Below are 1,023,836 nucleotides of genomic sequence, written 5' to 3'. Positions count from 1 at the left end.
TGGCTCACTGCCATCTGGTTCACCATGGTAAGACCAAGATGCTGGACTAGATGGGTCTTCGGCTGGATGCAGCAGCTTATGATCTTCACAAGTCATGGCGGCTTCAGGATGGCTACCAATCATAACTTGTTAAGGAGAAGCACAAAGGATCTCCTGGTTATACTATTTATATGGAAGGAGGAATGAAGTACTAGCAACTGGGCGCTGTTTGCTTGCTTTCGATAAAACATGGGAATATTGTTATAGGCAAGCACAGCCTGCACCAGGGCTCTCTTACAAGATAAGAGCAAGGTGTGGTTGGCAAATTTTCCTTGGAAATTCACCTGTTTGGTTGGTCTCCCCCATTCGAAGCATATGCTGCCATTTCAAAATCTTGAAAAAAGTATCAGTAGCATCTTCATGGAGCACCTCATATTTGGACCACAGTTTTAAGATGCAGAACCTTAACTCAAGAGGTGGTGGAGTTTGTCCATAGGCCTACCTCACAGAGCTGATGACATATCCAGTGAGACAAAATCTAGAAAACACTCTGCAAAGTGAAATATTTCCTTAAGCATCTCTCTGCCTTTTGTCTCCTGCCCCCTCCCCGCACTCCAAACTAGTTCCCATGTCAAATCAATCCTCTTTTACCTCGCTCGATGGGACAGTAAATCATTTATTGACTCCAAGTGCTTTTTTTAAGTTACAGAAGAACAGCTAAACAGAGATGACACGTTTGTGCTTCAACAGTTCCAAACACTGAAATTTCAAGAATTAAACAAGTTGCATAACAAGAATTTGCTGCTGTTTTTCTCTTTTGATAAAGTGTGTGTGTGTGAATATATATATATATATATATATATATATATATATATATATATATATATCACACCAAAAACAACAAAAACACATCTAAACAAAAGGGAGAGAAAGAGATACCTTGAAGCGGCTGCAATGCTAAATTTAGAAGGGGAAGGCAGGGGGGGATGGGAGGGTGCAAGAAAAGGTTGGAGAGCTGGCAAAACAGTTACTGATGCAAAATGACCACAACCATTGCCCGAAAAACAAATATATTATGGGCAAGGGAGGGGGGAAATGGACCACAAAAATAGTAGCGAACAGAAAGAGTATTTTCTTCTCTCTGTTGGGATATTCTAGGAAGAGACATTAATGCCCTGGGACAGGTGTAAGAGGGACAGCCCAAAACTGCAGGGAAGAAAATACAGTTTTTAAAAAATATCACAGTAAGCGAACACAGCCATTGTGGGAGTCAAATGAGAAGAGGACACACAAGGAAGACTCGGTAAACCACTTTACTTCAAGCTTGTTAGGACGACCACAATACACAATTATTTAATTCATATACATACAGTCTGCAGGGGGAGCAGAAGGACCGGCAAAGGGATCTATAAATGCAGAACAATTGGGGATTTTTGGCGCTTGCCACAGCCAGCAATGTTTCACTACTGGATGATGAGAGATAGAAAGGGGGAAGGAATCCAAAGGGTGCAGGGCAAAATTTGATGACGAGAAATGCCATTGTTGACAGCAGGAGAAACGAAACGCTCCAGCTGAGGTTAAGCTTGAGCTTTAGTCAACATGACGCCCCACAGACTGTGGGGACTACATTTCCCAACAACACAGGAAGACGGATGTTGTAGACTGTATATTGTGGGCTACAGTTCCAATCAGCTCCCCACAACTACTGTGGGCTGATGGTCATTGTAGTCCACACTATCTTCAGTCACTATGTTAAATAGGATAGTAATGTTGCTCACTCGAATCCCATATTAGCTCAATAGACATAGAAGCACTTAAACTGTGGCTGCCTGGTTGATGATGTCATTTCCCAAATCCGTTTTGCTACTTCCAGTTCAATCCTGAAATATGTCATGTGTTTATTTTTTATTTTTGCTCCTAAACAAGCCAGGAAGAAATTGGGTACAATCCAGCCCAGAGCTGAGGAAGCTTTTAAGCCCATTTAAAGCTCAATGGTATATTCTTTGTTGGAGAACAACCACAAGGGAGTGCTGTGGGGCCAGAAATGATGTCTGTGGGAAGCATCTAAGTCCCACACAGAGGAGATCCATTAAAAGGAATGTACCTAGGTTGGTCATGCCACCAGGTTTAATGGGTCTACTCTGTGTACTCTGTGTAGGACTAACATTGGATACAGCCTCTAGTTTTCACAGCAAAGATCCTGGTCACTGTGTCTTTGCCCGGGGCAGTGATCTTTCATCATTCTCTCAAAAATGTATTTCCCCTTCCTGACAGTTTTCAAGCCACTTGAGCTCCCTCAAGTCACACAAATGGGAGGGATTAAATGATTCACAACAGCTGACACATTCAGCATCATGCAATCTACACCATGCAGTGTACATCTACACCACCCAGCCAATCTGTCATCTGTCACTGAAAAGAGAAAGCTGTATAGTCTTGGAGTCTCCTCCTTCCTTAGTAGGCAAAGCAAGGAAGTGCCAACATTGCTTACTACAGGGGCCGCAGATGTGCTGTTGGATGTAAACTCCCATCAGCCCCAGCCAGCATGGTGATGGGAGTTGTAGTCCAGGAATGTCAATTCAATGCAGTACAATGCAGATTTCTGCTTTGTGGGCAGGACAGTTGGGTTGGAGACAGATAAAAGATGATTAAAAGAGCGGTGCAAAGAAAGTAGGCCTCTCTGCCCCACACAGCAATGTGTGAATCTGCCAAGCTAGAAGCAAATGTGGGGTGCACAGGATGTGTAGCTCACATCCCACAAGCAGCAAACTCTCTTTCAAACTGACGTCAGCTTCTCTAGAGCCTGCGTTAAGGAATGCAGATTCCAGGGACTCTAGACATGTGCTTGCAAGAGTACAGGGGGCAAAGCTAGAAGGACAGAGGAAACAAGCTGACTATACTACACAGCGTATCATTTTACATGAGCTGCGGCTGCCTCCAGAGAATCACGGGAATTGTGGTTTCAAGACAACTTTGCTCTCAGCAAACTACTGAAAGGAAATTGACTCCCAAACCAGAACAAAGACTATTGAATGAATACACCATTGCTAGCTGTTGCCTTATGCTTTCATGGGCCAGAAAAGTCTGGAGATCCCGATGGATCCTGCCCAACCAGGGCCTGCCTTCTGGAAGCCAGTAAGAGGAAGCATCCCAGAACCAGAAAATCCCGCCTGCTATTCATTGAACCGTGAAATCAGAGACATACTGTGGTCTAGATGTTAAAGCGCTAGAGTTCGTATCCCCAGTCAACCACAATCTTACTGAGTGGTGTTGGGTTTCTCACCATGAGTAAGACAGACCTTCCTCACAGGGTTGTTGTGCAGATAAAATTGGTGAGACAGCCCTGGGCCCTCAGGTGGAAGAATGTGATAAATAATATTACAGAATTCACAAGCGAACTCTGCCTCGTTAAAGGTATCAGCAAAGTGCTAAAATAAAGCTCCTTCCTAAAGAAAAAAAAACAAAACATTTGCCAACATGTTTCAAACCAATTAAAAACCAGGGGTTGGTCTCCAAATATGCTTGTGTTGAAATAAATCATCATTCCTGGGTGGGACAAAGAAGATCTAATAAGGAAGATTGATCCAGACATGCTGGAATTGCAAACCACAAACACGCCATTTAAAATATTGCTCCAAAAAAGTTGGAAAAGGTCAGGGGTGAAGCAATTTAAAAAAACAACCCAGAAATGCACCAACCACCTACACACTGATAAACTAAATAAATATGAAAATTGAGAGGACAATCTCAACAACAACAGCAGTAGCAGCAGCAGCAGGGGGGACGAGGGAGGACAAGGAAGGTCAAATGACAGTTATTTCCAAAACGCAAGCAAAAATCCCAATACACAGTGGGGGGAAGAAGAGCATTCCTTTCACAGTTTGCATCTGAAGTTAGGTACAAGATCACATAGCCATAAATAAGTCACAAGCATTCGTCCATCCGGGCAGAAAACTAAAACCAGAACTAAAAGGACATCATCATTAAAAAATAATATTATCAGCATCGTCGTCATATAATCGCCATGGATGAAATGATGGAAGTTTAGTTTTTGGTGGTTTATTTTGGAGGACACATATGGAGATAATATCTATATTATAGAATATATTATTTTTCTTATCTTTCTTTTTTCTTTTCTCTGTCTTAGAGACAATGGAATTTCCCCACCCCAAACCCTTCTCTTATTTACCTTCGTTTCAAATGTAGGATAGAAGGGGAAACCAAGACGAATAAGAAGAAGGTGAAATGGAAGCAGTCAACAAATTTAAGTGGGGCAAGGATCACCCCAGAGCTGGAAGGAAATGGGATGCCCCAAATGTCATGTCACTGCTTTTTTGATGATGGTGTCAAGGAGGGAAGGGCAGGAAATGGGGGAGGAGAGAAAGAGGGAAGGGTCTGTGTGTTGGTGTGTGTGTGTGTGTCTGTTTAACTGCTAATTTCTTCATCCGTTTTATTCAGTTTCTTCAGAGTGTCCAGCAGTTTCTGTGGGGTGAGGACGTGAGTAGAGCCTGCAAATGGGGGTTGGGGGGAGTGGGAGGCAGGGAGAAGAGGAGAGAGATGCATATTAGAACTCCCACCCTGAAAAAGGCATCAGAAAAGGGGGAGGGGTTGTCATCTATAAGGGCAGGGGCCTTGGTGACCTGCTGTGGGTTTGGGTGGGTGGGGGCGAGGATGGGGGAGGCGCTATTGCACCCACGTCTGAGCAAATGCATGTGCTAAGGACTGCCTGCCCCACCCCCCAACAAAAGCAAATCAGGCAAGTTATTATCAAAAGTTTTTAAGAGGTGCAACAGGGTGGAACAGAGGGTCAAAATTGATCACCAACTCCCATAAGTGGCATGCTGGTGATGTGGTAAGTTAGAGCAGCAGCCACTGTGTGGGGGAGGATTTGTGAACCCCCTTATCAGGTGGCCCCAATCCATCCCCTTCTACACCAGTTTCTGTTATATACATAGGAAAAGAAGAGAGAAGAATTGCAGACACCGCCCCCCTCCCTGACACTCAGAACCTCTTACCTGCCACGGGGACAGCGTACCAATTTTTATTTTTATTTTTTAACCACTGGAAGAAATGCTTGCAAAAATGTTAAGCCTATGGAACTACGATTCCATCTAGTGCAGGAAAAGGCAAGGCGAAAACCGGAAACGAAAGAAAGAAAGAAAAAATATAGAATACCAGATGGAGGCTTTGTAACCCCGTGAGTTAAGTGTGGTGAAGGAATGATGCATATGGTATGCTGGAGAGGGCAGCATAAGGCCATTGACGTCGAGGGCGCAGAGATAGATAGCGAAAGCAAGGCAGGAGTGGCTGTGTGGCTCATAAGGCCATGGCATGCAGTGGCAAATGGCAGGCTGTCAGATAAAAGATCGCCTCTTCCTCTCCCGCCTCAGATGGGAGGGAAGAGCCAAATAAGAAAGAAAGAAAGAAAGAAAGAAAGAAAGAAAGAAAGAAAGAAAGAAAGAAAGAAAGAATTGCCTATACTTGAAAATGTGCATGTATATACATATTGAGATATGGAGAAGGGCTTTGAGAGGAGTCAGGGAGAGTGAGATACAAGGAATATTGCAGGAGCCTTCAAGAGAAAGCCCATGTCACTGAAGACAAAGAAGGAGGGGGGATCCATGATGACCAGGGGCCCCTTGGGCGAAGAAAGAGAGCACTCTCCTTCCTGTAACCCCAGTAAGGTAGAGACGCATCAGTGGGTAAGGGATTTGTGCACCCCTTAAAAAGGCAAATTTTCCCAGAACTACCAGTGGACACTGGTAAGGAGCTGCTGCTCTTAAAACTGCGTTGTAAGAGCTGCCACTTCTTCAGAACATGGGATCAAGCTTGCTTTTTCCTCTGCTCTCCCACCGCTTATTTTATCAAGTGCCATGGTGTTTTTCAGATTGTCTTAGATGATGATTCTTGTAAGCTGCTCTGGGAGCCTTTGGAGGTATAAAATGCTGTAAATAAATATGTAATTATGGCTACCCTTGACCAGAGTGTGTGTTAGGAAATAAAAACAACAACAAACAATAAGATTCTAAGGCCTGCTGACAATTGGGACACTCTGTGGGCACAGATGAGGATGAGTGTGTGTGTGTGTGTGTGTGTGTGTGTGTGTGTGTGTGTTTGGTTTGTGTATGTGTTGCTCTAGCCTTGCATCTCTATGCTCAAAGCATGGCAGCTAGGTCCAGTATAGCACTAAACGTCCATCTGGACTGCACTGGGGTCCTGCTCCCTTAACACCAGTGTCCCATGTGCCAAGAACCCCACCTCTTAAGCAATGCAAAACTCACTAGCTGGCACCTCCACTTAACAAAATAAAAAATGATCCAAAGCAGGAGAAGTGTGATGAGGCTGTACCAAAGACCTTGGGAGGCAATAAGCCAGTCAGGACAAACAAGTGAACATACAGCAGCCATACAACCATCATGGCTATTGGGGCAGGAACTTGCAAGCTACAAACGAGCAAGCTTTTCAGAGGCGTTCCTTGCTTCTCTGGAGTCACTGACTTTCCCCATCTCCTGTTCCTCTTTGAGGCAGAGCAGGAAATGCAACTTCCTTCCCACCAGCTCAGGAAGCAGGAGCACCAAAGGACAGGCAAGCTAATTTGGCGCCGTAGGCAGATAAAGCCCCACAGGGCCTCTCCCTGAGAGTAAAACAAAAGCAGGACTCTTTCATTCTATCTAGACCATGCAATATATTCTCCCATAACAGGGTGGGGGGGTGGGTGAGAGGGGCTCCCAAGGGGCAGCTGACCCAGCCCTCACCACACCCCCTGTAACAGTGACAGCTAGGCAGGCGTTTTGGCTGATTAGAGCAGGCAGACAGAGAATGCACTGTAGTAACAGCAAATGCCCAGCAGTATTTTCATGAATGTATCAACTGCTCTGGGAGACTGTCACTGGAACTTTGGCAGGAACAGTGCTGAAAGCCAGGTGATGGGAAACCTGTGGCCCAGTGGCGTCGCGTGGGGGGTGCAGGGGGGGCGGGCCGCACCGGGCGCAACATCTGGGGGTTAGGGTTAGGGGGCGCAAATCCACGGGTTAGGGGGCACAAATCCACGGGTTAGGGGGCGCAAATTACTTGCCTTGCCCCGGGTGCTGACAACCCACGCTACGCCACTGCTGTGGCCCTACCGACATTGACTCCAACTCCTATAGTTCCAGACCAGCACGGCCAAATAGTCAGGGATGATTAGAGTTGACAGGTTTCCCCACCTCTGCTGTAAGCTTATTAACACCTTTTTAAAAGCCAAAGAATTCTTGGCAGGTGCAATGCTACGATTTACCAAAATGGACTCTGAGCAAAAGTTAAACAAGTTTCAAACCTGTTTAAATCTGAAGTGGCAAATGGACACTTCCCAAGTCTAAATGCAGCCCCTTTTCATTTTCATATTTTTTTAAAAATGGGAGTGTTGACATTTCCTTTGGAAATAGATCACCGTTGGTGGGAGGAATGGGCAAGTTCTGAATAAGAGATGGTGTAGGATTTGATGGAAGCAACGCTGGGCACATTTTCAAAACCGTTGTTTTAAAGACAGAAAAAAACCGCAAGCATTTTCTCATTTAAAAAACCAAAAAATGGACAAAGAAAGAAGGAAAGGTGGGGGGGGGAGAGAGAGAGAGAGAGATAGGAAAGAGAGAGAGAGAGTGATGTAATAATCAAAGAAGCCCTTCCGAGCGAGGGAAGAGTTTCTTTTTCTATAGTAAGCTGCTTTTACTTTTTATTGTTTTCTTTGGCTCTCATTCCATTGTTGGAGCCTGTTCCTCAAAAGATACCCTAGTGGAATCTCTGAAGTCGGGATGCCTCAGATCCATGAGAAATTTGGTGGGAGTAAGAATGTGAGTAGAACCTGCGGGAGAACAGAGTGTGGGCTGACTCCTTGCACAGAGAAAAACAAAAAAACAATTCAAAAGGGCACATGCTGAAAAAAGATTTTTCTTTTCCTTTAAAAAGGCCTTTAACATTACTTCATTATCAGCAGAAAGTATCAGTACAAAGAAGCAGAGTGAACATGTGCGAAAGAAGCAAATGTGGAAATGACAGACACACATACGAACAGAGAGACGAAGGCAGATGGACAGTCGAGGAAAGCATCATCAAGGCATGCAGTGGAGTGGAGTTGATGGATCTGGGTTTTGGCAGTCACCACTGGGCCTCCAGGAACTGCTGTATGCAGCAGAAATGCGTTTGGGGTTCAAGTTAGGAATGGGCCAATCCATCAATTTTGGTTTCTCCTAGTTTCTCATTGTTCGAATCTTAAGTTCAGTTATCCACATTCATCTGTAATTATTATTTTTTCCCCATATAAAAATATGTTTATCTCATGTATACAAATTCAGATTTAGGTGTGAATGTTCCTCAACACGCACAAGTCTGTATGCAATTGTGTCCTAAAATGCACATTTTCACTAAGCAATTCGCTATGTAACCCATGCACAATTTACCCTAGTAGTGTATGCATTTTTGCAGACAGCACTTGGGCTCTCCTTCAGTGAAGGTTTTTAAAACAGAGGTTGGATGGGAATCTGTCAGGGATTCTTTAGCTGTGACTCTTGCATTGCAGGGCATTGCACTAGATGACTCAACTCTACAGTTCTATGACTGTATGAAGTTCAATCCTGTAGGGCAGTGTTCCCCAACCTTGGGCCTCCAGCTGTTTTTGGACTACAATTCCCATCATCCTTGGCCACTGGTCTTGCTAGCGAGGGATGATGGGAGTTGTAGTCCAAAAACAGCTGGAGACCCAAGGCTGGGGAACACTGCTGTAGGGAATTCTCTCATGCACTCTTATGCTGCAGAAATAAGGATTGACCTCCCTGCACATTCGCTGATGTCCTGCATGGTCACAATGTTCCTCCATCCCCATGAGCCAACCTTGACAGAAGGGTCAGACTACCCCCTATCAGTTACCTGGCTTCATTGTGAGGTTGGACTGCTAGGTGACTTGGCCCACCGGACCAAAAAGGTTTACAAACCCACCCCCACCCCCGGTTAGATGTCTCAAAATAATTCAGCTGAATGAGGGATGAGAAAATTAAGTTTGCATTTGAAGATTGGGCTACTGAATTCACAGCTGCCAAAGCAATATATGAACCAGCCATCTTTCAAACTTGGACTACTGCAATGCACTCTACATGGGGCTACCTTTGAAGGTGACCCGAAAACTACAACTAATCCAGAATGTGGCAGCTAGACTGGTGACTGGGAGTGGCCGCCGAGACCACATAACACCAGTCTTGAAAGACCTACATTGGCTCCCAGTACGTTTCTAAGCACAATTCAAAGTGTTGGTGCTGACCTTTAAAGCCCTAAACAGCCTCGGCCCAGTATACCTGAAGGAGCATCTCCATCTCCATTGTTCTGCCCTGAAGTTGCCATGGGTTGAACCTTAGACCTTCTGCATACAAAGCAGGTGCTCTGTGCTCCTCTTACTGTGTGTTTGTTGTTTCTAAAAACCAAGGGCTGCATACACAACACGCATATAAAGTGCATGGCTGACCCCAAAGAATCCTGGGAAGTGAAGTTTAAGTGTTCTGGGAATAATAGTTTATGCCATGGATATAAGAGCTGCTGCTTTTATTTATACTGCTTTCAGTTTTGTTCTTTGTTTTCATCACTTGTGAGCCCCTTAATTGCCCTTGAGGCCAAAAGGCAATCATGGAAATGTTGGTCTGAATAAATGAATAGGTCTAGTTAACTAAGAGGCGGCATGGAGATTGATGCCTGACACCCAGGAAGAGCATGAGATGGTGCCTGGTTCCTTGATGAACATTTAAAACACACACACACACACACACACACACACACACCTATCACAATCCTAGATCAGACAAAGTGTGCATCGTTCAACATTAAAAGCTACATTTAACAGTTACCTGACATGTCACATGTACATACATACAAACATACATACATATACAGGCACAGAACAGTGAAGCCACATGGCAAACCAAGATATGAGAGTAGAGAAAGAGGAAAATAGTTATAAAGGAGGCTCACCTCCAAGAAGGGAAAAATCCAGTGAGCAGGTGGGGGCAAGGGATGCAGACCTGTAGTGCTCCAGACATTTCTAGAATCTGGCTCTCATCAGAGGTGCATCCAGCACAGCCAATAGTCACGAATGATGGGAGTTTGAGTCCAGCAACATCTGGGGGGCCACAAGCTCCCCATGCCAGATTTAAACCCACACCTGTCCCCAGTCGTACATAATATGAGACTGCAGGGTCCAATCATTCAATTGAAAGGAGTATTCAGATGATGGGAAATGAACCCTCCAGCCAGCACTCCCAATGGTCAGGGATGCAGCAGTTGCCATCCAGCAACATCTGGAGGGCCACATATTGCACACCCTAGATCTAAGCAGCAGCATTCCCTACTGCATGCAACGGAAGGAAGAGGCATTCCTTCAGACTGGAGAACCTGTAGCAATCCAGATGCTGGGCTGCAACATTCAATATGCCAGAACGATTAAAGTTGCCATCCAGCAACATCTGGAGGGGCACAAGTCACACCATCCCTGGGATAGGCAGCTGTTGGGATGGAAAATGAGAGGCCTGGGGGTTAAGGTTGATCCAGAAAGCCTCTGTATTGGAAGGGCCAGCCCTAGACAAATTGGTTCCTCCTAGACCCGAAAACTCAGGGTGCCTATAATAACAAAGGTTACTTGTTATTTTATTTTTTGGATACATTTTAAAGATACGGTTGGCTTTCTCCTCTTTTGCCTCAGTTGCCATTGGAGAACCTAGCAGGAAAGTGGGCAGGGAAAAGCAGAATGAATTGGCACTACTAGTAATTGGGCTCCAGCTCTTACCGTGGGCCTCTCTACCTTCTGCCCCACCAGTCCCAATGGCGTTTATCATTCACGTCCCCCTTGCAGGGAATAGATGCTCTGCCAGGGAACTGGAGAACCTTCCACCAGCATTGGATCCCCAACTTCCACAGGTAAGCCGCTAGGGGGGAAGTGGGGGAGGTGGAGCCAGATACTTGATAAGCAATTCAAACAGGCCCCATTTGAACAAGAACCATACTTGACTAGCTCCTGCCCACAATCAGTCACACAGTTTGGGATCCCTTGCCACAGCAGAGTTGCCTGTGCAGGGAGTCAATTATGGCTGCATTCACACCATACATTTAATGCACTTGTGTTGCCCTGTCTCAAACAGTAGTGGCTTCCCCCAAAGTGTCCTAGGAGCTGTATTGTGCTAAGGGTGCTAAGAGTTATTGGGAAACACCCCCCCCCCCATTTCCCTCCAAGACCTACAGTTCCCAGAGTTCACCAATTGTTAAACTGCCCTGGGAATTGTAGCTCCATGAGCAGAATAGGGGCCTCCTAACAACTAAACAACAACAACAACAAACAAACAACTCTCAGGGCCCTTAGCAAAATATACTTCTCAGACTTACGGACTCAATGTTAAGACCGCGTTCGTGGAAGACAATCTTACTCGGCTACGAGTGATTGCCAAAGAAGAAGATGACAAAGACACTTCTCAGAATTCTCTGGGGGAAGCCATGACTGTTTAAAGTGGCATTGTTCTGCTTTAAATGTTAAGGTTGCTTACATAAAAAAATAACAATGCTTTAGTTGGAACTGTAGGAGTTAGGGATGTGAAATAGAGATCTGGCTAGATCAACCATCGTTCAGTGGGATCTCTCTAGAACAGGCCACCTGGAGACTGGATTTTGCCACAGGTGGGAGCAGATAGGGAAGGGATAAGGAGGAAGAGACAGACAGGTAAGCAGACACAGGGAGACAGAGAAAGAAGAGGACAGAGAAGCTCATGATGGAGTGAAGAAAAGGGAGGTGGGGCCAAGCATGACTCTGCCAAAAGGACTCACCTATTAGCACCTCCCACTTCCCACTGGCTTGAGTCACCTCATAAGCGCAGCGCATCTCATTCAGGCCCACACCCCCCAGGATGAAAATGATGAGGCGGGGGCCACTCCTGTACTCCCCAGGAGCCTTGTTCTTGTGCCAGTGTCCATAGCGGGCACTGAATGCAGGAGAGAAAAGAAGGACAAACAAGAGGAGGCGAAAATACATCATGCAGAAGTTCAACAATTTTAAAATACATGGAATTGTGTTAACATGAACTAAATGATCCCGCCTAGGATTGCACATCACACAAGCTTGTGAGTAGTCAGAAGTGACAGGTCACACACATTGTCCTGTTGCAATCCTTACAAACAACCCCCACAAGGCCCAGCTGCACTATACATTGACATCACTACAAGGTAAAAAAAAAAAAGGTAAAGGACCCCTGGATGGTTAAGTCCAGTCAAAGGTAACTATGGGGTGCGGTGCTCATCTCCGCTTTCAGGCCGAGGGAGCCGGCATTTGTCCACAGACAGCTTTCTGGGTCATGACTAAACCACTTCTGGTGCAATGGGACCATTTACCTTTGCACCGTAGTGGTACCTATTTATCTACTTGCACTGGTGTGCTTTCGAACTGCTAGGCTGGCAGGAGCTGGGACCGAGCAACAGGAGCTTGCCCCGTTGTGTGGATTCGAACTGCTAACCTTCCAATCGGCAAACCCAAGAGGCTCAGTCATTTAGACCACAGCACCATCACTACTATTCCACTTTAAACAGTCATGGTTCCTGCCGTATCTAGTATTATGAAAAACAGGGAAACACCTCTCCCTATCCACTTTCTCCACACCACACATAGTTTCTATACACCTCTATCATGTCTCTTCTTACTTGTCTTTTTTCTAAACTAAAAAGCCCCAAACGCTGCAACCTTTCCTCATAGGGCAGTTGGTTTGTCCTCCTGTGAGCTTTTTGCAGCTCTGCAAATGTCCTTTTTGAGGTGAGGCAACCAGAACTGTACACAGTATTCCATGGGTGGCCTTACCATCAGTGGGTAAAACAGCACTAAGACACGGGCAGCTTTTATTTGCAAGCCCTATTCCCAACATGGGATTCAAATTCTTCCACGCTTCCATTCCTTTAATAATGTGGTTGCTTTTTATGCTGTGCTTTCATGACAAGGCAGCGCAAACCAGATTGGAGGGGTGTTAGAACAGAAGATAAAAGGAGGAAGGTGCAACCCAAGGCATGCCTTTGTGGCTGTTGCTGGCCTGGGAGCAAGGTGTGAAGCCTTCTTCCTACCTGACCGCTGTAGTGCTGAAGGAAGCAGAGGATCGGGTGGAAATGTAAGGGTAGTGTTTGGTGTCCAGTTTGTCCTCAATGGCATCCTAAAAAGAGAAGAGCAGAAGATCAGCAGTTTTGGAAGAGCTTTCGTATGTGCATCCTAGTGAGCTAGCTCTAAAGTAAAGGGAACCTTGACCATTAGGTCCAGTCGTGACCGACTCTGGGGTTGCGGTGCTCATCTCGCTTTATTGGCTGAGGGAGCCAGTGTACAGCTTCCGGGTCATGTGGCCACCATAACTAAGCTGCTTGTGGTAAACCAGAGCAGTGCATTGAAACGCCGTTTACCTTCCCGCCAGAGTGGTACCTATTCATCTACTTGCACTTTGACGTGCTTTTAAACTGCTAGGTTGGCAGGAGCAGGGACTGAGCAACGGGAGCTCACCCTGTCGCAGGGATTCGAACCGGCGACCTTCTGATCAGCAAGTCCTAGGCTCTGTGGTTTAACCCACAGCGCCACCCGCATCCCTGCTAGCTCTAAGGATGAGCAAATCCGTCAACTCTGGATTCTCATTTCTCATTTTCAGTTCTGCACATTTCCACATCAGTTTGAAATTTTCTTTTAGCCTACATCTGCATTTTAGTGTAAATTTCTCCTAATATGCACATTTTTCTCCTTAGAGACACATTTTTCTATGTCGTTTTTCCTAAGCATAGCAATTTGCCCCCATGGCTTCAATGCACATCTCATGTTCATTAGGAGCTGTGCATTTAGGATTGGGGGTCCAATTTTATGGAACTGTTTAGACAGGCCTTCACAATATGAATTTTCTCTTTCTAACCAACCAATATTTGAAGGTGCTTTACTGGTGTTTTTAACTCTGCAGATGCTTTTTGTAGATGCCTCAGGGCCGGCCCAATACATGTTGGTGCTTGAGGTGAATCATAACACGGTGTCCCACCCAGTGGTGGACCTACATTTTGGGGGCTCTGAAGCTTGAACTGTTATGGGGCCCCCTTTGCAACTAGCAACGAGGTCTGGGTAGCCACTGTTATCTTCTTCAAGACAGTTGTTCCATAACAGATCATCATACCTTTAGAACATCTGTGCTACTGACTCTCAAACCTAGGGATTGTTGAAATATATACAACAACAAAAAGAATCAATTTGAGTTGTGCGACTCAGTTTGGGTCTACTAGACCCAAAAATTCTAAGCAATGTGGACTAAAGTCGTTTCTTGGGGGGCCCTGGGATCAGGAGCTCTGAAACTTAAGCTTCACTAGTTTCATAGTAGATCCATCCCCAGCTCCACCACCCCCAGGAAAGAAGAAGTGAGTGAAGATCTACATGAGGAACAATGGGAGTAATCAAATCAACCGTACCCAGCAGTTAAAGAGGGAATGAAAGGCTGTCATGAGGGGAAATCACACCAGTTGGGTGTAGACCCCAGAAGATCCCAGAAGGCAGCCCCCACCATTTCCTTTTGGGTGGGGCAAGAAGACCAGCAATGCCTCCTATTTGCCAAGAGGCCACTATAGAGGCAGCAGATCCAGCCTCCAAGGAGCACGCCACAGCCATGGCTCCTACCAAGGTGATAGCAGCAGGAGGTGGTGTATATTTGGAGACTGTTGATTTGGCCACCAGAGGCAGTTGTCTCTCATTTCCTTACAGTGGGCCGGCCCTTGGATGCCTCTCATTCTTTTAAGCCTTAATACATTTTTTAAAACAATACAGATTATAAATATGCAAATAGAAAACCAAGGAGGAACACAGACAGGGAGCTGTTGCTAATGGTACTCTTCCCCAAAGATGCCTTCATCAAGTGCTTGACCCTATCAACTGTCAGCGTCAGCCCTATGATCACCGCCAAATCCAGGGAGATCCAGGCTGCTCATGTCCATCACATACCCACCTGCAAACTTCATAGGAACAGCCAGTCTGGTCACAGGCAGAGTAACAAATGTAAATCTTACTTTAGGACAGCTGGCTAGTTTCTGCTCCTCCCCTCCATCCAGGCAAGCAAGAGGCGTTATCACAGCTCAAACACACATTCCAGCCAGACAACAACTCTCAGGGAGGATGCGAAGCAGAGAGTGTGGCTAGACTGGAGATGTGGCCTAAAGAGAATCTCAGGGGCCAGACAGATAGGCCCGTAGGACCACATTTGACCCCTGGGCCTCAAGGTTCCCCCTCCTCTAGTTTAAATCTTTACCTCCATAATATCCTTTACCACTGGGGTCCATCGAGACAGCTGGTAGGTCTGCTCGCTGATTCGCTCCTTCCGCTCAGGCTTGCTTCTGCGGCGTAAGGTAGACTGAGAAGAAGGAAATAGGCAATTGCAAACATGGAGGGAGTGTGAACAAAAAAGGCAGACACACCACACAACTGGCTTTCTTTTTTGTGCTTTAGTTTAGGGCAACGCCTGTGCCTTGCAAATGGGCCACTAACAAGTTAAGCTCCTTCATGGTGCTGATGAAAGCTGCAGGGACCAGATACAGGATTTATCTCAATCACATCAGTGTCTGGTGCACAAAGTGAGGATTTCATAATAGCTGCTGGCACCCTTCCCCACAAAAAGAGAAAATATCATAGGAAGAAGCATAAAGTAAATTCCAGCTATAAATTTAAACCACCAACATACATCACTTTTATACCCCTTTAACTTGCATGGCTTTCTTCCACAGAATTTTGCGAACTACAGTCTAGAAAGACTCCCAAAGATTGTAGTGGCAATCCCTAGCTCTTCCACACGCTGAAATATATTTCCCATGATTCCCTGGGAAGATGGAAAAATTGTTGAATTAGTCCAAGGCTGTTGACAGACACAACAATCTTTGAATAATGGAATGGAAAAGTCAGAAGAATTTACTTTTCCCATAGGTCAATGCCCCTTCATAGAGAATAAAGGCACCACCCCTAATCTACTGTGTGTCAGTGGACGTCCTAGGATTCAGAAAAGGTTTAAGTTAGGTATATTAGCTTTATTAAATTTACTTGAAGCCTTGTACTCGGCGTAGTCCAGAAATTCCAAGAAACCCCAAAACCTGTGCAGTTTGGAGAAGCTCAGTCCACCATTTTGTTTCAAAATGGTGTCCAGCTGTATCCAAACACAGACAAAAATCTGCTTTTTGATCTCAGGAACGATCATGCAAAATCTGCTTATGACAACATAAAGAGGTATACAAATGCATACAGAGCAGCCAGACAAACAACTTCCCAAAAGATCTAGTACAGTAGTACCTTGGGTTAAGTACTTAAATCGTTCCGGAGGTCCGTTCTTAACCTGAAACTGTTCTTAACCAGAAGCACCACTTTAGCTAATGGGGCCTGCGCTGCTGGAGCACGATTTCTGTTCTCATCCTGAAGCAAAGTTCTTAACCCGAGGTACTATTTCTGGGTTAGCGGAGTCTGTAACCTGAAGCGTATGTAACCTGAAGCGTCTGTAACCCGAGGTACCACTGTAGATGTATTGTTATTATTTATATACCACCCTTCATCACAAGATCTCAGGGTGGTTCACATGATAAAAAGGCAAAAGCACAAAGAAATAGTTTAAATAAAAAGAACAGAATAATACCCCCCCACACACACACAAACACATTAAAAAGGCTGTAAATGTTAATCAGACAAACACCTGGTTGAAGAGGGCCATTTTTGCCTGGCACCTGAAGGCACCAGAAGAACCTCCCTGGGGGAGCATTCCATGAACAGGTGGCTACTATACAGAGAAGGCCTGCTCTCTTGCTGCCACTCTCAGGGCCTCAGGATGTTGGTGACTGAGTCGGTGTTCCAGCTTTGCATGCTGAGCTGCAGCCCTTCTCCTTCAGCAACTGCAAAGCCATCTCCAAAAGCCATTGCTCAAAAATCTTCAAGACCAGGTAAAAACTTACATCTGTGATGATGGGTACTCCAAGGTGGGCCATATTGGTGATGATCTCACTGTCCTCAGGTGGAATCTGAGCATGTTGAATCAGCTTGTTGAGATTTTCCTCAGTGATGCCTGGGAGGGTGGAAAAACATAAAAAATGAGGCTATTTCCCTCCCCCAAAAAGATATATAATTTTACATGTCGCTCAAGCAGCCCTTTCGCCAGGTTTTCAAAACTTCTGAGTTTATTGACCCCATGGATGGACTTACAAAGTTGTCATTGACCCCAACCCAAATTTTTAAGAACATGAATGAAATAAAGTCAAGAAATACCAGCATATAATCAACATTTATCAATCATCAATCACCATGACTTGAAATCATAAAACGAAAGAAAAATAAGGAAGTAGAAAAAAGTATAAAGAGGTAAAGGGCGGACAACTCTGGGGTTGCGGTGCTCATCTCGCTTTATTGGCCAAGGGAGCCAGCGTACAGCTTCTGGGTCATGTGGCCAGCATGACTAAGCCGCTTCTAGCGAACCAGAACAGCGCACAGAAACGCCATTTACCTTCCCGCTGGAGCAGTACCTATTTATCTACTTGAACTTTGGCATGCTTTCAAACTGCTAGGTTGGCAGGGGCAGGGACCGAGCAACAGGAGTTCACCCCATCGAAGGGATTCAAACTGCCGACCTTCTGATCGGCAAGCTCTAGGCTCTGTGGTTAAGACCACAACGCCACCTGCGTTCCAGAAAAAAGTATACTTGCATGCAAATCTGTGTAGTATATTGTGGAATCATCTTAATCAATACAGAGGTTCCTCATTAACCAGAGGACACATGGTTCCAAACATGCCTAGGCCTTTTATTTTTCAGGCTCATAGTTCCCAATTAAACTTTTTGCACTACATCTTATGAGATTCTTTTTTACATCCCTGGGAGTTTAACAACCCCTTCCTGACCACAAAGTCTTTATTCAGCCTCTGCACTGCCCCATTGACCTCTGGGGGTGAGGTGGGGATCAATATCAACCACCTTGAAAGCAGCTACATCACCTACCATTCTTCAGGAAGATATAGAGCAGGATGATACGGATCTTGTCATAAGTGCTGACATTTGCATCAAGCAGGATGGGGACAATAGCCCTCATTGGGTCCTTTATTTTCTCCCCCTCTGCATCGGTTCCCATGGCCAGGTCCTGAAGAAGAAATATATAGCATCCATCAGTCTTTGCCCACTTTGGATCTACAAGGTAGATTGTCCTCTGCCGCCTGATGTCCATGTCAAATCCAGGGAGGGAAAACGCTGGAGCAGCACAACTTTACTCTTAATATAATCACACTGAGATCCTGAATTTAGGGGGAAGTAAGACACTGCATTTATTACATGTTTGATGGGAAAGCTCCTATTTCTATCTAAGATGGAGATGCCTCGAGCCATGCTTGATCTTGCTGAATCCTCATGGAGCGGGAGGAAGTAGGAAATGAGGTCAGCAACCCAAAGAGTATCAGTCTAGCACCTAAGGCAGGGGTGCCCAAACTTTTTCCAAAGAGGGCCAGAAGTGAACATGTGTAAGGGTTGACCAAATTTGTTGAGCTTTTTTTGGATTTAACTCCAAAGTTGTTGCGCTCTTTTTTATATATACACACACACACACACACACACACACACACACACACACAATTTTACCCCAAAGTAAAAGTTGAGCTTTTCTTAGGATTGAATTGAAGTTGCTGAGCTTTTTTAAGGATTTTTCTTTTTTAGGATTTTACCCAGGACATATACTGGCACAGGGGCCAGATTAAATTGACCAGCTGGCCAGATTAGACCCCCAAAACGGACTTTGGACATGCCTGACCTAAGGTTAGGTCAGATAGGATGGGCTAAGAAACTTGGAGGTTTTTCTCTCCATCTGCTCTTTCCCCTGCAGACACATCAGCCTCCAGTGCAAGCTGAGTTCCAAAACTTCCAACAGACTAGGATACTCCTCTCCACCCAGTCTTCCATTCCCCCACTGCCTGCTTATTCATTCTCACCTGCAAATGAAAAGCTAATCCAAGTTCTTCCCAATCCTTACAATTTCCCATACTTAATAAACACATTGCCTACAGCCACCCAGATATCATGTCCATGAGCATTTCAAAGCTTTGATGTGCATCTCCCCCTTTTGGAGGGAGACACATGCACTGTAATCCTTCCATTGTATGTCACAGAGCATTTAAAAACAAAAGGTGACCCCTGTAAGACTACACTCCACCAATAAAGGGGAAATGGAGCAACCTAGTCAGCAGCTAAGTCAGCTCTTTCTGAGATTCCTAGCAAATTATGCAAAAATGCATCACACTCACACACACACACAAAACCCACATGGTGTTGCTGACATAAGAATGTGTTTGCAGCAATGTCTCTCCATCAGCACAACCTGCTCAGCAATTTTCTGAATCAGTTGGTTTACCTGTTCAACTCGGCAGAGCTTGTCCACAGTGCCTTGGTAGTGTTTCATGCAATCTTCGGCCAGGTGAAGGTGAGTGGAGTACTGAAAAGAAATGTAAAAAAAAAAAAAATGTAGCTAAGCTACTGTCCGTCGTCAGTGCACAGAACCATAGACTTGTAGAATTGGAAGGGACCTGATGGTTATCCAGTCTAACCCCCTGCAATGCAGCAATCTCAGTTAAAGCATCCATGAAAGATGGCCACTCAACCTCTGTTAAAAAAAAACACGCCACAGAAGGAGAGTCCACCACCTCCCGAGGGAGTCCGTTCTACTGTCAAATAGGTCTTACCTTGCTCAGCTCCTTCTGATACTGGGGCATCTTTTTCAGCATCTGGGAGAGATCCCTCATGGTTGTCTACGAGTTTTAAACAGAGAACAAAAATCATCCACATGCCTTGCTTCCAAAGGGCACCTGGCAGCTTTTGGACCAGATGACCTGAGCTAAACAATGAAGATCTTAAACAGTTAAAGCAAGACAACCAGGTTGTTGGGGGTGGGGGTTGGAGGGGGGAGGATAAAATCTTACTTAGAACCATTGAGCTGTACCTAGACAAACACCATATCTTGCACTACTCATTTAAAGAACCCGTAAAGCATTTTAAATAGCAATGGCTTCCCCCATAGAATCCTGGGAACTGTAATTTGTCAAGGGGGATGAGAGTTTTTAGGAGAACTCCTCCTCAATTCCCAGAGTTCCCTGGCAAAAGGGATTGATTGATAAACTACTTTGGGAATTGTTGCTCTGTGAGGGGAACAGGGACATCCTAACAACTCTCAGTGCCCTTAACAGTCATGACATCACTAAAAGTAACAAACTGTGGTTTGTTAATGGTACTGAGAGTTGGCTGGGGGCTACAGTTCCCAGAGTGGTTTAGCAGTCAATTTGTCTTCCCAGGGAACTCTAGAAATTGTAGCTCTGTGTGGGGAACAGTGTGTCTCCTAACACCTCTTAGGACTTTTAAGAAACTACAGTTCTCTCTTTGTGGGAAGTCACAACTGCCGAAGGGGTATAAGAGGGCTTTAAATGTGTGGTGCACACTTACCTGGAGTTCTTAATGAAATCAATAAAGATTAAGTGAAGTCCTGATTAACTTGGTATCAGTGGGACCACGTTTAACTAACTTCACCTGGATCCAACACAAAGAATTCAAAGGAGCCTCAAAAGGTCCAGTCTAATTCCTCATGAAGGGGAACTCACCACCTCTAACAGTGTCATTATGTTCCTCATAATAGTCTAATCCTTTTCCTGTAATTTGAACCCCTCAATGCCTCACTCATTAATTCGCTGCGTCAGCTGTACAGCAGCCCTTTAAATATTTGACAATGTGATCTTAATCTTTTCTTCTCCAGAGTAAACACCCCCAGATTCTTCAGCCAATCCCTCATGGTACTTGGTCTTTTATATATTTGCTACATTTGGGGGGGGGGGGAGTTTATATCTATCTATAGCAGGGGTCTGCAACCCGCGGCTCGGGAGCCACATGTTGCTCTTTAACACCTTTGCCGCGGCTCCGGGGCGGATACTAGCGAGGGGAGGAGGCGCATTGTGCACCCCGACACTCCCCACTGTGGCTGTACTGGCTGTGACGTCGCATGGGGGCGGTGTGTGCGCTAGTCACGCACTGTCCCGACGTCACCTTCCCGGTTTTGCGGCTCCCAGTTTTTTTTCCTTCGGAAACGGGTCCAAGTGGCTCTTTTTGTCTTAAAGGTTGCAGACCCCTGATCTATAGGAATAAAAAGGCACCTTTCCTGCCCCTGCTTCTAGCTCTCTATTCAATCTTAAACATTCTAACATATGATTGCTTGTTAAAGCTCACCTTATCACCCGTATTCATCCTTTTACTGGAAGAGAAGTCCTTCAGAGAGCGGGTGACCTCCCTGGAATCAAATAAAGACCAAGCAAGTCAGTAACATCCTCCCTACATCCAGCTCAAGCCATGCCCCTTCCCTAGAGCAGTGGTGGGGAACCTCAGGACTGGTGGTCAAATAAGGCCCTTTGGATCTCTCTATCTGGCCCTCAGAACTCTCCCCAGGCCACACCCCTCACTGGCCCAAGCATCTCTAGTAGGGCTAGAATGTGTCCTTCACCCCTAATAATGCCTCTTGCTTGTCTGGATGGAGGACAGAGAGCAGGGTGCAATTGCACGTGGAAAGTTGCCTACTCTATGAAGGTAAAATTTGCATTCATTGCTCCACACACTTTTGCTTCTGGCCCCACCCACCACTGGTACATTGCCCTCAGAAGGCTGCCCAGACAGGAAACACAGTTCACTTCCTAAAAGCGTAGCTTCAGGCCACAGACCAACACAGGAGGTTAAATGTAAGTCTCTAGGGCTGCAACTCAACACAGGGAGGTTACGAATGTGTGTGATCCCATCGGTTCCAATGGACTTCACTAAAGAAGCTGAACTGCCTCAGTGGAGTGACTGAGCTACAGATTAGTGACTGATCTACTGATTCAAGTCTCCTGTAGACTGTGAACTCGCTAGATGGCCTTAAGCAACCCATGTACACACACTCTCAGCCTGAGTCCTCCCTCCTCTGTAAATAATAATAACATCCCCACTTGCAAGATGGAAAATAATAACACTCACTGACTTCATAGGGTCACTGTAAGGACTATGCTAGACAATGCATGTAAAGTACTTTGAATACTTGGAAAAACATAATTAAAGTTAACTTTTTACTGGTATGGAAAACCAGTGAGAAAACCAGACTTTGTACAGTGACCACAAACACTTGAAAAAACAGCTGCGCAAATTATGATTATTAATGTTAGCCTCCTACTAATGAGGGGGTGAGGAGGAAAAAAGGACAGTCTGTTTACTATCCAGTTGGTTGTGTGCTTTGCTGTTTAAAAAATAAAAAGTGGTATCAAACTTCAATTAATAAATTAAACCTTCTTAATTGGATTTAGGATTCGGCAGTGCTGCTCTGCGTTATGATCTCTCCCCCCCAAAAAAACATATATAATCTCTCCTTTTGCACAATATTTCTAGCTGGAAGGCTGCCCCCCCCAAAAAAAATAACCTCAGGCAACAGGAACAAAAGGCAGCACACTGTTTTGCAATATGCAGAGTGAACTCAACACCACCAAGAGAGAGGAGATGCGCTCTTACTGGGAGACTTCAGCAATGTGTTTATGGCGCAAGGTGACCCAGAGGTCATCATCTTCATCCAGCAGAACCTCTTTGACACGGGCCTCCCCAATGCCACTTGTCTCATACCTAGTGAGGGAGAAAGAGAATGTAAGAACATAAGAGCCTCCTATCAACTCTCAGCACCCCTAACAAACTACAGCTCCCAGGTTTATTTGGGGGAAGCTCTCGCGGTGGCCAACCAGAGGCCTGGGGTAAACCCACAAGCAGGATTCAAGCAACTGGTATTCAGAAGCATTGCTGCCTCAAACTGGGAAGGCAGAGCATAGCCATCATAGCTGGTAGTCATCAATAGCACTCTCCTCCATTGATTTCTCTAATCCTTTTTAAAAGCCATCATTGCCTCCTGTGGGAGTGAGTTCTGCAGTTTAACTATGGGGAGAGAAAGTAAGTGCAGTAGTACTTTTTGGAAAAAATCTATTTTAAAATCCATTTACAAGTTATGGGGTTCACCAAAACTTCCAGAGCAGATTTTGGGGAGGCCTAAGGTGTGCATGGGGAAGAGGGGGAAAGTCCTATGGTGTAGGTGGAAGTCATTCCACTCGCTCAAGGGTTTAGCGGAACACTGTCCTTAGGGCTTTTGCAACCACCAGGGTGTCTGCAGGACCCTTACTTGTAGACGTCATTCTCAATGGGAAGCAGATCATAGCTCATGGCTTGGAATGTCAGTTCATGTAGCACTGGAGAGCTGGGGTCAAAGCCGCGGTCCAGGATGACGAGCTGGGAGCGGGCTTTGTCTGGACCCTTAGGAGGGGAGAAACACAACAGAAAGGCTCAAAGTGTGGGTGGGGACAGGGGGAGCATGGACAAGCCCCACCCTCAAAGCCATCATGTGTCACACCCAAACCCTGACCTTCCCAGTTCAAGGACAGCAAGCCCCTCTGAAGCTGCCACCTGGTGTCATGATGACATCAGGGGAATGGCAGGTTGCTGCCCCCACCCAGCAGTCAAAGTGTCCCCTGGAGTTCTGTGAGGCAGGTCCTCCTGCTGCCTGAATCTAGTTTCCCACCCCAGAAATGTCAGGAACCCGGCTAGACATGTGCCCCTTAAGAGAAAAGGTGCCCAGTTTATATGACCTGACCTTGTTGGTTGTTCCACACTGAAGTACTCACCTCACCCATGGTAGGGTCATCAGCCTTGTAAGCATCAAGTTTGTCCTGAATCAGCTGGGCCAACATGGCATTGTCTTTGTAATCCCTGCAAAAAAGCAGAAAAACAATGCAATACACACACACACACAGGAGACGCAGATGGCGCTGTGGTTTAAACCACTATGCTGCTTGGGCTTGCCGATCGGAAGGTCAGCGGTTCGAATCCCCGCAACAGGGTGAGCTCCCAGCTCCTGCCAACCTAGCAGTTCGAAAGCAAGTCAAAGTGCAAGTAGATAAATAGGTACCACTCTGGCGGGAAGGTAAACAGAGTTTCCATGCGCTGCTCTGGCTTCACCAGAAGTGGCTTAGTCATGCTGGCCACATGACCTGGAAAATCTGTCTGCAAAAGCTCCCTCGGCCTGTAAAGCAAGATGAGTGCCACAACCCCAGAGTCGTTCACGCTGCTGGACCCGGAAAAACCCACAAATACATCAGTTCAGCTCCCACTTTAAAGAAGGTGTGAACTGCTTTGCTGGATAGGACCAGGATTCATCTAGTTTTCCTTTTCCCAAAGCAGGCACAAGGAACTTGTGGCTTCCCAGACCTTTTTTTAAATGGTGCTTTATGTTTTCATTGTATACATGTTTTTGTACACCACCCTGACATTTTAAGAGATGGCAGCATACATATACTTTTTATAAAATAAATCAATAAAACTCCCAATTCCCATCCTTTCCAGACAGCATGGACAATTCAAGCAAACCTTTCCAAAAAAAAGGAAAAGAAAAAGTGAGCTGATTTGCAAGTGTGATTCATTAACCTGAGTCAGTTTGGGGAAGCTATTTCTAAGGATTTGTTTTAGCTATAATTTATACGTGAAACCCTGACTTAAAGCTACCAACTATAAATATATTCAGGGCACATCAGGACGGAGGGGAGGAGGAAGAGAGAAAGTAAATAAAGCATCCTATTCATTGTTGCTATTTACTACCAGGTAAGTAAAGGAAAGAAAGGTTGGGGTTGGCAGAGCACAAAGCTCTTCCTTTAGAAGTCCTCTGTCCAGAACCCAGACTCACCCTCTGTATCGGACAGCAGGGTATTCCTTCAGGGTGGCACAAAGGGTGGCAATCTGCTCTGCCAGGCGCTCCAAGATTGGGTTTTTCATCTGGGCCTTGTGAGGGCTGTAGAAGCTCTGGAAAGAGTCAGCAGAGTCCAGGGAGTAAACCTGCAGAGGGCATCAAGAGAACAGCAGAATGACAAAGTGAGCTAAATTGTCAAGGCCAAGTAAAATGGGTGGATATCATACATGGGAGCCAGCAAACCTCTCCAAGGTGGGAAGATAGGGAGCTGATTTATCCCAAGTCAGGCCACTGGTCCCTCTAGCTCAGGTTTGCATGCACTGACTGGCAGAAGCTCTTCAGCATTTCAGAGAGGGACATTCCCTGCCCTACATAGGAGATGCTGGGAACTGAGCCTAGTAGAGTTCCCTGATAAAAAGGGGTGACTGTTAAACCACTTTCAACTCCTGCCTTCATTACACATCTTCAGGCACCAGGCAAAAACATTCCTTTACAACCAAGCCTTTGGCTGATTGCACATTCTATGGCTTTTAAAACGAGTTTGTGGGTGGGGGTTACTTGTTTTTGTTTTATTATGTATTTTGTGTTCTTATTTTGTATTTTTATGTTGTGAACTGCTCTGTAAATTTTGGATTAAGGATAGGTAGGTAGATGATAGATTAGAGAGAGAGAGATGATAGATAGACAGTGATAGACAGATAGATGATAGATAGATAGATAGATAGATAGATAGATAGATAGATAGATTCTAAACTATACTTCCCAGGATTCGGGGGGGGGGGCACTGCCTCTTCAAAGTGGTTTAATTCTGCTGTAAATGTAAGGTGCAGATGGGGTGTTAAGGTGACTTGTTAGTTTCTTCATTATTGCTAAGACCCAAGATTTGATGCAACACTTCTGGACAGTCAGACCCAAAATATTTTGAAGTGCTGTGCTGTAATTATACATGCTCCCACAAGCATAAACCTTATCAAGTCCTCAGAAAGTGCTTCTGTGTAATCACCCGAAAATATGCATAGTCAGCACAGGTTGTGGTCTTTAAACAAGGAGTAGCATACAATGAGGCTTATTTCAGTAATAGCATCATCCCAATTCCATCAGTGCCAGAGGGCATTTTCACCACAGATAAAAAACAGTGGAACTTTGATCAAATTTATGTTTCAATAGCAACAGGGGACTCCAACCCTAAGATTACAGAAAATATAGTTCCTTACTATAACCATTAAAACCGGCCACAATTGTTAAAGAGAAGATGAGCCCCATGTCAAAAGTGCCTTTTTTAAAAAAACCTATTTCTGATTGTACATGGGTTTTATTGTGTTCGTATTTTAAAATGCACAGTTTGTGTCCATGTATATTGTGGGGTTTTCTTCCTCAGCTGTGTGGTTGTCTTGATAACCCTTTATTATATTCGGATTTTTATGGTCTGTAGACCCTATTAGCTGAACTGAACATAAAGTAGTTAAACACAGCAGCAAGTCCTGGGGCTGAAGACAGACCCTGAAAGGGAAGAAATCTTGCTCAAATTAAACCCCCTCTGCAACTAGCTTTTTTCTTGTTGTTTTTGTATCTTGACTGCTGCCACACACAGGAGAATGGTCCATTCAGATTAATATTCTGCCTCCTGGAGGAGATCTGACAGATGTCTTAGGGAGAGTTCAAAAGCAGGGCATGATGGTGCAGCAGATGTTGGGGATTAAGGGGGAGCGAATATCTCCAACAAATACCTTTGCAGAAAAAGGGAAACCAAATATATCACGGCAAAGCACCCTTTGAGATTTATGTCTGCTCCATCACAAACAGCTGTAACAATAGCCACAATCACACATCATGCTCAACTGTGGGCCAGCGCAATAGTCTCCAACCTTCACCACTTAAACACTGCCCTTTCCAACTGTTCTGAAACTAAACACAAAGATGGGGGGACATTTAAAAAGAAAACTTGAAAAAATAAGAGGAAAACAAAAAGGAAGTCATTCTTTGATGGGTTGGAAGAATAGAGCAGCACCAGGGAAATGTTCCAAGGCACACAAAATGGAGCTGAAGGCCACATACTGCTCCCAGGTTGCTACTTGGTTTAGTGGGATGCAACCTCACCACTGGGTGAAAAAAGGGATAGAGTTTGCTGCAGGGAAGGGAAGGGAGTAAATCTTTCCTCCCAACACTGTTTGTTCAGTTGCCTCCCTAAGTTCAGAGGATATGTTGGCTGGTAGGCCAACAGAGAATAGACCAAGAAGGGAGTTCATCACACAGTCATAACGTGATGGCGACCAACATGGCTTGGATGGCTTTAAAAAAGAATGAAACAAATCCATGCAGGAGGTCTATCAATAGCTATGACCCATGGTAGCTAAATGCAGTCTGTAGCTTGAGAGTCAGCCTACTACTCAATTGCTGGTTCCTATGGGGCAACAGTAGAGGGTAAGTCTATTGCATTTTTGCTCTGGGGTGCTCCAAAGGCATCTGGCTGCCGACAGTGGGAAAGAAGATGCAGGACTTAGATGAACTTTGATTTGATCCAGGAGGGCTAAAACAAAACTTATATTTGCATGCCTAGATCTGCTTGTGCTCATCCCTTGCCATGCTTGTTTCCTGCTGTCATTGGTCACTCAGGCAATAGAAAAGTAAGCTGTTAAGGCTGTCAAGGTAGGGATTTGCCTGTTTGCTAATGTCTGCAAAATGCTGTCTACACTGCTGCCACTATAGTACCTGGCAGCATGGATTGTCCAACTTCCAGCTGCCCCATTCCATCCTCTCTCTCCCCCCTCCAAAGTTTTTACTGTGCACTTTTCTGGGATAGCCTCCATCTTAAGTCCCTCCCCCTTAAGATCTCATTTTTATACTTTTGCAAATCTCTAGGCTCTCTGAGCTCTCGCTATATCTCCCGCATATCTGTGCCCGATGCAGTTTTGGCTATATTTATTTATTTATTATTGCGTTTTTATCTCTCCTTTCCTCCCCCACCCCCCACCCCCAAGGAGATTCAGGTGGCATCCATGGTTCTCTTCTGTTCATCATCAGTAGTTCCGCTGGAAGTGAAGTCATCTCTGTGCTTATTCGCCAAGGGCATGTTTGTGCAGAGAAAAGTGACCTGTTTAGTATTTATAGCTCTGTACACCTGCCTGCCATCTGTTCCTAGTCACGTCACCCACCCACCCACCCCTTGGTACGGCACAGGAAGGGCCAATTGCAAAGCAGATGGCCAAGGAAGGCTCCTTGCTTCTCCCATTGGAGAGAACCAGCCAATGGTAGAAGAGGAAGAGTAGAACGCAGGGAACATCTGTGTCTGTCTGTGCCTGCGTGTGGGTGTGTGAGCAGGAAGGCTAAGGCCGCAACAGAGAGAGGCAGGCCTGGAGAAAGAATAAATAAATCAAGGAAGACAAGCAGGAAGGAAGGAGGCCACTCCCTCGCCTAGAAAGCTGTTGCATGAATTGCAATTCCCACTGCAAGCCCTTATGTAAGCCTGTAATCCTCTCTTTCCTCTGTAGGCAACTTAAAAAGCATACAAGAATACGGACGAGGCTGTAGCTTCAGCTTTCAGGGGCTGTTGAATGAAGCACACACAAGAGAATTGTCATCACTGCTGACTGGGGTGGGGTTCTTATCAGTGGGCCCCCTAGGGAGATGTGAGTCTTAATTGGGCCAGCCCTTTAATTGCTGGCCAGACCTGCTCACTGAGAGGGAGTGGGGGAATCTTATGTTAATATTCTTGTTGTTTCTTACATTTTATATCCCACCTTTCCCCACCCCAAGGACTCAAGGTAGGGTACATAGATCCCCTCGCCCCATTTTATCTCACAGCAGCAGATGAGATAGGTAGGTTGAGAGACAGTTGCCAGGCCAGGATCACCCAATGAGCTTCATAGGCCACGTTGGGGATTTGAACCTTGGTTAACGAAGCCCTAGTCCAACACACTAACCACTACACCACACATGATTCTGTTGCATCATCTGCAAATTTTATCCAGTTATGTCAAAAGGAAAATAAAAGTTACAGCTGCTTTTAAAATTATTTCACAATAATGGTGAATGGGGAAGACATGAAGGTAAGACCTGGGAGACCAAGGTTCAAATTCCAGTTCAGCCATGAAGTCCCACTGGGTGACGCTGGAGCAGTCGTTATTCTCAACCTAACCTACCTCACAGGGTTGTTGTGATGATAAAACAGAATGGGGGTGAAAGCGTGTAAGCTGCTTTGAGCTCCTCGGAGGCAAAACTGGTGCATAAATGCAATAAGAAAATAAAAATAATAAATTTCAGTTTTCTTAACTTTCCAATTTCTCCAATCCCAAAGTCAGTTCTCCACAATTTGCAATTTTACACTGATTTCAGCAACTTGGAGGAAAATGTGGTATATTAATGTAAGAAAGGAAATGAAATTGAAATGCAGATCCAAATTGAACCAGGCAGAAGTGCTTTGAAATGAAGTGGGGTGTTTTCGCCCTGACACACCAAATCTGTGCTGAAACTGAAAACTATAAATGCACAGTCGTTTCTCAGTTGTTGTACAGGGTCAAAGCATTTTTGGACATAATGAGCAGAGAATATCAAATAGAAAGGGAGCCCAGGTTCAGTTCCCCAACACCTCAAGTTCAAACAATCAGGTACCAAGTGATGGGGAAGATTCGTGACTGGGAAGCTGGAGAGCCACTGCCAGTCAGAAGGTGACACTGGTGAGCTGGACAAACAGGCTGACCTTTTGCATGCAAAAGCAAGTTTGGCTCCCACACCCCCACTCGCCCCCCACCACTCTGTGGACTCACTTGAGACTCGTAGGGCAGGAAAGCAATGTTGATCTCTGTCAGAGTCTTGATGACTTTCGCAGCACGGGACTTGACCAGCTCATTAAACAAGGAATCAGGGCAAGCTGGAAGAATGGAGTAAAAGTAACCACTATAGTCAAACAGCCAACTCAAAACCATTTGGATGCCTCAGTGGGGGTATGAGGTGAGGAGCCAAATCAGGCCCACCCACACCATACAAATGGCCCACAGTGCCATTTTCTCAAAACCACAGGTGACACACCATCCATTGCTGCCTCCGAATCCCTCCTTTCTATGTCACATTCCCATTAATTCACCACTGAAGCCACTGCTTTGTTTTGCTTTTCAGTCTTCTTTTTTCCACATAAGGAACAAGTCATCTTCTGCAGCATCCCTTGGTAGGATTTTTGCCAAGGTCATTTCAGATGCTGCAACTTGAGGAATTCCTCCCTTTTATGCAGAAGTTACAGATCAGCAGGTCCTTGCAGGAAATAGAGTGCACCCACCAATCAGCACTGCCTGGAGAACCTGCTTGAAGTAGAAATCTTTGGCCTGGGGAGCCAGAGGCAGCTGTCCAGCCCTCTCTTTCTGGCCCTCAGGACTGCCCACAGGCCACACACCCTCCCCTGCCATACTTTGAACCTTCCCTGAGTGATTTTACTTGATTGTAATAGGTCCTTGAACTCAGATCTTTCTTCATGCTTGCCTGAGGGAAAGGTTTGTGTGTGTAGAAACAAGCCTACTCAAGCAAATGTTATATTAGCATTACTTGGTCTACCCACTTTTGCGTCCAGCTCTGCCTACCATGCCTTGTGGCTCCCAGATGGTTGCATAGAATAGGGTTGCCATATCTTGGTGAGCAAAAACAGAGGACAGCTTGAGCCACTGCCAACTTGAGCCACAGAAAGAGGTGCATGGGAGTGTGGGGCCACCACCGCCATGCCCACGTGCCTCTTTCTCCGGCTTGGGCTAGCAGTGGCCGCAGTGTAGAGAGCCACCTGCAGCTGAGCCTGCTGCCAAGCTGCCCACACCCGCACCACCCATGCAAAACTAAAATAAAAACCCTGGACATTTCCTTTAAAATGTTAAAATTGAAACACCCTTTGAGAACCACTGGTGTAGGTAGGTTGTGCAGATTTTTAATCCACGTGTGTACTTATTTTGTTCACAAAAACAGTTTTCTGATGCTCTGATACATATGCATGGAGTTTTGAGCATAACATATTCATATGTCCTATTTCCTCTAGCGTACAGTGTGAGCTTCATCTTGCATCATTTAAAATCTCAACACTGCCTATCAGTTAGCTTCTGTAAACTGCCATATTAATTGGCCTAACAGTGGAAATAATAACAGGGCTAAACAAAAAATGATACTGGAAGCAAATGCTGTTTCCATGCACATGCAAAATGCAGTTCATAATACTGAACCAACTGTTAATTGGAGCTGTGTCTATGAAATTATGTAGACAATATTCTTGCAAACAGATTTGGGTCCATGTGCATTTTTCCTACCTATGATGCATCCTTTCTAGCTTAATTAAATTGGCTTAGAAATTTTACCTGTGGTATTATTCTGTAACATTTAATCAATTCATTATTTGTTTAATGTGGAAACAGAAGACTAGGAGATATGGACCCACCAAGCTGAATAAATGTGTACATATTATTTTTTTTAAAAAATGTAACAATTCCCCCAGATGGTCCTGTTGATCCCCCAAAAGAGGACATGTCTGGGATTTCCCAGATGTATGGCAACCCTACACATTCAGCAGGGGGTGAAAGAAGTTCCCCATGCTTGGTTTGTAGCACCATACAGTGCAGTTCTTGAAACTTCCAGTTATAACCAGGAGGGGCAGAGAGAAATTCCCAGTATGCTTACAGTCAGTAAAGAAGACATGGGCAGCTCGATACTTGGCATTCGGTGGTTCCTTGAAATCACCAATGAGAGACTCAACAGACTAGGAGAAAGAAGAATAAGTAAAAACAATCAGTTTTAGATGCTTGCTAGTTCTGCTCAAAGTTCAAACCTTGGTTTGTATGAAAACAATTTTTCCCAAGTTAGTTTGCTTGGTGAGCCCCCTTTATAAAGTCATTCTCCTGACTCCCTGCTCCTGCTCCACTGACCACTATTATAACAAGGCTTGACTTGCTTAAAATGAGGTTGGGAAGTTCTGTCTTTGGATAGGAGAAAATACACCCCTACTGGTTTCATTTGAAATATTAGTACATCCATATCCCACCTTTTCTTCAAGGAGTTCAAGGTGGCATACTTTATTCTTGCTCCTTTCCATTTTATTCTTGCAACAACCCCATAAGGTAAGCTAGGCTGAGAGAGAGTGCCCAGCTGGGCCCAAGGATACCCAATGGGCTTCATATGCCTGAGTGGCGATTCGAACCCTGGGCCCCCAGATTCTAGTTCAACATTCTCACCCCCTCTGCACCAGCTCTATTTAAGTCATTCCTTGAATGGCCATCACCCGAAGAGTCCAGGGTAGAGTACAAAACTGTGAGGACAATTCACATGACATGCAATATATTTAAACAAACAGCGTAATATAGAGAACAAATCAGGGTAAAAAAACATTTCTGACTAGAACTCTGTCTAAATGAAGGAAGTCTTGACCAGGCACCAAAAAATATTGCAGCATTCGTGCCAGATGTGTCTTCTTAGGGCAGGCATTCCAGAATAGCCAACCCCCTTAGCCATTTCAGAGGCATGCTACCTCATAAGAAAAGCCATACTGGATCAGGTGAATGACCCATCTAGCTCTGCATCTTCTTCTTATAGCAGCAAATCAGATGCCCCAAATGGTGTTAGGATATTGATGTTCCATTCCACCTTTAGAACAGGCATGTGGAGTTGTTTTATGTCACATGTCTGTTTACTTCCAGCACAGCCTGATGGGAACTTCCGTTGTGTATAGCTTTTGCTTATGTTTCCTGCTCTTGGACATGAAAGAGAGCAGATATGTTTTCTTTGTCCTGAACTATGCTGAATAAACTGCTTGTAAATATGCTTTACATATGCCTCTGTCCGCCACTTCTGTTGCGTGTTATTCACTCTGCTGATTAAGGTGTGTTCAAGCTTCTGAAGGCTTCTGAAGCTGTGTGACGCTGTTTTGATGCTGTTCCAAAGACCGGAGTTCACCCAGCTGCCGGCCGGTGGGCTGGAGCCAGCTGGGGGCCTGCGACATGCCCCCGTTCCCTTGGACACATCCCAATAATGGGAAGCTGGCAAGCAGAACCTGAGCACAGCAATGTCCAAGCAAGTAGGATTCAGAGGCATTCTGCTTCTGACAATGGAGGAAGAACATAAGCCATCACAGCCAGTAGCCATTGATAGCCTTGCCCTCCATGAATTTGTCTAATCCTCTTTTAAAGCCATTCAAGTTTATGGCCATCACTACCTCTTGCAGGAGCGAGTTCCACAGTTTAACTATGCACAGTGTAATAATGAAACACTTGATTCCCCCAACATTCAGCTTCACTGGATGTCCTTGAGTTTTAGAGTTATGCAAGAGTGAGAGAGAGAAACTTTCCTCTCTCCACTTTCTCCACACCATGCAGAATTTTATACACTTCTATCATGCTTACTTTCTCTGATGGGGTGATGAGGTACACAGCCTCCAGGCTGGGCAGTGGCTCCCGGCGCTTGTTGATGTCTTCCACAACTGCAAAAGGCAACACAACAGAGATTTTCATCAGGGAGGAAAATATGGCAGATTCAAGGTGGTTACCAAGTCCTGCAACTAGTTATTGCTCCATTCTCAGAGATCAATAGCCTACAATTCAATCAGTCCACGCGAGAAGTTAGCTTTCCCCTTGGAATACCACCACCACCTCCAACAACAAAAACACAGCCAATACTCAAAACAAAATGGACTTGGGTGGCTGTTGTGCCTCTGACTTACTAAATGAAGCCACCACCCAGGTACACAAGTAGTGATGTATTCAGGCCCTAAGATGTGGAAGAGTGAGGCAGCTGCCTCAGGCAGCAGATGCTGAGATGGGGGAAGGGCCAGAGCTATGAGTGCCATGTGCCCTGCCCCCCCCCCACTAACCTGCTGCCCCACTAGTGAAGTGAAATACATTGTTCTTTCACTAGTATTGGTATAAGTTTGAACTACCAGTCCAATTGGCCTCAGTATGAATGAGGAGCTTTTTAACCATTGTATGCTCCAAAACTAAACATTTAGGAATGCTGAAAACACCTCAGTTTCAAGAGAACAGGGCTTCACATACAATGAAGCTTCACGGAAACACAGCTTAAGTCCAAAAGAAGAGGTTTGATAACTGCCTCTGAGAGGAGATTGGCACCCAGGGCACTTGCTCAGAAATCCAAGTTTGCCCATGGGCTGCCTGTGTTTTTGTCACTGATGTTTTGTAATATGGTTCTACACCGCCCTGAGAGCTTTTGATAAGAGGCAGTATATAAACTGAAATCATCATCCTGGCAACCCATATGTCAGGCAAACTAGGTGGTATCCAGGTTTGGTTCTATCCAGACAATGAGGGCGAGGTGGCTGGAGAAAGGGGGTGGGGGAGGTCCTGAACAATGCACTCACTTGTTATGCCCTCAGTCATGATATCAGTCATTTTGCAGCAGGAAGAAAGCATACGCATACTCAGCTGATCCACCACCAGCACCTGGGAGAGAAGGAGAAAGAAATCATGCAAAAGTTGCCACCGACTTGGCTTGGGGTTGAACTAAAACTGTCCTGCGTATGAGCTTCTTCTTCCCCATTATCATCACCATCATCATTATCACTTACCTGCCCTTCACCATAATGTCCTAGAGTGGGGTAGCAGCAATTTAAAGACACAATCAAAATCAGTTGAAAGTGAATTACAGTCAAGAGAATATGGTGGATCCAAAAATATGTATCTCATGTGCCCAAGGTTCAGGTAAAAAGGCTAGTCTTCAGCTTACAACAGTTAACTGTAGCTAACTGTAGTTAAAACAAACAAGGCACATATAACTTCCACATGTCTGGACAGGCTTGCCTAAATGTTCTAAGCAGGCACTGAGATACAGTGAAGGCACCTGCCTCATGTCAACAGACAGGGAGCTCCAAAGTGTAGGTACTGTCACACAAAAGACTGTTTTCTTACAAGTGCGGAATGAGGGTCATGTGGTGTCTGTAAGAGTGACAGTTCCTCAGATCAAGGTGGTTGGTTGAGCAGGAATGTGTGTTGGGTAAGGTGATCCTGCAGATAAACTGGTCCCAAGCAGAGGTGTTATATGCTAGCAGGGTCTCACTCCTGTAAGCAATCACACTGCAGCATTTTGCACTAGTTGTAGATTCTGCACTGCAGTAATCCAACCCTGAAGTCACCAGTGACTGAACTACGATGGTCAAGCTCTCCAGGTTCAGAGGAACAGTTGCAGCTATTGCACCAGTTGCAGCTGGAAAAGGCACCTCTAGTCACTGAGGCTATCTGGGCTTGCAGTGACAAATCTGGATGTAGAAGAACCCCCAAACTGCGTACCTGCTCCTTCAGGAGGAGTACAATTCTATTCAAAGCAGACAGCTGACTCATACTTGGTAAGCATTCATCCACAGTGCCTCCACCTTGCTAGGATTTAACCCAATTTCCTTACCTCATCCATCCCACCAATGCATTCAGGCACCAGTCCAGGGCCCCATAGACTCTCCTTATTCAGAGGTTTAGATAGAAACAGAGGTGAGTGTGATAACAATACTGTTATCTTGCTTCCAAATTACTTAAGGACTGCTTCTAGTGGCTTCAGGTATTAGTCACCCCATAGCAGAACCAGTGAAAAACACTCTCCCAGTGTTACTCTCTGGACTCAGACCCACAGGTAGGACCAAAACTGTTGTAACACAGTGCCTCCAATTCCCATTCCATGGAGCTGGTTCAGAGGATGCCATGGCCAACAGCAATGAGTGATCGAGAAGCAGGAGCAAGGTCACACTCCTTTTGTCTCATTGTCTGTAAAAGTCATCCATTACAGTGACCAAGGACAACTCAACCCAGACTGGAATGGAGCTAAATAACCAGTGTCATCCAAGAATGATTGCAGCTGCCCCACTGCAACTCTCTCCACCACCTTTCCCAAGAAGGGAGAATTTGTGACTCGTGGATTCCAGTCCAACGGTTCCAAAGTTGCTTTTCTTAGGAGAGACCACACCACCACTTCTTTCAAGGCAGCAGTCACCACTCCCTCATGCAAGGAAGTATGTGTACCACACTCTGGACCCAACCAATCAAACCCTCTCTATTAGATTTAGTATTCCAGGAGGGACAGGGTCAAGAGGGCATGTAGTTGGGCGTACAGCTGCAAGCACCTTGTCCACATCAGCAGTCTGCATTGGCTGAAACTGATCCCACAACACATCACCTACTATGGCACAGGATGCTTCATCTGGAACAGCAGTAACTGCTGAGTTAAGGGTTCCAGTGGAACTCACATGAGCCCAGTTTTGAAAGACCATCTCCATCCCTCCTGACCTTCTCAGGTGTTAAGATCTGTGTGCAGCTCTCTAGGTAGGTCTGCCAACCTCAGAGGTGCAGAGAATGGTGGCCCAGGAGGAAGAAGACTTCTGGGCAACAGCCCCTAAATTGTGGGACTCCCTCGCCACAGAGATGCACCTGGCATTTTCCCTGTACAGCTTTCCCTGTATGTTAAAATGCACCTCATTACCACGGTCTTTGCTGTGGTGTTTGTTTTGTGGGACCCACCTCTGCTGCTGAAGTTGTATTCGTCTGTTCCACTTGGAATGGATTCAGTTGTTTTATAGTTAAACCGGTTTTATCTGTATGCTGCATTATTATTCTTTATTTCATTTATGAATTGCTTCTCCTGAGGCATCTCAAAATGTTTTACAATGCAATAAAAACATATATGAAGCAAAGGCACACAAAAAAGTCTGAATAATTGAAGATATAATAAAGATTTAATTTATATTTTTAAAAGTACTTATAACCAACCCACAGACCTTATGGTGAAGGACAGGTAGGAAATCTCAATAAACAAATAAATAAATAAAATTGAAGAGGTTTCTCTGGATGCAAAATCCTGAATCATATCTTGGGCTTCTGTGACAAATGCTACAAAACATGCACACCCTGAGCCTACCAAGACGTCACAGTGAACTAATCCTTCTCTGGAAAAGTGGGACAAGGCAGCAGATGGCTAGCTGGAATTGGTTATAACTGTGTACATACACACATAAGCACACTAATTTCTACTAACTCACAATCTGTCAAGATCAAGCCTCTCACCTTCCATTCCCCCTTCTTCTTCACCTTTTTGATCACATCAGCCATAATTTCTAGAAGGAAGGAAGAAAGAAAGAAAACAAGATCAGAAAATAGAAGTGTTATGCTACGCACTGCCCCAAGGTCCTATGGCTGAGATCGTCTCCTTTTCTACCACCTTAGAATGTCTCACTGAGAAAGGCTTACTCTGTTATTTACCGTATTTTCTATTTTTACTACACAAGCATCAATAGCTATGAGCCATGACAGCCATGTTCTACCTCCACTGCAGGAGGCAGTATGCCTCTGAATACCAGTTGCTAGGAATCATAAGCAGGAATGGTGCTGTTGCATTTAGGTCCTGCCTGTGGGCTTCCTGGAGGCATCTGGCTGGCGTCCATGAGAATAGGATGCTGAAATAGATGAACCACTGGCCTGATGCAGCCGCCAGGCTCTTATGTCCTGCCTTCTTTGATGGAGGGAATACTCATCTGGAAATCTCAGGTGGGAAGAGTACTACTGTGCTTGTTGGCCCTTGTGTTGGACTAGATGGGTCACTGAGCAGATCCATTAGGGCTCTTCCTATGTTCAACTGACACTCTGCCTTCTCCCTGCCCTTAAAATTTTATTTTTGCAATGAGAAGAAAGGTAACAGCAGCAAGGAGGCCAAAGTGAAAATGATAGGGAGGAGTAAGAGTATCCCCTCCTCCAAAGTACCTCCCCTCCCTATATCTGGATTCTAAGACACTCTTCCCAACAAATGCACAATTGAGTGTTGAGCTTACCCTTCCATGATTAGGAACAGAGGAAGCTGCCTTATAATGAGTCAATCAGGCCATTGGTTTATCTAGCTCAGGGGTAGGTAACCTAAGGCCCATGGGCCCTATTGCCTTCTCAATCCAGCCTGTGGACGGTCCGGGAATCAGCATGTTTTTACATGAGTAGAATGTGTCCTTTTATTTAAAATGCATCTCTGGGTTATTTGTGGGGCCTGCCTGGTGTTTTTACATGAGTAGAATGTGTGTTTTTATTTAAAATGCATCTCTGGGTTATTTGTGGGGCATAGGAATTCGTTCATTTCTCCCCCCAAAAAATATAGTCTGGCCCACCACATGGTCTGCGGGACGGTGGACCGGCCCACAGCTGAAAAAGGTTGCTGACCCCTGATCTAGCTCAGTATTGTCTACACAGATTGGATGCAGTTCTCCAGGGTTTCAACCAGGAGACATTCCCAGCCCTACTTGGAGATTCCAGGGGTGGAACCTGGGACCTTTTACTTGTAAGGCAGGTGCAGGTGCTCTACCACTGAGCTATGCCCCATCCCCAATTGCAACTGTGGTGGCTAGGGTCATCTCCAGATTGAATCTCTCCTGCAAAATATCAGAATTTTATGTTTGCCCCCCCATAAAAATCAACAAAAAATACTTAGGTAACTGAGGTTCTGGCTCCCCTAACAAAAATCCCGGCTACACCCCTGGGAGAAAGCAACACGTCAAAGAAAAACATTCCCTCCTACCCTTCTCTACCGACATGCTGGTTAGAATTCTTAGAACTGGGAGAAGCAACTAAGAAATGAAGGAATTGAAACAACCAAACGAAAAACTGGAAAGGGTTCACAGTAGTGCACCTCAACATGCATAAAACCTCCTTGCTCACAGCACACACACACACACAGAGGCATCAGTCCCTCAATTCACTTGCCTTCTCTGCAAGGAGCTGATAATCTGACACACACAGAGAGAGAGACATTAGAACCTTATTTAGAAACAAGAAACAAGCAGCTTGAGGTGATGCCTTGTAATCCCCATGCTAAATCGCATTTGGCAACCCTTTTATGGATGGTTTACACTAAGCGGAAGGGACGTCACACAGGACCCCCATATACACAAGTCACCCACCATTTTCACCCTCTGCGTGTGCTGAGATCTGGACAGTTGCTCCTAGGGACACAGGAAGCTGCCTTATACCAATCCAGACCATTTGTCTATGTAGCTCAGTATTGTCTACACCGACTGGCAGCAGCTCTCCAGGGTTTCTGGCAGCAGACACTCCCAGACCTACTTGGAGATGCCAGGGATTGAAGCTGAGACAATTGTCCATGCAAAGCAGGTACTCTGCCCCTGAGCTACGGCCCTTCTCTAATATAGCCCTACCCCTTCCTCCTGAAATACTGTGTGTGTGTGTGTGTGTGTGTGTATATATATATATATATATATATATATATATATATATATATATATTGTTCTTGTAAGGATGATTTGAGTGGTAAGCAAACAGATGTTAGTCATCCACACAGAGTCTTCTGGAAAGACTCAGGCAGAGAGTGATTGGTCATCCATATGGATTCTTCTGGTACACTGCTTGTTGAATAAACATACGCAAATTTATTGGTTGATAACATGATAGATAAATAAGGATATGTATAACATTATAACATGCAGAGAATAATATGTGCAGAGAAATCAGAGAGAGAGGAGCTGAGGAGCTGAGAAGTCCCTGGTGGGAGGGGGGAGGGAGGGATGGGAGGGGGGATGGGAAATAATGTATGTGAATATACGGTTTGATAATTTGTTATGTTGAAATTGATTAATAAAAATATTTTTAAAAAGAAAACTGCTTGCAAAAATGTGCAAGTTAGAAATTTGCACTGAAACGTTGACTAACTTTCATGAACACATGCCATTAAAAAAATAATAATCACAAACTGTTGCAGAAATGTGGAAATCTGAACTTGAGAAACAGAGGGGGAACAAAATTGACAGGCCAATCCCTACCAAGAAAAGTGCACAGCAAATGTGCAGGAGTAAATACATTTTTTTTCCATCTCACTTTTTAAAAAGCGAAGGTCTTTTTCTTTCAACAAATAGCTTATGAGACAAAAGGAGGAAACACACACACACACACACACACACACACACTGCTGCACACACCCCTTTCTGCAGAAAGCATAGGAGAAGTTTCCAGAGTAACAAGGCATTGCAAACCTTCTGCTTACATAATCTGGCTCAGCAAAAAGAAAAACCAAGCCCTGTAGTTTGCACAGAATTATCTCCCCCCACCGTATGATCTGCACCAAACCGCAGCCTATTGTCAGCTTCCCCTTTTCTAGGCATGGGCTGCACAGGCAACAGCAGCAGGAGGGAAGAGGAGATCACACCACTTCGAGATTATAGTGGGGGGGGGGGACACACACACAATTTTTGAACGACTCCTTCATGTTTGTTTTTAAATCCCCTTATGAATAGAACACACTTCCAGCTTCAGACCCCTACAGCTGGGCATGGTACAGTCCTTTCTACCACTCTTGGACTCTACCACCTTATTTGTTCTGTGTGTATATTTTTAACCTCTAATGAAGCAAGGCAAGGGCAATATTTTTAAAAAACAACAACAACAACAACACCATACACACAGGTTTATTTGTGCTTCAGCAGCTCCTGTTGTGTTTCAAGATGTACAAAAGTGAGAGGACTACAGCTCTCCCGGTAATCTTCCGAGAGAGGGAAGAGGCCATAGCTGAGTGGTACAGAATCAGTTCCCTCTGCACATCAAGTTTCGAGTTCAGTTGCTGGCATCTAAAGTTGAAAGGCAGCAGGTGATGTGAAAGCCACGCCCAGTACCTTGGAGAGCTGCTGCCTTGTGATCTACTTTAAGAAGGGCCCCGCTAGAGCAGGCCAGTGGCCCATTTAGTCCAACATCCTGTTCTCAAAGTGGCCAACCATAATGCCCCAAAAGGAAATCCACAAGTAGGACCCAGCACAAGAGCTCTCCCCACTTGTTATTCTTAGCAACTGGTCTTAAGAAGCATACACCCCCTGCTTTAGTGGGTATTTAGGTAGAGCATATTCATTCCTCCTGATAACAACAACATCCTTTATACCCTGCCCATCTGGCTGGGTTTCTTCAGCCACTCTGGGTGGCTTCCAGCAAAATATAAAAACATAAAAAAATGTCAAACATTTAAAAACTTCCTAATAGAGGGCTGCCCTCAGATGTCTTCTAAAAGTTGTGTAGTCATTTATCTCCTTGACATCTGATGGGAGGGAGTGCACCACTGCTGATGAGGCCCTCTGCCTGGTTCCCTTAGTTCACTTCTTGCAGTGAGGGATCCGCCAATTCCTATCCACCAAACCTCCTGGCAGTGATCAGTACCTCCAAGGAATGACACTTTTAGCTCCCCTTAGGCAGCACAGAGCAGACCATACAAAGTGAGATCAAGCTTTGAGATTCTTCAGCCAGATGACTTGTGCAAGCAAGCTAAGCCACAGGAAGGTGCCTTTCTCCCCCCCCCCCAAGTGTCATCTTAAGGACATAGAAGGAGTCCTGCTGGATCAGGCCAAAGGTTCAGCATCTTGCTCTCACAGTTGCCAGCCAGGCACCCCAGTGGGAAGCCCGAAAGCTGAACCAGTTTGCAATAGCAATTCTCTACTTGTGATTTCCCAGAACTGGTCTTCAGAGGCATATACTGCCTGCAACAGTGCAGGAAGAACATATCCATCATATATAATAGCCTGATCCTCCATTTGTCTAATGCTCTTTTGAAGCCCTCTGAATCAGTGGCCACTGCTATTTCTTGCAGGTGTATATTTCATTGTTTAACCATGTGAAAATAGAGGTCAGAGCTCTATTTCAAGGGCTGCCCGGTACAAGTTTGCTTCAGAGATTGTAAAAAGAACACTGAAAGAACTACGAGCACTTGGCCACCAGGCTGAGCAGGCACAGAGGTCCTGCCTTTCCATTTAAATAATAGCCACCATTTCTGAACTTGCCCATTTACATAGCAGTTAAAGGTTCTCTCTCTCCCTCCCTTAAATTTAAAGTTTTCTGCAGTTATTATTATTTATTTGGGTGATGGATGTGTTATTTTGGAGGTGTGTGAAGTGGCTAACCTCCCCATCCTTCTGCAGCAAAGCACAATTTGGCCCTCTCAGCCGTTTCTTGTGCCATGCTCCTGATCCTCAGAACTGCATTGCAGCATTGCTCAGGACACACATTCACACTCTCTCCCTCTCCTTCTCTCTGCTTTCAGCTCAGGAAATCTAATAAGAAGGAAAAGAGGGAAAGGAGGTTTCAAGGGGACACACAGAGGGGACATTTCTCTGGAAACTGGGTGTGTGGGGCGCTTCCTTTAAAACACTCCACATATACAAGAATGGGACTTTCCAGTTTCCCTATACAGTACTGGAGAGTTCTTTGTTTTGGCTTTTTTTGGGGGGAAATGCAAAAAGGGATGTGGGTTGGAGAATAACATTGTCTCAAAAACATGGAAGAATAACAACATGAGTTTGCTAGGAAGGAGAGAAAGGAAAGAGAGGAGAGAGGTGAGCAACCAGATCAATAAAGGACAACACCCAGAAGGAAGGATAAAAATGGACACCGTCACCATGACATTGCTAAAATAGCATGCTGGAAAAAAATATGTGCTTGACCTGATAGCGGGACTTGTTCCTCAGATAAAGGACACACTTTGCTTTAGGCGATACTGGAATACATTTTAGTAGTATTTTTTAAAGGCACTATAGGCTCATCCGGACTTCCTTTTGCACTGGGCTTTCCAAACATAGGCCCAAGCTTTAAAGCCCAGACCAGTGCCTAGAAACACGGCACAAAATGGAGTCTGGAAGAGACCTATGTCTCTATTACCAATGTGTAAAACAGAAGTAACAAGTGAGAGTTGCAACGAAATGTTACAGTGTAGGGTACTCCTGTTCAGAGTGATAGTCAGAGAGCTATCTTTTCCAAGATACTCCATTCCTGACCTCCGCTCCCACATTTTCTGTTTCCCTACCCCAACAGGCCCTCGGCATGCGGTGGCCACCAAGCACACGGGTTGGCGGAGGGTATTTTCCTAGTGTCTGCAAAGCTTGAGGTTCCACACAGTATGTGAATACAGCCACTTTTTTCTCAGTAGCCCGTTTTTGGCTACAGTCCTATCGGCACCAACTAGCCCATTTTGCTAATAGAGCGATAGTACGTATTCAGGACAGCCAAAGAGACTATATTTTCCTCTGAAGATCATTGCACAAAAGCAATGGATATTTGGAATAGATATTTTTGGAATGGAATAGATATTTTTGATCCATTTATTTACAGATGTATAGCTTGAGCAGTATGATGGTAACATAGATGCAAGCATGCAGTCCAGCCCTCTCTCATGGCTGCTTTCCAGCAGATCTAAACAAACAAACAAACAAACAAACAAACAGAACTGTAGGATTCTTCTAGAGCTGTACCAGGGTCATAGCTTCACGGCTTTGCATGTAGAATGTTCCAGCATCTTCAGTTAAAGCTGGGAGAGACTCCCTACCTGAAACCCAGAGAGGCCACTGTCAGCCCGTGTAGACAATGCTAAGCTAGCAGGACCAATGGCCTAATCAGTATAAGGCAGCTTCCTATGTTCCCCTGCCTTAAGCGAAGAGCCATAGCTCAGTGGCAGAGCATCTGCTATGCATGCAAAAGCTCCCAGTCTCCAGACAGGGCTCAAAATGACCCTTGCCTGAAACACAGGAAAGTCATCATCAATCAGCGCAGGCAGTACTGAGCTAAATGCACCAATGGTCTGATTCAGTATACACCAGCTTCCTCTATTCCTATGTTCCACTTCAGGCCAATTCATTTGCCGCATTGGGGGAAAAGCCAACAACAATAATCCTCTTTGCTGCTGGAAAACAAGCACTTCAGGCTAGAAGTGTTCTCCCTGAGGTGCTAGCTTTCTGAGGGGTGGGGCTGGGGAAATAGCATCCCCTGAGTAGTTGCCATGTAGAAGACAGCAAAGCCAACCCACCAAATGCCATGGGATTGTTAGCAGGCAATGCATTAGACATTTTGAGAGATCCTTGGAGGAAAAGCAAGCTATTAATAAATAAGAATCAGACTATCATGCCCATGCCATCTTAGGAAGCTGGCAGTCTTCTTATTCCTAGAATCAACGAAAAGAAAGAAGAACTGTGCCAGGTTGGTGACCTCCTAAGAGAATCAACCAACCCGTAGCAGCTTCCGCTACTGCTGATTCACCTTGGTGCTGGTCCAAATCCCTCAGCATCAGGGCTGTCGACAACAAACTCTGCATAACACAAATGTCTATGGGCAACATTTTATTTTACTCTTTTAAAAAAAGCCACAATCTAGTTAGGGAGATTTGTAAGCAGATGCCCATAACTACTTTGACAGAGAGACAGTGCTGTATTAATAGTTAGAGTGTCAGACTGAGTAGCTGGGAGACCAGGGGTCAAATCCCCCACTCAGCCACAAATCCCACTGGGTGACCTTGGGCCACAGTCACTACTACCTCTTAGACTAACTTCTCTCGCAGGTTTGCTTTGAGGACAAAATGTAGAGGGAGAAGAAGTGTGCATAGCACACTGAGCTCTTTGGAGAAAAGGCAGGATACAAATGCAATAATAAATACATAAAGCAACACAGATTCAGGGCAAGGCTAAAAATTAACATGTGTGGTGGGACAGGAAGCACAAGCAGCACCCTTTGGGAAGTTTTTATTACAGGTGAAGGGAGTTTCTTCCCTTGCCACAGCCCCATCAAAAATCACCTGCATGAAGAGGCTATACAAATGTTCTCTGCATTTGGAATGGGCTCCCTCACAGGGTGATGAACTCTCCATCACGGGAGGTTTCTGAGCAGAGGTTGGGTGGCCATCTGTCATGGATTCTTTAGCTGTGCTTCCTGCATTACAGGAGGTTGAACGCCTTGAGGTCTCTTCCAACCTTAAAATTCTATGATTTTATAAGTCGTGTGTCTTTGTTTCTCAGTTTTATCCTTTAGCATGGTTTTGTATGTATTGTGGTATTTTATGCATTGTGACTAGTTATTTTTATTGATCAGAGTTTAGTAATTATTTATTGTAATTGTTAAGAGTGAATTTCTGTTTATTATTTGCTGATGTCTGGGAGTTAATTTTATTGTGTAACATTAAATCCTAATAGATTACTGAATATTATTTTATATTATTTATGCACACTGTGCTCCCAAGGAAGAGATCAGCTGCTTTGAAATGTGTTAGGGTCAATACGGAAGAAGAAAAACCTCACCCACGCAGTTATTAACTTCATGGTTGCCAGGAATTGATATCTATACATGCCTTCAAATGAGTGGGTAAACAAGCAATGTTTTAAAATTTCACCTGCAAGTCAAAATTGAGGGATGTAGGTGTACCTCACAAGGAAGGAGACTCCACAAATGGGGAACGACCACCGAGAAGGTCCCACCACCAATCCATGCCAAATGGGCAGCAGCCAGAAAAGGCAACACCAACAGAGCCCTCTCTGCCAATTGTAGGGCTTGAGGTGGTTGATACATAGTGCCCTCTCACTTTTTATTTCCATAAATCACAAATATTCTTGGACTCCAGTCCTCATCAACTGCAGCCAGAGTGGCCGATGACCAGTGATGAGGAACAGTAACTCTTCTAGTTGGTTAATTGATTCAGGAGCTTCATTGCACATGACATGTGATGCTAATTTTTTCAGTGAGTTAAATGAAAACTCACCAGAGCAGTTAGGGTTGCAAATGGGCACAAAATTCTGTGCAAGGAAAAGGAGCAGGTTCGGATAAGTGTGTTGACGGCAGAAAAACTGTTTGTAATGAAGTGAGAGATGTAGTTTACTTGCCAGAATTAACAGACAGTTTGCTGAGTGTGTCAACTCTGACCAAGCATGGTTTTGATGGAAATTTTAATCACAACAGATGTGCAATTACCAAAGATGGAGTTCTGCATGCACAATATTTTGAAAAGAATGGAATCTTTGTGCTAGATATAGGTCAAGAAAGGGTGAATATGGTCAAAAAGAATTCAAGTGCAACCTGTGTTCATCTGTAGCACAAAAGGCTGGGACATAGAGACTTTGGTGAGAGGAATGGAGATTAAACCTTGTAAAGTTGACCTGAATGGTGAAGTATGTGAAAGCTGTTTGCTGAGGAACAAGACCTTCTTTCCCCAAGCAAAGCTAGAGAGGTTCAACAGAGCCTTTGCGACTTATTCATACTGATATATGTGGTCCAATTCAACCAACGTCTCATGGGAAAAATAAGTGAATTTTAACATTTATTGACGATTATTCCAGATACTGCACAACTTATCTTTTAAAGGAAAAATCAGAAACTGCAGAGAAATTGAAGATGTTTGTTGCAAATATTGAAAATCAATTTGGGAGGAAACCACGAGCAATACTTTCAGACAACGGCGGTGAGTACATGTCACGCCACATCAAATCTTATCTAGAGGAAAATGGTATTAAACGTTTGCACACCACCCCATTTACCCCATAACAAAATGGAATAGCGGAGAAAAAGAATTGCTCTCTGGTGGAGATGGTCAGATGTATGTTGATGAAGTCTAATTTATCATTTGAGTCTTGGGGTGAGGCAAGTATGACAGCAACATATTTGAAGAACAGACTGCCAACAAAAGCTGCAAATAAAGCAGCATTTGAACTTTGGTTTGGAAGAGTACCGAACATTAGTCACATTAGAGTCTTTGGAACAAAAGCTTTTGCATATGTGCCAGCACAAAGACATACCAAACTTAGCACCAGGACTGAGTTAGGAATATTTGTCTGCTTTGAGAAGGGGTGCAAAGGTTACATAATTCTTAATCCAAGGACAGGAGAAGTGAAAGTGAGTAGTGTATTTTAGAGAAGGAGAGCAATCTTGTGCATGTGTTCCTAATTAGAACTATTTTAAAGAGAAACAGACTAATGCTGATTTGGTAACTGAAGAGGTTCTAGTAAAACTGATCACAGAAGTTGAAAGAACAGAGAAAACTAGTCCAAGTAAGAGACTGTACTTTACCAGGGGAAACAGAGTCAGGACAAGAAGCTGTGTGTGATTATATGGATGAACAATTAGAACTTTTAATCAGACACTCATCATGAGTTAACAAAGGTGTGCCAGCAGAGCAACTATCAAAAGCAGTGCCTAATGGTGAACCTGACACATGGAAAGTAATCGACAAACTTCCTGCAGAAGAAGCTGACAAGTTGATAGAAGCAGACAAGGAAGAAATTGAGCATTGAATAAAACAACACTTGGACACTTACTAAATTGCCAAGGGTTAAAGAACTATAGGGTGCAAATAGGTGTTTAAGAAAAAGTTAGATCTAAGAATGGAAATGTACAAAGGTATAAAGCATGGGTAGGCAAACTAAGGTCCAGGGGCCGGATCCAGCCCAATTGCCTTCTAATTCCAGCCCACGGACGGTCCAGGAATCAGCATGTTTTTACATGAATAGAATGTGTCCTTTTATTTAAAATGCAGCTCTGAGTTATTTGTGGGGCCTGCCTGGTGTTTTTACATGAGTGGAATGTGTGCTTTTATTTAAAATGCATCTCTGGGTTATTTGTGGGGCATAGAAATTCGTTCATTCCCCCCCCCCAAAAAAAAAATAGTCCGGCCCCCCAACGAGGTCTAATGGACAGTGGATTGGCCCCCTGCTGAAAAAGTTGGCTGACCCCTGGTATAAAGCAAGGTAGATGATACAATTTTGTATAGTGAGAACAAACAAGATTGTACAGAAATTGTTGGATGTTTAAATAAGAAGGTTTTGAGAATTTACATGCTAAATTAAAATTGATTAATTCAAATTAGGCACAGTGAGAAGTGGCTTGTAAGAAAAACAGCTGGGCCTAATTTGAATAGTAGAGTGCCTGGTATCTGGTGGGCGGGGCTTGTGTGCTTTGCTCCAGAATCAGCCCCTCTCTTCAGGGTGTGTTCAGTTGAGAGTGTCAGTTATGAGGGATACAACTGCCTCTTCTTGTTTCCTGCCTCAAACTTGCCTCATGTTTTATTTGGCTTCTCTCATCATGTTATTTTGTTGTAGTTTTCTTTATTACTAAAGCTTAGTTTACATTTTTGTGAAAGACTTATTTTTCTCAAAGAAAAAGAAACTCTGCTGAGGAAAGGTGTGGTATGTCCTAAACTGTGTGACTGAGGGGATATTCCCAGTTTGCCGGGAGGATTGATTTTGTTAATCACCCCTCCCCACCTCCAAAACATTCAGCAGGCACCGTCTGTTTCAAATTTTCAATGCCTGTTGAAAACTTTTCTATTCCATTAGGCTTAAACAGGCAATTAAGAATGTATTTCCATAATTAGTTAGCCGATTTCTCATCATAATATTTTTATATTTATTGGGTGATTTTACGTATAAATGTAAACTTCTATGAATATCAGCATATAAATAATTTAATTTAAAAAAACTGGTTCTGTGTAAAACGAGGAAATATGCCTCTTCCAAAATGGTACCAGCCACCCATGTTTTCACCCACCCCCTGAGGACTTAGATTAAAAATAAGTAACCCAATTAATTGGGGTGGGTGTCTTTTTAAATTAGCCAAAATATTTTTAAACCGTTCATCTCCAATCCTAAATCAACAAAGAGATATAGCCCTAGGTTACAGCTGTCTGGCAAATATGAAAACATCTCAGCCTTCATGGAACATTCACTGTACAGATATTCACACAGGTAACAGTCAATGAACGTGCAATAATAGATTCATTCGTATGCTACACTGACCACAGGAACAAGTACACATGAAACAGCATTTGTGTGAAAGAGTGAACACTTGATGTGTGTACGTTCAACTATGGTGTACACAGAACTCTACTCTCTTGAATGATGCCAGTGAATGATTGTTCAAGTGTGCAGCTGTAATCCTTGCTGAATGTCATTCATTGTATCCTTGCTGAATGGGAACACCGCTAACAGCTGGGCAGTACACCGGTAAAATTATTTATATCCCATTTTCAACAAGGTAACAGCCTGCGTACACAACAGCGGAGGAGTACAAATGAACAGCTGAGTACAAATGTACACATTTTCACACAAACACTTGTACATGTGGAGAGATAGCATGTACCTGTGTTCAGTGCAACAGTCAAACAAAACTTGTTTGTTTGTTTTTTAAGTAGATTTTATTTATCATTTTCAGTTTTGTAAATCAACATACATCAAACCATCCATACATTAAAGATTGACTTCCTTCTCCCCCCCACCCCCCATGGTTCATTAAAGTTCTCCTTCATTGCTGCAAACTCTAATTAGTCCCTATTTTAACTCAACCAATTTTCCCTTTGTTTATGTTTTCACTGCTAGATTTATTCTATTCCTGCTAATGTTTTTAAATGTTTACAATAATCCTCCAAATATTCAACAAACATTTCCCAAACATTCTTAAATATTATCCCTTCCTGTTTTCTTAATTTGCCAGTTAAACTAACCAATTCAGCATATTTTTTGGTTTAGCCTGCCCTTCCTCCTTAGCCGGCATTGTACCTTCCTTCAATTTCTAAACATATACTATTCGGGCTATCGTTGTTGCATACATAAAGAGATCTTCCTTTATGTCAAAACTAATATTCGTAAGAGAAAGGCTTCTGGTTTTTTAATAATAAAAGCCCTTTTCAACATTGTTTTCATTTCATTATAAATCATCTCCCAGTAGCCTTTCACAGCTTTACATGACCACCACATGTGGAAGAAGGTACCTTCTTTTTCCTTACATTTCCAACAGGTATATAATTCTGATTTATACATCTTTGCTAACTTACTTGGTGTCAGATACCACCTATATATCATTTTCATATAATTCGCATTTAACATATAACATGAAGTAAATGTCAGATCAAGCAAAACTTTAATGTCCCCTTTTGCAAGGGAGGTGTCAGGAGATCTAAAAATTCTCAGTTCCCTGGACAAATGACAGTCTGCAGGATTTTGTGGAGGAAGACACAACTGATTAAGGTTGTATGATACTGATTTAAATGTACAGTGTAGATGAGGCCCAGGATGCTAAGGGCCTGGAAACCATGTCCTTTCAGGAACAGAGCATGATATTGTTAGCCTGGTGAAGAGAAAATTATTTATTCATATTTATTCACTGCATTTATAGCCCACCCTTTCCCCAATAAGCTCAATGCGGCCTACACAGTTCTCTCCCTCCTCATTTAATACCCACAACCCTGGGAGGGAAGCTAGGCTGAGAGTGAGTAACTGGCCCAAATTCACCCAGCAAGCTTCATGGATTAGTTAGAATTTGAACCCAGGTCCTAGCAGGACACTTTAACTACTATACCATGCTGGGTCTCCAGATTCAGGGAAGGCATGGTATGATCAGAAGGGCTGTTGAAGAAAAGTTGGAGCTGGGTTGGTCACTGTTGCTTCAGGGGTCAGGGCTAGAACCAGTGGGTAAAAAACAAAGGCAGGCAGGATTTCAGTTCAACATCACAACAGGGGTGGGGAAATTTGGCCTCCCAGTCTCCCTATCTGGCCCCTGGGACTCTTCGCAGGCCACACTCTCACCTCAGTCATGCCCTCTTCCCCCAATCTATAGTTTCCTAGATTGGTAGTTGAGGGACAACCATGAAAGCCAGTGTGGTGTAGATTGGGACCAGGAGGGCCAGAGTTCATATCCCCACTTGGTCTTGAAGTTCAGTGGGTGACCTTGGGCCAGTTACTGCCACTCAGTCTAACCTACCTCACTGGGTTGTTGAGGATGCCACCTTGAACTCCTTGGATCTTTTCCACCAAGGTAAAACCCAATAAATAAAGAAATGTGCTTTAAATGTGCTTTTAATGCATTGTGCAGATGTGACTGACTTTGGTGTAGCAAGCACCTTTTCAAAGAAGGTACACTGGGGCAAGGAACCTTTTTCAGTCTCAGGGCCGTATTCACTTCAAAACAACTTTCCAGGGGCCACATTCCTAGTGCTGGGTCAGAGCCAAAGGCAGACGTGGGCAGAGCAGAAAATGCAAGTAACACCTTTGTACGGTGGGCAAGTTTCTACCAATAGCCACACATCATTCTCTATCCTCCATCCTGGCAAGTGAGAGGCATCACCACAAGGCACATCCCAGCCAGGAAAATAAAACACTCAAGGATGTGCAGCAAGGACAGGCCAGGCAGCCTCTTGAGGGTCAGAAAGTTGGCTGCATTCAGAGGTTCCTACACCATCACAAGCCAATTCAGATGGAAACAAGGAATGAGCACACAGAGGAAACCGAAAGGCAGGAAATAACTTCATCCCTGAGGATGCAAAGCATCAGGAAGTCATGGCTAGAGGGGCTGTGAAGGCATGTTGCACGATCTGGCCAATGTCTCGCCATGGAGGCCCCTCAGATAAACACAGGCAGAGGTCAATGCATCCCTGCACAGAACTCATAAAGCCACAACAGTTCTGCCCACAAAACAGTGTTTCACAACAGGATACAGATAAGAGAGAGCAGTGTTTGAAACTGAGATATGAAAGCTAGGAGCTACATGGCACCTTAAACCTAGGTCATGGGTGCAACAACGGAATGTCTAGGTGCACGTTTTTATAAAAAAGAATACAAAGGTGAAAATGAATGAACTGCAGCCAAAATATTATGTACCCAAAACATTTTAAGAGGGGTTAAAAGTCATTAACATCTTGCATATCTAGAGAGACTTGCCTGAACAAAAGTGTTTTCCGCAGGAGCCAAAAGAGAATACACTAAAGATGCCTGCCTGGTGTCATCAGGCAAGGAGTTCCAACGTGTAGGTGCTGCCATACTAGAATAACTATTTCTTACAAGTGAGGAATGAGTATTGCATGGCACCTGTAAAACCCATGGAAACTGATGGGCAGAACTAACTTAGGTTCATTGATTTCAATGGGCCCACTCTAAGGAAAGTCTAATTAAGAATAAATCACAAGTTCCATTTTAAAAAGGAAAGAAAATCAAAATTAGAACTCTCACTGAAATTAGGATTTGCCAAGACAGGAATACAAATGCAGGAGGAGGAATTGAGAGGGCTAAGCTTTGTGAATCATGCAGGAATTTTTTGAATGGGAATGGTGGAAATGGAAACGCAGTAAGGCAGCTTAGAGTGATGGACAATCATAATAATGTTTGACATTGCAAATACACTAGACAAGGCACTGTAGTCAACCCTGGTATTGCAGATATATCAGAAAACAACAGCACTGGTTTGTATCCAATGCTATCCCTACTCAGAGAAGACCCACTGAAAATAATGGAGCTGACTCCCATAAATCCATTAATTTATCTGGGTCTATTCTGAGTAGAACTTAGTTGGATACAACCCATAACATGTATGGCAGGCCTATAGCTCTGCCTTTAGATTAGTGGTGGGGAACCTGTGAGCACCCACTCCCCACCCAATGTTGTTGGGACTCCAGCTCCTATTAGCCCTAGATAGTATGGTCCATGATAATGGAAACTATGGTCCAGAAACATCTGGAGGTCCATGGGTCCCTCACCCTTGCTTTAGATACAACAGAACCACCCAACAGCTTCTTAAGTATCTCTGCACCTCTGCTTCATTAAAACTCATGCAACTCACAGTCACAAGACGTGGTCAATTGGGTTTAAAGGATATTCATTGACCTTGGCTTTATCAAAGGATAAAAACATGATAACTTTAAAATGGTATCTATGTTCAGACACTGTAGGTATGCTACTGAATATTTGCTGGAGGGTAAACATTATGAGGACTGCTAGTGTGGCATAGCGGTTGGAGGGTTGGCTAGGAGCTGGCAGACAAGAGTTTGAATCCCTGCTCAGTGACACCCCTATAAAAGGTGAATGTTCTGAAGCAAGGCCTCTGGTGATCATCTCAACAGGCAGCCAGGTTCATATCGGTATAAATCAGATAGTCTGCTGTTAAGCATCTCTCACACACGCTTTTGAGAGACCTAAAGCATGGCTTGTAAGGAGAACCACAGAACAGGGTCCTGAATTCTGCCCAATTTTCACAGCATTAAGTATCACCACCAAGAAATTCACATTACCATCTTCATTGGTTGATGATTGTGATGATTAGTTGCTGCTGTAACGGAACTGTGTCAAGGTACGATATACCTAAGGGGGGGGGGATTCGCAGTGCATGGGCTAGAGGTCACCAAAAGCAAACACTGAGATTGGCTAGCATTTCCCTCATTGCCTCAATCATTACGCTTTGATTTTATTTTTGTGTCGTTCCTGCCTATTTTTCAGCAAGTGGGGATACAACACAAACAAAGCTCTTCTCATTTTTTATTTTTTTATGCTGCCCCCTCTGAAAAATAATAATAATATTGAAGCTCAAGAGAGGGAGGGGGATTCTGCCCTGCCTTGCAGGAAAGGGTGGTATTTGGGCTAAATCAGGGGGGAAACATTCCCCCTACGCCACCTTTTAGCAGCACCTGAGCCTCAATGCCTTTTTTAGAATTGAGAACACGCAACAGTCAGGCAGAGATGCTGATCAGTGGTCTCTGGACAGGTGATTTAGTGCAACATAAAGCAGGCCATAAATCTAAGAGGATTATTTCTTTCCCCAGCCCCCACCTCGCCAAGTCATGGCACCACGCACCATCTCCAGCCTCATCTGACTGCAGTGCTGAACCAGTGTCATAACATGGAGGAAGATGCCTAAATACTAAAAAAAAAAAACCACTGCTGCCCCCCCAGCTGCCGCCTTTTTGGTCTGTTTCCCAGCTATGATTCTGCTCCTTTCATTTTCTATGAGAAAGCAAAAATAATAATAATTTAACATTATGTTGCTTTTCTTTTTTAAACGACTGATATAATTTGGACAGCACTGGCTTTGAAAACACGGCTTAACTGTAATTGCTTCAGACAGACGGCGGATTTAAATGAGCCATAGCAACATACCCTCCATTAAAAGTAACCACCACCTTATCGTCCTCACTATTTATCTGCGTACCTACAAAGGACTGAAATTATTTACTTGCATTGTACAAATGGAAGAGGACTTTGGCAATATGTCACTTGACCTATATAATTGATACATTTTAGTATGTGGCTGGCACATTAAGAAAAAAAATAAAATGCAAAATTTTGCAGGATGAACAATAAAGCAAATCTCCCTTCCACACCATTCCCTGGATATACTTTAGAATGCACAACTCAAAAGGACCAAAAATAGCATTTCAGTTCCGTGTGCAAAGGCCCCCCCCCCTTAAATCAGTGCGAGCACATATAAACCAAATTCTCATTTTCAGCCTCCCATGCAGGAAAAAGCTTCTATTATATGCTGTCATTCTAAGGACTTCTCAATTTTGTTGGATTCTTCACAAGTACCCCCTCCATAATTATTGCTTTATTGAAGGGGGGATGGCAGAGAGAAAAATACATGAGATATTGGTGGGAGGGATAACAACCGGGCTGTTTTGCACTGACACTGCAGGATCTGCGCTAGATCTTCCACTGTGCGTGGGGGAGGAGTCGGATAGAGAGAATAAAGGACTGGATTTTGGGGTGGGATAAAGGACTGGATTTGGGGGGGGTCCCACCCCCACCCCCACCCCCACCCCAAATGAACCTGCAAGTACAAGAGGATTTCTCAGTTGACGCTTACACACACAGAGACACATTCTCCATGTTCTGTATTGCAGGCCATAAAACAATTATAATTTCCAGTCACAGATAAATCCGTTAAGGATACAGGAGACACCAGTCTTACATTGATCTGCTAAGGATACATCTACTGGTAAAAGCGCCCCTCGCCTTAAAACGGGGCAAGGATGAGGGGGATAGTCAAGCCGGTACTGTTTCCCTCCCTCCCTCATCTTCCACTCTACATACTGCAGAATAACAGCGTCCCCCTCTGCCTTTTCCCTTCCAGTTACGAACGCTTCTCTTTTTTGGCCAAGAAGCTATTCATAATATGAATAGATACTAACTGTATAAAAAGGGTGGTGTTGGAAAGGATCTCTTGACCCGTAGCGTCCTCGACCATCGAGGGCGCCCCCACCCAACAAAAAAAACGTAAGGTCTGCAGTGACGCTCCAAATCTCCCCCTTCCATCCCTCTTAATACTCTATTTCATTCATCACTACCACCAACTGTCCAGATTTCTGCAGCTGCGTCCCTTATTTATTTTTACAATGGGGACTACGGAGCAGGAGGCGGTGGAATAGACAGCCCCCGTCTCATTGACCATTAAATGAAAGGTGGGCGGGGGGGGGGGGAGAGAGAGAGAGAGGAAGGAAGCAACAACATAAAGAGTTTAATCTTACTTTCTCCCACCACAGCCTTAAGCCCAGCTGGTGCCATGACGTCCCTCTCTTGTTCTTCTTCTTGAGGTATTTGTGTGGTGAGGAATCCCCACGTCTGGTTTCCTCTTTTCTCCTTTTCCTGCTGCTGCTCGGCTCAAAACCCCGCACAAAACTGCACTCCGGTTTGGCTTCTCAGCTGACTGCAAAAGGAAGGAGGGAGGGCAGTCTGGGCAAGGATGCGGAGGGGGGGCGGCGGAGGAGGAGGCAGGTCCAGGCAGGGCGTGGTCGGATTGTGATGCGAGCTGCTGATGCTGATGCAGAAAGAGGCTGGTGGTGCCGTGGATGGCGTCATACCCCCACCGGGCCAATCAGCGCGCCGCCTGCTCAGCATCTCTCTCTCTCCCCCCTCTCTCTACACACACACACAGACATACGCACCCGCACGGCCTGCGGCTCTGCTCAGCGACCAACTCTGGGGAGGGGCGGAGCCAACATCTGCAAATAAAGGGATGGGGGTGGGTAAAAGAAAGAATCGCAGCCTCTCCTGCTGTATGAATGAACCTCCCTTACATGCGTTTACACATGTAATTTGTTTGCAGAATGCAAACATTCGATGGCGCCCCCGCTAACCCCTGCCACCAAGTCCTTGTTTTGAATTTGCTTTCGTGCAGCTGGATTTGCAGTTTTTATGTTGCTTTTTTTAAAAAAAAAACCACAACAACACTTTTTTAATGAAGTTGCACTGCTGCTTAGAGATTTTATTTTTTTTCGAATACACTAAGGAGGTTATAAATAAATAATGAAAAATATAGGCAGCTTCCACTACCACCCCCCAGTCCCAATAAGAACAGACAGCTATTCACCAGACCCACATGTCAAGAGACACAGGGATATAGACACTAAGTTGAGACCTTGCTTCAGACCCAGATGCCAACTTTCATTGCCAACAGAGCAGCTCTTCAAGAACTGGTGCCTGTTTTCCCCCTCTTCTCTTTCCCCTTATTTTCATTTTGTTCGGATGGTAAGCCTGCAGGCAAGGACAGTCTTGTTTAATTGATTGTATATAAGCCATTCTGGAAGCCTTTCTAGGCTGAAGAGCAGAGGACAGACAATCTCAATATTCATGATGATGATAATGTAGGTTTCCTCAACCTCGGCCCCCCAGATGTTTTGAGATGATGGGGTCAGGGATGATGGGAGTTGTAGTCCCAAAACACCTGGAGGGCCGAGTTTGCCTATGCCTGCTCTAAACTGAATGGGAGCAGCTCACAAATATTTTAGATGCCAGCGAACTGTCCTTAAAAAAAAAAATTATTGAGAATTTCAACATAACAAATTATCAAAACATATCATCTTCATTATTTTTCCCTCCCCTCTCCCCCCAAAAAGCCCTCCCTGACTCCCCCCCAAGACTTCCCTCAGCTCCTCTCTCTGATTTTTCAGCACATGTTATTCTCTGCATATTGTAAAATTGTAAAGATCCTTAAATTATCTGTCTATTATGTTAACAATCAATACATTTGTGTATGTTTATTCAAAACCTGCCAAGGAGTTCAATTCATTTTGGGGGGTTTTAAGTAGTTTGTAAAGAGTTCCCATTCTACTTTAAAGTCACAGTTGTCCTTGTCTTGCAGTTTGTATGTCAGTTTTGCCAATTCTGCATAGTCCATCATTTTCTCTTGCCACTGTTCTTTTGTCGGGATTTCCTCATTCTTCCATCCTTGTGCTATTAAGACTCTTGCCACTGTTGTAGCATACATAAATAAATTCTTTATTTTCCTTGATAGGTCTTTTCCTACAATCCCTAACAAAAATGCTTCTGGTTGTTGTTTTTTTACAAATGTCAATTGAAACATTTTCTTCAACTCATTATATATCATTTCCCCCCCCCCCAAAAAAAATTTAATTTCTCTACATTCCCACCACATATGGTAAAAAGTCCCTTCCTTTTCTTTACACTTCCAGCATACGTTTGACCCAGTTTTGTACATTCTTGCAATCTGTACTGGTGTTATATACCATCTATACATCATTTTCATATAATTTGCTTTCAAAAGAGAACAGTCTGAAAATTTTAGAACTATTCTCCACAATTTTCCCCAATCTTCAAATTATATATTATGTCCTTTATCTTGTGACCATTTGATCATGACTGATTTCACCTCCTCATCTTTTGTTTCCCATTCTAGCAGAATACTATATGCACCCTTCAGCAACTTCACTTTCCCTTCTATGACTTCCTTTTGGAATCTAGAAGTAGTATAACTAAATCCTTTCTTATTGTCTTCTTTGTATATCTCATGTAATTGCCTGTAATGTAACCAACTCTGAAAATGATCTTTTATTTCCTCATACTCTTTTAGCTTCCATTTTCCTTCTTGATCCTTTAGTAAGTCACTGTATGTAAGCCACTTTCCTTTTTTACCAAGTGGCTTGAGCAGCAAAGCTTCAAGTGGTGAAAGCCACCAAGGTGTATTCTGTTCTATTAAATCTTTATATCTATCCCAAACCCTCATTAATGATTTCCTAATTATATGATTATAAAATCCTTTATGTACTTTTCCTTTCCCATACCATAGATATGCATCCCATCCAAATCTATTATCATGACCTTCCAAATCCAATGCTTCTTGCTTTTCCAGTTTTACCCAGTCCCTAATCTATACCAAACATGCAGTCTCATAATACAATTTAAGGTCTGGGAGGGCAAAACCGCCTCTTTCTTTTGTATCTGTAAGTATCTTATGCTTTATCCTTGGCTTTTTGCCCCTCCCGATAACTTGGAGATTTCCTTCTGCCCTCTTTTGAGGCAATCATCTTTCACCATTACTGGGACTGACTGGAAAAGAAATAGCATTTTTGGCAAAACATTAATTTTTACTGCTGCTATTTTTCCTAATAGGGAGAGATTCGTTCTGCTCCATATTTCTAGATTTCTTTTTATCTCGAGCCACACTTTTTCATAATTATCTTTGTAAATATTTTTATTTCTTGATGTTAACCATAACCCTAAGTATTTGAACTTTTTATGGACTTCTGTTTCAATACTTTGCTGCAACTCTTTTTTCTCTTCTTCCTTCAAATTTTTAACTAATAATTTAGTTTTATTCCTATTTAATTTAAATCTTGCCACTTCCCCAAATTTCTGAATCTTTTCTATAACTTTAGGGAGAGAATTTTTTGGATCTTCCACTGTGATCACCAAATCATCAGCATATGCTTTCAGTTTAAACTCACTTTTCCCAGTTTTTATCCCAGTGATCTCTTTATCTGCTCTTATATTCCTGGCAAGTACTTCCAGAACCAGAATGAACAACAGCGGTGATAATGGACAATCTTGTCTGGTTCATTTTTGTATCTTACGTTCATCTGTTATCACCTGATTTACAATGTATTTCGCTTTCTGTTCTGAATAAATTGCTTGTATTCCTTTTAAAAATTTAGATCCACATTTAATTTCCTCAAGTAACTTTATCATGAAATTCCAAGAGATGTTGTCAAAGACTTTTTCGGCATCTATAAACATCATTACTGCTTTCTTTTCATTTTTGACCTCCAGGTATTCTATTATATTCAAAATATTTCTTATATTCTCCTTCATTTGCCTACCTGGAAGGAATCCATCCTGATGTATATACTCATTTAATTTTTTTTTTCATTCTATTAGCTAAAATGCTTGCAAATAGTTTATAATCATTGTTTAACAATGAGATAGGCCTATAATTTCTAATTTGCAGCAAGTCTGAATCTTGTTTTGGAATTATTGTAATATACACCTCTTTCCATGTTTCTGGAATTTCACCTGAATTTAAGGTCTCATTCATAACATCTTTCAGTGGGTTTAGCAATTGTTCACTTTATTTTTTATAATACTTTGCCATTAGTCTATCTGGGTCAGGAGACTTGCCATTTTTAGTCCACTTTATTGCCTCTAGCAGTTCTTGAACGGTTATTTGAGTATTTAAGATTGTCATTTGTTCCTCTTTTATTTTTGGTAAATTACTACTTTTAATATATTCTTCTATTTAAAATTTTTTCTCCTTTCCTTTCCTATACAAATCTGAGAAATATTTTACAAATGCTGCTCTTATTTCCTTCATCTTATCTGTGATCTTTCCATTTATATTATTTTCATTTATGGAGTTCCTCTGTTCACTTTTCTTCAGCTGCCACGCTAGCAATTTTCCTGATTTATTGGCATGCTCAAAATATTTTTCTTTCTTTCTTTTTATTTTCCTGCTAATTTCCTCATTAACTATCATAGAATATTGAGTTTGTAATGTTCTAATTGCCTGTTTGACTGGCTCTTTATTTGCTTTCTTTGACAATTGTTTCTCCTTGTTCGCAATTTCCTCAAAAATCTCCTTTTTCCTTTCCATTTCCTTTTAAATGAATTTTGTTATATAAACAATCCTCTCATCACTGCCTTGCTTGTGTTCCAGGCCGTCTGCAATTTTGTCTGCCTTTGAGTGTTTATTTCAAAATAATCACTCAGGGCCTTTTTGGCTTTTTCCATTAATTTTTGATCATCTAATAAATCTTCATTCAATCTCCATCTAAATGAAATTTGGCTTTCTTTTTGTGTTTTTCCATTGTCAAGGAATTATGAGCTGAAAATGTCCTGGGATTAATCTCAATTTTTAAAACTCGAGGTTCCAACTTTTTGGATATCCACAAAGAGTCTATTCTTGAACTGCTATCATAAACATGGCTATAATAAGTAAACTCTTTATGAAACAAATGTCTTGTTCTCATTATACCGTATTTTTCACTCTATAAGATGCACCAGACCACAAGACGCACCTAGTTTTTGGAGGAGGAAAACAAGAAAAAAATATTCTGACTCTCAGAAGCCAGAACAGCAAGAGGGATCGCTGCGCAGTGAAAGCAGCAATCCTTCTTGCTGCTCTGGCTTCTGGGATAGCCTGCATTCACTCCATAAGACGCACACACATTTCCCCTTACTTTTTAGGAGGGGAAAAGTGAGTCTTATAGAGCAAAAAATTCGGTATCTATCAAGTTCAAATTTTGAGCCAGATCAAAGAAAGTCTTTGGCAACCTGCCTTCTTTTGTCTCTTTTTCCCTAGCTGATCTATCTTTTTCTAATGATGGAGCTCCATTTAAGTCCCCCATTAAAATCATCTTTTGATCTGCAAATTCAAGTAGTTCTGTTTCCAATTTTTTTAAAGAAGACTGCTTTTTTTCTCATTAGGTGCGTAAATTATGCCAGGGAACTTTCTTAGCTCTGCATGGAGTTGTCAGGGATTGAACCTGGGACCCTTTTTTGCATAAAACCTTCACACTACCACAGAATTGTTCTTCACTTAAAAGATTCCACTCTTTGTGATTCTGAAAACAGGACCGAATTAATTAGCAACACAGGAAGCTTCCTGTCTGCAGACTTTGCTGCTGTTAAGGCTTCCTGCCTAAAAGAAGTAGAAGAAAATACTTCCAATTTCAAAATGTGGGACTGCACAGAGTTTTGAACTCATACACTTCAAGTATATTTGTTATAGTACTGAGTCTCCCTCCCGCAAATCGTGTGTGATGATTTGTTAGCCAGTTCAGGGTTGTTGTTGTTGTTTACAACTTGACAACTTCTGCATCAGACACTGTTATGTACTAAAGTTCTCACCCTGGGCCAGCAGGGGGATAGTGTAGATAGTTTTCACTCAGGTCCACGTCAGTTATTTTAGGCGGGAAACCCTGGGTTGTTGTTGCTACAATGTTGATAGCCGGCTGCCTATAAAAGCAGGCCGGCTGAGCTGTTTGCTGTTCAGTTCTGTCCAGCTTACAATAAAGAGCTTCTCTGGAGAAATCACTGTGTCATCTGCTATGTTCGCCCACGACTTAACAGACACACCCTACTAAAAAAAAGAGAGAAAAGCCAAATGATAAAAAAGTGTGCTTTGCTCCTTCCTCACACCCAGTATCTTTGGTGGTTTCGCCACAAGAGCCCGTATTTCTTATGGAGCAATGGTTCATTATCAGTCTGCCTTAGTTCAGTAACAGGTGCAAAACCAGGAATACTTCAAATGTATTTATGAGGATGTGTTATGAAGCATGACCTACCCAAAGATGAAAGGGAAGAAGAGGTGTTTCCATCCCAAAATAGTACAGTCTTTTGGTTTGGACCATATCTTTTATGTATGAAAACCAAGCACATCCTACCCTTATATAATTTGTGTACATGCTGTCCCTGACATTGGCTCTCAGTTAAGTGCTTAATAAACAGCTACACCTAACTTGCTCAATTCCACCCCCACCCATTTTTCAAATCGCATATTGTCAAGTTTTCCGACAGCACAATTTCCCTCCAGCTCTACATTTTATGTCCAACTGTGCACACGGGCGCACACACACACGAAACCTTGGATGTGTTCCTAAGTTGTACCCAATATTAGAAATTATCTGATAGCTGCCCCCTTTAAAAAATATACTTCTTCATGACCAGAGGCAGTTTTAGAGCTGCAGGGGGCACCAAAACAATGCTGTAGAATGGAGCATGAGGGGTTGGGGAGTGGAGTATCATTGAATTTTAGCATTGCACAGAGCACTGCTGAAATTTGAGAGCCCAAAGTCTGCCACTGCCATGACAACATAGCATCATACTATGCATAACCTTGCAAAGGAACCTTAATATAAACATAAAAATGCAGTGCACAGCAGTTTACTACATGTTGAAAAGGGAAATTCACAAGCACACTAAATAAACCACCTAGTAATATCCACCAGGAGCTGCTTGTCCAGGGAGGTATCTTGGTTGTAAATCCAACAAAATTCTGCAGACGTGGCAGTTGTATTATTACACCTCTCTGACCAGCAATATAATGCAGAAAGGGGTCTTGTGTATCTGCAGAGCAGTCCCTCCTGCCTCTGCTCCTCAACACCTTTTGTATTTGCATAAGCCATTTAGGCAAGAGACCAGACTTTGGACCACCATCCCACCAATGAGAACTATATGGAGTACTTGGCTATCTCTAGCTGGTCAGCAGCCTTCGAGATTGGGTCTTAACTGCCCAGATCAATTCCCAACAAAAAGGCCAATTAGCTTACACCTGCCCTGCCCTGCTCACCTTATTTCACACTGCTGCTGGCCAGCTCATCCCCTACCACCTAGCAACCCCATCACCTACTGATGTCAGAGGCGCAGTTTGCCACAAGGTCCGTAAAACCTACAGCTGGCTCTGCTTTTTCTTGTACAGTACTTATAATGCTGATGTTTCTTAAGTTTGCTCATAAACAGAGGGATTTGTGTTCTCCATTAAAACAAACAGCCCCTTGTGTTAATCACCACCTGATTGGAAAAAGACTCTGCCCACCATTAATTTCTCAAAATCCCATTTGGAAGCCATCTAGTGTTCATTCCCAGATTCTACAGCAATGAATATGGTAAACAAATGATAACAGGGTGTTTTGTTTTGTTTCACTTTGTCTGATAAATAATTTCTGCCCCTTGTCTGTCCTCAATTGCCTGCCAATCTATTTCATTGGGTGGCCATGGTTTCTAGTTATTATGAGTGGAAGGAGAAGTCTTATAAACTAACTCCCATCTTCCTTTTTGCTCACTCTGAACAGTCTTTGCTCATGGAGAATGTGCTTTCAATATATGATTTTCAAGCTTTTATTTACCTAAGAGAAAGGAGCATGTGGGAAGGAAGTCCAATGGCTATCCCATAACTATAGCCTGGAAGTAAATAGCTATTAACGTACACTACATAAATCTGTTGTTGTTGTTGTATTTATATTTATATTTATATCCCACGCTGCTGACTGGGTTTCCCCAAACACACTGGGCGGCTTACAGCATACATAAAAACATAATAAAACATCAAATATTTTTTAAAAAACAGAATATATTATACAGACTATTAATAAATCAATAAATCAACAGAAACAAATACTAATATGATTGGGAAGTTGGTTTGGATGATAGATTTGGGTACCACCAATCCTGTGACTTGATGTATGTAAGATGGGAGTCTACAAGAAGTGGTCAAACTAGACTCTTTGTTAACAGTCTTAGCCAAACCTGTTAAGCCCCCTTTTACATATCTTTGGGGCTTTTATGGAAACCTAAGGGAAAGCAAGATCTGTTGCAGTGCTAATGCTGTGAATCCCTCCATTCTCTCTCTTTTAAAATTAAATTTTATTAACATATAAAACACATACATTTACACAATTACACAATACACGTACATAACACACTACCTTATTTTCATAACATAAAACATAGCTCCATTACTCTATATAATACTTACCTATACAGTACGTACCAACATACCTACACACCTACACCCACACGAACACCCACCAAGTGACTTGACTTCCAGCTGTTCTTGTTACGCTACTTTATTTCTCCAATTAGCTTAAACACATTTCATTATTTCTTTAATCTTTTCTTCTATCTTAACTTTACTCTCCTTTCACTCGAATCATTTTCTGGATTCACTCAATATCTGTCAGAAATTCTACTTTTCCCACATAAATTTTGATAAAGATAGCCCACTCTTTATTCACTTTTTGTACCATATCTCCTCATCCTCCCTGTTAGTTCAGCAATATGGAAGTATTCTATCATTTTAGATAACCAGTCTGTTTTAGTTGGGACGCTGCTGCTTTTCCAATTTTTGGCAATCAATAACCTTGCCACCATAGTTGCATACATAAATATTGGCCTGACCAATCTTTTTATTTCCTCTGACATGATGCCTAGGAGAAAGGATTCTGGGTTTTTTCCAAATGAAAATCTAAACATCTTTTTCAGTTCGTTATAGATATTTTCCCATTCTCGGTTCACAAACCCTTCAACATTTCTCTGATGGAAATAGTGACGTCCCATTCCATAACGATAATTTTACTATTTATATCCCAAACATCTTACTGGGTTGCCCCAGCCACTCTGGGCAACTTCCAGCAAATATAAAAACACAATAAAACATTAAACATTAAAAACCTTCCCTATACAGGATTGCCTTCTGATGGCTCAGGGGTCGGATAACTCCATACCACCCAAAATTTATCCAATGAAAATAGGGACATCCTAAGGAAAAGTGAAACATTCCGGGGTCAAATCAGAAACTGGGACAGCTTCTCTAATTCAGGGAGGACCCTGGCATATAGGGACACTTGGAGGGACTGTGTTCAGGTTCTATATATGTATTTAAAAACCCATATATCCTAAAGACACCAGTCTCTGTTGTCCTTCATTCTAAGGAAACAGGGCACTTGGTACTCCCAGAGTCTCTCACCATTCAGGGGTGGCATGTAACAATACATATTCAAAATTTAAACCTGTGTAAAATCTGATGAGGAATCAAGCAATTGACATTTTATCAAGGTAGTGGCTTCACACAAGGGATGTGTGTTGTGTGTGCTTTAAATGCATGGTGTGGATCTGCCCAGAGCGGAAGAAAATGTATCATGCTGAAAGCAATCTGTCCTTACAAAAGCCACAGACATCTCTGGACATAAGTACAGACCTTCGTGTATAAAAATGAAACGTAAAAGAGCAGTCCCAGCCCAAGAGGTCTCCCATTCCTAGCACTGATTAGAGTTCTATATTAGCCCCTTACTCTTCCCCTACCAAAGGGTTGCCCATGACTGACAATCTGCAAACACAGCTCAGCTGAGGCCCCAAAGAATAACTTGGTTGGTACATTATGGGACTTTATCTCATGGTTGTTCAAGCCCCAGTTGGGCAAAAAAATCCTGCATTGCAGGGGGTTGGAATAGATTATCCTTTCCTTCCAACTCTTTCATACACAGAAAAAAGTGTGAATCGTTTGTTTGTTTGTTGTGCAGTTGGATACAAAATGTGGACTGGAGTGGGGCCATCACGAAGTTGGAAAGCTGATGTGTGGCTTGAAAAATTGGGGTGGATGAAAATCAAACACATTAGGTGTAAGCATTTATTAAGCACTTTAACTACAAACTACAGGCTATTGCAGAGACAAGAGTGTACACACAAATTATGTGAAGGGAGAATGTGCTCAGTTTTCTTCCATTCTTAAACTCCCCAGACCATATTAAATCACTTTCTTCTTTCTGGCTGGAACCTCCTCTTCTTCCCCTTTCGGTCAGGTAACGCTTCATCACATTGAAGTAAACACTCCTAAAATACTCCTGGTTTTGCACCTGTTATTGAACTATGGCGGATAGATGGATGAATCCCTGGTGTACTACAAGCTTCCTATGGAGAAACCCACCACGGATTCAGGGTGTAAGGAAGGAGCAGGGGACATTTTGTATTTGTTTGGCTTTTCCTTTTTTGGTGTGTGGAGTCTGATGCAGAGTTCGATCTGCTGGAAAATCTGCTTTTAAAATAATTTTAAAATCATTGCTCCCAAACAACCTGCTTCTGGCTGCCAAGGAAAAATGCAGAACCCTCCCGTGTTTTCTTCCATCTCCCTTTTCTAAAGGCATCATCAGGTGGTTTCAGCTGCAGTCTGCTGCAAAGACTGAGCCTCAAAGCTGCAAGGGGCCTGAGGCATCTGTATCCTCTTGCAGAGGAATGAATCTAAGCGGCAGAGAGACAGAGAGGGTCAGGAGATGAGGCGGCTGCTGAATTAACCAATGGCAGGAACTAATGTCTTAGCCTAATATACCCAACTGCCAGTGGTACCTGCTGGAAGTGTAAAGCTGCAAATGCTGAGATATTTGGGGTTCATGCCAGAAAATTCTGGGAAGGTATAGTGATGGAAAACAAAGAATGTACTGTGATAAATGGTTATACTTTACCCAGGGACCCTTTAATTCTCCTCTTTGGATATGTTAAAGAAAATTGTACTAACAGAGGACAGGGAATTAATCAACATCTATTAACTGCTGCCAGAGCCTAGGAGCCAACTCCTAGGGGTCATGAGGGCTTCGGCACACACAATAAAATACTTGTGGGCACCAGGCCCCCACAAAGTTGATGGGCATTCCCATTCAGATGGTGTGTGTGCAATGTGTCATGTGATTGATTATGCAGGGAGGGGCTTACCTGGGCCCCCACAATATTTTATTCAAGTTGGCACCCTTGTGCCAGAATTATTATTGCCTTATTGGGGAGGAGGCAAGAACACCATTCTTGAGAGAATGGGTAACAAAAATCTGGAACAAGCTATGTGTGGTTAAGCTTACATATATGGTGAGAACCAGAGGGCAGACATCAAGATAATGGGTGTGTGTGTGTGTGTGTGTGTGAAACTGAGTCTTTTTCATCTGTTCGGCCACTGAACAGGATGCTGGACTATGGGTCACAGACCAGATCCACCATGCTTGTCTTATGTGCTTAAGACTCATCCTTTTTAAATAAAAAAAAAGTTGGTGAGATCCTGTAGTGTGTTTTTTTTAATTGGCTATAAAGATTTAAAAGATTACTGGTTGTAAATAGAACGATAGATTGATTAGTATGGTGGTTTTGTTTCTGGTATTTGATTTTGATTATGCTTAAGATGGTATAATAGGATGATACTGAAATGTTTGTTATTCGAGGGGTGCATGTATGGAGCCTTGTGACGGTAGCTAGCCTAAAAGGCGGCTTGTAAATGATAAGATAAAATAAATATAGAACTAATATTATGCCTAGCAGAATAAGATAATCGCAGGGAGGCCCTCTTCGATTGCAGGAATAGAAGTGCTTCACTGAGCGTCCCTACCAGCTGTTACAGCTGTTGCATCCGGGCTTGCCGAGCAAAGCATTCTGGGAGGTGTAGTTTGAAAGTGTCCAATCTCTCCTTCCCTCCCTCCTTTAAAAATAGGGAACCGCAACTATGCACCGAGGTAAACGGTATCGTTGCAAAGAGCCTTAGGACTACCCGACCTCCCCCCCCTAGATTTACATTTATTATTCTCAGTATTATTGCAATCTTTTTTCGAATCGCCCTGAAGAGCTACTTAAATATTGGTGTGATCTTAACTCCTACTCTCTATTTACTCTAGAGTAAGCACAAAGCGATGCATGCAGTCAATCAAGGTTTTGCAATGTGCCGCTTGTCTAAATCGTAAAATAGTATTTATTCTGGGCTGGGGAGGAAGACGGGAGAGAAAATAAATAAACCCAGAATAATAGACTACAATTCCCAGGATGCTGTGCGCCCTCGCCCACGTGACTCCTCACTAAATTCATTATCTTTTACCGAGGCATTGAATGTAGGCGGAACCTGATCGAGTGGAACGAACTTAATTGCGCGCAGACGGCAACTCGCCTGCTGCTTCTGCCGGAGGAAAAAACGAAGAGGTGAAGAAAATACTGCAGCAAGATGATGCAGGCAAGTCTGTTTCAAAATTGTAGATGGTGTCTATTTAATTTACTTATTTAATTGGAAGCAAATTAAAAATGCGGAGCTTGTTTTTTTTTAAAAAGCAAAAGTTTGTGGACAAATTCTCCCCGGCTCGTGTTGCTTTCATTCGTGCTGAGATCGATGCTGATCCAATTTTTATAAACAAACGCCGAACAATCAACTACTTTACTATAACGTAACTGTGCCCAGAAAGTAGCCTTTATTTAGCTCTTTAAAAGCGTCGTAATGAAATTTCGATCGCGATCTTAATTTGCACGCTGGGCGAGTCAGCGTCTCCATCTGTTGCCTGTTTACCAGGAACAGACTAGTGTTTTGTTGTGTTCTTTGTAAAACAATGAGCCTTATTTTGTCCCTAATTGGGGGCGGGTGGTGGTGGAGAGAGAGATTTTGGGATGACTTTCATTTTAAAGAGAAGTTGATGTACATCTCTTACTGTCTGGCGAGTTTCATCTGAAGCTGCCTCACGCAGAGTCAAACCATTGCTCATCTAGCTCACTATTGTTTACACACACTGACTGGCAGCTGCTCGTCAGGGTACTGTTCCCATTCCTACCTGGAGATGGCAGGGACTGGATCTGGGACCTAATCTAAGCCATGGGTAGGCAACCTAAGGCCCGGGGGCCGGATGCAGCCCATTCGCCTTCTCAATCCAACCTGTGGACGATCTGGGAATCAGCGTGTTTTTACATGAGTAGAATGAGTCCTTTTATTTAAAATTCATCTCTGGGTTATTTGTGGGGCATAGTAATTTGTTCATCCCCCCCAAAAAAATTAAATATAGTCTGGCTCCCCACAAGGTCTGAGGGACAGTGGACCAGCCCCCTGCTGAAAAAGTTGGCTGACCCCTGTAATCTAAGCAGATGCTGTACCATTGAGCTGCAGCTATTCCCTTGCCTTAAAAAGGTAAAGGTAAAGGGACCCCTGATCATTATGTCCAGTCGTGGCCAACTCTGGGGTTGCGGCGCTCATCTCACTTTATTGGCCAAGGGAGCCGGCGTACAGCTTCTGGGTCATGTGGCCAGCATGACTAAGCCGCTTCTGAGCAGCACACGGAAACGCCGTTTACCTTCACGCCAGAGTGGTACCTATTTATCTACTTGCACTTTCACGTACTTTCAAACTGCTAGGTTGGCAGGAGCTGGAACAGAGCAACGGGAGCTCACCCCGTCGCAGGGATTCGAACCGCCGACCTTCTAATCAGCAAGTCCTAGGCTCTGTGGTTTAACCCACAGCGCTACTCGCGTCCCATTCCGTTGCCTTACAGACACTTAATCCTTGAGTTGGGTTGGGGAGATATATCTTGGGTCCAGAGTGCATGAATACAAACTTTAGATTTACGGTATAAAGAAAATTTTGGCCCAGCTCTCCCAGTGGCTATGCACCATGCAGACAGCTCAGAAGACTCGTAACTTCATAGTATATAGAAGACTATGAAAATGATTGGGGTGGGCTGGATTCGGTTGTTGCACAGGCTTGCCTAATCACCCTGAATTGTGCACCCAGAATTTGCTGCTATGCTATAGAATCCCTCCCTAAAAATTGTCTGGAAGTGGTGTAGTTAGGCAATTTCAGACTCTGGACTTCATGGTTTTACAAGGGTGGCCCTCTTTAGATGGAGATGTGTATTATTTCACTTACTTCAGAATGTAATGAGAGAGCCCTGACACTCTCCTACTTGTGTTGCTGAGTGGGGCTGCATCTGCCCCCAAATCCTCCCTTACAGTGCCACCTTTGTTGCCACCAGCCATGCCTCTGTCCTAGGTCTGACACTTATCTCCTCCTGATCTTTGGGAGAGGACAGGATAGTACAGGAGGAGGTGATCCCCCAAGCATCGGGGCCCCAAGCTAGGGTTTAAAAGGTCCTTGCTAAATTGTGCCTGAGAGCTAATTGGTATGGCTATGGGTGTAAAATGCCCCCGCACAGACTTTCATTCCTCCCCCACCCCCATAATCCCCTGTCCAGATAGATGGGTTTCCTGCTTCAGAGTCAGCACAAGAAAGGCAACTGCTGGTGCTCATTCAGACTAGTGGAGCCAGAACCAATGAGAGGCAGAGCCAACTAATTCTGGTCTGATCCCCTGCCATCCTTCTCCCTTCTGGCTTCTACAAGGGCTACACTTGAGACTAAGCTGGCAGGCAGGGCCACCCCCTGAACTAGTTGCAAGTAAAAGGGCAGACAGGCAGGAGCAGTTGGGGTTGATGGGGCAGTGCCCAACTGGATGAGCCTAAACTGGACTACCACCAGGTAAATGGGCAGCAGGAACAGAAGAGCCTTCGCCAATGTGAAATAACCCTTGGACTGCTGTGTGGATTTGCAACCTGAGTTTCAGTCCAAGCCAATCCTATTGTCTTCCCAAAAGGCAAGTGGAGGACAGGAGAGAGCTGGAGAGTGGGGGCTGGTCCATTGGGACAAGTGGAGCCCTGTTCCACCAACCTCAGCCAGCCTTCCTACTCCCTGCTTTCCTACTTACAGTCAGTCTAGGGCATGCCAGTCAGCTTCCTCCTTGGTTTCAGTGTTGCCCTTGTAGAACTCAACAGGGAGGAGGGCGGGGGGAAACTAGACTGAGTTGTCTCTGTCTCTCGTTGACTATGGCACCATCTGCCTCAACGGGCACCAATCACCACTGCATCCAGGTATTTCCTAGTCATTCTGAAGGCCAGCAATTGAAGAAAAGTTGTCTCCCAGAGGGCACCAGCCACTACTGGGTTTGGAGGTGAATCTGATGTAACTTGACAAGGCTCTAAATTTTCTTGTTGCAATCCCATTCCCCTTACCATTTTCTCTAATGGCTTTTAAATAAGTATTTTGCTAATTAAAATAATGCAACATGTGTGTGCATGAAAAAGGCAGTGGGGTGATATGAGTCATGCTTCCTCAATGGGCTTTCCCAGTATAACCAGAAGCTGTTCTTTGGTTCCTTGAAAGTAGGTTAGACAGTACTGCTTCCGCATCCTGACTACCTGCCTGTTCACTCAGGAAGTCCTACTTGAGTATGTGCCAAACTGTCCCACCTTAGTAGAGCGATCCTGTGCATGCATACTTGGAAGTAGGTCTCAATAGGCCAGTCTCATTATTTTGCATTTGCTGTAACAGGCTGATGCAACTTCCTATGGAAGAGGACTCTGATGTTTATTGTAGTCCTCAGCGTAAACGCTATGAGAACAAGCCAGTCAAAGCAAAGTCCTTTTAAGTCCCCTTGATTTCAATGTGAGAGAGTGCTATTCTTATTTTATGAGAAGTCCCACTGCATTCATTTTAGGGATGGATGGAGAAATCTGATTCAGTTGACAAGCATGGCTAATTATTTTTTTATTATTATTATTATTATTATTATTAAAATTTCTATACCACCTTCATCTGAGAATCACAGGGCAAACAAGACTTTGTGTATCCCTGTAAATATGCCAGGGAAGGGAGAAAACAGCCCCAAGGGCCAAGTGTCTCCCTCCAGTGTTCTTTATTGGACCTTTGGGACTCACCCTAGGCCATACTCCTTCCTCAGCTGTGGCTTCTTTGTTCAGGCCATACCCCTCACTGACCAGAAGAGAACGTAGATCTGATTCTCATGCAGAATGAGACTTAGTTCAATTCCGAGTGTCTCCAGGCAGGTCTGGGAGAGACTTCCAGCCTTGAAAGCCTAGAGAATCACTGCCGGTCAGTGTAGTCTAGTGTTCCTCAACCTTGGGTCCCAAGCTGTTATTGGACTACAACACCTGTCATCCTTAGCTAGCATGACCAGTGGTCAGGTATGATGGGAATTGTAGTCCAAAAACAACTGGAGACCCAAGGTTGGTAAACACTGTGTGGACAATACTGAACTAGGTAGAGCAGTGGTCTGGCAGCTTCCTATGTTCCTCAGGAATTAGTGAAACATAGGAAATTCTCCAGTTCTCTGTTCTCCCTTCATGTGATCTGCTAGAAGTGTTTACCCGATTATCCCACTGATTAGAAACCACAGCTTTCTTCCCAAGCTCTTTTGCAATGAAAGAATCAGTCCTGGTTCTGTTTCCGCCTCCATCTCTTTCATTCACAGCAACCCAATAATTGCGACCTCACACCTAGACATGCCCAGTCTTGTGTGAATTTCCTCAACTCCCATTGGAGTTTCTTTGCAGACGGTGTATGTTCAACTTTATGCTTTAGGTTGAGCATTAAAAATCTCAGTATTTTTGACACTGGCAAGCAGCAACACCCTGGGGTTTCAGACAGGAGTTTTTCCAGTCCTACCTGGAGAAGACAGCGTTTGAGCCTGGGACCTTCTGAATGTAAAGAAGATTAGGTTTACAGTATTTTAATTTAATTAAAAAATTACATCCCACTTACTGAGAAATTGCCTCAAAGTGGCTTTTAAGAGATGTAGTTTTGAATGCTTTAATTATTGTGAATATACTTTTTTAATGATGTGAACTGCCCTGGACTCCTATGGGAGGAAGAATGTGATAGAACACAATCATAGTTATTGATAATAATAAATTATGCAAGGGTGGGGAGCCTGTGGCCCTCTAAATCCAGCCAGATGGGTGGAGTAGAAATAATAAATTATTATTATAATAAATGTTTTTGGACCCCATCTACCCCCAGCCAGCAAGCTCAGTGGTCAAGGGTTATGGGAGCTGGAGTCCAGAGACATCTGGAGACCTAAGGCTGAAAAACACTGATCTAACCCATTTTCTTCTCTGGCTGGCAGTGGCTCTCCAGAACTTGAGCAGGGATGGGACCCAAATATGCCATCCACTCCATAGGCTTTTGCAACTGACCCTGAGAATCTGCCTCTTAGGAAATCAGCTTTTGCATAATACAGTTTTGGTTCTCCTCTCACATTCTCAGTTTTGCATGTTTCAAGAGAGATTCAACTTGAAGTGAACAATTTCTGTTCAAAGATCCGACACAGGTGTGGAATTTGGCACCAAGAAACTGGTGCTGCCCGGAATTCACTGACCCTGTGAATGAGGGATTTGCAAAGACGCTGACCCTGTTTTTGACCATACCGTAATAGAGCTTCCACATTAATAAGCAAAACAGAGACCCAACAATTAGTTGGAATAAGATGACAGATAATCATAGGTTGGGGTGATGAAAATGGCACATGATAAAGAACTTCCTTGTACAGAATCAAACCAGTGGTACAGGTTGTCAAATATAGCCTATGTTACTATGAGACAGACACACACAAGGTCTGTGACTGACTGGTCATCTGGAGGTTCCAGGGATCAAACTAGGAGCTTCAGGGTTCAGAGCCTACATTGGCTCCCAGTACATTTCCGAGCACAATTCAAAGTGTTGGTGCTGACCTTTAAAACCCTAAACGGCCTTGGCCCAGTATACCTGAAGGAGCATCTCCACCCACATCGTTCTACCCGGACACTGTGGTCCAGTGCCGAGGGCCTTCTGGTGGTTCCTTTGCTGCGAGAAGCCAAGCTACAGGGAACCAGGCAGAGGGCCTTCTCGGTAGTGGCGCCCGCCCTGTGGAACGCCGTCCCATCAGATGTCAAAGAGATAAACAGCTACCTGACATTTAGAAGACATCTGAAGGCAGTCCTGTTTAGGGAAGTTTTTAATGTGTGACATTTTAATGTATTTTTAATCTTCGTTGGAAGCCGCCCAGAGTGGCTAGGGAGACCCAGCCAGAGGGGTGGGGTAACAATAAATTATTATTATTATTATTATTATTATTATTATTATTACACCAAGCTCCTAACCCTAAAACGTTTTTAGTTCTAGCTCCTATCAGTACCAGCCACACCTCAGTAGAGTAAAATAGTGAATGACTATAGAGCCATGGGAGAGCTGGGAAGCAGACGTCACTCCATCAGCTCTGCTATGACAGGCCAAGTCCATCAGGCCTCCTCTCACCTCAGCTGCCATTCCACCAGACCAGGAGCGATGGGAAGCAGGGCTAATTTCATCAACTTTGTCAGAGGCCCCGCTCCACCAGGCACCTCCTGCCCCTCTTGGTCAACATAGGAACAACAATTTAGAAACTTGCGCCTGAGTTTTGTTTTTCCTCTTCCTTCCCTTCCCTTTTTCCTTGTGGGTGTAAGCCTTGTGGGTAAGAACTGCCTTGTTTTGATTGTGTATAAGCCGCTCTGGGAGCCTTTCTGGCAGAACAGCAGGGTGCAAATACTCTCAATAAATATAGGATGCAAGCCCTTATCACACGTTCTATGTACAGTGGTACCTCGCTAGACGAATGCCTCGCAAGACAAAAAAACTCAGTAGACGAAATGGTTTTTTGAGCTGCTTCGCAAGACGATTTTCCCTATGGGCTTGCTTCGCAAGACGGAAACGTCTTGCAAGTTTGTTTCCTTTTTCTTAACACCGTTAATACAGTTGCGACTTGACTTCGAGGAGCAACTCATAGCACGTGGTGTGGTAGCCTTTTTTGAGGTTTTTAAAGACTTTGGTGATTTTTGAAGCTTTTTCAAAACTTTCCCGACACCGTGCTTCGCAAGACGAAAAAAATCGCAAGACGACAAAACTCGTGGAACGAATTAATTTTGTCTTGCGAGGCACCACTGTATATACAGGGGGCACTTCTGGGGTGTATGGGGTGTTAGGGGAGGGGCAGTACCTCTGGTGGAAGCTTCCAGCATGCAAGAGTGGGCACACCTTGGGGATGGCTTCCATTGGCCGGGTAAACCAGGTGAGGGTAGCTGCTGGGTCTCAAACCCCCAGTGAGTGAGGGGCTTCCCCTGCATGCAAAGACAGGCTCCAGCAAATGGTGCAGCTGAGACCAAGATTGGGTCCAGCAGTCAAGACAGGGGTTTATGCATGTGCTGTAGAGGGAAGTGACAAAATTTGGGGCAGCAACCTGGCATGCAGTTCTTTCCTGCCATTTTCACAGGGGGAAAGTTGGGGTGTGGCAACACTGTCCAATGATGTTAGATGTTGTGCTGCACTGTGCCCGCTGGTGTGAATTAAATTTAACATGGCATGCTGGTATATCAGTCAACACCACCCCCTGCCCCCCGATAACACAACAGGTACTACTGCAGTTTGAAAAGACGATCAGAAAATGGGACAGGAGAACTTACACACTGTTCCTCATGTCATGTACTTTTGGTCCTGGTGTTGCCCTTGTAGGACTCAGAAAGGAGGAGGATGGGGGAAGCACTAGAATTAGTGGGCACCACCTCTCATTGGCCCTGGCACTACCTGCTCTTGGGCTCCTTGCTTTCTGCCCTACCAATCCCAGTGGATCAATTTGCGTCAACCTGGTGCCTTCCAGATCTGTTCAACTACACCTCCAACTGTCCCAGCAATGAACAGTCGTGCTTGCTAGGGCTGATGGGATGTTGGCAGGGCACCAGATTAGTGGAGGCTGTTCAATATCTTGCATAAGCCTGCCCTGGATTTAGGTAATTAGATTTGGGGCTCTGGCTTATTAAACTGGCCTATCAACCAGGAACCTAGTGGGGCTACTTTACATATACTAGGGTAAATTGTGCATAAATGTGTGTGTGTGTGAAGATAATATGCAAAACAAAGTGTATCAGGAGAAGTTTGCACTAACATGTTGGTGAATTATCATGAGCACTTAAAAAAGAATTGCATGCTGACGTGGAATTGTGGAGAAATGAAATTAAGACCGGATAAGTGAGAAACTGAAATTGACAGATTCATTGACCCCTAATTCTGGAGGTAAAGGAGAAATTAGTGGATTGAATTGGACAGAGGAGAAACTGAGATTGGCAGATTCACCCACCCTTGGTCCATAGCTAGCCCCAGAAACCTTGCCAGTGTTTCCTCTTTGTTAATTCTTCCTCCTTCCCATCCATCCTCTACAGATGTTTTTCTATTTCTCGGACAAAGTGGTCCTTCTTTTTGACTTCTGGAAAACGCACACCCCAGCAGGTAAGAAAACAGCCTTATCTCTTAAGTAAATTTGAGCTGCTAAGGCAAACAAGAAATGTCCTTGAGGATGAGGGAAGATTATATGAAACCTTAGCCTCAGAAACAAAGATGACAAAGCTTGCTCTGTGCCATGCATAAGACTTCCCTAGGCAACTGACTCCCTAGAATGCTTGGCTTCGTAATAGTTTTGAGGGCCAAGAAGGAAGAAGTCAAACAAATGTAACACAGGATTTATCCATACTGTAATTAGTTTTTACCCTACTCTTTCCAGACACAGGCTTGCACTTTAAAATTCTTGTATCTGAGCACTCTTTGCCCTGGAGCTTCCCCTGCAAAAAACTACTCTTTAGTGCTCAATTGGAGCAAAGGGTGATTCTGCTTTTCCAGAGATTGCTGTTTGCTTATAAAGATTGGGGTTTTGTAGGGAAAGCTCTGGAGCAAAAAAAGGGGGGCACTTGGACACAGATTTTTAATACTCTGCTGTGCATGGAAAGAGCAGTGGAAAGGTCAGTGTGGAAAAGCCCATAGAAGACCAATTGTCCATAATGTATCAGCCGTGGCTCAGTGGCAGAGCATCTGCTTTGCATGTAGGAGGTTATGGGTTCGATCCCCAGCATCTCCAGGTAGAGTTGGGAGAGACATTACCTAACTACATGGACCATTGGTGTGACTTGGTATACGATAGCTTACTCTCCAGTCTTGTCTCTGTCATGCATGGTGTGGTAAAAGAATGGGGAGTTTGTGAGAACTGCAGCTCCCTTCAGGGGCAGAGAAGGTAGTTAAGGAGAACTTCCTCCATGCCAAGGGTGCTTTCCAAATGATGCCGAACTACAAATCCCACAATTCCTGACTACGGACCATGCTGGACTTTGTGCAAGGACATCTGGATGCTAATTCAGGGATTGTTGGATATATGTGAAAGGTAGAATATGTTTGGAAGAGACTCAACCTTCACCCCACCTCCCCAAATAAAAGGTTAAGAACACCCCCCCCCCCCGCTTTTACGCACAACAGTTAAAAAAAAGATAAAAAGCATACAGACACAGAGTTAAGGGAGGATGGACACAGGCACATGAGTGAATTATGTAATTTACATGAATACACACACAGCACATGCCTTTTGGACAAGGATATAATTGTTGAGGCTCTGGTAGGTTTCTTGAGATCATATCTAGCTCCCTACAGATGAGCAGAATATAACAAAATATAAAAATATTACAAAATATAAAATAGAACCTTAAAATTGTTGATTAAAAACAGGTATGTAAAAAACGTTTGAAAGATGGATAGCAAAAACAATGCTGCACTTGCTTCTTGAAAATTTGACATTGTAATCCTACACGTGTCTACACCTGGGATTAAGTCCCACTGAGTTCTATAGGTCTTACTGCTAGAAAAGTGAGTGGAAGGTTGCCGCCTGAATCTCCTTCATTTCCTCTCATTCTGGAAGTCTTATTGAGCCTCCTGCAGCTTATTGTTGTTTTGATAAAGAGGGTATTTATAATAATGAATGATCTTTTGATATGAGCAAGTGCTGATGTAACTGTTTTGGATATCATTACCATGCTTGCCTCTTAATAGTTGTATTATCAGCGTATTATCAGTACACCATTATCTTTATTGCATTTTAATATTTCAGCTGTGCCACAGAGTGCTAAAAGTGCATATAAAATGAATACTCCTTGATTTTCCCCTCCCAGAAGTAAGCTTATCTTAACACACACATGGGCTAGAAACTTGCACTCTTAAAAAACCCCAAAAGATAAGGTTTGCAGGAAATGGAATCCTGCAGTTGAATTATGCAGTCTGTAGTCACACAGAGGTTTAGGAATGGTTGTGTACAAATATATTTTTACACCCACCCATCCCAGCTCCAACCATAAATCTGTTTTTTTACCCAACAGGGATGGTGTTCTCAGTACTGGTGATCATGCTGCTTGCGGTGTTGTACGAATTCATAAAAGCTGGCAAGGCGAAAGTGCTTCAGTACACAATGCCGCCATCCATTGCCTCCAGCATCAGCCAGGAGACCTTGAGAGAGCCAGAAAGGGCATCTATTAACACGGGCCTGGAACAGCTAAGCAGCTCCCCAAAGAAGTAAAAAAAATGGGGTGGGGTGGGGTGGGGAAGCAAACAGCAATCTGCAGAAAACCTGTATTGACGTTTGCTCTGATTCCACTTTAAAGGGCGGGTTTTCATGGGAAAAGCTCTGGAGGGGAGGGGCAGGGAAAGTGCGTTCAGACACAGAGCTTTAAAGTGCAGACTGTGCCTGGAAAGCATGGAGGGAAGTTAAGGGTAGATAAGCTCTGACATTTGTTTCTCTTTCCTTTTGGAAAAGTTGGTTTTCATGGCATGTCGTCCAGACCCTGCTCCATGTGGTCCAAGTGGTCCTTGGTTACCTGGTGATGCTGGCGGTGATGTCTTACAACACGTGGATCTTCCTGGGAGTGATTGTGGGCTCTGCCATTGGCTACTACATAGCATACCCACTGATCAGTCCCAGATAGCAGCACTGGCATCAGCGCAGGAAGATGGTTTAACAGTGCCGATTAACTGGAGACTCCTGACTTGGGAACAAATCTGTGGTGCTTGGATACTGAACTGGGTATACAGGAGTCACCCTGTTGTAGTTCCAACGTCCTTTCCCCTGCTCCCCATCCTCTGACTTCCACAGGCAGGACATTTAAACCTTCTACCTTTTTGAGAACGACTTTTTGTCCTTTCACTGGAATTTATTTGTAACTGCTTTTACTAAGTGCCTTGGAACAAATGCTCAGTAGCTAGAACTGAGATGTTTTGCTTTTTAACCTCAGGATGTGTAACAGTGGTACCTCGGGTTACAGACGCTTCAGGCTACAGACGCTTCAGGTTACAGACTCCGCTAACCCAGAAATAGTACCTCGGGTTAAGAACTTTGCTTCAGGATGAGAACAGAAATTGTGCTCTGGCGGCACAGCGGCAGCAGGAGGCCCCATTAGCTGGTACCTCAGGTTAAGAACAGTTTCATGTTAAGAACAGACCTCTGGAATGAATTAAGTTCTTAACCCGAGGTACCACTGTAGTCAGCTGAGCCTTGCACTGTCCACTCTGACTGGTAGGAACTCTTGAAAGTGAGGTGCGGGGGCAACTTTACCAACCCCGCTACGCTCTGTCCTCTTGAGGGGGTGGAATCCATGCCAACTTCATTCAAAGCACATGTTGTGCTATTCGGTTGCATTCTCTTGCGGGCTTCTTAGTGTAGGAGGGCAATGGTGGAGATATATAAAATTATACATAATGGGAAGAAAGGGGATTAGGAGAAGTGTCCCCCTCCACTTCTCATAAACATAGAACTGGGGCCATCCAATAACTCAGAATGGTGGGAGACTCTAGCATTCAGGAGGGACGTGCTTCTTCACACAGCACATAAGTAAATAAGCTATGGGATGCATTACTGCTATAGCCATCAACTTGGGCAGCAATAAATGGCAGCTAGACAAATTTCACAGAGGATAATGTTACAGGTGGCTGCCAGTTGTGATAACTAGGTCCTACCTCTCCAACACGCCTCTGAATCCCAGTTGCTGAGGATCATGAATGGGAAAAGAGCCATTCAGCGCATGTCCTGCTTACAGGATTCCCATAGGCAACTGGTTGCCCACTGCCACAGGCAGTATGCTTCTGAATCCCAGTTGCTGGAACCCACAGGAGGGGACAGGACTCTGGTGTTTGGGTTCTGCTTAAGGGCTTCCAATGGAAGTGTCTGGTTGGCCACTGTCAGAACAGGATGCCAGAGTATTTGGGCCACTGGTCTGACCCAGCTGCTCTTTTGTCCACTGTGAGAACAAGCTGCCAGACTATATGTAAAGCCTTTGGTTTTGACCAATAGAGCTCTGACATTCTTTTATTTTTCTGGGGGTGGGGATATTGGATTCAAGGCACAAAAGGGAAGATTAGCATAAGGGACTCACCACCACATGGTGAGGCTGTAAAGAGGGGGGAATCAAATGTTCGCCTCACTAATGCCTTGCAGGAGTGGGTCTGGTCAATGCTTGGGGGACAGAGAGCTGCCTCTTACATAGTCAGGCCATGGTAACAGTACTTTATTCTGCTTTGGTCAGACCACACCTGGAATACTGTGTTGGGAGGATAATGTACACAGGGTGTTTAGCAAGGATAGCCTATGTGGTGCCTTCTGGATATTGTTGGTCTGCAATTCCCATCTGATCAGTGATCAGAGATTATGGGCGCTGTTGTCCAGCACAACTAGAGGGCGCCATTATGGCTCCAGATGCTGAACCAAGGAAAAACGTTTGTGTGGCTAAATTAAAAATGAATGTACTATGAAATCTGATGCAAAAATCAATGACAAATAAAATATTTTACTTAACACATCAGATTTCAGAAGTTTCTTTATGGTCTTCAAATTAGGTGAAGGGTGTCTCAGGTTGTTCCTGCATGTGAAAACTATACTTTCTTCCCCCAAAACAGCTTAAGCACGTTCAGCATGTTCAGTGGATCATTCCAGACTGTTGCTACTTTTGGCTGGGATTCAATCACAAGCTGGCAAATTCAGGACGAGCCATCGAAGGTGATCTGATGCTCTTGTACAGCATGCCCACTTGTCTTCCCTGCCCCGCCCCAGCCCAACAAAAAATGAACTTTCTGAGCTAAGGAAAGAATGGGAAAGGCAGTGTAAAGCAAGGTAATCACGTTTGCCATATGCTAGCCTCTCCACAAACCAAACAGAATGGATGCCCAACAAACGGGTGGTGATGGCACACCACCTAGCACACAGAGCAGGATGAATGCAAAGCAAAGAGGTTGGCTGTTTCATGGTTGGCTAGAGAGCCAATCCTAAGGGAGGGTTAAAAATGCTTAAATTGTAGATCAGGACAAAAAGAGTTTTGGCTGGGGGAGAATAAAAGAGGCTGGAGTTATCAGTAGTAGAGTTTGGCTGTCTGAGAGTCTTACAGGGGAGGAGGATCCTGTATCCCAGACAGCTACTGTTGGGACTCCAAGGCCCAGGCAACAAAGCCAATGGACATTGATGATTGTTGTAAACCACCTGGATTTTATGAATAGCAGTGGATAGATAGATAAACAGAGATTATGGGAGTTCAACAACATATGGTGGTCCATAGATTCCACCCCCCCTCCATCCTTTGAACCAGACTCAAGTGAGGAAGAATGCAGGAGGGCCACAAGTGCATTTAGATGTGAGGGGTTATTGCATTAGTTTTCTTGATTGTAATGCCAACACATCTATCCATTTTCTAATGATCTTTTCACACTGCAGTACCCGTTGCATTATGGAACAGTGGGGTTTTTTTTTTGCCAAAACACCAGCACCATGTACTAAATTTCATTCCCACCAGTGAGGGTGGTGGTGTTGGCATCCGTCTGTCTTAGGAGACAATGGAGGAGTGGCCTTTGGAGGTGAAGTCAAGCTGTTGGACAGTTGCAGCGCCTGCTGTGGCTGTAGAGACAAATGCAGGACAGACAAGTTTTGTTGCAGCTGAGCAGGTGAAGGTGTCCGGTTGTGCTGCCATGACATTTCTTCTCTCAGTGCTTCTCCCAGCGGTCATTCCTCCTCTGGTCACTGCTGTGGATGCACAACCTGACGTGTCTCCAGAGACTGCTGTCCTCTGCAAGGGATTCCCACACAGCAGGGCTGATGTTGCCAGACTTCCTCTCACATTTGCAGACATCTTTGTAACACAGAGTTGGTCTGCCAACAACAAATGTTGCTACTTCCCCACCCTCTGTTCCCCCATGAATCCCCCCTATGAAAACAGTAGGAAATAACCGTAGGCCAGAATACCACCCCAAATTTTGTTACTTTTCTCCCATGATTTTCTGCAAATGGATCTTTCATGCTACGTCCCATTGCTTTTCTGAAAGTAACTTTGTGTTGTGTGAAAGCTCAAAAACAATGGGGGGGGGGAATGAACAGCTTGAGAAATGTCAGGGAAATGGGAATAAAATACAGTGTGAATGCAGCCACAGTAAAATCAATTGGAGGCCTGTCTGACAAGAGGTTGTGTCCTCTCTTTCAAGCACACAAAATTTCCAAACGTATTTTTGTCAAGAGCCCAAGCGATGGGAAGGAGGAGGCAGGCTGTACTGATCTTAAATAAATCTAGATTTTATTAATAATATATAAGCCACATTTCCCCCCTCTTAAACATTTGGTATAAGTTTTGCAATAAAGTATACTGGAAGAAAAAAGGTAAAAAGATGGCAGGCTTTAGTTCCCAAGATTAAGGCACTTTTTGTTTTACGAAGAGCAGAGAGAGAAAGTGAAAATGAATGGCTAAATAGGTCTCCATCCCCTCCTCCAAAAATAAAAAATAAAAAAATTCTTAAAGAAACATTAAGGGAATAATGAACTAGCACTTTGAAACTGGAATGGTGCCACAACTGCAGGAAGGTGTGTGTGTGTGTGTGTGTGCGTGCGTGCGTGCGTGCGCAATGTGCATTTATATGCAAGGCTTGGATCATGGTCAATCAGTCTTCCCATCGCCCTTTGGAAAAGTTTACAATAGTTCTGCATTGACATTAAGTCACTCCATTTCTAAGTCGCTAGAACCTTTGGTGGGCTTGCTCCCTACCCACTCCCTCTAACTTTAGTGGAAGCCACTGGCCTCCACTGTTTTCATTCTAAAACGTCATTCTGTCACCACCTTAACTAAAACACATACAAATGTACCCATGCCCATTTGCTTCCCTGCCCTCCTGCACCTATAAAAGCATGTTTGATAGGTGAAAGCAACAACTTGGCCACTGGGGAAGAGGAAACGTGACAGGGAACCGGAAGGCCTCCAGGTGTTGTTTGACTGCAGTTCCCATCAACCAGTGTAGCCAGTGACTAGGGATGGTGGGAGGATCACCAACACCTGGAGGGCCGCAGGTTCCGCATTCCTGTACAAGAGGCCCATTCAGTGTTAGTCAACTTTGGATTACCCAGATGGTGTTGGACTACAACTCCCATCATTTCCAGCCAGCTTAGCCAACATTCAGGGATGATGGCAGCTGTAGCCCAGCAACATCCAGTGGTCCAAGACTGAGAAACATTGTGTCCATTTCAGCTTCCAGAGGTCAGCTCCTTCCTATGAAGGCAACTATACACATCAACGTTCCAATCTGTCGTTCCAAACACATAAAAAAATAGCCTTAAAGATAAACAATTATTTGGGGGCACAGAGCAAGAGGGAAACAAGAGTGGACTGATGGGGAAAAAACTTGTAATAAACCACTGTCAAATATACAACTTCTGGATATTATCTAGAACAGTCCTCCTGAGGTGGTGCTGTTCCATGGCTAAGGATTGACCACCCTACACTTTCTGGGATGACAAGCTCCTCAAATTTGATTTGCCTCATAAACTAGAGTCAGAGATACTGAGAAATGAGTGTGCAAACCCTCAGATAACAGGAAAACCCAGTGGTGCATCCAAAGCTACCCTACTCAGAGAAGACTCACTGAAATGTGCCTAAGTTCACCATATTGTTAATATTATACATTTATTTCACAGAATCGTAGAACTATAGAGTTGGAAGCGACCCCAAGGGTCATCTAGTCCAACCCCGTGCAATGAAGGAATCTCAGCTAAAGCATCCAGGACAGATGGCCATCCAGCCTCTGCGTAAAAAACCTCCAAGGAAGGAGAGCCCACCATTTCTGGAAGGAGACACCCCCACTGTCAAACAGCTCCTTCCATCAGAAAGTTCTTCCTGATGTAGGTTTGGGTCCTCTGGAGCTGGAGAAAACAAGCTTCCTCCAGCCTCCATGTGGCAGCCCTTTAGGTATTTGAAGATGGCTATCATATCTCCTCTCTGTTTCACCTGTACCATGCTTTAAATCCCCATCTTTTTCTCTGACAGAGACTCACGTCTATTAATTTCAGTGGGTCTGCCTTCAAGCAAGGACTAAGTTTCGGCACAATCCCTAGAAGCTCTAGGAGGCAATAACCATATTCCTTTTACCTACCAGGGGTAAAAAGAAAAATGGATATTTTTGTAAATCCAATATGTGCACACACACACACACACTTTCAATGGGACAACCCTTGCTATGGCATTCAGTCTGCATCCCCCATCCACCCAGCGTCACCAATGAAGAAAACGTTCTAAAACAAAGCGGGCAAGTTCTCTTATAATTTTCCTTGCCTATAAATTGGGCACAGAGAGAGGCCTACTCTGAGTAAGATGAGTATTGGATACAAGCCACCACCATTAACATATCTACCCAGTTTCTTGCGTTGGTGGTAAACCTACAAGATGTATGTTACTTGACCCCTCCCTGGGCAGGGAAGAAAACTTATTCCGCAGCTTTGTCCTCATCCACATATGTTCACTGCTTTCTGCTACACACTTCCCTCGTTCGGCCTAAACAACCGCCACATCCAGTTTCTCTAACCTTCATTTGCATCGTCATTCTCTAGCGAAAAGGGACTCGCTGGCTCTACCTACTAGGCCCTGCAGCTAATATTCCTACCCAGATCCTCAAATCTCTCCAAGTGATGGGAGTTGCGGAACTACACTAGGACATGGCTGTCAATGCTGGGGAAGAGAGGTGGAGATGCACAGGTGATGAGTTAACAGTTAAAAGAAGATGACTACCCTTAAAAATATATATAATTATCAGTGGGGCAACAAGACTGGATTAAAACACAACCAAGTTCCAAAAAATGAAGGTGGATTGGAAGAAATGCAGAAAAGCATTTTCTATATCTGTAGTGGAGGGCAAGGAGGAGGGAAGCAGCTGTCATTCTGTTCCTGTACCCCAGACATTCCCTGGCATCCAAGGTAAAGTGTCTTTTCAGTAGAACTGGAATGGGGGAAGGAGACCCCTGATGAGCCAATTGTGAACGAAAGGTGCAAAGGAAAGGAATGTGAGGAAGCCAACCTAATTCCAGGCTTACAGAAGCCCAGAACGGTCAGCATAGTCCCAAGAGAGACAGCTAGAAGAACTGATATTATTTCTGGGGCTCCTCCATCCCATCCCCTGTGCTCCCTCCCAATACTTCTCTAGATGGATTGAGCACATGCAAATTAAGGAGGCCAAAGAACCAACTTTAGGCGCTTTGCTCTCCCCTCGCCCTGCCTGCCTTCTCTTCCCCCCCCCACAGCGCCCCCCACAGGGTCCCCCAATTCGAGTCTGCCTTTGGCATTGACACAGCCAATAGAGGAACCCTCTTGCGTAGGAGGTGGGGCAGCTGTCTTAGAACTGAGTCTGCACCCCTTCGCTGCCTTCTGTAGCCCCATGGCTGTTCTCCACAAAGGATTCCATGCTTGTCTCACAAACTGGGGTCACCTCCACTTGCACCCCCGTCTCCTCCCCTGTCTCCTTATCGCTAGGCTCAAGGCAGGACCCCCCGTCGGCAGCCAGGGAAGGCGACTGGGCAGGAGATGTGGGTACGGAGTCCGTAGCCTCCTGCGCCTCCACCTGGCACTCAGCGGGATGTTGTGGCGTTTGCTTGCCTGCCTCCCTGGTGGCTTCCTCCTCCTCCTTCCCCTCCATGTGTTTGGGGTCTACTTCGCTCTTCTGGGCAATGGTGCCATTGCCCAGCTGGGAATCAGCCTTCTCTAGCGGAGCCTTGACGCAGATCTCCTTCACCAGCATCGTACGAAGGTCCTTCACGCTGTCAGGGGACCCCTGCACAGGAGGGGAAGGACTGCGGTCAACCCCCTCGGGCTCCAGCTCAGCTGCACCTGGGGACCCCTCCAGGGAAGTGACCTCGTAGGGAAGGGCCTCTTCATCAACGTGGATGACAGAAACGACTTGCTTGGCCCGGCGCTGCTTCTCATCTGGCGGGTCTGAGTCTGACTGCCTGCCGAACTCCTCCTCCCAGTTGATGGGCGTCTCCTCGCCAAGCAAGTGCAGGTTGGGGTCGCTGTTGTGCATCACGATGCTGTCGCGGTACAGGTTGTGCTTCCGCTGCACAGCTGCCTCCTTCACAGCTGAAATGTGGAAAGGAAAGGAGCATGAACAGGACCACAACTGGGACAATGCATAAGGCCACATCCACACCAGGCATTTAAAGTGTGATGATACCACTTTAAGCAGTCATATCTTCCCCCCAAAGAATTATGAGAGCTGTAGTTTGTTGAAGGTGCTGAGAATTGTTAAGAGGCCCCCTAGCAGTTCGAAAGCACAAAGTGCAAGTAGATAAATACCGTATTTTTCGCCCCATAGGGCGCACCGCCCCATAGGACGCACATAGTTTTTTGGGGGGGAATATATTTTTTTTCTTTATTCCCCCCCCCCAGGCATGGGGCTGGCGCGGGGGAAGCCCGAGCTTCCCCCAATCCCAGCCCCGAGAACAGCCTGCTATCCGCAAGCCTAGGGAGGCCAGCGGTAAGTCGCGCCGGTCTCCCCAGGCTTCGGAATGCAGGCAGCTCTGCGCAGCCATCGGGAGGCGGGCACAAAGTGGCACCGGTCTCCCGAGGGTTGCACAGAGCTTCCTGAAGCCTGCATTCGCCCCATAGGACGCACACATATTTCCCCTTCATTTTTGGAGGGGAAAAAATGTGTCCTATAGGGCGAAAATTACGGTAGGTACCACTCCAGTGGGAAGGTAAATGGCATTTCTGTGTGCTGCTCTGGTTTGCCAGAAGCGGCTTAGTCATGCTGGCCACATGACCCAGAAGCTGTACGCCGGCTCCCTCAGCCAATAAAGCAAGATGAGTGCCACAACCCCAGAGTCATCCGTGACTGGACCTAATGGTCAGGGCCCCCTTTACCTTTTATTTCCCTCATAGATCTACAGTTCCCAAGGTTCCCTGGGAAGAACAATATACTGTTAAACTACTCTAGGAACAGTAGCAAAGTCATGTCTGGGGTAGGCATCTTTCTCCCCATTCATGTGGTGGGTCATGGGGGAGCACCTGCATCATTTGGTGTGAAGCCAGACCTTCCCCATGGTGGCTATTCTGTGACTGGCACCCACAGTGCCCTCTCACAACTCCAAATGTGCCCACTGGCCCAAAAACAGTCAGCGACCACTTCAATAGAATAGTAACATCCCCCATGAGGAGGGCATTCACTCGTCCTTACCCATCATGATGTCTTTCATGACAGATTGCAGTACCACCTCTTCGTAGGTGTTCTCTACCAGGATGAAACGGGCAAAATCCTCAAAAATCAGTTCCTGGAATCTTGAGAGGTCCTGCCATGGGAGAAAGAAAGAAAAGTATTTGGAATGAACAACAGAAAAAGCGAAAAATAAGAAAGGAGAGAGAGGGGGAAGGAAGACCCACACTCAACAAAACGAAGTGAAGCATAGAATTGACTGGGAAAGAGACTCTAATAATAGCAGCCCTTAAACATAATTTTAATTAATTATCATTATTTTATTCTTTCTGTCTTTCTTTCTTGCTTGCTGTAGTGTATTTGCTTAAAAAAATTACAAATATTTTTCTGCTGGACAAAATTGCCCAAGCAAAGTGCCACCAGAAGAGCCTTATAGACAAGAGATGGTTTACTGTTGTCGTTTTTTAAAAATTATGCACAACATTTACACAACAACCAGCAAAAGGAAACCAGTGGCTTCTCCAGATGTTGTTGAACTCCAATCCCACCAGCCCCAGTTAGGGATGGTGAGAGTTGCTGCCTGGTGGAGGCTGTTCCATTAGCACTTACTTGCAGGATCGCATTATCCCATAAGCACCCACTCTGCTTCAGCCTGTGGTCTGTGTGACGTTAATATTCTGCACTTGTAAGAAATTGATCTTTTAGTGCAGCAGCACCTGCACTTTGGAACTCCCTGCCTTTTAACATCTGGCAGGCTCCTTCCCCGTAGTCTTTTCGGAGCCTGCTGAAAATACTTTCCTTTGGGCAATCTTATACATGTGGAAGCTGCCATGTATTTTAATATGGTTGTAGCTTATTGCTGATTTTATTCTTTTCAAATGTTTTGAATACATGCTTATTCGTTACCCTTATTTATTTTTTTACTGGTAAGAGTTGGTTATCAGTAGATTGTCAGGTATTGTGGAGAGCTTTGCAGACGCTCCGATCAGCTATGATGGCAAACTGCCGTTTAAGCTAAGCAAGATCATTGTCTGCCACACCCTGGCATCGTCTAGGATGTCAAGTGCAGAACAGGACAGCATGGCTTGGTCCAAATTATCTCATGGGTCAATTGAGGAGACATATCCAAATAGGATGCGGGTAGTGCTGTGGGTTAAACCACAGAGCCTAGGACTTGCCGATCGAAGGTCGCGGTTCGAATCCCCACGTCGGGATGAGATCCCATTGTTCGGTCCCAGTTCCTGCCAACCTAGCAGTTCGAAAGCACGTCAATGTGCTAGTAGATAATTAAGTACCACTCCGGTGGGAAGGTAAACAGCGTTTCCTTGTGCTGCTCTGGTTCACCATGCTGGCCACATGTACGCCGGCTCCCTCGGCCAATAAAGCAAGATGAGCGCAGCAACCCCAGAGTCAGTCACGACTGGACCTAACAGTCAGGGGTCGCTTTACCTTTACCTATCCAAATGTGATTTTGGTTATAAATGCAGTGTAAGGTAGACTCTATGGGAGTATATTGTATTTAATTATGGGGTATCAAGAGTTTTTAGGGGGCTAACCAGGCTGGGATAGCTGGGATAGCATTCTTGTTGGTTTTTGAATGTCTGATGTAGATTTTTTCAATTTCGTTGTTCTGTATGGGACAATGACAATAAAAACTATCGCAACATATTGTATGGTAGGCCGAATGAGGCCCTCGTGCCAGACGTTCTTCCTCCCGGCCATGATGCTAGCACACTCCTTCTGAAAGGGAGGCTTTGCTTGCCCTTGCATTTGTGCGCACCCCTCTTCCTGTTTGGGGCTTGTGCTTACCCCTTTGCAAGTGGGGGCCAGCTTCTTCAGCAGGAAGGGGATGGTGATCTGGAGCAGGGCCTCCCGGAAGAACTTCTTCCTTACAGTGCTGCTGTCATAGTCATATTTCTGCAGGGAGGAGAGAAAAGAGGGGACAGAGAGTCACACCACTGACCAGGAGATGAGACAGAGGGAAGGGACTTAAACCATGTCAGAGAAGAGTGGTCTGCCTAACCTCAGACCTAGAGGACAAATGCAACCTACCAAGCCTTGCTATCCGGGCCTAGGGGAGCTACAACTCTTGCCCCCCCCTTCCTTGAGGGTTCCTGCCTGTTTTTGATGTGTCATCAAACTCTTACCATGCCTCTTGCTTGTCTGGGTGGCAGGTAGAGAGGGGTGAATGTAGGAATTAGCCTGCTGTGCAAAGTGAAAGTTTGCATCCATTGTCCTGTCCACTTTTCCCCTCTGGCTCTGCCCTCCGCTGGCTATGGCCTCCTACAAAGTTGCCCAGAAGGAATGCCTTCCTTGGGGTGAAAACACTTCCACAACATGTAACCAAATGGGTACGGCAGATGGTTTCAGGCAGGTGTGGGAAGGCAAAAGCCAGATTTCCTTTTAAATCTGTCTTGATAAAATAGGCAGCACTTAAAATAGTGCAAAAACGGCATCTGACGCCTGTACGGTTAGTTCATATTAGCACCTCCTACTCACTAAACTGTTGGAGAGGCCGTGGAATGGCACATGCAGTGGACGTGTGGCAAATTGGCTTGGTTCTGGGAGGAAGTATTTTTCCAAAATAAAAGCCATTACTGAACAAAATGCCTCTAAATTTCCAATCTTCCCAATCTTTTCATGACAAGTGATATTATCTTACAGCTGGAATGTCTATCAAGTTCTTCTCTGCTAGTGGTCAGGCTTGTAATAGCGAGATACTTAAGAAGGTGTTTCTCTGACAAATTGGTACAATGAAGTATGGGAAATAGCACTTGTGGGGAAATTGAATAATAAACTAAAATTGGCACGAGGCACGAAGCACAGAGAATCTTTCGCTGGCACAGATTTGTTCTGCACATGGCTAAAAATGAAAACGGAGGTATTTTATAACTTTAGAAAACTTTTGCTAGTGAGACGAGGTGGTTAGAATGTCAGACTAGGACATGGAGGACCAGGGTTTAAATCCCTACTCAGCCATAAAACTCAGTGGGTGACCTTGGGCCAAGTCACTCACCCTCTGCCTACCTCACAGAGTTGTTGTGGGGATAAAATGGGGAGGAGAACTATGTATGCCACCTTGAACTCTTGGATGAAAGGTGGGATAAATAAGCGATAAATAAAATGTAATGAAATTAAAAATACACTGTTTATCTCCTTATGTACAAATGGTTGACGGGGATAGGAACTTATTATGCTATTTGGATGCTATTCTGCATGCATTCCCTGAACACCGTCTTCTTGGATTAGGGCATGATACTTCATTACTTGTGTGTACGATGTTGTTAAATGTCATAAAAAATTAATGAACAAAATAAGAATGTAAAAACGAAAGAAAACATTTCCCTGTTCCTGACTTAATGCCATGTGGCTTGATAGGCTACCAACAGTTCTCAACCAGGGCAGCTCAGTCAGCAGACAATGAAACTCTTAAATTTCAGGGTTGTGGGTTCAAGTCACACGCTGGGCAAAAGATTCCTGCATTGCAGTGGGGTTGGACTAGATGGCCCCTTGAGGTCCCTTCCAACTACATTTCTATGATTCTATTTGCTTCTTCCAGAAGCCAGCCTGGCAGGTCTAATCCAGTGCAAATGTACCTAAAGCTTGGCAGGCAGGCAGGCTCACCTTAAGCACCCGCTCCAGGATGCGCTGAATGGTTTTGCAGAGCTCATCTTTGTCTGGCGATTTCCCCACCGCCTGATGAAGGAGCGTCTCAAAGGTGTACACGGTATCGTCCATTTGCTGCAACACCCAAAAACAACAAGTAACCGTTTATTTAAAAGATATAAAACACTGAATCAAGTTGCTTAGAAGACCGCTGGCTTTGGAATAAGAGTTTTAAACCCTGATTTGCTTGGGGCTCTGCCTCTACAGACCTCTTAACACTTGATGGAGAAGCACCATGACATTCTACATACAGGTGTTTGGATTTGATAGCTTAGCTGCAAAAAAAAATTACCTTCTGAAATTAAAATAAGTGTCACAATTATGCTCTTAAACCTTTCGATTGTGTAATTTTACAGCATGCCTAAGTTCGTTTGGATGTCATTGTTGTTTTTGATTTGAATTATTACATGGTAGAAAGAGAACCCAAACTGCATATAAACAAAAAAAAAACTTAAAACAAGAATGTATGGCTTGTAAAACATGTACAAATCATCCTGGCCACTAGAGGGCAGTGGTGGCAATTCCCTGCCCAAACAGGGTCACAGAGAAGACCTATTCACCAGAATTTGGGGGTTGTGCTAGGCTGAAAATTTCTTCAACAGCAAAGTAACCCAAATGGTGATTTTACAACAAATAAACACACAAACATCACTGGAGGCCCTGTGATTAAATTAAGTGAAGGTTTAGCTCTCTCTCTTTTTTAAATGACAACGCTCTGGGACACCTAGTGAAGTTGGGTGACAATAGTACTAAGGGCTACTCTCTCAGCTCGGTTGATTCATCTGATGGGGGTGGGAGCTGAGTGAATCCCTCCCTTTTGGGGGGAATTGGGGTAAAAGGTTCAATGGGGGGGGGAGATTCAGAACAATGGGTTCTATCCACTGCTAGTCCTACTCAGAGTTGACATTAATGGGGCCACTTTGCGTGGAATTTAGTTAGGGATAACCTACTGGTAACCTACTGGGACGCGGGTGGCGCTGTGGGTTAAACCACAGAGCCTAGGACTTTTTGATCAGAAGGTCAGCGGTTCAAATCCCCGCGATGGGGTGAGCTCCCGTTGCTCAGTCCTTGTTCCTGCCAACCTAGCAGTTCAAAAGCACCTCAAAGTGCAAGTAGATAAATAGGTACCGCTCCGGCGGGAAGGTAAACGGCATTTCCGTGCGCTGCTCTGGTTCGCCAGAAGTGGCTTAGGCATGCTGGCCACATGACCCGGAAGCTGTACGCCGGCTCCCTTGGCCAATAAAGTGAGATGAGCGCCACAACCCCAGAGTCAGCCATGACTGGACCTAGTGGTCAGGGGTCCCTTTACCTTTACCTAACCTACTGAAAATGATGAATCTAAGTTGAAGGATCTAAGATGGAACAATCTTGTTTTCTGCTCCAGAGGGAAGGACCCAAACCAAAGGATTCAAATCAGAAGAAAGAAGATTTCAACTAAACGTTAGGAAGAACTTTCTGATGTTAAGAGCTGTTCAACAATGGAATGGATTCCCTCGGGATGTCGTTGACTCTCCCCCACTGGAGGTTTTTCCACAGAGGCTGGATGACTATCTGCCACGGATTATTGAGCTTTGATTCCTACATTACAAGGGGTTGGACTACATGACCCTTGGGGGTTCCTTTCAACTCTACAATTTTATGATTCTCAATACATCAAAAATAAAGAGAGAGAAAAAAAGAACAATACAACAAAACAACAAGAAAAGCAAAAACATTCAAAAAACACATGCAATATTTCTATATCTCTATCTTTCATTTACTTGTATCATCGACCTCCTCACACCTCCCTTTTTTGTATTCTTGTTCAATTAGCTATTTCAGCAAATCCTTTCCATCTTTCTCAATTTTTGTTCTATAATTTATCTTAACACAATCTGACCTTAAATTTTACACTTTGGCCCATTAACAATCTATTTTTACTTAGCTCTTTATAACATTTCTGCTAAAACCATGTAACTTCATTCCAGCATCCTTCTAACATTCATTTTTCTTTTTTCTGTAACTATTAAACTTTTAATAAATATCTTTTTTTAAAAAAAATACAATTTTATGATTCTCAGTTAGTCCAGTTCATTAACAAGTATGGGGTGGGTACCAACATTGCTTCAAAGGAATAATCAAGAGCTTCCAGTGAGTTCATAATTGCTCCTTTGCTTGGGGGGGGGGGAGAGCAAACACCCACTATCTACCAGCACCAGGAGCAAGAAGAGGCTGGCACCGACTCTGCCTTCTAAAATGAAGGAGGGGGGGGGGAGGCTCAATTATATCAGTGGTTTCTTCCTGCTTCTTAAGTAAGCTGGTGTGTCTTCTAAGACGCTCAATAAATCACTGTGTTCTCAGGGGATTCACTGCTGGGCAGTCACACCCACCAGCCAAATTTGGCTCACAAAGCATTAGGGCAGGCATAAGCAAACCCAGCCCTCCAGATGTTTTGGGACTACAATTCCCATCATCCCTGACCACTGGCACTGTTAGCTAGGGATCATGGGAGTTGTAGTCCCAAAACATCTGGAGGGCCAAGTTTGCCTGCGTCTGCATTAGGGTATATGCGGATCTGGCCCACTGGGTAGAAAGATTAAAAAAAGTTGTACACCACCCCTGACCATATTCAAATCTAGATAGCAACAGGAATGTGATGCAATGTTTGCATGCCTGCAGAAACGTCTTGAGTTCTTGGATGTTGTCTCACTCTACAAAGAGTCACTTCCATTGCTCCGCCCACTTTCATTGCCGGTCCCGCCCACCACCAACACATGTGAGCCTTGGGCTGAAATAAAGATGTCCTTCCGTTTGAATCCTAGGATCCAAAGAGCTGTTTGCAAGCTTGCCAGATACTGTCAACGAGGCTGGCTTTTGGTCCGATCTGGCAAGGCAGTCCTTACCTGTCTCATCAGGATCTGGGCCCGCTGCTTAAACACAGAGGCGCTGGACACATCAAACCTCTGCTGCAGTCCTTCCAGCTTCAACTGGTCCATCTTCTCATAGCAGGACTGCATCTTGACTGGGTGGAAAGCCAGCTGGGAAAGGTTTTCCATGTACTGGAGGAGCGGGGAGAGGAAAAGATATTACTACTACTACTATTACTACTATTACAGTCATACCTCATGTTACGTTTGCTTCATGTTATTTTTTTTCAGGTTGCGTCCCACGGCGACCCAGAAGTACCGGAAAGGGTTACTTCCGTATTTCACTGCTTGCACATGCTCAGTAGCACTAAATCGCGCTTCACGCATGCACACAAGGACCAAATCACACTGCACATCTGCACAGATACAGTGCTTCAGGTTGCACGCTTTTCATGTTGCAAACAGGCCTCTGGAACAGATCCCGTTCACAACCAGAGGTACTACTAATTACAACTGCTACTAGAGGCTTCTGTCCCTGTTTCTCTGCTCAACAACACAAACCCCCCTTGCCACCCCCCCTTCCCCCACCCACCCCCTCCCTTTACGCCTCATCCATCCCCTGGCCTATCCCCTCACGGCTTGCCCAAACTCCACTTCCCCTCCTCTCCCAACTCACCCAAAACCTCACCCCTTTTAAAGGAGGGTGAGGGGCTTCAGAGAGTGGCTTAGCAAATTGCTCTCTGAAGTGCTCCCCCCCACCTCCATTAAACAGTTCACCAGGGCCACCTGCCTCCCACGCTGCTGCTCACTCACCTGCCTACCATACTGCAACATGATGACAGCCTTACAATTTTTATGTATGTAGAAGGATTTGTATTATTTTTACTACCACGACCACTTATTAGTGCTTTCCTCAAAAAAGTAACCCAAAGAGGCTTACAAATACTATATGAAACCAGTTATAACAAATGCAACCCATGAGAACTTTCAGAAGAATCCCACATCTATTCAAATAGTTATTGCAGATAAAGGTAAAGGTAAAGGGACTCCTGACCGTTAGGTCCAGTCGTGGCCGACACTGGGGTTGCGGCGCTCATCTCGCTTTATTGGCCGAGGGAGCTGGCGTACAAGAGCAGCACAAGGAAACGCCGTTTACCTTCCCACCGGAGTGGTACCTATTTATCTACTTGCACTTTGATGTGCTTTCGAACTGCTAGGTTGGCAGGAGCAGAGACTGAGCAACGGGAGCTCACCCCGTCACGGGGATTCGAACTGCCAACCTTCTGATCGGCAAGCCCTAGGCTCTGTGGTTTAACCCACAGCGCCACTCACGTACTGCCCCACTAAAAGAGGCCACAGGTACTTGAAACCCTTCAAATTAAGGGCTAAAAGCTAGGGTAAAAAGAAAATAACTAATTTCCAGGTCCTTTTGCTGAAGTCTGAGGAGCCTTATGCTGAAGACCCTGCCTTACAATGCTTACCCCAACCCCAAATTTCCTCTTTTGCCACCAAGACCTCTAGCTTACCTCCCCCATCTTCTCCATTCCTCCTTCGTTGAGGATGTTCATATTCATGTCGGTCACCTCCTTGAAGAAGACTTCCCGCACCTCGGCAAAGCCCTGGCTGGTGGGGATCATAAGTGCCTCCAGGATGGAAGGGATGTAAGGCTGGACGTGGTTCCGAACACAGATCTCTGCTTTGGAGAAGACTGTGGCTGGATGAAGAAGCGTCAGGATGGTTAGAACTGCCTCCACAAACCTGCACCCCAGATCTGGACATCTGTGCAGGCAACTAGCAAACGGCATACAATCGATCATACAGATATCAACCAGAGTTGGAAAATGCCTCGAAAGGTCATTTAGCCCATGGGTAGGCAAACTAAGGCCTGGGGGCCGGATCCAGCCCAATCGCCTTCTAAATCCGGCCCGTGGACAGTCCAGGAATCAGCATGTTTTTACATGAGTAGAATGTGCCCTTTTATTTAAAATGCATCTCTGGGTTATTTGTGGGGCATAGGAATTCATTCATTTTTATTTATTTTTCAAAATATAGCCTAGCCCCCCACAAGGTCTGAGGACAGTGGACTGGCCCCCTGCTGAAAAAGTTTGCTAACCCCTGATCTATCCCAAGCCCTGATGTTGCAGAAAACCCACAGATAGGTGCTCTAAAACCATTAACCAAGGAGATGCTGCCCCCTGTGGTTCTCCAGGGGTGTGGCAGGAGAGGGTGGCAAGTGTGGTGGGAAGATTCAAGGCATTTAAATATTCCAGGGTAGTATAGTACAGCAACTATTTTGTGCAACTGCAAAGGGGATTCGGATATTTCATTTGGCACATCTTACCTGAGAATCTTCTGCTATTCTATTCTATTGAATGCAACAAATAATTTGGTTTTATTGTATGTGTGGTGCCCAATGATTTTCGTGGTTATTGTTCTTTGTTTGTTTGTTTTTTGTTCTCCTTCTGAATGATGCCATGGCCTATGGCTAGTGCAATAAAAAGTTTAATTGGTCTAATTGGTCTAACTATTTTGTGCAGGGGATCCATCCCTGGCCACCGCGCATGTTGGCGGAGGATGCATAAGCATCCTCTGCCACCATTTTGCCCACTTCTGGGATCAAAAGGACCCGTATGTTGATAATCATACGCCAGTTGGACATGCCTAAAATAGTTGCTGCCAGTATGGTATGTTATGGTATGGCATGGTATTGTATGGTATAGAACAGTATAGTATAGTATCAAAAATATTATTTTTATTTGCACAATATGGATAAGTATCTTTTTAAAATGAGATCAAGAGCATCAAGTGACAATGAGGACAATCCTAGTTGTGTTTTCCAATGTCTAAAACACACACAAAATCTCTTGTGTGACACAAGAAAAAATATATTCTTAAAGTGCAGCCCAGAGCAAAAGCTTTTGAGAACCGCTAGTCTAACAGTTTGGCGATGTCTCATGCTAAGTCAGACAGCTGGTCCCTCTACCTCAGTATTGTCTACACTGACTGGCAGCAGCACTCCATGATTTCAAAACAAGGTCTCTTCCAACCCCCTTGGAGATGCCAGGGATTGAACCGGGACATTCTGCGTGCAAAGCCAATGTTCTACCACTGAGCTACATCCCTTCCCTTCATAAGATGCTGCTATACACTGAGTCAGGCTGTTGGTCCATTTAATTCAGTGTTGCCTACACTGGCTGGCACCTGCTGGGTTTCAGACTGGAGTCTTACCCAGCCCTTACTGGACATGCCATTGGGGATTGAACTTCGGACCTCATGCATGAGAAGCAGGGGCTCTGCCCTGAGCCACGGCCCTTTCCACAAAGCAAAGGGTCTCTCTCTCCATCCCCTACCTCGGATCTTGCTGGCCAGGTGCTCCTTCGATTGGATTATCTGATCCATATCTGTGCGGATGGTGCTGGTCATCCCAGGCTTCTCAACCTCGCATTTAACCACAGCTTCATCGTACTGGACTTTGGTCTGGTCGTAGACCATCCTATACACAGCGTCAGAGACCTAGGAAAAGATGGGGAAGGGTTTTTTTGGGATAAGATGGGAGAGCATCCTTCTTAGTGAGCCATCAAGAGACAGGCAACCCCTCCTCCTCCTCCCCCTTCTACCTCAACCATCTAGCTGGGCTGCTCCAGCCACTCTGGGAGGCTTCCAACACATAATAAAACATCAAGGTTATTGCAGCAAGGTAAAAAAATTCCTTCCAGTAGCACCTTAAAGACCAACTAAGTTAATAAACACTGCCCACAAGTCTTGCTCAGCTGCTCTGTGGCATTTCTTTAGCTGCACTTTCAAGGGCATCTACACAAACTTTCATAAGGACTAGAAACCTGAATAGAGTGGTACCTCTGGATGCGAACAGGATCCGTTCCAGAGCCCCGCTCGCATCCTGAAGCAAACGCAACCCGCTTGCGCATGACGCCATTTTAAGAGTCTGTACATGCGCGAGCTGTGAAACCTGGAAGTAACGTGCTCCGTTACTTCCGGGTCTCCGTCACTTCTGGGTCGCCGCGGGTGTGTGTATGTATATGTATATGTATATGCATATGCATATGTATATGTATATATACAGATATAGATAGATACATGAAGAATGCTGAGATGTACAGGAGGATTAATTCTGAGCCCAATGATAAATTCCTGTGACTTCTCCCGGCACAGAATCACAGGGCACACCTGCAACCCTACATATAAATAAGGAAGTATTAAGAAATTTGGAGAAGGTGTATGCGAAAGGGGTCCTGTGAGGTTTTTTTTTACTCTTCCACACAGGGCTCCGGTGTGCTGGAGGGAATGTCCTCATTATACTGCAGTGTTTGGAAGGCAGCCACCGGGAGCTGAATATTTGTTTAAAAGGGAGTTTTCTGCCAATCTATTTTTAAAAATGGCTCACAAGGAAATATTTATCCTGGTTTTTCAAACAGTATATATATTTTCTTCCCACCCGAGGTCTTTTGACATTCTGGGCCATAATTATCTTACAGCTAAAAGCGTGGTTTTTGTTTGTTTGGGGTTTTTTTGACTGAATGCAGCCTGGAAATGGACAGGGCCACAAATGCATGGAGAAATTTCTGGTGGAGAAATCCTGTTTTCCATTCATAAGAGAAGTAGGGAGACAGAGCTGAGGAACCTGTGGAGTTCCAGATGTGGCAGGGGTCCAACTCCTGCGTGCTCCAGCCAGGCCAATGGTCAGGGATGATGGGAGTTATAGTTCAATAACATTCAGAGAGCCTAAGGTTCCCACATTCCTGGAGCAACATTGGGACATAGGAATCTGCCTTATACAAATTCAGACCAATACCAATACAGACCTAGCTCTGTATTGTCTACACTGACTGATAGTGGCTATCCAGAGTTTTAAGCGGGCAGTGTCTCTCAACCCTACCTGGTGATGCCAGGGATTGAACTTTGGACCTTGCAGCAGGGAGTTCCATACGTTTACATATTACAGAGTGGGACCTGGTGCAAGCTCAGCGCACACTCACCTGGATCCAAACTCTGTGTCTCTCTTGGATTTTGCCCTTCAGGCGGGGCCCAATCATGTTCTTCAGCTCAGGAAGAAGTTCCTCCATCACTAAGTTGCTCAAGACCTGGATTGGGTATAAAGGTAAGGAAAGGTTGGTTCGATTTATTGTATTGCTTCCCACAACGAAAAGCCCTGAAACAATTCACAAGGTGACTAAGATACAATAAGACCGATCCATAAAACATAGTTGGGTTAAAAACATCCAGTCATTGGTGCTACCCAAACTCCTGTAGGTACAAAAGAAATACCTTTGCCTGGTGCCTTACTGATGGCAAAACCAGTGCCAAGGCAGGTGACAGCACTGATGACACAATGGGAGGTAGAAACAAAGGAAGCTGGCTTAAACTGGGCCAGATTTTTGGTTCATTTAGCCCAGTACTGTCTGCACTGACTGGCAGTGAATCTCCAGGTGGGGCTGGGAGAGACTCCTATCTGAAATCCTGGAGAGCATCTGCCAGTCAAAGTAGACAATATTGAGTAAGAAGGACCACTGTTCTGACTCAGTATAAGGCTGCTTCCGATGTTCTTATGACCTCAGGTTGTCAAGCATACCTAGGAATTAATTTCCTGGGCTGCTCCCTCAAAGACTCACCTGTGCTTCATTGCCACAAAGCATGTCCCATGTTCCATACTGGTCCTTAGACTGGCGGTACATGCGGACAGCATCAGTGAATGCAGGAGCCTCTACCTTGTTGTCCTCAGAAATACCTGGAAGAGAAAAGGGGAAGGTGCTTTTATTTTTTAGAGGGGGGGGGGATGTCAACTCTGTGTCTCTTAGAGCAGTGAGCAGTGTTCTTCAACCATGGGTTCCCAGATGTTGTTGGATTACAACTCCCACCATCCCCTGCCAGATGCCATTTGATTACAAGTCCCATTGTCCTCAGCCTGATCAAGGGAAGTAATAGTACCACACCTAGAATACTGTGTCCAGTTCTGAGCACCACAGTTTAAGGACATTGACAAGCTGGAATGTGTGAAGAGGAGGACAACCAAGATGATCAAGGATCTGGAAACCAAGCCTTATGAGCAACAATTGATGGAATTATCCCATGGAAGATGGAGCAAGCTTGTTTTCTCCTGCTCTGGAGGTTAGTACATGAACCAACAGCTTCAAGTAACAAGAAAAGAGATTCCAACGAAACATCAGGAAGAACTTTCTCACACCAAGAGCTGTTTGACTGTGGAAGAGACTCCCATGAGAGGTGGTAGACTCTCCTTCCTCGGTTTTGTTGAAACAACAACAATTTTATAATTTGTACCCCACCTATCTAACTGGGTTGCCCCAGTCCTTCTAATATATGAGCAGAGGTTGGATGGCCTTCTGTCACAGATGCTTTAGTTGAGATTCCTCCGTTGCAGTGGGTTGGACTAGATGGCTCATGGACCCTTCCAATTCTACAATTCTATGATGGAGTTGGACTACAACTCCCAACATCCCTAGCTCAACGCTCAGGGATTATGGTAGCTGCAGTCTGACACATCTGGGGAAACAAGGTTGAAAAACTGCAACCTACAGCAATCAGGGTCAATCAAAATGATCCTATCCAGTAGGAGAGGCTACCCCAACCTCCTAGACAGGACAGAAAGAGCAAACCGAGCCCTCTGCCCCAATGCCATATAGACAAATCTTCCATAAAACAAAACAATAACACAGCCTAGCAAACTGGACCCCCTGAAATCCAGCTGCTGGGAATCACAAGAGGAGAGAGTGCTGTGGTGCTCAGATCATAGGCATGTAAAGAGAGGGTCACAGGTTCAACCCTTGCTGTCTCCAAGCAGGGTTGGGAGAGAGCCCTGTCTGGAACCCTAAAGAGTCACTGCTGGTCAGTGCAAACAATGATAACCTTGATGGACCAATGGCCGAGTTCTGTAGAAGGCAGCTTCCTACATTTCCTAACAAGCCCAACCAGCTGAGGGAGAGGGAGAAGGGTTAAAAAGAAGGAAGAGTTAAACAGGCAAGGCTGGGCTGTGCCTGTGCCAGTGTCAGAGTTACAATCACAGCGCTCTGGAAATTGACGTAACATCCACAAAAGAGGAATCCTGTCTGGAAAGCCGAAGACGGAGGAAGGTCTTCAAAAGGGAAATTGCCACATTTTGGCACAGGGCAGGGGGGGAGGATAGGGAAGAGAAAGTGACTAAAAATAATGTGACGGGATGAATCACAGTCAGCACATGATTTCTGAAAATCTTTTAACACAAGCAACACCCCCGTAAGCGGGTTGGAGAAAGGGGTGCATCGCAGCTGCCCAAGATTCCTCTGTGTGTGATTCACTGCTGGGGAAGGGGGAGGCTGGAAGGTTGGGAGTACTTCTCCACAGTCTTCCCACCCCCCACCCAAACCTTTCGGAATAGACAGCTTTCAAATATAGGTGGAATGAGAAGAGTTAAGCCAAGAGGTGGCTAGATCTGGCAAGGTCTGGACTAAGGTTTCAGCAACAAGAATTATAGCCTGGGCACACACTCCGCTCTGAAATGGGAGAAGGAAAGAAGAGGTGTAAAAGGAAAAAAAAGGAAAAGCTGGCATTCTTTTAATGACCAAGTCTGGAGTTGGCAGGGACAAACCGTAGAGGGACGGAGGAAAGGGAAGCAGGCAGAGAGCTCTCTCTCTCCTTTGAGAAAGGGTAGTGTTAACTCTGCCTTGTCTTTGGTTTCTTTGCAAGGCTCTGGGAGGGGAGGAAACAACAGGGATGCTGGTTTAAGAACAACAACAAAAGGGGCTGTTTCAACACTGGTGGAAGAAGAATACCAGATGCCTGGTACATCACAAGAGCATATTTTGTCCGTCCTCAGGGAAGGCAAGGAGCTACGCAGAATGTGACCATGACTCTCTTCTGCCCCCATTACAAATACGATTTCCTACCCAGTAGGATTCAGAGACACCAGATGTTGCAGCCAGGTTCTGTGGCTGCACACATGCGTGAGATCCTATGGAAAGGCTTCACTTCCACTACCACCACCCTGCATCTCTAGATCCAGAACCACCATCTCCTTAGGAAAATAGGAACCTGCCATATATTCGCCATATCATTGGTCCATATAGCTCAATACTGTCTATAATGACTGGCCATGACTCTCCAAGGCTTCCAGGAACGGGACATTCCCAGTCCTTCCTGGAGATGTTGGGAGACTGAACCTGGGTGTGCAAACAGATGCCCAGCCATTGAGCTACAGTCTTTCTCCTAACCATAAACTAAGGTTCTAGTCCTCATAATTCAGACAGAAACAGGAACACAGGGATCTGCCTTATGCTGAGTCTGAGTATTGGTCCATCTTGCTCAGTACTGTCTACACCAACTGGCAGCTGCTCTCTAGAGCTTTCAGACAGGGGTCACTCCCAGTGCCACTTGGAGATGCCACTGGAGATTGGACCTGGGGCCTTTTGCATGCAACACAGATGGTCTGCCACTGAGCTGCAGCCGTTCCCCTTCAGATAGGCTTGGGAAATAAATGCAGCCATGGATGGAGGAAGGAGGAGGATGGGTGGAGGAAAGAATGAACCTCAGGACATTTCTCTGGCTTCATTTTGGCGTAAGGGGGTGCAGGCCTGCTGATCGTGGATGGGTTCCGAAAGCCAGCATGACCATTTTCCAGGCATGTGGCAGAACACACACACACACACACACACACACACACACACACACACACAGAGCATGTATACCTCTGGCTGCTCAGCATCTCCCTTGAAAGATTCTGGAAGGTGAGACGATCCAGTGCCACCCGACTGCAGTCCTGCCTGGGGATGACTAGTAATTTTTTCATGCCCTCCAGCAAGACAAGGAGATTTTGAAGTCACCATTGCCTGAACAACTATGGTTAAGGTTGTTGTTACTGCTCAGTAGGGCTGGCAGTGTATGCTCCTGAAGCTCACAACATGAAGCAGGCCTAAGCTCCAGCTCACATCAGCCCCAGACCCAGATTTTGAAGTCCAAAACCTCTGGAGCACAGCAAGTTAGTAGAGGGCTCCAATAAGCACCATCCCACGTGCCTGTTGAGGTGGCACAGTCCAAGTGGGTCTATCCCCATGTGATGCTTGGGTGCAGAACATTTCCTCCTAGGCAACTTTCTGAGTGGCGGGACCAGAGACATTACAAACACAGATTTTACCTTTCAGCTACAGGCTATGCACACCCCTCTGTCCAGGCATGCAAGAGGCATGATCAGAGTTCAAGGACACATTCCAGCCAGGCAAAAACCCATTAGGAAGGTGCAAAACAGACCTGGTGAAGGGAGAGGGGAGTGTGGGGCAATTTCTGATGGCTAGCTGGAGAGGCAGGACAAGGACAGGTGTGTGTGTGTGTGTGGCAGGTTTTCATAAAGAGGAATAAATAAATAAAAGCACAGAAAGCCAACCTTGCAATCTCTCTTGCACACATGACCTTGTCCCATGGGTCAGTTGCACAACATGCAGCCTAACGACGACTCCTTCATTTAAGGAGGTGGCGCTGAGCCATCTGAGCCCAGCAATAAATTAAAACGTGACTGCAAAGGACATAAACTTAAAATAACAAAGCAGCACACGTACTGGGAGTGAACTCTCAAAACGTTGCAGCTTGAAAGAAAGCAGGGAGGAAAGGGAAGGAGGGGAAAGGACAGGGTGGTTTATTGTAAGCACCGTGGAAGGATCTGCCCAGTTCAGGGTGGGAAAAGGAATTTCAGAGGGAAGTCCTCCCCAAGGGGGTGGGGAGGGGTGATGGATGGCTTTCTAGCCTGGCATTCTAATGCTCTCCCACCCGCACAACGCATTCCACGTAGGCCAGGCAGCGGGAAACCTGCCAAGAGAGAAAAGGAGAGGACAGGATGGGTGGGGATCACCGCATCGAAAATGCCACCCTCTGCCAGCAAAGCCTCACCCTGCGCAGGGCAGGGCTGCAAGCCCACAGAGCGGTGCAGGAGGAGGAGGAGGAAAAAGAGGGTGGCGGTGATGCTTGACCCTGCCAGAACCTGCCAAAGCATGCCAAGGGCCCACTATGGACAGAAAGTTTGCACAACTTTGCAGTAGGAAGCAGTAAAAGGGAGGGGGGGGAGCATAGCTAACAGCGGTTTAGGCTCTAGCAGGTGCTGGGAAGAGCTCACCTTAATTGGAGCTTGGGGAAGGCATTAATTTGTCCCCAGGTGAGAAAAAAGGCCCACAGCTCCTGCAGATTCTCAGAATCAATCAATCAATATTTGCGTGCCCATTCAAAGGAAGGTGGGTGTGAGGCTTGCCTCAGAGAAAAGCTATCTGCAGTTCCATATATATATTTTTTAATGATATTCAAGTGCAAGTGCACACAAACACCATATAAATAATACTAATTTCTTGCACAAGTATCCCTCCTCTCCCCCTCCTTCAAGGTTGGCACTAAAGGAAAACTGTGCCCTAGGGTTCATAGGAGCTGTATTCCAAACCATCTGGAGGGCACCAGGCCGGCAAAGGCTGCCCATGTGATTTGATCCAGAGGTCGGTCAGACTACAACTCCTACCAGCCCCAGCCAATTCAGCCATGGTCATGGATGATGGGAGTTGTAGTACAACAACATTGGGAAGATGTAGGAATATTTGTGTTGAGAATCCCTTAAGCAGAAAATCTCCAGACAATGGACATCAGTGGAAATGGCTTTGATGGACGTGGGCAGGTAGGGCTGGCCCACCCATGAAGAATGGTGAGGCAACCACCTCAGGCGACAGGATCCACAGGGGCAGCAGATCCTGATGTCGATCTTTCTTCCCCCCTTGTTCCTGATGCAGATCTTCCATCCCCCCTTTTCCCCTGGAGTGGGACACTATTTAGAGATCTACCTCAGGTGCCAAAATGTATTGGGCCAGCCCTGTGGGTAGGATGTTATTCCATTCAGTAATTTAAAAGCCCAACCAGTGAAATCTCTGCACTGGCTTGTCTTTACACCAGCCTGTCCTAACCTGCACTTCAGAGGTTTTTGACTGCAACTCCCATAAACCCTGGGCACAGGCCATTTTGGCCGGGGCTGATGGGAGCTGGAACCTAACAACATCTGCTCTAGAATCATTCCTGCTTCATTCGGTGTCCATCAGGAGCACACACTGCCAGCCCTACTAACAAATAGCAGCAACAACCTTGGCCATAGTAGTTCCGGCAATGGTAACTTCAAGGTTGGATTGTTGCAATGCGCTCTATGTGGGGCTTCCCTTGAGCTTGACCTGAAGGGTGCAGTTGGTACAGAATGCTGCAACACGAAGGCTGACAGTAGTGAGGCCCTGTCTGCACATAACACATCTGCTCAGAGAGCTGCAGTGGTTGCCTATCTGCTGTTGGACTAAGTTCAAGGTGCTGCTATTACTAATGCCTTTAACACCTTGGGATTGGTTTACTTGCAGGATCGCCTCACCACTTGGCTGCTTCAATCTGCAGAACTAGCACTGTCATAGGTGCTGCATAATTCTTATTCCACACTCCAAATAAATCAATCTTACAGTGTGGCAGCACCTACACTCCCTGCCTATTGATATTAGGCCTTTGCTATATTCCTTTTGGTGCTTGCTAAAAATATCTTTGTTTAGGCAAGGCTATCCAGACATGCAGAAGTTGCTTGTATTTCATCTCTTTTCAGCTACTGTTGATTTTAGTGATCTCTTGCATCTTTTATAATATCTTACTTTTACTAGTCTTTTTTAAAAAAATTGAGGACGTTTTGTTTTTATATTATTTTGTAAACCGCTAAGAGGTTTTCTTACAATCCAGCAACATACAGTCATGGGGAAAATAAAGTGCACCCTCTTCGAATACGGTGGTTTTACATATGAAGACATAATAAGAATCATCTATTCCTTAGCAGGTCTTAAAATCAGGTAAATACAACCTCAGATGAACAACACATGACATATTACACTGTGAAATTATTTATTTAACAGAAATAAAACCGAAATGGAAAAGCCATGTGTGAAAAACTAAGTACACCTTATGATTCAATAGCCTGTAGAACCACCTTTAGCAGCAATAACATGAAGTACCGTAATTGTTTTCTGTAGGACTTTATCCATCTCTCACATTGTTGTGGAGGAATTTTGGGCCATTCTTCTTTACAACGTTGCTTCGGTTCATTGAGATTTTCTGGCATTTATTTATGCACAGCTCTCTTAAGGTCCCAAACAGCATTTCAATTGGGTTAATGTCTGGATTTTGACTGGGCCATTGCAATACTTTGATTCTGTTCTTTTCTCCTTTTTTCTCGCTACAGAACCATCTACTGTAGATTAGAAAAAGAGCTGATTCAATCAAAAGAGAAAGCTCTCTTTAAAATGTATAAACTTCTGTTGTAGATTTGCTGGTGTGCTTGAGATCCTTGTCCTGCTGCATGACCCGATGTCAGCCAAGCTTCAGCTGTTGGGCAGACGGCCACACATTTGACTGTAGGATACTTTGGTATACTGAGGAGTTCATGGTAGACTCAATGACTGCAAGGTTCCCAGGTCCTGTGGCTGCAAAACGAGCCCAAATAATCACCCCTCCACCGTGCTTGACAGTTGGTATGAGGTGCTTGTGCTGATATGCTGTGTTTTTGCTAAACATGGCGCTGTGCAATATAGCCAAACATCTCCACTTTGGTCTCATCTGTCCAAAGGACGTTGTTCCAGAAGTCTTGTGGTTTGCTCAGATGCAACTTTGCAAACCAAAGCCATGCTGCCATATTATTTTTAGAGAGACGAGGCTTCCTCCTGGAAACCCTTCCAAACAAACCATACTTGTTCTGTCTTTTTCTAATTGCACTGTCATGAACTTTAACATTTAACATGCTAACTGAGACCTGTAGAGCCTGAGATGTAACTCTTGGGTTTTTGGCAATTTCTCTGAGCATTGCAGGGTCTGAGGTGAATTTGCTGTGAAGTCCACTCCTGGAAAGATTGGCAACTGTCTTTAACATTTTCCAATTTTGAATAATCTTTCTCATTGTAGAATGATGGACTTAAAACTGGTTGAAGATGCCCTTAGAGCTCTTCCCAATTTCATTGGCAGCAGCAGTTGCTTCTCTAAGAGCATTGTATCGTCTTTGCTTTTATAGAAGTGGGCACACTTGCTGATGATCAATTAAGCAAGGGCATTTTATTAGCAATCCTTGTCTGCTACTTAGCCTCTTAATTCGTATGGAAGCAGTAAGGGTGTACTTAGTATGTTTTCTCCATCTTGGCTTTATTTCTGTTTAATAAATCATGACACGATGTAATATGTCATGTGCTGTTGTTCATCAGAGGTTGCATTTTCCTGATTTTAAGACCTGCTAGGGAACAGATGATTGCTATTATGTCCTGATATGTAAAACCACAGAATTCAAAGAGGGTGCACTTTCTTTTTCCCATGACTGTATACATGTCGTTAAATAAAATAAATAAACAAAACTGCAACACTGCTGCTATTAACAAATTCATCCCCCCAGGTAAACAAATAATTCTGAGGCCGGATTATAAGAGAGGTGTTCCCAGTTGGTAAGTCTGGGCATCGCTCTGCTCTCTTCCAAAGCATCTCTTTGGCTCAAGCTGTGGAGCTCAACAAACTGCAACTTGAGACCCAGCTGTGGAAAAGACACATCATGTTGCTCCACCAGTTGCTCACTCCCTGTGCCTGCTCAGAATCCTATACTCACAACATCCAAAACAGTTCCCATCAAAAAATTTAAGTTCCTTAGACAAACTTTGTCACGGTTGGCAGAGGGTGACTCAAAGCTGATGAGAAGCAGAGACTGAAATTTACATGGCCTCTCTGTAGCCATGCCAGTCCTTCAAGAAGCTTGCAGCAAGGGCCATAGCTCAATGGTAGAGCATCTGCTTTGTATGAAGAAGGTCCTGGGTTCAAACCCCAGAAGCACCAGATCTCACGAAACTCAAGGCGCTCGCCACTCTACAGTGCACCCAAACATTTGGTTTCCTGGGAAACTCTGTTAGAAAACCACTGGTTTAACCTCTGCAGCAGTTACCTGCAGGCATTTGGATATTTTCCCACACTGTTTTTCTTTGAAAATTGATGTTGTATTATTACCGGGACCACGTAACACCGGTCCTGAGAGATCTGTATTGGCTCCCAGTACATTTCCGAGCACAATTCAAAGTGTTGGTGTTGACCTTTAAAGCCCTAAACGGCCTCGGTCCTGTATACCTGAAGGAGCGTCTCCACCCCCATCGTTCTGCCCAGACACTGAGATCCAGCGCGGAGGGCCTTCCGGCGGTTCCCTCACTGCGAGAAGCCAAGTTACAGGGAACCAGACAGAGGGCCTTCTCGGTAGTGGCACCTGCCCTGTGGAACGCCCTCCCTTCAGATGTGAAGGAAATAAGCAGCTATCCTATCTTTAAAAGACATCTGAAATCAGCCCTGTTTAGGGAAGTTTTTAATATTTAATGCTGTATTGTTTTTAGCACTTGATTGGAAGCCGCCCATAGTGGCTGGGGAAACTCAGCCAGATGGGCGGGGTATAAACAATAAATTATCATCATCATCATCATCATCATCATCATCATCATTACCCCTGTTTATATGAATTTTGAACTGTATTTGGGGGAAAGGAAAAAAAACTGGGCAGGGACACTTATATGAGAGAGGGGAGGAAGAAATAAGGCAGGTTTATTTAAAATATAAACATGTTTTGAATATATATATTCACACAGCACATAGTTCCGCTATGGAATTTGCTCCTGCCTGAGGTAGTAATGGCCATCATCTTGAATGCCTTTAAAAGAGAATTAGACAATTTTGTGGAGTATAAGGCTATCCATGACTACTGGCCATGATGGCTATGCTCTGCCTCCTATGTTGGAGAAACCTTTCCTTTGCTGGGGATCCTGAGTGAGGAGAGAATTGTTCCACACAGATCCTGCTTTCAGGCTTCCTACTGGGGCATCTGGTTGGCCCCTGGGAGAACAGGGTGCTGGACTAGATGGGCCATTGGCCTCAGTCCATAAGGCATTCACACACACACACACACACACACACATGCTTTCCCACAATGCGCTTCCATACTTGTTCCTTCTTGCCTCTGCTGGAATAAAACAGTTGATACTGCAAGAAAGAAGATTTTGACTGAATATGTCAAGAGCAACTTCCTAGAGGTAAAAAGGCTGTTCAGCAGTTAAACCTCTGAAGGTGGAGCGCTCTCCTTTCCTAGAGGAGGTTAAGTAGAAGATAGGTAAAGGGACCCCTGACTGTTAGGTCCAGTCATGGATGACTCTGGGGTTGCGGCGCTCATCTCGCTTTATTGGCTGAGGGAGCCGGCGTACAGGTTCCGGGTCGTGTGGCCAGAATGACTCAGCCACTTCTGGCGAACCAGAGCAGCACATGGAAATGCTGTTTACCTTCCCGCCGGAGCGGTACCTATTTATCTACTTGCACTTTGACATGCTTTCAAATGGCAAGGTTGGCAGGAGCAGGGACCGAGCAACGGGAGCTCACCCTGTCACAGGGATTCGAACCGCCGACCTTCTGATCGGCAAGTCCTAGGCTCTGTGGTTTAACCCACAGCGCCACCCGCATCCCTAAGTAGAAGATACATGCCCATTAATTAGTCAGTCATGCTGCAGTTGACGAAGTCCTACTATGTTCAGAGTGATGGAAAAGGATATCTGCACTGGGTGCCAATCTGTTACCAGGCCAAGTTCAAGGTGTTTCTATTGGTATTTAAAGCACTTAATAGCTTGGGACAAGTTTACTTGCCCCATATGAGCCCACTTGACTGCTTCAGTCCATAAAACTATTACAGGTGCCACATTAATACTTGTGGACCCTTACACTTCGGAACTCCCTGCCTATTGACATTAGGCAGACACCTTCACTGTACTCTTTTGGAGACCACTTAAAACATTTCTTCTTCTTCAGGGAAGCCAATCCAGACACAAAAATGTTAATGCGTTTGAATATCTTTTACTGTTAATTTTAAATATTGTCAATGGTGTTTTGTATGGTTTTTATTATTTATTATTAAATCTGTATTTATATTTCTTGTAAACTGCTTAGAGATTTTACTGCAGTCAAATGTCTTACAAACGTTGTTAAACAAATAAATAATCCTCAGGGAACCTGCGTAAAGAGATTCAGCAAGCACCTTCTGTTTTAACCTTTAAACGCTTGCTGGAATCTTTTCTATGCCCATATTTCATTAGTTCTGGAAGCGGCATTTACACCATATGCAGGCTCAAACATACAATGTCAAGTGAAACCATGGGGGAAATGGAATAGGCTGTTGTGTGAATGCAGCCTCTGCTGTCCACCAAGAGGCTAAACAGGCAGTTTCTGACTGACTTACCATTGTTGCAGTGGCGCACACAGTCCTGGAAAACGGCTCGCCACTTCTCATGCTCCTTCCCGGTCATCACACAGAAGTAGTAGTGCCGGGCGTAAGGGTGCCATAGGATGAGAGGGAACTCTGTGGGGCATTTGAAGACAGAGGTGTTGCCCGATTTGGGTGCAGAACCTGGGGGATAAAAAAACATGAAGAGACAGATGTGACAGTGGCAGAGCTAGGAAGAAACCACTTTCAAAGCTTGGCACACATCATGTGATTTATTCCTGACTGGAAAAACACACAGAGTCAGAGAGGCCAGCAGACAAGGGCATTTGCGCTTATGTGATGTGGGATTTACACATCTGGCTAGTCGGTTGAGAGAATAGGATGTTGGATTTGATAGGAAGATCTCTGTCGCTACTCTGCATCATTCCCCATGCTGAATCTTGCCTCCTTCCCAAATGGGTAATTCAGTCACTGCCTAAACACAAGGAATATCTGGCCTCAAAGAAGACTGCCCATTGCACTTTTGAACATTGCAACTCCCCGCCAGGAAGCCAGGGCACAGCAGAAACTCACACAGGGAAGTGGAGTCACCAGCGGCTGGGAAAGCCCATTGTTCTCTCCAGTCCTGCCTGATACACAGACTGTGCAAATTCCCTCCTCATGCAGAGAGGTAGCAACTACCAAGAACTACCTTAACTTTCAGGAGAGCTTACCCATCACATGCCCATGTGTTGCCTCTGTGGGGCAGCACTGCTTAGATTGGAGATTCAGCCAGATCACACAGAGAATTGCCCCCCCCCCCAGTGCTGGCAACACATACTTTGCTCTTCCCCAAACTGGTGCCCTCCAGATGTTGTTGGACCCGGTGACTGCCATTGGTCCCAGCCAGAATGGCCAGTGATGATGGGAGTTGTACTCCAGCAACATCTGGGAGGGCCACAAGTTTCGCCATCCTCCTCCTTACAAGGTCACTGTCAGAACTGCAACACCAATCACTTTTGGACCCTTGAAAGTGCTATACCACTGCTGGGAAATTTCAAACCTGGGGGCCAAATATGGCTCTCCATGCCTTTTTAGCTGACTCTTGGAACTCTCCCCAAGCCACACCCCTCTCCACAGGCCACACCCACACAGGGCCTGTTTCACACTCCAATTATTTTTGCCTAGCTGGAATGTGCTCTTCAATTCTGACGCCTCTTCTTTGTCTGTGTGGAGGGTAGAGAGGGGAGTGTGTAGAAACCACAAAGGAAAAAATTAAGTTTGTTGCTGCACCCACCACTGGCATGTGGCCCTCAGAAGCTTGTCCAAAAGGGAATGCGGCACTCGGATGGAAAAAGCTTCCTTGCCCCTGCACTATGCAAAAGTGCAGTAGTAATTATTGCCACTGAAGCACGGTGCAAAGAAAGAACAAAAGAAAATACATTTAAAAGAATTGGCATATTTTAATCCGCCCTACCCATTCAAGGAGTAGGTCAGAAGCCATGCTTGGATTCAGTAGCTTGAACAAGAGTCTTAGCAAGAGGCAGCAGACTAAATAACTAGATAAATGTTTCTACTGCAAGGCGCAGATTTGTCTTGATTTGTCTGCCACATGCTGCTGAGGCCAGGCAAACGTGCAGCCCACCTGCCACTTCTGAATTTGATTGCAGATGGCAAGCTCCCTGGAGGCCAGGCAAAGGAAATGGGAACATCTGGGAGGCAGAGATTGGAGGAAGGACCACAGCTAATGTGCTGGATCAGTGCATGGTCACAAGGATGGACTGGAGCTGGAGCTTAATAGGGGCGACTTGGGGAGCAGGTTTCTCGTCTTGTGGGTGCTCCTGGACCCACTGCTGCCACTTGAGGCACAGATGGCCACACTGACACAGAGTGCCTTCTGTCAAATCAGACTAGTGGCCCGGCTATAACCCTATTTGGATATAAATAACTTGGCTGCTATGATTTATGTTCTAGAAACCTCAGGACTGGACTACTGCCATGCTCTTTACATAGGGCTGCCTCTGAAAACAGTGCAGAAGCATCAAATTAGTGCAGCAGCCCAGCTGCTGACAGGTTCAAGGCAAACAGAACATATAGCACAATCTAGGTTGACAGCTACACAGTCCAATTCATAGTGCTTGGTTGTCTTTTAAAATAAATAAATAAATGCATAAATAGCATTTTTATTGGCTTTCCAAAATGCAGAAATAGATTTTTTTTAAAGTTAGATTTATTTATTTTAAGTTAGAGGCTTACATATATTGAGAAGGCACAAAGTGCTGGTTTTGACCTATAAAACTTTATAGATCAGGATCCCAGTATATTCTAGAATGCCTCTCAAAAGGGGAACATACCCATACCTTTATGTCGTCACCTGAGGCCCTACCCTGGGCCCCTTCTTTGAGTGAGGCTCAGAGCGTGGTGACAAGGGAGAAGGCAGCCTTTCCCTGTGGCTCTCTTGAGTGAGGTCTGCCTCACCAGGTAAAAGCTCACCTTCCCATCCCCAGGCATCTGGCAGACTTTGATGATGTTTTTGCTGCCAAAGCTTTCCACAGTTTTCTACTGGAGAAAGTTTTGTTTTTAAATGAATAGTATGTGTTTTCATATGACTATGAATGTTATGGTATATTTATGTTTTTTAAGTGGGTTTAAACCACTTTGATAGGGACGTGGGTGGCACTGTGGTCTAAACCACTGAGCCTAGCACTTGCCGATCGGAAGGTCGTTGGTTTGAGTCCCCGCGATGGGGTGAGCTCCCGTTGCTCAGTCCCAGCTCCTGCCAACCTAGCAGTTCGAAAGCACACCAAAAAGTGCAAGTAGATAAATAGGTACTGCTCCGGTGGGAAGGTAAACGGCGTTTTCGTGCACTGCTCTGGTTCGCCAGAAGGGGCTTAGTCATGCTGGCCACATGACCCGGAAAAACTGTCTGCGGACAAATGCCGGCTTCCTTGGCCAGTAAAGCGAGATGAGCGTCGCAACCCCAGAGTCGTTCGCGACTGGACTTAACCGTCAGGGGTCCCTTTACCTTTAAACCACTTTGATACATCTGCGCAAAGAGCGAATAATGAGTTGAAATGAATAAATTTTTAATAATAATATAAGCTCAGTGGCAGAGCACCTGCCTTGTACACAGAAGCTCCTAGGCTGAATCTTTAGTGGCTCCCAGTAGGGCTAGGAGAAAATCCCTGTCTGAATTCTGGAGAGCTGCAGCCAGTCAGTGTACATAGTAACACTGAGCAAGCCCTCCAGGCCTGTCCCCAGGCCACGCCCCTATCCTCAAGCCACACCCCTCACCAGCCCTGCTTCTCACCCTCCTGGAGTGTTTTTTGCCTGGCCGGAATGTGTCCTTGAACCCTGATGATGCCTCTTGCTTGCCTGGATGGAGGGCAGAGAGGAGTGTCCTGAGTGTTTGCAGAAATTAGCCTAACTGTACAAATGCAGCATTTACTGTGCATTGTTGCTCCTCTCACTTCTGATTCTGACCCACGGCACTAGTGGCATGTGCCCCACAGAAGGTTGCCCAGAAGCACATGCAGCTCTCGGGATGAAAACGGGATGCCCAATGTTTTATGCAGGTCTAAATAAAAAATCCACAGATCAACAAAACCCTGCAACCATCATAAATCTCCTGTGATGTTTGCAAGAATCCTTGATTTTCCTCTGCACACTTTCACCTCTTCGGCCGTTGGTCCAACTGAATAGCCTCAGCTGTTCCCTGAAGAGGTGACCTCATCATCCCAAGCGGGAACCTGCCAGGCCCTGGGCAGCCGGCCTTTCTCCAAACAAATGTCTTTTCAGGCTTCTTGAAGGTCCTGCTTGGTAACGGACACTTCTCCTTGCACCCCACCCACCAGCCACACTCCCTGACTGCAGTGGTTTTGCAAGCCAGCCGTACACAGCTTGTGTCAAAGCCTGGCAATTCACACAAGGGCCAGGCAGCAGGTTTGCTTTCCCTTGTGAGCTGAAGCACTAGCACACCTCACCTCCCCACCCACCTCAAAACAAGGAGAGGGCAGACGGCAGGCTGGAGACATTATGGATGGCAATACAATACAGTTATCGTGTCCAATGTAACGTTAATGACATTTCAGTCATGATAAAGATGCTGCATGCTGGGCATCTCTGGGCTACATATTAAAATAAGAATTTAAGAAGAGCCTTGCTGCATCAGGTCAGTGGTCCGTCTAGTCCAGCATCCGGTTCTCACAGTGGCCAACCAGAGGCCCGTGGGAAACCTGAATGGAACAGCAGCTCTTCCCGCTTGTGACTCCCAGGACTGGTATGCAGAGGCACCCTGCCTCCAGCAGCAGAGGGAAACCGTATCCGCTGTGGCTAATAGCCACTAATAGCTTTGTTCTCCATTAACAGATTAGCTGAGGCTCCCCGGATACTTCCTATATCCAAATGAGGTGTATTATGTAGCCACATCATATTCTAGATCAAATAGGCCAGACTGTGCCACTTCACAGTCTCATTTCAAAACAGAGGCAGATGAAAGCATGGATGATTATTGGGAGCAGTAAGCAACTTGCTCCCAATAATCAAAAGGGCCTTAGTAATCGTAATTAAAACAAGAAACTGGCCAGCCATTAGAGCTTTGGAATTTGCCTGCAGCTTGAAGGATCGACATTCTCATCCAGAACTGAGGCCCAGTTTAGGATGGGGAACCCATATACCAGGAGTGGGGAACATTATTCAGCCCGAGGGCCACATTCCCTTCTGGGCAACCTCCTGGGGGCCGGTAGTAGGCAGAACCAGAGGCAAAAGTGGGTGGAGCGAAGAATGTAGATTTTAGCTTTGAGCAGTAGGGCAACGTCAACAAACACTCCCCTCCTGTTAGGATATAGTTCCATTCCACCTTAAAAGGGTATAGGCATGACGTTTGTGTATCACATGCCTGTTTACTCCCAGCACTGTCTGCTGGGAACTTCCGTTGTATGTTGCTTTTGCTATACTGCTGTTTTGCCGGAGTCGAAGGGATGCAGACACGTTTTCCTTTGTTCCTGAACTATGCTGAATAAATGCTGTAAATAATGCTTACATCTGCCTCTGCCCGCCTCATCTGCTGTGTGATGATTTAAACACTCTGCTAACAGAGCACGCACGGGTCTCTAAACATATTTGAGGCTCATATCACTGACTGACTGATGCCGTTCCACGGGAGACCGGTGATCATCCGGAGCCAGCTGGGGGCCTGTCTGATGCCCCCGTCTCCCCGGCATCCTCCATCCAGGGAAGCAAGAGGCATCATCAGAGTTCAAGAACATATTCCAGCCAGGCAAAAACTCTCAAGTGCACAGGGTCAGTGAAAGGTGTGGCTTCGGGGAGGGGGAGTTCCAAGGGTCAGGAATATTGGCCTGGAGGGCCACTGTCACTGCCTAGGCCACACCTCAATGGCATAACATCCACCTTCTGTGCAGCTGACCCCAGGTCTCCGGGCAGCGCTGGGGAAGTTATGTGTCAAAAACCTGGAGAGCCACTGCCAGTCAGTGCACAGTACTGATATAGATGGGCATGCTCACCACCCCTACTATGCTCCTCTGAGCCCTAAGACAATGGAGCCATCTGGCACTGAGAAGGTGAAGGATGGGCAGTAGGACTCACCTGGCAAATTGCTATTGACCAGGTCCAGGTATTGCTCCAAGGAGGTGAGGATCTTGTAGCCGGCACTGTTGATGAGAATCCGGGGCTGGAGACCTCTCTCATAGGCCTGCACAAGGAGGAGAACAGACACATATCATGAATGTCCCAAAGGCAAATCAGATCTGCTGGGCCACTCAAGGTTCAGGACTTTTGCTCCAGCAAAATCTAGGCCCTGCTAATCCTTCAATAAAGTCATGTTTACACCCTGTCTTTCTGCAATTAACAGAACTTAGCAGATCTGTCAAAGATCCGTCCCAGACTGTATAAGACCCCTCACTTACCTGCCAGTACTTTCTCAACACATGGGGAACGCAATATGACTAAAATTCAGTTTTAATGGAAGACTCCAAACAGGAAGAAAAGTCCCCAAAACTGCCATCAAAACTAGATGAGCTCAGTCAGAACTGATCTGTAATGTTGTGGGCTATACTCAAAAGGCAGTCTGCATGCATGGATATTGCTCCACACCCCCTGATGGTGCCTTGATAACCCTATACTGGATTTGATGTTTATGGTTTGCAGACCAAATAAAGTGAAAATGACTGAACTCAATATGGCACAGTATTGCCAACAATAACTGGCAGCAGCCCCCTAAGATTTCAGATAGGGAGTCTCTCCCAGCCCTACCTGGAGATGCCAGGTAGGTTGAACCTGGAACTTCTTGCATGCAAGGCAGATGCTCTACTGCTGAATCACAGCTCTTCTCCAATATAATGTCTGGGGTCTGGTGTTAGCTGGCTTATACTGACACAAGACCAGCTCAGTACTGTATACATTGAATACCAATGGCTCTCTAGGGTTTCAGGCAGGGGTTCTCTCCTAGCCCTCCCTGGTGATTGAACCAGGGACTATCTGTGTGCAAATCAGGTGTTCTACAACTGAGCTATGTGCCGTCAGCCAGGTCAAGTGAGAGTGTGCGCAAATTGTACTCCTGGAGAAGTTTGCTTTGCAGCTCAGAGAGCTGCTACTCCTGTGTAGGAGGGCCTCCTTGAGCAGCCAACCCCAGAGATCACCTCAAAACACAAGAGATCTCAAGAAGGTGCTCAAGACCCTACCTATAAAGCTGCCAGCAGGACAAGCGCCTCTGCCCAAATACCACCCACCAGCAAGCACAATGCATGCTTTGTTAACCCAAGTGAGGGGCCTCACCAGTTTGTTCTCATACAGCACCAGCCCATAATTATGGGGCACGACACAGAAACGGTTCCTCCACTTCTTGTTTTCTTCCATGTACTGGAACAGATTCCCCGAGAAGATGGTACGTGGCTCCAGTGGAACCTAGAGAGGCGGGAGTGGGGGGGGGGAGAGAGAGAGAAAAGCAAAATACAGTGAACCTGGAAAGAAGGTGCAGCAATGAGACTTCAGGACACATTTCTGCAAAACACTCACACACCCCCGACTTGCATGCCAGCTGACAACAGTACTGTAACAAATTCAGTCTTTAACCCTCCTAGTTGCCTAACTCCTCCTCCTCCTCCTCCTCCTCCTCCTCTTCTTCTTCTTCCTTGCCAATAACTCATAGCCGAGTAAGATTGTCTTCCATAAACACAGTTTTAACAATGAGTCCATAAGTGGAGGCTAATTCTGGACTCGCATGTCCTTCCACAGTGCGGACACTGGTTCCCAGGTGGGAGCTGGTCACGGTGTGGATTTGCCAAGCGTGCCTTCCTCTTAGCAAGTTTCTCCCCTGCGTCCTGAGTTCGAGTGTCTTCAAAGTCCATGACACCTTTGGTAGAGGCTGTTCTCCAATTGGAGCGCTGGCAGGCCAGTGTTTCCCAGTTGTTGGTGTTTATTCTACATTGAGACAGTCTTTAAACCTCTTTTGTTGACCACCAGCATTACGCTTTCCATTTTTAAGTTTGGAATAGAGTAGTTGCCTTGGAAGATGATACATTGATATTAGTTTGCCTGTCTTCCCAAGTGATGTGTAAGATTTTTCGGAGACACCCTTGATGGAATCTTTTGAGAAATTGGAGATGGCATTTGTAAGTGGTCCATGTTTCACAAGCATACAGTAAGGCTGGTAGTACAATAGCTTTGTAAACAAGCATTTCAGTTTCCCTGCCTAACTATAGTATCAGGAACTCCTTGTAGGAGAGAGAATACCTTGGTGGAGGAGAAGTGATCTATCCATTCCTCCTTTGCCAGAGCACATTTCCATGCTAGATGCAGCAGAAGAAAGATTTTTCCCTTTAACCCTCCCCCCCACAAAACTTTAAAATACTGAAATCAGGCAGGTAGCATATAGAAGAACACCTACCCATAATGCTAGAAAACACAACTGCCCAACAAAATTGGGACAGAGATGGCAAAGCACTCCTTCATGCTATGTTTAATTCCCTTATAGAAATCACTTTCCCAAGATTTTTGCTGCTGCTTTAGATGACTTTGAGAGAGTGGATGACAGGAGGGCAGGTCTGCCAGGGGCTATTAAGCTAAATGATAAAACAGAACCCCCACGTTCAGAAGAAGTAGACCTCCCAAATGCCAGTTTACTGGAGAGCACCACTGGGGAGAGTTGTTGCATCATATCCTGCAAATGGCATTCTGGAGACATTTGGTTGGAAAGCAGGAAAGGCCTACCTCTGAGGGATGTGGCAAAGATGCACAAAAGGTGCTTCCAATACTTGAAACAGGCCGAGTAATCATTATGCTAGGAAATTATCAAAATATCCAGGTGTGGTAAGTTTCACAGGTTGCCATATGGGAAGAGGTGTCATATGGGTGGAAAGCCATTTCCATTCATTTCCTCAGATGATCCTGTAGTTTTGCTTTCTTTTAACATCAGAAATTAATAGTAATTCTCTTTTTCATTGAGGCAGTTTTTAGCAATCCTGAAGAATCTCACATCCCAACCTCCTCATGAGTCAGGAGCAGTCACTTCCTGTGCTGGCTTTGTTGACGAAGCAGCATAAACAGGAACAAACCCACTCATCTATTTCTTTTACACACACACACACACACACACACACACACAGACACAGCCATCTGTCAGAGAATTTGAGCATAAATACTAAGAGACACTTCAAAAAAAATTTTTTTGCAAGGCCAAGGGTGAACAGATATGGCTGCAATCCTACACATACTTTCCTAGGAATAAACCTTACTGAATACAGTTGGATTTCAACTCTTGATTAAACATGCAAAGGGTCCAGCTGCACTTCATCATTAAATTATTTGAATTTGATCCCCGAGGAAAGGAAGCAAACTTCCCTCTCTGCCGATAAACACAGATAGTCTGCATGTTATAAGGCCACTGTGGCTAGGATCGTTTGCATGCGTTTGCAAGGAGAAGCATACCACAACGTGAGCAACCACAGCACTTCAGTGCAGTGGCAGCTGGCTGGTGACCGTGGTGGAACAGAAGGCAGAGTAATCAACTGTGGGCGGAGCCAGAGTCAACGGCATAGAACGAGCAGCTCCCTGATTGGCTGCAACTGAGAAGGCAGGCAGCTAGGGATTGGATGGGGGCAGAGAGAGGTTGATGAGGCACTGCCCCATGTGCCCTAATGGACCAGGCTCCAATGATACGGTGAGAATGAGTCAAGGTTATGACAGGCACATGGACACACACACAAACTATCCAGTAATAAGCAGGGCACAGCCAACATCCTCCCTCCCTTGCCAAGGTCAGCCTTAACCACAGGCGAGCAACACCCAGGGGTGGTTATTAAAGCCCAAATGTTTATTTATCTCGGGTATCCTGCAATAAACAGGAGGCCACAGCAGACACAGCAAGGACACCAGTTTTTAAAAGGCACACACCCCTGGCTGCTTATGCACTTCAGAATTAAAGAGGGATCTGTTGCGCTCTAGCGACAGGACGGCGGTCATTAGCAGCTGTCCCTTACAGCTCAGGACTAGAAAGCAGGTTTGATGGAGGCAGCTAGCCAGCCACAAACAGTGGAGAGATGCTCCGCTTTGCACAAGGACAGGGGATTCCGACTCCTCATTTGCCATTTTGAAACCTCAGCCAGTCAGATCAAGAAACACTTCCCCGCTTTCACATATGAGAGGAAGCATTTACTCGCACAGCACATATTAAAACAATGGCATCCTCTCCCAGAAGATGCAATGACGGCCATGAATTTGGATGGCCACCCTGTCAAATCTGGCCTCCGAGGGATGGGGGGATTATGATTTGATTTGGCCACAATTAGTTCTCCAACCCCCAACCCTCATTCTGGAGAAAAATGTGCCAGCATTTCTGTCGCGATCTCATACATGACTTGAAAGCAAAACTAAAGGCCACATATGTAGAAAAACATTTCCCCACAAAATGAGCAACAAACACAAGCCAGTGTGGTGTAGTGGGTAGAGTTCTGGACTAGGACCTGGGAGACCAGGCGGGTGCAGGGCACAGAGGGTTCATGGGGCCATGCTGTGTAGCCTGCCTGCCTACCCACATAAGGGGAAGCCTGGCCGGCTGACGCTGGCGAGGGGTCCGGGGGTCTAGCGGCAAGGTAAGGCCAGGCTTCAGTGCCCAGAGACCTCCAGTGCAGGGGCGCCTGTCCTGTGCCCCCTCAAAACCATGTGCCCAGGGCTATGGCCCCTCTGGCCCTCCTCAATCTACTCCCCTGTTTCAAAGCAGTGCACACACCATTGTAAAGAACCAGCCTGTTTATTACAGCCAAATAAGGTCAAAGAGCAGCAGCAAGTTCTTTTAAAAAGCATCAAATAAACCTGCATGTAAATTAAAAGACAGAACATAAAAGAGAAAGTAAAATGCCCTCGCAAACCACCCAAGTTAAAAGAAGCTTGAGCAAATAATAATTTTAAGAAGTCTTAATCTTGTGCCTTAGGCTGTGTACACGCCATACATTTAAAGGACATTTAACATGAGTGCGCACAGACACACACAGAATCCTTGGAACTGCAGTCTGTTAAGGGTGCCAGGAACTGTAACTGTGAGGAGAAACTACATTTCCCAGAATTTTTGATTCTTTTTGGGAGGGGGGGAAACTTAAAATGTATGCTGCATATATAGGGATTCCCCCCACTTATGGGTGGGTTACATTCCAGGCCCCCGCATGCATAAGTGAAATTGCATAAAGCGGGGAGCGCCCTCTAAAACGCCTCTGGGTGTCTATTTCCCCCTGCTCTCCAGCAATCTCTCCTGCTTGTTCTTTGTGCAGTCCAGACGATCTGCTGTTGCAGCTCTGGGGCCAGCAGGAAGCTGTAGGACATGTGGGAAAGTGGCTGCTGCGCTACCCCACACAACAGCTGTTAGGCGGTGAGGCTGAGCAGCATAAACCAAGTCCTACTGTGCCTTTGGTCTCTTTGGAGCTTCCTCCGCCCTTACTGATATCCTCTTAGGGCTCCTGGGAGGGTCTTCTTGAGAGCTACAAGGAAGCTTCAGCTCTCTCACATTTCTGAGTATGATTCTGTTTGTTTATTTATTTCCTGGCACCACGCAAATATTTGGTTGCACGCATGTAGAATGTGCATAAATTGGGGGGGGGGGGGAGAGAGAATGCCTGTAATCAGCAAAGGTGCTAGGAGGAGTTCTGGAGCTAGGACGGGGCTACCACCAAGAAGGCTCTGGTAATGCCCACACCATACATTTAAGCCACACAGTAGCGATTCCCAGCACCCTTCCCAAACTATAATTCCCAGGATTCTTGGCGGGGAGCCATGTGCCTTAAAAGTATGGCGTGGGTCTGAGCTTTGGCATTTCCTAGTCCAATAAGGGTACCGTCAGGTTTCCTTCCACTCACTCCAAATTCTGCAGAAGCCTTTTAGAAAATGGTTTCCGGGTCCAGCACCTTAACCACATGCCTTGGCCAATAGCATTCCACCACCTGGTCTGGTCTGAAAAGCAGCTGGAGGCAGCTTCACTAACATGTGACCCCCTAACCTTAATGAAGATGTTGGAGACCTTCCTCCTGCCAGTTCTCCACCCTCACCCAGCAGCTGGGACAGGTCACAAGACTGGAAGCCCTCCAGGTTCCCTCAGGATCAAAGGCTCCAGGCAGACAGCACAGCAAGTATCCTGTTTTGCATCTGAGCTTGTCTTGCCTCTAGGCAGACAGAGAAAGTTGCAATTAAGCACTTAAGGGTGTTTATATGCCTTGAAAAGGATGGAGGATCAGCTGGAAAGAAACATCACTGCCTTGTTTGGACAGCAGAAGAGACAAGAGGTGGAAATGGGCATAGGGCCTTCTTGGCAGTGGCACCCTCCCTGTGGAATGCCCTCCCATCAGATGTCAGGGAGATAAAGAATTACGCAACTTTTAGAAAAAGTTAGGGAAGTTTTAGTTTTTGTTTTTATTTAATTTTTAATTTTATTTATAGGTTTTCAGTTATACACTCATATCATTTTATATTCTTGTACAATAATTCTTTTGGACTTCCCACCCAGCATTCCATGACAGTTCTTTGTATATCTTAGGTAAAGGTAAAGGGACCCCTGACCGTTAGGTCCAGTCATGGTTGACTCTGGGATTGCGACGCTCATCTCGCTTTATTGGCCGAGGGAGACAGCGTACAGCTTCCGGGTCATGTGGCCAGCATGACTAAGCCGCTTCGGGCAAACCAGAGCAGCACAAGGAAATGCTGTTTACCTTCCCTCCGGAGCGGTACCTATTTCTCTACTTGCACTTGATGTGCTTTCGAACTGCTAGGTTGACAGGAGCAGGGACCAAGCAATGGGAGCTCACTCCGTCGCAGGGATTCAAACCGCAGAAGAAGGCCTTTATATTTCCCCCAAGTCCTATCCATATTTAGTCTTTTTACTGCAACTGCTTCTACTGGTGAAATCCAACCGGGGGTCTTTCTTTCTAAAAAGAAAAGAAACCCAGCCAGATGGGCGGGGTCTAAATAAAATACTAATACTAATAATAGTTACTTGGCCAACAATGCAATCTGAACAACAATTAGTTTTGTAGCCTCTGGCTTTGATTTAGTCCGGTCTCTCTGTCACATACAAACAAAGGAAAGGAAAGGGAGGGAGGTGGGGAGAAGAACTGCTGTCCCTGCATGAGAACTTAAAATGTGTTTTCACATGTAAAGCCTGCCTTGCTCTGCTGGCACATACTTCCACATGTGGTGGGATTGTCCCAAAATTCAACCCTTTTGGACAGCAGTCCTACAAGAATATGCAAAATAACTAAACAGGTATTAGAAGCTACCCCATCGCTGGCCGTATTGAAAATTTTCCAAGACAATAACGCTCACTCACGCTATAAAGAGCTTATAACCCACCTACTCTCAGCAGCCAGAAGCATCATAGCTAGACACTGAAGATACCTGTGAGAAGTGAACATGGACCACTGGTACCAAACTGTATGGGAAACAGCCTTACTAGAAAAGCTAGCCAACAGACTAAAACTGACATGGGGACAAATAAAAGAGGACACCTTATCCCTGGCGTGGCTCCCCTTTATTACACACACAGCCCAACAAGAGAACAAGAACACACCAACAGCATACAAATCAATATGGCAACCCCCTCCCCTGCCTCAAACAAATCTCACTGCAGTCAACTAAAGGCAACCAACCATGACATGCCCCACCAACCTCTCTCACTTCCAATGAAAGCTAATAAATGAATAGAAAGAGAACCTACCCAACTGATGATGACACAAAAACCTCACACATACACTAAGTAAAAGAACATACGTTTACCACCACTCCCTCCCCCCTCTTTTCTCCCCCAACCTTAAACCATGTGCAAAATTACCATCGCACATGGAATGAAACTGATCTGTAGAAAAGACTCTACAACCTGAAAATAGAGGCAATGCATGCACTTTTGTAACCCAATAAAATCTTTAATAAAAACATTTTTTTTAAAAAAAGTTTGCCTTGCTAGTCACTTGTCCATCGTGTTTGGGGTTAACAGGGAAATGTAATGAAAAGTGTGGGATGAATGAATGATTGACAGGAAGATGTATAGACATGCCCCACAAACAAATAAGAAAGAATGCTCAAGAAAGACCGAACATAGCCCTCAATGCACAAAGCCTTCGTGGTCACTCAAGAACGGTTAGATCAGATCTGGGGTCTGGCTGGTTCAGCCCCATCATTTACAGAACTGTTGAGTGAACTGTGTTTCCATCCGCTCCGTCTTTTTGTAAACTTTGAGGGTTGTTGTTGTTGTTATTGTTATTTATAACCAAGCACTGTATAAATTTTATGAAACGGAAACAACAACATATCCCTTCAAGCTACACTCTGAAGTTAAGGGGACGACTGAATATGCCTAATGAATGTCAATACAATGCAAAGGAAGCACATCTTCACGCAGCTCAGATTTAAAATACAAAACTCGCTTCCATACAAGGCAGTGATGTACAGTGGCACCTCTAGATGTGAACGGGATCCATTCTGGAGCCCCGTTTGCATCCTGAAGTGAACGCAACCCACGCCTGCGTGTGCCGCGATTCGCCTCTTCCGCACATGATATCATTTTGAGCGTCTGCGCATGCGTGTGACGTCATTTTGAGTACCTGCGCATGCGCAGTGAAAACCGGAAGTAATGCGTTCCATTACTTCCAGGTCGCGTAACCTGAAAATGCTCAACCTGAAGCATATTTAACCCAAGGTATGACTGTATAGCTTTAAGAGAGGATTGCACAAATTCATGGAGAACAAGGCTATTGGTATGGCTACTAGACACTGCACTGACAATTTTGTGGGTGCCTGGGCATCCACCACCCTACAGAGACGGTGCCAGCCATGATGGAGATACTGTCTCCATGGTCAGAGGCAGCCATGCTTCTGAATACCAGTTGCTCCAACAGGAGAGGAGAGTGCTCTTGTGTTCAGCTTACAGAGAACCCAGCCTGGAACCTTGGACAGCTGCTGCCAGTCAGTGTAGTGTAGACAATGCTGACCTAGAAGGGCCAACAATCTGAGTAAGTACAGCTTCCTATGTTCCTACAGTATGACTAAGATTTGATTGAAGCTTTTAGGGTGCTTGCTCAATGGTAGAGCACCTTTTCATTCATTCAGCCTTTATTGGCACAATTTAGACAACAGAATCATAAAAGAGAGGGAGAGGGGGGAAAACACCTATCCATAAAGCACTGGTAATCCAGTCATATTAAAGACATAAAACATATAAAAGACTCAGTAGCCACCATTAAGTTTTAAATTTTACTTTAAAAATATTGGCTAAATATCCTGAAACAATCTCAGTAGTTTCGGGTATATCATCCCTCAACAGATACTGGATTACAGGTTCTTAAACTTCAAGGGAGCCACAAGTAGATCTCTCCGAAGAATATCGAAGAGAAGGCAGTCCAAAATTTGTATATTGTATCCAGTGTACTCATACCCAGCGGCATATCAACCTCCAACGGTGCCTGCAGCAGACTTTTTTTAGGGCAGTCACCAAATTTCCATAGCTGCCGATTTCTACCACCCCTTGCAGCACCCTACAGACCCCTGTGCAGTGGCGTAGCATGGGGGGTGCAGGGGGGGCTGGCCGCACCGGGCGCAACATCTGGGGGTTAGGGTTAGGGGGCGCAAATCCACGGGTTAGGGGGCGCAAATTACTTGCCTTGCCCCGGGTGCTGACAACCCACGCTACGCCACTGCCCCTGTGCCACTTTGCAAGTAGAAGGTCCCAGCTTCAATACCCAGCACTGCCAGGTAAGTCTGAAAGAGGTACTGTCCTAAAGCCTGGAGAGCTGCTGCCAATCTGTGTGGTCATTATTGAGCTAGACAGAGCAATGGCCTGACTCAGTATAAAGTGGTACCTTGGGTTACAGACGCTTCAGGTTACAGACTCTGCTAACCCAGAAATAGTACCTTGGGTTAAGAACTTTGCTTCAGGATGAGAACAGAAATCTCTCGGCGGTGGCACGGTAGCAGCGGGAGGCCCCATTAGCTAAAGTGGTGCATGCTCTAGTTATCTCCCGCTTGGACTACTGCAATGCGCTCTACGTGGGGCTACCTTTGAAGGTGACTCAGAAGCTGCAATTAATCCAGAATGCGGCAGCTAGACTGGTGACTGGGAGTGGCTGCTGAAACCATATAACACCGGTCCTGAAAGATCTTTATTGGCTCCCAGTATGTTTCCGAGCACAATGCAAAGTGTTGGTGCTGACCTTTAAAGCCCTAAACGGCCTCGGTCCTGTATACCTGAAGGAGTGTCTCCACCCCCATCATCCAGCGCTGAGGTCCAGCGCTGATGTGAGGTTACAGAGAACCAGGCAGAGGGCCTTCTTGGTAGTGGCGCCTGCCCTGTGGAACACCCTCCCTGCAGATGTCAAGGGAATAAACAACTATTTTACTTTTAAAAGACAACTGAAGGCGACCCTGTTTAGGGAAGTTTTTAATGTCTGATGCTGTATTGTTTTTAATATTCAGTTGGAAGCTGCCCAGAGTGGCTAGGGAAACCCAGCTAAATGGGCAGGGTATAAATAATAAATTATTATTATAAAGTGGTACCTCAGGTTAAGAACAGTTTCAGGTTAAGAATGGACCTCCAGAACGAATTAAGTTATTAACCTGAGGTACCACTGTAAAGTACATCTCCCTATGATATTTGAGTCAAGTTACTATCCCTAGCCAGCTTGTCAGTGCTGCATAGTAATTGAGTTAACTATTGTTGTAAGGAACAATTAGATGGGTGTATGCATCATTCTTTCTTTACAAAAGTCTTTTACAGGCCACCACGCAAGCCTCAAAAGGCCCCCCAAGGCAGTTCTCAACATTCAAAATGAAAATTAAAGACACGAACCATAAAATCAGAAAGTAATTAAACCAAGCCAAGGGAAAAAACCCAGAACCATCCACAACTGGCTGGAATAAAAAGGTATTTAAACTGCCCTGCCTAAAACATACACACACATACACACTGAGCATGGGGCCAGTTGAATCTCCTCTGGGAGCAGGCTTCCACGAACGGAGTGCCACAACATAGAAGGCTCTGCTCCATGTCCCAAGCAAAGGTACCTCTCCAGGTGTTAGGATGTGGAGCAGCACTTCTGAGAATATACGCAGTCACCAGGCAGGTTCATACAGAAGGAGACAGTCATTCAAAGTATCCCGGTCTCAAAATGTTCATGGCTTTAGGTAATGAGCAGCACCTTGAACTGGAGTGAACTGGGATCCAGTGCAAACCAAAGGAAACCAGAATGACCTGGCTGTGCTCTAGAAGGCTCCTCCCCTCCTCATCTGTCACCAGAAAGCAGCCATTCCATCAGGCTGCAGCAGAAGGAGAGAAGGGAAGCACGCTCACCCGATCAGCTCAGCTGAAAGACCAGCAACTTTTGGTTCCTCCTCACCTTAAACTGTTTCCCTGATCACTGGAATAACTCTGTTATCTAAAAAAAAGTCCCTGGGTTTCTTCCCCCACCCCTCCCTCTGTATCCCCTTTCTCCCTTCTATGCCATGTCTTTCAGAAAGTAGGCACAAAAGGTGGGGATTTCTTATTATCAATCTATCTGAGCTTCTCTGGGACCCCTTTTTGGCTGAAGAGTAAATGCAACAAGACTCCTTTGAACCTTATTGCGAGACCCTTTCCAGCCACCCCTCCCTGTGCCCGCTTCTGGAAGTCTCTCCTTCCCAGCCCCCAAAGTCTGAAACAGAACCCCTCAGTCTATATGTTCTCTTACAGACCTGCCCAAATTTTGGAAGAAATCTTTCCTGCCCTGCCCTCCCCTTAAGAAAAACCTCAACACTGTCAATGCTTATTTGAAGTGTATGATCTCCTACCTCTTGCAAAAAGAGGGGGGAGGGAAAGAAATCTGGGATCTATTCCCAATCCTTCTCCTGCAAATCATGCTAGCTTCTCCCTGTGCACAGGCATCTATAGGAATAATCTTTGGGGTGGTGGGAGGGAAAGGAAAACACTGAAAGTGCAGACCTGGTTAGTTTCTCACCCCAAAAATAATAATAGTGTCTATCTCAGTTTCTACAATGCTAGAAACTGGCCTCTTTTTACAAAAATAAAAGCTGGGAATCTGGGTATTATGGCTGGCCAGGCAGAGGAGGAGTATTGCTCCCCTTGTGGGCATTAATGTGCTTCCCAAACTTTTTCATAAAGCCACTTCCAACCTCAGGAGGAGGTGGTGTTGCGGGCTTCACACCCCCAACACGCGCACGGGGGCTGGGTCTCAGCCCCTGTGCAATTAGGTGAATCCTCGGCCGCGTCATCCCCTGGCCAGACAATCGGCTGGCCTAGGAGGTGTGGCCTGCCCCATTTAAGGCAGGCGTGGCCAAGACTCTCCCTCTTTGGTCGCTCAGCTGCTCGGTTTCCCACCCACCCTCCCTTCAAGGTTTCCCTTCTGACCTTGCTATGGACCTCGGTTGGTCGCCGTTAAGGGGCCTGGTAGGAATTTTTTCCACTTGACAAATTTGGTTTTTCACCTACCTCGTAGCAAATCGTCACAACTTCCTTGGTACTGGCGGTTAGGCATTGGTAGGGGTATTGTTATGCAGATTAACGGGGGGGGGGAGGAAGTGCCATCACCTCCCCCAGATATTGAAGGGTAGTCCAATAAAGGATTCCGGGGCACGTGGCCCTGTCCAAAACCAATGGAGGTGAGGGCCTAAGGCACGCCCCCGAGTGGTGACCCCGGGGGAGCTCCAAGTTGATGTGCATCAGCAGGACCCCCCCTACTGGTGGTTAACCCTTCCTGGACTTCAAGCAAACAGGCTGAAGCCTGATAGTCGGTTAGGACCAATGCCTAAGCCAATACTGCTCATCACCTGTAACCAATAAAGTTGTGGCCAATTTTAGCCCATTAACCTAAAATAACTGTCTCATGCATCTTTATTCCTACTGGGGGGAGGCAGGAAATCGCCGTGCAAACTCATCCTCCGTGCCCCCTACTCTACACTAGAAAAAGCATTTTTCAGAACAGCCCACTAAAGAAGATAGCAACACGATAATATTCAAAATCGGAACAATGAATTCCACATTTATTCAAAATCCCATTAAAACTGTTTAGTTTAATTAATTCAACAAAATTAACTAGGTCCAGTGATACCAGCTTTCCCGGGCCTGACAGTCATTTACACCTCCAGCACTGCTCTCTGCCACCCTTAGTGCCCCCAAGGGGTGGTATCCCCCACTTTGGGAATCACTACTGTAGAGCCTTGGGAGCAGGGACAATATAGGAACATAAAAAGCTGCCTTATGCAGGGCCACATCAAAGACCCATCTAGCTCAGCATTCCCTACACTGGCTGGCTTTCCAGGGTTCCTGATAGGGTTCTCTCCCAGCCTGGCACCTTCTGCATGCAAAGCAGCTGCCCTACACCACTGAGCTTCAGCCCTTCCCCACAAACATAGAAAGTTGCCATCTACTGTCCCATATAGCTCAGTATTGCCTACACAGACTGAAAGCAGCTCTCTAGGATTTGAGACTTTGGTATCTCTTCTAACCCTATCAGGAAGTGCTGGGAACTGGACCTGGGGACCCTCTAAATGCAAAGCAGATACCCTAACAACTGAGCTGCACACCACTGCCCAGAACGAGCCCCTTTCACCAGCAAAAAAACCCCCTGCATCTACACCAGGCTTCCTCAACCTCGGCTCTCCAGTTGCTTTGAGACTACAATTCCCATAATCTCTGACCACTGGTCCTGCTGGCTAAGGATCATGGGAGTTGTAGGCCAAAAACATCTGATGGGCTGAGGTTGAGGAAGCCTGATCTACACGTATTTCCCAGGAGGCTAACAGAAGTCACGTCAGGTAACACCATCCACACCTCCCCCCCCCCCACTCCCAACACAACACTCCCAGAGGCTTGTCTGTCTATCACCAGCATCTTCCCTTGGTTCTCACAAAGTGCGCCAAGTACATGATGGCTCAGGTTTGTTCCATTTTTCCACCCCCCTCTTCCTCTCCTGAGTGCTATTTGCAGAGGTCTCTGTGTAAAATTAAACTGAGGACACTTTAGCGTACAATGGCTCATTAACCACTTTGGCTGCCTGCCAGGAAGGGGGTTCGGAATGAGAGAGAGAGAGAGAGAGAGAGAGAGAGAGAAGAAGAGAAGAGAAGAGAAGAGAAGAGAAGAGAAGAGAAGAGAAGAGAAGAGGCAGCCATCAAAAGCCAGTTGTAATAACATCAACAAGTCCAAGAAGCAGCTAATTGTGGGGAGAAGGGGAATGGGAAGAGAAATTTCTAGCTGTCGTCAAAAGTGCCTGAATGGGGGGAAACTGACACAGGCGAAAAGTAACATAAAATTGTGGACTAATATAAAAAAAAAGTTATAGGCTACTTCACATTCCATTCAGCCCCGTTTGTGCTGTTTTTCTCTTGGTTTAAAAGGAGTGCTTTTGTGCATGTGGTTTTCCATATGTACACACACCTGCACTACGTCATGGGCTTTACATGCACTGCATCATGGCCATCCATTGAATGGGGGTAAAGGGAGGTAGCTTTTCCCACCGTGAACGATCCATAATCCCCAGACTTCCAGATTTCATTTTTTTTAAAAAAAAAACAACCCTGAGATATGTGACAAAATGTACAGGCACTACTTCGCTCTCTCTCTCTCTCCCTCCCTCGTGCGTGTGTTTTCAGTATTTTACTTTGTGCCCCACCCAGTTAAAAATCCCTGCCAACACCTATAAGCATCACAGCAAAGTGATGGCAGCACCTGCAGTCTCCTAGGCCACCGAAAGAACTTATCCACCGAAAGATCAAACTGGAACGCGTCCAGAGGAGGGCAACCAAAATGGTCAAAGGCCTGGAAACGATGCCTTATGAGGAACGGCTAAGGGAGCTGGGCATGTTTAGCCTGGAGAAGAGGAGGTTAAGGGGTGATATGATAGCCATGTTCAAATATATAAAAGGATGTCATATAGAGGAGGGAGAAAGGTTGTTTTCTGCTGCTCCAGAGAAGCGGACACGGAGCAATGGATCCAAACTACAAGAAAGAAGATTCCACCTAAACATTAGGAAGAACTTCCTGACAGTAAGAGCTGTTCGACAGTGGAATTTGCTGCCAAGGAGTGTGGTGGAGTCTCCTTCTTTGGAGGTCTTTAAGCAGAGGCTTGACAACCATATGTCAGGAGTGCTCTGGTGGTGTTTCCTGCTTGGCAGGGGGTTGGACTCGATGGCCCTTGTGGTCTCTTCCAACTCTATGATTCTATGATCTTCGCTCCTTCCCCAGAGCTAGGCAGAGATATTACTTGTGCTGGATCAGGGCAAAGGCCCAACTGGTTCAGCATCCTGATCTCACAGTGGCCAACTAGATGACCCAAAGGGAAGCTTGCAGGCATTTTATAACTAAGGATTAGATCCCTCAAAATGGTCACCTTGCATGATTTGAAACAAGTATTAGACAAATTCACAGAGGCCATCAGTGACTACTAGCCACAATGGCTATGTTCTCCCCTCCACTGTCAGAGGCGGTCTGCCTCTGAACACTGGTGCTGGGAATCACAAATGGGAAGAGTGGCTATTGCATTCATCTCCTGCTTGTGGGCTTTCCAGAGGTATCTGGTTGGCCTCTGTAGGAACCAGGTGCTGGAGTAGATTGAGGTACTGACCTGATCCAGGAGGGATCCTGCAATGCTCTTTTGTCAAATGCGCAAAGTTTACCCCTTGAGAACAACCAGCTCCACTCTGCGAGGTAAAATAAACTGAGAAAAAGAGAGCAGCCCTTGGTCACCTAGTGAATTTTATAGCCGAATGGGGACTTGAAACTGGCACTCCTCAAGGCCAGCTCTCTAACCAGAATGCCACACTGGGAAGGAACATCCAACACATCTGAATCAAAGAGTCAAAATGGCACTGGGCTGAACCGCTGGTTCACAACCGATACATACATATTAATAAACAGTAGTGAGCGTTTCTGTGGGATTTTGAATGCTCAAAAGACTTCACAACTGCCCTATAAGGTAGGCCAACATTAGTACCACAATATTGCAGTCAGGAGGCTGAAGCAAAGAGCTGGCAGTTTGCCTAGAGCAAGGATGGGGAACATGTGGCCCTCCAGATGTTGCTGGACTACTTTTCCCATCATCCCTCACCACTAATCAAGCTGCCTGGGGCTGATGGGAGTTGGAGACGAAAACCTTATGAAGTGCCACGGGTCCCCCATTCCTTCACCAAAGCCTCCTAGCAATTGCAAATACAAAGGGACTGCTCAATCTATGAGCCTCCATATCTCATTGAGGATGGTAGACAGGAAGAGACAGCATTTTGTTTTGCTAACCCTAGGCTAGAGATGGGGAACTCCAATCATCCTTGCTGGCTGAGGCTGATGGAAGCTGCAGCCCCTCAGTAACTGAAGAGCCACAGGTTCTCCATCTCTGCCATAGTTTATGTTCAAGAAGCTTCCACTTCCAAAGTTAGGACACTTCAGCTAATGTATGGCCAAGGTCTGCTTCTCTGCAACTGCCCCCATTTAATTAAAGTTCTGTCTGCTGGGGCAGCGGAGCACGAGCCTTGCTCCATCTTCTGCTCTTCAGATATTTGGGGACAACTCTCATGTCTCCGCTTAATCTGATCTTCTCTAGACCAAACATATTAAGCTTTCCTTTCAGCACTTGGTTTCTCAGGCTCCTCACCATCCTCCTCATGCTACTCTGGTGACCTCCTTAGAAGGCAGCATCCAGAACTAAATAACAGTATTCCAGATTTCACCCGACAAGTACAGAATAGAACGGAGCTACTATTCTCACAATGCTTTCATCAATGCAGCACACTTCTTTTATTTTATTTATTAAATTTCTATGCCCCCTTCATCCAAGGATTATGAGGGGCTTACAGTATAAAAGCACAAAAACACAACGTGACATTTGCTTTTTAAGTAGCTGCCTCACTGCTGGTTCAAGTTGTCCATTATCATAAGGACTTCAACGCTGATGGCACAAAAACTAGATGCATCTACATGCACCCAACTTATAAAACTACTGTCTTTTTGAGCAGTGACACTGTTGGTGGTCAATCCCTGCCCTCAAATATTTCAGTCCACTTACCTTGCGGCGCAGTAGCTGAGCCTGGGGTCCGCCACTGCCTTCAATTTCATACCGGACACTGTTGAAGAGGGAGACACCATACTGTTCCTCATAGAACTGGCAAAACTCGGTCAGGACCTTGCCAGTCTTTTCTGGAAGTTAAAGAAACACATACAGATATAACAGCAGAAATACAAAAGATCAACCCTTTTGCGGGTTGTGGGGAGATGATCTGGTTCTTGGCAGGAAGTGGGACAAATAGAAGCATTGGCTATGTAGCCCACATAGTGTCCTGAGGATGTTGCTACAACTCCCATCAGTCCCAACGAGAAGACAATGGACAAGGATGGAAATTAGAGTCCAGATACATTAAGAGGGCAAAACGTATCCCCAACCCTGCAGAGGATTCTCTTCTGCTGTTTGTTGTCATATCTATATCTCAAATGCTCCAACCTAGCATAGATTTTGAAAAAGGAAAAGGCATGTTACACCTTTCAACATGTCATAGTGAAAAAAGGAACGTCCTTGGGGCACTGCACTTCTTTTATCAGGGATGTCCTACTTCAGGGGTCCTGGGGTTCAAGGGTGGGAGAATCCAGTGGCAGACCTACAGCCTGAACTGGGGCCCCTTTGCAACCAGCAACGAGGTTTGGGTAACCCCTGTTATCTTCTTCAATGGGGTTGTTTGCAACGTCTGTGCTACTGGCTCTCAAACTTTGGGATTGTTGAAATATGGGATTGTTGAAACCTCAAAAAAATCAAACAATTTGAGTCGTCCAACTCAAATTTGGTCTACTAGACCCAAAACGTTTAAGCAGTGTGGTTCTGGGGCCCCTCCGGGATTAGGGGCCCTGAAGCTGAAGCTTCATTAGTTTCATAGTAGATCTGCCCCGGGAGAACCTCCAAGCCTTTCTCTTTGACCTTCTGGATTCTCTCCAGGCCACCCCTCCTCTCCCTAGGACATCCCTTCATTAGCCCTGCTTTACACCCAGAGTGTCTTTTGCCTGGCTGGAATGTTGAACCCAGACAATGCCTCTTGCTTATCTGGATGGAGAACAGAGAGGGACGTGTATATGTGTGTGTACAGAAGCTAGCCTGCTGCAGAAAGGAATTCACTTACATTAGTTGCTCAACACACTTTTGCTTCTGGCCCTACCCACCGCTGGCATGTGACCATTGGAAGATTTCCCAGAAAGCAATGTGGCCCTTGAGCTGAAAAGGATTCCCCACCCCAGCTGTAGTTGGATCCTGCATAGAGCAGGGAGATGGACTAGATCAGTGATGGCCAAACTCGGCCCTCCAGCTGTTTTGACTACAATTCCCATCATCCCTGACCACTGGTCCTGTTAGCTAGGGATGGTGGGAGTTGTAGTCCAAAAACAGCTGGAGGGCCAAGTTTGACCATCACTGGACTAGGTAGTCTCTGAGAGTGCCTTCTAACTCTTTGATTCTCTCCAACAGGGAAATTCTAATATCAATAGCCAATTGGGAACAGTAAGAGACAACAGGGCTTTGTTTGTAGAAAAAAAAAATTACACACACACACACACACACACACACACACACACACACACAACTTCCCTATGAGATGAGTCAAAACAAGAGACTGCCTCACGCCTCAGTAAACCAAGTTCTTACGTCATGGTTAAAAAATGTCCAGCCCTGTGTTGGCCAACTTTTCCTACGGATCATGCAGTGAGTAGTTGAAGGAGGCCTGAACACCTTGAGACTTTGGGGAAGGGCAGCAGAGATCAAAAGTATTTATGTATTTTAAAAAAAAACACATATTTATTTTAATGGTGGATGAAACTCTTCCTTTTAGTGTTATTGGACCTCGTCCATGAAAGTTAAAAGCACCCCACAACAAAGGCAGGGAGTTAAGAACCTAAGACCCCAACCCTAACCATAGTCAGCTGGGACTTCACCTGCCCATAACCTGTAGACCCAGGATGAGATGCTTTAGTGACTCTTACCAATAAATCTCTCAGAACTTCCAGACAACAAGCACAGTTCCAAAGAGGAGAGCCAGGACAACACCTACCTGTGCTACACCTGACATCATATATGATGCCCGGTGTGAGGCAGGTAAAAAAAGGGGGTGGGGGTAGCTGCTTGGTGCTTACAGGAAGCTGGCGGAGATCCCTTTGCATTGCTGGGTTGAACTGAAACCAGCAATGCAAAAGCATCGTCTGGTATTTAGGGGCAGCTAAATAATCATTATTATTTGCTTTAAGTCACTGTGAGCTTAACTACAGGTGGAAGGCCCTGCCCACCAGCTAAAATTCCCCTGGGGGGACGGGTCAGAATCTATCCTGCTTGGTTGGATCATGTTCTCCAACTGCATGCTTGCAAATGCTCAGTATTAATACAGGTTTTAACCTAATGTGAACCCCAAATATAGAATAATTCAGGAGAAATAACTATTCCTCACTAGGGGCAACAAGCAGAGGAACAGAACAGGCAACCAGAGTTTTGGGCACAGTCTGCTGGGTCCAATGCAAGCTCCACAGAAACAGGAGCAGCACAGCTGGATGGGTGTCATGCTGCAGAACATCCCAGCAGACTGGGCCTCTTGGAGAACAGCTGCCATCTCAGATTAACTCTGCAATGAACAAACACACATACACCCTTGGGGAGGGTGGGAGGCAAAGTCTTTCGGGAACTAGATAAAAAACAGCTCCTTTCATGCTAAAGGGAGTGACCTTTACCAATGCAGATTAATGGTTCGTCAAAATATGGAAATAGGACACTGCCACATACAGAATCAGACCACTGGTCCATAATGCTCAGTGCTGTCTACACTGGCCAGCAGTAGCTTTCCAACTTTTCAAACAGGGGTTGTCTCGCAGCTCAAAGAGGGCATGAACATGGGACCTTCTGCATGTAAAGAATATGCTCCACCCATGAGCTACAATGATTCCCAAGGATAAGGAAGGAATTCCAGAGAGTAAGAAGGGGGGGGGGGGAGTAGGAAAAAGTAACTTTGAAATAGCATCTTTGAAAGAAGGCAGTCACATCCTGGAAGGACCCAGCCCAGCCCAAAACAGAGCTGTTTCTTGAGCCTGAAAGGGAGATTTCATGCTGGCTCTATGCGAGCCACAGGTTGCAAAATAAAGGAACCAAACATTTTATATTCTCCTCCTCCTCCATGATTCATATAGCAAACACTTTGTGCATATTGCTTTGCAAAGTACAAGAGGGCCGATGGCTACTGCAAGAGAGTAGCAATATTCCAGCATTCTACAAGTCAGACATAGGAACATAGGCATAGATCAGGTCAGGTTATTGGTCCATCTAGCTCAGTGTTGTCTATACTGGTTTCAGGCAAGAGGAGTTTCCCAGCTCTACCTGGAGATCCTATCGGGGATTGAACCTGGAATCTTCTGCATGAAAAGCAGGTGCTCTACCACCCTCTCCCCCAATCCCAAATCATGCAGCACAAATTCAGTGTGTGTGTGCCCATTCCTCTCCCACTACAGATGCAGCTGGTGGTAAAGGTAAAGGTAAAGGTAAAGGGACCCCTGACCGCTAGGTCCAGTCGCGGATGACTCTGGGGTTGCAGCACTCATCTGGCTTTACTGGCCAAGGGAGTCGGCATACAGCTTCCGGGTCATGTGGCCAGCATGACTAAGCCACTTCTGGTGAACCAGAGCAGCGCATGTAAACGCCATTTAGCTTCCCGCTGGAGTGGTACCTATTTATCTACTTGCACTCTGATGTGCTTTCAAACTGCTAGGTTGGCAGGAGCAAGGACCGAGCAGCGGAAGCTCACCCTGTTGCAGGGATTTGAACCACCAACCTTCTGATCAGCAAGCCCTAGGCTCTGTGGTTTAGACCACAGCGCCACCCGCATCCCTGCAGCTGGTGGTACTATAATACAAATGAAGCATTCTCCCATTCTAAAAATGGCAGAATTTTAACAATAATGAATCAGAGCTGCCATCAGGAACAAGGGGAGTGTCCAGACAGGCTGTCTATTTGCACATTTGGTTGTTATTCCAGACTTTCTAGTGTGATTATCCCATTGTTTCTCTAACCACAACAAAAATCCTGATAAGCAAATTGCACTGGGAAACATGGGTATAACCAGCTTGTTTGTATAACTTGTATGTGACTACTTCGTAAAAAGCGGGGCCCAAAATATCTATAGGAATGCTGTGGTTCAAAGCTGGAACCTAGTGCTGCATCTGTGGGTACCCAAGAGCACTTTGGGCTTCAGGCTGCAAAACAGGAAGCCAACACCAGAAACACATGCACTGTGACCCCTGTAATTACAGTCATACCTTGGAAGTCGAACGGAATCCATTCTGGAAGTCCGTTCGACTTCCAAAAATATTCAGAAACCAAAGCGCGGCTTCCAATAGGCTTCAGGAAGCTCCTGCAGCCAATCAGAAGCCCCGGAGGATGTTCAAGTTCCTAAAATAGTTCGCAAACCAGAACAGTCATTTCCGGGTTTGCGGCGTTCAGGAGCCAAAAAGCCCGAGAACTAAGCTGTTCGAAAACCAAGGTACGACTGTATCTGTTGTTTTGCATTACAGATGACAAATAACCACGGTCTTCTCAAAAGTTTACAGTGGCCAGACAGGTGGCTCATGGGACACTCACAGAAAGCAGTACTTGAGTGCACCAGTACTTTCCCTTCCTGCAGTTTCCAGCAACTGGTATTGAGAAGAATTACTGGCCCCGTGACAGAGTGAGCTCCCATTGCTCAGTCCCTGCTCCTGCCAACCTAGCAGTTTGAAAGCAAGTCAAAGTGCAAGTAGATAAATAGGTACCGCTCCGGTGGGAAGGTAAATGGCCTTTCCATGCACTGCTCTGGTTCACCAGAAGTGGCTTAGCCATGCTGGCCACATGACCCAGAAGCTGTCTGTGGACAAACGCCAGCTCCCTCGGCCTATAGAGCAAGATGAGCGTTGCAACCCCAGAGTCGTCCGCAATTGGACCTAACGGTCAGGGGTACCTTTTCCTTTACAGTGGAAGTAGACTGTAGGCTTCATAGCTAGCACATGAATTTGTCTAGTGCTCTTTTAAAGCCAGCCAAGTTATATAACAACAACAACAACTTATTATTTATACCCCGCCCATCTGGCTGGGTTTCCCAGCCACTCTGGGAGGCTCCCAACAAAATATTAAAAATACATTAAAACCTCAGTCATTAAAAAATTCCCTAAACAGGGCTGCCTTCAGGTGTCTTCTAAATGTCAGATAGTTGTTAATTTCCTTGACATCTGGTGGGAGGGCGTTCCACAGGGCGGGTGCCACTACCAAGAAGGCCTTCTACCTGGTTCCCTGTAACCTCACTTCTCACAGTGAGGAAACTGCCAGAAGGCCCTCGGAGTGGGACCTCAGTGTCCGGGCAGAATGATGGGGGTGGAGATGCTCCTTCAGGTATACTGGGCCGAGGTTGTTTGATGCCCATCCCCACATTTCATGAGAGCGTGTTCCACAGTTCTACCACATGCCATATGAAATTATTTCTTTTGTCTGTTCAGCTCCACCAGACAGCCCTGAGTTCTGGTTCCCACTCATGAGAGGGGAAAAGACTCTTCCCTCAACTACCTTCTACACCCCATGTATTAGTTTATGCACCTCTTATCATGTCCCCACCCTTTAGTCATCTTTTCTCTAAGCTAAAAGGCCCCAAACGTCATACTTAATACACAGCCACAAGCTCCCTGGGACTGGCCAGACCTGATATTAACACAATGGGCATCCATCTGCCCTGCCCTGATCAACAAAGCAGTCCTCCTTCATGATGCTCTTCAGCTCCTGTTATCAGACTATTTTATTTAAGTAAATAAACCAATTAGTTAATTAAGTAATTAGTTACGTTATAATTATCATTAGCTTGGACATGCTGACAAACCCTGACAAAAGGTACCTTGTTGAAAATTGTGGAGAGAGAAGGCACCGTCTAGCACACATTTATTTATTTACTTAAATTTGTACACCACTAGATTGTTTTTGAAAAAGAAAAAAAACCTCAAAGCATGGAAACTTTGGCCCTCCAGATGATGCTGAACTACAACTCCCACCAGCCCCAGCAAGCACAGCTAATGGCCAGGGCTCATGGGAGTTGTAGTTCAGCAACATCAGGAGGTCCAGAGGCTCCTCATCCCTGGTACAGTAGTACCTTGGCTTACAGACACTTCAGGTTACAGACTCTGCTAACCCAGAAATAGTACCTCGGGTTAAGAACTTTGCTTCAGGATGAGAACAGAAATCGCACGGCAGCGGCAGGAGGCCCTATTAGCTAAAGTGGTACCTCAGGTTAAGAACAGTTTCAGGTTAAGAACAGACCTCCAGAACGAATTAAGTTCTTAACCTGAGGTACCACTGTATAGAAGACATCCATGCCTAAGATTTTCATTTTCATCCCAAGCTGAAAAAAATGAAACATTTCTTGCAATATTCAAACCCTGATATTAAAAACGATAGAAACAGAGGAGAAAAAATAAGTTCAACACCCAGGAATACTGTAGAAAATACTGGATTTGTTTGTTTATTAAAGGACGCACTGGCAAGAGTTTAACCAAGCACACTTGACCTCTCCATCTGCCTGTGGTTATTGTTCATAGAAAAACCACAGTAGTTTCAAGATGAAAATGCAGAAATGGCTCTTTGCTTTCAATAAAAAACAGATGGAAAAAGAAAAAGTGTGTGTGCGCGTTTGTTTGGGTGCACTAAATTCAGTGCCTGAACTACAAAACTTGCCCTTGCAGGAGGCAGTGACAACCACCAACTTTAATGGCTTTAAGGGAGAATAGGAAAAATTCACAGAAGATAAAGTCTCCTCAATGGCTACAAACCATGATGGCTATGTTCTGCCTCCCCAGTCAGAGGCAGCAATGCTTCTGGATACCAGTTGCTGGAAACCACAGGAGGGGAGAGAGCTCTTGTGCAGTGATCTGAGCGGCACCTATGAGAACAGAATGCTGGACTAGATAGGCCATTGCCCTGACCCAGCAGGGCTCCTCTTAAGTTATAAAGCTTCCTCTTAAAGCAGCCCCAGTGGTGCTGTGTGTGCAGCACATTAGCTGGTCAAGAGTTTTAGGCTGTTATGGTGCACAGGTACCGGTGAAACTCGAAAAATTAGAATATCGTGGGAAAGTTCATTGATTTCAGCAATTCAACTTAAAAGGTGAAAGTAATATAGGAGATAGACCCATGACATGCAAAACGAGATATGTCAAGCCTTTCTTTGTTATTATTGTGATGATCATGGCGTACTGCTGATGAAAACCCCAAATTCACCATCCCAGAAAATTAGAATATTCAATGAAATTAGCAAAGCAAGGATTGCAAAATAGAGCAATATTGGGCTTCTGAGAAGTGGAAGCATATCTCGCTTTGCATGTCATGAGTCTATCTCCTATATTAGTTTCACCTTTCAAGTTGAATTACTGAAATCAATGAACTTTTCCACGATATTCTAATTTTTCGTGTTTCACCTGTACACAGGCAAACACAAGAGTCTTAAAGAGACAACAAATGGCTACTAGCCAAGATTATTATGTTTCCCCTCTGCTGTTGGGAGGCTGTGTGCCTCTGAATGCTAGGTAAAGGTAAAGGGACCCCTGAGCATTAGGTCCAGTCGTGGCCGACTCTGGGGTTGTGGCGCTCATCTCACTTTATTGGCCGAGGGAGCCAGTGTACAGCTTCCGGGTCATGTGGCCAGCATGACTAAGCCGCTTCTGGCGAACCAGAGCAGCGCACGGAAACACTGTTTACCTTCCCGCCGGAGTGGTACCTATTTATCTACTTGCACTTTGACGTGCTTTCGAACTGCTAGGTGGGCAGGAGCAGGGACCGAGCAACAGGAGCTCACCCCGTCGCGGGGATTCGAACCACCGACCTTCTGATCGGCAAGTCCTAGGCTCTGTGGTTTAACCCACAGCGCCACCCACGTCCCACTAGTTGCTACAAATTGCGAAAGGGGAGAGGGCTGTTGTGCTCAGGTCCTGCTTGCCAGTTTCATACAAGCATCTGACTGGCCACTGTGAAAACAGGATTCAGTACTGGAATATTGGAGTAGGTACGGGCTGAAGCTTCTTTGTAGACTAGCAAGGCTGCTCTTACACCTCAATAACTGTCGATATATACCATTGCTGTACTGTGCATTTGGGTCTGTTGACCGCAATAAAGTGCTGTGTGTGTGTGTGTGTGTGCGCGCACGCTGGAATAGATTGGCCAGTTGGCCTGATTGAGCAGGCCACTTACGTTCTTAGGTATCAGGACAACTAGAAAGAGAGAAGTCCTGAAGCATCCAAAGGCAAGGAAGAGAGAATGTTGCGCTTTTCCACCATCTTTGGCATGAACAAAAAGCCAGTTTTTCAATGCTTTCATTGAATGTACATATTTAAAAAACGCATTGAAAAGCCAGAAAATTTGACAAAAGAAAATGATTAACAGGCTAGAGCAACTCCTCTGATGAGGAAAGGTTACAGTGAAGGAAGTTACTTAGGACTTGACAGAGATGAATAAATGATGGCTAGCATGGAGGAAGTGGCTGATCATACAAGAATCTAGAATGGTCACTCAATAAAATGGAAAGGTGGGAGATTCAAGGAAAGGGAAAGGAAGTACTTCTTTACACAGTGGTTAATTGAACTATGAAATTCACTCACAGCCAGATTTAGGTTTGATGGGGCTCTAAGCTACTGAAGGTAATGGGGCCCTTTATATGTCCAGCTGTCATTTGTCAATTGCCACTGTTTTTTGTGTTGAATATATGCTATATAGTAATTTATGGACCTAATAGGTATCTAAAGCCATTCGCACATAACAAAATATGTTTTTCCCCTCAAAGTAATTGTTGAACTGAAATACAATTAAGAAGAAGTATATTAACAGTGAAATACAATTAAGAAGTATATTAATAGTGAAATAATTATTAAGCTCTAACTGTATGTATGTTTTATTTTATTTGTTTTTTATCTTATATTCTGGAAAGGTACATCCAGGTTTCCACCCCTTTAAATTTTTTTGGGGGGCCCCAAGAGAGTGGGGCCCTAAGCTATAGCTTGTTTAGCTTATACATAAATCTGGCACTGAATTCACTGCTGCAAGAGGCAGTGATAGCCACCACCTTAAATGGCTTTAAAATGGGTTTAGAAAAATGCAGGGAGGATAAGGCTGTCAGTGGCTATGAGTCCACCAGAAGGACATTCTCAGTTATGGCTCACTGTGAAATTCTCTCCCAAGGGAGGGCTTATCCGCACTTCCTTTTGTCCTGTGCCTGGAAAGCGTGCACCCTCAAAAGTTCTCAGCTTGTCCTATGCTTTCCAGGCATGGGTCCAAGTGATTGTCTGCTTGTCCCAGTGTTTCACCCAGGAAAAAGGTGCTCTTTAGTGCTAAATCAGGGCGAACATCAACCTGCACAAAATCGGTTTGCTCTGATTCAGTGCTGATAAGCGGGTTCTTCCAGGGGATAGTGGCAGGACAAGCCACTATGTTCCACACGGTGCCATCATCAGCCTCCATTCAGCACCAAGTAAAGATCAATCTCTTCTCCAAAGCATCTGACAGATTATGATAAAATGGGTTGTATCCACTAAAATTCACTGCTACAAACGAAGCTGCAAACATGAGTCTGACCAAACTGCGGGAGACAGTGGAAGACAGAAGTGCCTGGCGTGCTCTGGTCCATGGGGTCACGAAGAGTCGGACACGACTAAACGACTAAACAACAACAACAACCACTAAAATAAATCAGCATGACTAATTTAGGCCCATTAATTTCTATGGGTCTAATGTGAGTAGAAATTAGTTAGATACAACCAAGATTTCTGCTGCTGTTTTTTGCCGGGTTTCCTTATGGGTCATTAGAATGGTTTTATTGCAATGCATTCCTTCCATTTGTATGCTATGCCATCTGGCACTTTGTGCTTTGGAAATCACTTACAGACTCTTTTTGTAGTGACCTACTAAGAAATCAGGGACGCGAGTGGCGCTGTCGGTTAAACCACAGAACCTTGGGACTTGCCAATCAGAAGATCAGCGCTTTGAATCTCCACGATGGGGTGAGCTCCCATTGCTCGGTCCCTGCTCCTGCCAACCTAGCAGTTCGAAAGCACATCAAAGTGCAAGTAGATAAATAGGTACCACTCTGGCGGGAAGGTAAACAGCATTTCCTTGCGCTGCTCTGGTTCGCCAGAAGCGGCTTAGTCATGCTGGCCACATGACCCGGAAGCTGTATGCCGGCTCCCTCGGCCAATAAAGCAAGATGAGCGCCACAACCCCAGAGTCGGTCACGACTGGAGCTAATGGTCAGGGGTCCTTTACCTTTACTAAGAAATCAAAGGATAATTATTATTACCATTGATTAATTCATCAGTCTAGGATCAGAGACAGTATCAGTCGCTGGGAATCACAAGTGGGGAGAATGCACTGTTGTGCTCAGGTCCAGCTTTTGGGCTTCCCAGAGACACCTGGTTGGCCACTGTGAGAACAGGGAGCTAGACAAGGCACACCTTGGGCCTGATCCAGCAGCCAGGCTCCTCTGCTTGTTCTCATGTAGTACAACAACATCAACTAGAAGCTCAGACTAAGGGCTGCCTTGAGAAGGATGAGAATGGGCAGTGGGGGATGGGGATCTGTACCGTGGTGGGTGGGTCATCACAACTGCCAAGGGAAAAGATCTGACTCCACATGAAGTCATCTGAAACAAGGAAGCCTGGCAACCTTCAGTTCTGCTTTGTGGGAATCCCAGTCTTGCTGGCTTAGTCACAGAGCTTCTTTCCCAACTGACCTCACAGGGTGGCAAGGCAGCAGTGGGGGGTGGGGAGGCTGTGTTTTCTACTGAAAGCAGTGTGTGATTCATAGCCCAAAACTGCAAGCCACGCAGAGTATCTGAAAAGCCCAGAAGAAAGCCTTGATCCACCTCCAGGGCTGGTTATGCAAAAGAGAGAAGCACAAAACAACTGTATGCGGACACAGAACCCTCTCCCAAGGGGAATGCCGTCTGAGTGCTCCATGCCCAGCACAACAGTTTTCTACAGAAGGTTGAGGAGGCAAGGGTTGCAAATAGCTTCCCCTCGCCTTTCAGGTTGGGAAAGGCAAAAGGTACAATAAAACTCAGGACCAGAACATTGTGTGGATTTACAGTGATACCTTGGGTTAAGAACTTAATTCGTTCTGGAGGTTTGTTCTTAACCTGAAACTGTTCTTAACCTGAAGCACCACTTTAGCTAATGGGCCTCCAGCTGCTGCCACGCCGCCGGAGCACGATTTCTGTTCTTATCCTGAAGCAAAGTTCTTAACCTGAGGTACTTCTTCTGGGTTAGTGGGGTCTGTAACCTGAAGTGGCTGTAACCCGGGGTACCACTGTATTTCCAAGACTGCAACATGCTTTTTCAGATTCTGTTTAGTCCCCTTTGCACATTTTCTCTCGTGGCAGAAAATGAGATGGGGGGGGGGCGTTTCAACATGTGCACAGTCACCAACTGAAATATAGGCTTTAGCATATCCAATTCCCCCCCCCCCATAAATTTTTATTATTTTCTTTACACAATTAATTCTTAAAATACATTAATCAACATATAAACCTTTTTGCTCTGCAGAGCTTGCAACTCCCCTCCTTCCCTTCAGCTGGTATCCCTTATCAAATCCATTCGCGTATTTTAACTTTTAGCATATCCAAACTTTTGTGTGTACCAAGGAAAAAAGATAAGCAACACCCCCACTACGTACTTAATGCAAAGGGCACTGAGTATCCTGCAACTTGGATGATTTGGGGGAAGGGCTGTAGCTTAGTAACAGAGCGTATGCTTTCCATAAAGGAGGTCCCAGGTTCAATCCCCAGCTTCTCTACGTGGAGGTCCAGAAAGGTCCAGTGTCTGAAACTCTGCAGAGTCTCTGCCTGTCAGCATACACATTGCAGTACTTAGATGGATGCAGCTGGTAGCCTATCCAGGAGCTTCCTGGGCAAGGGAGGAGGAAGGGGTGTGTGGTGGGGTGAGTAGCCCTGGGTGTCACCACTGAGGGAGTGACAAAATGCTGGGCAGAAATCACCGCAGGGCTTGCAGTGCACCCACAGGCTCTGTGCTGCCCCAAACAGTCCGCCCACCACCTCCCCCTCAGCTGTAGGGTGGCTGGGTGGGAGAAGGCAGGAAGACTCCTCAGAGGCCCCATGGAGCACCCTGCCCCGGCTGGCCTTGCCCCTGGGCACAGGGCATGTGTGCCGCCCCAGGCGCCCGATCGGCTTGTTCCTCCACTGTTCCTGGGTTCTTCTTTGGACAAGATATGATTACAAACCCCAGAGACCTCTCCTTGGCTGATTTTCCACATTTGGGCCTCCAAACTTTCAACACACACACACACACACAGATGCCAAGTCTAATAACCAGACAAGCAGGTTTGGAGGAGAGGGATTGCAGCCAAGAAAGGGAAAGAAAAAATAGCTCCTATTCCCCCTTCCCTCTCTCTCAAGAAATCATGTGAAAATGAACGTGCTCTTTAAATAGCTGCAAAGCTGGCTACAGTCAGATGATCCAGTAGCAGGGAAACCTTGGGACTTAAAGAGTTAGATGCATGAATGGTGGATGAAGCCTCAGACGACAGATGACCCCAGACTGAAAGTGGAGGAGGTTTCCTTCCTATGGACACTTGGCAGAAAACCAATAGGTCTCTCCAAGCATCCTTTATATTGCGTATTCAGGACGATCTGTGCTCATGAGGGTATTGGGGTAGTTATACATGATCCTGCTTCCAATGCTGTTTACACTTGGAAAGGTTTGGGGGAGGTTTCATTTCCCATCACAGCAAGTCCTGTAGCTTCCTGCCAAAACCCTGAAATCAAGAACGAAGCAGGCGTTGTTGTTTGTTCTGCTTTTGCTGCGCTGCAGCACATGAGTGGCAATAATGAGGAAGCATCGCACAACACCTGACAACGCAGAATGATGTGTGGATGGTCCAGTATCAATCCAGCATTAATGCAGTATTATTTCCTCCATTACTTGCTGCAGAATAGAACACACACAACACACCCTGTTGCACAAGCTCCCCCCCCCCACAAGCCCAGTCTGAAAGGACCTCAATTTATCTAATGTAAAATTGAAAAAGGTGCTTATGTTTGCATTATTTTTAAACAGGTCTTCAGTTGGTTTGGGGGCTTTTTTTAAAAAAACCCCACCAACAACTATGTTTAGTTTTTATGGAAATTTCCTTGAGACATATTTAAAAGGTGACCCAGTCATCACCCCGCCACAGTTTCTAAGATGAGTGCATCCTTCCAGCAGCTTAGGTTTATGGACACTGGGGGTTCCTTGTGGTGGTGAGATTTTTATTATTATTACTTTAAAATGCTAACTTTCCACTGTTTATATCCAAGGCTGTTCACAAAACCAAGTTTTAAAAACAGATGACTGAAGCTCTTTAGAAGAAACAAGTGGACTCTAAAAGTTCTAATGCTACTGTAACAAAGAACTTTAGACTCCCAAGAGAGCTTATTGAAACTGTGCAACCTATAGATAAATGCAAATCAGAGAGTGGTTAGTGTCAGACTAGGACCAAGGAAGGTAATGGGAACCCTGACAGTTAAGTCCAGTCGTGAACGACTCTGGGGTTGTGGCGCTCATCTCGCTTTACAGGACAAGGGAGCCAATGTTTGTCCACAGACAGTTTTTCCAGGTCATGTGGCCAGCATGACGAAGCTGCGTCTGGCGCAGCGGAACACTGACACCAGAGCAGCACACGGAAACGCCGTTTACCTTCCTGCTGGAGTGGTACCTATTAATCTACTTGCACTTCTGGAGTGCTATCAAACTGCTAGGTTGGCAGGAGCAGGGACCGAGGAATGGGAGCTCACCCCGTTGCAGGGATTCGAACTGCCGACCTTCCAATCGACAAGCCCTAAGCTCAGTGGTTTAGACCACAGCGCCACCCGCGTCCCAGGACCAAGGAGACCAGGGTTCAAATCTTCACTGGGCTATGAAGCTCATGGGGTGACCTTGGACCCGTCACTGCCACTCAGCCTAACCTACCTCACAGGGTTGTTGTTAGGATTAAATGAGGAGGGGGAGAATCACGTATGCTACCTTGAGTATTTTGAATAAAAATGTGGGATATAAATGAAATGAAATGAAATGAAGGCCAACAACACAGCACAGGGAACAGGAACAGCAAGATGACTTAGGCTCAAGAAATGGGAGAAGAGTTCAGCATTACAACAGACTGCCATGCTGCAGTCATTTGCTACAGAAGCAAAAATGGGTGGTTTTGCAATCATTGAAAGCCTACAACCCAGAGTTTCTGGAGGGGAGGGGGGGAATTGCTGTGTTTTCTGCTTGTGCAATTTTGATACTGCCTCTTCTATGTTTTGAAGGGCAACTGGGCTTTCAGGCAACTGGTGCTTGGCTGCCTGGGGTGAATATTTGGCCATATAATTGGGTGGGTGACCAAAACCTACACAGGTTGTTAGCAAGAGAAACAGACAGAAAAGCAGGAGTACCACAAATTGTGTGTGCAGGGGGTGTGGGGCATGGAGAATGAAATATCCCAGGGGCTAAGGAGGGTCTGCTTTCCACACAGAAGGTCCCAGGTGTGACCCTCAACATCTCTGGATAGACCTGGAAAAGATACCTTCCAGCCAGTGTTGACAATACTGAGCAAGGTGGATCAAGCATATAAGGCATCTTCTTATAAGGTTTATAATTCAGTGGCAGAGCACCTGCTTTGGATGCAGAAGGTCCCAGGTTCAATCCCTAGCATCTCCAGGAAAGGCTTGGACTGTCCCCCTGCCTGGAACTCCAGAGAACCACTGCCAGTCAGTTTAGACTGTACTGAGCTACATGGTCTGACTCAGTAGAGGGTAGCTTCCTCTGTTCCTACCAAGGAGAAGCCAGGCAGGTGAAGGAAAGAGAATTTGATGAGCAAGTGTCTCCGGTCTTACCAGTTGACACCAGGGCTGTCGATACTAAGACAACCCATCATCACCCACATATAGAGATTAAGGCCTTCAGGCAAAACAAGAAGAGTTCCTTCTTCTTTTCCCTTAAGGCACAGGAACTTCTCTCCTTCCTTTCCTAGAAAAGGGTAGAGAGAAGTGCCCAAAGGCAAAAACAAGCCGCCGCCGCCGCCACCTGGTGATTCTCATAACAGGCAGTTCAGGCAATTACCTGCTCCCATGTACAAGCATCTCGGGTTCTGGACAGATATCAGCATGAGGGATGTGAAGTTGGGCAGATAGGAAGCTGTTTTATACGGAGTCAGACCCATTGACCCATCTAACTCAGTACTGTCGACTCTGACTGGCAATAGCTCTCCGGGTTTTCGGGTATGGATTTTCTGCAGCTCTACCTCCAGATGCCAGGGATTGAACCTCGGACCCTCTGCAAGCAAAACAGATGAGCCATGGCCCTTCCCCTTCCCTCCTTAGTCCATAGGACAGTATTTGGATCTCCATCTGTTGTTGGACTACAATTCCCATCATCCCTAGCCAGTAGAACCAATGGTCAGGGGTGATGGTAGTTGTAGTCCAACAACAGCTAGAGACCCACACCTGAGAAATGTTGCTCTAAGGTATTTCCTTCTTCCTACTGCACCAAGTCAAATCATTGGCCCAGCTAGCTCAGCACCAGGATTTCAGGCAGGGCTCTCTCCCAGCCCTGCCTGCAGATGCCAGCAATTGAACCTGGGATCTTCTGCATGCAGAGCAAATGCTCCACCACTGTTGAGCAACAACCCTTCCTCCATGTCAAAGGATACTTATACACTTAGGAACACATGAAACTGCCTTATATAGAGTCAGACCATTGGTCCATCTAACTCAGTATTGTCTACGCTGACTGGTAGTGGCCTTCCAAGATTTCAGGCAGGTTTCTCACCTAGTTCAACATGGGTACACCACTGCTTCTTGAACCTGACACCTTTTACATGCAAAGGGAGATGCTATTCCACTGAGCTGAAACCCTGCCACTAAGCTTTGCAAGTGGTAGCCATCAACTCCTGGTCAGCCGCAGACACTGGGGATTCATACACAAAGCACATGCTTCCCCACTTAGTTACGTCACCCTCTGCTCCTTAGCATTCCTTCTGCAACTTTTAAATGTCAGCAGAAGCTCACACCTCCAAGTCTGAATCACCCATGTGCTTAATCTCTCACCATGGACAACTACGGATTAGTTGCAGACACACACAGTATTCCAAAGGGACACTTGAAGCTGGGGTGGGTGGGAAGCAAACTGGCCAAGTTTTCATTTTTGATTTTTACACATAGCACAAAACTTCAAACAGAATGTTTTCAATTTATACTTGGGAATGGTGGGAAGACTTCTTTCTGGATCTCCTCCTGGGGAAGAAGAAAAACTCTGTCCCTTTTCCTCCAAGGGAAAACAGAAAAGGAAGGTACCGACTTCTGGATTCTAGGGGAAAGGGGAAGGGGGTGGGGAATCAAATGATAAAAGACTTCCAACCAGCTTCAGACATCAGCTATTTACAGTATTTCCTGCTTTTTCTCCCCCTGCCAGCCATGGAATGTCTCCATTCCAAGAACTGAGGAGGCAGGGGGAGAGAGACAGAGAAAGAGAGAGATGTTGTTAGCAGCCTCTGGGAGGAAATAAACATAATGCAAAGCTAAACATTTGTTTAGGGGCTGAAATTCAATTTGTAGAGGCAGGTAGAAGGTCTTGGTTGCAAGACCAGATGATTTAGGGACAGATTTCCTGTAACAGCTCTGCAGAGTTTCTGGCAGAAGGCGGTACACAGGAAGCAGGCTTACACTTAATTAGTCCATTGGTCTATCTAGCTCAGTAATGTCTCCATTGACAGGCAGCAGCTCTCCAGGGTTGAAAACAAGTGGCCTCTCTCAGTCCTACCTGGAGAACTACAATTCCCAGAGTTCCCTGGGAAGAAGGATTGGTTGATAAATCACTTTGGAAATTGTAGCTCTGTGTCAGCACCCTTAACAAACTATAGTTCCCAGGATTCTTTGGGGAGGGTGAACCATCACTGTGAAAAGTGGCATAATAGGGCTTGAAATGTATAGTGCAGATGTGATCTAAGAGTGGACATACTTCTAGCAAACCAGTGATCTCCACCTCCACCTATGTACAGCAATACCTTGGTTCTCAAATGCCTTGGCATTCAAATGCCTTGGTTCCCAAACGCTGAAAACCCAGAAGTAAGTGTTCCACTTTTTTGACGTTTTTTGGAAGCCGAATGTCTGATGTGGTTATCGGCTAGTATTACCAGGTCGCCTGCACCAATCAGAAGCTGCGCCTTGGTTTTTGAACATTTCAGAAGTCAAACGGACTTCCGGAATGGATTAAGTTTGGCACTTTTGTTTTTGCTATTTATTTAGCGTTTTTGAGGCTTTTCGATTAATTTGTTTTTGTGACTGTGTGGAACCCAGTTCAGCTACTGATTGATTGATTGATTGATTGATTATGTGACTGCAGAAATGGATAGGCTCCGCATCCAAACAATGACTATCATCAGTGCAGGTAAGAAGGAAAAAAAGGAATTTTTATTTTTTATTATCTACAATACTGTCTTATTTATTTTATGGTACAGTACATTGATTATTATGGGACACGGGTGTCGCTGTGGTCTAAACCACAGAGCCTAGGGCTTGCCAATCAGAAGGTCAGCGGTTCGAATCCCCGCGACGGGGGTGAGCTCCCATTGCTCGGTCCCTGCTCCTGCCAACCTAGCAGTTCGAAAGCACGTCAAAGTGCAAGTAGATAAATAGGTACCGCTCCGGCGGGAAGGTAAACGGCATTTCCGTGCGCTGCTCTGGTTCACCAGAAGCGGCTTAGTCATGCTGGTCACATGACCCGGAAGCTGTTTGCGGACAAACACTGGCTCCCTCGGCCAGTAAAGCAAGATGAGCACGTAACCCCAAAGTTGTCCATGACTGGACTTAACTGTGAGGGGTACCTTTACCTTTACCTTGATTATTGCTTTCATTTTATAGATCAAAAATTCATGTTAAATTGCTGTTTTAGGGGTTGTTTTTAAAAATCTGGAACGGATTAGTCCGTTTCGCATTACTTTCTATGGGAAAACATGCCTTGGTTTTGAAACTCTTTGGTTTTGGAATGGACATCTGGAACAGATTAAGTTTGAGAACCAAGGTACCACTGTATTTAAAATGTTGTCCATACATTGCGTTGACAATCATTCAGCAGCATACATTTGTTGTTTAAAATGAAATAAATCCCAAGGCATGAAACTGCCCAACGTCTTAGGGTGGAGGAGAAATTAGGTTCAGCTTATATTTAAAGAAAAACTATTATTTGTAGTTCCTGAAAGAGCACACAAACCAAAATGCAGCCACCCTTTGAAATCCACACTTCTCTGAATTTTGCAATACATCTCTCCAGCCAAGTAATGTGTGCAACAGGGCATCTACTAGGGCAAAGTGTGCAAGCAGATGTGTAGATGAGTAAAACAATATACAAAACAGCATTATATTGAGGGAAATGCCTTTTATAACATGTGTTCTCTTGGGATAAACTGCGTACAAAAATGTGTAGATTAGGGAGAAATTTGCACGAAAATGCATTTTCCCAATGACATTTTAAAATAAAAATTCACAAACTGATGTGGAAATGTGGATAACTGATGTTTGTTTTGGGGGGGAATGAGAAACCAAAATTTTACTTCTGAATAAACAAGGATTTTAGATCTGGCCACAAAGGCCCCTTGGTACAATACTCATTCAGAACCCAAAGCACAGAAATGAAAAGCATCCAGCTCAGGTGACAAGCACAAAACCAAGGATCAGTCTCACAAGGGACAGGGTTAATCTATAATTTAGTCAATGATTAGCTCAAATCTCTGTTGCTCCCCTGCTACAGTGGAAGCCACAGACGGAGAGGCAAGGAACCCAGGAAATATGCAAGACACTTGCCAAGCCCTAGCCACTAACCTGTATTACACACACACACACACACACACACACACACACACACACACACCACTGCTATCCATTGCCTTCTAGTTTATACACACAGACGGCTTTATGAATAGACGGAAGCAGATTTCTATCTCAATGCAAACAAAGCCAAACAAAAGCTAGGGAGCCCTTTTAAAAAACACACCCTGCTCCAGAGGCCATGAAGCCTCCACAGGTAAACACCAAGGCAGCGACTCTACCAGCCCACACCACCCGCCCTAAGAAAGCAGTCAATGGAATTCGGAAGGACTCAAGCACTACCCAAAAGGAAGTGGGCTCCAAAGGGCCAAGACAAGAATCAATGTCATAACCCATACAGACAGAAGACCAGAGGTTATCCAGAAGGTGATCTCTCAAAGGCACAATGGTTCCACTGACTGGATATATCATTCAGGATCAAGGTGCTTCCGAAAAGGGATAATTTGTGCTCGCTTCCACCCACAGAGGTGAGCAACCTGTGACCCTCCAGGTGTTGCTGGACTAAGACCTCCCCCATTCTCTGAAAACTGGCCACACTGGCTGGGCTGAAGAGTAGAGTACAACACCAGAGGTTCCCCATCTCTGCTAGGTAGTGAGTTACCATATTAATCAACTCCCCCTTAAATTGATTAATCTACCTGGGGCAGATTTTCAAACAAGTTGTGAATTATGGGCATGTCTGTTTAAAGACACAAAAAGGAAAGGCCAGTGAGAAGTTGCTTTCTTTCATTAAATTATATCTTCCTACACTTACAGTGGTACCTCAGGTTAAGAACTTAATTTGTTCCGGAGGTCCGTACTTAACCTGAAACTGTTCTTAACCTGAAGCACCACTTTAGCTAATGGGGCCTCCTGCTGCCACCGCGCTGCCAGAGCACGATTTCTGTTCTCTTCCTGAAGCAAAGTTATTAACCTGAAGCACTATTTCTGGGTTAGCGGAGTCTGTAACCTGAAGTGTATGTAACCTGAAGCATATGTAACCTGAGGTACCACTGTACTTGACTGGTTTTTAGATATATATAAAGGAAGCTATTGAACATTTGGTAATACGTACATTGAAGTATTTATAAAGGCAGAGGATTTTTTTTTTAAAGTAACATAGATTTAACACCAAGCAGAGTGGTATACTACATCCTGAAAGTTGGTTACAAACATTAAATACATTTTTGCACATTTGTTTCGCATATATCATCTGCTTAGTCTGTATCTAATAGCCTTGGGCAACTTCTGCACTTGCCTGGTAAAAAAAAATCAAATAATTTTCCTGTTCCACAGGGGTCTGGGGGAGTTGATACAATTTCTTTTGCCCTGTGAAGTTTGCAGCAGAGGTGGAACTTGATTTCAGGTGCCAAGATCTGATCTCTATTCCTTTAATGGCTCTCATTTACCTCAGCACCTGGCTTAGAGAACCAGTGCACCGCCAGACACCGGTTTTGTAGCAAAACTGAATGCCTCACATACAATCTCAGACAGATACTGCAGGGCAACAGATGAGGTTCAAGAGCAGATAAGAGTGCAAAAACCAGTTCGGCAAGGGCAAGCCTTCCACCCCAGTGCCACGCCTGCGGTAAGTAAGTGAGAATACAAATTGCTCAACATCGCATCACACCCACATCACATCATCATTCCCTTCCAGAAAAGTTGGTGGATGTCTGTATCTTCTTACAGAGCAGAGATGGGGAAACTGTGACCCACCAGAGGTTGCTGGATTACAGCTCCCATCACCACTCACAACTGTCCATGCTTGCTGTGGCTCATGAGAGTTGTAGCTCAGCAGCATCCAGAGGGCCAGAGGTTTCCCATCCTTGCTAAAAGCTGGCCATGTATTTGAACTAATCCATGCCTCCTATTGCCACTCCATCATTCATGAAAACCTGTTCTGAGTCCCTCTAGGGCAGGCATCCCCCAGATGTTTGGGCCTACAACTCCCATGATCCCTAGCTAACAGGACCAGTGGTCAGGGATGATGGGAATTGTAGTCCAAAATATATGGAGGGCTGAAGGTCGGGGATGCCTGCTCTAGGGGAAACAGCCCAGGAACAAATTCAGAAGTGTGGGACCATTGCTGGAGTGCCCATTGGAACTGGTGGGGCAGAAAAGATGGAAACGAACATTGGGCAGAGTCAGAGCCAATGACAGACAGTCAACTCATTCTAGCTTTGCCCCTGTCCTTCTCCTTGTTCTACAAGGGGAAACACCAAGACAAAGGAAGAGGAAATTGAAAATCAGGGCCACTCCCTGGACTTGATGTAAGAAAGAAGGCAGGCAGACAGGAGGCTGGCTGAGAGTGGACTGAGGTTGGTGGGGCTGTGCCCCATTTGCACCAATGGATGAGCTTCTGCTGGTTTAGATGACCAGACCTTCAGCAGGTGCACATCAAATATATATAGTCATATATATATATTAAATAATATATAGTATTCTTCTTTTTTTGGCAGATTTGAAGAAGTCAGGGCTGCTCTATTCCCCTCTCTTGGTTTCCCATCCCAGTTGAATCCATGACTAATGAAAGAAAAGGGTGTGACCTAGGATGGGGAACCTTTGCCCCTCCAGATGTTGCTGGACTATAACTTCTATCACACCTGAGCCCACCCTGGCTTGGGCTGATGGGAGCTGGAGTGCAACAAGATCTGGAGGGCCACAAGTTCCCTATCTCTGGTGAAACCCAATGAGAAAATTTATAACTCACATTATAGAGATGGAAAGTCAGCTACCAGTAACATTATGAAGGATCTTTTCCATCCCAGAGGAGCCTATGGATTTACATGCTAAAGTGTTTTAAAAACAACAACACTAACATAGCTTGGAAGATTATCCTTGGCCAAATTACATACGATTCACCAAGCAGAATCTTGATCTTACAAAGATTTAATATGATGCCAGCAGTTGTTTTGGAACGGGGCCCATTTTAGGTCCTCACAGTCCAGGAGAAAGGGAAGATATTGAAAGCTGTGTTTTCAAATGCCCCACCCACATAATTGATCTGTCATGACTATTTTGCCTCCAGCTGCTCTTGAGTAAGGAAAGGCTTTCATATCTTCAAATGGTTTTATCTTCTCGGCGAAGCAAAGTTTAAAAGCACATAGACACACTTCAAATCAGCTTCTACATTAGTTGGGGATCCTTTTTCAGTTTGAGGGCCACACCTTCTGAGGGCTACATGCCAATTGTTGGTGGGGCCAGAGCCAAAAGTGGGTGGAGCAATCAACGTAAATTGTACCTTTGTATATAGTAGGCAAGTTTCTACACACACCTCTCTATCCTCCGTCCAGACGAGCAAGAGGCATTATCAAAGTTCAAAGATACATTTCAGCTAAGGCAAAACAGTAAGGGCACAAAGCAGTGGCAGCAAGGGGTATGGCCTGAGGAGAGGTGCAAAGCAAGAAGAAGAACAAGCGACAGGTCCTCTGTGTGGAGAAGACGGAGAAATGCTATTGGGTGACAGAGAGAAGGCGGAACTACTCAACACCTACTTTGCCTCTGTCTTCACCCAAAAGGAAAGTGATGCCAAGCCTGGTGATAACAAAGTACAGTAACTAATGTAAGGAGGGAGCTGCAGCCCAAGATAGGAAAATAGGGAGTAAGGGAACACCTAGCTGCTTTAAATGAATTCAAATCTCCAGGGCCTGGTGAGCAGAATCCAAGGGTATTAAATGAGCTTGTGGATATAATCTGAGAACCTTTGTCTATGATATTTGAGAATTCTTGGGAGAACTGGTGAGGTCCCTGCAGACTAGGGTGGGCAAATGTTGTCCCCATCTTCAAAGGAGGGAGGGAGAAGATCCAGGTAACAACCAACTGGTGACTTTGACATTGATACCAGGAAAAGTTGGTCTGTGAGCATTTAGAAATGATGCTGTGATTACTAAGACCCAGCATGGGTTTCTCGAAAATAAGTCTTAAGCCGGAAGTGGCTTTGTCAAATGAATCTCATTTCTTTCTTTCTTGATGGAGTTACAAGCTTGGTCGATCAGGAGGATGCTGTGGACACAATGTATCTTGATTTCAATAAGGTTCTTGACAAGGTCCCCCATGATATTCTTGTGAGGAAGGTGGTAAAATGTATGTTGAACAAGATATCTATTAGGTGGCTTTGTAGCTGGTTGACTAAACCCAAAGAGTACTCATTCATGGTTCCTCATCATCCTGGATAAAAGTGAGGTGCCACAGGGTTCTGTTCTGGGTCTATTGTTGTTCAACATCTTCAGAAATGACTTGGATGAAGGAATTGAGGGGATGCTCATTAAATTTGCAGATGAGACCAAACTGGTAGCGGTAGCTAATGCCTCAGAAGACAGAATTAGAATTCAAAATGACCTTAACAGATTGGAAAACTGGGCCCAAGCTAACAAAATGAATTTCAGTAGGGATAAATGTAAGGTTCTGAACTTAGGCAGGAAGAATCAGATGCACAAATATAGGATGGGGGACACCTGGCTTACTAGCAGGGCATGTGAAAGGGATCTAGGGGGTCACTTCCAACTCTACAATTCTATGATCCATCTTATTTTGACAAGTTAACTTAGAAGCCATTTAAAATTACAGCAGTTCTGAGAGTTAAAAGCAGGCACATGGGAGAGACATAGGGCTATAGCCAACTAAATTCTACTCAGTCGACACACTGAAACAAATGGACCTAAATTCACCCATTCTCAATGGGTCTGCTCTGAGTAGAACAAACATTGCCTATGACCCATAGCTAAGAGGGAAGGCTGAAGGCTGAAGTTTTCTTAGACAGCCAAAGCGTCTAAAGAAGCACAAAAGGTCACGAGAGGAACCTCACTGATCATGCCACTGGCCAACCTAACCCAACATCCTGTTCTCCCAGTGGACCACCAGATTCCTGTGGTAAGCCTGCAGCTGGAACTGAATATGACAGCCCTCTCCCCAATTGTGATCCCTAGCACCTGGTACTTAGAGGGGAAAGTGATCTCTTCCAGCTGGGAAGGGCTAGAAACCTACATGCATGGTCAATGAACACCGCTCTTAGCCTTGCACCATGGCAAGATGATAGGATTCCATATGTTTTGCTGGAGCAGCTGGTGGTCATCACCCACTGGGACCCTTCAAGGCCATGATGACTCTCCCATATCGTTCGTGGTGATAAAGGCACTGGAATGTGCAGAATTTCCTGCCAAACAGGATTCACTCAGCGTTTTTCTGTCAGCAAACCCCCGGCATCAATGTAGCATGCCAAGTAATGCACAGTTCCACAACAAACACAGAAAGAAGCTTCCAAGGGAGACATTATCTGATAATTTATGGATTGCTCTAATCCCAAAACAAAGGCCTGCTTTGCATGCCACAGTAAGCCAAACAATGGTTTGATGGGACTCTGGGAATGTGTGCTGCCTCCCAGGTTACTCTCAGCAGCTAAGGAGAGTTTCAGCCTAGCATGGCGTCCAAACTCTCTATCTGGCCCCCAGAACTGTGCTTCCATTTTGCCCCCTCCTCAAATGCTTTGGCCTAGTTCAAATGTTTTCTTGAACCGTGATTATGCTTCTTGCTTAACTGGAGGGTGAGATTGGGGGTATGTGTGCAAAGAAACCTCTGGCTTTCACACAGCTGGAATAGGGCCTCCTGAACAAAAATGAGAATGAGAAACCCTAGTTGCTGCTTCATTCTCATAAACCCAGAATTGTGAGGCCTGAGGAGATTGTGATGATGCCTCCTACAGGACACTGCCTGTAGAGTGTCTGTGACGTCCCCAAGTCACATGACTGTGAGTGGATATAACGGTGGACCAAAGGAAAACTCTGTGGATTAAGGTCCTCTTCCCCAGCAGAACACAGCAGGGAACAGCTGTTGTGACTATTTTGCTCCGTGCACAGGACAAAGCTGAGCTTGATTTCTGCGTAGTAGAAACTGAGTCTGACAGTTAAGATCTTCACCTTAGTCCCTCTGGAACAACTTCCATGTTAAGGGGGAGAGTTTGCAACACTGTAATTGGGACATGGCATATTGGCTGATCATCTTTCACAAGGAGGAAATGAACTGGCGAATGAAAGGAAGCAATCATCTGGCTGAAGGATGCTATGGATTCAATTGAAAGCCAAGTTTGCTTGCTGAGTGGGATTGCTTTGCTGAGGGAGGTTGCGGCTTGAAGGTGACTGATATCCACACTGGAAGCTGGCTGATGTCTCAAATTGGACCTAGAGGAAGCTGGCTGATGGCAGTGGGCAGAAGGTAGGGAGAAGTTTGCATTCAGGAACCAGGAGATGTCATAAGGCTGAAGCAGGCTGCTGTTTGCTGATGTAAGATGGCTGAAATTCACCTTTGGAAGCCAATCAAGAGTGGATATTTGTGGGTTGAAGCCAGGGCACAAATGTGAATGAATGGAGAGAGAACACATGAACAGAATGTGTGCAAGGAAACTGGGGGAAATGCATGAATACATGGAAGTTGGGAGGCTGAAGTCAGCGGATGAAGTTGCTAGGCAGAAGCTGATGGTCAGAGAGTAGCCGCCCCACAACCTGTCCCTGTTTCCCCCCTGCCCCCTGAACCAGGGAAGGCTTCTCAAGACCACCTGCAAAAGCAATGAAGAGGGCCACAGCAAGCCAGTTCATATTTCTAAATAAATGTCTTTCTTAAGGATCTGAACTACCGGCATGACAAAATCTGGCATGCAGACTTGCTGCAGAAAATTTTACGAACAGAAAAGAAATGAATTTACAATTATTTGGTTTCTCTTTTTCAGATATACACAGGATCACAGTGGGATGGTCCAAATAATGTATAAAACTGGTGTGGGTATCCTGAATTCTGTGGGGGAATCTTTTATATTTCATTATTTGCCAGGCAGAAATTCTGTATTTTGTAAAAATGTAATGGGAAGAAAACACCTATAATATTCAAATCTTGCTTTAAAAGAAAAAAGAAAAACATTCAATAAATTCTCCCTCCTACCGCCCATGGAAGAACAGATTCATATAAGATACAGAAAACCTATAGTTTGAAAGTCACCTTACTAAGAGATGATAAATAAAAGAATCTGTCCATAATTTGCTGTGAGTTGCTGGTAGTCGATAGCCATGCTCTTTTATACAAGCACATGCAATAAAATCAAACCACGTGTTTGATAGCCTATTCAGTTTATATTAACGGTATATATATTATTTTATATTGCACCTTGAATTGTAATTTGTGGGGTCTGGATCCTGTTTATCTCTGAAAGAGCTGGGGGTAGTTTATTTATCTGTAGTAAAAGGTAAAGGTAAAGGGACCCCTGAACATTAGGTCCAGTCATGGCCGACTCTGGGGTTGTGGCACTCATCTTGCTTGATTGGTTGAGGGAGCTGGTGTACTGCTTCCAGGTCATGTGGCCCGCATGACTAAGCTGCTTCTGGCGAACCAGAGCAGAACATGGAAACAACGTTTACCTTCCCGCCAGAGCAGTACCTATTTATCTACTTGCACTTTGATGTGCTTTGGAACTGCTAGGTTGGCAGGAGCAGGGACCGAGCAACGGGAGTCGATCTTCTGATCGGCAATCCCTAGGCTCTGTGGTTTAACCCACAGTGCCACCCACGTCCCTATCTGTAGTACAATATTATCTGTAGTACAATATTCCAATTATATAACGACTTCCTCTTTTGTCGTATGCAAAATTCTACAACATATGTATTTAAAATGCCTTTCTAAATACACCTTCCTTAGCTGTCTTTCTTTGCTTCAGTACTTTTTTCTCCAAAGAATGGGATATCAAATACCTGAGTTTTATGGTGTGCCCCTCCTCACCTCAGCATCAGTGTATATGAATAAACAAATAACAGATAATCAAATAAATTACTGCTGAGTAATTTATGGTCAGGTATTAAGAGAAGTTAATATTATGTTGTCCCAGCTTTTGGCTATGGAGTACCTGTCATCTCAGAAAAAGTCAGGGTGGCTTATGGGAAAGCGGCAGTTATTGGGGGGGGGCAGTGTGAAGTAAAACTAACCAAGCCATAAAGCTAGTAAAACACTATTTAGAATGTATCTGAATTTTAGATAATGCTTTGAATATTTTAAGCGCCAGTGAAAATCAATAGAACACAGCACTTGTTTTTAAAAACAAGTGTTTACTGCCTTCCTTTAGGGCTTGTAAATAAAAGTGGGATGCAGCAGTAACATATATGAAGAAGGGGTTTCTGCAAGTTCAGCAGGGAAGATAATTTTGATATTCTTTAAACACACACACACACCACAGCGAGCAAAGAATCCCTTTGCAACTAATTACACAGTAGCAGTATGACAACTGCGCATATGATCACAAAACTGTAGAGTTGGAAGGGACCCTGAGGCCCTCTAGTCCACCCCCTGCAACGCAGGAATATGTAGCCGCCCCATACAGGGATCGAACCTGCAACCTTGTCATTATCAGCACCACGCTCTAACCAAGGGAGCATCCAGTTTTGTGCAACCTTCTACCTTAAATACCTGTGTGGCCAACTGAGAAGCACTTTGGCTTAAATGCACTACAGCGCTGTTGCAACTGCACACAAATCCTTGTACATAATCTTCTAGCCTTAGAGGCTGAGCATAGCAGAGTAAATTGGGTTTGTAGATCGCTTTTCTCGCCCTGGGTGACGTTTTCCAGGGAGGGAACCAGGTCAATGAATTATTCCCACACATTCTGGGCTCCAGGTGCCTGGGAGAACCAAAGTTTAAAGGTGTATAGGAAAGGAAGTTGCACACATGTGGCACATGGCATTTTCAGAGGTATCGAGGTCTGAAATTCACTCACGAGAGAACTCCCCTTGCATGGCCGAACTTTGGTCAAGCTTAATACCAAAATCAAATGGCAGATAGGCACCTATTTATGTATGACCATTTCTATGTCACCTAATAGTAAAAGTCTCTTAGTGGTATACCTCCACAACATCCCTTTGATTGTGGCTGCATCGCCCAAGCTTTCCGGTGAATTCTACAATACAGTAGATGAGTCTTTTTGGATGAGAGGGGACATGCAGGTTTCACCACTGCCTAAACCAATCAATTCACCCTACAGAGCTGCCTACAGCGTTCAAGCAGATTTCTTCCTGCAGATCTGAGTGGCCTTCCCTGTCAGCCTCAGAAAGAGGTTCCAGCTGTTTCAACCAGCATCTCCTCAAGCCCAGAAGCAGGCAGCAGAAGCCAGACTAGAGGCCATTATTTTTAACAACTTGGAAATGCCTGTGCACAAGCCACAGAAATCCTGAAGCACAAGGAGTTGCTCACTCATGGTCCCCATCCAACTGGGAAGAGATTTTATCTTTTCTAACCCTACTCTTCAGCACCCCTTTATGTACATAAATGTCAGTCTAGCATACTTCCTACACAAAGGAATACTTTTCAAAATACTTCACAATATGAATATATATTTTCAGTTAAGTAGGTTTTGGGATTTTCATCTATTTATTGACAGTTGCTCATTTACTCTCTTATCACACACACATATCATTCAGTCATCTCCCGCCCACCCCATATTCTGTTTCATACTCATGGGGTCACAATATATATATTCCCAAATGATAGTGCTCCACCAAGCATGCCAATGTCTCCCGTCTTGTTTCTTAATAGTCCCATTTTGGCTTAAGTCTTGTTAACACTAAGCAACTGAGTTTGCTCTTAGCATGAGTGATGTCTCAGGTTGCTTAATTCTTACTGGTCACAGAACTGAGCTGTGCTTGGCACAGAATTTGTTGGAAGATTCTTAGCACGGGGGGGAAACACATAGGGACCATTGATTTAAACGAAGAAAGCATTTGACATGCAAAAATGGGAACCCTTGGAATAAGCATCATTGCTTAGGGTCAAAAAACAACAACACACACACTCCTCCAAAATGTCAGACTAGCCCCTTGGACTGCCAGTTAATATAGATTGGGGATGAGGAGTCTTTTCAGCCCAAGAAATGCTTTTAATTCTAGGTAACTATATGGGAGCTACATGCAAGTGGTGGGTGGGATCAGAGACAAAAGTGGGTAGGGCTACGAATGCAAATATTACCTCCATACGCTAAGTTAGATTTTACACACACTTGCACACCACTCTCTATCCTCCAACCAGACAAGGAAGAGGCACAAACAGAGTTAACAGACCCATTCCAGCCAAGCAAAAACACTCAAGGTGTGAAAGACGGCTGGTGTAGAGCGTGGCCTGGGAAGAGTTCTGAGGGAGAAATATAAAGACATGGATTTGGGCCTGAGGTTCCCCACCCATGATACAGATTAATCGAACCAACAGCAGTGTTGTTCCCCCCGCTTCAAAGTACCATAACTCATGACAGGGGCACAGAAGTCATAGATACCAAACATCAGGGGTCTGAATACAGACTTGCACAGGTCTCAGACTTTTACAAAGCTACTATGGGATTTAGTTTTCTAGTTTAGTCTTGCATACTAACTTATAAAAAATGTGCCTTAGGAAGGGTTTATGGTCAAAGCCACATGTGAGCAAATTCTTCACTGAGGTGCCAATGCACTCAGATATCCAGGGTTTGCAGCAGTGGCAACCAACCAGGGATTTGGGGACAAAGAGTGAGAAAAGGAGGGGCTGGCACAAAGCAGCTCTTTCACATCACAAGCAGTTTGGAAAGGCAACCACACAGAACAGGATGTTCCAGGCAAAGCCCAGGCTAGAACCAGCATGGCAGCACTTCAGGCAGCATCAAGAGCTTGGAGCCATCCAGCAGACCACAAGTATGCAAAAACCTCCAGGAAGCTATTACAAAGGAAAAGAAGCTGCTTCTCCCTGTCCGATTCAAAGTGACAACTACGAAGGAACACACAGCTTCAAACACACTGGCATTCTGTGGGCCGCTTCAGAACCTTTTCACATGTTCATTTTTTTCCTTGGGAATCCTATCCCAAGCAGGCTACCAGGTTACAGTATTCCCCACTAGGGGCGAGATGCACACACAGCTCCCCCTTTATGAATGTTCAGTATATTAAAACCTTGCTATACACACTGAAAATTCAGATATCTGAATTTTTTACTTCCTGTCTACCTTCTACTGGCAGGCTGAGGAACAGAAGAAGGGAGGGTGAGTGACTGGACAAATCAGAGAGCAGCATTCCATTCCCCCCCCCCCAACTTTGCAGGCTCAAAATTCCATGGTCAGGAAGGCATTAGAAATTTCCCCATAGAAATAAATGGAAATTGTGGGCTCATTATGTGAACACTCACCTAATGAATGATTTCCAGGGAACAACTAAGAGCAGGGCTTTGTGTGTGGTGGCCACTGTCCGGTTGAAACACAGCAGACACCCCACTATCTAAACTCTTTAGAACATTTTTTTTGTTTCCAGAAGCTTTTCCAGCTGGTTGAGAAGGTCTCTCAGCTTTTAGTGTTTATTCCACATTGTTTTTACACTTCTCTTTATTATTTACCTTTTTTTGTACTGATTTAGACACTGGTTTTACGGTATGTTTTAAAATCACATAGAGATGCATGTAAAAGGTGTTTCATTAAAAAAATGATTATTTTTATGATAGGATCCCTTCCAACTCTACAATTCTGTATCTCAAAAGGGAAGAGCAAAAAAGACATGAGACTGCTTAGTTGCTGTCCTGTCCTGCGCCTAGGTCCTGGGTGCAGAATTCAGCATCCTCAGAATTCTTATGGCGATGAAGTATGCATGACAGGTGTTTTTCCCTGGCCAGAACCTAAGAGATATTCCATATCGTTTCTAAACCTGTATTTAGTTGCTGGCTTGTTTTGTTGTTGTTTTGGTACAGTTTTTAAAGCTATTTTTAGTTGTTTTATGTAAATTGCCTTGTTCTAAATTCTAAATTTGTTCTAGATGGAAGGTGGTTCATAAATATGTAACATATATATTACTTCTAAATTTGCATCTATGAATAAAAAAAAATGCATCTGCAAGGCCATGTCCTATTTCGCCCTCTTTTAGGGGTGTTGCATAAAGCAGCCACCAGCACAACCATCGTCAAGCAAAGAGACATTCCAGGGTTATGGCTACTGCCAGTGTTGGGAGGCAGCAGTGCTTCTATAGCAACTGCTAGAAACTGATGGTGGGGGAGCTGCTCCTCGTGGGCTTTCCATAGACCCCTGTGACAATAGGATGCTTGCTGGTCTAGATTGGGCCACTGGACTGATCCAGCAGGGCTCACATAATGTTCATTTGCAAGGCTACCAGATTTCATTTCCTGTCAACAGGAGGCACCTCCTAGACTTGAGGCACCTTTGAAACACTTAATTTAAAAAATACACATGAAGACAGTCAGTAGAAACAAATGGACACTTTCTCAAGGCAGGTTCCCTAGGAAGCAACTTGGGCCACACAAATCCCAAGGTTGCACTTCACACCCCAGCATCCTGTTCTCTCAATGGCCAACCAGGTGCCTCTGGGAATCCTGCAAAGGACCTGAGCACAGGAGCACTCTTCCCTCCTGTGTTCTCCAACAACTCAGCATACTGTCTCCAACAGTGGTCGTGGAACATGGCCATCACAACTAGCAGCCACTGAGAGCTTTTTCCTCAAGTGAATTTGTCTAATCCTCTTTCAAAGCCATCCAGGCAGGTGGCCGTTCCTTCCTCTCATTGGGGCAAGTTTCACCATCTAACTCTGCACTGCGTGAACCTACTCTCCCGCATCACAGCCATCTCCAGTCTCAAAACAGCATCCCCAGATGAAGTAGGGCAAGAAAAACCATCCACTGTCTGCAAAACAGGCCGGCTGTATGACACAGGGGTGGGTGGCGAGGAGAGAGGTGCTGACAGGTCACATACTGGTTTCAAAAACTGGCCAGCATCTGTGTTCACGCTACTCTGATGCAATGGAGCTCAGTATTCTAGATGTTGCCACAGCTTTGCCCAACCTGGGCAGCTCCTACTTTTGGCAATGCAGTCTTCTGAGAAAGGCACTAAGTCAATGGTCCCTGAAGACAAGACAAGGCATGTTATTACAGACTGGAAACCCACCACATTCCCAACCTAGGAATATAGTGATTGAACCTGGGACCTTCTGCACGCAGAACAGGTGCTCTGCCACTGAACTAAGGACCCTCCCAGTAAGGAATAACATTATTTAGGACTGTCTAAATAACCTTACTTTGGTGACTAGCTGAGCAATACTGATGATGGGTAGCCAAGCTTTCTCTGGGTTCCATGCTCACTGTGGTTCAGCAAGAAGTTCAGAAGCATCTGAAAGACTCTGTCTCATTGGGCCAGAAGTTTCTTGGAGCAGAGCCCACTTTGCGAGATGCATGGAGCATTCTCACCTGGCAATATATATCCACACGGGAAAACAAACTGCTTAACTTTAGTTAGGCAGAAAATTGCGGCTCAGTGAAGGTCAGCAAACTCTCTTCCACTACAGTTGAAGTGAACAACTAGCAAAGTTGGGAAGGCTGGCAGTGACACAGCTACTGATGGAAGTATAGCTCAGTGGCAGAGCATCTGCTGGGGCAGATGGAAGAGAGAGACCATGTCTGAAATTGGGAGAGCCACTCCCAGTCAATGTTAATAAAACTGAGCTTGGTGTACCAATAGTATGACATAATATATAGCAGTATAAGGGGCGCGGGTGGCTCTGTGGGTTAAACCACAGAGCCTAGGACTTGCCGATCAGAAGGACGGCAGTTCGAATCCCCGCGACGGGGTGAGCTCCTGTTCCTCGGTCCCTGCTCCTGCCAACCTAGCAGTTCGAAAGCACGTCAAAGTGCAAGTAGATAAATAGGTACTGCTCTGGCGGGAAGGTAAACGGCGTTTCCGTGCATTGTTCTGGTTCGCCAGAAGCGGCATAGTCATGCTGGCCACATGACCCGGAAGCTGTACACCGGCTCCCTCGGCCAATAAAGCGAGATGAGCACCGCAACCCCAGAGTCGGCCATGACTGGACCTAATGGTCAGGGGTCCCTTTACCTTTATATGTGGCAGTATATTATGTCCCCATGCTACCTTGTTCAGAAACATCACAAACTATACCTCTAGCATTGCCTTGCATGCTTTTTTGGCCCATTGTTTACTATCACCTCCTCTCTTTTCCCAATTACACCTGAAGATCACTCATCCACTTCGTGACAAAATTCTATCTATCCAGAGGCACCATCTTCTCAAGATGATTGAGGGACCCCAACACAATGTTCTGATGCCATGAGCATTGTGCAACATCATGAGGGGGCCAGGCCCCCTAAAAAGGAGGGGAGGGGGCAAAAGTCCATTGGCTCCTAGGAGCTGGCGCCTATCTGTCTATTTGCCTATCTAGGTATCTAAAACCAGTCAGTCTTTCAGGTGCCAGAAGGAATTTGGTTGGTTTCCTTGCCACAGGTTAACATCTCTGACCTGCTGGAATTTCTGAAGAGAACTACACCAGGGGATTACATCTACCTGCAAGTCAACTGTTTTGATTTTAACAGAGAAACCTCTCCCACTTAACCTGAGCTATATGCTGTGGCTGCTCTCTGGAAAAGAAACAAACTGTGCATATGTTCAGAGGGAGTAATCATTTCTCATACCCCCAAGAATAACATTGGGATTAAGAGTTTAGCCGAGAGCAGAGTATGTTTGGCCGAGAGTAGGGGTGACTAACCCTTTTTGGCCCTAAGGATAACCCTCAGCTAACCCTCTGGAGGTGGCATGCCAGCAACAGGTGTGGCTATCCCACGCTCTTGCGCACAGGCACGCAGCCTCCTTCCTTCACTGAGCTGTGCCTCCTCCCTCCTCATCAAATAATTGATCTGATAATACTGGTAAAGAGTCAATTTCCACCCCAACAGAATGCCACCCCAGAACTGCAGCTTTCACCCCACCTCCCATGTTTCTTCTCGCCACAGTTGGAGGGATACTTTTCATGGCATACTTTTCATGGTTTAGCCCACACTGAAGAAGTTATAACATGTTGCCATGTACTGCCTTTTATATATTGCTTTGGAGACTTTTAAAGGAAATATGAGGCAAGGTCTGACCAGGTGCCCATAGTTTACTTACAGAGTGGGCAAAATAAATAAACAACTATCAGAACTGCAACTTTTTATATCAGCAGTAACTGACGAGAGAAGAAAATGCTGGAGAGAGAATGCTGTGCTTTGCCAGAGAGACACAAAATTTTAAGTTCCACACACTGGTTTTATACGCTCTTTAGCTAACACTTACATGAAAAGGTGGGACCTCTGGTGAAAACAGGGCGGGGTACTTGTCATGCTATGCTTTTGATAAAGGGAATGTCTCTCATTCTTTATTTGAGAAAGTAGACACTAATCAAATCAGTCAACCCCCCCCCCCGATTCATTTAAAAAAATAAAGACAGAGGGTTATATCCAGCCTATGTGCTAGGCTGACCTAGAGAAGGCACACTTAAATGAATAAACATAACTAGCTTTAAGTCCACTGATTTCAGTGGGTCAACTCTGAGGACTGTCAGGATCCTGCCACATCTTCTCGATGTACAGTCGTACCTCGGAAGTCGAACAGAATCCGTTCCGGATCTTTTGGTTTCTTACACTTTCTGTTTTTACACTATCAATATTTCAATTTCAAAAATGATTATTAGTAAATCAGTAATTACTTTAATGTAATTACTGCTAGAGTGAGTCATGGCAAACCCTGAGCTAGGGCTATTCCACATGCAAATGTATCCAGATAACATGACAAGTTCCCTTGCAGGAAAGTCAAGATTGTGGCCAAGTAATCACACGTTAGCATTGCATAAACATTTGCCATTTTTATTTTATTTTATTTGCAACCAGTTTATGCAGACAATTCAAGTAAGACAGAAAAAATATGCTATGGTTAGCCAGTTATATGCAATTTTAATATTTATGCTTTTATTTTATTTTATACATATTGTTCGCAAACCACTTTGATTTTTTAATAAATAAATGGTGGTGAATACGTTTTTTTAAAATAAATAAATACAAACTAAAGTGCAAAGAGACAGCTTATCATGCTTCTTGGGAGGAGCATGATGAACCACAAATCCTCTCCTGAATTTACAACCTATTTTTCTTTCCCTCCCTTCCTTCCCTGGGGGGGGGGGGGCAGGGGGGCGGGTAGAAACAGGGCCAGTTTGGGCACAAAGGAGGAAGATCAGATAGGAATGAGGCCTAATGAAAAAACAACAAAGAAACCACAGAATGCAGCACTCAGTTCTCCCAAGCCTGGGTGTGTGTGGTCAGGGAGGTTTGCATAGCGCAAGTGCAGCTGCAACATCCACAGGTTGGCATGTCAGCCACCTCCCTTGCTAGCCCAGAGAGAGGTGCCTAGAACCAATATTTAGCATCAGGATGAAAGCAACGGTCAGGAATGGCAAGTGTAGTCCAACAACATCTGGAGGGCCCAATGTGTGCCATTCCTGTCTTATAGGTAAAGGGACCCCTGACCATTAGGTCCAGTCGTGGATGACTCTGGGGTTGCAGCGCTCATCTCGCTTTATTGGCCGAGGGAGCCAGCGTTCCGGGTCATGTGACCAGCATGACTAAGCCACTTCTGGCGAACCAGAGCAGCACATGGAAACGTCGTTTACCTTCCTGCTGCAGCAGTACCTATTGATTTATTTGCACTTTGACGTGCTTTCGAACTGCTAGGTTAGCAGGAGCAGGGACCGAGTAATGGGAGCTCACCCCGTCGCGGGGATTCGAACCGCCGGCCTTCTGATCGGCAAGCCCTAGGCTCTGTGATTTAACCCACAGTGCCACCTGCATCCCATACTCCTGTCTTATAGTTCCTGCAAATGGGGGGGGCGCAATGGTTTGCAGGTGCATTCTGCAATATTTAATTGATGCAACACTAATGCATTAATGATGGATTTTTAATTAACCTCCCCCACACATCCCATTTTATGTGTGGCATAGTGGTTAGAGTGTCGGACCAGTGCCTGGGAGACCAGGGATCAAATTCTCACTCACTTATCATGAGTCAGCAGTGTGATGAAGAAGCAAAAAAAAAAGCTGGTGTAATTCTAGGCTAAATGAACAGAAGTGTTGTGAGAAGTAATAGTCCCACTCTATTCTGCCTTTGTCAGACTACACCTGGCATAGTGTGTCCAATTATGGGCACCACAATTTAAGAAGGATGTTGACAAGCTGGAACGTGTGCAGAGGAAGGCAGTCAATGTGATCAAGGGTTGCACACCAAGTCTTATGAGGAATGGTTGAGGGAGTTGGGTATGTTTAGCCTGGAAAAGATGAGACTAGAGGATATATGACATTCATCTTCAAATATCTCAAGGGCTGTCATATGGAGGAGGGAGCAAGCTTGTTTTCTCCTGCTCTGGAGGGTAGGACTCAAACCAATGGCTTCAAGTTGCAAGAAAGGAGAGTCCGACTAAACATTTGGAAAAGCATTCCGACAGTAAGAGCTGTTCAGCAGTGAAACAGACTCCCTCAGTAGGTTGTGGACTCTCCTTCCTTAGATGTTTTTAAGTGGAGGCCGGATGGTCATCTGATGCTTTAGCTGAGTTTCCTGCATTGCAGGGGGTTGGACTAGATGACCCTCATGGTCCCTTCCAACTCTACAGTTCTATGATTCTATGCCATCTCTTATCTTTTTGGTGCTTACTGAAGTCTTTTAAGTAGTAATCTTTCCCACTTGCATCTATATTGGAATTGTTTTCAAGATGCTTTTATTAAGTTATCACTTTCATGTCTGCCACTTCGAGAAGAAGTAAGTAGTAACCAAACAAACCCCTGTGTTGCAAAGAGTACGTCAGCAATGTCTAGGCAACACGACGACCTTGTACATACGCAATAGACAATCTTTATAGAATTCCTTCAAACCATAACAAGTACAAAATGAAATCTTTAGTCTCAAAGTCTCTGAAAATCTTTAAATGAAGCGAGGAGAAGGAGGGCAGGATCTAAATTTAATTATTAGTTGTCTTGCGATGCTACCCAATGTTATTGTATTATTGCTGTCTTACACTACAATGCAACAAACATGGGGCAAAAGTACAACACCCTGAAACATTTGTGGTGTGAGAAATTACAGGAGTTCAGCTGGAAGCTGTTGAGCAGAAAAGAATAAGTGTGGGTACCTGAAAGTTTTTGCAGGTACAAACAGTATTGAAAGCACAATTACATGTAACTCCCCTGATACCATCACAGGCACAAATAGCTGTGAATGCACAATGCAAAGTTCACCAACACCAGCAAAGTTAGTCCTATGAGGTGTCTAGCTTCCACAGAAGTGAAGCCTAGTGTGATTCACAGTTCTGCAAGGGGGAAGGACTGAATAGCCAGCCGTTTCCCACTAAAAGGCCTACTCATCTATTCCATTCAGTCACAAAGGAGCTCGAGTCATCATTGAGCAACAACTGGGTACTTGGCTCAGCTGCAGCAGATCAGGTGCTCAGCAGATGAAATACTTAATGAAGACGACTGTTCCTGCCACAGGTGGCCTAGACTTCAGTGCCGTGCAGATAACTGCTTTAAACATGCTCAGAGATATGTCAGCCAGGACTTCAGAAACATGACGTTTCCAGCAGATTGGGGTCGGAAATTCCTAGGCACTCCGGAGTCATTTGCGGAAAGCGCACAACTGAGCAGCAGAGCAACTGCTTTCCCTGCAAAAGGTCTTAGGTTCAAACCCTGACACCTCCAGGTAGGGCTAGGAGCGCCCCTTCTCTGAAATCATGGAGAGCCAGTGAGCATAGACAACACTGAGATAGAAGGAGCAAAGGTCTGACTCAGTATAGGGAAGCTTCCCATGTTGGAGAAGGGCTGTAGCTCAGTGGTAGAGCCCCTGCTTTGTATGCAGAAGGTCCCAAGTTCAATCCTAGCATCACCCCTTACAAAAGTATTAGGTGGCACACGATGGAGAAAACCTCTGATACCCTGGAGAGCACCTGCCAGTCAGAACCGTCAGCACTAGGTTAAACCATGGGTCACTGAAACAGTGTTTTCCAGATATTGTTGTTTGTGATTCACATCAGCCCTGACCATTGGCCATGCTGGCTGGGGCTGGCTGGAATTGTAGTCCAACAAACTCTGGAAGATACCACATCAGCAGCACATCTTAGTTTGATGGTCACAGAATTTGACAGGATATAAGGCTAAGTTCCCTATAAGACAGATACAGATACAGACACACACACACACACACACACACACACACACACAAACACACCCACACACACCATCTTCACTTGAATTTTATAAAAAAAAACCATTCACCACAATCCCCGTTTTAAAAGTAGATGATAAAGATGCTTCTCCCGCTTTTGTAACATTGGAAATTGTGCCCTAAAAATGATTAACATAGCATTATCATCATCATCATCATCATCATCATCATCATTATTTCAATTTATGTACTGCTCTTTATCAAAAGATCCCAGGATGGTGTACAACAGTAAAAACACATGACAGAGGATCAAATATAGGTTGGCATCTGCTAGGTTGGCAGATATTTGCTTTGGCACAATCCCCCATCACCACAGAACGAAGCATACTCTAAAATAAAACATAGTAGCAGTTTTGCGCAAGGCACCACTTGAGAATTCTAATAAACAAACAAAAATCTGTGCACTTTTGAAATCAGTGGGTAAAATCTGCTAGTCAGTCCACCATCTTGATTCAAAATGTCATCCAAACACAAGTGAAAACCTGTTTTTTGACCTCAAATTTGGGCTAAATTTTGATGGTGATATCTGAAGAGGTGCCCAAATGCAGAGCGAACAAAGAACTTTCCAAAATATACTACAGTAATATGTAAGGCAGATATGGAAAAAGCTACACAAGCGCCAGCTTGCCATAGGATCAGCCCTTTTGCTTTTCAATAGCCGATTATCTATAGCTTCTATGTCATTCATAAGAAGAGCCTATTGGATCAGGCCAACAACTCATGTAGGGCAGTATTTTGTTCCCAGCAACTGGTATTATTATTTATTGGAAATATCAGTACAATAAATAGCCACAAGCCATGTGTGGAAGATGGCATAGGGAACCAAGGAGCCTTAAAGGGCCTGATCTGTGTTCAAATCACAATGTGCGCCTGCGCCATTGGTTTAAATCACATTTAAAACATATAACCTCCCTCAAAGAATCTTGGGAACTGTAGCGTGGTTGAGGGTTCTGGGAATTGTAGCCTTAGGGGTGAACTCCAGTTTCCAGGATTCTTTTGGCGAAGTAATCTGCTTTAAATGTGCGATGTGTGCACAGCTGGATGGGTGGGGGGCTGGAAACAGGGAGCTTAGCTCCCTTATCTTTCAGCTACAATTTTCACAGTACTATGGGGGGGGAGAGCATGACTGGTTGGACTGTATTTATGAATTGCACTTCTTTTAGAAAGTTAGATTATAACGTTACTCATGAAATTAGCAATGAGATGCATTCAGGGGGATGGGACAGGCAGGCAAACAGCAGCTATGGAGATTCAATCCATCCCCTCTTCGTGTCACAGTTTGCATCAGGGATAGAAATCATTGCCCTGAAATAAATAAATGCAAGAAGATTCTTTTCTCTGAAAAGTATTACTACTATTTAAAGGTAAAGGGACCCCTGACCATTAGGTCCAGTCATGGCCGACTCTGGGGTTGCGGTGCTCATCTCGCTTTATTGGTCGAGAGAGCCGGCGTACAGCTTCTGGGTCATGTGGCCAGCATGACTAAGCCACTTCTGGTGAACCAGAGCAGCGCACAGAAACACCGTTTACCTTCCCGCTGGAGCGGTACCTCTTTATCTATTTGCACTTTGATGTACTTTTGAACTGCTAGGTTGGCAGGAGCAGGGACAGAACAACAGGAGCTCACCCTGTCGCGGGGATTCGAACCGCCAACCCTCTGATCGGCAAGTCCTAGGCTCTGTGGTTTAACACACAGCGCCACCCCGCCTCCCTCAATTACTACTATTTATTGTAGAGCAATTTTAAATATCCCACTTATCTGCTTTGATATGTCCCCAGTAAAAACGTTTTTAATAATAATAATAAGACTGTGACTTAGCTCAGGTATATAGAAAAGATAGCAAGAATGATTTGGCTATAATTGAGGGAAGGAGTCAGTTTGTGTGTGGAGATGTTGTTGTAGATTTCCATTAAGGACACCCTACACCCCCCCACAACCAGTCGTTATACAAGCACCACTGGGCCTGATGATCGCACACACACACACACAAACACCCCTGATGCACGACTCTAAAAGCTGGAAGTGAAGCTTAGAAAAGCAAGAGGTGAAAAGGGAGAATTTGTAGGGTTGGGAGATGAGGGCTGCTGGCTTGTCAGTTACCGGGACAGGCAGGGGGCGGGGGGGGGGAGTCAGGAGAGAGAGTGTGCCTCGACTGATTCCTGACCTCTCTCTCCTCTTCACCCTTTATTAGGGAACCACCAAGCCTCTGTAGGCAGCAATTAGCAGAGCCTCCCACCCAGTTTTCCCAGACTATAATCAGGCCCTTTGCTTCCAAGGGCAAAAGAGCAATTGTCACGAAGTCTGACTGCAACACAGTCTGCTCCCAAAGGCAGTAGCAGGAGGGAAAGCAGGCGGGAAATTGCCTTTCCAACAAGGAGCCATACATCCTGTTACCCTATGCCTTGTGGGAGGAGGGAAGGAGAGGGAGAGGGGGAGAGAGTGCTTTTGCCAGCAGCCCTACAGGCCAGACTACGAAAAGTAAATTTAAACTGGCAACGCTGTGTGCCAATACAGTCTAGACGGAGAAGGCACAATCCAGGACTCCCACAATGTTTAATGGGCCAGTCTCTATCTGACCTACCTTGCAGGGTTGCTGGGAGCATAATTTTTGGGGTGGGGAGGGAGACAACACTCCATGTATGCCTTCCACAGTTTCTTGGGGGGGGGAGATTTGGGATAAACCAGTAAATTCCAGAAAATAAAACATTACTTGTTGATCCCTATGCATCAGATGAAGAGAAACCCCCTGCCAGCATGCCTACAGGCTGAGTCCGCTGAGAACCATAACTATTCCTTACTCCTCAAATGGAAATCCTTTGCCTTCAAAGATATGGCAGATGGGTAAAGACAAGTGGGAAAGGTCTTCTGAAGATGCTCAAGGAAGCATCAGTCATTACTTTATCTGTCTCCAGAGCTCACTCATAATAATTCAGGAGAGGTCCCCCAACTAATCGTGGTCCAAGATTAAGCCTATCTGAATGCAGGCTGAACACATGATCTAGTCCTCAAAGGATTGTTACATATTTATTTCACCGACCCCTGAGCATTTAAGGAAGGTGGGTTGCAAGGGGCAGGCAAGTGAAAGAGACTAAAGTGCCAGCTGCAAAGTTTTGGGTACCCAAGACTTTTCATGGAGAATATATTTGAAGCCACTCTAGGAACTTTCATGGTTTTGGTTGAAGTGTGGGTAAGAAATGATTCAAATAAAATTTGAAAACAGGGGGGTTCGAGCAGTGATCCTAATCACCTTGCAAGCAAACTGTCTCAGGGGTTTGTAGCACTTTATTCACATAGTTTCTTGAGTTTATTGCCACTTTCTGCTCCATGTGCACACAAGCGGCATAGGCGCACCCTTCTGCTGTGCACCGTTCCTCAGTCCTGCCACTCCCTAATTTTACAATCACAGCACCAAAACACACATTTTATTCCCCATTCCCCCACAAGAACACATTAAAAAGAAAAGGCATCCCCTTCTTACTTCAAGATTGTGTCCCTTTGCACCATCAAGAGGCAGAAATCCATCAGGTGGCACCTTGCCCATCACTTGACCTTCAATGCATTGGGGGGAAAGCTCATCCGGTTCAATTTCAGCCTGCTACGCCATTTGTAATAACTTAGACCTGTTTCACGCCTCCAAAAAGCCCTTAAGAAACTTGGGGAGGGGGTGTCAGTGTGTCGCATGCATTAAGCGACACCTTTCTCCCTTCCTGTTCAGGTTCCCTCTTCAAAAACCACCTTTTTTCACAACAATTATCCCCATAATCCTCGTTCCCAAAGTGCAAAGTATGTGTGGTGACATTCCTGCCTGGGGGGAAGGGGAGACATAGTTGGCAGTGGATCTTAAGTTGGAGCTCTTAGGTCACTCAGTCTGAACTAAATTTCAGGGCTGCCATGAGGTTAATAAACGTGTGCAGTCGCATAGCACATATTTTACCAAGAACTCCTTGGAGGAAAGAATAGGATATCATCATCACCACCAGCACCATCCTTTTAAAGGTAAAGGGACCCCTGACCATTAGGTCCAGTCATGACCGACTCTGGGGTTGTGGCGCTCATCTCGCTTTATTGGCCAAGGGAGCCGGCATACAGCTTCCGGGTCATGTGGCCAGCATGACTAAGCCGCTTCAGGTGAAACCAGAGCAGCACACGAAAACGCCGTTTACCTTCCCGCCGGAGTGGTACCTATTTATCTACTTGCACTTGATATGCTTTTGAACTGCTAGGTTGGCAGGAGCTGGGACCGAGCAACGGGAGCTCACCCCGTCGCGGGTATTCGAACTGCCAACCTTCTGATCGGCAAGCCCTAGGCTCTGTGGTTTAACCCATAGCGCCACCTGCGTCCCATCTACTCCCATCCAAATTTAATATTCATACTTTTCCCCACTATCTGTAGGCTCCATGGGACAGAGACCTATTTGGTTTTATCAAAAATCTCTTTATAAATACTTGTAACATCACTGTATAAATATTCTCAATTGAAGAAGTAAGTTGGTCTTTAGGAGCTGAGTGCCAGCTTCTTCCTTGACTGAGGAAAGGAAGGACAATTCACCCTCTATAGCTTCTTCGGCAACCCCCCCAACCATCCTCCTTAAACTCTCCCCTTCATCAGATTAGGTAAACCAAACAAGCCTTTGCACAGACTTGCTTCTTAAAAAGAGGCGGTACCTCCTCTCACCCCGCTCCAAAGGCAGAGCGGGGAAGGGAGACGGAGAGATTGAAGCAAAGGACTTGCAACGTGGAGAAGGGGGAAAAAGAAATGGGGTGTGTGTCTTGGGAGGGGGGGAATCAGACTCCGATAGTACGGAGCCTGAAAAAAATTCAGCCAGGAGTTTCCCCACGTCTTACGTCCCTCAGATTTCTAACACACACACACACACTCCAAAAACATCTCTCGTAATGTCACCTTATATCGAACCAGAATAGCGTGCAATATTCAGTATACTAGTACAATCATTTGCATAGGTAGGTAGCCCCTCCCCCTGCAAAAAGACATTTAAAATAATACCAAGATCAACTGGTTCCCCACAACCCCTCCCCCGCCGAAAACTTTTTTTTTCCAGCTAGACGGTTAACACCTCCCCCTAAAAAAATCTCAAGTAGAATTCACATTATATCATACTTTGCAGTAGCCAGAATGATGTGAAATACTCAGTTAATCTAGCTTACTGTTATTTCCATGGGGAGGCAGTCTCCCCTGCACAAAAAGCAAAATCAGCCCCCACCACGCCTAAAAATGCATGGGGGGAGGGAATGACTCGAAGTTGTATCCAACCAAGTTCTCCTCGGAATAGACCCAGTGAAATAAATGAACCTAAGTTAGCCATGCCCACCAATTTCAAGGGGGTCTACTTCGAGTAAGGGGAGCATCAGTGACAACCCTCAAACTGTGTTGCGTCCAAGGTTAGTCGCGGTCAGAACAGACCCGCTGAAATAAAGAAAACGACTAATTCAGGCACATTCACTTCAACGGGGTCTACTCTGAGCAGGGGTGCCTGCCAACTTGAATAAAATGGGGGGCAGGTAAGCTCAACCCCGCATAATCGATCACATGATACGGTGCACAGACACAAAATTTGAATAGCAATGCCCATCAACTTTAGTGGGGACTCATATATTTTACTGGGGAAGTCAAAGACCCCTCGGCCCCTAGGAGTTGGCTCCTATGAGTCTGAGGAGAACTCGGCTGGAGCTGATCCTTCGTTTTGGGGGTTTTATTCCCCCTCCCCATCGCCAAGCTACACGGCGGATGTATCCAAGTTTAGCCTTACTCTGAGTGAATCCAGTGAAAAACGAGAGGCACGGTTCCCATAGCCGTGCCAATATGTCTACTCGGAGGAGGTCTAGCACTGGATGCGACAAGAAAGTAATAATAATAATAAGCAATTCAGACTTCCTGGGGTTGTTGTTTTGCAGCCGACAACATGCTCGGCCGGCCAGCGCCGAGAACCAAGACGCCTCACCTGCGATGAACTGCCGCCTGCTGTCGTCCAGGTGTGCCGAGATCACGTCCCCCATGGCGGAGAAGGAGAGATCGAGACGCAAGGAGAGGACGAAGAGGATAAGGAAGCAGCAGCGGTTGGAGAAAAGCCAAGCCCCAGCTAAAGGCGACGAGGAGAGGAAAACGAAGACGTGCCCCGCCAGGAAACCCACTCCATGAGCAAGCGAGGAATAGGCGGACGCGGTTTGGTCCCAGCTGGCCTTGCCTCGCGCCCAACTCGCCTACAACTCCCAGGCTCTCCCTTCCCCGGGACACGCCTTTTGCCTTCAACACCGCCCCCTTTCTTCTCCGCCTCTTGCTTATTATTTCTTGCGCTCCCTTGCAGACAGGCCGGCGGCGAGAGAAGAAAGAATTGTACGTGCGTGCGTGTAAGAGGTGTGGTTGTCTTGATTTCTCTTTTTTTGTTTAATAAAAATAAATAAAATTTAAAAGCTGTTTCCGGTGTGCCACTCCTATTATTATTATTTAACTTTTATTTAAAAACTTTCTGCACTGTGCCACAGCCACTATTTAATTCCGCCACTATTCTTAAACCGCAGTGTGGCTATCGGACGAACGGCACTGTGCAAATTTATTAAACCAAAATTGCATACAGTACAGTCAAAGCACATCGGGCGAAATGGCGAGTGGGATTGCGAAAGAGCCCCCCCCCCCGACGTCAGCCCCCATTCTGCCCTCCCGTTTTAATTTTTAACAACTTTTTTTGCCAAGCACATAAAGCTGAATGTGCACAAGTTAAATGTGTGTTGGCTGCAGTCTTACTGTATCAGCAATTAAATTTGATTTTAAAACTACCTGCACTCTGCCACTGTTTAGTATTATTAATACTGTATTTAATTTTTAGTTATATAATTAGTTCAACTCACTGCATGATCCTTTTAGAGGTTGCTTAAAACTGGACAGCTGTTGCCAGTCAGTGTTGGCAGTATTGAGCTGGATAGATCAAAGTTATGGCCAGTAAGACAAACTTACTATGTTCCCTATAAGGAAAGGTTATTGTGTTTGGGGCTTTTTAGTTTAGAGAAAAAGGAGAGCAAGATGGGGCATGATAGGGTTGTATAATAAAATTATGCACAGTGCAGAGAAAGTTGATAGGGAGACCTCTTTCTGCTGTCTAACACTAGAACTTGTGGACATCCAGTGAAACAACATTGGGAGATTGAGGACCGATGAAAGAAAGCATTTTACACAGTGGGAACTCACTTCCACAAGAGGCTGCCATGGCCATCGACTTGAACAGCTTTAAAAGAGCATGTTCACTCAGAAGAAAGTCTCTTTGAGGGCAGTAGCATTTACTTCCAGTGTGGTGCTGTGGGTTAAACCACAGAACCTAGGACTTGCTGATCAGAAGGTTGGCGGTTCGAATCCCTGCGACGGAGTGAGCTCCCGTTGCTCAGTCCCTGCTCCTGCCAACCTAGCAGTTTGAAAGCATGTCAAGTGCAAGTAGATAAATAGGTACTGCTCCAGCGGGAAGGTAAACGGCGTTCCGTGCACTGCTCTGGTTCGCCAGAAGCGGCTTAGTCATGCTGGCCACATGACCCGGGAGTTGTACGTCGGCTCCCTCGGCCAATAAAGTGAGATGAGCGCTGCAACCCCAGAGTCGGGCATGATTGGACCTAATGGTCAGGGGTCCCTTTACCTTTACGCTTCCCCACCTGATCCTAGGCATGTCTACTTGCAAGTATGTTCCCCTGAGATTGATGGGACTCCCAAGTAAGCACGCATAGGATTGTTGCTTAACAGAAGCACATCCTACTTAGCTGAATGTGACTCACTCTGGAAAGCATGCCTAGAGTTGCAGCCTCAAGGCTGTAGCCAATGTTAGCCCTACTCAGAGTAGACCCAATGAAACTGGTGGGTCTGTTGATTTCAGTAGAACTTAGGTGGATACCACACGTGGTTTTTCTACAGCAAACATCCGGATATGTAACCTGGCAAAAGATTGGGTTGGGGTGGGTTGCGATCCTGCATACATTTCCTTGGAAGTGAGTCCCATTGGATACCATGGGACATCTAAACAGCCACTTGCAGGATAGGCCTTTTTGGGTAAAATCCCATTCTCATTTGCTTAGGAGGAAGTGAGCACAAGAGGGCCTTGCTTCCCAGTAAACATACAGAGGGCCGGGCTGCCACAGAATTAAGATTAGTCTTGTTTGACAATGTGCTGGCTTATACCACAATAAATCTGTCAGTCTTTAAGATGCCACAGCCTCTCTGTTGGGTTTACAGCAATCTGGACATGTCAATAAAAAAATTAAAAGGAGCTATGTCAACACGTGGCATGTGATCTGCAATGTGACAGTTTCAGTTTCCTTCCTTCCTTCTCATTAATGCAGGCTTCACTTTAGTTCTCTAGATTTCCACATTAGTTTGTGATTTTTAAAAGGTGTTTTTTTTAAAAAAAAGTCCTGCAAATTCATCAATATTTTAAGATGGATTTTTTCCCCAAATACACACATTTTTGTATGCAATTCTGCCCAATATTTTTTGCAAAGCAATTTCCCCTTATATGATACATTTTTGTATGTCCTTTTCACCAATACAGTACATGCACTTCTATGTAGGCTTCACACAAATTTGGGAGGAGGGGGGAGAGCAGGTTGTACACATTGCTTGACTGGAGAACAGCATTACAAAAATTCAGAAAAGTTCAACTGCTGAAGCATATTCATAATTTGATCTGCATATTGTATTGGAAAGCGTGAACTGTGGAAGGTTGCCTTTCATTGTACAGTGGTGCCTCGCAAGACGAAAAGAATCCGTTCTGTGATTCTCTTCGTCTAGCGGTTTTTTTGTCTTGCAAAGCAAGCCCATTGACGGATTAGCGCTATTAGCCCTATTAGAGGCTTTTAGCAGCTTATCTGCTGATCGGATCAGCTGATAAGCGGATTAGCGGCTTAGAAAAGGGGGGGGGAACCAGCAGGAACTCGCAAGACATTGTCGTCTTGCGAAGCAAGCCCATAGGAAATTCGTTTTGCGAAGCACCTCCAAAACGGAAAACCCTTTCGTCTAGCGAGTTTTCCGTCTTGCGAGGCATTCGTCTTGCGGGGCACCACTGTACACTGAATCAGATGCAGAAGTGGATCTACTATGAAACTAATGAAGTTTACTGGTAAGCCTCAGGGCCCCTAATCCCGGAGGAGCCCCAGAACCACATTGCTTAAATGTTTTAGGTTTAGTAGACCCAATTTGAGTTGCATGACTCAAATTCTTTGATTTTGTTGTTGTATATATTTCAATCAGCCCAAAGTTTGAGAGTCAGTATCACAGATGTTGTAAAAGGTTGTTGCAAACAAACCTGTTGAAGAAGATAACAGTGGCTCCCCAGCCCTTGTTGCTGATTGTAAAGGGGCTCCCATAACAGTTCAAGCTCCAGGGCCCCCAAAATGTAGGTCTTCCACTGATCAGACTTTTCTCCCATCCCAAATGCCAATACGTTTCTTGGTGGTGTGTAGACTGTGCTCCTAGGAAGGAATCGAAGTGCATCTTGTCCATCATCTCAACAACACAACACTAAGTAGGGCAAAGAATGGTTACCCTTTGTAATTTGATGGTATTTCAAGTACCACCAGCCTTGTTGTTTCCCCCGCATTGTAAGTAATTTCACCCAGGAAGCCCTCTGTAATTATCCCTATGTTGGGATTCTAGGAGGGAGGGGATGGCATTGAGAAATGATGGATAACCTCTAGCCTACTGGGTGTTCACAGCCATGGCAAATGTAATCATCTTGATTAAAAGATTGTGCTTATGAGAATTGATCCTATGTGCATTTCATCAGACATGAGTTCCATCAGTCAAAGCATTTTCACAAACAATCAGAAGAAGAAGAGGAGCTCTGCAGAATCTGGCCAATGGATCATTTAGTCAAATATGCTGTTCTCATGGAGAGCAGTTGCCTACAGTTTCTGGGTCTATTAAGGCTTCAATTGGGAATTAAAGAAACTCAGGAAGATGGGAGGTTAGAGCTAAATGAACTTTGGTGAACTGGGCGCAAAAGCAAGGATCTCAGAGTCTTGAACCTTCCCCTTGACCAACAAAGGTAGAATTATGTAAATATGATAACATAATATATACACATTGACTTGATTTGTATAATGCATACAGGTCACAGAAATTGGGATAATATAAACCTTGTTGACAGCAGCAGGATATGACCCTTTCCTTCTCCTTCCTTCAGCAGGGTTTCCAGGGTGATTAGGAACAGAGGAGGCTGCCGTATACTGAGTCAGACCCATTGTTCTAGCTAGCTCAGTATTGCTTGCACAGACTGGCAGCAGCTCTCCAGAGTTTCAGGCAGGATTTCAGCCCCAAATGAAGATGCTGGGGATCAAACCTTGGATCTTCTGCATGTCAGACATTTGCTCTACCACTGAGTGACGGGCAAGGGTGGCCCATTCCATTTCAGTGCCTGAGGTGAAATGGGAAGATGCTGTCCCTCTGCTGTCATAGCCTCACTTACTGGGGTTGTGTGGTGGTTTTTGGCTTCTAGCAAGATCTCACAGGGCTGTTGTAAGAAGCTGCCACCATTGCTGCTTCTTTGTGCTTCTCAGGCAGTGGTGGGGTGCCTACAGCATTGCCAGAGAAGTGAAAAGAAGTAGCTGCAACTTCTGGCAAGATCTTGCTGGAACCTGGAACATGCTTCAAATTGCTTGGTTAAAAGGCTGCTCCTTGCTACAGTACAGTGGTGCCTCGCAAGACAAAAAGAATCCGTTCTGTGATTCTCTTCGTCTAGCGGTTTTTTCGTCTTGCGAAGGAAGCCCATTGACGGATTAGCGGATTAGCGCTATTAGCGGCTTTTAGCGGCTTATCTGCTGATCGGATCAGCTGATAAGCGCTTAGCGGCTTAGAAAAAGGGGGGGGGGAACCAGCAGGAACTCGCAAGACATTGTCGTCTTGCGAAGCAAGCCCATAGGAAATTCATTTTGCGAAGCACCTCCAAAACGGAAAACTCTTTCGTCTAGTGAGTTTTCCGTCTTGCCAGGCATTCGTCTTGCGGGGCGCCACTGTACTTCTGTACCAACAATGTTTTCATAGAATCATATAATAATATAAATATGGAGTTGGAAGGGACCTTAAGGGTCATCTAGTACAACCACCTGCAACACGGGAATCACAGCTAAAGAATCATTGACAGATGGCCATCCAACATTTGTTTAGAAACCTTCAATGACTGAGAGCCCTCCACCTTCCAGCGGTGTCTGTTTTGCCCGATACCTCTGTTTGCTTAAGTGAGCCTTGACAGCTGGTGGCTATTAGCTTTGGACACACTCCAAATGCTTGAGTATTGGTGGCTGGAATGTAGTCAGCAATGGGGACAATCAATCAATTTGTGAGCACTTGGGGGGAAAATGCTGTGATTACTAAGACCCAGCATAGGTTTCTCAAAAACAAGTAATGCCAGACAAATCTCTATTTTTTTCCTTTTCTTTTAGAGTTACAAGCTTAGTGGATCAGGGAAATGCTGTGGATGTAGTATGTCTTGATTTCAATAAGACTTTTGACAAAGCCCCCATGATATTCTTGCAAAAAAGCTGATAAAATTTTGGCTGGTAAAACTCAGGTGGATTTATAGCCGGTTCACTGACCAAAAGGGTGCTCACTAATGATTCTTTGTCATCCTGGAAAAATGTTACAAATAAGCTTAGCTATAGAGTTCTATCTTGGGACCGGAGTTGTTCAACCTTTTTATAAATGACTTGGCTGAAGGTATTGAGGGGATGCTCATCAAATCTGCAGAGGACACCAAACTGGGAGGGGTAGCTAATACTGCAGAAGACAGAATCAGGATCAATACGACTTTAACAGACTGGAGAACTGGGCCAAAAATTACAAAATGAATTTAAATAGGAATAAATGTCAGGTTCTAAGACGGGGGACACCTGGATTGCCAGTAGTACATGTGAAAAGGATCTACGAGTCTTAGTAGATCACATGCTCAGCATGAGTCAGCAATGTGATGCAGCAGCCCAAACAGCTAAGGCTATTTTAGGATGCATCAACAGAAGTATAGTGTTCAGATCAAGGGAAGTAATAAACCACAGAGCCTACGGCTTGCCGATCGGAAGGTCAGCAGTTCGAATCCCCGCAATGGGGTGAGCTCCCGTTGCTTGGTCCCAGCTCCTGCCCACCTAGCAGTTTGAAAGCACGTCAAAGTGCAAGTAGATAAATAGGTACCACTCCGACGGGAAGGTAAACGGCATTTCCATGCGCTGCTCTGGTTCTCCAGAAGCAGCTTAGTCATGCTGGCCACATGACCTGGAAGCTGTCTACGGACAAACGCCAGCTCCCTCGGCCTATAGAGCGAGATGAGCGCCACAATCCCAGAGTCGTCCGCGACTGGACCTAATGGTCAGGGGTCCCTTTACCTTTACCTATTCCACATCTGGAGTACTATGCCCAGTTCTCTGCATCTCAATTTATGAAAGATATTGACAGGCTGGAATGCATGCGGAGGAGGGCAACCAAGATGATCAAGGGTATGTTTAGCCTGGAAAACAGCAGTCTGAGAGAAGAGATGATAGCCATCTTTCAATATCTATAGGGCTGTCACATGGGAGATAGAGTAAACTTGTTTTCTCCTGCTCTGGAGAATGGCTTCAAGTCAAACATCAGGAAGAACTTTCTGGTGGTGATATTCAACATTGGAACCGTCTCCCTCTGGAAGCTGTGGACTCTCCTTCTTTGGAGGTTTTTAAGCTGAGTTTGGGTGGCCATCTACCACGGATGCTTTAGCTGAGATTCCCACATTGCAGGCGGGTGGATTAGGGTCCCTTAAATCTCTACATCTCTATAGTTCTATCATGTATCTTTCCTTGCGACTTAAGTACAGGGTCACTGGCAGGGGAGGTAGGTACTATGTTGCTTTAACGACTAGTGTTGTTGTCCGGCTGGATACTTTCCTGACCCCTCCCTTCCCACTCAACTTGTAAGTTTATAAATAAAAATGTGTTCCCAAAGCACCATAAACGCTTCGTTTCTCACAAGGAAAAGGACTGTGTCACAGTGCCCCAGCAATTCCCTTCCCCATTTGTAGAAGCCAGGAGGCTGGAACAACATGCCATCAAATCCCGTCTTTTGGAGTCAGCATTTATTTACAGATCCTCATTTGTCTGAGGTGGGCGGGAAATGTTCTTGCATTTGAGAAGTAAAGGCCATCTTACAAATGGCAAAACCTCCCCAGTGGAACAATTCTATACCCCCCCCCAAAGCACCTCCCCATTACTTCCTGGCACCCAGGCTGTGTAGAATTCCTACAGCTGCAATTTTCTTGTTGCTGAGTGCGTCAGGAGCAAGCTTTGCTCCAAGTTCATGGGCAAGGGGAAGGGCTCAGTGGTATAGCATCTGCTTAGCATGCAGAAAGTCCCCTTCTCCCCAGGCCATACCCATCACTGGCCTGGCCTCACACTATCCTTGTTTCTGCCAGACTGGCAAGCACCCTTGAACTCTCATTGTGCCTCTTGCTTGCCTGGATGGAAGACAGAGAGGTGTTTGTAGGAACTTGCCTGTTGTAAAAGGATTGACTTTCACATTCATTGCTACACTCACTTTTGCCACTTTCCCCAACTTCCATGGATATGTGGACCTTGGAATGTTGCTCAGAAGGGAGTGTGGCCCTCTGGGTGATAAGGGCCCCTGCCTCTCCTACCACCACCACTGTGTGCAGCAGCTGCTTCTTGGAACCAAATCTCCCCACCCTGCACTTCTGCCTTCGCCGCAGCCACGATTGCAAGAGTTCCCTTGCCCAAGTCGTTCTCATAAACCCAGTTGTGCAGGCTTCCTCCTGCCCTAATCTCCAGGTGTGTCCTGCAGAGACAGGATCCAGAAACAGGGGAAGGTGTGGGAACTTCAACCTAAGCGAAGAAGTGGGGAGGAATGACTTGGGGGGCGGGGGGCGGGAGGTGGAGAGTTATTGGCCCATGGCCTGTGCTCTCCCTCCCTCCCTCTCTTTGTGTAAACACACCTCTTCCAGCACCTACTTTGCAAAAGGAACATGGCTGAGGCGTCTCCTGTCTGAGCCCTCCTCCTGTTGGCCTAGTGGGTAGGTGCCAAATGAATGCAGAAGTGGAAAAACTGAATCGAGGTGTTTGCTTTGCAGGAAAAAGTGAGGGAGGGGGGCAATGCTCTCGTGTGCTGGCTTCTTTCTTTCCTCCCACCCCAAAGCCGTTTCTTAAAGATTCCCATTTAAGTTGGGCACCAGAGCGTAGGCTGAGCAGACCTGTGCAAACAGAGGTACATAGTTTGAGACTTCCTGGCCAGCTTTAAAACTGAAAATGAGCTGAACAGAAATCCTGAGCAAATCTACCAGGACACTCTCCTCCCTTCTCTGGTAGACACACAGCCCGGTCTGTAAACCTGGGCAAGCACCCGCCCTAAAGATTGGAATTTCTCTCTTTTCCCAAACCATAAAGGTTTACAGAGAACAGTCAGGGAGGTGTAGCTGGTGCAAATAATCAGCAGCATTGCTTAGACTCTGGACCCTGCCAGATGTCCTTTTTATTGTGCAATTGTGATTATTTGTGCTTGTAATTTATTGATTTGTTGTTCTATCTTTATTGGTTTATTTTTGTTCTATCTCACTTTTTTCTCCAAGGAGCTCAAAGCAGTATACATGGTTCTCCTCCTCCCCATTTAATCCCAACAACCATGCATGGTAGGAAGTGCTGAGAAGGAGAGGCTGGCCCCTGGTTACCCCATGAACTTCATGGCTGAGTACGGATTAAAACCCTGGTCTCTGAGGTCCTGGTCCAATACTCTGGCCCCAATGCCAATGCTGGCTTCAGGACAGCTATAGGCAATCCCACTTTCAACAGCTTGCACCTGCAAACATTCATGTGTTGGTCATTCTGCATTGTTTCCAGTCTGTGCATGTCCCATCGCTTCATGTGGAAATCCTTCACATTTCATACCACATGTTACATTGGGGTATTTTGTCCCACCTTTAAGAACATAAGAAGAGGCAGCTGGATTAGGCCAATGCCCCATCTAGTCCAGCATCCTGTTCTTGGCCCAGTGGTCAGCCAGATGTCTATAGGAAGCCTGGTCAGGAGCGAAACAGCAGTCTCCTTACTTGCGATTCCCAAAAGCTGGTATTCAGTGGCACAACACCTCTGACAGTGGAGGGAGAACATGATAGTTGATAGTCCTGTCCTCCATGGATTTGTCTCATCCTCTTTTTAAAGCCATCTAAATTGGTGGCCATCACTACCGTCTGTGGGACAGAGTTCCATAGTTCAACTATATTCTGGGTGAAGGACTCTCTTTAATCAGTCCTGAATTTTCCAACATTCAGCTTTGTTGGATTCATTTCTTGGAAGAGTAGAAGAGCGCACCATCCAGCTGGCAATATCGTGGCAAGCATCCTTGTGGAAGCATCTCAGAACAACTAATAAAGCAGAATGCTGTGGGGACAGCCCACTACTAACACACTACCACTGCACCGGAGGCATGTAGAACATACCTGCAGGAAAAAACCACCCATATGGAGGGGCCCTTTTTGGATCTTAGGAGACTGTAATACTCACCTCAAATAAGAAGTGATCCTTAAGACCGCCCTCCCCTTTTCCCCTAGCTGATATTTCAGTCTATGCCAGAGAAGATTACTGCACCTGCACTCATTCTGTTCCAGGCTCCCAGACCTTCTCTTCTGTCCCAGTTCACTGACCAAGCTGAACGTGCCACTGCCAAGTGACAGAGGAGAGAGAAGGGAAGGAGAAATGTATCCTGCACCTCCTCTCCAAGCTGTGGTTATCCAGATGTTCTTGGACTACCAACTCCCATCAGCCTGAACCAGGATGGCCTACGTCCAGTTGGTAGAGCATTAAGTTCAGGGGGTTGGACTAGTTGTGAGTTCAGGGGGTTGGACTAGGTGACCCTAATGGTTACTTCCAACTTCACAATTCTGTGATAACATAGGGAGGCCTACAGGCCCCCCATCCCTGTTCTAGATGGGGGGCATGCAGAGAAAGCAGTCTGCCTCCCTTACCCCACCCACCTTTGAAGTGGACTGAGATTGTAGCCAAGGAGCAAAGGAGGAGAGAAACTGCGAAAACCATTCCTGGGTATGATCTTCAAGACTTTGTAAATGCAGTGTTTTCCCCTGCCTGAGCTGCCTAGGTGAGAGAGAGCAAGATTATGCAGCCTGCAGTGTGCCTGCAGTATGCACAAGGTATCCCATTTCCTCTGTTTTACCACTGCTTTCCTTGGCAAACACAGCAGGGAAACATTCTCAGTGATTCTGCCAGCCCTTGGCTGGGAGGCGTCCTCCTCCTGTTGAAACATGCTTCCCAGCCACTTCCGGATTGAAAAACACGTTGTAATCTGTGTAACTGTTACTGGAGGGGTTGCTGTGCTCTTTGCTTGTGTCCTGGGCTAGGAAAAGTGGTGTTGTGAGGCTACAGTTAAGAAGCACCCCTTGGGGAGTCCAGGCAAGGTTTTGGTGAGAAGGTGTGTAGCCTGATGGCTAGACTGAAATCTTCCAATCCGTTTTGAGAGGAAAGCAACTCTGCCCAAAAAATGAACTAGGACTGGGATGAACTTTGCAAGAGGTGAGCGGCAAGGTTGGGACCATTTGGGTGGTTTGGGACCATTTGGGTGCGAACTGCAGGATCAAACCAGAGCATCTTGCAAGACTTCCTCTGCAAAGCCTTTCTCTTGGATTTGTGTTGCGTCCTCCCTCCCTCCCATATATCCCTATCAGAGTGGCACATATGGTTTCTTTATCCCTTCCCTTTGTTGTCACAACAACCCTATGAGGTAGCCTAGGCCAAGAGACAATAATGGCACATAAATAACTAGCACATCACACCAACTCTTCAAAGGGATAAAGGCCTTCAGCACAGCAGTGAAAAGAATGCACCTAATCTACTCTCCCAACAGCCTAGCAAGCATGGCGAATGGCCAGGGATGATGGGAGTTGAAATTCAGCAACATCTGTTAAGATCAAAGGTTCTCTACTTCTCTTCCTCTCCTCTCTCATTGTCAGCTAGTATCTTCAAGACCAAAGTCATAACCCTCCTCCTCTGACAATAAATGCCTTCCTTCTTATCTCAAAGGGCTCTCCTATCTGAGGTTTAGGACTGCCATGAGTCATTGCTCCTCTTAGAAAGCTCACCAAATTTAGCAATTTAACCCTTTTCCTAGCAAGGCTTTTTTTGAACATAAAAGAAAACAACTGTCCATTTCTACCTATGAAAAATTAAACATTTCCAACTTAGTTTCTATTTGGAAGCATTGTTATGAGGACCGGGGACGAGGGAGAGAGAAAATTCTATTTCCCCCCAGCTAGAAACCCGTTTATTAATAACCCATAAAAACAAGCATATTGATAGGAAGCAGTACAGATCCAATCCGAATGACTCCTCCCTCCCTGCATCTTCTCTTCTCCAAACATAATTTCCCCCTTCTTAGAAAGGAGCTTCAGTGACTCTGTGATGCTCTCTAGTGGCTACAAATTAAGTTACTGACAAAATGAACAAACTTTTTTGGTATCTCGTGGAACATGAGGCATTTTGCATCATTAGTGTTCCGGATTCCTCTGGAATTTGTATTAAACAAGGTTGGGCATAGGACCTGAAACAGAGGTCCTTCCTTGTTTATGGAAGACAGTTCTTTATTTGAAGGCATTCTCTTGTTTCAAAAATCCAGATCTACCTGTTCATATAACAAAATTTGAATGCCCCTCGATTGTAATAAAACTGATCACTATATAATGCATTTCTATTTAAATGACGGTCATTATTCCTAAATTGGCATCTATCCACATATATCAGCAAGTGCAAATTTAGTTCACTCTCTTTGTTTTGTTTTGCGATGCACCCAGGGGCGTAGGAAGGGGGGTGCGTGGGGTGCAGGCCACCCTGGGTGTCATCCTTGAGGGAGGTGACAAAATGGCACACCACGGGGGGGGGGGTGGCACTTACTGCAGGGCCTGGCCTGCAGTGCGCCCGAGCCACGTGTCTCTCCTAGGAGTGACACAGTGGCTTGGGCTCTGCACTGCTCAAAACAGCAGCATGGGGCTTGTGTCTGCTAGGCGGACTACGTGGGCAGCTTGCCACGGCGCCCCCCTGGGCAGCTCGCCCCACCCCTGCTGCTCCAGGTGCTGGAGCAGCTAGCTATGCCCCTGGATACATCCCCTTTGTGATGTGCATCATAACTGCTTGATCTCCGGCATTTGCCTGTTGATGTTCACAACGCACAGTAGCACATAGTCAGATGTTAACATTTCATTCCTCTCCAAAATGAGGGGGGGAGAAACACTTGAATGCTTTAGCTTTACAAGGACAAAATGAGGCAGTGGTGGACCAGTTTTTGCAATTGTGTCTTTTCACACAGAGAGGAAAACATGCCTCAGGTTTTGCAGTCCTTGAAATAAAATAAAACCCCAAACCAAGTTCTGGAATCCTGCACTTTTCAAGTTGTTTTAAACCAAGAAAGGCAAACCTCCAGCTGGTCTGATGTGGCCCACCAGGCCTCTCCCTAGGCCAGGGAACCTGAGGCACAGGGGACAAATGTGGCCCTCTAGACCTCTCTATCTGGCCCTCAGGCATCTCCCTAGGACATGCCCCTCACCAGCCCTGTTTGGTACCCTCCTTGGGTCCTTTTTGCCTGTCTGAAATGCGTCCTTGAACTCTGATAATGTCTCTTGCTTGTCTGGATGGGAGATAGAGATGAGTGTGCGAGTGCATGTAGAAACTAACCTACTGTACTGAATTCAAACACTGAGGGCAAAGGAAAACAGGTCAGCTGACATTACTGTGAATGACCGGTGTGAAGTTCTACCCCATTCCCATCAGAGTTTGCCTTCAGGCTGTGGGAGATATGTGGAACTGGCCCGTGGGTTGGATCAAGTTCCTTCCCTCTAATTTAACATGCTAAGTGTTATGCCTCTCAGAATAGAACACTGCAGATTCATGGGAACAGAGGGATACAGGGTATACAAAACAACAGCAAAGTCACCTTGGACTGACCCTATGAAAGGGACCACAGGTTATTTGTGCAATTCAGGACTTCAAAATAGGACTAATGCTGATTGCATTTAGCTCCACTAAGCTGCATTAATTTACTGGCTGAATTTTACAAATGTAATTAAGGGTTAATATGTTTCTAAAGGCACAACAACTTTAATAGGTACAGACCAGGTTGAAAATCAACAGGTTCAATTTTTCCCCATCACTGCACACTGGAGGAAAGAAATTGCACCAGGATTCTGTGATTGTTAAATATAAAGACTGTAAAAAGAGTACGCAGCCTCCCTCAAGGTCATAGCTGTCAACTTTCCCCTTTTTTAAAGGGAAATTCCCTTATTCCGAATAGGATTCCTCGCGAGAAAAGGGAAAAGTTGACAGCTATGCTCAAGGTAACTCAATAACATCTCCACTGGGACTTAAATTAACACCTTTTTACATATAGAAATGAGTTGTAAAACAATATCCTTCAGAAGGAATGCAACTTTAGACAAAGAACTCATAAATAGGAACAGTAGCTTTTAAGGGCGACCTTGTTCTGTACAAGATTTTCTCTATTTTCTCTGAAGTTTTACTTCCACAAGAGGAAAGATGCATTCATTTGTTCAAAGTCAATCTTAGCTGAAGCAAACAGGCCCAACCGTGAACCCGAACTGATGAGAGACGTCCCCATTGTGAAACACAGCTAGGTCACGCACAGGCAAAAGGGTAAGGTCCTCCGTAGAGAAATGGTAGATGGTGTCAATGATAGAAGATTCATTGTCCAGCTGAAATATGCAAGGCAGAATTATTAGGCAAGAGCCAAATCTTTCATTTTGCAACACAAAACCTTCACACATGCAACTTGCTAGACTATATTGTTTTGAAGATAGGCTGAGAAATGTGTGTGAATAATTTCCCATCGTGCTGGCAGGTCAGATCTGTATCTGCCCTACCTGTTGCAACATAACTTTGACAGGTGGGCGTGGCTACTGTAAGGGGAATCAGCCAATTCCCCTTACTCAGACTGCATTAAGGATATTGTTGGAAGAATCAGCTTAATCAAATCATATTAGGAATTTGTTAAGAATGTTTATGCAGGCCAAACCTAGCCTTGAGTGAGTCTGATAGAGAGCAGGCACCCTGTTCTTCTTGCTGAATCTGGCACCCAGCTCAGATAATGCAGGCATGCTTTTCCTCTGAGAAGGTGGTCTCATTTTTATGCATGCATAAAGCTAAGTTGAGGGGATGCCTCTATCTAATTTATTGGCCTGTGGACTCCACTTCTGTTGCTTCTTCCAAGCAGCCGCTTTTCTGTTTAACCAAGTAAAGGACCTAGTGTCCTCTTTATTGACTTTCCCCTTATGCATGAGGAGAAATTACTCATACTTTAGGGTGGACATATAGATGGTGCTTTTCACCCCTGTTCCACTCCATTAAAATTGTAGGGAAGGGGGTGTAGCTCAGTGGCAGGACAACTATCTTGCATGCAGAAGGTCCCAGGCTCAACCCTTGGCATCTCAAGGCATGCCTGGGAGAGACTGAAACCCTGGAGATTTGCTGTCAGTCAGTGTAGACAATATTGTGCAAGAAGGGAAGAATGGTTTGACTCAGAGGCAGCTTCCTATGTCAGTCATGCATTTCCTTCCACTTACTGTGCATCCTTCAAGGACAGCCACATAACTTTGCTCTTGGGAGTCGGTAAGGAACTTGATTTCTTTTTCCAGCTGCAGCTTGCCCCCATCTGGATGGGGTCTGCAGGAATACGACACCTTCTGGGTGGCCAGGCTGCTGTGAAGCTTCAGGAAACGGAGCTGGACAGTGGTTGTATCCTGGTACTCCAGCTGCAGCAACCAAGAGAGGACAGAGGGTTAAGAGTTGGCCAAAGCTGGTCAAGCTTGTAGGGCTGAACACGATCTTTTGTGTGTGTGTGTGTGTGTGTGTCTGTCTGTGTGTGTGTGTGTGTTGAGGAGTGGGGGAATATCATCACACCTCATGTAGAAAGCTAGCACGTCAGGAGAGAAGGATTCCAACCAAACACATCATTTCTTTCTACTTGCTTTGGTCTCCTGCCATTTAGGACTGCATTTTAAAATGCAGGTAGAGGGATTGTATGTGCAATTGCTCTATTTCACAACTATCTCCATGCACCTGGAACACTAGGATGTCAGGGGAAGGGTAAAACTCATTTCTGCTCAATAAATTCAAATTCACCAGGTCACTTAGGCAAGCCCCATGCCCCACTTTGTTGAAGTACAGCTCCCATAATTACTGGTCATTGCCCATGCTTGCTGAGGCTGATGGGAGTGGTACTTCAGCACTCTCTGCAGGGCCAGAGGTTTCCTACACCTGATGCAGAGGATTGCATGTATTAATAGGCAAGTCAGGCACCAAGTTATGATGACTAAGTAGGGATGGAGAAGGCATTTGGTTCTGTCTGCATTAGAACTACCTAATTCACAGTTCTTGAATGAATAGGTAAAGATAAAGGGACCCAGTGGCATAGCGTGGGTTGTCAGCACCCGGGGCAAGGCAAGTAATTTGCGCCCCCTAACCCGTGGATTTGCGCCCCCTAACCCGTGGATTTGCGCCCCCTAACCCTAACCCCCAGATGTTGCGCCCGGTGCGGCCGGCCCCCCCTGCACCCCCCACACTACGCCACTGAAGGGACCCCTGACTATTAGATCCAGTTATGACCGACTCTAGGGTTGCGGCACTCATCTCGCTTTATTGGCTGAGGGAGCCGGCGTACAGCTTCCAGGTCATGTGGCCAGCATGACTAAGCCGCTTCTGGCGACCAGAGCAGTGCACGGAAACGCTGTTTACCTTCCCGCTGGAGCGGTACCTATTTATCTACTTGCACTTTGATGTGCTTTCGAACTGCTAGGTTGGCAGGAGCTGGGACCGAGCAACAGGAGCTCACTCCATCGCAGGGATTTGAACCGCTGGCCTTCTGATCAGCAAGTCCCAGGCTCTGTGGTTTAACCCACAGCGCCACCCGCGTCCCATCTTGAATGAATACACAAACCAAAATACAGCTATCCTTTGAAATTTTTGCTTCTCTGAATTTTGCAATGCAGTTCTCTGAGCAAACATCATGTAGAAAAAAATGCACATATTAGAGAACGGTGTGCATAAAAATGTATTACAATTAGAGGAAAAATTATTGCATAGGAGTGTGTATTAGCCAAAACTGCAGCCAGAAACGTGCCTGTTACGAGACATTTGTACCAAAAATGCCGATGAGCTTTCCGGAGGGAAAATTTTGTGATGGAATCTTCAGTGTTGCTTACAGAGAAGCTTACCATGAAACCACCAGGCAGGGAACTGAACCACTGGAAGGTGTTTTCCAAAGCATATGCCCTCAACCAGGCTTTGATGGGGACCTGATGGTTTAAAAACACACAGAGAGAGAGTTCATCAAAGATCACAGATTTTTACAGTGATTAGAAACTGCTGTTGGGCACAGAGCAGTAACTCAGAGCAAGGCTTTTAGGGTGGCTGCCCCTGATTTGTGGGAACAGCATCCCTGTTGAGATATGAGCTGAACATGCATCTCTTTATCCTGGCCTTTGACATTGTGTGTGTGTGTGTGTGTGTGTTGTTGTTTAGTCGTTTAATCATGTCCGCCATGGACCAGAGCAGCCAGGCACTCCTGTCTTCCACTGCCTCCCGCAGTTTGGTCAGACTCATGTTTGTAACTTCGAGAACACTGTCCAACCATCTCGCCCTCTGTCGTCCCCTTCTCCTTGTGCCCTCCATCTTTCCCAACATCAGGGTCTTTCCCAGGGAGTCTCCTCTTCTCATGAGGTGGCCAAAGTATGGACACACCCTATTATTGTGATGATAGTTTGTTTTAAACCGCTTTTGATATTGTATTTTTAAATTGCTGCAACCTGCCCTAGGACTTTATGGTGAAGGGTTGGTAAGAAATTGTAATCATAGAATCACAGAAATGTAGAGTTGGAAGGGATCCTGAGGATCATCTAATCTGCAGGGAAGAGTATTTTGATATTATTCTTTAAACACACACACAACACAGCCAGCTAAGAAGCACTTTGCAATTAATTGCACAGCAGCACTGTGGCAATGGCACATATGATCATAGCTTTGAAGAATTGGAAGGGACCCTGATGATCATCTAGTCCAACCTGCAACCTTGGCGTTATCATCACTATCCTCTTACCAACTGAGATGATGATGATAACAACAACAATAACAATTTTAAGCTGTTTTATCGTATGTTTGCAAACCACCTTGAGATGCATGTAAGAGGTGATCATTATGTTTATTAGTAATAACGATGATGTAGTCAGTGACTTTAACCTGTTTTCAACTGCTTGTAATATTGTATTTTTTAATGGCTTGAACCTGCCCTGGGATGTTACAGTGAAGGGTGGGTTAATAATTGAAATAATAATAAGCAAAAGGATAATATGTTAGCTGTTTTTATTGCATGCATGTAAAAGGAGAATCATACATTGAATCATACATTTAATAATAATAGTTACAGTAACAGGGTGCTGGGTGCATGACTGATCTTTCACCCTGCTCAGAAACCTTAGAATTCTTACTTGGTTTTGCACAGGAGAAATACAAGTCTCTCCCCCAGCTGTGAAGTTGCAAAATGCCACCAAAGAGTCTTGCGGGCTGCCTTGGTTGGGGTCTATGTAGTAATGCCCTGAAATGAAACAAATTTCCTTTATAACTAGCCTGCTAAGAGACTAAGCAGCATCATGCTTTCATGCTGGACACAGAGGAAGCCCCCTTCTCCCCAGCCAGCATAGAGAGGCAGGTGGCAAGGATCTTAGCAGGCTGATAAAACAAATGGGCCTCCTACCAAACAGGCCTGTGGAGGAGGATACAGAGCCGAGTCAGCATTGAGAACCAAGCTGATCGGCAGAGGAGCTTGCACACTTGCCTGCATGGAATTTCTGGTAACCCAAGGCTATTAGGAAAGTTGCATTGCAAGATAATGGTAATATTTATTTTTATTTTTATTTGATTTGTTTTCTAAAGAGCAAACAACCAAACAGCAAAGCGAAGCAATTGTAAAAAGAAAAAACCCAAGCTTTAAAGGACTTCCAAATCAGGACTTCTTAGCTCTAGCTCAGGGGTCAGAAATTGTTTTCATCAGGGGGCCGGTCCACTGTCCCTCAGTCCTTGTGGGGCACCGGACTATATTTTGAAAAATATAAATACCCTGCAAGCTGGTCCTGCAGCTGCCTCCAGATCTGGAGGAGTAATGCACTCTGCATGCGCTCAGGAGCATGTCTTGGTGCTGCCTGCTCACCAGCATTGTTGATGAGCAGCAGCCACTTCATTGGCCCGTCTCCGCGGAGCTCCCAGGCGGTGTGCACCACACGCTGCAGCCTGTCATCCGAGGCCAGGTCAGCGGGCAGGTGGCACACGTGGAGTGCTGGGCAGGCAGCACACAGCTCACCCCCCAGCTGCTCCAGTGTGGCTGCCGGGTGTGCCACCACCACCAGCAGCAGCAGCGCCGAGCCGGGCGTGGGGCCAGCAGGTGTGCCAAGCTCTGGCTGAAGCCCCACGGCATGCCCATCACGATGCCCATGATGTGGCCCATACACACCCACCTCTCCATCCATGGCCGTGCCAGGTTTACCTCAGTGTGCGGGTGGTGAGGCTTTGGACTGGCTGCAGGAACTTCCTGCAGCCAATCCGAAGCCTTGCCAGCATCACGAATGTCAGTCCATGCGCAGCAAGGCCTCCGCAGCTTGTTTTCAAGGAAATGCTGCACCGGTTTAGCTTAGCTCGGGGACTGACTGAGCAGGAAGCAGGGTCTGCGGGCCGGATTTACGAGCCTGGTGGGCTGCATCTGGCCCCCAGACCGTAGTTTGCCAACCCCTGCTCTAGCTAGAGTCAGGTGAAAATGTTTGTGGGGATTTTTGGATACAAACTTACCCACTAGTCACATTTTGTTGCTCTCAATGGATACTGTTGCCATTCTACTCCCCCTCCTCCCCTCTCTCCAAATGTCCAGGATGTCAAGCCATTTGCAGGCAATTCTGGTGGAAATAGCAACTTCCTCATGGACACGCTGGGTTTCTTGCCAGTGTAGGTAGGTTAGATTCACAGAACTATAAAATTATCGAGCTGGAAGAGACCACAAGGGTCTTTAAGTCCAACTCCCTGCAATGAAGGAATCTCAACTAGATCATACATGACAGATCCAACCTCTGCTTAAAAACCTCCAAGGAAGGAAAGTCCACCAACTCCAAGCTTGCTCCATCTGATAATCCTTTATATATTTGAAGATGGCTGTCATATCTCCTCTCAGTCTCCTCTAAACACAACCAACACTCTCAGCCGTTCCTCATAAGGCTTGGTTTCCAGACCCTTGATCATCTTGGTTGCACACATTCCAGCTTGTCAATATCCTTCTTAAATTAAGACCCAGTGTGGTGCAATGGTTAGAATGTTAAGACTAGGATTTGGGAGAGCAGGGTTCGAATCTCCACTCAGCTATGAAGCCCTCTGGGTGACCTTGGGCCAGTCACAATCTCCTAGCCTAACCTACCTCACAGAGTCGGTAGGATGAAATAGGGACGATAACCATGTATACCACCTTGAGATCCTTGGAAGATAAAGGTGGTATATTAATGTAATAACTAAATAAACAAGTGGGCTGAGTGATGGATGTAATTTTGTGATGGCCTGGGACCTGGGCTCGGAGCCAGAGGAGTCTCAGTCCGCTCCGGATCCTCTGCCTCAGGTGGCATGAGAACCGAGTCTGGGGCCTGATTATGAAGAGCCCCAGTCTGCACAGGTTCCCCTGCAACAAGCACCAGCTGGGCCAAGTCGGGGGCCTCAGCCTGCCCTGGCTCCAGATGCGGGGATTACCTCGTTGCCCTCTGCTGGGCAATCACATACAGCTGCTCCACTACCAGTTGGGTCAGGAGAGGCTGAGGCGGCCCCTGGGTCTAGTAACCCACCGACATTTCCCAAGCTGCAGAGACTCAGGTCTGAGAGAAGGAGAGACCTGAGTACTCGCAGGAGGAGTGCTCGCCTTTGGGCGAAACAGGGAGGTGAGTTGCTGGGGGATCAGGACTGGCCGTTACCCCGTCAGAGATAAAAGGCTGCCAGATTCCGCCCCAGGTTGCGGGAGCAACACTGCTGTTTGCTAGAACCTGCCTGAGACCCTGTGCCTGACCTAGCCTAGTTTCCTGCCTTGGCCCTGTTGGACTGACTCTTCATGGAATCCTTGGATTAGGGACTGGACCTGGACCGCGTGGCTCTGGTTAACCCCCGGGCCCAGCACAAATTCTTACTGTTGTTGAATGATTTAGGACAGACAGACAGAAAGAAAGTACTTCATACTGTGCATAGTTAGACGATGGAACTTGCTTTCACAGGAGGCAATGATGGCCCTCAGCTTGGATGGCTCTAAAACAGGCCTACACAGAATCATGGAGGATCGGGCTACCAATGGCTACTAGCCATGATGGCTTTGCCCTGCCTCCGTGGTTGAAGGCAGTATGCCTCTGAATACTAGTAGCTGGAAATTGCAGGTGGGAAGAGTGCAGTTGTGCTTGGGTCCTGCTTGTAGGTCAACAGTTGGGGCATCTGGCTGGCCACTGTGAGGATTCTGGACTAGATGGGCCTTTGACTACAATTCAGCAGGGCTCTTCTTCAGTTCTTATGTTCCTACCATCTGGGAGATGGGGTTGTGCCAGCAGAAGCTCTTTGCAAGTGGCAGCCGGGTAGTCTCTGGTCCCATTTGGAGGATCTACCAGGAGCTTCAGTTCTCGTCCCAAGCTGTCCATGAGGCTCCACACATAGTCATAGTTCAACTTGCTTGCTGAATAAATCAGATGCTAGCAAAATAAAAGGAAATGAAGCAGAAGACAAAGTCAAGCCACTTGCAGGTGACTTTTACTGACAGGTATGGTGTCCCATAGGGACACAGGTGGCGCTGTGGGTTAAACCACAGAGCCTAGGGCTTGCTGATCAGAAGGCCGGCAGTTCGAATCCCCGCAACGGGGTGAGCTCCCGTTGCTCGGTCCCTGCTCTTCCCAACCTAGCAGTTCGAAAGCACCTCAAAGTGCAAGTAGATAAATAGGTACCGCTCCGGCGGGAAGGTAACGGCGTTTCCATGCACTGCTCTGGTTCGCCAGAAGCAGCTTAGTCATGCTGGCCACATGACCCGGAAGCTGTATGCCGGCTCCCTCGGCCAATAAAGCAAGATGAGCGCCGCAACCCCAGAGTCAGCCTTGACTGGACCTAATGGTCAGGGGTCCCTTTACCTTTACCTTATGGTGTACCATGTCAATATTAATCAAACTATGTAGAATATAATAAAGAATGGGTGTGTGTGGGTGCCCCACAATAAGCTTTGTGCCACTGCAGATCATGCATAGAGGAGATGCATGCTCTCTATCGGAGTGCAAGTTGAATCCTCCAAAAAATGTGGACCCTGTGAGTTATATCCAACTAAGTTCTACTCAAATTAATGTATGTCATGCCCATAAATTTCAATGGATCTGCTCTGCTTCAATGGCATATAACCCTATCCTTGTGAAATTTGCAGTTCTTTGAATTTTGGTGTGCAGTCCTGTGCTGAACCAAAGGTAAACTGTTCTAGAAGCTCTGCAAACACCATCTTGGTAGTCAAGATAACCCCACAATTAATTGCTAGTTGTTTTCACAATAAGCTCATATATATTTATATTCACTTGCTTCGATATAAGCTAATTGGATTGCTCTGATGCTATCCTTATTTGTGGGCTTGGGATGCTGGGCTCTGAGCCCAGAAGGGGAACTATCTGTATTTGTCATCTATGCCCTCATCTGTTCAGGTGAAATGATGGGAAGGCCTGGCCAAAGTGACGTCTGCTGCTTTGTGCAGAAAGAATGTACGCATGTTTGCTTGGGTGCAGACCAGCCATCTTCTTGCTGCGGTGTCTGTCCTGCATTTGTAAATGCTGAGAGACCTGGCAGGCTGATTTGCTGTAAGTCTAGCCCTTTCTTGAACAAAGCACTAGAACTGATCACTCTTGTGTTTTCGACATGGTATCCTGCACCAAATCACTCCCATGAGCCCTCCTTTGCGGTTCAGAGCAACTCCTCTAACTAAAACATGCACACATATATTAGGGGAAACTATCCATAAACATGCATATATTTGTAAAAATATAAAAAATGCAATAGATTAAAGTGTTTTGCAAAAATGTGTGTATTCACATTAAAATGCTAATGAACTTTCCTGAGAGCTTTTAAAAAACGATGTCAGAAAGTGGTGCAAAAATATGGCAAACAAAACTTAAGACTGGGAAAATGAGAAAGTGGAAGAAACTGACAGGGCATAACTACCTTCAAGTCTTCCCTTGAGATGTTCAGTGAAGTTCCAGGGGGTCCAGCAACACCAGGCATGCCCTATAAGTAAGAAAGAGTATCATCAATCCTGTTTTGGAAAACCGGTGCTCAGTGCTGTGGTCCTCAGGCAGCTCCTTTGGTACTCCTGGAGTTTGGGAAAAAGAGGTTCCGAAACGACATGCATTACACATGCTTCTGCATACAATATGCATGCCCTGAAACTTAACACATCCCGAGAAATGCCTGCTTGCATCTGAATGAGGAACTATCTAACTAGCACAATACACAAATACCAAATCCAGGCATGTCCCAAGTCCATTTCGGGTGCCTAATTTGGCCCGCCGGTCGGTTTAATCTGGCCTCTGTGGCAGTTTATTTCCTGGGGTAAAATCCTAAAAAAACCTTTGGGTTTGAATAATAAAAAAAGCTCAAGAACTTCAATCCTAAAAAAAAGGTCAACAACAACTTTGGTCAGCCCTTTGGTCAGCCTCCATGGCCCTTCACTTCATCAAATCTGGCTCTCTTTGAAAAAAGTTTGGACACCACTGGCATAAACTGAAACACAAACTATCCCGAGAGATTTGCACTTCTCTGAATTTTGCAGTTCAGTTCTTCAACCAAACAGTATGTAGAAAAACACATATATTAGGGGGAAATGTGACGCGTATGGAATTTTAGGGGAGGGGTAGTACCTCTGGTAGGAGACATGTCATGCTCCTTCCGGGGTAGTTTATCCACCTTTAGTCCATCCCCGCCCCCCGCACTCAGCTCTCACCTGTGGCACCTAGAAGCTGTCAGCATGCGACAGTAGCCACACCCCAGGAAATGCCTTCAACTGGCCAGCGACTAAAAATAACAATGACCATTTCTTTTCTTTTCTTTTTTAAAAAAGAATGCTTGCTGTTTTTAGTACTCATGGAGGAAATCTTGCAAGTACTTGGTTTGAAAGAAAAATACAGAAAGGGCAGCCTTAACTTACAGGCAGGCCTGGTAGACCTTTTGGTCCTGCGTCACCTTCCAAGCCTTTGAGGCCCTGGTGAAAACAAGAGAGAAGAGACAACTAAATAACCACTGAGATTTGGACAGTACTTAACACACAAGGTGGGGCAGGCAGGTTGGGAGGCTGGCTCCCTTACCTTTTGCAGTGCCCTCCATTGATTTTGGAAAGAGGGTGTGTGTATGTTTTGAGGTGGGTATTGATCTCAGGGAAGGCAAGGGCAGAAGACCAGGGAAGGCTCAGCCTGCGCTATAGGAGAACAGAGCTTGGATGTTGCTTCAGCAAGCACCAGATCGAAAGTGAGCCCTGCTGCTAGCACTATACTGCCATGTCTAGTCCTGGCCAGACATTGAGTGCTCTGAGGAAGAACCAGATACTCTACTATTTGAGGACTTGGGGGAGCAGGCAAGGGCCACTTGAATCAAATGCAGAGGATCCCCTTGTGGGGAAGAGCCTCTTGGGATTGTCAGAGGAGGAGGTGGACCTGCCCCCCAAGTCCCCAAGAGGGCTGGTGCCAAAAGCTTGGTGTGCAGGTTGAAAAGCAAACAGCACAGCTAGGACCCCTGCAGCAGCTCACTGCCTTTGAAGCTACCACTGCGGTGCAGGGAGTAAGAAACCAGAGATTTGCTGTGAAGAGCCCCTGGCTTGAGATGTCTAAAGGGATAGGCAGGCAGGATTCACATCAATGTCAGTTGTTCTTGGGTAGCTGCCAGGGCTCAAGCATCTTAAACCCAGTCTGGCAACCCTCACCCCCAACTCCTACCTGCATCAGGCAGTTGGGGCTAGGAGCCTTTGGTCATTTGGTGTTTCTACTGTTCAACTATGACCTGGGAGACCAGGGTTCAAATCTTCACTTGGGTCATAAACCTTACTGGGTGACCTTGTACCCGTCACTGCCTTTCAGCTAGATCTACCTCACAGGGTTGCTGTGAGGATAAAGTGGGAGGGGAGGTTAAACCATGTATGCAACCTTCGGTTCCTTAATATAGATGTGGGATATAAATGGGAGGAATAAGTAAACAAATAGATAAATTTTCATGACATCCTGGAGCCCATGATATGCTGGGGTGGGGTGCTACACAGTGCAAGACCATCTCAGGTACCACTGAGGGGGAGCATAAAATGGCAACTGGGGTCTGTTGATGTGGGTGTGTGTGTGTGCTCTCACTGCCTTGGGGCCCTCTCAAATCCAGAAATGAGCAAAAGCTTTGCATAAATTGTTGGAGTGCACCAGCTGATGTGCCTAATTGTGAAATCATGGAAGGTGGTGGCATTAAGGACTGCCGGTGTGCATATAAAGAGAATTGGGTACAGCAATGGCAGTGGGCATGTATGCAGCAGGGACGTGGGGGGGGGGGGTAGGATTACTTACTTTTTGTCCAAATGTGCCCTGGGAAGAGGGAGAACAAAGAAAATACAGTGGGGAACAATACTTTTGTCCAAAAGAGGTCCCCCACCCCAAAAATAACAGTTGTTGGAAAATAATCCTACGAGATAAGCTGAAAAAGCTATTGCATTTTGGTTTTGGTAAAAGAATGAATGTGATGAATGCGAACTAAGTCTCTCCTTTTTGGATGTGTTGAATTAGAGCTAGTTCCTTTTTTAAAATGAGTTTTTCAAGTTCTGTGTGCCAGGGATTGAGTTTGAGACCTCTGACATGCAAAGCACATGTTCTGCCACTGAGCTATAGTGGCTCACTGAAGTGTGTGTGTGTGGGGGAGGCCTTGTGGACCCTTCCCTACAACTAGCAAAACCAGCGAATGATGCAGATTTGTAACTTCTGCATGCTTTATACAGGTGGCAGAATATAATAGTTCCCAATTTGGGGGGGGGGGATATTGCCTATGTGCAGAATTCTGAATTTATTTAATTTTCCTAATGTGTAAGTAATACATGTCCCATTAAGTCCCTGAAACAAAGAAACAAAGCCCAGCAAATTTATTGCTGTGCAGTTCGAAAAAGGAGGAGGGGAGCTTACTGGAATGCCAGGGTGTCCAGCAGATCCCCATGTACCACTTGGGCCAACAACACCCTGAAAATGAAGGAGAGAGTGTTACAAAGGCAACTTGGGGGGCCTGTGTGAAAGCATCTGTTTATCTATAATATCTTATATATTTATAGACCTCTTAATACCAGAGCAGTTGACAAAGAAAGATAACAAGTACTGTACACATCTGCATCGACTTGGGCCCTAGACTGTGGGTGCCCAGAAGCATGCATGACATGACATCATGATATGATGTGACATGCACAGCTTGGTCTCTGCCCTCTGCTGCCACCTTTGAGTGCTGCGGCAGGGCTGCAACCTCTGCCTCTGCTGCAGAGCCTCTGTTGGGTCCACTGTGGCCGCAGGCTCAACCCAGAAGCACATCTGCGGCCACAGTGGGCCCCAACAGAGGCCCAGTTGCCACAGCACCGTAGGAGAGTTGGACTTGAGGCAGCGGGCATCAGTGGCTGGGCACCCACATTGAAAATTTTGTGGGTGCGCAAGCACCCCTGGAATTGGTGCCAGTACACCTTTTTGCACAGGCTTTCCCTGACACAGAAGATGGGGTCCTGTCCCCCCCAATTATTTTTTTTAGTTCTCTGAGTTTCTGTTCTTATAACAGTTTTACTGTTTTTAACGTCGTGTTTTTACCTGCTCCCCTTTTGGTCCTGGCCTCCCAGGAACGCCCACGGGACCTCGCTTACCCTGAAAGAGAGAAAAAGTAATCACTGAGGACTAGGCCCTTTGTATGTTCAAACTGCTTTTCGCCAATCTCGAAACCTTCACAAACATGGTATGAGCAGCAACAGATTCTCACTGTTGATTTGTTGGTGTTTAGTCGTTTAGTCATGTCCGACTCTTCGTGACCCCATGGACCAGAGCACTCCAGGCACTCCTGTCTTCCACTGCCTCCTGCAGTTTGGTCAAACTCATGCTGGTAGCTTCGAGAACGCTGTCCAACCATCTCGTCCTCTGTCGTCCCCTTCTTCTTGTGCCCTCCATCTTTCCCAACATCAGGGTCTTTTCCAGGGAGTCTTCTCTTCTCATGAGGTGGCCAAAGTGTTGGAGCCTCAGCTTCAGGATCTGTCCTTCCAGTGAGCACTCGGGGCTGATTTCCTTCAGAATGGAGAGGTTTGATCTTCTTGCAGTCCATGGGACTCTCAAGAGTCTCCTCCAGCACCATAATTCAAAAGCATCAATTCTTCGGCGATCAGCCTTCTTTATGGTCCAGCTTTCACTTCCATACATCACTACTGGGAAAACCATGGCTTTAACTATATGGACCTTTGTCAGCAAGGTGATGTCTCTGCTTTTTAAGATGCTGTCTAGGTTTGTCATTGCTACAGATTCTCATACGTACCTTAAAGCCATCATCCCCCGGGGGACCAAGGTAGCCCATCATGCCTTTGATGCCCTACAGAAAGATGCCCAAGAAATGGAAAAGGATTAATAATTCTCAACAATGTAAAAAATCAGTCAATTACAGTAACCTGTGTTACAACAGCCACTCAATCAATAGGGTAGCAAATGCAATGCCTTCCAATGCAATGCCTTCTCCAGAATGGTCAATAGTTACAGGAGCTGCAGTTCAGTACAGAAGGAACCATCTTGGCTACTCTTGTCTTATGCTGTCAATTGTGAATGCAAGTTTAGCTGGTACATTAGCAGGCTGGTAGTATCAAGCTGAGACAGTAGCAATCAGACCTACTTTTTCTCCTTTGGGCCCCTTGACTCCCTTGCCCCCCCTGAGCCCAGGAACACCCTGTGAATGGAAAAGACAAATAACACAATTATTTATAGTGCTTCATAGTTAGTTACTTCCAGGGTATCCACACCTGGCAGACAGATTTTTCCCCAAGCCAACCATACAACTGCAAAACACCTCACACATATGTGCCAACTTCCTGGGGCCCCATGAAGTGGCCCAGCTGGCACTCATGTCTCCACAAGAGGTCCAGAGAGTGGCAACATGAGAACAGGGCCTTTTCTGCAGTGGCTCCCTTTTTGTGGAAAGCTGTCCCCAGGAAGGCCTTCTCTCCCAGGCCTTTGGTGAATTAAATGATATATGGCTTTTTAAACTCTATTACTATGCTTCATTATTTATTATTAAGCTGCTATGCATTTTTTGTGTTTTTCTATTGTGAACTGCCCTGTGATCCTCAGATGAAGGGTAGTATCAAAATTTAATAAATAAAAATAAAACATAATTGGCCATGTGTTTGTAAGTTCAAAACTCGATGCCCTTATTGAAAATTGGGAAGCTACAGCATGAATGCAGCAGAAGTGGACAGAGTTCCAATATTAACTCCCCTTCACAGTCACACTGCACCACAAACTCAACAAACTCAATGAAAAACATGGAGGAGGAGCCAAGCAAACATGGTCCTGCCTTGGAATCTGTTTCTTAGGCTGCAACCCAGACACACTGAATGCAACAGAACTTACCTCTGAGTGCATACCTAGGATTGCATTGTTGGTGCAAAAATAACTTTGGCAGAGAAGGAAGGAAAAGTTACAAGAACCTGCAATTATTATTTTTGTTGTCAGAGGAAAAAGCTTCCAAACCAAGAGCAAGGTTTCAAGCCAAGCTGTCTTCTAAGCAGAGCATGCTGGATGACACATCTTTATTATGGAAAAATTACACCAGCCTATCCTTGCACTTGTTATGCCGCTGAACATCTATACCAATAGGGAACTCATGCGTTATGACCGCTTTGCAGCCCAAAGGAGGCTACCGAGAAACAAGAGGGAAGTATCCACACACAGGCAAATGACCGGTTGATGCATGTGGTCATGGCAACCCGGAAGTGTCGGGAAAGGGGATGGAACATGGTGGAACAGGGCTGGGGGCATAATGAGGCAGAGCAGACATGCATTCTTCCCTGTTGTGTGCAATGACCCAGAATGCAACCCCGACACAAATCAGGGGTTGCCTGTATCCAGGGAGAAACCAGAAGTTTGCAGAAACTCTCTCTCTCTATATATATATGGGAAAAACCCTCTAAGGGCAGCAACTGGTTTATTAGGGTTAATGGGACATTGCCCCACCAACCACAGTCTGCCCGCAGTCAGGCTCCACCTGCCTGTGTTTCTGCTTACAATTGGAGCAGGGAGTGTCACTGAACAACTTCTTCTTCATTAATCTCATTGTTGTGCTTTATACAACTCAGCTGAGAGAAGGATGGGCTGTCATTGGGCTCTGGACCTACCTGTCCTCAGTGCTGCCAACACCTGTCACTGATCTCTCTACCAATCCCAACAGGCTCGGCTCTAAGGGGGCAACCCAATGAGGGCTGAGCATGCTCATTGACCACGGAAAGCTGTAGCTGTGTGTGTGTGTGCATGAGTGAATGAATGAAAGAAGCCAAGGAAAAGGAGGAATGGAATGGAGTATCTTGGAAGAAAGCATGGCCGGCTGGCAGACTAGGACCTGCGAGACCAGGGTTCGAATCGCCACTTGGCCATGAAGCTCACTGGGTTATCTTGGGCCAGTCACTGCCTCTTAGCCTAACCTGCCTCACAGGGTTGTTGTAGGGGCTGAATGAGAGTGAGAACCATGTAAACCACCTTGAGTTCCTTGGAGGGAAAGCTGGGCTACAAAGACAAATGTGTCCCAGGAAGGCTCTTAGTGCCTCTGTTACATCTAGACTTCTGAACTTATGCATAACTTAATTGTAATGAGTTACAGATAGGTAGCCGTGTTGGTCTGCCATAGCCAAAATAAAAAAAATTCCTTCTAGTAGCACCTTAAAGACCAACTAAGTAATGAGTTGCAATTCAGCAGCTTCTCTTTCCAGTCTATTTCTGAAATTCTTTTGTAGTAAAACAGCTACTTTGAGATCTTGTATAGAATGTCCTGGGAGATTGAAGTGTTCTCCTACTGGTTTCTCTGTTTTGTGATTCTTGATGTCAGATTTATGTCCGTTTATTCTTTGGCGTAAGAATAAACGCCAAAGAATAAATTTACGCCAAAGAATAAAAGAATTTCAGAAATAGACTGGAAAGAGAAGCTGCTGAATTGCAACTCATTACCAAACTTAAAACCATGGAGAGACCTGGTCTGAACAAAGACATTGGATTCTTATCTCATTATACATGACCAAGCCATTTTTCACCTTCTCACCCCTTGCCATCACCCATTCCCACCACCCTTCTGAGTAATACCCCTCCCCACCTTCTCATTATATAGAAGGATCTGGCAACTTCTGTTTCAGTGTATCTGAAGAAGTGTGCATGCACACGAAAGCTCATACCAAGAACTAACTTAGTTGGTCTTTAAGGTGCTACTAGAAGGAATTTTTTTATTTTAATTGTAATGAGCCACCCTTGTGATCAATACTTACATAAGGGCCTTGGGGTCCCCGGGGACCACGGAGACCACGTTCACCTTGAGACCCCTGGAAGGGAGAAAATAGGGAAAGGAGGGGGAAATGGCTATAACTATTTGCTTAAGCCCAGCAGCAGCTCCCTCTCTGGCTGTTCCACCATCCTTATTCAACTTGGCACCCTCTTGTTATTTTGGGCCAATGGTCAGGTGTGAACAGAATTACATATAGAAAACACCGCATTGGGAAAGACTGCAATTAAGGGACCAGAGGATGTGGAAGAGGACCCACAACTGCGCTGCAGCGAGACCTAAGATGGGTCACATCAGTGTCATGGCCACCACAGATATTAATACATATCACCCATCCAACCACTGAAATAAATACAGGGTATAAAAGTGAATAGTGACTATCTCAGAAGAATAAAGGCGACAAAAAGCAGCAATAATCAATAATTATTAAGAGCACAAAGTGTTTTGCCTACCTTGGGGCCTTTGGAGCCTCTTGGAGGTCTGGGTCCAGCTTTACCACGCTTGCCCTGATGGTGATGGGGTAAACAGGGAAACAGAGAAAAGGTGAGTTGCCAAAGCTCAGGGTCTAACCCTGAGTTTCAGGGTTTCAGTTTTAACAATAAAAACCAAGGATAAAGTATAATTTGTTAACAGATTACAGTGGTGCCCCACAAGACGAATGCCTCGCAAGACGAAAAACTCGCTAGACGGTTTTGCGTTGCTTCGCTAGACGCTAGACGGTTTTGCGTTGCTTCGCTAGACGCTAGACGGTTTTGCGTTGCTTCGCTAGACGAATTTCCCTATGGGCTTGCTTCGCAAGACGAGAACGTCTTGCGCTTTTTTTAAAAGTCGCTTGAAGAGGCGCAGTTGCGACGGACCGTGCTTCGCAAGACAAAAAACATCGCAAGACGAAAAGACTCACAGAACGAATTATTTTTGTCTTGCGAGGCACCACTGTACAGGGTGAGTCTTTTTAAAAAAGGCCCTGTGGAACATGTGTACTCTGTATCCACTGGGCCTCTTTTAAAGGACTCGCTCTGTATATCCATAGTAGAGCATTGCTTTGCATGCAGAATGTTCCAGTTTCAAACCCCAGCATCTCCAGGTAGGGTTGGGTAAAACTCCCTGCCTAATATCCTGGAGAGTTGATGCCAGTCAGTGTAAACAGTAATGTGGCAGATGGACCAGTGGCCTAACTCCATATAAAGGCAGCTTCTGCTGCCCAGTTTATATAGTCCTAGCAACCTCTTATGCAAAAGCAGAAGCTACAATGTGATTTCTTACCTTTCTGCCTGGATTGCCAGGGAACCCGGGATGCCCATCATATCCACGCTGCCCCTAAGGGAAGAGATGGAGAGAAAAGAGAGATGGAGGCAAAAAGTGAAGGCAGACCACTCCAGACACAACTTTAAAACCAGGTTTAATTCAACACGCACACACCCTTTCCCCGTGCCAAGCTTTGGGAAGGAAAAACCTGTTCTGCAGCTCATAAAAAAGAGTGGTTGATCCATCATTTGATTCCATTCTCCCCTCGCTTTTGACATCCAGTGTAGGTATTTTCAGGACCCGCCCCATTTTTTGTGATTGAATTTTTTTTTTAATTGTAAGTTTTAAAAACTGTCTTTAATGTTGCATTTTAAAATTGATGCACCTTGCCCTTAGTACCTTAAGGTGAACTGAAGGTAATACATATTAATAGTAATGATAACAACAACAAAAACAGCTTATCATAAATTACTTCAAACCAATTTCACAGGAAAAGCATCAACAGTAAAAAGTTAAAAGCAATCCCATAGTGTGCCTTGTTTCAATTATTTTACATAATTTCTTATCTTTTGCATTTTTGCATTTTCTGTAATTTTAACGTGTTTTCTTTTGTATTCATTTGTACAATGCTTTGGTGGGGCTTTGGGCAAAAAAAGCATTACACACATAAAGCATGTATGTATAAAGCATGTATTAAAGATGAATTCTGTAGTCAACCTTTTGTTGTTTTATTTTGAAATATTTGAGATAATATTTTAGTTTCCTGTTAATTACATTGTGTTGAATGTACACTTTGATTTTTCAGTAATATTCTATTCCGGATTGCTTTATTTGATGTTTTAATGTGTTATAAACTGCTTTTAGATCCCCCCTTAAATATATAAAGCAGTGAAGAAATGAAATAAAAAACAACACACAACCACCACCACAACAATGATTGAGTGGTGCTGGGGGGGGGGGATGTCCACCCCCAACACCAGTTTTATGACACATTACACTTTTTAAACCTGAGAAGATGGTGGCAGAGAAAGTGGGCTTAAGTCCCCACCAAAGACAGACCCGCTACAACTGCAGGAGTTTATCTACACTTGTCTATAACTGTGGGCTTGTCTACACTTGCCCTGGTGATTTCCCCCAGGGACACCCACTGTTTACCGCTGAATCAGAGCAAACACCAATCGGGCTTTCTCCAGATTAACGTTTGCTCTGATTCAGCACTAAAGAGTGGATTTTCCAGGGGAAAGCAGCAGGGCAAAGGCAAAACTTCTCAGACACATGCCTAGACAAGTAAAAGGCAAAAGATTTATACAATCTGATGTGAAACCAGTTGAAAACCCCTTAGATCAGTGCTTTTGGGCACGGGAGAAGTGGAAGTGTAGACAAGCCCTGAGACAAGCAAAAATAACTTAGGAAGCAGCTCAGCGATGGGTTCACCATCAAAGCCATGAGGAAAAACACTGCGATAGAAAACAAAGCACCTACAATTGATTCATCTGGCATCAGTCAGAAAAAAGGGTGTTCTCTGTCGTTATGGAACAGTCTCCCCTTTGAGATTCAGCGGATACCTTCAGTGATGTGTTCCCATTAGTCAAAGACATTCCTGCCCACTCAAGAAGCTCACCTTTTGTTATTTATTCTTGACCTACTCGATGATCCATATATATTGTATGTAGTTTTATGAAGTTGTATAGTGGTATACAAATCAGTCAGTCTGTCAAGTCAGTTAGTCAACCAAATAGAATCAAAGTTGGTAGAAAAATAATACCTTTTCTCCTTTACGGCCTTTCTGACCAGCCGGACCTGGTAGACCTAGAGGCCCCTGAAATACACATACAGTGGTACCTCGGGTTACAGACGCTTCAGGTTACAGACTCCGCTAACCCAGAAATAGTACCTCGGGTTAAGAACTTTGCTTCAGGATGACAACAGAAATCGGGCTCCGGCAGCGCGGCAGTAGGAGGAGGCCCCATTGACTAAAGTGGTGCTTCAGGTTAAGAACAGTTTCAGGTTAAGAACGGACCTCCGGAACAAATCAAGTACTTAACCCGAGGTACCACTGTACAAAGAAAGAGAATCTGGGGATAGCACAAACCCTTTATCACTTTTTCCTTCATTTCTCTCTCCCCTGCCTCAGTTGGTACTGAGAACTGTGGGAAGGAAGAGTGGATCTTTCTTCTTACCATGAGTTTTTGTTCACCTATAGCATTTGGTTTTCTTGCCACCAAGTTGGCAAGCACTATCAAGCTTTTTTTGGGGGGGTGTCCCACTTCAACTTGGGAGGTGGGGTTTGCAGAGATTCCACCTCACCTTGTATAACGTAAAAAACCACCCAAGGCTGGTCTCACTGGGAACTGATAGGCAGGCCAACAGCGGAACCAGAGCAAATTCACTGCCCCAAACAGCCAAAGGCACCCTGGTTTGACTGGGGGTTCATGCAAAGTGTATGCACACCTGTAATAAGCATGATATATCAAGGCAGGGCGGGGGATACAGAGCCACAGGAAAGCATCCCAACTGATTCTGCATAAAACATATAGTTTCAGCAAATATATTGGGATTCTTTTGCAGCATGTAACCCATTTTCTTAGGGTGAACAGAATTCTGGAGGGGAGAGGTCCATGGAAGAAGTTGACTTAGATTCTAATACATGGTACTCCACCTGTTGGCCTGATGCCCCTTCCTGTCCCAGATCTCCTTTCTTGCCTGGGGGCCCCTGAAAGAAAGAAGGGAAGGAAGAAAGAAAGAGAAAGAAAGAAAAAGAGTAATACAAGAGCTGAAAATTTATTCAATGAATCAGTGAATCAACTAAAAACATTTCGCTTGTCTAAAACAGAGATCCACAGGTTCCCATCTTCAGATGTTGCTTCTAGAGGGTCACAGGTTAGGAAGATAGGAAGCTGCCTTATACTGAGTCAAATCCATTAGTCCATGTAGCTTAGGAGTGTCAACACTGGCTGGCAGCAGCTCTCCAGGATTTCAGATTGTCTTTTCCAGACCCACCTGGAGTTGCTGGGGAAAATGTAGGCGCTCTAAAGCCTTCCCTTTATCCTGAATGCCCATTGGTGGATCAGAATGTATCTCCAATTAATCCAGTCTTCTATTTGAATACACACATGTATTCAGAGATATATGTCCTATATGAAATCCTTCCCCACTGATCCCCTAAATGAATAGAAAAAACAGCAAGGAGAACCGACTCACATCAAGACCAACTAGCCCTGCAGCTCCAGTTTTACCAGGGGGACCACAATCGCCCTAAAAATCCAAGGGAGAGAAAACAAACATGTTCAATTGTAAAATCACAAGCGGAGTATGCAACTATTATATCTTGCCAGTAGCATAGCTAGCCAGGAGCAGGGGGGTGGGAGGTAGGGAGTCTGCACTGGGCAGGGAGGCATAGGGCGCCATGGGGGTATGTAGTGCACACTATGGCTGCTGTGCATTGGGGGGAGGGAATCCGGGTGGCATGGCGGTTGTTGGGCTTTTTGGGCACTGCAGGGGGGTGGAGCCACTTCCCATCCCTGAAATCGGCAGCTATGGAATTTTGGTGGCTGCCCTAAAAACAGCTCAGGTGCCAGCAGAGGTTACTATGTGGCTGTATCATGCCTTCTGCCTGTTAAAATATGTACAGCCCCATCCATATCAGCTACTGTATTTTTCAGACCACGCACCAGACCACAAGACACACCTAGTTTTTGGAGGAGGAAAACAAGAACAAAAATATTCTGAATCTCAGAAGCCAGAACAGCAAGAGGGATCGCTGCGCAGTGAAAGCAGCAATCCCTCTTGCTGTTCTGGCTTCTGGGATAGCTGTGCAGCCTGCATTCACTCCATAAGACGCACACACATTTCCCCTTACTTTTTAGGAGGGAAAAAGTGAGTCTTATAGAGCAAAAAATATGGTATGTTCTACCTCCCCTGTCATAGGCAGTGTGCCTCTTGTGTCCTGCTGCTGGGAAATGCAAGTAGGGAAAGGTGCTGTTGTGCTTAAGTCCTGCAGGTTTCATTTGGACATCTGGTTGGCCATTGTGAGAACAAGATGAGCCTTTAGCCTGATCCAGCTGCGCCCTTTTTATGTGCTTATGTTCTTATGCTCTTCAGATCTATGATATGATAAAGTAGATACAGTTTTCTTTCATGGAAAAGGTTCAGCCCTTAAAAAGCACCTAGCTCCACCAGTACATCAAGCTCCCCATATCTTCTGACACGCATGCAGGTCTGAACCTTGATGTTTCTCTTTTTATGCATGAGCTACTGCCAACATATAGCCCCAAGAATTGCTCAAAGGGGTTTGTGAGCTCAAAGTGAGATCATTGCTACATATTACATATTGCAACTTCCTAAAGCAGAGAAAATTAAGGGCAGTGCTGAAGGATTTGATGCACTGTCTTGTTTTTTAGATGAGAGAGTATAAGAGACCTAGGTTGTAACATCAGTTTTATTTATACAAGCAGAGCAAAGTGGACTCAAAGAGGCTCTTCCTGCAGCAGGTAAATCTGCCATTGGGATTCCCGGAGGGTGGCTGTCTTCCCCTATGCATCCTCTGTTTTAGTTATATCATCCAAAGACAGTGCAGTCTTCTACCCATCTATTTCGGAGTCCAAAATCAAATGGCAAACTTCTCCCTAAAGCGCTTTTCTGGCAACATCCAACCTGCAGTGTCATCTCCCAAAGGCTGGAGAGAAATTCTCTGATATCAAGGAACATTACAATTCTTTTGCTTAAGAAACTAAGCATTTACCAGTTTCCCACTCAAAGTGAATGGTCCATACACTGTAATCAAGATGGCAAGACTCAACAACATCATCAGCTAAGAGCTAGGTCTTACCTTTGGGCCAGGCTCTCCTTTCCCACCTATATCTCCTTTCGATCCTTCCCGGCCATCAAAACCCTGGAGACCTTGAACACCCTTGGTACCCACAGGGCCTGCTGCACCCTAGAGATTGCAAATGAGAGAGATGGCACAATTTTTTACATTTCTTTTTGAAACTGCCAATATGCTGTACATAGAAAGAGCAGCAAGAAGAGATGGTCCCCATCCCAGCAGCATAGTGGGAAATGTAGTTTTTCTAGCATTATTTTCTCTTATTTCCACTCCAACAAAAACAAAACAAGAATACCAAGCAACTGCTTTATTCATCCTCAATTGCTGCCAGTTTTCTTTCATCTTCCTTGTATTTACTGTTTTAGTGGAACATCTAGAGTTTGTGTGAATGTGCGTACACATGTACACACTCACTGGAGCTGAAGTCCAACAACATCTAATGCATGGGGGAAGAGCACAGGTTCCCCAACCCTGCTAGATAAACTCTTAATTTGAGCAGCTTCACTGATGAAGCAGCAGCTCCTGAGCTCTGCCTTCCTGAACCATAATAATAGACAAGTACTTACAGAAGGACCTGGCTTGCCCTGATCTCCCTTCCTCCCATCGTCTCCTGGGAAGCCCTGAAATAAAGAAATAGCAACAACACTTTTATTCACAGTCATATTTTATTTATGCAATGCTTGCATGTTCAAAATGTTTCAGCGACTTCTATTTTGTTAAAATGCTTATGAAGAACCATATAAGGTAGGTTAAGGTAGGTCAGGATTCTTATCCACATTTTGCTAACATTTTGTGTATGTGGCTGAATATAACCAACTTAAAGGTAAAGGTAAAGGGACCCCTGACCATTAGGTCCAGTCGTGACCGACCCCAGGGTTGTAGCGCTCATCTCGCTTTATTGGCCGAGGGAGCCGGCGTACAGCTTCCGGGTCATGTGGCCAGCATGACTAAGCGTTTCTTACGAACCAGAGCAGCACATGGAAATGCCGTTTACCTTCCCGCTGCAGCGGTACTATTTATCTACTTGCACTTGACATGCTTTCGAACTGCTAGGTTGGCAGGAGCTGGGACCGACCAACGGGAGCTCACCCCACTGCGGGGATTCAAACCTCCAACCTTCTGATTGGAAAGTTCTAGGCTCTGTGGTTTAACCCACTGTGCCGCCCGCATCCCTATAACCAACATGCCTAAGTCTAATTAAGGCAAGACAGGGTTAATACTATAGAGTAAGCTGTCATATCAGGTTTAGCTACATTCACTTCCCTTCCTTTGGGAGGAAATGGGTAATCAAACCTATTGTTCTCCCCCACTCTACCTAAGAAGCTCAGTGTGTGAGGAGGACTGTGCTGATTGTGCCAAGCTCAGACCACATGGCTCTCATGAGCCATTTGTTACTATACCAATAATTTAAGAACTTGCACCACTTTGGAACTAAACTAAACTAAGTTTTACTGCCTGTGCAACCTTTCTGACTTATGTATGGAGAGGCACAAGAAGCTGAACTTTGGAGAATTGTAAGTAAACCATTGTAACTTAATAAATGCATGGTCTTTTCCTATGGTGGGGGTAGAGGAGATTATTTTGGAACTCACTTGGAAATATAGATTTTAATTGTCTAATAGCATATACTTCCACACTTTACTTTGCTGAATATTTTGAGTTTTTAAATCTGTTATGTACTGAAGTTCTCACCCTGGGCCAGCAGGGGGATACTGTAGATAGTTTTCACTCAGGTCCACGTCAGTTATTTTAGGCGGGAAACCCTGGGTTGTTGTTGCTACAATGTTGACAGCAGGCTGCCTATAAAAGCAGGCCGGCTGAGCTGTTTGCTGTTCAGTTCTGTTCCAGCTTAGAAAATAAAGAGCTGCTTTGGAGAAATCGCTGTGTCGTCTGCCATGTCTACCCACTATTCAACAAAATCTCTCCTGGTGTTCTCTCACCAAAAAGTACTTGCCTCAAACCTGGATCTTGGCATCCAGTGAGTTCTCCTTTTATACCTACTTTGCTTCCTTGCCACCATCAAATACATGGTGGGCTGGTGAAAGGGCATGGGGAAGGGCTTTAGCTCAATGGCACCGTATCCACTTTGTTTGCACAAGGTCCCTGGTTCATCTCTGGCATCTCCAGGTGGGGCTGAGAGAGACACTTCTTTGCAGCACCAGAGTGCCGCTGCTAGTCAGTGCAGAATATACTGAGCTATACAGGACCAATGGTTTGACTTGGGTCAGGCAGCTCATGTTTTATTCAGCTCTTGTTCAGAGCCAAGAGGGCTTGGAACATTGCTCTTTGATGAAAGACAAAGAGCTGAGTGACAGAACCCATGCTTTCTATGCAAAAGACCTTTAGTTCAGTACTCAGCATCTCCAGGTAGGCTCTTTCCTGAAATCCTGGAGAGCCACGGCCAGTCAGCGCAGACAATACTGAACTAGCTGGAACAGTGGTCTAGTCTGGAAGAGGCAATTTCCCACATTTCTATGAAAAACACTCTTTGCCTGGAGGGTTGTGGTAACACTGGCTGTTAGTGATGGATAAATATGCTAATGTGTTTCTCTTGATTTCTTTTCCCCCTCTGAAGGTCAGCTCTCCACATTTCTCCATTAACTTGTGGTTTTCAAACAAACAAACAAAAATCCTCTCGAACATCTGATAGCATTTTAATGTTCTCCTATTTCTAGTGCAAATTTCTTGCCCATTGTGTTTTTATGTTGCAAACCACCCTGAGATCTATGGATAAACAGGTCGGTATACAAATTTAATAAATAATAATAATAATAATAGACAGCACCTGGTTCTCCAGATCTTTATGAGGTCAATGTGATCCAGCTATACATCTGATTTACACAACTTTTTGCAAGCAATATTGTTTTACAGAATGCACTGTTGTATGCTATTTCCCCAGCACATGCATTTTTATTTTTTCTTTAAATTTTCTTTATACATATCAGATATATACATTTCACTGATTTTACAATCATTTTGATATTTTAAAACTTGACTTCCTTTCCCCTCTTTCTGCGGTTCCTTAAATTTATTTTTAATATCTTCTGCATATCCAAATTAACTAAACTTACTCAGTTATTTCTCTTCTTTAAATATATACTCTTCTTTAAATATATACTGCAGGTTATTACTATAATCCTGCCAGTGTTTCTATGTGTTTACAATATATCTGTAAATATTAAATAAACAATTTCCATTCTTTTATAGAAAGTATTTTATCTTGATTTCTTATTCTTCCAGTATGTGCATTTTTCATGCAGGCTTTCCTGTAATATGTCTAGCTTTGCACAAATTTATTATAGTAGCAAAAAAACTTGAGAAGTGTGAATTTTGAAGGATGGCTGTGTTTTGATTTGCATATCATTCCAGTAAATGCAAATATGATAGCATCCTATTAAATTGTGAATGTTATTATTATTATTATGAAACTTCCATACCGCCCTTCACCTGAAGATCACAGGGCAGTTTACAGTATCAAAACACCTACTGATGGTATTCCAGACCTATCGTTATGAACCTATACATATTTTTATCTCAAGAAGAATGACATTTGGGCACCAAGTGCCTTGCCCTTACCGCTAGTCCAGTAGCACCACTGGGTCCAATCGCACCATGAGGTCCTGGCTTTCCCTGAGAGGAAGAAGAAAAGGAGGGGTGGGAAGAATTGTGAAATAGGAAACACCATTTTGCTACCTGGGAAACAGGTGAGCTGCCTCAGTTAAACTGACGATACTGACTCACTGCACACACATATACTTCTCCCATAATCGTATTTTTGTCCCATAATCCCTTACTCTACCAGCAAAGTCATGGGCAAAAAATGGAGATACCTTCATTCCTTCAGGACCATCCAATCCTGGAAGCCCCCGGACTCCAATTTCACCCTGCAATGCCAAAAAAAGAGCAGAGGTCACTGACAAGACACATCTCTCTGGCTTATGGCTGGATTTGATGTGTGTCATGTTCCCAGTTTGAGGGCCCCAGTGCTGGCCTGAGGAAGGCTCTGATTCATTTGAATGTTGGACTCCTGGAGGTGCAGCAGCAGTAGAACACAACAAGAAGTTTCACCAGCATGCAGCAGCAAGTTGACATCAAACCACTGTTTATTTTGGAGGGCCACAAGTACCGCCACCTTTAATTCTTGCCATGCTGGCTGGGGGTTGATGGGAGTTGTAGTTCAACAACATCTAGAGGGCCATAGGCCCTCCTATTCTTCTTTAGGATCCAGGGGTACCACTGAGCATCTCAGCTCAGTCATGCCTCCTGTATCCTGCAATGATCTGGACACAGAGTTAGAGGCAGTAGGGGCATCAGATGGGGAGCCAGGGCTGGGTTTAGAGCTGCCTGTGGAAGATAGAGAGACCATTGTGACAAAGGTGGTTGGGCTCCCACCAGGTGGGAGACTATGGAAAGGAAAAGGGCCCATCTTCAAGCCAGAGGGTTGACCCTTTAAGGGTCTCAAGGGGGTGAAGCCTGGAAGAAGTAGTCTGGTGACAGAAACATAAAAGGCCTCCTTCTGCCCCCAATTGTTGTCTGTACAAGTTGGATGTGCTCTAGGAACTGTCAACGTGCCTCACTACCAGCTCTATTGCTTTCCCTATGGGTTCTGGCATTGGACTAGAACACAGCCCAAGGACCTTGGCGAATGCTTAAACCTTGCCAAGGTGGTGTCATTTGCAGGTCAAGCATGACCTTTGTGAGGCTTCAGCTATGAAATGTGACCTACCTGTGCTCCTCTTGCTCCTCCAGGTCCTGCAGTTCCAGCTATGCCTGCTTGGCCCTTTATGGAAAAACAGAGGAGAGAAAATGAGGCACAGGATGAATTCAATTGATTCTCCCGATGGAAACTCTGGAGACAGAATCTGCCCTAGCTCCTTCTCCACTAGAAAAAAAATCATTTACAAGAGCAGGCATGCTTTTTAGGCACATAGACAATGCTTTGGAGTGACAGCACTCATCAAAGGGCAGGGAAATCCACCTGCTTTATCAGTTTGATGTTTTTGTCACTTCTCCGTTTTATTGTTACAAAGGATGTTGTTATATTACTGGAATGTTTTATTCCTGTTTCTTTTGGTAAAGAAATATTGTAGGTCCAGGTTCACCAACTAGATAAATCCTGGGAGAACAGTGGTGGGATGACTTGTGGGTCTCAACTCCCTCTCCTGTTGTCCATGACTGTTCAGCCAGGTTTGCAGGGGCTGATGGGGGTTGTAGTCCCCATCCCTGCACCATTAGTTGGAATGCTGTTAGTGTACTTGCCAAGAAACCTTCTTGTCCCTTTTCTCCTCTGCGACCCTTTCCACCAACTGGCCCCATAGTGCCACGTGGCCCAGGCAGCCCTGAAGGTCCTCTGCTGCCAGGACTGCCCTGTTCCAGAAGAAAAATGAGAAGGAGAAAGATTATTATTATTACTCCATTGGTTCTTAGTCTTTAACCCACTGGTGTGCCATGTCTTGAAGGGGGGGAGGGTCACCTGCTAATCACCTCTTAAGGATCACCTGCTGATTCAGTGGCTGTGTTCCACTCTGGGCAACTTTCTGGTGGGAATATACCAGTGGTGGGCAGGGCCAGAGGCAAAAACAGGTGGAGCAATAGATATGAATTTGACATCTGTACAGTAGGCTAGTTTCCACACACACACACACACACACACACACACACACACACACACACCTCTATCCTTCCTCCAGGCAAGCGAGTGGCATTACCAGAGCTTGAGAATAAATTCAAGCCAGGTTAAGGAGGGTGCCAAGGGCATGTGATTGGAGAGAGTCATGAGCATAGCTCTCAACTTTCAGATTTGAAAATAAGGGATCAGCAGCTTTGAAAATAAGGGATCAGCAGCTTCACCTGTCCCAGGGACAGTCTATGGGATATCTAACAATCCAGGATAGCAGCGGGAAGCAGCAGGAAACGGCGCTGGAATAAGGGAATTTCCCACAAAAAAAGGGAAGGTTGACAGCTATGGTCATGAGGGATGCAGAGAGAGAGAATCCTGTGGACCAGGTCTGAGGTTCCTCACCCATGTCATAAAACTCTCCTCTGCTGGTTGTCTGAAGCCACTGCAACATTTTATTTTATTTTGTGTTGGCCACTGTGAGAATAGGGAGCTGGAGCAGATGGGCCATTGGCCTGGTTCACTTAGGGATCTTCTTACGTTTTTCATCCCTGGTAATCGATCGTGCTGACTGGAGCTAATGGGAGTTGCAGCCCAACCTCTGGATGGCCACAGGTTCTCTATCTTTGCCTTACATTAGAATAATAGAATCCTAGGATTGCTGAGTTGGAAGGGACCCCCAAGGGGTATCTAGTCCAACGCTCTGCAATACAGTATATGGTGTTGCTGTCATATTTATTACCTGCCCTTTACCAGTAGATTCCAGGGTGTGTTACAACAGATTTTAGATCAGTATTAAACGTAGCCAAAACAAATTGCAACCACAGAAATACTCTAGGAATGAACATAGTGCAAAGTGTCAGACCAGGACCTGAGAACCAGGGTTTGAATCCCTACTCATTCGTGAAACTTGCTGGGTGACCTTGGACCAGTCCATCCTTACCCTACCTCACAGAGCTGTTGTGGGGGTTAAATGAAGAAGGGGAGAACCATGGAGGCCAGATTGAGCTCTTTGGGAATAAAAGTTGGGATATAAATGCAATAAATATTTAATAATAATAAATAAATTGTTTTCCAAGTTTGGACTTTTTAAAAGACAAACAAACCAGTGTTCATGACACTCCCTGGGTCACCTTAGGCAATTCACACTCTCTCAGTCTAACCTACCTGACAAGGATAACACAGAATGGGAAGAGAACTATGTAGACCACCTTGAATTCCTTGAAGGAAAGATGGAATATAAATGCAATAAACATGCAAATGTGGTCAAAATGGAACACTCCATGCTTTAAATGACTGCTTTCAATATATATATATATATATATATATATATATATATATATATATATATATATATATATATAAAAATCTGCCTCCCACTTCTCAATTTTGACTCAGCTCTTCATCATACCCAGTTCTGCTCAAGGGGTGATAATGATAGCCATGTTCAAATATATAAAAGGATGTCACATAGAGGAGGGAGAAAGGTTGTTTTCTGCTGCTCCAGAGAAGCGGACATGGAGCAATGGATCCAAACTACAAGAAAGAAGATTCCACCTAAGCATTAGGAAGAACTTCCTGACAGTAAGAGCTGTTCGACAGTGGAATTTGCTGCCAAGGAGTGTGGTGGAGTCTCCTTCTTTGGAGGTCTTTAAGCAGAGGCTTGACAACCATATGTCAGGAGTGCTCTGATGGTGTTTCCTGCTTGGCAGGGGGTTGGACTTGATGGCCCTTGTGGTCTCTTCCAACTCTATGATTCTATGGTTCATGATATTGTTTTTACTGTATTTTTCCATACTGTATAAGACTAGTTCCCCCCCCCAAAAAAAATAATGTCAAAAATTAGGGGGCATCTTATACACGGAGCCATCTCCCCCATTTTCTTAAACCTGAGTCCCCCAAAATAGGGGCCGTCTTATACATGGGTGCATCTTATAGATGGAAAAATACGGTACATTCTAAGGAAAGAGAGAATATACCCTCAAGCCACTCAAACATTCTGAGAGATTATTGGTGAGAGGGAGATAGAAGGGGGAAAATCAGGACAGATCTACTACACCTTTTTTCCATTTGGCCCTGGATCTCCTGGATCTCCAGGGTCTCCAACGTCACCCTGTAGAAGAGAAGCACATCTCTTTAGGAAAGGGGCTTTGTGCCATAACATCAAACCCTGTGCTCAGAATTCCCCACAGCAACCCCATGCATGAATCCAGCTTCCTGGATACTGAGTCCAATGACACTGGCCAATGGCGTCTGTTTTTTTGTGTCACACCATGCCCATTGATGTGAATTAAATTTAGTGTGGCATGTCCAAAAGCCACAGTTCCATAGTGCGACAGGCCCTGCAATATGAAAGAAGTACTGAAGAACAGAGCAGAAAGTCTAGCATTAAAATCAGAAAAAAAATCCTTTTAACATCCCCCACATCTGAATGCACCCTTGCGGTTGATAACCTGGCCTGAAAAACCCACTTCAAAGGAATTGTGTGCAGATTACCTCCTTTCCCAGCTCTCCATATCCACCAGGCTGCCCTTCTCGGCCCTTCTCTCCGGTCTCTCCAATGTCACCCTGAACACCTGCGGCCCCTGGGGCTCCTTTGTTACCCTGGAAAGCAATAATAAAAGAAAGAATGACATTGGAACGAGATGCACTTGAGTCTGGATTTACTCACAGTATACTGATGGTGGCCACAGCTGCAAACCACAAAGGGTTCTTCCTCCAGACAGATTAAATAAAGTACTTCTTCATGCATCACATGATTAATCTATGGAGCTTATTCTCACATTGGCCACCTGATGCCCATGAAAAAACTGCTAGCAGGAACCAAGCACAGCAGCACTCTCCCTTCCTGTGGCTTCCAGCAACTGGTATTCAGAAGCATTACTGCCTCTGACTGTGGAGGCAGAGCAGAGCCACTGTGGCTACTACCATAGATAGTATGGTATTTGTCCAGTCCTCTTTTAGAGCCATCCAAGTTGGTGGCCAACACTGCCTCCTGTGGGAGTGAGTTCCATTGTTTAACTATGAGCTGTATGAAAAGGAAGAAGAAGAAGAGTTTGGATTTGATATCCTGCTTTATCACTACCCTAATGAGTCTCAAGAGGGACGCGGGTGGCACTGTGGGTTAAACCACAGAGCCTAGGACTTGCCGATCAGAAGGTCGGCAGTTCGAATCCCCGCGATGGGGTGAGCTCCCATTGCTCAGTCCCTGCTCCTGCCAACCTAGCAGTTCAAAAGCACATCAAAGTGCAAGTAGATAAATAGGTACCGCTCTGGCGGGAAGGTAAACGGTGTTTCCGTGCGCTGCTCTGGTTCGCCAGAAGTGGCTTAGTCATGCTGGTCACATGACCCAGAAGCTGTACGCTGGCTCCCTTGGCCAATAAAGCAAGATGAGCACTGCAACCCCAGAGTCAGTCACGACTGGACCGAACGGTCAGGGGTCCCTTTACCTTTACCTAATGAGTCTCAAAGTGGCTAACAATCTCCTTTCCCTTCCTCACCCACAACAAACACTCTGTGAGGTGAGTGGGGCTGAGAGACTTGAGAGAAGTGTGACTGGCCCAAGGTCACCCAGCAGCTGCATGTGGAGGAGCAGAGATGCGAACCCGGTTCCCCAGATTACTAGTCCACCGCTCTGAACCACTACACCACGCTGGCTCACCACTGAAGAGGTCCTTTGTTTTATCTGTCCTGAATCTTCCAACATTCAGCTTCATTGGATGTCTACAAGTTCTAGTGTTATGGGAGAGGGAAGAATGTGTTTCTCTGTCCACTTTCTCCATGCCATGCATAATTCTATAAACTTCTACCATGTCATTAGTTCTCTAAACTAAAAAGTCCCAAATGCTGCAACCTTTTCTCAACTGTAGCCACAAGAACCTTTGAGCAGATGAATGAATTTGGCAAATGGGAGTCTCACGGGTGGAAGAATGCTAATCAAGCTTCTTCCTATAGAACAAGAGCAACATCCTCTGAATTCTAAGATTCTCAAAATCCAGGTGGTTCAAGAGAAAACTAGTTAGCACTCACCTTTTCCCCTTTTAACCCAGGTTGACCTTCCACTCCAGGTATGCCTGGGACACCCTAGAGGGAAAAGAAACACACAATAATAATCCTGCACTCTGTACATGCACATAGAAAAAGGAGAGCACAAATATCACAGGCTGGTGGATTTCACAAGGTTTCGGTATGGATTAAGGATAGGGGATAAATTTATTCCCCAGATAGTCCCGGATTTGCACCTTGCAAACAAGACACAGTCCTCATTTGAAATTCACACTCCTGCATTTTGCAACACAGAATTTTCCTCTAGAAGATATGTACAAAAATGTGTGTCAAATATGTAAAAGTGAGAAACTTTTGGCTAGTGCAACCATTTTGACAAGCAGTGCAGAGTGCAGTCACATATATGAAATTGCATTCTGAAAGAGGGAAATTGCTTGTCAGAATGCTTATATTAGCCAAAACTATGTACAAAAAAATACTCACATTAGGAGAAAGCTGCATGAAAATGGATACAAATTTTCATGCAGGCTCTTTTGCAATGGGAGAACTGAAGTTAATGTGTTTGCATGTTTGTGCATAGAATAATGAGGCCCTATCTGCACCACTGTAGTTTAAGGGAGCTGAGAGTTGCTAGGACACCACCATCACCACCTCACAGAGTTCCAATTCCCAGAGTTCTCTTTAGGTATTTTTTAATACATCTCCATCTGGTTTCTAGCATTGTAAGCAGGACAGCACCTGATAGAAAACAAAAGAGAGAGGGAAAGAGGATGCATTCTACTATATTTCCATACCATACCTGCTCTCCATTGAGCCCACTGACACCAGCTGCACCAGGGCCTCCGGAGGCACCCTAAGGAAAAAAGGGTATTCAGTAATATGGGCTGCAAAAGATGGGTTTACACAGAGCAGTGCTGCTCAGACTGGGGAAGCCCACAGCTTAGTGGTAGAGTATCTAGTTGGCACGTGGAAAACTCCAGGTTCAATCCCAGGCATTTCCAGGCAAGCAATTCAAATCCAACACTGACACCTACTGGTATAAATATTTCAGAAGGTATATATAGAAAGTGGGATGTATTTAGCAGGTGCCAAAAGGGCAACAGAGAAGGTGCCTGTCTGATATGCAATGGGAGGGAGTTCTAAGTTCTAGCATGACACCAAAAGTCCAACATTGTGTGGGAAGGATCCCCTGAAAGGATAGCATTTGCAGAGGATGCTCTCCTGCAGAACACAGGGGTCAGTTGTGTATACAGGGGATGAGATGATATTTTAAGATCAGTATTCCAGCTTTTACGAGAGCAAAAGAATGCCTTTAGCTCTTTGACATGTAGCAACCTTGGAAGACCAGTGTGTGGGTGAGATCCTCTTACTTCCACCCTTAACTTACCTTTTCTCCTTTCTCTCCAATGGGTCCCCCTAGACCTGCTGGCCCATCTCTTCCCTGTAAAGATAGTACACACTTTACAATTAAGGACAAGGACAAGTTGTACATTAGGATTGTTTCGTATAATGATAATCTGCTGCTCCACCCACCTACCAGGATAAACTCAGGAAAAAGTCTAAAATTAAATCATGGAAATAGCAGATGAATTTCTTGTTGTTATTTTAATTGTGCTTCCTTCTCATGCTCCCCAACCCCCTTTACAGGTTATCGATGGTAATAGTTAAATCAGAAAAACCTGAGGCAATCACTTAAATCAATGCACTAGTGCAGAAGGCTAATTTCTAGTGATACATTCACTCATCACTTCTTCCATCCAGGCATTATCAAGGGTGCCCATTATCAAGAGTGTTAAAACACTCAAGTAGGATGTGAAGTAGGGCTGGTGAGGGGTGCAGTCTGGGGAGAATCTCAAGAGGCTTGGGGGACTGCTTTTGGCCCCCAAGCCAGGGCTTTCCGTCCTTGGCATACGTAACAGTGAAACTGTCCTTCATTCACAGCACAGAGAGACCGGCGATTATTTTCTCTATGGGACAAAGGGGTTGGCTTGTTTACACAAGCCATCTGGGCACTCCTTGATGCTGATATCCCTTCAGTCCTGCCTGGCTAAGAAGACCCTCTTACCCCCACTGAACCTGGAGCTGTCACCAAGCTCCAAAACATGTAGCATCCAGGCACAGATACGTATGTGTACATACCGGGCACCCTGGTGGACCAGTCACTCCCACTGGACCAATGGACCCTGCTTCTCCCACTAGTCCTGGCTTTCCTGGGATGCCATTTTGTCCATGTAGACCAGGAAGTCCCTATGGAGTAGGAAAAAAACATTCCTAGGTGGGGGAAATCAGGGTGCACAAGTGCATTTCATAAAGGAAGAGAAGAACATTTTCATTTGCAAGCTCATAAAGAGATGAGGATGGCAGAAATCCCCTTCTTTCTTGCCAAGACTGTGGGAAGGGGCATGGCAGGATCAGGCCTAAGTGAGCCCCTGCCCATGCTCAGGTAACCATATGCTTACCAAGGTTCCAGGAAATCCCCTGGGGCCCACATCTCCCATTCTGCCCTGAAAGAAATGAGAAGATTATTCCTGCAGAGGACGGACACCATCTTTTCATACTCTAGCCTCCAGTTTTCATGTTCATCTTTGAGTAGGGTAGGATACTGCAGGATGAGCACTTTTAGCAGGATAATGTTGTGGTGTTTATTTTTTCGTAAGGTGGAGTGTAGGTTGTGTGCTTTTATAATATTGCACGATGACCACTTTTACAAAAATAATGTAGTTGTGCTCTTTTGATTCTGGTTTAGATTTTGCATTTGTATGCTGTTGTTTTTTGATAATTGCAGTAAGTGATGAATGACTGTTAATAATAATAATGTGACTGATCAGTAGAAATTGGCATGTTGATATGGACGGCGGCAGGGAGAGTAAAGTGGGAACTTTTCCACTGGTCTATTCTTGCACCCCCAGGTGCCACAGCTCTGACTCTGCCCCACCCCCACCCCACCCACACTGCTGAAAGGAAGGCAGAAACTCCATTGAAAGATCCAGTCACTTACCTGCCATGTTAGGTCTGTTTTGGTCACAAGGAATAAGAAAAAAAGGATTTCATTCTCCTTTATTAAAACTACAACTGTGGGGCTGTTGTATGGCTCTCCATATGTTTTGGGACTCCAATTGCCATCAGCCCCGGCATGGCCAATGGCCAAGGACAATGGGAGTCATAGTTCAGTTGCACCTGGAAGGCCGTAGTTTAGCCGCCCTTAGTGTAGAGACATGCTCTCACCCACAGCTATGACGTCACACCAAGGCACACATTATGCAGGCCCAGGTGATCAGGATTAGTGTAAGGGTAAGCAGGTCAACTTATGTATGATGGAATGGAATAAAATAATAAATAAAATAAAATAAAATAAAATAAAATAAAATAAAATAATAAAATAGGAGATGTTATTTAAAAAAAAAAAAGGAGATGAAAACTTTGTGAGGAGGGGAACATACCTGTGGGCCAGGAAGGCCTTTCATGCCAGATGGCCCTGGTGGACCCTATGCAGGGAGAAAAGCCAAATAAGGTAAAAAAAAAACCCCTCTGCTGCCAAGGGACCACTCAGGACTCTCAGACCCTCCACGTGTCCCTATTTTCCAGGGACGTCCCTGATTTAGAGCAGGGGTCGGCAAGATCGGTCCCACGGAGATCCCTCTGTGGGCCAGATTGCACACAAGTGCGTGTGCCCGCGATTTTCGGCGTCTGCACAGATGTGATTTCCAGCACCGCGGAAGCGAGGCCCCCAGCACGCTGTGCCGGTTTAGTGCAGCACACAAGCGGGTAACTCGGTTTGGGGGTGGTTCGTAGGCTGGTCAAATGACCTCTGCAGGCCACTTCCGGTCCATGGGCCTTAGGTTGCTGACCCCTGATTTAGAGAAACCATCCCAGTTTCTGATTTGATCCTGGAACGTCCCACTTTTCCTTAGGATGTCCCTATTTTCATTGGAGAAATGTTGGAGGGTATGGAGTTATCTGACCCCCGAGCCATCTGAAGGCAATCCTGTATAGGGAAAGTGTTGCTTTTTAAAAAAATGTTTAATGTCTTATTATGTTTTTATATATGTTGGAAGCTGCCCAGAGTGGCTGGGGCAACCCAGTAAGATGTGTGGGGTATAAAGAGTAAAATTATCATTCTGGAATGGGACATCCCTATTTTCATCGGGAAAATGTTGGAGGGAATGGGCTCTCTAACCCTGCAAATGAACTGTGTCTTCCAGCTGATCCCAATGTAGTCCAATAGAACTGGGGACGTTAAGAACATAACCTTGCTGGATCAGGCCAATGGCCCATCAGCACCCTGTCCTCATACTGTCCAACCAGATGCCTGTGGGGAAACCCACAAACAGAACCTGAGCACAAGAGCCCTCTCCCCTTGTCTGGCTTCCCCAAAACTGGTTTTCAGGAGAATGACTGGTCCCCACATCAAATCAGGCGGCGCCTTTTTGCGTGGTCACACGCAGCCCCCCAGATCCCAGTGCGGCTTCCGGTAGTTTGGGCTGGCTTCACCCTCCCCCGGCTGGATACCTGGAGATCTCCACCTTAGCCAATCGCCCAATCCCGCCTGGGGAGGCATTGCCAGGGGATCGACACAACAGAAGGTGCCTCCAACCATTTAGGAGTAAGGGAGCACAGCAGAAAATGACACTCACTTTGGAACCAGATTTTCCTGGAAATCCAGTGGGGCCTCGGATTCCAGGCTTTCCCTGCGAAGATGGCAAAAGGCAGGGGGAGTAGAGAGCAGAGAGGACAGGAAGGCATGGTTTACTATGAGATCACTTCCTTGCATACAGTAGCAGCAGCACCAGTGGTAGTATGGTCTCCCCAAACTATTAGTGCATGCACAAATGAACACAGATCTCACTAATACCTGCTGACAATAGACGTACCATATTTTTCTGTGTATAAGACGCCCCCATGTGTATTTTGGGGGACTCCAAATTAAGAAAACACCCCTCAGCACCAGTGGTGGAGCTTCATGCTCTCGCACTGGGGGGGAGGGGCGGAGAGCAGGTGGGGGAGGGGCTGGGGCATGTCCTGGGGGCGTGGCAAGCCGCCTGCAGGGGCATGGTGCCCAGCACGGGCAGGGGGGCAGCAGTGATGGCACCCCACCGGAGTCTTGCTGCCGGGGGCGGTGCGCTCCCCCCCACTCCTCTTCCTCCGCCAGTGCTCAGCACTACCTATGTATAAGACGAACCCCAATTTAAAACCTAATTTTTGGTTTAAAAAACCCTAGTCTTATACATGGAAAAATACGGTAAGTAGGTTTTTTTTGTGAGTAAATAGCATGTTGGGGAAGAGGGCCAGCTGGTTAGGAAATTTCCATGGTGTCACAACCCTAGGATCTAATTCCCCTTCATTAGGAGATGAGATTGTGGATTCTTGCTTAGAAGAATTACATACAATGCTACAAAAAAAAACACTTCCAGAAGAGGTGCCCCTGGTACCAATGCCCCCGTCAGGCCCAAGGAAATCACACTGTTATTCCCCCTGACTCAGAGGATGCCATCACAGAAGTACCAGTACAACCAGAGCCTCACCCACTCCATTAGAGTGAAAGAGTGTTTGAGAAGGCTGGGCAAAGGCCCAATTTAGTATTGGTAGCTCTTATGACTGAGACAGAACTATTTGCTCCTATATTGGGCTCAGTCTACGGTTAGCTGTTGCTGAAGCAACACTGGAGCACTGCTCCTCTTCATCATTCAGCCTGAGTCCTACACAAGGCTTGCCTCAAATGAGGTCAGTGTTTGCATACGACACATAGGCAACAATCTCCCCGTGTTCCAGTGCAGATTCCACACTCTCCACAGCTGCTTATTGTTAAGAAAGAGAGGTGGTATGTCCTAATCACATTTTTAAATAGTATGCATAATGCTATTTAGTGTTGCAGCTCTAGCCCTCTGGAATAAGCTACCAGCTGAGATTACGACAGGTACTTAGCATCTTAATCACTAAGCAGTAGCCAGCGACATATTTGTTTAAGACCACACAATCATTTACGGAATATTAATTGAATAATTTTTAGAAATGGTTTTATTGCTTGTAGATACCGCACTTTTCCGTGTATAAGACTACTTTATTTTCTGTAAAAGTCCTGCTAAAAAATGGGGGTCGTCTTATACATGGGTAGTGCATAGGGTGGACGTTCCTTTGGTTGTTGCCACAGCTTCCAGTGGCTATTGTGTGTGTTATTGGTCGCTGTGTCAATGGGTGGTTTTGATGCTGTGAGAATTGGGCGGGCGATTGGCAGCTTCTGCCAGTGAGGGGACAGACGAGAAGCGGATTTTGTGACGCGTGCAGGTGAGCGATTTTTGGCATTCCCCCCTAAAAAAAGCCGAACAATTCTGGGCAATTCTGGGCAATCTTCCACAAAAAAGCTCCACAACTTTGTGCCATCTCTCCCCATTTTCTTAATAGGGGGCATCTTATAGGGGCGTCTTTCCTAATAGGGGGCGAGAGCCAGTGTGGTGTAGTGGTTAAGAGTGATAGACTCGTAATCTAGGGAACCGGGTTCGCGTCTCCGCTCCTCCACATGCAGCTGCTGGGTGACCTTGGGCTAGTCACACTTCTCTGAAGTCTCTCAGCCCCACTCACCTCACAGAGTGTTTGTTGTGGGGGAGGAAGAGAAAGGAGAATGTTAGCCGCTTTGAGACTCCTTCGGGTAGTGATAAAGCAGAATATCAAATCCAAACTCTTCCTCTTCTCTTCTTCTTATACATGGGGGCGTCTTATACACGGAAAAGTACGGCACTGTGTATCTTTGTATTTCATATTGTTATTAAGAATCTGTGACTTTTAAATTTTATCTCATTTTTAGGGTCTGCATCTTTTGTATCATATCCCATTTGATTTTATCCTGCTCTGCTTGGATGGCTTCTGGCTATCGAAAAATTCATAAATCTGCAAAATAAATAAATTGTAATGTTGCTTGGCCCTGGAAAACATTTAATCTCCTGATGCCAAATGTTCTGACAGCCCCTACCTTTTTGCCCCTGGGACCAGGCTTCCCTCTGTCACCAAATGATCCTGGATAGCCCTGGAATATAAGGGTTTAACAACACTTGTCAAGTTAATAAGCCCTCCATTACATGTGAAAAGGATCTAGGGATCTTAGTATACCACAAGCTTAACACACAGTCAACAGTGTGATGCATCAGCAGAAAAAGCCAATAAACTCTAGGCTGCATCAACAGAAGTATAGTGTCCAGACCAAGAGAGGTGATACTACTGCTCTATTCTGCCTTGGTCATGCCCCACCTGGAGTCCAGTGTCCAATTCTGGGCACCACAATTTAAGAAGGATGTTGATAAGCTGGAACGCGTGCAGAGGAGGACAATGAAAATGATCAAGGGTCTGGAAACCAAGCCTTGTGAGGAATGGCTGAGGTGATATGACAGGCATCTTCAGATATCTGAAGGACTACATGGAAGAAGTAGCAAGCTTGTTTTCTGCTGTTCCAGATGGTGGGACCCAAACCAATGGATTCAACTTACAAAAAAAGAGAGATTCCGACTAAACATCAGGAAAAACTTTCTAATGGTAAGAGCTGTTCAAAAGCAGAACAGACTCCTTAAGAAGGTGGTGGACTCTCTTTCATTAGATGTTTTTAAACAGGTTGGATGGTCATCTGTCAGGGGTTCTGAAGCTGTGATTCCTGTATTGCAGAGGGTTGGACTATATAGTGTTTAGGGTTGCTCACAATTCAACAATTCTATAATCCTATGATTCCTAATATTATGGGCTCCACAAAAGGTGTCCTAAGAATTGATGGGAAGGGAATGTTCCAGGTGGCCCACCTCACTTTTCACAGGTCAGGTCTTCTCCTTTCTGAGGATGAAGCAGAACTTCTTTTGGTCCACAACCTAAAGGGAACTCCTCATCTGCTGGTCTTGGGCACAGGAGGACTGGAGGATGACTACCAACTGACTTCTCTGAAGTTTGTGGTACAGTTTTTAAAATAGTTTTTTAAACTAATGCTTACACAAATGCATGCCTAGGAGAAATTGCACTCGGGAGCATACAGAGGAATGTATTACAGTGGTACCTCTAGATACGAACAGGATCCGTTCTGGAACCCCGTTTGCATCTAGAGGTAAACATAATTAGCGACGGCACATCTGCGCATGCGCACGTCGCTTTATGCCACTTCTGCGCATGCGCAAGTGGCAAAACCCAGAGGTAACACGCTCCGCTACTTCCAGGTTGCCGTGGAGCGCATCTCAAACACACTCAACTCGAAGCGTCTTCAACCCGTGGTATGACTGTATAGGAAAAGAATGCATAACAAAAAGTGTGCTTTAAGAAGAAGTGCAAATGTCTTAAACATGATTTTGTGTGTACACATACAATTTACAAAAGAAACAGGCATACAGCGGGAAAGGAGGCCATGACTGAGTACATGCAGAACTAAGTCAGAAGGGAAATAGGTTGATCCATCTTCCCCACTCTGGAGTAAGTATGGGCAAATATATCAATTTCAGTTTCTCATTTCTCCAATCGTAAGTTCAGCGTGCCACCATTTTATATCAGCTTGCGATATAAAAAGTCCTCACAAAAATTCATCAGCCTTCCAGTGCAATTTTCTCCTAATAAACACTTTTTAGTGTATGCAGTTTTGCTCTGCAAGACTATGTATATTAAGCAATTTCCCCTAATATTATAGGTTGTATCCAGTGCAATCCAACACAGTGGACCTAACTTAGGTTCATTGATTTTAGCAGGTTTACTCTCAGTAAAATGTAGTTGGGCATAACCTGGTGTGCTTTTTAAAGTTATTTTTGCTTGATTTATGCATGCTTTACCCCCAATACATACATTTTCCTGCCCATTACTTGGCTAGAGAACTGCGCCACAAAATTCAGAGAAGTGTGAATTTCGAAGAATGGCTGTGGTTCAGCTGGTGGAAGTGCAAATTAGGTTAAGCTCCCATTTAAATGTGGAGTGAACTGAATGTCTCTCATCCCTTCTCTGGATAAGAGCCATCACTTACGTTGATGCCAACAATCCCTTGCAGCCCCTCTAGACCAGGTTTGCCAGGAAGGCCCTGGAATGGGAAGGGGGGGGAGAAAATAAAAGATAAACCCAGAAACTCAAATCACTGTGTTGAATCATTGTTAGTTTCTGCATTAATATTGTAATGGGAATTGGGATTGCTTGTGCGTAAACTACAAACTGCTCCAAGCTAGTCGTATAGCTAAAACTTTCCCTGGTTTGACAGCCCTTGAAACGCGACTGTCTTAGTCACTGGCAGAATCCGTCAGTGGGCGGGACCTAAATTTCCTCCAACATAAAAGTTGCTTGACTCCAAGTCTCCTCCTAGATTCTCTGCGTGGAAGCCTTCTGCGCAGCGTGGGCGTGCCAAGCGGAGGTCCTGTGCTCTCTCCGCTGATTTCACTGGAATAGTCTCTGAGCCTCCCCTCCGCCGTACTCTCAGCTTCCCCTTTCTCCCTGGTGTCCCCTGGATTTCCTTCCCCCGGGGAAGCTCTCTCTCTCTCCTTGCTAGTTCCCTCCCCTGCATCACTGGAGCGTTTTACCTCTCCTCTTCCCTCTGATGGCAGTTCCCTGACAAATATCTTTCATAGAAAGAATTTTAAAACATCCCTATGTGTCCAGGCATTTTGAAAAATAAAAGGTACTGCTCATGACAGCTCTGAAATTCTTAGATTTGAGAGAAAGTGATTGCTTTTAGAAGTTACCAACCGGTGTTTAACTGCTTTTAGAAATTTATTGTTAGCTGTTTTTACCTGGTCTAATTGCACTGTTTTTTATTACTGATGCATTGTCCTTTGGGAGGAAGGGTGTGATATGCATTTAATAAACAAAATAACACAGAAAGAATAAAATCTGAATAGATTTAATCTATTTTTATCAGCTCTTACCCTCAGTCCTGGTAAACCTGGTTCTCCGTTGACCCCTGTTTTTCCGGGACAGCCCTGTTCAGAAAGAGAAGTCATCAAAACAAGTGCTAGGCTGGATAATTAATAGATGGAAGTTTTTCTCCAGAGGGCATAATCTGGGGTTTACCCAAGCAATCAGGCCTTCCAAGCAATGAAAAACTACCTGCTTACTTTGGTGATGCATAACACTGGGAGCACCAATGAACTGTCACCGGTGCCAGCTCTAGTTTTGCAGGATTCTTGGGCAAGACATTCACCACTCTGCACAGTAACAACGGTGGAGAGAAGACTACTCAAACAAAGGCCTGGGTAAAGAGGTTCATCTTCTGACCAATCATTGTACAGCATGCAAATGATGGTGCAAAATACACTACAGAGGAGAGATCATACCACCATGTGGGGGCCACTGAAAATAAGGCCCTCTTGTGTGCCACCATCCTTCGAAGCAAAGAGCGTGGCAAAACTACAAATGGGACCTACTCTGCTGATCCTAACACCTGGGCAGTTTGAGATGAGAGGAGGGGTTCCTTCTGCCATTTGAGGCCAAATGTGTTTCTTCAAGTCAGTGTTAACACATTAAATTGGGAGTGGTACTGGAAACAAAGCTAATGGAGCAGCTTCATTACCTTCTGTAGAGATGGAAACCTTCTGGGGTACCATTGAAGAGTGGAGAAGAGGGTCCATCCCCTGAAGAGAGCCAGCAAAGTTGGGGAGGTCCCCTCTACAACCCTCAGATTTTGACTTTGCACAATTCCCCCCTCCAGTACAAAGCTCACCACACTTTTAGGGATCATGGGCACATTGAAAACAGAAAAGCTGTTGGGACACCATACAAAAACTGCAACCAAGCACACACCACAACCTCTTCTATTGGCTACAGTGTGGCATAGTGGTTAGGATGTTGGGCTAGGACACTGGAGACCTGAATTCAAATCTCCATTCAGCCATGAAGCTCAATGGGTGACCTTGGGCCAGTCACCGTCTCTTAACCTAACCTACCTTACAGGTCCTGGTGAAGGTAAAATTGAGGGGGGGGGAGCACCATGTATACCACATTGAGCTCCTTGGAGGAAAGGTGGTATATAATAATAATGCTTCATTTCCCACAGGCAAACTTCGGAGAGCGTTTGCGCATTTCTGTATCCACACACAGTAGGAGACTCCATTTACCATTGATCCAGGAGGTCCATCATGTCCCCTGTCACCTTGAAAGCCCACAAAGCCCTGAAAATAGGAGGAGAACAAATAAAAACACTGCAGGCATTACTAGCAGCAGGAGAGAAGTTTTGTTACAGATGGACAAAGGGCAGAAAGGATAGCTGGCAGCTAGCTGTGGATTCATTGCATGCAATACCAATTTAGGTGATGGGGATGAAGCAGTGATCACTATGTCCTGCCCTTGCGACAACTGAAGTAGAACAGAATAAGCAATGTTAACATATGAAAATGTCAAAGGGCAGTTGATGGTCGATCATACTGGGGCAGGGTGGGGGTGTGAAAAGTCAAGCTGGAGCAGTGCCCGGGGGTGGTCTTTTCCTCCCTCTCTCTCAGGATGGTTGATCCATTCAGCATTCCCACCAGACAGTAGCAAGCCTGCCTGCACCAACAAAAAACAGCCTTTGGCAAGTGATTTCTGATCCGGCAAGGCAATTACTGGCTCCCAGGGAGACTGCAGGGCAAATGACACCTGGAGTTTTGATGGTATGTAGCCAAACAATGTACTACGACTGATACAACTTGGGAGGACCAGGTAACTCTGTTTGGTGTTGGTGGAAAGCTTGGAATCACTACACACACACACACACACACACACACACACACACACACACACTTCTACTCACAGTCAGACCATGTTGATCAGAGCTCCCCACGGCACCGACAACACCCTGCAGGATAAGTTAAAGCAACATTAAGGATAGGCAGGGGCGGATCTATGAAACTATTGAAGGTCCCCTAATCTCAGAGGGCCCCGGGTTTTTTTAAACATGGGTCTAGTGCAGGCTTCCTCAATCTTGGCCCTCCAGATGTTTTTGGCCTACAACTCCCATGATCCCTAGCTAGCAGGACCAGTGGTCAGGGATGATGGGAACTGTAGTCTCAAAACATCTGGAAGGCCGAGGTTGTGGAAGCCCGGGTGTTATTTGAGTTGCATGACTGAAAATTGTTTGTTTTGTGTGTGTGTGCATATATTTCAACAAGTCAGTAGCCCAGATGTTGTAAAGACTGTTGTAAACAAACCCGTTGAAGAAGATAATGATGGTTACCCAGACCTTGTTGCTGGTTGTGAAGGGGCCCCCATAACAGTTCAAGCTTCAGGGCTCCCAAAACGTAAGTCTGCCACTGAACACAGGAAGCTGCCTTACACTGAATCATGCCACGAGTCTACCTAGCTCAATATTGTCTACACTGACTGGCATCTGCTCATTCTCAGTCCTATCTGGATATGATGCCAGGGACTGAACCTGGGACTTTCTGTATGCAGAGAGATGCTCTGCTGCTAAGATGGCATGAAGACTTCCATTCCACATTCCGACCTACCACCCAAGGGCAGAAGCTATGCAGGGATGCTTAAGAACAGCAACAGCGTTTTATATTTCATTTATTAATGGTTTCTCATGTGGCACCCCAAAGCAATTTAAAATGCACTGTAAGTAGATGCAAGTTCCAAAATTACTGGGGAAAATGCACTGCTGCTAGAGGTGTGAGCAGGAGGTACGGAATCTTTTTCAGCCTGAAGGCTGCATTCCCTGATAGACACCTTTCCAAGGGTCATAAGCTAGTGGCATACAAGGCCAGATGCAAAAAGTGGGTGGAGCTACTCTTACCATACAAAAATGTGTATTTTGTGGGGGAAATGCTTTCTTAAAAAATGGGTTACATTCGGTACTAGTCATAGTCAGAGAAGACCCACTGAAGTTAATGGGCACGACTAACTTAGGTGCATTAATTCAAATGGATTTACTACTTTGAGTATACCTTGGCTGGAAAAAAACCTCCAATGTAACTTTCTTTACTTTTTTCCAAAGTGCAGATTGATACAGAATGGACTTACGAATGAATACACATCACATGGAATTGACTTGGGCTGGATACAGACCACCCACCCTTATTCAAGCAAATGAACCCCAGATCCTGCCTAGCACAGCAAGGGCCAGATCAAGTCAAAAGGATAGCAAAGTAGGTAGTATAGAATGGGAACCTGTGTACCAGGCTTTCCTTCTGGACCATCAATCCCAGGAACGCCTCGTAAGCCCTGGAAGAAATGTATGGAAGGGAGCAGAGTATGCATAACAATATTACTTAAGTTTTGCAGAGTGCTTAAAGCAAATCAATCAATCAATCAATCAATCAATCAATCCGTCAATCATTTATTTACAGCCAGCCAACCAACCATTAAAGGGAAGTACAAAACACACAGACACACAGACACACTAATAACAATAACAATAATAATAATAATAATAATAATAATAATAATAATAATAATTTATTTATACCCCACCCATCTGGCTGAGTTTCCCCAGCCACTCTGGGCAGCTTCCAATCAAGTGTTAAAAACAATACAGCATTAAATATTAAAAACTTCCCTAAACAGGGCTGCCTTAAGATGTCTTGTAAAGATAGGATAGCTGCTTATTTCCTTCACATCTGAAGGGAGGGCGTTCCACAGGGCAGGCGCCACTACCGAGAAGGCCCTCTGTCTGGTTTCCTGTAACCTCACTTCTTGCAAAGAGGGAACCGCCAGAAGGCATATCAAATTGAGTAGCTAGAGGAATTGCTAAGAAAGGTAAACTTGATGTAATATGGTAGCCATTTACATCATATTTTAACAAAGATGGATATTTACTACAACCTCCATCAAGCCATATAATGATGGGGAGGAGTTATATACATACTAGTTAAAGATAACTGTTTATAATTTTACTCCACCCTGAAGTGTACCTGTGTTTTGTGATAGCTTGCCTATTGCACATGCTGTCACTATAAGTACTATGTTATGGTACCAAATCAGTTCTGTTCTCCTTCTTCTTCTTCTTTTTTTACTTTACAAAATTTCAATTTTTTAAAAAGTACGTACTAAAAACACACAAATAATCACTGTCTTATCTTAGATTAACAAAGGTGACAAAAGCTAACTGTTAGAAAAACACTGGGGCCTAATTTGAATAGTAGAATGTCTGGCATCTGGTGGGTGGGGCTTGTGTATTATGCTCTGGAATTGGCCCCTCCCTTCGGATGTTCAGTTAGAGAGATCAACTGTCACTCTTGCTTCATTCTTGCCTCATGATGCTGTTTTAGTTTCTCTCAGACAGTATGCTATTGTGTTATAGTTTTCTTTATTATTAAAGCTTTGTTTGGCATATACATTAGCCACTTACTTTGCTGAATGAAAAGAAACTCTGCTGAAGAATGCAGGAATCTCCTAAACTGTGAGTGAAGGGATATTGCCAGTCTGGCTGGAGGATTGATTTTTTAAATCACCCCACCCTTCACAACACTTACAAACACTGCAAGTCTAAGAGATATTATGACATTCAGATATTTTGCCACCTGGTGCCAAAAGAAGGACAAATGACAGCACCAAGCAGTCCTCTATGGGGAGAACATTCCACAAATGGGGAGCCACCACTGAAAAGCTTTCTCCCTTGTCACTCACTGTTTTCTGAACCTCAGTAGCAAAGTTGACATGATTGAGGCTAGTCACAATAGGAATCCTATTACTTACTGGGGGTCCTGGCATTCCAACAAGCCCATGCTGGCCCATCCGGCCCTGGAGAGAAACCAAAAGTGGTCTGAAGAAAGTCTTTTTCCTCATTAATCAGTCAACATACCCAGGGAGCTTCTGATTCCATGTGCTCTTGAGCCACCAATGCATTGCTGTTTGGGTATTAGTCAACACAAAATGTTCCACCAAACACAAGAATGCTGGTGTTGGTGTTTGATTGTTATCTCAGTTTCTTTCTTTGGTGGGAACATCACATATCTGGAGTACTTTGTCGAGACATGGGACCACATTTTTAAGAAGGACAACGGCCACTGGGAGCATGTCAATAGGAGGACGACCAGGATGGTGATCAGAGTCCAAGGGCATATTCTAGTCAGAAATAAAAACACTAAAGGTGGGTTCAAAGTAGGGCCCGTGTGGGGTGTTAACTAGGGAGAATCCTGAAAGCTACAAAGAGGCCTGGGGGACTGCAGTCAACCCACTCCCGCTGCCCACACCAGGTCCTCTGGTCCCCTCACCCCTACCCATAGCTGTCATTGTTTCCCTTTTTTAAAGGGAAATTCCCTTATTCCGAATAGGATTCCTCACAAGAAAAGGGAAAAGTTGACAGCTATGCCCCTGCCATAAATTCTCAAGGCTGATTTGGTGGGATAAAGCTTCTGTGCTGTGTAGGGCACATTACTTGTAAAACCAAAGTGAAAGCAATACCTGAAATCTCTCACATATTTTCAACATTCCCACTAACCCTTTGTGTGAAACCCTCCCTCCCCCTGAGGAAAAATTAGGTACTTCAGGCATGAGACATACCCGCTTTCCTCGTTGTCCGGGCCTTCCTTTTGCACCATCTGGACCCCGACTGCCCTGTGGATTAGAGAGAAAATTCTGTTATTTCATGCAAAGTTGAATTCCTTACAGCCACCCCCCCCCTTAAGTCACGGCTAAATCCCAGGTTAAAGCCAGAAGATCAACACTCAGATCTCTTCATTTAAAAGATATATATTATTAGTATTGAAAGGGGGGGTATTGAAGAAATTGTATTTAACCCTTTCCTCCCCTGCTCCATTTCCTTAATACAAATCCAGCTAATATCATCCCCTTTGAGGATACAGTTACAGAAACTGTTACTGAATCATTTCCCTCATGGGGCTAATTACACCTGTGGGAGGAGTGTTAGATTGAAAATATGGAACCAGGAGAGGGAAGGGTTAAAAGAGGAGTGGGGCGGCCTTTTTCACATGCGCACGGGGCAACATATGTGACTCAAACCATTGTGTCCTAAGCTACATTTCAGCCATGTAAAAGTCAGAGGTTCCTACACACACCTCTTTTCTTTCAAGCAAGCAAGAAGCACTATTGCAGTTCAAGGACAATTCGAGCTAAACAGAAGCACCCAAGGAAGGGATGGAGCAGGACCTGTGAAGGGTGTGTCCTAGCAAGAAGGGGTGTGGCCTGGGAGAGATTGGAGGACTGCATTTTGCTCCTGGTTCCCTATTACTGGGTTAAAACTAGCTCCTGCAGTACTGTGGAATTCAAAACAAAATTAAACCCTTGTAGCTGATCCAAAGCCAAAAGAAACATTAGAAGGTCCAATCTCCCCACTCTCCCCTTCCAAGATGGATATTTGTCAGTATAACTCCCAGTATGTACCATGGATAGAGGGTGTAGCAACCATGGGGAAGCCTTCTTATACCCGCAAATTACTGCAATGTGTTAAATGGGGGAGGCTGCCTCTGAAGATGGTTCAGAAACTTCAGCTGTTGCAGAATTCAGTGGCCAGGTTTGAGCATATAGTGCCAATCCTGGCCCAATTGCACTAGCTGCCAACTAGTTTCTGGGTCCAATTCAAAGTGCTGACCTATATAGTCCTTTGTTGCTCAGGACTGCAATACTTCAAGGACCACCTCTCCCCATATGAACCAGCCTGGACCCTGAAATCACCATCTGAGAACCTTCTTTGTGCAATGTCAGGACAGTGACAACATAAGAAAGGGCCTTTTCTGTTCCAATTAACATTTGTTAAAAAACCTGAAGCATTTTTGCTAGGGATTTTAGGGAAAGACCTGCCAAGGAAATTTAAGAATATCTTTATGTATGTGACAACAGCAGCAAGTGTCTTAATAGCACAAGGATGGAAGAATGAAGAAACACCGACTAAAGAAGTATGGCAAGAGAAACCGATGGACTATGTGGAACTGGTGAAATTGACATACAAACTATGTGATAAGGACAACTGTGACTTTAAAGAAGAATGGGAACCTTTTACAAAGTATTTAAAGAAACAACAAAATGAACTGGAATCCTTGGCAGGTTTTGAATAAACTTTCACAAATTCATTATTAACAACATATAGACAGATAGGTTAAGGATTTTTACAATTTTATAATATGCAGAGAATTAGAAGTATGGAAAAATCAGAGAGAGGAACTGAGGGAAGCCTGGGGAGGGGTGTGTGGAAGGGTGGGGGTTTTATATTTTGGGGAGGGGGAGGGGAAAATGGAGGGGAGAAAATGAGGATGATACGTTTTATTGATAAAATGTTATGTTGTAATTCCTAATAAAATTTTTATTATTAAAAAAGGGCTTTTTCTGCCATGGCTCCCAGCTTCTGGAATGCTTTCCCTGGTGTGGCTCATTGTTATGTAGATGTGTTGGGGGGAGCGCCATCACCTCCCCCAAATATTGAAGGGTAGTCCGGTAAAGGATTCCAGGGGGCATGGCCTTGTCTGAAGCCTATGGAGGTCAGGGCCTAAAGCGTGCCCCCAAGTGGTGACCCCGGGGAGTCCCTAGTTGATGTGCATCAGCAGGGTTCCCCCTGCTGGTGTTAACCCTTCCTGGTCTTCAAGCAAACAGGCTCAAGCTTGATAGTCGGATAGGACCAATGCCTAAGCCAATACCGCTCTTTACCTGTAACCAATAAAGTTGTGGCCAATTTTAGCCCATTAACCTAAAATAATTGTGTCATGCGTCTTTAATCCTACTGGTGGGAGGCGAGAACTCGCCACGCAAAACAGATCAAGGGTCAAACCTGCTCAAGACCACACACTTGAGTCCATGGCAAGGGTCCAATTCTAGCAAGCAGTCTCAGGAACCTGTTAAGGAAGGATTTATTATAACTATTAAGCAAGAGCACAGATAACAACGGAGGTTTAGACTAACCTTTGCACCTTCTGTGCCGTTTTGACCAGGGGGACCAAGTTGCCCTTCCTCTCCCTGGAATGGCAAAAAGATTCAGTCAACACTCATCACCGCAAACCATGTTGGAACAGCTTATTTGGACTGGATGGAAAGTCGCTCAGACTAAGAATGGGCAAACCTACCCATTTTGACTTCTCCCAATTTCTCTCCCCTCGCCCCCGTCTTAAGTTCAGTTCTCTACATATTGATTTGCACTAAAAAAAAAAAGTCCCTAGGAAAATTCACTAGCCTTTGAGTAGAAAATTTCTCTCAAACATATTTTTGTATGATTTTTTCCCCCAATAGATGCATTTACTAACTATAACACATTTAAATGCATGTTTTACACTAGCAAATTCATTTGTCGGTACATGTTACTTTGCTGGAGAACCGAACTGCAAAATTCAGAGAAGTGCAAATTTCATGGGTGTGATTGGTGCATTGTTTTTGGAAGTGAAAATTAGGTAGGCTTGCCTTTAAATGGCTGGCTTGCAGATTGGTCAGTACCCTGAACATTAGCATCCCTATTAGGACGTTAGAATACACTGCAACATTTTGTTGCAGGACTCCCTTGTTCTTCCAGTTATGAATATGTGAATATATTAATTTTGCAAATTGGTGACCAAACATTTTAGTTCAGGTATGTGGAAGCAGTAAGGCTGTGTGTATGTGTCTGTGTCTACCTTGATTTCTTGAATCCCCTGAAAGTCACCAGTAGGGGGACCTCTTATGTCATTGTTATTCTCTGTGAATATATGGGAGATGCATGGGAGAAAGCAGAGGATTGAGCACCAGGTAGCAACTAATCCTGACTTCACTTACCTGGAACTAAGCCCCACTTAAGTCCACTAGGACTCACCCTTGAGTTAAGACTGAGTTAGGATTGTGCTGAAAGTAGGGATGAGGGACTCTGTCAATTTCAGTTTCTATCACTTGCTCATTTTTTCGAGTCTTAACTTTAGTTCTCTGTGTTTCTCCCTCAGCCCTAGATGTAAAGGTAAATGTAAAGGAACCCCTGACCATTAGGTCCAGTCATGGCCGACTCTGGGGTTGTGGCACTCATCTCGCTTTATTGGCCAAGGGAGCTGGCGTACAGCTTCTGGGTCATGTGGCCATCATGACTAAGCCGCTTCTGGTGAACCAGAGCAGCGCACGGAAACACCGTTTACTTTCCCACCAGAGTGGTACCTATTTATCTACTTGCACATTGATGTGCTTTCGAACTGCTAGGTTGGCAGGAGCAGGGACCGAGTAATGGGAGCTCACCCCATCGCGGGGATTCGAAACGCCGACCTTCTGATCAGCAAGCCCTAGGCTCTGTGGTTTAACCCACAGCGCCACCCGTGTCCCTAGCCCTAGATGTAGGTCTGCATGAATAAACACTGATCTAGCCACTCTAGCAAAATGGTCTCTAGACCATGCAAGCTTCTGTGGCAAATGAATCCCTGGGAATCTTAAGCAGGTGTGGAGGAACCTATGGTCCTCCAGATGTTGCTGAACTACAACTCCCATCAGCTCCCACCAGCATGGCCAATGGCAGGGCAAAATACACACATATATAAAATACAATACTCTTGTCTGGTTTTGCTGCAAGTAGATGAGTATGGCTCCCCTTCCAGAATATCTTAAATAGGTTTGGCTGTTACTGAAATATAGTGTTCCTTGCAATCTTGATTAGCTGTGAAGATATATTAGATTGCTTTTAAGCAAGTTCAGTGGTTTTTAAATGCTTTTCTTAAGAAATAAAAATAAAATTATTTTTCTGCTTTGTTGTTTGCTGCCCTGGGAGGGTTAAAAACTTAATAAAACAAAACAAAAAAATCCCTTCCTTACTTCAGGTCCCTGAGGTCCAGCTGCTCCTTTGGGTCCTGGAAACCCTGGAAGCCCTGTAGCACCTCGAACCCCTGGAAGTCCCCTGGTCCCTTGGAGGCCAAACGTACCCTGAAAAAGAGGAAATTGGGAGACCTAAATCATTTGTGGAGGTTTAGGAACAGCAAACATCAGGATTATATCTGACTATACAGTGCCAGATATAGGGCAGTGTAGGCAGTCCCCTCCCCACAGGGTGCTGAGCTGAGGGGATGCAAAATAATAGCAGCTGTACCAAAAGGAATTGTGAAAATAAGAAATAGGGGAGGGGGGCAATTCTGTCCTTGCTCACGGTGCCATATTACCAAAGTCTGCCTCTAAACTATACCATTCCTTTGCTACATCATAAATGCATGGCTCATGGGCAAAACATCCATGCTGTATTGGTAGCAGCAGCAGTAATCATAATGCTGCCTTTGGAGGCATACCTAGGCTTCCTTGCGCCCTTGGCAAGGAACTTCATCAGCACCAGTGAAGCCGGGGAGACCATAGACCAGAAACTCAAAAAGTTAGCTTTTTCACTCCACCAGTGACTTCCTCTGTGACCATCAGGGTTGGGTCTGCTCTGCTCCGTGTTCCTCTTTCATATTCTCCACTTCCTCCTCCTCTGTTGGTCTGTCTGTCTGCCTATCTTCCTCCCTCCCTCCCTCCCTCCCCTCACTGCTTTCCCTTCTGCCTCCCCATTCCCTCCCTTCTTTTTTCTCTTTCTGCAACTCTCAGCCACTCTCTCTGTCATTCTTCCCTCTGAGCCCTGCTGGGGCTTACACTTCTAATAGCACTGCCGGCCAACTGGGGAGGGCCTTCTGCTGTTGCAACAGCCCACGGCAGTGACCAGATTCCTCTGCTGAGGCGCCCAGAGGATTCTGTGTGCCTTGACTGGCTACCCAGAGCAACAGAGGAGTGGCCTGGGGAGCACACAGATGGGTGGGTGGGCTGCTAGCCACTCTGAACAAGGGGGAGAGATGTAATTTTTCTTCCCCCCTGGGCCTGCACCATGGGGGGGGGGCAACTTACACAACCCCTAGGTATGCCCCTGCCTGCCTTACATCAGGTCATATAATTTTTGTCTACCTAGCCCAGGATTGGAGACTCTTCAGTAGAAGCCCTACCATCCCCAGTCTACTCTCACCTGCCTGCCACTTAGTGAAGCGGTGGTTCTGCCAATCATTGGCTCTGGCACCACCTACTGTTGGTCTCCCTGCCCGCCATCCTACCAGTCCCAATGGGCACCAGCCAACACAGTGACTTACAGCTGTTCTCCAGGGACCCAAGCAGAGGCCTTTCTTCAGCTGGCTGAGGACAGGAATCGGATACTTTCAGCATACAATGCATTTGTTTCTTGCTCAGGGGAGAAGGGAGCATGCAACAATATCAAAAAAGGAAACTTGCACTGGAATAACTGCTACACATCCCCGGGCATGAGATGTTACCATACCTGGTCACCTTTGGGTCCCAGATCCCCTTTTATTCCCTTTGGTCCTTTGCTCCCCTGGAAGAGTAGAGGTTAAAATGAGAGGGTCGTTGAGAACAGGCAGTAGCATGACCTGGTCATCCTTTAGTGCAGGAGTGGGGAGCCCTTTTTCAACCCAAGGGCTCCAGCCCCTTGGGGTAAACCTTCCAGGCCCGTGGTGGAAGGGGCAAGAGTAAAAAATGGGTGGAATAGCAAATGCAACTCTGTGACATTCCAGTCACAGAAAAGTCAGTAGCATCCATGTGTGCATACACCTCTCTCCAGGCTTCATCCAGGCAAGCAAGCAAGAGGCATCACCAGGGTTCAAGAATGCATTACATCTGACAGACTGAAGCATCATGAAGGGTGTTGGGCAGATCTCATGAGGAGATGGGTGTGAAATATAGGGAGAGGGCTGAGGGCCAGGCTGAGAGGCCCCATTCATGCCTCGGCAAATCCAACTTTTGAATTGCACTCTCTTCTTTGTTTATTCCAGGCATAGGCAAACTCGACCCTCCAGATGTTTTGGGACTACAACCCCCATCATCCCTGACCACTGGTCCTGTTAGATGGGGATGATGGGAGTTGTAGTCCCAAAACATCTGGAGGGCCGAGTTTGCCTATACCTGGTCTATTCCTCAGTGGGGTTGAATTTTCAACCAAGCCATTTCTTTTGGGTTAAGATGGAACTTTTCAAATACTGGCAAAATTTAGTGGGGGGCGGGGAGGACCACCAAATTGCATACTGATCCTGAAATGTAGGAAGTTGAATTGAAGATTGGAAAGATGGGGATCTGAGAAAAAATGAATTTGACAGATTCCTGTCTCCCTAACCCAGATGAATCAGAATGATATCATTGCTCCTTGGCTTCAATAAAATGCATATTTTAGGATAAAATTATGTGTGTATAAATGCATATTTTAGGGATAACGTATTCAAAAATTAATATCTTGTGATGGGTAGGGAAGTTGATAAAAGTTGATGCCGATTTTCATGTCTTTTGTTTTAAAAAAGAAGACTGAGCTGGAAACAGGACAGGATGGATTTAGCACTGAACCACATGTGACACTGACATTAATCAGAAACAGAGTGCTCTGTCCATTGCTATTACTTTCATTTCACTGAACATTTATTTCAGGTGGGGAAAGCAAAGCCACTTACATGGTCCCCAGGGGGTCCTTGAGGGCCCTGGCTCCCGGTCAACCCCTTAAATAGAGACAAAAGGTATTTTTTTATTTAAAAAAGCCAAAGAAACTTTAAGACACATGGAATCTTGCCCTCACATTCCCTCCACCCCCTCCTTTCCACAATAAAACACATGAAAGCTATAAGACTGAGCTGGAAATTATCCAAGAAGTTTTAAATGATCTGAAATTTGGGGGATACCCCTCATCCTGTTACCATATATTGTGTTGGAAACTGTGTTCTCTGGGGGTGGCAGCCTCCATTACCCCTCCCCAAAGACACCTGAGAATGACCAATATTAGCTGTCAGCTGTGGAGAGAACAATCTTGCCTCCCTATGAATAGTTCAGCAGGACCACAAAAAATGCTGAAATGATTACCCTCAGGAACTTTGCCACCTGCTAATGCACTGATTCTCAAAAGGTGTGCCATATTGTTGTGGCAGGAGAGGATGGCAATGTGGTGGTAAGATTCATTGACAATCAAAGAAACATTTAAACATTTCAGTATAGCATAGCATAGTTTTTCCAAATTTTTTTTTGTAGAATATGGATAGATATCTTTTCAAAACCAAGCACTGCTAGGAGTTGCTTCTTTTTGCTTTCCAGTGTATTTCTTATCAATAAAAAACTGAGTAAATTATTATTCTGAAAGTGTGGCCCAGAGAAAGAAGTTTGAGAGCTACTGCTCTAATGGCACAGGAAAATTAATAGAATCTTAGAGTTAGAAGGGACCCCAAGGGTCTTCTAGTCCAACCCCCTGCAGTACAGGAATCTCAGCTAAAGCAACCCTGACAGATGGCCATCCAACCTTTGCTTCAAAACCTCCAAGGAAGGAGAGTCTACAAACTCTCTTGGGAGCCTGTTCCACTGCTGAACAGTTTTACTGTCAGAATTTCCTCCTGAATGTTTACTTGGAATCTCCTTCCTTGCAACTTGAAGCCATTGGTTCTAGTCCTACCAACCAGTGGCGTAGCGTGGGTTGTCAGTACCCGGGGCAAGGCAAGTAATTTGCGCCCCCTAACCCCTAACCTGCCGCTGCTGCCAGCTTCTTCTTGCTGCTGCCTGGTCTGGTCTGGTGTGGTTCTCTCCCGTGCTCAGCGCTGCGCTGGGCGGCCGCTGCACTGTCCCTCCCCCAGATAGTCCCTTGCTCTCTCTCCGCACCGCACGCCTGGCACCCACCCCCTCCACAGTGAGTGGCGACCCAGTGGCTCGGATCGGATTTGCACAGCCAGCACTGCAGTGAGAGAGAGTGAGTGAGCCAGGTAGGGTCAGAGAGCTGAGAGTGCGAGCGTGCCCCCCCCCAGATGTTGCGCCCGGTGCGGCTGGCCCCCCCTGCACCCCCCATGCTACGCCACTGCTACCAACCAGAGCAGGAGAAAACAAGCATGTTCCCTCTTTCATGTGACAGCCCTTAAGATATTTAACTGGGGAAACATTTCGGCTCACCGCTAGAAATCAGCACATACAAAACAGGTAGATCATCACCATCTCTCCATCTGAGGGAAAACTGGGGGGGGGGGCGTGGCATGGGCATCGCCAGGATTTTTGGGGTGCAGGCTTTTGTTAGAGGGGGCAGAACCTCTGATTAATATTGATTTGTATCAGCACCAAACTTTATTTTGGAATTTCAAGTTTGGTTATATATGGCTTCTGGGAGGTGAAGTGTCTTCTGTGTTCACTGATTAAAAATTTCAGGGGCCTGGCTAAATTTGCTTGGTGTTCTGTATCTTCCACGTGCTGTTTCATGGGGTTTTTTTGGCTTGTTAATACCCCATGTTGAGTAGGATCTGTGGGGTGAGGCCTAGAGTTGTTATTACAGTCATACCTCGGGTTGAATGTGCTTCAGGTTGAGCGCTTTCGGGTTGCGCTCCACCGCAACCCGGAAGTAACGGAGCACGTCACTTCCGGGTTTCGCTGCTCGCACATGCGCAGACGCTCAAAATGACGTCACACACATGCGCGGAAGTGCCAAACCACGACCCGCGCATGTGCAGATGCACCGTCGCATCTTACGTTCCATTAAGGATGCACATTTCCACGTCATCTGGAAACTGTCCTTAATAGTTAAGGGAGCAAGGCCACTTGGGAGGAAGAATAGTCTCAGCCAGTAATTTAGTCTGGAGAACCATACTCTAGCCTCAATTCTTACGAATCCAGTTTTGAATCATATTGTAGCACTGGAGATGTGTTTGGGCACTTGTCCAGCTGATCTTAACAGTTTAGATTGTACCAGTTCTAATGGTGCGCAATTGGCAAAGGGGCCTAACTGGGCACCATATACAAGCTGCGCAATGGATTTGGCCTCAAACTGTTTGAGGGCTGCAAGTATATATTGTCCAGCTTTAGTCCAGCTTAGGTACCTAAGTATTACACTTCTCTGGACATTCCCTGCTACATAATCCCCAGTGCTACTTGAAGATGCTGGGGACTGAACCTGTGGCCTTATGCATGCAGAGCAGATGCTAAACCACTGAGCTGCTGAACCACTGAGCTCCAGGGGCCCCTTCCCTGCAGGAGGAAATGCCTGGAGGGGATGTGAAGATGAATCGCCAGAAGGCCAGGAAAATTGTTACCACATTCAAGCCACCAGTTTGTGCGAGTGAGATGGGGTAGCCTCATTTCTCAATGTCAAGCATCTGTCACCTTGGGGCTTTGATCAGCTGATGGACAAGAGAAGAAGAAGAAACAGAGGAAGAAAGGGTGCAGAAACAGGGAACATTCCTGAGGAACCTGATCTGAGTTAGAACATCATCAGACCCAAGCTGAAAGGAAGGGTGGGTGAGGAATAACACCCAAAATCTACACCTAATCAATCACACTTATGTCTCCTGATGGTGGTGCAAAACTCCTAAGGGAACTCATTTGTAGCCTGGGTAAAGGAGTCTAGCTGGAGGCAGAAAAAAGTTTTTTTTCAAAGTATATGCTCATAGCAGACACACTCACAGGCAGGGCCAGATTTAGGTTTGATGAGGCCCTAAGCTACTAAATGTAATGGGGCCCTTTATATGTCCAGCTTTCCTTTGTCAACAACAAATTGTTGCTGTTTTTTTGTGTTGAATATATGCTATATGGTAATTTATGGGCCTAATAGGTATCTAAACCCATTTGCACATAACAAAATATGTATTTTATCATAAAATACATTTTTTATGTAGGCACCCTCTATATAAAAATGAGCAAACCAGTGATATTTTAGGGATCAGGCTAGCAAGCAGGGCCCTTTACTTACATCAAAGGAGCCTACACAACACAAAACACTGTTGCTGTATGTAGGTTTTATTTTATTTGTTTTTTTAATCTTATATTTTGGAAATGTATATGCAGTGTTTTTTTCTTCAATTTTTTTTTGGGCCCCCCAAGCGAGCGGGGCCCTAAGCTATAGCTTGTTTAGCTTATACAGTCATACCTTGGGTTACAGACGCTTCAGGTTGCACGTTTTCGGGTTGCGCACCACGCCAAACCTGGAAGTACCAGAATGGGTTACTTCCAGGTTTCAGCGCTCTTGCAGAAGCGCTAAATCATGCTTTGTGCATGCGCAGAAGCGCCGATTCGTAACCCGCGTGCACAGACGCGGCAATGCGGGTTGCAAATGCTGCGGGTTGCGAACGTGCCTCCCGCACAGATCACGTTCGCAACCTGAGCGTCCACTGTACATAAATCTGGCACTGCTCAGAGGGACACAGGACACTATCAGACCACCGGCCCATCTGGCTCAGTATTGTCTGCATTGACTGCAGCAGCTCTCCAGGTTCTCAGACGTACCCAGGGATGGAGGGGATTGAACCTAGCATCCTCTGAAGGCAAAGCATGTTGTGAAAGATCCCTGATATCCCTGATGGAACACTGTACACAGCCACTTAACAGAAGTTACAGCCACAGGATACATGGCTTCCATATAATGCACATGGCTTCCACCAAAGAATCCTGGGAACTGTAGTTTGTTAAGGGTACAGGGAATTGTAGCTCTGTGACAGGGAAGCTGCAGCTTTCAGTATCCTTTCGCAGTGGCAGAGCTGCACTTCCTGGGCATCGCAGTCCAGGGGTAGAGGGGTAGGGAAGCTGCCGCCCACTCTCTTACTGCTATCTGCCCCTGGTCAGGCCTGACCCAGAGGTGTAGCTGCTGTGGCCGGGTGCGAGGTGCACCACAACCAAGGAGGGTGGGTGGCATCATTGCTATCCACTCTCCTGCTCTCCTCCCCCGGGTCAGCGCTGACCCAGAGGCAGAGACTGTGATGATGGGGGGTTGTCCGGCACGCTTCCACTGCCACTCAGCTTGCCTGACGATAGCAGAGTACAAACACAGCGTGTGCTCTGTGTGCCAGCATGCAGAAAAGAGAGTCTGTATGCTGCTTCTTGGTCTGATTCTAAGAAGATTTATTTGTATAGCAGAAATAAATCTGAAACTCCGGAGACGGCATGTTGTCTCCCTTCCTTGGTTAAAACCGAAACCAGTCTCAAATAGAACAAAGAACAGATCCCAGGATGGAGACCACCCCCAGTGGGCAGGACGCTCACTCTGAGCTGTTTAACCCTATTAGCTCTGGTTCTCTTCACAGAGACATGGGAAGGCACGAGCAGAAAAGTGCACCCCGGACCCTGAACTCCCCTGGACCCACCCACCTTATGCCTCTGTCCTTTGAGAGACGGCATGTGCTTTTAAATGTTTGGTGCAGATGTGACCAGAAAATAGAGAGAGAAAACAAGAGTGAGAAGAAAGTCATTTTGCAACCACGTGTTAACTGAGAGACTATGCGTTTTCAGAGGAATTAATGGACATTACTAAGGCCATATTCAGGCCATGCATTTAAAGAGCTATGATACCACTTTAAACAGAGTGGTTTAACTATCAATCCCTCTTCACAGGGTGCTCACTCTCTGTATCCATTCTTAAAGGCATCAAAGCTTCTGAATGCCAGTTGCTAGAAATTGCAGGAAGGGAGAGTGCTCTGGTGCTTGTGGGTTTTCTCACTGGCACCAGGTCATTGGCCTGATCCAGCAGGCTTTTCTTATGTTCTTAATAAAGGAGTGGATTAAATAGGAAACATCAGAAAACTGCCTTATAATATACTCATTATTGTCTACACTTAGTGGCAGCACCGGACAACCCCCCATCATCACAGTCTCTGCCCCTGGGTCAGCGCTCCAGGGTTTCAGATAAAAGTCTTTGGAGATGTCAAGGACTGAACCTGGAACTTTTTGCATATGCTCTATCATTGAGCTCCAGTCCCTCATCCGTATCTACTTAGTGTAACTTTTGCTTTTTGCAAATGAATTTTGCATGCCTGTTATATTGTTTAAGAAACTTGTTTAACCCGAGGCAACCAGTTGCAGAGAAGGTGGGCAACAGAAATTATATACTGGGGGAATCAAATACTTTCTCAAATAGTTTTCAGTAAAAACAACAACATAAGAACCCCACATTGTTTGTCTCTCACTTATTTTGATTAGGTAGAATGAAAGGGAGTATTCCATTCTGCTTCAGCGACTGGCACAGAGCCCCAAACCTGCCTTTATGTACTAGAAGAGCTAAAATCTTCGTTTCCAAGCATAGCTTTTTGCTGAAATCCTGTAATATTTTACAGGATTCTTTCTTTCTTTCTTTCTTTTGTTGCTCTATAATGGAAGAGGGCCCTTCCAGACGGGAATAACACAATAACACTGGGGAAGCATTATGAAACAACTAATAAAGCAGAATGTTGTGTTGACAGTCAAGTATAAATGCTATTGCTGCATCAATGATATATTGTAGGATATACTCACAAACCACTCCTACCCAGTCTCACTGCATACCGTATTTTTCGCCCCATAAGAGGCACTTTTTCCTCTCCAAAAATGAAGAGGAAATCGGGGTGCGTCTTATGGGGCGAATGCCTGCAAGCCTCGCGCGCTCGGCAGGAGGTCCCACCGGGTGCGCGAGGCTTGGGGCGGCAGCCTGTCGCCCGAAGCACGGGGAGCCCTCGGGAGGGCTCCCCCTGCTTCGGGCGAGTGTCTGCAAGCCTCGCGCACCCAGCAGGAGGTCCCACCGGGTGCGCCAGGCTTGGGGCGGCAGCGGACTGCTTGCGCGCACCTAGAAGCTTGGGGCGTGCTGAGCTCAGCACGCCCCAAGCTCCTGGTATAGCGCAGCGATCCGCTAGCCCTGGGAGAGCCCCGCGGCTCTCCCAGGGCTAGCGGACTGCTTGCCGGCACGCAGAAGCTTGGGGCGCGCTGACCTCAGCTTGCCCCAAGCTTCTGGATTAGCGCAGGAGTCCGCTAGCCCTGGGAGAGGCGCCTGGCTCTCCCACGCTAGCGGAGACCTTGCCTGCACGCAGAAGCTTGGGGCGCGCTGAGCTCCACACGCCCCAAGCTCCTGGTGTAGCGCAGCGCACCTGGGGGGGAAATAAATTTTTTTTCCTTTATTTCCCCCCCCCAAATCTAGGTGCGTCTTATGGGCCGGTGCGTCTTATGGGGCGAAAAATACAGTAAGCTTTGCAGAATTAAATCAGAATGAATGCTGAGTAAACAGGTTATTCAGAAGACCCTGTGCCTCTGTCTACTTCTATGAACAAGAAACTAGGCCTTTAGTGTCATCAGCCCAATCCTGCAGGATACTCTGCCAACAGAGATTCAGCAAACACCTTCTGTTTCAACGTTTACAACGCCTGCTGAAAACTTTTTATTTTGCTGGGCCAATGCAGGCAACTGAGAATAGACCTTTCCCACAATAGTTAATTGATGTCAATTTTTAACCTTTGATATGGTTTTTATTCTAATGTTTTATGTGCTACTGTTGTAAACAGTTTTTGATATTTCCTTTTTATGAAAAAGCAGTACGTGAATAATTTTATAAGTAAGTAAAAGGAGAACAGCTAGTACGCTTGGAGCACACCATTCCCCTCCATGCAGATTTCAACACATACCATTAGGCCATCTCGTCCATGCACCCCTCTTTGGCCAGAAAGACCACTTTCTCCCTGAAACATGACAAAGGAAGCATAATGTTAGGGATTACAAGCATGGAGAAAACAGGACACACAAACACAAGAAGCTATCTTACGATGTCAAACCACTGACCTAAATAGTTCAGTTTTGTCAACGCTGGAAGTTCCCCTGGTCTTTTCCATGCCTACACAGAGATGCCAGGGATGGAACCCAAGACCTCCTGCATGCAAAGTCCTTTGCATCAGCTGCACATCTGTTTTATTTCTCATTCCTTTGGCACTGGAATTTAATTATTTATACCAGGAGTGGAGAATCTGTGGCCTTCCAGATGTTGCCCACCATCCCTGACTACTCACCATACTTGGCAGGAGCTGGTGGGAATTATAGTCCAACCACATCTGGATGGCTACAGGTTCCCTACTGCTGATACACGCCTCTGGATACCAGTTTCTGGGAATCACGAGTGTGCTCTTGCATTTACACATGCCTTGCAGGCTTCTGGCAGGCATCTGGTAGGCCACTAGGAGATGTGGATACTGGACCAAATCTAGCTGAACTCTTATGCTTTTGGCTTTAAGAACACAACCATCCAAACTTGTTTTACACACTTCTTTGAATCCTTGAGGACTCAAGGATTGTAATTTACTCCCACAAAGTGTAGTGACTGTGACTGATGTGGACCATCTTTAAAAGAGAATTAGACAAATTCATGGATAACATGGCTATCAAAGAGCTACTAGTTATGCTAGCTATTATGCTACCTCCATTGTCAGACATGATATGCCTCTCAAAACCAGTTGCTGGAAATCATGGGGATGACGACCTGCTGTCACTCTGTCTTGCAGGCCCTGTGGAAAGATGTCAAGTCCTGCAGAGCCCTAGTCTCTTGTGACAGAGCGTTCACCAAATCGGGGCCAGTGCTGAAAAGGCCCTGGCCCTAGTTGAAACCAACTTCCTTGAGGCTCAGGACCTCCAAAGTGTTGTTATTTGTGGTCCTCAAGGTCCTCCACAGGGCATACCAGGAGAGGCGGTCCAGTAGGTATCCTATGGGACATCTGGTTCACCACAGTGAGAACAGAATGCTGTAATAGATGGGCTTTTCACCTGATCCAGCAGTGCCCTTTTTATGTGCTTATGTTCTTATAAATTTAGTAAAAATAATAAAGGAACAGGAGGAGAGTCAGGCCAATGGTGAATCCAACCCAGCATCCTATTCTCACAGTAGCTTCAAGAGAAAGAAAAGTAGACAAAAAAGGTTCCCATAAGATCTTGGTTAGGCAGATGATACTGTGCTTCAGGGCAGTGGAGATGGACTATATTAACCATCAGTGGTTCTTCTTCTCTTTCCTCACTGATGATTTTTGTGAAGATGGAAAAAGGTGCCAATCAGTTTTTGGGAGAAAGAGCAACTCTTTGGTTGTTTAAAAGGCAAGAGGCGAAAGAAAAAGATATTGTGCTTACTGGGTGTCCTTTGGCTCCAGGGGGTCCTTCTCTCCCAAAGCGACCCTAAAAGGAAAATGATTATTTTACCATGACATGAGGATGAACAGATGGACAGTAAAAGTGGATCCTGCAAGCTGTTACAAAACAACATACTACCTGGCTAGAAGGATAAACACTGACCATACACTTTTCAGTGAAGGTCTCACTGTGCTTTCTACACTTGAACATGTAGCTCATAATCACTAATCTTGTTTGCACATCTGTTTGGATATAAGGACTGTTTATATTAATATAGATGATTAAATTAGGATGGATGGATTATCCTCATTGTTAATGTGAGCTGATGCTGCTTTTAAATTTATATTATATTTGCAATAAGGGGGGGGGGGGAGTTTGTTTCAAAGGATCACCAGGCAGCTAGACATCTGGAGGATTTTGTCCCACGTCTATAAGGAAGGTATGGACCACTCACCTGTAATCCCCTGAGTCCTTTGGGCCCATGCCTCCCTTCCAAGCCTCGTGGGCCCTAAACAGAGTGAAAGGAAGTCCCAGATGTGGTACAAGACCAGATGAAGGGTATGCAAAAGAAAGAGAGAGAGAGGGAGAAAATGTTGTTTAGTTCCTCCATTCATGCACTTTTTTATTCTTTTCAAAAATGATTTGGAAGCAGTTCATTCATTTTCTTTATCCCTATTAATTTTAATTCCCCACAGATTTCAATGGGAAACCCACCCACTCTTCTGCTGTCTGTAACTTTGTGTTTTCTACCCCAATGATTTAGTTCATGATTAAGTATTTTCTTTCTGAAGAAACAGGGGGGCAGGGTGTATTTTGCTTTTTCTGCCTCAGGAAACCAACATCCCTTGTGCATCTCAGCTCTGTTGCCATAGCAATTCCAGAAATGAGTACATACCTGAGGGCCTGGTGGGCCTGGCAGGCCTGAAGGCCCCGTTTCTCCCTGAAGGAGACAAAAAATAAATAAACAAACAACAACTTTCTGTCACACACAGTCACATTATAATACATAGATACATATACTTTTAGGTTGAGTAACCTTCTCTTGGTGGGAGTGGTGTATTCATCCTTTAAAAAAAAATCTAAACCTTTTAAACTAGGGATGGGGATCATGTGCCCCCTCCCCTATTGTTGGTGAACTACCAAGTCATCCTGGCCATTAGCCATGCTGACTGGGACTACTGGGAGTTGGGAATCCAACCACAACTGAAGGGGCCACACTTTCTGCACCCCACCCCTCTTCTTACATGGAAATATTTCACAGCCCATTCCCTTTTTCAGAGGACAGCACCAGTTGTGTTGATGTTTTTCAACATTTGCAGAGTGCTGGTTGCTACTTTAGAACCCAAGAACTAGTAAGCAGAGCTGAAACTATGTTCTGGTTCCATTGCTTTTAACAAAGAAATCTAGTTGTGGATATTCAACACGTACAGAGAGACAGAGAGAGGGAGGGAGGGAGAGGAGTTATGAATGTTTTTGCAATGTGCCAAAGGGCAGACGAACGTAGGCAACTTAGGTTGCAGATCAGGAGTGGAGAACCTTAATGGTTTATTAACACTTGTCAAAATGTGGAATTTTTAATTGGACGCAGTAATGCTTCTGAATACCAGCTTCTGGAAAGCACAGGAGGGGAGAGAGCTCTTGTGCTCAGGTCCTGTTTACAAGTCTACCACTGAGGAATATGGTTGTGGACGATGAGAACAGAACGCTGGACTAGATGACCCATTGGCCTGGTCCAGCATGTTGTTCTTCTGTTAATCTTACATCAACTTACCCCTCCCCCACCTCCCTCCTGACCTCTGTTCAAATAATTTCTCTGAGGATGGAATTTTGCATTTTGCATTTTCACCCCTCAATTTTCCCAGAACACTTACCTGGGAGCCATTAACTCCTTGAACTCCAGTCAGTCCTGGTTGCCCCAGCTCACCCTATAAACACCAACACAGATAAGGTGACTGAATTTGTTGTTGTGCAATAAAAAAATATTTATTGACAGGTGCTATTTGACTGCAAATATCTCCTGAAGCAAAATCTGAGGCAAATTTGGAGGACTCTGCTAAAGGGAAACTTTGTGGGGAGCACTTTTTTTTAAACATGTATGAAATGAAACGAAACAAAAAGCATTAACATACAGCTATGAGGAGCATTATTGTCCTGTTCTGAAACAATGCTGGACCCCATGATGAAAGTAATGAAAGGCCTAAGGCAAGGCTGGGCAAGACTGGAGATAGCTCTGAGTGAGCAATTTGCTCCAACAAAGTTTGGAGGAAATGGAACCTTTTATGCCTCTGTCTCCATACTTCCTACTTGCTGCCTTGAGAGACATCTTTGGGAGAAGAAAAGCCTAAGGAGTAAATCCTATTCAAATCCAGATTGCAGTCCCTAAGTGTCAGGGACTGGGCAGAGAAGAAATGGTGGAAACTGTTGATATTTCCACCCCCTCCCATTGCGAAAATCTCCTGATAGGATGTTTTCAGAAAGGAGGGGGCGGAAACTGCTCTTCGCTTCTTCCGCTCCTGCCTGACTCTGTGTGGAGTCTGTGTGTTATCTATGTAGTGATTAGATGGCTGAGTGAGAGCTGTAACACTCATGCAAGCCAGTAGTTTTAGTTGCAGCAGCTATTAGAAATAAAAGAAGTTATGCTTCACAGCTTTCTTCTGTGTTGTTTATACTCTGCTGAGTCTGGTGCTCACAATGCACAGCTGTGAGTCCAGTGCACTGAGACCTGTTTTCCAGGAGTGAAAGGTCTTTGGAAGTGCTCCAGTTGCCTAGTCCAGTTGGGGCAGAACCAGTTATTGAGCCCAGTCGCTGGCACCGGCTCAAAGGCGTACTGACAGAAACTGCCTCCCCATCCTGACCCTTCCAGGGAGGAGGAAGAGGAAGACAGTGTAGCTTTACAATAGGGGTTTGAGGGAGGTAGCAGCTCAGAGGCAGATGAGGAGAAAAGATGGGAAATCCTGGGAGAGCCGGAACAACACCCAGCTGACACATTGTCATTAGAAAGCATTCCAGACTCTCCATCTCCCAGAACCAAGTGAGCCTTAAAAGTAGGAGAGCAAAGAGCTCAAAGACAGAAACATTTCCTTGTCTTTATACTTTCCTGGGCAACCAGCTGGGAGTTGCTGACAGCATCCTAACACTAAGATGGTTGGATGGCACCTTGTACGCCTCCTACAGCCAAGATGGTGCCAAATGTATTGCTCTGCTTTCCATTGGACCACATCAATGAGACCAAGATGGGGTCTTGTTGTCTGGGCAGCCCAGGACCTCCATATACTGGGCAGACTTTGGTGCTGCGGAAGGCAGCAGTTATGAGTTATCGGTCTCTGCAGCCACAGCATGCACTGTGATTCTCTAGCAGTTTGACTTCACTCCTGGAGCCACACTCCATTGTTTCTTGTGGCAGAATGATGTCAGCAACTCCATACTCCCTTCTCCAAGCTCCACCCTCTTGAGAGAACTTCAGAGCCTTCAAGGGTCTGGCCTAAACAGAGACACTACTCCTGCATTCCACTGATTCTCAAAAGTGCTAGATCGGTGATGTGAAGTGGGAACTTTCCTCATAAGGGATCTTCTCTTTCCTCTTGATCATATAGGTCATCTTTTTATGGATCTTTTCCAATTCTACAGTATCCTTTTCGAAGTGAGGTGACGAGAACCATACCTAGTGTAGTCCCACCATAGATTTGTATAAAGGCATAATAACAGCAGTTTTATTTTCAATTCCTTTCCTAATGATCTCTAGCATGAAATTTGCTTATTTTACAGCTGCCCAAAGCTCTTAAGTTCTTCCCACACTTGCCCCTTATAAAGTGATGGCCAAGGAAAGTCCTAATGGATGATCTGAACTACAGACTGATTACAGTGGTACCTCTAGATGCGAACGGGATCCGTTCCAGAGCCCCGTTTGCATCTAGAAGCAAATGTAACCCATGTCTGTGTGTCTGCGCATGGGTGGGGCACGTTTTGGCACTTCTGCACATGCGGGTGACGTCATTTTGAGCGTCTCTGCATGCGCAAGCAGCGAAACCCGGAAGTAACGCACTCCATTACTTCTAGGTTGCCGCAGAGCACAACTCGAACACGCTCATCCCAAAGCACATTCAACCCGAGGTATGACTGTACTATCATAACTTCTCCCAAAGAATCCTGGAAACTGCTAGACAATATTTGTATCATTCACAAAATTACAGTTCCAAGAATTCCTCAAGGAGAGTAATTTATTATCCAACCAGTACTTCAATCTGCATTGTAGATATTCTTTGAGTCTGGAAATTGGGCTAGATAATTTTTTCGACCCTCCTCATGACTCAACAGTCCAATCATTTTAATCACAAGAAACTTAAACTCATGGCAAACAAAGCTATTATGAGTACAAACGACATGTGGCAATCCTGAAGTCATGAGATTAACAAAGGAATCTCTAACACTAATTGAACTGGAGAAGAAAGAGGAAGGACGTAGAACCTGAGAGAAAAACAACTACAGTCATACCTCGGGTTGAAGTACCTTTGGGATGAATATTTGCAGGTTGCGCTCCGCGGAGACCCAGATGTAATGGAGCGTGTTACTTCCGGGTTTCGCTGCTCGCGCATGCGCAGACACTCAAAATGACATCACGTGCATGCGCAGAAGCGGCGAAACACGACCCGCGCACGTGCATATGCGCAGTTGCGTCTTACGTTTGCTTCAGGATGTGAACGGGGCTCCGGAACGGATCCTGTTCGTTCCAGAGGTACCACTGTAACAAATAATTAGTCAAGAAGGAATCAGTGAGGGAGGAAAGCTTGCTGTTCTATCTATCTCCCCCACTCGTTTGGGTAACTTCTTAAAAGCATTGTTGCTTTATTTGACATTTTACAGATTAATGAAAAACACTGGGGCTGGGGGCAGGATGAGCACAAGAGGGATTTTACAAAGAAAACATGAAATTATTACCACAGGCCCTGCAGGTCCTGAACAGCCCAAGGAGCCGGCATCTCCCTATAACAGGATAAAATGTTTAAATTAGGCACTACCTTCCTAAACAACAACTTCTTCAGTCTTATGAAGAACGTAGAAAGCTGCCTTATACAGAGTCAGAACATTGGTCCATCTAGCTGAGTATTGTCTACACTGACTGGCAGAGGCTGTCTAGAATTCCAAGCAGGGAAGATTTCCCAGCCCTTCCTGGAGGTGCCAGGGATTGAACCTGGGACCTTCTGCGTGCAATGCAGATGTTCTGCCACTCTGTTACAGCCCTTCCCTCTGTAGCTTGAGCCAGCACAACCAATAGTGGGAGCAACATCTGTAGGGTCACAGCATTCTGTATAGGGTGGACCCTTAGCCTGATATTTTTATAGTTAGCAAAAGCAAAACACATCATGCAGAATAAGAGTGACTATGCCTACACACATGAATCAATTTTTGCTAGTGCATAGTTTTGATTCCTTTAATATAGATCCACTCTGATACATTATAAATAAAGTTGCATTTTGATACAGGTTGATACATTTTTATGTTTTGTATATGTTTTGTTTCTCTCATGAGTTTAAAAAATATGAATGCATATTGTTTAGAGATATTTATTTACTCATTATCTTACTTAAAATGTGGAATGGTGATGATTAGTAGTTATGGTGCCTCGCAAGACGAAATTAATTCGTTCCGCAAGTTTTTTCTTCTTGCGGGTTTTTCGTCTTGCGAAGCACGGTTTCCCATAGGAATGCATTGAAAAGCAATTAATGCGTTCCTAGGGAAACCGCTTGCCAGGCTGGCGGTGCGGAGAAGGGCTTTTCTCCGCACCGCAAGCCTTCAGCACAGGTACGGGAACAGAGGGGAAGGGGCGCAGCGCTTTCCCTCTGTTCCCGGGGCTTGCGTGGGAGGAGGGTTTTTCCTCCCCACCGCCAACATTCAGAACAGCATTCTGAATGTTGGCGGTGGGAAGGAAAACCCTCCTCCCACCCCAAGTCTTCAGGAAAGCCATCCGATGCCGGGCGGCGGGAGAAGGCTTTCCCCCTCCCCCTCCCGGCATCGGAGCTTCGTCCCGATGCCGCGCGGCGGGGGGAGACGTTCCCCCTCCGCCGCCGGGCATCGGGGCTTCGTCCCGATGCCGCGCGGCGGGGGGAGAAGTTCCCCCTCCGCCGCCCGGCATCGGGGCTTCCTCCCGATGCCGCGCGGCGGGGGGAGAAGTTCCCCCTCCGCCGCCCGGCACCGGGGCTTCGTCCCGATGCCGCGCGGCGGGGGGAGACGTTCCCCCTCCGCCGCCCGGCACCGGGGCTTCGTCCCGATGCCGCGCGGCGGGGGGAGAAGTTCCCCCTCCGCCGCCCGGCACCGGGGCTTCCTCCCGATGCCGCGCGGCGGGGGGAGAAGTTCCCCCTCCGCCGCCCGGCACCGGGGCTTCGTCCCGATGCCGCGCGGCGGGGGGAGACGTTCCCCCTCCGCCGCCCGGCACCGGGGCTTCGTCCCGATGCCGCGCGGCGGCGGGAGGCTTTCCCCCTCCGCCGCCCGGCACCGGGGCTTCCTCCCGATGCCGCGCGGCGGCGGGAGGCTTTCCCCCTCCGCCGCCCGGCACCGGGGCTTCGTCCCGATGCCGCGCGGCGGGGGGAGACGTTCCCCCTCCGCCGCCCGGCACCGGGGCTTCGTCCCGATGCCGCGCGGCGGGGGGAGACGTTCCCCCTCCGCCGCCCGGCACCGGGGCTTCGTCCCGATGCCGCGCGGCGGCGGGAGGCTTTCCCCCTCCGCCGCCCGGCACCGGGGCTTCGTCCCGATGCCGCGCGGCGGGGGGAGCCGTTCCCCCTCTGCCGCCCGGCACCGGGGCTTCGTCCCGATGCCGCGCGGCGGGGGGAGACGTTCCCCCTCCGCCGCCCGGCACCGGGGCTTCGTCCCGATGCCGCGCGGCGGCGGGAGGCTTTCCCCCTCCGCCGCCCGGCACCGGGGCTTCGTCCCGATGCCGCGCGGCGGGGGGAGACGTTCCCCCTCCGCCGCCCGGCACCGGGGCTTCGTCCCGATGCCGCGCGGCGGCGGGAGGCTTTCCCCCTCCGCCGCCCGGCACCGGGGCTTGGTCCCGATGCCGCGCGGCGGAGGGTGGCTTTCCCCCTCCGCCGCCCGGCACCGGGGCTTCGTCCCGATGCCGCGCGGCGGCGGGAGGCTTTCCCCCTCCGCCGCCCGGCACCGGGGCTTGGTCCCGATGCCGCGCGGCGGCGGGAGGCTTTCCCCCTCCGCCGCCCGGCACCGGGGCTTGGTCCCGATGCCGCGCGGCGGCGGGAGGCTTTCCCCCTCCGCCGCCCGGCACCGGGGCTTCGTCCCGATGCCGCGCGGCGGCGGGAGGCTTTCCCCCTCCGCCGCCCGGCACCGGGGCTTCGTTCCGATGCCGCGCGGCGGCGGGAGGCTTTCCCCCTCCGCCGCCCGGCATCTGGGCTTCGTCCCGATGCCGCGCGGCGGGGGGAGACGTTCCCCCTCCGCCGCCCGGCATCTGGGCTTCGTCCCGATGCCGCGCGGCGGGGGGAGACGTTGCCCCTCCGCCGCCCGGCATCTGGGCTTCGTCCCGATGCCGCGCGGCGGGAGGAGACGTTCCCCCTCCGCCGCCGGGCATCGGAGCTTCGTTCCGAAGCCGGCGGCGGGAGGAGGTCCGAGGACAGTGGGGAAGACGCGCTGCGCTTCCCCGCTGTCCCTGAGATTTCCCTATGGGCTGTCGTCTTGCGAAGCAAGCCCATAGGGAAATTCGTTTTGCGAAGCGCCTCCAAAACGGAAAACCCTTTCGTCTAGCGGGTTTTCCGTCTTGCGAGGCGTTCGTCTTGCGGGGTACCACTGTACTGGATTGTGAATAGGAAGTTTGTATTGTTTGCTTATGTTGCCTTTTGATGGGATTCAAAAACTAGCTAGAGATTTCTGTTGAATTATGAAGGGATACATAGATAAAATTAATAATATATAATATAATTAATATAATATAATATAATATAATATAATATAATATAATATAATATAATATAATATAATATAATATGTTTAGAGTAAACACAGCTCTTATCCCTATTAAGTATCTTGGCAGAGAGGCAGGTTAGAAAGCTTGAAAACAAATTAAAAACAAAAGAAACCCAAACATCATCAAGGCATTGCAAGAACAAACTCAGTCAGGGCTGCGGACTGCTGCAAAATTAAGCACTGTTCTTGCCAATGGAAAACCACTAACACTAAGGCCTGTACAACAGAAAGCCATGGTTGTGTAGTGGTTAGAGCACTGGTCTAGGACCTGGGAAAGCATGGTTCTAATCCCCACTCAGTCATAAAGCTCAATGGGTGACTTTGGGTCAGCCCCAAACTCTTAGTCTAACCTACCTCACAGGGTTGTTGTGAGAATAAAATAGAGAGGGGGAAAGCATGGATATCACCTTGAGTTCCTTGAAGGCAAAGTGGGATATAAATTAAATCAAATAAAAAAATTAACCAGGCAAATGAGCGACAGTGATATCAGGACGTATTGCTTAGAATTGATAGGGACTGCAAAAAAAAGTATCATGCCTAGAACAGAGGACTAAAGGAGCAGAGCAGGAATCACTCACCTTTGGCCCAGGGAGACCCTGAAAACCATGAAGACCTTTGGGGCCCATCAAACCCTGTAAGACAAACCTTTATAATATCATGTAATAATATTTGGAGGTGATGTTAATTATTGATGATAATGACACTGAAGCGAACCTTTTAGAACCCAAGAGTCACACTATCATCTGCACAAAAGCCCAGATCACTATCAGATTCAGGGATCTTGACAAAACGCATTTGCTTTGCTAAAGATTTAGGGAACCATGAGATGTTGCCCATCCCAGCTGTGAAGATAGATTAAATACCCAAGTGATATAGCCAAATTACTTACCTGGAGCCCAACAGGTCCAGAAGGTCCGCATTCTCCTTTGACCCCCTGAAAAATGACATAAAATGAAAACTGACATACAATGAAGGATACAAACATCCTGGTGTTGACTTCTGGAGTTCCCTTGGAAGAGATGGTTAAACCACTCTAGGAATTGTAGCTCTGTGAGGAGGAAAGGGGGGTACTCTAATAACTTTCAGCACCCTTAACAAACTACAATTCCCAGAATTCCCTTTTGGGGGAGCCATGACTCTTTCATGTGTTATGATGCTGCAATAATACAGACATGGGGCAGGGGCATGTTTCAATGGGCTGTTTTTAATCATTGCCTTTGAAATGGAATGATAACTACCTATCCTTCAAATTTGAACCAGTGAGGGCAGTAAAGGTACTGTGTGAGTGTCGGGAGGTGGTTGGAGGATGGATGGTGGCTAACAGAGTGAGGTTGAATCCTGATAAGATAGAAGCATTGTTTTAGGAGGACAGAGGGTGGGCAGCTTGAGAGTCAGACTGGGAGACATCATCGCAGCTGTCCATGGGGGCACAGGTCAATTCTGTGCCCAGGGCAGCTGGGCTCCACCTAGCTCCACCTGGTATGCCAACTGAGACCCTACCTGCCTGCAGACTGTCTCGCCAGAGTGATGCATGCTCTAGTTATCTCCTGCTTGGACAACTGCAATTCGCTCTACGTGGGGCTACCTTTAAAGGTGACCCGGAAACTACAACTAATCCAGAATGCGGCAGCTAGACTGGTGACTGGGAGTGGCAGCTGGGATCATATAACTGTTAGTTTGCATTTCTTGGTACAGAAAGTATTGATCTGATGTGTAGAGATCTTTCATATTCTAATTAATTCAAGAGGGTTCTGGAAGCTTCTCTGTGTGAAAGAAACAAGCAGAAGGTTCATGATGTTTGGGTTATTCCTTCAGAGAAGCCGAGTACAGCTGGCTTAAACTGGTCCTCCTCTGAGGGTCTGCTGCTGGTTTTCTTACTGTTACAGGGAACCAGGCAGAGGGCCTTCTTGTTAGTGGCACCCTCCTTGTGGAACACCCTCCCACCAGATGTCAAGGAAATAAACAACTATCTCACTTTTAGAAGACATCTGATGGCAGCCCTGTATCAGGAAGTTTTTAATGTTTTGGTGTTCTGATATATGCTGTGAGCCTCCCAGAGTGGCTGGGGAAACCCAGCCAGATGAGCAGGGTATAAATAATAAAATTGTTGTTGTTGTTGTTGTTGTTGTTGTTGTTGTTGTTGTTCCACAGTTCTTCTGAAGGCTGCTAACCTGCTCTTCAATTTTATCTTAATGAGGAGGTGGAGATTGTGGAAATATATATGCACAGTTTATAAAAGAGGGCAGGGAAATTTTTAATGTTTGAGGTCTTATTGTGCTTTTAATATTTTGTTGGGAGTTGCCCAGAGTGGCTGGGGCAACCTGGTCAGATGTGTGGTATACAGATAATTAAATGATGGTGATGGTGATGGTGATGGTGATGGTGATGGTGATGGTGATGGTGATTACAATATATGTCTTACAATATATAAACAAACACATAAATGGGTGGAAAACAAACAAACAAAATCTAACATCCAAATGTATTTTGAAGTGGCAGGATTAAAGATCCCACCCACTCAAGGTCACAGATAAGAGTCGAAGGCCTGCCGAAAAGGAAATGCTTTTGCCTGGTACCTGTGTAAACTGCTCTGAGATTTATTTTTTATTTTATTTTGTGAACACCAGTATAAAAATATTTTTTAAAAATAAATCAATCAAATATGTGTTTATTGTGGGTGGGGTCTCAACTGCTACACTCACCTTTGCCCCCTTTTCTCCTTTTTCGCCAGGAGAGCCGGGATCTCCCAGAAAACCCTGAAAGAGGCACATACAGCTGATTTTATTGTCCTGACCAACTTCAAAGGCTCCATAGTGACACATATACAAAAACGATAAAATTATTGAGGCACCCTCCATTATCTCTCTGGATACTGGATGCCGAAGTTCATTCACACACATGGGATGCACATTGCTTGGATCCTCAACAGTTAGGCCTGATCTACACATGCAGAAGGATGAGACAGTGGGGATTAAAAGTGGCTGTATGACTTCAGCCTTCTTGTAATATTGGGATTGCATCCTGTGGTTCCCAGCAGCTGATATTCAGAAGTATTACTGCCTCTCACCATCAAGGAAGAGCATAGTCTTCATGACTAGTAGTCATTTATAGCCTTATCCTCCAGAAATTTGTCCATCCCTCTTTTAAAGCCATCCAACATTTAAAACCATCCTCCAACATTCAGTTTCATTGGATGTTCATGAATTCTAGCGTTATGAGAGAGGGACGAAAGCTCTTCTCTGTCCACTTTCTCCATGTCATACATAATTTTATAAACTTATCATGTCACATCTTACACACCTTTTCTGTAAACAAAAAAGTCCCAAATGCTGCTGCAACCTTTCCTCATAGGGGAGTTACTTCACCCCCTTGGTCGTTTTCCAGCTCTACATCTCCTTTTGGAGATGAGGTGGACAGAACTGTACACAGAGAGTATTCTTTTTGTCACAGTGCAAAGTTAAAACTATGGCATTTGCACCTAAAAGAGGGGGTGTTGGTCACCAACTTCGATGGCTTCAAAAGAGGATTAGACATACATACACATGGAGAACAAGGCTTTTGGTGGTTCTGTTTTTCCTCTACCGTTTGAGGCAGTCTGCCTTTGAATTCCAATTATTGGGAGAGAGCTGTTGCAGTCTGGTCCTGCTAACAGGCTTCCACTGAAGCATCTAGTCAGCCACTGTGAGAACAGAGTACTTGGCTACATGGGCCTTTGGCCTGACCCAGCAGGGCTCTTAAGTTCTTAGGTGAGTAGGGTTGGGAAACTGTTCTTGAATGCTCCCCTACACAAATCATCAGTCTATGAGCCAGCTGCCCTGACTGCTCTGAGCATCATCTGGACGCCCTGTCTGCTGCTTGGATGACTTGCACTTGGCATGGTTCATAACTGCCTGCCACTGGTGAACCTGGTCTCCACAAGTGTTTGCAGCACTGTGTTGAAAAATATGAATCTTATTTAGATCACAAGATGGCTGTTGCACATGGTTAATAAGCTAATCAGCAAACAGGAGAGGGAAACAAGTAGTCTCCACCCCCCCACCCCCCAGATGCTTGCAGAAACAACAAACTGGAGCTCAGTACATTAGGAATGCTCCAATGATGAAATCTCAGCTTAATGAACTGAAATAGTGACCAGATTCAGTTCTCCACTAGCAGCCTCTCAAGTCCTCCCTTTGCATGAGCCAGGAAGCTGTAGCAAATGTAGCTTCCTGTTACATTTGTGGGACAGGAGCTCCCCTGTCCTCCTGGGTTAGACCCTGTCCAGTGCTCTGCTTTGTGATTTGTTCTGTGATGGAAGAATGCTTCAGGGGAGGGTTGTTCATTATCAACTGCAAGGCAGTCAGAACTACCACTGCTATCAACTGTAATTTTAAGAACCTGTAGTTGAGCTGACTTTTTTCCTCCTCCCTCCCACCCCCTTTTTTATTGTGTGTCCTGCCTTTTTGGATTTGTGAGCCCAAGGTAAGTCCATCACCATCCATGTCTCTTGGTCCTACATACACAGAACCTCTTAGTGTCCCTATTTCCCAGGGACACCCCTGATTTAGAGAAGCCTCCTTCTTAAGAGCCCTCCCTCACAAATACCCCTGGTCACAAGCTCCCAGTGTCTGTAAGCAGCTAAGTAGAACTGCTGTTAGCTGCTAACTCTGTGGACGTGGGGTGGTTCTGGCTTTACCAAACCCTTTCTTGTACCACAGTTTAAATCATGATTAGGTTGCCCAGATGCAGCTGATGGGACTGGCAGCTCCTGAACAAATTAATAGCAAGTGACTTTGGTAGTAAAACAAGAGATATTATTGGGTTCTTCCAACAAGCCTGTAGTTCTAACTCACCTCATCTCCTCTGTCTCCAGCAGGCCCCCAGTCTCCCCTAAATCCTTGTGGACCCTGCAGGGAAAGGGGAAAGGCAGACACATATAACTAAGCACAGAAAGTTGGGGAACTAGGCTTGGTTCCAGGAGGTACCATTGACAGGGCTGGTTCTTGTTTCTTTTTGCTGGGTGCCTGAGCACGATGATCTCAGTACACCCATCTCCTTCTTGCTGCTGCTGCTTGCTCATTTAACCTCTTCTTCTGGGTAAAGTACACACAGCAGGAGAGTCCAAGACAAGAGATAGATGTAATGTCAAATTTCCACACTGATCATTACATGCACACTGGAGAAGGGAGGTGAATAAGCAGTGGTTACAAGCCAGGAATGTAGAGGCTCTGAGAATCATCAGTAGCTCTAGTGCAAGGTGGTAGATCTTGCTCCCAGATAACACAAAACTCCGATAGCAGCCCTGGCTGCTGAAAAATGATCCACTTGCAGATTTTATGTTAGGATGTTAGCGCCAGGGTAAACAAGGTACTAACTTATCTCCAACCTTCCTTTCAGTGGCAGCACTAAGCAAAGCCATTTTTTAGTGCGGGGGTGGGGAAAGTTGCCAGTGCTTTATTAAATCTGGGCTCCTACCTTTTCACCTTGGATGCCAGGTTGTCCGGACTTTTGATCTGTGCCAGGAAGTCCATCTGAACCAGGAAACCCAGCATGACCTGGAAGGCCTGGTGGCCCTGGTTCACCCTTGAGAAAGAGGCAGCTTATCATTAAAACCATAATGAAGGAAGATATGCATGAAGTCCTACTTTGCATCCCCTAGTTCAGGAGTTGCCAAAGCGCCACCTGTGGCACCTTTGGCTGTCTTTCCCCAATGCCCCACAAAGCCTCTGAGCTACTCTATTCACTGCACCCTTGACCATGCAGTGTGGAGGGTAGTTAGTTTTTTCTCTCCATTGAAAAGAGAAAGAAATTGGGAAAATTGCACTCTTCCCCACTTCCTCTTTAAGCTCTATGTGCTTTTTTGAGACTCAGGTTAACACTACTGGATACGATTTTCCTTGAAAAAGCAGCGTTCATGTGTGTGGGTGTGCATGCATCTTCACTGTTCCTCTGTGGGGACCAATCCAGGGAAAGCAGGAGAGTAAGTGACTAGATGGGGTGGTGCTCTGCGCTATACTAGGAGATGGGGAAACAGTGTGGGTCTTACCGGGTATCCAATCCATCCTTTTACTCCTGACTCCCCTGGATGTCCAGGAGGACCCTGCAGATAAAAGCTCAACATAAATACAGTCATCGCAAAGGTAGAACCCTCTCCCCTCACCCACCGCCCCCCAAAACAAGGGTCACAATTCTGCATTGGGGGAAGAATATATCCCAAAGATGTTGGATATTCCAACTGCCATGATCCTGGTGTCAAGATCCCCTTCTTCAGGAGATGAGGTTGGGTAAGGAGGGGAACTGCAGAGATGATCAGCCCCAGACACACTTCTGCAAGAGGAGTCTCCAATGCCAGTGCCTCTCTGACCTGACAATAGGGCTGTCTTACCCATAGGCACTACGGGTGCGGGGCACCTGGGCGCTGGGCTCTCAGGGGCACCAGGCTGAGAGTCCAGGGCTGATATTTGGAGTCCGGGGATTGGGAAGAGCCGATAGCCATTGCCGAGTGGAACAGAGCCCGTCGGAGCGCCGCAGCTCTTCTGCTGCAGGTGAGCAAGGCACTGAGGCAGCTGGCCAGCTCCGCCCTCTTGCGTGCCTGGGATTGACGGGCCGTCAAGAGGCCCGCCCAGTGCACGCTGCTCAGACGAGGTGCCCAGCTTCGCTCAGTCACTGCTGCCACTGCCTCGGGCTCAACTGTTGTTGTGCTGGGCTCTGCTTGCCCACTCTCCTCCCAGGTGCCCAGTCCCAGCCTTGTTCTGCTGCTGCCGCTGCCTCGGGCTCCTTTGTTGGTGATGAGGTGGCCGGCCAGGCTAGCTCTGCCTTGTGCACCTCGCCAGCCCACCCTTAAAAAAGGCTAACAATTCTGGGCAACCTGGGGGGGGGGGCGCCAGGCGCATCTTTGCACCCCAGTGCCACAAATGCTTAAGACGGCCCTGCCTGACAATGTTGCACTGCTGACCTTTAAGTCAGAGGACTACATCAGGGAAGCCCCAGAGAGTCCCTGCTCCGCCAGAGCAAATGACTTATGGAGCAGGACTGGGCTTTTTTATTTGAAGATACATTTTCCAACGAAGGAGGAGCTAGCAGTTAGGATGCATTTGCTGCTCCCATACAGGGCTAAGTCTCGGGCTGATTGCTGCTGAAGCAATATCTGTCCTGGCTCCCACATATAGACTCAGTAGATCCTTGGCTCAATTGTTATTAAGGTTTTATTCTAGAATTCACTGCTTTGGTTCTGAATATATTTGGTACATGCTGTTACATTTAGTTTTAAATAATTCCTTTTCTTTGGGTGATGGGGGGTTACATTGTTTTTGCCAGTGAATTTTTATGCACACTTTTTATGCACACATTGTTTACACGCATTGTTTGGTTGGAGAAATGCAAATTTCTAAGTGTCGTTGCATTTCAGATCACATATAGTCCTGAAATGTGTGAATTTAATATGAACCAAACATAATTTCTCTCCCACTGCTACTTACAGGCAATCCTGGCTTTCCTGTGTGACCGGGTAGTCCAGGAGGTCCAGGCTGGCTCTAGATGATGGTATTCAATAAATAAAAAGGAACACAGTTACCCACCAAACTGCTGAGAATGTACCTGGTGAAACTTGGGGCCCCTTCACACACACTACAATCAGACATTTATTTTCTCTCTCCTCTTCCTCCCCCGCCTGCCACAACTCCACTTCAGGCAAACGTGTGAACAAAAAACACACAAAATCCCAAGTAAGCATGTTGTGGTCTGGGGTCAGATGCTTCAGGGCATTTCCCTGTGGGTCAGGTAGGTAAAGGTAAAGGGACCCCTGACCATTAAGTCCAGTCATGGCCGACTCTGAGGTTGCGGCGCTCATCTCGCTTTATTGGCGAGGGAGCCAGCGTACAGCTTCCGGGTCATGTGGCCAGCATGACTAAGCCACTTCTGGCGAACCAGAACTGCACATGGAAATGCCATTTACCTTCCCACCGGAGTGGTACCTATTGATCTACTTGCACTTTGAGGTGCTTTCAAACTGCTAGGTTGGTAGTGACACCCAATTCCACATGCCACCTGGTGGCAAGAAGAGGGAGTTACAGGCCAGCTTACTAGTATCCTATTGACCAGGGGTCAGCAAACTTTTTCTGCAGGGGGCCGGTCCACAGTCCCTCAGACCCTGTGGGGGGGGGGCAGACTATATTGTTTTTTTGGGGGAATCCCCCCATTGAATCTCCCCTCCCTTCTCCACAGCACCGGACGAGCCCCGGTGGCTGCTTACCTGTGCCTTGCGAGCGGCAGGGGCTGGTGGCAGCGGCAGCAGAGGGACGATGAGCAGTGTGAAAAGGGTGGCTTGGGAGAGGGGCTGCTTACAATGGCCCTCCTCTAGGCAGGGCGGGGAGAAGCCAGGAGGAAGGAGGGAGGAGGTGCTGCCGCAGTGTGTGTGTGTGTGTGGGGGGGGACAGCCTGAACAATCAGAATCCCCACGCTGATCCACATGGCGATTCCTGAACCATCCACAGGCCGGATCCAGAAGGTAATTGGGCTGGAATTGGCCCCTGGGCCTTAGTTTGCCAACCCATGCTATTGACACTGCAAATCAGGTGATGGCAGAGAGCCAATCCAGTGCTATGGCCTGAGAATCATTGCGTTGTAGAGTTGGAACCTGGAAGGGGCCTTGAGGATCACCTAATCCAATGCCCTGCAATGCAGGAATACGCAGCTGTCCCTTATGGGGATCGAACTTGTGACCTTAGTGTTATCAGCACCATGCTTTAAAGCTCCAAGATCTGCTGGGTTCCCTTAGTCTGAGCAGCTCATTGATGAGGGAGGTCATCTTTGTAGCTCCAAACTGGCTTTAAGTAAGAAGGTAGGCAGGTAGGGGGCTAGACTGAGAGCAAATTGAGCTTGGTGGAGCATCACCTCGTCTGACCTAACACTTCTTGAACAGTCTGGGACCACGTTATCTGAAGGACTACCTGTACATGGATGAGTCAGTCCAAACTTTAAGATCTGCACTGGAGGTTGCACTCTTTGGTCCAGTGAGTGGGACCAGTGATATTGTGGTGGTTACCAGGGACAATATCTTGTCTATGTTGGCGTCACACCTTTGAAACTCCCTTCCTAAGGAAATACAATGGTCTGCCATTGGTGATCTCCAAGGGGAGCTTAAAGCCATTTTTGTTCTATTCTGTGAGCTGTATAACCTCAGAGTAGACTCTGAAACAAATGCACCTAAGTAATGTCCATCAAATTCAGTTGGTCTCCTCCGAGAAGAACTAAGATTGGATACAGCCCAGTGTCTGCTGATTTTTAATTTGCTTTGTAGATATCTGCTGCTGCTGCTGCTGCTAAAATATTAGAGGGGTTAGTGGGGTATTGTGTCTTCACGCTGTGTATCTTAAATCTTTGCAAACTGCCTTATGAGGGCAGCATGCCTTGAAAGGTGAGCTAGAACCCTTTATAACAACCACCGGGGGGGGGGGGATACTTACTGGCCAGCCCGCACGAAGAAGCTGATAAAATGAGGTTTGCTTTTAAAAAAAGAAAAGAAGGGAGGGTGAGGGGGAAAAACAACAGAAACACACTGCTAATTTTGTTTTCCAAGAAAAATAAGCTAATAAGATTTTTACAAGGTTAACATCCTCTGGAACTTTTAAACCAGAAAAGACAGATTTCTTTTGAAAGGGAAAGCAGCAAAAATGTTTGCTATTTTACTGAATTTCTGAGATCAGAGAAATCGGAAACTTGATATTGCACATCATTCTAAAAAGGGGAAGAGGGAAGTGGTTGAGGAGAGAAACTGAGGGAAACTGAGCTCAGAAATCTCTTCTAGGAAAGTAACCAAAGATCTTTCAACATATGGAAATATTTCTAATTAAAAAAAAACGCACAGAGCCGCTCTTGGACAGTTGACAGATGGGCAAACTCAGCTCAGGATCAAGAAGCAGCAGACCCCTTTGGCTCCTTTAAAGTTTATCCCAAATTGATTAATGTGAACAGAAACAGCAAAAAATAAAATTAAAAAACCCTGACAATCTGACAGGAGGGCTGAGAGACTGATGAACCATATCCTACCCACTTCCCCTGCCTTCTTCTCCCAGGCCAGTTAAATATATTTTTCTCTCTCTAAACACACTCATGTACATCAGGAGGAACTATAGATCTGGGAAATGTTTCATTCTAAAGCCATGAGGGTAGAACTATGGGGGTGGCAGCAGGGGAAACATTATACTTCACTTTAACATTGAGATTCTATTTTCAACAACAACAACAACGGCAGGAGACAAGGGCTGAGGGATCTTCACTGTAAAGCAGAATTTTTGCATCAAAAGGCAATATGGAAAAACAAGGGGAGTGGCAGAGTGTTTTCTTCATTTTAAGCAGAAAAGAATGCAAGGATGTTAGAACTTAAGAAGAGCCCTACTGGATCAGGCCCATCTCTTCCAACATTCTGTTCTCACAGTGTCCAGTCCACGGAAATCTGCAAACGAGACCGGAATGCAATAGCACTTCTTCCCACCTGCGATTCCTAGCAGCTGGTATCCAGAATCATTGCTGGCTCCATCAGTTGGGGTAGAACATAGACATCAGGTTGAGTAGTCAATGAGAGCCTTCTCCATGTGTTTGCCCACACCCTTTCCAAGCCACCCAAATTAGTTTCCATTGTTGCCTCTTGGGGTGAATTCCATAGTTTACAGGGCTGATCCCATCATGAGCCAGGCAGCCCAGGTAGGTAGATGGAGGGTGTGGATTGCACTTCCCTATCCACTGCCTGAAGTGCCAGCCAGGACTGATTGGCTAGACAGTCACTGTTCCTGTCCATCAGCTCATTGCTGTTCCTGCCACCCCCTTTCTATATTTTTAAAGCTAATTTTAAATGCAATTATAGCAGCAGCACAGGCATTCTCTGGGTGAGTCTTCACTCAGACCCCCCACACTGCACCCACTTCCTCATTCCTACCTCAGAGTTCTAATCCAATGTAGCCATGATAAAAGCTGAAACAGGGCAATCTCTTAATACTGAGTGCTTTGCACTACACGTTTAAAGCAGTATCATACTGCTTTAAAAGTGTCATGGATCCCCTCTCCCCAAATCTTGGGAGCTGTAGTTTGTTGAGGGTGCTGCGATAGAGAATTCTATTCCCCTCATAGAGCTGTGACCCAGAGTGGTTTTAACAATCAGTGCCTCTGTCAGAATGGTTAATGGCTGCTTGCGGAGATAACAGCCTGCGGGACTCCAGCCTGTCTTTTACAGGATTTATTGAGTACCAAAACTAAGTACAGTGCAGAGGTTTCAAAAGCATGTCTGCCTCAATCGCTAACAGAATCCAGAAGTGCTCCATGCCTGTTCCCTCTCCAGCAGAGAAACCCTGGAACCCACCCCCCTTTTCTTCTTCTTATGTGAAAAACTAAACAAAGGAGATTGCTCCTTTCTCTCTGGTAGCAGCCTTTGGGTTCCTCCCTCTCTCATCTTCCATGTCTCCTGACAGCCTCTCCTCCCCTGACTCTGAGGAAGTACAGCTACTCAGCACAGGAGGAGGCTCTCTGTACATTCCTGTCTCTCCCCCCTCCCATGCAAACTGATCCCTGACAGCCTCTTCCTATGGAAAACTGGGAAATGTAGCTCTGTGAGGAAAATAGGGGTCTTCTAACAGCTCTCTGTGTGCTCTGGTCCATGGGGTCACGAAGAGTCAGACACGACTAAACCACTAAACCACTAAACCACCACCACAACAGCTCTCTGCTCCCTCAACTAACTACAATTCCTGGTGTGCTTTGAGGGAAGCCATGACTTGTTTAAAGTGGAATGATACTGCTTTAAATGTATAGTGCAGTGTTTCCCAACCACTGTTCCGCGGCACACTAGTGTGCCGCGAGATGTTGCCTGGTGTGCCGTGGGAAAAATTAAAAAATTCGAAAGATTTTTTTTTAAAGTCAAATTTTCGATTGGGGCGCCGTCACTAGATGACCCCTGGGGTTCCCTCCCTCCCTCCCGCTCTGCGCCTCCCTCCTCCTCCTCCTCCTCCTCCGGGGAGGCCCTTCCTGGCTGTCGGCCAAGGCTTGGCGGCTGCCACTCACTCACTCGCTCGCCCACCCGTCCCTCCATCCCTGCACCCGGCCTCTCCCCCTCCGTCCCTGGCGCGGGGGCTGCCGGGATCCGTAGTCCCCTCGCCCTTGGGCTCCGCGCCCGCGCGGGGTGCGCAAACTACGTTTCCCAGCGTGGCCTGGTGGGCCAGGCGTTTTGTTTGAAGCGCTCTTCTCCCGGCCATGGAATGAGCGCGGCGGCGGCGGCCGGGCGGGCAGGGGCTCTTCCGCGCAGACCCCGTGCAGCCTGCCTGCGCCCCCGCGGAGATCGGGCGGCAGGATGGAGCCCGGGGATCCCCGTGGAGGCGGAGCGGCGGAGGCGGAGGCTGCCCCCCAGGTAGGGCTGCGTCGGGGGTTTTTTATTCTTGCAATGCTGCATCCGCGCCGGAGGGGACCATCGGACCGCGGGGAGACCCCTTGGCGGGCGTGCAAGGCAATGCATGCGTGCAGGCGTTGCATGGAGTGCAGTGCAATGCAATGGCAACGCGGCGCCCTGCATGCATGCATGCAACTTCCACCGGCGCTCCGGACTTGGCAGGTGAGGGGGGTCCCCAGTGGGCGGCAGAGAGAGCCGGGAGGGCGAAGGGGAGCCGGGGGGAGCAGCGCTGCTCCCCGGGGGGAAACTTCGGCGTCATTGCGCCGGGTGTTGGAAGCGGAGGCTGGCGGGGGCCCCTCACCTGCAAAACCTGGTCGCCTCTCATATATTTTGTGCATTGCATTCATCGCCCGCTTTCTCCTCCAAGGAGCTCCCAGGGGCGCGCGTGGTTCTCCCCGTGTTATCTTCGCAACAACAGCCCTGCGAGGTGGGTCAGGCGAGTGGCCCAAGGGAGCACCCAGGGATTGTCCTGGCCAGGTGGGGTGATTTGAACCCTGCTCTCTGCCCGGTCTTCGTCCTCATTTAGCCCCCACATGTGCATGACTGTGCATGACTGAGGTTTCCCCCCCTCGTCTTGGCTATGGTGTGAGTCTGTGCTGTTAATTAATGGGGTTCTGCCTTCGGAGAAGATGAGCCAGCCCTCAAGGAGGTGATTATGTAATTTGCTAGCAATTCATGTCCCTCCCGGCGTGACGCTGCGCGCTGACGTCACGGGGCTGTAATGGTGGTGTGCCTCGAGATTTTTTTCATGAAACAAGTGTGCCTTTGCCCAAAAAAGGTTGGGAAACACTGGTATAGTGCAGCTGGGGCCCAGGACTAGTTACCGTATTTTTTGCACCATAACACTCACTTTTTTCCTCCTAGAAGGTAAGGGGAAATGTCTGTGCGTGTTATGGAGGGAATGCCTATGGGTGGCATGCCTACGGATTTTCCTCCTCTAAAAACTATGTGCGTGTTATGGTCAGGTGCGTGTTATAGAGCGAAAAATACGGTAATCGTGTACACTTATGCTTCTGGCTATGCCCATTGCTGACACTTGGCAGCCCCCCCCCCAAGGGTCACTAATTCTTAACTTACAGTAAATGACAGCCAATCCTCCTTTGAATTCCTCCAGAGAACAACCGCTGGGACCCCAGGGACTCCGGGGTGCCCTGGGTCACCAGTAGGACCTGTTCGTCCAATTCCACCAGGGTATCCCTAAAGAAAATAAAATTGTGCCTTCTTTATTTTGGTTTTGGTAGAACAGCAGAGTTTTTGTTTGTTTCAATCTGCCACATGTGAACATAAGAGCAGCCCTGCTGGATCAGGCCAAAGGCCCATCTAGTACAACATCTTGTTCTCAGGATGCCCACAAAATAGGACCCGAACACAATAGTGGCACTCTCCCTTTCTGGGAACCCCAGCAACTGGTATTCAGAGGCAAACTGCCTCCGACAATGGAGTTAGAACATAGCTATCATGGCTACAAGTCACCCATCAACACAATGTTGTAGCACAGTATAGCACTGTTTGTGTATAGTTTACCATGTATCCTTATGTAGATTCACAGTGGTGTCAAAGGTAAGCAGGTGTTGTGGGTGGATAAGGATCAGGCATGATGTTAGCACCCAGCATCTGTCAGGGCTCTGGTCCCAAAGCCGTAAGAGTCTATGAGTAGTAACAGCTCATCTTGGCCCATCCTGAATCCAGCATCAGATTCCATACCTAGCTTCCCACTCCAAACCCCAATGATATATCTTTGCTATGGAGTCTGAGGAATGGACTTCTGACTCCCTAGAGGGCTGAGAAAATCCTGAAGAGCACCTGCAGACGAAGGGTTGGAACCAACTAAGTCATGTCCATATATTTCAATGGGGCTACTCTGAGTAGAACAAGTATTGTATGCAGCCCCAAACATTATTGCTCAGGGGCCAATGGCTGCCTCAGAGGACCTTGTGGTCCTGAAACCCTTGCTTCTGAACTCTGATCTAGCACCCTTGGTGCTGTCCAGGGTCCTGAGCTTATCCCACCGCAAAGCTGGTTTGGGGAACCCATTTGTGCTGTCACTTCCTTGCGGTAACAGGGATGCCGCTGGATCAGATCAGCAGCATTGGGGGTTAATGGGGGCTTGGCAGAATTCGGTGACATTTGTCATAGGTCTTTGGTTTTGAGTTTATGAGGAGCAGGCAGTAATTTCTTGCAATGTCCCCAATGTAGCATCACTCTGGACTGCTATGAGCAATTAGGTAAAGGGACCCCTGACCATTAGGTTCAGTCGTGGCCGACTTTGGGGTTGCGGTGCTCATCTCGCTTTATTGGTCAAGGGAGCTTCCGGGTCATGTGGCCATTATGACTAAGGCACTTCTGGCGAACCAGAGCAGTGCACGGAAATGCTGTTTACCTTCCCACCGGACTTGCACTTTGACGTGCTTTTGAACTGCTAGGTTGGCAGGACAAGGGACCACCGACCTTCTGATTGGCAAGCCCTAGGCTCTGTGGTTTAACCCACAGCGCCACCCACGTACAAAATTAGATTGTACCAAATCAACAAAGCCTGCCAGAGGAATCTCTTTAAGATGTTTCAAGCCTTGACCACACAGTTTCATAACATGAGGAATTGCAGTTACTGCACAAACTTTTCTTTCTTCTCTCTCTCTCTCTCTCTAAAAAGGGCTGTTTCATGGGGAGGCCTTGTGCCTCCTTCAGATGTGGCTAAGAAACAGCTTAGAGCAGAAGTGCACAACCTAGCTCACTTCCCATGCTGGTGTGCTCTGCCTCTAATGGGTCCCACTGACTCTTCATGACTCACACAAAAATGAGTTGCTGAGCCACAGGATGTGCACCCTTGCCCTAAAACTGTAGTTATATTAAACACCAATAAGGGAGCTTTTCCTTCTCCATGCCTGGTATAAAAATGATGCCTGGCTTAGAAGAAGGAATGGAGAAACATTATAAGAAAAAATAAAGTAAAGCCCTTTGGATTTGAACATCCAAAGGCTCAGCTAATCTTATATCCTGTTCTAACGGTGCCCAACCAGATGCCCCAATGGGAAGCCTTCAAGTACAACTGCACTCTTCTGCCACTTGCGAGTCCCAACCATTAGTATTCAGAGGCATACAGCCATACCTTGGAAGTCGAATGGAATTCGATTTCCAAAATGTTCGAAAACCAAAGCCCCGTCAGACATCCAGGTTCCAAAAGAACGTTCACCAACCGGAACAATCCAAGTTCCAGGGCGTTCAGGATCCAAGGTATGACTGTACTGCCTTTGAAAGTAGAGGGAGAAATTAGCACCATGGCTAGCAGCCATTGATAGTCTTACCCTCCATGAACTTGCTGAAGATGCAGCTTTTTACCCTGGCTTTTGACTTGAGTTCCATTTTTCTTTTTTTAGTATCCAACTTATATCTGGGTTTCTCAGTTGTTTTGGACTGATTTTAATACTGTATTAAAAACTTGCCCAGGGCCCTTAGGGTGAATGACAGACAATTATGGAGGAAAAGGAGGACAAGAGCTTAATTAATTAAGTGGCCCATTGGTAAAAGTTCTTATTGTGCCCAAGTTTCAGATTAGGACATTGGATTGAACAATCTTCTTCAGGGGAGGTTGCCAGCATGGGTGGATTTATGGAAGCATGACCAGTTTGGGCACACTGGGCACAGAGCCTTGAGGGCACTGCAGCTATGATGCAGAAAGTAAGGCAAGAGGCAGTGTGGCTCTCAACAGGATTAAGAAAAAATGCCTAGTGTATGACATAGAAAACTATGCATTTTCCAATTCTCTATAAAATGACTTTGTCTCCAGCCTTAACTTATGAGCTCAGAAGTTTTAATGGAGACAGCACTCATGGTTTTAAATGAGAATTTAAAATAACTCATTTTTTTAATCTATACATTGACTGTGATCAATTTTCAAGCACTTCCCAGTCTACTTACCTTCTCTCCCTTTGGTCCCATTGCTCCGCGTCTCCCTGGACAGCCCTGAAAAGCAACGCAGACACCACCAAGTTATTTAATGTTGGGATTCAACATTAAATGAGGAGAGTTGGCAATCTACAATCTTAAATGTCTTCTAGATTACTTCTTATTCACAAAGCACACCAGGGGAGCTCCATTCACATCAATGACCTTGAATGAGGGTGCATCACAGGTCATCTTAAGCTAATCTGTGGGAAGGGACCACTCAGTGGTAGATGCTTTTCCAAAGCAGAGGAAAAAATGTACAGCAGGGGAAATCTCCAGTAATAGGCCCAAAATGGCTGGTCTTTCTTCAGTGGTGAAGGGAACGCAGCAGTGGAGGCTGATCCATTAGGGAAAATAGCACACTGCCCCACTGATGTCAATTCACCCTTGACCAGTCCCTGCTCCCCAGGCCACCTACTTGCCTTCCTACCTGTTCAAGGAGTGTCCCTGACTTGCTTCCTCTCAGGGTTGCTCTTGCAGAACTCAGCAGGGAGAGGGGGAAAGTAGAATTAGTTGGCTCTGCCGGTCACTGACTCTGGTTCTATCTCCTGTTCTCCTGTTGGGTTCCCTGCCTTCCATTTTATCAGACTCAATGAGCAACAACTCAGGAGTCAGGGAATCAGAAAACACAATGTACATGTTCAGACTTTGATAAAACTCCTCCACGGTCAGACTGACCCATTGACCAAGTATTCCTCCTTCACTTCTCCCAAGGCACTGTAAAGGTAAAGGGACCCATGACCATTAGGTCCAGTCGTGACTGACTCTGGGGTTGCGGCGCTCATATCGCTTTATTGGCCGAGGGAGCCGGCATACAGCTTCCGGGTCATGTGGCCAGCATAACTAAGCCGCTTCTGGCAAACCAGAGCAGCACACGGAAATGCTGTTTACTTTCCCGCCAGAGCGGTACCTATTTATCTACTTGCACTTTGACGTGCTTTTGAACTGCTAGGTTGGCAGGAGCAGGGACCGAGCAATGGGAGCTCACCCCGCCGACCTTCTGATCAGCAAGTCCTAGGCTCTGTGGTTTAACCCACAGCGCCACCCGTGTCCCAAGTCCCAAGGCACTGTACTTGGCACCAAACAAAGAGCCGATAGCTCAACTTGCCTTAGAAAGAAGAGCAACACTAGTTATTTTTTCATAATACACCAGGAGTCCCAGAACTGAACATGACTGCATGTGTCGATATCCACATAGAGCCCAATCTGCAGCTAATACTTACCGGCAAACCTGGCGGCCCAGGTAGGCCACGGGGTCCTGGTTTAAGGAGGATTTTTTGCTGCTCTATCAACTGCAAAGAGTGGGTAGGACCAAAGTTCTGAGTGGAAACCCCTTTCAACAGAGTCAAAGTCCTTTGTCTATGGGCATGTCCCATGACAATGCCAGAGGGAGTCTTCAGTGATTTTGTGGCACCAGCGGGTGCTGCGGAAACTCTGGAAGGGTGAAGTACAACTCCCCTATCCACAAAGATTGCACCCTTCACACTGGAGTTAGGAAGAAAGGCTCTAGGTTTGTTTTCAGGCAATTCATTCCCATCCTCAGGGATTTTCAAGAGGGTGAGAGGGCTGTCAAGGTCTATGATGGTGGTTGGGGACTGCTCCCAAGACCCAATATCCCCCTTTGGCTTTCCTTTAGTGTTCTCATCCAGGGCTCTTGTGATATCCACTTTCTTGATACCCAGTTGACTTTCTTTGGAAGGGCTTTGAAAAAGGATACCATTGTTACTAATCACATGAAGATCCTGGAGCTCAGAAGAGGGCCATGAGTTACTGTTGGCAGTGGAGACATCAGTATTTCCTTTCTTCTCTGAGCCAAGCATTCTAGATCTGGTCATTTTCTTGTAAGTGGTGCTCGGGGGCTCTTCTCTGAAAGTGAGAATCCCCTCCTCTTCTCCATCCTCCTTTGGTCTTTTGGAAGCCATATCTGAAGCTGTAGGGCTTCTACTGGGGAATGTACTGGGGATCTTCTGAAGATCCCTTTGTTCAACCATAGCAGACTTCAAAGCCACATCTGAATCAGCAAGCTCTGAGCCCTATAAATAAGAGAGAAAACGGCATTCTAGTGATTCACGCTTGTGCAAACTAGAAAGGCAAAAAGGTGCCTTTGTTGTCACTTGGCTGTAGATCAGTAATAGAGTATGTACTCTGTATGCAGATTGAGACTCACTCACTGGTCTACCCAGATAGGGCTGGAAAAAACTCTAGTATGAAACCCTGTAGAGCAGGCTTCCTCAAACTCAGCCCTCCAGATGTTTTTGGCCCAGAACTCCCATCATCCCTAGCTAGCAGGACCACAGAGATGATGGGAATTGTAGTCTCAAAACATCTGGAGGGCTGAGCTTGAGGAAGACTGCTGTACAGCAGTTGCAAGTCAGGGTCTGAACTGGAGGTGATGTACCAGGAGTGAGATTTTGAGGTCAAAGTAGGTAGCCTGATGAGTATGTCAATCAAGTGTGCAGTGGCTATGAAAAAGGCAAATTCTATGCGGTGGATTATTAGGAAAAGAATTGAAAATAAAACTGCCAATATCGTAATATCGTTATACAAATCTATGGTGCATATTCATTTGGACTACTGCATACAGTTCTGGTTGCCACATCTCCAAAAATATATTGCAGAGTTGAAAAAAAGTTCAGAAAAGGGCCACCAAAATGATTGAGGGAATAGAGTGACTCCCATATAAAGAAATGTTGCAGCATTTAGGACTTTTTAGTTTGGAGAAAAGGTAAGTAAGAGGCAGCTTGATAGAAGTTTATAAAATTATGCACTGTATGGTGAAATTGGATCCGCAACCTGCCTCACTTTTCAACAGGCACCAAAGCACATTGGTCTAAATAGGAGAGGAGAAAGGCATTGGGAGAGATCAAAACTGATAACTTTATGATGATTTGGTTATTCAATTTGTTAACAGAAGTGACTCAATCTTCTCTTTTGATAACAGGTTCTGCCCTCCCTTACTCTCTCCTCTGATGAACCAGCCACAACCTAAACTTTTTTCTTTCATTTATTCTGCTATTGTAAATCTAAATTGATCTAAATTGATTGTTCTGATATTTATTTTTTTGAAAATGACAATCACCAGCATTTTTGAGCAAGTTTCTCCAAATACACACATTTTTTTGTTCGCAGTTTTGACTAATACACACATTCTTGTAAAGCACTTTCCCCTAATATAAACAACATTACTGTATGATATTTTCAGAGCTACATACATTCTGATGCACACTGTTACCCTAATATATGCATTTTGTACACATCAGTTGGCTGGAAAAGCGCACTGCTAAATGTAGAGAAGTGCAAATCTGAAGGGGATAGCTGAGTTTAGTTTCATGTATTGTTTTAAAAAGCACAGATTAGGTTAATTCACCTTTATATGTGGCCTGAATCAAATTTCTCCCCCACCTGTAGCTATAACAAATCTCCTGCAGCAACTGATCCACACTTTGCATTTCTAGGGTAAAGAATTACAGTCAAAGGCTGAAATCCTGTGCACGCTTACCTAGGAGTCAATTGTTTTTAAGTGGGTTTTACTTCAGAGTAAAACATGCACAGAATGGGGCTGCAAATCTTTTCAACTGCTACTGAGAAAAGATATCATACCAAGCCAAATCCCCCCAAAAAAGCCTTTTTCTAATTTTAGAAACCGTCTCACAAAGCATTTGGAATGGGTGATTGCTCAAGCTGACTTAACCGTATCAAATTTGCAACAGGAAGACGGATGACAGGATGAATATGTGTACAACTAAAAGAGCGCAAATAGACACACACCCCACACACATTTTTTTAAAAGTTCAAGAGGAGTTAATTATCCTCTCAGTAACAAAACTTGTCATTATTTTCTTGTAACAATGAGCATCTGATGATCACTGTTTAACAATAAAGGGCTCATTCTAACTAAGTGTTACTCAGAGTAGACTCACTGGAATATTAGTCACACCCATTCATTTCAGTGGGTTGAATCCAATGCTAGTACTATTCAGAGCAGATCCACTGAAATGAGTGGTGATTTCAATGGGTCTACTGTGAGTGGAGCTTAGTTGGCAACATCACAATGGCTCTACTAACTAACAAAAAGTTATGGGCAATATGAAGAACAACAAAATAGTAGTACTAAAACAGCAACAATAATTCAGGGGATATACTAAGATTCCCACCTACCTTGAAAGTGCTGGAGGCTGATCCAACACCCCACAAGCCCATCCACAGAAAGCCCATGCAGAAGAAGTCCATGGTGCTCTGATCAAGGGCAGGGTGCTCAATGCAATGGACTAGCTCAGCATGGGCATTCAGAGTTTGGGGGTGATGGATGGCCCTGCCCACTTGGCCACAGCTTAGAGTCCATTCCCCTTGTGGGATTTTGCCATACCATCGGGAGAAGAAGCCACAAGGATGGCCTAGGTCCCAAGATGCCACAACTGCTGATTTGTATCAACATTCCAAGGGAAAAGGGAGGATGGCAAGGATATTTCCTTCCCCTCTCCTCCTCCTCCTCCTCCTCGCACCAGGACTCTCTGGCATCACTTTGTTCTTCCTGGCAATTTAACGACTATGTTAGGAGTTTCCAGAAGCCAAGATCTCAGGATGTGTATGCATGCCATTTTTACTGAATTCATGGCACTCACCAAAACTTTGGCCAAACAAGTTGCTGCTGGAGGAGAAGTTCTTAAATAGACTCATAGAATCATAGAACTGGAAGGTACCCAAGGAACGTCTAGTCCAGCCCCCTGCAATGCAGGAATCTCAGCTAAAGAATCCATGACTGATGGCCATCCAACCTCTACTTAAAAACCTCCAAGGAAGGAGAGTCCACCACTTCTCGTGGAAGTCTGTTCCACTCCTGAACAGTTTTTACTGTCAGAATTCCCCCCCAACAATGTTTAGTTGGAATCTCCTTTATTGTAACTTGAAGCCATTGGTTTGAGTCCTACCATCCAGAGCAGGAGAAAACAAGCATGCTCCTTCCTCCATGTGACAGCCCTTAAGATATTTGAAGATGGCTATCATATATAGCCATCAATACTTTGGCCACCTCATGAGAAGAGAAGACTCCCTGGAAAAGACCCTGATGCTGGGAAAGGTTGAGGGCACAAGAAGAAGGGGATGACAGAGGACGAGATGGTTGGACAGTGTTCTCGAAGCTACAAACATGAGTTTGACCAAGCTGCGGGAGGCAGTGGAAGACAGGAGTGCCTGCTGTGCTCTGGTCCAGGGACTAAACAACAACAACATCATATCTCCTCTCAGTCTCCTCTTTCCCAGGCTAAACATACTCAGCTCCTTCAAGCGCTTCTCATAAGGCTGTTTCCAAACCCTTGATCATCTTGGTTGCCCTCCTCTGCACACTTTCCAGCTTGTCAACATCCTTCTTAAATTGTGGTGCCCAGAATTGGACACAGTATTCCACCAAGTTTGTAATTCCATCAAGAAAAGAAATGAGATTGGTCTGGCATGATTTTTTTAGGAAACCCATGTTGGGTCTTAGTAATCACAGCATCCTTTTCTAAATGCTCACAGACCGACTGTTGAATGATCTGTTCTAGGACCTTCCCTGGTATCAATGTCAAGCTCACTGGTCAGACGTTTGCCTGTCTCCAGTCTGTAGGGACCTCACCTGTTCTCTAAGAATTCTCAAAGATCATAGACAAAGGCTCTGAAATTACATCCACAAGCTCCTTTAATACCCTTTGCTGCAGCTCATCATATCCTGGAGATCTGAATTCATTTTAAGTAGCTAGGTGTTCCCTTACTAGCTCTTTTCCTATCTTGGGCTGCAGCTCCCTCCTTACATCATTTATTCTGTATCACCAGGTTGGGCATCGCTTTTCTTTTGGGCGAAGGCAGAAATATAGTGACAATGGGGAAGAAAGGTGTATACATGGCAGAATCAGAGGAGGCTGCTGCATTAGAGCAAAAGCTTGGGGAATAGGAGTTTCCTAACAATTCCCTTTTACAAATTATAGGAATAAGGAGACCATAGAAAAATAGTTTGTGCTGAGTCAGACTGCTGGACCATGTAGTTCAGTACTGTCTACACTGATTGGCAGCAGCTCTCCAGGATTTCAGACAAGGAGCCTTTTTAAGTCCTTCCTGGAGATGCTGGGGATTGAACCTGGGACCTTTTGCATGCAAGGCAGATACTCTGCCACTGAGCCATAACCTTCCCCACTTCCCAGGATTCTTCAGGGTGAGACATGGTATAAGAGTGCTTTAAATGTATGGTGAAGTTGTGGCTTAAATTCTACTCATTGAAATGGATGAAGTTAACCTTTATGTTGTTGTTGTTGTTGACATTTATTTCCCACCTTCGTCAAGGAGCTCTAAGAGCTGTACACAGGTCTCCTCCCCATGTTATCCTCACAACAATCCTGTGAGGTAGTTTAGACTAAGAGTGTGTGATTGGCCCAAGGCCACCCAGTGAGCTTGATGGCTGTGTGGGGACTCGGATCTTGATCTCCCAGGTTCTGGTCCAACACTCTTAACCACTGCACCACACTGACTCGCGTCATATCCATCAATTTAATGGGCCAAGCAGGTCTTACACTGGATTCTACCCCCAGGTTTTGACACCAAACCTGTCACTACTGTGACATCTGTGCTACCAACAAAGGGAGGTGTGTGTGAACATGCACACACGTGTTGAACAAGCACACACTACCCATGGAATGAATTTCCTCAAGATTTGTTGCGGTGACCCACCTCAGAGAGTGCCCTTTATCTCATAGCTCTCAGCACAGATGCTTCCATTCTGAGGCAAGTGTGTTGTTCTCCCCAAGAGCTCCTTGTGAGGTAATTAGAGAGGAGCCTTCTCTACAGAACCACAGACAAAGATCCACTGGCCAAGGCAACACCCAGAGGCATATAAATAGCCGCAAGGAAAGTTGAGGCTGACTTGTTTTCTGGAGGGTTCTATATAAAGAGCTGGCAGGCAAAACCACCCCCAAAATACTCCAGGCCCCAAAAGGGGCAAGCGAGGTTACCAGAAGTATAATAGAAAACAAGGCAACAGACTTGCAGGAGATGAAATTTCAACAAGTGCATCGTAACTGGTGACCACTGATCGCTGCTGCACCACCACCACACACCTGAATTTGTCTAACCTTTGCTGACTTCTGATTTCTGGGCGCAATTCAAAGTGCTGGTTATGACCCATGAAGCCTTATACAGTGGTACCTTGGGTTAAGAACTTAATTCGTTCTGGAGGTCCGTTCTTAACCTGAAACTAAGATTCCACTTTAGCTAATGGGGCCTCCTGCTGCCGCCGCGCCACCACTGCACAATTTCTGTTCTCATCCTGAAGCAAAGTTCTTAACCCAAGGTACTTTTTCTGGGTTAGCGGAGTCTGTAACCTGAAGTGTATGTAACCCAAGGTACCACTGTATGGCTTGGACCAGTCTACCTGCAAGATCATGTCTCCCTTTATGAACCTGCCTAGGTGTTAAGAACCTTGGGTGAGCACCTTCCCTCAGTCCCTTCAATGTTAGAGGCTCAGCTGGTGGCGACACAAGAGCATTTTCTGTGGCTGACCAGATTGTGGGATTCCCTCCCAAGTGAGGTGAGACGGGCTTCCTCTTTGTTATCCTTCCTCCAGCACGCCAAGGTCTTTCTTGGCCTTTGAAAACTAAGTACAGACAATGCTGACCACTGGGCTGCGGTCAGAGTAAACTTTTAATGCTCGTTTTAAATTGGTGCATTTTAACTACTTTGGTGTATTTTTACTACTTTGTATTTATAATGATGTCTTTAAAAGGTTGTAAGCCACCTTGAATCCCAACTTGGAAGGAAGGTGGGATATAAAAACACAGCAGTAGAAGAAGAAAAAGAAGAATATGCTTTTAAAGCCATCTGTGTCGGCAGCCATCACCACATCTTGTGGCAGAGAGTTCCATAGTTTCTCTATGCACTGGGTGAAGAAGCCCTGTCTTCTGCCCGTCCTGAATCTTCCAACATTATGAGAGAGGGAAGAAAAAGCTGCTTGTAACCGCCCAGCATGTTGGTGGCAGCGGTAGAGGAGAACTATGTCACATCCGAGAGATGGGTCCCAAGTGCCATAATTAGCAGCCACTGACTCATTCCTCCCCACTCTTTTCAAAAACCACCCATCAGGAGCAAACAGGACAGCCAAACCACAGCAAGGAAGGCCTGCAAAGCTTCCACAGGCCCCTTTGCCATCTGTGTCCTACTTTCTGCGTCTGTATGCCACAGAGGGAAAATGCATTTATTCATTTATTTTAAAGCTATTTCTCCCACCCCTCCTCCACACACACACCTTGCAATGAAAAAACTTTCTATGAATTGCTGCATGCTCTCCAACATTAATCCAATGAAAATGGGAGAAATGAATGCAACAGCAGCTGCAATGATAGTATATGCTAGGTACTGGAAACAAAGAGAGACCCCAGGGAAAGAACAATGGCTAAATTAATTAATTGCATATGCAGAGCTTGCCAGTATGACATCTAAAATAAGAAATCAAGATGGCAAACAGACAAGGAGTGAGTGGGAATATCTAGGGAAACACATTTTTTAAAAAAAAAAAATGACCACAAATATAAATTCCAGGTAGGGGATACTTTGTGACCAACAACTGACAACATAAAAGATAAGAGAGTGTGGAAAATAAGGTAAAGGAATTAATGTATATGCATCTAAACAAGATGTAAAAAGAACTCCTGTATAAGAGTGGGAAATGGTGTAATTGTAAAACTGAAAATAACAATAAAAATAATAGAAAATAGGGACATACCGTTCCATAATGATAATTTTACTATTTATACCCCACACATCTTACTGGGTTACCCCAGCCACTCTGGGCAGCTTCCAGCATATATAAAAACATAATAAAACATTAAACACTGGGGGGGGGGGGACTTCCCTATACAGGGTTGTATAACTTCATGCCTTCCAACATTTCTCCAATGGAAATAGGGACATCCTAAGGAAAAGTAGGACATTCCAGGATCAAATCAGAAATTGGGATGGCTTCTCTAAATCAGGGATGTCTCTGGAAAATGGGGACACTTGGAGGGTCTGTTGCTGGTGATTCAGAACAACTGAGTCATATCAAGCATCATGCTCCACCAGGAAACCCAAAGCCACTCTGAAAAGGCTACTAAAAGGACTATGAGGTTAAATAACACAGGGGTAGGGGAACCATTTTTTGCTAGAGAGCTACAATCTCACACCAGTGATGGCTGGGGCCAGATGAAAAGAGGGCATTTCAATTAATGTACAAGTTACCTTTGCTAGGGTTGCCATATTTCAAAAAGTAAAAACCAGGAGACCCTTAAAGTTTTTGATTGACTTTCCTAAAATCCGGAACAAAGCTGTCAGATCTGCCTACAAAAAACATGGTAATGTCCGGACGTATGGCAACCCATCCTTTGCACAGTGGACTAGTTGGTATACATAGGCCATATCCCTACTACAGTAGTACCTCGGGTTAAGTACTTAATTCGTTCCAGAGGTCCGTACTTAACCTGAAACTGTTCTTAACCTGAAGCACCACTTTAGCTAATGGGGCCTCCTGCTGCTGCCGCGCCGCTGGAGCACAATTTCTGTTCTCATCCTGAAGCAAAGTTCTTAACCTGAAGCACTATTTCTGGGTTAGTGGAGTCTGTAACCTGAAGCGTATGTAACCTGAGGTACCACTGTATATGTTTAAAGTATGATGATACCACTTTAAACAGTGAGGCTTCCCCTGCCCAAAGAATCAGGGGAACTGTAGTTTTTTAAAAGGGTGCTAAGAGTTGTTAAGAGAATGCTGCTACCCTCACAGAGCTAACATTCCTAGAGTTCCCTAGGAAGAGGGATTGATCATTAACCACTGCAAGAATTGTAGCTTTGTGTCTTGGCTCCCACCGACGGAAAAGCTTGACGTACAGTTTCTGCCGAAATTTTTAATGCTCAAATCAGTTATGGTACAGTTGTCAATGGACAACTCCTGCAACTTCTCCCACCCCCGTCCTGCTCCAACCAGCGCCTCTACAACGTCTCCTCAGGCCTCATGATTTTCTCCTAACTCTCAGCACTCCCCTATCCTCCGTCCGGGAGCCATTCTTATGATTAAAGGACACATTTTAGCATGGCAGAAATACTCATGGAAGGTGTGGCCTGTGGAGAGTCCTGAGGGCCAGTCAGAAAAGGCCTGGAAGTCCATATTCAATTACCCCAGCCTCATGTTTCCCATCCATGCTACAGATGAAGGAGAAGAAGAAGAAGAGTTTGGATTTGATATCCCGCTTTTTCACTACCCGAAGGAGTCTCAAAGCGGCTAACACAAAGCCGCCTTCCTCCCCCATAACAAGCACTCTGTGAGGTGAGTGGGGCTGAGAGACTTCAGAGAAGTGTGACTGGCCCAAGGTCATCCAGCAGCTGCATGTGGAGGAGCAGAGACGCGAACCCGGTCCCCCAGATTACGAGACTACTGCTCTTAACCACTACACCACACTGGCTCTATGTGAGACCTATGCCCACATAAAGCAAAGACTACAGGACCATGTGAATGGTCTATCCCATCATGTCTCACTGGTCCTAAGGTGTGAGGAGGAAATATAGACACTTTCAGAGAGCCTAAAACAAAATAAGCTGTATAAGCAATTTTTTAAAACGAAGAAGGTGCCAGGCCATGTGGAGGATAAAAAAAAAAAAAAACAGCTGCGCCAGAAAGGCAAACATGAATAAAACCTATTTTTGCAACTGGTGTGCAAGAATAGAATTGGGAGCCTTTTCTTTAGAAGCAAAGCTAGGAGACAGAGGAAGAGCAAAAAGAGAAAATTTGGTGTGCAAACACATTAGGAACCCAACTCATTTTGTTATTCATTCTTGCAGGCATTGGCCTGCAATACAAAACCTTTGATTTGGAAAGAGCTATTTTTACTGCCACCGCTAACATAAAAAAAAACACAGTATAATTTTAAAATACCACCAATAAAATAAAAATAAAAAGGAGGAAAGCAAGAATGAATGTGTAGTTTAAGAGCTGCAAGGCGATACTGGGGGAAGGTCCAAATATAATGCTGTGGAGATGGAAAGCAGAAGCAGCTATAGCTCAGAATCTATTTAAACATAAACTTCAAATAGCATAATAAAATACAATTTTTAAAATAGAAAAAAATATGGGGAATCTCCAGACCAGGGGTCAAATGTGGCCCTTGAGACATCTGAATTTGGTCCTTGGAACTTTCCCCCAACCAGAAACTTCACTGGGCCCAGTTATACTTTTGATATGCTTGTGTATTTTCTGCTGTGGCATAGTATTTTAACCTGGTACTTTATTTTGAGACTCTCTGCTGTGGGAAGCAACTCACACATTCCATACACTAACCAAACTAAACAAGAACCTAGGGGTAAAATCTGTGCCAGTTCTCAATGTCTTGATAGGCAACTTGTGAAACATTTTTGTTGCTGTTGCTGTTGATGAAGACAAGTGTAAGAACAGACTCCACAGCCTAATAGTGAGATAGCATCATTGGCAAACATATTTCTCAATACAGTGGTACCTCGGGTTAAGTACTTAATTCATTCCGGAGGCCAGTTCTTAACCTGAAACTGTTCTTAACCCGAAGCAGTACTTTAGCTAATGGGGCCTCCCGCTGCGCCATCAGAGCACGATTTCTGTTCTCATCCTGAAGCAAAGTTCTTAACCCGAGGTACTGTTTCTGGGTTAGCGGAGTCTGTAACCTGAAGAGTATGTAACCTGAAGCGTATGTAACCTGAGGTACCACTGTATTTTCCTGACTCCTAACTCTATGTAAGTTTGCTCATTAGAGCCTGAGTCCTGTTGGTCAGGCAAAGGGTCCATCTAGTCCAGCCTCCTGTTCTTGCAATAGCCAGATGGATGTTCCAATGGGAAGCTTGCAAACAGGACCTGAGGACAACAGCAAATTTCCCACTTGCGACTTCTGGTGATTGGTATTCAGAGGCTTAACAGTAGAGGTAGAGCATAAGAAGAGCCCTGCTGGATCAGGCCGAAGATCTGCCTATTCCAGCATCCTGTTGTTGCAGTGGCCAACCAGATGCTTGATTGGGAAGTCTGCAAGCAGGAGCTGAGCACAACAGTGCTCTTCCCACTTGTGATTCCTAGCAACTAGTGCTCAGTGGAGGGAGAAAACAGTCATTGCAGTTGTTGTTGTTTAGTCATTTAGTCATGTCCGACTCTTCGTGACCCCATGGACCAGAGCACACCAGGCACTTCTGTCTTCCACTGCCTCCCGCAGTTTAGTCAAACTCATGCTGGTAGCTTCGAGAACACTATCCAACCATCTCGTCCTCTGTCGTCCCCTTCTCCTTGTGCCCTCCATCTTTCCCAACATCAGGGTCTTTTCCAGGGAGTCTTCTCTTCTCATGAGGTGGCCAAAGTATTGGAGCCTCAGCTTCAGGATCTGTCCTTCCAGTGAGCACTCAGGGCTGATTTCCTTCAGAATGGATCGGTTTGATCTTTTTGCAGTCCATGGGACTCTCAAGAGTCTCCTCCAGCACCATAATTCAAAAGCATCAATTCTTCGGCGATCAGCCTTCTTTATGGTCCAGCTCTCACTTCCATACATCTCTACTGGGAAAACCATAGCTTAGTATCCATCAACAGGCGTTATCCTCTATGAATCTGTCTAATCCTCTTTTAAAGCGATCCAAATTGGTGGCTATCTTGAGGAAGCTGAGTGGGGAGTTGGCATGTGTGGTGGAAGGCCACATGTTGCCACAGGGTGGACTAGGGACAAATGCCCACTCCGTCCCCAGCCACAGGCATTTCAGCATAGGCTAGGGCTTGCTAGAGGCTCCACAACAATCTGGATGGGATAAATGGTGCAGTGCCAGATTTAGGGTGGTGTGAGTTCCCACACACAGAGTTTAGAGTTTGCAGAGGGGGGGGGTTGCCTCAGGGGAATAGGGGTCTCCTAACAACTCTCAGAACACTTAAACTACAGCTCCCAGAATTCTTTGGGGGAAGCCATGGCATTTTAAAGTGGCATCATAGTGCTTTAAATGTATGGTGTGAATGTGGCAAAATAAATGGCACTGTTCTCTTTGAGGTTTGTCTGAATACCTCAGGTGTGGGGAACCTTCAGGCCCCCCAGATATTGCTGAACTACAACTCCCAACACCCCTGGTCAGCAGTTTTGCTTACTGGGACCATTGCAGTTCAGCAACATCTGAAGGTTCAAAGGTTCCCCACACTTGGAATACTTGAACTATTTAAAATTATTGGTAGTACAGTGGTACCTCGGGTTATGAACTTAATTCATTCTGGAGGTCCGTTCTTAACCCGAAACTGTTCTTAACCTGAGGTGCACTTTCACTAATGGGGCCTCCCGCTGATGCCGTGACACCGCCATGAGATTTCCATTCTCATCCTGGGGCAAAGTTCGCAACCCGAGATACTACTTCCAAGTTAGCGGAGTCTGTAACCCGAAGCGTTTGTAACCTGAGGTACCACTGTATGGACTGACTTTTATTTATAAAATGTTTTCATTGTTTTTACATGTGGATTTTTTTAAAAAAAGAAAATGTTGATGTTCTTACCTAAAATCAGGTTGAGATATTCTAAGGGAAGCAACTCATACATGGAATCAAATAAATGCCCTGATTTGTTTCTTTGAGCAAAATAGAGAGATGTGTGGATCATGGCGTTCTGCAGTTCAGACACCAGGTGGTGCTTAACCTCATGATAATCAGGGGGGAGTCTTCTGCCTCTGTTCTATTCCTTTTCTTAAACTTTTTTATTTAGAGATAACAACATACGTGACCAAACATGCAACTTATAATACAATTCATCACATCTGAAAACCCAACCATAAACGTGTTGTCCAATTTTAAATATATAAATGTTTTAAATAAATAATTATTTAAATCATTTTGCTCTCCCTACGCCACCCCCACACCATCTCTCAATATCACAAATTCTATACCATTCTCCTTTCCAGTAGGAATTTGAGCAGAACACTGTTTAATGGCGAGCAACATTTCTGGCTGCTCTTAAATAAATTTCCAACTACAGGAATATGAGTTGGACCTCCTTTCTCAAATATCCAAGCCATGCTTGTATGGGATTTAATGGCATAACATAACCCACTTGTTCTCATCTTCTATTCCCCCCCCCAAATAAAATAAAATAAAGGGAGACAATAAACTTATTGTCTAACTCTGAGTGATGTGTCATCTAAGCCTCTCATGACAACAAGAAAGAAAAGAAGTGTGGGTGGGGAAATGAGTATTGGTGGGGGAATATTGGGTAGAAAGAGCTTATGACCCTGCTGCTCACATTTCATCCAGTAACCATACTTAAGAATATCCAGTTTTGCCTGCATTGGCCCAGCCTGGTTAGCATAGGCGCCAACTATAGGGGGCCCAGGCACCCACATGTTTTTGATAGGTGCTCAGCACCTACTGTGTGGGCTCTTGTGTGACTTCTAGTTTTTGTACCAAAAGTTGTGTAGGAGGCCTTACACAACTGCAGAGGCAACGTCAGAAGTCTTGCGAGGTCTTGGGTGTGAACTGCCAGGCCCCAGAAGCACCGCTGGGCAGGTTGATGCAACATGACGTCGTGAAATTGTGACATCACGTTACATCGCAGGTGCCATTGGGCACCCATAACTTGGGGCCCAAGTTGGCACCCCTTCTGGTTAGGGATGAACAACTCTGTCAGTTTTGGTTTCTCTTTCACATTTTGTGTGTTTTAGTGTGATTTTCTTCTAACTTCTGTTTGTGGTTTTGCCTAAGATGCACATCTTTATAAAGCAATTCCACCTAATATACAGCATTGTCAGTTTCATTAACAATTGTATTTTTTTGTGCATGCTTTCCTTTAGTCTATGCATTTTTTGTCCCATATTTTTTGTTCCACCTTACTTGGCATTGCAGAATTTGGAGAACTGCAAATTTTGAAGGATGGTTGCCTTTTAGTTAACACAGTGGCGTAGCGTGGGTTGTCAGCACCCGGGGCAAGGCAAGTAATTTGTGCCCCCTAACCCGTGGATTTGTGCACCCTAACCCCCAGATGTTGCGCCTGGTGCACTACACCACTGAGTTAACATACTGTTTCAGAAAGTGGGAACTGAGTAGTTTAGCCTTTAAATATGAACTGAATCTAATCTCTCCACCAGGAACACTTGAGGATTTTTTTTCTTTGATATTCCAACAAAAACAAACCAAATCTACACCTCTTGTAATAATGCACAGCTCAGAACTCAAATGCTATCATAGCCATGGCTACTCAGAAGTAAGTCCTATTGAATTCAATGGGGCTTACTCCCAGGTAGGTGGAGTTAGGACTGCAGGTTCAGGTAGCAGCAAAATGTTCAGGTTCATGGGTCAAAAAAATAATAATTTAACAGTGTTTTGAAAATGTATGCATATTTTAAGAAGAAACAGGTTTAACCATTTCCCCCCCTCAAAAGAAAAGAAGTTTACATACTGAAACATGTGCTGTATTTGAATGCAAATTTAAATGCACAGATTAATACAGAAATAGAACAGAATGGACTTATGAGTGAACACAGCATTAAGAAGTACAAGGTTGTATCAAAGTTAGTAACATCCATCAATTTCAATGAGTCTACTCTGAGTAGGACGGCTGGATACAACCCAGAGACTGGAAATAAGCAGACTGGTTCATTTTGAGTTCACAGTGACCATTCTTCACAGGGGATGTTCAGAAGGAAACCCGTAAAAGAAAAAAATGTACATCTTGTGTATCTCAACCACCCCTTGGTGACTATTCAAACAGCTTGAAACATTACATGATTTATAGCTCAAATGGCATCTGTTCTTCATATCAGTGACCAGAGATGATGCAGGGAGAAAAGAGATACCTCCCCCTCTATCAATCACCACCAGCCAAAAACTCCCATGGTCCTAAGGTGCCCTTTGCTCTGCAATAAACTAGTGAAAAGTTGTCAGTGTCTGGCAATGGAGACCGGTTCATTAAGAAGAAGAAGAAGAGTTTAGATTTGATATCCTGCTTTATCACTACCCTAGGGAGTCTCAAAGCGGCTAACATTCTCCTTTCCCTTCCTCCCCCACAGCAAACACTCTGTGAGGTGAGTGGGGCTGAGAGACACACAGAGAAGTGTGACTAGCCCAAGGTCACTCAGCAGCTGCATGTGGAGGAGCGGAGACGCGAACCCGGTTCCCCAGATTACGAGACTACCGCTCTTAACCACTACACCACACTGGCTCTGCCCCAGCAACTTCTGACTGCCCTTAGTCAGCCCTCTCTCAGAAGAACATAAGAAGGGCCCTGCTGGAACAGGCAAGTGGTCTATCTTGCCCAGCATCCTGTTCTTAAAGTAGGCAACCAGATGCCTGTGGGAAGCTTGCAAGCAGAACCTCCATACAGGACCTTCCTCCTCTTCCGTGGTTTCCAGCAACTGCTTTTCAGAAGCATTGCTGTCTCTGACCGCTAGGGCCAGCCCCTAAATTGAATCAGGACCATATCTGCATTGAGGCTGACATATTTTAAAAAGTGAAAAGTTGTTGAGCTTTTTTCTTTTCCCCCACAGTTGTTGGTCTTTTCCTGCATGTTCTTCCCCCCCCCCCCCAAAAAAAAAACCCCAACCACCCACAAAAATATGAATTTTCTGAGCTATTCTTGAGCTTCCTGCAGCCAATCAGAAGCTGTGTTTTGGTTTCTGAATGTTTTAGAAGTCGAACAGACTTCTGGAACTGATTCCGTTTGACTTTGAAGGTACAACTGTGCAATGTAACCACAAAATACAGCGACCATGGAGCCGTTTCTATCTACCTCTCTAGGTGCAAAAGGAGGAAAGCTGCAGGCAAAAGTTAATGTGGAGGGGAGTACCTCAGCTGCTTCTCATTATTTCTTAACCCATAACACCAAAGCAGTGGGTTCTTCCCCCCTATTTTTACAAGTCCAACTGAACCTCTAAAACATCCCAGGAGTTTTCTGTTTCTGATTAGGAGCTTGGGAGGGAGGGAGGGAGGGTGTGGGGAGTGACTTGTCCCAGTTCCAGAGTCTCATTACATTTCTCTCCAGGCCCATTAAACTCACAAGCACTCTTACTATGGCAGAAATGTAACTGAAACATAAATCAACTCTCAGAGGCAGATGTGGTGGCAGCAGCCAACCTTAGTAGGCAACGGAAACAAACAACAGCTTAAGGAAAAGAAGAGGGGAGTCCAAAATTAGACTGGGATAATTTCAGGGTGCCCCCAAGCTCAGTGGCAGGGCAACTGCTTTGCATGCAGAAGATCCCAGGTTCAGTCCCCAGCATCTCGAGGTAGGGCTGTTGTGGAGGGGTGGGGTGAGTAAATAAAATCTGTGCTGGAGGAGACTCTTGAGAGTCCCATGGACTGCAAGAAGATCAAACCTATCCATTCTGAAGGAAATCAGCCCTGAGTGCTCACTGGAAGGACAGATCCTGAAGCTGAGACTCCAATACTTTGGCCACCTCATGAGAAGAGAAGACTCCCTGGAAAAGACCCTGATGTTGGGAAAGATGGAGGGCACAAGGAGAAGGGGACGACAGAGGACGAGATGGTTGGACAGTGTTCTCGAAGCTACCAGCATGAGTTTGACCAAGCTGCGGGAGGCAGTGGAAGACAGGAGTGCATGGCGTGCTCTGGTCCATGGGGTCACGAAGAGTCGGACACGACTAAACAACTAAACAACAACAACAACAATCAATCAATCAATCAATCAATTCTCCAGCCAGACTGGCAATATCCCCTCACTCACACAGTTTACGATATTCCTGCATTCTTCAGCAGAGGTTCTTTTCATTCAGCAAAGTAAGCGGCTCATATATATGTCAAACAAAGCTTTAATAATAAAGAAAACTGTAACACAATAACATAATCTGTGAGAGAAACTAAAACAGCAACATGAGGAAGAATGAAGCAAGAGTGTGGGAAAATGATTGCTTGTACATGAGAGCATGAGCAAAGTTCTTATTGTTACAGGGTGATTTCATAGCTAGAAGCATTCTTGGAGCATGAACAGCGCGTGAACAGCTCGTGCTGTCCTATATGATTGGCTAACGTAGCATGGCCTGATCGCTCGCATGGTCTAGTACCAAGGTCTTTATCTGCTGGCTAGAACAAATTGCTTGACTTGTATTTTTTGTATCTTTCTATTTCACACATTTCACACAATAAAAGCTGTGCTGCATTAGCCCTAGGAGCAGCCATATTTCCCTAGGAGCAGCCATATTTCGGAACCTATCATGGTGTGAGACTGATTTTTCTCTGGATGCCGAGCTGTAACTCGACAATTGGTGCCCCGTGTGACTACCTTCGGACTTCACGTTGTTTTTCATTATTCAGCACTCACCAACACGTCGTTCATCCACGTAGTGGATCCCTGGTGAGTGCTCCCGTGTGACTGTTTGTTTTTCATTATTCAGCACTCACCTACACGTCGTTCATCCACGTCGTGGATCCCTGGTGAGTGCTCCCGTGTATACAACGTTCAGCTCTCACCTCGCCCCGCAAGGGCTGCAGACGCGTCGTTCATCCACGTAGTGGATCCCCGGTGAGAGCTCCCGTGTGAATGTGATTCTGGACTACGTTACGGACTTATCAGCACTTATCTCCGCCCGGACAGGGCAAAAGGCGCCTCTCTCTCATCCTCCTACGGATCCCTCCGGTAAGTGCTCCCTGCTCTTTTTGCAACTCTTGCAATCATGGGAAAATCTCTCTCTGCACCACAGAAAAAATTTTTTAAAGACCTTAAATTCCTTTTGGCCAGTAACAACCTTGCTGTTCGGAAAGCTGACCTTAAGTCCCTTATAAAAGCCCTGGACACTCACTGCCCGTGGTTCCCCCAGGACGGAAATTGGGGGTTAGACGATTGGAAAAAAATTGGACACTTCTTTCAAAATCATCCGCAGATTGATGTAAAGGTTTTGCATGCCTGGGGTAACGTCTACAAAGCTATGTCGTGCTTAACTCCTTCAAACATTCTTCTGGCTGCTGCAACAGCTTCTTCAAACGCCCCCCCGGTTCCCGCTTTGCCTGCCTCAAACCTACCTCCTAAACCGCCGGCTCCTCCTGTCACTCCCCTGCATTCTTCAAATTCTGCAGCACCCCCCGCTCTTCCACCTCATCCGCCCAAGGCATTTGGCACCGCTCCTACCACTCCTCTCCAAGAAGAGACTCTTTGTACTGCTGCTCCGTTGCTGCCTTTTGATTCTGATACTCCAAATCACTTTCCTGTGATTGCTCCTGCACCCCCAGCCCCCGTCATGCTGACCCAAACCGATGTTCTCGATGGGTTAACAGGAGGAGGCAATTTTCTTCCTATTGCCCAACAGTTGGCCCTTGATCCTATGTATTGGGCAGCCACCACAGCCTCAGCCCAAGAGGCTCTGGCATCTGTCCCTGATGACAAGAATGAGCGAGATGGCCGATGGGGGAGCATCAGACAGGGTCCTGCAAAGCCCTATGGACAATTTGTTGATCGCTTGTACAATACCTTCAAGCGGCAAGTTCAGGACCTGGCAGCACAAGAACTGATTGTACGCCAGCTTGCGTTTGATCATGAGGACTGTAAGCAAGTGCTGCGCCCTTTGATGGCAACATCAAATATAGCCATTGCTGATATGCTTAAAGCCTGCCAGTCAGTGGGCACTGCTAGCCATGGCCTGCTAGCCACGGCCTTGTCCTCCGCCGTGTCCCAAAATCCTGCAAAGGCTACAACCTGTTGGATTGACAGTGGCTAAAGAAAAATCCAGCGGACTTTACCTATTACGTGCCTGGGACACCAGCTGACAGCATCTGCAGCCATTCCAGTCACGCCTCAACTACAGTTTCCTGATTTTAAACTGGTGGATTTACAACAAATTCTTGGACAGCTGAATTGGATAAAGAGTTATTTGGACCTGCCCACTTCCACTTTGTCTCCACTATTTTCTGCCCTTAAAGGACACAAGAATCCAGCGGACAAGATCACAATCACCTCTGCAATGGAAGAGGCTCTTCCACAGCTGTTCCAGTGTTTCCTGGCATGCTGAAAGGCCATCTTCATCCCTACTGCATTGGCCCCCCTTTTCCCTGGGAAGCCACTTCAACCACCAAACATCATTACAGTTTTGCTGCCTCCTAATAGCAACCATCCCATCTGTATCATCACGCTTCATTGGGCTTGGACTTTTGACTCAGCAGTACAAGGAGCAATACATCAGACTTATTTACAGCAAATGGGCTCCTGTATCTGCAAAAATGGTTGTGTGACTTCTTTTGGATTGTGGTTTTTACATGTCAATAATTGAGCCACGAAATATCACACAGGTTGCTCGGAAGTGGCCATTGGACTAATTTACCATTCTCATCCTTATTGGCATCGCTTGGATTTTACCCCCCAGATTTTTTTTTCTCCTCCCTCAGGAGTCCTGCCCTATGATGTGTTCCCCTGAGCATGTACAGAGGGCTGTCTTGGAACTATTGTGGACTCTTGGCAAGGGAGGGGGTGAGGGATTTTAGTGTGTTCCAGTTGTTTCATTTTTGTGCTTTGGCATGGTTCCCGGACAGAAAGCAACTTGCAATATGGTTTTTTTAGCAAGGCCCACAAAGACAATGGGCTCTGTTCTCGACCTTGTTGCAATCTTTTTAGTTACAGCAAGCGGAATATGCTTGAAGCGGACTATGCTTGGCTAGTGCCTTTTTTAGCTGCTGAGAAAAATGATTTTTAAAAGCTTCTTGAAGCTTTGAGGTTTTTTTGGTGGTGGTATTCTAGTATTCCAGTAAATGCTTCATTTAAGATTAGCAATAATATAAAGGACAATCGTATAAGTTTATCACCTGTGTTTTGTTGCTTGCAGAAATCCCCTCTGCCTTTTCTGGTACCTGCACGTTAGGCATAGTGGTACCCTTGGTGTATAAAATAGATAAGCTCCCAGCGGTCCGTTTGCGTAACAGAAGGGAAGTACAATCACCTATTTCTCAATATACAGGGACAGCCATTTCTAGGTCTCTTCTGCCTTCTTTAGGTGCAGCCATGAATTACCGTGATTTGCATAAATTGGCAAACTGGACAGAAAATTTGTTTAATTCCACCATTTTGGCTTTAAAAATGATTAACAAAGAAATATCAGAAATAAGAAATGTAGTTCTTCAACATCATTATGCTTTAGATGTGATCCTTGCTTCTAAAGGTGGAATTTGTGCCTTAATTCATTCTCATTGCTGCATGTATATAACTGATCAATCGACCAATATCTCTGCTACTATTGATCATATGGAACAAATGATAGCCCATAATCCTTTGAATCCACCTGAAGGTTTTGATCCATGGGAGTGGTTATCTTCTTGGTTACCTAATGGATTATGGTTAAGAAAAATATTATTGATTGTAATTGCATGTATTGTTGGCTTCATTATGGTGTGTTGTTGCATTCAATGCATACCCTCTTTGATTTCCCAATGCACTGCATGGTGGTACCGACCACGGCCCACCACAGGGGTTACAAGAGGAATTTATGTTGCAAAGTGTAGACGCTTAGGCAATGAAGTGTACTAATGGTCCCTCTTTTTTCCTCTAACAATATAAACAAGAAAAGAGGACATGTGGGAAAATGATTGCTTGTACATGAGAGCATGAGCAAAGTTCTTATTGTTACAGGGTGATTTCATAGCTAGAAGCATTCTTGGAGCATGAACAGCGCGTGAACAGCTCGTGCTGTCCTATATGATTGGCTAACGTAGCATGGCCTGATCGCTCGCATGGTCTAGTACCAAGGTCTTTATCTGCTGGCTAGAACAAATTGCTTGTTTTGTATTTTTTGTATCTTTCTATTTCACACATTTCACACAATAAAAGCTGTGCTGCATTAGCCCTAGGAGCAGCCATATTTCCCTAGGAGCAGCCATATTTCGGAACCTATCATGGTGTGAGACTGATTTTTCTCTGGATGCCGAGCTGTAACTCGACAATAGAGTGACAGTTGGTCTATCTAACTGAACACTCAAAGGGAGGGGCCGATTCCAGAGCACAGCACACAAGCCCCGCCCACCAGATGCCAGACATTCTACTAATCAAATTAGGCCCCAGTGTTTTTCTTACAAGGGCTGGGGTAGTCCCCTGCCTGAAACCTTGGACAACCAGTGTTGATCATAGGTCAGTGGTTACCAAATAGATAAGAACTGTGGACCCTCTGTTTTTTAAAAACCAAGCCATGGACCTTCTGGGTAAGTTGGGGTCTGTGGACCACCAAATGGGAACCATTGGTATAGACAATATAGTGCTAGATGGACCACTGATGTGACTTGGTGTAAGGCATTACCAGTTACTCAGAATCATAAAATGTAAAAGATTAGGGAGTGAAGCAAATTAAAATAATGATGTCATACCACTCTGTACATGACCCAGGTCCTTCATTACTGAGGATCACTAATTAAACTTTTTTGTACTATACCTCTCTCCTCACCCAGGCCGTTTCCCTCACACTTTTTGCCGCTGGATCTTTGTTCACTGCACATTCCCATCAATTCCAGGGTGGTCAATATAAACCACTTTGGGAAAGACTGAATCCACTTCATTTTGGGAAGCTAACAAGTAGGGGAGAGATAGAAAAAGTCTGTCTTTGTGGAATATTTCCAGAGGCCTCCTGACAGAGGTGATCATACAGTGTGACCAAAAGACACTTTCCCCTTTTGAAAGAAAGAAAGAAAGAAAGAAAGAAAGAAAGAAAGAAAGAAAGAAAGGGCTTCAGTATTTTTTTAAAAAAATCAAGAAAAAGGAAAGGAAGGAGAAAAGTTAAATGGGATTTGTGGGGTGGACAGTTGTAGCCCAAACAGCAAGTGTCCTGCAATTACTTCACACAGCTGAACATCCTTTAAACAGATTCCATGCCGTTAAAGTTTCTAGTCCTCATGGATGAATGCAGAAGTATAATCTCAGGGGCTCAAGGGTCTAAGGATTTTACTATTTTAGCAGAAGGTGGGGAAGGGAGGGGAAAGGGCAAAGAAGCAAATATATGGAAATTTACTCAATCCACAGAGTTAGCCACATAAATTATGCACTTGCAAAATTCAGCTGTTCACAACACATACACTAGCACACTTCACAGCATCCACAACTGTGCTCGCTTCTCTGAAGTTGCTATTTTTATTCTTATTATCCAGAGCATCCAGAATGACCTCATCCATTATCAGATAAGAAATGCTGCAGTGTCTGGGTCTCCTGTTTTAATAAGGCAAACCAAAGAGTAGAGTCTGGGCACTGTGCAGTTTAGAAAAAGTTGTACCTTTGTGTAGGATCGGTGAACCTCATTGGTTACATTTGGCACCTAATGCAAACAGAGCAGAAGCCAGATGAGAAAGAAGTCAGTATTTTCATAGCTGGCAAATGTTTCGCAGTCACCCGCTGATGACTCGAGCATCAGTAAGCAGAAATATATATGGTTTTGGCATGGTTACAGTCAACTGTATGCAAAGCATTGCTTACTGTTGCATTGTGATTCATGGATTATCCCTGCATCAGGAGCATAAGTGGCTGCCTTCTTCTGAACCAGACCATTGCTCTATTTAGCTCAGTACTGTCTACACTGACTGACAGTAACACTCCAGGGTTTCCCAGTCCTCCCTGGAGATGCTAGGAACTGAACCTGAGATGCCAAACGGATGCTCTGACACTGAGCCACAGCACCTTTCTAAACTCATTCCAGCACAACTATCTTTTTTGGTTAAAGGACGTTTTTTGGCTTTAAATTGGTGGTTTTGTGAATGCTAGGGGTTTTTTTGGGGGGGACATTCCCACCTTACTTTTTTGCTGCTGCCACAATCAATTTCACTCTCCTCCTACAGCAGTGATCACTGATTGGCACCATTTCTTTTTCTTCCTCACCTGAAGCTCAAGCATAAGGGTCATTGGTTCCACCATAACAGGCCAGCTCCATCAGGCCTCCTCAGCCTTCAGCTATCATTTGGGGGCAGCTGTTCCATCAGACTGCCTCAGAGGAAGAGATATGGAAGCTGAGCTCATTTCACTAGTTTTGCTGGAGGCCCATCACCATCAGGAACCTCCTGCCTCTGAACTGCTAAGGCTGCAGGTAAGGTAAAGGTAAAGGGACCCCTGACCATTAGGTCCAGTCTGGGGTTGTGGTGCTCATCTCGCTTTATTGGCTGAGGGAGCTGGTGTACAACTTCCGGGTCATATGGCCAGCATGACTAAGCCACTTCTGGTGAACCAGAGCAGTGCACGGAAACGCCTTTTACCTTCCCGCCGGAGCGGTACCTATTTATCTACTTGCACTTTGACGTGCTTTCGAACTGCTAGGTTGGCAGGAGCAGGGACTGAGCAACGGGAGCTCACCCCATCGCGGGGATTCGAACCGCCAACCTTCTGATCGGCAAGTCCTAGGCTCTGTGGTTTAACCCACAGTGCCGCCCACGTCCTGTTAGGCTGCAGGTGGGGCTGTCAAATTTTGATTGTATGTTAGCCACCCCGGTTACCTTTTCAGCTGAAAAGTGGGTACAAATTCTCTAAATAAATAAATAATGTGGTTTTAAAACTACCAGAACTCAAAATCAGAAGCTTTGGGGCTTGTGTGCAGCTGCACCATGTGGTGGCCTAGGTGATTTAACAAGCTCAGGGCATGGACTGACTCCACCCACCCAGAATGGCCTTTGGATCTAATGGGACATGACAGAGCATAACATTGGCACCAACTCTAGGGGGCCCTGGGTGCCTGGGGCCCCCACATTTTGTGTGGGGGAGTGCTCAGCACCCACACTGCAGGGCTCTGATATGAATTCCAGTTTCTACCAGAAGTCACGTCGGAGGCCTGACATCTTGAGACGCCGCAAAGCCTCTGACGTGACTTCCAGCAGAAAACCAGAAGTCGCGTCAGAGGTCTTGTAACCTCTGAGGCCCTGCATGGCCTTAGAAGTGATGTCTGAGGCCCTGTCAGGCCTCTGACATAACTTCCGGTTGGAGAAAACATTTCAACTTGGTGCTAAATTGCAACTACACTTGGTAGGAGTTCTTAAGCAGAAATCAAATCATCATTTGCTTTGCTCTTTCTACCTTCCCACTTCAACCTTTCTTTTCCAACCCTTTACAAAGTTCCACCTGAGTCCAAGCTTGGGGAAACTTCTCCCAGAAGTGGGATCTGTCGTGGTGAGCTCCTTTGTCCAGGAGGCTTCCGCAGGTGCTGTAAGAGGCTAGACAGGATCGATCTGCAACTCCAGCATCTCCCATCCAGAAGCTCAGCTGTCCCAGCGCACCCTGGAAAGCAAGGGAGAGTTTGGGAAGGGTTAAAATATAATGAGTTTTCGGAATGCAAGTTTTATTACTGTATTATGTACTCATGTTTTGGGTTATAAAACAGTGAATAATAAAAAAGTAACAAGATTGTAGGGGAGCAAAGTTCCAAGACACATGAACTTAAGTCACTGCCTATTGTTCACCTTTCTAGGTTTCTGAAAGGTGGGTTTGAGGAAACTTGTCTCAAGAAGGGTACTGAAAAGTGGGAAAAGATTCAAAAACGACAACCAAAACGATCAAGAGGTTGGAGCAACTTTCCTATGAGGAAAGGTCACAACCAGTGCTTTTTATCTAGGGACACTCAAGCACTGGTGGAGGAAGAGGGGGGCAGGGGGCAGCATGATCCCGGTGGGGTTCTATTGCAGCTCCCCCCCCCCCGCACTGGGCGACCCGCCCCCGCAGGCAGCATGCAATGCCCCCAGAATGCACGCCACGTCCCTGTGGGCAGCGCCCCTGCCCCGAGGATGCATGCCCCAACCCTATGGGCAGTACACCCCCTCCCTGGGATGCGCCCCAGCCCCGCCCCCACCTGCTCTCCACCCCCAGTGCTGGTGCATGAAGTTCCACGACTGCACTCAAGGGTACACAGCACCAGCACCCTTTTTTCCTAGAAGAAAAGCACTGATTAAAAGTGTGGCACTGACTGTAACAACTTCGTGGTGAGTTCCGGCACCTTTTTCCTAGAAGAAAAGCACTGGTTGCAACATTTCAGAGTTGTTAAATTAAGAGCAGGGGCGGAGCTTCATGCTCCGGCACCGGGGGGCGGGGCTGGTGCGCATCCCAGGGGCATGGCACATGTCCTGGGGGCGTGGCACGCTACCCACAAGGGCGTGGCACGCTGCCTGCAGGGGCATTGCACCCAGCGCGGGTGGAGGGCAGCCACAATGGCACCCCACCAAGCACTCACTGCCATGGGTGGTGCGCTCCCCCCGCCCCACTCTTCCTCCGCCAGTGATTAAGAGATAAGGGAAGAATGGCTATGATAGAAGTGTATACAAATACAGTTGTACCTTGGTTCCCAAACGCCTTAGGAGTTGAATGTTCTGGCTCATGGACAATCGAAAACCGGAACTTAGTGTTCCGGTTTTTGAAGGTTCCTTCGGAAACTGAACATCCAGTGGGGCTTCCACAGCTTCCGATTGGATGCAGGAGCTTCCTGCAGCCAATCAGAAGTTGCGCTTTGGAAGTGGAACGTTTTGGAAGTCGAACAGACTCAGGTCCTGCTTGCAAGCCTCCCATTAGGGCATCTGGCTGGGCACTTTGAAGACAGGAGGCTGGACTAGACAAGCGCCCATTCCAGCAGGGCTCTTCTTATGCCCTTAAAGCAGATATACATTCCTACCAGTATCTGGATAAAAATGGACAGTATGTGTTAGGAAGAACTCATTATGGGCAGGGCTGTAGCTAGGGGGTGGTGAGGTGGGCCCCCATTAGGGGTGCAGGTGGAGGAGGGGGTGCAAAATCAGCTACAATATGTCCATAAATATGTCTATAAATAAATATATTGATTATTGGCTCATAAGAAAAGTTTTTAAATAGAGGGTGAACTGAATGGGTGGGGCTGGAGGAGAGGCGGAAAGAAGAATTAATTTGTCTGTGCTTAGGGGGTACAATCTGGACAGTTCTGCCAGGGCAAGATCACCTAGCTATGGTTCTGATTATGGGAACTGTGGTTGCTGAACAGTTTCCTTGTGCATTGTAATAGACAGCATTTCTATTTGGGAACAGGGAAAGCTGCCTTATTCCTTGTGATTTTCATGCATGGTAGTAGGCGGTGTCCTGAAAAGAATAACGCAGCTGCAAACTCATGCCGTTCCTCACCTCAAAAGGGACCTCAAAGGGCTCGATGAGACCTCCAATAACCACCAGGCCCTCCGTGGCCACCCCCATGCCAAAGTAACCAGACCAGGCAACGCTCTCCAGCAGGCAGCAGTCCACATATAGAGCCAACCTGTTCAAGGAGATGCTAAGGGCCACTCTGTGCCAGTGTCCATCTGACAGGGAGGAAACTGGGAACCTGCAAGTGACAGGGCCAGAAAGAGCAATACATGAGTTAGGCAACACACAGCAACAGGGAAGTATGCTGGTAGATGTGTGACAGATGGCAATGGATGGAACATGCCTCATTCTGCCTAACACTAGAGCCAGCCCTCAACACTCTTACCTTCAAAACCCAGCTGCCTCTGAATACAGGGATGCCTTATACCAAGTCACACTACTAAGATATACTAGAGATTGGGACCTTCTGCATGCCAGAGAGCTATGGCCCTACCACTGAAGAAAACTCACCCCTGGGAGGCCATTCCCAGCACCCACTCTGATGTAATTTCAGCACTGGGGGATGACCTTTTAATTCTCCCATGCAAGTGTAAGTTGTGAGTTTCTGAGACTGGGCAATGCATTTTTAGCATTGCATATTGTGACTATATCTGGGCATTAACGCTAAACCACTAGTGGCCAACATGGTGCCCCACAGATGTTGCTGTTCAGCTGCCACCATCCCTGACTATTAGCAGTGCTGGCTGGAGCTGATAGGAGTTGTAATCAAGATTACCTGGTGGGCAACATGCCAGCTACCCCAGCTCTAAGCACAGGGTTGAGGAACCAGGGGCCACATTCCGTTCTGGGCAACTTACTAGGAGCCACCTGCCAGTGGTGGGTGGGGCCAGAGGCAAAAGTCGGCAAAGCAGCAATTGTAAATGTTTACCTTCATACAGTAGGGAAGTTTCAGCATGCCCTCACACACACCTTCTCTGTCCTCCATCAAGGCAGCCAAGGGGCACCATCAGAATTCATTGATAAATTCTGGACAGGCAAGAACACTCATAGAGAGTGCAAAGCAAGGCTGGTGAGGGGCATGGACTGGACAGACTTCTGAGGTCAGATAGGAAGCTCTTGCCTCTGGATCTGAGGTTCCTTAACTCTGATTGTGCATTACAAGAACACAATTGTGCAAGCCTCAGGTTCACGCATGACACGTTCCCTTCCAATCTGGACCTCTGATACCCCAACTCTTTTGATGCTGGCAATCCAATATATCTCCACTTTCACTGACATCTCCAGATATCTCTACCAATGGTCCAGGAAGGGGCTGGGGAACCTTGTTCAGTTCACGGGAGGCATTCCCTTGTGAACAATCTTCCAAGGGCCAGGGGGACAGTGGTGAGGAGGGCCAGAGGCAAAAGTGGGTGGAGCAATGGACATGACTCTTACCCCTCCACACTAGGATATATTGCAACCACATAAAGTCAGAGGTTTCCAAATAGACATGAGCAATCCTTCTCATACACATATCTCTCCAACCTCCCTCCATCCAAGCAAGCAAGCAAGCAAGCGGCATTGTTAGAGGTCAAGGGCACATTCCAGCCAGGCAAAAGCATACAAGGAGGGTAAGAAGCAGGGTCTGGTCCAGGGGAAAATCAGAGCTGCTATTATTATGATGATTATGATTATGATTATGATTATGATTATGATTATGATTATGATTATGATTATGATTATGATTATGATTATTGATGTCTTAGTTTGTTTTTTTTAAAGGAATTATCTCTTTTTCAAGTTGTGTTTTCTAAAGATCAGTTTCATTTGTTGTTTGACAGTGTTGCATGCAGTATTAGGTTGGGAAGAAAAGAAGGGGAAGAGGAGGATGGGGGACGGTGAGGTTTCTATTCTTCTACTTAGTGTATGTGTGCGGTTTTGTGTCAGTGTCACTTGTGTGGGTTCTCTTACTATTCACTTGTTGTATTTCCTTGGTGGTGAGAGACGTTGGGGGTGGCCTAAGGTGTGGTTGGTTGTCTTTGGTTGGCAGTAGTGAGATTTGTTTTTTTATGTGAGTCAGGTGTATGCATGTGTGTATTTTTGAATCAGGTTAGCCAGATTAATTCGTATGCTGTTGGAAGATACTTGTAGTTGTCTTGTTGGGCTGTGTATGTGATAAAGGGGAACCATACTGGGGTGAAGGCATCCTCTTCTATTGTCACCATGTCAGTTTCAGTTTATTGGTTAGTTTTTCTAGTAAGGCTGTTTCCTATACTATTTAATACCATTCGCTTAGGCGTTTGCTTCCTTTGGGTGGATTGTGTATTTCTTGTAGGAAGGCAATGTCATGGTGTTTACATATGAGGTGATGCATTTTCTTTTGATAGGGTTTCCCAACCCCTCTCACATTTAGTGTAATTGCTTTTAAGCTAGCCATTCTGCTTATCCAATTTATAGGACGATTCCCTGCCAACGCATCTGGGTTTTCCTGACTCTTTCACCTTATATTGTCTATCAAACCAATTAAATTGTGCTGACATAAAGTGTGATGGGTGGGGAAGAGGGGGGTTAGAATTAGATTTGGGTTAAAGGAGGGGTAGATTACAGAAAATAGCCTATATGTAGTTATATAGGTGTTTATTTGGGATAACTTGGACCATCTGACTTCCAGCCAGTTGGTCCTGGGTCTCATCCGACATGGAAGGCCTTGTTTAAGAACAGGACCTCTTCCCTGTCATTTGTGACAGGGAATGGTCAGTGAGATGATGTTCAGCACCTTTTGTGATGCCTGTGTTGGATATAAGGTTTATAAGCAATGTTGCCAGTGTTATTAACAACATTATTGGCTAGTTGGGGTGGGGATATGGGTATTGGCATGCCCTGGTGCCACAATTGTGCTTGTTGTGTGTCTGACTTTAGCCGCTTGTTGATTGTTTTATTGAGGTTGTGGGTATTGTTTTAGTTGGTATGGGTTTCTTTCTTTGTTTTTATTTTCTTTTACCAGCTTATTTTGTTTGTTTCCTTTTGTGGTGAAGGAAGAGATTGGGTCGAGGGATCTATGTGTGGTTCTTTTTGTGCTATGAGTAGAGTCCTTGGAGCAGTGGTTGAGAGTGTGGGTTGTTGGGGTGGTTGGGAAGTGGGGAGGGTGATTTTGTGTCGTCTGGGTTGGTATTGGGGTGGGGGTAGGAGTGGAGGGATCTCTATGGAAGGATGGGGTGGGGGATAGTGGTGGTGGTGGCAATATTAATTACATGGAGGAGAGGGGAAAGGGAGGGATCAGGGCTTTTTTTCAGCTGGAAAGCACCAGAAATCAGTTCCAGTACTTCTCAGGTGAGTGCCATTGCCATTATAAGAGAACAAGGGAAGTGCTCGTGGTGAGTTCTGGCACATCTTTTTCTAGAAAAATAGCACTAGGCAAAAATTTAATAGCCCAGAGGTTTGTCTGGAGGAGAACTGTCCCACTGATTCTGCTCCCTGATCGATGTTTAGCACAGATGGGTTTGGCTTTCTGTCTGTGCAACAATGTGATGCAATATTGAAGAAAAATATGGCACTGAGCTCACTCATAATGGTGCCCCCTTCTGGCAACAAATACCAAGGTGTGAGGGGTAATCCTGATCTGAAAGAGGATATTGCTGCGAAGACCGATGATAGTCAAGAGACTGGTGTTCTCCTTCAAAGAGTACCTGAGCATCAGCAGCAGACTCAGCTCATCTGCAAAGCTAAAAGAGAAGCAGAGCGTGAATAACAGAATAGCAGTGTTGAATAGTGGCTAGAGCCTTGTATTTTGACTAGGAAGATTGAATCCCTTACTCAGCCATTAAGCTTACTGGGTAACCTTGGGCTAGTAACTTTCTCTCTCTCTCTTAGCCTAGACTTTCTTGCAGAGATGTTGTGAGGACAATGTGGGGTGGCCCATATCCATGTACAGCAGTAGAGTGGTATAGAAATAAGGATGAGTGAATCTGTCAATTTGGTTTCTTATTTTTCCAGTCTTAAGTCCTGCTCACCACATTTCCATATCAGTTTGGGGAGTAGGCCTACAGAAGGCCAACTAGAAAGAGGGTGGTTTGCACAGTCCTAGCCTCTGCCAGGTCTGTTCTGCCAGCCAGCAAGAGTGTGTGAGCCATTTCTGTCTGTGTCAGTCTGCTTGTCCTGTGAGACATCTGCCTGCAGGTAAGAGAGAAAGTGGTGTGATTATAGTATGGGGCTTTGCTTGATTGCTAAATAAAGCTGGGCAGTAGGTGTGGCCCATGGCCTGCCTTACTATTATAACAATAGGCCCTGCCGTAGTCAGTGGGGTCCACTGCAAAGGGGTTGACACCAAAGAGGTTGGGGAGCCACAGGGCATGGGTGTCCACCACTGTCAGTCAAGATACAGAATTCTAGGCCAGATGCTGTGGGAGACAGGCCTGTGAACCTCAGTCATGGTGAGAGCCTGGTTGAATAGAAGTTTAGTTTGGTGGGGTTCCCCCTGAGTGAGAGGCAGGGAGAGGAGAGTAGTTGTGGACTTAACCATCTTCCTCCTGGTGGGGTGGGATGTTCATGCTATTGTGTCTTAGTTTACTATCTGTGGCCCTAATCTCCCAGTTGGATGTGGTGATGGATGATGGTGTTCAAATATGCCTAGGTGGGCATATACCAGGGATTGTGAAAATGCTACCTCAATTCCAGTAATTGTGGGCAATTAGAATGGAGGGGCTGACTACCATATGGGGCAGAGGCCTAGATGTTTGGTCTCAGTTCCTCATCCTAGTCCTCTCATTCCTCTAGAAGATACTGGTGGTCTATCCACTGATCCCTCTGGTTTAGTGGTGCTGTTACTGAATGCCAGATTGGTTCATAAGAAAAACATGCTCATCCATGATTTGATTGTGGATGAGAAGGCTGATCTGGTGTGTATTACTGATACTTGGGTTTGTGAATTGGGTGGGCCTAGCCTTACCCAGCTGTACCCACCAGGGTATGTGGTACATCACCAGGTTAGATTGGGGAGTCAAGGAGGAGGTCTTGCTATTGTCCACAAAAGCATTATCTCCTTGACCAGAAAACCTCTTCATCTTTGGACAGACTTTGAGTGCCTGCACCTGGTGCTGGGCCACAGAGATGGACTGGAGATACTGCTGGTTTACTGACCACCCTGTTACCCAACAGCATTCCTAACTGAGTTGCCTGAGGTGGTCTCTGGAGTATTGTTGGAGGACCACAGGACCATAGACCTGGGTGGCTTCAATATTCATGTGGAGGTAGAGATAAAGGTGAAGATGTTGGGCACCTGACACTCACTTCTCCCCAAAGGCTTCTACAGAAGGGATGCTGAGCGTTGCATACTGTCCAACCTCCAAGATGCTGCAGTTAGCATCCTCATAGCCATGTGAAAAATTGCCAAAGTCTGTGTTGTGGGAGGCCAGTATGTCCAGCAAGTTCACTTCAACTGTATTGAATGAGAGATGGTGGGAGGGAGAGAGAAAAGAGAAGAGATATTCATTAACATATTCTTTGACTGACTAAAAAAAAACCCCACCCCAGAACAAGTCAGAAGGAAGGAATCAACAATCTAGAGCAGGAGAGCAAAGCCTGAGACCCTCTAGATGTTGATGAACTACATCTCCCATCATCTCCCGCAACCCAGGATGATGGGTGTTGTAGTACAGCAGCAGCTGGAGGGTCCCAGCTTCACCACACCTGTTCTAAAGGGAGTGTAGGGGGGGAGGGCAGCTAAGCCATCTCTCAATATGAAAGGTGGTTGTGGGGAGAAAGGTCAGTGCATGACGGCATCAGGTTCAGTTCCTGCCATCTCCAGTTGAACCAGGCCCCAAGACTGCATGTGGCCCTCAGTGCAATCTGATGTGGTTGTCAGCTGCTCTGCAAACCATCAGTTCAGACCTCTGATTTTTTAACTGATTATATTTCTATGCCACTTTTCAAACAGTAAATAACAATAACATAATAGAACAAAATACAGTACAAACCATATAGAACAAGTAAGAAAACAACAAAAACAATCCATTAAACACCACCAACAAAACAACAAAAAATAAGCTAAACAGCGCAATTAGAGCAAAAGTCACATTATAGGAATCACAAAGTACTAGAGCTTCCATCATCTATAAAACAACACCATTAACAAGATAGCAACCAAAAATTAATCTCAGCACTGCCGAATGCGTACACACACTCTCCACACCCCCATGACTCATAATCTTCCACTCCATTCAGTTCATTAAAAGACAAAACCGTGGCAGCAACTCCTTTCTGAAGGTTCTTTGGGCTGAAAGTGAGGCAACACAGGTGAAACCAACCACCCCATGATGACAAACAAATTCTCTGTCACATTCCCTTCTGGGCAACCTTCTGAGGAGCCACAAGCCAGTAGCGGGTGGGACCAGAGGCAAAAGTGGGAGGAGCAAGGACTGAATTTTACCTCTATGGCAGGCTAGTTTCAACAGATATTCTCACACAGCTTTCTCTGCCCCACATCGAGGCAAGCAAGAGGTGTTTTGGAGCTCCAGGACCCAACCAGGAAAGAAAACACACTCAAGGAGGGGAAGAAGCTGGGCTTGTGAGGGGTATGGCCAGGGGAGAGTCCCCAGGGCCAGACAGAGAGGCCTGGAGGATCTCATCCAGTCTTTGGGTCTAACATTCCCTATCCCTGGGCTAGAGCTTCATATGAACTCCCAAGTCAATTGTCTTCAGTCACATAAAGGCGACATCTCACCTGATTTCTGCAGCAGCTATTGGTCCAGAATGGCTGGTGCAAACCTACATTGCCTCCCTGTCACTCTTCATTTTTGGCCAGAAATTGGACATTCAAGAAGGATCCAAAGCATAGCCAATGAGGAGCCCCCAGAGACTTCCAACCCCAGAACAGACTGTATGTGGCCTGGTACTGTACCAGCCTAGTCTAAAGCAGTTTTTAGTGTTTTCTCCTGCCACTTACCTTTGCTTGCCCTTCCCATAAACTCTGCCAAGGACCACATGCTCCCAGAGGACTGGGTTGACAATGAGCGCACACACTGCTCTGCTGCATCCAAGTCAGCATGAAGGTGCTGGATTGTACAGAGCCAAACACACAGTTGGTAGTGTTGGAGGTGGTGCTGGGGACAGACTCTTACACCCTTGCTTGCCTCCAGCACCATCTGCCATCACTTGGGAAGTGTCCAGATCCTGCTTCTCTGAACTCCCACCAAAGATGAGACAAGGAAGTTGTTTCAGGACAGATAAACAACCCCAGAGCACATTGGGAGCTGTCAGTACGCATCAGTGCACAGCAGGCAGGGTTTTGCCGTTCAGTCGGATAATGAGTCAATTGAGCAGAAAGTGGCTCTAATCCAATGCACATAGGGTAGAGTAACTGTTCTGCCTTTGGCCTTCAAGGCAAGCAGTAGTTGCTTGGACAGTTAAGATATCCATGACAGAGACACGGCTTCTACTACTTAGAGCCACAGGGGTCTTTACACAGCACCATGAGTATAGCTACAGTTGTTGACAAGGAAGATCATTTCCCCAGCTGAGAAATATATGGTTTTTACGGCTCATAATGCTCATCTCAAGGATGAGGAGAGTATAGTGTCCCCAGCAATTTTCTCCAGTGTGGTTTTTATTCTGAGTGGAGTGAATTCCACTCTCCTACATACTACCCAGTCCACAAAACCCTAGTCTTAATATCAGTATCTCTTGAAAAACTGTTTTCCAGGGTCACTTTGCACCCAGTGCAACAGAGCAGTAAACTTCCTACTCCCTAATGTTGAAGCGGCATTAGCAACCTCAGGCCTGGGGGGCAAATTTGGCCCCCAAGTCTCTCTACCCAGCCCTCAGGACTCTCCCCAAACCACACCCCCTTCCGCCCCTTCCTTTCCTTGAGTGTTTTTGTCCAGCTGGGATGCAGGCTTGAACTCTGATAGTGCCTCTTGCTTGATTGAATGCTCTGCCCATGTTTGCCTCTGTCCCAACCACCATTGGGATGTGTCCTTTGGAAGCTTGTCCAGAATGGGATGAAGTCTCCAGGCAGAAAAAAAAGGTTCCCACCCACTTTATATGGCCAGGTAGAAATTGGCTGGCATCTTGCATCTCCCTACAGCTAGTGCATCACCAGGCTGCAGCGACTCACTTCATCCAGCTACAATGAGCAGCGGTTTGCTCTACTGAAATTGGATCTGACTTCCAGAAGTTCCCCTCTCTTCAGTTCAAGCTCCCTAGCCTACTGTACAAATGTAAAATTGCCATTCACTGCTCCACCCACTCTGGCTCTATCTGCCACTAGCACCTGCCCCCTGACACGTTGCCCAGAAGCGAATGTGGCCCTCAGACCATAAATTATTTCCACAAAGTAGAAATTCCATCTGAGAAACATGCTCCTTTCAAATTTTTGATCCTTCTGGAACCAGCCCAAATAGACATCCACAGTCCTGATGTTTTGATTATTTTCCTATTGCCAAGTCTCCCTCGCTCCACCTTTCCAAGCTTACAAATGACACAGAAATTTGCCAGTGCAATCAGTCAAGACTGATTTATGTTGTCTCCAGGTAAGCCTTACAATATATGGTGGGAATATGTGATGGAGCACAGGAAAGAGGAATTATTCATTATTATTATTTATTGAATTTATATACCACCCTATACCTGCAGGTCTCAGGGTGGTTCACATAATAAAATCACAACATAAAACCACAAAATACAAAATAAAAACAAAAACAGCAACAACCCAATAACCCCCTCCAACACATATTAAAAGGGCATAGGATGTCAATCAAATCAACCGAAGGCCTAGTTAAAAGGAACATTTTTGCCTGGTGCCTAAAGGTATATAATAAAAGCATCAGGCAAATTTCCCTGGGGGAAAGCATTCTACAGATGGAGAGCCACTGCAGAGAAGGCCTGTTCTTGTGTTCTCACCCTCTGGACCTCTCCAGGAGGGCCTCAGAAGATGATCTCATGGAAAGAGGTGGTCCTTGAGGTATTGCGATGCTGAGCCATTTAAGACTTTATAGGTCAAACCCAGCACTTTGAATTGGATCTGGAAACTAAATGGTAGCCAGTGCAGTCTGACAGGGAATAGTGTAATATGCTCAAACCGTCTTGCTCCAGTGAGCAACCTGGTTGCTGAATTCTGCACTAGCTGAAGTTTCCAAACCATCTTCAGAGGACGCCCTATGTATAACACATTGGAGTAATCCAACCCTGAGGTTACCAGAGCATAGACAACAGTAGTTAGGCTATCCCTGTCCAGATAGGAGCGTAGCTGGGCCACCAGCCGAAGCTGATGGAAGGCACTCTGGGCCACTGAGGCCACCTGAGCCTCAAGTGACAGCAAAGGATCCAGGAGTACCCCCAAGCTATGTACCCTCTCCTTCAGAGGAAGTGTAACCCTATCAAGAGCAGGCAATCTCCCACCCAACTGGTCTAGGGAACCACACACTAACAGTGCCTCAGTCTTATCTGGATTGAGCTTCAGTTTGTGGGCTCTCATCTAGTCCATTACCAAGGCAAGACAACCGTCCAGCACTTCCACTGCCTCACCTGCAGATGTAAAGGAGAAATAGAGCTGAGTGTCATCAGCATACTGCTGACAATGTACTCCAAACCTCCAGATAACTCCACACAGTGGTTTCATGTAGATGTTAAACAACATAGGGGGATAGGATTGAGTCCTGCAGAACCCTGCAGGGCCACCCACCCCTAGCTTGGAGAGTCACTCCAGAAGGATACAATGTACAGTGGCATTAAAAGCCACTGAGAGATCAAGGAAAATTAACAGGGACATGTTTCCCTTGTCTCTCTCTCGACAGAGGTAATCATACAGGGCAACCAAAACAATTTCTGTGCCAAAACCAGGCTGAAACTCTGTCTGCAATGGATCCAGAAAATTAGTTTCTTCCAAAGGTGCCTGGATTTGGTCTGCAACCACTCGCTCCAGAACCTTGCTCAGGAAGGCGAGATTAGCAATTGGCCAGAGAGCAGGGGGGTGGGGGCGAGGAAGGGGATACTCAAAAAAGCAAACGTCACTGCAGTCTTCCAGGATGGTTGGAAGCATTGCTGCTTGGGCTGCACACCAGAGCATCTGGTGAAGGAAATGATCCATTACTGGGCTTGGCAACGTTACAGAATTGGATGACTTAACAGATATTTCTCATCTGCAATTACTCCGGATCATCCTCTGGATGAAACAACGTGGTCCTAGTATGCATAGAGGTGTGAATGTGGAAATTGAGTAACATTAAATAAGAGACACTTGTACACTGCCATGAGGCTTCCCAATGTTGCTGAAACTAAATCAAGCCTGGGAGCAAAGGAGCCAGAAGACTGGCTTTGGTTTTGATGCTGACTGAAAACAGAGTGTAAAAAAGGGCATCTGTGCATTTTCTGTCACCATACAAAATGCAGCTGCCAGGAGCAAATATTATGGTGTAAAAGCAAAATAAATTGGATGGGAAATGGTTGAACAGAACCCCATGCCTTGGGATAGGGAAGAAATTAAATTCAGTTGCCAATTAAAGGGGAACCCACCTAATTCACACTGGCTGAAACAATACGCAGAACAAAGCATGGCCATCCTTCAAAATTTGCACGTCTCCAAATTTTGCAATACACTCCTCCAGCTGGGTGATGCGTACAAAAATGCAGATTCTCAGGTAATGTGCACATAAACTGACATGCATGCCTTTGTGAAAATAACATTCAAAAATGCATTATGTTAGGGAACACTGCTTTGAAAAAATGTGTGCGTGTGGCAAAAAATGTAAACACAAATGTGTCTATTAAGAAAAATATGCTGACAAATTTTCACAAGGACTTAAAAGAAAAAAAGCACATGGATGTGGAAATGTGGATAACTGAACAGGAAATTTGGTGGAGGGGATGAGAAACAGAAAAAAAATGAAATTGACGAATACACCCATCCCTACACATGCCAACTAAGCATACACAGACCTCACAGAGTTCCTTTTTGTACCCCCTCCTCTTTCACCCTCCAGATGCTGCTGAACTACAGTACAACTCCCATCAACTCCAGGAAGGACAATCTGTGGCCAGGAATGGTGGGAACTGTAGTGCAGCAGTGTCTGGAAGGCCAAAGGTTCCCCCCACCTGCATTAGGATTTCCCCTGCTGCTGATATTTTTAGGGGGTATTCTACAAAGGTCAGCTGACACCATCTTCCTGTGCACCAAAGATGCTGCTTTGCTACATCTTCCTTATTTTACTTCTTCATGCAGTCAAACTATGGAAGTCGCCCCCACATGAGTCAGTGGTGGCCACCAATCTGGATGGCTTTAAAAGATTAGACAAATTCATGGAGCGCTATCAACAGCTACAAACCATGATGGCTATGCTCTACCTCTACAGTCAGAGGTGGCCCCTTCAATCCTTCTGCACAACTCTTACAGGAAAGGAAGACCCAACCTTGGGAAACTCTGTATGAAATTGGAATACACCACGTGAAAAAGAGCCCACAGCAGTGCTCAATGCGCCAATCCGGATGGAACACAGCAGAGAATGAATAACCGAATAGAAGGTGCTAAAACAAAGTTAAAAAGATGGTATGTACTGCAGCCAAGATTTTGGTCAAGGTGGTCACTGCAGCCCTTTGTAATAATGGAATCCCAAAAATCCAAATTAGTCCCACTGCAAAGCCATTCCAGCTAAGCACTGCAAGGGGAGGGGAGAGATGGTCCATTGCGTCATCTCTAAAATTCCAACTCTAAGATTAGAGTCTATGAAGCCAAACCCACCGAAGTCTGACATCATATGTGACATCGTGTTTGGGGCATGGAAAGAGTCAGCTGATTGGTGGCGCCTGTAAACCTCTGTTCAAAATGATTGAAATGAGCCCTATCACAGCTCTTTCGTATGTAGAAAGTGCAGGATACAGCCTGTGAATCTGGTTAGAGAGTAGCATTCAGCTGTTGCAATCACTCAGAGAGAGATGTTGGTAGAGGAGTAGTGTGTCACTTGAACAGAAAAGGCTTTTAGTTCTAAGCTTACCTAACTAATCTGGAGAAGGCTGCCATGTCTGCTCCTTTGTTCTCAGAGGATAGATCCAAAGTGATCTCTCATCTTGAGGTTCAAAAAAGAAATGTGAGGAGGAAGCTGTAAAAAGGTTACAACCTAATACTGTACATATCAGTCTAAACTTAAAAAGAGACCAGGAGATCAGCAAAGAGATCAAAGGTACAGGGACAGTCTGGGAATCTGGAGGTCCCTTACTCTATCTGTTTTATCCCCATGTAATCCCTTCTCAGGTACGTAGTTGAGCTGTACCCAAACTTCCAAAAAAACCAATGTGCACCTGAATTCACAAGCTCTGACAATCAGCTGATCATCAGCATTTACAGACTGCAGGGCACTAGTCTTCACAAGCCCTGATCATCAGCAGATTGTCAAAGCTTGCTAAATGCTCCACACAGTTTGATCTCAAACTACACAGACAAAATCAGGCCACCTGGTGTCACTGTGATATCAGGTAATTGACAGGTTGGTGGACTTTCCTACCCATCAAAATTGCCCAGTGGTAGATCAGAAAGCTAACCATTTGGCCTGCCAGTCATGTCCAATTCCCCATCTCCCCACACTAGTCACAACCTCCCTTTCAAAGCCACCCTAGACCAGTTTTGGCAGGGAGCAAACAGTTCCTACTTTCCTGCCTCCAGCTCTGCAAAGTTAAAAATCATTCAGCAGAATTTCCCAGGCTTCAGACCCTCAGTGGCGAGGAAAAGCTGGGGCGGGAGATGGGGGTGAATGATGGCATATAAAGTTTTATAGTGTTTATATTGCCTAATGTTCCAAAGCCTGCAGGAAAATCTGTTAAGCATCATGATCTATTCCAAACTGCGGCAAGGTTGTGTGTGTGTGTGTGTGTGTGTGTGTGTGTGTGTGTGTGTGTGTGTGTTCCCTTTTGCTAAACATTAACCATCCCTAAAGCATGCAAGTCAATACAAGGCAGCTGGTCTTACATGAGACGGAAGGAAATGGGGAGGAGGTTGCTTATAGCCAGTTGCTTCGGAGGCAGGACTTTCCCCCTGCCCCCCCCAGCTCCACACAACTGATCTCTAAAGCATATGGAGTTGGTAAGTTATCAGAGAATGGAACTGCTACAGACAGATCAGGTTTTTACGAAGGGGCCCAAAGAATGTTTTATGGCTTTGGGGTGGTAAGCTAGATCTCTCTCTCTCTCTCTCTCCTGATTTATCTTTCCCAGTACTGTACTTTCTCTACATTTGGGGGACTGAGCTGAATATTTCTACATTTCAGTTTCAATGGCAGACTCTAAACCTAAGATTAAAGAAAACAGCTAATTCCCAGACACCAGCAACAGCCCAGGGAAGAGGAGTTATGAGTGCTTGCCTATAATGTTCTGATTGTTCCTGGATTTTGTTTTACCTTTTTAAACTAGGGGCTGCTGCCTCTACTCATGGTTCCTGCCAGCCCTGTCTACCCACACCTGCCAAGCCCCTCTCCCTTTACATCTTACCCAAACCCTGCTCCTCTCATTGCTCCTTCAAGCCCCCCACTCCCTCACATATCCTTCAGCCCCCTTACAGATCCTCTGTGTCCCTCCCCCCTGCTTTATTCAAATGTTTGTTGTTGTTTGAGACCACCTTTCGAAACCTTCCTTCTCTTTTGCTCCCCTCCTGACATCATGCGAATCCAGGACTGTGATGCAGCACTATAAATCCTCCAATGGGGACTGCATGATGCAAGGTGATTTGTCTGCATGTGCATTTTGTTCCCCCTCTGCTGTGGTTATTCCTGACCTCCTGACCTCCAGTTGCCTTCCAGACTTTGTGGAATTCCAATGCCAATCATCCCCCATCAGCATGGACTAAAGTCAAGGCTGCTGGGTCTTGGAGTTAAAAATCAACACCTGGAGGACCATTCCTATCCTAGAACCGTACAGAAATCACATAGCTGTCCTCTTGTAAACACTGGGGGCAACTATGCTTTCTCTGGCCAAGAAAGCTCACCAAAGCCAACCAGTGGAGGAAGGAGACCACGAAAGGACACATTTTGCTCAGGATGCCCTTAAGCCTGGCATTGGCCATGGCGCCAAGTATTGAATCTAACTGGAAAGACAGTAAAAAAGATCAGATTTCTCCAGTTCTACTCTCCTACTGTTCCTTTGGCTCACCCTGTCCCAAGATCATTGCTCTCCAATTCTAGTTTAAATTAGGAAAATTCTTTTTCTACTCCTGCAGTCCTTTGGGCTCCCCCCAGGCATGCCAGGTGCCTTCATCTTGCGTGTGGTCAGGCCCAGACAGAGGGGGGGGCACTTGGCCCAGGCCTCCGATTCCAAAGGGGGCCTTGGTCAGCATATTCACAATGCTAGGAAAGCATTTTTAAATGTGAATACTTAAAATAATCCTTTTCCCTATGTATTTTTAAAAAGCACTATTGTATATCTATATTTTCCATTTTGTCTTTATATGCAGATACGGTTTAAGCCATGAAATAAAATTACTTGCCAGCATACCATTTGTGAAAATTATTTATATACTTACTTATTTATAAGACTTCAGTTATCTCCAGGGTAAAAAAAAGGGGGGGGAGGGTCACATTATCTACCTGGCCCAGGCCTCTGCCTGGCTCTGCAAGGCCTTGTGTGTGGTTAGGGCTGTTTTAGCTGCACAGTGGTGAAGCTGAGGCTCTAATACTTTGGCCACCTCATGAGAAGAGAAGACTCCCTGGAAAAGACCCTGATGTTGGGAAAGATGGAGGGCACAAGGAGAAGGGGACGACAGAGGACGAGATGGTTGGATAGTGTTCTCAAAGCTACCAGCATGAGCATGACCAAACTGGGGGAGGCAGTGGAAGACCGGAGTGCCTGGCGTGCTCTGGTCCAGGGGGTCACAAAGAGTCAGACACGACTAAACGACTAAACAACAACAGCTGCACAGTGATCCAACTTGGAGGAAGAGTTTGCTTTAAGTATGAAGAGAAGGGACTGAGAACCTGCGGCCCTCCAGAAGATTTGAGATTCTAACTCCCATCAGCCCCAGCCAGCATGGCACAGGATATACAGTGGTACCTCGGGTTACATATGCTTCAGGTTACAGACTCCGCTAACCCAGAAATAGTACCTCAGGTTAAGAACTTTGCTTCAGGATAAGAACAGAAATTGGGCTCCGGCGGCGCGGCGGGAGCAGGAGGCCCCATTAGCTAAAGTGGTGCTTCAGGTTTAAAACAGTTTCAGGTTAAGAACAGACCTCCGGAACGAATTAAGTACTTAACCCGAGGTACCACTGTATTAAAATGATCAATACCCCACATTTAAAAAGCTACATTTAAAAATAAAATAAAATCAACAGTTTAAAAAAGTTTAAAATATGTCAACATCTATGTCTCTGCATAGGCTTGCCTAAACAAAAATGTTTTAAGCAGGTGGTGAAAAGACTATTTTAAAGGTGCCTGCCTGGTGTCAGGCAGGAAGTTTTGAAGTGTGGGGGCTGCCATGCTAAAAGATTGGTTTCTTACAACTGCAGAGTATGTATTATGTGGCACCTATAACAGTGCCAGTTCTGCAGTGAAGTGGCCGCAAACTGCCATTTGTTAAGGGTGCTGAAAGTTCTGCAATACCATTTTAAAGGGCTATGAAACCGCTTTGAACAGTCAGGCTCCCCCACAAATAAACCTGGAAACTGTGGTATCTTAAGGGTGCTGAGAGTGGTTAGGAGACCCTTATTCCCCTCATGGAGCAACAATTTCCGCAGTGGTTTTAACCATCAATTACACTTCCAGGGATCTCCTAGCAACTTTCAGCACCCATAACATGCTATGTTTCCTGGGATTCTTTGAGGGAACCCATGACAGGCTAAAAATATTCCTGCATTGCAGATTACATGATCCTTGTGGTCTCTTCCAACTCTACAACTGAATCATGGGATTCAATGATTCTATTATAGTGCTTTAAATATATGGTGCAGACTTGGCCTTCAACAACTTAAGGAGCTTCATTCTTAGCAAAGGCTTTGAACAATGTGCTGGAAAGATGAACAAGTGATTTACAAGTTTGACAGTGACAAGTGGGAGATGGGAGGTTGATGGAACTGGGGCCCCTGCAAATGATCAGTTCAGGCATAGAACTTAGTTAGACTAAGTCACAGAAGATGAAAGGGATGTCAAGTGATAATGACAGCACTTAAAATTAAGGGGAAGTGGGGAAGGTGGGAGAGATGAAGAGTGAAAGCTGACCTTTGACCCTTGTGGTCTTTTTCATTTCCCTCCTAAAGTCAGCACATAAGACTTTAGGATCCAGCAGATTTATTGCCAATAGTTATTTCAACCACTCACTCTAGGTCATTCCCATACAGCTGTTTCTACTATTTTATTTATTTACCATAAGGCTGATTATTACTTCTCTTATCTAAACATTGATTCAATGCAGGGATGGAGAGGTCAGTCTATTTCCAGTCTGTAAGTTTTGCTTCCATACTATCTCATGTCTGTCTTGCTTTCTGCGGCTGTGTTCTTTTTAACTACATGAAAATTTGCTTTTAAATAGTACACATTTCCTTCTAAAAGATTCAAACACACACACACACACACACACACACACACACGAGAACTGCACAATCTAAAGGATAGCTTTGTTTGGGAAATGGAAATAAGGTTGGCTTGCTTACAAATGCAGATGAAACAAAATTTGCAAGCACATCCCTTATTCAAGGTTGTCTGCTATAGCATTAAAGAAACCAGCATTACAACTTCTATTTCCAGCAGGTTTTTTGTTTTGTTTTGTTAAAACCCATAGTAATCACGAACATGGAACAAAGGGAACAACCTCTTTTAAAAAGTCATAAAATGCTGCTTTAAAGTAAGTGGTCTATTAGGGGTGGCCAACTCCCAAGAGAGTTAAAAACTGGCAGTGATCTACCCACTTTTTCGGGGTTAAGGTCAAAGTTTTTAGAGGTCCAGGTCAAGGAAAGGAAAGGAAAGGAAAGGAAAGGAAAGGAAAGGAAAGGAAAGGAAAGGAAAGGGGAGAGCCATGTTTTTTGGGGTGCAGGGCAGAAATGTTGGGTTTTTTTAGGGGAGCCATACTTGTTGAGCTTCTTTGGGGGGAACCAGTGATCTTCCACAGATGTCCAGTGATCTACCTGTTGGACGTGCCTGGATAGAATACAGCAGTACTGTGGCACAGGCACTTTAAAGCACTATGATACTACTTTAAACAGTCATGGATTCCCCCAAAGATTTTTCGGGAAACTATAGCTTGTTAAAGGTGCTGAGATTTATTAGGAGACTGCTACTGCCCTCACAGGACTATAATTCTCAGAGTGCCCCAGGAAGAGGGATTGATTATCAAGACACTCTGCTCTATGTGCTCACTCTTTCTAGTTCAGCGATGAGGACCAGGAGCTTTTTCAGATGTTTCTGGGCTCCAACTCCCATCAGCCCCAACTAGCATGGCCATTGGGTCAGGGATGATGGAGTCCAACAGCTGGAGAACCACAGTTTCCCCTTACACAGAGACTATATAGGCCCTCACAGGACAACTGTAAATGCTACCTGAGTGATGAATATGTCCAGTGATACTAATGCTCAACAACAATTAATGCAAATTATTGTTTTCTTTTTTAAAAATAATATTTTTATTAAGATTTTGTAATTGCAAATATCACATACCATTTTCCAATTCTCCCTCCCTGCCTGAGTTCCCTCAACTCCCCCTTCTGCTTTTTTACATTATTTGTTGTATTCTGCATGTATATAAATTATTAAATGTTGTTACATTGTCATCCTCTATGTTTAAATTCAATAAAGTTGTGAAAGTTTATTCAAATCCTGCCAGTCAGTCCATCTCTTTTTGTTGTTTCTGCAAGTAAGTTGTAAATGGTTCCCATTCCTTTTTAAAGTCACTGTTATCTTTTTCATGTAGTTTGTCTGTTAACTTTGCTACTTCTGCATAGTCCACCAGTTTTTCTTGGCCTTGTTCTTTTGTTGGTGTTCCTCCAGATTTCCAATTTTGAGCTATTAAAGTTAATGCCGCGGTTGTCACATACATAAATAACTTGCATTTCCCCTTTGGTAATTCTTGACCTAAAATACATATAAAAAAGGCTTCTGGCTTTTTTACAAATGTCATTCTAAACATTTTTTTTTCAGTTCATTGTATATCATTTTCCAATTTTAAAAAATAATTCTACAGCCAATTATTGTTTTCAATGGTCCTTGCATGATCATAATTACATGAAGGTGTGAATCCATCAATTTTGTATTCTCTGCTCTTCTCATTTTTCTAGTGTGAAGTTCAATTCTCTGCTGTTCCACATATTAGCTTGTGAATTCTATTTTTAAAAGTCCTTTTGAACATTCACCGGGGGTTTTTTTAGTGTGGATTCCTTTTAATACAGTGCTACTGTGAGTCATCAGCTGCCAGTTTGTGGTGACTCCACCACAGTGCCAGGTGGGCTGGGATGCTTCAGGGACCAAATATGGTACCGGTCCCTGACATATGGGGGGAGGGAGGATTGCCTGCCCACCATATCTGAGAAGCACTGCTTCAATACACACTTTTATTGCAATTTACTCTAATATAAAAAAATTGTATGTTATTTACACTAACATATTCACACACTTTTCGCAAGTTTATAAATTACTGTACATGTTACATTGCTGAAGAACTGCAATGCAAAATTCAGAAAAGTGTGAATATCAAAAGCTGATTGTGCTGCAGTTTGCTTATTGTTTCAGAAAGTGCGAAGTAGGCAAGCTGACCTTTAAAAGTGAATTGAATTTCTCCTCTAAGCCAAGCAAACAGACACATTGCCACCCATTTGTGCAACTCCCAAGTGTTCTGTTCATGAGATATATATTGCATTGGATACAAGTCAAGGCATTAACGGTTGGTGGAAAAAACCCAAGTTAAACCAATATCTGCCAAGTGCAAGCCAGAACTGTGGGATGAAAGACAGGGCCCATTACATGGCATCATGAGATTGCCTTCGTGTCCGCTCATTTACAGAATTAAGGCTATGAAAATATCAACAGGCTAACAAGGTTGTACAGGCGACCTATCAAGGGTGGGCCTGTAATCTGCTTATTAAAAATAAGACCCACCAAAGATGCCCATTCAGTGTGACTTTAGCAGCTTAAAGGCTTAGTCTGCTAAGGGAGACGAAACACTAAGGACTCCAGACTGGCCTCTTGTTTTGACAAATCCAGCTAATTGGCACAGGATAACTTTCACTTCAGATAAATCTGAGAAGGACTGGGAGACAATGGCAGAGTCCAGCTTGCCCATGGTGTGGGGGACACCTGGGTTCAAATCTTTACTCAGCCATGAAGCTTGCAGGATGATCTTTAACATGCATTATCTCTTTCACTAACTAGTGAAGCCTGCAACAAAATGTTGCAGGATGGAGCTCCTCTTCAGGAGCTTGGCCAACCACCGTGCCCATTTCCTGGCTACTCCATCCTAGGGGTCAGCAAACTTTTTCAGTAGGGGGCTGGTCCACTGTCCCTCAGACCTTGTGGGGGACCGGACTATATTTTGGAGAGAGAAAATGAACAAATTCCTATGCCCCACAAATATCCCAGAGATGTATTTTAAATAAAAGGACACATTCTACTCATGTAAAAACACATTGATTCCTGGACTGTCCGTGGGTCAGATTTAGAAGGCGATTGGGCCAGATCTGGCCCCCGGGCCTTACTTTGCCTACCTATGCTCCATCCCATTCCACTTTCGACTTTCCATGTCTTCCCCCCTCACTGCCCAATCAGTCAGCATTCTGTTTTCACCGAATGATCCATCTAGATCAGTATTGGTTGATTATTTAATTTTCAGAATGACCCACGTCAGAAGTTTGATTCTGCTTGTTTAGGCCTCCCTTGAGATGGTGATTTTCTCTCATTGGGGGTGGGCACCAATTATCACTGCATATGTCTATCAAGAATAAATTTGCTTCTTGCTTAAGAAATAATACTTTGGATCTATTGTTAGTCCTGCTCAGAGCCTATCCATTGAAATTGGTAGAGATAGCTAACTTAGGTACGTTGGTTTCAATGGGCTTACTTTGTTCTTAATTTGTGTGTGTCCACAGATCTGATTAGTAATTTACATCAACTGACTAGCTGCTCACCCAGGAGCCAATATTATACCAATTCTGTTACAGCTGTAGTACCACTTTGCAACTAATATTAAAGGCCCTGAAATCCCTGGATGTAGGGCGGTGTAGAAATTTAATAAATAAAATAAAAATACCTAGTGCAGGGACTTGAGAAAAGTGTTTAATATTTAAAACAGACACACAATTAAAAAGAAAAAAAAGTTTCATTTCTGTAGATAGGACATGACACTTAAAAAAAAAAAAAAGTTTAATCTTCTGCTTTATCCAAAGCATAAAAAGCACCGAAAATGGAATTTGGAGAGGAAGTTTGATGGCGTGGAGATATCTTGATACTCAGAAAAGAAATCTGAATGCTTAACCATTAAAAACAAAAAGTTATGCTTTTAATGGTATCAGCACAGAATTTCTCAGTAGAATTTTTATTAGCAATGAAGACAATTTGGTCCACCGCAAAAGGGAAATCAGCTTCTTGTATTAACTAAGCACAATCTTTGCTATCTAGAGTTCCTTCATCTAAATCAGTCCCAGGCCACCAGAACTGGACATTCTGGGGTAATGCATAAGAATTCCACTCACCTGCTTCATTGGTATTTCCATCCTGAATTGATTAAATGGAAAGGAGGCATTCTAATTGATGTCAGATGCCTCAGCCCCCTTTTGTTCCCCTCTCCTTTCCACCCACACACCATAGGAGGAGGAGGAAGAATCACTCCAAGCAATGTGGTTTCACTGATCTAGAGACCAGTTGAGGCCACTTAGACTCAATTACACAGGTTCCAAGAGAGGTCAAAGTAAGGAGTGGCTTAACAATGTCCCAGAGGTCAAGAACCCAATGCTGCTGCTCTAAAACTCCCCAGCACAGAGCCCATGACCCTGCTTACCGCATCTGTAAAACCAATTACAGCACAAGCTTCATCTGTTTGCAATCAGATCCTCATTTACAGCAGTTCTGAGGACCTCCAGGTTCATCTCCATGACTTTACAGGTTTTTCTGCTTGTGGGTGAGGTGTCTGCTGTTTTCCCACTCTGAGTCCTTTCATAAGGTAAAAGGACAGTACTCAAATTGACCATTAACCTAATACTAATAAATCAGTATGCTGTTTCTGCAGTAATTCAACCAGTTCTGGGTAAAGCTGGGAGAAACTCTCAATTTAGGCTTCTTTCAGTTTTTCAACCTTAAAAAATTAAAGTCCTCACTAAAATTCATCAGACATATACATTTTTCTATGCAATTTCCCCCAGTTGCAGATTTTTTTTGCAAGCAGTTTCCCTAATGTAAATGCATTTTTGTACACCTGTAGGAATGGTTTTAGAATCTATTTTTATGTACAGTGGTACATCAGGTTACATACGCTTCAGGTTACAGACTCCGCTAACCCAGAAATAGTGCTTCAGGTTAAGAACTTTGCTTCAGGATAAGAACAGAAATTGTGCTCTGGCGGCGCGGTGGCAGCAGGAGGCCCCTTTAGCTAAAGTGGTGCTTCAGGTTAAGAACAGTTTCAGGTTAAGAACGGACCTCCGGAATGAATTAAGTACTTAACCCAAGGTACCACTGTATATGTTATCTTATTTTTATCTTGTCGCACGCAACTTTGAATTTTAAAGCCTCAAACTGTAAAGTGTTTTATAAGTTGGATACAAAACACAAATTTGTACAGAACCACTAGTTTGTGTCTGAATCTTAATGAACCTCAGGATTCTAGGGAGAAAGAGAAAAGGATCCCACAAATGCCACTCTTGAGCTACTATACTGCAGCCAGTAATTTGTCACAAGATGAATAGAGGGAGCATATCTAAATTAAAGAGGACAAACCCGACCTCTACTTGACTTCAATTTAATAAATAGGCTAGCTCTTCCCCTGGGCTAAATTGATTTGACCTGTGCCCACAAACATATAAATTTTACTCACTGCACATTTACCGTAAGGGCAAAAAATAATGACACACATCTGTTCAATAAGGCCATTAAACATGTCATGTCATTTCAGGTATGGGGTGATCAGCATTCCTTGCATGGTCCAAGTGAATGCTACCATTTACAAGTTTTAAAAAGTGATGGAAATATGTAACTCCAAAAAGTGAGGTGAGGCGGAACCCTCAAAAGCCTTCACTAATATGTAGTGGTACCTGGGTTTAAGAACAGCCCAGTTTAAGAACGATTTGGTTTACAAACTCCGCAAATAGTTACAAAACTGGAAATAGTGTCTTGGCTTGAGAACTTTACCTTGGTCTAAGAACAGAATCCGAATGGTGGAAGGCCACCGGCGGCGGGAGGCCTCTTTAGGGAAATCACTCCTCAGTTTAAGAATGGTTTCGGTTTAAAAATGGACTTTCAGAACGGATTAAGTTCATAAACCGAGGTACCACTGTATTTGCATTCAGGACTGGTACCAGGTTTGAGGGGAAGCATTCCTGGCTGAGACATCTCCTCAGTTAGTGAACACTGCTTGAGACAGCTGCCAAAAGCACAGCTGTGCTATGGGTAGCTAGATGTACCTGCCATTTTAATTTCCCATATATTATAGCCCTCACGATGCTATTGGACCACATGAGAAATGGAGAAGCCCTAAGGACCTCTCTCTCAGGTCCTTTAAACTATTCCCATGTTATGGGCCCCTCATGCAGCACATAGTTAAACTCTGGAACCCACACAAGCGACTGATGGCCATTAACCTAGATGGCTTTAAAAGAGTATCAGACATATCCATGGACAAGAGAGCTATCCATAGCTCCTAGCCATGATGACCCTATGACCTGCCTCCACAGTTGGAGGCAGCAATGCTTCTGAATACCAGTGGCTGGAAACTGCAGGAGGGGAGAAGACTCTTGTGATCAAATCCTGCTTAAAGGTTTCCCACTGGGGCAGCTGCCCCTATGATGCCAGCTCCGCAGCAATGATCTCCTGCTTAGCCTCTGCCACTGAGGGGTTGAAGTCCTCCCCACCTCCCCAGTGAGGCTCTGTGTTCCAAAGAAGGGGTGATGGAGAGTGCTGATGGGTCTGCTTTCCTCTTTCCAGCCTCTGGAGTCACAAGGGGAGAACCTCTGTCCCTAGGTTGCCAGCACTACACACACATATTTTCTCTCCTTCTCCTCCTCCTCTTTCTGGAGATGCAAAACCATGACAGACCTGAGAGAATATGAGGGGCCTGCTCAATCAGGCCAATGGCCCATCTAGTCCAACATCTTGTTCCTGCAACAGCCAACCAGATGCCCCAGTGGGTCTGCTATCCAGTCTGCATGGGCAGATTCAAGGGTCCCCCTGCTCAGCCTTGAGGCAGGGTGACGCAGCGGTGGAGGAAGCCGCTTGGGCGCCTGGGGCTGCACCAAAATCTCACAAGATCTCATGGCGCATGCAATATTTTGCTGGAAGTTGCTGCTTCTGCTTCTTTGCAGGCTATGTCACACAACCCAGGTAAGGGAGGTGTCAGTGGGTGGACAACACAGCAGCACATCCCCCCCCCCCCATGGGACATGTCAGCCCCTACTTCTTAGACTTGTCTTTAAACAAGATTTAGACTAGAGAGCCCTTCAGAAAGAGGGCACCTTCAAAGAGGGGGCTGTCCTCTGTAAAGTAGGTCAGATGGCTACCCTATCTGTGAAGCTCTGAAGGATCTGCAGAACCTCAGGAGATACCATAGGAACAAGGACCAACAGATACAAAAAGGCAAATTAACAGCTGCAGAGGAGAATTTTGCTTCAGCTTCTGCCCCTGCTCTGACCCAGATATAATCACCTACCCGCTCATTTATTCATCCTGCTTGAAAATGGCCAGCTAAAATATCCTCCAGGGAAGTGGCTCTTAACCCCTGCTGCCTAGGCATAAAAACTTCATGACCTCTAGCTTTGCAGAAATTCAGCTGCCTGCAGGCATTTAAAAAAGATGTAGTCAAAGTTCAATTCAACTAATTAGGCTTCTCCGTCATGAGCCTAAGAGACATAGACAAGGCTGAGGCCTGAGCACCAATTTATCATGAATGCCCAGCTGTTGGCAGCAGGCAAACATAACAGTTGTTGTGTAGTGGTTAGAGTGCTGGATCAGGACCCTGGGAGACCAGGGTTTAAATCCCCACTCTGCCATGAACTCGCTTTCAGAATAACCCCCTCACAGGGTTATTGCAAGGATAAAATGGAGTGGAGGGGAATTAATGTATGCCATCTTGAGCTCCTTGAATAATAGAATTGGAAGGGTCTCAAGGGTCATCTAGTCCACAAACTGCAATGCAAGAACCTCAACTAAAGAAGGTAGTCCAAGGTAGGACAGGCCACCACCTCCCAAGGGAGACCATTCCACTGTCAAACAGCTCTTACTGCCAGAAAGTTTTCCATATGTTTAGTTGGAATCTCCTTTCTTGTACAGTGGACACTCGGGTTGTGAATATGATCCGTGAGGGAGGCACGTTCACAACCCGCAGCGCCACATCTGCACATGACTGCATCGCGATTTGGCGCTTCTGCGCAAAGCACGATTAAGTGTTTCTCTGCACGCGCGAGCACCGAAACCAGGAAGTAACCTGTTCTGGTACTTCCGAGTTCGGTGCAGTGCGCAACCCGGAAATGCACAACCTGAAGCATCTGTAACCCGAGATATGACTGTAACTTGAAGCCATTGGTTCGAGTTCTACTCTCCATAGCAGGAGAAAACACGCTTGTTCTCTCTTCCATGTGACAGCCCTTGAGATATTTGAAGATGGCTATCATATCTCCTCTCAGTCTCCTCTTTTCCAGGCTAAACATACCTAGCTCCTTCAACTGTTCCTCATAAGGCTTGGTTTCCAGACCCTTGATCATCTTGGTTGCCCTCCTCTGCACATGTTCCAGCTTGTCAACATCCTTTTTAAATTGGGGCACCCAGAATTAGACACAATTGGAGGGGCAGTGGTGGTTGGTACCCATTGGGACGTGGAATGCAGGGCAACCAACAATAGGTGGCACCAGAGCCAATGATACAGCCAGAGCCAATGATATGCTAAGCCAACTGTTACAAGGTTTGTCCCCATCCTTCTCCTCCCTGCTGAATTCTTCAAGGGCAACACTGAAACTAAGGAGGAAGAGAAAGCTGATAGGCAAGATCACCTTCTGGATTGTAAGTAAGAAGGCAGAAAGGTGGGGCCTGGCTGAAGGCAGATTGAGGTTGGTGGGCCTGGGCCCCATTCACCCTAATGGACCAGCCTCCACTGGAGGTATCCTCACAACAATTTTGTCATGTAAATTAGGTTGAGGGAGGCTGGCTGGCTGATGATCACCCAGTGAGCTTCATTTTGAGTGTGGCGGGGGGAGGGGGAGTAGTTGAGCTTTGATCTCTAATCTACCACACTGACTCTGTGAGCTATGCATCTATGACCTGAGCTACTCTTTCCTGGGGCAGAGAAACAAGCATTACAATCCTGCAAGTGCCACCACCAAAGCATTTCCCTTTTAAAACAAAAAGAACCCAAAAGATGGCACATGGCCAAGAGTGGACACAGCTGTCTCTGCAGGCTCTGACACTCTTGTACAGAGAGATCTATTGGGAAGGGCACTAGAACAGCTCCCAGAATGCTCCTACATTTATGGTGAACAGGCTGGCTGCCCTGAAATATTTTTTTCCAAGTCATCAATGCCCACTTTCTAACACAGATCTCCCTGCACCCTTGACAATGATAAATTTAAGCCACCAGCAGCCCCCCTCACCCTTTGTGACCTACCCCTGCCATTAATCAAACAAGACCAGACATGAAAGTAAAAGACAAAAGATTTATACGATCTGAAGAGAAACCAGAGAGGATTGCTTCCAGAAATGGCAAAAAATATATTTCTAAATATATCTGGCAAGGGAAAAAACTGAGGAAAAAAATATAAAATATTGATAGATGCTCTAGAGAGAGGAGGTTTTTCTCTGCTGGATATGAGATTATATTATGAAGCTTCCTGCCTGTGCTGGTTGAAGGAATGGTTGTCATTGAAGAATCCACATATCTTAGACCTAGAAGGTCATGATAATATACTTGGCTGGCACGCATATTTGTGCTATGAAAAGTTGAAAGTACATAAAGAATTTACATAAAGGGAATGTACATAAAGTACATAAATAAACTGTATAATTAGGAAAAAATTGTATAGAGTATGGGATAAATATAAAAAAAATTATTGGAAAGAAAAACACCACTTTGGCTTTCACCAGTAGAAACTATAGGGGTGAAAAAGAAGAATATGACGGGAAACTGGTAACACAGGAATTTGTTAAAGGAGGAAGGTGGAGAATTTAAATTAAAAAAGTTAAAGGACTTATCAAGAATGTTCACATGGATGCAATATCATCATTTAAATGAAGTATTTATAAAAGATAAGAAATGGGGGATTGCGGGACAAGTGTCTCAATTAGAGAGAGAGATCTGTTAAACTATAATGTTAAAGTGATGTCGAAAATGTATGCTACTGCTAGAATGGGAGACAAAAGATGAACAAGTGAAATCATCAATGATACATTGGGCAATAGATATTGGTCACAATATAGAAATGGAGGCATGGGAATGATTGTGGAATATAGATATAAAATTTACAGCATGTTATGGTTTAAGAGAAAATTATATGACAATGCTATACAGAGAGTATCTAACACCTACCAGATGGCAAAAATGTATAAATTGAAATTGAATGAGTGTTGGAAATGCAAAGAGAAAGAAGGTACCTTTTTCACATGTGGTGGTCTTGCAATAATGCTAAAGCCTACTGGGAAATGATATATAATGAATTGAAAAATATGTTTTTTAAGATAACATTTGTTAAAAAACCCACCAAAAAACAACAATTTATTTATGTGTGCAACCACGGCTACGAGAATGATGGAAAGAAGAAGTCCCGACAAGACAAGAATGGCTACAGAAACTAATGGACTATGCAGAAATGGTGAAACTTACTGGAAGAATAAGAAACCAAGACAACATACTCTTTAATAGAGAATGGAAATCTGTTATCAAATATATACAAACAAATTTTAAACAAATTAAGACGTTAGCAGAATTATTGTAAGAATGTGCAGTTGCTAAAACTTATATGAAATAGATGAGAAAAAGTATAAATAAATTTAATTAGGAAATTCTGGGGGAAATAGAGTAAATTTAAAGAACCATAGAAAGAAGGGGAGGGGAGTTAAGGTTCAGCATGTAACAAAAAATTTTACTGTATGATTTTTTTTGTTATAATTTAAAATTTTATATATATATATATATATATATATATATATATATATATATATATATATATATGAATGAAAGACCAGACATGAAAGGCAAATCTTGGATTGACCTCAGCCATGGGTAATGGAAATCAAGTGGATGCCAGGGGCATTTTGACCCACCCTACATCCATCATCAAGATCTTTCAAAGAGAGAAAAGGCAACTCTTAACATCGTCCTGGGGAGAGAGGCAGAAATAAATCTTACAGCTTCCAATTGCTGGGTGTTTCCCAAACTCTTGCTGAAGGCACCACAGCAGAGGTGGGCCAGCTGGTGGGAGCTGGAGTCCAAGAACATCTGGGTGGCCAAAAGTCCCCCATTCCTGATTTACAGTGTTAACAGCAGTGTGGAACCTGCTACCCTCCAAATGCTGCTGGACTCCAACTCCCATCATCCTAGGCCATGTGCTGGATCAAATCAAGGGTTCCTCTCTTCCACCTTATGGGGAGGGGGCAACCCTTGAGGTATTACAGTCCTGACCTGAGCCGTTTAAGGCTTTATAGGTTAAAACCAGCACTTTGAATTGGCCCCAGAAACTACAGTGGTACCTCGGGATGCGAACGGGATCTGTTCCGGAGCCCCGTTCGCATCCTGAAGCAAACAAAACCCGTGTCCACGTGTCGTGTTTCGCCACTTCTGCGCATGTGCGTGATGTCATTTTGACCGTCTGCGCATGCGTGCACGGTAAAACCCGGAAGTAATGCGCTCCGTTACTTCCAGGTTGCTGTGGAGCGCAACCCGAAAATACTTAACTTGAAGCACATTTATCCTGAGGTATGACTGTAATTGGCAGCTCTATGTATAACGTGTTTCAGTAAACCATGGAAAATGGGTGGCTGGGCGGGCGGGCATCTTTTTGTATTAAGAACTGATTCAATGAAGTTGTGAAATAATTCTAAATTCTAAACTTGTTTGTAGATTAATTGCATGTTTGAAACAGATACTGTTTGACTGACAAGCCATGCAAAGTGGCCTGGGTTCTGGCTACTGCTTCTCCATATTCCACCTCCCCTCCCACTGTGCAAAACACTATTGTTGCTGTTCTTGTGTAAATTTTCTGTGTATTTCCTATTTTTTACTAACTTATAGTTTTTCATTAAACAAATGATTTCCCCCCTTTTGTGCAACAGGCTGTGGCTGATTAAGCAATCTGTGGCTTTTAAAATGTGTCAGGGGTATGTGTGGTTTTTTATGCTATATATTTTATGTTTTCCTTGTGTGTTTTATGTTGTGGCCTTTGGCTGAAGGGAGGTATGTAAATTTAAATAGTAATAAAATAGTAAGTTAAGGATTCAATGAGTCAGCCTCTGTCACTAGAGGCATGGGTGATTCTGTCAAGTTTCTCATCTTAAATTTGACATCTTAAATTTGATTCCTCGCACCTCTGCAGTAATTTGCAATTTCATTAAAATTCATCAGCACTTTAGTTGGAATTTCTTCCGATACACACAGTTTTGACCGATTCTGCTGCAAACAATGTCCCCTAATAAAATGCATTTGTGCACCTTTCACACTAATATATGCAGTTTTAAGTACATTTCCCCACTAAGTGATGCATTTTTGGTACATTTTGTTTGGTAGATCAGCATTGATAAATTTGAAATACTGCAAATGTTAAAGGACAGCTCTGTTTTCATAGACTCATAGAATTGTAGAGATGGAAGGGACCCCCATGGGTAATCTAGTCTAAGGTTACCAGATTTTTTCAATGAATCTGGGGACACCTTTCAGCTTCCTACTAAATAGATGGATTTTGTCAGGGGACTGGTTTGTAAATCCGGGGACTGTCCCCGGGAATCAGGAACATCTGGTAACCTTAATCTAGTCCAACCCCCTGTAATGCAGGAATCTCAGCTAAAGCACCCACAACAGATAGCCATCCAAACTCCAGTGCAGGAGAGACAGGGCTGTCTTAAGCATATGCGGTGCTGGGTGCAAAGATCTGCCCGGAGGCCCCCCCGGTTGCCCAGTCCCACATGCGCAGAAGGGCGGAGCCAGCTGGCCACCTCAGCATCTCGCTGGCTCGTTAGCCCCCGAATTCATGGCGTAGAGCCGCCCACAGCAGAGGAGTCTGCCACAGCGCTCCAACCGATGGACGGGCTCTTCCCTGGACTCAACTCTCGGGCCCCGGACTCTCGGCCTGGCACCCTGAGAGCCTGGTGCCCAAGTGCCCCACACCCCTAGTGCCTATGGGTAAGACGGCCCTGAGGAGAGACCACCACCTTCCACTGCTGAACAGCTCTTACTGTCAGAAAGTTTTTCCATATGTTTAGTTGGAATCTCCTTTCCTGTAACTTGAAGCCATTGGTTTCAGTCCATGTGTTGGTTCAAGAAGGGAAATTAGATCGCTTCTCATTCAAACACAAAGTCTAATTTCCCCACCATCCATATCTGTCACACGCGGCCTAGTGCAGATGACATAAGTACCATGAGCTTTGTCTCAAGAGAGACTACAGGGCACACCTATATACAGAAATCAGTTTCTATTCCTTAGCATATAATGGAACAACATGACATCATTTGGCTCAGGATTACAGTCATTCAGCTGTACCAGCAAGTGGGAAATGCACCAGCATTAGACCATCAACCAAAGTTGATGCAAGCTGGTTGAGAGAAGAAGGGAAACACCATGACCCAACACCACCCAGCACTATGCCCAATCCATCCAAACTGTCTGACTCACAGTATTAGGAATGGCCTCCACAGAGCCAGCCAAAACCAGCAGAAGAACCCAGCACCTGACCTCAATTGCAGGAAAGCCAAGCCTTTTCCTATCACGCTTTGTGAGTTCTGCAAATAGCAATAAATAAAATAATAGTCTGCTAGTCCTGTATGTGATGACAGGACGGTAGCATTAGAAAACAATCAAAATTGACAGTTTTGTCCATCTCTGGGACTGTATGGATGGTGACAGGTGTGTAATTAAAATTATCTGCAGAATGCAAAACAGGTCCCTAGAAGCTTCAGATGCTGGATCGCACAGCACTTCCTAAGTTTTACATATACTGTATATGTATTATCTCATTATGACATATATATGATGCCACAGCCATCATAGGCTAATATCTCACTCCATATCACTTTTCTTGTAAACAATATGAGAAAGGTTCTACCTTATCCTTTACAACAATTCTCAGTGGACCTAACAAAACATACATCCCTGTTGGCCAGGGCTGCCCATCCATGAAGCAAGGTGAGGAAACTGCCTCAAATGGCAGGATCCATAGTGGCAACAGATTCCAATGCAGATCTTTATTCCCCTTGTTCCCAATGTGGATCTTCACTCTCTGCTTCTTCCCTGCTGGGAGGGGAGTGTTGTTTTGTTCCTCAGGTGCCAAAATGTCTTGGGCCAGCCATGCTCTGGGCCACAGCTGGAGAATCTGCTTTGCACGCAGAAGGTTAAAGGCTCAATCCCCAGGTTGAAATGGTAGTGGACACTGTCAGAAATCCTGGAGAACCTCTGCCAGCCAGTGCAGACATTCTTGATTGTAAGCGGCAAGTTTTTATCTCTGAATTAAACTTCAATATACTCAAACCTGTGGCCCTTTTGCTTTATCTGCAACACATTAGTCCTTTCAGTCACACAAGATCTGTGCAACAAGTGAGCACATATATTTAATTCACAGAGTAAATATAATGCAGGAATGTCTTAAGTAGCCCCAGTCAGAGGATGGCATGAGAGTACAGGTGCCTTGAGAGTATAGAGCAGCTACCCCTGAAATGGATAAAAAGAATCGCCCAACCAAACTTTTATGAATACAAAGCAGAGTTACTCCACTGAACCAGAATGTGGAGTGGGTGTAGATCATACAGGCAATTCCAAGTTTAATACTTGACATCTCCAGGTAGGACTGTGAGAGAATCTTCCCCACACCCCTGGGGAGGTGCTGCCAGTCAGTGTTGGCAATATTGAAATAGATAGACCAATGGTACAACTCAGTATAAGGCAGCTTCCTATGTACCCATTATAGTGAAATGGTGGTATTTCAGTAGTAGAAAATCTGCTTTGTCACGGGTTCAACCCCCATCTTCTCCAGAGAGAGCTGGGAATACTTGCTGCCTCCTGAAAACTTGGAGAGATGCTGCCCTTCAGCATAGACAGTGCTGAGTTGGATGGTCCAGTTGTTTGACTCAATATAAGGAAACTTTCTATGTAGATTCATCTGAGACATTTAACACCCAACCTGAGCTAGCTTGGCTTCTGGATTTTTATCCTCCCAAGTGGCAGTATATGATCTCACAGTGAGTAATGTCTTCAAGATCTGGAGTTTTAAAATGACATAACAGCCCCCATCCAGGGAAAAGAAAAAAAAACTTTGTCCCTCCTTCCAGCTGTGGTGACCTCTTATTTGTATGACCGCAGACATTGAACATAAAACCCATGTTAAATCTTATTAGCCTGCCAAAGCCAGTACCCAATCACTAACATGTGCTGGAATGACAATACTCTTCACAGCTGCCTATGGACAGGGAAAGGAAGGTTCCTTGTCTGGAACCCTTGAAACCTGCTGCCAGATGGTAGGCAGTGCTGTGTTACTGATACAGATAGGTAGCCGTGTTGGTCTGCCATAGTCAAAATAAAAAAAATTCCTTCCAGTAGCACCTTAAAGACCAACTAAGTTAGTTCTTGGTATGAGCTTTCGTGTGCATGCACACTTCTTCAGATACACAATCTGAAGAAGTGTGCATGCACACGAAAGCTCATACCAAGAACTAACTTAGTTGGTCTTTAAGGTGCTACTGGAAGGTATTTTTTTTTATTTTGACTGTGTTACTGAGTAGCTCAATCCCTGGCTGCAACTCTGCACATGCTTTTGAACTGTATGTGTGTGATGGGGAACCTGTTGTAGCCCAAAAGCCATGTACCTTCTGGGCAACATTCCAGGGGTCAGGTTGCAGAGTTTTGACAAATTAAAGTCTAAGGTACGAGACTGGTTGCATTACCGTCAGATAAATGAGGTATTTAAACAGGACAGGAAAATAGGTTTCCAGATGGAGAGGTCGAAATTAGAAACAGAACTGTTAGAACCCAATACTAAGAACTTGTCGAGAATGTACAATTTGCTGCTGAAATGGAATACACAAGATGAAGTAGTAAAATCAGCCATGATTAAATGGGCACAAGACATAGGTCAGGACATAATGTTTGATGACTGGGAACAGTTATGGAATACAGGTATTAAGTTTACAGCTTGTAATGCATTAAGAGAGAATATAATGAAAATGATCTATAGGTGGTACATGACCCCAGTCAAGCTTGCAAAAATCTATCATCTGCCCAGTAACAAATGTTGGAAATGTAATGAGACTGAAGGTACCTTCTATCACCTTTGGTGGACCTGCCCGAAGGTAAAGGCCTACTGGGAAATGATCTATAATGAAATTAAAAAGGTCCTTAAATGGACATTCTTGAAAAAGCCAGAGGCCTTTCTTTTGGGTATGGTAGGCCAATTGGTGCCAAGGAAGGACAAAAAAATTTTTATGTATGCTACCACAGCGGCAAGAATTCTTCTGGCAAAGTATTGGAAGACGCAGCAGCTACCTACTCTGGAAGAATGGCAAGCGAAGGTGACTGAGTACATGGGTATGGCAGAGATGACCGGCAGAATCCGCGACCAGGGGAGAGAGACGGTGGAAGAAGACTGGAAGAAATTTAAAAAATATCTTAAAGACTGTTGCAAAATTGATGATGGCTGAGATGTTATGGTTATAAGAAATAGAGAATTGCAGCTGTAAATCATAACTTTAAAAAATGCATAACGAAAATGAGTGACTTAACTGAAACGAAGGGTTGCTGAGAAAGGGTTAACATAAGGATGCAGAAAAAGGGAGGTATGGGGAAGTCCGGGAAAGAAGGTTTATGAAAATAAGTTTAAGAAATTATACATGTTTATTTGTCTGTATGTCTTGTATGGTTTTGTTTTGTTATTTGTTTTATTATATGTTTGGAAAATTAATAAAAATTATTATTAAAAAAAAAAAAAAACATTCCAGGGGTCAGGGAACATGCAAACATGGGGAGAGCAACACGGCCAATTTTACCTTTGTACAGCATTCTACTTTCTACACACTCCCCTTTGTCCTCCATCCAGGCAGCAAAGAATGGGCACATTCGAGCCAAGCAAAAACTCTGAGGTTGCAAAGGATGGGGTCAGTGAGGGGCATGGCCTTGGGACAATCCCAAGGAAGCTTTCCTCTGCCCTGTTCTAAAAGGTGGAGATCTTGCACACTGCTATGCAGAATAGTCCTGTATCAAAAGCACAAGTTGCCACCTCCACTTTAGACCAGGACAGCAGCTGCACAGCCTATGGTACTGAATAATGTCCAAGAGCACTTTAGACCATAGAGCTCAAGCCTTACAGACCCATGAGATTGGAAAAGTTATGCGGATCTTTCCTTGAACAAAGACATTTTGGGCAGCAAGTCAAGCCCACCCCACAAAAAAAGAAAGAAAAGAAACACAGACCCATCTCCCCGCTCCCCTGCAAAATACCATAACATAGCGTAGCTAGCAATTTGCAACAGAAGGTTAGCTGTCTGATGTCTGTCATTCATTAAGCACCCTAGCTTGACAGATGCTCTTTTAAAAAAGAAATAAGGAAAACAAAGAATTCTCCTGCAGGTTTCCCATTCACAAAAGAAAGACTTGTTTATGGTAATCTCTTTTTGTTGTTCTGGATTCAGAGCTGATCCTCAGTGCCAGGCTGCAGACATCCAACCAATTGCCTATAAAGGCAGGTGTTGCAATGTGTGGCACAACCGGGACCCATGAGGGTTGGGATCCACTGCTAGCAATTTAGGAAGGATGGTCCAGAGACGCAGCGTTAAATTGCAAGCAAAGCAGAGGCAGGAAGTCATTTTTAGCCCAAGGGCCACATTTCATAGAATCATAGAGTTGGAATAGACCACAAGGGCCATCGAGTCCAACCCCCTGCCAAGCAGGAAACACCATCAGAGCACTCCTGACATATGGTTGTCAAGCCTCTGCTTAAAGACCTCCAAAGTAGGAGACTCCACCACACTCCTTGGCAGCAAATTCCACTGTCGAACAGCTCTTACTGTCAGGAAGTTCTTCCTAATGTTTAGGTGGAATCTTCTTTCTTGTAGTTTGGATCCATTGCTCCGTGTCCATGGAGCAGCAGAAAACAACCTTTCTCCCTCCTCTATGTGACATCCTTTTATATATTTGAACATGGCTATCATATCACCCCTTAACCTCCTCTTCTCCAGGCTAAACATGCCCAGCTCCCTTAGCCGTTCCTCATAAGGCATTGTTTCCAGGCCTTTGACCATTTTGGTTGCCCTCCTCTGGACACATTCCAGTTTGTCAGTGTCCTTCTTGAACTGTGGTGCCCAGAACTGGACACAGTACTCCAGGTGAGGTCTGACCAGAGCAGAATACAGTGGCACTATTACTTCCCCAGAGGCAGGAAGTCATTATTAGCCCAAGGGCCACATTTCCTTCTGCACAATCCTCTGGGGGCCACATGCCAGTAGTGGGCAGGGGCAGAAGTAAGTGGAACAATGATGCAAATTTCATCCTCCTTCAGTTTCTACACACACACCTCTTTAGCCTCCATCCAGGCAAGTAAGAAGAAAAAAATGGAGTTCAAAGGTGCATGCCAGACAGGGACAAACACTCAAGGAGGGTGCAAAGTAGAGACAGGAATTTGATTTGGGGAGAGTCCCAAGGACCAGAGAGGTCTGTAGGGCTGCATGTGGCTCCTGGGACTGAAGTTCCCCATCCCTGGGTTAAGATAATCAGGGCAAATGGACCCCTGATATCTAAACAGATCGGCAAGGATGCTTTGATGGGGAACATTTAACCCACCTGTGTGGACTGGCTGCTACTGGGGAGACTTCGCTGCCTCTGATGCAGTCAGCGCTGGATTAACCATTAAGCAAAATAAGCACATGCTTATTTTCCATTGTCAGATTTTAAACTTTAATGGTCACAAATTGCTCAGCTAAGCATTCATTTTCTCTGTTGAAGTATATTAAAAATCTCAACAGAACAATCATGCAACAATCCTCTGGGATAGCTCAGTGTCCTCTGGGATAGCATGGTTGTTCTGATGGGATTTTTAATATACTTCAACAGAGAAAATGAATGCTAACTGAGCATGAGACTCTTAAAATCAGATTTAACAATCTGATCAAAGACTTTGCAATTAGAAAAAGTAGGAGAATTTCCCCAAAAACATAAATAAAGTGGAAGTATACAAAAACAAATATTATTTTCTATCTTACTGTAGGTTTTGTTTCAATTTTAAAAAATAGCATTTTGTTTTACAGTTAATTATTGTTTATATTCTGAATTAGATATATATAGGGGCACCAAAATCTTTTAAGGGCATAGGGCCTCTAAAGGTCTTCATCTGACCCTGCATGAAGTGAGAGGTTACTGAGCCAGATTGATACCTTGATCCCAGTTCAGCAAGGCTGTGCTACTGCTCTTAACCAAGAGTTGCAATCAGCGCTAGTCCTACTCAAGGTAGACCCACTGAAATTAACAGGCATGAGTTAGATTTATTACTTTAATTGGGTCTACTCTGAGTAGAACTTGGTGGGATGCTGAATCCTGCAGCACAGTTCTTGACAGGAGTGACACCCTGTCAGCATGTAGCAGCCCTATAGTACATGCTTTCCTAGGAGTAAGTCCTGCTGAGGTCAACGCAGCTCGCTTCTGAAGAGATGTACAGCAGGTTGCACCGTAGGGACAATGATTTTGAGGGCGCCTACCTGGGTGTAAGGGACGTGGATGGCGTTGTGGGTTAAACCACAGAGCCTAGGACTTGCCAATCAGAAGGTTTGATTTCCTGCGACAGGGTGAGCTCCCGTTGCTCAGTCCCTGCTCCTGCCCACCTAGCAGTTCGAAAGCACAGCAAAGTGCAAGTAGATAAATAGGTACCACTCCGGCAGGAAGGTAAATGGCGTTTCCGTGCGCTGCTCTGGTTCACCAGAAGCGGCTTAGTCATGCTGGCCACATGACTCGGAAGCTGTACGCCGGCTCCCTTGGCCAATAAAGCAAGATGAGCGCCACAACCCCAGAGTCGGTCATGACTGGACCTAATGGTCCGGGGTCCCTTTACCTCTACCTTTAACACTACAATCGTTAACCTCACTTTTCTGCGAGTCAGCCTCAGTTTATTCAATTGGACTTACTTCTGAGTAGGCCACCCCCACCCCCCCACAAATGCCTCCGCGTCAATTCCCCCTCCCCAAATAGCCACCTGCTCGTCTTCCGCTGACCAGGGGCGCCTCCCTCACCTGCAGGCAGCCCCGAGCCGCCGCCGGCTGCGGAGTCTCCTCCATTCCGCTCTAGATGGCTTTGCCCGGCAGTCGCAGATCCCAAACTCCGGGGCCAGAACAGAAGCAGCGGAAGGAGGAACATCACCGACGGCTTCTCTCGAACAAAGGGCGCTGCTGGAGAACCCGAGGAACCCGGGCGGCGGAAAACGCTTGCGAGAGGCTGAGTGTCGGACGAGCCCGTGTACCAGGCTCAGAAAGGCTTGAGGGAAACTTCCCCGCTCCCTTCCCGGGGCATGGCGCCGCCCCGCGCAGCCACAGCCGCTAAGATGCGCGCGCGGTGGGGGTGGGGGGAAGAGAGAGCGTGGCTGTTAAGGTGAAAGTAACTTTCTTGAGAGTAACTTCGGTTACATTGGAATAGGATAGGAATGAACACTGCAAGGGCGTTCGGAATAGAAACAGCAAGGTGAATTTTCCCACTTTTAAATGAATAAATAAAAAGATACAAGATGTGTGTCTTGTATAAAAGAATGGATTTAAAAACTGCAGAAGCCCAAAACAGTGAAAAGATTAGGGTGCCCCCTCCCGGTTGTGCAATTCGAAATAAAAATAGTAATAAAACTTGGAAGAAAATTTTATTTTTGGAAATGTATGCGAAACCTATGAATGTATTAAAAGAGCTTATGCTTCCATATTTTCTGGTTGCAAAATTATTTCAAAAACAATTTTAGCATTGGGTGAGGGGTTATGGGCGTAGCCAGGATTTATGTTCGGGGGGAGGGCGCAGAACCTCAGTTAAGTGTTTTTATGGATTTGCTTGATTTGGGGAGGGGGGCACCTGCCCCTCCCTGCCCCTCTTGGCTATGCCCTTGTGAGGGGTGCCCCTTCTCCACTGGTGAGCTATGCATGCGCTTAGATGGCTACTGGATAATCCAACACTTGAATATTCATAATTTTAATGTATATTTGTACACAATGTTAGATTTACTCAGAGCAGATCCACTGAAATCCATCAGCTTTATGTAAACTGCACAGAGGTTTTCACTATTCAGTAATACACGTGTTCTGTCAATTTTAAAAAATTAAAAATAAACACCTGCTTAGTGCCAGGAACATAGGAAACTCTCTCCTATTCAGTCCATCAAACTTAGCATTGTCTGCACTGACTGGCAGCAGCTCTCTAGGGTTTCAGATTAGGAACATTCCAAACCCTACCTGGAAATGCCAGGGATTGAACCTGGGACCTTCTGCATGCAAAGCAGGTGTGAGGAATGTAAGAAGAGCTTGCTGGATCAGGCCACCTAGACAAGTCCAGCATCCTGTTCTCTAAGTGGTTGACTTGAGCATAAGAGCACTTCCCCCTCCTGTGGTTTCTAGCAACTGGTATTCAGAAGCATTATTGCCTGTGACAGTGGAGGCAGGGCAGAGCCATCATGGGGAGTAGCCACCAATAGCCTTATCCTCTGTTAATGTCTCTTAACCTTCTTTCTTTCTTTTAAAGAGTCCTATTGGGGGTGAGTTCCACTTCTTAACTATGCTCTTCTACAATAGTGTGTGTGCAACTTCAACTTCAGCAACGACTTTATGGTTTTATTATTATTTATTATGCATATTAATTGCCTCATAACAATGACTTTAGGTGAATTTAAAAACAGCAGCAGCAGCAACAACAACAACAGAAATGCAAATGTATAAAATTGCAGCGCCTGAAATCACAACAGAACAATTTTATTCTGGTAAAATATCAGCAAAAGACACTTCCATTCTCTCTCTCTCTCTCTCTCTCTCTCTCTCTCTCTCTCTCACACACACACACACACACACACACACACACACAATCCATTCCATCACCTTTGAGGTGCTTGCTGTAAAAATGTGAAAAGCAGACTCTCCCCATTCCAAGAAGCAGCAGCAATTCATCATTCAAAACCCTGGTGGGTGGGTGGACACACACACACACACACACACACACACACACACACACTTTGCCTTGCACCTGCATGCATTCAGGGTTGGTGCCAGACAGACCTGTCCTGGGGAAAGCATTCCATAGGCAAGGAGCCGCTACTGAAAAGGCCCCTCCTCTTGTCCAATCTTTCTTTGGCGGGGTCACCCAGAGTACAGTCCCTGATAATCTAAAATGAGAGTGGGAAACCTCAGGCATGGCCTTGAGGACCCTCCTCACACCCTCTCTTCAGCTACACCCTCTCATTATGCTATTTTGGGTCCCTCTCCCTTAACCCCCCCCCTGCAATCCCCGTGACTCTTCCAAGCCCGCTGACATTCCCCTCATTTACTACCTGCAATGGTTAGGTTCACTGTTGAAGAAAGCATACCGCTTAATACCAGTTTCTTGTAATTACAGGTGGGAAGAGGTGATGGTGCACTCAGGTCATTTTTGCCAGCTTCCCATTAGGAAATATGGTTGGCCACTGTGAGAACAGGATGCTGGACTCAATGGGTTTTTGGCTTGATCCAGCAGGGCTCTCCTTGCATGCCACTTCAGATTGCAATTGAACAAAGCTATGTTTGTATGCTTTCTTGGTTCCTGTCTCCCTTAAATCTCCCAGCAAGCATCAGGAGAAAAACCTAAAAAACTTGTTTGCTTAGGTCTCCCTTGAGCTAGTGGTTTCCCCTCTCACTGTGGGTGTCAATGAACACAGGAAAGCTAGGGTGAGTACGCTATCAACAAATGCAGTATTATGAATGGTCATAGGCTTCAGCCCTGGACCCATTGTTGTTCAGAATCTTTATAAATGACTTGCAGGAAAGTATTGAGAAGATGCTAATCAAATTTGCAGATGACACCAAACCGGGAGGGGTAGCTAATGCTGCTGAAGACAGAAGCAGGACTCAATATGAACTTAGTAGATTCGAAAACTAGGTAAGGTTCTGCACTTACGCAGGAAGAACCATGTGCACAAATATAAGATGGGGGACACCTGGCTTAGTAGCAGTACATGTGAGGTCTTCATGGGCCACAAGCTTAACATCAGTCAAGAGCATTATGCAGCAGCAGAAAAAAGCTAACACTAGTCTAGGCTGCATCAACAGAAGTACACGGAAGTAATAGTACTGCTCTATTCTGTCTTGAATTCGGGTGGCGCTGTGGGTTAAACCACAGAGCCTAGGACTTGCCGATCAGAAGGTCGGCGGTTTGAATCCCCACAACGGGGTGAGCTCCCATTGCTCAGTCCCTGCTACTGCCAACCTAGCAGTTCGAAAGCACATCAAAGTACAACTAGATGAATAAGAGTTTGGATTTGATATCCCGCCTTTCACTCCCTTTAAGGAGTCTCAAAGCGGCTAACATTCTCCTTTCCCTTTCTCCCCCACAACAAACACTCTGTGAGGTAAGTGGGGCTGAGAGACTTCAAAGAAGTGTGACTGGCCCAAGGTCACCCAGCAGCTGCATGTGGAGGAGCGGAGACGCAAACCTGGTTCCCCAGATTACGAGACTACCGCTCTTAACCACTACACCACATTGGCTCTCATAAATAGGTACCGCTCCGGTGGGAAGGTAAACAGCACTTCCTGGTTCACCAGAAGCGGCTTAGTCATGCTGGCCATGTGACCTGGAAGCTGTACGCCGGCTCCCTCGGCCAATAAAGCGAGATGAGCGCCGCAACCCCTTAGTCGGTCATGACTGGACCTAATGGTCAGGGGGGTATTCTGTCTTAATCAAACCATACCTGGAGTCCTGTGTCCAGTTCTGGGCACCACAGTTTAAAGATAGTGACAAGCTGGAACGTGTTCAGAGGAGGGTGACCAAGATTGATCAAGAGTCTGGAAACCAAGCCTTGTGAGGAGTGGTTGAAGGAGCTGGGTATGTTTAGCCTGGAAAAGAGACTGAGAGGAAATATAATAGCCACCTTCAATTATCTGAAGGGCTGCCTCATGAAAGATGGAGCAAGCTTGTTTTCTCCTGCTCCGGAGGACCTGAGCCAATGGCTTCAAGCTACAAGAAAGGAGATTCCAACTAAAGATAAGGAAGAACTTTCTGACAGTAAGAGCTGTTCAACGATGGAAGGTCTCCCTTGTGAGGTGGTGGCCTGTCCTACCTTGGAGGTTTTTAACTGAGGTTGGATGGCCATCTCCTTCCAAGGAAGGAGGTCCTAAGCAGAGGTTGGGTGCATCTATCAAGAATGCTTTAGTTGAGATTTCTGCATTACAAGGGGTTGGACTAGATGACCCTTGGGGTTCCTTCCAACTCTACAGTTTAATTATTCTGACCTTGTAAATATTTAAGCTTTACAGTGAATCATTAACAAACTGTCTCTTATCTTTCACAGCAATTTTGCCACCCTTACATTTTTATTTAGTCCATCATATCCATAAATGTGTATACACTAGGGGTGAGGGGCCTTTCCTTTCCTTTCCTTTCCTTTGTGGGGAATCTTCCAGGGGCCACATGCCATTTGTGGATGTGGCCAGAAGTAGGTGCAGCAATGGATGTGACTTTTACCTTTGTGTAGTATAAATCAGATGCTGATACACACACACACAAAAATGCACCCCTCTCCAGGCAAGCAAGAGTCATCATCCAAGTTCAAGGACACATTTGAGCCAAAGAGTTCAAAGAATGTATGAGGGACGAATGAGGGAGAATCCCAAGGGCCAGATAAAGAAGCCTGCAGGGCACATTTGGCCCCTAGACCTGATGCTCCCTACCAGGCCTGGGCACAGCATGTTTGGGGCATGGAGGCGGGAGTCATGTTAGAATAAAATTATAAACTCAAACAAAAAAGCAGTGGTCCCTGGCTGGCTTAGTCCTCTGAGGCCTGGGGCAAATGTACCCGGCTGCTTCCCCCTCGCCACCTGCTGCACAGGTCTGCTCCCCACTCCTGATACAGTCTACGCAGAGAGGATGAGGAGGTGCTGGAATCTGTGTGCGTGGGTGACTGCCCCAAGTAGCAAACCACTGAATTGAAGACGATATCTTCTTAGGTAAAAGGTCAGAGGCAGGAAGGAGTATAACGGGGCTTCCTGTACCTACTGAGCTTTGCTTTAGCGACTTGATCTTCCAGATCTTTGGCATGTTTAGTTGTCCTTTGTGCCTACTTCATACTCCTCAATTCTACTTCCTGGTTTATTCTTTGGTTATGACTTTAATCCTTCAGCCTGATGGCTGCATACCCCTCAACCATCCTGATTTGAGTAGGACATCCTAGAATTACAGAAACCATGATGCTTTCTGATTGTCCCAGGTTTTTTGGTCCAGCACTCTTGCACGAGTCAGCGGGCTTGCTCCGAAGCACTGGACCAAAATACATTTGTCTTGTGCTCTCACACAAATCGGCTGGCTTCTGCAACAGCTCGGAGCCAAAACACTGAGCACCCTGATTTTTATTAGCAGGATGCTGGTGGTTATGTGACTGGTTTGCTGCATGGTTCCTGGCCCATCTCTCCCTCTGTCTCTGTCTCTCTCTCATCTGATGAGATACAGTGCACAAAATCTTAGGCTATAGTAAATATGTTGGTGTGTAGCCCTATATCAATTGAATTTGGTGTGACTTACCTCTGAGGAGCCTTCAGATTTCATCCTTCATTCTAACTCTCAAGTCTCTGCTGCCACATAACTCTGCCATCTCATTTTGGTATTTAGTATTATTGGGCTTTAAAAAAACAAGCAACTTCTAGCACCCCCCCACCCCCTGTAAAAAATAGCATTTTCCTTTTCATAAGCCCAAATACATAAATTTGAACCCCAAATCGCTGGTGCAGTTGGAATGGTGCTGAGCAAGCAGGAGGGCCTGTGAAACACACTAAGAGCTCATGCATCCTGGGAAAATTACAGTGACACTCCTCCAGATTCTACAGCACAGTTCTCCAGCCAAGAAACATATTCAAAAGTGCATGTTACTGCAGTAAAGTGTGCACTAAAATGCATATATTAGTGGAAATATCATACAAAATGTATTAAGGGGAAATGATTTGCAGAAATGTGTGAACTGGGCAAAACTGTAAACAAAAATTTGTATTAGGAGAAATTTGCACTAAAATGCTGATGAATTTTCATGAGGAACTTTTTTTCTTTTTAAATTGCACTGATTTGTAAATGTGGGGAACTGAATTAGGATTGGAAAAATGTGATAAACCAAAATGGAAAGATTTGTTGAAATATAACACACTAAGTTGCCAGTTGCTGTCCCTCCCTTAAAAGAAAGTAGCAATTATAGCTTGCCAAGCCTCTTGTAGACTTAAGAAATCTAAGAATTCTTTATTGTGTCAATTATCTGAGATTCTCTTAACTAATTTTAGATTTATATTGTCCAATAATGTGGCCAGCAGCAGTTTCAGATGTTGTTTGGCCCAGAACATTGAGAAGCAGTCTCCTACAGTATAAGGCTTCACCTTAACTACAATATTGCATATTTTTAATACTAGACTATTCATTTGGCTGGGACTACTTACTGCTTTGGTTTAGGTTGAATCACAGCAGGGCATTGGATTACTCCTTCATGTTTCCTGTAGTTCAGTGCTGATAAATAACTGGTCACAATGATGTCCTATGGCTAAACAGTTTTCTTGGTAAAATGCTATCAGGACTTTCTGCTCTCGATTCCATCGGCATTCTTTAAGTGACATTGCTAATGGTTACACCCCTTCTTCTAGATCTGGTGGGTCAAAGCAATGGGATTGTGAACTTGGCATACCCATACTTACCTTGAGTTGACCAAAAAATAAAAATAAAAATCGCCCCAGTTTATTATTTTGTAATGTAGTCATGACAGTGTACAAGTTGCCAGGGAGGTATGTGCTGCAAGTACCTAATCATCAGGGCTTTGTTTTTGTTTTCCCAGCCAGAACCCACCTCTTAGGTGGGTGCCATTGCCACTACAGTGGTACCTCGGGTTACATACGCTTCAGGTTACATACGCTTCAGGTTACAGACTCCGCTAACCCAGAAATAGTACCTCAGGTTAAGAACTTTGCTTCAGGATGAGAACAGCAATTGTGCTCCGGTGGCGTGGCATCAGCGGGAGGCCCCATTAGCTAAAGTGGTGCTTCAGGTTAAGACCTCCGGAACGAATTAAGTTCTTAACCTGAGGTACCACTGTATAAGAGAACATGGGAGTTTTTTCATGGTGGGTTCCAGCACCTCTTTTTCTGGAAAAATATCACTGCTAGTCACCAATCCAAGCCAGGTAACGTTTCAAGGAAGTACTATTTTTATCTGCAGTGGTGCTGGGCATCGTGGGCCAAACAAATTCAAACTCCGTGCCAGTCACACAAGAACTTCGTCAACATCACTAGTTCTAAGTGGCTACCTCCTTTAGACTTTTCTCATCCAAAAATCATTTCAGCTACCATATGTTTCTCACTGCTATGGCTGTTTTTTATTTTACTTGTAACCCCTCCCTCTACTTTATATAAATGTGATTTCTGGATTCCTGGGTGGGGGAGAGGGATAAGCACAAAACAGCACAGAATGATCTCTTTGCCATTTGGCACACACCACATTCAGTTAGCACTCTTTTCCTAAGGTTTTATTATTTTAATTCAAGGACTTTGCTTCATACAAAATGTAATTGTAGAAACAACTGCAGAATCCAAAGTTTGGCTGATAAATATTACTCAGGCAGCAAACTATTCAATCACAGAATTCCCAGCCCTCCCCATCAAATCCCCAAGCAAAGTTCCAGTTGTGTTGCATGTTTGGAACTTCCCTTCAGGTTTTTTTTTTAAACACTGTTTTTTTAAAATATAAATTTTGCAACAAACCCCCCAATTCATATCAAATATAATTAAAAATTAACAACTGATGAATACATCGTATCAAAAAGTACGAAGATAAACATTTTTACCATGCACATACTTTATATATATATAGATTTATATATATGTATGTATATATTTATATAATATGTATATATTTTACATGCAAATGTTACTTATTCAAAGTACAGCCACCACTAGACTTATTCTGGATGCAGAAAATGGGTTGTTGCATTTAAAGTTTTGGCAATGCACAAAGGGGATTCTGGGAAATCCCTGACCTCTGCTCTAGCAAAAGTTAGCTCTGGCTATGTCCCACTGAAACCGACAGAATCAACCTGTTGCGGCTAACTTGGGTCTCGTTGCTGATTTCTTTTCTTTTTTTTTAAGCAATGGGGGAATTGGGTACTTTTAAGTTTCTGGACTTAATGGGACCCTCTCCTCCTAGACAGTGATGTGTCTTCCTTCAAAATGTGGTATTCTCAGCCCTGAGCATTCTGCTGAGGAATCTAGACCTCTGCTCCCAAACTCCAATGGCACCTCTTTTGTTTAGATGAGACTTAGCCATTGCTAACTTCAACTGTATTGGCACCTTCATGTGCATTGAAAGCAAGACAGCATTTAGGGCTGTTTGCAAATTGAAGGTTGGATATGTCAACCACTGAGATAGGTATTTGCAGTGGCAACAATATATTCAAAACCCACCATGCTCCTTTCTCACAATACCCTCCCACCCGCCCACCCACACGTCCTTCCCCCGAGGATTCCCAGCCTTAATCTTCTTCTAATGCAAGAATTTATTTATTCACATTTCACATGTAAGTTGCAACTGTGAAGCGCCTCCATTTTATTTGTGTGGGGCTCTCACATCCAATTGATTCATATGGGGTTGGTGTGGGGGTGCGTGGGTGCATGGGAGAGAAAGAAAGAATAGAGGAGGAAGGATAAACCAAAATAAAAGTTAAAGCCATTTATCTTCAGCTCTCAATATTTTGCATGCATGCTCAGAGAGGGATATTCTCCTCCCATTTTATTTATTGGAGTATTCCCCCCCCTTTAAAATTTCCAAGAAAGTTTTGTGCCTTTTCTATATGTAAAATGTAGAAAAATGTTTGGTCACGGTCATGCTGTAGCTTGAGACAAGGAAAAGTGTGTGGGGTGGGGGTTGTGGAACCCAACATATAAAAGCTGTGGAATGGATTATGTTTTTTTAAAATTATTTTTTAAAAAAGTTTGCTCACCTCTTTTTCCATTTTCCATTTGATTTGTGAAAAGTGTCATCTTGTTGCATAGCCCTACAGTGTTTTTGTTTGTTTGCTTAAAAAAAAAATCACATCTATGATCTATTAACCATTCCTTTCTGTTCTTTTCTTTTGGTTAATGAAGTTTCTGTATGCATAATTACATGTGGATTAATGAGAGAGAGAGAGAGAGAGAGAGAGAGAGAGAGAGAGAGAGAGAAATTGAGAGAGAAGAGTGTGCTGGAATATAGTCCAGGGATGAGATTGGTCAAAAATCAGAAAACAAAACAAAGGTCAGAATACCCTAGAAGTAAAGCCTTGAGGTGGTATTGGGGCGTGTGTGCGTGTGTGTGCGCGCGCCATGTTTACCTGCCTCTGGTCATTTCACTATTCCTCCATTTCCCCCTTTGGGCCTTTTCTGTCATCATCAGTAGGGTGCCATGTTCTGTTTAACAATCCCAACACAATAAGCAAGCTGTCTTACAGAATCAATCCCTTTCTTAAAATAAAACAGCCTGTCAAAATAGCAATCCTACCCAAACCCTGGCTTGCCCAGGCTGCTGCTCATTCTGCACGGAGTGCAACCTTAAGGTGAAATTAAACTATCAAAATCTGCAGTTAGCTCTTTTTGTGGTTGGAATATACTGGGATATGATGCTGACTCTTTTCCCCGGTGGTCTCACCTCCTGTTTTGGCTGGTGTTTTAAAAAATACTGCATCATAATGTTTGCTATACTTTTGATCTGTCACTAGATGTCACTTTGGTGAAATCTGAAGAAATATTGATACATGAGGAAAACCTCTAACAGTGCTACAGAAAGTTATCCCAAGTGTCTTGAGAGAAGAAATTATCATTAGGGGGAAAATAGGACAATTTCAAAGGTACAGTGAAGTATTTATATTTCCTTGGCCAATTGGTTTATCAGCGTTTATTTTTCTTTTTAAAAAAATGTAGTGGTTGAAACATTGTTCCAGTAATGGTTTGGGATAACTGCCTCCTATTTAAATGGTGGCGGCTCCCTCTTTTATGAAATAGTTGAGAATAGCTTTGAACTTGGAAGATGCTCTTTTTAAAGAGAATAATGTTGTAAATAGCATTGTCCTCACTCATGCCTGCATGTTAAGAAACACCTTTGACTCAATTTATAACTAGATAGGCCCCCGAAAGGCTATGATGTTAGTGGTGCTCAATACTTGAGTGTGATATTAAAAATCTGATTATAAGTTGAGTCAAATGGGTTTCTTAACATGCAGGCATGAGTAGATAACAGCAGGGTGCTCAAATAAGGTTGGGGCAATTTAAAAACAAAACAAAACCAGCTTTCTCTAGCAAAATTTGGTATTTTCTTCTGATTTCTCTTGCAGTTCTCCTGCTTCTGAATAACTGCACTTAACTGCACTTGTAGCAGCATCTAGTGACAATATAATGCACCAGTTCATAGAGATTAAAAAGGGAATGCCTTCAAAAACAGATCATATTTTACTTGCTCTTTCTGACAAGAAAAACCTCTCCAGCACAGTGGAATAAGAGGCACTGTGGTTAAGATCCAAAGATTCCCCTTCGTGAGATCCTTCAAATGGAGGGGCTGCTTGTATGAGAGAAAGATTCATTTCCATTAACAGACGGGACCCTTTTGATCCAGTCCATTATTTTTAACACAAACCAGGAAGCAGAGGGGAGAACTGAGCAACCACACAAGGTAGTCTCCTAAGGAACTTCCCAGGGAAGAAGCAAAACTATGGAAAGACTCATTTGCAACCATGTGGATCTGAACACGTTTGCTTCAGAGACAGACATTGGTTACAAATGAAGGAAACAAACCCATCTGAGGGAGGAGGGCAGCCTCTTCCCACATCTCTTTTCAACTTCCTCCCCCAAACCAGCCTCCCCAGCTGCCTCAAGGTACAGAAATCATAGGGAAATGTGTCCCATGTAGAGTTCACAGGGACATTTCAGTCCAAGGGTGGACTTCTGGGTGCCCTCCAGGCATTGTTGAGTGCTGGTCCTACTCACAAGTAGACCCACTGAAATGGATGGGCACACCTTAGGCTCATTAACTTCAATGGGCTCACACCGAGTAGAGCTTAGTTGGAGTTCATCGTCCCAGCCAGAACAAGCAATGGCCTTGGGGGATGAGCGTTTGGAATTCAACATCAGTAAGACATATTGGCCTACTTTTATTTTAGTCCATGATACTGAATGAAGCAAAGATGCACAGATACCTCTGCAGCTTTCATGACCACAGGGCTCACTTTCCTGGAGCTGCCCAAGATCAAGAAAATTGCAGTAATAAGTTTTATCCACAGGTTGTCTATCCCTTTGTCACATGACTGATCATATATCCTAGGACAGTGAGAGGAAACTGACAGTCACCCTACTTGGAAATGTCATTTGTGTAAACCCAGGGCTTAGCCACACTTCCTTTGTCCTGCTGCTTTCCCTTGGGGAAAGCACTTTTTAGCCCAATCTGAGAAAGCTGGATAAGAAAACCCTGGCAACAGTTTTTAAGGAGCGGGGAGGTTTAGAGCAGAGATGTGGCAAGATGGGAGTAACGGGAAGGGGCCCAATTCAAGCTCCCCTTTCCTTAGAGCTGTAGCATTTCAGAGAACACAGAGAAAGAGTTAAATATCCACTTTCTCCTCTCTCCAGCTGCTTCTCTGCTTGAAATATAGCCCATCCACCCTGCAAAAGTGGCTTTGCTCTTTATGCAACAATGTCAATGTGGCAGCCATCGCATCTTAAAGGAGAACAACTCCCATCAGTCCTGACCACTGGCCATGCTGGCTGGGGCTGATGGGAGTTTACAACATATCTAGGCCATCGTGTTGACTACCACCCCCCTGCACTCAATAACATGTAATGTGCAGCTTAGCATATGTATTTAAATGTGCATTTGCATTTAACATTTAACTCCTGCAAGTGATTTTTTTTTTTTTAAAAAAAAATGCAAATAATGTCAAGGTTTGGTTTGAAAATCACCAGGATCACAGCAGAAAGAAATTCCACTCCTGCTGTGGTCCTGCTGATAACCCATTCTCCAAAGGTGCTAAATGGCAGGGCAGGGGTAATCTCCTCCCAATACGGAGGCAAGGGTTAAACAAAGGCACATTTTAATGTCCTATGTAGTTCAGCCCTGAGAGGATTTTGCCCCACTTTCCTCCCTCAGAGTTATTTCAGACATTAAGGGGGACAAACCTGGATTTGCTCCCAAAGTGTTAAACCCTGGCAAGGAGCCACAGACAATGTCGGCCACACAATTGTGCCTGTATGAAGCACATGATAGTTTTAAGGTGCAGAAAGAGGCTGTGCCTAAGTCAGTCCTGGTTCAATCCCTGTCATCTCCAGGTAGGACGGGGAGAGACACTTCCCTCCTGCCTGGAACACCAGAGAGCTGTCACATGACTAATCTAAATGTACTTGTATATGACAGCTTCTTGTCTTGCTTGTGATGGGGTCACTTTTCCCTGCAAATCTCTTTCCTTATCACTGCCTCTCTCCTCTGCTCACTCTCAAAGCATAGAATCTTGCCCTCCTCAGGTTGGGCTGGGTCTTTCAGCTTTGTTATGTGCAGGTGTTTTATTTTTGTTTGTTTGGTTTTTGAATAACAATGTTTTAGCTTTTCATGAAAGTGCTCAAGCACACGCACACACACACACACACACACACACACACGGAAACAAGCACCTGATGCACAGAAACACACACACACAGAGACAAAAAGAGCAGAAATCTCATCCCTGAGAATCAGAATTAGGGTTTTCCCTCGGGGCTTTCTTGTTTTATCCCCCCACCCCTCAAACCACCACAAAAAAGGACAATAATCACAAGTCTCTTCAATTGTCTTCAACACCCAACAATGTGCCATGAAGAGCAACCAGAGCTTCTGTAACCAAGTTAAGACTTAGATTTGTAGAGCAGTAGGGCCCTGCTTTTGGCAGAAGAACATTTGCCCCTGTTGCTAGATGCTTGTTGAAATCTCTCTAATATCCCTGCACCCCCCCACACACAACAAGATCTGAAAAAAGCACACACAGAATTTTGTACTTGGCCGCCTTCCAATCTATGTGGAAATATTGACTCAGCACTGGTCAATACTTGAAGCCTTCCAAACCCTCCTTGTGGGTCACCCCGCTCCACCACACGCATCCTCCTGATGCATCGGGAACAAGAGATTGCGTCTTCACCATGAGAGATTCCTAAGATCAGGCACTTAGTAGTGAAGAATTGGCGCCTTCAGTATGAAACAACAGTGGAGCTGGAATGACAATAGGACTAGTTCTCTACAGTGGAGGACTCTTGGTTTTGTTTGTTTGTTTCTTCTTCTTTTACTGTACAATTTACAAAAAAAAAATGCACACAATGAAAAGTTAGTTTATCTAACAGCTCAATATAAAACCAAATGACACATTTTCTTTTGCCAGACCCCACCCTTCTCTCTCTCTCTCTCTCTCTCTCTCTCTCTCTCTCTCTCTCTCTCTTCCACTCACTCTCGTGCTTTGATTGTAAACAAGACAAAATTATGAAAGGGGGCATATCACATCCGAAACAGAGGAACTGATTTTTAAGTTGTCAGCAGTAGGAGCAGCAGCAGCAGGCTGGGAGCCATCCTTGCCTGCCAAGCAGCTCTCCTCTCCCAAGTGAAGGGGATGCTTTCCAAAAAGTCAATGGGAAGTCAAACCAATCAAAGTAGTCACAGACGGCAGCATGGCGGCTTCTGTCAGCTGAAAGGCCCCATTGCTGGCTCCCTTGAAAAGGTTTCGTCTTGCCAAATGTCGAGTCCAATGCCGTCATGGGTGATTTTTGCCTCTTAAAGTGTGGACAAGAGAAATGATAGGTTCTGTTTGTAACTGTGACTGTCCCTTCCTCCCCCTCTTTCTATCCAAAACTGCATGATGCTCCAGTCCCAGAAAGTTCAACAGTTTTTTTTGTTTGTTTGTTTTTTGTTTTCTCTCCGGGTCTTTTGCTTATCTTACAGTTTTATTGTTGAGAAAGGAGAGGGTGATGTTAACTGCAATGCAGCAAGAGAGGAACAAGATCTCCCTTGCCCTGTCCTTCCAAAGAACAGCAGTTCCTACTGATCCAGGGCCTTCTAGCACTAAAGGACAGACAGGTTTCAGTATGAGAGAGAGGCGTCGTCTCTTGACAGCATTGTGCGCATGCACAGAGACAAGTCTTCTTCATTTGGGGGGGGGGGTTTCCATGAGGAGGCACTTCTTCCCTCCTCTTTATCCCTCCAGCCCTGAAGCTGTGGGGCTGAACGTATGTGTGCACACATAAACACAGAGCTTTATGTATAATATTCATCAGTTTCGTGTGCAAGAACTCCAGCTTTTTTTCCTGCTAGCACCAGTCATCTTCATCTCGTTCATGGTAATAGCTACGTGCTCTGGTGCTGGTCCCAGGGCCGGAACTGAGGCCCAGTGTATAATGGTATCCATTGGGGACTCTACGGATTTGGTGGGACTGGGACGTCAGGGAGGAGACGTAAGAAGTCCGGGATGACCGTCCTGAATTGGTGGCCACAGCCTCCTCAAAAGTGAGTGTGTCCTCAGGCACAGCATGGTACGGACTGTCACTGTCTTCCCGGTGCCCCAGGTAAGGGTCTGAGCCAATCCGGGCCATCAGGGGCTGCGAAGGGCCCTGGGAGTCACCATGCAGCAAAGCGTTGTGCTCAGAGAGACCCCGGCTCAAGCGTCCCGGGGAGAAAGTTGGCAGGCCAGTTTGGAAACTGGAGAAGTGCACAGGCGACGAGTTGGCAGTCTTGTACGTGATGCTGGGGCGCGGGGTCAGTGGGGTCTGCGGCAGTTGCCTCCGGCCACGGGACGGGGTGCTTGCACCCGAAGTTGACAGCAAGGGGCTCTCATTAACTGAACCACTGCCCTACATGAAAATTGGAACAAAGCAAATGAACAAAAAAAGGAAAAAAGAACAACGAAGGGGAGGGGGAACACCAGACAAACGCAGAGGTGTATGGCAGGGAAGGTGATAGTGGGGAACCAAGCAACAGAAGATCAAGTGACATGAAAAGAAGGGTGAGGGGAATATGTTACAAGATGAAAGAAAATGGAAAGAGAGAGTTTAGACGTGCAGTCGGGGAACGACTGTGTTAAGGAGCAATCTGGAACAGAGGTATAGACCCAGGAAATCGAAAGGGCTGGAGAAGGAAAGGATTCCAAATGGGGGGAACATCCAGTGGGTTAGTGTGACAACGTAGGAGAGCAGACAGTTCTGGGGCAAATGGGAATGGCAAGGTGACCAACAAAATCCTCCCACATGCCTCAAAAGCCCAATAGATTTGCTTCATGACCAGAAGCATTACTGAACATTATGGGACTTTTTTGCTCAGCTTTCTCAAATTTAACTTATGAACCACCTTTCAGATAAATGTGATTCACAACCATACACTAGAACAGCTAAAAATGGGTTTAAAACACAATACAAGTAAACACTCAAGAGTAGACAGAGACGCAACCCCATGCCTCTCCACAATCCATTGGGAAAAAAACTTTTCAAAACAAAAACACCTTCCTGCAATCAGCAGGGCTGAACCACTGACGGGCAGAGCCATAGCTTTAAATGGGCAGAGCCACCTTTCTTTCTGCTACCCCTTCTCTCTCACAGTTTCTTTATGCCACCCTTTCTCCCTCTTTCTCCCTGCCCAGTGGGCTGCTGGTGGGGAGCAAATTGCTCTTGCTAGAGGTTTCAATCGCTCACTTGCAAGGGCCTTAACCACACCCTTTTATTGCTCCATCATTTTTGGCTTCCCCCACATATTTTATTTTATTTTACTATGGGGAGGGGGTAAATTACAACCCTCTTTCTTCGACCACAAAGGAGTTGCTTAAACTGAATCACAAATGTACAAGCAAACACAAGGGCAACAGTGATCCAACCATTACCTGCTGCCCAGCCAGCCTTCTTCTCTCCCTTCAGGAAGTCTCCAACCACATGAAGTTAAGACAAATGCCAAGAATTTGTACATGAGCTTCTGAAGCTCTGACAAAGGCCAAGGCATCTGTTGCTCAGTCATCAGTAGAAGGTACCCACCACCCTCTTCCCACCCTCCTTCTGGCTCCTCACCTGTTTCTGTGTTCCATGCTCTTGCCCTCCAGTGGGCGACGTTGGCCGACTGCGCTCTGATAACTTGGGCTGTGAGTGGTCTCTGCTCCCATATCGGTCGCAGGAGTAAAAGCGCTGCTTTTCAGAGGATGAAGAGGAGTGAAGTTTCCGCTCCTGGGACCGGCCCCTCTCCTGCTTTTTGGTTTTGGATGTTGCTTCACCTACTCATCAAACAAAAAGGAATCCCAGTGTTGTCAGAGGCCCATCTGATAGCATCTTGCTTCCCACAGAAACATGGGGACATGCCTTAAATGTAGGCCTAACTGAGTACTGTCTGCCCTGAATGGTTTTACAGTGGGGTCTCTGTAAACCCTGCCTGGAGATGCCATGGTTTGTACCTTCTGCAAAGCAGATGTCCTAACATTGAGCTTTCCCTAAATAAAAAGTGGCTGTCAGGCAGCTTTCTTAAGGGAATTCCATAAATTGGGCACCCCCATCAAGAAAGCCCTGGCCATGACCCGAACTAAATTGAGATGACACAGAAATACCCAGGGGTGCCCAGTGTGTATGGTATATCCCTTACTTATACGGTAATTTTGCAGGAGGTGGAGGAGGTACAGAATCTGGGCTCTTGCAGGTGTGAGAGTGTACTAGCCCTGACAATAATCATAAGAACATCACCTGACAGCAGACATCCTATCAGAGTATAGCAGAGGGAAGGAGAGAAGGGAAGGGAAACAGAGCTACTCCATTGGCTCAGCTGAGAAATCAGGAATTGCAACCAATGTTCTACTCAGATGAGACCCACTGAAAATAATGCAATTGACTAACTTAGGTGTACTAATTTCAGTGGATCTATGCTGAGGAGGACAAACATTGGATACAACACCAGCAACTTTTCAATCCTTCTCCCCTTGAACTCTTTCATACCAACTAGCCATTGGAAGAACTTGCAACCTATCACTGACAGAGGAAGAGGAGTGTGGGGGCGAGTGCACCGCCCCCGGCAGTGCGATCCCGGTGGGATGCCATCGTGGCTGCCCCCCTGCCTGCGCTGGGTGCCATGCCCCCATGCTATGCCCCCAGGACACGCACCACACCCCCAGGACATGCGCCAGCCCTGACCCCGCCTGCTCTCCACCCCTTTCCTGGTGCCGAAGCATGAAGCTCCACCATTGCAACCTATAAACCTGTACCTGAGTTGTCTTATTTCCTCCTCCCTCCCAGTCCATTTTCTTTTTATATCCCTCCTTTATAAAATATGGTTGCTGTTGTTGTACTTGTAGCCGTTGTTGTTGTTATTTTTATAGTGCCTTCCTCTGAAGATCTCGGGGAAGTTCACAACAGAAAAATATGAAATGAGAATACAAGATACATAATAAAACAAAAACAGACCATTAACCATCCTCCCACAAACAAATTTAAAAAGCCATAGAATGTTAATCACACAAACACCTGGTTGAAGAGAAACATTCTTCCCTGGTGCTCGTTTCCGAGCACAATTCAAAGTGTTGGTGCTGAGCTTTAAAGCCCTAAACGGCCTCGGTCCAGTATACCTGAAGGAGCGTCTCCACCCCCATCGTTCTACCCGGACACTGAGGTCCAGCACCGAGGGCCTTCTGGCGGTTCCCTCACTGTGAGAAGCCAAGTTACAGGGAACCAGGCAGAGGGCCTTCTTGGTAGTGGCGCCTTCCCTGTGGAACACCCTCCCACCGGATGTCAAAGAGAACAACTACCAGGCTTTTAGAAGACATCTGAAGGCAGCCCTGTTTCGGGAAGCTTTTAATGTTTGATGTATTATAGTATTTTAATATTCTTTTGGAAGCCGCCCAGAGTGGCTGGGGAAGCCCAGCCAGATGGGCGGGGTATAAATAATAAATTATTATTATTATTATTATTATTATTATTATTATTATTATTATTACCTAAAGATAGGTAATGAAGGCTATGCATTCAGTCTGTCTTGTGTGTAGTGAAATGTAAGCACACCACCCAACCCGTTTTTTAAGGTACCCTCACCTGCAGCATCACCATCAGCCAGGTGGCTGGGTGGTTTGTCGACAGACTTCTGTTTCCTCTCTTTCCGCCTGTGGCAGCGGTGATGGTGGTGGTGGTGGGTGTGCTCCACTGGCCGGGAATGCTCATAGAGGTGTGTGGCATGGGGACGCTGTGGGTTCAGTGTGGAGATGGAACGCTTCATGGGGCTTGTGTCTGGGATGGGCTGTGGACAAAGGCAGGGTGAGGTTGGGGAAAGAAGAGAGCGCAAGGTAGTTGTTGGTTCAGTGTGTAGCCTCCCTCCTCCCTAGTGCAGTGCCCTCTTTCCATCCCTTAAAGGCAAAAACAGGGAGGTGGGCATCGTTAACCTATCAAATTTACTTTTCACAAGATACGGCAACTGCCACCAGCTTAAATGTCTTTGTAAAAGTACTGGATAGATTCACATGAAGGACAAGAAGGCTATGCTCAACCTCCACTGTTGGAGTCAGTATGCCTCTGAATATCAGTTGCTGGAAATCACATGTGGGAAGAAAGCACTGTTGCACTTAGGCCCCACTTGTGGGCTTCCTATAATGGGCATCTGGTAGGCTGCTGAAAGAACAGAATGCTGGACTAAATGGCCATTGAACTGATCAAGAGAGGCTTTCCTTCTAATCTACTTGCTCTTTCTAGGCAAGGATGAAGAGATTTTTTTTTCTGTATCACAGTGAGGAGGAGACCAGTGGCCCCCCATATGTTGCTAGACTACATGAATTACAAATAATTTGGTCTGATTGGAGTTGGAGCCCAACAACATATGGAAGGCTACAGGTGTTCACCATCCTTTTTCAAAGCCAGCACTTCAAAGCCTTACACTTGTGTAAGGATGAACTGCCCAGGCCAAGACAAGAGCACCAAGTTGCAATCTAATGTATTTTTACTTGCAAAGGAAACTCATCACATTCAGTTCTTAATGTCAAAGGGGTGGGGGGAAGGGATGCTGGGAAGGGATGCATGCTCCCTTATTCCTGACGTGTGGGGGTTTTCTCTGCAGTTATTCAGTGGGAGAGAGAACACACTCTACTTCTCAGGGGCAACTCAGTCTGCTCCTATGGCCCTTCCAGATGTACTCTTTATGAAACTAGAACTCTGGTTGTTTTTCTTTCTGTTTTTTTCCGCACTCTTCCACATGCCATCATGATAATTCCTTTGCTATTCCAGAATATTGCAGTAATCAAACCACTTTTTCTTCTATCGCAAAAATAAATAATGAATGAATGCAACATTTTGTCAAAGAACTGAAATGCTTCTGTAATTTTAAACCCCTCCCCCCACTCTTCTTTTTGACAGGAGGGCATTCCTAGCTCAGACCGAAAACAGGGAACTTAGTAAATTTCTGCTTGTCTAATCTCCAAAAGAAGTCTGGAATGCCAGGTGTTAGATTCAAAATACATCTGCCTGCTTGTAACTCTGATGCTTGCTGGTTGGAGGAAGGGAGGCATAGAAGGGGTGTGACTACAGCCACAGACATTTTCTGAATCCAAAAACATCCTGTCATTGTGAGGGCAGGAAAAAGCACCATCAGCTTCCAAAAAAAAAAAAACCAGAGATCTGTGAGCTGTCATGTGGAAGGTCTGCTCCAAAGCTCCCACATTGGAATGAACAGCAGCCATAGCGCTGTAGTCAGGCCGCATCTCCACCATATACTTAAAAATGTACCATACCACTTTAAACGGTTGTGGCTTCCCCCAAAGAGTACTGGGCACTGTAGAGTGTTAAGGGTGCTTTGAATTGTTAGAAGACCCTTGTTTTCTGAAATTCTCAGAGTCGTTAAGCAATCAAACCCTCTTCCCAAGGAACTCTGGGAATTGTAGCTCTGTGAGGGGAATATGGGTGTCTCCTAACAAGTCTTAGCACCCTTAACACATTAGAGTTCCCAGGATCCTTTGAGGGAAGCTATGACTGTTCAAATTGGTATGATACTGCTCTAAAGGTATAGCGCCTATGTCTGGAAGGGCATTTATTTATGTCAGGCTTCCTCAACCTCAGCCCTCCAGATTTTTTTGAGACTACAATTCCCATCATCCCTGACCACTGTTCCTGCTAGCTAGGGATCATGGGAGTTGGAAGGCCAAAAACATCTGGAGGGCCGAGGTTGAGGAAGCCTGATTTATCTGATATATTCCAGGAATGATCTTAGATTTTGAAGTTGTGCCAGGGCTGTAGCCCAGGAGTATCTGAAGTCCCAAGAGTGACTTACTTCCAACCAACCAGACAGCCTCTGGTACATGTCAGACATTCCCCCAGTTTGTGAAATTCTGAATTAAAAGTTATAAACACACAACTCCCAAAAAGGATGTCCACCCCAGCCACTTATCCATGCGTCACTTCAGTGTGGCTGGGACACCATTTAAACCACTTAGAGATTTTGTGTATCCCTCTCCCCCTGTTCCCAATGGTCAACATGTGAGTGTTGTTATTCATGAAGCCAAAATGGCACCACCCATGGACAAGAATGAGGTAGCCAACTAGCTTAGAGAAAATCTCAACCCCTCAAAAAGAGTGTTAAGTGGCACAGAAATATATGAAATAAATAAATAAATCTTGAGAGTCGGCAGAAGTACAAATATAGATATAGAGAGGGGCGTTGGGAAGTTCTGTTGTGAGAGAAGGATGACCAAATAGCAGCCCAATGAGGCTGAGCATGCACAGTGACCACCACACGCTGGCTGGCATGGGGGGGGGGGACAGGACCCAGAAAAGCAGGAAATGGAATGGAGTTGCTAGAATCCTGAACAGCAGCATTCCACACTCTGAACAGTCCTTAGGATGGCTGCACATGGTCACCATTCAACTTTCCTGCAAGGCCTTTACCTACCATCGCTCTGAGGAATTGTGGGAAATTTAAATAGCAGCTAGATGCAACCGGGCTTGGAGCACTGCCAGCACAATCAGGGCCCATTTAAACCTGGAGCTGGCTCTGCATCTGAATGCAGAACACACTTCATTATAATGGAAGATTGCCATCCCAAGTGGGGAAAGGGGAGCTAAAAGGGTTGACAGCCTGGGGTGCAAATGCAGCCCTCTAAGCCTTTCTATCTAGCCCCTGTGATGCCCCCCAGGCCACACCCCTCACTCCTCCTGCTTCATATTCTCCTTGAGTGTGTTTGCCTGGGTGGAATGTGTCTTTTAACTCCAACAACACTGCTTGCTTGCCTGGGGACAGAGGATGGAAAGAGCTGTTTGTAAAAACTCACCTATTGTATAAAGGAAGAATTCCCATTTATGGCTTGCCCCAAATTTTGCCTCTGGTCCCACACACCACTTGCATGTGGCCCCTGGGAGGTTGCCCCAAAGGAAAAAAACCTTCCCCACCCTTCATTGAACAGACTTTAGAGAGGATACGACTTTTAAGTTCAAGCAAGCTACATACTGCCAGGTAACGCCCCGGTGACCGCACTTTGCCTCTCTGCAAGAAATTCGGACAGAAAATATATTGGAAGCAGCCCCCACCAGCACAGCCATTGTCAGACATCACAGCAGGTGCGCGCGGCAGACGAGATGATGGAGAGGTGGGGAAGAAAGGGTGGGGACGAAGGGGCAACCAGAGAGGGGAGACAAACAGGTAAAGGGAAGGGGGGATGAATAAGAGACAAGAGACAGAAATGGGTGTTAGTCAAACGTTATCCATGGAACTTGGTGAGGAGTCAAGACTGGTGATTGGTTATTCAAATGGAACTTCCAATGGAAGAAAGTGAGGTTAGATCTCCTCCGACTTCTCTGAAGCAGGGTTGTGGATACCCATGGCCCTTCTAAGTGTTGCTGGAACTACAATTTACACACTCCAACTCAACAAGCATGGGACATCCAACAGGGTGGCCCTTCTAGATGTTGAAGGGCTATATTTCCCATCACCCTACCTTGTGAAGCATGTTGGCTGGGGCTGATGGGGGTCGGAGTCCAGCAATGTCTGGAGAGCCAGAGATTCCCATCCCTGCTCCAGAGGGAGGCCTTACACCCAATTCATGCAGAATATTAACAGATGGAAAAGTTTCTGAAACTCAGGCCTTGGGGCCAGGGGACAGCACTGTTGATCACTTGCTAAGGTGCACCGCAATGCACTGGGAGGCACTGCTTAGTAAAGTCCCTGGAAAATGCTCAGTTGCAGAAGCTCCCCCTGCTCCTTCCCATCACTAGTTTCCTATTTGGCTCAATCTGGGGGTGGTGTTGAGAAGGAGGTGGAGTACCAGCAGCTGCTCTTTAATCCCTTTTCTGCTCACTCTCTCCCATTATACATACATCCCTCCAAACCTTACAGGGCTACAACTGGTCCTTCTTGCTGGGGTTGATGAGAGCTGGAGTCCACCAACATGGGGCAGACTATTCGTTCCTCACCCATGCTCTAGCATGATGTAGGAAGGGAGAACAAGAATAAGGAAATCATGGCTTTGAGCATGAGATGGAGACCTCTTAAAATTTCTACCCTATGCATGGACACACAACCCAGGGGGTGAGGATTCAGCTAAATTCCTCTAGGTGCAGGAGGAAATCGTGGGGAAAGAGTTCACCATTAGCAATTGCCAGAGCAGAATTTGTTTCCCCCCTAAGGGATGAGGCGGGGGTGGGTGCGAATGGCAGCTGCCACAAGAAAAGAGTTGGAGAATATTTGGCCTTTTTCAAAGTGTGTGTGAGAAAAAATCTCAGAAAGTGTCTCAGGAAAAAACGTATTCTGAGAAATGTCAGCTCTGTTCTGTTGTAGATTTCAACTCACCTATGATGCTCTAGCCACCCTTCCCACCCACTTCCAACCTTTCTGTTGCTCCAGTGGTAGCAAATGAGAGAGCCCACCCTTGCTGTGGGTGTTTGTGGTCCTTGGGAAACTATATTTCCCAAGCCCAATTGCTCATGGTAGGCTGTGATGCAGCCAACCAGTGATGGAGGGCAAAAGATGGCAAAACCTCCTGCTTGTCACCACTGAAAAGCAAGGAGGTAAGCAAGTGGATCTCAGGGGTGTGGTGGACTGTGTTGAAGAAAGGGAAGGAGAGGTTTGAGAGACAGCATGATGTTGTGTTGTTCCTTTGAGGAATACATGCATATGAGGTCAGAATGATGAGCTTTCCTCATTTTTAAGTGAAGAAATGCAAGTTTCAATGACACCTCTAATTCTAGCTGAAGGAACCCAGGGCAGTGACATCCTGTTGTCTGGGTTGGGAATTGAAGTGGTCCAAGAGCAGCTGGAGAATGATCACCAGCCATGTGTCAATGATGGAATGGTGTGTGAAATGAAAGACTAGACAATGCTCAGTCACACAGGTGATGATTGAGGCTGCATTATCTAAGCACAAGAGGAGGATTTAAAAATATATCTCCTGCAGATGAAATGTTTCTGGTTCTCTTATTAAGGCAGAAGATCCTTAGTAAGTAATTCAATTTGGGAAATGCAACTGAAATCAGGAGAGTTTCATGCCTAGAATAAAATCAATGACCACCATCAATAGAAGCAGTTGGTGAATTATTCCTTATTCTAACTGTGAGTTTGCCACAGCATTCCATGATCCTCTCGTCCTGTGAGGTCAGGTGGTACTGAGTTACAGATCTTATATATGGCTCAGTCTGGCAATAACTGCTGATGAAGCAACTTCTGAGCTCTGCTTTTATGCATTATTCAGCCCAAGCGCTGTTCAGAGCTGTCTAGGGTACTCGTGTCATGCCTCACATTACCTTTTAACCAATACTGAGAGCTCATCCATACTTCAGTCTGAGCCATGCTTTCTAGGCACAGGCCTGTGATTTCTAGGTCCGGGTTTGAGCAGGAGGGTTTTGTTTTTTGTCCCATTGCTGAAGTGGAAAATATGACAACTGCGTTTACATGAATTGATGTTTGTTATGATTCAGCAGTAAACTGAGTATTTTCCTGGAGAAAGTGGCGGGACAAAAAAAGCCCTGCTTAGTCACGGACTTAGATAATGTGGCACAGATGAAGGTGTGGATGAGCCCTGAATTACTGTAAGGGGATCCAACATGCAGTAGACTATGTACCCACCACTTTTAGCTAGCTAGAAAACTCTACCTTACTTACTGAACCTAATTATGCCACAGGATTCATGTGAATTCCACATATATAATTTTCTATTGGGTTTGGAAGCATATCTGGGAGCATGTCTGCATTGCAAATTAAAAAACAGTTGGAGGCTGCCTTCAGCCACTGAATCTTCTTCTACAAAAACCATGAGAACTTGTAGTTCCAGGAGGTTACTGAGAATTCATGTTGGAAGAATGTCCCAGCCCCTTCCTGGAACTCATTGGTGGGGTGGCTAAACAGGTTTGGAAACTGGTTTAGGTTTGTAAGTGTAGCTTTATCTTAACTGTGGAAAAAGAGAAACTTAGCAAAAGAGGAGTGCTCTGTAGGCAGGCTCAGGGAAAACGTGGTACAATTCTGTTTCTACTGAAGAAAGCCGAGTCTGTAGAATGCCAGGCTTTTTGGTGATAGATATATGAAAAGTTATGGATCCCTATGATTAGATGCATACTTACATACCACAAAACCAGCAAACAAAGTTGCCTAGCAAGTAGGATCTGGAGCATGTTGCTTTTCTGTTGACTGCGGATGGATCTCAGAGAAGCTGTCTGTAACGGGGAATGCTTGCTCCAGATCACACCACAATTATTTATGTGATCGGTAAATGCATAATCAAATTGCCCACTGCAGCACTCACATTGATAAACCTCCCAAAGGTCTTCCAGGTGACAAGACAAACAGACAGAAAGAAGGTGTTAAATCGCTGACTTACTGTAAGTCTTCCATTGCCAGTTAAGCCTCCTGCGCTCACCTGAGTTTCTGCTGCCAGGCGGGGCATGGAGGCAGCTCGCCCCTGGCTCTCCAGGCCAGGCTGGTGCTCACCATTGGCCATTGTTGGACTGATCTCTCGCATTTCTACTACCTGAGAGAAATAGGGGCAGAAGCACAGAAGTAAGCAGGGAGCTGGCAAAAGAAAAAAAGTTCTCAGTAATCATGGTAAATGACTTGCTGCATCCTCAGAGGTAGAGGTGAGATATCAAGGGCCCCTCTGCTTGCTCAGCTGAGCTCAGTGGTGTTTAGCTCCTTAAAGGTAAAGGTACCCCTGACTGTTAGGTCCAATCGTGGATGACTCTGGGGTTGCAGCGCTCATCTCGCTTTCAGGCCAAGCGAGCTGGCATTTGTCCGCAGACAGCTTCCGGATCATGTGGCCAGCATGACTAAGCCACTTCTGGCAAACCAAGCAGCGCACAGAAACACTGTTTACCTTCCCGCCGGAGCGCTACCTATTTATCTACTTGCACTTGATGTGCTTTCGAACTAGGTGGGCAGGAGCTGGGACCAAACAACAGGAGTTCGCCCTGTTGAAGGGATTCGAACTGCCGACCTTCCGATCGGCAAGCCCCAGGCTCTGGGGCTTAGACCACAGCACCACCCATGTGACTTCTATTTATACCCAAGACAATTCAATTTATATACACGACAATTCAACACAGTGGTGGAGCATATGCTAAAGCCACCCAGGTCATGCAAGTGGGGTACATCCACGAGGGGGATGGGGAGCAGAGGGAGCCCCCTGTGGCTTGCTTTGCAAAACAGCATGGGGGAGCTCACTTGCATGCCACAGCCCAGGCGAGAAGAGGGGTGAGGAAGCTGCTACCAGCTTTCTTCCTACTCTCCGCCCCCAGGTCAGACCTGACCCAAGAGTGGAGCTGCTCCCTTGTGCATTGCAAACCAGAAGAGAGGGCTGCAGCATTGCTGCCTACTCTTTTCTCTCCGTCCCTGGGTCCACCCCTGGGTCAGGCTAGCCCTGGAAGTGGAGCAGCCGTGGCCAGGTGCAAGAAAGCTGCCACAGCCCAGGAAGTGGGTGGCAGTGTTACCACCAAGTGTCCTCTCTCTGCTCCCAGGTTAGGCTTGACCTAGGAATGGAGCTGTGGCTGGTGCCATTGGGCTGTTGTGTGAGGAAGCTGTCTCCACAGCTTCCACGTATGCCCCTTCAAAACATGCACCCAGTGACACCCCCACCCCATGCTACACCACTGATTCAGTAATGTAGTCCCAAGGATAATGATACCAACTCCATTACAGTGGCATGGGAGTGCTCCAGCCCCTCTGCCAGTCAATTTTTAATCTTCTTACGCAATGATATTGTATTATGTAATTTGGCAGTTCAATTTTCCTGTAAATCACTTTGGGGCACCTCTTACTTGTATAAAGCAATATTGCATAATAAATTAAATTGCAATGGGGTGTTCCATGCAGTGTAATCAATGGAAAGTTGTTTTAGCATCCATATGCAATGTTTCTCTAGATTCCAAACTGAGATTGATTCAACGAAAAAATGGAAGTTTCAGGCACACTGGATTCCACAGCTTCTTTATAAGGAGGAACTGGCCAGTTTGCTAGGGGCTGGTGATGCAATCAGGATAAAGCATCAAGGCACATGCTGTGGGCATGTGTTGGAGTATCTTCCCTTCTGTCAGAAATTGTTTGCATTTTTTAAATTGCCTTTTCAAGCACTGGCTTCAGTACACAGAATATGGGAAGGGGGAGAGGTCTTGTCCTTTGTCTTAGGGAGCAACATTTCTTGGACCAGGCCTGCTGTTCTGTTCTGCCAGATGATAGCAGACTGGAAAGTACATTTCATTGGTGTAGCAGGGCTTTTGGGATTAGCCCAGTGAAGGCCTCCTCCTGTACCAAACAGTAAATTTAACCTTCACCTGTTTGCTTGTCTGCTCAGTGGGAATTTCTTCTGAATGACCACGCTCAAATGCTGGTGTCCTCGTTTCGTAAAACACATCCTGAGTCCGTTGAGTCCCCCATGAAACAGACTCCTTGATTCCTCCTCCCTCTGGCGTTGGTCTGTCATGCAAGGGAGGGAGGGCGAGAGAGAGAGAGAGAGAGAGAGAGAGAGAGAGGGGACTTGCAAAGAATGCAATACTATACACCAAAATCTTGGTACATTGCACCATCTCTGGTGGGACTTGTCCAAAAGCACAGAAATGGACCCAGGATTAGCTTTGCTCTCCTAACTCATAAGGTTGCAGCAATGATCTGTCTTGTAAGAACCTTATAAACCACCTCCTTCTGGCAGCATGCATGGAGCTAGGATAACATTAGAAAGATGCAGAGGGCTTTTCTTGGCCAGAACTCCCTGGAACTTAGTTCTGGCACCTCTCAGGTGGGCGCCATTGCCTTTCTAAGAGAATGAGGGACATGCTCATGGTGAGTTCCAGCACCTCTTTTTCTCGAAAAATAGTGCTGGTATGGCTTTGACTGATAAGCTTACACAATGCTGTAGAGTGACGTACAGACAAACATACCAAAATATACTTTGATTATGGCTGCTTTTTATTTATTTCTGTGAGTGATTCTTTAGCTGTGATTCCAGTATTGCAGGGGATTGGAACAGACGACTCTGAGGGTTCCTTCCAACTCTACAATTCTGTGATTTGATGCTATTATTTTCTGCTTTATACTCATCATGCTGTGTTTTGCTTCATACCTGGTGACTGATACTCATTATTTGCTGTTTGTATTGTTTCATGTTATACATAATAAAACACATATATCTAAATAATGCAATACTGTAGATAAAGCAGGCTGGGGAAACCCTTCCTTGCAGACAACCAACAAACCACAAAGTCAGGTAGTTAGCAGCTGCAGGTTAAGAAGGACCTAGTTATCTCTCAGGTGGCAAACCTGTGCTCAAGCCATGTAACTTCAGACTGCAGGTGGGGACAGACATGATGGAACACTGCTCCATCTTAAAAAATGAAATCAATCTCCACACTTAGAAAACCAGCGTATCAGGGAGCAAGTTAGACAGAAAAAGAAATGGGGAAAGCTGTAGCCCTCAGTATGTTGTAGGACTCTTAATTCCCATCATTCTTGATCACTGACCACAACTTATCCACCCTTGAGCTAAAAAAACTTGTGACACTAGTTTTCTAATTGCAAGGAATTTTGGTGTGCAGAAACAAATTCCATCAGGTGAGCTCCTTCACCCCACCTGCACACTGAATAGACACAGCTTCAGAGCCAGCTCGGCCACTTCAGTGAGAATTTAGCCAGAAATAGTGAGAACTTTCTGGGTACTCACAAGGCACCTCCATTGTTGAGAGAAGCAGAGCTCTTTTGGCGCAGGAAAGCATTGGGGAATACTGAAGGCTGGCTTTGTTCAAGTGCTGCTTTCAATGGGTGGAAAAGGGACACGGTTCCAGTCTGCAAGGTGGAAGGAAGCAAGGATTATCTGCTCTGGTAACAATTCATACAGTGCTGCCACAAAGGAAGAGGTTGGCTCATTGTTGATCTCCACAGTGACATAGTGGCAGTGAAGGGTGCAAAAGACTGTTTACCTGGCAAAGACCTCCAGGTGCTGGATGGGCAGGATCTCGAGTGTTCTTGTTCTGTTTGTAGAAGTCAAATATCATCAAGGCTGCATAGACTTTCCCCACTGTCATGGCTTCAGCTGGACAAAGAAACAAAAAAAATGAAAAACAAAATAAGAGGGGGAAAAGATGGGGTGAACAGAATTGATGACTAGCAAAAGGTGAAGGCAGTGGGAGGGGGAGTCAATATGAATGGAAATCTTAGATGCTGATGAGTTGGGTGGGGAGCTATCCTAATTCTTTCTTAGCCCAAACCTATTGTTTAAAATCAAAATGAGGCCACCCAAAAATTATTCCTCCCATATCCAATCTTAAATTTAGTTTTCCACATTTCTGTAGCAATCCGCATTTCAGTGTAAAATTTATCCAAATATACAGCTTTTTGCAAGCAATTTTCCCCAGTATAATGCGATACTAATGTGATACTTTTCAAGCATGCCTTTCCCCAATATATGAATTTTTTTACTTATTGGCTGGGGAACTGCATTGCAAAATTCAGAGGTGTGTAGGAGAGACAATATGGAGTAGTGGTTAGAGTGTCAGACTAGCTTGCCTCATAGGGTTGTTGTAAGGATAGGGAGGGGAGCAGGAGAACCATGGATGTTATCTTGAACTCCTTGGAGGAAAGGTGGGATAGAGATGTAATAATAAATAAAGTCAGGGGGTGGGAGAAGGAGAAGCAGGTCCCCATCTCACTCCTGCCCCCCAAGCACATGATTGTGTAGGGCTCCCAAACAGATTCAGCACCTGGGTTTCCCCGAGTCAATTCAGCAGCACTGAAAAGTAACAGATTGACATCTAGATCAGAGTGGGGGCCCTTGCACAGTGACCTATTTCCTTTTTTTTTTTTAATAAATTTTTATTAATTTTCCAAACACAAAATAAAAACAAACGAAACACAATACACCAACATACAAACATATAAACATGTATAATTTCATAACTGTTTTTTTCATAGCCTTATTTCCCCGACTTCCCCATACCTTTCCCTTTCTGCATCCTTGTTTTATACTTCTTCAGCAATTCCTCAGTCTAATTATTCAACTCAATTTCTTTTTAGTTTCCCTAAATTTGTTAATTACAGCTGCAACTCTGTTTCCCAACCCCTTGACATTTTAACACTCCTGAATTTTACAGCAAGTTCTAAGATACACTTTAAATTTCTTCCAATCTTCTTCCACTGTCTCTTTCCCCTGGTCACGGATTCTGCCAGTCATCTCGGCCAGTCCCATATAGTCAATCACCTTCGTCTGCCATTCTTCCAGTGTAGGTAGCTGTTGTGTCTTCCAATACTTTGCTAGAAGAATCCTTGCTGCTGTGGTCGCATACATGAAAAACGTCCTATCCTTCCTTTTCACCGATTGGCCGACAATGCCCAGGAGAAAAGCCTCAGGTTTTTTAGAGAAGGTCCATTTAAGAACCTTCTTGATTTCATTATAGATCATTTCCCAAAATGCTTTTATCCTCGGGCAAGGTCAGTGACCTATTTCCTACTCTCCTTATCTTCCCATCTAGTACAGTGGTGCCTCGCAAGACGAACGCCTCGCAAAACGAAAAACTCGCAAGACGAAAGAGTTTTCCGTTTTTGAGTTGTTCCGCAAGACGAATTTCCCTATGGGCTTGCTTCGCAAGAAGAAAGCCCATAGGGAAATCTCCGGGGACCTCTTTTAAAATGCTGGTGGTCGGGAGCAAAGACTTTCGCCCACCGCCGGCCTTCAGAAGAGGTCCTGGACCTCTTCTGAAGGCCGGCGGGGGGCAAAAGTCTTTGCTCCCCCCCCCACCTGCCTTCCCAGGACAGCGGAGACTTCTCCGCTGTCCCGGGCGATCTTAAAATGCTGGGGGGCGGCAGCGAAGGCTTTGCTGCCGCCCGCCAGCATTTTAAAATCGCCCCGGGACAGCGGAGGCTTTGCTGCTGCCCGCCAGCATTTTAAAATTGCCCCGGGACAGCGGAGGCTTCGCTGCCGCCCGCCAGCATTTAAAAATCGCCCCGGGACAGCGGGGGCTTTTAAAATGCTGGCGGTCGGCAGCAAAGAGCTCCTGTCCCCAGAGCTTGCGGGGCGGGAGGTGGGGAGAAGGGCTTTTCTTCCCACCGCCAGCCTTCAGAACAGCCTTCTGAAGGCTGGCGGTGGGAAGAAAAGCCCTTGTGTCCCCCCCCCCAGCCTTCAGAAGAGGTCGGGGGACAGACTGTCCCCGGACCTAGTCTGAAGGCGGTTTCCATAGGAACGCATTGATTGATTTTCAATGCATTCCTATGGGAAACCGTGCTTCGCAAGACGAAAAACTCGCAAGAAGAAAAAACTTGCGGAACGAATTAATTTCGTCTTGCGAGGCACCACTGTATATAGCAATAAAGTACTGACAGCCAGGCCTGGGCCTAAGCCCTTAAAGCACTGTACAGCACATCAAGAAGAGGAATTCAGGAAGATGTCCTTTTTCCTTGCTTTGCTGAAGCATCCCCATAGCTTGCCTATCCCTGCTAAAACATTTCTCAGTGTAAATGTTAATGCTTATGCCATCAATGTGGTACAAAGGGAAATATGGGACTTACGTTTATGAGGTGGTACTAGCAGATCCAAGGTCTTTGGTGAAAGATTGGGCCAAACTAGCGAGATTTCCTTCCTTAGCTCGATGTCACACTGGAGCTGCAGGACCCCTGCCATGCCATGGGCCAAGTGATATAAAGGAAGAAAATGTTTCATTCACAGACCAGGCTCCATATGAAGAGCCATGCTGGACCAGAGCAAAGGCTTATAAAGCAAAGTACGCCTTTTCTTGAAGTGATCAACCAGACGTCCCAATGGGAAGCCCACAGGAAGGACCACATGATTCCCAATATCTGACATTCAGATATGCCTCTGATACGGGAGGTAATATAGCCAGCTGTTATGACTAGTAGCCATTGATAAAACATACCCTCCACACATTTGTATAAACTTCTTTTAAAGCCTTCTAAATTGGTGGCCATCATGAGATTGTGTGAGAACAAATCCTATAGCTTAACTATTATATGAAGTACTTTCTTTTGCCTGCCCTGAATCTGCAAGCACTCAGCTTTCTTGGATGGCCCCAAGGAAAGGCATTATTCCTACCCTGTGGGGAGGGTATTATTATGAGGAAGGGTATTATTCCTACTCTGCAGGAAACTTGAAAAGGGAAAAAGAGAGCAGAGTAGAGAATAGCTCCTCTTCCATGGAGGGGAAGAAGACTGGGCAATGTCAACGCTCTTACTACTTCTCTGAAGAGAAAAGCTCTTCCAGAATGCACCAAAGTACTGAAGCAGATCACTGATTGATTTAGCTCAGTCTGCACTGATTGGTAGCAGTTCTACAGGTTTCAGATAGGAGGTCTGTCCTCAGACACATGGAGTATTGAACCAGGGATCTTCTACATACAAAGTAGATGTGCTACCACTGAGCTTGATGAAGCTAATGCAGGGCTATGGAACCTGTGATCCTCCAGATGCTACTTGACTCAGAGTTCCAGTGACCCTAGGCCAGCATGTTCAGGGATTATGGGAAATATAGTCCAACAACATCTGGAAGTCCTGGTCTAGTAAAATGGAAATTTGCTCAGATATCTTGCTTTAAAATCTGAAAATTGCCCATTTTCATACATCAATTTTGAAAATGTATGGGCCAAAGTCTCCATCCCCATGCCCCATTCATTCCTATTCATGCAATTATGTTATTTTAAGCCAGCGGCTGCTGTCTCACCTGATGCAAGTTTGATTTCCAGGGCAGTGCGGATCAAGGCCATCAGTGTAGATGTGAAGTGGACGCTCAAGTCATCATTTGAGATTGGCATATTCATCCTTACCAAGCGCTGAGAGACAGACAGGCTTCTATCAATGCTGATCAACTTATTTCCCCTCCCCAAACCTCATACTCACCCACCCCACTTTCTAGTACTCAGTTTCATTCCTCCCCAGAGTAAGCTTGATTACCAAGAGCTGACATTCCACAATGCTAACTTTTCATATGCTGACGTAGGTAACAAGCCCCAGATGGGGAAAATAAATATCCACAATCTCCATAGGTTCCAATATTCCAACATCAGGGGAGGGGTGTTTCTAGGACTAAGGTGAAACTTTGAAGCTCCCTTGTTATTTTTGCTATGGGATACAGCATGCTGGTTAAGTAATTTTGTTATATTTATAGTATTGAAATATGCAATGCATATTATGTTTTTGTTTTGCTATGTTATTATGAAGTCATTTTTGTAGTGTTTGTTTGAAATGCATCCCTGTTTATTGTAAGCTGCTTGGAGCATGATTTCTTTTTTTGTGCGCAAAAGCAGCATACAAATAAAATGAATGTATGAATGAATTCTGAGCTTCACTTATGTATTGGAAACTCTCAGCTATAACCTAAATCTGTCTTTCTATACCTTAAAACCATCACACCCTGCATTTCCCTCCTTGGACAGAGTGACCAGCTCTTCTTTCTGTGTTTTAGTACTTCAAAAATGTCAGCATGGCAGCATTTTTTTTAAAATAATCTTTGGCCTAATAACATACAAAGAGTCCTGCAGGATCAAGCCAAAGACCCATCTTAGACTAGCTTTCTGCTTTCACAGTCGCCAGCTAGATGCCTCTGGGAAGACCATGAACAGGACTCTTCCCTGCTTGTTGTTTCCATCAACTGGTATCAAGAGACATACCTATTTTCTACATCTACTCTTGGAGATAGTATCATGGCTAGCAGCCATCAATAGTCTTATCATTCTTGCCATACAGGGTGCTTTTATGCAAGGTTTTATAGTCAATACGCCCCAACTTGAATCCTGGGAATTGTACATTGCCCAGGGCTTTCTGGGGATATGGAATAACTATTAAACAGAGGGGACTATTGCATTGGGGTGGGTGGTGCACTGCCCCGCTAGCTTCAGCCTGTCCTCAACCATGCCCCCAAATGCCTGCCTCTTTCCTTCCCTCCCTCCTCTGATGCCCTCTCACATCTCTGCCTCCCAAAGGCTTGCACAGCTGTGTGTTTCAGCAGCCCTGGCTACAAGCTCCCCAGGTGAAGGATGCCTTTGAGTCTAGCCAGGGGGTGGAGCAGTGGGAGGAGGCACCTCTCTTGGGGGCAGGCAGCTCAGAGACCAGGGGTGGCAGCTCCAACTGCCCAGAGGACTCCCAAGGAGAGGGGAGAAGAAAGAAGGCTGAGAGAACAATCCATAAGGGAGAGGGTTCGAAAGGGGGTGAGTGGCTGCCAGCTCTTCAGGCAAGGGGTGACATAACTGGGCTCCTGAGCCCCACAGGTGTGCAACAGAAAGAATGTAGTTGGTCAGGGGAGCCATGGACTCAGAAAGGTTGAAAACCTCTACATGAAACCATTGATAAACTATTGCCTGTACGAAGCATGTCCTCAAAGGTGCTATCTGGAAACTAGCGAACTGTCAGTGAGCTCTTGGGGAATAATTGCTGACAGAGAGGAAATAAGGCATGAAATGAGTGATAGTACTTCAGGAATAGCAGCCACCACCTTAGTCCATGAGAAACACACCTAGGCGCCAAAGCAATTCAAAACATGCTGGCTTGAATGCAAAGTAGTGCTAAATCTCTTGTAGTGCTAAGGATTTACATTTGTGCAACAGAACTTCCCCTGTGTGCCCCCTAAACCTGAACTGGGATTTCCCTTACCCCTCAGAGCACATTTGGAGAGTGCATAGGGTGGGTCTGGGAAAAGAAGAGAAAGTACCATTGCATTAATGGAATGAGGGCATCAGATACCACCTGTTAAATTCCAATTAAGCTCCCCCCAACACAGATCTAATTTGCCACCCACTTTTTGCTGTCGTCAGCACAGAAAATGTTAGCAGCAGAATCCTACCTTCTTTAATGCAGCCCCATGGTCCAAACTTACTCAGACAGTCCCACTGAATCCATTGCAGTGAGTGACAGGGAAAAAGAAAGGGGGGGAAATGCTTGGAAGTGAAAGAAAAGCCAGTGTGTGTGTGTGTGTATTTCTCTCAGGAGAGCTGTATCCTAATCCAGTTGGGGGGGCTTGGAAATGAGCATCAATTAGCCAGAAGGAAGCCTATATCCCCCCCCCAAACCTCAGAAGACCTGGTTTTTGTGTTGTTAGTAATCTGAGGTTGTTATTCAGATCCATGCAACTCCTGCCTGTGAATTTATCTACACTTACTTTTTGCCCTGCTCTGGCACTGTGGGTTAAACCACAGAGCCTAGGACTTGCCTATCAGAAGGTCAGCGGTTCGAATCCCCGCGACGGGGTGAGCTTCTGTTGCTCGGTCCCTGCTCCTGCCAACCTAGCAGTTCGAAAGCACGTCAAAATGCAAGTAGATAAATAGGTACCGCTCTGGCAGGAAGGTAAACGGCATTTCCATGTGCTGCTCTGGTTCGCCAGAAGCCGCTTAGTCATGCTGGCCACATGACCCGGAAGCTGTACGCCGGTTCCCTCAGCCAGTAAAGTGAGATGAGCGCTGCAACCCCAGAGTCGGCCACGACTGGACCTAATGGTCAGGGGTCCCTTTACCTTTACCTTTCCAGGCACAGGTTGTGCTTTAAAGTTCTAGGTCCAAGCACTCATTTTATTTGCCCCACAGCTTTCCTCACAAAACCCCAGTCTTTAAAGCTGAAGTGCAACAAACAGAATTTAGGGTTTTCTGCAGATTGTTGCTTGGACATGGAGCTTAAAAGTGGGGACTATGCCTGGAAAGTACAGAGGAAAGGTAAGTGTGGATAAGCCCTGCAAGAATGAGGAACTGCTGCATGTTTCACCCCATTGCCAGATTTTGTTTCTTATGGTAACTCACAAAAAGGACTGAAAGATGTGATCTAGGGAATCTTCTGCAACAGCTTTCTCTCTGTGTGTGATCAGAGCATTTTCTGAGATGGTTCAGATGGCAGTCAATGGAGCCCTAAAACTATAGCTGCTTTGCTGACATCTTGTGCTTTGGAAGGCAAGCAGGACAGAGGCTAACAAGTAAAATGTGTGTCTGCATAGGGAAAGCCCATTCATATTTCTACAATTCAAAAAAAGAGAAAAGATTGGTTCTCAGAAGGGAAGCTTCTTAAGTGCTCACTGTACATGTTTCCTTCCTGGCGTTTTCTCATCCATCCTTTATGGATGGATGTTGTGAGCAAGGGTCAGACTGAGTTTCTCTGCTAAGGGAACTTACTACTAAATGTGCATAAACTACTTGAAAGGGGTGGGGAAACATCCAGGTCTGTTCTCTCAAACCACACAAGACAAGAAATCTGGTTACACCTGCAAGCATCTTGTGGCTTAAAACCTGTAGCTCCCTAAATGTTTCATTGGGCTCCAACTCCCATCAATTCTAAGCACTGGCCATGCTAGCTGGGGCTGATGAGAACTGAGAGACCATCTCTGCCATAAAATCAGGTAAGCCACAAGGTCTGGTGTGAAATATTCCACCCCTTTCTCTGTCTGTTCGGCTTTTATTAAAATAGAAGTAAGTTACCAGCCCTCTTACTGAAGATATAAGGAGAAGTGTGCAGGCAATAGTCTACCCAATGGATCACTAATAAACTTCTTACTTCAATTCAAGGTTCCAGGTAAATGAAGGACAGTCTAGCTCCCCCATTTTCCATTTTATGTTTCCTGTCACTCCACATTCCCTGACTACTGAGGAATTTCAGTTATCATTGGGCTTGTGCTTAGTGGTGGTGTTTGCAGATGTGCCGTCTTAGGATGTTTTCCTTCATTTTTCCTTTACTTCTGAAAGCCTTAGTGTTCCTCAAGCATGCTGATGCCTCCATCATTGTTCCTCAGTGACCCCATTTTAGCTCTGACGAACATGTAAATTGCAGAAATCTTGCTCCTGTTTCCGATGGGATTCTCCAACATCCCTACCCCAGAACCCCTTTCATGCTTTTTCCTGCACACATGGATGTTGAGCATGTGGCATAAGACCACCCTCTTCTTAATGCAGTCAATACAGATTCTAATTTTAAAAATGGAACTATGCTACAGTGAGAAAGAGCCCTTTGGGAAGCCCCAGCACATCTCTGGGATGCAGCTCTCCTGTTACACCATAGAACAAAGCTGTAAATATATTACCGCATGCACACCAAGGCAAGCAAGATAAAGTGTCATGCATGACGACTCTGCAGGGATTGGCTCTTGCCAGATGTCGCGAGAATATACAAGCACAGAGAGGGATGGGGCAACAGAAGGAGGTATAAAGGGGGAGATTGTAGCTCTTAAAAAGGTCCTAGAAGAGAAAAGACCACCTAGGCATAGGAATGTGGTTGCTACAGAAAAAGATAGGGAGGAACCAGGATGGGGGAGACAAAACTCTGGATTGCAGCGTACTAGGTTTACTCAGCACAGACCCATTGAAATTTATGGCCCTAAATTAGCCATGCTTCTTCATTTCAATTGGTCTACTCTGAGTAAGGCTAACACTGACTATAAACTTCTGTGCTTGCTATCAAGGGATGGCTATTTGCACCTGCCTCACTTCATCCTCCAGCCCCAACAGCCTTTATAAGACAACAGTTTCCCACAGAAATCTGGGCCAAGGCGTATAGGATGGGTGGGGTACTGGTAGGTGCTACTGTTATTAGCTTTGGACCTACTTTTGGATCCAAAGTCTTGGGTATTTCTACTTGATCTTTTGGTGAGATGTATACTTGCTTTATGCTCACTTACATTTTAATGCAGGCTAAATGCATTGATTTTGTGTATTATTTTGCAGTGCTATACTTTTAAGAATTACGTTCATTATGGTACTACTGTATTTTGACAGGGTTGGTGAACCACTTTTGGGCACAGTTGTATCCTTTTTGACTCCACAGGCCAGATCTTAATCTTGTAGGACAAAATTGACAGGAGGGTATGGTTGCCCACCTGTCAGTCATCTGATTTCACTTTGAATGAAAACTGTGTAGTGCTTTAAAGGGCCTGAGGCTTCAAGATTACTACCAATCAGCCAATGAGCAGGACAGCTGAACTCTACTTTCTGCACATGTTCTATTGGGACCTTGCTCATTCAGCTGATTCAGCAGGGTTTCAAATCGGGCCCATGAAACCATTTCCCCCAAACTCCGCCTGCTGACAGTGACATGACTGCCAATGCACAGCCAGAAGCCTTAAAGGGCTCTGAGCTTTCAAGGCCATTTACATTACTCTGCTCCTTAGTGTTGTGGCCCCAGGGTCTAACAATGCTCAGAAGAGTGTGAAGTCTAGGCTGCTCTATGTAGGTGCTGTTTTCTGCCATCACCCTCCTGCAGCATCTCCATCTTCCCAATCTCTCAGAAGTCAATGGATGCAAAATTGTGCAAGGGTTGATTGAAAAAGAAGAGTCAATTTCCCCTAGGGAAGCAGGACAAACTGCAATTGACAGCCTACATAAGCTTTAGCTCCCTGCTGAGACAACGTCCTGCTATAGCTACAATACAGCCAGTGGGTCCCACTGGGAGCTGTCCATGGTCCTGAATTCACTGACTTCTGTTAAAGATTCACTAAGATTTTGCCTGACTTGACCTGAGTGTTTCTTCCAGAAGAAATTCAGCTTTCACTGCACCTGCTTCTCCTGTGAGCCTAAAGCCCTGAACAGGGTACAGGTTTTATGAGCCTCTCAATAGTATGATGTACTTAGATAGTGGCCATGGTAAGAAGGAGTTACTGAATGAATGCAACTGGCATCCTAGGCAACTGAATCTTGCTTATCCTGGGTTCATCAATGTAAATTCATCGGTGTCTTGCTTGCCTTCTCACTGCGTTCTTGCCTGCAAAATTGAGAGGCAAGAAACTATCATACAACTGAGCACAATCCACTTTCTGATTGATTAAATCCTTGTCTGGAGCAAATTAAAATGCATTAGTGAGTTCACTGAGCTCAAGTGAGCCAATGATTCTATAGCATTTATTTCTTAAGAGTGTATTTAAGGAAGCTTTTAAGGTGTCACCTATGTTTAATTTACTCTCTCCTTCAGAACCACCTCTTCTAATTAGCAATGAGTTAATTAAGTTAAAACTCTACACTGATCCTTATCCAGAAATGTAAAATATTGGTCAGTCTCTTAAAATAGAATGCTTGGTCATATAATTTTAAAGCTTCTATGCATTTTGGTCTATTATATAATTGCATTCAGATTTGCATAAATTTATTTTATATTATTTTATATTAATATTTATTAAAAGAGGGGCAATTGTAATTTATTATTATTATTTTAAAATTGTATACTGCCCTATACCCACAGGTATCAGGGTGGTTCACGACATAAAAACACAATATAAAAATACAAAATACATAATAAAAACAAAATAAAAATTACAACCCAGTAATCCCCCCTGCCCAACACATTTTAAAATGGCATTGGATGTCAATCAGCTAGAGGCTTGGTCAAAGATGGACTTTGCATTTTAAGTTTGTTTTTGTTGCATATAGTTGTATTTGGAGCTAAGTTTTATTTGTGTTACCTTGTGTTGCTTCCATAATGTTAACCTTTTGTTTTGTGATGGTCTGATGACTAAATACAAATAAACAAACCTGATCTGATCTGAATAGACTGTTGCAGAAAGGCAATGCAAAAGTTTGCAGCTGTTTTGTTAACATGGGAATCTCTTACTCTGCTTGCACTGGAACAAAGGTGAATCACTGTTTCTGTAGTTACTGGAGGATTGTTTTACATCCATACTCTCTAGGAACAAATTTTCTCTGCAGGAAATAATTTCCCTTCCACAAAGAGGATCATGTTCATTTAAGACAAAGATCCCATTCTGTATGGACTTAGGTCCTGCAGGGGAAGCGGTAGCAATCAGCAGAGTTTATTCCAGTCAATTCAGGACCCCGGGCAGCTCCCAGTAGGTCTTCCTAGTTGAGCTGTAGAATATGTTGTCCCAGCAAAGGGCCAGACACGTGAAGGTTTAAGAAGGTTTGCAGCACTTTTCTTTCTAGTGGCTCAATCGCCTGCAAGAACTATCTACAATCCTTAAAGGATTTGTAGCTGAATCTTCAGTTCCATGCACCTGTGTGTTTGAGAAGCTGGAGAAGCTGCAGGGATGTCACTCCCAGAGTTTGATGGGTGAACCCCATCCTCAGGCAGGTACAATGGGTGTACCAGGGTTGAACACATCTACTGCTTTGACTTGAATGTATTAATACAGAAAGTAGTGCCATGGAAAATCAGTTCTCAATCTACATAGCAGGGGTAGATGATCAAGTAATCTCCGTATGTTTTGGACTACAACTCCAGAGACCATGCTGTCTTGGGCTGATGGAAATGGTAGCCCAACACACCCGGAGGACACAGCTTGTCTATCCCTGCATTCCAGATGCAGTGCCTTTCCCTTGCATTCTGAAGTGGTACAGTCCTAGGAGAACTGTTTCACATGCTTTTTCTGAAGAAACATGTTGGCTTTCAGTGGACACAGAGCTGGAGGCAATGCACCCTAAGGATTTGTTAAGTCTAAGCACATGTTGCCATGAAGACAGCCTTGTTTAGGAATAATTGGTCTCTTACTTGATGCAGACAGAAAAGGAAGGGGAAAGGTAGAATCCAAAAAATGAACCAGGATATAAATATATTTATGGACAGGTAGAAACTCAGCTAGCTAGAAAGGTGTAATGGGCACCACAGCTGTAATGATTTAGTCAGAGATGCAGAATGTTTCAAACTAGAACAGGGGTGTCAAACTCAAATGGATTTAAATGGCTTCATTTCTTAACCCACAGGAGCCCGGAGACTCACCCATAAATTCCCCTTCCCATAAAATATTAAATTTACATTCTCTCTCCCTCCTTGCCATCTTGCATAAGAGGCACCAATAGAGGTGGACTTCCAGGTCTCTTAAAGGGAAGGTGACAGATTGATAGGAGAACACTGAGTCAAACCATGGGAACATAGGAAACTGCCTTGTACTCAGTGAGACCACTGGTTCAGATAACTCATTATAGTCTACACTGAACTGGCAGCTACTCTCTAGAGTTTCAAGCTTGGTGTCTCTCCCAGCTCTACCTGGAGACACAGTGGATTGAACATGGGGCTTTCTGCATGCAAGACAAATGCACTAAAATTGGTCCATCTAGCTCAGAATTTTCTATCCTGATTGGTAATGAGTCTACAGAATTTCAGAGGGGAGTCTGTCTCAGACCTACCTGGAGGTGCCAAGGAGTGAACCTAGGATGTTCTGTATTATCCTACCAATAAGCTATGGCCCCTCCACCAGTAACACTTTGGTGGAGCATGAACCCCTTTTAAATGTTCAGCCTTCGAGCACTTGGATTTGAGTACACAAACTCTCCAAAGCCCCTACCTGAACTCTGCATGCCTATGGGGGCACTTAGAATCTGCCTGCTGCTTGAACCCAAAGGACCAAGTAGGAGATCCAGTTATAGGACCCTATGGGCACAGCTCCACATTTCTGAAAGCCGTGTGATGGCAGTGGAGGTTGCCCAATTAAGGCGAGTGAGGCAGTGCCACCACTAAACTCAATCTGCCCTCAGATGGCCTCCATCTACCTGCCTTCTTAATTACAATCAGCCAAAGCGGTGGCTATTACTGCCAGCTTCCACCTCCTCAGTCTCAGTTTTGTCCTTGTAGAACTCAGCAAAGAGGAGGATGGGGGAAAGGCCACAATTAGTTGGCTTTGCCTATTATTGACTTTGGCTCAACCAACCATCTTCTCTGACTCCACCTGCCACTGATCTCACTGCCTTCCACCCTACCAGTCCCAATTAGCACCAGCCTCTGCTGCCAGTGTGTTTCCTGTCCCAGTAGCCTCTTTGTTGTACAGCTGCTGTGGGCTGGGCCATGTGTTGGACACCCCTGAACTAGGGAGATTATGAAGCATCTGAAATAGCTTAGAAGACACCACAAATACTACAGGAAATGGAGGCAGTTCAGCCTTAGCAACAACAGAACAGATGGCACTGGTTGTCTGGTCTAACCTTATAGGCAACGCGAGCTGGGCATTTCTTTCCCAGTCCAAGTGGTGGGGACATGTGTCTCAGCATCTCATACATGTCCGTGTAACTGATACGCCCACTTGGAACCAGAGAGATAGAAAGAGAGGGAGAGAAAGAAGCAGAAGCCAGAAGATGGGGAGGGAATCACAGGTGGGGGAAGAACCAAGTTAGAGCCAAGTGTCAAACAGAGGGGAGGGGGACCAGGGATGAAGTGGAAAGCAGACAAGAGAGGAAGAGAGAAGGAGAGAGATCTGATTAATTAGATTGTTTTCAGGGAGTAGAAACAAAACAAAGGGAGGTTAATAACAAAGAGGAGGGTTAAATCAGATGGTTTCTTTTCCAATTTCATCTCTTTGAGCTGGGGTAGCCAACCTGGTGCCCTCTAGCCATTGTCAGACTATAGCTGCCATCAGCTGCAGCCAGCATGGGAGTTGGAGTCCAGCATCAGCTGGAGAGCACCACCTTGGCTATCCCTGTCACTGAGCATCTCTCTTTCCATGTGCTCATCGTCTTCTCTTTTTTCTTTTTTCTTAAAAAAAGAGAGGTTCAAATCCCTGCGGTAGCAGTACAGAATGATTGAGTGTGGACAAAAGCAGGTGGGAAGGAAAGAGGTTTGAAACCATGGGTGGGAGGGGGAGCATTCCCATATATTCTGAAACAGGTGGTTGTGCAGGTGTCAAGGGGCTGTACTCATCATGCCGAGGAGAAGCGATACACAGCATTATGGGACAGTCAGGCATGGCTTTAATAAAATGGTTCTCCTTTCCTGGGCAGGCTTTTGTTGCTTAGATTGGAAGCGAGGCTAATAATGGGTAAAATGGAGGCAAAAATAAGGAAGATCTCCACTTTCAATAACACAAGGCTGGCATCAGACTTCAGAGGGACCTTGGCATACTGACAACAATGCCCCCACCTCCCAATGTCCCTGCCAACCAAAGCAGGGACCAGCGCTGCTTGTGATGGTGGATGCCACATAGTTTCTCAGCCTTGGGCAACAACTGCACTCCTCACCTTCCACTGGATCCCCAGACTTTTTTCAGCCCTGTCCATAGAGCCAAGAAACAGATTTCAGAGATTGATAGGCCAGGACATTACATTTGGGGACACCTAAATGGACAAGCAGGGACGCGGGTGGCACTGTGGTCTAAACCACAGAGCCCAGGGCTTGCCGATCAGAAGGTCGGTGGTTCAAATCCCTGCAATGGGGTGAGCTCCCGTTGCTCGGTCCCTGCTCCTGCCAACCTAGCAGTTCGAAAGCACATCAAAGTGCAAGTAGATAAATAGGTACCGCTCCGGCGGGAAGGTAAACGGCATTTCCGTGCGCTGCTCTGGTTTCACCAGAAGTGGCTTAGTCATGCTGGCCACATGGCATGCTGTCTGCGGACAAATGCTGGCTCCCTTGGCCAGAAAGCGAGATGAGCACCTCAACTCCAGAGTCGTCCGCGACTGGACTTAATGGTTTTTTTGCTGCTGCATCACACTGTTGACTCATGTTAAACTTGTGGTCCACTATGACTCCTAGATTCTTTTCACATGTACTGCTAGTAAACCAGGTGTCCCCCATCCTATATTTGTGCATCTGATTATTCCTGCCTAAGGATAGACCCATACTTTGGTCCCTATTGAAATTCATTTTGTTACTTTTGGCCCTCAAATCTGTTAAGGTCATCTTGAATCCACATTCTATTTGCTAGCCCAGCCTGGCACCATCTGTAAATTTGATGAGCACCTCCTCAATCAATTAACTCAAAACTTTTGGAATGCGGTAGCCTGCCCCCAACTCCTCCCACCCCTGTTCTGGAGAAGGGAACCTTTTCAAAGCTGACTGTCTCATAAAGCTGCCCATGTCCAGGCAAGTGTGCATCATTGTGTGTCAGGAGAGATGCTAGATGGTAAAGGGTAAGATCAAAGGGTGGGGGTGGGGCTTGTCAATCATTCTTGTTCAGGCAAAGGGGTTAGTTCAGTCCAGTTTATTCTTCTTTTTCTTTGCCTTTGCAATTCAAGTTTGTTTGTTTGTTTTTATCAAATTAAAGGTTCAAATTCAAGGCAAACAAATAGAGGAGAAATATACTGGAAGGGTTTCCCCCCGCTGAAATGCCAAACCTTGTATGCCACCCTGTGAGGGCATTTCCTTCCTAAGCCCAGAGGTGGAGCAATAGCTCGCAACAAACTGTACATCTCCTTATAATGTATCCGGCAACTGGAAAGGAAAAAAAATCATGAGTTATGACCAAAAGGGGGGGGGGGAGAGAAATATATGGAAGAGAGATGGCTCCATTCCAGAGCCTCCTGACGTCACCCCCCCCCCCAAAAAAAAATAGAAGAAAGAATGGGAGAGTTGTGTTCAATTTCAGAGTCTCCAGATTTCCTTTACAACAAGCTGTGGAGGGAAATATTTCAGCAGCAGTGGAAGATAGACATAGGACTGCACGATGCCATCCACTCAGAAGCAGCCCTATTGAATTCACCCAATCCCTAGAAGAATTTTAAAAACATCCTCAGTTGTAAATTAATTATTAAAACAATAAAGGGAAAATGTGTTGGTTTTTTTAATGAATACAAAAAAGGCACACTGGAACAGAGCAAGCTGCCTTGTACTGAGTCAGGCCACTGGTCCATCTTGCGCAGTGTTGCCTACTCTGGCTGGCAGCTGCTCTCCAGGACTGCAGATAGGGATCTCTCCCAGCCCTACCTGGAGATGTCAGGGATGGAACCCAGCTTCTTCTGCAAGCAAAGCAAATGCACTACTACTGAGCAATGGCCCTTCAAACTGTCTGAGGCACAGGAAAGAGTCAATCATGACAGGTAAATCAGGGACTGTAGCTTTGTTTTCCAGGCCTGCAGGTTTTGCAGTTCACTTCCATGGTGCTTGTGTTCTGCCTCCACTGTCAGGGGCAGTTTGCTTCTGAATGCCTGCTGTTGGGAATCAAAAGGGTGCTGTTGCACTCATGTTCTACTTGGGGCTTATTATTTGGGCATCTGGTGGGTCTCTGTGAGAACACAATGATGGACAAGGTGGGCCATTGGCCTGATCCTTCAGCCAGGCTAATCTGGTGTTCTTATGGCTTAAACCAGTTAACAAAACATGAAAATGGAGTGATGTGAATGTTAGGGAAGTGCAAAAAAAGAAGTCCCTGAGTTGTCAAAAAACTGACTTGCTAGGATAGAGGTGGGGAACCTCTGACCCTCCCCCCCAAAAAATGACTACAATTCGCATCAACCTCAGCCAGCATGGGTAATAATCTGAGATGGTAGGAGTTGAAGTTTGGCAACATCTGTGGGTTCCCCATCTCTACAGCAAGAAATTATAGTGAAGACTAACATTTAGAAGGTAGCATCCACCAGGGCTCATATTACATTCTTGAGTAGCTGTCATAAGCAAGAGCAACTCTTGGAATCACAGCAGCGTGGATTTGGATGGGGTCTTTGGGAGTCATCTAGTTCACGCTCCCTGCTCAATAATGCAGGGTGAAGCTGTATTAACCCTGACAGATGACCATCCAGCCTCTGCTGAACCTCCATCTCATGCATGGGACTATTTTGGTATGTCTGTTGCTATTTGGTTATATAACAGTGGGAGTCCGACCCTGAAGACTGGAAATAAAAGGAATAATGTGGTGTCTCTGGACTGTACCACGGCATTGTACAGGTGGGAGTGGGGCGGTAATGGAAGTGGGTGGGTGGGTGGGTGGGTGCACGCGTGCACGCACACATGCACGCACGCCCATGCAGTAAGGTGAGCCTCTACCTCCAATTTGAAATGGTATAGTCCAAGCACAGAACTCTTATGATTCCAAGGGTTGTTTGGGGGAGGCAGTGTAGTTTGAAATCTGTTTATAATTATGGTCAAAAGTCCTCATATGATACTGTCTGCATGGAAATGAACTGCAAAACACCCAATAATGGGAGCATCGAATGCCAGCCCTACTCAGAGTAAACCCACTGACATTAATAAACTTGACTAGCTTAGGTCTATTAATTTCAATGGATATACTCAAAGTCGTTGGATACAACCTAGTGGATTTTATCCAATGATAGTCCGACTCAGAGTAGACCCATTGAAATAAATGAACCTAAGTGGCCCTTGCCCACTAATTTCAGTGGGTCTATTGAGTACAATTAACATTGGCTACAACTCATAATCATTCCATCTGTGGATTGTGTTATCACCTGTGAGATGGGCAACTTCCCATGCCAGTTCAGTAACCATCACAATTCACCTGGCAGCTGAGAAGATAACCAGCATGCATTTCGTTTCTTTTTTTAAATAAAAGGGGGGAGGATCTATCCTTTAATACTAGACATCTCCAACCTGATGCCCTCCAGAGGTTTTGGACTACAATTCCCATCGGCCACAGTCAGCATGACTGGCAGTTGGGGATGATGAAAGTCATCATTCAGAATACCTGGAAGGGGCCCAGTAATATTCTGAAAAGGGGGAGGGGGAGAAGCAGAGGGGAGGGGGAGAGAGATAAGGAGGGAGGGAGAGAACCCAAGTAATAGCCTTATATTCTTCTCAGAACAGAACAAGTTCAAATACAATTCTTTTAAGTCCAGAAACTGACAACCGGAAGATGGCATTATTAAAAGATCAAAATGTTATTAGATCAACCCACCTCACACAGAAAACATTTAAAGTAGAGGCAAAAAGGCATTTCATCACATTTCTAGAAACATCATTAGCTTGATTTCTCTTTGTTTTAGTTCTTAAGCTTCTTTCCACATCAGCAGAAAGGAAGTTTGTGGATCTATGCATTGCTGTTATTCTCCCTGGTCCCATAAAATTGACTTCCCATGTCTACTTACCTCTCCATTGATTTCCACCTGTGAGTGGAGTCAGACAACCATATTATTCATGTGATCATTGCAAGTAGTGCACCCTTGCAATTAACAGCTCACCTGGGAGATTACCTGGAATTCTATCCAGAGGGAGTGAGCAGGCTGGTGGAGGAAGGAGAGACTGCCTTGACCCCTGCTTGCCAATCTCATTAGCTGCTATGCTGGACCCAGAGGAAGTGGTTAGCACCCTCCCACACTGAGCACAGAAATGTAGCAATCTTCCTTTCCTCCATCAGTCTACTTCGTAGAAGACACATCCTGGCTACCAGGGAGGGGACTTCTGGAGCCTATGAGCCTCTTAGATAGGGATGAACTTACCGGTCAATTTAAGTTTCCCTCTCATTTTTCTAATTTCAATTTGTTTTGCATTTCCGCAGCATCTATCAATTATTTAGTTCTATTTTATTTTAAATCCTCCGAAAATTCATCAGCATTATAGTGCTAATTTTCTTACTAAACTCATTTTTGTCTGCAGTTTTGACTATTATATGCATTTTTGCAAGTAATGCATATTATATGTTTTATTCACCAATATATGCATTTTCATGCACACTTTACTGTAATATGTACATTTTTGTGACACGTTGTTTGGTTGGGAAACTGCATTGCAAAATTCAGAGAACTGCAATTTTTGGAAGAAGAGCTGTTTTGGTCCATGTGTTGCTTCAAGAGCTGCAAATTTGGTAGTTTCTTATGAAGATACAAATTAAATTGAATTCCTCCCCCATCCCTATTATTAGGTTTGGATAAATATGCTGACTTGTAACTTCTGGGGCCTGATTTACAAGACTATATTAGCAGGCAATGAGTTTGTTGCATTTTAAATATTTAATTGCATCAATATTCTCATTGACATAGGTCAAGTTATCATCAGTACTCAAATTATTGGGGTAGGGAGATAGAGATGCCCTTAATGAAATCCACAAACTAATCTGTTGGTTCCTTCATTTTCAGTCCTGCCCACTGCATGCCCTCTAAGATGGTTAGTGAAGGCAGCCTTTAAAAAAAGGAACATAGGAGAAGCCCTAATGGAACAGACCAGCAGTGCATCGAGTCCATCATTCTGTTCTCACAGTCACCAACCAGCTGCCCCAATGGGAAGCTCACCAGCAGCACCGGAGTGCAACAGTGCTCTTCCTATCAGCATATGGCATTCAGAAGCATTAAAAGAGTGTTATGCTCATCCTCCCCCCATAATTTGAGCACTTCTTTTAATCTCTGAAAATGTCAGTGGCAAGAGGACTGAGGGGGTGAGATGATTAATGGGTGAACTCAAAATGCACAGATTACCCTGATGTGTGAGAATAGATAAATTTATTGAAATGCTGCTGTGATTATTAATACTCAGCATGGGTTTCTCAAAAATAAGCCATGCCCAACCAATCTCATTTCTTTTTTTTTTGAGGAAATTACAAGCTTGGTGGATCAAGGGAATGCTGTGGACATAGTGTATCTTGATTTCAGTAAGACATTTGACAAAGTCCCTCATGATATTCTTGAAAGGAAGCTGGTAAGATGAAGGAATTAAGGAGATGCTCATCAATTTTGCAGATGACACCAAAGTGGGAGCAGTAGTTAATGCCACAGAAGGCAAAATCAGAGTTCAAAATGATCTTGATGGCTTAGAGAACTGGGCGCAAGCTAACAAAATGAATTTCAGTATAGACAAAGATGAGGTTCTGCAGTTAGACAGGAAGAACCAGAAGCACAAATATACGATAGGGGACATCTGGCTTACTAGTGAAAAGGATCTAGGGGTCTTGGTGGACCACAAGCTTAACATGAGTCAACAGTTTGATGCAGCAACAAAGAAAGCTAATGCTATTCAAGGCTGCACCAACAGAAGTATGGTGTCCAGATCAAGGGAAGTAATAGTACCACTTTGTTCTACCTTGGTCAGATGACACTGTGTGGAATACTGTGTCCAGCTTTCGGTACCACAATTTAGGAAGGATGTGGACAAGCTGGAATGTGTGCAGAGGAGGGCAACTAAGATGATCAAGGGTCTAGAAGTCTAACCTTATGAAGAACGGTAGAAGGAGCTGGGTATGTTTAGCTTGGAAAATAGGAGACTGGGAGGAGATATGATAGCCATCTTCAAATATCTTAAGGGCTGTCACATGGAAGAGGGAACAAATTTTCTCTTGCTCTGGAGGGTAGGACTTGAACCAATGGCTTCAAGTTACAAGAAAGGAGATTCTGACTAAACATACAGAAAAACTTTCTGACAGTAAGAGCAGTTTGACAGTGGAACAGTCTCCCTTGGGAGGTTGTGGACTCTCCTTCCTTGGAGGTTTATAAGTGGAGGTTGGATGGTCATCGGTCATGGATGCTTTAGCTGAGATTCCTGCTTTGCTGGGGATTGGACTAGATGACCCGTAGGTCACTTCCAACTCTACTATTCTATTATTTTAAGGTGCGCTTGCAAGAGCATACGTACCAGGCTGCAGGGTCGTACTCAGCCCAGACGCGGATAAACTCATCAAGATGGTGGGGTCCTAGGATGGAAGAGTCTCGTGTCAAGTACTCAAAGTTGTCCATAATTACAGCCACAAACAGGTTCAACATCTGCAAAGGGGAAGGTGAGGGAGATGAAATTGGGGGTGGGAAGGAGGAAAGACATTAGCTTCTCTTATTAAGGAATCAATGCAAAAACAAAAGGATAACTCAAAAAGGAAGGAGTATAAATAAACTATTGTTGTTGTTGAAGAGAAAAAGGCAGAGTCTGAAGTGTCAAATGCAGAAATCTGTGGACACATTCGCTCATACATTGAAAATGCTATATCACTTTAAACAGTCATGACTCATCCCAATTTTTTGGGGGGGGGGGCCTGTAGTTTGCTAGCGGTGCTGAGAGTTCTAAGGAGGCCCCAATTCCCCTCACAGAGCTACAATTCGCAGAGTTCCCCGGGGAAAGGGGGGTTGAAATTGTAGGGAATAGGGGCGTCCTAACACCCTTAACAAACTACAATTTCCAGTATTCTTTGGGGGAACCATGACTTTTAAAAGTGGTTCCATAGTGTTTTCAATGTATGGTGTGAATGTGTCCCGAGTCGCCTTTCAATGCCTTTCACACGCTTTTGCCCAACTGGGAAGCATCCTTGAACACATCCTTGAATATTGCTAAGCCCCCTTGCTTGCCTGGATGGAGAGAGAGATACGAGGTGTGCATACATAGAAACCACTGAGTTTGTGCTGCTGGAACGCAACCTACTGGTGGGTGGAAAGGTTGTCCTGTCCATTGCTGCACCCACTTCTTGCCTCTGACCCTCCCCGCTACTAGCGTGCAACCCCTGGAAAGCAGTACTCTGGCTGATAAAGGTTATCCCTCTTCTGAGCTACAGTGAAAAGGGGGTTTATCCATTTCCTTGTCCGTATTGTTCTATGGCTTTGCTGAATTCTGCTCTACATCCTGCCCAGAGCCACGCTGGGAACATTTTACTGACTGACGAAATAACCGCCATCTCCCACTCCATGAACAAAAGCCAGCCAGACTGGTCATTGAATGCTACTTCAATACTGCCAATGGGTCATCCTCCTCCACTCAGCCTAAGGACAGTAGGCTAGTTTAAGTGGCAGGGAGCTGCTTGAATGATACACACAACACTGTTCTCTAGCAATTAGCCACTGGTAACTGCCTCCCAACATGTTGGAACATTATGCAACTGTCACCACAATCTGCCTAACGGTAGGGCTGGCTACAATATAACTCCTCTCAAATTTCAGTTTAACTAGGAGAATTGCATTTTTTTAAAAAAAAATCATTCCAGAATTGGGGCATGTGCAGAGTGCTGCAGCTTTCATGTTGATAGGACACTGCAAAAAAGAAGAAGCTGATTTGATATGATAGCATGTCTGTCTGGCTGCATTGAAACATTCCTTAATCAGTGATACTACCTGCACATTGGTGAAACATCGCACAGAAAGAAACTAGATAGTTTCTTTGTGGTGTGCTGTTTCACCAATATGGCAGAGTGTCACTGATTAAAGGATGCAGTGATGCAGCCAGTGCTTTTCTTCTAGAAAAATAGGTGCCACCACTCACCATGAAGTTGTTAATGTAAGTGCCACACTTTTAAAAAACAAGAAAAAGAGTACTGGGTACCATAGAATATCCCCCAGAAAAAAACCTCCACTACATATAACCATAAATACTTATTTACCCTGGCTTTTGATACTTAAAATGCCTATCTCTGAGGGGCTGAGGACCTTGAACGTGGAGGGTAGCTGCAGCACAGGGATGGGCAAGCAAGACAAGCGGAATGACCAACTCACCAGAAAGGAGCAGAGGAAGATGAAGGAGACAAAGTAAAAGTAGGCAAAGTCACTGCCGCACTCATTTTTGCCAAGGTTGGAGAGCTTATCGCAGGCTTGGTTGCTGAGACATGCAAGCATGATTTCATGCCAAGCTTCCCCAGTGGCGCTCCTGAAAGCAGAAAAAAGAAGTTGTCTTATTGAACTAAAAAGAAGAGTACAAAATTATGCATAGGGTGAAGAAGGGAATAGAGAAAACATTTCCTCTTCTTGGAAAGCACTAGAACTCATGGACGCCCGATGAAGCTGAATATTGGGAGATTCAGGACAGGCAAAGGATGCAGAGTTAAAGTATGGAACTTGCTCCTGCAGGAGGCAGTGGTGGTCACCAACCTGGATGGCTTTAACAGAGCATTAGGCAGATTCATGGAGTGTGTAAACTCAATGGCTATGGTCTACCTTCACTGATGACAGTAGTAATGATTTTGAATACCAATTGATGGCAACTACAAAATGGGAGGATGCTATTGAGCTCTGGTTCTGCTTTCGGACAGCCCATAGCAGTGGTGTAGCGTGGGGGGTGCAGGGGGGGCCGGCCGCACTGGGCGCAACATCTGGGGGTTAGGGTTAGGGGGCGCAAATCCACGGGTTAGGGGGCGCAAATTACTTGCCTTGCCCCAAGTGCTGACAACCCACGCTACGCCACTGGCCCATAGGCATATGGTAGGACACTGTGAGAACAGGATGCTGGGCTAGGTGGGCCAATGGCCTGATCCAGCAGATCTCTTATGGTTGCTTATTGGCCTTGTACATGTATTGCATGAGTAAGCCATCTGCCTGTGGTGTACCTTAACATTCTTTAGTGGGTGGCAAAGAATGTGCAAGAGGGAGTAATCTCAGTAGAACTAGAGAAAGCAACAGTCACATCTACAATAGCTCCCTCACTGTATAGTATATCAAAAAGGTTGGGAACCTTTATCAGCCCAAGGGTGGTATTTCTTTGGCAGAGGGGAACTTCCTGGAAATGCATGTAAGTGGTGGGTGGGACAAGAGGCAAAAGTGGGTGGAGCTATCAATGCGATTCTTAGCTTTTTACAGAAGGCTACATTTTACCTACATAGAAGTTAGAGGTTCCCCAACACATACACACACACACACAGAGAGAGAGAGAGAGAGAGAGAGAGAGAGAGAGAGAGAGAGAGAGACTCCTCTACCCCTCCATCCTCCATCCAGGAAGCAAAAAGCATTATCATAGTTCAAAAGCACATTCCAGCTGTGAAGGAGAGCTGGCAAAGGGTGTGGTATGGCCTAGAAAGAGACTTGAGGTCCTGTCAGCGAGGCATGGAGAGCCACATAAGTCATGACATAAGGACCACACAAGTGAGCTCCCCCAGACCTGATCTGCTATAGGCTTTTTCCCTAACTTTGGCCCATACAGGTGTTTTGCTCATGTGTTAAAACCTACACACAAGCAGAGAGAGCAAAGATGTGTGTGTTAGGTTCTGCTGTGCCCTGGTTGTCCACCAAGTGGGGCAGAAGTAAGGAGTTCTTGAAGTGATAGAGCCCACTCCCACTTCTACAGTTTAGAAGCCTGCATAATTGGGTTCTAAATCACCCAGGGGAGTGTCACGGGTACAGGGTGCTCCCTTTGTTAGACCTTTACCCTCTAATGTTGTTTTTAGTGCTGTGACTTGCCCTGGGACTTCCTGTTGGAGGCTAGGAAATAGATAGATATAGATAGATGATGATATAGATGATAGATATAGATAGATAGATAGATAGATAGAGATATAGATGATAGATAGATAGATAGATAGATAAATATAGATATAGATGATTGATTGATAGATAGATAGATAGATGATAGATAGATGATAGACAGATAGATAGAACACAGAGACAGATTGCTTGAACTGGACTTTTCTGTCAAAGAGACCTGTGTTTTCTGTCATATCGGGGAGTGGGGGAGAGAAATTAGATCTCACAAGCTTAGAAGCAAAGCACCTAATCTCTTTATGGAAAATAAAAGACCCAATTAAATTAAGTTAGGATTTGTGCACATAAAGGATTTGTGTTCATTAACAGTTTGAATACCACAGGATTAATGCCAGGTAATGCTGAAGTATTAATGAACACAAGCCGTCTGATGTAAACAATTAAGTTTGCATTAACTTCTGCTTGGAAGGAATTGAAAGATGCAGAGGGCAGGTAGAGGCAAGGCCCTCTGCAGCTTTTATCAACATAAACTGAGCATGGGAACAGATTATGCTAACACCCATCACCCTCCCAGCTAAACAATTGGATATTTGCATACATAATCATTTAAGGACGCTTTCATGTCATGCATGACATTTTTACAATCAACAAAATATCAAACCAGAGGTGGGGAAATTTAGTCTGTCTGTGGGCCACATTCCCTTATGGGGAACCTTTCAGGGGCCACATGCTAATTGTGGGCAGGGCCTTTTTTACCCACATTTTTGCATGCTTCGAAATCTTTTTTGTTTCCTTGTGCTTACCCCTCCCCTCCAGCTTCTGTGGCTTTAATATCTGGCCGATTTGAATCTTTCAATTGGTTGGTAATCATTTTTAATGGATGTTTGTCAGGAGTGCTGGATTCCCAGCAAGAGGCTGAGAGGTAAGATGTAAGTATTTACATAAACATATGGTCAGGAGCCAGCTCTGCAGCTGCCAGTGAGATTGTTCAGCCAATTGGAAAGAAACATCCACCTTCTAGCAGTGCTGAGGAAAGCATGCAGCTGAAAAATAGAGAAGGAGCTGTCTGCATTTCCCCAGAGAGTCCCTAACTGAGGGCTTATCACTTACCTTTCCTCTGTGCTTCCCAAGCAGGGTCCACATTTTAAAGCTCTGTCTGAACCCATGAAAACCTACTCTTTAAACTGAGTTGCTGCAAACAGTAATCCACAGAAAACCCAAATTGACACGTGCTCCAATTCAGTGGTGAAGAACGAGGTGTTTTTTCAGGGAAAGCTCCAGGGCAAAAAGAGAAAAGAAAAGGTGCCTGGAGATGGAGCTTTAACGTATGCACCTGTGCCTGAAAAATGTGGATAAGCCCTAAGAGCAAATGGAAGCAGGCAGAGGTCCTACCTCTGAGGATGGGGAAGCCAGAAAGGTGGAGGATGGAGATACTATGAGAAAACGAGACTGGGAGGAAGGAAAGCAGTGAACTGAAGATGTGGACAGAGGGGAAGCCAGGGTGTTGAGAAGGTATTCCACAAGGCAGGGAACCTATACTGAAGGAAGGCCAGGGGAGGAAATAAAGCATACAGACCAGAAATAAAGCATAAATACACCAGAAGAACCTGCTGGATCAGGCCAATGGGCCATCTAGCATCCTGTTTTCACAGTGGACAACCAGATACCCCAGTGGGAAACCCACAAGAAGGAACTGAGCACAAGAACATTCTCCCCTCCTGGGGTTTCCAGCAACTGGTATTCAGAAGCATTACTGTCTCTGATTATGGAGGCAACACACAGCCATCATGGATAAATGTAAAGGGACCCCTGACCATTAGGCCCAGTCGTGGCCGACTCGGGGGTTGCGGCGCTCATCTTGCTTTACTGGCCGAGGGAGCCAGCGTACAGCTTCTGGGTCATGTGGCCAGCATGACTAAGCCGCTTCTGGAGAACCAGAGCAGTGCACGGAAATGCCATTTACCTTCCCACCGGAGCGGTACCAATTTATCTACTTGGACTTTGACGTGCTTTCAAACTGCTAGGTTGGCAGGAGCCATCATGGATAGTAGTCATGAATAGTACTCTCCTCCATGAACTTGTCTAATCCTCTCTTAAAGCCATCCAAGTTGGTGACTACCACTGACTCCTGTGGGAGTGAGATCCATGGTTTAACTATGTCCTCCATGAATAACTACTTTTTTATATGGGCTCAATAATAACATGAGGGCTCATCAAGTGAGCACTGGACATAAGAGAGCCTGCTCCCAGTGTTCTGATGTTCCTATGCACTGACAGATGAGGTGGGACCTTGCACAAACAACTTCAAGACCATCACACAAAACAAGCAGGCACTGGTGGGAACTTTGGTGTCTCATCGTTACTGTCAAATTGTTGGTGTGAATTGGTCCAACTATACTGGTCCTGGCTGGCCCATTCCTGGGAGTTGTTTCATTTTAAGTGAACACACAGATAATGATAGTTTGCTTATGAAGGGCCTCATTTCCTTCCATTGACACCCACCCCAGAAGGCACTGGCAGAGGAAGAGGGGGGCAGGAGAGCAGTGCGATCCCAGTGGGGTGCCATCGCAGCTGCCCCCCGTCAGTGCTGGGCGCCACACCCCCACAGGTGGCATGCCATGCCCCCAGGTCATGCGCCAGCCACGCCCCCACCTGCTCTCCACCCCCTGGTGCCGGAGCATGAAGCTCCGCCACTGCCAGAAGGGTCAATGAATTTGATTACAGAGAGATGGTTTATTGTTTACCGGAAAAGCAGCATCAGGGCTTGCAAAAACGTTTGGAAATTGTTGTGTCGATTGATGGCAGAGTCGTCATTCAGTGCAATGTTTCCAAAGACCTGGGGGTGGGGGAGAGGAAATGGTCAAAAAGCAGATTAAATGGAAATCCAATTGGAGGTAAAGTTATCAGAGAAGCAAGCAGAACTGACCGTGGTTCTGAGCAGCAGGCATATTGCTTAGAGATGGGAAAATATTTCAAATTCAGTTTCTCTCAATTTACTACCCCCCATCTTCAGTTTGCCTGTTGTATTCCCCCCCCTTAAAATCTGCATGAAATTTTGTATGTTTTTTCATGCACTTTTCCCCTAATATATTGGGGGAGGGGGGGATATATCTTCCTTTCCACCAGCAGGGTGGAATTGACGATCTAAACCAACAGTGTATTAAATCTGTTTTATACCAATTTAACCATTGTGGTTTCTTTAGCTTGGTGAAGGTACTAAGGTTTTTTCTGTGAACAGATCCCCAACCTACATTATGCAATGGCACATTCTAAAACAGGAACTCTGCAGCTTTTTCTGTTTCTGCCTTGAAATGAGAACGATATAAAAGAATTCAGAGAAATGCAAAATCCAGAACATAAGTAGATCCCAAAGTAGGTAATAATCAGGTCAGTTTGGAATGCACAGATATAAAATTCCTCAAGCATTCTTAGACTTGAGTTGTATGCAGCCATGATCAGAGTTGTACTGGATACAAACTACTAACTTCAAAATGAACTTCAAGATCAGGATGAAGGAATCTGTCAATTTTGGTTTCTCTCTGTTTCCCCCTTTAATCTTTAATCCAGTTCTCTATGTTTTCACAGCAGTTTGCATGCTGCTGGATATTTCTTTTAACCCTCATGAAGAATTTGTCAGCAGTTTTGTGCAAATTTCTCCAAATATGTATACGTAGTTTTGACTCAGGTACACATTTCTGGAAGCAATTTCCCCTCATATAATATATGTATGTTATTTATTTCCTCTAAGATGTTGACATCAGGCAGGCACTTTGCTGTTCTCCTTTCAACACCTGCTTAAAAAAAACAATTTGTTTCTGCAAGCCTCTCCAGATGTGTTGGTGTTGCAATGTTTTAAACTCTTTTACACACACACACACACACAGTATTTTTCTGTGTATAAGACTAGGTTTTTGTCCTAAAAAATAATGTCAAAAATTAGGGGGCGTCTTATATACGGGGCCACCTCCCCCCATTTTCTTAAATCTGAGTCCACCAAAATAGGGGGTGTCTTATACATGGGGGCATCTTATAGATGGAAAAATACTTTCTATCTATCTATCATCTATCTATCTATCTATCTATCTATCTATCTATCTATCTATCTATCATCTATCTATCATTTGCAACAATCGAGTGGCATATTAAATTTTGTTAAATAAAACAGTAAGATATGCATTTTTATGCACACTTTCCCCTAATATATGCATTTTTTTGAAAACAACAATAGCAACTGGATAACTGGATAGCACGTTGGCTGCAGTGCTGCATCACCAAGTTAATCACAAAACAATGTGAATAATGGAGGGTACCCATGTTTCAGTTCACAGATTGGTTTGGAAAATGCAAATCAGGCAGCTTCACATTAAAATGCAAAGATTTGGAATTTCTTCCCCCATCCCTACTCCAGCCTGGTGCATTTGGTATGACTACTGCTGCAATTTACCTGCATGCCAATAATGGCATAGATGAAGAAGAGCATGGCAATGAGAAGACACACGTAAGGCAATGCCTGTGGGTGAAAAAAAAAGGGGGAAAGCATCAACACCTGCATTGATACATCTAAGAACAAGAATGTTTAGTATGTGGCCACACCTGGACAAGGTTTCACATAGAAGCATAGGTTTATTGATACCCCAGAAGAATATAAAAATCCTAATGGTTTGGATCCAGGCTAAAGTTCAATTTTGCACTATACATTTAAAGAAGTAACATCATAGCATGTTAAACACTCATGGCTTCTACCAAAAAATCCTGGGAACTGTAGTTTGTTGAGGGTGTTGAGAGTTGTTAAAGGTAAAGGTAAAGGGACCCCTGACCATTAGGTCCAGTCGTGGCTGACTCTGGGGTTGCAGCGCTCATCTCACTTTATTGGCCGAAGGAGCCGGCGTACAGCTTCCAGGTCATGTGGCCAGCATGACTAAGCTGCTTCTGGCGAACCAGAGCAGTGTACGGAAATGCCGTTTACCTTTCTGCCAAAGCAGTACCTATTTATCTACTTGCACTTTGACATGCTTTCGAACTGCAAGATTGGCAAGAGCAGGGACTGAGCAATGGGAGCTCACCCCTTCGCAGGGATTCGAACCGCTGACCTTCTGATCAGCAAGCCCTAGGCTCTGTGGTTTAACCCACAGCGCCCCCCGCGTCCCCTTGAGAGTTGTTACGAGTCCCCTATTTTCTCTCTTGCTGAGCTACAATTCCCAAAGTGGTTTTACAGCCAATCCCTTTCCCTAGGGAGCTCTGGTAACTACAGCTCCGTGAGGAAAATAGAAACCATTATCATCACCCTAAACAAGTTACAGTTTTCAGGATTCTTTGAGGGACGCCTTGACTGTTTCAAGTTTCCTCACAAAACTCATGACTGCTTCCTAACAAAAATTCATATGGGTCTTGGTGCAAATTTTGCCTCACATACATATTATTGTATGCAATATGGCCTGTTATTCAAAATGTTTGCAAAGCAATTTTGTCTAGTATAATACCTCATATGTTATTTTTACTAATATATGCATTTGCAAACATTTTGAATGTATCAGTATTTTAGTAAATGTGTTTATGTATTTCTTATACATGTAACCGGCTGGATAACCGCATTGCACAATTAAATGAACCACGAACTTCATTTTTTAATCATTTTTTAAAATTAAATTTTCCAAAAAATTAACACATACATTTCAATACATAGTGAAACATTTTTTCTTTGTTTTTGTTGCTGTTATTGACTTCCCACCCCCTTATCCATGGTGGCTTATTTCTCTCCCTCTGCAGCACCTTGTCTTCTGTCTGTTATATCTAACACTACTATGATCTTTTAAGTTCTTCTGTTGCTCATAGTTCAAATCCTGATCCCGTATTCATCATATTTCTTTAAATAGTCTGAAAAAGGCTTCCGTTCTTCCACAGAAGCATGAATTTCAAAGCATAACTGTGATTCGGTTAACTTATTGTTTTGGGAAGTATGCGTTAGGTTGGATTCACCATTAAAAAAGTCAACTTAGGTATTCAAATTTATCCCAGATCCCTGACTACAACATGTCAGATAGATGGCTACCTACACTCTGTTAAAACCATAGGTGGGGAACCTCAGCCAAATATCACCTTCCAGGCCCCTCTATCTAGCCCCTGAACTTTTCCCAGGCCACTTTGCTTTGTCCCCTCCTTGAGTGATTTATGCCTGGCTGGGATGTGTCCTTGGACTCTGATAATGCCTCCTGTTTGCCTGGATGGAGGATAGATAGGGCTGTGTGAGTGTGGGTACAAACCAGCCTGCTATACAGAGGTCAAATTTACATCTGTTGTTCCACCCACTCTTCCCTCTGGTCCTGCCCACCACCCATGGCATTTGGCTCTTGGGAAGACTGCTGAGAAAGTGTCCTCTACCTCACCTTGAAAGACTGGACAAAGGTCCAGAGGAGGATCCGGATGGTGTAGCCCTGGCGAAGAAGCTTGATGAGCCTGGCTGCCCGAAATAGGCGGAGGAAGCTGAGGTTGATGAAATTGTCCTGCGGAGAGGAAAGGGTTTTGTGTCCTTCAGACACAGATGGGATCGGAAGCCACAGCCCGCAAAAAAGAAAAGAAAATTACCAGCTTCGCGTTCTAAGCAGCAAATCGGCCACCAGAAAACCTTCCAAAAGAAACATTTGTCAGTGCAGGTCACTCCACATGCAGCATGTTTGAGAAAACTCCTCTCCACAAGAGTCCCTCCCTTGGCTATGGAGAAGGTAGCCAAAAAGAAAAAAGAAGAGAAAGGCGGAGGGGAGAGATCCCTCTTATGGATTCCTGGCCTTTCAACCCTCCCACCCTACACGTTAAGGAAAAGTAGTGGGGAAGTATTATCAGCTGTGATTGTGTAGGCTGTGACTAGGGGATGTCTAAAGCAGCCTGTGTCAACCAGGGACCCCTCATATGTGACTGGACTACTGCACCCACCCAACCTGACCATTGGGCCATGCTGGTTTGGGGCTGATGGGAGTCGGAATCCAAAACAATGTCTAGAAGGCACCAAGCCAGGGAAGGCTCATATGAAATGAACCTGCCTATGCCTAAAAAACAATGTCATGAAAGGTCAGGTGAGAGCCTCCTCCATGCTATATGAAGGGAGAGGGCAACTTACTTTGAGGTAGTTCAAAACCATGTTAGCAGTTGAGCTTGGATTTTGTGTAAAATCTCTCCACTGCCCCAGTGGTCTTCTTGTTTGATTCTGCCTTATTCTCTGATTAACAACAAATAAGTCCTCTAACTAATCCAATCCAACAAAAATGATGTTGGTGTATGAGAGCAGGGGACTTCCCATCTATTGGTGAAATAGTCTCTGGGTTTGGTGTGAAGCCAATTAAATCAGAATGGGAAATTTTAGCAGCCTCGTTTCAGTTTGTTTCCTTTCTATACATATAAAAGCCCACTTTGGGTTTCCTCAAGAACAGAGCAGGGAGAGGTACCACAGTCAGACAGGGGCCTTGAAGGAAAGCTAAGCAGGTTAAAGACTTGGTTTCCCCCCACCACCCTTCATCTTTTACCATTTGTAGGGGTGGGGAACCTCGAGCCCAGGGCCCCTCGGAGCTTTCTGTTTGGCTCACAATGGCACTGTTCTGCATCCTGACCGCTTTTGACTGGCTAAAACATGTCCTTCAACTCTGATCAATCGTTTTGCTTGCCTGAATGGAGGACCGAGACAGATGTACGTACAAACTTAACTATTATTCAAAGGCCAAATTTTACACTCATTGATAGACCCACTTTTGCCTCTGGCCCTGCCCACCACTGATAGGTGGCCCTTGGAAGATTGCCCAAAAGAAGATGTGGCCCTTGGGCAGAAAAAGGTTCCCCACCCCTGTACTATTAGATGCCTTCCAGGATGAAAGCTGCCTCCCCAACCCCACCCCACACACCTTGCTAACTTGAGCTCAAGAGACTCACAGGTTTATCCAGCTATTTATTCATATGCCAGTCAGCTGATGGTTGCACCAGCAGTGCTACATTCCACCAGCTCTGTCAAGATTCAAGGGAAACAGCCGCTAAGCATGCATTTGGCTTGGCCGGCAGTTTTCTGTTTGTTTCTTTTTAAAGAGGTAAGCAGCTCAGAGTAGGGTGTCTACACCATACATGGGACTCAATCCTCAAATAAAGAGAAAAGAGAAAAGCAAAAAAAAGGAATAGATGCCCACCGAATGAGTAGACAACACTGAGCAAGCTCACAGCAAAGCAAAGCAAAGCAAGCAAGAATTCTCCTGGGCTGCTCAAGGTGGACAAATGGAAAAGCTAATAAATATTAGTTTCGGTTGTGTTATTTTTAAGCTGTTCATTTGTTTCCCACCCGCCCCTGCCCTCAAGTTAATATACCTGCCTTTCTTTCCTGATGGAGGTTCAAGGTTTCTGACAGCATCAAAACAACATAAAAATTGTACTTTTTAGCAAAAATATGAATTCAAATTGCCTTCATTTTCTTTTTAAATAGCTGTATAGTAGTAGTAGTAGTAGTAGTAGTAGTAGTAGTAATAGCAGCTTCTAATCTGCTTTTGAAGACTACAATTAGGAAAGAAAAGGAATATATATGCAGGGTTGCAATTCTGTCCTTGTAAACTCAGTTTTGATGAATTTACTAATCATGTAACTTTAAATTGTGACCATTATCAGTGGCTGATGCCCTGGCATCCCTTTGGTGTAACATCAGAGTGCAAGTAAAAATTTGGAGCTGCTCCAAAATAGTTTTAATAGAGCATTCTTGAATATGACACGACCAATTCATAATTTTTTCAAAGACACTCCCCTACTTTCTTTAAATGTGAGCTCCAGCTTCTGAGACTAAAAGTGAGCTAGAGGAAGAATATCTTCTTTGCGACAAATCAATTAGCAAACTTAAATTCTCAGCTATCAAATTAAAGACCAATATGTGGCCAGGATGCTAGACTGTTGAGTAAGTGTATGTGAAGCGGGTGAAATGTCCACATCATGTTAAATTGTTAGGGCAGCCAGTGCAAGATAATTTCTCTACTTGGGGTTCTGTTGGACTTGGGGATTTGTGGCAGCTGCACTCCCAAACCTGCTGTTTGTTCCACATATTCAGCTCCTTTCCATAAAACTGTTGTCTGCTGTTGAAGACTACATCAAAAACTGGGGATAAATAGCAGCCCTGGAAAATTAGAGTTTATCAGCATTTACAAAGCTCTCACGGGACCATTCTCAGCATCAGTTTGCAGAGAACTCAGCGGCTCGAGCAACAGAAACAGCCAGCAGAACCAACTCCTGTCCAATAAGTCAAGGCAGTCAACATGCACAGAGAGAGGTAACTCAATACATCTGTATTTCTAGTTTCCAACAATATTGACTATAATGTCAGTCAAGAGTGGCTCAAGACCCAGGACTCATATGCCTGGTCTCGGATTGCCTATTCCTTCACTACCTTTTAAAAAACTTTTCTTTAAAAAAGCTTTGATTAGAGCAGAGATTGTCAGCGTGATGCCTGTGAGTGAAGATATGTTCTTGGGAAGACTCCCATGAAGTGTCTGAGCCCCTCCAGAGTCCTCTTGGTCATGACATGGCAAGGATGGTTACCTTTTTCCTCCCCTGAAATACACTTAGGTATGAAGGAGGAAGTGGGAGGAATGATACTTGGAATGATACCAGATCTGTTGGATCTGGATCTGAGTAAAAGCCTTGGAATAGTGAATTGGGTGAGCATGTGCTGGAGAGAAGAGAGAAGGGACTAGAGAGGGTGTTCAAGGCAGTTGCTCAAAAATCTGTAAAGTGCAGTCAAACCCCAGCAGTGGCATCGCAACGGGCGGTGGGGGGGTTGCACCCCGGGTGCTGTGTCTGGGGGGGTGACAAGAAGGCACCCCACAGGGGCTCGCGGTGGCATAAGCAGCCATCACGCCGCTGCAGCTGCATGTGGAGTATCCTCCGTTTGTGGCTGCAACCACGAGAAGAGGATCCCGCCACTGGAGGCAAACCGCTATGTACAGCGCATGTGCAGCGTCGCTACGCACCGCACATGCGTCATACGTAGCGATGCCACACATGTGCCCTACGTAGCAATGCCCCGCCCCGGGTGTCATGACGTTTTCGTTCACCCCTGAATCTTATAATTTAAATTTATAATTTAGGTAAAGGTAAAGGGACCCCTGACCATTAGGTCCAGTCGTGACCGACTCTGGGGTTGCGGCGCTCATCTCGCTTTACTGGCTGAGGGAGCCGGCGTACAGGTTCCAGGTCGTGTGGCCAGCATGACTAAGCCGCTTTGGCAAACCAGAGCAGTGCATGGAAATGGCGTTTACCTTCCCGCTGGAGCAGTACCTATTTATCTACTTGCACTTTGACGTGCTTTCAAACTGCTAGGTTGGAAGGAGCTGGGACCGAGCAACGGGAGCTCACCCTGTCACGGGGATTCGAACCACTGAGCTTCTGATCGGCAAGTCCTAAGCTCTGTGGTTTAACCCACAGTGCCACCCGTGTCCCAATTTATAATTTAAATGGAGGCAAATAAACTTTTAAGTTTTCATATGTAGACTATTAACATTTCTTGCAAATAGATAGCAGTTGGGGTAAAGGGCCCAGAAAATCTTTTTGGCACACCATAGCTCAGTCAGAGTTGGGGGGGGGGGGTTCCACTGCTCTCTGAAAATCAGCTGAAATTTGCATCTATGCATATACATTAGCATATGCATATATTATGGAAATGTGTTGTGGGCCTGTGTTCTGAGTCTTATAAGTACCCAGCAATTTCCACGTTGTCAATTTCAATAAATCAGAACAGACCCATTGAAACCAATGGATCCACGTTAACCATGGCTGTCTAAAGCCCAATGATTTCTATGTGTGCATAGAAAGAAACAATTAATGCAATTCAAATATAAAACGTTTAACACCAGAACTAGCCTTTTAAAACCGGACCTCAGAAAAGACAAGGCAGTGAATGCAGCAAGCAAAGCATAATAATGTTGTTAATTTACAATGCAGATGCGAGTTCCCCCTCTCATCAGTTATAGGAAGACAAGGAATGAAGAAAGAGTAAAATGGCTACTGGCAAAATGGCAGATTCTATCCAATTACCAAGTAGCCAATAGAAAGATGATGGTACAAAGCAAAGCCCAGTCACGACCCACAATGCAGCTAGACAGACAGGGAAGCTTTATTTCCCCATCACCAGTGCAATCAGAAATCTCACAAACAAGGAAAGTGAAAGCGAAACAAATATCAAGGAAAAATAAAAAAAGCAAGAAATTTAAATATTTTGTTTTAGAAGAAATTCAATGCAACCAACCGTGTCCTATATTTGATGTTTTCATGGATGAATATTTTGCAAGGTTATTTACAAGTTTTTGAATTTAGATAATATTTTTTGGGTTTTTTTGGTTTTGAGCGGCAGGGCAGGCAACATACAGACGGAGACATGGGTTTTTCGCATTGTATGTTGTTGATTGGATGGCGTGATTCAGCAGGAAGGGAAGGGAGAAATAAAACAGAAACAGAAAAACAAAAGAGAAAATGAGTCATTGGGAACAAAAGCATAAACTTTGTACGGGAAAGGGGAGTGAAGGTGCTTATTTTTAAAAAGTTACTTTTCTAAGAACAATAAAGGCCTACAAGGAAACACAGTGCAATCAAACCATTTGCATTTTGTACCATAATGCAAATTAACACACACTTAACAAACACCTTTTGGGGGTGTCCTTTTTAATATTGTTATTATTCCCAGGCAAAGAGAGAGATGCCAGTTTCATAATTTGCATTCAGAGAGATCCTGTCACAAACGTTTCCAAGTTTCCTTATGTGGCTAATGGCCAGTTCACACCACTGTGGATGCTTCCCAGCTGTCACTATTTTGGAACAGGATCCAATCACATGTCAGATTCATGTTGCTCAGTTCTAGCTGATTAGGAGTTCTTGCACAGCAAGCCTGATCACCACCCCCATGAACCTTTCATGATAAGGAAAGTGACAGGAAAACACACTGGAAAGTATAATGCTTGCTCTAATGTGAGGGTCGGCAAGGCTTACCGGCCATGGGCCAGATCACTCCCGCGGAGATCATGTGTGGGCTGGACTGGCACAATGTGACACCGGAAATCGTGTCTGCGCATGTCCACATTACTGGAAATCGCTTCTGCGCATGCCCAGATGCCAAAAATTGTACCCATGCAGAAGCAATTTTCAGTGTCTGGGCATGCACAGACGCAATTTCTGGTATCTGCACATGTGCATATGCGATTTCCGGCGCCATTCTGTAAGTCCCTGTGCTGTGCTGCTTTAGCGCAGTGTGCGGGGGACTAGCTGAGCAGGCAGCTCAGTTTGGGGGTGGCCTGTGGGCCGGTAAAACAGTATTTGTGAGCCTAATCTGGCCCATGGGCCGCACATTGCCAACCCCGGTTCCAATGCAACATCATATAATCGCCCCACAAACAATTCAGATTAGACATTCAATTTTAAAAAGCTAACATGGTGTAATCTTGCTGCAAACAAATCAGGAGGAATACTCAATGAACTGGTAGCTGGCAGCACCTAGTGTGTGCTCATTTGCACTTACACATGTGGTGGGAAAGCCAATGGGATATGCAGTCAATATAATGCCATTCTACAGGATAGTTTGATTAAGTTGTAGGTGCACACCATGTGCACCAATCACTGTGCCCTGAGACTCTGCAGTTTCTCAAATGCCCTTCTTATATGGTGCTTGCTTGGGCTAAGAGGCAAGGAGGGCCATATTTTTTCCCATTGTTTATTGATTATTCTTTTTTATTCTATTGGTAGCTTTCTGGGGACACTGAAAGAAACTCTGAGACTAAGTTCCTTACTGCTTAGACAGTCAAACATTATACAGATCTAGTGCAATCCTCTGCAATGCAGAAATCACAACTAAAGGAGCACTGACAGAAGGCTATCCAGTCTCTTTTTAAAAACCTCCAGTAGAGTTGAACCCACCACCTTAGGAGGTAGTCTGTTGTACTGTCAAACAGCTCTTACTCTCAGAAACTTCTTCCTAACAATCAGAATCTCCTGGTTTAAGTAGTATTCTGGAGCAGCTTGCTCCATCTACTATGTGACAGCCCGTCAGGTATTTAAAGATGACCTCTTAGTCTTCTCTTTCCCCATGCTAAACATGCATGCTTACATGATAATCAAACATAGCTATGACTAATTGTTAGAGGAAACACTTGTCATGAATATGTTCTTTTGCTCCCATTGGAGTCACACACCAGAGCCTACATTAGCCTGTCTCAGCACGGTTCCTCCAAATGTTGTTGGGACTACAACTCCCACCATCCCTCACTACAGGCTATGCTGGCTGGTGCTGATGGGAGTTGGAGTCCAACACTTTCTACATTAAAATTTGCCCTGTGAAATGCAATTGAATCCTGCCCAAAAAGCAGTTAGTGGTGTAAATCAATTTGATCCTTTGCAGTCATCAAAGTTAAATTTAAAAGTCTTCCCTGTAAATCAGTTTGAAGTGAGTGCTGGCAGGGAAACTGACATACCTCCCTTTTATTTGCCTGCAGAGATAGATAGATAGATATAGATAGAGAGATATAGACAGAAGAAAGAAAGAAAGAAACATAATTCAAAGCACTCACAGAGGAAATTACAAATGACACAATAATGATGCTAAAAGAAAAACAAATTTATTAACACATTTTTTCTCCTTTTATCTTTATGCCTTGGCACATCTGCTGGTTGCTGAGCCACTCCTAGGGAAAAAAGGGCAGTGGATGACCAGGTAAGCTGGCATTCTTGGATGAAGGTACTAGCTCTTGGATAGCTGCCCTGGAATACAAGCTGAGCTCCCTGAAGCCTGCGATTCTTCTCAGAAGTGGCCCTGTCCACATAGCAGTGAGCTGTGTGGTCAAACTAAGGTCATGCCCAGATTATCTCCCAAGATTCCCCTTCCTATATGTGAGAACACAGGGTATCCAATGTTAACTCTACTTAGAGATGACCAAGTGAAATTTTTAGGAATGGCTAACTTAAGTACAGTAACAGACCCACGCTGAGTAAAACTTAGTTGGCTGCAACCCATAGGTCCATCAAGCTCAGTTTTGTCTAGGTTTACTGGTCACAGCTCACCAGGATTTCAGAAAGGGACCACTCCTATGCTCTAACACTGAGGTATTGATTTTCCATTTGTCTTGCTTTGACCATAGGAAACTGCCTTCTTCTAGGGCAAATCATGTTTTTCAACTATCTCAATATTTGTCTACTTTGAATGGTAGTGGCTTTCTAGGGTCTCAGACAGAATTCCTCTTCTCCCTCCAAAAAGCCCTGTTCCATTTTAATTTCATTTCACTGAATTTCACCAACAGTTTGTTTTTTTTGTGGGGTGGGGTTTACTATTGTCAGTGAAAATAGCACAACTTCTTTATATTTTCCTAAGGTCTTGGCCAGTGGCTATTCTATGTTGGCTGCCATTTTGAATCCTTTGTGCTGCCCAAAATCTTCTGTTGCTGCAAGATAATGTGTGGTATGTGTGTGGTGGCCACACAAAACAGTGGAGAATATTCAGATAAATCCTGCAAAGTGGACCACATTTTCTACGCATGAGCGGGATGTGTGCAAAAGAGACAGTAAATTTCAGCAATTCTGTTTACTGAGAAATTTTAGCTCAGCTCTGAGTAAAATTCCTGAATGGAGACATCATAAAAATGGGGTCCGAACATTCCAAAATTGCTGAGCTTGCACAGAGCAACTGGGAGAGAGCAGAGGAGGTGGGAATGGCTGCATACACAAATACCTCCTACCTTCCTTCACTGTTCAGAGACATAGTTTCATAAAAGACATGTTGACAGTAAAAGAATATAAATTACTGGTATGTTGACAGTAAAATACAATAAATTCAAACCACAGATGGTTGAAAAATACATCATTGTACCAGTGACCAAACCAATTCAAAATATACACAGTACTGCCTGGGATAATGCTGTTGGAGGGTTTACAAAAGTATTATTTCACTCCTATACATCTATACAACCAATGATTTCTTGGCTGGGTGGCCAGCTCCAGAGGGGGAAAAGGATGTGGCTTCCAAGACTAGCAGAGGGTACATAGCTCCCCAAAGTGGTTTGCTGGGTGGGTCAGAGCTGCAAGGCTAGTTTCCTGGCAGGTGGTTACTGGTAGGGAGAGGAGCAAGGTGGCAGGCAGGTCAGCATGGTGCAAATGCACTGGCGAAGTCAATCTGGCACTGCTGCTGGTGCATTTTCCCTGTATGAATCTTCCTGCTGCCTTGCCCCTCTCACTCACCAGTAAGCAACAGCGATCCATCTGCTGGGAAGCTGGCATAGAGTTGCACTTCTCCATACAGTGCTTCTGGCTCTATCACAGTGCAAGGGATGCCTAAGAAGGCTGAGGATGCTTCAGTTTGGAACAGTCAACTTCCTATTGCAGATTAAGGGAGCACGTTGAAAAGTGCTCTGCTGGAGTCCCCATAACTGCTGCCAGTCCTAAAGCCAGCACTGTCTAAAATTCAGCCAAGATCTCTTTGTTTCCCACCCCATCCATTCTCCCAGGGTCTAACTAGCCTGTGTTACAATAACCACTCTTTATTCTTTTTCTTTGTTGTTAATGTTTCTTTTCAAAGAAGAGTTTTCAGCCTCTTCCCAGCCGATGTCTCAGTAAAGACTCTGTCCTCCATTTAAATGCTTATAAAAATGCCTTTCGTAAAAATGTAACAAGACTTTTTTACACTACACAAAATATAGAGCAGCAATGAAACATCAATAAAAATCTCAATGAATACTGATTGGTAAAAAGATAATTTACTATTTAGTAATTAGTATGGAAAGAGGGGGAAAACTCCTCCTATTGGTGCCACCGGTGCTAATTACTAGGGTGTGTGTTCACCAAGAACTCAGCTGGGAAAGGAATGCTAAAATCTTCTCTCTTCATGTGCTGTGGTGCTGATGATTATTCTCCTCTGCATCTGGAATTTTATTTATTTATTTTAAAAAAACAGTGACAAGATTGCTCATCACATTGTTATTGTCAGGCCCTCTGATTCTGTGTGCAATTTAGGAGAAGGATCTGGGATTGCAAGACCTGCTGGGGAATGACCAAAAGATGCACTGCCATAGACAGGAGAAAGAGGTTAAGAAAGAGCAATTGAAATAAAAACATACATATATCAAAGACGAGCACAAAACCAATTGTTCCTAACCTAACAAAGCAGAAGGACACGGTCAAGAAGGAAGCAAATATGAGGGGTGAGGAACCTGTGTCCATCTGTTGTTGGATTCCATCTCCCATCAGCCACCCAACAGTCAGGGTTGGTGGGAGATGGAGTCCAGCAACAGCTGAGCCTTTACCAACCACAGGCCTCTAAGAGGCTGTTGATCCCCAACTCCCATCTAGCCCAACCTGCATGGCCAACTTCTGGGTGGGCAACAGCTTTTGGAAAGGATGACCTGAACTATTTGGGAAGGGTTTACAAAATGGCATTGACTTCAGAGAAGATGCTGGGGACTGTTTAATGCAGCTATGGCACCTTCCAGCATAAATTATGCAAATTAAATGCATTTGAAATTGGGTTCCTGGTCCATCAGAGGGATTGGGGAAGTGCTTTGAAAGGAACTAACTCTATACCCTGACCACTAGGAACTCTACTAGCACAGCACTCCTCCTAGTTTCCTGAAATATTGTTCAAGGTTATCTTCATTTTATTGAGGACAAGAAACATTGGGGGGGGGGGAGCAAAGAAAACAAAAAGGTGCAATTCCCAGTGGATTGTATCCAATTAAGTTCTACTCAGTGTAGACCTACTGAAGTGAATGAACTTAAGTTAGTCATGACCATCAATTTTCTGTGTAAGACTACATTGGATACAACCCACGGTATTGAACTATACACCCAAATACCAAATCCCATACTTAGGCTTACTTTTGTATGGAATCACAGAATAGACCCAGTCCTCTTTCCATCCAAATCCCTCTGCTAAGTGACAGAAGTGCATTATTTTTTTAATAATTAAAAAAATGAAGGTCAGTGCAAATGTAATTATGTAACACAGACCCTTAAGTTAGCACTAAGAAACTGGGACCAGGTTGGGAAATTACAAACAGACCCTGTGCCCCAGACTCTCCTCTACTGCAGACAATTCCCCCCCCCTTTACAGACAAATTCCTGAACCAAACCCCTTTACTATGGTTAGAGGAGGGAACCAGGCAGTTTGAGACAAGACACCATAGTCACTCTAATGGAATCCTCATGGTTCTGGGAATTAGGTGATCCTGCAAAGGGGAATCCCATTCTCTGGAGGCCTTTGCACAGGAGAGAGGAGAAGTTGACTTTAACGATGGTTAATACAAAACCAATACTAATTATGGGACATAACATCTAGCCATGGTTAAGAAGCATGGGAGAATCCCCTGCATGTGAGAGGAGAGAGGGTGAGAGGAAGGGGAAGAGGGCATGTGATTCCATAAGCTGCTCCTGTTTACTTACTCTAGTAACCATCTAACATTATATACCATTTATACCAGGAGTAAATAAATCCCCCCTTAGGTAGTTTATTCAAAAGCTCTTAATATTTATCCTAAATTTACATTGCAATTGTTGAATGTTGGCTTTGCAGCTCAGGTTCCTTCTATCATTTCTCCCAGTCTTCTGACAGACATCATTTCATAATGACCTGCCAACAGACTGAGGAGAAGATCATTTGGCCTGCATTCCCGCCCCCTTACACCATTTTGTTGGCTAAAGAAAGAAAGTTTGCACAGTCTGTACTCACCGCAATCTCTGTTACTAAAATATCAGTAATACTTCCCAAGACTGTGACAAAATCAAAGATGTTCCAGGCATCACGAAAATAATTCTGTAAGATCAAAAGCAACAACAAGCAGCATTACTCAGAAGTTTAAACTGCATACTAGGCTGCAATCCTCACCCCACTTACCTGACAGCAAACCCCATTTAATTCAATGGGAGTTACATCTTAGTAGACATGGGTAGGCTTGCATCCTAAGTCAGTTCTCTCCAATCTGATGCCTTTCAGATGTTGGGGGACTACAACTCCCATAATCCCTGACCATCAGCTGTGCTGGCTGGGACAGATTAAGTAGAAGTTGAACGACATCTGGAAAGCACCAGGTTAGTGATGGCTGATCTAAGTCATTTCTCTGGAAACTACAGACCTCAATAATTTGTTGTGTGCACCATGAAGTTTGATGGGAAGAGTGAGTTTCCTATGTTACACCACCCCTGAATTGCAATTTAGCTAGGAGGATCTCTAAAATGAATTGCAGAATTGCAGCAGCCTCATAAAGCTACAAATGCTACAAGCCTACAAAATACCGTATTTTTCGTTCTATAGGACGCACCTTTTCCCCTCCAAAAATGAAGGGGAAATGTGTGTGTGTCCTATGAAGTGAATGCATGCTTTTGCTGAAGCCTGGAGAGCGAGAGGGGTCGGTGTGCACCGCCCCCTCTCGCTCTCCAGGCTTCAGGCAGCTATCCGCAAGCCTTCTGAGCACGGCGGGATAGCAGCCTGAAGCCTGAAGCCTGGGGAGCGCAGCCCGGGCTCCGAAGACTTGCGGATAGCAGCCTGTTCTGGGGGCTGGCCCTGCGGCTGGGGGGGGGGGAATATTTTTTCCCCTTTATTCCCCCCCCCCCTAAAATCTAGGTGCGCCCTATGGAGCGAAAAATACGATATTTTACGCCATCTGCTAAGAGGTTGGAACCTAAATTTTGATGCTGGATGCAGAGAAGGGGAGGCATCCTTCTTAGTTTGATCTATGGTCCTGACTAGGGAAGGAGCAGAACATAAGAAGAGCCCAACCAAACTAGCATCATCTTCTCACAGGGGTCAACCAGGTGCTCCAATGGGAAGCCCTCGAGGAGAACCTGAGCACTTGCGATTCCTGTCAACTTGTATTCAGAGGCCAACTAATTCTAGTTTCCTCCCCATTGCCATCCTCATTGCTAACAGGCAGTGCTACTCTCTTGCACTGGTTTTAAGTAAGGAGCCAGGCAGATGGAGACTGGTTGGGAACAGAATGAGGTTGGTGGGGCAGTGTCCCATTCACCCTAACGCAGCAGCCTCCACTGATCAAGAGACGTAATGGAGCAGCCTCCAGGCTTCCAGTAGTGGAGGCAGAACATAGCCATTGTGAGGCAATGACTTTGGAAAGGCCACAGATTTCCCCCACTCCTGCTTGACAAAATTCAGCAATAAAACAAAACAGAATGGTACACTTTTGAAACGAAACCAGATTCATTGGGAACAGCAAAAACCCAGGAAGAAATATGAAGAAGTGGAATTTCAGGAGCATTTCTGGTGCTGGATGAGAGAGGACAATGAAAAAAGCCAGCTCATACCAGGGCGCCAAAGGCAATGATCTTCAGCACACACTCCAGAGAAAACATGGATGTAAACACAATGTTGAGGCATTTCAGCATATCTTCATATGGCTGTGGGGCACCATAGAACTAAATCAAAGAGAAAGAAAACAGGTTACTGGAAAACATGGGTTGCAATCACTCATGCATTGCAGGGTGTTGGACTAGATGGCCTTTACGGCCCCAACCATACAATCCTATTATTCTCAAACTCTTCTGTAAAGGGTTTTTTAAAGTTTAGCTTCATCCTCGTTATTCTTTTTTTTAAAAAAAATTAGTTGTTATTAATGATTTTGTTGTGTTACAAAGTAGACAAATAAGTGGAGAAGAGTACAACTGGGGGTAAAGAGGGAAGAGTGATGGGGGTTGTTCTTTCGTTCTATTGCCTAGTGTTAATGTAGGGGTTTGTGTCAGCATGACGTGGATAGGTCCTTTGTATATATATTGATTTGTATGCTGTTGCAGCGGGGATAGGTCATTGACCTGTTGTGCTGTGTATATGATAAAGCGGAACCACACTGGGGTAAAGGCATCCTTCCCCCCCCCCCCCGTGTCCTTGTGCTAATTTAAGTTTTCTGGCTAACTTTTCTAGTAGGGCAGTTTCCCATGCATTTTGGTACCAGTGGTCTATGTTCACTCCTGATAGGTCTTTCCAGTGTCTGGTATCTACAATATATAAAATATTACTCCAAGACACCACAATTAAAAATCAACGAGAACACATCATAGGATACGAAATAAACTCAAAAACGTTTTCTAAACAACCATTTAAATTCATCTCAGTCAAAAAAGAGAGAACACTCTGAAACTCATCTACGATGCTACCTAACACCAAGGAAGTTTTCACTAATATACCCAGAAACCTCATCTAAATGCTGGAGAGGCTGCACCTCCATAGGCACATACCTCCACCTGTGCTGGGAGTGCCCCAAAGTGCAATCCTTTTGGATATCAGTGATGCAGAAAAATCTCCAAAGTATCAAAACAGGTAGTAGAAGTAACTCCAGAATCAGCCTTATTAAATACCTTCCAGGATAACAATGCACATGCACATGACAAGGAACTCATAAGTCACTCACAGCAGCAAGAAACACCCTCCTACTTATTCTTTATTGTTGAAGTTTGTTAATGTTCATGCAGGAGCCAGGAGATGTATTGCCTTTGTTTCCATCATAGCAGGGATGTGGAAAAATGTGGCCCTCCAGATGTTGTGGAACTACAACTTCCATCACCCTTAATCATTGGTCATTGTGGCAGGGGTTGATGAGAGTTAGTCAAACAACACTTGGCTGGTCAGAGGTTCCCTGCCCATGCATTAAGAACATATGACGAGCCTATTGGATCAGGCTAGTGTCCAATCCAGGTCCAGCACCCTGTTCTTACAGTGGCCAGCCAGATGCATATAAGAAATTTGAAAGCAGGACCTGAGTGCAACATCACTCTTGCCTCCTGCAGGTTGCAGGAGTTGGTATTCAGAAGCTTATGGCCTCCAACAGTGGAGGGAGAAAATGACCATCAAGGACAGTAGCAGTTGCTAACCCGTTTCACTAAGTACTCATTGAATTAGCACACCCTCACGAGAACTGCTAGCTCCCCTGCCCCCTTCTTAAAAAAAAAAAAGGCAAGGAAATCAGCAACCTTCATCATCAGCACAATGGTGTTGAGTGCGATCATGACCATGATGAAATACTCGAAAGGAGGAGACACCACAAACTTCCACATCTTGTACTGGAACGACTGCTTGTTTTGAGGCATGTAGCGGGTCAGGGGTTTGGCACTTATGGCAAAGTCTATACAGGCCCTCTACAACAAAAGGAAGAGAGTGGGGGAAATCAATTGAGAAAAAGATCTGCTCACAGTTTTCACCTGCATCCAGAGTTAAGGAAAAGCTTCCAGATCCACAGTTGGCTCTTTTACATGCCTAGCCAGGAGTAAGCTATGAGGAAGGGCCATAGCTCAGTGGTAGAGCATATGCTTTGCATGCAGAAGGTCCTAGGTTCAATCCCTGGCATTTCCAGGTAGGGCTGAGAGAAAACTCTGCCTGAAATTCTGGAGAGCCATGTGCCTATCAAGGCAGACTGTACTGAGCTACCTGTTTAAAGTGTCTGACTTATACGGACACTTCTTATTAGGGGAAGGGTCATAGTTCAGTGGTAAGAGCATCTGCTTTGCATGCTCCCAGTAGGGCTGGGAGAGACTCCCTGTCTGAAACCTTGCCAGCCGGCATGGACAGTGCCAAGCAAGGTGGACCATTGGTCTGACTCTGTATCAGACAGCTTCCAATGTTAGCACAATGGGATGGGTTAAACAGCAGATGTCCTGGCATATAATGGAAATACTTTGATTTGCAAATTGATGTTGAGATATCTAATTTTGTCAGGGAGGCAAAAATCCCTCAGGGCTGGATGCTTAGCTAACCCTGCAAATATGAAAAAAGAGCCTTTCTCCATCTGGTATCCTGAGAGAGTACCTCATTTTTCTCAAGGCTGCATTCAGACATCACTTTGTCACCCTGCTCCTGGAAGGTGATGATGATCAAAGCCACAAAGATGTTCACGAAGAAAAAGGGGAAGACGACAAAATACACCACATAGAAGATGGACATCTCCATCCGGTACCCAGGGCTTGGGCCTTGGTTCTCATACGTTGCATCAACAGAATGCTTTAAAACACTGTGAGAAGGAGGTAGAGAAGGAGCAGGCAGAAATTTGGATGAATGGCTGTAACTCTGCATCTACTTTGCATGCAGAAGGACCCAGGGCTTGGGAAATACTCTTGTCTGAACCCCACCCCATCCCCCACCCCACCACAAGGCACTAACGTGCCATACAAACTTACGTTGGCCACCCCTCTCCTGTGGAGACAGTGAAGAGTGTCAACAGAGCCCAGAGGACATTGTCATAGTGGAATTCGTACTTCTTCCATTGCCTGGGCTGAGCTTGCACATCATCTTTTGCATAATCCAGATACTGGCCCCTGGAAGGAAGATGGGACACAGAATCAAAACAGGAGAATGTGGCGCTGGGCCTCACTTATGATCGGTGCTGACACCCTCCATGGGTCACCATCCCTCAAATATGCTGCCTCCATTAACCACCATTGTAATTATTTACTGCTCTTTTTCTTCCTCAGAATGTAAGTTTTGCATTGTCAGTGTGGACAAATGCTAAGCTATATAGCATCAAAGGTTGACTCTGTATATGGCAGAATCCTGTTTGCAAGTGCATATTCAAAGGCTTCAGTATGATCTGGAAACCTGATTGTTCCAGATTGTGTGGAATTTTTTTTGCATAAACAAGGGCTCTATTCTTGCAGATGCTCATGCTATATATGTGTGGATGCCAAGCTCATCACCCCATGTGGTCAAGGCTGGAGGCAGCCACATGGTCTCATTCATGCATTGGTCGACCTGTGGGTGATAACTTCTGAATGGGGTGTTTGTGTTAGGAATAGAAGAAGATGAGCCTGCTGGATCAGGCCAGTGGCCCATCTAGCCCAACATCCTGTTCCCACAATGGCCAACCAGAAGCCTATGGAAAGCCTGTAAGCAGTGCTCTCTGCTCCAGCAACTCTTCTTCAGGATACTGCCTTTGACTGTGAAGGCAGAACACAGGTAGTAGCCATTAATAAAGATCCTCCATGGATTTGTCCTTTAAAGCCATCCAAGTTGATGGCCATCACTAACGTATGTGGGAGCGAGTTCCATAGTCTAACTCTACATTGCCTGAAGAAGTACCTTGTTTTGTTTGTCCTAAATCTTCCATCATTCAAGTAGGACTTGAGCAAAAAAAAACCCTCTCTCCTCCTGAGGTTTCTATCAACTGGTCACCAGAAGCATACTGCTTCTGATACTGGGGATAGAATATAGGCATCAGGGTTAATAGCCATTGACCCTGATTGCTACATTCTATCTCCACAGTTGGTGGGTGGTATGCTTCTGAATCATTGTCTGCTTGCCACCCATGGAACCAATGAGCAAGTAGGCAATGGAAGCTGCTTCTCCTCTTCCTGCTCACCACTACAGTTGTTGTTATCTGCTTGTTCACTCCCTCTGGGCATGAGGGAGAGGCCGGTGGTCTGCAAATAGTAAAGAGATGCAGGAGATCCAGGAGGCCCTTGTCACTGCACCTCTTGCTCAGACCTTAGAAGAACTAGTTCAAGTTCAAGTTCAACTTGTCTCCCAAGGATCTAATTCCAGTTCATATTTGTCCTTTGACAAACCAAACCAGTTCACATTTAGTTCATAGTGCAACCAAATGGTCATTGGGCAAATTCCCCCCCCCCCCGGCATTCAGAATATTACAAACTGCTGTGCTGAAGTATAAAAGCAGGAGTAAGAAAACATCAAAACACACATACAGGATGGAATATAAATTGTTTATTTCCCCAACCATTATTATTTTTAAGTTCAAAGGCATTTATGAGGAGTAGAAAAACACATGTAAGAGAACAAACATGAAGATGAACTAGAAATCATTCAAATTCTCCAAAAGTTAATCCACGTTCAGTTCACCCAGCAGTTATGAGTACTTTTGGCTGTAGTTTAGAGTTTTTGGCATTAGTTCACTGAACTTCATTAATCTGAACTAGTTCACTTCAGTCTCTGGGGTAAGAGCCATAGCTCAGTGATTGAGCATGGGCTATGCATGAGTATGGTCCCAAGTTGAAGTCCTGGCATCTCTGCCTGAGACCCTCTGCCCCAAATCCTGGAAAGTTTCTGCCAGTCAGTGTAGAGAAACTGAGATAGATAGATCCAGTGGTCTGACTGTACAAGCTACCTATGCTTCCTGAGTTCACTGCTCTTGCAGGGGCACAGGACCTCAGCAGGAGCCCAACCATCCCAACCCTTCACACTGGAGCTGCTCTCAAGCTCTAAATTCCTGCACTGCAAGAGAGAAACACTAGAACTTGTAACAGGACTAGATTACCCTTAGGACCCTTCCAACTCAACAATTACAAGTTCTTTCTATGAAAAGGCACTTGACCACCTTCTAGTGACGAGGTCCCTGAGCTTCTCACACACCAGTCACAAGGAAGGACACAGCAAAGGAGATGCCCCATCCCTCCAGCCAAAGCTTAGCTCAGGTCTTTTCAATCAGGCCATACTGTGCATCAAAACATATTTATCTGTTTGATCTGGGCACCTGCAGTCTTTTTCCAGCTCCTTGGACTCGTCCGTGCAGTAGAAGAATCGCCCTTTGAAAAGCTGCACCGCTATGACTGCAAAGATGAACATGAAGAGCATGTAGACAATGAGGATGTTGAGGACATTCTTCAGAGAATTCACCACGCAGTCAAAGACTGCCTGCATATAAGAGGGGGAGGGGGATTCAGAAACAGAATCCATGGTGAAGTATAAATCAAAGCAATTTACAGCAATAAAAACATAAAACCATACAATAAAAACCATTAAAAATGGACAGCAATTAGCCATTTTGGAAAGATGTATTCTTAATTGCCTGCATAGGCCTGGTGGAATAGAAAAGTTTTCAGCAGGTGTTTAAAGTTGGCAGAGAAGTCGGCAGAGTATTCTTATAAAGCCAGATTGGCTTGCATCCTGCCCTCTGCAATGGGAAAAGCTCCTTCTGTCTGTGAAGTGGGATTCAGTGGATATGAAGAGATATGGCACAGGTGACTGCAGAGGCAGGTCCAGGGATAAGGAATAGCAAGGGAGAAAGTGGAAGAAGGGACTGGCAGCAGGGGTCAAGGGTAACAAATCAGTAGAGAGGGAGAGAGCAGCAGCAATTGGAGAGGCCAAGGTAATCATGGATGGATATGAAGAACAGAGATAGGCAAATCTATCAGTTTTCATTTCTCTTCATTTCTCACTTTACCTATCTTAAGAGCAGCTCCTCATCAGCTTTCAAAAAAAAAGTCTTCATGAAAATTCATCAGCATTTTAGTGTGGTATTTTTCTCTCAGTAGGCACATTTTTGTATACCAGTTTGCCCAATATTTACATTTTCCCATAACATGTTCACTTTTGAATGTCCCTGCACTAATATGTGTATTTTCATGCATACTTTCCACCAATATTTTGTCCACATTATTTTCCCTAATTTTTGTCTGCAGCTGAAGAACTGCAGCGCAAAATTTGTCCAATTTTGAAGTGTGTTTTGGTCCTTGAATTGTTTTGGAAAATGGCAAATTAGGTCAGTTTGCCTTGAAATGTGAACCAAATCAAATTCCACCCCCCCACATGCATACTCAGAAATGAGATTATGCACTACCTCATCTGCCGGGGCAGATGGGTTGAGGATTACATCATACCTTCAGCTTTGGCAAACGTTTGATGGTCTTCAGAGGCCGAAGGACTCTCAGAACTCTCAGGGACTTGATGGTGTTTATATCTTTGCCTTTGTTCCCTCTGCAAGGCAAGAGCACACAAAGGACAAATGAAGACCTTTGATTCTTGCAAGATTCAGGCAAAAGCCTGGAAAATCCTCACCCCAGGCTGGACATTGCTGCAAACCTAACCAGGTCCACTCAGAAGTGAGTCCTACTGTATTCAATGGGGCTTATTTGTGTGTAAGTGGGGTTTTCAGCCCAACAGTGCAATCCTAGCTGTGTCTACTCAGGCATAAGTCCTGTTGAATCCAATGGGACTTACCTGCAGGCAAGTGGGGTTAGATTGCAGACTAAACCCTCCCCTCCCCCCTGAACTTGGCTCAATCTCTTTTGGTGTGGCATAACAACATAGCAAAATGCAGGTAAATTTTCTTTTCTGCAAGGTTGAACAAGAAACAGAGGGCACAACATATGAAGATATGGTTATGGGAACTCCTGCTGGGGACTTCTGCCCCAACTCAACTGCCCCCAGTATATTCCAGCCTTATATTTGAATTTTCAGCTTTTTTCATTACCCCCACCCCAGAAAGTCCCCACTATACAGAAACTCCAAGGAAATACATGCAACCAGACATTCCACCCAGTTGCTCCCGCCTCCTAATCTTTCAGCCAATGAATGCAAAGGCACTGGGATGATTGACAAGTACTTAGGCAATAAGTACCTAAAAATAATTTGAGATTAAATTTTATTTTATTAAAATTAATCCAATGAACCAAATCACTTTAAGAAGCATACCTCTTATATTGAGATGTTTGCTGAGATTAAAAATTCCCCTATTTATGCCCACTCTCTCATACTCCAGGCTATTAAAATGTGTAACAGCCTACGTTTGCCAACCATGCCCAGGCATTTGATGAAGACCCTTTCACAAAATGTAGGGGAGGAGGAAAATCTATTTTCAAAGGGAGGGAGTCAGCAGAGTTGTTATCCGTGTCACCATCAGAGCAGGACTTCAGGGCAGACGCCCATGGCCACCATCAGCAGGATGAGCAGGAAGGTACACAAACTCAGCAGTTTGCATTGTTAAGTTACATACATTACCATCTGTAGAGTGGTGGAGGTGTAGGACCATTAAACCCTGAGTCTAAAATTACCCATCTGCACCACTGCCTAAGATTCTTAATGGAAGGAGGGTGGCGGTGGAATCAGATCTAACCTTTCCCTTTCAATTGGGGTGGGGAATCTTTTTGGCCCAGTGTGCCAGATCTTCATCTCCCCCACCCCCTGGGACAACTTTGGTAGGTGGGCAAGGACCACCCACCTGTCAGTCAACTGGCATAATGATGGCAGGTGATTCCCAGGCGGGTGGTCTTGCCCACCTGGCAATGAGGAGAGATTGTGGGGAGATTGTGACCAAGGAGGACTGAACTCCACATGCATCATCTGATATATCAGGGGTTCAGTCTTGCTTTCTCCAGGGATCAGCGTTGTAAGCACCCAGTCCAGCCATGTTTCTACATGACAGGTGTACGACAGATGGGCAGGGTCTTTGGAAAACAGCCTTGCAGGCCAAATCCAGCTCACAGGCTGGAGGTTCCTCACCCACTGCTATAAATATATTACCCCTCACAGGGGAAACCTTTTGGTGACATACAGCTAGCCTGAAGGATGCATCACAAGGAAACGCCTCCCTAGACTAGGGAGCCTGTGGCCACCTAGATGTTCTGGGACTCCATTATTCCTATTTATTGACCATGCTGGTTAAGACTAGCAAGAGTTGGTCCAACAACACATGAAGGCTCATAAGTGTCTTATCCCTGCTCTAGGCAAACAGAGAGAGAAAGAAGATCATGATGGTGAACCAAAGAAGACACATGTCCCTCAGTCCGAAAGACTCCATTGGTTTGCTTGCTTTTCCATCTCATGGGCCCTGCCTAGTTTCCTCTTAAGACGGCATGCCACTCAAACCATGCCAAGCCATGTAATATATGCACACATATTACATGCCTGTAGTGATAAGCAGTGGTAACCTCTGAACTGTTCATGCACATGTGTGGGTTTGGAGAGGTGGTGGTGGTGGTAATGGTGGAGTTATAGCCAACAGAGGTTGGTGGCATTTCTTTCTTCTCAAGCGTGCAAAGTTCATTTTTAAGGCAAGGGTCTCTTTGCCTCCATATCAGCATCTGGAATGGGAGGAAAAAGGTCCCCCACTCCTATATTAAAGTAGTGAGACAGGTCAATCTGCTTGGGAAAAGTAAATGAAGTCATTCAGAAGGGCTCTTTGTTAAGAAGCAGTGGAGGTAAGAATGGGAGGCTCTGTCAAGTTTGGTTTCTCTCAGTTTCACATTTTTCGAATCTGGGTCATTTCTCCAAGTTTCAACATGTATGCAATTTTTTTTAAGTCGTTCAGAAAATTCATCAGTATTTTAGTGAGCATTTATCTAAATATATACACTTCTGTATGCAATTCTTCCTAATATGCATGTTTTTACAAAGCAGTTTCTCCTGATATAGTGCATTTTTGCACTTCATATGCACACTTTACCCTGTTATGTGCATTTTTGCACACTTTACCTAGCTAGAGATCTGCACTGCAAAGTTTTGCAAAGTTCTTATTTTGAAGGCTGGCTGATTCATTTTGTGTATCGTTCTGTAAATTGTGGATTAGGTAGTTTGGGGTTTAAATGCAAACTGAATAGAATCTCTCCCACCAGAATCTCCAGTCTGAAGGTAGTCTTCAGCTGCAGCTAAGTCTTACTATGGCTAGAGTGAATTTATTAACTGGCAAAAAGCCAGTTTGCTTGTTGTCATTTTTTGATGACGTACAGTCAATTCATTCTCCAGACAGACAGAGGAGACCAAGTAGTTTGGCCTCTTAAAAGGAGGCAATTTCATCCAGGGCAGGTGTGGGACATCTCTGGTTCTTCAGATGTTCCTGAACCCCAACTCCCACCATAACTGGCCTTTAGTGGGGCTGATGGGTGTCATAGCTGAGCAACATCTGGAGGGCCAAAGGTCCCCCACACCTTGTCTAGGGATATCCATACCCAGGAGTTAAATAGAAAACAGACTTATCTGTAGCAACTTATAATACACATACCTATACAAAACCTCATATGCAAAACCTCTTTTGTTCCAATGGAGGGAGGCAAGATAAAATGACCCACATTAAAATCATAGCTAAAAAAAACCTTGGTGAATAGGAAGGTCTCTACCTTATGCTAAAAAATAAACTGCACAAATCAGGTGGCAGGTAAGGCTCTCTGGGGATGATGTACCTTCCCTCTCTTTACCTGAGTCTCCTCTTTTGACTTCCATATTGCGTTGATGAGATTGCTGTATTGTATGTTTTATGAATGTTTGGATTTTAATGGATTTTAATGCTTGAGTCTACCTGTGAACTGCTTAGAAGCCTATTTTGACATTAAGTGGTGTACAAATTAAATAGCAGTACTGTTAATAACAACAGCAAAGGAGCCATTATCTGAAGAACTCTAGGCTTGGTGACCATGTACCTCACTTCTTTAGGATCACTTAGGACACCTGGATCACAGCCTCTAAAGAGAGCCTTCGGGGGGGGGGTGTCATCTTTCAGATAAGTTTTTTATGACTCCAAAGATTAAAGCCAACTCTTCAGGTTGATTTGTAGGTTAAAGCTAGCACTGGGAAAGATCCTGGGAGCCATTGTGGCAAGTATAGCATTTGCATAATACAACTGGCATAATGTCCAGGCCCAATTAACAATCCAATTTTGGTCCTGTTGCAATTCTAGGCTTGATTTTAAAGGCACTGCAGTCATTGAAGTGGACGGCTCCCAGAACAGCTAAGCTCCGGGGCAGCACAGAGGGCATGGCTGCAATAGCATAAACCCAGCTGAAAGCTAACATGGGCAAAACATGAGCCCATTAGCTGAGGAAAGGCAATGTCACCAGATACTGAGAAAAATGACAGGCAGTGATGGAATCAGCATGACACAGATTGCCAGGAGGGTGTGGCTGTGTGAATGTGCAGGCAATCAACAAGCTGGCAAGGGACAACAGTAATGCATTACCCCATGAAACTCCTACAGAGAAGATCCCAGCGAGAAGAAGAGAAAGAAAGAGCAGAGTGTCAGTGGTGGGGAAGAAACACACATCTATGCAACAACTCCAAAGCAATGACACAGAAGGTAACACCAAGGAAATCGGACCTCCACCCTCTCCATTTTCACAAAGCAAACGGGAAAGTGAAACAACCATGTGCTTGCATAGGTGGCCAAAGACATATTTTCAGTTTAGTGGCATGGATGGAAAGTCCTTTTCAGTCAAAGTGGCCTTCCAGATCATCCAGCTCCCATTACTCCTGACTTCCCATCCGCTCTGACCATGGGCCATACTGACTGGGGTAGATGGGAGTTTGTGTCCAACAAGAACTGACAGGCCCCAGGTTGGACTTGGGCTGAGGAGCCCCAGATGCAAATGTCTCTTCAGGCTGTGAAATTTATCAGGTGATTTTGAGCCAATCGTTTTTTCGCAGCCTAACTTACCTCACAAGGTTGCTTTGCAGCTAAAGGGGAGATTTCCCCAACCACATACACTACCTTGAGCACCTTTGAGGAAGGTTGGGTTAAACAAAATGTCAGCAATAATAATACTATGCACTGATTGTAGGTTTTATGTTAGCCGGTATCCCACTGGAGTTAGCCTCTCCTCTCATTTCCTCGTCCATCAATTGCAGCTCATCACTTCTGGTTCAAGCCACGGAACAGCAGGCAAAGGATAAACTATATGAGAGTGAGGCAGTTTTGGTTTTCACTGTTAACATCAATTTTTGTCAAGTTTCTTATTTTTCTAATTTTCTAATCATAATTTTAGTTCCACATAAGTTCGCTTTTCTTTTTTAAGTCCTCATGAAAATTCACCACCATTTTAGTATGCATTTCTTTTGAAGGATACCTTTTCACAAGTGCCTTTTTAAGATATACGCAGTTATACAAGCAATTGCCCCTATTACAAGGGTGCAGAACCTCCAGCCCTCCAGATGTTGCAGGACTACAATTCCCATCAGCCCTAGCAAGCACAACCAATGGCCAGGGATAATGGGAGGGTGTAGTTCAGCAACATAAAGCAGGTCAAGGATTCCCCATGTGAACCCTATTATCATGCATTTTCCACTAATACATTGCTATGCAAACTTTACCCTGGCATGAGCATTTTCAAACACTAAATTCAGAGAAGTGTGCATGTTGAAGAGGGGCTATGTTTTGATTCATATGAGAAGTCTGAATTAGGTAGGCTCGTCTTGAAATGTGAACTGCACTGAATATCTCCTCCACCCTTAGTTAGGAAATCAGCTCCACCCACCTTCGCACATACACACACGTTCCACTAGCTGCCTGCTTGCAATGCACTTATATGAAGGTAGATAATTATGCCCAAAGCTCGCTATACTCCATAGATTCAGATATCTGAGCAGCTGGGATCTGCCCAGTTCATTACTTTTTTGCGCTTTCCTGGTCAGTGGCAGCCATTTTGGGGCAAAAACCATGCAGGGAGAGAGGGAGAAAGCAAGATGGGGAAAATTAGAGAGCAGGAGAGATGGGACAAATCAGTTTTTCCTTTGTCTCTCTTTTGCTGGTTGGCTCCAGCCATTTCAGGAAGAAACCATGGAGAGATGGGGTGGAGAGATCGGACAAATCCTGGATCAGATTAAGTTCCCATAGGAATCAACTGAAATCAGGAATTTGTTATGTGAACATTCGCCTAAGGAACAGTTTCCAGGAATTGCATTACATTTGGTAAGTTGGACCTGTGTGTAAAAAGCCATCAGAGAAGAAAGCATGATTTCTGGGATACAGACACTTGAAAATGGAGAAGTAATTTCCTTTCCAAAATAGAATTATAAATGCAAACAGGCAGACCTGGAGTCTTGGGACCAACCTAGACGTTATGTCGTGTATGCAGTTAAGCTATTGCACGAACAGCTTTCAAAATGGAAACTGCCATCATAAGAACCTGATATGAATCAGGCATCTGGTAAATGGTAGCAGGAAGGACAAAAGTCCCCTCTGTGTTGGGGTCCCAGTCCCTATTGGGGGTTCTATACCTATTTGCATTTCTGGGAGATAAAATCTATTCCCTTCAGTGGGAACTTTAACCCAATGTAAACAACAGGCATGCCCTCCCCCATCCCAATACAGATCAGGACCACAGCAGGAGACAAAGGCCCAAACTTTCCATGATGAGGTTCCCATCCAGAATGGGTCCCCAACACCTGCAGATTTAATGGTAAACACCACTGAACATCATTGGGCTTTCTTCCCAGCAAAAGGCATTGATTTGTATGGTAAGGTTGCTCAATTTGATGCTGTTAACAGAATGTCAAGATAACCTTCTCCTCCATTTTCACCATTGCGGATGAAATATTGATCAGCATTTGGAAAATCTTTACTCTGAAAGCTCTACAGCGTCGAAAGTATATTACTAAACAGGAGAACATTGCTACAATATTACTAGTAGCAGTATAATCACAAATACCACAAAAGTGTTTTCTTGCGGCCCAGACTGGAGAAAACAGAATGCAGTGCACTTGAACAGCAAGTATCTGTCATTGATCTATTAAGACACAAACACAGAATGGAGTGGGATGGGGAAAGATAGAGGCGAGCATCCTTGACTGCTCTTGATTCTGACAAAGGCAAGAGTGAGACTAAAGAGGAGGAGGGAGAAACAGACAAGCACTACCACCCCCTCGACCACTTATAAATAAGAAAGCAGACTGAGGCTGGCTTTTGCCCTGACTCAAGCAGCCTCTACTTGAGTCAGGTTAATATGCTTCTTTTCTTCAGCTGCCGTTCCAGCTATGAGATAGGAAGCAGGAGTTGTGTAACACTTTGCAAGAACAAAACATTCGATATTTGGCCTATTGTAAATAATTAAATTTACAAGCTGCCAGGTACCTCCCCTCTCTTCCTCCTGCATGGCAGAGAGGAAAACTTTGGAATCTTTTCTTTTTATTTCACTGAACCACAGCACTCCATTTTGCCCAAACACTAAGAGTGGTTTGTTTCATCACAAACCATGGGTCATGAAGCTGGCTTGTTTAAATGAACCATGGTTAGCATGAACCATGATCTCTGGTTTGATGGAAACGAGACACTGTGGTTAACTAAAACTGGAAGCTTCTGAAGTCCTCCTCTCGGCGTTGTGGGAGGAGAAGAGAGGAAGGTATATATATATATCGAGAGCATGTCACACTAAGACTGGAGCACCCAGCATGTCTGATCACAACTCGTGTCATCATTCAGAGCCAGTATGGTGAAGTGATCTGAGTGTCAGACTAAGACTTGGGAAACCAAGGTTCAAATCCCCCTTCACACATGAAACTCACCTAAGGCCAGGCATAATCTCTCAATGTAATCTACCTCACAGGGTTAGTGTGAGAATAAAATAAGGACAGGGGGAAACATGGAGGGCACCCTGAGTTCCTTGGAAGAAAAGTGGGATATAAATATTTTAATAAATAAATACAGATATACATAAATCCCACCCCATGCTGGATGAGGCTAGCAGAAGTTGAAATTCGGAAGGATAGCCACATTCCCTACACACACACTAAAGGGCAGCATTTACAGAGTCATGGAGTTCAAGGAACTATTACCTTCTTTACTAGTGTTTTGTGGGCAACTGATATGAAAATAGCAGGCAGGAGACACGTATGCTTGGGTAAGAAACCCGCCAAATTGCAGACGAACAGCTCCAGGGTCTTGTCTTGTTTTGTGTGTGTGTTGGGCCCCTTTAAATTTGATTTATTCATATATATTTTTGAGGGGGAGAGAATTAGAAGGGATCCACGTTCCTCCCCTGTAGAGTTACAAGCAGCTATTCAATGGTAGTGCCTATATGCTAGGGCTGCCATATGTCCGGACATTACCGCGATTTGAAAGGTGATTTAAAAAATAATAATAATAATCTTTTAATTAGTTTTACATAAATTTATACATTATAAACTTTAACCATTTCAAAACACATAAATAAAAAGGTTCTTTTGAACATTTGGACCTCTTCCCCTCCCATCAAAGGCGGAATTGATGTCCAGGGGGAACTTCCGAAAAGCTCAACGATTTTGGGGTGTCCTGGTTTTCACTTTATGAAATATGGCACCCCTACTATGCAGAGCAATGGAAGTGCCTTGCTGAGCAAAGTACCGTATTTTTTGCACCATAACACTCACTTTTTTCCTCCTAAAAAGTAAGGGGAAATGTCTGTGCGTGTTATGGAGGGAATGCCTACGGATTTTCCTCCTCTAAAAACTACGTGTGTGTTATGGTCGGGTGCGTGTTATAGAGCGAAAAATACGGTAGGTTGAGAGTGATCGAGGAACAGAATCAGCCTTGCCAGTGCTAACCCAATGTCACCACACTACAGACGTCTGGAGGGACACTCTTGCACTATTGCACAATGAAAGCAAGATAATGCTCCCCACCTGACCCCTGGGAACATTTCTGATATTAAAAGTTTTAGCAGGATGTGACAGGCTATGCACCGTTTGGAAACAAAGTAGTATATTTGTCCACCGTTTGGAAACAAAGTAGTATATTTGTGGGCACAAAGAGTATTGAAAGTGGGACCCCCAATCAAATGCCCCATATCATCCTGAATGCACAATAAAAAGGACACCAGGAAGGGCCCCAACTTATATCACAACACTTCCAGTTTGTAAGGGTAACCCGCAGGGCCATCTTTACCCTGGGATGCAAGGGGTGCAGGGCACCTGGGCACTGAATTCTGGGTGGTGCCAGGCGCCCACTGCTGAAGCCACCTAAGCTCTTAACTATCTACCTGTTCTGAAATAATAAATAATTTTGATCAAGCTAGAAAAACAAACACACATATATATAGGTATCACCGAAATGTATACCTACATCCTTGCACAAATTAATTGAAACAAATCACATTTTCTATCTTGCTCATAATCCTGTACTCAGAACAAACATGAAAAGTCAGTTGATCATTAAGGTGTTGGAAGCCTGCAGCCAATAGAAGGAATGATGCGTTCACCACAATATATTGAGGTTCTATGAAACAGAGTTATTCCAAAGCCGGAAAAGAGGTATCCTGATGGTACTAAGATATTGCAGCAGAACCTAGGCCCCTGTCACACATCAAAAGAAATTCATGACAGAGCAGCAAATACAGGTACTTGATTGGCCAGGGAATTCCCCGGACGTAAATCCCATTGAGAATTTGTGGGCTATATGCAAAAGTCGCCTCTGTGCTGTATGACTACACAGAAGCTCATTCAGGCACTGATTCAAGTGTGGTAATCAGCGCCTGAATCAGCTTCTGAAAATCAACAGTGACTGTTCGAAACTAATAGATTCCATGCCAAACTGTGTTCAAATGCTGCTTAAAAATAGCGGAGGTCGCATCTGTTACTAATGTACGTTTATGTAAGTTTTGTACAATAAACTTTTAATTCATTGTTTGTTTCAATTAATTTGCACATGGGGTGAACTGTTTCACTAAAGGACTTTCAACTTTGTCCGCTCATTTACCAAAGACGCGCTTGTCATTCACAACGGCAGCGCTTGTCAGACGAGTCAACGACGGCATGTCATTCTCAACGGCTCCGTGCACGCAAAATTAACTCTTACAAAATATTATGTTACATATTGTATTGAGCTGCCTGCTGGCTGCATGCAAGCCATGCGAGATCAGTCATGTCAAAGGTGCCGCTGACCCCAAGTGAAACATTGCAAATTGCGTTTTAATTTCATCACTTGCAGTTCAAATTCGTTTAGAGAAATCGTTTAAAAAATAATGTTTATTTTCGCTATTTGTCGGCATTTTCTTTGACTAACTACTTAGTACTTAGGGCTCTACTACACATGCATTTCAGCAAGCGATTTTAGTTTTCCATTTCCACAAAAACATGCCCAGAACACACACACACTATGAATTCCGTGAGCTGCATTTTTTCTTCATTTTACGACAAATGCTAAAGTTAATTTGGGGGCTGAACTAAATTTGGGGGCGCTGGGAGGATCTTTGCGCCCTGGTGATGCATATGCTAAGGATGGCCCTGGTATAGCATGGAATAATTTTAACATATATCCCTCCCACCTCCATGGCTATATGACATTGTTTTTGGTGGACTACTTCATATTTGATGTTTAGAATATTTTCAGGTACATTTGCCAAGACTGTTTATGAAAGTCTTAAGTTTTAAGACAACCCAATGCTGTAATAGCAATCGCTCTGACTGTAAACTGTGCCACCTAACAGCCTTTAAATATACATATGCAGATATTATGCAGACCCACTGTCTTTCCTGCCCCCTTCTTTTTTTTAATAAGATATTTATTATAATTTCACAAATTATACAGACAAACACAACAATACAAACAAACACAAAAAAGAACAAGTATAATTTCAAACCCTTATTTTCTTATAACTTACTTCTCCGACCTCATACCTCCCCTTTCTGCATTCCAATTCCAATTTTAATTCAGCAAATCCTCACCCTTAAATTTATCTAATTTTTAACCTTTCTTTTCTTTTAACTTAATCCTTACAGCTGTAATCCACTTAAATTCTAAATCAGCATCATTCTAACATTCATTAATTTTGCAATATTTCTTAAGATAGTTCTTAAATTTCTTCCAATCTTCTTCCACCGTCTCTTTTCCCTGGTCTCGGATTCTGCCGGTCATTTCTGCCAGTCCCATATAGTCTATCATTTCCTGCCCCCTTCTTGGCCATGCATGAAGTGGCCACAAAATCCACCTCACCCTTTGCGAACCCATAAAACTATGCAAAGGAGGGGGGAAATATATCTGAAAGACCATCTCCATCCCTAATGACCTCCTCAGGTGCTAAGATCTGTAGAGTTTCTTGGTAGTTCCATCACCCTCAGAGTGCAAGGAATGGAGTTCCAGGGCAGGGTCCCTAAATTGTGTAACTCCCCCTCCACAGAGGTGCATCTAGCATCTTCACTGTACAGCTTCCACTGGATGCTTAAGTTGCACTTCTTTAACCCAACCCACCCCACAATTTGACAGGTAAAGTATTTTGCATTGTAGGACCCACCTCTTTAGTTGAATTTTGTGTTCTGTTCCATATGGCTTTATATGTCTTATAATTGTAATGGGTTTATCACTTTTTATAATTATATATTATATGGTTGTAGCACACCCTGGAAATTTATGGTGGGCAAGAAATCTAATAAAATAAATAAATACATTGAGACTATAGTCCCACTCAGAGTAGGTTCATCGAAATTAATGAGCATAACTAAGGCTCCATCTGCACTATTTATTAAAAGCAGTATCATACCACTTTAAACAGCCATGGCTTCCCCCAAAGAATCCTGGGAACTGTGGCTTGTTAAGGGGGCTAAAAGCTGTTTTAATTCCCTGAGTAAAACTTAATTGGAGGCAATCCATGACTCCAGAGTCTGCATGTTTGGGGTCACCCAACTGAAATGAGAATTGCTTAACTCAACCACCCCCAAAAATAAGGTGTCACACCCATTGACATTTTGAGTTCAGTGTCACCCTGCTTCTTGATCCAGTAAACCCACAAAGTCCATAAGCGAAAACTACTTACGAAAAGGCGAAAGCCACCAGAGCCCCACTGACCACAATAAAATCCAGGATGTTCCAGAGGTCACGAAAATAGGCACCAGAATGAAGTATCAGGCCCAAGTCAATCATCTTCAGAGAAGAAACCAAAGCAAAGCAGAGCACAGCATGAGATATTCAAGGGTGCAACAGATTGTGTGTGGCATGCAGAGACGGATAGAAAAAAGACACGGGCAGATATGGGGGATGGGCTTCCAGATCTTGCTGGACTACAACTTCCATAATCCTTGACCACTAACCATGTGGGCTGTTGGCTGATGGGAATTGGAGTCTAGAGGGCCACAAGTTCTCCATCCTTGGACTAGAGAGTCACAAGCAAGAGGTGCAATAAAATGAGCGGAATGCTCATTCTCATAAAAACATAAAAAGAGCCCTGCAGCTGGATCAGGCCAATGGCCCATCTTATCCAGCATCATTTGCTCACAGTGACCAACTAGGTGCTCACAAGCAAGACATGAGAGCAACAGCTCTCTGCCCACCTGCGATTCTCTGCAACTGGTATTCAGACACACTGAACGTGGGAGAAAGTGGCCATCATGGCTAGCAGTCATTGTTGCATTATCCCACATTGCATTTCAGTCTCTCCCCACCCCACGCCACCCCGCCCGACAATCAAGTCCATGTGCAGAAACCACTGGCCATTTATTTTGTACAAAGGCTATTACTTACAAACAATACAAATCTGTTAGGAGTATTAGCATATATAAGGAGTGGGGAACCTTTTTCAGCCAAGGGTGGCATTCCCTTCTGGGTGGGACCAGAAGCAAAAGTGGACAGAGCAACACGTGCTAATTTTACCATGGTGCAGCAGGTTAGTTTCTACACACACTCACACACCCTTCTCTGTGCTCTGTAAGGAGAAGCAAGTGGCCCCATCAGTTCAAAGGCACATTTCATCCAGGGAAAACCCCTCCAGCACTATGCATAGCAGGGCCAGTGATAAGTGTGGCTGAAGATCAAATGGAAAGATTTGGAGGGCTGCACCCACAGCCCCACAGCCTGAGGTTCCTGGGAAGATTATCATAACTTAAGGGCAGTTTCATATGAAGGGAAGCTGTCTTTCAGATATTCTGAGCTCAAACAATTTAGGGATGTGTAGGAAAGCAACCGGGACATGGGTGGCGCTGTGGGTTAAACCACAGAGCCTAGGACTTGACAATCAGAAGGTCGGTGGTTTAAATTCCCGCAACAGGGTAAGCTCCCATTGCTTGGTTCTTGCTCCTGCCAACCTAGCAGTTCAAAAGCACATCAAAGTGCAAGTAGATAAATAGGTACCACTCTGGTGGGAAGGTAAACGGCGTTTCCGTGTGCTGCTCTGGTTTGCCAGCTTAGTCATGCTGGCCACATGACCCGGAAGCTGTACGCTGGCTCCCTCGGCCAATAAAGCGAGATGAGCGCCGCAACCCCAGAGTTGGCCACGACTGGACCTAATGGTCAGGGGTCCCTTTACCTTTACCTAGGAAAGCAACCAGCACCTTGCATTGGGCCCAGAAATGAGCCAGAAGCCAGTGCAGTTGAACTAAGGCCAGTGTAACATGGAGAGCATCTAAGCTGTTGCATTTCTGCACCAGCTTCCAAGCACTGCAGCAGTTTCACCTCCTTGAAGTCCAAATCTACCCTCAAGTGACCCTTTCATCAGCAAAGGAGCACCCCCAAAATACCACCAAAAGCATTGGTGGGTCTGACAGCTGTTTAACCCCCAGTGAAAATTTGCTGAAAATGACTTCTGGTGAAGGCTTATAGTGAGGAGCACAAAAAAGGGGTGCCATGCCATTCCAAAAAGAACATGAGGGTAGTCTAAATACAGAATCAGCAGTCTTCTTGACTGCTACATTAGCCATGCAGCTCCCTGCCTGCAAAGGCCCAGCTTGCTTCCTGTTCCTCTGTGCAGACAGATCATAAGAGTACTGGAGAGATATTCTTACCTTTATCACCATCTCAAATGTAAAGACACCTGTAAATATGTAATCCAGGTACTTGAGAGCCTAAAATCAGAATGGGAAGTTTGATGTTAAAAAAAGGAAGCAGCGAAAATGTAATTAGATGAGAAAAAGTCATGCTTCTAAGGAGATAGAACATTTTACTACTAGGATTCCATATGGGTTGCTTCAAGGCTTTAAAGGGTTCCCCCACTTCCTCCTAGAGTACTCAGAGAGTGATAGGATCTGCCTAGGCTAGAACTAGAAATCCTGAGCTCTCTGAACATGTGCCCCAGGTGGTGAGCCAGGCTGGGGGATGTCCCTGCACCAGGAATGGGGAAACTTTGGTGCTGATAATTCCCATCAACCTTCAGCAACATGGCCAATAGCCATGGCTGATGGGAGTTGCAGGTGCATGGTGCCTGTGGAAACATGCAGAAAATATGTGGGAGATTGTAGGGTTGTTTCCTATAAACATCCACCCCGCCTACTCGGAATGGCAAGTTTAGCAGCAACCTTGCGGAGATTTCATAAGATGCTATTCCTTACCTCATTCCTTGGTGACTCAGCTTGGACGGGGTCTTCCGCTGCCAGGGCAATACTGCTGAGGGCTATGACGATGAGGATGACCATTTCAAAGTAACGCATGTTCACAATGTAATGGCACAGTCGCCGGATTCTGTAAGGGCCAGACCATTTATGTATACGTATTTTAAGAGCACAACAAAGAACTGGTTTTTCCACATGTGACAGCTATATTTATTTTCATTTACTTATTTGATTTCTTTGCTGCCCTTCAACATAAAGTCCCCATGTAGGCTACAATTATTGTTTTAAATAGAAACACAATGCTAAAATCAATTAAAACAAATCACAGTCAAAAAAATAGGATGGGACCTAATTTTAATATCTCTGTGTAAGCAGGCTTGTGCTTGGCATTGCTCAGGAATTTCAAGGAACCAAAATATCTATGCAGTTTTGAAATTAATCAGCCGAAATCTGTGCAGTTTTAAATGGTTCAGTCTGCCATATTGATTCAGAATGGCACTCAACTGCATCCAAACATAGAGTGTCCTAATGCATACTGAGTGTCTGTCCAAAATATATAGTAGATATCCAAGGAGCCAAAGGCCAGAGTCAAAAGGGGCAGCAGCCCAAGATCCATGATTTTGACACAGTCCAGTTTACTTGGTGGAAAAAATAGAGGACCCTCACCCAATGGCTGGGTACAATGCCATGATGACCATAAATCTGTCACTGGCTTATTGGCTTATTGGGCTGTATACAGCTAAGGGCTCATCCAGACTTTCCTTTGTGCTGCATTTTCCAAGCACAGGTTTGTGCTTTAAAGCTCTGTGTCCAAACCCTTTTTCACTCCTGTGTTTTCCCTGGGAAAACGCAGGTTTTGCCACTGAGTTGGAGCAAATGGCAATCTGCAGAAAACCTGGTTGCCATTTGTAAAATGTGGGTTTTCCCAAGGAAAGCGCCAAGATAAAAAAAAAAACCTGCTTGGACACAGAGCTTTAGAGCCCAGTCCTGTGCCTAGAAACGCAGCACAGAAGGAAGTCTGGATAAGCCCTCTGTTTTACACAGAGTAGATCCATTGGGCTCAATAGCTCTAAGTTCATCACGTGTATTACTTTCAATGGGTCTACTTTGAGTAGGACTAACATTGACTGCACCCTTTAAAAACAGTTTAGACATACAATGCAGAAAAGCAGCTGTGAGGACTTACGGGTTTGTAGGACTTAAGATGAACATGGAGCTATATGGCAGGATAGGTTTTGGTCCCTTCTCTGTAAAGTCATCATCCACATCCATGTCTTTCTTCTCTTCTGTTTTAGTTTCAAATTCAATGTTGTTCACTGCAGTTGACAAACACATTGACAACAAGGCATCAAAATGGGGGCTTCCTAATTACTGAAACCAGCAGCAATCTGGACACTGAGTCAGAAGCTGCAGGACATCAGACAGGGAGCTAAAGATAGGGAGACCACTGTGCCTGAAGCTGTTGGACAGGAACCACAAGAGGAACATATCAGACCACCAGAACCTGTAGGTCCAGAGCCAGGACACTCACAGACACATTTCCCTGAGGAACCACACACACCATCAGTCTGGTGGCACATGGAGCGCATCAAGAGGGAGGACACTGGACTAGAACATGACAGTAAAGCAGCCTTTCCCAACTTAGGGCCCTTCCAGCTGGTGAGCACAGATGGGGAACCAGTGGCCTTCCAGATCTGGCTGTACTACATCTACTGTCACTCCTGACCATTGGCCATGCTGGCTGGAACTGAGGAAAGTAGGAATCCATCAACATCTGGAACACACCAAGCTGGGGAAGGATGTCTTAATGATGTGGCTAGTTAACTGCCTGATTTTAGCCAGTTAATTGGTTGTAGAGAAATCCTAACCAGGTCTACTCAGAAACCCTCCTACAAAATACTGACAATCTGGAGGTGGTGACAGTTTCATTGGAGACAGCTGGTTCAGAACCTGAGTGGTGTCCCTCTGCCCCCAGAACTCAGAGTCCTAACCCATCTCAGAAAGAACCATATGGAACATAGTTCAATACTAGAGCATCTATAGTAGCAAGGATGCAGGGAACATTTAGGACTCCAGATGTTGCTGAACTACAACTCCATCAGTCAATGGCCAATGCAATGGAGGAAAATACCAATGTCCGAGATCTTGGAAAACCACTGCCAGTTTGAGTAGATAAAACTGAGCTGAACATTTATTTCATTTTATATTCTGCCCTTCTCCCTGAAGGAGCCCAGGGTGAAAAACACAGCAGTGTGTGTGTGTGTGTGTGTGTATTAAAACATTCTCCAACCAGTGGTCTTATGATTGGCAGAAACAGTATATTTCAGCCATCAAATGCCTCAGTAAGCAGGCATGTTTTTTAAATCCTCCCAAAATTTACCCTCTGCGCCTATCCCCTGGTCCTGCAAAGGGTGCAACGCCACTGGTGGCAGGACCATCAAAGCCTTGCCTGCTGATTATAGAATTTTAGGTACTTGGGTCCCAGGCCATTCTGAACTTTGAATGCTAATACTTACACCTTGAACTGGACCCATCAGCTCACTGGCAGCCAGTGAAACACTTTCAGAAACAGTGACACACCACCCATCCGGCTACCCCACTTACCAGCCCAGCTGCTGCATTCTGCATTAGCTGCAGCATCTGGATCATCTTCAGGGGAAGTCCCACATACAGCACATTACCACAGTCCAGGTGGGAGGTCATCAAAGCGTGAACAATGGATGGAATAATAGTCTGTTGGAGTAACTCACTTGGTATGATGGCGGCTTCCCCAGGAGGTGCCGTGACAGTGACAGGAATGTTCACAGTTGCAGATTTGTCCAGAGATGGCTGACCCATGCGAGTGACGTTCTTCTGATTGTCAGCATCTTCTGGCTGTTCAAGCACCCTCTGCAGACAAGTGCTAGGCAAGGTGTGCAGAGGGGCAACAGTCACACTCCCACTGGCCTCTGTGTCACACTGACCTTCCCTGAGATTACAAGAACAGAGACAACAACAAAAACATCACCGTGAGTCAGGTCTTTGGGGCTGAAGCCCTTCCATAGCTTCTTCAGGCCAGGATCTACCTGTTGACTTCCTGGATGATTTGCAGGAGGTCAGAAAACTCCTTATACTTCATTGCATCAACAAAAAGCTTATAAAAATCCTACCCTGTACTGTATGTGGAGTTGTAATTCTACTACCCAGGGAGGTAAGTAGGTAACTGGCCTTTCCCCCTAAGCTGCCATTTTGCATCTGGATCCGTGTCCCTCCCCACCCTATTTTGTACCTGGCTGTACAGTTCTGCAGGACCTGCTGCTCAGGATGCCTCAAGGCACTTGGGGTATATTTTAGAGGGGTTTTTAGAGTCAAGATTTAATTATGGAGATTCTTAGCTTTGCTGTTATCAGTATTGATAAGGTGCAGCAGAGACTGTACTTTTTGAGAATACTAAGGAAAAACCATCTTCCGCAGAAACTGCTGCTTGCCTTCTATCACCGTGCCATTGAGAGCGTGCTCACTTATGGCTTATGTGTGTGGTACGGAAGCTGTACTACCCAGGACAGGATGGGGTTGTGCAGGGTTGTTAAGGCAGCAGAGAGCATTGTTGGCTGCCCACTCCCCACCTTAGAGCAGATTTATGCCACAAGGTGCCATAGGAAGGCACTGGACATAGTAAAAGATCCATTGCATCCTGGTCACTGTCTCTTCAAGCTCTTGCCATCGGGACGGAGATACAGGACGATGAAGACAAGAACGAGCCGTCTTAAGAACAGCTTCTTCTCCAGAGCGATCTCGGCCCTGAATGGGAAGCCCGGACTTTGAAAGTCATCTAATCTCCCTTGCTGTATTATACTGTATTGTTTAATTAGTGTTTTTATGGAGCAGTCAAGTAATTTCGTTGTCCCCGAAGGGGGCAATGACAATAAAGATGATATTATTATTATTATTATTATTATTGTTATTATTATTATTATTATTATTATTGATTTTTTGTATGTAAATTTTGAGATCTTATTATAACCTATGAGGGGATTGCTTAATTGTGTACTTACTTCAGCTGTTCTTCTTTATTGCTTATGACTGCTTGTGGATTTTTTTAATTGTGTAAATCTGTCCATGTTGTAAGCCACCTTGAATATGGTTTAACTATGGAAAGGTGGCATACAAACACATGACAATGATGATGCAGTGTGAATATAATGGTGGTAACCCAGTGTGGTGTAATGATTAGTGTTGGACTAGGATGTAGACTAGGATGTGTTGGACTAGGATGTCCCATCACCTCCTGGCAAATAGAAGGAGAATAAATGGAGGCAGTGAGAGATTTTACTTTCTTGGGCTCCATGATCACTGCAGATGGTGACAGCAGCCACAAAATTAAAAGACGCCTGCTTCTTGGGAGAAAAGCAATGACAAACCTAGACAGCATCTTAAAAAGTAGAGACATCACCTTGCCAACAAAGGTCCATATAGTAAAAGCTATGGTTTTCCCAGTAGTGATGTATGGAAGTGAAAGCTGGACCATAAAGAAGGCTGATCGCCGAAGAAGTGATGCTTTTGAATTATGGTGCTGGAGGAGACTCTTGAGAGTCCCATGGACTGCAAGAAGATCAAACCTATCCATTCTTAAGGAAATCAGCCCTGAGTGCTCACTGGAAGGACAGATCGTGAAGCTGAGGCTCCAATACTTTGGCCACCTCATGAGAAGAGAAGACTCCCTGGGAAAGACCCTGATGTTGGGAAAGATGGAGGGCACAAGGAGAAGGGGACGGCAGAGGACGAGATGGTTGGATAGTGTTCTCAAAGCTACCAGCATGAGTTTGACCAAACTACGGGAGGCAGTGGAAGACAGAAGTGCCTGGCATGCTCTGGTCCATGGGGTCACGAAGAGTCGGACACAACTAAATGACTAAACAACAACAAGGATGTGGAAGGCCACGGTTCAAATTCCCATTTGATTACCTTGAGCCAGTTCTTGTGGGGATTAAATGAGGAAGGGGAGAACCATGAACAAAAGCTTGAGCTCTTTCGGAGGGAAGAGGTGGTCTAATAAACAACAAATTGTGGTGATTGGTACCAGAACTCATTTGTTCTGCAAAACATGGAATGAAAGGAAAATTAAATCCTGAAACCGAAGAGTCTTTCTGTGGCTGCTTTAGGTGTAACAGGCTTCTGAGAAGAAGTTATTTGATTGAAGAACCCAGCTTGAGAGCACACAGAGAAACACCATTGCCACCATACCCCTTTCTCACTACATTGTGAACTGTGAATCAATGATAGTAGAGACTTCTGATTTCTCAAGTCATGTTAAGCAGAGGGTTTGTTGTCGTCCAAGATTCCCAGGCTTTATTCACATTATGCATTTACGTGCCTTTGGACAGCTTCAAACACTATGAAGAACAGAGCTGCCAGATTATTGACAGAGGCTGTCTGTCATGAGCTTATTCAATCTGCTTTGCTGTTTCCTACTTTGTTTCCAGGCATGACCTGGACTGGCCTGAAACATTTTTTTCCCCTTCCCGAAGTGAAGGGAAAGATGAGGGGCAGAGAATGTTTTTCATCCTGGAGGCTATGTTCCTTTCTGGACAACCATCAGGGTCATAGACAAAAGTAGGTGGTTTCTACAACATAGACACCTCTCGTCTATCCTCCATCCAGGCAAGCAAGAGTCATTCTTAAACTCTGAGAATGGGCATATCCCAGCCAGGGGGGAAAACACCCAACAAAGGTATGGAGTAGGATGAGTGAGGAAGGACATGTGACCTGGACCTGGGTCACCAGGTCCAGATACAGAGGCCCAGAGGGCTGATGTTCCCCATCTCTTGGCATGATGCACACCTGCACACATTCTCCAGATAGAATCCTATTGGACAGACAGGCAAGTCTGGCTTCAGGTAATGGGGTAGCATCCTCATCCAAATGTAAGGGCAGAAGATAAGGATGGAGGAGGAACCTGCCCTACTCAGATTCCAAAGCAGACTAACCTGAGTTTGTCTGCCTAGCAGATTTGGGGGCTGCTTTGTCTCCCTGCCATTCATTTGACACCATAAAGGTAAAGCCACAGCAGTGAAGGGGGTTGTTCCTTTGCAGTGGGGATTACATTTTGCTATTTAGAGTTTTTGTGGTGCTGATGTTTTTATAAGACTTTGCTAAGTTGACAACTGCAGCTATTACCCCTTCCTCTAGTGTGGAATATTGGGTTGATGATGGTTCAGAAACCATCAGAAACCCCAGAAAGTCAATACTGGCCTTGTGCCCACTGGGACTGGTAGGGTGGAAGCCAGGGAGGGCAGCAGTTGGTGGCACCAGACCTAATGACAGGAGAAATCAACTAATTCTTGTTTTCCCCCATCTCCTCTTCACTGTTGAGTTCTTCCAGAGCAAATCTGAGTCAAAGGAGGAGGGGGCTGACGGGCAGTGCCACTCCCTAGATTGGCTGTAAGTAAGAAAGCAGGCAGGTGGGCGCTGGCTGAGGGCAAACTCAGCTTGGTGGAGCAGTGCGCTATTGTTCAAATGAACCAGTTGCTGCTGATCCAGAGACATAGAAAATATTCACTAGGAATAGGCTTTTGCTAAGGAAGTCTAAGTTCACAGCCCCAGAATGCCAAGCGAAGGGGTGCCAAAACTGGCCCCAGGGACATCAGGGCAACCACACAGTCATTGTCTGGCAAAGTGCAGAAAAGGCTTTCTCAAGTCCTGCTGATTAATTGGCTGTGGCATGTAAATTGCTCTCAAGTGTATTATTATAGCTCAGGAACTGTTCCAAAAATCCAAAAATCTTTAAAAACAAGACCCCGCAAGGAGACTCCAGCAGCCAAAATCTATACCAGCCCTGCTCGTCCCTATGCAAGCAGCTAACAGCAACCCTGGGGGAGCCATTTATTCCTAATCAGAGTTTGTACCTTGCAGCAGTATCATTACATTGCAGTCCCTGCATGCATTCCCCCTTTCCTCCAGAGCTAAGCTTTTCCTCCAAAGCTGAGCTGGCACCTTGGCCATGAAGCAATTCTCCCAAGTTATCATAAATGCTGGGGAAAGCAGAAGTGTGTGCGGGGAGATCTGCAGTGATAATTAAGCCTCTGATTGGAGCCACTTTATTCATTTATTGCATTTATATCCCACCATTTTTCTCCAAAGAGCTTAACATAGCTCTCCCCCCTCCTCAGTAAACCTCTACAACAACCCTGTGTTAGGCTGAAAGGTAGTGTCTGGCAGAAGACCTCACCCAGACATCTTCATAGCTGAGTGGGGATTTGAACCATGTACACCACATTGAGATCATTGGAGACAAAAAAGTGGGATGGAAATGCAATGAATGAATGAATGAATGAATGAATGAATGAATGTGCAGGGCTAGAAAACCTCTTCCCAGTGGTCCAAAGTGGCCTCCACCCCTCTGTCTCTCTTTTTCTCTTTCCCCTGAGACTTGTTCCTGTCCATCAGCTCTTCCCTCTTCTCTCCTCAAAGCACTGGTCTGGCTGCAGTGTGTGCTTGAACTGTGGTAGTGGATGGAGGATAGCCCCACCTCTGGGGAAAAACAATTGCCTACAATTGGTGGTGGCTGGGTCTGGCAGGGAGACCAAGAGTAAGAGTCAAAACTGCAGAGCCTCCCACTGATTGGTTGTAAGTAAAAAGGCAGTCATGTGAGGATTGGCTGAGGGCAGACCAAGTGTGGTGTGGTACAGCCTCATTGTCCCCAAACTGACCAACTCCCACTGGCTCTCAGGTAGAAACAGCTTCTGACTTTTAGCCTTATTGGTTGGTTGCAATTATATGAAGGATTACAAAGGTTATTGTTTAGTCTGTTAATTTGGATGTATAAAGACAATGTAGGAAAGGAAACAAGAAATAGTTACTTCCTTTTGGCCACAGAGGCAACCTGCAATCATTGGAGCCAACTAAGAATGTTGTTAAATACTTAAATAAAAATGTAAGCAACATGGAACAGGAAGGCTTTATCCAGTATGTTCTAATCAAAGCAGACCCACTGAAGTTGATAGACCTACGTTAGTCAAATCAATTATTTCCAATGTCTACATCTTTGGGACTGGGAATTGCCACCCTGTTTACATTCTTGCCTCCATCCTGCTTGCAAGAGTTGGCAAGGAGTATCTATTATTTGTTTGTTTGCTTAACATCCCACATTTTCTTTAAGGAGCTCAAGGTGACAGTTTCTTCCCCCCTCCTCATTTCATCCTCACAGCAACCCTGTGTGGTCAGGTAGGCTGAAAGCAGGTGGCAGGCCTAAGGTGACCAAGTGGAGCTTTGAAACATACTTTCTGTGGGATGTGAAACACAGAGCAGTCAAATACAACATTCCTAGAGAGGGATGTTTGTCCAGCCAGTAGATAAACTTCCTGTTTCTTCCTGGGTTGGGACAAACTTCCTCTACATGTGACCAGAGGTGGGCGTGACCTTACCTGTGCAGGTAACAAAATAGCACAGGGCAGGCAGCCATCCCTCTCTCTGACTCCATTCCTTGAAGAAGCAACATCTCCTTAGCCTGAGATGCTCTCTTGGCCTCCAGCCAAGAGAGGACAAAGGAACTATCTCCTTATGGGATAGATTCCAAGTGTGTATACAGGCATTTTATAACCTAGGTCTGCCTTCTGGGATCCATCTGTGAACAGAATGTGTGAGTAAACTATTTTATACTTTTTATACAAGACTGTGTCGTGTCTATTCTTTTTAGGAGGGAATAAAGGGGAATTACCAGGAAACTTATTTTAGAGGCTTATGCAACTCTGGCAACAAGTTATCCACTGTGTAAGTTTAAAAGGGGAATGTTACTCTGCTAAATTATAGAACTTGCTAACACAAGTTGAAAAGGATTAAGCAATATATCCTCTCCTGCCTCCCTGAACATTCCCACACTTTCTCAGGTTCTAGTCTGACACTCTAACCAGTACACTGAACTGTGGGACTCAGCATGTTTCCTGAGCCCCAAAAATGGACCCAGCCCTTGAGATGACCTTCGTCCTGCACAGACCAAGCACTTCATTGGGACAGAACCAGACTCACCTTGGCTGGTGATTCCTCAGCTCCTTCTCTCCTGCCTCTCCCTCCTTTTCCCCGTTTGGCTTGTCCACTGAATCATACGTGGACAGGGCCTTGTGTCGCATCTTGTGCCGTCTGTGGGGTTCTTCCCCTCCTTCCCCTTTCGAGCCAGGGTCACCTTCCCGGTTCCCAGGCCTGGACCCACCCCGGTGACGTGAACGACGCTCCGTCTTGGCTCCGTTGATGGTTCCATTGCCTTCTTTTGCTTGCCGCTCGGCTGAGTGCCGGTGACCCCGATGGCGTCTGTGCTCCCTCTCGGCTCCTTCCTCCACTGACCCACGGCGGTGATGCCTCCTACCACCTTCCTGGCCCCGGCTGCGCTCGCTTTTCCCTTCCTTCCCACTCCTCTCGCCCTCTTTACTGCGGCTCCTGTGTGTTCGATGGCGCTCCTCTTTATGGTTTGGGCCAGATTCCCCATTCTCATCCTTCGGCACACTGCTTTTCTCCTGTTCTCCCCCCTTGTCCTTATCTCGATGTCGGTGATGCTTCCGCTGACCCTCAGTGCTCACAGCTGGTGGGGGCTTCACTTCCTCCGTGACCTCTTGCACATCAACAGGACTCAGCTTGTTGATGTTATTGTTGCGGCTGTCACTCCTTGGCTCAACCACTAGGGGGCGGTCCAAGTGAGTTTTCATATCTGGGCGGATGTGAAGGTTGGTAGCATAACGAACTCGATCTTCTGGGTCCAGCTCGTTGTACAGGGCTTCACAGCTCGTCCGGAAGTTGTGCATTCGGATCTGGCTGGTTCTCTGCTCCCACACGGATTTGGACTTGGAGGCATTCTGCTGCTTGCTATAGAAGAGAGAGAGGCAGAAAGAAAGGAGCAGGAAGGGGAAGATGGAGAAGAAGGAAGGGAAGCAGGGGGAAAAGGTGGTTACCATCTTACCCATAGCACTACAACAGCAAGATCTGGGACTACAATGTGAAGGAAAAATGAACGTAGGGGTAATGACAAGATGGCTGGTAGAATACATAAGAAAAGGTAGAATCTTCCAGAAAACTGTAGATGTCCTCTTTGATACTGTTTGCTCCTGATCTTACACAAGTCACTCAGGCAACCTTTCTGGCTGAATATGCAGTACAGACAGTGGAGCCACTGCCCTGTCAACCCTGGCCTGGTTTCCTACTAGTCTGGTGGTCCTAGGTGATTTTAACATCCATGCCAACGCAACCTTACAAGGAACTGCTTGGGACTTACATGGAATACATGGCCTCCATGGGGCTGTCCCTGCATAAATCTGGCCCTTCTCATAGCCATGGATTTACCTCTGTGGACATGGGTGATTCTATTTATCAAATGGAATAAAAGAAGTGCCATGGTCAGATTACTTTCTGAAGCTACTAGACTTCTATTGCAGGCTACACCTACAAGAAAGAAAAGTGGGAGGCTGCATAAGGAGCTTACCGGTGATCTGAGAGTTAAGAAGGGCATGTATAAGAAATGGAAGAAAGGGGAAATCACAAAGGAGTAGACAACAGTTGCAGGGAAAAAGTCAGATTGGCTAAAGCTTGGAATGAGCTCAGGCTTGCAAGAGAGTTTAAAAATAATAAAAAAGGTTTCTTTGGCTATGTCCAAAGTAAGAGGAAAAACAAACAAGTGGTAGGTCCTCTGTGTGGAGAAGACAGAGAAATGCTATTGGTGACAGGGAGAAGGCGGAATTACTAAACACCTACTTTGCCTCTGTCTTCACCCAAAAGGAAAGTGATGCCCAGCCTGGAGATAACACAATAAATTATGTAAGGAGGGAGCTGAAGCCCAAGATAGGAAAAAAGGTAGTAAGGGAACACCTAGCTACTTTAAATGAATTCAAATCTCCAGAGCCTAATGAGCGGCATCCAAGGGTACTAAAGGAGCTTGTGGATGTAATCTCAGAGCCTTTATCTATGAACTGTGAGAATTCTTGGAATAGGTGAGGTCCCTACAGACTGGAAGTGGGCAAATGTTGTCCCCATCTTCAAAAGGGGAAGAAAGGAAGATCCAGGTGAGCTTAACATTAATACCAGGGATGGTCTTAGAACAGATAATTCAACAGTCAGTCTGTGAGCATTTAGAAAAGGATGCTGTGATTACTAAGACCCAGCATGGGTTTCCTAAAAAATAAGTCATGCCAGACCAATCTCATTTCTTTTTCTGATGGAATTACAAACCTGATGGATCAGACAAATGGTGTGGGCATAGTATATCTTGATTTCAGTAAGACTTTGACAAAGTCCCCTATGATATTCTTGAGAGGAAGCTGGTACAATATGGGTTGAATGAGGTAACTGTTAGGTGGATTTGTAGCTGGTTGACTCACCGAACCCAAAGAGCACTGAAGCCAAAGAGTACTCATTAATAGTTCCTCATCATCCTGGGGAAAAGTGACAAGTGGGGTTGTCCTGGGCCCGTTGTTGTTTAACATCTTTATAAATGACTTGGATGAAGGAATTGAGGGAATGCTTATCAAATTTGCAGATGACACCAAACTGGGAGCAGAGCCATTTCCGAGTTTGGGAGGAGAGGGGGTTGCGGGCTACCCCCTCCCACACACGCGGGGGATGGCCTTTTGCCCCCACGAGATCCAGGGAATCCCCGGGCGTGCGTTCGACCCAGCCCGCCGATTGGCGGGCTGGGGAGGCGTGGCCTAGCCTACTTAAGGCAAGGCACGCCCGGGGACCGCCCTCTTTCCCCTTGCCAGCTGAGCGGTTTTCCCATCCCACCCACCCTTAGGCTTAGCTGGCTATGACCTTGCTATGGACTCCGGTTGGTTGCCGCAAGGGGGCCTAGTAGGAATTTTTCGAATTTGGCACACTTTCAGCCTTTTGGTTTTTTCGCCTACCTCGTAGCAAACGTCACAACTTCCGCGGTATTGGCGGTTAGGCATTGACAGGGGTTAATTGTTATGCAAATGAATGGGGGGGAGGAAGCGCCATCACCTTCCCCCAAGGAAAAGGGTAGTCCGGTAGAGGACTCCGGGGGGCGTTGCCTTGTCCGAAACCTAGGGAGGTAAGGGCCTCCAGCACGCCCCCAAGCAGTGACACCCGTGGGATCCTAGTTGACGTACTTTAACAGGACTCCCATGGCTTGTGGATAACCCTTCCCGGTCTCCATGCCGGGTAGTCAATAGGAGCCAATGCCTAAGGCCAATACCTTTCAATTCTGTAATCAATAAAGTTGTGGCCTTTTTATGCCCATTAACCTTAAATAATGTGTCCAGTGTCTTCATTTCACATGGGGGAGGGGACTTGCCACGCAATAGCTAATGCCGCAGAAGACAGAATCAGAATTCAAATGACCTCAACAGATTGGAGAACTGGGCACAAGCTAACAAAATGAATTTCAATAGGGACAAATGCAGGGCTCTGCATTTAGGCAGGAAGAACCAGATGCACAAATATAGGATGGGGGACACCTGGTTTACTAGCAGTATATGTGAAAAGGATCCAGGGGTCTTGATGGACCACAAGTTTAACATGAGTCAACAGGCTGATGCAGCAGCAAAAAAAGCCAGTGCTATTCTAGGCTGAATCAACAGAAGTATATTGTCCAGATCAAGGGAAGTAATAGTTGCACTCTATTCTGCCTTGGTCAAACCACACCTGGAACACTGTGTCCAGTTCTGGGCACCACAATTTAAGAAGGATGTTGACAAGCTGGAATGTTTGCTGAGAAGGGCAACCAAGATGATCAAGGATCTAGAAACTAAGTCTTATGAGGAATGTTTGAAGCAGCTGGGTGTGTTTAGCCTGGGAAAGAGGAGTCAGAGAGGAGAAATAATAGCCATTTTCAACTATCTTATGGGCTTTCACATGGAAGATGGAACAAGCTTTTTTCTCCTGCTCTGGAGGGTAGGACGCAAACCAATGCCTTCAAGTTGCAAGAAAGGCGATTCCAACTAAACATTCAGAAAAACTTTCTGTCAATAAGAGCTGTTCAGCAGTGGAACAGACCCCCACGAGAGGTGGTGGACTCTCCTTCCTTGGAGGTTTTTTATCAGAGGTATGATGGCCATCTGTCATGGATGCCTTAGCTGAGATTCTTGCATTGCAGGAGTTGCACTAGATGACCCTTGGGTTCCTTCCAGCTCTAAGATTCTATGATTCTATAAATGGTCCATGTTCACCACTTAATGGATCCAAATGACTTCCAGAGAATGGTAGTGGATGTATTATCCCTTTTGATGGCCTCTCAGCTGATATCCTGGTGGCCTGCTGGAGTGAGGAGTTAACCAGGGCTATTGACAATCTGACTATGAGATGGCAAGAGTGCCAGTGGCGAAAAACACACTCTGAATTGGACTGAACATGACTTAGAGCTCAACACTGAGCCTACCAAGTGGAGATAGTGAAGGTGAAGAAGATCTCCTTTGCTGCCTCTATTGCATCCATGGAAAACAATTCCAGGAGACTCTTTCAGGTGGTTTGTAGTCTAACAGAACCACCTTTGCCATTCTGGTCTGGTAGGGACTCCAAGATCTTCTGATTTTGCAGATAAAATTGCTCAAATTTGTGAAACGATAAACTCCATCATGGTAACAGGAATGGGTTGTGAGACTACCAGCAATATGTCTAGTCAAGTTGTATGGGATCAATTTCAACTTGTTACCTCCAAGGATGTGGACAAGCTGTTTGGACAAGTGAAACCACCTGTCTCATTGACCGTTGTCCATCCTGGCTTATAAAAGCAAGCCAGGAAGGACTGGGCAATGAGCTGGGAAGGGGGATGCTTCCCTCTTTGAGAGAGTCTTCCCAGTCCCCCTTAAAGAAGTAGTTATAAAATTGCTTTGCAAAAAAACCCCATATTTGGACCTGGCCATCCTGGCCAATTATTGCCCAGTCTGATTAAGCAGGTGATTGCTGAACAACTCCAGTCATGTCTGGATGATGCATTTGGACCCCTTCCAAATCAGGGTTCAGGTCCCACCATGGGACTCAAACTACCTTGGTCACACTGGTCAATGACCTTCGGTGGGCTAGGAACAGAGGTGAAAGCTGTTTCCTGGTTCTAATAGATCTCTTAGTGGCTTTTGATACCATTGACCACAGTATCCTTCTGGACCATCTAGGAGGGTTGGAAGTTGGGGGGCATGGTTATACATTGGTTTTGCTCCTTTCTCCTGGGCCATGGCCAGAAAGTGATGTTAGGAGATGAGTGTTTGGACCCCTGGGCACTCACTTGTGGGCTGACTCAGGACTTCATCATCTCCCCCATGCTTTTTAACATGTATATGGAACTGCTTGGAGAGATCACCAGGGGGTTTGGGCTGAGTATCCACCAATATGCAGATGATACCCAGCTCTACCTCTCATTTAAATTGGAACTAACGAAGGTAGTGAACATCCTGTGTGAGTTTCTGGAGGTGGTTGGAGGATGGATGGTGATCAATAGATTGATGTTGAATCCAGACAAGACAGAAGTATTGTTTCTTGGGGACAGGGCGTGGGCAGGTGTGGGGGACTCCCTGGTCCTGAATGGGGTAACTGTGCTCCTGAAAAACCAGGTGTGCAACCTTGGGGTCATTTGGACTCAGAGCTGTCCATGGAGGCACAGGTCAACTCTGTGTCCAGGGCAGCTATCTACCAGCTCCATTTGGTATGCCAGCAGAGACCCTACGTACCTGTCCACTGTCTCACCAGAGAGGTATATACTCTGGTTATCTCCTGCTTAGACTACTGCAAAGTACTCTATGTGGGGCTACCTTCGAAGATGGCTCAGAAACTACAATTAACCCAAATGCAGTTGATAGACTGGTGACTTGGAGCAGCCACTGGGACCATGTAATACTGAGCACAATTCAAATGTTGCAGTTTTGACCCTGTACACCTGAAGGAGTGCCTCTGCCCACTTTGTTCAGCCTGGGCACTAAGATCCAGCTCCAAGGGCCTTCTGATAGTTCCCTCATTGCAGGAAGAAAGATTACAGGGAACATAACAGAGGGCCTTCTTGGTAGTCATGCCCGCCCTGTGGAATGCCCTCCCCTAAGATGCAAAACAAATAAACAACTATCTGACTTTTAGGATACATCTGAAGGCAGCCCTGTATAGGGAAGCTTTTAAAGTGTGGTGTTCTGTTGTTTTTGTATATTCTGTTTGAAGCCACTCAGAGTGACTGGAGCAACCTAGTCAGATAGGCTGGGTGCAATAATAAATTGCTGCTTGCTACTACCACCACCACCACATGTTTTACTAGTAGTAGTAGCAGTAGTAGGGACGCGGGTGGTGCTGTGGGTTAAACCACAGAGCCTAGGGCTTGCTGATCAGAAGGTCGGTGGTTCGAATCCCCGCGACGGGGTGAGCTCCTGTTGTTTGGTCCCATCTCCTGCCAACCTAGCAGTTCGAAAGCACGTCAAAGTGCAAGTAGATAAATAGGTACCACTCCGGCAGAAAAGTAAATGGCGTTTCCGTGTGCTGCTCTGGTTCGCCAGAAGCGGCTTAGTCATGCTGGTCACATGACCCGGAAGCTGTATGCCGGCTCCCTCGGCCAGTAAAGCGAGATGAGCGCCGCAACCCCAGAGTCAGCCATGACTGGACCTAATGGTCAGGGGTCCCTTCACCTTTACTAGTAGTGGTAGTATTACTACCAGTAGTACTACCGGTATTTCCCCCCCCCCCAAGAAAAATAGGTGCTTGTATGCACCACATCGCCACCACCGCATGTCCACCCACCCCGTGCTCACTTGCTCCCCCCTCCTATCTTTGCTGCTGCCTTTGCCGCTGCTTCCCATGACTGCAGGCACAGCCTCCCGGAAGTGCTTTGGCACAACCTAAGTGCCTTTCAGAAGGTGCCTCCTAGTGGTGCTTTAGCAGGCTGTGCCTGCAGCCACAGGAAGTAGTGGCAGCAGCAGAAGTGGAAAAGGTGCAAGCAGGTGAGTGGGCAAGCAGCATTGGCAAGATGGTGGCCAGGGGTGGGGTGAGGGAGGTGGCAGTACGGCGTACTGCTGAGTACCATCTCAAAAAAAGCACTGACTACTACTACTAGAATGAGTTAGCTGCCTGTTGGTGGCTTTAGCTTCACATACTATTGGCCTCCCTGCCTTCCACCCTACCAGCCTCAAGGGGCACTGGCTGAAGATGGGAGTAAAAATACTTGAAAGGAAGGAAGGCTGGAAATCTACATGTTTAAAGGTAAAAGCAACCTTCTTTCTGTAACTCTCCAAGAATGAGAAGACGTTATGACTGACAGATTATTTATTTCTCAATTGTTGATTAAGTTGGGCAGGTACCAATAAGTCTGGGGCTGAGCTGGAAGTTCACACATGGAAATTGTTGGACCACTGCTTTCCCCCTGAGATGATAGTGGTGGTGCGTCCCCTCTGGAAGAGGCCCTCCTTGGATCCAGAAGCCAGATGGGTGGGGTATAAATAAATTGCTAGTACTAAAAAAACAAACTACTGCCCAGTCTTTAATATACTCCTCCTGGGCAAAGTGAATGAGAGGGCCAGCTTACTTCAGGTATAAGCCTGGAGCAAGCACATCATCCAAATCCATTACAGTCTGATTTCAATGACCACTTTTTAGCACTGAAACAGCCACTGATTACTTTTATTGGGATAGTGATAGGAGGAGTGTGACTCTTATTGGTTCCACTTCAGCAGCTTTCAATACCACTGACCATTATTTCCTTCTGAAACAACTCAGGACATTAAGAGTTCTGGAGCACTGATTATGGGTGCGTCTGCTTCTTCCTGCAGCGTCAATACCAGAGAGTAGTACCAGAAAGTAGGGGATTGCCAAAACTTCTGAACTTTGGGTTCCCCAGAACCTCCACAAAATGATGCTACATCAGGATACATTAGTGAAATTCAGATGATTCCAAACTTTTACTCAGCCAGTATGTGAAGGGACTTTATATGTGTGCAGGTTCGCCTGCCTTTGCCTGCAGGAATTTCATGTACATACATGTCCCCTGCAAAAGACTTCACAATGTCCCCTCTCCTGTTTCCCATTTGGGGTTTGCCCTATTAATGATTCAGTTTATCCCAAATTCCAGAAGGATGTCACTGCTGAAAACTAAAGCATGCATTCTAAAAACAACAATTAAGAAAGTCATAAAAGATTGATAAAAGCAACTCCAACAAAAATAAAAGGGGAAGGAGCCCTAGAAGGCACACTGAGACCATATAAAAATAACACTAGCTACACCAGCTGATTAAAACCTCTTGGTCCAGCCAATTCAGATTGCACTTCAACAATATATTTAAAAGACTTAAAACCGCCATATTTATTTTTCCTCACACAGGGGCATTACATTTGGACACATGGCAACCCTTAAAGAGGGGGTTAACCATGCCAAATTGCAGACAGGTAGCTTTGGGGGTTTTGTGCTAACTGCCTTTAAAGTTTGCATATATATGGACTCTAACATCATACCTACCGAGCTGGAAATAATACTGCACAGAAAAAAAGCCTTGTCTTAACCAACAGCGCCTGTTTCAAGTTGGTTTTCACTCCTATTAAAGCAATTAACACAGAGTGGGTAAACTGGCCTCCCTGGAACCTGGGCTTTGGAACTCTACAAATGGAACTCAACTCCCCCTAAGAATGCAGTAGGAAATTTACAGGAGGCATAATCACTCAGATATTAAGAGGCCCGCTGAATGTTCTTTGCAACCTCTTCAAGGACCGTGAGGCAAGAGACTCCATGATTTTATCTCTCTCTTCTTCTTCTTCTTCTTTGCATGATAGGACAGTATTCTAGCCACACCAGCAGCACTGAGGGAGTATCTGCTCACTTGAATCCTCTAGCTCCTCCCACCCATATCTGATTCACACTTTTGAGTTTGCTGCTTGAAGAGCCAGTTCCCAGAATTCCTCTTCGCAGCTCTTTGAGGTGAATAGCTGTCTCCTAATGACCTAATGACACGAGTAGCACTGTGGGTTAAACCACAGAGCCTAGGGCTTGCAGATCAGAACGTCGGACGGGGTGAGCTCCCGTTACTCTGTCCCTGCTCCTGCCAACCAAGCAGTTCGAAAGCACGTCAAAGTGCAAGTAGATAAATAGGTACCGCTCCAGCGGGAAGGTAAAAGGCTTTTCTGTGCGCTTCTCTGGTTCGCCAGAAGTGGCTTAGTCATGCTGGCCACATGACCTGGAAGATGTACGCCGGCTCCCTCAGCCTATAGAGCGAGATGAGCGCTGCAACCCCAGAGTCATCCACGACTGGACCTAATGGTTAGGGGTCCCTTTATCTTTACTACTAATGACCCTCAATGTAACAGTGTAGATAGCTGCTCGAGTGCTTGGTGCAGGGGCATGTCCTGCATCTGGGAGCAGGGTGAGCTGCCCATGGGGACGTGGTGAGCTTCTCCAACACTTGGAGCCTCTCCACTCCTCCCTCTCAGCTGTAGGGTGGCTGAGAGAGAGGCAGTAGGCAGACACAAGTCCCACACTGCCGTTTCAGGCAGCGCGGAACCTGGAGGCACCTAAGCCACCACGTCACTCCTAAAAAGTTTGATGAGCCGGATATTATTATTTTTTAAAACTCATTTTGTCAAACCCCCCCCCAAGTGATGACACCAGGGGCGGACCGCACATCCCCCCCCAACACCTCTTCCTCCGCCACTGCCTCAACACCCTTAACAAACTACAGCCCCCAGGATCCTTTGGGGGAGGCTGTGACTGTTTAAAGTGACATCAAAGTACTTTAAATGCAGGGATTGTGCAACAGTATGACAGTGTGATAAACAGCTTCTATCTTTTGCTCTGCTGTTGTGGTTTTTAAATTTTTAACATCTGCTCCTGACTCGTTTTCACTGCTTTAGCTGCTTTATCTTCTACCCCCCCCCAATTTTCTCAAGGCTGAACTTCAGTACTTTCTTTTGTCTGTCCTGAATGTTTGAACATTCACCTTCATTGGATGTTCACAAGTTCTAGTACTATGAAAGAGGGAGAAAAACATCTCCTTAAGAACACAAGCAAAGCTCATCTAGTTGAGCATCCTGTTTTTACAGTGGCCAACCAGATGCCTCTGGGAAGCCCAAAGCAGTACCTTTGATATTGAGGATTGATAACCTAATCTTCTATGAAATGCGGTTCCTTATCCATTTTCTCCTCAATGTGCTTAATTTTATCCACCTGCATCATGTTCCCTCTTACGTGTCTTCTTTTCCTAAAGTAAGAAGACCCCAAATGTTCCAATGTTTCCTCATAAAGAAGTTGCTTCAACCCCTTTGTGTGAGAACATTGGAAGGGGCCTACTGGTTCAGATCAATGGCTGATGTAGTCCTATTTTCACAATAGCCATCCAGATGCCTGTGGCAAACCTACATCACTGCTTCTGACCACGGAGACAGAATGTAGCCATCATGGCTAGAACCCCATGGATCTTCCCCCAAGGCCCCTTCCAGAAACCTGGAGCTACCATAGGTCATCACTTGTTGAATGGCTTCCCTACAACTCAGCTCTGATCCCATCACCTGGTGGAAAAACCAAAGTAAGAAGTGCATTAGACGGAGGAAGTGGGGAGGCGAGGGAGCAAGACAAATAACTTGGAATCAAGACAGGCCACAACACAAGGCTCAAATGGGAAGAGGAAGACTAATGGAAGAGCACATCATATGCATGCAACCACATGAATAAACGAAACAGAGAGAACGACACCACATGACGGAATTGCTCCAAAGCAACTCACAAGCATGGTGAGGTGATGCTGTCCACCTTTTCCTCCAGCAGATTTTCCACAATGAAGTGAATGACTTAAGCAAAGGGAAGGGAAGGGGGAGAGGTCTACTTGTATGTATATATTCATCATTCATCAAATCCATTTATGGAACATTGTATACAGAGAGCAACTCACGGTGAATTAACGCTGGAGACCGACGAGCTGCGTGATACAGTACCTCGTGTTTGCTTTACAAAACTGCACATGCAAGAAACAGAAGAACAAAAAGGTGAGAGGGAGGGAAAGGAAACAATTCCCAAGAGAATTTAGGAACATTAAAACAGCTGTATCAAGAGGGAGGCTTGAATAGGCTCCCCAGGTCCTCCATCAGGTTGCAAGCTGGAACGTGCATCTTAAGAAACAAAACAAAACAGAGCCCAGGCAAGCTCTGGGGGAAAGTGAGAGTCACAGAGACACCATCTCTGTGTTGAAAGGGGAGGGAGGAGAGAGAAACCAAACCAATGCAAAAAACATCAAATCAAAATAACAATGGAAGCCATACAAAGGTGGACCCAGAAGCCAACCAAGAGATATTTTAAAAATAGTATAGATTGCACTTGTGGACATTTAAGGCTATTTCCAATAAACCACATCACCATCACAGATCTTTGCAGGTGTAACTGAAGTATATACTCTAGGAATTGTCAAGCAGGGAGTGCCCACATAGTTCCCTCCATACGTTGATGGGCTACAATTCCCAACAGCCCTAGCTAGCATGGGCAATGAGGTTCTGGTTTGATAACATCTGGAGGGTGCCGTGTTGGCAACCCCTGTCCTAGGCCACAGTTACTGCATGGGTGAAAATCAAGAGACACACTTCAGAAGGTGGGCTAGAAGTAGAGCCAGAGGACCTCCCCACGCTGTACTGAAAGGGGCAGGCACTTTGACACCCTCCAGATGTTGTTGCACTTAAAGGGCCATCAACCTTGACCATTAGCCCTGTTGGCTGGAGCTGATGGGAGTTGAGATTTCAGGAATAATTTTATTTTTATTTTTTGGTTACAGCTGGTGGTTTGGACTTTTGTGTTGTTGTTGGTGGTGCTGCTGCTGTTGTAAATAAAAAAAAGTGATTAAAAATATACATCCAAAGGAGGAGTTATTTTGATGCCTAATGGATAGACTGTGCACTGGCACAGGTACCTCCCATGCCTCTGTGGTCTAGTCAGACTTTAACAGAGATCAAGCCTTTACCAGAGATCAAGATTTGTCTTTGGAACTCCTTGCCAATAGAAGCTTGCCTGGTCACCCCTGCTTTTTTTCAGTTGTATTCTGATACAGATGTCTGAACTGTATTGTCCAGAAGGCCTTTGGAACATGATTTCCCACCCTTCGCAACCAGTTTTGATTAACTTTTAAAAACCTGCTTTTGTAGCTGCATTTGGTTTTCTTGTTACACCTTCTACGAAAGTGTGGTTAATAAATATTTAAATTAATTACTATTATTTTTAAAAGTAATAATAATAAGGGATTAAATGGCTGGAGAAGTTCTCTTGCTCATTTCATTCGTTACATTTGCTTATGGATACCAGCTTAGATGCTTTTAAGATCAGGCAAATTAATGGAGGATGAGGTTGTCGGTGGATGCTGGTCACTATGTCTGTATACTACTTTTACATCACTAGAATATGGCTATGAATGGCTGAATAACAGGTGCTGAGGATCACACGTGAGGAAAGCGCTGTTGAACATAGACCCTGCTTGTGGGACTCCCATACCCTTCTGGCTAGCCGCTGTGAGCACAGGATGCTGGAACTAGCTGGACCAGTTGCTTGATCCAGCAGGGCTTTTGCTAGGTACCTTCAGGATCAGAATGCCAGTTGCTGAGGGGGGAAAGCAGGACTGAGCTATTGCCATAATGTTCTGCTTCTGAGTTCCCAAAAGCATTTGGTTGGAGACTGAGAAACAGGATACTGGACCACACAGGCTTTTGGTCAGATCCAGTAGGGCTTGTCTTAGGTTCTTCTGATCTCAGCTCATTTGCCAGTCCTGGCTCACTTACAAGTTTCTCCTTCACATCTTTCTCCTATTAAGAACCCTGTGGGGTGGGTTAGATTGAGTGGTGGTGACTGGTCCAAGGTCAACTAGCAAACTTCATGGATGAGTAGGGCTCTGCTCATGGGTCTACCTGAGTCCTAGGACCCACCTGCACAATACATTTAAAGCAGTATCATGCCACTTTAAATAGCCATGACTTCTCCCAAAGAATCCTGGGAATTGTAGTATTTTATGGGTGCTGCAAGTTGTTAGGGACCCCAATCCCTTCATGGAGCTACCGTTTCCAGAATTCCCTGAGAAGAGGGATTGATTCTTAAATCCCTCTTTGAGTAGAACTTAATTGGTTACAATCCTATGAATTAAATATACATATATTATATACACAAAACTATACTTTTTTTTCAAAACAAAACAGTATCATAGCCCAGTGACCCTTTCACCATATGCAGTGACAGTGACACCTGGATATATAAATAAATTACAATGCAACAACATGTGTGAATGAAATTTCAACATGTGCAATGTACAACTGCAGATACAGAATACACAACAACAGCTGTTGATCTGTATTCTTTCTCTGCAGTTGTACATTGTACTGCCACTGAAGAAGGCCAAGTAGTCACAACATTTGGCTATACACAGTGACCTTGGAAAAATATCCATTTCATGCATTGGACATGTTATTTCATTTTAATAGATGAGGCAACAGGGAGGCTGGAACAGTGCAAACACACCAGCAGGACTGCCAGCACCACCAGTATGTTTGCACTGCAGCACCTTCCCTACCACTTTGCCCTCTCCCTCCCAGTTAGCAACCATGACCCACCTGCTAGGAGGCTCTGTGCCCTTCCCAATTACTGGCAAACTTCAGCTCCATTTGTCTATTATATCTGAGTCAGGTGCTGCTGTGCAATTCCTGGATGCAGAGATGGCCTGGATAAGGGCCAGTCAGAAGAAGCTACCTGATTGTATCTACTTTTACAAACCTGCCTGGGTGCTAAACACCTCAGGTGAACACCTTCTCTCGGTCCCATCAACACCAAAAACATGGCTGGTGGTGCATGAGAGAGAGTCTTTTTTGTGGCTCGGGGAAAAAGAGGGATATATATATACGCGGGTGGCACTGTGGGTTAAACCACAGAGCCTAGGAATTGCTGATCAGAAGGTCGGGGTTCGAATCCCCGCCATGGGGTGAGCTCCTGTTGCTCGGTCCCTGCTCCTGCGAACCTAGCAGTTTGAAAGCATGTCAAAGTGCAAGTAGATAAATAGGTACCACTCTGGCGGGACGGTAAACGGCGTTTCCATGCGCTGCTCTGGTTTGCCAGAAGCGGCTTATTCATGCTGGCCACATGACCTGGAAGCTGGACTCCGGCTCCCTCGGCCAATAAAGCGAGATGAGCGCCGCAACCCCAGAGTTGGTCACGACTGGACCTAATGGTCAGGGGTCCCTTTACCTTTACCTATACATTAAATAGACAGACTGGCAGATGACAGACAGATAGATAGATGATAGATAGATAGATAGATAGATAGATAGATAGATAGATAGATGATAGAGAGATAGATAGATGATAGATAGATAGATAGATAGATAGATAGATAGATGATAGATAGATGATAGATGATAGATAGATAGATGATAGATAGATAGATGATAGATAGATAAGCAAGCTGAATCCTAACAAGATGGAAATCCTGCAAGTGGGTGGTTGTTAGGCCTGAGAATTTAGATGTTTGCTTACTCTGGACAGGGTCACCCTCCCCCTCAAAGGAGCAGTTGCATAGCCTGTGGGTGCTCCTGGAGTCATCTCTGTCCCTGAAGACCCGGATGGCAGTAGTGACTAGGGGGCGCCATTTTCTAGCCTTAGCTGGTATGCTATATATGGATAATTCCTGGACTGGGACAGCCTTGCTGCTGTGATTCATGCACCGGTAACCTCAAGGCTGGACTACTGCAATGCACTCTCTGTGTGACTGCCTTTAAGGGTGGTCCAGGGGCTCCACCAGTCAAGCCAGAGCACTGAGTCCTACTGTCCTCATGTTACACCACTCCCAAAAGCAGGTGCACTGGTTGCCAGTATACTACCAAGCCAGAATTAAGGTTTTGGTTTTCACCTTTAAAGCCCCAAGTAGCTTGGGACCACATAGCCAGGAGGAGCATCTTTCTTCATGTCAACTTGCCCAGCAATAAAATTGTTGGGTGAGGCCCTGCTAACCATGCTGTAATATACAGCGAGGTTCAATTAGTTTTGACTAAAGGGAGGCACCTTTTCTTTGGAACAACTGAACTGAACCAAGTACCCACATTAATGACTTCAATGTGGTTTAATGTGACTACAGTTTTATTCTGGATCCTTTCACTGTAGTTTGTTTTTCTAAAGCATCTTGTTTTGGATGAAAGATAGCAAAAAAAGTTGCAATAAAACAAAGTAAAATAAAATAAAAACAACATGGACAGGAAAGACATTTCAAATGCACAAGAAGTCAATGGGTAGTTCCCTGTGATATAAATCTCTAAGCGTCACCAGTATTATTTTCAGAGCTTTTGTTTATTCCAAGGCAGGGGTGGGGAGCCTTAGGCCCATAGGCCAAATGTGGCCCTCCAAGCCTCTCTATCTGGCCCTCAGGACTCTCCCAAGCTACACTCATACCTCAGGCCACATGCTTCACTGGCCCTACTTTGCACCTTTCTTAAGTGTTTTTGCCTGGATGTGAGATGTTTCTTCAGCATCTGATAATGCAGAGGTGGGAAAACCTTTTTGACTTGATGAGGCAGATTCTTATCAGGAGTACAGCAACATATCATTGACAGGTTGGTCAAAATCCCTCCCATGGATTTGCAACTCTCTTCACAATCCTCCTTTAATCCCCTGCTCTTAGAGGTTTAAAAGGGGAGAGCAGGGAGACTGGCAAAGTGTTAAAGCCTTTTGCAAAAGCGCACTTTGAAGCAGCCCACCTTTCTCCAGCAGCTGAAGAAGGAGTCCTGGGGCTGCTTTAAAGAACTTTGCAACAGCACTATTTGAAGCAACTCACACTTCCCCTTTAAGCAGGCAACTGGGTGGCAGTAGAAGCAGCAGCAGCAGTAGGGTGGGTGTGGGAGAATCCTCTCCCCCACCTTTCCCTGTTGCCACCACCACCCACCCACCCACTTGTCCACTTAAAGCAACCATGTGAGCTTCTTCAAACAGTGCTTCTGCAAGGATTTTAATCCCTAACATCAGTTGATATTGACAAACTGGAATGTGTGTAGAGGGTTACCATGATGATCAAGGGTCTGGAAACCAAGCCTTATGAGGAACGGTGGAAGGAGCTGGGTATGGTTAGCCTGGAAAAGAGGAGACTGAGAGGAGATAGGGCAGCCATCTTCCAATATCTCAGGGGCTGTCATATGGAAGATGGAGCAAGCTGGTTTTTTCCTGCTCCGGAGGGTAGGACTCAAACCAATGGTTTCAAGTTACAAGAAAAACACAAGGCTGGAGCAGAATTTTGAGGGGCCCAGCCCCTCCTTGAACATTTGGGGGAGTTCACCTCCTCAGATGGTGCCTCTGTGTGTAGAAACTAGCCTCCTGTCTGAAGGTAACATTCACATTTGTTGCTCTGTCTGCTTTTGCTTCCGCCCCCACCTAACGACTAGCATGTGCCAAGAAGGAAATGCAACTCTCAGGCTGAAAAAAGAAAACCTGTCCTTCATTGTTCTAGGGCTTATATGGTTCGTCCACAAGATGCTACAGGGGGGCCTGTTTTGTGGAAGGGGGCAGGTGTGGACTCTTTCTGGACCAGAACAAATAAGAAGTGAGTGGCAACCAGGGGACACAAAGAAGAAATAAAATGGGCATGACATTTCCAAAATAATAAGAAAAAGAAACCCTTACGCTGCTATGGAAATGTTAGCTGCTGACAGGGGACTAACATCAGCTACTTCCTTGGCCTTCTGCAGGGCAAGTTTCTGATTGGTGGCCTCTTCCATCTCCTCTTCGTCCTGTTTTGGAAGACAATGGCACAGGCAGGAATGCATTATTCTTGACAGGACATGTTTCTGAGTGGGTGTGTCTAGGACTATCCCATCTCCCTCCCCAATCTATACATGGAATTAAGTGACATATCTCACAATCCTGTTGCAGAAATCAATGTAAATATATGCACCCATAAATTCACCTCCTGTCTTTTGAGATGACTACAGATTCAATGAAACCAAAGTTAATGGAAAAGAGGAATCTAACTAAAAATAATGATGATAAAATACATCTGAGGAAGGACTTTCATTCAGTGGTAGATCATCTCCTATGCATGCAAAAGCCTGCAGATTCAATCCCCAGCATCTCCTGGTAGGGCTGGGGGCAGGGAGCAGGGAGGGAGGGACTCCCACCTAAGAGTCTGCTCTCAGTCAATGAAGAGAATACTGAACTAATTGGACCAATTGTCTGACTCAGTATAAGGGAGCTTTCTGTGTCCTTTTGGGGAAGGGCCATGGCTCTGTGCTGCTTTGAATGCAAAAGGTCCACAGTTCAATTCCTAGCATCTCCAGGTAGGTTTGGGGAGCCCTTTTGCCTGGAACACAGTTGAGCTGCTGCCAGTCTGTGTTGGTAATCTTGCGCTAGATGAACCAGTGGTCTGACTCTGTACAAGGCAGCTTCCTGTGTCCTTTTGGGGACGGGTTGTAACACAGTGGTAGTGCATCTGCTTTGCATGTAAAAAGTCCTAGGTTCAGTCCTTGGCATCTTCTGGTAGGGCAGGGAAAGACTCCTACTTGAAATCCTGGAGAGCCACTGCCAGTCAGTGCAGATAGTATTGACCTAGAGCTGTGGATTCAAGTCTCCACCCCCATCATTCTGCCCGGACACTGAAGTCTAGCGCCGAGGGCCTTCTGGCGGTTCCCTCACTGCGAGAAGTGAGGTTATGAGGAACCAGGCAGAGGGCCTTCTCGGTAGTGGTGCCCGCCCTGTGGAACGCCCTCCCACCAGATGTCAAAGAGAACAACAACTACCAGACTCTTAGAAGACAGCCCTGTTTAGGGAAGCCTTTAATGTTTGATGGACCACTGTATTTTAATACTTTGTTGGAAGCTGCCCAGAGTGGCTGGGGTATAAATAATAAATTATTTATTATTATTATTATTATTATTATTATTATTATTATTATTATTATTATTAAATTTCTGGCTAAGCATCAGGAAGAACTTTCTGACAGTAAGAGCTGTTCGACAGAAGAACAATTTCCCTCTGGAGGTTGGAAACGCTCCTTCCTTGGAGGTTTTTAAGCCGTGTTTGGATGGCCATCTGCCATAGGTGCTTTAGCTGAGATTCCTGCATTGCACAGGGTTTGGACTAGATGACCCTTGGGGTGCCTTCCAACTATGATTCTATGACTCAGCATGAGGCAGCTTTCTTCAGTGGTGTGCTGATATATTTGGCATTGTCAATCGCATCAACACTAAGTTCAGCTCTTCCCTGTGGAAAACATCACTCAGATCAGAGCAGTGGAAGGGCTGCTTTGCCATTAGGCTTTCAAATGCTGCCGTTCCCTTTCACGAATGGGCTAGTGGGCGCATAACGAGCTGATCCCTTGATGTGGTTGGTAAGGAAGTAATTCAAGCCAGACTAAGTGAAAGATAGACCATTAAATTATTGCACACAGTCAATTATTTCACAACTTTCAGTACATACCATATTCTTCCGTGTATAAGAAGATGTTTTTTGCTAACTTTTCTTTTTGTCAGCAATTGGGGGTTGTCTTACACATGGATGGTGAATGCTCAGGGGCAAAAAACAAAACAAAACACTACTTACCTTCCCATGGCTGCCTTGAAGAAGGTGCCAGAAGTGCCAGAGCCATTGTACCTCCTGGGTGCCCGGTTTGGGCTATCTCTCAAAAAAACCTCAACAACTTTGGGTGCACACACACATCCTGCCACCCCAGGATGTCGACCAGGGGTCGTCTTATATGTAGGGTCGTCTTATACAAGTGACTTGCTTGGCAATGGGTTGGTACAGATATTCAAAATGGACTGTCATAAAGTACCCTTGATGTCCAGGGGAAGGGCTATAGTTCACTGGTAAAGCATCCACTGCATTCAGCAGGTCCTGTGTTCAATCCCTGGCAACTCCAGGTAGGGTTGAGAATATCCCTTGTCTGAAACCCTGGATAGTTGCTACCGGTCAGTGTCAACAATACGGAGCTGAATGGACTCATTACTGGATTCCAACTCCCATCAGCCCCAGCCAGCATGGCCACGGATGATGGGAGCTATAGTTTGGCAACACCTGGAGGATAGGGATGGGGGATTTGAATTTAATGCACTTTTGCCTAATAAGCAAACTGAAATGTAGCCATCTTTCAAGAGGCACACTTCTCTGAATGTTTTGATGCAGTTCTCCACATACTCAGATTTTTTATAAAAGATACATGAAATCATGCATGAAAAAGTATATATCAATACAAATAATAACATGCATTGTATTCCATTCGGGGAAGTTGCGTGCAATGTTGTGCATATTAAGGGAAACATGCATTAAAATGCTGATGAATTTTTATGAGGACTTCTCTCTCTCTCTCTCTCTCTCTCTCTCTCTCTCTCTCTCTCTCTTTAACGCAACCTGATGAGGATATGGGGCAAACCATCCTTAAGGCTGCAAAAATTAAGAAACTGAGAGAAAATGAAATTGACAGATCTGTTCATTCCTACTGGGAGACCAGAGGCTTGTCAATGCATGAATGGAAGACATGAATGGAAGATGATGGAGGGGGCAGTTAACAAAGAGTTTTGCAGAGGCCAGGTTACATTGCCCTTTTGGCTTTAAAAGAAGATTGGGCAAATTCATGGAGAAGAGGGCTGTTGGTGGCTATTAGCCATGATGGCTATGCACTGTGAGAAGCAGCAACACTTTTGAATACCAGGTGCTGGAACCTGTGAGAGAGGAGAATGCTGTTGTGTTCAGGTTCTACTTGCAGGTTTCGCACAAGCGAAATCTGGTTGACCACTGCAAGAAATGGATGCTGGACTAGATGGGCCATTGGCCTGATCCAGCAGGCTCTTCTAACATTCTTAATTTGCATGTGTTACATGTAATCATATTTACTCAGCTATAAAACCCCTTGCATTCTCCTAAGTACACCACATAATTGAAGCTCTTTGATGCATCTTCCCTCTCCACCTCTTCACTCTTTTGAAAAGCCCTAGTGATTTCCAGATCCATGGTCTGATTTAAACTGAGAGCATTTCAAAGGAAGCTGTGCAATTTATCAGTGCTTTTGATGCCATCAATATTTAATTGCCCTCCACCATAACACTAACACAAGGCAGCCTTCTGGGCAAGCCACTGGATTCAGAACAATTGAAAGGGGAAAATTGAAAAGGAAGTGGTCTGAACTCCTTTTTTTCAATGTCTTAAGGAGCCTCTCTTTGCCCCAAGCCAAAGTGTTCCTACAAATCTTTTGGGGCTCCTTGAACAGATAATAACAAATCCCCAAGAGGAATAAAATCTCATCAGTTTTTATAAAAAGCAGGAAAGGGAGCTTAATTTCAGACAATAAAAAAATTTTATATACAACGAGGTTCGCTAAGAGGAGCAGAAGGACACAGCAGAGGCTCATAGTTCAAGATTCTGCCTGTGGGTGGCTATTGGCCTCTCTGCATAGCAGTATAGGTAGCTGTCATTCTGAGTCAGGCCAGTGGGTCAATCTTGCTCAGTGTTGTCTACACTGACTGGCAGTGGCCAGAATTTCAGTCAGGGGACATAACCAGCCCTACTTGAAGATGCTTGGGGTTGATCTTGGATGCTCAGCAGCTGACCCATGGTCCTATCATCTAAAATATAAAGTAAGAACCCAGTTCTCATGGTTATGAACAAAGAGCAAATTCAAGGAACAAGCTGACATATACAGAGTCAGGCCATTGGTCAATCTAGCTCGGTTTTGTCTACTATGCTAACTGGTAACAGCTTTCCAAGGTTTTGGACAGTAGGATCTCTCCCAGCCCTACCTGGAGATGATGTTTGTTTGTTTGTTTGTTTGTTTGTTTGTTTGTTTGTTTACCCCTCCCATCTGGCTGGGTTTTCCCAGCCACAACAGAATATTAAAAACATGATAAAACATCAAACATTATGCTGGGCATCAGTGACGTAGCATGTGGGGGGTGGCACAGAGATGGTTGCCCCGGGTACAAAATTGTTAAGGGGTGCAAAAATTCAGCACTCAGTACTGCCTTACTATAGATGCATGCTTCTGTAACTGGTCTCCACTGAAAATGGCTTCTCCGTGCAAACCAAGAAGTGACCTCTTATGAGGAAACTGGTAAAATGTGAGTTGAATGTGGTAATTATTAGGTGGATTTGTAGCTGGTTGACTGACTGAACCCAAAGAGTACTCATTAATGGTTCCTCATCATCCTGGAAAAAAGTGACAAGTGAGGTGGCACAGGGTTCTGTCCTGGGCCCATTGTTGTTCAACGTCTTTGTAAATGACTTGGATGAAGGAATTGAGGGAATGCTCATCAAATCTGCAGATGACACCAAACCGGAAGGGGTAGCTAATGCCACAGAAGACAGAATTGGAATTCAAAATGACCTTAACAGATTGGAGAACTGGGTTGCAAGCTAACAAGATGAATTTCAACAGGGACAAATGTAAGGTTCTGCACTTAGGCAGGAAGAACCAGATGCACAAATATAGAATGGGGGACACCTGGCTTACTAGCAGTACATGCTTCTTTCTATAATGGGAAAGCTCTACACTTGATTCCTCTCTATTAAACTGACTTTTTTAAAAATGATAATAATATAATATCTGAAGCCCAGGCCAGCTTTCTTGAGAACCTTTCAACATCAGATCACTGTGTCGTGCTGCCCCACTTAGCAGAGAAATACACCAGCCCTCTGCAGGGAGAACTAATTGTGGCCTTTATGGACTTTAAATCTCCTTCCGAATCTATTCCCAGATCGAAACCATGGACCAAATAACAGCCATTACTGCAGGATAAATGACTCTTCTTCCTTATTAAAGTTCTGTACAGTGATGGCAAATTGCAGGTTAGATGTGGATTGCAGGACCCACTTTCAGACTGTATTGAGATGGCTAGGGGAGTGAGACAGGGCTTTATTTTGGCCCCCACATTTTTTAGCCTTTCCCTAAATGGTTTAGAGGAAAGTCTAATGGACCCAGATGGTCATCACTGGAAAGACCCCTCTTTTGCTATATGCGGACAATGCGGCCATCGTCTCTCGTTCCAGACCTGGTTTAAAATACCAACTGAGGAAGTTCTCAGATTACTGTTCTGTAAATGGGTTACCCATCAGCCATGAGAAATCCAAAATTTTGGTCTTTGAGACAAAATATTCCCCTTGTAAATGGGTATTAGATGGCCATCTTCTAGAGCAGACTAAAGGCTTCCAGTACCTAGGGCTGTTGTTTCACCACCCAAAGTCCTGGAATTGCCACTGGCAGACTATCTGTCAGAAGGCAGAGATGAGCAAACTTGCTATACTCCATTTCATTTTCACAGTGGGAGGTCACTATCTTCCATCAGCCATAAGGGTCTTTAATGCGAAATCTGTTTCCCAGTTCCTTTATGCTTCAAAAGTCTGGTACAATGGTCTATTTTCTAAGTTAGATGAGTTCCAAGCTAAGTTCCTTCAGTCCCTACTTCAGGTCCCAGAGTGTCCCTAAATCAATTTTGTTGTTGGAAGCAGGTGAATGCCCACTCTCCACCAAAGTGTGGTGGGTTGCCTTGAAATACTGGCTAAAGATCTCAGTATTCCCCTGGGGAAGGGATTACTTTTACATCTATCCGATGAGGAGTCTATCAGCTCATGGTCAAAAACTATGGCCCGAAAAGCCTCCTTGACTGGTCTTTCACCATCCTTTTTACACCATCTGGGCTAGAATATTGCCCTTAAATCCCTGAAGCAGATGTTATGGGACATTTCACACAGCAATCTTCACTCTAGATCCTATGTAACCTGTGGATGGTTTGCATCTGGAATCCACTATTGTCATGATTTTCAGTTACCATCATACTTCATGAATCTGTCTGTACTTAAGCTAGACTAAATGTATTTCCATCAGAAGTACTAAATGGCAGGCTGTCTGGTATACCCTATCAGAATAGGCTCTTCTTATGCTCTCAAGGTGTCAGCTATATGAAGCATATCCTGTTACACTGTGAGCAGTTCAAACAAGCCAGGGAACAAATGATTAAACCCCTAAACTTAACTGGAATATCTGAAACCTTCCACCTTAAGTACCTCCTTGGAAATATGTCAAATGATACTACCCTGGCTGTGGCTAAGTTCCTCTCTGAAGTATTAAGAAGCAGAAACCTACATGCTCTGGATAAAACATAGTGACTGCCTTGGAACCCTTTCCCTGTATTTCTGTTTTATTTTGATTTGAAAATGTTTTCTGTGGGTCTTCAGACTCAAATAAAGTGTGTGTGTGTGTGTGTGTGTGTGTGTGTGTATATATACTAGCAGTACATGAGAATATGATTTAGGTGTCTTGGTGGACCACAAGCTTAACATGAGTCAACAATGTGATGCAGCAGCAGAAGAAAAAAGCTAACATTATTCTAGGCTGCATCAACAGAAGTATAGTGTCCAGATCAAGAGAAGTAATAGTACCACTTTGTTCTACCTTGGTCAGATGACACTGTGTGGAATACTGTGTCCAGGTCTGGGCACCACAGTTTAAGAAGGATGTTGACAAGGTGGAACGTGTGCAGAGGAGGGAAACCAAGATGATCAAGGGTCTGGAAACTAAGCTTTATGAGGAGCGCTTGAAGGAGCTGAGTATGTTTAGCCTGAAAAAGGGGAGACTGGGGGGAGATATGATAGCCATCTTCAGATAATAAGGGCTGTTACATGGAAGAGGGAACAAGTTTTCTCCTGCTCTGGAGGGCAGGACTTGAACCAATGGCTTCAAGTTACAAGAAAGGAGATTCTGACTAAACATACAGGAAAACTTTCTGACAGTAAGAGCTGTTCCAACAGTGGAGCAGACTCCCACGAGAGGTGGTGGACTCTCCTTCCTTGGAGGTTTTTAAGCAGAGGTTGGATGGCCACCTGTCAAGGATGCTTTAGCTGAGATTCCTGCACTGCAGGGGGTTGGACTAGATGACCCTCAGGGGCCCTTCCAACTCTAAGATTCTATGATTCTATGGCAGATGCTGTTAGGCAGTTGAATTAGGGTTGCCATATGTCCAGAATATCCTGGAAATAGCCGGAATACGTCACTTGGGAGCAGTGTCCGGGCAGAAATTGCTGAAATGTCGGGGGAATCCAGATGTATGGCACGCTATGTTGGAAGTCTAGATTTTACCTTAAAAATAGCTGAAAAACTTTTTTAAAATGAGAAAAGACACTCAACAACATTTGCGTCCAGACTTTCGCTTTTTAAATATGGCAACCCTAATTTGAATGTTCATGCGTACTCCATCTGTTTTCCTCTTGCCCGTCCACCCCCTCCATATGGCCCCAGGTGCTGGCAACCCATGCAATGCCACTTCTGGGGTTTGATAATTGGGCCTTCTGCATGCAAAGCACATGATCTAACCCTCAACTAAAGCCCTTCCCCTACAGTAGGGAGAGATTAATGCTTTTCAGATTGCAAGCAATGTGCACACAGGTGTTGTCCCCTCATACCCCGGCCCTGGCTCTCCTTTCATATGCAGAGTAAGAGCCTCCTCTTTGTGGAAGCCTCTGCGGTATGCTGAAATCTATGAAGAGTGGATTTGACTTGAGAGAGACCGTGCCACTTTCAAGCTGCCCCATGCCTGTGCAGATCAGCACCATGACCCCTCTTTGGCATGTATGCCTCTGTTTCCCCCCCCCCCCAACTCATTGCACCCATTGTCAATACTCTCACCCCCTTTCCCCAAGTACTTGGCTGCAAGTATATTGTCAGCAGCTCTGCAAATTCAGTTCAGAAAAGTGCAACCCAAACTTCCAGTGGGCTGGAAACCCTTTACTCATACCCCTGGCAACCTTTGAGGCTTCTTAGTTTAGAGGTAAGGTGAGCAAGGCATTATAGCAGGCTTCCTCAACCTCGGCCCTCCAGATGTTTTTGGCCTACAATTCCCACGATCCCTAGCTAGCAGGACCAGTGGTCAGGGATGATGGGAATTGTAGTCTCAAAACATCTGAAGGGCCGAGGTTGAGGAAGCCTGCATTATAGAGGTGTAAACAGTGATGCATGGCATGGAGAAAGAGATAGAGAAAAGTTTTTCTCCCTTTCTTGCAAAATTAGAACTCTTGGACATCCAGTGAAGCTGAATGTTGAAAGATTCAGGATAGAAAAGGGTCATACAGATGTGGAAAATATTGTGCTATTTTTTCTGATTGCAATGCTAGCACATCTGTCCCATTTTCTAATGTTCCTTTCACACTGCAGTACTTTTGAGTTATGGAACTGTGGCTTTTTCACCACTGTACCAGCAAGTTGCACTAAATTTCATTCATATGAAATTTCATTCAGTAGGTCTGGGCGATGTATTGATACATCGTCCAGGACCAATATGAGCTGGCTTCACCTGGCAGTATATTGAGGGTGAAACTGATGCCGCCCCTGAGTCCTTCTGCTACCAACACCACTTTCAACATTGGGCTGCTGGTAGCAGAGGGACTCAGGAGCAGTGACAGTTTCACCTGCAATGTATTGCCAGGTGAAGCGACCATCGCTCTGCCCCTCATACCACAGAAGGAAAAGCAAGATGTGGCACCAGGCCAATACAGCTTGTTCCTCCCTCGGCTTCTTTAAACTGTTCCCACCCCAGCTGAGCAAGCCAAAATGCCTCACACATGGGGCATGGGGCTCGCTCAGCTGGTGATACATTGCGATGTTGAAAACCTGGCATCGCCCAGCCCCACATATGAATGGGCATGGTGTGACACAACAAATAATTCCACTGTACAGCACCACTATTCCTCCAGCCCTTCCACACATGTGTGCTTCTGTTCTCACATGACTTACCCATTAAAAACAGCAGGAAAGAATGATACACCAGTATGCCACTCCAAATTTTGTCACTTTGCTCCTGCAATTTTCTGGGTTAACTGGAAATGAGCCCTAAACATGCACTAGATTCCTCTAGATTTCTGGAAGAGTCCATCAAGCTCAAATATAACATGGAGAGAATCACTTAAGTAAAATGGAATAAACTGTCATGGGAATGCTGTGATGGCAATGCTCTGCTTCCACTGTTAGAGACAGAAATGCTTCTGAATTCCAGTTGTTGGATTCCACAGAGGTGGGGAAAGTGCTCTTGTGCTTAAATCACGCTTGTGAGTTTTCCACATGCATCTGGTGAGCTGCCAATACTGCCAGCTTGGCCCCACAACTGTGGGTGCCTGGGGCCATGGGTGACATGTGGCATGCATGGCCTTGGCACCAAAATTTGTGGGTGCCCAGCCCCTTCATGGGGAATTTTGTGAGTGCTCAGGCACCCAGGGTCCCAGGGAGTTGGCACCTATGTTGGCCGCCGTAAGAGAAGAATGCTGTGCTAGATAGGCCATTGGACTTTATCCAGCAGCCTCTCCTTATGTTAACGAAAGCAAAAGGACATACTTCTTCACACAGGATGTAGACTAATGATGGAATTTTCTCCCATGAGGTGCTTTAGATGGCTTTAGAAGATTGGATGAATTCATGGAGGATAAAGCTATATCAATGACTACTAGCAATAATGTGTATGTTTTCCTTCCGCGGTTGGAGGTAGTATGCCTCTGAAAACCCATTTGTGGGAATCTCAAGCACTCAGCAGATTCTTCTTTCAGGATTCCCATAGGCATCTGATTGGCCACTGTGAGGGGAAGAAATGCTGGACTAGATGGGCCTTTGGTCTGATTTAGCAGCCTGTTCTTATATTTAAACCAGTAGAGGGTATACAGCAAGGATGTGGGACTTGTGACCAGCATGGCCAATAGTCAGGGATGATGGGAATTCAGCAATGCTTGGAAGACCACAACTTCCCCATCTGTACAAGAAGATGAAAGAAGCTCTGTGGAGCCCAAAGCTCAATTGTATTTGGGGTAATAGGCAGCAATATAAAAGAAAAAAAGACAAACTACCAGCTTCTTCCACCAAGGGATCAGTGGTTCCAACAGCTGCTGAGAACCTTGGTGCATTCTTACACTCACCTTGGTCAACTCCTGTGCATTGGCAAGGTTGTCCACAGCAATGGCCAAGAAGACGTTCAGGAGCGTGTCTGGTTAAGCTGCTAAGGATCTTTTTAAAGAAAACCCTGATATCCCCACAAATCAGTATGAATGCTCAATAAACAGTCTGGCATTGTATAACTTCTCTACAATCAAATCAGGATGAATACTCAATTAACAGTCTGAGTTGTCTAACTTCCCTGCAAGCAAATCAGGATGAATGATCAATAAACAGGTCATCATGAGGTGACCTATGTGCGTGACATAATTCTGATAATGTGTGATCACTGAAAAACATTTTAAAAAGTGACAATTATTAAATGATTTTGAAGCCAGATCTGGTTATATGATCAACCTGAATAAATCAGAACAGTTGCGTTATATAACATAAAGAATATTGGAAAACATTATTTAAAGCATGTCCAATTACATGGTGGGACTTCAATCTGTTGTTTCAGAGCTTGGATAACTGATCAGTGCAAAACCTGGTTAATTATAATCATAATAAATGATAAAAGTATATTTAAATGGCCCTTGATAGATTGTTATAAGTAAAGGTCCCCTGGGTAGGAAGACTATCAATTGTAAATATGAAGATGATACATTGCATGCTCTTCCTTTGCTTTTAAGTATAATTGGTTGTATTCAAGAAACATTTAATTCAGAGTGGACACACTGACATTAATGAACCTAAGTTACGTATGTTTCTTAATTTCAGTGGACCTACTTTGGCACTGGATACCATCTAATGTTATCAGTAGACTATGGAACAACAAGTGGCATAAAACTAGTGCCGGGTTTTTATTGGCTAGTATGATAGCCAGAAATGTAACCAAAACATCATATAATTCAGGGCTGGGGAATCTAGGTGTCAGATAGAGAGGCATATAGGGCTGATTTACCATCTGGGCCTGAGGTTCCTTTTCCCTAAAACAGATCCCTCGACTATTCCTAAATTCTGCACTGTGAATAGTCCTCTAAATGCTTTGTAGTCAGTATTTGAGCTGTGCATGAAATTCATCAAGTCAGAAAATTGCCGCCATTGCGCTCTTGCATATTTTCACCTCCAGCTACCTGCTCTGACTGTACTGCATGGATGTTTCCCCTTGCTTGATGCGGCCTAATTATTTCAAGTCAAGTCTGTTTTGAACAGATAGGCTGAAGTCCCCCGTCCGTCCCCCACCTCTCTCAGCCAGCTAACTTTTACATATCTTTTTAGATGCTTCTATTAACTTTTCATTTGGCAGCTAATAAGGCTGGGAAGTGATGAGAAAGACAGCAGTGTGTCTTGAGCATTAGCAACTGTATTCAAATTGAGGCAGGTAGCTGGAATTTAGGGCAAAAAGCAATTCAGCACAAAGGCGACTTCTACAAAAAGGCTGCAAAGAGAGAGTTGGTCAGAGTTTGATTTTTCTTTTTTAAAAGAAAAGAAAAGGGGGGCAACAAGCACATTTAGGGCAACAAATGGTCCATCATGGGGAGTCTGTATATAGAGAGCCTTTGTCCCTGGATGCTGTTGGCCTACAATTCCCACCCTCTGTTGGCTGGGAATGGTTGGGGGTTGGAGTCTGACAGCATTTGGAAAACGAAGGTTGGGGAGAAGCTGATTTAAAAGCAAAATGCGAAGAGTACGTCTTTGTGCAGATCCACTTGTGATCTGAGCACCACACTGGCAGCATCATCTATATAGATTTTCCAGTTCTGACTGTTAGAATTCATCTGCTCAGGAAAAGAAATGACAAGCCTGGATGAATGTTGGGGGGGGGGCTCTAATGACTGCTGCTGCCACTCAACTATGGAATTCACCTATCTTGCTTTTACCAGGTATATAAGGGCAGGGTTGCCAAAGGCAATGCCTTTGTAGGTGCCTCTATGTTGTACAAAGCACAACATTCAGTATGCACTTAGCACTGCACTTGGAGTCACACACAGTCACTCCGGACAGTGAAAGATTGCAACAGAATGTTCTTGCCATTTTAAAGGAAGGGGTGGTTTCTGTATGGTCTGGCTCACACATAACACTAAGCCAGGTGAGGAGACTCAGGCCCCGGCCCAGGGAGCAAATGAGGCCCTCTGTTACCTCTCTATCTAGCCCTTGGGAATCTCCACAAGCCAGACACAACATCCATCATTGGTCCTGCTTTGCACCCTCCCTGAGATTACCCCCACCCAGGTGGGAATGTGCCCTTGAGCTCTGACAATGCCTTTTGCTTATCTGATGGATGCCCACTACTGACATATGCCAAAGGTCTCCCAGAAGAGAGTGTGGCTAAAAAAAGATTTCTCCCCTCTCTGCTAAGTCATGGTTTGTTTAGTCCAAGTGTGGTTTGTTGGAGTATCCAATCCCAGCCCAGCAGACTAACCAAGGTTCGCTTTTTGTCAACAAACCATAATGTGAAACGTGGCTTGCTGTTGCTTTACAAACTATTGCTATGGTTTGGCATTATGTCTGAACCAAACAGCCTTGCTCAACTATAGTCTTTTGGCTACTTCCTCACCCAAGAAGCCCCCCAAACCACAGAACAGGGGTCAGCAAACTTTTTCAGCAGGGGGCTGCTCTACTGTCCCTCAGACCTTGTGGGGGGCTGGGCTATTTTGGGGGGGGGGGAGGAATGAATTCCTATGCCCCACAAATAACCCAGAGATGCATTTTAAATAAAAGGACACATTCTACTCATGTAAAAACACCAGGCAGGCCCCACAAATAATTCAGAGATTCATTTTAAATAAAAGGACACATTCTACTCATATAAAAACACGCTGATTCCCAGACCGTCTGCGGGCCGGATTGCCTACCCATGCCATAGAGGTACCAATCTGGAAAAATATATCTAGGCTTATTTGCTCATCTGTGAGATGAACAAACCAGCATTTAAAAAACAACAACACATGTCTTAGCGTTATGTGTGTTTGCAGGTTGAAAAATAATAATATATGTTTATTCCTTTTTTCAGGTGGGAGGAAGAATAACAACAGGAAGCTTGCACTGCATAAATGGGACTATCAAAGTTTAGGATTTCACCAGCTGGATGCTCCCCCAGCCCCCCAAACAAACACACTTCACAAATACTACTACATTTCATAATAAATCAATATTTCTACTAATGGGTTTCCACCAGCTGCCCATTAGCACGTGGCTGCTAAGGTTGAATATGCATTTTCTAGCAATGGAGCAGCCTAAAATGCCATTAGCAAATCAGATTTTGGCAGGGCAAGGATACAGTTACCGAACAGTGTCAAGACAATGAAGTAGATGGATGAGAACATTCCTGAGTGGACGCCCCCTTGAGATTCTATCCCCTGGTACATCACTGCATTCCAGTCTTCTCCAGTCAGAATCTGTAAAGTTAATTAGAGTAAAAAATAAGAAAGTGTGAGGGGAGGGTGGGAAAGATAATTAAAACCTTTTCCCAGATAGTTTGGCTTGTTTAGAGCAGTTCTGGGGAACCTCAGCCCTCTGGCTCCCTCTGTCAGGTCTTTGGGCCTGTCCCCAGGCCATACCTTTCACTGGTCTTACTCCACTCTCTCCTTAAGTGCACAGTTGTAACTATAGCCACATCCACACCAGAAGTTTAAAGCACATGGCTTCCTGCAGAGAACCCTGGCAGCTGCAGTATGCTAAGGGTGCTGGGAACTGTTGCTCTGTGAGGGGCAAGCTATCATTTCCAAGATTCTTTGCTGGAAGTTGTAACTGCCAAAGTGGTATAAATATGTTTTAAATGCATGGTGTAGATGTGACCAATGCCTCTAGTTTGCCTGGATGGGGAAGTGTGTGCACATAGGTCTGTGTGTCCATCTATTTCTGACTTTCGCATTGCTACAATGTGGCCTTCGGCCATTTCCATCCACTGCCTCTGACCCTGCCCACCCCTAGCATGTGGCCCCAAAAGGCTGCCCATGAGCGAATGCTGTCCTTGGGATGAAAATGATCTAAATGACTAAGGTCATTTCCCACCCCTGTGGTGATGCCTTCATTAAGAAGGCTCTCCCAGCGGACTTCAGGTTTCTGAGAATGGCGAAAATGAGTGCCAGTCTAATCGACTGACAGACTCAAGCCCCGCAGAGACACAGGGGGAAGCTCCAAGGTGAGGTGCACCCCCTAAAAAGCCTGTGATTGAGCCTGCGGACATGGCAATATCTCAACTCCACGGGAGTGGAGCCTCAAACTCCTACCTGCAGCAGAGATCTTCCAAGAACTACATTTTGGCTGATGGAAATGTAAAGAAGATTAATTATTGGATCTAATTAGGCTGAATTCGGTGCTAGACGGAGGAGTAAAAAGGAAGTCCATCCCCATCTTCTGAGTAATTATCGCTGCATGGAAACAACTTGCAAGTGAGAATGGTATTAATTTTACTTGACTCTATTAGATATATGTCTGCCGATGGGAAAGGTGGATTAAAAGCATCTGAAACCCATTCTTTACTACCTTTTATTGGATTTATAATGGAGAATTGTGGAGAGGAGCTTGCACGACTAAAGCCATAGGTGAATCTGAGCCCAGCAGAGAAAGCTTGAAACAAGACTAACGAAGTACTCTGTGGGGTGAGGATATGGAAGCATATATGGGCTTTACAAGGCACATTTTGGTTGGAGTGGTTTAAAGAAGACTGAGCTTGCTCCTAGTGTGTGTGTGTGTGTGTGTGTGTGTGTGTGTGTGTGTGTAAAGATAAATTGGTACTTTAAAGTTTGGAACTGGCTATAGAGGCTGAATATCAACAGCGCCAGATATTGGACAACATCTGAGAACCCCCTACGCCACCTTTCTAGAGCTGGAAGCCTGGTAAATCTCTCTCTGGTTGTGGGAAGGAAAGGCATTTGGACTCTACCAGAAAAGAGGAATTATAATGATCTTCAACTGTCTGTAACTCTTTATCTCACTTCAAGACATTTTTAGAGAACTGGATCAGTGAGAGTCTTTTACTCTCCTCTGGATTATTAAGTTGTGATTTTGTGTGGACAAACTGCTTTTGTTTTCTTTTTAAAGTAGATATCTGTTTAACCTGAATGTTAATTTGAAAGCTGGATTTTATTTCAAATTGTATACATGTAACATGCAATCGGGCTGGAGGGAGTGGGAAAGTACAAAAGACCATGTTCCTTGGGAAAGTGTTACTTGGTGGCCTTGACAAAACTGACAAGGTACGGCTGGAAAATTGGTTGTCTTGAGAACAAGGGAAAGAGAAACTTGGCAAGGGCAGAGTGAATCGAGTAGAAGGAGTATTGGATATTTTCACTCTGTTCGGACCATTTTTGATTGTTTTAATAATAACTTATTGAACATGGCAATTAAAAAGCAACCAACCCCAAGTTCGGCTAGAAGGACTTCTGTACAGGACATGGGGGATAAGCCTTATGGTGAATGGGTGGAATTCTTCTATGAACTGAGAAGTTGATTAAGGAGATAAAGGAAAATTTGGATAAGACAGCAGATAAACTTATAGCCCAAATGGACAAAAATACTGAAATGGTGACAGAACTAATTATTAAGGTAGAACCAGCGACAAAGAAAACAGAAGTGGTGGAGGTCTTGATGCAAGGGCTGGAGGAAATTTTTAGAAAAATGGAAACTGTGATTGATATGAAGAAATATCAGGAGACACTCGGGGCAGATATGGATGGCATGGGGGGTAGACAGGAAATATTTGGGAATGCCTTGGTGGCAGAAATGAGGCAGAAATTACAGCCTCTGAGACCAAGAGGAGACTGTGAGGAAGGTGAGCAGGATTTTAAATCTGACTTAACTGATAGTTGCCTTCCAGTGAAATTTCAATATGCCAAAGTTAGGAAAAAGAACGGGAAACACTCATTGTATATATGCAAAATAATGTAAATAAATTGATATATTGGCAGGGTCAGACTTCACACTTGCAATCTGCAATGAAGTATGTGTAAGGAAATGCAGAAGAATTTTGTTAATATAAGGAACCAGAAGAGGGAATGAAGGGAAGTCATGAAGTCTAAAGCAGTGTTTCCCAACCACTGTTCCGCGGCACACTAGTGTGCCGCGAGATGTTGCCTGGCGTGCCGCGGGAAAAATTAAAAAATTCGAAAGATATATTTTTTTTAAAGTCAAATTTTCGATTGGGGCGCCGTCACTAGATGACCCCTGGGGTTCCCTCCCTCCCTCCCGCTCTGCGCCTCCCTCCTCCTCCTCCTCCTCCTCCTCCAGGGAGGCCCTTCCTGGCTCTCGGCCAAGGCTTGGCGGCTGCCACTCACTCACTCGCTCGCCCACCTGTCCCTCCATCCCTGCACCCGGCCTCTCCCCCTCCGTCCCCGGCGTGGGGGCTGCCGGGATCCGTAGTCCCCTCGCCCTTGGGCTCCGCGCCCGCGCGGGGTGCGCAAACTACGTTTCCCAGCGTGGCCTGGCGGGCCGGGCGTTTTGTTTGAAGCGCTCTTCTCCCGGCCATGGAATGAGCGCGGCGGCGGCGGCCGGGCAGGCAGGGGCTCTTCCGCGCAGACCCTGCACAGCCTGCCTGCGCCCCCGCGGAGATCGGGCGGCAGGATGGAGCCCGGGATCCTCGCGGAGGCGGAGCGGCGGAGGCGGAGGCTGCCCCCCAGGTAGGGCTGCGTCGGGGGTTTTTTATTTTTGCAATGCTGCATCCGCGCCGGAGGGGACGCATCGGACCGCGGGGAGACCCCTTGGCGGGCGTGCAAGGCAATGCATGCGTGCAGGCGTTGCATGGAGTGCAGTGCAATGCAATGGCAACGCGGCGCCCTGCATGCATGCATGCAACTTCCACCAGCGCTCCGGACTTGGCAGGTGAGGGGGGTCCCCAGTGGGTGGCACAGAGAGCCGGGAGGGCGAAGGGGAGCTGGGGGGAGCAGCGCTGCTCCCCGAGCCGAGCCCGGGGGGAAACTTCGGCGTCGTTGCGCCGGGTGTTGGAAGTGGAGGCTGGCGGGGGCCCCTCACCTGCAAAACCTGGTCGCCTCTCATATATTTCGTGCATTGCATTCATCACCCGCTTTCTCCTCCAAGGAGCTCCCGGGGGCGCGCGTGGTTCTCCCCGTGTTATCCTCGCAACAACAGCCCTGCGAGGTGGGTCAGGCGAGTGGCCCAAGGGAGCACCCAGGGATTGTCCTGGCCAGGTGGGGTGATTTGAACCCTGCTCTCTGCCCGGTCTTCGTCCTCATTTAGCCCCCACATGTGCATGACTGTGCATGACTGAGGTTTTCCCCCCTCGTCTTGGCTATGGTGTGAGTCTGTGCTGTTAATTAATGGGGTTCTGCCTTCGGAGAAGATGAGCCAGCCCTCAAGGAGGTGATTATGTAATTTGCTAGCAATTCATGTCCCTCCCGGCGTGACGCTGCGCGCTGACGTCACGGGGCTGTAATGGTGGTGTGCCTCGAGATTTTTTTCATGAAACAAGTGTGCCTTTGCCCAAAAAAGGTTGGGAAACACTGGTCTAAAGAACCTCAAAGATAAGGTTTTGAAATGTTTTTGTGAATAGGGATGGGGGGATTTGTTTTTTGTAGTTAATTGTGGAAATTAATTGTGAAAAAACCAATAAAAATTATTTAAGGAAGAAGGAGGAGGAGGAGAAGGCTCTCCCAGCTAGTTCTGATGTCATCTTTTGGGAGCTGGTGAATATATTTTTAACCTGTAAAGACTTTGAAGAGATGGGCTCAATAAAAACATTATCCTGCTTTTTATTCTTCTATTGTTGTTGCTGCTGCTACTGTTGTGTTGTGTCTATAGAACTGTGTGTTTCCATGTTGCCTGTAGAGAAAGGAATGACCTCACCCTGTTCCCACCACCAGCATACAATTTCTTCCACCTGCAACTGGAAGCAGTAAAGTCCAAGGAGTCAACCATCTTGTTTCCCTAAATATGTAGATCAGTGCATAGCAAGAATTAGTCCATAGTCTTAATCTGGATTAAATTGTTGGGGGGAGGGGTTAATTGTCAGGCCTTATTTTGAACAATCACTGGACTGTTTCATTTTATTGCACATTTGTTAATAGAATGTGTTTTTCATTAGCTGAGGTCTTGCAACAGCAAATGAATTATGTAAAGCATTTTGATGTTGTCAGAAGACTTGAGCCTGGTTTAGTCTGGAAAGGCAGCACACAGATAAGCAATGATGATGATGACACAGTGCTTTGTAAGGTTATGCACACATGTAAGAGGTGTTGTGAGTAGGTGAAAAGGGGCTAATATGGATTTATTTGGACTATTGTATCTTCTTTCCATTCCATAAGCATCAGAAGTACAGTTGGTGGCCCACCTAGTCCAGAATCCTGTTCTCACTGTGGCCAGCTAGATGTTCATTAAGGGAAGCCTGCAAGCAGGACCCAGGTGCAACAGCAAGTCTCCCCACTCAAAATTCCCAGCAACTGGTATTCAGAGGCCAGAGAGGGTAAGCCTGGGATTGGAGAGGAAGCACCTCTCCCTTGGTGGCCTCCATTTCTGTATGACTTCGACAGGAAGCCCTCCTCCCATGTGCAAAGGCTGCCCAACCCTTGAGCTTCCAGAGCTTAGAATGTCTCTCATTTCCTCTTACCTAGCTGAGTAAGGGTTTGCCTTTTTCATTTGCTTCCTGCCTGATTAGCATTCCTGTCCCCAATTATAATGCTCTGCAGAAACCAGAATGTCAAATGCAATGGGTCCCACATTCCACTCTTTTCATTATCTCCTATGAACTCAGATCCATCTCTCAGGCTATTGTCCTTGTTAATTTAGGGAGCTGATTGTGAAGACAGAAAAGCAGGTCACATCATCTGCTAACCACCACGGCAGACAAGGGCCACAGAGATGGATTCTGGTGACATGACAGAAAAGCCAAGGGCCATGGTTCTGTGTGCTGACAGAAATCACCACACTCTTGCCTGGTTACAGTTGATATCAGCTGGAGGTTAGGGATGGGGAAAGAAAATTCAGGTCTCATATATTTGAGGAAAATGACACACCAAAAACGTGTTATATTAGGGGAAATTACTTGCAAAAAGGTAGTTTTGGGAGAAAATGCATACTGAAATGGCAATGACTTTTCTGGAGGATTTTGTTTTTAAAAAAGTAAACTGGTGTGGAAATATGGCAAACTGAGCTTAAGAATGGAAAAACAAGAAACTGAAATTGAACAAATTCATCCACACCTATTGGACATTTGTTTTCTGAGAGTTCTGTGTTTTGAATTCTCCACCCAACTAAGTAAGGATAATGGCAAGGACACCATCATTGCACATTCATTTATATATCCAGTTCCACTGCTTGACTACCCAGTGACTCCTGTAAGAAACCCCAAGTCAATAGGAATATGAGATTAAAACCCCAATTCAAATCTCTCCTCTGCCAGAAGCCTGTCTCAGGGGTGAGTTACTTCCAGTCCCAGCTAAGCCTGCCAGATACCTTGTTCAGCCCTTGGGGCCATTTCAGCCTAAGCACATACACCTGCCCTATTGTAACAGATGTCATATATGGTACGAGGTGTGGGGCAGGCATAAACCTGGCTCAGCTGATAAGAGGGGTTTAGGCCCTGCTGATCTGCTGCAAAGTCCTATGCAAAGCTGGCCACAAGATCACACTTCAAAAGAGGCTTTGTGAGGCTAGGTAAGTCACGAAAGGCCCCTTTCAAAGTGCTGCGCAAGATAGCATTTGTCATGATCCCCATGAGCTCAACTGGATCATGACTGGATTGGCACTTGCTGACAAATAAGGAAGGTGAGGAGGAAGGTGAGAAGGATGCCCTTGGGGGTGGACAGCCTGTAGAGCACAGGGGAGGAGAGGCACTCCTGCTGGTTCCCTGCCCTGCACCTTCCATGCAGCAGATAGATTTCCTAGCAATAGGGGCTGGCATTGACAAACCAGTCTGTGACATCAGATGACTGACAGTTGCCTGGCTCTTCCCACCTCTCAGATTTGGCCAACGAGAGGTGGGGGACCTAACCATCTGGCCGCCTGGCCAGATCCAGTTCCTCACCTTTTGCTTATCTCTTGGCTTCAGTCTCTGTCCCAAACTAATTGCAATACGGATGCAATATTCTTGGCCTATTTTACAAGGCTGAGAGGCCTGGAGCTAAGGTTGAACGATGAGCTGAGGTTAAATAAGTTGGATATTTTTAGCCTAGAGGAGGAGAAGTGTGTTTAAGAGACAGTCTCATAGCCATCTTCAAATATATTGAAGGGGTTGTTCCATAGACAATGACAGACATGTGTTTTCAGTTGCTTGAGTCACTGTGTTCAGATTACAAGGGAATATGACTAAGTATTAGGAAAAACTTCCTGATGCCACAAGCTGTTTGACAGTGGGACAGACTGCCTCAGAAAGCAGTGGGCTTATCCTTGATTAGCAGCTTTCAAGCAGAGGCTGGATGGCCCCCTGTCAGACATGCAGAAGCAGCAGATTTCCTGCATCAGCAGTGGGGAGGACTATATGATCTCTGAGGACCCTTCAGCTCTTTTGCACCAAGTCAAGAGTGCCCTTACCTGAAACACAGTTAGAATAGCAGTGGGGAAAGTATCAAAGTTTGTGGTTGGTGTTTCGTCACTAAAATGAAACCTAGAAAGAGGCAGAAAATGAATATTAATGGCAGGGTAGAATGCTAATAATCTTTTAAGAGCTGCCTTGCTGGATCAGACCAAAGGTCCCTTTACTCCAGCATCCGGGCTCTTACAGTGGGCACCTATATGCCTTTGGGAAGCCTTCAAGGAGGGCATGAAGGCAAACGACCACCCCATGATTTGTGCCTCCCCCCAAGTGACTGGTATTCAGAGGTACAACTGGGACTTGCAATAAAATGTTGCAGCAGGGAGTGTGCCTGTTCAGGGTTCAAGCCAGACAGCCATGCCCTTTCTCCAGGATGCTCCATAACATTCTCCCTTCCACCAGTCTTCTGTCTGAGCATGCTCAGTCTTCAATAGTCTGTTTTTGGGGGTGGGGTGGGGGATCCTGCTCCCTCCAAGAACACCACTTGACACCATTATGACACCAGATGTTTGGCAGGTGGGTGGGCCTCCTAACTGTCAAAGGTGGCCTGTGGAGAGGAGGGGAAGATAAGAATCTGGTCCATTGGGCAAAAAAATCTACTGCCTTATTTTCAGGAGTGGTGGTACATGGTCCCACCTTATTGCTCTGCTCAACAGTTTGGTAAGCCACGTTTTGCACCAACTGCAGTTTCCAGGCAGTCTTTAAGGATAGCCACTCATTTAATGACCTATGGTGGATGGAAGGGTGCAGCTTGTTACTCTATGGATATATGGCTTAAAGAAGTTCTGTTTCTTGCCATTTCTGAAAAACTGTCATAAAATACATGTCACTGGGGTGATGTGGACCCATGCAACTTTGCTTCTGCTTGGGAGCTGATTGTGATTTATATGACTAAACAATCTTCATGGTTGGCACATTCCCACTAAATATGAGCTTAATTGGCAACATTCATGAATATTTGGGATGTTTGGTGCAAGTATGAATCTTGTGTTGTTATTGTTACTATTACTATTATTATTACTTATTAAATTTGTAGACTGCTCTTCATCCGAAGATCTCAGGGCAGTTAACAACAGAAAAATGCAAAATGAGAATAAAAACTACATGATAAAACAAAACCGAATCAATAACCACCTTCCCACAAACACATTTTAAAAGCCACAGAATGTTAATCAGCCAAATGCCTGGTTGAAGAGAAACATTTTTGCCAGGTGCCTAAAGATATGTAATGAAGGTGCCAGGTGAACCTCCCTGGGGAGAGCATTCCACAGACAGGAGGCCACCACAGAAAAGGCCTGTTCTTGTGTTGCCGCCCTCCGAATCTCTCATGAAGGAGACACATGAAGAAGGGCCTCACAGGGTGAACGCAGGGTCCAGGTTGATTCATATGGCGAAAGGCAGTCCTTGAAGCATTGCGGTCCTGTGCCGTTACGGGATTCTGTTCCACTAATGAATATATTTTAAATCATTCATTCTTTTTAAGCTTTCTATAATTATTAAGATTATTATTTTATTATCTTGTAATTTTATTCTTCCTTATTTCATGACTGTTTTTCAGTACAGCTAGAGTGAACCTAGAGAATCAGCAGCTCGCCACAATCAGCCCTTTGGCACGTTCTTCTCTAGGAGGACCGCTTACTTTTAAGGGAAGAGCTGGTGCTCTGATGTTTTTATTTTAACAATCTGTATGTAACGTTTTATGTGTATATGCATATATTTTCATTCTACTAGTAATGTTCTGCCTTGTTAATAACTGTCCATTCTGGGTTACTTCTTCAAATCTTGGAATCCCCTTCTTTTATCAATTTTTTTTTTTTTAAGGGTAGCCCAATATAGAGTGCATCAAAGCAGTCCAAACTGGACGTTAGTGATCTCCAGCATGGATTATTGAGGCCAAGTAGCCTTTGTCTAGCAGTGGCCATAAGTAGTGAACCAGCCAGAGCTGGGCATAAATATTCCTTGTCATTGAAGACACTTGAGCTTCCAGTGAGAGATTTGAATCAAAGAGTACTCACAGATAAGAACATAAGAGCCCTACTGGTTCAGGCTGAAGGCCCATCTAGTCCATCATACTGCTCTCATAATGGTCAACCAGATGCCTACAGAAATCTGAAATGCAGGACATGAAACAACCCCACAGAGCTATTTAAAAGTGGTGAACCAGCTGGTTCTGTCCAGCTTGGAATCGGGAGAAACTTAAGTCCGTCTGCAACCTGCTGTGAGAGATTAGCAAAACATTCAGAGTGCAAACATCTGAAACTGGAGCCAAAACTATCGCAAGTCCAGTAGGCAGCATGCCTATGAATACCAGTTGCTAGGAATCACAAGCGGGGAGAGTACCGTTCCTTGTAGCCAGACGCCCGTCAAAAGTTTATTGAGATTAATTTAGTGAATTGAACTTACTGTCCTCCAAAAAGCTGCATCCCCAGCAAAGCAAACACAACAATGAAGAGGAAGAGGAGGAACAGCAAGCTGATGATGGACTTCATTGAATTCAGCAAGGAGACCACCAGGTTCCTCAAGGAGTTCCAGTACCTGGGATTCCAAACCAAACCAAGCCAGTTAACGAATGCATCAGGATTTCTGAAAGTGGGTTTTCCAAGTGCATAAATTCCCCTTCACACATCCCACACTAAAAAGAAAGAAAGAAAAAGGAAGAAGAAACTTAAAACATACTTGGTAACTTTGAAAATCCTCAGCAGCCTGAGAGCCCTCAACACGCTGATGCCAAAGGAGGTCCCGGGCTTCACTGCAGCCCAGATGACTTCGAAGATGCTCCCCACAATCACCTGCAAGAAACAAAGAAGTGATGGGCTGATGTGGGGGGAAAAGAAGATCTGATCATCGCCAATGAGCAATTTCCAAAAAGAAGGGGTTGGAACTAAGGTTAGTCCTACTCAAAGTAGACCCACTGAAATTAATGGACCCCAGTGATGTCCATTGATTTCAACGGGTCTTCTCTGAACAGGAATAATATTGGCACCAAACCAATGGGCTAATTTTGTAAGCTTCTTCAGTCTCTGCCTCAGGCAAGGACTGTCTATTCAATCTTTCTATACAAGAGAGAGGCTTTCACAAACTGAGGTAAAGTTGTTTTAATACCAAATACCTGAAGAGGGTTTCTTTTTTGGGGCAGTGTGTGTTAATGGTTCTAATGATATTTCATAGTTCCACTGCTAACTGTGATGCTTTATTTACAAATTCACCACCATCAAAAACCCTGCAAAACAGTCTGCTTTCTGAAGGGTCAGGTGTGTGAGAGGGGAGGAAAATCTCAATAAAGCCTCTCAGAAAAACTTGCAACCACTAATGTGGATTAGAACTCCCATTGTCTTAAAGTCAAAGGAACAGGGCAGGTAATACCACCCTTTGCTTAGCCTTTTGAAGTGGGGATGAGTGCTGTGGCTCTGTGGCAGAGTATCTGCTTTGCATGCAGAAGGTACCAGGTTCAATCCCCAGCATTTCCAGGTAAGACTGGGGATATCCCTACCAGTGTAGACAATCCTGAGCTAGGTGGGCCAATGGTCTGACTGTAGAAGATAACTTCCTATGTTCCTATGTCCTTCCATAAGGTTAAAAGTCTTCTTCTCTAGCAATCACTCATAGCCGAGTAAGATTGTCTTTCCATTCTTAAGTTGGGAATAGAGTAGTTGCTTTGGAAGATGATAATCAGGCATCCAAACAACATGACCAGCCCAACAAAGTTGATGTTGAAGAATCATTGCTTTGACACTGGTGATCTTTGCTTCTTCCAATACGCTAACATTAGTTTGCCTGTCTTCTCAAGTGATATGTAAAAAATTTTTGAGACACTGATGGAATCTTTTGAGGAGTTGGAAATGGCATTTATAAGTGGTCCATGTTTCACAAGAGCACAGTAAAGTTGGAAGTACAATATCTTTGTAAACAAGCATTTTGGTTTCCCTGTGAATGTCTTGGTCCTCAAACACTCTTCACTTCAATTGGGAGAAAGCTGCACTCACAGAGCTCAGTTGATGCTAGATTTCTGCATCATTGTTGGCCCTTATGGACAGATAACTATCCAGTTAGGAAAAGCAATTGACACTTCCCAATGTTACACTATTAAGATGGATTTGTGGTTCAGTGGACGGGTTGTTTTGTGCTTATTGATGCAGCACTTTGGTTTTTTGGATATTGAGCGACAGACCAAGCTTTCTGTAAGCTTCTGCAAAGATATTTAGGATGGTTTGGAGGTTGTCCTCTGAGTGTGCACACACTACGTCATCAGCATATTGAAGCTATATGATGGAGGTTATGGTAACCTTACTCTTTGCTTTCAGCCTACTCAAATTGATATATGATATATGATCTGTTCGATATATGATTTCTACCCCAGTGGGGAGTTTCCCTTTGACAATGTGTAGGATCATGGCGATGAAAATAAGAAATAGTTGGGATGATAATACATCCCTGTTTAATGCCTGATCCCACTGTGAATGGTTCACTTTGAGAGCCAGAGTGGGACTGCCTGCAGTACCCCAGGTGAGAGATAGGGTAGAGCACCTGAATGTGTGAAGGTTGAGTCTTGGTTCCAAACCAGGTGGAAACAGATCCATCTGGAGTATGTGGATGCTTTGTAAACTACCTTTTACCTGTATTTCTGTTTTGAGAAATTCTCTTCTAGTAACTTTTATGGTGATAAACAAGGTTGGTTTATTTGTATTCTTTTATGCAAACTTGCATGGACTAATTTTTTGTATATTTATTTATTCATTCATGTTGTGAGCCACTTTGGGTAAAATTTTGTGGGAAAGTGGAATACAAATTAAAGAAGAAGAAGAAGAAGAAGAAGAAGAAGAAGAAGAAGAAGAAGAAGACCTCTTAGGAGGAGCATATCAATATTCTTGTGTTTACACCTTGGGATGCCTTGCTGCATCATATCTCACTGGGTGCTCTTATACATTTTCCATCGTGTTGCTTTGTCAAACTAAACCAAACTACAAAATACTGCCAGCTCTCAAGAGGCTACAAGAAAGCAACAACTGGGGGATGGATAGAACTGGGGAAACATAATATGAGCAATGGGAATCACAAAGGGAGATAGTGCTTGATCCCAGTGGGATCAGCAAATGATGATGAATTAGCAAGTGATAAAATGTCTCTTCCCTACCCGATAGGAAGCCCACATTGGAGAGTTAATTACCAGCTCTGCATGCAGTGGAGCAAGACAGAAACAGCTGCACCCAGAGGAACAACTCAGGATGCTCTAAATACTAGAATGTTTAAAACTCTATTGACTGGAGGTTCTCCCCCATCTCTTTCTCTCCCCTCCCCCTTGGCATTTCAATTAATTAAGGCAGTGCTGGGGAACCCTGTGGCCTCCCAGATGCTACCAGACTCCAACTCCCATCAGTCCCAGTCAGCATGGCTGATGAGTAAGGGTGGTAGGAGATATAGTCAGGTGACTTCTGGGATGTCTGCAGGCATACCCCTCAACTGTCCTGGTAAAACTGGGACATCCCATTTTTTCCACACAAGAGCACAGTGCCCATTTTGAGTACCATGATTTCACCCCAAATAAGCACTTTTCCGGGGCTGCAGTCTCATGCAGCACCCCAAAACATGTGTTTTTGGTGCTGTGCTCTCATGTGAGTGAACAGCCCCCCTGTCACAATTCTTGGGGGCCATGCTGTTGTGAAGGTTGTGTGACTCACGCGGGAGCACACCCCTGTAAGACGTGCATCCTGGGTTTTCGCCTTGATGTGTTGGAGGGTATGCACGGGTTCCTCATCCTTGGTCCAGCGCACCATTCTCAGTGGGCATCCGCTTAGGAGAGGCATCCCATCCTGTGTGAGAGGAGGAGGATGTATCTTCCAAGGTGCTATGGTAAATAGACGCTGTTGTTCATAAAGAACAAAGAAAGGTTTTTAATTAGGGATGACAAACCTGTGGCCCTCCAGATGTTGTTGGACTACAACTCCCATCAGCCTCAGCCAACCTGATCAATGGTCAAGGGTGATGGAAGCTGTAAGGTAAAGGGACCCCTGACCATTAGGTCCAGTTGTGGATGACTCTGGGGTTGCAGCATTCATCTCACTTTACTGGCCAAGGGAGCTGGTGTACAGCTTCCGGGTCATGCGGCCAGAATGACTAAGCCGCTTCTGGCGAACCAGAGCAGCGCACGGAAACGCCGTTTACAGTCACAACTTGACCACATGACTCCAAGTGCATTCTGGTGTTCAAAGCACTACACAGGCAATCTCCACAAACAACCCTGGAAAAGAAACTGTGTAGCAGTACCATTCCTGTTTATCTTGGAGTAAGGCCCATTAAGGTAAGTGGCAGCCCTGGGCTGTAAAGAACATAAGAACATCAGGAGAACCCTGCTGAATCAGGGCAAAGGGCCGCCTAGACCAGCATCGTGTTCTCTCACTGGCCAACGAGATGCCTCAATGGGAAGCCCACGAACAGAATCCAAGTGCAACAGTTCTCTCCCCACTTGTGATTCCTAACACGTGAGATTCAGAGGCTCAGACAAGAGCAAAACACTTGACCCTTGTTAACTCTGGCCAGCTAGAATGGCATCTTCCCATTTTGTGCAGGCCATCTGTGCTGGCAGCAGGGCCAGCCCAACCTCGGGGGACCTGATGGCGTTGTAGCCTTCTCCTTCAAAGGCTGCAAAGAAGCAGCTAATTAATGTCAGTTTTACTGGCACAAGTGGGCACCTGCCAGAGGCTATTTTGCGGGCCTTGCATACAAGAGATGACTGTGAAATGTGAGAATGACAGAGTGCAACAGCTCAGAAATAGGCAGCTGCAATAGGTTGCCAGTCTGCTTCCTGTGGACACTTGTTGTGCAAGTCAGCTGCAAAAAGTAAAGAAAAATGGAAGAAGAAAAAACAGAGGTACCAAGAGGCCAGGGCTGTTTGCATTACAAAATCCAGAAGTGCAGCTTTGTGGGGGGAAATATAATAAAAATAAACAGAACAGCAAGCTTCCAGACCTCATTGCTAACTACAAAAATGGGCTTAAAAGTGCACAGGGGAAACCTTCTGAAATATCCGAAGGGCAGACTGAGATTAGTGCAGAGCCAGATTTAGAGCAGGGATAGAGGCTCCCACACACAGGGCACTGAACTGAGCAGAGGAGAGGAAAGCAGCAAGTTGTATTTGAGAGTCTCCCCCCAATCCTCCACCTTTCAGTTCACAGTAAGATACGTCTTAAAATGGAAGAGGCAGGGAGAAGGTCCACGAAATCCAGAAGGTTTGTCCTTCCAGGCTATGAGTAGGGTGCCTCCCCCCCCCCCCATACTTTCCTCCTTCCTTTTGCATGAAAGCAGTAAGGTAGGTTTGGAGTCCAGAAATTGAAGGGATTTTTTTTTTAAAAAGTCTATGGCCTTTTCCTTTGACTTTTTGGGAAAAACAAGGAAGAAAAAAAGGGGGGATTTCTAAAGCCTTGAATTTTTATTTCTGTTTGAGAAAGATGTAAAGGAAGGTAGCAGGAATGAGAGAAAGTGGGGAGGGTATTCAGAGAGACCTCTCTGATGACTGTAAGTGTTGTTTGTTTGTTTGTTTGTTTGTTTGTTTGTTTGTTTGTTTGCCTGGGAGGGAAAATCAGGCTAGAAAAAAAGGAGGAGGAGAAGGGAGGGGAGGGGGAACGAGAGTGAGAGCGAGATCGCACCAGCCTCCCACTACATGAGTGCAGCTGGTTGGCCAACACTTGCAGCAGGGTGGGGGGCAGATTTTGGTTTTGCATGGGGTGCCATATTACTATAGTCTGCCCCTGTTTGTTTGTTTGTTTGGTTGGTTGGATGGTGCTGACTGAGGCTAATGCAAGTGGTAATCCACAACATTTGCAGGCCATATGTTGTCTGTCCCTGACTTTGGGTGCTAAATGGAGCAGGAGATCACATGCTCAGATGCCTCCCCAAGACATGACAGAAAAAGGAAGTCCCTCAATGGGGTATCCATCCAAGTGCTTCCTCTGTGGATGTAGCTCAGTGGGAAAGGGCCCAGGATCTCCAGGACTGGCTGGGAGTGTCCCCTGCCTGAAATCCTGCAGAGCAGCTTCTGATCATGGTAGACAAATCTGAGCTAGATGGACCAGTGGTCTGGCTCAGTATAACACAACTTCCTATGCTGAGAATCAGAAGTGACCCAGGGAGCAGAGTATGCAGAATATCAGGACTGCAAAGGGTTGACTTCAACCCATCTATTCTGACCCAAGACTTCTTACCCCAAAGTCAAAGCAGTTGAATGAGGAATGGAAATAGTTCCTTGGCCCCAGGCCATACATCTTCAGAGACATCTCTGTAAGGAACAGGCCGAGGAAGACAAATTCTGCAAAATCTGGAAGAAACAGCAGAAGGTCAAATCAATGATAAATATCCACAAAATTATTTCCTGATATTAGGATGATACCTCTCCTAGATGTGGAGCAGATCCTGCTAGCAGAAAATAACTTTCTGCTGCATGGGAAAGCAGATAATTAGTACATAATGGTGAAGTATTTTTAAGAGCTCCCAAGTCTGGATGTGCTGAGTCTCCAAGAACCCTTATCCAACTTACAATGGGGATGGACTGAGAATAGATGGAGAGCTGACCAGAAATGTCCACCAGCCATCCAAATTATTGGGGATGTTCAAATTACTGTCCATTAGAAAAGGATGTTGCTGTTTCTGGTCAAAGATTAGAATCTATTCAGTGTTTAGCATTGCTGTGTGGCTCTACAACCATATGCAAGCTGCACTGAGTTCCATGCCAACTGAGGGGAGGGTGTTCCTGGCTAACACAGAGTGTACCCCTCTGCTCAGTCTCCCCCTCTAAAGGACAGCAGCCACCAGACTAGAGGGCAATAGTTTCTACAAAGCTGGCCTTATCAATCAGCCTCCAAGTTCCCCTGGGTTCCCTCTGAAGCCACCACAATTAGGGTAGGTTACTGGCCTCCAGGTGTGATAGTGTTAAAGTGAGAACACACCAGTGAAGATTTTACTTAGGGTGGGGGGACAGATGTGAAGATTAAGGAAAAGATACACAACGCAAATGTCATTGGAACCCAGAATATTCCCTTTGGAGCAAAAGGGGGGAGCAGTTTAAAATGTCAGCCTCTTTCTCTGGACTAACCTACCCCTAAACTCATCAGGTTTTCAGAAGGCTCTTACTCTCAAGCATCAGCCTTTCCTCCTTTTTTGCCTCTTCCAGGCACACCAATATTATGTGTCATGCTGCATTCCACCTTGAATTTCAGGCCTCTCTAGTTGGCTATCCCAAGATATAGACTCTCCTTGTCAACCACAAGCTCCTCGCAGTAGACTATAGGAAGACATGAAACCCCAGGCTGGGATGTGACTTTCCTCCCATCCACACTGGTCATTTCAATGCCTTGATATTTGGAAGCTAGTCAGCCCTACAATGTCCAATGAATAAAGAGCTGCTAACATGAATCCCACCTAAAACACAACAGTCCATACAAGTAAGGTCCAGTTCCTTCACAGATACACTGGAGAACAATCAGAGACATACTGTATTATCTGAATATTCCCTTCCCTTCCCCAGCCTGCAACATCCCTGACCATTGGCCATGCTGGCTGGGACTGGTGGGAGGTGAGGTCCAATAACATTTGAGGAGCACCAGATGGGGGGGGGGGAGCCTGTGGCATTCACATACTGTTTTCAGACTTGCCATGGTTGGTCATGGAAGAGGAGTTTGGATTTGATATCCCCCTTTATCACTACCCTAAGGAGTCTCAAAGCAGCTAACATTCTCCTTTCCCTTCCTCCCCCACAACAAACACTCTGTGAGGTGAGTGGGGCTGAGAGACTTCAGAGGTGTGACTAGCCCAAGGTCACCCAGCAGCTGCATGTGGAGGAGCAGGGAATTGAACCCGGTTCACCAGATTACGAGTCTACCGCTCTTAATCACTACACCACGCTGGCTCTCTGGAAAGAATTGTATGCTAGACTAGATGACTAGATCAAGTAGGACTCTTCTTAAGCCCTTAAAATTCTGCAGATTGGTATTCTTTCTCCAGGGGACTGAGAACATAAGAACAACCTGCTGGATCAGGCAAGTGGTCCACCATCCTGTTCTCACAGTGGCCAACCAGATGCTAATGGGAAACCCACAAGTAGGACCTGAGTGTAACAGCTTACTCTGCACTTGTACTTCAGGGACATGCAGCCTCCATCAGTGGAAGCAGAACGTAGACATTCGGAAAGAGAAAAATCTCAAAATTTTCTAGGGAAATTTTGGTTTGCATGATCAACCTGCATCCCGGGCACCACTATTTGTTACGAGCCCTGGCATTGGCCAACCTTTACGAAGCAAATTATTTTAAATCAAGGGAGCAAAGATTGGTTCCAGTGATCATCCATCCATTACTCCTGCCAATGGCTCCTATTTCTACCCTCTCCTTCAGTTGACGGGTCAGGATGAGGATTTGTTTTGACATGGCCCTGGCCCATTTGATTGAAAAATGCAATTCTTGGTTGCTGGTCTTACTCTAGATTTAATTTAAGCTACCTTAAACAGAAGCATTTCATAAAACCATGGGATGAGAAGAAGGGAGTGCATGGCAGAAGGCAGAGGAGAGAGTTTGTGATAAACAGTTTAACTTAATTTAGAAACCTGTGCTCCTGGCAAAGGCCATGCTGGTTACTTTCCTACCCAATATATTTGAATTAGGTAATTAGCATCGTGTGTGTGTGTGTGTGTGTGTGTGTGTCAATCAGCGACAGACTAATTCTATTTTCATGCTGTCACATAGTCTAAGGTCATTAGGATCAGGCACAAGAGATGGTACTACAGGTCTTTCCTGTCCCACAAAAACTGTGAACACTTGTGCAGAGAAGGAGATCCATCAGCATCCAGTTTTTGGCTGACCCACTTCTTGAAATGACACCTAAAATATTCAGCAGACATAAATAAGCATGCTTGTTTCTGAAGCTTCCCTGTGCTCTGCATACTGATATCCACAGGGAACCGGGCTGAGACATCAAAGGCAAACACAAAATCATCAAGAAACTAATTGCATTAATGTAGGCTCTGCATAAAGTGCACAGCTGAATGGGATGGGTTCTAGTCATAAGGTTTCTAGGGGGCAACCCATGGTCCTCCAGTGGTTGCTGGACTACAGCTTCCATCATGCCTGACCTTGGGCCATGTTGGCTAGGGTTGATGGGAGCTGGAGTCCAATGCCATCATTAGGGCCACACTATTCACCATGGTTTGTGTGAAGGACACCTTTCCTTCATCTGTCCAGAATCTCCAGCTAATTGATTTCCCTGGACGACACTGGGTATGCCACATTATTCATCCCAATCTTCATTTCACAAAATTTATATACCTCAATGTGGTTTGCACAAAGAATAAACAATGAGATTATCAGTAAAAAAAAAACAACAACAGTGGAAAACTATTTAAATACAGTGGTACCTTGGTTTAAGAACTTAATTCGTTCTGGAGGTCTGTTCTTAACCTGAAACTGTTCTTAACCTGAAGTACCACTATAGCTAATGGGGCCTGCCACTGCTGCCGCCACACGATTTCTGTTCTCATCCTTAAGCAAAGTTCTTAACCTGAGGTACTATTCTGGGTTAGCGGAGTCTGTAACCTGAAGCATCTGTAACCTGAAGCGTCTGTAACCTGAGGTACCACTGTAGTTCTAAAAATAATTAAAACCAATGATGAGATAAAAACAGATTAAAACACACATCAGCATTCAGTGTAGTTGGGTAGACATGCCTAAAGGTAAAAGGGTTTCGGCAGGTGCGTAAAAGAGTACATTGAAGGCTCCTGCCTAATGTCATTAGGCAAGGAGTTCCGAAGTGTAGGTGATGCCACACTAAAGTGTCACTTTCTTATCAATGTAGAATGGGTATTATGTGGCATCTGTAAAAGTACCAGTTCCATAGACTGAAGCAGCCAGGTGGGCATATGTGGGGTAGGTGATTGTTAAATACTCTTTCTGAAAATTGTTAGCCTTCCTTCATAAGCAAGACACTCAAGTCTCTTCTTCAATAAAGCATGCTTATAAACACCAGTGGAGTCAGTGTTCTGCTATTGTGGAAATCCACACAATCCAAACATGTGCAAACCAGATTCTCTTCAGCGGAGTCTATAGCATGCTGGCTATACAGAGATGAAACGAGACACATCCCATATTTTTTCCTTTCTCCCTTTCCCCCTTTTTTTGCTAAGCACCTTTTCAGTTCCTTTTTCAAAATGCTTGGAAACCGTTGGAAATGTCAAGCTGAGAAAGTTAATCAGAGCATTTCAACAAGCAGAAAGTAGAAAGGAGGCAGAGACGGGGAGTTCTGAGGAATCGCTGCAGACCCACAGGCTCTCAGCAGCATTGAAGTTGATTTGTAACGTAATTAAATTCTCCCTAGAGGGAGAGACATGATTGAATTAGAGGTGCCCAAATCACGCTTACGGTGTTACCAATCCTCCCAGAGCAAACTCTGCTCCCTTCCTGGATGAAGTTCACACATCTTGTCCAAAGTCCAATTACAATCACTTTCTAGAAATCTGTCTAATTAGGAGGCACCCCTGCTCTTCCCATGTGCTGCCAGTGAGAAGCATTATGGGCCACTGATGCTAAAGCTACTTGTGCAAAAATGTTCTCCCCTTCTTGGCTCCTAATATTTTATCAGATTTAATCCATTAGAAGATAAGAATATTCTGCTGAAGCAGACTATGGGTTGAATTTGCCATAGTCTGAATCAAACTATGGCAAATCTGCTCACATCACTCTGAAGCTGTGCCTAAGCAAAAATTGTCCTGGGAAAACACATGTCTTTAGCACTGTCAAAGCTAGCACATTTTTATTTTTTATTTTTACATTCACTGCTAAGTCTCTGAAGAGCCATTTCTTCCCACTCCCTACCCTCACCATTCTTTTTATTTGCAAACAGAAACAAAGAACAAAAATAATAAAAATACTAAGAATAATTAAATAACAACAACCATTGCCAGTTGACATTAACAATAAGCAATGCTGTGAAACATCATTCCTGTCAAGATATGAAAGGTACTCACTATCTGTACTTTCCAGAAACAATTGAAGACATTTCCCCCTACCAATCTCCCCCAGCTGGTTGTATACATTTTTGCCATGGATGTCTACTCTTTGCTATTAAAAAATAAACAAATCTGCTGTTATTTGCCCCCTGTTATTTGCCTACAAAAACAGTTTTGTAACTGTTTTTAGCTGGGTTTCTCTATTATATTTTCTACATCACCCTGAAACAAATGTGTAGAAGGGGATTAAACATTATTATTAGTATTAGTATTAGTATTAGTATTATTAAATATAATATAATATAATATAATATAATATAATATAATATAATATAATATAATATAATATAATATAATATTCCATCAAACCTGATTTAAGCATATATATTAATAAAAGGAAGTCCATATAGGTGTGTAAATGAAACTGCCAGTTATAAGCCATGTGTTTAAACAAAGAAAGGGCACTTCCAATAGAGGCTCTTAGAACCTAGGTAATTAAGAACCATCCTCACTCCCACTAATTTTCTCCATCCTGTAGACATTAGAGAGACCTGGATAAACCTTTTGGTTTTGTTCAAATATATCAATATCAAAGAAAGAAAGAACCCACAGAAGTACTTGGAGGTTAGATAAACAGAGCTGAGACCTATTTTAATGAATTTTGATTCTCCTGTCAAAGGGTTCGTGTTTAGAAAATGAAAATATTTCACTAAAGAGCAGGGCAAATAGCACAAATGAAAGGGTGTCCCTCAGCTTTGGGCCCAACTGAACATAAAAATAAGAAGAGCTCTAGTAGATCAGGCCAATGGCCCATCTATTCCAACATCCTGTTCTCACAGTGGCCGATTAGATGCTTGTATGAAACCCACAAAGAGAAACAGAGCAGAAGAACACTCTCCCTCTCTTGTGGATTCCAACAACTACCTAAAGTTCAATCTGTGTAAGAGATCCCCAAAGACTGGTTTTGAAGGCTCTGCAAAACACAGCTAAAGGATCCTCATGGGCTTTGGGGGCAAGGAAGTCATATCAGCCGTGTCAATCCTGAACTTATCTAACCAAATCAGGAAGCTTTTCAACCAAACTGTGCTAAAACTTTAAATCCTTTCCATTTACCGTATTTTTCCATGTATAACACACACACACACACACACACCCCCGTGTATAAGATGACCCCTAGTTTTGGGGTTGATGAGCTTTTTTGGGGGGGATTGCCCAGAGTTGTGGAGCTTTTTGCAGGGGGGATGCCAAAAATCACTAACCCAACTATAAAACGCTGACAATCACTCACGTCGCTGAAGACAACAAGCATCTGCCCGCTCGCCAACAGCAGCCAGCAATTGCATGCCCATTTGCTGCAGCGACAGCATATCCACAGCAGCCCTTGCCACAGCAACCAATCACCCACCCAATTACCACAACAGCAGCCAATCCAAAGCAGCCCTTGCTGCAGCCACCAATCATCCACCATATCACCGCTGACAAACGATTGCTCGCTGCTCCAGCCAATCACCCGTCCCCACTATGCACTATCCGTGTATAAGACAACCCTCGTTTCTCAACATTAAAGTAAAACAAAAAACAAAAACTTGTCATACAAGGAAAAGTAAGGTATGTTATAGAATCCACCTGGAGAGCAGGTGACTGGTACTGTAGATAAGGATGGGCGACTCTGTCAATTTAGGTTTCTCTAAGTATCCCAGTCTTAAATTCAGCTCACCACATTTCCACATCTGTTCTTGGGGGGTGGGAATGATTTTGTAGGTCCTCATGGAAATTCATAAGCATTTTAGTGCAAATTTCTCCTAATGCATTCAGCGGTATGGAACTTTGCCTAATATACACATTTTTGCAATGCAATTTCCCCTAATAAAACAAGTATTCATTTATTTTTACTAATATATGCATTTTCATATACACTTTACCCCAATTACTGGGTTTGAAAACTGCATGGGTATAATCTGAAGCAAAGCAAATTTCAGTTCGCATATTGTTTCAGAAAGTGTGGATTAGGTAAGTTTGCCCACATAAACTGAATTCAAATTTCTCTACCAAGCCAATTGGTGGGCAAACCATCTTTCAGCTGTTCTTGCTGCTGAGGAACACCAACAGGGCTAACCTGTTGATGGACAGACACCCCCCAGATGTTCCTTCTAAACTTGTACAGTCATACCTCAGAAGTCGAACAGAATCCGTTCCGGAAGTCTGTTCGACTTCCAAAAAGTTCGGCACAGCTTCCGATTGGCTGCAGGAAGCTCCTGCAGCCAACCGGAATGTGCAGAACCTGCGGCGGATATTTGGGTTCCAAAGAATATTCACAAACTGGAAGACTCACTACCAGGTTTGCGGAGTTCAAGAGCCAAAACCTTCGACTGTAGTTGGGAAGTCTGTTTTTTGGCTGTTGCTATTCTTTGGGCCCCTCTTCAACAAATGCACTTCACAGGGACATAGAAAGATGCCAAGTTAAACCATTGGTTCCTGTCTACAGTGATTGCAAGTGACTCTCCAAGGATTATCGGAGGGTTATCTTCCACTGCTACCTGGAGGTGCCAGGGATTGATCCTGGGACCTTCTGCATGAAGAACAGATGCTCTATTGATGAGTTATGAGCTAAAATGCCCATATTAGCTTCCTCCTCGCTATACTGAACAAAGAACCGACAAGCTTCCCACATTAGCTCTTCTCCTTTAGCAATATCTACTTTCAGCCACATCTAGCTGCTGAATTCCTTTTTTTCTTTTATCCGCTTTGCAATAAAAATGGCCCTTTCCCCCCCCCTCCCGCCCCGTATGTCAGCCCGTCTAATTTTTCACTCAATTTGTAATTAACAAGAACATTCTTTCTGGCACCAGCTGGGAGATGAATATCAGCACATAAAAGTTATTATTATATATTTTTTTAAAAAGCTAGACTGAAAGCATTTCTCTACAAGCAAACTAATGGTTCCCCTTCTTTTGTGGGTGGGTCTGGTTATAAAAGGATGGTGGCACCCACACCCACACCCCACTTAGCCCCAAATGAAATAGGAAGCATATAATATCAAACTGTCTTATTGCTTCTGATGTTTGATTCTGAAAAAGAACAGAAAGCTCACAAACCAAGAGAGTCTCTTCTCTAGTTTGAACCTTACAAAAGAGGTAAGTTTTTTGTTTGTTTTTGCTTTGTTTTTTTGTTTGTTTGCTTTGCTTCACACATGTGCCTTGCTTTGACTTCAATGCCTCTGGCACCATATAGATGTTACTTCAATTTGCCCCACATGTATAGGTTGGTATTTGGGGACACTCACTGAGCACTTGGTTCCTGCCCTCATCTTTTCCCTGCCCTTCTGTAAACTCTATATTTGTAGGTAATAATGCTTCTGAATGCCAGTTGCTGGAATCTGCAATGGGGTAGAGTGCTCTTGTGCTTTTGGGTTTCCTGCAGGCATCTGGTTAGCTCCTATATATACAGTGGTACCTCGGGTTACGTACTTAATTCGTACCGGAGGTCTGTTCTTAACCTGAAACTGTTCTTAACCTGAAGCACCACTTTAGCTAACGGGAACTCCTGCTGCTGCCGCGCCGCCATCGCACGATTTCTGTTCTCATCCTGAAGCAAAGTTCTTAACCTGAAGCACTATTTCTGGGTTAGCGGAGTCTGTAACCTGTAACCCGAGGTACCAATGTGTGTGTGTGTGTGTGTGTGTGTGTGTGTGTGTGTGTGTGTACAAACACACACACACATATACATATCCAGTGGTATGGGTAGGCAACCTAAGGCCCAGGGGCCAGATCCAGCCCAATTGCCTTCTCAATCTGGCCCGCGGACGGTCCGGGAATCAGCATGTTTTTACATGAGTATAATGTGTGCTTTTATTTAAAATGCATCTCTAGGTTGTTTGTGGGGCATAGGAAATCGTTCATCCCCCCCAAAAAAAATATAGTCTGGCCCCCCACAAGGTCTGAGGGACAGTGGACCGACCCCCTGCTGAAAAAAATTGCTGACCCCTGTCCAATGGGGAAAATGGCAGGGCATCATATGATTATTGTATCAGTGAGTCTGAATATTCTTTTTGAAAAATCCAAGAAGCTATCTGTTCATAGTTCCCCTGGGTTAGCTCCCCAATCTGAGATGATGTCAAGGTTCAGGGCCAGAGTAATCCCAGAGCTTTACTTACACAGAGCAGTAGTGAGCCCCTCTGGCTGGTCATAATGCACAATGGCAACGCACAGGGTGTTGAGAGCCACAACACAGAGAACCATCCAGTAGAAGCTCTGCGCTTTCACCATGCGCCGGATGAAGAACCGGAACATCTTCTCTTTCCTACGGAAGTAGGAGGAACTCTCATTCTTGCCGCTCTTCAGGCTGGCCCGGGCAAATGGTGAACCTGTGAGCAATGGAAAGATACAAAGCTTTGAGCAGAGCTGAGAGACCTTTCTTCAGGCCACCAAGGCTGCACTACCCCAACCCAGATACACAGGAACCTGCTCAACTATCTGGATATTGGGTGCCATTGGTTTGATTTGAATTAATTTTATAATGAATGATTTTAGAGTGTTGTGTTGTGTTGTGTTGTACTGTTTTATTGTTGTTAGCCGCCCTGAGCCCGGCTTCGGCTGGGGAGGGTGGGATAGAAATAAACTATTATTATTATTATTATTATTATTATTATTATTATTATTATTATTATTATTACATTCAGGCACCTGAAATGTCCCCAGCCATGCTTCTCTGGAACACTGCACTGAAATGACTTCCATAGCATTTTTACATTGATAATTTTAATGAGCTGGTTACAAGGCTTCATAGAAAACTTTTATATAATTGCAAGTTTCCATGAATATATGCTGACCAGCAGGGGTGTAAGCCTTTTGCTGGTTGTTAACCAGACAAGTTGCTCAGTACTGTGGTACCTCGGGTTAAGAACTTAATTCGTTCTGGAGGTCCATTCTTAACCTGAAACTGTTCTTAACCTGAAGCACCACTCTAGCTAATGGGGCCTCCCGCTGCCACCGCGCCGCCGGAGCCCGATTTCTGTTCTCATCCTGAAGCAAAGTTCTTAACCCGAGGTACTATTTCTGGGTTAGCGGAGTCTGTAACCTGAAGCGTCTGTAACCTGAAGCATCTGTAACCTGAGGTACCACTGCAATTCCCTGAAAATTGTCTGCAAGGACCTCACAATCACTTTTTCAAAGCATTATGATAACTGACTCTTTTTTAAAAAGTGGGTAACATGAGTGAAAGAAATGGCATGCACAGCGGCACCTTTAAAAAAAATCCCACTACAGCTGCAGTCTTAACACACTTGCCTGGGAATAAATCCCATTGAATGAAATGCAACTTATTTCTGAGCAGACATAGAAACATTGGCAGGTGCCTTATTCCATGCCAGACCACGCCTCCATGTTGCTCAGTATTGTTTACTTTAACGTAGGCTTGCCATATGTCTGGTTTCCCCCAGATTTCTCTTCTTTTTAAAGTTCACAATTTCAGTCTGGGTGGATTCTTAAAATTATGCAAAATGTCCAGTTTTGTTTTTGTTGTTGCTGCTGCCTGATTATGTCTGTTCCATGTGCTCTATGAGGCCACTGGCCCTGCACGGTGGCAGCGGTGGCTGCTCTGGATGAAGAGGGGGGCACCGGGCACCTGGCAGCAGCACTGCTGCTGCTTTAGAGAGCTGTGCAGCTTTATCATAGGCAGGTGCTGAAGTTGCCAGGGAAGCTCCAGCGGCTGAGGCAGCAGCTTGCAAGCTTGCAAGCTGCAGCTGCAGCACCAGCAGCAGTATGGTGGGCTCTGCAGCAACCAGCTAATTGATTGCAGGGTTGGTGATCTGGGTGGGAGATCGGGCAGATCAGGGTGCAAACTGGACAGGATGGTGGAAAACAAAGGCTGGAGAGGGAGAGAGACGTGGTTCTTGCAGCAGCCAGGAGGCACTGGTAAAGTTGGGATGTAAATTTCAACAATTTGTCATTGCCGGCTCCCTCTTAAAGGGAGACCTTCGCAGCCTCCACTTCCACACCAGAGCACAAGGGAGGGGTTGGAGAGGGGAGAGAACAGCTGAAAAAGGAGAGGGGGAAGAAGAAAGCACGATGGGGCGGGGAATGAGTGAGGAGCTGGGAGGGGACGTTTGTGCAAGCGGAGCAAGGAGGAAACCCACCAGATTGCCTCTGAATTGTTTAAACTCACAGCATGCCCTAGATCCGTAGGCATATGTTTTATTTTTATCTTCAAAATATGGCAACCCTACACTAACTGGCAGTGGCTTTCCAGGGTTTTTAGAAAGATAGCCTCTCCTAGCCGTGTCTGGAACTGCCAGAGATTGAACTTGCAACCTTCTGCATGGAATCAGATGCTCTACTACCAGGCTAATGGCTTAGTTAGGATTGCACCCTTACAGTAATGTCATCTGATTGGCAAATGTGTGTGGTTTGGAGGAAATTTGATCCCTGGGCAGGCCAAGGTTGACCCATGGGCTGGAGATTCTACATCCATGCTCTAAGATGGTTACATTTTATGATGGAACTCAAAAGAAGCCTACACAACACCCATCTCCCATTAACAAGGTGGAAAGCCAGTGGTCAATTCAGTAGCAAACTCTGCTCACTTATGAGATTAAGATTGCAGGTTCGATCTACTTCCTTGGGTTCTCTTTAGGCTTCACCACATTCTCAGGAGGTTACCTGGCTTTGTTGTTTCATGAGACAATCTATCCAATAATAACAATAACTATAACAATAATACCTTGGTATATTAAATCTTAAACTTACCAACAGAACAAACATCTGTGAAGTGGTCCTCCCCTTCTTCAGCATGGATTAGGTCATTTTTGCTCTTCTTGATTGTGGCTCTTTTCAGCACTAATGCAAAAGGGGTAAGGAGGAAAAAAGACAAGAAAAGGTGGTTAGCATCCAGCAACAGGTAAACCCTCCCAACTCACACAAGCTTAGAGACCCAAATTGCCTCTCCACCTGGAGGCCAGAACAGCCACACACCACTAAGCCATTAGAAATCAATCAGCCAACAGCTTCCCTCACAGATTCTTGTGCCAGGGGCCATAATTTAGGTAGCCTTTCAGATATGCTCAGCCTCCTCCATCTGCCCATGAACATCTTAAAATGGAAAGAGAGGGTGGGCAGCCTTGCAGATTCATCACACGTTACTTCTTCCTTTACCAGACATACAGGATCAGTGAAATGCCAGCTTAACCTATAGAGTTTGCTCCCACAAGATGTTGGATGCCTTTGAAAGAGTTGTTGTTGTTAATATATATCCTGCCTCTTCCTTCGACTGAATTCAAGGCAGCTTACAGGTAAAACAAGAACCACTCAAAACATCGAAAAATCCATCATTCCTTAGGGACTTTCTGTGCAACAAGGAAAATGAACTTGTGAGATCAGGCTGACTATGAGTACTGGTCATTATGAATGAGTTATATCTACCACTGCTCCTCCAAATTTTCCAGTGTCTTCTATTTCCCCCCCCCCCAAAAAAAAAACCACACAAAAAAGTGTGCATGAGTGAAAAGTGCATTCACACACAAATGCACTGTATTATTCTGGGCGGGCTTCTTTTTAACAAAAAACAAAAATAACAAGCTAGAAATTGATGTGGAAATGGGGCAAACTCTGGGGATAGCTAACATGGGGGAAATGGTGAAACAGAGAGCAAAGACATGCATGGTGTTTTGTCTGCTATTGCCCCTATTATAAACCTCTTTCTGATAAACTGAGTCTACAATTAAAATTAGACAAGAGGTAAATCAAAAGGAAAAAAAATACGGTTGACATTTACCAATAGTAATAACAATTCGGGAACTCATCTTGGACTTTTCATGGGGAAAAGAAATGAACCTGAGACACCTTGACTTAAAAGAAATATTGTTTAGCAGAAAGGGAGAAGACGGACGCTAGCATGAACGGAATATCTTAAATAATCCTTTTTTATTTCTTTTATGAAATCGGCAGATGAAAAATCTGAAGTTTTCTTTTTGTAATGTTTCTTTTTCTATTGTATTTCTCTCTCTCTCTCTCTTCTCATTGTTCTTTTCTTTCTTTGTCTGTCTCTCTTCTTTGTTTCTCTTCTTTCTTTGGTGTCCTATATATGGGGCCTTTATCAAGGTCCAGGGATTGTAGATGGCTGATGGAGGACCCTAGGTGAGAGACAGGGAAATGATGGTCTCCCTGGTTGAGGCTGGGAAAACAAGGAAAGATCCCAGGTAAGCTGGGAGGAGTTACTGTCCTCTGTGGGTGGCAAAGGCTATGAAATACTAAGAGAAGACTCCGTATTCCATTTATTCTATTTGTATTTTTGATAGTCTTTATTTTATCGTATTATGAAATTTTAAAATTAAAATCTCACCAGAAAGCTAAATGAGATAGAAGGATGCAATACACCAGTAATGATACAATGGGCCAGGGATTTAGGACATAACATAGAAATAAATGTGTGGGGAAAGTTGTGAAAAACAAATTAAAAATTTATGTTATGCTATAGAAGAGAATTATATTAAAATGATATATAGATAGTATTTAACAACTAGTAATTGGGCTAAAACATATAAGAAGGTTTCTATTAACTGTTGGAAATGCAAAAAGGCTGAAGGATCCTTTTTTCATATGTGGTGGAATTGTAGGAAAGAAAGGGTATTTTGGAAGGTGATATATAATGAGATTAAAAAGATGTTTAAAGTGATTATACCCCCCCCCCCAAAAAAACCCTGAAGCTTTCTTTTGGGTGGGATTAGAAGAACACAAGTCCCAAAAAAGATGATTGTTTATGTACACTATGACAGCAGCAAGGGTTCTATATGCTCCTACAAGAAACTCCTACAAAAGAAGAATGGATAAATAGAACTTATAAGAAAATGGACTATGCAGAAATGGCAAAGTTAACAGCTGAATTAGGAGAAGCTAATGATGACAGCTTTGTGGAAGAATGGAAGCCTTTTTTGGACTATTTAAAGAAATATTATAGTATGATGAATTCACGAGGAGGATTTGAGGCATGAGCAACAGAAAGAATTAGAACTTACTTTGATATTGTTATAAGAGCTAGAAGACAGAGTGCATCAAAGGGGAAGAAAATAAAATCACCCTGGAAAACAGGATGGAAAGTATTTAAAAAATGTATTGAGGAGTATATGTGGAAATGTTTCTTTTTCCTTGAAATTTGATTTAAAAAAAGTATGAGAGAGAGAGAGAGAGAAGGATGCAATACTTTATAAATTTGTATTACTAAGCCATGAAGTAGGCTCACTTCCTATCTGTTAGGAAAAATATATTTATTTGTATTGAAAGTTGGTTGTAATAACAGTGACTATAACTGAAAATCCAAGAGTGCAGTAGCAGAAGAGAGAAAAGAAAAGAAAAGAAAAGAAAAGAAAAGAAAAGAAAAGAAAAGAAAAGAAAAGGAGGAGGAGGAGGAGATGAAGAAGAAGAAGAAGAAGAAGAAGAAGAAGAAGAAGAAGAAGAAGAAGAAGAATCAAGATATTCATACTTCCCTAGCTGGTGTGGATGGTGAATGTTGGGCATCTAAATGTGAAGCGTAAGAAATAAAATCTCACCAGATGACACAGAAGCATTCTGAGTCCTTCATTCCTCTAGGGACCCACAATATATTTGTTACTGCTTCTGCAACAGCACAAATCCATAAGTTCTTATACCACAAAGACAAATAGATTTTGCAAAGTTCTCCATGAGTAGACTATTGCTGCAACTTGCATCCATATCAAAAGTTATTTAGAGCGACAGGCTTTCATGTTATTTGTCCACATATTCAGTAATGATGATTGTGGAGAAACCTGAACAGGTGATTTAAACATCTAATGTTCTTATAAAATGCAGAAGTATTTTTTGTTTATGTAGATGATGGCTATGAAGGGTATACTTGGTGAGAAGAAAATAGAGAAATATATGTACAGTACTTCTGCCTCTGTCATAGCACTGCAACTCAGAGTGCATCATAGAACTACTGAATTGGAAGAGACGTCTTCAAGTTCAGCCCTTCCATTCAATTCAGGATCTGCAATGCGGGGTGCAACTACTGCATCGCTGACTGTGCAGCCCTTGCTTAAAATGCTGCAAGCAAATGTGAGCCCACCACCTCCTGAGTTAGACTTCCTGTCAAACAGTTCATCCCATTAAAACATTTCTCCCCTACTTTTTGGCCATGGTCTACTTCCCTACAATTTTCATCCAAAAGTCTTGCTCCCCAGAACAACAGAGAACAATAAGCCTGCTCATCTCCTACATGACGTCTAAAGAGAGTTCTCTCCTGTGTCTCCCCATAAGCTTTCCCCAGTGAAAATGACTGGCAGTAATTTCAAGACAAAACAAAGTGAATCAAATGAACTCCTTCTTCACAATGCAAAACAGGTTTATGGAATTTGCTGTTGCAAAATATAGCAGTGGCCCGTTGCTTTCAAGTGGCTTTTATCTTTGCTCTCAAGTTGCTCTACGGGGAGGTTTGACAACTTTATGAAGGAAGAGAAGTACAGTGGTGCCTCGCAAGACGAAAAGAATCCGTTCCGTGATTCTCTTTGTCTTGCGGTTTTTTTGTCTTGCAAAGCAAGCCCATTGACGGATTAGTGGATTAGCGCTATTAGCGCTATTAGCGGCTTTTAGAGGCTTTTAGCGGCTTATCAGCTTATCGGATCAGCTGATAAGCGGCTTAGCGGCTTAGAAAAGGGGGGGAGGGGAAAAAACCCGCAAGAACTCGCAAGACATTTTTGTCTTGCGAAGCAAGCCCATAGGAGATTCGTTTTGCGAAGCACCTCCAAAACGGAAAACTCTTTCGTCTAGCGAGTTTTCCGTCTTGCGAGACATTCGTCTTGCGGGGCACCACTGTATGTCAATGGCTATTTGCCATGATGACTCTAAAGACCCTCCATGGTGAGGTAGTATATCAGAAGCCTGCTACTGGGAGGCAACCATACAGAAGTGATATTGCATGCACGTCCTATTTGCAGGACTGCCAGAAGCATGTAGCTGGCCACTCTTGGAAACAGGATACTGGATGAGATGGACCTTAGGTCTCATCCTACAGAGCTCTTTTTATGTCCCTAGTCAAGCCCATTTCTAGTTGCACCTACAGTAGGGATGGGGAGCATGTGGTCCTCCAGATGGTTCTGGGCTCCGACTTCAATCCTCCCAAACCATTGACCATGCTGTCTGGGGCTGCAGTCCAGTAACATCTGGAATGCCTGAGTTTTCTCCTTCCCTGACCCTCCAGAAGTGATTGGACTTCAACTCCCATCAGCCCCTGCTAGGAAGGCCAATGGGCAGGAGATGGTGGAAGCTGTAGTCCAGCATCATATGGAGGGGCACAGGGTTGGCAGCCCAGCTGTGGAGGCCACTGTGGTTAAGGCCTCACACACAATATTACCAAGCAACAGTAGAAGAAGCCATAGAAGCCAAGCCAAGCTAAGCCAAGCCAAAGAAACATCAAACATTGAAAACTGATATGAATCCAGTCCAAACATGATCCAGAGGTGTGATCCTCTGAGGGGGGCTCTTCTGTTGGAACCCACCCCAAGGTCTGCTCAAGAGTATCCTCTTGAGGCAATCCTGGTGAAGGAGGACTCTCCCTGCTCCTCCAAGTCTTCAGTCCGTGGAAGGTCAGGTTGACATCCAGCTCCAGGTTAGAGCCAGAGATAAAAAAAAATCCAAGGCTTCTGAGATTCAGTCTCTGATTCAAACCCCTTTGAGATACCAGCAACCTTGCCCTATAAGGCCACACGCACGCACGCACGCACACACACACACACACACACAAACTGCCAGCATGAGAGGCCCAATCCAGACTGGTAGGTACTTTAGTGTAGGACAGGGATTGGAGAACCTGTGGTCTTCCAATGTTGCTGGAATACAGCTTCCCTTATTGCTGAACTCTGGCCATGCTGATTGGATTTGCAGTCCAGCAAAATCTGTACTTCTGGATATATCTTTGTCACTAGAGGCTAGGAGTGCCTTTGACTAACTCTGGTTCAGCGGCTGCAGCCATTCTTGGACAGGAATAGCCTGACCACTGTAGTCCTTCTTTTGGTAACCCTGAGACAGGATAGCTGCAATGCACTCTATGTGGGGCACCCCCTGGGCCTGGCTTGGAAGCTCCAGCTGGTCCAGATGCCATAACAAGACTCCTGATGAGGCCACCTGGCCAATAACAGGTGACACCATTGTTAAAACATCTGCACTGTTTACCCATCTACTTCTGAGCCAGTTTCAGGGTCTTTGTAGTAATCTACAAAGTCCTGAATAACATAGGTCCAGTGTATCTCAGCGACCTCCTGATAACCAACCTCAATCACTGAGATAAACTGCAGAAGCATCACTGGTTGTTCCCTGAGTTGGTGAGGCTCATTTGATAACAAGAAACTGAGTCTTTAGTGTCATTGGCTCAGTACTAAGATTTAGCAGGCACCTTCAAGTTTTGTTTCAACTTTAACATGGTAACAACACACACAACATAACAGGATGTTTTTGACTATGTAACTTCTCTTTCAAACACAATTCAACACGTAATATCTCACAAAGTGTAATTCCATAGACGAACACATGATGCAAACAGCACATATCATGAGAATCAGATGGAAAACCTGAAGGTATGGCACCACAAGGATTCCGAGATAATACCTTGTTTCGCCCAACTGTGCTTCATGCAAACTCATATTCTTGTACGACAGAAACATGGAACAAAACAAATTCAACTGATAGAACAAAATTTCCGATATCTACATACAAGGAACGTTAGAATCTTCAAAGCAGTGATATGTGGAACATCATAAGATAAGCATCCCATATTGTGGTTATTGCCAATATGCCAGTTGAGAGAGCCAGTGTGGTGTAGTGGTTAAGAGCGGTAGTCACGTAATCTGGGAAACCGGGTTCGTGTCTCCGCTCCTCCACATGCAGCTGCTGGGTGACCTTGGGCCAGTCACGCTTCTGTGAAGTCTCTCAGCCCCACTCACCTCACAGAGTGTTTGTTGTGGGGGAGGAAGGGAAAGGAGAATGTTAGCCGATTTGAGACTCCTTAAAGGGAGTGAAAGGCGGGATATCAAATCCAAACTCTTCTTCTTCTTCTTCTTTAGGAACTGAATGGACTTTATCTCCTGACCATCCATTGGGCTTTAATTTCTCTTGATATGCTCTGTATGCATGATGTGTTGGTCTATGGGATTACACCTTGTGAGATATTACATGTTGAATTGTGTTTGAAATAGAAGTTACATAGTCAAAAGCATCCTGTTACATTGTGTGTGTGGTTACCAGGATTGTATTTACATAACCTAAGGTTTAGTAGTGTTTTGCATCAACTTTAATGTGCCCAATGAAAATGTTTTTATTCTGCCAGAGGCTGACATAGGCGATTAAGAATACATCTTCCCATTGTATTTAGTTGATTTCTGATTTTAACAATTTTATATGATTTTTCTTTATGATTTTTCACTCTGTTTCCCCCCTCTATTAATCGTAGTATATAAATATTTTTATGAATAAATAAATAAATATCTGGAGGGCCGCAGGTGCCCCATTCTTGCCTTACACTGAAGTACTAATCTTGATCGGTCCCACTCATTGGTTTCAATGGGAGTTTTGGGGGCAATGTAATTGTAGGTGATCCCAATCTAGATCAGGACCACAGTGGGGGAAATGGAACATTAAAGGACTATTACCCATCCCAGGACCCTGATCACTCCACACTGGAAATTTGTGAACCATAACCCTGCATTGAAGGACAAAACTGCGCTATCCAAGTCTCATGTAATCTGGCCCACAGTCATCCTCATTCAAGATGAACTCTTTGCTGATTCATCACTGATCAGCCAGACCAATGATGTTACTAGCTAGGTGTGAATGACCTATAGTGCTCAGGAGCTTAAAGCCACAACTGATGCCCTCTAGAACCCTGACAAGTTGCCGTCCACTCACTGTTATAGGTGCCTCCGCCGCTAATCTCCACCACTGCCATGCCTCGCAGGATTGGGCCTTCAGAAGTGGCCCTCCCTGACAGTGAACAGGAGGAGAAAAGGGGAGAAGGGAACAGCAACAGAGGAAAGGGAGACAGCAGGCAGGGGGAAGAGGAGACACGAGAGGAGGAAAGACAGTCAGAAAAGGAAGAGGGAAAAGTCTTTTAATGGAACTTTAGTGAATTCTAACATCTTATGAGCCAGATGCCAAGAGCAGCAAGGAGACAGAAGTTCCCAGTTATCTTGGAGGGGCTTCAGAAGCAACAGAAGCACACAGATGTTGCTGGACTACATCCACAGCACTAAAGCTTTGAGATTCTCTATCTTGCAGAAATGGTAAAAGTAAATATGGCTGCCTGGGATTGTATAGGGATGGGATAACTCTAAATGTATAGTGAGTGCTCTAAATGTCTTGCAGGGAGTTGGACTAGATGACCCTTGGGGTTCCTTCTAACTCTACAATTCTATGCTTCTATGCTGTGGGTGAGACCTATGCCTCTCCTACAGCTACACCGGAATTCCCCACAGCAAATGCACAATGCGCAGGTGTCTGCTTCTCAATGCCTGAAGACATATGTCAAGGAATCCTGAGATGGACTGCAGATTCTGTGTCACTGACAGGTCCACATTATATTCAAATATTGTTATCCATCCTTCAAGTTTTCAGGGTTGGCAGCTGGGAACACCAGCATAGCAAGCCTGACTGCTGCTGCATCAAATGCCTCTTGGGACATCCAGCTTGGGATGCGAGGAGAAATCTGAGTTTGTTTTCATTTTAATGAGAAAGTGCCTAATTTGCACTTCACCAACCATTAAGTGAACTGAAACGCAGCTGTCCTTCAAAATCTGCGCTTTCTCTAAATTTTGCAATGCAGTTCTCTTACCAAGCAAAGTGAGCACAAATGCATTATCTTAGGGTAAAGTGTGCCTAAGGGTGTATGTTTTCTTGAAAGTAACATACACTAAATGCATAGTGTGCGTAAGAATGCACACATTTGTGAAAACAACCTACAAAAAGCGCATTATATCTGGGGAAGTGGCTTGTGAAAAATTGTTCGTTTTGAGAAACTCACACTAAAATGCTGGGGGAGGGGTATGATAAGTCTTTTTAAAAAGCACACAAATTGCTGTGGAAATGTGATGAATTGAATCTGTGATGGGGGGTTGCTGAATGAGAAACAGAGAGAAGCTGAAATGGACTATTTTATTGCACTTCCAGGCAACAAACACAGCATCCACCCTTTTTTGTTTCATGAAAGGCCACTGAGACACACACAGAGCATACAAACCTTACGCAAAAGAAGCCAAATGCACCACAAAGCAACCTACCATCAAGGGGTGACTTCTCTTCGGCGTTCTTGTCTTCTTCTGCTAACATCACCTCCTCTGGAAACAGAGAAAGAAGAGTAAAAATAAAGTGCACACACTGTAAAAAAATATATACCCTGCTTAGTTGGGAATATCAAAGTCAGTTCAACAACTATCACTCTTCCCCAATGGCAGGGATGTGGAAGCTGTGGTCCTCCAGATGTTGTTGGACTCCAACTCCCATCAGCCCCAGTCAGCAAGGCTAATGGCCAGGGATAGGGGAGGAGGGAGATATTTGATTCCCAACCCATTTAACACTGAATCAAATAAAAGTTAATGGACTACGCAGAATTGGATAAGATGACAGGAAGGATTCGAAACCTGCAGGACCAGAGATTCACAGAAGATTGGAATAAATATGTGAACTATTTGAAGAGCAATTGTAATCAACAAATTAAGCAAGTAGGACTACAAGAAGTTTTGTAAATGAAACATTGCAAAGAAGATAAAGAAGAGAGACATTAGTTATGATATTCAAAAGTAATAGTGAAGTAAGAAATGTAAATTAAGAGGAAAAGATTAGAAAATTTTCAGATGTGATTGATGGAAGTAAAAAAAATGTACAAGATATAAAAGTATGTTTTACAATGTTGAAAATGGTGTGTGTGTGTGTGTGTGTGTATCTGAATCAAATTCACACTTCTGCAAATGATATGTAAACTGAAACACAGCTTTGACATTTTCATTGAATCATAGAATTGTAGAGTTGGAAGAGACCCCGAGGGTCATCTAGACCAACCCACTGCAATGCAAAAATCTTAACTAAACCATCCATTTTACTATGCAGTTCACCAACCAAAGTTTTATGGAAATCCATATATTGGGGGAAAGTTTCCATAAGAACAAACATATTGGTGAAAATAGCACATAAAGATGCAATGCATTGTGGGGAATGACTTGCTAAAATTTGCACAGTAGTCAAAACAGCATATAAAAATGCGCATATCTGGAGATATTTGCACTAAAACACTGGTGAATTTTCATGACACAAGGATTTTTTGATTTTTTTTAAAAAATGCCAAAAAATGTGGACAACCAAATTTAAGATAGGAAAAATGAGAAAATGTGAAAGACAAAATTGATAGATCTTTCCACCCACGGTCAGGGATTATAGGAGCCGCAGTCCAGTAACATGTGATGCTCCTTGGCTTCCCCATGCCTGTCGAATGAGTGGCATCATTTCTGTTTTCAGTGTGCCCAACAAGATCCATATGAGATACCCACAACTAAACTCTGGTGGCAACAGCCCTCTCCCCAGTGGCGCAGTGTGGGAGGCAGACAAGTGGTTGCCCCAGATGCAAAATTACTAGAGGCGTAAAATTTCAACACCTGGTGCTGCCTCATTATAGCTGCGCACTTGTGTTACTGGGCTCCATTGAAAATGGCATCTCCATGAGAACCAGGAAGTGACCTCTCCAGACAATGGAACAACTCTTTTTTGATTATTTCTGTGGCTGTGATCTCATGGGTGACGCAGACGCTGTTAGGCAGATGAATGCATGTGCGTACTCTGTTCATTTCCTTCTCTCCCACCTAGCCCCTCCATGTGGCCCCAGGTGCTGGCAACCCAGACTACATCACTGCCTGTCCCCACCCGTGATTCCTAGAACCTGGTCACCAGATGCATAGTGTCGCCGACTGTGAATAGCCATCATGCCTACTAGCTATTGATAGTCTAACCCTCTATCAATTTGTTCAATCCTATTTTGAAGCCACCCAGTTGGTGTTGCCTTCCCACATCATCAAGTGCTACTGCTAGAGGTACACAGTGACTTCTGAACATCACCCCCTTTTGCCCTGAGCTCTGATTAATGCAAGATTGTGGGTTTCTCTCAGGTCATAACTATGCTTAGTCTGTACTTCTAAGGCTTGTGTCCTTTTTCTAGGAAGGAAGGATGTCGAGATTTCATCTCATTTGTTTGCATCTTTAAATTCTTAGAGATTGACTCAGCAGCAACATTTTAGATTAAATGTTGGGAACAAAGGACACTGAATGCCTGGGGAAAGATTGGACTAGTGGATTTCTCTCCAGACAAAACAACAGCAGTGTCATTAAAAAAGCGGGGGGCATATGTGTCAAACGAAAAAGCTAAAATATAGCCAATGATTATTATTTTCTAAATCCATAGTAAATCTGGCGGTGGGGAGTGTAACAGAGCACAGACTGTCCTGCCTTACAGAGCAGAAGGTTCTCTTTGAAGAGAAGGGTTGATACAGGCCAGTCTTCTGTTTGAAAGAGTCCTCTGTTTGAATGTCCAAGTGCAATTTAAAGATAAAGAACCCTAAGACTGAAGACCAGGGCTGCATTCACACAGAAGCTTATTCCATTTCCCCGACATTTCCCTAGCTGTTAATATCCACATTATATTTGAGCTCTCAGATGACATAAAAGCCACTTCTGGAAAATTAATTCAATATAGTGTCTGTTGAGCACTCATTTCTGTGTCATCCGATTCCAGAATAAAAATCCATTTAGAGCCTCCTTAATCTGGAAAATCACGTCAAGTGATGAAATTTGGGGTGGTATACTGGCATACGGAACTTTCCTGCTGTTTTCATGGGGAAATCATGGGGCAACAGAAGCATGCATGTGCAGAAAGAGGTGGAGTAGAGCCTATGTCTGATTATGTTCGTTGCTGTGTCACACCACGTCCACCTGCCAGAGAAGATATGTTGGGAAAACCGGTTGCTTGGAGTCGCAGGTGGACAGAGTTCCATTGTGCTCAGGTTCTGCTTGATGGGCTTCCCATCAGGGCACCTAGGTAGTCACTTTGAGAAGAGAATGCTATACGGGCCTTTGGCCTGGTGTCGCTGGGCTCTTCTGATGTTTTTCTGTTCATGGGCTTGGAAGTTGCCCATCAGCTCTGAGCACCTGCATAGTAGCCGGAGCAGGCACCCAGGTCACACAGTCACATACGTCAGCATTATGGTGATTTATGTTGTATTCTGACATTTATATTAATGAGCACTCACACTTTACATTGTGGGTGCCCTTTGTGGGTTTGCGAATGATGCTACAGTTCCCAGGGAGCTTACTGGCAAACAGCGGCTGGCTTGCCTCTCCATGTTAATTTTTGGAGGATCATGCCCAGCCTCAGTAATCAAGTTTCTTGCTGGGAGGTGGAGCCAGCCCCATTTATTAATAGGGGGTGGAGCCGACAATAGCCAGGCAGTCAGGTCTGGAGATTCACCCTCCCTACCCTCCCTTTGTTTAATGTTTCTTCTTTGCAGGTTAACTTGTCCTTCCTGTTTAGCGGGTGCTGCTACGGTCTTTGACTGGTTGCTGTTGAAGGACCGGGAAGAAATTTTCCTGCATTGGCAGGTTTTGTCTTCCTCATAGCAATTTGCCACAACTTTGGCAGTTATGGCCTCGGGTGGAATCCTTTAGTCTTTTCTTCCGTATATGGGGGGGGGGGCGTGAAGTGGTGATTCACCCCCTGCAGCAGCGATTCCAGGGTCCCCCTCTTAAAGGGGTTATATATATGGGTGTCACTGGTCATACACTGAAAAGTCATCAGTGAACTACCCTGCATGCACAGAGCACTTATGTCGCACAGAGCACCCCCATATCCCATTTAACCTGATGAGCCCCAGTTCCCCCTGGCTGGGAGGCTGGGAGGCATACAAGCCAAGGTCTTCCTACATTTGGAAGTTTAATAAAGTTGTGGCCTAATTTTAATTCCATATAACGTTGTCAGAGTCTTTATTCCTTCCTTATGATCCGTGGGGGCTGGAGCTGTCACCACCTGGTCATGCAGAAGTAATTATTTATAATATTGTACATTGATGTAAATCCAAGGCTTTTCTTTGATGCGTTTCTTCTTTTCCCCGATGTGGCCTAAACAATTACTCTAGCTAATTAAGTATTCCGTATGCCTATCCATTTATCTCTGGCTTGTTTTGGCCAAGTACCCCACATGAAGCATAGCCACTGCTCCACACAGCCTTCAAGGTGAATTCAGCAGCTGTTCGAACCCGACAAGAAAAGTTAAGTGAGACGTGTCATAGGCCACCAATTCTGGGAGAAAGGGAATTGCCTTAATTATTATTGTTGTTGTTGTTCTTACCACCATCAATGCACCCTCAGTACTGAAAGCATGTGCCAAAGGAAGAGACTCGGTAAGGAATTAGAACACAAGCAATTCAACTCAGTTTGAACTATAAACCTTTTAGGTCTCCTGTGAATAATCCCCCCCCTTCAGCTAAATGTCATATGCCCTTGTCTTCAAAACATCATTGGAACAGGTGGTGGTGGTGGTGAGGAATTTCTAGACAAGAGGGATGCTCTGAAATTCATCACAACAGTTTGGGGTTTATTAAAGGCAGGTTGTAGGGGAAGTAAGTTTGTTTTCTATAGATTAAGACAACGTGCCCTGGGGATTATTTGTAATTCTTATGATAGCACGGTTATAATCCTGTTCTTTCATCTTCCACCACCTGCCACCCTACTGAAGATGGGAAGAGGCAGCTGACACTTCTTCCCAGAATGTTACAGATTTGCTTCATTTCTATCTCTCTTCCATTGTAGAACCTAAGATGACATCTCATTGATGGGACCCTGTGCCATTTGGCTCAGTATTCTGCCTTACCATGAACTGCCTGGTGAGACAAAAATCAGGTGATTCAGTTAACCTGTTCCTGGTTGGTTTAGGACTTTATACACTAAGAGTAAGGGATGCAGGTGGCACTGTGGGTTAAACCACAGAGCCTAGAGCATGCCAACCAGAAGGTTGGCGGTTTGAATCCCCGCGATAGGGTGAGCTCCCGTTGCTCGGTCCCTGCTCCTGCCAACCTAGCAGTTCAAAAGCACGAAGTACAAGTAGATAAATAGGTACCACTCCGGCGGGAAGGTAAACAGCGTTTCTGTGTGCTGCTCTGGTTCGCCAGAAGTGGCTTAGTCATGCTGGCCACATGACCCGGAAGCTGTACACCGGCTCCCTCGGCCAGTAAAGCAAGATGAGTGCCGCAACCCCAGAATCAATCGCAACTGGACCTAATGGTCAGGGGTCCCTTTACCTTTACCTTTACACTAAGAGTAATAAACTGGCAGGGTGCCATGAGCTGTTGCATCCTTTTCACACTGCCCCCTAGCTGGCATGTGCCCTGCCAGCCCTGCACCACTTTTGTGAGTGTTGGGCTTGCAGCACATTATGAGTTATTGCATCCTTCTCACAGTGTCCTCCAGCTGGAAGATAGGTGAGGAGGACCAAACAGGGCAGGGTGCCCATGCCCTGTTGCATGGCCGCCCTCTAGTTGGGTGACGGCTTGAGAAGAACGTAACAGGCATGCTCATTGCCAACTCCACACCACTTTTGCAAGACTCGCAAAGCAGTGCTGGGTGTACAGGATGCCATGGATGTGCCCCTCAAAACAGCATGACGTTGGCCACCTTTGCCAGCTGGGCTTCCCACTGAGGAGGCAGTGCATTAAGACCCTGCTTAACTCCAGTGAGTGGGGGGGGTACTCCAGTGTCATGCCCTGCCCCCACGGCACCCTGCACACACTCTGGCACAAGTGCACCTGCCCTGGGTGCCAGCAAGGAACGCTCTGACACTAGATGCCATTGCCTGCTTGCTCATTGTCTCTTTCCCTGGCAAGCAAGGGGCAGTGTTGATTAGGAAGAAAAAAAGCAGCAGCTGGTGATAATGCCTGTGTCAAATCAATGGTTGGGGAGTTCCAAAGTGTAGGACCCGAAGGACTGACCCAGTACAGGTGCAGGATGAATATTAGGCAGTACTTGTCAGAGTGCCAGTACCGCAACAAACTCCCAAACCCAAAGGCCCTTTTTTTTTTTTTGTCCTTTCCCATCAAATATAAAAAGGAAAGCCATTATCAGGATCAGGGGAAGTGTTTGGCCCACTCTAAGTCCAATTTAATGGAAGCCACACTTCAAAAACTATTGGGTCTGTGTGGAGGACAGCAAGGAACCATCCCACGGCTCCCTGGACTGCCCTTGTATGGATGCAGGACCAGAGAATCATTCAGCAGGGCTTGTTGATGGAGAGTATCTGGGAAGATGAGCCAGATGTGAAACAGCTGAGAAGAAGATACAGATATTGACCATGAGGAATCAGAGTTCCATAAGTGCAACAGAACGTTTCCTCTCCCCCTCCTCTGGTGCACTCTACCCAAATTTAGTGAGGGTTCCATATACATCCGCCAACCCTCCAGAGCAGATTTGGGATGGGGGAAGGGGAGGGGAGAAGGAGGTTCTGTTGTGCTCATGGAACTGTCAGCTGCATGGTCATTTACTTCTATTATCATTATTGTTATTTAAATAATAATAATAATAATAATAATAATAATAATAATAATAATTCTGTTGTTGCTGTTGTATTTATATCCCACCTTTCCTTTAAGGCGCTCAAGGTGGAACATGTGGTTCTCCTCCCTCTCCATCTTATCCTCACAACAATCCTGAGAGGTAGGTTAGGCTGAGAGGTAGTGACTGGCCCAAGGTCACCCGGTGAGCTTCATGACCAAGTGAGGATTTGGACCCTGGTGTCCCAGGTACCTAGTCTAGCACTCGAATCACTACACCATACTAACTGGAGTCAACTATTTAACTTCAGGATACAAGACTCCAGGACTGGAGTCATCAACTCTTTGGGGCCTGTGAACATTTTTGCAAACCATGAGCACCAGACAATGACCTCAAGCAGTTTCGCTGGCTACAAAGGAATGTTTCTTTTTAAGTCTAATTTCAAGCAGGGAGGTGGCACATTTGCAGCAGGGAAGGCCCCCTTGGATGCATGTGTGGGTAAAACGTTGATGATGCCATAGGGAGCTGACCCCATTTTCTTTTTCACTGTGCACAGTGTCAGTATTAGCAGTTCCCCTCACTATTAACACTGATGTGGCTCCCTCTTTAGATGGGCTTCAGGGCAATCCTCCCCCACCCAGTAAAATACAATAAAAATTCCTGACTGACCTAGCGAGGCAAGCTGTAATAATAAATAATAAATAAATTTTTATTTATACCCCACCCTCCCCGGGCAGAGCTGGGCTCAGGGCAGCTAACACCAGTAAAATTACAATAAAAACATAAGGGGGCAATTTAAAATACAGGTTAAAATACAATTTAAAGTGCAGCCCCGTTTTAATAGTAGCACATAGATCAAAACCATAAGGGGAGGGAAACATAAGGGTCAGACTGAGTCCAAACCAAAGGCCAGGCAGACCAGCTCTGTCTTGCAGGCCCTGCAGAAAGATGGCAAGTCCCGCAGGGCCCTAGTCTCTTGTGACAGAGCGTTCCACCAAGTCGGGGCCAGTACTGAAAAGGCCCTGCCCCTAGTTGAGACTAGTGTGTGCATCTTAGCGACAGTGTCTATGTTCTGCTTTCACTGTCAGAGGCAGTATGCCTCTAACTACCAGTAACCCACCTTGCAGCCTGGCTGATCTAAGGACAAACCCAACCCAACCAAGACTAAAAATTACATTGCAATAAAAAAACACACACACAAAAATCTCACCCCAAACAGAAACCCCTCAAACACTGCCATATAAATTATAAAGCACTTGCGGTAGTGGCTATTACTCTGAGCTGGAAACAGAGCCAGAGCTATCAACAAACCAAAGGTACATTTTATGAATGGTGAATATAAAATGAATGGCTCTTTTTCCTGAATGCCGGGAAACTGTAGAGTTGTCATGCAGAGATAAACTGAGGCTTGCTAATTATAAGCAGTTCTCATTGAGCAACAGCAATCAGGAAGGCTGTCCTAAGCTGCCCATTTCCAAGGACCACTTAAGATATAAACTGACATTTGCTACAATAGCCCAACCATTCCATATGCACCCCTCCACCTGCTTTTGATCTGAATGGAGCCAGACAGTCCCTTATATGCAAATATACAGACACAACAATGGAAAGAAAGGGCAGAACTAATTGGGTTGTACAGCAGGGTTGGGTGATCTTATTCAGCCTGTGGGCCTTATACTATTATGGGAAGCCTACTGGGAGCCACGTAGTAGTATTGGGTGGAGCTAGAAGCAAAAGGGGGTGGAGTAACAAATGTTAATTTACCTCTTTCTCTCCTCCATCCAGACAGGCAAGAGGTATTATCAGTGTCCAAGGCCATGTTCTAGCTAGACAGAAACACTCAAGGAGGTGGTAAAGTAAGGCTGATGAGGGGCATGCCCTGGGAAGAAGGAGTGTGGATGTCATGGACTGGTTGAAAACAGGGGAATGGTGGGAGGAACCAGCTGATGAACCCCCAAGGGAAGAAGGCTCAGAGCTCAGGGAGTGGTGGTGGGGAAATATGAGTGGTCAGAGGGAGAAGAAGGAGAAGACTAGGAGGAGGAGGTATCAGAAGTTGAAGAGGTAACAGGGCTTAGTGAGCTGGGAGAGTCAGTGGCAGAGAGTCCAGAATCAGAAGCAGGAGGATGGGATGAGGGGGACCAAGAGGCAGAGATGAATCAGACTGGTGGAGAGTCACAGGTGTCTTCCCCCTCCTGTGGTGACAAGCCACCCAGAACCTTTGTCACCCAGAACCAGAAGAGACATGGAAAGGGTGGAGGAGAGGTTGGCTTCACACAAGTGCAGTGTCATGGATGGGCTGGATGCAGGGGAGTGGAAGGAGGCAGCAGCTGGGGAACCCAGGGGATTGGTGGTGGGATGACAATGTGTGGTCAGAGGGAGAAGAGGAGCAGACTGGGAACAGATGTCAGAAGCAGAAAGAGGATGAGGCAGAGAACGGTCCAGACTCAGAGGAAGGGAGGAGGGGGACCAGGAAACAGAGATGAGGCAGGCTGCTGAAGAATCCAGGGAGTCTCCTCCTGCTGCTGTGACCAGCTCCCCTCCCCCCTGGTCTCCCAGAACATGCAGAGAAATGAAGAGGGCGGAAGAACAAGAGACAACATGACAGAGTCTTAGGCTGCTGGGGAAGGAACCGGGGGGTGGTCCTTAGAGAGTGGGAGGTGTGGACCTTCAGTTCTCACAACTGCCTCATTGGGGCAAGATCAACTGGGAAGAGTTGCTGTGAGTTGTGTGGAGCAAACAAAAGGCTGACTGCTCTCAACAAGGCCAGCCCACTTCCCAGAAACCTCTGCTCCTGCCTCATCATGTGACAAGAGATATTATCCAACCCAGTGGCTGCATGACACCAGAAATAAATTGAGATTTCCATGATAGTCATGAGGCAGCTGGAAAACCAGCAATACCAACCAACCATGCCTTTTTTTGTTTGTGACAGGGGCGGAAAGCCCTGTCTCCCAGGCAAGAAGGTGAGGGTGCTGGATTCAATGGCTCCATCCAAGGAGAGCCTCAGCAAGCTACCATAGTGAGCTGTGGAACGAGGCACCCCCCCCCCCCAAAAAAAAGATCCTGATTTATGTTGCAGGAGAAAATCATCTGTTTGGAAAGAATGAAAGACGCTAATTTCTGCTTTGCTTGAACGGTGAAAGGCAAGGGGTAGGGAATATTTTAAGTCATGTTTTTTCCCTGGGATCTGTGTTATCTACCCTCCCCTAAAGCAATGGAATGTAAAGTCTTCAGGAAGAGTGGACTTTAAAGATACCTCTTTGCGATGGATTTATTTTATAACTGAGGACTTTGCCTGAAAGGTGACAGACAGTAGCAACCTTGAGGGACTTTTGTGGGATTTTGACCACCCTTGGAACTTTGTATTGTGAAATAAAAATAGTAAAGGGGGGAAAATATATGTAGCAACTGGGTGGACTGTCTGTTACACACTCTGAAGAGAGTAAACTGTGGAGTTGGAGGTAATGGAACTGAGCATCAGCAGGATGGACTGCAGGGAGATTTATTAGTTTAGGGGGGAGGATGGAGAGGAGATATAGATTTTGTTGAGATTACATCACCCTACCCCCCTTTGAAGCGTGAAGCTGGAAATAAGAACAGTGAAAGGGACAGGATGGACCACAGCGTGTAACATATTGATGGCTTCTGAGACTTTCAGACAGAGAAGAGAGATATGGATTATGTTTATTTATTAATAGGGAGAAGGGATGAAAGCTGGAAAAGTTGTTTTATTGGGAGCAACAAAGGAGGGAGGAAAATAGAGGGAACATCGATGGGGGAGCTGAAGTCAACTTTTAAATTTGTATTAATTTGGGCTCGCTGGGTCAGATCGAGTTCTGAATTAGTGCACATCATCTAATTCACTGATAAATGTGACTTTGTTCATTTTATGATGTGGTTTGTCAGTTTCCTTTATAAGCTGCACTTCAGGGGATTTTTAGGGGAAAGGACCCACAGCATAGATGGGGAGGGTTGCTTTTATTTATTTTCCCACTCCCAACACAAAACAGCCAGAGACCCTTGATTCCTTACCTGCCTTAAAGATCCACTCCAAATAGCCATTGAGTTCTCTTTCAATCTGCTGCTGTCTCCGGAGCTTCAGGAAGGCCCTCCTGTTCTCAACTCTCTCTCGTTCTTTGGCAAACTCACTGCAGGGAAGGAAATGGACAAAACAATACAACTCTTGCCCATCTTTGAGTTTCCAGGGGACTATTCCAAGAGCTAGGCTCTGGATGGGGAGAGGCTATCAGCAGCACATCAGCCTAGTGCTTAAAAGCTTGCATTAGATGCCCATATATTACTGAGCAAAGTTCAAGGTTCTTGCATAAATTTATAAAGTCCACAATGACTTGAGTCTAGGATACTTCAAGGACTGCTTGATATCCCAACCCAAACACAGAGAATGCATGGAAAGCCTCCGTCGCTACCCCCCCCCCCCCAGGGCTCAGACACATGGCTGGCATGCACCAGCTGCCATGCACTTAGTCTCATGGGTCTAACTCTGTGGAAATGGAGCCAGCATGGTTCTATGGTTCTTCCTCCACTCTCAAAGGCGGTATGCCTCTGATTGCCAATTGCGGGAACTGCAAGCGGGGAGAGCACTGTTGCACTCAGGTTCTGCTTAAGAGTTTCCCAGAGGCATCTGGCTGGCCACTGCAAGAACAGGATGTTGGAGTAGATAGGCCTTTGGCCTGATTCAGCGGCTGTGGGTGGCGCTGTGGGTTAAACCACAGAGCCTAGGACTTGCCGATCAGAAGGTTGGTGGTTCGAATGCCCGCGACGGGGTGAGCTCCTGTTGCTCGGTCCCTGCTCCTGCCAACCTAGCATTTCGAAAACACGTCAAAGTGCAAGTAGATAAATAGGTACCACTCCGGCGGGAAGGTAAACGGCATTTTCGTGCCCTGCTCTGGTTCGCCAGAAGTGACTTAGTCATGCTGGCCACATGACCCAGAAGCTGTATGCCGGCTCCCTCGGCCTTTAGAGCAAGATGAGCGCCACGCAACCCCAGACTCGTCCACGACTGGACCTAGCAGTCAGGGGTCCCTTTACCCTTTACTTATATTTTTAGCTGGAGGCTACAATGCAGAAGAGGCAGAAGGATCCCTGCTCACATATTTCCCATGTTGCATCCAGTCTGGCCAGATCCTACTCACAGGGTAGTGCAATTGCTACACCACACATTCTGGAGGAAACTGCTTTCCAAATACCCACCCTAAAATCATTAGCCCCTTTTTTGCAGAGGCCAGTTGACAACTACTCTTAACTGTCAGTCTTGCGGCTCCTGTCCTGAGCCTATGATCCAAACACGTATACATGCATCCATTGTATGTGTGCAGGTAGGGGGGGGTGTTAATCATGGTCTTCCTTGTTCCTGTCAAAACTGTCACTTCCATTTAGCCTGGAGGGTTTGCACCCAAGCAGCTCCAAAGTATTCCAAGCGACCCCACGGCACTCTGTTAATGGAAACCAGCACTTCCTGGCCCCATGTTTACCTGTCTCCCACCTCCCCTTTCCTTTAACCCCTGGCCCTCGGCTCAGGGTACAAGGCAGCATTGCCTCTTGAGCATTAAACACCCAACTTGGCATTCAGCAAGCATTTCTTTCTCTCATTCTCACTCTCTTAAAATGAATGCCCTCCCTTCTGGTTCAGTGCTTCAGATGGTGGCTCCATCACTCAGCTTTGATTTTCCGTTGAGAAGAGGAAAGGGATCTGACAGCTAGGAAGGAGCAAATGCCTGCATACTGAATTTGCCTGGTTAAGAGGGAGATGTCTTTCTTGTGCCAGTGACCTGCATTACCTGCTATAAATCAGGTGACGGGGACAGGACTGTGGCAGGTAGACAGGGAAAGGTCAATAGATGCATCTACACCTCTCCAATAGGAATGGATAGAGCCACTAAAACCACATTATAAGTATTTATTATTACATTTCTATCCAAACTTCCCTCTAAAGAGCTTGAGGTGGTGCATGCAGCTCTACTTCCTCAACATTTTATCCTCACAACAACCTTGTGAGGTAGGTTAGGCCAAGAGTAATTGGCCCAAGGTCACCTAGTGATCTTCATACTGCGAGGAGGGGTGGATTTGAACCCAAGCCTCCCAGGTCCTAGTCCAGCATTCTAACCAGTACGCCAGATTCTTTCATTTATCACCTTTTAGGGCTTGCTGATCAAAAGGTCGGTGGTTTGAATCCCTGCGACGGGGTGAGCTCCTGTTGCTCAGTCCCTGCTCCTGCCAACCTAGCAGTTCAAAAGAACATCAAAGTGCAAGTAGATAAATAGGTACCGCTCTGGCGGGAAGGTAAACAGCATTTCCATGTGCTGCTCTGGTTCGCCAGAAGTGGCTTAGTCACGCTGGCCACATGACCCAGAAGCTGTACACTGGCTCCCTCGGCCAATAAAGCGAGATGGGCGCCGCAACCCCAGAGTCGTCCTCGACTGGACCTAATGGTCAGGGGTCCCTTTACAATTACCTTTTACATATATCTCAAAGCAATATACAAACTTACCATAAAAATGGCTTAAACTGGTTTTCAAAAACAGTACTGTTTTCAGAAGGGATGGGAGTAATTCAGTCCTGTCCCATTTCCAGGAAGGTTTGTTAATAGAAATCCAGAAACATTTAAAAGTACTTAAGATGTGTTTCAAGAGTGGAACCCTGCCTCTGTTACCCACCCCCCTCCCCCCCAAAAATTGTTTCCCCTAAGGTTGGATGGTCATCTGTCAGAGATCCTTTAGCTGTGATTCCTGCACAGAATGGGGCTGGACTAGATGACGCCTGGGGTTCCTTCCAACTCTACAGTTCTATGATTCTATGACTCATTAGGAAAGAAATTGAAAATAAAACTGCCGCTATCATAATGCCATTATACAAATCTATGGTGCAACCACATTTGGAATACTGTGTAGAGTACTGGTCACCTTGCATCAAAAAGGATATTGTACAGCTGGAAAAAGTTCAGAAAAGGGTAGCATGAAGGGGACAGTGTGGCTGCACTATGAGGTTTACAGAAAAGGTGATTAAGATGTAGCATGATACAAGCAGTGGTTTTATTTTCCAGGGGATACTCAAGAGTGCACAGTACCAACATCTCTTTTTGTTGTTGTTAAAAAGTGTGTCACTTACTGTAATAACTCCATGATGAGAAACAGCACATACCGTATTTTTTTGCTCTATAAGACTAACTTTTTCCCTTCTAAAAAGTAAGGGGAAATGTGTGTGCGTCTTATGGAGCGAATGCAGGCTGCGCAGCTATCCCAGAAGCCAGAACAGGAAGAGGGATTGCTGCTTTCACTGCGCAGCAATCCCTCTTGCTGTTCTGGCTTCTGAGATTCAGAATATTTTTTTGCTTGTTTTCCTCCTTCAAAAACTAGGTGCGTCTTGTGGTCTGGTGCGTCTTATAGAGCAAAAAATACGACATTCTTCTGGGGGGGAGGGGAGCACTGGATACAATGTATAAACTTATGCATGACATGGAGAAATCACACAGCGAAAAAGTCCCCCCCCCCTCTCATTAACGCTAGAACTTGTGGACACCCGATGAAGTTGAATGTTGGAAGATTCGGGAGAGATCAAAGATTGTCCTTCTTCACACAGAGCATAGTTAACCTACGAAATCCACTCCCACGGGAAGCAGTGATGGCCACAAAGTGGGGTGGCTTTAAAAGAGGCTTAGACAAATGCATGGAGGAGAGGGATACCATTAAAAGCCAAGATCCCTCTGTGAAACATGGCTGGTGTAACTGGGGCCAGGGCTGAGTGAGGTGTCTCTAAGGCCCGTCACTACATTGTTAGGTGGCTTTAAAAAAATGAAATACTTTGGCTGACTTTCTTTTTTCCATTGATTTCTGATGCAGGTGGTTATTTTCTTTAATGTCCATTTTCTTATCTTCCAACTGGGGCTAGAGAGGTGGACCGCAATATATTTTAATACCGTCATACCTCTTGTTACGTTTGCTTCAGATTAAATCTTTTCAGGTTGCATCCTGTGGCGACCCAGAAGTACCAGAAAGGGTTACTTCTGGGTTTCGCTGTTCGTGCATGTGCAGAAACTAAAAATGATGTCATGCGTATGCGCAGAAGCGACGAATCGCGACCCGTGCACGCGCAGACGCAGGTTGCATTCTGCTCATGTTGCAAACGGGGCTCCGGAATGGATCCCGTTCGCAAGCAGAGGTACCACTGTATTGTGTGACATTTTGATTTGTTAGTTGCCTTGGGTTTCTTTTGAAAATTTAAGCTTTTAATAAGCAGCAAGCTTGGGGGCTCAAGGGAAGCACAGGCCAAAACAAATCCATTTCAGGTTGGCCTAGACTCTAGAGGGACTTGGGCCCAATATAAAATGGATTCTGGAAGGCAGGCTTGTAGAGTGTGGCGTCCAAATGTCCCTCATTTTCAGAGTAGGCCACATTCCTGAGAATGCCCATAGATTCCAAGCCAGAAAGTGTTGCCAAGTAAATACTTTGCTGCCTATTGCCAAGCAAATATTCCAAAGGGAAGATAGTGGGGAACAGAGAAGTAGACGCACACAGGAAGGCAGGTCGTCAGGCAGCTAGGCAGGCCCCAGGTATGATCCAAGGGGTCAAACTTGAAGTATGTTTTGTGGGATGAAAGCAGATGACTAAGTCGTCATGCCCTGCCCTCTAACAGCAAACTCAGGCAGTGAGTGCCCAAGTTGGGCCACTGTGAGAGAGGTACCACCATGCACAGAGTAACATAAGAAAGTGCCTTATTCTGAACTAGACCATTGGGTCCTTCTGATTCAGTACAGTTGTACCTCATTCTGCAGCCAGGATCCGTTTCAGAGCCCCAGCTGCTATCCGAAAAGGATGCAGGGCAAAGTGCTGCGTCTGTGCACACATGCAGAGCGGTTTGCACTTCTGTGCATGTGTGAAGCGCAGTGTAGCACTTCTGTGCATGCGCCAAACCTGGAAGTAACCTGTTCCGGTACTTCCGGGTTTGCCGCGGATATTCGCTGGAGGGGACGCTAGACAAGGCGAACGTTCGCAGAGGCATTACTGTACTGTCAACACTGACTGCAGTGGCTCTCCAGTGATTCAGGCAGGGGGTGATTCCAGCCCTATGTGAAGATGCCAGGGACAGAAACTGGGGCCTTCTGCATGCAAAGCAGATGTTCTGCCATTGAGCTGCAACCATTTCCTAAATGCCAAGGAGGCCCAGCATTTGCAGAAGCACAATTTTAAAATAATCACTATAGGGGATGAAAGCTTGAAAGGAAACCTCATAAAATAACCCTCCAATAAAAAAAATAAGGAGGAGAAAATGTTATGAAACGTTGAGTATCAGTTGGAAAAGAAAAATGGGAAAGCGTGGGGGTGTGGAATGGAGTATCCAAGAAGAGGGAATGGGTGACTAGAACCCTGTCAGGTGTTGGGGAGAGTGCTATATTTTGTAACAGGGCTCACTTGTGGGTCTTTCGGTCGTGGCTGCTACCCACTGGACTGGTAGGGCAAGGAGCCCAAAATTAGGCGACACCAGAGCCAGTGACAGATGCAACAAATTCCAGTTTTGTCCTCCATCGTCCTCCCTGATGAGTTCCAAAGGGGCAATGCTGAGACTAAAGAGGAAGAAGCTGACAGGCAGAGTTACACTCTGGACTGGTTGTAAATGAGAAGGCAGACAGGTGGGGGGTGGCTGAAGGCACCCAGGGACTGATACAGGAGTGCCCTTTTTGCCCTAATGGAGCAGCCTCCGCTGGCATCTTTCCTTGCCAAACTGTTACTTGACCTGTGAATTGGCCCCAAAGGGAGAAGAGTACAAGGTGTCCCTGCCAGTAGCACAAATCCAGCAAGACTCATTTGCCAGATCTCTCACACACACATCCCGCACTCCCGCCCCTTGCTCATTCAGAACTGGCAAATGAAGCAGGTGTTGAGCTGAAATAAATTCTCCAGGTGGGGACACTAAAGCAGGCCAAAAGAGATGGATGAGTTTTGCAAGAAGCTAAATTTGGAACCTATTGTTGCTGCCTGTAGAACGGTGTCCAAGAAGAGAGACATAGCTCTACTCTGCTGATATATGTTAATGACACAACATCTCCCAATGGCACAGAGACAAGCATGGCAGGGCAAAAGGGGGGGGTGAAATAAGGCAGGGGCACTAGATAAAACACAAAGGGCTTAGAGCCCCAAATGGGGGTGCAGAGCCGGTGGTGGAGGAAATTCCCAACCCCCCTAACATTCCTCAGATGAAATAGGGACATTGCTCACTCTCCCCACAACTGACCCTCCTCAACCTACCATTTTTGCGTGTGTCCTCCTATCTGAAGAAGGGCGATTGTCACCACGGCTACACCAATGGGACACAGCACACACACACACGCTCCATCGTCCTGAGAAACCCCTTAATCCCAGTTTTGTTTTGTTTTATTCTTTGAGAGATTTACAAAAAGAAAAACACACAGGAATAAATAAATTCTAGAAAGGGGCAAGATTAAACGTGGATGCACAAAGCATTTTTTTAAAATATAAAAACAACCAAGACTTCTTTGTGCTCCACTCCACTCCCCCTTTCTTCCTGACCAAGGCTGCCCTGCCCTCTGCCAGTCCATCAGAGCCAGTATGTCATGTGGGACTGAGCAGCCTTTCCTCCTCTTCACCCACTCTCCAGCAACCACTGCAAGCTGCCAAAGGGAAGAGGCCAGCAGTGGTGGCCATGGAAGTGCTGGCTCATTCTCCTCCCCAAACCATAGCTGTCAACTTACAGATTTGAAAATAAGGGATCAGCAGCCAAAATAAGGGATTTTCCGAACACAGGTATGTTCAACTTCTGAGCCCCTCCCAGCCAAAGGCAGAAAGCCCAGCCAGCAGTCATACGAAGCCTCAAGCGGTATCTCCCACAGCGCAGCAACCTGGCAAAGGGGATGCAGCCAGAAAAAACCACTGTCACCTCTCTGCTGGGAAGCGCTGAGCAAAGGTGAGTCCCCAGGCAACGTGGCCGATCTGATCAGTCATTCTTAGACTCCTTATTGGGTGAGCAACGCAGCCAAGCAACACAGTTGGAGCACAGGAAGGGAGGGAGAGGAGCTGCTTCCTTTGAAACCCAGGAAATTTAAGGGACATCATCAGTAAGGGAGAGCAGCGGGACACGGCGCTGGGATAAGAGAGTTCCTCGCCAAATAAAGGACGGTTGACAGCTATGCCCCAAAGTCAGGAGCAATTGCACTGACGTGGGGGGGAATGGGGGCATGCCCAGATCAAATCAGAAGTCAGGATTACTTTCATAATTCCAGGACTGTCCCTGGAGACTTGGAGGGTATGAACTCTGGTGGAGGAAGAGGAGTGCGGGGGGAGGGCACTGCCCCCGGCAGCACGATACTGGTAGGGTGCCATCACAGCTGCTCCCCCTGCCTGTGCAGGGTACCACCCCTGGAACACACGCCAGCCTCACCCCTCCTGCTCTCCACCCCCCTGGTGCCGAAGCATGAAGCTCCACCACTGTGTATGAAATTCATTGGGTTCTGAATTGTTCTGAATTGTACTTCCAAACTGAAACACAACCAACCTTTCAAAATTATCACTCTGCTCTGAATTTTGCAATGCAGTTCTCCAAAATAAACAAGAAATGCCCCCCCCCAAAGGCAGAGGCTTACCTAGGGTCCCTTGAACCCTTGACAAGGAGATGTATCAGTAACCCACCCCCTGAAAAAAACCACTTTACCGCAATAGCGACATTTTACTCCACTGAAGTACTTGAAACTCTGGTATGCCTTGTAGACTTAAACACAGGCTGGGTCCTTTGCTAACTGAACTATTTTGGCATGTGACTTTTTTATTTTTAGAAAGTAAATGTTCCAGTGAGCGTCAGTCCAAAATACTTACAAAGTAACACCCCACCCCCATGTGCCCCAGTCTATATAATGGGCATGTTGTCAATATACATACAAGGCAAGGCTTGTAAAGGATTCTTTGGCAGCGCCAAATAAACCAACCAACCATGTAGTCCTCTGTGGGCCTACTCAGAAAATTGCTCCATGGAATTCAATATGGTTTAGTCTAAGATTAAGTGTATAGGATTGGTGCCTGACTGCATAACCCTATTCAGGCGTAAGTTCTGCTGAGTCAAAGGAGGTCTTACTTCCTAGTACAGCCGTACCTTGATTTTCGAACAGACTAGCTCTCAAACATTTTGGCTCCCAAATATCGCAAACCCAGAAGTGACTGCTCCAGTTTGCAAACGTTTTTTAGGAACCTGAACATCTGACAGGGCTTCCACAGTTTCAGATTGGCTGCAAGAGCTTCCTGCAGCCAATCAGAAGTCACGATTTGGTTTTCAGACCTCCGGAACAGATTCCATTCTACTTCCAAGGTACGGCTGTAAATTGGATTAGGATTGCCACCATATGTTCCAACCTCCAAAAGAGTGAAGCATATTGGTTGGCTCCTCGTGGCTCTGAGCCTTGATTTAAGAAGTCCTGGTTGCATTGTGCACAGGGTTACACTTGCCTATGAAATGATATTTAACAGTAAATGATTGCCGTAATTAGTGATTTAAATGGTCATGTAACAAGTGTGGAGGGGGGAGACCCGCTTCTCTGAGTGAGGAACTGGCAGGACATGTGAAGACATGAGCTCAGGCAAGGGCAACAAATGGAATATGTCCACTTCCAGTTGGCGAGGCACCCCTGGCAGGAAATAATAGCAGGACCCAAGTTATCAGGATCCATTCCTCCTCCTATTCCTCCTGGTTTGGAGAGGAGCACTGTGGGCAGCAATGTACCTTGGTAGGCCACTGCCAGGGTTCCCCTGGCCTGGATGGCCCCAGGCTTCTGCGGGTGCTTGCTTTCTTTCTGCCTGGCCCTGCATTTCTTGTGCTGAGAGCACCAGTATCCTGTGAGTGGGGTGGGCTTTAAGAGAGGGCACCCCACCCAGAGTCAGCCACAATCCTGGTCAGCAGGAGCAGGGGGCGCTCCTGCCTAGCCTCTGCCCTCCCACCTCCTCCTGAGATGCTTGTGGAGACAGAGGAAGTATTTGTTGTTTGGGCTCATTGGTGCCAGCAGCCTTTCCTGACCCATGACTGCTGACCTTTGCCAACTCACTAGCTTTGATTGAAAGGTGGCAGGGACAGGGACAGGGGAGGGGGAGAGCAGTGGCACTTCCAGTTTCCTAGCAGGCGCAGGCTTGTATTTTGAAAGTGCTCCCGCCAGGTCAAAAGGGTTCTTGCAACATCCAAAGGGGGTCTAGTGTCACTTCCTCTCCCTGTCAATCTCCAATGGCGATTTTTGCGCGCACACCTCTGGAATCCTTGGCAGGGTCCAGTTTCACCAGTCTCCAACTACGCCTCTGAATAAAGCATATATTGGCAGCACAGGCTGGTGCTCATTGGGACTAATAGGGTGGAAGGCAGTGGAGGCCAATAGTACGTAGAGTCAGAGCCAATGGCACGCAGAGCCACCTCATCCTCCTTTTATTCCCATCCATCCTCCTGCCCTGCAAGGGAGGAGGGGTCTGACATTCTATGCACAAACCTTTGAACTGGCCATAAGGAGGAAGTTAGGCTTGTGGAGCCAGACTGAGGGCAGACTGGGCTTGGTAGGTGATGTGCCACATATGCCCTAATGGACCACCCTTCATTTTAAATCAGAGGTATATAGTGGTACCTTAGGTTAAAAACTTAATTTGTTCCAGAGGTCCGTTCTTAACCTGAAACTGTTCTTAACCTGAGGCACCACTTTAGCTAATGGGGCCTCCCACTGCTGCTGCCACACGATTTCTGTTCTCATCCTGAAGCAAAGTTCTTAACCCAAGGTTCTATTTCTGGGTTGGCGGAGTCTGTAACCTGAAGCGTCTGTAACCCGAGGTACCACTGTATTTTATTTCAGCAAGCCTACCCAAAGATAATCGTTTAGTCACCCATATTCTTTTAAAAAGTTTTTCTGATTTTATTTTTTAAAAATGTATACATCACTTACCAAAACAAAAGACTGTTAATCCCAAGCAATAAATCAAGTGATATACATTTCCCCCCCCACACACAAATAATTTCCCAAATATAGTGCATTTTTGTATGTTATTTCCACAGACATGTGCATTTATGTGCACGTTTCCCCCTTTGTACACATTTTAGTACCTGCTGCTTGGTTGGAGGGGTGCATTGCAAAAATCAGGGCAGTGATCATTTTTGAAGACTAGCCTGCATTTTAAGAGTGTGTGTGTGTGTGTGTGTGTGTGTGTGTGTGTAATGGTGGCATACCGTGGATTGCCAGTGCCCAGATCAAGGCATGTTTTACAGCCTCTCCTCTAACCTATGGTGCACACACACACAAAGCTGAGGTCGGTAGAAGGACTTTCTGCCGACAGAGACGGAAATCTGTCCACAGTCAACAAAAGCAGCAACACCTGGAGCAGGGCTTGTGACTCCCCACCAGTGGCCAAGTGCCCAGCCAACATCCAGGGATAATCTCCCCACAACTTCTCTGGGGCCATACCTGAGATGCCCACTCTCCCGCCCCTTCTCTCTCTCCCTAATTCCTCACTTCCCAAGTTCCCTGGATCTTCCAGGAGTTGCTATTGGGTGGGGATGGGGACGGTAATGCATATGGCAAGAAGGGCTTGAGTGCAAGAGGAAGCCCATGCTTGTCATGGGAGATGAGCAGGGTGGGAATGGTGCCAGGGGCTGCAATAGTGTGGGGGCTGTGTGCTGACTGTTCCTTTACCTTGTTGACTGTTCTCCCCAGCCTATATAGCACACCCTCTCCCAGGGTTTTAGCTGTCCCTCTGGTCACCAGAGCTCACCAGCAGCAAAATGCAGGTGCCACTGCAAAGTGGCACAGAGCTTGTTGCAGGGCAGCCTGAGGACATAACAGTCATGCATCCTTCCAATCATTCCAAATCAATCAGCATTCCTCTGTCCCACTTGCAAAAAAAGGAAAAAGCCAAAACTGATGGCTCATCCACACCTGCTTGTCCCACACCTAGAAAGCATGGGTACTAGAAGTGTTGTTGTTGTTATTATTATTATTATTATTATTATTATTATTATTATTATTATTAATAATACCCCACCCATCTGGCTGGGTTTCCCCAGCCACTCTGGGTGGCTTACAGCATATATATAAGGTAAAGGGACCCCTGACCATTAGGTCCAGTCGTGGCTGACTCTGGGATTACGGTGTTCATCTCGCTTTATTGGCCGAGGGAGCCGGCGTACAGCTTCCAGGTCATGTGGCCAGCATGACTAAGCCACTTCTGGTGAACCAGAGCAGCGCACGGAAACGCCCTTTACCTTCCCGCCAGAGTGGTACCTATTTATCTACTTGCACTTTGACGTGCTTTCGTTCTGCTAGGTTGGCAGGAGCAGGGACTGAGCAACGGGAGCTCACCCCATCACGGTGATTCGAACCGCCGACCTTCTGATTGGCAAGTCCTAGCTCTGTGGTTTAACCCACAGCGCCACCCACGTCCCATGAATTGGGTAGTTTATCACTAAAATGCAAACCACATTGAATTTCTTCTCTGTCCCCTGCTTTACCCTGCTACCAGATCCTTTTAACTGGAGGTGCCAGGTATGCATGTGTTCGGCCACCGAGTTATAATCATAGGAGCATAAGAAGAGCCCTGCAGGGCAGGGCAGTGGTCCATCTATTTCAAAATTTTGTTTTCAGAGGGCCCAACCAGACGGTCAAGGGGACCCCACAAGCAGGACCTGAACACAACTGCCCTCTACCTTCCTGCCGTTTCCAGCATCTGCTATTCATAAGCATTGCCACCTCTAACAGTGGAGCTAGGGCATAGCTATCAGCATGGCTTTTCTTCAGCCGGAACTCACCTCACTGGACCTCAGTTCTGGCACCTCTCAGTTGGGTACCATTGCCATTCTAAGAGAACAAGAGAGGTGTTCATGCTGAGTTCCGGCACCTCTTTTTCTAGAAAAATAGCACTGGCTATCAGGCTCAATAGCCATTGATAGCCTTATCCTCCCTGATCCTATTTTAAAGCTGTCCAATTTGGTGGCCTTCACTGTCCCTTGTGGGAGCCAATTCCAGAGTTTAATAATGCCATCCCCATTCTTTCTAACACAACACTGACTGGCATTTGCTGCAGGCGACTGTTGGAAGATGCTTGGCATTCTATGGCACACACTGGATTGCTAAGCCATTCTGGCACCCGACAAATGTAGATTAACATGATTTTTTTAAATGCCCCTGATGGTACAACACACACACACACCCAGAATTGGCCTGAGTTAATGCTCCCCTTGCTTCGCTTCAGCTCAAGCATTAACAGTTTGTCACATTCATGAAAAGATAATCCTCCATCTGGGCAGGAAGCAGGGGGAGTATTCATTCTCAGGTTTCAGAGCCATACATTTCATCTTCCCCTAGCATAGCCCATCCTTTGTATTGTGCGATTCCTCCTGGGACTCCAGCGATGAGCAGATGCTTTGCAATTCCAGCTGTTTTGATGCAACTAAAAGGAAATCTGGGCTTTAACTTCCGCCCAATGCACCTGTGCTCTCTTTGCTTGGGAAAACTCAGGGCAAGATTTGGAGGGTATGGGAGGAGAGGAAGAGCTTATTCCAGTTGCATCCATCTGCATAGATCAATGGTGAGCAAATGTTTTCAGCTCAAGGCCCACATCCCCTCATAGGAAAATTTCTGCATGCCAGAGGTGGTCAGGTACAGAGGCAAAAAAATGGGTGGAGAAACAGATGTGACACTGACCTCTGCACAGAAAGGTACAATCCAGCCACACAAAGGTTTCTACACACATGACTCTCTATCCAGGCAAGAAAGAGGCATCATCGCTTGTCAAGGACGCATTTTGGCAAAGTAAAAGCACTTGAGAAGAGTGTGGAACAGGGCTGACGAGAGGTGTGGCCTGAGGAGGGTTTGGTTCTTGCTACTGTGGGTTCAGAAAAGGGTGACCAAAATTGATCAAGGGGCTGGAGAAACTCCCTAATGAGGAAAGGCTGCAGTATTTGGGACTTTTTACTTTAGAGAAAATGTGAGTAAGTGGTGGCATGACAGAAATATATAAAATTATGCATGGCATGGAAAAAATTAATGAGAAAAGTGTTTTGTTTTTTTCCTTCTCTCTCATAACAGTAGAACTCATGGCCACCCATTGATGCTGAATACTGGAAGATTCAGAACATTCAAAGAGTATTTCTTCATGCAGCACATAGTTAAACTGTGGAACTCCCTCCCACCAGAAACAGTAATGGCCACCACTCTGGAAGGCTTAAAAAGAGAATGGGACAAAATCATGGAGAAGGAGGCTATAAACAGCTACTAGCCATGATGGCTGTGCTCTGCCTCAGAGAAATTATGCCTCTGTATACAAGTTTCTGGGAATCACAGGTGGGCAGAGTGCTGTTGTCCTCATGTACAGCTTGTGGGTTTTCCACAGGCATCTGGTTGGCCACCGTGAGAGCAGGATACTGGGGTAAGAAAGGTCAAGTTTGTCTCATATTTCTATGCATTGGAAGAGGTCACACACATAAACCTAATGGATGGAAACCCAGTTTGAAATACCCTCCCAAGACAGTGCCTAACCTTTAATTTCAAGTCCATTTGGCTTTTGACTGGTGGATTTTTCTGAAGTGAAAGCATCAGTTGAAAACCAAATGCAAGGTCCTAGTCCCCTTGGAGTTCTCCCTCTCTCAACAAGGCTGGATGGTGAAAGAAACACACATGCTTTGGCCACCCCACCTGAGGGTCCCCTTTTGAGGTGAGGGAAGCTGAAGCATCAGGTCATGTCAATTGCCATGAGGGACCCCTGCCTGGGCCTGCCTTCACAGGGCTCAGCAGGACAGCCTTGGCCCTGCCATGTTACGTACATCAGCCTTTGGGCATCTCACATGAAAGTCCTGCTGGGAGAACAAAGGGCTACTCTACAGCTGTTGAATTATTCATACTGGAGACAAGGAGCAGGGAAATGCCTTTCTTCTCCAACACAAAAGCAGCTGCTGAGAAGGGATGGGTATGCCAGGAGAACACTTGGCTGGCAAAAATAATAATGGTGAAGGTGAGAAATCAGCAGTTTGAACAGGCCAAAGCTGGGAATGAAGTTCTCAGTGCCAGTGCTTCATATTGCCATTTCAAATGGACACATACTGTTTGCAAATAGAGTTCTTTTAAAGTGCCTTCTTACATTCCTTACACACACACACACACATCCAGAGAAAAGTATCTGTGTGCATCTTCTTCTCCATGCCCCTGGCCACCCACTAGCAACCGTTTTGACAAGCCTGGATTTCTCCACATGCAACCTGAGGCCATCTCAACCTGCTCTCGCCACACCATGGGTTGACCAGAATTAATATGAAACATTTTGAGATTCACAGAATCAAAGAACAGTAGGGTTGGAAGGAATACCAAGGGCCATCTACTCCAACTCTCTGCAATGCAGAGATCACAGCTAAAGAATCCCTGACAGGTGGGCCATCCAACCTCTATTGAAAAACTGCCAATGAATGAAAGTTCAATGGCAGGTGGAGCCAGTTAATCCTACTCCCCCCACTCCATTCTCCTTCCTGCTGGGTTCTCCAAGGGACAACGCCAAGATATGAAGGAAGAAGGCAACTCGATGGACAGGTTGTAAGCAAGAAGGAAGGCAAGTGAGGGCTGGTTGAGGACAGACTGAGGTTGGTGAGGCACTGCCCCATTTTCCCAGTCCCCACTGCATGAAAGGCTAGGAAATACCTCTCTTCCAATCCCAGCTAAGAATGATGTAATCCAGTTGTTTTTATGTGAAGAGCAGCTGCAATTTGGAGGTCTGTACAGAGAACGATACACAGAGAAAGACTGTCTCCCTGGAGACTTGATGTGGGAGTAATTAGGGATATGGGGGGGATTAATTTGGTTTGTGTTTACATGCGAAGCTACCTAATTTATGCTTCCTGAACAAATACATGAGGAGTGGGGAATCTTTTTCAGCCTGAGGGCTGTATTTCCTACTAGGTAATCATCTGGAGGGGAGGCACGTGCCAGTGGTGGGTGGGTCCAGAAGCAACAGGGGGTGGAACCACAAATATAAATTTATTCACACATCCTTCTCTATCCTCCATCCAGGCAAGGAAGAGGCATCGGCATAGTTCCAGGACACAAGCCAGCCAGGCAAAAACATTCAGGGATGGTGTGTGGTCTGGAAAAGAGGTCTGGCCTGGGGAGAGTCCCAAGGGCCAGACAAAGAGGCATTTGGCCCCCAAGCTTGAGGTTTCATATGCAATATGCAAACCAAGCCCCAACTATTCTTTGCAATTCAACTTTCTCTAAATCTGGTGATGCTGTTTCCCAGCAAGCCAAAAGTTGACAAATCACTGCTCAAAGTCAATAGCGGTACACATTTTTCAAACAAATCCCCCCCCCCACATCCCAAGAGGGCATTCCCTAGCCACTAGCACAACCTCCTTTGGGGGTAAAGAAAAAAGAGTATTGTAGGAAGTCACCAAGAGCACACAAAACGTTTCCCCTCCTAGACACATACTTGCCACCTCTCTCACTTTGAGCAGGACGTCTCAGATTCTGTTTCAAATCTCAGATATCCCAACTATTCTGCCACTGCTGCTGTGAGACCTCCGTTGAGGCCTGCTGCAGCCACAAACATACTCAAAGAAGCCGGGCCACACTTCTGGAAGTATGGAAGCGGCTGCAGTGGGCCTCGGTCTTGTCACGGTGGAGGCAGCAGAGGAGAGCCAGGGAAAGTAAGGTAGTAGGAGGGCAGCGAACTTGCGGGTGGTGTCGTAGTGGTGTGGCCTGGGCACACCTGTGGGGGGGGGGCAAAGGTGTCCTGGGATGGAGGCAGCCTGGGGGGAGTGCCCCCTATTTGGGTTGGGAAATGTTGGACAGGATAGGACACTGAGAGAGGTCCTGGGGATAGTATATGTTTGGGCTATGCATCAGATCTGGGCTGATTTGGATTGGTTTGTGGTTTGGCCAGATCAGGCTGAGACAGCTTGGGATCACCCCAAATTGGGTTGGCCTTCCCAGAGTGATTCAGGGCTGGCATACAGGCAACAGGGGTGTGGGAGAAGAGGCAGGTAACAGCCTCTGCAAAGAGTACCATGAAACAGTGTGCAAAAGGGCTTTCAAACAGCCCTGCACTTCATTTCGGTTGCATATGCCTGTTTCCAGCCAGCCAACATGCATGCGTAGCCAAACTGAGGACTGAATCCCCAACTTAGGTTCAGTCCTGCTCTCTGTATTGCAGTCAGGAGAAGGGGAAGGAGAAACAGCCTCTCCTTCTTCTCCCACCCCTCCTGGCCACATGTTTATCAATAGGGTTTAAGACCCTAACTGAGCATTAGGACTGACCCCTGAATCAGTTTGGGGACCAGTTCTAGGTTGGATCAGCCAATGTCAAATTGAGACCAATCCAAACTGCCAGATTGGGTCCTCTATCAGATCAGAGTATGGGGGCATTGTTGGCCAATTGGTGTTAAATCCTGGGCATTGTTGGCCAATTGGTGTTAAAAAAGGACAGAACTTTCTTTATGTACGCTACAGCAGCAGCAAGAATTCTCATCGCAAAGCATTGGAAGACACAAGACCTACCCACCTTGGAAGAATGGCAGACGCAACTAATAGACTACATGGAGATGGCGGAAATGACTGGCAGAATCCGGGACCAGGGAGAAGAGTCGGTGGAAGAAGGTTGGAGGAAATTTAAAATTTATTTGCAGAAATATTGTAAAAATTTTGAATGTTGATGACATTGAAATGAATCCAAGGGGCTCTAGCAACAAGGTAAAAAGTATAAGGGGATTATCAAATAGACAAACTAATAGATCATGAATTTGCTGAACTAAATTTAAAAGGGATACAAAAATGGGAGACGTGAGGAAGTCGGGAAAATAAGTTAACTTAAAGTGGAGAGATTAAGAAAGAGAGAAATTTTGTTTTTCTTTTATATGTGCTTTTTCTTCTTTTTGTGTTTAATGTTTGTAATTTTGTATTTTGTATTTTTGTGCTTTTGGTTTTTTTTCTATTTGTTATGCATTAGTCTTTTGTGTTTTCTAAACTTTTCTATTGATAAAACCTAATAAAATATTATATATTTTTAAAAAAAAAAACAGATCAGAGTATGGGGGGTATGAACAACCCCAGTTTATATGGTTGCCTGCTTGTTTTTACTAGCTGTGCTCCAGTGCCTTTAACAGCATCTTGACACATAGACATTTGACAGGGGGCACTTTGTCTGCATTCTCTATACTGCTGTTAGGAAAACTTTTCCATGATGCATATTTTGTTTTCATGACAAACTGCTGCTAAAGGCAGAGAAGCAGAAGCAGTAAATTAGTTGGCAAGTCAAGTTCTCTGCCTAATGAGTTAGATGGGGGAAGTTTATTAAATAAAGCAGTAGGAACTGTATGTTCAGACTGAAAATATTTGGGGATACCTGCGTCACAGATACTTAAAAACATAGGTTAAGGTCACCTTTTGTCTCTCATTTGAGCCACATTTCCCCTCGCCCAACTTTACTTCTGCTTTTTGCTACTTTCCATCCCGCTCTTACCACTTCCACCACCCACTATCAGCATAACAAGGTCAAAGTGCCCTGTATCTCGGTACGATGAAAACAAAGAACAGCGCCTTAGACGGGATGGGTCACTGGATGATGCTTGTTAGTTAGTAATTATGTTCCAGGAAACAGAGGGAGAAACATAGGTCTTGTTTATGATGTTGAAATGAATAGAGATGAGGGAGGTTAATTATAAATCTGTTTTAGGAACACTATAGACCTAAGTGCAGGATGCAAACATTACCTTAGGTCATTACTCATTTCTGAAACTCGGAAAATAATGTAGAGTGGTCTATTTGCGAAAATAATGCACAGTAAGAGTGGGGAACATTATTCAGCTCAAGGGCTGCATTCCTTTCAGGATAATCGTTGGGGGGGGGGGCAAATGCCAGTGGTAGGACAGGGCCAGAAGTAAAAGTAAATGGAGCAATGAATGTAAACTTCAGCAATGTGCAGTAGGCTAGTTTCTACATACCGTATTTTTCGCCCTATAGGACGCACCGGCCCATAGCATGCACCTAGATTTGGGGGGGGGGGTAAAGGGGAAATAAAGGGGGGAATTTATTTTTTCCCCAGGCACGGGGCTGGGGCGGGGGAAGCCCGAGCTTCCCCCAACCCCAGCCCCCAGAACAGGCAGCTCTCCGTAAGCCGTCGGAACCCAGCGCGAAGTCGCGCCAGGCTCCCACAGCTTGCGGAGAGCTGTGCGAAGCCCGAAGCCTGGGGGGGCAGAGCTCAATGCAGGCAGCTCTGGGCAAGCCAGGGAGAGCTGCGCAACTTTGCGCAGCTTTCCCACGGCTTGCACAGAGCTGCGCGAAGCCCAAAGCCTGGGGACTTTGGGCACCTCTCCCACTGCTTGCCCAGAGCTGCACGAAGCCTGGGGGCGCTAAGCTCAGTGCCCCCCCCCCAGGCTTCTGGGTGCAGGCAGCTCTCGGCAAGCCGGGGAGAGCTGCGCGACTTCGCACAGCTCTCCCACAGCTTGCAGAAAGCTTCCTGAAGCCTGGAGAGCGATAGGGGTCGGTGCACACCGACCCCTCTCGCTCTCAAGGCTTCAGCGAAAGCCTGCATTCGTCCCATAGGACGCACACATATTTCCCCTTCGTTTTGGAAGGGGGGAAAGTGCGTCCTATAGGGCGAAAAATACGGTACATTCTCTTGCCACCACTCTATCCTCCATCTAGGCAAGCAAGAGGCATTATCAGAGTCCAACACTGAGATTCAACACCAAGGGCCTTCTGGTGGTTCCCTCATTGCGAGAAGTGAGGTTACAGGGAACCGGGCAGAAGGCCTTCTCGGTAGTGGCGCCCGCCCTGTGGAACGCCCTCCCTTCAGATGTGAAGGAAATAAGCAGCTATCCTATCTTTAAAAGACATCTGAAGGCAGCCCTGTTCAGGGAAGTTTTTAATATTTAATGATGTGGTGTATTTAACACTGCCCAGAGTGGCTGGGGAAACTCAGCCAGATGGGTGGGGTATAAATAAATTATTATTATTATTATTATTATTATTATTATTATTATTATTATTATTCAAGGACACATCTCAGTGCATAGAAAGACTGAAGGAGGGGGTGAAGCTGAGATATCATGACAGTTTTATCACGAGTTTTTACCGCGAGTTTTGTCGTCTTGCGATTTTTTTCGTCTTGCGAAGCACGGTGTCGGGAAAGTTTTGGAAAAGCTTCAAAAATCACCAAAGTATTTAAAAACCTCAAAAAAGGCTACCACACCGCGTTCTATGAGTTGCTCCTCGAAGTCAAGTCGCAATTGTATTAGCGGTGTTAAGAAAAAGGAAACAAACTTGCAAGACGTTTCCGTCTTGCGAAGCAAGCCCATAGGGGAAATCGTCTTGCGAAGCAGCTCAAAAAACAAAAAAACCTTTCATCTAGCGAGTTTTTTGTCTTGCGAGGCATTCGTCTTGCGAGGTACCACTGTACAAGAATGTGAACTGAAAAGCTGAGACTGGGTGCAACCATACCACACCTGTGTCTTTTGGGCAGCTTCCCCAGGGGTGGGGAACCTCTGGCCAGCCATTGTTGAACTAAAGCTACAATCATCCCCAGAGAGTGTGGCCAACTGTCAGGGAATATGGGATCTGTGGCCCAAAACCTGAAGGGCACCATGCTGGTTATCCATGCACAATATCCGAACCCATGTTGAGAAAAGAAGAGAGGTTAGTTCAGCTTCCTGGTTGCATCTAGAAAGAAGAGACCCTGCTAGCCAGGATGCTAGACGTCACTAATAGCTGGCATTTATCTCAGGAAGGACCAGGCCCTGGCTCAATCAATCAGGCACTTAGAGATTCTGCCACCGTCACCACTAGAGATAGAAGATGAATTTGATTCAATTACGATTTTAATGTGAACCTATCTAAGGCCCCTCTGCCACTATACAGTTAAAGCAGCATCATTCTACTTTAAGCAGCCATGGCTTCCCCCAAAGAAACCTGGGAGCTGTAGTTTGTTAAAAAGTGTTCACCCATAGCTACAATTCCCAGAATGGTTTAGCAATCAATCCCTCATTCCCAGGAAATGCTGGGAATCATAGCTCTCTGTGGGAAGAAATAGGGAGTTTCCTAACAACCCTCAACACCCTTAGCAAACTACAGTTGCCCAGGATTTTGGGGAGCAACCATGACTTTTCAAAATGGTATCATACTGTGTAAAATGGTTAACACAGATGAATCATAGTATTGTAGAGTTAGAAGGGACCGCAATGGTCATCTAGTCCAACCCCCTGCAATGCAGGAATATCAGTTGAACTATCCATGACAAATGACCATCCAACTTCTGCTTAAAAACCTCCAAGGAAGGAGAGTCCACCAGCTCCCGAGGGAGCCTGTTCCACTGCCTAACAGCTCTTACTGTCAGAAAGTTTTTCCTAATGCTTAATCTGAGTCTCCCTTCTTGTAACTTGAATCCATTGTTTCAGGTTCTACCCTCCAGAGCAGGAAAAACAAGCTTGCTCCATCGTCCATGGGACAGCCCTTTAGCTATCTGAAGATGGCTATCATGAAATCTCCAGATTTCATGATGATGTTCTCCAACCAAATAATGCATGCAAAAATGTACATACCAGGGGAAAGCATGACTAAAGATACACACATTAACCTGGGGTGGGGGAACCTTTGGCCCTCCAGATACTGCTGAACATCTCCCATGTGTATGTGCCGGAGTTCCATTGGGATCACAACCCCAGCACAAGTATACACACAGAGAGTTGTTCTCCTAGACTTATTTCAGGAATATTTGGACTGTTTGGCTTTGAGATACTGAGTTATGCATGTCATGATTATTTTGGCACTTGTATATATTATTAAAGATTTCATGTAAAATAAGGTATTGAAATGTCATACAATATTTTTAATGAATTTTCGTAAACCACATACAGAGTTGTTTAGTTTGTGATTGAACTCCAACTCCCATCAGCCCCAGCCATCACAGCCAATAGCCACGGCTGATGGGAGCTGCAGTCCAGCAGCATCCAGAGGGTGAAAAGGCTTTCCCACCACTGCATTAGTGAATGACAGATCAGAAATGCACAAAACCCAAAACGGGAAACAAATTTCTGTATAACAAGAGAAGTTTGCACCAAAATGCTGATGAAACTTAAGACCTTTTCATTTAATTGCAAAATGAGGCAGAAATGCAGTGAACCAAACTAAAAGTCTGGAAAATCAAGAGACTGAGAGAAAGGGAAACAGGCAGATTCATTCATTCCTATCTGCCACAGAATCTGGCTACTGGAGCACGGTGTGAATTCTTGAATTACAGAACAGCACCAGCGGCCTCCCCCCCTCCCCACAGTTCACTTGGATCATCCTCTGGTTTCTTTTCACAAATGCAGGCACATACAGATCCAATTCAGTGCCAACGAACGCTCAATGGATTAATCAACTGAGTATTATTTACTTGTCCAACATGCATTAAAAGGGGGGGGGGAATCTGAACCCCACTCTTGATTTTCCCAGCCGTATATCTTTTTCCTTCTCCATCCCCAGGCCAACTGGGTACTTGAGAGCTTTAATAATAATGCCTTCAACTCCAAAGGCTTCACCGGATTCCAAATATTTACCATGCAACTCGAAAGAGCTGTAGCGGAAATGGAATCCTGCATAACTGAGTTGGTTCCAGGTATTGGCTTGAAAGAGCACATCCTAAGGCTGTGGGCTCACTTAAAAGAGCCCTTTGGACCTGCTCCTCTTTGGCGCCACTTCAACCTTCCTGTTCACCTGCAACCAGAAAAAGCTGCAAACCACCCCTCCCTTTTTTCAGATGCCCTTTGAAAATATATTCTTTAGACAGGCCTTTGCAATATATTTTCTTTATTTCTCTTTTTTAACCAATCAATTTTTATTGATGTTTTTATGCTGATTTTATTTTTGTAAGTTGCACAGCAGAACTCTTAACAGGCAATTGTTAAGCGTGTAAGGACAAAAGAAGCAATTATAACTTAACAGTTTTCATGCTATTCTATTTTGTTAAAGCAACTAGAAAAACATATTATGATGGGAAGATCTCACACAGGTGAAGGGAAGCAGTGGGTAGGAGGGGAGGTGTCAGGGAACTGACATCAGAGCTAGAGGCGGAGGGAAGGCTCTCAAATGATGCTGGAGAAGGGCCCAGCAGGGAGAGAGGCAGCTCCGCAGATGGGGAAGCAAATCAGCGCAACACCAGGGATATAGAGGGGCTGATGGGGGAATCGGCGAGGGGGCTCCAGGACTCTTCACTGGACACCAGCGGGGAGCGCACGGGTCCTCCGCTACCCACGCCCACCCTGCGCAGAAGACTTCCGCGCAGAGAGAGTAGGAGGAGACTGGGTGTCAAACAACTTTTATGTTGGAAAAGATTTAGGAAACACCCACTGACGGATTCTGCTAGAGACTGAGGCAGCCACGATGTGAAGGGCTGCCCAGACTGAAAGGTTTAGCAAGGCAACAAAGCCTGGAGAGGAGGCAACTTACGCACGAGCAACCCATACACATTACAGGAGGGTTAGGTTGAATTTGGGAAATAAAATAATATATGGGACAGCAAATGATATAATAGATTCTTATAGAATAGTAATATTTCGTAACCAGAATAGAAGTTCAAAAGGGGAAGTACCGGTAAATGTATTTTTAGTATTTTCATTATTGTAATAGTTATTATTATTTCTTATCGGTAGAAGGCAATTTTAATTTAGGCTTCTTCGTTTTGCTGTCTGTATAATTTTCTTCAGGCAATAAAAAAAAAAGTTGCACACCACCCTGATGTGTGTGGTGTTGTTTTTTTAAGGAAAGTGTGGATTACCAATAAGCAAATAAATAAATAAATAAATAAATAAATAAATAAATAAATAATGGACCGATGGTCTTACGGTATAATATAGCTTCCTATGTGTGAGCACAGAGGTAAAGCTTTTGCCTTGCATGGAGAAGCTTCCAGGTTCAATCTCTGGCATATCCAAGTCAGGCTGCAAGAGACCCTGGAGAGTCACTGCCAACCTGTGCTGGCAATACTGTGCTAGGTGGACCTGGTGGTCTGACTCGATATAAGACAGCTCCCTACCTTTTCCATCTTATCATTAGTGGGAAAGAAACTGGGTCCTTACCCTGATAGGACACCAAGGACCAAGTTGAGCATGAAGAAAGAGCCGATGATGATGAGGGGGATGAAGTAAAGCCAGTTCCACATATTCCCTGCAGCGTCGTTAGTCTGGAGAAAGACAGAGAAAAGGGGGAGAGGAGAAAGAGACTTTAATCCAAACCCACATGTCCAGCATACAAGCATTTCTTTTTTACTGTTTTTTGTTTTAATACTACACTTCAGCAGTGCTTTCCCCCCCTAGAAAATGAGGTGCAGGAACGCTCAGGTTTTTTTGACAGAGCCAAAGCTGTTTAGGGGGAAAACAACGCTTTTGGGGCAGGAACGCTTCTCCGCTCAATCACCCCACTGCAAGCATCACTGCAGCTGCATTTCAGTGTCGACTCCGACATGCTGCCCCACAGCCTCCAACACAAAGCCATGAGCGGGATGCAGCCCAAAGACTCCGACACGCAACTCTGGGCACCTTGCCACTATACAGGTGCTGGTACACAACAAATAGGTGCTGGAATGCACCAAAGAGGTGCCAGAACTCAGTTCTGGTGAGTTCCAGCTGAATAAAAGCCCTGCACTTCACTACTTGTTACATCAGGGGACTTCCCTGGCTCTCCCAGATGGAGAGGACGGGAGCAATAGTCGGTCCAGTGGTCAAGAAGGCAGTTTTTGTACATGCTATAGAGGGAAGTGAGAGGCAGATGGGGCTCGTGAACATGGGAGGGTAGCCCATCTAGGAGAAGGAAAACTCTAACACTAAACCTCCACTGCCTTGTGGGACATATTTGGGAGAAGAAAAAGCTAAGGAGTAAACCCTGCACAAATTCAGTGTGGAATCCCTAAGGCCTTGTACATTTCCTTCCAGCAACTCCTGCAGTTAAGCTGGTGCCAAACATATTGCTCTGATTTCCCTGGGACCACATCAGTGAAGTTGAGAGGGGTGTCTTGTTGTCTGGGCAGCTCAGGACCTCCCTACATACACACTGCCCAGGCTTGCTTCCCACGGAAATTGCTTCAGTGCTGCTAATGCAGCATTTGGACCTCACGCCTGGAGGTACACTCTATTGTCTCTTGAGACAGATGGGTGCCCACAGCATGGGTGAGCAACCTCAGGCTTGATGGCTGAATAACAGCCCTCCAGACTTCTCTATCTGCCTCCTAGCTGGATCAGATTATTTCCAAGGTCCCTCTCAATCTCTGTGGGCAGTAGTCAATATTAGTCCTACTCAGAGTAGTAGACCCACTGGAATTGATGGCCATGACTCACCGAGGGACATTTCAGTAGGTCAACCCTGAGCAGCACATAGTTGGCGGCAACCTTATGGTTCTAAGGACCAGCTTCCATCCTCACCCATTAGAGGGTGATGGATAAGGGATCTTGTGCTGACTCCTGTCTCATTCACTAAGGGCTGGGAGCCATGAAGCAAAATCAATTTTTATGCCTTCCCTTAAAATACTTTAATGGTTTAATGCTTGGGTGACTTGTTTATGTCACTCAACTCCCAACCCAACCACAGAACTAATCAGATACAATGGAGATGGAAAATGGAAATACTTTCAATGCTCTGATGGTGTTTCACATTGTAAAACACTTGGGAGGCTCCGGACATCTGCATTGCATGGGGGGGGGGGAGGATTACATCATGCATTTAAGAGTTACATACATCCCATTGATTTTGCATATCACCTTGCTGCTTAAGAACAAACATTCTATTTAGAAAAATAATTGCTGTACTGGAGCTCACTCAATGCTGGCCATCTAATTTCTTGCCATGATCCACACACTACCACCAGTCAAACACAATCCTGTGATGGGCAAAAGCTGGTTCCACTATGAGGAGCGGAGTGTTCCTAGGTAAAATCAGGGATGGAGCAACTCTCCTATGAGGAGAGAAATGTGAGTAAGAGGTGACATGGCAGGAGTCTATAAAAGTATGAATGGCATGGTGAAGGTTAAGAGAGAAGTGCTTTTTGTCCCTCTGCCGTAATACTAGAATGCAAGGCCATCCACTGAAACAGAATATTTGAAGATTCAGGATGGAGAAAAGGAAGAACTTACCGTATTTTTCGCCCTATAGGACGCACTTTTCCCCCTCCAAAAATGAAGGGGAAATGTGTGTGCGTTCTATGGGGCGAATGCAGGCTTTCGCTGAACCGGCTTTGGTTCCCCGACCTGGTTTGGAGGCTGGCGGTGGGGAGAAGCGTGCTTCTCCCCACTGCCAGCCCCACAAGCTCGGGGGACAGCGGGGAGGCGGAACGCCGCCATCCCGCTGTTCCCCGACCTGGTTTAGGCTTCAGGCAGATATCCGCAAGGCGTGGGAGCCCGGTGGGAAGTCGCGCCGGTCTCCCAAGGCTTGCGGAGAGCTGCCTGTTCTGGGGGCTGGGGTTGGGGGAAGCTTGGGCTTCCCCCGCACCAGCCCCGCGCCTGGGGGAGGGAATAATTTTTTTTCTTTATTTCCCCCCAAAAAAACTAGGTGCGTCCTATGGGCCGGTGCGCCCTATGGGGTGAAAAATACGGTATTCATAGGCGCATAACATTTTTGCCAATACAGGGCTGCATTCAGATGTCTTCTAAAAGTCTTATAGCCATTGTTCTCTTTGACATCTGGTGTGAGGGCATTCCACAGGGCGGGTGCCACTACCGAGAAGGCCCTCTGCCTAGTTTCTTGTAACCTCACTTCTTGCAGTGAGGGAACTGCCAGAAGGCCCTTGGAGCTAGACCTCAGCGTCGAGGCAGAACGATGGGGGTGGAGATGCTCCTTTAGGTATACTGGGCCGAGGCTGTTTAGGGCTTTACAGGTCAGCACCAACACTTTGAATTGTGCTCAGAAACATACCATGAGCCAGTGTAGATCCTTTAGGACTGGAGCTACATGGCTCTGGCAGCCGCTCACTGTCACCAGTTTGGCAGCTGCATTCTGGATTAGTTGGAGTTTCCAAGTCACCTTCAAAGGTAGCCTCACATAGAGTGCATTGCAGGTGTCTAAGTGGAAGATAGCCAGAGCACGTACCACTCTGGAAAGGCAGTGCATGGGAAGGTAGGGTCTCACAGTTACCTCATTCAGGGCCAGGATGTCCCCCACACCTGTCCACCCTCTGCCTCCCAAAAACAGTACTTCTGTCTTATTGGGAGTCAACCTCAATCCGTTAATTAACATCCATCCTTCAACTGCCTCCAGACACTCACACGGGATGTTCACCACCTCAGAGAGCAGCACAGCCATACAAGGCCTGTATGAGGCAAACCCTGCCCTCCACAACATCATTTCCTGCTAGCTCTGTGACTGATGGAGGAGCTCCTGCCCAATAACAGGAATGTGCTCCACCCCAGAACATCCAGAGAGCACCGAAAGACAAAGATTCTCTGTTTAACGGCCACTGTTATATCAAATAATCTACTTGACCCAATGGTAATTTTTTGCTGTTTTTAAGATAGCCTCTGACTTAGAGAGAGCTAGACAAGGTTCTCTGAGGTTGTTCAGCTTTCCAGTGAACAGACAATTTACTTCATAGAATCAAAGAACTGTAGAGTTGGAAGGAACCCCAAGGATCATCTAGTCCAACCCCTTGCAATGGAGGAGGACTGTAAGGGGATCGAACCCATTACCTTGATCAGCACCACTAGTCACATCAGATGCATTGGAGGGAAAGTGAAAATGCACTCTTACCCCCAAAGATTGTGTGACAAGACCACCTGGAAGAATTTTACCTTTATGATTTCTATATAATCATATATCCATATATAACCATATATCCTAATGGAGATTTTTTTTATCCATGTATCCTAATGATGTTTGAATCGCTAAAGCTTCAGCAGAGCAAAATTCTTAAATCTTAAAAATTACAAAAGTTGCCCTCTGCCCTATTTCTCTCTCCACCCTGCTATTGTGCTTGAAGGAAACAATAAATCTGATGTGTTGGCATTTTTCTATAGGGAACCTACTCCAGGCGGCTTCTCAGGCTCACGAGAGGGGGGGTGAGTTGGGGAACAGGAAAAAGCAGTCAGCCACAATGCAATGTTCTAAGCCAGGGGTCTGCAACCCGCGGCTCCGGAGCCGCATGTGGCTCTTTTACACCTTTGCTGTGGCTCCGGGGCGGATACTAGCGAGGGGAGGAGGCACATTGTGCGCCTCGACACTCCCCACTGTGGCGGGCGCTGTACTGGCTGTGACGTCGCATGGGGGCAGTGCGTGCGTTAGTCACGCACCGTCCTGACGTCACCTTCCCGGTTTTGCGGCTCCCAGTTTTTTTTCCTTCGGAAACGGGTCCAAGTGGCTCTTTTTGTCTTAAAGGTTGCAGACCCCTGTTCTAAGCCAATAGCAGATGGTGGGGGTTATTCAGGTTTTAACAGTTAAATAGGTTTCTTTTCCTCTTTATTGCTGAAAATTAGGGTAAAGGGCAAATTGACGCACCATCTGAGAAAAGCAGAAGTATTCTTTACATGGGCAGAGGAAGAGCTTGTGCCCGCTCGCTGATTTGATTTTGCTGCAATATATGAATATGTCATGTTTTATGCTGATTGTACTCAGGTATAAAAACCCAATGTACAGGCTCTGGAAACGATTCCACTGGGTCTTTATTGCTCAGCAATAAACTTTGCCTTCTTTTTCTCCACTGCTGCGTCTGTCGATTCTTGGGCACATTTTGAGTGGGCAACAGGTATCCCTTATATGCTTGCAACAATTGGTGTATGCCTGTGAATACCAGGTGCTGGGAATCAAAAGTAGGAAGAGCTCTGTCCCGCTTGTGAGCTTCAGAGCTTTGCAGGTTTGTTTGCCACTTCTGCTAATTAGCAAAGCTATTTACACATTATTTATTTCAGCTTATTCCCACACATAGCTCTGGGGTACACACACACAGACCTGACATATACAAAGAAGTATCATCCCAGTTGAACTCCACACAGAAGTAAATCCAGAAATCACCATGCATGCTGGGAACTTCCCAGGTGTTAATTTTTTATTTATTTTTAAGTGCAAATAACAAGCAGCTGTTACTCCATCTGAGGTGAGGAATCAACACCCTTCTTTGTACTTAAGAACGTAAATACATAAGAAGTTGCCAGCAGGGTAGAACTAAAAGATCCTTACATTTTTTCTGGGGGTAGGGCACCTCAGGCCCAAAAACTGGGTGTGGCCATGTAGCCCTCTCTTTCTGGCCCTCATGATTCTGCCCAGGCCACATACTCTTCCCGCTTGGCAGGGGGTTGGACTCGAAGGCCCTTGTGGTCTCTTCCAACTCTATGATTCTATGATTCTATGATTCCCAGCCAGACCTCTCATCTGCCCTGCTTTGCAAACCCCCTCAGAGCTTTTGCCCAGCTGGAATAATGTGCCCTTGGACCTCTGATCCTGCTACATGCTTGCCTACATGGAGGGCAGAAAGGGAGATGTCAATGAGTGTAGAAACAGCCTATTGTAGAAAGGTACAATTTACATGTGTTGCTCTGCCCACTTTTAGCCTGTGCCTCCACCCAACATGGGCATGTGGGTCCTAGAAGATTGCTCAGAAGGGAATGTGGCCATCGGGCTGCAAAAAGTTCCCCTGATACAGTGGCTAACCAGATGTATCCAGGAAGCCAAAGGATATGTTGCACCCAGAAACTGGTAGCCAGTAAACAGCACACCACCTTTGAACCTTTGAACCTGGATAATTCCATGTGGCTATCATTGTGCATAGCCATGAATATGTATAGCCTAGCCTTCTCCGGGCTCTAGTCTTCTAGGTGGACTCCTGCCTTTGCCAGCCCTGGCCACCACAGCCAATGGTCAGAAATGCAGGGTGCTGCAGCCCAACGTTTTCTGGGTCTGCTTAAGAAAGATCTTAAGATAGGTAGTTAAACTATGGAGTTCACTCTCAAATGAAGTAGTGATGGCCACCAGCTTTAATGGTTTAGAAGAAGGTTAGACAAATTCATGGAGGAGGAGAAAGCTATCAATGTCTTCTAGCCATGATGGCTATGTTCTGCCTCTACGGTCAGTGGCAGTATATCTCTGAATACCAGTTACCAAGAGTCATAAGTGGGAAGAGAGTGCTGTTGAACTCAGATCCTATTTGCAGGCTTTCCAGAGGCATCTGGTTAGGCACTGTGAGTATAAGATGTTGGATTTGGTGGGCCTTTGATCTGATCTGGCAAAGCTCTTATGATCTTAGCCATGTGATCTGAGGGAAGGCAGATGCAACTGAGTGCCTAACCATCTACTCCTGAAGAGATGTCAAGGGCCTGAGAGACGTGTTGGGGCAGCCCCATCTGCAACTCCCCTGCAGCTGCTTAAGACCTGTCTGCCCTGAGAGAACACAGGAGCAGGAAGGCCCAGGCCACAGAACTTCTGCCATCACCTTCCAGTCAACCGGAGAGGGCTCTTGTTACTCCACATCTGAAATCACTTATCTGTTTCCAAACTTTAAAACTGTAAATCTCCTTGGGTGCATTGGTATAAAGGACTCTGTAAGCACAATAAATGAATGAATAAAAACATTCAGAGTGATGCAGATTGGGGGACAGTGGTCTAATCCCCTCCAAAATGCATTTAAGCTAGTAGTTATTGCCATATATTTATTTGGAGAAAGGGCCATAGCTCAGTGGTAGAGCAACTGCCTTGCACACAAAAGGCCCAGGCTCAATCCCTGAAATCTTTACACAGTGCTGAGAATAGGACTCCTGTTTGAAATCCTGAAGAGCTGCTGCTGCTACTGAGCTGGATGGAATCAAGGCTTTGACTTATAAAACAGCTTCTTATGCTGTGGTGGCCAAATCCTTTAAATTAGTTCCCCCTAGCATGAGATGCTGTACTTGAAGTAGGATGAGTGCAGGTGCCGGGCAGGTCCCTGACCCGGTAGTCATTATAGGCTTCTGGGTTGTTCCTTATGTTTAGCATTCTTCTTGGGGAATTGTTTCCCTTTTGGCACAGAGGCAAGTCTGTGTGCAAAGCCTTTCATTACAGGATTTGCTCCTTGCTGTCTTTGTTCCCTAAAATTGGCCTGAGCAATAATCTAAGTGTTTCTTCCCCCCTTGCTTGTTTTTTAATAGGACTCCCAATAGCTAGGTTCACGGTGACATTTTTTACTAGAGGATAATTTCTGGCATCCTCCGCTTAAAAACTTTGGCAACTTCAGTGTTCAGAGAAAGAGCCAAGTTTTCTCTTTGCTGCCCTGATTTTTTCCCTTACCAATAAAGCTGCAAAAGATTTATCTAGAGTCAAGATCGGAGGCATTTTGTGGGCCACGGACTTTCTCAGCACAAATGCTCTGCTCAAAAGTTGTGAAAGTTTCACTGGTAAGTTACGATGAGCATTTGCAGGGCCATTTCTAGTTACAGGGGATAAATCCAATTAAGGGTGAACCTAACTAAATTATGCTGTCTGAAACAACACAAAAACTGAGACACGGCCATCTTTCAAAATTTATACCTCTCCCCTTTTTGAAATGCCGTTCTCCTGCCAAGTAACATACATAAAAATGCACACATTAAGGTAAAGCATGCTAGGTCTCCTCCACCACCTCAACATTAAGGGGGCTTAGCCCCCTCCCAACAGATATTGGGGTCCAAAACACCTTGGCCCCATTGAGTTTTCACCCCAGTCTGAGGCCCAGGTCAGGAGTCTTCTTCATTACATGCTCCAGTGGCACCACCTAATCTGATCTGATGCTACACACTAGTACAGAGTAACACTGGTCCAGATTTTACTATGGAAACCTTGCAATACATACAGACAGGAATGGACATTTTACCCATGGCTACTTCATCCATTAAGGAGCACAGGGCATTCTTGACATGACAACATAAGGCCATCAGGCCCCTGACAGGAGTTCCTGACCAGTTTAACCCTCCAAAGCCCAGGGCAAGTGTATCCGACTGCCTTCCCCCTTGACATCACCATCTGGAAAAGCATGTCTGGGGGTCATTGGAGCTGAACTGTTTACATACACTAATATCACATCCTATAGAATTCTATCACAATTCTATAGAATTCTATCCAACCAGCACAACTGGAATGAATTTCAGGAACCAAATGCTTTTTCTGTGCAGCCTGAGCAGGAGCAGTGAACAACATAATTGTTATTTGAGGTAGCTTGTCTTCTCTTATCCCACCCCACTGCCCTGCTCACAGCTGTGAAAAATATTCTTATGTTATGAATGGTCCATGTCAACATTAAGAAAAAGGAGGTAGGAATAGGCCAATATATATATATGTGGATGGTCCCTGGATCAAGTGACTTTTCATAGAATCTTAGAGTTGTAAGGGACCCTGAGGGTCATCTAGTCCAACCCCCCACAATGCAGGAATCTCATCTAAAGCATCCATGGCAGATGACCATCCAACCTGTGTTTAAAAACCTTCAAGGAAGGAGAGTCCACCATCTCCTGTGAGAACCTGTTCCACTGCCAAACAGCTCTTACTATCAGAAAGTTTTTCTGAAAGTTTAGTCAGAATCTCCTATCTTGGAGCTTGAAGCCATTGGTCCGAGTCTTACCCTCAAGGGCAGGAGAAAACAAGGAAGCTCCCTCTTCCATGTGACAGCCCTTAAGATATCTGAAGCTTGGGGTTTTCTAACATCTGCACCTGCTGTTCTTGAGTCTTTCCTACTTGTCTGTTGGAGCTTATTTTGATATTGTTGCTCAGCTCTGTCAAGAAACTCTGCATGTTTTCCTGTTGGTCAAAGTATGGCTAGGTGGGCCTCAAGCTGCTGGACCTTCTCTTCCAGCAACACAACCAGCTTGCACTTGCTACAAGTGTACTGTTGCTTGTTCTCCAACAGAAAGAAAAACATGGCACAGGTGTTGCAGGTCACTACAGCAGCTCCCTCACCCTCCATGTCTCCTGGTCCTATGCACACTGAGAGACAGAACTCTGAGCCTCCACCACTAAACACCTTCACAAATGCCCCTGATTGCGAGCTCTGTTAATGAGCTTCCAGAGTCTGCACTGAGCTAAGTTTGACCTAGGTCAAGGCTGTCATCTGAACCAGCTGGATGTTTAACTGATAATCAATCCCAGTCAGTCCATCCTTTGAAAAATAAGACTTTAGAGCTGACTTGCCCCAAAATGTCAACTAGACATTCTGTTTTGGCAACTGTAACCTTGGTTTAAGGAGCCATTTAGCACCAAGTTTACATATCTGGGTTTCTAACACTGGTTGGTGACCCTTGGTTTAGGGTCTGGGAGTACTAGGTTCAGCAGCTCACTGAAAAGGATGACCATACGGTAGCCCAATGGTGGCCATTGTGAGCCCCAGCCATTCCTACCAGTAGCACTCTGCAAACAAACAAAACACACACACACACACACACACACACACCCCAAGGTGTGCTCTCCAAGGAGAAGGCCAGTGGAGGCTGGTGCAGGAGGACAAATGGGTCATTGTCCCATCAATGTGCATCTGCCCTCAGCCAGCGCCCACTTACCTGCCTCCTTATTTACAACCAGTCCAGACAGCAGCTGCACTCACTGTCATCTTCCTCCTCCTGCTAAGTCTCTTTTAAAAAATGTTGATATTTATGCAAAGATATACAGAAATACATACCCATTACAAAGCATCTTTTTATAATAAACTGATATAAAACAGATAACTTAATCTAAAAAAGAACAAAGTCAGAAGGAAGAAAATAGAAGAAAATGAGAAATCTAAAGGAGGGGAAAGCAAGAGAGAAGGATAAGAAAGAAAAAACTAAAGAAAGCTAGAGTAGAATAAAAGGACTTCTGGCTGTCTGCACCTACATATGATATTCATTCTTTAGACTTCAACCATTCTATCTTCTATAAGCCAGTATTTTTTCTTCAAATCCAGATATTATAAGTTCATTTTCTCTTTCACGCAAAAAATCCACAAGAAATTTCCAATCCTTAACAAATGTTAGCGATTAATTAAATATGTTAGCTTAGCCCTCTCAGCTAAGGTCAGTAATTTTTATCAGCCATTCTTCTATAGTGGATAAGGCTGTATCTTTCCATCTTTGTGCATAGAACAGTCTCGCCACAGTAATCATATATTGGAGTAATCTTCCATAATCCTTTTCTAATTGTATGTCTATAAGCCCTAAAAGAAATAGTTCTGACTGCAATTGGATATTAACCTTTAAAATTTGCTGTATCAATGTACGTATTTACATCCAATATTTTTAACCATTTGCTGCTGCTGCTGCTGTTGTTGATAAATTTGTATACACATGTCCATCAGGCATGATAAAATGCCCCTTCATATTCTTTCCCCCCCTTGTCATTTCCAGCAAACATTTTAAACATTTTTATACATTCTAAATAATTTCTCAAGAGTTAAATACCAATGATACTCCTCCCCCTAAGTTTCACTGTTGCCTCTTAGAGAACTCAATAGGGAGAAGGATGGTGACAAAATTAGAATTAGTTGGCTTCACATGTTATTGGCTTTGGCTGAACCTGTCTTTTGTGCTAGTGCAACCTATTGTTGGTCTCCCTGTCTTCCACCCAACCAGTTCCAATTGGCACAAGCCACCACCGAGAGCCAATAGCTTGCTTGGGTAGATGGAACCACTCCAGTCCCTGATACCATTTCCAATCTAAGCAAATGCTTTGCCTGTCATTTTCTCTATTCATGCTTCCTTCTAGCCATCTTCTCTGGAAAGAGGAGGGTACAAGGAAGAGCATGGCCTACAGAGAGAGAGCAGAGTCTTGAGAGGGCAGGTCCCCCCCCCCCTTTCACATCTACAGAAGAAGCAAGAACATCAGGCACCCGGTGTCCAGTAACCATGCTCAGCAGCAAAAGGGGCTTAGCCAAAGAGGACTGCAACGAATCACATTCAGAAAGGATGCTGGAATAGAACAGGTCCCCTGGGGCAGGTGAGCAATTGCCAGTCAGCCTGCAAGGTGGCTGAACTAATTGCATGTTCCTTCCATGCTTTTATTTATTTAAATAAATGGAAAATTTAAACTGCCAACCACTGAGGCTGTGCTGAACTCTATTTTGTGGGCAGCAATACTAAAAACAAACAAATCCACTGCTGATGTTAGTCCCTGAAGGATTTTACTATTAGAGGGAGTTCATTGTCAGTCTGGACTGTTAGCAAAGACCAGAATTCTGGCTCACAAACAAGGAAGCCTGGAGGAACTGGCAGGATGCAAATACAAAGGTGAAGTATGGGTTACCGCCACCCAGGGTGGGGCAAATGTTGCACCCTGTTGGTTGACTGGGCAGCTGGGGTGGAGGTGTACACTGGGGGGGGGGCTTCCCCCCTCAGGTGCTTTCCTGCCTTCCTCCCACTTTGCAGGGTGACGGTGGTGGTCTCAGGGACTGGAGTGGCACCATCTAACCAAGCAAGTTTTTAGTTCAGTCAGTAGAGCATGAGACTTCTCAGGGTTCTGGGTTTGAGCCCCATGTTGGGCAAAAGATTCCTGCATTGCTGGAGGTTGTACTAGATGGCCCTCACAGTTCCTTCCAACACTACAGTTCTATGGTTCTCATTGGTGGTTAGTGCCTATTGGAACTTGTAGGGTGGAAGGCAGGGAGACTAACAGTAGCTGGTGCCAGAACCAAAGATAGGCTCAGCAAGAGCCAATGAAAAGTAGAGCCAGCTCATTCTAGTTTTGTCCCCATCTTTCCCTGCTGAGTTCTGTAGGGGCAACCCTGAGACTAAGGAGGAGGAGGCTGACAGCTAGGGCCAAACCCTTAGACAGATTTGCAAATAAGGAAGCAGACAGGCAGGTGCTGGCTGAGAGCAGACTGATGTTAGTGGGATAGCATTTCACATGTCCTAACAGATCAGCCTCCACTGTTGGTTCTCCTTAATGGGAAAAGGCTGTAAAAGCTTTCCGTTTAGGTCAAGAATTTGTCAGGCCAGTAACAGTCTGTCCTGGCTTTTAGCATGTTCTCTAGCTTTGACCTCCCAGTTCTAATCTTTGACTCAATTCCTGTTTTTCCACATCCTGAGTCTGTCCCCCTCTCCCCATAACTACTGATGCCTCAATTCTAAGACAATTAAGCGACTGGGCTAATCATGATATGAGCAGCATCAGGGTTAGTGAAGAAAGCTAGAATACCCCCACACACACACACACACACAAACTGTCAAGCTCCTGAATTCTAACTGGACCAGCCCAATGGATAAAGCAAGGTTTTGCTCAATCGGGAATGTAGGGCACACAAGAAAGAGAGATAAGTCCTTCATCTGCAGCACAGCAGAGGTTATTCCAAACTCCCAGAGCAGCACGATGGAAGTCCCATCTGCCATCCATGCAAGTAGCTGAAGATGAATTTGCTAATAGTGCTGTCAGAATTTATCATCTTGTAAACATGGCTAATGGGCAAAGACAAGCTCTATAAATTTCCAGACAAACACAAGTATTAAATCAGGTATTAAAGAAAAAGAAAACAACCCACAACTATAAATACTAAATTGGGGCATGAGGTTGACACTGTCTGTCCTGAATCCATCCCGGCTAATGTGATTTAAGTTTTGCCAGCATGCCAGCTGCAGGGAGAGAAAGGAAGGAGTCTTGAGAAGAAGAAGAACAAAGGGGGTGCCCAATGAAAACGCACAAGGGCCACATCCCCTTCTAACAATTTTTATGGGGGCAGCAGACTAGGGGTGGGACAGTCCAGAAGCATAAGTGGGTAGAATTTAATTTTATATTTGTACAGTAAGGTTTTTACACAAACACAAACAAACAAACAAACACACACACACACTGTCTTCAATCCAAACAAGCAAAAAAGCATGCTTAGAGTTCCTTCCTTCCTTCCAGGCAAAAATACTCAGTGAGTTGCAAAGCAAGGCTGGTGAGGGATGTGGCCTGAGGAGAGTCTCAAGGCTGAGACAGAAGAAACCTGGATGCCCAGATGTAAAATGCATAGGCTGGTTTTAGGGTCTCCTTCTCCCACCATATTAATCCTACATGGATTCCTCAACACCTCCTACTTCTTTACTAAATACACTAAGATGGAAGCACTTCTTCTAAAATGGGTTGAGGCCATTTGTGTCCTTCCATCAGAAGTTATTCCTACATTTTGACTCCTCAGAATCTGCTTTCAGCCAGAACAAACAAAAAGAACATATGAAGAGCCTGCTAAATCAGGCCAATGGCCTATCTAGACCAACATTGTGTTCTCAAACCAATCCTTCAAGAAGGACCCAAACACAAAAGCACTCTCACCTCCTGTGGTTTCTGGCAAGTCGTATTCAGAAGCATTACGGGTTCTGGCCATGGAGGCAGTGCATAGTCTTTGTGGCTAATAGACAAAGTGTTGGTGCTGACCTTTAAAGCCCTAAACAGCCTTGACCCAGTATACCTGAAGGAGCGTCTCCACCCCTATCATTCAGACCAGACACTGAGATTCACCTCCGAGGGTCTTCTGCTGGTTCCCTCACTGTGAGAAGTGAAGCTACAGGGAACCAGGCAGAGGGTCTTCTTGACACTGGCACCCTCCCTGCAGAACACCTTCCCATCAGATGTTAAGGAGATCAAGACTACACAACTTTTAGAAGACATCTGAAGACAACCTTGTAGTGGGAAAAGTTTTATGTTTAATTTTTTATTATGTTTTTATATATGTTGGAAGCTGCCCATAGTGGTTGAGGCAACTCAGCCAGATGGGTGGGGTATAATTTTTTTTTAAAAAAAAAATTGTTGTTGTTATTGTTAGCCAGTTTTATTTAACATTTCTTACATTTTTTCCTGTAGAGAGAGGCTCTATTTCCCAACATGACCCAGCCAGCAAATGAAGTGCTTTTGCTCCTGTCAGGCAGATGGAAATAATTACACTGGCTCCTCGCATAACCCCTTTTCCATTGCAGAGCTGGCATTTTAAGTACACAAGGAGAGCCTGGCTCCTGGATTGTGTTAAATGGCCCATCCAGTCCAGTATCCTCTTCTCACAACAGCCACGCAGATGCCCATCAGAAATCCACAAGCAACATTTGAGTACAGCAGCATGTCTCCTCATTTGGGAGTTCTGATACTGATAGGCATACTGCCTGTAACATTGGGAGGAGAACACAGCCATCACAGCTACTAGCCACTGATAGCCATATCCTCCATGATTTTGTCCAATCCTCTTTTAAAGCCAACTAAGGTTAGTGAGGGACACGGGTGGCGCTGTGGGTTAAACCACAGAGCCTAGGACTTGCCGATCAGAAGGTCAGCGGTTAGAATCCCCACGACAGGGTGAGCTCCCATTGTTCTATCCCTGCTCCTGCCAACCTAGCAGTTCGAAAGCACGTCAAAGTGCAAGTAGATCAATAGATACCGCTCCGGCGGGAAGGTAAATGGCGTTTCTGGTCACTGCTCTGGTTCGCTGGAAGCGGCTTAGTCATGCTGGCCACATGACCCGGAAGCTGTATGCTGGCTCCCTTGGCCAATAAAGTGAGATGAGCACTGCAACCGCAGAGTCGGTCATGACTGGACCTAATGGTCAGGGGTCCCTTAGCTTTTTAAGGTTAGTGGTTTAATCAAAAAATAGTGGAGAGTACCGCGACAATTCTACATGTGCAAATAGTACTCAATGCAGGATCACATAAAACCACAGTTCACAAATTATCATGAATGCACAATAAAAGGGGCATCTGGAAACCCTTCCAGAGTGAAAACCACAACCATTAGGAGGTGTCAATACATTAATACACCCCGGCACTAACAAGGATGAATGATACAAAATTCATTCACCTTGGTGCTCCTGCAGACCTACTAAGCTGCCGTATTCATGAGACTGCCTCCCTTCCACTATTAAGCTTTAATTCACCATCAGGAATTATAGGCTGGCTAAGAACTGTTTCCTTTATCTTTCTCCCTCTCCTCCCACTGCCTTTTTTTTAACCGCCTAACATGTTAATTAAGAATAAATTACTATCAAAGCAAACATCAGTTGCTGCTGGAGGAGGGTGGCATAAAAAGCAGGGGAGGTCCACAGCTCAGTGGTAAAGTCTCTGCTTTACATGCAGAAGGCCCTCAGTATCTCCAGGCAAATATTCATCTCTACAACTCCAGAGAGGCAATGCAGAAACCATGGAGCTGATTGACCAGTGGCCTGACCCAGTACTAGGTGGCTTCCTGTGTTTCTGTTGTGAGGTATCCAGCCTCATATAACCAACATGCCTAACTCTAATGAATGAAGGAGTTAAGACCATAGAGATCACATGCCTGCCTTGCCAGGCTTAGCTAGGTCACTCCCTTTCACCTTGGAAGGAAGGCTTACTTTGTTCTCTGACATCCCACCATGGGTCATTCCATATCAAGTGGTCTAAAAGTCAATTTTTAAAAAATAATAATTCACACCCTCAAAAATGGGATGAGATGAAAAATTAAAATTTTAGATTTAAACTTAGTTTTGATCACTCAACAAGTGTAGTAATTATAGAAAATATTAAGAAATTTAGATGACATGAGGTAAAAAAGTTTGGATCACTTCATATGAAATGACTCCCACAGGAACACTACCAGAAAGGAAGTCTAAGCTGTATGCTCCAAGCATAGACCATGTGGCTTAAGCAAGCTATCTCAGTGTTTCTATACAAAAAGTTTAGAAACATTTGCCATTTTAGAACCTCAGTGATACTGCCCGTCTTTTCTTGCTGCTGTGTGGAAAAGAATATCAATCTGACCTTTGAAGAGTTTGTAAGTAAACAATTTTGAGCTTACCAAATGTGTAGCCACTTTCTATGTCTAGAAAAAACTTTGGAAGCAATATAGAAGGGGATATTTTAAAGGTCTGACAGCTTGTACTGTATTTCTCTGCTTTACTTTGCTGCATGTATTGTGATTTCAAATCCCTGCTGGGGCTCCCTCGCCAAAGAGACCTGGATCTAGACATCCAGGGAATTCTTTTTTTATATCCCTATGCCTATTTTTTTCCTTAACTAAAATGCAAAAAAGACCACCCAATTTCTGTTTCATCCAGCCTTTTATTCAGGACCACGAGGACCAAAATCTTAACTTTAGTTTATTTGAAATGCAGTAGCATATCCGACAGACTGCAGTGTAAACATGCAGGTTAAATTGAATGTCTATAGACCTTTCTGAACATGGTCTGCTCCTACTTATGGAGCTGTACTACACAAGTGATCCAAGGGTTTTCTGGCTCTTAGGAAGCTGCCTTAAACTGAGGCCATAGCTCAGTAGGAGTGCACTTGCTTTTCTTGCAGAAGGTCCCAATTTCAACCCCTGGCATTTCCAGGTAGGACTGGGAAGTACCTCTATCTGAAATCCTAGAGAGCTGCTGCCAGCCAGTGTAGTCAATGCTGAGCTAGATGGGTCTGACTCAGTTTAACACCACTTCCTATTATCCTAATTTAAACCATTTAAATCCATCCTACAACCCAGCAAAAGGGAATTTTATACAAAAATGCTGCAACACCAGCTGGATTGTGGTAAAAAGGTCTGGGAGAACAAGAAGGTCTTCTCAAAGCACCTAAAATGCTATGGCATGGACACCAGGTGAACCTCCCTAGGTAGAGCATTGCATGGCGACTTCCCACCCCTAGTGGAAATAATGACACAATTATTAAGGTTAATGGGCTAAATAAGGCCACAACTTTTATTGGTTACAGGTGATGAGGGGTATTGGCTTAGGCATTGGTCCTAACCGACTATATCTGACTTCAGCCCATCCGCTAGAAGTCCAGGAAGGGTTAACCACCAGTAGGGGGAATCCTCCTGATGCACATCAACTAGGAACTCTCTCGGGGTCACCGCTAGGGGGCGTGCCTTAGGCCCTCACCTCTCCAGGCTTTGGACAGGGCCACGCCCCCCAGAATCCTTTATCGGACTACCCTTCAATATGTGGGGCAGGTGATGCCGTAACCTCCCCTCTTCCATCTATAGAGCAATACTAATGCCTAACCGCCATTACCAAGAAAGTTGTGACGATTTGCTACGAAGCAGGTGAAAGCCAAGTTGCTGGTGCCAATTTGCCAAGGAGAAAAATTCCTACCAAGCCCCTCAACAGCGACCAACCAAGGTCCATAGCAAGGTCAAAGAACGAAAACCTTATAGGGCGGGAGGGTGGGGAAAGCAGGAACAGCTGGTAAGCAGCAAAGAGCGAGATCCCCGACCACGTCCTGCTTTAAATTGGCAAGCCACACCCCCAGAACCAGCCGATTGGCTCGCCAGGAGGTGATGCGGCCGGGAATCCCCCCAATCGTGTGGGGGCTGGGTTCCAGACGCCGCACGTGTGGTGGGGCCGTGAAGCCCGCAACTCCACCTCCTCTGAAGGGCAGAAGTGGCTTTCCAGAAACTGGGCACCACTGCTAAGGCTGTCTCCCTAGTAACTCTACATTAGGTGCAGGAACCTAGAGAAAGGCATCTCAAGATCAAGTCCAACTTACTTGCTTCCCATAGGCATCTGGTCGGCCACTGTGAGAACAGGATGTTGGATTAGGTGGGCCTTTGGCTTGATCTAGCAGGGTTCTTCTTAAGTTAAAGATGCTCCTGTGCATGTCCATCTGTCGGCATACATGGGTTGTGTAATTTCCTAAGCCTCCCACCCCAGTTTATTGAATTGGGAAGCCTAGGAAGTGGCAAATCCTACCCACACTGGTCTTTGGTATGATCTAGCTGGGCTTTTCTTACATTCTTAATACATGCTGTTCTTTTGAAATCTAAATTCTATGGTGGTTATATTTTACCTCCACTGTCAGAGGTAGCTGCTGGGAATTACAAGTGAGGGGCACACTCTTGTATTCAGTTCCTGCCCATACATGTGGATTTTCCATTGGGGCATCTGGTTGGCCACTGTGAGAACTAGACTAGATGAAGTGCTGGACAAGATGAGCTTTTTGCCCTGATCCAGCAGGGCTCTTCTACTGTTCATACCTGGCCTCGTATAGATAGGAGAAAGTTATCCATCATTTAACCTGGTCTCAAATGATTTAGGGCTTCAGAAGTTAAAAATCAGCACTTTGACATGGGTTTGGAAATTTATTGGTGGGTTTAAAAAAAGTTGTGGGCACTCTCGTGGTGGATAAGCTTTTGCAATAAGTAAAATTTGGACTGCAAATAAAACATTATCTCACAAAATTAGTGACCATTAATAGAGTTCTTGGAAAATGCAAAATTTAGTTGCATTCAACCACATATTTACATGAGAATATCTGCTTATTAGTAGAGATATGTGATTTGTTCTTGATTACTAATCACTGACAGAGACTAATTAATGGTATGAGGGGGGAAAGGGTGGTTTTGTTTTATACTGAAACTTTAGAACAGTCAAGAACCTGTCCAAAAATATCAGTGTGTCCAATGAGTAGCAACTTCATTTAGTTTTCCCATGCTTCCCATGTTGTGCAATTCTAAACAGTGTTACTTATTGAAAGTATAGAACCAGATGTTTGGTGGGTGGAGTGGGAGAGGGGTTAGCAGATTTCCCAACAACAACAATTCCCAACAACAAATCAACCAAATAGAAATCATCTCATTGCTTACACCCTGTATCCTTGGCCGAGTCTCCTTAGGAGTCGGTAGTTCTTACCTACTGAACAGCAGCAATTCATTTATGATGATAAAAGCTGCTCAACAGTGGAAGAAGCTCCCTGGAAAGGTGGTGGACTCTCCTTCACTGGAGGTTTTTAAACAGATGTTGGATGGCCATCTGTCAGGGATTCTTTAGCTGCAAGGGATGGACTAGATGAGCCTTGGGGTCCATTCCATCTCTACAGTTCTATGATTCTATCAATCTGCCTTAGTTCAGTAATGAACAGGTACAAAGACAGGAGTCCTTTAAGGGCATTTACAAGGATGAAGCATGACCTGCCTAAAAATGAAGTGAAGGGGAGGAGGTTTTGGCCAAAAAAGAAGAAAGTGTTATTCGTCCTGTGTGCAAAACAGAAACCAATCCAGCGAGTATGATCAGTCCACAAATGATAGATGATTAACTGCATTTATCTTCTCATACACACTGAACAAAACGGGGTGGAATAGCACAATGACAACACAACTTGCATAATTAGTTACATAAAATATGAAAGTTGCACAGTTGGACCTGAGATTTAATAAATATGTTTCTGAAATAAGAAGAATTGCAGCATAACAGAAGCAGCGCTGAATGTGATGAATACAGGGTGAAAAGAAAAGTGATGCCTTCTTACATTTCCAGCTGCTGCTACTTTATAGGGCTGAGTCTCAGCATGGTGGTTGCTGTAACAATAGCAGAGAACTGTTCTCCTAAGCCACTGCCTAATGCCCAGGCTTATGCCTGGTCATGCCCTGCTCTGCCCTGCCCTGCATCCAGCATGAGCCTTGCTTTGTACCAGATGTTACCTCACCTGAGCTCAGCACTTGCGTCACAACAGTGGCCTTTGGAGCAAATCAATTCAAAGAAACTTCTTTTTAAAAAGCTAATCCACAATTAAGTGCTGCTACTTAACCCAACAAAAGCTTGCCAAGAAACAGAAGGTAGAGCTGAAGAAATTCACTCACAATTTGACAGCATTTGCACATCTTGGGAACAGCCAGATCTGTCATATGCCCCAAAATTATTTCTTGGCATACAAAACAACTTCCAGCAACTTCATTTCCAGAATAACTACTAAATTGGCCATTTCTTCTAAACCATACACTTAGGGACAAAACAAATAGCAGCAGGATGCTTATAGCCAATATCTTTGTGAGTCTGTGATTTTTAAATAAGACCCCCTTCTAGCCTGTATAAAAGTGCTTGTTGACAATATGTTGGTGTCACTGACAAATGTAACTGCATTAAAAAACAACAACAACAACTAAGGTGCCAAAGCATATTATGGACTGGTTTCCAATAGCCCTTTATGGTAGTTATTGAGGGAGCACAACGCTAAATAAGTTCAGAGAGGAAAGGAAAGATTGTTCGATGCTGCACACCAAGTCTTGCTATTTTGCACCAGCCACTGCAAAGGCCATAACTCTGGGACAGGGTATCTACTTTGCATTTTTGCACACATGTTGTCGTTGGAGAACTGCACCCCAAAGTGCAAACTTCAAAGGATAGCTGTGTTCTGGTGCACGTATAGTTTCAGAAAATGAGAATTAGGTAGTTTTGCAATAAAGTAAGAACCAAGTCGAGGTTCTCCCCCATCCCTTAGAATGTCAGAAAGTTAAAGCTCCAGGGTTGGATTTAACAAAGTTCTATCCACAATAGACCCAGTGAAATTAACATACCTGTCATGGAGAAAGTGGATAGAGGGAAAGTTTTTATTTCTCCCTCGCTCACAACATTAGAACTTATGGACATCTAATGAACCTGAATGTTGGAATATTCTTCACAAGGCACAAAGTTAAACTATGGAACTCACTACCACAGGAGGCAGTGATGGTCACCAACTTGGATGGCTTTAAAAGAGGATTATACAAATTCATGGGGGATATAGCTATCAGTGCCTACTAGCCATCATGGCTATGCTCTGCTTCCACAGAGGCAGAAGGCTTCTGAAAAACAGCTGCCAAAACAACAACAACAACAACAACAAACCACACGCAGGAGGGGAGAAGGTTCTTCTGCTCAAATCCTGTTTTGTCAGTTTCCTACAGACATCTGATTGGCCACTATGAAAGCAGGATACTGGGCTAGATGGGCCCTTGGCCTGATCCAGCAGGGCTCTTCCTATATTCTTATTTGCCTTTTTGTGTCTTGATGCTGCTGCAAGAGAGTGGATGGGGGTGATCTTGTATTGCAATAAGTGGACTGGACCCTTCAAGACCCATTCCTGAATGCATCTCTCTAAAATCCTATGTCACTCTCTGGCTGCAAGCACAGAAGTTATTGCAGGAATGTTTATTCCTCTCCCCCCAACACACACACACAAAATACCGCTCATCACATCACCATTTCAAGAATGGAGCTCTCCACCCCAGTGTTTTCATCTGAAAGCCCTTTTGCCTCATCAATGTTTCAATTTCCCTGCCTGCAGCATAAATCACGTCTCAGTCTTGCTAGAAAGCTTTCTTCAGCTTCAATTTCTTCAGGCTGAGATATAGTGACTGCCACAAGGTAACCCACCAACCTTCCTGGCTGAGTGAAGATTTGAACCCTGGTCTCTAAATTCATAGTTTCATATAATTGTAGAGTTAGAAGGGACACCAATGGTCATCTACTTCAACCCCCTGCAATCATAGCTAAAGAGTCCTTGAAAGGTGGTCACCCAGCCTCTGTTTAAAATCTCCAATGAAGGAGAATCTACCACTTTCCAAAAAAAAAAAAAAAATCCATTCCACTGCCAAACAGCTCTTGTTGTCAGAAAGTTCTTCCTAATGTTTAGTTGGCATCTGCTTTCTTGTCGTTTGAATCCATTGGTTCAGATCCTACACTCTTGAGCAGCAGAAAACAAAGTTGCTTCACTGGCCTGATCCAAATAAAAAAGTTCCTTCCAGTAGCACCTTAAAGACCAACTAAGTTAGTTCTTGGTATGAGCTTTCGTGTGCATGCACACTTCTTCAGATACCTGTTATCTGAAGAAGTGTGCATGCACACGAAAGCTCATACCAAAAACTAACTTAGTTGGTCTTTAAGGTGCTACTGGAAGGAACTTTTTTATTTTGACTATGGCAGACCAACACGGCTACCTATCTGTAACTGGCCTGATCCAGTAAAACTCTCCTTATATCATCTGCATTGTCTTGATAATTATCTTAGGTATACTGGGAGGGAGGGAGGTTAAATGGTAAACAGTTTTGTGGATATTAGAATATTTTATGATTAACTGGTCTATAAACCATTCTCAATGAAGAAATAAAGCACTGAATGCAACTAAGTTATATTCAGAGTCAAATCAATGGATTTAAGTTAATTGTGTCTACTAGGGTTGTATCCATCTAGGTCAGTCACATGCATCAATGGGTCTACATTTGATACAACCCAAAGCCTGGGTTGGTCACCAGGCCAGGGAAGACTGTTCTGCAGTGCAACAGAGTGATAGAATCCCTGCAATAGCAACATCAAGCTTCACCAACATGGCTGGTGATACTTACATTGTAGAGAATGTCAGTCCAACCCTCCATCGTGATACACTGGAAAACAGTGAGCACAGCAAAGAGGATGTTGTCGAAGTTGGTGATTCCAAAGTTGGGGCCCTCCCAGTACTGCTTGCAAATTTCTCCTTCTTCACATTGCCTTGCAGGCCTCTCCTCTCCACAGGGGAAATCTCCCAGCCTCTCCCCTATGAAGAAGGAAGGGGAAAGAAGGGTAGTGGGTGAACAGAAGCAATCTAGAGCAGAGTTGGAGAAAACATCAGGTCCAAGGAGCAAATTTTGGACAATGGGGTGGTGATGGGAGAACAAGATCTGCCCAATGCGGGGTGCCTTCTATGTCAACTTTTAAACGCCTGCTGAAAACTTTACCATTCTGCCAAGATATTGCCCTTCAGAATACTGTTATACCACTAGTCCATCTAGCTTTGTATTGCCTATACTGACTGGCAGCAGCTGTCCATGGTTCTGGGAGACACTGGGAATTGAACCTGGAACCTTCTATATGTAAAATAGATGCAGCTTCAGCTGCTCCAGTTTCCCACCCTCCCTCCCTTTAGGTTTTCTTTCCGACATTGCTATGGATCTCGGTTGGTTGCCATTAAGGGGCCTGGTAGGAATTTTTTCCACTTGGCAATTTGGCACCAGCCACTTGGTTTTTCGCCTACCTCATAGCAAATTGTCACAACTTCCTCAGCGTTGACGGTTAGGCATTGGTAAGGGTATGCTTATGTAGATGAGAGGGAGGAGGAAGCGCCATCACCTGCCCCGCATATTGAAGGGTAGTCCGATAAAGGATTCCGGGGGGCGTGGCACTGTCCGAAGCCAATGGAGGTGAGGGCCTAAGGCACGCCCCCGAGCGGTGACCCTGGGGGAGCTCCTAGTAGATGTGCATCAGCAGGACTCCCCCTACTGGTGGTTAACCCTTCCCGGACTTCAAGCAAACAGGCTGAAGCCTGATAGTCGGTTAGGACCAATGCCTGAGCCAAAAGCGCTCATTACCTGTAACCAATAAAGTTGTGGCCATTTTTAGTCCATTAACTTAAATAATTGTGTCATGTGTCTTTATTTCCACTGGGGGGAGGCGGGAACTTGCCATGCAACATTGACACTAAGGAGGAAGGTGAAGCTGACATTCAGTTGTAAGTAAGAAGGCCAGCAGGTGGGCAGACTGAGGTTGGTGGGGCAGTGCCCAACAGTCCTAATAGACAGAGCAGAGGCAGTGCAGGGAGGTTCAAGGAATGAATGAAGCACAGGTAGAGCTAAGAAAGGCATCTGCATGAAACCCTGGAAGTCCCTGCTGACCAGTGTGGACAATACTGAGCTAGACTGAGCTCAGTCTGACTCATTAAAAGGCACTTCCAAGGTTCCTATGTTTTAGAGGAAGAGCCATGCCTCAGTGGTAGAACATCTGCTTTGCACACAGAAGGTCCAAGATAGAACCCCCAGCATCTCCTTGTAAGATACTGTCAGACTTCTGCCTGAATCCTGCAGAGCCACTGCCGGTAAGTGTATGGGGAGCTCAACTAGATGGATCAATGGTCTGAGTATAAAGCAATTCCCTATGTCCCTGTACTTGTATGCCCCACTCTGAAGAATAAACAAGAGGGCCCCCAAATGCAGCAAAGCTGGCTCACCACATTTTTAAATTAAGTAACAGAATATATTTTGGAGAAGGGAGCAAGCCCAGAGTCTGAATTTACCTAAATGCACCAGTAATCAGAGTTATACAAAGCAGGGTGTGGGGAGGCTACAAGCATTTAACTCAAGTCTTGCGAAGGTTAAAGCTAAAGTCTGCAGGCTGTGTGCATTATGCAAATTTGCATGGTTTCTCTTGTTTTTGCAAAATCTATTGTGGTGTTTAGAAAATGATATTCTACAGCAGATCATCTACTATGAAAATATTGATGGAAAATGTTCCCATACACATCCCCATACGTATACATTGCATTCACTGGTTATGAAAAGGCCATCAATATTATTGAAACCTGGATTATACAACACGCATGATGTAACTGCAGAATTGATAGCAGACAAAACTGCAAAGAAATAGCAAAGAAAGCGACAGCAACATATAATTTCCATATAAAGACCAACCCAATACCTTTGAAAAGAAGCGTAAGAAAAAGAAATAGCTTATCACCTAAGCCTCAAAAGCTGGAATGGTCAGAAAAAGAAATCAATGTTAACCGAGGATATCGAAATAATCTATGATATGCAGATGATACAGTTGTAACAGCTAAAAGTCAACAAAAACTGCAAGAAATGCTACAAGAATTGGAAGAATTAAAAAATGTAGGACTGAAGATGAATCAAGCTAAGACTAAATTAATGTTTAATGAAGACAATTATATAGAAGGCAAAGAAACCTAGCAAGTTGAAGAACACATCTATTTAAGACATAAAATCATACTGTGGGGGGATGGGGACCAAACAACATAAATAAAGATGAGAACAAAACAATTGTGGGTGGCTGTTGGAAAACTCAGCCCTGTAATGAAAAATAAAAACATTTCATTAGATTTGAAAGATGAAGTGTTCAATATGTGCATATTGCCAGTATGTGTTATGGAGTGGAGAACTGGACCATGATGCAGAGAAACATGAACAGCTTAATAACAACACAACACAAAGATGGATGTGAAACACTGCAAAATAAACTAAGATTCTGCTGATAGGCAAGGCAAGGGGCACAGAGCTATCCATGGTACTGAAGCTCCCTTACCCACAAAATGACTGGTTAACAGACTTGTTTTAATTCTGCTTCCTGCTCCAATCCAATCCCCAAAAGCCATTGCCTTTTTTAATTTTAGAAATAGCCTTCTGAGTCCCATCCCCACCACACCCCTAGTGGACATTGATTAATCTCACCTGTTTCATTGTTGAAGCAGGTTTTGTGAAACTTCCCCATGTAGAACTCCAGCCCAATGATAGCAAACATCACAATGGCAAAGAAGAGGAGGAGCCCGATCTGCAGGAGAGGTACCATTGCCTTCATGATGGACTTGAGAACAACCTGCAAACCTGAACAAGAAGCAGAAAGCAATGTTAGCTATTTGGGGATATTTAGAAGGAGAAGAGAGATTGGAACTAGGGGAGTTGATCTATTTACAGGCTGTGACATTTTTAAATATTTCCACTCTTAAGTTTCATTCACACTCTTTCCACATTAATCTACATTTTTAAAAAATGACAACATGAAAATGTGTGTTTATTTTTTTAAAAAAATGATATTTATTGAAATTTTACAGACAATAAAAGGTTACAAAATTAAAAATAAGAAATAAGAATAACAATAATAAAAGAAAAAGAGATACAAAAATACAAAGACAAAATACATAAAAAGTAAAAAAAAAGTTAAAAAGAAATCAATATTTTCATATCTTATATTTCATTTATTTGGTTCCTGACCTCCTCACACACCCCTTTTTTGTATTCCAGTTCACATGGTTAATTCAGCAAATCCTTACCCTCTATCATTTTTTTACTCAATATCTTAACCTATTATAACTATATATTTTCAACCATTATCAATCCGTATTTACATATTCTTGTTAATCTTTTTACCAATACCACTTATTTTCAATCCAGCATCCCTTTAACATTCATTTAAATATGTTTAAATATGTAATAATAGCCGTGTGGATTAGCCACAAGATCCGGTTCATATCTGTCACTTCAGAGGGCAGCCTAATCATCCAAGTCACTCTGTAGTCTGTACAATTCAAGCTATATTTCCACCATTCCTTATTATGAGAATAAAAAAATCTGATTTGTGAAGATTTTGACAGAAGTAGGTGAAATTTGCAGGTGTAACAACCCTTCCAGAAGGCCAAACTACAGGCATACACATCCAGAGATTTGAGGGCTGGGGTCAAGTGAATTTTTAATTTTAAAAAAAATTATGGGGGGGAATTTGATGAAATTTGCAGCCATGGTCGCATGAACCCCACCAATCCTCAGAAGTGCAATTGCAGTGGTTCTCTCTCAAAGACAGCCTGTAAAATTTTGGGATGGGGACAACAGGAATCACTTAACCTCTCCTAGTGTTTTGGGGGCAATCAGTCTGAAAAATGCTGACATGTGAGCTAGGTTGCCCCCGGGAAGCACACCTGTCAAACTGCAGCCAAATATGTCCAATCACAGTTTTTTGTGCTGGAAGTCTTGAAAACTGATTTGAGTGAGGGGAGGCATAAATAATATTTATTTCATAAAATGAAATGGAATTATCACCCACCAGCCCTAAACTAAGGGATTAGGGATAACGCTATGCCTCTAAGCCAGTCTTTCACAACTTTTGGTCCCTGACCACTAGCCATTCTGGCTAGGAATAGTGGGAGCTGTAGTCCAGCAACATCTGGGCCCAAAAGGCTGCACAAGTAAATGCAAACTGGAGCTGAAAACAAGATATGAAATTCTACTAAGAACAGACCCATTAAAATGAATGGGCCACAGTTAATTATGTCCATCCATTTCAGTAAGTCTACTCTGAGCAGGGATAACATCTGGTGTAACCCATAACAATTAATGTAGATATTGGGGCAAAAGGGGTTGTTGTCAACGGAAAGCAATTGGAAAGGCCGATACTGAGCCCAAACAGACCACCACTCTTTAAACTTTCCTGCTTTGGAGTGGCAGAGCTTGGAAAAGAGCTATGAGCCAGCAAGTGAAACTACTTTCATCTGCTGCTGAAGTGCTATGATTGGAGATCCCTGGTAAAATATTTCCCTCTTGATTAAAAGCTATATGTGTCCATCAAAACAAACTACCCTTAACTCCCCATTTGAGCTGCACCAGAGCATTTCCACTACAGGAACTTGGTTTTGCTTTTAACTGCAGCAACAACAAAAATGTCTACAGAAATTTTATTTGGTGAACAAGTTGACAGAGCGACATGGGGCTTCAGAGGGACTTCAGAGGGGCTTTGTTAACATTCCAATCTGAGTTGGGCAGGTAAAAAATAATAATGAAACACCTGAGGTGTCTTGTTTCAACCAGATGCCTCAGATATCATATAGATCTGTTGCACTCCTCTAGCATTTAAAGATGTACAGTATCTTATTACAAATGTACGAATTTTTTAATGCATCTTATCCTAAAATATGCAGTTTAAACACAACCTGGTATACTTTTTTCAGCTGAAAACTGTACCACATAATTGAGAGAAGTGCAAATTCTGAGGGTTGTATGCACTATGTATGCGCTATATAATGGTGTGTGTACTATAATCCATACACAAGTCCAGATACATCTGATTCAGAATTCACAGAATCAAATTCCATAAGCACCCCTGATTTGTAGCTAGGAAATAATACAGGGGCTCAGACTTAAGCATCATTAAGTTGCTGTGGTTTTAATTCAAAGAACATCGCATTACAACAGGACCCACTGAATCTCTGGCTCAGATTTTAATTCAGCTCATGCATAGGTGGGGAGACAAGGGTTTGGGCTGGATCCATCACACCCCTGAGAGCAGGTGTTACCTAAAATGACAGGCAGTGGCTTTTTGTGGATTCAGGCATGGGTCAGTTCAAACCTAGGACCTTTTGCATAAATACCCTTGCTGGATCAGGCCAAAGGCCCAACTAGTCCAGCATACTCTTCTCACAGTAGCCAACCACATGCCCCACTGGGAAGCCCACAAAAAGGACCTGAGCAGAAGAGAACTCTGTCCACTGGTGATTTCCAACAACTGGTATTCAGAGGCATCCTGCCTCCATCAGTGAAGGTAGAACAGCCTTATCCTCAATGGAAAAGCATCTTCTCTAGTACTGAGTGACACCCTCCCCCGTAAAAACAGAGCAAGGCTTCAAAACAGACCAGGAGCCAGGGAACGGCTCAAGGAAAATATATCTGATGTGAAGCATAAAGCTGCCACGGGGACAAAAGAAATCAAGGCTCCCTTCCCATCCTCTGAGCATGCAACTAGTTCTGCAGACCACAATCCCCATTTCCCCACTAATCAACAATTATATGATGATCAGCAATTTAAGAGGGGGGAGGACATGGGTTAAGTCCATGTCAGAGACCCCTTTTTCAGCCCAAAGACCACATTCCCTTTTAGGCAGCCTTCCGTGGGGAGGGTTGTCACATGACAGTGGTGGGTGGGGTCAAAGGCAAAAGTAGGTGGAGCAAAGATAAATTCCACACATTCAAGATAGAGTCATTAATAGAGCCCAAGGATACGTCTCAGTCAAGCCAAAAAAAATAAAATAAAGGAGGAAGCAAAGCAAGGGTGGTGAGGGTTCTGGCTTTAGGAAAGAGGGGAGTTCTGAGGGCAAGAGAGAGATGGGTCTGGAGGCCATATTGGGTTCCAGGACTGAGGTCCCTGATATCTGCAATAAGTTATGTTTCCTCCTCCCCATTTCATTGGTTCCTTTTGATTGCCTATCCCTTGTACAGAACCACCCCTAGACACACAAAGGGGAGACACAAACCTGCGGAGCTGTCACTCAACTCCCATGCCCTTCACCAAACAAAAAAGACACTTTAAATTAAAGCACAGGAGATAAGAGATGAAGCCAAGGAGACGGTAGAGTCAGATAATTTTATGCAGACATTGCAGAATGAAACAAAGCTGCCTTCACAGCCAGCGGATAGGAGCTCCTTGGCTGCAAGGACCCCATTCGCGTGCCAGGAAACATTGATGAGACGCTCAGGCTATAAAAACTCCAGGCACAGGCTTGAAATCCATAGGAACAATTTAGCACTGAGCAAACTCTTTTCAACTTGACTTAAGCCATCATACATTTAAAGCACTGTGATACCACTTTAAACAATCATGGCTCCCCCAAAGCATGCTGGGAGGTGTAAGTTGTTAAGGGTGCTAAGAGTTAGGAACACACACCCCCATTCTGCTCATAGATCTACAATTCCCAGAGTTCTCTGTGAAGAGGGATCAACTGTTAAACTACTGTGGGAACTGTAGGTCTGTGTGGAGGATAGGGGTCTCCAACAACTCTCAGCACCCTCAACAAGCTACTGCTCCCATAATTATTTGGTATCATATTGATGGAAGTTGCAGTTCAGCAATGTCTGGAGGGCCAGACATAAGCCCCAGCAAGCAAAGCTGATGGCTTGGGATGATGGGAGTTGTAGTTCAGCAGAATCTGGAGGACTAAAGATTCCCTAGCTCTTGGCAAAAGTCAGGGCTGAGAAACCCTTTTTTGGCTCAAGGGCTGCACCCGCTTCTGAGCAACCTTGAGTGGAACACACCCTGGTGGGGGGCCAGAGGCAAAAGTGGGACATGGAAGTCATATTGTACTCACTTGGGATTCCTGATACAAGTTTCAGCGGCCTCAGTACTCGGACAGCTCTCAACGTCCGCAAGTCAAACTGAGCCCCAGCAGTAGCCAGAATCCTAATGGGAGAAGGAGAGAGAATGAAAGAAATTGTGTTAAGATGAGAGTTTTCAGGGCTCTGAATAAAAGCCCTAAACCACTAGAGCTGACTGGCTCACTAAAACTGCCTGCACAAAGCAGTTTATTCTGTCTTCCTGATGATAACTGTTAATTTCTGCTTCCACACAATGCAAAAGCCACCTTCAGAACTCTAGTGGAATATAATGGAAGTTCAGCACTCATTTCCACGTTAATCGTTTCCAGGAAAAAAATCCACTGGCAACCCCATAAACCCCAAAAGATTATGGGAGTAAAGTGACAAAATAAGGCTGGAATCCAAGCTTTATGAGGAGTGGTTGAAGGAGCCGGGTATGTTTAGCCTGGAAACAAGGGGCCTGAGAGGAGATGTGATAGCTGTCTTCCAGTGTCTCAAGGGCTTTCACATGGAAGATGGAGCATGTGTGTTTTATCCTGCTCTGGGGGGTAGGACTCAAACCAATGGCTTCAACTACAAGAAAGGAGATTCCAACTAAACATCAGGAAATACTTTCCGACAGAAAGAGCTGGCTCAAATTTTAATTCAGCTCATGCGTAGGTGGGGAAACAAGGGTTTGGGAGAAGTCTGGACCAATCAAACTCTTGAGAGCAGGTGTTGCCTAAACTGACTGGCAGTGGCTTTCTGTTCTAACCTAGGAGTTTTTGCATAAATACCCTTGCTGGTCAGGCTATGATTCTATGAAAATTTTGGGGGGTGGGATGGCATACAGTTCTTTCCTGCTGTTTTCATGGGGGAATCATGGGGGAACAGAAGAGTGAGGGAATAGCAACATTTTCCAATGGCATTGGTTGTTGCATCACAAATCCCCCCCCCCCCAATGTGAATGAAATTGAATTCCACTATTTCAGTCAAAAAGCCAGAATTCCATAAGGCAACAGACACTGCAGTGTGAAAGGAGGGTTAGAAAACAGGACAAAAGCACTAGCATTATACTGTAATCAGGAAAACTAATGCAATATTCCTTATATATATATAAACACCTTAAGCCAGTCCCCAGTTTTGGAACCTTTGCTCATTCATCATTTCAGAGGCAGCCTGGTATCACTTTGTTGAGGCCAAAGACTGCTACTCAGTCCCCAACTAATAATTGTTCTGCACTACTGAAGACTCTACTTCAGGGGTAGGAAAACTGGTTGCCCACCACTAAAGGCCTGATTCCAGCATTATGCAGAATGGACCTATTGATAGGATGATATCTGCCCTCTCCAGAAGAATGCAGTGATTGGTTGGGTATGTAAGTGGTGAGCAATCTCTTAGGTTAAGGTTACCAGATGTCCCCGTTTCCCAGGGACAGTCCCCATATTTACAAATCAGTCCCCATACAAAATCAATTGAAGTTGAAAAGCGTCCCCAGGTTCATTGAAAAAAATCTGGTAACCTTACCTTAGGTGTCCTGGTCCCAAGCTATATAGGACTTTGCTCACCAGCATCAACACCTTGCTCACCAACATCAGTAGCTAATTAGAAACCAGTGTAAGTATTTCAGCAGCAGTATAATAAGATGCCAATATTCCTCCCCATGTTCATGCATGTTTCACTGTGTGTGTGTTTCTCAAATATCTGGCTTGTAGAGGCCAAAAGAACTCCACAGAATGAAAATTCCAGAACTTTTTCTGGAAACTGTGATGTACCCAGCAGGTAGGTGCCAGAAAATAGGGACAATTCCTGGTAAATATAGACCAGGGTCACCAACCCAATGCCCAAGGACACTGTGGCACCCGTGAAGTCTTCCAGTGGTGCTCCTAGGAAAAAAGGAGGGGCCAATTGTGTGCAGGGCCAGAAGTAAAAATGGGCAGGTCAATAAATGTAAATGTTATCTTTGCACTATAAGATTTCTACACATACACACCCCACTCTACCCACCATCCAGGCAAGAAAGAAACTTTATCAGAGTTCAAGGACACATCGCACCAGGCAAAAACACACAAGGATGATGTGAAGCAGGGCTGGTAAAGCTGGGAATCTGTGTGTCTGGGGGAAATTCTGAGGGGCACATTTGGCCCACAGGCCTGAAGTTCCTAACCCCTACTTTTGAACTTGAATAGAAGAGGTAGGTGTGAGCAGCCAAGCCCCTTGCAGCGTGACACCCATCCCCAGCCGAGATGCTCAGTGTTTAGTTTTCCACTGGGATCAAATGTACACCATAAATGGAAGCAATTATATTTAGCGGGGGTGGGGAGGAACCTGGAGAGAATGAATAGGAAAGCGTGAGCTGCCAAAACACGAGCCCAAGCCACTGAAAGTCATTTGAACCAGTAACGATCACACTCTGACAGACATCTCATTCTGAGATTCTCACGCCAGCTCACTTGCTCACTTTCCTCCCTGCTTTTAATTGCTCATTTATAAAACATCGGTTGCCTGGCAGAAGCAAACACTTCACTGGAAAAGTTAATCATCAGATATTCTCACCAATGACAGAATTGGTCTCTGGTGGCTTTTGAGATGAAGTTGTGCTGTTCTCTGCCAGGGACCCAAACTTAGGAGCCAGTGAAGGAGGCTGATCAGCTCTCAAAGTTTGGATTTAACAGACACAACCACAGAGACGCAAGAGCCGAATGGGGAAGGGCCATAGTTCAGTGGGAGAGCATCTGCTTGGCATGCAGAAAGTCTCAGGGGCCAGGAGAAAGACTTGTCTGAAAACCTGGGAAACTGTTGCTATTAAATGTGAGCAATATTGAGCTGGATAGACCAATGGTTTGATACAGTATGAAGCATCTTACTATGTTTGAGGGACCATAGCTAATGGTAGAGCATGTGCCTTGCATGCAGAAGGTCCCAGGTGTCTTCAGGTAGGGCTGGGAGGGTATACTTTCTGAAACCCTGGAGAACAGCTGCCAGTCAATATGGACAATGCAGACAATGCTGAGCAAGAGGAGCCAGTGGGTCTGACTCAGTATAAGCCAGATTCTTATGTTCCTGGAAACATGTTCGCAGCCAGATGTCACAGCTACATAGTCCAACTTTCCCTCTTCAGGCTACAAGGCTGTGAACTTGGTGGAAGAATCAGACAGCATGAGGAAATGTGGTCATTATGGTCCTCATTGCCTTAGCAGCCCTAATCCAGGAAGGGGCCATTCTTTCAACACCTCTCTAGTCTGAAGAGGTCTCATTGCCATCTTCCAAGGACTTCAGTTGAGAAGCTCCAATGGAACAATTGTTTCCCCCTATATGGTGGGAGCCTATGGCTGCTGAATCAGGCAGTGCCCCTTCTCCCCCTGGGGGGCAGAGCTGCAGTCTTATTTAATGCTCGGTTGCTCATCCTGGGGTTATCTGTTGCTGAAGCACCGTTCTAAAGTGTCTCAACATGGAGCTGTCCATCCTGAATGCTACACCCTGTCTTGACCAGAACACTCCATTAGAGCCATCACCTGGAACAGAATATTGGCTTCCTTGCAGCTTGAAGTGGGGAGCTACTCAGTACACCAGAAAATGATGAAGTCAGCCCTGAATAATATTGGCCAGTGTTCATACCAGTGCCTCCTAATTCACCTGTGGAATGTCTCAGTAAATATTCCCTTAAAAGTTCACAATCCATGAGAGACACTCTGTTCTTCATGCTCAGATCCTGTGTGCATTAGCTCATTGGAAACAGGAGCTCTCTACTGTCCACACTGACTGGTAGCAACACTCCAGGGTTTCAGACTGGGGGCAGTTCCTGTTCTTTCTGGGGGTGTTGGAGATGGAAGCCAGGGTCTCCTGCATGCAAAGCAAGTGCTCAGCCACTGATTGGAAAAATTAGAAACTGATAGAAACAACAATGAGAGGACAATCTATCCATAAAAAGGTAAAGGGACCCCTGACCATTAGGTCCAGTCGTGACCGACTCTGGGGTTGTGGCACTCATCTTGCTTTATTGGCTGAGGGAGCCAGCGTACAGCTTCCGGGTCATGTGGCCAGCATGACTAAGCCTCTTCTGGCGAACCAGAGCAGCACACAGAAACACCGTTTACCTTCCCGCCAGAGCGGTACCTATTTATCTACTTGCACTCTGACGTGCTTTCGAACTGCTAGGTTGGCAGGAGCAGGGACCGAGCAATGGGAGCTCACCCCGTCATGGGGATTCGAACTGCTGACCTTCTGATCGGCAAGTCCTAGGCTCTGTGGTTTAACCCACAGCGCCACCCGTGTCCCAATCTATCCATACTTTATGGTAAAGAGCACACAACTTAAATGCAATTTTGGTGCTTTTTTAAAAGTGCAGAATGGATCTAGAAACATAGGGAGCTGCCTTTTACCAAGTCCTACCACTGGTGTATTGAAATCAATATTGCCTACACTGACTGGAAGTTGATCTCTGGGGTTTCAGAAAGGGGACATTCCCAGCCCCCAGCCCAGAGATGCTGGAAATCTTCTGCATGTAAAGAAAATGCTCTGCCAGTAACCTTCACCCCCCCCTCCCCCTGCAGAAAAAGAATAGTGCAAAGCAGGAAGTTGCCTTAAACCAAATCAGCTCTTTGGACCATCTATCTCAGTATTGGCTACACTGATCTGTAGCAATACTCCTGGATTTCAGATTGGGGAAATTCCCAGCCCTGCCTGGAAAACCTGGGGGCTGAATTAGGCACCTCTGCCTACAAAGCAAATGCTCTACCACTAAGCCCTTCCCAAACGAGAATGCATGCAATAACTGACAAGGAACAGGAATTGGCTGATCTGCCATTAGCCTCATCCGCCCTACCTTTAAATGAAATGAGAGTAAGCACTTCTCTCTTTTTTTGGAAAACATTTTGCAGATTATTACCGGGAGCTAATGCCATTACTCCTGCCAGACTGCATAACAAGAGGCCGCTCCTTCACAGCTAGCTCTCACTGGGATGCCGCTCTGAACTCCTTCACAGGAAAAATAATGCCAGTCCCCAAGGGAGAAGGGAGCAGTAATTAACCAATAGGGCTTCTGCTAACTCGGTAAAATTCACATTTGAGCGCTGCCTTTCATTCGAGCATGCTTCCTTCTCCCCTACCCACCCCCAGTGATCCCATTGGAGCCTCTCTTTCAAGAAGCGAACATAGCTAGAGAACATACACACACACACACACACACACACACACACCCCAGATGAAGAAGCATGGAAGAGATCAAAGGAGCCAAATGACAAGAATGCTTGGAGGGGAGCAAATGTAAGAAAGAACTAACCACTAAGAAGCCACTGAGGATTAAACAGGAAGACAACTAGGGAATGGAAAGGGTGGGAATCCAAAGCCTGTGCCAGCATCTGGAATACTTGTATAGTGCCATGCCTCAATGCCATAGCAGGGCCCACTGCTGAAACAAACTCCTACCTGGCTTACAGAAAAGAATATATCTAGGGCCCTGAGGAGACACCATTGGGTCCAGGTGAAACAGGGGGAGAGCTTGCCCATAGACAAAGCAGACAGGTCAGGTTCAGGCTTCCCAGAAGGGTTTCCACTTGCTTGCCCAGTCCAAAACACAATCCCATTTGCTAGGCACAGGGGGGAATGCAGCTTGTTGGATCAACGTTTTAGCTTGCCCAGCCTTGCCTGCCACCTGAGCTGTCCTCTATCCTTGGCCTACTTTTATGACGCACCAATCTGAGGAATAAAGATTTAGATATTCAGTTCTGCAACCTGAGTTGATTCCTTCGTGCAGTAAAAGCCAAGATACATAGCACGCTGAGCACTTGGATCAAGCTGCCGCTTCATTTTATTTATCTTTATTGCATTTGGGTCTGAGAATCAAGCCTTACAAGGAACAACTGAAGGAGTTGGATATGTTTAGCCTGGGCAAGAGAAGACTTGATACGACAGCTGTCTTCAAATATCTTAAGGTCTGCTGTCACATGGAAGATGGAGCAAGATGGAGCTGCTCAAGAGAGTAGGACCTGAACAAATGGATTCAAAAGGGGGGGGGGGAGATTCCCACTAAACATTAGGAAGAATTTTCTGTCAGTAAGAGGCTCGGCAGTGGAACAGACTATTTCCAAGGAGTGCACCAGAGGGGCTCTTTTTCCAGTGCCCTCTCAAGGCTGGAGCTTTCTCTGTAGACCAGTCTCTGACATCACAGGGGAAATCACCCCACCTCTACATATGCTGCTGACTAATCGGGGCAATCAACAGAAGTATAGTGTCCAGATCAAGGAAAGTAATAGTACTGCTCTATTCTGCCATGGCCAGACCACACCTGTAATAACTGTGTCCAATCTGGGCACAGCAATTTAAGAAGGATGTTGACAAGCTGAAACATGTGCAGAGGAGGGCAACCAAGATGATCAAGGGTCTCAAAACCAAGCCTTATGAGGAACAGTTGAAAGAGCAGGGTATATTCAGCCTAGAAAAGAAGACACTAAGAGGAGATATGATAGCCATCTTCAAATATCTCAAGGGTTATCACATGAAATATGGAGCAAGCTTGTTTTCTCTTGCTCTGGAGGGTAGACCTGAACCAATGACTTCAAGAAAGGGGATTCCAGCTAAAGATCAGGAAGAACTTTCTGACAGTAAGAGCTGTTTGACAGTGGAATAGTCTCCCTTAGGAGGTGGTGGACTCTCCTTCCTTGGAAGTTTTTAATCAGAGGTTGGATGGATGCTTTAGCTGAGATTCCTGCATTGACTGGGGATTGGACTAGATGACCCTTGGGTCCCTTCCAACTCTACAAGTCTATGATTCTACTGCCTCCAACCATAGAGGCGGAACATAGTCATCATGGCTAGTAGCCACTGATAGCCTTCTCCTTCATGAATTTCTCTGGTTCCCCTTGAAAAGCCATCCAAGTTGGCAGCCATCCTTGCCTGATGTAAGAACAAATTCCAAAAATTAACAATGCCACTGTATATCTCTCATGATTTCCCACCATTTAACTCTTAGGTTCTAGCACTCTAGAAAGGGAGAAAACCCTTTCTCAGTACTCTACAGCCTGCATAATTCTATAAATATCTACTATGTCCCCCTTTTTCCAGGTTGGATGGAACCCTGGACAGTAGCCAGCAGTATCTTGTGTTTTACTATTCTGCATCATCTTGTTGAATTACTTTGGTTTCTGATAATTAAGCTGCCTGGATAGCTCAGTTGGTTAGAGTGTGGTGCTGCTAACACCTAGGTTGCATGTTTGATCCCTGCATGGGACAGGTGTATATTCCTGCCTCGCAGGGGGTTGGACTAGAGGATCCTCAGGGTGCCTTCCAACTCTATAATTCTATGATTTCAGCATTCACTGCCCATGCACTTTCAGATGCTGATTTTATTGCAAAAGTGGGAAGCCTTTTTTTAAAAAAATAAGATATTTATTAAGATTTTTTTAAGATATTACACTACAAAATGAAAAAGAAAAAAATACAAAATAAAAATGATTAAAAACCACTCCGTTTTTCTATTACTTATTTTCCTTAGCTTGTTTCCCGGACCTCCTCATACCTCCCTTTTTTGTATTCCAGTTCAATTTGTTGGCTCAGCAAATCCTTACCCTCTTTGTTTATCCTAATCTTTGGTCTTGAAATAGTAACATTAGATTTTTCCCTATTAACAACCCATTTTTCATATTCCCTTAAAGCATTACAGCTGGAAACCACTTAATTTCTATCCATTTCTTAAATTAAGGAGTGGGAAGCCTTTGGCCCTCCTATCATTCCTGGCGATTGGGAATTGTAGTCCAACAACATGTAAAGAGCCAAACTAAATATTAGCTTTGTTATATATTTGGCTAACTAAATATAAACTTTTAAAAAGTGTTTGTTAATTTCAACATCTGTGTTCTAAATCACTTCCAGACTCATCACTTCCCTTGGTTGTAGACTCTCAATGAACAAAGATTCTCTTAGGGTTTGGTTTTGTAGCCTAGGGTGTTTTCAAAACTTAAACAGGCCAATACCCCAATTGACTGAGCTACAGTAAAGGCCCTTTACACTCTCAGATTCAGTTTCTTATTTCCAAAAATTGCTTCAGTCAGGCAAAATTACCTCTTGGTGGGTAACTGAAAGTTTTAGAGACAGCCTGCATTCTAATTTACCAGTTGCTTTGGTTTGTGCAAATTGACATAGGAAGATGAATACCAATTTGCAGCAAAGCTACTTCAGCAAATGTATTGTAGCCATCCTGAATGGGCTCCACAGAGAGCTGTGCTGAAAAAACTCTACCTCATTCTGTGTTCATTTCCACATTGAAAAGCACCACCAATTTTCTACACTTGTGGCAAACTTATTTGTATTCTTGCACATTCAGCACTGTTCTTCACAATGCCATTTTCCCTACTTCTTCTCTGCCCTAACTCTATTCAGCTTCATTCGCCCAAAGACTCTTTCAGTCTGGTTGTCTGCATTTGCCCACAAGGTTTTCTTCACACACAATACCACAATGCAACACAATATCAATAGTAGGATTTAACATTTGCATAGCCTTTCCAAAGATCCAAAGTACAAGCATTCATCCAAGGTTGTGGAACCAAATGGTGGGCAGAGCCAGGGGCAAAAGTGAGTGGAGCAATTAAGACACCTTTTAACTTTGTACACCGGACTACTTTCTACTATATGGCCACCTCTATCATCCACCCAAGAAGAACTATTGGAGTTTGAGGACACATTCCAGCTAAGTAAAAAACACTCTGGAGAAGATCTAAAGACCAGAACAGACAAAAACGCGGTTTTGATGTTTGTGGATGCCGAAAAAGCTTTCGATAATATATCCTAGAGCTATATGAAAAAACCATAGAAATTACAGGTTTGGGGAAGACTTTCAGTACAGTTGTACCTCGGGTTAAGAACTTAATTTGTTCCAGAGGTCCGTTCTTAACCTGAAACTGTCCTTAACCTAAGGTTCCACTTTAGGTAATGGGGCCGTCGCGCCAACGCAGCACAATTTCTGTTCTCATTCTGAAGCAAAGTTCTTAACCCGAGGTACTATTTCTGGGTTAGCGGAGTCTGTAACCTGAAGCATCTGTAACCTGAAGCGTCTGTAACCCGAGGTACTACTGTACTGGCATAGAGACACTATGTCAAAATCAGAGAGTGAAATTGATTATAAATAATGAAATAACAGAAGGTTTTAAAATAATGAAAGGAACTAGGCAAAGTTGCCCACTGTCACCTCTATTGTTTATTATGGAGGTAGAATCACTTGCAACCACAATAAGAAAGACCCAGAAATAAAAGGAATAGTACTGGGTAGCAAATCTTACAAAATAAAAGCCTTCATGGATGATCTTATAATAACTACCGAAAACTCAGCAGAAAGTTTACCAAAAATTTATGAATTTGGGAAGGTGGCGGGATTTAAAATAAGTATAAATAAAACCAAACTGTTGGCAAAAAATATGGAAGCACAAGAGAAAGAAGAATTGCAAATAATTTCGGGTCTGACAATAGTTAACAAGGTCAAATACTTGGGAATCTGGCTCACAATTAAAAACAGTAATTTATTCAGTGATAATGATACAAAGATATGGAAGGAAATGAAAAAGGATTTAGAAATATGGAACAGGCTGAACCTGTTTCTTTGGGGGAGAGTATCCACAGTAAAAATGAATGTGTCCCCAAAGATGATGTTCATGTTTCACATGATCCCGGTGATAGGGGGATGGGATGCTTCAAGACATGGCAGAAAGACTTATCGAGGTTTATCTGGCAATGCAAAACCTAGAATTAAACACAAATTATTAATAGCCAGTAAGGACAGAGGGGGATTTGCACTGCCAGACCTGAAACTTTATTATGAATCGGCTTGCTTATGTTGGCTAGAAGAATGGGTGACATTGCAGAACTCAGATTTACTAGATTTGGAAGGTTTAAATAATCGCTTTGGGTGGCGTGCCTACCTGGGATGTGAAAAAGTTAAAATTCATAGAGGCTTCCTGAATCATATAAGGAAGCCACTATATAAGATATATGAGAAGTATAAAGATTTATTGGAACAAAACAAAACAAAAAAACCTGGTGGCTATCCCCTCTGCCATTGCAGTGAAAAGAAAAAATATGGAAACAAACTGGGCCATGTACAAAGACCTATTAGAAGAAGAAGATAATCAACTGAAAGTAAAAAAAATCGAAGAAATCAGACATAACCTAACAGACTGGCTACAATATTACCAATTAAATGAGGTTTTTAAGACAGACAGGAAAAAAACTTTTGCAACAGAAGAATCAAAATTAGATAAATAATTAATACAAAATAAGAGTAATATCTAGAATGTACAAGCTTCTTTTAGAGTGGGAGGTGAAAGATGAAGAGGTGAAAGAAGTAATGATTAAGTGGGCAAAAGATTTTGGTAAGAATATCCAATTGTCAGCATGGGAAAAATTATGGAATAAAGAATGGAAATTTATGGCCTGTTATACACTAAAGGAAAATTTCTTGAAGATGTTCTATAGGTGGTATATAACTCCCAGCAAACTGGCCAAAATGTATAAAACAAGATCTAATACTTGCTGTAGGTGTAAACAGGCAGAAGGGACATTGTTTCAAATGTGGTGGGGCTGCAAAAAAATAAGACTTTCTGGGATATTATTTATAAGGAATTGGGAAAAAAAGTTTAAGCAAATTTTTATAAAGAAACCAGAAGCCTTCCTCTTGGGCATTTTAGATTCAGATATTCCAAATGAAAAAAGGAGACTATTTCTATATGCTACAACAGCAGTGAGAATACTGATTGTCAAAAAAAATGGAAAGGAGAATCAGTACCAACAAAAGAGGAATGGCAGGATAAATTATTGGAATATCTAGAACTATCAAAAATGACAGAGTAAATTAGGAGACAGCCAAACCAAAAGTTCAAAAAGGAGTGGGAAACTTAGAAAGAATATTTTTTTTAAAAAAAAACATTGTCCCCAATTCAAAACCTGGACATGCTTTGATTAAATTTCGCAAATTACAAGACAGATTATAAGTATAGCATATAGATAGCAGAGGAAATGGGGAAATGACAAAAGAAGCAAATTAACAAAAAGATAAAACAGACCCACGTTGAGGAAGACGGAAGTCTATTGGGAAAGCTAAGAAACTGAAAATTAAGAATATGGTGGCATAAGTTTTCTTTTAAGAACTTATGGATTTATGGACATATGTATGTTCTTCCTTTTTTATTCTTTTCCTATTTCTAAAAAAAAAAAAGTGTGTCTGTTATTTGTTAGTAAGAAGTGGAACGATTTGTGAAATGTAAGAAAACTAATAAAAAGCATTTAAAAAACCCACTCTGAACACCAAGTTGGCATGGGAGGGGTGTGGCCTGGGGAGAGGGATGTGCTTAGGGACAGTTCCAAGAGCTACACAGAGAGGCTAGGAGGGCTGCATTCTTCTCCTGGGCCTGAAGTTCCCTACCACTACATTTGCAGTGTTCCCTCTAAAAGAATAGGGCTGGCCCAACCATGCGGCACGTTGGGTAGCAGGATCCACGAGGGCAGCAGATCCAGCCTCCAAGGAATGCACTGTCATCTGCTGCTACTATGTTGGCTTCTGATGGTCCCACTGCTGCCTCTAAAGTGGCCTCTTTGCAAACAAAAGGCACTGCTGGTCTCCTCCCACCCTTGTTCCTGATGTAGATTGCTATTCCCCACTTGTTACTGGTGTAAATCTTGCCTCACCCCAGGCCAGGGGTAGGTGCCATACTGTGGTTTAACTCAGGTGCCAAAATATCTTGGACCCATCCTGTTCTTGGATGTTCTTGGATCAATCTTTGTCACTGGAGGGCCTCCTGGCTTGGATGCACAGCTTATATCCACCAGGAGCTGTGCATTCAGTATTGTAGGCCTGATTCTATGATACTCCTTCCTGGCTGAGATCAAACAGGCCCCCTCCCTGTTGAGCTATAAAGACTTGGTGAAGACCACCACCAACATCATTTCAGGCATTTTAAGTAAATTTTCAGATTTATGGTTAATTTTAACTGATTTTATCTCAATTATACGTTTTGTAATTTTCACTTAGGGTGGTATTCTGTGTTAGGTCTACTCAGAGCTCAGAGTAGACACAATGAAATCAATGGACAAGGCTAACCTATTGCCTAGCATGTTCATATGCCCATTGAAGACTTTTGTTGTTTAGGAAGGCTTTCTCTGAGGTATTACCTAATCATTTATGGGAAATAAATTTGATCTCTGATTAAATCATTTCACCTTCCTTTGAGCTTTCCTGGACAGGTTTTTTTAGAGATTTATAAATTGCTTGGTTATAATAAAACCTCAAAGCAGTTTGAGAAACAGATTAAAACAATAAAACCATCAGTCTTAAAAAGAAACCAGTTACAAACAACAACTTTTTTAAAACGTTTTTTAAAAATCTTAATCAATGATAAGCTAAAAAGCAGATTAAAACACATGTCAACATTCTGCATGTCTAGAGAGGCTTGGCAAAACTTTAGCAGACTCCAAAAAGAGAGCAATGAAGGTGTTTGCCTGTTGTTGAGAGGCTGAGAGTTCCACAATAAAAGAACAAGCTCTTAGTAATGCAGAACGTGTGGCACTTGTAACAGTGCGAGTTCCACAGAGAGAAGGAAGTCGAGTGGGCATATAGGGTGTAAGGTGATCTCTTGTTCTAGACTGTGTTGAATTCATTTTATTGTTCTTAGAGCTTCTCTTTCTCTTCTTTATCTCTGTTTTTATCATGTACGCTGCTTCATTGCCTCTATGATGTGAGGTGAGGCGGCCTATGAATTTGTTTAACAACGTCCTCAGTTCATTAATGATTCATTGTCATGAAGAATAAAAAAAAATGCAAACTGATGTGGAAATGTGGAGCATTTAAGATTAGAATAATGAGAAATGGAGATAAACTGAGATTGGCAGATTCACCCACCCCTAATCACAAACATCAGTTGCTTCCCAGCTCCACCTACCAATCTTTCCAGATGAAGTACAGTGGTACCTCAGGCTACATACGCTTCAGGTTACATACGCTTCAGGTTACAGACTCTGCTAACCCAGAAATAATGCTTCAGATTAAGTACTTTGCTTCAGGATGAGAGCAGAAATTGTGCTCTGGAGGGGCAGCAGCAGCAGGAGGCCCCATTAGCTAAAGTGGTGCTTCAGGTTAAGTACAGTTTCGGGTTAAGTACAGACCTCCAGAACGAATTAAGTACTTAACCTGAGGTACCACCGTATGCCATCTGCATGCACCCTTTCCATGTACACACCACTTTAAAAAGCGAGCTAGCAAGCCATGGCTATGTTACAGTTAAATACCTGCTGTTGGTGCATCCCAGGAAAGCAAAAAGCAGACGTTCAAATTTGCTTTCTCAGTGGGAACTGTTGAGAGATTTGCCTGTGAAGAGATCTGCCCATTCTGTAGATTTTAACACACAACTGCTGAACCTGCTCTCAGAGGATGGCATTTGTTCTGCAGCAAAACTGTGATGACCAACAGAATCACTGAAGCAGGCAAGCCCACATGTTTGCTACAGTATTTTGTATTCTGTTCCCCCAAGATCAGAGATCAAAAACGTACAACAACCATTCATCTCACTCTGATGTGGTGGAATGGGGGGGGGGGAGTCTTCCACCCAACACGTTTCCTTCAGCATAAGGAAGTATAAAGAAGTATAAAGACGGGGGTTGTTGTTATTTTAGAGACACAGGGTGCCTCCATTGTTTACAGGCCGACTTCAGTCATATACGGTACTGGAAACATAGTTTTGTGCAATTAATGTGAATTAAAATGCTCTGTTGCCCTAGTGCAACAAACCCACTTTTAAAAAGAAACTGATGTATTTGTGGTGAGGAAAATGATGGGGAAACGCACTGAAAAGTGTGGGGTGAACAAAATGACTAATGGGAAGACACAGAACCACCATGCAAGCAAACTGGGTTAATTCAGCTTTCTGCCATATAAGCTACACACACACACACAAACAAATCAGAACAAATGCTTAATAAAGAACATGCACAGTCCAATTGCTATGTAAATTTAACATAAGAAAATTCTGGTAGAAAACAATTTCTAGAGTCCACACGCACAAGTGCTCAAGCATGTGGAGCAAGGGTTTTCAAACATTTTAGGCCCTGGGGGACTTTTCTCCCTCCACCCCCAAGTTAGCCTCCCACAGGCACAGAAAGATAAAGTGTGCACTCACACACTTCACTTTTTGAAGTGCCAAAAGTTAAATTAGGTAAAATTAATCATGAGTCTTGAAATGTATATAAAGCTGAAAAGTGTTTTAGGAAAGGGCATCACTCTTCCCACTTCCTCCTTCAGTTCTGTGTACTCATCACTGCATGACCAAGGAAGGCAGTGGATGGAGATAGTTCAGCGGCCCATCCAGTGCCATATGAATATCTTAAGAGTACCACTGCGCCTAAAGACATCCTGATATGTGTGTGGTGTATTCACTAGCTATCAGCCATCAAAAACTATTTGAGCAAGCATCTGCCAGCCATTCATTCCCATGCATATTTTAACTCAATGTATGCCTCTCTAAACATAAGGTAAAGGGACCCCGACCATTAGGTCCAGTCGTGACTGACTCTGGGGTTGCGGCGCTCATCTCGCCGCAACCCCAGAGGGTGGATGTCTCTCAATGCCAGTTGCTGGGAATCACACTCAGGTCCTGCTTGTGGACTTCCCATTGTGGCATCTGGTTGGACAATGTGAGAAGAGAATGCTGGACTAGATGGACCTTCGTCCTGATCCCCTTAAAGGGGAAGAGATCATTGGGGAACTTCATCCCAACTCTCAACAAAAACAGAGACTTTCAAGCATGATCCAAGGCTAACTGGAGATCCCTGCAGAACAGAGCATGGCTTTTGGAAATGGTACATTCCTAAGAGCATGAAGTGTACACCTGGAGCAAGGTGGAGGAACATCTCATTTCCACAGCAAGCAATTCTGACATTTGCTTTGTCATTTTGCTTTCCTCTCATTTTTCATTATCACAGAGATTTCTCCCTTCTGGTAACCCTTGGAAACAGCTGAAAAGGAGGGGGGAAAACCATCTCTCCAACATGCTCACACACGGAGGACACGGCCTGAACAATGTGGCCTGCTGGTGCTGTTCCTTTATGGCTCCACTGTGATCTCAGTTGGGGTGTTACTGGAGAAAAGTGCTCCTTTGGTTGAAATGTCATGGACAAAGCAGGTGAAAATGTATTTATGCTTAAGCAGAAGTCACTTAGAGACCTTGGTAGAAATGACTAATATATATCTATATGGCTTGGGCCCAGGCTACCTCCTTGGGTGCTGAGATCCACTTTAGGTTCCATCAACATCAGGAGCTTAATTGATGGTGACACAAGAGAGAGTCTTTTTCTGTGGCTGCTCCCAGATTGTTGAATTCCCTCCCACAATAGGTTAGACTGGCTCCCTCTTTGCTATCCTTCCACAGGCAGTCTCCCACCTTCCTCTGCAGACAGACTTTTGACAGCTAAGGTGCAGTTGATGCTGAGCACTAACTGGGCTGCGATCTGGGCAAGATGTCTTTTAATTGCTGGTTCTAAATGTGTTCAGATACACTTTAATCACTCTTTTCCTCTAGTTTGTTTTTCTATATTTTATAATTGATGTTTTTAAATGTTGTAGGCCACCTTGAATCACAACTTGGGTGGCCTATAAATACATTAACCAACAGCAACAACAACACGGCAGCCCTCAATGTATTGTGCAGAATTTCTGGACAGACCAAAGGAAATACCTACTTCTTCATACACAGCACATAGTTAAACTATGGAACTCACTACCACAAGATGTGGTGATGACTACTGAGTTCAAAGGCCAGACAAATTAATGGAAAATAAGGCTACCAATGCCAACTAGCCATAATGCCAACTAGCCTTCTGCAGTAGAGGCAGCACCTGCCATTACCCCTGAATCCAGCAGCGATCTGGACACAAAATCAGAGGCTGCAAGAGGCACCAGCAAAAGAGTTGGATCAAGTTCAGGGCTCTGAGCCAGCTCCTGGAGGTCAGAGGGCCACTACACTTGAGGCTGTCAGACAGAAGTCCCATGAAGAACATCCCAGACCACCAGTCTGTAGGGCCAGAGGCCAAACACTTGTGGCTACCTTTCCCTGAGGAACCAGATGCCTCCCACTGTATTTCACCGGTCCAGCAGAGCAGGGAGCACAACAGTAGGGAGGCAATAGAACTGAGGAGGAGTGCCTGTCTTCAGACGAGAGGGCTGGCTCTTCAAGGCCCTGAAGTTCTCCCCCAGCAGCTGGAACCTAGAAAAAGTAGTCTAGAGACAAAGGCTGGAAGGGCTTCAGTTTGCTCCCACGTTTTGACTGAGGAAGTGCTTACTGGGAGCTTTCTGTGGTCCTGCAACTTCTGACCAGCCTTGCCCCAATGGGCACCAGCCCCACTGCCAAGATGTCCCTGCATCATTTTATAGAGCCAAGACAGCTTTTATGCCCAGGGCCTTAGAGAGGCATGCCTATTCTACCATGCCTAAGTGATAAGCAACTGGAGAAATCTCATCCTGCTCAGTCAACTTTACTGGGGGAATTAGCATAGTAGTGTTGAAACTGACTGGCACTGGCTCTCCAGATTCAGACAGTTTCACAGCAGGTGGCACTGTGGGTTAAATCACAGAGCCTAGGGCTTGCCGATCAGAAGGTCGGCAGTTCGAATCCCCGTGATGGGGTGAGCTCCCGTTGCTTGGCCCCAGCTCCTGCCAACCTAGCAGTTTGAAAGCACGAAGTCCAAGTAGATAAATAGGTACCACTCTGGCAGGAAGGTAAACGGCATTTCCATGAGCTGCTCTGATTCTCCAGAAGTGGCTTAGTCATGCTGGCCACATGACCCGGAAGCTGTACGCCGGCTCCCTCAGCCAATACAGCGAGATGAGCGCCGCAACCCCAGAGTCATCCGCGACTGGACCTAATGGTCAGGGGTCCCTTTGCCTTTACCTTTACCTAGAGATGCTGGGGACTGAAGCTGGGACCTCTTACATGCAAAGCAGATGTTCTCCTGCCATGGCCTCTCCTCCTCCAAAGGAAGTGGAGTCCTGGATGTCAAATTCAGAAGCAAGCCTAGATTCCATCCATCCAGTTTTGTTATTGTGGCAGCCTCAACAATTGCAAGCCAATTTATTTAATTGGCTTCCCACCATTGTGGCTTGAAGAAAGTCAACAATGAGGTATCATCTTCCATAATGTTTTTGCAGGTTGTTTCCTATGACGGATCTCTCTCAACCACGGAGAAGAGGGTTGGTTGCTCCAGGCAACTGATAACCTCGCAAATTTAAAATCTGGTCTGTTATTGGATTAGCACCAGAAATACATGCATTCGGAAATAAAAGGATCGCTGACCTGTCTGTAATTATATTAGAAAGGTAATTATCTGCTCTTTCCCCAGACTTTTGCGCTCTTTTCTCTGCAGACTAAAGTTTCCAGATGACAGTCTCCAGCAATGAAGGAGCCTCTCGCACAAAACGAGTGGATGTGCACACAAGCAAACAACAGATATGAATTTAAGGGAAATTCAATATGGAACTTAAAAGAAGAAAGAGATCTTCTAATTGTTAAGACTCCAACTCCCATCAGACCCACCCAGTGTGGGCAATAGTCAGGGATGATGGGAGTTGCAGTCCAGCAACATCTGGAGGGCCAAAAGTTCCCCATACCCATATTAGTTGAAAGTCTTTCGGCTTCTTTTCACATAAGCAACAGAGCAGAACAGGGGTGAGGCATTGAAGGCCCAGGGGCCAAATGCAGTTCTCTAGGCGTCTCTATCTCACACTCAGAACTTTTGCCAGACCATTCCACTCGCAGGCTCTGGTTCACACCCAGAGAGCTTTTGCTCTGATCAGGCCTTTTGCTTGCCAGGGTGAAGGATAGAGAGGGGTGTGCAAGTGGGCATAGAAGCTAGTTTTCTGTGCAAAAGCAAATTTTACATTCATTACTCCATCCACTTCCATCTCTGTCTCCACCCACTCCTGCCATGTGGCTCTCCGAAGCCTGCACTGAAGGAAATGAAGCACTCAGGCTGAAAAGGCATCCTCACCCCTAAACAACATAACCTTTTTCTGTGGTGAACCCAGTAAAGTGATTCAAAGTAGGGAAAGGCTTTGCATGCACACTGACTGGACTGCAATATGAGGGGAGCCAGGAACCAGAAGCAGTGAGGCAAAAACACATCATGACCAAAGGATAAAGGTGGAGTCAAGAAGGGCGCTTCCTATGGTATTTATGAATAACCGTAAAAGAGGGTTGTGTATAAATTATTATATGTGCATTGTATGGAAAACTATGCCCTCTTTTGGTGCTGTATTCCTCTGGGGGAAAGGACCTCAGAATATTCCTAGCACAAAGCTTTCACTTTGGAAACAAGGCCAGTTAAATTACAACTTTGAAATCTGGGGAGAAATTCAGAAGAGTTGAATTTTGGAAGCATCCTTAGGTAGCATGCTGAAAATGGGTGGCCCATTTAATCCCCTCTGGGTCCCCAAAACAGGGAGAGGAGAGCAACATAATCATGAACCATTTATCTAGGACCAATGGTGCAAATTCCATTTCAAGATAGGACAGGCTGTCCCAATCAAGATAAGGAAATGCAGATTTACAGATGTTGCATTGATTGTTTAACAAATCCTTCCACATCCCCTGTGACTATTGTTCAAGGCAATTAATTATCATTGGAGGCAGTTAATTGTACTAATTATGTTCATTTTCGGAATGTGTAGCTTAATTGCCATCTTCTACCTCCAAGTAACTAGCTGTGTGATCTTCAGAGTGCTTATTTGATCCAGCCTCTCCTCTAACCCTCTGTTCTTCCTAGACATGCCCATGTACAGCAATTTGCCACCTGCAGCTCTATAGATAATTATTATGGAGGGCTGGGCCTCTTTCCCCTAGGGTGAGAATACACCCCCCCCCCCGGAAAAAAAAAAAACCACGAAGAAAGCTCCATGCTCAGGGAGAGTGCTTCTGTCATGCCACCCGTCTGGTACAGCTGAAAATCCCCCACAGCAGAACTGTATGCTTGCTTTAAACCTGGTACACTCATACCCTAGGTTACAGACGCTTCGGGTTGCACGATTTCAGGTTGCGCACCGAACCCAGAAGTACCAGAACGGGTTACTTCTGGGTTTCACCGCTTGCACATGCACAGAAGCGCTAAATCACACTTTGTGCATGCGTAGAAGTGCCGAATCGCAACCCGTGCATGCGCAGATGCGGCGCTTTGGGTTGCGAATGCTGCGGGTTGTGAATGTGCTTCCCGCACAGATCACATTCACAACACGAGCGTCCACTGTATTTACCTCTGTGCACGTCGGTGGTCTGACACTAAGTTCCAGTAGAACAAAAGAAGTGCCATGGTCAGATCACTTCCTGGTGCAACTAGACTTCTCCATGACTTTTCCACTGCACAGGGAGGTGAGATAAATTTGAATGGTCCACCCCTGCCACTTAATGGATCCAAATGGTTTCCAGAGAGTGGGGGTGGGATGTATTACCCCATGCTGATGGCCTCAGCTAATTCCCTGGTGGCTTGCTGGAATTTAGAGCTAACCAGGGCTACTGACTGTCTGGCTCCAAAGTGTCCTCTTCAATTGCATGGAGCCCGGATGGCCCCATGGTTTTCCCCAGAGCTAAGGGTAATGAAACAACCACTAAGACAGTTAGAGTGCTGGTAGCAAAAAACTCACTCTGAATCAGGACACAGGTTAGAGCTCAACATTGAGCCTACCATGTGGCAATAGCAACAGCAAAGAGGACCTTCTTCACCGCCTCTATTGCTTCTGCTTCAGCAGAAAACAGTTCCAGGAGACTCTTTCAGGTGGTTTAAAATGTAAAACCATAAAGGTCCGATAATGACTCCTGTAACGGTTATGCAAAGGTTTGGTTTTTTTGCAGATCAGAATTGGAAGGAGGTAGACTCCACCGTGGTAGCAGGGCCAGGATGGGAGAGTGCCAGAGCTCTGTCTAGTCAAGTTGTGTGGGATCAATTTCAACCTGTTACTACCAAGGTTTTGGACAGGCTGCTTGGACGAATGAAACCGACCACCTATCTCCTTGATCCTTGCTCATCCTGGCTCATAAAAGTGAGCCAGGCAGGGCTGGACAATGGGCTCTGTGGGGTGGTGAATGCTTCCGTCTGTGACAGACCCCCTTATAGAAGCTATCATCACAGCACTTCTTTAAAAACCATATTTGGACAACTCCAGACATGCCTGGAGGATGCAGACTATTTGGACCCCTTCCAATAGGGATTCAGGTCCCAACATGGGACTGAAACTGCCTTGGTAGCACTGGTTGATGATCTCCAGCAAGCAAGGGACAGAGGTGAAAGCTGTTTCTTGGTCCTGATGGATCTCTCAGCAGCTTTTGATACTGTTGACCACAGTATCCTCCTGAACCATCTAGGAGGGCTGGGAGTTGGAAGAACTGTTTTGCAGTGGTTCCACTCCTTTCTCCTGGGTCATATCCAGAAAGTAGTGGTGGCGGGTGAGTTTTTGGACCCCTGGACGCTCATTTGTGGGGTGCCTCAGTGTTGCGTCCTCTCCCCCATGCTTTTCAGCATCTATATGAAACTGCTAGGAGAGATCATCAGGAGGTTTGGGCTGTCTGTTCACCAGTATGCGGATGATACCCAGCTCTACCTCCCTTTTAAATCAGAACCAGTGAAGGTGGTGAATGTCCTGTGTGAGTGTATGGAGGTAATTGGGGAGTGGATGGTGGCTAATAGATTGAGATTGAATCCTGACAGGACAGAAGTGCTGTTTCTGGGAGACAGTGGGTGGGCAGGTGTGGGGGTCCTGATCCTGGTCCTGAATGGGCATAACTGTACACCTGAAGGACCAGGTGCGCAACCTGGGAGTCATTTTGGATTCACAGCTGTCCATGGAGGCATAGGTCAATTCTGTGTCCAGGGCAGCTGTCTACCAGCTCCTTCTGGTACGCAGGCTGAGACCCTAGCTGCCTGCAGACTGTCTCACCGGAGTGGTACAATGCCTAATAATAGTTATTACAAAAGATTTGGCTATGGGAGTACAACGTGTAACAAGCACAGCAATCTCTAAGGGTTTGAAATTGACAGAGTTTTCAACAATCCAAGTATTAATAGGTAAGTCAAACTTTCAGATTAGAAAGAAAACATCTCTCTGGAAAAAATGTTGAGGTTTAGGGACTTAGATCTCTCCCTCTCTCTTTCTCTCTCATTCCTCTTTGATTATTGTTCCACCTCTAATTGCAACAGGGTGTCCTGTGCAATGCTCTTGCACGTCATGAACCTCTGCCTCCCAGTTACTTCACTTTTTAATCATGCAACACAACAGTGAGATTCTTCCACTGACACCCCAGTGTGTCTTATTAATGGAGCTTTAATGAACAGTGGCTGCTACACACCCATATTTCACTGCAATGCAGACACATGCTGAACAGGTCTAACACTTTGTCATAGGGTTGCCTTGTAAGAAGAAAGCAAACACTCACTGCCCCCCCCCCAAGTGCCCACTCCCCCCAGTCAATTTATGTTGTCAGAACAAAGGAGCTCTTCCTCAGTTGGAGAATGGGATGCAGCCCCTCCCCCCTACAGAGCAGAAGACAGAAAAATGATACTCCAATCCCATCCATCAGGCCCAGGAGATTAAGCCAAGCACCAAGAATGCTGGAGGGAAGGGAGACAGATTGAACCTGTTTCCTCAGCTCATCCATCACAACTAATTCAAGCTATAGGAAAGCACTAATTTCACCCATCTGAACAGACACACAGGCTCCTTCTTCTCTCATGAGCTCTCACAGTGGCTTGGGCCCAGGTTATCTTCCTCTATGAACCTGCTGAGGTCCTAAGATCCTTGGATGAGCGCCTCATCTCAGTCCAATTAACACCAGAAGCATGGGTGGTGGATGAGAGAGAGCATTTTCTGTGGCTGCTCCCATATTGTGGAATCCCCTCTCAAGAGATGTTAGATGGATCCCTCTTGGTTACCCTTCTGCCAATAGGCTAAGACCTTCATATTTATACAGGCCTTTGAAAACTAATGTGCAGATGATGCTGATCATCACAGAGTTGTGATCAAGGCCAACTGGTATTCCACAGCTAGCTCTAAATGTATTTTACTGTATTTTAACCATTTTTTTAAAACTAATTTGCTTTTCTTACTTTGTATTTTATATTGATGTTTTAAAATGTTGTAAGCTGCCCTGGAGGGGACGTGGGTGGCACTGTGGGTTAAACCACAGAGCCTAGGACTTGCCAATCAGAGGGTCGGCGGTTCGAATCCCCACACCGGGGTAAGCTCCCGTTGCTCGGACCCTGCTCCTGCCAACCTAGCATTACGAAAGCACGTCAAAGTGCAAGTAGATACAATAGGTACTGCTCCGGCAGGAAGGTAAACGGCATTTCCATGCGCTTCTCTGGTTCACCAGAAGCGGCTTAGTCATGCTGGCCACATGACCCAGCTCCCTCAGCCAATAAAGCGAGATGAGCGCTGCAACCCCAGAGTCGTCTGCAACTGGACCTAATAGTCGGGAGTCCCTTTACCTTTACCTTTTAAGCTGCCCTGAATCCCATCTCGGGAGAAAGGTGGGCTCTAAGTACAGTAAACAAATAAATAGATTAAATAATACAGCAGTTGCTTTGCATGCAGAAGATCCCAGATCTAAACTCTAACATCACCAGGTAGGGCTGGGAGAGACTTCCTGCCTGGAACCCTGGAGAGCTGCCAGTCTGTTTAAGTAATACTGAGCTAGATGGATCAATGGTCTGACTCAGTATGCAGTAGGTTCCTATGTTCCAATGGCAAGCTGCCTTTTCCAAGGCAAGTCTGCCTTCCCTCCTGTCAAAATTCCATCATCAACACACCCACCAGCCATTTTCACCCTTCTTGCTTTGAAGATCTCTGATATCTCCATTTTCTTCTAACCAAAGTGGGCGAGAAGCCAGAGTGGGCTTTCCTCAGACTGATGAAAAGAGAAGGAGGAAAACTCCTTTAAATAAAAGGGAAGAAAGAAAGAAAGAAAGAAAGAAAGAAAGAAAGAAAGAAAGAAAGAAAGATTCTAACCACAAGTGTTTTGAAATGAGGGCCTTTTAAATCTGTTTCAGTGGGAGAATATAATCTTTCTTTTCTTCCTCATCTTATGGCTGTATGGCCAACTTTTTTGTAATCACCTTGCTGGGGAAAGGAATCTTAGAAACTGGGTAGCAGTTTTCAAAAACATCTAGATCCAGGAAAGACTTCTTCTTCAAAAAAAAAAAAAAAAAAGGAGGAGGAGGAGGGCCAAATCACCACCTTGTTCAAGGCAGTGGGCAAATCTCCACCAGTCAGCATAAACAGTTCTGAGCTAAGTGGCCCAATGGTCTGACTCTGTTTAAGGCAGCTTCCTTTGTTGTTGTTGTTGATGATGATGATGATGTATTATTATTGTACTGTAATAATATACAAGTAGTAACGCAATGGATTTGGCTTCAAATAAGACAAGAAATAACAAGCATGTCAGACAAGCTGCAGTTGCAACTGGTATGAGATTTCCAAAGACCTTTCAGCAAGCTAAGTATTAGGAGATAAACTTTCAGATTGGGCAGGGGAGGGTGGGTTGGGAGTCATCTCTCTAGACAAAATCTGTACTTGAACAAGTTTAGCATCTTCCACCATGGCTCTTTACAAGTGAGAAGTGGGTGGAAGAGCCCCAAAACTTCCACTAAATGGGTCAGGCTTGCAGCTAAAAATTGATGTACCTCTGAACTCATCTCCAGCTTGCTGCCTGCCCTGTGGAGTCAGTCTAGCTGCCTGCTGTCAGAATTTCCAATTAGCTTCCCAGCCTGCCCTAGGAACACCAGCAATTAGGATGAGGAGGGAAAACAGTGCATGGCTCTGGCTTAAAATCCATGTCATGGATCAGACAGATTTAGGCCCCATCTGCACTATACATTTAAAGAAGTATCATAGCCCTTTTAAACAGACATGACTTCCCCGCAAAGAATTCAGGGAGCTGTAGCTTGAGACGTGTTAGGAGACCCCCTATTCCCTTCACAGAGCTACAGTTCCAATGGACTGATTGTTAAACCACTCTGTGAATTGCAGCCCTGGTAGGAAAATCAGAATCTAACCATTTCCAGCTCCCTTTGATCTACCAACAAGTAACTCAGGCAGGCAGCAGCTACTGCTCTGCAGCAGGGCTCTTCCTAGCACGGAATGAGGTACAGTTGTACCACCTGTACCCATCTCTTGGGACACACACACACACACACCATGGGTTGTTGCAATGTAGCTGTATATTTGTTTCACTGGTGAAATGTTTTATGCCAGAGAAACATTGCTAAGATAATGCGCAAGCAGGTAGCTGGTGAATTTTCTGGGAAACAGATTGCACACTCTGTTGTGCAACTGTTGCACTAGATTAAAATTAAAATTCACCGTTCTACTAACACAAGATCCCTTGCACTAGCAGACAGATAAGGTTGTATATGCTCCTAAGGCTTCCGTTCTCATGAGGAATGCTGCCTCTACCTCCTATGGTTCAGAGTTGGAATTCTGCACATTTTGCCTCCTCCAAGGGAATTCCAATTATGAATCTGTTCAGAGTTACCAGCTAATCCTACAATAACTAGAGCTAGCTTGCCAACTCCAGCCGATGTTGAAAAATATCAATAGATCCTCACTTTCCAGGGCTCACACAAACCAAGGGCCCTTAATCAGCAATGCTCTCAAAGCTAAAAGGCAAGGTAACTTTTTTTTTTTTTTAAAGCAAAGCTGCACTCAGAAGTCTGCTATATGGAGAAGCAGAGGAGGGAAATGCTGCTTAGATTTTTATTTTTTTTAAGCACTTAACGGATTCACTGTGTTTGTTCATAGAACACCACCAACACGGCAAACAGCGTGTCTGCCCAAGCAATCAAGCCCCAAGTGATGCAAAGTGACAGGGACTGACTGTTTACAATGCCACACTCCAAACAGGAGAGGCCCAATCCACGCTAGGAAGTGGGTGGTGGAAAAGAAGAAGCACTGTAGAATAGGCAACAAACTGGAGGAGCACCCAGATTAAAATAAAGAGCCAAGGAACACACCCTCCCCTCAAAATAAAATAAAATAAAAATTTCACCGTCGTTATTTTTACTGTTCTTACGCCTAGAAGCCGATTGCACGGGTTGCAGTAAAGCACCCTGTTTTTCAAGAAGTGTTAGCTTTGTAGGTGAAGTGGGTCAGCTACAACAGAGGCAAAGGCAAATCTCCATCTATTATTTATAGAGCACTATCTACGTGCATGACTCTTTGTGAAGAAAGGTCCTTATCCCCCCAAAGGGCTTACTCCCAAGGGCTGTATCTCAGTGGGATTTAGTAGATTTGGTAAAGCATCTGCTTTACATGCTTCAGTTCCCAGCCTCTGCAGGTAAGGGCTGGGAGAGACTCCCTGTCTGAAACCCTGGAGAGACCTGCCGGTGCAGACAGTACTGAGCTCAGCACAGGGAGGCAACCGAAGGGGAGAAATGATTGCACAGGGAGGCAGGGCGAGATGACGCAATTTCCTGCAATGGACATCATTTGGCTTAGTTATAAGACGGCAGCTACGGGGAAGCTTTGGTCCTCCAGATGCTGCTGGACTACAACTCCCATCAGCACAGGAAAGCATGGGCAGTGACCAGGGATGATGGGAGTTCTAGTTCAGGAACATGTGAAGGGCCAAAGGTTCCCTACATCTGCATTAGTGATTTGGATGATCTCTCTCTCTCTCTCTCTCTCTCTCTCACACACACACACACACACACACACACACACCGCCCAGAAAAAAATGCTGTGATCAAATCTCATCTTGTAGCAGGAGGATTCTTGCCTGGGGTTTCTACCAGCAAGTCAGCCATGACCCCCTGCAGGAGACTCCATTCTACTCCTCCTTTTCCTATCGCCCCCAACTGATACTCAGCACTTCATATCTACTCAGCATGTCTTGTTCTCATTCTGCTTTCTCCATCTTCTGTTTTTGAGGACGGCATTACTCTTTAGGGTTGTTGTTGTTTTAAAAAAACAAACAGTAATTCTGCAAAACTCAGTGTCCCCCTGGGGGAGGGGGGGTGACATCAGACAAGCCTTGGTGCTAATCCTATGGCTAAAGCAATGGCCATAAGGATGTCAGGTGAAAAAGCAGACAGACATTATGCATCTTTGAATTGTCATTACTTCTTAGAAGTATTAGTCACTTGCTACCAAGGTCTCCAAGCAACTTCCATTAAAAATACAAATGCATTATACCATTAGAACATCATTTAACATTCCCATACACACACTTACAATTCTTGTACACACACACACACACACACACACACACATGCAAACCCCTCCCCCATAAGAGTCTCAGTAAGCTTTGAGATTGCAACTAAACATTAGGAAGAACTTTCTGGTGGTAAGAGCTGTTTAGCATTGCCTCAGAAGTTGGTGGACTCTCATTCACTGGAGGTTTTTAAACAGAGATTCTATGGCCATTTGTCAGGGATTCTTTAGTTGTGACCTCTGTATTGTAGGGAGTTAGACTAGATGACCCTTGGTTCCCCTTCCAACTCTACAATTCTTCAATTATATGATCCAATTTTGCCTCTGACCCTGCCACTCCACTAGGAGTGCACCATTGGGGATGAGGTCAAGCTCTTGGACAGTTGCAGCACCTGCTGTGGCTATAAAGACTGATGATGGAGAGACAGGTTTTGTTGCAGCTGGGGCAGAGAAAGGTGTCCGGTTGTGCTGCTGCAGACGCACCATGGCATTTATTCTCTCTGCGCTCTTCCCAGCCATCATTCCTTCTCTGGTCACATGACTTGACTGCCTGTCTCCAGGCACTGCAGTCGTCTGCAAGGAATTCCCACACAGCAAGGTTGATGTTGCCAGACTTCCTGTCACATTTGCAGACGTCTTTGTAACATGGAGTTGGTCTACCAACAGGCTTGGTGTACGTCCTTGGGAATCTGCCATCTTCCACTCTGTGGGCAGACCAAGCCAGCGTAGACGTCACTGAGGCAGAAGTGTGAACATGTTTGGATTGTGGGCTTGGGAGCCACATCTTTGTATGAGACTCTGTCCTTCCATGTAATGCCCAAAGTCTTCCTGACGCAACATGTGTGGAAGGCATTGAGGTGTTGCTCCTGGCAGGTGTAAGTTGCTTGTATCTCACTTCCATAAAACAGCATGCTCAGCACCCAAGCCTGATAGACCTTCATCCAGATATTGGACATTCTCCCATATCCTTTTGGAGAGGCGGGCCATTGCCGTAGCTGCCTTGTTAAGCTGCTTGTCCAGCTCAGTGTTGATGGAAAGGTTGCTAGTTATGGCAGAGTCCAGGTAGACAACATCATCTACCACCTCAAGCATGTGGTCAGCAATGCTGGTGTGTGAAGTGCTAGCCCTTGTTGTTGTTTAGTCGTTTAGCCATGTCCAACTCTTCGTGACCCCATAGACCAAAGCATGCTGGGCACTCCTGTCTTCCACTGCCTCCCGGAGTTTCCTCAAATTCATATTGGTAGTTTCAAGAACACTGTCCAACCATCTCATCCTCTGTCGTCCCCTTCTCCTTGTGCCCTCCATTTTTCCCAACATCATAGTCTTTTCCATGAAGTCTTCTCTTCTCATGAGGTGGCCAAAGTATCGGAGCCTCAGCTTCAGGATCTGTCCTTCCAGTGAGCACTCAGGGCTGATTTCCTTAAGAATGGATAGGTTTGATCTTCTTGCAGTCCATGGGACTCTCAAGAGTCTCCTCCAGCACCATAATTCAAAAGCATCAATTCTTTGGCGATCAGCCTTCTTTATGGTCCAGCTCTCACTTCCACACACCACTACTGGGAAAACCATAGCTTTAACTATACAGATTTTTGTCAGCAAGGTGATGTCTCTGCTTTTTAAGATGCTGACTGATCGCTATCCCTAAGACCTCATAAAAAATACGTGGTTTTGAATTTAAGCTTAGGTTTAAATCACAAATCAAGAGGTAAACAAAATGGAATGCAGATTAATCAGAAGTATAAGAATCACCAACTGGAAACTAACAGGTATTTAGTTTTATTTTACATTAAAGGCATGTGCTCTCCTCCTGAGCTATTTTATCCCAAGTGCCTCTGCAGTGCTTTGTCTTCTGCCGCCTTCCCTAGCTCCATAAACACCTCCAGTCTGGTCAAGGTTCTAAGTTGGAAACAGGGTGAGTGTAGTCAACGTGGTGCCCTACAGCTGTTGCTAGATACAGTGATACTTCAGGTTACATATGCTTCAGGTTACAGACTCCGCTGAACCAGAAATAGTGCTTCAGGTTAAGAAGTTTGCTTCAGGATGAGAACAGAAATCGTGCTCTGGCAGCGCGGCAGCAGCAGGAGGCCCCATTAGCTAAAGTGGTGCTTCAGGTTAAGAACAGTTTCAGGGTAAGTACGGACCTCCGGAACGAATTAAGTACTTAACCCGAGGTACCACTGTAGTAGGATAGTTGTGGGAGAAACAGCGGCATACACCATCTTGGTCACATCCACACTATATACATTTAAAACACAAGGCTTCCCACCACCCCCGCCCCAACCACGAAGAATTACTGAATCCATGCTTTTGTATACTTTTATATTACTGTTTTACTGATTTTATATTATTTCTGTTCGAATGAGAGCAGGTTGTCTCCAGCTAAGTTCAACTCAAAGTAAACCCATGGAAATTAACAGGAGGAATTCTACACTGTGCTGTGTTAGTGGTTCAGTCAGAGCAAGCATTCAGCTTGCCAGAGAGAATAATTTCAGGGGGAGCACAGGAAGAGGGGGAGAAAGCCCCATTGCATAAGCTGAAGTCCCTGCATGAGCTTCTGCTGACAGGGTTCATTTGTTGAGTCCCACCCAATGAACCAATGGTAGTAATGCCCATGAATCTCTGTGTGTTTACTCTGAGTAGAACCAGGGCATTTTTTCCCCAGACAGAAATCACCAGAACTGAGTTCCAGCGCCTCTCAGGTGGAGGCCATTGCCATTCTAAAGGAGGTGTTCATGGTGAACTCTGGCACCACTTTTTCTAGAATAATAACTCTGAGTAGTACAAAGGTACCTCGGGTTCCAGACACTTCAGGTTCCAGACGCTTCAGGTTACAGACTCCGCTAACCCAGAAATAGTACCTTGGGTTAAGAACTTTGCTTCAGGATGAGAACAGAAATCGCGCAGCGGGAGGCCCCATTAACTAAAGTGGTACCTCAGGTTAAGAACAGTTTCAGGTTAAGAACAAACCTCCAGAACGCATTAAGTTCTTAATCCAAGGTACCACTGTCCTAACAATGGATGTAACTGATTGTCTATGTTTTTTAAAAAAAATGTTGCAAACCACTTATAGATTTTTATTTTTATTTTTTAAAAGACAGCATATTAAGAAGTTTATCAAAGCCTTTTTAACAAAATCATTTCACTTCCCTCCATCATCACTCCCCGCCCTATTTCAGTCACTGGCTCAGACACGTGGGGGGGGGGTCATTTAGCTCTATGCATCACAGTTTTATTCCCAGGATTGACATCATTACTCATGAGCACGATGCGTAGCACTCTCCTGCATGAATGAAAGTATTTTCTTAAAAAGGAGGGGGGGAAACAGGGGGGAACCAAATTCCACCACCCACAAGAGCATGCTATAAAAATATTATCCGCAGGGGGTGTCTGCAGAGGCACAGGAGATGTCAGCAGCTTTTAGCCACACTGGCAGGGAGGGGGGGGGGAATCCTGCATCTGTTAACAAAGGAAAATACACATTATTAACTGTTTCACTTAGCAAAGCACAACGGAAGCCCACACTCCTTACATAATTCCTATCGGCTACACCTCCTCACAAACAGCACTGCTTAACAGTGTGTGATTTGAAAGAGTGAATCACATCTACGTCTAGAAAAGTCTAGACTTTCACAGAAGCTCTCGAACTTTGCTTCCTGACTGTGAATGTTTTTAAACTGCTTTCAGGCTTTTTATAGTTATTGTGTATAGAATCTTTTAATAGTTGTAGGCTATGGAGTTATGTGACACACACACACACACACACACACACACACACACACATACCAAGCCAAGGAGATAAGTAACTATACAACCTTTAGGCAGCCCTGTATAGGGAAAGGTTTTTTTAATGTTTATTGTTTTATTCTGTTTTTATATATGTTGAAAGCCAACTAGAATGGTTCAATCAACCCAGTCAGATGGGTAGGGTATAAATAATAAAATTATTGCTGCTGCTGCTGTTAAATAGGGCACCCCTATTTTCATTGGAGAAATGTTGGGAGGGTATGTAATTAATAATAATAATAATGGTGGTGGTAGTAGTAGTAAAGCTTTGAGGGTTGCATTCATCCCATGGGGCTGAGGTTCACTAACGCTCCCTTAAAGCAGGTGGGGGAGAAGAACACAGAAGGGTATCATTACTTTGTCGATGGAGTCAACTCTAGAATCTTCTCGCAATGAAGAATTTGTTTCACAGCACTCCCTGCTTCTCACAAATATCCAGAATATTTCTTTCAAGAAATAATCTATTAACATGTAATGCACCACTTGGCCATCAATAGCCGGAGGCAGCTTAACAACTGTAGTAATTGATTGTGCATTATCCCCCCATTTCCAGTACTTGGGATGTGAGTTATATTGTTTATCTAGCTAAAATAGCACTCCTCAGTCTCTCTGACACACACACACACACACACACACACACACACACACACCACCAGCAGGCTTGGGGGGAAATGAATGGGCACGGCTGACTTAGTGTATACCTTAGTTGGATACACAACCCTGAGGGTGGGGGCACCAGGCCCCAAACAGCCCAAGGCAGAGTGAGCATGCTCAGTGGTAAAAGAAGGCTGAGGGACAGCTGAATGGGGAGAGTGGGAAACCTGGAGAGGAGGAATGGAACTGAGTGGATGGCTGGAATTCTGAACAGGAAACCTTCCACACTGCAGCATTTTGCTGTGTGGTGTTATTCTCTCGCCACCTGCAGAATGTATGGGGGCATCCTTCAGCGGAAGGGCCATAGCTCTATGGCAGTGTATCTGCTTTGCATGTAGAAGGTTCCAGGTGCAATATCCAGCATCTCAAGGTAGTGCTGGAGGGTTCTCCAATTTGAAAACCTGCCAGTGAGTGTCATACTGAGCTAGATTGACCAATGGTCCAACACTATAAAGTTGCTTCCTATGTTCCTCACCTCCACTTCCATTTCTGCCCAGTACAGTAACCTAATGTACACCAGGCATTATATTTTGGGAAGCCCTTATTGCCAGATGTGTGGATCCTCTTCTAGGCATCTGGTTGGCCACTGTGGGAACACCATTCCAGACTAGATGGGCTTTTTGTCTGATCTGTTGAATGGTCACTGTAAAATGTGAAGGTTCATTATTGTTTCACAAGTTGTGTATGTCTTCAAGGGCCAGGGCAAATAATGAGACCCAGTCTTACAGCTGTGAAACATAGCAGGTGCTGCTAGGTTGTGTTAATTAAGCTGTGTCAGCATTTGGGCATAGTATATAAGGAGCAGCACCTAGCTCTCTCATCACCCTGGGGGAAGGGTTGGTGGTTGGGTCATGTTTGCTGTTGTTATCTTTAGTGTAAAAGGAGTTTTTGTTTCTGTTATTAAAACCTTGCTAAAGTTATTTTTGAGTTCCTTGTTATGCATGCTCTCCCCAGCAAGCTCTCTGCAGCGCCACTAAACTGCAAATAGCCAACATCTTTAGCAAGGCTCTTCCTATATTCCAGGAGAGAACTCTCACAGAGCCTTTGGCCATACTCACCCCACACATTTAAAGTGCTGTTGTACCACTTTGAACAGTCATGGCTTCCTAAGCCACTTCCGCCCTACAGAGGAGGTGGGGTTGCGGGCTTCATGGCCCCTCCACACGTGATGTGGCCGGGAATCCAAATCACGTGGGGACTGGCCTCCACCCACCGTGCGCGTGGAGGGGGAGATTCTCCACCCATTCCACTCCCAGAGCTACACTCTCAGTGCTCCCTGCGAAGAGGCATTGACACTTAAACCACAGTATGAAATTGCATCATATCTATGTCTAGAAAAGTCCAGACTACCACAGAAGCTCTAGAACTTTACTTTCTGGCTGAAAAGCAGAGGCAGAGAAGGAGGAAGAACAGAGGGGAAGTATCCGTATGAAGATGATAGATCAAACATTTGCCATTCCACCTACTCACTCGCTCCAGCTTTGACGTCAGCACCCGAATGCATTAACTATATTTGTCATCCCTGGCCTAAAAATATCCACGCCATAAATTTAAAAAGAGAGAGAGAGAGAATGAAGAAAGAAATAGGGACAGTGCTGCAGGTCCGGTGGAAGTTCAAAGCATCCTCAGCATCCACCAACCCCCTTAGAAAGGCTGTTGAATGCTCATTCAATCAGGCAGCTTGAATATCAAATATGAGATCTTAAATATCAAATATGGTGGCGAACAAAAAGAAAAGAATTCTGGCCAAAAAGAAAATAATCTTGAGACTATGTCATCCTTCTCTCAAGGGCTACTTTGGGTTGCTTTCAAGGAGACTGCAGATAAGAACGCATCCTACCTGCTGGTTCAGACGAAAGGTCCATTTAATCCAGTATTGTGCTCTCACGATGGCCAACCAGATGCCTACAAGAAGCCTGCATGCATGACCTGAGCACAAAAGCACCCCTCCTCCCCTGCAGTTTCCAACAACTGGCATTCAGAGGCATACTGGCCACAGTGATCCATTCGATGGTCACCTCCAGGCTTGACTACTGTAATTCGCTCTACGTGGGGCTGCCCTTGAAGCTGTCCCAGAAACTCCAGCGGGTGTAGAATGCTGCAGCGAGGCTCCTCACAGGGTCTCTGCCATGGGAGCATATTCACCCAGTGCTTTTCCAGCTGCACTGGCTCCTGGTGGAGTACAGGGTCAGATTTAAGGTGCTGCTTTTGACCTTGAAAGCACTTCACGGCCTAGGACCCTCGTACCTACGGGACCGCCTCTCCCGGTATGCCCCACGGAGAGCCTCAAGGTCCATAAATAGCAACACCCTAGTGGTCCCAGGCCCAAAGGAAGTTAGATTGGCTTCAACCAGAGCCAGGGCCTTTTCAACTCTGGCTCCGGCCTGGTGGAATGCTCTGTCTCATGAGACCAGGGCCCTGCAGGATCTGATTGCTTTCCGCAGGGCCTGTAACACAGAGTTGTTCCGCCTGGCCTTTGGCTTGGAGCCAATTTGATTCCCTCCCCCTCTTTCTTTTTTCTTTTCCTTTCTCCTCCTGTGATGAGGCTACATTTTAATATTTTAATGTTTCAATATTTTAATGTTGTATTTTAATTTTGTTTTTAAGTTGTATTCATTCAACTTGTTTTTATTATTGCTTGTTAGCTGCCCTGAGCCCAGCCTTGGCTGTAGAGGGCAGGGTATAAATAAAAATTATTATTATTATTATTATTATTATTATTATTATTATTATTATTACTGCAAAACCCAAAATTCTAGTATTATGAGAGAGGGAGAAACATCTTCTGCCTATCCACCTCCTCCACACCATGCATAATCTTATACACCTCTTGTGGCCTGTTACTCACTTTTTCTCCACACTAAAAGGCCTCTAAAGGTGTTATTGAAGAGAGCTGGTTCTTCCTGATTTGAGACTGTGAATTTGTGTTTGTTTTAACAATGCTTGGGGAAATTTGGTCTTTACAAATTCCACTATGAACCAACTTGATCCACATCTACTGGATGACTTTGTGGATTGGAATCTATCAACTTTCACACTGATATAGTGCAATTCTTTCCTAAAAATATTTTATCTAAAATGAGCTTAAAGTGTGCGGTTTCAATAATACATATCTAAATGCTATTTTTTGTGATTTTAAAACAAAAACAAAATTGCAAAACAGGATGGAACAGAGTTATGTAAAAGTGATGCAGACCGGAAATACTATCATTTGTCCCCCACTGGTGTGTGCATATTGCATGTTATATATAACCTATAGAGTGGAGTCCAATGTTTCACTAAGAAGATCATTCCATCAGTGCAAGCAATTCTGCTTTCCAGATAGAACGGTCTCACTGATTTCACCCCACCCTCTGCAAACCCCAACAGATTGGGGAAGAACATGGTGGAAATTTGCACTAGCAGAACTAATCATGCTGGACGAAGAAGAGGAAAACCTCACAGATGGAGTTTGGACAATAAACCTATTGAACAATAATAAGTCTCTGGGCTTGGGTTTTAATTCAAAACTGTCCTGGAAGCTACACCTACTTGCAGCTAAATTGAAATCCTGTCACTCTATCCATTCTTTCTTACAGTTTTCTAGAGTCTGGGGGGGGGGAGGGAGTTTAACTGCCCCCATAGTTGAAGCATTTCAAAAGAAGATTGTGCCGCAATTATTGTGCGGTGCAGAGATTTGGGGATATAGTAATGTCCTCTTCTTAGAAGTGGTGCAGAACTCCTTCCTGAAATCACTGTTGATTGTCCCCAAAGGTACACCTGCCCCCTTTTTAAGAGCTAAAACATGGCTAATCTCCTTACAAACCAGTGTACATGTAGCGCTAGCCCTATACTGGCTGAAGCTGGCTAGCATGAGTAATACTAGGCTCCCTAAAAAAATGCTTCCTAGAGCAATTGCAATTTATGCCCCGAAGCTCTTGGGCAAACTCTCCATTATTATGGGATTAATGTGGACTCCCTACCAAATTTTGCCTCTAACAATGTTAAACAACTCATCAGAGAAAAAAATTATTTGGACTCTAAAATTATTTGGACTCACTTTCCCAGATGGCATACTCAACCTGGTATCCAATATATAAAACATCTTTTGGGCTGGAGCAGTACTTTATTAATTTCACGATGGCACCACTTAGAAAAGCATTTACAGCTTTGCGTCTTCAGTGTATGCCTTCCGCATATCTATTGGGAAGATTCAAGAACGCCCCTGTGTACCAAAAACTCTGCATCTGTGAGTCGGGAGACATGGAGGACACTCAACAATATTTCTTACGATGCCCTTTTTATATACATCCCCTAGACAAAAACCCCTCGATTACATCCTTTGCTCTCTTTCCAACCGAACTCCACCTCAAGCAAATCTCCATTTTTCTGGCTGGCAATAATGTACTTATTACTGCACGGGTTGCAAAATTTGCCTAGGCTGCAAGTAAGTTGAGAGCTAGGCACCAAGACAAGTATCATAAGGGGGAGTGTGAGACGTGGGGTGCTTAACTTATGCAAGAGTGATTTTTGCATTTTTTGTATGTTTGCTTTGCTGCTGTTGTTTGTTCGGTTTTAAATCAATTATTTGTATCCTACGCATTGTGACGGCTTATAGCTTTTAGCAATAAGGATTCATTCATTCATTCAAATCATGCTGGATTCCACTAGCACAACAACTCAAATGAATCTAGTTCACAGATATAATAATATAGATCATGGGTTGTAACCAATGTTAGTCCTACTCAAGGCTCGTCCACACTTGTCCCATGCCCAGAAAACATGGATCTGAGTGGTTTTCCACTTGTCACATGCTCTCTAGGCCCAGGTTCAAGCAGTTTTGCATTTGACCCACAGCTTTCCCCTGGAAAGCACACTCTCTACAGCTTAATGGGAACAAATGACAATCTGTGCGAAACCTGATTGCTATTTGGTCTGATTCAGTGGTAAACCACAGGTTTTCTCAGGGGAAAGCAGAAGGGTAAACAGCGATGTGGGTGAGCCCTCAGAGTAGATCCATTGAAATAAATGAGCATGACTATATTAGGTCCATAAATTTAAATGATTCTACTCTGGGTAGAACGTAGATAAAACCTCTCATTCCCCCCCCCCCACATGCACAGAGTGAAGTGTACCATCACCCCCATATATATCATGCAAAATGCAATATTTCATACCATGAATTGTCCAAGTTGGAGGCTCTTGTCCCATTACACTACAAATGCACCCCTCCAAATAGCAATGATTCAGTAACATTGGGGAAGTAGAACTAATAATCATAAAAAGAGCCTTGTCTAGTCCAGCATCCTGTTCTCACACGGTCCAGCCAGATGCCTGTGGGAAACCTGCAAGCAGGACCTTAACACAAGAGCAACCCCTGTCCTGGTGGCTTCAGGCAACTGGTATTCAGAGATGCAGCAAAACATTCCCTAAGAACCCCAGAAGAAGAGCAGGAACCAGAGAGTGTCAATCTAGGCAATTCAGAAAGGGCAACAGCAGCAAAACATCAAAGGTGCATGGAGGGAAGGGGGGGAACAGCCCCTAAGAACACACATCAGAACCCAACTTAAAGAAAATGGCCTTGCATTTTTCATTCTCAGCAAAGAACCAGCTTTGTAGATCAAACACCCTCCCTACATTACTGCTCAGCTTTCATGAAGTCAAGCTGCTCCTTTGAAAATATATTATGAGAAGGACTGTGGGAAGCAGCACCCAGCCATCCAGGCAACCTGTTAAGGCTGCAATCCAAATCATGCCTACTGAGATGTCCCACTGCGGGCTTACTCCCAGGTAAGTACTGTTTGAATTGCAGGACTGTTAACAAGAGAAGCAACAAATGCTAACAGTGGAGCAAGGGAGAATGTGCAAAGAAGATGGGGTCATTAAAGTTCTAGCAATGTCATGGTAAACCATAACAAAGCTATGCCCCTAAAATAATAGATGAAAAAGATGTAACACCGCATTTCTCCCCTTCTTACATGCCATTCCAATATGTAATATTTCTTTTTTTAAAAAATTGCAAGGGTGACCTCTATGAAACATATGATAAACAATATGGCCAATGCTCTTCTGTTAGAAGTAGACTGACAATGTTTTTAGTAATGTTAACTACTACAGATAAACCAGTTTGTATTAATCATATCATTTATCTGGCTTATCACTGAGAAAATTATTACCCGAGGTTACAAATTTGTTTCAAAGAAGCCACCTAAGAGAACCTTGTTTTATTTTTGTTTATTTTTTGTTACAGCAAAATAGAAAGAATTTCAGAATTTTTATTTAGTTATTTTATTAGATTTCTGACCTGCCCTTAACCAGAAGGTCCCAGGGTGGGTTATGACAATAGAGAGTACATTCATAAAACAAACCCAACCATTGAACTCACAAACAAAGAAAAATGTAAGAACATTTAGAAACACTTCCATATTCAAAATGATCAAAAACAATTATGTATGAAAAAATGTATTTAAAAATCTACATATAAAACCAGGAGAAAACCAGTTAATTTTTCTGGTTAATTTCCTAATCCTGGAGAGCTGCTGATAGTTAGTGTAGACAATATTGAACTAGATGGACAGTTGGCCCAACTCAGTATAAAGCAGCTTTTTATGTTCCATTATTTTTTTAATGTGTGTAGAGCTTTATCTAATTAAGCAGTATATAAATATTTTTAAATGATAAAATAATTCTATAATTCTAAACTACGTCCCATATAAAAGGAGGGCTGTGCTATTTAGTTTAAAAACTAAAGATGTAGAAAGCAGCTGGTCAACTGCAGATTCTGAGACTTAACTCACTGTTAGAGAAAACAGTCAGATTCCTTATAAAACTTGAGTCTTTTCTCAAGAAATTCCAAGAAAGTCAACTCCAAATTAAAACCAATGTTAGTCCTACTGAGAGGAGCCCTACGGAAATTAATGGGCACAATACAGTTAGGTACATTGATTTCAGGGGGTCTCCTTCTAGGTAGAAGTTAATTAGACTCATCCAGAAAACCTCCCCTAACCCATGAAGACAGAAATTAATCTCCACCTCCTGCTGCAAAATGTCTAGGAATTTTGAGTGGCTCAGACACACATGCAAACCAGATTAGCCGTACAGATCTCTGACTCCCCCTAGCCCCTGAACCATAAGGTGCAGTGTGTCCTGGCAAGAGATGATTCACTGCCTGGGGCAGATCTGCCTCTGAGGAAAAATCTCATGGGACAGGCCTCTTTGGACTAAACGAAGAAGAGGTACTTATTGCAAATGCAGAGCACCTGCTTTCCATGCAGAAGGTCCCAGAGTCAATTTCTGGCATCTCCAAGAAGGGCTGGGAGAGACTCCTGCCTAGAAAATACTGAGCAAGATGGACCAATGGACTCAGCATAGAGCAGCTTCCTGTGTTTTCCTATTTAAATCAGTCCTTTATTCAGAACCATGAGGGCAGGAATCCTAGTTTATTTTTAGGGGAAGGGTCACAGTTCAGTGGCAGAGTGCCCTCTTTCCATGCAGAACGTCCCAGGTTCAGTTTCCCAGTATCTCCAGGTCCTTTTCTGTTTGTTAAAGGCCACCAGCCACTCTGTTCTGTCCTTGTATCGAAGCCCCTGTGGAAAGACAGGGTGAGGTGTGCCGAGCCACAGAGAGCCCTGAAAGTGAGAAGCTTCCTCCAACAGTGGTTGAACACAAAGATAACCAAGAGCGGGCGGGGCTACAGATGTAAATGTCACATTTTGTAGGGTACACGAGTTGCTAAATAAACTCACACATGCCCCTCTCTCTCCTCCATGCAGACTGAACAACAGCATATCCACATACCACCCAAAAACACTTGGGGCGTGTAGTGGGGCCTGTGAGGGGTGTGGCCTGGGATGAGGAGGTGTGGCCTGTGAACAGTTCCAAAGGCCAGACCAAGAAGCCAGGAGGCTACAACTGGCTCCTAAGCCTCAGGTCATCATCCCTGATCTGCCTTCTTGTAGAGGTTCTTAAAGGACCAACCTTCTGGTCTAGGGCAGACCACCTCCTACACTCCTACACACCATGGCCTCACTCTCAGCATGCTCCCTGGACTAGTGAGGTCCTCTGCTTCCTTGGGGGAAAGGGTTCTTAGTCTGGCTCTATGGGCCCTGGTGCTATGACAGGTCCTTCTGTGAGCTCCTGCTGTCTGTCACCCTAAGAGCCCTGAACTTGGTCCAGTTCTTTAGGCAAGGACTTTACCACCTTCTGAGCTGTACCATGATGCTGCTAGACTCTGGGTTCATAGCATAGTCAGAGCACATCGAACTAATCCTACGTCAACTGTGCCAGTTATCAAATTTGTTTCTGGGCTAATTTAAAGTGCTGGCAATAGCCTTTGAAAGCCCAAAGCAACCTGTGGCCAGGTTACCATAAGGCAAGGATGGGGGCCCTTTGTCAACCAAAGTGACACGTTCCCTTTCAAAGCAGCCACCTGGGGACCAAAAGTAAAGGTGGATGGGGCAATGGTTGCAAATTGTAGTATTTTCCCTGCCCTTTCCCTTCATTGGCACATGGCCCCCAGAATTAGGGCTGCCTTGTGTCTGAGATTTCCCAGACATTCTTGGGATTTGTCCAACGGGAATAACGTCCAGGCAAAAACCTGGGTGTATGGCAACCCATGTCGGAAGTATTTTTTTTTACCGAATTTCCTTAAAAACAGCTTTAAAACTTAATTGTTTTGGAGATTTTGCAAAGCTCAACAACTTTTGTGTCTGGATTTTCCAGAACGGTGTCAAAAAGGGAATGCAGCCCCTGAGATAAATACATTCCCCACCCCTGAAACAGAGGACGCCTTTAAAAAGGTGTCTGTTGTCCATAAAGCAGGGTACACAGCCATCCTATAATCACTTCAGCATTCCTAGCCCATGGAGTTTGAAAACTACTGCCCTCAGTAAAGCTTGCCTTTAAAAATAAAATTTAAAAATCTAACAAAACAAGGGCAAGTAACAGGGGAAATTGTAATGTTTCTATCTCTGCTTGTGCTGTGCTTGCCTCTCTTTCTCTGCTCCTTCCCTTCACAAATCGGGGGGGGGGGGATGCCCCCATGAAAGTTTTGCATCATTAGCCAAAAATCCCATTGGCTAATCATACCCTGAGGGCAACCAGGTCTGCAGCTAAACAGAGCTAAGCAGCCTTGGAAGACAGCCAGGCCCTGGCAGGGCACAAAAATAGAGCTGAGATGAAATTCGCAGGAGAAACAATCTTAAACATTTTCTTGTTTCAGCTCCTCCCTCAACCACTGGAGAATTTTAATTGGCCGCCCCACCCCACCAACTTGAAGAATGTTAGGTGGTGCTGCCTTCATGTTTTTGCAACCTTTGCATTGCATGGAGGCTGTCAGACAAAACTCTGGTTCCAGTTTTAATATTGCTTAACGTTATTTTAATTCTGTGGAAGCCAGGAACATGCTTAGAACGCTGTTCCTTCCTGCCTTCCTCTCTCAGCATGTTGCTTCCTTCATCCACTGGCATCAGGGCCAGCCCTGCCAGTTAGCAAAAGGAGATGCCTCAGGTAGTAGATACTGGGGCATAGCAAGTGATGACAAGGCATTAAAGCACAGCTGCTGTGGGGAACCTCAGGCCAAAGGGAGGGCGGCAAAAGGACCCCTCCAACGTTCTCTGTCCGGCCTCTGAGACTCTCCCCAGACCATAACACTATCCTGAGCTGCACTGTTTACTGACCCTGGTTGGCACCATCCTTGAGTGTTTTTCTGGCTAGACTGTATCCTTGAACCTCAATAAATGCCTCTTGCTTGGCTGTATAGAGAAGAAGTGCATTATAATGATTATTTATAATTTATTACCTGCCCTTCACCCTTAGGTTCCAGGACAGCAGAGCTGGCCCACAGATGAGTAGTGGTGAATCAGCTGCTTCAGGCAGCAGAAGCGTAAGGCGCCACGCCTTGAGTTTCGGCAAGAGTGGGACATACCAGTGCCCTGTTTTCCTCGGGAGGCCAGTGGGAAAGCTTGCTGCCAAGTTGGAGGGAGACTAGGAGGGCTTGTCTTTAAGGAGAAGCCTTCCTGAAGAACTTCCCCTCAAAGAAATCCCCTTGCAAAGCCTTGCCAGTGGTGTGGCAAGGCTTTGCAAATGGATTTCTTTAAGGGGAAGTCCTTGCAGAGCCTCACACACAGGCACACACAATTGCACGGGCAGCAGTGAAGCATTTCACTTTGAGCACCACAACACCTGCAGGGCAGGTTAGCAAAAAAAATTAAAAGCACTATGAATATTAAAACAGAGTGTTAAATAACAGTAAGGTAAAGGTAAAGGGACCCCTGACCATTAGGTTCAGTTCTGGCAGACTCTGGGGTTGCGGCGCTCATCTCGCTTTATTGGCCGAGGCAGCCGGTATACAGCTTCCAGGTCATGTGACCAGCATGACTAAGTCACTTCTGGCAAACCAGAGCAGCACACGGAAATGCTGTTTACCTTCCCGCCAGGGCGGTACCTATTTATCTACTTGCACTTTGACGTGCTTTCGAACTGCTAGGTTGGCAGGAGCAGGAACCGAGCAATGGGAGCTCACCCCGTTGCAGGGATTCAAACCGCTGACCTTCTGATCAGCAAGTCTAGGCTCTGTGGTTTAGCCCACAGTGCCACCCGCATCCCTTGAAATAACAGTATAAACAGCTTAAGATTATAACAACAAGAAAAGTGGGCCCTGGAAATATGCATCTCAAATGTCAAAAACCAGGGTAGACAGATATGTTCCTTCCCACCCAGAAAAGGAATGAAGTTTTAAACATGGGTCTTTGGTAAAACACTGAAATCCCAACAGCATTGCTTGCATTTGACAAAGTCCACCTGGCAACAGTGATTCAGTCAAGCACTCAGCGAAGCACAACGGAGGTGAGCGAGCACCCAGGGAGCTCCCCTTCACTGCTCACTTTGAATCAGAATTTCATTGTGCTTGAGAAACAGTCAAAGCTATACAACTAATTACAATGCCAAGGATAGAATTGCTAACAAAGGATCTCAGGACATCTTAATTTGAAGCAGAGAGAGTGTGGAGAGGCGGAAGGAAAGCTGAAGCAGCCATATTGACAACTGGGATGGAACAGTCTAAGGTTCCTCATGTTACATCAATGAGTGGTCCCTAAAGCCACAGGCAGCGAGCCTCTTTCGGTCAAAGGGCTGCATCCCTTCTGGGCAACCTTCTAGAGGCCACATGTCAGTGGTGGATGGAACCAGAGGCAAAACTGGGTGGAGCAATGAATGCCAATTTAACTCTGCACAGTAGGCCAGCTCCTACAGAAACTCACCCACACCTCCTCTAACCTCAATCCAGAGAAGCAAGAGGCATTATCAGAATTCAAGGATACATTGGAGCCAAGTATAAACACTCAAGGAAGGTACAAATCAGGAGCAGTAGAGGGTGAGGCTGGGAAGAGCCCTGAGGGCCATTTACAGAGGCTTGGAGGGGCTCATTGGGACCTCTGGCCTGAGGTTTCCCACCCCTTGACTAAGCCTACAGTATCTCAAGGGACATGAAGCAGCATTCTAGGTGAAGCTAAGCAGGTATGGTCAGTGCCTGGATGGAAGACTCATTTGGGAACCCTGTTTCTGTGTGAGCTGTTATCCGAGGTGAATGATTCCTTTCCAGCCAGGCAAAAATATTTGGGGTATGGACAGTACCAGATTAAACCCTGTGGAGGCCCCTAGGCAGTCAAAATCTTGCCTCCCTCCTGCAAATTATCTCCTACGGTGGTACCTCTAGTTACGAACTTAATTCGTTCCAGAGGTCTGTTCTTAACCTGAAACTGTTCTTAACGAACAGTTCTTAAGCGTGCTTTCACTAATGGGGCCTCTTGCTGCTGCTGTGCTGCCAGCACACGATTTCCATTCTCATCCTGGGGCAAAGTTCTCAACTCAAGGTAAGTCTTCCAGGTCTGTGGAGTTTGTAACCTGAGGCGTTTGTAACTCGAGGTACCACTGTCATGCGTTTTTCTGCCTATTTGGTAATTTGGTACTGGGTGTGAAGCAAAGCTGGTGAGGGGCATGGCCTGTAGAGAGAGAAGGTGTGGCCTGGAGTGAGTCCTGAGGGCCAAACAGAGAGTTCCTGAGGGCTGCATTTTGGGCTCTAGGCTGAAAATCCCAATTTAAATTGAAATCAATGGGGAATAAAGCTATCAACAGTCCTGCTGGCCACATGACCCGGAAGCTGTACACCGGCTCCCTCGGCCAATAAAGCAAGATGAGCGCCGCAACCCCAGAGTCGCCCGCGACTGGACCTAATGGTCAGGGGTCCCTTTACCTTTACCTAGCTATTAACCACAATGGCTATTTTTCCTTTCCACTGTTGGAGGCAATATGCCTCTGAATACCAGCTGCTGGGACTCACAGATAGGCAAAGCTGTTGTACTCAGCTTCTGTTTGCAGGCCACCTGGGCATCTGGTGTTCTCACCTTGTGAGAACAGGATGGACCCTTGGCCTGATCCAGAAGGGCTGCTCTTGTATTCTTATTCATGCAGGAAAAACCAGGTTTGCTATACTAATGGAAATTCTGGAAGGCAGACAAGTTTTCCTGGAAATGGAGAGAGAGAGAGACACTGTGCTACCCCCTAGCCAGGAGACACCCTGGCATTCGCTGTCTCCTTAGGCAAGGGAATGTCTTCCATCTTCAGATTCCTTTTATTGCCTCACTGCTCTGCCACTACCAGCATTTGTCTCTTCCCATCCTCCATCATGCATGAACACTGCTTTCCCTTTTACATTTTTAGTTCTGAATTATTTATTTTGTGCTAAGGCTGCTGAATGAATGAAAAGAAAAAGGATAGAGAGAGTGAGGAACAGAAGAAGAAAGATCCAACTTAAAAAGGTAAAAAGCAAAACAAAACCTGGACCTCTTGTTCAAGAGCTGTTTTGCCATCATTCAGGCAAGCTAGAAAGAAGCCCTCTCTGGTAATATGTGGCCTGAGACCTGAAAAATACTGGCCCAGCCACTGGGGGGGGGGGGGAATGGAAGGGTGGGAACCATTCTCAATATATACAATCAAGGGGCTGAGCCTAAGCGAGAGAGGCAGCTCTGTAAGAGACATAAAATATGAATGCCCCCACATCAATGTGGCACATAGACAGCTTTTATATGGCTTCCAACCCCCTTCAGTCACTGAACATCAAAGGAGCCTGTGGATAATGCTACATGTGCATAAAAGGGAAATAATTCTTGGGAGAGGGACAGCAAGTTCTCTGCAGGGCTACCTTCCTATTTGCCTAGAGGGAGTCATGCAATAACCATGGGTGACCCCATTATGCTTTTCAGCAGGTTCAAAAGCCTCAGAATTACACTGCTGTCTTACAGAAACAGGGCAAAATGGGGAGATTTTTTCAGCCATAGGGCCACATTGCCTCATGGTTAGCCTGTCAGGGACCACATGCCAACAGCAAAAGGTGGGCAGAGAAACAGATTCAATTCTTCTATTTGTACAGTAGATGATACTGTAGCCATGCAAAATCCAGAGGTTCCTGCACCATCACCACCACCTGTACAACTCCCCATCCAGGCAAGCAAGAGGCATTACCACAGTTCAAGGATGCAGGACAGCCAGGCAAAAGCACTTATCATAGAATCACAGAATTGTAGAGTTGGAAGGAACCCCGAAAGTCATCTGGTCCAATCTCCTGCAATGCAGGAATCTCAAATCCCTGACAGATGGCCATCCAAAGTCTGCTTAAAAACCTCAAAGAAAGGAGAGTCCACAACTTCCCAAGGGAGTCTGTTCCACTGTCAGACAGTTCTTATTGTCAGAAAGTTCTTCCTAATTTTTGGTCAGAATCTCCTTTCTTGTAACTTGAGTCCATTGGTCTTACCATCTGGAGCAGGAGAAAACAAGCTTGCTCCATGTTCCATGTGACAGCCCTTTAGATATCTGGAAATGGCTCTCATATCTCCTCTCATTCTCTTCTTTTCCAGGCTAAACATACCCAGTTCCTTCAACCGTTCCTCAAAAGGTTTGGTTTCCAGACCCTTGATCATCTTGATTTCCCCCTTTGCACACATTCCAGTTTGTTGATATCCTTCTTAAACTGTGGTGCCCAGAATTGGACACCAAGGCAAAATAGAGCTGGATTAAAGGTAGAATTGAGCTGGATTATTACTTCCCTTGATCTGGGCACTATACTTCTGTTGATGAAGCCTAGAATATCATTAGCTTTTTTTCCTACTGAATCACACTGTTGACTTATGTTAACTAAATCCTTTTCACATGTACTACTGGCAAGTAATATTTGTGCAGCTGAGTCTTCCTGCCTAATTGTAGAACCTGACATTTGTACTTATTGAAATTCATTTTGTTAGTTTGAGTCCAGTTTTCCAATCTGCTAAAGTCATCTTGAATCCCAAATCTGTCTTCTATGGTGTTAGCTAACCCTCCCAGTTTGGTGTCATCTGCAAATTCGATGAGCATCCCCTCAACTCCAACTCGTTTATAAATAATAGAGGGCCCAGGTGGGCACACTTGATGAGGGTACAGAGCAGGTCTAGGAAGGGGTGTGGCCTGGGGAGAGTCCTAGGGGCCAGAAAGAGAGGACTGGAGGGCTGCATTCAGCCGTCAAGCCTGAAATTCCCACCCCACCACAGAATCTACAGCAATAGTAGCCAACATAGCGACTCTCTCATATATTGTTGTTTAGTCGTTTAGTCATGTCCGACTCTTCGTGACCCCATGGACCAGAGCACGCCAGGCACTCCTGTCTTCCACTGCCTCCCGCAGTTTGGTCAAACTCATGCTGGTAGCTTCAAGAACTGTCCAACCATCTTGTCCTCTGTCGTCCCCTTCTCCTTGTGCCCTCCATCTTTCCCAACATCAGGGTCTTTCCCAGGGAGTCTTCTCTTCTCATGAGGTGGCCAAAGTATTGGAGCCTCAGCTTCATGATCTGTACTTCCAGTGAGCACTCAGGGCTGATTTCCTTAAGAATGGATACGTTTGATCTTCTTGCAGTCCATGGGACTCTCAAGAGTCTCCTCCAGCATCATAATTCAAAAGCATCAATTCTTCGGCAATCAGCCTTCTTTATGGTCATATATTGCAGGACTCCAATTGCCATTAGCCCCAGAAGCATGGTCAGTGATGGACAATGAGAGTTGTAGTGGAGCAACCCATTGGATGATCTCATGGTGCTTCTAAGCAGGTTTGGAAATTACTGCATTACCCAATATAGCATGTGTATCCATTGCAATGCCTCCCCAGAAGTTGTTGGACTCCAACAACTTCTGAAGGACACCACGGTGGGTACCTCAGATACACCGGAGTGTGCTGCTAATTCTAAGGAAACTTCCAACCTTCCTCAGAAGTACAGTGGGATCATCCAGACTTCAGGATTGCGAGATCTACTTTGGGCTGTTGCTGTTTTTACCAGAAACCTGAAATCAGGAGCAAGGAACCTTTTTCAACCACAGACCCACATTGTCTTTTCATTGCAATTTTGAGCTAAATTGGGCTGCAGAGTTGCATTTCCAGTTGTTAGATTGTATGCTGAATTTATGCTGGGCTGGTGGAATAATTTTGTGTTCTGACTTCTTAAGTAGGGCTGTATATGAGCTTCTCTGATCTGGTATGGGGTTCTGTAGAGCAGATGTAGAACAGTAGGACAGATAAGCTGGGGCTGCCTCAATCTGATTGGGCTGAATCCCGGGTCAATCCAAGTTGTCCTGATTAGGCTTCCGATTGAGGGTGCCACACATAGCTGTACTCATCAAGAAACATTAAGATTTTAATTGGTATTTATATTGGTTGTTTTTATTTTATTGTACATTGCTGGGGGGTGGGTCATAAAAAGTAGTCTATGACTTTATCAAACTGAAACTTAAGCTTCTTTCAGCCTACAAATTCCGTATCAAAACTCCCAAATTCATTATTTTCCCCAAATTCAGTTATTAATCTTCCGTGGCTCTTTTTTTTAATAAAACAAAAACAAAACCCTGATATATAAACCAGGTGTGCTCAAAAAGATAAGTTTTGGGGGCATAATTTAAAGTGCTATCTCTACGGTTTTGGCTGTGGGAGGGAAATGGGCTCAGAACCCATTTACTGAAATGACACCACATCCACAGTCAAAGCATGGGATTAATACTGAATGGGCAATTTAACATCCCTCCTGAATGACAGTTCCAATGAAAGATATTTTGGCACTGAGAAAATTAACATAAATGATCAAATTGCTAATCTTGTTATCCCAGTCAGTGTGCCATGTTAAAAATAGGAAGCTTTAGATAAACTGGGAGAAGGCACTCTTCTATGTCCTTCCAGATAAGTTCTCCCTCAAAATGAAACATCAGTTACTTCTTTTCTCAAAGCCCAGCAATTAAGAGAGAGTGGAGAGGCAGAAAGATGCTGAAATATATTGCAAGTATTCAGTAAAAGGGAGCTTAACACTTGCCTCCCTCTGTACAGTGTTAGCAAAATCCCAGGCATGAAGGAAGCCCCACCTGTTAACAGAGTGTCTGAATCAGGGATAAAATCTGCACATTGACCTACTGGGCCGCTAAACCCTAACTAATGATAAGAACCATAGGCTATAACTCTATGTTGGAGCCCTAAGATCTGAGGGCTGAATGTGGCCCTCCAAGCCTCTCTATCTGGCCCTCAAGGCTCTCTTCAGACGACACCTCTCACTGGCCCTGCTTCATTCTCTTCACCTGCCTGCAGAGTGTTAATAATAATAATAATAATAATAATAATAATAATAATAATAATAATTTATACCCCACCCTCCCTGGCCAGAGCTGGGCTCAGGGCAGCTAACACCAATAAAATCACAGTAAAAACATAATGGCGGGGGGGGGGACTAACCAATTTAAAATACAGGTTAAAATTGCAATTTAAAATGCAGCCTCATTTTAAAAGTAAGCGATAGATCAAGACCATAAGGGGAGGGAAACATAAGGGTCAGACTGAGTCCAAACCAAAGGCTGGGCAGAACAGCTCTGTCTTGCAGGCCCTGCAGAAAGATGTCAAGTCCCGCAGAGCCCTAGTCTTGGACTCCAATAAGGCCTTTTGCTTATCTGGATGGAGGCTAGAGAGCCCAGGTTTTCTGTTTTTTATTACTCCCCACAAATGGCAAGTGGTCACTGGAAAGTTGCCAATAAGGTAACGTGGACCTTGGGTTTAAAAGATAAAAAGATTTTTTTCCCCACACGTAGCATTAGAAAATCATACACCAGTGAACAAAGCTTCATTCTGATATTAGAACCGAGTTGCGTCTTACATACATTTTTAGTATATGTAGTTTCAATCTCACAGATCCACACTAGTCTTTTTCTTCTGCCTGAGTCTCTCTGTGCTTGCCTGCCTGCCTCCCTCTCCCTTCCACCTCCCCATGGGACTTTCCAACCAAGGAAAAGGCAAATTTGACTACATGCAATTTTTGCAACTCTTGGAACCAAGTCCCTACATATGATGTGACTATATCAACTTCATTTAGAAAAGGAATATTATGAGTTTCAAAAAAAGACACAGAACAATAATACGGAAGCCCACAAGCAGCATATGAAGGCAACAATCCTATTTGTTCCTACGCAACTGACATTTGAACATGGAGTGAGGCACCCTACTCTCCATGAATTTCCATAATGTTCCAGTGGTAGTTGAGGTCCAGTGGGGCTGGTAGGACAAAAAGCAGGGAGACCACCGGTAGGCGACATCAGAGCCTATGACTAGTGGAGCCAACTCACTCTAGCTTTGTTCCCATTCCTGAGTTCTATATGGGGAAACACTGAGACCAAGGTAGAAGAAGCTGATAGTCAGTCCCACCACCACCTGGACTGACTGCAGGAAGGCAAGCAGGTGGGGGCTGGTTGAGGGCTGACTGAAGGCAGAGCCATAACTACGTGGGGGGAGGGGGCAGCCAAGTTTTTTGCCCTGGGCGAAGCCTCCAGAGGGACACCATTGAGACTCCCAGCTTGTGTATGTGTATGCAAATGTGTGTGGGAGGGTGCCGAACAGGGTCTTTGACTCAGGTAAAATAAGGCCTAGTTTCGCCCCTGCTGAAGGTTGTGGTGTAGTGCCCCATTAGCCCCAATGGACCAGTCTACATTCAATTTCATCTTAAATCAGTGACCATGCTCCAATCTCACATGCAAACTTTGCACTGCATGAAGCAGTCCTTTGTTATGTCTCTCCTGGATCTACCAACTGTCACTTTCACCGGTTGATCCAATGGACTAGATTTATGATAGGTGATAGCCACCTTCTCTTCTGCACAGCTTCAAAATAAACATATCTTAGACACAGTTGCATTTTGTTGTTGTTGAAGTCCTGAAAGAGACTTGAGCATATGTGGGAGCAAGTCTAATGGATTGTTTCCACATATGAAAACAGTTTTAAAATAGTTCCATTACAGGTGCAGACTGGGGTAAAGACCTTCATTCGAAAGGCTGAATGAAAGAGGAAGGTATTCTGTAGGCACCAGTAGGAAAAAAGAGATGGCACCTGTCTGATATGTAATGGGCAGAGATTCCAAAGGCTAGGTGCCACCACACTAAAGGCCCAGTTCCTATTTCATATGGAAAACACTTCATGATAAGCAAGAAAAGCAGCAGGACTTTTTGATGAGGTCTGCGATGTCAGGAATCAACATTTGTTATTGAATTTCTACACATGGACCCAAGCAAAGAGCTGTAACTCAGGTATAGAGCACCTGCTTTGCATGCAGAAGGTCCAACCCCGGCATCTCCAAGTAGGGCTGGGAGAAAGTCTGAACCTGAAGCCCTAGAGAGCTGCTGCCAGTCAGTGTAAGCAATGCTAAGCTAGATGGGCCAAGGGATTGATTCAATAGAAGGCAGCTTCCTACATTCCATTTGGACTCAAATGTATGACCAGGAGCAAGAGGCAGAGCAGCAGGATAGAAAGAAACCTTTGCCATTCTCCTAGCATACTATATATGCACACACTCACCATGCTTAATTAGGCTGCTTCTGTGAGGCTTCTCTTCAGTGCCATATCATGCATTTTGCAAAGCTATGTTTTTACCAGCACATTTTAAAGAGCTCTGTTGGTCCCTTAAGTACCTTGTCTGAGGGAAGGAGTGGTAAGCCATTTTAAAATACAGCTAGTAATAAGGATAGCTTCTCACTGGACAGAAATCTAGTTGTTTCTAAGCAGTAACCCCAACAGCTACATCTGTTTGGCCCTTTCCCCCAAAACTAATATGGTGTCTATGCGTTCTGCTTCAAAAAGGCAGCCCTCTATGTCAAGGATAGAGGGACCTTTTTTCCCAGCCCAAGGGCCACATGAACTTTTAGGCAACTTGCCAGAGGGTACATGTCTGGCAGTGGGTGGGGTCAGAGGCAAAAGGGGACAGAGCAGCAAACGTGCATTTAACCTTTGTAATCACCCTCTCTATCCTTCATTCAGACAAGCATTATCAGACTTCTATGATGCGTTCCAGCTGCCCGGGTGCAGAGTAGGGCCTGGGAACTGTGTGGCCCTGAGAAACGTTTTGAGAATAGAGAGAGGCTTGGAGAGCCACAATCAACCCCTGGGTCAGAGGTTTTTTTTGTTTGAAAGTTTCTTACATACCTAAGGTCCTGTTTAAAGAACCCTAAGAAGCAGGGGAGACCGGAAATTTCCCCTAAACACTTAACACCTCCTGGACAGCAGACAGATCAGGCACACAGGTCGCCCCTAGTGCATCTTCAGTAAGGTGCATTTCTGATAAAAATTGTAGTAATAGTTTCTGCATTTGCATCTACAGGTACAAACTAGCAGGTGCACATTGCATACGAGTCTGTGTCCTCTTTTTTTGCCAAGACTCTGGTGGCGCCCCCCTCCTTCAACTACCTTTCGCTGACACCTTCACAGTAACTCTTCTGCTGATGTGAGTTCCCACAGGAAGTGCTTGAGGCAATATTCTCTCATTAATACACATTTATAGCTCATACAGAAGAAGGCAGCTGGAAGCTATAAGAGTCTCTGTTTCTTGCAAAGGACTGCAGGGCAGGAATCAAAGAATATGCTGATCCCATCTGCCTGTGTGGTTACATTGATTTGTTTTTTAAGTGGGTGCATAGCCCACAATTTCGGCTGAAGAAAGGGCCCTTGTGGATATGTCACGGGCCCCTCCGCTCTGTCAGGATCTGGCGTGGTTTGATCATGGTAGCTTCCTTCCACCTGAACTACTAATTTCCCCTACAGTGCAGATTTTATTCCTGTAATGTGCATCTATTCAAGATTACACAGTGTTTTTGCCCCCGATTCTTGAGACTCTGTGCTTCTTTACAATATTGTATTCTAATGCATTTTGATGTGCCACGTGTATCTAGGGCACTTTGAGACAATTGCTAATTTCAGAGTGGATTCAATCACATACATATACATACACACACACACGGGACACGGGTGGTGCTGTGGGTTAAACCTCAGAGCCTAGGACTTGCCGATCAGAAGGTCGGCGGTTCGAATCCCCACGACGGGGTGAGCTCCCGTTGCTCAGTCCCTGCTCCTGCCAACCAAGCAGTTCGAAAGCACGTCAAAGTGCAAGTAGATAAATAGGTACCACTCCAGCGGGAAGGTAAACGGCGTTTCCATGCGCTGCTCTAGTTCTCCAGAAGCGGCTTAGTCATGCTGGCCACATGACCCAGAAGCTGTATGCCGGCTCCCTCGGCCAATAAAGCGAGATGAGCGCCGCAACCCCAGAGTCATCCGCAACTGGACCTAATGGTCAGGGGTCCCTTTACCTTTTACCTTTACACACACAAACACCTATATATTGCAAAATGGGGGAGGGGTAGCACTTGCTTGGTGCAACTCTGTCTAACCTCACTGTGAACAAATAAACCCATTAACCTTTCTGAAAACTTTGTGCAAAAAAACAGGACAAATGCTCAATAAACAGGTCATCAGAAATGTATGAGAGACATTAATATATCTCATCTCAGTGCTGTATCTCTCCTTGTTCGGGGAGAGCTGTGCCCCAAAATATTTTTATAAATACTTTAAATAAATAAAAACAAATAAATAATTAAGGAGAGTTGGAGCATACACAAGCTTCCTGGGCCAATACTTATGTCAATTTTTTTTTTAGAAAAAAAAACCTTGGTCCAGGACTTTCCTCCTTAAGTAAACTGGGAGGGGGGTTGTTAGAGAATACACTATGTTTCCTTCCTAGTCCTTGCAGGTAATTATCTTATGCCCTGGAGCATGAGATTTGATTATGGCTCATGGGCTGTCTATTTGCCAAGCCTAAAAAAAGAAAAAAGAAGAAGAAGAATCCCTTAAAAATAAATAAATAACAAGGGATTCAAGTCACGGCTGTCAGAATCTACTATGAAATCTTTCTGCTGCTGCAGATGAGCCTGGCTGCTGGATCACACCAAGGACCCATCTAGCTCAGCATCCTGTTCTCACAGTGGCCAACCAGATGCTCCAATGAGAAACCCAAAAGCAAGACCTGAGTGCAGCAGCAACTCTCCCCACTTGTGATTCCCAGCAACTGGTATTCAGAGGCATACTTAGGCAGAACATAATCATTGCAGCCAGTAGCCACTGAGACCCTTTTCATCCATGAATTTGTCTAATCCTCTTTTAAAACCATCTACGTTAATGGCCATAACTACCTCTTGTGGGGTGGGGCGCGGGTGGCGCTGTGGGTTAAACCATAAAGCCTAGGACTTGCCGATCGGAAGGTCGGCGGTTCGAATCCCTACGACAGGGTGAGCTCCCATTGCTCGGTCCCTGCTCCTGCCAACCTAGCAGTTCGAAAGCATGTCAAAGTGCAAGTAGATAAATAGGTACCGCTCCGGCAGGAAGGTAAACGGCGTTTCCATGCGCTGCTCTGGTTCACCAGAAGCGGCTTAGTCATGCTGGCCACATGACCCGGAAGCTGTAAGCCGGCTCCCTCGGCCAATAAAGCAAGATGAGCACCGCAACCCCAGAGTTGGTCATGACCGGACCTAATGGTCAGGGGTCCCTTTACCTTTACCTTTACCTCTTGAGGGAGCAAAGTCAATAGTATAACTTTTTTATTTAAAAAAAATAAAATCCTGTCCTGTCCATTTAGCTTCATTGGATGGCCCCAAGTCCTAATATTATGGGAAACAGAGAAAATCCTTTCTCGATCCACTTTCTCTACACCATGCGTAATCTCATATGGCATCTTTAAGTTGTTGTGACCCATCCAGGGACATCATGGTGATGGGCAGGGAAGATAGCAGCAGCAGCAACAACAACAACAACAACAATAACAATAACAACAACAGCAGCAGCAGCAGCAGCAGCAGGGTTCCCTTCAGGTTTGAACCCACCTGTCAAAGTGACCCTTTGGGAGTAGAGGAGGTTAGGATATTTAGTCCCCCACCCCAAGCCTAGAAGAAGCTTACAGATGCAGGGAGGAAAGGAACATATCTCTTTTCCCAGCCAGATGCAACACCTTTCGTAAGACTCTCTCTGCTAGGCACTCCAAAGATGTTGCTGATGCAACCTGATTTTTCTGCCTCAGCTGCAAGGCACCCCATTCCTTGTCCAAGGTCCTGAGCTTTCCAGCTGTTCTGGGCCCACTGATCTCTATCCTGGCTTGAGCCATCGTTTTCCCTTGATGATGGGCAACACAGCTATGGATCAGGAGGGTGCAGGGGATGGTGACTCCCTGAGAGGGGCCACATCCATATCCACGTGTTCCTCTGAGTCCCAGGTGTGTGTGTGTGTGTGTGTGAATCAAAGCCAGACACTCTTTTGTTGCCTTTCAGTAAAGACTTTCCTGTTTGCCAGGGCTGCTTAATTGCTCTCTCTGCTGCTCTTGCCATTCGTATGAATTTTGTCTGCTCTTTAATCTTGACTATACTCTTATTTGCTTTTGCTCTCACTGTAAATGATTGTGTTTTGTTTTGCACGCTACTATGGGCAATTTGTCAGGAAGGCAGCAAAGAAAATATATTTCTGGGACACAAATATGTTGCCAGGGCTATGAAAAAAATAAATCAAATTTGAGGGCACTCAACATATATTTTAGTGGTGTCACTTTCTAGTGAATCAGATCATTGGTCCATCTCACCCAGGGAGATGGGAACCTGTTTCCAGGCAAAACATGCAAGCAGGGTGCAAACCTTCACTGTAGTCTTTTTGGTGCCGGCTAGAAACATTCCTATTAATCTGTTTTAGTATTTTAACTTCTTCCTCCTCTTCTTCTGACAAGGTAATAATAAATAAATAAATAAATAAATAAATAAATAAATAAATAAGTGCACCCCACCCCTGGGACCATTCCATTGTAACTACACAACCTCCCAAAATTTCAACACCTCTTGTGATGCTTTGACCCCTTTCTGTTTTAACAGTACAAATTCTACAAATACCTTCCAAATCTCCTCAAAATAATTTCTCCTGCATATTCCCCATATAGCACTTTTGTATGCATTTGTCATCAATAGCTATATCCCACAGTATTTTAACTTTTGTATGTTTTAAAGTAGGGTTGTGGTCTCTCTCTCCCGCCCCCCCCCCCTTGATTCTACTGTTTTATCTTTTGTAAACCACTTCAAGGTTTTTCACAATCAAGTGGTGCATAAATTTTGTGAAGTAAATAAAATAAAGCAGAACTAGTGAGAGGGGCTGTGCCAGGGGAGGGCATGAGGAGAGTGATGAGACCCACCCCTTTTTCTAGTCCATCATCTTCATCTCCTCTGATTGGCTGCTTCTGCCAGGCATTCTTTTCCCACCTTACTATTTGAAATTCTTTTCATGGGAGAGGCCAGACATGCTTAAGTGTCCGCATGAAAAGCCAAGCCCTATAACTGAGCTACAATAAGAACATGAGAAGAGCTCATCCAGTCCAGTTCCTGTTCTTCCTGTGGCCAACCAGATGCCTGGGGAAAACCTGCAAGTGCACCTGAGCACAAGAGGAGTCTCCTCTCTTGCAGTTTCCAGCAACTGGTATTCAGAACCATTATTGCCTCCAGCTGTGGTGGTAGAGAATAGCCATCATAGTTAGTAGCTACCCATAGCCTCCTTCTCCATGAGATCCACCTCATTCACAAGCTCTCTACTCTGACTGGCAGCAACTTTCCAAGGGCTCATGCAAGGGCTTTCAATAGCCTGAAATCCTTTTGCTGGGAATCCTAGGGGACTTTATTCATGCAAAAAAATTGCACTCTGACCATGAGTGATGGAGCTGACATCCAGAAATACTTTTTGCCAGAGCCTGCACCTGACATCCTGGACAAATGCTAGAGCCCACACACCCCAGTAGGACTCATATACCATTTCCGCTGCCTCCTGGCCCCTCGAGTGACATTGCAGCTGCAACTGTTAGCCTCCCTCTCACCAAGCGCAGGACTTTACCTGCTGCTGGCAGCAGCAAAACTCTAATAAACTGGAAGTCAAGTAGTCTCGCTTTACTCAAAGCCAGAGCCAAGGAACCTTTAACGCTCTGAGAGCCACATTCCCTTCTGGGCAGCCTTCCAAGAGCTGGTGGATGGGGCCAGAGGCAAAAGCAGAGCAAAGAATGCAAATGCTACCTTTGTATGTGTTGTTTCTACTACACACTCCCCCTCAATCCTCCATCCAGAGATGAAAGAGTCATCATCAGAACTCAAGGACACAAGATACACACAAAGGAAGGTGCGAAAAAGGGCTGGTCAGAAAATTATTATTATTATTATTATTATTATTATTATTATTATTATTATTAATACCCCGCCCATCTGGCTGGGTTTCCCCAGCCACTATAGGCGGCTTCCAACCAAATATTAAAAACAATACAGCGTCAGATATTAAAAACTTGGCCGCCTTCAGTTGTATTTTAAAAGTAAAATAGTTGTTAACCAATTGAACTGGAATACAAAAAAGGGAGGTGAGAGGAGGTCAGGAAAGCAAGGAAATGAAATGTAAGATACGGAAGGATTAATTTGTTTTTAAGTGTGTTTTTTATTTTTATTTTTTTTCTATACTTTGCATTTTGTATGTTTTTTCTCTCTCTTTTTGCTATATTTTCCCTTGTCTTTTTTACTTTTCACTATGTAATTTTTTTGTTTTTGAAATTCTAATAAATATCATTTTTTTAAAAAAAAAAAGTAAAATAGTTGTTTATTGCCTTGACATCTGCTGGGAGGGTGTTCCACAGGGCAGGCCACTACCGAGAAGGCCCTCTGCCTGGTTCCCTGTAGCCTCACTTCTCGCAGTGAGGGAACTGCCAGAAGGCCCACAGCGCTGGACCTCAGTGTCTGGGCTGGATGATGGGGGTGGAGACGCTCCTTCAGGTTTACTGGGCTGAGGCTGTTTAGGGCTTTAAAGGTCAGCACCAACACTTTGAATTGTGCTCAGAAATGCACTGTGAGCCAATTTAGGGGTTTCAGGAACGGTGTTATATGGTCTCGGTGGCCGCTCCCAGTCACCATTCTAGCTGCCGCATTCTGGATTAATTGCAGTTTCCAAGTCACCTTCAAAGGTAGCCCCACGCAGAGCGCATTGCAGTAGTCCAAGCAGGAGATAACCAGAGTATGCACCGCTCTGGCAAGTGTGGCCTGGAAGCCTAGTGGGATGCATTTGGCCCCTGGGCCTGAACTTCCCAGTCCCAGCACTACATGGGGGCAAGGGCAGGCAAGGGAGAGGCTGCTCAGGGTGCTCCCAAACCTAGAGCCAAAATTCTGTGGGCACAACTCCTGAACCACAGGGTGCCCCATCACGCCTGCTGAACACATTTCACAAACATTGATCTTACTCACAATTTCAGAGCTGTAACAGAATGACAGAAGACCAGCTTTGCATGAGGAAAACCCCAGGTTCAGTCCTGGGCATCTCTAGGTAGGGCTGGCTTCCTCTCCTGCCTGAAATCCTAGAGAGCTGCTGCCAGTCATTATTGACAGAGATACTCAGCTACATGGAACAACAGGCAGCTTCCCAAGTTCTTTGTTTTCTTTGGGGTTGCAGCCCAGGATTGGCACATCGCATGTTGCTTATTTAAATTGCACCCCATTCTCCATTTCCTATCACTATCTTCTGCCCCCCACACACACACACATATTCAGGTGCTGTCACTCATGCATTCTTCCCAAAGCCATTGGTAGGACCAGTCTTCCAGCATACAAACATCACCCGGTCACATTGCAACAGTCAAAAATGTTATTCTGCAGGATGAAATGCAGGCAATTGCCAAGCTCTTGTGAAATGCACCCTCTGTAGGACGTGGTTGTTTGGAGGACCTATACTTGAGTATATACACAGAAACATAGCTGTCAACGTTTCCCTTTTTTTTAAAGGGAAATTCCCTCATTCCGAATAGGATTCCTCGCAAGAAAAGGGAAAAGTTGACAGCTATGCACAGAAATGAAAAGATAGTGCAGGAAAGAGAACAGATACTAAGCACACCGCTTGGAAGCATCCGTGCTGCAAACTCCCAAGCTAAGTGGAAGATCACCATAGAAACTAGGCAAGGGTGATGTTCCTCTTCCACCAAAAGCAAAGAAGAAAGGATGATTCAATAGATTTAGGGTGGGGCATTCCAAGACATCTGGGAGCCTCCAAGAGATACAGGAAACCCAGAAGGCTCAATTTTCATTTTCACAAAAGATTCCCCCCCCCAAAAAAAAATTGTTTTCACTTCTTTATATGAGAAGCAACCAACAGTGAACATTCCCACCCACCCCTAGCAGAGGCAGCAAATGTCTATTTAATTGAATTTAACTCTTACATCATTTAAGTTTTAAACAAAGATATTGAATATCGGATGCCTATAACCAAAAAAAATGTCTAGGGGTGCTCTCATTTTGACTCAAGAAAATCTCCATTCTATAGTTCAAATCAGGAAAAATAAATACAGTAAATGGACCAAAGTACAAAGATTCACAAAATGTTTAGGAGTATGCGTACCCCTGCGTCCCCCCAGAAAAAAGCACTGTCTATAACTATATTTTATTGGTGTAATAATACTATGCCTGGTTGGTCAAAAACTTGTAGTTTTCTTGTCTATTCAGCTCTCTTGGGCATGGGTTGTCAATTTTTCTATTAAGTCCCAGAGTTGGGAGAACCAGATCTCAAATTATTTTGAATGCGCAAAATATTTTAATGTGCTTCTGTCTGTAGGTGGCTTCTTTCTGTAGGCAGCAGTAGGCTTCCTCTACAACGCAGCTTCTCCTGACAATGAGATCGCTAGTGTACTGGATATTGCTCTGCATTTTAAACCCTATTATATTATTGGCTTCTGTTTATAAATATACAGGTTGAGCAGAGGTGGAGGAAGGCAGCTTAAAGCACCCCAAAGCACAGCCAAGGTCCACTGTTCCCCCATTTGCTCTCTCTATGGAAGCAGCACCCCAAGTCCTTCTCCAGGGGACCCGTATATTGAGCATTGATTCCAATTTGCTTATGCACGCTGCAATGAGACTATGTCCCATATTTAGAAAGCCACTGCAGTATGGCTTAGAAAGTTGGGGTAATTTTAATCTGTTTTAGTATTTTAACTTTCGCATGTTTAAAAGTAGGTTTGTAGGTTTTTCTTGATTTTACAGTGGTGCCTCGCAAGACGAAAAGAATCCGTTCTGTGATTCTCTTCGTCTAGCGGTTTTTTCGTCTTGCGAAGCAAGCCCATTGATGGATTAGCGGATTAGCGCTATTAGCGGCTTTTAGCGGCTGATCGGCTGATCGGCTGAGCTGATAAGCAGCTTAGCGGCTTAGAAAAAGGGGGGAAGGGGAAAAAACCCGCAGGAACTCGCAAGACATTGTCGTCTTGCGAAGCAAGCCCATATGTAATTTTTTTTTATTAAAAAAAGGTGGATAGAGTACAACCTGGGGGGGGGGGTTGGCTGCCACTCAACCATGCAGCTCACTGGTGACTGGTTGCTGTCTCTCAGCCTCACCTACCTCACAGGGTGGTTGTGGGGATAAAATGGGGAGAAGGAGAACAACACACTACCTTGAACTCCTTGGAGAATATAAATGTAATTAAATAAATAGATTACATTCATTCCGCATTCATTCTGATTTAACAGTGTGGCTATCAGACAATGAGCATTGGCTTCTGGGGGGGTGGGGGTTCATAAACTGCCACAACACAAGCACTGCATACCTCAAAACACTCCTTTCATACAAATGTAAACAAATACACAATAATTTTGTTTAGTTTAGCCTGATGGATTTACAGGTGCTGTTGCTTTAGATAGCTAGACAATGGGTAAGGATATGATAGGCTAAAATGTTAAGGAAGAATATTTGGAATAACATGGGGGGGGGAGTGCAGCTTCAGATTCAAAAGCTTAACATAAAAAGCAAGGGCACAGTGGAATATTGCCCTCAAATGTTATTGCAATTATTTTAAAATAGGACTGTTAAATTTGGGGTGTTCGTGTACCTTCTCCTAATTTGTTCACCCCATGCTTCTCAATGCCTTTCCCTGTCTCTTTCTAAACTGCAAAAATGTGTGTTGTTTTTGTTAAAAGAGGACGCATTAATTTTTTTATATTTTGATTTTTTAAAAAAAATATTTCATAGAATCCTAGAATTGTAGAGTCCTGGGGGCCATCTAGCCCAACCCTGTGCAATGCAGGCATCTCTAATAATAATAATAATAATAATAATAATAATAATAATAATAATAATATTCCGCCCATCTGGCTGGGTTGCTAAAGGATCCATGACAGATTGCCATTCAGCCTCTTTTTCTCCCAGGAGCTCAAGGTGGCACACATGGTTACACCCCTCTTCATTTAATCCCCACAACAACCCTGTGGGGTAGGTTAGGCTGAGAGGCAGTCCCAGGCCCAAGGTCACCCGCTGAGGTTCATAGTTGAGCAGGAGGATTTGAGTTCTGGTCTCCCAGGTCTTAGTCCAACACTCTATGCACAGTGCCACACTGATTACATAAAACCTGGATAACTGACCTGCATACGTGACTGACAGGCTGGAAGTGAGATAAGATGCTAACAGAGCACAAACTCACCCTCTCTTACAAAAACTGTGTTTCCTTCTGACCCCCAGGCTTGTCAGTCGCATCATTACCACCAGGGATCAGCGTGGGAGCCCTGCTTTCCCTCCAGGAATTTCTTATCATTCCCTCTAGCAAAAGGAATATACCCTTGGGCAAGCAGCAAATGTACCTTGGAGGGTGGGGTGGAGCAGAAAGGGTAGGCTCCTGCCAGCACTGCCAGTTGCTGGAGCTCAAGGTTGGAACCACCTGACTGCATGTCGGACCAGAAGGCAAAGGTTTAGCCATCACCACCACCACTGGGAAGGGCGCTGCTGCAGACACACCTTAGAAGCACTTTGGCTGCTGCAGTAGGCCCCAACAGAGGCCCCACGGCAGAGGCAGAGGCCCCAGCCAAGTTGCTGTCACAGTGACGTAGAGCCAGTGGAGGTAAGGCAGAGGGCAGAGCAGCAGCAGCAGAGGCCAAGCAGCATGCGTGCATGCAATGTGACAGCCCACCAAAAACACTCTGGGAATGAAACAGGGTCAGAGAGCAGTGGAGCCTGAGGAGTGGAGTGTGTGGCTTTGGGAGAGTTCAGGGGACTAGACAGTGAGTTCTGGAAAGCCTCATTCCACCCCTCGTCAGGGCCTGAAATCCCTGCTTCTGATGCACAGACACCACTGTGTGCTCTATTTCTAGAGACTCCTGTCCTTTCAAAAGTGGCATAGCAAATGAATCAGAGAAGAGTCCTTGAGGCAGCATCCCCTTTGTTTGGAGGGTGTCCTCTCCTGTCCTTCAGGAGAATCACACTTGTTTTCCCTTGATACTGTGCTTTCCTTTCAGCAACAAAAGGAAAATGATCCAAGCAGTCAGGGTTGAGGGGAAAGGAGGAGAGAGATATCACTCTGCTATGGTTTGCCAACCTCTTCGGTGAAGCGGGAGGAGCTAAGGCGTGTTAGCATTAACCACCCTCTCCAACATCTCCTACTTCACACCTCTCCAAATCAAAACTGTTGACACACTTAAAAGGTCCAAAGCAGATGAAGGGTGACACTTAGCTTACAGTTTTTGGTTATTCTTTTCTTCTTCCTTGCAGCCACACAGGGGATGCTCCAGAGCAGATTTTGTGCACATTCAAACTATACATTTAAAGCAGAATGGTGCCGTTTTAAATAGCCATGGCTCCCCACTAAACAATTCTGGGAGTTGTAATTTGTTAAGAGTGCTGAGAGTGGCTAGGAAACCCCTTATTCCCTTCACAGAATTACAATTCCCAAAAGTGGTTTAACAGTCAATCCCTCTTCCCAGGAAACTCTGAGAACGATAGCTCTGAATAAGGGGTCTCCTAACAACTCTCAGCACCCATGAACAAACTACAGCTCCCATAACTCTTTAGGAGAAGCTGTGGCTGTTCAAAGTGGTATCATGGCACTTTAAATGTAGGGTGTGAAGGTGGCCTCAGGAGGCAGAATGAGGGTGCAATGGGGAAAGTGTATTGTTCAAAAACTGTTTCCACTGAGGAAGCTTCTCCTTCAATGGATTAGTCTTTCGACTAATTTTATTGTTGGCAGTTTAAAATATATAACATCATTTCCTTTTGGTGCCAGTACTTTGGTGTTTCACTGTGTTAGTAAGCAGTGGTCGTATTTTGTTATAGCCATTGGAAACTGTCTGTTGCTGTGTATGGGTGTGTGATTTTTTTTTTAAAAAAAGGATATTGTCATTGTTTTTCAACGGATCCAGATCTGAGAGCCACCTCTGACTCCCTAGCTACAACATAGGACCCACTCTCACATTTTCACTTTTGATTTACACTTAAAGGTGCTAATAACACACATTATTAACCCTAGAATGGCAATTCACAAAGCAGTAGACATAGTGTTGCCTCGGTGTTACTATTAGATGAAAACTAGTTCTGCCACATGGCAGGAGAAAACCACAAGCACTGGTTTGCCAGAAATGTGTGTCTTAAAATGGTTCATGCCTTTCTCCTAACACATTGCAACACTCATAGAAATTGATGACATGAGCATCTCAACGGAAGAATGTGCCCTAGTCCAGACGTGCATGTCTAGTCAGCCTAAGCTGGAATCCAACATGGCAGCAACAGTCCTTCTGTGGGCTACCCAGTGTGACCTTGTGATCCGCCTGTGGGTCCTGACCTATGGGATGACCTATGGGTTATATGATATGGTTTTATTATTAAGTTGTACACCACTCCGGGTACTTTTTGTAGAACAGGATATAAATAGCTAATTGTTGACCTCACCAGCAACATTTACATGCTCTTCTCAAGTAGAATAAACCTTTCAAGGCTTCTTAAAAGAATATTTTGAACAAAAAGGAGAAAATGGAGCAGCAGGTGCCAAAGCTGGTGGAGCAACAGACGAGGCCCTCACATTCGCAAAATAGGGCTACATTCCAGTCACACAGAAATCAGAAGCTTCTACACAAACACATGCGGGATGCAGGTGGCACTGTGGTCTAAACCACTTGGGGTTGCCAATCAGAAGGTTGGCGGTTCGAATCCCCACGGCGGGGTGAGCTCCCATTGCTCTGTCCCAGCTCCTGCCAACCTAGCAGTTTGAAAGCACGCCAGTGCAAGGAGATAAACAGATACCGCTGTGGTGGGATGGTAAATGGTGTTTCTGTGCTCTCTGGCTTCCACCAGAAATGGTTTAGTCATGCTGGCCACATGACCCAGAAAGCTGTCTGTGGACAAAGGCCAGCTCCCTTGGCCTGAAAGTGAGATGAGCACAGAACCCCAAAGTTACCTTTGACTGGACTTAACCATCCAGGGGTCCTTTACCTTTACACAAACACACAGACATCTCCATCCAGGTAAGCCTACTCTGATTGGCAGGGGGTTTCAGGCAGGAGTCTCTCCCTCCTGTACCTGGAGATGCTATTGAATCCACAGGCAGGGGAGTACAGAGAATTTTTCAGAAACACCATAAGGAGCTTCAACGAACACCTGCCAGAAACCTTGGTAAGCAGCCCAGATTGTACCTGGTCTATATCCTGATGCTACTTTTTAGAATTGCTGTTACAGACCCATCCTGTGATATGTTCTATACAGTACGTGAAATTATAAAGTGTGTGTGTGAAGCTTTCAATCCTTGTCCCACACCACTGTGGTGCACTAAAGAAAGCTAGCCAGATACTCAGCATTGGGTTAAAGGTTTTGAACGAGGACTTAGGAGACCAGAGTTTGAAATCTCACTCAGCCATGAAGTGGGGGAATGAAGTGGGGGGAAGGGATAGAACAATAGGTGCTGCCCTGAGCTTCTTGGGGGAAATAAAAGAAAGACAGTAGGTTGTCTCCACTGTTAATTCCACTCAGAGTAGACCCACTGAAATTGATAGACATGACTAACCCAGGTCCATCAATTTCAATGATTCTACTTTGAGTAAAGCTCAGTAGAATCACCTGCCAAAGAGCTTTTATGACACACCTCTATCAGTTCCAACATCTTTCAGCCTTGTAAGAGGATACCTCTCCCATCCCAACTGGGATCAGTGGGGAAATGGAAAGGAAGATTTCAAAGTAAGCATCTTCTTCATCATCATCATCTTTGGCGATCACTCGTAACCGAGTCTGCAAGTGACTGTGGAGGCCAATTCTGGACGCACACGTCCATCCACAGTGGGGACATTGGTTTCCGGGCGGGACTTGATCACGGTGTCCATCCACAGTGGGGACATTGGTTTCCGGGCGGGACTTGATCACAGTGTGGATTTGCCAAACATGCCTTCCTCTTAGCACGTTTCTCCCTTGCATCCTGAGTTCGAGTGTCTTCAAAGCCCACAACACCCTTGGTAAAGGCTGTCCTCCAACTGGAGCACTCGCAGGCCAGTGTTTCCCAGTTGTCAGTGTTTATACTACATTTTTTTAGATTTGCCTTGAGACAGTCTTTAAACCTCTTTTGTTGACCACCAGCATTAGGCTTTCCATTTTTAAGTTCGGAACAGATAGTCCCCTGAATTGAAAAGAATCAAGGCATTCTACAAGCAAGAGATAGGCCCATCTTGGGCTGCTGTTGCATCTTCAGCATAAAAATTACACTTCCCTTGGCCACTATTTTCTGAATAAAACACATGCCAAGGCTGCTTTTAAAATCATAAAAGGAAGTATCAGCCCTGTGTGTTTCCACAGCCAGGAGGCAGCTCATCCTGTCTGAATGTGCAATGACTGTAAAGCTAAAATAAATTCCTTTCCCGCCCAACGCTGAAGTCTCAATTTCTGTAGCTTCAGATTTGGATAATCAGAAGTCATTCACCAGTGAGTTCAGGGCTTTCTTGCTGAAAACCAGAAGATGCTCGCACACACCCCACTCCCCACCCAGCAATCGGGCAGCTTTTTAAAAAAACCATAATTGATTTTTGTGCAAAACTGAACTTGCTGAAGTGAAACTCTCAAAACAGTTCTGCTCACCCCACTTCTCCTCATGCAGGGAGCATGCCATATGCAGTAAGTTAAAAATCCTTCAAATCAGCAGTGGAAAATCTGTGGCCTTTCAGATTCTGTTGGGCTCCAACTCCCATCATCCCTGGACATTGGCAATGCTTCATTCAGCTTCCCTAGGGAAAGACTCCTGTCTGAAATCCCAGAGAGCTGCTGCCAATCTGTGTAGACAATACTGAGCTAGATGCACCAATAGTCTGCCTCAGTCTAAAGGCAGTTCCTATATTGGTTCCTGGCTTTGAAAACCATCTGGCATGCAGACCATTTTAGCAGCAACTGTGTCCTTAATGCTACCCAAAGGAATTTTTTTCTCTGTTCTCTTTTTTAGACTTTGGCTTGGCAAACCCATAATAGTTGCCAGCGTAATCATATTAAGATGGCCAGAACTGTAAAAAGGACATCTAATGAGAATATAATATCTGGTGGTGGAATGTTTCACCTTTTGTTGACATCTCAGAAGCATTCTTGGAAGTCAAACAAATAAGACTGCAACTCAACAAACACTGGACACATTGAATGCTGTGAGACACACTTCTGAAAAGGAATGCATAGGAAGGCACCATGTTTACAAAAAACACAAAGAGGAAAGTCGAGGTGGTGGGAAAGCAGGGTTCAGATCCCCATTCACTTAGAAATTGTGGACTTGTCAGTCATGGACCAACCAGGGAACAGCAAACTTTTTCAGCAGGGGGCCGGTCCACTGTCCCTCAGACCATGGAGGGGGCAGAATATATTGGGGGAGGGGGGGATGAACGAATTCCTATGCCCCACAAGTAACCCAGAGATGCATTTTAAATAAAATAATAATAATAATAATAATAATTTATTATTTATACCCCGCCCATCTGGCTGAGTTTCCCCAGCCACTCTGGGCGGCTCCCAATCAGTGTTAAAAACAGTACAGCGTTACATATTAAAAACTTCCCTGAACAGGGCTGCCTTAAGATGTCTTCTGAATGTCAGGTAATTATTTATCTCTTTGACATCTGGTGGGAGGGTGTTCCACAGGACGGGCACCACTACCAAGAAGGCCCTCTGTCTGGTTCCCTGTAGCCTCACTTCTCGCAATGAGGGAACCGCCAGAAGGCCCTCGGCGCTGGATCTCAGTGTCCGGGCTGAACGATGGGGGTGGAGACGCTCCTTCAGGTATAGGACACATGTAAAAATACGCTGATTCGCAGACCATCCATGGACCAGATTTAGAAGGCGATTGGGCCAGATCCGGCCCCCAGGCCTTAGTTTGCCTACCCATGGATTAACCCATCTCCTATAGTTGTTGTGAGGATGAAACAGGGAGGGAACAGCTATGCACATCATCTTGAACTCCTTGGAGCAAAGGTGGGATAGAGAAGTGATAAACAAACAAACAAACAAACAATAAATATTATTACACCCACCATATCCCCCCAATATCAACAATTTCAGTATATAATTTTATTCAATATATAATTTTAACAATAAAAGATAAGCAGCGAAGGGGTGTCATTTCCACAATAACTAATGGTTGTTTGCTGCTCATATTGGAAATAATGCTGTGCTGAAAATTTGAGTAGCAGCCATCTAGGTTTTACTCAGAGTAGACACACTGAGATTAATAGACCTAAGTTAATCATGTAAATTCATTTTAATGGCTCTACTCTGAGTAGGACTAGCACTTGGGACTTTAGGGTGAAGGACATGTAATTAACAGCAACAACCCCTTATGTTTTCTTTTCCCCTAGCATTTGGCATCACTTTATGGTGAAACTAAAAAAATGTATAGTGAGAGAAGATACAACAACTTCATCAAGGAACTGAGCTTATTTATTTTGTGTTGGAACAATTAAGTGCAGGACATGGCCAATCTGTACTCTTTGCCGGGGTATGTTTAATGTTGTTTAATTAACTAACAATGGGGAGTACAGACCAGGCTGTATAAATTTTTAAAAGTAAAAATAAAGCTGCTGTTATCCTCAACAACTTTAAATCCCACCAGTTCTCCTAAAGGAACCCAAATACACAAACAATTAAACAATTAAAATATCTATTTTTAAAAAATTCAAATACAGATTAAGGTTAGAGGGCACGTGATTAGTAATATATTCAAGTCGAGACAGTAAAAGTATATACCGGTATCTGGTTGATGTAGATTGAAATATTTATAGTCTATATATTTTAACTTTTTTAAAAAACAGTTTATTGTATTGAATATACAGAATTGTCCAGTACAGTTGTATTATTAAAAATATATTTAAATCTTTACAGCAAAAAAATGGAGAAAGAGCAGAAACGTGCCCTTCAGGACATGCAGCTATCTCACAATAATAAAAGCAAGCTCAGTCTCACACCCCAGAAACATAGCAAAATCCTAAGGCAACAAGAACAGAAATCTTTTATGAGTGACGAATCGGCCAGTTGGAGGACAAGTTTCAGCACAGTGCAAACTGAAAATTCAGCACCTCTCCAATTTAAAATTCAGCACAGCAATAATTGAAAATTCTTGGTTAGAAAGAGCAGGGCTTCTTCAAAGGGCAAGGTCCTGTAAGAGCTGGGAACAGTGAGAACTGTCCTGGTTTGAAACCAGAGTGTCAATGGGATCTCTGGATAGCAAATATTTACTGGAGGCCCCCTGTGAAGAGGAGATGTAGCACAGCAGCCTGGGGTCTCACTAATACCTGCCTTGCCCCAGGCCTCACATTCTGGCCCTCAGAGCTCTGTCCTTTGCCTGGCTGGAATGATAAGGCCACTTGTTTGCCCAGAAGGAGGAGAGAGAGATGTATGTGTGGAAACAAGCCTACTGCACAAAGGTAAAATTTGCATCTGTTGCTCCACCCACTTTTGCTTGTGGCCTCACCCATCACAGGCATATGGCCCTTGGAAGATTGCTCAGGAAGGAATGCAACCCTTGGCTGAAAAAGAACCCACGGACCTGCTCTAAATCATCACAGTACCAACTGCTTTATTGCTCTTTTGCAAATGGACATGGGCTGCTCTTCTTCAGCAACAACAAATTTGGGGTCTAAACAAATCAGGAGTGGAAAACCTCTGAGCTGCAGGCCAATCTTGGCCCACCAGGACTACCTGTCCGCCTGTCCCACAAGGCCATTTCTGGTAAGCTACACCCTACATTTGACATAATACATACTGTATATCATCCATAAATCATACATGATGTCATGTATGGGGCAAGTAAAGACAGGACTTCAGAGTTGCCAAATCCAATCTCCCGGTCATTCCTCTGCTGGAACAAAACACACACACACACCACCCATCAACTGACTCCACACTGCAACATTTTGTTGTAGACCCCACTTGTGCTGATGTATAATGTGCTCTACTTCATGTAGTTCTGAGGAACTATAATGTGCTATGCAAGGCAATGACCCCTGCAAATACCACTGTGAGGCTAAATCAAACTCTCCACTGCCTTCAGAGATTCCACTAGGAATTACCTGCAAAGCCTATGATGGAAGCCATGTGGTCTAGAAACTTGGGGTTTTTTGCTATATTCTTTTTTAAAGGAAACTAAGATTCCCAGGAATATTCTGTACTCATAACAAAATTCTGCAGATTTTGTGTGCCTGTGCAGAATCTTGGAACCAGCAAAAGGGCTCACTGCTGTATTCAAAAAAAACAATTACCGTACAGTGGTACCTCGCAAGATGAATGCCTCGGAAGACGAAAAACTCGCAGGACGAAAGAGTTTTTCGTTTTTTGAGTTGCTTCACAAGACGAATTTCCCTATGGGCTTGCTTCGCAAGACGAAAACATCTTGCAAGTTTGTTTCCTTTTTCTTAAAACCGCTTGAAGAGGTGCAGTTGCGACTTGACCGTGCTTCGCAAGACAAAAAATTTGCAAGACGAAAAAACTCGCAGAACGAATTAATTTCGTCTTGCGAGGCACCACTGTATATATGAGTAAGACGCAATGGATTGTGGTGTAATACTATTATTACAACTGCTACTATGGAGAGGTGGGGAAATTCCATCCTGCCCTGGGAATGCAGTTTGAATCTTGTGTCTCTCCAGTGTAGTAGCAGTAATAGCAACAACAACAACAACAGTAATAATTATAACCTTGATTGAGTGAAAAAATGAGCTAGTATGACTAAGATGCCAAGGGAAGAGTGAGAGAAAACATGAGAAAGAGGGTGAATGTGCTGCAGTATCAAGGGGCCAATTTTGCAAAGTTGCTTGCTTCTGACCAGAGCCACACTTAGCACAATTCCAACCGAGCCCCATTAATGTAATTGACTTTTAACGGTGTCTTCAAAGTGATGATGTTAATGTTTTAACAGGGATCTCTGAAATGAAGCCTCACCCTGCTGCCTTCCTTGGCGCTCCGCTGAGACAGGAGCTTTATACAACAGCTGCAGAGCAAAGGATCACTCCTTTATTAACCTTGCACCAGAACTGCCATTTCATCCTAATCTGAGATTAACAAGGTGCTCCTTCCTAGTTGCAGAGCTGATATTAGCCTTGTAGTCTAGTCAACTTCACTCTCTAGATTTTTTCTGTCTACATACACATTTTCCCCCTCCAGAAAGAATCCTGGAAACGGTGGTCAACTAAAGGTGCTGGGAATCATAGTTTAGATAGCGGTAAACTACAACTCCTGTGACTGGGGGTGTGCTTTAATGGATGGCACATAGAGAGTCTAAGTTTCTTAAGCAACTTTACTGCCCATTTTTAAAAAAGGTATATTGACCAGGAGCTAAGCTTGATAAACCAAAAGTGTTTTTTATACAGTGGTGCCTCGCAAGACGAAATTAATTCATTCCGCGAGTTTTTTCATCTAGCGAATTTTTCGTCTTGCGAAGCACGGTGTCGGAAAAGTTTTGGAAAAGCTTCAAAAATCGCCAAAAACCTCAAAAAAAGGCTACCACACCGCGTTCTATGAGTTGCTCCTCGAAGTCAAGTCGCAACTGTATTAAGGGTGTTAAGAAAAAGGAAACAAACTTGCAAAAAACGCAAGACGTTTTCGTCTTGTGAAGCAAGCCCATAGGGAAATTCGTCTTGCGAAGCAGCTCAAAAACCGCAAAACCCTTTCGTCTAGTGAGTTTTTTGTCTTGCGAGGCTTTCGTCTTGCGGGGCACCACTGTATATATGGCAACAACAATACATGCACACACATCAGATTGTGGACTTCCCAGAAGCATCAACTTGGCTGCTCCAAGGTGGGTGGGTTGGAGTCAGAAATTAGATGGACCTTTGGTCCGATCCAACAGAAGGTCACCTTAAGAAACTAGTGCAAAGTACGGTAATGCAAGCTGCATTTCTTCACATCTTGCACTTGCTCTGTGAAACTCCACCCCACAATATATAGTGATGGACACTTACTTGAAGAGCTTCAGAAGTTGATTAGAGAAATTTGTGGAGATAAAGTATCCAGTGAGTTTTCTCCAGGATCAAAGGCAGCATACCAGTTGTGGGAGAGAACCTATTGTCCCCGAGGCCAGCTTGTGGGCTTCCTACAGAGGCATCTGGCTAGCTACTGTGGGAAACAGGAAGCTGGATCAGAGAGACCAGGGCTGGAGAACATCAGGCCTGGGGGTCCAATGTGGTCCTCCAGGCCTCTCTATCTGGCCCCCAGAACTCGTCCCAGGACATACCCCTCACCAGCCCAGCCTCACATCCTCCTTGAGTGATTTTTGCTTGGCTGGAATGTGTTCTTGAACTCTAATTATGCCTCTTGTGTCCCAGGATGGAAGATTCAGATTTGAGTGTGTAGAAACTAGCATATTGTACACAGGTAAATGTACATTTCTTGCTCTGCTCACTGTTGGCGGAGGGAATGCTGCCATCAGGCTGAAAAGGGATTCTGCACACAGCAGGACTCTCATTTTCCTTATTTATAGCCCACCCTTCACCAATTAGTCAGAGGGGAAGTTACACATAACTCAGTGCCATTGAACCATGCCATGCATAAACATTCAGTGGGAGGGATAATTTGATCTCACCTTGGAAGAATGGCAGATGAAGGTGATAGACTATATGGGACTGGCAGAAATGACTGGCAGAATCCGAGACCAGGGGAAAAGAGACAGCGGAAGAAGATTGGAAGAAATTTAAGAACTATCTTAAGAAACATTGCAAAATTAATGAATGTTAGAATGATGCTGGTTTAGAAATTAAGTGGATTACAGTTGTAAGGATTAAGTTAAAAGAAAAGAAAGGTTAAAAATTAGATAAATTTAAGGGTGAGGATTTGCTGAATTAAAATTTGAAATTGGAATGCAGAAAGGGGAGGTATGAGGAGGTCGGAGAAATAAGTTATAAGAAAATAAGGGTTTGAAATTATACTTGTTCTTTTTTTGAGAAAGGTTGTTTTCTGCTGCTCCAGAGAAGCGGACACGGAGCAATGGATCCAAACTACAAGAAAGAAGATTCCACCTAAACATTAGGAAGAACTTCCTGACAGTAAGAGCTGTTTGACAGTGGAATTTGCTGCCAAGGAGTGTGGTGGAGTCTCCTTCTTTGGAGGTCTTTAAGCAGAGGCTTGACAACCATATGTCAGGAGTGCTCTGATGGTGTTTCCTGCTTGGCAGGGGGTTGGACTCGATGGCCCTTGTGGTCTCTTCCAACTCTATGATTCTATGATTCTATGAGTATCTCCTCTTCTTACATCTTCCTCTGGGCCAAGGGATGGGGAACCTGAGACCCTCTAGTGGTTACTGAACTACAAGTCCCACTAACCCTGACCATTGGGCCTGGGGCTGAAGGGAACGGTAGTCTGGGAACACTGGCTGCCAGTTAGCTACCCGGCTAAATCCAAAGTGCTGGTGCTGGTGTACAAAGCTCTGTCTAGTTTCAGAATAGCTAAAAGATCATATCATCCCTTATATACACAAACAATCTCTGTGACCTGCAGGAGAGGGCCTCATACAGATACCATCTTATCAGTAAGATATAGGAATAATGTGTTTAATGAGGCAGCACCAACCCTTTGGAATTCCCTCCCACTGCATATCAGACAGGTGCTGCTGCTTGTCTTTTTGGTGCCTACTGAAGCCTTACTCTTTCAATAAGACTTCTGAGTGTTTTTTATCCCATGGATCTGTACAGTGGACGCTCGGGTTGCGAACGTGATCTGTGCGGGATGCACATTCACAATCTGCATCTGCACACGTGCGGGTTGCGATTTAGCGCTTCTGCGCATGCGCAACTGCCAAAACCCGGAAGTAACCCATTCCAGTACTTCCAGGTTTTGGTGGTCTGTGTGGGTTAAACCACAGAGCTTAGGACTTGCCGATCAGATCAGTAGTTTGAATCCCCGCGATGGGGTGAGCTCCTGTTGCTCGGTCCCAGCTTCTGCCAGCCTAGCAGTTCGAAATCACGTCAAAGTGCAAGTAGATAAATAGGTACCACTCCGGTGGGAAGGTAAACGGTGTTTCCATACGCTGCTCTGGTTTGCCAGAAGCGGCTTAGTCATGCTGGCCACATGACCCGGAAGCTGCATGCCGGCTCCCTCGGCCAGTAAAGCAAGATGAGCGCCACAACCCCAGAGTTGGCCACGACTGGACCTAATGGTCAGGGGCCCCTTTACCTTTAACCCGAAAAAACGCAACCTGAAGCGGCTATAACCTGAAGTATAACTATTAGATTTGAATCCAGTGGTGTAGCACTGGGGGAGGTACTGGTGGCATGGCCCTGGGCACATTTTTTTGAGAGAGCATGACCAGGCACCCCCACAAAAGGCTCTCTCATTGGATCCTGGCATTTGCAGAGACAGCTTCCTTTTGGCAGCCCAATGCCTCCAGCAGCAGTTCCATCCCTGAGTCAAGCCTGAACCAGTGACAGAGAGAGGCTCACAACAGGCCCTCTCTGATAGGGAGAGGCGAGTGGAGGGCAACGCTGCCACCACCTCCTCCTGGACTGTGACACGCAAGCGCACCCCCTGCATCGCTTTGCAGCAGACTCTCTCCATGCCCCACCATCCCTCAGGGATGCACCCACGTGCCCACAACCTAGACAGCATATGCTCAGTCACCGTTTGAATCATTTAAATTTATATGAAATTGTTTTAGCTGTCTTTACAAATGACTTTATGATACACATTTATTTATTGTATTGTGAAGTTGCTTTGAGACGCTTCCCAGGAAGAAACTCCTAAATCAGCATTGCCATCTTCCACCAACAGCTGGAGCGCCACAGATCTCCTGCCCCCAACCTGGACAGTATTGTGAATTTGATTTTAAAAAAGAGGGGGCAAGGAAATAGACAACAGGCATAATGAGCAGGCTGGGATGCCCAAACCACTGGTGGAGGAAGAGGGGGGCAGGGGAAGTGTACCGCCCTGGCACCATGATCTTGGTGGGGTGCCATCATGGCTACATACACCCCCCGCACACATGCTGGGCACCATGCCCCCGCAGGTGGCACTGCATACCCCCAGGACGCGCACCAGCCACGTCCCCGTTTGCTCTCCGCCCCCGGTGACAGAGCATGAAGCTCCGCCACTGGCCCAACCTCCCTGCAACTGCTGCAAGAAAAATGAGCAGTCATTTCTGTGGACTAAGTAGCCCAGAATGGCTGCTAATTCCCTTCCCCCAGCCTCCACTTTGAATAGCACCAAATCATGCAAGACCAATGCTGTGACTAATGAGCCCATTTTGGGTTACCAGCTTTGTGGAAGGAGCCTGCTACTAAGAGGAAGCTGGCTTCCCATCTAATTCTCTCTCTCCTTTTTCCAGGCAGAGCTTACAAACACTGGTGGAGGAAGAGGGGAGCGGGGGGAGCACACCGCCCCCGGCAGCACGATCCCAGTGGGGTGCCATTGAGGCTGTTCCCCCCACCCGCTCTGGGCGCCACGCCCCTGTGGGCAGTGTGCCATGCCCCCAGGGTGGTGTGCCACTACCCCAGGATGAGAGCCAGGCTCCTGGGACATGTGCCACACCCCCGGGATGCATGCCAGCCATGATCCTGCCATAGCTGTCAACATAGCTGTCAATCCTATTCGGAATAAGGGAATTTCCCTTAAAAAGGGGAAAACATTGACAGGTATGGCCCCCACCTGCTCTCCACCTCCCGGTGCCGGAGGATGAAGCTCCGCCACTGTTTACAAACACTCTCCAATAATATCACTGGAGAAACGCCAACAACTTTTTCTTTCTGGAATTACAGAAGAAGGAAGGAAGGTGGTCCAGAAGGTGCCAAGAGGAGCCAAACAAACCAGAAAAGGAGGTCTTCCATTTCACGCAATCTCTGTGTGGGTCCTGCCCGGATTGGAAGTCTGGGATCTACAGTGATTTGTTGACGAACACCCTTACAGCATCAAAACAGATAGCTTTCCTATGTTTCATTGCTGTTCAGGAATCAAGATTTATTTCCCACCTTTCTGCAAAGCAAATAAATAAATGCAGTAAAGCAAAAAACCCACAGAAAATAAAACCAGGGAACCCAACGGGGGAATGATTGCATCAGGCTCCTCTCGCCTTGCTGGGGAAGCAGCTCTCCCTTCGTCCTTCACTGAATAATGACCATTTATTTATCCTCTCCCCACTTAGAGCGACACAACATCTTTAAACCTCTGGTAATAAAATGGAAAACACAACACGAATGATGAGAACATGCTGAGTGCTGCAGACTCTTTGCTGTTCAAGCTCAATATGCATTTCTTGTTGCTAGATCACAGCAGGCAGGGAGACAGGAATGAAATAAATGGTAAAGGAGAGAGAATAAAATTACTCACTTCCCTCTCCTGTGTTTTTGCTCAGTATAGAGTTACGTACAGAGGCTCCTTGCACATAGGAAGAATTGAGTTTTCATTATGGATGGGCCAAGCTGCCCATTTCAGTTTCACATTCCTGCCAAACATTCCTCATTCATAAAATCACCTGCACGTTCCCACATCAGTTTGGGATTGTGATTTTTTTAAGGTGCCATGAAGATCTGTCAGCATTTTCATGCAAACTTATCCTAATGTATACTTTTTATTTTCTTTTTGTAGGCAGCTTTGACTGAAACACATTTTTGGCAACCAATTTCACCCCACCGGCGGAAGAAATGGAAATCAGCGCTCACTCCATCAGCTTTGCTGTGACAGACCAGCTTCATCAGTCACATCCTACCCCTAAATTAGTCAAGCTGGTCATTGTAAGAACAACTCATGCCTGAGTTTGATTTTCCCCCTCCTCGTCCCTTTTCCCTTGTGTGTTTTGATTTTATATTCTAAGATGACAGTCAGGGACTGTCTTAGTTTAATTGATTGTGTGTAAGCTGCTATGGGAGCCTTTTTGGCCGAAGAGTGGAGAAAAGCAAATAACAATTAAATTTACCTACAAAAAGGCATTGCTATGTGTTATTTTCACTAATGTATTCATTCTTACACACACTTTACACTAGTATTTGTATTTTCTTGGAGGGGGTATATATTACTTGACAAGAACTGTATTCCAAAATAAGGAGAATTGCACTTTTTGAAAGAGGTCTGCCTTTTGATCTGTGTCCTATTTTGAGAAGCAGAAATTAGATAGGTTTTCCTTTAGAGGAAAACTGAACCAAATTTCTCCCCTATCCCTAATGGTCATTCATTTATTTCAACTTCATCTTGCAATCTGCTTTGCAAGGAGCCTGGCTGTTTTCCCTGCCTTAGAGAGGACAGTCCTCTTATGTGAAAAGTTGTCCTGTCCAAGTCTGGTTTAAGGAAGGGAGAGCAGAAGAGGGTCCTTGAAGCTGCCTGAGCACTGTCAACAGTGAGCACCTTGACAGCAGACTGAGCAGGCACATGAATCATTAACACCCCAGAAGGTCTTGCTTCTCCCATAGCCACAGCCTTGAATTCGAGCAGAAACCAAGAATGGCTCTCACTCTCAGAATTCTGCCTGCAGCCTACTTCTAGCCCAGATATCTCTCTCTCTCTCTCTCTCTCTCTCTCTCTCTCTCTCTCTCACACACACACACACACACACAAACACACACACACACAGGATTTTGTCCTTCTAACTTTCAGCCTGGTGAGGGAGAGGGCTCACTCATTTGCCCTCTGGCACAAAGCAACTTCTTTTCTTATACTAATGACCCATACTTTGGGCCCATTAACTAGAAGCTGGCCTGGCTAATTCAACAATTGAATTTTCCGTTAGATTTTAATGCCTCCAGGATCCAGGGAACCCCCGCCTCCAAACTCACAATATCATTGTTATATTCTTCGGAGGGGGGGGTCACCTGGGATATCTGCAAGTCCCTTCCAAGCCTGTGATTCTGTAACCAGTGAGGTTTAGAATCTAGTAGAAGAAAATGTTGAACCAGTCAGACCAGTCTTTTTGCAAGATAATAGACTTAGCTGACCCTTAGGTACTTCCATTTATATGTCCAAAGAGGTTGGCCGTTGCCATAGCGACAAATAGATAGGCCTTTTCCAATTCACCTGGCCGGATGCCACATCATCCTAGGATATAAAACAATAGGTGAAGGAGGGCTGTGGGGGGGAGGTGAGTTTTGGCTGATGCTGGAAGTGGCTTGCAAAAGAATTAGAGCACAAAGGAGAGTCAATTACAGTGTAAACCATACCACAAACCATTTTTTAAAACCCAATGAAACAGCCACAAAAACATACAACCAGTAAACAGTGACATCATCATAATCCATTAGGTGCCTGAGGGAAGCTTTTAACAGGTGCCAAAAACAGCCTTCACTGGGGAAAGCATTCCACAAGTGAGAGCCACCACCGAAAATACCCTCTTCCTTGTCACCACCATCCAAGCCTTCCCCAGAGGAAGCGCCTGGAGGAAAGTCTCAGATGAAGACTGTGATGGAGAGCAGAGCCTGGCCAGAGTCTGGTGACATTCCTCTAGACCAGCGGTTCTCAACCTGTGGGTCCCCAGATGTTGCTGGACTACAACTCCCATCATCCCTGAGCTCTGGCCTTGCTAGCTAGGGGTGATGGGAGTTGTAGTTCAACAACATCTGGGTAACCACAGGTTGAGAAAGGCTGCCTAGACAAATGCTGAAACTCCACATGGTGACCTGCTCAGGGAAGTCATTCCTGTCTGTTTAAATAGGCAGGATAGGGCTGGCCCGAGATGTTTTTCTACCTGAGAAAGAACAGTGACATAGCAGTCAATTCTTCTTCCCAGAGGAGTCCAGGAACTATATATCTGGGAAAGGAATAGGGGGTCCCCAAATAAACTAGGATTCTTTGGGGTTTAAGCGTGGTATAAGTGGTATAAGCGTGTTGGTATAAAGTGGTATAAATGATGCTTAAGATTCCTGAATTGCAGGAGGTTGTACTAGAATGACCCTTATGGTCCCTTCCAACTCTACAATTCAATGCTACTATGAATGCCTATACATAACAGATGAATTCTTTTTAAAATGCCTCAAATATGTGACAAGAAAAGGTGTAACCCTAGGGGATGGAAGAACTTGTCTGAATATGATGCATTTGTGTGTGAATGAATTGGCATTAGCAGTTATATGGAACAGGATGTTGGAGGCAAAACTCTGTTAGGAAACAGAATTTATTGCTATCTCCACCTTTCTTTCTCTGGCTGGGTTTCAACATTTACTGACAAGCAGAAATCCAGCAGGTGGGGAGGATGTGAGTCATTGAAATGAATGTGCATTGCTAACTTAGATCCATAAATTCCATTGGGTCTACTCTATTAGTATGACCAGCAATGGAAACAACTCGTTGTAATGGATAGCTTTGAAGCCATTTCTGCACCAGATAAAGTAATGTTTAGTCCCCCAAACCCCCAGTCCCCCACTTGTCCCATACTTTGCCAACCTGTCCCTTACTTTGCCTGACCAAAGGTGGCAATCTTAGTGGAGCAGCACTTTGGGAGGGAGAATAAAAGGAGCAGTTTCTGAGAGCGCGAGTTAGATAGGGACAGAGATAGGGCTTGATTTGAGGGCTTTTTTCAGCTGGAACTTACCAGAACTCAGTTCCAGCACCTCTCAGCTGGGCACAATTGCCATTCTAAGAGAACAAGGGAGGTTTTCATTGTGAGTTCCAGCACCTCTTTTTCTAGAAAAATAGCACTGAATGGGAGAGATGGATTAGGATACGATTTGACTGAGGGAAAACCTGTTCTGATTTGAGTTGAACATCCACATTGAGGAGAATACCGATAGCTAGAGGAAGGAGTCTCATAGCTTGGGTGTTGAGGGTCTGGGAAGGTATACAAACAGGAGTTACTTGAAGGGCTGAGTCTGAGCTATGAGATGTATAGCTGTGTGAATACAGATTCTTTGAGTCTCGTTCTAACCAGGAGGGGAGAGATCTTCTAGGTAAAGAAGACTCCCAGGCCAGTAACAAGGGGTGAGGGGATTCCCTGGGCCTGTTATGCTAAATGGAATACCTCAGGGGTAGGATAAGAGAGTGGGTAACTGACAAAAAGTGACCCTTTGCTTGTGAACCAAAATAATAAACTGTGTTAAAAGCATTGACCTGAAGTATCTGCCCAAACAAAGCATAACGGACTAGAAAGGAGTAACAGAAACTGAAGTGAAACAATTGATTTTGAGTAAAGGGAGCAGCTTTGCTTGCAGTACTGTGTTTAAGCCTGTGACATCCTTATATTTAGTTTAAGTAATTACTTTAAGTAATAAGTTAATCTCCTGACCCACCTTTGTTTCACCAATTTCTTTCTTTCTTTCTTTTTTGTAAATAAAGCTTCCCTTGTTTGATTAACTCCTGCTTGAGACCCTCTGAATCACAGTTTCACTCACACAAGACCCCCACACACAAACACACACAAAATCAGCTAGCTTGTAGTAAATCGTAGACATTCATTTAATTGTTATACCATTAGGTGGGTCCGCTATATTTGATTGGGGGCAGTTAGCAGGGTAAATCCACTACGTATTAATTGGTGGTTAGCACTGGGATCCACTACAAAGATCAATAGTATCCCTCACTATCCTGAGACATGTTGGGCTGCATCCAACTAAGTTCTACTAAAAAAAGGAACCGTTTGAAATTAATGGATCTAAGTTAGCCTTCTCCATCAACTTCAATGAGTCTGCTCTGAGTATGACTAACATTCAATGCCCTCCTTTGTGCTTTTATTTACATGACAGATATTTTATAAGCTTGAATCCATGAACATGCACATTTTATGCTAATCTCTGTGTTCTATTTTTGTACTTTTTGTTTTGGCAATGCCCAACTACCCTATTTGCAGACAAACACAAATAATAATCTGAGAGGTTTGGATGGAACCAAGATTGGATGAATTGTAAGTGTGGAAACAGAAGAGCTGAGTGCATCATCCTGGCTTCCTGTTCACAATGGCATTACAGCTGAACCCGACAACCTCCCCCTACCATGGCCAATAGCAATTCAACTATTGTATTTTGCCCAGCATAAAGCTTGCTGATGTCCAACAGCAGGGTTAGGGGGGAAAATTCAGACTCCAATTTTATTTCTCCCACAAGTTCAACAAGCCCCACCACTACCTTCCTGACACCCTGTTGCATACTTGAATTTTCAGGGTACAAAAAGGCAAAACACGACTCAAAGGTAAAGAACCTGCTTCACATGCAGAAGGCCCTGGGGTCAATCCCAAGCATCCCAATCCAGGTGGGGTTGGGAGACAACCCCTGTCTGAAACCCTAGAGAGCCACTGTCAGCCAGTGCAGACCATACTGAGCTAGGTGGGCCAAAGTTCTGACTCAGTACCCTATGTTCCTAGGAGTAAGTTAAAGGTAAAGGTAAAGGGACCCCTGACCAATAGGTCCAGTCGTGACCAACTCTGGGGTTGCGGCGCTCATCTTGCTTTATTGGCTGAGGGAGCCGGCGTACAGCTTCCGGGTCATGAGGCCAGCATGACTAAGCCACTTCTGGTGAACCAGAGCAGCGCACGGAAACGTCATTTACCTTCCTGCTGGAGCAGTACCTATTTATCTACTTGCACTTTGAGGTGCTTTCGAACTGCTAGGTTGGCAGGAGCTGGGACTGAACAATGGGAGCTCACCCAGTCACGGGGATTTGAATCGCCGACCTTCTGATCAGCAAGTCCTAGGCTCTGTGGTTTAACCCACAGCGCCACCCGCGTCCCATGTTCCTAGGCGTAGGTCCACCCAAATCCCAAGATGTAGAAATATATGTATTTATCATTTACTTATCTCGTAAAATTTATGTGCCACTTGATTGTAAAAAAAAGAAAGAAAGAAAGAACAACCCAAAAACCTCTAAGCAGTTTACATGTAAATCGAACAGGCACTAAATTAATAGCCCCCTCCTATTCTCCTCCACCTGGAAGTTGGCTTCCCCAGGGTGTGCCATTGCCTTGGTGCACAGCTGCCCCAAAGGAATTTTAAAAGGCACATTTGATGGAAAGATAATCTGTCAAGAGGAGAGAAGCCTATGTCCCTCATGCTGTTATTAACAGCAAATCACCAGGTTTCCCAGGAAGTGGAGAAGATAGCAGCACCAAAAGCCTTTTGCTCTAAGACACCAAGTGAATGCTTTCTGGAACAAGCTGCTTTCAGCTGCAATGTATTAGGCTTCTGTTCAGCTTGATGCTATATTGATCCTGGCAGAAGACACTAGAACTCTTGATTTATTTTTCTAATTAACAAGTTCCAATGTCTGAGATTGACAGACCAAAAAAAATTAAAATAAAACCCGTGGTCATTATGTTGCAATGGCCAAAGCAAACGTTTTAAGATTCAAACTGGGGGTTCAGGGAAGATGAAGAGAGATGGGGGGCATTTGGGAGGGGAGCAGTTTTGGAATCAAGTGCTATGCATTGATGAGGAGAGGAGCCCAAATAAAACCAGCTTACTTCCTCCTACTGCTCCCCACACACACACTAACAATAAAAGGGGAAATAGCTTGGCGTATTCCAAACTAATTTTGTGGAGAACCATGAGAGGGTTTATTTTATTTATTACAAACGTCTCCTAATGAACACACCTTTGTGTGCGGTTTTGACTAGTATCCATGTTTTAGCACACAATTTTCTCCAGTACAGATGCATTGTTACCAAATGAATATTCCTTCCACAGGATTTACTCTTTGGTTTTCAACAATCTGGACTAGGCTGGGGGTTGGCTGCTTAGAGCATAAAGAATTTTCCATTGTGACAAAGCAGATTCTCAACACGCCAGGATCAGTGATACAGTAACTGGTGTGTTATACAAATATACTTAGTTGCAAGATAAAGGGAAATGAGTGGCACTGATAGTCACACCACCATTATTTAAGTTGGCAGCAGACAAAGCCCCAGTAACACAGGTTCAATCCCTGGTGTCTCCATGTATAGCAGGAGAAAGTTCCTGTATGAAATCCTGGAGAGATGCTGCCAAACAGTGTAGGCAAGATAGAGCTAGGTAGACCAATGTATAGACTGTGGTATAAAGCAGGCTGAATAAAGCAGGTATAAAGCAGGCTGGAGGAGACTCTTGAGAGTCTCATGGACTGCAAGAAGATCACACCTCTCCATTCTGAAGGAAATCAGCCCTGAGTGCTCACTGGAAGGACAGATCCTGAACTGAGGCTCCAATACTTTGGCCACCTCATGAGAAGAGAAGACTCCCTGGAATAGACCCTGATGTTGGGAAAGATGGAGGGCACAAGGAGAAGGGGACGACAGAGGACAAGATGGTTGGACAGTGTTCTCGAAGCTACCAGCATGAGTTTGACTAAACTGCGGGAGGCAGTGGAAGACAGGAGTGCCTGGCATGCTCTGGTCCATGGGGTCACGAAGAGTCGGACACGACTAAAGGACTAAACAACAAAAATAAAGCAGGCAGACTGTGTATAAAGCAGCTCCCTACACTCTTTTGGAAAAGAGCCTTAGCTCAGTGATAGAGAATTCACTTTGCATGCAGAAGGTCCCAGGTCCAATCAAACGACTTGCTGCTGAGGGCTGCTAAAAACAAGGTTTCCCCTCCCCCACCTTCATTTCAACAGCTGTTGAGACAAAGGAGATGGGGATACCCAGAGCAAGCAGAATCGCCCTTCCTTCACAGCTACCAATACAAGAGGAGGGGTGATCTTGCTTACCATTGGGTTCCTGCTTTGCCAAGCACTTCAAAAGCTCTTAGCAAACCAGGTACTTGGGAAGCCACTTGCGGTGGTGGAGGAACCCTCTCTGGCACCCGGGGCGAGACAGCCTGTATGGAGTGTACATGCGAGAGGCAGCCCATATAGAGTGTGTACACACAGCAGCCCTGTGGACAGAGTGAGAGAGCGGCAGCCCCGATGGATGGCGCATAAGAGTGGCAGCCCGTATGGACACTGCGCGGGTGGTGCCCATATGGACAGTGTGTGCCCTCGGCCGCCTACAACCTGGGGGGAGGCAGGGGGCATCTTGTAACACACACACACACAGTGGTACACAGGGCGGCCTGCCCCCACTTCATACGCCCCTGGCCACTCGAACAAGTTTGGCCAAGCTCCACCCTTACCTGTATGACACCATGTGTAGGCTGGGTGGTCATGGCTTGGCATGGGGAAGCCCAGCAGGCCAAGTTTGGCCTAGACTAGAGATAAGAGGTTCCCCAATCCTTCATTTAAAACATAAAATCCATTAAAATGAAATGTCGAAGACAACACTGAGACCAAAGCATATGTCAAATGTATATATTTTAAAGCTCAGTCTGTAAGCATCCCTGGGCATAAAATGTTTTCAGCTGGAATAGATGGCCATGTGCTCTACTTTACACTCTTCTGGTTGAAGATGTTCTCTGTTAGAAGGGCAGTCCAGCCCAAGTCTGGTTTAAAAATAAAGAACCATTAGAATGGAGAACAGGAAGGGGCCTTGAAGCAGCCCAACGACAGTAGCATCTGGTCAGCAGACTGAGCAGGGATACTGGCTACAGTCATCCCCCACTATGATGATAGGATCTATTGCATTTCTACTTAAATTATAGGAATTTATAAAACTGCATCTGGACACAGATCAGCCTTTGTAAATTTGTATCCTCTTTTTTAATGATGCATTGTAGCCACTTTAATTGCTTTTTGGGAGGTCGCTGAAACCCTTTTGCAAGACCAGCTCCCAAGCATATGGTAGAGGCGAATTCAAAACAGGATTTCCTGAGTCATAGCTCAGTCTCTAATCTGCTACAATAACAATGCATTAAAAACACAGCTTCTACGTATATGCACCAGGGGTGCAAATTATAAGAGACGGAAGGGGTTACGGCCACCTCAGCATTTGTGGACAGGGGCTGAGCCCCTGACCAATATTGATGGGGGTGCCATCCCCCACTGCCACCGGGAGAGTGCTGGCATGTTGGGTGGGGGCTGGACATGTCATGTGACACCGGGGCCCCTCAATGTGGGGGGCAAGTCAGTGTCCCTGATATGCACCACAACCAATCTGTACTCCATGCAATTCAAAGTTGGAAGTCGGGTTTGGGAATAACCAAGTCTTCAAAGTTCCATACATTAAATACTGTATCCCCAGTAACCTCACTACTGTAGATTATTTTGCTGTTTTCTCTCACACAGCTGGAGATGCTGAAAAGAAATTGGCTTAATGACACCTTGTCTTAGAAAAGAAATCAAAATGGAATCCATCACACCAGCAAACAAAGCTATTTTCTCAAAGGCTCTATTCAAAAGTAGTCAGCGCCAAATATTTCCATCCGAATCAAAAGCAATTCCATGCTCATCCCTTTCTAATCCAGTCCTCTTTGTTCAGAGTTCTCTGCAAAAAGAAGAAAGCTTTTTTGGTTGGACATGATTCCTTTCATGGTTTCTCTCTTTAATGAAAGGCCCCCAGTTTCAATGGCCAGGATTGTACAGGTACCCCTGGGGTACACTTTTGCCTGAAACCATGGAGAGCAGCTGCTACAGAGGTCACACCAAGAGTCACATTCCCTTCTGGGCAGCCTTTTGGGGGCCACATTCCAGTGGTTGGGTGGGCCAGCTGCAAAAGGGATGAAGCAACAGGGCAAATTTTACTTTGTTACATTCAGCTAGTTTCTCACTCACTCTCCTCTCTGTCCTCCATCCAAAGGCACTACCAGAATTCAATGACATATTTCATCCAGACAATAAAACTCAAGGAGAATGCAAAGGAGGGCTGGTGGACTGTAGAGAAGGAGTTTTTAGTGAGAGGTTTAGCCTGAGGAAAGGGGTGTGACCTAGAAAGCGCCTCATGGGTCAGAGTGTGTGTGTCATATTTGGCTCTCAAGCTTGAGGCTTTTCACCCTTGTTATAGAGAACACCAAACTATATGGACCTTTTACCTTACTCAAAATAAGTTAGCTTCCTGTGTTCCATGGTCATGCAAAGAAGCAATTGCAGGTTCATCATGTCAGAATTACGTCTGTTCCAAGACAATGCACTTTATTTACACACCTGAGTTCCTAGCTTATCATGGTTTCTCATGCACCAGCACTTACTTCCTCGCTACTGCTTGGGTTTCCATTATATATGGCTCTGAGATAGTGGCCTGTTTCTCCTTAATAAGCCAGAATTCCTAAACTAAAAACACCACCATGGTTTATTGAAGTCTGGTTTGTGATTCCAACTGGCTTGGGAGAAGGAAACTGCCATTCTAGGCTTAGCTGTAATGGGAAGCCAAGTTTCATTGTGGATTCCTGTTAGTTTCTCTTTCTCGTGACCAAGGAAGAGCAATCAGGCAGAATGTGCCGTAATTGCTTGCTGCTTGCACACAATAAGCCATGGTAAACCAGAAAACCTGGCTTATCATGATATTTTGGGCTCCATCAAACACTATTTATTGAGCCTTCATCCAGATGTGCTTGGACAAAGCTTACGCAGAGGTTACCATTGGACATCTTCGCTGAGCAGTCATTCCAATTTATTTACAGGCATTCATCCTAATCTCTTCATTGGGTGTTTATGCATCTGCTCAGCAATCATCATTCCTAGTCATTAGCCAAACTTGCTGGGGCTGATAGATACAGGGATCCTACAACAACTGTAGAGCTACAGGCCATACATGCCATCAATTGCTTTTTAAGTGGAGTTGTTGCACCATGGCAAGCACTTTAAAACGCTTTAACAGTGCAAATGTAAACTTCTGCTATGGTCATGAATCCCTCCTGGAAAATGCTGACCATCTAGTAGCAACCTTTGATGATCATAGAATCATAGACTTGGAAAGTTCAACCCCCTGTAATGCAATAATCACAGCTAAATAATCCCTGACAGATGGCCACCGAACCTCTGTATGAAAACCTGCAATGAAGGAGAGTCCACCACCTTATAATTTTACTATTTATACGTGACACAACTTACTGGGTTGTCCCAGCCACTCTGGGCAGCTTCCAACATATATGCAAACATAATAAAACATTAAATGTTTAAAAACCTTCCCTATACAGCATTGCCATCAGACAGCTCGGGGGTCAGATAACTCTATAGCCTCCAACATTTCTCAAATGAAAACAGGGACATCCTAAGGAAAAGTGGGACATTCCGGTGTCAAACAGAAACGGGGATGGCTTCTCTAAATCAGAGGTGTCCCTGGAAAATAGGGACACTTGGAGGGTCTGCCTTTCTAGGGAATTATGAAGTGCACTCCCCTGCCAAAGGAATGAACAGGACAGAAAGTTTATTGTCAAGCTGACCCTTACAATCATTTCTATAGCACAGCTGTCTCGTGTATAGGCAGCTATTCCCCAGTCTGTGCTCTATGGAGCAGTTGCAACAATTGGGGGGCACTCTCCCTCCACTCATTTATTTACCTCCCCCCCCCATGGGCTATACACACACAGCTGGAGGCTTTGCCTGGATGGAAGCTGCCTCTGCTCTTCCCACTTCAGTCCTCGCCTGGTTCTGGGAGACAGTGGTGCAAGAAAGGGTGGAGGAACACCTGGTCCTTCACTTGCCTGGCCTGCCTATTCCTCCTCTTTTTCCAACCCATCCTGTGCTCCACCCTCCAGCTCTGGAGCTTCTCCTGCCTCTGACTCTTGCCTCCTGCCTGGTACAGGCTCCCTCTCCCAAGTCAGACTCCATCCCCGCTTCTCCGCTTCCCCTGGAGCACACTCATCGGCGTCCTGCCAGCCAGTGTCCTGACAGGAGTCCATTCCACTGTCAAACAGCTCTTACTGTCAGAAGGTTCTTCCTAATGTTTAGTCAGAATCTCCTTTGTTGTCATTTGTAACTATTGGCTTGGGTCCTACCCTCTAGACTAGAGCAGCAGAAAACAAGCTTCCTCCATCTTCCATGTGGATATTTGAATATAATGACCCTTGCCCACTACAGCCATACCTCGGGTTACAGGCACTTCGGGCTGCATTTTTTTGGGTTGTGGACCGCCAAAACCCAGAATTACTGGAACGGGTTACTTCCGGGTTTCGACAGTCGCACATGCGCAGAAGCACTGAATCGCAACCCACGTGTGCGCAGACATGGGTAGCAAACACTGCAGGTTGTGAACGTGCATCCTGCACGGATCATGTTCACAACCCGAGCATCCACTGTATTTAGATAATGATCATTCAGTGAACCAGTTATAAATTTCTATGTTTCAGCAATATGTGTAGTGTTGAAATAAAGCTGTGGAGGGGCATTTGTTTGGTTTTTGCTCTTGGTCTTGCAAGTTGAAATGGCAGGCATTACAGTTAATGTAGCAACCTCTTCCCCGCAGAGAACCTCTCTGCGAAGAAATGTCACCAACTATATATACAAAGTCCTCTCCCTGCTGCCCGCCTGGTAGGAAGCCCCATGTACAAGACACTTTCAATACATCCCAGCTAGGATCAGCAGGAGAAGCCAGAAGCCTTGACATTAACACTCTTGCACTTCAAAAGAATGCATGTGTTTGATGAGAGCAACAAGGCTTCTTATTACAGCTGTCTAATCAAACTTGCTATTGTGCAATTATATTCAAAGATCAAACAGCACTTAAAACTACTTGCAATAATGATACCAAAAAAAAGGCTGGCATTTTTTTTTCTAAAACGAATCGCTTACATCGTGTGTGCACATGTAACATCACATCTTTGTTTATGATCCTATGACTAAGACAGCATCCATCAGCAGCTCCCCAGAAAATAATTAACTTCTTTCAAGCAATGGGACAGAAAATACCCTTGCCTCACACGTCACCAGCCTCCTTTCTCTTAGAGTCCCCTATGCAATAAAAGTGTTGTATGCAACTAAGCTTTACTCAGAGCAGACCTACTAATATCAGCCCAAATCAGACCATTGGTCCATCTAGCTGAATACAGTCATACCTCGGGTTACAGATGCTTCAGGTTGCATTTTTTTTTGGGTTACAGACGTGCCAAAACTCGGAAGTACCGGAATGGATTACTTCTAGGTTTTGGCGGTCGCGCATGTGCAACAGTGCTAAATCGCGCTTTGTGCATGCGCAGAAGTGCCAAATCGCAACCCGCGCATGCGTACACGTGGCGCTGCGGGTTGCAAATGCTGCAGGTTGCGAACATGCTTCCCGCACGGATAACGTTCTCAACCCAAGCGTCCACTGTACTGTCAACACTGACTAGCAACAACTCTGGAGTTTCAGGCTGAGACATTCCCAGTCCTACTTGGGGATACCTGGGATTGAAGCTGGGGTCTTCTGCACATAAAGCAGATGCCCCTCCCCCAAGGTAGGATCCTAACTAATGGGTTCAAATCGCAAGAGGGAAGAGATTGAGACTAAATAGGAAGAACTCCCTGGTGGTGCTTCAAAAGCCCTACTTGGAGATGGCAGAGATTGAACTTGAGATCTTCTGCATGCAAAGCAGATGCTCTAACCATAGAGCAAGTGTCCTTCCCAAGTCAGTCATGCCCATCAATTTTAATGAGTCTACTGATGCAGGTCAAACTTTGAATAAAACCTTAAGCTATGAAGACACACAACCTACCATAATATTTAGGAGGGTATCCCAACAGATCCCATTACTCATGATTTTTCCACAAGGTAGAGCAGCTGCCATATTTTTCTGTCTATAAGACGCCCCCATGTATAAGACTATTTTGGGGGACTCAGATTTAAGTAAATGGGGGGAGATGGCCCCGTATATAAGACACCCTCTAATTTTTGACATTATTTTTTAGGGGGGAAACCTAGTCTTATACATGGGGAAATATGGTATTTTAAGTTTTATGCCACATACATGAAGGCATAGTTCAGAACAGAAAATCAATCTGGAACAACTTAAACATAACCAAGCTGTTCATAGACACAGATCAGAATCCCATTTTACCTATAGGTATATATTTGAAAGAACGGGGAGGGGAACCACCTTGATTATGATCATAATATACTGGGTTGGAGCACTGAAGAGAAACTTATTGGCATTAAGCAGTCTTGAGTTTGAGCCACTGAACATTCAGTTGAAATTTACTAGCTTCAGTTAACTCTGAGAAAGCTCTACTCTGTGTTAAGTCTGGGCTTTAATCCAAAGAAAATAAACCTTAAAATGGCAACCCTAACTGAACTTCCTTGGAAGTAAGTCCACTCAAACTCAATGAGTCTTGCAAAAGGGAATATCCTCAAATAAGAGCACCAAGAACTACATACGGTTTAGGAAAACAATTATTGTAGTAAAGATTCTTGTAGTAATTTACAATGCTCCTTGCACTGTGAGTCTAGGAAATCTTTGGGACCACCCGATCCCTTATTTCCATGCCTGATCACTATGATTTTTGGAGGAATCTCTGATGGTGGTCTACCATGGCTCAGATGGCTGGCTTGTAACTACTAGAAAAGGTGCATTTGAAACTCCTTCCCAACTGAGATTAAACAGGCACACACACACCTTGGTGAACGTCAGGCACATGGCAAATACTTTCTTGTTCTAGCAGGCATTTTAAGGAAGTGTTTGGTTTTCCTATAATTTTTGATTATTTAATTGTCCCCATTTGTGGACAATTCTGTGGACTGTATCCATGTACGCTGCTTAGAAATGTGAATAACTAAGCAGCATAGAAATGTCTTAAATAAAGGGATGCAGCTCTCCAGATTTTGTAGGACTCCCACCTCCCAACAAAAAAGCATAATTGTTAGCAACAACAGAAACTGTAGTTCAGCAACATCTGAGGGGTCACCAGTTTCCTCCACTCAGCTGTACATGGAAATACATTACCATTGAGAAAGACCTGTTTGGATTAATATGTTTTCCACTCTTAGATGTTTTTATATAAACATGATAAGGTTATTATTGACATTTTTAGAACCACAGAATTGTTGAGTTGGAAGGGACCCCAGGGGTCCAACCCCCTGCAATGCAGGAATCTCAACTAAATCATCCATGACAGATGGCCATCCAACCTCTGCTTAAAAACTTCCAATGAAGGAAAGTCCACTAACTTCCAAGAGAGTTTGCTCCTCTGATAGTTGTCTGAAAGTTATTCCTTGTATTTAGGCAGAATCTCCTTTCTTGTAAACTGAGGTCCTAGCCTCCAGAGCAAGAGAAATCAAGCTTGTTCCCTCTTCCATGTGACAGCCCTTTAGATATTTGAAGAATGCAATCCTGTCTCCTCTCAGTCTCATTTTTACCAGGCTATACATACCCAGTTCCCTCAACCGTTCCTCATAAGACTTGATTTCCAGACCCCTGGTCAACTTGGTTGTCCTCCTCTAAACACATTCTAGCTTATCAATATATTTCATAAACTGTGGTGCCCAGACCTGGATACAGTACTCCAGATGTGGTCTGACCAAGAGGGAATAGAGTGGTAATATTACTTACCTTGATCATGACAATATATGTCTATTGATGCAGCCTAGAATAGCATTAGCTTTTTTTCCGCTGCACCACACTGCTGACTCATGTTAAGCTTTCCTAGATCCTTCTCACATGTACTACTGGCAAGCCTGGTGCCCCCCATCTTAGATTTGGGCAACTGGTTCTTCCTACCTAAGTGTAGGACCTGACATTTGTCCCTATTAAAATTCATTTTGTCAGGTTTTTTCCCAGTTCTCCAACCTGTTAAGATCATATTAAATCCTGATTCTGTCTTCTGCAGCACTGGCATCCCCTTCCAGCCATCTGCAAATCTGATGAGCATCCCCTCCATATATTCATCCAAGTCACTTATAAAGTTGTTGAACAACAATGGGCCCAGGACAGAACCCTGTGGCGCCCCAACTGTCACTTTTTTGCAGGATGATTAGGAACTGTTAGTGAGGACTCTTTGGGTTCGGTCAGTCAACCAGCTACAAATCCACATAAGAGTTACCTTGTCCAGCCCACATATCTCCACAAGAATATCATGGGGGACTTAGCAAAAAAACCTACTGACATCAAGATATGCTATGTTCACAGCACTCCCCTGATCCAAGTAGGCCATTATTAGGTGTTTCTGGTTTAGTGTGCTTACTTTAATTTCATTAAGAATTAAGGTTTGTAACCATTATTCATCCCATCTCAGAGCAGACACACTGAAATGTATGGACATGACTCATTTGTGTACAGTGGACGCTCAGGTTGCGAACGTGATCCGTGTGGGATGCATGTCCACAGCTGTGGACATCCACAACCCTCAGCGTCCGCAACCCTCAGCAGCATATCTGCACATGCGCGGGTTGCAATTTGGCACTTCTGCGCTTACGCGACTGCCGAAACCCGGAAGTAACCCGTTCCAGTACTTCCAGGTTTCGGCAGTCCGTAACCCGAAAAACCGCAACCTGAAGTGTCTGTAACCCGAGGTATGACTGTACTGCTCTGAGTAGAACTTAGCTAGATACAATAGCTTCCTTAACTGAACATGAATGCTAATTTTACTTTGGAGGATTCATGCTTAAGACTGAACCATCTGAACATACGAGTTTAACTGATTAGCCACGATGAATCAATTTACATGTGAATAAAACAATTATTATGAAGAGCCAGGTGTACACTTTATTTAGTTTCAGTGCAATGGCACATGTTACAGCAGAGAAAAGCACAGACCTGTCCATGAGTAAAGGGAGAATACCTCTAAGCCAGTCTGCCATCTATATAAATACTTGGGGATGCAGCCCCTGCTTATGTTGCTTGCCAAACTTACTTAGGACTGCCCCATTCCCCTTGCCAACCCCTCACCCCCCCCCTTTACCCAATCCCCCAAATGATTCAGAGATACCAGTTGGGTATTTCAGCTCAGCAACACGTCTGAGATACTTCTCAGTTTATACCAGTCAATAACTGTAAAAGTACAAGGAGGAAAATGGACACCCACTCCTTATTATACCATATCCAGAAGCTCAAAATAGGGCACAACTAGATGTTTTATAACTGAAGAGCAAATCATCATCTTTCCAAAATATCCAGTGTATTGATCATTTTTATTCAGTATTCTGCTACTTCGTGACTCCTACCCCTTTGCATTCTTCTTGGTCTCAAAGGCAAAGTGAACCTCCTTTTGTTCACATATTGTCCGATCTAATCCACCTCTAAAACATTTCCTGCTTTTAAAACTGTTCTGTAGTTTTCAGAAGACGATTTGGCATTAAAAAGAAGAAGAAAGAAATGAAAAGGATTGCCTTTCAGAGTTAAGATCTGCCAACCATCTATTATTTTTTAAGTGTGTTCATAAACTTGGGCTAGACAAAGGCTTACCCAAATTCACCTCCACAACAGCTCCTCTGTAAGTCTTCAAATATAGCTTTACTATAGAATCTTAATAGCATCATACTCTCTTCTTCACCTTGCTGATGAAAATAATAAGCATCAAAGCAACTCACTCTCAGCATAATTTCTACAAATTGTGGAGACGGGGGAGAGAGAGCGGGGAGAGGGGGAGATCACTTACCCTGTAAGGACGACAACAAAATCCATCACATTCCAGCCGTTTCGGAGATAAGAGCCTTTGTGGAAAGCAAAACCCAGCGCGATGATCTTAATGCCAGCTTCAAAGCAAAATATTCCAATAAAATATGGCTCAGTGTCATCCTAAAAAGAAGAGGAGGGAAGGGGAAGAACAGCAATGTCAGGCAAAGAGCTACAGTTCTACAGGTGCTGGGATAGTCAATTCACGTTTTATTTCTTGCTATCAAGAGTTCACAGTTTGGTTTGGTTTTTCTACACTGTACAGACTGTAAACTTCACCCTCAGCCATCCTACCCTGCATTTCCTCTCCTGTGAGTCACCTCAAACTCATGTTTGTGTTTTAGGTTTAAACTTATGAAATAGTGAAGCAAATGAAGATTGAAAAGAAAGGAGGAGAGTGTGTGATCCTCCAAGCCTATGTTATCATACAGTCATCCAATATCTTCTGCATATAATCTGAGGCCTTTTTATGAGTTGAAACTGGAATCACTACCTCGTGTCCCATTTCCCGAAATCCTTCCTGATTTTCTACTTTCCTCATTGATTTTGCCCCCTTTGCAGAGTGAATCTACACAATCACTCTCCCCGTTTTGAGCCAAAATTGAGGTCAGCTAAGAAGCAAAGAGGGAGTATTGTTAGCAGCTTGACAGGAATAAAGCAGGTGGATCTTACTGCACTGCAGCTTCCATCAGAGCAGAAGCCAACACAGCCAATGGTCAGGGATGCTGGGAGTTGACATCTGGCAACATCTGGAGTGCCACAGCCTCCTCACCCCTGTTCAAAGAAGCAGAATTCCCCACCGCATGAAAGGATCCCCTCCTAAGGGGAGTTGCTTCTTAGAGTAGGGGTGGAAAACTTTGTTCGCTCTAGGTATTGTTGGACTCCAACTCACATCAGCCCCGGCCAGCATGGCCAGAACTCAGAAATGTTGGGAGTTGTCACCAGTATCCCCCCCCCACAAGAAAAATAGGTGCCAGAACTCACGATGAAGTTGTTGCAGAAAGTTGCAGGGCAACTCGGAGCAGCTCTGAACAGATACCTGTTTGACAATAGCCATGTTCACCACCTGTGAAGGTGCAAAGAACCTGTCTCCCTAGATGTGCCCCCCTCCTTCATTTTCCACCACTGCTTGTAACACCATCAAAAAAAAGTAATGAGACTCATTTGGCACTACTTGTTTTTGAAGAAACCATGCCAGGTCTTAGTAATCACAACATCCTTTTCTAAGTGCTCACAAATCAACCATTCAATTGTTTGTTCTAGGGTCTTTCTTGGTATCAGTTTCAAGCTGACCAGTTAGTAGTTACCTAGGTCTTCTTTTCCCTCTTTTTTGAAAAGTTGGATACAACTTTTGCCCACCTCCAGACTGTAGGGATCTCACCTGTTTCCAGGAATTCTCAGTTTATAGATGCTGAAATTACTTATGCAAGCTCCTTTAGTACCTCATCAGACCCTGAAGATCTGAATTCATTTAAAGTAGCTAGATGTTCCCTTACCCCCCCCCCTCCTTTCCTATCTGGGGCTGCAGCTTCCTTCTTACATTGTTTATTCCCTTATCACCAGCTTGGGCACCACTTTCCTTTTGGGTGAAGACGGAGGCAAAGTACCGTAGGTATTGATCATTTCTGCCTTCTCTCTATCACCCAATAGCATTTCTCCGTCTTTTCCAATCAGAGAACTTTGCTTTCCATGGAGGCGCAGGTTGCAGCCACACCAAAGGTGGCATTTTTCTATCTCCGCTGTATTAAGCAGTTGGTCCCTTACCTTTCTCACCCTGATCTGGCCACAGTGATCCATGAGACAATCACCTCCAGGCTTGATTATTGTAACTCACTCTACACGGGGCTGCCCTTGAAGCTGACCCAGAAACTCCAACGGGTGCAGAATGTCGTGGCGAGGCTCCTTACAGGGCCCTTGCCATGAGATCACATTCATCCAGTGCTTTTCCAGCTGCACTGGCTCCCAGTGGAGTACAGGGTCAGGTTTAAGGTGCTGGTTTTGACCTTTAAAGCCCTATGCAGCCTAGGGCCCACGTACCTATGGGACCACCTCTCCTGGTATGCCCCATGGAGGACCTTAAGATACACAAAGGACAACATTTTGGAGGTCCCAGGTCGCAAGGTGGATAGATTGGTCTCAACTAGGGCCAGGGCCTTTTCAGTACTGGCCCCAACTTGGTTGAACACTGTCAAAAGAGACTAGGGCCCTGTGGGACTTGACATCTTTCCGCAGGGCCTGCACGACAGAGCTGTTCCGCCTGGCCTTTGGTTTGGACTCAGTCTGACCCTTATGTTTCCCTCCCCTTATGGTTTTGATCTATGGGCTACTTTTAAAATGAGCCTGCATTTTAAATTGCATTTTAACCTGTATTTTAAAGTGGTTGTTTTTGTTTGTTCGTTTTTCCTATTATCTTTTTACTGTAATTTTACTGGTGTTAGCCGCCCTGAGCCCGGCTCTGGCCAGGGAGAGCGGGGTATAAATAAAATTTATTATTATTATTATTATTATTATTATTATTATTATTATTATTATTCATTCTTCCTCCTCTTTCTAACACAGCCAAAGAAACCTTTTATTATCATTATTAATGTAAATTGTAAGCCTGAACTCATTCTGAGCATTGGCCTGTCTGACCTTCTCTCTGAGACTGTTGGTTACTCATGTATACGCTTCTTTCGTGATTTCCCCGTTCTTTCATTTCTTATTCATGGCCTTGTTAAATCTAAGCTCATCTGTAAGCTCCTTATGCAGCTACCCTGGTTTCTTTAGATGCCTCCCAATTTCTTTCTTGTTGGAATTGTCTGCACCTGTGTCTTCCATCTTTCACCTTTAAGAAACCCCCATTAATCTTTGAAGTATTTCTGACCATGTGATCTCACCCACTAGTTCCTTAAGCTTTTTGAAATCAGCCTTCTAAAGGTCCAGAATGCATGTCTGCAGTGCCAGATTAAACCCTGTGGAGGCCCGTAGGCAGTCCAAGGTGAGGGCATGGAATCAACCTTGCAACTCCAGTAATACATGGATCCTGGCAATCTCGCATCCGCATGTCGTGTTCCTCCAGAGGTTCGTCTCCTGCGTGGGGAGATCTTCCACCTCCCTATGTGCATCACTGCTCCAGGACAGTCCACTCTGCTCTATCAAGGAATTCCTCCTCTTGGCCAGTAGCTCAGAGTGTGGTTAGTGAGCGCAAGTTGCTGTGCCTTTTCGTTCAGCAACCGAGTGTAGTTTTGCACCTTCTCGGGCAAGACTTGTGACAAACATGGCATAAGTGTTGCTGGTCACTGCAGCAGCTCCCTCACCACCCATGTCTCTTGGTCATTTGTACCCCGTGAGGCAGCACTTGAGACTTTCCCCTCAAACCACCCTCACAAATGCCCCTGTTTACAAGTCCTGATTATGAGCTCCCGGAGGCTGCAATCAATCTTACATAATCATAATATCATACAATCATGATACAATACCATACAATCATAATATAAAATCATAATATCACATAACTGTGACATCATAATATCATACAATCGTAATATATCATACTATCATACAGGATAAAAACAAGTGTGGGGTATTGTTGTTTTGTTTATTATGCTATGTATTTTCTGTTTTTATATTGTGAACTGCCCTGTGATGCTCTGAAGAAGGGCAATAAGAAATACTGGGTTATATTTAGTATTTTTTCTACCCATTTATTAATGGCCATGGCTAAGCTCATAAACTTGAGTAGGTCTACTCCATGTAAAAACAGCAAACAAAGAAGACCTAAAGTGCTAATCCAAAATTATATGACAAAAGAGCAATATCTACCCATCTCACTTAAGGATGAACAACTCAGAATTTAGAGTCGAACAGAGAGTCTTCCAGAGCCTTAAAGACTAACAGATTTATTATGGCATAAGCTTTCCTGTAGTCCACAAAAGCTGATGTCACAATATATTTGTCAGTCTTTATGGTGCCACTTCTTTTGCTACAAGACACAAACACAGTTATCCCGCCCTGCCCCCCCCCAACAAAAACAAAAGTCTCATTGGAGGTGTTCTTTCAGCAAAGCAATGCAGCCTAGAATCTCATTAGCATCCCTCACAACCTAATCCCAGAGCAGGCTACCCGGGCCCCTAAAAAGACCATCCCAAAAGGCTTAGGTGTGCCATGCGAAAGAAAAGACTTCCTCTTTTCAACAGAGGTTAATATGACTGGCTCATGCCTCGCTGCTTTTAAAGAGCCTGTGGTTAGGATACAGAACAAGGCCCATTAGCCGAGTGAAAAGGCTGTCATGTTAAATAAGGGAGAAAGCTGCTATGCCCTGCCTCCATGTCAGAACCAACAAGCAGCACATCCTGGGTAAATGAGAAGCCTTCTGCATGGATTAGTTACAATGAGGACCATGTGCTCCAATCTTTTCTCTGGTCTAGAGGGGATGGGCAGCATGTGCAAGCAAGCAGGATGCCACTGGGAGTAGGGATGGAGGAGAAATTTTGATACTGTTTGCATTTTAAAGAGGAAGGAATCAATTCCCATTTTGTGAACCAATACACAAAGCAAAGTATAGCTACCCTTTGAAATCTACAGTTTTGTGGTTTTGGTTGTGCATATCTTCCAAGCAAAGAACATGGGCCAAAATTAAGAGAAAGCATGCATATCATTTTAGGGAAAACTCTTTTTTTGGGGGGGGGAATGTGTATATTAGTCAAAACCACAGATGAAAATTAGGAAGAAATTGACTCTAAAAGGCTTGTAAGTTTTCATTAAGATCCCCACCTGCCCTGCCACCCCCACCCCCACCCAACAAGTGCAAGACGCTACAGAAGTGTGAGGAACTGGATTTCAAGATTGGGAGTGGGGATGAGAAAACAACTTTGGCAAATTAATCCCTTCCTGGGAGATGATTCTAGCAAGAGTTACTGCAGGACAAGGGTGAATGGAACCATCAATCAACAGGGCAGCATCAGAACTGGACCAAAAGAGGAAGAGGAAGAGGAAAACCCAAATTGAAAATTACTTCCCCTCCATGAATTTGAATACCATACAAAAATGCATCCATACTGCAGAAAATTGCGTGTGAAACATGGATATTAGTCAAAACTGTGTGTAAAGCATGGATATTAGTCAAAATTGCACACAATAGTGTACTCGTTAGGAGAAGGTTGAACTAAAATGCTGACAAATAAGAACTTTTCAAAATTTGAGAATGTGGAGAACTGAACTTAAGGTTTGGAAGGAGTGGAACAGAGAAACCAAAAAAAAATGACAGCTCCTTCTATCCCTAATGCCACCATATACCAGATGGCAGAATTCTTAAGCACACCTGAAAATATGTTGTGCTTCAAGAGGCAGTTTTGGTCTTACTTCAAATCAAAAGTCATAAGAAAAGGGTCATTTCCTCACACAACCCCCGTCTTTAAACCTTTATCAATAAAGGTTTTGCAGAAGTTGCTACTGAACAACTGTTTTGGTCTCACCCGGTAGTGTAGCTAGCCAGGAGTGGTCCACACCAGGCCAGTGGGGGGGGGGCAGGTCATAGGGTGCCATGGGGGGGTCTGTACTGTGACACAGTGGCTGCTGTGCATTGGGGGTTTGGATTCTGGGTGGCAGGGGAGCTTGAGGGATCACAGCAGTTGCTTAGTGTTTGGGGCGCCGCAGGCGGTTGCTACACCTCTGGTCTCACCTGGGTACAAATTGGCACTTTCAAATCCTGGTATACTTACTAATGACCTGACTAAGCTATTCAAACAAGATATAATGACACAGGCATCCTGAGATATTATTTCCTCCAAGCTTAAGGTGGAAGAGAAAATAGCACACAAAATATGACAAAAGGGAGGAATTTAAAGCTCCTTATCTGTGGAAAACTAGTCTCAGAGCAGCTGGCCATTATTAAAATAAGAAAAAAATATCAACAGGTATCTATCCATAATACACAGTGCACATAGCTGAAACATTCAGCATTTAAACAATTCAACAGTCATTGAATTGTTTAAACATTGAGCATCTAAGGCAGGTATGGCCAAACTTGGCCCTCCAGCTGTTTTGGGACTACAATTCCCATCATTCCTAACCCCTGGTCCTGTTAGCTAGGGATGATGGGAGTTGTAGTCGCAAAACAGCTGGAGGGCCAAGTTTGGCCATGCCTGATCTAAGGCCATAACACTGTATTTGCTTACTCAAGTGTAAACACCATTAACCTCAACAGGTTGTACCCAACTAAGGTCAATTCAGAGTTTACCCTTTGAAGTTAATGGGTAGTACCCAATGTTAGTTCTACTCAAAGTATATTCAGTGAAATTAAAGGGAATAAATAGCTTAGACCCATCGATTTCAGTGTCTACCCTTCTCAGAGTAGAATTTAGCTGAATACAATCCAAGGCACCTAACTTAGTCTTGTGCATCAATTTCTACAGCTCTACTCCAAGTAGGACTAGCATTGCCTATAGTGGGGCTTTGTTGTTGTTGTTCAGTCGTTTAGTTGTGTCCGACTCTTCGTGACCCCATGGACCAGAGCACGGCAGACACTTCTGTCTTCCACTGTCTCCCGAAGTTTGGAGACAGTAAGTGGGGCTTACTTTTGAATAAACACGGAAGAGTGAACTGTAAGCTGTGTATATTATGGTTAGATAATTTTGTCTTTGTTTCTAAGTATTATACTGATGATTGGCTATTGGATTTGGTTTTTACAGCACGTTTATTTTAAGAACATAAGAAGAGTGTGCTGGATCAGGCCAATGGCCCATCTAGTCCAGAATCCTGTTTTCACAATGGCCAAATGGATAATACCTGTACGAAACTGACAAGAAGGACACAGGAATAAGCACACTCTCCCCGCCTGTGGTTTCCAGCAACTGATAGTCAGAGGCATATTGCCTCAGTGAAGCCAGAGTATAGCCATCATGACAGGAAGCCCCTGATAACCTTCCCCCTCATGAATTTGTCTCGTGCTCTTGTAAAGGGACACAGGTGGCACTGTGGTCTAAACCACAGAGTCTAGGGCTTGCCGATCAGAAGGTCAGCGGTTCAAATCCCCGCAACAGGGTGAGCTCCCATTGTTCAGTCCCAGCTCCTGCCAACCTAGCAGTTCGAAAGCATGTTAAAGTGCAAGTAGATAAATAGGTACCGCTCCGGCGGGAAGGTAAACGACATTTCCACACGCTTCTCTGGTTCGCCAGAAGCGGCTTAGTCATGCTGGCCACATGACCCAGAAGCTGTCTGGGGACAAATGTCGGCTCCCTCGGCCAGTAAAGTGAGATGAGCACCACAACCCCAGAGTCATCCGTGACTGGACTTAACCTTGTAAAGTTGTCCAAATTGGTGGCCACCACTGCCTTCTTTTGCTAAAGAGTTTTACTGAAATGTATTGGCAACCATCTCCATCTCCAAAGCTCTCTAGCCTCCTTTTGTGATTGTGATATGCTAATTGAAGTCATTTCCTACTCACTTTCTGTGCCAAATAGTGGATCAACTGGATTTAAGAAGGGCTGGAACCTTCATGGCTCTCCCAGATGACTTACTTGTTGAGCATTCATTCTGATCTGTTGCACAAAGCTTTTTTTTTTTAATGATATGTATTGAAAATTTTTTAGAATTACAAAGGAAAACAAGGTAGAGAAAAAAAGAAAGAAAAAATCAAGAAAAAACAAACCACATCAAACAATACAAATTAATAAAAATCAAAATCAAAAAATAACACAACCCAATCAAAAAACAAAAATATACCCCAAACATTTAAAAACAAATCCAATATTCTCGAATCCTTAACTGTCATTACCTTCTTTCTTTGACCTCCTCCTCCTCCCTTTTTTTGTATCCTAGGTGTTAATTGTCACAGCAAATCCTTTCTATATTTCATAATATTCTGTCATTACATTATCTTAATCTATTTTAATCTTATCTTACTATAAAGAACCTTAAAGCTTGAAACTTAAATCTTTTACCAATTTCTCATAACCATAATATTCTTACATAATTCTTTACATATTTTTACTAAAGCCAAATAATTTCAGTCCAGCATTTTTCTAACATTCATCAATTTTGTAAAACACTTCTAATAGAAAAAAACAAAAAAAAATCCAATCTTCATCCAGCGTCTCTTCCTCCTGGTACCGGGTTTTGTCAGTCCTTTCTATCCCATCAATCTAGCGCATTAACCTGGTAATCTTATATCCAAGGCCCTTAAGTCCCTTCCATGTCCCTTCTGCAGCTCTTCTTCATATTTATAGCTATATTTTCCTTTGTCTCCTGCTCCTTTCACTCGTGGGAACTCCAGCTTAACAATGTTTTTGACCCTTCTCGACAAATCAGCCCCTTTTCCATAGTTCCATACTCCATGTAGTATTTAACCTGTTTCAAAGTCTCTCCAAAATTAAGAGCCCCCACAACCCCAAACATCTCACGGCCCATTACCAGACTTGAAAAGACCAAACATCCCTGCATAGGGGGGGTCTATCCAACCCCCCATTTCCAAGCCAAACCAAACTTTATCTTTCCAAATCTGGCTTTTTCCAAGCTCATTTGTCAAATCCAAAAACTCATGTTCCTGCTGGGCCGCAGCTCCCTCCATCTCTGGCGCCCAAGATTCAGCAACATCCTCTTCCCTCATCTGTTCTGTCAGGGCACACTCCTGATTTGATTCCTGGGTGGGCTCCATATAATTTCCCACTGCCTGTTCAAAATTTCTGATTGCATCAGTCATCAAGTCCGTCTTCTCATGTAGCTGTTCCAATAGGGCACTTGTTTTACAGAGAGCACACAACAGAGCTTCTCAATATATTGTCCTACAAGGTCAGAAGTCTATTCCCACGATCGTAATCTGTAGCAGCTGCAAGCTCCCCGATTCAGAGTTGGTTACAGTTTCACAGGCTCCCTCTAGGGGAAAAACTTCTATTTGTTCTTTTCTTATAAAGGCAGATCTAACAACAAAGTTTCCTTTTTCGGTTATTTTGTCAATATTTGTTCCTTTAAAATGCGAAAGGGAGCAATGGGATCACTATGTTTCTCTTCTTTTAGCTATCTGTCAAAAACGTTTGTCTCTGGTCAATGAGCTTCAAAAAACGTCAGTCCTGACACCCCGCTCCAGGATCAAGACGGTGGAAAATTACTTTGCTTTACACTCACTTCTGCAGGTTTAAACAGTCAAACCCCCCCCCCCACTTCTGCTTCCGAAGGGGGTTCAACTATCTTAAATAGTGAAAGTTAATCCTTTACAAGCGATTTTCTGAACTCTAGTTTGCCATGTCTTTGCTTTAATCTATCTACAAAGAAACAGAAGGCTGACTTCCTGTTTAGACCTTTCCATTTCAGTACCAAGTTGAAATAAACTTTAAAGTCCAATTTTCCTTTCTACTCGCAAGTCCTTATTTAGAGTCCAGTTGTCTGAAAATTAAGTACTCACGGTGATTGTTTTAAAAGCCAAATTGTCCCAGGAAAAAGGCAGCGCTCTCCAGCAACGGCTGTGCGGCTTCACTCCACAGAAGAAGCAGTTGACTCTCAGCACCGCGCCACTTCCCCCTCTTAGCTCCGGAGCCCGTTAGTGGGTTCCTTTGCGGGTTGGGGGGCGCTAAAGTTGCCCACTGAGTCCCATGGTCACAGGCTTCATCCGCATGTGATTTTTGAGAGGGTCCCCACTTCGCCGTAGCGGAAAAGACCCGTTTCCCATGGAGCTGGTCCCTCCAGATCAGAGGGAGTCCGCCATTACCGATGGCGCCACCCCGAAAGTCTGATCTGTTGTGATTGTGATATGCTAATTGAAGTCATTTCCTACTCACTTTCTGTGCCAAATAGTGGATCAACTGGATTTAAGAAAGGCTGGAACCTTCATGGCTCTCCCAGATGACTTACTTGTTGAGCATTCATTCTGATCTGTTGCACAAAGCTCACACGAAGGTTAGATTATATCTGGCCTTTACTGAGCACTCATTCTGATTTGTTAACAGGGTCATTATGTGACAACAAGCATTCATCCCTATTTGCTCAGGCAGTGTTTAAAATGCCTTCATCCCAAGACTTTCATTGCAGATCCTTTTTTCTTAGTGTTTCCCCCCCTTTTTGTGCTAGTGCAGCCAGAGTGCTTTACTTTAATGGTACAAATTAGGAGCTTCAATGATGCTCTTGAATCCATCTCACAAAATAATGACATGTTGGATACAATTACTATTGTTCTTTTTGCTATACCGTAAGTTTTCATCTGCTCTTTGTTTTGTTGCATGTTATGTGCATTTGTTCCAAATATATCATATTTATATGCTTGAATTATTTTCACACTTTCATATACTGCCCTGGAAGCTTCTGATGAAAGGTGATTGAGATACGCATTTAATTACCATCATGATTTTATGTTCTCATTACTTCAGACAGGCAAATAAGATGGCAAATCAAGGCTTTCAATATGGTTTTTCACATCCAAAATATTGTAAGATTGACAATATTCTATATCCAATACATATGCAACAGTTCTTCCAGGCTTTCTCTGATGCATAATCCAGCCCTGTTGCTCCGTTAATCTGACCTACTGATTTGTGACAAATTTGGGATTTCTTTCATGAATGTTATTCACAAGCCACTCTAATTATGCTGTGAACCACCCTGAGGTCTTCAGATGAAGGGCCTTATACAAATTTTATAAATAACAATACTAATAATAATTTTAATGTTGATTTCACATTAACCACCATGATATTTTTTTTTCTTATTGTTGGCAGGGTAGGATTTTTTACAAATAACAAAAAAAAGCTTGTAAAGGAGGGCTTATATAGTTATCAGTTTACTATTAAAAACTAATAATTGTTTTAATAACAACATGCTTCTTTCTAATGATTATTAATCATAAGAAATTTTTCACCACAATTCAGGGAACTAAGTTAAGGCAGCCATAGTAATATGTCTCAAACCAAAAAATAACCAGTCTAGCAGTCACATTTTAAGACGCTTGTAGATTTCTATATTTCTTGCCTCTATATTTTGTATGATTGTGTATTTTAAATGCTAGGTATTTTATTTCATTCTTTTTTTCCTTTTTAACTTTTTTTTTATTGCACTGTGATTTTAAATTGTTAGTAACTTCCCTAAGTGGCAGCAGATGGGTGAGAAAGACATCTTTATATAAAATTAATAAATTCATAAAGAAGACAGATGACTGGCTAAACATACATCCTCAATTAATTTGGCAACACTTCAAAAAATGTAAAGAGTTGCATCCAACTATGTTTTACCGAGAGTAGACCCAATGAAATTAATTCACCTAAGTTAGTCGTGTCCAATATTTTAATGGCTCTACTTTGAGTAAGATTAACTTTGAATACAACCCATGCACACACACACACACACACACACACACACACACCCCTGTACTTGGAAAAGGCATATTTTCTTAACTCTCACACACAAGGAAGAATGCCTTTTCTAAGATCACGGGAAGTAGATGCCTCTTCTGAGATGTTACCTACTACAAGATATCTTCATGCCCACTATCTAAAAGTATGATATTCCACTTCAAAACATTGTTCTAATGATATATGCATTTATACAAATATAATTAACAAACTGATGTAAAAATCATATACTCAGTTAAGGGTTTTGGATATTTTTTTTTAAAGCCCTAGATTTCACCTCCAAGAGACAAACTTATGGAACCACATGGTTTTAAATTGCATGCTAGGCAAGTGAATCAGTTTACTTTTAAAGAAGTGGTCCATGTGCGGACCTCCAGATCAGTATCTATATGTGAAGGAGCCCTTGTATGGGCCTCAGAACACAGCAATGTAGGAAATTACCTCATTTTGAATTAGGCGATTGGTCCATCTAGCTCAGTATTGTCTATACTGGTTGACAGCAACTCCCCAGGGTTCCTGGCAGGACTTATTTCCCAGTCCTACTTGGAGATGCCAGAGATTGATACTGGGGCCTTCTGCATTCAGAGCAGATGCTCTATCCATGAGCTAAGGCCCTTTCTCAATTGAAACACATTGGGAATTTTGGCCACCTGGTCTACCCTGGTCTACCCATTGTGACCAATGAGCTGTAGACCAAGGCTCCAATAGGGCCTTTTGTAACTGTCCATCCAGGTGTAACTGGTCTACAGACCTAGTCTACCCGTAGGAAAAAAGGTAAGGTAAAGTGCAAATAGATAAATAGGTACCACTGTGGCAGGAAGGTAAACAGCATTTCCATGCACTCTGGCACTTGTCACAGTCCTCTGGGTACCAGAAGCAGTTTAGTCCTGCTGGCCACATGACCCGGAAAGCTGTCTGTGGACAAACGCCGGCTCTCTCAGCCTGAAGCAAGATGACCCCATAGTTGCCTTTGACAGGACTTAACCATCCAGAGGTCCTTTACCTTTTACCCATGGGAAGAGTGGGCCCTCACCTATGGCAGTCTGGATACACTCTCGCATAAAGAGAACTTCCACCCATTTACAATAATAGATGAAATCCAGGAACTGTTATCTTAACTGACTTGTGGAATATGGAATGAACCATCTAAAAACAGGCAAAAGGAATTGCCTAAAACCCTCAGCTTTTTACTTCATTCCCCAATGTTCTTTTTTTAGGTTTAACATGTTTCAAAGGAGGGAGGTTTCAAGGTTTCATCTCCCTGTGCTAGGAGCAGCCATACCCACTTAGGTTGAGCATCGGAAACATTCCAAAGCATCCTTTAAAAAAAACAAGGAAAATGTCTACCCCTGGCTGCCTGTTTCTCTCCACCACCCCCTCCCTGCCAGCTGATAAAGAATGAAGAGATTATCCCAAAAATCATTCTGCTTTGCATTTGAAATATTATAATTGCCTCATTACCATAAAGCCTGCTGGTAAGTTATTTTCTTTGTGAGTGGGCTGCTCCCAGTGTTGTTTTCTCTTAAAGGGAATATGGTAAATCCATCAAATTTCATCTTCAGAAGAAGACCCCCCCCTCCTCCCTTCTTCTCTCCTTCACATGAGCAGTTCAAAACTATCAAATGCCTCTATGTGACCCTTTTTGAGAAAACAGAATTGGTGCTTCCTTCAAACATAGACCCACCCCTCCCTGGACCAGGGGCAGAGGAAGGGGGTGAGGTGGGTGAAAGCCACCCCGGGTGTCACCACTGAGGGGGTGACAAAATGCCAGGTGGCACTCACCGCGGGGCCTGCCGTGCGCCTGAGCCACACATCTCTCCTGGGAGAGACACGGTGGCTTAGGTGTACATAGGCTCCCTGCTGACCAAACGGTCCACCTGCTGCCTCTCCCCCAGCTGTAAGGCGGCTGAGTAAGAGGATGCAGGCAGACTCCAGAGACCCTATAGTGCACCTCGCCCCTATGGGCAACTCGCCCTGCTCCTAGGTGCACCACCCCAGGCGCCTAAGCGGCTTCCACTACCACTGCTCTGGACCACACCACTTGCATCAGCCTCAGCCAGCCAGTGGCCTTGGTATAGGGATGAGGGAGAATGACATTCCGTTCACATCTGAGAGTGAACCAATCAAATTCGCATTTTCCAAAACAGTCCAGGAACCAAAACACTGACATCCTTTGAAATTCACATGTCTCTGAACTTCACAATGCAGCTCCCCAACCAACGTTTACCCAAAAACTGACTCCTCCTGCATTCCATCTTAGGACTCTTTCTCCCCAGATGCTTATTCTGATGGCTTCATCACCAGTTAGTTGCTCATCCCCCCACTGTACTTTGCTTACTCTCTGTAGACTAATAAAGAGTTAGAACATCAGAAGAGCTCTGCTGGATCAGTCAAAATGGCCATCTAGTCCAGTATCCTGTTTTCCCAGATGTCCCATTGGGAAACGAGCAAACAGGTCAACAGTGCTCTCCCAACTGCAGTTCACAGCAACTAATATTCAGAAGTGTATGTCTCCAGCAGTGGATGTAGAGGTAGAACATAGCCTTATCCTTCATTACATAAGGCTATCCATTGGATAAGGCTTTCAGCATTGACCTGGTTAAGAAATAAGAAGAGCCAAAGGGGGACCCATCTAGTCCAGCATCCTGTTGTCACAGGGGCCAGCCAGATTTCTCTGGGAAGCCCATAAGCAGGACCGGAGCACAACACCATGTGTGATTCACAGCAATTGGCTTTCAGAGGCATACTGCATCCGATGGTGATGGCAGAACATAGCCATCTGATAACAGTATCCCCTGTGAATCAAAACACCATCTCATCAGGAGGTCCTCTCTGCACATTGGTGCCAATTCCCTGGGGCCCTGGGTGCCCAAACACCCACAAAAAATCCCATGAAGGGGCAAGGCACCCACAAATTTTGGTGCCAGGGCCTTGTACACTGCATGGCACCCAAGACCCTGGGCACCCACAGTCGTAGGGCCAAGTTGGCACTCCTGATTCTGCATGATGCTGGACTTTGAGTGCAGCAGGCACCGATCCTTTGGAACTGCCTCCCACTGCACATCAGGCATGGTGTCTTTTGAAGACCTTCATTTTTTTCAATGAGCCATTTAAGTGGAGATTTTTATCTGCATGTATAGAGGACTGGGAAATTATTGGTTTTTTATTGCTTTAAATCCTTTTTATATATGGGATTGTTCTTGCTATGTAGATAAATAATAATAATAATAATTCTTATGGCTGAAGCCTTTACTGACAGACAGATGCCAACAACAGACACAGATTTTACAGGAAGTGCTTCATAAATGGAATCAGATAAATACAATTAAGTAAGAGGGTAAGAATGACAACATTGCCCTCCCCCACCAAATAAATGGTACTCACCAGCCTCTCTGACATGGGCGTCTTGTCGTCAACAGGTAAGTGTTGCTCCAAGGCCAAGACGATGCAATTAGCAATGATTGTAGCCAAGATCATATATTCAAAAGGAGTGGAAGCAAGAGTTAAAGAAAAAAACTGGTCAACAGAAGTATGCAAGAGAAAATCAGCAATAAACTGGACTCATGTGTATGTGTTTCCAATGCTTTCAAATGCCATTTTCATAGAGTTGTAAAACTGGAAGGGACCCCAAGGGTCATCTAGTCCAACCCCATGCAAATGCAGGAATCTCAACTAAAGCATTCATGGCAGGTGGCCATCCAACCTCTGCTTAAATACCCCCAAGGAAGGAAAGTCCACCACCTCCCAAGGGAGTCCATTCTGCTGACGAACAGCTTTAAAAGCGTATTTTTCGCTCTATAAGACGCACCAGACCACAAGACGCACCTAGTTTTTGGAGGAGGAAAATAAGAAAAAAAAACTATTCTGAATCTCTGAAGCCAGAACAGCACAGTGAAAGCAGCAATCCCTCTTGCTGTTCTGGCTTCTGGGATACCTGCGCAGCCTGCATTCGCTCCATAAGACGCACACACATTTCCCCTTACTTTTTAGGAGGGAAAAAGTGAGTCTTATAGAGCAAAAAATACGGTAGGTGCTGTTTCTCAACTCATTGGCCTAACCCCGGCACAAACCGTGTAAAGTAGCCTGGCATTATTCTTATCCTCCCTGGGAAAGAGCTGAAGTTAAGAGCAGACAGCTTGTCCAAAAAGGCCACACAAGAAGTTCTGCGCTTTGCTGAAATGTGAACCAGCACATATCAGATCATGTTGTGAATCACTACACAACAACAGCCTTGCCAAGCCAGTATAGAAAGCAAAATCTGTGCTGCCTTGTAGCAAAAGGGCCCGACTAAAAGAAAAGGGGGGGACGACCCATAGAGAATAGATCTTAATTCATTTCCAAGCAAGGATTTATGTCAGAGTAGCCTTGTGCCTTTATAGCGAGCTCCCTCCCTTCTCTGCAGCGTGTGTATCACTGGATCCATGCCCAATTCTAGGCCAAGGCCCAGATGGCAGGGAAGTGTTTCAGCAGCACAGCGAGCTCCCCTGGGTACCAGAGACGGCTTGATTTAAACCTTGCACCAGTCACCGTCGTAGGCACACCAGCACACTAGCACACACCCAGCCCTCCTAGATGCTTGTGCTGGAGCAGACTTGCCCACCCCCAACCAAAACACTCCAAATGAAGCTTGCCTTACAGTCACCATGCATTACTAGAGAGCTTCTGAAGTTCCCAATAAGCTTCTGCACCCCACCCCCACCACCAGTGCAATGAAAGAATCTAGCCTTGCAGAAATGCAACACTTGAATTGCCACAAGGCTTTTCTTTGAGGTACATTTATCCCAAGCTTGGCTGCAGCACAGATGCCTTCCAATTCGCCTCTTCCAGCAATCTGGTGGATTCTGTTTGCCCTGTCAATACTTCCCCTGCATGCACACAGTTTCAACTGGGAAGGGGAACAGCTTGCCATGTTGCTAAGGGCAGGTCTGGTTGCTGTTCTGCGAGCATTATTAGCTATATGATTTCAGATAAAAAGAAAACAACAGGAGACCCCCCTGGGAATGCTGCCATGAAAGCACACTCCTGACACTAGTGCAGATCTGCCAATACATATTTGGACACACACAGAGAGAGGGAGGGAGGGATTACTTAGCAACCTAACCCTAAGCTCAGGATGGGAGAACCTCATTTTTGCTCATTCTGCTACAGACAGTTCCACTACCATGGCCACAACTGCTTACAACATGAAAGGAAGAAAGGCACAGGGAAGGGCCATATAGCTCAATGGGTACAGCATCTGCTTCACATGCAGAAGGTCCCATGTTCTACCCCCAGCATCTCCAGGTACAGCAGGGAGAGCATCCCAGTCTGAAACCCTGGAGAGAGACTGCACTCAGTATAGACAACAATTAGCCAGATGAACTGACAGTCTGACTTGTTCCTAGGATGGGACTCCTCTGGAGTCAGGACAAGTGGAGAGAGAGAGAGGAAATATTCACAGACTGTGGTCCTTTCAGCTCCATAGAAGTCAGACATGGGCACGCCTGATATACAAAATTGAGCGGGCTTCTGAAATAGCAAATAGGGCTATTTACTTGTGCAGAAGGTTCAGATGGTGTAAAAACTGAGATATTTTGCTTGCCATATGTGCTGACATAGCACACATCAGGTTGCATCCAGTGTTTCAACATACTCAGAGCAGATCCATTGAAATTAATGGACATAACTAATTTAGGTCCATTATTTTCAGTGGGTCTGCTCTTAGTAAAATGTAATTGGCTGTGGCACAACGTGTGTGTGTGTGTGTGTGTGTGTACAGAAGCTTTTGCTCTGTCCATATACAATTGTGTACACACACATTTACATAGTAGAAGGCAGGCACACTTGTGTAGCTTTCTTCAGTTAGGGATTTTGGCTTGATGTAAGTTTTACCAAAATGCATCCCAATAACATGTCAACAATTTACAACTCACGATTGGTGACAATATACTGAAACATGCCCAATTCTTTAAAAAAAGAAGAAGATTGATCTAATCCAAATACCAGAATTGGTTTTAAAAGAAATAAGTGGTGATATTCTTAGCTAGAGAGGTGATCACCCTGAAAGTCTTCCACAGCCTAACTATCAGGACAAGAATCTAAGTACTTTGCCAGCACTGCTGAGATTATCCTGACATAGAACACAAATGAAAAGAACAAGCTAAAACTAACAAGAGCATGCAGGAATTCTGAAGAAAGGTACTGCTTCTACAATGCCACAGTGAAATGTGCAAAACTGAAGTAGAGCCACACCACATAATACAAAAACACACACACTCAACAGCTACACCAGTCTTTTCAAGAAAGGCTTTGAACTGCATTGTCCCAAATGCAGATATTGTGTGACACACAGTTTACTCGAAACAGTGGCTTATTAAGAGACATGAACCAACTTCTTTAAATCCTAATAAATGTATGGTATAAAAAACTGACTTATTTTGGGTGGTAACAACTTAAGGCTTTGAAATGAAGGGGAGAGAGGGAAGTTTCATCAGCCTTCTTGATCCAAAAGGAGACAGCAATAAACCAGCACCCCACCTTGAGATTTCTGCCACCCACCCACACCCACACAAACAGCTGGAGAGAGGGATGAAGAAGGAAAGTGAATCAAGTCAGGTGTGGCAACGTTCAGGGAGGTTAACCTGTCGCTTCAGGTGACAGAAAATACTACAGAGACTGAGAGGAGAGCACACTGTGCCACGAACCTCTTAGTGCTCCCTAGGGGACAGGAAGACCCCATCCCAGGTGTCTCAGGGAATCTATACAGACACGCGGCGGGGGGGGGGAGGGCTTGCAGCGAGAAGCCCCTTCCCACTTTTTTTTTTTTAATCATTTATCTAGTCTAAGAAGAGTTTGATGTAAAGTTGGGAGATGGGGGAGAGGAGCCTTGGCTCACCCAGAGGACCAGGCACGCCCAGCCGCGACATGAAACGCGACCCCCGGCCTCCCCAATACAAAAACGCCTGAAAGAACACCTGCAACTGTCCCTGAACCCCATTCCCTCGACTCGCGCAAAAAAATGACACGTGAGCTGTCCAGATTCATCAGAAGGCACCCTCAGCCTACCCTGTGCTCGGGCCACGGGGCGGGAAGAGGAGGACAGTCCCCACGCGTTGCTGAAGTCTCGGACCCCAACCGCCTCCCTCCAAACTCCCCCCCCCCACCGTCCGCCAAGCAAAGGATATGGCCACTCCGTGATCCTCTTGGCATACTTGCGGATCACGTTGTCCTCGCTGAAGATGAAGAGGGAGCGGTTGACAGTGAAGCAGTTCTGCTTGACTGGGATGGGGTTGTAAATTGCCATGGTCCGGGCCCGCTGGGCCTTAGATTGCTTGTACACCTGGGGTCGCTGGCCGGGCTGGCCCGGGGGTCCTTGGCGGCTACTGCCGCGGCCTCCGCCGCCCACCACCGGCCCGCCGCCGCTGCCGCCGCCGCCACCCCCGCCACCACCTCCATAGCGGCTGGGTAGGTCGTCTCCGAAGCGAGCCATAGTGCTCCAAGCGCGTCGCAGCACTCCAAGCTGGCAGCCGAGCCGCGAGGAGGAAGACGCATCCCAGCGCCAGAGGAGGAGGGAGGGAGCGAGGCTCACTGGGTTGCCGCTGCTGCTGCTGCGATCCTGGCGAAGGTTGGCTGGCTGCGGCTGGAGCTTGAAGGCAGCAAAAGGAGGAGGAGGCGGTTAAGCAGCTGCTGCCGCCGCCGCCGCCGCCGCCACGCTGGGGCGAGGCTCGGCGAGAAGGAAGGAGAGGAGGAGGAGGAGAAGGAAAAGGGAGGGAGCCGTCAAGCGATGGAGGTGAGGGCGAGGCTCAGTCCTTGGAGGAAGGGCTCAACTTCCCGCAACGGCCCTTTTCAGGTCTCGCCCGTGGCTGTTCGTAGGAGGCACGAAGGGCTTCCCCTCCCGAGGCTCAGCTTGCCTGATCCGCCGGCGCCCTGGGGTTATTCATTCTCTGTTTCTTTCTTTTTTGCACCGGCAGGGTGAAGGAGGAGAAAATCTTGTGCTTCTGGGGCTCTTCCCTTTTTTGCTGGATAGAGAAAACGGGGATGAGGCAGAGACGGGGCAGCAGCTGCGGCTGCCCCGCTCCTCCTCCTCCTCCAGGGCTTCCTCCGTCCAAGATCTCCAGCCTTGGAGAAAACGAAATGGAAGCGTCAAGAGCAACCGGTTTGTGAACCTCGCCCCTCCACACTCACACACACTCGCACACGCGAGCGCACAAAAAGCCCAGGCAGCTGACTGCCGGTTGGCCAATCACCGGCGCCTACTCCACCCAGCGCTACAAGGATTCCCAGCCAAGCCCCGTATCAATCAGCAGGGAGGGGGAGAGGAGGGGAGACGCCCCTTCCCAAGGGCTTGGTGTCCAGAAAAGGGGCGGATTGGGCGGGCTGGCGGGAGTGGGTTGCTAACGCTTACGAGCAAAGCGCCAGGCTTCTAGGCATTTTCAGCCTAAGCAGAGAAGGTGGTTGATGAGCTCTATTGATCGTAGGAGAGGAGAAAGTGTGGGGCGAGCGAGCGGGGGGGGCTGCGAGCGTATCGGGTTCCTGGCTTGCTTGTTAGACCGGGCGCCAGGGAGGCGTCCCGCCAACGTCGGTGGCGGCGAAGTTCATTGTGCGAGGAAAGAAAGGCAGGCAGCGAGGCGGCCGCGTTCCTCTTGCGCTAGGAGCTGTCCAGGTGCTGAAATCAATGTTGGAGGCGCAAGACAAGAGTGGGATAGCGACTCAGTTTGGGCCAGTGCTGTCTGCGATTTCGATTAGCAACTACTCCCCAGAGTCTCTCAAGATGAGGGTCGCCTTCCCAGTGGAGTCTGGGCTTGAGGGAGAATGGGGCACTGCCCGACCAACCTCAGCCTGCCCTCACCTGCTTTCCTTATTACAACCATCATAGACTGGCTCTGCCTCTCATTGGCTCCCGCTCCACCTTCTGTTGGCCTCCCTGACTGCACACCCACCATTCCCGATAGGCACAGCCACCCTCCCTTCCTCGTCCTGCCTAGGCAAGCTCTGGAGCTATTTCAGTGGTCCACCTGAGACTCTCATCTTAAAAGTCTGCAGGCAACGTTTGTCCTGCACAGAGGAGACCCACTTTAATTAATTGCCATAAGTTAGTTGTACTCAGTGGATCTATTCTGAGTAGGACTAGTGTTGGAGACAACACAATGACAGCCAGATATTGTTGGACTCCAACTCCCATCATCCCCAGCCCATGATGACAATTGGAAGGCACTGAGTGGGCTACCATTGGGCCAAGGGGTTGCCTGGCATGCAACAAGAGACCCACCTTCCACACATGCAAACAGAACAATGTCCTTCTGTTTCAAGCTGCTGAAATAAATTTCCTTTCCTCCTGCTTGGACCACTTTCAGAATTGTGCATAGGGCAAAGACATAAGATACAGTCCAAGTTAGTTAGTTATTTTAGAATGCTTGAATGATGAGTTTTTAAATTAATAGCAACTATATAACTGCAAGTGTATTTGCAGGATTCATGCAAGATTCCCTCCACAAAGCTACAATTCCCAAGAAACTCAGAAAATTATAGCTGTGTGAGAGAGGGAAACTGGGGTCTCCTGGCAACTTTCAGCATCTTTGACAAACTACACTTCCCAGGGTTCTGTGGGGGAAGCAATGACTGCTTACAGTGCTATCATAGTGCAGACGGGCCCCAAGATTTCAATCCTATACATCTGAGAGTGAGCCCCATTGAACTCTGTGGAATTTACTCCCCCCCCCCAAATAATTTTTATTAACAGGCCAATCAAATCACATTAATTCCAAATCACATTAATTCCAAATTACACAGCCAAATTTTTAAATTTTTGTTGGGGGTACCCATGCTTCGAGCTCAGAAAGGGATCCAAACATCTCTCTTGCTGCTGCTTTAATATTCACAGTTCTGTCCAAATAATATTCACAGTTCTAATCAATCTTCTCTTTATTATTTTCCTCATCTTCTTGTTGTTGTCAAATATTCCTTTCTTTGTGACCTCTGGTAGTCTCCACAAGCGGGTAGAAAACAAATGTGGAATTTACTTTTATGTAGGTATGTATAGGACTGTGCTTTCATGTTCCAATCCTTTGTGCACGCAAGTGAGAGTACAGTATGTCCCATTTAACTTGGTGAGGCTTCTGAGTATTCATGGATCAGCTTGCACTGTTGATTGTATATGATTCATTGATTTATGGCTGCAATCCTCACTTACCTGGGAGCAGGCCCCATTGAATTTGACAGGACTTCCTTCTGAGTTGGCATGCATAGACTTGCAGCTTGAGGTTTTGATAATCAGGTGCCAGCCTTAATAAAATGGGAGTTCAAACAGATTACAAATTAAAATATATTAGCTTTCCCAAACTGATAAATTCAGTAGGAAAGGGAAATTAGAGGGAGGCACATTCAGCAGAAAGAACAATGCAGTAAGCAGTGATATGTGCATGACTCTGCAGTTTTTTTGAAAAATAACTTTTTTAAGCTTATGGGGATATTCCTTATGGCACTACTGAAACATACTGATTGCACTCCCTCATTTTTAGATCTATGTTTGTAGAATGCTCACATCAAGAATTGGTGGTGCCCTTTTGTTTCACAGATTGCTACTGCTGGTTCAAGTCCAATGCCAGGTACTGGAAGCATAGGGGCCAACTCCTAGGGGCCATGGGGCTTCGGTCCCCATAATAAAATATTTGAGTGGGCCAGGCCTCCACAAAGTTGATAGGTATTCCCATTCAGATTGTGTGTGTGCACTGTGTCATGAGATGGATTATGTCAGGCAGGGCTTTCCTGGGCCCCCACAATATTTTATTCAAGTTGGCACCTCACATGGGAAGCCTCGGGTTGAGGACCAGGTGTGGCCCTCCAAGTCTCCTCCTCTGGCCCTTAGGTCTCTCCCCTCCAAAACACATTCCCTTCCCAGGCCTCATCTGACCTGTTGTGCTTCACATTCTCCTTGAGGGTTTTTGCCTGACTGGAGTGTGTTCTTGCTTGCTTGCTTGCCTGGATAGAAGGCAGGTAGCTTAGTGCATGAAAACAGTACAAAAATTTGCCTTCATTGCTCAACCTACTTTTGCCTCTACCCCCACCCACCAGTGACGTGTGGCCCTTGGAATGTTCTCTAGAAGAGAATATGGCCCTCGGGATAAAAGGAGCTCCCAGAACTGCCATAGGCAAAGGCAAAAGTCAAAACAATTGAATTGAATTTTACCCTTCCAAAAGGGATATTTTCATCTAATTCTTTGATACTTGGTAATTATGTTTTTGGCTTTCTCCCCCCCCCCCCCCGATTTTAATGATTTCAATTTCTCTGTGTTTGAAGATTTGTTTGTTCTCAATCCATTGTGTTTGCTGCTGGTTCATGTTTTTGTGATTAGTCATTAACCTTTGAGCAAGGAGTATAGCTTTTCAGCATAGACTATTGTCTTTCATGTACATCTATATTTTTTATTATTTTCCTCCTGTGAGAAGGCTGATTGCTAGCTCACTAAATACATTCATTAAGCCAGCATCTAACCCTGGGGCAGCCATTTGTCACCTAACAAGCTGATTCACAGTGCGCTTCAGTAGCTCAGAATGATCTGGCTCAAGCTCTGGAGCCCAAAATGCCACATAACAGCAGCTAGAACAAAATAGAAAGTAAAGTGTTGATCTATTGTTCTTTAATTCCCAAATTACCCCACCTAGCTACAAAACTAAAGATTAAGACACTCGTTAATTTATAGCAAGAGTGAGGAAGCTCACCTGGCACTCAGGTTTCTCCCCAGACCACACCCTTCTTCAGCCATAATTCACAGATTTTTGCCTGGCGTCACAAGTGTTTTTGCCTGGCTGGAATACACCTTCGAACTCTGATGACAACTCTTGCTTGCCTGCAGGAATGATAGAGAGGTGTGTGTAGAACTAGTCTATCCTACAAAGGCAAAATAAGTATTCATTGTCCCATACGGCACTTTCGCCCCTGGCCATGCCCCCCACTGTATGTGGCCCCCTAGAAGGTTGCTCAGAAGTGAATGTGGCCCTTGAAATGAAAAAGGTTCCCCACTCTTGATTCATTAAGGCCAGTATAATGAACTCAGTTGCTCATACTAATACTACACATCATCATCCCTATCCCTCAGGGCCAGCCCACCCATGAGACAAGGTGAGGCGGCCACCTTAAGCAGTAGAATCCACAGGGGTGGCAGATCCAGCCTCCAATGAATGCCAAATTGCCCGCTGCTGCTGCTGCCATGGTGCCAGTGTCAGCTGCAACACCATTCCTTGAGGGCCAGATCTGCTGCCTCCTTGGCAGCCCCTGCTCCCAATACCACCTCTACAGTGACCTCTTGGTGAATAGGAGGCAATGCTGGTCTCGTCCCACCCCATTCCCACATGTTTGTCTTTATTTATTTATTTTCCCCCATGTTTCTGATGTGCGTCGTCACTCCCCTCTCCTTCACTGGTGAGGGGTGTTTGCACCATTTTGTGGTTTGACTCAGGTGCCAAACTGTCTTTGGCTGGCCCTGCCATCCCTTCTATTTCCAATGTTCAGGTTTTGAGTGCCAGTGATTTTGTAGAAATGGCACTGCACATCTTTTTTGTAAACAGCTTTGAGGGTTGTTCTTTTTTTAATCAAGCAGTATAAAAATCTTATGCAATAAATAAATGGGTGAGCACCAACTGGGCAGCCCCCAAAATGTAGCATCAGCAGATTTTGGGGAATACCAGTGTTCAGAGAACTACACAAAATAAATAGGGGGAAAGCCCTAAGCAGTGGGGGGACTATGTCTGCAATGCGCCTGATTTCAACAAAGGGGCAGAGCATATAAAGGTCTCTGAATGCTTTGGGCTAGTGATAATTGGTTCCATTTCTATTCCACTCCTGTATCCAAGACGTTCATGGAGTTCTTATTTTACTTAAGCTAGGCTGAAGAGAGTGACCTGCCTCACGTCACCCAGGTTTCCCCATTCCAAATTCAGCAATGATTCAGGAGCTACTGTCGTCTGGAACTCTAGATATACCACATTTTCGTACACCTTACTTTGCTGACAAGATAGACCCACATTGTGGTTTACAATTCAAATCCAAACAAGGTTACAATGTTATTGAGGATATGCACATAGGTGGGTATGGAGGCTTTCTGGTGCCAGGCAGTTGGTGATGGAGTCCAGGTTCCAGTTGCTCCCTTCAAGAGTGGGAAACCTGTGTCCCTCCAGATGTTGTTGAACTCAAGCTCCCACCACAGCAGCATACAATATGCCCAATGATTAGGGAATCTGGGAGTAGCCATCCAGCAACACCTGGAGAGCCACAGCCTCCTCACCCCTGCTCTAAGAAGGTGAACTCCCTACTGTATGGAAGAGATGAAGGAATGTCTAGAAGATTAATTCCCTCTGGAGAGAGGGGGGATGCTTCTTAGAAGGGGGATGGGGAACCTGGTTCCTTCCAGATACTTTTGGACTCCAACTCCCATCGACCCCAGCCAGCATGGCCAAAACTCAGAAATGATGTGAGTTGTAGTCCAGGAACATCTGGAGGACTATAGGTTCCTCATCCCTATTGTACAGCATTGGCACTGCCAAAATAAAACTAAATGATCCCAAAGCCTGCTGGGTATCAGACTCAATCAACCAAGAAAGAGGGACTTTCAATCAGTTGGCCATTTCCTCTCCCCAGGTCACACAATCAACTGATCCTGCTCCATGTCCTCCTCCCATGTTTCTGTTTGGCTGGAATGTTTCCTTGAACCATGAGAATGTCTCTTGCTTGCCTGGATGGAGATATGTACCGGTACTTATATGGCAATGAGGGGGAATTATGACCCTCTAGATGTTGCTGGACTCCAACTGCCATCAGCCCCAGCCAGCACGGCCAATGGTGTGGGATGATGGGAGTTGCAGCATCTCAGGGTTCCCAACTCACAAGGGAGATCACCTAACCCCTTAGATGCCCAATTGATCACTATGCTCTGTGGGTGAGGCCTCCTGCAGATGTCATCTTATCATGTGGTCAATCCTGCACAAAATAGAAATTGGATGTTTAATGTTATGGCATCTGCTATTTGGAATTCCCTTCCATTAAATATTAGACAAACACTCTGTCTTTTTGGCACTTACTGAAGACCTTCATTTCCAACAAGACTTTTAAGTTGAGATCTTTCACAGTCTGGATTTGTACTGGAATTGTGTGTGTGTGTTAAAAAAATATTTAAAGCAATTACTATATATATAATTATATAGTAATTATATGTATGCTTAAATTATCAAAAGGGGTTAGATATGATAGGAGAAAAAACAATTTGTTTATGGAGGGAGACAAATTGAAATTGCAGAGTTTTGAAAAACTAAAAAATAAAGTGCGAGATTGGCTTCATTATTACCAGATAATGGAGGCATATAATTTGGACAAGAAAATTGACTTCCAGGTGGAAAAATCAAAATTGGAAACAGAACTGTTAGATCCCAAAACCAAGATTTTGTCAAAGATGTATAACTTGCTGTTGAAATGGAATACTCAGGATGAAACGGTGAAATCTGCTATGATTAAATGGGCACAAGATGTTGGACATAACATAATGATGGCTGACTGGGAACAGTTATGGACTACAGGTATGAAATTCACGGCATGTAATGCCTTAAGAGAGAATATTATGAAAATGATATACAGGTGGTACATGACACCAGTCAAGCTTGCAAAAATTTATCATTTGCCCGATAATAAATGTTGGAAATGTAAAGAAACTGAAGGTACATTCTTTCACCTTTGGTGGACGTGCCCAAGGATTAAGACTTTTTGGGAGATGATCTATAATGAAATGAAAAAGGTATTTAAATATACCTTTCTGAAGAAACCAGAGGCCTTTCTCCTGGGCATGGTTGGCCAATTGGTGTTAAAGAAGGATAGAACTTTCTTTATGTATGCTACAACAGCAGCAAGAATACTTATCGCAAAGTATTGGAAGACACAAGATCTACCCACCCTGGAAGAATGGCAGATGAAGGTGATGAACTATATGGAACTGGTGGAAATGACTGGCAGAATCCGAGACCAGGGAGAAGAGTCAGTGGAAGAAGACTGGAAGAAATTTAAAGGCTATTTACAGAAATACTGCAAAATTAATGAATGTTAGAATGATGTCGGAATGAAGTTAAGTGGTTTTAGCAGCAATGTTATAAAGGAGTATGTAAAAATGGATTGTTAATAGGTGAGAATCTAAAGTTATAATATATGAAGATAAAGGATTAAGATAAAAACAAAGAGGGAAAGGATTTGCTGAATTAACTAACTGAACTGGAATACAAAAAAGGGAGGTGTGAGGAGGTCAGGGAAACAAGTAAATGAAAGACAAGACATGGAAATATTGATTTGTTTTTAATTGTTTTTATTTTTCTGTATTTTGTATTTTCTTTTTCCCTTTTTTCTTTTTCTTATTTTTGTAATCTTTTCTGAAACTTTAATAAATATCATTTTTTTAAAAAAACAAACCAATTTGTTTATGGAGTAGTGGAGCAAGCCTTACATGTGTTTAGGTTAATTGGAAGATTTATTACAATAGATGCAGCTATCCTTTTTGTTTCTGGATATCTAAGAACATCAGAAGAGGAGGAGGAGGAGGAGGAGGAGGAGGAGGAGGAGGAGGAGGAGGAGGAGAGTTTGGACTTGATATCCCGCTTTATCACTACCCGAAGGAGTCTCAAAGCGGCTAACAGTCTCCTTTCCCTTCCTCCCCCACAACAAACACTCTGTGAGGTGAGTGGGGCTGAGACACTTCAGAGAAGTGTGACTGGCCCAAGGTCACCCAGCAGCTGCATGTGGATGAGCGGAGACGCGAACCCGGTTCCCCAGATTACGAGTCTACCACTCTTAACCACTACACCACACTGGCTTTCGGAGCCTTTGTGGATCAGGCCAATGGCTCATCCACTCCAGCACCCTGTTCTCACAGTGGTCACCCGGATGTCCCAGTGGGAAGCCTGCAAGCAGGACCTGAGCACAGAAGCCCTCTCCCCACCTGTGATGTCCAGCAACTGGTATTCAGAAGCATTACTGTCTCAGAGGGCCTTGGAGACAGAGCATAGCCATAGAGGCCAGGAGCTATTGACATGCATTTGTCATGCATTTATCCTCCATGCATTTGTCCAGTCTCTTAAGCTATTCACATGCATGATGCCTTAATAAAGACTGGAATAATAATAACAGTAATACTTTTCTTCTTTTGTAACTTGTTGTTTTCTGCCCTGAGCTCGTTTGGGAGGAAAGACAGGACATAAATTTAATAGCTAAACAAACAAACAAAAACAAACAAACGTGATTTCCTATTCTATAAGCAGGTGGTCCAAAAGTCTCTCCCTCTTCGCCTTTCCTGCCTCTGAAGCGCCTGTCTCCACAAGTCCAGAATCTAAATACAAACCCAGAAGGTAAAGTTTCGGAGGCAGAGCCGTAGCAGCGCATTTCACAGCCCTCAGCCCCCTCACCTTGCAGCTGCCACGACAATTTCATTGTCCTCTAGTGCCCTCTATGTCAGCGCGAAGAGCATCAACATGTTCTTCCCCTTTTCCCTCCATTCAGACGCTGGCTCGGCTCACAAAGCAGGCAGCTGCTTGTTCTTCCCCCTCCTTTCCCCTACTCCGGAAGAGCAGCCATGGAGCAGAAAGGAGATGAGGGCTTTCAATGGCTTAATGAGGAGCAGACGAGACCCAGTCACAGGCGAGGCTCATGCTGGAGGCACAGTTCTGGGCTGGCTGGGGAAAGAAAAGCGAAAATCAATGGATCTTGTTCTCTCACCATTGAAGCGATGTGCAAAACAAGTGTCGTTTATCTCATACCTGTATTAACCAGTTGCATATTTAAGGCCCTTGACTTATAATCAAAGAATTATAGAGTTGGACAGTGTGATGGCCTGGGAATCCGATTCAGAGGCTGAACCGGAGGAATCCCAGCCTGCACAGGAGTCCCCGCCTCCAGGGCCGGCTGAACTGGGGCAGGGCCTTGATTCTGAAGCGCCTGCACCTGTGCCGGATCCTCAGGAGCAGGCACCAGGTGAATCCACTCTGGCTCCAGAGGTGGTTGAGGACTCAGTGCCTACAGGTGAGTCTCCCCCTGGGCCCAGTAACCCTTCAGCCTCTCCTGAACTCCAGAGGCTCAGGGCAGAGAGGTGGAGGGAACTGGTTTCTCCCAGGAGGAGTGCTCGCCTTAAGGCCAGGAGAGGCGGGTCTCCTGGGGGCCGGGACCGCCCCTGGCCTCAGAGAAGATAAAGGCCAGTCAGCCCAGTCCCAGGTTGCGGGAGCAACGCCGTCGCTGAGTACCTGCTCCTACCCGGACCCAGACCTGACCTTCCAGTGTTCCTGTCCCCGCCCGGCTTCTTGCTTCGGACCCTCCAGTGTTCCTGTCCCCGCCCGGCTTCCTGCTTCAGACCTCGCCTCGCTCCTTGTGAACTGTTTCCAGGCTAGTGACTCAGGACTGGACTTTGACTACGACAACGGTAACCTTCCCCCCGGGACCAGCACAGACAGGATGCCCAAAGGTCATTTAGTCCAACCCCCCACAATGCAGGAGTCACAGATAAAGGATTGCTTGCAGATGGCTATCTAACCCTGTTTGAAAACGTCCTGCAAAGGAAAGTCCTCCACCTTCGGAGGTGGCCCAGTCCACTGTTGAACAGCTCTTATTGTAAAAAGGTATTTACTAATGTTCAGTCAGAATCTCCTTTCTTATAATTTGAATCCACTAGTTCAAGTCCAACCCTCTGGAGCATCAGAAAACAAGCTTGGTCAAAGTTCTTGAGAGGCATTTTTTAAGAATATCAGAAGAGCCTGCTGGATGAGGCCAAGACCCCTCTAGTCCAGCGTCCTGTTCTCACAGTGACCAACCAGATGCCTGTGGGAAGCTGAAAAGCAGGGCTTGAATGCAAAAACACTCTTCCCACTTGCAGTTCCCAGCAGCTGGTATTCAGAGGAATACTGTCTCTGACAGAGGCAGAACATCGCCACTATGATTAGTAATTATTATTAGCCTCGTCTTCCATGAATTTATCTAATGTTCTTTTTAAACCATTTCAGTGGGTGTCCATTACTCCTCTTGCAGGAGCATAATTATACTTGGGGGGGGGGAGGAGTGCCTCCTTTTACCTGTCCTGGATTTCCCAGCATTCAACTTCAATGAATGGCCCTGAGTTCTAGTATTATGAGAGAAAGACAAAACTTATTACCAAACAGGTAAAGGTAAAGGGACCCCTGACCATTAGGTCCAGTTGTGACCGACTCTGGGGTTGCGGCACTCATCTTGCTTTATTGGCCGAGGGAGCTGGCGCACAGCTTCCGGGTCATGTGGCCAGCATGACTAAGCCGCTTCTGGCGAACCAGAGCAGTGCACGGAAACACCATTTACCTTCCCACTGGAGTGGTACCTATTTATCTACTTGCACTTTGACGTGCTTTCAAACTGCTAGGTTGGCAGGAGCAGGGACCGAGCAATGGGAGCTCACCCTGTCACGGGGATTTGAACCACTGACCTTCTGATCGGCAAGTCCTAGGCTCTGTGGTTTAACCCAGCGCCACCCACGTCCCCCAAATACTGTTAAAGTGCAGGTAAAAGACAACCAAGAGAAATACCTGGAGCACTATAGTTCTTCCTAGTGCAGAACTTCTTTCTCTGCATCTTCGTTGACAGCTTAGGATGCCCCTCTTTACCCTGTGGGAGGTGTTGATGCTCGCAACCAGGAGAAGGGAACCGATAGTCTAGACCAGGGGTATCCAACATCCAAGAGACTGCGATCTACTCCCACTATAAATAAACTGGCAGTGATCTACCCATTGGATTGACCAGGGTTGTTGAGCTTTTTTGGGGTGAGCCAAAGTTGTTGAGCTTTTGAGGGGGCAGGATGACCAAAATTGTTGAGTCCAGCAGGTCATCCTTGCCATCCTCGTCCCCCGCAGCCAAGAGATTGCATAAATTAAGACTGACTCATTACTATTGCATTGAAATAGATAAGAGAGCATGAGGGACATTGTAAATGGGTGTAGGCTACCTAGAAGGGAATGTGGCCTTTGGCCTGAAGAAGAGCCCACTACCCAAGGCTGATCCTTATAAGAACTACTAAAGCCCTCTTCAGGCATTCACCTCCGCTTTGGCTTCTGGCCCAACTTACTGCCTGCTTGTGGCTCCCAAAAGGCTGCTTAGAAGGGAATGTGTCCATCCATCAGTGGGGGTGGGAATATCCACTGGGGCTATCTAAAATAATAATAAATTATCTGCACCCCCATCATTCTGTCCAGACACTGAGATCCAGCGCCGAGGGCCTTCTGGCGGTTCCCTCATTGCGAGAAGCAAAGCTACAGGGAACCAGGCAGAGGGCCTTCTCGGTAGTGGCGCCCGCCCTGTGGAACGCCCACCCACCAGATGTCAAAGAGAAAAACAACTACCTGACATTTAGAAGACATCTGAAGGCAGCCCTGTTCGGGGAAGTTTTTAATGTGTGACATTTTAAGGTATTTTTAATCTTTGTTGGAAGCCACCCAGAGTGGCTGGGGTACAAATTATTTATTTATTTATTTATTTATTTATTTATTTATTTATTTATTTATTTATTTATTTATTGCATGGCTTCCGCCTTTGTATATTTACCTGGAAATAAACCCCACTGAATTGCCATGTAAACAGACACACACACACCCCTCTTTCCCTTCTGGGCAATCTTCTGGGGGCCACATGCCAATGGTAGGTGAGACCAGAGAAAAAAGTGGGAGGAGCAACAAATATAAATGCTACTTTTGTGCAGCAGGCTCATTTCTCCTACATACTCTCTCTCACACACCCCTCTCAACCCTCCATCCAGGCAAGCAAGAGGAGGGTTTGAACCAGGACCGGTAGGGAGTGTGGCCCGGGAAGAGTTGGTGCGGCTGAGAATATGGCATAACCTGAGGAGAGTTCTGAGGGCCAGACAGAGAGGCCTGGAGGGCTACATTCAGCTCTCAGGCCTGAGTTCCCCCAACTCGGCTGCAAAGCTTCCTGTGACATCAGGATTTATTTTCCCTTGCCAGCAACCACATCTGTGCCAGGGTATAAAATGTCCCTAAATTGAATTCCTTCCATTTAAGCAGCACCAATGCCCCATTGAAACCTAAACAGCTCATCCCAGCTGGCAAAGGTGCTTACGGATGGAGTAGCCTTTAATGAGGCTACCTGCTGCCACCCCCATTCTTCTTCTGGGAAAATCGCTGCAAGCAAAACCCGCCTGTCTGTGCGATAAGACAATTTTGCTTCTGGGGGCTGAATTCATGGTCCAGTGGCAGACAATGAGATCACACAGACGGCAGAAGCCACAATTCATCTGGGAGGAGAGTTGCAGAAAATGAGGAACTTCCCCTGGGCACCAAATCCATTTCAGCTGATGTTTATTGCTTCACATGCTCCCGAGCCAGAGAGAAAGAGAGAGAGAGAGAGAAGTGGGGAGCTGATGTTTAATCAAACAAGAGGCCTTCCCTTCCCTAAGCTCCCCCCCCCCTTGTGATTATCAGTGTCTAGGACAAAAATGCAGACAGTTCTTTTAACCCCCTGCCAGTCCATCTAATGACTTATTCCCCTAAACAAGGCCAGCCCAAGCAGTGGCGTAGCGTGGGTTGTCAGCACCCGGGGCAAGGCAAGTAATTTGCGCCCCCTAGCCCGTGGATTTGCGCCCCCTAACCCTAACCCCCAGATGTTGCGCCCGGTGCGGCCGCCCCCCCCTGCACCCCCCACGCTACGCCACTGAGCCCAAGCATTAGACAATCTGAAGTGCATGGCTCAGACTGGATCATTTGTTCCACACAGCCGTCCTCAATCAACCACACCACCTATCACTCATCCAATGTCATATGCCCAAAAGTGGGCAAATGGCCCTTTGAAACCATGCATAACCTTCTAGGTTACATTACTGCCATGTGTTATACATGGAGCTACCTTCGAAGATGGTTTGGAAACTTCAGATGGTGCAAAATTCAGCCATCAGGATGCTCAAAGGGGCAATATGATTTATTATTATTATTATTATTATTATTATTATTATTATTATTTCTATGCTACCCTTCATCCAAAAATCAAAGGGTGGTTTACAATATAAAAACACAAAAATATACCAAAATAACAAACAATAATAATTTATACTGGAAGCATCAGCCTCTCTGTGTGTTGCTTGCTGTGGGAGGTTTCATTCATGAAATCAGTGGTCTTGCATGCTACTACCCAAGAGTAGCTGCTAGAGGCACTGTGGCACAACTTACGTTTGGCAGCAGAGGTGTGGACAGTTTGTCCCTTTAAACTTTAAATACCTTGTGGGCATGAGTCCTTATGGAAATGGCTTGGGTTTTTCAGGGTTCTTTCAGGGTGTAAGAATGGGATATAGTGCTTTGAGGAGACATAGTAAAGGTAAAGGGACCCCTGACCATTAGGTCCGATCATGGATGACCCTTGGGTTGCAGTGCTCATCTCACTTTACTGAATGAGGGAGCCGGCGTACAGCTTCCGGGTCATGTCGCCAGCATGACTAAGCCGCTTCTGGTGAGCCAGAGCAGCGCACGGAAACACTGTTTACCTTCCTGCCAGAGCGGTACCTATTTATCTACTTGCACTTTGACGTGCTTTCGAACTGCTAGGTTGGCAGGAGCAGGGACCGAGCAACGGGAGCTCACCCCATCACGGGGATTCAAACCGCCGACCTTCTGATTGGCAAGTCCTAGGCAAATTGATGCATTTATGTGCATGGATTGGTAACTGCGGGTGGGGGCTGGTACTTATGACCTCACTCACATATCCCAACACTCTTGGAAGAAGAGGAAATGGAAATGGGAAAGGAAGATATGGACCTGGGTGTGAATTAATGACTATACAAGAAGTAAATATCTATGGAATAATCTTTTAATATATGACCACAGTGAAGAGACTCCTGTGGAAATAATGATCAGGGATTTGTTGCTTCTCAATACTGGAGGTAAAGTTGCTATGTTGGGCTTGAGAGAGACTATTGTTAACATTTATTGATAATAGTAATTGGAGAGCCTCTTAGGTTTTTTGTGTGGAAGGAGAAAACAAATGAATTTTGAGATCTCTGGATCTGATGACTGGGAAAATGCTGCCTAGCAGGAGTAACAGCTGGATACTACCCTGAAGTAAACGCTTTGAATATTTTGAATCATTTTTTTAATATACAATTGACAGACAGAGAACTGGAAGTCCATATTGTTTATTTCTCTTTCATTCACTCTTTCATTTCTTTATTATTTCTATATTTCTGTTTTCTTTCCCTTCTTTCCTTTGCTCTTGCTTCTGGGGTTTTCTTCTTTGTTACATCCTCTATTCTGGATCAATGAAGGCATTGTACACAGATGAAAGTGATGGATGGTTGGTGAGGGACCCTGAGTAGGGGCAGGGCAGGGAAGATCTCCGGGGGGGGGGAGAGACTGGGAGAAGAAAGGGAAGCTCCCAGGTGAGAGGTGAGAGCTTCCACCCTCTTCATTGTGAAACAAGGGTTAAGATCTACCTCTAATAGAAGGCTTTGTATTCTTCTTTCTCTTTTTTCTTTCTCCTCTTCTCTTTTTGTTTTTGTTTAGATTAGTTTGTATTTTTTATTGTATTATATTATAAAGTAAAATAAAATCTTTTTTTAAAAAAAGAAAATAAGACACAAAGGAAACTGTGGTGACTTTGTGATATATTGTTTATTTACATATATATGCAACCTGACCCTAGAATGGAGGGGGTTTCCAGCCGCAGCCTATGATTCAAACAGAAAATCAAACATGCTCCAAAACATGCCTCTGACCATCTCTGCAGCTTGCTGACTTTAACCAACTGCAACCTTTTTCTTTCTAGCTCTCATCATACGAAAAACTCTAAAACGCTACTTCAACGGCTTTTGCCTTTCTAACTAATTCTGAGTTGAGGGAAGGGTCCCTCCCATTTGCCTGCTGGCCAGAGCCAATCTCTTTGTCACCCTAATGACTCACCTTTAGAGGGCCATTACCAGGCTGGCCTGGCTTTTCCAGAAATTGAATCTGTGCTGGATCCAGGAATTAAAAGGGAGGCCAGGTCTTCAGCCTAACTAACCCATTCCCTGAGTGATTTTAACATGCTAAATCCAGCACCTGGCACCCAAAAATTAGAAGTGGGTTCAAGGCACTCCACAAACTCATAACAATATGTATGCATGTATGCATGCATGCATGCATGCATGCATGTTTAATTAGCCAACAGCCAGGGAAAAGAGCAATGTTTTCACCTGGTGCCTAAAGATGCAGAATCATAGAATTGTACAGATGGAAGGAAATCTGAGGGTAATGTAGTCCAACCCCCTGCAATGCAGGAATCTCAGCTAAAGCGCACGGAGAGGGGAGAGACTCCATCAGGCAAGGCCTCCTTCCACCTGCCTTGCTCCACCCTCCAGTCTCTGCTTCTCATTTTGTATTGTATTATGTTGTGCACTGTGGTTTGCTGTTGTTTTATTGATTGGAGTTTAGAAATTACTTATTGTAACTGTTGAGTGGATTTCTGTTTAATTTTGAAATGCTATTTGATATTACTCTATATTATTTTAATGAATGTTGAATGTTATTTTATTTGCATATTGTATATTGTATTATGCATATTGTCTTATTTATATGATGTTAGCCGCTCTGAGCCTGGCTTTGGCTGGGGAGAGCGGGATATAAATAAAATTTATTATTATTATTAAAGCATCCCTGACAGCTGGCCATCCAATCTCTGCTTAAAAACCTTCAGCGAAGGAGAGCCACTATGTTCTGAAGGCATCTTTTCCACTATTTTGTAAAAATATTTTTTATTAAGAATTTAAACAAAACATGTTATCTTAAAACGTATCATCCTTGATTTCCACCCCCCCCCCCATTTTCCCTCCCCCCATAAAATCCCCTCAATTCCTTCATTCAAGTTATTTATAAAGATGTTGAACAAAACAAATGGGCCAAGGACAGAATTCTGTTGCACTCCACTTGCCACTTTCCCTGCCCCCAGTCATCATACAATATTGTACAACCATTTTATAATATAATCAGAATATCATATTATACAATTATATCAAACCATACAATCATGCTATAATTTATGATCATTCATAAAATCACAATACCATATAATCACAATCTCATAACATAATATACTATACAGTCATAACATAATATGATACAATAATACAATGATTCATAATATCATATCACCAAATCATAATATCATAGGATCACACATTCATACAATTAATATCACACATACCACATTATCAAAACACCATACCACACAATAATATCATACAATCATCTGAACATAATATAGCACACGGTCATATTATATCAGACAATAATAACATACATTCATAATTATATCATGTAAATCATTTATTACATAAATGTTAATGAAGAAAAGTACTCCTTCCTCTATACAGCTACCCCAACAAATGTTGCTGGTGAGCAGCATAAAATGGGAGAGGCTTCCTTTCCCTCTCCTTGAAACTAACTTTGCATTGAGCAGCCTGGGTGTGTAGGTTGTGTGTGGCATGTCCTTCAGGGCTACAGTCTTTGGTGTTGATAATATATGATTGTGTGATAGGATATAATGATTATATGAAGTTATGATTGTGTGATATTGTGATGTAATTCTAGGGTGTTATCTTTTATGATTGTATGATATTATGATTCTATATTGTGATATGATTGTACAATATTGTGATATTACTAATGAAGTCACCAATGGTTCCACGACATCCTGGAAAAAGTGACAAGCTACAGAATTCAGGATAGGAGGGGTAGCCAATGCCATGATTGCATTGTATTGCATGGTTGTATTGTATGATTGTATGATATAACTGTATTTCAGGATTGCATTATTGCATGTGGTCAGGATTATATAATATTATAAGATCATGACCATATGATATGACAGCACAATTTCACATATCATGATTATATTATATCATGATTGCATATTATAATTGTATGATATTGTGACTGATGATTGTATGATATGATTGTATGATATGATATCTTTGTGCCCCTTTATAACAATACAGTTCACACCTTAATGTTGGCTTCTATAAAGATTCATTGACCTTGCTAACAATGCCACACCAAAAGCTGAGCAAGCTTGACACAATAACACGCTCTCCCATTTCTTTTGCAGTGGCTATGTGAAGTACTCCCAAAATTCATGCATAAATGCCTACTTTTTTTTAAAAAAAAAAGATATTTATTAAGAGTTTTAGAATTACAGAAAAAACAGAAAAGAAAAAGAAAGAGAAAAAACAAAAGAGAAACAATCCACAGTCAAACAATACAAATTGATAAAAATCAAAAACAAAAAATAAAAACAAAACACGTAACACAACACAATCAAAAGGCAAAAATAAGCCACAAAAATTTAAAAACAAATCCAATATTCTCAAATCCTTATCTGTCATTAACTTCTTTCTTTGACCTCCTCACTCCTCCATTTTTTGTACCCTAATTGTTAATAGTCACAGCAAATCCTTTCCATTTTTCATAATATTCTGTCATTACATTACCTTAATCGATTTTAACCTTTAACCTATAAAAGACCCTAAAACTTAAAACTTAGATCTTATTTATACCAATTTCTCATAGCCATAAGATGTTCTTACATAATTCTTTTAACATTTTTGCTAAAGCCAAATAATTTCATTCCAACATTTTTCTAACATTCATCAATTTTATAGGGCAATCCTAATAAAAACATTTTTTTTCTTCCAATCTTCATCCAGCGTCTCTTCCTCCTGGTCCCGGGTTTTGTCAGTCCTTTCTATCTCATCAATCTAGCGCATTAACCTGGTAATCTTATGTCTGAGGCCCTTAAGTCTCTTCCATGTCCCTTCCGCGGATCTTCTTCATATTTATACCTGTACTTTACTTTGTCTCCTGCTCCTTTCACTCGTGGGAACTCCAACTTGACAGTGTTTTTGACCCTTCTCAACAAATCAATCCCTTTTCCATGCTCCACACTAAACTCCATGTGGTATTTAAAAACATGTTTCAAAGTCCCTCCAGAATTAAGAGCCCCCACAACCCCAAACATCTCACGGCCCATTGCCAGACTTGAAAAGTCCAAACATCTCTGCATAGAGGGGTCTATCCAACCCCCCATTTCCAAACCAAACTTTATCTTTCCAAATCTGGCTTTTTCCAAGTTCATTTGTCAGCTCCATATACTCATGTTTCTGCTGGGCCACAGCTCCCTCCATCTCTGGCGTCCGAGGTTCAGCAACATCCTCTTCCCTCATCTGATCTGTCAGAGCACACTCCTGATTTGATTCCTGGGTGGGCTCTATATAGTTACCCACTACCTGTCCGAAATTTCCGGTCGCAGCAGTCATCAAGTCCGTCTTCTCATGTAGCTGTTCCAGTAGGGCACTTGTTTTGCAGAAAGCACTCATCAGAGCTTCTGAATACATTGTTCTGCAAGGTCAGAAGTCTATTCCCACGATCGTAATCTGTTGCAGCTGTAGAGCTCCCCGATTCAGATTTAATAACAGTTTCACAGGCTCCCTCTAGGGGAAAAACTTCTATTTGTTCTTTTCTTTTAGAGGCAGATCTAACAACAAAGTTTCCTTTTTCAGATATTTTGTCAATATTTGTTCCTTTAAAATGCAGAGGAGAACAATGGAATCACTATGTTTCTCTTCTTTTAACTATCTGTCAGAGACGTTTGTCTCTGGTCAATGAGCTTCCCAAAGAACGTCAGTCCTGACACCCGCTCCCAGGATCAAGACGGTGGAAAATTACTTTGCTTTACACTCTTTCTGCAGGTTTAAACAGTCCAGAAAAAAATCCCCCCTTCTCCTGCTTCCGAAGGGGTTCAACAATTTTAAATGATGAAAGTTAATCCTTTATAAGCAATTTTCTGAACTCTAGTTTACCATATCTTTGCTTTAATCTATCTACAAGAAAAGTAAGGCTGACTTCCTGTTTAGACCTTCCCGTCTCAGTGCCAAATTGAGATGAATTTCTTAGTCCGATTTTCCTTTCTACTTGCAGGTCATTATTCAAAGTCCAATTGTCCGAAATTAAAGTACTCACGGGTAATTGTTTTAAAAGCCAAATTGTCCCAGGAAAAAGGCAGCGCTCTCCGGCAACGGCTGTGCGGCTTTGCCCCACGGAAGAAGCAGTTGACTCTCAGCACCGCGCCACTTCCCCCTCTTCGCTCCGGAGCCCGTAAATATGTTCCTTTACGGGTTGGGGGGGGGCGCTAAAGGTACCCGCTGAGTCCCATGGTCACAGGCTTCATCCGCCTGTGATTTGTAAAAGGGCCCTCGCTTCGCCGTAGCGGGAAAGACCCATTTTCTGTGGAGCTGGTCCCTCCGGACCAGAGGGAATCCGCCATTACCGATGGCGCCACCCCGGAAGTCCCATAAATGCCTACTTTGTTGTTTTGTCCCTTAAAACAGTGTTTCCCAACCTTTTTTGGGCAAAGGCACACTTGTTTCATGAAAAAAATCTTGAGGCACACCACCATTACAGCCCCGTGACGTCAGCGCGCAGCGTCACGCCGGGAGGGACATGAATTGCTAGCAAATTACATAATCACCTCCTTGAGGGCTGGCTCATCTTCTCCGAAGGCAGAACCCCATTAATTAACAGCACAGACTCACACCATAGCCAAGACGAGGGGGAAAAACCTCAGTCATGCACAGTCATGCACATGTGGGGGCTAAATGAGGACGAAGACCGGGCAGAGAGCAGGGTTCAAATCACCCCACCTGGCCAGGACAATCCCTGGGTGCTCCCTTGGGCCACTCGCCTGACCCACCTCACAGGGCTGTTGTTGCGAGGATAACACGGGGAGAACCACGCGCGCCCCCGGGAGCTCCTTGGAGGAGAAAGCGGGCGATGAATGCAATGCACGAAATATATGAGAGGCGACCAGGTTTTGCAGGTGAGGGGCCAGCCTCCGCTTCCAACACCCGGCCAGCCTCCGCTTCCAACACCCGGCGCAACGACGCCAAAGTTTCCCCCCGGGCTCGGCTCGGGGAGCAGCGCTGCTCCCCCCGGCTCCCCTTCGCCCTCCCGGCTCTCTCTGCCACCCACTGGGGACCCCCCTCACCTGCCAAGTCCGGAGCGCCGGTGGAAGTTGCATGCATGCATGCAGGGCGCCGCATTGCCATTGCATTGCACTGCACTCCATGCAACGCCTGCACGCATGCATTGCCTTGCACGCCCGCCAAGGGGTCTCCCCGCGGTCCGATGCGTCCCCTCCGGCGCGGATGCAGCATTGCAAAAATAAAAACCCCCCAACGCAGCCCTACCTGGGGGGCAGCCTCCGCCGCTCCGCCTCCGCGGGGATCCCCAGGCTCCATCCTGCCGCCCGATCTCCGCGGGGGCGCAGGCAGGCTGTGCGGGGTCTGCGCGGAAGAGCCCCTGCCCGCCCGGCCGCCGCCGCTGCGCTCATTCCATGGCCGGGAGAAGAGCGCTTCAAACAAAACGCCCGGCCCGGCCCGCCAGGCCACGCTGGGAAACGTAGTTTGCGCACCCCGCGCGGGTGCGGAGCCCAAGGGCGAGGGGACTACAGATCCCGGCAGCCCCCGTGCCGGGGACGGAGGGGGAGAGGCCGGGTGCAGGGATGGAGGGACGGGTGGGCGAGCGAGTGAGTGAGTGGCAGCCGCCAAGCCTTGGCCGAGAGCCAGGAAGGGCCTCCCCGGAGGAGGAGGAGGAGGAGGAGGTAGGCGCAGAGCGGGAGGGAGGGAGGGAACCCCAGGGGTCATCTAGTGACGGTGCCCCAATCGAAAATTTGACTTTTTTTTAAAAAAAAAATCTTTCGAATTTTTTAATTTTTCCCGCGGCACAGCAGGCAACATCTCGCGGCACACTAGTGTGCCACGGAACAGTGGTTGGGAAACACTGCCTTAAAATAAAGCTGAAGATCAGGATTTAAAGGCCGCTTGCTAACAAGCCATTTTCAAATATAGTTTAGCTTCTTTCTTTCTATTAAAATTGCAATCTGCAAAATAATGCATAATTCCCCTCCCTGACAGAAAGAACACCCTGTTCCAGGCTCCAGTTATCCCCTTCAGAAGGAAGGCAAAGTGACATTCTGAACCTATTCAAGCAAGAATACAGTACCAGCAAGTGAAGATCAACCAGGCCCAAACTGGATGTATATACATGCTTATGCTGACCAAAAGAACAAAATCTATTTCCTCCCATCTCCTAGAGCATGGGTAGGCAACCTAAGGCCTGGGGGCTGGATGCGGCCCAATCGCCTTCTAAATCCGGCCCGTGGACGGTCCAGGAATCAGCATGTTTTTACATGAGTAGAATGTGTGTTTTTTTTTATTTAAAACGCACCTCTGGGTTACTGGTGGGGCATAGGAATTCGTTCATTTCTCTTTTTTTCAAAATATAGTCCGGGCTCCCCACAAGGTCTGAGGGACAGTGGACCAGCGCCCTGCTGAAAATGTTTGCTGACCCCTGTCCTAGAGCTTCCTTCCTTCCTTCCTTCCTTCCTTCCTTCCTTCCTTCCTTCCTTCCGAGGTGAGCCACTTTGGGACAACAATTGTTTTATCACAAAGTAAATGTAACCGTTTACATGGCACTGTAACAGGGATTGTACCAATCCCCACTCATCCAAACTTATCCAAAATTTGGTGCAAACCTGTTCCTCCCTGCATACTATTTTTCCAGCTTTTTCAAGAGTAAAAAATGAAAATTTTGAGGAACTCAGATGAATTTTCTCTGTTTTGGAATGATTGACTGTAGAATGTTTAGCATGAAGATGTTTGACGCAATCTACAATAATAAATCCTCTATACAACTGACTCTCAACTTATGTGGGGGTTATGTTCCAGGGATCGTGTGTAAAGCCAAAATCATATATACATTGGGTTCAGTGTCAGGTGGGATTGCCAAGATTATTTTCACCAGAAACTCACCCCCCCCCCCTTCCACCTTCCTTCCTTCCTTCCTTCCTTCCTTCCTTCCTTCCTTCCGGAACACAAAAAATCTGAATGTGCACACGGTAAAGCTGTGAGTGACCTGTATAGACATGTAAAACAACTGCGGCATCAATTTCTAGGCCCCAATATATTTTTAGGGTGGGGGCTGAGGTCCAAGCATGGAGGCAAAGCGTGGAGCCAGCTACTGCATGGCTCCAGTGGCCGGCCCCTTCCCCTCCTTCTGCTGCAGAAGGGAATGACCGCTCCCCGCATAAAACTGGGGGTGCCCTTTGTGTGGACGTGTGCAGCCCCTGGATCTGGAGCGGCTCCATCAGCATAGGCTTGGCTTTGCCTTCCCTCAGGTGGGATACCTGGAGGTCTCCACCTACCCCAGTCAGTTGTCCAATCCCACCTGGAGGAAGCGTTGCCAAGGAGATCAGGCCAGGTAGGGGAGGGATTACCTGCCCACACAATAGAGGGAGGATCTTACCTGGAAATCTTCACTTGGCTCCAGAGCGTCTCCCACCCTACCCACCCTCAGTTAATGTCTTATTTTGCAGGTTAACTTTTCTTCACAGGTATGCGGGCGCTGCTACGTTAAGGTCGCTGTTAAAGGGCCATAAAGGAATTTCCCTGCATTGGCAGGTTTCGCCTTTCCCGTAGCAAAACGTCACAATTTTGGCGGTATCAGGCCTTGGGCGGAATCCTTTAGTCCATCTTCCTCTTTGCGGCGGCGATACCAGGGTTCCCCGTTAAAGGGGTTTCTGAAGGGAGGCCTTGACCGTACGCCGAAAGGTCGTCATTGCTCTCCCCGGCGGCGGCAGCATAATGGGGGCGGCTATCTCTGCTTGAACATATGTTCTCCAGAGCCAGCCCATCCCCCACACACACACACACACTGGATAACCCTGATGCTCCCTAGGTCCCCGGCTGGGGACTGGGGAGGGAGAACGCCCAATGCCTGAGCCAAGGTCTACCCACATTTGAAATTTAATAAAGTTGTGGCCAATTTAATCCCATAGCACGTTGTCTTGAGTCGTTATTCCACATGACGGGGGGGGGGGGGACCGCTCGGGATCTGGGGATTCCGCCTGTCCACGCAAAGAGTTGAAGCAGCCTCTCACCGGTGGCAGCACTAAGAGGAGGTAGAGGAGCAGCTGCCGGCCATTAAAGTTGCACAGTCGCTGTGTTCTGCTCTGCCCCTGGTTCTTCCCAAGATCTTGACATCATACACATGATGTGATGTCGCATGCACAATGTTATCACCCTCACAAATTGGCGCCTCTGTACACACTTAGATCCAAGGTGCATTTCCATTCCCATGAGAAAAGTGCACTAGGCCTTCTCATTCTTTGTCCTTGTCTGGTGACCTTACATCTAGTTTTCATATACTAGAAGCAGGTATCCTGTGTCTGCTATTATTCTGGCATGGTCCCTCATTTGGGGTTGACGTTTTCCTCTTTCATCAAACAACTGTGACACATATATCCTGATACAAAACTAAGACATTAGTACTTTTGAGGCTGCATTCCTATGTGCACTTACTTGGGAAAAACTTCACTAAAGTTTTTTGAGTATACATGCATTGGGTTATGCTGTAAATTTAATCAAAATGCCAGAAAGTATCCACCAATGAGTTCTTATAAAACTAACCTGTGAAACTGCTGAGCTTCTATGTGAAATATTTCCTCCTGATTTATAAGTTTCATATAAACTTTATGGTTACTGCGTTTAACAGTTTGGTTTTTGTTTTACAGTTACTTTATGGGTCTGTTAAAATAGACTGCTGTGATAAAAGTGGCAAATACATTTAGAATATGAATCTATGAGGTCAACCTCAATAGCAAATGAGCAATGTACAACAATTAGAGACTATGTCTGCCAAACTGGGCCATCAAAGAACCAGACCAGAAACTACTGCTTCCATCATAATTTTGGACGAAGACATGGAGCTAGCAGCTGACATCCTCTGCAGAGAGGCAGAATTAGATGAAAAGAATCTTGTGAGTGAGCATATTAAATTATAATTTGGGATTCTGGCTCACTCAAGAAAATGCAGACAAGAAAAGCTAATCTTACTTCCACTTCACTGCTGGAAATCATTTCAGTTATAGTTTGGATCCAATGGTTAATATATTGGAAAAATGGAAGGCATGTCTTTATGGAAGGGAGGTCTCCATTTCAGAGATCCTCTTGCTGCAGCCCCCGGACCCCAATGCCATTCTGTTCCAGATGGCCTCCCGACAATAATCAGATTTTTACAGGCAAGGGGTTGGTGGTGAGAAAATTCTCTTTCATTCAGAAGCTAAGACTGAAGCTAACATGGTTTCCTTAAAATATATTGTTGCAGAATAAGGCTTGTTCATTGTACCACCCTGCTTTAATTATTATTTTTCCGGTAGCGGTCCTGAGCCATTGGCAACCAGTGTAGTCAGGCCAGGAGGAGCATGAGAAGTTCAACCCACCTTCCCCCAGTGAGCAACCTGGCTGCCGAATTCTGCACCAGTTTACAAACTGCCTTCAGAGGCAGCTCCACGTCTGAGCATATGACACCAATCCTGGTGATCCTGCACTGGCTGCCAATTACATACCCCCCCCAACATCCCCCACCCCCCTCAGAGCATTTCCTATCAGGATATGGGGAAGTGCCACCACCACACCAATGGGACACAGCTCACACAACCTCCAGTCCTAAGAAAACCCCTTAATTCCAATTTTATAAATAAAATTTTAAAAGGGACAAGGTTTCAGCCTGCCGTACCAGGTGGAGCTGGTAGACAGCCGCCCTGGACACAGATTTAACCTGCGCCTCCATGGACAGCTGTGAGTCCATAATCAAGACTCATTGCACTCTGGTCTGCTCCCCATTTCTTCCTGCCCAGGGTGGCCCTGCCCTCTGCCCTCTGCCCACCCCTCAGTGGTAATGCATTACACGGGGATGGGACTCAGCAGTGGCACCCTCTCCTTCTCCTCACCTGTTCTCCAGCAGCTGCTATGAGCTGCCCAATGGAGGAGGTCTGCAGAAGCAGCTATGAAGAATAGGGCGCTCTCTCACCACTGCCACTGCAGCCGCCACCATTCAGGATAATTGCCAGCTCATCCTCCTTCCCAAGTTTTGTGGCAGCAGAGCTGGCAGGAGAAATAGGGACATTCTAGGATCAAATCAGAATCTGGGATGGCTTTCATAATTCTGGGACTGTCCTTGGAATATAGGGACACTTGGAGGGTATGCAGTTAGTTACTGGACCCAATTCCAAGTGCTGGTTTTGATCTATAAAGTCTTAAATGGCTCAGGACCACAAAACCTCAAGGATCGCCTCTGCCCATCTGAACTGCCCCAGACCCAGCACTCATCGTCTGAGGCCCTTTTCCACGAGAGGTCCAGGGTGTAGCAACATGAGAACAAGCCTTTTCTGCAGTGGCTCCCCATTTTGTGGCATGTTCCCCTAGGGAAATTTGCCTGACTCCTTCATTACATATCATTAGATGCCAGGTGAAAATATTTCTTTATAAACAGGCCTTTGACTGGTTAAACATTCTATGGCCATTTAAATTTATTTGTGGGAGGGCGGATTATTGGTTTGTTTTTGTATTATTATGTGTTTTGTGTTCTCTTTTTTTATGTTGCACTCTAAGAGCCAGAAGGGACACGGGTGGCACTGTGGGTTAAACCACAGAGCCTAGTACTTGCCGATCAGAAGGTTGGTGGTTCGAATCCCCGTGATGGGGTGAGCTCCCGTTGCTTGGTCCCTGCTCCTGCCAACCTAGCAGTTTGAAAGCATGTTAAAGTGCAAGTAGATAAATAGGTACCGCTCCAGCAAGAAGGTAAAACGGCGTTTCCGTGCGCTGCTCTGGTTCACCAGAAACGGCTTAGTCATGCTGGCCACATGACCCAGAAGCTGTACGTCGGCTCCCTCGGCCAATAAAGCGAGATGAGCGCCACAACCCCAGAGTTGGCCACGACTGAACCTAATGGTCAGGGGTCCCTTTACCTTTACTAAGAGCCAGGTGTTTATCTTCTTTTACCTTTCTGGCCCCATTTGGCAGGTAGGTAGCAGGTGGCCCACCGAGATGTAAGGGAGATATTGACAAAGCAAGATGGGAACCCCCTCCTCATCACCCACATCTCTACCTGTCCCACATCTGTTGCCTCATATGACAATGAGTGTGGAGCAGGTTTAGAAAACAGCATCATAGGTTAAATTTGGCCCATGTGCCAGAGGTTTCCGGCCCCTTTGCGTCTTCTGCCCATGTTGAATCTCTTTTCCTTCTTAATACCCCATCTTCTTTAGTTATAAGTTACTTGATATAAGAAACACACACACACACACACCGGCCATGAGTCTTCCTTTCCTTTCACCCCTCCAGGTATTTTTTTGCCTACAAAGAATGCTTCCGTGCTTAACAGCAGTGGTGGTCATAAACTATCACAGGACACAAAGTTTTGCAAGAAATTTATGTTTGCAATAATGTTCCAGACTGAGAACTCACAAAATGGAAACAGTTGTCCTCAGTGCTGTCCTCAGACAAAGGGTGGAAAGTCTGGTTTTTACAAAGAAAAAAGATGGTAAAACAAAGACAGATAGGTAGCTGTGTTGGTCTGCCATAGTCAAAATAAAAAAGTTCCTTCCAGTAGCACCTTAAAGACCAACTCAGCATGACTGACTTTAAACAGAATCAAAGAATCATGGGAACCAAAGAATCACGGGAAGTGTTGTTTGTCAGGCGGCTGAGAGTTCTTAGGAAACCCCCTACTCCCCAATCTCCAGAGTTCCCAGGGAAGAGGGATCGATTCTTAAACATACTTTGAGAATTGCAGCTCTAGGAGGGAAATAAGGGGTCTCCTAACAACTTTCAGAAGCCTTAAACTACAACTCCCAGAATTCTTTCGGGAAGCCATGACTGTTTAAAGTGGCATTGTTGCATTTTAAACATATGCCTGAATCATAGGTGCCAGGCAAGGGGAGGTGACCACCTCAGGCAGCGGGTTCCATGGGGGCAACAGATCCAACCTCCAAGGAATGCATTGGAACACTCCTTGGGGGCCAGATATGCTGCCTCCTCAGCAGCCCCCTGCTGGCCTTCTTCCACCCCTAGGGACGAAATGCCTGGGGCTGCCCTCTGGGGTCTACACTTGCCTGGCATGATTCAGAGCAGGCCCTTTCCCTCCCACCCCCACCCCGCCATTTGATTTCAGGGAAGCTTGATTTGATTCCCACCCCCCTCCACCTCTGGTTCCCAATGTAGATCTTTATTCCCCCACCCTGTTCCAGATGCAGATCTTCACCTACCTGTTCTTCCCTGGTGCCATTCTGAGCTTCACCTCAGGTGCCAAAATGTCTTGGGCTGGCCCTGCTCAGTGAGCTTCATGGCTAAGTGGGGGGGGGGTGTTTCTAAACCCTAGCCTCCAAGGTCCTAGTCCATTCTAACCACTACACCACACTGCTTGCTAGCTTTTCTATAGCTCCAGACTCACATCAGATTGCTGCCTGCAGCCAAGCCCTGACCTACGAAAATTCTAGGAGGGGATCTGCCTTGCTTGAATTTCACCCGGCGCTCGGCAAACCATCTTCAAACCAAGGATCACAACCATTTTAGGAGCAGATGATTGCATGGCAAGGGAGGCTACAGATGCTTCCAGTGCGGGGCCTTCATTTTCTGATAAAAGATAACGATCCCCTCAGTTTTACTTACCCAGCCGAGACAATGTGCACGCACTGTCACGAAAGGAAATTAAAAAGTTGATAGCCAGCCTCTCTTTCGGGGGTGAGGGGTGGAGATGGAATATGAGCTACTATGCGGAGGGTGGGGGGAAGATGAGCTAATATTTCTCAAGGAGCCCTGCAAAGCCTCTTGTGTGAGGAAATGGCTCACATTTGTATAGGCAGAACCATCCTCACCTGCCAATTGCGCAGGCAGCTGTCCTATCGCCCCCTCCCCATCAGCTTTCTCATAATATGTCAGCCTGAGAGAGATAAGGATCCTCCAGCAACACTTCCGCTTGGATATGTGCTTGAAATCAGCATAAGGCGGCCTGGGCTCAAAGACATTTTCACAGGCATTGCTTGCACACACGCAAGCGCGCGCATGCACACACACACACCTCTAAAGCAACTGCTTTTAATTTCCAAGAAACTCTTTGAAGCCTCTGTCTACATGCGAAATGAGCAGAGGTATCAAAGTAGTCCTCTACTTTGTGACTGGGAGAGGGTAAGGATGGAGTGGGGGGTGGAATACGTTTCAAGGACGCAAGAACGGTGGACCTTTGAACCTCCAGAGCCCTGGAGCGATGACTGTAACTCTGGTTAGAGCATTTGCTTCGCATTCAGAAGGTTGCATGTTCAAGCAGTAGCATCTCCAGGTAGGGCTAGGAGAGACACTGCCTGAAACACTGGGAGCTGCGCCTGGTCAGTGTTGGCAATACTGAGCTAGATGGGCCAATGGTCCGAGTACAAGGCAGCTTCCTATGCCTTAAGGGGAGGGCTGTAGAAAGGAAGGGTAGAACATCTGCTTTGCATATAGAACAGGCACACCCAACTCCCAAGAGACTGCAATCTACTTCCACTATAACAAAAACAAAAACTGGCAGTGATCTACTCGTTGGATTGACCAAAGTTGTTGAGCTTTCTTTGGAGAGCCTTCACCAAAGTTGTTGAGCTTCTTTTGGGGAGGAAGACCCAAAGTTGTTGTTGTTTTGGGCGATCAATCAGGATCACGCGATCAGCCAGGATCGACCAGGGGTGTCCTGCGGTCAACCGGTATATTGTGATCGATCAGTTGGACATGCCTGATATAGAAGATTCCAAGTTCGGCCCCTGGCATTGCCAGGTAGGCCTTGGACTGTCCCCTATCTGAAACCCTGCAGAGCTGCTGCCAGTCAGTGTCAACAGTACTGAGTTAGATGGACTAGTGGCCTGACTCAGTGTAGGGCAGATTCCTATATTTATGGGGCAGCATCCATCAACCCCAGCCAGGATAGTCAGGGAAGATGTGAGTCATTGTTCAGCAGCATCTGGAGAGCCCCATTGTGAGCTGTACTTCCCACTTTTCTGTCCACAGAATATGAAGAGCCACACACACACACACACACACACACACACACACTGCCCTGCCCTGCCACCTGCCTGTCTTCTTATTTATAAGCAGTCCGAGGGGGGAACTGTCAGTTCCCTCTTCCTTAGTCTCAGGCTGCACACCCACAGCATTTTATTCTGGAGTAAATGGCGACAGAGTACTTGTTTTTCCTATGTGGTACACCCACCATCTAAATCTATCTTGTTGCAAATCAATTCTGCATTACCCCACAGTGCATTAGAAAATAGATATATGTGGTCGTGGCAATGGAGTGGGGAGTGTGTTGTATCCACACCTGCCCATGACATTGTGGGTGAGTGTAGACCAAGGCTGCGATCATCATTTCTTTCCTCTTCATTCACCTGGGGGAACCCGCAAGTAGGAAAAGGCACCTAATCAAGGGTGGCTTTACCAAATGTGTCTTAACCAACCTCCGCTCAACCTTGTGGACAGCTGGATCTAAAAGCAATCTAGATTGAAAGTAGCATGTTGAGGGCGAGCATAAATGATTCTGGATTGAGAAACACGATCCGTGTTATGAAAGAGTTAGTGAGCACATAGCCTCAGTGTTGCCATTGTAGAACTCAGTAGGCGGGGGGGGGGGGAACACAGGTGGAGTTAGTGGGTTCTGCCTGTGATTGGTTGGCTACAAGAAGCCTTTTTGTCTGGTGACTATAATCTCTGCTGGAGCCATTTTCTTTCAGTAATTTCTTGTAAATGTCTTGCATGGTCACCGTTCACAATGCCTCCTTGAGGTCTAAATTCCTCTCTTACATAGTGAAAATTGGTCCATGAGGGCAAATGGGTCAACATCCCCACCTTTCCCAGTGCAGGGGATAGTCATGGCTGTCAGCATCTTCTCCTTAGTTCCTTGAAGAATTTGGCAGGGAGGAAGAATGGGGGCAAAACTAGGAGTTGCCTTTGCCTGTCATTAGTGCCACCTACTGCTGGACTCCTTGCCTCCCTACCAGTCCCAGAGTGCTCTGGCCATGACTGCTGTAATGCACCCCTAACAGGGCAGGGACACCTGGAAGTTTATGAGCCTAGGCAGTCACCTGTTCCTCAAAGCCCATGGTTTAAAGAACAGCATAAACTTGGAGAGGGCAATAGAAATGATCATCTGCTGGCAGAGCTCACAAGTGGTCTTCCCTCCCCAGGGAAGCACAGAGGAGTAGCTTGACTCCCACCTATCTTCAGTTTACCCAAAGACTCAACTTCCACCCATGCAGGATACCCTTCCTCCTCCCTGCTCCTCAAGGTGAAGAGCTGATCTTGCCAATCCAACCGCAACTTTCTCCCCAAAGGAGGGCAGCTTTGCAGAGTTCACCAGACCTCCTTTCTGCTATCTCCCCAAAGTGCTGAAGAGGGTAATTAATGAGACATAAAGGCCAGGGTAGGCTTTAATCTAAACCAGGCTATTAGGAAATCAATGAACAAGACACCAGTTCAAAAAGCTTACAGCCTAGTGTTGGGTCGCAGCCTTCCCAAGGGAAGAGTCTAGCCTGCAGCTTGATCAACACCAGCAAGAGAAGAAAGAGGAGAACTGGCAGGAAGATATGTTCATTTCATTTTTCCTATTGCCATGGCAAGGCAAAAAACAACACCTGAATTCAAAGTCAGCCGACAGTGGTCAACCAGCTTTTGGGCATCAATCTGTCAGGGGGAAGCTTCCTGCTATAGAATTCTCATTTTTCATGCAATTAAAGCAGTGGGGAGCATGGGTGTATCCATGATTTTTGTTGGGGGGCAGGCCTTGTGGGGGTGCATAACCTCAGTTTGCTGTGTCTTTTTGATTTTTATTGATGAGGGCAGCTCCCCCCCCCCCCCGGCTATGTCCATGGCAGGAGGACCCTTTTCTTTTTTCCCTATGAAAGGGCCACTGAGCACGGACCGTCAGCCAATAGTGGAGGAAGCCACAGCAAATGGTGGGCAGTGCTGGAGTCATATCCGAGTATGCTTGACAGCAGGGTTAAGTGTCATGACCCAAATCTAGTAGTGATCTGGACACAGTCCAAAGATGCAGAGGTAGCAGATGGGTCAGGTCCAGGGCTCAGAGCCAGCTGCTGAAGATAGGGAGAAAATTGTGCCAAAGGCTACTATATAGCTGGAGAACCTTCCAGACCACCAAGGTCTGTGGGGCTAAAGGTCTGGAGCATCATGGGCACCAGATGCCTCCCACTGCACATCACTGGTCTGGCAGTGCAGGGAGCGCAATAGGAATAGAGCAGGAGTGTCCATCTGTAGGCCACAAGGTTGGACCTATAAGGCTCTGAAGTTCTCTTAATGGGGTGCAGCCTGGAGGAGGAAGTCTGGAGACAGAAGACCTCCGTCTGCTCCCAGCCTTACCCAGAGCAAGTTGCTCACTTCAAGATGCCTGTGGTTCATCAGCAGCTTTTAAACAGCCTTGCCTCCAGTGTTGCATTTTTTCCATGGGAAAAACAGAACATGACAGTGGGGAACCTCATGCGCAGAGACTGATTGCAGCCCCTCCAGGCCCCTCTGTCAGGACCTTGGAACTCTCCCAAACTACACACTCCTCACCAGCCCTGCTTTGCACCATTTCCAAGTGCTTTCTGTCTGTCTGGAATATGTCATTGAACTCTGTTGATGTAGGGTTGCCATATCTTGAAGAGCAAAAAAGAGGACAGTCCAAGCCGCTGCCTGCCCGAGCAGGGGAAAGAGGCACACGGGTGCAGGTGTGGGGTGGCCACCGCACCCACACGCCTTTCCCCCCGGCCATGGCATGCAGAGCAGCCTGCGCCCAAGCTAATAATAATAATAATAATAATAATAGTAGTAGTAGTAGTAGTAGTAGTAGTAGTAGTAACAGGAGTAAAGGTAAAGGGACCCCTGACCATTAGGTCCAGACTCGGACGACTCTGGAGTTGCGGTGCTCATCTCGCTTTATTCGCCAAGGGAGCCGGCGTACAGCTTCCGGGTCATGTGGCCAGCATGACTAAGCTGCTTCTGGTGAACCAGAGCAGCACACGGAAACACCATTTACCTTTCTGCCAGAGCGGTACCTATTTATCTACTTGCACTCTGGCGTGCTTTCGAACTGCCAGGTGGGTAGGAGCAGGGACTGAGCAACAGGAGCTCACTCCATCACGGGGATTCAAACTGCTGACCTTCTGATCAGCAAGTCCTAGGCTCTGTGGTTTAACCCACAGCGCCACCCGCGTCCCTTAGTAACAGTAGTAGTAATAGTAATGATAATAATAATAGTAATCTCCCCCAAACCCAGACATTCCCTTTAAAATTTAAAAATACCCCAGATGGGCATGCTGGCCCCCAAAAGAGAGCACGTCTGTGATTTCCTGGACATATGGCAATCCTAGTTGATGCCTGTTGGATGCCACAATGCTAATTCAGCTCTTGTGGTGGGACAGCAATCCAAACCTGGAGTAAATAGCAGTTGTGTGTTGGTGTATGGGTCCCTTGGCAGTCCCAGACAGACAAGGAAGAGGAAGAAGAAACAGACATGGGGATGAAAGGCTGGCACACATGGATGGAGATGTCCTCCCCTTGCTGCTCTAGATGTCAGTGAGGGAGAAGCAGAGTGTCATGACTGGCAAGACAAGGGGAAGGAGGAAGAGCATTCTGGAGAGAGCTGTAGCTGCGACTGGTACACACCATGGCAAACTGGGGGTGGAGACGTTGGGGGCATAGAAAGTACCCATGGGGCAACAGAGGGGATGGGGAACCAGAGGGGCCCCAGTCTGCATGAACACAGCGGGCTCTGAGCGTAGGGAGCAGCGGGAGATATGCTCTAAGTGGCTGAGGCAGGCAAGGGCCCACAGCCCAACTCCCTAGCTGGCCAGGTGGGGGTCATTAGTTCAGGAAGGTGGTGTGCGAGTCCTCAGCTGGAGTAGGCTCAGAACAGGAGAGGGTCACGTCTCATCAAGCCCAGATGCTCGAAGCAGAGATGAGGTACTGTGTCTGCTCAACTCCCCATGTTAATAGACCATGGCCTGGGTGTCCCAAGAGCTCCACAGGACCATGTATTTCAGAACTGAACTCCAGGTTCCCTGCCAATGGACTGGCTGCAGAGGCAGGACCTGACCTGACTGTTGGGACTTTTGATTTGGGTTTGCTGTATTGAACCTTGGCTGTCTTTCCTGACTGCTGGAGTGCCAGACTACTTGCTAGCATTTGCCTTTGGGACTGTATACACCAATGGCACTGGTCAATAATAAGTACACCGGGGTTCAGGACAGAGCTACCACCAGGGAGGATCTGGACCAGGTAGGGGGAGGTGCTGAACAGGAGGTGGTGGTGGAGCTGGAGGCAGAGAGGCAGACATAAGTTTGGTTGCCAGGGATCAGACCCTGCCTTTGTAGTTGGGACATTAGATGCATCAACCCAGAGCATGGGTGTGCATGCACAACAGACTTGTAGGGCGAGAGTCCAGTAAGTGAGCTCACCACATCTTGTCTTTAAAAGCTTGGTAGGAAGGGTATGCCAACTGTTGGGACAACTTCATCACTTCTTCATGAACATCTTGCCTTGCTCATACCTTGGGATCTTCACTTCTGGCCTTTTTCCTCAGGACTGAATCTATACTATTAAAAGGTAATGGGTAAAGGGACCCCTGACCATTAGGTCCTGTCGTGGCTGACTCTGGGGTTGCGGCACTCATCTCACTTTCTTGGCCGAGGGAGCCGGCATACAGCTTCCGGGTCATGTGGCCAGCATGACTAAGCCGCTTCTGGTGAACCAGAGCAGTGCACGGGAACGCCATTTACCTTCCCGCCAGGGTGGTACCTATTTATCTACTTGCACTTTGACGTGCTTTCGAACTGCTAGGTTGGCAGGAGTAGGGACCGAGCAACGGGAGCGGGGATTCGAACCGCTGACCTTCTGATCGGCAAGTCCTAGGCTCTGTGGTTTAACCCACAGCGCCACCCGCGTCCCTTGAATCTATATTAGCAGTGAAGATTTATTACTTAAGAAGTAAAAGTCTCTGTCATGTTTTGGGACAGGAGCCTGACAGCCTTATTATCAACAATGAACTGCTGCCATTAACTGTTAATTGAACCAGTTTAATTCAACTCCATGGCAGCAGCTGCCAGAAATGTCATTAGGTGGGGTTGGGCCGGGGAACAATTTCACAAACACGGCTTGTCAAATTCCAGTCTCAAGCCTGGCTTGCAAGAGAGCCAGGATCAAATCCCTGAGGCTCATGCTGTGGCCTTGAGCATATTCTTAACTTTACCTAACAGAGTTATTGTGAGGATGAAAACCACAATTTTAAGAAAGAACCATCTTGTACTGAAAACAATGGAGGGGAGGAAAGAGTTGCTGTTAATTGCAGGTACAGGGGGATCCTGCCTCAGCATGTATTGCTTATAATTCAAGTATCATTTTCAGAGTGCATTTATCAATTCCATCTCATCTACTATAATGCCTGCAAAGGAAAGGAAAGGAGGGGAAGGAAGGAAGGAAGGAAGGAAGGAAGGAAGGAAGGAAGGAAGGTTGTCTAACTGGCATGCAACCGTTTCCCTCTCCATTCTTCCTATTGGTTCATAGCTTGCACAGCAGCCTCTGGCCCATAGCTGAGAGCCTCAGGCCGAGACCCCCCTTTGTGCTCTTTTCTGCCTTCAGCCAAGAGTCCTTTTGCTCTCATCCTTTGGTTCATGCCTCCAGTCAATGTAGACTTACATATGAAAACTGTAGGCAAATCTACACCATTCACTTAAAGCACATGATGTCCCTATCCCCAAGAACAGTGGGAACTCTAGTTTTCCTCTCACAGAGCTACAATTCCCAGGTTATTTTGGGGAGGGGGGAATCATTGTCAACATTTGTGGATTTGGGTCTCTCGATAAGTGTCCTCCTCCCCCTACAACCAAAGGGTTGAAGCCGATCGTACTCAAAAGTAGCCCCATGAAATTAATGAACATGACTAGCCTAGGTCCATTCATGTCAATGGGCTGACTCTGAGTTATACGCAATCCTAAATTTCCTTTTAAACTTAAGACTGGCTGGCACTTAAGCCTTGCTTCAAATTACGGGGATGTCGAATTGGGAACGATAAATTATCAGAGATCTGCAACAGGCTTTGTATGAGCAATTTATTTGGCCTTGCTGTTGTTATTCCATAAAATGGGACCAGCCTCCTAGTGGATGAGGAAGCCTGCATTCCATTCTTTTGATCAGGGGTTGACAACCTCAGGCCCAGGGGCTCAATGTGGCCCTCCAGGCCTCTCTTATTTGGCCCTTGGAACTCTCCCCATACCATACCCCTTCTTCCTTGGCCACATTCTTTCCTCAGACCACTCACACCACCACCCTTCTTTTTCCTTGAGTGTTCTTGCAAGCCTGGAATGTGGACTTTGAACTGTAATAATGACTTTTGCTTGCTTGCATCTTAGAGGTGTGCATATGTATACAAACTAGCCTGCTGCACAAGGATAACAACTCCAGTTGCCTTTGCATCCATTTTCCTTTGCATCTGGCCTCGCCCACCACCAGTGTATGGTCCCTGGAAGACGGCCCAGAGGAAAACGGGGTCCTCAGGTGGGAAACAATTCACCACCCCAAGTTGGCACCAGTAGCAAAGGGAGAAGGGCAACAAAAGGCTGATCCTTCAGGCAGATCTTGCTGCTGTTTTGCTTATAGACAACAAAGGGGATTTTTTTAGTTGAGTTGTAGGATATTTATTGCTTTGTGCCTTACCCCACACTGAGAGCAGTTGCAGAAAAGCAGTGCAAGAATCCCACTCGCTGTAATTCAAATGGACTTTCTTCTATCTTAGGGTAAACAAGCACGGACTGAGGCTGCGCAGGAGGGCAGTCAGCTGTGAATAGCCTGCGGCCTCCTCAAACCTGAGCTTTGCCAACGGGAAGAGGCTGCTACTCCTAGGGGAACCCATCACAGACTGGCGGGGCCTCCGCCTCCACTGTCACCCCAGAGCATCACCATTTGGTGTGTGAAAATGCTTTTTGCCAGTGACATTTGCAGAGCAGCGGTCTGGTCTCCCACCAGCCTCAGATTCACTCTGATATATTTAAGTTTTGGGAAATGGTGGTAGGAAAACCAGCAGATAGGAACCACCCATTGGCAAACTGGAACCTGTACTATTTAGTCTGCAAAGCATCATGACAGAGGCAGACCACAGGGTCCAGTTTAGCTCAGTATTATTCACATGCCAGGATAGGGAAGCATTCAGCCTGAGGGCCACATCCCCTTTCTGGGCAGCCTTCTGGGGGCCACAAATGTTACTCTCTTTTTTTTACAGCAGGCTAGTTTCTATAGACAACCCTCCCTCTCCTTCATCCAGGGAAGCAAGAGGCAAGAGTTCAAGGACAGATTCCAGGCATGCAAAGGACACTCAAGTAGGGTTGGCTCTGGGTGTGGCCTGGGAAGAATGGGTGTGGCTGAGGTGGTGGTGATTGCTCAGAGGGCCAGAAAGGTCTGGAGGGCCACATTCAGCCTTCAGGCCTAGAGTTTACCCACCCCTGCTGCAAAGCTTCCTATTACTAGGATTCTCCCTTGCCTGCAACCACATCAGTGCCAGAGTATAAAATCTCCCTAAATTCAGTTTCTTCCACTTAAGTAGCACCAATACCCCCAATGAAACTTAAGCAGCTCATTCCAGCTGGCCAAGGTGCATATGGATGAGTAGTCTTTAAAAATTCCCATATGATCCACACATTATAGCCAGGACAAGAATTATACAAATGGCAGAAATAGAGAATCCTATATGGGTAATAGGAAGGTTTGGGTAAACAGAAGGAAGGCAAACCTCGTGGGGAAATGTGCATCAGGTGCAGCTGTTGGGAACATAGAAATATGCCTCACATTTAGCAAAACTGTTGATTCGTCTAGTTTAGTACTGTCTATGTTGACTGGCAGCAGGGTTTCAGGGGTGCGTCCCTCCCAGCCCTACTTGCAGATTCCAGGAACTGGACCTGGTACCTTCTGCATGAAAAGTAGATGCTGCACCACTGAGCTACAGTCCTCACCAGTTGTTACTTGTAGATTATGATGCATTGAGTTATGGTTTGGAGAAGGCAAGGAATGGAGAAGGTAAATAACAGTCAAGAAAAGCTTTATGCCCTTTTCAGAGGCACAGAAAAAGTAATCATTTCGTTAACGGTTTGGGGCTTTGCCTGTCTCTCTCTTATAAAGTCGCATATGTGTGCACACCCACCTGCAACCCTCTCCACTTTCTAATTTAGACTTGGAATCCCACTTGCAGGAGGTGGTGTCTGACAAGCCACTCAAGCCTCAGATTTAGAGCAGTGTTTTTCAACCACTGTTCCGCGGCACACTAGTGTGCCGCGAGATGTTGCCTGGTGTGCCGTGGGAAAAATTGAAAAATTCGAAAGATTTTTTTTTTTTTAAAGTCAAATTTTCGCCCACTAGGCGGGCGCCGGACTGCGTCCACCCTATTTTCCATCCATCCTGGGTGGGGATCAGATCGGATGGGATCGGATGAGAGCGGACAGGCGGCCCGCTCTCATCTGATTCCCCATAGAGAGCAGCGGGGCTCTGACATCTCCCTCTCCGCACACAGTGGTGGTGTGCCTCGCGATTTTTTTCATGAAACAAGTGTGCCTTTGTCCAAAAAAGGTTGAAAAACGCCGATTTAGAGGATAGCCATGAGTGACTTGCCTTTCAGTGTTCTTGTTGGGAACACAATACAAAACCATAACACAAAATCCTATGAGCACCTAAAAAAAATAAAGTTACAGAAATGTTCAAATGCCATTGTTATTGCCTGATTTTTGAGCTGCTTAGAAACATGTGATATAGCTGCACAGTGAACCCTGCTCTGAGGATGATAATTGTTCCTGGATTAATTAAACTAGAATAAAAGTGTGCATAGTAGGGAGCGCAAGGGGAAGTATTGCAAAAATTTAATCTAGTAAAGACTAAAGAGGCCAAAGGAGGCAAAATGTTTAATGCACTTTTTATTGATTTCATTGAAAACAGAACAAGGAAATGACAGGAGCCCAAAGGTGGGAACCTTTGAAACTCAAAAAAAAAGAAGAAAAAGAAAAACATTTAACAGAACGGAAAAGGGGGGGAAAAGACCACCCAGCAATATGAACGGTTTAGAAGAGATGCACCCCTCCCCCTCCAAAAAAGAAAAATTAACCCCACAAAAAAACAAAACAAAAAGTCCCCAAACCTGGTACTGCACTAATTACAGTATTTAAGAGATAAATGGGGAAAAAGATGATCTGCTTTACCACCGCACAAAAGGTGATGACAGATTTTATTCCCACTACAATACTAACAAAAGGTCTTGTGGGTTTTGTCGTCCCTGCATTTTATACTAAGATCACTTTGTTCTTTTCTTTTTTTCTTCTTTTTATTATACAATTGAAAATTTCATTTTACGTAGTAGTGAGAAAAAAATCACACTAAAATCAGCACCGTTGAGTTGCTCGGGCGAGTTGCTTTTCTGTTCAGCTCCCCCCAGTATGGTACAAGAGAAATCAGTTCAATCCAACCGTCAACCTCACAATATGTAGCTTTACATGGGGAGTCATGGGGAGGAAATAAAAGAAATCGAAAAACGGCAATGGCACAGATAGACCACATTTGCCACCATGTTCTCAGGGGTGCCCAGGCTGAGCTTTAGCTTCAGGAAATGCCTGAAAGAGGGCCTCTCTGTAAGTGCCAGTTTCTCTGTATGGGAAAACAAACGAAAAAAAATCCTCAATTCCTTTTCCAGAGTTAGTGTTATGTAAGACATAAGGAATCCTTCCAAGCCTCCCATTGCACGATAGGGGTGTATGCGCCGAAACACTGGGAAAAACGAAAACTCTCTGTAATGAAGAAGCCCCTATCTGGACTTGGGAGAACCTCTGTGAGGCTTGGACAAATAATTAAGAGGTTGTGACGGAGAACAGCAAATACGCTGGCTAAGGCAGGCACCTTGTTCGAAAGAAGTTCTGTTTCAATCCTCGGATGATGCGCGAGAAAGGAACGTCTGCCTGCAAAGGTTAAGCTTCGTCCCGGTGCTTGTGCCAAGGAGGTGGGTTTGGCTTCAAGAAATCATCATCACCATAATCATCATCACATTTCATCAAGTATTCAGAGTTCTACTACAACTGGAGAGATGCAACATCAGCAGTCCATTCAAATCTTGTCCTTTCAGGTGGGGGAATCAAGTGGGTGGGCGGAAGACCTCTTCCTTGGCTCGGAGAACAGGGATCACATTAAGAGAGGCCTCTAAAGGGCCTCTCAGCATGGAAGGATGAGAGCAGCTGCCCCTGGTTCACAAGCCAGCTACTTCCTGGTAGGGTGCAAGAAGAAAGCAGGGCGGACCTGCGTCATCTGTGACGAAGCACAAGGTGCCTGGTTCCTTTCTCCAGTAACACTCAATAGCAGCGCCTCAACGCTGGACTGCTGCAGGGCTGTGGGGTGGTATTCTGCGTTGGGGTTTTTTTAATGGGAGGGGGAAGTCTCCTTTCTTGAAAATATATAAAAAAGAAATATCTTACAATCTGTGGTGGTGTTTTGTTTTTCTTTCTATGTGTGTAGAAAGCCCTCAAAAGGAGGTTGTTGCCACTGCTGTTGTGGAGCTCGTGTCAGGGAGCCGGCTCTCCAACACCTCCTGGGACGAGGAATTGCTGGCCTGCCTCTGAGCCAGGATGGCGCTGGTGTACCTGCACTTGGGAGAGCCGCACAGGCAACTGAAGTAATTGCCCTTGACTTCCCAGAACCTATCGCCATAGTCAAACCTGAGAGCGAGAGAGAGAGAAAGAGAGAGAGAGAGAGAGAGAGAGAGAGAGAGAGAGTTGTACTTCTGGCAAATATACGCAGGAGGAAGCCGCACAGTTGATTCCACCACCACCACCAAAACCAGCACAGGGGAATGGGCCCCCCCACCAACCGATGGAGGCCACCACTCCCTTCGAAGCAGTCTCCCAAGGGCTACATGTAGGAAGTGGGTGGGGCCAAAGTCGGGGTGAATGCCTGAAGAAGGGTTTAGTAGTTCTTATAAGGATCAGCTTGGATGGAAACACTAGACCAGGCTTCTTCAGCATGTTTTGAAACTACAATTCCCATCATCCATGACCACCGGGTCCTGCCAGCTAGGGATCATGGGAGTTGTAGGCCAAAAACATCTGGAGGGCAGAGGTTGAGGAAGCCTGCACTAGACCTTGGTATAGACTTTAACCTCGGGGGAAACTTTGGAAAAGTTATTTGAAGTTCACGGCATGTTAATTCTTTGAAGGAGAACTACATGAAGATGATTTACAGATGGTATTTAGCTCCGAGTAGACTTGTTAAGGTGAATAAGACTGAATCAGATAAGTGTTGGGGATGCAAGGAGGTTGAGGGAACATTTTTTCCATTTGTGGTGGACTTGTAAAAGGGTATTGGGAAATGATCCATAGTGAATTGAAAATCAAGTTTAAAAGTACCTTCCCAAAAAAAAACAGAGTCCTTTTTGTTAGGGATAATTCAAACAGAATTTCCCAGGTGTCAAACAAGGTTATTTATGTATGCCACTACTACGGCCTGTGTTTCATTAGTCCAAAAATGGAAAATGAGCGAGATTCCAACTCAAGAATGGCAACTTAAGCTGATGGAATATGCATAGCTTGAAGACTACACCAGTCAGTGTAGACGAGGCAAGGCCAAACTTGGCCCTCCATATGTTTTGGGACGACCATTCCCATCATCCCTGACCACTGGTCCTGTTAGCTAGGGATGATGGGAGTTGTAGTCCCAAAACAGCTGGAGGGCTAAGTTTGGCCATGCCTGGTGTAGACAATAATCAGCTGGGTGGACCAATGGTCTGAATCAGTAATGAGGCAGCTTTTTCTGTTCCTATAATATTGACTTTTTAAAGAAAAAATTTCCAAGTTGGGTTCCAATATAAACAAGGAATACAGTGATTTTAAGAAAAGGAAGTGCAAAATACATTTTTAAAATGAAACAGAATCTTAAGAGCCAGCAGAAAGCTAGGGAAGCTTAATCAAGCTCAGTTCAAGCTTATTAATGACCCCCACACCTTCAAAATTCATTTCCCCCATACCAAGCCCATACCCCAACCACAAAAAATAGTTGAACAAGTGACCATCTGCATTTACTGAGTCATGGCCCCTTATAATGTGAACACTGGCCCATCAAACTCAGTATTGTCTACACTGACTGGCAGCCCAAAAAAACCCTGGAAATACCAGGGGCCTGGACCCTTGACCAGTGTTAGAAACTAAGATAGGAACGCTAGGAGCCATGTGGGAACTAGGTTGTGGGCACCAAAACAAAATGTCTAGGCACTTTCTTCTTCTTCCACATTACCAGACCAGATGATCCGCCTGGCAGTGCGGTGATGGCAAAAAAAAGTATTTTTTATTTTTTGCTGCTGGGCAAATCAGGTGTTCTGCAGGGCAGTGCAGAAGCAAAAGATGAGTGCAGAACACCTGATTCGCTTGGCAGTAAAAAAAAAAAGAAGAAGACACGTCTTTTGCTGCTGTGCTGCCAGGTGAATAAGGTGTTTTGTGGGGTAGTCCAGCAGCAAAAGACGTGCATCTTTTTGCTGCAGCCAGGCAGGTGGAGATGCTAGGGGCCAAGGCATCTCAACTCAGTCTCAAAAGGCCGGTTGCTGGTCACAAAGTGCAAATGGCACCCAGCTAATTTTGAACGCTGCCCATGACCTTCCAAATGCATAGCCGATAGTCTGTTACTGTGGTGCAATGGGTTCCCATGGGCAGGAAGTTACAGACGCCTCCTTATGTAGATTGATTTGCTTTTTAGTGTCACTTCTCAGCATCTGTTTCATGGCTTCTGTGCGAGTAAGCTGGCGCAAGGGGTGAGGGCGTGAACACACATGTGCAGATCTGAGGAAGGCCAACCCATGCACAGATCTGGAGGAACGCTTGAAAGCAGATCCAGAAAATCAAACAAGCGGCTGCCACAGGAGTGGGTTGCAGCCCCTCAACCTAATTTCCAAAGCCCCTTGAAAGCCATCAGTGCAGAGTGCTGCCAAAATAAATCTGTCCCTGAGAAATATGATTTTTTTATTGGGGTGTGTGTGTGTTATATCTGACGTTAGCATGGGCACACCAATTGAGGATAGGTTCCCCACCCCACCCCAAGAGCAGCAATCCCCAGCTCCCTTAACAAATTACAGTTCCCAGGATTTTTAGGGAGAAGCCATGAGCTTTAATATAGCTCAGTCAATAGAGCATGAGACACACTAATCTTTGGGCTGTGGGTTCAAGGGGGGGTTGGACTAATGAGCCTTGTGGTTCTTTCCAACTCCACAGTTCCACGATTCAATGAAATGCACATTGAATGTATGGTCCGAGTGTGACCTTGTTTTGTTGAATGCAACCCAAAGAGAAGGAGCCTGCAGAACAGGGAGATGGAAATGGGTAGGCTCTGACCCAGACCTCTGCTGGTTTCAGACCTCCCCACTGCTAGCATGTGACCCAAGGGAGTCCATGGAGATAGGGCTGGTGGTCAAGGGGGAGCAATTCCCCTCCCTGTGAACTGATGAACCATAATCCCAATTCCCAGCACTTATCCGCTCCCTTCCCCGAAAAAGTGAGTTTCTAGCACTTGGAGATCAGACACGATGTACAGGCACTATACCCACAGATGCCCACAATCTGACCCCTCACCACACAAATATTATCCCTGAAGGAATGGCTGTCCCTGACAGACCAAGGGCTGCTTCCATCCCTGTGCTTAAGCAACTCTTCTTCCTCCCTCCTCCTCCTCCTGCTTTCCATTCCTGCCATTTCTTCCTCTTCCTCTTACACATACCCAATCTCTTCTCCCGCTTGGATATTCTTGGTACTGAAGAATGCAATTCTGGGAAAGCGCAGGTCCTGGTGGGACATGAACACTCGTACGGCGGTCAGGTTGGGCTCGCAGAAATGGTTGATGAAGCGGCTGATGTTGCCGTAAAAGCGGGCATCTATGCAGTACACGTCTTTCTCCTGAGGAAGTTGGGGAGGGGGAGAGAGAGAACCTATTATTAGACCTGAGTTTTTGTTCCATGTAAAATCAGTCTCTGCTGGAGCTGGAGGAAATTATTTGAAGAGTTATCCTGCGCAGGTATTTTAGCCACTCACCTAGGCCCCGTATGCACCATGTACTTAAAGCAATTCTTATACCACTTTGGAAGTCATGGTTTCCACTGAAGAATTATGGGAACTGCTGCTTGTTAAGGGTGCAGGGTACTGCTAGAAAAAAACCCTCCTACCCCCACATTCTTCCTCACAGAGCTACAGTTCCTAGAGTTGGGAAACAAGATCAAATATGTCTCATTTCCCATCTCCCCCCCCCCCACTGAATACTTTTCGTTCAATAGAGATGGAGGTCCCATTTGCAGTATACAATAAAAGCATCTTTATACCACTTCGCCCAAAGAATCCTGGGAGCCATAGTTTGTTAAGGGTGCAGAGTACTGCTAGGAGAACTCCCTATTCCCATCACAGAGGTACAATCCCCAGAGTACCCTGTGAGGAGGGGGGGGGGATGCATTTGCACTATGCTGACCCTTCCTCCTCTACTATTCCCGGAATTCCTTGGGAAGAAGGATTGACTGCTAAAACACTTTGGGAATTGTAGCTCTGTGAGTGGGAGGAGGTGTCCCTAGCAGCTCTCAGCATCCTTAACACCTTCAGTTCGGCAGGATTCTTTCGTGGAAGCCATGACTGTTTAAAAGTGGTGTTGCACTGCTTTAAATGCATAGTGTAGATATGGCCTTAAGAACAAGCAAAACAACTGAATTAAAAGTTATTAAGGGGCAGCATCCAAGTAATGCCCCATGGTGGAAGTGGGTCTGCATGAGGCATTTTGCCTTTCAAGGTTGTACCCAACTCAGAGTAGGCCCACTGAGATTACTGGATCCAAGTTAAATAGTGTCTGTTATTCTTCAGTGAGTCTACTTTGAGCAGGACTGGCGTTGGATACAATCCTTGGTAACTAATCTTTGTTCCCCTCCCGCCCCTCATCACCTTTGGGCAAAGAGTCGTGCTCAGCAGAGGCTGTTTATGAGCTGGTGGCCCAGAAGAAGATGTCCCAGTTTCCCCCATCATCTGTCCCCTGAGTCTCTCAGCCCTTTCCCCTTCCCAATTCTACAGGATGTTTTGCTTTTCCTAAAAGGCGAGAAGAGCTTCCTGTCACACCAACTTACAGATGGTGAAATGGGGGGAAGAGGCAGAATTTGTTTTAGCACTTTCTGCTTGTCCTGCGAGCCCTTCAGATTTAGTACCTGGTCGCCAAGTTCAAAAAGGTAGGTGTCTTCTTCCCGTACATTTGCCTCTGAATCAGAAATTAGCTCTCCAACATACCTGCGGGAGAAATGAGAAACCAGAATTGGAGACTAATGACCTTTTTGCTGCAGGAGATTTGGACATACGGTAGTTGATGCATTCAAAAGAACCTCCTTCCAAGACAGCCTCTTCTTTAACATCCCAAAACCTAGTCCTCTCCATTTTGACAAGTTTTGGGTGACCTGAATGGCTGCTCCCCTCAAGGGGTCAGCTTGCACTCTGTTCCCAGAAGGAAAAAGCCACAGCCTGGCATGTTACTCCAGAGCAGTGGCCTTTAATGAACTGTAGGAGGAGCTAGACTACGTGGTAAGAGATCAATTAATGGGTCCCCAAATGCATATTTGGGTTAAAATAGGGTCCTGGGTCTGAAAAGTCTGAAGGCACTTGCTGGCGCCCATTGGGACTGGTAGGGCAGATGGCAGGGAGACCAACAGTAGGTGGGTCCAGAGGCAATGACAAGTGATGCCAACATGTTGTCCTGCTCTGCCCTGCTGAGTTCTACATGGGAACAGCACTGAGACTAAAGAAGAGGAAGCTTACAGGCAAGGCCAGCAGATTCTGGGCTGGTTGTAAGTAGGATGACAGGCATGTGATGGCTGGCTGAGAGCAGACTAGTGTTGCTTAGTCTGGGCTCCATTTTCCCAGCAGAGCAGCCTCCATTACTCTATACCAGGCATCCCCAATCTCGGCCCTCCAGGTGTTTTGGGACTACAACTCCCATCATCCCTAGCTAGCAGGACCAGTGGTCAGGGGTGATGGGAACTGTAGTCCCAAAACATCTGGAGGGCCGAGTTTGGGGGATGCCTGCTCTATACCAACGAGTCTGTTAGAGATGCTCCCAAAGCATTTTCAGTCTGCCAAAGTCACTCAATAATGTGAAACCGGACCAGTGAGGGGTGTGGCCTAGGGAGAGACCAGAGGGTCTTCCCATTCCTGCTCTGGCTGCAGAGGTATCTGGTCACCCTGAAGGCTCCACCTCTTTTATCTGCAGCTTTTCCAAGACACAGCGAGACCACTTCACAGAGTTGCCTCCTAGCATCCTTTAAAGCTGGGGTGGGGGTCCCGTGGCCCTCAAGGTGCTGCTGGACTACAACTCCCATCATCCTTGACCATTTGCTATGGTGGCCAGGGCTGGTGGGAACCTTCCACTCTGGAGTGTCCCTCCTGCATCACAATCTCTTCCAGATTCATTGGTGAGTGTGGTTAAAAGGTGGGCCTCCTAAACACATGGGCACATTTAAGGGTGAAACTATTTCCGCCCACCTTCTCCTAAACAATGCTAATATGTCATTCCAGGTTAATTAGAAAGTAATAATCTGGTTCAGAGCAACTCTAACAAGATGTGCTAGGAATAACATTCCTAATTGTAATTACTTTAAGAACATTTTTAACTGTAATTGCTTTTAGATCTCTTTCAGCTGCAATTGTTTTTAGAATGTGTTAATCTGCTTTAGAATGTTTCTGTTTTTAAATTGTGTATCTGTTTGCCACTCTGGGCTCCTCTGCGGAGGAAGGACTGGATACAGATTCAGTAAGTATATGAAATCAACAGACACACACTTTAAAGGTTGCTAGCTAGGCTGCCTTTACGCTGCATACCTCCTTTCTCAGGTCTTTTGAGCCTCTGACTTTGCATCTCATCAAGCAGTTCTGTAGCATTGCAGAGGCTGTAAAAAATTCACCTGGGCTGCTGAGGAAAAGTCGCATCCATCAGGCTTGCTCTGGAGGTTCAAACTGCCTTGGGCTGTTCAAAGGTTATTAAGAAATATACGAGACCTAAGGGACACTCTTGCCTGGCAACTGTGCTCCTCTGACGGGGTAATGCTGAGAGTGCCACATACCCCAGAGGTTCATTTAGTTATGTACTAGTAACCAGGCTTTTAGTGTTGCACCTCCAGCCCTCTGGAATCAATTAGGGATGTTTAGGTGGCCATTTTTGTTTTGTTTTAAGGAATGCTTTTTCAGGCAGGCTTTCTCTGTAGCTGTTGTGACTTCTCTGCATTTTATCTCTCTTGGCTCCAAGTGAGAGCTTGACTGTACACCTGAAAAGGGTACAGGAAAAGGGCAACTAAAATGATTGAGGGGCTACAGAAACTAACCTTTTAAGGAGACACCTTATGTGCTCTTCGTTTTAGTTTAGAAAAGGGATGGGGAACCTGTGCTCTTCCAGCTGCCGATGGACTGAAAACTATCATCATCCCTGACCATTGGCCATGCTGGCTAGACCACGGCAGGAGATGGGAGTCCAGCAACATCTGGAGAGCCACAGGTTCCCCCACCTGATTTAGGGGGGGGGGAGGCAATGACAGAAGCGTATGGCACCATGCATGGTGTGGAGAAAGCACAAAATGAGTACTGTATTTTTCGCTCTATAGGATGCACCGGACCATAGGAGGGGGAGAACAGAAAAAATAATAATTCTCCCCCTCTCTGCTCAGTGCCCCTTCAGCGAAGCAGCAGGAGAAATGGAGCCCCTTCCATTTCTCCCCCCGCTTCGCTGAAGGGGCGCTGCACAGCTCTTCCTCTCTGCTGAAGCCAGGAGAGTCTTGCTCTCCCAGCTTCAGCAAAAGGAACCAAAAGCCTTTGGAGCGCAGCAGGACCTCACGCTGCACTCCGAAGGCTTCAGGCGGCTATCCCTGAATCCTGGAGAGCGAGAGGGGCCGGTGCGCACTGACCCATCTCGCTCTCCAGGCTTCAGCGAAAGCAACGCGAAGCCTCCGGAGCGCGGAGGAAGCGCTCCCTCTGCGCTTTGGAGACTTCACGTTGCTATCGCTGAAGCCAAGGAGCCTGCATTCGCTCCATAGGACGCACACACATTTCCCCTTCATTTTTGGAGGGGAAAAAGTGTGTCCTATAGAGCGAAAAATACGGTATTTCTCCCTCTCCCAAAATACTAGAACCTGGGACCACCCAATGAAGCTGAATGTTGGAAGCTAATAGAACCCACTGCCACCAGGTTGGGTGGGTTTAAAAGGAGTAAAAGAAATTCATGGCTGTCAACTCCTACTAGCTGCAGTGGGTATGCCCTACCTCTACTGCCTCTGACTGCTAATTGTTGGGAGAGTACTGCTGCTGTGCTCAGGTCCTGCTTTGCAGGCTTTCCATTGGGGTATCTGCTTGGCCACTGTGAAAACAGGACGCTGGAGCAGATGTGGATCCACCAGGGCTCTTTGCTATTTTCTTATTCATAAAACAGGACAGAAGGAAGCAAACGGCCTCCCTCAACTCCACAAAGTATTGTATGTATGAAGTCCACATGTATGAGTTCACAGCCAGTTGTCCCCTTCTGTTATTGAAGGCCCACACTTCCACCATAGGCACTGTGCTTCCTTTTCTTTTCCACGGAAATAGATGTGATGTCATACAGAGGATTATGACATCAAATGCGGGAGAGCGATTAGCCGCTAAAACCAAAGGCGCCCTGCACTGATGTGAAGGGCAGAACCAGGAAGGCTCATTAATCACCAGAGCAGGCAGGCTCCAGACATCAACGTGATTAATCTCCTCTCCACTTAAGATAGTCCAAGGGAAACAAATGATGGCCAGGAAGAGCTTTCTGAAACTCCCAGGGTAAAAACATGGCCAATTTCTAATGCAGCAAACCTTCCTAAGGCTGTGCTGAAGAACCAGGTTTCACAAGGGGCACTTGATATTTCTTTTTACTGTGGGGGGAAAAGGAGGCTCTGGAAGCAAGGCTGAATGAAGACAGGAATGTTTTTCAGCCTGGGGGCCACATCCCCTCATGGGCAGTCTTCTCGAGGGTCACAAACCAGAGGTGGTATGCCTTTTATGAATCAGGCCACATTCAAAGCCATGCAAAAATTAAAGGTTTCCACTCTCATACACCTCTCTGCGCAGGGAAAGAAGAGGCATTATCACAGTCCATAGGGGTGTAGCCTGGAGAGAGTCTCAAAGGCCAGATAGAGAAGTGTGATGGGCTACATTTGGTCCCCAGGCCTAAGGTGCCCCCACAAGCACTTGCCCTACTTTCAGAGAGCAGCTGAACAGAAAGCAACAAGGACAATGGGGAGCATGGTTAGCAGTGGACCAGGGCGGGGGTGGTTCAGCATGTGGCCTACCCCTGTTTTAAGCCCATGGGCAACTAGTCGCAGTGAACTGGGAGGGTGAGTGAGTGTGCACGTGCATCACTACCCACCACACAAGGTGTTTGTCACTGTCACATACTAGGTAGTGCAACAGATCGTGTAAGTTGCTGGTGAATGGTACTTGGCAACCTTGCAGAATTTATTTATTTATTTCAACAGCATTCCTATTGATTGCCTGATCGTTAAGAGAGGGTAGAGAACAGCCACAGAAAACAGTTCTTACGGGGAATGAATTTTTGCCTGAGATATTTCCAAGTCCATACGACAACTGGGTAAAACCTGAGCCCAAGGTGAATATGAGGCCTTGAACTCACATTCCATGGCCTCTTCCAAGATATGAGAATAATGGCACATGGGCTAAAACTCAAGGGTCCACATACGGAAGGGTCAGAGACTGAGTAAGCAAGTGTGTGTTTGGGGGGCGTGCGCTGCAAGGTTAAGCCCTTGTGATGACACAAGCTTTAAAGAGAGTTCTCTCTTCCTACTATGTTGAAAGAAGAGAAGAGCAGTTTGGATTTGATATCCTGCTTTATCACCACCCTAAGGAGTCTCAGAGCGGCTAACATTCTCCTTTTCCTTCCTCCCCCACAGCAAACACTCTGTGAAGTGAGTGAGGCTGAGAGACTTCAGAGAAGTGTGACTAGCCCAAGGTCACCCAGCAGCTGCATGTGGAGGAGCAGGGAATCGAACCCGGTTCACCAGATTACGAGTCCACCGCTCTTAACCACTAGACCACACTGGCTCTCACACCACACTGGCTCACGCTTCCAACAGTTTTTTTCTAAAGGCAAGGCACTCACTCGCAAACAAAGGTCCCCAGTGGAATGTCCTGCATTGTCCGCACGCCCCAGCTCATCCTCTGCGTCCGATAAAGCTGTAATCGAATCCTGGAAGGCAAAGATCAACCCTGTGAGAACTTGCACTCAATTTTTTAAAAATGCATTTGTAGATTTAACAGAATTAATTCCCTGCTTAGCTGCAAACAAAACCTCTGAGGGTTCAAAGTTGTGTCCAACTAAGTTCTACTTAAAGAGCAGATGCCCTGAAATTAATGGGTGTAAGTTAGTTGTGCCCATTATTTTCAACAGGCCTATTCTGAAAAGGCCTAGCATTGGATGAAACCTATAGAATGTAAAATTTATATGAAAAATTGTAAAATAAATGTCAACATGTTTAAAAACTGGAATATCAGAAAACCAACTGTTTAAAAAACTATCCCACGAGCTAAAATTGCAGCATAAAGTAATGTCAGCTTTACATGGAACAGAGGCAATGTGTGTCACAGAAACAGCCAGATTAATTTCTGTGGACTTGTGTTTCCAGTTGAAAGTAACTTGAATATTTGATGCAGAAACCAATAATTTTCATTTTATTTTGGACTGCATCCAATGCTAGTCCTACTCAGAGAAGGCCCACTGAAAATAATGAACATGACTTGCTTAGATCTATTCATTTTAGTGGGTCTACTCTGAGCTGAACTCAGTTGGACACTTCTTCTTCAATGTGTCTTGAAGCTGTTTGCCAGCCTGCAGCCCACAGGACTCATTTTCAGACTAGTTTACTCTCCCAGCCAAACACTCAAAACAGAATCCAGTCTCTGCTACCGATCAGAATTCAGGTGAGTCATGTAGGCTGCCTTCAAGGAATAATTCTTGATGTGCCACCTACACAACCTTTCTCTTGGTTTTATTTATTCCCCCCCCCCCCAGCTTGAAATTCTTCAAATATTTGCAGATCATTGCAGGAAGCCGATATGGCTTCCCTAGCATCAACACTTCCAGAATCCACTTCTATGGTGTGTCCCTGTAAGAAAAAACACTTGGGCCTAATTTGAATAGTAGAGTGCCTGGTGTCTGGTGGGCGGCGCTTGTGTGCTTTGCTCCAGAATCAGCCCCTCTCTTCAGGGTGTGTTCAGTTGAGAGTGTCAGTTATGAGGGACCAAGTGCCTCTTCTTGTTTCTTGCCTCAAACTTGCCTCATGTTTGGCTTCTCTCATCATGTTATTTTGTTGTAGTTTTCTTTATTACTAAAGCTTAGTTTACATTTACGTGAAAGGCTTATGAGGGACCCCCATGTTAGCAGAAGTAGAAAGAATATGGGGAGAGGAATGCCTAATGAAACAGAAAAACAGAGAGAGAGAGAGAGAGAGAGAGAGAGAGAGTCTCCAATGTGGGCTGAGTTTGCTCAGCGGCCACCAAATGTTGCATGTTTTAAGTGAAATGCAAAATTGAGCAGGAGTGGGTGGGGTTGGAATAGAGAATCCTGGAAGAACAGGCTGGCTGCCAACCTTACACTGTAACATTTTGTTGTAGGTTCCCTTGTTCATTAAGGCCACAATCCTATGCAATAAACTCAGCGGGGACTCACTTCCAAGTAAAAAGGCAATATTTACAATCTGATAAAAGGGAAGAGTAAGAATTAAAAGCAGGAATAACCAGCTGCACAAATGCAGGAAGGGGGAAACCCGGCTCGTCAGGTAGTACATGTGAAAAGGATCTAGAGGTCTTTGTAGACCACAAAGCTTAACATGGGTCAACATGTGATACAGCAGCAAAAATTTAAAAAGGGGGGGGGGCTAATGCTATTCTAGACAGTATCAGCAGAAGCATAATGTCCTGGAGTCCTGCAACCAGTTCTGGGCACCACAATTTAAGGAGGATATTGACAAACTGGCAGAGGAGGGAAACCCAGATGATGAAGGGTCTGGAAACCAAGCCTTATGAGGAACTGTTGAAAGAGCTGGTTATGTTTAGTCTGGAAAAGAGGCGAGAGGAAACACAATAGCTATCATCCAAAGTCTCAAGGAAGATGCAGCAAGCTTCTTTTCTCCTGCTCCGGAGGGTAGGACGCGAATCAAGGGCTTCAAGTTACAAGAAAGGAGATTCCTACTAAACACTAGGAAGAACTTAAGGAACGGACTTCCTTGGGAGGCTGTGGACTATTTCCTTGGAGGTTTCTAAGCAAAGGTTGGACGGCCGTCTGTCATGGATGCATTAGTTGAGATCCCTGCATTGCACTAGGTGACCCTTGGGACCCATTCCAACTCTTATGATTCTATGAAGATGATTGTTTTGAGAAGGGTGTCAAACCATCAGTCCATAGCAGTCTAGTGTGCTGGCTTAAAACAAACCACACAATCAAGAAGGTGTCTGGAACTTGAACAGACTCCTGCTTCAAAGCTACATTTTTATAACTGGAGAAAGCCGCAGAGGGATGAAGGGGAAATGTTGGTGCATTTTAAGCTATTCTGCTGGATTTGTAGAAATCACAAGACCACCTTAGAATACACCTGCAGCGTCAGCCTAACTGGAAGTCCCCCCTCCTCTGCCGCCGGCACCTCAGTTTAAGCATTCCTACACCAAAGCCCTGAAAATGCCTTCAAAATACATTAAAAGGAAGGCCCAGGGCATTTCTCGAATCAACACAAGAAATGAAGATGACATAAGTACAGCTTAAAAGCCTCGCACAAAGGGCTTCAAAACCTGGCAACGAAGGTTAGGATGAGATAAGCAACTAGTAGAGGCTGGAGGTGCTGGACTTGCAACAGCTTCTGATCTCAACCCGGTTACAAAGCTTAGTGGGTGATTCTTGGGATGGCCGCTCTCCCTCCCTCTGCCTAAAATCGACCATGTAGGAGAGATAATAATTAAACAAATAATTAAAATACCCGTGATAGAACAGTTCCATTTAAAAGCACCCAGGATTCCCCCTTTTTTTTAAAAAAAAAAGGCAAGGGAAATCATATACATCAGGAGGTGATAAAGCACACATTCAACAGGGTGATCAAAATACAGTAATGATGCAATTACATATAGTAATACTGAGGGCATCCGTCCAGCTGACAGAGGCAAGTATCAAAAGCACAGTGAGCAAAAGGTTACAAATTCCACCACAGACTCAGATGGAATGAAAGTGCATCTTTCAAATATACAGTGGTACCTCGGGTTAAGTACTTAATTCGTTCCGGAGGTCCGTACTTAACCTGAAATTGCTCGTAACCTGAAGCACCACTTTAGCTAATGGGGCCTCCTGCTGCCGCCGTGCCGCTGGAGCACGATTTCTGTTCTCATCCTGAAGCAAAGTTCTTAACCCAAGGTATTATTTCTGGGTTAGCGGAGTCTGTAACCTGAAGGGTATGTAGCCTGAAGCGTATGTAGCCTGAGGTACCACTGTACCATAAAAGTACCATTATTGCAATTATTGTTGTTAATTGTTAAGGCCCTGTCAGAGGAAGTGGCTAAGTGGGGCCAGGATAAGGCATGACAAGAATATCCCAACAGCTCTAACAATCCGCTCATTTCCTCATCCTAGCCAACCTTCAGAATTTGCTTTGGTTCACAACAGTGACCCAAGGCATTCGGGCTTCCTGGTCCCCACTTCCTTTCCATTTCAAAAACTCTCCTTGGGTTTTAGGTAACTATATCCTTCAAGGAACTCAGGATGGCGCATGTGATTCTTCCCTCATGATAAGCAATTTTCTCTAAATCCCAAGGCTGAGAGATGAGCCAACAGTGTGACACGGCAGCTAAAAAAGCCAATGCAATTCTGGGCTGCATCAATAGGAGTATAGCATCTAGATCAAGGGAAGTAATAGTGCCACTGTATTCTGCTCTGGTCAGACCTCACCTGGAGTACTGTGTCCAGTTCTGGGCACCACAATTCAAGAAGGACACTGACAAACTGGAACATGTCCAGAGGAGGGCAACCAAAATGGTCAAAGGCCTGGAAACGATGCCTTATGAGGAACGGCTAAGGGAGATGGGCATGTTTAGCCTGGAGAAGAGGAGGTTAAGGGGTGATATGATAGCCATGTTCAAATATATAAAAGGATGTCACATAGAGGAGGGAGAAAGGTTGTTTTCTGCTGCTCCAGAGAAGCGGACACGGAGCAATGGATCCAAACTACAAGAAAGAAGACTCCACCTAAACATTAGGAAGAACTTCCTGACAGTAAGAGCTGTTCGACAGTGGAATTTGCTGCCAAGGAGTGTGGTGGAGTCTCCTACTTTGGAGGTCTTTAAGCAGAGGCTTGACAACCATATGTCAGGAGTGCTCTGATGGTGTTTCCTGCTTGGCAGGGGGTTGGACTCGATGGCCCTTGTGGTCTCTTCCAACTCTATGATTCTGTGATTCTGTGATTCTATGTGCCCATTCAAGTTCTACTCAAAGTAGATCCATTGATATTGAAGTATTCAAGTGAGTGATGTCCATCTGTTTCAATGTGTCTACTATCCCCAGCGCACCATTTGAGCTTGGGTGTCCCTGGTCCTAGTCCAGCACTGCAAACCAGCAGTCACAAATATTTGCTGGACTACAGCTCCCATCATTCCTGATCACCAGGTCACACTGCCTGGGGCTGAAAGGAGGTGGAGTCCAATGATATCTGGAGGGCTGCAGGCTCTCCTACTCCTACCACTATACCCCACTGCCTCTCAGTCACAGAACAGGGTGAGCAGCCCCCCCCCCAAAAAAAAAACAGTATTAACTGTCTTACCGGAGTCCATTTTGCACCACACGATTCCGGCAATTCCTCCAACACGAGCAGGCATGGTTGCACTCAAAGATCAAAGGCGGGTCGGCAGTGCTGAATTCCGGCAGGAGCCGGCCATCCTGCAGAGAGGGCAAGTGGACAAGGGATGCATTAGGTGCACATTTGTGCACAGGAAGAATTGCAATGTTTTATGAAGAATGAGGACTTTTGCCACAGCTCTGGTCTATCCTGGTCCAGGGCATCCGGCCTGCTCCTCAAGTAAACATAAGAATTAATCTTATATTGAGTCAGACCACTAGTCCACCTAACTGAGAAGTCTACACTGACTGGCAGCAGCTTTACAGCATTTGACTAGTCACTCCGAGCTCTACCTTGAGATGCCGTGCATTGAACCTGTGGCATTGAACCTTGAGTCAGCGTGGTGTAGTGGTTAAGAGCGGTGGACTGGTAATCTGGTGAACCAGGTTCGCTTCCCCGCTCCTCCACATACAGCTGCTGGGTGACCTTGGGCTAGTCACACTTCTCTGAAGTCTCTCAGCCCCACTCGCCTTATAGAGTATTTATTGTGGGGGAGGAAGGGAGAAGAGATTGTTAGCAGCTTTGAGACTCCTTAAGGGGAGTGATATGGGACACGGGTGGCGCTGTGGGTTAAACCACAGAACCTAGGACTTGCCAATCAGAAGGTCAGCGGTTCGAATCCCCGCAACGGGGTGAGCTCCCGTTGCTCAGTCCCTGCTCCTGCCAACCTAGCAGTTCGAAAGCTAGGTTGTGCAAGTAGATAAATAGGTACCGCTCCAGCGGGAAGGTAAATGGCATTTCCGTGTGCTGCTCTGGTTCGCCAGAAGCAGCTTAGTCATGCTGGCCACATGACCTGCAAGCTGTACACCGGCTACCTTGCCCAATAAAGCAAGATGAGCACCGCAACCCCAGAGTCGGTCACGACTGGACCTAAGGGTCAGGGGTCCCTTTACCTTTACCTTTTAAAGGGAGTGATAAAGCGGATATCCAGTCCAAACTACTCCTCTTCTTCTTCTTGCAGAGCAGATGTCCTACCACTGATCTACATCCCTTCCCTCAAGTCATAGGAGCACATAATGCTGTCTTATGCTGACTCAGTTCATTGGTCCATCTAGCTCAGTACTGTCCACACTGACTGGTAGTCGTGCTACAAGCCTTCAGAGGTGGGGTACTTTTCTAACCCAAACCTGGAGCTGCTGCTGGGGACTAAACATGGGTCCTTCTTCAGGCAAAGCAGAAGCACAGACACTGAGCTACAGCCCTGCCTCTGAAAAAGCATCTGCTCCCCTTCCCTCAAAGAGCTACAGTGCTGCTGTTGCTCCCCAACATCTCACCTGTATGTCTCCCTCCTTCCCCCTCAATACTGCCCACAAGTATTCTCATAGATTCTTCTGCAGAAGCAATGAGTCCAAATCAAGCCTCAAACCCTCTGTGACTCCCCTAGGAAATCAAACTATGCATTTCAAGGGGAAAGGATTATGTCTTTCAGCTGACCCTGCACATTGCGCTAGGCAGGGTGGAACTTGGAGGGGTAAGAACAACTTAATTTGCAAGTGGGAGAGATAACCCATCTGAGGATTCCCCTTCTCTTAACAGGGAAGAGGAGCTCCCCCCTAGGCCTGAGCAGTAGTGACCCCCCCAGTCCCACCACCCACACCCTCCAAATCCACAAAGCTGAGAAAGCAGGCAAACGTCCTCACCTTGTCATACCAGCAGCGCATACTCAGCTGTCCACACAAGCAGTTGCTGGAGGAGCAGTCGTCTATGCACACACAGTACTGCAAGCAAAACAGCAAGAAACAGCAAGTCACACGTGTGTGTATGTGCATATAATCCAAAGGATTGCATGATGCTGGCCTGCAAGGAGCTTGTGGGGCCCAGCAAGTTGATCTACGAAGAAGCATCATGTTGGCTTTGCATGTCACTAGTGCGTAGTGCTGGATAAAAGGATATTAAAAAGGAGGAGGGATCCTGCTATGAAAGCCAACAGAGGTTCTGGAGCTCAAGCTCTCTGTCAGATGGGGGAAATACCAAATATCTGGGGCCCCGTTAGTGGGGTGAGGGTTTTAGGAAGGCAATGGACATTTGTCAGGATGGACATCTGTATTCTGCAATCTTATTCTAGATCAGGGCTGAGGAGCTGGATTCCAAGTGGTAGTGGATCCTGAGTTCCTTCACCCGCTGCAGCCCAAGTCTGAAAGGCAGGTGGTGTAAAACTGCCTGCCAATCACCTGACATTGCAATGGCATAAGAGGACTCATCTTTGCCTGTTCACCAGACTATGTAGGGCTGCAAGGGCACAGCACTCCACAATCCCCAATGATCAGCTGATTGCCAGAATGTCCAAAGTGCTGTGCGCAGGGTTATGCAGATGCCTCCAATCATCTGACTGTCTACAAGCCCCGTTTTGCTCCAGTCCCGTTCTTAACCTGCTCCACAGCTTCAGCCATACTAGACATTGGGAGGAGGGTAGGTGGAACTGGCTATTCTATATTCACATTCCATGATGAGCTCCCAAGTTCCAAAAGGAGATGACAGAGGAAGAAAAACTGAGTGCATCAGTTCCCACACAAACTGCAAAGGAGTAAAGGGAGTAGACAAGAAAGAGGAGGAGGAGATTGAGCAGCCTGCTCAGGTGTGAACTGAGCAGAGAGCACCCTCTTTCACGACAAGGAGAAAGGGGAGAAATCTCAGGTGTTAAGTCCAAACAGTTTTTATTTCAGGAGGGATTTTGCACCATGAATGGTGCTTTGGGGTTTTCAATCTATGTTTTAAACTCTGGACATTGCACTGTATATCGTATTGTTGTTTTATTGCTATGGCCGATGGCTGGTGCAATTAAAGATTCATTCATTCATTCTGGACATTGTATGCCTTCCTTTCTTTTCTTCGTAAGCCACCTCAAGAAACGTGTGCAAAGTGGGCTATCATATAAATAGCAGGAGAGAGAAAGAAAAAAGGGAAGATCAAAAAGGTAGCTGCAAGCAGCCTGTCTAACCTGCAAATGAGTGATGTTCCTATCAATGTGCATGGGGGACGTCACACAATTCTGCGAAACGTATTTGTAGTCGCTAGGACAGGGCTCGACGTCGACAGAATTGACGCAAGGAATCGGGATCCGTTCATAACCCCGGGCAATGTCTCTGTCGCAGCAGGGAGAAGAAAATAATCACTTTTAAACTACAAGAATAAAAGATACACAAAGCGAGAGCACTTCCCTGTGTATTGTCTCCAGTGCTAGGGCTGCTTAGAGTAGACCCACTGAAACCAATGGATGCAACAAATCCATTCATTCCAATGGGTCTACTCTAATAGAACTTAGTTGGGTACAACTCAGAGTCATCCTAAAGCAGGCATAGGCAAACTCCGCCCTCCAGATGTTTTTGCGACAACAATTCCCATCATCCCTGACCACTGGTCCTGCTAGCTAGGGATCATGGGAGTTGTAGGCCAAAAACATCTTGAGGGCTGAGTTTGCCTATGCCTGTCCTAAAGCAATAAATGAACCAGTATGACATTGCTTTTAATTACTGAAGAAGAACCCTGTTGGACCAGGACAATGGCCTATCTAGTCCTGCATCTTCATAGAATCATAGAATCATAGAGTTGGAAGAGACCACAAGGGCCATCGAGTCCAACCCCCTGCCAAGCAGGAAACACCATCAGAGCACTCCTGACATATGGTTGTCAAGCCTCTGCATAAAGACCTCCAAAGAAGGAGACTCCACCACACTATATGTCACTATATATCTTCTTCTCATAGTAGCCTCCTGGACTCCTGTGGGAAACCTGCATGGAGGACCAGAGGACATGAGCACTCTCCCACTACTGTGGTTTCCAGCAACTGATATTCAGAAGCATCACTGTCTCTGACTCGGGAGACAGAGCATACTGACATTTCATCTTGGTGCTTCCAAACTAGAACATCTGTAGCCAAGACTCTCTGAATGACCCTTTGCCGCCAGAGATCCCTGTTTTTTGAATTACACATTTGGTTGCCCAACATTAAGCTCGTCACTAGGGCACTCCAGAGTTGCATCAGCATTGGGCAGTGGCCTATGTGTGGGGCAGGCAAACCTCTCACACCTGCTCAGTATCTTCTCCACCTGGATGGGCTTGTCAGGCATTGAATCCTTGAGGGTCTTGTTCATTTGCAGAGCAACCCAGACTTGAGTGTTGTAGCTCGAACACTGCAGGGGAGTTTCGCCTTCTTTGTTTTTCAGGGCAACGTCCGAACCACGTGAAAGAAAGAGGCTGCAAGATGAGGGGGAAAGAGGGTGGGAGCCAAAAAGACGTGAAACTAATGTAGCCCTAAGTCATCTAGCAGCTATCTTTATATATGACTTTTAGAAGACATCTCAAGGCAGCCCTGTACAGGGAAGTTTTAATGTTTGATATCTTACTGTGTTTTTTTACTTTGTTAGAAGCCGCCCAGAGTGGCTGGGGCAACCCAGTCAGATGGATGGGGTACAAATAAAATTAACATCACCACCACCACCACTATAGCTCAGTGGTTAGAGCATCTATTTTGCACACAGAAAGTCCCAGTTTCAATCTCTGGCCTCTCCAGGTAGGGCTGGGGTGGTCTCCCTGTCTGAAAGCCTGGAGAGCTGTCAGCTTAGTTAATGCCAAGCTAGATGAATCAATGGTCTGACTCAGTATAAGGCAGCTTAAAAGTGGAATGACGCAGAGAGCGTTCCAGTGGCCAGGCAGAGAGGCCTGGAGTGAGGTCCCTCTAATTGTGCAGTCAGAAGGAATCACCACTGAATTCAATGGAGCATATACCCAGATAACTCTTCACAGGATTGTGCAGAATTGCTGTATATTATACACAATGAAGCCTATCAATGTATCTAATGGATCAATACAGCTGCCTGCCTAACTCTCCTTGGGTGGCTAGAGGAGTAGTCACCAAGAGGCACTGGACTTCAAAACGTGCACCACCTTTCCCCAACCTGGTGCTCTCTAAGTGCTGCTCGACTGCAGCTCCCATCAGCATCAGTAGCCAGGAATGATGGGAGAGGGGTTGCATTCCAACATCTGGAAGACACCAGATTGGGGGAGGCTGCACTAAGCCCTTGAACCTGGGGGACTTTCTTCTGCATCCCAAGCATGTGTTCCACCACTGTGCTCCAGCCATTCCCCTTCACACAGTTGAAATGGACCTGTCTCAGAGGAAGCCCTTTCCATGTTTTAGGTGGCCAACTGCTCTATCACAGGAGAGGCTCTCTGAATCTTATTGGATGCCTGACTCCCATGAACCACAGTCAGCATGGCCTATGGCAGAGGTTCTCAACCCTTCTGAGTCCATGGCTCCCTTGACCAACTACATTCTTTCTGTTGCTCCCCTGTGAAGAAACACACTCACGCCTCAGGAGCCCAGTTATGTTGCCCCTTGCCTGCAGAGCTGGCACCCTCCTGCCTCTTTCCCTTGTGAAGGGTTCCTTCAGCTTTGCCTCTTCTCCTCTCCCCTCCTTGGGGAGTGGTACTTGCAGCAGTGGTGGTGGTTGCTGCCACTACACCAGCAGTCCCTGGTCTCTAAGGCACCCCCCTTAGGCACCCCAAAGAGAGGCACTTCCTCACGCCACCTCACAGGGACCTGGGAAGTGGATGCCCCTGGTCAAAGGCAGCTGAATGTGAGGCCAGTAACTTACTCATCTCAGGAGGCAGCAATGGCACCATTCACTTAGGGAGCTTGTAGCCAGGGCCACTGCAATGAACAGCCGTGAGAGCTTCTGGGAGGCAGAGACACAAGGGGGCATCAGAAGAGGGAGGGAAGGAAGGAGGGATGGAGGCCAGTGCTGCCTGCAGCACACCTGACTATCATTCAAGGCACACCAGGGTGCTGAGGAGCACTGATTGACAACCACTGCTCTATGGTTACGGATGGTGACAGCTGTAGTCCAACAGCATTTGGGGGCAGAGGGAGCATAGGCTCCCCATCGCTAAAGGCCCAGGTAGTCCGACCTGATACATGAGCAATAACGCTAGAATCTGGAAGTTTGCCTGCTTGATAAACACTTAGGGGGCAACCTAAGGCTGCTTTGCCCTCCAGTGGCAGAAATCGCAGCACCATTGGTTGCAACTGTTTGCAGAATGGCAGTCAAATGTACTGCTCCGATGCCAGAGTTTTTTAACAAAAGCAAATAGCAAAGCACTGCTCTCTTCCTGACTTTTGGCATTTTTAAGAACGCAAGAGCCCTGCCAGATCAGTCGAGAGGTCCTTTTAGTCCTGCCTCTTGGTCTCACAGTGGCCAAACAGATGCCTCAATAGGAAGCCTGCAAGCAGGTCCTGGGTGCAACAGCACCATCCCCGCTTGCGATTCCTGGCAACTGGTATTCATGGGCATACTGCCTCTGACAGTGAAAGCAGTATATATTACATAAATACCCTTGTTTCATGCTCAGATTCAAGTAGCTTGCCTGAGGCCATGCACTTGGCCTTTGAATGCACAATTCTCAGACTGAGATCTAATGTTTGAACGTCTACCCTGTGTGCAATCATTTAATAAAAAAGATTGACAACAAGCCCACAAGCAGGACCTGAGTGACACAGGGGTTTCTCAAATTGCAATTCTCGGGTACACTGCCTCTGACGGTGGAGGGGAGAACGTAGCCATTGTGGCTGGCAGCCACTGACTTACTCCTCCTCTATGGATTTGTCTAACCTTCTTTCAAAGCCATCTAAACTGGAGGTAATCACTACCTAGTGTGGAAGCGAATTCCAAATATGTGTTGTGTCATCCCCCAACCCCTTTTAAAGCCACAATAAGCAAGAAATTTAAAGGAGTTTTGGTTCGGCCGTGAAAGAAATAGGTAAGTACAGTAGGCGTGGCACGATAAAAACTGTTACTTCAATGCTCAGCTTTTCCGGTGTTGTGAGACTAAGAAAAACTTTTTAGTGTACAAAATTGTGCATTTGGGGAAAGCTTTTATACACCTCTATCATGTTCAGCTGCTCCTGCCAACCTAGCAGTTCAAAAGCACGTCAAAGTGCAAGTAGATAAATAGGTACCACTCCGGCGGGAAGGTAAACGGTGTTTCCGTGCGCTGCTCTGGTTCGCCAGAAGCGGCTTAGTCATGCTGGCCACGTGACCCAGAAGCTGTACGCCGGCTCCTTCGGCCAATAAAGCGAGATGAGCGCCACAACCCCAGAGTCGGCCACGACTGGACCTAATGGTCAGGGGTCCCTTTACCTTTATCATGTTCAGCAGAGGCTGAGTGGAAGAAATGGGAAGGTACCACAAGGCATCACCTTTCCCCTTGCCCGTCCATCCCGGGAGCCTCCCCCCACCCATGAGGAGGGCAATGAAGGGAGAGGGGGGGGACTCCTGGGGGGTGGGGCATACTTACACCACACACTCGTAGCGGTTCTCTCGGGCCGCGATGTGCAGTGGGGAATCTCCGTGGATATTCACTGCGTGCAGATCACACTTAGCAGCCAGCAAAATCTCCGCAATGTCGACGCACCCCGAAAAAGCAGCCCAGTGTAAACAAATGTTCTCCTCCTGGAAATTTGGCAGAGGGGAGGGGGGAGGGCAGAAAGTTTAGTGTGCTCATCCTTGGCACCAGGGAGGGGGGGGACTACCCTGTCCTTAAGCTCTTGTTCCCTGCAGTACGTGGGCTGCCTTTTCTAGGCTGCTCAAGCTGTGCTTTCAGGCATGTGAGGCAGGGAGCTCCCAGCAACAGCCGCCTCCGAGTTCACTGAGGATGGTGGGGGAGGGGGAAGCTTGAAGCGAGGGCTGCCCTCCTTGCCTTATAAGGACAGATGAGTCATTTGTCTGCAGGTCGCAGCATGATCTGGGTGAACCCATGGGGAGACGCTGCCACAGACACGAAGGTATTAGCAGAGGAACTGTGTGACCCAGACATGTAGGACACCCGTAGAAGTCTCGAAAAGACAAGTCCCCCTAGGGGGGCCAGCAGCTGGCAAATTTGTAGAGGGATGGAGGGAGGCAGCAGTGCCTCCACCATCCTCAGTCAAAGGCTGCCTCTGGGCAACCCTTGATTGCTCCTGGCTGCAAAGTTTCCCTCCAGATCTGGAAAGATTTGAACACTGATTGGCCTGCTGCAGAAAAGGGCTTTTTTATCATTTTAGCCTGTGGATTTTTCTACTGTTGCTCAGCTCTGGAGAGCTGCCTGGAACCCCTCCTGGGCTATTATTAAGGGCTCTACTAGGACAAATCTTTCACGGGGTGGGAGTAGAGGAACAGAAACAAGACCAAATCTCGTCTTCCCTATCACATCATAGGCCAAAGCTGTTAGCAGCTGCCCTGGAGCGAGAGGGTGTTTTCCTTGAGGGCTCTTCTCCCCCATCTCAATGAGACTCAGCAAATGAGCCTCATCCTGCAGAGATGTTCAATGGCAACAGAAGTGGTTGTGTCTGCTCTGTGCTTCCTCTGCCAGCCTGGTGTTCAAGGCATAACCTTGTTGATACTGAAATACAGGCTTTCCAGACAAATGCTCTTGTGGACATGGGAGAAGTAGGACCTTGGTGCTGACCAGGGCCCCTGACACACCTGTGTGTCACCGCCACCTTACTACCTGTCTGTTTGTTTGGCATTAGTCTAAAGAGAGACCTGTGCACAGACAAATGCATATATATATAGGCCATGGGTGAGGAACTTGAAGTCCAGGGGCCTTGTTGGACTCTGATCATGCCTCTTGCTTGTCTGCATGGAAGACAGAGAAGGAGTTTATGAGTTGTGTGGAATCTAGCCTCTTGTGCAAAGGGAAAATGTGCATTTGTCCCTCCACCTACTTTTGCATCTGGCTCCACTCACCACTTGTGTATATACTTCCAGGAATGCTGCCCAGAAGGAATGTGGACCTTTGGCCGAGATAAAAACAATCTCCACCCTTGAATCAGAGGCAGATGCCAACCCACTCACTGTTCCACCTGAAAGATTTGTGCAAACCTATAGCCCTTGCTGGGGAGTAAGCCTTGCCAAACATGGCAAACGTTACTCCTGAGCAAACAGGCTCTGAGTTGCTCTTGTTATAATGCCCAACACTGCTCTTGAGCTGAAAAAGCTTCCCCTCTTCCCTGAACCACAATCCCTGGGCCAATCCTGGTTCTCAATACAAGGAAGAGTGTTAATTGGGAAGGGTTTTCCCCGCCCCAAGGGAATGTGGCCAGCCTATAACTCCTAGCAGCCAGATTGACCAGCGGCCAGTGATGACGAGAACTACAGTCCAGCAACACACAGAGCAGTATTCATGAATTCTGGGCCCCCAGGTGTTGCACTGCAACTCCCATAATCTTTCATCATTAGCTAAACTGGGTGGAGATTGAGGGAATGACAAATGCAGCAACATCTGGAGACCCAACCCAAAGTTGAAGAGTGAACCTAGCGGATCACAGGTTTCCCACCCTGGGTCTAAGGAGCAGCATTCTATACTGCATGCAAGGAATGGAGAGTGTCCCTATTTAGAAAATGCATTTCCTCCTGAGGGCGGGGCAGGGGGCTCTTAAAGAGTATGGATGGGGAACCTGGTGCCCTCCAAAAGTTGCTAGACTCCAACCCCCACCATCCCCAGCAACGATGGAAACTGCAGTCTGACCAGGCCTGACAATTTAAACTGCTACCAAATACTAAGCAGAGCAGAGCCCAAGACTTACATTGTCCCGGATGTTGATGTCTGACCCTTTGGCCAGCAGCAGCTTCACCAGCTCAACGTGTTTGTACTCAGTGGCCCATATCATTGGTGTCCAGCCTCCATCATCCTGGGAATGTAGGAAGAACCCAGCTCGATCAGACCCCAAGCTCCATCTGGTGGCAGCCCAGGTGCGGGGAACCTCAGGCCTGCAAACTTCAGGCTGTTGCACTAATCACTCCAAACATGTGTGCTCCCGTACTGCATTAAGACAGTCCAGGAGTGGAGAATGTTGGCTATGCAGAACATCTCCAGGTTCTATTACTACTACTAGGCTGCAGTCCGCAGATATGTTGCACTTCCACCAGCAGCAGAATGTGGTATTACCATACCTATCTTGCGTAGCTCCAGACCCCAGAGCAGGGAAGGGGAACCTCAGGTCCTGCCCCTTGGGACTCTCCCCCAGGCTACACCCTTCACCAGCCCTGCCTTGCAACCTCCTTGAGTGTTTTAGCCTGGCTGGAACACGTTCTTGAATTCTAATAGCGCCTCTTGCTCACCTGGTTGGAGGACAGAGAGGTTGTTTGTGTAGAAGCTAGTCTACTGTGCTAAGGTAAAACCAACATTAGTAGCTCCACTCACTTTTGCCTCTGGCTCTGCCCACCAGTGGCACATGGCCCTTGGAAGGTTGCCCAGAAGGGAGTGTGGCCCTAAAGTTGAAAGGGTCCCCCATCCCAGCATATGAGAGTCTAGGGAGGGGGCATTTTTCTGAGTGTGCAAGTGTCTGCCACACACGGCTCATTGTCCTGATGCTTTGGAAGGACCGCATGGGCAGCAGCTTACCTGGCAGTTGACATCCACCTGCTCGTTGCACAGGAGGTACTGCACCACGTCGTAATGGCCCTTCTTGGCTGCCAGGTGCAAACAGGTGGAACCTTCCGCATCCTGAACAAGGACACACAAAAGCAGGAATATGTATCACTTCAAGTCACTGATATGTTTTCAGTGTGGATTTCTGGAAGAAAGCACGCTGGAGGCCAGAGCCTAAATAATATGACCCATCAAGCTGAGTGTAGGCCCTCAACCCAATGCGTTTGCAGTAGAAATTGCAGAGTTCAAGCCACTGGTCCATCTAGTTCTGTATTGTCTACACTGACTAGCAGCAGCTCTCTGGGATTTCAGGCAAGGGACAGCCCCAGACCTACATGGAGATGCCAGGGATTGAATCTGGGACCTTCTGGAGGCAAAGCAGATGCTCTACCACTGAGCTAGAGACCCATCTCAGAGAGAACATAGGAAGCTGCCAAATATAGTCCCAGGCCACTGGCGCATCAAGCTCAGTATTGTCAACACTGACTGGCAGCAGCCCTCCAGGATTTCAGACTCCGATTTCTCTACTGATGCCAGGGATTGAAACCCTCTTGCAATCAGGGGCAAAACTTAAATTTTTGCAAATTTATTCAGGAAGGGGTCTTAAAAATGTTTTGGGGTGTGAGGAATTTTAATCTTTTATTTTGGTGATTGGACAACATTTAGCTGGTAAGTCTACGTTTGATAAGGAACATAAACTGCTTTCAGAAAACCGAAGAAATTTAATGTTATCTTCTGAGAATATCAGGTAACGCTTAATAATAATAATAATAACTGCAGGTACTTGGCAATCATTTTAAATGATTCCTATGCAATTTTACACATGTTTTACTTAGCAAGCAAAACTAAACTATATTAATTTAACTAAAACAAATTTTGAACTCCCGGGTCATCCCTCATTTGGGGAATCTGAAAGCTTAAAAATTTGACACGCTCTATTCCTGAATGCAAAGTGGATGCTCCACCACCGGTCACACTTCATTTTTTGTCAGAGCAAATATAAATACTTGTTGGGCTGGAAACAGGAAGGAGGTGGGGCTGTTGACTGTAATGCCTTGATAATCCCTTTGCTAAAGAGGTATTGCGGGATATCCTGCAGGAAAGGAGAAGAAACACAGGCAACAGAATGAGCAGATAGAAAGCTGGGATGGCAAGAAGTGCTACTGTGCACCAGTCTTTTCAGGGCAGTCTCCCCTTGCTGCACTGGTTTAAGGATAGGGTGGTGAAGGTTATTTAAGCAGAGGCTGAATGGTCATCTGTTGGGAATGCTGTAGATACCGTATTTTTTGCACCATAACACTCACTTTTTTCCTCCTAGAAAGTAAGGGGAAATGCCTGTGCGTGTTATGGAGGAAATGCCTACGGGTGGCATGCCTACGGATTTTCCTCCTCTAAAAACTACGTGCGTGTTATGGTCGGGTGCGTGTTATAGAGCGAAAAATACGGTACATATTGTGTTGAGAAGAGGGTTGGAGTAGAGGACCTCTAAGGTCACTTTCCAAATCAACAAGCCTAAGCTGGCACATCTAAAAATGTGATTCCTCCCACTTCTTAGCCTGAAGTGACACGAGACTATTCTACCACCTTAGTAGCACAACCGCTCATGCCCACCTCATTCTGGCAGCCATGCACACAGCACTGATCCACTGATCGCCAGGGAACTTAAGCCCTATCCCTCAGAGGCTCACCTCCACCTGCAGGGCATGGCATGCTGCCCCTGTCTGAAATCTATTATCTCTGGCTCTCCTACTAACTCCTGCTCATTAGCAATTGAAGTCAAATGGGCTGCTTTTTTTGCAGGGTGTGTGTGTATGTGTGTGTGTGTGTGTGAGAGAGAGAGAGAGAGAGAGAGAGAGAGAGAGAGAGAGAGATCAGGTCACCATTCAAGGATGATTAATAGGCTACAGGAATTGTACATGAATAAACCAGTCTAGATTCAGGTTTTGTTATATAGCAGGGGTGGGAAGATTTGCCAGCCAGATGGCCGTGCTCCTCTCTAGGCAACTTTCTAGTGGCCACATGCAAGAGGTGGACAGGGCCAGAAGTAAAAGTGGTGAAGGTAACAGATGTTGATTTCCCCACACTTTCCTTGTAATCTTCCATATGGGTTAGCAAGATAGCCTGGTGTCTGTGAGAGCCCTCCCCTGCAGAGCACACTGATTGGCTGGGTATATAAGGGGCGAGAGCAGCACCTTGAATTTAGCCTGGTGGCTAACTGGCAGCTGGTGCTCCCAAACCACAGCTTCCACCAGTCACAACTAGCACGATGGCCGATGGTCAGGGTTAATGGGCTCGTAGTTTAATAATGGCTAAATGTTTCCCACTCAGAGGAAGAGGGAGGTCCTGCTAGCATGTCTGCTGCCCTGTGACGTTTGTGGAGCAGCATTGCATGAGGGACATTTTCTTTCGTGGCCCCAATGGTGCAGAATGCCCTCCCATCCGAGGTGTGTCTGGCCTCATTGCTGTATCCATTTTCATGTCCTGCTCAGGCTGAGGCAGTGGAGGGTGAGATCAGGCTATCCTTCAGTAGCTAATTGACAGCCAGTGCAATTCTTGCAGCAGCAGAGTAACATGGTGGAATCTGCAGGTCTCTGTCCTTAGCATTTACCATGGCCCCAGGTGTATCCCACACACTAAATCTCAAAATCTTGAGGCTGGAGGGAATGGCTAGGTGACCGCCTGCGAGCACAAACTGGCTTGTTGTCATCCATGCTACAGCTTGCCACAAGCGAAAAGGAAGAAACAGCAAAGGGGAAAATGAGAGGTGTGTTTGATATGTTGTCCATATTCTGGGACCTCTAGGTTAGATTACTGCAATGCATTATACGTGGGGCTGCCTTCTGATGATGGTTTGGAAACTTCAGCTGGTACAGAATTCAGCGGCCTGGCTACTCACCAGGGCAAAATGGTTTCAGCCTATAAGGCCAATCCTGGCCCAACTCCACTGGCTGCCAATTGGTTTCTGGGTCCAATTCAAATTGCTGGTTTTGACCTATAAAGCCTGAAATGGCTCAGGACTGCAAAACCGCAAGGCAAAACCCTCCCCAAATGAACTGATTCGGACCCTTCTTAGTATGCTCCCTCTATGCAAGGACTGAAGGGTAACAATACAAGAATGGACCTTCTCTGTGGTGGTTCCCGATCTGTGGAACCTTCTCCCCTGGGACACTTGCTTGGCACCTTCTTTACATATCTTTAGGCACCAGGCGAAAACATTCTTCCTCTCCCTGGCCTTTGGCTAATTAAACAACCTATGGCCTTTCAAACCTTGTGGGGGGGCAGCATATTGTTTTCTTTGCTATTGTGTTATTTATTTTTGTGTTTTTATACTGTAAACCACCCTGTGATCCTTAGATGAAGGGTGGTATAGAAATTGAATCGATCAATCAGCCAATACAGCCCCGGAACTGCTTTAAAATTCTCTGTCCTAGGACATTTTTTTTTTTAAAAAAAAAGATTGCAAACAACCTGCAATCTTGTGACAAGTAGCTCATTGCAAATGAGGGCAGAACACCACACCATGTCCTGGTTTGCACGTCACACTAAGCCAATTAGTGTCTCAGCACAAACGCACGAGTGTGTGGACTCTCAGAAAGGAGATTGCATCTGCTTTCCTCCTCCCAGTCACTCTGCTGGCAAAAGATAAGGTTCAGTTTAGTACGTCATCGGAGCCAAGGATTGTGCTTTAGCTCTTCCAGACAGACCACAAGCTGCAAAGCATACGACAAACCTTGGTTATGGGTCGTGGTTAGTCTGGGGAAATCTAAACCATGAACCCAGGTTTTGATGATGACATAGCAAAGTCACTGCTTAGCTCAGCAGCAAAACAACCTGAGCAGCAAAGTGTCCGCTCTCTCCTCTCAGAGCCTGTGTTTCCTGTGCATTTGCACTGAGTCATAATCTGACATGCCAATGAGACCATTGCCACCTTAGATATAAAAAAATCCAGACGCCATCAGTACCCTGGGATCCACTAATGCTCCAGCCTTGATGAGGTATTTCACAGTCTCCAGGTGGTTATTCTCTGCTGCTTCCATAAGGGGGGTCCTCTGGTCCTGAGAGCAGGTGTCTATATTAGCGCCAGCCTGTGCCAAGACAGATACACATGGTAACAGTTACTGCAGAGAGTCACACAGCTGGGCTCATGGCCGATTAACAACTTATCCTGTGTCACTAAGAAATATGCAGCTTCCTGTTCCCCTGAGCCTATGGCTAGGGCCAATGCGACCCGAAAGCAGAGAAGTTCATCAACACAAAATGGAGTAAGTCACATTGTCATTCATCTAGTGCACTGGGGAGGCTAACCTGTGGCCTTCCATATTTGCTATTTGTGGAATTCTCTGCCTGGGGAGACTCACTTGGAGCCTTCATTATCTATTACCAGGCACCAGGCAAAAACTTTCCTCTTTACCTTTGGCTGATTAAGCAATCTTTGACTTTTTATATGTGTCAGGGAGTGGGTGTGTTTGTTGTTGTTATGTTATGCTTTTTGTGTTTTTATACTGTAAACTGCACTATAATATCTGGATGAAGGGTGTTGTATAAAATAAACAAACAAAAACACACACACACAGCCTTATGGCCGGATAAGAATTCGAACCTGGGCGTCTCAGGTCCTAGTCTGGCACTCTAACCTACACCACACAGGCTGAAAGGTTAATTAATTCTCTCTTTTAAAAGGGCAGCCAAAACACCCTGTGAAAACCTCAGAGGGGTCCTTACCATCCTATCAATTCACACTTAACTAAAGTCCCAGATCAGCATGACTCATCCCTAGTAGGATTTCGCAATACGTTCCTTCTAAACTAGAACAGGCTCAGCATCTGTTTAAGTGGAAGAATAGAAAACCTGAAACCACTGGTTGATTGGACAGGGATGGGGCTTCTGCAGTGGGAGTTGGCAGAGAGATGCACTGGCAGGAGCAGTGACAAGGAAACACACCCACCCTTTTGACACCCCCCCCCCAAAAAACACAACAACTAAAAAACTGGGATAAACCTGGATCAGCATGTGGCAAACGTCCATGTGTCCTGACTCCGCTGCTGCGTGGAGAGGAGTTCTCTTGTTCTGGTGTTCCATCTTGAAGTTTGGATCGATCCCATCCACTACAAAACAAACAGAGGCCCACAGTGTAAAGTCAAGGGGAACAGAGTCATAGGAAGGCTGTTTCTGATGGGGCACCTGGAGCAAGATTGTATCTGATTCCTTGATAATATTGGCTATCTGGAGGGGATTATCAGGAAGCCTCCATAGGCAAACAGAATTGCCCCATTACACAGCTGGGATACCAAATAGTCTCGTGACCCTACAGGAGACGGTCCTGATGACAGCAAAGACTTTTTCTCGCTCAGGATTCTGCCACGGTTGTGAGGCAGTCTCCCACTAAAGGAAAGATCACACCTGGGATCATCACACCTTAGCTTAATAAGCAGAGATATGAATTACTCTTTTGGCCACAAACACAAGTAAATTGACCAATCTACCTGGAAGCCTTCTACTGGCTATATTTTATTTACTTGCTATTACATTTCTAGCCCATCTGTCTTCCAAGGAGCTCAAGGTGCCACAAAAACTTCTCCCCCTCCCTGTTTCATCTTCATAAGGACCCTGGGAAGTAGGTTAGGCAACTGGTCCAAGAAGTTTCATGGCTGAGTGGGGAGGTGAACCCTCATCTCCCAGGTACCAAGTCCAACACTCTAACCACTACACCACTATGCTTTCTATGGATACCCATGCTGTCCAAATTTGATAAGCTAAGGTTTGCAAGAAGACTAGCCTGTACCTTGAAGCTGGCTAAACATCCTGGCTTCTTCCAACACTGTTAACTGTAGGTTTCCCAGTTCAGGTGAAATGCAAGCAAGCCACGGCTATGAAAGGTTTCAGCTCAGCCTTTTTGCTGCTGGTGCAACTACAGAGCTCGGGGTTCCCCAGAGCACAACCAGAACACTGGCCTGGCCTACTTGAACCCCACTTTTATTCTACACCCTGGTTGAGCCTTGCTCCACCACAAGGCAGAACAATATATCCGCTTATTTAGCCCTGATATAATTGCCCTGACATAACTAAATACTTTGGGAGGGGGTTCAACTGAGGTTTCTTTCTATGAGCCTTCTGGTGAAGTCTTGGCGCAAATACTTTCTTCTAAAGTGCAGTCCCTTCCTCCTCCAAGGCATCAATCAAGGCTACATTCTCAGCAGGAGCAAAACTCGCCTCTGCCATGTGATGGGAGTTATCCATCAGTTAAGAAAAACATGGGGGAATCACTTACCCAGCATGAGAAGAACCTTTTGCAGCTCCCCTTGCCTGGCAGAGAAGTACAGCTGCTTTGAGTGAAACCGTAATTTCTTGGGTCTGTCAAAAGGAAACAGTTATTACTAGTATTACTGAAGAGTTTTTAACATCTCCTCTCACCCCCCACCCCAGTTTTTAAAAAAAATCCTCACAACAACTCTATGAGGTAGGGATGCTGAGGTGACAGTGAGTGGCCCCAAGTAACCCAGTGAGCAGTGGTGGCCGAGTGGAGATTTGAACTCGGCTCCCCCATGTTATTGTCCACACCACACTGACATGAATCCAATGTATAGGACTGGTGTATTGCCCTACTGACAGATGACCATAGTCACCCAGTTGGCTGAGGTCTACTTGCATGGTCAACTTTTTTCCTGCTTCTTTTAACTCTTTGTTCATTATGCTCATTATCCTGCTTCTAAATAGACTGATCAGTTCCACACCCATGTAACATCAACAAGTCAACCGAGGTTATTTCTGTTTGCTTATTTCTTGTTAAAAGAGCAAATAACGCTCTGCTAGTTGTTGTTTTTTTTTTAGCTAAGCTCAGTTACTGGGTTTCTTAACTGCCTGATAAATTATCAGAATTTGGTGACAAGAATTTAGGCAAGTATGGTCCTACATACAAAAGGCTGGTTATTATTATTTATTAACAACACGGATTTTTTAATCGCCTTCTAAACTATTGTCTCAAGGAGGTTTACACACACACACACACACACACACAAATTAAAAACAGTTTAAAGACAAGACTAAAACACTAATGAGCAGGTGCTTCTGGCAAAGACCCAATTTATTCAGCTAGAAAAGTCTACTGGAACAAAAATGTCTTCAGTTCCTTCTGGTAAGTGCACAGGAATGCATTGCCACAGAACCTCCACGCTCTCTCCCCCGGATACCATAGTCTTATACTGAATGTAACCATATAATCTGTTATATGGTTATATTATAATTTGTTATAATCTGAACAAAAAAGAGATTGTGCAATCTTTTGTACTTCGTGAAAATCTTTAGTAAAATTATTTTTAAAAGAAAAAAGAAAAGAACAGGAGAAGCCACACCAAAAGCCTTTCTCTAAGTTACTGCTAAATATGTCCTGGCTTCCAAGAGACTGACTGGGCCCACACCCAGGTAACATCCACAAAAACTACCAAGACAATTCCCATGGGCTGACAGCCAGCTCATTCTTACTTTTCGGAATCTAGGGCGATCAAGGCGCTTTCCAAGGTTTCTTTCACTGGTCCCTGGGAGAGACAGGCTGGGGCAGGTTTGGGAAAGGCAGATGTCCCGGCCAAGTCAAATCCCTCAGCAGACGAAGTCTCAGACCGGACTTCTTCAGACAGTTGTGCTCCAGTCCCACTGTGACCAAAAAAAGAGGAAGGGTTAAGGGAGGGTCGTAGCATTTGCTTTGCATGATGTGGGTAGCCCACATGTGCCCACCTGACTGCTTTGAGTGGTGGAACTGGCACAGCTACAGGTGCCGCATAACACCTGTTCCACATTTGTAAGCACTTGATTGCTTAGTATGGCAGCACCTACACTTTGGAACTCCCTGCCTCTTGAGATCAAGCAGGTGCCTTCACTGTTCTCTTCCTGGCACCTGCTAAAAACATTCCTGCTTATACAAGCCTACCCAGGTGGCTTAGAAAGCTCAGGTGATTTTATCTGTTTCAATACTTTAACCTTTGCATGTTCTAAAGCATGGTTGTGAGTTTTTCTTGGTTTTACTGTCTTGTCTTTTGAAAACCACTTTGAGATTTTTCAGTTAAGTGGTATATAAATTTTATGAAATAAATGAATGAATGAATGCAAAAGGTCTCAGGGTCAATCCCAGGCAGCTCTACATGGGGCTGGGAAACACTCCCTGTCCAAAAACCCTAGAGAAGCGATTCTCAACCTGTGGGTCCCCAGATGTTGTTGGACTACAACTCCCATCATCCCTTAGCTCTGGCCTTGCTAGCTAGGGGTGATGGGAGTTGTAGTTCAACAACATCTGGGGACCCATAGGTTGAGAAAGGCTGCCCTAGGGAGCCACTGCCAGTCAGTACACTGAGCTACGTGCACCAATGGTTTCAACTTAGAATAAGGCAGCTCCTTGTGTATTTTAAGGGAGCACAAAAGGCCGCCTTCCTGCATTGTGTGGAATGGACTTTCTGATAAGATGGTATCTGCAGAAGAATCTAACCTGAAGACAGCAGGAATCAATTCAGTAAATATAAGGGGCAAGACGAGCATCTGCTTTGCATTCAGAAGGTCCCTCGCTCAGTCCCTGGTTCCATCCCTAGAAACCAGGAAGGCTGCTGCCAGTCAGTGTGGGCAATCCTGAGCTGGATGGGCCAGTGATGACTCAGTATGAGGATGCTTTCTCTGTTAAATGCACACTTCACAAACCATTAATAACACTCTCGCATTTTGCATCAAGCAAGGAAAAAGATGTAGGCTTTAAAGGCAAATAGTTTGCAAATACTCAGTAGCATCACACCATTGTTTTGTAACCACTCCACCTAAAATCCTTCTCTCCATTTACTGTGTGGTCCAGCTCTTTTTAGCACAAAGGCAGAGAACATGGACAGTACAGCCCTCACTGGATTGCTTCCCTTCAGGCTGCAGGTAGGAGAAGCAGCTTACCTAGATCCAGCCCTCACTATTAAAAAATAGTAACTCTCACAGCAGAAAGTTAACATGTGAGTCAGAAGCACATAGTTCTTCTCCCTGTGACTTGCCAAGCTTGAGTGTATAATGTAGGGGCAAAACATGCAACCTGCTTTCCTACAGGATGAAGTGGTGCATTCCAAGAGAGCCAAGTGCATAGCGCATCCTACGGGAGACTTAATGGCCAGAGAGAGGATGGCATTTGAGGTCACAGCTTTGCAAGTGGATTCAGTGGACGGCTGCCAGCTGTTGCAACCTTGGCTGTGAGCAGCAAGGCAAGGCATACCAAACAGGGTAGCACTTCACAAAGCAGACCTGGGGTGAGGAACCTTCTCCACCCCAAAGGGCCACATTCCTACCTGGGCAACCTTCCAGGGGCCATGTGCCAGCGGGGCCAGAGGCAAAATTGGTGGGGGCAAAAAAGTGCACATTGTTAGCTTCGCACAGTCGGCTTGCTTCTACGCACCCTCACCATAAAAACACACACACACACACACACACAAAACACTCCTCTCTGTCTTTCATTCGGACAGAGCTCAAGCACACATTCCAGCAAGGGAAGAAACACTCAAGGAGGGTGTACAGTAGGGCTGGTGAGGACGTGTGTCGTGCAGCAGGTACCTGCGAACATTTTGCCCTGGACCTGAGACCCCCCTACCCCTCTCATTCTTGAAAGAGTGAAAATGAACAGAAAGGAACAACAATGCTGAGCATGGCTGGGGAGGTGGGCAGTGGGCCCCAACACATGCTCAGTACCGCCACCCTCTGGACTCACCTTCCGGTTGTCGTGTCTGCCCTCCCCTCAGAAGTCCCAGGTTTCTTCAGCTCGTAGCTCAGCGGAAGCGTGGAGGTTGTGTCCGCCTTTGCTATAGTCACTTCTTTGGCCTTCGAGGCCTCTTCCCCACAGTGTGGGCAGTAGCTCATGCCTTTGACCTGGGAGGCACAATCCCTGTGGAACCGGTGGGAGACGCTGCTTTCTGGCTGGCACTCCATGAAAGTGCCCTGGTTAAAGAAAAGAGACACAATGCAAAGAAGGAATATCCATGAGTTACACATCTCCAAGTGGTGCTTCGCCTTTGGCTGAGGTTTTTCAAACTCTACCTGCTGGAGAGTATCGTACTTTGATTGCAGTTTTTACAGAAGACCTTAAGAAGAGCCCTGCTGGATCAAACCAAAGGCTCACCTGGGTGGTCCAGCATCCTGTTATCACAGTGGCCAACCAGATGCCCCAGTGGGAAGCCTGCAAGCAAGACCCGAGCGCAACAGCACTCCCTACTTGGCCTCCCGAGCCATAGTGCCTGCAATAGCGGAGGTAGAATGTAAGAAGGGCCCAGCTGGATCAGGCCAAAGACCCATCAAGTTCTGTTCCCACAGTGGCCAACAGGTCTACTTAGCACTGAGTTATTCCCTTCTGAGACAGGGAGCTGCCTTCTAAGAGCAGGGATGGGGAACCTGGTGCCCTCCAGGTGCCGCTGGACTCCAACACCCATGGGCCATAGTCAGCTTGGCCAATAGTCAGGGATGGTGGGAGCCGGAGTCTCTTAACAATATTCAGAGGAACACAAGTTCCCTAACCCTGCAACAGAGACAACTAGATGCCCTATTCCTTGTCATGATGTGGTCAGTGCCACAAATCAAAGCCTCTATCCTACACAAAAGTTTTGGCTTTCATCCAAAGCTGATTCACTGACATTTATTGACATGAGTAACACAGGCTCATTATTTTCGATGAATTGACAAGTATCGCTGGATGGCACCCTTTGATTTCAATAGGGCAGGAAATGTCCTCCAGGCATTGCTGGGCTCCAACGAACTCCAACCATCCCCAGCCAGCATGGCCAATTATCAGGGATGATGAGAGTGGTTGGCCCACAGCTTCCTGCATCTCTTACGGCAATGGTGAAAAATTCACCCTGAGCCAGAAAGAAATATTGTGTGGGCTGTAGGATTGTCAGATTGAAAGCTAGAAAAGAGTCATATGACACAACAGAGGCAGGGCTTCTAGTCAAATCTCCCCTTGGATGCAGGAAATCCAAAGATTCAGACCATCCCCAAACAGGTGGCTTGTAGTTCTACAGTGAGCTCTGCTTGTAGTTCCACAGTGAGCTGAGGGACAGCCCTCCATCACTCAAAGGTCAAGGATAGGTAAGGTCTAGACTTCCAGATGCTACTGGACTTCCAGCCAGTATGGTCAGTGGTCAGGGATGGTGAGAGCTGCAGTCCAGCAACAGGTTCTCCAAACCTGCATTAGTGTGTGCCCCTCCTGCCACCCCAACCCCACCACCACATTAAAGAATGCGGCAACTTCAGAGATCAACGATCTCCTACAACTAGGGGAGGTTTTGAACCTGTGTTTTAAGAGAACTTGCTCATACATCATATGAAATCCTAGAAAGTCACTGCCAGATCAGAAGCAGCATGTAGTAACCTCCAGATGTTGCTAAACTACAACTCCCATCAGTCCCAGTCAGCACAGGCAATGCTCAGTGACAATCGGAGTTGTAGTCCAACAGTATCTGTGACGCACCGTAATGGCTATCCCTGCTGTAGGCAATACTGAGCTAGACTGACTCTTGGTTTGACTGAGTCCTACATTCCTACAATACAGTTTGCAAACCCATACCGCAGAGAAGGGATGGGGAGCCTGTGACCCTCCACACACCATTGGACTTCAGCTCCCATCATGCCTGACCACTGGCCATGCTGGTTGGGCCTGGTGGAAGTGGTAATCCAGCAGAACCTGGAGGGTCACAGGCTCCCCACAACTGCCACATAGCTTTTTATCTTGCCTGCATTTCAATAATTCTTTTTGTCCTCTTTAAAGAATGCAACAAAAGTGGGGAGCAAAGTGCCCTTTCCTACAAAGGCCACTGTCATTCTTCTCCTGCCAGCCCAGCACAAACACCCCTGGCCCACACACCCTCCGGCCCAAAAGAGAAACTTACCGCAGTGCAAAAGAAGCCACAACCTGGGCAGCACTGATGCTTCACCATCCTCCCTCTGTGGTCCTCACAAAGTACCAAGAACTGGACTTTGTTAGAAGGGCGCATCAGCTCATATTTCAGCACCTGGCTTGTGCAACGGCTTAGCTGGAGGAGGAAAAGACGTCATTCTTGGAGAGTGTACCAGAGGGGGGGGGGATACACACAAACTCTTCTTCTCTGCTATGCTGTGCTGTGCATTGAGAGTTCACACACTGAACTGACTGAACTGAAAGCCCCCATTTCAAAGACATGCACACCAAGCAGCTTAATACTTCATATCAGCACGAGAAATGTTCCACTTTACTCTCTTTGGCACATGGCTGTAGGACGAGGACTAAACACAGTTCCAGAATCACCAAAGGCAAGCCACGTGGGAGCAACGTCTTCCACTTCTTGCTCAGTCCTGTTTAAAGAAGAGGTGCGTTGCACCAAGACGTGCCCAAGCAGCACCTGCAGGCACAAGTGTGTCTGCCAGTACCTCCTTATGGCACCTGCAAAAGGCCTCACCATTTATCCCCCCCATTTGCTCTTTCTATTCAGTTCCTGTTCACATTGGCCCTGCCTTTCCTGAACTGAACATCCTGTTAAACATGCCCACATTTCACTGGGGGCCAAGTCTGGGCACACATCCTCCCTCCTATTCTAAACAAGGGACAGGAGCAAAGAGCTTCGCTCTGTGAGTGCAGTGGTGACTGATGTAGCTGCCTTTTTCCTAATTGATGAGGGTGGATTTCGGGTGGGGTGGGATGGCTTCCATCATGTCACCTCTTACTCGCCTTTAATCCATCTTTAATCTTTACTCGCCTTCCATCATGTCGCCTTTAATCAAAATTAAAAAGTCCCTTTTCACTCCATTCCCTTGATCACTTTGGTTGCCCTTTCCTGAACATTTCCCAACTCTACAGTATCTTCTTTTGAGTTGAGGCAATCAGGACTGTACACTGCACATCACTTCATTTCTCTACATTTGATGTCTGGCACCTGAACATGTGAGCTCAAATTCAAAACAGTCTGTTATAGCCTAATCGCTCATGCAAGTCATCACTTGATGTCAGGAACACAGGAAGCTTATGTAGACTCAAGACTATGCTGGCCAGTAACTGCTCTCCAGGGTTTCAGACAGGAATCTCTCATAGTCCTACCTGGAGATGCCTGGTCCTACCCTCTGGAACATTGGGTGTTTCCTCATACAGAGTCAGAGCATTCACTCATCTACTGCTCTTCAGGGTTCTAGGCAGGGGTCTCTCCCAGCCATACCTGGGATCAGACCCTATAGGCAAAGCAGATGCTCTACCACTGAATCACAGCCCTTCCCTTAAGAGCAGTTTTCTCTTGTACCTGTTGCAGTCATCAAGTGATGACTGTGCACACATGAACCAGCCCTAGCACTTCCTTCCTGAACATTAATATGCCTGAAATTGTACAAGAAGGGCATCTGCACTTGGGCTTCCAAAAACCCTCTGTGCTTTCCTGTCCACTCTGTTTGAACATACCGTGCCCCCTGGAAACACCCTATTTTAAGGTGGGAAGTTATGGCTAATAAAATATGGGGGGGAGAGGAAAAGATGTAATTTGCATTCATAAGAACGTAACAATCCTTTATTCTCCACTCCTCCTAAGTACACAAAAGCCATTAGAATCTGGACTTCATCCATCAGGGATTAGAACTGGAACTCCTTAAGGCTGTTAAGAAGAGAAAGAGCCATGTAGCCCAGTGTCCTGCTTTTACAATGGAAAACGGGGTGCCTATAGGAAGCCCCCCAAAAGTGCCTGAGCACAACAACACTCTCTACATATGCAACTGGCATTCAGAGGCACCCTCTCTCTAGCAGTAGAGGTAGAACACAGCCACCCTTCTTCCCAAACACAGATCTGAGAAAGCACCCAGCCTAACTCTTTGGCCCTGTTTATCAGTCCTGAGGAGATGCCATCGAAGCCATAGTAGCAGGAGAAGAATCTGCCCGTTATCTCCTTGACCACAGGCACTCATTAGATCTTGGCTCCCCCAGCGGTGGCTAATTGAGAAACTACGGGGTGGCAGCTGTTGGCATGCAGTCTGCAGCAGCATCAGAGAACTTTACTGGGCCACAGAACAGCCAGTGGCAGCGGAGCTCATCAGAGACAGCACTAGAAAGGGAAAGAGTGGGGAGGGGAGGTGGGAAACACAAGCATAGGACATATGCAAGATCTGGGGGTTGGGGAGACAATCCCTGTGCAAACCACAATTATTTCACCTGGAACTTTGTGAAAAGTGTAAGGTATTGACGTACTTCATGGGCTGCACAATTCAGAAGAAACCAAGGCATCCACATTCCACCCCAACTTAATTTGTTGTGCTTTGGTTATGCACCCATGCACAAAACATGGGAGGTATTATTATTATTATTATTATTATTAGGCAAAACAAAACAGCAAATTCCAGCAAAGAGGCGTGTCTCGTGCTCTTAATAGTGAGCTAAAGAATTAGCTACCTCTGTGCAGGAAAGTTTCTGTTCTCAACACCCTAGTAAGGTCAATGACTCGGGGGAGGTCAGTGGAAGACCAATGCTTTGTATGCAAAAGGTCCCGGGTTCAATCTAACATCTCCACGTAGGCCTGGGAATGATTTCATGCCTGAATCCCGCAAAGCCACTGGTAGTCAGTGTAGACCAGGCATAGGCAAACTCGGCCCTCCATATGTTTTGGGACTACAACTCCCATCATCCCTAGCTAACAGGACCAGTGGTCAGGGATGATGGGAGTTGTAGTCCCAGAATATCTGGAGGGCCGAGTTTGCCTATGCCTGGTGTAGACAATACTCAGCTAAATGGATCAATGATCTGATCATATAAGGCAGATTTCTCTGTCCCTGTGTAATACCTGCACTGCTGGAGGGGCCTCTGAATAGTTTATTGGGGACTGCAGGTAGGGAGAGTGCTGTTGCACTCAGGTCCTGTTTGCAAGGCTTTCCATCTGGGGCATTTGGCCAGAACAGGATGCTGGACTAGAAGGCACTTTGGCCAGCTCTGGCAGGGCTTATCTCTGGATATTATGGACTGCTTCCATCTCCAATAAATAGTTACCTCTCTTCCACATCCTATGCCAAACCCCACTCACTGGAGCCAGACTTCAATGCCCTCTCTGCCTGGGATCCCACCCACCCTGGTCCTTGCGGACGAGCTGCACACTTCAGAACCTGAGCAAGAAAGAAGCCCCATGTATGGACTGTTTTCAAGTCTGTGTGTAGCAAGCACTAGTTATTTTGAGGAAGGGGAGGAGATTAGCATGTGCCTTTGTAGGACATGCCAACCAGGTCCCTTGCCAAGCAGAGATGACGCTCCAATGGAGGGTGCCATGTGCCAACTACAATGATCAACAGAAAAAGAGAGAGAGAGAAGGGTGACACCACCTCCTTATCCACACTCTCAGTTGCCATGCACTGGTTATTGGCTAGTGTGGTGATCTCCCGGCTTTTGGGAGTTTCCATTCGACAGCTACAGAGAGGCGCTTCCTGAAGGCTGTCTGTTTCCATTGCTTCAGGGCCATTGGAAAGACCTGCAGGAAAAAGCAACACACACAAAGAGTCAGTAAACCACCCAACTCTCCTGCAATCCACACAAGGAGACTGAGAAGGGAGGGAAACCTCTGCACAATGGTAACACAGGCTGTAAACAGTCACTAGCTGGCAACTTCATTTTTATATTTATTTATTTATGGTCAAGGCCAGGCTTCCTCAAACTCGGCCCTCCAGATGTTTTGGGACTACAATTCCCATCATCCCTGACCACTGGTCCTGCTAGCTAGGGATCATGGGAGTTGTAGGCCAAAAACATCTGGAGGGCTGAGGTTGAGGAAGCCTGGTCAAGGCTGTGTAAGAATGTCTGACATTCTGAAGGCCCCATATAGACAAGACACCCCAAGCACTTTGCAATTCTTCCAGCCTGCATCTTCACATAGGCAGGCTGGCAGTCCTTCCCAGACCTCCAGGATGGAAATGATATGTAAAACTAAGTGAAGGAAGAGGAGGGGACAGGGCAGTGCAAATGCACCAGGCAGAGACAATCTGGAGCTTTTGCTGGTGAACCTGCACAACACCAACCTTCTTGCTGTCTCTCCCTTGTGATAAGCAACAGTGGCCCACCTGTGGAGAGCCTAGCACAGCAGCTCTGACCTACACAGGTGTATGGGTGTACATAATCTGCCTCACTCAGTGTGGATTCACACTCACTTCTTTTGGATTAGGTGTATAAGCTCCCTAAGGGGGGGGGGATCAAGTCTGGGTAGGACACAAACAAATGGCATCATGCTACAGAAAGGTGATTGTGACTAAAGATCAGGAAGAACTTCCTGATGGCAAGAACTGTTCAACAGTGGAATGGATTCCCTCAGACGGTGGTGTACTCTCCTTTCTTGGACTGAGGCTTTTAAGCAGAGATTAGATGGCCATCTGTCATGTATGCATTAGTTGATATTCTGGCACTGCAGGGGGCTGGACTAGATGGCCCTTGGGATCCCCTCCAATACCACAATTCTATGGTTCCACTTAAGTCTCTACAGTCTTCCAAACTCTAGCCTATTTCAATCAAAGTCGGGATACCTGAAGCAACCCAGGGGGGAAAGCTATTCTCCTTCACTATTCACCATTGAACTGAATTTCCTGCAAGCTGCAATGATGGCCACCCGCTTCGGCGGCTTAAAAGGGAATTTAGAAAAACACATGAAGCATAAGGCTTGTCAAGGGCCTTGACAATCATGATACCTGCATACTACACTCATTATCATAGGCAGTATGCCCCTGCATACCAGTTGTTAAGGGAGCAAAAACCAGGTCCTGCTTGCTGACTTTGAAGTTGCCTTATATTATGCAGTGGCCTTATAACACGACAGAACCATTGGTGCATATAGCTCAGTCTATACTGATTGACAGCAGATCTCCAGGGTTTCAGACAACCAATGTTCCCAGTGCTGAGGATGCTGGGGATTCGACCTGGGTCTTCCTGCATGCAAAGCAGATGAGCTATGATTCACTGAGCTACAGCCTTCCCTGCAGGCAGCACACCTACACTATAAAAATAGGCCTGGTGACTCAGTCTCATGCTCTGCAGAAGCCTAGAGCCATGCGGAGTTTCCAGTGCCAGCATAAGATAACTCAGGTCCTGCTTACGGATTTCCCAGAGACATCAGGTTGGCCAGTGAGACAACAGGATCCTGGCCCTTTGGCCCGCTCCAGCAAGACTATTTCTTACATTCTTATACAGCCTTTCTTTTTCCTTTTATTTTATTTTGGGTTTTTTTCTAATCCGAACAACGCTCAAAACTAGATTTGTTTTGGAGGACTCTTTATGTTTGCAATTGGATGATACAGAGGCCATTAAAAAAATGAATTGTTAAACCGGTCCATCATTTCCTGGATCAGGTTTTCAACAGCTGCCACTTGAAATCAATGTACTGGTCGCAGTGCTGGTGCAAGCACCTCTCTTGAAATCAATGTTATTTGTCTCATCAAGCTCCTCTCCAGAGGTAACAACCGCAGGGAGGAGGAGGAGGGAGGAGAGGAGAGGGCAGATTTTTCTGAATCGCTTTTCTTAAGCATAAAAGCACTGTGGAGCATGCATCGTGAAGAGTCTGCTCAGCCTACTGCAGCCTAACTGGGTGAACAGGCTAAAAACAAGCACCATCATCAACAAAAGAACATGGGAAACATAAGGGTGAAGGTCCAAATGGAATTCTGCACCCATCCGTACATTCTTACGAACATAGGAAGCTGCCTTATAAACAAGTCAGACTCCTGGGTCCACCTCTTGTTTACACTGACTGGCAGCAGCTCTCCAGGATTTCAGACAGGGTTCTCTTCCTGCCCAACCTGGAGGTACTGGGGATTGAACTGGGAACCCTCTTGCATGGTCTGCAGATATCCTACTCACTGTCATTGTACTTCTCCAAACAAACCCTGCAAGATTGACCTTTTGTCCATCTTGTTTTTTTTGTCTACACTGACTGACAGCAGCTCACCAGGAATTCAGATGGGCTGCTTCCTAGCCCTGCTGGGAAGCGAATCCAGGACTTTTGGCATGCAAAACAGATGCTCTACTGCGGCACTGCGGCCTTTTTGTGAGACACAAGCAAGTGCATTCCTATCTACTGGAGCTGTGAACTTGTAATCTGAGCCTGTTGACCCAGGTCCTGCCCTCTGGAACATAGGAAACTGCTTCCTGCAGACTCAGCCCACTGGTCCAGAAGCAGGTGCTACATCACAGAGCCACGGACCTTCTTAAATGCAAAAGGTGGCACCCAGCCAATACTAAGCGGGAATGGCACAGCTCCTGCCCAGATGAAAAGGCTGGATTGCCAGACTGCCTTGAGCAGTGGCTCAGTGACGCCCCAGCCAGACTGCCAGGAATCTCCCATCTGCTCTACAAAGCGGTCCTCTGGCATGCGTCAGCTGTGTGCCACCTTCTACTTCTCTGAAGGAGCCCTTCTGGAATTTTGTCACATGCCTCTTGCCTGAGAACAGGGAGCAGCACTGGAGGAAACTGGAAGGGGAGAACAACTCTTTTTTCTTTTCTTGGCAAGAGGAAAATAGAAAGCAAAAAACGAAGACACGACCAAGGGGACAAAGCCACAGGGATTAGTCAAATTGTCTAAGATGACAACTGCACCCAGAAGTGTTCTAAAGCCTTAACGCTCCCCAGGATATTCCCATCAGCGTTATTTCCTGCAGTGTCCACACAAATACACACACACACACACACACACACTGCTAGGTCAAAGGTGATCTACTAGCTGCTCTCCCTTGCTCTAGTCTCACTCTCCATTTGATCCACTGATGTGCCTTTTTGGCCTCTTCTCATTCTCAATATTGGCAGCCACCAGGGGGCATCATCTTAATACAGAGAAATGAAATCCAAGGAAACAAAGAACCAAAATGGTACATGGCCATATTTAGAACGCTGACACTCACCTTCTGATTGCGAAGATAGAATTCCCTTCACTCGGAGATCCAAGGAATCCAGAGAGACTTCCATGTACTCCATGTTATTCTCCACCCCAGTTCCTTCTCCACTGTCTAAGGAAGACTTGTAGGCTTCCGAACCTGGGTTTAAAATATACACATATTTATATAGCAAAGAAAAGAACTATGCATGTATGTGTGTGTCTCTCTCTCCCTCTCTCTCTTAAAAGGCCACATTCATCTCTAGCAGACTGTATGCAGGCTACAGGCTGATGGATCTCTAGCAAATACAGATGCTAATAGAATAATTAAAATGCAACAACTGGGCCAATTGATCTTTTCAGCCCTTCTTCCTACTCTCTCTGCCTGAATAAGGCAGATTTCACCCCACCCTTGCACTGTTTTTTGGGAGAGGGAAAAAAAGGTGCCAGCTACCAGGAGGAGAGGTCCTCCCTTTCAGACACATCTGTCTGCTGCTGCACTGCATTAGCAGCAGAAACGTGGATGAGAAAGAGGAAGGGAGAAGGACCTGGGCTTGCCTTGACTCACCCTACACACCCTGATGCAAAAGGACTTTAGATCTCAGCAATGCTTAAAAAGAGACCCAATGGTGTAGAAAACAAGATGAAGGGGACAGGAGACATCTGGCTCAAGGCAAAAAAAAAAAGGAGTGTTCAGAGCCAATTGTACAGCTTCTCAATGAGCAAAGCAGGGTTTGCTAATGAAAACGAATGTGAGAACCTCTAGCAGGGATTTAGTTCATGCCTCTTTTTCCTATTTGCTCCTTCCAAGAGACAAGTGTGCGCGCACACACACACACACACACACCCCTCCTCACCCCAAAATATTTTGCCCTCCTCCCTCCAACAAAGCACAATGCCAGCCTAGTCAGTCAGGAGATCTAGAGCCAGACATTAACCCTGCAGGGTTTTTTTAAAGCCTCTTCTTTCTCCTAAAATCGTGTCACTATCCAAGAGCCAGTATGAGGAGGGAATAAATGCTCTGAGCTACTTGAGGGTCACCGATCAGATACTGAACGACCAAAGCGGTTTTTACCAAGCATTGGTGCAAGGATAAGAGGAGGGCCTGTAGAACTTTTCCCCTAAGCCCTGTAAGATCTTGAGCCTCTTGGGAGAAGAGTATTGCCCTCACCCATGGAGGATACTACCTCTTCCAATTATTTCTCTATAAGCAAAGGTTTGCCGGACACACCAGTTGCCCTTCTCAGCCCAGGAGAGGAAAGTCAAAGCAACACTATTTGGGAAGCAAAAGTCTTAGCTCAATGGAACAGCTTCTGCTTTGCACACAGAAGGTTCCAGGTTCAATCCCTGGCATGTCTAGTTAGGACTGGGAAACACTCCCTGTATCAAATTCTGTACAGCCACTGCCTATGTAGGCAACAATACCAAGGTTGATGGACCATTGGTCTGACTCAATACAAGGCAGCTTCCTATGTTCCTTAAAAAGAAGGAAAAAGTAGACCCCCTGGCTCCTAAGCGCAAGTCCCAGAACAGCAACTACTTTGCTTAGAAAGCCACCTTTGAAGTGTTGGGGACGGGAGAAATGGCAAATGGGAAGGGCTGAGTCTTATCTCATCATTCCAAATTGGACCCCTACTTCTTCTGAACATTACTACTCTTGCATCTTGGCTGGAAACTGAGGAGTCAGGTGGTATTCCTCATGATGGCTCTGTGGTCTCAGTTTTGGATCCCCTATCCTAAGCCAAGTGAAGGTACAATCTGCTTGTGCTCCCACTGCAAGGGAAAAGGAGGAGGAAAGAACCTGCTCAGCCCCCATCTGTGCTATGCACTTATAGCCACAGCACATCACTTTAAACAGTCATGGCTTCCCACAAAGAATCCTGGGAGTTGTAGTTTGTTAAGGGGGCAGAGGAGAGTTGTTCCCATCACAGAGCTACAATTCCAAGTTACCTGGGAAGAGGAATGGATTGTTAAAACTGCTCTTCGGTGGGAATAGGGAGTCTCCTAACAACTCTCAGCGCCCTTAATAAAGTGCAGTTCAAAGGAATATTTTGGGGGAGAAGCCATGGCTGTTTAAAGTGGTATGATGCTACTTTAAATGTATAGTATGACTGGGGCCTCAGTCTCCACTGAACAAAAACTACTGGGGTGAAGGGATAGAAAATAAGACACATTTGATCCTGTTACCCAATGCACCAGCTTGTTTCTTTTTACTCCTCCGCCTCCTCTTCCGGGTGGGTTTCAGCCAGGGACTCTCCATCTTGCCTTTCTTCTTCATCAGCTTCTTCTTGAGGCTGGATTCCGAACTCTGCAAAAACCACAGGAGGCATCTGCTTCAGGAAAGCAGTGGCCTGACTGATCCTAAGCTATGCTCTTCACCTTTCTTTGTGATTAGTAGGCAACAGGAGAGAGGCAATGCTCTCAAAAGCACCTGAGTTTTTAAAAAGCCCAACGTATTTCAGAAATACAATCCTCTACTCTCCCCCCTACCCACCAGGGGCAATATGAAAGCTTGAGCTTCTTGACTCTTGCCTAGATCAGGGGTTCCTAAGCTGTGGCCCATGGACCACACGGTGGTCTTGGAGCTTCATTCAGCTGGTCCTTGGCCTGACTGTATTCAATATTCATATTGAATTATTATTATTATTATTATTATTATTATTATTATTATTATTATTAAACTTGCCTCTCCCTTCACCATTTTTAGGTCAGCCACAAAGACTGGCATGTCTTGTGTTGCGTAATATAGCTCCTTCCATGATAATACCACAGAGCTGCCACCACATGCCAAAGTAGTACAAAGAGATCCGCAAGCTTGGAAAGAAATTAGTCTCAGACTCATTTCTGTATTCTGCTTCCTTTTTAGCTAAACCTGTGTGTCTCCAGCCAATCCAACGTCTCTGCCAAGAGAAACCTAATGCTACCAATGGCTACTAGCCATGACATCTATGTTCTACCTACACTGTCGGAGGGAGTAGGCCTCTTCTCACCAGCTGCCGGAAACCACAGGAGGGGGAAGTCTGGTTGGCCACCGTGGGAACAAGATGGTGGACTAGGTGGGCCTTTGGCCTGATTTAGCAGGGCTTTTCTTAAGTTCTAAAACTGCTTTCTGTGGCATCTTGAGGTCCTTCGGAATCTTATCAGGGACTTCTTGATGGGAAGATCTGCTCCACCTGTCAGGGACCTGAAGGCTCTCTTGGAACTTTATGATTGTTCAGATTTTTAACTGCAAGGTGGTTTGGGAGAATATCTACCTGGGCTGAGAAGTGGATGGTGATCCGGAGAAGTAAGGCTCGCGCGGGCTTACCAGAGGCATCTGGCTGGTCACTTTGAGAACAGGATGATGGACTAGGTGGGCCACTGGCCTGATCCATATGATGTGATGTAGGTAACTTTGCCCAACCTCACTTATTTTGCACTTTACTATATCATGTAATCTTTACTATTCAGTGCAGGTGCATAGTATAAAAGCATTTTACTTCCGGTTTCTAGCCGCATATTTGTTTCTTTAAAAACATTTTTGCCCCACTCTTCTGCTGAAAAAGAACTTTATAAAGCACCTAACAATCAAAAGTAATCACAGAGAGAGGATAGATGATAATCATTACAAATAAAATGCTGATGAGCAAAGCACAAGAAAGGAGCAAAACCAAAGAGCAACAAACCCAGACAATCTGTCTTCATGTGTTCATTATTTAGCAAAATGTGCATGAGCAGGAATAAGTCACAGGGGGCCTCCAGAAAATTCAGACGCACATACTTTTGGTGAACCCCAGCTTGCCGAGACAATGGGACCCAGAACTGTGATTAACATTAATTTTTTTTAGATTGGTTAATTTTCAAAAGCTTGCTTCAGAAACCAGCGTTTGAAAGTGGCTTGTTTCAAACTAGCCGCAGTAAATGTTAACCACAATTTGTCAAACAAAACAATACAACAAACTGCAGTTAACCAAAAGCAGAAAAGAAAGATTCTGAACTGCTCCCCTTGTATGTGTGTGGGAGGAGAGGGGAAAGGAGAATAAGCCCAGGAGTCACTGCGGCTCATTTGTGCCTGTGCATAGCGCATACACACAAAGCTATGGTTTAGCATGATGTGTCAACCAGGCCATACTGGGTTGCACCATTGTTTATGAAGGTCATTCACTTACCTCTTATCACCTTCAGCATTTAGATCCATGTCGCTTTTAACTGCTCTTCTCGATTAAGTCTTGATACCCAAAACTGTGGTTTAATGTTGATTCACCTAAAGGGATCTTTTATCCTGGCAAGCCACCATTAAACCACAGATCCCTGGTTTTAATGCAATGAGGAAATGAAGTTTGAGCAAGGATCCCAGCACTAAAGCCAGTAAGCAAAAGAGGAGTGCATAGGCACCTATTAATTCCCAACCACAGTTTAAGAAGCCAGGATCATGTCGTCGGGAACAGGCCAGATGGTTACCACCCAGGCAAAAAGAACACCGAAATAACAATGTCTTAAAATGTAAGAGGAGAACCTCTTGTTGTTATTGTACTGCAGATCACCCAGCTATTTTCCAGCAGATCCTAATCTATGCTCTGCTTATCCCTGCCCATATTTATGAGCACAGACTGGGCTTTGTACTGAAAAGGAAGGCTACAGCTGCAGCCTGATCATCAGTACAGCTGGGATTCAATACTGGACAGTCTGACTCAACTTACTAATAGGCAAAACTCGCCCTTCCAGAGAAATTCAAGCTTGAGGTGTTTTAACATGGGCAAAGGACTCTGCTCCATTGGGACAAAAATTTGCAAATAGGACGTTTATCTCATATCTACATTTATTATTTTTTTAAATAATAATTGTTATTAAATATTTTCATGAATTGCGAAAGAATGTGCAATGTCTCTCTTTTTTTGTTCAGATTATAAAGTCTTTTGGCTACATTGAATGTAAGACAATATGGTATCTGGAGGTATCCTATCTGCATTTATAACCGTTTAAAACAAGGTTAAACCAAAGGAGTGAAAAAGAAAATCCTTAACTGTCTGTCAGCTAACTCCTGGGAAAAAGGTGTTATCCTGTTGCACAATTATATGCACTTAAGTCCCACTGAATAGATTTTTTAAAAAGAAAGCCCAGGTCTGTGCAGGACTGAAGCCGAAATATTTCGGGATGGGCTGATTACAACTTCTTTTGATGCTTAAATGAAGGGTGGCAAATCTTAGGCCTGGGGTCTGCATGTGGCCCTCCAAGCCTCTTCCTCTGGCCCCTGAGACTCTCCCCAGGGCACATCTCCTTTTCAACCACACCCTTCTGGTTCTGCTCCTCTCTGCTCCTTTCAGGTTCCCATGTCATGTTGAGCCAAGCCATGGTTTGGCTAAGGTCTCTGGCTTGCTAATCATGAGCTGCAGCCAAGTTTCTTTCTTGAGAGGCGAGCGCTTAACCACAAGTCCCAGGTTCAGGAGACATGTTAAGCCAAACCTTGGATTAACTCAGCAAAGTGCAACAATAAAAAGGTCCAGAGCAAAGTGGCTGAAAACTGCATTCTGGGAGCCCTCATACTTGTGCCTTTCACTAAGCCAGGAAGGCTGAAGGAGTTCACTGATTAAAATCAACAAGACTATTAATACCAGGCGAAAATCCACCCCACCACTCAATTAATCAGCACATTCAACACAAAGGGGGGGGGGAGATCAAACAAAATTCCTGGAGATCATTCAGCTGTGGTTAGGAGGACAAGAAACAAGCCCTGTGTTTGTGCGCTGTCTCTTCCCATCACTTACTCAGCTTAATTAATAATTTAAGGATTTAATCAAACCATAGTTTACAGATACACCAGAACCCGTAAAGTCTGCTTTCTGTGAGTCCTCTAAACCAGGAACAAACTGTGGTTTGCCATCTTGGTTTGGAGGGCTTGTTTAAACCGTTCTGTAAGCCAAGATTGGTCTCAGGTCTGATCCTTCAAACCACGGAACTGGAAATGTTAAGCCTATATGTATCTAGTGGATTAGATTCTGGTAACATAATACCAGTTCAACAAGAGAACATTTTAACAGTTCAACTTGTGTACAACTCAAGGAAACAAATGTTGTTTCATTTTTAATATTCACCTGCAAAACTAAAGTATTTATCACTTTCCATGAACAGTTTCGGTAATATATTAATTGTGCAAATTTTTAGAAGGTCACAAATTAATAATTGTTAAAAGCAGCTTACTGATTCACTAAGAATTCTTTAATCAGTTGACAGATCTCAGATCTGTTACAAACATTGAGTAGCAAATATATTTTGTGCCTGTATTAACACTATATCAAGCAAAGAACTTAACTGGAAAAACAAGGCTGCAAGCTTGTGCACACTTTCCTAAGAGTAAACCCCAATGAATACAATGGAATTTACTTCTGAGGGAGCATGCATAAGATTGCACTGTGGAAATCTAACCGAGAAGTGCATTCTCAGTATTTTGTTGGAGATGTACATCCATACCCAAACCACAGTTGACTGGTTCAGATATAGCTGCAAACTATGGTTTGAGGCAAGCAGGACAATATTCATCTTTGCAAATCAATCTACCAATATGCCTTACCACTGATTTTATCAAGGTACAGCAACTTGCCCAATGCAAGCCAAACAGGCTCTGTGTCAGAGCAAGCGTTCAAACCTGGGACCCCCTGTATTCAAACCCAACAAAAGTCTTTATGCTTCGGGATTCCACTGCAACTCCCATCACTTGAAACCAGCAAAGAAGGCGAAGAAAGGGAAAACAGCTGAATCAAAGGCCAAAGCAGAATTTGAAACACGAGAAAGAAAAGCACATGGGGAAAGTGTGCATATGGTGTGGTGCAGTATAGTGCAGTGCCTGTGATGCTGCGCATTTGTGTCTTGAATTGAAGCACCCAGCCATCAGGAACCAGAGCCTTACCTCCTGCATCCCTGGTGCTATGCCATCTAGTGCTCTCCTACAAACCTGTCTAAGTGACACAGTACAAGGGAACTACCCCCTAGGCTGCAGTAAGCATCAGCTGATCATCTACAGGCCAATCCTGGCTCTCTGAGACTGATAAAAGCCATTGCCACGGGGTTTCCCTCGTCAGTCTGAGCAATTTGGGTCACTATGAGCAGCAGCAGCAGCAGCAACAACAGCAGCAGCAGCAGCAGCAGCAGCAGCAGCAGCAACAACAACAGTAGCAGCAGACTCCTCGTGCCTTGCCTTGCCTCCCGTGAAAGATGGCCCTGGATAGTCCCTGTTTGGACCAAGCCCCTGCTTCTGTCCTGCTTGCTCCAGCCTCGACCATGCCTGTCTGGACCACGCCCTTGTCTTGGCATCTGGCAAGCAAGGGCAGACCCCTGCTGAGGCCTAACAAGAAATCAATAAACTTTTATTGTAACACAGAACTGTTTAGAAGGTGAAAACATTGTTTGAAACCCATAAAAGCAGGCAGAGCAACTGGGTCAAAAAAAATATGTTTGTTTTGTTTTTAAATGTTATTATCAGGAAGAATGCTGAGCCTTGCATGGGTGTTCCTCACCACCATTCTTGCTGCACACATAAACTGAGGTGGGAAGGCATACAGGAGGAACAGCTCACCAAGTCAGACTCGTCACCGTCTTCCTCATCTTCCCCGGAGTCAACAGAGTCTTGCTCATCCTCGGACTCACCATGGACAATCTGTGGTGGCCAAAGGAAAGTGAGCAAGAAAGTAAATCAGATGAGAAAAGCTGTCGCCCAATGAAAGAACCAAGGTTGCTATCTTATGCTAGGTCAGGTTATTTGTTTTTACCTAGCACGGAATTGTCCACTTTTGACTCAGAAGCAACTTGCTGGGTGCAGCAAACCAACAGCTGCATCCAGTATTATGAAAAACACACCTTAATATAGATTTATGTTTTATACTAAGTAAAGTGTTTTATTTCTTAAAATGTGTTTTAGTATGTTTCAATAGGAATATGTTGTCATTTTATTAGTCTTAATTATTACTTTTATTAATCTCTACAGTGGTGCCCCGCAAGACGAATGCCTCGCAAGACGGAAAACTCACTAGACGAAAGAGTTTTCCGTTTTGGAGGTGCTTCGCAAAACGAATCTCCTATGGGCTTGCTTCGCAAGACGACAATGTCTTGCGAGTTCCTGCGGGGGTTTTCCCTCCCCCCCCCTTTTCTAAGCCGCTAAGCCGCTTATCAGCTGATCCGATAAACTGATAAGCCGCTAAAAGCCGCTAATAGCGTTAATCCGCTAATCCATCAATGGGCTTGCTTCGCAAGACGAAAAAACCGCTAGACGAAGAGAATCACAGAACGGATTCTTTTCGTCTTGCGAGGCACCACTGTACTTTTAAATAGTGAATAGAGTTGTTGTTTTTAAGTTTATGTAAATTCTGTTACCTGGTTTAGATTTTGTAACCTTACTTTGTTCTACTTTGATTGAAGGACTAATGCAATAGAAGTTACTTGTGTTTCTGCTTTACTCCTGCTCAGAGAAGACTCATTGAAATTCATGCATATGGCTAACATAGATCCACTAAGTTCCACTGGGTCTTCGTAGACCTTAGTTGGCTACAACCCTAAATCGGGTGTTCTCCTTAAATTTGTACACACAAAGCAGGTTTCATGGTCCCTGGTTCTGGTTCCTAGGTTTTTGTTTTATTCGTTTTGTTCACCCTCCCTGTGGAATGCCCTCCCATCAGATATCAAGGAGATAAATTAACTACACTATAAAGAATTTTTAGAAGGCAGTCCTGTATCGCGAAGTTTTAAACGTTTGATGTTTTATTATGTATGTGCAGTATGTCGCCCAGAGTGGCTGGGGCAACCCAGCCTGATGAGTGGGGCATAAGTAATAAAATTATTAAATAATAATAGCAGCAGCAGCAGCACATAGCTTGGAATGCACCTTCAGGCTCATGTGGCAGCCATGAATCATCTACACTGCAGTTCTAATTGAGGAACTGTTTTCCTCCCTTTATCTGTAGTTTACACCAGAAACCAAACCGCAGATACTCCCAAGGCAGAGATTCCATTCCAGGGAAGAAGCCAGAGCAACTCCTACACAGAAGCACCAAGCCTTACGGCTCACTCCCGCTGGCAGAAGCTTATATCTAGGCAACAGGTCAGTATTGATGTGGTCTTGATGCTTAGTTCCAATCAGCAAAATAAGCCTTGTTGCATTTTGCGGGCAGCTGTGTTTTTGCATTGTACGTTGGTCTTCAGAGATTAGATAGTGGAGCCAGAATAACCCAGAGGCCAGAGCTGCCACGGACCGGGTAGCAAGTTGTGCTCCTTACCGGGCACATCTGTCACATATGGGCAAATTTAACGATATTTGGAACTTGTTTTTATATACACTGTATTAGGTTAAAAGTAGGTTAACTACAGTAACAAACTTGTAATGTTTATGAGCTCTGTTTTGGTTTGGTTTTGGTATTGTAGGTGAGTATATGGGTGTCATTTCCCCACCCCACGCCCTCACAAAGCCAGGGGAAGGAATCAGTACTGAGCCACTGAGGCTTCTGCCCCTTTCACCTCCATTGTAGATGTTGTGGTGCATGGAATGAATGATCATTTTAAGAATGAATGTTCCTTAGGGATGCTGTATTGGCTAGAGTGCTGGAATTTGATCTGGGTTGGCCAGGATTGAAATCCCCACTCAGGTGTGAAGCTCACTCAGCCTAACCTACCTCAAAGGGATGTTGCAAGGATAAAAAAGGAGGGTGAAAACAGTGTACACCATGTTCAGCTCCTTGGAGTTGGAAGGTGGGACAATAAATGAGTAAATAAATTTGGGTCCAACTGAACCAATAATCACCAATATATATCTCTTTACTGCTTTATGCTTCAAATTTTAAAAAGATCCAACTGAAGGTGGCTAGGGGACAAGGAGAGAAAAAGAGAGAGATCAAATCTGCCATAAACTTTTTACCTCCTGATAAAAAGAAGCCTTTTGTCAATTTATTGTACAGGTTTTTGCTGATTAAATCTGCATATGTTTGCATGCAAATTGGAAATTCTGAAAGGTAGGGAGTGGAATCAAGCTTCTATTTAATTTTTTTTTAAGATAATGCCACCATATATTGCAGAGGGAACTCTCAGAGAAGAATCGCTGCCTCCTATATAAGGGCTTCTTTTTTAAGGTGGAAGCAGATTTCTGGCATTTTATTTAAATTTCTTTAAAGCCACCCAGGGAAAACTTTTGCTTTTTCCTTGAGGGACAAAATACATTTTGAAAATGAAGCAATGTGAAGATGGACAGCTGCCATCCACAATGATGATTTACAAACGTGCATTTGTTTTGGAAACGTTTAAGGGCTATTAGACTGGTTTTTGTCATTTATGCCCCCGTGAATCTCTAGGACTTTAAGCTAATCAGACTGGTGACTATGCAGAGGAGTAAGTGATGGCATGGAAGGGGGTGAGAAATGCAGCTTGCAAAGCTAATATCACTCTTTAATAAAACATCATTTTTTAATGTGGCAATTAAAACAAGTATTTAAAAATAACGAGCCTGTGCTCCAATTTATCCAGGACTTTTAAAAAAGAATGAACAAAATATTTTAGCTGACCCATTGACCCAATTAACTGACATAATATTGCAGCTCCCATTTCCTCCTTGAAACATCTGGATATAACAACATCTGGAGAACACTCAGGCACCCGAGACCTTGAAGGTGGTGGTGGAAAGCACCTTTGTGCTACACGACAAACTCTTGCTTCACCTTGTCACTTCCTTTAAAGGTAAAGGGACCCCTGACCATTAGGTCCAGTCGTGACCGACTCTGGGGCTGCGGCGCTCATCTCGCTCTATTGGCCGAGGGAGCCGGCGTACAACTTCCGGGTCATGTGGCCAGCATGACTAAGCCACTTCTGGTGAACCAGAGCAGCACACAGAAACGCCACTTACCTTCCCGCCAGAGCGGTACCTTTTTATCTACTTGCACTTTGACGTGCTTTTGAACTGCTAGGTTGGCAGGAGCAGGGACTGAACAACGGGAGCTCACCCCATCGCAGGAATTCGAACCGCCGACCTTCTGATCAGCAAGTCCTAGGCTCTGTGGTTTAACCCACAGCGCCACCCGCGTACTCCCACCTATATTGATCAAAGTTAAAAGTTGTCCTCAAGCATCTCAAACAAGCATTCAAATCACCTTTCTGGCACGGCTGCCATCGACAACTCCCTCCTTAGCCATTCTGTTCTCCTCTGCAGGGAAGGCAGCCTGCTGCTCAGTTGCACGTTCATTGTCTTCTTCCAGTTCATCTGAGTCCTCATCTTCAGAATCCGCATCTAAGCTCTCCCCGTTCACATGAGGGCTAGAATCACCCTTTTCAACCTGAATGCACCCATGTGGACAAACAGTTAAATCGAAAGGGAAGTCAATACATTTTTCAGGCTGAGGGCCACATTCACTGGTGGGAACCTTCTGAGGGCCACGGTGAAGACGCAGTGTCTTCAAGCAGCAACACAGAACGCCACACCCCTGCACAAACCTCTCCAGGCAGGAAGCAAGAGGCCTTACCACAGATCAATCACACATTCCAGCCAGGCAAAAGTACCTGAGGAAGGCATGGAGCAGAGCTGGTGAGGACTGTGTCTTGCAAAGAGCCCTGAATCCCAGGCAGAAAAGTCAGGAGGGCTCAATTTTGCCACCAGGGTCAAGGTTTCCCTCCCCTGCTACAAATATATACAGGTTCCACTTTGCATTAAACCAGGGACAAGGAGCCTGTAGTCCTCCAGATGTTGTTTGGCTCCAATTCCCATCAAACAAGGAGCCAGCAAGGCATGATAGGAACTGGAGTCCAACCACATCTGGAGGACTAAAGGTTTCCCACTCCTTGTTTGCTTATTTCAGACTGCAGTCCTGTAAACCAGGGGCAGGGAATGTCAGTGGGCCCCCATTGAACCTCACCATTGCCCATACTAATTGATGCTGGTGGGGAGTTGGAGCCTAATGACAAGCAGAGGGCCATAGATATCCTCCTACCCTGTCTGTACTGAACAAATAAAGTTGGGACGGGGCCTATGCACACTGCCCTGAGCAAACTGGAGAAAGGGTAAGCTTAAAATGCAATAGCAAAGTAATTAAAAATGAAGAGATCTACATCTAGGCTTACTGAATATAATCATTTTATGGGTTGACCATGGGTGCTCCTCTGTCTTCCTTTTCTCCACAAATATCTGCAGGGACTGTTAACCCTCACAAACCACATGCAAGCTTCCTATTGGGGCATCACTGTGAGATGGAGGGATGTTGACCTAGATGGGCCTTTGGTCCAATCCAGCAGAACCACTGGATTCTTAAGAAAGAAAGAGACCCAAAAACAGTCATCACCTGTTGTGATAAGTCACATTTCTTCTAAAAGAAACAATTCCCTGGATTATACAGCTACACTGCACAAAGAGAAGTTCCTTGCTGATCTGTACCACCATCTCCGGCTGCGAGAGTGGCTGACACCACCTTCCATTCATCCACCAAGCACCTCGCTCTCTTCCACAGCCCTCACCTTGCCACCTGAAGTGGAATGGGCAAGGCTCCTGAACATCTCGATCATAGTCCTCTGTTTCAAAACTTTGGTCTTTTTCTTGGGAACCAGGCTGTACGTTCCCATTCTTCGCTTCTTCTTCCTAGATACTGAAGCAGCTGGACGGGAGGGACAAAAGAGAAAATAATCAGGAGGCAGAAAGTAGGGTGCAGAAACATAAGAAGGTATAAGGTATAAGGGTGGATCAGATGCAGCATTCAACAGTTAATTCAGTAAACAGTTAATTAAGTACAAAGGAACACACAATCAAACACCAAGTCCCATTTTCACTCCCCCTGTTTTAGTTATAAGCAGAAGCAGAGCGCTTGGTGAAGCTGCACTGCTCACCTGGCCTCTGTTTGGTTGCACTGCAGCTGCTTACCAGGAGACTGGGGGGCAAGTGGGGAGGTCAGGAGCACTGCATTGTTTCTTTGCATTATACTGATCTTGCCATTCCCCCTCTACAATTCTCAGAATCCCCTGGGAAGAGGAAAAGACTGTTCAACCACTCTGTGATTTGTAGCTCTGTGAGATACAACAACTCTCAGCTCCTTTAAGAAACTACAGTTCCCAGAATTCTGTGGGGGAAGTAATGGCTGCTTAAAGTGATCTCGCAGTGCTTTAAATGCACTCTTAAGAGGACAAGCAAAGCAACTGATTAAAGGCTATTAAAAGGCAGCATCCAACTTATACAAATCTGCATCATACAGTTGGCATCCATCTGTCTTGGGAGACAATGGAGGAGTGCACATTTAGGGGTGAGGTCAAGCCCCTTCATGATAAAGATGCAGGCTGTGTCCAATGGCGGTTTCACTCCTCCCACAACACCAAAAAGTTTCCCCAATGCAGAATAGAAATTAGGCTGTGATGCAAAGACTTTGCTGCCTTCCCAAATCCAGAGATTCCCTGATGCAGCTCTCCTCTCGAGATTTCCAAAGCATAGGTGGTGTTTCTCAAACTTGGATCACCAGCTGTTGCTGGACGACAACTCTCATCACTCCTGACCACTGGTCCTGCTGGCTAGTCTGAGAAACACTGGCATAAGGAATCTCTGGATTTAGGGAGGAGAAAGAGTGGGACAGCAGAAGCTGGAGTTAATGGTAGGTAAAGGACCCTTGGACGGTTGTCTAGTAGAATTTTGACGTGGGTAGCGCTGTGGGTTAAACCACAGAATCTAGGGCTTGCCAATCAGAAGGTTGGCGGTTCGTATCCCCGGAACAGGGCGAGCTCCCATTGCTCGGTCCCTGCTCCTGCCAACCTAGCAGTTCGAAAGCATGAGGTCCAAGTAGATAAATAGATACCGCTCCGGCGGGAAAGTAAACGGTGTTTCCGTGCACTGCTCTAGTTCGCCAAAAGCAGCTTAGTCATGCTGGCCTCATGACCTGGAAGCTGTACACTGGCTCCCTCAGCCAATAAAGCGAGATGAGCACCACAACCCGAGTAGGTCATGGCTGGACCTCTTTACCTTTACTTTTAAAGGTAAAGGACCCTTGGGTGGTTGTCTAGTAGAATTTGACTACGGAGTGTGGCACTTATCTCTGCTTTCAGACCGAAGGAGCCGGCGTTTGTCCACAGACAGCTTTCCAGGTCATGTGGCCAGCATGACTAAACCGCTTCTGGTGCAACAGGAGGCCATGACAGAAGCCAGAGCACACAGAAATGCCGTTTACCTTCTCACCGCAGTGGTACCTATTTATTTGCTCGTGCTGGTATGCTTTCAAACTGCTAGGTTGGCAAAAGCTGGGAAAAAGCAATGAGAGTTCACCCTGTCACCCAGATTTGAACTGCCAACCTTACAATCAGCAGGCCCAAGAGGCTCGGTGATTTATAGACCACAGCGCTACTGAATTCCTTCCAAGAAGTTGGAGGAGAACGCCCCATGTACAAGAGGCAATTAAAGAAGACACAAAAGGTTCACAGTCCACATTAATGTGAGGTATGTATGGGCCCTTAGAATCCAAGCCTGTATCTGCATCATACTTTTAACGCACTAATATACAACTCAAACAGTAATGGCTTCCCCCTAAGAATCCTGGGAGCTTTAGTTTGTTAAGGGTTCTGAGAATTACTGGGGCACCTCTGCTCCTTGCATAGAGGAAAGGGAAAACTGATTGTCTCCTGGGGAAACACACATGTAAGAGTTGGTGGAGGAGTAAAAAGAAACAAGCATTAGGTAACAGGATTAGATGTGCCTTGTTTTTCACCCCTCCTCCAATGCCAGCTGCTGAGAACTGCAAGTGTGAAGAGAGCATTGTTGCGCTCGGTTCTGCTTGCAAGCTTCCCAAAGGTATATGGCTGGCCACTGTTTGAAGAGGATGCTGGACTAAAGGGCTTCATCCAGCAGGTCTCTGCTTCTTTTCTTATGGCAGTTCTTATCTGTCAGGATCTCGGCTGGGGAGGGAAGGGTTTAAGCTTCCCCTTCTTGCATGCTATGGTTCATTTGAAAATACACAAGACACACACACGGTTACATTTTAAAAACAACAGCAGGCAAGCCCCTGACCTTCTATTTATTGGTGTGTCAAGCCAAATTTGTCCCTCATTTAAGCTTTAGGTGCATGGAAGTTCAGCTCCACCTCTACAACGTTCCAGCAATTTTCTCCTTAAATTGCAAGGGCTGATAATCCAATCAAAGGGGGCAGATGGCGGTAGTGGAAGTGGCCACAACAGTGCTTCCCTCACCCCCACTCCACCCCACCCCACTTGAAAATTGCTGAGGGTCTTGACAGACCACTTACATCCCCCCCCCCCCGTTTTAGCAATTATAATGCTCTGTGCTATATGTGGTATGGTTTTTAATTTTATTTTTATGGACACCCTGTGGACCACCTGATGAAGCTCATGGGCCTTTGGTAGTCTGCAGACCACAATTTGGGAAACCCTGGGTTACAGAAAAGGCCAGCAGACTCCCAACTTAAGTTTTTGCCTCCCCACAAAAATAAAATAGAAAGGGGGGGTATGCACTGTTAATTCTTTACCTGTCTGTGATTTTGATGCTGCCATATAGCTCTGGTTCTGAGGTAGAGATGAATGAAGGCCAGGAACAGGGGGCAAAGAGATGGGCTTCCCAAATTCCGAAAGTTCCCTTCTTCCATCTTCCTTGGGTGTTTCTTTGGGGTCTCTACTTGTGTGCTGGGAACAGAAATCAAAAAGAACCCTTTATATTTTTCTGGTGAAAATCAACTAGCTTAAGAAAACATTACTTTAAAAAGGAAGGAAGGAAGGAAGGAAGGAAGGAAGGAAGGAAGGAAGGAAGGAAGGAAGGAAGGAAATATGTTTAATCCTCATTTTAAAAGGCACATACTTGTAAATATGTAAACCTGGCTCCCAAACCTTTCTCTTGCACAAAGAGAGATGGAATCCCCCCATCCAAAGCAAAGAACTTGAGCACAGCCGATGAGTAAAGACACCTAAAGGCCACAACTTTTCTTTCAGCCACATAAGGTGCCCTTCTTTCTTTTTGTTTTCATTTTTTCAAAATAAAAAAAAAATGCATGAAGGATCAAAGTGAAATTACAGGAGGCTGTTAAGAGGCACTCATCTAAAGCAGCTATCAATAATGAAAAGTGCCTGTTGATGGTTCTATTGGCAGAGGTTTAGGCACTCAGTACATCTGCTTAATGGAACACACATGTACTAGGCTAGGAATGGACACACTTCAGACTCATTTTACTTAAAGCACCTCTCCATTAGAAAAATAGTCTAAGGCAGTGAATACAAATACAAATATTTCTTATGGCACCATATGAATAGAGGTTATGACCCTGCACTGTTTTGATTTTGAAGGGCGCAGGTGATCAGGCAGAATTTCCACTGCCAGCACAAGAGAATGCATGTCCTGCTCGTGGTCATTCCCGTCAGGGTGTGTGGTTGGCCACTGTTAAGAACAGGATGCTGGACTAGATGGGCCTCTGGACTGATGGATCAAGCAGCTAGTCGTGGCTTGCACTGGAGCAGAGTGTGGTAAGGCAGGAGCAGCCAATGTGGTGCTCTCCCAAATGTTGCTGGAAACTACAGTGGTACCTCTGGACATGATTGCTTCTGGTTGCACATGCATCAGGTTATGAGCTGCACTAACCCGGAAGCAGTTGCTCCCAATTGTGAGCTTTGCCCCGGGATGCGAGCGGGAATTGTGCGCCAGAGGAGTGCACGCAGTAGCAGGCACGCTTTCGCTAATGGTGCCTCATGTTAAGAACAGTTTCAGGAGAAGAATGGACCTCTGGAATGAATTAAGTTCGTATCCAGAGGTGCCACTGTAGTTCCATCAGCCCCCAGCCAACAAGGCCAATGATAAAGAGATGGTGGAAACTGCAGCCCAGCAACATCTGGCATGCACTATGTTGGCTACTCCTGTGCTAAGGCCTCAAGAAGAGGGAATGGGCAATGCCAGCCTCTGAACCTGGCAGCCATGGGCTATGTTTGGATGGTCATATTTCAGGTTAATAAGATATGAACGGAACTAATGGTCTTGAACAGAGTTGCTCTGCTCCCCTACCCTTTGCATAAGAAAGTAAACAAACTAGGAAGCCTTCAGCTAAGAACAGTTTCCTATTACGTCCAAGCCAGAAAACTACAGTTAATGGCTTCTGGGAGATGAATGCACCATTTAAGCAGTCTTAAGAAAAAAAGAGGAGTCTGCTGGACCAATGCAGTCCATCAAGTCCAACACTGGGTTCTAAGAGTTGCCAACCAGATGCTTTGGGTTGCATCAAACTTCAGAGTACACCAACTTAAGTTAATGCACCTAAGTTAGTCATGTCCATCCATTTAAATGGGTCCTATTCTGAGTACCGGATACAACCCATGGTATATAAGGGGTGGCCTGGTTGCCACAGGAGAACACTAAATGCATGCGGACAGAGTGTATGAGGGCATGTCAGTGGGCAGACAGAAGAGAAATTATCCTTCACTGCACCTGTGATGACAATCAAACAGAGAAGCAGCCTTCTTCTCCACCTCTAGTATGGAAAGGCAAGCTCTGTGTCTCTCCTCTGCTAGCCCACAAAAGGCAAGCAAACTAGATCTCACATGAGTCTCAAAAAAGTCTCACATTAATTTATTATGGCATAAGGTTTTATAGAGTACACTTCATCAGATCAATTAAGTGTCCCGAGTTTCAAGGATGTACACATATTGGGGTGCCTGGGGAGGAGCGTGCAGTCAGAACCATCAATTGTGAGACCAGGAAATGAAACCAGAAAAGTACAGGCAGTGATAAGTATCTTATTAAGAGCAGCCATTCACATGAAAGAATGGTAGTGGATCATAGGAAAACCAACAAACAAAGAGAGAGTGATAAAAACCCATTGTATTAATTCAATCAAGTTAAGAGTATTGAAATTAACAGACCTCAGTCATGTCTGTTAATTTCAGTGGGACTACTCTGAGTAGAACTAATGTGGAATACAACTCCTAGGCATCTGATAGGACTCTGGTGTTGTTGTGCAACTGAAGTTTTCTGCTGCTGTTGCTGTAGATTGCCTTGTGGGTTTTTTTAATGGATTGCAAGTGTTTTTGGTTATATGTGCTTTTTATTATATGCATATTTCACTTACACTTACAAATGTAAATTCACTGAACGTCACTTATATAGGGTTGCCATAGGTCTGGGTTTTCTCAGATATGTCCTCTTTTTCAGAGGTGGAATTACCATCCGAGAGGCGGGGAGAAATTCTTAGAAATCGCAAAAAAGTCCGGGTTTTAAAGCAGCATTTCTGAATAACATACAGTTCAATTTTCAGGACAGGAAAGAAGGACATCCGTGCAGTCTTTCTCCCACCCACCCGGGCCCGATCCACACACTCTTTTTACCACCTTCGTTCTCGATCTGTGTGTTCTTTCTCCTGCGCCCGCCCTGCAAGATCTGCACGCTCTTTCTGCCACACCAGTCTCATCCCTGAGCTCTTCTCACCCTCTTGAACCTGCGTGGTTATGGCAGGGCCCAGTTTGAAGATGGAAAGGGCTGTGACAGGGCCGAAGGAGCTGCTATCAATGCGGGGCTGGAACTGCAAGGCCGCCCTGTGCCAGCGCTGCAGCTCCTACGTGCTTCAGCAGGTGCAGAAACTCCAGCGGGTGCAGAATGCCGCAGTGAGACTCCTTACGGGGTCCTCACTGTGGGATCACATTCAATCAGTGCTATACCAGCTGCACTGGCTCCCGGTGGAGTACAGGATCAGGTTTAAGGTGCTGGTTTTAACCTTTAAAGCCCTATGCGGCCTAGGACCCTCGTACCTACGGGACCGCCTCTCCTGGTATGTCCCACGAAGGAGGGCCTTACGGTCTTCAAACAAAAACATCTTGGAGGTCCCGGGCCACAGAGAGGTTAGGCTGGCCTCAACCAGAGCCAGGGCTTTTTCGGCTGTGGCCCCGATCTGGTGGAACGCTCTGTCACAAGAGACTAGGGCCCTGTGGGACTTGACATCTTTCCGCAGGGCCTGCAAGACAGAGCTGTTCCACCAGGCCTTTGGCCAAGGCACAGTCTGACCCCCCTCCTTTGGTAATCCTCATAGAACTCTAGCCCAGTGGTTGCCATGAATTTGATTTTGAATTGATTTTAGAATGAATTGATTTTAGAATGCTGTGTTACTTTTATTGTTGTTAGCCGCTCTGAGCCCGGCTTTGGCTGCGGAGGGCGGGATATAAATCAAAAATTATTATTATTATTATTATTATTATTATTATTATTATTATTATTATTATTATTATTATTCTGCCTGGCACTGCCACCTTCACCCAACTGAGAGGTAGGCAGCAGGAGACAGGCTTGTTGGGTGCCCTCAGCCCACCTCCAGGTACGGCAAGACCAGCTTGCCAGGCCATTGAGACAGAGCAGCTGCCCGGCAAGGGCCTGCTTCTACACCGGCAGGCAAGCAGCGCTCCCGGGCACTACTCGTGAGCAGGATCTCAGCGGCCTTCACGAGCAGGGGCAAGCGTTCGGGAATAGGGCAATGCTGAAAGGTGGCCCCCACACAGCTACAGCCTCTGAGCAACATTTAGAGGGGGCCGGAGAGGCCTTCTCTCCTACTCCAGCTTCATGCCAGCTGCTTGCGAGGGATCAGGGCCCCCCCCCCCGGGACCGTGGGGCAGAGCCCTCCCGTGTGAGGGCAGAGGGGAGAAGTCTAACCCAACCCCACTCCCCAATATTGCCACCACCCCCAAACTCTCTCACACACGGCTGAGCCCCGCAAGCCTGCTGCTGTTGCTTCTGCAGTTTGGACCATCCTTGGGTTTGAATTTTATGTCTATTTTTTAATTTTCCTTTGATCTTTAACATTAATTTGACCTTATAATTCTCTATTTTAAATTTTCTTTAACATTTGATTTTTGACATCGATTGGGCCCTACAGTTCGATTTCATTCTGATATATATTATTTTAATATACAAACACACACCCTTCCCTCTACCCCCTTTTTCCTTTTTCTTTATTCTCCACATATATACACATATATATTGGTTTATCATCATCATCATCATCATCTTTTTTGTTGCTGTTGTTATTTGCAATATTATTAAAAACAATAATTCCTTCTTATTATTTCTATTTTTAATTCTTTCTCTGGGGGGGGCAACACTTTTCTTTTAACTGTATCTTCTTTTTGCTCTTACTCTACTTTCATTGGTATCTCTTAAATACCACCCCTCCCCCTATTTTTATTTCATTTTTTTATCATCAAATGTATCCTCTTTTTTGCTCTTTAAAATATGGCAACCCTAACTTAGAGACCTTTTTGCATAACAAGTGACCAGCAAGTTGTAATGTAATATAATATAATATAATATAATATAATATAATATAATATAATATAATATAATATAATATAATATAATATAATATCAAAATCAACAACAGAGCTGTCTTCTACCAGCATTGTAATAGCCTGGGACAAGACCGGGTCACTTACACATGTCAGTCTCTTATATGAAATGATTAAAGAAAAGTCCCTGGAGTGTTTTCCTGGAGTCTTGCTCTCAACTAAGAGTTTCAAATTGGCTGCCAGTTCAGAGCCAAACAACAGCAATTCCAATGCAAGGAGACTTATATTTCGCAGGAAGAAGCAAATGCAACAGATGCCAAAGAGACTAAAAAATCCCAGATCGAAAACACAAACAAGAAGATAGTCCTTATACAACACAAAAGAAGTAAACCTGCAAGATCATGGCCACCTGTCATGGATACTTTAGTTGAGATTCCTGCAATGCAGTGGGTTGGAATAGATGACCCTTGGAACCCCTTCCAACTCATAAGATTCTATGATTCTATGGAAAGCTCAGTTGTAACACACAGACATACACATACGTACACCTTTATTTTTAAGTCCTAAAATGCTGCAGGGGGAAAGGGGAAAAAACCAAACAGACTGACATTTCTCCCAAAATCTTCCCTTTCTTTAAGGCAAGGGGTAAGGAACTTAATTTCTGCCCAAGGAACTGAGAAGACTCAGTCGGTAGAGTATGAGGCTCTTAAGTGTTATGGCTTCAAGCCCCACAATGGCCAAAAGATTCATGTACTGCAGGGGGTTTGACTAGATGGCCCTAAGGGTCCCTTTTCCAACACTGCAATTCCATGACCATATTCTTTCCTGGCAACTTTCCAAGGGCTGCATGCCAGGGGTAGGTACGTAGGGCCAGAGACAAAAGTGGCTGGAGCAATTTTACCTTCATAGCTCTTGTTACGTTTGCTTCAGGTTAAATCTTTTCAGGTTGCGTCCTGCGGCGACCCGGAAATACCAGAAAGGGTTACTTCCAGGTTTCGCCACTCGCGCATGCGCAGACGTTCAAAATGACACCGTGCGCATGCGCAGAAGCGGTGAATCGCAGCACGCGCAGACGCGGGTTGCGTTCTGCTCATGTTGCAAATGGGGCTCTGCAACGGATCCCATTCGCAACCAGAGGTACCACTGTAGTTGAGTATCTCCTACACACACTGCTCTCCTAAACCTCATCCAGACATGTTCAAGGGTACATTCCAGGTAAGCAAAAAACACTCAGGGCATGAGCAGAGTCAGTAAGTGGTGTGGCCTGGGGGAAATTCCAAGGGCCAGATAGAGGAGTTCAGGAAGTTGGATTTGGCCCCCAGGCCTGAATTTCCCCATCTGTGTTTTAAGGCAATTTGCTTGCCCGTAAAACGCGTCTGCGCATGCTGCGATTCACCGCTTCTGCGCATGCGCATGATGTCATTTTGAATGCCTGCGCATGCGCGAGTGGCGAAACCTGGAAGTAACCCTTTCTGGTACTTCCGGGTCGCTGCAGGACGCAACCTGAAAAGATTTAACCTGAAGCAAACGTAACAAGAGCTATGAAGGTAAAATTGCTCCAGCCACTTTTGTCTCTGGCCCTACGTACCTACCCCTGGCATGCAGCCCTTGGAAAGTTGCCAAGGAAACCCTTCAGGATAATAGAGGAAAGTTGTCAAAAACAGAAAAGGGGTGAAAATAATGAATTAACTACCCTACTTTTTTTCAGGCACAAAAAATTAAGTAGCAACCCTGCTAGATTGGCGGCGTATAAATAATCAAATTATTATTATCAGCTAATTTGGCTCAGAAATCAAAAGGAAGAAAAAGATCATGCATAATATTTTTGCCATAACCAGACAATCTGATACCTCATTTGTTTCCAGCCTAATTCACATTTCAAGTATTAAACCCGCAGGATGAAGGAACCAGAAAACTTCTTGATAATCAGATAAATCCCTTGCCCTGTTCATTTCTACCTACTGGAGATGTGTTTTTAACATAGTGAGAACTTAAAAAATCTGATCCGCACCTGCGAAACTGAAGCAGTACAGTTCATTCTAGGAAGATAATAAAGTGTTTAATAGCAAAATCAAATCATCTAACTGCTGGTCTACGCTGACGGGCAGTAGCTCTCCAGGGTTGCAGTCAGGGTTTTTCCTCCCTTCCCACTTTACCATCAGAAACCTGTGGCTGAAAATATAAATGTGACACTCTTCTCAGGTTCAGCGTTAACCTCCAGTGATGACAGTGGCCAAACAGAAGTTTCGCTGCAGAAAGCACATTATCCCTGTTCTTCTGTAAGATCCATAGCTGGGTCAGTTACCGTATTTTTTGCTCTGTAAGACTCACTTTTCCCCTCCTAAAAAGTAAGGAGAAATGTGTGTGCGTCTTATGGAGCGAATGCAGGCTGCGCAGCTATCACAGAAGCCAGAGCAGCAAGAGGGATTGCTGCTTTCACTGCACAGCAATCCCTCTTGCTATTCTGGCTTCTGAGATTCAGAATGTTTTTTCCCTTGTTTTCCTTCTCCAAAAACTAGGTGCATCTTCTGGTGCGTCTTATAGAGCGAGAAATACGGTACTTCTAAAAGCACATTTATTTCAGGAGGTCTAATCTGAAGCAAATGAACATTTTGATACAACCCTTTGTTTACACACAGTGCCTTTGCTTCAAAAGGTAGCCTAAAAAAACCTGAAAACCTGGGTGATTCTTATGAAAATCAACAGGCTTTCCACACAGGTCAATGCAGAGACATGCAACTCAAACAGGCTGCAGACTCACAAGTTGCTGGTGAAGGGGGTATACCCAGAAACTCAGATATATAATAAGCTATGCACCAAATGATGTTTCAGTGATGTGTTTATGATGTTTCCAGGTCACTTCCAGGTTCAGTGAGATTCACATATACATGGTTGTGTGTGTGTATTGAACATGCATAAATGGGGGGGGGGGCTGTCCGTAACTGTTCCAAGGAAGAGAAAAATCACAAATCCCTAGCCACCACTATTTTCAGCTAACAAGGCAGTGGGAAGACTTTGGCAGCTGTCCAACTACCGCATTCCATCCTGGAGTTCCCTTTTTCAGATAAGAGGTCCACATGCCAGTGATGGGCAGGGCATGAATGCAAATTTGTTCCTCCGTACAGTAAGCTAGTTTCTACACACATCCCGCTCTACCCTCCATCCAGGCAAGAAGGAGACATGATGAGAGTTGACATTCCAGATAAACAAAAATACTGGAGGTGCAAGTAGTATCAGTGAGGATCAGTGGCCTGGGGAGAGTTCCGAGGACCAGAAAGAGAGGCTTCAAGGGGCGCACTTGGCCTCCAGCCCTGCAGTTCTCTACCTCTGCACTAACATCTACAATACGTAGCCTTTCTCCATTCTAAACCTTGGCTCAATGCTGGTGAGTTTCTCTGCTTACCCTCATGAATTGCTGGAAGAATCAAGGCATATGACGTCATTTTGCGTGTCAGTGCATGCATGAGCAGCGAAACCCGGAAGTAACCCTTTCTGGTACTTCCGGGTCGCCGCAGGACGCAACCTGAAAACGTGCAACCTGAAACAAACATAACATGAGGTAAAGGTAAAGGGACCCCTGACCATTAGGTCCAGTCGTGGCTGACTCTGGGGTTGCAGCACTCATCTCGCTTTATTGGCCAAGGGAGCCAGCGTACAGCTTCCGGTTCATGTGGCCAGCAAATATAACCTGCTTCTGGCGAACCAGAGCAGCACACGGAAACGCCATTTACCTTCCCGCTGGAGCGGTACCTATTTATCTACTTGCACTTTGACGTGCTCTGACTATACAACTTCAAGCAATTCCTTCCTGCACCTTAAATACACTTGCCAGGCAGCAGGTGAGAATAGGCTGTTGGAAACACATTTCTGAAAGGTGAACCACCACTACCACAATCCTAGGTCCCTGTTAACAACACACAAGTGCAGGAGCCTTTAAAAATCAATGCCAGGTGGAAGAATTATAGAGCTGTTTATGCACTCTGAGCAAAGCCTCCCTGAACACAATGCTAGATATCTACAGCCTGCCCCAGGGCAGCTGCTCTGGAAAATGTGGAAGGATTGCTGATGAGCCAATAAATCCAAGAACCAAGAATCTACTGGCAAGCTTAAAGACCTGAGCTTCATGCAAGAATCACACATGTGTAAGTTGTGTAAATGTTTATCGATCAATGTCTTGGGTGCTTGGCTGTATAAAGCTCAGCCACATGATCTTCTAGAGATAGATAGATAGATAGATAGATAGATAGATAGATAGATAGATAGATAGATATTTGTATATAAAAAATACAAATAGAGATACAATTACACCAGGGCAGATCTTAAAGGCATGAAACCATCAAGCCAGTTCCTTGTGCACTGTCTGCAAGCGATGGGAGAAACATAGGTATCATCCCCTTCCGAAGCAGGAGGGATGCTCTTGTTACAGGATGAGCACAGAATGTTCCAGCTATACAATTTAATGAAGGAAATGAATGGGTGAATGCAAAAAAAAAAAAAACCACTTCAAAGGACACTTGCTGGTCACGGTGCCCCTACAACAGGGGTTCTCAACCTTTGCAACATCTGTGGGCACCTTTGGATTTTTTGAGGGAGTACTACAGATATTACTCTTCTGATCAAGTCTCTCTCACTGACCCTGAATCAGCAGCTGCTCCTCAAACAATAGGCAGAAAGAAAAGGTGCACACATTCACTTCCTTTTCCAAGGGATCTGTTTGATAGCTGGACCCATTAACCTTAGCCTGGAAAAGCACATAGAGCTTGAAGAGGAGGTGGGAAAGAGTGCCCCTCTTCCAACTTCCTCCTTCAGCTCTTTGCACTTTTCAAGCGAGAAAAGAAGTAACCGCCTCACCTTGTCGTGACCAAGGGGACAGTGTATGTGTGTGTTCAGAGAATGGGAACCAGGGCAGGACCTGAAGGCTGCTGTTGTGTTCACTGGCACCACATTGGCAACTCCTGTCCTAGAAGATCACAAAATCTTTTTCTAAATCAAAGTTACAGATAAAGTAACTCTAGACTGAGTTTGCCCCAGAAGTCATTCTTCTCAGGAGCTGGGAACCCCCAGAATTCTACAGAGACATTCAAGTTTGACAGACACCTGGGGAGAGAATAAATGCTGCACAACAGCCTCAAGCTTACACTGGCCCGCACTCACACACACCCAACCTCTACACACCCACACACACCTCGCCCCACAATTTATTAGCAGATACTTTATGTATACTTTACCAGGCTAGAGGAGGGCTTGGGCATCGTCTTTCGAGCTCTGTGGATCTTGACGCTGGCAGGCGCCGCTGCTGATTTCTTAGCCTCCATTTCATTCCCACCCTCCCCAGACTTAGCCGGCAGAGCAGCCTGTGCCTGGGAGAAGGTGCTCATCGCCTTTGCTTTGCCTCCTCCTGCGGGAAGTGTCTTCGTGGCAAAAGCCCCACTAGAAGTCCGTTTGGGCGGCCCATGAGCCATCTGCTTCGGCAAAATGTAGCCATTGCTCCCCGTGACCGAAGTATGCATGAAATCGTTTGCTTTTATGTGGTTCTGCTTCCCAGTGTCACTGTCTCTCTCAGAAATGCCATTCTCGGCTACTCTGCTCAGCTTCGCAGTGGAGTCCCCTTGGCTCACTTTTACACTGTCCTGAGGGTTCTTAGCTGCATTTGTGTGGCTCTTGGCTTCGTTGCTTTCATAGGAGCCATTGGTTTCACCTCCAGGGGCCATCTTTGGCTCTCCAATATGCTTCTCTATGGCATTTTCATCTGCTGCCATAGCATTAAATCCTGGAGGCAGAAAAAGAGGGGGATAGATGGAGTGAAGGCTGAAAGGAACATACGGGCCACAGCTCAGTGGCAGAGCACCTGCTTTCTATGCATATAAAGTTTCAGATTCAAACCCCAGCAACTCCAGGTACAATCCCCTCAGCCAGTGTATAAAATACTGAGCTAGATGGAACACTGGTCTGACTCAATATACAGCAACTTCCTATGTTCTTCCAAGCATAAGGAAACCTTGGCTATTTGAGGCCAAAAGCACATCTAGTGCACCATCCAATTCTCAAAGTAAGATGAATGTGGGAATCCTGAAAGCAGCACCTGGTGCAACAGCATTTCCTCACTTATGACTCCCAGCTACTGGTTTTCAACAGCATACTGGAAGAGAGAGGTCCTGCTCTTTGGAACTCCCTTCCATTTCATGTCAGACAGGTGCTGTCTCTCTGTCATCTTATCAGTGCCTACCAAAGACCTTCCTCTTTCACCCAGCCTTTTGTAAGTGATATTTATATTCCAATCTGGATCTATATTGGAAATATTTTAAATATACGCCTCTCCAAAGTGTGCCCCAGTCATTTATGCAACAATTCAGATATACATCTAAAGAATTTATTTTATTATTCTTAGGATTTGTAAAGGCAGTGCTATTGTATTTAACAGTTTATTAAAATGATTGCATTATTGCTTATTCTTTAACCCACAAACTAGTTGGCTCCTTTGATAAATATACCAATATAGGGGGGGGGGGGAACTTGTCTAGGCACCCACTGAAGATATTTTTATTCAAGAACGGCTTTCCACAATATGGATTACTTATTGTATACAGTATCTGCAGATATGGTTTTGATCAACTTACTTTATTTTATTTGTTCTACAAAGCAAATTTCATAAAGCAACTCATTATTTTAATAACCATAGTATTACTTTTCTACTGCGATGAATGCCCTTCTGGAATACACTCTCTCTCTGTGTGTGTGGTGTGTGTGTGTGTGTTTATGTATACAGGTTATGCGCGCGCGCACACACACACACACACACACACACACCCCTTCTGCACTAGAATCCTCATTTTCATCAAAAACCAGTGCAGTATTACAAAAATTATTGCCCGTACTCCAGGGCCTTGTTAGCCTGTTTTATCACCGGGTGCTGCTCAAAGCTATCTTGATCTTCATTGTGTGTATATTTGTGGGGGGAGGGATCGATGAAGTACAAGGATGAGCACAACTATTCTCAACAATTTCAAACCTTTTCTACAGACACTATTTCTGCAGATGACCAGAAACTAGCTCAACCAAAATCTCCCACATTCAAAGCCAACACTCTTTCTTGTCCACCTTACAGCATGGGAGTTCTTCTGCTTATAAGAAAGGACATTTCTCAAATTGTCCCCTCAAGATTAATCTCAGGCAAGTCTACCCTCCCACAACAGGGTCATGAGGATATAAAATGAGCTAATTCCGAAACGGTGAAATCTGCTATGATTAAATGGGCACAAGATGTTGGACATAACATAATGATGGCTGACTGGGAACAGTTATGGACCACAGGTATGAAATTCTCGGCATGTAATGCCTTAAGAGAGAATATTATGAAAATGATATACAGATGGTACATGACACCAGTCAAGCTTGCAAAAATCTATCATTTGCCCAATAATAAATGTTGGAAATGTAAAGAAACTGAAGGTACATTCTTTCACCTTTGGTGGACGTGCCCAAGGATTAAGGCTTTCTGGGAGATGATTTATAATGAAATGAAAAGGGTATTTAAATATACCTTTCTGAAGAAACCAGAGGCCTTTCTCCTGGGCATGGTCGGCCAAATGGTGCCAAAGAAGGACAGAACTTTTTTTATGTATGCCACAACAGCAGCAAGAATACTTATTGCAAAGTATTGGAAGACACAAGATCTACCCACTCTGGAAGAATGGCAGGGGAAGGTGATGGACTACATGCAATTGGCGGAAATGACTGGCATAATACGAGGCTAGGGAGAAGAGTCGGTGGAAGAAGATTGGAAGAAATTTAAAGACTATTTACAGAAATATTGCAAAATTAATAAATGTTAGAATGATGTCAGAATGAAGCTAAGTGGTTTAAGCAGCAATGTTATAAAGGTGTATGTAAAAATGGATTGTTAACAGGTGAGAATCCAAAGTTATAATATATTATGTTAAAGGATTAAGATAAAAGCAAAGAGGGAAAGAAATTGCTGAATTAACTAACTGAATTGGAATACAAAAAAGGGAGGCGTGAGGAAGTCAGGGAAACAAGGAAATGAATGTAAGGTATGGAAAGACTGATGTATTTTTTTAAGTGTTTTTTAATCTTTTTTGTATTTTGTATTTTTTCTTTTACTTTTATTTTTGTCTTTCTTTTTTAATTCATGTAATTCTTTTCTTTGAAACCTTAATAAATATCATTAAAAAAATAATAAAATGAGCTAATTCCACACATGCTGCCTCAAATTTAAGATAGTATGCAACTGTAAGTAGACAAACAAGGTGGACATTCTCAACAGAAAACAAACATATTAGTGGTTTCTTCAAATTCACATTTCATTGAGGAATTCTGATTGATATCTGTGTCACTGAACTGCAAGAGTAGTGCAGCTGTTAAATAACACTATAAACATTTCAAGTTGTGTGTATACCTGTGGTGGTTTATATTCATTTTTTAAATGGTTTTCCCTTGACAGGGAGCATTGTAAGACACAGAGGTTGAACACGCCTGCTAAAGGAATTTTTGCTACAATTAAAAATCTAAGATCTACATTCACTTTGTCCTCTCTTAGGGACTTGGCCAGTGCAGATCCAAAACATATTTTTTTACCAATGAGATTCAGAAAGGAAATAAAATGTGTGTTTTAAACCCATTCCATAGCTCCAAGACCTAGATCGCAATTCTACTTGCTTGGGAATAAGCGTCACTGAACTCAATAGGACTTGCTTCTGGGTTGACCCGCGTAGGATTGTGTTACATTTATTTGGGCTGTCTTCTGCACACTGCCTGAATATATGCCGATAACGAATTCACCCAGTCAAATACCATGGTTGTTTGCCTGCATTCTTGCTTTAATGTAAGGTTTTCCTCCCTTAACACCAGGCCCCCTAAGGTTTACAAGAGGGCCCAGAAGTGCAAGAGTTCTGGCCTGAAAAGGATGCCCATAAGGTCAGCCCCAAGCAGAATGCATTGCTTACCTTCTTCCTTGCTGTTGGTGATATCTTTCAACAGCTCTGTCTTCATACAAATCTCTCTTCTGGCTTCTCCTTTACTCATTAGAGCTTGCTAAATGGAATAGAAGGGAGGAGAGGAAATTCAGATTCTTATATGCTTATAAGAGGCACTGCTGAGTAGGACATGCTTTCTTCCCCAAACCAGAGCTGAGTCCCATAGGCCAAAAAAAAAATGTACTCCCAAGTAACTGCAACAAGAAACTGCCAGAAAATTACAAGGAAGTGTAGTGGTTATACCCTGACCAGATGATCACTGGAGAATGGATAGAAGCAACAACAATCAGCTGATTGTTGACATTGACAAATGCCAACTATGCAAGACTCACAACTCCTATCAACCCTGACATCATATATGAGCATGGCTTGGCCACATGGAGAGGCTTGGTGGGACTAATTAGGAAAGTGAGTTGGTGGTTTCCCACTGCTGGGTTAAAAGAGTAGAATAACTTCGATTCAAATTATTATTACTGTTATCATCACCATTAATTTATTAATTGCCTTCTATAAAATTGTCTGAATGTGATGATGCACAATAAAAGCTTCAAAACAAACAAATAGTTAAAAGTACAAAAAAGCAGCCAACACATTTAAAACAAAACAAAACCAATATAAACTAGGTACATGTGGCAAAGATCCATTTATCCAGCTGGGGAAACAGAAAGAAGCAAACTGTTTTTGGAAAGTGAAGATAGTGGGTATCTCAATAGGAACGCTAATCTACACAATGGGAGCAGCCACTCCAAAAGCTCTGCTCTGAGTTACTGCAACGTGGGGCTTCTGAGATCTTTGGAACTTGCAGGAGAAACTCACCTGCAGACCACTGGTTATATAAGGGTTTAAGGCAGTCTCTGACATTCCCATATAATCTTCACTACATGGGTCTAATTCAAGCCAGAACTCTCACCCTAACCTGGTGTTCCTTATATGTCTATCCTCCAGCCAGGAAAGCAAGATGCTTGCCAGCCAGGCAAAAAGACTCAAGGAGGATATGTGGTTGAAGGGAGTGCATTGCCTAAGGCAGCCTTTCTGAACCTTGGGTCCCTGTATGTTGTTGGACTACAACACCCATCATCCCTGACCACTGGTCCTGCTAGCTAGGGATGATGGGAGTTGTAGTCCAATAAAATACGGGGACCCAAGGTTCAGAAAGACTGGTCTGAGGAGGCTCCCAAGGGCGAGGCAGGGTCCTAGAGAGCCACATTTGGCCTCTAGGTCTGAGGTTTCCCACCCCTGATGTAAAAAGAGTCTCTGCTAAGAAGTCTCGGGTCTTCAAAAGCTGCTCCCACTCAGAGCAGATAGTTTTGGGCTATGAAGACCAATTATCTAACCCAGAAATAAACAAATAAAGCAGCTTCACATTTCCATATAACATTTTCTCCGGTCTATGTACTTAGGAATACAGGCAATAATAGGCCGAATATAGGAACATAAAAATGAAATGAAGTACCGGAGGGGATGGGGATGACGACGACAAAAAATATTTCCAAAAAAAGCAAGACTAAGCTAACAGTAAAAACAGTCACTTAAGTCCTATAGTGCAGCAGAGTTAAGTGTTTGAAACAAACCCTGGCGATCTAGATAACGTATCCAACTCAAAACCTCCAAGTAATTAACGTTAAGAAGAGCCATGCTCAATCAGTCGATGGCATATCTAGTAGGGCATCACATTCTCAAAGATGCCAACCAAATGCCTGTGTGAACCCTGTGCTTTCCAGCAACTAGCATTCAGAAGCATCCCTACTTCCAACCACAGAGGTAGAACACAGCCTCCATCATGGCTAGCAGTCGCTGATCAACCTTATTCTCCATTAATCTGTGCAGCCCAAGTTAGTGGCCATCACTGCCTCCTGTAAGAGAGGGTTCCACGTGCGGTGTAAAAAAATAGTATTTTCTTCTGTCTGTCCTGAACCTTCCAATGTCCAACTTCACTGGATGTCCGCTAGTTCCAATGTTATGAGAGAGAGGCAAAAGCTTTTCTCTATCCACTTCTCCATGCCTTGCAAAGTTTCATAAACTTCTACCATGTCACTTCTGACTTGCCTTTCCTCGAAGCTACAAAGTCCCAGGCACTGCAGTCGAGGTGAACTGCTCCGAGCCCTTTATCGTTTTTGATGGACAGGAAGACAATCTGGTTCCTCTTCGGAACCTGTTGCTCCACTCCTCCAAAAACAACACAGAAGCAACTGATTCCTTTCTTCGAAGGTGAAAAAGAAGTCTAGACGAACAACTATGAAAGGTTTTTGCTGCCTGGACAGGCGCTGCTTCTGCGTTCAGTGCAGCAAAAGCCAGTGTGTCACTTGGCACAAGGCTGGTGCTCAGCAGCCATTTCTTTTATTGAGTTTGTATTGAATTGCACTGTTTACTTCATTCACTTTCTGCCGTATTTATATCCTATTGTGTTTATGACGTGGTTGTGGCTATTGTAATGCTGACTAATTTTAATGTCACTGCTATTATTGTGAGCCGCTTTGAGCTGAAGATTGTCACTGGAAAAACAAAATACAACTATTAACTAAATTCAAAAGCTAAAGCGTTTTGTTTTGCAGAACCCCCTCTTCTGCTTGAATTTGTATTGTTCCATTCCATTTGCGTGTTTTATAACTGCAATGGTTTCATTTGCTTTTATAATTGTATACCGTCATACCTCGGGTTACAGATGCTTCAGGTTGCGTTTTTTCAGGTTACGGACCACCGAAACCCGGAACTACCGTAATGGATTGCTTCCAGGTTTCGGCAGTCGCGCATGCGCAGAAGCACTAAATCACGCTTTGCGCATGCGCAGACGTGCCGCTCCTGCACGGATCATGTTCGCAACCCGAGCGTCCACTGTATTCTATTGCTGCAAACCACCTTGGGATCTTATGGCAAAGGGACCTTACAAAGAAATAAACAATATAAGTAATCCACCCTATCTCCCAGAGATCTGGGGGAATGGCTATAACCCAGTGGTGGAGAATATTATATGCTTTGCCTGCAGAAAAGCCCCAGTTCCATCCCTGGCATCACCAGGTTTCTTTGTGTTTATACAAAAGAAAAATAATAATAGGATGAAGTAGCAAAATGTGGGAAATGAACCTGTCTCCACTCAAGACCTCAAAGAGCTGCTGCCAGTCCGAGTTGACAATACTGGGCTAAGACTGACAAATGGTCTGACTCTGTATAACGCTGGTTCATAGGTTCCTGGAAAGGCCCACAGCTCAGTTCTGGAGCATCTGCTTTGCCTGCAGAAAGGTCCGGGTTCAATCCCCGGCAGCCACAAGTAGGGCTGGGCAAGGACTGAGCTAGGTGGGCCAATGGTTCCACCTGGCAAAAGACAGCTTCTTATGCTCCTGGTAAGAGTACAGTGGACACTCGGGTTGCGAACATGATCCGTGTGGGATGCATGTGCACAACCTGCAGCGTCCACAACCCGCAGTGGCGCGTCTGCACACACGCGGGTTGTAATTCGGTGCTTCTGTGCATGCGCAAAGCGCGATTTAGCACTTCTGCGCATGCACGGCTGCCGAAACCCGTTCTGGTACTTCCGGGTTTTGGCGGTCCGCAACCTGAAAAAATGCAACCTGAAGTGTCTGTAACCCGAGTTATGACTGTAAACTACTTGGCTGTGCTCAGAAGCAAGTGCACTCTGTTAAATGAATTCTTGCAGACAAGAAGGTATGTGTCCTTTTGCCCCCCAGATCCTTCCTGCTACAGTCAGTGAGCATTTTGCTTTTCCCTCTCACCAGATGTGCCAATAGGAAGCCTGCAAGCAGCACCTCAGAGCACAACAGCACTCTCTTCTCACTTGCGACTCCCAGTAACTGACACTCAGAGGCAAAACTCCTCTGACAGCGGAAGAAGACCACAGTCAATTTCTCCAGTAGTCACTGCTAGCCTTGTCCTCCATGAATTTGCCTTCCAAGAGGCCCCCCCTTTTGCCAGTCCCAGTGTCAGTCTTGGACACACTGAACAGGTGCAGCATCAGAGGGTGAGCAAACATGAATCAGGTGTGCAGCATATACTGAAGCATCTCCCTTTCAAGGGAGACCCAGAATCCTAGAAACTAATCCAATGTTTCATCTGTTAAGAGGTGTTTTTCATGGCTGCGAACAAAGTGCAGGCCACGAAAAAGAAAAACCAGGGCACTCAATGTTAGCATAAAAACAGGGGACATGGGGAGCTGCCTTATACTGAGTCAGACCCATTGGTCCATCCAGCTCAGTATTGTATAGACACTGACTGGCAGAGGCTCTCCAGGGTTTCAGGCAGGGAACATGTTCAGCTCCAAATGGATATGCCAGGGATTGAACCTGGGACGATGAGCATGCATATGGCAAGAGCTCTAACACAGGGCTATGGCCCTTTTGCATCTATGCTCACCAAAAGCAATTTCTCTCACTATCCAAGCCCCATAATAAAAATTGGCAGGCAGGCATTTCATTTGTGTGCTTCAATTCCAGCAAAACGCCACAGGGTTTGAGGTGGCTGGTTTGATTGCTATACAGTGGTGCTCCGCAAGACGAATGCCTCGCAAGACGGAAAACCCGCTAGACGAAAGAGTTTTCCATTTTTGAGCTGCTTCGCAAGACGATTTTCCCTATGGGCTTGCTTTGCAAGACGAAAACGTCTTGCGAGTGTTCTGATTTTTCCCCGATTTCCCTTTTTCTAAGCCGCTAAGCCGCTAATAGCCTTTTAGCCGCTAATCCGCTAAGCCTTTAATAGCCGCTAAGCCTTTAATAGTCGCTAAGCCTTTAATAGCGCTGATCCGCTAAGCCGCTAATAGGGTTGCTTCGCAAGACGAAAAAACTGCTAGACGAAGAGACTCGCGGAACGGATTAATTTCGTCTTGCGAGGCACCACTGAACTTGAGGATCTTTGAAACAGACACCCCTATCAAACAAGGTAGGTATTGTTTAGGGACAGAGAGGAAATTCAGAATTCTCTGAAGTACCTGGGAAACCAGAACATACTGTAGAGCAGCCTTCACCAACCTAGTGCTCTCCAGATATTGTGGACTACAATTCCCATCAGCCCCAGCCAACACAGCTGGCAAAGGCTTTTGCAGTAGTCAACAGAATAGGCTATGAAGACAGAGCAAGCCGTAACCAACAGTTTGAACACTTCCACAAAGTTCATGCAACAATGCTTTTCAAAGACAATGCACAATGTGCTCACAATCCCTACCTCCAGGAATGCAAAAACAGCTATCCCATTAGACACTTTTGCCAGCCTTGTATGCACTGAGCACCATTTGCAGCCATTCTTCCAAGAGCTCCTTATTTTCTTTTAAAATTAAGTTTCACTCCACCAAAAGACAACATCCCAAATCCAACAGTGGTGTTTAAATGAGGACTATTTTATCTCTTTGTCTTGTAGGGAGAAGGGGAACGACAGGTTTTGAAGTGTATTATAACCAAAGGAGGCACTTGCTTCAACTCCATGAAAATGCCAAGGATGCAAACTCCCTCCACCTTTATCAAATCATAAATATGAACTGCAACCAGCGTTTGCAAGCCTGAATGGCATTTCTCACAAAACAGAGCCATGGAGAACCCTACACCCTGCCCCAAAGACGATACTCAAGCCACACACTGCTCCCCACAAATCAGCCACAGACTGCAATGCCCCACCAGCTCCTTCCAAACACCCACCAAAGCCCACCCCAACATGTTTCCCCCAACAACTGTGACAGTACCTCCATTTCTCCTCCCACACCCACTTAAATGCAAAGCAAACTTCCCTTCTGCTCACACTCCACCATGCCCCAATCTGTCGGCTCCTGATTGGCAGAGAAATCTTATACCCAACCCTCCCATGCAGAGAAATGTCTGCTCTAACAGCACTCCCAAACAAAAGCCAACGGCCAAGCAAAGACTGCTTCAGAATAAGAGTCTCCTAATCACTCTCCTCCCTCCCTTTCCCTACAGCTGTCTTCCTCCATTCTCCCTGCCCACAACAGAGTGATTATTAATCTTCGGCTGCTGGAGATTCATCACAAAGGTTAGGCATACATATGCATTTATATGACATGCAGACACAGAAACACAGTGGAAAAATCATTGCATCTCAAAGCCTAGAGCTGGTGAGGCCCCTTTGTAGAGGCTTTTTTTAAAAGAAAGGGGGTGGGGGGTATGGCAATCCAAAGAGCTCAAGCTAGGAATGGTTTTCCATTCCATTTCTGAGTCACGTTCTCCGCTGCTACCTTGGAATGACAGAAGGTGCATGCAAGGAATGCTCCTGAAGACCCCAAACCCCAAGGATCAGCATCTTTTCCAAACGCTGAACCAGATCCATTAAGAGCAAAGCCTCAAAACCCTATCCTGGAGCAACTTGTATCTATCTAATGAGAACGTACTAAAAGGAGCCTTTCAACAGCAAAGCACAGCTTTCTTCGGCCTTCTCTCCTCCTACTCTTCCCCCACACCCTTCCTCACACAGAGGAGGCGTTCAATATGCTAAGGTGCCATCCTTAACTGGGCTTCTCTTGGTCTGTGGTTTTGTTGATGGTGTTGTTTTGAAATTATCATTTGGAAGCGCAGACACACACACACACAAAAGGGAAACCCAGAAGCAACGCCTTCTTATTTCAACTGAAATAGGTCAACCCACAGAAGACATGCAGGAAACAAAGCAAGGGGAGGCTAACATCTAGCCATGCTAGTATAAAAAATACTGTACCCAGGCAGAGCAAAATCTGCATGCAGGAAATTGGACCCACACCTCCCAAAAAACAACCAGAAGGAATGTTCTGAAAGGCCTATAAAGCGCACACAGATGCATGGAGCAAAATGATTCAGAAGGGCTAGTCTGCCCTTCCCATCTCTTGCAACACAGCCCCACATCCCACCCAACACAAGGGTCTAATGCTTTCTAGAGTCACAACGTCACACCTCCATCTCTAGTAAAAAGAAACCCCACACCAACACAAAAACCCACCGCATTCTAATCACGTACTCTAGGATTTTGTTTCGCCGAAGAAACTATTCACGTACTGTGGAAAAACAGCCTAAGCATGCAATATGTATAGGAGGCAAAACTGATAGACGAAAGCCCTTAATAATAAATAAAATAATGCAACTCCCAACAACTAGAGATTAAAACCACGCAGCATCCTTTATAGCTTGGTGATTCTTATTTAACTGGCCTCCTTAACACTGGCAGGGCAGGAAGGGAAACAAGGAAGCAAAGCGTTTTTGTTGCCAATTATTAACCAGTATTAATTTTACTGATTTATTTTTAAAAATAATTAAAATGCAGATGCAGTTCCAGAGAAGGATATTTTGAAAAGCATTTTATAGGCGTGATTTTTGATACCCCAAGCACACCGAAGATGCCCATAAATGATGCTGCACATTCCTGAATAAGACCCCCAAAAGAGGGAAGGTCGTTGGTTTACATCATCATTTTCCCCCACTGCCTCTTTGCAGGTTGAGGCCCTTTGCAGAATGGGGCCCACAGCAATCAAACAAAGAAATCTCCCTCCCTATTGTTCTCAGGTGTGCCTTTTAATATTCAAAACCATTTCATAAGGCCAGCTCACCAAGACAATACCTCTTATCTAGCACAGCTATTAAACGCCGCTGCCTCACATTCACACACATAAAAGGAAAGGAATCACAGAGGCCCTTTGAGCTATTAAGCATTAATTGCAAGGGTCAATGCAGAACTCCATGCCCAAACACACAGTAGGGAGAATGTCTTTTTGCTCAGGCTGTCATTGGTACCCTCCCCCGCAAAAAAATACTGCAGTATTATCCTGAACCTCTGGTCTCATAACCCCAAGGGTAGGGGAAAGACACATCAGGAAGGGAGTAGGGAGATGAAAGAAGAGCATTTAAGGTGCTATCCTAAGCACACTTACCTGGAAGTAAGTCTCAAGGATATAAAATGGGACTTACTTACGGGTAAACATGCTTAGGATCTGTCTGGCAAACTAGGACCTTCTTGATGGCAGGAAACAGTCCATTTCGAAAACCTCAGGCCACTAGAAGACCTACAAGAGTAACAAGAACAAAGCATTATAAAGGGAGAGAAGATGCAATGCAAAGCCAACTAGCATTGTTGGCCCATAGAAATACAAATAATGAATATGAGAATATATAGCGAGATAGATGTTAGATAGATAAAGATCACACACACAGAGAGAGAATATTCACTTCCCAGAAGTTACCATTTTGAATAAAGGTTTTCCCCCTTCACCCCCAAATAATCAGAACTGCCCTTCTCCTTTCCTTCCCCTGTACCTGGCTGATTCTAAATTTCAGAAGATTAGATGGAGAGAATTCAGACAGGTATGAGATAAAACACAACAAGGGTGCCCATCCCCATTGCCCCCAAACATGTGCTTGTGAAATGGAGTGTGCAAGGCCTCCCCACCAAGGAGTGCAAAAAAAATGTTCAAAATGAGACTCAGCCAGTAGGAGGAAAAGGCCAAAGTAAACCAGGCACTCTAGCTAAAGGAGGGTGGGGAGGGTTTCAGCATGAGGAACAGAGAGAGAAAAGCTGTGAGGAGGGGGGAGGACTAAGAGGAAGGAACTACACCCAAAGGTCTATATCCCCACTAAGCCCAGATAAAGTCATCAGCTAAGACTTGGTCCCTTTTGGAATAGCATTTAAACAAGCAAACAAAACCCAAGCAGAAAACAAGGCATCTTCACCACCCAGTAGCCAAGAAAGACCCCAGGAAGAGCAGCAGATCCCTTTACAAGCTCCCAGACACAGCCTACAAGGCCCTACTCCCAGAAGTCTCGTTTCTGCTCTGTCATGGGGGATGGAGCCTGGCCTTTCCCTTCAATCCCCAAAATTGCTCTGAATTAGATCATCTCCTCTCAGATCACCTCCCCCTACAGGCTGCTTTGTGAGCATGCTCCGGCTCAGCTGAGGACTGCCATTTCATAACTGCATTGTTTACAGACATACGACGACCTGCCATTTTCCCCCCTTCTCTTTCTTTTTTTGCCAGAAGAAGCAGCTAGTGTTTGCAATGTGGGGCGGGTTCCACGTTTTCAGGTCTAAAGCCATTTGGACTCTTAAAAAAAGAAGAAAAGGAATGCAAGAATCCAGCCCAGTAGAAAACATGTCCTGCAGGAACTGCCCTTGAAATGGGAAGCAAGATTTCCAGGTGGCATTTTTCTTTGTGACTGAATGCCAATCCTCCCTGATGCCTTCCAGTGGGGGGTTTCTTTTGGGGGGTAGGGGGGAGTAGGGAGAGGAAGAAAGGGTTGCCTATGTGTTATTTCCCTTCAACAAATGGAGTTGCTAAATTCCAGCAAAATAGCTACTTCCATCTTCAAATGCAAGCCCACACACATGTCTGCAATAGGCACCGGCAAACAAAAGAAGGCATCCCCAATGTGGATGGTGCAGAAAAAGCCCTACAAAGTAGTCAATAGCCATCTCCTCTGGGCACAGGTAACCCACCTGCCTACCAAGTATTACCTTAAACTAAAGCCCCAAACCAAAAGGAAGGGAGGAAAGCACAGATCCTCTCAAAAATGAAAAAGATACAGGAAGATGCATTTTAAGGGAGTGGCTTTCCCAAATAATTCCCTCTTAGCACCACTCTGGTTCCTCTTTCTGGGCATTAATAATTTGGACATCAGCAGTACTGTCTGCAATAGGACAAGGTTGAGGACGCCCCAAAGCAGCAAATTTCCAGGGAATGTATAGTTTGTGCAAACGATTTTTTCTTTTTTTAAAAGCACATTCGTGCAGACATATACTGTGCAGTTAGATCAGGGGGATTTACCAGATTATCGTATGTTCTGGAGACTGTTAGGCACAGTGAATCTGCCACCCTCTTAAAGCAATTCAAACACAGCGATTAGCGGCAACCAAATCTGTAGAAATGAAATTTCAAAATTGCTAGTGTGTGTCTCACACACAAGCTCCTCATACAGGGTTAAAAAACAAAAGCTTGCTAAAGCCCCCAGGTGACTTTTAAAAGGGGAAGGAATTCTCGAACTTACTTAACACAGCATCTTTGAAGACTCTAGGATATATTCCCCCCCCCCAAAAAAAACCCTACTTCAAATGTTTTTAAGGGTTGATTTCTAGAAACAGGCAAATGCTTGTTTTATCAGCTTTTTTACTTTTATATCTTGCCTTTCTTCCATCACAGAACCCAAGAGCTGTGTTCAAAGAAGCACACACTAAGAAAGAGAGGGGAGTAGATGTACAAGAGGAGGAACAGTTCAAGGGTAGAGTATCTGCTTGGCATGCAAAGATTAAATTCCCTGGCGTTTCCCTCTTTGAATCCCCGAAGAGTCACTGCGAGTCAGCGCTGACTATACAGAGCTAGATGGACCAATGGTATGACCCTGTATAACACTATGCTCCTAGTTCTTTTGCGTTAAGGACCATAGCTCACTGGCAGAGCAAATACTTTGAATGTAGAAGGTCCCAGATTCAGTCACTGGCCTTTCCAGGTAGAACTGGGAAAGATTCCCTGTTTGAAACCCTGGAGAGTGCATACCCATGTAATTTGATTGATGGAACCATGGTCTGACTATGTAAGGTAGCTTCTTGCATCCCCAGGTAGACAGTCAACACCACACCTGGCCAGCCCTGCTCTTCCACAAGACATTAAATTCAAAAGCTTGTCACACGAAGGAACCAGCTTTTGCTTTTTAAAACAAACAGAACTGGCATCAGCAGAACACCCAAGAGGTCATGCACAAGGGCCCTTGTTGGACACAAGAAGGATGGACAGACAGTAAGAGCTTGGGAGTAAAAAGGAAATTTTCCATAGCAGCAGGTCCTAAAATCCTCATCCTCTATAGGACTCCTGGAGGCTCTTGGCTTTTTAACAGAATGTGCTCAAACGGACCAGGAAGCAGGTAACATGGAGACACCTACCCGGATGGTTTAATTTACAGGGTGTGCTGTGTGCTGCACAAGACAACCATGAGGAAATGATCCATTGTGATTCTATGATCTAGACCAGGGTTTCTCAAACCTGGGTCCCCAGTGGTTGTTGGGCTACAATTTCCATCATCATCCCTGACCACTGGTCCTGCTAGCTAGGGAAGATGGGTGATATAGTCCAACAGCTGAGGACCCAGGTTTGAAAAGCACTAGTCTAGACACAGAGCTGTTTGCCTTCCAACAGGTCAGACTATTGGTCTGTCTAGCCCACAATCATCTTCTTAGAAGTTGTGTTACCATTTGTGCCACCTCCCAACCTTTGGTGTTTTAAGCTGTTTTAAGCATGATGTTAGCTGTTATCTACCTGTCTCCCATAAGCTTCTTCAGGATTCCTCTTTCATGCACTCTCCTCAAATCAATATCCATACACTTAGAAAATGGAAGCTGCAGTGCAGCTGAGGTAAGTAGATTTCAGGCAGCCAGTATACCTGCGCAGGTGCCAGCTTCAGCAAATAGAAGTTTGGCACAAGGAAATGAATAGGGTAACATGCACTAGGTGAAGACAACCTTGCCACCTCTCTGACATGTGCAGCAAAGTAAAGAAAAACAACTTGAAACATGGGGGGGGGCAAATAAATTTCACAACGTTTCCAGCTGCTAGTATTTACATAGCCTCACTGGATGGTCACTGGACCACTCCATGGTCTTAGGCAAACAGAAGTCTTTTACATCATCTGTTGCCCAATCCTTATAACTGAAGATGTCAGAGACCAAACCTGGAACTTTTTGCTAACAAAACATGGAATCCACCACTGAGTTATATCCCTTGCTCTAACACAGAGTTCTGCAACCTTGGGTTCCAAATATGCTGTTGGGCTGCAACTCCCTGACCCTGACCACTGAGGAAAGGCCACAGCTCAGTAGCAGAACATCCACATTTCAGGCAGAAGGAACAAGGTATCTTCTGCAAGAAAGAAAAAAAAAAGAATTCTCTGCAAGATCTCTTTCGTTCTCCAGTACAGTACTATTCACATCTCAGAGGGCACCGTTATAAGGATAAATGAGAAAAGACAGATCAGTAATCACATTAAAAGAGTTGAAGATCAGAGTTGAAAATCAGCCCTGAGTGCTGACTGGAAGAACAGATCCTGAAGCTGAGGCTCCAATACTTTGGCCACCTCATGAGAAGAGAAGACTCCCTGGAAAAGACCCTGATGTTGGGAAAGATGGAGAGCACAAGGAGAAGGGGACGACAGAGGACGAGATGGTTGGACAGTGTTCTCGAAGCTACCAGCATGAGTTTGACCAAACTGAGGGAGGCAGTGGAAGACAGAAGTGCCTGGCGTGCTCTGGTCCAGGGGGTCACGGAGAGTCGGACACGACTAAACAACAACAACAGAGTTGAAGATAAATAGATAAAATGGCTGCACCAAGTTGGGGTTAACAATTCCCATCATGTGTGCAGTGACTCCCAATTCTGAGTCCAGTTTCCTTACGCTCAAGTGTTGCTGCATCACGTGGTGATGGCAGGTGACTCCCTATGGAGGAAGACAGAGGCAGTTGTGTGCATTTCAGTTGCCTCCACACAAATGCACAGAATAAAATAAATAAGCAACCAAAAACTTGACCTCTTAATACAGGGTGGAAAATATGACTGAATAAGCATTACTGAAACTCATGACTGGAACGTAGAAACTGAGGGGTACAATCTGCTTAAAAGGAATAGGTCAAGCAGGACATAGGCGCCGACTCCATGGGGCCTGAGGGGGCTCGAGCCCCCTCAAAAAAATTTTTGGGGGGGCTCAGCCCCCCCAATAATCTCGGGCGCCCTTCCAGCAGAGCGCCGCCGCCGCCCCCGCCTCCTCCCCACCTGCTCCCTCGCCAGCCAGCCTCGCTGCTTCGCAGCACCACCGCCACTGCCAAGGCACTGCCGGGGGGAATTTCCTTCCTCCTGGCGGTTTCAGCACCCGCGAGAACAGGGGAATCCCGACCGGCCACACCAATCAGCTGGTTGGGGGGGCGTGGCTTGCCCTATTTAGGGCCGGAGCGGAGGGGGCTCGCCCTCTCTTCTCCGGCTAGCCCCACGTTTCCCGCATATCAGCTGTTTAATAGGCGCAGCACGCTCTCCCCTATTCACTCACGAGGAGGCGGCGCCACTTTATTTGCATATTCATGAGCTTATTTATTATTCATGAGCTTTCCCGGGGCCCCCCTAATATTTTTTATAAGTCCGCGTCCCTGAAGCAGGAAGGGAGAAGTAGAAGAATTATATGTAAATAATGTGTACACTTGTGGAGAAATCCACACTTGGAGTGTGGAAGGCAGATTGAGAGTACAGTGGTACCTCGGGTTAAGAACTTAATTCGTTCCGGAGCTCCGTTCTTAACCTGAAACTGTTCTTAACCTGAGGTACCACTTTAGCTAATGGGGCCTCCCGCTGCTGCCGCATGATTTCTGTTCTCATCCTGAGGTAAAGTTCTTAACCCGAGGTACTATTTCTGGGTTAGCGGAGTCTGTAACCTGAAGTGTATGTAACCCGAGGTACCACTGTATATGGGTAAAAACTGTAGGATAGAGAAATAACAGTAACCTTACTGTGAGTCAAAATAAAAAAATTCCTTCCAGTAGCACCTTAAAGACCAACTAAGTTAGTTCTTGGTATGAGCTTTCGTGTGCATGCACACTTCTTACTGTGAGTGTCTGCTATAGGCTTCCAGTTCCAGCATACCAGCTGCATGGAGAAAACCAGGTTGGTCAAAGCTCAGAATCAGCTCAGCCTTGCAAGGGAGGTTAAAAAGAATGCCAAAAGGTTTCTTTGGATTTGTAGCTACTTTACATGATTTCTTTCTTTCTTTCAATATTTTTTACTGAATTTTGCTTTACATACATACGCAGAAAAATTCCACCCAAAATTCAAACTAAAACTAAGAATAAACAAATACATAAAAATACATAACAACTAAATATCTTTCCCTCCATCAATAACCCATGATTACTATTCTGAATTATCAAACCTAAGCACTCTAGTCCTTTGTGTTAATTTCCGTCTACCACCTCAATTTGAGTTATTCTTTTCTTTCCTTAACTGCCTTCTTTAGATGTTTTTCATTTCTTGGTATTAAGTTATTCAATTATTCAATTAATTATAAGTTATTCAATTATAATAACTATTTTGTCTTTTCCAAAAGTTAATCAAAGCATAGTAAGGGTTTTATTTGAAAACAATTTTTTTCTAGGTAATTTTTATAACACTCCCATTCCTTACTGAACTTTTGGGTTTTTGGTTCCTAGTAATTTCTGTCATTTTGGCCAGCTCAATGCGTTCAAATAGCTTTATTTGCCACTCTTCCTTTGTTGGAACCTCTTCACCTTTCCATTTTATGGCAATAAGCATTCTTGCCGCTGTAGTGGCATATAAAAATATCCTCCTTTTATCGCTTGGGATATCTGATGGTAATAAACCCAAGAGAAATGCTTCGTGCTAATTTTCTTACATCCCCACCACATATGTAAGTGTTCCTTCTACCTACTTACTCTCCCCCCAACATTTATTTGAGTTTGTTTTGTACAACTTTGCTAGTTTACTAGGTGTTAAATTCCACCTGTAAAACTTCTTCATAACATTTTCTTTTAGCGTGTAGCACACCGTAAATTTTAAATCTCTGGTCCACAATTTTTCCCATGCATCCATCTGTATCGTATGCCCAAAGTCTTTTGCCCATTTAATCATGACTTCTTTTACCTCTTCATCTTTTACTTCCCAATCAAATAATAATCTCTACATTTTGGATAACACTTTGCTTTTATTTTGTATTAATACCTTTTATAGCTTCGAATTTTCTGTTGAATTTTTCTTATCTAATTTAAAGGTTTCATTCAACTGATGATATTGCAGCCAGTCTATCACATAATGCCTAATTTCTTCGAATTTCTTTAACGTCAACTGATTTGCCTCCTCTTTCAATAATTCTTTATAGGTTGCCCAATACTTTTTCATGTTTTTTTTTCCTTTACCGAAATGACTTCTAACGGTGAAAGCCACCAGGGAGTTTTCTGTTCCAATAGGCCTTTGTATTTATCCCATACTGTATATAGTGCTATTATATAGTTCAAAAAAACCATTCTTTTAACCAGCATAGACATGATGCCTCGTAATAGATCTTCAAATCTGGCAAGGCAAAGCTTTAATGTCTATTAATTAACTTAAGTTTTATTCTGGGCTTTTTGCCCTGCCAGATGTAATTTGAAAAGTGTCTCTTCATTCTTTGAAGCATCCTACCCTGCCTATTACTGGGATTGCCTGAAATAGGAACAACATTTTGGGCAGCACATTCATTTTAATTGTGTAAATTCTCCCCCAAAATGAGAGATTCAATCTGTTCCATATTAATAATTCTCTTTTAATCTCTTTCCATGTCCTAATGTAATTGTTGTTATATAAATTTATGCTTTCCGCGGTGATCCAGATTCCTAAATATTTAATTTTTTTGACAATTGATAGACCAGGCGATGCCTGCAATTGTAATTTATCTTGATCCTTCATATTTTTTAGCCAAGAACTTAGTTTTATCTATATTCAATTTAAATACTGCTACCTGGCCGAATTCGTGGGTTCTTTCTAAGATTTTTGGTAAGCTTTCAAATGGGTCTTCTGTTATTACTAAATCATCTGCATATGCTTTTAATTTAAAGCCTTTCTTTCCTATTCTTATTCCTTTTATCTCTAATCTTCTCTAATTCCTTATCTTCTCTAATTATCATTGCCAATATTTCCAGGACTACAATAAATAGCAATGGCGATAATGGACAGCCTTGTCTAGTTCCTTTCTTTATATTGAAGCTGTCAGGTATTCCATTGTTTATGATCAGTTTTGCTTTCTGATTTGGAAAAATGCTTCTACTAAAAGTTTCTCCTGATTCCATTAACTTTATGTTTTTTTTCATAAATTTCCAAGATATACTGTTGAAAGCTATGGTTTTCCCAGTAGTGATGTATAGACGTGAGAGATGGACCATAAAGAAGGCTGATCGCCAAAGAATTGATGCTTTTGAATCATGGTGCTGGAAGAGACTCTTGAGAGTCCCATGGACTGCAAGAAGATCAAACCTCTCCATTCTGAAGGAAATCAGCCCTGAGTGCTCACTGGAAGGCCAGATCGTGAAGCTGAGGCTCCAATACTTTGGCCACCTCATAAGAAGAGAAGACTCCCTGGAAAAGCCCCTGATGTTGGGAAAGATTGAGGGCACAAGGAGAAGGGGATGAGAGAGGACAAGATGGTTGGACAGTGTTCTCGAAGCTGCAAACATGAGCCTGACCAAACTGCGGGAGGCAGTGGAAGATAGGAGTGCCTGGCGTGCTCTGGTCCACGGGGTCAAGAAAAGTCGGACACAACTGAACAACTAAACAACAACAATTAACCATGAGCAAGCTATGCCTCAAAAGGTGGCCTATACAAGATTTTCTTGATAATTAAATACCAGTGGCCATGTTTATACTTCTGTGGCAGTGATCCTTGCTCTTTGCCAAGAAAAGGTGAATGCGAAACTGCTTGGTAGTCATAGGCAGGAGCAAGGCGTTACACAGAACAATGTGATCCTGCTCACTACAATTTCTACTAAGTGCCCTCCTGCTTGCTTTAGAGGTTTCACAATCCATTATATATATATTTATATATATATATATATATATATATATATGTTTTCGTAGATTTTCACGGGTACAGGAATGCAGGTTTTGGTGTCCTCGGGTGTCTTCCCGTGTAAAAGTTGGGGTGTCTAGGCGACGTTTCGACGAGGTCTCACTCGTCATCTTCAGGCTGGTGCTTTCGGCTTCTTGTTACTGGAACAGAGCGGGATCTCAGTGTTTGAGTTCCTATAAATACTGTAGAGGGGTGTGGTGTATTGCCTCAAAAGTTCTGGGCAGAGGGGAAGTTCCCAGGCTAGTGTTCTTTTCTTCTTTTGTTCCTTAATTACTTGAGGGATATCTTGAGTGATTTCTTGAGTGATATTCTGAGTACCACTTAGGTGGGTCATTAGGTGTGGATTAGTTGCTAAAGCCTTCGTGTCTTGACCTCTTGAATTTGTGAAGAGTTTTTCTGGGAAGATGGCTGTACTGCACTTAGTTGTGCTTTGGCTTGGCTTCGTGTATAGGGGCGAGCTGTGGTTTTGTGCCCTGTGCCAGCCAGATCTGTGTAGGGATTGCAGGGGGGTGCAGCATCCGGAGTTGCCACTATGGTTTGGTTACTGGATGGTGTCTGTAATTTATCTGTGGAGAGGGTCTGGGTTTGGGTCTGGTGTGGTTGATTGGTGGTGGCGTTCTGTGTGCCTCTGGATCTGGTGTCGGTTTTTGTGGGGAGGGCTAATTTCCAGATGTCTGGCAGGCGGGACGTGTCGTCACGCTTGTTCATGTTGTGAGGGTGTTTCTCTATCTCGATGGCTTCCATGATTATTCTCTTGTGGTGATGTTCCATGTTAAAGAGCAATTTGGAATCTGCAAAATTAATTTCGTGTCCTGTTTCTTTCATGTGTTGGAAAAGAGAGGAAGATTTTTCTTCTTTTTTGACGGCGTTCTTGTGTTCTGCGATACGTGCATTTATTCGTCTGTTTGTTTGTCCAATGTACGTGGCTGGGCAGACTTTGCAGGGTATTTCATAGACCCCTTGGTTTTCCAACTGGATTTTATCTTTGGGGTTTCTGAGGATATTGGCTATTTTTTGGTTGGTGCAAAAGGCTGTTTTGATATTGTGTTTATGGAGGATTTTGCTAATTTTATCTGTAGTGCCCTTGATATAAGGAAGGAGGGCCATGCCATTGTTTTCTTCCGTGTCTTGGTTTTTGGGGGGTGTTTCTTTTTGGATTAGCTTCCTAACCCTGTTTTGCTGGTATCCATTGGCGATTAACACATTTGAGAGATTCTGTAACTCAGTTGTCAAGTGGTCTTTGTCAGCCAGGCGTTTGGTTCTGGAGATGAGGGTCTTGGCTACGGAGTTTATTTGTGCAGGGTGGTGGTGTGATTGAGCATGTAAGTAGCGGTTGGTGTGTGTTTTTTTTCCGGTAGATAGTGTGTCCTAGGGAGCCATCAGGTTTTTTGTAGATTAGGACGTCAAGGAAGGGAAGCTGGTTGTTGGCTTCTATTTCCATAGTGAATTGTATTTTGGGGTGTAGGCTGTTGAGATGTGTGAGGAAGCTATCTAGTTTTTCTTTCCCGTGTGGCCAAATTACAAAGGTGTCGTCAACATATCTGAGCCAAAGTTTGGGTTTGTGTTCTGACTTGTCTAAGGCATTGGTTTCAAAGTGTTCCATGTACAGATTTGCGATGACCGGTGAGAGGGGTGATCCCATAGGTGCTCCTTCTATCTGTTTGTATCTTTGTCCATTGTGGATGAAGTACGTGTTGGTTAGGCAGTGGTTGGTCAGGTCCAGGATGTATTCGGGGGGATTGTATTTGTTTTGAATGGCTGTCAAGGCTTCATTAATGGGCACTTGTGTGAAGAGAGATACAACATTGAAGCTCACAAGTAGGTCATCGGGATGTAGGTTTTGCTTCTTTATTGTTTCTATGAACTGGAAGGAGTTTGTAACGTGTGAAGAGATGGATTCTGCATAGGGCTGAAGTTGCTTAGCGAGAAATTTAGCGAGATTTTGTAGAGGTGAGCCTATGGAGCTGACTATTGGTCTGAGTGGTGTTCCTTCTTTGTGTATCTTGGGGAGGCCGTAGAGTTTGGGGCATCTGGATGATTTTTCTCTGGGGATGATTCTTAGCTGGATTTCTTCACTAATAGGAGAGGCTTTTATTTTGGATTTGGTGGTTTTTTCCAGATAGGTGGTGGGATCTGTTTTTATAGGTTGGTAGGTAGGGTCTTGGAGTAGATTTGATAGTTTTGCTTGGTAGTCCGATGTGTTCATCACAACAGTGGCATTACCTTTGTCTGCTGGGAGAATGATTATGTTGTTGTCTTTCCTCAGGTTGGTGAGTGCTTTCTGTTCTTCTTTGTGTAAATTGCTTCTGGGTGGTTTGCTGGAGCAGAGGATGTTGGTGACTTCAAGTCTGATTTTATTGGCTTCATCTGGGTTGATTTTGGTTAGGCTAGCTTCGACTCCGCATATGATGTTTTCCGTGGGGATGCGTCTCGGGGTAACTGCAAAGTTGAAACCTTTGGAGAGTACTTTGGTTTCAGTTGAGGTGAGGATCCTGTCTGATATGTTATGTACTGTTTGTTTCATGGGTTGTTGTGGAGGGTGGCTGGGCTTCTGGCGTCTCTCTAGTTTGTGGAGTTTGTTGGTGTGTGTGTCTGTCTTATGTGAGGTCTCAGTTTCAGCTCTCCAGACGGCTAGTTGTTTGCATTTGTCCCAGAGTGCAGGGTGGATTTTGTTACAGAGTTTGAGGTGAAGAGTGAGCAGATCTTTGTTGGTTTGGTTTAGTAGGTATCTTTTCTTATGTAGTTCGTTTCTGATTAGGGATAGTTCAGTTCGTTTCAGGATCCTTTCGGTAGCTGGGGTTTTAGAGTGGAATTTAAGTTGGAAGCATGTGGGAATTAAGTTGTTGTCTCGGCAGTTGCGTAGGAACAAGAGATCACATAAGATGGTGGCTCTTCGGATTTCTAGTTTCTCGTAGGTTCTTGTCAGCTGGAAGGTTTCCTCCCCGTAGAGGTGAGATATTTGTTTTCGTAGATTTTCACGGGTACAGGAATGCAGGTTTTGGTGTCCTCGGGTGTCTTCCCGTGTAAAAGTTGGGGTGTCTAGGCGACGTTTCGACGAGGTCTCACTCGTCATCTTCAGGCTGGTGCTTTCGGCTTCTTGTTACTGGAACAGAGCGGGATCTCAGTGTTTGAGTTCCTATAAATACTGTAGAGGGGTGTGGTGTATTGCCTCAAAAGTTCTGGGCAGAGGGGAAGTTCCCAGGCTAGTGTTCTTTTCTTCTTTTGTTCCTTAATTACTTGAGGGATATCTTGAGTGATTTCTTGAGTGATATTCTGAGTACCACTTAGGTGGGTCATTAGGTGTGGATTAGTTGCTAAAGCCTTCGTGTCTTGACCTCTTGAATTTGTGAAGAGTTTTTCTGGGAAGATGGCTGTACTGCACTTAGTTGTGCTTTGGCTTGGCTTCGTGTATAGGGGCGAGCTGTGGTTTTGTGCCCTGTGCCAGCCAGATCTGTGTAGGGATTGCAGGGGGGTGCAGCATCCGGAGTTGCCACTATGGTTTGGTTACTGGATGGTGTCTGTAATTTATCTGTGGAGAGGGTCTGGGTTTGGGTCTGGTGTGGTTGATTGGTGGTGGCGTTCTGTGTGCCTCTGGATCTGGTGTCGGTTTTTGTGGGGAGGGCTAATTTCCAGATGTCTGGCAGGCGGGACGTGTCGTCACGCTTGTTCATGTTGTGAGGGTGTTTCTCTATCTCGATGGCTTCCATGATTATTCTCTTGTGGTGATGTTCCATGTTAAAGAGCAATTTGGAATCTGCAAAATTAATTTCGTGTCCTGTTTCTTTCATGTGTTGGAAAAGAGAGGAAGATTTTTCTTCTTTTTTGACGGCGTTCTTGTGTTCTGCGATACGTGCATTTATTCGTCTGTTTGTTTGTCCAATGTACGTGGCTGGGCAGACTTTGCAGGGTATTTCATAGACCCCTTGGTTTTCCAACTGGATTTTATCTTTGGGGTTTCTGAGGATATTGGCTATTTTTTGGTTGGTGCAAAAGGCTGTTTTGATATTGTGTTTATGGATCCACACCTAATGACCCACCTAAGTGGTACTCAGAATATCACTCAAGAAATCACTCAAGATATCCCTCAAGTAATTAAGGAACAAAAGAAGAAAAGAACACTAGCCTGGGAACTTCCCCTCTGCCCAGAACTTTTGAGGCAATACACCACACCCCTCTACAGTATTTATAGGAACTCAAACACTGAGATCCCGCTCTGTTCCAGTAACAAGAAGCCGAAAGCACCAGCCTGAAGATGACGAGTGAGACCTCGTCGAAACGTCGCCTAGACACCCCAACTTTTACACGGGAAGACACCCGAGGACACCAAAACCTGCATTCCTGTACCCGTGAAAATCTACGAAAACAAATATCTCACCTCTACGGGGAGGAAACCTTCCAGCTGACAAGAACCTACGAGAAACTAGAAATCCGAAGAGCCACCATCTTATGTGATCTCTTGTTCCTACGCAACTGCCGAGACAACAACTTAATTCCCACATGCTTCCAACTTAAATTCCACTCTAAAACCCCAGCTACCGAAAGGATCCTGAAACGAACTGAACTATCCCTAATCAGAAACGAACTACATAAGAAAAGATACCTACTAAACCAAACCAACAAAGATCTGCTCACTCTTCACCTCAAACTCTGTAACAAAATCCACCCTGCACTCTGGGACAAATGCAAACAACTAGCCGTCTGGAGAGCTGAAACTGAGACCTCACATAAGACAGACACACACACCAACAAACTCCACAAACTAGAGAGACGCCAGAAGCCCAGCCACCCTCCACAACAACCCATGAAACAAACAGTACATAACATATCAGACAGGATCCTCACCTCAACTGAAACCAAAGTACTCTCCAAAGGTTTCAACTTTGCAGTTACCCCGAGACGCATCCCCACGGAAAACATCATATGCGGAGTCGAAGCTAGCCTAACCAAAATCAACCCAGATGAAGCCAATAAAATCAGACTTGAAGTCACCAACATCCTCTGCTCCAGCAAACCACCCAGAAGCAATTTACACAAAGAAGAACAGAAAGCACTCACCAACCTGAGGAAAGACAACAACATAATCATTCTCCCAGCAGACAAAGGTAATGCCACTGTTGTGATGAACACATCGGACTACCAAGCAAAACTATCAAATCTACTCCAAGACCCTACCTACCAACCTATAAAAACAGATCCCACCACCTATCTGGAAAAAACCACCAAATCCAAAATAAAAGCCTCTCCTATTAGTGAAGAAATCCAGCTAAGAATCATCCCCAGAGAAAAATCATCCAGATGCCCCAAACTCTACGGCCTCCCCAAGATACACAAAGAAGGAACACCACTCAGACCAATAGTCAGCTCCATAGGCTCACCTCTACAAAATCTCGCTAAATTTCTCGCTAAGCAACTTCAGCCCTATGCAGAATCCATCTCTTCACACGTTACAAACTCCTTCCAGTTCATAGAAACAATAAAGAAGCAAAACCTACATCCCGATGACCTACTTGTGAGCTTCGATGTTGTATCTCTCTTCACACAAGTGCCCATTAATGAAGCCTTGACAGCCATTCAAAACAAATACAATCCCCCCGAATACATCCTGGACCTGACCAACCACTGCCTAACCAACACGTACTTCATCCACAATGGACAAAGATACAAACAGATAGAAGGAGCACCTATGGGATCACCCCTCTCACCGGTCATCGCAAATCTGTACATGGAACACTTTGAAACCAATGCCTTAGACAAGTCAGAACACAAACCCAAACTTTGGCTCAGATATGTTGACGACACCTTTGTAATTTGGCCACACGGGAAAGAAAAACTAGATAGCTTCCTCACACATCTCAACAGCCTACACCCCAAAATACAATTCACTATGGAAATAGAAGCCAACAACCAGCTTCCCTTCCTTGACGTCCTAATCTACAAAAAACCTGATGGCTCCCTAGGACACACTATCTACCGGAAAAAAACACACACCAACCGCTACTTACATGCTCAATCACACCACCACCCTGCACAAATAAACTCCGTAGCCAAGACCCTCATCTCCAGAACCAAACGCCTGGCTGACAAAGACCACTTGACAACTGAGTTACAGAATCTCTCAAATGTGTTAATCGCCAATGGATACCAGCAAAACAGGGTTAGGAAGCTAATCCAAAAAGAAACACCCCCCAAAAACCAAGACACGGAAGAAAACAATGGCATGGCCCTCCTTCCTTATATCAAGGGCACTACAGATAAAATTAGCAAAATCCTCCATAAACACAATATCAAAACAGCCTTTTGCACCAACCAAAAAATAGCCAATATCCTCAGAAACCCCAAAGATAAAATCCAGTTGGAAAACCAAGGGGTCTATGAAATACCCTGCAAAGTCTGCCCAGCCACGTACATTGGACAAACAAACAGACGAATAAATGCACGTATCGCAGAACACAAGAACGCCGTCAAAAAAAAAAAAAAAAAAAAAAAAAAAAAAGAAGAAAAATCTTCCTCTCTTTTCCAACACATGAAAGAAACAGGACACGAAATTAATTTTGCAGATTCCAAATTGCTCTTTAACATGGAACATCACCACAAGAGAATAATCATGGAAGCCATCGAGATAGAGAAACACCCTCACAACATGAACAAGCGTGACGACACGTCCCGCCTGCCAGACATCTGGAAATTAGCCCTCCCCACAAAAACCGACACCAGATCCAGAGGCACACAGAACGCCACCACCAATCAACCACACCAGACCCAAACCCAGACCCTCTCCACAGATAAATTACAGACACCATCCAGTAACCAAACCATAGTGGCAACTCCGGATGCTGCACCCCCCTGCAATCCCTACACAGATCTGGCTGGCACAGGGCACAAAACCACAGCTCGCCCCTATACACGAAGCCAAGCCAAAGCACAACTAAGTGCAGTACAGCCATCTTCCCAGAAAAACTCTTCACAAATTCAAGAGGTCAAGACACGAAGGCTTTAGCAACTAATCCACACCTAATGACCCACCTAAGTGGTACTCAGAATATCACTCAAGAAATCACTCAAGATATCCCTCAAGTAATTAAGGAACAAAAGAAGAAAAGAACACTAGCCTGGGAACTTCCCCTCTGCCCAGAACTTTTGAGGCAATACACCACACCCCTCTACAGTATTTATAGGAACTCAAACACTGAGATCCCGCTCTGTTCCAGTAACAAGAAGCCGAAAGCACCAGCCTGAAGATGACGAGTGAGACCTCGTCGAAACGTCGCCTAGACACCCCAACTTTTACACGGGAAGACACCCGAGGACACCAAAACCTGCATATATATATATATATATATATATACACACACACACACACACACACACACACACACACACACAGTGGTACCTTGGGTTAAGAACTTAATTCGTTCCGGAGGTCTGTTCTTAACCTGAAACTGTTCTTAACCTGAAGCACCACTTTAGCTAATGGGGCCTCCTGCTGCTGCCACGCCGCCAGAGCACAATTTCTGTTCTTATCCTGAAGCAAAGTTCTTAACCTGAGGTACTATTCCTGGGTTATCGGTTAGCGGAATCTGTAACCTGAAGCGTATGTAACCCGAGGTAGCACTGTGTGTGTGTGTGTGTGTGTGTGTGTGTGTGTGAGAGAGAGAGAGAGAGAGAGAGAGAGAGAGGGAGAGAGAGAGAGAGTGTTCACAAACCCCACATAAGCAGCTGAGAAACTAGATTAGAATTTTTTTAAAAAAAGTTAAGTGCGTTATTTGTTATACACTGAAACGTATCTTTTCTTCTATACTTGTGAAGCTCACACAATGCTGGCAAAACCAATGGAAAGTAGCATAAAGATAACTAATTACACCTTTTAACTGTGCAATTAACAGTAAATGCATTATTTCTAATTGTGATTATTCAACATTCTCCATTCAGTTCTGCAAAATGAAATAATTTGTCTGTTGGAAGGCATTGAGAATGGACTTTTAAATATGACCAAATCAAATTTTCTACAACAGTCATCAGTAATAAAGCTCATTTCATGAAAAGCATTACAAACATCAAATGCATCTGAAGGTACGGTCCTAGGCCCAGGACCAGCAACCAGCTAAGAAAAGAAAAAAATCATATTCAAGGATAGTTTACTTGTGCTAAAGTTCTTTTCCATTCCAAAGTGTATTTTCACATAGCTCTTTTAAATTCTTCTGGTTGGAAAAAACACACGTCTCCCTTGCTGGATGACAAGCTCAAAATTATAAAGATAGGTAGAATTAGGGGAATAAAGATGAACGTATTGCCAACAATGTTTTTACTCCAAACAATAATAAAATAAAATAAAATAAAATAAAATGAAATAAAATAAAATAAAATAAAATAAAATAAAATAAAATAAAATAAAATAAAATAAAAAAATAAAAAATAATAAAAAATAAAAAAAATAAAAAAATAATTTATTATTTGTACCCCGCCCATCTGACTGGGTTTCCCCAGCCACTCTGGGCGGCTTCCAACAAAGATGAAAAATACACTAAAATGTCACATATTAAAAACTTCCCTGAACAGGGCTGCCTTCAGATGTCTTCTGAATGTCAGGTAGTTGTTTATCGCTTTGACATCTGATGGGAGGGCGTTCCACAGGGCGGGCGCCACTACCGAGAAGGCCCTCTGCCTGGTTCCCTGTAACTTGGCCTCTCGCAGTGAGGGAACCGCCAGAAGGCCCTCAGAGCTGGACCTCAGTGTCCGGGCAGAATGATGGGGGTGGAGACGCTCCTTCAGGTATACTGGACCGAGGCCATTTAGGGCTTTAAAGGTCAGCACCAACACTTTGAATTGTGCTCGGAAACGTACTGGGAGCCAATGTAGGTCTTTCAAGACCGGTGTTATATGGTCTTGGCGGCCGCTCCCAGTCACCAGTCTAGCTGCCGCATTCTGGATTAGTTGTAGTTTCCGGGTCACCTTCAAAGGTAGCCCCACGTACAGCACATTGCAGTAGTCCAAGCGGGAGATAGCCAGAGCATGTACCACTCTGGCGATACAGTCTGCAGGCAGATAGGGTCTCAGCCTACCAGATGGAGCTGGTAAACAGCGGCCCTGGATACAGATTTGACCTGTGCCTCCATGGACAGCTGTGAGTCCAAAATGACTCCCAGGCTGCGCACCTGGTCCTTCAGGGGCACAGTTACCCCATTCAGGACCAGGGAATCCTCCACACCTGCTCGCCTCCTGTCCCCCAAAAACAGTACTTCTGTCTTTCAGGATTCAACCTCAATCTGTTAGCCGCCATCCATCCTCCAACCGCTTCCAGACACTCACACAGGACCTTCACCGCCTTCACTGGTTCTGATTTAAAAGAGAGGTAGAGCTGGGTATCATCCGCATACTGATGAACACCCAGCCCAAACCTCCTGATGATCTCTCCCAGTGGCTGCATGTAAATGTTGAAAAGCATGGGGGAGAGCACAGAACCCTGAGGCACCCCACAAGTGAGAGCCCAGGGGTCTGAACACTCATCCCCCACCACCACTTTCTGAACACGGCCCAGGAGGAAGGAGCGGAACCACTGTATGACAGTGCCCCCAGCTCCCAGCCCCTGAAGACGGTCCAGAAGGATGTTATAGTCAATGGTATCAAACGCCTCTGAGAGATCCAGCAGAACTAGGAAACAGCTCTCACCTTTGTCCCTAGCCCGCCGGAGATCATCAACCAGTGCGACCAAGGCAGTTTCAGTCCCATGATGAGGCCTGAATCCCGACTGGAAGGGATCCAAATGGTCCGCTTCTTCCAGGCGTGCCTGGAGTTGTTCAGCAACCACTCGCTCAATCACCTTGCCCAAGAATGGTAGATTTGAGACTGGGTGATAATTCGCCATCGTGGCCGCATCTAAAGATGGTTTTTTTAAGAAGCGGTTTAATAACCGCCTCTTTCAGCGGGTCTGGGAAGGCTCCCTCACGGAGGGAAGCATTCACCACCCCACGAAGCCCATCGCCCAGTCCTTCCCGGCTAGCTTTTATAAGCCAGGATGGGCAAGGATCCAGGAGACAGGTGGTTGGCTTCACTCGTCCAAGCAGCCTGTCCACATCCTCGGAGGTAACAGGTTGGAATTGATCCCACACAACTTGTCTAGACAGGACTCTAACACTCTCCCGCCCTGGGCCTGCTCCCACGGTGGAGTCTACTTCTTCCCGAATCTGAGCGATTTTATCTGTAAAAAAACTTTGCAAAATCATTGCAGGAGATCATGTGGCCCGTACTGGGCCCAGATGTTGCAGGTGGTTCCACTAAATTGTGAACTACCTGAAAAAGTCTCCTGCTGCTGTTTTCTGCAGATGCAATAGAGGCGGCGAAGAAAGTCTTCTTCGCCGTCGCGATCGCCACTTGGTAGGCTCGACGTTGAGCTCTAACCTGTGTCCGGTCAGATTCGGAATGAGTTATCCGCCACCGGCGCTCTAGCCGTCTCAACGATTGTTTCATTGCCCTCAGATCCGTGGAAAACCACGGGGCTGTCTGGGCTCCATGCAATCGGAGAGGGCGCTTCGGAGCCAGACAGTCAATAGCCCTGGTTAACTCCACATTCCAGCGGGCCACCAGGGAATCAGCTGAAAGGCCATCAACATGGGATAAGGCATCCCCTACCACTCTCTGGAAACCATTTGGATCCATTAAGTGGCGGGGGCGGACCATCCGAATTGGTCCCACCTCCCTGCAGAGGGGATTGGTCGCAGAGAAGTCCAGTTGCACCAGGAAGTGATCTGACCATGGCACTTCTTTCGTTTCGCTTTTACTTAGTGTCAGATCACCAACATCCATAGAGGTAAACACCAGGTCCAAGGCATGTCCGCGGCTATGGGTTGGGCCAGACTTATTCAGGGACAGCCCCATGGAGGCCATGCTTTCCACGAAGTCCCGAGCGGCCCCTTGTAAGGTCGTGTCGGCATGGATGTTAAAATCCCCTAGGACAACCAAGCTAGGTGTCTCCAGGAGAACATCCGCCACAACCTGAAGCAGCTCGGGCAGGGAATCCTTGGTGCAGCGGGGAGGTCGGTACACCAAAAGGAATCCTGTACTGCCCCTATTTCCCAACTTCCAGAACATGCACTCGGAAAACTGGGTCTTCCCAATAGGACGCCTGGTGCAAACTAATGACTTCCTAAAAATCACTGCAACCCCCCCTCCCCGCCCACATTACCTGGGTTGCTGTGCGTAAGAGAAACCTGGTGGACAGGCAGCGGCACGGACAGGCCCATCTGCTTCATCCAACCAAGTCTCTGTCACATATGCCAGGTTAAGTCCTCCATCCATGATCAAGTCATGGATGGCAGTGGTCTTATGAATCATTGACCTGGCATTGCACAGCAGCACCTTCAGGTCATGTGGGTATCCCTTGCTGATTCTAGTATCCATCCGGTCAGGACCAAACCCGGAGGCAGGAATAGTCCTCAGACAACGACTAAACCTGCCTCCTCTGTAATGACATGGTCTAGTCTTAGCGCAACTCCTCCTCCTACCCGTGATCACTGAGATCGGTTGTCCCAGTGCATCCCCCCCTGTGGAACATGCCCCAGCCATTTTGTTGGCTGGGACCCACTCCCCAGCAGCCCTGACCCCTCCCCTTAAGAACAAAATAACACACAAACAGACAATACTGTTTATAAGTTGTACAATATGCTTTCAAAAATGGCAAAAAGCTATCTCAAAATTCATCTGGAAAGGGAAGAAACTAAGGATAAAATACAAAATACTTACGGACAATAAAGATAGAAGAGGATTCTCCCTTCCATATTTTAAATGTTATTATGAAGCGTCCTGTGTTACTTGGATCCGGGATTGGATCAAATTAGAGAATACAGATTTGTTAGATCTGGTAGGACATGATAACAGATTTGGATGGCATGTCTATTTATGGTATAATAAAGGGAAGGTTCATAAAGCGTTTTACAATCATATAATTAGGAAGTCACTTTTAAAGGTATGGGGAAAATACAAAGACCTATTAGAACAAAAGACTCCATGGTGGGTATCTCCATTAGAAGTAATCTCAATTCAAAAAATAAATATGGAAAGAGAATGGCCCACATATAGGGATCTACTAGAAGAGAGAGGATGGAAATAAAAGTTTAAGGAGTTTAATGATATAAAAGATTATGTTTATGACTGGTTGCAATATCGTAAAATAAACAAGGTTTTTAAAGAAGACAATAAGAAAGGATTTAGATACACCATATCTAGATTCCAAAGAGAAATTATAAATGAGAATACCAAACTTCTAAAGAAAATGTATAATTTCTTATTAGAATGGGAAACCAAAGATGAGGAGGTGAAAAGTGTAATGATTAAGTGGGCACAAGATATTGGACACAATATACAAATGGAAGACTGGGAAAAGTTATGGAAAGTGATTTTAAAATTTGCTGCCTGTATACTGCTAAAAGAGAAATGAAAATGATGTATAGATGGTATATTACATCTGTAAAGATGGCAAAAAAAATGTTTAAAACAGGTTCCAAAAGTGTTGGAAATGTAAGGAAAAAGAGGGTACGTTCTTTCATATGTCATGGAATTGTAAATGAATTTTAAAATATTGGGAAATGATTTACAATGAATTGAAGACAACTTTTGTGAAAAATCCAGACGCTTTATTATTAGGCATTTCAGGTCAAGATTTGCCGAAAGAGAGGAAAAAACTGTTCATGTATGCTACAACTGCAGCCAAGATATTGCTAGCACAAAGATGGTAAAGAACTGAAATACCAACTAAAGAAGAATAGCAAGGAAAACTGATGGAATACGCTGAAATGGCAAAACTAACAGAAAGACTTCGAGATAAAGGCAATAGAGATTTTAAGGAGGACAGGGAACAATTTATGTTTTATATACAGAATCAATGGGAAGAAATGGACTCACTTGCAGGGTTTGATTAAACACTTGCAATTTACAAAATGCAGAAATAGAAATAAGATGTTAAAATGATAGGTGAAGAAGAGTAAGAATTAACCAATAAGCAGGGTGAGATAATATGCCAAAAAAACCAGAAAAAGAAGTTGAAGGAAGTCATGGGGGGGGCAGAGGATTTATAAAGTATTTTGTTTTTGAAATAATGATTGTGATGATGATAAAATTGTAAAATTTAATAAAAAATTATTTATAAAAGATTTTAAAGGTAGACTTGTGGATCATATGGACAGATCATGAAACCATTAAACAAGGCAAGAATATAAATGAAGTGTGTGTGGAAATGTTTCCCTCAAAACCATAGACTGGTTTACTGGCTAAAGAATGTAATTCAACAGGGACAAATCTCAGGTTCTAGACTTAGGAAGCATACCTGTGCCTAATGTTAAAATGATCTAGGGTCTTAGCACACCACAAACATAACATCAGTCAGCAATGTGATGCAGCAGCAGAAAGAAATGCTATTCTAGGCTACATCAACAGAAGTACATCATGATGTCTGAAATAAAGATGGAGCTATGTAGAGGTATTGGCTGGCTTCAGTTTTTCCCTGCATTGTGGTTTTCGCAATGCATGCAAACACACACACACACACGTCATGATTCATGATATATTGCCAGGTCAAAAATTACAAAACTGACATCATAATATGGACTTCAAACCGGTTTTGGACTGTAAATCAAGATATTGCCCGGCCCTAGTCAAGTTACAAGAAAGTAAATTTCAACTAAACACCAGGAAGAGCTTTCTGACAGTAAGAGCTCTTTAACAGTGGAAGAGACTCTCCCACAAGAGGTGGTAGACTCTCCTTCCTTGGAGGTTTTTAAGCAGAGGCTTGATGGCCAAATGTCATGCATGATATAGTTGAGATTCCTGCATTTCAGGGGATTGGACTAATGACACTCAGGGTCCCTTCCAACTCCCCAATTCGGTGGGGAAATCCGGTGGGGCGAGATCAGGAGAATATGGAGGGTGGGACAACTCAGCAACCTCAGTAACAATTTCACGCGGAATATGCAATTCTTCCACCACCATTCCAACTCCACAATTCTTCCACTAAAGTACCGTATTTTTCTATCTATAAGACGCACCAGATCTTTTCAGTGCAGATTTCAGTTTTGGAAAAAGAAATCCGGTGGGGCCGGGTCAGGAGAATATGGAGGGTGGGACAACTCAGCAACCTCAGTAACAATTTCACGCGGAATATGCAATTCTTCCACCACCATTTAGACGGACAAACGCCAATCCCACATCAATAACCAACAAACTCTGTTGACATTTGCCGCCGTTCTGCTCATCAACTGTCTGGCAGACTGAGGGTCATCTTCGATGGTTTTCCGCCCTTCACAGAAACACTTAAACCACTCATACACTGTCTTTCAAGTTACAGCTTTATCTCCATACACAATTGTGAGTATTTCATGGGTTTCTGATGCCGAATGTATGTTCAAATATTTCTCGCTGTCCGATTTCTGTGACCATTCACTGAACTTTCCGGTCACACCTTGTACATAGCTCTCTATGCTTGGGCCTTTCACCTTGAACAGAGATATTACGCCACCTGCCCCAGAGAAGGTAAGCCCCACTGATACCTGGGCTTGCTCTTTCTCAAAGCAAAGACACCAGGTCTACATCACACTGTTCCGAACACACAACTATGGGTATTCCTGACACAAAGAAATGTTGTTGTTTTTTAAACACTTCACATCAGGCAAGTGAAACTCAAACTACTGGCCATTTTCCCCTCCCCAGTCCTCCAAGAGACTCAAACCTCCCATTATCCGTGTGTGTGTGTGTGTGTGTGTGTGTGTGTGTGTGTGTGTATTAAAGGGTTTGAGGGCAAAACTGGCCACCCCAGTGAGAAACAACATGCTTAAGGAATAGTTTATAACTTCTTGTTAACCGACCCCTTCCCAGCCCTCTCCCCCACTCCCCCAAAAATGTACATTAAATGAGGCAGGAAAACGTAAAATCGCAATCATTTACGGAATTTCAGCACAACCATTCTAAAACTGGTACTTTTTCACTCAACTATAAATGCCATTCTACTGAACAGCAGCAGCAGCAGCAACAAAAGTCCAGCAGGTAATTTTACTACGATACTCTCCAGACACTCCATCCTCTTTAACCCTAAAACCCAAGTCCCAGACACCATTAAAATATCCTGCACCGATTTGCAAGAGGCAGCATTCTGCTCTGCTGTTTCACTTCTCGAGTAGGGGAACGGACAGTACAAAAATACAGTAACTAAATCCAGCCATGATCATCTTTTAAATCTTGCATCCAAGATTCCCTCCTTTTAGCAGCTGGCAGTATTCCTGCAAGAGGAAGGAATCTACAACTGATGGCACAAGGAAAGGGTTGAAGTGACAAGATACTGTACCTGTCAACACAGCAAATGTCTTCTTATTTTGAGGAAGACTCAACCAGATCCTCATTCAGTTGCTGCTCATGTGATTAAAGCTCCCTCTAAAGTGAGCATGCTCGGTGGAGAACTATTTCACCCTTCAAAGCTCCAGCCATTTCAAAGAGAAACTTGCAGGCTTCTCCGTAGCTGCTGGTATTTCAGGCAGCACAGCTACAAGGACAATGCCCTTCTCTCTAGATATGATATGCGGTTAACCGAGATAATCGGCACACGTTCTAACACTATGCCAAACTCGTGGCAGATTACACTCGCCTAGAAGGAAAGTACAGTAAAAAGGTTTTATGGAGAAGCTCTTTATGCCAGTGGCCCAACTGCAACAGGCAAAATGGTGGAGGAGCTTGGAATTTAAGATTCCCAACATGAGTATAAATGCAAAAAAAAGGTGTTTGCAAACTCCAGCTTGAAGTGTATTTTAGCTGCATCAAGGTGTACGGCTGCAGTTGTTCTCAGTTTGAATTTTTTGTTTCAATCACCAACAGGTTCAGAAACATATACTTTTTTTTAAAGGGGGGGTAATGAGGACACACGAGCAGAACTCGATATAAATGTAAACAGCCACAGAATGCTTCAGCAACTCACACAATTCAACCAAACAAACTGGATGGAAATTCGGAATAAACACAGCTTCTAAATCGCAGGCAGTTCTCCCACCTTTTTCACTGTTAAAGCTCGTATCATTGCAATCCTTCATGACAGTCGAAGCACTACCTACATACATACATAAAAATCCACACACCCTACCAAAGAAAAAAGCTAAGGCTAAAGACAAGCACAAATGAAAAAAGAAAAGTCAACATGTATTTGCAGTGATGCTAAAGATTTAGCTTTTCTCCAAATACCAGAAAGAGGAGATGGGAAGGACAGAGCTGAGATATGCTGTGGGGCTATGATTTTTTATTTTAAATGGAACAGGCGGAATCTATCCATTTTAGTGCTCTCTTGGCAATAGAAAGGTGCGCAACTATTCTTTATCAAGAAGCCCTTAATAGCTTGTGACCAGTTTACCTGAGCAATTGCCTTACTACAGATATGCCCAACCATATCAACCACATCAATCTGTGGAACTGGAACTACAGTTAAACAATCAATCCCTCTTTGCAGAGAACTTTGGGCATTGTATGGGGGGGGGTTGGGGTGTCATCTAATAACTCTCAGCATCCTGAACAAACTACAGTCCCTAGGATTCTTTGGGGGAACCCAGTGACAGGCATGTTACCTCTTTAAATGTACAGTGGTACCTCAGGTTAGGTACTTAATTCGTTCCGGAGGTCTGTACTTAACCTGAAACTCTTCTTAACCTGAAGCACCACTTTAGCCAATGGGGCCTCCCACTGCTGCCACGCCGCCAGAGCACAATTTCTGTTCCCATCCTGAAGCAAAGTTCTTAACCTGAGGTACTAATTCTGGGTTAGGGGTGTCTGTAACCTGAAGAATATGTAACCTGAAGCATATGTAACCCGAGGTACCACTGTACAGTGCAAATGAGACCCCAGGAAGGACAATACTGAGCTAGTAAACAATAATATTTATTATTTTTATAAATCAATCATCCTCATCAGTCACCATTACTAGGAATCAAAAAATGTTAGAAATAAAGAAATACTGCTGTATTGTGGAGTAATCTTTCTAAATAGAGGAATTCCTCATTGGCAAAGAGGGTGCACTCTGTACATGCTTCTGCCCTTTATGTCTGAGACTCACTAATTAATTTTTCCACACTAAACCTTTTTCCCACACCAAGCAGTTTTTAACCTCTCAATGATTCCCTGCCCAGGTCCGTCATATCTTGGTCTATGTTATAATAGCCCAATCCTAAGCAAGATGCAAGTTGCAAGCAATTCAACAGGTCTCCCTTCCTTACTGAAAGAGTCCCATGGCACCTTAAAGACCCGACATATTTTTCATTTCTGCGCCAGCTTTGGTGAACTAGAGCCCACTTTGCCAGGTGCGTGATTCCCTGCTTTGGGTGTTGAAAGCATGACCAATTCACGAAGTCGAAATGCAGAGCATGTGCTCCAGAGCAGTCCTGGAAAGATTAAGACGTGTTGCTAGCTCCAGGCCCTGCCATTCAGTGGCTACTGCCCTAAACCCAAAGCTTTAATGTGCACAGTTGACAGGAGAGGGGTTAAAAAAACAACACCGCCAACCCTCATTCAGTGAAGCACTGCAAGCATGACTTACTACAATGATCTGTTGCAATACCCAGAAGTGAAGCTCATCACCAGTCTTTACATTCAGCTCTAGCTGTGTCTTCCTGAACATGGCCCAAATGTCCCTGCGTTCATTGTCCGGCGCCCTGGACAAAGGCTGTTTGTAGCAGAAGAGGGATACATGAGCAAACAGGGCAGGGCTCCCTCTACAGGCCTTTTGCACCACAGTGAGTCTGCCCAGGAAGGAGATCCATTTCCCTTCCAACGTTCCTTGCTTCTGAAACAGCAGCCATTTCATAGGCACAAACCATGCTCTTAAAACAAAGGTCACCACGACACTTCAATGATCGCCTCTCACACACAAGGCGGTGGCAGGGTGGTGTGAGACTACTGGCATTTTAGGGGAAAAGGCTGAGTAGGTTTTAACTATTCAATCTGCTTTGTGAATTCACTCCTGCTCTCCTCCTCCCAGAGAGAGAAATACAACTCTTCCCCTTCAAGAGGGATGAAATTAGTTTGGATGTACTGGCTAAACAATGGTTAGTGTTAAGCGAGTTGGCCTTAGAAACTAGTCACTAAGATATCCCCTAGGTTAGGAATAGGCAAACTCGGCCCTCCAGATGTTTTGGGACTACAACTCCCATCATCCCTGACCACTGGTCCTGTTAGCTAGGGATGGTGGGAGTTGTAGTCCCAAAACATCTGGAGGGTCGAGTTTGCCTATGCCTGTCCTTGGTTCTGTTCTGACCTGAAGTCAGCCTATTTTAGAAGCCTCTAGAGCAGAGCTTCCCAAACTTTTCAAGTTGGTGACACACTTTTTAGACATGCATCATTTCACGACACAGTAATTCCATTTTACTAGCAAACCAGAGGTTAAACTAACCCCTTTCCAGCCCTGGGAGGAGCACAGGGAGCGTTCAAGTGACATACCTACACACTGCAGCCAACACACTAATGTGTTGCAACACACAGTTTGGAAAGCTCTGTTCTAGAGCCTCAACACCTCCAAAATAGGCTTCCAGGTAAGAATGGGGCCTAATGGAGCCTCAAATGCGTCACAATTTTATTAGTCTTTGAAGTGCCACAAGATTCTTTGGCTATACACACACCAAAAATTTAAAGCTCGTCTCCCCATCCCATTTGTTAGATTGCTGAGGAATGTAGCTCTGTGAGGGGTAACAACAAATTTCCAGGATTCTTTGGGGCCGTGTGATTTAAATACACGGTGTGTATGCAACCTAAGTTGCTCTTGCTGCAACCAAAGAAAAAGGGCAACCTTCCTGGAAGTTGCTACTATTCAAGGGAAAGTTTCAGTTCAAGAAAAGCAGCTATGCCTCGGGTTACAGACGCTTCAGGTTAGAGACTCTGCTAACCCAGAAATAGTACCTCGGGTAAAGAACTTTGCTTCAGGATGAGAACAGAAATCGTGCTCCAGCAGCACGGCGGAATCGGGAGGCCCTATTAGCTAAAGTGGTGCTTCAGGTTAAGAACAGTTTCAGGTTAAGAACGGACCTCCGGAACGAATTAAGTTCTTAACCCGAGGTACCACTGTACAACTTCTTTTCACAATGTGTTCTGCAAGTGGCCATATAGGTATCAAGCTCCTTTAGAAACTGAAAATAGTGCATGAAATTCTTTCTTTCTTTCTTTTACTTTACCTTTCTTCCTTTCAAGATCTCCCATTTTCAGAAAGAAAGGAAAAAACAAGAACATTCCTTTCCAAAAAGGACACATTCTTCCTTAAGGGCTTTTGGTTAATTACATCATCATAATACGTAATTTTCAGAGTTTCCTTCCCGGCAGGTATAAAAGCGGAAAGGTCCCAAATCCAGCCTTCTGCACACACCCTGCACAAACCTCTCAGTTCCCTCTTGACCTTATCTCTTCCAAGACCTGGTGTGTCACTTTTCAAGTCTTAACTGAAATTATAACGCAGCACAACATACATAAAGAGACTGCAACAAACAAAGGACTCCCAAGGGGAGAAAATTTTATTTTTCCTGCATCTTTTATTTTTCCCATTAAATTAAAGCTACTCAGCCCATGCCACAGAAACCTCATTTTCCTCTGTATACTCGGGGGGCGGGGTGTAGATGACCATCCCTGCAAAAAAAAAAACTGAGTGCCATTGTTTACTACCATTGAAATAACTCTCAGGAGGAGATTGGTATTCTAAACCTACAAGGCTCCACAAACGGTTTTGAAAGGTAAGTGTCATAGCTGCCTGAAACCCTAGAGATGTGGGATCTCCTGACTGAAACCCTAGAGCCAGTGCCAGTAATTGTGGACAATACTGAGCTACTGTTGATGGGGCAGTGGTCTGACTTAGTTTAAGACAGCTTTCCTACGTTCCTATTCAGCATCTGAGACTGAGGAACCAAACTTCTGCCCCATTCTAAGGCCACCCGTTTTTACAGGTGAAGTCAAAGCTCAGCAAGACCTGCATTTGCTTAATTCTTCAATCCACCAGAAATGTAAACGTTGGGAGGGCAAAGGAAGATGGGGAAGTTATCAGGGTCACTGCTAAGAAAACCTATGTCCTATTCATTTCAGCAGTTTTAAGCAACGCTTTTGCTCTGTGCATTTAAAAGTACATTTAAAGCACATGGCTTCCTCGACAGAATATTGGGAATTGCTGTTGTTTACCCCTGCCCCAGAGCTACAATTCCCAGCATCCTTAACAAACTACAGTTCACAGAATTCTTTGGGAAGAAGTAATGTGCTTTAAATGAATGGTGTGCACACAATACAATGGATTGCACTCTTAAAACATTCATAATAAATATCTGCTGGTGTACAATGCTCTTGTTCTGATCTGACAATGCAAGTTGAGAATCGTCAACTCAATGAAACCTAATCAGGTCAATATATAACTGCCATACTATATCTGAAAAACAAACTATAGGCAAGGCTCAACGTGCAAAACCTGTGAACTTCAGCAAACAACAACACATTAAATACAGTACTTTATAATGGTCATCTCTTGTCTTCATTAAGCCCCACTGCATGTAGTAGCAGCAGCAGAAGATGCATAAACCAGAAATTGCTTGAGTGAAAAGGAATATCTGAATCACACACACTCTTTGTTAACTTCCAAGAATGTGCTTCAAGAATACTGCTTTAAATCAATGGGACTGCATTCAGCCAAGGGAATTCGTTTCTCTACTACCTAAGGAGGAGGAGACAGATGGAAATAATCAGAGGTGTTGTACAGTGAGATAAAGGCATAGCCATGTTGGATGTGATCTTAACTCTGACAGTGAAAGAGGCAGACAAAATGGCTTCCTCCATGCTGCTTTTTACAAAAACACTGCAGATAACAGGAGCAACAGCTTTGCTTCCAATTCTCTTGAGCTCTAAGGTGTCTCCCCCGCCCCATATCACTTCCCTTCCTATCTCAACCGCTTAAATTTTGTACACTCTTGTGCTCTTTGCAGAAAACCCTGATTTTTTTGTTTCTGTCCTAGCAATCCGCCCCCTTTAAAAAAAACTTCTCAATTGTCTGCTGACACTTGTAGTGCCTGCAGTTGGCTTGAGTGGCGTTGATTCTGTTAGTCAACCAAGCAATGGATTCTGCCAGGCAAAAGGTGAGGCCTCTACTCCACATATAATGAGCAGAAAAACACCCATGGGTGGGGACTGCAACTCACCCTTGCAATTTCCAAAAATAAAAGTGATGAAGTAATTGCAAGGAGGTAGTGTGAACCAGTGAAAGTCTAGTTCACTTTTCTTTTCATGCAACAGCAAAAATGGGTTCATAAGATTTTTAACATTGAGCATCTTGTAAAGTCCTCTCTCTGTGAAGGCAAATGTACAGGAAAACGTGGGCGGAAACTATTTTGAAGGAAAGTAATAAAAAGCCAATGACCTGAGTAAAGAATAGATCTTTGTAGACAAGCAAAGTCTCGCCTCCTGCACTGACTTCAGATCTAGTTTCTGTTCACAGACCCTCATGCTTAGCCTTATTTTCACAGCTCAAAATACATTTATGAATGACTGTGCTGCTTCCTGACTTACAATTATCAGTGTAAGGGAGTGTCACCTCATACATAGCTAGAGACTTTGAGACTTTAAATCTATATCACTGCCCCACATAGTTTAATCCAGGTAACTCTACTGATTGGCCTAACATGAAAGACTTAACCACACAAGGCAGTTGTGTCATGATGGCTGGGGCTAATGACAACTGTTGTCCAAAAACACCTGCAGGGCACCATAATGGCGAAGGATGGTCTGAGCCCTAGGGATGGCCTAGGGCTGCCAACTTTTCCAGACAGCTCTTGCGACTCTTTTACCATTTATATAAGAGAGAGTAAATTAGGTCAATTATATCCCAAACTCTTCCCAGCCAAGTCTGCAAAACTGCTCTTCCATTCCAGATTCAGCTGGTGAACCTTTTGCCTGTGAAAGTTGCAGCAGCTCTGCCAGAAACAGGCTTTATTTCAAGACAAACCTCTCTGAACCATGACGTCTGACCTAGGTTAGGTAGGCGCTGTCTAGAAACTGAAAGATTTTCATGTCTTGTCCTTTTCAAATCCCCTGCTGCGCTTGCATTTGAGAATGCACGGCAAATTGGCAAGCTTTGCTGATCTACACAAGCAACATTTCCAAGCAGCAGGCGCAATCTTGGGAATCAAACACAAAACAGCATATAAACCACTAACCCCAGTTAAGGCCCTTTTTTCCAGTGAAGAGGGTTTTTGTTTTGTTTTTTCACTGCCTGGAAGGTTGATTGCTTAGGAAGCCACACAGGACCTGTGTCAATCTTTGCTAAACCAAAACCCTACGCCAAAATCAAAATAATCCAAAAGAACAACTGTGGAGCAACAAGCCTGGAGTTATGGACCTCTCTTTTTAGGATACCACTTCCCTTTCCAGTCTAGTGCAACAGCAGAAACCCCAGCCATGACAGAAACCACCTTTTGGCAAAGCCTTGGGGTGACAAAGCTGTTCTTTCCCCTTGAACTGGCATGCCAATCAGAGCGAAACAATGCATCAAACCAAGGCCCCATGCACCACACACAAATATACCATCCCATGTCTCTGCAATGCTAGAAAGACTCCTTTTGTTCACCTGCCTGCTTGCTTTGCCATGGTATAATGTTATTGAACCAGACCATGAAAAGCAAAACAAATGCTAAAATAAATAAATAAGTCAGTAAATCGTATAAATCATCTGCAGAAGAAAAGAAGATTATTGCAATGGCATTCCGTAGCTTCACGACAGTCAGCAGATTTTGGTGTGAAACTTAAAATTGCTTTCGTGCCTTTGACCACGAAGGCTTCCCATGTGAGATGTAGAGGCCCAGCTCAGAGTCACATCATAAGCCATCTCTGCCAGTTCTTTCCCTCTCCTGGTTACCAGCCCACGCTCCAAAACACTGGAAAAGCAGGTCCTTGCTCTGTGCTGGTTGAACAGGCCAGCCAAACTACATATATTTGTGTTCAAGTCCTCCACACACACATATATCAGCAGGAAGCAGTCTGAAGCCATCTCCTGTCAACTGCTTGGCTGTGCTGCTTTCAAAACCGATTCCAGCTTCTTCAAAAGAAGCAATTAGAGCCCCATAGTCAGCTGAAGCCCCCTTGGCAAGAGAATGAAGCTGCCAGATAACCCCTACCTCTGGTTCTGTCTGGAGAAAGCTGCGAAATCTCCTTCCAGGCCTCTAATTCCTTCGTTCACAATTCCATCTCCCTCTATGGGTGCAGTTTCCACAACAGAGCATGCTCAGTAGAAGCTGATCTTCAGCCATTTCAGAGCTTTAATGAAACGTAAGCAGAAGGAAGTGCCATTAAGCTCAGAAAGACTCAGGGATTCAGCCAACCTCGCCTTGTTACATCCACAGCCCCTATCAAGGTGAGTTGTTCAGGCATATAAAAATGCAGGATTCAGCTCCCTACTTGTGACAGGCAGAAGGCAACAAAAAGCAGCCATGCATCTCCAAGCAGAATGAGTGCAAGAACTTGTGTTCAAAAGAATGCACATCCATTAGAAGAAAACGTTTGAAACCCTAGGCCACAAGTTTCATCAGATGCCATTAAAGAATGTTCCAACTGATACAAACATTTCAAAATGTAGATAGTGAGAGAGGTTCCCGTGTTAACCCTAAACATGGAATCTTTCACACACTGCCTAGAAACCCATCCCAAGCCAATTCATGTTCATATTTGGAGGGACACACACGTGCAATGTACAGAAGCACAAAAAGAACTACTAAATAAAGATCCAGCCTATGATTTGTTAATTGAGCTATTGCTAGCAACCATCTTCATAACAGAGGAGGGGATATCACAATACAATTACTCCTTCATTTCTAATTCTTATTCCACATGCCTTCTCAGAATGCCAAAAAGCAAATCAAGGAACCCGAGCGTCAAAAAGATAATGCACATGCGCGCGCACACAAAGCAATTCCCACAGTAAAATGCTAGACATCTTTCCAGTTTACATGAGTAGCTGTTTAGAATCAATGGTGCTACTCACAGGAGCAAAGAAGGAAACCACAGGAGAATTAAGAATCAAAGTGTTTTACTGTGATCAATTCTCTAAAATGCAACTTGCCCCACTCATCCCTTTGCCTCTTCCAAGTTCTACTGGGCAATCAGAAATATCCATCCAATATTTGTTTAAATTCTGCCCCTTTCTGTCTACTACTAGTTTCTCCTATTAGGTAACAAAACATTTCAGGTGCTGGTGGGGAAGATCATCAGTATGCAATGCAAAGACACACTAGGGCAGGCTTCCTCAACCTCGGCCCTCCAGATGTTTTGAGACTACAATTCCCATCATCCCTGACCACTGGTCCTGCTAGCTAGGGATCATGGGAGTTGTAGGCCAAAAACATCTGGAGGGCCAAGGTTGAGGAAGCCTGCACTAGGGGATACAAGCAACTCCCATTTGCACAGGGGTTGCATTCAGCAGAGTGCACATAAACCCCACCCCACCCCATTCCAGGGCCAAAAACAATGCACATTGGTGGTGATGTGCATGCCAGATGCACGCAAGCAGGGAGTTAGTAACACTATGAGAATATTTCTGTACTCAATCTAAATCATGGGTAGGCAAACTAAGGCCCGGGGGCCAGATCCGGCCCAACTGCCTTCTCAATCCGGCCCATGGACGGTCCGGGAATCAGCGTGTTTTTACATGAGTAGAATGTGTCCTTTTATTTAAAATGCATCTCTGGGTTATTTGTGGGGCATAGGAATTCGTTCTTTTTCAAAATATAGTCCGGCCCCCCACAAGGTCTGAGGGACAGTGGAGTGGCCCCCTGCTGAAAAAGTTTGCTGACCCCTGAACTAGATGCTTAAAATTGAAGCACATGTGTCAAGACTGGGCTGAGCACCTTGGGCCCTGCTTCCTCATCATTTCAAGCCAGGGCAACCATTGTTCAATTTTCATTTCGTTTTCTAAAGGCAAAACTAACAAAAAAAAGCAAAATTCAGTCCTGGCCAGAGGCAGCTACTCTGCATCCCCCAACTGACCCCAAGTATCCTACACTAAAACTGGCTCCTCTTTCTGAAAGCCGTTCATCTCACAGGACACTCCTGATCAGAGGAAAATGTCAAGGCCAAGGCTATAAACCTTTACCAGGTATCTTCAAGATCTTGTACTTTGCCAAGCGCTGGAAGGTCAACCATAACGGTATTTAAAATGTGCACTTTGTGGGGCCTCTTATTTCTCTAAAAGAAGCTTGTTTATCCTGTTCGCAATGCAGAGGCCTTGAAGCAGTCATTTGGGTCTTATGAAGCCACCTCTCCTGGGAAGGTTCATCTACTTCCAAATTCAGGATCTGGGCATATGCTTTCTCTTGGGCAAAATACATAGCCTGCCAGCCTGAATCTTCCCACATGATACAGTGATGGTCACTCAACTGGGTGACTTTAAGGGAGAGTTAGACAAATTCATGGAGGACAAGTCTACTAGCGGCTACTAGACAAGATGGCTATTGTTCTGCCTCCGCTGTCAGAAGCAATAAGTGACAGGTGATGGGTATAGCAATTGGGGTCAGAGCTGTTACACTCAGGTCCTACTTGTGGGTCACTGTGACATGTGGGCTTGATGGGCCTTTGGTCTAATCCAGTAGAGCCCCTCTTATGTTAAACCTCATAGGTCCTACTGACAAGGACCACCACAAAACTAGCACTCTCCTTTTTCAACCCTAAAATATCATATTAAATATATTTGGATCCCGTAAGAAACTGGCACATCTGATGATTATATCTACACCTAGCTCAAGCATTTCCAGCTTGTTTCCTTGGAAACCAGGGAGGGGGGGGCTCTTGCAAATCTTGCAAGCAGGGCTTCTTTTTTAATGGTTACATAATGAAAATAAGCCTTCAACTCTTGTCAGTACAGGGCGGCGGGGTGGGGGGGAAGAGCCTTTTTGGAAAACCAGCTAGGTACCAACAGAACTATTATTAAAATACAGTGGTACCTTGGGTTAAGAACTTAATTCGTTCTGGAGGTCCGTTCTTAACCTGAAACTGTTCTTAACCTGAAGCACCACTTTAGCTAATGGGGCCTCCCGCCACCGCTGCGCGATTTCTGTTCTCATCCTGAAGCAAAGTTCTTAACCCGAGGTACTATTTCTGGGTTAGCGGAGTCTGTAACCTGAAGCGTCTGTAACCTGAAGCATCTGTAACCCGAGGTACCACTGTATATAGATTAAAGCAGCAAGCCAGCTGATTATGGCTACCTCTTTCAGAAGATGTGTGCCCAAAAGCATTTTCTTCTGTGGTGTTTGGGGATGAGGTGGAAAGCATGCAAGTCAAGATTCTGTTGCTTATAACAGAGCAGGAACTCTGCTTCCAGTGGATGAACAATTTAAGTAGAAAACCATGTAAAGGCCTTTTAACATCAAAGGTTACACATTAGCACACCGCTTTTTGAAAAACAGATTTGCCTGAACTGCAGAGTGAAGAAAGGATGCATCGAGAGCAAAAAGAGCATTTTTCCCGTTTCCCAGGTGGGTTTTGCTAAAAGGTCAGGTTCCAGAGTTTAAGGCTGCCTCTGCAGGAACTTGATAATCTCAAGAGTCGACTACTGCAATGCGCTCTATGTGGGGCTACCCTTGGGCCTGGTTTGGAGACTCCAGCTGCAGCAAAACTGTGGACAGTGACAGGCTGCCATCAGCACATAACTCCAGTGCTCAAAAGTTTGCACTAATTGCCCCTGCACTACCAGGTCAGGTTGAAGATCTTAATATTATTTTGTAAACTCCTTAACAATAATAGCTGCTCTTCTATTGATGCCCTTTCCCTGCCCAGGAAGTTATTCCACAATATACTGCTTCTGAACATGGAGACCCCATTTAGATATTGTGGCCAATGCCATTTGTCTAATTTCACTTTAAAGCCATCTGAGGCAGTCACCATCATCACACTCTGGGGCAGCAAATTCTATAAATTATTTTTGCATTGCACAGAAGCACAGTGCATGTTTTGGTCTGTTCTGAACATCCAGCCACCCTCCTCTATTCAGTGACCAACACTGCTACAAGTGCCAGCCCGATAAAAAGAAAAACATCGTATCTCTAGTCACTTTCTTCCTATCATTAGCCTCTCCCACAAGCTAAATAGCCCCAAATACTTCAGCCTTTCCTCATTGGGAATGTGTCCAAACCCTTTTATGGCAAAGCCAAAGGACCTAAACAAAACAAAAACAATATCCCTTCTTGCAATTATCAGCACCTGGTTTAAAGGCATGTGCCTCTGAACCTGGAGATAGCTGGCTAGTAGCTACAGATGGCCTTATCATCCACTAATTTGGCAGTCACCACATCTTGCAAATAAGACCAGAGTACAACAATCCTCCCTCCATTTGCGATACACAGCTGTTGTTACTCAAGAGGCATTCTGTGAAGGGAGAACATAGCCATTATGTCCACGGCCACTGGTAGCCTTCTCCGTGAATTGTCTAATCCTCTCTTAAATGCATTCATGATGGTGGCCATCTTCCAGCCTTGTGGAAGTCAGTTCCATAGTTTAACTAGGCATTGAGCGAAGAACTCAATTTCCTTTTCTCTTTTTGGAAATGTCTAACATTCAGCTTTAGTAGATGAGCTCAGATTCTTGTATTATAAAGGGAGGTGAAAAGCAACTCTTTGTCCACTTTCTCCACAGCGTACATTATTTTATAAACATCCCTTTCTCACATTTTTTCCTAAGTTAAAGCATGCAAAACACTGTGCTCTCGTGGGGGAATTTCTCCAGCAACCTCTCTGCACCTTTTCCAGATCTGCAATATTCTTTTTGAGATGGAGTGATCAGAAATGCGCACAGTATTCAAAGCGTGGTCACGGCATTGATTGCTATAAAGGCACTATGTTATTAGCAGTTTTATTTTCCATTCCTTTCACAATGATCCTTAGCACGCAATTTGCCTTTTCACAGCCATTGGGGTCAATGTCTTCATTTAACTATCCACAATCCAGAGGTAGAAAAAAGTTTTCCTGGTTAGTCACTCACATTCAGAACCCATTAGTGCTCATTTTTGCCCATCCATCCAACTTGAAGAGAGTCCTTTGGAGATTCCACACAATTCCTTTTTGTTTTTAACCACCTGCAAACAGTGCTCAAAATTAGCCAGGAAGCAGGCACATTTTGCACCTGACTACTGTATTGACCACTTGTGACCAAGTGAAGGAGCATGGGCGCCACGATGACGCCTGACACCTCCACCATCTGGCTAGCTGGTGCACAGAAGCATTTTTTTGCTGCCATGCTATGGCACGGGTCAGATCTTAGCTGGAGCTGGCAATACACGCAAATTATTTTCAGCTTTATGGGGCCATATGGCAAATAGTTTTTATAGCTCAGTTTCTAACACTGCCCACAAACCCGGTTACCTTACTGCTTGCCCCAAATGAGTCATAAATGAACAAGCAAAGAAGGCATTACTTTCTGCTTCCTGTTCTTTAGCCACTTTTTAATCCATAAGAGGTTTGGTCCTCTTCTCCAATGACAGCTGTCTTTACTCATGAGCCTCTGGTGAGAGGCTTTGCAAATAGTTCTTCAAAAGTCCAAATACATTATGTCTACCTGATCACTCCTCATCCATATGCCTATTAGCACTCACAAAATAGCGAGTTGGAACTTACCTTCACAGAAGCCATGCTGATTCTTCTTCAGCAAGACTTGTTCTTCTATACACTTGATTTTAAAAAATTGTGTTTTCTACCATTTCAAGCTAACCAGCATATAAATTTCTCTGATTTCTTTCTAAAAATTACATTGGCTACTTTCCAGTCCTCTGTTACAAGGGTTGATCTTAGGGATAAGATGTGTGTTTTTGTTCACAGTTAACCAATTTCACATTTCAGCCAAAGCCAAATGATGCTCTTCTTCAGCTATTGTGCAACCTTCATTGCAAGGTCCCCCTGAGTTCAGTTATATAAATTCAGTTAATAAATAATAATAATAATAATATGCTAGTTAGCTTCCCACAAAAGCAGAACCAGCCCTTCATGAGACTGCTGTGTATTCTGTTGATTTGTTCAATATCAGCCTACAGGCTTTTTATCCATTTATTCTGTTGTCTTCAGAAGATTAGATTTAGCAAGCAGGCAAAGGCTGCTCTCACACACCCCACAAGTGCAGTTATTCATTTAAATAAGCAAAGGCTTTAACCAAAAGGTATACTAATAATCAAAATAACTTAGTTCCTACAGTTGGCAACACAGAACAGACAAATATGGAAGTACAGTGGTACCTCGCAAGACGAATGCCTCGCAAGACAAAAAACGCGCAAGACGAAAGAGTTTTCCGTTTTTTGAGTCGTTCCGCAAGACGAATTTCCCTATGGGCTTGCTTCGCAAGACGAAACGTCTTGCGAGTTCTTGCGAGTTTGTTTCCTTTTTCTTAAAGCCGCTAAGCCGTTAATAGCCGCTAATCCGCTAAGCCGCTAATAGGGTTGCTTCGCAAGACGAAAAAACCGCAAGACAAAGAGACTCGCAGAACGGATTAATTTCGTCTTGCGAGGCACCACTGTAAAGAAGCATATAGAGTTGGAACACAGCTGTAGCATGTTCACTGAAGTTCCACACACCATACTTACCCAGATAATACCAAGGTGCAGGGATTTGTTTATAAAGCCCTATAAGCTTAGAACCAGAAAGACTCTCACCCTTTACAGACCCAGCCAATCCCTGTGCTCTGCAGGAGAGGACTTCCTGCAGGTACCATCTTATAAGGAGGTCAATTCCAGGTGATATTGGAATTAGACCTTTAGTGTGGCCAGCACCTGCTCTTATACTACATAATAGGTGTTATCTCTGTTATCTTTTTAGCATCTGTTGGAAAAAACTTTCCTCTTCCAACCAGCCTAATGAGCAGAGTTCTTTTATCCCCATCTGGTTCTGGCTCTGGAACTAGTTTTTTTTTTAATGTGGAACTGTTTTAAATTGTTTTTACACTCTTCTTGTTTTGTGGCTGAACTATTTGATTTGAAGAAATTAGAATGTAGAACTCCTTCAAAGGCCTGCAGAATAGTTCTGAGCCTACGTGCTATTCGCCCAAAGAAGCTGCTTTAAAGTTGGAGCAGGCAGGTATCAGGCTTGTGGGGTCTACTTTGGGTTTTTTAACTGGAAACTAAAGATCCACCAAGTGAAGAAAGCTGCAAAAGGCAGACTTAGAACTAAATCCTTTTGAAGCCAGGACTTTGTTTTTGAATTGAGGCGGCATTTCTTCCCCCACACAAATCCACTCCTGGTTATCCCCCACTCTTCACTTCAGTAATATAATGTGGGGTCAGTGTCATTTAGTTTATTCATTTTATTTAAAAGCATTTCTAAAACATTTAGTGTTTTCCAAAAACAACCAGTATCTAAACAGGTGTGCAGTGCAAGCAATGTAAAAGCAACAACCATTAAAACAAAAATGCAACCTAAAACCAATGCAACAGTATGAAGATATAAAAGCAAATGAAACAGAGTTCAGGGGATTCATACACACAAACTGGGTCCTGTTTTAAGAGCCAGGGAAAGCCTGGGCAAACAGGCAAGATCTTTGCAAGACATCTGAAGCAACTGGTGGTCACTGCTTCACGTGTGACAGAGAGAAGGACATTCCACAGTACAGGGACAAATGTGGACTGTATCCTTTTGGGAGTCAACAACCTATTACAGTGGTACCTCGGGTTAAGTACTTAATTCGTTCCAGAGGTCCGTTCTTAACCTGAAACTGTTCTTAACCTGAGGCACCACTTTAGCTAATGGGGCCTACTGGCTGTCGCCGCACCGCCGGAGCCCGATTTCTGTTCTTATCCTGAAGCACAAGTTCTTAACCTGAAGCACTATTTCTGGGTTAGCGGAGTGTGTAACCTTAAGAGTAAGTAACCTGAAGCGTCTGTAACCCGAGGTACCACTGTATATTCTGCAGGGTGAGGTTGCACAAGTAGAATACCTCCAGATCATTTTGTTATTGCCTTCACTGTATCAGGATTCTGGCATCTTTGCCAATCTACTTCAAATCACCAGAGATCTATCAGTATGCCAAGAACCAATACTCTACCAAGGATGGCCAACATGCTTCTGTTTTTGCTTCTGATGACTGTCACCAAATAGCACCAATAAGGTCACTCTTATGACCTTGGGTGGGGCTTATTGCAGCCTTAAGCTATGTATGAAACACAGAGGTGACTCATACTTTTGGTCAAATTGAGCATTACATAACCTTATTGCAAAGTGCCCATAGAATCAAGCTACTCAAAGGAACCCCAACACTCTTATCAGCAAAAAGCCTTTAAAAAGTTGCATGCATTTAGTTTGTGGTGGACACAAACTAAAATATGGTATACACTTGTGCAGCCTTGCAGAGAGGGCTTCGTGAAACAGGTTGACTAAGGTTGCAAAAATGCAACCACTGTCAAAGGAAAGTAGTGTGAGATTTTCTCAACTTGAGATAAAAATAAGGAAGCCTCAACTTGAGTGCAAAAAGCTGACAACTTTACTAGCTCACATAATTACAGTGGGAAAAGATTCTGACATCCCCTTGGACGTTGGTAAAAAACCAAGGAGGAGAAAAAATTACAGGTCAATAAACCTTGTGCTCAACCTTTTTTTCTATTTTTATCCCTTTGAAAGGCTGATTTAACAGGAAAAACTAAAAGGAGGCAAGGTTTTGATACTTTTCGTCAACGCTCAAGAAAACAAGGAACTGTGAAGTTCATCAAATCATGGAAGTTATCTAATTATACCCATCCCATTCCAAACTAGTTTGCATTCTATATTTGGTAATGTGAAACTGATCACAAAGTGTGTGTTATTGAAACTATTCTTTATGAAGTACCATGCACAGATGGTGCTACAGAAATAATAAATAACAACACAAATCTTATTCATGTGCAGAATTCGCATGCACTAATCTGTAAAGAAAAAGAGCTTTGGCTAAATCCCCCAAAGCATAGTGATTCAACCCATCTAGGAGTCTGCACTTACCGTATTTTTCGCTCTATAAGACGCACTTTTCCCCTCCTAAAAAGTAAGGGGGAAAGTATGTCTTATGGAGCGAATGCAGGCAGGAGGATCTGCTCAGCGCTCCCTATAAAGAGCCGTGGAGTGTGTGTGCGGCTCTTAGGCAGTCCTTCTCCTTCCTCGGGGAAAAGCCCCCAACACACTGCACGCTCTTTAAAGGGAGCGCAGCTCTTGGGGGAGCCTTAGCCGCGCACAGCCTCTCCTGGGCAGGGGATGAAGGCTCCCCTTGCCCGGGAGAGGCTGCGTGGCTAAGCTGCACTGCGATCCCGCTGGCTGTCTTGGCTTATGGCTTAGCTGCGCGCAGCCTCCACAGGGCACAGGGAGCCTTCCTCACGCTGCCCTGCGGAAGCTTCGTGCGGCTGTCCCTGGCTTTTGCGGGTGGCTTTTGCACCTCCCAGAAAAGCCCCCAACAGCCAGGGGAAAGCCTGCACGCCCCGCACACACGCTCCATGCGGCTCGTGAAAGGGAGCACTGAGCAGAGCCTGGGGTGCAGACAGGCTCTGCTCAGCGCTCCCTTTAAAGAATACTTTTTTTCTTGCATTCCCCCTCTAAAAACTAGGTGCGTCCTATCGTCCGGTGCATCTAAAAAAATACAGTACATTTGTAGCCTATTAATGCCGTTTCCTTTCTACTGCTCTGACAAAAATGCAGGAAAGAGTCAGTCTCCCGATGAGGACTACAAACAAATAAAAACCAAAAACGAACAAAAACAATAGTCTTCCTCCTCCAGATTTAAAGGCCATAGAATGCTTAATCAGCCAAAGGTCTAGTTCAGTGTTTCCCAACCTTGGGCCTCCAGCTGTTTTTGGACTACAACTCCCATCATCCCTAGCTAGCAAGACCAGTGGTCAGGGATGATGGGAATTGTAGTTCAAAAACAGCTGGAGGCCCAAGGTTGGGAAACACTGGTCTAGTTATAGAGGAACGTTTTTGCCTGGTGCCTAAAGATATGTAACAAAGGCACCAGGCAAGCCACCTTGGGGAGAGAATTCCACCACAGAAAAGGCTTGTTATCATTTTGCCACCTTCCAGACTTCTCATGGAAGGTACACACGAAGAAGGGCCTCAGACGGTGATCACAGGATCCGGGTTAGTTCCTATGGGGAGAAGCAGTCCTTGATGTATTGTGGTCCTGGGCCATTTAAGGCTTTATAACACTTTGAACTGGGACCAGACACTAACTGGCAGCCAGTGCAGTTGGGCTGAGATCAGTGTAATATGCTCAAACTGGTGAGCAACCTAGCCAATGAATTCTGCACCAGCTGATGTTTCCAAACTGTATTCAAAGACAGACCCATGTATAATGCATTGTAGAGATTACCAAAGAACAGACAACAGTAGTTAAGACTATCCCTTGTCTAGATAGGGACGCAGCTGCGTCACCAGCCAAACATGATGGAAAGCACTCTGCGCCACTGAAGCCACCTGAGTCTCAAGTGGCATCAAAGGATCCAGGAGTACCCCTCAACTATTCACCTGCTCCTTCAGAGGGAGTGTAATCACATCAAGATGAGGCAATCTGACCTAGGGAACCACTCACGAATAGTGCCTCAGACTTATCTGGATTGAGCTTCAGTTTGTTGGCTCTCTTCCAGATCATCACCAAGGCAAGACAACAGTCCAGCACATCCAGTGCTGCTCTGCTCTGGTACTCCAAATCATTCGGAAAAGATGAACGCAAACCCGTTGTCCAACTACTGTAAAAATCATTGTGCCACAAACTCTCCACAAATCCAGATCTCCTACTGCTGTGTATCGCAATGGCAGTTATTAATGGAAACACCAGAGCACCTCTTGAGAGAGATAAAAGCAGGCTGACACTGTGCTAATTAGCAGAGAAGAAGCTCAAAAGATGGACTTCCAGGTCACAAGCAGCTTTCAGTTCAGTCCATTTTCAATTGTAGAATTGAGGAAAATTTACTTGAGGGCTAGTCAATCTACCTTACAGGGTTGTGGGGAGGATAAAGTAGGGAGGATGAGAACTACATATAACACCTTGAATTCCTTGGAGTCAAGATGGATGTCAATGCAATAAGCAAACAAGAACCTCCATGGCCATCTTCCTTTATGTGCATTGCTAGAGATCCTGAATACCAACACAACATTCAGCATTATTGCAAAAATGTCTCCTCTCCTCTCTTTGTACATGTTCAAATTCCCCTTATTCCTTCAAATACCAAATCAACACCATCTCTACTTTGATTTTCACTAAGCATCCTGAGCCTTGTGACTTACTAGAATTCCATATTCCCTGAAGTCTGTTGCATTTTGCTGCTTTTATCTCCTTTTCATTTTCCCTATTAGTTTGCTCTCTGAAATAAGTGTTGTAAGTAGCTCAGTGGTATAGCATCTGTTCTGCATGCAAATAGTCCTATGTCTGTATTGTAACCTTTAGTTTTGCCCCTTGAAGACTCTTCCGCCTCATTCTGCTGTATGTGGCTATAATTTCAAAGTTCAGAGTATGATGAAGGATAATAGTTCAATGGCCAAGGATGATGGGAGTTCAGCAACAAATGGAGGGCCAAAGGGGTTGTACTATTATTATAAGTTCAAGGTGCTGGTTTGGGTGGTTTAGTTTGGGTATATAAGGTCCCAGAGAGCATGGGACCAGGATTCATGAAAGATAGGTTTACCCTTTGTAGCGGGCCTTTAGTGTTATCGCACCACCCTTTGGAATTCCCTCCCAATAAATATTAAGACAGGTGCCATCTCAGTTGCCCTTTCAGCACCTACTGAAGACCTTTATCTTCTATCAAGCCTTTTAAGAATAAATATTTCCCGGTCTATATTGAAATTGTTTTTAGATCTTTTAAATGTGTATCATTTATGTATTTACTAGCCTAGGCTCCTTTGAGAGAATGGAATCAATCAATAATTTTTGCATTAATGTGCTATTCAGTGCTGTATGGGCTTTTGTGCCAAAAATCGGCATAGAATTGTTGTTGTTGTTGTTGTGATCGTTAAGGTTCTCAGTTCTGACCATGGTCCTCTCCACATGTCAGGTCCTATCACAATAGTCAAGACCACTTTTGTGGCTAACAAGTTATCAAATGAGAGGTTTTCATATATGTTTGTTTTTAATGATGATGGTATTATGTCTATACGCTTTCAATCAAGATTATGGATTTCAGCTGCGGTTTATCTCCAATCTTATTTACACACTGTTTAGGGAGGTTTTTTGATCAAGAGGTTTATAGGTCTTCTGAATAAGAGAATAAATATCTGACAGCATTGTACTCCAGTGCGTATGCACTACGAGGAAGAGGGTTTTGTGTTATTTTGCAGAAGACTGGTGCTTGCATAAGCTGAAGGGAGTTGTAGGCTGAAACATCAGGAGGGCACTGGGTTTGCAAAGCCTGTTCTACACTATTCCAAACCCAAACCCAGAGAAGGAATGAATTTATAAACACAATAGTTTTCTGTTATATAAGGCAGGCAGTATTTTTTTGTATGTACAGCAGTATATACTGAATTCATTTATACTCTGTTCATTTTGTCTCTTCTTCCCCACTCCCCCCGGGCTCCTCTAATTCATGCATGTATACCTGTTATAAGCTACAGGGTGAAGAATGCAACACAGCTGGCGAAGAGGTGAATAATTTTGTCTAGGAAGTTAAAACAGAGCAAGCTCCAGCACTCAGGCTGTTTTTCCAAGATGGATGCCAGAGGCTGAGGCCTGTTTCAACAAGGAACAAAATGAAAGCGCAGTTACTTCTATTTCACCTTATTGTAACCGCAGTATGTTATCCAAAGGTGTTTGACCTGATAATGGTGGCAGGCACCTGGGAGACTCATGAAAGTAAAACAAAAGGCTGAAACCAAAGACTTCAAAGGCTGGATTTGTGAATGGACAGCCAGTCACAAGTGCCTGGCCAGTGCTAGTGAATTTCCCTCCTTATTTTGTGCTTTTCCAGTAGTGTTGCACAGAAACCCTGCAGAAAACCATCACCCCAGATGATCCAGAGGAGCACGTGGGTTTTTAAAAGTGTTAGTTTCACCTGGGCCTGCCAGCCTAAAATAGCATCAATTTTAAGTGTGACTGAAATACAATCAACTGTGAACGCTATAAAAGGCACAGATGACTTGGTGGCAACATTGCTCAGCTCTAAACTAGGTCCTCTTTGACTTCAAAGCCAGGTACATTTAGAATTGTTTTCTAAACATAACAGATTCTAACTTCAAGTGTACCACACTTCTATCAATACAATCAGGAAATCAAATCCAAGACAGGCCCATTAAAAGTCATTGTACACACAATTTACCTTTTATTTACCTTTATGCGAGGAAAACTATTTACCATACAAAAGAAAGTAGCCTTGCAAACCTCATCCAGGATAATAAACCAACTTCAAATAAAAATGTTTGGCACCTTAAGAGGTTGCTGCTCCATCTCCAATACTGGGCATACAGTATTTGGAATTATTGTTTGAGTAAAACAGAAGACCATTTATACTTTTAAAATTAATACACAGAAGCCATTTTGAAGGGATAAGGTCCAGTTAAAGCAATTACTTCAAAATCCTGCATTAAAAAGCAACATGCCTAACAAAGTAGCCACAAAATCCGCTAGAGCCCTAGTTTGTTTGTCTGGCTGGTTGGTTTTAGTTACCTTGTGCTATTTACTCTTTGGAGCTCTCAAAATACATTCTTGCTGCCCCTTACACAAAAGGTTGAGAACAATGTAATTTGCAATGGGCAAGGAAAAGGTTATAGCAAAGAATGAGAAAAAATGGGCAGAAAGAACAGCAATAGCAGCAGCAGCAGCAACCAACTTGCTGCTTTGAGGCATGACTCCATAAACGTTTGCAAGAGCAGCTTGCCTTCAAGTAAAACAGAAGCATGCCTCATAATTCAGAGCCAGCTCTGCCATTCAGTGCAAATGGAAAAGGTTCCAGGCTACAAGGACCCCCTTCCAGCAGAGTAGATAAAAGGATCTGATAACAGAAAGCCACTGCTTTGCTGCTAGAGTTATTTCAGTACAGAGGCATTTCCTTCCGAAATACCCTCCCAAGGACAAGGGTGGGGGAGAGAGAGAGAGAGAAACCAGCCCTTTAAAATATAACTTGGAAGTGCTCATACCTCAAGTCTGTCTGTGCAGGCCTTTTGGGATTCTTGTCAAGGCGTTTCAGAGGCCTAATCTACTCCCTCCACGCGTTCCAACCAAAGCCACAGTAGGTGCTCAGGAGCATGCTCTGTAGTGCAATCTCACAATGCCCCCAGAGGCCCAATGATTGCATTACCAGTCAGAGAGGGGAAAAAGGAGGAAGGAAATTGAAGGAACAGGAGAGACAGTATTCCTTGCAAAGAGTTGGGAGGGGTAGTTTTATACACATTATAGAATATTTGGTTCTCATACCCCCCACAGACCCTAAAATGCATCTTAAAAAAAAAGTAGACGACCAAATTGTGATGCACACTTATAATTACACACAAAGACAAAGCTTGTCAAGAAACAAAACCCTTTCAAGTTAATTATACAATATGCATTCCTCCCTGAGTGAGGAAGGCTAAAACAAATGAATTCCACCATGCTCTTTATCCCTGAACCAAATCAAGGTTATTTCTGGAGCCTCAAATGAAAACGGAAAAGCTCAGACATTTGAGGACAAGTTCAACTCCCCAACAATATGTGAATAAATATTCTTCCTGTGTAAAAATAAGAGCATCAGTCATACAAATCAAGCCAGCTTTCTCTGTGACATAAGACTGTGGGTCTTTCTTTATGGCCCCACCCACCCACCCTAAAAAAAGCTTCTAAGTTCAGGTGTTTCAATCAACCTCTGTAGTTTCTATGACAACATGGATTTGTAATTCTTTAAGAGGGAGGGAGAGGGAAACAGTATTAAAAACAAAACAAAACCCAAAAGCATGCAATTCAGGTTGCTTAAAGTTTTGAGGTCACTTTCAGATGTCTGCCACTTTTCAACAGCATATCTCTGAACAAAGCTATGATCTTATGTCACTTTACAGATAGCACCTGGTGCAAAGTAGACTAGAAAAATATTGTCTGGGGAAGGTATTTCCAACATCCAGCATGGATTTATTTTGCAAAATGCTGTTCCCTTGGACTTACACTTTTTGCAAAAGTAAACAAACAAGTTTAGGAATCAATCCCTCTTCCTAGGGAACTATAGCTCCATAAGGGGAATAGGAGTCTCCTAACAACTCACACCAGGGACACGGGTGGCGCTGTGGTCTAAACCACTGAGCCTCTTGGGCTTGCCAATCAGAAGGTCAATCCCTGCAACAGGGTGAGCTCCCATTGCTCGGCCCCAGCTTCTGCCAACCTAGCAGTTTAAAAGTATGTCAAAGTGCAGGTAGATAAATAGGTACCGCTCCGGCAGGAAGGTAAATGGCGTTTCCATGCGCTGCTCTGGTTTCGGTGTTCCGTTATGCCAGAAGCAGCTTAGTCATGCTGGCCACATGACCCGGAAAAACTGTCTGCGGACAAACACCGGCTCCCTCGGCTAGTAAAGCGAGATGAGCACCACAACCCCAGAGTTGTCTGCAACTGGACTCAATTGTCAGGGGTCCCTTTACCTTTACCTTTTTCAACAACTCACATCGCTATCAACAAGCTACAGTACGCATGATATTTTGGCAAAAGTCATGACTGTTTACAATGGCAGGCTTTAAAAATATGGCGCAGATGGGACCTAGGCTAGCTGGCTTCTGTACATGGAACTGGGGACACCATCTTGTCCTTCACCTCAAGCAGCTGGGCTGGTCCCAAGAACATTATCTCTTTTATTTCTAGATTTGTCACTGTGTAGTTTTAAGGATTCCTATTTAGTCTGTCACTGCTTTGCGCAAATTCCAACATGAGAAGGCACATCACTTTCACAACAGGCTCAACCCCTTCCACCCATCCTTTCTTCATCTGTAGATGGATTATAAAGGAAAGATAAGTGGGTCCTCTTTGACCCTACTGAGGCTTAATTCTGTTGAAATATAAATCATCGCTTACAGCAAGAGCGCGTTTTCAATGTGCAGCTTCTATCTTTTCAACCAAGGGCAGCCTTTTGCAAGCATGAACATCCGAAGGGCAAATGGGTTTCAGAAAAAAAGGCATGTGCAGGAGAGGATCATAGGAGTAAACAAATTAATCAGCTTAGATGAGTTTTCAATATGCAGAACATTTTTGTTTTCATGGAGGGGATTTTAGGACACAGTAGTCATGGGGTAGAACTCACCACCACCACCACAACGCATTCACCAGTGAGTCCTTTTTGCAACTCACTGCCAAGCCCCGGGTCCCAGGAGCCACATGGCACCTAGTTTCATATCCCAGTTCCTAACACTGCTTCCAATGAAGGTAGCCAGAGTAACGTCCAATGAGAAGATTTCCTCACTCCACTGTCAGAGGATATAATGAATGACAGTTGCTGAGAACTGTAAGTGGGGAGAGTGATATTGCACTTGAGTACTGCTTTCAGGCTTCCCACAAGTACCTGACTGTCCACTGCGAGAACAGGATGCTGGACTTCATAGGTCTTCATCTTGATCCAACAGACTCTTCTTATGTGCTTAAAGCACACATGCATTAGGCTAGCAGCTACATAAAAATGGGCAGTATTTGATAGTAATAACACACTATGGGGCTACCGAGGAGTTTCCTTGTGTACTGTAACAGACAGCTTTTCCATTTTGGAAGCTACCATATAGTCAGACCACTGGCTTATCTACTTGTGTATTGTTCAGTCCAGAGGTTCCCAAACCATGGTCTGTAGACCACCTGGGATCCACTGTATGTTTGCATTAAAATATTAATATCTGTTTTAATTATATTTCTTGCATTTCTTGTATTGTACAGTGGTACCTCAGGTTAAGAACTTAATTTGTTCTGGAGTGTATTACAATTTGAATTCTATGGAAGGCAAATTGTAATGAAATAAAGCAATACAAATTAAAATTCATACAGCATCTAGCACAGTGTATTACAATTGCTCCAACAGGCAGAAAAATCACTACATGGTCCAGCAATACCATAAGCAATTTTCAAGCGGACCATGGTTGGTGGATCTTGAGAAGCACAAGTCTACAGTGATCAGGAGTGCTTCTCTGGGGTTCCAGACAGGAGTCTTTCCCAGCCCTACCTAGGAGATGCCAAGGAGTGACCCTAGGTCAGTGTTTCTCAAACCTGTTTTGGGACAATAACTCCCATCATCCCTAGCTAGCAGGATCAGTGGTCAGGGATGATGGGAGTTGTAGTCCAACAGCTGGGGACCCACGTTTGAGGAACACTGCCTAGGTCCTCCTGCATGCCAACAGACATGTTCTACCACAGAACTGTTGTCCTTGGCCTAAAAATTGAAGTTCAGTCGTCTTGGTGGCGAATAAAGGACTGTATCTAAATGGAAACAGAGGAGGTTGCCTTAGACTGAGTCAGGCCATGAGGTCCCTCATGCTCAGGACTTCCCATGCTGCCTTGCAGTGGTGCTCCAGGGCTGCAGACAGAAGTTTTTCCCAGTCGTATCCAAAGGTGGTAGGCTCTGAGCCCGAGGCCTTTAGCATGAGCTCCAGCAGTGAACTAAGCCCACTCTCCATGACGTAGGAATCACGGCAGGAATCATAATCCCTTAATAAAGTTGTTAAAGTGTGAATTTGGGGTCACTTTCCTGCAGGCTGCTAGCCAAAGACTGGATTTATTCAGAATAATTATGTGTTGCATGTGCATTTATTAGCATCCTTGTTTAGCTCCCTTCAGCAGGCAAACAAAAAGCAAGCCTCCCTCACATAAATGTCTTTCTGTTGCAGACATCTCCCTGTTTTTACATATTTCTGATGAAAATTATTATTATTATTATTAACATTTTGTAGCACCCTTCATCTATAGATTTCAGGGCAGTTTTCAACGTAAAATCATCAAGGAACATGTAAAAATCATCAAGGAGCATACAGATAATGTGTCCCTGGAACAAAAGAGAAGCAAAGCTTTCAAAATTTCCAGCTCTTTCCCTTGCAACATTTTCCCCCTAAATATACATCAATGGCACTGAACAAGGTTAGTACCAGAGGTACTGTAAGAAGAAGATTCTGTGTTGGAACACTCTGAGCTAGGGAATGCTAGCAAGTTAGACTGACCTTTTCTCCTGGAACATAAAGCAAAAGGGTGGGGCGTGTAAGAGGGAGAAAAAATTGCCAGGGAGATGACTACAGCTCCTGTTTTTGAGACATTTTTTTTTAAAGCCCTCTTGGCATAAAGAGGACTCATCACCACTCATAATTACAGTCCTCAGAGCTATAACGTAAGAATTTAAGATTGTCATCAACTGGATAATGAGCAGCTAAAGGAGTTAAGGGACTGCAGAAAAGGCCACAAGCCTCCAATGGTCCTTATTAGACAAGTAATGACTGAAGACAAGGCATCGCCTAGCCTATTTGCCACATTCCCTTTCTCCTTAGGTGTTTTAAGCACTCTGTTATCCTGTCTTGTTCAGGGTGATAATCTTGGCAAGACTGGCTATTCAGGAGATTCACCTTGAGTGAATCAGGGAACATCACCATTTTTCACATGTGCCTTACTCAGCGCAATCTAACAGAAATTGATGGACACAATCATCATCTTGTTACATTATATTATTATTATTATTAACCCACCCTTCACTTTAATGTCCTAGTCATTGTCCTCATCAAACCTTTACTGGCATGACTTGCAAACATTCAGAATAAATAAGCCGGTGTGAATGTCCTAGTGTGGGTTACAAGACTAAAACCAGTTTAAAACAACTTACCATCACAAAGATAAGGTGGGTCCTAAAAACATAGGTAAAAGTAAAGGGACCCCTGACCATTAGGTCCAGTCGTGACTGACTCTGGGGTTGCGGTGCTCATCTCGCTTTATTGGCCGAGGGAGCCCACGTACAGCTTCTAGGTCGTGTGGCCAGCATGACAAAGCCGCTTCTGGCAAACCAGAGCAGCACACGGAAACGCCGTTTACCCTCCCGCTGGAGCAGTACCTATTTATCTACTTGCACTTTGACGTGCTTTCGAACTGCTAGGTTGGCAGGAGAAGGGACCGAGCAACAGGAGCTCACCCCGTCATGGGGATTCGAACTGCCGACCTTCTGATTGGCAAGTCCTAGGCTCTGTGGTTTAACCCACAGCACCACCCGCATCCCTATAAACATACTCAAGTGCAAAAAACCAATGTTAAGGGGGTGCCCAATCAGAATTCACCGGAAGCTGTATAATGAAGGTGCCAGGTGAACCTGTGTGGGGAGCTCCACAATTTAGGGGCTACCACAGAGAAGGCCCTATCCTGGGGAACACACACCCCGCCGCCATCTCTGAGGGTGGTGGAACTACCAAGAGGGCCCCCTCTGCCAATCTTAGTACTATAGTGTAGGAGATGGTCTTTCAGATATTTGGGGCCTAAATTGTTTAAGGCTTTAAACATTAACATGAGCACCTTGAATCCAGTCCATAAACAAACTCCAAGTGACTTAGGAAAACAATTAAAAACAAGAGTATGAATATTTGCACACTACCTGCATTTCATTTTCATCTCATGTTCTGAAGTCTGCCCAGTTAGCTTTTAGACCTTGCTTCAACCAGTTGTTACCATAGGGTAATTTCACCATAGGGTGAAATTATCATACCTAAGTAAGCCATGCCCAGTAATTTAAGTGGGTTTAACCTGCAGGTGGCTAACTGTGGGTTGCAGCCAATGCTAGTCTTACTCAGAGTAGACCCACTGAAAATAATGCACATGACTGACTTAGATCCATTAATTTCTGAACTTTTTAAATTTAATCATTTGACAATGATTAACCACCACCACAAAACTCGACCCAGATAAAATTACTTCAGATCATAATATTCTGCAAAAAAGATGGCTTAACATAAAATTTCAAAATTCAAAACAAACAGAACCCTACTTGAATTTGCTTTTGCAGGAAGTAATTGTTCTCTTGACAATATTGTATATGGAGCAACCAGTTTCCCCAGAATTAATTTCTATAGTCAGCTGCAATTCTCAGCTATTTTTGCCATTATGACCAAGTCTCAAACTTTATTAAGCCATTATTTCCAATAAGAGTAATGTAACTTTCCAGTTCTGAGCCACTGACATTACAGTTTTGAGCCACTGACAAGGATATATATTCCTTGTATTCTTCTTTTAAGATAAGTGACATATAGTTCAGCAATATGGGTGGTACAGGTGCTATGGACTGGAATTCCAAGACTTGGTAAATTGACCTTCCGGTTCGCTGCGGAGGCACTGGTGGCGCACTCCGTGTCATCTGTCTAAACATGGTTCAGGCTGATAGAGCCTTGGGGGTGCACGCCAGGGCTAGGTGCCCCCCCAAAAAATTCCCCACAAAAGAGTGGGGACTCTAGGGGTCCAGCAGAGTGTACAAACCCGCTGGCCCTGATCCCCCGGCTGCCGTTTTTGCGCAGGGGAAAGGAAGAGGCTTGAGTCCACTCACGGCCCCAGCAAACTCTACAGCCGGAGCCACACACCGCCACCATAAGAAGTGGATCTCCCAATTAAGAGGTAAAAACCAAATAAGAATAAGAGAAGAAACCAGGTTTAAATTGATTGATTTGGTGAAACGGAAGCCAAAAAGGAAGTCAGCTTCCGATTTCTGAGGACAGGCTCTGCAAGGGGACTTTTTATGAATGGAAGCAGAACATAGTATTTGCAGCTTTGGAGACTTTGTAACAGTTTGACTTTGGACTTTTGAGAGACTCTCTTTCTCTTGGGTACATATTGGCTACAACTGTGTCAAGTTGTCCTTTGGATAAAGGTAGGATACACATTGCCAGCTGGACAGAATTTGACAGATTGATACTTTGGCAGAGTAGAAAGTAAAAACACTTATATACAGTGGTGCCCCGCAAGACGAATGCCTCGCAAGACGGAAAACCCGCTAGACGAAAGGGTTTTCCGGTTTTGAGCTGCTTCACAAGACGATTTTCCCTATGAGTTTGCTTTGCAAGACGAAAACGTCTTGCAAGTGTTTCGATTTTTTTCCACTCCCCCCCCTTTTTCTAAGCCGCTAAGCCGCTAATAGCCTTTTAGCCGCTAATCCACTAAGCCTTTAATAGCCGCTAAGCCTTTAATAGCTGCTAAACAGCTAATAGCGCTAATCCGCTAAGCCGCTAATAGGGTTGCTTCGCAAGACGAAAAAACCGCTAGACGAAGAGACTCGCGGAACGGATTAATTTCGTCTTGCGAGGCACCACAAGACATACACTTCAGGTTACATATGCTTCAGGTTACAGACTCTGCTAACCCAGAAATAGTACCTCGGGTTAAGAACTTTGCTTCAGGATGAGAACAGAAATCGTGCTCCGGCGGCACGGCGGCAGCTGGAGGCCCCATTAGCTAAAGTGGTGTCTCAGGTTAAGAACAGTTTCAGGTTAAAAACGGACCTCCAGAACGAATTAAGTACTTAACCCGAGGAACCACTGTACAACAAAATTCATTCAAAAGGAAATTGGAAAAAAAAGAGAGAGAGAGATCTTAGGTGAAATTATGGAAAAGGAGAAACAATTGTCAAAAAAAGCTAATAAAAGAGTCAGTCAAGCAGGCAATTAGAATATTACAAACCCAATACTCTATGATAGTTAATGAAGAAATTAGCTGGAAGATAAAAAGAATGAAACAGAAATCTTTTGAAAATGCCAATAAATCAGGAAAACTGCTAGCGTGGCAGCTGAAAAAAGTGAACAAAAAACTCCATAAATAAAATTAATATAAATGGAAAGATTCAGATAAGATGAAGGAAATAAGAGCAGCATTTGTAAAGTATTTCTCAGAATTGTATAAGAAAGGAAAGAAAAAGAATTGTAAAATGGAGGAATATATAAAAAATAGTAATCTGCCAAAAATAAAAGAGGAAAAAATTGTTATTTTAAATACTCAAATAAGAGCTCAAGAAGTACTAGAGGCAATTAATTGGACAAAAAGTGGCAAGTCTCCAGGACTAGATGGACTAACGGCAAAATATTATAAAAAATTAAGTGAACAATTGGTAAACCCATTGAAAGATGTGATGAATGAGATTTTAAAAACAGGTGAAATCCCAGAAACATGGAAAGAAGCTTATATTACAGTAATCCCCAAAACAAGATTCAGATATGTTGCAAATAAAAAAATTATAGGCCTATTTCTCTATTAAATAATGATTATAAATTATATGCAAACATTTTAGCTACCAGAATGGGGGGGAAAATTAATTGAGTATATACATCAAGATCAGGCAGGATTCCTTCCAGGTAGACAAATGAAAGAATATTCTGAATGTAATAGAATACCTGGAGGTAAAAAATGGGGGGGGGGCAGCAATGATGTTTATAGATGCTGAAAAAGCCTTCGACAATGTTTCTTGGGATTTTATGAAAAAATTGCTTGAAGAAATTAATTGTGGATTTAAATTTTTTAAAGGAATACAGGCAATATATTCAGAACAAAGTGCTAAGCTAATTCTAAATCAGGTGATAACAAATGAATGTAAGATACAAAAAGGAACTAGACAAGGATGTCAGTTATCACCGCTGTTGTTTATTCTAGTCCTAGAAGTACTTGCAACAGAAATACTTGCAAGAAATATAAGAGCAGATACAGTGGTACCTCACTAGACAAATGCCTCGCAAGACAAAAAACTCGCTAGACGAAAGGGTTTTTTGTTTTTTGAGCTGCTTCGCAAGACGATTTTCCCTATGGCTTGCTTCGCAAGACGGAAACGTCTTGCAAGTTTGTTTCCTTTTTCTTAACACCGCTAATACAGTTGCGACTTGACTTCGAGGAGCAACTCATAGAACGCGGTGTGGTAGCGTTTTTGAGGTTTTTAAAGACTTTGGTGATTTTTGAAGCTTTTCCAAAACTTTCCCGACACCGTGCTTCGCAAGACGAACAAAATCGCAAGACAAAACTCGCGGAACAAATTAATTTCGTCTTGTGAGGCACCACTGTAATGAGATCACAGGGATAAAAACTGGAAAAAATGAATTTAAACTGAAAGCTTATGCTGATGATTTAGTAATTATGGTGGAGAATCCAAAAAACTCTCTCCCTAGAGTTATAGAAAAGATTCAAGAATTTGGGGAAGTGGCAGGATTTAATTTAAACAAAACTAAGTTATTAGTTTAAAATTTGAAGGAAGAAGAGAGAAAAAGAGTTGGCGCAAAGTATTGAAATAGAATGTTATATTATTTATAAAGTCACAGAGCTGCGTCCTATATTTCTTCATTGACAATTGTGACAACTAATCTTTTTTTTTTTTTTTTTTAGAAACAAACCTGAATTTTTCTTTTGTTTCTTTTCTCAATACCTACCTGTCATTATTAAAACTCAAGGGGGAAAACTGAAAAATGCTATTACTATTACTTAAGTGTACTGGTCGCTTTCACTATCAAGGTTACTCAAAGTGACTTACGATATATATTAAACAAACATGTACATTAAAATCCTAGTTTTAGAGGTAAACTCTAAAACGCGGGTGGCGCTGTGGGTTAAACCACAGAGCCTAGGACTTGACGATCAGAAGGTCGGCGGTTCGAATCCCCATGACGGGGTGAGCTCCCGTTGTTCGGTCCCTGATCCTGCCAACCTAGCAGTTCGAAAGCATGTCAAAGTGCAAGTAGATAAATAGGTACCGCTCCGGCGGGAAGGTAAACGGCGTTTCCGTGCGCTGCTCTGGTTTGCCAGAAGTGGCTTAGTCATGCTGACCACATGACCCGGAAAAAACTGTCTGCGGACAAACACCAGCTCCCTCGGCCAGTAAAGCGAGATGAGCACCGCAACCCCAGAGTTGTCTGTGACTGGACTTTAATAGTCAGGGGTCCCTTTACCTTTACCTTTGATTTAGCTAGATGTTGAGGGAAAAAATGAGCTTTTGGGATGGGGGTAGATATAGGGAGAAAAGTATATGATTTAAAACAGTGAGGAAGAAAGGCTGATTTAAATTGAAACCATTTTCTATTGCTATTTCAAATATTTCCTAAACCGTGTTGGAAATCTGACCACTCAAGCCATGCTAATTTGCAATGAAATAGAGTATTATTTCATTCCCACGTTGTTTTTTGTCTGACTGAACACAGGTTGCATAATTTCTTTTTTAAAAAAAGCTATAGAGTGAATGTCTTAAAAATATTATCCTACAGATGTTTCTCATGACCAGCTATCAGATCATTTGTGAGGTTAAATATGGGAATACAGGACATGGATTGTTTTTTCTTCTCCTGTTCCTCCTCCTAGTTTTTCTCCTTTCTGTTTCACTTTGCCTTGGGCCCAGCCACGCCTCTCCAAAAACAAAGTAGTGAACAAAACTATAATGGCAATGAAATTAAATGCATGGGATGAGGGTGGACTTGGTTTGACAGTATTAGGGTTGTACAATGTGATGCAAAAAAGGCTAATGTAATTTTTAGCTGCATTAATAAGAACCATAGTTTCTTAGGTCACAACAAGTAATAGACTATTATTATTATTATTATTATTATTATTATTATTATTAGCATGGGGCTTCCACCCCCGTTGGATTTTTAAAATTGCAGTACATTTTTGATACTATAAGTCACCTCAAGACATCAGCAACTGAAATGAGTAATAGCAACGATGATGATGATGAAATTCTGAAAAATGATGATGAAATCCATAGCAATAACAGCTCCACTTTATCCTACAGTAGCTTAGCCTCACATTAAATACTGGGTCCAGTTCTGGGTGCTGCAGTTTGAGAAGGAAGTAGGCTGCTTGCACACCATACACAGTGGTACCTCGGGTTCCAGACGCTTCAGGTTCTGGACTCCACTGACCCAGAAATAGTACCTTGGGTTAAGATCTTTGCTTCAGGATGAGAACAGAAATCATGCAGTGGCAGCGGGAGGCCCCATTAGCTAAAGTGGTACCTTAGTTTCAGGTTAAGAATGGACCTCCAGAACGAATAAAGTTCTTAACCCGAGGTACCACTGTATTTAAAGCATGTGACTTCCCCCCAAAATTCCGGGGAACTGAGTTTCCCTCTCACAGAACTATGATTTCCAGCATGCTTAGCAAACTACATTTCTCATGATTCCTTGGGGGAAGTCACATGCTTTAAATGTTTGGTGGCCTTACAGAAATTGGAATGGGTTCAGAAGAGGGAAAACAAGGATGGTATGGAAAACAAGTCCTATTAGGAAAGGTTGAAATAATTGGATACACTCAGAAAGTGCGTCATTCCAGTTCTGTGACATTTCCTTACCTGGTAATTTTTGTGTATTTTATGTGATCTTACACATGACATAAAATCCACTTATGGAAAGCTAGCGGAATCTAGCTTCGCAATCATTTTCCTGTTAATTGATTCCAGGAAAAATCCATTTGTAACCCCATTAGCCTGGGAAATTGCAGGAGTTTTAGACTCCTGCAATTTCCCGCTGGTTTTCAAAGGTCTTGACATGACAAAATTTGGAGCGCTATTTGAACATTCAGTTCTTTCCTGCTCTTTTTCTGGGTGAATCATAGGGGTACAGAAGTGTACATGCGCACAGAGGGCGGTGACATGTCCAGCAATGCCTGCTTGTTGCGTCACATCGTGCCTTCTGGTGTGAACGAAACGTGAAAGGTGGTGGTGGTATGTTGATCAGAAAGCCATAACCCAAAAAGAAAGAAAGAGCCATAACCCAGCAGCTAATGTAGCATAAAATGGATATCTGAAACTGGGATATTGTAACCAGGAAAAATAATGCAATAATCCCCCCCATCTGCTTGCACCTTTATTCTCCAGAAAACAGAACTAGAGCTAATGTGTTAATGTTACAGGAGGGTAGAATTTGGGAGCAGAAGCTTGACTATGGAACCAGTTGTCTAGAGGGGTGAGCTCTGTGAGGTCGTCTCCAGGTTGACTGGAGAACTGGAAAATCAGTTGAGGATGCCTTTCCTCTGAGTTTCCTGCTTCAAGCAGAGAGATTTGGACTGTAAAATGACCTAAAGGGTGGCCTTTTATTGGTGGCTCCCTGCTTGTGGGTTACCTCTCCCTGTGATGTTTGACTGGTGCCATCATCCTTAAATAACTTTTGGTGCCAGGCAAAAACTTATTTTTCACCAGGCCTTTGATTCTTTACTGGCCGAGGGAGCTGGAGTTTGTCCGCAGACAGTTTTTTCCGGGTCATGTGACCAGCATGACTAAGCCGCTTCTGGCGAAACCAGAGCGGCGCATGGAAACGCTGTTTACCTTCCCGCCAGAGCGGTACCTATTTATCTACTTGCACTGTGTGTTTTCGAATTGCTAGGTTGGCAGGAGCTGGGACTGAGCAATGGGAGCTCACCCTGTTGCGGGGATTCGAACCGCCGACCTTCCGATTGGCAAGTCCAAGCGGCACAGTGGTTTAACCCACAGCACCACCCGTGTCCCTTGTCAACTAAACTAGCCAGACCAACATAAAGCAGCTTCCTACGCTCCTCTCTTTTTCTTTTTCTTTGCTTTGCAGCTTCTCCAGCAAATAACTACCTTGTGTTCTATTGTAAATTTGTGCATCAAACCAGTCTCATGATACAGCCCTAGAGGCAAATGCACTTACTCCCCCAAATTTGATAAAGTTCCCTTCCATAATCAAACTTCAAACCTTTTTTTTCCCCTTTCCTGTTTCTGATCTGACCTCATAGAAGGGAAAGACCCACCGCCACCATTTCAGTTGCTTGATTCCCCACCCCACCATCAGAGTTGCAGGATGGTCAAGTGTGTCACATGCCTAATGTGATCTCTGGCTCTGCCTACCCACTAGCTACATAACTGCCCTCTGCACCATGCTTAGCCCCGCAGGCCCCAGTGGGTACCAGATGCCACTAGTTTATGCTAAAACTATAACCCTCAATGCCCGTTCCCTACAAATCCCTCAGCATTTTCAGTTGACAATCAGCTCACTCCAATTTCATCATCTCCCAGAAGGATTCATTAGCAGTAGATTGCCTCATGGCTTTCTCTATCTATCCCTATCAAGAACAAGAATGAACCAAACTATGTATTTTATTTTTTAAAGTTCACCTTAAACTTGAAAGAAAATTTGCTTTTCTTAGAAGCAGGGGTGGGGGGCCTTTTTCAGCCGGAGGGCGGCTTTTCTTTCTAGGAAACCTTCCAAGGGCAAAATGCCAGTGGCAGTCAGTGCCAGAGGCTAAACTGGATGAAGCAAGAAAGATAAATGTTACATGTGTATGGTAGGCTAGTTTCTACCATACACTCTTGTCCTGGCAAGAAAGAGGCATTATCCATGTTTAAGGACACAATTCAACCAGGCCAGGAAAATAAACCTTGGCATGTGAAGTATGCACACAGGAGAACTGACATACTCCCATAGGCTGTTCCCAACTGAAGTAGTAAGTTTGAATTTATTTAAGCATAAGTAAAAACTGGATTCCTTTCCAAACAGCCATGTCTATCTCTTTACGTATTAGTCAGCAACGCCTGAAGGGAATATATTTATTTTTAAAAACACAAAATTGTAAGGAAGTAGTAACAAGTACTACGGAGGGACGTGGGTGGTGCTGTGGTCTAAACCACAGAGCCTAGGACTTGCCAATCAGAAGGTCAGTGGTTCGAATCCCTGTGACAGGGTGAGCTCCCATTGCTCGATCCCTGCTCCTGCCAACCTAGCAGTTCAAAAGCACATCAAAGTGCAAGTAGATAAATAGGTACCACTCCGGCGAGAAGATAAACACCATTTCCATGCGCTGCTTTGGTTCGCCAGAAGCGACTTAGTCATGCTGGCCACATGACCCGGAAGCTGCACGCCAGCTCCCTCGGCCAATAAAGTGAGATGAGTGCCACAACCCCAGAGCCAGTCACGACTGGACCTAATGGTCAGGGGTCCCTTTACCTTTACCTTTAACAAGTGCTACAGGTGCGCCCCCACCACTACAGAACATTGTCTGATAGGCATTACAGTGGTACCTCGGTTTTCAAATGTAATCCATTCCGGAAGACTGTTCAAGTTCTGAAAACTTCGAAAACTGATAACTCAATAGCCGACAGCTATTGCACTCAGGATCTTGTATTCAGCAGAAGCCACGTGGCATGTTTGAAAACTGAAGCATTTACTTCCGGGTTTACAGAGTTCAAAAATCGAGACGTTCGTCAATGGAGACATTTGAAAACCGCAGTACCACACTGTACCTAGAAATGCCCTGCACAGCACAATCTTATGCAAAAGTATTCAGATACAAGTCCCCATGCATTCTATGGGGCTTCCTTCCTACCATAGCCTGAAATCCTAAACCCACATAAATGGGTCCAAGCCCCATTTAAGTCAAAAGGACTTACTTCTAAGTAGACACGGTTAGGTTTGCACTGTTGAAACGATTAAGACTGCAGCTGTGGTCTGACACTGCATTGCCTGCTACTTCCAGAGTGTTAGCATGGCCGTCCTATAAAATAGGATTAGATTGGCCTAGAAACAGAGACAAATACATTGCGAAAGTCACCCAAGAGAATACTGCACTGATCTTTTAATGCAGGGGTCAGCAAACTTTTTCAGCAGGGCGGCCGGTCCACTGTCCCTCAGACCATGTGGTGGGCCAGACTATATTTTTTTGGGGGGGGGTGAACGAATTCCTATGCCCCACAAATAACCCAGAGATGCATTTTAAATAAAAGGACACATTATACTCATGTAAAAACATGCTGATTCCCGGACCGTCTGCAGGCCGGATTGAGAAGGCGATTGGGCCGGATCCGGCCCCCGGGCCTTAGTTTGCCTACCCATGTTTTAATGGCTTTCTGCTTTAAATAAAAAAGCATTTCTGAAGCTCTCCACATCAAAAGCAAACGCAGGGAGATATGCACAGTATATGTCAATCTGTCCCTCCATCCATTTCCACCCCCCATGTCTTTTGAACAGTTGTTTACTGCAGCCAACTGCAGAGAAACACAGTGGCTTAACTTGCCAACTCCCTCTGAAGGATTAGTCTTCCAGTGAGCATGCTCCCGCAAGATTTCTTTCTCTTTCTCTCTCCTTTCAGACATTGCACCCATTTCATGAAATGAGAACCGCAGCAGTGGACATTAAGAAATGCCATTTCAAGAATAGAGTTCACACAACACGTATCAGCCCATAAACAATTCCAAAGTTCACCTTGATGTTCCTTAGCACCATGTGCTATTTACTTCCCAAGGACTGAAAAAACAATCTTCAGTCTCAGATGTGCTTTCCATCTCATGAAAGCTATATGTCTTTCAATATAATTCTGTATTTTCTCTCTCTCTCTAGGAGACTGGTGATTATTTTGTCTGCCCTTGACTTTTTCACTAAACACAAAAAGGTGAGGTTTTTGTTGTTTTGGGGGATTTTTCAAAAACTGATGAACATAGGAAGCTATTTGAAACTGAAGTCACACCACTCAAGCTCTACAGGGTTTCAGGCAGGGAGACCTTCAAAGCCCTACCTGGAGGCACCGGGAACTGAACCTGGAACCTTCTGCATGCAAAGCAAATACTCTGCCACTGAGCTATAGGCCTTCTACAAATCTTTTGAGCACTTCATTTGGATATAATTTTATTGTATGATAGAAAAACTTAGACCCATTTCCTGGGTCATTCCAAAGGTTTCTCCCTGCCCTTGATGGGCTGATGATGATGATGAGTTTGGATTTGATATCCCGCTTTATTACTACCCTATGGAGTCTCAAAGCGGCTAACATTCTCCTTTCCCTTCCTCCCCCTCAACAAACACTCTGTGAGGTGAGTGGGGCTGAGAGACTTCAGAGAAGTGTGACTAGCCCAATGTCACCCAGCAGCTGCATGTAGAGGAGTGGGAAATCAAACCCGGTTCACTAGATTACGAGTCTACCGCTCTTAACCACTACACCACGCTGCTCCCTTTGATGCCTATTTCTGGACCTCGTTATGAGCCCAGTATGACACACTGCAAACTCTGGGAAAAGGAACTGGGGGATTTTCCCCTCCCAGTCCCTGGACCAATGGGATTTTTCCTTCTCTGTTCTTTTATTCTAATCTATATTGGTTTCTCTTTGCTCTTTAAAAGATAACTGCAGAACTGATGATATTTTAAAAAGATCCGTATATATTAAAGATCTCTAAAAACCTGGTTCATCAATGTTTTGGGAGTAAAGGTGATGAAGTCTGGAAGACATTTATATACTGGATTCAATAGCTTCCTTAATTTCAATGGGCCTTTACTGAGTAGCACTAACATTGCATATAACCCACAATATTTTACCTTATTCCAATTTGTGTGGATAGTAACATAATAGGCAGTGATACTTTTCCAGAAAATGAGGTACCAGAACTCACCATGAACACCTCCCTTGTTCTCTTATAATGGCAATAGTGCCCACGTGAGAGGTGCCGGAACTGAGTTAAGGTAAGTTACGCTGAAAAAACAGGGTTAATCACTATACAACACTAGACTTCATCAGATCTGGGTATAGTCAGTATTTGAATTTCCTGTCTTTGTTGAGAGACACAATAAAGTTCTGATTTGGTTTCCTGACAGGTGGGTCCTCCAAGCTTTCCATCACAATACTAAAAACTTCGCCTGCAGAAATCATATAAACTCTTGTGCTGCAGTCCAGCAGTGTCACTTTTGAACAAGAGCCAAGCTTAGTTTCCCTTTATAGTGTGCATTCACCATTTTACATTACCTCAAATGTAATGCCCTGGCCAATAGATCTATGAAATTTATTGATTTCACAGCTCTGTAGCAGAGCTTTCCAAACTTTTCATGCTGGTGACACACGTTTTAGACATGCACCACCTTGTGACACAGTAATTCAGCTTTACTAGCAAACTGGAGGTTAAACTAACCCCTTTTAAAGGTAAAGGTAAAGGTACCCCTGCCTGTACGGGCCAGTCGTGACCAACTCTGGGGTTGCGCGCTCATCTCGCTCAAGAGGCCGGGAGCCGGCACCGTCCAAAGACACTTCCGGGTCACGTGGCCAGCGTGACCAAGCTGCATCTGGTGAGCCAGCGCCAGTGCCGCACACGGAAACGCCGTTTACCTTCCCGCTATAATGCGGTACCTATTTATCTACTTGCACTTAGGGGTGCTTTCGAACTGCTACGTGGGCAGGGACTGGGACCGAATGACGGGAGCTCACCCCGCCGCGGGGATTCGAACTGCCGACCTTACGATCAGCAAGTCCTAGGCACTGAGGTTTTACCCACAGCGCCACCCGCGTCCCTAACCCCTTTTAAGCCCCAGGAAAAACACAGGAAGCGCTTGCATGACACACGTACACACTGCAGCTGACACACTAAACGTGTCGTGACACAGAATTTGGAAATTTCTGCTCTATAGCCTAGATAGATGGGAAACGGGGGGAGGTTGCAGCACTCATCAGAAATGTCATGCCAAGGTCCCCAAGAGATCCGACTCCACCCCTGATTGTAACCTGTCAGAAGTCAGGACATCAATAAGAAGATGAGCTGGCCCATTAATCCCCATCTAGGAACAAGCTTCCCTCCTTGAAAGTTGGAAATTGGTTCCTATGGATTTCCTTTTTCAAAGACACTGGCCTAAATGAGCAGTCGATAATACGTGATTGCGTGACAATGGCCATCACCACTTGCAGGCCTAGACACAGAGGAAATGAATTGGAACATTAAAACCCACGTTCACCTTATAATGCCAATGCAAGCAAATTCTCCCCCAACCACCTTAAAAGTAGGGCTAGAAATCACTGGTGGTGTTTGTTTGTTTGTTTGTTTAATAAAGATTAGCAGCACCAATAGTTGCCACTTCGTAACTGCAATACTTTGCAAGGAAAGCAGACAGGTAAAAGAAGAAAACTTTTGTTCGCCCAAGTATCTTTGCATAAAGTGTTCTTAAGAAATATACTGAATAAATTACAACAATAACAGTAATAGTCTTGACAGGTTTAGGAGGACGAATGAAATGGCAATGACTACGGATATTTTTAAATTGTCACCATTAATTCCCAATCACTATGACCCACTTGATTTTGCATTGGGAATTTCAGACCCACATCCCAGTGATACACTGCACATTAAACACCAGCACTATCCAACTTAATAAACATTTCCTGTGCAACGCAAACCCGTGCATGTTCACTCAGGAAGAAACCCCACTGTGTTTCGGCGAGGCTTACTTTCAGGCAGCTGTGCACAGAACTGCAACCTTCAACCACTGAACTCACCTTTGTGGTTTTCCAAGGGAAATGCGAGAACAGAAACAGCTTAGCACCTTTTCCCTTTCCAAATAACAAATTTGAAGGGATAACAAAGAAAGGCGATGGAGACACACACAGTGGTTTAAGAGTGTAGGAGAAGTTAGGTCTGTTATACAACCACAGAAATGGATACTGGGGAGGGACCAATTCCACCCATGTGATGGCCAGGCTTACAGTCCCTGGCAGATGGCCACCCAACATCTGCTTGAAAACCTCCAATGAAGTGAGATCTCCAGGCTGATAATAGATTAAGATTGATGGATACCATTGGGGGCTGAAACCGGGAAAAGGGGGGTGGAATTTGGGAATCCAAAGGGTTCATAATTACAATATATTTCATTTCGATTTTGTCTGTTATTGGTACGTAAATTGGGAAATTCGTGGAAGGGAATTTTGGTCGACCTTAGAAAAAAACGCTTCAAGAATAAGAACCGATGTATAAGGTTTGTGTTTAAGTTTGGATAATGTAAAGTTGGGTTTTTTATTTTATAAAAAAGGAACTATGCTAAATGAAAATAAGGTTATCAAAAAACAAATTTAGAAGTTTAAAAGTTAAATGGTTTTCAGTAGTAATGTTTAAGTTAAAAGAAAAGAAATGGCAAAAACTAAATGAAATTAAGGGAGAGGACATGCTGAATAAATAACCGGAAATTGGAATACAGAAAGGGGAGGTAGGAGGAGGTCAGCGAACTAAGGTATAAGAAAATAAGGGATTGAAATTATACTTGTTTTTTGTCTGTGTTTTGTTTGTTTGTATATATAATTTCTGAAAATCTCAATAAATATCTATTTAAAAAAAAAAACCTCCAATGAAGGAGAATCTACCACCTTCCAAGGTAGTGTATACCACTGTCAAGCAGCTCTTACCAGGGGTTAAGCTCACTGTCAAGCAGCTCTTACCAGGGGTTATATTTGTTTCAAATGCATGGTGTGGGCATGCCACTACAACATCTTGAGGGCTCAGTGTAGGCAACCTTTAGAGGTTTTACACCCTCACGTATCACTGACCCCTTTTATCAACTTTTGTGTGCATGTGCACTTTTGTAGGCGAAGCAGAGAGAGGTAGAGGGAGAAGTAAAGTATGTTTGGTCACCCTGCTGCTACACTGTCTCTTAACCCACACCCAAAACAGTCTTTACCAGCATGGCTTCCCACAAAGAATCCCAGGAACTGTAGCTCGTTAAGACTGCTAGGAACTGTAGCTCTGCGAATTGTCTTCTAATGCCTCTCAGAACCCTTAAACTGCAGTTCCCAGGATTCTTTAGGGAAAGCCATAAAAGTGGTATTAACAGTGCTCCAAATGTATGCTGTGAATGTGACCAAAGTCTGGTCTTGGGAGGAGGAGGTCCGTTTTTGAATCAGGGCCCATTTTCAAGGGAAGCAGCAGGTCATCCAGTGGGGTGTCCAAAGCTGCTTCCTCGTGCATAAAGCATTAAACCGAGACAAGAAAAAGGCCTGGAAACGCTGCCTTATGAGGAACGGCTAAGGGAGCTGGGCATGTTTAGCCTGGAGAAGAGGAGGTTAAGGGGTGATATGATAGCCATGTTCAAATATATAAAAGGATGTCACATAGAGGAGGGAGAAAGGTTGTTTTCTGCTGCTCCAAAGAAGCGGACACGGAGCAATGGATCCAAACTACAAGAAAGAAGATTCCACCTAAACATTAGGAAGAACTTCCTGACAGTAAGAGCTGTTTGACAGTGGAATTTGCTGCCAAGGAGTGTGGTGGAGTCTCCTTCTTTGGAGGTCTTTAAGCAGAGGCTTGACAACCATATGTCAGGAGTGCTCTGATGGTGTTTCCTGCTTGGCAGGGGGTTGGACTCGATGGCCCTTGTGGTCTCTTCCAACTCTATGATTCTATGATTTATGAAATGGCTCAGGTATTCTTTATGAAGTCAAAATGTGAGAAAGCAATAAATTACCTCACAGCAGGCCAGGCTCAAGTTAAAAGACTGGGAAGGAATAAAAAGCAAGGAGTTCAAGCATTTCCCCATCAGAGCTCACCAGTCAAGTTAAAAGGAGGGGAATGTGGGAAAGTTGGAATCCCCCTCACAATCAGCCACAGTTCAGGTAAGTGGTAGCGAAATTACTGGGTGTGTTTTTTAGAGCCAGCAAGCTTGATTATTGTTCAGGGCAACCCTGTGTTTTAACTCAGAAGTAAATCCAATTGGCCACATCCACACTGTCACAAACCTTTTCACAGCCATGGCTCCCTGCACAGAATCCTGGGAAGTGTGGCTTGTTAAGCATGCTGAGAGCTGTTGGGAAACCCAGTATTCCCCTCACAGAGCTATCGTTCCCAGAGGACTGATGTTTAAAACTCATAAACACACTGTGCACCTTGACTGTGGGGGACCATTTGCTCCTTTGCCTCAGGCAGCAACATTTATTGTACCTATGAGTCCAGTCAACTATGGCCAATGGCCATGCTGACTAGCATGATGGGAGCTGGAAGGCAACAGCTTCCACATCCCAAGCTATATAAAAAAAGGTACATTGTTCCTCTGATGGTCCAGCAAGAGATCACAGCAAAAGATCTGAGAACTACAACTGGAGAAAATAACCTGCATTGAGCCTTGATTTGCAAATGCCAGTTAAAATACAGCCTGCAGTATCTGGACTAGAGGCAAATGCAATCCATCTCCAAAAAGAACAATTCCAAAATGAGTCAGGAGCTCAGCAGTCATGTTCTCCTGGCCTCCCCCAAATCTGATGGAGATCTCATCATTTAAGTTGCATCCACTTGGTGAGCCCTGGGATTTCATGCCAATCACTCAAAACAATTGACCCTCCAAACCCCTCTCCTTTCCTGTATGGACACGCAAGGAATGCATTCCTATGTTTTTGTCCTCTCCTGCATTCGTCTGCAAAGCATAGAATAAGCCACTTACCTGACTATAATCCTAGTCTAGCCACACCACTCCAAATTTCATCCATTTAAGCTGCATGCTGGCTATTCACATCCACAGAAAAAGACAGGTCTTTTCCTGCTGCTTTTATATTTCAATCCACTTTCTGTCCCCCCCCCCCCTCCTTAACATAAGTCGTCATTCATTGGCCTGGAGATACACCACTCCACCTGACATAACTGAAAGGGAAAATAAAAGGAATTGGTTCAGCATTGCATGCTAGGGCTTTTGGCCTTGGAAAAACTCAGCTCTTATCTGATCAGCTAGGCTGACCCCCTCCCCAAGCACTGAACTCCATGTGAACTATTCCCCACGCTAAGGAAATATTTCTTCACACAGGGCATAGTTAAGATATGGAATTCACTCTTTCACTAGGTAGCAATGGTGACCTATTTAAATGGCTTTAAATGTTGATTAGACAAATTCGTGGTTGATGATGCTATCAATGGCAATTAGCCACATTCTACCTCCAGAGGCAGTTTGCCTCTAAATCCCAGTTGCTGGGAACCACAAATGGCTGTTGCACTCAGGTCCTGATTTCAGGCTTTCCACAGGTGTATCCAATTAGCCTCCATGAAAACAGGATTTAGGACTAGATGAATCTGACCTCATTCAACAGAATCTTATTACACTTTTAAAGTGTAAGAAACTTTTGTGCCACAATGGTATATTTGCATTGTGATGTAATATGGAATAAAATTAACAAAATTAAAAAAAGAAAGAAAAAACTTTTATGCCACAATGAGCTCAGTTATCTCTGAAGAGTTAAAACCTATACCTGACTAACTAGTTGTGAGGAATGGGAACAAAGCTCATTGGTAAAGCACTTTTTTGCATTCAGAAGACGAGAGGTTCAATTCCTGGGATCTCCAGCTTAAAGGATAAGGTGAAAGAACAGGGAAGACCTCTACCTTGAACCCTAGAGAGCCACTGACAGTCAGAGTAGGTAATACCAAGTCTTTTCTACAATGAGGCCAACTATGACACAAATACCGTATTTTTCGCCCTATAGGACACACTTTTTCCCCTCCAAAAATGAAGGGGAAATCTGGGTGCATCCTATGGGGCGAATGCAGGCTTTCGCTGAAGCTTGGAGAGCGAGAGGGGTCTGTGCGCACCAACCCCTCTTGCTCTCCAGGCTTCAGGAAGACACCCGCAGCCTAGGCAGCCCTGCGGGAGGTCCCGCAGGGCTGTCTAGGCTGCGGATAGCAGCCTGCTTCCCGGAGCACCGGGCGCGCTGAAAGCAGAGCGCCCGGCGCTTCGGGAACGCATCCGCAGCCTAGGCAACCCTGCGGGAGGTCCTGCAGGGCTGTCTAGGCTGCGGATAGCAGCCTGCCGTCCGGCGCAAGAGGCGCCCTGAAGCAGAGCGCCCCTCGCGCCAGGCAGACATCCGCAGCGTGGGGAGCCCTATGTGCTATGGCATCCTGCAGTGCCTTGAATGATGGTCAGGGGTGCCGCGGGCAACACTGGCCTCTGTCCCTCTTTCCTTACCTCGCTGCTCTGATGCCGTCTTGTGTCTCTGCCTCCCAAAGGATTGCACGGCTGTTTGTTGAAGCCCTGGCTACATGCTCCGCAGGCGAGTGGTGCCTCTGGGGCTGGCCAGGGGGTGCTGGTTGCCAGGAGCTGAAGCAGTCTTGGATTAAGCAAGCAAGTGGGTGAGGGAGCCTAGCCAGGCAGTCCACCAGCCCTTGCTGTTGGGAATGGACAGACAAGTGGGAGGCCAGGCAGGCAAGCGCTGTGCTAGCCTTTCTTGTGCTTGCTATGTGCAAGGCCTGCCTGGGAGCTGAGTGCCTGGCACCAAAGGGGAGCTTTTCCGCCACACATGCCCAGCGGCGCCTGCAGCTACCACTGCCACCTCTCAAGGTGAGATGGTGGCCTCACATTTACCTTCTGTCAGTCTCCATTTGGCCGCTAATGCTGGCTGCATTCTCCTCCCAGGCCTCTGTGAAAAGGCATGAGGAGTCACCTCTCTTTGGGGTGGAGGTTCAGGGACCAGGGGTGGTCATGGTGACTGTCAGCAGGACTCCCAAAGAGAGGAGGCTGAGGGAACACTTCACAAAGGAGGGTGTTTGAAAAAGGGTGAGAAGCTGCAGAAAGAATGTAGTTGGTCAAGGGAGCTGTGGACTCAAAAAGGTTGAAAAGCTCTGATTTAGCTGATTAATCTACTGGCAACCCCTGCCCTTACAGAGCAGGACCCCACTGGATTATTTGGGAAGTAGGAGAAATGAATAGTGAAAATACCACAACACACTAAAATACTAAAAAGTATTGGCAGTTGTCTGCCATCATGTTTCAAAGGTATCCTCTCTGTTAACTATGTATACTAATAACATGGGGAGCCCTAAACCACTGGGGCCCCCCAATTCTGTGCATACTGCACATACCTTTAAATCCGCCACTAATTATCTGTACGTTCCTACTTTTATCACTGCAACAGTTGCACAAACTTCAGTGGACATGCTCTATATTGCAAAGTATCAAATACAGTGGAACCTCGGGTTGTGGACGTAATCTGTGACAAAGGCACGTCCGCAACCCGCAGCGTTCACATCCTGAATTGCCGCGTCAGCGCAGGTGTGATTTGGCACTTCTGCACATGCACAAAGCACGATTTAGTGCTTCTGCGCATGTGCGAGCGACGAAACCTAGAAGTACCGTATTTTTCGTCCTATAAGGCGCACCGGCCCATAGGATGCACCTCATTTTTGGGGGGAAAATCAATTAAAAAATATATATTTCCCCCCCCCCCCAGCCCTGGCTGCCGCCCCAAGCCTTGCGCTCACCTGCCCGAAGCAGGGGAAGCCCTCCGGAGGGCTCCTCATGCTTCGGGGCGACAGGCTGCCGCCCCAAGCCTCGCGCACCCGGCGGGACCTCCTGCCGGGCGCGCGAGGCTTGCAGACACTCGCCCAAAGCAAGGGGAGCCCTCCGAAGGGCTCTCCGTGCTTCGGGCGACAGGCTGCCGCCCCAAGCCTCGCACACCCGGTGGGACCTCCTGCCGGGCGCACGAAGCTTGCAGACACTCGACCGAAGCAGGGGGAGCGGGAGCCCTCCGGAGGGCTCCCCGTGCTTCGGGCGACAGGCTGCTGCCCCAAGCCTCGCGCACCCGGTGGGACCTCCTGCCAGGCGCGCAAGGCTTGCGGACACTCGCGGGGGCTGCAGGCTGCTGCCCGCAAGCCTTGTGAGCCCGCGGGTACTCCCACCGGGCTTGCAAGGCTTGCGGATAGCTTCCTGAAGCCTGGAGAGCGAGAGGGGTCGGTGCGCACCGATGCCTCTTGCTCTCCAGGCTTCAGCGAAAGCCTGCATTCGCCCCATAGGACGCACCCAGATTTCCCCTTCATTTTTGGAGGGGGAAAAGTGCGTCCTATGGGGCGAAAAATACGGTAACCCGTTCCGGTACTTCTGGGTTTCCTGCACTCCGCAACCCGAAAACACGTAACCTGAAGCGTCCGTAACATGAGGTATGACTGTACTACAACCCTAGCCCCTAGTTCAAGGAGAAGGCAGAGGGAAAGGAATATTTTGTGCATGTTAAACTTCCTGTCCCTGGTGCTACATTTAGAAGCTGCGCTTTTTAATCTCCAGAGATGCTCAGAATTATGACTATGACAGCTACTGAGACGGCGCGCTCCAGGAAGTTGGCAAGCACAGCTTTCTCGAAAGATTTGGCACCCAGATGTAGCATCTTCTCCAGTGTTTCTGAGTGTTCTATAAATGGGTACCAGTATGTTTAGAACACACACACAAAGCCTCCTCATGGCTGAAAACCCTGCAAAGACCACTGGTAAAAAGATGCATTGTCTTCTTTCACCTTGAGATAAGTTCCTTTTCAGCCAATTTCCTCCACTCCTGCTCAGGAGCTAAGCAACTTTTAACATGTTCTTCCTTAAGCTACATACACAAGATACATCTAAAGCACATGGCTTCCCCACCCCCCAAAAAAAACCATGCTGGGAGCTACAGCTACAGCTCCCAGCTTTCTTAACCAACCACTATTCCCAATATTCTTTGGGAGAAGACGCATGCTTTAAATCTACAAAGCCGAAGCCTGGCAAAACCTGATCTGCGTGCTGTGCTGCTGTGTGAATTATTCCCAAAAAGGGCACAATGAGAAAGTCAAAGGAACAGCAGCCCCATCTAAAATTGGCAGCGAAACACCCTTCTCTTAGTGGTCAGTTTGGCATGTCCTTCTCCTGCTATTTATCAAATTAAATGTATCCAAGGCAGAGGCACTGGATCTTAAAATGAGAATCGTGGGTCCAACACTCCTAGTAAGCCAGGCCTGGAACTGAAACAGACGATCTTGGGCAAGTTACTTGAACCTGAGCATGAAACAAGAATATTTATGCAATACTTACTACTACCTGCACTGTCAGAGGCAGTGTGCTTTTAATACCAGTTACTGGGAAATAGTGCAGGGAAGAGTGGCTGCCGCACTCTGGTCCAGCTTGCAGGCTTCTCACAGGAATCTGGTTGGCCACTGTGAGAACACGATTTGTTTATTTTGTTCGCTTGTTTCATAAAATTAATACACCGCTTTAAAAAAACACCCTCAAAGCCTTTTTTTAACCTTAATATTTTGACATATATATATAAAATCTGACTGATTTGGATGGAAACAGAATCAATCTATTTTATGTGATTATGAAAAATTAGAGCAATCAATTGTTTCTATTAAGTGGCCCTGCTGTGTTTGTTAGTATTCCTGTTGCGGTTAGAAGTTGCTCTTGGTTATTTCTATCAGTAAAGCGACTAATAAATATTAGTAGTGTTAACAACACTTAACTGGAGTGTGTATGGGCTGCACTCAGCTCTCACCTGGGGCTCCTAAAAGCTCTCAGCATGCAAGAGCAGCCACACCCCAGGAATGGCTGTGACTGGCCAGCTAAACCAGGTGAAAGTAATTAGTAAGTTTCAAATCCTTCCCCTGCATACAAAGAAGGCTCCCATGGATTGAGCAGATGAGAGCAATAGTGGATCCAATGGTTAATAAGGTGGTTTCTGCACCTGCTGTAGTGTAGAGGGAAATGAGGGGGAATGGGGCTCGTCCAGAGTGGAGCCCCACAAAGAGTTGGATGATGCCTAGTATGCCCTCTTCCTGCAACTCCTGAATATAAGATGGTGCCAAACATATTGTTCTGCTTTCCTTTGGACAACATTGGTGAGGGCGGCCCACAAACTCCCTACAAACTGACCCCAGGGAAGTCGCTTCTGTGCTGCCTACCTAAAGTTTGACTTTACCCCAGGAGGTGAAATATTTTAGTGGTGGAAATGGAAATGGTTTTTATCGCTCTGTGTTTATGCTATGAAAACAACCACCACCTTTGAATTAAAGTAAATAAATCTCTGAATTAAAAAAAATAAATACACAAATACAAGTTCTACCCCATTAAAAAAAAAAGGAGGGGGCGGAGCAACAGCTTTAAGGGAATCTGATACAGGTGTCGCCTCAACTCCATTGGCGGAATCGCCACCGTTCCAAGTGCGCTTGTGAAGGACACACCTGTAAAGGACACAATTCTTTATAGCGCAGTGGCTCCCACAACTTCGGAACGCCCTGCCCCATGATACTCAGCGGTCGCTTCCGCTGCGCTGTTTTCGGCGCCTGCTGTTAAAAACGTTCCCGTTTCGGGCAACCCCACTCAGGTGCTTAGAAATGGCTGAAGTGACTTTAATGTGCTTTACGAGTCTTAAACTTTTTGTATGTCTTTAAAAGCAAGTTTTTTTAAAAAAAACACAAACACATTTTATTTTCCGTAAGATTTAAATTAAACGTGTTTGTGCGTGTGTTTTTTTAACTTGCTTTTCCCAACCAACAGTAACGAGGGGGAGGGTTGGCTTCCCCAACCCTTCCCGCCCTCGGCTTGACCCACTGAGAGCCCCGCAGCCTGGACACCTCATAACAGCCCGTGGACCCCGCGCCCTGAATTCAGGCATAAGGCGGCCCTGCGTGCGCTTTCCCAAAGGCCACACGCAAACAAGCACACGCTCCCCCCTCCCCTTCGGCTGGCCCCGCCCCTCCGGCGAGAACCCGGGCCCGAGGCCTCTCCACGCCGACCCCGGGACTCTGCATAGTCTGCCACCGACGGCGGAACCCCGGAACCTGCATAGCAGCCACACCACCCTCTATTCCACCAAGCGCTCTATGCAGGGCTACGGGGGTGGTCACCCTCCCCCGGGCTGCTTTCTCCCCTTGCCCCCCCCGTCGCCCACAATGGAAGCGGCCAGCACGCCGGCTTTCCTTTGGAGGGACTGGACCGAACCATGGGGTGCCGGAGGGTGGGTGCGAGTACAGAACAGCGCGTGTGGAAGCTTCGCTGCCAGGTCGCGCCTGACTTGGGGCAATGCCATGAGCGGCCCTTCTTTCCCCGCACCGCGGTCTGCCCCTCGACACCTCTTCCTCCTCCTCCTCCCAGCTCCCTCCTCCTCTTCCTCCCACAGCACCCCTCCCCAGTGAAGCCCCAAAAGTGCTACCAACCTCGGCATCCGCTGTGGCCGTGGACGAAGCAGCCCTAGAGCGTAACTCCGCCCACTTAGTTTTTCCCCCTTCTCCCTTTTGAACGCTTTCAGGCCCGCGCGCCCCGCCCCCTTCCATTCATTCGCTAGGGAGGCTCCCGCTGCGCCTGCGCCTCCTTGCATGGCATGTCAGCGCCCATTGCGCCTCCCTGGCTGGCATGGCGGCGCCCATTAAAACTCCGTTTGTCCGTACAGTACCGCGCCGGGCCAGGAATGCCCACAGATCCGGGAGAAAGGGAAATTCTTGAAGGAGAGGGGAGGAGAGATGAAATACTATAAAATTAGGTTACGTGCTTTCTTGCACAGCGTGGGGCGCATTTTTGTAAATAAAATTTTTAAAATGCATTTTTATTTTTTTTAAAACGCATTTTTTTAAATAAAAGTTGCATTTTTTGTTCTGCTTTCTCAAATCGATCTCACCTATGCACAGCTGTCACTTTTTCCCTTTTCTTGCGAGGAATCCTATTCGGAATAAGGGAATTTCCCTTTAAAAAAAGGGAAACGTTGACAGCTATGCACCTATGGGAAATAGGTTTTTTATTTTTAAAAAAAGTTTATATAAAAGCATTTGGGTGTTATTTTTGTTGCACAGGTATGTGGAGTGTGGTTGTATACAATACTGGTATTCTCCGGGCGGGGGGGGGGGGGAGGCCCTTCCTTCCCCATGCCTGGAAGTAAGAAATTAAAGCAAGAAGGGCATTTGGCTTGATCCAGCAGGGTTCTTCTTATGTTATTGGATACTATAAATTGGAGCCAGCATACTCTCTAACTTTGGATACTTGTGCAGGCAAAATAGTACCGTTATGAGTTGCTGGGTCCAATACACCCTATACAGTCATACCTCGGGTTGAATGAGCTTCAGGTTGAGCACTTTTGGGTTGCGCTCCGCAGCAACCCGGAAGTAACAGAGCACGTTACTTCTGGGTTTCGCTGCTCACGCATGCACAGGCGCTCAAAATGACGTCATGCGCATGTGCGGAAGCGGCAGAATGCAACCCACGCAGACGCGCCGTCTCATCTTACCTTCCATTCAGGATGCGAACGGGCCTCCAGAACAGATCCTGTTCGCATCCCGAGGTACCACTGTATTCCGAATCAAGCTAGTGTTAGAATTTAATTAAGGCTTGTGTGTTCAAACTGCATGTCAGAAACCCATGTTGGTATCTAATCAAGACCCATGTGTTTTAAGCATTGTGTCAGACACCTCTTTAATCCCAGGGAATAAACAAGTGTGAAAAGCTAATTAAGTCTGGCTAATTTGCTTTTTAGGTGATAGCCTGGGGATGAGCCATTAAAACAACGCAAAGGAAATATGAAGCAGTGGGCTAGAGAGAGAGAGAGAGAGAGTCAGAGAGCAATATTTGAGAGCAGTGGTTGGCATCTGTTAAAGTCCAAGGCTGCTGTGGCTATGGGAGAAGCCAGAACCTCTTGGGGTGTTAATGCTGTTGAGCCCCTCCATCACAGGCTCATGTTGTATATATGTGCAAATAAACCTGGTACCCCTTCCATTTCGCACTGCTCAGAGGTTGGGGTTGTGCGTAAGTACCACCCGCTCACAACAAGTGAGTATGGAAACGCTGCACGGAATCCCAGTGTTTGTAGAACTACAAAAAGGCCTCTGACCATCATCATAGATAATAAGGAGTTAGATGAACCAATCTGTGTACGGTGGCTTCCCTTGTTGCTGTATTTTAAGTGAATGACCAAGATCAGTGGTAGAACATATGCTTCGTGTGCAGAAGGTCCTGGGTTCAATCCGTGGCCTTCCATAGAGAGTTGAGAAGGACTCACGTGAGAATTAAGTCTCACTGTACTCAATAGGACATGCTTCTGAGTAAATATGTTTAATTTTTTATAATAATTTTTGTCCCACCTAAATCCGTCAACAGCAGCTCAGTGCAAGACATGATCGTAATAAATACACTTAAAACAATATCAAATTTTTCAAATGCTAAAATACGGCTGAATAATCTGCCCATGCGTTAAAATCAGGGAGCTTCCCTCCACTAAATGAAGTACAGTGGTACCTCTGGTTGCAAACAGGATACATTCCAGAGGGCCATTCGCAACATGAAAAAAGCACAACCCTCAGCGGCGCATCTGCGCACATGCGGGTTGCAATTCGCCGTTTTTGCGCATGTGTGTGACGTCATTTTGCGTTTCTGCACATGCGCGAGCAGCAAAACCCAGAAGTAACCCTTTTCGGTACTTCCGGGTTGCCGCGGGACTAACCTGAAAGAACGTACAGTCATACCTCGGGTTGAGTGTGCTTTGGGATGAGCGTGTTTGAGTTGCGCTCCACGCATGTTACCTCCGGGTTTCGCCGCTTGCACGTACGCAGACGCTCAAAATGACGTCACGCGCATGTGCAGAAGTGACAAAAAGCGATGCTCACGTGTGCAGACGTGCCATCACTGGTTATATTTGGTTCTAGATGTGAACGGGGCTCCAGAACAGATCCCATTCGCATCTAGAGGTACCACTAACATGAAGCGGACGTAACATGAGGTATGACTGTAAATGGGGGGTGGGGTCTACAGAAGAGACTTTTCCGTGGCAGCTCCACACATGTAGAATGAATTCCTCACTGAAGCACATCTTATCCCAACCTCTTACCCTTTTAAGTGTAAAAATCCCACCTTTTTTTTTAGGCTTTTAGGGACTGGTGGGTTAAGTCATTTATATGATGTCAGTTATGTAATTTATGAGAATTACTTAAATTATTACAATTTAAATTTATATACCTCTCTTCAACTGAATATCACAGAGCAGTTTACAGTATAAAAACACAGAAATACATAGCATAGTAACAAACAAAACAGTAAAAAAGACACAGAGATTTAAAGGCCATAGATTATGTAATCATATTTATTATGTTTTCATAATACCTTACTTTTTACCATTAAAAAAAACAAACAGTGACAGTTATTTGGTGAAGGGAAGTATGGAAATCTCTTAATAACAAAATACAAGGAAAACCCACCAGAAGGCCATAAGACTGTGCTGTAAAATCCTAGAAGGGGGGGGGTGTTTATTAAAACATCGTGTTTTTTTCTAACACTTCCTGGGTTAATAAAAGATTTCTGGAACAGCTGCTAATTTGGCCAGAATTGAGTCCTAAGCTTGTAAATGCCCAGCAGAAAATCTGCGGCCAAAACAAATTTGACCCGATAAAAGGGTTTTGCCTTCTCCATCCTACTCTTGCAAATGTTGAAATGAGGTTTATGTTCTGCAGCACCCTCAAACCTCTCTTGTTGTTCAGAAGTGTTTTGATTTAATTGCAAAATTTAAAAAAATAAATTAAACATGACGTTCCATCCTGCAGCTCCTTTGGGGAGAACAATAAACACCAGCCATTCAAATACGGCAGCAATTAATCCTCTTAACAGCCTTAACCGAGACAAAGAGGGTGGTTCTCATTCTCCATATAGTGGACTGCTATCAGAAGCATCCAGCGTTGATTGATGCCTTTGCCAATCAAGAGAAGATGTGCTTAGGTGAGAAGGATAGCAGCAGGACTCGCACAGGAGAAAGGAATATTCATAATCAGACCTATTAATCAGCAAGCAGTGGGTGAGCTCATCACTTTCGGATGTTTAACCCCCCAAACCTGCAGACCAAGGACCTGAATTTCCGGAATCCCACTGTGGGCTTCTTTGTACGGACAATGTTTTCCTTACATAGGTTGGTAATTTTAAGACAGGCCTTCAACAACCCTGGTGTCCTCTAGATAATTATTTATTCGTGTATATTTGTATTGCACGTTTCCTCCAAGGAACGCCAGGTGGTGCACACCATTCTCGCCCACTCCCTGTTTTATCCTCATAACAACCCTGTGAGGTAGGTTAGGCTGAGATACACCCAGTGAGCTTCATGGCTGCATGCAGAATAGAACATCAACCTCCTAGTTCTTAGTCCAGCACTCTAACTACACCACCATCACCAGATCCTTATTTTATTTCACAGAATCATAGTGTAGGAAGGGACCCCTGAGGGTCATCTAGTCCAGTCCCCCTCACGATGAAGCTAGAATGGCTAATGGTCAGGGATGGTGGAAGATGCCGTCTGGCAATATCTGGAGGGTGTTAGGTTGACAAAGCTTGTTTTAGAATCTGTAAAAGGGTCTTTAACACACACACACACACACACACACACACAGACAGACACAGGTAGGCTATATTACAGTACTTCAGTAACTTCAAAAAGCCAGTCCAGTTGTGCTTGAGGACCCTCCAGCTTATTGTGTGGAATTGAACCCCCAGATTTGAACCCCCCACCCCAAATCCTGCCCTGATGGCAGCACTACAGGTAACTCACATCCTACGCTTATTTTACTTACATGATTACATCTTCATGGGGTGGGGTTAAAAATAAATGGAGAGCAGGGGATACCCATTGTCCCATTTATTCCCACATATACCTGCACAAAGCTACGATTGTACAAGGTTGCCCGGCTTTGGAATGCCGGTGCCAGGGCTCTGGCAGCATCCTAGAGCCCTAGCACAGCCCTCCCAAAAGCCAGACAAAATGGTGGAACTTTTGTAGTCTTTTATAAAATGGCTCCTTGTGGGAGGACATTTGGCGCCCCCAAATGGATATTCTCAATTTTGCGCCACCTCAGCTCCGTGGAATTGCCGCCATCGCCCTAAATCCCGCACTGCGGCTGAGTAATAAGGTGCCTGGCTCAGCGAAGGAAGCTCCAGGGCTCTGGGTCCTAGAGCCCTTCACCCTTCTCAAAGCTGGGCAAGCACTTAGCAGGCTTTGGGGAGGAGGTGGGAGGGCTCTGGCATGCCAAAGTCAGGTAAGCAGCCCTCCCCCTCTTCAGGTGGTTCTGGTTCGTCAGTGCCATATAGGCAGAGTAGGCAGCAGCCTATGAGCTCCATGCCTTTTAGGGACCCCACAACAATGAATCAAAATAATATTGATTTGATCTTGAAATAATTTTATAATCAAGCTTTCTTAGATCAATGCTATCCTTCCAGAGCACATGATTTCAACTGCCTAGGGGCCTCCACAGGGTTTAATCCAGCACTGTCTTTTGCATATGGTATCCTCCTCCACATTCAGTTGTGTGGGGCCTCAGATACTGCACACCCCCCCTCCGCATCCTGCCCTGACATAAATATACTTGCAGCAAAATAAATAGTGGAGCCATGGTTCATAAGTGATGATGCACACAATCCAACCCCACCACCTGCTTCTGTCCTTGTAGCACTAGCTAGGAGATGGGTGGTAAGGTAGAGGCAAAGGGATATGCACAAGAAAAACCCACCATTGATGCTGGTTCTGCTGCGTTTGCAGCACCGAAGCGACCTCTCCAGGGTCAGGACCTAAGGTGGAAAAACTACCCTGAGATGAAGCATGACATGCCCCCACCAGAGGTACTACCCTTCCCCCATCACGTCATCTGCCCCAGCTGCAACAAAACATGTCTCTCCTGTATTGGTCTCTACCAATAACCTGCCAACAGTGTGACTCCACCCCCAAAGGCACATTCCTCCATTGTCTCCTTAGGCAGACAGATGCCAACAACAATGTTGGTTTTATTGACAGGCACCAAGGATGAGGCTTTTACAGGCAAGGCCTCAGCTTCGTGGAACTCCTTCCCCTGTGAGCCTATTTGACCTACTCTGTTTTAACCTTTCTTTCACATACTCTGCTATCAATTGTTGATATTGTCCTGGTGTTTCTGCAATAAAAACAGAGACTTTGCATGCAGGGGTAGGGCAGGGAAATGTCCCCTGTCTGAGACCCTGGAGAGGCACTGCCAGTCAATCAGTAGTGGCTGGTGCCCATTGGACTGGGTAGGGCAGAAGGCAGGGATGCCATCAGTAGGTGGCGCCAGAGTCAAAGGTAGGCAGAGTCACAGCCAATGACAGGTGGATGAAACTAATCATAGTTTTTTTCCTAGCCCTCCACCCACCCACAATTCCCAGCCACTGGTATTCAGAGGAATAATGCCTCTGACAGTGGAGATTGAAGATAGCCATCATGGCTAGTACCATACCAGTGGCCTCAGCCAGCCTCTGGCATGCCTGCAGGACTGCAGCCTTCATGTGTTTTATTTATTTATTTGCAAGAAAAAATATGTACCAGCGTTTAAGAAAAGAACAACAACCAGCAGGTGGAATCTGTGGAAGGGGTCCTTCCGTTCTGCAGTTTCAAGCCTGCAGCTCCTCAGCAAAATTATTGGTGCTTTACTGGCCAAAACAGGGACGCGGGTGGCGCTGTGGGTTAAACCACAGAGCCTAGGACTTGCCGATCAGAAGGTCGGTGGTACGAACCCCCGCAACGGGGTGAGCTCCCATTGCTCAGTCCCTGCTCCTGCCAACCTAGCAGTTCGAAAGCACCTCAAAGTGCAAGTAGATAAATAGGTACTGCTCCAGTGGGAGGGTAAACGGCGTTTCCGTGCGCTGATCTGGTTCGCCAGAAGCGGCTTAGTCATGCTGGCCACATGACCCGGAAGCTGTACGTCGGCTCCCTTGGCCTATAGAGCGAGATGAGTGCCACAACCTCAGAGTCGGTCATGATAGGACCTAATGGTCAGGAGTCCCTTTACCTTTACCTTTACTAGCCAAAACTACCAGAAGGGGCAGCTCAGTTCTAAGTTAAATATTTGCTGGGATATCAAATCCCATGGGGTTGTTGACAGTGACCAGATATCTATTACATATTGGCAGGGAGAGAAAGAAGGTAGTTTACCACTTGAAGCTGGAAGAGTGATTTCCAGGGACAACTGAGGTTATTTGTTATTTTATATATAACTGAGCCATGGCTGTTACTACAGCTTCGCACACATTTAAAGGACACCCCCACTCCTCACCAGAAACAATCCTAGAAACTAACGGCAGTTTGCTAAGGCTGCTGGGAATTGTAGCGCTGCGAACTACAGTTCCCAGGCTTCTTGGGGAAGGGAATGTGCTTTAAATGCGTGGTATGCAGCCACCACTGCCCCTTTTTAACAAAATACATTTTATTGTATTTCTCCTGCATTTAAGATTTCATTGGTTTATTTGTTGTCTTATTTTTGGTCCAACAGCCAAAATAAACGAATGTGATGGTGACAATAAGGGGGGGGGAGAGAGAGGGGGGAATATAATGATATTGAGCAGCATAAAATCAGGCATGAAATGTCATTCGCCAGGATTGTGTTAGCCAAAGTGGAGTTTGATTTTAGGTGGTGTGCACAAGGAAGAATAAAGAAAAGATAATAAATAAATACATAAATTAGATCGATAGATGTTTGCATCAGCCACTGGCACTTTCCAATTTGAGTTTAAAATACTAATATGTAAAGCCTATTGAACAGGTAAAATTACCAAACTAAATCAAAACATGAAGTGTTAAAAATTTGTATGTAAAATAGGGACGTAGCAACATTGCTAAGCAGATAGAATTGCCAAACTTTACTATGATGTTAAAATTATACAACAGAAAGAAGCCACTGGTGCAGCCATGATCACCCATTGCCCATTATAGCTCTGCATCGCAGGCATGGTGGCTGGCCTCTGTGGCTGACCGCCTTGGGTTTATCCAACAGGGGATGCCTAAGAGGTTGTTCGGGGAACAAACACTGCACACCTCAGAGGTGGCGGAGGAGGGTGTTGAGAGCCCGCCTTAGATCTCTTGGCGAAACCATGAGTCCCCCACAAAAGGCACCAGGCTGCAGACCTTGGCTCTTAGCAGAAGTAGGCCATCCAGCCTAGCCCAACCCTTTGCAGGCAAGCAGGAGGAAAAAAACCAATACGCTGCTGCCATCCAATGGTAGCTTTGCAGAATGGCCCATCCCAAAGCCGCTGCCAAAATAAGAGTCTTTCCCGACTGGCAAAATCCATTGGTAAGAGATATATGCTTCCACCAAGCTGCCCAGCTCCCACCCACCAGGACGCTTGACTTAGAGTGCAGTGGGCAATATACAAGGATACCCTGGATTGACCGCATCATCTTGGGGGGGGGGGGTGGCTGTAGGATGTCCTGTTTATTGTATTCCTGATTTGTTTGCAGGGAGATAAGATGACATGGGCTGGTAGCTCTTGGTAGAGCCAATTGCTAGTCCTGCTCAGGGTAGACCCACTGAAAATAATGGATGCATCTAATTTAGATCCTTTAGCTTCATAGGGGCTACTCGGAGTGTAACTTAGTAGGCTACAACCCTCTGAATTGTTTGCAGGGAGGTTAAGAGGACCTTTGCATCATTTCCCCACCTGTTTCCTCATAAGAAAAAGTCTGATCTTCAGAGGAAGCAGGTGTGCTGTACAAGAGCTCCCAATTTAACTGTAATTGCACATCCTGAATTTGCTGGTACATGACTGAGCCCAAAGATATTGACATGCTTGGTTTCCAGGTCACGGGAACTGATTTCCTAGATGAGAATGAAGATCCATTCCAGCTTAGTGTTCTGTTTCCAGCAGTGCATAGCTACATATGATCCTAGAACACTGGTCTTCAGCTGCTCAATTCGGTTTTAATAGATTCAAGGATATGACCACAGTTCAGTGGTACTGTAGTACACTTGGTTTGCATGCAGAAGGTGTGGGGTTTGCAGCCAAAATCACAAGTGCATGTTTTGCTAGACAAGCACAGAGTTCTTCAACTTCCTCAAGAGGATGCTCTGTGTATGGTCACTTTCTTTGCCTCCTCTAGGTGGGAGTCCTGTAGCAAAGGAGGCAACCTTTTATATTTTCTTCTGCACCTGATGGGTCTCTCCGCCATGTCTCCAAGCTCCTGCTTTCAGCCACGTTAGCTAAAACTACCAACTTTTTTTTTTGTACTTTTAAATATGTTAATTTAACTTAAAGGAGATACATGATGTAGAGTTTTACACATGTTGTGGAGAGATAGGGTGATGGTGTTTTCTTTCTGTAAGAACTCAAGAACCCAAGGCCATCTGATGAAGCTGAATGAAGGGTGATTCAGGACAGACAGAAGGAATTTGTCACACTGTTCATTTAAAGTATGGAAGTCCCAGGATGTGGGAACCACCAGCTTAAGTGGCTTAGGCACTGGTGTCCAAACTTTTTGGAAAGAGGGCTAGATTTGATGAAGTGAAGCACCAAGGGGCCAACCAAAGTTGTTGACCTTTTTTAGATTTGAAGTTCTTGAAGGTGTTTTTTTAGGATTTTACCCCAAAGTTGCTGAGCTTTTTGGGGGGGATTAGGCCCCCCAAATGGACTTTGGACATGCCTGCCCATTGTCCTGGCCATGGGCTTTCCAGGGGTATCTGGTTTACCACTGCAGTGGAAAGAGGATGCTCTCTTAGATTAGTCTTTGGTGTGATCTAGGTGCTCTGCTAATTGATATTATCCAATTGTGAACTCCCCCCCCAACCCCCCCCAAAGACACTAAGGTGGGCTTTCATCTTTAATCATTGTGGATAAAATCATTGCACATATACTAGGGTCAGGATGAATCTGCCACCTTCAAGGGCTGACGTTAGGCTTGGAGATGGGTAGAACCTAGCTGGGGGATTGCTGCTAGGAGCACCACAACTGACAAAATGTTTTAAAAGGCATTCATAAGAGGCACACATGGAGGAACACACGGACACACACACACGGTAGTGATTTAGCACTGAGAGATATCAGAAAACACAGTGCATTGACAAAGTGGAAGACTTAGAAGGTGCATTTAAAAAAAAGGCTACCTGGGCATCATTAGGAGCCTAGATAATAGAGTGCACATAGGAATGTGCACAGGTAGAAGCCAGCGGTGTAGCAGTTTCCAGAAGCAGGGGCAATACAATATGCTTTTGTGCAGGATTTCTATCTAGGTCTGAGGTGGGCAAAGTGAGCTTTGAGTGGACCCCCTCCAGAGCTTGCCTGAATACTAAACAGCACTGCATGGCCAAGCTACATGGCCATCTTAATTTCCCAGAATGCTCCAGGTAAAGGGATCCTGACCGTTAGGTCCAGTCGCGGACAACTGTTGTTGCGGTGCTCATCTTGCTTTACTGGCCAAGGGAGCCGGCGTACATCTTCCGGGTCATGTGGCCAGCTTGACTAAGCTGCTTCTGATGAACCAGAGCAGCGCACAGAAACGCTGTTTTCCTTCCCGCCGGAGTGGTACCTATTTATCTACTTGCACTTTGACGTGCTTTCGAACTGCTAGGTTGGCAGGAGCTGGGACTGAGCAACGGGAGCTCACCCCGTCGCAGGGATTCAAACCGCCGACCTTCTGATCAGCAAGTCCTAGGCTCTGTGTCCTAGGCTCAGCAAGTCCTAGACCACAGCACCACTCACATCCAGAGCAGTGGCCAAATGTGGCATCCCAGCCATGCCTTCACCACCCTTGCTTCACACCCTCCTAGAGGGTATTTACCTGGCTGGAATGTATCCTTAAACTCTGAGAACACCTCTTGGTTGCCTGTTTGGGGTACAGAGAGGGCTCTCTCTCTCTGTTTATGTAGAAATTAGCCTATGGTTTACAAAGGTAATGTACACCCATTGTTGTGGCCCTGCCCAAGACTGGCATGTGGCTCCCATTATGATAAAGTTCTCCTCACCCTCCTCCAGATCAGGGACATTGTGAAGTATATGGCCACTACACCCAGCTACCCAACACTGCTCAAATCACCAAGCTGGACTATTCATATTTATTAATGGGAATGCCAGGGAAAGTGTTAGCAGCGACCCCAGCTCAGGGATGCCAGATATATGCTTAATATGGTCTTGCTTTTACAGAATTAAAACCAGGAGATGAAATGGCTGACACAAAACTTTGCAGCGCTTCCCACTACAGGAAGCAGAAGCCAAGGCCATCCAGCCACTGCCTGGTTCTCTCGAACATCAGCCAGCCCTGCCTCCTATATGGTACTTCCTATGAATATTTGAAGGATGCCCTCCATGTCCCTTCAGGGCAAGACAGACAGCTGTGACTGGTAGGCGTCTGGTTTGGAGACGAAGAACTGGCTTTTGGAAATGTCACAACACTGGCAGAGGAGACGATGGCAGGGAAGAGATACCAGAAGATGCCTCACAAGCAAATCAAGTCCTCCGGCATGAGCTTTATATCCGACGTGGATCAGACATGTACATCTTGGCTTTATGCCTCAGCTGAAATTGTACAGTTTGTGAAACTGGGTGGTACAGGATTGCCATTCAGCACTGTAGCAAATGAAGAGTTTGGTTTTATCTGTTGATTTCAATCATCTTTTGTTTTTGTTTGTCTTAAAAACAATGCTCCTTTTCAAGCAATAATTTGAATGTTTTAAACTGTTTCAAGGTTTTCTTACATTCAAGGAGTGTATATGCCTTTTCATTAAATGAAATACATCAAATGAATTACTTCATTGCAAATTAAAGACAGGTGAGGGCTTGCAATGAAACAACAGTATTTCAAGGGCTAGCTCTCCATAATTCCAGCTGCTCCATTCCATTATTTATCCTGAATCATTTCCCATCATATCCCCATTACAAACACTCAATTGTCCATTGAACATACCCAGATCTCAACGTGGGCACCTAGATTCTCTGTCTCTCTCTCCTCTCCACCCTACACTGGCTGCCAACTTTTGGTACTTCTTATACCTCCTGTTGATACACCCCCTCTTGGGGGGGGGGGTTGCTGATTTGACTACATTAGCACCAGCATTCTTCTGTTTCAGAAACAGTAAAAGGTAAAGATAAAGGGACCCCTGACCATTAGGTCCAGTCGTGGCCGACTCTGGGGTTGCGGCACTCATCTCGCTTTATTGGCCGAGGGAGCTGGCGTACAGCTTCCGGGCCATGTGGCCAGCATGACTAAGCCACTTCTGGCGAACCAGAGCAGCGCACGGAAATGCCGTTTACCTTCCCGCCAGAGCTGGACCTATTTATCTACTTGCACTTTGACGTGCTTTCAAACTGCTTGGTTGGCAGGAGCAGGGACCGAACAATGGGAGCTCACCCCATCGCGGGGATTCGAACTGCCGACCTTCTGATCGGCAAGCCACCCGCGTCCCTTCAGAAACAGAGGGATTTGCAAAATATGCCAGGACAGCAAAATACGCCAGGACAGCAGAATGACTCCTGCTTCACATTTATGGTTAAATCCAGAGATGGGGAAACTGTGGCCCTCCATTGCTGGAAAACTCTTGTCACACACAGGCAGGATGAGGCCGGCAGTTGTTCGGAACAGCACTTAGAGGGCCAACTCCTGATTCAATCAGAGATGCTGAGAGGGGTGCAGTGGGGGGCGGCGGCGTGAGAGCGAGCGAAGCAAAGAAGACATTTTTACATTCAAGGTCTCAGAATAATTTATTAAATACATTAAAATCTGTGTTTTCAAAGTTTCACCATTTAAACAAAGCTGATTGGAAAAAGACACAAATAAAAAGGGTCGTGGAAGTGGATCAATTGTCCTATAAAAACCACGTGGTGCTGGGAATGTGAACGTTTGCATGTCCATGTTGCTGGATCAGCCACCCAGCAAACTTGAAGGAGCTCATGAAGAGAGGCTGGCCGAGAGAAAGGAAAAAGGCTTCACTACTCCAGAGGTGGTGCTTAGCAGATCAGACTTGCACACACAGAAAAACATAATGCCCAACGTGGTAAATAGCCATGGGAAAAATAAACCCCCACAAACCCACAGACACACACAGTGTGTCAGAAGCCCTGCTTTAAAAGTACTTTGACATTGGCTGTTCTGTAACATTGAGATTGCAGAGGCCAGGAACCTCTCTGGGCAACAGCTAGTCCACTTTTAAAACTGCTATCCCAGTAAGCAGCCAGAACTCTCTATTTGAAGGAGGAGGCAAGGAACTCCAAAAGGAATATATCCAACCAGCCTCACACCTCCACTGGCCATGAGCTGCAAAGCTGCAGAACCACTCACTGTGGAGAGCAGCACGAGACCTGTTCTCACCCACCCACTGTTGTCCAATGGATCAAGTGCATCACTACCCAAAGCTCCTAACTATTTGGAATTCTGCTTAACAAACTGTATGTTTTTCTTTTCTTTTCCAAAAAGCTCTCCTCCTTCCCCTCCTCCATCTGGACTCACTTCCTGGGAGAAGCCCAGTCAAAGAGGTAGAGTTAGGATAGAATTGTGATTGTCAGTTGTCTCCAGTCTGTGGATTGCAGGGGTGGCAGAGAGAGGGAAAATGGTAGCTACTACAAGCACTCAAAAGCCAAAAAAAGGAACTACTACAAGCACCCAGAGTAAAAATCAGATGTGCTATGCCACATTTTTTTTTTAAAAAAAAGGCAGGGAAATGCCAGTTGCCCCACGTCAGAAGGAATGTTGATAGCAGCTCTTCCTGCACTGCCTGTACTGTTCTCTAGAGGGCAAGCTAGTGCAAAAGGGCACACTGGGCTTAAATCACAAGATGCCCAGCAGAGAAGCAATTTGTCTACACCCACACACCTTTTTTGGTTAGCACACAACAGATATGGGGTGGCACTCAAAATATATACATATGTACATTCATTCATTCATTTGTTCGTTCGTTCATTCTCTCTCTCTCTCTCTCTCTCTCACACACACACACACTGATCTGCACACACCTCTATCTTTCCATACACGATGACTCCCACATTTCAGATAAGGCATCACGGGTGTTCAGATTATAAAGCAGCAAGTAAGATGATGGACTGTACAGCACAAGGAAAGAGATTGTTGTGCAAGGCAGCCATGGCCCAGGGAACTATTGCTGGGGGAGAGAGCGCCCCCTCCAGGCAATGTTTTGTACTGTCCTTTCTCCCAGCTTGGCATGCCAGACATCAAGTTGTGAGCTCGTGGCTAGTTGCCATTGCTCAGGCTGGAGGTTGCGCTGCTGCAACTTTGTTCATATGAAGGGGGTGCCTCTGCAAGGAAGCAAAAGAGAGAGAAGTTGAAAGCCATCTAGATCAGAGGTTTTCAAACTGGTCACACAGTCAGTCCCTAGTCATTCCCTAGTCATTCTTCGGAACTTAACTTCACAGGAGGCAGTGATGGCCACCAACTTGCAAGGCTTCAAAAGAGGATTAGACCAATTAACAGAGGAGTAAATTTAATGGTGCCTACTAGCCATGATGGCTTTGCTCTTCCTCCATGGCAGCAATGATTCTGAGTACCAGTTGCTGCAACCTACACAAAGGAGAAGGCTCTGGAGCTCAGGTCCTGCAGGCCACTGCGAGAATGGGATGCTGGACTAGATGGGTCGCTGGCCTTCTGATGTTCTTATGGTCCACAGATCAGTGGTCCATGAGCTCTAACTGTCTGCAGCCAGAGCAACATAAGAAGCTGCCAGTGGTCCATTCAGTTCAGTACTGTTGAGGCTGCCTAGTAGCAAATTCCCCAGGAAAGAGACTCTCCTGTTCTTTCTGGGAGATGCTGGGAACAGAACATGGGATCTTCTGCATGCAAAGCAGGTGCTCTGTCACAGAGCTGTGGGCCTTCCTTTTTAGACTTGGTGTTGCCCTTCAGAACTCAGCAGAGAGGAGGAGACAAAGATAGAATATACTGGCTTTGTCTGTCATCTGCTCTGGTGCCACTGGCTGCTGACCTCCCTGCCCTTCTGCCCCACCAGTCCCCATAGGCATCACACACTGCTGCCCATATGGGAAACAGCACAACCCTGGGGTCTCTGCCCCAGCCAGGGAATCCTATCTGAGGCTAGGCAGGCACTTACCGTAGGGGTAACCCCAGGTGCTATACTCTGGAGGCAGGATGAGGGAGCTGGCTGTGGGAACCGGAACCACCGTCCCCTCGGCGTAGTAAGGGATCGTCGCTCCTGTCGAGAGGCAGAGTGTGGGGTGGTTGGGCGAGCTGCCCTGCTCAGAGTCCAGCCTTGCTTCCGGGAAGCTCAAGCCTGGTGCATAGCTGAAAGGCTGCTGCTGGGAGTGGCTCTTGGTGGGGATGGAAATGTTGTCCATGGGGTGGTAGCCACCGGCAGCCTCCTCGTCCACCGGCGGTGCACTCGGGATCACGGGCGACGGGACGTGAGGGACCGAGCGGGTCGGATTGAGGGGGATCCTGTTCACAGCGATGTTGCCAATGTAGATCGGGAGAGCAACAGAAACCTCAGGAGATTTCAGGGAAACCTAGGGGCAGGGAGACAACAATATGACACAAGCATGAGGACATTGCAGGGGTTTGGACAGGACGGCCCTTAGAGCCCTTCCAACTCTATGACTCTATAAGGAGCAGTCCTGTGGGGTCAGACCAAGGACCCATACATCAGGGGAGCGGACGTATCAGTCCCAGTGGCTGAATATGGCTCTCCAGACCTCTCTGTCTAGCCCTCAGGTCTACATTTCATCCCTCCCTAGGGATGTTGGTGCCTGGAAGGTGTTTTTTATTATTTACAAAATATATGTGCTGCCTGATACACCTGTTTCCCTGTTACCTCGCCCATTTTGCTTCTGGCCCTCCAGAGGCTGCCCAGGAGGAAATGTGGCCCTCGGGCTGAAAAAGGCCCCCTGCTGCCTCTGCTATATTTTTAGCCCACAACCTGTGCTCATAGTCTTCAGCAGAACTTGGACCTTACCTGGATGTAGTAGTCAATATGGATGAGGCTGCAGCCTTGCAGGATGGACTGAGGCAGCGCTGGGACGAGAATCTGCTCTCTCCATTCTGCATGCTTCCAGGCCTTCACGGGAGAACCCTCCACTTCCGCTATGGTCCTCAGGTCATAGATCCACCGCTTGGATTTGTAGGCAACTTTCTGGGTTGGGGAGAAGAGAAGGGGAAAATAAGGGGTTGTATCCAGACCATAAAGAAGGCTGATCGCCAAACAATTGATGCTTTTGAATTATGGTGCTGGAGGAGACTCTTGAGAGTCCCATGGACTGCAAGAAGATCAAACCTATCCATTCTGAAGGAAATCAGCCCTGAGTGCTCACTGGAAGGACAGATCCTGAACCTGAGGCTCCAATACTTTGGCTACCTCATGAGAACAGAAGACTCCCTGGAAAAGACCTTGATGTTGGGAAAGATGGAGGGCACAAGGAGAAGGGGACAACAGTGTTCTCGAAGCTACCGGCATGAGTTTGACCAAACTGTGGGAGGCAGTGGGAGACAGGAGTGCCTGGCCTGCTCTGGTCCATGGGGTCACGAAGAGTCAGACACGACTAAACAACAACATCCAGACCTACCCCAAGTACTCCAAAATGGGCCTATTATTCTGAGGAGAACTCAGTTGAATACAACCCTATAGTTTTGCCTTGGATTCATCAACAGCTAATCCTAATTCTTCATAAAGACAGCTTCCTATGTTCCTAAGATTGCATTTGCAGCAAGGGAACGAAAAATGAACAAGTGCCCCTCAAGCAAAGCTGAGCACCTAAAATACACTATCAAAAGTCTAGCCCAGTTACCTGGATGAGGCTGGCTACAATGGTGCTGGTGTCCCGGCCTGATTTGTTCTCAATGTCTGTCCGCAACTGGATGACCTGCCCTACAACGTAGCCCTTGAGGTCTGTGGTGGCTGTCAGGACCATGTTGCCAGTTTTCACGAGCTTGTAGCTGAACTTCTTTGTGATCGACGTTGTGTTTGGCTGCTGCAGAAAAGGGACACTAGGATGAGAAGGGAAAACACAGCCTGCCTGCCACTGAGTTAGGCCCCACCTGCACTATTCATTTAAAGCACTATGAGGCCACTTTGAACCATCATTGGCTCCTCCTCTGAGAATCCTGTGAACTATAGTTTAAGGTTGATGAAGATGGCGAGGAGATTCCTATTCCCCTCACGGAATTCCCAAAGTGGTTTAATGATCTATCCCTTGGGATTGAAAAGCAAGGTGTGGGGGTGCCTACCACCTTCCTTCCTTCCCACCAACCCTTACCTCAATCTCAGGGATGTCATTCAGGTTCAGCGGGCAGAGAACATAGAATATCTTGCTGCATTTGTGATCCTTGGAAAACCGTGGTGTCTCTATCACAGCTTTGACCTGGTGCAAGACCTTCCCAAAGGGGCCCTCAAAGGATGTAGGAGCTGAAGCTGTTTTCCAAAGAGAAAAGAGTCAAGACATGGCATATAATGTACTTCCCCCCCACCTTTTAAACACCCACGCAAACACACTTTCTTATGACTTGCACTAGAAAAGAACAACAAAAATATTTTGCCAAAATCTCATTCTCCTCTAGGAAAAGGTTTTGACATGCATACGTTTTGCAAACATTAGAAGTAAAACCAAAACCGTACATCTTCTTGATTTCTGATGGCTTTGGGGAGGAGGGTGATGGGGGCATTTTACAACCATAAGCATGGCTAAACCAAGCCATTTTGGCACCTGAGGCAGACCCCAAAATGGCACCTCCCTCCCCACCAGGGAAGAAATGGTGAGGGAAGATCTACATCAGGAATAAGGTGGGGGTTGGGGGAAAGGTTGACATCAGGATCTGCTGCCCTGGTGGATCTTGCCACCTGAGGCAATCACTTCACTTCACCTCATGACTGAGCCGGCCCTTTCCATAAGGCAGACCTGCACAACTTGGCAGTAGGTAGGGGCCAAAATTAAAACAGGCTAAACTTCTTTGGACCAATTTCCAAGTAAAGGTATAATTAATGATTAAACTGTTTTGCGAATAAACTGTATTATTAAAAAGGGAATTTTCAATTAACATAAATTAACTTGGTGGGCTGCTGGGCATCAAGGGTGGGGTAAGAAGCCCTCATGTTGCTGCCGCTCACCACATAGCGGGTGTCAGCTGCGTTGGTCCCTGTTCAATGCCAGTAACGACCAAAAACACAGCAGAAATATATGACTCTCACTCCTCTCGAACTAGAGATAGATTGGCAATGGTTGGTTGCTGTGGGTTACGTGACAAACGGGAGAGGATGTTCAGTGGCAACCCACCCACCAAATTACATGATGAGCACAATCAGCGCTTTTATTCTGGGGGTACTCAGGGGTATGCAGTACCAGCACCTTTCCCCCCTAGAAGAAAAACATTGGGCACAATAGCAGAAGGCAGTTCAAGTGGTGCATGGAAAAGCACTCATTACTTCTTTACTTTCTTCTACATTTTTTGCAGGCCACCCAAAATCCTTGGGGGAGCTGCAAGTGGGCCGTATGTTGTGCAGGTCATAAGGACTAGAAAATTGTTGCTTTCTTTTTTAAAAAAAGGAAAAGCAGGCGGATACTGTAAGCTGCCTTACAAATGCCAATTGTTTTTATTTGTTTAAAATATTCACGAATCACCTGCAATCATAGCTCTCTAAGCAATGTACATTGCAGAATAAAATATGGAGCATACATAGTAGAAAAATGGTACAGTATTTTTTTTTTTAAAAAGGGACAAGATAAAATCGATGTTCCAGAAACGGCATGATGATATCCATACAATCCATAATTAGTATAGATATCAAATTTCAGAATGTAAATATTCTTAGGAATGTTCAGTTCTGTGCTTTGCATCAAAGTCTGTTTTTAATTTGGTGTTTGCATGGACTATGAACAGCCCCAGATAGACACATTCTTCAACAGCCCCTCTTTCTTTTTTAATGTATTTTTATTAAAGATTTTCTTGGTTTACAAAAGCATGTGCAATGTCTCTCTCTCTCTCTCTTTTTTCTTCAAGTAACATTTTTTACAAATCAGTTTCATTTGTTGAGACATTGGGAAGGAAATGGGGGAAAGGGGTGGAGGGGGGAAAGGTGAGTGGGGGTGGGGTCGGGTGGCGATGTTTCTATTTTCCTTAATATATGTGGGGTTCTGCGTCAGCCAGCAGCCCCTCTTTCTAAGCATTTTTAAACTCTCTTTTTCAAACCTGATTTAGAAGTTCCTAGTTATTTTAGTTAACTGTTTATTCTTTATATCCCAGGCTTCCTTTAAACAAACAAACAAACAAACCCTCAAGACAAACTGGAAACAGCCCCATGGACACCAGCTTAACAACTCTGCAACTTGGCTAGGCAGGAAAGGTGTGACCAGCCGAAAGTCCACCCAGTGAACTTCATGACAGAGAAGATGGTCTTATGCACACACACAAAGTCAAAGTTCAGCCATTCAATTAAAACAAACAAACAAAAAATATGATGAATAAGTAGGGGATTTTTGGGGAGGGGAATAACGTTCTTGTTTAATGTTTCACGGTTTTATATAGAAACAACCAATTTTAAAAATTAAGAGAGAGAATGGAAGGCATGATTTGAACCTGAAGACCCTGATGAGTGCTAATTGTGTGTGGGGGGGGGAGCACAGCAGATCAGCTTCTGTTCCACATATTCAGCTGTAGGGCTCATTCACATTTAAATTTTGCCCCATGCTTTCTAGGCAACAGACCCGCACTTTCCTGGACAGTGCTAGAGTACTTTCCCCCAACCCCACCACTTTCACCAAGAAAACCTGATCTTTAATGCCGAATTGGAACAAATGACAATTTGGGCTTTTCTGCAAGTTGCCAAGTGCCTTAAAGAGTAGGTTTCCATGAGGAAAGCGGCTGAGGAGGAAAAAATTAAAATAGAAATGCTATGACACAGACTGGAAAAGCACAGACCTGTGCCTAAAAAGCACAGTGAACAATTAGTGTGTATGAGCCCATAGTGACTTATGACCATGTGAACTCAGATGAAGGATTGTACATGCCGTATTTTTCGCTCTATAAGACGCACCAGACCACAAGACACACTTAGTTTTTGGAGGAGGAAAACAAGAACAAAAATATTCTGAATCTCTGAAGCCAGAACAGCAAGAGGGATCGCTGCGCAGTGAAAGCAGCAATCCCTCTTGCTGTTCTAGCTTCTGGGATAGCTGCGCAGCCTGCATTTGCTCCATAAGACGCACACACATTTCCCTTTACTTTTTAGGAGGGGAAAAGTGAGTCTTATAGAGCAAAAAAATACGGTATATTTAATGAATAAACAAATAAATAAGACAGGGAGCCCAACAAGAGGTGCAGCCAAAGGGGAGGAAGAGCCAACCCATTCTAGTTCCGTCCCCATCCTCTTCCTCCTCCTCCTCCTCTCTCTACAAAGGCAACATCGAGATGGAGGAGGCAGTGGCGGAATCTGACAGCTAGTAAAAGCCCCTGGACTGAACAGTAAGCAGCAAGGTGGACAGGTGGGGGCTGGCTGAAAGCAGACTGTGGTTGTTAGAACAGCACCTCATTCACATTCATTCACTTGACACAAAACCATGGCTAGCTCTTGCACAGGTTTTGGAGTTCATCTGACACCTTTGTTGCATAGTTTTTGTCGTTTGCTGAAAATAAACCTCCCTTTTCTGTCCGCTGATGCAACTGAGACCCACCACACTCCTATGATTTTTAACTGAGTTGTAAGCTGTTTTAACAGCGTATTTTAAATCATTGCAGCCTGCCATGGTAAGTTAGGGTGAAAGGCAGGTAAGAGATCCAAATAAAATTACCAATAATAATAGCAATATCTGACAGCAGTTAAGCACTTGCATGACACCCCAGGCAACCTTGTGATTGTGCTCACAGGACGTTAAAATCGAGGTTATAGGAAGTCTGAAGTCACTGTTCAGTCGCAGTCCTGGAAATCAATGGGAACAAGAGAGCAAAAGAATAAATTCACTGTACCTGGAAGCAGGAACTGGAAAGGGAATGTGTGCTCCCCAGCTGCCAGGACCCCTGCAAAATATAAACACAGAATAAGTGTAGGTAAAAGAAGAAGCCAGCAGGGACTGTAAAAGAGGACTTAAGAAGAAACAGGCCACATGCCCATCTAGACCCACATCCTGGCCTCACAGTGGCCAGCCAGGTGGCCTCAGTGAGAGGCTCAAAAGGAGGGCCTGAATGCAAACACCCTTTCTCCACTAGTAATTCCTAGCAGCCTCTATCCAGAGGCATATACTGCCTCCAACAGTGGAGAGAGAACGAAAGAAGAGAATGGGTCAGGCTAGTGCCCCATCTAGTACAGTGGTGCCTCGCAAGACGAAAAGAATCCGTTCTGTGATTCTCTTCGTCTAGCGGTTTTTTCGTCTTGCGAAGCAAGCCCATTGACGGATTAGCGGATTAGCGCTATTAGCGGCTTTTAGCGGCTTATCTGCTGATCGGATCAGCTGATAAGCGGCTTAGCAGCTTAGAAAAAGGGGGGGGAGGGGAAAAAACCAGCAGGAACTCTCAAGACATTTTCGTCTTGCGAAGCAAGCCCATAGGTAATTCGTTTTGCGAAGCACCTCCAAAACGGAAAACCCTTTCGTCTAGCGAGTTTTCCATCTGGCGAGGCATTTGTCTTGTGGGGCACCACTGTACAGCATTCTGTTCTCACCTTGACAAACCAGATGCCTGTGGGACGCCCAGAGGCAGGACCTGAGCACTCTCTGCACTTGCAATCCCAGGAAGTGTTATTCAGAGAGGGTGGGGGGGTAGTATGTAAAAAGAACCCTGCGGCTGGATGAGGCCAAAGGCCCATCTAGTCCAGCATCCTGATCTCACAGTGGCCAACCAGATGCCCCATCTTACCGGAGACTTTTTAATATATATTAATGTTGCAATACATATATGAGATGGGACACGGGTGGCGCTGTGGGTTAAACCACAGAGCCTAGGGCTTGCTGATCAGAAGTTCGGTGGTTCGAATCCCTGTGAAGGGGTGAACTCCTGTTCCTCGGTCCCTGCTCCTGCCAACCTAGCAGTTCGAAAGCACGAAGTGCAAGTAGATAAATAGGTACCACTCCGGCGGGAAGGTAAACGGCATTTCCATGCGCTGCTCTGGTTCGTCAGGAGTGGCTTAGTCACGCTGGCCACATGACCCGGAAGCTGTACGCCGGCTCCCTCGGCCAGTAAAGCGAGATGAGCGCCACAACCCCAGAGTCGGCCATGACTGGACCTAATGGTCAGGGATCCCTTTACCCTTTACCTTTACATATATGAGATCTTTACATATTGATACATATACATTATATTCGTAAATTCACATTTTCACATTTCATTAAGTTCCAACCTTTATCCCTTTCTTATTTCTTGCCCTGTGCCTTCCCTCCACCTGTGAGTGACTTCCTTGTTATTATTTTGCAACTTTATTATTGAGATTGTAATTTTGTATCTTGATAATTAAACATTCAATCTTAAATATCTGCTTAGCTTAGCTTAACTTTGTGAAATCAGTCTATACATATCAACAAATTCTTGTTGGAGCATCTTTTGGCCATGTATTCTTCTACACATTTCCATTCCTGGTTGAGATTTTGATTAGGGTTGATAATCTAATCAAAATCCATCTTACGGGAGACTTGTAAGTAGGACCCAAGTGCCACCCAACTATTCAGACAATGAAGAAATGGGACAGATTCCGTCACACGTGTGCCGTTACAGCTAATGTCTTGAAAGGTAAAAGTAAAGGGACCCCTGACCGTTAAGTCCAGTCGCGGAAGACTCTGGGGGTGTGGCACTCATCTCGCTTTACTGGCCAAGGGAGCGGGCATACAGTTTCCGGGTCATGTGGCCAGCAGGACTAAGCCACTTCTGGCAAACCAGAGCAGCACACAGAAATGCCCTTTCCCTTCCCGCCGGAGTGGTACCTACTTATCTACTTGCACTTTGACGTGCTTTCAAACTGCTAGGTTGGCAGGAGCTGGGACTGAACAATGGGAGCTCACCCCGTTGTGGGGATTCAAACTGCCAACCTTCCAATCAGCAAGCCCTAGGCTCTGTGGTTTCGACCACAGCGCTACCCGCGTCCCTGTCTTGAAAGGTAAACCAAGCTTATTCTACAGAAAGAAGCTGAACAAGTTCCACCCGAGGTCCCTACGAGGGAAAGCTCTCTATCACATGAGGCAATTTTGGCCAGCAACCTGGATGGCTTCAAAAGAGGATTAGATATATTCATGGAGGAACAGGCTGCTGGCCACGATGCCTCTGTTTCATTTCCACTGTTGGAGACAGTCCACCTCTGAGTGGCAGATTCTGGGAATCACAAGGGGGGTGGGGAGCGGGGCTGTTGGGCTCAAGTCCTGCCTGTGGGCTCCTCATTGAGGCATCTGGTTGGACACTGTAGAATAGAATGTTGGATCAGATTGGCTCCTGGCTTCATCCAGCTGTAGGTCTCTTTTTATGTTCTGCGTTCTTACATTCTTACATAGAGCACAGTGGTACCTCTGGCTGCGAATGGGATCCGTTCCAGAGGCCGGTTCACAACATGAAAAGAGCACAACCTGAAGCGCTGTATCTGTGCAGTGCGATTTGGTGCTTGTGCGCATGCATGAAGCGCAATTTAGCGCTTCTGCGCATGCGCGAGCGGCAAAACCTGGAAGTAACCCTTCCTGGTACTTCCGGGTCGCTGCGGGACATAACCTGAAAGAACGTAACATGAAGTGGACGTAACATGAGGTATGACTGTATGAAATTTACTAGTTGCTACTTCAGGTTAATTAATAATCCACAGGCCTTCAACATCTCACATGAAAATGTTTGACTTCGTACGACGAGGGTGAAAGAAGCTCAGTTTAAAAAAATAAAAAGAACACCAACTATAAATGTATTTTTCACTGTTTAAAAATAAATTTAAAAAAAAGATTAGGATAAATGCTGTCACCAGCATACCCTTTAGTAATACAAGTACACTCTAAATGTTGCTTGTAGATCTTCATAGCTTGGGATGCAAATGAAGACATGTGAGAAACTGAATCCGTTCCCATTTAATTGTGACTCTACCCAATTAACACTTCCCAAAGGCAGCAGATGAACCCAATGCATCTATCATTTGAATTTCACACCCCTCCAAATTTTGCAGGGCGGATCTCCAATTTTTAAAAGTATGTTAAAAAAGAGAGTATATACTTGGGGAAAGTGTACATAAAAATACATACTATACTGATGAAAGCAATATAAAAACCTATACTATATTAGGGGAAACTGGCTGCAAAAGTGCAAATTTTATACAAAATTACACACAATTTGCATATATCAGAAGAAATGCAAACATCTTTCAGAAGAAAGATTGTATGACCTTGTGATGTTGTGATTATGTATCTGTATCTATATGGTGTTGTGCTTGTATGATCGTATGATATTATGATTGTAAGATACAGTGGTACCTCGGGTTACAGACGCTTCAGGTTACAGACTCCCCTAACCCAGAAATAGTACCCTGGGTTAAGAACTTTGCTTCAGAATGAGAACAGAAATCGCACGACGACAGCAGCGGGAGGCCCCATTAGCTAAAGTGGTACCTCAGGTTAAGAACAGTTTCAGGTTAAGAACGGACCTCCAGAACGAATGAAGTTCTTAACCCGAGGTACCACTGTATTGGGATCTTATGACTGTATGATAATGTGATCTTGTGATTGCATGATTTAATGATATAGCTGTAAAATATGATTGTATGATAATATCATTATTGTGTGATATTATTATATGAACTTGTAAACGGGGCATTTGTGAGTGTGGTTTGAGGGGAAGGTCCCAAGTGCTGCCTCACGGGGTACCCAGGACCAAGAGACATGGGTGGTGAGGGAGCTGCTGAAGTGACCAGCAACATTTATGCCATGTTTGTCACAAGTCTTGCCCGAGAAGGTGCAAAACTACACTCGGTTGCCTTGCTGAATGAGAAGGCACAACAACTTGAGCTCACTAACCACACTCTGAGCTACTGGCCAAGAGGAGGAATTCCTTGATAGAGCAGAGTGGACTGTCCTGGAACAGTGATACACGTAGGGAGGTGGAAGATCTCCCTATGCAGGAGACGAACCTCTGGAGGAACACGACACGCGGATGCGAGATTGCCAGGATCCATGTATTACTGGAGTTGCAAGGTTGATTCCATGCCCTCACCATGGACACTGATTCTGGGCCAGAGGAGCAAGGACAGCAGTTGCAAACCTCAGAATACACCAAAATGTCTGTGGAAGGCACAGTTTACAGAACCATTTCTGCCGTTCCTCAGAGGAGGAGGAGACGAGTGGTGGTGGTAAGGGACTCCCTGCTTAGGGGGGCAGAGGCAGCAGTGTGTGGAGGTAGCAGGATGTCCTGGGAGGTGTGAGTCTTCCAGGTGCAAAGATTTATGATATGGCAGAGAAGCTGCCTAGTCTTATGAAGCCCACTGACCCCAACACCTTCCTTGTGGTTCATGTGGGTACATATAGTACTCCACACACAGCCTTCGATGTAGAGCAAGGGACTATGAGATTGGGCGGGACGTGGGTGGCGGTGTGGGTTAAACCACAGAGCCTAGGGCTTGCTAATCTGAAGGTTGGTGGTTCAAATCCCCGCGACGGGGTGAGCTCCCGTTGCTCGGTCCCTGCTCCTGCCAACCTAGCAGTTCGAAAGCATGTCAAAGTGCAAGTAGATAAATAGGTACCGCTCCGGCGGGAAGGTAAATGGCGTTTCTGTGCACTGCTCTGGTTCACCAGAAGCGGCTTAGTCATCCTGGCCACATGACCCGGAAGCTGTACGCCAGCTCCCTCGGCCAATAAAGCGAGATGAGCGCCGCAACCTCAGAGTCGGCCACGACTGGACCTAATGGTCAGGGGTCCCTTTACCTTTATGAGACTGGGCAGGAAGCTGAAAGGCCTTCAGTCATAGGTGGATTTTTCATCCCTCCAACTCCCATCAGCCCCACACAGGATGCCCAATGGCCAAGGATCCCATGAAGGGAGGATGGGAGCTGTTATCCAACAACGTTGGCTACCCCAGTGTGCTCAGCTTCAGGCTCTTCTGTCCTACAAACTAGGCTGAAATATTATACCCTGTCTGGCCACTAGGGGGATCAGCAATAACTTTTCAACTACAGGTACAAATACAGGGTGAGTCCTTTAAAAGAGGTCCTGTGGATACAGAGTACACATGTTCCATGGGGCCTCTTTTAAAAGACTCACCCTGTATAAATTAAGCTCGGTGCAGTCACCTCTTGTCTAGTTCTGGCACACTTGGAAAAATTAACTGTACCTGTACACCACACCATCCCCTCCTTAGACAGTACAGTGGTACCTCGGGTTAAGTACTTACCGTATTTTTTGCACCATAACACTCACTTTTTTCCTCCTAGAAAGTAAGGGGAAATGTCTGTGCGTGTTATGGAGGAAATGCCTATGGGTGGCATGCCTACGGATTTTCCTCCTCTCAAAACTACGTGCGTGTTATGGTCGGGTGCGTGTTATAGAGCGAAAAATACGGTAATTCGTTCTGGAGGTCCGTTCTCAACCTGAAACTGTTCTTAACCTGAGGTACCACATTAGCTAATGGAGCTTCCAGCTGCCACCACGCTGCTGCTGCACGATTTCTGTTCTCATCCTGAAGCAAAGTTCTTAACCCAAGGTACTATTTCTGGGTTAGCGGAGTCTGTATCCTGAAGCGTCTGTAATCTGAAGCGTATGTAAACCGAGGTACCACTGTAATGCGTATTGCTTCATTTACTTCACAGCTGGAAGAGCCATAGTTCACAGGTAGAGCATCATGCTTTGCATGCAGAAGGTCTGAGGTTCAATCCCTGCATCTCCAAGTAGGATTGGGTGAGATCCCTGCCTGAAACCCCGGAGGAGCTGCTGCCAGCCAGTGTAGACAATAATGAGCTACATGTGCCAATAGCCTGATGCAGTATAAGGCAGTTTCCTGTGTAGCTGAAGCCTTGCTGTGTCTGGGGGCCCTCCTGCTCATTCTGCTTAGTGCAACTCTGTACATCCAGCCCAGAGGCCTTCCTTGATGGCACCAATGACTCCGCCTCCAAAAGGTGTATAGAGGAGCACAGCTTAAAGGGGAAGCCACCCCTTGACCTCTGTGCAACTTGTGGAGGAAACAGCTGCAGTGCTGTGCTAAATGTATCCCAACATGACTCCAAATTTGTAACCACTGGGAAATGCAAATCCCATACAACTGTAAAAGGAAAAATAAACTGCTAAGATTTTTTTAAAGCATGTGAAGGCTGTCAGCTGAGCAAAGACTGCTAGAACAAGGTGGTCCCCAGGGCCGGATTTAGGTTCAATGAGGCCCTAAGCTACCGAAGGTAATGGGGCCCTTTAAATGTGATATTTTAGGGAGCAGGCTAGCAGGCGCGGGGCCCATTACTTACATCACAGGAGCCTACAGAAAACACTGTTGCTATATGTAGGTTTTGTTTTATTTGTTTTTCAGCTTATATTTTGGAAATCTACATCCAGTTTGTTTTTTCCTTTAAACTTTTTTGGGGGGGCCCAAGAGAGTGAGGCCCTAAGCTATAGCTTGTTTAGCTTATACAGTGGTACCTCGGGTTACATACGCTTCAGGTTACAGACTCCGCTAACCCAGAAATATTACCTCGGGTTAAGAACTTTGCTTCAGGATGAGAACAGAAATCGTGCTCCAGTGATGCGGTGGCAGCAGGAGGCCCCATTGGCTAAAGTGGTGCTTCAGGTTAATAACAGTATCAGGTTAAAAACGGACCTCCGGAACAAATTAAGTACTTAACCTGAGGTACCACTGTACATAAATCTGGCACTGGTGGCCCCTATTTAACTGAAGAAGTACCTTTATGTGAAAGTAGAGTACAGTGGTACCTTGTGTTACATACGCTTCAAGTTACAGACGCTTCAGGTTACAGACTCCGCTAATCCAGAAATAGTACCTTGGGTTAAGAACTTTGCTTCAGGATGAGAACAGAAATTGTGCTCTGGTGGTGCAGTGGCAGCAGCGGGAGGCCCCATTAGCTAAAGTGGTGCTTCAGGTTAAGAACAGTTTCAGGTTAATAATGGACCTCCAGAACGAATGAAGTTCTTAACACAAGTTATACAACTTAAGAAGAACTGCTTGCTCCTATATAGGGCCCAGTATAAGGCTGGCTGTTGCTGAAGCAACATTAGAGCTCTGCTTCCCTTCCCTCCCCTCCCCAACACTGTATCTTTGTTCTCTTCTGGCATTTAATGTGAGCCTTGCACAAGGAAGTTTAGCATCTCCTAGCTGTGGCAGAGGTCAATGCTTGCAGCAGGACAACTACCTTCTCTCCACAACCCATTATTTGAGTACTGAACCCAGCAAAATCTCTCTCTCTCTCTCCCCTCCCCAACAAAATATTTCCCTTGATTGTTGAGAGAAAAGAATAAAACTTGGTGTCTACAGTCTACTGTGTAATTCTGTTTACAGAGCAAACAAAAGCCTAATCCCCACCCCAGAGGGGGAAGAGGAAAAGATGCAATTGACAGCACTCACAATACATGAAGCAGCAGCTCTCAAACACTGAGAGTTGTTAACAAAAAGAGACTTGTTGGTTAGTGACTTTAGGCAACTTCACAGTCAAGGAGAGTTAAGCAGACAGAGGGCTCATCCACAATTCTTCTCGTCCCCAAACATCAGTCGGGTTTTCTGTGCATTTATGTTTGTTCTGATTCAGTGTTAATCAGTGGGTTTAAAAGCAGCAGAATGAAAAACCACTCAGGCTCATGCCTGGAAATCATAGGACAAGTGGAAGTTTGGATGAGCCCAGGGAGTGATGCATTTGAGAGATGGCTTGGGGTGATGGGCCAAGGTTTGCACACAGTACAGGGGAATGCAAGCTTGCCTTACAAGAGGGTTGTTGCAAAGATGAATGAAGGTCTGCCAAGTTCTTCACACATTCTAAAGTGTGCTGTGCTAGACGCCAACAGCAATACTAGGTTGGTGTTGTTCTCAGAGGCTGAGGTTTGAACTACACTCCTGATGTGTCCTCTCTAGGAAGTCTGCAACAAAGCCACTTTCAGCTTCTTGTCTGTGTGATGGGGGGGGGGAGATAATGACAATGACCTACCCTAGAGGGTTGTTGTAAAAGGGTAATGTGAGCAAGCAGCAGGTACTGCTGGATCCATGTACAGTGGACGCTCAGGTTGCAAACGTGATCTGTGCGGGATGCACATTCACAACCCGCAGTGGCACGTCTGCGCATGTGCGGGTTGTGATTCGGCGCATATGTGCATGTGCAAAGAGTGATTTAGAGCTTCTGCGCATGCGCGACAGCCGTAACCCGTTCCAGTACTTTCGGGTTTCGGCGGTCCGCATCCCGAAAAAACACAACCTGAAGCATCTGTAACCTGAGGTATGACTGTAAAGAAGCCCATAGCTCAGTGGGTAAAAGCCCCTGGCATTGCATGCATAAAGCACCACTGTCAACCCCCTGGCATCTCCAGCTAAGGGCATCAAGCACAAAGGCTGGAGGGGTGACTTCATCCCCAAGGCCTCAGACAAAAGTTAAAAACTCCAGCAGATACTACTACTCTTCCCAAGTCACCTTGACTCTCCTCAAGTTACCTTGGTCCAAGAAGTCTTGATCAGAGAAACAGCCCTTTTTTCCTTCAAGATTTGCTCAAAATGCCATTTCTGCCCCATTAAAAATAAAAAAAAGTCTTGATCATGGCAGACAGGAGTTCAGTGTATAAAACTCTAGAAGCCATTCAGGGCTTACTTCATTCCCAGAAGCCCGAACAAAGGGCTCAGTGTCTCCCCACACAAAAGCTTTTCCTGAAATTTGTTCACAGCTAAAAATACCTCTGAGAGAAAGTCATTATGCCTAGAGGCTGCTAGGTCAGATTCCACCTGTAAATGCCCCTCTCCCATTGTCCCCTTTGTCCAGGGAGGGAGACAGGCAGGGGGTTAGGTGGGAGCAGTGAACTCAGTGGAGAGATAGCTAGGAAACTTATTGGAGAGCGTCATGCCTTATTTCTGCAGAAAGCCATATGGAGCTTTCATTTAGAAAGAAAAGAAAACTGAGCAGTATATATTGATGGTGTGCCAGTGTAAGCAAGGCTTAGAGCAAGATTTTCCAGTCGAGCTCCTCCCTCTGCTCCAGGCACAGACAATAAAAGCAACAAATATTTTGAAGGATGATTTGTCGGTTTTTCGTCAAGTTACACACTAATTTATCGTTGAGGTAATTGAGATACAGTGGTACCTCAGGTTACATACGCTTCAGGTTACAGACTCCGCTAACCCAGAAATAGTGCTTCAGGTTAAGAACTTTGCTTCAGGATGAGAACAGAAACCGTGCTCCTGCGGCGCGGCAGCAGCAGGAGGCCCCATTAGCTAAAGTGGTGCTTCAGGTTAAGAACAGTTTCAGCTTAAGAACGGACCTCCGGAACGAATTAAGTACTTAACCTGAGGTACCACTGTACTTGCACAGATTTCACCAGCCAGCAAGATCAGGAAAGGAGGGGTTTTAAAGATTGTTTAAAAAGACTGAACATGCCAGAGCTACAATTCCCAGTAACCCTAAACTACAGTTCCCAGGAACCTGTTTTAATGTGTGGTGTGTACACAGCCTCAATAGTTATAGTGGGAATTCCTTGCAGATTACCACAGTGCCTGGAGACAATCAATCAATCCACAGCAGTGACCAGAGGAGAAATGACCACAGGGAGGACAGCAGAGAGAAGAAATGCCATGATGCATCTGCCGCAGCACAACCAACCACTTTCACCTGCCCCAGCTGCAACAGAACATGTCTCTCCCATTTTGGTCTCTACAGCCACAGCAGGCACTGCAACTCTCCAACAGTTTGACTTCATCCCCAAAGATGCCCTCCTCCATTGTCTCCTGAGACAGACAGATGCCAACTCAAAACACACACACACAAAGGCTGGGGACACTCTGACCTATAACTCCCATCAACTCTAAAACTTGGGGCTGATAAGAACTGGAGTCCATCAGCATTGAGGGGGGTCAAAGGTCTCCCAGCTTTGTTTTCCTTTAATTGCTGGGAGTGTGGTAGGGATAAGGCTTGTTCTTTTTATTGTATGTACAGTTGGATGAGAGTTGGGGGTTGGGGGGGATTTTGTGTTGTATATCATTTTAATTTGGCTTTTAATTAATTTTATCCATTTTAATTTATTTCATTATTAAGTGTCATCTCCCCCCCCAATAACCCGATTAACCAATAAAATAACAAGCCAAAAATCCTAAGCTCTGAATTCTCTGCTCATTGACATTTTCCCCCCTGTGATGCTTTTTATTTGATTTTCTTTCGTTATACAATTACATATTCCAATCTATACTTTAACTTATGTTAAGTGTAAAACAAATCCAAATAATATCCACATTTCTTCACCCGACTTCCCACAACCACACTGCAGCTTCTTCTATTCTATTTTCTTTTTAGTTGTGTTGATTACCTTTGTTATCTCATTTACACACAATAAATAACATATCTATCTGAATTTTTACTTTGTGAAATTTAGTCAATACATATCAAGGGTTTGATTTGGGAACAATGCTTTATAATATATTCTTCCATACTTTCCCACTCTTTTAAGTTTTTGGTTTGATTGTTGCCCAATTACCATTGACATAAGGCAGGTACCTTTGCTGTCTTGTTTCGTGCGCCTGCTAAAAACACTTCTGTTTATGCACGCCTCCCCAGACATGTGAAGTTGACATATATTTTAATCCGTATTTTTACCTTATAACGCATACTTTTAATTGTTGAGTTTACTCGTTCTGCTCTTCTTACGAGTTGTTTTTTTTGCTGATAATTCCAATGTTGATATACTTTGTAAACTGCTTAGAGGACTTATATGCAGTTAAGCGGAATCTATCTTTTGTTAAAATACTAATAGTAAAATACACACTGATAGTAAGCTAACAAAACACAAAAAACTTGCTATCCATCTTTTGAAATGGCAATAGGAATATTTGGCCTCTTTCGACCCTGAAGGTCAAAATATAAGCAAGAAATATAAGCAAGACCCTTATATAAGCAAGAACCCTCTCCCCTAGTACTACCTCCTTCGCCCTCTCCCCTCTGAGGTGCAGATAAGTCTGTGGGATAGAGGCCAAGTTTCCATGGTTTTGAATGCAAGCATATCTCTGCGCCTTTCCCATCCCATCCAGGTGGCTGCAACCTGCCTCACTGGCCACACTGCTGAATTGTTCTCTAGAATATAATAACAAGGCACAGGTTGGATGCTTTGGAGGAGGCGATCTGGTTTCAGAGGAGAAGAGACACTTGAAACATGAGCAGCAAAGGTAACTTCATCATTTTCTGTGAGGGAGGCTGTTTGGGAGCTGCAAGGAGCCAAGAGTGGCCAGATCCTGTCTGCTGGGGAAGAAGAGCTGCATTCCGTGGAGCAACAGTCAAGGGGCTTGGAACGCCCACTTCAGAACAAAGTAATTTATTATGTTCCTTCTAGCTCAGTACAGAGCAGGCTTGTCCCAACTGTTTCAGCCCCAGGACCCACTTATAACCCAAGCTTGTGTTGCGGAACCACTGCTTAATCCTTTACCATATATTTACATGATGCTAGCAGGCCTGAGACATCACCTTGCCAACAAAGGTCCGTATATTAAAAGCTCTGGTTTCCCCAGTAGTGATGTATGGAAGTGAGAGCTGGACCATAAAGAAGAATTGATGCTTTTGAATTATGGTGCTGGAGGAGACTCTTGAGAGTCCCATCGACTGCAAGAAGATCAAACCTATCCATTCTGAAGGAAATCAGCCCTGAGTGCTCACTGGAAGGACAGATCGTGAAGCTGAGGCTCCAATACTTTGGCCACCTCATGAGAAGAGAAGACTCCCTGGGAAAGACCCTGATGGTGGGAAAGATGGAGGGCACAAGGAGAAGGGGACGACAGAGGACGAGATGGTTGGACAGTGTTCTCGAAGCTACCAGCATGAGTTTGACCAAACTGCGGGGGGCAGTGGAAAACAGGAGTGCTCGGTGTGCTGTGGTCCAGGGGGCCATGAAGAGTCGGACACGACTAAACGACTAAACAACAACAAGCAGGGCTGAGAATGTCCCCTGTCTGAAACCCTGGAGAGCTTCTGCCAGTCAATGAAGACAATACTGAGCTTTATGGACCAATGGTCTGACTCAGTATAAGACAGCTTCCAGTCTTCCTATTCACTAGTCATCTGCCCACTAACCAGTTAAGACTGCATATATTCAAACCTATTTTGGCCTCTACATCTGAAGGTGGAAAAGGAGAATGAGATAGAAAGCTTATCATTTGAAGCAAAAGCAAGCTGGTCGTATCCACTGCGACACTCCTGTATCACTTACACAGTCATGGTTTTCCTAAAGAATCCTGGGAAGTATAGCTCATTAAGGGTCCCAATAGTTGACTGGAGATGCTGTATCTCCACCACAGAGCTGAAGTTCCCACAGTTCCTTGGGAAGAGGGACTGAGTGTGATGACCTATCCTGAAATTGTACCTCTGCAAGGTGAAATTTATTTATTTTTAAACTTGAGGTAACCTTTTCCCCTTACCTTTTAAAAATTAAATAATAATTATTTTTTGTCTGGGGCCAAGGGGTATACACCTGAAACCAAAAATCCACTTATATCAATAATCAGTAAGTTGTGGCCGTTTCTAATCCAAACCATTGTCTGCTTGAGTTTATTATTCATTTCTTACATTTAGCCACTACCCAGGGAGGGGGGTGGCACTGTGACTGGCTCCACAATAAACTAATCAACCAACTTGGTGGTGAGTTCCCCCACCTTTTTTTTACAGGGGGGGGGGAAACTGGTGAGGTGAATAGGAGTCTCTTGACAACTTTCAGAACCTTTAATGAATTATGGTTCTCAGGATTCTTGGAGGGAAGTCCTCCTTGTTACAGTGGCCTGACAGAAGCAGTCCTACATTCTCCATTCCAGCACTGAATAAACCAAAGGCTTAGTTGAACTAACAAGCATACAACCTTACTGGAAACCAATGTGGTAGTGTATGGTGTGTGTCATTAGGTACACACACACACACACACAAAGTAACTTGGCACAAATGATGATGCAACAAAGTCAAAAGGGATAGCTGTGTGTGGAGCAAACAGCTCCAATACAAAACTCCCTCTGCTACCAACCCAGCGAATCTTACTTTTGACACGAGGGAAGGGAGGAAGGAGGGAGACTTCTACCCAGTTTCACATGTGAAAACCCACATGTTTATACAAGAAACCAAGAACCACCTGTTGGGTCAGGCCTTCATCCTGTTCTAGATCCAGGTGCCAATTAGAGGAGGTGGGAGTGAGGTAGGGAGAGCCAGGAGGGCCTTTGGGCCAGAGTCACAAGTTCAGACATTTGTTATATATTTATACACATCAGCCCAAACGTGATGCACTCTTTCAGCTTAAAGCTCCAAATTTCAGCAAAGTATACTTGTGATTTAGTAAGAGACATGCATTCTTCCCCCCACCCCCGTGAGTCATCAATCCTTTTTTTTTTTTTTTTAAATGGCCAGGGGCATTGAAAGCTGGAAGTGGCACAGGCCTCTCTGGACCTCCGAGAAGGTCTGCTGATGGACCTCTGTGGTCTGAGTCCGTCTGGTGACTCAGCTCTTGTGCATGTAGTAAGCTGCTGTTGAGAGGTTTATGTGACGCACAAACAACTCCACCTGGTTGCAAATGGAGGTGATGTCAGAGGAAGGATGGGAATTCAGACACAGAGGGGTAGACATAGCCAGGCTTGTATCTGCACACGTGGCTTCAGCTTGGTGTCTGAAGGCATGGAAGAAGGAAGGGCCCTTTTTGGCTTGCTTTCTGGAGTGCAGACAGACTACCCAGCCAGTGGGTCAGTGTTGCTTCCCCAAAGACTCTGTGAAATGTTTTACAGGAACTAAGGAGGTCCAGGTGCACCCAGAACTACCAAGTTCCCATTAACCTGGGACCAGTTTACCTTAAAAAATCACCTTACTCCATGAAGGCCTGTCCGACTGCTCCATTCTGCAGAGCAGGCAGGTGCCACGTAACACTCATTCTGCATTTGTAGGAAATCAATCTTTTAGTGTGGCAGCACCTGCAGTTTGGAACTCCCTGCCTATTTACATCAAGCATAGACTTCCACTATACTCTTTTCAGTGCCTGCTAAAAGCATTTCTGTTTAGGCAAGCTTACCCAGACATGTGGGTTAAACCACAGAGCCTAGGGCTTGCTGATCAGAAGGTCGGCGGTTCGAATCCCCGCGATGGGGTGAGCTCTCGTTGCTCGGTCCCTGCTCCTGCCAACCTAGCAGATGTTTTGGGACTACAATTCCCATCATCCCTGACCACTGGTCCTGTTAGCTAGGGATCATGGGAGTTGTAGTCCCAAAACATCTGGAGGGCCGAGTTTGCCTATGCCTGGTTAACACTGATCTGGGCTCCCACCCAGGCCCTGATGTCAATTAGCAGAACTGCAGTAAAGATGGGACTAATGTAACCATTAAAGGTTAAAAGAAAAAGAAAAAAGGTAAAGGACTTCTGGATGCTTAAGTCCAGTCAAAGGCAGCTATGGGATGCAGTGCTCATCTTGCTTCAGGCCAAGGGAGCTGGTGTTTGTCCACAGACAGCTTTCCACGTCATGCGGCCAGCATGACTAAACCAATTCTGGTGCAACAGGACTCTGTGACAGAAGCCAGAGTGCACAGAAATGCCGTTTACCTTCCCACCACAGTGGTACCTATTTATCTACTTGCACTGATGTGCTTTCGAACTGCTAGGTTGGCAGAAGCTGGGACAGAGCAACAGGAGCTCGCCCTGTTGCGGGGATTTGAACCACTGACTTTCCAATCATCAAGCCCAAGAAGCTCAGTGGTTTAGAGCAAAGTGCCATCCACTCCCTCTAATGTAACCACTAAGCCTGGTTAAGATAAACCACCTACAGTTTCATCTAAACTTACCTCCTCTTGTAAAAAATGCTCCGAATTATCTAGTAGTTTGTGAGCACCACGGCATGTTTTCCCTACAAAACCAGAAGACAGTGGCCACAGAGGCTGTTTTTCGCTATAATACTAGCACTTGGAGGTTACCTAATGAAAACCTACAGACCAGGTAAATTCAGGGAAGGCAAAATAAATCGCTTCATGCAACAAGCAATTTATAGAGGAACTAGGTGTCGCAAGGTGTGACGGACACAGACTTAGGTGGCTTCCGAAGGGAGTTAGACAAATCCATAGACAAGATGTCTAATCAATAACTTTTGGCAAACAATAGCCAGGTAGAACCCCCATGTTCAGAGGCAGCATGCTGACAAATAATCAGCAGAAAGATGCCCTACAGCCTCTCAAGAGCCAGTGCCCTTTAAAGAGTCAGAGCCCAGCAATCCAGATTCAGACTGGAGTACGCGTCTGCTGCAGAACTTGCCAAAACACTTGGAGGGATGAAATCCTCAGCTGGTTTTTTTCCGTTTTGCTCTGGGCATTTAAAGGCAGAAGAGGAACCTCCTACTGAAGGCAACAACCTGAAGTTTGTTCTCTCTCTCTCTCTCTCTCTCTCTCTCTCTCTCTCTCACACACACACACACACACACACACACACACAGGGCTCTAAGCAAGATCCCAAGGCCACCTGCAACAGCAAAGGAACACCACCTTGTGGGGCTTGAGGATCGAAGCTGGAGCAAGATTTCGGCTCAAGGTGTACAAATAGCTTCCCCTTACCTTGCTTCAAAGTCCACAGTCAAGCAGAAGTTGCCAAGCGAGTCTGGCTGCTCCCTTCGGCCACATTTCCCATTTTTTTCAGTGCGTCATTTGAAATTCCTCTGCTCTTACACACCCTTCCCCTCCCCTCCAGTGTACATTTACTAACAAAGCACCACTGTGCAGCAGTGGCTGCTGCTGTTTTTTCACCAACTAGTTTCGATGCTCAAAATTAATCTGTGCCCTTTGCAACCTGTTTGCCAGCCAGTGGAAGGCGCCAATCATTCAACCCTAGAGTGTCTCTGGAATGTGGCCAGGTCCCCTATACACCTTACACCATGGATCTGTGCCAAGTGGCTCATTAACAGGAATCTTTCAGGTGGGCAGGGGCTCTTTTGAAGAGGAGGCAGCCCCCAAAGAAAGACGCTGTTCCCACCAGGGAGGAAGCCATTGTGCCCAGAAAAGCAACTTTTTTGTACTAGTTAAATGCCCTTCCTTCTGAGGGACAGGATGTATGCAAGAAGGGGAACTTGCATTATTGCTGGGAGCACACTAGTTCTCTTTAATATGATACTGCCTTACATTGTACATGGGGCTGCCCTTGAAGGTAGCAGGGGAACTGCAGTTGGTACAGCAGGGGCCACCAACCCTCCAAGGCCCACTTGAGCGCATTTGGGGGTTTGGGAAAGTTCTGTAGGCGCCACCAGCCCAGCCACCTTTCTCTCTGCTTCTCTGAACTAGCAAGAGACAAATGATTACAGTGGTACCTCTGGATGCAAACAGGATCCGTTCCGGAGCCCCGTTCACATCCTGAAGTGAATGTAACATGCAACTGCGCGCATGCGGGTTGCGTTTTGCCGCTTCTGCGCATGAGCGTGACGTCATTTTGAGCGTCTGCGCATGCGGCGAAACCTGGAAGTAACACGTTCTGTTACTTCTGGGTTGCCGTGGAGCACAATCCGAAAATGCTTAACCTAAAGCGTATTCATCCAAGGTATGACCCTTCACCCTAAGGTCCCAGCACAGTATTATAAGGAATTTTAAATTTAAAGCGCACAAACGTTTTGCTTTTTCCAAGAGTTCTTGTTAAAAGCTGTATACCCAATGGAATTAATCTGAGCCTTGAAAAGCATATAGAGCCGAAAGTGGAAGTGGGAAAGGGTGTCACTCTCTCAACTTCCTCCTTCAGCTCAGGGCTTGATCTCCTTCTGCAGGGCCTGTAAGACAGAGCTATTCCGCCTGGCCTTCAATCTGAATTAGCCTGATCCTCTCTTCCCTTTTCTCTTCTATGAAGAAACCCTTTCTGGGACCCCACATTTAAATTCTTCCCTGGTCTCCTTGCTGGCCCTAGTAGGACCAACTTGGCCAGTTAGCCCTGGTGATCATTTGATGTCTACTGCCTGGGTTCCCCCCCCCTGCCCAAAATGACCCCAGAATTTTTGAATTTTATTGATATTGATGCTGCATTTCACATTGTATTTTATGCTATTTTTAATCATTGTTTTATATTTGCTGTTAGCCGCCCTTAGCCCGATTTTTAAACCGGGAAGGGTGGGGTATAAATGAAATAAATAATAATAATAATAATAATAATAATAATAATATGCACTTCTCAAGTGTGGTGGTGGAGAGGTAATGCCCCTCAAAACCAGTGCTTTAAAAAAAGAAGAAAAGGTGTCAGTATTCACCACGAAGCTGTTACAGCAAGTGCTACACTTTTAACATTTGGAAGAAAAAGGCGCTGGTACTGTGAAGTTAAAAAGCAATACTCACCACCCAGAGGATAGTAGGTGGGGAGTGGGTGCAAGTGAAACACCTCAAGGGCTATCACTCATGACCAAGAGGACACAGGGGAGTGGGGGACTCAAGAGATTCATGGGCACCAGAGGAAGACCCTCTTAAATACAGAACCTTGCCAATGCTCAATAGTTCTTCCGGCTTCCAATCCGTTTCCAGTCCCAAGGTTCTGGTGCTCATCTCTAAAGGAGGTGTGGGGAACCTCTGGCCTTCCAAGAGTTTGTTGAACTGCAACTCACATCAGCTCCAGCAAGCATGGTCAGTGTGGCCAGGGATGACAGGAGTCAAAGTTCAGCAACACCTGGAGGACCATATGCTTCTTGCACCTGCTGTAAAATCCCACATGGTTTGGGACCTGCCCACTCCCATTACCAACCCACCTGCAAACCAAGGTCACCTGCCAATGCTGTATTCAGGATGCCCTGCAAGATGCAAGGCAGGTGGCAACTAGAAGGGGAAAGGCAAGAAGAGCATTTTCCACTTGTTAAGCTCTTCCCCCCTGCCAAGCAGACACCTGGTTTAATAGCATCTTCTAATAAAAGGCGAAAGGGCCAATGGTTTGACTCAATATAAGGGGAGAAGCACAATGGCCTCATAATACCGGGGTAGGGGGGAAACAGACTGTAGATACCGATTGCCCCATTGCATATCTACCCCTCCCCCCTCTTTTCTCCAAGGAGCTCAAAGCTAGCCTTACTGGTCCCCCCCCCTCATTTAATCCTCACAACAACCCTGTGAGGTAGGTGAGGCTGAGAGGTAGTGACTGGCCCAAGGTCACCCACCGAGCTTCATAGCCAGGTGGGGATTTGCACCCAGGTCTTCCAGGTCCTAGTCTGACACTCCAAAGGCAGAGTTAGAGACTTATGCATAGCTGTGCTTTGACTTTTACCAGCTACCAGGAAAAGAGTCTGAGACCTCTTCAGGAGACAGTACAAGTCCTTGCTGCCACACAACTGTTTCAACAACCAGACCCATCTACATCCAGAGTTTCCTCCTCCGATCATACCTTTATCAGCCATTGAAAGGGTTGTATTGAAGTACTGCTCCTCCACAGTCCACGCAGTGTCATTTATTTTGCTGGAGACCCCACAGGAACCCACACAGCTCACCTTGATAGCTGGAAAGGAGAAGAGAAGAAGAAGAGGGGAGGAGAAAATATTAGCTTTCTTGGCAAGCCAAAATAAAGAGTATCAGTATTTATCAGCATATCAACTTAGGAAGCTGCCCAGTGCTGAGTAAGGCAATCAATTCTCTGAAGTTGAGGAACCTTGTGGCTCCCTAACTATGCTCTGTTAGAAGTCCAGATGTTGCTGGCACCGAGCCGTGACAGGGTGTTCTCGGTGTCTTAAAACAGTGGTACAAATATATCCAAGGTTCCTCTAATACAGACCTGTCCAACTTTTCATACCAAGTGGACCACAATAACTGCCTTGTGGGGAGGGACAGGAGTGAGGTCAACATTTGATGCTCCTCCAGCCAGAGTAAGTGAGGCAGCAGGCTTTGGGAAGGAGGCACGAGGCTCTGGCACGGTCCTAGAGCCCTCATGCCTCCTTCCCAAAGCCCAGCATCTCAATAACCAGGCTTTGGGAAGGCAGTGTGAGGGCAGTGGGCCATCAAATGTTGCCAACGGCCACCAAAAAAGTCCCCACGGGCTTTGTGCTGGGCCACCCTACCCTAATACCATGTCTGTATGCCATGTTAAGAGTGGGACAGAATGAAGAAGTTCCATATTGCCCAAAATGTTCTTCTTGTGTCCTGCCCCAAATGATGAACATACAGACTTGGCACTGGAAGAGATTCTCTCTCTCTCTCTCTCTCTCTCTCTCTCTCTCTCTCTCCCCTCCCCTCCCTCCCTTTCTCTTTCTCTCACACAAACAAACACGCACTGTACTTGCAACCCAAATATTAGAATACGGTATTTTTTCTCTATAAAGCAATCACCCAATTTATGATTTAGGTACGTCTCCTAGCAACGCCTTTCTCTCTTATGCTATTCTTGGCGGGGGTAGGCTGGGAGGGTGGAACCAAGCAGTTTTTAGCACATATCCAATAGCAATGTCCTTCACAGTGTCCTGGCAGCTTGTTGACCCAATAGAGGGTTCTGTCAGTACCACGGGGATATTTTGTCCACGTGCCCCTGCACCCTCCAAAATCTGCTGCAGATGGGTGGTAGGGCAGAACAGCATGACTGGGGACAGAGGGAATAGGCAAAAAAATGGCTTCCCACTGCAGTGCTGCTGACAGAATCCTCCGCTGGACCAGACAGCCATCTGTCAATAATGCCACCCATTGCAGACAAAGCTTAGTACAGAGTTTCAGTTAAGCAAGGTAGGCATCTAAGCCACCAATTGTGCTCCAAACTAAGTCTGCAAACCAGCTCCAAAGTCCCAATGAATTAAATCAGCTTTTAAGTTAAGATACCCACTGCTTTCAGTGAATGCCATGTCAACTAAAAAGGATAGGAAGCTGCCTAACACAGAGTGAGACCCTTGTCCCATCAGCTCAGTAGTGTATACACTGACTGGCAACAGTTCTCTCTGGGGCTTCAGAAAGAGGGCATTCCTAGCACTTCCTGGAGATGTCTGGGATTAAAACCGAGACCTACTGCATGCCAAGTTCACTGAGCTGCAGCTCTTCACCCACATAGCCAGGAAATGTATGCCAAGCTACACCCTCATTGCAAGGAAGCGAAAGCAGGAAGAAAACAACACAGAAATCAGTTATGAAGAAATTATGTTTTTTTAAAAAAAAAAATATCACATCCATAATTATTGTTTGCATCTGTCTGTCTTGAGAGACGATAGAGTCTGCCTTTGGGGATGAAACCAAACCTCTGCATTAGCAGCACTAAAATGACCTCCCTGGAATGCAAGCCTGGGCTGCCAAGATGACAAGACACCCCTCTCAGCCTCACTGATGTGGTCCAAAGAAAGCAGAGCGATACATTTGGCACCAGCTTGGCAGTTGTGGCAGGAGGTGTACAAGGTGCCACCCAACCACCCAATCTTCTCCTGCAAGGCAGCAGAAGTTTAGAATCAGAGTTTTCCTTCTCCTAGTGGGGCTACCTTTCCAGGTTGGTGAGCCCCATCTGCCCCACACTTCCCTCTACAGCAGCCTTTCTCAACCTGTGGGTCCCCAGGTGTTGGTGAACTACAACTCCCATCAGCCCCAGCAAGCATGACCAGAGCTCAGGGATTATGGGAGTTGTAGTCCAACAACATCTGGGGACCCACAGGTTAAGAACCACTGCTCTACAGCATGGGTAGGCAAACTAAGGCCCAGGGGCTGGATCCGGCTCAATTGCCTTCTCAATCTGACCCACAGACGGTCCAGGAATCAGCGTGTTTTTACATGAGTAGAAATGTGTGCTTTTATTTAAAATGCATCTCTGGGTTATTTGTGGGGCATAGGAATTCGTTCTTTTTCAAAATATAGTCCGGCCCCCCACAAGGTCTGAGGGACAGTGGACTGGCCCCCTGCTGAAAAAGTTTGGTGACCCCTGCTCTACAGCACATGCAGAAACTGCCTTCCTGACCATTGGAGCCACTCTTGGTCTTTTTGTCCACTCAATCTTCCAGAGCCTGTCTTCATGTGCGCAGGAAGACCCTACCTCACCAAGGATTTCAGACCCATCGGCTGCCCTCACCTGGTTTAGCCAGCCAGTCAAAGCCATTTCCTAGGGTGTGGCTGTTGCTACAAGCCGACAGCTTCCAGGAGCCCCAGGTGAGAACTGAGTGCAGAGTGGAGACCAAAGGTGGGCAAACTGCCCCAGAAGAAGCACAATTTGTTCCCTACCAGAGATGCTACCCCTCCCCTAACACCAGTGTTAGAAACTGGGATAGGACTGGTAGGAGCCATGGGGCTCATGGGACCTAGGTTGCTTGCGCCAAAACAAAATGTCTTTTTTTTCTTCTTTTGCCCTGCTACCGGACCAGGCAGCCGTGCAGACACGCCCCCCCCCCCAATGCTGCTGGGTGAATCAGGTGGTCTGCTGATTTTGCCATGTCTTTTGCTATGACACTACTGCACAAAAAACATGATGCACCCGGCAGTGGGGGGAAACGGGATTTGTTTATTTAACTTGCTGCTGGGCTAATCAGGGGGTCTGCAGGGTAGCAGCAATTTATTTATTCATTTATGCTGCCAGGCAAATCAGAGGTTTGGTGGGGGTAGCGCAACAGCAAAAGGCACACGGTCTTTTGCTACCGCTGTGCTCGACAGACCAGCTGATTGCAGCCAGGCAAGTGGAGATGCCAGGCACCGAGGGCGGCGCCAGGACATTTCGATCCAGTCACAAAAGGAGATTTTTTAAAAAAGAGAACTGGAACTGATTACCAGAGTCTCCTAGGACCACGTAGGGTTGCCACATACCATAGTTGGTTCATCCAGCCCTGGCTGGCAGCAGCTGCCCAGAATCTCAGGCAGAAGTCTTTCTCAGTACCTGATCTTTCTTAGTTAGAGATGCAGGATAATTTCGAACGCTGCCTAACAACCCATACACCTCATTATTTCTTTGTTTGTTTGTTAAATTGATTAAATTTTTATACTGCCCTTCATTTGAGGATCACAGGATAGTTTAAATATAAAAACACAAAAATACATAGCATAGTTACAAACAAAAACAAGAACACTTCCCAATACAGTTTAAATGGCCATAGATTATTTAATTAGCCAAAGGCATGGGGAAAGAGGAATTGTTTTGTCTGGCACCTACAGATTAATAATTATATGTCAGGGGTTCAGGAGCAGAGGCAAGGGCAAGGGAGGAAACAGAGAGCGAGGGGGAGGAGGCAGAAGAAAAGATGAGTGATGACGACGACCCGAGATCTCCGAGTCTTTCCAGTGAATCAGAAGATTCACAGAAAGGAGCACCAGTGGCCAGGGCAAGGGGGGAGCCTAGGGGGACACCCCAGGAAGAAAGGGCCAGAGGGGGCTCAGAGGGGAGCAGTGGGAAATCGGGACCAGCGTCACCCACAGAGAGCAGGGGAGAGGAAGGGCGCCAGGTATCAAGCGCTGGAAGCTCACAACAGGAGGGAGGGCACGAGTCAGGAGTGGCCACACCTCCATCGGGGAGCGAAGAAACGGTCAGACGGAAAGTGGAAGGTTGGGCGCGCGCGCCAAGTTCAAATGCAGAGGAAGGTGGCGCAGTAAGCAGCCCGGAAAGGGAGCCAGGTCCTAAAGCCCGGCGCAAGGAGACAGGAGGGTCCGGGGGGTCAGCGTCAGAAGAATCCCGGAAGGAAGAGACCCCGGGGGGCAGAGGGACCCAGAGAAGAACAGTCAGACGGAAAAGGTGGAGTAAGGCTAGGGTATTAAGTTGGTGTACAGGGGGCGGAGACTCAGACGGAGCTTCGCCGGTCTAACCCTTAAGACGTAGAGTTGCGCGCAGCAGCTTGAGAATGGAAACTGTAACTCAATAAAAGACTTTTACAAGTGACCGCTGGCTAGCGTGATCCTCTGTGAGCTAGGATCTGGAAGCAGCTCTGACATTATAATTATTATTTTTTTATGATTATTATTTGTACCCCGCCCATCTGGCCCATCTCTCCAACAGAGATTAAGAATACATTAAAATGTCACACATTAAAAACTTCCCTGAACAGGGCTGCATTCAGATGTCTTCTAAATGTCACGTAGAGATAAACCTTTGACATCTAATGGGAGGGTGTTCCACAGGGCGGGTGCCACCACCGAGAAGGCCCTCTGCCTGGTTCCCTGTAGCTTTGCTTCTTGCAGTGAGGGAACCGCCAGAAGGCCCTCTGTGTCTGGGCAGAACGATGGGGGGTGGAGATGCTCCTTCAGGTATACTGGGCCGAGGCTGTTTAGGGCTTTAAAGGTCAGCACCAACACTTTGAATTGTGCTTGGATATGTAAGGAAGGTGCCAGGCAAGCCTTCTGGGGAGAGCATTCCACAAACGGGGAACCACCACAGAAAAGGCCCATTGTTGTGTTGCCAGTACTCCGGACCTCTTGTGAAAAAGGCACACAAAGTAGTGTCTCAGGGGATGATTGCAGGATCCAGGTAGGTTTCTATGTGGAGAGGGACCACATTTCAGGCTTCATAGGTCAAAGTCCGCACTTTGAATTGGGCCCCAAAACTAATTGGCAGCCAGTGCAATTGGGCCAGGTTTAGCATTATACAGTGGTACCACGCAAGACGAATGCCTCTCAAGGCGAAAAACGCGCAAGACGAAAGAGTTTTCCGTTTTTTGCGTCGTCCCGCAAGACGAATTTCCCTAAGGGCTTGCTTCGCAAGACGAAACGTCTTGCGAGTTCTTGCGAGTTTGTTTCCTTTTTCTTAAAGCCGTTAATAGCCGCTAAGCCGTTAATAGCCGCTAAGCCGCTAATAGCCGTGCTTCGCAAGACGAAAAAACTGCAAGACGAAGAGACTCGTGGAACGGATTAATTTCGTCTTGCGAGGCACCACTGTATGCTCAAATCATCTTGCCCTGGTGAGCAACCTAGCCACCGAATTCTGCACCAGCTGAAGTTCCTAAACCATCTTCAGAGGCAGCCCCCTGTATATTGCGTTGCAGCAATCCAGCCTAGAGGTTACCAGAGCATAGAAAAGAGAAGTTAGGCTATCCCAGGCAAGATAGGGGCACAGCTGGACCACTAGCCAAAGCTCATTGAAGGCACTTTGCACCACCGAGATCACCTGAGCCAAGAGACAACAATAGATCCAAGCTATGTACCTGCTCCTTCTGAGGGAGTGTAACCCCCTCAAGAGCAGGCAACCTCCCTTCCATCCTGTCTAGTGAACCACCCGCTATTCCAGTCTTATCTGGGCTGAGTTTCCGTTTGTTGGCTCTCATCCAGTCCATTACTGAGGCAAGACAATGATCCAGCACATCCACTGTCTCACCAGCAGAGGTAAAGTGGAAGTAGAGCTGTGTGTCATTAGCATACTGCTGACAACATACTCTAAACCTCTGAATAACCCCACTCAGTGGTTTCATATAGATGTTAAACAGCATGAGGAATAAAATTGTATCCCACACTGAAGGCTCCACGGGGCTGAAGAACACTCCCCAAGCATCACCCTCTGGAAACAACCAGACAAGTAAGACCAGAACCACCATAAAGCAGTTCCACCTACTCCTAACTCGGACAGCTGCTCCAGAAGGATACCATGGTCAATGGCACTGAAAGCAATGAAAAAGAGAGAATGTTTTGAAGTCGTGTTGTCATCCTTCTTACAAGGAGCCATGGGGTTATCCCATGGGGTTTCAACTTTTTTGAGTCCACGGCTTCCTTGACCAACTACATGCTTTCTGCGGCACTCCTGTGGGGCTCAGGAGCCCAGTTATATCACCCTTTGCCAGCCGAGCCAGCAGCCTCTCACCCCTTTTCGAACACCCTCCTTTGTGGAGTGTTTCCTCAACCTCCTCTCCCCTCTCCCTGGGGGTCCTCTGGGCAGGCACTGCTGCCACCCCTGGTATCTGAGCTGCCCTCCCCACACTGCCCCACAGGGGCCTGGGAAGCACCCCCTGGCCATCCCCAGAGGCACTATTCACCTGGGAAGCTTGTAGCCAGGGCTGCTGCGACTAACAGCTGTGCAGACCTTTTGGAAGCAGAGACATGAGAGGGCATCAGAGCAGGGAGGGAAGGTAAGAGAGGCAGAGGCCAGTGTTGCCCATGGCACCTCTGACCATCATTCAAGGCACCCTGGGGTGCCACAGCATACTGGTTGGAAATCACTGGGTTATCCCATTTCGTTCTCAACCACCTCCATTAGTTAAGCTTCAATACTCAGCCTAACCACTACACCACACTGCCTCTCAAACAGGACTCTGGTTTTTGTTTTAATTCTGCTTGTGTATCACTTTATGTACCGTATTTCTATCCTGCTGCAACTTATAAGGGGCTTCTTGGAAATCTTCTACCCAGATGCCAACCCACCCATTTCCTGCTCAGCTTCAACCACCATACACCTTGAGCCCATTTCTGGGTCTTAGGATTTCAGGTGTGGGTGATGAACAGTGCCCAATTTTTGCTGCTCTCCTTTAATCTGTAAGAAGAATATTAAGTCTGGTTCCAGACTTCTGCAACCCAAATAGCATCCTATAGCCAAGATTTCCTTGATTAATTTCTCTTTTGAAGCCTATCTCTAATATACCTTCACAGGGACAGTGTGTTTTACATTGATTTACGTTATACTGTATATTGGCATTCTCTGGCAATAAAAGGCAGCATTTTCATAATGCCCCATCTGCACTATGCATTTTAAGCATCATCATAGCACTTTAAACAGCCCTGGCATCCTGTAAAGAATCTTGGGAACTATAGTTTGCTAACAATGCTGAGAGCACCCTCCTTTCCCCTCACAGAGCTACAGTTCCCATAGTTCCTTGGGAAGAGCAACTGGCTGTTATGAACCACACAGGTACTTGTGGCTCTTTGAAGGAAATGGGGATCTCCTAGCAGCTTTTGGCACCCTTCGTGAACTACGATTCCCAGGAATCTTTGTGGGGAAAGCCAGAGTGGTGTGACACTGCTTGAAAGTACAGTGCAGATGGTGCTCTTGTTACTATTTTGAAGTGCAGGCAAACAAACACATTTGAGCACAACATTGGAGGCAAGCGCTATAGCTCAGCGGTAGAGTGCCTGCTTTGGAGGTAGAAAGTTCCAGGTTCAATTCCCACTGGCATCTCTGGGTAAAGTTAGGAAAGTCTGCAACCTTAAACCCTGGAGAGCTGCTATCTTCTAGTGTAGGAAATGCTAAGCTAGAGATAGCATTGACTCAATAGGAGGCAGCTTCCGACGTTCGTTCACTTCCAGCACTAAAAAGAGCATCTGGGTTGTGGGCAGCAATGGCTCTACATCACCCACCCCTTCCAAGATGATGGAAAGCCAGCACCAGCACAAGGTGCATGAATTCACCCATTATTTTTAACCCAATGGGGTTTTATTCAGCATTCAGGCAAATAGGAGGGGGGACAAACACACGGGCCACCTGGAAATGTGGCAGGTGGCCCAACCTGGCTCAAGATGGTTTGCCAAATCAATTTGCTGCTGCTCACCCGAGCGGTGGGTTACATGCATGATCAAAACAGCAAGCCTTGAGTCTTGTAGGGTAGGCATGAGATTAGGGTTGACAGAAATGGGGTGGGGTGGGGGTGGGGGGCGGGACACGCAGCCTTTCAAAGAGAAAGGACTGCCACGGTCAAGTCTACAGTTCCTTAGCAACAGACACAGAGACCCTTCGAGTTTGTGATGATGTCCCACCACCTCAAATGGCTATAAGCACATAAGGGCATGGCTGGCTTGGAGCCCAGAACCAGACCACCCGCCCATCTATGTGCTAACCAGAAAGCAAACTTGAAGAGCCACAGCCATACTGTGACCCTGCTGCTCCCTGCAGATGTTACTCTGACAACACTCACATTCAGACAGGAAGGGTTACCCTCACCTGCAAGCTGGTCCTCTGTCATCAAACACTGCTAAGGCCACAGTCACACAATATGTTTAAAGCACTATGATACCACTTTAAACAGTCATGGCTTCTTTAAAATAATAGGGGTCTTCTTTCAGCACCCTTAACAAACTGTGGCTCCCAGATGTTTGGGGGGGAGGGAGTCATGACTATTTAAGGTGGTATCAAACAAGGTATGCCCCCCAAGGCAAATAAAGGAACAGGAAGAGGGGAGGAAGAGAAACTCCCTGGTTGATAGGGTACAGTATCAGTTGGTGCCTACTAGACTGGTAGGGTGGAAAGCAAGGACCCCAAAAGTTGTTGGCACCAGAACCAATGATAGGAGGATCCAGAGTCAATGAGCCAACCAATCCTAGCTTTGTCCCCATCTTCCTCCCTCCTGAGTTCTACCAGGACTAACACACTTCTGTTTGTTCCAGTTCTAGAAGGAACAGGTCCGAGCAGTTTTCTGTTTGCTCCACTGCTTTCCCTGGAAATTTTGCTCTTTAAGCACTGAATTGGAGCAAGCACGAATCTGTGGAAAACCCAACTGATGTTTGCTCCAAATCAGCAGTAAAGATGGGGTCTTCCTTGGGGGAATGTGGCAGGAGAAGCAGAAGTCTGGATGAGCCCTCAGGAGGAGAAGGAAGCTGGCCACCCCTTGAGCTAGTTTGTAAGAATGGCAGGCAGGCAAGGGGTGACTCAGGGAGGACTGAGGATGTGGGGCAGTGCAGTGCCCCATTCGCCTTAATGAAGCAGCCTCCAGTGCTGTAGACATACATCTGATGACATGGGTTCTACTCCACAAACATTATGCCACAACACCTGTTAGTTCATAAAAAGGTGCTGTGTGACCTTCTTTCTTTTCTTGGCAACAACAGACTTACCACAGCAAACCCTCTGAAAGTCTCCCTCCTGGGCACTTCATTCCAAAATGAGTAATGCACTTCATACCAGCCTACAACACAAAGCAGTGGAGCAGGCTGCCCTGGATTGTGTGCAATGCCTCTGGGGAACTGTGTGGTTCCTCTGGGGCAAAGCCAGCGCAGCAGACACTCCATCCCTCCCCAAGCAAGAGGACAATGTTAGAGGGATGGAAAATGCTGATTGAAGGTCTAGTTTGCAGCTGTCTTTGGAAAGCAGGCACAGGGGGGATCACAGAGAGCCAGAGCTCATTGTGCAAAACCAAACAGGGAGCAGACCAACTTTATACCAATTCTATGCCAGATAAGAGAACCAATCAAGCGTTTGATGTGCCACTCAGGTCTGATCCCCAAACAATCTGTTCTGCGGCTGTACCCCAAAGGCTTTTTCAAAAAGTCCTCTCAAGAGTGCTGGTTCCAAGAGTTGAATCCAATAGTTATTCCTAATGGGCATGGCTAACTTTGGTCCATTGGTCTCATTGGGTCTACTCTGAGTAGAACAAAGATTGGGTACCATCCCAAAAGACACCCTGCATCATAACAGGCAGTATATGTCTTGGGGTAAAATCCTTAAAAAGGCTCTCAGCATTGTAAAAAACAACAACAAAGCTCAGCAGCTTCAATCCTAAAAAGACAGCTCAACAGCTCTGGGGTTAAATCCTAGAAAAAGCTCAACAACTTTAGGGTAAAATTGCAAAAAAAAAAAATTCAACTTTGGTCGGCCATCACACGTTAACTTCATCAAATCTGGCCCTCTTTGAAAAAAAGCTAGGGCACCCCTGTAGTGTATGAGTTATCACCCTATATAAGTTAAGTTTATATCCCCAACCTTCCACTCAAAGGATCTCAGGGCAGGGAACGTGCAATCAATAATACTGCGTACATTTGTGATTGTAAGTTGTTTGAAAACCATTTTTAATATTGTGTTTTAATGTTGTAACCCGCCCTGGGACTTTAGGGTGAAGGGCAGGTAACAAATTGTTTTTATTATTAATCTAAACACAGTTCCATTACAGATAAAAGTCTGGGGAAAACATCTACTTAAAAGGCTTACTGGAAGAGGAAGGTCTTCACCAGATACTTAACAGAATGGAACTCTAAATCATCACAACTACCAAGGTTGCTGAGAGTCACAAGTTCTGGCTGTTGGACTCAGGTCCTGTCTGTGGGCTTCCCATAATAAGCATCTGATTGGCCACTGTGAGAACAGGATGCTGGACTAGATGGGCACTGGCTTGATCCAGCAGGGTCTCTACTTATGTTCTTAACAACAATTGGTTATAAATAAGGTGCAAGAGCTCAGGACAGTAGCATGCGTCAGTTTATATGAATGACAGGGTTCTGTCTTGGGCCCGGTCTTATTCAACATCTTTATCAACGACTTGGATGATGGACTCAAGGGCATCCTGATCAAATTTGCAGATGACACCAAACTGGGAGGGGTGGCTAACACCCCAGAGGACAGGATCACACTTCAAAACGACCTTGACAGATTAGAGAACTGGGCCAAAACAAACAAGATGAATTTTAACAGGGAGAAATGTAAAGTATTGCACTTGGGCAAAAAAAATGAGAGGCACAAATACAAGATGGGTGACACCTGGCTTGAGAGCAGTACATGTGAAAAGGATCTAGGAGTCTTGGTTGACCACAAACTTGACATGAGTCAACAGTGTGACGCGGCAGCTAAAAAAGCCAATGCAATTCTGGGCTGCATCAATAGGAGTATAGCATCTAGATCAAGGGAAGTAATAGTGCCACTGTATTCTGCTCTGGTCAGACCTCACCTGGAGTACTGTGTCCAGTTCTGGGCACCACAGTTCAAGAAGGACACTGACAAACTGGAACGTGTCCAGAGGAGGGCAACCAAAATGGTCAAAGGCCTGGAAACGATGCCTTATGAGGAACGGCTAAGGGAGCTGGGCATGTTTAGCCTGGAGAAGAGGAGGTTAAGGGGTGATATGATAGCCATGTTCAAATATATAAAAGGATGTCACATAGAGGAGGGAGAAAGGTTGTTTTCTGCTGCTCCAGAGAAGCAGACACGGAGCAATGGATCCAAACTACAAGAAAGAAGATTCCACCTAAACATTAGGAAGAACTTCCTGACAGTAAGAGCTGTTCCGCAGTGGAATTTGCTGCCAAGGAGTGTGGTGGAGTCTCCTACTTTGGAGGTCTTTAAGCAGAGGCTTGACAACCATATGTCAGGAGTGCTCTGATGGTGTTTCCTGCTTGGCAGGGGGTTGGACTCGATGGCCCTTGTGGTCTCTTCCAACTCTATGATTCTATGATTCTAAATAAATCTTAAGCTGCAGTCAAATGAGAGTAGAGTAGATAAAAACATGAGAAATGGCAGCTTAACAATGAGGACCCATAAAACACTCTTAAAAACACACAGCAATTTATTGTGGCACCAGCTTTGGTGGACTGGAGCCGATTAATCTAATGCACTCTTAGTTCCCTAAAAACTTGCCACTTCTTTGACAGAATAAATTGTCTAGTCCTGCAATGCCTCAATATTAAGTTGCTATTACTCCATTTTAATGAACTCATTTCTCTTTGGATGACCAGCATTCACAAGACATGGAGGGGTTTTGTGAGATTGCAATGAGCAGCCAGAAGCTTAAGATTTCACACTCACCCACTTCAAATCTCAGCAAAATAACAAACTGAAGCTGAGCACAAGGGACAGGGCGCAATCGCAGAACAGATCTGCTGACCAGCTTCGATGTTTGGCTTCTCTTTCTCTGCCTAAGCTCCCCCCACCTTTCAGAATCCACTGAGCAAATGGGAGAGAGATTATCTTCAAACAGCAGGACCAACACTGCAAGACACCACGGCTCCACTGACACCATTGTGCAGCTTTAACAACAAAACATTAATCCAACATGACATTAGAAGTCACAAAGGTCTAAAAGCATTGGTTCCCGAAAGGGGTGGTACTGCCCCATGGGGGACAGTAGGATTACCTTGTGGGGTGGGGAGCTAAAAGGCAAGGGGGCAGCAAGAGGGCACTGGAAATGTGACTATCAGACTTTGAAAAGCTGGTATGACTGGGTCAAGTTCATCAGTTTTGTTGAGTTAATTAAACTGAATAGTTTTAATTGAATTTTGAATAAATCTCCGATTATTGGTTATTGTTTAGTACTGTATTTTTTGCTCCATAAGACGCACCTGACCATAAGACACACCTAGTTTTTAGAGGGGGAATGCAAGGGGAAAAAATTCTTTAAAGGGAGCGCTGAGCACAGCCTGTGTGCATCCCAGGCTCTGCTCAGTGCTCCCTTTCACAAGCTGCGAGGAGCGTATGTGCGGGGCTTGCAGGCTTTTCCCCAGGAGGGAGAAGGGCAGCCCGTCACTTTTCCGGGTGGTGGGGGAAGGGACTGAGGGGCAGCCCTCTGTCCCTTCCCCCACCGCCAGCAAGAGTCGTGTGAAGCCTCCTCAAGGCAGAGGGATGAAGGCTCCCCAAGCCTTGAAGAGGCTTCACGCGGCTAAGCCAGAAGCTAGAACAGCGCTCCCTCTCGCTTTTCTGGCTTCGCCGTGCAGCCTGCAATCACTCCATAAGACGCACACACATTTCCCCTTACTTTTTTGGGGGGGAAAGTGTGTCTTATAGGGCAAAAAATACGGTATTATCTTGTGTTGCTATCTTCTTTAGTAGGTCATGCAAGCTGCTATTCTGAACAATGCTTTTTATAGGGTAGAGGACACTAGGGATGAGTTTGTGCAACCAAAGAAGCGGTGGCCCAAAAATGTTTGGGAACCACTGCTCTAAAGAGAAAAACACACACACACCCCGCCACACACACCCATCTACTCCTATTATCAGTTCCTAGCACCAGGACAGATCAAGCTCCCCAGCCACCCTCGATTATCTTGCACGTCTGAAGGAAACTGTTTTGTACACACTCATAGGCCTGTTCATGTAGCTAGGATGGAGTGCAGTTTCTTATCCTGCCCCAATTGTGATGACTGGTGATTTGGAGAATCTTTTCAAGTCTTTTTTTCAGTGCCTGAGGGCGGGTGGGGTCAGAGACAAAAATGGGTTGAGCAAGGGATGTAAATTTCACCTTTGTACAGTCGGCTACTTTCTATGCAAATGCATGCACACACACCCCTCTTTATTCTCCACCCAGGCCAGCAAGCACAGCATTCAAGGACACATTCCAGACAGGCAAAAGAGCTCTCAGGTTGCAAAGCCAGGTTGGTGAGGTGTGAGTTCCAAGGACCAAACAGAGAGGCCTTGAGGGCTGCATTTGGCCCTTGGGCCTGAGGTTCCCCACCCACAGTCTAGGTTTACTTCTACACTGGGCACTCAACACAGAATTGCCAGGCTCCCTTTTTTCTGCAAGACATCATGAGCAAATCATCTCCCTCATATTCACCTGTTCAGTGCAGATGGGGGTGGGGTGGGGAATCATTAGTTGGATGCCATTGTTAGCAGTGGTGTTTTTGTTTTTGTTTCATTTTAAGGGGGAAAAGGTGCTGGTACCATGAAGTTGTTACAGTAAGTGTGGCACTTTTAACATGGGGGGGGGGGACTGCATACCCTCGAGAACCCCCAGAAAAAAAGGACTGGTTGTTAGGACCAGAGAATGCTGGTACACAACATAACACAAGTCAAACTGAAAATATAGGTGTCACTGAACGTGAATTAGCAATAGCTGTTGGCTTGTCCAGTAAAATTAATGAGGGGAAGGCTGTTATTTGAATTAAAGAAATATGGAACTAGAGTAGCTATTCCACTCACAGCTTAAAGGAGAGCAGCAATAATTGGGACACTGTTCAACGTCCACACCTGTAAGCACCTTTGGAAACTTGGGCGCAGCTGAGTCACTCTTCTGCCACAGGTTCCAAGGTCCAATTCACACACCATGCATGTTCATGAGTCACCAATGGTAAACATGAGTGAAGTCATCACAAATTCCTCCCCCACCGTCAGAATGTTTAAGTGTTGCTGCCCCATCAGCTTAGCACCGTGTTCAGATGATGCACAAGCAAGCGGGCCCATACAATCAGAAACAGAGCATGTGGTACAACCCTACTTTAGAATGCAGGTGGAGCAAGTCACATGTTTGAGTGCTACCCCCCCCCCCATTTAAATACAGCTTTCAACAAGTTTCCACATCCTAGGACATCACACTAATTCTCCACCGACTACCCAAATGTCCTAGCCATCGATTTCTTTTGGGGTTGGGCACAGAGAACCACAAACCTTTCTGCAGCAAAAGTCTTAGAATCATAGAATTGTAGAGTTGGAAGGGACCCTGAGGAATATGTAGTCCAACCCCCTGTAGTGCAGGGATCTCAGCTAAACCATCCATGACCTCTGCTTAAAAACCTCCAAGGAAGGAGAGTCCACCACCTCCCAAGGGAGACCACTCCACTGCCAAACAGCTCTTACTGTCAGAAAGCTTTTCCTGATGTTTGGTTGGAATCTCTTGTCTTGTAACTTGAAGCCATTGACTTGAGTCCTACCCTCCAGAGCAGGAGAAAACAAGCTTGCTCCATCTTCCATGTGAAAGCCCTTGGGACATTGGAAAAAGGCTATCGATAATAATTCCTCTGTCTCCCCCTTTTCCAGGCAAAACATACGCAACTCCTTCAACTTTTTCTCATAAGGCTTGGTTTCCAGATTTTTTATTATCTTTCCAGTTTGCCAACAACCTTCCTAAACTGCAGCTCAGTGACAAATCACCCGCTTTGCATGGAGAAGATCCCAGGTTCAATATAATTATATAATAATTTATTATTTGTACCCCGCCCATCTGGCTAGGCTTCCCCAGCCACTCTGGGCAGCTTCGAAAAAAGATTTTTTTAAAAAAAATTAAAATGTCACACATTAAAAACTTTCCTGAACAGGGCTGCCTTCAGATGTCTTTTAAATGTCAGGTAGTTGTTTATCTCTTTGACATTTGATGGGACGGCGTTCCACAGGGCGGGCGCCACTACCGAGAAGGCCCTCTGCCTGGTTCCCTGTAGCTTTGCTTCTCGCAATGAGGGAACCACCAGAAGGCCCTCGGCGCTGGACCTCAGTGTCTGGACAGAATGATGGGAATGGAGACGCTCCTTCAGTTATACTGGGCAGAGGCTGTTTAGGGCTTTAAAGGTCAGCACCAACACTTTGAATTGTGCTCAGAAACGTACTGGGAGCCAATGTAGTTCTTTCAAGACTGGTGTTATGTGGTCTCGGTGGCCGCTCCCAGTCACCAGTCTAGCTGCCGCATTCTGGATTAGTTGTAGTTTCCGGGTCACCTTCAAAGGTAGCCCCATGTAGAGCGCATGGCAGTAGTCCAAGCGGGAGATAACTAGAGCATGCACCACTCTGGTGAGACAGTCTGCGGGCAGGTAGGGTCTCAGCCTGTGTACCAGGTGGAGCTGGTAGACAGCTGCCATGGATACAGAATTGACCTGCGCCTCCATGGACAGCTGTGAGTCCAAAATGACTCCCAGGCTGCGCACCTGGTCCTTCAGGGGCACAGTTACCCCATTCAGGACCAGGGAGTCCTCCACACCAGCCCGCCCCCTGTTCAAAAAAAGTACTTCTGTCTTGTCAGGATTCAACCTCAATCTGTTAGCCGCCATCCATCCTCCAACCGCCTCCAGGTACTCACATAGGACCTTCACCACCTTCACTGGTTCTGATTTGAAAGAGAGGTAGAGCTGGGTATCATCTGCATATTGATGGACACCCAGTCCAAACCCCCTGATGATCTCTCCCAGCAGCTGCATGTAGATATTAAAAGGCATGGGGGAGAGGATGGAACCCTGAGACACCCCACAAGTGAGGGCCCAGGGGTCTGAACACTCATCCCCCCCACAGGTATCCCTGGCATCTCCAGGTAGGGCTGGGAGAAACCTCTTGTCTGAAATCCTGGAAATCCGATGCCAGTCAGTATAGAGGGACCTAGAGAGGCCAGTGGTCTGACTTGACATAAGGCCTTTGTTCCAGCTCAAGGGATCATGGGTAGAAGAGGTGAGGTATTAAAAGTGGAATCTGCTACCAATTTCTTGCTAGCTCTTAAAGGTAACGGGACCCCGGACCATTAGGTCCAGTCACGGATGACTCTGGGGTTGTGGCGCTCATCTCGCTTTATTGGCCGAGGGAACCGGCGTACAGCATGACTAAGCCACTTCTGGCAAACCAGAGCAGTGCACGGAAACGCCGTTTACCTTCCTGCCTTAGCGGTACCTATTTATCTACTTGCACTATTGTGCTTTTGAACTGCTAGGTTCAGCAGGAGCAGGGACTGAGCAACGGGAGCTCACCCCGTCGCGGGGATTCGAACCACCGACCTTCCAATCGGCAAGCCCTAGGCTCTGCGGTTTAACCCACAGCGCCACCCATGTCCCCTTGCTAGCTCTTACTCCAGAATAATTGCCACAGGCAGCGTTAAGAAACTATTTACAAAAGCAATGTCAGCATTCCCACCCCCAAAAAGTTGGCAGTTGTTTGGGTGTTCTTTCCAAAACACCTTCATATATACACACACACCACCGCCAAGGCAACTTGGCACACCTCACCCTAGCCAACCAGACACTGCCTTAGCTGCTGCGACAAGAGGCATGAACCATGCTGGGTTGGGACAGGGGTTCAGCTCCCCCATGCATGCCCTCAGGCCAAGGCTGCCGTCTCTGTCTATGCTACAAGGCAGGGCAGAAATGCAAACTGAATGCAAAAATCTGAAGCCAGGGTATGAGGTGAGGGCTTCTCTTGCCTGCTTTGGCGATTTCTCACCAAGCCTACCCAAGAGAATTTCTCTCACCAGCACCACCACCCAAAGTGTTAATATTCACAGCTCTGATCCTAGAGAGAGAAACAGAACATAGCATACTGAAAGAGGCAAAGCCAGCCCGCTCCCTTGTTTTTGCAGCCCCCAGCCTGAGAAAAGACCAAGATGTTCCAGGAGCTGCTGAGTCAACAGTCCCTTCCCAACTTCAAGGCATCTGCATTTGTCCAAGGCCATCCCTGTGTAGGAGAAGAGGGTGGTCCTGGCTCCCTGCCTCAGTTGGCAGCCTGCTTTATAAAGGTTCCTTGGTTCCCGTTAGCCAGTTGAGCACTCAGAAGCCCATTCATATTGCTCCAAATCTAGAGCATGGGGAACTTTTTTCGGTCTGTGGCAACATGCCCTTCTAGGAAACCTTTCAGGAGCCAGATGCCAGTTGTGGGTGGGCCAGATGCAAAGCCAGGCAGAACAACTCATGTAGATTTGTGGTACGGAAACATCCCCAGGGTATTTACCGATTTATTAGCCAGTGGTATGGTGGTTACAGGCCCCTGCTGGGAACTGGGAGACCAGGGTTCAAATCACCAATCAGCCATGATGAAGATCACTGGGTAACCTCTTGTGAGTGACTGTCTTTCAGCCTAACCTCCCCCCCCCCCAGGGTTGTGATGAATCATGTATGCCACCTTGAGCTCATTGGAAGAAAAGTGGGATATAAATGCAATATATGTGTATCTTTGTAAAATTTTACCCTGTTAACGCAGATGCATCACTTAGGGTAGCTTATAACAGTTAAACTCACAGCATCGTTATAAAAGCAAACACATATATACACACACACATATTTTTTAAAACCATACAATACAGAACATGAATAGGCAAAACTGATTAAAAACGAAACTCTAAGATAAAAAGATGGTGATATGCCCGGCAGGGCAAAATCTACTACAAATACTGCTTTCACTAGCCTTTGGAAGGCAGTTAAAGAGGAAGCCATCCAGACTCAAAAGGGAAATATATTCTACCTTGAGTGTGACTACTGAGAAAGCCTTATCTGTCATTACAGCCGGCCATATCAAGGGCCCCTCCATTATATCTGACTCCCAGCTCCCAACCAGCATGGTTAATGGTGCCTACAAAGGAGGGATGATGATTCCTCTCCAAGAATCATTACTGAGACCTGTGCTTTCCAACATATACGTAACTGTCCTGGTGTTGAGCTCCAAAAGGCTCTCTCCAGACTGCGTGAATGGGCATTAAGAGGCAAATGCAATGCAATGCAATGTAAGGAAGTGTGGAGCAATGCATGCTGGGGGGGGGAATACACCCCAGTTTCACATATACACTGATAGGGTCTGCAAAAGGCAGTGTGACTCACCAGGAAATATATTGGGGCTATGGTGTTAAGCGGGTGGCTTGGCAGAAATGCTGGTCCTCTGCACAGCCACTGCCGAAAAGACAATTTCCATGTAAGGGATCGTTAGGATTGAAAAGGAACTGCTAATATTGCAACACCATTATACAAATCTATGGTGCAACCACACTTTGAATCCTGTGTACAGCTGTGGTCACTGAATCTCAAGGAGGACATTGTAAGGCTGGAAAAAAAGATTCAGAAAAGGGCAGCCAAGATAATCACTGGGTGAGAGGAACTCCCGATCGAGGAACAGTTGGGGCTTTTTTAGTCTGTATAAAAAGGTAGTAAGGAGACAAGACAGAGGTACATAAAACTGGACAGAGTTACATCCCCCACACACCTTTTTCATTGTATTAGAACCTGCACTAATCCAATGAAGTTGAATATTGGAAGATTCAGGGCAAACAAAAGGAAATACTTCACACAACACAGAATTATAAACTGGAAATTTGCTGCCACAGAATGTAGGTGATTGCCATCAACTTAAGATGGTTTTAGCAAAGGACTGGGGGTGGGGTTACACAAACCCATGGAGGAGGATAATGGTTACTATTCCTGATGGCTGTGGACCAATTCCAGTACTGGAGGCAGTATACCATATTTACTCGAATGTAATGCACACCTTTTTTGGCCAAATTATGTCATGAAAATTAGGGTGTGCATTAGATTTGAGGACGCGTTTACATTTGCCAGCAAATACTTTTTTTGGTTTCAAGGCTTTGAAAACTGAGGTGTGTATTAGATTCGATGGCGCATTAGATTTGTGTAAATACGGTAAAAAGGTACAGGTAAAGGACCACTGACGGTTAAGTCCAGTCATAGATGGCTCTGGGGTTGCGGTGCTCATCTCGTTTTACAGGCCGAGGGAGCCGATGTTTGTCCACAGACAGTTTTTACGGGTCATGTGGCCAGCATGACTAAGCCACATCTGGCAAAACCAGAGCAGTCCTTCCCGCCAGAGCGGTACCTATTTATCTACTTGCACTTTAACATGCTTTTGAACTGCTAGGTTGACAGGAGCAGGGACGGAGCAACGGGAGCTCACCCTGTCGCAGGGATTCGAACTGCTGACCTTACGATCGGCAAGCCCTAGACTCAGTGGTTTAGACCACAGCGCCACCCGCATTCCCCTGGTAAATACAGTATATGCCTCTAAATGCCAGTTGCAGGGAATCACAAGCTGCTGTTTCCCTCAGGTCTGGCTTGCAGGCTTCCCATTGGGGCATCTGGTTGGCCATTGTGAGGACAGGTGGCTGAACTAAGTGGGCCTTTGACCTACTCCATCAGGGCTATTTTTATGTTCTTAACCCAAGATACAGACAGCGATGGCTTCACCACCAGCTAAATATATACTTTCACCATCCTCCTTCCAGAAAAGCATAAGGCATCTCCACAGCCCCCAAGAGTGGCTGGGGCAACCCAGTCAGCTGGGCGGGGTATGATGATGATGATGATGATGATGGTGTCCTGGGGTGCATCCCAGGGCCAAAGAGAAAGGTTTGGAAATGCCACAATTGGCCCCTGGAACTGAGGCTCTCCAACCTTGATCACACCTGATGAAGAGTTCTGGAAAATTCAAGGTATTCCCCCAGCCATGTGGATTTTCGGTTTGTTTGTTTCATACAATTATATGCCAATTGGTTGTAAAAATAAATAAATAATAAATATCTCAAATCAATTTACAAAAAGAATATAAACTATAAAATCATCAGCAAAATTGCCAATCAAATCTTAATATTTTTGTGCACCTGATGAGCCACAGGTTTTCCACCTGTTTATAGGGGTAGAGGAAAACTCAAGAGGATATGGTGGTTTTGGTTTTTTGCTATATATATATATATATATATATATATATATATATATATATATATATAAAATAGCACTGTTTTATCTGTTAACTACAGAGAATTGCCTTCAAGTCACCTAACTCCAACAAGTGGACAACTTTAAAAACAACAAAATAGTTCACTTTTCACAAGGCCAAAGTGGGTTATTAGCTCCCCATTTCAGATTCCCACAAAAGTTCAAAACAAAGCACGCTCTCTGCTATAACCTGTGGAGAGACTTATTTAAGAAATGAATATACATGTCTGATACCTTTCAAGACTGTTATTTTCTCCATGCATCCCCATTTAGGGATCAGCCGTAATATGATTGCTGTTGTCTATGTTTGCCTGTTGCATGTATTTCAGAAATAACAAGAATACAGAGTACAAGTACAGAGGCTCAATAAGAGGTTGATGCTTATATGACCTAACAATCCCATAGCCAATACACCTCCATGATTGAGGACCTGTCCCATGTGCAATGCAGAAGAATGATCTTCAGTCAGAGCCTGTTTATTAGTTCCATCTTATTAAACCTGGGGTGACCCCAAAACACACTTAAAAGTAAGGAAGTAGAGCGATGCACCCTAAGCTTTGAACAACATCCTTTTTTAAAAAAAAATATTCAAAATTAAAACAAATTATCCAGAAACATATCACCCTTATTCCCCCCCCAATTTTTCCTCCTTCCCCCCTCCCTCCCACACAAAACCCAACCACCCCCACCCCCTGGTTTCCCTCAGTTCCAGTCTTTGATTTCTCTGAGAATGCTGTTTTCTGCATGTTACAAAGTTGTATAGATCCTCAAACTATTTAGCTGATTATTATCAATAAAAAGTTTGTGAATGTTTATTCAAAGCCAGCCAAGGAGTCCAGTTCGTTTTGTTGCGTCTTCAGATACTTTCTAAAGGGTTCCCATTCATCTTTAAAGTCACAGTTATCCTTGTCCCGTAGCTTTGAACAGCGTTCTATCCTACAATGACACAACCAAGAATGTATCCTGCAGGACAGTCATCTTCAACCTTTTCAGACCCAGGGACCATTAGGGATAAGGAACAGAGAGACCCAGAATCCCATTGTGGTCCTCCACACCTCTCTATTTGGTCCTCAGAACTTTCCCTAGGTCACATGCCTCACCCTTTTTTTCAGTGTTTTTGACTGGCTGGAATACAGTCATACCTCGGGTTACAGACGCTTCAGGTTGCGTGTTTTCAGGTTGTGCACCGCGCCAAACCCGGAAGTACCAGAACAGGTTACTTCCGGGTTTCGACGCTTTGCGCATGTGCAGAAGAACCGAGTCATGACCCGCACGTGCGGAGATGTGACACTGTGGGTTGCGAATGCTGCGGGTTGTGAATGTGCCTCCTGCATGGATCACGTTCGCAACCCGAGCGTCCACTGTATGTCCCTGAATTCTTATCATGCTTCTTCCTTGTCTGGATGAAGGATGGAGAAGGGTATGCAAGTGAGTGTAGAATTTTGGCTACTGTGCATTAAATGATTTACATTAGTTGCTCCACCCACTTTTGCCTCTGACCCCACCCACCACTGAACTTCGGAAGCTTTCCCAGAAGGGAATGCGGCACCCAGGCTGGAAAAGGTTCCCTACCTGGAAAGAAAACTTAGTGTTGACCTAGAGACAACACTGGGACATCCAAGAGGAAACACTCTCCCAGCTCTGCAAGTGCATGGTTTCTGGTTGCCCAAATCATAGTGTGAAGTTTATACTCCCAGCGCCTTATACATTTCTAAATACACTATGTACACTATAATTGGCATAGGGCAGTATTCTTGTCAGTGCCTTGAATGACAATGCAGAGTTAAGCTTGGTGTAATTTTGGAATGTTTCATAGAAAATAATTTTCTGGGGCAGTAGGCATGTAATCCAATATCTTCTTTCAGAATGACTTGAACTGTGATTCCTTTGGAGTTCCATTTTACCTAAAAGAACTTGCATGCCATGCTCTTGAAAATGGAGCTCCTTGTGTTTTCAGTAATCCTAAATACTTAGATTTGGAGTAAGGGGTAAAGGGACCCCTGACCGTTAGGTCCAGTCGCTGACGACTCTGGGGTTGCAGCGCTCATCTCGCTTTATTGGCCGAGGGAGCTGGCATACAGCTTCCGGGTCATGTGGCCAGCATGACTAAGCCGCTTCTGCTGAACCAGAGCAGCACACGGAAACACCATTTACTTTTCTGCCAGAGTGGTACCTATTTATCTACTTGCACTTTGACGTGCTTTCAAACTGCTAGGTTAGCAGGAGCAGGGACTGAGCAACAGGAGCTCACCCCGTCGCGAGGATTCGAACCGCTGACCTTCTGATTGGCAAGCCCTAGGCTCTGTGGTTTGGACCACAGCACTACCCGCATCCCGAGACCACCTGCATCCTGATTTGGAGTACACAGTGCCTAAAAAGTCCCCCTTTCATGCTGATGGAGCGGTTCTAGAATGCTAGAAGCAGGGGCGCTGCTGCAGAAATAGCAACAGGTCTCTGACAACAGACCACAGCACAGCTGGCTGCTGTACTAAAATTCTCATCCTCTCTGACCATGGGCCATTCCGGTTAGAGTGTCACACCAGGTCCAATTGCCCACTCAGCCTTGAAGTTCACTGGGTGGCCTTGGGCCAATCACCACCTCTCAGTCTATCCTACTTCTTCGCAAGGGTATTGCAATGATACTTACCATCTCAGTTACTAAGCATACTCAGAAGAAATATAGGTTACGGTACATTTTGCAAAAAAAGTTCTAACAAAGGTGGCCAAGAGATATTAGGGTTGCACTCTGAAGTACACCTGCTAGGAATTCCCATTGAACTTAGAGGGGCTTACTTGTGAGTAAACATGCTGAGGTTGAGCTATACCAAGTCAACTTACTAAGCCCCAGGGGGACTTACTCCCCCAGTAAGCATGTGGAAGTATTTGCTGTGTATGATGAAGAAGGACGCCCCCCCCCCCATTGGAACCTCACCTCCAACAGAGACTTCACTGAGCTGCCTTATTTTGATTATGCATTTTGCGTTTTTATATTGTGATTTTATCTTGTGCATGGGTACAGGGCTGTATATAAGCTTAATAAATAATAATAACATAATAACAACTCAAGTCCAACCTATACAAGCTGCACTATGTGGTTAATATCATCAGCCTACCTAAGAGGGCTACTGTGAGAATAACTGGAGATATAAGAAAATCACTTTGCGCGCTCAAGAATTGCACTACAAATATCAGGAAGGGGGAAATCTCAGGACCAGAGGGCCAGATGTGGCCCTTGGGATTCTTCCTAGGCCACGCCTTCTCTGCAAGCCACACCCCCTCTTCCCAGACCACACCCCTTTCCACTCCCACTTTGTGTCCTCCTTGAGTGCTTCTGCATGACTGAAGAATGGAAGGTTGTGTGTATATGCAGACAAACCTGAACTATGTGACTTCAAGGCTCACCCCATTCCTGCTGAATTCTAAATTAATCTAACCTGCCCTGGGACCTGCTGCTAAAGGGTAGGTCATCATAATAAAAATCATAGACTGAACTTGATCTTGGTTTTGGTGTACTACAGCCTACTGTACAAGCCATTGTTCCATTTACTTTTGGGTTCTGGTTGTGCCTGCCATTGTCATGCAACCCTTGGAACACTGCCTAGAAGAGGAATGCAGACCTCAGGCTGGTAGAAGTTTCCCTACCTGCTGATGAATATCATGGCATTATATCTCATTGGGAGGGGTTGAAAACAAGAAAACTGGAAGCTTCAATCCCCACCTTGCAGATCCACACAGTTGAAGGAAATCTACTTCCAAATCCACTCCCAAAGTAGGCATATGTTTTATCCAGGTTCCTCTGTGCCAGAGCTTTCCAAACTGTGTGTCGCGACACATTAATGTGTCAGGCTGCAGTGCATAGGTGTGTCACGCAAATGTTCCTCACACTCCCTTCTAGGGCTGGGAAGGGGTTAGTTTAACCTCTGGTTTGCTAGTAAAACTGAATTACTGTGTCGCGAAATGATGCATATCTTAAAAAGTGCGTCGCCAACATGAAAAGTTTGGAAAGCTCTGCTCTACACCTTCCCCAACCACCACCTGGCTACACATCACCCAAGCCTAACCTGCTTATCCAAGTCCACCATATGTTCCAATTTCCAGATGTCAATGCTACATACATTTCACACATTATGCACATCCACACAAAGGGCACAGCAAGTCACTCTGCCTCCACAGGCTAGTCATGCGTCGAATAGTGCAGGAGTAGCTAGTGGTGTACTGGTGCCTGCCAGATGTTTCCAGACTCCCAGCTCCCATCAGGCCCAGTCAAGCGCAGCCAATGGTCAAGGTTGAGTTGCACTTCAGCAACATCTGGCGGGCACATTGGCTACCTCTGGAGTAGTGGTTAAGAGCATTGGATCAGAGCTAGGGAGACCTGGGTTCAAATCCTCACCGAACAAAACTCACCTAGTCACTATGGTCCAGTCACCCACCTATTGTGCAAGGTTGGTGGGAAGCCATAAAATTCAAGATGTCAATGTAATAATATCTCTCACCCAGCCTTTTTCTCCTTGTGCAGAAAAAGGTTTGTCCAGCGTTTATGCCACAGATAGAGCAATGCTATACATGTCTACAACAAGTTGTTTTATGCTCAGTAGGGCTTACTCTCAGGTAAGCATGCACAGGATTGTGACCTTAGTCAACCATCAACAAGGAGGGATGCAACTTGGACTTTTGGTATTTTTTATTCATTCTGGCTCAGCTGAATAGAGAAAAAGTTGTCTCCCCTGCAACCAAGATTTCAGAATGCTCAGGGTTGCTTCTTATACATGTGGGGAAACCTGTGGCATTGCAGATGTTGCTGACCCACAGCTCCCATAATCCTTTACTACTAGCCATGCTGGTTGGCACTGGTGGGAGTTGGACTTCAGTGACATCTGAAGGGCCACAGGTTGCCTCCTGCCTACCCCGCCTTAAACCAAACAGAACACTGTCCCCTTCCAGAAGACCACTCCCCACCCCAGTTCACACAAACTCCCTAACTGTGCTGAACACACTTAGGTTCTACTAAGAGAGTTCTGGGGTGCCTGTCACTCTCCTACTCCACCAAATCTGGAAGCATTGAGCCCATTAAGCTCAGATGCTTAAGATTACTCAAGCACTAAGAACTTGAAGCACTCTCCACATGTTCAGAAGCTCCTAACACAATCACGTCACAAGGCAAAGCATACAGAAAGCAGTTTTACCAGAACTGACCACTCACTCAGGAGTTAAGCCTCTGGGGCACTCCTTTCCGAAAGAATGCTGAAGAGTTAGCCAGACAATTGGGGGGGGGGGTTCCTTGTGTGTGGCTATTACTATTATTAATTTATTACCTGCCTTTAACCCAAGGGTTCCAGAGCAGGTTATAACACTAAAACAAAATGTCAACGACAGTTTAAAACAACTTACAATAATAAAAATGTAGGTCCTAAAGTATTTTAAGATTCATCCCACCACTTCAGCGGATCTGGGTGGGGTTAAGATTTTTACCACCATAGGTCTATAGAAGAGACAGAGAAAACTACACCTACATGGCAGCAAAGACATGGGGCAGAGGGAGACAGAGCCACAGACAACAGAAAAAAAGTTATCATTTCAGACAGGTAGTTGTGGGGTGTGGCTTATTTGACGTTAAGGCCTCCTTCAACGCCCCAAAATCAAGTCTCGCTGCTCAAACCAGGCAAAGATACAATACAGTTCCTGAGCATAGACAGAGGATATTTTCCTCAACCGTAATTAAACTTCCCCCCGCTGCGCGCACATCAAAGCCACTCCTCTTTCTCCCCCACGAAAGAAAGTGGGAAGAAGAAAGTAATCCTGGCGCGACTGTGAGCCTCGGCACCTAATTGCAAGGGGGCTTAGAGAGTGAAAGAAGATGGACGACAGGTGGAAAGGTTCCTCCCCACCCACCCACCCAAAAAAGTGTCCCGACAGCTGTGAACCCCTGCACCTATTCGCGAGCAGGCTTCGCGCAGAGGGTTAATGGGAATAGGAAGACATGGAGAGGGTAGTGGAACGGACGTGGGAAACGGAGTCCCCCTCCCCTGCGCCCGGCGCTCCCTCCCTACTTGCTCGCTCACCGCGGTACTGGAGCGCTCCAGCCAGGCGGACGGTGACCGTGCCAGTCAGAGGCTCGCCGGGGCTGTAGACGACGCGGCTGTCGCCCAGGCGGATCTCGAAGAGCTGGATCTTCCCCATAGCCGAGCCGGGGCTGGAAGGGGTCGGACGAAGGAGGCCTTGCGCTCTTGCTGTCGCTACGGGCTCCTCTTTTTTTCCTGCTTCGGGACGATGGTCGGCGGCGGCTGATGCCTGCTGCGCTTTTACGCTCCGCTCTGCTCTCTCCGCCTCTCCGGGCAAAACTGCGGAAGGCGCAGCTCGTCTCTCGATCGCTCTCTACCTGCTTGCTCAGGGGACGGCCTGCGCATGGCCGGCCCCTTAAAGGGCCATCCCGTGGCCCCGCCTCCTCTCCTTCTGCCTTCCTTAATCCTGGTGTTCAGCTTCAGAGGCAGCCAGTCAAGGAAACACTAACCCCGCGCCGCCGCTATTTACGCATTTGGATTTCATCCCCGCGAGATGTGATGATGGGTTTATTTTGGAAGTTGGGTCTATGTTTGGGTCTCAGCCGCATTCATAAGACGCTGTGCAGATTTATCTTCCAGACAGAAGAGCTGAGGATAGAGCCTGCCGACTCGGAGGCAGTCTATCCCCCGGCCGCAAGCAGCAGCGCAGTCAGGACAGGGCTTTGGGGGCCATTCTCACTCAAGTCCAGTGCAAAAAATAGCTGCTGAATCTCTCAATCATTACCCCTGCACAGCTTCAGAAAACCACAGAATTAACAGGTTAACAGAAGTAAAGTCTGCCATCCTATCTCACCCAGTCTTCTGTGGGGGGGGGGGGTGTACCTTAGTACTGAGTCACACCATCGGTCCCTCTAGTCAATATGCTGTGCATTGGGGGTGGGGGCTTTTTTCAGTCCGAGGGCCAAATTCACTTGTGAACTACCTTCCAGGGGCCATATGCCCATGGATGGGCAGGGTCAAGGGCAAAAGTGGGCAGAACAATGGATCTGCCTCTTCCCTTTCTACAGAAGGCTACATTCCAGCCATTCAGAGCTGGAAGTTTCTCTATACTATAAACTTATAGTGGTTTTTAAGGGTGCAGTGCCCCACACTGGTGTGGAAGGAGAGGATGGTAAGTGAGGCAGGAAGATTCAGGGACAATCAAAGAAACATCAGTGGCGTAGCGTGGGGGGTGCAGGGGGGGCAAGCCGCACCGGGCGCAACATCTGGGGGTTAGGGTTAGGGGGCGCAAATCCACGGGTTAGGGGGCGCAAATTACTTGCCTTGCCCCGGGTGCTGACAACCCACGCTACGCCACTGAGAAACATTAAAGATTTCCATGTAGTATGGAAGCAGTACCCATGCCTCTTTTCAGAGCATTGGCTATTCTTCTAGAGTTCTCCATGATGTATTGCTGGGAACAGGGATTTTCAATTCTGACAAATATTAAAGATCAGAAAACAGAAAGGTTTATTTGTGTTGATGAGGAGATGAGAGTTTCTTTGTCTCAAGTTAGACCTAATATAAATGAGATAACGCAGCAAAAGCAAGTTCACGCCTCTCATTGAATGCATACTTTTACATATTTAAGAGGCTCGTTTGTAATTATATTTTGGGAATTATTCATGCCCTTATGCAGCTGCATCGTTTTATACTTTTTGGATGTCCCATGGGAAGGAACAAGGAGTATTTCCTTCTGAAGGTTATTGTGCTCTGGTGCTCTGGTCCATGGGGTCACGAAGAGTCGGACACGACTAAATGACTAAACAACAACAACAAAGTTATTGTAGGATCCAAGTGGGATTTTGGGTCTTACACGTTCTGTGTGCAAAACAAAGGAACCCAGAAAGTTGCTTTATACTGAATCCTGGTCCAGCTAGCCGAGTATTGCCTTGCTGACTGGCAGAAGTGTTTTTCCAGCCCCTCCTGGAGAGCGACCCTGGGGTCGTCTGAACGCAGAGCACTTGCTCCTCCAATTGGACTATGCAGTTCCTTATGGGGTGTGTAGTGTGTGCGCCTAAAACATATCAGATATCAAATAACACATTAAAAAGCCACATACATTGGCATCTGTTGCTGCTGCTGTGCTAATGCTTCCATCTCATCTTTTTCTGCAAAAGAGCTCAGGATTAGGGTATGGGGTCGTTGTTGTCCACCTGCCCCTAGCCAACTGCATTTTATCGTCACAATAACCCTGTGAGGTAGATTAGGCTTACATAACAGGTCACAAAGCCACCTAGCAAGCTTAATTTCTGCTGTGACTGGGCATTTGAACCAGCATATCCCCAGCCTAGGGGATGCGGGTGGCGCTGTGGTCTAAACCACTGAGCCTTGGGCTTGCCGATCGGAAGGTCGCTGGTTCGAATCCCCGCAACGGGGTGAGCTCCCGTTGCTTGGTCCCAGCTCCTGCCAACCTAGCAGTTCAAAAGCATGTCAAAGTGCAAGTAGATCAATAGGTACTGCTCCAGCGGGAAGGTAAATGCTGTTTCCGTGCACTACTCTGGTTCACCAGAAGAGACTTAGTCATGCTGGCCACATGACTTGGAAAAACTGTCTGCGGACAAACGCCATTTCCCTTGGCCGGTAGAGCGAGATGAGCACCACAACCCCAAAGTTGTCCGCAACGGGACTTAACTGCCAGGGATCCTTTTACCTTTACCTTTATAGCACTCACAAAGACTCGGAGTGCTTGGAAGCAACCAGACCAAGCAGCCATGCTTCTCATGTCATTTACAAAGGGCAGAGTACTGCAGGGAAGGGGGGCTTTTGAGCATACAGCTGTACATGTGGAAGTTTTCACGAAACCTGGAACCATGCACGATGAGGGCTATGGGAGTGGACACCAGGGAGCAGGGAAACACACCAATCGTGATGCCAGAGCTGTGGCTATATGGGTGCACTTTTTCACCTGGAAGGGACTGATAAAAGGTTCCCCTGCCCCTAGAGTAAGCCATGATGGCACACAAGCCATTGGTAACCCTATTAAAGAGAAAAGCTAGCCTGCTGCACATTATCCCAGAGCTGTCTCCTCTGTCACGGTTAACGACAGGCTCCTGAGCTCAGAGCACTGATTCATGTTCCAGGAACTTAGTGGCTGGTGGTTATCGGCAACAAGAGTGTTTAGCCACATGAAGGGCAGCCAAGTGTATACGTTCTCTTTCTCTTTCTCTCTCTGTCTGTCTCTCTTCATTTACTGCAGTGACAAGATGCAAGTCGAGGAGTGGGTGAAATAACACCCCCCCCTCCTATGGATAAATTACTTAATTTTGACAGAAGCAAGTGGTCCCCTGTGTAGAACCAAATGGTGAAAATGTTCCAGAAGGCCTATAAATGCCATCTTAATAGTCAAGATCTGCAAGAATGAGCTCATATACATTTACCTGCTTTGAAGCCTTAGTTTTAGTGGGGGAGGAGCCAGCAGCTACTTCCTTACCTGGGAGATGGATGAAGAGCTGGGAATGGGCCTCTAAGCCAGGGGTGGGTTAATGATGCCAGCCTTTGTGTATAAGTAATGAGTAACTTAAGGGAGGCGGGTGGCGCTGTGGTCTAAACCACAGAGCCTAGGGCTTGCCGATCGGAAGGTTGGCGGTTCGAATCCCCACAACGGGGTGAGCTCCCGTTGCTCGGTTCCAGCTCCTGCCAACCTAGCAGTTCGAAAGCACGTCAAAGTGCAAGTAGATCAATAGGTACCTCTCTGGCGGGAAGGTAAACTGCGTTTCCGTGCGGTACTCTGGTTCGCCAGAAGCGGCTTGGTCATGCTGGCCACATGATCCGGAAGCTGTACGCTGGCTCCCTCGGCCAATAAAGCGAGATGAGCGCTGCAACTCCAGATTCGGCCACGACTGGACCTAATGGTCAGGGGTCCCTTTACCTTTACCTTTTAATGAGTAACTTAACAGCACCTAAGTGTGCATCACACGAAAGCTTATACCCAGAACAAACTTAGTTGGTCTCTAAGGTGCTACTGGACAATTTTTTAATTTTTTAATTTATTTAGACTGCGTCAGACCAACACGGCTACCTCCTTGAATCTTTAATGGCACCTAGCAGACAAGTCATGGCGACAGCTTGGTGCTTTGGCATCCCTCTGGAGTCTGTAAAGGGCTGTGTTGTAAGTTTACACCTTTCATTAATAAAGCACTAGAACTGGCCATTCTGGTGGTTTTGACATCCTTCTTTCATTTCCTTGCACCAAACCACTCGCATGTGGGTCAGGACATCCTCTTTCACTTCCCACCCTCTGACCTTTTTCATAGCTCTCCCAAGTGAAACCCAGCTGAAGCAAAGATTGAAAAGAGATCAGCTAGGCACATGGTAGACAGAATCAGGGAGCTGGAAGGAATCCAGAGGTCATCTAGCAACCCCCCACCCAATTTGGGAATTCCACTACCCCAGCATCCCAAAGTTTATATTTCTATAGTCTATAGCTTATTTAAATGTTTATAATCTCACCTTTATAATCTCCAGGCAGGTTACAACATAGCATACAACTGATTCATAAATACTTCTAAAATTATTTTAAAAAAAAATCAAAAAAGGATCAGTAGATACCAGTTGGTTAACAAAAGAAATTCATATAGCAAAGGCAGGTCTAAACAATAGTTTTCAGAGGATGTCTGAAAAAAAGGCAGGGATGGTTCCTGCCCAAACCTCTAGTGGCAGTGAGTTCCACAGGGCACCTAGTAAAGGTCAACCAATCCCTGAAGAGTATGGAGAACCCCATAAGTGCCCCATCAGAGAATTAAGGTGGAATATAAGGGATCAGGTAGTTCTAATGTACTTTGGATCCTAGTTGCTTAGGGCTTTTGGAATTAACAAAAAATCCTTGAACCTGTCCTGGAAACAAACTGGTAATGTAGGTGTGTGTGTGTGTGTGTGTGTGTGTGTGTGTGTTAATAACCTACTGTTGACTGCCCTTTCCACTGCAAACTTAGGGTTGTCTCCAACTCAGTCCTACTCAGAGTAGACCCTGATCTAAGTTGGCCATGTCCATTATTTATCAATGGCTCTCCACGGCATAGAACAAGCTTTATATACAACCCATTGCTTTTTGCACACTTACAGAGGCATGCAAAACGTTTGTTTGTTTTAATTGCTACTTTACTGGGCTCAATTCAATGTTTTGTTTTCAGCACAGTACTTTTAAAGTCCAATGCAGCTTGGGGGGCAGGTTACCTGAAGCGCCCCCTTGCCTCTACAGTGGAACCTCAGGTTAAGAACTTAATTCGTTCTGGAGGTCTGTTCTTAACCTGAAACTGTTCTTAACCTGAAGCACCACTTTAGCTAATGGGGCCTCCCACTGCTGCTGCGCAATTTCCGTTCTCATCCTGAAGCAAAGTTCTTAACCCGAGCTACTATTTCTGGGTTAGCGGAGCCTGTAACCTGATGCGTCTGTAACCTGAAGCGTATGTAACCCGAGGTACCACTGTATAAGCACCTGTCCTGCAATTGTACGCTTCCATAGCAGTGTTGTTAAGAATTCTGCAAACTGGGGATTCGGTGTGGTGGCTCCATCTCTATGGGATCAGCTCCTGGTCAAATGTAGACAAGTTTGTCTAACATTTTTGCTTTTGGTTTTGCAGAACTTATTTTTCAAGAGGGCTTTCAGTGACGGGTGACTCGGCAGTTTTATATGGGACTGATAAGGGCAGAAGGCAGGGCGGCCAACAGGAAGTGGAGCCACAGCCAAGAATAGGCGGAGCCAACTAATTTTAATTTTGCCCCCATCCTCCTTCCTGCTAAAGGATTACAATGGCGGGGGGGGGGGGGCTGTGGGAAGGTGTGCACACACCCCTCATTTTTTATTCCCATGCACATTTTATTCTCACCACAGTCCTCCAAGGTAGGCTAGGCTGAAGGATACTGATTGGCTCAGCAATGTACAGCCTGCAAACTTTGCATCTGAGTGCAGTTGTGAATCAAGGACTCCACAAACATAGCCTAACGCTCCAACCCTTAAACCGCACTGCCTCTTCTTATATCTCCAGTGAGGCATAGATTATTTGACAGTGACATTCCCCCCCTCCACAGTGCAGAGATGCAATAAAGCGGGAAACAAGCACAGCCTCTCAACCCAACAGGGATGGAATACAGTGGTACCTCGGGTTACATACGCTTCAGGTTTCATATGCTTCAAGTTACACACTCGGCTAACCCAGAAATGGTACCTTGGGTTAAGAATTTTGCTTCAGGATGAGAACAGAAATTGTGCTCTGGCAGCATGGCGGCAGCAGGAGGCCCCATTAGCTAAAGTGGTGCTTCAGGTTAAGAACAGTTTCAGGTTAAGAACGGACCTCCGGAACGAATTAAGTACTTAACCTGAGGTACCACTGTACTTTTATAGACTGGGGGCTGTAATCCAGGGATGGGCGGGGCCAGATGTAAAAGTGGGTGGGGCAAGGGTGTGAGGGACGTGGCAAGGGTGGTGAGGGATGGGGCTCCCCACCGCTGTTCTACAACACTCAGGCGTGCTTGTTTAAAAGACACAACCAGTGTGCTTTCCTTTTTGCTGAGAAGACATTTCACAGCCTTTGATTTTATGATTCCAGGAATATTTTTTTTACATGAGCAGTGATCAGGAATGGTGACAAGGCAGGTTTGCCTTACAAAACACAAACAAAGCAGGGGGAAGTCCAGGAATGCAGGACCGAAGCCTTGCGGATCAGTCTTGAGCCTCCAAGGCTCTTTGTCAAGTGCACGGTTACACGCCTCTCCTCCTTAGTCACCTCTGCACGTCAAGTGATGAAAGTAGCTGATAATCATCTGACTGAACACACAAGGCAAAAACTTGCAGATGTGCACATCAGGTCTATGGCTGGCCCCTGAAGATTGCTCTCGATGACAAGACATCTGAGAGGAGCATCACAAGCAGTTGGAATGTAAACAGACACCACAATTAACGTGGCTGTGATCAAAGTGTGAAAATAAACGCACATGTCCGAAAGAAACAGCTGTGTGAAAGCTTTCTGGTGATCAGTGAAAAGCTAGCACAGTACTGAGCAGCAGTGGGGAAGCTCAGGACAAGGGCTAGATGTGGTCTTCCAGGCCTGTCTGTGTATCCCTCAGAACTCTTGCTAGGCCACACCCATTGGTCCTAGCATTCATTTGCTCCACTCACTTTTGCCTCTTCCTCCGCCAACCCCTGGCATGTGGCCCTCAGAAGATTGCCCAGAAGGGGCTGTGGCCTTCAAAGGTTCCCCACTTCTTGTACCGAGGAAGCTTTCATGTTTATCTGACTCAAGAACGGGATTAGGGGTCAGCATCATTGGGCATCTGCGAAGCTTCACATTGCAGTGTCCTGGAAGCATCTCCAGCTAATATTTCCGGCAACAACCAGTCCCTTGTACTCTTTTGTCACGCGATAGACTTGGCTTGTGATATTAACTTAACAAAGAGACTGACTTTGACCTCTTATTCTCTTTTCCTACAGAATTCTATCTTGCTAGTATAAAATTAGAGGCTTGGAACCCCAAGGGTGATGTCTTAATGAGCCCCCGTATCTTACCACCCCCTGCTCAGAGCAGGACCCTGTAATGAATGGATTTTACTATCTTAGGGCCATTAATTTCAGTAGGTCTGCTCTGAATAAGACTCAAATTGGATGCAATTATTATTGTTATTATTTTGATTGACTGATTGAGTTTATATCCTGCCCTTCCTCCCCAAGGACCCCAGGGCAAAAGAGGGCAAAAAACATTTTAAAACAGATTAGAAAACATTTGAGAAACAATTACAGTTAAAAACATTTGCCCATCCATCTTGAAGTTGCCAGGAGTTTCAAATGCCCATGTAAACAGGAATGCTTTAAAATTCCTCCTGAAAGTTAATAATAATGGAGACAAGCACACCTTACTAGGCAGGACATTCCACAGCCAGGAAACCACCACTAAGAAGGCTCTGTCATGGGTCAAAAGCAACCTTAATATTACTTAATAACAAAAATAGATTTCTACCCTGCCTTTCCACCAATGTATGCAAGGCAGCTGAATGGCATTTTAAAAATGTAAATAGCGAGGGTAGACAAACCCCAACATATATCAGGTCCCAGGTGGTAGGGGAGCTTTCATCCTTCCTCCTCTCTCTCTCATACACACAGACACACAGAGAGACTATGACTACAATCTGAATTTAGGCTCTCTGTGCCTACATTGCCTACAGGGAACCAAGCAGAGGGCCTTCTCAGTAGTGGCGCCCGTCCTGTGGAACGCCCTCCCATCAGATGTCAAAGAGATAAACAACTACCTGACATTCAGAAGACACCTGAAGGCAGCCCTATTCAGGGAAGTTTTTAATATGTGTGACATTTTAGTGTATTTTTGGTCTTTGTTGGAGGCCACCCAGAGTGGCTGGGGAAACCCATCCAGATGGGTGGGGTACAAATAATAAATTATTATTATTATTATTATTACTATTATTATTATTATTATTATTATTATTACATTGGAAGAACAGTTCAGTGTTGCACCAAGGCTCCTCGTCTTCCAGAGCAGCTGTGATTTGTATCCCAACTAGGTCCTCCTCAAAGCAGACCCACTGGAATTGATGGACCTAAGTTAGTTGTCCATAAATTTCAGTAGCTCTTCCTTAGGTAGGACTAATTGGGTTTGGGAGTAGGCATGGGATAAGAACTAGGGATGATCGGGTCTATTTCCAGAGCTCACAACTGTGTTTGCCAGAGGGCTCTCGTGAGGTGACGCAGGAGGAACCTGTTTCTCCGCGTGGCCCAGTTACAAAGGGCACACTCCTACCATGTCACAACCCACAAGACAGTGACCCACAAGAGGTGGCAGATTATGTCATCTCTTCACCTGAGTCATCTCTGAACGGTCTGCTATCTATCAGTGTCGTGACATGGGACATGTAAAGGGATGAAAACTGCCATGTTGGAACTGGCTCATCAGCTAGCCAGCCTTTCTCAACCTGTGGGTCCCCAGATGTTGTTGAACTCCCATCACCCCTAGCCAGCAAGGCCAGAGCTCAGGAATGATGGGAGTTGTAGTCCAACAACATCAATTTTTTTAAAAGTTTTGATCAGCTAAAAATCACTCCCAGATAATCATAAATATTTTTTAAAAAAACAAAACCCAAATTAAGATGAATGTGGGAAACTTTTCATTTATTATTTAAATTTGAATGCGACATTCCCTGTAAACAGGCTCAAAGTGGCTGATAACAGAGCAATAAAAATGCAAGTCAATTGTTACAATAACATTCAAATACTAAATCATTTTGAAACTTTAATTCAACAATCCAGCACATAACTCAGTTTGATTTATATGACCATTATGACCATTATGAGGACAATTAAGAAAAACATGCTGTTCTGTAACAGTCAGCTGGTGACTTGCTTAATTTTTGCAATGCTCTTATTTTAATTGTTGTTAGCTACATTTTTAAAATATATATATATGAAATTGTAGTATACACATATTCTTATCTTACTATATAAAGTTAAGGTGCCATCATGCTCTGTGGTTTGCATGCTGAGATGTGCCTCTTCCAAACCTCTGTTAAATATGCCTGCAGCAGGGGGAGTGGGAGAGCACTACACACCAGTTTAGCAAGCCACTCTGTGAAGCATCTCCAGGTCTTTTAAAGGTGGGCTGGGAGGTGGAGCTTGGGTCAAGCCAAGCCAGCAATGGGGGAATAGGTGAGGAAGTGGGCAAGGTGTAAAGGGAGCAAGGCTTGGCCAGGTGTAGGGGAGGAGCAAAGGGATAAAAGGGATAGGGAGTAGCCAAGGGGGGCAGGAAGGGGCAGCTGCCCCCAATCAATAAAAATACAAACTGAGATTCTACCCCCTCTAGTTGGGATGCGGGTGGTACTGTGGTCTAAACCACAGAGCCTAGGACTTGCAGATCAGAAGGTCGGCAGTTCAAATCCCCGCGACGGGGTGAGCTCCTGTTGCTCGGTCCCTGCTCCTGCCAACCTAGCAGTTCGAAAGCATGTCAAAGTGCAAGTAGATAAATAGGTACTGCTCCGGCGGGAAGGTAAACGGCGTTTCCATATGCTGGCCACATGACCCAGAAAAACTGTCTGCAGACAAACGCCGGCTCCCAAGGCCAGTAAAGCGGGATGAGCGCCGCAACCCCAGAGTCGTCCGCGACTGGACTTAACTGTCAGGGGTCCCTTTACCTTTACCTTTTTACCCCCTCTAACAAAAGGCCTGTCCACCCACCAAAAAAAATCCTGGCTACGTTCATGGGAAGTGATGCAAGCAGAGCTGTTAGCCCCTAGCAAAAAAATAATAATAAATAAATAAAATTAAGCATTCATAAAATAAACATGGAACCATATCAATTAATGACAAAATTAATTGACTATTGTGAGTTGAAAGAGCTTCAGGCGGCAAGCTCTGTCTTAGAGGCTTTATTCCCTCAGAAGAGAGAATGCTTCCTCATAAACAAGGCTTGTTGTGAGACCTACAGGCAATGCAGGAGGGGAGGGTGCTATCTGAAGAGAGAGGTTGCAGGCTGTGACACATATATAGAACCCCACGCAGCACAGTCTCTTCCAAGAAAAGACATTCCCTCTTCCTTTAGCAGAGAGGAAACCTTCTAATCTGATGCCTGCACTCACATGTGCATGGCTAACTGTGCAACACAGGGAGATGGGTGACTGGTGAGATATGAAAAGAGGCATTATATTCTCTCTCTCTCTCTCTCTCTCTCTCTCTCTCTCTCTCTCACACACACACACACACACACACACACACACACACCCCTTTAGTTAACAACACTGTTGTCTTGACCCACAACTTAAACAAGTGCCACTATGTGTCTGTCTTTTATAAACAAAGGATGCTCTCCTCACTTTGGACCGTTTGTAGTTTTTGATAGGTAGAAGAAGAAGAAGAAGAAGAGTTTGGATTTGATATCCCGCCTTTCACTCCCTTTAAGGAGTCTCAAAGCGGCTAACATTCTCCTTTCCCTTCCTCCCCCACAACAAACACTCTGTGAGGTGAGTGGGGCTGAGAGACTTCAAAGAAGTGTGACTGGCCGAAGGTCACCCAGCAGTTGCATGTGGAGGAGTGGAGACGTGAACCTGGTTCACCAGATTAAGAGACTACTGCTCTTAACCACTACACCACACTGGCTCTCAAAAAGTAAAAAGGGATACAGGATTAATCAATGAAAGAGTTAATCAACTAAAACAGAGTAGCATCCCAACTAAGTTCTACTCAGAGTGGACCCATTGAAGTTAATGAACATGACAAAATTAGGTCCATAATTTTCAATGGCTTGACTCTGAGTGGAGTTACTTGAATATGATCCTCAGTGATCAATCAAAGTTTCTCAAATCAGCCAACAGGTTCAATACTAATAACTGAGGCTATGAAACCAGTGTTCCAACGCACCGACTGTGATTCTAACTTTGCACAGGATTGTTCAAGATTGGAGGCAGCTTGGGCGCATTCTCAGCTGGCACCCCCTTGCTTCTTGCAAGATAAGGGGAGCAACAGAAGTTGTTCAGCCCATGCAACGGGTCAGGGCAGCACTGCATTTGATATCAGGCTGAGAATTCAGCAATCTTGAGAAACTCACTGCTCAAGTTTCCAGCCCTCGTGAAAGAAATGTGTGAGCTGTCACTGATGAAATCACCAACACTCGTGGGAGGGGTGGTCATAGCTCCTCCCTATAATTAGCAGAAGTTTAGCTAATTAGTACTTGTTGCACAAGTGCATTTTACCTGACAAAGGATTTTAGATGAATACGCTGCAGGCATGTGTGTGTGTGTGTATTGTTACTTGTAACCCCAAGTTCCATGATCAGTGTGAGATTCCAGGGGCTGCAGAATCACTTGCCAGGGTCTGTATTCCCTTTGTAGAATGAGGTGCAACAGAGACTGTGGTGTCTTGATGATACATGGTTTTATTTACACATATACATAACCTGCACCTAGATGGAGGGATTTCTGAGCATTCATGTGCTTTGAGGGTCTGGCTGCTTCTCCCATAAGTGCAGCATTTACTTCAAAGGACAGCAAAAAGCCATCCTCTGTATCTCATTGTTCAAGCCTGTCATCCCCAGCTCACTTGGAGTTCTGTCTCTCCTTTTTCTTCTTGCTGTTAAGTGACTCCCAGGACCTCCCTTCAGCATATATCATTAAATGCTGGAACACTAAACCTGGCCTTTGCCTCTGGCTACTAGAACCCAGTGAGAGCTGGACCATAAAGAAGGCTGATCGCCGAAGAATTGACGCTTTTGAATTACGGTGCTGGAGGAGACTCTTGAGAGTCCCATGGACTGCAAGAAGAACAAACCGATCCATTCTTAAGGAAATCAGCCCTGAGTGCTCACTGGAAGGACAGATCCTGAAGCTGAGGCTCCGATACTTTGGCCACCTCATGAGAAGAGAAGACTTCATGGAAAAGACCCTGATGTTGGGAAAGATGGAGGGCACGAGGAGAAGGGGACGACAGAGGACGAGATGGTTGGACAATGTTCTCAAAGCTACGAACATGCGTTTGACCGAACTGCGGGAGGCAGTGGAAGACAGGAGTGCCTGGTGTGCTCTGGTCCAGGGGGTCACGAAGAAGCGGACACGACTAAATAACTAAACAACAACTAGCACCCTGCAAAGGAGGAGCCCAACTCCCCCTTGCCTGGCTGTTGCCCTTTGATGGTTTCCTGGATGGAATCATGGCCCATTCAGATACCTCTAGGAGCTGGCTTGGCTCATTAGCATAAATCCAGGGGGTTTCCCTGCTCGACAAAGTTTAATCAAACTTAGATTAATTCTAATTTTTACTAAATCATAAACACATTTAGGGAGATCTAGTCCCCCCAAAACCTCATAATATCATATATGAATGCTGCTGCCTCTGCTTGTAAATTGTTGCTTGTGTCTTTGTAACGGCAGGAATATAGCCAAATCAAGAGTGGTCCCTTTTCTTATCTACCTCATTTTCCTACCTAATTCCTACCTGAAGGGCTAAAGGGCACTGACCGAGGCTGACATCAGCACTTACTCTTCAAAAAACAGGGTTGTAGCCAATGTTTTCCATGAGCAGGCCCATTAAAATTAATGGACATGACTAATAAGGAACAATTAAATTAAATGGTGGTAGACAGGGCTTTTTCTCAGCTGGAACTCACTTCCAGCATCTCTCAAGTGGGCTCCATTGCCATTCTAAGAGAACAAGGGAGGTGTTCATTGTGAGTTCCAGCACCTTTTTCTCTAGAAAAATAGCACTGGTTGTAGGCAACTCAGGAAGATCTGTGAAGTTTGAGCTGGTGGACCAAACTACAGCTTATTGCGATGAATCACTCATTTTGAAAAATAAAGCAATGTTGCTTTGGAAAAACACCTTTCATATTGCCAAAATAAAAAAATTCCTTCCAGATAGGTGTCTGAAGAAGTGTGCATGCACACGAAATCTCATACCAAGAACTAACTTAGTTGGTCTTTAAGGTGCTACTGGAAGGAATTTTTTTATTTTGACTATGGCAGACCAACACGGCTACCTATCTGTAACTGTTTCATATTGCCAGTTAAGATACCTGAATCTGGTGCTTGGGAGGTGGGTGGTGGGGCTGGGACACACACATAAAACACACACATAAAACAACCCCTATGAGTCAGGAACCCAAGGAGATGGCCATGAATAACCTGTAACCCCTGGTTATGAAACAGACAAATGCTACTCTCCCCATTTCACAGGTGGGAAAGATGAGGCACAAAGGAGACATGCTCTTTCCCCCAAGCCTGCAGAGTGATTCAGACTGCTGAGTAGCACCTCCTGGTGTCCAGTCTCATGATCAACTCAATGCATTGGATTCTACTGAGAAAGGCAGGATATGACCCTGATGATTCAACACAGGTGATCCTCTAGCGTTTGGTGAGATAAGGCCGGCGTTGGGAGGCAGAAAGGACTGTTATTAGGCTATTACAAAATGAGAGACCTTCCCTTCAAAGGGGAACTCAGAACCAGTGCTAGAGTTAGGTGATTTTAGCTTCAGAGTAGATCAGAGTTTAACGGTCTTCAAGGCAGTATGTGCGCTTCTTCAGATGGTAATGTGGAATCACAGAACTGTAGAGTCGGAAGGGACCCCAAGGGCCATCTAGCTCAACCCCCTGAAATGCAGGAGTCACAACTAAAGAATCCCTGACAGATGGCCGTCCAGCCTCTGTCCTCTCCCCACCCGCAGTTCCCATCATTCAGAGGCATACCACCTCCAACAGTGTGTGTGGGAGGGACATACTAACTGTGGCCAGTAGCCACCGATAGCCTTAACCTCCATGACTCCACTAAAGGTTCCCCCTGCCTGACCCACCAATTAAAGTACGGTAATCGTAAGAAGAGCCCTATTGGACGTGTAGTCCTTACGATCGGCAACCACAAGAGGCTCAGAGGTTTAGACCACAGAACCACCTGCATCCCTATTGGAGGCAACGGGCAAGAAGCCTGTTGGAGGTGGGCTCAGTTCACCCTCCGCACGGGCTGCCCTGGCACACCACCCTGTCTTGCTCCCCCAGCTGCCCAGTTCACCAGGGGGACACAACACTTGCCGTGCTGTGGACACCAGCAAACCCACGCTACATCACTGATTGAATGGCCCTGAGTTCAGGTACTATCCCGTGAGAGGGATATGCATAATTTGGTGGTGAAATCAAAGGGCAGGTGGGTGGCGCTGTGGTCTAAACCAGTGTTCCCCAACCTTGGGCCTCCAGCTATTTTTGGACTACAATTCCCATCATCCTTGACCACTGGTCTTGCTAGCGAGGGATGATGGGAGTTGTAGTCCAAAAACAGCTGGAGGCCCAAGGTTGGGGAACACTGGTCTAAACCACTGAGCCTAGGACTTGCCAATCGGAAGGTTGGCGGTTTGAATCCCCACGACGGGGTGAGCTCCCGTTGCTCGGTCCCAGCTCCTGCCAACCTTGCAGTTTGAAAGTACATTAAAGTACAAGTAGATAAATAGGTACCACTCTGGTGGGAAGGTAAATGGTGTTTCTGTGTGCTGCTCTGGTTTCGCCAGAAGCAGCTTAGTCATGCTGGCCCCATGAACTGGAAAAACTGTCTGCGGACAAACATCAGCTCCCTCAGCCAGTAAAGCGAGATTGAGTGCAGCAACCCCAAAGTTGTTCGTAACTGGACTTAACTGTCAGAGGTCCTTTACCTTTTTAATGCCAATTTGAGGGTAAAAATTTCACCCCACCCATCTGTTCATAAAGAGAAGAAGACACCCAAAATGTGCTGGAGGGCAAAACAAGGACAATTTGTTAATTTACACACATGCTCCCCATCTCTTTCAAAAGCTTTCTGCTCTTTAATGAGGGTTCCATGGAATCAAAATGAATACATACAGCTGAAATAATATCCATTATCACGTCTAAAGATGCTTCCAATCCATGTGCAAATCAATAGGTATGTATTTATAACATTCACTGTAATAAAAATGATCCAGTCATTTTAATAACTTCTCCTTGAATCCATTTTGTTTTTGTTTTAAATCAATGCAGATGCCTTGATTGTTGTGTATCTTGAATGTGAAGCATATTGACTTCAATTCTCTCTGTTCCACAGACAGAGTGTTCTTGAGTATTGTTGATCATCCATTTTATTTTTTTATAATTGTTGTTACAGTGACCATAATTAGTTAAAAACAAAAATATTGATATACTGGACACATTCTTTAGGCATGATAACTAGAATAATGTCTCCATCTTTCAGGGATGCGCATGTATTTTTTGCTTCTTGTTATAGAAGAGGGCTGGGGGACATGTTTCAGCCAGAGGGCCTCGATCCCTTGGGAGGGGGACACATACTGGGGTGAGCAGGGCTATGAACTAAGGTGGGTAGAGCAATGAATTTACCTTACCTTTGTGCAGTGGGCTAGCTTTTCCAACACTCACATATTCCCTTCTCTGTTCTCTATTCAGGCAAGCAAGAGGCATCATCAGAGTTCAAGGACACATCCCAGCCAGGCAAAAACACTCAAGGAAGGTGAGAAGCAGGGCTGGTGAGGGGTGTGGCCTGGGGACAGTGTCAAGGGCCAGACAGAGAGACTTGGAGGGCCATATTTTGCCTGTGAGCCTGAGAACCCCCATCCCTGCATGGGCGTAGCCAAGGGGGCTGGGTGGGGAAGGCAGCTGCTCCCTTGATCAAGTAAAACAATAGAAATACTTAACGAACTGACCAATCACGTCAGTTCTGCCACCCCCAACAAAAGTCCTGCCCCTACCCCCTCAGAAGAAAGAACAAAAAGCTTGAAAAGTTTTGGGCAAACATACCAAAAAATTCTCTTGATTATTGAAAGTGATGGCAGGGGTGGTGGTGCCTGCAGATGTTGCTGGACTCCAACTTCCATTGGCCTCAGCATCTCCAGGAATGATGGGAGTTGTAGTCCAACAACATCTGGACGGCTAAGAGTTTCCCACCTCTCCTTGATGATACCTTTATGCGATTTCCTCTTAGGTTCAGTCCTGGATTCAGTTGCAGATTGAATTGGGATGAAGGTTTCTTTAAAATCACACTACAGCTGTCAACTGGATTACCAGTGCCAAGATGGCTGTGTTATCAACAACATCATTAAGTGTGTGCGCGCCTGCGAATGGCTACCGTTAATAACTTAATTATCACCATCTGGAGTTTTTCTGCATTTTATTTCCTCTTGATGTTGCTGTTTACAACTTTCCTCACCCGTGTGTGTGTGTGTGTGTGTGTGTGTGTGTGTACCAGGAAATCAGAATATACATGCATACTCTAAAGAGCAGATCTTTTAGTTTTTAAAATTAAGGGATCACAATTTTCTGTGTTGATTTAGCAAAATGCAGCCTCCTGGCACTTTAAAAATTAACAAAGGCATTCAGCATCAACTGAAGAGGGTGAAGCATTTCCACATATTTGATCCTACATAGAGAGAACTTAGCTGCCTTCCCCATCACAACTCACCTTCCTGTCTCTCAAGACCATGTGTTTTGGTTTTGAAAGGTGAGCACGGTGTTTTGTTTTGTTTTTAAAAAGCACTGCTGCCTCCCTCCAGTGGGCAGAGACAATATTACAGCAGCTGCTTTTTAAGATTTGTGACTGGTATGGGAATCCCTCATGTTGAAATAACCAACTTCTGAATTAGAAATCTAAAACCCTTGGGAAGTTTTTCAGGCAAATTCCCTCCACTTGCCCAGATCTCCTAAATTAACATGTCTAAAGGAAGCGGGTGGTGCTGTGGGTTAAACCACAGAGCCTAGGACTTGCAGATCAGAAGGTCAGCGGTTCGAATCCCCATGACGGGGGGAGCTCCCGTTGCTCGGTCCCAGCTCCTGCCAACCTAGCAGTTCAAAAGCAAGTCAAAGTGCAAGTACTACAGAACTAGAGCACCGCACGGAAACGCCGTTTACCTTCCGGCGGGAGGTAGTTCGCCAGAAGTGGCTTAGTCATGCTGGCCACATGACCCAGAAGCTGTATGCCGGCTCCCTCGGCCAATAAAGCGAGATGAGCACCGCAACCCCAGAGTCGGTCACGACTGGACCTAATGGTCAGGGATCCCTTTACCTTTAAAGGAAGTTTAAATGAAGAGGGTGAGATTTTCAGCTTTGAGGACAGGTGTGTGGGGATCCTTCGGCCTTCCAAATGTTGCTGAACTACAGCTCCAATCAGCCCTCTGGCTGGAAAAAAAAGTTCCTTGCTACTGTTCTGCAAATTTGCAGAAATTATTGCAACCGGACAAAGCTCTAAATTTCCTAACCCTTCTGACATTGATTCTGTCCTTTTCTTTCTTATTCTCCTGTGGGATTGCAGTGCACACAGCTGGCAGACAAGGTGTGAGGTGTGATCATGGCAGGTGTGAGGTGTGATCATGGCAGCTGTCTTTGCTCACAGATTGGTGCTTTATGAAGAGATCAAGTTGGCTTGGTCTTCTTTTCTTTTTTGGTAATGTCTTCTGGGTGATGGCCAAATATGAATCCTTGGTGTTGATTGTACACCATGTTTGTTTGCTGGAAGGGCACAAGGAACGATATTTAGACTATGGCATTTGCTCCCACAAGAAGCAGGGAGAGCCGCCAACTTGGATGCCTTGAACAAATTCATGGAGGAAGATAAGACTAATGATGGCTATGTTCTCCATCCACTCTCAGAGGGAGCTGTTGGCATCCATCTGTCTCAATGGATTGAAGTTGAACCGCTGTGTTAGCAGCACTGTAGTGACCTCCTTGAAACAGAAGCCTGGGCAATGTGTATGGAGGACCTGGGCTGCTCAGGTGACAAGACCTCCCCTCTCAGCCTCCCTAATGTGGTCCAAAGGAAAGCAGAGCAATACATTTGGTACCATCTTGGTTGCAGGAGTTGCCAGACAGAAACATACATACAAGGTGTTATGTACTGAAGTCCTCACCCTGGGCCAGCAGGGGGATACTGTAGATAGTTTTCACTCAGGTCCGCATTTGCAAATAAGGGATTGAAAGTGATGTTCAGTGATTGCATAGTTACAGAAAGTTGTTACAGTTGTGTGGTACTGGAGCTCTATAAAAGCAGGCTGGCTGAACCCTTCATTTCAGTTCTGTTCTGGCCTGTGAATAAACAAGAGCTGTTTGAAGAATCGCTGTGTCGTCTGATATGTTTACCCACAACTTAACACAAGGAATGGCTTTGGCCCAGTATACCTGAAGGAGCGTCTCCACTCACATCGTTCTGCCCGGACACTAAGGTCCAACGCCAAGGGTCTTCTGGTGGTTCCCTCACTGCGAGAAGCCAAGTTACAGGGAACCAGGCAGAGGGCCTTCTCGGTAGTGGCACCTGCCCTGTGGAATACCCTCCCACCAGATGTCAAAGAGAACAACAACTACCAGATTTTTAGAAGACATCTGAAGGCAGCCCTCTTTAGGGAAGCTTTTAATGTCTGATGCATTACTGTATTTTAATATTTTGTTGAAAACCGCCCAGAGTGGCTGGGGAAGCCCAGCCAGATGGGCGGGGTATAAGTAATAAATTATTATTATTATTATTATTATTATTATTATTATCCAACCATCTTAGGGATTCCACTCTGGATTTGTGTAGGATTTGCTCCTGAACCTTTTCTTCTCCCGAAGATATCCCATAGGGCAGGAAAGGTATAGGATCAGAGTTTTCCTTCTAGACAGAAAGGAGGAAACGTGCCTCTGAGTTTCAGTTGCTATTCAGAGTCTCAAATGAAGAGGGTGCTGTTGTATTTGCATCCAGCTTGTTAGTTTCCCAGGGGCACCTGGCTGAACACCAGAGGCTAGACTAAAAGCTCTTCTTATGCCAATCCATTTTTTTCCCCTTTTAGTAACTTGGTCCTATGTTTTTATTATGCAATTTGCAGTTGACCTGCTTGAATATCTTATTCTTTCTTTTTCAAAAGCAAAGGCAAAAATATACATGTTTTAAAATAACACAAACTCTCCCCACCCCACTTACAGATGGTGTGTGAACACGCGGCCATCCTTACTGAGGCTGCCTCCTGTTCGGTTTGCTTGATGTGCTTAAGGAGGGGTGAAGCCAATCCATGGCTCTCATCTGACTGCAGGACGAAGCCACGTGACACGAAGGAAGCCTCTAAGAAGCTTTCTCCCTTGGCTGAGTCAGTCAGCTAGTCCTCACTCCTCCACATCCCAAGCACTTTGCAGATTTGTCGGATCCAGCTACACTCCTATATGCTTAGGGGAAAAGAGCTTTGTCTACCCTTCTGCAGCACCCAACCCCCATTAAGCCCCAGCCAGCCAGTGGCACAGGAAGGGGGGGTGTGGTGGGTGCAGGCCGCCCCGGATGTCCTCACGGAGGGGGTGACAAAATGGCAAAAATATGTGTTTTAAAAACTGGGCTCACCAAAGGGTACAACCCTTTGTTGCGGCCTCTAGGATAATCCAGGAACAGGGGTTGAAGTTGGTACAAAAATGGTATTATACACCTGTAAGGTTATATCCTATTACAAAATCTGTAAATAAGAATTGTTGGAGGAAATGCAGAGTGATGGGAACATACAATCATATGTGGTGGGATTGTCTGTTAGTTAATGAATTTTGGAAACAGATTGGTATAGAAATATCGGGAATTGTGGGTAGGAAGGTGGGAATATCTAAATTAATGGTTCTTATTAGTCTGAGTAGCACCGAGTTAAAAACAAAAGAGGAATGTTAATGGGTAAAATTGATGGTAACTGCAGCCAGACAGGTTATAGCAAGGAATTGGAAAAATGCAGAAGAGATAGGGGTGAACCAATGGAGGAAAAAACTGAATAACATTATAATTTTAGAATATCTAACTGTGAAGATGCACAGAATGAAAGGGTTTAAGGTCAGCGAGAAAGAGGAGGATTGGTTTGAGAAGATATTGAATTATTTGGGTAGTTTTCAAAAATTTGGGGAAATTAAAATGTTAAAAGTTAAATAAACCTTGTAGATGGAGGAGTGTTAACATATATAAAAGTGTACATATGCTTGATTTGAATATGTTATTATTGATTATGTATACCCAATGTATCAGTCGCCTGGGGGGGGGTTTCACTGTTTGTGTTTGATTGTTGGTAAAAAACAACAACAACTGGGCTCACAGCACTTTTTTTGGGGGGGGGGAAGGAAACCTCCCGCACCCACCGCACCCCCTTCCTACACCACTGGTAGCTGGGCACTGGGTGCCACACTGCAGGGCTTGCAGTGTGCCTGAGCCACGCGTCTCTCCTGAGGGGGAGGCGGCGGGCAGACTGCCTGCAAGCTCTGCGCTGCAATTTCAAGCAGCGCGGGGCTTGTGTCTGCCCACCGCCTCAGCCACCCTACAACTGAGGGGGAGGCTCCATGCAGCACGCCATGCCTTGGCTTGCCTCACCCCCATAGGCAGCTTGCCCCGCCCCTGGACACACACGCCACACCGGGCACCCAAGCAGTTAGCTATGCCACTGCAGCCAGCACAGCACAATGGTCAGGTATGCTCAGAGCTGGCCCAAGAAATTTTGGCACCTGAAGCGACCACAATATGATGCCTCCCCTTCCCACCAGGGAAGAAGCCGCGAGTGAAGATCTACAGTGGGAACAATGGGATCTGCTGGCCCTGTGGATCCTGCCATTCAAGGTGGTTGCCTCAACTTGCCCCATGGGTGGGCCGGCCCTAAGGATGATGAGTGTTGCAAGTCCAACCATGTCTGGTGGGCTGTAAGTTCCGTATCCCAAAGGCCATCCCTTCCTGTTCATATGCTCCCCAAAGGCAAGCTAGTAAAATTCTGACAAGTTGCTAGTCCACAAGAGTTATTGTTTGCCGCCACCACACATACATACCCTAAATGTGTCATTAAAGGGCACATTGGTGGTCTAAAAAACAAGACTCCACAAAATCTTTGAAGAGCTTCCCAACCTGGGTCAGTTGGCAGTACATGTATAAAATAACATATTCCAAGAATACGGTACAGAAATGAAAAATAAAACAAAAATGGTTAAATAAAGGGAAAAAACCAAAGGGTGCCAACAAAGAATGTGTCATGCAGTTCTTGAAAAGAGAAAAACATTATACATGCAATATACAGATTGGTACACAAAAAAGGGGGAAGGAAGGGGGAGTGAAGGAACACATGATTATTTTAAATGCTGGATGGAGATTTAAATTGTGTGAATCATCATTGGCATACTTAAAATCGTATCATATCACAAAAAAACTTTTGTTTTATTCTCTTGCAACTCTTAATTTATATGTAAGCTTTATTGAGAAGGTTATCTCCCATGCTTTGTTATGCCATAATAAAAGCTTTCCAGGGTCAGGCGATATTTCTGGTAGCTGTTGTGTGACACTCTCTCAATTTTCTGATATGTTTAATAATGCCAACTGGGGAGAAGGGGTAAGTGTGTGGCCAATGATTTTACTTATGCCTTGAAAAATTTAAACCCATATTTTTTTGTATTTTGGCACAGGACCATCACTTGTGAATACAGTGGTACCTCGGGTTAAGTACTTAATTCGTTCTGGAGGTCCGTTCTTAACCTGAAACTGTTCTTAACCTGAGGTACCGCTTTAGCTAATGGGGCCTCCCGCTGCCACCGCGCCGCCGGAGCCCGATTTCTGTTCTCATCCTGAAGCAAAGTTCTTAACCCGAGGTACTATTTCTGGGTTAGCGGAATCTGTAACCTGAAGCGTCTGTAACCTGAAGCGTCTGTAACCCGAGGTACCACTGTATAGGTAACTGTTTCTTGCCATCTGCACCAACACATTGGTGAGGAAGACATGCATGCCAATCTATGTGGGATCAAACACCACATATGAATTATTTTTAATGTTAACTCCCTGTGTTCCGCACTGAGATGGTTCTATATGGTGGGTAGTGCCATAGTCTGCTCCAAGTGTCCTCATCAATGGTGCAGTCAGGATCTTTTCCTTGGTTTCTTACTTTTGAGACATTATAGGTCTTTTCTCTTGCAAGGCGGCCTGGTCTCTTCATGCCTCACAACAGGAGACACCAAAATGGCACCCTCGGGCACACGGACACTCAAGAGGCCTTCCCTGGTGCCCACAAGGTCTGCTTTCTTCCCCTTGCTGAAAGTAGGGTTGAGATTTAAGCACTTTCTTGTAGCCAATAGTTGCCTGTGAGTTTTTCCTGGTTTTCAAATGTGCTTATAGACCCCTGAAAGGTGCCTCCCTCTATCTATCATCTATCTATCTATCTATCTATCTATCTATCTATCTATCTATCTATCTAGATTTTCTTGATTTACATATTTTTATCCATGTAACATTTTTACAAAATGTTCCATTTGTTGAGACATTAGGAAGAAAAGGGGTGGAGGAGGGGAAGATGGGTGGGGGTTGGGTGGCGATGTTTCTATTTTACTTAATGCAGGTAGGGTTTGGTGTCAGCGTTGCTCGTGCTGTTCATTTCTGTTTCTTTGGTGGTGAGAGGTTGGGGTTGGCCTAGGGTGTGGTTGTTTGTTTGTGTTTGGCTGTGGTGATCTTTGTTTTTGTGTGAGTGGGGTAGGTGGGTGTTTTGGACCAGGTTAGCCATATTGATTTGTATGCTGTTGGTGGATTGTTGTCATTGTCTTGTTGGGCTGTGTATGTGATAAAGGGGAGCCATAAAGGCGTCTTCTTCTGTTTGTCCCCATGTCAGTTTCAGTTTGTTGGTTAAGTTTTCTCGTAGGGCTGTTTCCCATACTATTTGGTACCATTGGTCCATGCTTACTCCTGACAGGTCTCTCCAGTGCCTGGTTATGGTGTTCTAAAGGTGTCTCTGAATGTGGTGGATATCCAGAGGTGATAGAACAGGTTGCACTCCTTCAAGGTGCAGGAATGTCATTTATATATCATTTCCTAGGTAGAAAGATATTGCTAGGGACTGCTTACTCCACTCGCTAACGCTGCTTACTTTCTAAATTGCTCTGTGTAGCTTCCCTCTTCAACATCTCTGCAGGCTTGTTTAATGGAGCTCTTCACACAACAGCTTGCTAAACTGCTGTGTGACGCACTTGCTCTGTTAAATCTCACTGTAGGTGCCTCCCTCACTCTGTTAAACGGCTTGCCTGGGTCTGCCTGCCATTCCTTATGCTGCAGTTGGTACGGCCACACTACCTAGTGGTGGCCACACTGCAGAGCGTGACAACAGCCGTACTTCTTTGTATATAGGAAGATATACACAGCAGTTCCCAAACTGTCCTAATGAACTGTGGACCACTTGGAAATTGCCACGTGTCTTGGTGGACCAACACACTTTTGACTGCTGTGCCGAAAACCACATGCCTGAGCCTGGGCTGTTGAGAGGTGCCCTAGTCCCTGGTACATTTGGAAGAGACAAATGAGTCAACTTCACCTGCAAATGTAATATGAGTATCAGAGTCCCCTGGGCAGGGCTTTGTTAAACCTGTTTGTTAATCTGGCCCTGATCAAAAGAGCTTCATATCTCTGCCACCAGGGAGGGAAAGGAGGTCTCAGGCCAAGTAAACACATTCTCTCTTGTTCTGCAACTTTTCAAAGTGTGAGCTGGATGAAGTTCATGGACCACAGTTGGAGTGCTTCTAAACTAGCCCACCAAAAGGGAGCATTCTGGCACATGGCTTATTCTGTGTAGTGCTAGTTTTCTGACGAAGGGAGATTTTTAAAAAGGCAGCAGGGAAAATTCAGAGCTGGCTCAAGCCATTATTCTAGGTGTTCTCTTGGCACAATAACCTATTATTTGGATTTTTTAAAAGTGTTTCTGAGGATGCAAAGGGTTAGACCTGGGGGCACAATGCAGCCTGCAGGTCTTTCCATCTGGCTTTTGGAACTTTTTTTAAGGCCACACCCCTTGCTCAGCCATGATTTACACATTCCTTGATTGCTTTTGCCCTGCTGGAATATGTCCTTAGACTCCTTAACTGCCCTCTTTTGCTTCTCTTTCTGCCCAACACTGGCATATGGCCCCATGGAAGACCCAGAAGGGAATGTGGCCCTTAAAGGTGGAAAAAAAGTTCTCCACTCCTGCAATAAAAGTAGTAATTCCAACCGACAGTACAGCTGCTGGACCCAAGGAAATCCTGACACACAGCCACAAACACCACCCCCCCCACACACAATTTTTGTTGGCAGGTATCAGGACCAAATGTTAATCTTATTACATGTGGTAGGAATCCAGTTGTTTTGAATTCAAGCCAGGCTGCCAATGTAAAAAACTGGTTACGTGCTGCAACAGTAATGTCAGATGATTGCAGGTGGGTAGCTGCACCCACAGGGACCTTGCTAGCCTACATCCGGTCCCCTGCCCATGGGCTGACAGGACAGGTGGTGGAGTTTCCTTACAAGGCTTGCAAGTCTTTCTGAAAACTCAGCACTGCCCTCTCACTTCCTTGGCAAACTCCCATCAGGTGCCAGCAGAGTTTTCAGTTATTCCCTTTCCCCCAATTCTCTAACACCCTTTGTTCTATGAGGGCTTAATGTCATAGCACAGCACTGCAGGAGTCTGCTTGATCTAGAGGGTTGGACTAGGACCTGGGAGATCTGGTTTCACTCTTCCCACTTGGTCATGAAGTTCATTGAGTGACCTGGGCAAATCACAGCCAATAATATAATAATAATATTATTGTCCTCCACCCGCACAAGTAGCAGGCACGACCAGGTTTTAAGGACACATTCCAGCCTGGCAAATGTACTCAGGGTGCAAAGCAGAGCCAGGGAATGGTATGGCTTTTGGAGATCGCACCTCTGCAATCGTGGGGCATGTTGTTCTAAACGATTTGCCTCAATGATGCACAAACCAAATGAACACTGGGGCCAACAGCAGCTAAGATCTTGCACTTTATTATTTCATTGTAGTGGAGACAGAAAAAGGGTGGGAGGAGTGTACAAATTTATACAAAACTTGATCTTCCCACTTACAAAGTCAACTTAAAGAAACAAGCCCAACCATAAAGCAAGGTTGGGGAACATGCAGGCCCTTCAGATACCACTAGACTACAATTCCCATCATCCAGGAGCGCTGGCCCTGCTGGCTTGGGGCTGGTGGGAACGAGAGTCCAACAACCACTGGAGGGCCACAAGTTCCCCCCACCCGTACTTCAAAAGCCCACATTATGATCTAAACAACAACAACAACAACAACAACCAGGGAACTCGTTAAGCCCACTAGGAAAATAATTTTTCTCTCCTAAAAATATATATGTATACATATAGAAATATGTTCTGTAAGTCAACATGTCACGATGCGAGGAGTTCCAAAGATGTCAGCCATTTACTAACTGCTACGGGACAACACTTTAGGGAGTGAGGGGGCCATGGGGGCTTAGTCTTCGTCGTCCGCCTTCTGCAACCGCTCCTCATTGCTATAAACCTCGGGCTCATCCCCGGACTCATTGAGGAGGATAGTTCTCACAATGGCCTCCGTAACGGCATATGGGTCGCAATTGGCAGAGGGGCGGCGGTCCTCAAAGTACCCGCAGCCATCCTGCCCAACTTGGCGGGGGATCCTGATGCTGGCCCCACGGTTGGCAATGCCGGCCGAGAACTCGAAGATGTTGGAGGTCTCATGTTGGCCCGTCAGCCTCCGGGAGTTGTCCTGGCCCCCGCGAGGGTCATACATGCGGATGTGGTACTTGTGGCGTTTGCTCAGCTTGTCTATGGCAGCTTCAATGAACCTGAAGAGGAGAGGCAGAAAAAAATAAGTGTTAAGGAACTGCAGGCACACCAGAGAAAAATAAGCAAAAAGTACTGGGAGCGACTGTGATGGCAGGGCAGAGACAGTGCGTTTCTGGAGAGCAGGACAATCACAGACTCAAGTGTCAGATGGAGCACATTAGAAAAGCAAGAGAGAGTATTTACGTTCAGGAAAACTTCTTGAAATTACAGCATCACACTCTCCTCTGCAAATGTCAAAAATGTTGTGTATGTGTGAGAGAGAGAGTGTGAGTGAGAGAGAGAGAGAGAGAGATTTTGTATACAGTGGTACCTCAGGTTACAGATGCTTCAGGTTACAGACTCCGCTAACCCAGAAATAGTACCTCGGGTTAAGAACTTTGCTTCAGGATGAGAACAGAAATCTTGGCAGCGCGGCGGCAGCAGGAGGCCCCATCAGGTTAAGAACAGTTTCAGGTTAAGAATGGACCTCCGGAACGAATTAAGTTCTTAACCTGGGGTACCACTGTATATAACTTTAAGATGGGAATATGTTGGTAGAAGATTTCTGGAAACCTATTCTGACAGTGCTCATAAATTTTACAAAAGCAAACCACTGATCACTGTCCAAAATTAGTGCTTCTGAATATTTTTGATTGTACAAATGGTAGATATTGTCAAAAGAATTGATACTATGTGTGACCTTGGTAACTTGAATTGTAATTGGAACTCAACAGAAATCTTTTATTATATTAATTTATGTATTTCCCCTGAAAGGGACAGCCCCAAATCTTACACTGGAAGCTTGGCGACACTCCCTCTGCAATATAGTTTTAATGGGGGAAATTACACATGATTTGAGGAGCAGGAGCCTCCAGACACCTTTTGCACAATTTGGCATTTGTTCATTATATAGGCGCAAGCGGAAGCACCTCCTTCAAGGCAGCCCTTGCTACAAGCCTGGCAAATACAGAAGCACACCTGACAGTCAAATAACCAGAGGTGGCTTGTACAGTCTTGCCACCTGAGGCAAAATGGGAAAGCGCCACCTCCTGGGCATTCCCACTAGCCCCCCACCCCCTGCTTGCCAAGAGGCCTGGCATTCTGCATGGCGTCGCCATTCATCTTCTCTGCCCAAGTGGACTGAGAGGACAGCAGCAGTGGAAACGATGGAGTGGGTGGGCTACAGCAAAAACACCAGGGTAGTAATAATAATAACTTATTATTTATACCCCGCCCATCTATCTGGGCTTCCCCAGCCACTCTGGGCGGCTTCCAACAAAATATTAAAATACAGTAATGCATCAAACATTAAAAGCTTCCCTAAAGAGGGCTGCCTTCAGATGTCTTCTAAAAGTCTGGTAGTTGTTGTTCTCTTTGACATCTGGTGGGAGGGCGTTCCACAGGGCGAGTGCCACCACCGAGAAGGCCCTCTGTCTGGTTCCCTGTAACTTGGCTTCTCGCAGCGAGGGAACCACCAGAAGGCAAACAACTTAAGCAAGCAAACAGAGACAACATTGCTGCAGAGTTTTGGGGAGGCTCCAGCTCCACCCACAGACCCTCAAATAATCCACTCAAGTTGTCTAGACGGGAAAATCCACTCACTTGATACCCCCTTTCTGCCTTGTTTCTTTCGTGCTGACATTGGTGTGGCACCCAGCGCCGTTCCAGTTGCCGGTTATTGGTTTTGGATCCAAAGTGGCGATGACCCCAAAGTCTTCGCAGACCCGATGCAAAATGTATCTCGCCATCCACAGGTGGTCACCCATCTCAATACCTTCGCAAGGCCCCACCTGGAATTCCCACTGCAGGTAGAAAGAGATGCTATTAGTGCAAAAAGAAACAGGTTCCTAACCTTCAAGGTTGACAAACACACTCTGCCAGGTGGCCCTAAAAGAAAAGAGGGCTGGAGCAGGTGGCAGATCAAAATAAGAGCAATAAGGGGAAGCAATAAGCTGTAGTAAGAGCCAGCAACTGGCATGCCACATCTTCCTGTCTCACCCAGCCCCACCTGGAGATGACATTGGGGTTGAACCTGGGACTCCTGCATGCAAAACGGATGCCCCACAGGTCCTCTTTATACATACCTGAGAAGGCATGACTTCAGCATTGGTGCCACAGATCTCCACACCAGCATAAATGCAGGCCCTGTAATGGGTCTCCACTATGTCACGCCCGTACACCTTGTCGGCCCCAACGCCACAATAATAAGGTCCTAGGAAAGAAAAAGCACATGACACACACAATTAGCATGCTGCTTTGTTATGAGATATGTGCATATCCAACAGGAGGTGCCATCTTAGGAAAGAACTGCATAAGAAACAAAGACAGAGAGACAGGGATAAGGGAATGTCTCCGCTAAGTTGGAAAAACCGCCATTGGGATCGATCTCCTCTTCCTTACACACAGTCTTCACCTGTTAAAATGTTAGGTCCGTCCTTTGCTTTTTAAAAAGAAAAAGAAAAAAGGTGCCAGTACTCAACATGAATTTGTTATAGAAAGTGCTGTATTGAGTACCCTTGAGTACCTCCAGAAAAAAGCATTGGGTCCCAGCACTTGCCAAGATTTATTTATTACATAGCAAGTAACACCTCCAGACTTTACCTCTGTTTATAGCTGTGGCCCTTTTGATTTTTTGGACTACAACTCCCATCATTCCTGACCATTGGCCAAGCTGGCCAGGGCTGGTGGAAGAAAGTGTTTGACAATCTATGGAGGGCCAGAGGGGCCCCGCCACTTATCTCTATATAATAAAAACGTAATATTCCCCCATTGGAGGATTTGAGGCACTGTGTCGCAATCTGGATTTGCGTGGAGTCAGGGCAGGAGAGTGGAGCAAAAGCGACGGCAGGCTACAACAGCACAGCAGTGGCCAAGGCATGGGAGAAAGGGAGGTGCACTGAGAAGGGCGAAAGGAGTCAGAGAAAAATGTTGAGGGGGCTGGCTGAGAGCAGGCTTAAGTTGGTAGGGCAGTGCCCTACTTGCCCTAACAAAGCAGCCTCCACTGATTGCCCCAGTTCAGAGACTTGCTTGCAAGGCGCATGGCAAGGGCAGAGCACTCTTTGCTGAAAGGGCCTGGCATGCACCTTTCAGTAATCCCTCACACGAAGGAGGATTTCGCAACCAAACCGGTTAGCGAGTGGAAACTTTTGTGCAATGCCCGGTCAGGCAAGCAACGTCAGGGAGGGAAAGGTCAGATGATTTGCAAGATACACAATGCACAGATGGCAACTGCAAGGCAGCATGCATATCTGTTTGTGTGTGTGTGTGCTTATGTATGTATGTGTATTGCTTGCATCAGCAAGCCGGTACTTGATCACATGAGCATTCTGAGGCCCTTATCTGTGACTCAGCAGTAGGGACCCATCAATTCATAGCAGAGTTGGGGAACATTTCTTAGACAACGCCCACATTCCCTCCTGAAGGAACCTTCTGGGAGCCACCTGCCAGTGGCAGGAGCAGCCAGAAGTGGGTGAAGCAACAAGTGTTAACTGACTCACATCTCTTCCATCATCCATCCTGGCAAACAGAAAACCAGGGAGAGGCCTGGACAGTGCATCTGGTCCCACAGGGAAGGAACATAGAAACGTGGGAAGCTGCCTCATACAGGTTAGATCTTTGGTCCATCTAGCTTATTATTGTCTGCAGTGACTCTCCAGGTTTTGAGTCAGGGACGGTTTCCACCCCTACCTGTAAATGCCAGGGACTGAACCCGAAACCTTCTGTATGCAAAGCAGATGAACTACCACCAATGTTTTTCATCTCCGAGTTATATAGGATCTTGGCAGGCAACCATCTTGACTTATGGCATAACAAAACATCTACCAAAACCTTTAGGGGAAAGGTGAATTCTCCTGCTAGCAACAGGCAGAGGTTCAAAGACTGATCTCCCCCGCCCCCCGTCAGAAAACCCCACCCTTGCTGCAATGGCATTTTCACCAAGCTTGGCAAAGCAACATCTTTTGTCTGTTGCTCTGCCACTTCCTTTCCCCCTCCTCAACATACTACGTATTTTTCGCTCTATAAGATGCACCTAGTTTTTGGAGGAGGAAAACAAGTAAAAAAGTATTCTGGATCTCAGAAGCCAGAACAGCAAGAGGGATCGTGAAAGCAGCGATCCCTCTTCCTGTTCTGGCTTCTGGGATAGCTGAGCAGCCTGCATACACTCCATAAGACGCACACACATTTCCCCTTACTTTTTAGGAGGGAAAAAGTGAGTCTTATAGAGCAAAAAAATACGGTAATTAAATTAGGCCAAGAAGCACATGAAAGGTTCTTTTTCCTCCTCCCTCCCCATCCCTTTTTACTTTTGTGTCATGCCTTTTAGATAGTTAAGCCTGAAGGCAGGAAGGGTGACATGAAATCTGGAAGCCTTATTTGACTGAAGAGCAGGTCAGCAGTGCTTCAGATAAATTAATCAATCAAGTAGTCCAAGGGCAATTTACAGGATGCCGCTCATTCTTGCAGTATATATGTAATATATCATTAAAGCAAAAGAGTCTCGCGGTATGTCTGATATGGTGCCAGCCAGAAGGTACGTCCTCGCATACCCCTAGCTGCATCCATCCATTTCAGCTGAAAGCCTTATTCTTCTTACCTTGTGGGCCTGGAAAACCATTCTTGGGCCAGCCGTATGGGTGCCCATCGACACCCAGCAAAGTGTATTCTTGCTCCATCCCAAACCAAGGCTGACTCTCTTTGACCATGTCCATGATTACCTTGCACCTGCTCCTCAGATTGGTTTCTGCAAGGAAGAAAAGTTATGTCAACATGCCATTTTGCTTCAAGCCCAAGGTTTGCAGGTGTGCAAAGGCTTTTATTGGTTGTTCAACTTCGAGGGCATGGAACACTGAATAAGACCTCACCTGCCCGCTTCCGGTTGTATTTCAGAACCTCACATAAGACAAGCTTGTTGGGGTCAAGGGTAAAAGGGTCTCTGAATATCTTAACGGGGATCAAGAACATGTCGCTGTTGGAGCCTTCAGACTGGCCAGTGCTGGATCCGTCGAAGTTCCATTCTGGGAGATCTGCAGGAGGGATTGAAATAAAGGTGTTTTAGGTATCACTCCACTGAATCCAGACCTATTAGAGGCTGGCATCTGCTTTACATGCAGAAGAACCCAGGTTCAATCCCTGGCATCTCCAGGTAGGACAAGGGGAGACACCCTGCTTTTGCACCAGGTGTGGAAATATCCTGGAGAGTCACTTCCAGTGAGCAGCAATAATACTCAGCTACATGAACCCATAGACCAGGCATGACCAAACTTGGCCCTCCAGATGTTTTCGGACTACAACTCCTATCATCCCTAGCTAATAGGACCAGTGGTCAGGGATGATGGGAGTTTTAGTCCCAAAACATCTGGAGGGCCGAGTTTGCCTATGCCTGCCATAGACAGATCCTGCATTTATTTATTTATTTATTTATTTAACTAACTAGCTAACCAACTAACTTATTAAATAATCAACTCCTTGGAGTGGGCAGTTTATATATACATAAACTAAAACCCCTAAGCGGTTTGCATAGAACAAAAAGAAAATACACTTAAGAGAATAAAAAAAGATTAAAAACAGAAAAACTGTTTTCCAACAGAAAAGCAGAAACATTTATCACAATATAAATAAAACCAGTAGTTGTTTTTGTTTGTAAACACATTTATGCTTAATAATAAATTTAGATGTCTGGGGAGCCTATCCTAAGCAAGGTGACCAGTTTTTAGTAGGTTCCAAGAACAACACATTAAAGGCACCCTGTTCCAGAGAGAAGGTGCTGCTGCACTACAAGATGCAACACATTGCCAGCGCACAGCAAACAGTATGTGGCATTAGGTGGTATAAGGCAGCTTTTTAGGTTCAGTTCAGACCATCGGCTGGGAAAACTGGACCTGGTCAGCACGACAGATCCTTATCTCCCCTACCTGCTGTGGTCCAAATCTGACGGCACAGCACAGGTCACTTTGCAAGGGGCCTGTAAAGAGCCCTGCATTGCACTCTGGAGCCCTGAAAAACCAGCTGATCATCCGGTCTTCTAAGCATCATGCTTAGGAAGGGGCTTGAAAAGACCCACACGCTGTGACCTGGTCCCGATGATCAACAGTTCAACGGCACTTTAGATGCCCATTTTGGGCCAACTCAGCTGCCTTTCCACACCTCAGGCATCAGAGGGAAGGCTGAACATCTGTCTTGCACATAGAAGGCCCCAGGTTCCAGTCCTGGGATGTCTAGGAAGAGTTGGGAATGTTCTGGAGAGCTGTTGCAAATCAGTGTAAAAAAGCAACAACTGAACTACATTGACCAGTGACTTGATACACTACAAGTAAATCTCATATGTTCCTGTGACGTTAGGTGGATGAGACCTGGCCAAATATGTGAGGACTGGTACGGCTCATTAAGCCTGCAGTCTAGAGGTTCCTCACACATGATTGAATGAATGGGTTATTCACCTTGGGGTGACATTTCCCTGTAAAAAAGCCTAACAGACAACTCCCCTTAAGATGCACAAGAGGGCATCAAAAGGAACCCAGCCCTGCTTCTTCCACTCCCTGTAATCAAAGCCTGGCAGGTTCATTCATGTCTCTGTCACTGAGGATTTACATAGGCCAAGTGGCATCCACATTAACTGCAGCCCAGCCTGCAGTTGAGAATCCCCAAAAGGAAGTAAAAAGTCGCTTCCAATTACATTGGCAAACATTTCAGGAAGCAAAAGTAGAAAATAAAAATAATAATTAAGCCAGGTTTCTGGGGACCTGCCTGTTTAAAAAGGATTCTGCAAGTTTCTAGCTCCTAACACTAGATTGCTACCTGGGTGTGACTATGCTTTGCACCATTCCCTGAGTATTTTTGCCTGGGTGGGATGTGTCCTTGCCCTTTGCTGTGCAGAAACTAGCCTGTACTACAGAGGTGACATGTGACACCCAAAGCTCTGCCCGCTTTTGCCCCTGGCTCCTCCTGCCACTTGCATGTGGCCTCCTGGAAGGTTCTCCAGAGGGGAACGTGGCCCATAGGCTGAAAGAAAAGGTTCCTTACCCCTGCAAGAGAGGATGAGGGCAACCGCCGCCCAGCCTTACCTTCAATGGTCTTTGGTTCCTGACTCAGTGTTCTGGTTTTACAGCGAAGGCCTTCGCCAGTTCCATCGATCCAGATGTATGTGACCAGCACCTTGTCTCCCAGGGGCAGCTTCATGTACTGGTCCCTGACCACCTTGTTCAGCTTGGAACTGTGTGACACAGACATGGTGGCAACCTAGGGAGGAGAGGAAGGAAGACGTTTTAGATCCCCTTCAAACTCTGGGTGGGAGTTTCAAAGCTCATCTGCTGGGGTAAATGACCAAACCTTCCTTGCGCTGCTAGGTGAACAAAGCGATAATAAGGCTTGCTTATAGTGGACAATATTGAGCTAGATGGACAACGGTCTGTATAAGGCAGCTCCCTGTATTCCTAGGCAAATGAAAGCACCACCAAACTTGCACAACTGGTCTCTTCCCCTCAACATCTCTTTTCCCAGCCTCACTCCCATTAAGCAGTTAGAACCTCAGCAGCTGTCCACGAAAGAGGTGAAGGAGCTAGAAGCTTTGGAGGAGGGGGTGGTTAGTATGATTGGATTAACCACATGGCCAGGCATAAGAGTGTGGCTGCAGGGGCTCAGATCAGAGGTGGAATGAATAGGATTGTTATCTCAAACATCTCACAGCTGAGAAGGAGTTATCTGCTGTGAATCAACCCCACCCCTACTAGCTAGCCTGCTCTAGGGCAATGCAATATTGATTTGTGGGCAGTGGGGGACAATGAAAGAGATATCACACAGGTCCATTTTTACAGTGGTTGAAGATTGGGTTAATACAAGCTGGTAACTTTTGGAAGAATTATATAACAGACTCTTCCTGGGAGGTGCCCCCGTCTCTTTCCTCCTCCCCCACCCAAAAAACCTTCCCCATTTACTCATGAAATTCCACATAGTGCTAATAAGCAGTAATATCCAAAAGATTCCACAACTGCACTCTGCATGCACACAGAATTTTAATTTTTAAAATTAAACAATGGAAGTATCCCTGACCCTCCAGATCTTGGGTGCCAAATCCCACCAGTGGCCCACTCAGCATGAACAATAGTGAGGGACAATGTGAGTTGTTGTCCAACAACCTATGGAGGGCTACAGGTTCCTTCCATCCCTGGATAAGGGTACAAATTGGCACCTGGAGTTTGGGAAGAGGAGGGAAGCCGATGCCGGGTGCATTAAAATGGATAAAGAGCTTAATCAAAACAAGAAATAGGTCTGCATCCCTGCACTAAACCGCACTGAGGGAAGGTGGCAGTTATGCTTGTTAAAGTATTGGTTTGGCTTCCTAAACAAGTTTTCAGCCTAAAGCTTTCTCTCTTTGAGCGTCAGTAGAGATCCAGCTAGCAAAGTATCAGGGGAGAAACAGGAACTTTCCAACCGCCACTAAGCTAACACCCAGCAAGGAAGTGGGAAAACAAACACTGGAATTTGTAGGCCAATTCAACGCTGGAGGAAGAAGCAGAGCCCACCTTAAGGTGACACTAGGCAAATATCTTTCTTTTTTTTCAATCTAAATTTCTTTGATGTTTTAAAAATTTACAGACATACAACTTACAAAAAGACAAATCACATACATTTCTAATACTGTACAAACGTCTGGCTTCCCTCCCCTCCCCTTTGTGGTTTCTTTTTAGTTTTACTTTTTATACTGCATTTTCCACATTAAAGGTAAAGGGACCCCTGACCATTAGGTCCAGTCGTGGCCGACTCTGGGGTTGCGGCGCTCATCTCGCTTTATTGGCCAAGGGAGCCGGCGTACAGCTTCCGAGTCATGTGGCCAGCGTGACTAAGCCGCTTCTGGCGAACCAGAACAGCGCACAAAAACGCCGTTTACCTTCCCGCCAGAGCAGTACCTATTTATCTACTTGCACTTTGACGTGCTTTTGAACTGCTAGGTTGGCAGGAGCAGGGACCGAGCAACGGGAGCTCACCCTGTCGCAGGGATTCGAACCGCTGACCATCTGATCGGCAAGCCTTAAGCTCTGTGGTTTAGACCACAGCGCTACCTGCGTCCCTATTTTCCACATTACTCCATCTTTAAATTATTCTTTAGTTTCTCTTAGTAATATGTTTAACTTGTTTTACATTAACCCTGTTAATGAACTTATTTGCATTCATGAATTTTTCCAATATTCCACAATTCCCCCCCCCCAATCTTTAATAATTCCCCCCCTTGGTTTCTTATTACACCCGTTACCCTTGCCATTTAAGCACAATCCATTAATTTAATTAGCCACACTTCCTTGGTTGCTACTACATGTTCTTTTCACCTCTGGACGAAATATATATCTTAGGGCCAACTGAACTTATGTTGCAAAGCAGGCAAAGAACATTTTGAGACTAACAGAAAGATTCTTCAGTTTAAATGTTAAGAGAACGGAGGAGGTGAAAGATGAAGATTTTTTTTTAAGAGGGCATGGCAAAAAATTCATGCCCATTGACTTCTCTCCCTGCCCCCTCCTCCATCCGTTAAACAGAAATGATGGGGACTTTTAAGGCTGAAAATTTGAATGGGGAAGCTTTGCCCCCCCCCCTTGTTGCCCTCCAACTCCCACCAGCACTGGCCAAAATGGCCAATGGTCAGGGGGTGAAGAGAGCTGTCATCCAACTACATCTGGGATGCCACATTCCTGATGTAAATAATTTAGGACTCTTGTTACCTTAAAAACCAACTGCACCCCCACAGACTAATACCAGTGCCTTAAGGTCAGCCTTTGAGGCTTTCTGCCCTTTGCACAATCATTCCAGGGCCTTGAGGCAGATAAGCAGTACAGTGGTACCTCAGGTTAAGTACTTAATTCGTTCTGGAGGTCCGTACTTAACCTGAAACTGTTCTTAACCTGAAGCACCACTTTAGCTAATGGGGCCTCCTGCTGCTGCCGCGCCGCTGGAACACAATTTCTGTTCTCATCCTGAAGCAAAGTTCTTAACCTGAGGTAATATTTCTGGGTTAGCGGATTCTGTAACCTGAAGCGTATGTAACCTGAGGCATATGTAACCCGAGGTACCACTGTACAGGTTACAGACGCTTCAGGTTACAGACTCTGCTAACCCAGAAATAATCCCTTGGATTAAGAACTTTACCTCAGGATGAGAACAGAAATCGCGCTGCGGCGGCGCGACAGCAGAGGGAGACCCCGTTAGCTAAAGTGGTACCTCAGGTTAAAAACAGTTGCAGATTAAGAACGGACCTCCAGAACAAATTAAGTTCTTAACCTGAGGTACCACTGTTGTGGAGGCTCCCTCTCTGGGTTTCTTCCAACACTCCAAGCAACAAAGCCATTTCCCTTCTACGGTTCTAGCATTCTGAGAAAATGTGAGAAAAGTAATAATGCAGGGGCTACAGGTCTCTTTTCCTTGAGGGGTCCCTTGCTTCACCTGTGCAGCAGAAAACAGCAAGACTTCTTTGCACTCCTTATGTGCCTCTGTGTAGCAGCTGCTGGAAGTCACAAGTGGGGAGAGTTGCTGTTGGGGCCTAATTGCAGGCTTCCTATTGGGGCATCTGAGAACATGAAGCTGGACTAGAGGGGCCTTTTGTTCAACCCAGCCGTCAGGCTCTTCTTGGCGATTAGCTATTTCAATTTATCTATCATTCACCCTGTTCTTGGGCAGCTTATACAAAGTTCTCAAAATATTTGTAATTACCGTATTTATGGTCATGTTTTAAAGTTGTTGACTTTGGGGGGGGTGTGAGAGAGAGAGGCCTTCCTTTGCGACCCTATGTATATATATATTATATAAATATTTTTATTACATTTTCAAATACACAGTCAAGAATATAAAAGTCGTAGATAGAAAATAAAAGAAACAAAGAAAAAAGAAAAGAAAAGATAATCCAATTTTCAAAAACATTTTTCCATAACCAACCGGACTTCCTCGCGTCTCCCCCACCATGCGTTCTTTACAATAAAAATGTCAGCAAATTATTACCTTATTTCATGTCTTAGTTTGTACCTTTCAAATATTATACTTTTAAATTTAAAATACTTTTTATCAATTACTTATACTTTAAATCAACCATAGTATTACTTTAAATTTCAACCTTTTCTTACTTATAACTTATTTTCCGGTTTCACCAAATCTAATCGCTGAAGCTAAAATTTCCAAATCGTGCAGTTTTTAACATTCATACAACTTATGATATTTTTGTAAATAGTCCTTAAATTTTTTCCAGTCCTCTTCCATTATTTCTTCTCCCATTATTTCTTTGCGACCCTATAAAAGGGGGATTACTAGATTGTTTTTGTTTCAATTTTTATTATGTACAGTATTTTGTGTTTTTTATATTGCAAATTTATGTTGTCAACTGTCCTGAAATCTACAGATATAGGACTGTATACAAAGCTAAATAAATAAATCATAACTAAATAATAGTAACAAAAGATTCTACACTTTAAAAATTAGAAGATGGTGTGGTATCGAAGTTTGTTGCGTCCATTCATTTCAACAAGTCAATTCTGAATTAAGATTGACATTTTATACAACGCACAATATCATTTTCATGATGATGGTAGAATTGCTTACCACTCTCTCCAGGGAAATCAGGTGTTGATTAATTTTTACATATTTTCAAAACGGTATTTAAAGAGTAATTTATCTTTTGTATTCAATGGTTATTCATCCAGCTTTTCTCTTTCCTGGCACTTAAAACCTATTCACAGAGGCATTCAAATAGGCTAACAGTTTATGTTGATGACGTGGCGGAATTTAGTTTGTATAATTTTTTTAAAACACTCATTTAAGTGGTAATTTTATTCAACCATTGTTCTACATTAAGTTTTAAATATGTGTCAAATACAGATTCTGGTGCAACAGGACACCTTGACGGAAGACAGAGTGCACAGAAATATTGTTTACCTTCCCGCTGGAGCGGTACCTATTTATCTACTTGCACTTTTTGGTGTGCTTTTGAACTGCTAGGTTGGCAGGAGCTGGGACCGCAAGCCCCAGAGGCTCAGTGGTTTAAACCACAGGTAGTATTTTAAAGAAACCACAAATAAATTTATAATAACCCCCCCTTTTTTAATCAACATCCAGCCTGATAAAAAGAGTCTTACTGAATTCAAAATCTCACTCACTGATGTTAGGATTAATTACATTAATTCATAGCTTTTCACAAGATGCCTGAGTGACTTACAAAACATGTCTCCTCCAACCTCTCACTACCAAGGAAATATAACAAGCAAATAGAAAAGGAACCTGCCCAAGGGACACTGACACAAAACCCCACACATAACACTGAGTGAAAGAATATAGGTTTTACCACCACCCCTCCTCTCCCCCTCCCCCACTTTTCTTCTCCAGCCTTATACTGCATATAACACTAATGTCTCTCCACAAATGTAATTGATCTGTAGCAAACAACTTGAAAAAAGACAGTCCATGTACAGTACTTTTGTAAACTAATAAGATCTTTTTTTAATTTTAATTTTTTTTAAAAGCATGCCCCCTCCTGAAACCCGCTAAAGGGCCAATACAACTACTAATAACTCCAGTAAATGTAAATACGTGAAATACGTTTTGAGTTTTTCCACGGTCAGCTTCCTTTTGAAAAAGGCCCCCAGGGCTGGTCAATCACCAGCCGGCAGCGCCACGCAGCTGCAGAAAATGCCGGCGCGATTTTCGCCTACATTCCCGAGAACTACAACTTCAAGCCCGAGAAGAACTTGGCTGGACACAAAAGCAAAAGTCTTGTTGAACGGCAACCCCCTGGGTGCTTTTACGAGGGGGCGCCCCCAAGCGATTTCAGTGGGGGCTACTCGGAAGAAAGCAACTTGACGCCCCCTAAACCGCGCCAAGAGCCCTCGTGGATCAGAAGTTGGGCGAAAACCGTGCATTTCCCCCCTAGGAAGTGGGGTCGAGCCCCCGGTGCGAGCGCGCGCGCGCGCGTAACCTCGACGCAGAGATGGGTAGGCGAGAAATAGAAGAAGCCCCTCTAAAAAAGGAGAACCCCGATCTCATCTCCTTTTCACCCCGATTAACCTCTCCATCCGGCGGAACGCGGCTCTGGGGCTGCGGCGCCCGCGAGGCTTTACTCGGAAACAATATACGGATTCACTTCGGGACTTGACTTCCGAGTCGCGGCGCTTTTCGCCCGCTTTCGGAAGGGGGTCGCGGGGAACGCGGCGGGAGCGCACGGGGACGCCTAGCCCGATGGCGGCGCACTTACCTCCGGCTGTGGGGGCGTCTCTGGCGCGCTCGGATGGTTTAAGAAGCGCGAACCCAACCCACAAGCTTTGCGGAGCAGCTGCACCTTTGCCGGCTCCTGCCGGCCTTTCTTATAGCCGCCCCCTGCGGACCAGAGGCCGGAGGCGGAGCGAGGGGCGGGGAAGAGGGCGGGCGCCCCCAAACCAGTGTGGGTGCGGCGCTGGAAATACTGTTTTCATGGGCGAAGGCTATCAGCGGCAAAGACGCAGGTTGGTTACTGCTAGTGTCAGAGCCTTTGTGCGCGCGCCTTGGTGGGAATCGCCAGTGCTTTCTAATTATTATTATTATTAATATTTATTCGTTGCGTGTTATCGCTCGCTTTTCCTCCAAAGGACCTCAAGGTGGCGCACGTGATTTCCCCAATTGTCCCAACAAGCCTGTAAGGCAGTGACTGGCCCCAGTTTACCCTGTGAGCAGTGGCGTAGCGTTGGTTGTCAGCACCCGGGGCAAGGCAAGTAATTTGCGCCCCTAACCCTAACCCCCAGATGTTGCGCCCGGTGCGGCCGGCCCCCCCTGTACCCCCCACGCTACACCACTGCCTGTGAACCTCATTGAGGAGGGGAGTTTGAACCCTGGTCTCTTCCAAGTCCTCAAACAACAGACAAAGGTATATTTTTGGCCACTGTGAGAACAGGATGCTGCAAGAGTGAAGCCTTTTGCCTGATCCAGCCTGACTCTTCCCCCAAGCTGTAGCCAATGCTAGTCCTGCACAGAGTAGACCCACCAACTAACCTAGGTACATTGATTTCAATAGGCTGACTGAGTAAAACTTACCGTATTTTTCGCTCTATAACACGCACCCGACCATAACATGCACGTAGTTTTTAGAGGAGGAAAATCCGTAGGCATGCCACCCGCAGGCATTCCCTCCATAACACGCACAGACATTTCCCCTTACTTTTTAGGAGGAAAAAAGTGAGTGTTATGGTGCAAAAAATACGGTAGTTGGATACAGCCGTATGTTTTTAAACAAATCCTTAGGACAGTGAGGGGAAAATATATTGTAGGGTTGGAAAAGATTCAGGAAATGGGCAGCCAAAATGAAGAAAGGCTGCAGCGTTTGAACCCTTTTAGTTTAGAGATAGGGCAAGAAAGAGTTAGACATTATAGGAGTCTGCGAAGTAATCCATGGCAGTGGTTGCTGATTGGTGGTCCGTGGATCCCAGAGGGTCTGCATAATCCACCAAGGGGTTCCATTCACGTAGCAAAAACTACCATAGAGATAATCAAAATTTTCAAATGTAGAGGGTCCATGGTTTGGCTTTTGAAAAACAGAGGGTTCACAGTACTTAGCTAATTGGGAAGCACTGATGTACGGCATGGAGAGAGTAGGTAAAGGTAAAGGGACCCCTGACCATTAGGTCCATTCGTGACCGACTCTGGGGTTGCGGCGCTCATCTCGCTTTATTGGCCGAGGGAGCTGGCGTACAGCTTTTGGGTCATGTGGCCAGCATGACTAAACCACTTCTAGCGACCCAGAGCAGCGCATGGAAACGCCGTTTACCTTCCTGCTGGAGCGGTACCTATTCATCTACTTGCACTGGCGTGCTTTCGAACTGCTAGGTTGGCAGGAGCTGGGACTGAGCAACAGGAGCTCACCCTGTCGTGGGGATTCGAACTGCCAACCTTCGGATCAGCAACTCCTAGGCTCTGTGGTTTAGACCACAGTGCCACTCGCATCCCGAGAGAGGGGATAGAGAAAAGTTTTTATGCCTCTCTCATAATAGTATGTGAACATCCAATGACACTGAGTGTTGGAAGACTCTTGCCCAAAGAGGAAAAAGTACTTTTTCATGTGGCGGCCACCAAACTTAGAGGGTTGGACATACTAATGGAGGACAAGTCTATATTCTAGCTTCACTGTCAGTAGCATTATACCTCCAAATACCAGTTTCTGGGGGTCACAGGTGGGCAGAGTGCCGTTGAGCTCACTTCCAGCTTGCAGGCTTCCAATAGGCACCTGGTTGGCCACCATGATAACAGCATGTCAGACTAGATGGATCATTGGCCTGATCCACTAGGGCTCTGCTTATGTTCTTGTGACAAGAGAACAGAACCAAAATGAATAGAGGTGCTCATCCAAAATGAATATAAGGTACGAATCCTACTCTCCACCCCACCTGCACCCCAGTAAAAGATGAGCACCACAAATGGCATAAATCACCCTGCAGTGTGATCTACGTTAAATACCAAAGTGGAATATATTAGCCTTGTGTCTAAATACTAACTAAAGTTGGACTCTGGGGAGAGTGTACTGCAGATAGGAAGACCCCACGGAAAAGGCCTCTTCTTCTCTTCCATTGCCACCCTCTGCACCTCCTTCTGAAGATGTATATGGAAAAGGGCCTTAGATGATGGTGGCAGGGCCTAGGTAGCCAATGGGCCATGGGCCAGAATTATCCACTCCACCTGAAAGTAGCTGGTTAGTTGAGGATGTGCTGAGGAGTGTACACACCTGACAAGGAGCATCAGCCAATCCTGACTCCCTGATGTGTGTGTACTTAGAGCAGAAATCATAGAATGGGCAGCTTGTGGCCTGATGTCATGCAGCTGGTTGTGGTGAGGAGAATGGGGGAAAGGGGTGGCAGAAAGAGACAGGAGGGGGTGCCCTGGCTACTTCTGTTCTTGGCTCCACCCTGTTCTGTTTCTGGGTCCATGCACTTTGTGCTCTGGTTATGACCTCCAAAGGAGTCTATAAAGGGAGTTTGGCCCTTATCAGAAAAAAGGTTCCCCTCTCCTGACCTATAGGACACACAATTTCGGCTCATTCATACATTATGTTATAAAAACCCAGCAGCTTGGATGTACAGTCTTCTACTGTAGGAACCAGTCCCCAGGGACTGCATTACTCTACTGACCTGATTTCATTGTGCCTGATGAAAGAGGTGGTTCCCTGCTTAACAAGTAAGTCAACCAACCAGGATTTGATCAGCTTCCCTCATGATGGCTGTTGGGTGGCACTAGGGTGCCCAGGTGAGTTTTCTTCTCCAGGTGTGTGGTTCAGGTGGAGACAGAGTGGGGGAAACTAGAGGGAGGAGGGCAGGAAAGCCATGATGTCATAAAAGGTTTGCTTCCTGGCTCTGGGGTCTAGAGGCAGCCTGGGAAGTAACAATCTGATCCCTTTAACAGCTGGAGCTGAGACACCAGGAGTAATAACGACCATAATAAATAAAAAGGTCTGGAGAACTAACGGGAGGCATGGTATGTTCTCTGCCACCACTGTCCAGGCCACTTCCTGCTTCCTAGAAACACTGTCATGGTTAGGGGAGGCCAACTTTGCCCCAATCCATTAGCCAGAGATGGAGCAGCTACTCTTGATGCTTGTGTTTCCTCTCCTCTCCTCTCCCCAATCCTTTTTCTTTTTGTATTGTATGTAATAGATCATTGGTCTTCAACTGCTGGTTCAGGATCCATGGCTGGGTTGTGGCCCGATCCAAAATGAGTTACCATTGCAGCACTATCACCATCAAGAAAAGTGGGCAGGATTAAGAAATGGGATCTCAAATATATATTTGGGTTAAAGATCGACCTCAGGCCTGAAAAAGTTGAAGACAACTGCAATTTATTTACATTTACTTACTTACTTAATTTGTATCCTATCTTTTCCTGCAAGCAGCTCAAAGTGGCATACAGAGTTCCTTTTATCCTCACAACAATCTTGTGAGCAGTGTTAGAAACTGAGATATGAAAGCTAGGAGCTACATGGCACCTTAAACCTAGGGCACGGGCACAACAACAGAATGTCTAGGTGCGCTTTTTTGTAACAAGAACACAAAGCTGAAAATGAATGAACTGCAGCCAAAATATTATGTTCATTTTTCACATGGTCTAGTCCTTCTCCTGCCTACCCCTCTAGTATTCTCAGGAGGGTCTCTTCTCCAGTCTTCAGAGAGCAGCTGGAAGTAGGGAGGCAGAAAAAGGTCCTCTTTTCCTTCCACGCTGCAGTTTTAATCTGAAATCTTAAGCGCAGTACTGTGCCCAGAGCTCAGAAACTGCTCGCACTAATTAAATTCCCTGTCGCGAAATGCGCCTAGAACAATGGGAGTTTCGAACACTGCGTGTTAGGTAACCACTACACCAGCAGCAGCTAGATTGTGAGTGTGGGGGAAGGGGCTGTGTTAATCTTTAACTATAGGCATGGTGTTTGACCAAACTGCGGGAGGCAGTGGAAGACAGGAGTGCCTGGCGTGCTCTGGTCCATGGGGTCACAAAGAGTCAGACACAACAGCAAAGACCTGATGAAGAGAGCACAGCAGAGGTTATATTTTCTGAGAACCCTCCGGAAAAACAATCTCTCAAAGGACCTGTTGATGGCGTTTTACCATTGCACTGTGGAGAGCATATTAACTTATGGTCTGTGTGTGTGGTTTGGGAGCTGCACGGCCAGGGAAAAAACAATGCTATCCAGGGTTGTAAAGACTGCAGAGAGAATAATTGGGTGCACTCTTCCCACCTTGGATCAAATCTATGCTGCCAGGTGCCATAAGAAAGCAGCAGAGATAGTGCAGGATAGTATGCACCCCGGGAATGATCTCTTTCAGCTTCTGCCTTCTGGAAGAAGGTCTAGGGTTATAAAGGCCAGGACTAGCCGCCTGAGAAACAGTTTCTACGCAAATGCAATTCTGGTTCTAAACGCAGCATAAGGGGTCTCTATAGTATAGTGTATTTTATAGTATAGTATAGCATAGTATATTTTAAAATGGGGTTTCAGAGTTTTTAGGGGTTTTTATAGTAATAGTATATTTTAAAATGGGGTTTCAGAGTTTTTAGGGGTTTTTATAGTATAGTATAGTGTATTTTAAAATGAGGTTTCAGAGTTTTTGGGGGGTTTTGAATGTTTTATGTAGTTTTTCAATTTCATTGTTCTGTATGGGACAATGACAATAAAGATATCGTATATATCGTATATAACTAAACGACTAAACAACAACAATAGGCAAGGTACTTAGGAAATATTTGGTGTTCTATCAGTGCTGCTGCTGCTGCTGTTTTGTATCATTAGAACCAAAATCTTTTTCAGATGGGGATGGAGGATAAAATGCCCAAAGTTCTGTTTTCACCTCTGTAACATCAGAGGCCTAAAATAAAAATCAAACCACAAAGGACAGCCTCATACTGTTCAGAGCCCATTGGTCCTTAGCTCACCTGGAGTCCCAGCACATGCATTTTATCTCTGTGGTTGAACACAACATGGAAACCACTGAACCGGAAACATTGCTATCTTGACTTGTCTGTTTCCCTGCATCTCCCTGCCTTAGTCACTGAAGCACATATGTACTGAAACAGGCAACAACCACACATACACATACACCACAGAAAGTAAAGGGTGATAAGGACAGGGCTTTTTTTCAGCCGGAACTCACCAGAACTCAGTTCTGGCATCTCTCAGGTGTGCGCCATTGTCCTTATAAGAGAACAAGGGAAGCATTCATGGTGAGTTCAGGCACCTATTTATTCAACAAAGCATAAGGCAACCAGCTGTTTGAAATCATCTGCTATAATTAGAGAAATCATGGTTCTGTAAATGTGGCTCCACACCATACAGTTAAAGCCCATGGTTTTCCCTTAAAAATATTGGAGACTATAGTTCACCTGCTCACAAAGCTACAATTCACAGCACCCACAACAAAATATAATTTCCCAGTTTTAAATGTGCTTTAAATGTGTGGTGTGGACATGGTTTAAGGCTATACATATTTACTGGTGGTTAAGTCCCCTTGGATGGGATGTGTGTGGTGCTGTGGTCTAAACCACTGAGCTTCTTGGGCTTGCTGATCAGAAGGTTGGCAGTTCGAATCCCCACGACGGGGTTAGCTCCCATTGCTTGGTCCCAACTCCTGCCAACCTAGCAGTTTGAAAGCACACCAGTGCAAGTAGATAAATAGGTACCGATCCGGCGGGAAGGGAAACGGCGTTTCTGTGCACTGCTCTGGTTTCGCCAGAAGCAGCTTAATCATGCTGGCCACATGACCTGGAAAAACTGTCTGTGGACAAATGGCGGCTCCCTCGACCTGTAAAGCGAGATGAGTGCCGCAACCCCAGAGTCGTCCATGACTGGATGTAACTGTCAGGGGTCCCTTTACCTTTAACTTTAAGTCCCCTTAAGCTTACTGAGACTTACTTCTACAGTGGTACCTCAGGTTAAGAACTTAATTCGTTTCGGAGGTCCGTTCTTAACCTGAAACTGTTCTTAACCTGAAGCACCACTTTAGCTAATGGGCCTCTTGCTGCTGCCGTGCCGCCGCTGCACAATTTCTGTTCTCATCCTGAAGCAAAGTTCTTAACCCGAGGTAATATTTCTGGGTTAGAGGAGTCTGTAACCTGAAGCGTATGTAACCTGAAGCATATGTAACCTGAAGCGTATGTAAGCCGAGGTACCACTGTACTGAGGATTTGTGCTGCAAAAGGGGAAAAGCAGAGAGGATAAGCAGGTAAAAGAAATTGTCTTGCCCAGCGATCTCAACATGGAATGAATTGAGCTCAGTGGTGCTGTGGCCAGGCAGGTACAGCAAATATTACACTTGAAAGCGGAGCAAGTGAGCAAAGTGTGGCTCAAGGCACTGGTCCCAAGGTCGCATGGAGAGACATGCTGGTGGAGCCAGAACTGAAACAAACGTGTTCCCTCCTCTTGGCAAAAGGTCAGACAGATTAAATCTTGGAAAAGGACCTTGTCAGAGGAAATACAACCTCGCTTCCCCCCTCCCCCTTTGCAAAAGGCCCAGTTGTCCTAGGCTTCTCCTTTTTAGGAGAAAGGATTTCAGAACTGGGTGAGGGTGTGTGTGTGCATGTGTGTCTGTGTGCTCATGCTGTTCAGATCAAATATGAAAATGAATTGGTTTGTTTGCTTGGCAGTTAATGACTGGTCTGGTTTGCAGAGATTGATAAGAAGCCAAAGGGGGCTTCGTATCGAGGGGTGTTCTTGAAAGCCCTTTGTTGTGTCTTTGCGAGGAGGTTGCAGAGAGTGACCTCAGTCCGGAGACAACTAGTCGCCAACTTCAGCCTCATTTAGGAACACCAGGACCTGCCTTCTGCTGAGTCAGACCATCTAGCTCAGAATTGTTGACACAGAGTGACAGCAAGTTCTCTGGGATTTCAGGCACAGAGGCTCTCCTGGACCTACCTGCCAGGGATTGAACCAGGGACCTTCTGCATGGAACACAGATGCCCAGCCCGCGAGCCATTCCCATTTGTTTTCTTTGAAGCTGCTCAACTCTTCTCCCAGGTTTATGGTGGTCCTCTATATGTTGCTAGACTCCAGATCCCACCATTGCTGGCTGTCAGCCCTGCTGGCCTCTGGGGCTGCTGGGAGTTGGAGTCCCCATCCTTGCTCTGTTTGAAGCCTGGTCCTAGTCTAGTTTAAATGTTCTTAGAAAACCAACAGTAGGGAAGTTGCCCATTGTTCATGAGCACCTCAACAGCAAACTGAGCAGGCACACATATTACCTGTTCAGACGTCTTTCCCGTTAGCTTGAGGTGTATTTCAACTGTGGTAATAATTTCTAAATGTTCTTCTATCAGATGCACACCATACACTTAAAGCACATCTAAGGCACATTACTTCCCCCAAAGCTTCCTGGGAAATGCAGTTTTCCCCTCAGAGCTACAGTGCACTGAAGGCTTAACAAACTACAGTTCCCAGGATTTTTTTGGGGGGGGCAGCCTTAAATGTGTACTTTAAATGTGTGGTGTGGACCTGACCTTAATTAGCATATGAATATTTTATGCAAATGAATGCCCTCCTTTTTGGCCATGCATCAGTGGCCTTATTGATGCAGTTGGTCACTCATGTTAGACTTCCTTTTTCTGTTTGTATGGGGTGACTCATACAGTCCTGTTTATCACTCATCATACTGAATTTGCATCAAGGCTGAATAAGGAATTGCAGTCACAAGTCCAGATGTTGCACTTACTCTTTTTTAAACGGAGTTCGTTCACACATTCAGCTGTAGGCCTTTATACAATGAAGCATTGCTCATCCGAGATAAGAATGTGACTAGCACCAACATTTATCAGACTAAGGAGTATAGTGGCATTGCTTGAGGCTCTCTGCAACTGAAAGAGGAGGAAGGCCATTGTATCATTAGGTCATTGTAGACCAGGGATGGTGATCCTGAGGCTTGGGTCTTGTGGTCCAGCTGTCAGTAATCTCCCTGGGCAACACCGCTTCTTTCCAGGCCACAGCTGTCTCGGGGCCTGCTCCATGCCTTACTTGAGTGAGCGCAGAGTGCTGTTGTGTTCAGGTTCTGTTTACAGACTTCCAAAAAAGGTAAAGGTAAAAGACCCCTGACAGTTAAGTCCAGTTGCGAACAACTCTGGGGTTGTGGCGCTCATCTTGCTTTACTGGCCAAGGGAGCCAACATTTGTCCTTAGACAGTTTTTTCAGGTCATGTGGCCAGCATGACTAAGCCACTTCTGTTGAAACCAAAGCGGCACATAAAAATGTCGTTTACCCTCGACAAAGGAAACTGATTTGTAAAAATGTTACGTGGAAAAAATATAAGAGACATGACACATACTTCTGTAAAACAAGAAAATCTTTAATAAAAAAATTAAAAAGAAAGAAAGAAAGAAACGTCGTTTACCTTCCCGCCGGAGCGGTACCTATTTATCTACGTACTTGCACTTTGACGTGCTTTCAAACTGCTAGGTTGGCTGGAGCTGGGACCGAGCAACGGGAGCTCACCCCGTCGTGGGGATTCGAACCGCCAACCTTCTGATCGACAAGTCCTAGGCTCTGTGGTTTAGACCACAGCGCCGCCCGCATCCCTGCAGACTTCCAAAGAGGCATCTAGTTGATCTCTGAGATAACAGGATGCTGGCCTACATGGGCCACTGGCCTGATCCAGCAGGACTCTTCTTATGTTGTTATGATCAGGTGGCAGGTGATGAGAAATACTCGCATATTCTTGAGACCCTGGAGGGCCTTTGGACCACCTCCAGCTGATATTTAGGCCAGGCTTCCTCAACCTCGGCCCTCCAGATGTTTTTGGCCTACAACTCCCATGATCCCTAGCTAGCAGGACCAGTGGTCAGGGATGCTGGGAATTGTAGTCTCAAAACATCTGGAGGGCCGAGGTTGAGGAAGCCTGATTTAGGCTTTCAGCACTTTTTCCCCTTCGCAGAGGCGGGGAACTTTTGAGGGCAATCTTACCTTGGAGGCTGGTGGACTTCTCTAGGGGATTTTCTGGCTGATATAACTGGCACTCCTGTCAAAGCCATGGTTGACCTCTGGAACATCGGAAATGGCTTGGGCCGTTGACATGATGGCCCCAGAACCCTCTTCCTGCTTCATGGAGCCTGTTTGGCTCCTTGATATACTCCAGAGTTTAGGCAAGAAACAAGCTGTGAGATTGCTTGAACATACAGTATTTTTTGCACCATAACACTCACTTTTTTCCTCCTAGAAAGTAAGGGGAAATGTCTGTGCGTGTTATGGAGGGAATGCCTACGGGTGGCATGCCTACGGATTTTCCTCCTCTAAAAACTACGTGCGTGTTATGGTCGGGTGCGTGTTATAGAGCGAAAAATACGGTAAGTGGAGGAAAACTCCAGTTGAATGCAGTTGAACACTAGTGAGGGTTCATCATTGAGCCTACCTAGTGGCAGTGACAGTATGCCTTCTTTGCTGCTTCCACTGCATCCTCATTGTGCTGTCCATCACAGCTATTTTGGGTAGAGCAGGGACTTTTGCAGTCTGAAGGAGGTGACAGAACAAATGGTAGTTCAATGTCACTTATTTGCAAAGCATTTTAAGGATAAAATCACTTGCATTCACCAGGATCTTAACTCCTCTGTTATAGCAGATGAATCTCATGGGGTGTCCAGAGCACTGTCTGGTCCTGTTGTGTTGGATGAGTTGCAGTCGGTAAGGCTTGAGGTCAAGGTGCTTGGATTGGCCAAGGTGACCACTTGCACTTTGGACCCTTGCCCCTCATGGCTGATTAAAAAACTAGCAGGGAGTGGACAGCTGGCTGGGCCAGGAAGATGATTAATGGCTTCTTGTGAGAAGGGGTGGTCCCTACCTGCCTGAAGGAGGCAGAGATAAAATCACTCCTCAAGAGACCCTCCCTGGATTGAGAAAATCTAAGTAATTACTGGCCAGTTGCTAATCTCGCCTTCTTGGGCAAAGTTTCTGAGCAGCTGGTCACGGGCCAGATCCAGGTCTCTTGGAGGATGTTGATTTTCTAGATCCATTTCAATTGGGGGTTTAACCTAGTTTTGGCACAGAAACTGCTTTGGTCTCCCTGTATGATAGCTTCTGTTGGGAGAGAGAGAGGAGAAATGTATCCCTGTTAATTCTCCTCAACTCCTCAGTGGTTTTCAATACCATTGACCATGGTAGCTTTCGGGAGCAGCTGTCCAAATCAGCAGTGGGTAGCACCACTTTGCGATGGTTCTGGTTCTACATAGATCATCATTTCCAAAGGGTGATGCTTGTGGAGTGTTGTTCTGCCCCATAGAGCCTTCAATGCAGGGTTCCTTTGTGCTCAATTTTATCTCCCAGATTGTTTAACATCTACAGAAAGAAAGAAGATTCCACCTAAACATTAGGAAGAACTTCCTGACAGTAAGAGCTGTTCGACAGTGGCATTTGCTGCCAAGGAGTGTGGTGGAGTCTCCTTCTTTGGAGGTCTTTAAGCAGAGGCTTGACAACCATATGTCAGGAGTGCTCTGATGGTGTTTCCTGCTTGGCAGGGGTTGGACTCGATGGCCCTTGTGGTCTATTCCAACTCTATGATTCTATGATTCTACATGAAACCACTGGGTGGGGTCATTCCAAGTTATGGAGTATGTTGTCACCAATATGCTGATGACACTCAGCTCTATTTCTCCTTTACATCTGCAGGTGAGGCAGTGGAAGTGCTGGACAGGTGTCTTGCCTTGGTAATGGACTGGATGAGCGCCCACAAACTGAAACTCAATCCAGATAAGACTGAGGCACTGTTAGTGGGTGGTTCCCTAGACCAGTTGGGTGGGAGATTGCCTGCTCTTGATGGGGCTACACTTCCTCTGAAGGAGAGGGTACGTAGCTTGGGGGTACTCCTGGATCCTTTGCTGTCACTTGAGGCTCAGGTGGCCTCTGTGGCCCGGAGTGCTTTCCATCAGCTTCGACTGGTGGCCCAGCTACGCTCCTATCTGGACAGGGATAGCCTAACTACTGTTGTCTGTGCTCTGGTAACCTCAAGGTTAGATTACTGCAGTGTGTTATAAGTGGGGCTGTGAAATGACCTGTGATCCTCAGATGAAAGGCAGTATAGAAATAATAATAATAATAATAATAATAATAATAATAATAATAATAATTAATAATAGATGAATATTCTGGTCTGGTAAATATTTTCTGTGCTTGGTTTCTGTGCATCATTCTGCTGTTAAAGGCAGAGGAGCAGGAGCAGAATAAAAAGGTGGCAACAGTCACTGGGCATCTATTTCTGGCAAGCTTCTCCATTTGTTGAGCTCATCATCAAAAGCCCTTCTCTGGGCATCTTTGCTGACAGATGTTAAGGGGCTCCTGGCTGAAGGATAGAAGGTGCAACAAATAGACTTCTCCCCAGGAAAACTTGCCTGATGGTTCCTTAACACAGTGCTCTTCAACCTTGGGTCTCCATATGTTGTTGGACTACAGCTTTCATTATCCCTGACCATTGGCTAAACTTTCTGTTGATAATGGGGGTTGTAGTCCAGCAACATCTTGGGGTCTCAAGAGTGAAGAAACCAAATGACACTGAACCAAATGCATCAGCAGTGCATCAGGTGTGTCGTTCTGCTGATGCTGCCATGGAATTTGAAGTTTTACCTGTGAGTCTGAATTCCTGTAATTTTGCTTTTATTATTGCTGGTGTTTATTTTGTGTCTTTCCAGCCATGTAGCATCAGTTGCCAACCACCTCTCCGCACTAGAGTAAAGCAGGGCTGCGGTGCTGAGCCACCAATCCACCTGCTGACCCAGCCAATGTGGCCCTTGACAGGCTGAAAGAAGCACTGGGCCTCACTGCACTGGGGTGCCTGCATGGGGTCGTCTGGTTTGCGCCCACTCAAAAACTGTGCTCCCGGGCCACGGCCCCCCTGGCACCCACCACACTATGCCCATGGGTTTCTCCAGATGATATTTTGTAGGAGGGGGCCAAATGCACTGTGCATTTGCACTGGGACACTTTTATTGTTTTAAACAAAAGAAGTCCCATGGTCGCATCACTTCCTGGTGCAACTGGACTTCTCTGCGACCCTTCCCCTCTGCAGGGAGGTGGGACCGATTTGGATGCCCCCCCCCCGGTCCTGAATGGGGTAACTGTGCCCCTGAAGGACCAGGCGCACAACCTGGGAGTCATTTTGGACTCACAGCTGTCCATGGAGGCACAGGCCAATTCTGTGTCCAGGGCAGCTGTTTACCAGCTCCACCTGGCACGCAGGCTGAGACTCTACCTGCCCGTGGACTGTCCTGCCAGAGTGGTGCATGCTCTAGTTATCTCCTGCTTGGACTACTGCAATGCACTCTACGTGGGGCTACCTTTGAAGGTGACCCGGAAACTACAACTGCGTAATCCAGAATGCGGAGGCTAGACTGGTGACTGGGAGTGACTGCCGAGACCGTATAACACTGGTCGTGAAAGACATACATTGGCTCCCAGTATGTTTCCGAGCACAATTCAAAGTGTTGGTGCCGACCTTTAGAGCCCTAAACGGCTTCGGCCCAGTATACCTGAAGAAACGTCTCTACCCCCATCTTTCAGCCCAGACACTGAGGTCTAGCGCTGAGGGCCTTCTGGCAGTTCCCTCACTACAAGAAGTGAGGTTGCAAGGAGCCAGGCAGAGTGCCTTCTCGGTAGTGGCGCCCTCCCTGTGGAATGCCCTCTCATCAGATGTCAAGGAAATAAACAACTATCTGACTTTTGGAAGACATCTGAAGGCAACTCTGTTTAGGGAAGTTTTTAATTTTTGATGTTTTATTGTGTTTTTAGTATTCTGTTGGGAGCCACCCAGAGTGTCTGGGGAAACCCAGCCAGATGGGTGGGGTAGTAGTAGCAGTAGTAGTAATAGCTCTCTTCTAAATATTGTTCCAAAATGCTTGTGATTTTATTATGTAGGTTGCAAAGTCACCTTGAACATGTTGGAAGGATGACGCAGTCTGTGAGGCCTCAAAGAAGTATATATGTAAACAAATAATTCCTCTAGACTGTTTATTGATTATAATTTCATCCTGATTTGCTTGCACAGAGCTTTCGCAGAGGTCAGACTATGTCCAGTCATTGCTGAGCATGTCTGTGGGAGGTAACCGGATGGTGAGCCATTGACCTGCATTCATCCTGATTTTCTTGCTGGGTGTTTATACATCTTCTTGATAGCCATCCATCCACTCCACACCTTTCAATGCATTTCTGCAACACTTTCCACCCCCCACCCTGCAAAAAGCCAGTGTTCTCAGTGTATTTGCTGCACAAGAGCACCAGAGTGCTTTAATCCACTATAAATGCACAAAACCTCAAGTTCCAGTTGTTGACAGTCTGGACTGGAGGCACCCGAAGATGCTTGCTGCAAAACAAAAGGCACTAAGTTCATTGAGTTCCTAGTAGATATGCTGATGTTTGTGGCTTGAATGAGTAACCTCATGTGAATCAGCCTCTTTGCTGACAAGCCTACTCTAGAAGCATCATCACTAAGAAACTGGTCAGGACTGGCTATCAGTTCCTGTTGATGAAAGGGAAAGATCTATTCAGTTTCTGAGCTTATCAGTCAGGCCTAATGCTTGGTTGTTAGTCCTGGACAGTTTCTATCAGTGATCTGTGATCCTCTTCTTCTGAGCCGCAGAATAGTGTTTCTTGAGCCATTATCTGGGAAAAGGCTGGAGCTTTTTCAACCCAGGACCTGTATTGTGTTCTGGGCAACCTTCTGGGGGCCACATGCTAAGGGTAGGAGGGGCCAGAGGCAATGATCAGGGCCAGCCCAATACATTTTAGCACCTGAGGCAAACCACAAAATGGTGCCTTGCTTCCTTCCAGGGAAGAAGCTGAGAGCGAAGATCTACAGCAGGAGCAAGGAGGGAATAAAGATCTACACTGGGATCTGCTGCTTCTGTGGATCCTCCTGACTGAGGCAATCACCCAACCTTGCCTCATGGGTGGGCTGGCCCTGGCAGCTATTGAAAATTGTAACTTTATACGGTAAGCTAATTTCTGCACTAAATTTTCTTGGGAGAAAAGCAATGACAAACCTAGACAGCATCTTAAAAAGCAGAGACATCACCTTGCCGCCAAAGGTCCGTATTGTTAAAGCTAAGGTTTTCCCAGTAGTGATGTATGGAAGTGAGAGCTGGACCATAAAGAAGGCTGATCGCCGAAGAATGGATGCTTTTGAATTATGGTGCTGGAGGAGACTCTTGAGAGTCCCATGGACTGCAAGAAGATTAAACCTATCCACTCTGAAGGAAATCAGCCCTGAGTGCTCACTGGAAGGACAGATCGTGAAGCTGAGGCTTCAATACTCTGGCCACCTCATGAGAAGAGAAGACTCCCTGGAAAAGACCCTGGTGCTGGGAAAGTTGGAGGGCACAAGGAGAAGGGGACGACAGAGGATGAGATGGCCGGATAGTGTTCTCAAAGCTACCAGCATGAGTTTGACGAAACTGCAGGAGGCAGTGGAAGACAGGAGTGCCTGGCGTGCTCTGGTCCATGGGGTCACAAAGAGTTGGACACGACTAAACAACAACAATTTCTGAACACAGCCTCCTACTTAATGCCTCTTCCTTGCCTGGAGGATAATCAAAGACACATCCGAGCCAGGCAAAAACACTCACTGAGGGTGCAAAGCTGGGTTGGGCTTGGGGCAGAGTCCTGAGGGTCAGAAAGAAGGAACTGGAGGGCCCTATTTGGCCTCTGGGTCTGAGGTTCCCTACCATATAATAACATTTCATAATCTGTCCTGGGATCTCTTGGGATGAAGGGCACTAAGAAAACAACAACTGAAGAGATAAATTGAAATATAAAAACTAAAAGCCTGATCCTGTGATCTGGTGTGGAAGGGAAGAAGTCAGGGGAAAGCTCCAGCTCAGGGATACAGCAAATGCTTTGGGTGCAGAAGGTTCCAGGTTCAATTCCTAGCATCTCCATGTAAGTCTGGGGAAGTCCCTCGTGTCAGGTCTGGGCTCTGTGAGCCACAATCCAGGGTCAGGAGCTGGGAACCAGAAACTGTGGATGAGTCAGTGTGGGGCAGTGGTTACAATGCTAGACCATGGGCCAGGAGGCCAAGTTTTGAACCAAGGGTGGCCTTGGCCTTAAGGATGCAGGAACATCCCACATGGAGGCTGCCACATTGACCCACCCACCACCACTGCTTCTCGCCTGGGCGGTAGCACCCATAAAACAGCAACAGTGGGTTCCAGTGAGATCTTGCAGAGCTCTTGTGAGATCTCATGAGATTTCAGCAAGATCTCACCATAAATCAGCAACATCAGAGGTGCTTCAGTTGTCCAAGGCAGCTGCCTTAGCCCATCTCATGGGCAGGCTGGCCCTGATCCCACAGCTCTCAGGCCATGTTGCTGAAGCATGGCTGCTGGTTGGGAAAGAAAGACCTTTATACTCCTTCCTGCCCAAAGGAACCCAGAAATCAGCTTGCGTGGGCAGAATCCTTCAGGAAGACTCCGTTGGAAAAGGCTGCTGCCTGCAGCTCCCCAATTGCTCACTCAAGTCAGTCACACCCAGAGAGATCCCAGCACCTCCTTGACACTCTGGGTTCTATTTTGTGGGTGGGAGTCAGCTCCAACCTTGTGTAACAAGCCTGCTTCCCTCTGCCCCCCACAAATAATCTGGGGAGGGCTGCAGCTTGCTGGCAGAGCATCTTCCTTGCATGTAGGATGTCCCAGGTATCTTAAGCCCCGCAATGTTGGTATGATAGGGCTTGGGAGACAGGTGGATGAGGAGGAAGTGAGGGGTTGAATTGTAGGAACTTGTGTTGGAGGCAGGGAGGTCTCCCTTTTCCATCCTGATTTCAGTTGCTTTAGAAGAAGAAACAGGGATGCCAGTTCACCCCACTACAATCTTCCTGAATAGTGGGAGGCTGGGGATATCTTTAATCAGTCAAGAGAGGAGGCTGAACAGAAGCCTGAGCAAGGAAGGGGGGATGCAGTCTTGTCACCTGCAACCAAGTCGCTGCCTTCTCAGGTGAGAGCAGAACCGGCCCATCCCAATGGGAGCCCATGCTTGCAATCCTGACATTCCCACAGGTCAAAAGAGTCTTGCGAGCGAGCGTGCCATGCCTTATCTTTAAAAGCTTGGCAGGAAGGATGGGGAAACTTGTTGGGACATCTTGGGAAAGTGGGTAGGGCAGAAGCCAATGGCAAACAGAGGCAGGGCCAACGGCAGGCTGAGCAAACCCATTCTAGTTTTCTCCCCAGCCTGCTCCCTGCTGAGTTCTGTGAGAGGCGGAGCTGAGACTAAGAAGGAGGAATCTGGTATCCAGTGCTACTTCTTGGACTGACTGTAAGCAAAAGGTGAGCAGGTGGGGTCTGGCTGAAGAGAGACTGAGCTTGGTGGGGCAATGTCCCATTCACCCTAATGTACCAGCCTCCACTGATCTTATGCATACTGACTCAGCTTGATTTACCTTCCAGGTAAACATGCGTAGGATGGAGCTGAGGGTACCATCATCCTGAGTCCTTTCTGAGAAGGTTATCTCACCCTCTGATCCTTTTATGATGTTTATGCTGGTCAAGTCTTCCCCTTTGCCTGCCCTTTGACTTTTCCCCTTATCCTTTTCGAAAAAAAATGTTTATTTTGAGTTGTAGGAGGAAGTTAGCCAAAGAGCAAAAATCCTTTCTTCTTTCTCCCACACTGGGGAAACTAGGCTCACTTTGAATATCATGAAATTCTTTGTCTTTTGCTTCAGAGTCAGCACCCGTGGCCCAGCCACAGGAGCTCACTCTCCTCCCTCCATCCTTTGACCATAACCCCTATATCAAACTCCAAATGTGAAGGGAGATTAACTGAAAAACCAGCAGATGCCCTCGAGCCAGCCTGCTGAAGCAAGCCTGATACATACACTCAGAACAGAAAATGCCTTTTTAGAGAACTGTGGGTGTCAGCAACCTGGGAGCAGTTTCTGCTTATCAGGTTGCCAACTTATCCCATTCCCAGCAGGGCTTGGAGCATCGTTGGGTAACAGAGGAACTAAGGATTTGTTTGCATGAAGATTATCCCAGCAGCGGAGCATATGCCCACGCTACCAAGGGCGAGTGCGCTCCTGAAGGGGGCGTAGCATAGAGGGTTCCCTCCCAGGTGCGGGATAGCTGCTCGGGTGCCCAGAGTGGCATGCACGCCCTGCAGGCAGGGGCGCACCAAGCCGCCCATGGGAGTGGAGCAAGCCACCCATGGCAAACATTCGGCATGCTGCGATTCCCAAGCTGCCTCCAAGCTGTCAAAGGAAGTTGCAGGACAATGAGCACTGGTCTGCTTCCACAAAGCTGATGCAGAAGAAGGTTACATGGCAGGTAAGCGTGGCTTGGCTACATAGGCATCAAGGGCCAAATGTGGAATCTTGGCAGGCCTGATTTAGCCCAAGGCCATAGGTTCCCCAATGCTGAATTCACAGCTGCAAACATTACAAACTGGCAAGAGCACTAGACTGAGGTATGCTGTCCGATTTCCTTGTAACCACCAGCTTCATATTGCTAAAGTTTCTAGTCCAACTGCTATATGCTTTTTTCATTGTCTAGGCAAAAGCCTAGGTGAAAATGTATGCCTCGGTTGTGTTGTCAGAATGTGTATAATGTAGGCACCGGGTTTAGTCTAGGAGCAAGAAATTTCAGAGGTTGGGGTCCACTATGAGAAGCAGATGCCACCGTACCTTGAACCTCCAGTGTGACATATGCTCAAAAGAACATAGGAATGCCTCTTTAAACTGTCATGGCTTCCCTCAATGAATCATGGGAACTGTAGCTTGCTCTAGGTGCTGGAAAATGTTAGGAGACCCCCTGTTCCTCCCACAGAGCTACAATTCCCAGAGTTCCTTGGGAAGAGGGATTGACTCCTTCGAACTCTCAATACACTTAACAAACTTCAGTTCCCATACGTTTTTAAGGTATCACATGTTTTGTTGTGTTTGGAAGCTGCCCAGAGTGGCTGGGGCAACCCAGTCAGGTGGGTGGGGTACAAAACAACAACAACAACAACAACAACAACAACAACAACAACAACAACAACAGGAAAGCCATTCCTATACAAAGTGGTATGACAAAGCATGAAATGTATAGTGGAGATGGGGCTTCTACACCGTCTACACCAGGCTTCCTCAACCTCAGCCCTCCAGATGTTTTGAGACTACAATTCCCATCATCCCTTACCACTGGTCCTGCTAGCTAGGGATCATGGGAGTTGTAGGCCAAAAACATCTGGAGGGTCCTGACCACTGGTCCTGCTAGCTAGGGATCATGGGAGTTATAGGCCAAAAACATCTGGAGGGCCGAGGCTGAGGAAACCTGGTCTACAGTGACTGGCAGTGACTCTCTCAGGTTTCAGACATTGAGCCTCCCTTGCCCCCCACCAGCCACAGCTGGAATCACTGGGAATTGAACTGGGAAACTTTCACATGTGCTAATGCTTGCTGACCCACAGCCCTTTGATTGTGCTCTGAGGTGAGTTACGTAAACCTTGCTTAATATTAGCCGTGGATAAGATGAGTGTAAGTTAATCTGCATGAAAAGAGGACAGTTTTGCTTTTGTTCTCCGGTTTTCTTTGAGAAGGGAAACACCCAGGCTTTGCACAGAGGCGTTCTTTGTTAAGCCTGTTTTAAAGAGAGAGTGAAAGAAAGAAATGCAGCAAAACAGAGAGGTGCTGACCTTGCCTTTGAGGCTGCTTAAGGGCAACACTTTTTATCTTGCTAAGAAGAAAAGGGTGCTTAGGAACATGTGGCAACATAACCCTCATTATGCATTGCAGAGATGGTAAGAGAGCCAGCATATGCCAGGGGCCCCCTGAGGGGCGCAAAGCATTTCAGCAGTGCATTCCACTGTCTTCCAGTAGAGCCCCAGGTGAGGGACATAGGAAGGTGCCTTGTATGGAGTCAGAACAGTAGTCCACCTAGCTCAGTACTGTCAACACTGACTGGTACTGGTTCCCTGGGATTTCAGGCAGGGATCCTTTCCCACTGTGTCTGGAGATGCTGGGGATTGACCCTGTGAGCTTCTGCCTGCAGAGTAGATGCTCCACCACTGAGCTCCAGCCCTTCCTCAATGTAGGAGCATAGGAAGCTGCCTTATACTGAATCAGACCAGTGGTCCATTTAACTTAGCACTGCCAACACCGACTGGCAGTGGCTCGCCAACATTTTTATAATGAAAAAAGGGATGTCCATCATCATCTCCATCATCATCATCACCATCATCATCATCATCTTTATACACCGCTCCACTCTTTGCGGCTTCCATCATATATAGAAATATAAAGGTAAAGGAACCCTGACAGTTAAGTCCAGTCGCAGACGACTCGGGGGTTGCAGTGCTCATCTCGCTTTATAGGCTGAGGGAGCTGGTGTTTGTCCGCAGACAGTTTTTCTGGGTCATGTGGCCAGCATGTCTAAGCCGCTTCTGGCGAACCAGAGCAGCGCATGGAAACGCCGTTTACCTTCCCGTCGGAGCGGTACCTATTTATCTACTTGCATTTTGATGTGCTTTTGAACTGCTAGGTTGGCAGGGACCAAGCAACGGGAGCTCACCTCAACGCAGGGATTCAAACCGCCGACCTTCTGATCGGCAAGCCCAAGAGGCTCAGTGGTTTAGACCATTATATAGAAATATAACAAAACATTAAACATTAAAAAACTTCCCTATACAGGGCTGCCTTAAGATGTCTTCTAAAGGTTGTATAGTTACTTATCTGCTTGGCTCGGGGGTCACATAACTCTATACCCGCTGGTGTTCTACCATACTTTCCAACATTTCTCTGGTGAAAATAGGGACGTCCTAAGGAAAAGCGGGACATTCTGGGATCAAATCGGAAACCATTAAGTTTCTGCTTAATCTGCTGCTAACCAGATTAAGAGGCCTCTGGGTACAGGGCGGTATATAAATTCAATTATTATTAATAACAACAACAATAGCAATAACAACAACAACAACAACCATTCAATCCATCTCTTTATTATGGTCAATGCCCAATATTCAATCTGCTGTTAATGAGACAGGCTGGTATCTCCCAGTTCATGGGTGACTTGAGCTTCAGGAACAATTTCCAGATATATGACACTCCTCTCTAAATCAATACTTCTCCCTTCAGTTTGCATCAGTGCTTAAGTGTGTGTTTTTTTCCATCTCCCACAGATATTGTGTTACTGTTCAAAACACATTTGTATCTGTCATATCATTGCATGAGTTTCACACCCTGCTGGAGAAAACTTCCCTTTTCCAATTTCCACATTGCCTTCTATGCAGAAAACTGCTGGTCATCTCAACCCCCTCCTCCTTCTCCATCTGAAGCAACTTGGGGATCACCATGGAAACGGTTACCAATTAACTGCAACTGAGTATGTAACGGCTGTCTTTGGAAATGGGAGAACCAGAGCTGGTGGCGGCAGTGCCCTTCTGACAGGTGCCTAAGCATACTTCAGCTCCATTTATACTTTTCCTTTGAAATGTTTTAGATCTTTTGTTTGATTAAAGGCCTCTCTGCTGAATGATTTTATGAGTTTGATTAATCATCTTATCCTATATAATTTTGCATACACAGAAATAACTCTCGGTGACTCTGGAATGACCTCCCTGAGAATTCGGTCATGTACTGGCCCTTGCTTTCTTTCAGGCAACCTATCAGTACAAATGTAGTTCATTCAGAGAGAGAAATATACATATTAGTCTATGTTTCACTGAAATAATTATGGAACTGATTTCTTTTTTTGCTGCTGCAGAAATTAAAGATACGAAGAACTGTAATAGATTAACAGGAAATGTCTCAGATTGTGCATCTTATTATTAGCGGTGCTGTTTTTATAGAAAAAGAGGTACCTTGTTCTCTTAGAATAGCAATGGTGCCCACCTGAGAGGTGCCAAAACTAAGTTTCAGTGAGTTCCAACTGAAAAAAGCCCTAATTATTAGTATGGTGAGTTTCCCTATGGAGGGGCTCAGTGGGCTATCACTGGATCAGTTCATGCCAATTCAACCTGAAACCCCTGTTGCTGGCGAGTCTCCGCCTACAAAAATGTCTGATGCCAAGTCTAGCTCTGAGCTGGCTGAGTCTCTACCTCTGTCACGTAGGACATGGAGATGTCAAATAGACTGCTCAGGCCTAGTCTGCTAGAAGGAATTCTCATCTGCTTACCCCGGCCAAAGATGCAGACCACTTGCCACACTAAAGTCATGCCCACCCCACCTTTACATAAGGAGAGTCCATGGAGTGTGTTAGCTGTTGGATCAATGCCTTAACTTGCCTAGACATGTGTTGCATCTGTTGTGCCTTTGACTTTTGCCCTGCTTTTGCATTATACTGATCTGAACATTAGTGCTGTGGGCAGAAAACGTAATCTGGTATCGAGTTCTTCATCCAAGGGGGAGCCTGGACATCATGGTTAAATGGGTGCCCAATTGTATCCAGATATAGACAGAAACCTGTTATTTCACCTCAGGAACCATCGTGCAAAATTTGGTCAGGAGGCAGAGGCAGAGCTAGCTGCTCTGGCACCCGGAGCGGCGCACATGCTGTGGACCCTGGGCTGGGCTAGCCACCTGCAGTGAGCAGCGAGCGTCCCAGGGTGGGGGACGCCACCTGTGGCAAGTGTTTGGGGGGGTGCGGCAATGCAACCCGCCCCCCAGGGATGACACCTGGAGCGGACCGCACCCACCGCATCCCCCTTCCTCCGCCACTGTCAGGAGGTGCCCAGATGCAGACCATTCATAGAAAGCAGAGAGCTTTCCCTGGGAGGAGGAAAGAGAGGATCCCCTGGGAAGAGAAATTTGTTGTCAACCCTGTGAATTGTGGCTCTGTGGAGGGAATAGGGGTTGCCTAACAACTCTCAGCACCTTGACAAACTAGAGTTCCCATGATTCTTTGGGAGAACCTATTGCTGCTTAAGGGATGCGGGTGGCGCTGTGGGTTAAACCACTGAGCCTAGGACTTGCCGATCAGAAGGTTGGCAGTTCGAATCCCCGCGACAGGGTGAGCTCCCATTGCTCAGTCCCTGCTCCTGCCAACCTAGCAGTTTGAAAGCATGTCAAAGTGCAAGTAGATAAATAGGTACCGCTCCGGTGGGAAGGTAAACAGCGTTTCTGTGCGCTGCTCTGGTTCGCCAGAAGCGGTTTAGTCTTGCTGGCCACATGACCCGGAAGCTGTATGCCGGCTCCCTTGGCCAATAAAGCAAGATGAGTGCCGCAACCCCAGAGTCGGTCACGACTGAACCTGATGGTCAGGGGTCCCTTTACCTTTACCTTATTGCTGCTTAAAGTGGTATGGTGCTGCTTTAAATGCCTTAAGTGCAGATGGGACCTTGAGTCCAGCACTTCTCCAGACTACACAGGAGATGTAGGAAGCAGTTCCTGGTAAACACCGGCAGCTGGTATAATTAATACAGAGTATAAATAATAATGTGCCCTTATTCTGCTGTCACAAGAGTTCCTTGTTGTTTGTCAGAGGACAGTTTGCCTCAAGGAGTTTCCATCCTTTTTATCTGTCTTGTCTGACGTTAAGATCAAGCAAACAAGTAATGCAACCTCTTGCCAAAACTTAGAAAGTCCCTTTGCAGCTGCTTTTAAATGTTCCCAAAAGAAGAAATGAAAGTCTGTGGGTTTTTGTTTTGCTAGACTTTGTCTCCAGTTTTTTCTTTGTCTCTCTCCCCATCCCACCCCACCCTGCAAGTCTGGTCAACTGGCATACCAGGTCATATCCCCCCTTGCGCCATACATTTAAAGCATATTTCCCCAACAAAAAATACAGTGGTGCCTCGCAAGACGAAATTAATTCATTCCGCGAATTTTTTCGTCTAGCGAATTTTTCGTCTTACGAAGCACGGTTTCCCATAGGAATGCATTGAAAATCAATTAATGCGTTCCTATGGTCAAAAAAAGTCCAAACAAAGCCAAATTTGGTACAACAAGAGTTTATTAAGTGCTCTTTAAAGTCGCACATACTATAAAGAGCATTTCAAAATTCAAACCCAGAATTTTTTTAAAAAAACAGCAGAGTGGCCCAATGGTCACAGAAAATCATAAAAATGCAGAAAAAACCACAAGCTTCCACATTCTTGCAAACCCCTCCCCAACTGTTCCCCCAGCCACCCAGCACACAGAAATTCAAATCCAGATTTTTTTTTAAAAAAACAGCAGAGTGGCCCAATGGTCACAGAAAATCATAAAAATGCAGGGGGAAAAAACACAAGCTTCCAGATTCTTGCAAACCCCTCCCCAACTGTTCCCCCAGCCACCCAGCACACAGAAATTCAATTCCAGAAAATTTTTTTTAAAAAAGCAGAGTGGCCCAATGGTCACAGAAAATCATAAAAATGCAGGAAAAAAATACACAAGCTTCCAGATTCTTGCAAACCCCTCCCCAACACCAAGTCCTTGAATTCCAAACACCCCAACCCAAAATCCACCCCCCCAAAAAAAAGTTTTAAAAGCTTAACTTTCCAAATGGCTGCAAAAGAAGTTTTGGAAAAGCTTCAAAAATCACCAAAGTCTTTAAAAACCTCAAAAAAGGCTACTATGTACACTGCATTCTATGAGTTGCTCCTCGAAGTCAAGCCGCAACTGTATTAACGGGGTTAAGAAAAAGGAAACAAACTTGCAAGACGTTTTCGTCTTGCGAAGCAAGCCCATAGGGAAATTTGTTTTGCGAAACAGCTCAAAAAACAAAAAACCCTTTCGTCTAGCGAGTTTTCCATCTTGCAAGGCATTCGTCTTGCGGGGCACCACTGTATTGGGAACTGCAGCTCAGTGATTCTTATTGCAGGGAAGGGGTAAGGTGTTTTAAATGAAAACAGCTTGTTGAGGATGAGTACGAAGTATTCTGGATTGATAAAAGCTGCTTTGTTGTGCTATGAACAGGTTAGTGTGTGTGCAACCTTAGTGTTGATGTGCGCACTTTAACCTAAAAGTCTGTATGCTTCATAGTGTTCATATTCACCTGGCTGCTTATGGGCTGCTGGTTCATGTTTACCAGGCAGGCTCTCTACTGTATTAGTAAAGTATTTAAATTTAAAATCTCTTTATCACGGTCAATGACCAGTATTTGTGTTAGTATTAACAGGCTGCGAACTGCATCAGTGTTCATATGCATGATCTTCCCTTACATGCGCATTCAGCCACCCACTTCTAAACACCCTGGAGGGAGAAACTGAATCCTGAAGCTTAGCAATATTAGCAACTCAAAGATTCCTAGCAACCCCAGATGGCTAGAATACAATAAATAGGAACCATTATTTATCTAGGACAGAGCCCCTCTAAATAGGGAGTGTCCATGGTAAGCAGGGAGAAGAATTAAATTGCATTAGAATGTTGCGGAGTGGAGCTTTCCTGATCAGGGTAACAGATCGCTGTGCATTTTTCCAGGAAACAGCCAGATGCCATAAGGATTGGCACCCATCCCTCCAAACAGCTTAGGTGAATCTGTCACCCCTACTTTCATGCACCTATCCCCATGTTCTTCTGCAATGGATGAGGCCAGAAGATGCCTCCGCTCAAAGGAGGGGCCAACATCTCACAGGACTGTTAAACTTGTTCACCCTGTTGCTCCAGGGAGGAGTGTGTGTGTGTTATGCCCACAGGTGAGCATGTTTCCGTGTTTCAGCCCTGATTGTCTAACGAGGAAGCAGGAAGCAGGAAGAGATCACTGAGCGGATGGAGCAAAACACAGAGGCAAATATTCCCCCATTCATTGTCTTTAAGGGGCTTGGACTGATGCTTATGTTGTCTTAACATGATGGGATGGGGAGGGGCTGTTGTTTTTTGAGGGACAGAGGATCTGATCAAATCCACTCCATACATGGAAATCACATTTTAAACACGTGGCTCCCACCAAAGAATCTTGGAAATGTCGTTTGTTAAGGGTGCTGAAAATTAAATTATTGTTGTTGTTATTATTATTATTATTCATTGCATTATACAGTGGTACCTCGGGTTACATACGCTTCAGGTTACAGACTCCGCTAACCCAGAAATAGTACCTCGGGTTAAGAACTTTGCTTCAGGATGAGAACAGAAATTGTGCTCTGGTGGTGCAGTGGCAGCAGGAGGCCCCATTAGCTAAAGTGGTGCTTCAGGTTAAGAACAGTTTCAGGTTAAGTATGGACCTCCAGAACGAATTAAGTACTTAACCCGAGGTACCACTGTATTCCACCCTTTTCTCCAAGGAGCTCAATATGGTATACATTGTTCTCCTATTTTTCATTTAATCCCCACAACAACCTTTGTGAGGTAGGTTTGGGTGTGTTGAAAATGGCTATCCTATCTCTTCTCAGTCCCCTCTTTTCCATGCTAAACATACCAAGCTCCCTCAAGTGTTCCTCATAAGGCTTGGTTTCCAGACCCTTGATCATCATGGTCCATGGGCGTAGCCAGGATTTTTTTGGGGGGGCAGGAGCTCAGATTTGTATTGATTGGGGCCCCAATCAATACTGCCCCCCTTTGGCCACACCCATGTTGCGGTCATCCTTCTGTGCAGATGCCCAAGCTTGTCAAGATCCTTATTAAACTGATTCTAAATGATTAAATGATGCAGACATATGCATACATTTCTGCACATCAGTGCTTGTTGAAGACCTGTGAGCAGAGCAGATCAGTTTCTCCCCCAGTCAGTTGATAAACAACCTTAGCAGGTAATGCAGAGCAAATGTTTGCAAAAGGAACCAGTGATGCTTGGTTTGATGAGCAGCATCTGTGATGCCCACGCAGTACCTCCTACAGCCGTGCAGGTCCTGACAGTGCACCATGTGGGAGCAGGAAAGCACCTTGGGAGCCTCAGGCTGCACAACAAGTGTCTCCTGATGGCAGCTTTTCCTGGAGAGGGCTAATCAGGGGGAAATACAGTGGAATAAGCATGCAGTTGAAGTGTGACTGAGTTCCAACGAGCCAGTCATGTTTTTCCAGGGTTTACCCTTCCTGCTTGCTTTGAATCCTTGGCCTCACTCCTGTATGGTGCTGTTTCATGCCTCTGCATAGCCATAGATTTGAAGTTAAAACACATGATGTTAGAATCTTTAGGCACCAGGCAGACCATGAACCACCAGGCAGACCATGTACATACAGACTATACATTTGAAACGCACTTTAAGTCACCTCCCCAACTCCAGGAACTAATTTTTTAAGGTTGCTTGGAATTGTAGTTCTGAGGGTGGGTGGCACTGTGGTCTAAACCACAGAGCCTAGGGCTTGTTGATCTGAAGGTTGGCGGTTCGAAACCCCCGACGGGCTGGGCTCCCGTTACTTGGTCCCTGCTCCTGCTAACCTAGCAGTTCAAAAGCATGTCAAAGTGCAAGTAGATAAATAGGTACCGCTCCGGTGAGAAGGTAAACGGTGTTTCTGTGCACTGCTCTGGTTCGCCAGAAGTGGCTTAGTCTTGCTGGCCACATGACCCGGAAGCTGTATGCCGGCTCCCTTGGCCAATAAAGCGAGATGAGCTCCGCAACCCCAGAGTCGGCCACGACTGGACCTAGTGGTCAGGGGTCCACAAATTATTGGGCATGTGTGTGTGTTTGTGTACACTCTCTAACTGTGTTTTAAATGTATGATGCTGAGGCAGACAAATTCTGCCTCCCCCCCCCCCCAAGATTTCAATAGTATCCATGGGAAAGGTTGCTGTTGTGTGATGGTTTAATGCTGTAAATACAATCAAGGTTGCATTCCAAGCACAGAGAAGATTAGCCAGGAAATCACTTCTTGGCCTAGAGGTAGAACAAGAATGATAGGAGTAAAAAGGTTTCAACTACTAAACTTTTGCAGATGGGCTACTGCTGTAAAGGTGCAGGAACAAAGGTTGGGGTGGGGGCTGGCAGCCTGACTCACTCCATGGATTTTAAAGAGTGTTAGGGGGGTTTTGGGGGGAGGGGACATGTTAGGCTGAATGTTTGAGTCCTCTTTTTATTCCTGGATCCAGCAAGGATTCAATTGCTGGAATAGCCAGGCCAGCCTGGGTGGTGAGTCCTTAAGAGAACAAAGGAAAGATTTTCCCAATCTTAAATTCAGTTCTCCTCCTGAACATTCAACACCCATTTTCCTATGCTGCTTTCACTAACAGACTTTTTTTTTTTATAAAAAAGGCAATTTCTTCTAATTTAATGCATTTTTGCTATGTTGCTTTCAACAATATCTTCATCTATAGACACACTTTTACCTGATATATGCATTTTTGTTAACACTGGTTGGATGGAGAACTGCACTGCAAAATTCAGGTTAGTGCATATTTCAGAGGATGGCTGTCTTTGTATATTATTTCAGAAAGTGCAATATCAATAGATTCGCTTTTACAGTGGTACCTCGGGTTACAGATGCTTCAGGTTACAGACTCCGCTAACCCAGAAATAGTGCTTCAGGTTAAGAACTTTGCTTCAGGATGAGAACAGAAATTGTGCAGCGGCGGCGCGGAGGCAGCAGGAGGCCCCATTAGCTAAAGTGGTGCTTCAGGTTAAGAACAGTTTCAGGTTAAGAATGGAGCTCCAGAACGAATTAAGTTCTTAACCCGAGGTACCACTGTAAATGCAAACTGCATCACATTCCTCCACTATCCATACTAGAAGCATTAAAAACAGGTTAATTTTGTGCAGTTAAAATATAGTGGATTTACCGCAGCATGAACTAAAGATAGCAGAGGAACTGTGGGGGAGCCTAGCATTGGGTAATACTGTAAATTCCTTTGACAACATTATCTTAGGGCTCTTTAATAAGTCTTCACTGCCAAAAGGCACAACGTCTCCTCTTAACATTGTCCCCAGGCTGCCCTGCCCCACAAAGGATAGTGTTATTAGTTTTTTGGAGTGGGTGGGTAGGGTTGATGCTGAGACCTTTCTAATGCCTGGGCCCCCATCTAATTTCTGGAAAAGCCAGGCTAGCTTTCTGGTGAGGTAATGGACCTGATGAAGTAAAGGGAGTAGCTCTGTGCCAGGCAGCAAATGCCTCCCTCAACTTGCAAGTAGCTAGAAAGACAAAGGCCAGAGATAAGAGTTGGATGATGGGAGCTAGAAGTTGGAAGAAAAGCTGCAGGCTTGGAAGCAGAACTGATTTCTGTTTGAATCCGAGGCTGCAGCTAGGAGGGAAGCAAGTCTCTCTTGGAGTGTTAATGCTGCGAACTGCTCCATTGCAGGCTCAGGTTCTTTAATGTGTAAATGAACCATATATCCAAAAGACACCACCGTCTCTGCTGTGTCTCTAATTCCAAAGGAAACATGAGCCCTGGAAGTGCCCGGAACCCCTGGAATCTCACAATGCTCAGAGATTGGGGTGACACGCAATAATATTGCAGAGAAGGAAAAAATAAAAAAGGAGGCACCCAATTTTTATGTTTTTTTACTGCTGAATTTATTTTGTTACTGTTAACTTCTTAATATGTTTACAATATGTCTCTAAATACTCCATAAAATATTTCCAGTCTTCCTCAAATAGTTTTTTTTTATCCTGATCTCTTATTCTGTTTGTCAGTCTTGCCATTTCTATATATTCTTTTACTTTGTCTGCCATTCTTCTTTCCTCCATCTTCCCTCCATCTCTGAACACACACTATTTGTGCATCTATAGTTGCATACCTAAAAAGAGATTTGTGTTCCCTGGGTATATTTACATCTGTTATACCTAAAAGAAAAGCTTCTGGGGTTTTGACAAATGTCTTTTTAAACATTTCCCCCCCAACTCATTATATATGATTTCCCATAAGTTTTTTTAACCCTTTTGCATGTCCACCACAAATGATAAAATGTACCTTCTTTTTTCTTTACATTTCCAACAAGTACAGTCATACCTCGGGTTGAATGTGCTTCAGGTTGAGCGCTTTCGGGTTGCGCTCCTTGGCAACCCAGAAGTAATGGAGCGTGTTACTTCTGGGTTTCGCCTCTCGCGCATGCGCAGACGCTCAAAATGACATCACGTGCATGTGCGGAAGCGGCAAAATGTGACCTGCACACGCACAGACGGGGCTCCAGTTCACATCCCGAGGTACCACTGTATCAGTTTCAGTCTTGCATGTCTTAGCGAATTTACTTGGTTTTAAATGCCACCTATAGATCATTTTCATATAGTTTTCCTTCAATGTGTAACATGCAGTAAATTTTAATCCGCCCCCCTTCCATAAATTCTCCCAGACACTTATTTCAGCCTTTGGCCTAATCTATAAGGGTTCTTAGACTCTTCTCAAGATAACATTGTGCTGTTCTTGCTGTTGTTTTACAAGACTAGCATTGGTCTCCTTCTCTTGTTTTCCCAGGCCAAGTAGGTTATATTCAGGACACACCTATTGCAGATGTAGAAAGTTCAAGGGAGGTGTCCATCATCTATGTTTTTCAGAAGAATTAAGCAGCCAACAAGTTTTGAGACATTGTCAGGTCAACACCCAATCTGGCATATGGGGAGATCAGCTTTGGGTGGGGCTGTTTCATAGGCTGCCAGGTGAGCTGTTATTACTATTGCTATTGCTATTATATTTTTAATGATTTGTCGGACTTGATAAAACGCAGGCACCCTGATTAGAGTTTTCATTTCTGCTCTGAATAGTGTCAGGTTCTACAGGTGTCATCAATTGCCTAACATTTCACCGCAGAGGGAAGGCTGTGGCTCAGTGGAAGATCATTTGCTTTGCATGGAGAAGGTCCCAGGTTCAGCTCCCAGCAGAGTGGGAATGGGTGAATCTGTCAGCAGGTTCCTTGCTCTCATTCTTCTAATCTTCTGTTCTCCACCTTTCCACATCAGTCTGCAATTTTTTTTTTAATGCCCTAGTGAAAAATCACCAGCGTTTCATGGATGAATTTATCCTAGCAGACACACTTCTGTGTGCGAATTAGTACACATTACTTGGCTGGAGAACTAACTGCAATGCAATGTTTGGAGAAGTCTGTATTCCGAAGGATGGCTGTGTTTTGGTTCATGCATTTTTTCAGAAAGTGCAGATTTAGGGAGTTTTGCCTCTAAATGTGCACGTAATCTAAGCCACTCACACCCCCTCAATCTTTATCACAAAGCACCAGACATGGGGCTGACAACAACCCTTGTGGTGTGGTTTCCAAGAAGGAACCCCAGAAAAGGGAATTTGACAGATGAGTAGCCCTGCCCACCTGTCAAATTATGTCACATCACAGTGATGTCATGTGCCTGAAAAGTAGGCGGCTCCCTGCCCATTATCCAGTTTTGACCCACAAGGTTGATTCTGAAAAGGAGCAGATCCGTGGAGCCAAAAGGGAACCCAATCTCTTCATTAGAGCAGTGGTCCACTTATCTTGAGCTGCTGTTCCCTCAGCAGCTGATATTCAGAGTCAAATTGTCTCTGGACCTGAACAGTATCATATAGCCATCACAATGAGTAGCATATGTTGATAGTGACAGCTTCCACAGATTCATCCAGGAGTAAGGAACTGGATCCATAAAGAAGGCTGATCGCCGAAGAATTGATGCTTTTGAATTCTGGTGCTGGAGGAGACTCTTGAGAGTCCCATGGACTGCAAGAAGATCAAACCTCTCCATTCTGAAGGAAATCAGCCCTGAGTGCTCACTGGAAGGACATCGTGAAGCTGAAGCTCCAATACTTTGGCCACCTCATGAGAAGAGAAGACTCCCTGGAAAAGACTCTGATGTTGGGAAAGATGGAGGGCACAAGGAGAAGGGGACGACAGAGGATGAGATGGTTGGATGGTGTTCTCGAAGCTACCAGCATGAGTTTGACGAAACTGCAGAAGGCAGTGGAAGACAGGAGTGCCTGGCGTGCTCTGGTCCACGGGGTCACAAAGAGTCGGACACGACTAAATAACTAAACAACAAGAAGGAACTGGATCTAGTTGGCCAGGACCTTATCTTCCCACATCATTTGTGGGCCTGTCAGTCACCTGTCAGTCACATAATGTCACAGTTGTGTCAGGTTTTGCCTGTATGATCTGAAAACAAACTGCCTGGGCAAGGCACTGCACTAGGCAAGTTCTACCAATCAGATGAGTGTGGCTTGGACTCAAAGGTCATGTGGGCTGAATTTGGCCCATTGGCCAGAGATTCCGCACCCCTGAATTAGGCTCTGTCAACACTATAAAGCTGTATCATACCACTTTAAACTAAAGTGTCCAGGATTATTTGGGGAAAGCCAGAACTGGGGGAAGTGGTATGGTACTGCTTTAAATGTATAGTGCAGATGGGGCCAGAGCCCAGCTTCCTTTAAAAGCCATTGAACTTGGTGTCTGCAAGCTGGTAGAGTCTTTAATTAGAAATGCAAAGAATCAGACTCAATGAACAACCCTCTCCTGCCCATATACCAGTAGCAGAAATCCTGCTTCACCAGTGAAGCTGAAGCTATGGTTGCAGGATTGATACTCGAATCATTTTTATTGCCAGCTCACATTCCCTTCTGTGCCTTCCTCTAACTATAAGAATATAACACAAGGGGTTTGATGTGTGGTGTCTCCCGTTTTAAACTTATCTCTCTGTCTTTGGCACAGAGAGAAAAATAAAAATGCTCACAACCCTGCCCAGGACACTCGGACCAGGTAAACTCTTTTGGCTAAGGAGTTTATGAGCAAATCAGGCTGCAATGGAATCAGGTAATGGTTTAGTGTAACTACCATTTACCCTGGAGGAGAGGGAAGTTAATTGCTCCCAATTGCCTCTGAGGAAGGAAGAAGTAGGTTAAATATTAGCAAGAAGCAGCCGTGTAAAAACAGCTCAGCAACAAAGAAGGATCCCAGGAGATATGGTAATACTTCTAGTTTCAGAAGCCGGGGATCAACTGAACTGAACTGAATAACCACAGGTACATCTAGGCATTTGATGCCGACTTTGTTGAACTGTAAAATTCATTGGTGTCTGGCTGTTCTGCTTGGTGTTTGGGTCTTAAATATCTGATGCTTGCATCTGACAATTGCTTAGTCATCCCCTGTGTTTTTGTAGAGGAGGAGGATGGGGGAGAGAAACAGAATAAGAGGACTCCACCTCCAGTGAACCACCTGTCTCTAGCTCCTATTAGCTACTCTGCTCACTGCCCCATTCATTTCTAACCACCACTGACAGCAGGGTGCTGTCCCAGTGTCTGTAGATGTGGGTTTATGCACAACCTCCCTTCCAGCAGGTGGTTCACAAAGTTACACATCTACGTACTTAAAAAAAAAAAGCACTGTAGCCATGAGCTGTGGGTCTGACCCACTTTCCCCTCATTTTTCCTTACTCAAGCAGGAAGGAACACTTGTGGTTTCTTTGCATCCACAGAGACCCTAATTAGAATGCTCTGCAGTCATTAGGAAAGAGCCTTTAATTGCTGCTTGGTGCAAATGGGGCAATTATCATGGCTGGACACGGCGGAGCTGGGCTTTGCTTTGACTCTGAGACAAACTAGATGAGATTGTGAAATTGTGTGACTGCAGTTAGCACACACTTTTTTTTGTTATGCCAATTTGCAACTCTGGTAGGGGCATGAGTGTGGACTTGATTTAAGGACCTCTCCTTCCCCGCTCTGTGAGGGCTCCTCTAGATCATAGAATCATAGAATCATAGCGTTGGAAGAGACCACAAGGGCCATCGAGTCCAACCCCCTGCCAAGCAGGAAACACCATCAGAGCCAGGGGCGCCGACTTATAAAAAATATTGGGGGGGCCCATACCGGGGTCCTGCCGCTGGTTCGCTCGGGTAGCCGGGAGAACGCAGTTCGAGGTGGCGGTGTTGGGGAGAGACCCTCGCTCAGGGCGCCACTAGACTTGGCGGCCGGCGGCCTATCTGGGGGGTTTTGGAGCGTATTTCGGCGGAGCGATTGGGGAGGAGGGGGCTTGTTGCCGGATTCTTCAGCTGAGCCGGAGATCCGCTGCTGGGGGTCCCTGGGCCAAGTTGTGAGCACGGCCTGCTGAAGGGAGATCCAGCAGATTGCGCGACGGGGACGGCCGGGGCTCTCCGGCTAGGGCGCGCGGCTGGCTGGCTGGCGAGGGAGCAGGTGGGGAGGAGGCGGGGGTCCTCACTCTCTTAGGAAACGCACCCACACGCCCGATTGCCACGAAGTCCGAAGGGTGCGTGTGTGGAATTAAAAAGCAAAAACGAGATACGGGCAGGGCAGGCAAAGAGTTTTCTGCAAGAGGATGGAGGGCAGGTTGAAGAGAAAATCACTCAGGATGAGACAGTCAAATCAGCCATGATAAAATGGGCTCAGGATATTGGGTATAACATCATGTTTGAGGACTGGGAAAGGTTATGGACCACCGGAATGAAATTCACGGCATGTAATGCCTTGAAGGAAAATATTATGAAAATGATTTATAGGTGGTACATGACCCCAGTCAAGCTTGCAAAAATATATCACCTGTCTGATAATAAATGTTGGAAATGTAAGGAGGCTGAAGGGACATTCTTTCACCTCTGGTGGACTTTTCCAAAAGTGAAGGCCTTCTGGGAAATGATCTATAATGAGTTAAAAAAGGTATTTAAGTATAACTTTCCCAAGAAACCAGAGGCCTTCCTCTTGGGCATTGTTGGCCAGAAAGTGTTAAAGAAGGATAGAACTTTCTTTATGTATGCAACTACAGCAGCAAGAATACTTATCGCAAAATATTGGAAGACACAAGATTTGCCCACACTGGAAGAGTGGCAGACGCAATTGATGGACTACATGGAACTGGCTGAAATGACTGGCAGAATCCAAGATTTGGGAGAAGAAACAACGGAAGAGGACTGGAAAAAATTTAAGGACTATTTACAAAAACAATATAAGTTGTATGAATGTTAAAAATTTACACGATTCGGAAACTATAGCTTCAGCAATTAGATTTGGGAAACAGGAAATTATATTTTAAGTAAGAAAAGGTCAAAATCTAAGGTAATACTATGTTTAATTTAAGATATAAGTAACTGATGAAAAGTATGTTAAATTTAGAGGTATAGTATTTGAAAAGTACAAAATAAGGTACGAAACAAGGTAATAATTTGCTGATATCTTTATTATAAAGAATGCAGGGTAAGGGAGATGCGAGGAAGTCCAGTTAGTTATATAAAAAATGTGTTGAATGGTTGGTTTTCTTTTCTTCTTTTTCTTTTTTTCTTTTTCTTGTTCTTTTACTTTTTTCTTCAGTGTATGTTTCTAACTTTGTATTTGAAAACTTAATAAAATATTTATAAAAAAAGAAGAAGAGAAAATCCTTTCGCTTTTCTGGGGCGCAGGGAAGTCTCAGAGCCGGAGGTTGGGGAAGGGACCCCCTTTGCTCTGCCCTCTTCTCCCGTCTTAGATTTGCATGGGGGTCCCCGCCCGAGCTTGCCTGGCCACCGGGCCACACAAGGGCCGCGCTCTACGCGGCGCACCTTGCTAGCCGCGCAGCTGTCCTCCGCGGCTGCGGAGCGGCCCTGCGCCGGTGCCCAGCCCCTCTGGGCGCCCGCTGCGCTGCCTATGACAAGCGGGCGACGTCGCGGGCGGGGAAGGCGTCGCTTTCTTTCCCGATCCTTCATCCTCCCAGTCTTCCAGCCCTTTTTTGGGTTGGAAGCTCGTCTCGTTCGCCCTTCTCCTTTCTTCACCCTGCGCGCAATTTTCCTCCCTCGTCTCCCTCCCCATTTCTCCTTCCTTCCTTCCTTCCTGACTGACTGACGGGCTTGGGCTCGGGCTCAGGCTCAGGCTCGGGCTCGGGCTCCGGGTCGGGCTCGGGCTCCGGGTCGGGCTCGGGCTCGGGCAGCCACAGCGTCGGCGGTGTTGGCGATCGGCGGCGCGGGGGGATGGCCCTCCCGGGGGAGCCGGCGCTGCTCAATGGGGTTGCCAAGGAGACAGGCCGGCCGCCCCCCTCCCCCGGCCCGGCGCCCCCCGCCGCGCCGGTGCCCGTTATCGAGCTGGTGCGCGCCGGGCGCCCTATAAAAGCCGCGGACGCGCCCACCGCCGCCCGAGATTATTGGGGGGGCTGAGCCCCCCCAAACGAATTTTTGAGGGGGCTCGGGCCCCCTCAAGCCCCATGGAGTCGGCGCCTATGATCAGAGCACTCCTGACATATGGTTGTCAAGCCTCTGCTTAAAGACCTCCAAAGTAGGAGACTCCACCACACTCCTTGGCAGCAAATTCCACTGTCGAACAGCTCTTACTGTCAGGAAGTTCTTCCTAATGTTTAGGTGGAATCTTCTTTCTTGTAGTTTGGATCCATTGCTCCGTGTCCACTTCTCTGGCACAGCAGAAAACAACCTTTCTCCCTCCTCTATATGACATCCTTTTATATATTTGAACATGGCTATCATATCACGCCTTAACCTCCTCTTCTCCAGGCTAAACATGCCCAGCTCCCTTAGCCGTTCCTCATAAGGCATCGTTTCCAGGCCTTTGACCATTTTGGTTGCCCTCCTCTGGACACGTTCCAGTTTGTCAGTGTCCTTCTTGAACTGTGGTGCCCAGAACTGGACACAGTACTCCAGGTGAGGTCTGACCAGAGCAGAATACAGTGGCACTATTACTTCCCTTGATCTAGATGCTATACTCCTATTGATGCAGCCCAGAATTGCATTGGCTTTTTTAGCTGCCGTGTCACACTGTTGGCTCATGTCAAGTTTGTGGTCAACCAAGACTCCTAGATCCTTTTCACATGTACTGCTCTCAAGCCAGGTGTCACCCATCTTGTATTTGTGCCTCTCATTTTTTTTGCCCAAGTGCAATACTTTACATTTCTCCCTGTTAAAGTTCATCTTGTTTGTTTTGGCCCAGTTCTCTAATCTGTCAAGGTCGTTTTGAAGTGTGATCCTGTCCTCTGGGGTGTTAGCCACCCCTCCCAGTTTGGTGTCATCTGCAAATTTGATCAGGATGCCCTTGAGTCCATCATCCAAGTCGTTGATAAAGATGTTGAATAAGACTGGGCCCAAGACAGAACCCTGTGGCACCCACTAGTCACTCTTCTCCAGGATGAAGAGGAACCATTGATGAGCACCCTTTGGGTTCGGTCAGTCAGCCAGTTACAAATCCGCTGAGTGGTAGCATAGTCAAGACCGCATTTTACCAGCTTCTTTACAAGAATATCATGGGGCACCTTGTCGAATGCCTTGCTGAAATCAAGGTAGGCTACATCCACTGCATTCCCTTCATCTACCAGGCTTGTAATTCTGTCAAAAAACGAGATCAGGTTAGTCTGACATGACTTATTTTTCAGAAATCCATGCTGACTATTGGTGATCACAGCATTCCTTTCTAGGTGCTCACAGACTGTTTGCTTAATGATCTGCTCCAGAATCTTCCCTGGTATTGATGTCAGACTGAATGGGCGATAATTATTTGGGTCCTCTCTTTCCCCCTTTTTGAAAATAGGGACAACATTTGCCCTTCTCCAGTCTGCCGGGACTTCGCCTGTTCTCCAGGAATTCTCAAAGATGACTGCCAGTGGTTCTGAGATCACATCTGCCAGTTCTTTTAATACTCTTGGATGCAGTTCATCTGGCCCTGGAGACTTGAATACATCTAAACTAGCCAAGTATTATTGTACTATCTCCTTAGTTATTCTGGGCTGTGTTTCCTCTGCTGAATCATTTGCTCCAAATTCTTCAGGTCGGGCATTGTTTTCTTTATCGGAGAAGACTGAGGCAAAGAAGGCATTGAGGAGTTCAGCCCTTTCTGTGTCCCCTGTTTGCATTTCACCATCTTCTCCTCTGAGTGACCCCACTGTTTCTTTGTTCTTCCTTTTGCTACGGACATACCCATAAAAGCCTTTTTTGTTGCTTTTAACCTCTCTAGCAAGCCTGAGTTCTTTAGCTTTTCTGACTTTGTGTCTACATGTGCTGGCTATTTGTTTGAATTCCTCTTTGGTGGTTTCCCCCCTTTTCCATTTTTTGTATACATCCTTTTTAATTTTAACTCAGTTAAAAGTTCTTTAGATAGCCACCATGGCTTCTTTAGGCACCTTCCATGTTTCTGTCTCATTGGTATTGCCTGAAGTTGTGCTTTTACTATCTCCCTCTTAACAAACTCCCAGCCATCATGAACTCCCTTTCCTTTTAGTATTACTGTCCATGGGATCTCACCCAGCACTTCCCTAAGTTTTATGAAGTCGGCTTTCTTAAAGTCAAGAAATTGAGTCCTAGTATGCTTGGCTGCTCCTTTCCGCTGTATAGTAAACTTCAGAAGAGCATGATCACTCGCGCCTAATGATCCTTCCACTTCTACCCCACTAACCAGGTCATCAACATTGGTTAGGACCAGATCTAAAATGGCTGTTCCTCTTGTTGCTTCTCCCACTTTCTGGACAATGAAGTTGTCTGCAAGGCCAGTGAGGAATCTGTTTGACCTTATGCTCTTGGCTGAGTTTGACATCCAACAAATATCCGGGTAATTGAAGTCCCCCATTACTACTATCTCCCTTCCTTTTGCATGCTTGGCCATCTGTTCCAGGAAGACATCATCTATGTCCTCCGTTTGGCTTGGGGATCTATAGTAAACTCCCACAATGAGGTCTCTGTTATTCTTCTCTCCCTTAATTTTGACCCAAATGCTCTCACTTTGGCTTTGAGGTTCTAAATCTTGGATCTCTTCACAGGTATACACATCCCTGACATATAACGCCACTCCTCCTCTTTTCTTGTCTGGTCTGTTTCTCTGAAATAGATTGTCTCCCTCCATTATTACATTCGAATCGTGGGACTTATCCCACCAGGTTTCAGTGATGTCATATTTCAGTTATGTCATATTTAGTTTGCTGTACCAAGAGCTCAAGCTCATCTTGTTTATTTCCCATGCTTTGCGCATTAGTGTACAGACATTGAAGTCCATTAATCATTCCCCCGTGTCTCTTATTTAAGGATTTTTTTCCTCCCACCACTAGGTCTGCGTGCTGTTTGCTCCATTTGCTCTATGACATTTGGATGATCATCTTCATCAATTGATAGACTCCTACCTTCAGGAGCACTGTCTCCCTCCCCCACATTAGTCAGTTTAAAGCCCTCCTGATGAGGTTTCTGAGATTTTTGGCAAAAACATTTCTCCCAACCGCTGTGAGGTGCAGCCCATCGCTTGCCAGAAGTCCATCTTCAAGAAACTGCAGTCCGTGATCTAAGAATCCAAACCGTTCCTGTTTACACCATTTGCGAAGCCAGCTGTTCACTTCCACTATTTTTCCCTCTCTCCCTGGGCCACGTCGTTCAACTGGGAGGACAGATGAGATGACAATTTGTGCATTTAGTTGCTTCAATTTCCTGCCGAGAGCCTCGTAGTCTCTTTTGATCTTCTGGAGGCTATTGCTTGCAGTGTCATTGGTTCCCACATGAACCAAGAGGAAGGGGTATTTGTCAGTGGGTTTTATGATTCCTTGCAGTCGTTCAGTTACATCTTGGATCTTAGCCCCGGGGAGACAGCACACCTCCCGAGACATCTTGTCAGGCCCACAGATCACTGCTTCTGTTCCCCTCAGTAGGGAATCCCCTATCACCACTACACGCCTCCTCTTAGGTTTGGTCGGGGTTCTTCCGTGAGCTGTCCGTTCCAAGGTCGCCTGCACATTCCCTGAGGACTGACTTTGCTGCTTGTCTTCATATACCTGATCGACTGTAATGAGGGAGAGATCCTCAAATGGAGTCTGTTCTTCGTCTTCCATGCTAGGGGAGAGGACTTCAAAGCGATTGTGTATTTCTAAACAATCAGAGTGAACCCTGGGCCTCCTACTTCTTTGAGTCACGTTTCTCCATATATCTGGCACCTGTGTTGGTGAACTAGCCTCCTTCTCAGGGGTGTCCCCTGTCTCCTCCTTGGTGGAGACAGTGTTCTCTGTTGCTTCCAAGAAGAGCTCCAGCTCTCTAATTCTTTGGAGCGTAGCTACACGTTCCTCCAGTTGCTGGACTTTGTCTTCTAAGAGGGCAATCAACATACAATTGCTGCAGGTAAAGCTGCCTGCAACCTTTGGCAAGATGGCAAACATTGCGCAGGAACCGCAGGCGACTGCAGCTGTTCCCTCACCCTCCATCTTGAAAACGTGTCGTTGGGGGTGGCTACAGTGGTCCTCCATCTTAAAAAGCATGAAGACAGGACAAATAACTCCCCCCAAAAACCTAGGTCTCCCCCAACAAACGTTTGAGACTAGCTCCCCTAAATCTAAAAGATGGATCAAACTGTGCGCGCCGCCAGATGACACATTCATCGAGCATTCCCCCAGATTTCCCTGTCCAAAGCTTACATGGAGCTTAGACAATTTTCTGCTCTTTATTGAGCATTTGTTTTTATTTGTTTTCAGGAAGGTTATAGGTCATTGAGCTTTCATCTCACATTAATCCTGATTTGCTCGGATTTGTCTCGCCCCATTTGGCACTATGGATCAGATTTCATTGCATTTAGGTGTGTCTGTAGATCAGGGAATGGGAACCTCCATTGCAGGTTTAGACCTATCTGTTTGGTCAGACTCTTTGACTTCATAGCATTAGTTTCTGCTGCTGGAAGTACTGGGTTTGGTTCTAGTGTGTGTGTGTGTGTGTGTGTGTGTGTGTGTTCTTCAGTTTGCTTTAGGTTTATTGTTTGATTTTCTAACTGCTTCCTAACCTGCCCTGAGATAGGATGATGAAGGGTGGGATTAAAATACAAAAAAATAAGAAATAACAATGCAAAATAAAACCATGGTCCTCCAAGTGTCACCGAGTTCCATTCCCCATCAGGCCTGGCCAGTATTGCTAGTGATCAAAGATGATGGGAACTGTGGTCCAACAACATCTCATCCAAACCCCTGTAAGGCCCTAGAGCAGGCATCCCCAACCTCCAGATGTTTTGGACTACAATTCCCACCATCCCCGACCACTGGCCCTGTTAGCTAGGGATCATGGGAGTTGTAGGCCAAAACATCTGGAGGGCCAAAGTCGGGGATGCCTGCCCTAGAGTCACCATTGCCCGGATAGGTGGAGCCTATGCTGTGTGTCAGTCAATTGCAGTCAGGGAGTTGGGCCAGAAGATGCAACCCTGGTTTCCCCAACCTAACCCTCCACATATATAAATATATGTGCTTGTATCCAGGAGCAGAGTTGACCCAAAGCCAGTAAAGGCTGATGCACCAGGGTGAATGGGGCACTCCCCAACCAACCTTAGCCTGCCCTTAGCTTGTCTCCACTTGCCTGCCTTCTTTCTTACAAACAACCCAGGGGGTGGCCCTGGCTGTCAGTTTCCTCCTTCTTAGTCTCAGTGCTTCCCTTGTACAAAGCAGCAAGGAGGAGTGTGGTGCAGTGGTTAGAGTGTTGGACTAGGACCTGGGAGAACAGGATTCAAATCTCCACTCAGGCATGTAGGTCACTAGGTGACCTTGGGCCAGTCACTGCCTCTCAGCCTAACCTGTCTCTCAGGGTTGTTGTGAGGATATAATTGGAAAGGGGGGGGGGACTAAATGTGCCGCCTTGAGCTTCTTGGAGGTAAGGTGTAAAAGGAATGCAATAGTAAATAAAGTATAAAAAACAACAATCCTAGAATGAGTTGGCTGTGCCTGTCCTTGGCTCTGGCTCCACCTACTGTTGGGCTCCCTGTCCTCTCTCTGACGTCTTCATTAGCTGCCTAAACGTTTTGACTCTGGGTGCCTGTCTAATTTCAGCTGGCAATTGGTTCTAGAAGGCTGGAGCTGCCACACTAAAAGCCTGGTTGCCAGCACAAGCTAGGTGCACCGCTGGGGCATATGATATTCTTAGCGGTGAAGCCCAAGAGATGCCCCGCATATAGTGTGCGGTGGTAATCCATTTCTGGGGTTAGCAATGCCAAGAACACAGCGTCCAAACCATCTCAGTCCAGGAATGGTCCTAGCAGTCTTAACCAGCCAAAGCTGGCAGAAGGCATTCCTAACCATCAAGGCCTCCAGTGCCTCGAGTGACAAAGGTTTTCATTAATACAGTGGTACCTCGGGTTAAGTACTTAATTCATTCCGGAAGTCCGTTCTTAACCTGAAACTGTTCTTAACCTGAAGCACCACTTTAGCTAATGGGGCCTCCCGCTGCTGCCGCACTGCCGGAGCATGATTCTGTTCTCATCCCGAAGCAAAGTTCTTAACCCAAGGTACTATTTCTGGGTTAGCGGAGTCTGTAACCTGAAACGTATGTAACCTGAAGCGTATGTAACCCGAGGTACCACTGTATGTGCATTTTTATATTGCTTGACTGGCGAATGGCCCTGCATAATTTGGAGAAGTGTGAACTTTGGACGGCTGTGTTCTGGTTTACATATTGCTTTTGGACATTGCAGAATTAGGTAGGTTTGCCTTTAAATGTGAACTGAATTAAATGTCTCCCTTATCCCTCCTAACAATAGCAACTGAAGAAATAAAAATGCCATGAAACACAGCAAAAAGTGTTGGTTGATTATGGAGATCAGAACCATATAAATTTTTAACAAATGGGAGGACATAATTACCCTAAATGGTAAACAATAATGGAGTAAAAGGACCCACACACAGAGAGAATACTTCTTGCACACATTCATTTCAAAGTGTATATGGAGGTATTCAGGGAAACACACAGAAAGAGAGAGAGAGGGGAGTAAGAGGAGAGAGGGAAAGGTTTTTATTAAACCTTTTGGAGTAGAATCATAGAATTGTAGAGTTGGAAGGGACCACTAGGATCATCTAGTCCAACCCCCTGCAATGCAGGAATACGCAGCTGTCCCATATGGGGATCGAACCTGCAACCTTGGTGTTATCAGCACAGTTGGGCCCAGGTTACCTGAAAGATCAAACTCCCTATATGAAACTGCCTGAGTGCTAAGATCCTTGGATGAGCACCTCATCTTGGTCCCATCAACATAGGAGCCAACTCCTAGGGGCTGTGAGGGCTTTGTCCCCCACAGTAAATTATTTGAGGGGGCCGGGCCCCCACAATGTTAATGGTCATTCCCATTCAAATGGTCTGTGTGCACTGTGTCATGCGACTGATTATGCAGGACGGGGCTTACCTGGGCCCCCACAATATTTTATTCAAGTTGGCAACCCGCTCATCAACACCTGAAGCTTAGTTGGTGGTGTCATGAGAGAGAGGCTATTCCATGCTGGCCCTCCATATTGTGAGATTTCCTCCCAAGAGGAGGGCTCCCTCTTTGTTATTCTTCTGACGGCAGGCTCAGACCTTCCTCTTCAAGACACACTTTTGACAGCTAAGGTGCAGGTGATGCTGACAACCAGGCTGCCATTATAGTTATTGTTTTTAACCGGTCTGTTTTTGTAACATTAGATTTTGTAAGGTTGGGAGATGTTGAGAGCTGTCTTGGATCCCAGCATGGGAGAGAGGTGGGATATAAATACATTAAATAAATAACAACGAGACTGGGGGGGTGGGGGAGGAATTGTGCCCCTCCAGGTGTTTCTGGACTACAAATCCCTTCACCCTTGGCCACCAGTCATGCTGGCTTGGGGCTAATGGGAGCTGGAGACCAGAAACATTGTTTGGAAAGCCACAGATGTTCCCTTCCCCCTACAATAAACTTTAGTCCCTGTAACTCCCCACAGCTCCAGTTCAAGACATTATTTAACCTTGAGCAACACCTCGTGGCCAAGTTCATATTTACAACTAACCCAGAAAGCTTTTTTGAGATTGTTGCTCATTTCTGGATGAAGAGGGAGAACTCTTGCTTTGAGGGAGACATTGCGTTTCCCCCAGCTGCTGCTGAGAAAATATTTTCGCTCTCGTACCGCCCTTTCTCCTGTTGTTGCACCGTGTTATGAATTCTCAATTGTATGGTCCCCAGGGCAGGAAACTGTCCTCATATGCTTAAGTGTGTCATGCACACTAAAAGCATTATACAGAGAAGGAGAAGACACCATTGCAACTTCTTTGTTTCTGCTTTATTGTCTCTTAGCAGCAAACCGCCCCAAGATGCAAACTTAGATGAGCAGTTTGCATCAAAGACCACATGTAACAGACAACAAAACCAGCATGGATTGCATCCCATGATTAGTCCTACTGAGAGTATATCCATTGAACTAAATAGACAGGACAGGAATTATAGTATACACTTTGATAGACTAAATGTGAAGAGATGTAAAAACTGTAAAAGAGAGAGAGTGTGTGTGAAAGGCTATTAGGAGAACCAGCTTTCTCAAACCATATTAAGAATATTAGATATAAGAATATAGCAGTGTTCAAAACTCCCATTGTTCTAGGCGCATTTTGCAACAGGGGATTTCATTAGCGTGAGCTCTGGGCACAGTACTGTGCCTAAGATTTCAGATTAAAACTGCAGAGTGGAAGGAAAGGAGGACCGTTTTCTGCCTTCCCACTTCTAGCTACTCTCTGAAGACTGGAGAAGAGACCATTTTAAGTATGTTAGGGGAGTGGGGAGACATTCCGTTGTTGTGCCCGTAACCTAGGTTTAAGGTGCCATTTAGCTCCTAGCTTTCATATCTCAGTTTCTAACACTGGAATACAGATATTAAGAATCTGTAAAGAATGTTTATGCAGGTCAAATCCCGCCTTGAGTGATAGAGAGCAGGCACCCTGTTCTTGCTGAATCTGGCACCCAGCTCACACAGGCATGCTTTTCCTCTGAGAAGGTGACCTCATTCTGGCATGTCCAAGCAGGGCTGGGAGAGATTACTGAGAACCAGGAGAGCTGTTATGCACTACGTCATACTGTTTTATTAGTTGTTCTGTGATGCTTCTGCACTGTTACCGCAGAGAGGAACTACCATATTTTTCGCTCTATAAGACACATTTTCCCCCTTCAAAAATTAAGGGAAAATGTGTGTGCGTCTTATGGAGCGAATGCAGGCTCCATGGCTTCAGCGAAAGCAACACGAAGCCTCCGAAGCGCAGTGGGAGCGCTCCCACGCGCTCCAGAGGCTTCGCGTTGCTTTTGCTGAAGCCATGAGAGCACGACTCTCCTGGCTTCAGGGATAGCCTCAGAAGCCTGGAGAGCAAGAGGGATCGGTGCACACCGATCCCTCTTGCTCTCCTGGCTTCACTTTGCTGGAGAGGCACTGCGCAGCTTTCCCTCTCTGCGCAGTTCCCCTTCAGTGAAACGGGAGGAGAAATGGAAGGGGCTCCGTTTCTCCTGCCGCTTCGCTGAAGGGGTGCTGCACAGAGAGGGAGAGATTTTTTTTTACTTGTTCTCCCCCTCTAAAACTAGGTGCGTCCTATGGTTGGGTGCGTCCTATAGAGTGAAAAATACGGTATTGTGTTAGAACATGAGCAGACAGATAACAAAAAGCCCTGACCATTTGTGGCACAAAAGGTTCCAGGATTTCAGCAAGAAGTTGCAGCACATGTTGAAACTGGAAATGAAGCAGAATGTCCTCTGATATTTTCCCAGGTACACACAGTACCGAAAGCAGGAACATGTGTGACAGCTTTGATATCATCATCGACACACGGTGTCATGAATGCTCAATTAAAAAAAACACCATGCACCTTGAAGAAAAGCTTGTGCTCTGATCCTGCGCAACCCTACTCAGGAGAAAGCCTCACTGTGTTCAATGGAGTTTAATCCCTTGCAAGTGTGTTTAGGATTCCACCCTCAATATAGAATCCAGTTTCCATGGTTTCACACCAGAGGGTGGCAGAAATTCCTCTTGGTTGTAATGCCGGTGTGTGCTGTAATTCTATGGAAATGTGAATAAAAGAGAGAGAGAGAGAGAAGGAAGAGAAAATGAGAGAGGACTGCAGTTTTGCACACATAATCTCAATCCTTGAGAATCTCAGTTTTTGAGCTTTTTTTTTTTAAGAAGTGGCTTTGTATACCATCATGACTGTGAATATCTGCTTGGAATTGTGTGTGGGGGGGTGTCATATACCCAATGATATTTTGCAGCTATGCATCTTCTTAGTTTAGAGAAGTAATGTATGGAAGTGAGAGCTGGACCATAAAGAAGGCTGATTGCCGAAGAATTGATGCTTTTGAATTCTGGTGCTGGAGGAGACTCTTGAGAGTCCCATGGACTGCAAGAAGATCAAACCTCTCCATTCTGAAGGAAATCAGCCCGGAGTGCTCACTGGAAGGACAGATCCTGAAGCTGAGGCTCCAATACTTTGGCCACCTCATGAGAAGAGAAGACTCCCTGGAAAAAACCCTGATGTTGGGAAAGATGGAGGGCACAAGGAGAAGGGGACGACAGAGGACGAGATGGTTGGACAGTGTTCTCGAAGCTACCAGCATGAGTTTGACCAAACTGCGGGAGGCAGTGGAAGAAAGGAGTGCCTGGTGTGCTCTGGTCCAGGGGGTCATGAAGAGTCGGACACAACTAAACAACAACAGTTTAGAGAAAAGATGAGCAAGAGGGGACATGGTAGAAGTTTATTAAATTACACATGGCATGGAGAAAGTGGATAGAGAAAAGTTTTGCTCAGTCTCTCATAATGCTAGATAGAACTCATGGACAGGTGGTGAAGCTGAATGTCAGAGGGTTCAGGAGAGAGAAAAAGACAGTACTTATTCATGCAGCTGCAGTCAGTGGCGGAGCTTCATTCTTCAGCACCGGGGGGGGGCAGAGAGCAGGCGGGGGCGGGGCTGGTACGCATCCTGGGGGCGGGGCGTGCTGCCTGCGTGGGCGGGGGGGCAGCTGCAATGGAACCCCACTGGGATCGCGCTGCCGGGGGCGGTGCACTCCCCCCGCCCTCCTCTTCCTCCGTCAGTGGCTGCAGTTATTATTATAATAACTATATAACTTCCTGTTCAGGGAAGTTTTTAATATGTAACGCTGTATTGTTTTTAACACTTGATTGGGAGCCGCCCAGAGTGGCTGGGGAAACTCAGCCAGATGGGCGGGGTATAAAGAATATATTATTATTATTATTGTTGTTGTTGTTGTTGTTGTTGTTGTTGTTATTATTATATTTATTCATGCAGCAACCTTTTCCCTGAGAGGGACCCAAGGGGCAGCTTACAGATAAAATAAGAACAGATAAACACATCAGTTAAACTATGGAACCCCATAATTAAACTGTGGAACTCCTTCCTTCAAGAGCCAGTGATAGCCACCAGCTAGAGTTCAAAGCCCCACTTGGTCATAAAGCTCACTGAGTGACTTTGGGCCAGTCACTCTCACTCTCAGCCTAACCCACCTCACAAGGTTTGTTGTGGGGATTAAATGAGGAGGGAGAGAATAATAATAATTTATTATTTATACCCTGCCCATCTGGCTGGGTTTCCCCAGCCACTCTGGGCAGCTTCCAACAAAACACTAAAATACAATAACCTATTAAACATTAAAAGCTTCCCCAAACAGGGCTGCCTTCCGATGTCTTCTAAAACTTTGGTAGTTATTTTTCTCTTTGACATCTGGTGGGAGGGTATTCCACAGGGCGGGTGCCACTACCGAGAGGGCCCTCTGCCTGGTTCCCTGTAACTTGGCCTCTCGCAGTGAGGGAACTGCCAGAAGGCCCTCGGCGCTGGACCTCAGTGTCTGGGCAGAATGATGGAGGTGGAGACGCTCCTTCAGGAATACTGGACCGAGGCCGTTTAGGGCTTTAAAGGTCAGCAGCAACACTTTGAATTGTGCTCAGAAACGTACTGGGAGCCAATGTAGGTCTTTCAAGACCGGTGTTATGTGGTCTTGGCAGCTGCTCTCAGTCTCCAGTCTAGCTGCCGCATTCTGGATTAGTTGTAGTTTCCGGGTCACCTTCAAAGGTAGCCCCATGTAGAGCACATTGCAGTAGTCCAAGCGAGAGATAACCAGAGCATGCACCACTCTGGCGAGTCAGTCCATGGGAACTACATACATTGAGCTTTTGGGGGGAAAGGTAGGGTGAAATGCAAATAATACTGCTGCTACTACATCTGAACAACAGTTGCTGGAAATTGTATGTGGGGAGAGTGATTTAGCACTCGGGCCCTAATTTCAGACTTTCCATAGGCATCTGGGCAGCCCCTGTGAGAGCAGAAGGCAGGACTAGCAGCGGCGTAGCGTGGGTTGTCAGCACCCGGGGCAAGGCAAGTAATTTACGCCCCCTAACCTGGGGCAAGGCAAGTAATTTGCACCCCCTAACCCCTAACCTGCCGCCGCTGCCAGCTTCTCGCTGCTGCCTGGTCTGGTCTGGTGTGGTTCTCTCCCTCGCTCAGCGCTGCGCTGGGCGGCCGCTGCACTGTTCCTCCCCCAGATAGTCCCTCGCTCTCTCTCCGCACCGCACACCTGGCACCCACCCCCTCCACAGTGGGCGGCGATCCAGCGGCTCGGATCGGATTCGCACAGCCAGCACTGCAGTGAGAGAGAGTGAGTGAGCCAGGTAGGGACAGAGAAATGCGAGTGCAAGCGCGCCCCCCCCAGATGTTGCGCCCGGTGCGGCCGGCCCCCCCTGCACCCCCCACGCTACGCCACTGAGGACTAGATGGGCCTTTTAGCTTGATCCAGCTGGTTCTCATTATGCTCTTATCTTGGAAACCAAATATTATTTTTAGACAGTAATCACTGGTCCTAAATAACTTTAAAAATTGAGTTTAAAGACTTACAAAGAAATCATCTCACTACTGTTACGGAAATTACGGAAGGGGGGGCACATCTTTAAAGTTGTTAACAGTTACAAATATTATGCCTGAATGCATCCTTTCAACTTGACAGAATATACCTAGCTTTATGAATCATATAAAACCAACACCTCCATTCCAACACCGTTTTGCCCTTGGAAAAAGGAGTCTTTCCCCCCCTTCCACCTACCCAAGCTTGAAGACATGTATACACACCTCCTACCCCAGGAAACGCCCAGAGTTGACAATTGCTGGGCTCATTGTTCTCCAATGGAAACCAAATCTCATCACCAGACTTGCCTCAGGCTCCAGACATGCAAAGGAAGTTCTATTGTACTTTGGGTGAGAGTTTGCCTATGCTAATCTTATACCTGGGTCTTGCTGCTGACATGTCTGCTTATGCTAATCTTGTACCAAGGACTTGTCTGGACATGTTTGCCAAGGTTAAATAGTGAAACCCCTGTCTACCCCTCCCCTTTTGTGACATGTCAGTGATGTAGCAATGATGCTGTATGAACTGTATTCTGGGATATGGTGGGAAAGTTTTAAAAGTCCTTGTCACCCCATCCTCGGGGTTCAAAATCCCTCTTTGAACCTGTTGCGCAATAAACTTTGGTCTACAGCTATGTTATGTACTGAGTTGAATAGGATCCAAAATGCAGCAGTCTGATTGGTCCTAGAACAATAGGATCCAGAATGCAGCAGTCTGATTGGTCCGCAGGAGCCACCCAATCCAGCTCCAGGTGGAAGTGAATCCAGGTGGCCTACAGGAGAATCCCTGAATTAGCCAATCATGTGGGGCCCATTGTGTAAATAATGTATATAA

General features: G+C 45.4%; 8 protein-coding genes and 1 long non-coding RNA gene across 51 annotated transcripts; 2 read left to right on the top strand and 7 right to left on the bottom strand.

Annotated features, from left to right (window-relative positions):
- Positions 1-1,278: 1,278 nt before the first annotated feature.
- Positions 1,279-54,991, bottom strand: LOC310698544 (syntaxin-binding protein 1). Of its 4 annotated transcripts, XM_083485873.1 has the most exons (20): positions 54,757-54,988; positions 36,765-36,814; positions 34,082-34,163; positions 33,111-33,187; positions 31,396-31,474; positions 29,517-29,620; positions 24,751-24,899; positions 23,696-23,780; positions 23,197-23,327; positions 22,545-22,652; positions 21,243-21,303; positions 19,715-19,780; positions 19,387-19,467; positions 17,991-18,129; positions 16,957-17,066; positions 15,279-15,380; positions 13,087-13,172; positions 11,809-11,963; positions 7,688-7,819; positions 1,279-4,487 (listed from the first exon to the last, which is right to left on the bottom strand). In XM_083485873.1, the coding sequence occupies exons 1-19, from the start codon at positions 54,791-54,793 to the stop codon at positions 7,710-7,712; spliced, it is 1,812 nt and encodes a 603-aa protein (XP_083341999.1). In that variant the 5' UTR covers positions 54,794-54,988; the 3' UTR covers positions 1,279-4,487; positions 7,688-7,709. The 4 variants fall into 4 exon arrangements, with proteins under 4 accessions (XP_083341999.1, XP_083342001.1, XP_083342000.1 ...); XM_083485875.1 differs by lacking the exon at positions 36,765-36,814 and having other exon boundaries at positions 54,757-54,991; XM_083485874.1 differs by lacking the exon at positions 7,688-7,819 and having other exon boundaries at positions 54,757-54,986.
- An 11,644-nt stretch (positions 54,992-66,635) lies between these two features.
- SLC31A2 (solute carrier family 31 member 2) lies at positions 66,636-82,004 on the top strand. Its single transcript, XM_083486062.1, has 4 exons — positions 66,636-66,992; positions 74,814-74,880; positions 76,785-76,977; positions 77,219-82,004. Exons 1-4 carry the CDS (start codon positions 66,984-66,986, stop codon positions 77,385-77,387), a joined length of 438 nt encoding a protein of 145 aa, XP_083342188.1. The 5' UTR covers positions 66,636-66,983; the 3' UTR covers positions 77,388-82,004.
- On the bottom strand, positions 80,987-175,409 carry NIBAN2 (niban apoptosis regulator 2). Of its 2 annotated transcripts, XR_014521579.1 has the most exons (15): positions 175,040-175,409; positions 131,181-131,311; positions 115,441-115,569; positions 114,253-114,358; positions 108,685-108,852; positions 98,036-98,151; positions 97,403-97,507; positions 95,759-95,921; positions 93,935-94,122; positions 92,445-92,600; positions 89,521-89,637; positions 87,706-87,813; positions 85,921-86,032; positions 82,064-84,824; positions 80,987-81,925 (listed from the first exon to the last, which is right to left on the bottom strand). XR_014521579.1 is itself a non-coding variant. In XM_083485828.1 (14 exons), exons 1-14 carry the CDS (start codon positions 175,092-175,094, stop codon positions 84,085-84,087), a joined length of 2,394 nt encoding a protein of 797 aa, XP_083341954.1. In that variant the 5' UTR covers positions 175,095-175,409; the 3' UTR covers positions 80,987-84,084. The 2 variants fall into 2 exon arrangements, 1 of the variants encoding a protein (XP_083341954.1); XM_083485828.1 differs by having other exon boundaries at positions 80,987-84,824.
- Positions 175,410-188,173: 12,764 nt separating this feature from the next.
- Positions 188,174-339,160, bottom strand: LOC310698497 (uncharacterized protein). Of its 2 annotated transcripts, none has more exons than XM_083485686.1 (68): positions 338,890-339,160; positions 307,630-307,777; positions 305,907-306,065; positions 302,407-302,602; positions 300,391-300,546; positions 298,565-298,606; positions 276,590-277,399; positions 275,340-275,384; positions 272,502-272,621; positions 268,456-268,494; positions 266,470-266,523; positions 265,038-265,091; positions 264,467-264,574; positions 263,845-263,898; positions 261,715-261,768; positions 259,902-259,946; positions 259,591-259,644; positions 255,986-256,030; positions 252,922-252,975; positions 251,946-251,990; positions 251,505-251,558; positions 251,051-251,095; positions 249,568-249,621; positions 242,647-242,691; positions 241,470-241,523; positions 239,999-240,106; positions 238,148-238,201; positions 235,799-235,852; positions 234,992-235,036; positions 233,465-233,518; positions 232,107-232,151; positions 231,436-231,489; positions 230,248-230,301; positions 229,359-229,412; positions 227,352-227,405; positions 225,022-225,075; positions 223,828-223,872; positions 222,847-222,891; positions 222,527-222,634; positions 221,775-221,828; positions 221,187-221,240; positions 220,412-220,465; positions 218,879-218,986; positions 218,442-218,495; positions 216,025-216,132; positions 215,492-215,545; positions 214,596-214,649; positions 214,342-214,395; positions 211,332-211,385; positions 210,769-210,876; positions 209,142-209,195; positions 208,600-208,653; positions 207,706-207,759; positions 205,959-206,012; positions 205,148-205,201; positions 204,682-204,735; positions 202,047-202,100; positions 201,699-201,752; positions 200,990-201,043; positions 200,330-200,383; positions 199,724-199,741; positions 198,334-198,387; positions 197,352-197,414; positions 195,691-195,856; positions 192,593-192,699; positions 191,324-191,404; positions 189,674-189,862; positions 188,174-188,806 (listed from the first exon to the last, which is right to left on the bottom strand). In XM_083485686.1, exons 1-68 carry the CDS (start codon positions 339,011-339,013, stop codon positions 188,657-188,659), a joined length of 5,610 nt encoding a protein of 1,869 aa, XP_083341812.1. In that variant the 5' UTR covers positions 339,014-339,160; the 3' UTR covers positions 188,174-188,656. The 2 variants fall into 2 exon arrangements, with proteins under 2 accessions (XP_083341812.1, XP_083341813.1); XM_083485687.1 differs by lacking the exon at positions 338,890-339,160 and adding an exon at positions 309,284-309,318.
- Positions 339,161-351,615: 12,455 nt separating this feature from the next.
- Positions 351,616-677,121, bottom strand: CACNA1B (calcium voltage-gated channel subunit alpha1 B). Of its 11 annotated transcripts, XM_083485652.1 has the most exons (49): positions 676,695-677,121; positions 672,915-673,021; positions 658,199-658,338; positions 567,687-567,778; positions 563,290-563,442; positions 560,422-560,609; positions 538,533-538,636; positions 515,496-515,611; positions 505,163-505,219; positions 503,796-503,870; positions 496,635-496,724; positions 494,045-494,254; positions 485,107-485,219; positions 479,588-479,700; positions 479,315-479,446; positions 476,911-476,983; positions 469,706-469,823; positions 466,467-466,534; positions 456,213-456,319; positions 450,481-450,543; positions 439,673-440,500; positions 433,420-433,637; positions 431,856-431,985; positions 430,670-430,799; positions 430,127-430,186; positions 428,167-428,273; positions 416,560-416,656; positions 415,434-415,594; positions 413,128-413,265; positions 412,760-412,961; positions 411,928-412,092; positions 410,269-410,379; positions 408,683-408,766; positions 397,362-397,478; positions 395,423-395,488; positions 393,723-393,814; positions 389,284-389,434; positions 387,449-387,576; positions 380,152-380,248; positions 370,986-371,094; positions 369,821-369,925; positions 367,240-367,352; positions 366,984-367,105; positions 365,602-365,743; positions 363,696-363,806; positions 360,299-360,334; positions 356,908-357,109; positions 354,910-355,109; positions 351,616-353,709 (listed from the first exon to the last, which is right to left on the bottom strand). In XM_083485652.1, the coding sequence occupies exons 1-49, from the start codon at positions 676,996-676,998 to the stop codon at positions 353,170-353,172; spliced, it is 7,185 nt and encodes a 2,394-aa protein (XP_083341778.1). In that variant the 5' UTR covers positions 676,999-677,121; the 3' UTR covers positions 351,616-353,169. The 11 variants fall into 11 exon arrangements, with proteins under 11 accessions (XP_083341778.1, XP_083341775.1, XP_083341777.1 ...); XM_083485649.1 differs by lacking the exon at positions 360,299-360,334 and having other exon boundaries at positions 363,657-363,806; XM_083485651.1 differs by lacking the exon at positions 360,299-360,334 and having other exon boundaries at positions 351,616-352,157; positions 363,657-363,806.
- A 38,246-nt stretch (positions 677,122-715,367) lies between these two features.
- On the bottom strand, positions 715,368-871,052 carry EHMT1 (euchromatic histone lysine methyltransferase 1). 24 transcript variants are annotated; one of them, XM_083485736.1, is made up of 30 exons: positions 870,921-870,989; positions 868,804-868,922; positions 797,739-797,833; positions 789,826-789,913; positions 786,091-786,632; positions 776,086-776,239; positions 773,090-773,226; positions 771,736-771,918; positions 768,186-768,266; positions 767,808-767,954; positions 762,824-762,944; positions 760,665-760,796; positions 757,113-757,258; positions 753,686-753,829; positions 751,516-751,742; positions 749,280-749,447; positions 748,069-748,151; positions 746,799-746,905; positions 745,763-745,885; positions 741,774-741,875; positions 740,956-741,060; positions 738,687-738,841; positions 735,420-735,587; positions 734,332-734,476; positions 733,034-733,111; positions 731,319-731,434; positions 726,626-726,712; positions 721,659-721,737; positions 720,203-720,378; positions 715,368-717,162 (listed from the first exon to the last, which is right to left on the bottom strand). In XM_083485736.1, exons 4-30 carry the CDS (start codon positions 789,902-789,904, stop codon positions 716,970-716,972), a joined length of 3,978 nt encoding a protein of 1,325 aa, XP_083341862.1. In that variant the 5' UTR covers positions 789,905-789,913; positions 797,739-797,833; positions 868,804-868,922; positions 870,921-870,989; the 3' UTR covers positions 715,368-716,969. The 24 variants fall into 24 exon arrangements, with proteins under 24 accessions (XP_083341862.1, XP_083341864.1, XP_083341863.1 ...); XM_083485738.1 differs by having other exon boundaries at positions 868,807-868,922; XM_083485737.1 differs by lacking the exon at positions 868,804-868,922 and having other exon boundaries at positions 870,921-871,014.
- A 12,120-nt stretch (positions 871,053-883,172) lies between these two features.
- Positions 883,173-936,704, bottom strand: ARRDC1 (arrestin domain containing 1). Of its 2 annotated transcripts, none has more exons than XM_083485978.1 (8): positions 936,283-936,704; positions 909,888-909,998; positions 891,401-891,451; positions 887,701-887,855; positions 887,233-887,412; positions 886,404-886,580; positions 885,546-885,957; positions 883,173-884,739 (listed from the first exon to the last, which is right to left on the bottom strand). In XM_083485978.1, the coding sequence occupies exons 1-8, from the start codon at positions 936,398-936,400 to the stop codon at positions 884,675-884,677; spliced, it is 1,269 nt and encodes a 422-aa protein (XP_083342104.1). In that variant the 5' UTR covers positions 936,401-936,704; the 3' UTR covers positions 883,173-884,674. The 2 variants fall into 2 exon arrangements, with proteins under 2 accessions (XP_083342104.1, XP_083342103.1); XM_083485977.1 differs by having other exon boundaries at positions 887,233-887,415; positions 936,283-936,701.
- Positions 936,705-961,452: 24,748 nt separating this feature from the next.
- LOC310698592 (glutamine synthetase-like) lies at positions 961,453-978,615 on the bottom strand. 3 transcript variants are annotated; one of them, XM_083485994.1, is made up of 7 exons: positions 978,397-978,615; positions 969,343-969,517; positions 967,144-967,305; positions 966,876-967,022; positions 964,366-964,493; positions 963,884-964,083; positions 961,453-962,301 (listed from the first exon to the last, which is right to left on the bottom strand). In XM_083485994.1, exons 2-7 carry the CDS (start codon positions 969,506-969,508, stop codon positions 961,950-961,952), a joined length of 1,155 nt encoding a protein of 384 aa, XP_083342120.1. In that variant the 5' UTR covers positions 969,509-969,517; positions 978,397-978,615; the 3' UTR covers positions 961,453-961,949. The 3 variants fall into 3 exon arrangements, with proteins under 3 accessions (XP_083342120.1, XP_083342119.1, XP_083342121.1); XM_083485993.1 differs by lacking the exon at positions 978,397-978,615 and adding an exon at positions 975,501-975,716; XM_083485995.1 differs by lacking the exon at positions 978,397-978,615 and adding an exon at positions 972,710-972,803.
- Positions 978,616-988,326: 9,711 nt separating this feature from the next.
- Positions 988,327-1,000,576, top strand: LOC310698663. Of its 2 annotated transcripts, XR_014521674.1 has the most exons (4): positions 988,327-989,696; positions 991,925-992,020; positions 995,955-996,111; positions 1,000,060-1,000,576. It is a non-coding gene; the product is annotated as an uncharacterized lncRNA (long non-coding RNA). The 2 variants fall into 2 exon arrangements; XR_014521675.1 differs by lacking the exon at positions 1,000,060-1,000,576 and having other exon boundaries at positions 995,955-996,196.
- Positions 1,000,577-1,023,836: the final 23,260 nt, after the last annotated feature.

Source organism: Podarcis liolepis (assembly GCF_965112155.1).
Source record: "Podarcis liolepis genome assembly, chromosome: Z".
Taxonomy (NCBI): domain Eukaryota; kingdom Metazoa; phylum Chordata; class Lepidosauria; order Squamata; family Lacertidae; genus Podarcis; species Podarcis liolepis.
This window is presented reverse-complemented; position numbering and strand designations above follow the sequence as displayed.

Coding starts and splice junctions, on each gene's coding strand:
- ARRDC1 (XM_083485977.1), bottom strand. CDS start 936,400: ATGGGGAAGATCCAGCTCTTCGAGATCCGCCTGGGCGACAGCCGCGTC. Junction 909,999..936,282: donor TGGAGCGCTCCAGTACCGCG/GTGAGCGAGCAA, acceptor TCTCCTTTCCAG/CTATCAAGGTGAGCTGTGTG. Junction 887,856..891,400: donor TTTCCAGTTCCTGCTTCCAG/GTACAGTGAATT, acceptor TTTGGAAAACAG/CTTCAGCTCCTACATCCTTT.
- EHMT1 (XM_083485716.1), bottom strand. CDS start 871,037: ATGGAAGGGGGCGGGGCGCGCGGGCCTGAAAGCGTTCAAAAGGGAGAA. Junction 749,448..751,515: donor GCAGACACGACAACCGGAAG/GTGAGTCCAGAG, acceptor TTTTGGTCACAG/TGGGACTGGAGCACAACTGT. Junction 746,906..748,068: donor AAAGGTTCTTCTCATGCTGG/GTAAGTGATTCC, acceptor TTTGTTTTGTAG/TGGATGGGATCGATCCAAAC.
- CACNA1B (XM_083485649.1), bottom strand. CDS start 676,998: ATGGCTCGCTTCGGAGACGACCTACCCAGCCGCTATGGAGGTGGTGGC. Junction 485,220..494,044: donor GGGGCTCACTACTGCTCTGT/GTAAGTAAAGCT, acceptor TGTTTCTTCCAG/ATTTTGCAGAATTTGTCTTC. Junction 469,824..476,910: donor CTATTCTAACTGTGTTTCAG/GTAAGGGCACTC, acceptor TTAACTTTACAG/ATTCTGACTGGAGAAGACTG.
- LOC310698544 (XM_083485873.1), bottom strand. CDS start 54,793: ATGGCACCAGCTGGGCTTAAGGCTGTGGTGGGAGAAA. Junction 13,173..15,278: donor TGGTAAAGGATATTATGGAG/GTAAAGATTTAA, acceptor TTCTCTTTTTAG/GATGCCATTGAGGACAAACT. Junction 11,964..13,086: donor TTCAGCACTACAGCGGTCAG/GTAGGAAGAAGG, acceptor TCCTGCATTCAG/TGCCCGCTATGGACACTGGC.
- NIBAN2 (XM_083485828.1), bottom strand. CDS start 175,094: ATGGGGGACGTGATCTCGGCACACCTGGACGACAGCAGGCGGCAGTTC. Junction 108,853..114,252: donor GGTCAATAGCAATTTGCCAG/GTGAGTCCTACT, acceptor TTTATCCCCCAG/GTTCTGCACCCAAATCGGGC. Junction 84,825..85,920: donor CATGAAAGACATCATGATGG/GTAAGGACGAGT, acceptor TCCACATTTCAG/CTGTGAAGGAGGCAGCTGTG.
- LOC310698592 (XM_083485994.1), bottom strand. CDS start 969,508: ATGTCTGTGTCACACAGTTCCAAGCTGAACAAGGTGGTCAGGGACCAG. Junction 967,023..967,143: donor ATACAACCGGAAGCGGGCAG/GTGAGGTCTTAT, acceptor TCTTCCTTGCAG/AAACCAATCTGAGGAGCAGG. Junction 962,302..963,883: donor AGGCAGAAAGGGGGTATCAA/GTGAGTGGATTT, acceptor TCTCCTCTTCAG/GTTCATTGAAGCTGCCATAG.
- SLC31A2 (XM_083486062.1), top strand. Junction 74,881..76,784: donor GAAAACGCACACCCCAGCAG/GTAAGAAAACAG, acceptor TTTACCCAACAG/GGATGGTGTTCTCAGTACTG. Junction 76,978..77,218: donor CTAAGCAGCTCCCCAAAGAA/GTAAAAAAAATG, acceptor CTTTTGGAAAAG/TTGGTTTTCATGGCATGTCG.
- LOC310698497 (XM_083485686.1), bottom strand. CDS start 339,013: ATGTTCCTCCTTCCGCTGCTTCTGTTCTGGCCCCGGAGTTTGGGATCT. Junction 222,892..223,827: donor AAGGCCTTCCTGGCCCACAG/GTATGTTCCCCT, acceptor CATTTCTTTCAG/GGCAGAATGGGAGATGTGGG. Junction 195,857..197,351: donor TCTCAAGGGAAGACTTGAAG/GTAGTTATGCCC, acceptor TTATTTTGCTAG/CATCTGATTTATTCAGCAAG.